Genomic DNA, 1,153,433 nt, shown 5'->3' on the forward strand with positions numbered 1-1,153,433 from the left:
GACTGACGTTGGAGTAAGGAGTTTGGCTTTGGGGATCCTGAATGTCAAAGGATTAAACTTGCCCCTGGTAGCGCGTGAATTATGAAGTGCAGTCCTAGATGTGACCAGGTTGGTGGAGGGGAGGAGAGGAGGCTGCGTGAAGCAGGAATTGGGCAAGTGTACTGGGCATCAGGTACAACGAAGCAGGGAGGGGTGGGAGTCATATTGCATAAGCAGCGACGGATGGAGAACAGTGTAGCAGTGAACTTATGGAGGGGGCGCTTGCTTATAATACATGGTGAGATGGATGTGGTTAGGAGTGTCACAGTATTAGTTTTATGGCGGTACGATAACCTTCTTGCCAAATGACGGTATATCATGGTTATCGCGGTATAGCAGGTGGAGTTAACTAAACTTAACAAATATTTTCTTAAAAGGTCATAAATTGTCAGATTTATCATCACAAACAAAACCAGGCACCCAGGGCCAGAATTGGGCTTTTCAACATACTTTCCACTGAAATGCCACCCCTTGCTTCCACCAAACACCAACACCTGGGTGGAGAGGGGGGATCCCTGCTGCCACTGGCAAAGCAAACTTAATAGCTTTTCTTAAGTGGTCAATTAGGCTTTTAGCTCCCCCACTGGCTACTGGTGAAGATGAACATGTTGCCATCTTGATAATCTGCATGCCACAGATCAATGGAGGCTGATTGTAGTATGCGTCTGTGTACGTGTGTATTTTCTCTCTCTCTCTCTCTCTCTCTCTCTCTCTCTCTCTCTCTCTCTTTCTCTCTCTCTCTCTATTACAGCCTTTAGTTTACTTGCAGGCCAAAAGGTGTTCAGTAATCACGGACATGTTACCCTTTGGTATGGCAGCAGGTAATACCCGCAGAGATGAGTGAATTTCGCGGTGTGACTTATTATATGTAAATTCAATGATAGAACCAGGGAAATCCCCCATTGTCATATGTTTAGAAAACATTATCCATTATAAATATATAAACCCCAAGGCCGCCAACCCAAAGTAAATCCTTTTCCTTCTTGGCACTGTATTTATTCTTCCTATTGCTAACATATTGATTTTGTGGCAGGCACGTGTGGTTTACGGAATGGCATTAAAAACTGCTCCAACTGAAACTACTTGTAACAAGAACATTTATTTACATTGCCTTTTTGCATTTGAAGTTCTTTAATTTACTATTAAGTCAATGCTTTTTAGTTAACTTACGAATACGCAGGCAGGATTTTCCAGCTGTAGCAAGGTAGCATTTTGAAACTTGTCTCTGCACATGTTTAGCTGATCCTCCAGGAATCTGAGGCGGCTGCAGAATTGGTCTTTCATGGCGCTCACTCGTTGATCCCCTTGAATGAAAGAGTGACTAGTGGAAGTGTTATAATGCACATTTTGAGCAATGAGCTTGCTGCTCAGTCACAGGTCATCGCTTTGAAAATTGACCTCAACTTGCATTTTTTTGGAACCACATGGCATGGGCATCATGATCCCTCGCTGCGACAAAAAGTTTGTTTTGACAACTCTTTATCCCATTGAAAGGGAGAAACGTTACTCATGTGCGGTCTAAAAGCCCATGTCATTGTGTTTCTTTTGTCAAAATGTCATAGCCAATACAGACACACCGAAAGGTTGCATAGTGATCTAATCACTATAGCTTGTTTACCATCTGCCTGGTGTATTATGAAGGTCTGATGTCGGAGTCACCACTGACCATGTAATCCTAAAGGGACAGCGTTCAGTGGGCGCTGTTGATTTCTTTCTTGATTCTTGCAATACATGTTCATTTACCTTCTTAAAGATAGTGGCCACAAAAAAAAAAAATTGAAAATGACAAAGTTAAAATAAATATCGGCACAAATATGGCCTAGACTACCACCTCACCAGATCCCCATCGTTACCGTTTTCCTCAGGTCTGAGTGCATTAGGACCCTTGTGTTGAGAGTTCAGAGGGAGGAATGCTTTCATGGGTGGTGTCACAAATTGAGAATAGACCTAAGAAATATTTCACCCCCATTGCTCTGGATACTTCAAATTGAATGTAGAATCTGTCCTGCCTGCTTGAGAAGGCAGGTAGGTGAAGGATCAAGCGAAGCAACAACTCTAGTGCCAATATGTACATCTACACAGAGGACAGGGGGAGGGGGCAGTTTATTTACTAGCAGAAAGCACTGATAGGCCCAGTGGTCACACAGTCTACAGCAGGGTCAGACTGGGGCATAAAATTGTCTCGGGCACCAACATAAAAGTGGCCCACAGTTGCAAATGGGAATTCATTCCTTTTGGAACACTGTTTGAATAGTACCCAAGGGGGAGATTTTTGATAAAATGTGATGCAAATTGTACAGTTAAAAGAATATTTATTCACCAACAGTGGTCAAAACTATTAGCCGCATAGTGAAGTCACTCATCAAACTGGCCCACTTTGGCCAGAAAAGTGCCCCACTTTGACCCAGAAAACTGGCTCACACAAGCATTTCGCGTTTTTGGTTCGGCCAATGGCCTATTGCCCTAAAGGCCAGTCCATGCCTGGTCTACAAAGCTAAAGTTGTTTGTGGATATGCATCAGAAGGGCATCCAGTTCATTCCCCCTTTGAATTCTGGGATGTATAGTTCCCCATTTTTCAAATTGGTGGGAAAACTACAAATCCCAGAATTTCGAAGCTAAAACAGAACTGGGTGGCTATCCGATCCATGACCATGAGAAACTTAAGTTCCTTGACTCTAAACCTGGGGGAGAGTAATTCGATATGCATGACTTCACTGGCCGTCCTTTTTTACAATTTGCGCAGCCAGAGCAAGCGCTGTTCCAATGTGTGTTTGCTCAGTGCAGTAGGACCTTAATGTACTGAACTAATGGCACATGATGCCAGGCCAGGCTGAATCGATATATTTCTGCTCCAGCTGGCTGAGTGGTTGCTAAGAAAAGTGCTCCTGGTTCCACTGTTTTACAAGTAACTGAACGTTTTATTACATTTGTTTACATACGAACAAAAGGAAAAATAAAATTATCACTTTCAGTTCAGGCCCTCAGCTCACCCTCGTGATGTCCCTGTGGTCTTGCTAATTGAAAACCGGGACAATCACCATAGAAGATCTGACCTGTAGCGCGGAGCAGCATGACTGTGAAAATGTTTAAAATCTGTATGTTGCCTTTAAAATAAATAATGGCTGAAACAAAATAACTTTGTGCTAGTTTGCCCATGAAATCCAGGTCTGGTGGAGTCTATGAACTGGAGTCTCAGGTATGCGTATAGAGCCAGTCAGTCAGATCATCGTTACCAGCTTTGCATGGGGAACACAAAGGTTCAGGCACTGGGCAGCTTTCAACACAATTTGTGCAAAGTCGGCTGATCTTTGACCCGACTCTACTGATCACAGAGAAAGAGCGGTCACAGCAGCAAAGCTGCATTTACTAATGTGGCCTAACTTTCCCTATGCTCTTGTCTGCCAAACAAGGCCCCTTGGCAGACGGCACATCCAACAGTGCAAGACCAAGACTGTGCAGCACTTGCTTACTGCAGCCTTTCCAAATCAGATTGACACTCAACGGTATAAACGGTATACCGGTATAAACAATGTGACGGTTATTATTGTTCAATTAAGCTGTTCACTGTATCTTTAACGGTATACCGTTATACCGTTACATCCCTAGATGTGGTGAGGGTTGTACTGGCGGCGCTGTAAAACCCTAAGCAAGGCCAGTCGGTATTCATCGGGGGGGCCTTAGATGCAATAATGACCGCCATGGGAGACCTGTACATTGTGGGTGAGGACATTAAGTCTTGGGCAGACAAGTTATTGTATAGAAGGTTGGCGAGGGACCCCCTCTCTCGGGTGGAGGGCGGCGGGAAGGGCATCTGGGTCGCACCATTGTGGTCGGAGGGTTGGTGGATGTGTGGAGAATGATGCACCCAGGGACCGAGGGGTATACCTTTTTCTCAGCCCGCCTACACCAGGATTGACTACCTGCTTCTTTCTTTTATGATTTAGTTTGAAATCAAACTTTACATTACTATTTGTTTACATTATAAAACCTTTCAAATTTCTTCTAAAAACATTTCAAACTTTCTTTCATTTACAGTTTCATCACACCTTTTAAGCTACATACAGAAGTCCCTACATATTGCATCATAACATTTAATTGTTAATCTTTGTCTATATACACAAGCTTAAACTTTCCTCCAGATCTTATTCATCACTGTTCAAATTTAGTGAATCCCAAAATTGCACCACCTCATAATCCATAATTTATCTTGTCCCAACATAATATATGCCCAATGGTCCTTAACGTCCAAATTCCTTTTTGTTTGCGGAAGCATATTGGCAAAAATCTGTCATTTATGGGTCAATGCATTGCATTCCATAATCAGATGAAACAGGAATTCAGATTGATTGTCTTGTTTACAGAATCAAAAACATATTTAAAGGGCACCTGGCAGAGTCCTGATATGCCCAGGAGGGTACGTATATGAATATCAAAAAGAATCAGGATGTGAGACCCTCACACAGTTTAGACTGTTTTGGACATATTTATTTTAATCTCAATTTTTTTTTTTAACATTTACAATACTTTCGATAAGCACGAATTTGACACAGACAGGTTTAATACAACAAACAGGGAGTACAGCTGTGTACCAACCTCAATAGTGTGGAGGAAGAATTCCCTATTAATATTGCACAAGTGAGTACAAGGATTGGGTGAACAAATAACTCAAGTGAGTGCTGCCTGAGGCTGCTATTCAGTCCCGGTATATCTAACAAACGTTATATGTTACAACACTATATAAAAACATACAAAACCGAGGTTAAACAGTTGCGTCACAGATAATCGACACTGTAGTGTTTCGGCCAGATGGGGCTTAATTAGAGCTTGTTATTATGGTGGCCTTCATCAGGAGAGACGTGTGGAGTCGGTCTGTCCGTGGATAATATCTGTTGGTGAAAGGACAACTGTAAGGGTCTCGGTCGATTGGTGTTTAATTTTGAGGTTACTTAGTAACGGCTAATTGAGACCTGAAAGGTACACCATTTGGTGTATTAGGAGTCGAGCTGGAAGTGAGGCGGAGTTGACGGTAAACTGGACTCCTAATACACCAAATGGTGTACCTGGGGCAATACACCTGCAATTTGGATCGTCATCTGATCTTCCTTGTTATTGATTAATGCCCAGAGTTCTCTTGCATTTCTTTGATTCAGAGTTTTAAAAAAAATGTTCTGCATCAGTTTGTGCAATTAAAACTTACTGGGAATGAATCCAATTCCTACAAGGCATTTGTTTCACATTAGCAATTTTCTTCCTTACTTTTTTTTCATTTGCACAATTACTTCACAATATTCATGACTATGGTAACATTTCTGACTGTTTAATTGCTTCATCATCTTTTTAAATGGAATTAACAAGCTTTCATAATTTAATTTGGAATCTAATTGCAAATTTGGATCTTCAAAGATTGTTTTTAGACTGTGCATATGTTGTTCATTCATCCTTAATTTGTTCCTGCATTATCACTAAGTAACGCTGGCAAGGTGCATCTTTCTAGTTGTTCAAGAACTTGTGCCCATTTAATGATACATTTTTTATGATCACTAGATGGGGACGCAGTAACTTCAAATGATTGGATTCTTGATGTTAAAGTGTGTGAGACATAGATATAATCTAACAGAGAATCTGAGTTTTTACCTGTTCTCGTAATTTTCGGACCTTCCTTCCCTTGCCACATTTCATTTATCATTTCCAGGTCTCTTTTTAGCATTTCTCTTTCCCAAAGTTGGGCTTTTGGATGTTGTTTCCCATAAGGGATTCTTGTTCCATTTTGGTAAAACAAATGCATATTGAAATCTCTGCATATTATTATTTCAATTGGCTCGTATTTCAGTTTGATTTCATCTAATTTGGTAAGAGTCCTATCTATGAATGATTTATAGGGGATTTCATTTGAACTCCAGTATATATTGAATATTGGAAATCGTTTTTCCCTAATAGGTTGAACTCCTTTATTCTGCCATTTTGTTGTGAATATTATTTCCAAGACCAATACTTGCGTAAAAGCATTCACGTTTGTTACTTCTAAAGTTTTAAACTTTACATCAGTTCTTATTGCCGTTATTAAGCCTGCTGAGGCACGTCCTTTTGATCTCTGAATAGCAGCGTTCATGCTTATGTGAAAGCCATCACTTATCGGTTGGTCACTTATCCAGATTTAATGGAGACAAATAATATCAGCATTTTTAAATTCTACATTGCTCACTTTAAATAAATAACTGGATCCCCTTGTATTCCATGAACATAATGTTAGAGAATATTTTGTACGCTTATCTGGTTGTTAATCCTCATATATTCTTTTATTGTTTCCAGATTTGTATCATCTCAGTGCTTTTTGTAGGCTTTCTTTGATCCTGATTGCATCCTAAATTGTGGACCTTTTAATCTTCCTTGTCTTCTTCTTTTTTCTGATTCGATCCAATCTTGATCAGGTTCATCTAATCTTTCTCTTTGGTTTCATTTCCACTTTTCATTTTGAGATTTATTTTGGACTTCCTTCAAATTGTTCTCTGTATCAGTTTTTAGGACTCGGAATCCCAGCGCTCGGATTTGTTCTGCATTCGTTAAGATTTGTTTGTATGCTTTTGTGCTGGTTAATTCAATGTCCACTTCATCTATCTGTTCATCCAGTGGAAAGATTACAAGATGTATATCTTTTGAGGAAATATTATGTACATTTGTAATGACCTCGAATAGTCTTAAAATATTAGCTCTATTCAATACTAGAACATCTTTTATTCCTTTTGAGCGTTCAATCCTGAATTTGTATAATTCCCTTGTTTTTCTGGGATTAATGAATATAGGTTGTCGAATCTGATCCTTCCCCAGTGATCTTGATCATCTAGCTCTTCATTATCTGTTGTTACTGATGTATTGCCTGAAGTATAGTTTGTGGTTATTGATACACTGGAATGATATGAGGCAATAGAGAATTCTAATTTGTTCTCTGAAATCTCTTCTGTCGATAGAAAATCCACTTCATTTTTAGAGGTTCGACCAGCCTCATATTCATCTACAACATACAATGTTTCATTATGCTCAGTTGATATTGTCTTAATAGATTTCTCACTCATATCTGCATGTTGACTTTCATGCTCATAGGTAGACAAATTGACCAGCAATTCTATCATCGCTTCATCTGTTACTTTTATCTCTTCAAGCTTCTTAATTAAAAAAAGAAATACATTTGGGATTCTTATCATTCATTTGTTGCAGATCTTTCACTTTCGCATGTGTTGGAGTCTGCGTTGGCAGCGACAAATTCCTTAAAAACTTTTGCGATCCTCTTGTCATAACTTTTGGCTGCGCATTCTTCTGATTTTTCTGAGATTGTTGTTTTTCTTCTTTCTTTTAATTTATTTTTTGCAGTTTTAGACTCAAATATGGAAAAACTTTCCAATAAATTGACTATTGAATTGTTTGTACCGGCTACAAAACCCGAACATGCAGGTTGCTGTTGATCTAGGGGGTATATGCTTTTGAGTGGACAAAAATGTCCCTTGCCAACTGCAGCTTGTTTAAAAAGTTGGGTCACCAGTTGTTTTCTATCATTCCTTCGGGCATTACTCTCCAATCTCTATGTCATCCGCGTGTCACTATCATGGACTGCACTTTCCAAATTATAACTTTTAGACATTTCCTAATGTTCTCGATTTCTTAACATATTCTACTTGCCCTTTTTATTTGGATGTGTCTGTTAAATTCCACAATATCAACAGCCCTCTTTATCTCAAGAATAATGCAGCTCACACTTAGCTTTAATTGTCGCTATTTGTTCAATTATTTTGATGCAGTAACTTATCAAGCAAGTATAGACTAGTATTCAATGTGGGTCTTTTGTCTCCGGGTCAAAGGCTCAACGCCTGCAGTCCCCACAGTACTAGTCACTGCCACTAAGTAGGTTATAAGATGTTACTGAAACTGGTCACATCCCGCTGAGAGCCTTGTGTGAGTTTTCTAAGTTGCACTACTCACAGGCACTCACTTCTTGTAGTAGAGCAGAGCAAGTCTGATATATCCCAATAGTCCTACCAGGCTCGGTCGAACTGTAAGACTGGTGATCAGCGATGTGTTCCGCCTCAAACACACATCCCTTTCCCAGACCCGTAATGACTGCTACTTTGGGGTATCTGGTTCTCTATATGATCTTAACGTTAATCTTTTACGCAGGGATTCTTGCCCAACGCCCAGCGTAAACAGCGGGAAATAGAAAATTATCACAGCCCTTTTCTCCTCACAGAGCTTCTCGCCGCAAGGGTCTGATGACTCTGTTTTTCTTTCACAGTTCTGGGGCGGGGCTGTTGCTTTCCTCCTGTCTGTTAAAGCAGCAAGCACTTAATTAAGCTGCTGCTCTATAGCCCCAGCTCCGTAACAATTCCGCAGGATTCTGAAATGCTGGTAACAGTGTTTAGCGTGACAGCAAGGCACAAGAAGGCACACATGCCAGTAACAGTCACAGCGGGAAACAGAAAATTATCACAGCCCTTTTCTCCTCACATGGCTTCTCTACCTGCTTCTGAACTGCGACCGGGGGGTGCTCAGCAGTGCCATTCGACCTGTGGGGTGGTCAGATCATGATATAGAAGTAATGAAACTGGACATAGGGGGGGCTTAGTAGACCGGAAAGTAGGTGGCGGTGCAACGAAAACCCTGTGGTGTGATCAGCCCTTTGTGGAAAAGTTTGAAGAGGAAATTGTGGCATATTTTGAGATTAATGACACAGGAGAGGTGGGTGTCAATGAGGTTTGGGATGTGGGGGAAGGCCACCTGGAGGGGACTCTTAATGAGGGAGGGGGCATGCAGAAAGCGAGTGAGGGCTGGGGGAAGAATCACTTAGAGCTGAGATTTCGGAAGGGGAGTCGCAGATGCATGTAGGGGGGTATGATGGGGAGGTGATGGATGTAATGCAAAAAAAGAAAGCTGAATTGAAGGGGCTTCAGATGGGGGTTACTCTCTGTAAGCTTAAGTATCATAAGCAGAAATGTTGTGAAAAAGGAAATAAGGTGGATGCACTGCTACCGTGAGGCTCAGAGTATAGGGCTGAGAGATGGGTGGTAGAGCTACAGGATGAGAAGGATCTAGTGGAGAGTACGCCAGACGGGATAGGCGAGAGTTTTGCAAGCTAGTATGAGAGCCTATATGATACAGAATGTGAAGAGGAGGGGAGAGGTTCCGTGGAATATCTCAGAGGTGGTGACATGATGGCGCTCACAGGTCAGGAGGTTAATTCTCTGGAGATCCCGATAGCTGCGGAGGAGGTGCTGTGGTGGGCATTCAACGGCTCCCGAATGGTAAGGCCTTGGCGAGGATGGTAACATGACAGGATTTTATAAGCGTTTTGCAGGGGTTCTTGTGGAGCAAATGACAAAGGTGTATAACAATATATTGGAAGCGAGGACTGCGCCAGCATCCTTCAGTAATGCAATTATAACACTGATACGTAAGGAGGGGAGAGATGCAAGCCGATGCTCATCATACCGGGTACTATCATTACCGAATGGTGCTGAAAAAATATTTGCGCGCATACCGACAACCTGTTTGGAGGGGATGATGCCTCCAGTTGATACACTCCGATCAGGTGGGCTTTATAGCAGGCAGACAGGGAACTGATGCCATTAGAAAAACTCTTGACCTCATGGAGCATGTATCTGCAGACTCAGAGGGGTTCGCACTATTGAGCCTGCACACCGAAAAGGCATTCGACCGGGTAGAGTGGAGGTTCCCGTTTTCAGTTTTTCATAAGATTGGGCTTGGGGAGAGAATGCAGCGCGAAATCAGGGCTATATATGCAGCGCACAAGGCAAGGGTCATGGTGAATGGGCGAACGTCACACCCTTTCTGTCTCGGCAGCGGCACTAGACATGGATGACCATTGTTCCCCCTGCTCTTTGCATTATCCATAGAGCCGCTCAGCATGATGGGTTGGTGGCTGGGATCAGAGTGGGAGATATAGTGTACACGTTCAGTCTCTGTGCTGATGATATCCTTCTCCATCTTTCAGATGTGGCCACTTCGGTACGGGGTGTACTCCGGCTGCCGGCAGAGTATGGGCAGGTATCGGGGTTCAAAGTTAGCATGGATAAATCAGTTCTGTTTCCCCTGGGTTGTGGGGTGCGAAGGGATAAGGATGACCTGATGTACTTAGGCTTCCTGATTGCTAGGAATAGTATAAAGTATCTGGGGGATACGGATACCACAGGATCTCTCAGACCTTTATATGGTTAACAACCTCCCGTTGCTGGGTGCTCCCTTTGAAGAACTGGAGAGATGGTCCAGGCTCACCTTATTATGGTTGGGCAGGCTGAATGCTGACAAAATGATATTCTTTCCCAAAGTGTTATATTTTTACCAGGCACTTCCCATTGCGATGCCAGAGGCCCACTTTACCGAAATGAAGCATCGCCTAGAGACGTTTATATGGAAAGGACAGAAGTCGAGGGTTCCATATAGGTTGCTGATACAGCCAAAGTAGAAGGGGAGAGGGTTACCGGATATGCGTTTATATTAGAGCAGCACAGTTTAAGGCACTGATCCCACTCCTGCGAACAGACGGGCAGAGGCAGTGGGTGCACATTGAGAACCATCTGTTGAGGCCATTCACGATAGGAGAGTGGCTGTGGGCACCCTTGGCGACATTCCCACAGAAAGTGCTTGAGCATCGTATTCTGGGGCCAATGTGGCTAAGCTATATATGGGTCACCCCCGATACGGGAAGTTATCACGGAACACGCGCGGTTTCAGGAATGGTAAGAGGCAGGACACAGGTTGGAGCAGGTGGTGAAGGGAGAGGAGTTTATAGGACTGCCTGTGTTGGAGGAGGGACTTGGCATAGGACTGCTGTCAGTGTTCAAATACCTTCAATTAAAATAGGCATTAATGAGAACAGACTGGAAGGGGGCCCTGCAGAGGGGACTGACAGCCACTGAAAAGATATTGGGAACAGAGGTTTCCATGAAGGATCTGATCTCCAAATGATATCAGGCGTGGCTGGCAGCCCAGGGTGGTGCCACAGAAATGCAGACAAGAAGATGGGAAAAGGATATGGGGGTAGATCTAAGTGTAGGGCAGTGGGAAATGCTATGTAAAAATGTGCAGAGGACATTGATAGCCTGTCAATAAAAACTCCATGGGGTTAAGTTGCTATACAGCTGGCAGTGGGACCCGGCTAAGCTGTCAAAGATGTATTCAGGAATAGACCCTAAGCGCTGAAGGGGTTGTGGCCAGAGGGTGGATTATTGGCACATGTGGTGTGGGTGTGATGAGGTACAGAATAACTGGAAGGAGGTTCTGGGGTAGATAAAATCCTTGAATGGCATGGAGAGACCTCTCGTCCCCAGGTTGGTGCTGCTTGATGCTGAGGAGATGGAGGGGGAGTGGAGCAGGCTCCCGCATAATGTTCATTTTCTGCTGCTAGCTGCATGGGCGTTCCTGGCGAGTGGATGGAAGAGGGCTTTACTCCCCACTGAGTGCCAATGGGCCTTGAAAGCCCGAGACATCAATGCGATGGAACAGTTGACTGGACAGCTACATGATGGGGGCTGACATGTGCACTGGAGTGAGCACCCTTCCTTGATAAGTATGGTCCCGACAGATGATTGGTACGAGAAGAACCATCGCTGCGATACGTAACATAGCTGAGCAGCACCTGCTTGCCACCGTGACTGACGGACGGTTTGACACTCGGGATTCGCATTTCACACCTGACGAACGGGGTCCCCCCCTTGACGGCACCAGAGACGGATTTGCGCCGACGGCACCGAGCCACGGATGAAAATGCAGATCCCACGGCACACGGCCAGTTCATTTTTCTAACCACTCTTCCATGACGGCCGTTCATGATAACACAGACAGCCTTGATCACCAAACCAGTTGCGACATTGTCGGCTTCTCATCGCCTAAATTCATTTTAGGACAGGACAGTGAATCGGCGGGTCTTTAGCTAGAGATCGAATTAGCTCCAGCTACAGACGTTTTACAGCGTCTTTCACTTGTGGCTCCTCGAGGCCTGGAAGTACAGCATTACACTCCATCCCTACATTACTTCCCACTGAGGTTATCACTGGTGGGAACACGCTGTCTCTCTACTTGATCAATTGATGAGGGTCGTCGCAGTCGGAAGTAGCTGACTGCCCGTTTGGAGGACCTTTGGATTGACTCATCTTTTTGGGTCTTATTTTGAAGATCAATTGTGGCTTTCTTGTTTGATACGAAAAACATTGCTAATTGTTCACAGGCAAATTAGTGCCCCTGAAGAATGTCCCCTGATTTGAATGTATGAGAAGTGCGTGAGGAATGAAACATGTTGAGTTGAATGGGAATTGAGTGGTATGGTAATGAATGGATATTTGAGATTTTAGCACACTTTCGTTTTACAATAATTGCTCTTGGCTGACCGATGAGTTTGACTTATTGTTCTGTCATGCCTGAAAACCTACTTTAGTTTTTCTTTTTTTTCCCTGTGCATTCTTTTTTGCCTGATTATGTCTGTTAAATCAACAGAAGATGCAATGTATATTGATTCCTTCTGTTTTGTTTTGACTTTGTAATTTTATTGATTTGTTAGAATAAAACTTGATATATATTATTTTACTATCTGTGTGGCCTAACATTTGGTTGAATCCTCCGATGTTAGACAGTTGGTTACTACACAGCATTTAGCTGTGTTTGGTTTCGCTTCTTCCATTCTGCGAAGTAGAGAGCGTGATTGTTCCCCCCTGCAGTTGAATACTGCTCACCATCACCTGTTGTGTTTATATCCATAGGTTTCACCTATCCCGGGGTTTTGCCATTGGTGTAGCAGTATAAAATGTATCCCTTACCTCCCTTTTGTGTTAAAGGTTCCTGACTAGGGCTCCTCAGGGCACCGATGTGGAGTGGAGATTAGTACTGCCTTGAAGTGGTGGGGAAGGGGCTATAGGCAAAAGGGGACCTGGGGCTGGACTCCTGGCTCGATGGAAGTTTGCGGACCCCATTGCAAAGGATGGCATATTGTGGTGTATTGAACCTCAGAGAAATGTTTCTTTTAATCCTCTTCTTAGGTTGCCCTAAAGAGGGAGCGTTGAGTGGGGGCGGGAGGGGGAGGTTGGTTGTGCTGGTTTTGTTGGAGAGAGAAAAAGTGAAAAGTGGGAGTTGTGATGGGACTACATGCGATCTTGTGTATATTTGTGTTATGTGACAACTGCCAATAAATTGCAATTTATTTAAAAAAAAGATGAGGCAGCAGTTCCTGGGAGAACCGGAGATCACACTGGGGAGGGCCCTAAAACTTGGTTGGTTGCATGAGTAGGCAGATGTGAGAGCTTCCGCTATGGACACCACAACGAATACCTTCAAACTCAAAGAGGTGTGCGCAGTAGGAAGACAACAGATGAGCAACCAGTCTGCACAGGTCCGTGGTCCAAAAAGGATAATTGCTCTGAACTCACCTCAATATGCTGACAATGTGGGTATGATTTGCCACATTCCACCAATTGCCCCGCTAAAGGTCACATATGCAGGAGATGTGGGACAATGAACCGCTTTGCAAGAGTGTGCTGTGCCCCAGTGCCGGCCACACCAACAAGGGTCGAAGCCAAGCCGAGGCCCAACAGTCAGCAACCGAAGCAGAAAGTCGATCAAGTGGAATCTGCAGAAAAAGAAGAGACTGAACAAGTAGAGGAAGAAGAGGATGAGGAGGACGTTTTCTTCATATCAAGCGTACTGGAGATTGGAAAAAAGAAAAGTGTCAACCGAAGTACGTAGTGCGCATTACTGACACATATATCCCTGTCCTCAATGACATAGGTGCCTCCGTGAACGTGATGGCATCCTCCCACTACAACACTGTAGACCACCCTCCCAAACTGAAGAACACAGGGGTGCACATTTTTACTTTCAGCAGAAAGACACCATTGCCCCTAGAGGGCATGTTTGTGACACAGTTGCAAAACGAAGATGAGAAGATTAAGGCAACATTTTTTGTGACAAAAGTGAGCTTTGTTACGCTACTTGGATGCACCGCAGCAGAAGCGCTAAAAATAGCGAATTCCGCTTTTTTTCGTATATATTGAAGACATGTGACACTCATTGAGCATTTCCAAGACATTTTTTAGGGTATTAGGTTGATGAAAGGGGGACCTATTAATCTTCTTATCGATGACACAGTCCAGCTGGTAGCCCTGAAGCATCGGCGCATTCCGTTCCATTTGAGGGATCGAGTTGAGCGTCAACTGGCAAAGCTGGTCCAACTCAACAATATCGAGCCTGTGGATGGCCCCGCCCCATGGAGTTCACCCATCGTGGTGGCACGAAAACCAAAACTGCCCGACACAGTCCACATCTGCGTTGATATGTGCCTTCCTAACAAGGCCATGCAAAAGAGAAAGATACCAACCATAGACGATGTTGCAGACCTGCAAGGTGCTATATTTTTCTCTAAGCTTGACCTGAGAGCAAGTTTTCCCCAACTGGTCCTACATCCGTATTGCTGCTACATCACTACCTTTACTACCCATAAAGGTCTGTACCGCTATAAGTGGTTGAACTTTGGAATTTCATCTGCAGCTGAAGTCTTTCAAAATGGCTGGCATTCAAGGGGCCATCAATATAAGCAACAATATTCTAGTTCTTGCACATTCGGAGGGGGAACATCTAGAACCCTTAGAGAATGTCCTGGGCTGGATACGGTTGCTGGAACATACTCTCCACAAAGAGAAATGCACATTCCTGCAACAGAAAATAGAATTTTTCTGCTTCATTTTTCAGGCAAGTGGAATCTCGGCAGGCCCCGCCAAGGTACATGACATCAAGATTTCAAAACCCCGAGAGAACGTATCTGATGTTCGTATTTTCCTGGGTATGATGACATATTGCGGGAGATTCATAAAAGACATTGCCACCCTCTCTCACCTCTTAGAAATTTCATGAAGAAGGAGATGGTGTGGCAATGGACACCGCTAGAACAAGCTGCTTTTGAAGACATTAAGCATGCCCTCATGACAGATAGCACAATGGCATGTTTTGATCCGGGGCAGTCATCGGAACTGGTTGTCGATGGCAGCCCATTTGGCCTTGGAGCGGGGTTTACTCAGTTCAACAGTCACGGAGAGGTGAAACCAGTTGCATATGTGAGCATGGTGCTGTCATCGACCGAGCAGCGGTATTCCTAGATTGAGCGTGAAATGTTGGCAGTGTTGTGGGGTTGCCGGCATTTCCATCTGTACATCTATGGGAAGCCAATGACAGCAGTTACTGACCATAAACCCCTTGTTCCTATTCTCGCAGGGCCATCGCTAAAACTCCCAGCCTGTAACTGCAAATGGTTGCTGGGCCTGCAGGAGTACAATGTCAGCTTAGTCTATCGGTCTGGTAACTATCTCTCTCGTCACCCTTTCCCATCAAGAGGAGAAGGCGAGAAATGAAGGATGCACGATGGAGGAGTTCGTCAGGATGATCTCAGAAAGCACCCTCCCCAATTCCATGTCTATGGAGGAAATTAGGGTAGCCTCTAAAGATGATGAATGCTTCCATGTGATGAGGACTGCTATTGCTAAAGGCAAGTGGAAGTGTGATCAAAAAGAGGGAAGTGCAGCCGTGGAACAACCTGTGGCGAGTATATGTTGTAAGTATCAAATCTGTGTTCTTACAATGGATCATTAGGGGCTGCAACGCTGTGTGTTAGAACACTGTGGCTGCCCAGTGTGTTAAAATACTAGACAACTGAGAAAACACCTTTGATTGCGTCCTCTTAAATCAAATGAAAGGTCTTGATGTCATTTGCTGTATGAATAATAGTTTTATTTTCGTGTTGTTTTACCCTCAACACGTGTTTCTCCAAATGAATTTATTTGGTTCATCAGGAAGGTTTTTCCATACATTTCCAATCATAGAGCTGAAAGTAAAATGAATCATGCAGTCGGTGAGCGGCATGTTGTGGCACAAAAAACTGAAAAAAACACTTGATTTTTACCCAAGTTCAATATAGTGGATAAATGGCATCAAGGTAAACACATTCTTAGAGTACATTTCAGACAGTAAAAACAGAAGAGGAGAGAATGGAAGAGGCTTGAAAAGGATATGTATAATAAGAAAGTTTGAAACTAAATACTCACTTGTGTTTAATGCTTTAATGGAAGGATGCCAATGATCAGCAACTAATGCTGAGAAAGGTATTGGTCCTTCTAGTTGCAAGTTACTTGAAGGTGGATAGTTGCTTAAATTGTCTAAAAATAGAAAAAGGGCCAAAAAGAGCATTTAAGGTTGGTAGTGCAACAGTGAAGTATTAAGCTAGAGGTAAGGACATTAACTTGACTTTTACTATGAGATAGAGTGTGAAACAATCATTCTTACCTTAAGTAGAAGTAGGGTAGCTTGGTAGGATTAGGCTTGATAACCGCTATGTAGCTACAATCTAGGACGCAGTACCGCCACTTAATATATGCAAAATTGTGTGATGACGTCATGCGTATGAACGTAATGCCATGACGTCATGTGTACGAACGTAACGCTATGACGTCATCACGTCGCATATCATCCTGCGTGAACCTGATTTATTTTTTTTTATTTTACTTTTTTTTAAAACATTTTTAGAATAAGGTCATGATATACATTAGGGCAATATTGCATGATAAGTAAAACGAAAGATAAAGTGAGCACTGTTGTGCTCCCAAGGTCAACTGCTGACAGTTTGGTGTCTGCTGTGCGCTGATGACAGTTAAGGTGAATGGTAGGATGAATATTGTGGAGCTACCTATGATTTATACAGCATGGCAATCCTTATTGTAGGACAAGTGTACTTGGGGTACTGGTTGGGGTTAATTTACTACAAGGGACACTTAAGGTAATTAGTTAAATGTGAACTTTAACGCTACCCTCTGGTGCATACAACATTACTATAATTTGGTGAAGTTAAGAAATGGTGTGTATAAATTGTGTGCAAGAATCCTAATAGGGGTATGAATATACTGAAAGTATGAAGATTGTAGTGAGAGCCAGAAAAACAGATACAAATGAGCAAATTAAGTATATGAGAAATAAAGGTACAATAGAAGCTTAAACATCATGAGAAACTTTAGTGTTTACTATCTGATTATAGTTAGGTTAGAGGAAGTGAAACATCTCATTGTCCGAATTTAAGCCACTATGACAACTGTCTGTTAAGCAGATCCATTTTTCTTCGCACTGCCGAAGTTTCTTTTCCCTGTTTCCTCCTCTAGGAAATGTAGCCACTCTTTCAATACCAAAGAATGTAATGCCCTTTACGTCTTCATTGGCGTGTTCCTGAAAGAAATGCTTCGCAAGCGGTTGTCTGATGTCTCTATTTTTTAGAGTTCTCACATGTTCCAATATCCGTATTCTGAGGTGGCGTATTGTACTGCCGATATATAATTTTTGGCAGGTACATTTGATACCGTACACTACAAACTTAGTGTTGCAGTCAATGAAGTCTTTAAGTTGGTAGTTTTTTCCATTCGGTAGTTGAACAAACTTTTTGGAGTTTTCTGAGAGGTTGCAAACTGTACAGGATCAGCATTTGTAGTTACCAGTTAAGGAAGGCATGTTCCAAAGTTGCTTATGACCTTGTTGTGCTTGTTTTTGAACTGTGAAGTGCGAGGGACATAGTATATTTTTGAGATTCGGAGCTCTGTGATATGTAATGCAAGGGTGTTTGTCCAAATAAGGTTTAAGGTCATCAGCTGTGATGAGTATCGATCAATGTTTGTTGAGTATTTTGCGCAGAGTAAGAGCTTCTGAATTGTAAGTTGTGATGAATCTGATATCCCTTGGCGTCTCTGCCTTTTTTTGGAGGTTTGTTTTGTAGTAGTTCCTTTCTAGTTCTCTGAGTTGTCTTTTGATACACCAGATTCAGATTTTTGGGTTTGTAGCCTCGTTCAAGAAATTTCTGTTTTGCTTGATTAATATGTTTGTCGAATTCTTGAGTTGTTGTGCAATTTCTCTTAATTCTCAGGAATTCCCCATAGGGGATGTTAGTTATGATGTGTTGAGGATGGTTTCTGGTTGCAAAGAGTGTACCATTGCCTGCTGATGGTTTGACGCACAGTGTTGATTGGATGGTGTTGTTTTCCAGTTCGAGTTCAAGGTACAGGAACTGTATCTTCTGCGTGCTTGCTTGCATTGTGAGCTGTAAATTATAGTTATTATTGTTAAAAAATTGGTGGTACTCTTGGAGTTGTTTTAATGAGCCATTCCAAATCAACAGTATGTCGTCTAGATAACGACCCCAGAAAATGATGTTGTTATGGTCTGAGAAAGCTGGGTGTCGCCAAGCATGCTGTAACTCAAAGTGCCCCATGTGGAGATTTGCATATGTGAGGGAAAATTTGGCCCCCCTCGCTGTTCCTTGTTTTTGCCTGTAGGATTTGGTGTTGAATAGAAAGGTATTGTTTTGAAGTACAAAGTTGAGCATTTCCAAAATCATTGCACTTTGTAAATAATATGAAATGGAGCGTGTTTTCAGGAAAGAATGAGTGGTTTCAATTCCTTTAATATGCAGTATAGAAGTGTACAATGATGACACATCCAGGGTAGCCAGTTTGAAATGTTCTTCCCAGTTAACAGCTGTCAGTTGTTGAGTTATGTGCTTAGTGTCCTGTATATATGATTATAGGCTGGCCGCTAACAGTTGAAGATGTTTGTCAATGAATGCAGAAATGGGTTCTGTAAGGGAACCAATGCCATTGATGATCGGTCTAGTTGGTGGTAGATGTTCGAAAGGTTTGTGTATTTTGGAAATGAAATAGGCTGTGGCAATAGTGGGATGCATTGATTTCATGCAAGTGGCAGTGTGCACTTGTGAGTTTAGATAAGTGCACAGAAAATGGCTGAAAATCATTGGAGCAATTGTGGTGCGTAAAAAGTGAGTTAGCATTCACTGAAGAATGGTGACATCATCCAAACTCATCCTTAAAGCCATCACGTTGGCTCACCATGGGCACCAGAGGACTGCCAAAACAAAAGCTTGCTAACGGGTGAATGTGTGGTTCCCAGGGCTGGAGGAGCGTGTGGATGAGTTTGTCAGTAGTTGTGAGTGGTGCCAATCTTTGGCTTGGGTATGGAAGGAGCCCACCATTCCATCCATGCCATTAAGCCGTACACCCTGGCAGGCTGTCCTCATTGATTTTGGCTCCACCAGCAGGGACAGAATTTTTCTATTTATGGTTGTCCAATTGTCCAAGTACCCAGACGCTGAATTTGTAGCTTCCACTGCCCTGTCAGACATTGTCCCGGGGATGGAGAAGATATTCGCTACCCATGGTCTGCCCAAGGAGGTGTGCTCGGACAACAGAATCCACCACAGGAAGATTATACTGGTATGACCACGAACAAATGGGGATGCTGAGAGGTTCATGAGAACTTTGAATAAGGAGTTTAGAATTGCCCATTGCCAAGGGAACTGTCTCAAGAGGGCATTTTATCAGTTCCTCATGGAGTAACGCACCCCACCCCACTGCTCGACAGGAGTTCCCTGGCAGAGACGTTATTGCAGAGGTGCCCTCGAGGGTTCATCCCGAATAGGGAGTCACAAATTCTCTGTGAGACTGATGACCACATACTGGACCATGACAGAGAGAGCCAAGGAAGAAGAGAACATGAGAAGAGGGCGACATCAATATTTGTTAGCACTCAGGGATGCAGTGCTGGTGAGGTCAAGACATTCGACGGGGAAATTGTCCCTGACCTATGAACCTGCTCCACTCCAGGTAGTCGATTGAAAGGGATCGGTGGTGATGGCAGTTAAAGAACTTGAGACTGTGAGGAGGAACTCGTGCTTCTTTAGGAAGTGTAGTGCTCCGGCAAAAGAGGTATGGCAAATCCACTCACTGACGATCCATCCTGTGTTCGTGGTGAAGTCCTGAGTCAAGATCTGAGTGGGGACTCCAGTTCTATTAAGGAAAGCCTGGTCCCAGTCCAGCATGTGAAGATGGTGGTGCTGGGGAGATGACAGTGCAGCAAATATACCCCATTAGGGAATCTCGCAGATGCCCAAAGTATCTACAGAACTATGTGCTAGACGATAAGGATTGGATGGTGCCCACTAAGTTAACTATGTTTGTGTGGGGCTTAGAAAGGTTTATTGTTCAGTACATTGTTATAAAAGGGAGGGGTGTGGTGAGGTCTCTTTAAGAGACGCTGTCATGAGTACATCATGACGCTATATGAATAAATTGTGTCACGCTGGCAGGTGCGGCAGTGCAGCAGCAGAGCCCAGAACGCATAGAGCTGTGTCTGTGTGCTTCTTTGACAGGATATGAAATGCCTCCGAGGCCCCATAACAATACTGGCCTCTCAAAAGTCTTTATCAGTTAGATTTAAACAGACAGCGTTCAACTCCATAAGGAAAGAGAGAGTCCAAACCCCACCTGCCTAGAGCTGAATAATTTGCTGCTTTGCTGGGATGTCACAGATCCTCCTCTTTGGTGTGCTTTCAAGTGGTTCATCTTCAGGGTAGGGGCGGAGACCTTGTGCAGTTGCTACCCTATTCACCAGGGCAGTTCCTAAACAATAAATCGGCAGGGGCGAAATACTAAAATGCTCGTCCAAAACACAAACTTACCCCAACATTATACACTTATTGCAGGAAAAATAAAAGATAGTTCACCTTCAAAGTACTCGAAAAGTAATAAGTAGAGAATAGTGCAAAAATAACTCATCTTCATTATCTCATGTATATGTTCATTGTCTAAAGCACACTTCTAGATTTTGATGATGCAAACATGCTCCTTGCTGGTGCATAATCTTTTTTTCGCTCGTTTTGCTCTCAATTCAAAATATGACTAAAGTCAATGGGCTTGATTCCCAAACACTTTTATAATGCCTGGATTACTTACCGGTACTCTTCATTAATCTTATTCCTACTCTTCCTCGTCCATGTACTAATCAATGTAGTAATCCACCTCCCACAGGAACCCCTTTTCTATCTTTACTATCCTTTAGCCCCTCATCTTCCTGCTTACAGGCATAACAACCTGCCCCCCTCAACCCACCACAGTATTTAGCAACTGCCTGATAGGCCCATTCGAGAGCTAGGGAGGGTGAGGCTGGAAACCCATACTGGGACGAGGAAGAGTAGGACTAGGAGTAAATAAGGTTACCAGTAAGTAATCCAGGTATTACCTCCACATCCCTCTTCCTCATCCCAATACTAATCAATGAGGCATGCAAGCTCCTGAGAGAATGAGCCGAGAACAAACACCACAGAACAGATGGGGATATGCAACCCACCCAACACCATTTTATTGAAACACACAGTCCAAGACTGCAGCAGCAACAAGCATATCACAGAAGCACCACACTGAAGGTCCAACTCCTGAAACCCCCAGCACCCCTTACAGTGGATGTCAGGGGCAGGATTGGCCTTAGACCAAGTACTGTTGGAGCTGTGGGGGCAGGGACCATGAAGAAATCCATGACCAGAAGGTTACTGTACTTTAAAAGGCTGGTATGTCCTTTCTGTAGACATATTGCAGTTAAAAACTACAAATCCCAGCGTTTGGCTTGCCAGGACTACATTTCCCAGCATGCTTCGTGGACCTGCGAGCCAATGGGAAGCCGCTCTGGGTGTGGCACGCAAACGCGCATGCGCAAGCCCCAAGGCACGGGGCTTGTGCTCGAGACACCGAGGAGAGAGAACGTGTGCCCACCAGCTCCACGGAATTCACACGCGAGGGGCCTAGAGCGTCCGGAGCAACGATCCGGCCCCTCGCTTCAAAGAGATAAGTACCGCTCAGCCCAAGCAGTTCCTGGGATTCATGGGGGAAGCGCAGGGGGCATTTCCCGACCCCTCCAGAGCCCCTGCGCCACCACATAGAAGCTAAGTGGGTGGGTTTTCGGGAAAGAATCATAGTCTTGGTTCCTGCCTCAGTCAATGTGTGAAGATCAAAGAGGATTGTTTATTGTTGAAGTTTTCACGTGTATTCGTCTCGTGGAATATACGCCGGAAAGGCGCATGAGACGGAAGTGCATTATTCCAAAACACTCGGTCTGAAGGAAGACCGTGTTTTGGCAAACCGCAGACCTTGGTGGTTAAAAGGTCACGTGCGGCAGCGCACCCATTGGAACCTGAGAATCGTGAATGCACAGAGTGCTGAAAGCGTGTAGTGTTTGGAAGAGTAGGAGACTGACAGAACTAGAAAACATACGCTAATGCTTGTTCTTTGTTTTCTTTTAGTTTGCACCTGATCCTCAGACTTCAAGGACGTGGCACAGGACTCGACAACCTTTGCAGGACAGGACTTAAAGACAGAAGCAAAAGCTAAGTGTGCTAGTGCATGTGACTATGCTCATGAAAATGTAAATGGGCTCATGCCACAATTGTTTTTACCAGTCCAAGTGTGATATAACTTCGTGTCCAAAGGAGCACGCACATGTTTTGTTTAGAAGGGAAATGTGAAGGGAAACACCTTTACAAGTAAAGGTGTTAGGGCAGTTACGCCAGCCAGTTTTGAGGAAAAGTGTGCAGTCATCGTTTATCCTAAAATCCCCAGTCCCATCCATAACCTCTTCCTAACCCTCAATCCAGTTAACCTAAAATCCCTCTACCTATCCACTCATCGAGATCCTAACCCTCCTTCCCCGCTCTGGTCAAAGAGGTCTGTGTAAGCCCTGACTTGCAGACACTGAGACCATTGAGGGGGTGGTTGGTTCTGCATCGCTCATATGCCTTGGACCTGGGCATCCTGACAGTGGAGGTGCAGTAGTGACACACAAACATGTTGGGGTCAGCCCAAGTGGCAGACCGGCAAATGTCCTGCAGAGCAACACCACGTGCCTCTGCCCAAGAAGAAGCCATGCCCAGGGTGGACCTGCCCTGCACCCCAGCCAGGTGGGGGGAACCCACAGAGGAATAAGCCAAGGAGATGGCGTCCCGCAGCCACCTATTGATTAAGGGTACAGACGCCTTCCAAGCAGACCAGGGTTCCCCAAAAGTGACAGGCAGGAGGAGGAACGAAGAGACCTTACTGCGGTCCAAATAAACCAGGACAGCCCTGCTGACATCAAAAGTAGCCCAGCACACCTCCTCCGGGGAGGAGGGAGAGGGGAAGAAGGAAGGAAGGACAATCTCCTGAGAGACATGAAACTTGGATGCCACATTTTGGAGGATTGAGGGGTGGCACTTCATAAACAAAGCAGCCAGAGAGACAACTAGGTAGGGGGCCTTGCATGAGAGGGCACTCATCTCACCCAGCCAACGGGCCGACATGATAGAAACCAAGAAGACAGTTTTAAGGGTTCAAAACGTTACATGGACCTCCCCCAAAGGCTCAAACGGAGAGGACTGCAGAGCCTGCAGGACCAAACGGAAACCCCAATGGGCAACCCAGTAGCAGAGATGGTCGGACCAGCAAGAAACTGTTCAGTAGCCTCCTTGCCAGCCCCAGCAAGTAGCGCTCACCAACCTCAGGACCCCCAAAAGAGGGGGTGGCAGCCCAATGAGCACTAAGGGTGGAGACGGACAGCCCCCTGTTGAACCCCTCCTGGAGAAACTGTACAACAGGAGCCCCAGAACCCAAGGGAGAGGAACAGTCCTGCACCAGACACCAGGACATGAAGTGCTTCCAGTGACGCTCATAGGCCCTTAAGGTAGAAGGACGCATGTCCCAATGGATGGAGGAAGCCAACTCCTCAGCAAGACCCACAGACCTCAGGCGACCCTTTTCAGTTTCCAAGCCACCCGGACCAGGTTATTTTGGCCCACCACCCCCTGGGGCAGAGCACCGGATTCAATCCCTCCGAGGGGGGGGAAGCATGGGAGAAATCACCAAGTCCAGCAAGAGAGGGAATCAACATCTGCAGGCCTGATCCTCCATCGGAGGAACCTGAATGACCTCCTACAGAGAATCCCAAACCCTGAGCAGAACTCTCTGGATGAGGGGAATGTGGGGAATGTGTACAGAAGCCCCTCTGACCAGGGGCCGTTCATGGCAACTACCCCCTACATCCCTGGGGAGGGAAACCTGGAGAAGAAACAAGGAACCTTTGAAGTCAGGAGAGAGGCAAACAGGTCCAGAACTGGAGACACCAGCACTCTGCAGATCTTCCGGAAGGCCACCTTCCACAGTGCAGAATCCTCTGAAGCAAACAACCTGCTGAGGTGATCTGTCACTGAGTTGTCTCAACCCCTGATGTGACATGCCACAGAGGCTAAAAGTTGAGCCTCCGCCTAGGTGCCCAGCTGCAGAGCCAGAGGCCCCAGCCACTGGGAGCGGGAGCTCCCCTGATGGTTGAAATAGGCCACTGTGGCAGTATTGTCTAATTGCAACAAGACCAACATCCCCCTGAGTACAGGGGCAAAGACCTGCAGAGCCCTGAAGGCTGCTGCTAGCTCCGTACAGCTGGAAACATGACTGCTTCCTGGATGGACCATAGCTCCTGGTGGGTCAGACCAAGGAGCATCGCCCCCCACCGAACAGGCTGCCGCCTGTGGTAACAATGATCGGAGGGGGATGATGGAGAGGAAATCCCCGCAATAGGTTGGGCAGCCACCACTGAAGCTGTTCCCGGAGTGAGGGATCCATGGGGATCAGGGCTTCAAAGTCCAGCGAGGATTCCTACCAGAGCTGGTTGATGTGAAGCAGCAGGGGAAGCAGATGAAGATTGGCCCAGGGGACAAGGAACACACAGGATGCCATGAATCCTCGTGCCTGTAGGAGGTCCATGGCAGGCACTACCTCCCAGGAAAGAAGAAGGTCCTGCAGCCGGCAAGCCCTCATGAGAGGAAGCAGAACCTGACCCGTCGATGTCCAGAACCTGGCCCTGATAAACTGAAGGTCTTGACAGGACTGCAGCTAAGACTTCGACCAGTTGATCAGGAAGCCCTTGCTACGCAGGAGGGTGCAAGTGGATGCCACATGCTGAAGCAGAAGATCCTCAAACTGGGCCTTGAGGAGCCAGTTGTCTAAGTACAGAAATACCTGAATCCCTTGGTGGTGAAGAGCAGCCACAACCGGCCCCAAGACCTTGGTGAAGAAGTGGGGTGCAAATTTGAGGCCGAAAGGCAGGGCCCGGTACTGGAAGTGGTCCCTGCCCACCACAAACCGCAGGAACGTATGATGGAAAGACCAGATGGGGATGTGGAAATACGCGTCCTGAAGATCCAGGGAAGCCAGGAAATCCACAGCCCCCACCAGCGGAATAACCTGCTGAAGACATTCCATCTTGAAATGGTTAGTCCGAATGTGAAGACTCATGGCCTTGAGGTCTATGATAAGGTGGTAGGACCTCTAGTGTATGGGCACCATAAACATAGTGGACTAGACCCCCAGGCCCTGCTCCACCTGGGAGACCTTGCGGATAACCCTTTTGGAGAGCAGATACCAGAGAGCTTGCTGCATGGTCAACCTTTTGACAGGGCACCAAGGGAGTGATGTCTGTATTGTGCCCGATGGAAGAGGTGGGGACAAAAATGCAATCCTGTATCCTGTGAGGGGTTAGAAAGGAGAGACAGACACAAAGTGGCAGTGTTTTCAACATCAGACCCCTTTATTAGAGGAAAAGTGTTGGATAAAGGCCTCTCTGTCCTTATTCTAAAGAATGTTTCCCTGCCTGGGAAACTAAGACTAAATATCATCCAGTGTCTTGTCGGCAACATTAAATAAACTGTCCTTGTGTCCAAAACATATCTGAGCCTCACATTAAAATGAACAACTAAGAAGTGTAAGAAAATAAATTGTCTCTGACTTATGATTAACCAAAATGTTCAAAGGTGAAACAAATAAATAAATCCTACAAAATGTTTTCTCCAAAAGAGAAGTCCTTGGATCCAGAGGGTAGTTCCCTTCCCCAGGATTATTTCAGGGAGGATATCAAAACTGTCTTTTCTCAAATAATGTTTCGTTAAAGAGGGCAATAATGCCTCTTCCATGTAACAGTTTCTTAAGCTTTAAGTTTAGCAAAAGTGTCTCTTTTATACAACTGCTTCAAGGATGACAGAGTGTTTCTTTTACCCATGTGCTTCAAGGATGGCAAATGGTCTCTCTTACACAACTGCTTCAAAGATAGCAAAGTGTCTCTCTTTCACAACTGCTTTAAAGATGGCAATGCTTGCCTTCCTGGCATATTCCCATAGCAGGAATTCTTCAATAGTTTCCTCAGATCCCCTGGTATACTCACATGCCGGGTAATATTGTACAATTTCTCTTTCATACATTTTTACTCGACTCCCTTGTATGCTCTCCTGCCAGGTTCTAAAGGTCCCATGGTCTACTCTTCTGCCAGGTATCTTTTCCCCAAAAGGCTCACTGCCTGACATATCCCATTTATCAGGTCTTTCAATGTTCTCTTTATTTCCTAGTATACTACAGTTGTACTCCTGTACTGTCTATGCTTCATTGACTCTGAATGTAACTTGTCCCAAACTTTCCCATATGGACCTCTCACATATGAAGATTTGTCCAATTTCTGTTCCTTAACTTCTTCACCAATATTTATTTGCTTACGGCAATTCTTGCTCCAGGTTTCCCCATATGAACTTCTCATATATGGAGACTTGCACAAATCTTGTCTTTCAGCTTCTTCATTAACATTTATCTGCTTCTAATCACATTTGCTCCAGCTTTCTCCATATTGACATTTCAGGCATGAAGAATTGTGCAAATTCAGTCTTTTAAATGTACTTGGTCGGTATTCAAAATGCACTTTCAATTGTCCATGTGCTTGTTCGTGTGCCCAGGGTTCGGACTATCTGTGGGCCAACTCACCGGTGTCTCATGGCGTTTCTGACCTCCTGCACGTCGTTGCGGTCAAGTCTCAATGTGGGAATGGTGTCCCCGCTTGGCAGACCCACTTTCAACTCTTCCCACAGTCTTGTATTCAGTCGCCGGTAAAGTAACTGCTTTTCTGTTTGATCTTTTCCTGCACAGCTTTTCCTCTGCTGCCGGTCCCCTCTCAGCTTTTCCTTGGAGACTGCCACACTCCTCTGGGTCTCTCACCACTCGGTTGCGAATTACTGATAAGTGCCAGCTTGGGACCACCTGGCTGCTTCAACACCGTCTGCTCCCTTGCGTCTGCCTTCACCTGCTGTTCTGCCTCTTGCTTCGCCAAGCCGTGTCTCCTCTATTCAACTTCTGATCGACAGTGAAAATCATCTTTAAATGTCCTGTGCAGCTGATTCACTTTGCAAAAACGAGTCTGTACGATTTGCCTAGGGTTTCTTTCAATCCCCATTAACTTCTTCTCCCTCTTCCCTGTCTCAGTACTTGAGGCATTATGGGAGCTGGAGTCCATAGGATGAACAGGACTTCTAATGAGATTTTGTTAGGGATTTTTAACTAGTACAACGTCATCAGAGAAAGGGGATGTGAATTGCGTGTTATGTATATATGAGGTATGAATGACATTTAGTCCAAAATGGTTATCAAAAAAGGTCTGAGTTTTGTAACTGAAGGGATTTGTATAGTGACAGCATGCCATCAGGGATTTAGGAATGATAATGTCCTCCTCATTTATAAAGGAAGAATACCACGTTTGCCCTTATAGAGTCATAACATTTCCCCGTCAGCCATCTCCTCCTATGTGATCCTCCCCTATAATACTACCGCAGCATCAGGATCAGGTAGCGGCTGCTGTCCCTGGCCACATGGGAGGAGATCTTAGGCTGGTGATCAGTGATGGCTTCACAGGATTCATCACAATCCCCAGCACACTAGGTGGTTGACCCATGCTCCTCCAGAAATTTGGGTCCAGAGGTTCCAAAAGTACTTTAGGCGACACCCAACTGGCCTGGCGACAGTACTTCTGCTGGCGGGGCGAGGAAGTATGACCTGAGTGCCATTTCCATCCAGTCACAGGTCATCCCTGAGCACTGGGGCGAGCCCGAGAATGCAGGGGCTGCCGAGCAGGAATAGGGCACCTAGAGGTAGCACCAGACTTCCTCCGCAACTGCTCAGCATGTTTGTTTGCCTTAAAAACCCGGTGGACCTTATCCTCAAGTGAATCCCCAAACAATATGCAACCTTCAAATAGGATCTTCAAGGATGTTGATTTCTGTCAAGAGTCAATCCGCCAATCCCTGATGTGGAGGTGCCTACGCCCAGCAACAATGCCACCTATGGACATGGCAGCTGCCTTTACCACATTATAGGCGAAATCTGACAAAAACTCCAACTGGACTCTGACTGCCTGCAGCAATGGAACAGATTCAGACCCTTCCTCAGCCGCCTTTATGGCCGTCTTCAATCCCCCTAGCGCCGTTTCAGCAGTGTAGGAGGAGTATGTGGCAGAATGCAGGGCTAGATGCACACACTCATAAGCCTTCTTCAAAGAGTAGTCAACCTTCCTCTCTGTTGGATCCTTGATGGTGTCCTCTGCAGTCATAGAGGACCTCCCCACTGGGCTCGGGAGGATGTCATCTGCCAGGACTACTTGTGGCATGGCAGTCTCCTTGTAAAGACCGGTAGGGGGTGGCTGTACTTCCGCTCTCTATATGGTAGAGGAGAGGCACAGCGGACCCCAGCCAAGATTCTCTATAAGGTAGCAATGGACGAGCAATCAAGGCCTAGCTTCTCAGGAGGTGATGCGGGCTGGTTCTTAAGTACAGTGTAGTCCCCGAACCCCCACAAAGGTATGTCCACACACTGTATTACTGAAAACACAGTCTTTATATAATTAATATTCAAAGGTATGTACACGATCACAATAACGCACTTTGTACTTGGAAGTCAATAATGATAAATATATACACGTCTAGAGTGGTACCACTAATGTTATCAAATCTCATTAAAGTGCATCAACTGTACGGTTAAAATGTCACACAGATCAATAACGAGTAAACCAGCAATAGAGATAGGCAGGAACGTAGGATGGTTGAAACAATAGGCAGAATGCTGACCCCTACCACTAGGCACAGTTCTGTGTGGAGATCCCCCCACCTGGGCAACCTGTAAATAAAGATATATAGCACAAGCCCAGTCCATATATTGTCCGATAGTCTTACTTCTTCCTATTAAGGTTTTACCCCCCCAATGTACCTGGTGGAGTAGAGTTCTCCGGCGATGCACCGACCAATCCTTCTTGAGTGCCTCCCTTTCAGGCGGGAGCCACGGATCGTCGAGAGGTGTCGGGAAACTTGGCGTTCGGTGTCGGGGAATCGACGGCCCTTCTTGAGTGCCCTCCCTTTAAGGCGGGAGTCACGGGTCGTCGAACGTCCGACGGTGAACAGGGTGAACTATGGCAGGGAAGTGGCCGCTTTGTTCCTATCGGTGCTCGTCGACGAGAGAGCGTTGGCGTCCTGCAAGGAAGAGGCGTGCGGGGCACCTCGGTGACAATAGTTCTGGACCGCAAAGAGATGATGAAGAACTGTGGCCCAGCAGGGGCGTCCAGTCGTCGGCGTCTCTGTGGTCTTTAGGTGGCGGGAAACCCACCCGTGGATACTCCTCGGCGCGTCGACGGTCGGGCCTTCTCCAGCGAGAGACAAGCGGATGACGATGCAGACGAGAGCGTCCGATGATCAATGAATGTTCTTAGGCAAACGGGAGCACAGCGGCTCCGGTGGGCGACGCCGGTCGTCGACAGTGGTGGACAACAGTCCGAGTGCTTCTCCTTGGAGTTCCGCAGCAGTCCCCGTATCGGGTCGGCAGCCTGTCGAAGGTCTGTCTACCAGGGAGCGTTGGCAAAGATCAGCTGTGCACGATGGTCCCTCGTAGCTCGGGAAGAGGGCGCCTTACCAGGTCCTCTCTGGGTCAGTCCTTGGAGGCACAGCAGCTTTCAGATTGTGAAGGAGAGCAACAGCAATTCTTCTCGTCCAGCAGGGCTTCAAGGTCAAGCGTCAGTTAATCCAGTTACTCGTCGTAGTGGACTTCAGCTTCTGAACACGATTCCTAGCAGTGAGAGGTCCCCAGATATACTGTTGATCTCCCATTCATTCTGCTGGGTCACACTCAAGCATCCAATCACGACTACGGGCATTCATGCAGGCAGGCAGCCAATCAGGCACACGAGGTATTCAGGCCATTCACTTCTCTCCAGACACTCACAACAAGTTATGTGTATTGGGACAAGTACCGAGCCATTCAACACTCCAAGCTGCATTCATACCAGTTTCGGGCAGGGTTGTCTCAGTCATTGTGTCAACCACCAGATACTAGACACCCACAATACAGAATGCATATTCGTCACACACTCTATTCACCCAGGTCCCACCCACAGGAGGTATCCACAACATACATCACCGGGAAGGCTCCAGCTAGTCTGACTGGGCCTTCACAACAACACCATATATGGCACTTCCATCCAACAGCCAGTCAGGGGGAAGGGACAGAGTCAGGGCTTCCCAGGACTTTGGGAAAACAAGGTAATGGGTAATAGAAAGCAAGAGGCCACCGGGGCCATCTTGTTTTCCATCAGGGATCAACTGATACCAATGGCAGGGCCAGGGTATCCCAAAATGGAGGATACTCTGTACACCTGTCAAATTCAGCATGGAGCTGCCACCAGCCCATACCCTGCTCTGTGGGCCACCCACAGGTGCCCAAAAACATACACTAGGGGCACAGGGTTGTACCCCCACCCAGGGGTGCCATAAGGGTATCCCACGGGTCCGTTCACCAAACCAAAAGAAAGAGAGCTGCACCGCCAGGAGTCCCACATGAACTCCTGCGCGGAAAACACAACAGAACACACGATAAAAAGCAGTAAAGGACAAGGATACGGAGGGCCTGTCCCTCCGATGCATTTCCAGCATCACAGTCGCCCCCCCCAGACTGAGGTGGAGGGTGCCTAATCTCCCACGGGATAGACACCCTCATCCAGACGGTCAACATACCTTCTGGAAAGGCCATCTGCATTATCGTGACTCTTCCCTGGTCTGTGCTCTATGGTGAAGTCTAGCCCTTGCAGGCTAATGGACCACCTGAGCAGTTTCGGGTTCTCACCCTTCATCTGCATAAGCCACTTTAGGGGCTTATGATCTGTTTGGACCTTGAAGGTAGACCCCGTAAGGTAGGGCCTAAAACGCGTAAGGCTCCAAACTATACTAAAACATTCCTTTTCAACAGTAGCCCACCTAAGTTCTCTACCCTTGAGTTGTCTACTGATGAATCTGATAGGATGTTCTCTCCCTTTGTCATCTAACTGGGACAAGACAGCTCCAATTCCGGTGTCGCAGGCAATCGTCTGGACGATAAAGGGTCGGCTGTAGTCAGGCGCACACAACACGGGTGCCCGACACAGACTTTCTTTCAAGCCTTTAAAGGCCCTCTGACAGTCTTCAGTCCAATTGACCTTCCTAGGCTGCTTGGGTGAAGTCAGAGCTGTCAGTGGTGCAGCTATGGTTTCATAGTCCGCCATGAAATTGCGATAGTACCCAGTTAGACCCAAAAAGGCTCTCACCTGGGTTTGAGTAGTGGGAGTCTCCCAGTCCTGTACATCCTGTACCTTACTGGGGAGAGGTTGGATTTGACCCCCTCCTACCTCATGACCAAGATACGTGACTTTCCCCTGAGCTATCTGGCACTTGGTGGCCTTGATAGTGAGGTTAGCCCTTTTCAAGGCCTGCAACACCCTACCCAGATGTGTCAAGTGCTCTTCCCAAGTGGAACTGTAGACGGCAATGTCGTCTAAATAAGCCACACAAAAGGCTTCCAGCCCACTGAGAGCATAATCGACCAACCTCTGGGCACTCTTCAACCCAAAAGGCATGACCCTAAACTGGTAGAGTCCCTCTGGTGTTGAGAACGCTGTCTTTTCCTTGGCATGGTCCATCAGAGCTATTTGCCAATAGCCTGAGGGGAGGACAAAGCTGCTCACAAATTTGGCAGCACCTATGGTATACACGAGTTCATCAGCCCGGGGCAATGGGTGCTCGTCAGTTTTGGTGACGGCATTGACTCCTCGGTAGTCCACACAGAACCTTCAATCCTTGGTACCGGCCTGGGAACTTGCCTTGGTGAGAAGGACCACTGGACTGGACCAGGGACTGGTTGAGGGTTCAATAACACCCAGATCCCACATCTTGGCGACCTCAGCCTGGATGTGGTTCTTAACCGTATCTGACATTCGGTAGCTCCTGCTCTTGACAGGCGTGCTTTCACCAGTGTCAATCTCGTGCTTACACCACGGTGTAAGGCCTGGTGTCAGTGAAAACAGAGAGGCATACTGCTGGAGCAAAGTCCTGCAGGCCCTCTGCTGCTCGGTTGTCAAATCGGGAGAGAGCTGCACTCCCTTCACTGAGCCATCCTGAGGGTTGCTATGCAGCAAATCAGGAAGGGGCTCACTCTCATCCTCTTCTTTCTCTGAAGCCAGCAAGACACATGAGACTTCTGCTCGCCTGTGGAACGGCTTGAGCCTATTAACATGGAATACCTGAGGGGCTACGCCTGGGATTCCCATGTCAACCAGATAATTGACCTCGCCCATCTTGGAGACTATCCGGAAGGGTCCAGTCCATTTATCTGCCAATGCCCGAGGCTTGGTAGGCTCCATCATGAGGACCTCCTGTCCCAGAGTCCACTCCACTTGCGATGCTTTAAGGTCATGCCAGTATTTGTTCAATTCCTGGCTGGCCTTGAGATTCGCCGTTGCTTGTCCCATCATCTGTGTCATCCTCCATCTGAGGCCTAACACATAGTCCCCCACTTGCTTGGCGGGACCGGGAGGGGTGGCTTCCAAGCCTTCTCTGATCAAGGCGAGGGGCCCCCACACGGGATGTCCAAAGAGCAACTCAAAGGGGCTGAAACCAACACCCTCTTAAGGCACCTCTCTGTAAGCAAACAGCAGGCATGGCAGGAGGAGATCCCATTTCCTCCTTAGGGGTTCTTCCAAAGCACCTAGCATGCCCTTGAGAGTTTTATTAAATCTCTCAACCAGACCGTTGGTCTGGGTGGTAAGAAGTGGAGAACTTTTCGGTTACCCCGCATTCTTTCCACATGGTTTTCATGTAACTAGACATGAAGTTGGATCCTCGGTCAGAGACAACTTCCTTGGGGAATCCAACTTGGGTGAAAATGCACAGGAGAACCCGGGCAACCACCTTGGCCGTAACAGTCCGAAGGGGTATAGCCTCAGGGTACCTGGTGGCATGATCTACCAAAACCAGGATGAACCGATGTCCACCTGACGTGGGAGGGTCAAGGGAACCGACGATGTCGATGCCCACCCTTTCAAACGGTGTGCCAACCACTGGCAATGGCTGCAGTGGGGCAATTACACTGCCTCCAGTCTTGCCAGACAACTGACAAGTTGGGCAGGTCCTGCAGTGGGACTCCACTTCCACTCCCATCCGAAGCCAGTAGAAATGGGCAGAGAGCCTCTGCTTAGTCTTCTTGGTACCAAGATGACCAGCCAAGGGCACCTCATGCGCCAACTGCAGTAGGAAGGGCCTGTAAACCTGGGGTACCACCAACCTCTTGAGGGCACCAGGTTCAGGCTTAGTGGGCTCACTAACAAGGAGCTCACCCTCCCAATAAATCCGGAAAGTCCTAGGCACTTCGCCTTGTGCCTAGGACAGGGCCTGTTTCCTCAGACCCTAGAGAGAGGCACACTCTCTCTGTCTTTTACAGAAGTCTGCCCGGGAGGGTCCCCCTTCAGCTAACAAGCATTGAAGATCAGGATGATCCTCCGGGTTGAGAACCTCTCCCACAGGAGAGTCTTCTGGCTCTTCTCCCACAGGAGTTGAGACAGGGTTTACCACTGGACCCAGCCCGTCCGGAGCATGGATCCCAATGGGTGCTGTAGGAACAGCAGGAAGAGAAGGAGCTCCCTCCACAGAGGTGGCCTTTTTGCTCTTCCTTCGTCGTGCCTTAGGCCGCGCCTTCAGCTCGGGTACCTGACTCACAGCCAGACACAGTGTCACCTGGGATCTAGTGACCACAGACGCAGTCATGGGAAGACCATCCGTGATCAACCCCAACTCAACTAGATCGTTCCCTAACAGAATGTTAGCAGGGACATTGTCCTGAACCAGGACAGGAAGCTTTGCTGTCTTGTCTCTAATTACGAGTGTGACTCGGGCTACAGGCAATAATTTGGGAGGCCCACCAGCTAACCTGGTGGTTCTCAGAGGAGCCTCTACATAGTCCTCTGGCTTGAGCAGGGTCCTGTCCACCACTGTCATGCTTGCCCCAGCGTCTCTCAAACCAGTAGAAGGCTGGCCATTCAGGAGGACACTTCTCAAAAATCTACGGGTGTTCTGTGGGATAGTCGCCAGTACTTCTGCGTACTGGTCCCAGACCCCAAGGGACACTAAGGAAATCTCTAAGGGAGCACCAAAAGTGATTCCGGTAGAGGAGGGGAGGACAGTGGCCTCCACCTCAGACATGGGGTAAGGGTAGGTCAGGCTGACAGCCTGTACTTCGAATGCCTTACCTTTACACTTGGAGTCAGCCCTTTTGTGATCCAGAGCCCCACAGTCCCAACAAGTGCCGGGAGAGCTGGGTACGGTACTGGAACCACCGGGAGCCTGCTTTGCAGCAGGTGGACCACTACTCTTATTCCTACCCACAGATGACTTATCCCCACTAGATTTTTGGATTTTAGGAGAGGAGGGTTTAGGTTTATTCGACTGTGACTGCTTTTGGGACTCCTCAGCTTTCTGAGAGGCCCCCTTTTCTTTGTCCTTGTCCTTCCCACTGGAGTCCTTAGGGGACACCCGGTGGGAGACCCACTTGTCAGCCAACCCAGCCAGCTTAAAGGGATCCAAAATGTTCTGGTCAGCAACATACTGACGCAGCTCCGGTGAACAGGCTTCAGAAAAATGCTCAAAAAACAATAGGTGGGACAATTCAACAAAAGTTTTCACCTTGTAACCATCAATCCACCTCATCATATTCATGTGCACAGCACTCACCCAGTCAACCCAAGACACATTCTCTCTTTTCTTAAAATCCCTGAACCTTTTAAGGTATTGGGTAGGTGTCTTGCCAAACTTGGCAATCAAAGCAGATTTCATACACTCATACTGACCCCGTTCTTCCACACTCAGCTTCAAAATACAGTCATATCCAGTTTGCGGCACTCTGCTTAGCAAACACTTAGCCCAATCTCTTTTTTGTCAACACCATGAATTGCACAAACCATTTCACACGCTTCAATCCATTGGAGGATATCAGAACCCTCCGAAAACACACCAACCAAATCCTTCATAAATTTAGTGGCTGGGGACCTGACACTCTCACTGGGTTTCGCTGAAGTCTCCACTCGAGCTTTCTCTAGCTGGATTCTCTCACATTCAGTGTCCTTGTCTTTGAGTTCAAGATCCCTACTCTTGAGTTCCACTTGTTGAGCCAACTCCTCCTTCTTAAGCTCAGCATCTATCTCCAACTTGCGATACTCAAAAGCCAATTTCATCCTTAATAACTCAAGCTCCAAGGTATTGCTGGGGTTCGGAACAGAGGCAGCAGGAATGGCGGAATTCCCAGAAACAGATTCAGTAGAAACCCCAGGGCTAGAGTCCCCATTGGTTGCATTCCCCCGCTCATCTAGAGTTTCACCATCGGTCTGGTAGTCCACCAGGGCAGCTATCAGCTCAGCCCTAGACTTATCCACAAAGTCTAACTCCCTGGCTTCACAAGCACTCTCGAGAGCCGCTAAGCTCATCCGAGTCAATTTACCATTCGCAATAGACTCCATTGCTTGTAATGCAGTTATTTTGTACACACCCAAACCTTAATCGAATAAAGTGCAGATATTTTGTAAGTGGCAGGGTTATACACTGAGTCTTAAAACCATAAGCATCCCACCGCTGCCACCAGTGTAAAGACCGGTAGGGGGTGGCTGTACTTCCGCTCTCTATATGGTAGAGGAGAGGCACAGCGGACCCCAGCCAAGATTCTCTATAAGGTAGCAATGGACGAGCAATCAAGGCCTAGGTTCTCAGGAGGTGATGCGGGCTGGTTCTTAAGTACAGTGTAGTCCACGAACCCCCACAAAGGAATGTCCACACACTGTATTACTGAAAACACAGTCTTTATATAATTAATATTCAAAGGTACGTACACGATCGAAATAACGCACTTTGTACTTGGAAGTCAATAATGATAAATGTATACACGTCTAGAGTGGTACCACTAATGTTATCAAATCTCATTAAAGTGCATCAACTGTACGGTTAAAATGTCACACAGATCAATAACGAGTAAACCAGCAATAAAGATAGGCAGGAACGTAAGATGTTTGAAACAATAGGCAGAATGCTGACCCCTACCACTAGGCACAGTTCTGTGTGGAGATCCCCCCACCTGGGCAACCTGTAAATAAAGATATATACCTGGTGGAGTAGAGTTCTCCGGCGATGCACCGACCGATCCTTCTTGAGTGCCTCCCTTTCAGGCGGGAGCCACGGATAGTCGAGAGGTGTCGGGGAACTTGGCGTTCGGTGTCGGGGGAATCGACGGCCCTTCTTGAGTGCCCTCCCTTTAAGGCGGGAGTCACGGGTCGTCGAACGTCCGACGGTGAACAGGGTGAAATATGGCAGGGAAGTGGCCGCTTCGTTCCTAGCGGTGCTCGTCGACGACAGAGCGTTGGCGTCCTGCAAGGAAGAGGCGTGCGGGGCACCTCAGTGACAATAGTTCTGGACCGCAAAGAGATGATGAAGAACTGTGGCCCAGCAAGGGCGTTGAGTCGTCGGCGTCTCTGTGGTCTTTAGGTGGAGGGAAACCCACCGGTGGATACTCCTCGGCGCGTCGACGGTCGGGCCTTCTCCAGCGGGAGACAAGCGGATGACGATGCAGACGAGAGCGTCCGATGATCAATGTAAGTTCTTAGGCCAACGGGAGCACAGCGGATCCGGTCGGCGACGGCGGTCGTCGACAGTGTTGGACAACAGTCCGAGTGCTTCTCCTTGGAGTTCCGCAGCAGTCCCCGTATCGGGTCGGCAGCCTGTCGAAGGTCTGTCTACCAGGGAGCGTTGGCAAAGATCAGCTGTGCACGATGGTCCCTCGTAGCTCGGGAAGAGGGCGCCTTACCAGGTCCTCTCTGGGTCAGTCCTTGGAGGCACAGCAGCTTTCAGATTGTGAAGGAGAGCAACAGCAATTCTTCTCGTCCAGCAGGGCTTCAAGGTCAAGCGTCAGTTAATCCAGTTACTCGTCGTAGTGGACTTCAGCTTCTGAACACGATTCCTAGCAGTGAGAGGTCCCCAGATATACTGTTGGTCTCCCATTCATTCCGCTGGGTCACACTCAAGCATCCAATCACGACTACGGGCATTCATGCAGGCAGGCAGCCAATCAGGCACACAAGGTATTCAGGCCATTCACTTCTCTCCAGACACTCACAACAAGTTATGTGTATTGGGACAAGTACCGAGCCATTCAACACTCCAAGCTGCATTCATACCAGTTTCGGGCAGGGTTGTCTCAGTCATTATGTCAACCACCAGATACTAGACACCCACAACACAGAATGCATATTCGTCACACACTCTATTCACCCAACATACATCACCGGGAAGGCTCCTGCTAGTCTGACTGGGCCTTCACAACAACACCATATATGGCACTTCCATCCAACAGCCAGTCAGGGGGAAGGGACAGAGTCAGGGCTTCCCAGGACTTTGGGAAAACAAGGTAATGGGTAATAGAAAGCAAGAGGCCACCGGGGCCATCTTGTTTTCCATCAGGGATCAACTGATCCCAATGGCAGGGCCGGGGTATCCCAAAATGGAGGATACTCCGCGCACCTGTCAAATTCAGCATGGAGCTGCCACCAGCCCGTACCCTGCTCTGTGGGCCACCCACAGGTACCCAAAAACATACACTAGGGGCACAGGGTTGTACCCCCACCCCTGGGTGCCATAAGGGTATCCCACGGGTCCGTTCACCAAACCCAAAGAAAGAGAGCTGCACCACCAGGAGTCCCACATGAACTCCTGCGCGGAAAACACGACAGAACACACGATAAAAAGCAGTAAAGGACAAGGATACGGAGGCCCTGTCCTTCCGATGCATTTCCAGCATCACACCATTTATCCAACAACCGAGTAACTGAGGTTTTGTCTGGGTCAGTCCATTCCCTCCGGATTTCAGCCTTCATCGCAGTGAGGAAGGGAAGGCCCATCTTGAGAGTGCACTTGAATTGTGGAGGAGGGGTTCATAATCTGCAAATGTAGTCCCCATGTAGTGGGACACCTGAAGAAGGACATCAGCGGTAGCTATTTTATCAAGGTATTTCCCTTTAAACTCCACTGATCGAGGGGAAGGTGAGCCGTCAAGGATGGAGGAAAAGGTGTCCGATGAAGAAGAGGGAGGAGGCCCCCTCTGCTGTGGTGGCCCTGGTTACTCTTCTCCTGCTGAGCTCTCTTGAAGATCCAGAGGAACTTGTCATCAGACACCCTACTCCCCTTCCTCCATTTGGGCAGGGGAGAGAACAAAGAGGAGGAGAGGGCGAGGAAGACCGGGGCTCAACATGCCTCAGTTTAGCAGCACATTTCCCCATGACCAGCAGCATGGAACACAGCAAGAGCAGAAGACAGGAGCAACTCTAGTGCAGGCCCGCACCAACCACAAGAGTAAGCATGGGAATCCCACAGTTGCTTAGCAATCACCACACATAAGGCCCAACACCGAAAACGCCCTTACCTCCGCCCGGAGCGCAATCGCCCCAGGCCACCAACAGCTCACAAAGCAAGGTGTTACTCCACAACCTTGCAAGAGCGGTGCCCTTCCCCAACCGGAACGGGCCCTCTCAACCAACGCCCACGGCTGTGCCAGAGAGGCTAGGAGAGCCAGGATGCCAGCCCCGCTCAATAGGGAACTCCTGCTCAGGAGATCCCCGGGGACGTGGCTGCCATGAGCAGACAACCCCACTCTCCGCAGGGGTCAGGCATTGCACGGCCGTGAAGAATGTAGCCCCCACCCCAGGCTATGCCCAAGGAGGGGGGGCGGATGAAGTCCCTGAAGAGGAGGGGCTAAAGGATGGTAAAGATAGAAAATGGGTCCTGTGGGAGTTTATTTATTTTAATTTTTATAATGTGCCACATGGCCGTAGCCCTCAGGGGGCACAGTGAAACAAGAGAACAATGGACAACAAAGGAGACATATTAGAGGAAACAGTGAGAGAGAACGGACAGATCAGGTGAGAAGGCTCAGCCTAAGGGGACATAAAGAGGAGGGTCTTGAGTCTACCTTTGAATTCAGTTATGGAGTTTATTTTCCTCAAATCGGGGGGAAGAGTATTCAAGATGGCAGGGGCTTGGGTATCAAAGCCCACTCCTCCGTATTTAACCAACCTGAATCTCAGCTGTGACATTTTGGCTTGATCCCGGGACCTGAGAGACTAGGAGGGTAGATATGCTTTCAGGAGATCACTTAGGTATTTTGGAGCCTCCTGGGACAAGCACTTGTGAGTCAGGGTCAGAATTTTATGGGTAATCCAATGTTTTACTGGCAGCCAATGAAGCTCCTTTTACGCTCACCTGGTATCCACAGGTACACCACCCAGCCCTGGTTGGATGATTTGCACTCTCGAACCCTCTCCCGGTCCCTTGGTAATGCCTCTGGTTAAAGATGGGTCTGCAATATAGGAGAGCTGGATTCAATACCAGATTGTCTTTATGTTTTCCCACCTCCCTTGGCCTCAACTCCTTCCTCCCCCTTGGGCCTTCTCCTCACCTTAATATTGTAAAAGGTGGATTCTCCGTCCTTCTCCTCGTGGCAGGGGCGCGTAGATGTGGGGGCGAGCAGCGACCAAGTTACTTCACTGGTGCAAGCCCCCCTGTGGGAATCCAGGCCTGCTGCGCCTAAGGTGCCAGGACTGACTCCAAGAGAGTCTTGGATGAGGTTTTAAGGTCTTTGACCTGGCCCTAACTGGAAGGCTGACTTGCCAGTGAGGGCCAGTGGCAAGGGTCATGACAGCTCCCTCCTTGCATTAGTGATGTGAGGAGTGATGTGAGTGTGTCTGGAAAGGCCTAGAATGGCTCACACAGCCCCATTATGGATGACTTGCAACGCTGCGATGTTAGATCGGGAAGTGCCATTCAGCAGACTGTTGCAGTAATCCAAACAAGAATTAACAAGCGCAGAGGCTAGAAGCAGATGTTCTTGAGAGATAGAAATGGATGAATATGATGGAGCAATTTGTTAATGAAGCCACATGAGGCCCAAGTTGAAGCGACATGTTGCCTCATTGTCAGCTCAGCATCTAGGTTGACGGCCAGGGTTTTTATATGCTTTGCTACCGAGATGGTAATCTTTGCAATAGAAAAGCTTTGATAAGCGGGAAGAAGTTTCTTAAACTTCGGGCCTGAGGCAATAATGAGGAGCTCGGTCTTGTCAGTGTTATGAACCAGGGAACTGGCTGTCATCCAAGCCTGGATGGCAGAGTAGATGGTAGTAATGGCCTAGAACTCTTGTGAGTGTGAACCTGAAAGTTTCATAACAACCTGAGTGTCATCCGCATAGTTGGTATAAAGAACACCCAGTTCATCAAGAAGCCTCAGTAGCGGAAGCATGTCAATTTTAAATAGAGTGGGTGAAATGCACGAGCCCTGAGGGACCCTGCAGGTGATAGAAGCTGGTGAGAAACTTCCCTCCTCGGAGGCCACTCTGGCATGCGAGGTCCCAAAAAAGAGGCAACCCATTGTGCTGCCAACCCGGAACAGTCCACCAACGATTTCAACCTGGCCACCAGTAATGCATGGTCGACCAGGTCAAAGGTGGCGGACAGGTCGAGTAGCATCAGTATGGCGGGCTGACTCTGATCCACAATGCTGGAAAGACTGGACTTGAGATCCAACATGGTGGTCTCAGTGCCATGTCTGGCTCTAAAGTCAGATTGTTGTGCTCCCAAGATGTTGTTCTCCTCAATTAATTTCTGGAACTGAAGATACGCCACCTGGTTCATGATTTTTTTTTTACAACTTTATTTATCTTTGCACACAGGTTATGCACATATGTTTGTAACATACACTTTGTGGTCATACAACATATACAAATTTGCTTTCCTCTGTATTCAGGTTTTCATGTTCCGTTAAGTCTGCCAGATATTGTTTATACCTTGTCCATACATTCCTGGGCTTAGGGGTAGGCATTACTGAATCTATGTACAGTTCTTCAGTATCATTAGCCCACATCATATCTCTGTTCCAATCTTCCTTAGTTGGCGGTTGTACATTCTTCCATCTCAATAATACAGCCCTTTTGGCTATTAATAGGCTCAGGTTTAAGAGTTTTCGCCACGTCGGGTTCATTTTCCCCACCGCCCCCAGCATGCACATCCATGGTGTCCATTCCACCGGTTGGTGTGCCATCTTATCTAGGGCTCCACAAACCTCTGACCAGTAGTGTCTCAGTTCTATACAGTCCCATAACATATGGAATATGTTGGCATTTTCAGAGTTGCATCTTGGGCAAGTACCAGATAAAGCAGGGTATATTCACTTGAGTTTGGATGGAGTATAGTGTGTCCTATGGACTATTGTATAGTGAATCAGTTTGAATCTGGAATTGCATGATATCAGTTTGGTCAACGCACAGATCTGGGACCATTCTTGTTCCTCTATCGGTTGCCCTAAATCTTGCTCCCACTTGCCCTTAGCCGTGTGAGTTACCACCGGGCGTGTCTGCACTATAACTTTATAGAGAGCTGAGGCCGTAATTTTCTGGGTCACCCCTGTGTACATGTAGCCTAGCCCCATGTTTCTTTCAGGTTCATTCGGAAATGTTGTGTATATATGCTGTGTGATGGCTGCTACCCGATTGTACTGTTGTTTATGCGCCTTTGTGTTTCCCACTATGTGTTTAATATCTTCCCACTGTAGAAAGCGCTTTTCTAAAAATAGTTGTCCCCATTGTGTGATGCCTCTAGCACTCCAGTGCATTGCCACCTCACTTTCTATGGAGAAGGGTGTGTGGGGGTTGCCCCAGATTGGCATACTCGGGTGGTATAACTTACTGGTGCCAAATATGTCAACAATTTTGGACCATGTCGTGATTGTGACCTTGGTTGGGTTTATCGTGTTGTAGTGTTTGGGGGTTGGTCTAGTTATCCTTTGTAGAGATACCATTGCTTCCCGCTCCACTGAGGAGAGGGGTAGGGGTCCTGGATTGGGGAAGCGTGGGGCCCAACCGGCTGCGTCAGTGTGCCTGCACTGCCAGGTAATATAGTTCCATATCGGGTGCCATCAGTCCGCCCTTGGGATACGTGTCTGTCAATACCCTCCAGCTTAATCTAGGATGTCCACCCCAGACAAACGCTATGCAGGCACTATTAATTTTGGAAAACAGAGCGCGGCCGGGCCAGACTGGTACTGTACTGAATAAATAAAAAAGCTTTGGCAATATTATCATTTTAATTAGTGCTATTCTCCCCATCAAAGATATGGGTAGAGCATTCCAGCGCTTCATTTTGGTGCATAGTGCGTCCGACAGTGCACTATAATTGAAAGTGCGAGATAAGTGGGCTGTTCTGGCAATGTTAGCACCTAAAAAAACGATGTGTACCGGACTCCATATAAGACCATGTATATTTTGGGGTTGCGCGGTGTTATCCGGGAGTGGGAATATTTCTGACTTGTTAGGGTTCAGGCGAAGACCTGAGTATTCACCGAACTTTTCTACTTCCGCCAGCACCCTGCCCAATGTGCGGTCAGGATCCTTTAGATATAATAGAATATCATCCGCATATAGCGTTATAATTTGCCGTTTGCCCTCGAGCCAAATCCCAAATGTGCTGTATTGTGATCTAAGAATATCTGCTAGAGGTTCTATTACTAGAGCGAAGATTAGTGGGGATAATGGGCAGCCCTGTCTGGTGCCTCCTAGTAGTTCTAGTATGTCTGTGAGGGACCCATTAATTCTAATCCTCGCATGGGGGCGTGTATATAATATTTGAATCCATTTTATGAATTTTGTGCCGAACCCGTAATTTCGTAGTACCCCGAATAGGAAGGGCCAGGAGACAGTGTTGAATGCTTTTCGCATATCGAGGGAGACTGCTATCCCTTGAGACTTGGGGGGTATTGTGGCTATAATTTTGTGACATCGTCTTATATTTGTTGCTGTGGACCTGCCCATTATAAACCCTGCTTGGTCCTCATGTACCATATATGGTATCAATGGTGTGAGTCTGGCTGCTAGTATCTTCACCAGGATCTTGGCATCTGTATTTATTAAAGATAGTGGCCGATACGATCCACATTCCCCGGGGGGGTTTCCCTGATTTAAGCAAGAGTGTAATTATTGCCTCTCTGGTGGATTCGGGGAATTCGCCTTTGTCCAATGCTAATAAGTGGCTAAATTCCTTATAGAATTCAGCTCCCAGTCCGTATGTGCCAGGAGCTTTCCCATTGGGAAGTGCTTTTATTGTCTCAACTATTTCAGCCTCTGTGATAGGCTCCTCCAATGATTCCCTAGTAACATCAGCTAGAAGAGTTGTTGGTACTTGGGAGAGATAATGTTCTATCTCGGCTTCTGTGACGGTACACTGAGGGGAATATAGCTCCTTATGAATGCATAGAATGTTTCCTTCAGTTTATTCTGATATGTGGATATTGTATCATCCGCCATCTGTATGCAGGGTATAGTTGTGGGACCTCTTTCTCCCCGTACCATTCTTGCTAGTAGCCTGCCTGGGTGTTCCCCTTCCCCATATCTGCGTGCCGCAACAGGTCTATCAAAGTATCGGATCTCTTGATCTGCTGTTTCCGTGTATTCTTCGAGTTTGGTCTTTATTGCCCAGTTAAGTTGTGGTGACGGGGTGAGTGCATACTGGGATTGCAGAGATGTTATTTGTGTCTCCAGTCGTGTTAGCCTACCCCTAATGTCTTTGAGGATTCCACCTTCTATGGATATTGACTGACCTCTAATGCATATTTTAAATGCTTGCCATAGTGTTGCCTGACTCGAGACCGAGTTCTCATTAATGTAAAAATATTCTTGTATATATTGCGCCATTGAATTTTTATATATCGAGTCTCTTAAGGCTGCGGGTTTAAATCTCCATGGTCGTCTGTCTTTAACCCTGCCGGGGATTTGCAATGTTAGTTGTCTCAGTGAATGATCAGAGTAAGTCCTAGGGTAGCCGTGGGTATTTGTTACCCAAGCCATGCTGACATTGTCTATTAGCCATAGATCTATTCTGGAGTGCATGTCGTGGACTGTGGAGTAGTACGTGTATTCTCTCTTGGTGGGATTCAGTGTTCTCCAAGCATCCTTTAGGTTTAATTTAACAAAGGTAGCGGGCGCCCCTCTCTCGCAAGAACAGACATGATAACCTGTTCGGTGGTTATTAACCACTTGAGAGTTCGCAGCCACTGCTTTTAATCACTGTGCCTTTCACAGATGGGAAATATCCATTTGCATATCAGTCTTTGTCCTGCCCAGGGGCAGTCCAGCACCGAAATACAATGGCAATTCCAATCTGAACGAGAGTACCACCAGCAACCCCATACACGTGTTTCACCCTTGTTGGGGATCATCAGTGAGGTGAAGCTGATGCCTCTCTAAGCACAGTGAGAGGGAGACCACGTCTGGTTGCCCCCAGGAGACCTAGGGTTACCAATCCCAGGTTCCTTAACAAATAGTTTAACAAAGGTAGCGGGCGCCCCTCTCTCGCAAGAACAGACATGATAACCTGTTCGGTGGTTATTAACCACTTGAGAGTTCGCAGCCACTGCTTTTACTCACTGTGCCTTTCACAGATGGGAAATATCCATTTGCATATCAGTCTTTGTCCTGCCCAGGGGCAGTCCAGCACCGAAATACAATGGCAATTCCAATCTGAACGAGAGTACCACCAGCAACCCCATACACGTGTTTCACCCTTGTTGGGGATCATCAGTGAGGTGAAGCTGATGCCTCTCTAAGCACAGTGAGAGGGAGACCACGTCTGGTTGCCCCCAGGAGACCTAGGGTTACCAATCCCAGGTTCCTTAACAAATAGTTTAACAAAGGTAGCGGGCGCCCCTCTCTCGCAAGAACAGACATGATAACCTGTTCGGTGGTTATTAACCACTTGAGAGTTCGCAGCCACTGCTTTTACTCACTGTAAAAAAAAAAAAAAAAAAAAAAAAAAAATCCTTTAGGTTTAAGTCTGACATATGTGTAAGTCTTGTCTGTGCTGCTTTGGTTAGTGTTCTAGGTTGTGTTGATGTGCGATCGAGTTGTACGTCTAAAATAGTATTAAGGTCCCCACCGCAGAACACCTGGGCTGTAGGGAAATTTGCCAGTTTTTCGAACACTGTGGAGTAGAATTCTGGTCGGTCAATGTTCGGCCCATCATATATATTAAGGATGACTATTTCCCTATCACAGAGATTGCCGTGGAGCAACACATACCTTGCCTCAGGGTCGCATTCAGCTTTGATACATTCGAACGGTAATGTTTTATGTATCAATATTGCAGCCCCTCTCGCCCGTCTGGAGTATGTTGTGAAATATTGATGTGTTCCCCAATTCGGTATCAATTGCTCGCCCTGTCTGTGACCTGTATGGGTCTCCTGCAGGAAGATTATCTTAGCGGCTTGTCTATTGATATAGGCCATAATCTTCCTTTTCTTGATGCTAGATCCTAGGCCACTTACATTCCAGCTTAACACATTAATATTGTCATCGCCTGCCATTGTCTATAAAGTGCCTGCATTTGCGTGCACGCCAGAGTATTTCTGTTGCATGCTTACGAGCCTTCGTGCCTGAGACCTGTGTGCTTTTTGCTTTACTAACCTCCTTTCCATAACACAACCCCAACAATCCCAAATGTATCCCACCCTCCTCCCTCACAGTTTCCCATACTTCAACTGTGCCATTTAGTTTCCATCCCTCCGCATCCCGCAACATCACGAGCACCTGCTACAGGGTGGGCTGCGGCCTTTTCCAGTGCCCATGCCGACATTGGCTGTGAGTGTTATATCCGGTTCTGGCTTGTTACTCTCACTCAGCACGACGTCTTTGTGTTAGCACTATTAGTATAATTTGAAAGATACTTTTTAGACGTCCCATATGTGGGCCTCCCGATGGGGGAAGCCTCTGCCATTGCTATTCCATCTTACTTCTCGAACGTGATGGCAATTATATGACCATAGAGATACTTAGATTGCCCTCCGTTTAGGTTTGTCCGTTGTTAGGGGGAATATGTTTAAGTTCGCCGCCTCCTCAGGGAATGTGAAAAAATATGATTTATTCTGATGCTGAATTTTGAGCCTGGCGGGGTAAAGCGTTGCATATTGCACTTGCCGATTACAAAGCATTTTCATGACCTCTGTGAAGAGCTTCCTTTCTTGTTGCACAGCCAAAGTGAAGTCTGGAAAGATGCGTATGATATTAGCTTCCCATTTTAGCTCCTGTTTCTCTCTGGCGGTTTTCAGGATTAGGTCTCTGTCCCTGTAGTTTATCATGCGTGCTATGATAGGCCTGGCATATGCCCCGGGTTTCGGCTTCGGGGCAAGTGATCTGTGTGCCCGCTCCACTATGAACATTGGCGACCATCCCGGGTCACCGAATAGTGTACTCAGTAGGTCCTCCACAGCTTTCTCCATTGATCCTTTCATAGCTTTCTCCGGAACTCCAATTATGCGAATATTGTTCCTTCGAGACCTCGCTTCTAAATCTTCACATTTGGACTTCACCGTTGTTATTTCTATAGCCATTGTGGACACCGTGTTGTTCAGCGTTTCTAAGGCGTCCTCTGTGCCTGATATCCTTGTTTCTGCTTCGGTCATGCAAGATGTTGTTTTGTCAAGTTGGGTTTTTATAGTAGCAACACTTGCTGTGATTCCGTCGAGTTTGTCGGTGAGGGCCGTGAAGCCCTGCTGCATGGCCAGAAAGACCGCCTGGGGCTCCATCATTGTAGCTGAGGGGACCTGCTTTTCCTGTGTGGGCATTTCCTCATCCATCTCGAGTTCAGTGTCCTTCTGCATTGTAGTCGTATATTTATCGATGGTCCCTCTGTTCTTCTTAGGGCCAACGTTTTTGAGCATCGTTCCTTCTCTGAGAGATGAATCAGAAGGGGTTGCACCAGAGTTTCCCTTACCAATTGTCTTATGCCCGGGATAAAGAGCGTGAGCTGAGCTACAGAGCATGAGAGACAGGCCAACCCAATGTTCGGATTTCAGCATACCCTGTATTGTAATATTACGCCCATGTGAACCTGACTGGTATCCGCGGCAAAGTACTGTTGGTGGTGGTCGCCTCTGGTCACCAGCTTGATGCCTTTGTGAAATTCCCAACGATCTCTGAGGTGGTTTGGATGATGGTGCGTTGTCTTTAAGATATATATCGCAGCAATCTGGCCTGGAGGTGCCCACGTTAGCGCCTTTGGGGGGATGTGATTCTCCTGCCCCGTTTTTCTTTTCAGCCCGTTGCTCCAATTCCAGGGTGAGGTAGTGTGATAGCCCGTTGCCTCCTCTGCGTATCTTAAGGGGGTTATACGATGCTGCTCTGGTGTCTTGTCCCCTACCTAACTCGTAATGTCAGCCATGATGCCCTTGCCAGTGCCTTATTTGTAGCCTCTCGCGCACCCTCTGGACACGTTTTATATGGGATGGCGAGGTATCAGTTCATCTCGTCCACACATATGGGCTTTCTGTCTGCGCACGGCCACAGAATGTTCCAGGGGGAGCTTTGTTATGTGCGGCCTGGGCGGTGTCCGTTGGTTCTCCTTATATTCCAGCCCGGTCGAGCAGCGTGTATTTCTTTCCTGGCGAAGGAGTGGGGGAGGGGGGAACGGGACGGCAATGCACCGCACCTCCCACCCGTTCATCAATGTCTCGTGCCCCTGTGGCGCAAAGTCTTATTTCCAGTTGACCGACCCGCCCGCTCAACTCTCCTGTGTCTTCCGGATAGTTCAGGGGGCTGCAGCGCAGCTTACAGGCCACACGGAGGGCAGGGGGACATGCGCTATGAGCGGGTTTGGCTTACCTCCTCCGCGGCGGGCCCCAGTGGCGCCGGGCCCCTCCTCCTCCCGGGTAGCTGCTGTGAGGAGATCAGAGGGGTCTGCAGGTGCTCTACGATGTCCTGTGCGCCCGCGACTAGCCCTCACTTGATGGACGGATCGTTCGTTCTGTTGCCGCCGCTCATGTTACTCCGGCGCCGGGCTCCTCCCTTCGGTCCTCGGCGGCCGCGTCTTGCACCGCCACAGAGATCCGAAGGCTTCACATCTCGGGAATGCCTTCGCCTTTCAGTTCCAAACTTCGTGTGGGCAATCAGTTGATATTGCTGCACGTTCCCTGTATAAATCACGTAGAACCAGAGACAAAAAAATGCTTATTTTGCCATTTCGGCCCTGGATTCAGCCAGAGCTTACACGGGAGCAGCCATTTTCTCTTGTGCGCAACAGTGCCCCCCTGGTTCATGATCTTAAGGAGAAAGGGCACGTTGGTGATAGGACGGTAATTGATGTGTCACCTCATTGATTAGTACTGGGATGAGGAAGAGGGACATGAAGCTAATGGCACAGTCTCATTGGAAAACACTTTTTATTTTATTTTTAGTTATTTATTCAGCGTTCAGCTAAAAAAGAAGCCTTTTGCCAATGTACACAAACATAATTTCCCCCCATGTTTTAAAATCTAATACAAAAGAGAAAAGACAGCATTTCTGGGAGTAGTTAGTCTTTGTTCTGTTCCTTTGTGATGTTTATTTTAGTAAAAATCTCCTTTAAAAAATGTGTCAATGCCAGTGTCAGGGAAACCCGCTCACCCTGAATCAGCATGATCCACCACTGGTCTGCTGATGCAGATGGTTGTTCCTTGATGAATTTCCCCAATATATTGGTCCTAGCTACTGTCAAAGCTGTGCAAAACAATACTAGATGACACAGAGATTCTTTGCAGTTCTTAAGCTTGCACAGGCGACATATCACGTCGGACCCAGTTTTTCTTGATCTTACTTCCAGAAATTCCAACCGAAATTCCATAAACTGGGCATGGTAGTCCTTGTTTGGAAATGTTGCTAAGTATTTCTGTGTCATATTAAGGCTGCAGGCTTCAGGGCACGCTTTTCCATACAGTTTGTATTTCAGTCTTTCCTCCTGCGTCGTGATCCAGTCTTCTCTCCATTTCGTTTTACCCATACAGGGTTATTAAGCAGGGTTGCCTCTCTTGTTCCCAGGTTAGATAGAAGTGACAAGCAAAGCAATTTCCATTCTTGCAGTGTTGTTTTTTTTTTTCGTTGATAGCATCCTGCAAGACGTTAAAGCCACCCAGTGGGTTTGGAAGTATGCATTTTCAGTATAAGGCTAAAGAACTACATACTACCATCACATACAAAGAAGTGAGTCCCAATTCCATCCTGGATTGGTGCGCTTCTCTGTAGATATAACACACGTTTCCAGAATAGCTGCTCCAAGACCAGCCAGACTTCTGCCGGTAATGCAAAAAAGGCCTCTGCTCCATAGGCGAGAATGGGTACCACCTTCATGCAGTAGAATTATATCACCGGTTGAATTGTGAAACCACAATAGTTTTTCAGTATGGTCCATGCTTGTGCGGCTACATTCTTTACTTTGCAGCGTTGCCTCTCTAGGATTATCTTTTAAGCTTACATTCAGGCACATTCACAAGTAGGTCAATGAGTTCATCTTTAGCTTTTCACTGTTCAGGACCCAAGCATGTTTTGTAAGTGATTTCAATCCATCACACACCCAAGTCAAAGCTCAGCATGTAGTGCGCAACTGAAATCCTTATTTATTTTTGTCTAAAAGTTCAATATTCTGAAAGATATACCACTCATATCACACCCTTCTCCTGGAACTCCCCCGCCCCGTCACACTGAACCAGGAATCAGGCTAGTTTGCAAAGGTAAATATTTATTTATGTATTTAAAATGTAATCACACCATATTTTAATAGGTAAACACCAATCACCAATGGGGTGACAGAACACTGATTAATATCTTTAATACACGAGGAGTAAGTAATGAGCAAAACAAATGCAGCACAGAAAATAATACTTGTGTATTGGTTTCAGATCAGATAGCACTATGGTTAGAAGTTCCCCCTGCAACACCCTCTGAACCCCCAATAAGCAATGTAAAGAGATGGGAGGAGAGAGCAGGTATTCAGGAATGGCACAAATCAAACAGAATATCAGTCCCACTTCCCCCGAGCAAACACAAGAGAAAAACGGAATTGACTTTTCAGCTGTCAGACTGGCTTTCAAAATTGTCTTTAGAATGGACTGAGCAAAAACACCAAATATGGTCAAAAATACTGCAATTGTTATAAATTCTTATGGGAGCTGCTTTGAACAGTTGCACACAAGCACAAGCAATGATTTGGTCAGCAGAAAACAATTGAAATCTTAAGGTGCAAGTCGAAGCAGTTAAAATCTATTTTACACGTGTAAACATTTCAGATTTTTAAAATCGCGGCAAACTTTTCATTGCGCAATATTCGCGATAACGAGGGAGTTACAGAGTTTTTAGTAAAGGTCGTTTTTGTAAAATAGGTGCGAGAATGGAAAACAGAAATGCACTTTTGAAAATGACAAATGGGTTTGCTTACACTATGGGATGACTATGAAGAAGCGTATACCACACAGGGATCATACAGTCACTGGATCAGGGGGACCCACCTGCGAAGGAAACTCGACTTACTCAGATGAGAAAAGGGTCAGCACAAAGATAGTTCTAACAATACTGGTTCTGAAGGAAAGATAGGATGGGTTGGATAGGGATAAGAAAAGGCAAAGATACTCCTAACAATACTGGTTCTGAATGAAAGATAGGATAGGTTGGAAATAAGGATAAGACAATGCAATTATACTATGGGACACAGTTCTTCCTATCTATATTCACAGGATAAGTTTTTAAATGAGACCGTCAGTTCTGGTCATGGATCGGGTCTGGTCTAGGAAAGCCAGCACATCAGGCACGGGACTGGATCCTCTAGGCTGGTCGCCGGTTTGGCACAGGATCTGCTCTCCTAGTCTGTGGGTATTTGGATCAGCTGGATGGCGAGTTCCTCAGGCAAGCCTAGTGGTGGCAAGCCAGAGAATTTCGGGATATTGGTTCTAAAGGCCTTCTCACACCACACAGTGCTTTACTGAGTGGAGAGAATACATTTGAGGATTGGAGCCTTGCTGGAAATCAATAGTCTCTATTGCTGGCAAGAGATTTGGCATCTGGATCTGGAAGAATATTTAAAGCTGGATGTAGGATGCTGGATCAGAGTGCTTCGCCGGCATCAGGAAAGTGGCTGGATCAGTGAGTCCCTATTTGTTGTCAGCTGTCTCTATTTATCCTTTAAAATGACATCATAAAGGGGGTGTATGGGCCGGCTTAGCTAGGCTTGCCACTGTGAGCTGGGATAGGACCACACTTCATCTCTGCCTTGCAATTTGAGTGATTGGATCAAGGCTAGGTGATGTCACGCTTTATGATTTGCTTTACAATCCCCAGAGACCTCCGTTTAGCCACTGGTCTCCAAATCTGATTTTATATTAAATGTACGTTTCTACATTGGTCGCCTTTATACAAATCACACACAAAGATGCCATATTTCATATAGCATCTGTTGCTCAAAATCCTGTAGCCGTGGGATCTTGTTTCAACTTTCTACAGATGAACACACTTTCCAAATTGTATTTACATTTCCACAAATGTGCATGTTTAACATAGGGATATGCGTGCAAAATGTTCACAATTCTAACAGTAATACATTTAGCATAAAACCACATATCTTGCCATTCCTGTCCAGAACATGTCACAGTTCTACCACCTCTTCACAAGTGCAGCCAGAAATTAAATTAACATCTCTGTCCTTTTTATATTTTTTACCATTTTGAATAGCAAGTTATGAGTCTTTTAAAAATGTGTTCTTTATTCATATTTAGCAACAGATGGTTGCTTGGCGCCGCCTCTTTTTGTCTCCCTGCAGTCCAGGGCAACCCCCTCCTTGCTTCTTCCTTCCAGAGGCCATTTGCGACCCCTTTCGCACTTCCAGGTTCCTGGGCTGCAACTCTGTCATTGTTCCTTTGCTTTCTGTAGACAAGATTCTGTTCTAACCTGCAAATAACTCCCCCCAGTGAGTTTATGCTGAGAGGAAGGCCCTCCTTCTGGGAGAAAAACCTGCTTTTTCAGTTCTTGCTGTTCCGCCAAGCTAATTAACTTTTAAACCCAGCAAAAACCACATTTGTTGCATCACATACAAATACATTTCTATCTTGCCCTTAAAATCTGCGGAATCAAAAACACAACTAAAATCTGTATTCCTTTTTGGCAACAATCCTGATTATGTTTGCTAATTCAGCAGACTTTTTAGTTTTAGGTAATTTTAAAGCTTCCTCAGTACTCCTCTGACAGCTATCATTCAGGTAGCCCCGGGTATTGCACCCAGATTTTGGCATAGAGGCTGTCAGTTTTCAGACTTTATATGTTTCACAATGTTTCATTTGATACATGAATTTTAGCACCAGGCAAGATTGTGAATGTTGAAAAAGTGTTGTGTTATAGGCATTTTGGAGTTTTTGGCAACAAAGCAAATGTCATTTGTAGGCACATTTTTGGGTTTCATTTGCAAAGTACTGCATCTCTCTCTGCACTCTGTTTGCTGGTCATGGAGCCCACTGGCACATTTCTGCAGGGTGTGTTCTATTCCACTGCACATGCACCATGGGTGGCAGGTTGTGCATCCCTCTTTTTGTTGCTGCAGCACACAGTTTTTGTAGGTTTTTAGCGCGCACAAGGGTTTTGCCGCCATTGTTGCTGTTTCTTTCCCCACAACTGGCAGAGACAGAGCCCCCCCCTCCTGACTTGATTTTGACCGCCTGTCAAGGGGAAGTCGGGAGATTGGGATGTTCTTTTCTTTTGTCTATGTGGAGAAATTCTGCTGCTTCTCCAGTCAGTGATGAAGCGACATGCTGTCCTCGCCGGTTCTGGTCAGGAGTCTTGCTGGTTCTGGTTGGGAGTATGGAGCGGCACTCCGGGCTCCTTGGGTCTTTCCTCCCGGACCCCCGAGTGGTCCTCCTTGGTAATCCTTTGGATAATTCTTAGTCCAGATGCTAGAAGATAGAACAAAGCATGGCTATGGATATTTTCCCACTACTGTGTCCACACGTCATCTGGGGATGTCAGCAGTGGGAAAGACACTTGCCTTGGTTATAATTGCCACTATTCCCCATCTGGGTTTCCGGTTGGTTCCTCTATTTGCCGCAAAGTATGCCTGGGATGGAAAATCTTCAGCTGGTTTATGTGGCCCCACTTGTCTTCACCTTCTGCCAAACTGCCCTTGGGGATGTGGATTCTGTAGGCGACTGGTAAGATTCTGTCCACCATTTCAAAAGGGCCCAACCAAGTTGGGAGGAATTGTGCTGTATAGCTTGGTTCCTTTGGAAATTGTACAAGTAGACCCAGTCTCCTACTTGGTATTCCTTTTTAGTGGTCTTGAGTTCATAGTGGGTCTTCATACTGTCTGCAGATCTCTCTAGATTCCGCTGAGCATAGGCAAAAGCATGCTGAAGGTGTTTTCTCAGATTCTCAACATACTCATGAGTTGTGGAGGCATTTATCACTTGGGTTCTGTAGAGCAGATGCTGGGTTAGCACCATCCTTTGTCCAGTCATCAGCTCAAATGGAGACATTTTTGTTGCAGTAGCGGTAGATCTGATGGCCATCAGGACAAGGGTTTGAATGTCCCAACTTGGCCCAGAATCTGCCACAAACTTTTTTAATATGCTGACAACAGTTTTATTGTACCTCTCAACTCCATCACTAGAGGACCTCCGGTAGGCAATGTGTAGTTTCCTTTTGCCCCCAAGTATCTCCCACATCTTTGTCATCACTTTGCTAGTGAAGTGGCTACCTCGGTCTGACTCAATCCTTTGGGGTAGTCCAAAACACGAGAAGATGTGATTGATCATCAGGGCAGCTGCTGTTTCTGCCTTGCAATTTGGGGCCAGGAGACATTCCACCCATTTAGTGAACAAGCATGTTACAGTCAACATGTACTTGTTCCCCCTAGAGGAGCGAATCATGGGCCCCATAAAATCTACTTGTAAATCTGACCAAGGCAGTGTTAGCCCCCTCTTTTGGAGGGGAGCACGGTGTGTGAGTGATGTTGGCTGAAATTGTGCACACACAAGACACCCCTTCAAGTATTGGTTGAGGTCCTGCCCCATCTGTGGCCAGTATGCAACCTCTCACAAGATTTCTAATGTCGTATGAAACCCCCAATGACTGGCTGTGGCCGCATCATGGGCGTGACTTAGCATCAGGCTTCGGAATGAGGTGGGGACCACCCACTCGTCATGGCCAGCGATGGATCTCCTCACCAGCAAACCATTGTATTTGGAACATTTTTGGGCATTTCAGCAACACTCTGAGGTCCTCTTTCCCAATGTAATCGGTATCCGTCAGGGGAAAGTTCTCAGGGACCTCAATGTGTTAATAAAACTTACCAATTATTGGATTCCCTTTTTGAGCCTTAGTCAAATCAATATCTGGGGTCTCCTTACTCCATTGTGCAGTTGAAAAGTCATTGTGAGCATTTGTCTGGGACCTAGTGATAGCAGTGACCTTGATTTACCCCAACAGGGACTCGATCTCAAGTAGGTCCCCTTGGATGGCTCCGGTTTTGGCCAGCTAATCAGCTAGGTTGTTTCCAGTTTTAATGGTTTGTTATTAGCACATAACATGCCTCTGGTTTTCCAGTTAACCAGGTGCTCCACGAACCCGTTCCGTACATAATCTGAATCAGTGATTATGACCAGTTCGTGGAGTTGGTGTTGGACAGCTGTGAGGATGGCTTGATGCACAGCCATCAGTTATGCCACTTGACTACTTCGGGGACCGATTTTGTACCCAGCGGAGGGTTCTGGGGCATCATTCACCCATGCATTCCCCACGCCGGCCACAAGTTCCTTTTCCCCGTTGTTGTCAACATGGTAGAAGCACCCATCCACATAGACAGTGGGCATTCCCTCACACTTGTCTTCTTCATAGACCTTGTCTGGGGAATTAAGATATGCCTGCATGTTGTCCTTGATTTTAAGACTTTCGTCCTCGATACAGTTTTCTCTGGCACAATCATGCAAATCAGCCAGACCTTGCATGAGGGGACTCTTCTTGTTTTGGCCATATCTGACCTCCACAGGAAAGGCTTGCATTGACAGAATCCAGGAAGTCATTTGGGAATTACTCAGATTTCCAGCCCGGCTTCTGTCACTTTGAAGATACTGCAAAGGTTGTTGTGGAGTCTCCACTATGATGTGTTCCCTCTGGATAAACGGGCAGTAATTCTTCAATGCCCACACCGTTGTCAGGAGTGCCTTCTCACAATCGTTGAATTTTTCCTCCACAGAGGATAAAGTCTTACCCGCATAGGAGATTACTTTATTGACCTTGTCATGCTTTTGATATAATACTCCAGTTAAGCATGTATTTGAGAACCCTGTCTCCAAGAAGAACTCTTTGTTTTTGACAGGGTAAGTTAGGCGAGTGTGAGAGGCTTCTCTTTTTGAGTTGTCTTACTGCCTCGGCTTGTTCTGGACCCCACTCCCACTTGACCCCCCCTTCAACAGATGTATCAGGGGTTTTGTGATCTCTGCGTAGTCCTCAATGAACTTTCTGCTGTAATTAGTTACTCCAAGGAGGCACCTTAGTTCTGCTAGAGTTGTGGGGTCTTTTATTTTCTGGAGTGCTTCTACTTTCTTTTCTTGGGGACAGAGACCTTTAGGAGTTATCTCATGCCACAAGAAATTGACACGGGTCCTGCGCCACTGGGCCTTTTGGAACGAGAGTTTTGCTCCGGCAGCCCTCAACTGTGTCAGACCATAACGGATCTCCGCTATGTGTTCCTCCACAGTTGAGCTTTTGATTAAAACATCATCTACATAGGCCAGGTTACCCCTTTCACCCAAGTCGGCATGGCCTTATGCAGAAAGATGTTAAATTAATTGCCGGAGTTGATGTATCCAAAGGGAGTCTGGGTCCAAGTGTACTGATGCCCCCCGAAGGTAAAGGCCAGCTTGTATTGGTCCTCCCTACTAACAGGTACAGTCCAGTACCCATTGGTCAGGTCAATTGCAGTGAATACCTTTGACCCTTGGATCTGGGCCAGCCCATGGTCAATGTAGGGAAGAGGCCATCGAGAAGTATGGACCCGTTTGTTGAACTCCTTTAGGTCAGCACACAGTCTCCACTGGCCGTTTGGTTTCAAAATCACCAGCATTATTGAAGGCGCTGTGGACTGGACAAATTATCCCACGGGACTCAAGGTTCTTAATTATTTTAGTAAGGGACTCCATTGATGCGAGAGGCAAGCGATATTGCTTCACAAACACTGGAGTCATACCAGGGACCGTGGGAATTGTTGTTGTGTGGATGTCGATGTGACCACAGTCATATGAGTCCACTGCAAAGAAATCTTGAAAATCTAAGAAAACTTGTTTCAATTTTTGCTTTTGCTCGAGAGTCTCACAGGCATCAGCTAGGTTGACTCTCTCTTCAACCATTTGCCTGAAGCCCGAAAGACTTCTGGTTTGGCTATCTCAGCGGTCTCCTCCAGCTGGGTGGAGAAGTCCCGGTCAAAGTACTGATTTGGACTGATGGCTTCAGGTGGGGAAGGCAGTCCTTGTGGACTTGAAAGATCACCTCATCCCTCCTGAAATCACAGGTCACATCTTCCTTACCATAAGGGCAGGAAGAGTACACCAGGAAGTTGCCCCATGCCGGGTGAAGATCTTGTCTGGTGTTGTGTCATTGTCGCTATCACTGTCAAAACAGACCTTGAGGATTGGCCCTAACAGTTTGTTACCTAAATCTATGGAAAAATGTCAGTCATCAACCGCCATTCCAATAATGGTGCCTGCGCCTAGAGTGATACTCTTTAGGTCGCTGTTATCCCCCTCTATTGGAATGGTGTTGTGTTCTATATTGACTAGTGGTGTTGGGTTTACCCCCAACCCTTGCTGTTGGAAATGAGCATTGAGAGGAACATAGGCGTCAGGATTTTTCAGTTTCTGTCCTCTTTTAATTTTTACTTCCAGTGAGAATTGTCGGGTCTGTTCTGGGATGGTGACTTCCTCTCCAATCTGAATTTCACCTGCATATGGCAGCAGTTGAGCTGACCGAAATTCTTTCTCTGGGTCATAAAAGTCCATGGGATTACCCGCTAATCGGGACCAGGCTTTGAAGTTGATTAGTTCCAAACTAATGGCAAAGCGATTGAGAATGTCACCGCCTAAATAAAATGCAGCAGGGACATCTCACACGACCCAACAATTATGTACTACGCTCTTGTTACCTATGGACATTTTGAGCATACACCTGCTAGGCAGGAGATATTTGAAATTGGGCGGTTCCAGGTCCATTTCCCATTTGTCTACCAATTTAAATGTGGGAATGGCTGGAACTTTTGGGAGTTTGCGGAACACGGCCTCGCTGATGAAGCTCTTACCATTGTTCACACATACTCGGGTGAGAACAGAGTCCTTCTCTTCATTTAACTGAATAGGGATGAACGAATGCTCTCCAACTTTCTGAATATCAGCCAATCTTTGAGCTGATTTCTCATCATTTTGGACTATAGGAGTACGATTTTCTGATTGTGAATTTGTATAGAATTTCAGAGTGTTCCCTTCCAGTGTGGAATGCCACCTTAGACTGGAAGAAAGGTTGATTTTAAGAAATAGAGAGGACTCCCCATCACCAGTTTGTTGTCCTACTGCAATTACTGTCACGTTTGGGATTCGGTTATTTTGAAAATGGAATTCAATTTGGTCAGGTTTCTGTTCAACCACGTGGCATGTGCCATTTAAACTAACATGGTTGACACTATGTTTCAATTTTATTGGTCGGTTAGTCTGGGTCCAGAGGACCTTGTTTACACAATCTATGAGGCGAGACAATCTACGCATGATGTAATTTCCTAGTAAACATAGTATGCCCTCTGGAGTCACAACTATGACCGGGTGCTTCACCTTGTGTCGCCCAATTTTAATGTCTAAATCCGCAGTCCCCTCGACAGGAATTTTCTTCCCATCGAAGTTCTGAAGTTGTCCAGGAAGAGGGGTGAGAGGGATTTGGTATTTCTCCCTCCTTCCCAAATTCAGTTGATCAAAGGCCCTTTTTAACAGAAGGGTGGCTTGGGATCCAGTGTCCACCAGTGCCAAAAATGTACATTGCCCCTGGATGTGGACCGGGGCATAAAATCTTCCCTCCTTTTCCTCAAGGGGGCAAAGATAATGTGCATCTTTGGCCAATTGGTAGGTTAATTTCTTCGCTTTGGATTTTGACAAAGGGGTGATTTGGGCAGGATTTTGTTTGGGATCTTGGGAACCTGTAAGAAAAAGGTGGCAATTGGATATGGGGGAAGTTTTGGGCTCCCTTGGTTCTGATTCTGGGCTGCCCCCTCCCCTTTTTGAAGGCAGTTACCACAATTGGTTTGAACAACAGGATTTTCTTGTTGGTCATTCTGGGGTTTGATGATGGGCAGTTTTAACTCGATCCCCACATCTACCCAGTCTTGATCAGGATCTCTTGGGACCCATTTTTCTTTGGGACGAGTTCCCCCATCCCTGAAGGAGAAGATCCTTTTCCCAGGATCCTCTGAGGACCCCTCTCCTTCAAATTGGAAGATTCGCACCTCCTCTACAAAATGGGCATTTTTAGGCTCTTTCTTTCTCCTACCCACCCTCTGTTCCTTAGGTTGCAGACATTCGGGGAAAGGAGATTTTGGTTCTGGTTCCTGGGTTTCCAGGGGCTTTCCACAAGTTGGGAAGGAAGCTTCCTCTAAGGCTTTACAGCCCCCTTCCCCCTGTGCCTGCTCCCTGGGAACTGGTGGGTTGGCGGGGTTCTTCCCCCGTCATTGTTCTGGAGGACTAGACCCTTGATTTGAGGAGTTCTGAGTCGCTATGTTCATTGGAGGGTTTTGCTGCGCCCTCAACATGCAACCCAGATCCTGTGCCATGTTCTGGACCTGGCGCTCCAGTTGGGACACCCGCTCTGGCTAGTACGGGGTCCTCTGGTCTACCCTTGGTTGATCACAGGAAGGGTAACTATCCCTTCTCCCATAATACCCTTGATTAGGATAGTTTTGGTACCCCTCCATCCTTGGCCTCCTCTCTCCCGGATTGGGCTGTCTGGGCTCAGGAAAGTGGGGAAAGAAAGAAGGGTTGTTTTGGGGGTTGAGGTTTGGCAGGTACTGGGGAAAGAAATTCAACCCAGCCTTTGAGGGATTACTGCCCTCCTGGGGAAAGTGAGGAGGGAAGTTTTCTGGGTTGGCAGCTGCCTGGTTGGATCACCCCCTTGGGCTGGAGGAGTTCACACACAGTCCAGGATGGGTCTGTTGCCCTTCTAACGGGGGCTGATGTTGTCAGGGGAGTTAGGGGCCCCATTTGTGTGGTCACCTCCCTGACTCCCTGTTTGGGATTGTTCGGAAGGCCTTCTGGGTCTTGGGTTGGTAGGATTCTGTGCAGGAATGTGTTTAGGCCCCATCTCCAGATCTTAAATGGGGGCAACCTTCACCTCTGCCACCTTAGCAGCAGTAGGGGTGTTGGTTGGTTTTGGGCTTTTATTAGTATTTTTACTTTCTAGTGGCTTCTGCACTTCATAAATGCGAGTTGCTTGTTCAATGACCCAGTCTAGTGATCTTTTCTCATGAAAGTCCCTCACTAGCTGGGTCATAATGTATTTAGGGAGGGCATTAAAGAAGGTATTGACAAATTCCCTACTGTCAGTGCGCACCCTTCTGGTGGTTTGCGCAAAGGCACGTTTCAGTTCTTGGACAAATTCTTGTGGGGCCTGGTCTTCCCCACATTGCAGGTTGTAGGCTGCTTTGCTGGCCTCATGAGGGTTTCTATGGATTGAAAAATGCTTTAAGATGGCCGCCCTATAGGTGGACCATCTTGAATGGTTCTGATCCTCCAGCCCCGCAAAGAAGCTGGAGTATTCAGGTGAAAATGTCCACTTGACATACTGAATACAGCTTTGGCTGTCCTTCAGGTGGAAAGTCTCCATCATTTGCTCAAACAATTCGAGGTGCTCCCAAACTAAATATTTGGCATTTTTGTGGTAGGGCCGGATGACGCTGTCATGATCACTGCTTCCAAGGAGCCAGGACCAGCCCAACGTCCTTGGAAGCAGGCCCCTAACCCTAATCCTAGGCACCAGCCGGTCCCCACTGGGACCTTTTGGACCTTGTCCTGGCGCCCGTGGCACCAGGCTCATCAAAACCATTGGTCCCGGCACTGGAAGCGCCGGGCTCATAATAGGTGTGAGGATGCTTGGGTGGACTTACCTGCAGCAGACCAAGCTGCTTACTTACCAGCCACTTAGAAGCTATCTAAGAACAGGAACTACTTTCTTACCTGGGTGGGGCAGCTCCACTCCCTGGATACAGCACTGGAACTCTTCTGGAAACTGGAACTCTTTTCTTACCTAGGCGGGGCCGTGGAAGAAGACACCTCATCACTCCAAGGCTATTTAAACCACACCCGATAGATGAAGCGTGCTTCGCGTTATTCTGCATCTGCAGCAGAACGCTCACCGAGTCTGCTCCGGCTTTTCTTCTTCTGATCCTGGACCTGCAAGAATCCTACTTACCATTTCAGTATCCAGACATCATCAGCACCTGCAAAGAACAGAAACAACAGGTTAGTAATGCGAACTTTACACGCAGTACTTACTCACCTGATCCATCGGCTGCGGCCGCTTCGTCACGCCGCATCTCCACCTGCAAAGGCAAAAGCATTGCCATACTTACCGGCACGCTGTGGATTCCGGATTTCTTCGTTCTGCATCGCCGCCTGTAAAGACAAAGCATTGTTAACAACTTACTGCCATTCCGCGGACTCCGGCGCTGCAAACCAACATCTGAAAGGCAAAAGAAAAGACATTAAGCAGGTATTTACTTACGTCCATCCCGCTCGTCGCAATAAAACGCCTGCAAATACTCCGGCGTCTCTTTAACACGAACTAAGCTGCAAGGAAAGAGACAATTAGAGTGCTTGCCATACTTACAAACTTCCAGGCGCTTTACTTCATCTTCCATCTCAAGAGCCCTGCAATACATAAGGGAAAAGCATTATATAGAGTCTGCATATAAACGTGCCACGCATTTAAAGACTATAAAGACAAAAGGTGTCCAGAAACTCACCGCTCGTGCAGACAACGACGGTAACCATCCTCTGAATTCAAGAGGCCTATGTTTCACCAGTGAAGGAACTGGCAACGGCACCCTGCACCAGACACAGATGGAGAGCCCAGCATTCACCTATATAAGGTGAGCACGTTGACCTGGGGGCTCTACGAAAAAGCTGGGAAGAGAGAGGGAGAGAGGGACATTCAACTACCCAGATCATTAACCCCCATATTCTTTCACCTGCAGAAACCTCACTCTTCGAGTCCGACACACAGTGCGAAGAGGTTCGACCCCAGAAGCCAATCGAGTCCTGCACATCACTTTTCGAGTCACAGACAGCTTCCTGCCAAGACCCGCGCCTCCGTGGGAATCAGGTGAGCGTTACAGAACGCGAAGCCCACCACAAAACTCCTACCCAGGCGCAATGGAAACCTCAGACACTGATCGACTAGCCCAGTTGCTCGGGGAATTAAGAGCAGAAGTACATGCAGCTCGTCAGGAAACGAACTCTCTAAGAAGAAACCTGATAATTTCCAAGGAGCGAACAGAGGACCTTGCTAGGCAGTTGTTACAAACGCAGGCAGGACAGACACCTTTGCCCGTTCCAGGAGGGAGTTATCCTTCTGCATCAGCTTCAAATCCAGTGCAAATCAATCTGCCCGGTAATGTGCTCTGGCTCCGCCCGAACGCTTTTCTGGTGATCCAAAGAAATTCGCAGTGTTCATCAACCAGTGCCGCCTACACTTCTTATGTCGACCAGCTGCATTCCCAACAGACCAGACCAAGGTGGCTTTCGTGCTTTCTTATCTCAGTGGCAGCGCTGCAGATTGGTCGATCCCGTTAGTCACCCAGGATGATCCGGTTTTACATGATTTTCAGGCCTTCCAGTCCAGCATGGAGAAACTGTTCGCAAGACATGCACAAGGGCAGGCCTTGGACAATGAACTTCTCTCATTACGACAGGGTAATCAAGACCTCTTGACTTATATAGCCTCCTTCAATAGACTCATAGTGGAAACACAATGGCCCGAGGACAAGAGAATAACGCTTTTCTACAGAGGCCTGCGTGGAGAGCTCAAGGATGTGTTAGCGCAAGTTGTGAATCCTCCACAAGAATGTTCTGATTATATTGACTTAGTTGTCCAATTGGACCATAGACTACAGAACAGGAAGGCAGATCGTTCCAGATTTGATACCCGAGTGTTTTCTAAACCACAGACTTCCAATAAGGGAGCCGACACTGTGGAACCCATGCAAATAGGTGGCATGAAAGGACCTTTAACCCAGAAAGAGCGGGAAAGAAGAAGGCAGCTGCAATTATGCCTCTATTGCGGAAACTCAGGACACTTTCTTCGGGACTGTCCAGTGAAACCAGCTAAGAAGACTGTAGGAGCCGCGGATACCTGTACCACAAAGTCAGAGCAGGGAAACGACCTCGCCCGACAAGAGTAGAGGTCCTCTTGCCGAGCGTTAAGATCTGTCCCGTGACCTCGCATTTCGTGATACCCATGGTCCTCATTAGTTCTGAACGTCCGGATCGTTTGCATGCAATTGAAGCTTACATTGACAGCAGAGCAATCGGTAACTATGTGGACCGTGAAATGGTATCAAGGATGAATCTACCCCTTGTCCCTAATGCAGTAAAATACGTCATCACTACTGTGGATGGCACGGAGATAGCCTCCGGACCAGTAACGCATGCCACCCAAGAAGTGACGCTAGTGAGTCAAGATGGACACCGGGAGAGAATTGTGTTCGATGTAATCAAGGCCCCTCAGTTCCAGATCATTCTGGGAATCCCTTGGTTAGAGAAGCACAATCCTCAGATCGATTGGCGAGCAAAGACGGTTCAGTTTCCAGAGTGTTTTACCACTTGTTATCCTCGGTCTGATGTTTCACTGGCGGCAATCTCTTCTGAGGAGGTTCCCAAATTACCTCCTGAATACCAGGAATTCCAAGACGTCTTCCGGAAGGATCAAGCTAACACCCTGCCTCCTCATAGGTCTTACGACTGTCAAATAGATCTGATACCTGGAACAACTCCTCCTTGCAGCAGGATTTATGCCCTCACCGAGCCAGAGAACCTTCACCTCAGACAGTACCTGGACCAATACCTAGCTAACGGGTTTATCCGTCCTTCAAAATCTCCAGCTTCATCGACTTTGTTCTTCGTTCCGAAAAAGGAAGGAGACCTTAGGACTTGCATAGATTACCGCGCCCTGAATCAGATCACCGTTAAAAACAGATACCCGTTACCTTTGATCCCTGAACTCCTGGACCAAGTCAAAGATGCATTTATATACACAAAGCTGGATCTCAGAGGAGCCTACCACTTGGTACGGATAAAAGAGGGCGATGAATGGAAAACGGCCTTCCGCACCAAGTACGGGCCATTCGAATATCAAGTGATGCCCTTTGGACTGTGTAATGCTCCTGCTGCTTTCCAATATTTTATGAACGATGTCCTTAGAGAACTCATAGACGTGTGTGTTGTTGTCTACATTGATGACATCCTCGTCTATTCATCATCTGAAGAAGATCAGAGACACGTTAAAAAGGTTCTCGAGAGATTGCGTCAACATAATCTTTTTGCTAAGCTTGAGAAATGCGTTTTCAACGTAACGGTAGTCGAGTTCCTGGGATTCATATTGTCGCCTAACGGAGTCCATACGGATTCAAAGAAAGTTGATGCAATTATCAAGTGGCCATCACCAACCTCTGTAAAAGGAGTTCAAAGCATGTTAGGATTCGCTAACTTTTACCGCAGATTCATTCCTGAATTTTCTCGGATAGTCCAGCCCATCACCGCTCTGTTGAAAAAGAACAAACGTTTTGAGTGGTCTTCTGAAGCAGAACAAGCTTTTCAGGACTTAAAAGCTAAATTCATTTCTGCACCTGTTTTAAAACATCCTCGCCCAGAACTTCCTTACATCGTGGAAACGGATGCTTCTAGTCTTGCTATGGGGGCAGTGTTATCACAAAGAGATCCGGTCACACACCAACTACATCCTGTTGCCTTTTGGTCCCGCAAGTTTTCGCCTCCCGAGATCAACTATTCAATTACAGACAAGGAACTTTTGGCCATCAGATCGGCCTTTAAAGCCTGGCGGCATTATCTTCTAGGAGCCAGACACACAGTCACCGTAATGACTGACCACCACAATTTACAATATCTAAAGACAGCCAAAGCTCAATCTTCCAGACAGCTTTGCTGGGCTCTGTTTCTAGCCGAATTTGACTTTATAATTACTTATCGACCAGGCAGTAAGAACGGAAAAGCAGATGCCCTCTCCCGGATGGGGGTAGATGAACATTTGACCAATCCAGAACCAATACCCATAATTCCAGAACAAAGAATTTTGGGTTTGGTCAGCGCTCAATCTTTTGAAGACATCAAGACCATGGTTAAATCACTCCTAACTCCGGGCGATTTACAAGATTGGCAATTAAAGGGGAAAGAATTTTCAGTGGATCAAGACCTACCATATTTCCGAGGACGATTGCATTTACCCTGTGAGAAAATACAAAAACAAGTAATCTCCTGTTATCATGACTCTCTAATGGAGGGTCACCCTGGCATTACCAAAACCATGGAAAAGATTAAAAGACATTTCTGGTGGCCGTCATGGAAAAAGGATATTAGAGACTTTGTAATCTCCTGCGGTGTGTGTGCCCAGAATAAAAGTCAGAAGGAAAAACCAGCCGGCCTACTACAGCCACTAGACATCCCTCCCTGTCCATGGCATACCCTCTCCATGGATTTCATCACGGACTTACCTCCATGCTCGGGGTATACTACCATTTTAGTAGTCGTGGATCTATTCTCCAAGATGGCTCACTTCATTCCCCTAAAGGGTCTACCATCAGCCTCAGTATTGGCCTGAGAATTCTTAGAAAACATCGTTCGGCTACACGGTTTTCCCTCGGTTTTAGTCTCCGATAGGGGAAGTCAATTCATCTCTCACTTCTGGCGCAGTTGCTGTCGTCTAGCCCAAATTGATGTAAGACTTTCAACTAGTCACCATCCCCAAACTGACGGACAAACCGAAAGGACAAATCAAACTCTAGAGCAATATCTACGTTGCATGCTCCAACAAACTGAAAACCCCTGGAAGGATATTCTTTGGATCGCTGAATACGCTTACAATAATTCGATTCATTCTGGAACAGGGAAGACTCCCTTCTTCTTACTATACGGACACCATCCTAGAACCTCTAACCTGGATCCTCCCCAAGAATTCGAAGCACCTGCTGTGGATCACTTGCACTCGGAGATCACCCGTGCTTTTAAGGAAGCCTCGGCCCATCTGTAAAGAGCTAAAGCTCAATTCAAAAGAGGAGCAGATCGACACCGTAAAGAGGCTCCTCATTACGCTGTAGGAGATCAAGTCTGGCTATCCACTAAGCACCTGCCTCTAAAGGGACCCCGCACCTTCATCCCGAGATACCTTGGACCCTATCTCATATCTGCCATAATTAATCCGGTGGCTGTCAAATTGGAGTTACCTACGCATATGAAAATACACCCAGTATTCCATGTCTCCTTATTAAAACCTGTGCAACCAGAAACCCGATTGACTGAACTCCCAGAACCGGTTTTAGTAGATGGAGAACTTGAATTCGAAGTAAAGAACATCCTAGACTCCAAAATCTCCAAATCTAAGTTATATTATCTGGTTGATTGGAAAGGTTACGGCCCCCAGGAAAGGTCTTGGGAACCTTCACAATACGTCCACGCACCTCGTCTGGTCATAAAATTCCATCTGAATCACCCCGACAAGCCGAAACCCCCGGAGAAGACACGCTTAGGAGGGGCCTTGAGGGGGGGTACTGTCATGATCACGGCTTGCAAGGAGCCAGGACCAGCCCAACATCCTTGGAAGCAGGCCCCTAACCCTAATCCTAGGCACCAGCCGGTCCCCACTGGGACCTTTTGGACCTTGTCCTGGCGCCGGTGGCACCAGGCTCATCAAAACCATTGGTCCCGGCACTGGAAGCGCCGGGCTCATAATAGGTGTGAGGATGCTTGGGTGGACTTACCTGCAGCAGACCATGCTGCTTACTTACCAGCCACTTAGAAGCTATCTAAGAACAGGAACTACTTTCTTACCTGGGTGGGGCAGCTCCATTCCCTGGATACAGCACTGGAACTCTTCTGGAAACTGGAACTCTTTTCTTACCTAGGCGGGGCCGTGGAAGAAGACGCCTCATCACTCCAAGGCTATTTAAACCACACCCGATAGATGAAGCGTGCTTCACGTTATTCTGCATCTGCAGCAGAACGCTCACCGAGTCTGCTCCGGCTTTTCTTCTTCTGATCCTGGACCTGCAAGAATCCTACTTACCATTTCAGTATCCAGACATCATCAGCACCTGCAAAGAACAGAAACAACAGGTTAGCAAGGCGAACTTTACACGCAGTACTTACTCACCTGATCCATCGGCTGCGGCCGCTTCGTCACGCCGCATCTCCACCTGCAAAGGCAAAAGCATTGCCATACTTACCGGCACGCTGTGGATTCCGGATTTCTTCGTTCTGCATCGCCGCCTGTAAAGACAAAGCATTGTTAACAACTTACTGGCATTCCGCGGACTCCGGCGCTGCAAACCAACATCTGAAAGGCAAAAGAAAAGACATTAAGCAGGTATTTACTTGCGTCCATCCCGCTCGTCGCAATAAAACGCCTGCAAATACTCCGGCGTCTCTTTAACACGAACTAAGCTGCAAGGAAAGAGACAATTAGAGCGCTTGCCATACTTACAAACTTCCAGGCGCTTTACTTCATCTTCCATCTCAAGAGCCCTGCAATACATAAGGGAAAAGCATTATATAGAGTCTGCATATAAACGTGCCACGAATTTAAAGACTATAAAGACAAAAGGTGTCCAGAAACTCACCGCTCGTGCAGACAACGACGGTAACCATCCTCTGAATTCAAGAGGCCTATGTTTCACCAGTGAAGGAACTGGCAACGGCACCCTGCACCAGACGCAGATGGAGAGCCCAGCATTCACCTATATAAGGTGAGCACGTTGACCTGGGGGCTCTACGAAAAAGCTGGGAAGAGAGAGGGAGAGAGGGACATTCAACTACCCAGACCATTAACCCCCATATTCTTTCACCTGCAGAAACCTCACTCTTCGAGTCCGACACACAGTGCGAAGAGGTTCGACCTCAGAAGCCAATCGAGTCCTGCACATCACTTTTCGAGTCACAGACAGCTTCCTGCCAAGACCCGCGCCTCCGTGGGAATCAGGTGAGCGTTACAGACGCTCCTAATAGCCTTGATTTGCTTCAGGGGATCTTTCAGTAAAGCTCTCTTTACTTTCTTGGCCTTTTTTAGTTCTGGTCACCCTGGTCCACTCATCCTCTGACTCAGAGGCACTGCTACCAGAGGTGGCTGTCTGATCTTCTCGGCTATCCCTGATTCTGTGAGCTTGAGAATGGCTGGCAGAATGTGGGGGCCTAGTCTCTTGGGACCTGTGGTGCTCAGAAGAGTCTTCTGACTCTCCCTTGTTCCCAGGATTGGCTGAGTACTCCCCCCCCTCACTGTCCTAGCTGGGAAGAGGATTTTAAGATGCTCTTAGTGGGCCTATTTTCATGGAATCCCCCACCAAATTTGACTGGCTTATCTCTAGGTAGGTGATATTTCTGAGGATCCAGTTCTCTGATTCTCCCCTCATTGGAGTCTCCCTGATCAGAGAAGCTGGCCCTACCATTTGGGAACCTGTACATAGATGCCCGCCCATCCATATCTGGGAGGCGCTGACCTGTCAGTCCCATATTTTCCATTGTGTTGAAGTCTGCCATCCCTGTGGCCCTTGGTTCATATGAGCCAGTGGACATGAGGGTGGCAGAGTCCATGGAATTGAAGGGATTAAAGTCCCAGGGTTCCCGAGGTTATGCTCAGGGGTTTATTTCTCACATCTTACCTCATCTCAGGGTTATTTTACTTTTGCAAACAGGCCCAACTCCCTTCAGTATTTCTTTTGAGGGGTGCTTATACAGTGTAGCACAGTATGGTAACCCAACAAAGTGTATGTACCCCGTCAGCTAGCACGCTGTGTTGGAGTGTCACGAGTGGTATGTCTAATTCAGGATCCCGGATGAGCCCCCAAGCTGTAAGTGATTTCAATCCGTCACACACCCAAGTCAAAGCCCAGCATGTAGTGCACTACTGAAATCCTTATTTATTTTTGTCTAAAAGTTCAGTATTCTGAACGATATACCACTCATATCACACCCTTCTCCTGGAATGCCCCCCGGTAACAGTGAACCAGGAATCAGGCTAGTTTGCAAAGGTAAATATTTATTTATGTATTTAAAATTTAATCACAATATATTTTAATAGGTAAACAACAATCACCAATGGGGTGACAGAAAACTGAATAATATCTTTAATACACGAGGTGTAAGTAATGAGCAAAACAAATGCAGCACAGAAAATAATACTTTTGTGTTGGTTTCAGATCAGATAGCACTATGGTTAGAAGTTCCCCCTGCAACACCCCTGCAGCAGGTATTCAGGAATGGCACAAATCAAACAGAATATCAGTCCCACTTTCCCCCAGCAAACACAAGAGAAAAACGGAATTGACTTTTCAGCTGTCAGACTGGCTTTCAAAATTGTTTTTAGAATGGACTGAGCAAAAACACCAAATATGGTCAAAAATATTGAAATTGTTATAAATTCTTATGGGAGTCGCTTTGAACAGTTGCACACAAGCACAAGCAATGATTTGGTCAGCAGAAAACATTTTAAATCTTAAGGTCCAAGTCAGAAGCAGTTAAAAGCTATTTTACACACGTAAACCTTTCAGATTTTCTATGGATAGCTATGGATGTTGGGTACAAGTAGGAGTTGAAATTGTGTTTCTATCACAAAAACTGAGGGAGTTACAGAGGTTTTAGTAAAGGTCGTTTTTGTAAAATAGGTGCGAGAATGGAAAACAAAAATGAATTTTTGAAAATGACAAATGGGTTTGCTTACACTAGGGGATGACTATGAAGAAGCGAATACCACACAGGGATCTTACAGTCACTGGATCAGGGTGACCCACCTGCGAAGGAAACTCGACTTCTTCAGATGAGAAAAGGGTCAGCGCAAAGATAGTTCTAACAATAATGGTTCTGAATGAAAGATAGGATGGGTTGGAAATAGGGATAAGGCAATGCAATTATACTATGGGACACAGTTCTTCCTATTTATACTCACAGGATAAGTTTTTAAATGAGACCGTCAGTTCTGGTCATGGATCAGGTCTGGTCTAGGAAAGACAGCACATCAGGCATGGGACTGGATCCTCTAGGCCGGTCGCCGGATTGGCACAGGATCTGCTCTTCTAGTCTGTGGGCATTTGGATCAGCTGGATGGCGAGTTCCTCAGGCAAGCCTAGTGGTGGCAAGCCAGAGAATTTCAGGATACTGGTTCTAAAGGCCTTCTCACACCACACAGCGCTTTACTGAGTGGAGAGAATACATTTGAGAATTGGGGCCTTGTTGGAAATCAATAGTCTCTATTGCTGGCAAGAGATTTGGCATCTGGATCTGGTAGAATATTTAAAGCTGGATGTAGGATGCTTCACCGGAATCAGGAAAGTGGCTGGATCAGTGAGTCCCTATTTGTTGTCAGCTGTCTCTATTTATCCTTTAAAATTACATCACAAAGGGGGTGTATGGGCCGGCTTAGCTAGGCTTGCCCCTGTGAGTTGGGATAGAACCACACTTCATCTCCGCCTTGCAATTTGAGTGATTGGATAAAGGCTGGGTGATGTCACATTTTATGATTTGCTTTACAATCCTCAGAGACTTCCCTTTAGCCACTGGTCTCCAAATCTGATTTTATATTAAATGTACATTTCTACATTGGTCCCCTTTATACAAACCACACACAAAGATGCCATATTTTATGTAGCATCTGTTGCTCAAAATCCTGTAGCTGTGGATTCTTGTTTCAACTTTCTACAGAATTTTGCCCTTTTTGCTATGAACACACTTTCCAAATTTTATGCAAATGTCCACAAATGTGCGCGTTTAACATAGGGATATGCGTGTACATTTTCACAATTCTAACAGTACATTATGCATAAAACCACATATCTTGCCATTCCTGTCCAGAACATGTCACACAGTTCTACCACCTCTTCACACGTGCAGCCAGAAATTAAATTAACAACTCTGTCCTTTTTATATTTTTCACCATTTTGAATAGCAAGTTACAAGTCTTTTAAAAATGTGTTCTTTGTTCATGTTTAGCAACAGATGGCCGCTTGGCTCTGCCTCTTTTTCTCTCCCTGCAGTCCAGGGCATCCCCCTGCTTGGTTGTTCCTTCCAGAGGCCATTTACGACCCCTTTCACACTCCAGTTTCCTGGGCTGCAACTTTGTCATTGTTCCTTTGCTTTCTCTAAAAAAGATTCTGTTCTAACCTGCAATTAACACCTCCCAGTGAGAGGAAGGCGCTCCTTCTAGGAGAAAAACCTGCTTTTCCAGTTCTTGCAGCTTCAGCCAAGCTAATTAACTTTTAAACCCAGCAAAAACCACATTTGTTGCATCACATATAAATATATTTCTTTCTTGGCCTTAAAATCTGTGGAATCAAAAACACAACTAAAATCTGTATTCCTTTTTGGCAACAATCCTGTTTTTTTGCTAATTCAGCAGACTTTTTAGTTTTAGGTCATTTTAAAGCTTCCTTAGTACTCCTCTGACAGCTGTCATTCAGGTAGCCCCGGGTACTGCACCCAGATTTTGGCATACAGGCTGTCATTTTTCAGACTTTATATGCTTCACAATGTTTCATTTGATACATTTGATGCATGAATTTTAGCACCAAGTAAGATTATGAATGTTGAAAAGTGTTGTGTTATAGGCATTTTGGAGTTTTTGGCAACAAAGAAAATGTCATTTGTAGGCACATTTTTGGGTTTAATTTGCAAAGTGCTGCTTCTCTCTCTGCACTCTGTTTGCTGGTCATGGAGCCCCCTGGCACATTTCTGCAGGGTGTGCTCTATTCCATTGCACATGCACCATGGGTGGCAGGTTGTGCATCCCTCTTTTTGTGTGCTGAAGCACACGGTTTTTGTAGGTTTTTGTAGGTTTTTGGCACGCACAAGGGTTTTGCCGACACTGTTGTTTCTTTCCCCACAACTGGCAGAGTGATGCTGCATAGCATAGCGGGATGGATCAATACATCCCAGTTTGCTGCTCATTTGATTGCGCGTGGAATCCAGTATCATAATTCTTGACTTCTTTGCATTGATTTTGAGGCAGTTTTGCTCAAAATAAACTTGTACCATGTCTAGCTGTCTCTAGAGACCAATTGGGGTTTGCTCAATTAGGACCAAGTCGTCCGTGTAAAGCAGTCTCCCCAAGCGCTTTTCGCCAAGTTTTGGAGAAAAGCTTCTGACTTTGTTTAAAGCATCATGTACACCAGAAATAAACTAGTTGAATAGGGCTGGTGCGAGAGAGTATCCTTTTTTCAGGCCCTTTTCTGTGATGATTGATTTCGACAGGTTACCCTGTGTGTCAAGTCTAACTTTTAATGATGTTCCTGAGTATAAGTCTTTAACTGCTTTCATGATGTCCTAATGGCAACCCTTGCCCAATGTTTTGCACAATCTATTGTGTCGAAGACTTGTGCCAAATCTATGAACGCCAAATCGATTTTTACATCTTTTTTCTCCATCGTTCGTGCTTTTAAGGTAGATATGATAGAAGTTTAGGGCAGTGCCCACTCCTTTTGCAAAGCCAGACTGCCACCTATCACAGTTATTGGTGTCCAAGCTCCAGTTTTGGAGCACCTTTAAGATCAGTGCTGCAAACATCTTTCCTGCAAAATATAGGAGGGTGATATAGCAGCAGTTTCTTAGGTCTGCCTTATCCACCTTCTTGAATATCAGTACAACCACTGCAGATTTCCTCAACAGCGGTACTCTTCTGGCCTTTTTTATGTGTTTGAATATTTCCAACAGGAAGGTTGTCCATGGTCCTGGATCTTTTTTCAACATGGCATTGGTCATACCATCTGGGCCCGGAGCCCTCAAGTTTCTTGATTTCTGGATCATCAGGAGGGTATCTTCTTTCTCTGTGGGCAAGGAACATGCATCTCCACTCGGATTTGCAGTTTCTGGCTCGGCATCGTCAGTGTTTGCGAATAGCATCATAAAGTGATTCACCCAATCATTATCAGGGACCACGTTTATTGATAGTGCCTGCTGAGGCGCGTTTATGGCGTTAAGTGTCTGCCTAATTTCGTTGGTGTTTTAGACGCTATATTTTTAAGCATTGTTTCCGAGTCTTGCTGCAACATTCAGTGCTTCCATGATTGCACCCAATTGTGGTGCCGTTGTTTGAAACTATTTATCTGGAGCTGCTTGTCCAACAACCTCCTCCCATTGAGGTTCTGTACTTCCCTGGTTAGCAACTTTTTTTCTTGCCATTTCTTCATCAAGGGTGTGCTTGTGTGAAAAGGAACTTCTAGGGCAGTATTTTCTAAATTCATCAAAGTCCATCAGCATCTTGGAATGATCTATTAGCCGTTCTTCAGGGCCACCCATTTTGTGTTTGATATAAGCCATCAGCCTGCTTGTCAGTTGTTCTATCCTCTCTGAGTAGATGATCAATCTATTTCTTCCTGCTGTCACAGTCAGATTCACGGGATAAATCCTGCTAAGGCCCAAGTGTAAAGCAGAACTAGTTAACTTCAAGATGTTTTGGTCGCACGACCGAGTGTGCAAAACTTCTAGGGTTTTCACATGAGGGAATGTATTCCTTGTTGTAAAAATATAGTCAAGAATCTTTCTTCCCGGCCCTCTTTTCCATGTATTCTTTGCCTTTGCAGAGATGTCACCCTTGATATTACCGTTCAGGATGTCGATGTTACGTGAGAGTAAATCCTCTCTCCATGATATGCCTCTTTTTTCCACCAGAGTTGCTGTAATTTCCGAGTTCTTTATTAGAAGCTGCCTTTGGTCAAAAAAGTGGATGTTCAGCTCTACACATATTATCATTGGATCTGTCCATGTTTCAACAGCTTTATCTATGAAGTCCATTATTGTGGCAGAAAATTGGCCGGTCTTTCTGTTGTGTTCCAGTACAAGTTGAGCACTTTCAGTGCGCTTGATCTAATAGGTTTGGCTCCTGTTCACCTTCAGCGTCAAAGCTTGAATATATGGATTATTGTTTTCCACTGTCAAAACCTTTAACCTCTTAAGTACCAAGGACGAGCTAGCTCGTCCTTGACATTAAATAGCAGTGCCAAGGACGAGATAGCTCCTCACGGCCCAGGGGTTGGATTTCTTTCAATTTCACGTTGGCATGCGTAATGCACGCCGACATGAAACTGAAAGTAATTTTCACTGCGGCAGCCCTTTTCGGCTGCCGCAGTGAAAATGAAAGGTGAGTCTCTACCTTCTCCCCCTCGATCTGCGGCACTATTGTGCCGTTCAGATCAAGGGAGGTGTCGTTGGAAAGGGGAGACTCTCCCCTTTCCAACGACACCTTTTTTCAAAGCATTGCTGGCCGCGGCCCGGGCGGGGAGCGTGCAATCCGTGCCCAGCAATGCCACTAGACCACCAGGGATTTGTTTGTGACATGGGGGAGAGTGGGCTGCTCTCCCCATGGTCCCCAACACATGGGGCCACACGTATTGGGACCCCTGGGGGAAAGAAAAAAAAGAAGAAAAAAAATCAACATTTGGGTGGGACTGAGGGAAGCCTGGGAGCCCACTAGACCACCAGGATCTTTTAGAATTGAAAGGGGGGTTGGCCCTCTGCCCCCACCCTAAGTGGATGGGGGCACCTCATGTAGCCCTCCCTGGGAGCAGATTTATGTCCCTATCTGCCCCCAAGAAGGGCTACATGAGATGCCCCATCCATTTAGGATGGGGGAGAGAGGGCCACCAGAAATCTTGGTGGAGCCCCCCCAAGCATGGTGCCACACGTATTGGCCCCCCGATTTGGTTGGGGGTGGGGAGCCCTGGGGGGGGGGTCTAGACCACCTAATGTACCCATCTGCCCCTAGGAAAGGGGCAAAACAAATAAATCAAATAAAAACAATTATAACTTGAGTTGGGTGGGTGTGGGGGACACTAAACCACCATGGATGTTTTAGTGGAAAGGGGCATGTCCCTCTTCCCCCACCCCCAATGGATGGGGGCATCTCATGTAGCCCTCCCTAGGGGCAGATTGCTACTGCAATCTGCCCCTAGTAAGGAGTACATGAACTGCCCCCCAATCTATTTTGGGTGGGGGGAGAGGGCCACCAGAAAACATTGGAATGGCCCCCCAATGCATGGGGCAGTACATTTCACCCACCCTGGGGGCAGATGGGCACACTAATGTGCCCATCTGCCCCTTGGAAAAGGGCAAAACCAAAAAATAAATAAAAACAAATTATAACTTGTTTTGGGGGGGTGTGGGGGGCACTAAACCACCATGGATGTTTTTGGTGGAAAAGGTGGTGCCCACGGATGTCTTCTTATTGGAAGTGCATGGGGTTCACTGTTTTCCTTGATGGCTTCGACACGCTAGGCCCAAATCTGTAGGTTGTCCACATGAGCAAAATCCCGTCACACAAGTGAGGTACTGTTTTCGTCGGGACACCTGTGGGAACGCGGGATGGTAGGACATGTGTTGTTGGGTGCATGTTCGGTGGGTGGGCAGAGGGAAATGTCTGAAAATTAAGTTTTTTTCATCATATTTTGGACTTTGGTGGGGATTGTTCTGTAATACATTCTGGGGCGATTTGCTCAAGTCAGACCACTGTGGATTCCCACTGGTGTCTTAAAATCTGCTCTGCCGAAATACTTGGGGTTACCAGTGGTTTAGCCTTTCCCCTCTGTGCCCAGGTAGGTGCACCCACAATGTGAGGTACCGTTTTCATTGCGACAACTGTGGGAACGTGGGAAGGTAGGACATGTGTTGTTGGCTATGTGTTTTCGGTGGGTGGGCAGAGTGAAATGTCTGAAAATTGTGTTTTTTATGCCAAATTTCAGACTTTGCCGGGGATTGTGGGTAATACATTCTGGGCTGATTCACACAAGTCAGACCTCTGTGGATTTCCATGGAGATCTTCTTTTCGGAAATGCATGGGGTTCCCTGTTTTCCTTGGTGGCTTCCGACACTCCAGGCCTAAATCGGTAGGTTGGCTACAAGAGCAACATTCCTCAAAATCTGCTCTGCTGAAAGACTTAGAGTTACCAGTGGTTTAGCCTTTTCCCTTTGCACCCAGGTAGGTGCACCCACACATGTAATGTACTGTTTTCGTTGGGACAATTGTGGGGACGCGTGAAGATAGGACATGTGTTGCTGGCAGTGTGTTTCGGTGAGTGGGCAGACTGAAATGTCTGAAACTGTGTTTTTTTCTGCCAAATTGCAGGATTTGCCAGGGATTGTGGGTAATAAATTCTGGGCCACTTTGTGCAAGTCAAACCTCTGTGGATTCCCACGGGTGTCTTCTTTTTGGAAATGCATGGGGTTCCCTGTTTTCCTTGGTGGCTGCCACACCCTAGGCCCAAATCTGTAGGTTGTCAAGAAGAGCAAAATTCTGCTAAATCTGCTCTGCCGAGAGACTTGGGGTTACCAGTGGTTTAGCCTTTTCCCTTTGCACCCAGGTAGGTGCACCCACACATGTGAGGTACCGTTTTTTTTCGGGACACCTGTGGAAACGCGAGAAGGTAGGACATATGTTGTTGGCGGCGTGTTTCGGTGGGTGGGCAGAGTGAAATGTCCGAAAATTGAGTTTTTTTCATAACATTTTTGACTTTGTCAGGATTGTGGGTAATAAATTCCGGGGTTATCCACGCATGTCAGACCTCTGTGGATTCCCACGGGTGTCCTCTTTTCGGAAATGCATGGGGTACCCTGATTTCCTTGGTGGCTGCTACAGCCCAGGCCCAAATCTGCAGGTTGTCCACAAGAGCAAAATTCCTCAAAATCTGCTTTGCGGAAAGACTTGGGGTTACCAGTAGTTTAGCCTTTTCCGTTTGTGCCCCGGTGGTTTTCATAACATTTTCGACCATTTGCTGCTGCACTTTGTCACACAACCCTTTCATTTCCCAAATGTGACCTACATTTAGTCGCTGCTTTAGGCACTATACACGTTTGTAACATGTACAAGTCACCTACCCTTCAAAAGGTCTGCCTGTGCTCTTTCAAAAATGCAGGCGTGCATTTCCTCACCACATTTGTTTTCTTTACTTACACATGCTAAGTACGTCTGTTCAGGCCGTAAGCATAAAAAGCTGTGTACCATGGCTCAGTTTTTGGCTTGTGGTATTGCTTGTTTTGTGAAACATTACAAAAAATGTGTGATCTCCAAACTGAAAGAGTCTGGGAAATGTAGCGGAGTATTGCTTTTCTCAAAATTCACAGAAGCCATTGCCTTACCAGGTCAACCATGCCCACCACATACCTTTTTGTTCTGTCATTTTCCCAATTTTTCCCCAAACTATGGAATGTTCCCTAAATAGTTGTTGCCTGATCTGCACAAATCACCCCTTCCTAAACTTGGAATTTTGTCTACTTTTCAGAAATGTATGCCTTTCTGTCCTCCCATTCAGCTTTCCTACCCTTCTCTTCCATGTCCACGCATGACCTATTGGAAAAAAAGGCCAAAATCACCTACCTCTCACAAAACGGTTGGTAACTATATCAAAATATGTTTTTTCTGGTTTTCACTCGACCTGTTTTTGAAAGCCTGGAAAATGGGGAATTCAGCACAGCAAACCATTTGTTCCTAGCACTTACAGCGAAAAAACACAGGCTTCTTTCTTTGTACATCATGTTATTGGCATTTTCTGAAAAACCCTCAAATGTTCTCCCTTTTTTTGTTATTTTCTCTCACCCCCCTACAGCAAACTAGGATTCCTTGGTGGCATTACAACCGCCTGCATGTGGGGAAAAAGGGGCCATATTTGGCCAAGATATTTTATGTAACAATAAAGTTACAAGGCATTGAATGGCAACATACCGAAATCACCAAAAAAGGCCTTGGCCGGGGATGGGGGAGGGGTCCCATGGCAGCTATGGGATTAATATAGACTCATTTTTAAGTGCTATTAGCAGTCCTGGTAATGGCCTGCCTTTCAAACCTTTGACTGCTGGATTGAGGTAGGTGGCATGTCCTTCTAGTATCGGGATTTCTCTTAAACAAGTTTCTTGTAGCCAGATCCAGTCATAGGCGTCAAAGATTATGTCACTCTTCCCAAACAAGTGCTTGAATCCTCTGGTGTTCCAGCTGCCCATGACGAAATCCATAGGTTCAATATGGGTGCTTAGTTATGATCTATTACTTTTCAGTACTAGCACCTCTGCCAGCCATGTCCAATTCTCCTGGTCTTCAAGGATGCTCCTACTTTCCTTAGTGCTGAGTCGCCCTCGATCCCTCTGATGGTCGTCAATTAAAGTCGTTGGTGGAAATGCGTTCATGTTACTTTTTTATACCAGTAGGTTCTCCTCCTGTGGTAGTTTCAGGAATGCTGTGGTCGATTGCCTAGTTCTAGTCCCAGTGTCAACCCGTTTTAAGGAGGATATTTCATATTTGGTGTGGCAACCGAAGTGGGCTCCATTAAATCAAAGCCCATTGGTAGCAATAATGGTGCTTCATCCAGCAGTAGTTGTTTAGCTGTTTGGAAGACAAGTAAATGAACTCATTATCAAGCCTTGCTTCTTCCGGAAATTCGATTATTTTCAAATCCATGGTCGTGATTAGTCGTACTTTCGGAATGTGATGTAGTATTCGTAGACCATTTGCTCTGTTTAGTACTATGCCATCGTTGATATGTATATTTTGCTCCAGGATCAGGTATGGCCTTTCTTCAGAGGATTCTCTTTGTTCTTCTTTTGGCGAGGCCCTAGATATTTCTTGTTCCTTGTATTTTTGATGATTTATGTAGCAATGTCGGTTTCTTCTATTCGGCAGTTCCTCTGTTCTAAAGTTTTAAAAGTCGAGGCTTGACACGTCTTATAAGCCAATCCCTGGCCCAGCTTGGACATTTCTGCCCAATGTGACTGTTGCCTTTCATTGTCTATGATTGTGTCACTATTGAGACTTAATTTGGCTAGCTCCTGCTGGCAATTCCTCAGGAAATCTGCAGTGTTGGGTTGATAACTGATGATGGTTCGTGCCCCGTCGGACTCTGTGTTTCATTTTATGCTAATGACTATATTTTCCCTGGACGGCAATGGTTTGTTTACTAATTTCACTGTGCTTTCATGTACTGCACAATTGACTACAAAACACCCGATTTTCAGTGGGTTCATCCTATCTTTGATTAGGGCAATTCCTGCCCGTCTTCTCATTCCTATACTGCTGCATTTTTCTTTTCTCCTCCAATGTTAAAAATACTGGGGCTACACTTGAAAACATGTCTCCCTTAGCCAAGATCTCAGTGTTAGGGAGTTTGATCTGCAAGGGGGCGTAGATAGATATTTCCTTTTGTTTATTAGTATTAGCATTATCAGAAGTCCTGGGTCTTTTAGAGGTTGCTTCTTCTGTTGCTGGATTTTTCTCATCGTTTTTCCCCGCATCTTCCTGATGGCCAATACAGATCGCTGATTGCTCGTGTTCAACGTCTGTGTCTTCTGAACAATTATTGTCCTCATAGTCTGTCATTGTGTAGGTGGAGATGTTCAACAAATCATCGTCAACATCGATAGGCAGGATTTGTTTCCCAGAACCGTTTTCCTGGTCAGGGGTTTCTTGAATTTCCTGTGAGCATTTTTTGGTCGATTCCACGTTAAACTCCTTGTCCGATGCTGTAAGTTCAGCTCTTGTTGGTAATGTCAAATTTCTGATTAAAGATTGCTTTTCATTAGACCTCAGCTTGTGTGGTGCCTTCATGCTCTTAGTTTTTTTTGGGCCACATCTTTTGTTTGAGACTTTGTTGTAAGTTTCTTTGTAGCTTTTGTGGTGTTTGCTCAAACTTCCTTTAATCCTTCCAGTCTCTCCTTTGATGTTTCTGACTTTTTTGCGAATATGTCGAAGTCTTTGACGTGCTCGGTTGTGTCCAGGACTTCCAAGATCGTTTAATTTGCTAATCATTTGGTTACCACACCACCTGTTGGGGGGCATTATGCTCATAGATCATCTCACTAGTCTCACCAGTCTCGAAGATCTCCATACATTCATTCTTTTCAGCGTTATGGGTACCCTTTGCTGTCTGTATTTCAGGATTCTTCGTAGAGACGCTCATTGATGGGCTTTCTGGCTAATTTTATGTAGATCTGCGCAGGCCGATGGCACGGTTGTTATCTTCCAATCCACCTTCCTTAGTGGGTGGAATTGCGCCCTTCTAGGCGTATTTTGATCCTTAATAGTCGTTTGATTATAGCTGTTCTCCTGACTGTCCTCTTTGTGATATCCCATTGTTGCTGAGGTAATATTAATTTTCCTTTTGTTTCCTTCCTCAATAATTGGGTCCAAAATACTGTGCAGAATGTTCGTAACCTGGGCTGTGTTTTTGTCCCGGTTGTTCTGTATTGCTGTTATAAAGCCTTCCACAAACAGGAGCTTAGACTGCATCATCGCAATGACGTTGTTTGGTCTTTCAGTTGATTGTTCAGGTTCTTGTACAATTTCATGAACAGTGTCATGGTAATCAATAGAGTCGCTATCATATTAGTGTCAATACCTGATTTTGTGTTGCACGTGTCATGTTGCTTCATGCCCAGAGGAACTTGCAGAGGGTTTGAATTGGAATTGTCCGTGTCACTTTCTTCAGACGAGTCCATGTCTGTACTCCTGGATTTTGGGGACAGGCGTAGTCTCTTTTTACTTTCTCTGTGTGGACGCTTGTTAATATGGAGTATGTCCACTGTAGGTACCTCTGACACATAGGTGGTTCTTAGTTGTTCTGGGCTCTTCCTAAGCGGGCTCAGCCCATTGTTTTTCTGTGATTCAATATCTCTAGCCCAAATTGTTAACGTGTCCTGTTTCACAAGGTTAACCTTGTTGTGGGAAAAAAAATGTACTCCTTTAGACTTGTTCCTAGCTGGCACGTCGAGATCGCACTTTTTGCAGTTCGGCGAAGTAAATCTTAGGGGAACCTCTGGTTGTAGGTCAGTTTCCATGTCGTCACCCATCAGCTTCATAGTGCTTGTACACACTTTGTCGTTAACGATTTCTCACGGGGTCAATGTTATCGAAACTTTCCAAAAGAGCATGATCTGAGTCTTTGACCGCATCCTCTAGCTGTTGAACCGGCTGGACTAGAGGATTGTGTGGCGAGTCCTGCACTGGGTAGTGGTAAAAGAACTTTTGTTTTACAGACAGATTATCTGGAGTCAACCCTTTGATTGACAAATTGATTTTTATAGTGTGTGATTTCTTTGGTTCGTTATCGAAGGTTGCCTTACGCAACTAGGCAAGGAAGGGTGAAAAGCCGGGAGTGGGTCCTTTCTTGAGTTTCCAGGTCGCGTCAACAGCCACTCAGTGGAATACTCAGTGTTAAGAGGCCCCTTCAAGAGGGGGAGAAACCGACTGACAGCAGTGACACCATTTTCTACATGTTTTGATGGAGCCGTCGGCTGTGTTGGCGTGGTGATACACTCCACTCTCAGGCTATGTTGGTTCAAAGATTGAGTTGCCAGTTAATTTTGGCCTTGAAGGGATATTCCAAATGGTCTTTCGCTCGAACGTTTTCAACACTGCTCTAGTTTTTAGAGAGATCATGGAGCGGGCCTTGTGAGCGAAGTCATCTCCCACCTGCTTTAGTGTTTACAGCGTCTGTGGTGGTTGAGCTAACAGCAGTTGCAGGGGCCATTTCGCCCCCCTTCGTTATGTTGCCTGCTGATGTTACTACCGCTTTCCGATTATAGACTTAAGACGCTGTACTTGCCGCTATTTCCACCTCTATGTTAAAAGGGCAGTTGTCGCGGAGCCTCATTGAGTGATATATCTCCAGCGCTGCCAAAACGGCATAGTTTGTAAAGTGGGGACGCCGCCTAAATCGCTGTCAGTGGCATTGGCCAAGTTACTGAACAGCCTACTCGTTTCACTAACCTCTTGATTAAGATGGCGTTTTTCTCTTGTTGAATCGGTTGTTGTCCAGCCTTTCGTCCTGTAGTCCTCTTCCATGATTAAAGCCTCTCACGGGCATCTCTCCTCCACTCTGCCAAGGACTGCCAAACACTGCAACTCGCTGACAACTCTGCGAACACTCCGCGTTGCGCTAACGGTTTTGTAGTGTAGCTCCTCCTCTCAGCAGGCTTAAATATGAAGTAGACCTAAAGCGAATGAAAAACACTCTGAGCCGCCAGACCGCGTGAATCAGGCCCAATAGCCTCTCAGCCAATAAAGACCAAAACGTGTTTTTAAATCAGTTTTGTTAACTGAAACATCTGTCAACAACTAGTAACAGCACCCATAACCAAGATCCTCTTCGACAACCGCACATTTGATAACAAATATGTCTTTGAAGGATGATTGCATTAGAAAAAAGACAATATTTTCACTATCCATGAGCTATAATTTTTGGCTTTGTCAATGCTACCCTGTAGTCTAATGAACCATTAATGAGGTGTTTTTGAATAGCGAACACAGCAGCAAACCGAATTACTTCTGGGGATTCCTTATTTTGGCATATAAGGACATTGAGATGACATTATTTACACAGGATCACACATTTTGTTTAAGTGGTGGTGTGATGTGATCACAGTCTGCAATTAAGGCATTTGACCACATATATCTCCCCAGCAATAGTTGGTGCGGATATTGTTAATATTTGGCTTCCTAGGGTTTCCTTTCTAGAGATGACTTGAAAATGACAGATTTGCATAACAAACTATCCTGACAAAATCTAAATCTTTAGAAAAACGCGTTAAGCTAAAATTATTATTTACCTCATCCCATGCAGAACTGAAGGCTACAACCAGCATGCAAGGTAATGAGAGCCTAAACAAATATGAGTAGTACAGCGGTACACTGGCGACTTAGAGACACACAATGAAAGAAAAAGGCATGTTCGTTTCACAATACAAGCAGCAAACATGCTTGTCAAGCCCTCCTCCGATTTCTAACATTTTCAATGTTTTAGGGACAGCCTATTAACAATAGTGACCCTTTATTTCCAATTTACTGCCATGACTGCAGTCATCCATCACTAATCGCTTCTTGTTTAAAATACTCTGCTGGCAGCAAAGGATAGTTGAAAGGCAACGTGAACAAAAATTAAACAGGACTAGCGTCCTCTGTTAACAGCTGATCCGGCACAAGCATGCCGCCAATAAACGGTTATGCTCTGCGCTCCAATCTTGATGCTATCGGGACATGCCTGTACTGTACCCAGGGATTATGCCTAAAGAACAGCTCTGGTGACGGGGAAAGTCAGCGTCTTCCATTTCTGGAGCTTGGCTGGGACAGCACAAGGCACACCAAACCAGACTCTGGGCCTCATTACGAGTTGCCCGGTAAAACCGGGTTCATTTCCGGCATGCTGGAATGAACGGGTCCGTGCTCGTATGAACCCGCTAATAGCAGGTGATTACGAGTCCGCGAGCACACACATTACCCCATGCCGGTAGTGGCAAAACCGTCATGCCGGTAACGGGCCACCAACCCCCCAATACCGGCATTGCGGGTACCGCCCATTCCGTAACCGCGTCGTAACAACCACTAAACACCAGCACGTTAATACCGGCACAGTATTACCGTGGTCGCAAGAAAGGACCCGGAAATTACGTCATCGCGTCGGAACGGGAAATGAGCCGGCGGCCATCTTTAAAAACACAATCCATTGCTAGCCTCCATAACCACCACTACACTTGTGTTGTTGTGTGCCACAACTGAAGCAAGATGTCGAAGGCCACCAGTAAATCCTCCCAAAGGAAGAGGAAGCAGCGTTTTTCTGATGCTGAACTGACTATGCTTGCTCACACCCTCGAACAACATGCAGACACAATCAGGAGCACAGACCTCAAGCATGCGGCACAAACCAGAAAAAAACAGGTCTGGCAGGAGGTCGCTCAGAGGGTGTCGGCAGTGGGGAGCACCCCAAGGAGTGTACATGACTGCCGGAAGCGCTCGGACGACCTCCACCTCCGGGTCAGGAAGATCCTTGCGGATAACAGGAGGGCCGCAATGGTGACAGGCGGTGGCCCACACTCCCCTGTGAAGCTCACCGCATGGGAGGAGACTGCAAGTGCATTCATTGACCCGGAATCCATAGAGGGAATAGGAGACCAGGAGTTCGGCGCTGCAACTACAACAGAGGAAGGTGAGTGAACCATCACATCCACGTATACCAAAACATGATGTGGCACAAGTGATGTGGAAGTTAGACTAGGCAAGACAATGCATGTTCCAAGGCTACATCAACACATCCATAGAATAATGAGTGCCACACCCTGCACCACACGCATGCTGAGTTAAAATCCCAATCCCAACAGAGGTGCAACATGACCCAACCATGCCCATGGGACCCACAACACACACATCAAACCAATGCTATGCAACCAGCCATGCATTGATTGCCACCATGTCCCCTCAGTACACCAAATGCCACACACCAGAAATGAAATTATGCCTGAATGTATGAAAATATTACACCGCAATACATCATAGATGCCATTTGACAACATCACTGATGACCTGCATCTCTTCTATCTCCCAGGCACCGATGAGGAAGGTGGAACACAGGACAGGGGTGCAAGTACATCCAGTGCACGCAAAGGGACCAGGGCCACTGCCACTCCCACGTCCAAGAAAATGCCTGCAGCAACACCCAGTGTGCCACGCAAGGCATTAACCCTGCAGGGGGCACCTGCAGCGACAGAACCGCAGCAGGCACCCACAACAGTGGGAGCCGTTCCGCCAGCCACCACAGACGGTTTGTCCTCAGAGGTGGATGATGAGGCTGGAATCATGTCTGGAATACCCACCCCAAGCCCCATTGCCAGCCCCCACCCATGTGCGGAGTCTGAGAGCTTGGACGATCCATGTCTCCATGACTCAGACCTTGGAGAATCAGACATTGGGATCTTCCAGGAGGACAGTGCCCAGGACGAGGAGCCCACGCAGGTGCCTTCCACCACCCTGCCAGCCACCACCCTGCCAGCCACCAGTACACCTGCAGCCGACACCTCCTTCGAAGGCTCGCCTGGCAAGGGTAGAGGCCCGCCAAGAGTCAATGCTGCAAATCATGCATCGACAGGTAGATGCTGGGAATTAGGCCATGAGGGCCATAGCCACGGCCATTGCAGCCAATACAGCTGCCGTGGAGGCATCTACATGTGCATTCAGGGAGTGCATGGGGTCACTGACACAGGCCCTTCTTGCCAACATCCCGCAAATGCAGCGTCAACACCTCGGCCCAGCCATGGGACTGACAATAGACACCTCCACTACAACAACCCCTTCCCCCTCGGTGCAATCGAGCCCTGTGCGGTTAACGCTCGGCCATGGCACCCCAGACCCAAAAGTCTCGAGGAAATAACTGTATGGGCAATGGCAATGTGAAGAACTACATTGGTGAAGGGAACACTGTTTGTTGCACACATGGGACATTTGGGATCTGTGGGGTGGGTGAGGGAGTTTGTTGGCAGGGTCTGGGAGGGGGGAGTGGGCACATTTTTGCAGTGTTGAATAATACACAAGTTGTGCGAAGAAAAATCCATGGCTGGACATTGTAATTTTTCGTGTGCATCCATTTAATGTGTTACGGTGTTCAGTGCCCAACTCCCAACATTCCCTGTGGGCATGTTCATATTGGCCCAGTGTCTGACTGACACAAGTCTTTCATAGTCCCTGTGTTTCAGAAGTATACTTGAATTCGTGCTTGCCGTACGGCAGGGCCATCCCGTGCATCACGTACTGGCAGTGGGGCTACTTCACCTCCGTCTCCGTCCTCATCATCCTCACCCGGCCCATGCATTTCAATGTCAGGTGACAATGGTACATTTATCCGGACGCACATGTCGTGCAGCATGACACAGGCCATGGTGATCTTTGCACCTTCTCAGGCCTATATAGGAGTGCCCCACCAGACCTGCTGAGGCAGCGCAACCGCCACTTCGACAGGCCAAAGGTCTACTCAATGACAACACGGTTACGGGTGTGCACACGATTGTACTCCTCCTCATGGCCATTCTGCGGGTTAGGCACAGGGGTGTGTAGCCACGGCCTCAAGGGATATCCTCCATCACCAGCAAGCAGATTCAAATAGGTGTGTGTGACTCTGAACTCCCGTAATTCAGGGAGCACAGTCATGCCGCCAGCTATTTGGTGTGGCCATGCACATGTCCCTGTTAGCATGAAAAAATGTTATCTAGGTGCAATCTGTACTGTCATGAGGTGTGGTAGTCTGGTTGGCATTCAATAGAGGATGCAGGGTGTAATAATGCATGCTGAGGCAGATATGCTGTGGTAGTGCAACAATGTTTTGACTCCAATTCATGCTGTTCATTATTTACTATGCATGGTCACACTGCCCACATAGCCACACTAGCCGTCCTGTTCATTCATGCATTGCTTGCCATCACCGTGGTGGCCTGGTTGTGCCTCTTACTTGTTCTCTTACTTGTTCTCATGTACCGTTTGACTGGTTCAGGTCAGGAGTGTTTGGCTCTGCATGCATTCTCCAATCACCGGCTATTCCAACCCAGGTGCAGTATTGCACCCCCCCTCATGCATCCCCACACATCAGTACCCCAAAGCACTGCCATGGGACGGTTGTGCAACTCACCAAGCAGCCAGGCACGTGGTCTGGCATGTCGCTCCATTTGATGGGGTACCGTGGATTTACCCAGTAACATGGCATCATGTGTTGATCCAGGAAATCGGGCGCAGCAATGGGTGATGATCTTCCTGGAGTCACATACCATTTGCACATTGATGGAGTGGTGTTGTTTGCGATTGCGGTACATGGCCTCTATGGCATGGGGGACTATCAATTCCACATGGGTGCAATCGATGGCACCGACACAATTGGCCATGCCTGCCAGTGCCTGGGAGCCTACTTTGGGTTCGGCTATCTCCTGGGCAGTCCGTGGTAGGGATATGTGGGTTCTCGCGTGCTTCTGGAGGGCATCCAGCACTTGGTTCAGCATGCGGGAAAATAGTGGTTGTGAAATGCCATGCATCTGGCCCACTGTGTGTTGGTAGGTGCCTGTGGTCAGGAAGTGTGGCACAGACACCACATTTAGTAGTGGGGGTGCATATTTGTATGTGGCTGGCAATGTCGTTCTGTATCATATGCACTATGGTGGTGATGGTGTCACGGTCCAACCGGTACAGGGTGTGGATCTGCTCAGGGGTAGGGTTGAATGAGCTGGGTCTGGTGCGATGTATTGCTGGCTGCCTACGAGGTTCTGGTGGCTGCGCTGGTGGTGATGGATGGGCCTGTCTCAACCTCCTTCTCCTCCTGTGTCTCCTCTGTGCTGCCTGTTCTTGCTGCTGTTGTTGTTGTTGCAGTTGTTGCTTTAGTTGGATCAGTATAGGCAGGTCCTCCTGCCCCATGTTTGCAAATGCTAGTGGTGGCATTTTGGTGTAGGAAGGGTGTGGTGTTTAGTTGTGCTCCTTTTGTACTGGGCAACTCTGCATTGCCTATACCGGGGGGGGAGTGGTGTGTGGGTGTGCTCAGTTCATACTGGCACAGCCTCCTTTGACTCCACTTGTGGGGATTGTATGCATCTGTGGCAGCTGCCTTATATCTTGCTTGCTGTTTGCGGGTGGTCTGGGATGCCTGTATGACCGGCATCGTGCAGGCCGTGATTACCGGCTTCGTGATGCCGGTATTTGCATGTATGCGTGGTTTGGAATTACCCCCTATTACTGGCATGCCGGTATTTGCTCCCTGAAGGTGCGCGTGTACGCGCCTATGCCGCTATTAGCGGCACCGTTGTTTGGTATGCCGCTAATACCGGGTTTGCGGATCGGAATGCTACGGAACGGTAAATGATGCTGGTATTTACAAACCGGCATCATTTTTCCCTTACCAGCATACCTCGTAATGAGGCCCTCTGAGTTAATTATACGGCATGGCCCACCAGGCCTGGTCGCATGTAGTTTGAGCGTTTATCTTGCTTACAAGTCTGCAGTGCATTGTAGAGCCGCTACGTGGCTTGACGGGAAGCTATTGCCAGTATCGCGTGCAGTATAACTACAGATGGAAATGTGTCCCCGCCAGCACTGCCTCCCAGGCCCCAAGGGATCCAAATTGCATCTCTTAAGGGGGAGTGAAAGTATTTTTTTGCATAGCCTTTTTATTTATAAACCAACCTTTGCTCCTTGCGCACTGGCTTGGAATAGGCTCAGTCCCTGCTTTCTGCACAGTGCCTCAAAACTTGGGTCAAAATCAAGCCGGTCATTTCACTGACCCAGACCAGCACTTGAAGTCCTGAACTTCCCAAAATAAGATTGGAACCTTCACAAAAATGTCTGGGAGCCCCTCTACCGAGAACAAACACGGCCAAATAACCTGTTCCATTGAAAGGTGCCGTCTCTGGAGGGTTTACAGCCGAATTTTAGCTCACTGTTCCTTTCACAGAGGAGAAATATCTGTTTACATATCACTCTAGTCCCACCTACCTAGGCAGTCCAGCACCGAAATGCTAGGCAATTCTCCTCTGAACAAGAGTACCAACAGCAACCCCAGACACGTGTTTCGGCCTAGTGGTGCCTTATCAGTGAGGTGAAGCTGTGCCTCTCTAAGAACAGAGCCGGGCCTTGATGTGCAACTCAGAGTCTACTTTGTAATTGCTTGAACGTCTTGTATGAGAGTTTTGTGTGCGTTTCTAGCAATTGTTGCATGCCTCTACTAATTCGAACAAACATTGTGTCTACCTGCTAAGTGTGAACTGTTACTTGACACCAGTGTTGAAATTGCAATATTGAAGTATACAGATTCGACTTTGCTAAATTGTGGAATTTTTTGCAAGCAATTGTATTTAGCTCTTTGATAAAGAGCTGACTCGATGTTACTAAAGAATTTCCATGTAGCCTTAATTGCACTAAGTAACTTGTCTCTCCCTTCCACAAGTGTTGGTCTGAATATCGCGCGCACTTGTCTATTCGTTGTATTTGGGCATTGGACTCTGCCTCGGGCAGGTGTCTATGCAGCCTTAACTCCCGCCAGCGGCGTGTCAGCGCTTTGCGTGAGCAATACGGATTTTGCCAGTTTGCGTCGGAGCGTGCAGTCACAGCACCTCACTCTGCTACTACGGCGATGGGTTTGCATGCAGCTAATGGCCATCTCCGTAACAACAAAGCAACTGATATTCTATTAAAATACCTAGAGTTGGGTCTTTGGCCCTTGGATTATACTCACAGAGTAATAGCCTACTATGTGAACAGGTGGGTTTATCTACCTTGATTGGCCTGAACACTACTTGTAATTCTTCTTTACTGTCTACACGATCAATGTCTCAGAATCGGTCAGTGCTAAGGTTGACTTAGCAGCATTTTTCAATGACATACCACGTCCGCCATTCATTTTGCACTGCACGACAATGTTGTGAAAACACAAAGATACACCAACAAATAGTCAGCTGTCACACCCCTCCCCGCACGAGCTACGACTCGTCCTACAAAGACACGCCCCTCCACGTCCACAGCCTCTTCTCAACCAGCACCCAAACACACACGTCCCGACAGGGGTACCTTATCACCTTATCAGGTGTCACGCTATGGGGCACGGCGTGGCATGCTCGGCAGGGCTGGAGTTTATCGCCCTTCATGTTTGTGGCAAGCGAACTGGAGGCTTCATCACAGAAACGCACGGAGGACTGCGCGACCCAGCGCGGCTCGGAACACGTGACTCGTTCCCTAGCAATTCTCAATGCTTGGGTATACGTGTCACGTGATAGTGGTCACGTGTTTCCTTTCCATGGATAAAAGGAGTCCGGTTACGGAAAGCGTTGCTTCACAGCTGTTCTCTCTGGATCACGTGTTGCTTATGCTTCGTTTCAAGACTCCTTACTTCATCTGAACTCGGCTTTGTTCTACGGACCGCTCAGTGCCTAACTCTTGTCTGCTTTGGAACTTTGGACTATTGGTTGACGAACTATTTTTGCCCAACGGATTGCTTGTGTCTTGCCCCTTTACTACCTTGGAATTTGGATCCACTGATGCCGACCTACGCTCTGCCCTACGGACTGCCTTGTGTTTAGCCCCTCGGACTGCTCTGGTACTCTCCACGTTTCATGTGTTACAACAGGACTCCGGTCCTGTCTTAGGTGGTTACCTGCCCATCTCTGCTGCCACGTCTGCTCGGACCCCCTTTCTGAACAACTGGCTAACGCCTACTTTCGATTCTCTGAGACAACGCTCCAGTACTCACAGGTATTTAGTGCCCTGGTTGTTTTCACTAAGATTACTACATACTGTACAGTTACATAACCTTATACCTTCCTTTACAGCGCTCCAGGGGTTCTTCCGGTTGTTCCTGAGTCCTGGCTCTACGGACTACCTTCTTTGACCCTAAGCATCACTCTGGCGGTATTACCGTGATTGTCAGTCTGATACTTGGGAACAGAGGGATAGCCCATACTCTGCACGACCAACAGCTGCGTAACATCAGCTTTAATCCATCAGGAATCGTCAGCACCCTCGCCACAGCTGCTCGACCAGGATGGCAGGATGGACAAGTCCTTGGCCCTTGGTTGCATGTAATTCACTCCACAGGAGCTTCTAAGCTGGCAAAATATGCCGACCCATGATGACAGATCATGTGTCAATCGTCCACCTAGCACTCCAGAATATAACAAAACCCCTGGTCCAGGACACAAGAAAGAGCTTTAATGTATGCTTTAAAACACAAGGTCATTTATTAAGCATTCCACTGAAGTAGCTGAACATATCATCACAAATAAAATTAGAATACATGCTATTACAGAGTCATGGTTACATGATGCCGCCGGACCAGCTCTCGTGTTGACGTTCCTGCAGGCTTTAGAATTCTAAGAGCAGACCACACAAATGTCAAAGGTGGTGGAGTGGTGTTACCTTATGACAAAGCTTTACAAATTAACAAAATAAAGAACATCTCAGTTTCTGAATGGGAAGTGAAGTGGGCACATTTTGAGATGAACGCCAACTCTACAATTAATATATTTTTGATATATAGGCCTCCACATAGTATGCCTGACTTTTTGCCACATCTCAATGACCTGATATCTCCTAGTCTGAAACCTAGACCAAGAACTCTCCTTCTGGGTGAATTTAATCTTGGTTATAGGGACGGCTCAGATGGCATGCTCTTTATAGTTAGGACCACCTTACCTGACCTAGGTTTCAACCAGCGTATCAGCCAGCCTACCACCAATAAAGGGAGGATTTTAGATTGGGTACTCTCGCAGAATATGCCTGTGGGCTGTAGTGCACTCTATAAATCCAAAAATGAAAAATAAATAAAAATAGAATATCATCATTGGGGATTTAGAAAATAATCAGTACCCATGGTCTGACCACCATCTCCTGTATTGGAACGGAACATGTTCATACCACATCCCATTAAAATCATATGAGAAGTGCTATGTGTCATACAGAAACCTGCACAAGCTCACACCCTCTGCCCTGGTGCCATTCATTTCACCCACTCTTGATAACTTGCCCAATCTACGTTCCGCAGAGGAGCTAGCAATTGCTTACCGCCAAACACTAGAAAATTGTGTATGTTGAAAAAGTTGCCAGACAAAAAGTGGTACTCGGCAGATATACACAACCTTAAGAAAAGCAAGAACAAGGCATTAAAGCAAAGAAGCTAAATCCACTGAGGATAATATCTACTCCCATGGGGTTAAGGCACATAAAACAGCTATATCCAAGGCAAAAAAGAACTTTTACAATCAACGAATTTCAGGTGCAGCCTCCATTTCTAAGGTGCGTTTTGGAATCCTTAAACGGCTTGAGGACCCTTGTCCTCTCCCATCACAGATGACTAAAGACGTTAAATGGTGCATGACCAGCCAAGATGTACTACTGGATAAATTAAAAAACATCCAGTCTAATATTGCCATTGAAAACAACACAGGCAACAAAGGACCTGGCATTATGGTCTCAAACATCAATACGACATGCCCTGAATTTAATTTCCATTCAATATCCGAGCATGATCTTGCCGAAATTGTAAGAAAGCTAAAACCAACAAACTGTCAAGAGGACATCTGTCCTGCCATCACAGTGAAGTCCTGTGCCCCGCAGTAAGTTCCACTCATAACCAAATTTGTGAACGCCTCCTTTATGGAAAATTGCATCCCAAGTGATATCAAACAGGCCTGGATCCCTCCCCTGATTAAAACAATCTTCCCTAGATCATAGTATGTCAGGTAATGACCGAGCCATTGCCGATGTTCCCTATCTGCTCAAAATACTGGATGAAGTGGTTCATTTGCAAATTGAGGAGTTCTTCTCCGAACATGACATTCTGTACCAGTAACAATCCGGTTTTAGACGTGCTCATAGCACTGAATCTACTCCCTCAAATTGAAAACCAACATATTTAAGATTCTAGACAGAGAAAATACTGCTATGCTTGTGCTACTAGATCTTTACGCCGCATTTGAACTGGTGGATCACACCATACTGGCAGAGAGACTATGTAGCATAGTGCATTTCTCCACAAGAGCCACCGAGTGGTGGTCATCCTTATTGGCCGATCGTAGGGCCAGGGTTTTCTTTAAGGATGATTTGGCAGAAGAGTTCACCATTACACGTGGGGTTCCACAGGGTTTGTGCGTGTTGCCTACTTTTTTAAACATCTTCATGCTCCCTCTGTTTGAACAACTGGATGAAGCCGGCATTAAATATGTAAATTATGCAGATGACACGCAGTGCTGTGTCCCCCTCACAGGGAATTATGTTACTGACTCCACCACTCTCCACACAAAGGTGCATGATTTTGTGATCCAATGCATGTGTCTGAGAGCGGGTATCAGTGAGTCCGTGTATGTGAGAACCGTTGTGCAGGTCTGTAGAAGTGAAAGAGTATGTGTGAAAGTGGGTGTGCGCAGAGGTGTATGTTTGAGTTTGTGTGATGGGGAAAGGGCTTGATGGGGGTACCAATCCCTAGGGATCCATTCAGCAGCATGCACATGCTACATTTTACAGGGCAGTTCTGTCATTTATTGTGGGAACAGGCAACATTAAAATCTTTCAGTATGGCAATGCTAGCATATATTTAGGCACAGGCCAGGGCATTGTTCACATGCATCGTCAGCACAGACATAATTAAACTGTTTTTTAGGGGCATTGCTGGCATATATATTTTCCTTGCTACATGAAGGGTGTTTTACAGTGGCATTGCTGGCATATATTGTGAGCCCAGGAATATTGACACTGAGCGTGGAAATGCTGCTGTGTGCTGTAGCTGACCTGGAATGTTTGACTTTTTATTGTGTTACCATGCAGAACCAATGACACGTTGCATGCCTTTTAATCAATTTTTTCACAAAGTGTGCAGTAAAAATGCACCATTTCAATTAATTATGTTACACATTTTCTCAGGAGAGAACCATCGCACAAAATCCCTCTTCGGTTGTGTGGGATACCCTTACAGCTCTCGGTTTCTCAAGTTACTTTTTCAGACAGATTTATGCTCTTTCGGACATTACTTAATCCATCAGATGGTCAGACAGTGAGGGCAATTTACCAACAAGAGGCCTGAACAACCACCTTGAAACCACTGACATGTCAGTCAACTGTGGTAGCAGATTTAAGGCAACATTCTCAAACTCTACTTTCTGTAACTGATCAGTCCTCGCCCCCACTTTGCATCCTCGCTTTTGCCTCTTTGTCCAACTCCACTGGCATTCTCTCCTAACGGGCCATTCAAGCCACCTCTAATGCTTTAAACAAGCCACCTATCCAAAATAATGGTCAAACCCACCTCTCTTGCATTCTGCCCTCAGACTACTCTATTTAATATGTAAATGTGTAAATACTGGCCTCAGGCTCCAAGTGTTCAAAATTATTTAAATGCCCTCTTCCCTGGTACAGTGCTGGCTGCCAAATGTTGGAACGCTCTCCCCCTCTCAATTAGAGCAGAACAATCCTTCTGTTCTTTCAGTGCTCAGTAAATAACTGGCTCTCTGATAAGAATCATTAACAGGCCCCAGGTATCTCTACGATCAATCTTTGCTGTAATCCATGTACTAAACACATCCCACATTGTATTAACTTTTTTTTGTTTTATCCTGCACTGTCGACCCAACTGTAACCACCTTCGACATTATCTTGCACTTATCCGTATGAATATGCAAGCTGACTAATCTGTAACCTATGGTCACCAAGCACTGCTGTCCACTATTGTACTCTGTCACAAGTTCAAGCACCCAGTTACCTCAGGGTTAGCTGCGCGTTACAAATAAATAAACTAAACTAAACTCTGAACTCCACCTACGACTGATTCCAAATCTGGATGAAAACTAATAAGCTTGCATTCAATGACTCAAAAACAGAACTCATGGTTCTGGGCACCAACTCACAGTTATGCAAGTTTAGTCCAGAATATCGACTATTTAAAGTTGCAGGATGTAGTATGTACCGAGTCTAAGGTCAAGACATTGAGTGTCACATTGGACCAAGAACTTACCATGAAGGCACAGGTGAATATCCTTGTTTCCAGCACATCGTATCATCTGAAACTGCTTGCCCGGCTTCACCCATTTCTTAGTACCTCTAATTGTGGAACCATTGCATGTGCCATCATAGGGGCAAATCTGGATTATTGTTCCAGTCTACTGCTTGGCATCTCTAAATGTGAATTTACTCACCTGCAGGTCATCCAAAATAATGCTATATTGTTGAGGGATTACAGAGAACCAGCCATGTGACTGCAGCCATGCACCTGCCCGCATTATGCACAGATGCCTATGCGGGCAGGTGCCCAGGTATCTGTCCAAATGCATGTCATTGCTTACGGCCCGCAGAGCGTTAAAGTCTAATAACACCTGTTTCTTGATAATACCACATACTAGACTGTCTTATGTGGCTCAGAGATAATTTTCTCATGCTGCTCCCATGATCTGAAATGCTCTACCGTTGGATCTGAGAGCATGTTCCTTGCTTGCCTCTTTCAAGCGAAATCTGAAAACCACTCCGTTCTCTTAGATCCTTGTGCTACCGTTCTCCTAATCTGATTCTGTGTCTGTTTACTTTTGTATGTCTCTCTCTAAGCACCAGTATGCCTCCGGGCTTGCGTTATGCGCTTTACAAATAAAATAAATACAGTGAGCAAGGGGTCCACGTCCAGATTATGTGATGAATCCAATGGAGTCATCACAGATTCCCTGGCAGTGATCTCCTCCCATGTGTCCAGGGGACGGCAGCCGCTGCCTGATCCTGACCCTAGGGCATCTGGAAGGAGACAACAACCAGGGAGATATCATGACTTCAATGAACGAGACGTGGTATCTCCACCTTTCCCATGAGGAAAATCCTCTAATACCCAAGACCTTGATGGCCTATTGTCAACTGATTGTTCCCCCTTGTAGGGGAAATAAAGAAACCTCTTCTTCATATTTTTCTGGTCAAACACCCACCTCTGACCTAAACACACAAAGCTCAAACACAACACATTTTGCTTCTGAGGTACCTTTATGTAAAATCACTGAGAAGAACTTTTTAAACTTCATGTGTCCAATGACACCCATGGACTTCGACTCCCAGAATCACCCAAGCACTGAGACGTGGAGGATTAAGGAGTTTGTACAAGGTAACAAGAGCTCGAAGCACAATATGCAGTCTAGTTGTTTTTCCAAATCACCTGTGCGCCAGACATTTAAAGATGGTAACCACACTACTGAGGGTGGCAGTGCAAGAGAAGACATTGGCTCCTATACAGAGGCTCACGAACGCAAGAAACATGCACCACTGTGGCGGAGTAGAGAAGACTGCCGACACAGAAGGGGAACCGCTGTGTGAGAGAAGGAAGTGCCATCCAGATGATGGGAGCTGCGAGAGAGTTCCCAGTCACTCAGCAGCTCAAAGAGGCAGTGTTTTCCATTCCGGGACCGGAATCGAAGCAGGTGTGTGACCGCGTAGCTGCCAATTATGCCAATAGGACATCTGCACACACCCCCGTGTGGAATGGAAGGCGGGTGAAATAATCACGCTGCAGAAGTGCAAACTGGACCGGAGATGCTGGAAAGAGCAAGTGAGGCTACCCAAAACCAGTGGGGACCCCGAGGCCCTCCGGCAACCACGCCAATGACAACTTGAATGTGGCACCATTGGTAAAACTACAAGAAGATTGTCTGAATGCAGAAAAGGCAAAGGACAATCCCCAATAAGCTACGGATGCATGAGATTCAAGTGTGGGGCAAAGCTTAAACAAAGCTTACTGCAAACATATATACCAAGCCAAGAACAATATATACAGTGTTGATGATAGAGAGGAACTGTGAAACACATGAGAAGTCCTGGCAAGTGAAGGGAACAGGCAATTGAAGCACATACAAAGTCCTGGCAGGGGAGTATACCAGGCAAGTGAAAACCACCAGTGAAGTCCAAGCAGGAGAGTACACCAGGCAGTTGGCATTGAATAAAGAGTCCTGGCAGGAGAGTACCCCAGGCAGTTGGAATTGTATAAAGAGTCCTGGCAGGGGAGTATAGCAGGCTGTTTGCAAAGCTTTCAGAAATACTAAAGAAAGACAGTGTTTTTCTAAATAAAGTAGAATGTGTGTTAAAGAAAGACAGTTACATAACTTGTTGCCTAAACATGAACCTTGTGAATAATGGAGAGGCACAAAGGAACTGTTAGTAAAAGAGACAATTGCCATCTTACTTAAGAATCCAGGGACGGGGACCACCCTCTGGATCCAAGGGCTTTCACCTTGGAGAACATTATAATTGGAGCTATTCTTATTTTCAGTTGTGAACACTGTTACCAATATCAAGTTGAAGACATTTCCTTTCACGTTTTATTGTTTTGTTTGTGGTGAGAGGGTCGGGATTGGAAGTTTTGTACACAAAGACGACTTTTCAGTTATTGACATCCTGACACAGACAGAGGTTTAGTTTTTGGTTTTAGGTAGGGAAGTTCCTCTTTAGAATAGGATCAGCAAGGCATTTTCCCTACCCATTATTATTTAATAAATCTCTTTAACCAAAAACATGACAACTTTGTGTCCGGCTTTCATTTCTGACCCCTCACATATGGTGTCAGCGGGAAGATCGGGCTCAGTTCACATAAACTGGGGAACCCTTAGATTCGAGAAACTCACTAACCGAGCTGCCAATCCATCAATTGCCACAGAACACTCTATTGGAATGCAGTAGCAGGGGGGAACTGATTCAACCCGGGGGTCAGAGTTTTGATACTTAATGACTTAGTCCTCATTTCTCCTCCTGGAACCTACATTAGACTTGCCTCTAAGTCAGGTTTAGCCTGGTGGTATGGTCTGGATGTGTTAGCAGGCATCATAGAGCCTGACTATAGAGGAGACATAAAAATCCTGATGCACAATAATGGCAAAGAGGCATATCAAGTGAAGGTAGGGGAGAGAATAGTCAAAGGGATTCTGGAAAAGGCTCTGTTTCCTAAACCCCAGGAAGTTAAAACCTCTGCTAAAACTGAAAGAGGAACAAAGGGTTTTGGGGAGGCAGCCACAGAGTCTCAAGTTACGCCCGAGGCAACTCCACTTCAAATGAATGAAGAAGAGCCTGAAGTTATCTCTGATTTAGCCTTTGCCCAAAGGAACAACCCCTTGCTTGCTGAACCTTTTCTTCAGGTCTTACCCGAAGAAGAGGGAAGGAAGAAAGGTGGACCATTTTTTTCTTTTAAGACGGGGTGGTTGTATTGGGGAGATAGTGGACCAGATGGTACGCCTAGATCGTAATTTATAGTAGCTACAAGTCACAAGAAAATTGTATTAGAAATGTCCCATTCCCACCTGACTGGCGGACATCTACGGACAACCAAAGGTCAAGCACAGATCCTGAACCACATTTATTGGCCCAGAATCTATGCAGATGTATAGAACGTTGTGCTCACTTGCTCCCTATGTCAGAAGACCAGTATCCAAATGTCCCCTCAAGCTTCATTACAGCCTCTACCCATCATTGATATACCTTTTTCACACATAGCTATGAATATAGTTGGACCCCTTGAGCCATCAAAATTGGGAAACCGATACATACTGGTGATATTAGACTATGCAACCCATTACCCTGAAGTCTTTCATTTACGGAATAACATGACGCAACAAATTCTCAAGCATTTAATTCCATTTTTTTTGAGAGTTGGGTTTCCGACTGAGATCTTAACAGAGCAAGGATCTACTTTTATTAGTAAACTCATGTCAGAAATAAAGGAAATTATCCAGATTAAAACTTTATACTAAATATCATCCTCAAGCTGATGGTGTAGTGCAGGGGTGCACAACTGGTTTTGACAGCGGGCCGAAAGTACCCTACATGATGGCTATAGTGGGCCGAAAAGTAAATGTGGGTGGGGCGGTAGGCGTGGTGTGGCAGGAGGCTTTTTCAACCCCTAATTTTTATTAAACCCTATGCCCCATAGCCCCCACCCCTCAAGCAAACACTATGCCCCATGGCTCCCACCCCTCATGCAAACACTATGCCCCAAGGCCCCCAACCCTCAAGCAAACACTATGCCCCAAGGCCCCCACCTCTCAAGCAGACACTATGCCCCATGGCCCCCACCCCTCATGCAAACACTATGCCCCAAGACATCCCCCCTCAAGCAAACACTATGTCCCATGACACCTCCCCTCATGCAAACACTATGCCCCAAGGCCCCCACCCCTCAAGCAAGCACTATGCCTCATGGCCCCACTCCCCAACCAAGCACTATGCCCCATGGCCCCCACCCCTCATGCAAACACTATGCCCCAAGACACCCCCCTTAAGCAAACACTATGCCCAATGACACCCATCCCTCATGCAAACACTATGCCCCATGGCCCCCACTCCCCAACCAAACACTATGCCCCATGGCCCCCACCCCTCATGCAAACACTAGGCCCCAAGACACCCACCCCTCATGCAAACACTATGTCCCATGGCCCCCACTCCCCAACCAAACACTATGCCCCATGGCCCCCACCCCTCATGCAAACACTAGGCCCCATAGCCCCCACTCCCCGACCAAACACTATGCCCCATGACACCCACCCCTCATGCAAACACTATGCCCCAAGACACCCACCCCTCATGCAAACACTATGCCCCATAACACCCACCCCTCATGCAAACACTATGCCCCCATGACACCCACCCCTCATGCAAACACTATGCCCCAAGACACACACCCCTCATGCAAACACTATGCCCCATGACACCCACCCCTCATGCAAACACTATGCCCCATGACACCCACCCCTCATGCAAACACTATGCCCCATGGCCCCCACTCCCCAACCAAACACTATGCCCCCTGGCCCCACCCCTCATGCAAACACTAGGCCCCAAGACACCCACCCCTCATGCAAACACTATGTCCCATGGCCCCCACTCCCCAACCAAACACTATGCCCCATGGCCCCCACCCCTCATGCAAACACTAGGCCCCATAGCCCCCACTCCCCGACCAAACACTATGCCCCATGACACCCACCCCTCATGCAAACACTATGCCCCAAGACACCCACCCCTCATGCAAACACTATGCCCCATGACACCCACCCCTCATGCAAACACTATGCCCAATGACACCCACCCCTCATGCCAACACTATGCCCCATGACACCCACCCCTCATGCAAACACTATGCCCCATGCCACCATGCATACATACTCATACAGACCCCAACCCCCCCACCCCTGCATACAAACTAACAAGCATACACCATGCACCCATACAGACCCGAACTCCCCACTCCCAACTCAGCACACAAACCCACAAGCATACACCATGCACCCATACAGACCCCACCCCCAACTCACCATACAAACTCACAAGTATACACCATGCACCCATACAGACCCAAACCCCCCACCCCCAACTCAGCACACAAACCCACAAGCATACACCATGCACCCATACAGACCCAAACCCCCCACCCCCAACTCAGCGCACAAACCCACAAGCATACACCATGCACCCATACAGACCCAAACCCCCCACCCCCAACTCAGCACACAAACCCACAAGCATACACCATGCACCCATACAGACCCAAACCCCCCACCCCCAACTCAGCACACAAACCCACAAGCATACACCATGCACCCATACAGACCTGAACCCCCCACCCCCAACTCAGCACACAAACTCACAAGCATACACCATGCACCCATACAGACCTGAACCCCCCCAACCCCAACTCAGCACACAAACCCACAAGCATACACCATGCACCCATACAGACCCCACCCTAACTCACCATACAAACTCACAAGTATACACCATGCACGCATAACGCATCTCAACACACAATCCACTTGCACACACACACATTCAGGCAGACCCGACACACACCCCACCCCCGCATCTCAACATACACTTCACTTGCACACAAACACATTCAGGCAGACCCGACACACACCCCACCCCCGCATCTCAACACACACTGCACTTGCACACCAACACATTCAAGCAGACCCGACACACACCCCACCCCCGCATCTCAACATATACTGAACTTGCACACAAACACATTCAGGCAGACCCGACACACACTCCACCCCCGCATCTCAACATACACTGAACTTGCACACAAACACATTCAGGCAGACCCTCCTCTCCTCCCCCCCGCATCTCAACACACAATCCACTTGCACACAAACACATTCAAGCATACCCGACACACACCCCACCCCCGCATCTCAACATACACTGAACTTGCACACAAACACATTCAGGCAGACCCGACAGACACCCCACCCCCGCATCTCAACATACACTGAACTTGCACACGAACACATTCGGGCAGACCCGACCCCCACACCCCCTCCGCATCTCAACACACACTGCACTTGCACACAAACACATTAAAGCAGACTCGACACCTCCCCCACCCCCTGCATCTCGACATACACTGCAGACATACAAAAACAAACACACCCATACACACCCGACACACACACCCACCTCCGCATCTCAACAAACATACAAAAACAAAATACACAGTCAGGACGGATCCGAGACAGACACAGACACACACACACAGACAACCATACATACAGCCCCCCACCCCCCATGTACTTACCCAGGCGTGCTGGAACACTGGCGAGGCTTCTGGCACTACGGCTGGCGTGGCAAGCAAGACTGAAATGCCTTCCAGCATCAAGCCTTACTGGCCACGCCAGCTGTAGTGCTGGCCCTCCATTGGTGCAGCACACATGCACTACGTGGCTCGTAGGAGCTGCGTGGTTCGTGTGCACTGAACCAATGAGGGCCAGTGTTTTGTCCGGCCCGAAAGACAACAAAGACTTTCCCAATGGAGGGCGGCCGATGCTGCTTGCGGGCCGCCCTCCATTAGGAAAGTCTTTGTGCCTCGCGGGCCGGACAAAACGGCATGGCGTGCCGCAACTGGCCCGCGGGCCGTATGTTGTGCACCCATGGTGTAGTGGAACGGTTCAACAATACTTGAAAGTATATTTTAAAGAACTGTTTGAATCTGATGGAAAAATTGGGACCTTATGACACCATGGGCCCTTTTGCCATAAGGAAAACACGACAATCCTCCACAGGGTTCTTGCAGTTTGAACATTTATATGGGAGGGAACCACGAGATGTCCTTGATATGTTGTGTGAAACCTGGTAGGAATGAGAGGAAGCTACTTTAGCGCTATCCCAAACTGCCCAGAGACTAAAAGAACATATAGCAGCAGTTAGATCCATAGTACAAGCCAACATAACTAAAACACAAGAACATCAAAAAAGTTATTGTGATAGAAAAGCTGTATTAAGATCCTTTTCTGTCGGCAAAAGGTCCTAGTTCTCATCGTTTCAACTGAAAATAAAATGCTTTCTAAGTGGCATGGACCCTACGAAATAATAGAGCAGACAGGGCCTTGTGATTAACAGGTTTTGCAACCAGACAGGAAGATCAAGACTCACATCTATCAAATGAATCCTCTTAAAGAGTGGAGGGAGAATCCCAATGAAGACACTACCGTGGTATTAACCAGTCTGTTGTCTGATGGAACGAATACGAATACACTGATTCCTTACGATTTAGCTCAAAATTAAAACGAGGACTTAATAAACCTCTTGGAACAGTTCGCTGAGGTTTTCAAAGCTGAACCTGGTCGGGTAAAAGGAATGTACCATTATATCCATTCACCTCCAGGAAAGGTGGTCCATTTAAAAACAAATTGGATACCTGAAGCCAGAAAGAGCATCATTGAACAATAAATAGAACATCTTTTTTTTTTATAAGAAATGTATTCATTGCTTTTTTTCTAATGCATCTATACAGAAGTGTTTCAAGGTGCAACAAGACAAGGGGGAGGGAACAGGGAGGTCAAAACAAAAATGGTCCTACTAGGTCTTGTGAAATTCAGCACATGCACGTGCAGGAAATAGAAGTGCAGGGGAGAGGTAGAGGAGGGGAAGTGCCGGAGGGTTAAGCAAGTGCCAGGGGAAGCCAGGTGGACAGAGCCCAGGGAGAAGAGTGCAGGGGCAGAAGGTCCATGTTGTAAGTGTGAGTAAGAGGCATGGAAGGGCTCGGGGGAGGGAGGGAGCCCAGAGGGCAAGTGCAGGTTTGGGGCGGGGGGGTCGGAGGAGTCCAAGTGCAGGGGTAGACTTGTCAGGGAGGGCCAGGTGCCCTGTAGAATCTGAAGGAACCAGGCAGCCAGTCAACAGGCAGAGGTGAGCATTAGCAGGGGAGATGGAAGGAGGAAGAGAAAAGGAGGGTCTTGAGAAGTTTCCGGAACTTAAGGAGATTGCGCCCAAGTCTGAGAAGGGGCAGGGAGGCCATTCCAGAGGGAGGGATCTACCTCCCACTCTCTGCTTGGAGAAGCATCTGATCTGCAGAGAGTTGGAGCTAGAAGACCAAAGGGCTCTAGCAGGGAAGTATTTGGGGAGAGTTGGATGTAGCGGTGTCCCAGGCCCAAGAAAACCTTTTGGATGATGCAGAGGGTTTTGAACTTGATCCTCATAGCAACCAGGAGCCAGTGGAGAGATTTTAGGGCTGGAGAGATGCGGTCCAAGGATAAGTCTTGCAGTCCTATTCTGGATTAGTTAAAGGGGGCAAAGGGGGAAGTTAGGCAGGTTGAGGGCCTAGAGAGCCTAGAGAGGACCAGAGCTCTGGAGACATTGAGTTTCTGGGGGAATATGAGGAAAGGGAGAATGCCTCTGAGGAGGTGGAGCTGGAAGTGTGCCTTCTTGGCAAGGTCCGTGATGTGAGGAGAGAAGGAGAGAGAGGAGTCCATGACACCAAAGTTTTTTGCTTCACAAGATGTTGAGGGGAGGGGGCTGTGAGGGAGGCATGGTATCACAAGTAGATACTGACACAAGAGCTGCAAGTTTCAAAACCTTTATTGATGGTTTAAAAGTGGTTGGAAAACTCCTATCTTGCCCTATAAATAAGATGGGAGTATTCTCGACCATCAAACAAAAAGGAAATACAGAACTAGTCAGTCCTTAGTCAAATTAAAATGGCCTATACTAATAAACCTAATGCCTGCCTCTTTCTTATACAATAAATGTGTAATGCAAAAAGGAAAATCAGTGTTCAAAAGAAATGTCAGTAGGCACAGTACTTACTTCAAAGTTCAAAGATAACTCTCACATCCCAGTTTCCCTCTGCTGGGATCAAATCAAACAGTTCAAAGACATCTCTCACATCCAGGTTTCCCTCTTCCAGGATCAAACCTAACAACAGTTCAAATTTTGCATCTCAGTTTCTCTCTCTTCCCGCCACTTCTACGGCATCAGGCATTTCACATAGACTTTCACTTGGACAACCTTCTTTTCGCCAGACCACTCTGTTCCTTTGTATCTTTAATTTACAGTTCTTTACAATGCCTTACTTTCTCTCGTGTTTTATCGGCACATACACAACCTTCATTCTTGTTGCCGTCAAGTTTCATTTAACACAGACCGGGCATTCATTGCTTTCATCAACTCACCGGCTGTGTTTAATTCATTTTTATCTTTCGCAGCTTTGATCCTGAAGTCAAGGCTGTTACCACAACTGCTGCTGTACCTTTCCAACTCTGCCGTGCACCCAGCAGGGTGGCTTGTATCCTTGAAACACAAAAGAGGTTGGTCTCTTCTCTCTAGCTGGGTTTCCTTGCGCAACCTTCAAAGCCCTTTGAAGGTAACAATCTCTCACCGGGGTGTCCAAGGTTTCTCTGTACTTCGGTTCCGTCCCTCGGCCTGTCGCTCTGCTCCGCCTGGTTTGCCGTCGCCCTGGAAGAACTGCTCTGTCTCGTGCATCGCCTTACTCAGAGTGTGTCTCAGTGTTCCACCTTTTAACCATGTGGGCAGAGCTAATAGGTACCAGGTGTATGTAATTAAGATCAAGTGCCTGACCCTGCCTGATCTTATTAGTGGGACATATCCAATGTATTGCAAGGGTGGTACTCCTTTCAGCTTCAGACCTCCTCTTCCTCAGCTAAGTGTTTGTGTAGGAAAGGGGGATCAGGGAAGTTGGAATATCCTATAAAAAAGGATGAAAAAGGGAATTTGAAAGGGGGGATACCATGTCTCGCCATCGGGCGTTCCTCCCTCACTCCCCGAGGACCCCTCACCCAGGTGTTCCTCCCACACTTGTCCACCCCCAGGGTCTGATCCAAAGGCGATGGCCAAGCCCTGGCCACCTGTGTAAGGGATCCTCAGGGTCTAGGCAGTGAAACACCCTCTGTCTTTTCACAGGGCCCATGGAGGTCAGCCAGAGTGTAGGAGGCAAGGAGGGAGCTGGGGTCCCAATGAGAAGGATCAAAGTCTTACTGGCATTAAGGCAGAAATAGTTAGCAGCGCACCATGCTTGAATAGCAGACAGACAGTCAGGAATGAGAGGAGGTAGAGGAGAGAAGCTTGAAGGAGAGTTGCATGTTATCCGCATAACACTGGAAGTTAAGAGAGAAGGCAGAGATGAAATGGGCTAGGAGGGCAAGGTAGATATTGAAAAGCCACAGAGAGGGAATAGGGACACCACAGGTGGAGAGTGAGATGGAAGAGAGAAAAGGGCCTAGTTAAACCTGGGAAAGTCATTCAGAGAGGAAGGAGGCATAGCTCTCAAATCACACGCTTTTGGCGGGTGTCACCCGCCTTGTAAAGGGCTGACTCACCCGCCAAGCCTCCTGCATGCCCATTAATTCCAATGCGCGTCTCACCCGCCAAAAACAAAATCGAGTGATTTCACCCGCCTTTGCAACACAAATGGTTGAGAGCTATGAGGAGGTCAGCCAGAAAAGAGCCAGGTCTGTGATGCCAAGGTTTCACAGAGCCGATTTATAAGGGTGGTATGATTGAGACTATCAAAGGCAGAGGAAAGGTCAAGAAGCATGATAACGGAAGGAGAGTTGAAATCGAGATTAGAAAGCAAGTCTTCACTGGTGTTCTGGAGTATAGTTCCATGCCCCTGGCTGCTCTGAAGCCAGACTGATGGTCATGGACACAACCGACAGATTCAGTGTGGTGGATAAGCTGGGAGATGGCCAGCTTCTCCAAGAGTTTGCCCAGGAAGGGGTGTAGAGGAGGTTCCAAATAAAACTTGCACTCCAGTCGCCCATTTTGGAGTACCAGGAACGTTCACACCAAAATATGTGACGTATGATGAGCAAATAAACCAGCAGAGAGCCGCAGTGGCGCTCTGCCCAGTGACTATCAGAAGAGCAATGCCTATTGAAGTACTGATACCCAGAAAACCATGGACAGTAAGGCATCCATTACGGAAACCCTACCAGCAAATGAAACGAAATGAAGATTTCCTAAGTACTGTCCCGGAAGAAACCACAAAGGTCTTAATGGAAGACGAATGGTAACATCACAAGGACCCGGACAGACTCACAAATAGAAAAAATGATGACCCGAGAATGACACAAAGAGACGAAATGCCATGAGGGAGGATATCGTGAACTTAAAACAAAAGAATGATGTCCAAATGTAAGAAAATTTAGCTTTAAGCAATACGAAGACAGTCGACCAGTTTACACCTGTAAATATGCTTGGAACCGCAAGAAAGCTAAGGAAACAGTGCGGCTTGCTATGCTAAGTAGAAGAGTAGTGCAGCAAGCTCCATTATACATAAATCTACCTCAAACAAAGTACTTTATTATAAGTATATTTCCACTTTGCAAACGAAGCACAACCAACCCATGTTACTAAAGGCCAAATGAGTAGAGGTTCATATTCAGCAAAACGAGAAGAGACGGCTGAATCGAAACTCGGCAGAAACAACTCGTGCCAGGGAAGCCAAGGTCATACCAATAAACAAAGCAAACAGTAGCTACATTTAATTGAAACTAAGAACAGAATATGCTGCCTCTGAAAGGTCGAGATAAGAAGACGTAGGCAGGTGGCAGGCTAAATAAGAATCAAATTCACAAATTGAGAGAAACGAGCCAAATTCACTGTGTGGGAAGCACGTGACCAGCCAAGCAAGAAGAAGCAAGGGTTCACACCTATGCTTGGCAGAGATAACAGAACTTTTCCAGACAGAAGAAGTAGTTTTGAAGCCAACCACAGTGAACTAATTGACACATGGCTACTAAATTGAGGATTGATTGTAACCATACTCGGAGGAAGGCTGGGTAACTAAGGGGCACCCCGCACCTGTCCGACCATTCTGCATGCTGCTAAGTGAAGTGCAAAATGCATGGGGTTGGTGCCAACCCAATCACAATAGACCAAATAATGTAGGGTCCTATAGTTCGGGGAACCAATGAGACGTTGTACTCTTAGTGACGTCTACAGTAGTCATTTTTAAAGGACAGGCTTAGACGCCCACCTGACAGTGTTTACCCAATCCCCTCACTCTGTTACCATATACAGATATAGTACCTATAGTAAAGTTACCTTTTCCTAACCAATAGAATTGCATGTTAACTTTTGAGTGTTACACGTCAATTATAACGAGTTTTGAGTACAAATGTTACAACTTGTATGAAGTTCGTTGGATTTGAAGCGAGAAGGATGATCGCATCACTGCTGATATCCATGGCTCCCCGTTTTTTGTACTTGTCATTAAACATACTCCCTTTGCCAAACCATTGAGTTATCCTTATTGATTGGTGTTGGAGTAATAAATCTGCACCCCCATCCATCTCAAGGGTGCAGCTATCTCGTCATAAAGTACTTCTGAGCAAACCTCGGCTCTACGGGCCGGCCAGTAGTCTCAGAGTACACTTGGTAGCAGAGATTGATGGTTATCGATTATTGACTATTGATTAGAATAAGACACCCATTGACCGTCGACATAAAGTAACTCTAGGTCCTCGGCAATATCACAAGTCTTTTGTCATTCGGCCGAGTAGACCGTGAAGCTCCCCGTAGACAGTGGTAGTGTAAGAGAACGAATCCTGCAGGACAAGGTCTGAAGGAACCTGTGTTTCCCCACGCAACCCCTTCCCATTTCTATGGGTAGCTGAGCGGGAGAGAAGCCGAAGATGGCTGTGACGAAGGCGATGATCCTGAGGGTCCAGAGGAGAAACATGCGAACGGTGAGTGAAAAATATTGAGTATTTTGGCAAAAGTGCATGCTCTAGAACAAGTAAAGGGAAAAGGTAATGGAGGGAGGTGGGAAAACAAAATATGGTTAGAAGAATGTATATATCTAAGGGGAATGGAATAATGACTCGAGAATAATTAAGCAAATAGAGAAAAGATACCGGGGAGGACACCTGAGACGAGAGAGGTTACCGGGGAGGACACCCAAGAAGTGAGAGGATTTGCCTTATTCCTACGCTTTTAATACAAGCAGCTAGAAGAAAAGTGTAGCCGTAGTCCCAACTAAAGGGGAACAAATAGACTACCACAGCGATTAAAGACGCCGTGAAAGGGATATGTTTAAACTCCATGTCGGGGTAATATTTAGAGGCAGAGATACATGTGACCAGCTGGTGTTCGTCTAGTTTCTTAAACATCTGTCTTACATGTTGCTTGTTGTGACATCACAAGTCGAAAAAATTTCCTTTAGAAAACTGATTTAAATTTTACGCGATTGAATAGCCGAGATAATATCGCATGTGAATTGATGTTTTTGAGTAAAATAGAAGATATAAAATTTTGTGAAAAAAAATCGGGATAAGAGCTTGTGGTGTTAAGAACTCACTCATATTGTTGGAACTGTTTAAGTCACGTAAAGCTTTGACAAGTGTTATATAAGGAGAAAGGGAACAGAAGACATAACTCCATTAACACACCTATGCAAACAGTTGCCGAAACATGCACCCAAACTGAAGAAATATAGTACAGGATGGGTTCAAGGAACCGCTCACAAAATGTTTATGCCATGGCCACAGGGCAGGTCCTTATCTAAAGCTGTCTTGCAACACATGACAACATATTTGCACGCCACATACAGGGGCAAAAAGTTAGACAAACGCCTAGCTATTTTAGAGCTTTGGAAGATGTATGAACAAGAAAAGGGAGAGGAGACGCCAATAGATTGGATACTTAATATATGCTCAGAGGGGGGTGAGACGCCTACTGCGCCACCCGCCCCATCCGAAACGAAGGGTAAAGAAAGTAAAGACAAGGGACTGTACCCGCTGAGAGAACTAAAGGCAGCCACAGGGTATAGCAACCCTGCATATGAGTCACTGACGCAAAGTAGTGATGAAAATCAAGGGAAGGATAAGGATATCACCTCCACGGTCCCAAGGGACAAGGAGAGACGTGATGACGAAAGAAGGGATCAAGCATGGACAAGTGCATCTCTCGACAAGGAGAGAGAAGGAAAAAGATGGAAGGGAAACGAAGATAGAACTGATGAGATAGCATTCGCAAAAAAGAATGGATGGGAGGGCAAATTCTATTGAAGCTCGATGGCAAAGGCATTGATGATGCGAAACAAAAAGAGAGGCTAGACGAGGTACAGAGAAAGGAGAAAGAGAAGGAATTGAGAGACGAAAGAATAATAATAGAAAGACAGACAAAGGCGAGAACAGCTATATCGCGAAGAGCAGGAAAGACAGCTCGATCGCAAACAGAGAGCAGCCAACGATCAAGACAGACAGAATCAGCAACGGTCAGAGGAAGAGCAAAGAATACAAGAGAAGAAAATAAAGAGACGAAGGGATGAGGAAATTCGAAGGGCAGATGAACGTAGAAATGAAAAGAAAAAGGAAGAAGATATGGTCAGAGAAGAGGCAAGGAAGCGCAAAGAATTTGATGACAATGTAGAACGTAAGCGAAGACAGGGAGCACGCGATCTTGAATATCTGGGGAGAGAGGTTAAAAAACCTGCTCCAGTAGTAGATTGGGAAGACATCAAAGAATTCTTTCCTGCGTACTATACAGTACCATGCACGTCAAGGGCAAACATTGAAGATGACTTCGACACCAGAAGCATCAGAGAAACGATCGATAGAATATATGATGAAATGGGGCTAGAACAAACACCCCAAGGGGAGGGGAAGACGAGCGCCTGGAGAGCACTCAACTTTACAACACTGAGGATGTTTCCTGAAGTAGTGGGAATAGGGAACTATCCCTGGACAGATTAGAAATAAGTAGGAACCAAGAGGACACAAGAAGTTGCACGAATTGGGGACAGACAATGGGCCTCATTAGGACCCTGGTGCTCCGTAATGAATGGTGCTGGTACGAGGCCTGCTAGCGGGTCCCGCTTTTCACGTCTGGTATTACCAGACGTGAAAAGCGGGAACCGCTAGCAGGCCAGGATGCTAACAACGGGCCTGTCATTAACGGGCCTGTTGTTAGCATCCTTCCCATTCCCATGGAGCCCAATGGGGCTCAAATGGGAATGGGGATTGATTTTTACTAGGGCAATTACCGGGTCCACCAAGGTCAGCATAACCCGGTTATTGCCCTTTTCTTGGACCCGGTAAAAAATCATTACCGGCGGCAGCCGTACCCTTAATAAGGGCACGGCTACCGCCAGGGTCGTAATGAGGCCCAATGTCTGACACAGAGAGGGAGGAACGTGAGGAAAATGAGGAAGAGAGACGGAGCGAAAAACGACTCCCAAGAGAGAAAGGAATGAGATGGTCAGACACTAGCGAGTCTGCACCAAGAGCATCAGAACTAGCCTTGCAGTCAGACCGACATGAAGAAGTATCTCACGGTCAGAGTGGGGTGTCTCCACCGCCCTATGTAGACAGACTTAGGTCACTGCCAGGCAGGCGGCGATGCAGGAACAGTACCCCTGCCATAGATAGAAGAACCATGAGGGAAGAGAGAGAGAGAGCTATACATCCCAATTTCTGTTACTCGAAAAAGGGGGAACAAGACCACAATATATTCCATGGCCACACATGGATCGAGACAATTTGAAAAACAAGCTTCCAATGCTGACATCGGGAGCCGGAAAGTGGATACACGAGTTAGAAAAAATGACAGGAGGGAACACGTTAGCTATAGGGGATATCAAGGGTCTCCTAATCGCCATGAGAGAGCAGACGATGTGTGGACACGGCCAGGTTAGCCGGGTTTGATCACAATCAACACTGCACATGACGGAGCTCCATTTAACAACTGCAGAGGCGCATATGGAAAGCACTACGAGTGCTGTACCCAGACACTTCCGATATGGGAGCTATAATGACACAAAAAATGAAGGAGTCTGAGGATCCGTTGCTTTATATACAGAATTTCCAAGACGCTTGGGTACTCAAAACTCATGAATCTTAGTGGAAATCTATACCTGTATTCTACCAAATATTGTGCCAAGGGCTGCCAGAACCGGTACAGAAACAGCTCAAGAAATTGGTAGGAATCGAAGCCAAACCTTGGTCAGAAATGCAGTTGACCATCGCACACTATTGGAGATTGCTGCAAGAAAAGAATCGCAAAAAGGAAGCTGCCCGAAAGGGTGAGGAAACGAAATTATTGCAGAATAAATTGTCAAAATATGCTCTTGAGGGAGCCATGATAACTAGCACAGCTGAATTGAGCATGCAACAGGTGACTAATCCACAGCAGAATAATCAGAGCAATACTGGGTTTTACCCCAGGGGAAGAGGATTTAGAGGAAGAGGTTGGCAGAGCAATCAGGGAGGTATCCAAAATAATCAAGGTGTAACGCTCACCTGATTCCCGTAGAGGCGCCGGTCTTGACTGGGCGTATACCGTATCTTCAAAGGTGATGTGTAACACACGGCTGGCTCTTTGGGCTGGACCTCTGTGCACTGTATGTCTGGCTCGAAGGGTAAGATGTCTGCAGATAGAAAATGTGGGATTAATGAACTGGGTTATTGAATGTCTCTCTCTTCTTCCCTTTCTCTTCTCCTGTAGAACCCCAAAGGTTAACGCTCTCACCTTAGGTAAGTGAACGCCGTGCTCTCCATCTGCCTCGAGGCAGGGTGCTGTAACCAGTTTCTTCACTGGATAAGGGGAGCAGGCCTCTTGACTTCAGAGGACTGCTGTCCGTCGTTTACTGCACGAACGGTAAGTTTCGAGTAATTCTAATGTCTTTAAAGTCTTTAGTAATGATGTCTCTTGTTTTGCAGGGTTCCGGTGATGGTGGATGGCGGGCTGAAGTGAGTTGAAGATGGAGCCCGTGTGATGAATAGAAGCGCCTGGAAGCACGTAAGTAAGCGCTTGTTGCCTGCTTCACGATGCGCTCTAACTGTCTTTTTATTTTGCAGGTACAAGTTCGGGGCGGCTGCAGGGTGCCGGAATACCCACTGGGTAAGATGTGGAAAGGAGTAACGGCACGTGAGTATTAAAGTTCCCCAATGTCTTTAAACGCACCTTGTTTTGTCTTTCAGATGCGGGATGCAGCGCCGAAGGCCTCCGGAGCGTGCGAAGAGTTGGTAAGCTTTTGTCTTTCAGATGCCGGAATGCAGTGTGAAGACCTCCGGAGCGCACGAAGAGTAGGTAAGCCTTTGTCTTTCAGATGCCGGAATGCAGCGCGAGGCGTTGGTGACAGCCGATGGACCAGGTAAGTGAAGAGCTGTCACTGAAGACCATAATGCTAACCTGTTCTTTCTTGTCTTTATAGGTGTTGCTGATGACTGGATTCAGAATGGTAAGCCTTTTTCCTTAGGCCCAGAATCAGATGCAGAAGACACGATGAGCGTTCTGCTGCTGAGGATGCAGAATAACGCAAAGCAAGATTCATCCATCGGGTGTGGTTTAAATAGCCTCCTGTAGTGCTTAGGTGTCTCCTTCCACAGCCACGCCTAGGTAAGAAAAGAGTTCCTGCTTTCCAGAAGAGTTCCAGTGTTCTGAATCTAGGGAGTGGCTCCTGCCCCACCCAACAGTAAAAGTAGTTCCAAACAGAAGAGGATCAGAGACTCAACTGGCAGGCAAGTAAGCAGCATGGTCTGCTGCAGGTAAGTCCACCCAAGCATTATGAGCCCGGCGCTTCCAGCGCTGGGACTGGGCATATTTATGAGCCTGGTGCCACTGGCGCCAGGACTGGGTCCAAAAGGTCCCAATTGGGACTGGTTGGCACTCGGAACCTGGGTTATGGATCTGCTTCCAAGGGAGTTGGGAAAACCCTGACCTTTTGGAAGCAGAGATCATGACAGTACCCCCCCTCAAGGCCCCTCCCAAACCGGGCTTCTCCGGGGGTTTTGGCTTGTCAGGAAATGTTCGGTGAAATCTTTTGATTAGGCGAGGAGCGTGGACATATTCAGCAGGTTCCCAGGATCTCTCTTGGGGGCCGTAGCCTTTCCAGTCAATTAGGTAGAATAGTTTAGATTTGGAGATCTTGGAGTCCAGAATGCTTTTGACTTCAAACTCGAGTTCTCCATCAACTAGGATAGGTTTTGGAGATTTGGTTAGTCGGGTTTGAGGTTGCACGGGTTTTAATAGAGAGACGTGGAAGACGGGATGTATCTTCATGTGCGGGGGCAAGTCCAACTTGACCGCTACTGGGTTTACTATGGTAGTGATGGAATAGGGACCAAGGTATCTTGGGTTGAATGTGTGTGGCCCTTTTAGAGGTAGATATTTGGTGGATAACCAGACTTGATCCCCTACTTGATATTGAGGGGCTTCCTTCCGATGTTGATCTGCTCCTTTCTTGTATTGTTCTTTAGCCCTTTGAAGGTGAGAAACAGCTTCCTTAAAGGCTTGGGTGATTGTAGAATGCAGGTAGTCTACTGCTGGTGTTTCAAGATCTTGGAGGGGATCCAACTCCGAGGTTCGAGGGTGACTGCCGTACAAAAGAAAAAACGGTGTTTTCCCAGTTCCCGAATGGACAGAGTTATTGTAGGCATATTCGGCTATCCAAAGGATGTCTTTCCAAGTTTTTTCAGTTTGTTGCAGCATGCAGCGTAAATACTGTTCCAGAGTTTGATTGGTCCTCTCGGTTTGTCCGTCGGTCTGAGGGTGGTGACTGGTCGATAGTCTCACATCAATTTGAGCCGACCGACAGCAACTTCGCCAAAAATGAGAAATAAATTGACTACCTCGATCCGAAATTAGAACCGAAGGAAAACCGTGCAGTCGGACGATGTTTTCGAGAAATTCTCGGGCCACAGTTGCTGCTGTTGGCAAGCCTTTGAGCGGAATGAAATGCGCCATCTTGGAGAATAAGTCCACGATTACTAGAATCGTATTGTATCCGGAGCATGGAGGTAGATCGGTGATGAAGTCCATAGAAAGCGTATGCCAAGGGCGAGGTGGGATGTCAATAGGGCGTAAGAGGCCTGCTGGTCTTTCCTTTTGACTCTTGTTTTGGGCGCATACTCCACAGGACATTATAAAGTCTCTGATATCTTTTTTCCAAGACGGCCACCAGAAGTAGCGCTTGATCTTTTCTGAGGTCTTGGCCATACCGGGATGTCCTTCCATTAAAGAATCGTGATAACAAGAGATTACTTTTTTCTGTAAATCTGTGCTGGGTAGGTATAATCGTTCTTGGAAATACAATAAGTTGTCCTTTACTGCAAAGTCCTTTCCCTGCAGATGCCAATTCTGTATGTCTGCTGGAGTTACAAGTTGCCTGGCTTTATCCTTAACTTCCTCTATGGATTCTGTGGCGATTACACCCAGAATTCTTTGTTCGGGAATGATTGGTACAGGTTTAGGGTTGATCAAGTGTTCTTCCACTCCCATCCGAGAAAGGGCATCAGCTTTACCGTTTTTTGTACCAGGTCGATAGGTAATTATGAAGTCAAACTCGGCAAAGAATAATGCCCAACGGAGTTGTCTAGAGGATTGGGCTTTTGCGGTTTTCAAATATTGCAGGTTTCGGTGATCCGTAATCACAGTAACGGTGTGTCGGGCCCCCAGCAGATAATGCCGCCAAGCCTTAAAGGCAGACTTGATAGCCAGAAGTTCCTTGTCAGTAATCGTGTAATTGATTTCAGGAGGCGAGAATTTGCGGGACCAAAATGCCACGGGATGCAACTGATTGGTTACCGGGTCCTTTTGTGATAGAACTGCCCCCATGGCAAGGCTTGAAGCATCAGTTTCCACGATGTAGGGGAGTTCGGGGCGAGGGTGTTTTAAGATTGGTGCAGAGATAAATTTAGTCTTCAAATCCTGGAAAGCTTGTTCCGCCTCGGTAGACCATTCAAAACGTTTGTTTTTCTTTAACAAGGCAGTGATGGGCTGGACTATTCGAAAGCATTCGGGAATAAACCTGCGGTAAAAATTAGCGAAGCCTAACATGCTTTGCACACCTTTTACGGAGGATGGTGATGGCCATTTGAGAACTGCATCGACCTTCTTTGAATCCATACGCACTCCGCCAGGTGATAATATGAATCCCAAGAATTCAACTTCAGTCACGTTGAAAACACATTTTTCCAACTTAGCAAAAAGTTTGTGTTGACGCAATCTTTCGAGGACCATTTTCACGTGTTTCCGATGTTCAGATTCCGATGAAGAATAAACGAGGATGTCGTCAATGTAAACAACAACACACACATCTATGAGCTCTCTGAGGACATCGTTCATAAAATATTGAAAGGCGGCCGGGTCATTACAAAGTCCGAAGGGCATGACCTGATATTCAAATAGCCCATACTTGGTGCGGAAGGCCGTCTTCCATTCATCGCCCTCTTTTACTCGTACCAAGTGGTAAGCTCCTCTAAGATCCAGTTTTGTATATATGCATGCTTTTCTGACTTGGTCCAGGAGTTCAGGGATCAAAGGTAACGGATATCTATTCTTAACGGTGATCTGGTTCAGGGAGCGATAATCTATACAAGTTCTAAGGTCTCCTTCCTTTTTTGGAACGAAGAACAAAGCTGAAGAAGCAGGGGACTTGGAAGGACGAATAAACCCATTTGCCAGGTATTGATCCAGGTATTGTCGAAGGTGAAGGTTCTCAGGCTCGGTGAGGGCGTAAATTCTACTACAAGGAGGAGTAGATCCAGGTATCAGGTCGATCTGGCAGTCATAAGACCTATGAGGAGGTAGAGAGTTAGCCTGATCCTTCCGGAAAACATCTTGGTATTCTAGGTATTCGGGAGGTAACTGGGGAGTCTCTGAAGAAATTGCTGCCAGTGCAACACCAGGTGGAGGGTGACAAGTAGAGACACATTCTGGAAACTGGACCGTTCTTGCTCGCCAATCGATCAGAGGATTGTGTTTCTCTAACCAAGGTATTCCTAGAATAATCTGAAACTGAGGGGCCTTGATCACATCGAACACGATCTTCTCATGGTGTCCATCTTGACTTACTAGCGTCACTTCTTGAGTGGTATGCGTTACTGGCCCGGAGGCTATCTCCGTACCATCCACCGTAGTAATGACGTCCTTTACAGCCTTGGGACAAAGAGTTAGATTCATCCTCAAAACCATTTCATGATCCACATAATTGCCGATGGCACCGCTGTCGACGTAAGCTTCAATTGCATGTAATCGATCCGGATTATCAGGGCTGATGAGGACCATAGGTATCACGAAATGCGAGGTCACGGAACTGGTTTTCACGCTCGGCAAGAGGACCTCTATTCTTGTCGGGCGAGGTCGTTTCCCTGCTCAGAGTTTGTAACTTTGGTAACTGCAGCTCCTACTGCCTTCTTGGCAGGTTTCACCGGACAGTCTCGAAGAAAGTGCCCTGAGTTTCCGCAATAGAGGCATAATTGCAACTGTTTTCTCCTTTCCCGCTCCTTTTGTGTTAGAGGACCTTTCAGACCCCCTATTTGCATGGGTTCCCCGGAGTCTACTCCTTTCGAAGGAGTTGGCGGTTTGGAAAATACTCGAGCATCAAACTTGGAACGATCGGCCTTCCTGTTCTGCAGTCTGTGATCTATTTGAACGACTAAGTCTATATAGTCCGAACAATCTTGTGGGGGATTCACTACTTGGGCTAACACATCTTTGAGCTCTCCGCGTAGACCTCTATAAAACAGCGTAATCCTTTTGTCCTCAGGCCAATGAGTTTCCACTATCAGTCTGTTGAAAGACGCAATATAAGCCAAAAGGTCTTGATTACCTTGTCGCAACGAAAGAAGCTCATTGTCCAAGGCCTGCCCCTGTGAATGTCTTGCGAACAGTTTTTCCATACTGAGCTGAAAAGCTTGAAAATCATGGAGGACCGGATCATCTTGATTTACTAGAGGGATCGACCAGTCTGCCGCATTGCCACTAAGGTACGAAAGCACGAAAGCTACTTTAGCTTGATCAGTTGGAAAGGCTGCTGGACGGCATAAGAAATGCAACCGGCACTGATTGATAAATACTGCAAACCTCTTTGGGTCACCAGAGAATCGTTCGGGCGGAGCCAGAGGTACATTCCCAGGTAGGTTGATCTGCACTGGATTCATAGAGGATGTAGAAGGAAGATTTCCCCCAGATGCGGGTAACGGGGTCTGTCCGGCTTGTGACTGTAGCAATTGTCTAGCGAGATCATCTGTTCGCTCCTTGGAAATAATCAGTTCCCTTCTTAGAGCATTCGTTTCCTGACGGGCTGCATGCACTTCTGCCCTTAGTTCCCCAAGTAACTGGGCTAGCTGGTCGGTATCCGAGGTTTCCATAGCGCCTGGACGGGAGTTTTGTGGTAGGCTTTGCGTTCTGTAACGCTCACCTGATTCCCGTAGAGGTGCCGGTCTTGACTGGGCGTATACCGTATCTTCAAAGGTGATGTGTAACACACGGCTGGCTCTTTGGGCTGGACCTCTGTGCACTGTATGTCTGGCTCGAAGGGTAAGATGTCTGCAGATAGAAAATGTGGGATTAATGAACTGGGTTATTGAATGTCTCTCTCTTCTTCCCTTTCTCTTCTCCTGTAGAACCCCAAAGGTTAACGCTCTCACCTTAGGTAAGTGAACGCCGTGCTCTCCATCTGCCTCGAGGCAGGGTGCTGTAACCAGTTTCTTCACTGGATAAGGGGAGCAGGCCTCTTGACTTCAGAGGACTGCTGTCCGTCGTTTACTGCACGAACGGTAAGTTTCGAGTAATTCTAATGTCTTTAAAGTCTTTAGTAATGATGTCTCTTGTTTTGCAGGGTTCCGGTGATGGTGGATGGCGGGCTGAAGTGAGTTGAAGATGGAGCCCGTGTGATGAATAGAAGCGCCTGGAAGCACGTAAGTAAGCGCTTGTTGCCTGCTTCACGATGCGCTCTAACTGTCTTTTTATTTTGCAGGTACAAGTTCGGGGCGGCTGCAGGGTGCCGGAATACCCACTGGGTAAGATGTGGAAAGGAGTAATGGCACGTGAGTATTAAAGTTCCCCAATATCTTTAAACGCACCTTGTTTTGTCTTTCAGATGCGGGATGCAGCGCCGAAGGCCTCCGGAGCGTGCGAAGAGTTGGTAAGCTTTTGTCTTTCAGATGCCGGAATGCAGTGTGAAGACCTCCGGAGCGCACGAAGAGTAGGTAAGCCTTTGTCTTTCAGATGCCGGAATGCAGCGCGAGGCGTTGGTGACAGCCGATGGACCAGGTAAGTGAAGAGCTGTCACTGAAGACCATAATGCTAACCTGTTCTTTCTTGTCTTTATAGGTGTTGCTGATGACTGGATTCAGAATGGTAAGCCTTTTTCCTTAGGCCCAGGATCAGATGCAGAAGACACGATGAGCGTTCTGCTGCTGAGGATGCAGAATAACGCAAAGCAAGATTCATCCATCGGGTGTGGTTTAAATAGCCTCCTGTAGTGCTTAGGTGTCTCCTTCCACAGCCACGCCTAGGTAAGAAAAGAGTTCCTGCTTTCCAGAAGAGTTCCAGTGTTCTGAATCTAGGGAGTGGCTCCTGCCCCACCCAACAGTAAAAGTAGTTCCAAACAGAAGAGGATCAGAGACTCAACTGGCAGGCAAGTAAGCAGCATGGTCTGCTGCAGGTAAGTCCACCCAAGCATTATGAGCCCGGCGCTTCCAGCGCTGGGACTGGGCATATTTATGAGCCTGGTGCCACTGGCGCCAGGACTGGGTCCAAAAGGTCCCAATTGGGACTGGTTGGCACTCGGAACCTGGGTTATGGATCTGCTTCCAAGGGAGTTGGGAAAACCCTGACCTTTTGGAAGCAGAGATCATGACACAAGGAGGCTTTCAAAATATGCAACATGGTAATCAAGATATGTCAAATGGGCAAATGGTTCGACCACTACCAGTATGTTGGTTACGTGGAATGACAGGGCATTTAGCGTGCACATGCAGAAACCAAGGCATGGTGCAGAACGCCCAAGGGACAGGAGCAGGTACGGTGAATCCACCTGCATTCATACAACAAGGTATTGCACAGAATCACATGATGCAACAACAAGCACCAGGAGCGCAACTAGGCTGGCAACCTCAGAATATGGGGAGTTTTCCACAAGGACAATCCCAACAGGCACCGATGCAACTATCATGGACAGTGAGCACAGGACAGACCATGAACCCTGGAATGGGAAGTAACAATGGGAATGGGGGTAATGCACCAGCACACAGTGGGCCAAAATTGTATATGGACTAGGACGGCTCACTGGGAACCCTGATGTGCTCTATCCTATCAGTGACACCAGACCCTCACCGGGAACCTAGGGTGGATGTCGTCATAGGGGATAAAGAATATTAGTTGACATGGGTGCAACATGCTCGTGCATACGTGAAGGCATGTTTTCCTTGTCCGGCGAGGCCATAAATAATCAGAGTTTCACAGGAGCTACAAGTCGTGTTCCCTTCACAAATGCATTTCCAGTCTCTACAGGAGAATGGGAAATTAATGTGCCTTTAATATATTCACGTCAGACTCCAGTAAACATTTTGGGTTGAGATTTAATGACAAAGTTAAACATGACAATCTCATTCACGGAGGAGAGAATAGTATGTTCAACTCCAGGAATGTACTATTCAAATGTATGCAAAATGATCAGCGCATATGAAGGACACACAGCTATGAGGGCTATACCATTAGAGCCTGAAATATTTGCGTATGGTATGCACATACTAATGGCAGGGCTGCCAGGCCTTGCAGACAGAATCATGAGAACCCCAGATGAGTTCCTATTTAGACCAAGAATACTGATGCACGAGGAGAAGGGATCAGTATTTCTCTTGATGATACACACAGTTGCAGCACGATGGAGAATGGCCTTGATTGATGGTTATGACGGCGAAGGCCAACAGTGGTGCGCAGTAATCACCAATGAAGAAGGATATCGATTGACTGACGTCACCGATGACGACCTGTTTGAAGAACAAGCAGATATGGGAGAGACAATGGTGGAAGTGAGTCTCACCTTTTGGGTGAAAATGATCAAAAGAGAAGTGCCTCAAAGAATGATGTTGGCAGGTGCCTGTCTCAGTATGGACTACAGGACCCTATGACGTAGGTCTCTTGAAAGGGGTTGGAGAAGTGAAAATTAAACTGAAACCAGGAGCAATTCTACCAAAAGCCCGACAATATCCCATGTCCAGAGAGGCAGATGAGGGGATTTTTAAGACAATTTCGGCAATGATGGAGGAGGGCATCTTAGTGATGTCAGAGTTGTCATGCAATACCGCGGTTTATCCGATCAAGAAATCAAAGGGAGGGTCTTGTAGGCTAATTCAAGATCGGAGGCCAAGAAATTATATTGTTGAGGCCGAATTCCCTTTAATTCATAACCCGGCTACAATCCTATGTAATATACCTGTTGAGGCAAAATATTTCAGGGTAATTGACTCAATCCCATTGCACCGTGAGTCACAAGATCTGACATCATTCACATTCAGACAGATGCATCTGAAAAGCACAAGGCTACCCCACGGGTATTGTGAGTCTCCATCTATTTTTAATAGAGTCCTGCAGATGGACTTAAGCAATATTGCATTAAAAATGTTGTCCTGCAATATGTGGATGACATCTTAATTTGGAGCACGACAGAAGAGCAATGCAGGCACGATTCTGTTCTGCTATTGACTATACTGGCTGAGAAGGGACATAAGGTTGACAAGGAAATGCTACAATATTGTCAACAAGAAGTGCTGTACATAGGCCAGCTAATCTCACATGAGGGAAAGAGAGTGACCCCAGAAAGGGCTGAAGCCATACTGAACACGGCTAAGCCACACACGATAAAACAGATGCAGAGCTTTTTAGGCCTATGCAACTATGTCAGAGCATGGGTCCTCGACTATAGCTCTTACACTAAGCCTTTACTTCAGGCCCTAAAGAAGGCCCAAGTGACGAAAGAAAAGATTGAATGGTCAGAGACCATGGAGGAAGGATTTGCTGAACTCAAAAGAGCTATTTGCACAGCACCAGTTCTGGGGATTCCCAATTATGCAGAGAAAATGTACCTGTTTTCACACACGAATGGCAGCGTTATGACGGCAGTGCTCACACAGAGAACGACATTGGGGTACAAGCCCCTGGCATACTATAGTGGAAATTTCCCGTGCGAACAAATTTTAGCTGCCACAGTGTTCGCCATAAAGAAGGCTACAAAAATTGTAATGGGTTGCTCAATGACTTGTACGTCGAGCACTCGCTTTTTGCCATTCTAGAGAAACCGAAGGGCACATTGACATCTCAGAGAGCTTCTGCTTATGAAGTGATCATATCAAATCCATTGATTAAGGTAGTCCAATGTAAGATGGTGAACCCAGCTACGTTTATAGCAGAGCCATTCACTGAAGGAGAGCCAATACATGACTGTGCAAACTATGAAGAATTCTATGATGACATTCCCAGAGTAAAAGAAAATGCCTTGGCAGAAGGAGAAAGTGTCTTTATTGATGGTTCTTCGAGAATCGATCAAAATTATGTGCAAAGATATACAGGCGTTGCTGTGATGAAGCACACAGCAAATGGAGAATTACGAGTACTTATTAGTGTGCGAATACCATCTCATTATTCAGCACAGGCTGCAGAATTATTGGTGTTGATACTCGCTATGGAGAACCACGCAGACCAGGAAGTAACAGTGTACATGTAAAAACCCAGTCAAATTGTAAAGATATGCACCAATCACCTCCACAAGTTATCCACAACAGTCCAGATAAGAAATCCTATCTGCTCTTCAACTGCAACTGCTTGTAGATTGTGGAGGTCTACCCGGCGCCTTTCCACTGTGCAGCGGAATAATGCACTGTGTGAAAACACCGGGGAAACCCTCAAGGGGAAGAAAACCCTGAAGATGGAGTTTGTTGAGAGTAGGATGTGGAGAACTCAGACGGGCATCTTCCGGGGAAAGCTGGTCAAAGTCGAGTCGTCCCTGGCTGGGAAGAGTCTTTCAGGTCCCGGAATTTAGCTATAATGAGAAAGGACCGTTAGTCTGGGGAAATGAAGAAGAAACAGGTAAGTAGCTAAACTATGGGAAATCCTACTCTTGGAGTCTAGAAGAGGTACAATGTATTGTTGATTGGAGTCCAATGGGGGGAGAGAGCGGGTATCTAATATGGGAAGATAAGCTTTTAATCAAGTTGAGGTCCGAAATAAAAAAGGTTAGAATAGTTGGATAGTTATAAGGCAGGTCTTCGTACCAGAATCCTGACTGGCTGGAGGAAAGAGAGATACGGGAAATAGTCCCATGATCGGGTAGGAATGGTGGTTAGATTGTTAAAGTTCATACCAGTCGGCGTAACTGGATTTGCTAAATAAGAGGAAGAAACAGAAGGGTAAATGTGTTTTGGGAAATACTGAAATTGGGAGGAAAAAGGGGGAGGAAGATATGTTTACCTAAGCGGCGTGGAGCTTGCGAGTGTGACGGATCACAGACTTCCTGAATGAACGAACCCGGATAGTTTATCGAGGTGTGTGTGTTCCTAAGAGTGGGAAAAAGAAGTTAGAAGTCTAGATTTAGGGATAGTGAGTACGTAGGATTCTAGGATAACCTAGTAGCGATACTCACGGAGCGTAGGCTCTGAAAACAGAAGCGACGCGAAGCCGTCCTTCTTCTGGTGCCGGAAATACTTTCCCGTCGTAAATGGGCAGAGTCGGTTCAATCGTCTTCCGAACCTCTAGACTGACATCCGGTAGTATAGCGGCCATGTTGGGGGTAGTATTCTGGATGTTTGCTATGTGACGCCAACGGCACCATAAGGAAATGCGGCGAACAATCCCGTGAGAGGGAGAGTTTGTAACAGTACAGTGACTCTGCCTATGTGATGTCAACAGTGCACGCAGGTTTAGCGTGCTGGAAAAGGATGGGCTACCTCCGAGCAGACGGCACGCCAGTGCAGCATGCAGCCTTATTGGACAGGCTGATTAAGACACTGCAGCTCCCAGTGGGCATAGTGGTTGTGAAATGCGCCGCCCACACGAGAAAGAATGGATTTCATCCCACTCGGAAATCAAGCAGCAGACATGGAAGCCAAGCGTATGGCATCCAAAAGTGAGATGATCATGGAAGTGGAAGTCATCTATACCAATGAGAGAATGACGGTTGCACGAATGACACCTGAAGGCTATAACACTCTTGGGCTAGCACAATTGATGGAACTCCAAGGGGAGGCAGCACACGAAGAGAAGAATCTTTGGAAACAACAAGGGTGTTCTTTAAACCCCTCTGACAGCTTGTGGCGACAAGACAGCACTGGTAAACCAGTGATGCCTGTAGCCCTATTAAAAATAGCGCTGGAGCAGTTACATTATCTGGCACACATGACTAAAGAGAAGTTAGCAGAAACACTCGCAGAAGACTGGTTCATACCGAATTTAACCGAGCACGTTGCATTTTTTATAGTAAACTGTATAATCTGCCAACAATTCACAGCTGGGCACACATTAAAAGTAAGGAGAGGAGTCATCCCCAAGCCAAATGGGCCTTTTCAGCACTTGCATGTTGATTACGTTGACATGATTCAAGTATGCAACAGGTACAGATACTTAATTGTTGTGGTGTGTCCATTCTCTAGATGGATTGAGGCAGGTCCCTGTACACACCAGACTCTACCTGTGCAGCCACATTTTTAGTGAGAGAAGTGTTCCCTAGGTGGGGGGAGTGCGAGGTCATGAGATCCGATAACGGAGCTCACATTGTAAACGAGACATTCAAACAGATTAGCTTGCTACTTGGTATAAAGCACAAGTTCTCGTCGGCGTATCATCCACAAGGTAACGGGATCTGTGAGAAGCTCAACAGCTTATTATAGGAAAGGATAGCCAAGTTGAAGCTTACTCTAAGAAAGGGATGGTTGCACTGCTTTCCTTTGGCACTGTATGCACTTAGGAACCAACCCGGCTCTGACCATCATCTTATGCCACACAAGATAGCCACAGGAAGAAGAATGCGTACTCCTCTGACACCCCGAGATAGAGCTAGATGTGATGCATGGTCAACAGGAGAAATGTTAGGGACTGGAATGCAAAATTACCTGAATTGCATGACATCTTGCCTTACTGTAATTTCAGACCAGCTGCAGCGCCGACGAAAGGGGTGCAGGGCAGCACGGAACACAGAAGGAGATAGTACTACCGACACAGCTCAAGGACTTTGTGTACCATCTGTTTTCCCTGGAGACACCATCCTTGTAAGGAACCATACGAGGAAAAAGTGCTATTAGTCAAGATTTAACAGTCCCTTTACAGTGGAGGACAAGATTTAACAGTCCCTTTACAGTGGAGGACTGCACTCCGTCCGCAGTAAAACTACAAGGCAGGAGAGCTTGGATTTTTCTGGGGGATATCAAACCCTACATCGGAGAAGGCCCCTGCCTGCACCCCAACGAGAGGAGTCTATGAGCGACGGGGAAGAACCACAGCCCGTGCAGACGAGATCCATGATGAGGAAGAAGGACGCATGTCCAGCCAGACAAAGATAAAGAACTTTTTGTAAATTGTGGCTTAAATTGGACACTTCCTCTAAGCAAAAAAGGGGATAAGGACATAAAAACGGACACTCTGTGCATCTTAGTTGCAGGGTGAAGAAGAAAATTGCACGTATAAACCACAATATAGTCTGTTGACTTTGAACCTCCTTGGACTAAGGCATACTTAAAGCCTTGATAAAAAAAGAATATGGCAAATTTTGATCGAGGACACATACATTGGAAGAAAATACAGTATCCAGACTCATTCCATACCAAGACCCTATTCGGAATCACTTATGGTGTCCCGCAGTAGCGACATCACCAAAGATGTGGTAATAAACTTTAATCTAGTGCTAAGATCAAACCCGTCATTGGTGGGGGGGCTCACCAGTGTCATTGACTTTCTTCAAGATCCTGAAAACGAAAAAGACAATAAGAAGTTTGCTTACTGTAATTGTTGAACAATTCCTCTTACTTCCTGAGTACAGTGAGGAGAAACCAAATGTCCTAAGCAGAGAAGGAAGTAAATGAGCTTGTCAATACATTGTTCTTTCAAATAATTGAAGACTGTCCAAATCTTGTCGGAAGAACGACAGACACACTCACGTTTCCTCGAGACCCAGCATATACAGAGCGTCTAAGCCAACTCCTAAATAAAATTGTGATCTTAGTTGCACTACACATGAACGGACAGTGCAGACATTGTTTTCATTAAAGAGAAAGCATACAATCCTGAAGCTCAGCAAGACAGGACGGATGTCCCTGTCACCAGAAGACAGCAGGTTGGCCCACAATGTCCTCTTTCGTCTAGTCACTGACTTTCCAGAGCTAGTGGGGAGACCGATCAATGTTGATGTCCTCACATTCATCAGAGATCCAGCTAATGTTGCACAGATGGAATCGTACTACAAGTAGAACTCTCTTACCATCACAGAACTATCTGAGGAGATTCTAAAAGCTTTCCGCCGAGGGACAGATCGGGGAAGCAGTGTCAAGGGTTTCACATTATTCCATTTGTTGTTATTTTGTCTATATTCTTCATACTGACCAGGATACAACATGTCTTCGGGACTGAAGCAAATCCGAGGCGTGGACTGGGAGCTGACCCACTTTGAACATGCACATTAAAAGGACTTGCCAAAGTGTTATTTTATTTGATTTTTCCCATAGTTTAGCAATGGAACTGTATCCTGAGATAAGAGATGATTCACCGCCCGCAAGAGGGGGGACACTTGTGGGACACCTGAACCTCTTAAACACAGAATCCGAAAGACAATATTGTTTAAAGAAGTATAGTAAAAGGTAGATATTTGGCGAATGATCGGGATGGGATCCAGAGTAGCACTCTTGTCCTCCCGCAGGAGGAAAGAAGTCCACGTTTCTCTGGAAGTAAATGCTGCCGCCTGACCTACAGGGGAATAATATATTTGTGTATCATATTCATCATTGTTTTACTGTCATTAACGATCAGAACTGCATTTTTTATTGCTGCACAAAGCGTTCCAATTCCAGTGCACCCACCCAATGATGCACGCATGAAACCTAAAAAGGCACCCAGACCTTACATAGTCATTCCGGTCCCTAGAAGATCTGATGGTGGAATGAATGAGCTTGAAATGGATGTGATTAGCAATGACACACACACACTTGTGGTAACAAACAAAAAGAAAAGCCAGAGACAGTGTCAGCAAGGAATGAATGATGAAAGGTTACTGAGAACCACACACATGCAAACACTGAATGCACACGCAACAAGCATAGTGTCAATGACTTCAGAACCACAATCTAAAGCATTAGAGAAGAAAAGACTGCATACTATAAGAAACTCCACAGCAGACATTGTGGAAAGACAAGAGGAATTGGAGAAGAAACCAACAGAAATGATAATGATAAACACCCCTGAGACAACACTGATGGAGACAAAGACAAACTCAAAGAAGATCTCACAAGCACAACTAATAGTAGACGCAGTATGGCCGTCATTAGTCAGAGAAAGGAAAAGACTAGAGGAGCTGAAGAATAAACACTCAGAGACAGCAGTAGCAAACATATATGTTCCAATGAAAGGGACAAGTACAAGTTCCACAGTACGACCATACACCGGACCAATGTCAGTATGGATACGAACATTCCTAGCCAGAAAGAAAAAGCTGTATGAGGACCAGGAAAGAACTGCCAGAATTTGGTCTACTCCATTGGCGCAGATGAGGAAGCCTGCACCATGGACCGGGATTCCTGAGAATCCTCCAGCAAGAAGGAGCCATACAGATGCATTCAGGGATGTAATTATAGCCAATTACAGGAAAACACTAAGAAGAGAAGCATGCATGGAGATGACAACAAACTAAATGACTACCTGGATAGCACAGCACATCTTGGAAACAACATTTGCTACCAGCACATGAAAGAAGTTGGAAGACGAAGTTCAGAAGGGGAATGCTTTGTTTGTGCACTCCTACCATACAGCATGGGGAAGTCCAAGATCTTGGTAGCTGTAGAAATCGATGTCCAGGCAGCACACTGTCTTTCACACGTAGCCATGTGCAAAACTAGAGGCCAGTTCATGGGAAGTGACACTTCCCTAATATGGGCAACTGAAAAAGCTTATCCCGACGAAGATGTTTAGGATCAAGACATTAAGACAAGAAATAGAGCTCATACTAGGAACCATGTAATCCGGTACGAGAAGCCTGGAGTTAAGGGAGCAGAAATAAGATGGGAAGTGAACCCGAAACTAAATGTCCAAGGAAAAACTCCAGAAGAGGCTCGAAGTTGGAAGAACAGAGGCCAAATGCAGATTTGGGGAACAGTGCTTTCACCAAACGAATGGGAGAAAGGAGTAGTAATCTGTAGGGCCTGGATGGTCAATGGTCGTTACCAAGGCACCATCGACATAGTACAAAACGGATGCAAGCCATTATGGCCAAAGCTTGCAAAACTTTTCACATAGGTCGAAGACAGAGGAGGACCCTTGCAGATAGTGCCACTGGAAAGCCCAAAATTATGCTTCAGGAATAATGGCACAAGAAAAATGGGAAAGAATCAGAACTGTGGACGAGTTTTTGACGCTCCAGGAATGGTTCATGGGACTGCCATAATTATGGATCATTATTGGGCATGTGAATCCAAAGCATACATTAGACTGCCAAGAGACTGGGGAGGTATATGCACAATAGTGAATGTCCACGTTCCATCATTAGTGATCCCAAAAAGTGACCTGAATATTGACAGTTTCCCGAAAGCAGATGCTCACCTGAGGAAGAGGAGATCTGTGGAATTGCTAACTCAGAAGGAACAAAGTTTCTCTATCCCAGGAAGCACAGTAATTATGTGGAAAGATGGGGTTACTGCAGCCCAAATGTACAATGTCAATTGATGACATGGAATAAAAACAAACATATAAGGACAGCAGGAAGCCTGAAATGAGTAGTAAACATCTGGACTCCATAGAGACACTTCTTCAAACTATCATGTACAGATCCAGATGACGAAGAAGGAATGAACCCAGATGATGGACTGAAGATGAATACAGAAGAACAAAGTAAGATCAATCCAAAGACGAGGTGAAAGTGGTCAATGAATCGCCCAGAGGGGGGAGTGTAGAGGAGGTCCCAAATAAAACCTGCACTCCAGTCGCCCATTTTGGAGTACCAGGAACGTTCACACCAAAATATGTGACGTATGATGAGCAAATAAACCAGCAGAGAGCCGCAGTGGGGCTCTGCCCAGTGCCTATCAGAAGAGAAGAGCAACGCCTATTGAAGTACCGATACCCAGAAAACCATGGACAGTAAGGTATCCATTAAGGAAACCCTGCCAGCAAATGAAATGAAATGAAGATTGCCCAAGTACTGTCCCAGAAGAAACCAAAAAGGTCTTAATGGAAGATGAATGGTGACGTCACGAGGACCCGGACAGACACACAGATAGAAGAAATGATGACCCGAGAATGACACAAAGAAACGAAACGCCATGAGTAAGGATATTGTGAACTTAAAACAAAAGAATGGATGTCCAAATGTAAGAAAATTAAGCCGTAAGCAAAATGAAGACAGTCGACCAGTTTACACCTGTAAATATGCTTGGAACCGCAAGAAAGCTAAGGAAACAGTGCAGCTTGCTATGCTAAGTAGAAGAGTAGTGTGGCAAGCACCATTATACATTAAATCTTCCTCAAACGAAGTACTTTATTATAAGTATATTTCCACTTTGCAAACGAAGCAGAATTAACCCAGGTTACTAAAGGCCAAATGAGCAGAGATTCATATTTAGCAAAATGAGAAGAGACGGCTGAATCGAAACTCAGCAGAAGCAACTCGTGCCAGGGAAGCCAAGGTCATACCAATAGACGAGGCGAACAGTAGCTATATTTAATTGAAACTAAGAACAGAATATCCTGCCTCTGAAAGGTCGAGATAAGAAGACGTAGGCAGGTGGCTGGCTAAATAAGAATCAAATACACAAATTGAGAGAAACGAGACAAATTCACGGTGTGGGAAGCACGTGACAAGCCGAGCACGAAGAAGCAACGGTTAACACCTACACTTGGCACCAGACCAGGCAGAGATAACAGAACTTTTCCAGACAAAAGAGGCAGTTTCGAGGCCAACCACAGTGAACTAATTGACACATGGCTACTAAAGTGATGATTGATTGTAACCATTATCGGAGGAAGGCAGGGTAACTAAGGGGCACCCCGCACCTGGCCGACCATTGTTCATGCTGCTAAGTGAAGTGGAAAAGTATGCATAGGGTTGGTGCCAACCCAATAACAATGGACCAAATAATCTAGGGTCCTATAGTTCGTGGAACTAATGACATGTCGTACTCTTAGTGATGTCTACAGTAGCCATTTTTGAAGGAAGGGCTTAGATGCCCACCTGACAGTGTTTACCCAATCCCCTCATTCTGTTACCATATACAGATACAGTACCTATAGTAAAGATACCTTTTCCTAACCAAAAGAATTGCATGTTAACTTTTGAGTGTTACACATCAATTATGACGAGTTTTGAGTATAAATGTTAGAACTTGTATGAAGTTCATTGGAGTTGAAGCGAGAAGGATGATCGCATCACTGCTGATATCCATGGCTCCCTGTTTTTTGTACTTGTCATTAAACAGACTCCCTTTGCCAAACCATTGAGTTGTCCTTATTGATTGGTGTTGGAGTAATAAATCTGCACCCCCCATCCATCTCAAGGGTCCAGCTATCTCGTCTTAAAGTACTTCTGAGCAAACCTCGACTCTATGGGCCGGCCGGGGGTCTTGGAGTACAGGGATTAATGGAGGTACGGTGGTAGTTAACCGAACAGGAAGGGTCCTCAGAAGGCTTTTATCAGGAGAGGGTGCACAAAGGAGTGCTTGAGGAGTGAAGGGAAAGATCAAGACTCACATCTATCACGTGAATCTTCTTAAAGAGGGGAGAGAGAATCCCATTCAAGACATTGGGCCTCATTACGAGTCCGGTGGTAACCCGCCGGTGCTGCTAGTGGGTTGCTGTCAGTCTTGTAGCACAGTTTCTGGCGCCTTATATCCCAGTGCCACCGGGACATTACAAGTCCTGGAGGCTCGGGATGTCGGGCGCCGGAAAATGTTGTTCCCCATCCATGGAGTCCTATGGGCCTCCACGGGAATGGGGATACAGAAGCACCTGCACTGTTGCTAATGGTGCCAGTGCCTCTGTGTAAACTCTGCAGGCGGGTGCCATTACGACTGACATGTCAAGCCTGCCGGGCATACCGGTCCCCGCCCACAGAGACGGAGTGTGGCGGTCTGGAATGGGATCCGGTACGTTGCTACGGACACCCTTAATTCCAGACCACTACACTTGTAATGAGGCTCACTACCGTGGTATTAACCAGCTTGTTGTCTGATGAAACCAATACGAATACATGGATTCCTTCCGATTTAGCTCAAAATGAAAAGGAGGACTTAATGAACCTCTTAGAAGAGTTCCATGATATTTTCAAAGCTGAACGTGGTCGGGTAAAAGGAATGTACCATTATAGCCATACAACCCCAAGAAAGGTGGTTCATTTAAAACTATATTGGATACCTGAAGTCAGAAAGAGCATCATTAAAGAAGAAATAGAAAATATGTTAAGGGCTGATATTATTGTGCCCTCTCAGAACCCCTCGTCATCCCCAATTGTGTTACTCGCAAGCTAGATTAATTGTGGAGGTTCTGCATTGATTTCAAGGTAAACGCTGTCTTCCAATTTGGCAGCTACTCCATGCCCAGACTGGATGATCTTATTGATCGATTGGTGTCTGTCGTTTTCCTCTCCATGATTGATCTGACAAAAGGGTACTGGCAGGTCCCTGTTAATTCACCAGATAGGGAAACGACAGCTTTCACTACTCCCATTGGGCTTTTTCAGTTTAAGGTGCTACCTTTTGGTTTACATGGGGCACCGGCTACCTTTCAAAGGTTATTGACCAAATCCTCTGTTCCTATGCCTCTTTCTGTGGAGCATACATCGATTATATCATCATACGCAGCAAATCTTGTAGCAACCATGTTTATCACAGGCATTTAGTCACTAGGGCATTAAGAAAAGCTGGGCTCACAGCAAATCCAAAGAAATACCACTTGGCTAGATCAGCAGTCAAGTATCTTGGATTTTTCATAGGAAACGGGCTGGTCCAACTCTAAGCTGAAAAGGTCGAGACAGTTATAGAAGCCCCAAGTCCCAAGACGAAGAAAGATCTTAGAGCTTTTTTGGGTTTAGTACGATATTACAGACGATGTGTCCCTAATTTCTCATCCATCACGTCCTGTCTTACTGATAAACTCAAAAATGCTGAACCCAAGAAGGTTAAATGGTGAGAGGAGGATCAGTTGCGTTTTAACAGACCGAAACACATGTTGTGTAGCAAACCTGCGTTGAAAGTGGCAGATTTCAACCAGGAATTCATCCTACAAACAGAAGCTTTGCACACTGGCCTGGGGGCAATTCTTTTACAAGATCATGATGGCATAGATCATCCCATCCTCTATATAAGTAGAACATTGTTCCCAAGGGAGAAAAATTACGCAACTCTTGAGTTAGCGCCTTTGGCGAATAAGTGGTCCATAACCTACCTCAAATATTATCTGACAGGTCGAAAATTTAGGCTAGTCACCAACCATGTTCCATTAACATGGATGAGCCACGCAAAGAAACTAATGCAAGAGTCATGCGCCGGTTCTTAGATTTACAGCCCTATTGTTTTTCTGTGGAACACAGGAATGGAAAAGAACAGGGTAACGTGGATTTCCCTGCCCGTTTTCCAAAAGGTGCTGAGAGAACATTCCAGTGACATTAGGGCAAGGGTATGTGATCCCCAGTGGTGACCTCCTCTCATGTGGCCAGGGGATGGCAGCCGCTACCTGATCCTGGTCCTAGGGACGGCTTTATGAGGGAGGATCACATGGAAGGAGACAGCTGTGGGGGAGATGTCATGACTTCATTGAACGAGGTGCAGTATCTCACCCGTTCCCATGAGAAAACCCTCTAATACCCAAGACCTTAATGGCCTATTGTCAACTACTTGTTCCCCCCTTGTAGAGGAAATAAATAAACCTCTTCTTTATATTTTTCTGGTGAAATACCCACTTATGACCTAAACAAACAAAGCACCAACACAACACTTTTTTTCTTCTGAGGTACCTTTATGTAAAATCACTGAGAAGTATTTAAAAACCATGGACCTCATTACGAGTTTGTCGGTAAGCAGTACAATTGGAGGTATTTCCGTTACTGCCAACTTTACCTCTACACCAAATTCAGAGTCACATAACATTGGCGTTAATTCCAATGGTGGCAATTCCTCCAGCGGAATTAGCTCCAGTGGTAAATCCTACAACAATTGGCAGAATTAGCCCCGGGGCCAATCCCGTCGACAGAATTACATCCTGAAAAAGAATCAACCTATTTACACTGAATTACAAGTTTGGAATTGCCCAAATTTCCTCCCAAAATTTGAGGAATTACAGGCAAAAAACACAGCACATATACCTGCACCAAAATGGTGGAGGTAAATGCAGACAGGTCATTGAAATCAAGGAGCAGGTGCACAAGATCACCTCAGGAGGAGTATATAATGGCCACACCCTCCACCAACACACATCCAGCCAACATGCAGCCACAAAAAAACAACATTCAAAAAACATTACCCCCCTAATCCACATTCAGCTACAGCACCATGCAAGACCCCAACAGGGAAGGACACAGACACCACAAAGGCGCAGCAAACGCATGGAGTGGAGGGCACCCATCCCACGTGTCCGTCCACCCCCATGGACACCGACAGTTAGCCAATCTGACCTTCTACCATTTGGACCACCCGACCATCACATGCCTGCTCACCCTGTTCCAGGCCAATCTCCAGAGTGCCATTGGAATCAGAACTTCCACCCACCCTCCAACCTCCCACTGAAGTTGGTGTTGGTCCTACATATCTGTGCCATGGGTGAGTCCCAGCACAACAGGGTAAACTGCATGGGATGTCACAGCCTGCATTTGCTAAGGTGCTAGACAAAGTCATGGATGCGCTAATGAGGCATGCACATCACCCAGGCGCAGGTGCATGCAGCAAAGTCATGTTTCAACATTCCATTTCACCAATAGCATAACGGCATTGTGTTGCACACATGTCACATTGGTACCCCCCAAGGCAACTGAACAGGCATACAGGAACAGGAAACAGTACCAATCAATTCATGTTCAAATGACATGTGACACAGACCTCACAATCACCCACTGTTGGGCACAATACCCTGGGGCCACACATGCCGTGATACTGAGGAAAAGCACCCTGCCAGCGTTCATGCAGAGGCACAGAAGACAGGTCAACTGGCTCATGGGTAAGAAATAGGCATACCAGACACACAGGACCTGCGTCACACACCTCGGGTACATAATGTTCCGCAAAATGTAACAATTACAAGTACCATGATGCAACAAGAGAAGTACACAGAACATACCGAGTACACTGACTGACCAACCCCAGTACACAGACAGAGTTCATGTGATGACACAGGGTATCCTGCCATGCAAGGCAGCACAACACATTCAGTCCACCCGCACAACTATAGTAAAAATGTACTGCAACACCATATCTGAAAGTGCTTTGCAGATGACATGACACTGACAAATCCTTGATTACGACTAAATCCTGCAATGTGACTGACTGCAATTGTACCATGTTTGAAGAGTCACATCAACTACACACAGTCCAGTCATGTATTGAATGGGAAGCTGGCCATCTGCAGTCACCATGGCTGAGGACGCCTGTGAGGAACCCTGGAAAACCACAGTAGGAAGCCTACAGTGATGCACAGAGGAGGACAAGGCCATGCATTGGGTGCACATTAGGATTTTTGAAAACCAGATTCAGGTGCCTACGCCCCAGCGTTGGTGCCCTCATCTACAAACTGGATGAAGTAGGCAAGATGGTATTCATCACTGCAATGATGCACTAATTGTGCACTTGAAGGCACATTTAAATGGCACCAGATGAGACCCAATCACACCTTACCTCGGATGAGGATGTCTCTGAAGGTGTAAACAGGCCAGCACAGGACATATGTTCGGATGTGATGGAAGGGCCGATGGTCCGCAAGTACCTCAGGGACAATTACTATTGACTATGCAATTAGGCAACACTGAGGGCAACGATGAGTCACTGAATACACAATTTACTTAACCATAGAATAAACACCTTACAAGAACACTAACTTCAAACAGTGATTTATTCAGAGCCTGACATACCTTGATCCCGAACTCCACCTCCCACCCCACAGCCTGATCCCCAACTCCACCTCCCACCCTACACCGTGATCCCCAACTCCACCTCCCACCCTACACCCTGATCCCAAGCTCCACCTCCCACCCCACATCCTGATCCCTAACTCCACCTCCCACTCCACACCCTGATCCCTAACTCCACCTCCCACCCTACACCCTGATTCCCAACTCCACCCCGCATCCTGATCCCCAACTCCACCTCCCTCTGCACACCCTGATCCCCAGCTACACCTCCCACCCCAGAACCTAGGCCCTGGACATGAAACCACTAGTGCAACCTCTTGTCCCCCTTGTCAGCAGCCATTGCGTCATGTGCTGCATGATGCTGTGAGCGCCTGGGTGGGGTGCTTGCTAATGAACCCACATTAGGGGTAGTGGATTGTGAACGCCCCTGTGTGGCTCCACAGACATGGTCCATGGTGAGGTGAATGGCCCTGGCCATGGCCTCATGGGAGGATGACAACTGGTTAGCCAGTTCACGCACCCTCTGGCTCATCAGACACTGAGCCAGAGGGTGCTTGTGTTGCTGCGCTATATGCTCCTGCACTGCTTGTGGATGGATTTGGAAAACCGCCTGGATGCCCCCTGGATACAGTCCTGCATGGCCTGAGAATGACCCAATTGTTGCTGGGCCATGGAGTGCATCTCAGCCTGCCTCTGCTCCATCCTGTCGATACAGTCCCAGATGGCCTGCATTTTGCGTCCAGGCAATGGCTGGGGTGAATGGCCACGGCCATGGTTGGCCTGCTGCAGTGGACGGGATGAACGGCGACCTGCCTCAGCCTGTCCATAGGAGGAGCACTCATGATGGTACTGGAGTGCACGGCGTAATTCCTGATGGGAAGGCAGGGTGTGCAATGGGGAGAGGCTACACAGGGGAGAGGATTCTGGGGAGAACTAGCAGGCAGGGGAATGTGTTGGACTTGAAGCTGGGGATGCAGAGTCTGACAGCACGTCTGCTGTGCCAGCGGTGGCCTGCTGGGATTGTGTCCCGTCATCAACACTGAGTCCTGCATGAGGGGCCACAGTCACCCCAGCTGTGGTGGTTTTGTGTTGCCCTGTGGCCTGTGGTGCTGTTTTTGTGACGGTGTCCTGTCGATGCACCATGGTTGTTTCCTTCCCAACACTCATTGGGCCTGTAGATTGCGTACTCGCAATGTGCCTTTTTTTGGGTGGCACTATCCCACTCACAGAACTGGCTGGTAGTGTATGCGTACTGGCGCTGGTTGGTGCTGGTATCCTGGAGGGTCCCACAACATCAGTCTATTCCTGGGTGTCTTAAGTGCCTGTTGGGGTATAATACAGATGTCCATTAACACATTGTTGCTGAGGTGCATAGTGATACAATATTGATTTTCACCTGTACAATTTCTCCACTGTGCATGGTGCCTCCTGGGGGGAGGTGCGGGCATCATGTGTCTGCCACTTTGTTGGCACCATGTATTGGGTAGGGGCAACCAGGTGACAGGTGTGGGGTGCAATGCTTACTATGGATGTGCAACCCTGGTATGGGTTTACCAACAGGGTGTCTTGTCCAGATGTGCGTCGGGGCTGTTGAGGCTTTGATTGTGGTACAGCAGTAAGATGATTGCACGGCATTGAGTTGTGTGTGAGTCAGGTGGAAGTGATGAAAGGCATGTAGAATGCAATGAGTGTCTCCATGGTGCATTGCTGCTGATGGGCTGTTTGTCTAACATTCATGCACATGCTTGTGTCAAATGGTTGCATGTTGTATTTGTTGCAGATGCATGGGTGGTCACCATGTGCAAAGGGGGGGGTTGTGCTGTGCACTGTGGGTGTTCATTGAGCCTTCGGGCTTGCATGATGATGTTGATAGTTGGATGTCATCCCCTCCACTTCCTGCCTGGCTTCCTTGTATGAGGGTCCTTGCGTTGCTGACTGGATTCACTGTGGACTTGGACCTCGCCTGGATTGGGTCTTCTGGCTGGGGCTCATGTCACTTGGATGGATTTATATTTTTTGCGGCATGCATGCAGGGTTGTCAATGTATGGACGCACATTTCACATAGGTACTCACTAGATTCTGCCTGGCCGCTGACTCAAGACTCTGCAGTGCCCACACCCTCAATGCCAACCATGTGGATGAGGCCAGCAACCATCTCCTCTCAGGGTGTGAGCAGGAGTGGTTCTACAGTGCCGCCACCGGTGGCAGCGGTCTCCCGGCTTGTATTGCAATCAGGCTCCATATGCTGGTCTTGAGGTTGTTGTAATGCTGTTTATGTGCATCTCATTGCGTTGGACATTTCCTGTGGCCACCACCTTGTCCCGGATATCTGCCCATATTGTGTTTTTGCGCTTCTAGGAGGTCTGCTGGTGTTGCTCTCCATACAACTCATCCAAGTGATACCGTGAGCTCTTGCTCAGTAGATTTAGGTTTCTGCATTCTCATATCCGGCACCCTTGATTTCCCCTTTCCCCCCGACATGATTCCACTTGTCAGTAGCTCTGGATGGCTTGTGATTTCCAAAGTGGCCGCCGCAGTGCCTCCTTTATAGGCTGCAACATTCTTCCGCCGATGGACACAACGATAATGGTAATTCCGCTGAATATAAATGGAATTTCTGAAATTGGGTCAGGTTTCGGCGGTAACTCCGCTAGGTGGAATTAACGTTACCGCAAGCGGGGTGTGCGCATGCCGAAATACCGCTGAACTCATAATGAGGGCCCATGTGTCCAATGACACCCATGAACTTCAACTCCCAGAATCACCCAAGTACTGAGAGGAGGAGGATGAAGGGGGTTGTACAAGGTAAGAAAAGCTCAAAGCACAACATGCAGTGTAGTTGTTTTTCCCAATCGTGCATGCACAGTATAGATGACAACCACACTACTGGGTGTGGCAAGGCAGGAGAAGATGTTGGCTCCTATACAGAGGCTCACAAACGCGAGAAACACATACCGTTGTGGCAGAGCAGAGAAGGCCGCAGAGGCAGAAGGGGAAACGCTGTGTGAGAAAATAAGTGTTGCGGAGACGCTGGGAGCCGCAAGAGTTTCTGGGCACTCAGCAGCTCGAAGAGGCAGCATTCTCCATTCTGGGATGGGAAGGGAGGCAGCTGAGTGACTGCAGAGCTGCGAAGAAAGCTGGAAGGATGTCTACACACTCCTGTGTGGAATGCGGTGAAAGAGTCACACCACAGAAGTGCGAACCGGACCAGACATGCTGGAGAGAACCGGTGAGTCTACCCGAAGCCAGTGAGGTCCCCGGGGCATTCCAGAGACCACGCAAAAGACAATTTAAATGCGACACCATTGTTAAAGCTACAAGAAGATTGTTTGCATGCAGAAAAGGCAAAGTACAATCCCCAATGAGCTACAGATGCATGAGATGTAAGTGTGGGGCAAAGCTGAAACAAAACTTACCGCAAACATATATACCAAGCCAAGAACAATATACACAGTGTTGATGATGCAGAAGAACTGTGAAACACATGAGAAGTCATGGCAAAGGAAAGACACCAGGCAATTGAAACGCATGAGAAGTCCTGGAAAGGGAAAGAAACCAGGCAATTGAATCACATAAGAAGTCCTGGCAAGGGAGTGCACCAGGCAGTTGGAATTGCATAAAAATGATCCTGGCAGGGAACCAGGCAGTTTGCAAAGCTTCCAGAAATACTAAAGAAATACAGTGTTTATCTAAGCAAAGGAGACAGTTGTGTTAAACAAAGACTGTTCCAGAACGTGATGCCTAAACAGGAACCTTGTGAATCAAGGAGAGACACAAATGAACTGTTAGTAAAAGAGACAATTGCCATCCTACTTAAGAATCCAGAGGAAGGGGACCATCCTCTGGATCCAATGGCTTTCACCTTGGAGAACATTTTCATTGGAGCTATTCTTTTTTTTTCACTTGTGAACACTTTTTTGCCAATATCAAGTTGAAGACATTTCCTTTCACATTGTATTATTTTGTTTGTAGAGGGAGGGTCAGGATAAGGTGTTTTGGGCACAAGGGCAGCTTTTCAGTTATTGACATCCTGACACAGACAGATCATTAGTTTTTGGTTATAGGTAGGGAAGTTCCGCTTTAGAATAGGGTCACAGAGGCATTTTTCCAACTCATTATTATTTAATATATATATTTAACCAAAAACATGACAGCTTTGTGTCCAGTCTTCATTTCTGACCCTCACAATTACCCAGGGCAACTTAAACCCCAAGTTAGTAAAAACTGCACAAAAAGTTCTAGGAGCTCTTCTGCCGTGAACAAACACAGCCAAATAACCTGTTCTATGGGAAGGTGCCCACTCGGGAGGGTCTACAATCATGTTTTAGCTCACTGTTGCTTTCACAGAGGAGAAATATCCATTCGCATATCAGTCTGGTCCCACCCAACTAGACAGTCCAGCACTGAAATTCTAGGCAATTTTCATCCGAACAAGAGTAGAAACAGAAACCTGTGACGAATCCCAGGATATTGTCAATGCTTCCAGGTGGGAAGCCTTCCAATGAGGCCAGGGAGCTGAGGCCGCTACTCAAGAGTCCCGCTGAGGGTGGTACTCAGTGAGGGGATCTCATGTGGCGGGAAGCCCTACATGGGACCAGTGACGATTATCTTGGGAGAATACAGTATTGTGAGAAACCAAAGGGTGACTCACTTAGAAGTCCCCGGGGATCTCTCTCTCAGGTGGCTAGGGCGCAACCATCACCTCTGGATCCAGACCCTGTGGGTGGACGAGTGCGGGAGGATCACCTGGTTGAGGGATCTCCAGGGAGTGAGGGTGAGGCAACCAATGGTGTGATGCAGTATCCACCCCTTTCCCTTGACCATACCCCATCCTATTTTATAGGATTCTCCAATGTCCCAATTCCCCCGCCCTTTCTACACAAACACTGGGCCGAGGAAGAGGGCGACAGAGTTAAGAGGCTAACACTTACATATCTCATTGAACATGTCCCGCTAATCAGGTCAGGCAAAGTCAGGCACTTGACCGTAATCACATAAATCTGATACCCATTAGCTCCCCTCACACAGATAAAAGGTGGACCACAGAGACACACTCTGAGCAAGGTGAGACACGCAAAGGAGCAAGGATCTTCCAGGGCGAAGCTGAACCCACTGGAGCAGGATGACCGATCGAGGGACTTGAGCGAAGGGTAGGGAAACCCTGAAGATCCTTGCAGGAGGTCGTTGCCTCTGGGAAACCATGAAGGGTATGCCGAGAAAGTCAAATCAGTGTCAAGAAGAAGCCTGCATTGTGTTTCAAGGATGCCAGCGACCCTCCCGGGTGAACAACAGAGTTGTGGAGGCGAGGCCAAGCCTGTAGTATTAACCTTGACTCGTGAATTAAAGCTGCAAAGACAAGAAAGGAATGTACACAGTTGGTGAGTTAGCGAAAGACATGAAAGGCCCGTTTGTGTCAAGGAAAGATTGAAGCCACAACCAGTGTATCTTACAATTGAAGGTTGCGTGCATGCTGATGAGACGCGAAAGAAAGCAAACCAGTAGTGAAATTTAAGTTACTGATAACTGTGAAGCCAGTGATACAGAGTAGTGGAGTGGTCCAGCGAAAGGAAATAGCCCACTCAAAAGTCTCTGTGAAATGTTTAATATCTTGTTACAAAGCAGCAAAGTGAACGAACTCTGAAATGCGCAATGGTAAAGATTAACCCCTGCGAAGGGCAATGGGAGAGAGCTCAAAGGTACCATAAAAAGGTGTCCCGAAACGCGAGACTCCAACAGATCCAGTTGTATGTCACCCATAGGGCTAATCTGACCCCCGGGAAAATAGCCAGGTTTGGAGGCTCGGCCACACAGAAATGCCCCAGGTGTGGGGAGGTGGAGGCGGGGTTGCTACACATGTTCTGGGGCTGTCCCAAGGTGCACAGATTCTGGGACCAAATAAAGACTAAGATGGCCGGTGGATGAGTGGTGCTGGACGTGGGGTCGGCTTGGGCATGCATGCTCAGGATTTTTCCCAGGCCACGCAATCTAAAGCACATAAGCAAGATGAAGGACCTGGCTTACATCCTGGCCAAGCGTAGGATCGCAATGAGCTGGAAGGCGGCCCACAGACCCAGGGTGGAGACATGGTGGGCGGACCTCCTGAGATGGGCGGAAGCAGAATCAGTAGTATGGTTTGAAGCTGTTACCAGGGGAGGTGAGGAGGAAGTGGGCCCCCTGATAGCCTGGTGACAATTAGTGGCCACTATGGTAAACCCCCACCAGGTTAACCATGACATAGAAGACTCAGACACGTATACAAGCACTGTGATTTCCGAAAACGCTCCCGTAGATAACACGGATGAGCCGGCTCAAGTTTATAGGGTGGGTGGGGAGATGACGGAGAATAACACTGTATAATGTGACGGTTTGATATTGATTATGTACGTACCGAAAAGCTGTATTGTTTGTTGGCTTTGTTTGTTTAAAATAATAAAAATAAATAATTTAAAAAAAAAGATTAACCCTGGCGAAAGGGGAAGTTAAAAGGTGATTGCTTTAAGAGAAAGATTTCTTTGAACTTTTCTGATTGTGGTATGGAACTACCAAGACTAAGAGACATTGGGACAACTAACATAAGGGAGAGCTGAAGTGTAAGTCGAAGTGGTCCTGCAGAGGTCTATGGTAAAAGCCTTGCACATTTGAGAGTCTTCAACATCAGTGAAAGGTCCAAGCCTGACTGAGGGAGACCGGGAACATGAAATAAGTTAGGGGAAGGGAACCCCTTAATGAATGTGAATGAAGCTTGGGGAAGGGAACCCGTGCAAGTGCTGTGATTGCGAGGTGTGAGCCCGGCTGAGGGAGATCTACATTGAATCAGGTACTTTGTGTTGAGATGTCCAAGCCCGGCAGAGGGGGACCTGCATGAACTTTTATTGAACTATGAAAGAACGGTTGGTGAACTGGAAATAAGTGACGTTAACGTGGAAGGCCAAGTGGCCCTTGACCCACGTTTTGTACTGCCTTTATTTTGATAACCTGAACCAGAGTGTGTCATCCTGTTTACGGGGGCTGCCTTACCTCCTGCTGTCCAACGTAGGGATTAGAGCTGACTCAGCCACCTTGATCCTTTATGTTATAACACTGAGTTTCCTTTGCATACACATTCCCCTTTACACACTTTTTGTATAAGAGAGGCATTCGGTTTTGTTAATATAGGCCATTTCGATTTGACAAAGACTGACTAGGACTGTGTTTTCTTTATTAATTGATGGTAGAGACTACTCCTATCATTGTTACACATCGCGGCAAGTGGTCTTTATGGGCACGGACCCGCTTGTGCGGCGTCCTGATTCCTAACATTTCTAAGATGGAAGCTGGTGAATTTTCCCGACCTGCTGGCAGCGGTCTAGTGGTTGCACGCTCCCTTGACGTGCGGACGACCGATCACGTGATCCTTTATCCGGAAACGAAGCGACCAGTGCTTCGCGTCGCTTCTGCCTTTGACGCTCCGTGAGTTCGCTTCTGAAACCTTTCTCTTCATGCTCTCATTTCTCTCTGTTGATTGCGGCTCCTACTTACCCTGTGTTACTTTCTCTTGTCAGATCCTCCTCTCAGCCTTTGCTGGTTTCCTTCTCCACCGGCTTCGCGAATCCATCTTATTTGTCTCATTCCTGCAGACACGGTGTCTTGTGTGATTCCCGGGGGTTCCTGTCAGAGACGTCCAACCTTCCATCATAAAACCTGATCTACACGAGCTGGGATTTCGTCCAGGGTTTTCTTCCCATTGAGGGTTTCCCTGGGAGTCCTGCCCGCTCTCCTGGGTTACATTACCCTGGGCTGAGTGGCCAGGGCTGTCACTGGGAAATCTTCACAGCTGCTTCAACCCTCCCAGTTGGAATCAGCGATTGCCAAGGTGAGCTGTTTGTGAGCTATTACTTGATTTAATTCTACAACAGCTTACTCAGATTTACACAGTTTCCTAATAGTAGTAACAATCATAGCTATAGGGCAAAGTAGCAGTTTTTCGAAATCCCAAGAATGTAATAAAGGTTTTGAAACTTGTAACTCTTGTGCCAGTGTCATACTTGTTGTACCATGCCTTCCTTGTAGTATACACCCTCTTCATCTCTGTCCCCTCTTTCCTGTCGCCCCAGTGAGACCTCTGTGGTCGTCTACACATCTGTGTACCTCTGTAAGGTAGAGGAGCCCATTCATACACACCATACTGGGATGAGGAAGAGTGAGGCTTACCCAGGTAGAGTGCTTACAGCCACTGGCACAAAGAAGAACAGGTAAGGAGGCAAAAGTCATATGCGGTACAGTCCACTTGAGTCAGCCCGAGCGATATAAAGGAATGAAGGAACGTGTACCTGGTCAGATCCTCTCTGGAGGAACCAAGAGCCAGCTGGAGGCTTGCTGAGGAGAACAGAAAAGGCTGATGGCGCCACACAGAATACATGCTGTGTTTGCAGTTACCCAGGCTAGAGAATTGGAGGCCTGGGGAAGACCAGGAGTTGGATTGTGCAGTCTGGCCGAGAAGCACATGTCGAGAGGGACCAGACCTGGGAATGCTGCCTGGACAGGCCGAGGCCACTGGAAGACATGTGAAAGCCTGTGGCAGACAGAAACCATTCTCAAAAGCCACCCAAGCAAGTTGATAATGCCACAAAAGGTAACTGGGTTACCGTAGAGGGTACTGGAGATAGAAGAGAGCAAAGGAGGTGGTTGGGAAAGGCTGAAGAACCCCATATCCCTCGTACCAGTACTAAGGAAAAACTAAGACAGTCACATGAAAACCAGTGCCTGGAAGCTTAGTGAACCAGGCCTGGGCACAACATACGAGAAGCCAGAGAGAGGGGTCTGGATCCCATATGAAGTTGGGGAAGCCCCGCAAAAGCAGCACACCAGGGTCTGGGACCCATACAAAGTTGGGGAAGCCCTGCAAGAGCAGCATACCAGGGCCTGAGACCTATACAAAGTCGGGGAAGCCCCACTAGAGGAACATACCAGGGTCTGGGATTCATACGAAGTCAGGTGAGCCCCGCAAGAGTACACAGGGGTCAAGGACACACACATATCTGAAGAATCACACAATGAAGTGGCTGGGGCCTAAAGCAAGTTCGGGAGGTCCTGAGATAGCATAAAGTGGTCTGGACCCACACCAAAGGGAAACATGCTATGCAACAAGTCAAGGGAAGCCTGAGACAGCCCAGAGGGGTCTGTGGCCCACATAGGAGAGACAGGGAGGTACGAGAAGTGACGATAAGGGGTTGAGGACCCATTGCAAAAGAAGAGACATTTTCCTGAATACTAAGATCTACAGTCAAGTCTGGCAGGATAGTTAACCATTTGTGAGCTGGAGAAAGAACAGGGGAAAGAGGCTTCTGTAGTGAATCCGATAGACTCATCACCGTTTTCCCGGGGGTGACCTCCTCCCATGTGGCCAAGGGACGGCAGCCGCTACCTGATCCTAACCCTGGGGATGGTTATATGAGGGAGGATCACATGGGAGTAGACAACCACCAGAGTTGTAAATGGCCTATTGTCATTCTGGTCAGGCCCCCACCTTTGACCCAAACACTCACAACTCACACATAACACCTTTGGTTTCTGATGTGCCTTTGTGTGAAATCTCTGAGAAAAGCCATATAAGACTTAAAAGTCCAATGACATCCAGGGACTCCAACGCCCATAACCACCCAGTTACTGAGACGAGTAGGAGGATGAGGGAGTTTGTGCAAAGTGACAGGAGCCCAAAGTACAATGTGCAGGCAGTTGTTTTTCCAAGACTTATATATAATATATATAAAATATTATATGATTGATTATTTATAACACGCTTAATACCAAGAGGTTTCTAAGCACAGACCTGGGGATCGAACCTGTGTTGCTCCGCGTCATCCTGCTTCCAAGGCAAGCATGTTGCCCCTGAGCTATCTTCCCGAGACCCGAGAGCCTTCAGTGCCTGGGACATTTAAAGATGGCAACTGCACTGTTGGAGCGATCAGTGCAGCAGAAGACGTTGGGTCCAATGCTAAGGCTCACAAACGGGAGACAAATGGCCAGGTGAGGTGGAATAGAGAAGACCACCGGGACAGGAGGAGAAACAGCATGCGAGCAAGAAGGACCGTGGAGTCATTGGGAGCCGGGCACTCGGAGACAGCGTTATCTAGTCCAGAGCGAAAAGGAAAGTTGCCATCTGATCGCCGAGCCGCACAGGATGCTGCAAGAACATCCCCAAACTCGAAAGTGGAAAACGGGTGAAGTAACCAACCCGCAGAGGCACAAGCAGCCTTGGAGACTTTGGAAGGAACTGGTGATGCTGCCTAAAGCAGCTGGGAGCCCAGGACGTTCCAACACACTCACCAACCAATGTTTGAATGTTATGAGATTGCGGCTGCAGAAAATACCCGAAGTTTGTTTGAATGCATTCAAGGCAAAGTACATGTTCAACACCCAAGAAGAAGAATGTTTGAATGCAGACAAGGCAAAGTACAAAGGCAAACCGTAATCAAGTACAGATGCACCAGATGCCAGTGTAGGGGAGACGTTTGAGCAAATGTTACCATAGACAGATATACCAAGCACTGCACGGTATATACAATTTGTGGTGTAAACAAAGAATTGTGAAGCATATAAGAAGTCCTGGCAGGCGAGTACACCAGGCAGCTAAAATTGTACTAAGATTCCTGGCAGGGGACTATACCAGGTAATCTGAGAAAGCCGTAAGAGAGGTCCTAGCAGGCGAGCTACCAGGTAGCTGAAATTGTATAAAGATTCCTGGCAGGGGAGTACACCAGGCCATCTACAAAGTTACAAGAAAAACTATGGAAAGACTTTTACTGAATGTATTGCTTAAACAAGAACTTTGTGAGTCCAGTGAAGTCACAAAGGAATTGTTAGATAAAGAGACTTTTTTGCCATCCTATTTAGGATTCCAGGGGAAGGGGGCCACCCTCTGGATCCAAGGGTCTTTTCCTTGGAGAACATTTTCTTTGGAGTCATTCTTATACTTTTGCTTTTGAACACTTTTGTCAACATCAAGTTAAAGACATTTCCTTGCACCCTTCTTATGTTTTGTTTGTAGTGTGTGGATCAGGATAGGATGTTTTGGACACAAGGATGGCTTTTCAGACACTGACATCCTGACACAGACAGATCCTTCGTTTTTACTTTCTAGGTAGGGATGTTCTTCTTCAGGATAGGGCTAGAAAGGCCTTTTCCCCAACCCATTTTTATTTGATAAATATATTTAATTAAACACATGACAAATGTGTGTCCAGCTTTAATTTCTGACACCTCACACTTCCCCCTGATAGTTGTGAACTGTGTTTTTGTGATAAAAGATCTAGCGTCAGGTTTGGCAAGATAGTGAGCCAGACTTAATACTACATTTGTGAACCGGAGAAAGAATAGGGGATGAAACTCCCCCCTGATACTTGAAAATAGTGTGTTTGTGAAGAAAGAAATACTACAGTCACGTCTGGCAGGATACTTAACCAGACCTGATGTTACATTTGTGAAAGAACAGGGGAAGGGACTCACCCCGCCCCTGATACTTGGGAACTGTGGTTTCTTTTGTAATTAAGAGATGGGGCAAGAAAATAAGTGGGGTCAATCCCCCTATAATCCTGTTGTGTTTGTGTATACAGTGGAGGAGCATCCAACATCAAGAGCTTTTAAGTTAAAGAATCACTCATTGTGTTTTCTCATCAAGAACAGAATATTTGAACTTGCCTCCATGGGAGGAAATGGGGTGTTAGGCAGAAGAGAGAACACTGGGTGTGTGATGGAAGACGTGGGGCACTACACTTCCCATGGTACTCATGGGCATGCGCGTGTGCCAGCGCACACGGACGCTGCCTATAAAACTCCTCCCCGGCCTGTGCTGCTTGTTGGTGATTTTAGAATCTGCAGGCACGTGTTGGAGGAGATTAGGACGGAGTGCTGAGGACAACGGATACTGGCAGTGAAGAGGGGTGAGAGGCAGTGCGGAAGGTGCGTAGGAGGATTTCACTGCTCTCTCTCTTTTCCTTGCGGCATGAGAGGCAGGCATTGCTGAGACGGCGGGCTCGTCCACTCAATGCAGGAACATCACTGTCTGGGGAGGTGCCGTCCATCTGTCCAGGCCACAGTTAAGGGCATTACTGGGATTTTCTCTCAAGGGAAGTGAACGGGGAAACGAGAAGGCGGTGGTTGAGCGCCATGTGTGAGAAATGCTATTGCTACACATGAATGCTAATCAGTGAAGGCTGTGTGGGAAGCATGGAATGCTTCTACGGCACGCTGTGTGTGAACATTGAGGTTAAGGACATGCTATGTTTGTTTGTCATTGCTTCCTCACAAAGGCTCATGTGAAGGCATGCAGACAACATGCTCTGTTTTTTGTGTAATGAACTGTGGAAGCAACCTCTGGTGGAAGGCATTTAAGAGCTCAAGGGTGAGGGGATAATGTTTTCAGCCTATTCTTAAAGGCTAATGTCATGATTTGTTCTTTCCTGTTTCATGTCTGTGCTATTGCTTGTCCAGGAGTCTTTTGGACACTATGGGCCTCATCATGACTTCGGCGGTAACCCTTAAAATCGTTGGTAACGCTATCTGTGCCGATTTTAAGGGTCCGTCGGATCACAAGTCCAAATACCGCCAGCACCATTACAGTAGGTGCAAGTACAGCCGGCTGTGCAAGTGTCGGCTGTAAAAGCGCCAGTAACCATTCGCGCTAAAACATCAGCAATCACGAGTCAGGCGTAGGCGCAATTATCGCCAGAAAAGCGGCGGATAATCCGCCGAAAATACCCCCAGCAAAAAGCTGGAGGTAATAGAACACAGGCCACAGCAATAAGGGCTCAGGTGAAACCAATGCAAATCAGAGGCCTACAAAGGACCCACCCATGCACAACACACCCTCCCCAACACCATTACACCAGCAGGAGCAGGGAGGAGACATCAATAAGGGCCCAGGTGAAACCAATGCAAATCAGAGGCCTACAAAGGACCCACCCATGCACAACACACCCTCACCAACACCATTACACCAGCAGGAGCAGGGAGGAGACAGCAATAAGGGCCCAGGTGAAACCAATGCAAATCAGAGTCCTACAAAGGACCCACCCATGCACAACACACCCTCCCCAACACCATTACACCAGCAGGAGCAGCGAGGAGACAGCAATAAGGGCCCAAGTGAAACCAATGCAAATCAGAGTCCTACAAAGGACCCACTCATGCACAACACACCCTGACCAACACCATGCTGCCATTTGGAGCCGGGAGCCTTGATGTTGACTTCTACCTGCTGCATCTGGAGCTACAGAGGCCAGCCAACCAGGCCAGGGCCCTGGGAGTGCAGGGGGTATTGGGGATGAGGAGAAGGAGGAGGAGAGCAGCACCAGCAAGGCGGCCAGCCATCCCCAGGGTCAGGCCAACACCCTGGGCCCTGACTGATGGCCAGTTGGTGACGGAATATCGGCTGGAAAGGGCAACCATCACCCAGTTTCTGGACACAATCCAGGGCGACATCGGCAGCCGCATAGCCACCAGCACAGCAGTACCTCCCCTAGTGAAGCTCGTGTCTGTGCTTCAATTCCTTGGGACTCGCAGCTACCAACATACCGTTGCCATGATGAATGGAATGGCCCAGTCCACATTCAGTGCCATGCCTGGACAGGTGCTCGATGCACTGTTGAATCATGTGAACAAGCACATTGCATTGCCAGCCACACAGGCACAGGTGCACCAGCTGAAGGGTCGATTCTATGCCATTGCCCAAGTCCCGAATGTAATAGCAGCCCTGGAATGCACACATGTGGCACTCGTACCACCCCAGGCACATGAGGCAGCCTACAAAAACCGGAAACAGTACCATTCCCTCAATGTGCAGATGACATGTGGTCCTGACATCACCTTCAGCCACTGCTGTACCCGCTACCCAGGATCCACCCACGACTCCATGGTTCTGCGCAACAGTACCCTGCCGGCGTACATGGAAAGGCACCGAGGCCAAAACACATGGCTGCTGGGTGAGTACAAATGCATACCATAATGCATGTCAATCCACAACTGATGGTGCTTGTCACAAAATCCATGCTTCCCAATAGGCAGCACCATTACTGCAGCATTGCATTCAAGCAGCTTGCACGACAAACCTTGGACATGTCCAACAGCAGAACACACCCATTCAGGATGTAAAAGTCATGTGGCAGCACAGTGACATATGGAAGCCCCACCACCATAAAGCCTCCTGTGTGAGTAGCACCATGGCTCCCAACACTGACACAGTACAGAAATCCCACCCTGCTCACCCGACAGTAATGAAATTCTAACCCATAAGCTGGCACATCCACAAACGCACCACACATAAGTAGCCTGAGTAATGGCAATGTACATCCCACGAACACTGTCCCCAGAATGGCCAAGCAAATGCATGAAGAACAGTACAGAATAGTGACAACCAGCAAATGCAACTGCAGCCAAATGGAATTGCAATGACACATGAGGCAGCCACTTCTGTCATGCAGAAGTAGATGGAAGGGCCCCCTTACCCAGCGACAAGTGAATGAGTACTGTTACATCCAGAAACACAGGCGTACCAAGTGGAGAGTACCTCATTGATTCAATTGTGCCCGTAGAACAGCACACTCCACAATGTTGTAGACCTAATGACAATTATGGCAAAATGACACTGATGACAGAGCTCTGTACACCCACTGGACTTACCTTGTCCCCATACCGGCTTTCTCTCCCCTGCAGGTGATTCTGGATATCCCCAGTACACGTGGCTCATGACCCCTGTGCGTCATCCACACACGGCAGCGGAGCGGGCATAGAACCTTGCCTATGCTCGTACACGTATCTGCGTGGAGACGGCATTTGGACTGCTGAAGGCACGCTTCCGGTGCCTCGACCGCACGGGAGGGGCAATGATGTATGCACCAGAAAAAGTTGGAAAAATTGTACTGATATGTGCCATGCTGCACAACATCTGCTGTCGCAGAAACGTGCCACTGCCCCCTGATGCTCATGTGCAGCCACCTGAGGATGGGAGTGAGGGTGATGACGTGCCAGAAGGTGTTGCACATGCACAAAGGTTTGGCCTGAGGGAGGGGAGGTTGGCCAGACAGGGATTGATTGATGAATATTTCTAACACGGGTGATGGGTAAATTGAACAGATGTCACTTCAACATTAAATTGGATTTGTCAACAATCACTACTGTCCATGCCTTGTGATTTTTCAAACGTGATTTATTTTCAGTCCAACAAACCCCCATCCTCCCAGTGAACACCCAGCACACAATCCCCCCTCCCCCAGTGAACACCCAGCACACAATCCCCACTCCCCCCAGTGAACACCCAGCACACAATCCCCGCTCCCCCAGTGAACACCCAGCACACAATCCCCCTCCCCCAGTGAACACCCAGCACACAATCCCCACTCCCCCCAGTGAACACCCAGCACACAATCCCTGCTCCCCCAGTGAACACCCAGCACACAATCCCCCCTCCCCCCAGTAAACACCCAGCACACAATCCTCCCTCCCCCCAGTGAACTACCCTCAACTGTGCAGATAGGTGCATGTGTCTTATCAGGGCACCAACAACGATGCCATGCACCACTAGGATGGTCGTGGGCGCTTTCCTTTTCCGGGCCCCTCTGGTGTGTGTGCCCTGTAGTGGCGCATAGACCGGCGCCTAGGAGATGGCTCGAGGGAACCCTGCGTGGGTGTGGTTGATGTTGAAGGGACTGAAGCGGCGGCCTGCATGTGCTGTTGCATGAGGTTGTTTCCCTCCCTTGTTTGCTCAGCAAGTGCTGACACTGCCTCGCTCAACTCCCTCACTCGTTGTCCAAACCCTGTCAGGGCAGCGGTACATTGTTCTACGACTCTGCGTGTGCGCGCATTGTCACGTGCTATGTATTTGCATCCATGCCGTATAAATGCACTGACAGCCTTGATGTGCCGGCTCTGCACCTTGGCCATTGATTCCACCCTGGCCTGTTTGGCCTCAATAACGTCGAGTCGGCCCATCACTGCTGCCTCTGTGACGAAGGGCACCCCTGGTGTGTCATGTGCTGGCCTGCGACTTGTGCGCTGTCGGGGGGGGCTGCATGGGGACATGGCGCCGGCTTGGATTGGGCTGCCAGGCTCTGAGTGCCGGTCTTCTGGGCCGCCATATGATGTCGTGTCCTCGTCCGGCTGTGGTGTGCGGACACGACGCACAGGCACATGTGGGCTTTGTGCTTGCTGTGTGCCAGGCCTAGGGGTTCCCTGTGGTGTGACCATCCCTTCTGCGTCACTGCTTCTGGGTGAATGCTGTCCTCCTGCATGATGAGCACGTGGAGGCATAACTCCCACGTCGGGCTCTGATCCACAGCTCAGTCCCTCTGCATCAAGGCTGTGTCTGGGGGCTTGGGGCGAGCTGGCGGTGGCCTCCCTGTGGCCATGTGGGTGCTGCTGCCGTCTGGTAGGGCTGCGTTGGGGTGAAGTGGGGGGTGGCCTGGGTCGTCTCCCTTCCGTGCGGCCTCTATGTGGGGGGGGGGTGCTGGTGGAGGCTTGCTGCCGTGGGCGCTGTGTTGGTGTGGCCCCCACCCCATCATCCTCGTCCTGTTGGGTTTGACGTGTGCCTGTGGGGCACATAGGGTGTGGTTTGAGTTCAATGCTACCTACATTTGTGTGATGCAGTTCATGCCAACAAGTGGGATTGTAGACCGTATCAATCACGCATTCAACTTGCATTCTGTTCAGTCGCTATGTGGTGCTTGTTGTGAGTGGGTATGGAGGTACACTGCATGGGAATGTCGGAGTGAAAAGATTGCATGCGTGGTTGGGGTGCACTGCGCTCAGGGTTTTGAGGGTGTATTCATGCACACTCAAACTCTACGTAGCTGTCCCATGGCTATGTATGTCTATCCCCTGCCCGTCATTCATGCACTGCACGTGCAGGGTCGTCTAGGCAGCACTACGGTTCAATGGATGTAGGCCTCACTTATGGGTGTATGCAGTTCCTCACACACATTTCTTCGCATTCATTCAATCAGGGTCTGCATGTGTGGTACTTTCAGCTGCATGCATTCGGGGGTGGGACTCACCTGCAGTTGGATCGATGCCAGTGCCTGCCTCAGCTCCACCAATTCCCTCGATGGTGCCAACATCTATCAGGGCACTCATTTTCTCCTCCCAAGGTGTGAGTTCAGGTGGAGGTGGTGGTGGCCCTCCTCCAGTGCCCCTGATTGCACTCCTGTGCTGTGACAGGATGCCACGGACTCGCACGCGCAGGTCATTCAGGCGCTTGCGGCAATCCTCCCCATCCCGGGGCACGCGCCCCACAGCAGTGACCCTTTGGCTGATGGTGCGCCAAATTTATGCTCTGCACTGCCCACTGGTTTTGCACTGCTGCAGCTCCTCATGATGGGTCTCAGCCTCCTCCACCAGTACAGCTAGCTCCTGGTCGCTGAATTTGGGCTTTCTCATCCTGTCCAGGGCAGTCTTGCCCCTAGTGCGTTCCTGTGACATGTTTTGGTGTCAGATGGCATGGATGGCTTTCTGGGGCTGTGATATCCGACGGATTGTGATTTCCAAGATGGCCACCACTTTGTTTCCCGTTCCGGCAGTGACGCGTTGCCTGCGCGCTCACAGCGCGCGCTATTAGCGCGATATGGCGGTAGCGCACGGTCCATCGGATTTAAGGGTTCGCGCTATTTGCGATAACGCCATGGACCGGGGCGCGTGCACGATAACTCGTGATTTGGTGGATTATCTGCCGGGGGCCTTGGCGTTAGCGCTATTTACGTCCGACGGGAAAACCACTGCGTTACCTCTGAAGTCGTGATGAGGCCCTATGTGCTTATGTTAGTCGCTCATAACCATTGTATAAATAGTCTGAAGGTACAAGTACTACAAGGGCATATTCCTAATCAAGAAGGATGATGTTCTGCTGAGTAGGGAAGAGGTCAGGAGGAAAGGAACCCCAGATAACAAGAGGGTTACTACTGTTTGCTTATGGTCAATGTTGTTTGTGCTTTTTTCGTTCAACCCCGTACCCATCCATTTCATGAACGCTAACACTCTATCTGGTTACCCCTCAAAATCCTTCCCTATCCATAATTTCTCCCTAACCCTCTTCCCCCCACTCCCCTGGCTGTCTCAAGGTTACCTGTTAGCACGAATCTGGAGCCCGTGCCAACCAAGGTGGAGGGGTCAACTACATTTGGCTTCCGTGGTCAAGAAGGAGTTGTGAGATACTCCAAGGGCGTGACACTCCAGAACAAGAGAAGCCTCCTTCTGGATCAAGAAGACACACCGTTTTTTCCTTAGGTAGTCTAGAGTGTTAGGGACATAAATAGATTTGGACACAGGACGCTGGACTTCCTGGCATAGTCCTTTGTTTTTTAGTTGAGATAGGGCAACCCCTCGTAGAAATATTTCATGATAGGTTTTTCCTTTTCTTTACGTTTATATATAATCGAATTGAATTGATATTTTATTTCTATTGCGGTCATGCACAAGTGTTTCAGAGCGCGACAAGGCAAGGGAAGGGAAAAGGGGAGAACAAAACGGCGATCTTACTAGGCCCAGTGACATTGAGAACGTGCAAGTGCATGGGAGAGGGGGAGGAGAAAAGTGTAAGGAAGGGGGGAGAAGTGGAAAGTGCGGAGCAAAAGGAGAACAGAATAAATAATAAATAAATAAATAAATAAATAGTAAAAGCAACAAAAAGTGGTAGTGCAGCCAGCAAGTGGCAAGTGCTGAGCTTAAGGGAGCAGACAGGGTAGGTCAGATAAGTGCAGGAAGAAAAAAGTACAGATACAGACCCCAGTACAAGGGGTGGCCCGAAGGCAGTGCGGGAGGGTGGCGAGGTGAGCAGGAACCTGGGCCCGGAGGACAGAAGGTGGCCAGGTGCACAGTGCTAAGAGAGATCAGATCAGCAGGGGAGGGGGGTGGCGAAAGCAGAAGCAAAGAGAAAGGTCTTGAGGTGCTTCCGGAACCGGAGATGGTTCTCCTCAAGTTTTAGTGTGGCAGAGAGGCTGTTCCAGAGATCGACCTCCAGTCCGTTTCTTTGAAAAACAACCGACCCTGAGGGAATTAGAGGTAGAGTAGTGAAGAGCTCGAGAGGGGAGGTATTTGCGGAGGGATAGCTGAAGGTATTTTGGTCCCAGGCCCCAGAAGCCACTGGGCAATGCAGAGGGTTTTGAACTTAATCCTTGCATCCCCTGGGAGCCAATGGAGAGAATTCAGAGCTGGAGAGATATGATCCCAGGGCTTGAGGCCAAGGACAAGTCTCGCACTCCTGTTCTGGATTAGTTGCAGAGGGCTGAGAGTAGAGGCAGATAGATTTAGAAAGAGACTGTTACAATAGTCCAACCTAGAGAGAACAAGAGCTTGGGAGACCATAAGCTTCTGGGGGAAGGAGAGGAAAGGCAGAGTACCTCTGAGGAAGTGCAGTAGGAAGTTTGACTTTTTAGAGACATCAGAGATGTGGGGGGAGAAGGAAAGGGTGGAATCAAAGATGACCCTCAGGTTCTTAGCCTCGAAGGTGGGGGTAGGAGGAGGGCCAAGGGAGGCCGGCCAAAGAGTGAGGGGAAAGGATGGAGAAGGTGTGCCGATGAGGAGGATCTCAGTCTTGCTGGCATTCAGACAAAGATCATTGGCAGAACACCAATCTTGAAGGGCAGTAAGGCAATCAGAGATGAGAGAGGGAGAGGAGGTGGCCAAGTGCAGCCTGAAAATGAGTTGAGCGTCATCGGCGTAGCATTGGAAATTCGAGCAGAAAATGGCAATGCAGTGGGCGAGAGTTGCCAGGAATTGGTTGAAAAGCCAGGGCGAGAGGTTAGACCCCTGGGGAACACCACAGGTAGAGAGTGAGATGGATGATAGGAAGGACCCCAGGATAACCTGGGAGGATCGATCAAAGAGGAAAGAGGTCATCCAGGCCAGAGCCTGATCGGTGATACCTAGGTTATCACGGAGAGGGTTGAGCAGGATGGCATGGTTGACCGTGTCAAAGGCAGAAGAGAGATCGAGTAGGATGAGGACAGAGGGAATGTTAGAGTGAAGGTTGGACAGCAGATCATCACAGATGTTCAGGAGAGCAGTTTCTGTGCTTCTGGCAGCTCTGAATCCAGACTGGTGGTCATGGAGACAGCCAACAGAATCGGAATGAAGGTTAAGCTGGGAGATGGAGTAATGGAAATTGGGTGATATTTAGCCAGACAGGAAGGATCAGCTGTGGGTTTCTTAGGAAGAGGATGCCCAAGGGAGTGCTTCAGAGGGGAGGGGAAGGATCCTGAGGCAAAGGATTGGTTGCAAAAATCGCCAAGGGCCGGAGCTAGGGTGCCGATGTGGTCCTTGATGGTTTTAGAGGAATAGGGATGCACCTGTTTGGACAAGGCTTACATAGATCGGACTTGTCTAGCGACCTCATCGGGGGAGAAAAGGACGAGAAAGGGGTTGGGGGTGGCTAAAGGAGGGTCAGCAAGCACAGATGGAGAGGGGAGTGGAGGGGAAGCGGAGGGGAATCGGAGGAGAGGGTGGACAGGATGTCCTGGGTTTTTGAGATAAGGTGAGAGGCAAGGGCATTGCAGAGAGCCTGGGAGGCACCAGGAGGGGTAGAGACTGCAGCAGGGTTGGCCAGCTCCTTTGCAGATTTTAAAGAGTTTGGCCAAGTTAAATTTATTTGCCAACAAGCACGCCACCACTGTGTCAGACTTGTACTTCTGCACCCTTATAAACCCCAGACACATGTTTCGGCCTAGTCGGGCCTTATCAGCGAGGTGAAGCTGTGCCTGTCAAAGCACAATGAGCAAGGGGTCCACGTGTGGATTATCCTGGGTAATTTAGGGGGAAACCCCAAGTTGGTAAAAATTCACAAAAAGGTCTGGGAGCTGTCAGGAGTCAGGAATGAAACCCAGACACTAGTGAGTCATGGTTTTGGTCAAAGAGTTTTATTAAAATAAAAGGGGGTGGGGATGTGCCTCTCTGTCCCTGCTCAGCGGTGTTTTCCTGCCTGAAACCAAAACTAAGCGTCTGTCGATGGCGAAGTCATAATGTCCAAAGCAAAACTGTCCTGTGTCCAAAGCTCTATTCTGACCCTCACATTCTAATACATTTACTCTAAGGTGAAAAGGGGTAATGTCTTTGGGCTTGAGCTGTGTATAAGTGTTCAAAAGAAAGTATGTAACTTCGAAGCAAAAGTCCCATAAAGTCAGAATTCCTTGTTTCAGGGGGTGGTCCTGAGTCCCCTGGATTTCTATGCACTCTGCTTTATGTTCAAGGATATCAGTAGGTTTCTCTTGTCCAACAAAACAACGGGTACAAACAATGCTTTGTCTGCTGTTCTTTGTCTTGTCAGGATACCAAGCGTACTCTTGTGCCAGGTTTACTTTCTTTCTCAATATAGTTGCATAGTCTTTTGTCAACCCTGACATATATCCTTCTCAGGACCTGCTTGGCTGTTTGTATAATATATACGGCTGACAAGTGAGTCAAGTCAGAGAAGCAGTCTGGCAGTGAGGGTTATCTGCCTATCTGGAATTGATTGCTCGAGTCTGCTCCAGTTCGTTTTCTTTAGTGATCTACTCTGTTGCCTGCTGCTTGTCTGCTGCTTGCCTGTGAGATAAAATCCCCTTTCCAGCGCTGAGTGCGCACAGACAAGTGAGGCAAGTAAGAGAGGCAGTGTGGCAGTCCAGCTGATGGCTGTCTGAAGATTCAAGAACAATGGTACTGTTGCAAGTGACACTTATATTTTTTTTCCATGGGGGTTGATTTCAAGGGTAACCGCCTCAGGGATAGGGTGAGTGGTCTTCCACCCATGGTGTACAAACGTAGAAGCAGCAAATGTCCAATGGAGCACAAAAAGCCATCTACGGGTAAGGAAGCTATCTGCACACAATAATGGTGTTATAATTGCGTTTTTTTGCAATTAACATTTTGAAGGACACAAGAACCCTGGCACAGGTAGCGGCTGAAAAGTGTCCCGAGCCACTGCTAAAAGAGCGGGGTCTGTTAAACTCACAGTTGAACTCTACAGACTATGAAGTCTCTGGTGCATCCTGCATCCTGCTTGCTGGGTCATGTGGACTGAGAGGATTTGTTGAATTGTTTGGACACAAACTTTGTTTCTGCTATGTTGATATTAGCACCAGTTATTTCCCACGAGTTGGCCAAAAGGGTACGCCTGTCATTGAATCTTCACCGACCACACTGTCAATAAGGAGTAGGCACTGACTTGATAGATGCCCAAAGAATGCTGCTGATGTACGTGCAAAACCACCCAGAAGACTCTTGTTACTCCGTTGGGAAGGAAATAAGGAGAATCCTCCGGGAAGTCAGCTGGGGAAAAAACCCTTTTGGGGAAAAAAAAACCTTGTGTTGAGCCGATGTCACCAATTTGCAATGAAGACTGTGAGGTGGATTCAGTGATCACGGCGTAGGCTGAAATCCCTTGAAGAGTCAGCAAACTTTGAAATGGCAACAGCAGCAGGTAGCGAAGGCACGGAGAGAACAAGGAGAAGTCAGGAAGGGGAGAAACTGGAGAGTTCGGAGAGAAGCTAAGAAAGGGAACAAAAAAGAGGGGATACCAACGGAACGGGGTGACACAGGCTCCATAACCAGGAATCGAGACAAGAGAATAACAGATTAGGTAGCGTCAAATGCCATAATCCAGAAGCGACACATCCACTTACCATTTCACAGGTCTTTTATCTGGATCTATCCTCTGCTTCTGCCGCCGGTGCCGGGCTCAGGAGGCTGCCATCTTGGGAAAGAACCAGACCACGCTGTCCGGTTTGCAATGCCGGTGCAGTCGGTCGCCATCTTGGAAGAAGTAATGAACCGCAATACCGATGCTTTACCCATTGAGACCACAGGGACCATCTTGAATAGCCCTGTTTCCTGACACACACACTCCATTATGGGATGGCAGGGACAAAGTCCTTTTACATAGGACAACCTCAATACCACGGTTGAAAAACCCAGCATTTTCGCCAATAACATCAGTGGGATCCTCTCCAACGCAGCTTGGGAAGTTATTAAATAATATGGACCCATTGGGTTTTGGGGGGGCATCAAGTTCTCCAAGTCATCTACCATGGCACTAGCGACCGAACACTCATCAGCAATTAGCCATAATCCATCACATGGAGAGCTTACATTCAATACTCTTTTGTTTTCGGACCTCTCCCGGATTTTGAACTCCATGTATAAGGGTCATGACAGAAAATAATGCATCTATCAACAAATAATGTGCCTACTTGTGGGGTGATTGTTCTTGTTCATAAATGGATGGGTCTATGAATTTTGTAATTTAAAAACAATAGGCTCCTATGTGGCATGTGGAATGTTCAACCATTACTATTATATGTAGATGTCCACCATTCTAGTCTTTAAACAGTAGAACATATATACTTTGATGTGTACTTCACCAGCAACAATGTTTCCTAATAGAATCATGAGCCCTTAATATTTGCTGCATTTGCCGTTAGATGCCCAGTCCTGATGGCTGAATAGCATGTCACCATACGGAGGAACAGCACTTATCTTTACTTTATCATATTTATATAGCGACCATAAAACCTGGAGGCGCGAGGGCGCACAAAAAACAGACACAGGTCATCCTAGGATATCCGGAACAGCAGCAATAACACATTAATTATTTAAACAATAAGGTCTTGACTCTTGGTATGTTTCTGAGAGGGTGGTTGACAGGAACACAACTCCCATCAAAGTTGTAGTACCCGGCATGCTCGCCACTGCCTTGGGGAGATGAATGGATCCACGTCATCACGCGGAGTACGCAATGACGTGCTACCAACACAATGTAGACCTCCCGCGTCTGCTGCCATGGTAATGTTTGCGTTCCACTGCCGAGCAGACCTGCAGGTCTTGTTGTTGGGAAGGACCCTGGGTCCTCCCGCACTCCATGTGCTTTAGAATTAGGCAATACTTCTTTTAGGTGCTATAATAGACATGGGGGGAGGAGGAGCACTGGGAAGCCTCTCTCATGTATATATACTCACATACACAGACATAAGCAGGCACTGAAGGAGGACATGGGCAGGCACTGAAGAAGGCAGTTGTTTAAATATAAGGCACAATTAACTATTAGCTGGATAGATTTGTAATATCAGATCCTATGTATTCTAAAATCTTATTACGTTAGATGCAAACTTCCCCTCCTTCACGAAAAGAATGTGGCTTGTGCTAAAAATGGACTACAGACTTCCGTGGTGTTCGTCACTAAGCCTGGCAGCACACAAAGTGACTCGCCAGCTGTCTACTGTCCGTCAAGGGCCCATGCAGGCTAAAATGGGATTTACATGCTTGGTGTACAAAATGCAGAAATGGGACATATTATGAGTATTAGGTTGGGGGGAGAACATACAGGGCTCAAATAACATGAGTTGAATGAGTGGAATATGGATAGAATGAATGAAAATTGTTTATAAATGTTTAGGTTTTCCTGGGGCTATCCCTCAAGGTTTGTAAAAGCCTGCAGAGCTGCAGTGTGTTTCTGTGTAAGGTAGCAAAATGTAGAACAGCATGTTCTGACAGAACCCACTGACAATGAAGAAAGGAGGGCTTTGGGGCATCCCTTGTATGGAAGAAGGATGGATTGGGATGGAGCCATGGCCCAGTATCCAGTGACTCCACCACAGCAAGACTGGACTATATAAATTCCTGACTGGCACCAGTTTGGCAGGGAGCGAATGGTAGAAGGACAGGAGAAGACCATTCAGGCAGCAGAGTCCTTTGCTACCATCCTCATTTTTGTAAGATTAAACTTGTTATCCTTACAAGATAGACCTTTGGCCTTATTTCCCTAGGGAGGTGTATTTATTCTGGTGTGAGCATAATTAGGGACACCCTTACACTGTGTTTCTGTGTTTAATACCAGAGACATACCACCATACACTGAAGTTGCATCCACACTTCTTGGAGCCTGTAAGCTCAAGTGAGAATATTCCTAACCTAAAGTTAGACTGATTTGAATTGAGTACGGCATACTAAGGCTACACAAACAAGCCTCTTAGTGACTCTAGTTTCTTTTGATTCACTTGTAGGACTTACCTCTCGCAAGGGGCCTACTGGACAGCGTGATTAGTCACAATTAGTAGAAAAAGAAGGTCAGGCGCGCACTCTGGTTCCAAGTCATTTAATCCTGATGTAAGTAATAACAGGGTTGAATCCCAACACAGTTCAAAAAATAATAACAGGGCTGAATCCCAGATGCAAATAGTCCCAACAATGTTAAAAAATTACCAGGGTTAAATCCCAACTGCTACAGTTCCAAAGCACAATAGATAGTTCTACTCCTCCAAGTACTTTCAAGTCTCAAACTCTCATCAGGGAGGCTGTGTTAGCTGTTTTCCTTTTCGCGAATTTTCCCCATTGGGACCAATGGGGAATGAGGAATTCCCGAATGGGCCCAATGGGGAATGGGCACTAACTGCTCCGCCAAACCCGTGATCCAGCGCTAATAGCGCCGGGGGGTTTGGCGGTAGGGCTAATAGCGCTGGCTGTAATACCGCTGGCGTTACCGCCCAACTCGTGATGAGGCCCACAGTCATCTCCCTAGTGGACAATAAAGTATATTCACATACTTAAACAGGGATGGATATCGTGAGGCTTTAGAGTTCAAGATATCTTATATATACTATTTTGCTTTTAGGCTCATGGTCCAATACGTGCTGCACGAGCAAAACATTGACTATTTGCTTCCCATTTCCTTTTTTTGTCCTCCAGCTTATTAGGTAAGAGTGCTAGTTGACACATTTAATACTATGTCGAGACAAAGATAATAATAGTCTTTGGACAATGCCACTAAACGGCATGGGCTGTTGTGCATTATTGTGTTACAGAATAATTAGAGTGACATCAAGAGAGAACTACATCTATAGACCTAGACTGTAAAGACGCTTATTGAAAGTTTATCAACTCTTCTCTACTTGACAGAAAACACGTATGAGGATTATCTTTAGGCATGGAGTCTCCATATATTCAACATATTTAAAATATATGAAATCTAAATTATGAATTTTTGATATATGCTAATGAGGTTACACACATACAAGATTATATTATATTGTATATTTGTAGAACCCACCCCGAAGAAGGACTTTGTTGTCCGAAATGCATCGGCAAGGGCTTCTGCACGCCAAACAATGAAAGAGAAGTTCATTATTTGAAGACATATTAGAATTCGGTGTATTTTTGTATTTTTGTTTATGAACTAAATGTTTATGTACTAAACAAATGTATTAACATGCAGCAGTGTTTACTACACCAGTTGGTGTCTCCAACTCTAGTGATTGTTTCACTAGACACCTTTCTTTTTGTGTACTTCTCTTGATGTAGTGTACGTCAAGTTTTCTGGATAACGCCACTAAACCTATTATTTAATATGCATTAAAATAATAGAAATTCAGGTTGCTTGTGCAGAGGATTTTGCTTTCCTGAGACTCGCACATTGGAAGCTGCACGGCGATTCTCCTCACTTCCAGCTGCATTGAACACTCGCAGCTCGTCGCTCCGTTCCCAGGAGGGGGCGGAGCCTTGTTGGTGCTCACGTGAGGAGTCACATGACCAGAAGCACACTGAAAACGCATCCGCTTTCACCCTCGCGGCGTTGAGCCCGGTAGGAGTAGAGGGCGACGGCTGTTGTGCGGCTGTTTGGCGCTGACGGCGTGACCAGTGAACGGGAGACTGTTTGTTCATTTATTTGTAATCTGTTTCTCCCTGCGGAGCAGGTGTGGGGTCTGGCAGGGTCTGAGGAGTCAGTGGAATTCCGGACTCCTCTTTGGACTCCTCTGCCTCACAATTCAGCTCACCGTGCTCTGCTGCAACGATGCGAGTAAACGTCGTCACCGCTGTTGCCAAAGGAAAGACAGCGAGCATATCAATGAAGACACGCGCCCAAAGGAAGCGGGCGCGGGACTCACCGTGCCCTGATTCGGAACGTTCCTGGCTCTCGGCGGAATCTCCTGAGCCTCCCCGGTGGGCGGCCCACGAGGAGTCATGTGAGCCTGCTCCGGACCCGGCCGAGTGTGGTCCTGTCCCGAAAGTGGAACGACTGACGCAGCTGGCATCGAAACGGACTCCAATGAACAACACTGAAGTAAGTGCTTGTGTGCCTAAACCACCTACACTAGCCCCAGTAATGCTCGACTGTATTGTGCCGAGGGGGGTCTTGGCTGAGGGCTCGAGTCATGAGCTTGTGGTAGACTCATTTGCATCTGCTCTGCGAACTACAGCAAACGCTGCTCTCGTTCTGCCTGCCCAAACATCCTTGTCTGAAAACTGCGCCACGCAAGAGGTTATATCTGCCTCTTTGCTAAATAAGAACGCTACCCAAAATGAAGCCCGCGAAAGTACCATAAACACGGCTACAGGTTACGGGCCCAATAAGCCTCCTGACCGTATTTCATCAAGTGACCAGGGTGAACCGTGTCCTGCGAACGATCTGACGCAGTGTCCACTTGTTTAATTATTGACGACCAACTCCCCAACACGAGCTCATGTGTGCTGGACACAATACGCACTATACCACATGAGGAAACAAGCTGTGGGTCGCCTCGCCCAAGATTCTATAGTGCGTATGACAAACTGTTACCCTCGCCTGTGACATCCCTTAACATGTCCCAGGCTGCAGACTCTTATAGTGCTACTTTCACACACAGGGACGCTGTGGAGCCTGGCCTTTATCCTTGCGTAGAGACCTTTAATGGTCCCTCATCCACAAGAGTAGTATGGGAAACATCGAAGAAATTGGAAGACAAATGTGTCACTAATCGTAGAAAATCTCTGGACGTTGTCAACAAGCTGCTAACAGACCTCAAACAGATAAACAAAAGCAGACATATTAATTCAACCACAAAGGGCACATTGACAGGAGCCTCGAAACCATTGGAGGACGTGTTTGAACCCCTCGCCAGCACAAACTCACATGCGCTGGCAAATCATGGTCAACTGCAGAGCCCACACAAAAATAACCTGGTGAAAAGAAGAAGAGTTTACCCGAGTATATCACCAAGCATTCAATACTCACAGAGGAAGCTCTCTAAAACAGGTTCGGTGGTCTCCACTCAACCGCAAAACTGCTTATTGAATGTTTCACACCAGCACGAGGCTGGACTTTCAGTCGACGACGTATGTTTGGAATCTACGTCTGACTCTTCATCCTCGGACTCATCCCTAATGGAGCGCCCTTTTCCAAAAATCAGACGCTTTCCTTTGGGTAGAAAGCGCCAAGCGGGTCACACAACAGAGACCAACGCCAACGCACCCCAAATCCCAAACATGAAAGATCTTCAGACTATCATCATGTCCTCAACGACTATGTCGTTCGCACCTTTTCTCAAAATGTATGAACATTTGAATGAAAGCCTAAAAGATCTGATAGCCGTAGTCTCCGGCATGAACGCAAAGATTGTGGCTCTTGATAACAGGCACATGATCCACATGGATGCAGTGCTAAATACCAATAACAAGGCCGAGCTGGGGAGGGGGTCGTTAATGGACTGTAATAAAAATGCCAACTTGGACAGGAAATTATTGGCAGAAGTGGCAAAACAAGCGCTTAACCTTTTTCAACAAAAGCCAGTAAATTGCCCTTGCAATGGTGCCCTGTATGTTAGAGGAAACAGGGTTTCTTGTGACCCACACCAGTTGGTACCTGGTCCCTCAAGTTGCTTGCCTGAGGCCTCTTGTGATCTGCCTTCGGCGTCCACTGCACTTGCATATAGAAATAACGATGGTTTGCCGGTCACAGCTGAAAAAGCCTTGTCAATACGCATTCAAGATTTGCCCACCTTGGCGTCTGACAACGTTGTCAGCCAAACAGGAGCCCAAATAACCAACGAACCTCCAAATTTGGCTGGTTCAACCAAAAGCAACCCTATTCATTTCCATGATATTCTCTTGGTAAACCAAGCAGCAGGAAACCTGGCTCTTTTAGATCCCCAAACAGCTTCCTCCTCGGACCAGATTCAATGCCCAGATTTGGTTGGTGAGGAGATTGAACCTGCACATAAAGAGGTGATCAGTGCTGCTTCAGCAGTATTTGACATTTTTAAGTCTTCTAAGAATGCTCCTACAGTTGGATCTAGAGCAAAAAATTGTAGAGGCAACAGGCCCAAAAAATCAAAAAACATGCCCCTGAAAAAAACGAAACGAGGCAACGATTCTAGGAAATTCCTGAGAAACCTAAAAACAGTCAACGTAACTGTCAACAAAACTTTTATGAAAGAAACAAATGGTGAGTCAGAACTCCAGACTAAAGAGGTTGTTATCGAGTTAGACCAATCGACTGGGTCAAAAACCAACTCATGTGACATACATGAAGACTTGCTGAACATGTCAGTATATGATGATGTAGTGGCTGAAGACCTGGGCGGGGTAGAAGAAACAAACCCCTCGCACGGCAGCCCTGCCAAAGTGGCTGAGTCTGTCGACAACAACTCTGTTTCCCTGACACCAGCTTGTCCAAAACCGGACACCAATGTTGTTCCTGTTGCAAAATCCTTATATCCAACTAAGCCTCACTCTTACGCACCACCTCAGCTGTCAAACAGAGTTGTAACATTGTGCGAAGTCAGTCAGCCTACAACAGCCTCATCAGATGGCTCGGATTGCCAAAAGAAGACGTTCATGACGTTGGATGAAAAACGTTGCAAGACGTCAACATTATCCAACAAATCGGCCTGTCAATTTGAAGAGCCCGGCGCTCAGACATCACTGGACTGTCGTGGAAAGCTGCCGCTGTTTGGGTCTGCCATGTCGGACTCCTCAAACAAATACACAAGAAACCCTCAGCCGCCTATGTCCTTGCAGCCAAAGTCAAACGGGAGTCCACCAACAAGACCAACAACCAGAAAGAATCCGCCAAACGACTCCAATAAGGTCAATCAATCCAAAACAAATGAACCGTTGCTCCATCAAGTGCTCTTGGAACGTATCGACTCTGCAGACGATCTAATTATGAATCGTCACAAAGTGGCTATGCCATCTTGTACCAAGCCTTAGAGCAATTGAATCTGGAGACCTAAAAATCGTGGAATTCTTCAATGACACCAAAAACGATGCAGTCATTCTATACGTTCAGTCCAAACTCATAGTTGACACATAGTTGAACTGTTGCTCCATCAAGTGCTCTTGGAACGTATCGACTCTGCAGACGATCTAATTATGAATCGTCACAACGTTTTGTGGCTATGCCATCTTGTACCAAGCCTTAGAGCAATTGAATCTGGAGACCTAAAAATCGTGGAATTCTTCAATGACACCAAAATGACGCAGTCATTCTACACATTCAGTCCAAACTCATAGTTGACACACTTCTTCAAGCTGGCCCGGTGCTATTGACGTTGGGTTTTGACATTTCCCTAGCCCCGTCTCGTGTTTCAACTAGTGGAATGAAAGAAGTGCATAATATGGCAGACGATAGCAAAAACAACCAAGCACACATGTCGAAGACGAGTGAACTTGCCAAATCAGCTTCCCTTGCAAATTCACAATGTCCTGCACCTAACAACTGGAAGATACCGTTTGAGGCAACTAGCAATAATTGCATAAGGATAACAATACAAGGAGCAAACCCATCATCCTCCAAAGCACATTCGATCCAGCATTGCTTGCCGCAAACAGCGAATGGAAATGACTGGTCCTGGGTTGCTGAAACTCTAAACAACGAACAGTCATGTTAACGCCAGGCCCCTATTCCATGTAAAAATTACACATTAGGATCCTGGAACACCAGGGGTTTCAGCCACTTGTTTAACACTGCTTGGACTGCTGATTTGGATCTTGTTTGCCTACAGGAGACGTGGCTGTGTGAAAGACCAATTTTGGAGGGGTTTGAAATCGCCTATAACCCTGCAATTAAACAGACCAAGGGTAGACCTATGGCTGGTCTCCTGGTGGGAGTAAAGATCGACTCAGTGCTCTGAATATTGAGTTCTGCCAATATCTCCCCCTTTATCCAAGTGATAAAGGTTGGTATTGGAGGGGCAGCCGATGGCGTGGCTTCAAATCTTTGTATTCTTAACCTCTACTGGAACCATGGGGCCACCGATGCTAAATACTTCATAGATGAGGTTACATTGGCGCTTGATGCCCTCATGGAAACCGGCCTGCAACATGACCTGATCATCTGTGGCGATCTTAATAATGACTGTATTAGCCATTTAAATTTACCTAGCCACAAGAAGCGATTCAACAACCTGGAGCATCAACTGACAACTCAGTGGTGCCTGGAAATGGAGCTACGTGAGATGACGATGCTAAATGGCCAAACTCCGGGAGATATTCCGGCTGCTCCGACCTGGAGAAGAGGGGAACAAAGTTCCACACTTGATTATATTCTCGTATCTGGAAAGATCCACATGAGAACCAATAGTTTCGCTGTCACAAAAATGCACCACAGCGACCACGATATGGTGGTTCTTAAATTTGCTTCAAACGTCCTGCCTCCACAGGATCGATGGGCTTACTCAGAACAGGAACCGGCCGGATTCGATTAAATCTTGACTCCAGTGAGGTGAGTCACATCTTGACGGGCTTCCAGTCCTCTGAATCCCTGGAGTATGATCACCTTCTGACGCAATATCAAGAAGGGAAGAACAAACTAAGAAATACCCAATTTACACCTAAACATAAATTCGATCTTGAGGTGCAACAACGAAAATGCCTTCTACGCTGGCAGCTGAGAACGATACGGAAACAACCTCCCATAGATTTCAGCTTTCAAGCACGGAAGTGCAAACAGGGCTATAAGAACTGGCTCAAGTCTCACAAGGCCATCATGCTGCAAAACGACGCAGAGCTTATGCTGTCAAAAATGGAGAGCTCTAACTCAGCTGATTATTGGAGACATATAAATGACAATCTTGCTCCACAACATGCCCTTCAGGCCAACCTGGTGCTTGAGTCCAAGTGGATAGCCTTTTATGCTGATCTCTTTCATAAGGGTAACCACACTTACGATTATGAACCCTCAAACCTATCACACTGGGATCTCGCATTTGAATATGAGGACATCCTGAGAGTCATTAAAAACGTGCACGACTCCAGAGCACCAGGCCCAGATGGGCTAACAAACTTTACGATCAAGCACCAGCCAGAAGAATGGGCTGCCTTCTGCGTTTTGCTGTTTAACAGGATCATTGAGTGCTGTAAGACCCCCATCTCATGGAAATCCGCTGTGATTATTCCAATATTTAAAAAAGGAGATTGCAGAAACCCTAAGAACTACAGACCAATCGCACTCCTTGATGTGCTGGGAAAGGTGTACGCCACCCTTCTCCAACAAAAACTTCTGGAGTGGTCTAGAAAAAAATCGGGAAGATCCAAGACAGACAGGTTTTGTTAAGGGTGTGGGCTGCTGCTTCAATCTCCTTTTGTTAAATCTCCTGAAGATGGAAGCCCTCCGATCAAACTCTAAGATCTATCTTGTGCTGGTAGATTTATCCCAGGCGTTTGATAGTATAAACAGAGAGTTACTATGGGGAAAAATGGCCAATTGGAACTGTCCGTCTAGCCTGTTAGCTGCCATCCGAGAACTTCACACAAACACCTCAATCAGAGTTCGACTGGACCAAAAGGGCAACTTATCAGCTCCCATTATCACCTCTAGGGGCGTAAAACAAGGCTGCCCTCTAGCAGCAAGTATATTCAACCTGTTTATATCAGACATCAAAGACGCCTTCGATGGTTTACGCACGTTTCCACCCAAAATCCATGGTTCTCATGTTGATTATCTAGTTTACGCGGATGACATCATTCTATTAGACTCAACACCTATAGGTCTACAACGTAAACTAATCGCTGTGGAAACATATCTAACAGAGAACGGCTTGAACATCAACAGGGGGAAATGCGAAATCATCGTCTTCGAAAAGCTGCAAGGCTCGAAAACAAACCGGCAGAAATTTAAATAGTATCTGGACAAAGAACCCATTGGGCGTGTGCTAAACACCTGCTACTTAGGAATGCGAATAAGTGCAAGTAGAAACGACGCACCATGGGGTGAAGCAGTAAAGAGAAAATGCCGACAACTGGCATGTCAAGCGTCTCTAGTTAACAAAAAATTCGGAAAATTTTCCCTAAAACCAACGCTAAACTTCTTCCAGCAGAAGGTGGTTCCCTCACTGATTTACGCCGGTGAAAATGCTTTCGGCTACGGGAATGAAGTGTGGAACTCGCTCGAAAACATTTTCTGGTCTAAAGTTCTACACCTTCCCAAAAGTACTTCTACGGTCTGCGTTAGATATGAGCTTGGGTACATCTCTATACAAGCGAGGGTTGCCTGGAATCTCCTAAATCTTTTCAGGAAACTAAAACTAACGAATCCGACGTCTCAAATTACAATACTTCATAATCCAGAGACAGAGAAAGCTCCCACAATCCTATATCAATGGAATGAGCTATGTCATGATGTTCTCACCTCATATGACATCACGACACAAATGCTGTTCGAAAACCCTGATGCTGCTAAATTGAAGCTCTGGAGAAATGACTGAATTAACACCTGTAACCAAAGAGCAACACCTAGGTCTATGCAAGAAGCTCCTGGAGAGGCGAGAGCCTATGGCTGCGTGCCGGCATACTTGTCTTGCTTCCCGGACCAGTGGATGCGATCCTTATACTTGCAGTTCAGGCTTAATCTTCTGCCGACTAAGGAACGGCTCTGCTATTGGTCCCATTCATCTGATTCAGACCTTACGTGTCGCTTTTGCAACACCTCGAACGAAACGCTCAAACATCTGTCAATGTCATGCCCCGGTTTAGAGCATGAAAGAAACAGCATCTTCGGCACAGTCACAAAGAACTACCAACTCCTAACTCGAGACGATTGGTGGAAAGCCCTGTTTGACGGGTCTAATAGACCTGTGTTGTATGCTTTGGTTTCCTTTCTTCAGGCGGTAAAAGAGCGTCTACATGCTATGTTGGCTGATCAGATGGGCAAGACGGTTTGAGGTCTGGTCTTTGTGGTGTGGGGGTCTAGTTGTTGTGGGCAACGTGAGCGTCATGACTGTGTCATGACGCTCGCGTGCCCGGTTAATAAAAGGGGCTCTGCTTGCGCTGCGAGGGCAGAGCAGCAGAGTCCCAGGAAGTGGCAACTCGTGTCTGTGATTCTTGCGTGTGTGGGCCTGCCACGTGGTCGTGGACTTGTGTATGCGGCGCGGCCCGAGTGCCCTCGGAGCCGCGACCGCTTGGGACTCGGGGGTGACCCCCCCATCAGTTGGATCCCGCGCCCGGTGACACCGGGCGCCGCAGGGTGATCCCCTGTTTCATGCACGACGGCTGCCTGCCGCCGTGCGCACTGCCATAAGGCACGCCGGCTGCCTGCCGACGTGCGTACTGCCGTCGGGTGATCCCGACGGCATTAGAGGGCTGCCCCGAAGACCCGGGGAGCCCCCAACATTGGCGACGAGGTGGTCGCGCCCGCCAACTGGTGTGGGCGGAGTCGCGGGCCCGCGCGCACGGCCGCAGTCGGCGACCGTGCAAGGACGTACGGTTAGTTAGGAGGCGGGGCCTGGCGCTCCGACCCGCGGCGACGAGGCACGGAGCGGGGAGGACACCCGCCGAGTACCCGGGCTGCCACGGGTGAAAATCGTTGTTGAAAAAAAAAAAAAAAAAAAAAAAAAAAAGTTGATCTTTGCTCGCAGGAAGGAAAGAAGGAGGTGTGGCCCACGGGTGACCCCACGATCAGAAGGGAGCGCGGGGCCTAGTCCCTGTCTCGTGGGCGGAGCTAGGAGGAAGGCTCCATGCCTCAGCGGGGAACGGCCTGCTAGAACTAAAAGGGGACAATAACACCTCCACAGGCCGCATTTGTGCCACGCCCGAGGGTGGCGGCTCCACCCGGAGTGCTTGTGCGCCCTCGAAGGTACCAGAAGAGGAAGGCCCTTACACAAGGGTGTAGTCACCGGGAAGCGGGCAGTGCCCCCACGGGCCAAACCGGTGTCAAGCCCGGGGGTTGCGGCTCCACCTGGAGTGCTCGTGCGCCCTGGGCGGGGAGGACGCCAGGCACCCATCGACAGCAACCTGAGCCTGGCAATTGCAAGTGCCCACCAATGCTGGTGATTGGCGGATGACGTCCTCACCTGCCCACAGCATGTCGGACGATGAAGGGGTATGTAGGGGTCAGTTAGCACCAATACCCCATTTTGACGTTCTCGGTGCGCCGGCAAGCCTGGGGGCCCGGTGGGTGGCCTGGGTGGAGAACCTGGAGTTGTACTTCGAGGCAATGGAGATCAAAGACGCCGCCAAACGCCCGACGCTCCTATACTCTGCCGGGCTGGCTGTCCAAAGACTGTTCAAGACGCTAAGGCCCCAAAATAAATCATACGGTGCAGCGGTCGCAGCCCTGAACGAATACTTCAGACCCATGGTCAACAGGGACTATGAGAGGTTCAGGATGAGGTGTGCGAAGCAGGAGGAAGGGGAATGCCTTGATGCATTCCACGGAAAGCTGCGCGGCATTGCACTGAGCTGTGACCTGGGGAACTTCGAGGAGGATGAGATCCGGGCGCAAATCATCTACGGCTGCAGCTCCACCAAATTGCGCAAGCAGGTTCTGAGGGACCCAGCGCTGACCCTTGATCGAATACTGGAGCTTGGACGGGCCCAGGAACTGGCGGAGGTGCGGGCCTCGGTCATGGACTCCTCCAGAAACCAGCTAAAGATGGAGATCCCCACGCACCGAGTGAAGGTTGAGGAGGTGGCGGCTGTCAGCAGGTGGCCAGGAGGAAGAGTGATGAGGAGGGGAGACTGGCCGAAGAGAGACCCCAATGCCACAATATGTCAACAGTGTGGGTGGGATCTGCCTCACCCGCAGGACTGCCCGGCGATGGGACAAATCTGTGGAAGGTGCGGAAAAGGGGACCACTTCGCACGAGTGTGTCTCGCTCCAGCCCCGGCCGGTATGATGGGGGCGTCAGGGGGGAGTGAGGTGAAGGGGAGAATGACTCCCAAAGTGGCGGCGGTCCAGGTGGTGGAGAGCCCCCGAGAAGCACCGTATGAGGTGGGGGAGGTGTATGAAGAGAATATATTCTTTTTAACCTGCAGCGGCGCCGAGAGCCAGTTTGATCCCGGAATCTTCTGAGGGGGAGGACCCCGTCATGGGGCCCCATGGTGTGGGGACTGGAGCACACCTGTTTTGTCTTGCGGTGTTAAAAGAAACATGTTTGGGCTGGAGTAGTTGTTAGCTGGTGCGCGGACTGGAATGCACCAGAATGTTTGCGGTGGGGTGTCGTTTTGTTTGTTTATAATAAAGGAGGGATGTGGTGTGGGGGTCTAGTTGTTGTGGGCAACGTGAGCGTCATGACTGTGTCATGACGCTCGCGTGCCCGGTTAATAAAAGGGGCTCTGCTTGCGCTGCGAGGGCAGAGCAGCAGAGTCCCAGGAAGTGGCAACTCGTGTCTGTGATTCTTGCGTGTGTGGGCCTGCCACGTGGTCGTGGACTTGTGTATGCGGCGCGGCCCGAGTGCCCTCGGAGCCGCGACCGCTTGGGACTCGGGGGTGACCCCCCCATCAGTTGGATCCCGCGCCCGGTGACACCGGGCGCCGCAGGGTGATCCCCTGTTTCATGCACGACGGCTGCCTGCCGCCGTGCGCACTGCCATAAGGCACGCCGGCTGCCTGCCGACGTGCGTACTGCCGTCGGGTGATCCCGACGGCATTAGAGGGCTGCCCCGAAGACCCGGGGAGCCCCCAACAGTCTTGTTGATGTGTGCGGTGACCAACCACATGTGTTAAGACTCTAAGAGATGTGGGTTGTTGTTTGTCTTGAAAGATCTGTAAATCTGTATTTTTTTTAAAGGTTTGCAAAAAACCAAATAAAAAAAAAAGAAAATAAAAAATAAATGAAATTCAGGTTATTCTGTGGTGCCCACGCTTCCCTCTGACATTAGGGGTCATGTCATAACACAATATGAAATCTGTGAAGTACGATCCACACTAAAAGAATTGCGTGCAAAGATTAATTTCAATGAAGGCTTCAATATGGCCTGCGGTAGACCCTTATTGAATCCAATCCCAGAAGGATCAGCTGGTCCATTGCCTAATGTTTTTCTGTGCCATAATATGCAACCCCCTACAGCTTCTCAGACAATGCCACCCTACTGCTTCAAAGGCAAATTAGATTTTTCAAACTGATCAGGTGCCATTAAGTCATGTGGACGCAGTGCCTTTAGTGGCTGTGGATTCCACCGTAGATCTGGGGGTTTCCATGCAGGACAAAGACCTGGTTGAAGCACAAGAGGTTGCAGAACCAGTTATCCAGTCCTATGAAAGAAAGTAGAAAAAAATCAAAAAAGTAGAAAAATGTTCCCAAACAAGGTCGGGCCTCAAGCAAGTTCTTGTGATCCCTAAAAGCAAGCCCTGCACCCTTGAATTATTTGCCACCTACAGCATCAACAGTTCTTTGTCAGAAGGCTTGAAACACATTGCAAAGAACGCTGTTTTGTCTTCACCACTACAGGCTCATTTAGTGCCTAAGGTACAGGCAGGTAAATCCCTAACCATCAAAGAACTGAAGAACTCTAAGCCCAGAAGAAAAGGCATGATCTCAACCTATCTAAAATCTAAGGAGTCAGCTGTTACTATTGACATACTTGACTCTAGTCTACTTACAACCCATTCGGATGGGTTGGATGAGGACTTGAACACATTAATGGACCATATAAATAAAGAGAGAAATGGTGACCTGCATGTCAGATCAGCTATGGAGTTGGTAACATCTGTAGTAGTGCCAGGTCTTTCCACCATGACGACAACACCAATTTCTGTGTCAGCTTCCCATCCTATGTACCCAGTTGATAATGTATTCCCCGTCTTCTTCTCTTTGGAGGATAGGTGTATAAAATCTTTGGCTCATTCGGGCCCGGCTGTTGGCGTCCCCAATTTAGGGGCGATAAGTGCAGTGGTTAAGCCATCCAATCTATTTAAGTTGCCTAGTTTGGGGGATTTAACTTCTGATACAGCAAAATCACATGTACAATTGGTGGGGGCTCAGGAGGTGGCTAGACTAATATATGTATACCTTGAATGTGCCTTTGCTGTTAGAGGTGCATTCCCATTTAATAGGCAAAACATATTTCAGCAAAGGATCTAGCTCGTATTAAGTTTATGGACAGCTCACATGTTGACGTAGTGAAATTAGGTTTTTATTCCCAGTTGGTTAAAAATGTGGTTCTGCTAGAAGTGCCTCACCTGAGGGATGTGGGCTATGTAATTTCAGATTTTGAAGAGGTAATTAAATCAAGTATAACTACAGAGCCATTGCTCAGCAAGCACTTGCGTATTTCACGAGACCCAATGTTAATCAACATAAAAACAGGGTTCTTGCAGTGTGTAGATGGCATCCCCAACCAAACTTTGGAATGCTCAGTGTCCTATGACTGGACTATCCTTTTAAATTCCTTGCACGATCAGGGGAATGCAAGACCCACTCATAGCTAAACCCCGGGTATAAAGGTGGTGTTGTGGAATATGCATGGCTTTCACCATCTTTCCGCAAACTATGTTTGGGAAACATCTGACTTGATTTCTTTACAGGAAAAAAGTGATGCTTTAAATTCCTGCATTAGATGGATTTGCAATTGCTCACAAGCCTGCCAGAAGGGGTGCTCGGTGTTGGCCATATGGTGGTTTACTGTGGTTTACTGTGTGCTTGGCACCTGGCTCCTGGCACTTCATTGGAAAATGTGTCTTTCGGAAGAGCTGACATATTGTGGGCTAAAATAGTTTGGTGGAATTACTCATCTGCAATTTGGAGAACGTGTATCGTATTGAATGTTTATTACAATACCTCAACATCAGATTTTGTTTTTTTTAGAGCAGTAGCAGGTGTACTTGAGTTTTTTACACCCACTTCTGACACCAGGATAATCCTCTTGGGAGTCAGATGTAGTTGAGTTTCCAGGCCCCAGAAAGCCTTGTGGATGATGCGGAGGGTCTTGAGCTCGATCCTCGGATCTACCGGGAGCCAGTGGAGATATCTTTGGCCTTGAGAGATGCGGTCCCTGGGCTTAGGCCAAGGATAAGTCTTGCAGTCCTATTCTGGATTAGTTGAAGGGGCCAAACGTAGGATTTAGGTAGATTGAGGAAGAGGCTGTTGCACTAGTACAGCCTGGAGAGGAGCAGAGCTCTGGAGACATTGAGTTTCTATGTGTCTGCTGCTCCAATTTTCTTCTTAGATTCTTCAACTATTGTAAGTTCATTACAACAGGGCTCGAAATTAGGAGTGAATAAAATGGAAGTACAAGTAGTGCCCTAGTATCCAGCAGTAACTGGTCACCAGGATCTACCACTATCGAACAAGGATCTATTTTATAGCATTACGTTAGTTGGCCTGGGGGAGCCAAAAGTAGCTCCTGGTAACTGTTGGTTTTAAGCTCTACAGTCTCTTCTACATTTGATTTCAGTCAAATCCTTGAAATAATCAGACTGACATTTATTGTTCTAATATAAATTAATTATATTGATGTTAATAAATACACAAATCAAAGAAAAACTGAAATTGTAAGGCCTGTCTAGTGACATTACTTGACAAACAGTGATTAATTCAAAATACATTTTATAATTACATCTCAAGTGACATACTACTGCATTTATTGTACAATGAAAACAGTTTCCAAACACTGCACAAAAGCTTATTAATGGCTTTGTTAAACATTGTGAAGAGCACCACTCATCATTTGAATCTTGAAGTTAACATTTAAAAAAGTTCAGGTTTGCGTGGGCAAACCTCTTTTGCAATGTTCTCTGGCATAGACTGGGCCCTGGAAACAACATCTGAGCTATTGCATGCGTTTGCATGGCCAGCACATTCAATGTCAGATCTTTCACAAATTGTTATGCTCACTGTGTATGGATACACAGATAGACCCTTTAGCCAGAAATATCAGAATTATAAAAAATGCAAGTAACCTGATCAGGTGCAGAACAGTGAGTAGTAAAGGATCCCCTAAAACCCCTGCACTACACTCCCCTTCACTGTAAAAGAATGAAGTAGGCGATACAGCAGCCTCAGGGAAACCCTCTGGGGGATAGAACCCTGGTATCGGGAACTGCAGGGCGTCAGGATTTTTATTTTTTAAATTTTATTTGGTTTATTACAAACCTTTAAAACGAGACAAAAAAAATTGAAAAAAGTATAAGGAATCCTTGAGCGCAATCAATAGTCAATGATCTCAAAATTAAACACATCCTACACAAACATTTAAAAAGAAAACCCAAAGAGAGGGATGGAAGAAAACAACAAATGAACTAGACCACGTCATCTACTGCCAAGCCTATAATGTCAATTCGCGAATGTACGTGTAGACATTCCAGATATCCTATGCAGATTCAACTTGGTCTTTGTAGCAAACTAAGTGATGCCTTTCATTTGTAAATTTAAAAAGGAACATTTTACGTTTGGGTTTCAATACGAGCAACCATTACTTCCATGAAGAATGTTAGTGCTATGATCAGTTTTTGGTCATTTCCATCGAACATAAGTTGCCAACAATCTTCAGCACATAAGGTTTCTCTCGTCCCTATAAAGGCGCCAAAATGGGTTGTTCGTTCTTGACGAAGGGCTGCACAGTGAAGCGTTAGGTGTTTCAACGTTTCTTCCACTGAGTTGCATAGTCTGCATTGACCAATGTTATTTGGACCTACTGTCCACATGCTTTCTCTTTCTTTCGTCGTGTACAGATTCATGCAGAACGTCATGTACAATCTTCTTCGGTCCAAGTCAGGGAATATTTTCCAGGAGCTGTGAATTTCATTGGTGCCTCTTTTTTCACTTGGTACATTTTTCATGGAGGTGTGAGCGGCTCTTTTATTGCATGTTGCACACCAATCCCGTCTCCATAATTTTATTTGTACATAATCTGGGTTTTGGTGTAGAATTGGACCGCCCTCTTGTGGAGCTGCAAAGTGTACATTTCAAGCGGAAAAACTGTAGGAGCGTCTTTCTGCCCGAGTGTCCTATTCTTCATGCAGTGCTTGGTTTCTGGGGCAAAGTCTAGCAATAGGAGGAAGAAACAGCATTAAAGTAAGGGACAGAGGACGTGAGGTGAAAGGCTACGGTCGGCTTTCTGCAAATAGAAGCGTACCGAATGGTTTGTTAGTTCAGCACCATGCGCAATGAGGAAGGCAGTCTCTAAGACTCTGATCATGTTCTGGAACAAAGGAAAAGAAGAGAGCAGTAGATGTGAGGATCAACAGAGAACAGATAAGTATAGAGTCAAGGATACAAGAAGGGCAAACTTACAGAGCATCCAGAGAAAAGAGCAGTGACGCGCCGGGTAGCTGGAGAAGGCTGCATATGACTTGTTCTGACGCTGGAACGAGGAGAATCCAGGAAGTAAGCTTCAGAGGAAACTAGACCTGCACACAGCACAGCAGGCACCATCTTGGAAGAAGGCAGGCAAATGGCCCAGATTCGTCTCCAACTATGCCAAACAGAATGCCGCTGTAGCCGGGATGTTACAGTGTGCCCCCCTCCAAGGGGAAACATGCCCAGTTTGCCAGGATGGAGCCTGAGAAACAAACGAACCAGTCTAGGAGCATGAACCGAAGTAGCGGGTTCCCAGGTCCGGTCCGCAGGGGTATACGCCTTCCAATCCACTAGGTACCGGAGGCGACCACGACGGTAGCAAGGGTTGCAAGTACCAGACACTGTGAATTTCATCTCTGAGGCAGTATCCACAGAAGGGGGGCTATGCACCACGGGACGGTGAAAACGATCCGGCACTGCTGGCTTCAACTGAGAGATGTCGAACAGCGGATGAATCCTGGACCAAGAAGGAGGAAGCTGGAGCATGAAGGCAGCCGAACCCCAGCAGTCCAGCACTCTAAAAGGACCAAAGCATCTGGGCGACAGCTTGGAAGGAACCAGATGATGGGGCGAAAATCAGGATGCAAGCTGTAAGGAACTCATGGTGGCAACAGTAAAGACAGACACAAGTGATCACAGTTCAAGGATGTTTATTAAACTGTATGCAGGGGTGAGAAAAACGCCTAATTCAAACCTAACACTAAGATGGGAGCAAGCTATGACCATCAAATAATAATAAGGCGGTCCTAGTATCGTCTTGCCAAATAAAAGGGCCTATACTAAAATAAAACAATTGCCAATCCTTATCACTAAGTTATAAAAAGAGTGTGGGAAAATGTTCACCAGAAAAGAAGAAGTATTCTCAAAATGATAAGTCTGGATGGTATGGCTGGGTCTCCCTTCCCCATGTTTTAAGCACGGGACAAGGCGGGACTTTGAGCACAGCACACTCATGGGCCTCTCCAACACGAGGCTCACAATTCCAGTTCAACGATACCAGAATCCTCAGGGGCTAAGTCTCTTTCCTACAAGACTCTTGCCTTAGAAGGCCTGCTGCTTCATAAACAACAAACAAAAGTTCCATTGGTGGTCTTGCACCTGGGTGATTACTCTATGCCCCTAGGATATCCCTCCGTTGGGCTCGAATCCTCCTTGTAAAGTGGGCCTCCCTCTGTCGAGTTCACTACAGCCTTTCAAATACAGCTCGTAACAATCAGGAGCCTTATGTCTTTTTAAACGAGCACCACTGTGGACAACCCTCAACCAGGTTCACTTTCGTCGACACAATGTCTCCGGGCGTATTACTCTTCACCCCAACTCGTAGGCATCACTCAGCAGGACTCTTGTTTGCCAAATATACAGTTTACTCTACTTTATCTCAATGCAGGATTCCCTCACAGTAGCTTTCCCCTTGGCATCCCTCTTTCACATAGCAATCTTTCACACATTTCATGATTTGCTCAACTTCACCAGAAAGCGTAGGTTCCCTTCTCCTAGCTTTCTTTCGGCATCCGTCTGTCGGGTACACACTTGCCTTATTTCATAGTTCACAATCTTATCAGAGAGCAGGTTTCCCTTCCCGGAGCTTTCTCTCGGCCATGGGTCAGATACTTTCGATTGTACAAAGAATTTGATGTGACCTTTGTAGGACCACTCTGACATCTCACGTCGTCCTTGCCTAGGGCCTTCTGGTACTTGTAGTTTTCAACATAAAAAGGGACCAGTGAGAGTCCTTCGACTGAGCACTCTTACGGTGCCTGACCACTCTGCAGCTGGCCCTTTTTTGGGCTTTCACAAAAGTTCAAACACACACAAGTTCTTTGTTTCAAGTTCCTGCATTCATCTAATGTGGCTACCTGCAACCTTGAACTCAACACACATCGGTTTGCTATCAGTTTCCTCCGACTCACCGGCTGTGTTGAACCCATTGGCTTTTCTTGCCTCTGAAGTCCAGGACGGTACCACAGTAGCCAGCATGCCTCCCCGCCGGTGCTATCAATGCGTGAGGCCCCTGTGCACTGTGGACATCTGTTCCTCCACATGCCAGCTGTAACTCCCAGTTTTATGACTTCCCTCTCTGAGACTTTGCGAGTCTGAGTTCAAAAGGGTAAGGGCAGTTCTCCCTTTGTCATCCTTCCAGGTCTCGCTGCCTTTCTCCTCTGTTTGAACTGCCGGTCCATTATAGATGTAGTCTCCTGCATTCGGCCTTGCTCCGTGTGTGCTTTCGTGCTCTGTTTTTTATCCTTCTGGGGAAGGTAAAGGCCCACCAGGTGTGCATGGCTGTTGTCACTTGCCTGACTCTGCCTGACCCATGTGTTGGGACATGTCAGGTATACAGCTCCAGTGTTAGTCCATTGTCTGTTATAGTGTAAGAAAGTGTTAGTGTTGGAGAAGGGGGACTTAGAGTTTCTAAATATCCTGCTGGACAGGATGGGGAGAAAGGGGCATAAGAAATGATCCCTTGTCTTAGGGGTTGTGACCAAATCGGAAGGGTATGTTTTGCAGGGTTCGTGAAATTAATAGGAGGGATTGTGGGAGCTATAGTGTTTTTGTCACAGTCAACTGTGAATTTGGAAAACAATATTCAGAGGGACGGGGAGTAGAATGATTGGGAGTATTCGGGTAGTTGACTAGAAAATGGGGACTGTGGGAGATGTAGTTCCCCATGATAATGTTGTTTGGTTTCCTACCTGGTTTCACAGAAAATGAAGGGTTGTTGGATTCTGATAAGGGAGAATGACCATGGGGTGGAGGGTTTATTTTGGAATAACCTATAAAGGTCTCAAGTACTTCGTCCTCCTCCATGGAGTAAAACCGCACCTCACCTGGGGCATTTCCCCAAGCATAACCCTGGGTTCCACCAACCAGGTGGTCCTCCCTCGCTCGTCCTCCCCCAGGTTTGGGGTCTGAGAGCACCAGCTCTTCCCTGGCCATCTGAAGAAGGGATTCTCGAGGTCTGCTCGGGAGAATACCTTCAGGTTTCTCACAAAGCCAAACCATAGCACGCGGCAAGATGACTGGAGCCGTTGTGCGATGCCGATTGGCAGACCGCTTGGCCCGACCTGAGCCTCCTGCAAGGCAATGCCAGAGAACGAATGGCCCGTTGCATATCCAAAACCAGGGCATCCACATCCGGAAACTTGGTAGAGGACAGAGTAGCAGTCCGAAAGCAGGATGGATGAAACCCATAGGTGCACAAGAAGGGGCTGAAATTCAATGCAGCATGTTTAGCATTATTAATTATTATAAAAAAAACTCAACCAGGGGCAACAACTTCACCCAGTTATCCTGGATGGTGGAAATGAAACACTGTAAGTAAGCCTCAAGAGTTTGATTCAAGCGCTCAGTCTGGCCGTTGGTCTGGGTGTGGAACCCCAAATTCAAACCTCTCTTGATGTTCAAAATAGAGCAGATTTGCAGCCAATAACAGAACGTATACCGAGGACCATGGTCAGAAACTATTGTGTCTGGCAAGCCGTGTCGCAAACAAAATATGTCAATGAAAATCCTGGCCATGCTGGTGGCAGATGGAACCTTGTGCAATGCATGAAAGTGAGCGAGTTTAGTGAAGTAATCAATGGTTACCATGATGGCAGTGGAACCCTTAGAGGGGGCTAAGTCCACTCCAAAATCTTTAGAAATGATCTGACAAGGTTTGTGGGAATCAGCATTTTAACTAAGTAACCTAGAGGAGGTTTCCTGGGGACCTTAGTCTGCAAACAGATGGTACATGCAGAGATGTAGTCTCGGACATCCAGAATCATGGTAGGCCGCCAGAAATGCCAACGAATAAGATCCAGGGTGTTAACAAAGCCCTGATGGCCTGCTGCCACTGAGTCATGACACATGCGCAGAGCTTCTTGTTGCAAGGCAGCAGTAGGAAGAAAAACCTTCTAATCATGAAAAAAACATCGACCCTCATACAACAAGTTGTAGCTGACAGCAGCATCTTGATAAGAGGTAATATTAGCAGCTGTTTCCCTATGCACTGTAAGAAGGAAATCAGAGACTGCATGGATAAAGCCTGCTGTGGGAAAAAGGCGCTCAGGTTGGAAACTGGGAGTGAAACCTATGTCCTTCCTTGATAGGGCATCATCCAGAAGGTTAGCCTTGCCTGGAATGTACATGAATGCCACGTTGTAAAGGGTAAAGAAGGGGGCCCACCTAGCTTTCCGGCTGTTCTGGGTTTCGGCATATTGAAGGCTTTTTAGATCCTGGTGGTCTGTCCTGACCACTACAGTATGCTTGGCACCCAACAGGAGATGTCTCCACCCCTGAAAGGCGCCTTTAACAGCCAACAGAATAGTTCAGTTCTGAAGGAGACGGGGTCTTGGAGAGGTATGCCACTGGGCATTCTTGTCCCTGATCCGAGACTTGAAGCAGCACAGCCCCCAAGGCATAATGAGAAGCATCCGTCTCCACGATGAAAACCCTGTTCTGATCAGGAGTCTGCAGGATGGGAGCCGAAGAGAATAGTGATTTTAATGTCATGAAGGCGACCTGAGCCTCGTTGGACCAAAAAAAAGAGACACAATTCTTTACTAGAGCTGTAACAGGGCGAATCGTGGAAGAAAAGTGAGAAATACATTTTCTATAGAAATTAGCAAAGCCCAAAAACCATTGTTATTCCTTCACCGTTGATGGTGGAGGCCAATCCACCTTCCTTGGATCCATAGAGGTACCCTTAGCAGATAAAACATATCCAAGATAGGTGACTTCAGGTTAATGAAATTTGCATTTCTCCAATTTGCAGAACATATGTTGCTCTTGCAATCTGGACAGCACTGTATGGATATTAGAGATATGATCTGCCATGGTATGTGAAAAAACAAGAATGTCGTCTACATAGACTATGATGGAATGCAAAGATGTGGTCCATAAACCATTGAAAGATGGCAGGAGCGTTGGATAAACCAAAGGTCATGACTCTATATTTAAAATGCCTCAGGGGGGTACGTAATGCTGTGTTCCATTCATCTCCGGTCTTGACTCGAATGAGATGGTAAGCTCCCTAGGATCTAATTTCGTTTAAATAGAAGCTCACTTAACAGCTTCTAAAATATCCAGTATTAATGGCACAGGATACCGGTTTGGCACATTTGTCTTATTAAGTCCACGGTAGTCAATGTAGGGGCGCAGTTGTAACGCTCACCTGATTCCCGCAGAGGCGCCGGTCTTGACTGGGTGAATGCCGTATCTTCAAAGGTGATGTGTAACACACGGTTGGCTCTTTGGGCTGGACCTCTGTGCACTGTATGTCTGACTCGAAGAGTAAGATGTCTGCAGATAGAAAATATGGGATTAATGAACTGGGGTTATTGGGTGCCTCTCTCCTCTTCCCTTTCTCTTCTCCTGTAGAACCCCAAAGGTTAACACCCTCACCTTAGGTAAGTGAACGCCGAGCTCTCCATCTGCCTCGGGGCAGGGTGCCGTAACCAGTTTCTTCACTGGATAAGGGTGCAGGCCTCTTGACCTCAGAGGACTGCTGTCCGTCGTTAACTGCACGAACGGTAAGTTCTGGGCACTTCAAATGTCTTAAAAGTCTTTTGTAATGATATCTCTTGTTTTGCAGGGTTCCGGCGATGGCGGATGGCGGGCTGATGAGAGTTGAGGATCGAACCCGCGTGAGGAATAGAAGCGCCTGGAAGCACGTAAGTAAGCGCTTGTAGCCTGCTTCACGATGCGCACTAACTGTCCCTTTTATCTTGCAGGTACAAGTTCGGAGCTTTAGAGAAGCTGAAGGGTGCTGGAATACCCACTGGATTCGGCGTGGGAAGGAGTAATGGCACGTGAGTAATAAAGTTGCCCAATGTCTTTAAACGCACCTTCTTTTGTCTTTCAGATGCGGGATGCAGCGCCGAAGGCCTCCGGAGCGTGCGAAGAGCTGGTAAGCTTTTGTCTTTCAGATGCCGGAATGCAGTGCGAAGACCTCCGGAGCATGCGAAGAGTAGGTAAGCCTTTGTCTTTCAGATGCCGGAATGCAGCGCGAGGCGTTGGTGACAGCCGATGGACCAGGTAAGAGATGCGCTGCCACTGAAGACCGTAGTGCTAACCTGTTCTTTCTTTATCTTTACAGGTGCTGCTGAAGACTGGATTCCAGGATGGTGAGCCTTTGTTCCCTTAGGCCCAGGATCAGAAGCAGAAGACATGATGAGCGTTCTGCTGCAGAGAATGCAGAATAACGCAAAGCAAGATTCATCCATCGGGTGTGGTTTAAATAGCCTCCTGTAGTGCTTAGGTGTCTCCTTCCACAGCCACGCCTAAGAAAAGAGTTCCTGCTTTCCAGAAGAGTTCCAGTGTACTGAACCTAGGGAGTGGCTCCTGCCCCACCCAACAGGAAAAGTAGTCCCAAACAGAAGAGGATCAGGGGTTCAACTGGCAGGTAAGTAAGCAGCATGGTCTGCTGCAGGTAAGTCCACCCAAGCATTATGAGCCCGGCGCTTCCAGCGCTGGGACTGGGCATCTTTATGAGCCTGGTGCCACTGGCGCCAGGACAGGGTCCAAAAGGTCCCAATTGGGACTGGCTGGCACTCGGAACCGGGGTTATGGGTCTGCTTCCAAGGGAGTCGGGCAAGTCCTGATCTTTTGGAAGCAGAGATCATGACAGCAGTTCATCAGTGTCTTTCTTGAAGACAAAAAATAACAAGGCTCCTGCTGGTGAAGTTGATTCAGTAATCAACCCGTTCTGGAGGTTATTGTGCATATACTCTTTCAATACAGACCTTTCTTTTTCAAAAAGTATGTACATTCTTCCAAAGGGTATTGGATGTTCCCAAAGAAGTCACGTGGCACAATCGTCTCTGCGATGTGAAGGCAATTCCGAGTGTTTTGGTGCGATCAACATATCGTGTACCGTTCTGGTATGGTACGGATGTATCAATCTGTGTTTGCCGTAGGACCAGTCGCAGAGATCAAGGAGGAATGAAAGCCTGCAGAGCCGTCAAAAAGACAGTGCCTAATACAGTGTTCAGAACACAGAAACAACGAACCAGCCATCCAATCGATATTAGGGTTATGTAATATCAACCAGGGTTAACCCTAGGATGACCGGATAGTGAGCGGCCTTAATTATATCAAAGGTTACTTGTTGCTTGTGAGAGGCTATTCAAGTTAAGGAAGGAACATTCTGTTCAATTATGGGACCTGAAACTAAAGGGCTGCCATTGAGCCCTTCTACAGGGATATAAACTTCCTTGGGTGTAAATAAAATACAATTTTTACTGGCCCATTGGTCATCGATAGTTAGCCGCCGCCTCGCAATCAAGTAAGGCGGAAATGTTTTGTATTTTAAAATCGGGGAGAATGAACTTCACATTCACTAGGCCCATAGAAGAATCTATATTATATGGTTCTTGTGGTGAGGAGGATTGTACTGTGCATTGTACTGGGGAACCAATCTCCTTTTCCCTGATCGTGGTTCCCCCTATGATCGGGAAGAAGTGTTTCCCTGTGCCTAGGAGGATTGGGCAATCCCGGACCAAACGCTCCTTTGACCCACAATACATATGGATCTCCTATGATTCCGTTCCTCTGGAGATAAGGGACCACGGGTAACGTCCAACTACATAGGCTGTGCGAACAGGCTTGATACGAGTCTAGAATAGGGTAATTAGTGGTGACTAAAGGAGTAGCCGAGACAAGAGCAAGCCCTGTGAGATGGGAATCATGTAGCCTACACTATCCCAGAACAGTGAGTAGTAAAGGATCCCCTTAAATCTCTGCACTCCCCTTCTCTGTATAGAAATGAAGCAGGTGATAGAGTAGCCTCAGGGAAACCCTCTGGGGGAATAAAACCCTGGTATCAGGAACTGCATGGCATCACAAATGGATTGGCCTCTTGTGGAGCTGCAAAGTGTAGATTTCAAGCGGGACGGCTGTAGGAGCATTTTCTGCCCGAGTGTCCTATTCTTCATGCAGAGCTCGGGTACCGGGGCAAAGCCTAGCTGTGTCACGCTAGGAGGAAGAAACAGCATTAAAGTGAGGGACAGAGGACGCAGGGTGAAAAACTAGTGACGGCTTTCTGCAAATAGAAGCATACCGAATGGTTTGTTAGTTCAGGGTCATACACAATAAGGAAGGCAGTCTCTAAGACTCGTGATCACATTCTGAAACAAAGGAAAAGAAGAGAGCAGTAGATGCAAGGATCAGCACAGAATAGATAAGTATACAAGAAGGGCAAACTTACAGAGTGCCCAGAGAAAAGAGTAGCAATGCTCTGGGTAGCTGGAGAAGGCTGCATATGACTTGTTCTAACGCTGCAATGAGGATAAACCAGGAAGTCAGCTGCAGAGGATACTAGACCTGCACAAGGCCCAGCAGGCACCATCTTGGAAGAAGTCAGGCAAACAGCCCAGATTCCTCTCCAACTATACCAAACACAAAGTTACTGTACCCAGGATGTTTCACAAATTCAAAATCCATATGTTGGAAGATTGGCTTTGCCACCCACTGGTTGCTTCTTTTGGTAAACTCCTTGTTGTAATGAGGCAACCCGAAAATTCCTGCAGTTTTTGCTTGTTCCCTTCCAACATTCTCGTTGTGTGCAAGTACAGCCAGTCTTGTTCTGGCCTTCATACTGTCTATGCCAAAATGCAGCCTTTTAGGCATGTACTTTAGGCACATATTATGGAATACCTTCAAATCACCAGTGTGGCAGAACTCGGAGAGTCTCCTTATGTCTCATGAAAAGTGTTTTGTCGTACACAATCTTCTCAAGTGCTGTGTGAGGACGGGAACCTGGAACCAACCAACTTTCCGTACGCTCTTGCTTCTTGCTCAATGGTTCATGTGCACATTCATGGAAATGCTTGTTTTTTGTCCAAGAGCGTATGTTATAACAATGGTTCATCAATGAACACCATTTGTCAAGCAGAATATCTACAGATCCATCACAAGTTTTGGAGCGCCACCAAAGATGGTTGCTTATAGACTGTGACCAATTTAAAAACAAATCTGTAGGTTTTTCTTCCAGCAGCTGTAATTATTTTTGAAATTGATGCTTTATGTGTGGGAACTGCTCTTGCATGGCCATGGCTATTGAAACATGCCTGTCAGTGGCTATCAGGTCTATTTGCATTCCTCTGGATTGCAGAAGTTGAATGGATTTAATGAAACCATATTTTTCCATGGCAACAGATGATGTACAGTCAGATACTTGCACAATGACTGAACTCACTATTTTATTGTTTCCCATGTCTTGGAAGTAGTAAGTGCCGTATTTAGTAGAAAAACCTGGACTGTCACACCCTGCAACACTAGCAAGCCAGAGCCTTTTGCCAGCGACAGCATTGTTCATTGACAGCTATTTGAGTGTCCATGCCTGGCTAACACCGGGGAACAGGAAATCCTTCTGATATTTGTAGTACTGTGTTTTTGAAAGTAACTCGTGTCCCACAAAGTTTGAAAAACTTGACATTGTACTGTACGTTGATCAGTTAAATGTCCTTTCATCAAAAAATGTACATCGAGGTGATGTTACATCCAATCTTTTTTAACGAATTGCCATACATAATGTGGAAAGTGTATATACATCGAAACCCTTTCATCGAATAGAGTTTCGTTACATAAACACTTAACATTGTTTTGAATGGAAAGTTGCTGAAAACATGCATAACGTTATAATGTTACAGGGAGCTGTCCAGCACTGAAATCGAGTACAAAAATAAAATCTAATCCAGCACTAGACAGCTCCCTCTAACTTGTGTAGTGTCAGCGAGTGCACTTGACACTTTTATTTTATATTTTAATGGGCAGGGTCTCCCCTAACCTCCCAATAAAATAATATTGCCTCGTCCTGGAATTGCTTGTTAATACTACACAAGTCAGAGGGAGCTGTCCAGTGCTGAAATCGATTCAATACCGTTACTATGATTTCAGCACTGGACAGCTGCCTCTAACTTAGGTAGTGTTTATTTTTTTTTATTGGGGGGTCACCCCCCAAACTAACCCTTTCTTCCACCCTAACATACATGCATCTATTTTTTAAGTTATATGTAAAAGTTTTAAATTGTTTGAAATGAGCATATTTAAGGCATGTTTGAGTTGGAAATTCAACAAAAAAATTCAATGAATATTCATTTGTAAAAGCATTTATATTAATAAATTAAAATGGAAAAATAGTCTATGAATCTTTTTGCAATGAAAAGACTGTATACCACATTGATCAGCTAAACAACAAACAAGATGAACAGAGTACATTTCCGGCAGGCAATTTCCCAAGTACAGGTTGAGCAGACCATGAAAATGAGTTATAGTGGTGTACACAACTACCCTTGATCTTCAGCTTGGTGTCTTTGACTACACGGGAAACTTCATCAATGGCTTCCCACAAATCGTCATACGCAATTTATGATCACATTTATCCATTTTCATAATCTCTATCAGGAAGCAGTGAAACACAATGTATTTTGGTTCCTTTAATAGCCAATCGTCCAGAAGTACAGTGGTTTGCAATTCCATGTTAGTGGATAAGTCCTCAACAATAGAAGTGAAGTCCACATCACGAGCACAGTCGTCAATCAGTAGCGAAGATGCTTTGGTTATTTCTGTGTGTGAAATTTCTGATTTGTCCACATGTATTGGGGAAACAGGTAACATTTTCTGTTTCTTAGATAGCATTTCTTTAGAGGGTGTGGATTGTGTGAGGGTTTCTGCAAGCAATGCTGAAACATCTTCTGTGTTGTCTGTTTTTCTAGGTGACGTTGTGTGCTGTAACAAAGATCTCGGGTTACTTTCCATGGGTCACTGCGGACATTCAATTCAAATACCGGCCACTGGACATCTGCATCATGACACTGAATCTTGTGAGGACCATGCCGAGCCTCAAAATCTAGCTACTCCCAGGTGACAATGGTTTGGCAAGCAACATCATTAGTTTGTGCAGTTTGTCTGAGTCTTTATGCTCCTCTTCATCCTAGGCCTCTAATCGAAGAGAATAAAAACATGCTTAATTTATACCACACACACAGAATATATTAATTACATCATGAAAATGTAATATCAATGAAATAACTTATAAACCACGTATTTTATTTAAAAGAGCGTTCTGTTATGTACCCTTGTTTTCTGAATTTTCCTTGAAACAGTCCAATTAGATTTCCCGCCCACTAGACCAAGCTGAAAAAGAGCATTTTGAAATTGTATAAACCTTGAAATGTGATCTTACACTTAAAGAATCATATATACATATATAACAAAATGTCACTATTGAAATCATTAAACCATATTAAATATTACATCACAGTTAAAATGGATGATAACTGATAATTTACAATATCTTATGTATACCTCTTGCCCATGTGTCTCTTCAATTTCAACCGCTTCAGTAGTACGTTCCTTGTACATGACAAATTCAAAGAACATTGATTAAATTGTCAACTTAATGTTAAAATCTTTGATCTAACGAAGTACATCTTGAGAAAGTTGCTTTAATGATTGTCGACCTTACAATATCAGTTAAACTATGTAAAAAGATATGGTTTATCGTTTGATTAAAATGTTTTAATTAATTAGTATTGAAATAAAGTTGAACACTATTTACATGTAACATTTTAAAAAGACATAATTGAAAACTGGACATTAGTATGATCATTTAGAGCACAACAAAAATGATTTAAAAAAGTTTGTGGGCAAGTTGCTTGGCTTCACTGTTAGGATGTTGTACATGTCTGTGGTTTCCTCCATAGTAACGGTCTGTAATTCCATCTGTGCAGTCTACATAAAGACAAACAGTCATTTTTTTAAAATGACCTATTTTTAAAGGACGTGTTGTGAGCGCGTGTTTGAAAAGGCTCTCAGTGCACTGAACTATTGGAGTATCTCTAAAGTAGGGATACACAAAGTAATCTAAAGTTAAAAATGTACAAACCACAGTACATCATGTCACAAAGGTAAATTGTGTAATAAAATATCAATGCATTGGGAAGTAATTTGCGAAGGAGTCTGGTGCAACACTTTTTAGTGTACTGTGATTGTTTTTACATATCATCTGAGAAGTGCATGCTGCAGACGCGGAATCGATTGCCCCTCGCGTCATCCTAGACATCCTTGGCTATGCTTTCAATTTCAGACACTGGAATTCCGCAGCTCAAGTGCCTTTTTCTTATTAAATTTAAATCCTTTGGAAATACACGCATGAACGTACTCTGACTTTAGCATGTCTCTTATTAGGGCAACCCAAACGATACAAGTAGGCATTGTTGGATTGTCCCTATGATCTGTTAAATAAATATATATAAATATTACTATTAAAGTATCAGTGACCAAATCAAACATCATATTGCTTTGATAATAAAAATAATTTACTTTCTAAAAAATGGCACTTAAAGCAAAAATGCGATGAAAACATGCACTAAGAAAGATTACATTTGGCAACAATACTCTGTAATGTTATGTGCTAATTACAGAGATAAACATTTTTAGTATGGTTCATAATGGTGTTGACTAAAGTAAAATGAGAATAGGGTGTGCATTGAGTATAAAGCAATAGAAAGAGGCCTAGCAGAGAATGTTGACACTGCAGAAAACAACAGTAAAAGTTGACTAACCATTACTTGGAAGAACAGAGGAGCCGACTCAGCAAGCAAGGCAAAATGTGGAGAGCTGACAATATCCGTTGTCGATTTCAAGGACGTTTTGTTGTTAACCCTGTTAGAAACCCGAAGGTGTCTCACCCACTGGTCCCCAGAGATCTGTCATTTAGTTGACCAGGACACGGCCATAGCTATTGGATCTAGTTCCTGGGGGTGGACCAGTGGGCAAGGGGTCTTCGGGGAGTGGAAGTGGGACGCTGAGGATTGAGATGTGGTATCCCCTTCCCTGTAAAAGCTTTTCCCATCCTAACCTGTAGGATATTTAGAAACTCTGCCCCCCGTGATTTTCCCACACAAACACTTTCTTACACTGTAGCAGACAATGGACTAACACCAGAGCCGTTTAGCTAACTTCCCAGCACTCAGCTCAGGCAGAGTCAGGCAATTGACAATAACAGCACACACCTAACTCCCTTTACCTTCCTCATAGGGATAAAATGCAGAGCACGAAAACACACCTCGAGCAAGGCCAAATGCACGAGGAGACAGCTGCACCAAACTGGCAGCACAAAGGGAGAAGGAAAGCAGGGAGACCTGGAAGGACTACAAAGGGGGAATTGCCCCTGCCCTTTTCAACTCAGGCAAGCAAAGCCTCTGAAAGGGAAAGCATAAGACCAGGAGTTACAGCTGGCGTGCAGAGCAGCAGATGTCAATGGTACAACGGGGCCTCCTGCATTGATAACGCAGGCGGAGAGGCAAGGTGGCCACCGTGGTACTATCCTTGACTCCAGAGAACAAAGAAGTTAATGGGTTCAGCACAGCCGGTGAGTCAGAAGAAGTTGATAGCAAACTGAACTGTGCTGAGCGCAAGGTTCTAAGGAGCAACATTTTGAATGCAAGGAGAAAGAACTTGTGTGTATGTTTGAACTTTAAAGAAAGCCCAGTTGAGGTCCAGGTGCAGAGGGGTCTGGCGCCACATGGGCACTCATTCAAAAGGCTCTGACCAGGACCTGTTTTTTGATACTCCAAGAACCAGAAGCCCCTAGGAAAGGGTGGCGTGAGGAGGCAGAGTGGTCCTACAAGGGTCATGCCAAATCCCTTGTCGAAAGTCTCTTACCCGTTACCAGAGGAAAGCTAGGGGAAAGGAACCCCACTTTCTACTACGATTGTGAACTGTGACACCAGGCAAATGTGAACCTGACAGAGGAATGTCGAAAGAAAGCTAGAAGAAAGAAACCCCGCTTTCTGATGAAAATGAGCAATACATGAACTGTATTAGGAATATATTAACTGTGTTGAAAAAGGCAGAAGTGAACCCGACGGAGGGAGGCCCATTTTTGTAAGGAGGATCCGAGCCCGGCAGAGGGAGATCCCCGGGGCAAAGAGCAACCACCCATAGAACTTTTGTTTATTTGTTTGCCGTTTTACAAAAAGGGGTGAAGAATAAGAACCCAGAGCACAGTGGACTATGAATAATATAGGAGAGGCCCTAATGAACCCGACGGAGGGAGGCCCAGTTGGCAAAGAGGATTAGAACCCGGCAGAGGGAGGTCCTAGAGACAAAGAGCAACCCTCCAAGGTGCAAGATCACTGAAAGAACCTTTGTTTATTTGTTACTTTGAATCAGCAAATGTTCTAAGGCAAGAGACTTTTGCAAGAAAGAGACTTAGCCTCTGAAGGGGTTTTGATATCATTGAACTGAACTGTGAACCTTGTGCTGTCGATGCCCAGGAGTTTGCTCTGCTCAAGAGTTCCGCCTTGTCCCGTGCTTCAAACGTGGGGAAGGGAGACCCAGCCATACCATCCTGATTTATCATTTTTGATAACACTTCTTTATTTTCAGGTGAACATTAACCCACACTCTTTTTTTGTAATTTAGTAGTAAGGATTGGCAATATTTCTTTTTATTATTGGCCCCCTTTTTTTGACAAGACGCCAATTGTAAAGATCAATAAACACCCTTGAACTGTGATCACTTGTGTCTGTCTTTACTGTTGCCACCATGAGTTCCTTACATATGGTGTCAGAAATGGGGTGTGATTCAACTGATACAAATTGAAACCCATGTTAGTAATCGTAGTACCTCCAGAAGGGGAAAATAAAATAATAATCCTTCTTTACTCTGACCGCGTATCTACGTTAAAAGATATATTGTCCTCTCAATTGCGTGTTCCACCTGGTCAACAGGATCTGTTCTTTAAAACTCAAGTACTGCTAGATACCCTGCCTCTCTCTCATTACCACATACAACCTTGGGATCGGATAATCCTAAAAGTCCGGGCTGTCTTTTCCTTCACCAGAACTAGTGCTCTTAATCCCCAAACCTTTTTTTTGTGGTACTTTATCATTAGCGGCTGCAGAACCATCAGGCTTGGGATTAATTTACTGCAGCTCATTACTTCGACCGACTCAGAGTCAGAAGGGTCGGATGATTTCTAGACATTGTCCGACAGAGCCAAAAGTTGCTTCCTTTCTGATTCACAACCATCTACAGAAGGAACCCTTACACCTCCGAAAGAAGTGGCCGACTTATCCAATGTCATCACCTAGTTAGCGGCCCATTAAATGCAGGCCGAGATCAGACTCCAAGAAAACTTAACCAAACTGGTTGAACTACAAGCAAGACCCTTACTACTGCAGGGTGTGCTTCAACCATATCTTGAAGGCGAGGATTTAGGAAATGTTTTCTTAAACTTTGAACGCCTAGCTGACCAACTAATGTGGGAAGAGAAGTTTAAAAGATTTTAATTAGCCTCTCTTCTGAAAGGCGAGTTACAAACCTCCTATCAACTACTTAATCTTGCACAGGGAGCCACCTTTCGATCCATCAAAGAAGGGCTATTAAAAAGAGTGGGGCAAACCTGCAATTTTTATTGGCAGAAACTAAGGGCCATTAGACTAAACCCGGAAGAAACGCCTTTAGAAATGGGTGAACATATCAAAAATCCTGTGGCCCTGTGTGATGCCTCACCGCCGTCGCTGGTCTTTGTGGCATCATTGGTGGCATGTGTCCAGACTGCACAGGAGTCCTCCCAGGATGGCGCCATCTTCCCTGCACGGCATTGCATGCATCCATCAGGAAGTGGCTGTCTGGACTCTGCCTACTACTTTAATTGTAAAATTGTATATGGTTCATTAAAAAACCTTTAAAAAAAAAAGCAAATTGTGTCATATATACATAAAAAGAATCGTGACAGCTTACTCATATTTGAAAGATGACATGACAGCACATAAATTAGTCATTCAACCAACATAAAAAATTATACATATAATCAACATAACATACATTCTTTAAATTGATGGTATGACAACGTTAAAACACTAAGTACAACTAATACAGTTCAAAGTGGAAGAAAAAGGAAGAAGGAAAAAAAATGTTAAAGTTTATATTTAGCAATAGTAACTCTAGGATGTATTCAATTTGACAAGAGTTTCTTCGAGTTTAAATAAGTATCTAGCCAATGCCAGAGTAGGTCGCATACTTTCCCCTCGCATAGCTCTTCCCAAAATGATTGATGTGCAATATGCGAGAGTTCAGGGCAGGTTTCACCCATTAGCTGTTCTCTTAGTTGTTCAAAGTAAGAACAATACACAACCAAGTGTTTTGTTGTTTCTTCGTGGGCATGTATAAGACAAAAACGACAGTAGTGACATATTTGATCAGCATTATGAAATTTGTAGTGCAACACACTCGAGTCGGTAGCTGATTTAGTTTGAATCTCATATGAATATGACGGATCTTGGGACAGGGACATTTCAAAACGTAGCCTGGTCGAACAGTTCTTTTTGCTTCAATGGAGGCATAGTCCGAATCCAATCCATTTCATAGAGCTTACGCTTCACATTTGGAAGACCTAACATTAAGTCGTCGGAACCAAAATTTATCCAAGCAAGAACGTGCTGCATTTGACCAGCAAATGAAGCAAGTGATGAAACATTTTGCTTGATTAAAAGGGCATTGAGATGCTGATATAATGAGTTCCTTACTGGTGCTAAAATTTTAGCATATGTAGATAGTTTACACCAGGTATATCTTTCCGATAAGGAAACTAATCTAAGTTTGTGATTTGTGATGAACTATAGAATTTGGAACAGCTAAGGCAAGACCCAAGGTCTTTTTCCAAATCTGCCCTTGAAACCTGTCCAAGGTATCGCCCATATTCAGTAGGCATAAATCCAAACCATACAATAGGGTCGGCTCCACTTTAAGTATGTAAAAATCTAAGATCGGTAGTAAGGAGAATTTGCAGTACTTCTTATTGATAATTCTCATCTGTGAGAGTAATGGATGCATCTTTTTCTTCAAGGCTGCTATCCAGGTTTTTAGAGAATTGGTGTCCGCCTGCTGATAGCCCAGATAGCATAGACATCTCACTATCGTGATGTTTTGGCTGTCCATAGTCCATTGATAGAATTGAGTACGTTTATTGTTAGCAAAGATAATAATATTTGATTTTGTAGAATTGGCTTGCAGTTTGTACGGAATTGCAAAATTTTGAAAAGCATTTAGTTTGTGTTGCAGCCCTGATGGTGTTCTGTTGAGTAACATAAAGTCATCTGCAAAGCAAAGCCAATGCAGATGTAAAGAGCCTAACCTTACTGGGTACATCCCTACTTCTGTGCATAGTTGATCGATGTCACAGATGTAAAGATTAAAAAGAGTTGCCGCAAGGTTGCAACCCTGTTTGACACCTGTCATAGTTGAATCAGCCCCGTGACTGCACCCTCCCGATTGACCCAAACCTGGAATGAGGTGTTGGTGTGGACTAGAGCAATCAATTGAACTAATCTTCTAGGAAATCCCATTTTTAACATTTTGGTCCACAGTATGTCCCTGACCACTGCGTCAAAGGCAGAAGAAAGATCTAAAGCTGCCGCATAAATTGGCCCAAGGACGGTGATCTGTGTTGATGAGACCAAGTGAGCGAGTACTACTGTATTAAGAGAGGTGCTCATATTTCTCCTAAAGCCCACTTGTGATTTCCAGTAGATGTAATTTGCCTTGATATATATTTCCAGATGTTTTAGTAGAAGAATAGCAAATATTTTTGCTGTCGAGTCCATCAGGGCAATCGGACTGATGTTTTTTGGGTCATGGGGATCACCTTTTTTGTGTATTGGGATGCTGAGGGTGTTACACAACGAATGAGGGATTTTTGTAGTACGCAAAACATAATCAAATTTTGTGTGAAGCACCACAGCCCAAAACTTGGGATCAGATTTAAAAATACAGGGCAGCAGACCATCCGGGCCTGCCGACATGGAATTTTTAGTCCGTCCTTTTGCCCATTAAATTTCGTCAATTGAAAAGGTCAAGCCGTTGCTCTGAGCCACGTTTAAGGTCGCAAGTGCCCGGAAGCAAATGGCAATGATAGAGTAAATTTAGTTGAGATATAGGTTTGCCATACCTCCGCTGAGATTGAGAAGAACATATTCATGCTAATAGGTTTGGAAAAGCCTCTTATCATTGCCTATGCGTTGCGGACATCGCGTTTACAAATCAAAGTAAGAAGTTTTTGGTTGCCCGCGCAGTGAGTTTGATGTTTCATCACTTTCATTTTGTTCTTGTATGTTTGTAAAATCAGATGTTTTCAGAGTATATTGTTCAGGAGACATGAAGGTCTTTTGTACTGCTTTTAGCATCCTGTTTTTTTCAGATTTGTATTTCGCTATTACAACATTGTATGGTTTTTTGTGTGTTAGAACCATATTACCGGCGACAAGGGCAAGATCTTGGACATGTACTCTGATTATGTTCATGTTTCATTCCTACCTCTCCTGCGCAAAATACTCGCAATTTGTATCGTCAGCACGCCTTATATTTCTGTTAACTAACTCAAGTTTCGCCATAACTTGGGCGACCAGTGTACAGAGAGCATCGGTCTGTCCACCTGAATCAAAGCTGTTTCTGGTTTTGTTATGAGAGAAAAAGTGTATGCTTTAATTTCAAGACTGATGGGAAAATGGTCTCCATATGAGATATGTCCTATCAAAACAGGGTTCACGGTGGCCAATAAGTTGGTTGAAACAACAAAAAAAAAATCGATACATGAAGAAACAGGACCCCTGGACCAAGTAATTGGTGAAGGGCCAGAGGAGAAATTGACCAAGTGGCAGATCCAGTTATCAAAGTATTGCGTCCATATTTCCCCTCTATGAATGGAGGTCAATAGTCGGTATTGGAAAGAACTGGCGCTTCAAGTACAAGATCTAGAGCGTCCAAAAAATCTTCCGAAGATTTTTTTTTAATGGATTAAAATAAATACATATAACTAAGTAAACAAGTTGGTCAAAAGTTGGTATTCAATAGCCAGAATATCATTGTGAGACCAAAACAGCTTCGAATTAGCCTGATTTGAGATCTTAGTCATAATGGCAAGCCCTCCCAAATGTCTCCCAGACTCGCCTGCAGTAGCATTGTACCAGTATGTTACAAAACCTTCTATATGTAACAGTGATGTAGACATTGTTTCCTGGATAAGCAGAGTACTGGCAGTTCATCAATTCTAAACAAGTCTAACCAGGTCTAACCAGGCCTTTAAATTTAGGTACCTACAACAATTCCAAGAAGTAATTTTAATTGAGTCATGCTACATATGGATGGTTGATTTTGCGATTTTGGAGATGGTAGCCAACAGTGGTGCTAACCACACAATGTTGGCTTTGTTACCAACCAAAGCGGACAGTTGCAGAATAATACTATTAGTTGGAGTGCAAGTGTTGGGTTTTACATTACTCGACAGTAAAGGCTGTACAGTTGTAAACAGTGGAGTGTCTAGACACTCATCTGCTTCTACCATCGACTCAAACAGTGAAATCATAACACCATGCTCTTTGAAGACCATCCTTCAGCACCAAATTAAATGCAGGATGTTCGGGGAAGATGTGCCACAAATCATGCGGTAATTATTATGGTTTGAAAGACGTTTCCACTCAATATCCTCAGTTATTAAAGTCCTCAATTGGGGGTTATATTTAAACGAGCTGAACAAAAATGATCGATTTATTCTTTTCTGCACATTTATGGCCGCATCGCTTGTCCAGCCCAATATATTAGGTGTATCGCTGGACAATTTGCTGGTGACTCTACCGTCAACAGCATTGGCATTTGATTGGGGTGGCACATCGACAGACATAACCCTGCTCTGTGCTAGGCTAGATGAGACAGGGGTCGAGGAAGACGTAGCAAGTGGGGTTATATCGAGCCTGGGATTGGTAGAGGTCATGGCCTCTTTGGAAATTTGAGGTGCGACGGGAGGAGGGCCTGCGGGGGCTCCCACAGTGTTGCAATGGGTGGGTAAATTCACCACCACAGGTTTCAAGGATTGCTCAACACTCTGCTTTAGTTTGCTACACAAACCAGTTTTTGTTTCTTAAGGTAATCGGATAGTACTGCATTAGTTGACTTTGGGTGCGCTTCTCTGTTAAAGATTTGTTGTCCAATAAGGGAGACACATTCTTGAGGTTAGTGACTGTATTCAAGCAGTTACTAGAAGTGTCGGGACCTAACATGGTTGGAGTGGACACTGCAGTACCATTCTCTACAATTATGGGGTTACACTTTCTTTTTCTTTTTTTTATGACATTTTATTTATTTCTCCAAGATTCCTTTTGATTAGCCAAATTTAAGACCAGTTTGGATTGCTCATTTAGTTGTTCCAAGTCTATGTGCGGATCTTCATTCGGTCAAGACACCTCTGATTTGGAATCACATACTGGGTCAGAAATTAGTTTATGCGTTTTTGGACTTTTTTAATTGTGCCTTTAAGTCGATATTTCTTTTTTTTTTTTGACCGTGCCATGTTGTTAACCTTCAATGCTCTTGCGTGCTGACGTTTAAGTTTGCATGAGTACAGTCTTGTGTCAGCCTCTGGTAAAGAGGTGTCAATTGCAATAGCATTAAAGACAGCAGGGCGCAACTCAGCTTTATCAAGCTCCTCCATGGCTTCAATGAGCCGCAAGGGACTATTCAGGTTTACTATTGAGTCTGAAATGGATGTTGAGGGATAGTCTACCTTTAGATTGATGCTGTTGCTGGGTCTCTGAATAGGTTTCCTGTCAGCTATAAGGAATCTGAATATATCGTCTAACTTTGCTGCATTGCATTTTACCACTTCCAAGAGTGACAAAGCATCTGTTGATTCTTTGGGACCTTCGTCAGAGGGGCCAACAACTACTGCTTGAGCATATGTTCCTGAAGCAGTGTTCATTTTAAGGCCAGTCCCAAATGTTTGAGTTGCTTTGGTGGCGACATTAAGGTTCCAAGGTACTTGGGCTTTTGAGATTAGGGAGTCCAATGTTATCATTTTTCCATCTTGGAAGTTGGCATGCGCAAGCATGTAACCCTCCAATATACACATTTTTACATTTAAGTCACCCTATGAGGCGCTTGATATAATCCAACTCCCCATGAGTCCTTTCGTGACCTTTATCTAAAAGATTAAGAACACGTGACATGACCAGAAAGTCACTTATATCGCCAATACTAATTTGGGCTGCAGTGTGTTTATTTACAACGTCGTCAAAACTAGTTTGGTCATTGTTGAATAGTGGGAGACTGATTGAGCAAGCTCCTCATTAGTGCTGTTGGTGTTTGCTGGAAACATATACTGAGTACGGGTAGGAGAGCTTGTAGAGTGGTAGTGGGCTTTTACCGCATTAGACTCCTGTAATATGGTATGCTGATCATCATTAAGTCCCTGCATGTTGTGAAGGCAGACTTCTTCAACCTCAGATGGTAAGACTGATGTTGTAGATGAGCGTATCAATGCAACCCGACATTGCTTACTCTACTCAGCTTCCACTGCTGGTGATAGAATGGAAACGGCCAAAAATCATATACCATGAGTGCTACAATGTTGGTATGGGCGGTTGGTTTTGACAAATTGGGCCACCGAGTTTAAAGCAGCAGCTCTTGTTGTAGGTGTTCTACGATCAGAGTGCCATTGAACTTGCAAAGGACTGGGTTTTTTTGTTTAGAGAGGCTTAGGACGGTGCCCAATGGAACTTGTACTATCTAAAAAAGAAGGGTCCTAACTCCTCTCACCAACTCACCCTTAAGGATCCAAATGTAACTGTTCGGAAACCTTGCGATCTGCCCTCCAACGTTGAAACGAATTACACTTACAACCATAATTGAAAATATATATATATTGCTATGTTTTATTACAAAATTAATTTTATATTATAAAACCTTTTTTTTTAAAAACAGCGGGCTTCATTACGACCCTGGCGGAACGGGCTAAACGGCGCCGTAAAAGGTGACGGCGCCGTTCAACCCGTTCCGCCACATTACGAGGTCCCCTCGCGGGACACGTTAAGCACACCTGGGAAAACCAGGCGTGCTTACCGGGTCCCGCGAGGGGAAGAGGGATCAAACAACGGGCCATCTCGTTACGGCCCGTTGTTTGCTCCCTCTCCCATTCCCACGGGAGATGGGGAAGGACCGTGTCTGGGTCCTTGAGGGAGGAATTACCGGGCCATCCGAACTCGGAATGGCCCGGTAAGTCCTCATTCCGAGGACCCAGACACGGATGCGATTTCGGCGGCAGCCATGCCGCCAATAGCGGCATGGCTACCGGCCGAACTCGTAATGAGGGCCAGCATGTCAACCACAATAATCCTAATGTGGTGAACAAGAAAAGAGAAAAAGAAACTGAGATTGAAAAACTAATAAAGAACAGATGAAGAAAAAGGTAGTCCTGAGATAGGACTTAAGTTCTGTGTACTCGTGAAAAAGAAACCTGCACCATTAATAAACAAGAAAACAGAAAAACAGTTGTTGAAGAAAGTGTTACTCTTTGTGGTTGTTATTAACATTACTAAACAAAAACATCCAATTGTATACTAAACAAAACATATAACATGAAAAATATAAAACATTAGCATCTTGGGTCGAACCACTAATCTGATGTCTAATCTTGAATCTCTAAAATTAATGATGAGATTCTATTATTAGTTCTGGGTACAAAGCAGCTCTTGATACCTTATTGACACTGACATTTTTCTCACAGACAAAAAACCCGACATGTTTCATTCCCATTATCCTTCAAAAGGGTTGTTATCGGGAAATTCTTCAGGGGGGATATTCTGTGAACAACAATTGGCATTTCAATTACTGGAGTGATTCCCTGTGTATTCAGTGTGACTTGATGCAAAGAAGAGAGGGCAGCACTTCAAGGAAGGCTCGTTTCTGTCATGATCTCTGCTTCCAAAAGGTCAGGGTTTTCCCAACTCCCTTGGAAGCAGATCCATAACCCAGGTTCCGAGTGCCAACCAGTCCCAATTGGGACCTTTTGGACCCAGTCCTGGCGCCAGTGGCACCAGGCTCATAAATATGCCCAGTCCCAGCGCTGGAAGCGCCGGGCTCATAATGCTTGGGTGGACTTACCTTCAGCAGACCATGCTGCTTACTTGCCTGCCAGTTGAGCCTCTGATCCTCTTCTGTTTGGAACTACTTTTCCTGTTGGGTGGGGCTGGAGCCACTCCCTAGATTCAGAACACTGGAACTGTTCTGGAAGGCAGGAACTCTTTTCTTACCAGGAACTCTTTTCTTACTTAGGCGTGGCTGTGGAAGGAGACATCTAAGCACTACAGGAGGCTATTTAAACCACACCCGGTGGATGAATCTTGCTTTGCGTTATTCTGCAACCTCTGCAGCAGAACGCTCATCGTGTCTTCTGCATCCGGTCCTGGGCCTAAGGAAAAAGGCTTACCATCCTGAATCCAGTCTTCAGCAACACCTATAAAGACACGAAAAAACAGGTTAGCATTCCGGCATCTGAAAGGCAAAGGCTTACCATCCTGAATCCAGTCTTCAGCAACACCTATAAAGACAAGAAAGAACAGGTTAGCATTCCGGCATCTGAAAGGCAAAGGCTTACCTACTCTTCGTACGCTCCGGAGGCCTTCGGCGCTGCATCCCGCATCTGAAAGACAAAACAAGGTGCGTTTAAAGACATTGGGGAACTTTAATACTCACGTGCCATTACTCCTTTCCACATCTAATCCAGTGGGTATTCCGGCACCCTGCAGCCGCTCCGAACTCGTACCTGCAAAATAAAAAGACAGTTAGAGCGCATCGTGAAGCAGGCAACAAGCGCTTACTTACGTGCTTCCAGGCGCTTCTATTCATCACACGGGCTCCATCTTCAACTCACTTCAGCCCGTCATCCGCCATCGCCGGAACCCTGCAAAACAAGAGACATCATTACTAAAGACTTTAAAGACATTTGAATGACTCGAAACTTACCGCTCGTGCAGTAAACGACGGACAGCAGTCCTCTGAAGTCAAGAGGCCTGCGCTACCTATCCAGTGAAGAAACTGGTTACAGCACCCTGCCCCGAGGCAGATGGAGAGCTCGGCATTCACTTACCTAAGGTGAGAGCGTTAACCTTTGGGGGTCTACAGGAGAGGAGAAGAGGAAAGAGATAGGGACACCCCAATAACCCCAGTTCATTAACCCCATATCTTCTATCTGCAGACATCTTACTCTACACGTCAGGCATACAGGGCACAGAGGTCCAGCCCAAAGAGCCAACCGGGTGCTACACATCACCTTTGAAGATACGGTAGTCGCCCAGTCAAGACCGGCGCCTCTGCGAGAATCAGGTGAGCGTTACAGTTTCACTGTGTAGTGCCAACCTAAACAAAAGGGGGGAGAGAGAAAGACAACCGGACGAATCAGTTGAATGTTTTAAACACAAACACTAAATATAGTAGTTTGTTGGCCTTCTAAACTATTAATAACTTGAAGGCTTACCTCACTGCCAACTTATGAATAGTAGCAGGGGTAACAAAAGAGTCTTCGTGTGCGGAGGTTCTACTCTCTGAAAAAAAGTGGGAAGGCAGAGCCCAGTCAGTGGCGAAACGGAGACAACAGGGTGTCATCTATTAACAAAAATGTAATGTCAAAAAAGATAATTGCACAATGTTAATCTCTAGTGTGTTAACAGTAAAACTTCAGTCTAGTACTCCCATATGTAACACAAAATCAACTGAGTGTGCACTTATATGTTGCACTGACTTATGTAATGTGGGTTCTCTAAAACTCTGTTCTTTGTAGAAAATATACATGTACAAAGTTTTGTTTGACTACGACAACAACTGCGCTGTAAAAAGGGGAACAACACACATCTAATACCGTTGTGAACGGTTCTCTCAACTGACCTTGAGTTCGGATCTTTTTGTTTAGATGCCGGCTGGAATTTAGAATCCTCAAACAGCCTTGAGAGTCTTGGGATGTAAGGACTTTCAATGCCCTCACGCTGTAACCTTTTAGGCACTGTGATGTGCCTGTAAACACGGGGAAAGAAAGACAGGAAAACTCACTACTAACGCGAGCGAGGACTGCCTTAAAACGGGCTTTTAGATCTAAATGTTTAGCGATGATTGCGAACGGCAAGGTCCGCTCGTACGAGTTCCTTTTGAGCTTACCAAGTCTTCTCTTGTCTCCGCGTGTGCGAGCACTATGCGGTCTCGTCTCAAAAATCCGTCAGTTTCGGAAGCATGTCACCGCTCAACATTGCATCGCTACTGAGTGTGAAAGCAGATGCATGTTAAAAGGACATGAAAACAGATGACGGTGAAGAAAAAAATGATGTATTTGTGCAAACGCGGGGGCCATCTTGAAAGAGAACAAGTGTCGGCACTGCTGTACCTGTCGCACTGCGGATTGAAGTGGAAACAACCTTGCCTTATTCCGCTAGTCCAACATGATGTTAATACAATGTTCCTCATCGCTTGAAAGTTCTTATTTTGTTTTTTGTGGTGCATTTCACTACCCAAACGTGATGTCAGTACGATGTTACTCATAAATGGATAGTGCTATTGGCACGCAACTCTGCACAACTGGGACTCTTCGATTTTATAAAATGAATATGTGCCATTGTGTGGATTACAGCAAATAATTACTCCTGTTGTATATAAATTTGAGCATCGATTATGACTCATAAGGAGCAATGTCAAGGTAAACTTCTCCTTGTCTCCGATCCTTACTTAAAAGATAAGGGCGGTTCGTATTTTGAAGAGGGCCTCCATTCTGGACTCAAGCAGAGTATTTATACGGTTGGCTGCACCGAGCTTCCTCACAAACTGATCCAGTCAATCTGTTTGTTAAGTCCTGTCTCAACCGAGTAACAGAGGTAGATTAATCTTTTCTCTTTCTCAAATAATCTTTTCTTATTTAATGCTGTATTTTCTTTTCGTGCCACTTGCGTCAGGACGCTCCATGTTAAAGATTCCAGTGTGTGGTCCATGCGTAAAAAGTGGCCCACAAGGGGAGCTGTAATATTCTTGTTTCTGATACAGCTTTTGTGTTCTGTAATTCTTGTCTTTATTTTCCTTTCTGTCATGCCAATATATATTTTGTGGCAAGGGCACCAAATCACGTAAACAACGATCTGTGACTTACAATTAGTGAACTGTCTTTGCTGCCACGGCTTCTTTAAGCCCAAATCAAGTTCTTTTGTGCGCTTGGTGTTGGAGCAGCAACTGCAATGTCCACAAGGTGTGTGTCCACTAGGTTTTGGCATCCCTCAGGACTCGGTAAGAGTCATCTGTGATAAATGTATCGAAATGTCATTCCTAGTAACCAGATCTTTTATGTTTTGACCTCTCTTGAATGCGCATAATGGTCTGGTGACAGGACATTCCCCCGAATCTAGGATATGCCAGTTGCGTTTGATGATGGCGTTCACTTTATTTGAAAGTGTATTTAATGTGCTCACAAATACAATTTGATCGTCATCTTTTGATTTATTGCGGTATTCTAGATGAGCTTCTCTATTGTTATTCTTTGCTCGTTTGTGAGCTCTCTTTACAATCTTATGAGGATACCCTCTTGACAGTAACTTGGAACTCAAAGTTGCGGCTTCTTCAAAAATAGTTGTGCTAGAACTATTTCTCTTGAGGCGTAGAAATTGGCAAGTTCTTTCTAATGTGACTAGGGTGACAACTGTTAAACTGTAACAGGGAATTACGATCCGTTGGTTTATGGTATGGTTTAACTTTGAGTGTGTTATCGGTGCTGTCAACCCAAATTGTGATGTCGAGGAAGTTGATTTCAACTGTGCTAGTGGTAGCTGTGAATTTAAGGAACTGGTTTTGTTCATTAAGCCATACTTTGAATTCATCAAAAGAGGCTGTGTCCCCATCCCATATGATTAGGATGTCATCTATAAAGAGCCTCCAAATCTGGAGATGACTGAAAAACGGATTGGAGAGGTTGTAGATGACACTCTTTTCAAAATATTCTACAAACAGATTGGCTGCGGAAGGGGCTGCATATGAACCCATTGCCGTTCCGTGCACTTGCGGAAAAAGTTGTTGATTAAAACTAAAATAGTTTTCTTTAAGGGACATGGTCGCACACCAAAGTATAAAACTGTTGGGACATCTCCCTCCATTCTCTTAGTAAGGAGTACTTCTTCTAAGACTTCAAGAGTGATATCCTGAGGAATACACGTATACAGAGATACTATATCGAGACTAACTAATATTTGTCGTTTGTTGTCAAAGGGGTAGTCTTCGATTAGAGTTATAACTTCAGTGGTATCCTGTATATATGAGTACATCTCTAAGACAAATGGTTTCAAATATTTGTCTGCAAATTTTGAAAGCGGTTCTAACAATGATCCTGATCCAGACACGTTCGGGCGGCCTGGAGGGTTTGTTAATGACTTGTGGATCTTGGGCAAGATATAGAATTTAGGTATTGATGGTTTCTTGGCAGTTAAATATTCGCATTCTTGTCGGCAAATCCATCCTCTTTCCAGAGCTTTCCTAGTTTTTTCTTCGATCGTTGCTTTCAGACATGGTTTAGGATCTTCATGTATTTTTTTTATAGAATGACGTATCGTCTAGCTGTCTTGTACACGCTGAAATATAGAAGTTGCGGTTGAGTAACACTATCGCTCCTCCTTTATCTGCCTTTCTTATTACAATTTGTTCGTTGTATTTCAATTGGTGCAAAGCTTGCGTTCAGATAGGACCTGTTTTTCTAACACTATTGCGTGTCAGACTAGAAAAAGGAGGATGAAAACCAGAGGGATTCTTTAAACCACTGCTGTTTATTTCGCTGTCAAAACTCTTGTCTGTGAAAAACTGTTTAAGATGGATTTTCCAGGAAAAGTTGATGAATCTCAGTTGTCATCCTAAAACCATCATAGCTTGTTGTAGGTACAAAACCCAGGCCCTTATTTAACAATTTGCCCTCTGGTGGAGTAGAGGTGTAGTTCGACAGGTTCACTAACAGCCCCTGGTGCTCCTGAGCTGGCAGGGTGCATAATCCCAATCCTCGTCGTGTATTTCCTCCTCTAAAAACGTTGTCTCTGTGGTGGTTGACCTTGTCTGCCTCTGGAGGAACTGTTATGATTTTGTCCTCTGTTGCTGTTCTGCCTGCCTCTGCCCTGTTGTCTTGCAGGGCGATGGCTGTTTCTCCGAGGTCTAAAGTTGGAAGAATTCTCATCTCCAGAGGATCCTGATGAAAACGAGGTATTCCCAAAATGTACTTTCCGTTGTTTCTGGAATTGTACCGTTTGGTTTCTTGAAAGATCATACCCTTCTTGGGTAAACTTAAACGCCTTCTTATGTGAGAACTCAGTAAGATGTTTTTTCATCCTCTTTACTCTTTACCTTGTGGTGAATTCCTTAAAATCTGTCATTTCTTTCATGATGTCTTCTAATCTACGTTTATAAGTCACGAGCGGGACCAGTTTCTTAATTTCAGCTTCCATTGCTGTGAGATCTTTTGAAATTTTGATAGACATCTCACTGGCTGTGCCTATAATGAGAACAAGCCAGTCCCTCCTGCACTTGTTGGCAATATAACTCCATTTAATAGCAAACTCCTTGTCCAAGAACAACCAGGGTTCGTTATGGACAATCAGTCCTTGAGGGAGGGTGTCTGCTCTAAGGTACTCTATCATGATAGAGGGTTGTAGGTCAACTGGTCGAATCTAAATGGTTGACAGGACAAATGGTCGACACCAAAAGGTCGACAGGTCAAATTCTTTTTTTCTTCACATTTATTTCGTTTAGGGAAAAATATAGAAACGAAAACCTAAAAAAATATATATAACTAAAAAAAAATTCGATCATTTGTCCTGTCGACCAAATTGTGTCGACCATTTGTCTGTCGACCATTTGACTAGACACCATGATAGAGCCATGCAATTCTGTCCTAATGAGACGTTTTTTAAGTTGTAAAAGTTCATCCCAATTACTAAGGTTTGAGATTAGCGAGCCCTCGCCTTCTTATGAAAATATAGAGGCTCTAGCCAATAATTCATTGACATATTTGTCATCAAAACTGATTACCTTCTCTGCACTCATTTTCCTAAACTAGTGGGGTGACCTGTGTCCCAAAACCAGCTAGAAAACGGACCAACTTACCTATTATTCTTTTTTCAAACCAAGATAGGGTATGCTTTATATTAGAAATAATACTTGGTATCAAATTCAAATTTCCTAATGTCGGTTCCCGCCATGTTCTCAACTGCGCCACAACAAAGTGTCCCTCCAAAGCCACTTTCACAAAGGCAAAAGATCCTATACACGAATTGACAATCAAGTCCCACTGTGGGGGCTTTAAAGAAAGTCCTGCGGGGCTGCCGCACTAAAGACCATTGAACTTGCAAAGGAGTGGGTTATTTTGTTTAGAGAGGCTTAGGACGGTGCCCAATGAAACTCGTACTATCTAAAAAAGAAGGGTCCTAACTCCTCTCACCAACTCACCCTTAAGGATCCAAATTTAACTGTTTAGAAACCTTGCGATCTGCCCTCCTTAGTTGCAACAAATTACACTTACAACCATAATTGAAAAAATATATATATCGCTATGTTTTATTACAAAATTCATTTTATATTATAAAACCTTTTTTTAAAAACAGCATGTCAACCACAATAATCCTAATGTGTTGAACAAGAAAAGAGAAAAAGAAACTGAGATTGGAAAACTAATAAAGAACAGATGAAGAAAAACGTAGTCCTGAGATAGGACTTATAAAGTTCTGTGTACTCGTGAAAAAGAAACCTGCACCATTAATATACAAGAAAACAGAAAAACAGTTGTTGAAGAAAGTGTTACTATATGTGGTTGTTATTAACATTACAAAACAAAAACATCCAATTGTATACTAAACAAAACATATAACATGAAAAATATAAAACATTAACATCTTGTGTCGAACCACTAATCTGATGTCTAATCTTGAATCCCTAAAATTAATGATGAGATTCTATTATTAGTTTTGGGTACAAAGCAGCTCTTGATGCCTTATTGACACTGTGACATCTTTCTCACAGACAAAAAACCCGACATGTTTCATTCCCATTATCCTTCAAAAGGGTTGTTAACGGGAAATTCTTCACGGGGGATATTCTGTGAACAACAATCGGCATTTCAATTACTGGAGTGCCCATGTTGAAATGGATCGGTATAAGTTAATGGTGGAGACTCGACACTCAGCACTGGCTTAATGTTGTCATTTGGCTCGACAGCTAATGATTGGTGGGTGTATGGAACTGTTTCTAGGTCCATCGCCTATAAAGCATGCATCGGTGATACAGCCAGAGGGGGATAGTGTGTATCATCCCCCTCGCTCTCGTAAGAGTCGTGAAATTGAATGGGGCTGTCAAATTTAAGATGGAATTTGGACGTTTTTCATTCAGACATTTCCCACTACGGAGACTACGCAGTACCAAAACCATGTATTGCTACATAGTTGGTCCTGATGCACTCTTTGGGGAACAGAAGTCCCTATTGTTTTTTGCTGATTACAATTCTTAAACCTCACTAAAGCGAGGAGCACACATGATTAATTATTTCATTCAGTTTTCCTATCCATAGATAGGGTAGCCTACATATAAAACATAGAAAAACATACAAAAACATAGACAAACCATGTATCTTCACTAACGTTCTATTAATGTTCAAGGTGAAGTGTACACACACTGGTGTTTATTAAAAATCAAATGTAGTTCACAGTATTCTTTTTCAACATAGGATTCATCAAAATATACTTGTTGCACATGTATAACATAACACCACAACTGACTTAGTTGGGTATTTAATACACAGAAATTCATAAATAAAATTAAGTGTAGTCACAGACTTGGGTGTTTACAGATATTCACACAATCAGTTTGATATAATAACTCTTATATCCAAAAAACTCTTTCTAGATGTTACTACAACCAACGTGTTTCGGATCTATAACCCATCTTCAGGGTTAGAGCTTCAATGTTCCTATTTCAACCGAATCCCTTGAGGTGGCCCTACAGGGTAATGAGAACAAACATTTATGTAGAGACTGGTAGACAGTGTGTCTATACATTTAAGCTAATCGTCAAACGTACTAACCTCAGTGTTGCTGTATCGGGGACCCGAGGTGGACCTAATAGGAATAAGTAACAATGAGTACCGAAGTACATCGTATTGGTGCCCAAAAAAGCATACATCAGTGTCCCTACAGTAATAGCAAGTAAAAGGAAACTCACTTAGCCCTCCGGATAGATTCCTTAGTGACTGGGCATCAACAGATTGTGATCACAAAATGTTCTGAGAATAGCAAGATAACGTATGTAACAGTATCTAGCATAGAAATTCCTATCTGATGCCAGGGGACCCCCCCCCCACCTTTTTTTCTACTCTATTAGGGTAACTGAATCAAGATACATGTGTAACCAAAACATCCTGCTCGTAATGCTATCGACAGTCAGCGCCGTCTGGTGATATTTAGCTAAAATCTACATATCTCAAGATCGAGGATCTAAAAGATCTATCCTCCAATAATAATGCGCATAGAGGAGAGTCCATATGGTCATGCATTCGGCAGATGCAAAACCGAGGTAAAGAAGATCCCTTAATTAGCAGTTAGCTGGATGCTCAGATGCGCGGACTCGCAGCGTGTCTGACTTACCCAATAGTCGGAAGCACAAACGCAAACCGACTATTGCAAAGTGTGCGGCTCGATTGTACAATGTTAAAGGAGTCGTCATGGTTACACCGCGCATGCGTACCGGGAGCTCTGACGGACTCCATTTTGGTATGGGCACGACAGAAGTTTCGTTACTAGGGCATAAGTGGGCTGCTCGATGTTCAGGTACGACTTGCAATAGTGCTGGCGACAAGTCAACATATGTTGGGAGTGGTCAGTCTAAATACGATTTTAAAGTGGTACGTGGAGTGCCATATGACACCCACATTGCTCCTATCAGTGTGTAACGAAGTACTATAGTAAAATTGCAATTACGTAGTTCAATCTGGTATACGGGTCTAAGTAGGAGTGAATACATGGGGGCACAACCACCGTTCAATGAATCTGTGGTGTCCCCCCATGTCACGCTACTCCCACTCAGAAGTTTCTTAAAAGGTATGACACACCCGTGGCATGCACTAGGCATAAATGCCAAGGCCATGAACTTATAGTGTGGCTGCGCGGTAAGGCCCCATACACTGAAGGGGCACCTGACTAGTAACTGCAATATGGTGTCCTGTTTGCTTCAAATTACCCTGTAGAGCATCCCAAGGCATCCTCAGGCTGAAGTTAAGTGTGAGGATAAGTGGGCTTTTCTTAAAAGGCAAAACACTTTCATAAACATATATCATCCAATTCAAAAGGATATTCATAAATCTTCCGTCATCAAATACAACCAATGTACTCATTTCACCATCACGAGGTGAAACACCCGTCTTTCAAACAATTACATAACTAAATAAAATATATGTAACTCAATGGACCTGATTCGTGGCGCAAGTAGCATGGTTGAGTCATGCCTGTACACTAGACAATTGACACCTCGCAGGGTGCACCATGGAATCCGTATTTCCAGTCAGAAAGTCCCACCAGTTAGTGGTTATACAAAACACACAAAATCAAATTCTGTATTCATGCCCCTAGGGCTTAATGAGTCCAAAAGTTCAATCCATAGGATTTCTCGTTGTAACAACTTCCGCTGCATATCCCCACCTCTGCTACTAGCAAAAACCTGTTCAAGAATGGAATGACACATTTCAGTGCTTCCCCGAAGTGCATGGCTACTGGGGATTTCTGGCTTTTGGTGCGAATACTAGACTTTTCTTCTGTCCATCTTATTTTCACTTTCCTGGTAGTCATCCCCACGTAGTAGAATCCACAGGGACATTTCAGTGCATAAAATGACATTCTGTGCATCGCACGTGCAGGAGTGCTTTAACATGATTGGTTTGCCTGAATGGGGGTGTGCTATGCTGTTGCCTCTAATGATGTTCCTGCAGTGTTGTTTCAGCTTTCACAAGACTCTTGCGTAGTGACCTGCTATTTCTATACGTGAACAAGGGGAGTTCTTGAAACAATGTTTGCAATTGTGGATCCATTTTCAACATCGGCCAGTTCTTTTGGATCGCCTTCTTGATCTTCATACTTTGCGTCGAGTAAGTTGTGACATAAACTAGTGATTCGCTAGGTTTAGCTGGTTTCGGTACAAGTAATGTCTCTCGATCGATATTTCTCACTTTACCGGCTACTTCAGAGATCAGGGCTGGATTATAACCTCTTGTCGTGAACTTGGTTTCTAGCAAGGAGGACTGGTATTTGTATTCTGAGCTATCCGAAAAGTTCCTTCTATAGCGTAGAAACTGGCTTAAGGAAACACTGTCAATGGTTCTCTTCGGGTGGAAGCTGGTGGCCAGCAGTAGGCTGTTCCGGTCTGTCTGCTTCGTATAGATTCTTGTTTCCAGTGACACTTCATCCTCATATATCTCTACATCCAGAAAATGAATCATTGCACTCTTAATTTCAGTTGTAAACTTAATGCAGGGATGCATCTCATTCATCATCATGAACAATTCCATCAGTTCTTCTCAGGGGCCGGTCCATATCCCGAAGATGTCATCGATATACCTTACATATATCAAGAGATGTCTCATCCACCTTGGTGATGATAGAACATGTTCGTACTCCAAATAGTACATATAGGCATTAGCATAACATGGTGCCATTGCGGCTCCCATGCTCGTGCCGGAAATTTACAGATAAAACCAATCCTGAAACTTGAAGAAATTATTCATGTGAACTAATTTTAACAAGGTAAGGACAAAGAGTCTATCACCCTGGCATCTCTCCGTTCTTAATAGTAGCCATTCAATTGCCTCTATGCCAGCTTCATGTACAATATTGGCGTAGAGTGATGTTACGTCCAGGGTGAACAGCAGGTCTCTCCCTTTCACAAAGTGTACACTGTTCAATTTCTACAGGAAGTGCATCATGTCTATGATGTAGGTCTCAGTGTCCTGGGCCAGGGGTTGCAAGATCTTGTCTAGATATTGAGCCAAAGGCTCAAGGAGACCGTTTGTAGCCACAATTATGGGCATCCAGTTGGATTGCTCAGCCGCTTGTGTCTCTTTGGCAGTATTTATATCACCGGTGTAATGGGATGCTTGTTCTCCAGAAAAAGTCGAGTTTTATCTGAGATGACCTCTTTCTCTTCTGCCTAATCTAGTACTTCTTTGATTAGTGCTCGTACCTTTTCAGTCGGATTAAAGAATACTTCTATGTAGGTTTCTTCATCATTTAGCTGACGTTCTATCTCCTCTAGGTTCACGTTCATGAGGACAAGTGCCCTCACCCTTGTCTACGGAGACTCCCAACCATAATGTACACATAGAAATCGGTCTGTTTGAGTATATTGATTTTAGATCAGACAACACTGAGTGCCACTGCACAGTGCAATCATGTCTGGAAAGACTATGGGAAATCTAAGAAGGGTTCAAGCCTTAACTTCGTCAAAAGTACTAAATTCGATGCATGCACGTACAAGTATACAATCAAAGCTGAGTTTCATTAACCAAAAAGAATTTCGATCATGCACTACAGTAACACTCTTCTGAATGCCGATCGAAATATTACACCTGCAAATCAATAAATGTTTTGATAGAATTTGTTACCATAGGTCCAAAGCCCCTGCCAACCCGCCCGTACGCCGAACAGCCAAACAGGGGTGTACTTGCGGTGCACTTCCGAAGCGTGCGTAAGGTGTGCGGGCACAACAAGGAAGTAGGGTGCAGCAAGGTGATGGGCCGGACAAGTAGGCAGGGCTTCAGGTCTCTGGCAGAAAGAGTATCAGTCGCCTTTCCACACCGTGGGTTGCTTCCTCCTGCCGACGGTCACGGAAAGAAAAGGAGGCAGTATTTCAGTCTCCTCACCCAGTGCAACATTGCGTTGCTACTCTCAAAGTTGTTGCGCTCCGCGAGTTTGTTGTGTGACTTACTGTCAGAAATCCATGGGACACTTGACCACGTAGTGTAGCCGAAGATTTCTTCACAACAATACCACTAACTGGCTGTACAATTACACAGGCAGCAAATGGTATTCCTTGAAAGATGGAAACCTACGAACACACCAGGATGAACGTCCACAATGGGGGAGTTAACGGAAAACAGGCACCTAGAATCAATGAGGCTTGGTTTTAGTCAAGCACAGATAAACAAAATAGTTCAACACTAATTACTCGGTAGTGGACTAACATTAGTGAGCAAGAAAAACTGCCTGGAACACTTGGTGGTGATGTGTAGTTTGTAGTTGCCTATGCTGTAACTCTCATTCTATGCAGGAAAAATAATTAATGGAATATTAAATGGATCAAAACCAGGGAATGTTATGACAAGGAACGTGCGTGCTTGTGTGTGTGAATCTTACCGTGCGCTCCAAAGGATCAGTGTAGCCGAAGTAGTGGACAACGCAAAACCAATGAAGCAACCAGCCAACCTATTCCTGACGGAACGAGGACGCCTACAAGAACTCTCTAGTTCAGACGGGAAGATCCGAACGAGGACGAACAACCACAAGCACACTCTAGGTAGTCTCTAGTCCGGTTTATAGTGATTTTTTCGAATGCCATATTTTCGAATGCCATTTTCTCGACACAATTTTGCCTAACATTTATTTTACGAATGTTTCTTTTTTTTAATTTTATTTTTGAAATGGTGGGGTTCCCCCCAAACCCCCTTTTTTTTAAACACTTTTTTAAATTTATGAAACAAAAAAAACATAAAATAAAAATATAATACATTCGAAAAAAAGAAATTCGGCAAAATGTTTGACAAAATGGTGTTTCGAAAAAATGACCAGATATCCTCTAGTCCATGTGCTGCAGAGCAGAACGAGTTGGGCGGTTGCTTCGAAGTGGTCAAAAGAGGTTTCCCAGCCAAAGGTAGGTGACCAGGGCACAAGGTAAGTCACAACTCTGTAGAAGCAGCAAGTAGTGGTCTGGGAGTTTCAAGGACTTGAGGGCATGGAGAAGGCGGATGAAGCAGGCAAGGATTAGGCAAAGAGTTCCATGAGACCGATTCGAGTTCAATAACCGTGGAGTAAAAAAAAACAGAGCGACGTAGCAGACGAGGAGCAGGACGAAGACAATTCCAGGTGAGTGATTCCAAAGTCGAAGAAAACCAGGATACAAGGGCAAGACGAAGAATCACAAGATGTAGCACACTTCCGCAAATTCAGAAGCGTCACAACCATGATGATGCAACGCTAAATAGGCCGTGAAGAGGTCACATGCTAGTATCAGCGTCACAGCGTATAGAGTACGCCAAACACGGCCGCCACAGTTTCCAAGGTAATTTCCAAGTACCGCCGTAACGTCCTGGGCGCATAGCCCTCTGGGATGTGTAGTTCGTAGAATGCAATGGAATGAATTGGCATAGGTTCTTGTGGATGGAGAGATACTGGGATTGTGACTGAGGTGAGAGTGATGTGACAGTGCATTTATCTGATAAGCGTGATGTTACGGGCAATTTAGACGAGCTGGATAGGCACTGCTTGTGGGCCTGAGCATCGTGGTGGATGGAATCCTACCAGTACCCTTCCCCAAAGAGCACCTAACCCTGTGAGCTGACCAAAAATTGGACAAAAGGACAGGAGCATAAATGTGATCCGCCGGCTCCCAAGTGCGGTCTTCAGGACCATATTCTTTCCAATCAACAAAATACATTTGCACACCCCTCTTGACTTTAGTGTCCAAGATCTGATTAACCTCGTACTCATCAGAACCCCCATCAGCTAAGGGTTTAGCGTGGGTCAGAAGCCTAATGATGATATGCACAGGTTTTAGCAGGGATACATGAAAGACTGGATATATCTTCAGGATTCGGGCAAAGCAAACATCACTACCACCGGATTAATAACAGCAGTGATCTCATAGGGACCAACAAAACGTGTCTGTAGGGATCACTTTACAGGCAAATGGAGGTGTTTGGTGGCCAACCAAACCTTCATTCGGTAGTGTATGTGGGAAGGGCAGAGCAATGAGCGTCAGCATGTAACTTAGATCGAGCCTGAGCTTCAATGAGGTGCTCCTTAATACCCTCATGGAGTTTCTTGATATCCTTACCGCAGGTCAAAGCAGCGGGATTACAGGGAGCAACTGACAATGAAATTGGAAAAGCCTGAGGATGCCGACCATGAGTAGCAAATAACGGTGAAGTACCTGTGGCAGTATGCACAGTGTTATTGTATGTCAACTCGGCCAAAGGTAAGGCCGATAACCAAGTATCTTGATGGTGAATGATCAAACAGCAGTGGTACTGTTCAAGGGTTGCGTTCAACCGCTCCGTTTGTCCATCCGTTTGGGGGTGGTAGGCACTGGAATATCTGTCCTCAATGCCGAAAGCGCCTGTAAGGGCCCTCCAAAAACGTGAAGTGAATTGGGAGCCACGATCAGTGACTATAACAGTGGGAAAACCAAAGAGACATAAGACATGTCTTAGAAAATGGTCCACCAGGACCGGAGCAGTACGAAGACAACAGCATGGAACAAACAGGGCATATTTTGTCAAGAAGTCAATGGGCCTCATTACGAGTCCGGCGGTAACCGAGGCGTTAAAACCGCCTGGTTACCGCCGGACTCGTATTACCATTCCGCCTCCGTGATTCCCGGAATTACCGTGGCATTACAACCCCGGTTTTCCGGGAATCACGTAGGCGGAATGGTGTTAATCCCCATTCCCGTTGAGTCCTATGGGACTCAACGGGAATGGGGATCATGGAAACACCGGCAGCATCTCATAATGCTGCCGGGGTTTCCTCGTCCGCCTGTAGGCGGGCGGTGTTAAACCCGCCAGGTCAGACCTGGCGGAAACATCACCTCCCGCCTGCAGGAGTTGTGATCAGGCGGTCCGGAAACAACAGTGGCGGCGGTTTTACCGCCACCGTTATTTGCGGACCGCCTGATTTGTAATGAGGCCCAATGACCACCCAAACTGTATCATGACCCTGCACTGGAGGGAGTTTGACTGTAAAGTCCATTGAAATCATGGACCACAGTTGATCAGGTATGGGTAAAGGTTGTAAAAGACCAACCGGTCATCGCACGTGTACTTGGCCTGAGCACAGACCGCACAGGAAGAAACGGGATGGTTGACGTCCTTGGTCTTATTTGGCCACCAACACCAACAACGTAGTAGGTTGAGGGTCTTCCTGATACCTGGATGGGCCGCCACTTTGGAGTCATGGCAGTCTGTCGAGTGAGAGTGTCTGGTAAATATAACCTGCTCTGGACATAAGGCAAAAATTGAATGACCTCAATGTCGTTATCCACAAGAATTTGCGGATTATCTTTCACCCAAGCCTGGATCGTGGACTTCATGGAATCTTGTAGGGTACAAGCACAAACTACCTGGTTGGGCAAAAGCAGTGATCCCGTGGATACTCGTCTTGTAGTCTCCCCATCAAGCCGTGACAAGGCATCTGCCTTAGAATGCAAAGGGCCTGGTCGATATGTGATGGTGAAATTGAATTGGGAGAAAAATTCATGCCATCGTGCATGATGTGCAGTAGTGCACTTAAGGGACTGTAGGGCAAGGAGGTTCCTGTGATCAGTATAGACTGTGACCAGTGTGGTAATTCCCAACAAATGGTGTCTCCATACCATGAAGGTGTCACAAACCGCCAGTAGTTCCTTCTTTGTGACGGTCTAATTTCGCACATAGGTCGTCAGTTTCCTTGAATGGTAAGCCACTGGATGGAGAGCGTTGGTATCATGACAGGTCTGAGATAAAACCGCCCTGAGAACTGAGTCCGAAGCATCGGCCTCAACGATAAAAGGTTTCTTGGGATCAGGGTTTTGCAAAACAGGTGCTGTGGTAAAAGCCTGTTTGAGGGTTTCAAATGCTTTGTCAGCTTCGGAGTCCCATCAAAACTGCTTTTTATTGCTAGTGAGACAACTGAGAGGGGCAGCAATCTCAGAAAATGACCTCACGAATCGTCGATAGAAATAAGCAAAGCCGAGAAACGACTGTAAAGCTTTCAATGTGTAGGTTACTGGCCATTCTATAACTGCATTGACTTTGGTGTGACACATTTGAATGCCTTTATTAGTGATCTCATTTCCTAGGAATTCCACACTTTGAACATGGAATATGCCTTTTTCTAATTTAGCATATAACAATGTTCACGGAGGTGTTGTAACACCTGTGAGATGTGCTGAACGTGAGCCGCCAGTGAATCTGAATAAATCAGATTATCGTCAAGATAGACCACTACAAAACAATCCATCACATCACTAAAGATGTTGTTTATGAAATGCTGAAAAGTAGCGGGTACATTGCACAACCCGAAGGGCATGACAGAATACTCATATAAGCCGAACTTGGTCTTAAACGCTGTCTTCCACTCGTCCCCCCGTCTGGTTCTAACCAGATTATATGCCCCTCTTAAATTCAGTTTGGTAAAAATCACTGAAGACCCCAACTGATCAAGAAGGACATCAATACATGGGCGGAGGTCACCCTCTTTCTTTGGCACAAAGAACAGTGGGGCTGATGCTGGAGAGCGTGAGGGGCGTATAAATCCTGTTTTAAGTGCTTTATCAAGGTATTCCTTGAGCACCTGGTCCTCCTTCTGGGTTAAGGAGTATATCCTTCCCGTGGGAATATTTGCCCCTGGAACTAGATCAATGGGGCAATCGTAGGGTCTGTGCAGGGGCAGAGATTCAGCACCATTAACATCGAAGACATCTCTGTATGATTCGTATTCAACTGGTAAGACGGCGGGTAAGACCACCCCAATAGTGGGAGAGTTGAGCAACAAGGGTCGGCAGGTACTGTTAACGGAGACAGGGGTACCCAAACAAGTCTTTTTGCAATAACCTGAAACAAACTTGATCGTACCCACTTGCCAGTCAATGACAGGGTTGTGGAGCACCAGCCAAGGAAGACCTTGTTTCGCTCACCTTGTCTCCACGGGGACGTCGGGCGCTGGTGCGTGGTGCGTCAGCTTCCCTGGTTTGAGGCGCTGCATGTCCTTTGTTCCCTGGACTGGCCTTGGGTCAGCTCCTACGATAGGGGAAAGGGTGGTCAGTGAGACTGTCTGCGCCTGCCACCTGTGACCCTTACCCTGTTCCTTCCACATGTGTTGTATTGTATTGTATTGTTTATTTATTTATAGAGCACACCGGGCCCTCAGGCAACTGGGCACTTGCAAAGATTTAGGCTACATGTACATATTAGATTACAGTTACAAATAGGGAGATACAAAATACAGTGTAATACAAGGTACAGGGAAACATTACAATATGAATAAGCAGGAATAAAGATATGCATACAAAAGATACAATATTTACAAATCATGAGGATGATGTTAGTGGTCATTGTGTGTAGCTATGATTTAACGTTAGTCTTGAAGGAGGAGAGAAAGGGTAATGCTCTTAAGGTGTCTGGTAATGAATTCCAGAGATGTGCTGCCAGAACTGGGAAGTAGGATCTTCCTGTTTTTTTAAGTTTAAATTTGGGGATTCTGATGCTATTAGCATATGACTTTCTGATAGGTCATTCTGAGGTGTTTTTGGTGAATCTCTGCGTCAGGTAGATGGGTGCCTTGCTGTTGAGGCAGTTGTAAGTCAGGTTAAGTGTTTTAAGCTTCATTCTGTCTTTGATGGCTAACCGGTTGGTAGAGCGTCTTGCGTTGGAGATATGGTGATCTTTAGGGATGCCTCGGGCGGTTCTTAGGGCATTATTTTGGAGGGTTTGGAGTTTGTTAGTGTTGTGATTACTGGTGCCTAAATAAAGTGTGTTGCAGTAATCTAATTTGGATAGGATTAGTGCTCTTGCAATTGTAATGCAGATATCAGTGGTCAGAAATGGTTTGCATGCGTATATCAATTTGCACGTGTAGCTTGTTGCTGAGGCTGTGGCATTTACTTGCTTATTGAGGTTGAGTGCAGAGTCTAAGTAGAAACCTAGGGTTTTTACTTCCTTAGCTACTTTAATCTGGATGCCGTCAATAGCGATGCTCTCACCTTGTGTATTTGGTTGGTGGGCTCTCCTTCCTGCTTAGTCTTAGCAGGGGCGCAATGTCCTGTAGGATCCAGTTACTTCACTGACCCTTGCTTGTGTTGCTCTGCTTGTTATTGTCTGTGTAATCCGATGTATTGTATGTTGTCTGTGTCTAGTTATCTGTATTGTCCTTTGTTGCATGCCTCAGTCTGTGCTCTTTTCACTGTTGAGGCTCGTGTCGTTGTTGTGGCACTAAGCCCACCTTGGTGTGCGTTGGTTTGGTGCAACGCGTGTGAGCGGCTGAGCCAGTGGGCCAGGGTGGCCTGCCTTCTTTCCAGGGGCAAGCGCAAGCTCAGGTGCGGTTTGCGTGATCTAACCTGTTCTTTCTTTCTCTTTTCTAGGTACCTGTGAGCCGGCGTGATGAATGAATCCGATATGATCTTGCCTTGAAGTTGAGTAGATCAGGATATCATCGATATATACTAAAGTGCAGACATCGAGCACTCCCGGAGCACACCGTTTATAAAGAACTGAAACGCTGCCGGGGCATTGCATAGCCCAAACGGCATGACCTATTACTCGTACAGACCATACTTTGTATGGAATGCAGTCTTCCATTCGTCTCCCTTTTTAACCCTTACCAGGTGGTAGGCCCCTCTAAGGTCTAGCTTAGTGTAGATCTGGGCATCATAGACCTGGTCTAAGAGTTCTAGGATGAGTGGCAAGGGGTATCAGTTCTTTACTGTGATCTGGTTCAGGGATATGTAATCTATGGAGGTCCTCAGGTCTCCTTCCTTTTTGGGCACAAAAAAAGGGGCGAGGCTGTGGACGACTTGGATGGGCGGATTAAGCCGTTTGCCAGGTACTGTCCAGGTAAGTCTTTAGGTGGTTGTTTTCTTTTTCCGTAAATCCGGCTACTACAAATCTGGGCCCGAGGTATAAGGTCGATTTGGCAGTCGTAGGGCCGGTGTGGAGGAAGCGTGTTTGCTTGTTCCATCTGGAAGACATCTTGAAAGTCTTGATATTCTGGTGGCAGTGTTCCTATCATACCAATCGTTGCTCTTCCCTTTAAGAGGGGCTTCACCTGTCCACCCGAGGGGGCCTTTTCTTCATAGGAAGTTTCCATGCAGTCACCAGAGTAGGTTAACACTCTTAGGCACCAGTCAATTCGAGGATTGTGGGACTCTAGCCACGGTATTCCCAGCATCATCTGGAATTGCGGATCGTGATGAGATCAAAGATGATATTCTCCCGGTGACAATCCTGGCAAAGAAGGGTCACTTCTTCCGTGCAGCGTGTTACCGGACACGAGGACAATTGGGTGCCCTCGACTGCCGTGATGTTTTCTTTTGCCATTTTCTTCCGGATTGGTAGACCCATCCTTTCTGCCAAGTCTTGATCCAGGTAATTGCCAATTGCGCCGCTGTCCACGTACCCTTCCAAGGCGTGCATTTTGGACGGCTGGTCGTGGGTTATCAGGATGACTGGTACGACTAGGTGCGAGGTCTAAAGTAATTTCTTCTCCTTGCTCGACAAGCGGACCCCTACGCTTGCCGGGCATTGGAGTTTCCCGAATCAGGTTCTGTGTCTTTGTCTGTGGCCCCCACTGTCTTTCTAGGTGGTTTCACTGGGCACTCACGAAGAAAATGGCCTGGCTTGCCTCAGTACAGGCATAGCTGCTGTTGCCTTCTCTTTTCTCGTTCAGCTTTGGTAAGAGGGCTTTGCAAGCCTCCAATTTGTATGGGTTTGGGATGGGTCTCGGGTTGCCGAGGTTGAGCTTCTTTGGGTCGCACATACACTGTTCGCCCTTCAGACCGGGCTCGATCGTTCTTCCGGTCTTGTAGCCTGTGGTCTAGTTGCACTGCCAATTCAATGTATTCCGCACACCCTTTGGGGGGGGTTCACTATCTGAGCCACCACGTCCTTTAACTCTACTCGCAAGCCCCGGTAGAAGAGCGTGGTCCTTTTTTCTTCTGGCCAATTAGTTTCAGCCACTAGCCTGTTGAAGGTGACGATGTACGTTAATAGATCCTGGTTACCGTGTCGGAGGAACAGCAGTTTGTTATCCAAGGCTTGACCTCTGGTGTGCCGGGCAATTAACTTCTCGAGCTCGTGTTGGAAACCCCTGAAATCACGAAGCAATGGGTCATCACGGTTGACCAAGCGAATTGACCAATTTGCAGCACTGGCTTCCAGATAAGAGAGCACGAACGCGACTCTTGACTGGTCGTTTGGGAAGGCCCCTGGTCTGCACAGGAAGTGCAAGCAGCACTGGTTCATGAATATTGCATATTTGTTGGTATCACCTGTAAAGAGTTCGGGCAGGGCTAGGGGGCACAACTCCAGGGAGGACAACCTGCACAGGAGTGGACTGCGAAGGTGCGGTAGACAGAGCAGATCCAGGCGGCGGGGCTTGCACGGGCCTGCGTTTGTAGTAACTGCTGGGCTAGTTCTTCCGTGTGATCACGGTTTACAATGAGTTTTCTTCTCAGGGCATTGGTTTCCTGTCGGGCAGCGTGCACCTCGGCACACAACTCCAAGTTCCTGGGCTAATTGGTCGGCAGAGTCTGAGGCTTCCATGACACCCAGGCCAAGGTTCAGGGAGAGGCCTCGCGTTCTGTTACGCTCACCTTGCCTCTGCGGGGACATTGGGCGCTGGTGCCTGGCATGTCTGCTTCCCTGGTTTGAGGCGCTGCGCGTCCTTTGTTCCCTAGACTGGCCTTGGGTCAGCTCCTATGATAGGGGAAAGGGTGGTGAGTGAGACAGTATGTGCCTGCCACCTGTGACCCCCACCCTGTTCCTTCCACACGTGCTCCCCACTCCGGGGTGCTCTCACCTTGCGTATTTGGTTGGTGAGCTCTCCTTCCTGCTTAGTCTCAGAAGGGGCGCAATGTCCTGAAGGATCCAGTTACTTCACTGACCCTTGATCGTGTTGCTTGTGTTGCTCTGCTTGTTATTGTCAGTGTTATCCGTTGTATTGTATGATGTCCGTGTCTGGTTATCTGTGTTGTCCTTTGCTGCGTGCCGCAGTCCGTGCTCTTTTCACTGTTGTGGCTTGTGTCGCTGTTGTGGTACTAAGCCCACCTTGGTGTGCGTTGGTTTGGTGCAACGCGTGTGAGCGGCTGAGCCAGTGGGCCAGGGTGGCCTGCCTTGTGTCCAGGGGCCAGCACGAGCTCAGGTGCGGTTTGCGTGATCTAACCTGTTCTTTCTTTCTCTTTTCCAGGTACCTGTGAGCCGGCATGATGAATGAATCCGATCGATGGCGACGGAAGTGGCGAGTAATGCGCGGCGGTGACACAGCGCGATGAATGAGCTCAGCGATTCACCTTGTTTTCCTTCTCTTGCTTCTGCAGGTACGCCGGGGACCGATGAAAGCTGGAGTCCTTGCTGAACAACCGGGTCATTGCTGGAGGCACAGGTAGGTCATAGCAGGTGAGTATGCGAGGCCCGATGGTCTCCGGCTTTTCTTTGCAGGCTTGTGGAAGATTGCTGGCAGGAGTTCCTCAGAGAGCGTTACGCTGCTAACGGCAGAATAGCGTGAAGCATGCCTTAGGGTTTGGGTGGGGCTTATATAGCCAACCACAACCTGCCACTCCCAAGGTGTAATGAGTTCTAGAAGTTCTCTGCCACCCCCATGATTGCAGACTAATGCAAAAGCTAATGGCTCAGAACCACTCCCTTAACGGCAATTAGCACAGAAGTCAATCATTCAGTGGCAGACCGACTACACCTGTGTTTTCCTTGGGGTTAGCTACATGAGCCTGGTGCCAAAGGCGCCAGGACTGGGCCCAGGTGGCCCTCCTTTGAGGCTTGATCCAGTCAAGGCCCTTAATGTGCCCCAATGTTCCCACCGCTGTTGGGCTGGGGTGATCTGGTCTGCTCATCGTGACAGACCTAGAATCATCCGATATTGGGGTGCGGCTATTAAGTCAAACCAGATAGTCTCTGAGTGTCCGTTACCAGTGACCATGTATAAATGCATGGTCCTCTCTCTCACCATACCAGAAAAGTAAAGTGGAACCATTGACTGCGTTCACCATCTCTGGATGGGTTTTAGACATAATGGGTATACCCAGAGTCCTGGCATAGTTGCCATTGATATAATTACCAGTGGCGCCTGAATCAAGGACAGCATCTATAACCCCTTCAAGACCTGTAGCCGTGGAACATTTTGTGGTCACTGTAAAAAGAGCTGCTCTGCAAGGGCCCAGGGAGTCATTGCTCGGGAGTTGGACCCCTTCTACTGCCGAGCTTTGGCGTTTCTCGACCTCTTACCCTTCTTGGTACAGTATTTCAAAACATGATCAGGAGAACTGCAATAAAAGCAGAGATTGTTCTTTCTTCTTGAGACAAAGGCCCTCTAACCACACCTATGGCGGTCGGTACGGTAACCCTCTGTTCGCCCTTTCGTTCTGCTTTTCTGGCGTCTATCTGAAGTACTAAATCCAGAAGCTCCGGAAAGGAATTCGGGACAACTGGAACGGTGGCAAGGACATCCTTCAAGGAGTCAGACAATCCCTTGTAGAAAAGAGCATCTTTCCTTTCTTCTGGCCATCCAGTCTCAGCCGATAATTGATTGAATTTGGCTAGGTAGGACAAGAGAGACGATGTGCCTTGTTGCAACCCCAATAGCTCCAAAACTGTGACCTGGGTCTTGTACCTAGTATCAAAAACCCAGCTCAAGGCCTCAATAAGTGCATCACAATCAAACAGGAGGGGACTACCTGACTCCAATAAGGGATTTGCCCATGATGCAGCAATGCCTCCTAGGTGGGCCAAGAGAAAAGCGGCTTTCGTGGCGGAATCGGGAAACGAGCGTGGCCGACATAAAAATTGCAAGCGACATTGATTCAGAAACGTTTTGAAATTCTTTGGATCGCCAGTAAACCTCTCGGGAGGTGACAAAGGGAAATGGGTGGTCATGATAACCGAGCCGGATCCCTGATGCAACGGCCCAGAACCAGAGGCCTGAATAGGAACAGGCGGCAGTGCTATAACAGGCTGTAGCCCCATCTGTAATTCATCTATGCAATGTTGCGTAGCAGCATGAGCCGTAGCCATATTGTTACGTAGCTCACCAACCATCTGCATAATCTGTGCAAGAGTGTCTTGGGTTTCCAGTACGGCTTCTGAATATGTCAGAAATCCGCGGGACACTTGACCACATAGTGTAGCCGAAGATTTCTTCCCAACAGTACCACTAACTGGCTTTACAATTACACAGGCAGCGAATGGTATTCCTTGAATGATGGAAACCCATGGACACACCAGGGTGAACGTTCACAATGGCGGAGTCAACGGAAACCAGGCACCTAGACTCAATGAGGCTTGGTTTTAGTTTAGCACAGATAAACAAAATAGTTCAACATTAATTACTGGGTAGTGGACTAACCTTAGTGAGCAAGAACAACTGCCTGAAACACTTGGTGGTGATGTGTAGTTGGTAGTTGCCTATGCTGGAACTCTCATTCTATGCAGGAAATATAAGTAATGGAAAATTAAATGGATGAAAACCAGGGAATGATATGACAAGGAACAGTGCGTGTGTGGGTGAATTTTACCGTGTGTTTCAAAGGACCAGCGTAGCAGAAGTAGTGGACAACTCAAAACCAGTGAAGCAACCAGCCAACCTATTCCCGACGGAACGAGGACGCCCACAAGTACAAACAGTTTCTAGTCCAGATGGGAAGACCAGACAGAATGAGGACGAACAACCGCACGCACACTGTAGGCAGTCTCTAGTCCATGTGCTGCGGAGCAGAACGAGTTGGGCGGTTGCTTCGAAGTGGTCAAGAGAGGTTTCCCAGGCAAAGGTAGGTGACCAAGGCACAAGGTAAGTCACAGCTCCGTAGAAGCAGCAAGTAGTTGTCTGGGAGTTTCAAGGACTCGAGGGCGTGGAGAAGACGGACGAAGCAGGCAAGGATTAGGCAAAGAGTTCCATGAGACTGATCCGAGTTCAATAACCGTGGAGTCTGTAAAGACTGGTAGGGGGTGTCTGTACTTCTGCTCTCTATATGGTAGAGGAGAGGCACAGAAGACCCCAGCCAAGATTCTCTATAAGGTAGCAATGGACGAGCAATCAAGGCCTAGCTTCTCAGGAGGTGATGCGGGCTGGTTCTTAAGTACAGTGTAATCCCCGAACCCCCACAAAGGAATGTCCACACACTGTATTACTGAAAACACAGTCTTTATATAATTAATAATCAAAGGTATGTACACGATCACAATAACGCACTTTGTACTCGGAAGTCAATAATGATAAATATATACAATTCTAAAGTGGTACCACCAATGTTATCAAACCTCATCAAAGTGCATCAACTCTACGGTTAAAATGTCACACAGATCAATAACGAGGAAACCAGCAATAGAGATAGGAAGGAACACAAGATGGTTGAAACAGTAGGCAGAATACTGACCCCTACCACGAGGCACAGTTCTGTGTGGAGATCCCCCCACCTGGGCAACCTGTAAATAAAGATATATAGCACAAGCCCAGTCCATATAATGTTCGACAGTCTTACTTCCTCCTATTAAGGTTTTACCCCCCCCCAATGTACCTGGTGGAGTTCTCTCTAATGATGCGTCGACCGATCCTTCTTGAGTGCCTCCCTTTCAGACGGGAGCCATGGATCGTCGAGAGGTGTCGGGAAACTTGGCGTTCGGTGTCGGGGAATCGACGGCCCTTCTTGAGTGCCCTCCCTTTAAGGCGGGAGTCACGGGTCGTCGAACGTCCGACGGTGAACAGGGTGAACTACGGCAGGGAAGTGGCAGCTTCGTTCCTAGCGGTGCTCGTCGACGACAGAGCGTTGGCGTCCTGCAAGGAAGAGGCGTGCGGGGCACCTCGAGGACGATAGTTCTGGACCGCAAAGAGATGATGAAGAACTGTGGCCCAGCAAGGGTGTCGAGTCGTCGGCGTCTCTGTGGTCTTTAGGTGGCGGGAAACCCACCGGTGGATACTCCTCGGCGCGTCGGCGGTCGGGCCTTCTCCAGCAGGAGACAAGCGGATGACGATGCAGGCGAGAGCGTCCGATGATCAATGGAAGTTCTTAGGCAAACGGGAGCATGGCGGCTCCGGTCGGCGACGGCAGTTGTCCACAGTGGCGGACAACAGTCCGAGTGCTTCTCCTTGGAGTTCTGCAGCAGTCCCCGTATCGGACAGCCTGTTGAAGGTCTGTCTACCAGGGAGCTTTGGCAAAGATCCGCTGTGCACGATGGTCCCTCGTAGCTCGGGAAGAGGGCGCCTTACCAGGTCCGCTCTGGGTCAGTCCTTGGAGGCTCAGCAGCTTTCAGATTGTGAAGGAGAGCAACAGCAATTCTTCTCGTCCAGCAGGGCTTCAAGGTCAAGCGTCAGTTACTCCAGTTACTCGTCGTAGTGGACTTCAGCTTCTGAACACGATTCCTAGCAGTGAGAGGTCGCCAGATATACTGTTGATCTCCCATTCATTTCGCTGGGTCACACTCAAGCATCCAATCACGACTACGGGCGTTCATGCAGGCAGGCAGCCAATCAGGCACACGAGGTATTCAGGCCATTCACTTCTCTCCAGACACTCACAACAAGTTATGTGTATTGGGACAAGTACCGAGCCATTCAACACTCCAAGCTGCATTCATACCGGTTTCGGGCAGGGCTGTCTCAGTCATTGTGTCAACCACCAGATACTAGACATCCACAACACAGAATGCATATTTGTCACACACACTATTCACCCAGGTCCCACCCACAGGAGGTACCCACAACATACATCACCGGGAAGGCTCCAGGGAAGGCTCCAGCTAGTCTGGCCGGGCCTCCACAACAACACCATATATTGCATTTCCACCCAACAGCCAGTCAGGGGGAAGGGACAGAGAGGAAAACAAGGTAATGGGTAATAGAAAGCAAGAGGCCACAGGGGCCATCTTGTTTTCCATCAGGAATCAACGGATCCCAATGGCAGGGCCAGGGTATCCCAAAATGGAGGATACTCCGCACACCTGTCAAGTTCAGCATGGAGCTGCCATCAGCCCATACCCTGCTCTGCGGGCCACCCACAGGTGCCCAAAAACATACACTAGGGGCACAGGGTTGTACCCCCACCCATGGGTGCCATAAGGGTATCCCACAGGTCCGTTCACCATACCAAAAGAAAGAGAGCTGCACCGCCAGGAGTCCCACATGAACTCCTGCGCGGAAAACACGACAGAACACACGATAAAAAGCAGTAAAGGACAAGGATACAGAGGTCCTGTCCCTCTGATGCATTTCCAGCATCACAGTGTCAAAAATAACCAGAGCAACGTAGCAGACGAGGAACAGGATGAAGACAATTCCAGGTGAGTAATTCCGAAGTCGAAGAAAACCAGGATACAAGGGCAAGACGAAGAATCACAAGACATAGGACACTTCCACAAATTCAGAAGTGTCATAACCATGGTGATGCGATGCTAAATAGGCTGTGAAGAGGTCAAATGATAGTATCAGTGTCACAGCGTATCGAGTACGCCAATCACGGCCGCCACAGTTTCCAAGGTGATTTCCAAGTACGGCCGTAACGTCACGGGTGCATAGCCCTCTGCGATGTGTAGTTCGAAGAATGCAATGGAATGAATTGGGGTAGGTTCTTGTGGCTTGAGAGATACCGGGATTGTGACTGATGTGAGAGTGATGTGACAGTGCATTTATCTGTTAAGCGTGATGTTACAGGCACTTTAGACAAGGTGGATAGGCACTGCTTGTGTGCCCTGAGCATCGTGGTGGGTGGAATCCTAACACTTACTATCATTCTTTGCTAACTTAAACAGTCTAGAGACACCGGGTCTGCGGTGGCCATGTGGATAAGGGTGCCCATGCAAAACAACCTTTTGCAGTGTACATGGTATTCGGCACCTTGAGCGTTCCCATCCTCCCAGCACTTTGCGAGCGCACGCCCACAGGTGCGAACTGTCATTGATAGCGTAGGGGGATGGATGTTGATGAGGCGAGCACAATAGGCCCAGAACACAATCAAAGCACACAGACATATGTTGATTGCAGGAACAGGGTCTTCAAAGGGGAGTCCAGAGGGACTGGGTCTGAGGTGGCCATGTGGATAAGGGTGCCCATGCAAAAGAAACCTTTGTGGTGTACATGGTATTCAGCACCTTGAGCGTTCCCATCCTCCCGCTCCGTTACGAGCGCAACCCTACAGGTGTGAACGGTCATTAATATTGGAGGGGGATGTATGTGGATGAGGTGAGCGCAATAGGCCCGGAACACTGTCAAAGGACACAGACATATGTTGATTGCAGGAACAGGGTCTTTCAAATGGGAGTCTGGAGACACCGGGTCTGGGGTTGCCATGTGGATAAGGGTGCCTATGCGAAAGAACCATTTATGGTGTACATGGCATTCGGCACCTATAGTGTTCCCATCCTCCCATCCCCTTGCGATCGCACGCACGCACACTGGTGCGAGCTGTCATTGATAGCGGAGGCAGGATGGATGTGGATGAGGGGAGCGTGAAAGGCCAGTAAACTAGTTAAAGCACACCAATCTTTTACGATACTCTTAGATGTTTGGACATGTGGACTGACAAAAGATTAACTCATTTTTTATTTTTTTTATTTCGTTAGGTAAAATGGTTGGCAAGGACACTACAAATTATACTGCTGCGGTGGAGGTACTGTCTGTATAAATCCATGGTATTGTCCATGGCCACTGGGGAATTCATCATGAATGGCTCGAACCACACTGGCAGGTATTACTCGTCGAACACGAAATCCCAATCTTCCGTGAATCCATCATGTAAAGGCATGATATGCCACAAGTCTGTACCACCCGAGTAAGGGATTCAGAAATAGTTTACTTAAATTAACCTATAATTGCATTTTTCTGTTTGCACTAGCTTTTACAATGTAAGACATTGTTATATGCTTTAAAAAGTACCTTTTTGTGCAAAGTTCTGAGTTATTTTCTTTCTCTTCTGAATATTCGGGCTCGTATAGGAAGGGCTGAATTGTTGCCACAGTTACTGAATAGTGAAGAAGCACAGAATCAACAGAGAGGTAATTAAAAATGTTTATTGTTTGTATACAGTAAAGAAAAGAGGTTTCTCATTAACATTGAATGTTAAAGAAAGACAAGCGAAGAAACAGCCATGTTTCAAAACCACATAGTGAAAAGATAAGATTAATAGGCTCAAACCTTAAAGGTTTGCAAAGACATTTGTCCTTAATATAAGATATAAAAAGTGAATACTGAGTTAATTTATTTTAGGGAGTGTAAGTACCGGTTCTCAGTGTGTCGTACTTGTAAAATAGCTGAACAGAGCAGAAATAAGTCAGGGAAGCTCGAAATGAAATGCACTGACATGAAGGAAAAAGAAACTCCAATGTTGTGTGATCAAAAAGGGTTTGGTTACACTTGTCGAGGAACGAGGCGTCTTGCCATTTCCATGGAGACACGACAATAGATTGCGCACAGAGGACATTCACAGGAGACATGCATTGGCGTTGTGAAAAGGGGCGTGAGCATCTACTGATGTCAGCTTGAGGGGCGGGTGATCTGAATTACTGATGCCAGGGCACTTGAACTTAGGGGGATGGATCAACGGATAAGATGAGCACAGATGGCGGTACCCGACCTGTCGTTTTCGCATGTGTTAAAGTGAGAAAAACTCAGGTAAGTTGCATTGGACATTTTTTATAAGAACGATCGATGTATGCTTTAAAATACATGCAGATCAATTGGGCCAGTACAATTTCTAACCAAACTATCCCTTTAGGACCCATTGTTTGCATTCCTAATGTACATTTTGTATAGCCTCCAATTTTCATTTTATTGTACTGTACGTGTGTTATGTACAGCTGTTTGGGGGTAAAGCCCTATATAAATCACAAATAAATACAAATACTGCACAATACACTTTCAAATCTTAAAAAAGAAATAAGAGTACCATTCAAAACACAAAATAAGATACAAGTGGAAACAATGATTTTAATACAGGTTTAAGGTACCAAGTGTAAATATGTAAAGTTTACAAACATTGGCAATACCAGCATTGAAGTTAAAACTATTATTACTCACTGTGCATAAAAGCAACCAGCAGTGCTGCAACATTCACGTACCCTCTAAAACATTAACATTAAACTGCTCATTCAGTGCGCGCTATTCACAAACCAAGCCAGCATTGATGGAACCTTCGCTGAACCTCTATAAACTCAATAACAGCTAACACAGCAACATATATGTCTATATCCATCAGCAAACATTAAGATGCACATCAAAGTTAATAAACTAGATTATTGTATGAATTCCACAAATAATACATATAAATATAGCACAATGTATAAACAACACACAAAAAATGAATTGTGTACTCCCACTACAAATAAATATATTCTTTTTTGATTTTTTTTTATTATTGGTTATTTATAACGCACCTATACAGCAAATGGTGTTTGAAGGCGCCACACGACAAAAAAGTTAGGGGTCGGGGGGGAACAGGGGAGAGGAATAACAAACACAGTCCTACTAGGCCTTGTGTCATTCGGATCGTACAAGTGCAGTAACAAGACGTGCAGAGAACTGGGGTCCAATGCTAAGTGCAAGGGCGAGGCTGGACCGAGCCCAGTGGGGGTGCAGCTCTTCCTGGGTAATACAGGGCGACGAAGCCCAGTAGGGCAAGTGCCGGAGTGGGGCGGTCTGGGGAGGACAAGAGGTTGGGGTAGACTGGGTGAGGAGGGCCTGGTACCCTGTATGACTCAGAGTAACCAGGCAGCCAGTCCAAATCAAAATGCTGCAGAGGGGGAAATTAGCAGGGGAGAGGGAAGGAAGAAGAGAAAAGGAGGGCCTGGGGGGAGAAGCTTCCGGAACTTAAGGAGATGTGACTCAAGTCTGAGAGGTGCAGGGAGACCATTCCAGAGGGAGGCTCCTGTGGAAGAGAGATATCTACCCACCACGCTCTGCTTGACAAGCATCTGATCTGCAGGGAGTTGGAGCTAGAAGACCGAAGGGCTCTAACAGGGAGGTATTTAGGGAGAAAAAGTTGGATGTAGCTTGTCCCAGGCCCCAGAAAGACTTGTGGATGATTCAGGGGGTCTTGAACAACTGGGAGCCAGTGGAGTGATTTCAGGGCTGGAGAGATGCGGTCCCTGGGCCTAAGCCCAAGGATAAGTCTTGCAGTCCTATTCTGGATTAGTTGAAGAGTCGAAGGGAGGAATTAGGCAGATTGGGGAAGAGGCTGTTGCAGTAGTCCACCCTAGAGAGAACCAGAGCTCTGGAGACATTGAGATTCTGGGGCAAAGAGAGGAAAGAGAGAAGGCCTTTGAGGAGGTGCAGCTAAAAAGTGGGCTTTCTTGGCAAGGTCCGTGATGTGAGGAGAGAAGGAGAGAGAAGACTCGAAGATGACACCATGGGTTTTTGCCTCACAAGATGGTGAGGGAGGGGGCCCATGAAGTACGCCCAGAGAGTGGGAGGGAGCTGGGGTCCCAGTGAGAAGGATCTCAGGGATGTCACAGGTGGAAAATGTGATGGGGAAGAGAAAAGGGCCCAGCTGAACCTGGGATGGTCGGTCAGAGAGGAAGAAGGTCAACCAGTCAAGTGCCAGGTCGGTGATGCCAAGGGCATCACAGAGCCTATTTATAAGGGTGGCATGATTGACCTTGTCAAAGGTAAAGGAAAGATGAAGAAGGCTGAGAACGGAAGAAGAGTTGCCATCAGGATTTGAGAGCAAGTCTTCACGGGTGCTCAGGAGTGCTGTTTCCATGTCTCTGACTGCTCTGAAGCCAGACTGGTAGTTGTGGAGACAACCAACAGATCCAGTGCGGTGGATCAGCTGGGAGATGACCAGCTTCTGCAGGAGTTTGCCCAGGAAGGGGGTTAATGGAGATAGGGCAGTAGTTAGCCGGACAAGAGGGGTCAGAAGAAGGCTTTCTGAGGAGAGAGTGCACAAGGGAGTGCTTGAGAGGTAGCGGGAAGGAGCCAGTGCCAAAGGATTGCAGAAATAGGCCAAGGCTGGAGCAAGGGAGGCAATGTTGTCCTCGACAGTTCTTCAGGAGCAGGGGAGCACCTGTTTGGAGGAGACTTTCACAGAGAAGACTTGTCTGGAGACCTCATCCGGTGCTATGGGCGAGAAAGAGGAGAGAAGGAGGGAAGGGGAGAGGAGGGCTAGGGGTGGCCTGAGAGCGGGTGAGGGAAAAGGGAGGGGCATAGAGGAGAGTGAGGACAGTATGTTCTGAGTTTTTGTAATGAAGTTATAGGCCACTGAAGTGCAGAGGGTCAGGGATGGCAGAGAAGTGGAGACTGCAGCGGGATTGGCAAGTTCCTTGCAGATTTTGTACAGTTCAGCCATGTTGTAAGCAGTCTCAGGGATGCGGGCTTAGATATAGGCCTTCTTCGAGGGGATGGAGAGTCTGTATTGCCTTTGGAGCAGGCGCAGGCCAGTCTGTCAGAGGTGATGTTCTAAGCATGCCACTTCTGCTCAGCAGCTCTGCAATTGCGTTTCAGATAGGCTAGGTTGCAGTTATACCTGGTGTTACGCTTGGAGGCAGGCTTCATGCGGATCTTCATGACGGTATACAGTTCTTTTGCTGCGGGATTTTTTGTTGCAGGATTTTTCGTTGCCGTTTTTTTATTGAAAAAAAAATCTTTTTTTTTGGGGGGGGTTAAAAATTAAATAAATATTTGTGGGTGAAAGGGAATAATTTAAATTAAAAAAAGGGGGGGTTTAGGGGAGTAACCCCCACCCCAAAAAAAAACAAACAAAAAAAACGATGAGTTTTTTTCGATTAAAAAACGGCGAAGAACAGTCCTGCGATGAAAAATCCTGTGGCAAAATAACGTAGAACCCTTCATGACAGGGTCAAGGATGTCAAGGGTGTAGGAGATGGAGAGGTGAAGGTTATCAAAGGCTTTGTCAGAGTGAGAGTGACTGAGTGAGAGGTCGGAGTGTGAATGAAAGTGCTGACAAAGGCAGCAACTGACACTCGCTCCGTCGAATGTCAGAGAAGGAGACTGACAGTGCAGGCAGAGGCTTTGCCGGGGGACCTAAGAGATCAAGGTGAGAGGACAGGAGAACATGGTCAGACCAGGAGAGAGGAGATGGAGATGTCTGCTGAGATGAAAGCATACAAGGTGTGTCCGGCTGAATGCATCAGACCGGAGAGAAGAATGGTGAGGGAAAGAGAGTCACAGAGGTTGCGGAAGAGTCCAGAGGCTGAATCAGGAGTGTCAAGGTGAATATTAAAGTCTCTGAGGAAGAGAAACTTGGAGGCGGAGGCCAGGAGAGAAGAGGTGAGGTCACACCACTCCGAAAGACAGAGGGAGACCGGACGAGGGGTCCTGTAGATGGTGGCAAGAGTCAACAAGAGGATTGGTGAGACGCCAAGCATGCAGATGAGGCATTCAAAGGAGGAGTAGGTCTGAGTGGGTACATAGTAGCAGGGGCACATTTAGGGAAGATCAGGGCACCTCCAGCCCCAGACCGGTTAGGCCTAGGCTTAGAGAGGATCTTGTAGCCCTCTAGGAGGAGTGTGTCAAAAACAGTGACAGAGCTGGCAGTGAACCAAGTCTCGGTGAGAGCGAGGACATCAAGGTCAAAGTCTTCAAGGTGATAACAGATATCAGAGGATTATTTAACAGCAGAGTGAGAGTAGCAAAGTGAAGCTGGTTGCCACATTTGAAGGCCTTCCGGGGAGTGGTACAGGAAAGTGGAATGCTCATTGGTGGTGGCAAAGTTGCCAGAGTAGTGCCAGAAAGAGGAGTGGCAGGAGAAGGAAGGGGGCTGATGAGAGACTGAAGACGACTATCAAGAAGGAGGTGGTTGGGCTGAGAGCCCTGGGCCATGACAGTGCCATTCTGGTGGACATTAATGATGCCCCTAGAGGAAGGGAAGAATGCCAAAAGTACTTCTCAATGGGTTCCACCATTAATGGGTGAAATAGAGAAAGGGGAGAGGACTGAGACCATATGGGGAATCCAAAATCCAAAGAGGGAATGACAAAGATGATGTCATTGACAATCTGCCTGGAAGAAGTGATGACGTAGGTGTCAGTGATGGGCAGGTCTGGATTGGAGACCAGGAGATCTTTCTTGAACTTTTTCCTTCCAGGCTTCGAAAGAGAGATAGGATAGGTGATAGAGTAGCAGTTAGAGTAGATATGGGAGATGGAAAGCGCCATGGAGGGAGAGAGCAGAGAGACAGAAAGGGACAGAGAGAGAGGGAGGGATGGAGAAGCTGCACAATGAACAACGAACTCAGCAGGTGGCCTAGCAGCAAGACAGGCTCAGACGAACCAGGTGTACGAGAGAGAAGTCTAGGCAAGTGGCTTACACACTCCAAACATATAAACTCAATATATACAACGTAAACCCAATACATCATTTAACCACCTGTGTCGTAGCAATCCAACAATAAACACTAATTAACAATCACACTATTTCCACAAACAATAACACACACACACAACACCACATAACAAATGCAATACAGTTGGTGGGTGACCGTTAATGATGATGTCATAATTATATTTTCTTAATCCCACAATAAAAGTAAGACATTCCTGTTAAAAAGTACTAGCTGTTCCTGGCTCAACATATGCCATTCTAACATATCTTTTTTTGTAATCTCTTTTTATTGTTATTTCACAATATGAAATAAATACAACAACAACACTCAACCGTAGTCGGCATAGCCGTACCCATTCCCCCCACCCTAACCCACCCCATAACCCAAAAACAACGGTGCAATCAGAGATATGTACATCATAACAATATCAACAAAACACTGGAGGAGGAGGTGTTTTCTTTACAAGTCAGTGGGAATATATGTAGTAACTGTCGCCTAGGTTGGTGTGGGCTTACATGTAGTTTGTGGGAGGCACTGTTCCATTCTCCCCCGAGGTTCTGGTTTTACCATAAATTTAATCTAGTTGTACCATACCAACGGGACTTAGTGTGGGGTCTCTTTAACTAAAGAAATAGGAACGTTAGGGGATCCAATAATCACTTGGCTTTGGTCTACCCATGGAGGGACCCTACATACATTGCTTCCCGATCTCACAGATTTTCACCATGTTCAATCATTTCTTCACCATGGGGTTTTGCTCTCTTCCACATTTTGGCTATTACAGCCTTGGCGACCACTGAGGCCATTGCCAACAGTTTCCTTTCCGCTTTATTGGAGGTCTCAAACAGCACAAGTAACCAGGCTGAAGGGAAGTCCTGTGGGCATCCCTGGATGATTCTGCCCATTGTACCATATACTCCTTTCCAAAATGTTTGTACATGTGTACAATTCCAAACCATATGCATTTGGTCGACAGGGTCTAAGGCGCACCGCGGAGAGAAAGCCGATCTCTCAGGGTAATATTTCTGCAGTTGTGCAGGAGAGAGATACGACTGGTGTATAAACTTAAATTGTATGAGGTGGAATCTAGAGTTTAGTGATATAGTCTGGGTCATTGTGCAGATCTTCCGCCATTGGTTGTCTGTAAGCTGATCTTGTAGCACTCTCTCACATCTGACCATAAACCTGCCTTTGGGTGTCGTGCGTAGGGATTTAATACGTTTGTACAGTGCCGATACTATGCCCGAGAGGCTGGAGGGATTCACCACGAACTGTGCGGGACAGGAGAGATCCGGTGTCTTCGGGAACCCTTTCCACAGCCACAAAGCGTTTCTCGTAGTGTAAAATAAAAGTAGCATAGTGAGTGCATTCCAGGGGCCATGGTTGTTCAGGGTGTCCCATTGTATGAACTTGCCCTCCGCAACTATATCCTCAAGAGTGAGAACACCCAGTTTTGTGAATTATGTTCTAAATATTCCCTCTGAGGTGAACAAGACTCTGTGCACCGATTATATAGCATAATCGGTGTGATAGTTTCCCTTCGCACTCGCGTCAGAGAGAGCTTAGTCCCATTTATTTATTTATTTATTTATTTATTTATTTCTACAGCGCCAGAGCCCACAGGCATCAGGGCGCATTACAATTAGACAAGGACAGACAAGTAGATAACAGGACAGCTGGGCTAGTAACCAACCTAAGTGCCCAGCAGGTTACTTCCACGGGTTGCATTTCATCTTTGGGGCTACAGCTGGTGGAACCCCATAGCGTCCCTGCTCTCTCCAAGCCAGGGTGCGGGAACTCCGCAGAGGGGTGCCACCACTAAATCGCTTACTGGATCTGTGCTGCCAGGAAATATATATATATAGGTCAGGGTAATCTAATCCCCCGGCCGCGTATGGTAAATTGAGCGTGTCCAGTGCGATGCATGCCTGTTTTCCAGCTCATGCCAATCTTGTTAACAGTGACCTGGCACATCTCCAAAATCATGAAGGGGGGAATTATGGGACATTATTGAAGATATACAGCATCTTGAGAACCACCACCATTTCAGCCAGGGTGAGTCGTGCCACCTGAGACAACAGGAGCCTGATCCAGATGTCAACCTTTTGTTCTAAATGCTCAAAGGTCGCCACATAGTTTACCTCAAATAACCTTGGTGGGAGAGGTAGAGACCACGATACCCAGATACTTCATGCCCTGCTGGCACCATCAGAACTCAGTACTGACATCTATTGGGAGCACTGTAGGGGTTAACTGTAATATCTCGTATTTTGACCAATTGATGCGTAAATCCGAGTACTCCCCAAAATCGGAAATTTCCTGTACCAGAGGGTGTAGATTATGTTTAGGAACTTTGACGTACAACAGAATGAATCATCTGCCTAAAGTGATATTATTGAAATATGTGAGTATATCTTTACCCCTCTATGTGAATGGAATTCTCTCATGGTGCATGCTAAGGGTTCAACCGCCAGGGCAAAAAGAATTGGAGAGAAGGGGTAACCCTGTCTCATTCCTCTAGTGGGAAATATATTTCCTGACAGCAATTGGTTTGATAGGATTGAGGCCTGAGGCAAGGTATATAGCAAACTGACCCGTCGAATGTACTGGAGGCCCAGGCCCAATTTACGTAACACTTCGAATAGAAAAGGCCATTAGAGAGAGTCAAAGGCCTTTTCAGCATCCAAGGCTGTCTCCACTATGGGGGTTTCCTCCCGCACATTATGCATCATGGTGAATAGTCGTTGCAGATTATTTTGCATTGACCTACCCGGGATGAAACCTGCTTGGTCCAGAAGAACCATCACACCCATATGAAGGAAGAGTCTATCGTCCAACAATTTGGCTAGGATTTTGTTGTCTGTGTTGATGAGGGACAGGGGTCTACAAGATGCACACTTAGTAGGGTCCTTGTCGAGCTTAAGGAAAAGCCCGACTACTATTGTCCTAGTGGATTTCGGGCAAGCGGCCCACGGACAACAGGAAGATTTGTACATACAGCTTAGCTGTGGGGTGAGGATGTCTGCCTATTCTTTATAGAATTCAGCAGAGATGGTGTCTTGCCCCGGAGCCTTGCTGCATGGGAGTTTATCTATAGCCTTATGGATTTCTGCCATCGAAGGGGGAGTGTTCATCAAATCTGCTATTGCCGGGTCTAGCAATCCCAGTGCCACTGGTTCAGGTATGCTCTGATTTCACTGGGAGAGACCCATAATTGGGAAGAATACAGCCGGTTATAGTACCCCCGGAATATCTTGTTTATTTTGTTGGAATCCCGAACTGCTTGGGTCGGCGATCTCCAAGATCCCTCCCTGGCTCCTGTCTTTACGGATTGCCCATGCAAGAGTACGACTGGGTCTGCCGCCTTCGGTATATTTAGTCGCCAACAGTGGATCTCCCAGATACTTATCTTCCCTATCCGCAGCTTCTGCATGCGCACATCGCTTTTCAGCAAGAGTTTCTCCAACCTGTGGGTCCCCACCCTGTGTCTGTTTATGTTCCAACTGCATTATTTCGTTTTCTGGACGGCGTAAGGTCGATCGCAGGGATTTCAGTACCCCTCCATCCCTGGAGACACAACAGCCCCTTGTGAACACCTTAATGGCCTCCCACACCATTCTGAAGTCGGGGGACGATCCCTTGTTGAACTACAAGTATTAAATGATATCCCCCAGGATATTTATTATTTATTTATTTATTCAGATTTATGTAAAGCGCATGTCAGCCCGGGGGCATTGTGGCGCTGTTACATGAAGACATACATAATCTGGTTACAGTGGAAGGAAGATTCTACAAAGCAATTTTCATTACAGGACACATTTCGTATCAGACGTATGCGAGCTAGTGTAGGTGAAGGAGGGATGAAGTTAGTTGAATAGAGTGGTTTTGAGGGATTTGCGAAAGAAGTACAGCGATGGTTCTGCTCTGAGTGAGTTGGGGAGGGCATTCCAGAGCTTAGGTGCTATGTGTGGGAAGCCAATGCCCCCGGCTTTGACTCTTCTTACAGTGGGTACTCGGAGTTGGTTGGCGTGATGGCTTCTTCTGGGACTGATGGAGGAGTTCTTTGTTATAGTTTCAGATAGGTAGGTGGTGCTGTGTGATGTATGCACTTGTGTGTGAGAGTGAGGATTTTAAAGTTGATTCTTTCCTTGACTGGGAGCCAATGGACGAGTCTTCTGGCCTGTGATATATGGTCAGTTTTGGGGATGTGTAGTGAAACGCGAAGGGCGTTATTTTGCACTATTTGGAGCCTGCTTAGGTTTTCTGTCGATGTGCCTGCCAGTAGGGCGTTGCGGTAGTCCAGTCTGGCTCCTATAGTAGCTCTGGCTATGGAGACGCAGTTGGGCGTGGTAAGGTAGGGTTTTATGGCATAAATGAGTTTGGTGGTCAGAGCAGAAGCTTAGGCGATGGCGCTGGTTTGTCTGGTCATAGAGAGTGTGGCGTCAATGTAGACTCCTAATGTCTTGACGGCAGATGAGACAGGTATGCTAATTCTGTCGATAATCATGTGAGAATAATCGGGGCTGAGTTTAGTTAGTGTTTCGCTGGGGGCTAGGATGATGATTTCGGTTTTGTCTCTGTTTAGGCAGAGACCATTGATAGCCATCCAGGTTTGGATAGTGGCGTAGATTTTGAGGAGGGCTTCTGAGTCTAGGTCGTAGTCTCCAGAGAGGGGGAGGAGAACTTGCGTGTCATCTGCGTAGTTTGTGTAAGCTATGTTGAGGGAGTCCAATAAGTAAAAGAGGGGTTTGGTGAATAGGTTATAAAGGGTTGGTGCAGTGCAAGACCCTTGTGGGACTCCACAATTTATAGTGGTTGGGGGGGCGGGGCCTGGTCAGAGTACACTTTCATGGCCCTACCTTCAAGGAAGGATGTGATCCAAGTGGTTGCCTTGTGAGAGAAGTGCGCAGCATTGAAGAGGTGAGATGTGAGAATGCTGTGGTCGACCAGGTCAAATGCGGCAGAGAGGTCGAGCAGTAGGAGGAGAGCAGGTTTGCCTGTGTCCATTATTTTGGTAATTTGATTCTTTAGATCTAGAAGGGCAGTTTCAGTCCCATGGCCTTTGCAGAAACCTGATTGTCTTTTGCCTAGGATGGTGTTGGTTTCCAGGTAGTGTTGGATTTGATTGTGTGCAGCTTTGTCTAGGATTTTGAGGAGAAAGGGGACAGTGGTGATGGGGCGATAGTTATTAGGAGAGGAAGGGTCGAGAGAGGATTTTTGCAGGAGCGGGCGAACCCAAGCTTCTTTTAGGCATTGTGGTACAGTTCCAGATGCGAAAGAAGCATTGATGAAAGCCGTGATGATGGGGGTGAGAGATTCTGAGCACTCTTTGATTAAGGAGGGTGGGAAGATATCCCCTTTGCAGGTGGAAGGTTTGATTTTTTTGAGGAGGTCCTTGACATCCGTCTCTGAGACTTCTCTGAAAGCAAAAAGGGGTGTTTGTGAGAGAGAGTGGTTAGTGGGAGGTGTGGGCGAGCAGGTGGGGGTGTTGAGAGCTTTGCGTTGGGAGGCTATTTTGTCTTGGAGTGTTTTAACTTTATTGAGGAGGACAGTCTGGATGCCTGTGCACCATGGTTCATCCTTGATGATTTCGTCTGGGCTGGAGGCAGGTGTGGTGAGTTCTTTGAATATGGAGAATATTTCTCTTGATTTGGAGCTGGCATTAGTGACTCTCTGGTTGTAGGGTTTGGATTTAGCATGGAATGGCTTTTTTGTAAGTCAATGAGATCTCTTTGAAATCTTTAAGCGAGGATTGGTTAGGCGCTGCTTGCCATCTGGATATAGCTTTGCGTTTCTTGGTGTGAAGGTCAGATAGTTCTTCAGTGAACCAAGAGTTGCAGTGCATTGATTTTTTCCCTTTTTTTTCTTCTAGAGGGGCAATGAGTTTGATGGCTTGAGTGAGTGTGCTGGAGTAGATGTTGGCTAGAGAGGTAGGGTCATGGGTAAATGGAGGCTTGAGTTCAGGGATATCGAGGAGAGGGGCGAGGTTGGAAGCAGTGAGTTTTTGGAGCTTCTTACTTTTGCGGGGGGGGCATGAGTTAAGGTTTTATGGGTGGGCGTGGTAGGAATGGAGAATTGAATGAAGTAATGATCCGTCCATGGGAGGGCCGAGATGGAGGTAATTGCAGATGAGCAGTTGTGATCAGCTAGCCACTCAATGGATCTGCCTTTGTTATGAGTGGGTGCAATAATTTTGTGTTCGAACCCCACGTTTGATAGTTCTTTGGCTACATTTGCAGCTGCTTGGTCCTTCGGGACAGATACGCCAAGGTTTATGTCTTTTGGATGCTTTTGGTGGTGCTTTTGAGGTTGTTGCCTATGTTTGGAGGAGTTGCTTTTGGTAGTCAAGGGGTGATCCTGGTGGTGATAAAGAAGTTTATGGTGCAGTTAGGTGAGAGGGCTAGTTTAGCAGTGAGGAGATCAGCGTTGGTGTCCCATTGTTGATTACACATTCTTATGGCGAGGGTGTCTTTGAAGATGAGGACGGCGCTGCCACCACCTTTACCCTTGCCAAATACCACATCCTCCAAAGCTCGGGGATGAAACCGCCAACGGGGGAGGGGGGTCAATGTGATACATTGGGGACAGAGACTGTAACCAATATCGGGGAGTTGTCTGACAGTGTCCTGGGTAGCATTTTCGAATGTAGAGCATTACTAGCCAATGGGATCGATAACATGACAGTCTATCAGTCTATCCTAGAGGTGCTACCATGTGCCCCCGAGTAGAATGAGAATTCTCTATCATTCGGATGCATATACCGCTATATGTCGAGCAGGCCCAGTGATATCTACCCAGGCAATGGCTGCCCTAGAGAGTGTATTTTGTGTAGTTGTGGATCGATCCAATCTAGGGATAACGCCATGTTAAAATCTCTCACCCACACAATGTCATGCATAGCATATTTATAAAGCATGGCAGCACAATTCTGAAAGAAATCTGGTGAATCTACATTTGGAGCATAAACATTCATGAACAGCATTCTTGCTCCCAAACATTCACCAGCAAGCAAGATGTAACGGCCTTCAGGATCTTGCACCTTGTCATGCAGGCAGAACTTCAGAGATTGGGGTATATATATATGGCCACTCCACTGGACTTGGATGAGTAGGAGGATCCGTATATGTGCACTGCACAGCCTTTGGCCAACGGAAGCAGAACATCCTTCGCAAGAAGTGTCTCCGGAAGGCACAGAACATTTACCCGATGCAATTTGGCATGGTTCAACACGAAGCAGAATTTTTTATTATTAGTGACTCCCCTGAAATTCCAGGACATTATAGTTAGGTCTCACTCATTGTTGTGTAAATAATTAACCATAATCTGGGCTCATATACAGTCTCTGCCACATAGTTCTGCCCGGAGCATGATAGCAAGTGTTTTTGTAGCATTAAACAATAATCATTTATGCAGCATAAACATAACCCCCGCCCAGGAACCCACCCCACACCCATGCCAGAAACACCAACCTATACGGAATTCTACCCATCCACAGGAAATCTTAGCTCTTAAGGAACAAGACACAGTGGCTGCGCCAATGGGGTGCTGAAGGCGGCCACCCAGCTCAAAAACACTAGCAACAACAACAGCATACTTTCATCTTATCGTGGCGCATGTACATTCCTATTTGAGAATGAAGCACCAGCAGGGCCATCTTTTCCCCATGCAGGGGGTCGAGGACACATGGTTGGTGGTCGCGGTACAAGTCACGGCCATGTAGCACGAGTCGCTGGATATGACTCAAGGAATCCGACAATCGTGGGGCAAACATGGTCACTCATCTTTCTTAAGTTGCTAGGGTTGTTATAAAGCTCCATTAAGTGGATAAGGGAGGATGATAGGACCCTCATGTGTTGAAGGGCACTTCACAACTGTGGTGGATGGCCCCTGCCCCTGACTGATAGCTCCCCCAAAGGAAGGGGAGGTGTGGCCATCAACGGTTGGGGTCCACATGGTTCTCTGTGGGGTCCGGTATTTTGGAGATAAAGCGGTCCACAGCTCAAGGGTTTGTGAAGAACCAGGTCTTGCCATTGTGGACCACACAAAGCTTGGCAGGGAACATCATTGCATATCTTAGATTTTTCTGTCTGAATTTATTCTTAACCGCCTGGAATGACTTCCTCTGTTCGTACACCTGGGTGCTGAATTCCGGGAACAGTCTGATGATTGCTGATCCAAATCTTAATTCGCCCTGGTCTCTGGCCGGTCTGAGGTGAGTATCTCTATCCCTATAGTTGTGGATTCTTGCAAAGATGGGCCTGTCTGGGGCACCAGGGGGTGGCCTGTGGGCTAGGGAGCGGTGGGCCCTCTCAATTAAACACATATTGGATAGTGGAGGATGATCAAGGATATCCACAAGGAGCATTTCCACGAAAACCTCCATATTGTCGATGTGGGTGGATTCGGGAACAAGGTCGCAATTTTTTGCCTCCACACGCCTTACTGCTTGTTGTAGTGACATAACCTCTCTCTGCAATGAGGCCGTCCTGTCCTCATTCTCCCCGATGCGCTGTTCAGCCTCAGTCATCCGACTGCACAGTTTATCTATTTGAATTGCTCAGGTCTCCACCTTGCATGTCAGCATGTCGATTTTAGACCCAAGGGTGTCCATACTGCTTTTGAGGGCCTGTAGGGTTTCGTACAAGGTGGACATGTCTACTGTGGCCGAGGTTGAGGCTGTGGTAGGTGGGGGGAGACCTGCTCTTGGCATGCAAATTGGTAAATCTTTGCTCGTCTCTTATTGTTCCCCATTATGTAACGTTGCAGGTGCACAACAGAAGTCAGGGAGCCTGAGGCCTTTAGTAGCACCATGCAGGGGGCTGCCTCAGCTGGAATGCTGATAAATTGTGTTGAATTGAGGTTTTATTACGATGTGGAGTGTGTTGATCTTGACTAGGACAAGGCTGTCGTAGGAGGCAAGTAGCTGGCCACAGAGGAGTGATCACAGGTTAACCAGAGCGAGTAACCAGCACCAAAGGATTTTTCCTGGTGATTGGTGGGGTAGGGGCTAGCCCGCCCATCCCCCAGATACCCCAGCTCAGCATGAGCTGGAGGCAGTGCAGGTGCGATCTAGTGGGAGGGCTGCCCGCCCCGCCACTGGAGAGTCCAGTAGGTCGGGTCCCCCCGAGGAGCAGATTTAGTTAGGGGGATGCACAGCAAGGCTACAATGGGTGCAAGCACCGTGCAGATGGAGAGGTCGGGGGCAGCGCTGTGTCGGGATCCCACTGTGGTGGAGAGTTGGTAACCGCTTGTGACCCCAGGGCGCAGAGAGCCCGCTCCGGTCCACTGCCGAGTGCCGGAGCGTCATCGGGCCATCGGTAGGCGGGCCGGGGGGTAGAGGGGAGCCACAGCAAGAGTCCTGGGCACCAGAGAGCGCTGCAGGTGTGTACTCACGTGCCTCGGAGGCGGGGAGCAGGCTCCAGCTCCAAAGACGCGTGGGTCGGCTATTCTGTTCACAAAGTGAAGGGTGGAGTGCAGTCTAGGCCACAGCTCACAGCAGGCAATTGTGTGGTGCGTACGTCGCACAGGCCGACCTCGGACGGGATCACCGGGTCTCAGATTGGTGAAGGGGAATCCAAGTAAGGCAGGACTTTATTGCTTGTTCGGTGCCAGTGTCTGGATGTAGTTTTGGCCACGACAGAGAGGATGTTTGAGGATTTTAGAAGCTGCTAGGTCAGAGCTTTCTCAGGCAGCGGCCATACTGTAGCCGTACAACAGCACCCTCCCATTCTAGCATATCTTAAATGTCAAAATCGATCGGTAATTCATAGAGTCACTTCTGTACCGGTCTTAAATATCGGAATTACCACTGATCGCTTCCAGGAAGGGGGCGTAGGTCCCTGTGATTTATCAATGATCATTGAAAAGGCTAAATGTACAGGAAACTGTCTTATTTTGACATTGAAAGGCACATTTGTATTAGATGGAATGAGAGGTATGTGTGGTATAAGAACAGTATCAACTTTTAATCCATCGAGTACACAGGCCTCTATGATGTGTCTTTGTAGATGCATAATTGTCAACCATGTTCCATTGCAGAATCTGTGATGGAATAAGATTGTGCAGTAGCATAATTACAGCACCTACTTTCAGTTTTAGCTTGCAAGCAGGCATTCGTCTTACAGCGTTTCAGTCTTTAGAGACTTGAATGCTGAGCCGGTAATTAACTGTTAATTAACACTGGAACCACCGTGCCCTGTGTGAAGAGAATTGGGGGGAAAAAGCAATAACTTGAAATTATTCCGAATGTTTGCGAAAGTGGAAGGTCAAGGTGACCGTGTAGAACCATGCTCATTCTGTTTGTTAAAATGATAGATGTTGTTCAAGTGGAAGGGCACCAAGAGGTGCACTTTGCCATTTGGACAGCGAAGTGCAACATAACACTGATATATATATATAAATATATATATATATATACATACATACATACATACACACACATTATACGGCCCGCGGCATCGGGCATGTAGTTATGGTTAAGTTGCTAAACTCATAGGAAGACCACTTTTTGGGCGGCTTATAACTTTGCTCCCCCTGGACCAATCCTTACCAAACTTTGCAAAAAGTATATGGCCCGCTCTGAATGTTATTGGAAAGTTGGGAGAGGTTTCGTGGAGTGGGGGCAAAGGTATAGGGGGATCCCAAAAAATCATTTTTTTCCACAGACTGAATGGGCAAAAACTTTGCGCACGCCTACAGGCCGAATGGCTGGACGGATTTTAACCAAATTTGGGGCAGGAGCGGGGGCTTGGTTCCAAAAGCATGCTTTTGTGTGTTTGGTGGACATCCGGCCAGTAGTTTTGTTACAAAGAACTGAAATGTATGTCTCAAAAAACTAGTGATATCTGGCTCCGCGAACCCATTTCCCTGTTCGCTCCACAGACAACAGTATCATTGGCTTGCAGTACGCCGTGATGTCACCGAACATTGGACATGGCCGGTGGTTGGCTGGAGGGAAGCGTGCTGTGCGTCAACATTTTTGGGAAATGCCGCCATGGTGTATCGGAGGATAGTGCCGTGCCGGAAGGGGTTGCAAAACATGGTTTGCAGGATCGGGTGGGTGAAAGAGGGGAAGAAAAGTTTGGGGGAGTGAAAAGCGGAACATATGATATATTTGTTTAGATCGAAAAGGACGGTGGTGTGCGAGTGGTGTCTGCAAGCCGTGCTGCAATTTGCGGGTACCTCCTCAGATGACTACCTTCTGTGGTGACTGCATGGATGCTCCATTGGGGTTGGGGACTGCTTTGCAGATGATATGAAGATATTGAGAATGTGTTGTGCTGTTGGTTAGGGGTGCCGGTGGTTATGTAGCCTTTGTGGGTTCCCATTGTGTTGTGGCATTGGGTAGGGGTGCCGGTGGCTGTGGTACATTTGTCAGTTACGGAACGTGGCCACATGTTCCCATGCAAGTCTCCATTGCCTTGTAGTGGTTGTGAACAAGGCCTAGGCTTTTGGGAGCATGGGCGGAGGCCGTAGGCTTCCGTGTGTACTCAAGAGGGTAAGCCTTGGGCACAACCCCCGCAACGCAATGCGGCAGTGTATGTGAGCAGTGTGATAGCGGTATGTGGATTGTACACATATCTATGCAGAGTGTATTCCCTTTTCCTTCGCTCAGTTCGGTAGGTTCTTAAAACCATACGTTCCTCCATCTCATACACTTTTAACCATCTCATACACTTTTAAATGTGTATGGTACTGAGGTTTGCAGATGGTTTGTGAAGACAATGTTAGACTTGTTACAGCTGCAGCGGTGAGACATGTAACCATTTGTGTTTGGAATGGTGTGGCCGTGAACACAGCCTTGCTTTAGGGAGTGCAGTAAGACATAGCAATATGAAAGGATTTTTTCAGCATCAACCTTTTGCAATATGGACCATTTATGCAGCTACTCACATATACTTCATTGTAGGGTAGCTGTACAGGCGACTACCTTCTGTGGTAAGTACAGGCAGACTCCATTGGGGATGGGGATTGGATTGCAGGTGATATGAGGATATTTGCATTTGGCATACCATGTTGTGTTGTGATTGTAAAACCCCCACTGCCTTGTGTGCATGGGTAGGGCTCTTGGACCTAACAATCTGGCCACTGGTTGGAAGAAGGTTTCAGATTGTTGCCTTGTTTGGGTCAGTTCATATACCCATATGTAACCGCAGTCAGTTATGGTACGTGGCCACATGTTCGCAAGCATGGCTCCATTGCCTTGTGGTGGGTGTGCCCAAGGACTAGGCTCTTGGGTGCATGGGCGGAGGCCGTAGGCCTCAGCATGGTCCCAAGAGCCTAGGCCTTGGGCACCACCCTCAACGCAATGCGCCCATGCATGGGATCACTGTGATATTGGTATGTGGATTTTACACATATGTATACAGAGTGCGTTCCCTTTGTGTTCACTCACTTGGGGAAGTTATTATAACCATACCTGGTTCCATCCCACACACTTCTAAATATGTAACTGTCCTGAGGGACTCACCTTTGCAGAATCATTGTGGAGGACATGTTAGACTTGCTAATCATTGTGGAGGACATGTCAGACTCACCACCCATGCAATGCAATGCGGCCATGCATGGGATCACTGTGATATTGGAATGTGGATTGCACACATATGTACACAGAGTGTATTCCCTTTGCCTTTGCTCATTTGGGTAAGTTATTATAACCATACCTGATTCCTTCTCTCACATTTCTAAATATGTAACTGAACTGAGGGACTCGCCTTTGCAGAAACATTGTGGAGCACATGTTAGACTTGCTACAGCAGCAGTGGTGATACATACCACCATGTGCGTTTGGAATGGTGTGGCTGTGAACAGAGCCTTGCTTCAGGGAGTGCAGTAAGACATTGCGACATGAAAGGATTTCTTTACCATCACACTTTTGCGATATTGCACATTTATGCAGCTACTCACATATACTTCAGTGGCGGGTAGCTGCAAAGGTGACTACCTTCTGTGGTGAGTGCAGGCAGAGCTCATTGGGGATGGGGAGTGCATTGCCGCTGATATCTGAATATTTTCATTTGGTATACCATTTTGTGTTGTGATTGGCAAGCGCCTACTGCCTTGTGTGCATGTCTAGGGCCCTTGGACCTAACAGTTTGGCCACTGGTTGGAAGTGGGTTTCAGAATGTTGCCTTCTTTGGGTCCGTTCCTATACTCATACGTAACTCCAGCATGTACTGTTGGAAATATGCATCTCTCCTGTGGGTGGTCACGATTACAGAATGGTTGTGGAGGACATTTTAGACTTGGTACACCACCAGAGGTGGCGTGAAGTGCCTGGAGTTGCATTTGGTGTACGTCATTGGACTTGTTGCCGTTCACGGACTGACATGCCATCATTTGTGTTTGGTATGGGGTGCCCCTGATCATACCGTTTGCTTTGAGAGTGAAGGAAGACATTGCGACATGACACGAGTTACTTAGCATCGCACATTTGAAATATGGATCATGTACAGACCGACCCACATACATTTGCACCACAGAAAACCATCTACGCGGAGAAGTCTCGCCATATACAGGACAGCAGGCCATATCACTGTTAGCTTTGTTTTGAGTACTTTTTGAGATGGCCAATGAACACGGTTGGCGTTCCTATGGTGTGAAATTGTTATGTGTGCATCGCTTGCATTACCTTTATGTGTGGGCGCGACACACCATCGCAACACTCACTTGCATAGCAGACATTAGTTGTGGACAGTCGTTGTTCGCGGTGTGCATTCCGGGTACTTTCCTAACGCGCGTGCCCAGCGTAGCCCACTCTGTCATGTGAGCAGCTAGGTCTGGAAACTGACAACATAAACAAAAGCAAAAGCAGAAATGCGCACACAGAGCGTACGGTTCCAGAACATTTTCATAGTTTACGCACAACACTGTGAATTGTTGGAAGTGCTTTCTTTTGCTGCACAATGCTCATGAGAACGTGTAAGGAGGCTGCAACCACCAGTCTTTTATTGTGCAAACAGATTCCAGTGTCCAATGCTGTTTGTGCACTTCTGTACTTATTTTGTTGTCTGGCAAAGTGGGAAAAGAATTACTTTGTGGTCCTTGGTGGGCCATGTGGAAAAACAAATTTTCTTTGCAAGGTAGGAAAGGTACCAGCTGTTGCCTCTGTGATGCCTTATAGCATAAAGGTTTGCAGGTTGGTTCTTATTGCCGGAACAGCAAATAGACATAGAGGCCCATATCGGTCGGCCCAGATAACAATGACGGAAAAGACATTGCTTATGGTAATCTTGCAATGATTTGTCCACCACTCGTCTGTTGGAATGTCGAAGGGGTGACACGTGCAGTGAGGTGCAAGGTATCTGAGAAGAAAAAGGAATAAGAATACATGTAAGTAGCCGGTATTAGTGGCAGCGTATAGGACAACAGTTTACGGGAAGGATGTCGTAAATGGGCTGTAGGTGGCTGCCGCATGGACGTTTGGGTGATCTAATGTGTGTTAATTAGTACCGTCATATGTTCACGCACTGCCTTGCTCTCTGCTTTGTAGGTGATACTGTCTGTCTACGGCTCCACACATGTGAAATGTCTTTCAAACAATGGCAACAGATCCTCCTTTCATATGTTTCCTTCTTACAACAAATGACACTGCTAGCGAGTGTCATTAGACCCACAGCATAGTCTCTGTGTGTGTGTCCAAAGAAACATTTTTTTTTAAAACACATGGGGGTCCCCTCCGATGCAGGAGAATGCAGGAGCTGTTTTGCTAAAAAATGCAACACTAAAATATCACTTGTCGACATTTGTGTGCCAGCCGAGTGCTACGTGCACCTCTGGCCGTTATTTCTTTCAATACAATGAGGGTGCGTAGAACTGGTAACTGTTTGAAAGGGCTTAGTAAGGACAAAACAGGAAATGTATCAGTAAACGATGCAGCATAAGGTGTGCTGTTTCACTGCACGAGTTGCGTTCCCTTTCCGTCTTGTCCTTTATGTCTGGATTTGCAGGGGCTGGAGAAGCATACCAACAAAACGACCTACAATCATAGCTGCCATTTACACTGAATGGTGGAGCCATTGCACTGTAATGGCGCGTGACTACTGCCGTTACAAATCCCCATACAATGCACACAGAGAAAGTGTGTGGTAAAGTAACTTCATAATTATGCATATAGAACTGCAGTGTAATAAATGTGATTCCTAAGGCACATGTAATGTAAAGTTCCACTTACATAATCTCGGAAAAATTCCATGCTTCTATTAGGTGGACGAAAAATTGCTGTGTACGGCATATTAAATTGTTGCAGACTACCTTTGGGGCACATGGGCAGAGCAACTGCACTGTAAGTTATCTTTCCTTTTTCTCTACAATTCCATACAATGTCTGCCCTTGGAGCTAATCATGCTTCCCACTGAAGGCTGTTTTACAATGAGCATTTGTCCTATTGAAGGAGAGGTATGTTAGGTTTTGCTTTCCGGAGACCATGCCAGAAAAAAAAGGATCCAGGCGGCAACGTGTTTCGATATTACCATGCGTTTCCAAATGTTGGTAGGCTTGTTACAGTGAAGTTATTATGACGTTTAAGGAGAGATGATGGTGCCGAACACTTGCTGCACTGAATGCACAGAGGGCAACATACATTAAATGTGCATTTACAGGCCCTAAGGAACATTTATATATGCAGTGTGTAACGAGGCAATGGTGTACGATGGCAGACTGTGTGTGTGATGTGTCAGCATACGAGGGTGGCTGGGCCATCGTACGCAGTTTGGTGTCTTGCCGCATGAAGACGGTTGGGGGCTCTCGTTGTTTAAAGAAAAGGAATTACTTCATATCAGAGGGGTATGGTTTTCAAATGGTGTTTGCATTACACATTAAGAAAGGCAATCAGAAGTTTGAAGGTTTAAGGAGTAACGCAGAGTGTTAAATATGGCTGCCGAGCTATGTACCATATGCTCCAGTTAAATCTGTGTTGTATACCTTTTCTTTTAAATGGTGTACATAACAATAAAGATGACCTAATGCCCTAAACAGTGCCAGTGGCATGTAAGGAGGCAAATGTTGCAGCAAATAGGACAGTTATGTAAGCCATATGGATGCATTGTTCAGTTTGCATTGTTGTGATTGTGCAGATAATCGGCTAGTTTACTGTACTATAGTGTATTCAATGGGTCCACTTATTATAGGCTTAGGTGAATAGTGTATGTAGGAAAGAGGTTATCCATTGTGTGGAAGAAATGTCATGCAATGTGAACTTACTGGATAAGGGGTAGGTGGATGTGTTATGTGTGGGGTTTGTGGTACGTGGATATAGGTTTGTATGCATGCTTGTACTGTGTGGCGGTAGTTGTGGGCAGGGTCTACAATATTCAGTGCATGGCTGGAGCCCCTACACTGTACGGGGCACAGTGAAGCATGTAGGGCGTAGGCACAAGGCACGTAGTGTGATATAGGTGTAAAGCAGCCCAACATTGGAACTCCCTACCACCCTCTCTAAGGACACCCCAAACATACACACACTTCAGACGCAACTATATCCACCGGATAAAGAACAATGATCACTAACACTATCCAACCTCACCGCTGTAAACTATGTAAATATGTATACTTGTAAATAATTTGACAACTTCTGCCTTAACGTGACTGCTTCTACCCTCCATTGTCCCACTGTAATTATTGTAATGCATTGTAATTTGTAACCAAGCTGTGAATAACCTTGCTGCTCCTGCGCCCTCATACCTTTGGGTCTGGTGCGCAATACAAATGAACAAACTAAACTAAACCTTGTAAATTATGGCATTGCTATGTGGATTGCAGAAATATGTACACACATTGCACTGTGGACATTACAGAGAAGTATTATACCAATAATTGCAGACTTACTGTTTGGATTGTGGAGGGCCTGTGCGGTTTTTTGTGCATGGGATGTGAAATGTTGTACTAATCATTGTTGCATTATTGGTGGGAAAAGAGAACATAACATGTTAGAGCAGGTATTTCGTTACTTTGCAGTCCACCACATTGCATATATTTATTTAGTTTGTGGACCCTCATAAATAGTACTTCATAGGTACTATGCTTTGAACATGTTTACTGTGCAGTATGCACAGGTCCTGTGTTTCTTTGCATAATTAATGGGGTCTGTGGGGGAAAAGAATCCATGCTGGATTATAAAACAACACTTCAGAATTTCTTTGCTGCTATGGTGCACAATGAATTACAGTAACATTTGCAGTGGGTATAGCAATTTTTAAGGTGTACTCTTGAAGTAGGAGGAAATGCAATGGTTTACGATTGCTGGTCTATACATGTTGGTAGTATGGGTGGCATTGTATAGCAGTTGGTGTTTTATAATTGTTTAGCTGCTTCCTTTTTGTAGCACTGTTTCTTTATGCGTTTGGTTGCTGCTGGTGTTTTGCAAGTATTGTGCCATTGCACTGTACTCCTGCAGAATTGTGAGGGTAGTTACGTACCTGTTGGCGTACTGTAACTGTTCATACTTTGGAAGTGTTTGAGGAACTTTTTGTCGCACAGTGGTTTTTGAAGATTGAGTTGGATTGTTTTAATGCTGCAAGTAACATTGTAGTAGTCTGGTTGTAGTTAGATACCAGATGGCGTATTCTAACTGTTTACAGTGTCCCATTCCGATAGGGTACGTTTACAAGCTCCTGAATTCCTGTTGTTACTGTCACATTTGTGTACATTCAGAAGTGGTGGTGTACCATCATGGGTTTACGTAGTGACAGTTGCATATATATTGCATTTGTAGGAGTATTCTTAGACAGCTGGTGATTCATTTGAATTTTTGCTGGTTACTGAGGATAGGTTTGAACCCTCATACTTAGTACTTTCCCTTTTACGTATGATGTGGAAAATACTGCTACCGTCATTTCTGTACACTTATCTTTTGTCTGAGTGTACTCATTGGGTTCATTGGGAATAAAATTGTCCAAAACACACTTGAATGCATTTCTTGAATACTTGCTGTATGCTATGTTGCTTTAGGTCCACAGTGTGGAAGTTAATTCTTTTGTTGTGCACTTATGAAGGTACTGGTGGGAGCTGGGGAGTAGGATATAGCAGCTTTGTACATAAATGACTACATTTTGGATTCATGAATAATAGGTAGGCATTTGCAAGCGTTGCAGGTAATCTCTACTTTGAAAAGAGGGAAATATCATTGCATTCCCACAATGTCCATTGCTTTCTAATGTATGCGGTATAGTGGCCTGCACTGGTTGTGTCGCCTGTATGGTATATTATGGCTACTTTTGTGAAGGTTTTCTTGCCAAGTGATACCTGCCCATGTGTGAAGGCAGTCAGTTTGCAGTTGTTTTTGGTTCCATCTGCTTTGTATCTTAAGAACATTACAATTACATATTGACTATGTGAGTCTATATGTAGCATCGAACGATTATCAGAATTGCACGACGTACACAATATGCTATGGTTGGCATTTTGCACCAGTTGCTGAAATGGAATGGAGTCACAGTTAGGTATTGATGCATATACAAAGCATTCATTAGGGACTTGTTCCTGAATGACATGGTTGCAGAGACTGCATGTATCTTTCCACATGTAGGAAATCTGAAAGATTTCATTTAGGAGTATGTTTTTCCTTTCCGGTATTTGTAGTAAGTACATTAGAAATGTGTGTGGATCTTCTTGTTTAACGTGAATTTCTACATTACAGTACAGAAGTCCAATTCTTGACTTACTCAGGAGACACTGTAAATTTTGTCAGGATTACTTACTGAATTTCTGTGAAGAACGAGCATTTGTAAACACAACTGGTCTGGCCATTTGCATAAATGTTTTCAACAATTGCTGGCATTTGGAATAGAACATTAATTATTACATTTGCATTGCAATTAACACCTGTTGTATTAGAAAATTTGAATGGACCTGGTACTTCTGTGTCTGAGTACTTTGATGGAAGAACGCGTGGTTTGTTTGAAGAGGCACTTTTTTGCGTGTGGAGTTGGGTAGGTCTTGTCTTGTTTACCACTTTTATCTGTACTTTTGGTAGTAGATGGAGTATGAGCTGATTTCAATTTCTTTGGTGGTACTGTTGCCAAATCATTTAGAACTTCTGATTCAATGAGGAATAGGGTACATGTTCAGATGGGGAGCGTAGAGTGCATGTAGTCTATTGTACTCTATCATGCAAGGAATGTCTGCGCTGACTGCAGTTGCATCAAAATTCACTAGATACAGTCTTTCTGGTTTATAGTGAAAATTTCGAAACCAATAATGTCAAAAGTCATTTTTTCGAGAAAAAAAATGTCGAAAAAAAAGTCACATTTTTTTTATGCATTTTTTTTCAAAATGGGGCATTCCCCCGCCAACCCCCCTTTTTTAAAAAAATTTTATTTTACCCATTTTCTTTTATCCCGAACCCCAAAATAAATATATAATTTAAAAAAAAACGGAATTCGAAATTTTTTGTTTCGACATAATTTTTTCGAAAAAATTGTCATTCGACATTATTTTTTTGAAAAAATGACCGACCACCAGTCTTTCTTCTTGCTTGAAGTTCTTCTTCTTATTGGCGTTCATTGTCCAATATGGTTTTGTATCGTGTAAAGTTTCCATCTGTAATTGTACTTCCACTTGCATTGAAAGCATCTTCATAGGACGCGTGGGTGGCTAATAAATCTTCTTTTCTCCATGGTTTGAAATGTTGCAGTAGAGCCATGTAGTGCAGTTCTTTGTGTTAAGGAGTTTTCAATGACAATTTCATATGATTAATTAGGCTGCATTTGGTAAGTTTCACCAGGCTGCCTTCACAACTTTCCACTCTGTATCTACCTTTTTTCTCATCTGGTTTAATGTTATTTTTGTATGAGAAGTTTTGGGCTATCTGGTACAGGCACATGGCTTCTAAAGTAATACTCCTGTTCGGGTAGTATCTGTCCAATAAGTTGTTCTTTAAAATGTTTTAGACCTTGAGGAACTTTTCTTGTGAAGATATCTTCTGTTTGTACCTGCGCGACTTATGTTGTTTATTTTTTGTGATTATCGTACTTTCTTTATATATTTGAAGTTCTTCCTATATTAGCCAATTGTTTGTCGCATGGGTGAAGGCCACGACGTAGACAATGAGTCCCTCAACTCCGACTGTAAATAATACGGGAAGTATGCTTGTGCCCGCACCCTGCTGCGCTAAGATAGATAAGTAACAAAATTGAAACAGGCGTTGTATCTCTAGTACAGTTTTAATTTGTTCAGTTTATTCTGTTTCTTAGCCCCTTGTGGATGACACATATTTCGGCGTATATGCTGCGCCTTTCTCAAATCCGGGCCTTTGTATGATGTTGTGGTTTCCCCTTAAAAGGTACAATTTTTTATATCTTGTCAGGCAATTCCTGGGTTCAATCCCACCTCAGAATTCTAGTGCTCCTGCTCCAGGCATTTTGAGGTGGGATTGAACCCAGGAATTGCCTGACAAGATATAAAAAATTGTACCGTTTAAGGGGAAACCACAACATCATATAAAGGCCCGGATTTGAGAAAGGCGCAGCATATAGGCCAAAACACGTGTCATCCTCAAGGGGCTAAGAAACAGAATAAACTCAACAAATTAAAACTGTACAAGAGATACAACAGCTGTTTCAATTTTGTTACTTATCTATCTTGGCGCTGCAGGGTGCAGGCACAAGCATACTTCCCGTGTTCTTTAAAATGTATTGGCTGTTGGGATCGTTTTTGGCTATTGTTTGTATGTCTTCGTATGATTTCAGTACTCTTTTTCTGGATGCAGCAGGGCCAAGGCTTAGCCACACTATGTTTTCAGATTTTCCATATAAGGCGGTGCCGGTTAAACGGTCTGCAGCTTTGTAGCAGCCACATTCTCTATGGGACAGCATTTCTATGCCAAAGCTGTAAAATGTTTGTGCCAGTGTTTTGTCAGATGATATGTGTAACGCTCACCTGGTATCCTGTGTTCCAGGCTGAACTGGTTTCAAGAGAGATACATGGAACACAGGGTGAATATGCATGTTGGTCAGCAGGGCCAGTTTAACTGCAGCTGGGTTTATAATAGATTCAATGATGAACGGTCCGAGGTATCATGGGCGAAATGTCCGGGTCCCTTTTATAGGTACATGCTTTGATGCTAACCAAACTTTGTCTCCCACCTGGTAGTTGGGAGCTCTTTCACAACGCTGGTCTGCGTATTTCTTTTGGTGTGCTTTGGCTTGATGTAAACGTTCGATGGCCTTTTTGAAGGCCTGAGAAATGATGGTGTGTAAGGTTTTGATGGCTGGTATTTCCAGAGCCGTGGGGACATCCAGTTCTGACGTGCGTGGGTGTCTGCCGTATATTGTATAAAATGGGGTCTGTCCAGTACTGCTGTGCTGGGAATTATTATAAGCATACTCGGCAATCCACAACAAGTCTTTCCAATTCCCTTCCACTTGATGGAGCATACAGCGCAAGTACTGTTCGAGTGTTTGGTTCGTTCTGTTTGGCCATCCGTTTAAGGGTGGTGGCTAGTGGATAGTCTGATGTCGATTTGAGCCATTGAACAGCATTTTCTCCAGAAGATGGATACGAATTGGGTACCTCGATCCGAGATCAGTACTGACGGGAACCCATGGAGCCTTGCGATGTGTTCCAGGAATGTCTTTGCCAGGCTAGATGCATTTGGGAGACCTTTAAACGGCAAGAAGTGGGCCATTTTAGAAAACAAGTCTACCACCACTAGAATTGTATTATATCCTTGACTGGATGGTAGGTCGGTGATAAAGGCAAGAGATAATGTATGCCAGGGTGCTGACAGAATTTCCAATGGTCTGAGGAGTCCAGCTGGTTTCTGCTTAGATGACTTATTCTGTGCACAAATACCGCAAGAGATAATGAATTGGATTACGTATTTGCACCATGTCGGCCACCAGTATCTTTGTTTCACTTTGGCTATAGTTTTAGCAATTCCAGGGTGGCCCTCAGTGAGGGAGTCATGATATCCTGAGATGACCTGTTCCTGAAGCTCTTTCTTGGGCAAGAATAGATGCTTCCTGAAGTATGGTAGTTGGTCCTTAACTGCATAGTGTTCTCCCCGCGAATCCCATTCTTGTAATAACTCAGGAGTCATCACATGTCGGATTCCTTGCAGTAATTCGTCTTGAGTCATCGTGGTCGTAATGCCCAGGAGTTTGTCACTCGGGATGATGGCCACGAGATCGGGGGTCGTGTATACCAGTTCATCAGTACCCATGCGCGAAAAGGCATCAGCTTTTCCGTTTTTTACCCCAGGTCAAAATGTGATCACGTAATCATACTCCGCAAAGGAAAGGGCCCAGCGTAGTTGTTGTGAGGATTGAGCCTTCGCAGTTCTTAAGTATTGTAGATTTCGATGGTCAGTTATCACGGTGATAGCGTGCCTGGCACCTAGCAGATAATGTCGCCAGGTCTTGAAGGCTGATTTTATGGCCAGGAGCTCTTTGTCCGTGATGGCATCATTAAGTACAGAGGGTGAAAACTTCCGCGACCAGAAGGCTACTGGATGTAGCTGGCCGGTTTGTGGGTCCCTTTGCGATAGAACAGCACCCATCGCCATGCTGGAGGCGTCCGTTTCCACCCCATATGGAAGATCTGGGTGAGGGTGTCGCAAGATCGGGGCGGAAGTGAATCTCACCTTGAGTTCTTGAAAGGCCTTTTCTGCCTCTTCTGCCCACTGAATCTTCTTGTTGCACTTCCTCAATAAAGATGTGATTGGATGTACTATTTGAGAAAATCCCGGAATGAATCGGCGGTAAAAGTCTGCAAAGCCCAACATGCTCTGGATCTCTTTGAATGAACTTGGGGCTGGCCAATTTAGAATGGCGTCAACCTTGTGCACATCCATTCGGATTCCTTTTGGAGCGAGGATGAACCCAAGGAACTCTACCTCGGTGACGTGAAATGAACATTTTTCGAGTTTGGGATAGAGTGTAACGCTCACCTGATTCTCGCAGAGGCGCCGGTCTTGACTGGGCGACTACCGTATCTTCAAAGGTGATGTGTAGCACCCGGTTGGCTCTTTGGGCTGGACCTCTGTGCACTGTATGCCTGACGTGTAGAGTAAGATGTCTGCAGATAGAAAATATGGGGTTAATGAACTGGGGTTATCGGGGTGTCCCTATCTCTTTCCTCTTCTCCTCTCCTGTAGACCCCCAAAGGTTAACGCTCTCACCTTAGGTAAGTGAATGCCGAGCTCTCCATCTGCCTCGGGGCAGGGTGCTGTAACCAGTTTCTTCACTGGATAGGTAGCGCAGGCCTCTTGACTTCAGAGGACTGCTGTCCGTCGTTTACTGCACGAACGGTAAGTTTCGAGTCATTCAAATGTCTTTAAAGTCTTTAGTAATGATGCCTCTTGTTTTGCAGGGTTCCGGCGATGGCGGATGACGGGCTGAAGTGAGTTGAAGATGGAGCCCGTGTGATGAATAGAAGCGCCTGGAAGCACGTAAGTAAGCGCTTGTTGCCTGCTTCACTATGCGCTCTAACTGTCTTTTTATTTTGCAGGTACGAGTTCGGAGCGGCTGCAGGGTGCCGGAATACCCACTGGATTAGATGTGGAAAGGAGTAATGGCACGTGAGTATTAAAGTTCCCCAATGTCTTTAAACGCACCTTGTTTTGTCTTTCAGATGCGGGATGCAGCGCCGAAGGCCTCCGGAGCGTGCGAAGAGTTGGTAAACTTTTGTCTTTCAGATGCCGGAATGCAGTGTGAAGACCTCCGGAGCGCACGAAGAGTAGGTAAGCCTTTGCCTTTCAGATGCCGGAATGCTAACCTGTTCTTTCTTGTCTTTATAGGTGTTGCTGAAGACTGGATTCAGGATGGTAAGCCTTTGCCTTTCAGATGCCGGAATGCTAACCTGTTCTTTCTTGTCTTTATAGGTGTTGCTGAAGACTGGATTCAGGATGGTAAGCCTTTTTCCTTAGGCCCAGGACCGGATGCAGAAGACACGATGAGCGTTCTGCTGCAGAGGTTGCAGAATAACGCAAAGCAAGATTCATCCACCGGGTGTGGTTTAAATAGCCTCCTGTAGTGCTTAGGTCCCTCCTTCCACAGCCATGCCTAAGTAAGAAAAGAGTTCCTGGTAAGAAAAGAGTTCCTGCCTTCCAGAAGAGTTCCAGTGTTCTGAATCTAGGGAGTGGCTCCAGCCCCACCCAACAGGAAAAGTAGTTCCAAACAGAAGAGGATCAGAGGCTCAACTGACAGGCAAGTAAGCAGCATGGTCTGCTGAAGGTAAGTCCACCCAAGCATTATGAGCCCGGCGCTTCCAGCGCTGGGACTGGGCATATTTATGAGCCTGGTGCCACTGGCGACAGGACTGGGTCCAAAAGGTCCCAATTGGGACTGGTTGGCACTCGGAACCTGGGTTATGGATCTGCTTCCAAGGGAGTTGGGAAAACCCTGACCTTTTGGAAGCAGAGATCATGACATAGAGGTGATGTTGGCGGAGCTTGGTAAGGACGGAATGAACATGCTTGACGTGGTCCTGTTTTGAGGCCGAGTATACTAGGATATCGTCTATATAGAGCAGGGAACAGATGTCAATCAGCTCTCTTAAGACATTGTTCATGAAATACGGCGGGGGCATTGCAAAGGCCAAATGGCATTACCTGGTTTTCATATAAGCCATATTTGGTACGAAACGCGGTCTTCCATTCGGCCCCCTTTTTAATTCAGACTAGATGGTATGCCCCTCTAAGGTCCAATTTCGTGTAGATTTATCTAAGAACTCCAGAATAAGGGGCAAGCGGTAACAATTTTTAACAGTGATTTGGTTCAGTGCGCGATAGTCAATGCAAGTCCTCAAGTCCTCAAATCTCCTTCCTTCTTCTGCACGAAGAATAGGGGAGATGCTGCAGGTGACTTCGAGGGGCGGATAAAACCGTTAGCCAGATATTGTTCTAGGTAGGACTTCAAATGTTGATTCTCTGGTTCTGTAAGTGCATAGATTCGACCACAGGGATTTTGTGCACCAGGTATCAGATTGATCTGGCAATCGGAAGGTCTGTGTGGTGGCAAGGTGTTAGCTTGTTCCTTTTGAAACACATCTTGAAAGTCTTGGTATTCGGTTGGTAGGGTACCCATCACACCCAGGGCAATTGCTGCTTTTTCCTGGGCAGACGAGCTTGTGCTCGTTGACTTCCTTCCATTATAATAGCAAGTGCATGTACAGCCTTCAGAAAAGACCAATTTCCTTGCACGCCAATCGATATGCGGATTGTGTGCGACCAACCACGGCATCCCTAGGATCAACCGGAACTGAGGTGCCTTGATGAGATCAAAAGCGATAGATTCCCGGTGGCCGTCCTGACATCGGAGGGTTAGAACTGTTGTGTATTTGGATCCAGGGCCGGAAGCGATTTCTGTACCGTCTATGGTGGTCACTGTCTCGGTGGTTGATTTAGGGCAGAGAGAGAGCCCCATCTTTGCTGCAAGATCCTGGTCCATGTAATTCCCAACGGCTGCGCTGTCAGTGTATGCTTCTACCATATGCATCCTAGACGGCTGTTGGTGGTTGATTAGGATCACAGGCAATGCAAAATGGGAGGTCTGTAGTTGACTTTCTTCGCTCGACAAATGGACCCCTACATTTGCCGGGTTTGGCAGTTTTCCGAATCCTCACTCGGGTTTTCCTTATCCGTGGCTCCTACGGTCCTCCTTGGTGGCTTTACTGGAAACTCCTTGAGGAAATGACCTGCTTTTCCACAGTATAGTCATAGCTGCTGTACCCTCCTCTTGTCCCTTTCAGCTTTGGTTAAAGGAGGTCTTACCCCTCCTAGGTGCATTGGCTCCACGGAATTATCTGCCCCTCTTGGAACATGGTCCTTAAAGCGCACAAACATAGGATGAGTGTCTGGTCTGCTCCGATCTGCTCTTCGGTCTTGCAACCTGTGATCAAGTTGAACCACAAGGTTGATAAACTCGGCACAGTCTTTTGGTGGATCCACTACTTGGGCAAGAACATCCTTTAGCTCCCCCCTTAGGCCCCGGTGAAATAGCATGGTTCTCTTTTCCTCCGGCCACCCTGCTTCGACCACGAGCCTTTTGAAGGTCGCTATGTATGTCAATAGGTCTTGGTTTCCTTGACGGAGGGACAAGAGTTTGTTGTCTAGTGCTGGTCCATGGGTACGACAGGCGAAGAGCTTTTCCATTTCCTGCTGGAAGCCCCCAAAGTCACGTAGCAGTGGGTCATCCCGACTAACGAAAGGTACAGACCAGTCTGCAGCACTGCCACTCAAATAAGACAACATGAAGGCCACCCGTGATTGATCATTAGGAAAGGCCCCAGGCTTGCAAAGAAAATGGAGGCGACACTGGTTCATGAAGGTCGCATACTTCCTAGGATCCCCCATGAAACGCTCCGGTGGGGCTAAAGGAACTTCTCCTGGAGGGTGATCTGCACCGGATTGATCGGTGGTGCTGACGTTGATGGAATGGTCCCAGGCAATGGGGCTTGTCCGGCCTGCGATTCAAGGAGTTGTCTACTCACATCATCAGTGCATTCTTTGGCCACTATTAATTCTCTCTGCAAGGCGTTGGTCTCCTGCCTGGCTGAATGCACCTCAGCGCGTAACTGCCCCAGCACCTCAGCTAACTGATCGGTTTCTGAGGTTTCCATGCTTGACGCCCAGGTGGATTGTGGTTGTGAGGCTTTGCGTTCTGTAACGCTCACTTGGTATCCACAGGGACGCCACCCAATCTGGCTTGACTGCTTCCGACCTGGACCCACTCCCTCAGGTTCTTGTTCTGTTGAGGACCTAGTCTGGAATACAGGAGCTTTGATTTTAGCTTATAGTCTCTTTTTCCCTGAGCCGACCTCCCTTGTGGACCCAACGACCCCTTAGTGTTTTCCTCACCTTGGTTTTCGATATGGTGCGCTCTCTGTCCTGCTGTTCTGTGCAGGGGTGCGTCGTGGGTGGGCGTGTCGCAACTGAGTTGCTTCCCTGGTGCGGGCCCTGTGAGTCCAGTCCTGCTGCGACTCAGTACCTCAGGTAAGTCTGCTGTTCTGACAGCTTGTCCTTATTTGCAATTGCCCCTGTTATTGTCTTTCCTTCTCTCTTAGGTGCGGAAGGAGTTCTGAAGATGCGTGCTTGCTGGGGCTGTGAGATGGTAAGCGAAAGCGCGGAGCGCGGCGCTATGTGCTTTTCTTGCGGTGTGCTAACCTGCATTGTCCCTTTCTTGCAGGCTGCCGTGATGTTCCGGATGATAAGCTGCTGAGAGGATGCTGAGCGGTGAGTAGGTGTTATTCGAATTGCCTCCGAGTAATTATGCGTGTTAATCAGCCTTGCCTTTTTCTCTTGCAGGTTGTCGGACGACCGGATTGGGCTTGAACCAGAAGCAAGTTCAACTCAGGTAAGCGTGAGTCTGCCGATTGTCGTTTAAATGTGAAGAATAAATGCTTACTAATGCTGCTTTTCTATTTTGCCCAAGGTTGCGGCTTCCAGGAGAGAGAGCGAACGTTTGCCGAGATGCTGGATGTTCGGCACACTGGAGCGGATGACAGGAGCTGGGCTCGCTAACAGGTAAGAGTAACTAATGGTGTTCTTCTTCTTCATTCAGGTGTCAGCCCGGAATGCTGAGGAAGATCCGACAGGCCGTGGTGAACGTCACGCTGCGAGAGCAGAGCAACGCCAAGCATGTTCTTCAGCTTGGGCGTGGCTTATATAGCAGGTATCCCAGGTGCCTTCAGGCCTGACTACACCCTAAATGCTAGAGCGCATGGTTCAGTTCTGGAACTGAACCATGTGGGGGCATCCATGTGACACTGCCATTGTGAGCTCCAGCTCCCCCCTCTGCCATATGAGCCTGGCGCCAAAGGCACCAGGACACACTCCAAGAGAGTCTTGGGGTATATGATTGGGCCCTTGGGGCCATGATGAGACACTGTGGTGCGGCCCAGGGGGCCTGACTGTCAGGGCGAGGGGCAGTGGTCATGACAATATGTCATCCCAGAGGTCTTTCAGCTCTGGTTTGGTTATGTAGGCTATGACATATCGTGCAACTGCAGTAATTGTCTGCAATGTACTGTACATCAACATTAGCATTCCATAGGAGGGCAATTATTGCATTGTAATCATTCGATGTACTTTGATGCATACTTGCCAACCCTACCGATTTAGGCAGTAGGATACCGCTTTTTAAGCAGTCCTACCGCCTACCGATTTTTTTGGTTAAAAAAAAAAATTTTTTTTTTTTTGCCCACGCCAGCTCGGAGGAGTCTTTCAAGGGCTCCCCCAAGCTGGCGTACCGGGAGAATGCCCGGCATGCAGGCTTTTAATGTCAAAGGCACCCACGGCGGTGGGCTAAAGTGCCCCTCCGCCGCGGGTGCCTTTGGCAAAAGGCGCCATTAGTCCCCCACCACGCCAGCTTGGGGGAGTCTTTCAAGGACTTCCCCTAGCTGGCGTAGCGGGAGAAGGCGTGGCATGCAGGCTGTTAATGTCAAAGGCACCCACGGCGGTGGGCTAAAAGCGCCCCTCCGCCGCAGGTGCCTTTGGCAAAAGGCACCATTAGCCCCCCACCACGCCAACTCGGGGGAGTCTTTCAAGGACTTCCCCGAGCTGACGTAGCGGGAGAAGGCACGGCATGCAGGCTGTTAATGTCAAAGGCACCCACGGCGGTGGGCTAAAAGCGCCCCTACGCAGCGGGTGCCTTTTGGGCAAAAGGCGCTATTAGTCCCCCACCATGCCAGCTCGGGGGAGTCTTTCAAGGACTTCCCCAAGCTGGCGTAGCGGGAGAAGGCGCAGCATGCAGGCCTTTGATGTAAAAGGCGCCCACGGCGGTGGGCTAAGGGCGCCCCTCCGCCGCGAGTGCCTTTCACAAAAGGCGCCATTAGCCCACCACCACGTCAACTCCGGTGAGTCTTTCAAGGACTCCCCCGAGCTGGCGTGATTGCAGAAGGCGTGGCAGGCGCCTCATTGTCATTGAATGCACGCGCGGCGGCGGGCTCATTCAATGACAATGGGCTGCTGACGCGCCCTATTCCTATCATTACCTCCTCGCCTGACTATTTTTGAAACTTTAAGATTCCTACAGATTTTTGGTCACAGAATGTTGGCATGTATGTTGATGCTTTGCTCCTTTTTATGCAGTATGTGTTCTAAGGAGATTTGCCTTTTACACTGTCGAACCAAAGACATTAAACTGTTTACTTCCCCTGTTGCCGAAACTGGTCTAGGGAAACCAAAGCGGCATTTGGTGTAGTATTTGCCTCTGTTCATATATTTGCGGCAACAATACTTGCCAACTGTGTTTCTTTGGAATTGAAAAATGTGTGCTTGTAGGTCACTATGTGTACTTTCTGAAGGGATTTTGCAAGTGACATATTTGTGAATGAACTGCAGAACAGTTTCATTACTGTCCTCGCTGAATTTAGGAGCATTTTTAATCCACAAAAGCATGTGGATGTGTGGTGCTCCTCCAGCTTGATATTCTTTTCTCCAAAAGAAGTGTTCCACTGAGGGGAGGAAGTGCTTTATTGCAAATGAAGTGCAGCATGGCAAGGAAGCAATGATGGAAGTACTGTGAATCATTTACAGGATCAAGAGAGGAAAGTTCTCCTGGTGCCTTCATGTGTACACCGGTTTTGTTTTTGTTTGCTATGCCTCGGAAAGTGTGCAAGTCTTCCCATGCATACTTTGCACAACTTAAAGTGACAAACCATGTGGGTGGGCCAATGTTGCATATCATAGACCATACATCTGCGTGCCGTCGGAACCAGTACTCTTTCGTAGCCACAAGTTTGCCGACAGATTTGTAATACTTGACTGTAAAACTTTGTCCTGGTCTTGCACCTTTTGAAGTAGCTGTGTAGCGGACATGTTTTGAAAATGGGAACCTGTTTTCAATGTGTGTGCAACTCCATAACATAGCGTTGCCAGTTCACTTTCAAAGAGGAGGTGGAATATGTACTCCACGTTCTGTCTAAATCTAGGGTCTTCAGAATGCATTCGTAAACAGCGGTATTCTGATGCTGTTATTTGTGTGCATCTTTCATCATATCTTCCACCTTTTCCAGTGGGGAAGAGTAGAGGAAAGGCTCGCGCTTCTACACTTTTTTCCCATATAATGAGGACCTTTGGCTTGCCGCATTTGATATGTTTCTAGTGCATCATCTATGGTGTCTTTGGAGTGCAGTGGGTGAAATGTATAGTGATCTAAAATATTGGAGGTTGCAGTAGGATCTAGATGTTGACATTGGCCAGTTGTTGAGGAGTCCTGAATTATTTTGGTGGTTTCTCGCAGGTTTTCTTCAACGTTTATTTCCTTGTAGTATTCATTGTTTTATTTTAAAGGTATTGCAAGGCTTCCCTAACTTTGTTTAAGTGCACTAGTTGCTGCCAATCTTTTTTGGTCTTTTGTAGGTACAGCATTTAGCAGGATAATCAAAGATTCTTGTATTGGCTCTTGCATTCAGAGTGTCTACATTTTCTTTCAGATCTAATGGTAAATAAACTACTTTCCCACAAATGCCTCTCAGTAATTACGTGGGAGGCAATTTTGCAGTTTTCTGCAGAAGGCGTATTATTGCTTGAAATGGGTGCACTGTTTGGATTATAATGCTCTCATACAAGTTGAGCTGCTGCAGTGCATTTGGCAGTGGAAATACTTCCATATTATTACAGATCACCCGTGAAGGCATTTGGTTATTGTCCAGTGTTGCAGTGCAGTATGTGCACAGTGTGGAAGTGTTAGTAATTTCATATTTGTTTTCAGCTATAAGGTACAGAGCTAATTGAAACCATTGGTATTCCTCACCGTTTTCTATTTTATGCATTACATCTATGGTTTTGGTTCTCTTTCTATAGAAAAATCTACGACAACACACACATACTTGGTTTGGCATTTCAGCAGATGTGCTTTTGAATTTTGTATTTCTGTTTTGTATGTACATAATAAGTTGACATCTGCAATGTTGTCAGTACTGTTGTATAAAGATGCTGGAGTTTGTAAGTGCTCTTCAGTTCCACAATATTTCCTTTGGATGTGCTCTATTTCTTCAAGCACTTGTTTGGCTGTACCGTGTAACAGAATATCACTTAAATGTTGCAGTGCTAAAGCTGGACTTTTTGCATAGTACAGTTTGTAAACCAGATTTCTGACAGTTGAATGGTGGGATGCTAACATTTTGATTCGGTGGAAGGTGCTTTTGCAAGCAGGTCCTGAAATACAGGCTAAGGAATGTCCTCGTATTCCTGTGGAGGTGCACACTGGACAGGAGTTTGTAGTATTTTAATTTGTCTTTTATCGTTGCCTTTCACATAGTGATTGAGGAACTGCTGCAACAATTTGATTAAGCATTGGCGAATGTTACACATTGATGTGCAAGGCCATTTGTAGGTCAGGCGTGTTGGTGTCGTGGAATGGAGAGTATGTATGTATGTATGTATTTTTGTATAGCGCCGGTAGCCTGAGGGCATCAGGGCGCTTAAACATTACAACACAGAAGCTGCGCGACAGTCATTAAATGTCAAGTGCTGCGGGCTGACAAAAACCCAACAACGGCTTTCGCCCCAATTCATTATCTAAAGAGGTGTGTCTTCAACCGCTTCCTGAAAGCAAGGTGATTTGCTTCAGACCTCTGTAGTTCAGTGAGGCTGTTCCACAATTTAGGAGCCAGCACCAGAAAATATCTACCCAACCCAGATTTCAGTTTAAACTTGGGTACAACCAGAAGACACTTTCCCTCCGAGCGCAATCTTCTCCTGGGTGTATAGAGCACTAAGCTTTTTTTCAGGTAATCTGGTGCTTTGCCATAGAGGCACTTGTGTACCAAAGAGAGGGCCTTGAACTTTATGCGTTCCTCTACTCTAAGTCAATGAAGAGATATTCTATCTGAAGTAACATGGTCTTTCTTCTTCAAGTTCTTGACTAGCCTAAATGCATTGTTCTGGATCATTTGGCATCTAGATAGGTCCTTGGATGAGGCCCCTAACAGCAGAGCATTACCATAGTCGAGCCGTGATAGAATAATGGCTCCGGCTATCGTGGCCAGATTGCCTTCATTAAGGAACAGCTTGATTGATTTCATTAGCCTAAGATAGTACGCCGTGTTTTTTTGGAGATAGCTGGTCTGTGCATGAGAATCGACCGCAGAGTTAACCATCATGCCCAAGGTTTTCACTTTAGGGGCCACCAGGATGGTGGCATTCTTGATTTGGAAGGATTTGTACTCTGCCTCCAGATTGGCCAACTGACGACTGGAACCGAACAACATCAGTTCGGTCTTTGTGTCATTCAGGCACATCCAATTTGCCTGCATCCAGTCGTCTATTGTCTTGTAAACCCTTGCAATCACTTCGCTATCAGCGGCGTGATGACTCCCCTCCAATTCCAAAATAAGTTGGGTGTCGTCCGCATAATTCGTAAACGACACTCCAGCTTTTACCAATATGCTGCACAATGTGCGCATGTATATATTAAACAGCATCGGTGACAAATTGCCCCTTGGGAAACTCCAAAAAGGATGTCACAAAGATCAGAAATATTGCTGCCCCAATGGACTCTGGCTTGGCGGTTTGATAGAAATGACAGTAGCCAATCAATAGCTCCTTCGGAACAGCCCACGTTCTCTCTGAGTGCCTTAATGAGGAGATGATGGTCCACCAGATCGACATCTAAGTTTGTTGTGGATATTTCTGAAAGCAGTGTTTCTTCTTCCATTATGGTATTGTGTATCTTTTCATACCCTCGTCCACTCAGATGTAAGGCAATTTGGTTTGTTTGCTCTTGTTTGTATGATTCTTCATTGAAGTATGGCTCTTTGTTGGTGGTGTGACTCCACTCACCTGTACAGATGTGGCCAAAGGTATCTATGCTGATATTGCATTTGTTGCAAAGTACTGCTTGTAGTTTACCAATTAATGTTGTTAGTGGTTTCATTCTGTTTATAATTACTATAAACAATTTCTGTTTAACAATCCTTGCACTGTCTGCAAGAGTTTCCAGGATTACTTTTCTGCTGTAAGCTTTGAGGGTTGAGCATGATTTCTCCCCTCTATTTAGAAGGTTCTGAAGGACTCTGTGGTGGAAAAACTTTTGTAAAATTAATTTTTTGGAATGCTTGCTTGTAGTTACATTACCATTTGTACGTATTCTGTTAGCAGTAGTGCGAGTTGCACTCTTTTTAGTGCATTTCTTCTCATTGTCACATTTTGACAGATGAATTACACTTTCTTTACTGGTAGGTGCATCCGTTTTGCTTAAAGACTGTACCAGCTCTTCTCTTTCAACTTTCTGCAGATGTTCTGCTTGCAGTGGATGGCTACTTTCTATGGTTTTAGGTTGCGTGGCTCTCTTTCTGCGTTGCTTTCTACGGAGTTGCAGTTTGGTAGGCATTGTGTAGTAGCTGTTGGAGAAGAAAGGAATTGTGGGTGTGCAGATTTTGAAAAGTATATGTGTGCTATGTGCATGAGTGGTTGAATAAGAGGGTAGGCATATAAATGAAAGTGTGTAACTGTGTAATGGGCTCTAACTTTCAGTTGGGGACAGTATCGTACAATGTGGGGATTAGTCTAATGGTGGCGACATAATAAACACTGAGCACCTGTAGAGGTGTCATGTGTAACAATGAAGTACATACTGGTGGGTTGCCACAAATCTATAATCTACAATAGACGAATAGTGCACTCTTCCAGTAAGAAGTAAAACACTACGATGGTATTGTACTTTGTTGCTTGGTGAGAAGAGGTGAATCGCAGGTTGTATTTTGAAGTGCACACGCCAGTGGCTTTCAAGAGAGAGGTGGGTACTGCACGTGTATAAGAAGATGGTAAGAAAATATGTTGGCTAATGGCATACTGATTGCATTTGTACAATACATTCTTTAAAAGTGTAGGGGGAGAAGAGAATGTGTGTTTATATAAATGGATGGCTTAATATATGAATGGGGACTTGGGAGCATAAGCATGTTTGGTAAGGGGGTAGGTGGGTTATTTGCAAGTGTATTGTATGACGTCCTATTTAGTAAGTGTGTGTATTAGTGTAGGAGTATTTATTTGAAAATTGAGTACTTCTCATTGTGGAAGGATGACAAAAACATTTGGAAAGATGTACAGACTGCAAAGCAGAATGTTTTTGTATGTGCATTTGCATATACTTTTCTACATATATATGCTTGCTACATGAGTGGAGACAGTGTTTACGTTCTTTAATTTCCTTATGTGTATTTATGAATGGTACTGTTGTCAATGCACACATAATTGTTTTTTTTTTAAAAGTAATGTTGCAATCTATAAAGTGTGAAAGGTAAGTGGCAGAAAACTGTTGTCATGCATGAAATGTATGCACTTGGCTTAGTTTGGTGGGATACACTGACTGATCCTTTTCTGTGTGATTTTTACAAATTTCATAGGAGGTGCATTAATGCGGGAAAGCATTGTAAAATTGACAGACCAAAAAGAACAGAGCAACCGATTGCATATAACAGTGGCTGGTGGGTGATGGGAGAAATAATAGTATGTATTTTCAGTATGTTATGGAGATTCAGTGCCAGGTATCCTGTTGCCATGGACTTCAACACAGTTGCAAATGTACTGTACAAAATGTAGTGATACCTGCAGGGCGTGGTGATGGGTGGCGATGCCGACGAATGTGGATGCAGAACTCGCAGATCGTTTTACAGTACTTTCCGGTGCAGGTGCTTTTGATTCACAGGACACTTGAACTCTGCGTGTTTACCGGTTAGTATGGACTGTTCAACAGAGATGATAGCACTGGATACAGAAATCTTGGATTTAATTGGTGGATGCGTGTGTGACTGTTTAACAGTAGCCAATGAGGGAGTGCTAGTCTACTGGAAAGGGTAGAAGGACTGCCTTCGTTTTACTGGAGCGAGGCACTCGTGGTAGTTGGGAAAGCGCACGTGCTACATGCTGTCCTTCTTAATATGCGTGTCATGGAAATGGGACTACGGATTGTCGAATCAGGTGTATGTCTGCTTTTCGGTTCCATGCTGGGATGTTCTTCTGTGCCCATGAGAACCTTAGTGCTTCTAATGTGACATTTGTCAGTGGAGCCGATATTCTTTTTCTTCCCACTCTTGAAATTAATCTTGTGCTCCACAATGTAAAATGTAGTTTGCAGAAGCTCGTGCAATAATGTTAGGAGGAAAAGCAAAGAGCAATCCCCAACAAATACCAAACAAAAAAAAGGTGCTTCTTTACATGTCGCTTTACAAAGAGGGGACCCACACAGGGCAATATGTTTGCGAAAGCCGCGCCATTTGGAGGTGCACACGTGCTAGATCTGGGTCTTTTCAGGGTGGCTGGCATGGAAAAGGACTGTGCAGGAGTTGGGATTGGTCAATAAGATTTCCTGGGTGTGGTGTGTAACATCAGATTGTGCTAGAAAGTGTGTTTGCAAATAGCACTGCACATGGCTACGGGCATGGGTGTGGCGTGTAATAGGTGGACTACATGGCTTTTGGGCAACTCTTGGAAACATTGATTAAAGGTTTATGCCGAATGCTGTGCACTGGCTGCACACCTTGCATTCTATAATGTCGATGTCCACTGGTACGGAATACGTGGGATGAAGTGGCTGCATGTGGGTCCTCTTTGTGCCAGTTTGGTGACGCTTGATCATACAGACATTATTATTGTCAATTGTGGAGGAAACAGTTTAGAACATATTAGCAGCATTTCACTGCAGTTTGCGACGAAGGAGACATTGCGCCAACTCATGGTAATATTTCCAAAGACGTACATAATTTTTTCTCGCATTGCCCAGAGACAGATGTGGCTGCGTTCTTCCTCGTGTGGCCCGCAAATTAAGAAAGCACGGCGCAATGTGAACAAGGCTGTTTGTGCCTTTTTGCGAGACGTTGGCATGTTCTCCTTCCACAATGATAACATTACGTTCTGTAGTAGCAACATATTTCGTTCAGATGGATTTCATCTGACTGATGCTGGCAATGAGCTGTTTCTGCGTAATATCCAAAATGCAGTGTAGCGCTTCCTGCAAGTTTAGCAAGCATTTCCCCTGTGGGTGTTCACCAATTCTAACCTTATAAACACAAACAGCACAAAAAGACTCTTTACAGAGCCACCACTTTGTTTTGGGAATGCATACAATGCTTTTTAATGGAGTCGCGCCGCCCACTGTTCACCACCCTGTGCGCGGCAAGGTGGCTCTGAAAAGAGCCTTTTTGTCTCACCCCGCCTCCCTTCTGGTTGTGTTGCATTTTTCCTGTTGTTCTAAGACAGGCCACAGAAGGAAAGGAATGGACGGGAGGTTTGGCAAAGGGTGCCAGCCGCAGGGATAAGAAACTGCAAGTGGAGAGCAGAAGTTGTTGGGTGGACTTTACTTGGGTAGGGGGCACTCTTTGTCATGCTCCCGGACCGAAGCCTCGAAAGCACTTTGAATGTGTTCCCCTGCACAGTACCGCGTTGCAGTACATGCACAATGCAGTGACCTTTGAAAGGTACAGGTCTGCTGCGGTGAGTATGGCCTGCAAGGCTGGTTTTGGGATGTGCTGGCCCACTGGAGTGTCCCTCTTGGTGGCAGGAGCAGATGCAGAGGATGCTGCAGAACAAATTAACCTACTGCCTTGTTCGAAGGGGACAACCCTCTGAACAGCTGCTTTGTGGTTTGATTTCTGGTGCCCCCGCATGGAGGTGGTGCCGTAGCTGTACAAGCCAGGTTTTCCGCGACTGAGTGCTCAGTGCATTTCACCTGGTTAGCACGAGATTTGGGCACATCTCCTACGGTGGTAAATAGTTTCCACACCCAGTACTCACGCTGGCTGCAGGCAATGGGGAATCACTCTACTTCATCCTCATTTCCTTCTTGCCCTCCATCTACATTATCATGCCTGTTCCCTTGTTCAGGCCCTTCAGAAGGAGCTGGTTGTGGTGGTGGTGAGGGTGTGGGTGCTGCTGAGTCAAAGGTAGTAGCAGCAGCTCTGATGGCGGCACAGAATTGGTCAGACAGCAATTTCAGCACGAAGTAATGTGCACCGCTGCTCTGTTCTGGAAAGCCAAACATGGATTGCAGCACAGCGGTGGGGTGCGGCCTTTTATAGGACTGTTGTGGAGCACGTGCACCCGGAAAGTGGCCCTACATCTTTCCCAAAAATAAGTAGATGCAGAAGGGAGAGTGTAGGACCTCTGTAAGGGTGGACTTTCAGAGTTACACTGCATACATTGCAGAAAATAGTACTTTTTCGATGTACACAGGCTCAGATCGTGTCTGCCAAATATGGGCCCACGCGCAGCGTGGTTCCATTCCCATGGTGACATCATCATTATTCTTCATTGGGAGATGGCAGTCTGCGGGACGCATAGTGGCCGGAATATTTTGTGTCCATGTGCATAGGTGTCCTACAGATACCCTTTGGTTCCCCGGACTACTTAAAAGCACGGCACATGTGCCTCGAAGATTTTTAAACAAGCTGGGTATGTGAACGATACAGTAGGTGGGATGTTCACATGCAAATGTACCCGCAGGACGTGGGTGAGCGATTCCACCTACTAAAAGTACATCACACGTTTCTTCGCATATCTTGGCAAGGGGCAGTGTTACCAGGCATCAGAAGAAGAGATAGGCATGTGTGAAGTTGTGCGACTGTCAAACGTACGGTCCTACCATTACTTAGAGGCGGTTCTGTGGATGCAGACATGCGGCCCCGTACTGGCGTCCTACGGATGCTTCTATTGTGATTGCGCATAGGGCAGCCAGGTGCGGCGGTGGTAGGACTCCTCCATTTTCCTCACTTGCGATCATCCCCACCGGTACTGTGCCCCTCAGAGTTATAATGGGCTTGTTAAAACAAAGGAGAAGGCACATATAAATTCAGCAACAATTTACATATCAACCTTTATTTCCCATATTTATAGCCACTACTAGGAAAGGGAAGGACGGATACATATACCGGGGATTTCGGCATTTCTACAAGTTGGTCGTGCGGGGAGGGAGGGATTGAGGTCTCATTGAAGCGCCTCTCATGACACTGAATTAGCGGGGATGGCAGGCTGGAAAATGGGCAAGGGGGCATGTGTAGGTGGGGCAGTGGTATCTGATTTTCCCCATAATATGTCCTTGTACAAAATCTTTCAAGGTGGCAAAATTGTTCAGCCAATCATCCATTTTGGCATCCATGCGGACCAGTTTGCTATTTACAGCATTTCCTTCAGTTCCTGTGGTCGTATATTGCTGTGGAAGAGGTACCGCTTGTGGTGTACTGCTTTCTATTCCCATATGTTCTGTTAAAGAAAAAGAAATGTGTTTGGTATACATCAAGTAATCTATTGTAATTGTGTTACTTTTCACACTGCGTTACCTGGGGGTTACTATGGTCACACATTTCGTCATGCGGGAAATTCTTTTCCAGCCATTCTAGGGTGCTTGCAATTGCAGTAATTATTTTCTTTTTCACACTGCCGTGCCTACCAATGGGGTTATCGTCCTCACGTATTTCATCATGCGGGAAATTCTCTTCCAGCCATTCCAGGGTGGTTGCCATTGCTGCGCACATAAAAAAAAAAATCATGCTTTCCTACTATTGTATACTGCAGTACCTGTGCAATTATAAAGGTAAACTTCGGTGCACTTACCACATTGCAGTGACGTTCTGCTCTCAGTAGTTTGCGGTCCTAACTCTGCCTATTCGTTCTTTGTTCCTATGTAAAGCGGCAGGGTGGACGCCACCCGATATCCGCGAACAGACTCACTGTTCGCAACCACTGTGGCTATCAGTATGGAGCCGCCGGTTTCAGCATGCTGTACAGTACATCTATACAAACTAAGAGTGTCCTGGTAAAAACCTATGAAATTCAGTGAAAAAACTTTGCTAAAGGGACGTTATGGTTAAGTTGCGCTACTAACACCCTATACCCTTCACTGAAAAACCTATGATAAATGAACGTTATGGGTAAAGTGCCCTACTAAAAACCTATGAAATTCACTGACAAAAAAACGTTGTTAAAGGGACATTATGGTTCAGGTGCCCAAAGAGAAACCTCTCAACTTCAGTGCCACAACTATTTGAAAGGGACATTTTAGTTACTTTGCACTAATAACAACCTATCCACATTATGGTTACACGTAAAACCAAAAAACCCCAGAAATGTGCAGGTTATGGTAAGCTAAGCAACCATAACTCGCGCCACCACTGTGCACTGCTAAGACTAACACCCAGGACATCAAAGATGTCCTAGGTGTTAGCTTTTTAAAAAAAAAACAACTGGATGGATTTACACCAAATTTACAAAAGCACGCTTTTGGGACCAAGCTGCTGCTCCTGCAGCAAATTTAGTCAAAATCCGTCCAGCGGTTTGGGCTGTAGGCGTGAGCACATTTTTTTTTCTCCATTGCATCTATGGGAAAAAAAACCCACATTTTGAGCCCCCCCCCCCCCTATAACTTTGCCCTACACAAAACCTCAACCAAACTAGCAGAATCAATCTGGCAGGGCCATATAATTTTTTGCAAAGTTTCGTGAGGATTTGTCCGGGGGTGAACTTATAAACCAACCAGAAGGTGTTCTTCCTATGCTTTCAATAATTTAACCATAACTACAGGGCCGCTACCGCTGGCCATGTAATATAGATATATATAGATATGTATGTATGTGAGGCATTGCTGGTTAGGTGTACAAGTTACATGTGTACCCCTGCAGGGGAAGCAGTACTTGTATACTTACACTGCACTGGCGTATATATTTGCACAGTAGAAAAACATATATTTATTTATATACATTCATTTATATTATTTGGTGTTATAAAATATATATGCACATATAATATATTTACATGCATTTATATTCATTTATTTACAGGTAGACAAATATATCTTTATTTACCAGGTATTTTTAAAAAAATGATAATGATTAGGGTATTCATGACCCAGCACATAATCACAAGGCCAAAGGAAAGCTGTGATTTATATATGAGAAAAACACATATTCATTTTTGCAAGCTCAAGCATTCTCTTGAAGGGTAAGTATCAAACCTAGTGGTTAAGTGCTGACCATTGCATTCTGGGAGACCAGGGTTCAAGACTGCACCATGCTTATTATTTTTTTTAAATTAATTTTATTCATGTGCTCATTTGGCGCTGGGCTTTTCGGGCCAGCTGCTAAATGTCAGCATTTAGCAGCTGACCTTACCGCACATTGGGATAAACGTCCCGGGAGCGGGAGATCATTCCTTGTAAATGCAACACGTTAACAGGCACAGTGGGCCTCATTGCGATTTCGGCAGTGCTACCAGCGGGTTGCCGCCAAACTCGTAACACTGTTTCCACCGCCTGATATCCCGGTGCCACCGGGACATTACAGGTCCCGGCAGCCCAGAATATCAGGGGGCGGAAAGGATAAGTCCCCATTCCCAGGGAGTCTCATAGGACTCCCTGGGAATGGGGACATCAAAGCACTGGCACTGTTGCTAATGGTGCCAGTGCTTCTGTGACAACTCCGCCTACTGGGGCCGTTGCACCCGGCAGGTCAGACCTGCTAGGTGCAATGGCACTCGAAGGCAAGTTGCAGTGTGGCTTTCCGGAAAGAGTGCCAGTACGGTGCAACCACCAGACATGGAATGAAGCCCAGTACCTGTCAACTTGCTGCATTTTCAAAGAATTATCCTTTTGAATTTGGCATGAGGGTGTTTAGACTTGGCTGCAATGTCAGCCACGTTCAAACATCCCTTGTACCAAACTAACGGCGCCAGAAAGGCTTCTGCACCGAAATGGGCGTGCTGAAATCGGTGCAGCGAAGGGGCCACGCTCAAACGGTGGCATCGAAAGAAGGTGTACCGAGGGTTATCTTTTTTTTCTTTCTCTGATAACTCTGTCTTTGCTGGCCCTCAGTTGGTGATTATGTTTCACTTGTAATGGTTTATTGAGAAGCCGCCCTCAACACGGGAGTGCCTTCCCTCCACACTCAAGTGGTTATCCAACAAACTGTCTAACAGATTCTTTTTTAGCCCTATCGCAGACACATATCATGCCCCTTGGATCCCTCTCCCCTAAGCTAACAATGAGCCAAGAACCAGGCCGGTGTACGGGAAATATATCGGTATTTATTTAAATTAACAGTGATAGAAATTAGCACGAAAATATCGAAAACACCAATTTATCCATGGCACAACACAATCAGCTTCTCTCAGCATAAATAAATGACAAATGTGACTTAAAAAGAACACAATAACAATTGTACGCTTTCTGCCAATTTCACTTCACAAAATAATTCCAGTGATCAATAATATCATTTCTCACAAACTTTTGGTTTAAAACAAACAGAGTGATTTATTGTTTGTTTTTCAGACACCTCCCCTTGCTTTGGTCTATGTTGGGAGGTCAGACAGAAAAATTGGAATGCTTTGGGGAATTTTGGAGTTCATACCGCCCCTTACTAAAAGGCCTGTGTTGGGGAAGCTGGATAAAAAGGTTGGACTGATTTAAGAACAAAAACACCCCTCTTCCTTATAGAAGTCAGGATCAGCTGGACAAGGATTACCCAATTAAATGATGGGCTATAGTTTTCAGCGAACACTGGGAAGTGAGCTTTGTTAATTTTAACTAAATTCACCCTGCAGCGTTGTGCCAAATGGGGAATTAATTAAACTGATATTTTTGGTTACATGGGCCTACACAGTTTTGCCCTCCCTCCACCCATTATAAAGGGAGAGGATTCAAGGCAAGCAGACCTCCTCCCCCCCCCCACCTTTTGGTTTTCCAGGGTTTAGTTCTACTTAGAAAGCAAGGCTCTATTTAAGGTTCAGGAAAGCCAGCTGCATCTCAGGACACTCTGAAAAGATAGGGCAGGGGTCTGGTAACTCCACTCTCAGAGATGGCCTCCCGCTCTCCACCACAGGACCCAGTCAGCTTTGAGGCCTTCCTAGAAATAGATAGCTTCCACGCAGATGCACTCTCAGCAATCTTCTCTGGTGTCTCCTTACAGCTGTCAGATGGTAAGTTTCAGTAGCCTTCCTGATGGTCTGTCTCTTCCCTCTGTCTTCCTGTCTTTCTCCTTTTTTTTCTGTCTCCCCGGTTTTTGTGTGTCCTCTGTCCTAGTTTAGTCCCCCTTATTGTCAACAGGGTCGATGGAACCTTCTTCCCCTGGGGAAGATTCTGTCCCTCCCTCTTCCTCTTCCACCTCACCTCTAAGTTTCCCACGACGGATCAGCTTCGGGTTGATCTTGGATGGAATCTCCTCCTTTTTTTTGTGCAGATAAGGGCGACCGCGGAAGGACGCCACAGTGACACCTAAAGGGTGAGCTGTGGTATCTTCCACAGCCGCGGCAAGGTGAAGAAAAAGCCAATGGCATAAAAAAAAACCAATGCAGTCCTTAAGTGTTGGAAGGCTTGGTGGTTTCCCAGAAGGACTTGGTCAATCTCCGGGGCTGCTGTGATGGAGGAGATGGCGGTCCGGAACCACAGAGTAGACAAATCGACGAGGAGCAAGTAAGGGACCAAGACGAACAATCCGATAGGCAGGCCGGCACGATACACAGGTAGGCAAGGTCTGCGGGGAAGGCAGAGCGAAAAAGGTAGAACGAAAGGAAAGGAAAAGAAAGAAACAAAGGCAGGAGGGAAGGAAGGTAGGTAAAATGGGACCGGATCAGGAAGGATACGAATAACAAAACCAAGGCGGGAGCAAAGGGAGGGCGAGAGAGGGGAACAGAAAGAAAGCACGGAAGGAGTAAAACAAAGAGGGGGAAAAGGTAGCCAACAGGCAAAACGGGAGGAATCGCTGGAAGCGAAGAGCAGCGGTGAACGGCAAATACGGTCGTTGCAACGCGTCTAAACACCGGAAGTGAGGGAATTTAACTACCGGCGTCGGGAAGCGCCGCAAGAGAACTAGACCTGCACGTTATGTTTCACTGCGCGGGATGGCACTAGTAATGGTGGACGGCGTCTCCACCTATCCCACAATCGCCAGGTGGTGCGCGATATGACAGTATGCCCCCTCCTAAGATCTACCCCTCCGGGTTTCCCTGGGTGCAGTTGATGGTATTTACGCAATAGGATGGGAGCATTCAAATGGGATCTAGGTTCCCAGGTGTTTTCAGACCAGGGGTACCCTTTCCAATGAACAAGGTACTCCAGTCATCCCTTGCGGTAACGGGAATCACATATTTGGGCTACCTCGTATATATCTTTGAAAGGATCAATAGGGACTGAGGCCCTGTTCAATCTCCGAGTCCAACTGTCCGCCTCACAGGACTTCAGTTGAGAGGAATGAAACACCGGATGGACACGACGCAAGCTATTAGGTAGTTGCAGGCAGAAGGCCACTGGGTTGATGACACAAGTTATCTTGAAGGGACCAATGTATTTCGGGGAAAGTTTGGATGGACGAACCCATCGTGGCAAAAATTTGGTGGACAGGAATACCTTGGATCCGACAGTCCAATTGGGAACGGGTCTTCGGTGTTTATCAGCTTGTAGCTTATTCCGTTCTTGGGCCTCCCGCAGACCTAGTCTGGCCTTGTTGTGGACCTCTTTAAGGATAGCTAGCGATGTGTCCACTGAGGGAACGGAAGACTCAAGGCCGACCATGGGAAGGAGAGTGCGGGGATGATAACCGTAAGTACAAAAGAAAGGACTTGCTCCCAACGCCGAGTGATAGGAGTTGTTGTATGAAAACTCCGCCGTTGGGAGCAACTTGACCCAGTTATCCTGTTGCTGGTTCACGAAACACTGAAGGTATTGTTCTAAGGTGCCATTGAGACGTTCTGTTTGTCCATTAGATTGGGGAGGAAAACCAGACGTTAGGGCTCTTTCTATACCTAACCTTTTACAGAATGCTGACCAGAAGTGGGAGGTGTACTGACTGCCACGATCAGAGATTATCTTAGTAGGAAGACCATTTAACGTAAAGATGTCTCTCAAAAAGACTTCTGCCATTTCGGAGGCCGAAGGAACTCCTGGCAAAGGCGAAAAATGTGCTAACTTGGTGAATGAATCCACTACAACCATTATGCAGGTACATCCTTGAGACTTCGTTAACTCTACAATAAAGTCCGTAGAGACAGTGGTCCATGGTCCTGTAGGAATAGGACATGGTTCCAACAGTCCTGGAGGTCTTTGAGTGGAGTATTTACTACGGAGACATGCTGCGCAAGACTGAACGTATAGTCTGGTATCTTCCCCCATTTTAGGCCAATAGAAGTATCTTTGCAGGTGTTCTTGGGTGCCATGGATACCACGATGACCTGCTATCTTGGAGTCATGACACCAGGAAAGTGCAGTCTTCCTTAAAGATGGTGAAGACAGGTACAGCTTGCCATCTACTAAATACAGACCATCCTTGATGACATATTCTGCCTCTTTGCCACGTCTCTCCACCTCAAAACGCCCGCCAGATTCTTCCTTGACTTGCTGTAGGAAAGTGGATAACACCCCTATTCTCTCAGTCCTGGGAAACATCAATTCAGGAGTGGGTTCAGGTTCGGAGAGATAATCACTGCATCGGGAGAGTGCATCCGCTACAAGGTTTTGTTCGCCTGGGATGTATGTAATGTTAAAGTCAAACAGAGCAAAGAAACGAGCCCACCGAGCTTGTCTCATATTGTAACATTCAAACTGTCGCAGGACTTGTAAATTCTTGTGATCTGTTCGCATAGTGAAGGGATGTTCGCCCCTCTGGAGCAGATGACGCCACTCTGTACAAGCCAACTTCATGGCCAGTAACTCCCGTTCAATAACAGAGTAGTTTCTTTGACTGCTGTTCAAGGTCTTAGAATAATAAGACACAGGGTGCTCCTTCCCTTGATGACTTTGTAACAAGACTGCTCCCGCAGCAGCAGATGAGGTGTCAGCCTCCACTATGAATGGGATGTGCTGGTCTGGCTGTCTGAGGATGGGTGCTGAGCAAAAGGTTCGTTTGAGTTGTTGAAAACTCTCTTCAGCTCGGGGAGACCACAGAAAAGGTGAGGTGGACTTTTTAAGGAGAGTTGTTATCGGTACCACCTGTTGAGCGAAGTTAGGTATAAACTTCTGGTAGAAATTGGCCAAGCCGAGAAATCTCTGGACGTCCTTAACAGACTTGGGAGACGGCCATTCTAAGATGGAACTGACCTTTTGGGGATCCATGGCTATGCCACCCGGAGAAAGAATGTATCCCAAATAAGAGATGGACGAGGCCGAGAAAACGCATTTCTCCAACTTGACAGAGAGATGGTTGTCTTGCAGTCTGCGGAAGACCTCCTTAACTTGAGTGTCATGTTCTTCCTGTGTGCGAGAAAAGATCAGAATATCGTCTAGATATAAAATGGTTGAGCGGCCCAGGGTATCGGAAAAGAGTCTGTCCATGAAGCGTTGAAAAATGGAAGGTGCATTTACTAAGCCAAAAGGCATTACCTGATACTCATACAGACCAAAAGGAGTCCTGAACGCGGTCTTCCACTCATCGCCAGTCTGAATGCGGAGAAGATGATAAGCATTGCGTAAATCTAGTTTAGAAAAGACAGTGGCAGCCTGAACAGCATGAATAATTTCAGAAATTAGTGGCATGGGATATCGGTCTTTTATGGTTACCTTGTTTAGTCCTCTGTAATCAATACATGGACGTAACTCCTGAGTGCCTTTCTTAGGAATAAAAAACAAAGAAGCCCCAGCTGGGGATTTGGAGGGTCTGATCAATTCATTAGCAAGATTCTTGTCCAGTTAGTCCCTTAAGTACCGCTTTTCTTGTATCGTTAAAGGATACATGCGGCAGAATGGGACCAGAGCACCGGGTTGGAGATCGATGCAGCAATCCTCAGGTCTGTGTGGTGGGAGTTCTAGGGGTACCTTTTCCGTCACTACTTCGATGTATTCGTGAAGGTAGGAAGGTAAACAATGTACCATCTTGGAATCATCTCCACAGGTAGTTCGAGCTGTTTCAAAGGTCGGTCTGGGCAAACAGTTGGTCTTGCAATGAAAGCTCAGTAGATTCCTAGACCAGTCTATGTTGGGGTTGTGCTTGCGTAGCCATCCGATGCCCAAAATCAGAGGAAAATGAGCTGCTCTAATTATATCAAAAGAAAGACGTTCGGTATGCTGCAGGATGGACATTGTGAGTTCATCTGTGGAGTGAGTGATGAGACCAGAGCTCAAAGGTTCTCCATCAACCCCCTCTACTTTCTGGTCCTCCGCCTTAGCGATGCGGGTCAGTCCTTTGCATTTGGCCCATTGGGTATCGATGAAATCCCCTGCGGCCCCACAATCCAGAAGGGCCTGGGTCTGGATCGGGGTCTTGTCAACCTAAAGGGTAACTGCCACAACCATGAGGTGAGCATCCTCCGAGCCTTCCGAGGCAGTAACCGAGAGGGTTACATAGGGACTAGGAATCATCCCTCGGCAGTGAGTCCCCACACTCACTGAGGGTGCCCGTTTCCCGAGCGTCTGTGAGGTACGTCAGGACAGTCTCGAAGTAGGTGGGTGGAGGCCCCACAGTACATACACAAACTTCCTTCCCGCCTCCTTCTGCGTTCTTCTGCCGTGAGAGGAGCACGGGTATTACCAATCTGCATGGGTTCTTCTCTGGAGGATCTGATGGAGGTGGGTGGAGCTAGAGGAATAGGTTCAGAAGGTATCGGAAAATAGCCTTTGGTCTTCCTACGCTCAGCTCGTCGTTCAGCTAAACGGAAGTCGATGCGAAGTGTGGCTGTGATCAAGTCAGCAAAGGAGAGAGGTCTTTCTATCCGTGCAAGTTCGTCCTTCAGATCTTCTCTCAATCCCCTCCGGAATATGGCATACTGAGCTTGTTCTTGCCATCCTGCTTCCGCTGCTAACTGTTTAAATAATGTAATGTAGGACATCAAGTCCGCATTTCCTTGTTTAATGTCCAATAAATCCTCGGAGGCTAAATAGGTGCTCTCGGTGCGTTTGAACGTCTGTTTGATCAATGTCTTGAAGGCTTCGTAATCCTGGAGTACTGGATCAGATCGGTTGACTAAGGGAGTAGCCCAAGCCAGAGCATTCCCGGTCATATGGGTGATCATAAAGCCAACCTTGGTATGTCCCGAGGAAAAAGCTTGGGTGCGAAAGGAAAAATGTAAATTACAGGCACCTAAGAACTCCTTAACCTTCTTGGGTGCACCGTCAAACTTTCCCGAGACCAGACGGAGTGAGGGCAAATCTGTTGTAGGTGTGTCTCGTTCCGAAATCCTCTGCTGTAAGGCGGCATTAGCACCTTTAAGATTCTGGACTTCTATATTCAGGTTCTGGACAGCTGCGATTAATTCCTGAACCTGCTGAGGAGTGGCCATGGTAGGCTGCAGACATTGCAAACTGTCAACAGGGTCGATTAAATCTTCTTCCCCTGGGGAAGATTCTGTCCCTCCCTCTTCCTCTTCCACCTCACCTCTAAGTTTCCCACAACGGATCAGCTTCGGGTTGATCTTGGATGGAATCTCCTCCTTTTTTTTGTGCAGATAAGGGCGACCGCGGAAGGACGCCACAGTGACACCTAAAGGGTGAGCTGTGGTATCTTCCGCAGCCGCGGCAAGGTGGGGAAAAAGCCAATGGCACAAAAAACCCCAATGCAGTCCTTAAGTGTTGGAAGGCTTGGTGGTTTCCCAGAAGGACTCGGTTGATCTCCGGGGCTGCTGTGATGGAGGAGATGGCGGTCCAGAACCACAGAGTAGACAAATCGGCGAGGAGCAAGTAAGGGACCAAGACGAACAATCCGATAGGCAGGCCGGTACGATACACAGGTAGGCAAGGTCTGCGGGGAAGGCAGAGCGAAAAGGGTAGAACGAAAGGAAAGGAAAGAAACAAAGGCGGGAGGGAAGGAAGATAGGTAAAACGGGACAGGATCAGGAAGGATACGAATAACAAAACAAAGGCGGGAGGAAAGGGAGGGCGAGAGAGGGGAACGAGGCACAAGGAAAGAAAGCACGGAAGGATTAAAACAAAGAGGGGGAAAAAGGTAGCCAACAGGCAAAACGGGAGGAATCGCTGGAAGTGAAGAGCAGCGGTGAACGGCAAGTACAGTCGTTGCAACGCGTCTAAACACCGGAAGTGAGGGAATTTAACTACCTGCGTCGGGAAGCGCCGCAAGAGAACTAGACCTGCACGTTACGTTTCACCGCGTGGGATGGCACTAGTAAAGGCAGACGGCGTCTACATCTATCCCACAATCGCCAGGTGGTGCGCGATGTGCCACTTATATAGCAGAACTGACATCAGCAATTTTACAATCTTGGGGAAGTACCCTGCAATAACCCTTGCCACTAGGATAGGACTATTCCCTTCCCTTCTCTCTCCTCCCAACCCGGCCTCCAAGTCAGGATTGGTTTAGGGGTCTGGAGCACCATATGGCAATTCCCATTTGTAATCGTCCCTTTGTTCTTCTCCATTCAGCTTTTTGGCAAAAACTAGTTATGTATCACAACTTCATAATTATACTAGCAACTGCCATACTAAACATATGTGTTTTAGCTGATCATGGAGAATTATATAAGCCGACCACCAAATCTGTGTGATGTAGCATGGCGTGTGGCACATTCCTGACGTTTCCATAAAAAGCACAACAGTTATGAAGATGTAAGTTGTTAAGCCTATCCCTAATGTAATTTTGCACCCGCTCACCAACTCTCACATTTGGAACATGTTCCGATCAGCCAGAAACCTAGTGTAACTGGCCATTACAGTTCCCAGAGTCAAAGGTAGATGCATTTTATATCCCCAAAATGGCCTAGAAATTACATAAAAATTGGTGCAAAAATTAAATCAATCCACATTATGGTTGCTGAAAAAAAGGCCTACATGATAATAGTCCTTTTAAATTAATTGTGAATGTTCATGTGGGACAAATGGCAGTTTCTGCCTTCCAGCCATTTGTTTTCTCTGGATCAGCCTGTGGCATAATCAGACTCCTTTGTGTTGGAAGCTTGCTTTTTGAAGTGGGTGCCCCCATTTTCACACATATTAGTCGTGCTCCAGCCAAGGATTACTTTCCTTGAAGTCCCTGTTCTCCGAGCCAGCAGGTCTGCAGAATACTCAATTTCGATGCCTTTAGCAACACATTTTTATTGCGGGTGGTAATTAGATGCGAGATGCGACATCCAGGCTGGAAGTGGGAGTTTTACTTTGTGAGGTTTTGCCTGCAGCCAGAAACAGGGTCTGCCTTGGGCTGACATTTTCCATGAAGACAAAGTGGCTCTTCAAATGTCACTGGAGTTTTGTAGGTCAAACATAATATACATTGCTTTTGTCAACCCACACATCATGTTTTGTTTTCCTGACATTTTTCTGTGAGCAGTGATATTTTTTTTTCGCTTTTGCTTTTTAAAGCTGTTTTTATTTGCACACACATGTGAATGGCCGCTTTTTGTTTTCAATGTTTAAAAATCCTGTTTTCCATGTGACAGGGATCTTTGATTCCTCCTTCTTTTGTAAATTAAACTGCTGCTTTTATGTTGGTAATGACAGGCCCCTTTCTACATGGCTATTTAACTTTACTTTAAAAACAAAAACGAAAGGGAGGCCATTTTTGTTTCAGTGTTTAAAATCTTGCTATTCATGTTAAAGAGACTTCCGTTGGGTGCCTTTAAATGCACCCCACACTCTCAACTGTCCATTGCTCTGTTTACGGATGATTGTGTCAGACCAGATCCCTGTCTCGGGATGATTCATCCCCTCTGTTTTCCCTACCGGATGTCTCTTTCTCTTAGTGTCTCTTGCATTACGTTGGTGAAGGACAGGACTCCAACTCCCAGAAAGCATGTCACTTTAGTTCTCTTGAGGTTTAGGTGCCACACACTTTGCCTTGTAAAGTGTTATAACAACTGCTTCCAACAACATCTCTCAGCGCCTCTTGTGCTGCATCGGGGAGTAACCTTAGCCCCCCCCCCCTCCCTCCTTGCCTCCCCCGCTCCCGAAGGTGATTTTGAGTTAGTCAGTGCAACACGTTTTGACATACGAAGTGTTAGAACCAGTGGCAAATACAAATTCTAACTTGTTCGCTTACTTTCTTTTAGCAACGGGAGCGACCACACTGAAATCCACAAAATCCACTTCTTTGATTTCTTTCTGTGTCTCGGCCCTCCTCACACACTATAGCAGTGTTCCAGCGCCGCCATTCCAACACACTGTACTGCTGGACTATCGTTCAGTTTCTAAGTGTGCCTCGTGCGCCGGCGCAGATTGGCTGCACTACAATTCCCAGTATGCAATTCACCTTGATTCTTTTCCAATCTCTCGGCACTGGTTTTGCTTTCGTGCATTCTCATGGCCTCCTCCTTGAACACAGGCTATATTTCTGAAGCATTTTCTCTTGTCACTCATTCCTCTCTCCCCTCCGTTCCTTCTTTCCGTCTCTTCTTGGTAGCGTCCCCATGCTCCAAGGGTGGACCAGGGGGAGGTTATGGGTCATTGCAATAGAAGAGTAGGGTATTGGAAAAATCCCATCCAAGAAAAAACCTACATCTCCCAGCATGACCACAAACATGACGTGATGTGGTCAACTTGGTTTTAAACATCTATAAATAAGCCACACAAAGCCATGGGCTAGTTCAATGCAGGCCCTGGCTCGCTTAAAGCCTGCGCGCCAGGCTCACCCGCAGAGTGCCTGATTTGCACCACAGGACTTGAGCGCTAATACAGCAGTTGAAGCGATCTTTGTAAACTGAAGCTAATTTCCCTAGAACCACTTCCAGGCGATGAAACCTTTCATCCGCCCTAGATTTCGACATATTGGAATAAGCCAACAGTCTTGTGGCCTGTCCGTTATTGGTATTCTTAAAGTTGGTTTCCCGAGTGCAATGCCTGGCCGAGGCAGTTTGAGGGGGTGTGACGTGCCTCTGCAGAAACTATCAAGAGCGGTTGATATACTCCCATCTGGCCAGCAGAGGACGGTGTACGCCCAATGTTTACCTTCAGTTGTATTTTTTTTTTTTTTTTGCTGTGTGTTTCTCTTTCCTGCTGGGTAATAATCACATGGAAACTGTTCAAAATCCTGAGCACAGGCAGCCGAGCTGTCAGAGAAGCCAGAGCTGCTGCGGTCTCTCCTCCTACCTCTCGCAGCAGCGCTTTCTCGCCGGGCGCCCCCGCACGCCACACGAGCAAGGTATGTACAGAGCCCTGCACAGACAGGGAATCTTGCCCCTTCTGACTTCTGCCCCCGCGCGGGGAGTTTGTTGAACCCGCACGCAACACCGCCCGCGAGCCGGCCTCCGCTTTGGCGGAACGCGCGCGCGTCTGGGCTCTCCGCCCTTCCCTGCCTAAGAGCAGAAAGTTGCAGAGTGGAGACATTTGGGAACAGAAGAGGGGGGGGGGAGCGAGGCTCAGGCGGGGTATTCATATGCGGCGGGGAGCGTGCATTTGTAAGAGGAACAAACACAGAGTATAGCGCGCCCCGTGTTTCACGCAGAACGGTTATAGCTTGGTTGGAAGCCAAGTCGAAAGCACTGTAGTTTGGGCAGGCACGGCAACGATGGACCACAGTGTGCGACTGGGGATTCCGGGAGTACTGTACACATTAGGATTAGGTCTTCTCTCCCGTGTCCCCATGGTCGATGGCTAGATGTCTGGGTGTAAAGGGTTAATGTTTGAAGCATGGACTGTAGCGTTGCATTATTGTGCTGTAGGGCTGGTATTTTGGACTGTGTTGGAAGTGGCCAGTTGTAGAAGGTTAAGTTTGCCGAGTGTTCTGTCCTGTAAATGCTGGGCTTGTCTCCTTGCCATGTCTTAGGGGGTGCCAGGAACCCGAACATGGGTGACATTTGTGTATCGTATCCAGAGACTGCTGAGTAGCCCACTGCACTTGCTGCAGCCCGCCTGTTTAATAGTTCAGTGCGGTAATGCACTTGCTTCCAAGATGTAGTGCCCTGCAAGTCACGTGGTTGGGTTGACTTGCGATGGAGCAACCTCGCATTTTTTCTTTCTTCAAATGTGTCAATGATAACGAGTGTGTTGGCCAACAAGCGTGGTGGATGCTATCCCCCCTGCCCCCGCCCGCTCAAAAGAAATGCCAGTCCTTGGGAGTCCCAGGCAGTATTGTGTGCAGTTTTGCACTTTCGCAGCCTTACATCGGGACAGTTCACTGCGCAATGATCGCAGGTACCCCCGGGACCATTTTCAAAGGGCACGTGCCACAGTGACCTGTCCCTCGAGGTCCCCAGCCATTATTTACACACTCTATGGCACTCGCTGTTATCCACATCGGGAGGATGAAAGGCAGAGCTGGGATTAAGCTCGCTTGGTCAGGCTGCTAACCAGTGCACAGTCAGTGTAGGCGGCAGAGCTGGGATTAAGCTTGCTTGCTCTGGCTGCTAACCAGTGCACAGTCAGTGTACGCGGCAGAGTTGGGATTAAGTTTGCTTGCTCTGGCTGCTAACCAGTGCACACTCAGTGTACGCGGCAGAGTTGGGATTAAGCTTGCTTGCTCTGGCTGCTAACCAGTGCACAGTCAGTGTACGCGGCAGAGTTGGGATTAAGCTTGCTTGCTCTGGCTGCTAACCAGTGCACACTCAGTGTACGCGGCAGAGTTTGCATTAAGCTTGCTTGCTCTGGCTGCTAACCAGTGCACAGTTGGTGTACGCGGCACAGCTGGTATTAAGGAGTGCACAGTTGGTGTACGCGGCAGAGATGGTATTAAGGTCTCGCTTGCTTTGGCTGCTAACCAGTGCACAGTCGGTTTACATGGCAGAACTGGTATTAAACTCGCCTGCTTTGGCTGCTAACCAATGCACAGTCGGTGTACATGGCAGAGCTAGTATTGAGCTTGCTTGCTTTGGCAGCTAACCAGTGCACAGCAAGTGTGCATGGCAGAGCTGGTATTAAACTCGCCTGCTTTGGCTGCTAACCAGTGCAACGCAAGTGTGCATGGCAGAGCTGGTATTGAGCCAGCTTGTTCTGGCTGTTAATAAGTGCACAGTAAGTGCACATGGCAGCGCTGCCATTGAGTTCGTTTGCTATGGCTGTAGCAAAATATGTTCGTGTGTAGTAGCTGATGGTGGAGATACAGAATTTGGATGCAGGTGGAGTTATAGTTTCTAATCATGGCAACCTCATCACTAACACCTTATCATCCTGGCCAAATCCCATTCATCTCTTTTTTTGGTTCTGGCTGCTTACGTGGCCAAAAAAAGTGCATAAAAAGTGACAACGAAGGGCTACCTACAAGCTAAGAAAAAAGCTACACCGTGGGTTATGCACCGTGTTTACTGCTGCTTTCAATGTAATCCCATCTGCCCCACTTGACCAAATTGATGTTTTAATACCTGCCTGCTAACTGATGAACCAGGAAACCTCCGATTAAATGTTTGCTACCTCATTTGACCACAATGATGTGATCCTGGGCAAATCACTTTAGGGGTCAATTTGCAAACTCCGGATCTAAAAGCAAAGTGTAAATCAATGGTGTAAGCTCTTTTCGCTTGGCTTTTACGATCGAGCACATTTTTATGCTGTTTTGAGGCGGAGTGGCGGGCATGGAGCGGGATGAATAGTGATCTGCATCCCCGCGCTGCCTTCAAATTGCACTATGGTGTAACACATGCTGGCGGAACACCAATGCATTTCGAGGACCTCTGATGCACTTTATCATCTGGTAAAAATAGGTGGAGTCCTTTTTATAAACGCTGCCTGAAAAGCGTATTTTGCAGGTGGCATTTACATTGTTTGCATTTTGACTCTGTTTTGGAAATGACAAAAGTTGCACTGGGGTGACCTTTTGCATGGAAGTGCAAATGCACACAGTCCTCCCCAGTGTATTTTACGAGCAATTTAAACTGACCCCCTTCATACCCATGTGCCTTGTTTTTACTAGGCACTAGAATTGGGATCTCTTCCTAAAAGTGTGCATTATTGAGTGAGCTTAGTCACCTGACGTAGCTACTTGAAGGCCTTGCTTTAGGTACCACACACATACATACTCAAACCAAATTAAAGCAATGATGCCGTGTGCCAGGGTATACGATTAGAAGCAACTTTGAAGGAAGGGCTGGACCTACAGGGGGTACATGGTGGTTTGCCGACCACAGTTTGTGAGTGGACATTTAGTTCGACTTGCATGGGTAGTGAGGCCCAAAAATATATGTATCTGGTAGATCAGAATGAGGTGGACCAAATAGTGGCCTTCTTACTGTTCTTCTTATTAAAATATTAAGAAAAGGCCCATCTGTCCCTGTCACAAAGGTTGGCCCTACCTCACCTAAAATCAAGGGCCTTGTAGTCAGTATGGCCGTCCAAAGTAATGATCCGGCCTCCCTCAAAAAGCTGTCCTACTCTGACGCTACCACTAATTATTGACTCCCTTCTCCTGACAGGCTGCTTCCAGCCTCAATAGTCTATTTTCAAATAGTTCTTGGTAACCGTGTGAATCAAATCCTTTTATTCTTCTAGGTTTTTTTTCACCTTTTCTGCCCCCCCCCCCCTTAATGCTTTCAATAGAGTTCCTTGGTTTCTCACAATAGGGTTTTGACCCTGGCGCCATTTGGGTTCTTGCAGTTTCTCTAGATAAACTTTCTGTCTTTGTATTATGCTTTCTACCCTCTGTGAATGGATGAACTGTCCCTCAACCTCTTTAAGTTATTGACAACCACTGGGACGAGTATAACAAACCTCCCGGGTTCCACCAACAACATACCTTGTTCTTACTTCTGTTTTTAAGGGGAAGTACTGACCCCTCCCCAGTGAAGAACCATACTCCTTTGTCTCTCTCATTAGTGCTCTTCCTCACTCGCACTTTCCTATTAATCCCTGATGGTTCCAACCACTGGGTAGTCTCCTTCGTCTTCTTCATCCTCTTCTCCCTCCTCCTTCTGGGTAATGTTGCGTAGTGGGCTCACCTCCATAACCTCACAGGAAGAGCTCCCCTCGGGGGAGAAGTGATAAGATCCTGTGAAACGTCACAATATGTCAGGGCTTATAGGGGTGGGCATGGTGTAAGGGAGGAGGTAATGGAGAACTGTGATGGGGCGCCCCCCCAATTAAAGAAGGAAAGAAATCAACCTACCCACACTCGGTTGAAGTGAATGTCCACTCTCAAACTGTGGCTGACTGAATCGCATAGAACACCTACAGAGATGCAACACGTAGCCTTTCCTGATTTATTATAAGGGCTTTGCACTTTGGACCATGCACAATGGAGATACACATACACAAAGTTATGTTCTGGAAATGTTCCTATGCATTTTCCCCTTTCAGGACAATAGTTGAAAATATGACTGTGTTGATGGAAATGCCATATGGAGGTGCAGGGCCTCCTAGTCCTTTCCCTACCACTTCTGTGTGTGCGTTTTCTGCCACTGAGGTTCAGCCTGGACCTCTGGCAGTGCAGCTCTTGGTTTTTATGTTTTAAGTGAACACCCATGCGATTACCCTTATTGCACCCATGGGTGGGGGTGCATCTTTGTACCCCTTATGTGTGTTTTTGGGCACATGTGTTTTGCCCACAGAGCCGGTTATTGGCTGGTGACTGCTACATGCTGACTTGGCAGTGGCACCGAGTGCCCAGCATTTTTATTTATTTATTTTTTAAGGTTCCCCTGGGCCTGCCATAGGAATTAATTGATTCCTACACTGAGGCAAGATGGCCACTGTGTCCTCTTGGTATCGATTTCCTTTCACCTTGTTTCACAAGGTCATGGGAAGCCCTGTCTCTGTTCCCTTCCTCCTCAGTGGCTGTTTGGTGAAAACACCATATATGTCTCTTTTCCCTTTCCTCCTGACTGGCTGTTGGGTGGAATTTCCATCTATGGCTATGCGGCTGCCTCCTGTCAGACTGACTGGAGCCCCCCCCCCCCCCAGGTGCTGTGTTTTGTGGGTACACCCTATGGGTGGGACCTGTATGAATGGAGTCTGAAGTGAACTCAGTGTTATGGGTGTCTGGTTTCTATGTGTGACACAATGAATGAGATGGCCCCAACTGAAACTGAAATGAATGCAGTATAATGTGCTGAAAGGCTGGGTGCTTACCCAAATCCACATTCTTTGTTATGGGTGTCTGAGTGGAGTGAATGACCTGAATGCCTGTGAGCCTGATTGGCTGCCTGTCTGCATGAATGTCCTTCTGCGTGGTTGGCTGACTGAACAAGGCTAGGTGTAGAGGTGCACTCTTGGTTATTCCAATATTGATAGTTTCTGTAAATGGTATTTATTTCAATATAGGCCTTCCTGGTGCTCCATAGTAGATCTGTACTTCCTGATCTGATTACAATGCAAACAATAGGAACCTCGTACTAGACGAGATACCTGTTGTTTGTATGGTTGGCTGACTGAGCCTGGCTCAGCCAACATGAATGGGGAACAGATGTGTATATCTGGGGACCTCTCGCTTACCAATTTGTTCTGAACTTGAAGCCGAAGCAAGAAGTTGTACCTTGAAGCCCAGCTGGAGGAGAAGTATGCTGCAGCATTTCTTCGGGTAATCCAAAAGCAGCTGTGTTTTTCCAAGCACTGATCCAGAGAGGACCTGAAAAGGAGACCTGTCCCTGAACTACAAGGGGCCATCGTGCAAACTGCTACTCTTCATTAAAGTATCCTGGAAGCCAGTCCTGCTTGCCTGCCATCCGGTGAAGGGCTCTTCGTGAGTCCTGAAGAGTAGTGCCCGGACATCTTGAGACAAAGAAGTCCATTGGTGTTGCCTAGGGTCCAGAGGTGCGTTTCGTGACTGCTGGAAGCTGTTGCTGTCTACCGCCCAAAGAGGGGATACCCTGGCATAGTGCTGCTGGATACCCGGAGCGGCGAAAGTTCGAAACAGCCTAAGAACACTTCAAGGTACATCCTTGCCATCATCACTGACCACTTTTTCCCACCGGAGAGAGTCCAGAGTCGCAGAGTGCCGAGGATGGGTATGCAAGTTGGTTGTAGTGGGGTAGCACGCTGATGTGTGATGGATGTTCAATTGCCATTTGTGGGTGGCGTTGCTGGTATGCATCTAACATTATTTTCCCACCCGCTACCCCTCACTTGAGTTTATTTTTATTTTATTTATTTAAATTTATAAAGCGCACAGCGGCCCTGAGGCATTGTGGCGCTGTTACAGGATATTCACTTAGATACAGCTTAAAAACAGACTCAGAAAGCGTTAAGGAGGTTAACAACAATAATGCAGTAGGAATGTTCCATGGTTACAGTGGAACACCTTCAGGTACAGGCTTAGTTGAATAACTTGGTTTTTAGCACCTTTCTGAACACCATGAGAGTTTTGCTTTCTGAGTGTGAGTGGTAGGGCATTCCAGGATTTTGGTGCTAACACTTTGAAGGTGGTACTGCCGGCTTTGGCTCTATTGAAAGCAGGGATTGAGAGTTGGTGTGAGTATTGGTCTCGCTTTGGTCTTTGAGAGGGCACCTGATGTATTTGTTACTCTAGGTAAGAAGGGGCAGACTGAGAGAGTCATCTGTGTGTGATGATGAGAGCCTTGAACAGTATGCGCTCTTTGATCGGGAGCCAGTGGGCGTCTCGTCTAGCCTGAGAGATATGCTCTCTCCTAGGTATACCTAGAGCTGCTCTGAGAGCATTATTTTGCGTGACTTGCAATTTGTTGATATTGTGCCTAGGAGAAGGACATTACAGTAATCCAACTTCGCACTAATGGTGGCTCTCGCAATGTTGAGGCAGTTTTTTGGTGATAGATGAGGTTTTACTGCATTATGTAATATGTCTTTAATGTCTCCAAGTACAGTTGATAGGTAGGAGAACAGACAACGGCTTCCCACCCGGCAGGCACTCACCAACTGACACCTTCCGAACACCATACACAACACACTTACATTCCTGCAAGCACGTGCATTCCATTCCACCTGAGATCACAGATTACAACACATTACTGATTTTTGTTGTGAGAGCTGCTGCTGATGAAATGGTGCTGACTTGTCTTTTACACCCAGGGTTTTTACTGCAGCAGAGACTGTGATTACTGTATTCTCAATGCTAAAGGAGCTGTATTTGTTGTCTAGTTTATTCAGGGACTCTTTAGGTCCTACCAATAGGATTTCTGTTTTTTCCCCGTTGCGACACAGGCCATTAACCGCCATCCAAGCCTGGATGAGTGCATATGTCTTTTGGAGAGTGTTGGGATCTTGCACATAGTCACCAGATAGAGGGAGCAGAATTTGTGTATCGTTGGCATAGTTGGTAAATGCTATGCCAAACTCTTCTAAGTCATTAAACGGGTTGAGTGAAAACATTATAGAGAGTAGGGGATGTACAAGGCCCTTGCTGGACTCCACAACAAATGGGGAATGGAGTGGCTGATGCCTGGTCATAGAAGACCCTCCAAAAAGGTTGTTATCCAGGTAGCGGTATCTGTAAGGTGTTTGCATAGGATCTTGTGGTTGACCAGGTTGAAGGCGGCCGAGTGATCGAGCAGAAGGAGAACTGAAGACTTGCTCTTGTCCATGGTTTCAAGTATCTGACACTTAAGGTCTAGCAGAGCTGACTCTGTGCCGTGACGGGGACGAAAGCCAGATTGCTTTTTCCTGAGAATATTGTGCGCTTCCAGGTAGGACTGGATCTGCAAGTACACAGCCTTGTCCAGAATTTTCAACAAGAACAGAACAGTGGTGATTGGTCTGTAGTTGTTGGGAGAGTCTGGATCAAGGGTAGGTTTCTTTAGCATCGGCCGAACCCAGGCTTTCTTGAGGGAAGGTGGGACGATACCCGAAGCAAAGGACGCATTGATGAAGGGGGCCAGTGCTACCGCACAGTCTTTTAAGCTGGCCGGGCAGATGTCACCCTTGCGGAGCGATGGCTTAATATGCTTCATGATCAGTAGAACTTCTGGGATGGTTACTTCTTTAAAGGCAAATGGTTTTGCTTTTTTTGTGCCATGTGAGCCAAATGAGGCTGGCACAGTGGCAGAGGACTTTGATTGGGGGGGCACGACCTTAGGCAGGTTGTTGAATTGAGTCTTAATTGTTTCCTGAAGTATTTTGATTTTCTCTAGCATGGCGTTTTGAATGTTATTACACCATGTTTCATCTTTCACTGTTTGTTGTGTTGGGGGGGGGGGGGGAGGGACATTTCATTAAAGATAGCAAACAACTCTTTGGACTTGAAATTGGCTTTCTCGTTTCTAAGGTTGTATGCAGATGCTTTGGCTGTAAAGATAGCCTTTTTGTTTGACAACTGTCAGGTAGTTGTCTCATGAGGAAACGGAGGGACAGGATTGCCATTCGTTCAGTGTTACCCGTTTGGAGGCTCTTATGTCCAGACCAGAGGTTCTTGGGTGAACCATGAATTAGTATGTTTTATATGCTTGGCTCATTTTTTTTTTTTCTTTCTCTAATGGGGCCACAGCGTCTACTGCTTCTTTAAGAGTGGCGTTATAGAGTTCTACTAGTTCTGAAGGGTTTTTTGAGAGTGGATGTGCTAGAGCTGAGGCTTCAAGGAGGGGGAGAATTCTGTCTTTGAGTAGTTTTTTTGACATCGCCATGGCTGCGGGTACAGATGGGCTAAGTTTAACTCTAATTGAAGAAAGTATAAAGAAGTGCAATAGATGATGATCGGTCCAGGGACGAGGAGTGTTGGAACTAATGTCAGCAGCACAATTGTAATCGGTTATCCAGTCCAATATGCAACCTCTGATGTGATTCGGGTTGTTGACTAGTTGGGTAAAGCCTACCTCAATGAGAGCTTTGCCGATGCCTTTCTCATCTTTAGGATCTTTGAAGCCAAGATTTAGATCTCTTAAGAGGATGGCTCTTGTATTGGTTTTTAGATTGTCACCCAGAAGGTGTATGATGTTAGCTTGGAAATCGAGAAGGGGGCCTGGAGGGCGGTAGACTACATGTAGTGGTGTTTGGTGAGAAGGAAACTTTCCCTGAGAAGGCGTCAAAATTGTCTGCAATAGCAGATTTTATTTGTCTGGATTTGAGGGTTTCCTTGATAATTAGGGTGACACCTCCTTTGTTGGAAGTTCTATCTTGGCAGAAAATGATGTAGCCTGTTGGCAAGGTTTGGCAGATGGCTGGTAGAGGCTTTGTGTAACCAGGTTTCTGTGATGGCTGGGGCGTCTAGATCCAAGTCCGTGGTGAGGTCATGAATCTCTGTGGCATGGGCTGACAAGGAGCTTCATAATTTTGATTTCATAATGGTTAAATCCTGCCCAGGGTTATTCATGGTGAAATGTAGAGCAGGTAAGATAAAATGTGGAGTATGGATTCCTCAAAGTTGAGCAGGGGTTGGGGACGCGGGATTGGATGGGCAAGCCAGTAACACAGAAATCTGGAATTTGCAGTATCTCTGTCGCCTTACTAGCACTGCTCGCCACCTGAGCTTCTTGGAAAGCTTCGTGCCTGTGCTAAACAATGACACCAGTGCAAAAACAGGGTTGTTGCTTTCATTTATCTTGATGTTCTGTCCTCCGAAAGATAGAGATGGCCTGTCAGGGATTATCATTTGCACAAGCTGGTATCTCTTCCCAGGTGAAGAGGGGTCTCTTCTTGATGCCCGAAAGAAACCGCCTCTAATATAAACAGCTGTTTTCACTATAAAAGGAGGAGGTGGGGGGGGGGGGCTGGGGCTTGTGTTTCTGGAGCAAAGTGGTATTGATTGACTCGTACCCTATTGTTTACGCTTTGGCACGATTTCTTGCATGGGTATCAAAAACTGTTTGCATACATTTTAAACTAGTTCCAAAAGCTACAAAAAAGACAAATGTTTTGTCCATGTTGGCTCCTTTTGGGTGTCTTGTCATTTTCTGCCTTCTTACGACACCAAGCCCCCCCCCCATGAGCCCACGTTTGTCCTTGCCTGCCTTTTTTGCTGACCCATGGGCCAGCCCATCTGCACATTGTTTACCTTCTTTTGACACTCCAGCCTAACCGAATCTCCCACTTTACTCTTGCTCCTCCTCCCTTTTGTCTCTGAGCGCTCTGCTTTCTAGTGACACACAGGCCCTTCACTGTCTCCATCTTTGCCCTTGCTGGCCTGTTGCTGGGAAAGGCCATCTGCATAGTTCCTGCCTTCTCTTGACACACATGGCTATAAACCCTTCTTTGCCACTCCTTATTTGCCTAATTAAAAACCCTCCACTCCTGGAGTCGAGAGTGTACATTTTGAGTCCCGGGTTAGCAGCCACTTCTGCACAACATTGACCACTTGAGTTATGTGTGCATTTAAGGGACCAAGACTCCTCCGCTCACAATAGCAAAGTCCTTGAACCAGACCATACCGGGAGCCTAAGGCTGCGGATGGCCCATCTATGCCAGAAACCACCCAAGCCATCAATTGGAGCTTGTCTGGCAGGACTGGAGGATGTGGAGATCTTTTTCTGGGCCCTGAAGTATCGCAACTTACTGGAAGTAGAACCAGATAATCTACTGAAAACTCCAGCATTTGTGGATGCCATGCTTGGGACGTCCAAAAGGAGTAATCGGAAGTACCTTTTACCTCGCGGATCTGAGTTCATGAAAGCGTTTTGGGAATTGCAGAAAAGAATGGATGGGGTAAAGCCTACGCCTTGATTCCATCCTTGGAAAAATATGTCTGTGGTCTCTGCCTCTAAATACCATGGAAGTTGAGTGTCCAGGAAAGGCACAGACATATCCCCATTGAAGGGACCCCATCTGATCCAGAATATGAAACAGATTGGGCAGTATATGCCAGTCTGAGGTCTGACAAATGGCAAGAGCACCAATATGCCACTAACCTCAGACCAGACCTATGCTTGGTCTGTGACATGACAAAAGATGCAGAATTCTTACCAACAAAACCACTGATAATTGTCCACCTGAAGACAAATTATGCAATGGTTCTTGGTGAAGCTTCAGACTGCAAATAAACCTCAAGGAATCCCTTCACTATTGATATGTTGTAGTCTCCCATAGGAAACCAATGCACTCCAGTCATCCCAGATGTGTCCGGATTCCAATAGGACATTGGGGTCAACATTGGAGGTGGCCCTGCCATTCCAGAAGTCCATATGATGAGCCCACTAAACAATTGCTTCTTTTTTCCTCTTGTGAAATAGTCACCGAGCCTGTATATGTAGACCTCTCAGAAGGTGTGACGTCATGTAGACTCTTGAAGAGCCCTGAGATGCTGAGGGCACCCTCAGTCCGAAGCATCTTCTGCTAAATCAAGAATCCCGTCTTAGGGATCTGAACAGTTTAATGATATATCTTAGCGAGTATAGAAGGATCTGTCAACACTTGACCCATACCCCTCCCCTACATGAATACATGAAGATATCTTCGGACCAGTGGCAGGCGTAGCTGCACTTTTATCTGGCAGGGAAGGTCTAAGGCACTCTGATTTCATCTAAAGTGTAAAGGACCCACTGAATAGCATTTTACGGCCTATCTGAGCGTATAAAGCCACGTTAGATAAAGGTGCGCACTCCCCTGAGTTCAGATGAGCAGCAGAGGTGGGATCCCATCCGAAAGGCCTGAAGGGCCCGGCATCCAGTTATCCCATAAGGGGGGGGAAGCATCAGGAACAAGATGTTTGTCCACTATAGTGCAGTAGGAGGGTCGAGTCCAGGGGTCCTCTGGATAGGAGTAAAGAGCTAAAGAGATGTGCGACCTTTTGGCTGACCTTTGACCATCATCAAAGCCAGAGGTTCTACAAGGTGATTGCAAGACGCTCATCAAACATGGCGCCGGATTCATCAGATTCTGTGGGGTTTCGTGGTGATCAGGAAAGTCCCCCAACGCCAGCCACCTCCCCCCCCCCCCCCCCCGCACCTCGTGCAAGAGAAGAGCCGACATCCAAAATAACAACAATTCTCAACAACCAGCAAACAGATTAGGAACACACAAACCATCCTCTTTCTGGCCCTTTGAAATGATGGACATCCAGCTCTTGATAAATTATGTGTATGATGTAAATGGCCAGGAATTCCAGTTATTAATCTGGTAAAAACTGGTCGGATGTCTCCGCCGTCTGTGCCTAATGTACGCATAGAAACAGCTTCATAGAGGGACGTTTTTCCATGGGTCTGCTTTTATCACCACCCTTGATGTGCTTTTTTAAAAATACCTTTTATTTATTAAAGTCGTGGTAAGTACAATCGTGGCAATACCACTTCTAAACGTGCGGTGTAAGAGAGCATACCAGATAACATTCATAGTTCTGCTGGTTTTCTGTTGGTGCAGCAGAATCCATATGAGCCAGGTTTTTTAAGAAGATGGGACTGAAGTGGTGACCAGAACTGTTTTGGGGCATGTGGCAAGCCAGAAGGAGGACTCTGACTGAAGGGCCTACTGCTCACGTATATTTTCAACTTAAAAGAAAAACACCTCACAAACCCTACTGCTAAAGGGGAGTTCCCTTCCTATCAAACTAAACTAAGGTGCTTGTCAATGGTCGAAAGAAAAATAGTTCTCCGTCTAAACCTATCCACTAAACTGGCCTACCACTTAGACAAGATAAAATAAAATTAGTTGGAGTGCCTTGCACTCGGTGTTGAATGTTAGAATAATTCCCAGCTGTTCCAGGAACCTCGCCTGCCTCGGGATTCCTCAAGTTAATTCACAGTTCTTAGCGGTTTATCAAAGTTTCCCAAATTCAACAGTTCCAGAAAACCAATATGTCAAAAGTTCTTTTATATGGCGGGATGTTTCCCTGATCCCTCTCCACAACCTTATTCAGGTATAGGGTGTCTCCATGCTTCCCTTGTAGATGTGCTTAGGGGTCGGGGGGGCACTTTTAGGTTCTTCTGTCCCAATGTCCCTGTGGTCCCCTTTTCTTTGTGTATTGATCCCCGTTATGTTATGTGAAACCATTTATAAAGCGTAAACTCTCACCCAAAGGGGCATCATGGCGCTAAGGCAACATACATTGAGACAGACAAAGAAAGCCGAAGACCAGCATCAGAAATTAGGCTGCAAAAAAGCTGCAACAGAAAAGGAGCGGCCCCCGCATGGTCGCGTCTAACACGTTGAACCAAAATACAAGCTGTTCTGACCAACCCAGCATGTACCGGCAAATTTTCTCTTGCAGGAACTCTGGCCCAATACCATAAAAAGCACGGTGCTCCATGCACAAGGCCTTGAACTTAATCCAGCTGGCCACCGATGGCCAATGTAGCGATTTGAGTACACCTGAAACAGAGATGGACCAAGAGACACCGGTGGCAAGCCATGCTGCAGAGTTCTGGAGAATCTGCAGGCACCAAAGCAGATAGGCTGGCTGGCCTAGGTATAAAGAATAGCATTAATCCAGAGACAAGACCACCAGTGGGCGAAGTCCCACAGGAAGAAGGGGGAGAACTTTCTTAAGAGTGTGAAGCTTAAAGTAAACCCCTTGACAGACAGCCTATTTGAGGGAGCAGGGAGAGGGAGGCCGAGAACTTCACTCCCAGATTTTTTACTACAGTGACCGGCTGTGGCACAGGGCCCAGAGGAGTCTCGGGTGGAGCCCCAACGACCAAGACCTCAGTCTTGTCGCCATTGAGCTGGAGTCAGTTGGTGTGCATCCAGACCAAAAGGCAACGTCGGCAGCGCCGCTATCGATGGCTGCGCCAAATCAAGGCGCATTAGAATATGGGTGTCATCAGCATAAGAATAACACCGAAACCCAAAGGAGTGTATCAAGGAGATCAATGGCAGAATATAAATATTAAAGAGAAGGGGAGAAAGAGCAGATTCCTGAGGGACTCCACAAGCCAGAGGATAAGGGGCAGAGAAAAATGGGGGGGAAAGGAAGAGAGACTGGGAACGATCAGCAAGGAAGGAAGAGAACCGTTTCAGAACCTGGCCAGAGATTCCCACTGCGGCTAGTCGCTGGACCAAGATGGAATGGTCGACCGTGTCAAAAGCCGCAGAGGATCAGGGCACCAACCCCCCCATGCCCCTGTTCGACAATCTGAGCCATATCGTCAAGAACAGAGCTCAGGACGGATTTAGTGCCCCGGCCTGGTCTGAAACCCGACTGTAAAGATTCTAAACAGTTAAAGTCCATGAGAAAGCGACTGAGAAGAGGGGTAACCAAAGATTCAACCAGCTTCATAGGAAAAGACAGGAGTGAAATAGGACGGAAATTAGAAAGAAGAGGGACCAGATTAGTTTTTTTTAAAGCAGAATCACCAAGGCGTGTTTAAGAGAAGTAGGGAAATGGCCATGCACAAGAGAAAAGTTCCCTGAGGCAGCAATAGAATGAATAATCTCTTTTAAAGTTCCAAGAGGAATAGGATCCGCTGAGGAAATGGACTTTAAACAGTGGGTGGCCAAGATAACCTCTGCCTCAGAGAAGGTGGAAAATGCCTCCCAAAGAACTGGGGCCGGTGTGTCCACAGAAGACCCCGTCCTCTGCATATCCGAGGCCAGAGAGCTGGAAATCCTCTGGCGGATAGCTCCAATTTAGTCTTGAAAGAAGTTAAACCATGAAGTGCAAAGTTGCATGGAAGGAATTACTATATTTGCCGTGGGCAGGGCAGAAAGAGCCTGCAACAGCTCCTGAGAGGAGTTTACAGCAGCTTCAATACGTCCAGAGAAGTAATCTTGCTTAGCTTTGAAGATTGCGAGTTGATAAACTGACATGGCTTTGCGAAAAGCCAAATGAGGTAGCGGGCAATAAACTAGCCGCCATTTACGTTCAGCCGGCGAAGACCAGCCATGCCCTCTGCAACCAAGGCTCCGAAGGGCAGGCTCGAGGTTTGGAGTATTTCAGGGGCGCCAGAGAGTCGGCTGTGGACAGTAAGGCCACAGCCAGAGTATCGAGGTCAACTGAAAAAAATAAAAAACGGGGCCAAGGCCTCCATAATCCCAGCAGCGACCGTGGTGGTAACCAGCAACGGGAGGGGGGACATGGGAGAGCCGAGAGATGACGTGTAGGCTCAACCTGAATAGAAAAAGGCACGACCCGGTGGTCAGTCCAAAGGACGGAAAAACTGGGATAGACCGTGACCACAGAGGGAGAGGCAAATATAAGATCCAAGTGTAGCCAGACACATGCGTTGGACCTACAATCAGTTGCGGCATATTAAGGTCACCCAGACAAGAGACCAAGTTAGCTGCCATTGTATCTTTAACATTGTTAGGCAGAAACCTGTGCAGTTCCCTTGGGGAACACTGCAAAAGATTTAAGACTACAGGTATAGCAGTAAACCCACTTGGTAGCAGTCTGTACCACCCAGATTTACCTGGTAGCTGTGGCTGAGCAGTCAGACTTCCCTCAAGAAGAGTTAAGCAGTATGCAAAGTATACACAATATGTACTCAGGCACAATAGCACAAGCAAACACTGACCAGAGCTTGGTTTCAAAAGTGTATAGTTATTTATTTTTAAGAACACACAAATTGAAAACACTCTAGCAAAATATAATAAAACACTCCAAACACAGTTATATGGAAAGCAGTCCCAATCCTTGTTCCTATCTAGACAACTCTAGGTTAACACCACATAATTAAAACAGAGGTGAGCGCTTAACGTTAGATGACACTCTAGTAGGTTAAAGAAGGGAGGGAAAAAGAGCAGAATTAGGATAAACACACCACTCTAAGGTCAAGAACACTTTTGGTAAACTCAAAGAAGCACAAAGTCACAGGTGAGCAAAAGTCACTAAGCAGGGCCCACTCTTGGAGCAGACAGAGCGAAAACGTGCCCAAGATCACACAGTTGGTAGGGATTCAGAGTCTTGCAAAAGAGTTCGGAAAAAGAGTTAGAGAGGCTCAGAAAGTTTAGCCAAAGTGTCCCAGGCAATCCCAGGATCGAAAGCCGAGGGCTAAAACTACCTCGTACAGTCGGTGGCAAGGGAAGCCAGGCGGAACACGGTACCTTAACGGAAAGGATCCTCCAGCGGGGGCAGTTGTTCCAGGCAGTGGCAGCAAGGCTCGACGTCGGTCAGGGGAGAAGAAGATCTCGCTGAAGAGCAGAAGAAGAAGGTCGTTGCACTGCCCGGGAAGAAACCAGCCGCGGAGTCCTCCGGTTAAAGGGTTGTACCGACTTTCGCGGTTGGGGTAAAAGTGGTGGGGTTCCGGTTGCCGGGGTGCTTGGCACTGGCAAGGCGGCCACGGGATACCTCGAAGAACGGAAAGAAGGTGAAAACTGGTTGTCCCCACCAGTCAAGGGAAGGAGCCACTCCGTTAAGAGTTCTCCTCGGTCGTCGGGAAAAGTGGTGAGATGGTTCAGCAGGGCTCCACCGGCGGTGTCGTCGTAGCAGATCAGCTCAGCTCGTCCCTCGTTGGATTCTTAGGTCCTGTGGCGACTTCTGAAGTTCCAGTCCCCAAAGCCCTGCTTTTATGCAGCAAACCCCCATTCACCCAGCCTAGCTGTCACTCAACCATGCTAAGTGGTGAGCCGGCCGGCTCACCACTTGGGCCAATCAGGACGGAGTGCGACTTGAGTTACCTAGGTAACTCAGTCCAGGGTGCCTAAATCCCCCTTCACCCCTCCTAAGTACCCCAGACAGAGTGGCACCACTTTGGAGGGCTTCTGTGGAGAAGCCCGCCAAAAGTGGGACAAAGGGCTCCACTTTGGGTCAGAGTTACAGAGGCGAACGCCAACGCCCTTTTAGTATCAAGTTTTGGCAAAAAATCCCAACCGGAGTTATAATAATAAATATATAAACCAGCGGTATGTTTAAGGCTACCGTAAATAAATAATTAAATGTGTTAGCCTAAAACAATGGGAAATCCCATAGGAAAATATTTGCGGTCGAATATAAAAAGTAGTTTCCACTGCCACCAGCCAAAACTCGATCAGGGGGGACGGAGACGTGCCCCCTCGACTAACGGACCCTGGGGCAATCGAATTGCCCCAGCCAGTACGTCCACAATATGATGGTTTGTACTGGTTCTGTTCAGGATTTAAGACTAGTAAAGTCTTTGGTGACTTTACATGTCCTGGGAGACAGTAGTCAGTCCCAGGGTATGGAGTCTATGTTGGGGAGTCCCTAGGACACCCCTGGGTTACGGCACAGAGGGTGCTGTGTAACCCACATCCAAAAAATACATGAGGCCCTATGGAGTAAAAGACCCCATAGCCCATTCAACACAAGGTTTAACCAAGAAAACACACTTCAACATGCCCAAGAGTGAGGGTAAAGGAGTCTCACTCTTGGCAGGAGAAAAAATTAAACCCCAGAAATCCAGCAAAGCTGCTGGGGGACTCACTAGGTAGGGAAATTCAGCCTAAACAGAGAATTCTCCCTAACAAACATTATTAGGGTGAAGATTAAAATCCCCCAGTACGACAAGGACTGATATTGTAGGCACAAGTCCGTGAGCAGAGCCACAAAGTCAGCCACAAAGCTGGCATCATAGCCAGGAGGTCTATAGACAAGCAAAGCATGCATTGTGCAAGAAGGCGAAAATTTCATCCGTAAAAGACATGCCTCCATATTAAGAGCATGTGTAAAGGATAGCATAGAGCTGAGCAGGTCCTTGCGGTGTATAAGTGCAATCCCTGTGACTATTGTGGGTTCCTCCTATCCAACATCTCCAGTGTCCTCTCTCTGGAATATGGGTGACCCCTCTTTCCATCTATTTCTATTAGTTCTCTGGGCCTTGTTGGGAGAATTATACTGTTCGGGTTTCTCTGGTCTCCACAACCCTGTTCTTTCACTTGCACTTCTGGGGTAGAGGTGATTCATCCCTCCCCTTTTCTATTTGGTTTCAGGTATTTGGTACCTCTGCACTCCCTTTGGGCCTGTTCTTCACTTGGTTTATGGTATGTATTTCACAGAGGTTGTCTTATAAATAAATAAATACATGTCAAATGATTAGCCTTCAGAATCATAGAAATGTCCCAAAAAACCTTACTCCCTGGATTCCTTATTCTGCACTGAACCCAATTGAATATATATTCTGAGGGCTTCGGTGTGCCCAGGGTGACAAGTAGCAGACTCAGGCATCAAAGATACAAAAACAAAAGGAAGTAGAACTGCTACCTTCCAGGTTCATACCCAATTTTTATCAATAAATGGAACAAATGGAAATCGGGGAGCCTGGTATAGTTATACTAATGGATTAAATCCCTGAGTTAGTAACCCATATGGTTTGTCCAGAAAGAAGAAAGATCGAATAAGGAGACTCACACGTGTCAAAGGTTGTGAACATAAAAGGTTTGTATTAAAGCAAACAAAAAAAACATCAAAAAAACACATTTTGAAAACAAATGTAAGAGACAAATTTCAATAATCTAGACAACGAATAACTTGGTGGGGTACATGAAAGAAATGCCCATTCAGGCCTTTTAGTATTTGCTGAATGGAGAGTATTTAAGCGTGACCCAAAGGGGAAAATATTCACAAATGGTTCTGGGTTTTAGAACATGCTCCATGTATAATACATGTAGGAGTCGAAAAGGTTTATTAGACCTGTAGCCATCTAGGTCCTGGAGTTGCTTCTATACAAGGAAGCATCTCATCTTGCAGGTGCCAACGTGACAGGGGGAACTGGGTCAGCTTGTGGAATACAATTGCTGGCCTAAAGATGTTTGTAAAATAAGTACTAATCGGACATATGGATCAATACAGCCCCCTTGCACATAGTACACGTTTCGGCGGAAAAATTATCCCATTTGGAAATGCTTCTGAGGGATACATTTTGTTCTACGTGAACCGCCTTCATCAGGGCGAGTGGGTGGCCCCTGTAGCAAGAAGATAAAAATAAAGAAAAAACAAAAGGAGAAAATCAATGTCAAGTCCTTATGTATCGGGACCCTAATTCTTTCTGGACATAACTGGGTTAAATTAGTAACAACAATTAAATTGTGCAACGAACCGAGTGTTCGAATTCATAAGAAACCTAAATTTAGTAGGTGGGCAAACCTGAGAAATAAATTACGTGAGTGCAAGAAATTGCAACTGTAATCTGTCTGTGGTGGTTGGAAGGCATGCCTAACTCACCACAGAAACCTTGAGGTGAATCTCACTGTGAGGCAGGCACTCCTTGTGGGCCGGACCAGTCAAACCGCACTGTATGTTGCTTGGTTGATGAGGAAGTGGCTGAATTCAGTCCACAAAAATGGATACTGCAGGGAACATCATTCTGTGCAGAGAAAGTAAGAGACAAAACAGTGTCATAGCACTATCAATTGCGTGTGCAAAGAAGGCTCAATGGGTTCTGTAGGGTGTACTGGGTTGGGAGAATCCACCAAGAATGGAGCAAAAATAGAAAGGGGTTTGTTTGTGATGGTGGTGTAGTATCTGTTCGTCCCATGCAGGGACATGATATGATAATGATATGATATGGTATTTGTAACGCGCCTATACACGAGTGTTTCAAGGCGCGACGAGGCAGGGAGGGGGGGAAACAAGGGGAAGACAGACAAACGATCCTACTAGGCCAGGTGTCATTCAGATCGCGCAAGTGCAGAGGTAAGGGGAAAAGGAGAAGTGCAGGGGGAGGAGGTGGGGGGGAAAGTGCAATACAGGGTAAGTAGCGTAATAAAATAATAAATAATAAATAAAAGGGCCAGCTGGTGGCAAGTGCGAGGTAAGTGCAGAGCAAGTGCTGGGAAGGGGGCTGTAGGGATGCAGTGACAGTCCCGCAGTGCAGGGGGAGCCAGGGAGGCAGTGCAAGTGGAGAGTGGCTGGGCCCTGGGCCGAGGTCACAGAGTGGCCCAGATGCAGGTTAAGTGCAGACTTCGAAGGGGAGTTAAGCAGGTTTAGCAGGGGAGAGGGAGAGAGAAGGCAGAAGCGAAGAGGAAGGTTTTGAGGTGCTTCCGGAACCAGAGATGGTTCTCCTCAAGTTTCAGGGAGGCAGGAAGGCTGTTCCAGAGGGAGGCCCCTGCTGCGGAGAGAGATCTGCCCCCAGCTCGTTGCTTCGAGAAGCGGCTGACCATGAGAGAGTTGGAGATGGATGAGCGAAGGGCTCGTGAAGGCAGATATTTAGGAAGAGAGAGTTGAAGGTATTGTGGCCCCAGGCCCCAGAAGGCCTTGTGGACAATGCAGAGGGTTTTGAACTTAATCCTCGCAGCCACTGGGAGCCAGTGAAGAGATTTCAGTCCTGGAGAGATACGCATTTGTACATGGGCGGTACCTGGGCTAGGAGGTGGCTAACTCCCTAGGTGTGTGGATGTCGCTCATATGGCTGGGCGAGGCCGGACTTCATTTATGCCAGCACCCGGCCTGGAGCAGACTGTGGCCGCTCCAGGCCGGTTACTAGTAGCTCCTATGCGTGTGGGCGAAAAGAACCCTTGGCGCCCGATATGAATTTTGTGGTCGTGAGAATTTTGATAAATACCTGTTGAGTGATGCTGCAGGCACTTTCAACTTGGTGCCGTCTGGACGTAAGTCTCCAGATGTCCCAGGCGGTGCTGGAGTGTGCGCTCAAGCATACGATTCTTGTGGTCTGGCGAGCTGCTGCAGACTGAAAGCATTCGTCTTGTTGGCGTGTTTGTAATGTCCTGGAGGTGTGTGGGAGCTGGCCAATCAGCTCGCAGAACGTGTTGTGTCCTGATTGGTGGATGCATCAGGAATGCGGAACCGACTCTAGAAAGTCCGCTGTGTGAACGGGCGGAGTTGCCTACTGGGGCCGGTGCTGGGAGTTCGAGAGAAGAGAGGCAGAGAGTGGCGTGGAGTCCAAATTGGGACTTAATGGGAATGCCCTGTGAGGTCACTGTGTTGCGTGGAGGAAGGTACAGAGAGAGGGCGCCTAGGCGTCCATTTTTGCAGAAATAACTCGGGTGGGTCAGAGTGGGCCGGTTGTCCAATCGAGGCAGGCCTGAGTCCACCTGATTGACTGCCCGTGTCACGTTAACTGATCGGGGGCGCTGCATGTGGGTGCACCCTGTTGTTGAAAAGCTAGACGGTGTAGTCAAAAAGAGTCATACCCAGGGGGAGAGCTAGTGGTGGAGCAGGTTATGAAGTAGAGTTTTTTGTAAAGGAAATAGTAGTAATAAAGACACGTCAGTGTCTGCTAACTATGTGCTGGTGAGTTGCCAGCATGACATGGTTGGCGAAATCGTAGATCAAATATCTTCATCTATGTCTCTGAGTGTTTCTCTGGGAAATGCACGTGTAAAGAGTGCAAGGCGGACCGTTCTCTCCCTTTTAATATGGGAAGATTTGCTGTTCATTGAGGCCATGTTGTACCGAGTCCAGTCTGTGGATCCACCTGCATTCAAGGTCTAAAAGTCTGCCTTGGATGTTAGGGCCATGGCGCACTCTTTCAAGAACCCACCATTTGATGTCTTGGGTGGTGTGCTTTTTGTCCATGTAGTGTTGTACCAAAGGTGATCTGAGATTTTTGCACCTGATCCGTGACCGGTGTTCAGAAATCCGTGTGCCAATATTGCGCATGGTTTTCCCGACATAGCGTAACTTGCAAGGACATTCTATGCAATAAACCACTTGGTTGGTTTTGCAATTAGAAATGTCTTTAAGAGCCCAGGTTTTTTGTCCCACTTGGAAATGTTGTATTTTGGACGTAAATTGACAAACCGAGCAGGACCCACATGGGTAGTGTCCTTTTAGTGGTCTTAGGTTCCACAGATTGCTTTGAGATGGTCTCTTGATGTACATAGAGTGCACGAAGTGCTCTCTGATGTTCCGTGCTCTCTTGAATGCAAATCGGGGTGTTTGTTGGTCAGGGAGACATAGTCTGGCAATAGGCCAGTACTTGTGAATGATCTGTTTGACCTGGAAAGCATGCTGGCCGTGTGTTATCACGCATGTGATTTGGTCTTGAGATTCCTCTCTCATTTTAGGGGTAAGGAGTGAATCCCGGCAGGTGAAGCGTGCCCTCTTCAAAGATCTGGACACCAGCTTCCTGGGGTAGCCCCTTTCAAGCAGTCTATTGCTTAGTAACTCAGCATCATGGTGGAAGTCATTTAGGGCTGTACAATTCCTACGCAAACGAAGGAATTGTCCGTATGGTAAGTTTTCTTTAATGTGCTTGGGGTGGTCACTCTGGAAATGGAGGAGGGTGTTGCGATCAGTTGGTTTGCGAAAAGTGTTGCAAATTAATCTACCCTGATTGCATCCAATCGTCAGGTCCAAAAAATTGATCCTGGTATGACTGTGTTCCATTGTAAATTGTATGTCTGTGCTGCAGGTGTTCAGCCAGACAAAAAAGTTTTGTAATGTGTCCTCTGTTCCTTCCCATAAGCAAATAACGTCATCAATGTATCGGCGCCATTGTTTAATATTGTCTTTCCAAGGGTTGATCGTATTGTGAATAAAATTCTTTTCAAATTTGGCCATAAATAAGATAGCCAAACTTGGGGCAAATGCCGCACCCATGGCTGTCCCCTTAATTTGCAAGTAAAACTGTTTGTCAAATTCAAAAAAATTCTTACAGAGGGCAAGTGTCATTAGTTCAATGATAAATTCGGGTGGAGCCTTAGTCTCTCTATTAGTTTCAACAAGATATTCATATACGCAATCAATCGCGGCTTGTTGAGGAATGCTGGTATATAACGACTTGATGTCAAGAGTCACTAACAAATTTTTTTGAGGGTCAAATTCTAAATTTTCGAACATCTGAATTGTATGCATCGTATCTCTAATGTAAGATTCTGTGGTGATGCTGATAGGTTTGAGGAAATAGTCCACAAACTTGCATAATGGCTCTAGAATGGATCCGCATCCTGACAACAATGGGTCTACCGGGAGGGTTGGTGGAGTTTTTGTGGATCTTGGGTAGTGCGTATAGGCAGGGAGTTCTGCCTCCTGTAGTGATCAGAAAGTCAGATTCCTTCTCCGTAATCCAATCTCTTTCAAGAGCAAAGGAGACCATCTCAGCAATTTCAACCGTCAGGTCCTTCGTAGGATCTTTTTTTAAATGTTTGTAGCTTTGTGTATCATTGAGAAGGTCCATAACCATGTGGAAATATTGTTCAGAGTTCATTATAACAATTCCGCCCCCTTTGTCGGCGGGTTTGATAACTAACTCAGATTTTTTAGCTAGTGCATATAGGGCTTCTCTTTCTGCTCGTGTAATATTTTGTTGTCTGTGGTTATGATTTCTTTTGCTCAGGCTTCTGAGGTCACGCAATACGCATCTTTCAAAGGTAAGAAGATCCAAAGGGACCTGGTTCTCAGAGGGTGAGAAAGAAGACTTGGGATGTAGCCCTGTGTCATTTGGATCTTCATTTGTTTCATGTTCGTTAAAAAAGGTTCGTAATCTGACGGTCCGTAAGAACCGACGTATCTCCATCTCGGTGTTATACCAATCTGTGTTTCCGGATGGTACAAATGATAAACCCTTCGTAAGGACTGAAATTTGTGTGGCAGTTAGTTGGGCATTAGCTAAATTGAAAATGGGTAAGTCCTGGTCGGCCGTGTGGTTTATCTCCTCCGTCGTCTCGGACGTCTGTATTGGCCTTGGAAACCTGGGTTCCAAGGTGGAAGACCCCATCTTCCCCCTCTTCGTCCTAAAAACGGGGGTTGGAAGGGTGGTGGGGGATAGTTATGTGGTTGGGCTTGGCCAAATGGGTTAAATGGGTATGGGTTATAGTTAGGGTTGGAGTTCCCACTGGATGAACTACTACTTGATCCGGAGAAAGATACCCCCCTTCTTTTGGCTTTCTGATTGCCTGACTGTGTTCCTCCTAATTGATTCAATTTTTTGCAATATCCTTCTGTGGTATAAGGATAAATTAATTCTGTTTTAAATTCTTGAATGTCTTTCTGTAGTTTGTTAGTTTTTTTATTCACAGTATTTGTTTTGAAAATGGCAAATTGTTTGTTAATTGCTTCTATTTGATTTTTGGCGTCAATAATGAGTGCGCTATTTGCAAATGTTCTCTCTTTGTCGTCCAGTGTCTTTTGTAGTTCCAAACTGACTCTTTGTGCTGTTGTGATTGTTAGGACCATTAGGTCCCTGCTACACTTGGTTGAAATGTAGCTGAAGTTCGTAGTGTATTCTTTATCCTCAAGAAACAAGCAAGGTTCATTCCTAACAACTAGTCCCGTAGATTAGGAAGCCACCTAGATTAGGAAGAAGAGATGTGCTCTCGTGTACAGGGAAAAAGTCTGATGTGGCTCGAATGACTGACTTTCAATCCCAAAAATGTACTGAATGTAGACACTTGTTTCACCATTGGAGGACGATTAACATTGGGATCCTTGATGCTCAATAGGGCGTTGCCTGCATATGTGAGAACAACCCTCTGCCCACCAAGATCTAACCTTCTCCTCAGGGCAACCCTACTTTAATGATCCAATTTTTGGACTTGACAGCAGGGCTGCAATATATTGAATGGTGCTTTTCTTGCTATTCCTTTCCTAGACAAGCGGTGCACCACCGATCACTAGGGAAATGGGTATTGGCCAATTTAACCTTCTTTTTTGTTGACCATATGGCCCATTTGACCGCATTTAGGCTGTATGAAATGATTGTACAACCAAAAATTCTGTCAAATGGGCCATACGGTTCCATTATAGCGAACAAGGGGAACGGGGGTTAGGGGGTGTCCCCCGCTTCCAGGACATTGGAAGCCGGGGACTGAAAAAAAGAAAAACAGTAGGGGTCCCTGCGGCATCGGTTTCGACCCGCGTTGCAGGGGCGGAACTGACGCTGCAGGGTCAGATGTAAAGCGGACGGTGAAAAGTAAGCAAGGGGGAGGGAGGTGGGGATGTATTGGGAGGGGGAGCAAGGAGGGATGGATTGGTATGATTTGGCCCGCGGCAAATTTGGGTTTGTGGCGAAATTGACTGGTCAAATCCACTGCAAATAATTATGCTACGGTCAAATCCTACCAATCCGGGAAATGCACCACATTTCGGGATAGTTGGCTCTTTTGGGTGGTTTAGCTAGCGTTGGCTTGGATGATGAATTGTTGAAGTGGGTCCCTTGTCCACTGTTCTCTGTGATTGAGTACTGGACGATACCTGATGGCTCATGTTTGCCCCTCCCCGCCCCCCTAGTGATTTTTTTTAAATATAATATATTTTGGAGCCGCGGCAAGAGCTAGCAGGCCTGCTGTACTAGTGCTAGCAATCCTAGCAGCCCCTCTGCTCTTTTAAATGCACAGAAACATTATTTCTCACCAGGGTTGTTTTACATTTAATAAACCAGTACATGGAGGCCCTTTAACGGGGTCGCTCAATGACTTCTCAGCAGGGCGGCTCTGCCTTTAATGGGACTGCACTGGCACTGCTCAGCGGGGATGCCATGGGTTTAGCCCGCATTTCCTAGGAGGGCTGCTATGCTTTTAATGGTTCTGTGACGAGCCTTCTCACCCGTGCTGCGGCGCCTTTACCCACAGCACCAGCGCTTTCGCAAGCCGCTGGTGCCATGTGTCCGGAGTCTTAGCAGAGCCCCCAAGGCTAGGAAAGGCAAGCAGTCTGAACTCTCCTTCTACACTGTGACGCAGGATGGGGTACTTTGTGCCAGGCGGCTTTTGAAAGGTGCGCCCTCTCCCATGCCGAACTACGGACCGAAGCTGCTTTGGACTTCTTTGGAGAACAGGGTTGTTCAGGGTTTCGCTCCCTCGCGTCTTTACTCCCAACAAGAAGTGACGGATATATGGTTTTTCCAACTGCACGGGATAAACATGCCAGACTGTGTATCATCGTGCCCGTTCTTTTAATAAACAAAGCCAGGTGTGATGTATATCCCGCCCTACTGGGGCCTCTGCCTCCCCAGACATTCCATTCCTGTAACACACAGTGTGCCACTGGCTGGCACTATTTTAGGGAAACGCAGATTAAACTCCAATAAAGGTTTGTGCACCAGTCATAAACGTGATGGATGCAGTCTCGTACATCTGCCCCAGAGAGGTAGTGCTGTCTTCAGCCAGACTTGAACATGGCGGGCAAGAAACATGACGAACGGACGAACAGCCAAGGAGTGCATGACATCCAGAGCTATGCACACCCTAGGGCCTAGGGTGTACCTTTTACCCATCTCTCGTTATGAGGCCAGTAGCAGTTAGTTAGTTTATTCCAGAGGGAGCTACCTTTCTTGAATGAAAAACACCCTGCCCATCCTTAGCAGGGTCATAGTAGGATCGATAGTTGGCGTTTGCAGCTCTCGGTTCATTCCCACCTCGAATCGACAACGAGAAGGTTCCACGTAGTTGTAATACAACACAATGTCTCCGGAGGATAGCTAAGTGGCAATGTCAATGTGCTCATCTTGGAAGCAACATGACACGGCGCAACACGGAGCAATCCCTGGGTCCGCGCTTAGAAACCTCTGGGTATTAAGCGCATTATAAATAACCTATCATATCACGTGTGTTGACTGAAACCAAAAAAGGAAGGTATATTTCGTTTTGAAAAGTTTTAGCAAGTAAAGAGTTAAACCCTTGTAATTGGGCAATTGTGTACTGTGGAGGAAGTGCGGTGAAGTGCCTGCTACAGTTTGGCAGTGACACTTTGTTGGTGTAACCGGCATCCGAACTCGGTAGCTGCAATTGAGTTGCAGGCCTCAGCAAAGCCTGTGATTGAAGCTTGGCTACTTTAGCCTGGGAGCGTGGTGCTCGGCTAATGTTCCTGGGGTCGGCTGGGGAGTCAAAAAACCCTCGACATTTATGTGCCTGCTAATGTGCCCCAGGCCCCGTACCGTACAAAGTACGGCACGATGGAGGGCCTGGGGGGTTAGGCGCAGGGTGGGGGACGAAACGGCGCAAAATGCAAGGGGAGGGGCAGCCAGGCGGCGCCCCCACCCATGGTGCTGCCAGGAAACAAGCAACACAACAGGAAAAGGTGCGAAGGAAAAGCAACAGGGGGGCCAGGGGAAGCCCGGCCCCCAAAGGGACAACAAAGGAGCAGGGGAGTATAAGTAACCCCGCAGAAACCAAGAGAAGGACAAACCAGGAAGGAGCTCACCTCTGACGGGTAAGCTCCCAGGGCCTGGAAAAGGGGGAGAAGGAAACATTTTTTCTTTTCCCCTTTTCGTTTTCCGACAGTCACTTTCACTCACCTCGTTCGGGTAAGCTGAAGGAACTGGGCGGAAGAAGGAGAAGCGGCCCGCTCACCTCGCTCGGGTAAGCTGCGGCCTCGGAGTGAAGACAGGATGGCTGCCAACTCAATCACCCGCCGAGGGCCAGCAGAGGAGGGACGCCGGCAGAGGACATCCAAGGAAGAGGCGCGGCGGAGAGAAGATCCAGGAAGGTCCCACGAAGGCGGAGTGCACCCGAGGGCTCCAGAGCACACTGCTGGAAGACTGCTGGGAGTGTCGAGTGCCTTGCCGGGTCAGAACCCCAACTCGGAAGCCAGAGGTCTGCGGGCGTAAGAGAAGACGACTGCCGTGCAGGAGAAGTGCCGTGTTAAGTTGAGGCAGCCGGACGGAGCCAGGAAGACCGCTGCAAGGCTGCCGAGAGGGAACGCCAGCCGACAAAAGAGGACCAACAGTAGCAGCCGAAGAGGTAGCTGAACGAGGCAGCAAGGAGCGCGGAATCAGCGGGCACTCAGAAACGAGTCATCGGCAGCAGAGAGAGAAGCCGCAACGAGACCTGCGTGTGGTGAGAAGGGGAAGCGGTTACAAGCGCCGTATGAAGCCGGCGGATACTAGGTAAACAAAACGAAGGAGCGGCGAGTAAGGGGCGTGGCTTGTACGGGGCAAATATAATTGGAAGGAGCGGCAAACGCTCGAAGTACCGGGACATACTGATATCTTAAAGGGGCAGTCACAATTAATGTGGTTGTGTGCTGCAACGGAGGGGAAAGGCCCGGCTGGGAGAAGAACAACGCAACATTTAGGACAAACACACAAGGCAAATCTTGGGGCCAGCAAAGAGCAGGAAAGGCCCGGCTGGGGGAAGAACAGGGCTAAGGACCAAAGAAACACGCACGAGGGGGCAAGGAACTGAAGAGCGTAGCAGAAAAGGAGAGTTGCCTAGTGACACAGAGAAGGCTCTGACTTTTAAAGAGACAACTACACAGCGAAAATTGAAGCACATCGCACCCGGAGAAGAGAAAATAATAAAAGCTACTAGAACTGAAAGGAAGATCTTCGAATTATGGCAGAGGAAAGAGCAAGACGTGCACAGGAGTTCAGTGAATGGGCCAAAAAAGGCAGAAAAAGAATATGGGGCACAATGGGTGCTGGATGTTATGCAGAAGGAGGAAAGGGCAAGGGCAATGTCGCCTTTGCTGCTAGAGGATTCCAGCGGCAGCGAAGAGGTTACAATACCGCAAGGCTAGAAGAGGGCGAGAGAGGAGACAAGAGAGTCGCAGGAGCAGCCGGAGGAGCCTAGGAAGAGGCAAAGGTAAGAAAACAAAAATTTAAAAAAAGGGTTCTGTGAAAAGTTATAATAAAATTGGGTCAAAATTGTAAAAATGTTGAAGAACATGCATCACGGCTCAGGGTAAGTCGCCCAGAACCCATGGGGCACAAAAAGCACGGGGTCGAATCATCTGAAACGGAAAGTAGCGAGGACGAAGAGAGGGACCACTTGCAGGCATGGGTAAAATGGAAGGAGGTAATGAGTAAGGATAAACAGAAAAGGGCATGGGTAGAAAGTGCAGGTGACGGTCAAGGGGCAGGAGAGCCAGGACCAGCGGACAACAGGGTCCCCATACCACAGGGGGTGGCACAAGGGATTCCGCCAGGGTCTATTCCCCAGGGGATGAACTCCAGTTTACCGGTGACACCCGCAGGATTCACCCATGTACCAATACAAGGGACAGTCATAGTCCCAGCAGGGCCACTCACTGGCACAGTAGGATAGGAGGGTGACCCAGTATGGTAGGCCCATGGTTGGTAAGGACACCCAAGGCGGTTCCATGAAGGCTCATGCATGGCACATTAAGGAGAAGTTAAAGGAGAAAATAGGGAGAAAAGAGTTCATAGATATTTTTTGAAGGGCCCGGATAGCTCAGTCGGTAGAGCATCAGACTTGCCCTGCTAGAATGCCAAAAGAGAGGACAGAATGCATCAATAGAGGACCTAAAGGAGGATGAGAAAGGCTTATTAAGGTACCAAAGAGTTTTTTGATAAATGGATGTCGGCTGTTCAAATAATGTCCACTATTATTCTGCAAAAATACCCAGAGGACGGGGTACCGTTGGTGACATACCAGCAGAGAATATTGAAGGTACAAAGCATTTAGGGGGGGGGAAGTATGGAAAGAGTATGACCACAAATTTAAGAAAGGAATGGTTTGGTTCCCAGATTTAGGTTGGGATGAGGAAAACTTCAACCTGTGCATATTTAAGGTTTTAAAGGAGAAATGGGACACCAGGGAGCAAAGTGTGGGAGGATGTCATAGAAAGCAATACTGGCAAAACGATTACAGAAGTCATTACAAATAGAATGACAGGGGTCTCAGAACACCCCAAATAATCTGAAATCCACCTTAGAGAACAAAGTTAGTGGGCATGGGTTTTCATCATCTGAAACGGAGAGCAGCGATAATGAGGAAGGGGATCATTGAAAGGCATGGGATAAATGGAAAGGTGTCGTAAACAAGGAGGGGGAGGCAGGGTCGGAACCCAGAGGGACTCCAGCCCCAACACTTCAGGGGGCACCAATAGTGCCAAACTCAGGAGGGGTACCGCAAGGTACCAATCCACAGCCAATAGGAGCAACAGCAGTACCAGTGGCAGGGAACCCACCGCTTGGGGGTGGCACCAAGAGTGGTAGCAGCTGCAGTTAAAGCAGACAAAGAAAGGGGACCTCTCATGACTAAATACGGCAGACCAACACTGAGAAAGGACCCACAGGGCAGGTCCACGAAGGCAAGGGGATGGTATATAAACGACAAGGTAAAGGGGAAAAAATATGGAGAAAAGAGTTGGTTGACATTTATTCTCTGCTAAGAAGAGTGATGAATGGGTCAATAGAAGATATAAAAGAGGACGAGAAAGGCGTACTGAGGAGGGCAACAGTAGTAAAGAGCTTCGGCAGCTGGATGAGTGCCTTCCAGACAAATGCCCACCAGTATATTACAGAAATTCCCAGAGGACGGGATAGCATGGGTAGCATATCAGCAGAGGGCGTTAAAAATACACAAGGCATGCAGGGGGGATGTATGGAATGAAGAGGACCACGAGTTTAGATGAGAAATGGTTTGCTGTCCGGATATGGGATGGGCCTTTTTTAACCTGACATATTCAACGTATTAAAAGAAGAGTTGATCAGGAAAAAGGAATCACAGAAATGGCTAGGTATGCAAGGGGAAGAGGAATATTTCAGGGGCAAATGTCTACACATAGGGCGTGCCAGCTCTTGGCATATGGATAGTGGGGAGGTTCAGTCCAGCAAGGGGCAGTCCACTAAAAGGGAGGAACAAGGCCACCGTGACAGAACTGCAACCATTAGCTGAAAAACTAAATACGGCGGGAAAGGGTCATAGAACAAGGGAAAGTGGTTTTCTAAAAAAGCATTGAGCCAAGGACAAGGGGGCCGGGATGGGGCTCCACATACGTAGGATACGAGGAGGAACCAAGGGGAAAAGAGTGTTGCTCACGGGTGCGGCAAGAGAACTTGGCGTCGGCGCAACACTAGGGTGAGAGTGGTGCACGGAGAAATGACCAAAAGCAGGGCAGTAGGCTGCATGAGCTAGGAATAACACGCAGGCGGGAATGGTTTCCTAGCTGGGTAGCATTATGTGCAGCGGGAGAGTAGCTGAATAAAAAAAAAACAAAAAAAAAAAAAAAAGAAATAGCGGTGCATCGGATAACATGGCAGTGGTGCACGGGTCGAGTAAAGGGGGTGCATCATGCCCAGTGGTAGTAAAAGTGTAGCTGTCACCTTGGTGCATTTTCAGTGGCGAGAGGTGCAGGGATCCAAGGCCGGGCGCCAAAAAGGAGAAAACGCCCAAGCCAAAGAAGGCATGGGTCCCATCAAAAACTCTGGAAAGGGAAAAACGGTTGACTATAAGGTTAACTCAAAAAAAAAAAAAAAAAAATATATATATATATTTTTCGGCGGAGAAAAGGTGTAAATGCTTGGTAAGGGCATTGGCCAAAGCGAAAAGGAAAAAGTGGAAATGTCCATGAAAAGCTCTGGAATGATAAGAACAGTTAACTACAAGGTAACGCGAAAAGGAAGACCAATGTGAAAGAAAAAAAAAAATTGCTGCAGAGAAAGTGTGTGAAGGTTTGGAAGAGGCATTGGCCAAAAGGGAAAAGAAAAGTCCATTAAAAACCTGGAAAGGAAGGTACGGTTGACTACAAAGGTTGACTCAAAAGGGAAAAAGGATACAGGGCGGGTCATAAACAAGTGAGCAAGGAACGCCCTAACGTACAAAACAGGTAAGCAGTACGAGAAGCAGGTAATAAATGCAGTGGTGGAAACAGGAGCGCAGGAAGTGGGTGTAATTTCGGCAAAAAGGGGTGAATGTTGGGAAAAGGCATTGGCCAAAGGGAGAAAGAAAAGCTGGGCCGAGGCATACCATGGGGCTTTCAGGGCAGGGGAACTAATGGCCCGTCACACGATAGATGGGGGATGGCCAGGCAAAAAGCAAGGTTAGTATACCAGTCGGGTAGAGGGAGAGCAATATAAGGGGGGTTTTTGTTATAGCAACATTCTCAGGGCAGATAGGGGCGCTTTTGGGGGGACCTGAGCGGCTGAAGCAACATCCACTCAGGTGTGGCGGCACGTGTCCGGGGTCGGATGCCCAAGGGTAACAAAGACTTGCTGAGGAGAAGGCTGGGCATCTCCTCCAACCCTGGTCACGATGTGCCCAAAAGCATCTGGTGTGATGTATTCTATCATGTTATGTTTTGGTGTTATTTTCGGTAGAAAATAAATAAGCCTACGGCCTATAAGTTTTCCACACCCAAGTCTGCTTGTCATATTATTTCATAGTCGGGTACAAGGAACAAGAGCAAAGGGGGGGGCCCACACTACTCAGCCTATTTGGCAAGGAGGAAAGGGCATAGGAGGTGAGCCCAGAGCTCGTATTTTTTTGTTTTTTTTGTTTCTTTTGTTATTGCCAGCGTCTTATTGCAAGCTGCTGATTTAAGTGCAAGAATGGCTGGGCTTACTGTTTATTCATTAAGGATCTCTACACTAAGGGTGCCCGGTAGGCCTTAATCTTCCAGGCTATAATCGACATATACAAGAAAGTAGTGATCAAGGCCTCCATGTGGCACGTATACCACACAATTTTTTATCTAGACGCACTTTGTTTTTTCTCAAAAAAATATAATTTAATTCATATATCAAAAGTTAAAATGTATTACATATTTCCACAAACAGCAGATAGACCTTTCAACATATGGTATAGCTTAGCAATAGATCTACTCAATTTTCTAGACACAAGAAATTCTCAGGTTCTCAATATAAAACCGAAGCAAACATACATATACATATACATATACATATATATACATATACATATATAGCCTGCAGTAGCGGCCATATAGTTCTGGTTAAGTTGCTCATCTCTTAGGAAGAGCACTTTTTGGGCGTCTTATAACTTCGCTCCCCCTGGACGAATCCTCACCAAACTTTGCAAAAAAAGTATATGGCCCACTCTGAATTATTCAGTTTCGTAAGGTTTGGTCCAGAGGGTGCAAAGTTATAGTGGGGGGGGGGCTTTGTTTTTCCCCATAGACTGAAAGGGGAAAAACTTTGCTCACGCTTACAGCCCAAACCACTGGACGGATTTTCACCAAATTTGCGGCAGGAGCAGCGGCTTGGTCCTGAAAGTGTGCTTTTGTAAATTTGGTGAAAATCCGACCAGTATTTTTTTTTTTTAAATGACCAAAAAGTAAGTCTAAAAAAATTAGCGATATCTATGTCTGCTCCGTGGACACACTTCCCTGTTCGCTCTGCGGACAGGACACCGATTGGTTAATTGGCTTGCATCATGTCCGCAGACATGCAACGTGTTCGCTGATTGGATGGTGAAGAGCGTCAGATTTTTGGAAACGCCTGCCATCATGGATTCACGGACATCTGCCGGTGTCCGCGAACATCGCAGTAAAAACATATTAAAAAACACATTATACTTGTCAAACTTATCAAATGATCTCTGGGTAGGTGAGGGGTGATGAAGATGGGATGAGATATGGCTGCAAGAAGAAAAAAACAGGTGTATTTTGCCATGAAAGCCCGCAAACAGTTTGGATGTTCGCGAACAGTCCTAAAAAGTTTGCCGTCACCTCAGCATTACCGGGTTGGTGTAATGCAGTTCTTGAATGGCTTATACTTTGGTGCCACTTAATGGAACTGCATGACATTTTGCATGTATATTTCTGACCTGATTCCGAATGAGTTTACAAAGTTTGGTGGGATTATGTCATGAGGGGGCAAAATTAGAGGGGTGGTCCCAAAATAATGTAATGGCTTATAAATGAGGTGCCATTTGACGAATCTACACTTCATTTGGAAAACTGATAATAGATCTAGATATAAATGTTTTTACAAAGTTTGGTGGGATTCTGTCAAGAGGGAGTAAAATTAGAGGGGGGTCCCCAAAATATTGTAAAGGCTTATAAATGTGGTGCCACTTCACAAATCTACACCAAGGTTTGCAAAAATTATAGATCAAGATATAAATGTTTTCGTAAAGTCTGAATGGATCTTGTCAAGTGCGGGCTACGTTATATGACGATTGTATGTGCATACATTTGACACTTTTGAAAAAATAAAACATGGGTGGATTTCCAGCAAACTTGCATAAGGAGCATTGGCAAGAACCTACAAGCATGGTTTTGCAATTTGTTTTATTTTTTGACAAGTGTGATCATGTAGCTGCAGAAAATAGCGGTATACCTTTTAGTGACTGAGGGGTAGCCTGTGGCCATGGGCAGTGGTCAGATTGTCAGGGTCATGGAATAAGGTCATGATCCGGACAATCTGGCTACTGGCCATGACCACAAGGGACAAAACATAGGAGGATTAAAGTGGCCATGTCCACCTGGGACTGGCTTTGTGGTAAAGTTATTCGAAATTGGGGTAGATTTGAAAGGGAAGAAAAATGTGCTTGTGGTAATATGGTCATAGGGTTCTCTTTTTGCCTTCTGCAGGGTGCCATGGAAAGCGAAGAGGGGCCCTGTATGGAACCGCCGCCTTCCCTTTCCATGGTGGCCATCTTGCGGCATCCCGGTGTAGGAAGGAAAATCTTCTTTTTTTAGCACCCCAGGTTCCTGCTTTGGGAACCTAGGCTGCTAATGGCCTTTCAGGGGCTGGAATGGAGGTATAATGGCCCAGAGACCTCTTTATCCACCCTCGCTTTGCTTGGGCTGATAACTTTGGCTGCCGGGCCGGTATCCACCTTTCCAGTCCCTGGAACGGAGAATGAACGCCACAATATTCCCATTAGCATAACACCAAATGGAAATGTTGGAAAATCTTATTAGGTCTATGTATTTTACTGAAAAATATAAAGTAGATGGAGTCTGTTTTTTTTTTTTTTTGTTCTATTTTTTAACTGTGAAAGGTGGTTCCTAAAGAAACATTCTTTTGTTGTTTTTAGATGTATTTTTTTGGCAGGAACGAACGAAAGATGAATGGGAAAAAAAGGAAGAACGAAAGATGGGGAGGGAAATGAGGGAAGAGGAACTAAACACTAATATGGAGGGGTAGGTGGACAAGGGAAAATGTTGCACATGTGTTATTTCTATGGCATGGGGCAGTGTTTCTCATGCTCCTTGATTGCAGCAGTGGTGGTGGCTCTTGGGGAGGAGGGATGGCATTAGCTGATGCCATTTTAAGATAAATAGTAGTTTTTCTAAAAGTATGTACTGTGTACTAGATTGTTAATGCATAATGAGTAGGAATAGATGCTGGAGCTGTGCAAGGGAAATTTTGAAGTTGAAAGTTCCTAGATCAGTAGAAAATGCAGTTCCAAGCTGTCCGCGAAGCAGAGATCTTATTATGAAGTGCGGACCGGTTCTCGGACACGTCATCATGCAGCGCACCAGCATATGGTCATGTGGCACTGTCCGGAAGGTCTGCTATGAAGTCGGGTGTTTGTAGACATCTACGGATGCAAAATTAGTTGAAATAGTTAGTGTATAGAAGTGTTAAATGATTCCAGAAGGTGGGAAATGGCAGATTTTAAGGTGACACTTTGTAAATGGGGCACAAATATTGCTATATTGGGTAAGTATGATATTAGTAAGTTGTAGGAAAATAGCATGCACTGGTAAAAACCTATTAAGTTCACTGAAAAAACTTTGTTAAAGGGGCGTTATGGTTTCAAGTAAAACCGAAAACCCCCAGAAATTCGCCAGTTATGGTAAGCTAAACAACCATTACTCGCACCACCTCCGTGTACTGCTAAGTCTAACACCCAGGACATCAACGATGACATCACAAATGTCATTGATGACATCACATATCTGGGCCACTTGTTTTTGTTCATTGACATATGTAGGCCAGGTGGTTTTGTTCACTGGCAGTCGGAATAATAAAATTGAAAAAGGTGCTATACATGTAGACGTTAATCTTGTCATATGTTCTTTAAGTACTTTCCTTAGGGTTTGGTCTCAGCTCATGGTGCACATACATGGGGAAATGAGCAGGCCTCAAACACACAATTAATTTGTATACATGAAGATAAACTTTGTCATTAACATTTTCTGATGATGCAGTTTCTTTCTTCCTTACTTTAGTTTCCCTGTATGTGCCTCTGATTTGTATGCATTGTGGTTCTTCATATGTATTGTTTGTACCAGCACAAGTGTTGTAAGTCTTGACTTTTTAGCTAGTTATTACATGTTTAACATTACTCAAAACTCTAAGGTAGCATTCATTATTGTACTATCCAAAATTACAAGATTATAAATAGTGTACTTCTATGGTGCATGCTGCAGTCATTGCCTATGTTTATATATGATTAGGTTTCTGTATTAACAACACTCCAATACAATGATATTAGATTAGTACATTCTTTAATAGATTAAGTAGTTCATGATAGGTCTCCCGATCACCCCTGACATCTTGTTACCAACAATATAAACAACTCATTTTAGGGACTTTTCATCAAAATTATTTCACATGTGATGTCATCAGTGACATTTGTGATGTCATCTTTGATGTCCTGGGTGTTAGTCTTAGCAGTGCACGGTGGTGGCGCGAGTTATGGTTGTTTAGCTTACCATAACTGGCGAATTTCTGGGGTTTTTCAGTTTTACTTGAAACCATAACGTCCCTTTAACAAAGTTTTTTTTCTTTGAATTTACTAGGTTTTTATTAGTCCAACTTAACCATAACGTCCCTTTTTAACGTTTTTTCAATATATATCTCTCGTGATTACTTCTTACAGAGTCGACGTCTATAGACCATTAGTGGCTGCTCCTGCCAATCGCGGCCTTCATCAGAATATAAAAAAGTTCTTTTGACAATCAAATGTATTCCTGTGTCTACAAGTGAAAAGAAAGTTATGTACATAAGTAAGTGGAGTGAACATCTGACATGTAATTTTACTGTGACGTCTCAATTCGTCATGGGCCAGTTCAATGATCTTTTAATGTGATGCTGAACTCCGTACCTTGTGGTAGTAGTCAGGCCACTAGTGAGGTCTAGTATGACACCCTTATTCCATTCAGTGTTGTGCCACATACATATACTCTATTGATTTATAGATACTGGTGTATCAGGGTTCTATATCTACCTTGTGTCGATCGCATGAACTGGTGTCTCTCTAAATAAAGGCTTACCTGCGGAATGCAGGACATCTCTCCAAATCGATGGTAGCCACAGTACTCTTAGGAGGCCTGCATGAGGGGACATACAAACAATGACAGGCTTCTCAATAATGAGGCTCTGTACAAGGCAACTCTGGAAATAGTCATTAAGGAGCCAAACGATACACATGGCTTAATCCCCCTCTCTCGCCCATGGGTTCGCTCAAGATGCCTGTTTAACAAATGTGACCAATGCAAGCCACCAAACTAGTGGGAAACAAGTGGGATCGCAAATGCGGGGGGGTGGGGCGTGGGGTCTCGGAGGAAAGGCTGGTCTCGGAAATAAGAACACATTTGGGCAACCCATCTATAGTTTGAAACACAATTTTTGAGCCAAACACAACCCAGCCGAATTGAAACGTGAAAGAGCCTTCCAACATGGTCACATGAAATGGAACTCCTATTGTGGGCCATACAATTACCAATGTTTTTTATTTATTTTATTTTTCCTCAAGTCTGGGACAAGCACGGAAATTAAAGCCTCTAAAATATCTTGTGGAGTGGTCACATAAGAGTTCTCTCACGTTAATGACCAAAGTATGGTCGATTTGGCTGAGAATATATTGAACGTGGAGTAGTCTAATGATATAGGGATGTGTGATGAATCTGGCAACGTCATCACTGTTTCCATGATTGGGAACCTCCTCTGATGTGGCCAGGGTGAGGCAGACGCTCTCTGATCCAAACCCTGGGGGTGGTTATTTGAGGGGGGATCACAGAGGGGGAGACAAACCTAATGGAGGTAGAGGTGACTTTCCAGATGTGACACTGAAAGCCCCCTTTTAATCGGGGACTAAGAACGCCCCTACAGTACCCCAATCCCTTATGGAACAAAGCCGTAGGACATTAGGAATCACCCCAGACCCAAAACCAACTTGAGACCGTAGACCCTAAGGATAATCCCTTCCATAATGGACTCATGAATTGTACTTATCCTACCATTACCCTAAAAAGTACTGGGACAAGGAAGAATAAATAGGAGTATCCTGAATGAGGATCACTTTCCCAGTGCTGTGACAAGGAAGATCCACAGTGACTCACAAGGAAGTCTTAAGTTCAGTACTGTGATGAGGGAGAAGAATGGAGGAATGAGGTCCACCTGTAAGAACAACATACAGCAGTCGAGTCTCTCCCAAACTCCTATTGGTCAGCCAGTCAGTATAAAAACCAGGAAAGACTCAGGAATTGTAAGGGAGGACCTTCCTGGAGGACCTAAATGCAGGACTAGTGTGCAGGAGAAGGAACTGGGGACTGATGTTCCAGCCAAGGAGAAGGGAAATCGTTGCACCCCAAGTATCCATGGGGAGGTGAGGAGTCAAGGGGACCAGTCTATCTCCTCCAGAAAGAAGGGAAACCTCTGGGCATTAATAGGGTGCCAAAGCTAAGTGAGGACCTCTTCACTGAGGGAAGAAATCAGAGAGAGCGTATCCTGTGCAAGGAGCTGCTGGAGAGACAAAGCTGCTAATCTTGGTGAGGACTGGGAGACCGCAGGGCCACGAGGAGTGCCGTTGGCACGTCCGGCTCAGAGAGGGAGAAGAGAAAAGCTGTCCACGAGAGAAGGTATGTTGCAAAAGCGCCAGAAGCCAGCACAGGGTTCCTGGGCATCAGCAGGCGTGCAGCGGCAGTGTTTGCCTAGCTGGAGCTTGACACGAAGCAGACGGGCCTAGCAGGAACCGCGGAACATAGAGAAGTTGAGGAACAAAGGCGGCGAGGAGGAACGCTGAAAGACAGCAACTGTCTTACCATGAAGGGAACGAAACATGCCAGCAGGCACCTGTGAGTCCCCAGAAAGGAAGCAGTGACCCCAGGGCGTACGGGCAGATGTGCCAAGGGAGAATAATTGTAAAGAAAGCAAATGGATAAAGCTTACACATGAAAAAAATGTAGAGAAACCCCTCAACGCTCACACCAGAAAAAATACAACCCACTAGGGGGAAAAAGGCCCAGCACACCTCTTGGAAGGAGAACAAAGTTTTCCACAAAAAATAGAAATGCGCTGGCGAAGCACTCTGGTGGCATGGAACGTTCTGGCAAAGTTAGTACGAGTAACACTTTATGAAAGCACACAGCGTCATCAGTGGTGTAAATTACATAAGGTACAAATCCGACTGGCTGGATGGTGCGACCGTATACATAGGCTACCTGCTCTATAAGGGATACCGGGCCATTGGTCCCAGCCCCGTCTGTCAATCGTCTTCCACGTAGGTTCCTCCTTTTGCATCATTAGGCATGAAGCTACTACTAATTGATAATTATGTGACGAAAAACAATACATGCTCTAACCTAATGTGCACCTGGTACTGCAGACAAGGGCTAAGAGGATACTTTGAGGTCATATCATTGCACACACTAGCTCGATTTCAGACACGTTGGCACCCATCCAAAGCTCCCCACCCTTGTTTTGGCTATGTTGTTTTATCCCTCCCGGAACCTCGCAGCACAGATCACGTGACCTATGGTGAAGGCAACTGGTCCCTGCTTTGTGATCTTTGCTGATCGATTGGAGGTTTTTATGTTCAGTGGTTTTTGACTGACTGGTACCTTGGAATGCTGGGTTCCTGGAATGGAGCATCTGGGTGCTATTACTTGGTGCTGGAACAAGGAAGTTCTGAGGCTCGTGCCCTCCTTGTGGGATCACTTGTTGCAGAGAGCTCTCAACCCCCTTGTGGCCTTGCAGGGCGTATACCTTCTGGGATATGAATGCTGGCAAAATGAGAATTAAAGGTTTATGAATCTCTGTAGCTCTGGCCTTTCTCACCGGTTCCGATGCTATAACCTATTCCCTATTCTCGCATGCATACACTTTTTTCCATGTGTGCGGGTTGGGCCACGGCTCCGACTGCAGCACAACACTAGGCCTCGATTTCGAAATTACTGCTACTATATAAGATGGCGTCTACTTCCCAATGTGCCGTAAAGCCAAAACATGTACCATCCTCCACGAGCCATAGCCCCTGTCGACACCCCCCGCCCCCCGTAACCTCCCCAAGCACCTACTGCATACTCCCAGGCCTCTGCCACATTCGAAAGCGCTTGGGGATAAATGTCCCCTCTTTCCAACAATATTACGTTGGAAAGTGGATGCAGAAACCACATGAAGAAAAGCCCTGGCAGGAGAGTATACAAATTAACAAGGGGGTCCTGGGAGTCCCTCTGCCAGACATTAGTCCTGGTTACGAGAAACTTACCCAGAGTGTTTAGCTCACTATCTTTCACAGAGAAGAAATATCCCCAACATATCAGTCTTTGTCCTGCCCTGGGGCAGTCCAGCACCGAAATGCTAGGCATTCTCCTCTGAACAAGAGTACCAAAAGAAACCCCAGACACGTGTTTCGGTCTGGTTGGACCTCCTCAGTAGGGTGGATGAGTACACAAAGCAATTGCAAGTGTGCTCAAGAAATCCCTGGCAGGAGAAGCATGCCAGGCAAATACAAGTGTGTGTAAGAAAGCCCTGGTACGGACATACACCAGGCAAGGACAAATTGAACAGTGTATAAGAGACAGATTGCCACAAAAAGGGGCCTGAGATGTATCGGGACTAGTCAAAGGCTGTGTAAAACCAGAGAGAAGAAGATTGAAAAGCTGACAGGGGAATGTACTAGGTATCCTAACAAGATAAGGATAAAGAACGAAGTCGTTTTGTTTATCAGTTGTGTTGTGAAGGAAAGGAAACTTCAGGAACTACCTTTTTTAATATACAACAGAGGGAGGAGTAATCCAGGGAAATGGAATCACTCTCTCGAACAAGGAACTCTCTCCTTCTGGAACTTTTGTGTTGGAGTTATGCATTTTTAATTTTGAACATTGGTCAAACACTCAAGGCCAAAGCATTGCCCTTTGCACCTTAGAGTTTATTTTATTAGAGTGTGAGGGCCAGAATAGCACTTTGTGCACAGGATGGTTATGGTTTTGTTTTGGACCTTTTGACTTCGACAGACCCTTCGTTTTTATTTTAGATAGGGAAACGTCTCAAGTGCAAGGACAGAGAGGCATTTCACACCCTCTTTATTTTAATAAAAGTCTTTGAAACCGTCAATCCCTTGTTTCGGAGTCTCCTTGATATATTTTATTTGTATCGTGCTCATACACAAGTGTTTCATTCCTGGCTCTTCGCAGATGGCATGGGTGGAATTTGACAATCTGATTGTGACTTCTGCGTCCCCTTTTCCTGATTGGTTCCATTTTTGAACAAAGGTATTGACTGAATTATCTACTAGTGAGGCTGCTCTAATGGGATCAGCAAATGGAAGGGTTAACCCTCCACTGCATCATACTTTGCAGGGTATGGAAAATCGGATAAGATTATCTTCTCTTTCAATCTCGGAATTACATTTGTGCTTAGTGTGTGTGTTGCTTTACATGATAAGATAAGAGATGAAGTCGGGACCCGTACGCTCATGCCGAGCGATAACAATATTAAAGTGGAAATGCTTGCAAATGTTAACCATTGTTTGAACATAGGTTTGAATCCTGTTTCTCCATCTAGTACACCTCCTAGTGGAGTTGAAGGGTTGGTTCCACTGATGTTTGAACCTATTTTATCTAATCAAATAAACTTTGACCCACAACGGGTTATATTAATAAATGCATCCTCAAATGGGCTGCAATCGTTCCTTGGCCCCTGTTCAAATTTCAAACATAGACCCTACAGAGGGCACGGGGGAGGATGTTTGTCTGGGCCAATTGGTTGGCCAGATTTTTCAGAAGCTTAAAAAGGGTCCTGAAAGCAGCTAAAGAAATCCACAAATGTTAAGACTAAATATCTCATTCTCGTCAGCTTGCCGCAAATCAGGGGCGAAAAAGGTACAATTAGACAGTCATCCTTTACAGAAGCGGATCAGTTGATACTGGATGTTACGTGTGCAGGGATTGATAATTTTGTGGACTGCACCCAGAATAAATTGTTATTGTAATTGAGAAGTGCCCAGTGCGCATGGCTGTGCAGACAGATTTTGGTAATTCTGCTGAAGTGTTTAGTCAAATGGGAGTTCATCTCACATCTGTTGTCTCACAGAATGATCATATTGTTATGACTAACAGTGTTCCAATTGTTTGCTCCGAGGGGGGTATTAACCCAATGAAATCGGCTTCCACTGTTAATGTGGTGTAATTCCCTGGAATACAAGGGGCAATGCCCACCTCTTAACCAATATTGAAGCTGTTGGTATTTTAAGATTGTCATGGCTTACTTAATTCCCTACCCTATATGGCTAGCTTGTTTTTGCTGAATTGGCCAGTAAAGCCAGCAGTGGTCGATATTTGGGTGGCCTGCTGGTGGCTATTAAACAATGTCAAGGGCTAGCGGCCAAACGTATACCTTCCTCTATGTATAGTGTTTTATTGGTCGAAGTATTGATGAGTAGAAACAAAGTAAGCATTTCCTCTTGATCAACATTTATTGGCACCAAGGTATTTGTGAATTAGAATCATTTTTACTTGATTTGGCGCAGCAAATAACATATTGGAAGAATGTCCATCCAAAGGGACAGGTTTTGCTGGCAGGGGACTTAAACTCACTTTGCCCTGTGATCGAGCCTGACGAAGATCTTTTGCAAATGACTCTCCCTAGATTTGGTTTGACTGGCAAACATCTGTTTGGTTTTAAATGGTCTTCTGTGATGCTATCCGTGGGCTTGCAAATGTTTAATGGAGCCAAACTTCCGAGACAGGCTTAATGGTATAGGAGAGCAATGTAATAGTATGACCGTGGTTCCAACTGAATGGAGCGACCACCAAATGTTGTGCTTAGTATTTAATTTTCAGGTGGGGCTCCTTGAGGCAGGGGCTCCTGTTGGCCTTACAGTAAATTATGGTATAAATTGTGTAAAGTGCCACAATGGGTCCATCAACTGTTCTGATAAGGAAATGGTTGCTTTGCTGGGAGGGTCAACATACACATACAAATGGAAGCTTTTGACATTTAATCGGGGAACTACGAGCAGTCAATAGCTGATATTCTTCAATCCGCTTTCCTGGGAATTCACATGCTAATTTGATTCAAAGTAAGGCTATGTTTATGATAATGGCGTCACACTGGCTAAAAAGAAAATGAGATTTGAAATAGGGGGTATTGATAACACTGTTATTGATATGGAAACTAAAATGAAGTTAAAAAAAGGTCAAGATGAGGTATAAAAACACTGTGAAAGATCTTTGTGTCAAAAATTTACGAAGAGATGCCGAGCATAACCTGCTTGATGAAGGCCAAGAGGTAATTCAAACAAATGCAGTCGCAGAAGTGGATTGGGCAGCCCATTTTAAGGCACTTTATTCTCCTGCTAGAAAGACAGAGGTGACATTGCATTAGGGCTGTTTGGAAAATTGGGAGCTAGACATGGACCAGGAGAGGATCAGGGAAGTTATTGCAAGTGAGTGACTCCAGAGCCCCAGGACCCAACAACCTTTCAAATAAATTGTTCAAGAGGGATCCAATTACTTTTTCATTGGTGATAAATAAATTGCCCTTGTTGAACATTTTCCTCCGACGTGGAGCAAGGCTTATGCGATTCCTGTGTTTAAGAGGGTTGCAAAGACCGAACCAAAGAATTACCGCCCTATTACCATCTTGGATGACGATGGTAAGGTCTTTGCATCCCTCCTACTAACCCACTTGGAGAACTGGGCTACAGGAGTGGGTAGGCTGAATAAATGCCAGACAGGATTTAGAAAAGCCCATAGTACCAATCTTACTTGGCGTATAAGGAGGTGCCTAGAAGACTGTCTGGTCTGGAAATATAGCACTGTTTGCACTGCGTCAATGGATCTATCCGCTGCATTTGACTGTGTAGACCATCACCATCTATGGTCTAAACTGGCAAAATGGAACATACCTGATGGCTTAAGATAATTCATTGGCTAAGATCCAGGTTAGATTGGAGCAAAAAGGATTATCAGGGAAAATGGAGACCAGTTCAGGTTTGAGGCAGGGGTGCATCTTGGCCCCCCTGCCTCGTTAATGTCTACGTCTCTGATGTGGATGAATATTTAGACCCAGTATTGTTTGCCCCCCCTACCTCCTTTTTCCTCTAATATCCTACTCCCAGGTGGCCAGGGAAAGGCTGTTGCCATTGGACCCTGACCCTGAGGGTGGTAGGACTACCTGGGTGGCAGAGAATTGGGCGGTGAAGGCGAGACACCCATGGGTGAGACGCAGGGATCCCCAATTTCCCTTTCATAAGGAGTCAGACATCCCCAAAACTGTTATAGGCTATTGCCAGTCCCCTTCCTATTTTTCTAGTAAAACATCCCCAATAGATACCAGTTGGGTACTGGGGAGCGGAAGAGACAAACCAAAGCAATACATCCCCTTTTTATTGACTCTTGTACACACGCACACACTCACACTCTCTTTAGTTATTTAGGTACTGGGACGAGGAGGAGGAGGAGGAGGAGGAGGCGGCGGCACGCAAGCGCAATGTAGAACTCCCAAACCGGCAATGAGCAGTCTAGGTCTTTTTGGACCAATCAACCTGGCGGTCAGTTTAAAAGCAGCAAGAACTGTGGAAATGAGTCGGCTGTGGCAGCAGGTCTGTGGACTGCTGGATGAGAGCAGACCTCTCCTGGAAGGCAGCGTGGCAGAGAGAGGGCTCGAGAACCCTAGTTGGATGCAGAGTGTATGCAGCACGAAGCTAGTCTTAAGGAAGCTGGAGGCCTGTGTCACACTACAGAGAGCGAACTGGCATGAGCGGGCAAAGCTGCAGAGTGAGGTACGAGCTTCGAGAGACTCATCGGTGGTGGGAGCAAAGCCATGGAGAGCCGCTGTGGAGATGGAGCGAGGTGCCGCATGAGAGGGAAAAAGCTTGTGGTGGCTGGAACCCTCGCTGGAACACTGTAAGCACCGGTTGGTGAATCAGTTTAGGCAGGGGGACACCGGGACGGCAGGCGAGCATGTCAGACCTCCGAGACCTTTAATGAATGTCGATATAAATGAAAAGAAGCACTTTTGAATACCGAACTGAATGAAAGCAAGCATTTTGAATACTGATCGAATATAAGCAGTTTTGTGGAATCTCATGATATAAAGGAACTACGTAACTTTGAGAGAGCAATCATTGGCAAGAGACATAAGAATATGTGGAAGTGCAACATGTGAATAGTGGCAAAACAAGCAATGGTAAAGCATCGTGAGGGCGTGAGGTGAGAATAAGCCAAGTACCACTGTAGACCTGAAACGGTGGCAACGTGCATATGAAAGGGAAGCAAGTCAAGTGTGTCGGTTGCGTGAGCTGTGATGGGTGGACCGTGTGGTCCAACAACTGCGCCTAGACCGAGGACCCCCACTATGGAAAAGTCACATAAAATACCTGCAAAGAAGTTTGTGATTAAACATAAAGGAAATCTTGTGTGAGCTGAAATTAAGGAACTGAACTTTGTGAAATGTGAATAAACCAGAAGAGCTGGGAAGTATTACAACAAATCATTTTTTTGGAAAGGTTGAAAGACTTGAGAGCTTGTGAAGGGAATCCCTGTGGATTGAACTATTTCAAACCTTGGGGAAGGAAACCCCCTTTTTACATTGTGAACTATCTTCAAACTTGTTGAAGGGGAAATCTTGTACAACCAAGAGCTGGATGAAGCTCTGAACTGTTATTTGAACACTTATTATTTTGATGCTGAAATCCCTACACATTGTATACAAATGGATGTGAGGGCAAGTATAGGTTTTGGACACAGACAGACATTTACTTTGGAAATCCTGACATAGACTATCCTTAGTTTCATTTAGATAAGGAAATCCCACCTAGGCATAGGTCAAACTAAGCCTTTTTCCACCCTCTCTTTGGTTTAATAAAAGATTATAGTTTAAAACTTGAGTTCAGTTGTCTGTGTCTGTCATGATGCCTTCACAACCCCCAAAAATTGGTTTTGTTAGCGTAGTATAGGGTTGGCTTACGCTTGTTATTTTTTATTATTTGACTGTACCCCAATAAGTCTCCAGAGGCTTCTTAGTGCCTTTTCCTTCTTTGCTAAAGGTACTTCCTTGGCTATCAACATAGGGAAGAGCAAAGTCATTCAGTTCTCTAAGAAAAGGAAGATTACATCATTTAAATTTAGATTGGAAAAGGAGATGCTAACGCAGGAAAACAATTTATTGTATATGAGTTTCCTATCTGTAGTAATCCTCATAAGGCATTTACGGAACACCTGTTGAAACACAAGACCCCAATCCTGTTGAATCAAATGATTAAAATTAATGAAAGATTTGGTAGATATTCCATCAAGCCATCCTTGAGCTTTTACTAGGGGGAAAGCGGATCCAAAATTAATCTATGGAGTGGAGTTACTCTGCCCGGACGCTTTGGGTATGCTTTAGAAGGCTGAGGCCTTAATTTGGCACAGGGTTCTAAGAGTTTCGAATGCTGCGCCCATGGTGGCAATTCGTTATGACTGGGACTTAGATCTTTGCAGGCAAGAGTAAAATGGAGGTTACTAGCTCTGTATCGAAATGTATTGTATCCAGTCTGTAAAACACTGTACGAGGAGTTAGGAACTGATATGATTTGAGAAATTGAATGCGCCCTTGTTGTATTGGGTAATTTATGTTCCATTGCTCTTATGGAGACTGGGAAGCATAAGAAAAACCTTGAGGATTTCCCTCTGCTGGTTAAACTAGCCTTATATCAGGGGGATAGGCGTGCCACAATCGGAACGTTTCCATCTATGATTCACCTTAATTGGGAGCACAAAAAACTTGGGGTTGTGACAACCTACCTGAATATTTTTCTGAACTGATGATATAGGGAGGACTTCTCTCGTCTCAGATGGAATTTATATCTTACAAGTGAAATACTTCTATGTCGCAAACTAATCTCTGAGGATGAAACTGCCTGTCGTTTCTGTAAAAATAAAACATAATTAGAAACTTTAAGGCACATTTTGATGCAATCTGAAGCACTAACTGCACTACGCACTTTATTCTTTAGTAAGACGTTAGAAATGTGGTAATTATTGACAGTGACTCATTCTGGAGCAAGTGCCTGGGCGGCTTCCCTACTTCAATGTGTATTTCCATTACAGGTTTTTAAGATGTTTGAAATTGTGTATTAGATGAATGAGTCTTGCTGATTAATGAGTTTAGAAGTGAATTGTATGTATGTTATGATATGACATTTTATGGGAATTGTATTGGATTCATGTTTTATTGATTATCGCTATAATTATGTTAAATATGAAATATTCTGTTTAATTTATTTGTTGAAATAATGACTTAATGTTTTATGTTTTTTAAACTTTGAAGTTTCTTTAACCGTATACAAATAAAAAGACATATTGCTGTTGACTTACCTGGGTGCATGCATGGAATTGGTCCTATATGGGTCATATCAGGCTTCCTCTGTGCAGGCCAGAGAGGTGCACCGATAGCAGTGCTGCATTTGTGCCTCTGCATAATAATGCCTGCCATTCCAGGTGTGAAAGCTTTTAGGTGGATGAGAGGGAGGCGCTGTGTCAGTTAAGCCGGACAGATCCTGCAGGGAAAGCATTGGTGCAGGTGTTAACGCGTGCCATGCATGATGGACAAGAGATGTGGTCCAATCGTGATCCTGAGAGTATGTCACTCGCAGAGTGAAGTCCAGCTGTGACTTGGACAATGGCAATTGATATTTTTTACTGGGGGCTATAATGTTTTTCACAGCTATGCGGAAGTGACCGAGCGTGGTGCTGGAGCCCAAATCAACCAAGTGTGAGACTGAAGGGGGGGGTTTCCCACAGATAAAAATATTGAAAATAATGAGTTAAAATTGTGCATTTTGCAACACACTATGTGAAAAATTAAAGTTTGCCTTCGTTTTGTAGAGTAACAAATGAAAAACTCCAATAGATGCAATTCACGAACAGCACACGGGTGCATTTTCTGACACATTTTCACAATGTTTTGGCCCACAATATATGCCGGCATAAAAAACATTTTCTTGCTGGCTGTGCCCCATATGGGTCCGTGCTGGCTGCATCAATGCATGCTAATATTCCCTTAAAAGAACAAACTGGTTTTCTTTGCCCATAATGACAGTAAAAATACTATAAGAAAGCAAGTTCATGCTGACTCTGCTAGTATATGCCAGTAGCCTAACGTAAGAGCATCATTTTGATGGCTTGGCTAGTGAAAAATGCCAAGCCACACTAAGAAAACCTGTGCAGACCGGCTGCACCAATTTGTGCATGTAGGAATATACATCTTGCTGGCAGTGCAAAACCATGCCACAGGAAGAAAATCTGTCCGGACTGGTGTCACCAATGTATGCCACCGTGTTTGCTTTACCCTTAATGCCCAGTAAAAATTGCCATGGATGCCAATGCACAAATGGACCTGTGATGAAATAACTACTGCTCTGCCAGAATACAGGGATAAGTAGTGGCTAAACTGCTTACACAGCCCCACACTACAACTAAAGCAGCAGTGATCCCAATCCTAGTGATGAAACAGGCACACACAGACCTAAATGTACACCTGCTTCACCTCTTTTGGTAATGTGGCTGAGGGCAAGCTATACTCTTCAGGAATGTTGTGAAAGCATAAAGTTGCCCCAACAACTGCAATAGTGTAGTGGTACCAAAATAAAAGAATGTCCAACCATGGTTCTGTAAAAATAGGAACTTTAATAAAACTATAAATGTGTTCAACTCCTTAAAACATTAAATACCCACATCTGTAAAGCAAACGCAGAGAATGCAGACTTTGAGAATAAAGGGTACTTTGGGTTGATGGTGTGAAGGGTCAGAAATGCTAGGCGGACAACTTTTTGGGATGATTTCTCAGAATATGCCATTTTATTACATTTTAAATTTCATCAAACTCTGCACTATCCTTAACCTGACAAGGATTTCCCTGCCTATCAAAACTAAAGGAAAACACTCTCAGGATATCTGGCCCTCACACTTTAACATAAGATGCACAAGAAAAATATATGACAGTTCACAACAATTCTTAACAATGGTATTTCCAGTATTCAGTCTCTTTGAACTTTGGAACTAAACCTAACTTGAAACCTGGGGAAGGGGAGTTTACCCAGGTTACAACCAAAAGGAAAAGGCAATCTGGGTTTGCATCAAAGTTCTGATTCAGTTCTTGTCACCTTCACTTTGTCAAAAGAAGGTTCTGTAAACCAATGTTTAACCAAGAGAGAAGCTCTCTCTCCTTCCTTGGGTAATAAGTTCCACTTCATCAGATAGCATCAATGATGTTCTGGGTAACAATGTTTTGCCACAATTTAAAAAGGTCAAAGAAGACATGCAGTTCTTTGTCAAATTCAATGAAATACAACTTCTGTCAAGGTAAAGGAACCACTGTGTTTTGCCAGCATTTCTAAAGTCTCTTTATAACATTAAGAATCACTTTGTAAGGATGACTTCTTGTCACTACTGCTTCTGCCTGGTCAACTTTCCAACCAGGTTAACTTTTGCAAGGATTAACCATGCGGGCCCACTCTCCTCCCCCATGGTGTTCCACCTTCATTTGGGCTTCAGAAGTTTAAAATCTACTAACAACCACATTTTTATCACAGCTTCAATAGTTTGCAACATTGTGACCTTTTAGCAGTGTTCCAGAAAAGACAACATTCACATGAGGGTTCCTCAACACCTTCATTTAGGCAAGGCACTCGTCCTCTGAACATCCACCTTTACGAGGGCAGCCTCTTTGCCACTGATCTTTCTGCAACATCAACATAAACTGTAGCTTCAACAGTTTGTAACTTTCTGACCTTTTTTCAGCTTTTCATAAAAGACAATTTTCACATTAGTGCACCTCAACACCTTCAGGTAGGCTAGGCACTCTTCCTCTGAACATTCACCTGTCAGAAGGGCAGCCTCTTTGCCATATTAGTTTTTCTGCCACATCAACAACCAATATTGCCCTTAAGGATATCCTTCTGCTTTTCTTCCTTAAGGCTTTGGCAATGTGAGCTATATCAATAGTTTGGGAATATTTACAATGGGCAGGCTTCCCCTTTTCACAATCTGGTATTTACCGTTTTTACTCTCTGCCCACCAAAACAGCATACTTGTAGGTCTGGTGTTGGTCTGTTTTGAATGAGGATAGTACTTGCACAACTCTTGGCCTGGGCAATGCCGGTATCTCTTTAGGCCTATGGTAATGCTTGCACCATTCTTTACTTTGGAAAAGCAATTGTTTCACTCTTAGCTTAGCCAATGCTCTTTTCTCTATTGGCTTAGGCAATGCGTGTTTCCCTTCTGCTCACACTTCAATGTTCAGTCACTTAACTTCAGTGATACATCAACCTCAACCACTTCACAATGGACTCTTCAGATAACCTTTTACAGCAGAGTTACTTTAAGCATACGCAATCGGTCTTTCATCTGTTGTCAGAAGTTAAGATTCTAGTCACGTGGTTTCACTCTTAAGCAAATGCTATTGGAAGAGGTTACTCATATGGGAGTGCGACTTTCATAACTTTGACATTGTCTGACAATCAACAGTCAATCAACAATCGGTGTATTACTACTTTCTCAAACGTGAGTGATTCTGCTTGGCTAAAGTTGCCTGCCTTTGTTTGTGCAAGGGTTCAGAACGCTTGGTCACACTCGCTGACTTCTGTATTGCTCCCTTCGTGCCTGGCAGAACTTGGACTGCTTCAGGCTTCGTTTTTGACACACCCTTCCTCTGTGAAGGTGTTCATGACCCCGCCACACAGTCACTGAGCATCTTCCACTCCTGGGACCCTTGGCTGCATGCCAGCACGCTTCTGGCTGCGCTTCTCTGCAATTAGGTTCAAATGGGGAAAAGCAGTCTTCCTTCACGCCTTCCACTGTGCAACTTCTGCACTTAAGATTTTGGGGAAACGGGACCCTCTCAGGACAGGCAGCTGAAATCTGCTTGGATAAAGTCCTTGTGTCCCTTCTTTTCACCCCTGCATGCCTGGATAGCCAACACTGTGCTCTGCTTCTGATGCTGTTACTGCTGTGACACTTCCAGCTACATCTAATCGCCTGCACCTCAGTAGGCCTTTTAAGCCTCTCTGCTTCCCTCAGGTGTGGGTCATTCAGCTTAATAGGCTGACCACTACTGCAGAATTGCTCTTCAGCCCTCTTCCTTGTCTCAGTACTTAAAGGATTCTGGGACTTATAGTTCTAAACAACAAAATTAGGTTTTCCTTAAATGCATTCAAAGAGGAATCATTAGAGTTTACTTGAAGAGAGGAAGGCAGTTTAAGTCATTATTTATAGGTTCCCTTTCACTATACCTGTGGGAGTAAGGTTTTCTTTTAACGTTAGAAGTTTTATCGGTCTTTCTTTCCTTGGGCGTAAAGATGTTACACCAACTTTACCAGTCACAGGCTTAGTAGGCGATTCATATACATCATAACAATATGCCATTACACGTCTTGGCATCTTTTAAAAGGTTCTTCCTTTTCAAGGATAAATGCTGCGTCTCATCCCACGGTTTCTCCTCACCACCCTGGGCCTGGTCTCATCCCAGATGATCCTCCCGCAGTACACCACCAAGATCAGGATCGGGAAGCGTCTACCTTTCCATGGCCACCTGAGAGAAGACTATGTGCAGGGGTGTAGTGAGGGATCCGCAGGATTAATCACAATAGGCGGGGTGCTCATGCAAAAGATTTCAGCAACAATGTTGGTGTTTAAGGATACGTCTTTAAAAAGCAACAGCGGGTTGCTTTAAAAGGCAGTAGGGTCCTTTAAGGCAGTTCAGGGAGACCAGGCCTCTTCCTCTTCAAATACTTTTTGGACCTTGTCTTTGGGGCTCAAGACCACCGAACCGGGCTTCTAGACACTTTTCTGCAGTTGAGCCAGTGTCCAGACGGTCAGCTGTGCTTTTTCCAATGGCGAGTAGGTTCGAGGCATGGGTTCGGGGTGGATCGGTGTTGGCATTTGAAGCAAGTGAACTTGAGGGCTTCCAGCAGTTCGCGTCTGTGGCAAGATGATGCTTCTGCTAGGTTTAGTTGGCATTTGAGATGGGCAAACCCATGGATTCAGCAGGTAGTCTGCCTTTGGATCACTCGAAGAGCAGGTAAGAAATTCGAAGTTTGAAAAGCATCAAAAGCAGCACAAGTCCTATAACTGCATGAAGTGAGTTGAGCCAGCTTAAAGATGTCTTGATACCGTAAACAAGATTTTGAGCTGCTTTTGGACCTTTTAGTTGCTGCAAGGCCAAATCCACCACATCCAGAGTAAAAGCAACTCCTTTGTCTTCCACTCCAGGAAGATTAGCTGGTTGGCACCTCCAGGGGGGTCCTTCACCTCCAGTGAGCAGAAGCCTGGTTCCAGTGCACAGGCAGCAGATAGTCCTACCTCCACAGCGGTGTCACCCCAAATGTGCCCCTGAGGTGGGCACGGAAAAAAGTCAGTCTTCCTTGAAAGCTTTTGTCTTCACCTCTATGGCATTGGACTTTTAAATAGACTGTATCCTCCAAAGAGTTCCAGGTGAATCCTTCTCATCTTGAAGTTCAAAGATGAATAAACTACTTTGAGGAATAAGACACGGACACAGAGGACTCATAGCGGTTGGCATAAACATGTATCAAATAATCATGGGGTTGGAAAATGCCCCCCCCCCCTATCCCTAATCTAAGAGGTATTTCCCTACCTCAACCAAAAACTAAAGGCCTCTCTTGTGTCAAGATGTCCAAAGCAAAAATGTCCTGTGTCTGAAATTCTATCCTAGCCCTCGCATTCTAAGGTGTTAAGGTGAAATTCTTCCTTTTTTCATTAATCTCAATCCGGCTTCTGCCCCGGTAGAGGCACGGAAAGTGTGTTGGTCTTGGTGGTTGATGGTCTTGCACTTTTGCATGATCAAGGTGGAGTCGGAGCCTTGTTGCTCCTGGATTTTTCTGACGCTTTTGGCATAGTTGACCACACAGTCCTATTAGACAGCCTCGCCAGCGCAGTCTTTATGGTACTGTCCTCTCCTGGTTTTCGTCCTTCCATGCTGACATGACTCGGTCTCTTTCCCTGCTTCTTCTTGTTCCTCCCCTTCTTCACTTTCCTGTGGTGTCCCCCAGGCCTCTGGCCTCTCCCCTGTTCTGTGTAATGCCTACATCCAACCACTCATTAAGCTTATATTCTCCCACGGCTTCAGCTGCTATTCGTATGCTGACGACACCCAAGTCTTGGTTCATCTAGATCTGTCTGTAAGGACATGGCAACCAGGTTTCGGGGGAGTCTCAAAGCCGTGGGTAAGTGGATGTCAGACAACTGGCTCAAACTCAACAGGGAGAAAACTAAGGTGTTGGTGGTGGGTTCCCCCTTCCGCAGTGGCTTTCTGGTCGCTGGCCCTCTTGTCTTGAGCCTTGTCCCATTCTGGTCTCTTTAAAGAATCTCAGTGTGAAAGTATCATCGCCCTTGATCTGCCCCTATCTGCCCGAAAGGATACTTTCAGCTAAAGATCTTGCGAAAAACCTTGCCCTACTTCCCTTCCCAATGTCATGCTCCAACAATGGACTTTTGTAATGCTTTATTATTGGTGCAGCCTGCATATCTTCTACAGTGTCTACAAGTTCTGTGAAATTCTGCCTCACAACAGGGGGGGGCGAATAAACACCAAGGCATGCACTCATCTCTCCAGTGCTTTATCTGTACTGGCTTTGGGTAGAGAAACGTGTAAAATTCAAATTGCATTGTTTGGTCCACCATGTTTTTTATGGTCATGGAGCTGAATATCTCTAGGCTAAATTTGTCCTTGGGACCCGGCCTGGGCTTTGCAGTCAACTAATGCCCGGCTGATTTCCTTACCTCGCTTCAGGGCCTCCCACATTGGAGGCCACTGTTTCTCAGTTCTGACAGTGCACTTCTGGAACTCCATCGCTCCCTCATTATGTGCGACTGAGGAACACTTCATGATCCGCCGATCTCTTAAAATGTACCCTTTTTAGACTTCCCCTTTTTGTTTGACTGTGTTTAACAGCACCATGATGCCTTCATTGGCGACAGTGCACTCTATAAATAACAGTTAACATAACATTTTCTGTGTATTGTCTTTGGCTTAAAAAGATCACAAATGATCAAGTTCAACAAAATGTAGAACTCCAACAAAAAGGCTTCCACTTAGAGGTGTTCCCAGTTCCTGGGAATGACTCCTTTCCCCTGGTTTTGTTCCGGCAAAAACAAAAATTCAAAAGAGTAACCAAGTTCTTTGTAGCACAAGAGCATAACCCTCTCCTCTTAGTGTTGTAATGGCTCCCTTCCCCAGGTTCTTTCCATATGCAATATAGTTTGAAATCCTTGGGGCATGAATTTTATGTGACAACTCTTTATGGGTGTGCATTTCAGATCTGCTCTTCATCTGGTGTACTCTCCTGCCAGGACTTTTGTGACAGTTCTTTATCCAACTTGGGTGTGAGTACTAGACTCGCAAATGCCTGGTATACTCTCCTGCCTGGACTTTTGTACATCACAACTTTTTCTCAATTTGGGTATGTCTCCCAGGTTCAGACAATATCGGGCAACAACCTATTTCATGCTTTCCTCATCAAGTGTGTCGGCGGCCCTCTGCTTGGCAATTCATTAGTCTTTTACTTCACAGGGCTTCCTGCCCACTCAGGTAGCTTTTTTAGGATTTCCTGGGATGCATGGTATTCGCTTTGAAGCGACCCGGTGTCCCAGCTCATCGGACTAGGGTCACCGGTTTGAGGTAGTTGGTTCTGCGTTCCTTGCGCTGCCTGGTTGCTGCTGCTGCTTGCCAGTGCTTCAGGGGAGCATCTCGCTTGTGCTTGCCTTTCCGTTTGGTCTCCAGCATCCTCTGACAGCTGCACGCTGTCTCCGACCTCACCCTGGCAGACCTTCGATTCTTTGATGTTCGGGGAAAAGCGTTACACAGAATGCTGCAAGCTTCTGTAATCCTTTGCTTGCTTCCTGCAGTCCACCCAGTCTTTTCTAAAGACCAGCCTTCTCAGATTCTTCTCCGTCTCTAATGGGAGCTATCTGCTCCCGTCAGGTACTTCTCTCTTCTCTGCATCAGCTGTCGGGTATTTAAAGGTCCTGCATGGCACTACTCCTTCCAAAAACTAGTGCACGTTGTATTTGGGCTCTACGGATCTTCATCGCTTTGTCCCTCTTCCTTGTCCCAGTAATGTAGATTGGGTCATGGACATGTAGGGAACAGTCAGTCGTGTTTGCTGTCTCCTTTTACACATATGTCATAAAGGCATGAGGAATGGAGGGGACTACCCTAAAAGGGAAAGGGGGATAACCTGGCTCATCTGACAATATCTCACTTCCTCCCCCCCCCCTCCTACCTCCGCTCAGGGTCTCCTCTCCCCATGTGAACGTTCTTCGCATAGCCACCCCCAGGGTCAGGATCAGGTAGCAGGTGCCATCCTCTGGCCACATGAGGAGAGGCTACCCCCAGGAAAGGAGTGATGACATCCTCAGAGTCGACACACTACTGGCTGGGTTTCCCTCTTATACAGGCAGTATGCTAAAGCAGATTAGTCGATAACAAGCCTGTTGTAAGGGGTCCAAACCAGGCTCTAGTAACAAGTGCCCTTTGCCTGCTGATGTCCTATCTAGATGGTTTTGACTTCAGAAAGTGGGGAGCCCTAGAATAATCCAAGATAATGGAACACTTCTCTTGGCCTAAACTTCTCCTCCGGCTATTGTACCTCCACCCGCTTCCCATGTCTGCCTACTTCAAAATGACTCCAATTATGAGCACCCTGATGTGGGGAAAGTGCCTTTGTTCTGGTAGGACCGTCTTTGAAGCACTGGTTCTCAGGGGACCTACCTAGGACCTTTCCTGGTCGGTGCCCCCCCGTGGTTGTTGTGGAGCCCTGTAATGACTGGATCACTGTTCACCAAGCTGACAACAATATGACATCAAAATACTGTCACTTTAAAAAATGTGTGATCGGGATAGTCCCCATGTCATAACCATACATTGCATATATGTACAGTTTAACATGCCACCAAGTGGACTAGGGTCCTCATTATGTATAGTTTGAACCAGAAGTGCAGACAACTAAAAAGCAATTTCTGACTGTTGGAACTTTGTGTTCCAACAGCTGTCAGAAATGCACATGCTATTTGACCCAGCCTTACTGCCACTGCATGGCTGTTGCTGGAGATGTCAGGAGTTGGTCATAGCAAAGGCACATGAGTGCACTATGATTTTGGCCCAGTGCATTATAAAAGGGGGTCCAATCAGCAGACCTCTTTCAGAAAACAAAATTGCCTGCATAATTTTATTTCTAAAAATCAAAGAGCTCAAGTTATTTAAACATCGCTGATGGCATTCTGAACACAGGAACCCATCCCCAATGAGACCCTCACAATCGGAGGCCCACTCCCCGGCACACACGCACATCTGGAAGTGGGTAGAGTGTGCTGGTTCCTGCACATGCACGGTGGTGCCAGAGCGCCTCCATCAGGCTGCCTAGGAAGACCTGAATGTTTGGGGAGGTGTAGGAGCACCCTATACTCACATCTAGGCCTACTGTTCCCCAGCTGGCATCCCCTATGGGCTGCGCAAAGCTGGGGAAGCAAATGCTCTCTGCCTTGTATGACCCATTGGAGTTATGCGTTGGAGAATTGAAACTGTCAAAGGGAAAGCATGTTTCCCTTTGACGGGTAAAGCCGGCCCAGAGTTCACCATCAGCTGGTTGCTGCAGCTCATTGCTTCCACTGGGCTGGCTTTGGATCATCCATTATGAATGGTGGGTCAGTACCCTATTGCCCATTCTGGGTGAGCCACCTCAGGACTCTGCATTCACATGGAATTTGTGCTTTTGATTAATTGTGTTTTTGAGATTACTGCAGCAGGTGCTTACTAGGTATTACTCAAATCGACCTTTTGCACAATTGACCTAATTATAATGGTCCTAATTGACCTTCTGCACAATTGACCTTTATTATTTTAGTTCTTTTATATATGTATTGGGTTGATTTTGGATTATAAATAATGTAAGAGGATTTGGTGGGGGGTTGCAGGGGTTTTTGGATTGGGTGAGGGGTTGCGGGGGGTTTCCCCCCGCATATATGTTCTAATTGACCTTCTAAATTGGGTCAATTCTCCCGAGGTCACTTGTGAAAAAGTCAATTAGTATATAGCCGCTTACTACTGTGCAGTGATCGGTCTAGAACACTTCTGCAGAGCATTGCACCCTGTCCTTTCGTGACGAGCCTCTGCCCTATTAACCCAGTTTCCTGATGTTTGATACATTTGTTGGATGTGCCTTCCGGAAAGACACTTTTTGCCCTCCAACAGCATGTTCGGAGTCCTCCAAACAGAAGGGTTAAGAGGTGTGGGACCACACCTAATCAGTGTTTTGACACTTGGGGCATGCTAAAGGCGCTTCCCCTTGCCCCTCGCCTTCCCCTTGCTCTTGCCCCTCGCCTTCCCCTTGCTCTTGCCCCTCGCCTTCCCCTTGCTCTTGCCCCTCGCCTTCCCCTTGCTCTTGCCCCTCGCCTTCCCCTTGCTCTTGCCCCTCGCCTTCCCCTTGCTCTTGCCCCTCGCCTTCCCCTTGCTCTTGCCCCTCGCCTTCCCCTTGCTCTTGCCCCTCGCCTTCCCCTTGCTCTTGCCCCTCGCCTTCCCCTTGCTCTTGCCCCTCGCCTTCCCCTTGCTCTTGCCCCTCGCCTTCCTCTTGCTCTTGCCCCTCGCCTTCCTCTTGCCCGCTCCTTCCTCTTTCTTTTGCTCTCTGCTTCCTCTTGCCCGCTCCTTCCTCTTGCTCTCTGCTTCCTCTTGCCCGCTCCTTCCTCTTGCTCTCTGCTTCCTCTTGCCCGCTCCTTCCTCTTTCTCCTTCGTCTTTCTTTTGCTCTCTGCTTCCTCTTGCCCGCTCCTTCCTCTTTCTCTTGCTCTCTGCTTCCTCTTGCCCGCTCCTTCCTCTTTCTCCTTCGTCTTTCTTTTGCTCTCTGCTTCCTCTTGCCCGCTCCTTCCTCTTTCTCTTGCTCTCTGCTTCCTCTTGCCCGCTCCTTCCTCTTTCTTTTGCTCTCTGCTTCCTCTTGCCCGCTCCTTCCTCTTTCTTTTGCTCTCTGCTTCCTCTTGCCCGCTCCTTCCTCTTCGTCTTGCTCTCTGCTTCGTCTTGCTCCCCCACTGCTCCTATCCCCTTCCTCCATCTCCTTGCTCAGTCCACATTGAACGGCCCCGTTTCTCGCTCCTCAACATCGCACAGTTCATGTCAAGTCACACAACGTGCAAATCACAACAGGTTTCATGATCTTCCAGAAATGCTGCCAAACCTGTTCTGGCATTGCCGCCTGCATTGCTGTTTGGCAGAGCTCAGCCCTTCCCAATGGCTCTGAAAAACCATTTGCCAAATTGCCCCACCCTCGGTGGAATTTCAAGGAACCCCTCCTGCCGAGCCAGATTCTGCAAGGGGTCACGAAAGGGAACTCTATAGAATGAAGGGAATTGGGGGAAATGCAGGTCAAGGCGGCGCTGGTGTGGGAGCCATCACAAGCTGCGAGTAATCACCGCTGCCGGCGGCCTGGTGACACCCCCTGAGCCCCTCACCCCTCCTCTCACCGCCGACATTGACTGTAGGTAAGAGCGCGTTATCCAGTGCGTGTAGGACTGAATTTAAACCTTAATTTAAAATGATAAAGACAAAATTACAAGTTCCAGAATACAAATGGGGACAAACGGGACTGGATAGCGTTGTCACGCATGGCAATGGGACCTGGGAGCCCTCCGAGTGTTGACGGTGTCCATGAGCTATTTTCTCAGGTAGTCATCGGTAGCCATTTATAGGACCTCGTCCTCCTTTTACCCAAGTTTACAGCAGAAAAAAAACACCTCATCTGGGACTTTTTGAAACATATAAAGTCCAGTGCCCTTTCAAATATAAAATTCCTTCTCTGCAAGCAGTTTTGTTGTCCACTGTCTCGGCGTTACCCTTGACCTTCAAAGCACCATGTTTTAAGTTTCTCTGGCTTGAAGGGTCCACAAATGGTGTGTCTGGCCCCCTATGGGCGTATGTAGCATAACCATTTTTGCTGAGGCCTAAAAGGGCCAGGTGGTATGACTTTTCTATGTGGTCCCATGGCATGTCTTGCGTAGCCTGCCAAGACTGTCTTAAAGTTGTCAATCTAATCCGCCACAGTAAAAGATTCAAATATTGTACAACAGGTACATATACTAATAATATAGTAATATACCCCCCCCCGTCCCCTCACTGGCGGTTGTAGGTCAAATGATCGAATCTAAATGGTCGACAGGACAAATGGTTGACACCAAAAGGTCGACAGGTCAAATGATCGAATTTTTTGTTGTTTGTTTTTTCAAATTTTTTTAGTTTTTTTTTTGGGGGGGTCCCCCTAACCCCCTTTTTTTTGCTAAAAACTACTTTTTTTTCCCTAAACGAAAACCTAAAAAAAATATTTAACTAAAAAAAAATTCAGTCATTTGACCTGTCGACCAAATTGTGTCGACCTTTTGACTGTCGACCCTTTGTCGACCATTTGACTAGACACCCTCACTGGCCGATAGGCTGGGGGAGCAATTAGTCCCTCAACATGAGCCTCTCACTAGAATGTACTGAGCAATGCAAAGAAAGGACCACAGCAGACTGCAGGGTACCATCAGCGATACGCCAACAAAACTAGAAACCAGCCAGGCTACGCAGGTACGTATCGCACTACATGTCAATAGAAGATGGCTATAGGCATGGCCACCGACAAGACTAGCCTGCAATCATAGGCCATTTCAAGACGCATCACGCAACACCTCTGCCATTAGCAGAGGCGCTGCTAAGGGGGGGCTCTGGGGGCTATAGCCCTGGGTCTTTTGGTTGTAGCCTAGGATAGAAGCTCAGGTGCTACAACCAAAAGGCTATAGCTAGCCCCGAATCCCACCAGTTCCGACATTAGCATAGCCCTGATCTTTTCCATACCTAGCAACAACCCTGGCAATTAGAATACAGCAAAGTCCTGCAACAAATATTCAGTTTAGATTACTTGGACTCGCATGCTCTCCTGGCAACCTCACAGAACCCATCTGCAAGCCAACTTGACATGGGTCGGTGCCAGGGACTTGGCCATCCCTGTCTAACTTTGCATTGGTTAAAATGCACACACGCATTCTAAACTCCTCTGACAAATCTCCCATACCACAGATTTCGGATCGGTGCAGCATTTTGAGGCCATACCAATGGGAATAGGCGCTATACAAATGACATATTACATTACATCAGCAGACCTGCAGAGGAATTCCTAAAACCACTAAGTGATTTAAAAAAATCACACACGTAGTATATGCTGCTAGCAGATCAGTTGTTTTGAAAGGTGGATGTGTTTGAGTATGTGCCCGTACTTTCATATATTGCACGGTACAACGTCCTTTCATCGTGGGATGTTTTTTCGCTCAGTTTTTTACTGCACATTTTTTGCCAAAAAAACTCAATCAAATTTTTGGGAGGGGTTAGAAAAATATAGAAATTGGGTGTCGGTGTTTGGGACTATATAAAAAATTAAAGGGGATTGGAGGGAGAACCCCCCCCAAAATATTTTTTTTGTAAAGAAATCCTTGGTAAAAAACCCTGCGGAAAAAAACATCCCGCGATGAAATGACATGGAACCATATGGCAAAATGATGTTTGCTTTCGCATAGTTTATAAATGGAATTACAAAACGAGAAATGAATAATAAGTAGGTGGAGAAATGAATAATAAATAGGTGGGAGTATGTCGGGATGGTAACTGAAAATCGGCAAACCACAAGTGTCCCGAATGAAGGTGCACATGTAGGGTGGGTCAGGAGAAACAAAAGCTGAGAAGTACACACTGTGAAGTTTCTTTCAGGGCTTCCTTGGATAAAAGTCTTAGGATTTGGGGCTCTCGCACCCTGCTTCTCACCAGGACGCTGCCGGGCCCGAGTGTCATTCAGCCTAAGGAGACCTGCACACCAATTCTCGCTGGTACACTGCCCGGCTTGAGTGTCCTTGGGGTTTAACCCGCACACCATGTCTTAAGGGGCGTTGTCCAACCCAAATGTCTCTTAGGTTCTTGGGTGTATGCATTTATTTGAATTTGTGTTCAGTGCTGGCCCTACCTATAGCTTCTCTGAACCTTGGAAAGCGCTCCAAGGTTGAAAATGCGGTAGATGAAAAAACAAGTTGCAAAATGTTTCAGGATCTGATAGAAAGATTAAGATGGACCAGTGGTAGCAAGGAGAGATGGAGGGGCCGGGCTATATGTGGGGAAATGGGTATATTTTGAAGCTCTTTGTGAAGTGGTGATTGAGGGTGTGGTGCAGGTGTGAGGAGACGTGTTCCATGCCCGAGCTGCCTAGTGGTTAAATGCTTGTTTTTGTGTGTATGTTGGTTTGCAGTGTGGAATGTGGAGGAGATGCTGGCTTGCTTGTCTGATGTTTGTTTGGGTGATGGGTTTGAGTTTGTCATGAAGGTAAGATTGTGTTTTTTGTGGTGGATAGCTCTGAAAACAATGAAGTCTTTTGAAGGTAATTCTGTGGGTTACCGGGAGCCAGTGGAGGTGGGCGAGAGCCGGGGTGATGTGTGAATGTTTTGGTAGGTGGAGGATGAGCCGGGCTGCTGCGTTTTGGATGGCTTGTAAAGGTGACGAATGTTGCTGGGGGGTCCAGTGAGGGAAGCAGTTTGGAGAGAACTGGAGATTGGACTGCGGTGCGGGAGTCCTCAGGAGGAAGGATGTGTCTTACGTAGAAGGTGTAGTTGCAGATTCCATGTTTGGGGACCACAGCAATGTGGTGTGTGAAGGAAAGGTGGGGGTCAATGATGAAGAGATTTGGCAAGTGTGGAGAGGGATATGTGTGGGATGTCAGTGGCGAGTTCTTTGATCCATCGACTGAGTTTGGGTGTGTGTCTGAGGCACAGTGAGGAGGTATTCTGTTTTGGAAGGGTTGAGATTGAGGAAATGGGTGTCCATCCAGGTGGTCGTTGTGGTGGTGGAGAGAGCTTTTGAGATTGTGGAGTTCTGAGGGGACGAGATTTGGAAGTACGTTTGGGTCAGCATACTGGTTGAAATGGACATTGTTTGCTAAGGGTCTATTTAAGGGATTCAACATATATGTTGAATAGGACTGTAGACAGGGAGGAGCCTTGTGCGACCCCATACTTGACTGGGGTGGGGTTGGATCGAAAAGGGGGAATGGAGACAGTGTCCTCTCAGTAAGGAAAGCGGTGAACCAGCATAGGACGGTGCCCAGCAGTTTCATTCTGTGAGATAGAATGGTGTGGTCGATGGTGTCAAGGGCTTCAGTGATGTCAAGGAGTAGGAGTAGTGCTGTGTGTCTTTTGTCTGTGATGTTGTGGAGGTCATTGAGGATGTGAAGCATAGCTGTCTCGGTGCCATGTCCGGATCGGAAGCCAGATTGGAAGGGATTGAGTGGGTTGTGTGTGGTGGTGATGTGGTGTTGCAGTTGATAGTGATAAAGCATTCCATGATTCTGGCATGGTATGGCAAGATAGGGATGGGGGTGATCATTTTCTGGGAGTATGGGGTTGATATATATATATATATTTTGTTCAGGGAGGGTGGGCCTTATTCAGTTTAAGCACAGAGGTAATTGTACCATGTGAGAGACAGGAGTTGATGATGTTGGGCCAATGGGGAGCTAGGGTGGTGATACAATTGAATGTGGCTTGAGGCGAACCTACATCATCCAGGAAGTGTACAGGGTTTTTATTGATAGTAAGAGTGATGAGGGTGTATGTGTGGAGGGTGTCGCATCTGTTGGAATGTTTTGGAGCAGGGGTGGGAGTGCAAGAGCTGAGTGGAGGGCTTGCCTGGTGGTGTGCTTGAGTGCTTTGCATACTGCAGTGGATGCTGGTTTGGTGAGGGATTTGATGATATTCTGTTTCTCCCAACGAGATCAATTAGTCAAAACCGGTTAGGTGGAAAGGGGAGGAGAATCCCTAATTCTCTGCCTACCAGCTTCCTTTACACTTCTAGGCAGCGTCCCCCTTCTTCGTAAAGAACAAATTGAAAATGAACAATTTCAATTAAATCAAAATTAAATTAATTCTGAGCCATGCTGTTCACAGCTCCTTATTTCCCCTGACGCTTTTGGGTTGCACCTTTCTTCTTCCCACTCTGTTTTTCCTTTTTGCCCTTCTTTGCTCTTCTGGACCCCTGCTTATTTTCTGCGTTGGGCACCTAATTTGTTGACCTCTGTAACAAATCATTGAATTCAGCCACTTCTCCCCATGGGTGGGATCCTCTCCTTGTGAGGCTGGGGAGGTGAGCCTGCTACGCTATATTCCCTGTAGGGGTTGCAGCAAGCAGGACCCCACAATTAAGAGACTCAGTCCCACCCCTTCTCCTCCCTTTGGGACAAGGACTCCTGTTCCGCAGAGGAACTCCCAAAATCCCTCACTCTTGGACCAATGATAACGTCACGGGTTCAGAAAGGCCCAGCGGACCAAGCCACTCTTTGTTATTGTGCCATAGGGTCTAAGATCCAACCTCAAGAAATACCTGATAAGTTTACTGTGAAGAAGAGTGAGCAAGTAACGCTGATCACTCATTGTGTGGAAACCAACATTACTGTGACGAGGAGGAATGAGCGAGTGATGAGTACTGAACTGTAAGAGAAATGGGACTGTAATCCTCTGCGTGGGAGGGCCCAGTAATGCATCCTAAAAAGGGAAGAAGGACCATTATCAATGAGAAGTGAAACCTGGGAGTTTCAAACCAGCGTTGTTGTGGAAGCCGGTCAAATCCGGGAGATCCACTGAATTGAGGCAGCAACCACCTAGCATGCTAGGGAAGAACCAAGAGAGCTGAAGGTATAGGGAGAGCAGGGAAAGGAAATCCCAAAGAAACAAGCCAGTCGTGAGTGGTGGCGTGACCCAAGAGAGGTGGACTGTGCGGTCTGATAACTATGCCGAGACCACTGCAAAGCTGGTGCCGCAGGCAAGAGGCAGAGAGAGTCGTAGAGAAAACAGAAGCCGTCCCGACCGAACTAAGGGAAGTTCTTATCCTGCAAACAGGCCTGGTGACGCCAACCCGTTGATTAGAATCTAACTGGGATTGTAGGAGTCCCGGGAGGGAACAAGAGTAGGAGTACCAGAATCATACTTGTACAGTAGCCTTGATGTAAGAAAGCAAGCCCAGAACATTATTGGCACAATCATCGCTGGACTCATCCTAGTCATCCCAGTGATACGAGAAAGAATTGAGAGAGTGAGAATCATTACAGGAATTATCCTTCATGTCCCAGTTATACTAAAAATAAGACGGATAGCTGGAACCACATAAAGACAGGTTTGTTTCCCCAGGGATACTAGAGAAAGCAAGGCTTTCAGAGACACTTGAGAAAAGCACAATAAAAGAAACTCAAAGGCCAATAATTCAGATGAAGAGGACATTACAAAGAGAAGAGAAAAGGGTAACCAGGAAGCTAGTCCCCTAAAGGAAGTGAATGAGTTTAATACGGCACATAGCCAAAAACTATTGAAGAATGATCTATTATGGCTGGGGAAGCCTTTCCTGGAGAAGGGAGCCATTCTCCTGGACTTTGTAGGGTCAGTGCAGGTTAGTTTTGGACGGAGGATAGACAGTTTGCTTTGGACTTCATGACAGACGTTGAGCATGCTAGTTAGTTTTGTTGGGTAGGGAAATCCACAGATTAGTGACCATGCGGCCTTTCAATACAACATATGTAAGGATGCCCAAAACTGGTCTGGCTCCCCCTTCTGACCTACCATACCTTCCTTTACTTCCTTTAACTCTGTCCCCTCTTTATTTCTTGCTTTTCGCTTACCTTGCAGGTGCTAGTACTTTCAAAACTTACGAGTAGGTTGGGACTTGTCTCATTACAGGTTTCTCACCTTTGCCCCTATAGAAAGCCTCCAATCGTAATAAGTCCTGAAGACTAATCGCCTTACTGGGTTCCTCAGTTCCGAAACTCTCCATTCCCTTTCTGCCTGCCTTCCATTTTTTGACTTCTTCAACCCCGTGCTCTTACCAGCTCTTCCAAGTAACCTTCCCAGCTGCTTTTGATCTGATCTTCTCGGCTGCGGCACACCCACGTACCTCTGGTAACCTTTCTCAATCTCTTTGAGGAGGAGAGTTGGTTCCTAGTCACCGGCATTGAAAAAAGTGTGCGACTACATGTACCAGAATCCTTAGACTTTAATGAGAATTAACCAAGCACACCTGAAAAGGAAAAGGAAAACAGCCTCCCTGATGATTGATAGTCAAGAAAACGTGTGGCGGAGAAGACTACCTGTTGCATTAGCAGGTAAATCTGACTGGGAACTCATCTCCATTTTCCTCAATTTCTTTGATTCTAATCTTCTCCTCAGCCACCTGAATGACAACTCCACCAACCTCCTATAGCTTCTCTCCAACCTGCTTTGTGCTCATTAACTTTTTCATCTCAACATCATAATGTTCTTCCACCTTCCTTCCCTCTGGTATTGCCTCTCACTCCACTCCTGGTTTTACTTCCTCCCTTTTAGTAGTCTCACTCCACATATTCCTTTCTCCCTCGTTCCTTTTGCTCCTACCTTTTTGAGAGGAGCCATTACTTGAAGAGATGCTGTTCCCCGTCTCGCTCTATGAAAATACCCTTGTATGGGGAAGTGTCCGCTGGGGTTTTATAGGCTTTCTCAGTAGACTGGAGGGAATCGGGTGGGCCATGTGCCAGGCCCCTGATATGCCGAGGGATCTACAGTGGGGGGTTCCATGCCGCAAAGTCGCCCTCCTTGTCGGCTCCCGCTGCCCAGTCTGGGACCTCACCACAGTGGGTACTATTTCGTTTGGAGAAATATGTCTCATTTGAAACCCTCAGCCTAAGGTAGAGCAGACGGCCCATAAAGATGCATTTACCATCATTGTCTTAGACCATCAATACAAATTATTAAAACATGACGCAAGTTGTACAGATCTGTGGTGTGAATGTTGAAAGGTGGATGTGTTTACATAACAGGTGTATTTGTCTGATTGTACTCATTTGATCAACCTCGGAAGGATGAATGGAGTGGATCTACTGGGATTTGAACCGCTGAACACAGGACCCCCATCCCCCATGAAACCTTCATAATTGGAGGCCCACCCCCGGCACACATACATTCTTATCTCTCCCACTCTGATCCAACCTCTCATGCGCTCACGCACAGCATTCATTCTCTCTCGCTCTCTCATGCTCACTTACAGGTCAAACACAGATCCTGTTAAAGGACACATTAGGCCACTGAGCCACAGTGCAGCTGGTTTCTAGGCAGCATCATGCCGCTGTGCCATGAAGATGCCACTGTATCAGGGTGCGAACTTGCTGGGAGCAATTCAGCTCCTGCTTCAAGCCTAGGAGAGCCTTGATAGCAACAGCTACCAGGAGCCACTTTAAACTCCCCAGACCAACTGGTTTCGTGAATGCATAGCTATATGACACTGTGTATTTGGGAAAGATTGGGGCGCATGCAGAGCGCATTTAAAGCATCATTGATCATACATAAAGGACAAGTTTACATTTGCATCTGATGGGACACTATGGTTTGTGGTTCGCTATCTACTGCCCCAGAGGGTAGCTCCTTCCTTCTGGGTGATGCCGATGGCAGGAGCGGGTTGTAGCTACAATGAAAGGGCTGTGACATACTGTTAGCATTCATTTTTAGTGTGAGTGTGGTTACTAATGGGTACGCCTGTTCAACTTGGTATGAATGTAGTGTGGAAACAAATTGAAAAATATGCATTGAAAACGAAGATTTTCCTTTTTTCAGTGTCGAATATTGCCAAATGTTAGCAATGAATTTTGAGCAAAAATAAAACCATTGATTTTGTACAACACGTGGTTATAATTCAAGGTAATCGGTCCTGTCCATCACTTAAGGTCCTGATCTATTGTTTGTTAAAGAATGCTTGGCATTCAAACAAGTGCGTGTTGTGTTACATGAGGTAGCAATGGGGACAAGGGCTCCCCAACAGTAGCTCCCCCACAGAAGTGGTCAAGGGTGACAAGATGATAGGAATGTTGATGTTCTGGGACAGACGCAATAGGGCCCGCATGATTGATAGATAGACTGCATGAGCATAGCAGTTCTGTACTTGCCATGCCCCCCTCTTTAGGAGGTGGGGACTCGTTTTCCCACTTCAAATTGTTCATTGGCCTTTGAAAGATGAATTCTGCTCCGTGCATGTCAGTAAAGGCACCAAGCCTCTTAAATACTGAACCATTGTCTTGCTTTTGAATGCAGTGTTGCTATTGGCTGGCAAATGGGCAGGTTGCGCGAGCATGGAGGGTGTAATCTGATGCCACACTATGCACTGGAATTTCTGCGCTGGGTCCTGCATTCATTGTACTTGAAGTTGTAAATACTTCAGTAACCGTTTAACAAACGTCCTGTTATGGTTCTCTCCAAGAACGCAAGGCAGCTTAAAGTTTGGACATTCATTGAAGTCAAATGTATTTGTTCTTTTTCGGTCAGTGTGTTGAAACTCTCCCTCCAGCTCTGGGACACCTCCCCATCTCCCCATTCACGCTAACCTCCTTTTCTGAAGTCTCTGTCGGGCTTCGGAATTCTAATACATTTCCCACAATTCAACAGCTCTCTTGGCAGCTTCTCCCTCTTGTTACTGTTCCTGGGTGGTCACTCCTTTTCCCAGATTGGAGTATTCATCTTGGTTGCTTTCTCAGATCCCGGGACATTTCTGGATCTGAACTTGGTTTCCCAGATTGCAGCTGTTCAAATGATCTCTTTCTGGTCCCTCCCTCTCTCTCACTCTGGACTATCACATTCATTCTGCGGCCCTGGTTGCTGCCTCTCTAACACGTTCCTTCTCGTAGTGTAGTTTCTCTAGCAGAGTGTTCCAATGTGACACTTGGGCGATTATACTCTGTTTCCCAAAATACATGGTCTTTATTCTTCCTCTTCCCGTGTTGGTCTTTCTTTACCTCTCCCCGCCCCCTCTCTGAGTTCAGTATTTTGGCATTCCTCCTCTTATTTATGTAACTCTTTGCGATTGTACTCTTGTCACCCAGACCTCGTGTTTCAGATCCAGTTCTCTTTCGTTCTGCTCTCTGGTGGCAACTGGAGCTCTTCATATGATCTCCTGCTTGCCGCTTGGCAGTGTCCATGTTGTTCGGCCCTTGTTTCTCTGCAAGCTCTCCCTCTGGTTGAGCTGTCTCGATTTGCTTGTGCCATTTCAGCCCATTGTCTTATGTACCACCGACTGAACGACTCGCCTCAATTCTCTTCCGTTGCTCGCTCCTCTCTGTTCACAGTCCCTTTCTCTAGCGCCCTCATCTCCGTCACGCATGTCTTGCTCACAAGGCCCAGCGTCCGTTTTGCTTCCGCACATTCACAGACACTGAGGTTGTGTCTCTTGGTTGGGGGATCTTCTTTACCCATGGTTCTTTCGAGTTGTCTAAGATTTCTTTCATAAGTCTCTTGGTGTCGGGATTGTTCTCTGCTTCTGTCTCTCTTTGGAATCTGGCACCTGTTTTGATCCCACGCAACCTCGTTTCCCAGTTTCATCTCTGCGTCGTGTTTTGGCCAGTGGTTTCGCCCCGTGGTTCTCCCTCTTCGTTTTGCTACTCCACTTGCTGGCCTCTCTGACCACCATTCAGGTGCTGTGTGTTGGCTCTGAGGAACTACTCGTCAAACACCACCCACCACCTCTGGTTTGCATAGTTCTTCTGTAGTGCCGTGGAACAATGCATTTCCTTCCAGATATCCTTTCCGGAATATGGAGAATCCATCCAGGGACACACAGGACCAGGGAGAGGTCAAGGAAGTGACTGAGGACCAGGGAGAGGTCAAGGAAGTGACTGAGAATAAAGACAGCCCTTTCAAGTGACTTAGTTGAATGAACTACTTTGAAATAACACTTAGTGCAGTTTTCACTTTAGCTCATCGGAGCATAGATAATTGAATTAAAAAAGAGAAAATGGGTGATACCACCTGCTATGCTCTTTTCAGTTTAATGTATCTAGGATCACTGAATTTGGTTAGAACTTCTCCCTGCCACCCAACCACACTCCGCTTAGCAAACCGACTTTCGTATGCTCCAGTCACCGATTGGCAGCCTGGAGGAGCATGCTTGCAGGTGGTCCAACGGCAGGGTGTGTGGCAGTACCTTTCAAGCTCCGGTGGGGCTGGCAGTCAATTAAATAAGAGTAGTAGTTTGAGTAATATGATTTATTTTGAAGTTTCTTCACAAACAAGCCTGTGTGATTGTCTGTGGAAATGACGTGCTCCTTTAGCACCCAGTGTCAGAATGATTCAATGTAAAGGTTTTAGAAGGCAAATTGCATTGCACCAAGTTCAATTTCAAAGAACAGAGACCATCGTTTTTATGAGAACAGGGTGAGCTGAACGCATGCAAAAATATTAATTGGTGCACAAATAAAGCTTAATGGCCGTTTGTTTAACAGCGTAAGTGGGCATTTGGAAGTCTCACTGGTTGAGGAAATAAAGATGTTCTTTCTCTGGTTGTGGGACTCCTGAACAGAGTGCCTCCAGAAACCAGGAATAGATGAGTGTCGTCCTCTCATGATAAACTCTGAATATTTTGGCAACGGGAATGGTCCAGTAGCATGGCTTATTTTATGCACCGCATATTGAATTTGAACTAGGCAGTTGGCAACATGATTTTGCAGAAGAATGGCTCCCATGAGCCAGTCTGGTAGACGGAAATCAATCTTATTAGTTAGGTTTCCAGACTGACATTGATCAAGTTGTCCAGTTTGCTAGTCAGATCCTGATCCTGTTTTCCAGTTGAGTAACGTGATATAATCTTATTGGCTAGTTTGTTTGGTGGATCCCGATACCCTGCAGAGGGGGGGTTTTGGTAGATAGATTTCAAATCTGCTTCCAGTTTGGTACACAAGTTGGCCCGTTTGCTAGGCAGACAGTTGGCCCAGTTGGTTGAAGAGCTTTGCTCCCACTGTCCAGTTTGGAAAACCTATTTTAATTCCAACGACCACGTTGATGGAGGGGTGCTGGGGCCATTGCCCACTTTGGTATACATATTCTCATCACACGGGTCAGTTAGAATAATATATTGTCCAATTTGGTAAAGGGATCCGAAACGTGTTGATACATTTGGTAAGGGAATTCTGATCCTATTGATCAGTTTGGCAAACATTATTATGTAACTGGCAAGTTCGATTATTGAATTCTGTTTCTCTCAGCAGTATTAGGAAATCAAGCGCTTAATGCATTGGCCAGTTTGATTAATGGGACGTACTGCCATTCGCAAGGTTCGTAGACAAATGGTTATCCTACAGGATAATTTGGTGGACCGATTAGGCTTCCTATGGCCACTTTTATATAGGTCGATTCTGATTCAATCAGCTAGCTGGATGGACAGAACATGGTCCCATGACCAGTTTGATGAGCTCAATACTTTGAGCAGTTTGGCTTGCAGATCTTGAGCCCCCTTGTTTCCGAATAGCACATTCATTATCTTCCTGTGTTCATGTTTGGTAGTTAGATCCTCATACTATTTGCATACCTCAATCTCATTGGCCATTTTTGTGGTTCTACTGGGATTCATAAATCCCTTTTAAAATGTGTGAAATTTGTTAGTGCACTTTTGGTCGATACGATTTCAACAAGTTTATTTTAATGGGGGTTTTAGCCCAGAACCCCAGTCCCCCACACCTCCACCGCCCTACCCCCACACACATTTACATATACACATAAATGTATTCAAGCTTGATAGATTCAAATTTCGTTGTTGAGATTCATAGACGAATACTGATGCCATCTGATAATGCGTTACGATTCTCATTGGCCAATTTGATAAATGGATTCTCAAATCTCAGTAGATCAGTCAGAAAAAATATCTGGCCTACCTCCAGATGGACATCATTAATAACAGCAGTAGGCACAACCCTCTGTGCCCCTCCACCCCCACCCAAAGGTTCTACTGCTCTCATAGTGTGATATATTGTACACAGTAGTTGAGTTTGCTTAATGAAGGTGTTTTAGACAACAATGAACCAATTAATTGGTTGAACTTATCCTTGAACTATAGCTTTCTTTTCCTCTCTGCTGTGGAAATACTGGTGCTCCTGCTGAGTCTCTCCCCGTAGGAGCCCTCAGGCGGGCATTAAATGAATAGACAAATGCAGAAACTTATGTTTAGAGGTTTTTATTAGGACATTGAGGGCGGGGGGGGGGGTAGGTAGGAATAAAGAGCAACCGGAATGTTCAGGATTACTCTCCAGGCTTCACCCAACTAAAGGGGCCATGAGTGCACGCGCTGTCAGTTTTGCAGGACCATTATATTGTTAGTTATTGTGTTTTTTTTCCTTCTTTTTAGCTTGGCACCCACCTGGCCTATTTTTCTTCTTCGGGTTGGGGCAGGGGTGGGGTCTTCCTTTAAAAGGTGGTGTTACCTCTGGAAGGCGACTTTACAGTCTTAAGCTGACATTGCATGCATCATGTGAACACATTGCAAAGGGTGTGCGGGTTCTGCCGCAAGGGGGAAGGGTGCGGTGGGAGGCCAGATGCAAGTTAGAGGACGCATGTGGCGCCTTTGGTTGTTTCGAGCTATTTTCATGGCACAGCGAAACCATTTTCTATGGAACACTAACGGGCACTTCACAGCTTCCAGTGAGTGAATTGGGGAGGCTGCTGCTCTAGGCCAAAACCATTTGTTCTGAGGGGTCACTGAGGATCACAGAGCGGATCAGGCGATTGCATTGGCAGTAAAAAAACATTGTTGGGGAACAATATTGTTATACCACTATCCAGCACTTTTCCTGCGTGTTCTATGGCTGGACATTTCGTATTTTATCTTGGTCCTTGCAGAGTTGTAGACTCTTGGTAAAAATTGAGAATTCCCTTCCGGAAGCACAGCACAAATAGCAAGAAGTAATAGTCTAAACGACCAATCGGCAGTGCAACTCTGAACACTTGGAACCAAGGGTACAAATGTCAAGTTGCATGCATAAAAAGTCCCTTGTGGCCTCCGCTCTTCACGTGCAGAGAGCACACTATTTCTTGCTTGCCAGGGGCCATTCCTCACTTGCCTATGGCTAGTGGCTGAGGCCTGCTTTGAACCACCTTTGTGAAAGACTGCCACTCAATTGGCCAGAATTCTACCTAGAACTATATTCACCACCTGTGACTTAAATACCCCCCTGCTTTAGCACCTGCGTTAATTTGAAACTGCTAACTTTCTTTCAGTGCACTATCTTCATTGGGTGCCATTACGAGTTTGGCGTTACATCTGCTGAACTACCGCCAATCTAATGTGCAGTTACCGCCATTCTGCCCTGTGCCATTACCACAGAATTACAAGTGGTGGTGTGGTGATGTAAATGTTATTTTTAATTCATGGGACTCAATTAGACCCGTGGGAGCCAGAGAATTCGTGGGTAGGGTTGAGCCTGGGGTTCTGGTCTGACTCTAAGGGCCCAACACAAGCCGAGCCCGGGAAATGGCTGCGCAAAATGAGGGGATTGGGGGAGGGCACTGTCAGAGTAAAAAAAAAGAGGCTGTGGGGAAGAAAAGATATTGGGGCAATAAAAGAGGTTTGGGGACAACAAAGTACTGGGATGAGAAAAGGGGCTAAAGGGGGCAAGGGGATAAACAGTACTGGGGGTGACACAATTGGCTAAAGGGGCAAAAACGGGGATTAAAGGGGACAAGAACAGGAACACAATGAGACTGGGGCCTACAAACAGGGGGAAACCGGGTCTTGGGTGAGCTGAAGGGATTCAGGGGCAAAGGTGGCTAAATGGGACTGGGAGAGGCAATAAAAAGGGCAATACGGGCCTGCGGGCAGCTAAAAGGTTTAAGGGGCACCAAAAGGGGCTAAATGTGATTGTGGGTACAAAGGGTTTGGCGAGCAAAAGGGTTAAGGGACAATAAATGGGGCTAAATGGGACTGGGAGTGGTAATAAAAAGGTACACAGTGGGCGTGGGGGCAGCTAAAAGGGTTAAGGGACACCAAAGGTGCTAAATGGGACTGGGGGGGGTCAAGGAAAGGGGCAAAGTAGGTCTGGTGCTGCTAAAGGGGTTTGGGCAACAAAAGGGGACAAAGGGTACTGGGAGGAGAAACAAAGTGGCTAACTTAACTTTTTGGGAATTCGTGACTACCTCCCAGCACAACCAGGAAAGTGTTCCAGTGCTGCCCGAGCCAATCAATGAGTGGCTGGGGAGGGACAAAAACAATGCTCCTGGTGTGCTGCCAGCACTTAAGGAGCACGTCTGCCTGGCTTCCTGTCCTGTCGCCTGACTTCCTGTCCTGCCTCAGCCAATCAATGAGTGACTGGGAAGGGACCGGCAGTCAGACGGCTGGTACCGGAAGACAGGCAGACACGCTCCTATATGTGCTCTTGGGACACGTACAGGACCACACCCTTTTCTTTTTTTTTTTTATCTAAAGAATCTGGACGAGCACTCTGTGGGGCTCGTGACTGGCACCTGCTTTAGGCAGGCACTGGTCCAAGATGGGTGTGAGGAGGATTTGTAAGCTTGTAGCTGATACACATGGTTTCACCCTCTGTGTGGTGGGTGCCGGCAGAATGTAGCCTATTCCCCCCACCTCCTGTGGCTGATTACTGAGTCGGAGTGGCCGTCGTGCGGAGGAGACAGGCCGCAATGATGGCGGGATCGCCGCTAATAGGAAGAGGAGCCACCCACCTGTGGGCTTCACGTGTGTGCTTGTGCTTTGTCACAGGAATCTGAGATGACCGCTGGCGGAATGCCACCGAGTGTACGGCAGATGGCCGTGTTCCTCTTTCCAAAGAGGAGTGGCTATGCAATGAGGGCGCCTGGAATGTTCCTCTTCAGCCCAGGATCGTGCATAGTACCATGCCGCGGGATCACTGGCACTCTGGATGTGCGCGGACAGCGCAATGGAGCAGGGAATTGAAGTGCTGGATGGCGTGTTGGGATGACCCGCTAGCCTGGAGCACGCCGGTTCGCAGGAGACCGCCTCGTAGCCAGTTTTTAGGCCTCTTGGCACAAGGAAAATAAGAACGTGACACCAGTGGACTGTATAACGCCTTCTTTATTTCAAATCTTCATGCGTACTGTCTTTCTCTCCCAAACTCCTCCCCTTCCAACTCCCACGTGACCTTGTTGCCTCTTAAGAGGACAAACTGGTAACCGGCCCAAGCCCCAGCAGGCTCGCCGAGCTCTAGACTCAGTGGGGATTTTTGTCAGATGTACAGCGTGGGACTGCTGCGTCGTAAGTCCACTGAATTCTGGCCTTTTGGATTCGCCTCCAGCAACTTGCTGGATCTAAATCTTCCTTTTCAAGGTCAAACTCTGAATGTGGCAGTATGGTAAAAGCAGTGATAACTTACCTCCACAGTACTTGTAACAAGGCCCATTGCTCCTCAAAGGCAAACTAATGTGTGTATTTTTACCAAGTGTACAGCCTTCATAAAAAGGGGTCTGCAAGTGGTTAGAGGCTATTGTTGAAAGATGACAAAAACGGACGATAAAGCTAATAGTTTAAAAGTACAAAAAAATCCAGTAGTAAACATTTGAAGTACTGAAGTAACCTCCCCTATTCCCTTGATTACTTGTGATCAACGGATATGGGTTTAGAGAGGATGGGGCAAGGCTCTTAGTTACTCCTTGAAAGGTTTTGCTTTTATTTTGCTATTTTACTCCACCGTTCAATTTTCATTGGCTATTTCGACTCCTTCTCTGTTGCTTTGTTAGCAGAATTGCATCTGGTTATGCATTATCTCACATTTTTCAATAAGAGAAAATCGAGCGGATCACAGGGCTTCAGGTTTAACCTTGATAAAGGAACAGAGGCGCGAGGCTAGACGTAGGTCAGTAAATAACTACTCAGCTATTCCAGAGTGTAAAGGTTATCTCCTCGCTCTTCTATTAACCGAAGAGGTTCTCATCGCGAGCACAGCCTACACGAGATGCCGTTACCGCCTCGTGCACGACTGCATGACGCCCAACCAAGTGTTTCAGCAACTCGTGCTGGTTGCCCACAAGCACCAACTAAATGCTGTCCGTTGCACCCGTCCCTCCAATCAGCCACGGCCCTAATCTGCCCACTTCCTGATCTAGGCACAGGGAAAGCCCCTGCGGTGCCCATCCACTCCTCTGCAATCATGGAAGCCGATTAATCACAAGCTAATGTCCCAGTAATTTAACACCAGATGATTATACTTTCACATGCAGCTGCGAGCCGCCCATGTCCGTAAATCCCCCAACGGAAATGTCTTGTGTTTGCAGAGTTTAAGGATCTCAGGCTGTGGGTGTAGCACTAGAGTCCTTTAGACCAAAACATATATATTTTACACAGACTAGATGTGATTCTTAGGCCCAGTACAGATCAAGAGGGAGGTGGCCTTTTACAGTGTTACTCCAGAACCCCGTTCCTCAGGCCCTTACACCACCTTCACTCCCCAAGACCTTGAAAGGGCGATGATTTTTTGGTCACATCGTTTCTTACGCCCTAGAACCGCAATTCCATCCTTTGTCATTAGAACACCTTGTCTCGAGGCTACGGTCTGCAATTTCCTGGCCGGATGGTTTCTTACCCCCTAGAACCTGCAATTTCATTCTCTGTCATTAGAACACAGAACTGGACCCAACAGCCAGATATGAGCAGCAGAATCAGTCCCTGAGGTGTGGCCTCCTGAACAGTAGTCCTACCATAGAAATGGACTGCAGAACGGGACACGAGGCTCTGCATGGGCTTTCCAGCACTAGACACAGTGCTCCAGATGAGACCATCAGAAATGTACACAATACTTCGGATGGCTCTTTCAGAAATTGGTCATAGCCCAGTAGGGAATCCTGTATGGGACACCAGGCTTTATTTTATTTCAAATTTCTGAAATGCACTCAATCGCCCACAGGCCTCAAAGCGCACGTAAAGGACATACAAAATAAGCCACAAAAATATGCAGTCAGGTCAAGGAAAGGTCACAGCAGATTTCAGCGTAGCCCAACTAATCGGGGTTAAGATTCAGAAAAGTGTTAAGACTCTTCTTATCAAAGTCTGACGGAGAGTTTGCATGCCTGAGATGGGGAGGAAGATTACTCCAGGCCACAGGAGCTTGGACATTGAACAAGGTTGCCACCAAAGTTGGAGAGCCTAAATCTAGGCTGCGCCAGTTTTGTAGGATCAAAGGAGCGAAGAGGGGAACAAGGTAAGGAAAAGGACAACTAATGTATCAGATACTGCGGGGAATTCTTGTTACAGCACTTATAAGCCAAGGACAAAAGCTTCTGAGTAATGCAATGTTTACTAGGAAGCCAATGAAGCTCTCGTCTAGCCTCAGTAACGTGGTTTCTCCTGGACATACCAAAAACGGCACTACCAGCAGCATTTTGTGCCACTTGCATTGCGTGGAGATTGGCTTTCGATCTTCCTGCCAAAAGGCTATTGGGTTAATCCAATCATAAATTGCCAAGGGCTGTGGCCAATAACGATATATTTTTGAGCGAGATAAAAGGGTGGATATAATTCAGTAATTTGGTGATGTATCCGCAGGATGATTTCACTTGGGCCACATGGGGCTTCATGGACCGCTCTGCATCTAGAGTGATGCCCAATGCCTTTACTGACTTGGCCACTCTGACTTTATTGCCGGCTATGGAAAAGCTCTTTATTTCCAGAAGCTATTATCAGGAGTTCAGTCTTATCGGCATTCAATGCTAGGGAATTCCTCATCAGCTCCTGAATCTTCCGATGGACACAATTAATGGTATTAGTATCATTAATATAACACCCAGCCAGTTCTATTAAGACCTGGGTGTCATCTGCGTAGTTGGTATATTGGACACCCAGGACGTCCAGAAGTGCAAGGACGGGCATGATCCATATTAAATAAAGTAGGCGAAATGCAAGATCTCTGAAGCGCTCCACAAGCAACCGGGGCAGGGGAAGAACTGGCAGTATCCAGAGCCACTCTACCATTTCTTGGCCCAAGAAAGGAGGAGATCCACTGAGAGGCAATAGGCGAGCAATGCACCTGTACGCCTAAACGGGCAGTTCAGAGCGAGTGATACACTAAATCAATCGCTGTGGACAGGTCAAGCAGCATAAGGAGTCCATTGTTAGCAATGTTGGATTTCAAATCCAACAGTGCAGTCTCCGTTCCATGTTTGAACCTGAAACCGGATTGTCTGGGATTCAAAAGATGATTACTGTCTAGAAAATCCTGAAGTTGAATATAGGCAGCACAGTCCAAAATATTTATTAAAAACGACGCAATAGTATTAGGGCGGTAATGTTTAGCTATATTAGGATCGAGGGTGCTCTTTTTCAAGAGGGGAGCAATCCGGGCCTCTTTAAGAATCAAGGGTACATTTGCTTCAGAGAAGGAGAGCTTCACAGGGCATGTCACCCATGGGGCAAGAGTGTTTATGTAGGCTTTAAGAATGCTAGACGGGCAACTGTCCCCTAGGCAGTTAGTAGATTTCATATCTGCAACAATTTAGCCAATCTGGACCTCAGAGTAAGGTTTAAAATAAAATATGGAATTCCCAGGTACCTCCTTAATGCAATGGGCTGGAGTGTTAGCACCATTGGAGCAACTAGGGGGAGGCAAGTCACCTTGAAGTAACTGGCAAGCAGTGGTCGAGTGATGACCACACGTTTTGTGATTACATTTGTTGTGTATAAGGTGAGACCAGGACGGGAACTTAAGTGGTGCACTTTCAACTGGAGTTTTATTTTCAAATTCTTTCAATATTGCAAACAACTCCTGTGTGTTGGAATTAGCAGATGAAATCCTAGTGTTAAAGCTGAGAGATTTGGCCCCTATAACCGCTTGCTTTAAATTGGATACAGATTGCTTATAGAGAGACAAGAAGTGGGATTTGTCTGCCAATTTCTTTCAGCTTTCCTTTTTATACGACGTAGGGTAATGACGGAGTCATCAAACAGACATTCTTGCTAATTTTACCTTTCACCAGCTTGCGTCTTTTAGGAGCCGGGCCGTTAACAATGTCACTGATGGTACAAATGAGATGGTTAGCCAGATCATTAACATTAGGAAAGGAATCGGTAGGACTGAATTTAGTTAACAACTGGGAAGGTAACATTTGAGGCGTTCGCTTCTTTACATTTCTTCAATTTCAGATGAAGGCTCCAGAATTGGACACAATAATCCAACAAGTTCTCAAGAACTGGATGCATTACTCCAGGTGAGCCTCCCAGAACATCATGCAAAAGTCCAGTTGAGGCCTACAGACCCAGGCCGAATATTTGGGATAATGCATCCAGAACTGGTCCTAATACTTGGTTAGGCCTCCAGAACTAGCTGCCATAGTCCAGGGTCCGATTAGCAAAGCATGGATTTAGGATGCAGGCCAAAATGGGGAAGGCTGTGTGGGAGACCTCAGCTACAGTTTTGGGCCAGGGATGAACAGATCCGGTGAAGGTGGGTTGTGTTTACAGGCAGACTGGGTCCCCCCTCTGCCAATTAGACAGGCTATACCGAAAAGTGTCAACAGCAAATGACTGCACCATAGTCCTTGTTCAGGTCAGAAATCGGGAATAGATTTATTACTGGCAGAAAAGCAAATGTATTGCTGGCAGAGTACGATAGGTACACTACTGCGGGCACGGGGTAGAGCATCAATGGCAGGCATACAGGCTGGCACACCCACATTATAGTAACCCGGGAGGGACCTGTTGAGTACACTTGGATGCAGGGGGGCAACACCAAGGGAAAAGGGGAAGGGTTGGAGCAGGAAACATTTGTGTTGCGTGGGGAGGCTGTTGGGATGGATGAGAGAGGGCCAGAGAGACTGGGGAGAGAGAATAAAGGATGGGGAGCAGAGCGAGCGATCCACCCATCCCCCGGTGGAAAATGGAGCATGTCGGACTGGGGAAGGGAAAACTGGGAAAAAGGGTACCTGCTAAAGGGCCTCCTCAGATTCTCTGCCCCCACCCACCCATTCACCACACCACTGCCAGCAGCCCAGCAAAGAGAGCACCAAGGTCCTCTCTCCACACACTTATAAGGCTGTCCCCTCCCCCCCTACAGAGCCCGTCCACACCCATGCCCACGATGAATGCAACAGGCGGAACTGATTTCTGATTGCAGGGCTCGAGGAGGCTTGGTGACAAGACTGGGTGGGAAATTCCATGCTGTAGGCCAGGTGAGCAAACCTAGGCAGGGACAGGTCCTCTCTCCACAGCTGTCGCTTCCACCCCCCTTTCAGAGCCCACCCACATCCATCCCCATGATGAACACCGCTGTTCCCAGGGTCCGAGGAGGCTTGGCGACTGGAAGGGGATGGGAAATCTCAGGGGTAGGCCAGGTGGGCAAACATAGACCGGGACAACAGATGCTGTTACTGGGGGTAGTAGGAAGTTATGAAAGGACCAATCCCAGGCTGCAGATTACACTGGCTGTAAAAGTTGGCAGCTGTTGCCTGGGCTGGGAACAGGTTTAATTTTCAGAGGGGTTGGCAAGCGAGGAATTGGAATCCCTTTGTCTGGGCAGGGTAATGGCTGGAGTTTCACAACACCCCACAATATACAGTCACATACAGTCCAGTAACATACCGTGCAAGATGAAAACGGGTTTCCTTGCCCATTCCCTCCCTACCCCCAATCTTCGATTCCTCATTACTTCCCAGACCCCCGTTTTCCCCCAACTCCCTTTGTTCATCTCCCTCCCCTTGTTTCAGATTCGTTGTTTTTTCTCATTCTCCTTCAATACACTCCCAAAACCCCTGCAACCACTTGTTTGGGTTGGAAGGTCTTTCAATCCCCCTTGCCCCCCCTTTACCTGGGCTCTCCCCTGAGTCTAATACTCCTAGGTGCCGTTCTTTCTAAGCTGATGTCTGTGCAGCCCCCTTGCGGTATCCACCAGTGCTTTCTATAGTGAACGACCTGTGACTCCGCCATGACCCCTGTCTACGCCTCTGTGGAATGGCTAGCATGGCAGGAATCTGCCTCAGGAAGGACTCTGCAGACCAGGCCCAGGAGCGCCTGTACACCAGGGTGCGGGTATGGCAGAACCTGCCTGTCTGCATTCAGACCCATTAAGGGAAGGGTGGCCGTGAGAAGGGGACCTGCAGGAACTTCGGTGTTCATACCTGTGTGCTCAGTCACGCCAGAGAAACACTATTGTATTGCATAACTCTCAAGCTAACATAGTTTGTAGGTTCTGACTTCCAGTTTGAGCAAATTATTTCTTTCAAACAAACCCCCAGATGATATTCTTGCAATCTAACTAACTAGTTTCAATAGAAAGTTGGGGTTGAACCAGCAATTTTATGCCAGTACCCCAGAAAATCTAGTAATGTGGAAAACCAAGGCCAAAGATTATAAGATGAAAATAGTAGAAGCAAAGCAGAATTTCTACAACAATCAAATTGGTCAAGCCGGAAACCAAACCAAAGAGCTCTTTGGACTCGTGAGGTCTTGGGAAAAACCTGCCAGTATGTTTGGTCATTAAACCTACTAATGACGACTAAAAAAGTGCAAAAAGCATTCGCCGACAAACTAAAAAAGGCTCAAAAGAAGATTCTTCAAGAATTAGTAAAAATAACTCCCACTCATAACGATTTCAGCCATAATAATACCAAGAAAACAGTCTAAAATTAAGAATGTTTCTAAACCTCCAGTTGATGGAGAACAACCTTCTCATTACCCCAGGCTGAATTCACTTTCAAAGAACACACCACGACAGAAATGTGTAACATCATGCGGGCCATGCACCCCACAAGTTGCCTGGGCAAATTTCTACCGTCAAAAATCATACTTGAACATAAGGAACTTTTCGCCTGCTTTCTGTTGGTTTGTAAACTCCTCCTTTCGCACAAGTCATATTCCCTCTTCTGTAAAACATGTAGCTGTCACTCCACTGCTAAAAAAGGTCGGCCTGGACCCAAATGACGCTGCTAAGCTTAGGCCGATTACTAATATGCTTTTCTTTGTAAAAGTAGTGGATAAGGTAGCAATGTTACAATTACAGACACATGTGTTGGAAAATGGCATTTTTCATGAAAAACAGTCAGGGTTTTGTAGTTTCCACGGCGGCACTGAGTGCCTTATTGGATCTGCAGACCTATATGCTATCAGGTTTGGAATCTAGCAAGTCAGGGCTGCTGATTATTATTAGATCTATCCGCAGCTTTCGACTTGCTGGATCACGGGATCCTATTGCATCATATGTCTACTGTGGGAGGTCGCTCAGACGAGGCAGCGACCTGGCTTAAGTCGTTTCTCGAGGGACGTAGTTCCCATGTGCCCTGGGGCGAGAGCGCCTCTGATGCCGAGATCACCATTTGTGGAGTCCCTCAGGGGGCTTGCCTTTCCCCTCTGCTTTTTAGCATTTATATCATCCCACACTGTAGGGACCTTGATAGCTCATATCTTTTTTTTCTGCAAACTATGCAGATGACTTTCAGCTGGCACTGGAGGTCAGTGGAGATCACAATAAAGATCAACAAACTCTGGATCAGGCTTACCAAATGGTGAAAAGCTGGATGACAACTAATCGGCTCTGCCTCAATGCCACAAAGACAGAACTAATGCTGTACGGCCCCAAACAGGTTAGAGAGAAACTGGACCCCCTGTACAGCAGTTTCCTGGTTGATGGAAATCAGATACCAGTGGGACATAAGGTCAAAATCTTGGGCACTCACCTGGAGGCCAATGTAGAGAACAGCGCCCACGTAGATGCAATTATAAAAAGTATAATTATCACCTGAAAGTACTCCGTCAAGTGCTATTGGAGAGATTGATGTGAAGGCTAGATTTAATCTGAATATAATCACAAGAGAGCAAAAGGATGGGGAAGGTGGTCTAGCAAGCCGAGTGTACAAAGTAATTGTGAACGAATATAAGGGAAATGACTTGTTGAGAGATGAATGGAGTCGCAGAATTGGATCTGAAATTACTGCGGAATCTTGGACGAGAATGAGTGAAAATTTTAAACTATGTTCCTTGGGATTGACTGAGAGGTCGAGACAAATTTAGATCCTTAATTGGGTTTATTGGACCCCCGAAAAGTTATGGAAGAGAGGTCTGAAAGATGATCCAGGTTGTTGGAATTGTGTTCATGAGAGTGGTACATTGGAACATATGTTGTGGGACTGCAGGAAGGTGCGAGAATTTTGGACGGAATTAGGGGAGATCTTCGAGAAGGTTTTGAATGAGAGGATTGAGCTTGATTTTCAAACACTGATCTTGGGTTGTGATGATAACTTGTTAGATCTAACACAATGCCAGAAGAAATGGTTATATAGAGGTGCCATGATTGGAAAAAAAATCATCTTAAGGAATTGGAAAACTGCTACTACCTTACACAAAGATGTTTGGTTTCATGAAATGCATAGTCTGGCTGATGTGAAAAAGTTTTTATACAAAAGACAAGACAAGAAAATGCTATTTAATAAGATATGGGGGAGATTTCTTTCAATATACTGAAAATGCCAATTGAATATGTTCGGATGTGAATTCTACGATTGGGGGGTGGGGTGGAATTTGTGTTCAGTGATTTGTAATCTTGTATATAGTTTATTTTTGTATCACCTTGATGTTTTTAATGTATTGTTGTATTGTTAAAATTGAAAATAAAATTAATAAAAAAAAAAGTGGCTCCTCTAGTTTCAGAAGAAAACCGTACAAAACTGGTTTGGGCTATATTACAAAGAGTGGACTATTGTAAGGCCCTCCTGGGTGGAGCCAAGAAGAGGGATCTTCAGAGACTTCAGAAGATTCAAAACTCTGCAGCATGTGTTTTCCAGATGAAGCACCTTGAGCCCACATCAGCAGCCAGGAGGACTCTCCACTGGCTGCCAATCTCGGCCATAATTCAATTCAAACTTCTGACCATTTGTCACAAATGTGTCTACGGTGAGGCACCTATATACCTCAAAAACAAGTTGAGATTATATATCCCTAGAAGACCACTTAGATCGGCTAAAGACTGCCTCCTGCAAGTTGATTGCTTTAAAAGGACTGGTGGAAACGGCCGTGCTTTTCATGTGCGGGCCGCACAGGCTTGGAATACCCTGCCGGTTCCTCTACATAACAGAGCAAACCTCCTAACCTTTTGGAAACAGTTGAAGACATTCCTATTTAATTAGATTTTGACTTGCCATCTGGCTTATGTAATGTCTACCCTTTTCTTCTATGGCGCCTGGACCCCTTAGGGCTTTGGCGCCTTATAAATAAAATAACATAACAGTAGGCAACTCACTTTTTTTTTTAAACGTGCTTATTTTAAACAGGCAGGTTATGGCAATACAAGGCTTAATCACTTACTGTAGCATACAGTAATACCATTACCCTCCTCCCACCCCACCCTTCGGTCTCAAGTTTCTTCTTCACTTCCCTTTAGGGGGTCTCCATCCTGAATAGTTCTCCTGGCCAGTTGGGGCTTGAAAGTCAGGGTTGGGAACCTTTGGTCAAACTCCAATACCGGACCCCAGATGTTGCGAAAGCGATGCAAGGTGCCCGCTCCGGCAGCCGTCACCTTCTCGGCGATCGGGATGTCCCAGACTTTCATCCTCCAGAAAGGCATGAGAGGGCCTCTGTCGTTTTCCAGGTGCGGGCTATCACGTTCCTACCCGCAAGTAGGCATTGTGACAATAGTTTGGCCTTGGGGCCAGACCTGGGGTAGATCCCAGAGATCGGTGCTCCAAGGAGGATAGGTTCGGGGGTCAAGGGCAGTCGCACCTGAGTGATGTCCGCTATCGTCGCCAGGCATGGTTTCCAAAAGGCTTGGGCCTTGGGGCAGGACCACCACATGTGGAAGAAGGAGCCTATTTGGCCGCACTGCCTCCAGCATTGAGGGTTGATCGTGGAGTTCATGTGGTGGAGTCTTGGGGGAAGGTAGTACCACCGGAGGAGGATCTTGTAGGCGCACTCTCTATTCGTGATGCATGATGAGGAGGTGTGAGCCCGGGACCAGATGTCAACCCACTGTTGGTCTTCAATCGGATGGCCCAGGTCAGCCTCCCATAGGGGCATATACTGGGTCTTGGAGGTTAGGAAGTCCGTTTTGAGGTGCTTGTATAGAGTGGAGATTCTTCCTCGGGCGGGAGCTCTTTCAGGGTCAATTCAATGGCTGCGGGGGGACGAGTAGCCACCTGGAGAGTCTGTGGATGAGTGCACCAGTGGCGTAGCTGGGTATATGTGAACCTATCTCGTTCCTGGATCCCAAAGAGTTCTTTGCATCGCTCAAAGGTGCAGGGTTGGCCCCCTTCAAAAAGTTGACCCAGGGTCTCTAGGCCTCCTGCAATCCAGGCCTTAAAATTCCGGGGAGACAGACCAGGAGAGAAGGTCGGGTTCATGAACACTGGGGAGAGGGGGGCTGAGCCCCGTCGGGATCCTCTTCTGTTTCAATGCCTTGTCCCACACCGAAATGGTGTTTGGTGGATGCCAGAAGATTCTGCCACTGTCGCCGTTCCGGAGGGTGGACATGTGGGAGAAAGCATAGCAGGAGGGGCAACTGCGCATGTTCGAGGTCCACCCATCTAGGGCGGTTGGTGAGGACTTGCCATGATTGGATACAAGACAGGTGAGCCGCCATTTGGTATTTCTGCAAGTCAGGGACCCCGAGCCCACCCAATTTCAGGTTGCCCAGCATCGTGGATTTAGGGATCCTGGGCTTTTTCCCCCTCCAAATAAACTGCAGCATTTTCTTCTGTAAGCGTTGAAGGGCTGGCGCCAGGACCGGGAGTATGGAGCATGCATACAGAAATCTCAGTAGTAAGTTCATCTTACAGGCTGTAATACAGCCCATCAGCGATATCTCCTGTGTCGCCCAGCGTCTCAAATCTGCCTCCAAGTTTGTAAATGATAGGGGAAAATTAGCCCGATAAGTCTCGCTTGGACTGGCCAGGATCTGAACTCCCAAGTAGCTAATTCCTTTGGTCGACCGTTGTATTGGGCACAGCGGACCAGGGCTTCTCGGGTCAAGCCCACTCCCATGGCAACTGATTTCCGTTAGTTGACTGTGAAGCCTGTGACCCTGCCATAGCTCGTTATCTCAGCCAGGGCTTGAGGGAGGGAGGAGCGGGGTTTCGTGATAGTCAGGAGGACATCATCTGCATAGAGGGCCAGCTTGTGGTGTGCCGGGCCTGATTGAAAGCCTTCGACTGCAGGATTCAACCTGATCTGCTGGGCAAACGGTTCCATAATTAAAGCAAAGAGAAGTGGCGACAGCGGGCATCCTTGTCGGGTTCCGCAAGTTAGGTTGATGGGGGAGGAGAGGGTGCCGTTAACTCTAAGAAGGATTTTGGGGGCTTTGTAATTTGCCAGCGTCATGGTGCAGAACTCCGGGCCAAATCCAAAAGCCTCCAGGGTGAGCCTCATGAAAGTCCAATCCACTTTGTCAAACGCCTTGGTCGCGTCCAGGGCCAAGAGCACCAACTCCCGGGAGGCGAGTTCCACCAGATCCAAGGCTATTCGAATGTTGTCGGCCGTGGAGCGGTGTCTGAGGAAGCCACTCTGATCCGCACTGATTATCTCCGGCAAGAATCGAGATAGACGAGACACCAGGATTTTAGAGTAAATATTGGCATCTATGTTGAGCAGGGCAATGGGTCTATATGATGCAGGGTTCTTCGGATCGCCCCCAGGTTTAGGTAGTAGGACCGTAATTGACTCCTGCATGGACGGGGTTACAGTGCCCGTGGTCCTGAATGAGTTAAACAACTGTACCAAAGGTGCTAATAGTTGGGGTTTGAAAATCTTGTAGAACCTGGTTGTATAGCCATCGGGGCCAGGGGCTCAGGATTTAAGAGCTTTTATTGCCTCGTGCACTTCGTCAGTAATCGCCGCCTCCAGAGAGTCCCGGGCTGTTCTTTTTAGCCGGGGAAGCGCTGCACCCCGTAAGTATTCCTTCTGTTCCTCCATGTCCCGCGCTGGAGTGGTCATCATCTGAGTCAGGTGGGCCGCAGCGAGCTGCAGTTTGTCCTGGCCAGTGTAATGTCACTTGCCTCGTTGGTCCCGCAGGCCCACAATTGTATTGTTCTTCTTCGCCTTGGCATGTTTGGCCACTAGTAGCTTATTTGCTTTGTTGTTTTTAGCATAATAAAACTGTTTTGCTTTTGCCATTTGGTGGGCGGTGTGTTCAGCATAGTGGGCCTCAATCTTTTTCTGTGCTATCCGGATGGCCCGCTGGGTTTTAGGGGTCCAGCCCTTCTCCTTATGGGTCCTTTCTGCATTTTTAAGATCTTCCTCAAGGCCCTGGCGAGTTTGACGCTTGTGTCTATGATAGGCCGCTCCTTGCGCAATCAGTTCACCCCGCACTACTGCCTTCATCGTGTCCCAAGTGTTGGCGGTAGAGGTGTCCTCACTGGGGTTCTCCTTCAAGAAGTTGGTGATCGTGGTTGCGATTGCGTCCCTGAGTGGCATCTCGTTGAGAATCGGATCATATAGAGTCCATCTGCGCTGTTGGGGGTTAGCTGGTTCCTGCACTCGGATTTCCAGGGTCACTGGAGCATGATCAGACAAGGTTCTGGAGATAATTGTCACATTGTTAGTAAACGTAAAGATTTGTGGGGACACCAGGAGAAGATCTATCCTGGAGAAGGTTCGGTGGACATAAGAGTAAAAGGAAAAGTCTCTTTCGGATGGGTGGAGTACTCTCCATGAATCCACCACCCCCAAGGTTCTGAATAGTTGTAGGAGAGCCAGGGCTATGGTGAGGGCTCCAGCACTGGGTGGGTGTGACTTGTCTTTCAAGGGGTCCGGGACCCCATTGAAGTCCCCTCCAATCCCTATCTGGCCTTCCAAAAACAGGGAGAGGGTTGTACTCAGGGATTCATAGAACAGCGCCTGGCCTGAGTTGGGTGAGTATACAGAGATTGTAGAATAGAATTGTCCTAGTAATAGGCATTTCACCGCCATGTATCGCCCCTCCGGGCAGCTTATAGAGTCCAGAATCTGAGGGTTCAAGCCCCTCCCGAATAGGATAGCTGTGCCACCCCTCTTGGAGTTCCCAGGCGCGAAAAGTTGCTTCGGAATGTCTCGGGAGCGCAGGCGGCTGTGGTCTGCCGGCAGCAGATGGGTTTCTTGTAGCATAGCCACAGCTGCACCGTCGTTCTGAAGCTTCTGTAGGATAGACTTGCGTTTGGCGGGTGAATTTAGTCCCTTGACATTCAGGGAGACAAACCTTAGAGTTCGATATTCCGGGGCCAGGTCCGGGGAGGTTGACGAGTCCTGGGGGAGAGCGGGAGAGGGGGAGATGTAGAGGAATCAGCCATCATGTCGCGGAGTGTGTAGCCATTCCCCAACCTGCCTGTGGGTTTTTTTCTTGGGCCGCCAACGGGAGGACCGAGTTTTAACTGAGGGTGGCTGAACCTTTGCGGGTCTAATGCCTCCCTTGGCGAACAGGGCAATCGAACAGTGTGTAGCCAACATGGCTAACCTTATGGTCTCTGTGCTCTCTCCTTTCTCCTCCTCTCCCATTAATGGTGGCACCTGTTGGGATGTCCTCTTGGCCCCCTTCCGCTCCTCTAAGGCCATCATTAATGTCTACGCTAATGGGACCATCTTGGTCCAAGGCCCTCAGGCCAACCTTCACCTCTTTGATAGACGCTTCCCACACCTCATCAACTTCCTCTCCTCTCCTGCTGTCCCCCCTCCTCTATCCTTGGCTACCTTGCCTCTACCCTCCCTCCCTGCCCCCTCTCGTGCTCCTTCTTTACCGCCTTCTTCAACACCTCCGCAGGGCGTACCTCTGATCTGTACCCCTCCCCGGAAGTTCTTCAAGGATGGCAACCTTCTCCACATTGCCACTCTAAATTCTCGCTCTGCCATCAAGCACTCCTCTGATATCTGTCATCTTCTTGAGGAACTGGACCTCGACGTCCTGTCTCACTGAGAAATGGTTCACAGCCAGCTCTGCCACCAGCTTTGACACACTCCTACCTGACGGTTACAAGATCCTCTCCATGCCCAGGCCTAACCAAGCAGGGGGTGGTGTTGCCCTTATCTTCCCTGAGTGGATTCCTGCCACTGTCGCTCCTACGCAGACCTACTCCTCTTTTGAATGTCTTGTCTGCCGACTCTCTCTCTCTCCTAGCCATTCCCTTACCGTGGCTACTATCTATCGGCCACCTGGTCAAATTTCCTCCTTCCTCTCTGAGTGGGCTGACCTCTCCTCCTCACTCCTGTCCTCAACCACTCAACTCCTCTTACTTGGCGACTTCAACATCCACCTTAATGCCTCCAGTCCCCCCACTGGTCACTTTCGTGACCTCTGCGACTCTCTCTCACTCTCTATTCTCCCGTCTGGGCCTACTCACTCTGCTGGGCACACTCTTGATGCTCTGATCTCTTCTGACCTTCCCCTCTCCGTCCCTCTCTCCACTCCTCTCTCCTGGAGTGATCACTTTCTCCTATCCTCCCACCTCACCCTCCCTACTCCACAGGCAAAGCCACCCTCTTCACTGCCACCCACCTTCTCGGTCATCCGACCCATGAAGCGTGTGTCAGTTGAGGCTTTCGCTGCTACCTTCTCGCCCCCCCTGCCCCTTCGGCTGACTCCCACCCTGACACAGCCCTCTCCATGCTCCACTCTGCTATATCTGTTACTCTTGATATCCTTGCCCCCGTCATGAGAATCCGCCTGAAGCCCAAAGCCAAATGTAACTCCTGGTATGACTCGGATCTCGTCACCCTAAAACGCAAGTGCAGGGTTGCAGAGAGGAAATGGCGTGCTTCATGTTCATCCTCTGACAAACTGGCCTGCCACCTGCTCCAAAGGCAGTACCGGCTCTCCGTTCTCACCAAGAAGAGAGCCCTTATCCAAGCCCGCATCTCTGCGGCATCTAACAACTCCGCTGAACTCTTTAAAATCTGCAAGGAGCTGGCCAACCCTGTTGCAGTCTCTACCTCTCCTGTCCCCTCCCAGGCCCTCTGCACTGCACTGGCCTCTCACTTCATCTCTAAAACTCAGGACATCCTGTCCTCGCTCTCCTCCTTTCACCTCCCTCCCTCCCCGGCTCTTCCTCTGGCCCTTCTGCAGTCACCCCTCCTCCCTCTTTCTCTGCCTTTCCACTTTTCTCTGCTGACGAGGTTTCCAGACAAGTCCGATCTATGAAAGTCTCGTCTAAACAGGTTCACCCCTGTTCCTCCAAAACTATCAAGGACCACATCGACTCCCTGGCTCCTGCCCTGGCTGACTTTTGCAACCACTCCTTCGCCTCTGGAGTCTTCCCTTCCCCCCTCAAGCACTCCCTTGTGCACCCTCTTCTCAAGAAACCCTCTTCCGACCCCTCCTGCCCGGCTACCTATCGCCCTATCTCCATCACTCCCTTCCTGGGCAAGCTCCTGGAGAAACTGGCCATCTCCCAGCTTAACCTCCATGCTGAATCTGTTGGTAGTCTTAATGACCATCAATCTGGCTTCAGAGCTGCCAGAAGCATGGAAACTGCTCTCCTGAACATCCGTGAAGACCTGCTCTTGAACCTCGATTCCAACACTCCGTGTGTTCTCATTCTGCTCGATCTCTCCTCTGCCTTTGACACTGTCAACCATGCCATCCTGCTCAACCGTCTCCGTGAAAACCTGGGTATCACTGGTCAGGCTCTGGCGTGGCTGACCTCTTTCCTTTCAAATCGACCCTCCCAGGTCCAACTGGGGTCCTTCCTCTCCGACATCTTTTTCTGCACCTGTGGTGTCCCCCAGGGATCTAATCTCTCTCCCTGGCTGTTCAACCAGTATCTGGCACTCCTTGCCCACCGCATCGCCGCTCTCTGCCCTAATTTCCAGTGCTATGCGGACGATACCCAGCTCATTTTCAGGCTACCCTCAGCCTCCCCCTCCCTCATCTCTGACTGTGTGTCTGCTATCCAGGAATGGTGTGCCGCCAATGACCTCTGCCTTAATGCCAGTAAGACTGAGATTCTACTCATCAGTACACCCACTCCCTCCTTCCCTGCAGCTCTCTGGCCTGCCTCCCTTGGCCCCCTCCCTGCTCCTACCTGCAAGGCAAAAAACCTTGGGGTCATCTTCGACTCCACACTCTCCTTCTCTCCTCATATTTCTGACGTCACTAAGAAGTCACACTACCAGCTGCACCTCCTCAGAGGTATTCTTCCCTTCCTCTCCTTCCCCCAGAAGCTCACTGTCTCCCGAGCCCTGGTTCTCTCGAAGCTGGATTACTGTAACAGCCTCTATCTTAATCTGCCTGCCTCCACTCTCCGCCCTCTGCAACTCATCCAGAACAGAACTGCGAGACTTGTCCTTGGCCTCAAGCCCAGGGACCGTATCTCTCCAGGACTGAAATCTCTACACTGGCTCCCAGTGGCTGCGAGGATAAAGTTCAAAACCCTCTGCATTGTCCACAAGGCCTTCTGGGGCCTGGGTCCTAAATACCTTCAACTCTCTCTTCCCAAATATCTTCCTTCCCGAGCCCTTCGCTCATCCGCCTCCAACTCCCTCAGGGTCAGCCGCTTCTCGAAGCAACGAGCTGGGGGTAGATCTCTCTCCGCGGCAGGGGCCTCCCTCTGGAACAGCCTTCCTGCCTCCCTGAAACTTGAGGAGAACCATCTCCGGTTCCAGAAGCACCTCAAAACCTTCCTCTTTGCTTCTGCTTTCTCTCTCCCTCTCCCCTGCTGAACAGCTAATATCCTTCACTGAAACTGCACTGATTCTGCAACTGGACCACTCTAAACGGCCTCGGTCCTGGGCCCAGCCACTCTCCACTTGCACTGATGCACTGGAACCCCTCTGCACTGCGGGACTGTCTCTGTATCCCTACAGCCCCCCCCCCTTTCCCAGCACTTGTTCTGCACTTACCTTGCACTTGCCACCAGCTGGCCCTATTTATTTATTACTTTACGCCACTTACCTTGTACTGCACTTCCCCCCCATCCCCTTCCCCTTGCACTTTTCCCCCTCCCCCATCCCTGCACTTGCGCGATCTGAATGACACCTGGCCTAGTAGGATCGTTGTCTGTCTCCCCTTGTTCCTCCCCTCCCTGCCTCGTCGCGCCTTGAAACACCTGTGTATAGGCGCGTTACAAATGCCATATCATATCATAGTAATCTTAGTGGTTTGCTCCAAGGACTCGTAGATGGATTGTGCCTTGGAACCGGGCATGGGCCGTGGAATAATGCCCGCTGCTTAAAGAATCAAGCTTATCTGTGTTCCTGAGGGTGCAGATCGGATCATGGTGCCGGGCTGCGAGCCGGGATCGAGGTGGAAGCTCCATCATGGGGTCGCATCTGGCTATTTCCTCTTCCAGAATCCGGGAACCCTCGACCAAGAGTCTTGTGTGGGATTAGGGGAGGCCACCAGGTTTGAATCAGCCGCTGCTTCGGAGGGCGGGAGAGACGAGGGTTTGGAAGCATCTGGACGTAGGATGTCGGTAGCATCTTCCAGGTGGCTAATTTTCCTGAGCGAGCCCTTGTATGAAAATTGCAAAGCTGTCGGAAAGAGCCATCTGTAGCAGATTTCTTGAGACTGAAGAAGGGTGGTTAAAGGGCGAAGGGCTCGCCTCTTTTGGAGAGTACGCGGAAAAAGGTCCTGGAAGATCTGGAGAGAAGTCCCTAGGAATGTAATTTCGTCTTTGGAGCGGCTTATTGCCGAGATGGCTTCCTTCGTAGTAAAGAAGTGCACCCTAGTAATGACGTTGGGGGGGGGCATCCGATTCCACTCCGCGTCGGAGGTTCAGCCTGTGGGTGCAATCTAGGAGAAGCAGTGAATCGTCGAGGTCGGGGAGAAGAGATTGGAAAAATAGACCCACATATTCAGCTAACTCCTTGTCAGGGATTGAGGTGGGAACCCCCCGAATGCGGAGGTTGTTGCACCGGGCCATATTTTCGAGGTCTTCTTGCTTGTATTCCAGGATGTCGCACCTGCCCTGCAATAATCTGATTGAGCGTTGGACCTCCGTTAGCACGGAGGCATGGTCTTGGATATGATCCTCAACAACTCCTACTCTTTGTTCAACCTCCGAGACCTTTTTATCTGTGCTTTTCAATTTAGTTGTGAGTTCCGCCATACAAGTGCGGAATTCTGATTTGATATCCGCCATGAATTCACAAATATCTTCTTTGGTCGGCAAAGGTCCCTTGTTATCTAGGGATTCCTGTGAGATAGAGGAGCAGGAATCTTGTTTTTTAGTTTTGTCAGAAGCGGTCAGCAGAGTTGCTATGTCCGAAGACTTGGTGGTCTTTTGTTGCTTGGACATTGCGCTAGTTGTTAGGCAGGACAATGGCCGCCGGGAGCGATGTAGTGGTGAAGAGGAGGAGGACCGTGGGCCGGGGCGCCCCAGGAAAAGTTCAGGGAGAAGCGCATGCGAGCTAGGCCTACCTTAAATCTCTCAAGGGGCTCCCGCTGAAGGCTCCCGCCGCCAACCGTTGGGGGGGAGGGTCTCTCATCTTCGCTCCAGGAATTGAATCGCCTCTAGGGCCGTTACTTGTGTCCATGAGCCGGCAGGTAGGCCCCACCGAGCATCCAGGTGGGCCACTAACGCAGCCGCGTAGATCTCCGTCTGCTGAATGTGTAGCTGTAGGGCGGCATGGGCCAGGGCACCCCAGGAGGAAAAGGGGGAGGGTGCACAAAACTGGGCCGATTGTATGCAGGGCTCCTTGCCGGTTCCAGGGGGGGGCCCTTGCCGGCCGATGGAAATAGTCCCCATTTGTCTGGATATCCGGATGTCCGTCCGTCCCCTCCGGCTCGAGTGCTACGGGGAGGATCGCCTCTGACTCCTGACTGTGGCCACCATCATACGTGCACCCGCCATCTTGGATTCTCCGAGCCGCAGAGGGGGGGACCGGGATTCAGGCGACGATCTCCCAGCTTTCATCTTTGAGCCGCTAGTGCCCCATCGGTTCCGATCCACATTGCTGGCGTCGATGGATTGTATAGGCCACAGGAACCGCGCATTTTCAGCTGAAGCAGCGGGCTGTCCATGGGTGGCTTTAGAGGAGTGACTGCATCGCGTCGGCTCCAAGCCACGCCCCTGGCAACTTGCTTTTTGATCAACAACCCTGTAAGGAACCGGGCTGCCCTATCTAACCCCAGTGTGCTTTCGCTTATTTAGGCCACTTTAGCTTGGGGCCTGGGACCCGTCTACGTGACCCCAAGCCTTTAAGACCATCTTGTTCTAAGCCAGTTTGTGACTTCAATTGGCTAACGGAGCGCTTCGATAGCCGTGGGTCGCAGCGCCATATTGATTTAAAAAAGAAAAGTGTTCTCTGGGTTTGCAGACCTGCACGCTGCCTGACCACGCTGGAAGGGGCAGTGTCCAGGTCCGCATGGGGTCGGTTGCACTAATCCCGGCGGAGTGTGGTCTGGTGACTGAATTGCTGGAGCCTGGGTCCGACCCCAGTCTGCTACATGCAACAATATTGCGTAATTCTGGGAAAATGTTAGCTCTCAGTGCAAGCATGCACCCCTGCAGCCGGTCACCCAGATCTCCCCAGTTAGAGGGTCTGCCCACCATCGTAGCCTGGTTCTGTAATCCAGTCTCCACGGCACCCCACCCACCATACCTATGTGTGTACAGTAGTACTTCATGTTCAGTGTGTTACTGCTGCCAACAATCTCTGCAACGAGCTCTTGGGACTTGGTCTGGGCCATATGAAATATTTACCAAAAAAATAATTTTTCAAAAAAGAACGCCATGCGCAGTTTTCAGGGTCAGACACGCTGGACACGTGCCGCATATTCCACGAAAGGATGGCATCAAGCCACTCTATGCCCCCTTCAGCTGCTTTCATCTTCCCACTCTGGCTCCAAACAGGGGCATGACCTTATAACTGAGAAATTGGGTGATCTCGCTCTGCAGCAAATACCAAAGTGAATTTTGATATTTAGCAATCGCCAGCCTTTTATGTAGCCTGCTAGAATATGTATTACTATTGCTACTTTCCCTGCTTAGCGATTTCATTATTATTGTTAGGGGGATTTATTGAGTGCAGACCTAGCTTTGGGAAGCAACAGAGTGCTTCACAATCATAGGGGGGAGGCACACAGTGACGCAAGAAGAGAAAAAAGGAGCGGGGAGCTAACAGGAGGGAGGGCAAATGGCAGCATGGGGGGACGACAGTGGGGAGCAGATCACCGAGTCTCGGGTAGGGCGGGGAGTGTAGGGCTGTGTGGAATTAAAACGTTGTAGTGATATGATATATGATAGGTTATTTATAACGTGCTTAATACCCAGAGGTTTCTAAGCGATGACCCAGGGATTGAAAATGTGGTGCTCCGTGTCATCTTGCTTCCAAGGTGAGCACGTTGCCTCTGAGCTATCCTCCCGAGTGTTTTAATACATATATGCCTGGATAAGCACCAGCTCAAGGTGCGCTCAGAGGGTGCAGCCGCGCAAGGGCGCGCCCACGGCGCAGCAAATACAGGGCGCCTTGCCTTCAGCTCAATGTTATGTAAACAGCGCCTATTAAAGATTCACGTTGGCGGACCGGGGCCGCCACTGGCCTGGATCTTAATTCATTTAACGATTCACCTGTACAGTGAACCTTTTCTTGTTGATTTCTACAAAATCCAGTCACTCCGCCAGAGTTCAGCTCTGTGGGCTTAGTCTAGGACACCATAGGGTTGAGCCAGTGTGGCTATAACATGACTGTCCTATGTGTCTGAGCCACTGAATAGGTTGCAGTGGCAGCATAGCTTAAGCAAATGAGTTGGGCATGTAGCCACTCTCCCCATCCTTGATTAATTTTTCACAAGCCCTTTCTATGCTGGGTCCTGCCGGCTCATATTTCTAATGGGAAACCTAAGGCTACAGCAACACAAAGTGTGGGTGGTTAAACAGTCAGGACTGGCAGATGGTACATGAAGCACCTGACATCCATCGTTTCGAAATGAAGGAAAAGGAGCAGTGAACTCCACTTCCGAAGACAGTGGAAGTGTGTTTGGAGTTCTGGCCAAACCCAGTCTTTGGTCGCGTGGCTTTCCTGCTCCCCAAGAAAGCAGCCTAGTGCTGTATTTCTCTGCTCTCTTTCAGATGGGCCCAGCAGCTCCAGGGGTGGACTGGGAATAAAAAGCGGCCTTGGAAATGCTTTTCAAAGTGGCTCCAAATTGCACCGTGAGAGCAAGCTAAACCCCTCTTGCGGGGGCAGAGGTAGGGGAATCGCCCACAAGAAAAAATTGAAATAATGGGCCGCATCACGAGCGACCAGAAATCGGCAATTACCGGGTCATTACGGCCTTGCCTGGGTGCCGGAAAATATTCTATCCCATTCCCATTTGAGCCCCATATGGTTCAATGGGAATGGGGAAGCCGGATGCACCGGCACCATTCGCAGATGGTGCCGGTGCATCCGACATGCTCTGGTCGCGGGTGCCGGTACCTGCGCCAGGTCCGACCTGGCAGCCGCAAAGGCACCCGCGAGCAGAACTCGTAGTTTGCCGGTCCGGTACTGACAGCGTCGGTAGCTTACCGGCACTGTTACTACCGGACCGGCAAACTTGTAACGAGGGCCAATGTGTCCAAATAGTGAATTGAAAGCACATTTGTCCTTTATGTAGGGATTACAAATGAGCGAGGAATAACACACTGAAAGCGTTATGATAAATTCTTCAAAGGGATGTAGGGGATGACAAAACATGGAAGGAAGGGGTGGGCTGCATGGGAGACAGGGGAAGAGGAGCAGTGTTGTAAAGATGAGATGATCTTACATGGTCTTTAGGTGTTCTGACAAGTCATTTCAGAGTCTGTCTGCTTGGTAGGTAAATCATCACCCACCGAGTCCAGCAACCTTGAATTTGGGAACAACCGGGTGGTGCTTGAGGTTATTAAAATGTAGCATGTGTGACTTTGTAATGGCCAAATTTGCAGATGATAAACCTAGGCCCTTGATGATTTATTTAATTATTTATTGGTCATTTATATAGCGCCTACACACTTAAACAAGCATTTCAAAGCAGCTCCAACGCAGGGATGGTAAAAAGGCTAGACGGGGATTAAAATTCTTACTAAGCATGGGGAAATTCAGAATGGGCAAGTGCAATGCGTTTAGAGGTACAACATAATACAGGAGGAATAGAAAACTGTTACAACATTTGACAGAAATATTGCCCGTGCCTGATGGTCATTGCAAAATGCAAGAGCTAAACACTAAAAAAAAAAGGAGGGGGTTGGGGGAGTGTGGGGTAATGCGCACAAAACAAAAGTAAGGGCAGGAGGCATAAAGACGGAGATGCGAGAGGGTGAGGGGGGCAACAATCAGACACACAGAAGGCCGCAGGTGTAAACGCTTTAGTTCGATTTTTAAGCAGGCACACTAAAAACACGGGTCAATAGTGGCTGAAACTATCAGTCATTTGAAAGTCGATTGATCGGTAGGGTGTGCCATGCACAGTGCTATAAACTCTGTTCAGGACATACCAGACAGCCAGTGATGAGAGCGTATCACAGGTGTCAAAATATTCTCTATCAAAGACATCCACAGACTGAAGGACGTCCTCACATTGATCTAGTAATGTCCAGTGCTTACCTGAAGCTCGGCCCCTGCAAGACCTGAAGAATTACTGCTGACCAACCGTACCAAACACGCTGACATCCAGACCTAGCTCTCCACTATGAACCTCGAGGGTTTCGCACACCATCTGGCCAACTGCACCAAGTCCCTTGGGTTTGACATCGACAGGCACCTCTTTCAAACGGTGCAAAGCAAGGAAGACACAAACTGCTTGCTACCACTGTTCTCCCCTGCAGAAAATCAAGCCCATCATTCAAGAAAACCGCTTCAGATCTGCTGTCCAAGCCTTGGTCCTCCCACCTTCATGGTGGAAAATGCCCTTTTGGAAGGCCTTCTGGTGACTTCCCTGGCTTCCTGAGATGTGGCCAGCATGCTACAGCACGACTCCTCAAATTTGACTAAATCACCCTGTCCCTCATTGAACTGCACTGCCTGCCGCTGCAAGCCTGAATCATCTTCAAATCCTTCTTCATCATCTCGAAGGCTGTTCCCCCTGAAGTTCCCAAGCTACCCCACCGAGAAATGCATTTGTAGAGGCCTGCGATCCACCAGAAGTAATGACCTGTGCAGACTTAAACTCTGCTGGTACAGGAAGGAAAAAAAACAATAGACCAACCTTCTCTGTCTTTGCCCCAAGAGTCTGCAACCTCTTCCCTCCCTGTCAACACCTGACTCACCCTCTCCTTTCAACATTTCAGGAAGGAGCTCAAACCCATCCTCTTCAAGGAAAGGCTCCACCCTAGCTTTACTACTTTCACTCCCTGGCACCTCACAGCAAAAATCACACGGGCCCAGGATATTCTGCTGTGATCTTCCTGAAATGGGTGATCTTGGGCTGGCTGGTACTCTGGAATGATGGGGCCTTGGGAGAGCGGCGTCTGGATACTATATCTTAGGACTTGAGTTGGAGTAGGTCAGAGGTGTGAGAAACCTGAAGGGGTCTCCCTAGCTGGTCCCTGGGGATCTGTCATCCAGGTGGACAGGACACGGCCATCACTATTGGATCCAGTTCCTGGGGGTGGACCAGTGAGGGAGGATCACCTGGATTGGGGGGGGGGGGGTCCTCAGGGAGTTGGAGTGGAACACCAATGGGTGAGACGCGGTATCCCCCTTCCTTTAAAACCTTTTCCCTCATCCTCTCACGTAGGACATTCAAAAACACTGCCCCCTCCTTTTCCGACACGAACACTTTTGCACAACATGCAAGAGAACGGTCTAAGACCAGTGCCGTTTACCTGACGTGTCCCAATACAAGGGCCAGGCAATTGACCAGAATCACACACACCTGACGGCCCTTTCCCTTCCCCACAGGAATAAAAGGTGGAGCAAGAGAGCACAGACCTCACGACGAGACCGCTATCCAGGTCCGGCAGTTCAAGAGGAAGAGAAAGGCGGCGAATATCGAGAGGCTGCCAAGGATAGAAACGACCTTGTCCTATTTGACGCGGACCCGCAAAACCACCACAGAGGAAATCGTAAGACCGAGGACAGTAGCCCAAGTGTGTCAAAGGTGCATGGGGCGCGGCAACGCTGATAGGCAGGAGTAAGGGAAACTCCTTACGCTGATAGGCAGGAGTAAGGGAAACTCCTGCTACCGTGATACCGACCTGTAAAAGTGTAAAAGGGAGACCATCTTCAGAGGGAACCAGCACCACGTGGGTGCTAACATGGGAGACTCTGGTCGATCCCCTACAGATACCAGAAGGCAGCCGGAGAGCCGCCAAGTTAGGTCAAAGTGGTCATACAGGAGGTCAAGCAAAATTGCCATACAGTCGAAAGCCTTGGACCTAAGAATTGTAGAGAAAGTAAGGCAAGTGAATCCTGCAATCATTGAAAGTGAAGTGAATGTGAAGTTGGCAACCATGAACCTGGAAAAAGGATGCTAACGAAGAAGGGGCAAAGTCTAAAGTCTTAAGAAACAGTGTGTTGACAAAGGTGAACCTGGCCGAGGGATGTCCACTGGAACTGTTTGAAAAGACATTGAGAGGCAGAGGGAAGTAAATCCCTCTAACGTAAAAAAGCCATAGTGAACCCGGTGGAGGGAGGCTGAAAGCAAAGAAGGGTCTGCGCCCAGAAGAGGAGATCCAGGGGTGAACCCAGCGAATACTGAGCTACATTTGTTATTTAAAAAGTCAGGCCCTCGAAGGCAAGAGAGTTTTCAAGAGAAACAAGACTTTGCCGTCGACGGCCCTGATAGCTGCAAGTGGAACTGTCATCCCATGCTGGGGGAGCAAGAGAGTGTACTGTGCTCCAAGATCCTATCTTGCCCCATACTCAAAACTTGGGGAAGGGAGACCCAGGCTACCGCATGTTGACATAATATTCGTGAACACGTCTCTTTTTTTCTTGAAAACTATCCCGCGCCCTTTTTGTATTAGTTGTAATGTTTGGCAATAGGTTTCTTAGTATAGGCCTTTTTATCTGACGCAACGCCACTAGGACTGCATTATTTTCATTTTATGGTCGACATTTGCTCCCATCTTAGATTTGGGTCTAGATTAGGTGTTTTTCCAACCTGCATACAGTTTAATAAACACCCTTGAACTGTGATCACTTGTGTCTGTCTTTACTGTTTGTTAAAGGATATTTGTACCGCGCACCATCACCACTGGTGCGGTCCCCTGGCCCCTGGCGCTCTGGCGGATCTGAAAGAAAAGGGGGATAGGTAGGGCGTGTTAGTAGGACAACATTTGGAGAGGAGCAAGGGAGCTGTGTTGTACTGTTGGCAGCTTCAGTTCGGTTAACGCCATTCGCTGAGCTTTTTGGTGTGGTATCCGATCTGAGTCAGTTGTGTGCTGTTGTGTGAGGATCTGTTTGGTGTGTTTGTTGCGGCGTAGTGAAGTACGTGTGGGTTGCTGTGGTTTTAAGAGGAGTGGTTGTGTTTAGAGTGTGTGAGGAATGGTGAGATTTGTAGAAGTTTTGTGGGGTTGGTTAGTAGCCTTGTTGTTAGGAGAAATGCACACTCCTGTTGTGTGTCTTTGGGATTTAGAGAATGTTGTCTTCCTTTCAGTGATTAAGTTTCAGCATGATAAGGCTGTCTCTCATCTCTGTCATTATGTTAAGTTAGCTAATCTTTGTATTTGGCCACCCCCTACATCCCATTTTGTGGTGGTGCAAACTAGTCTTTTCAGATCATTCTGCTAGCGACCTAAGCCCGTACTCTATGTCCTTTCTGAGTCGATAAGGTTGGTGGTAGTGCCTTTGTGTTAGGCATGGTTGCCATTGTTCTGTCCTGATGGGATTGTCGCTCGTGTTCTGTTCCACCTAGCATTGTCTCTCTTGTTCTTGTGGGAGTTTCCCTTAGTCCTAGGTGTTGTCTGTGCCGTCATATATTCTGTCAGTCTGTTCTTTTGTATTTCCTGTTTGATTATTTGAGTTGTTTCCATCTGGTTCCAAGGTGTTGAAGAGCCAGGTCTTTAGATGTTTTCTTAATTTTAGGTGTTTTTTTTGGTATTTTTTATTCCTTTTGGGAGGTTGTTCCAGGTTTTTGCGGCTAGGTGGGAGAAAGAGGAGCCCCCTAGTTTTCTTCTGGCGTAGGGTTTTGATTGCAAGCGGATTTCATTGGCTTGTAGATTTTCTTTTGTAGGAATTCTGTTCCCTGTCCGTTGATTGCCCTGTATGTTATGCACATTGTTTTGAACATAAAATGGAAGCCAGTGTAACATTTTTAGCGCTGGAGTGATGTGATCTCTTCTAGATAGTTTGAGGAGGAGTCTAGCTGCTGCATTTTGGATGCATTGCAATTTCTTCAGGAGGTGTTACAGCATTCCCAGTTAGAGGCTGTTTTCGGAGTCGATTCTTGACATGATGAGGGCAACGATTGTCAGTGTTTTGTGGGTGAAGGAGAGGAAAGGTAGGATTGTTTTTGTTGAGTAAAGGAGGTAGAAGCATTTCTTAATTATCGCCTTTACTTGTGGTTCTAAGGTTAGAGCGTTATCCATTAGGACTCCTAGGTTTTTATACTACCTTAGATGGTGTTGCCACCATGAGTTCCTTACAGAGGCTCGTGCCCTCCTTTTCGTGGGATAACTGTGCACAGGGAGCTCTCGGCCCCCTCATGGCCTTGCAGAGCGCATTCTTTCTGAGTTTCATGTGCTAATAGTATGAGACAATGAGAGGTTTGAGACCCAGTGGATTTGGCCTTTCCCACTGCTGCCTAGGCTGCAACACGCTCCTACATTCACACACGTATCTCTATGGTCCGTGCTCGGGCCTACTGTACTGGCTGCAGAACAGAGCCAGGCCTCGATTTCAAAATGGCTGCTATTTTTCGAAGATGGCGTTTCATGTTCTGGTGCAATCTACACCCAGTCACATAATAACCTAACCATAATGCAGCTTCTACTGGCACCCCCTAATCCCATAACCTCACACTCTTAGGCCTCTGCCATATTCAGAACCTCTTGGGAGCCTGGGACGATCGCCGCCACCTCCCAACAGAACCCAGTCATGTCCCAAGGGGCCAGCAGCCCACTGTCTCACCACTGCAGCGGCTCTGCCATCTGACCTGGGGAACACCAGTTCTCTGCGATCTCGGTAGGCCTCTTCCTCCTTGGAGCAGAGCACCCAGGGGTGTCGCATTTGCTCCTCTGTGCCTCATCAGTCTCTGGTAAATGTCCCCTGGGGTGTGCCCAACATCAGAAGGCTGTAAATGTAATCGCATTGCATATGGGCACAAGAGTGCTTGCAGGATGGCTTCCATAGAAAGAGCCTATTTACGCAGCCATCTTTCCTGTGCCACATAGTGGTCTCATAACCTATGTTTTTAAACATATGTTCTGGTGAATACCTATGTTCTGGCAGATAGCTCATGGCGTATGCTCGATTGCCTCAGACAAGGGGACAGCCAGCACTTCACAAGTTTGAATCCTGGGGTAGGGCTGACGGAAGCCTTCATCCTTCAGAGGTCAGTAAATGGAGTAGTCCGCGGTTGCGTAATATCTGCTATTGTTACAGCACTTGGAAGCAAGAGAATTGCAGCATGAAGCACTATATAAAAACACAAATTATTCTTGTATCTAAAGGAAGACCGCTATTTATATCCACATTAAGTCCATATATTGATGCTTTAACGCCTCAATAGATACATTTCCAGACATGCTATTCCTATGTCTATAGTATTCCGTGAATATGTGAAGAAACAGACCCTCTAATCGTAGGATACCATACGCCCCTTCCCCTCAGCACACACCCTGTAGTGCTACCCAGGGACTTGGTTGAACTCCTGCGGGACTCGGTGCTCCCACGAGTGAGGATAGAAGACTGTAAAAGCCTGGAGAGCTTTTTGTTCACCTACAGGGATGTTTCCTTATGGGGGGAGGAGAAGGTACCAGTGCAAAGCCATGGCAGGTCGGTCTCAGGGGAATGCGGGGGGGGCTGTGGAGTAGGAAGGTGAGAGCTTTTTCCTCACTGAGCCACAGTGATAGACAGCCATTCTGGCAAGTCATGTGAGGCATGCATGGAGGCAGCGAGCTACACCATTGCTGGCAGTGAAGCGACTTAACCAAGGCTGCTATGCTGTCGGGCAAGAACTGTGCAGTACAGGCAATCCAGGGAAAGGTGATCTATCTCTGGGCAGCGTGCACTCTTTGTCTCAATTGGCTGTTGGGGTGCAGACTTGCTGGGGCCTCTTGGAATGTAACCATGACCGATCAAAAGGGGAAGAAGGAAAAGGAGATTTCTTCACCCCGGAAGGACCATTACAGAGATGGGTTCACTAATGCTTGTTGTGGACATGGCCAAAAGGATGTAGGTGGTCTTCCTGAAATTGCCAATCCTCCCCAGCATCTGGATGGGCTTTCCTGATCTAAATGCACTACTTCAGATGAGACCTTCAGAACTGTACACAATACTTCAGATGGGCCTTCCAGCAATTGATCAAAGCCCAGTAGGTAATCCAGTCTGGGACACCATGCTTCAGGTGAGGGCTCCAGAATTGGACACAATAGCGTTAGGAAGGGTTCTTGGTAGTGTTTTTCGAAGGCAGAATGTGAGCACTGGAAGACACATTTCAGTGACTGGAGACCGACCACAAAATGAAGCGTGAATGATATCTGCTTAGGGTGGCATGCAGGACTTGGTGGTGTTGGGCTGTACCATGGTCGATCCTGTTGTGTTGAAGCCCTGGACATTAGACTGGAGTAGGTGGACTCTTATTGGAGTGCTGCGAGAGCGAGTGTCCCGGGGCTCTCGGCGTCGATTTCTGATTATGTGCTAGATAAGGCTCTGCAAACCCTGGTGGAAATCTGATTGCCTTCAAGCAGGAAATGCGTTTACTGTCTTGTATGGGAGCTTCTGCATGGAATGCTCCAGGCTGTGGTACTGTGATAATCCCTGTGCCAGATGATCACGAAATGCTTCTGAGGGGGTTCCATCAAGCTACCAGAAATGGTGGGGTCCAGGATCTTCACGTCCCCAGACCTTAATGGTGCAACCATGACCAAAAGAAAGACATTGGACACTCTGAGGTTGGTTGCAGAAATGGGGACAAAGGCATCAGTGTGGAGTCTGGCCAGGCTTGTGGTGATAATAGCAAATAATGTTGTTTTCACTGATCCAGATGCAGCTAGTGACTTCCTGATGACTTTGCCAAAGTCTGATATAAAGTCAGGCTCTGCTACGTGATGTACAATTAGTGGTTGAGTGTTGTTGCTGATTATTAAGAATGTAGTCGGAGCGGGGTCTGCACAACATAAGTTTAATGGATGCACCCTTTCCTCCCATCAGCTGTGGCCCCTGAGAGGAAGGAAGATCAAATTATTGGACTGAAGGGTAAACCTTCCATTCTGTCACTTCTGGGTTCTAGCTTTTCATGCCATCCTAAAACCATCATACAGATCAGACTTGGCATTAGCACGTGCTACGAGAGTGGTGCATTCTCTTTCAGCCTTCTACGTCACTCCCCTGTGCTTTTGTTTTTCAGCCGTGCTCTGTCCCTGCTCACCCCTGTCTCTGCCCACCTTCATTACATAGGCTCCCTTCCCCTGCCGTACTTAACACCACATGCCAATCCGGTCCTTTGCCACAAGCTCTGGCTACCAGGCAGCCATCAACATAGAAAACGGACTTCTGCCCATTTCTACGTTGCGTGGTGGCCATTTTTTAAGGGAATAGTGTTGGCGCTTTAGTCATGCATCAGATTCCCTTAAAATGTTTATATATTGGCACCCTGGTGAGCCCCGGGGGGTGCTAATAGTATTGTGGACCTATTTGGGGATGATTCCTTGCCAATAATGGCTCTTAGCCCTTACAAGGGCCCAAAATGGCTCAGGTTAGCGGGCCATTACTAGTCGAGCCATCTCCCTAACCAGGTTAATAACGCTACGTCCCCCACACGCACATGCACTGAAAATACGGGTAAACTAATAAAGAAGTTTTAATAACGGGATGAAATTGAGATTTGATAAGCAGGAGCTAAAAGCAGCTCATGGGCATTGGGCACCACCAAGTAGACAGGAGCTACCTCGGTAGAACCAGGATCTAGTACAGAGTGCAGCACAGAATCTAACCTGCGCATGGGATGCAAACACTACAGGTCTGTCCATGATGTATGTTTCATTCTGCTTTAAAAAGATGAGTATGCTTGTCCTTTTTGCATAGACTTGATTAAAGCTCAGCAGTTAAGGGGTTACATGTCCATTAAATGTGTCCTTTATTCACCCTTATTCATATAACCCAACATAGAGTTAATATCGCAGGTTTGTTTGTATGGAACCAATTGGCCTAGGGAGTCAAAAGTAGCTCCTGGTTACTGATGGTTTCAAGCTAACCAAGCTCTTCTAATCGTGAAGCAGGAGCTAAATAGCTCCCATCATTTTCGAACTCTGTAATCATAAACAAAGCCTTCCCACCTATGCCAAACCCTAGTGGGCATTGAATTATCTCAGCTGGCAGTGATAGTCTTGGAACTCTGATGGGGATGGACTGCAACATCTTGTCTGTCTTGTCTTTTTTTTTATCTGGATAGTATTTCTCCTGTAGGAACTTCATTTATAGTCTCTTGTTACTTCTTTCATTAGCAATTGTAATTCCATCACAACACTGTGGAGTTTGATATTCTCGTTAGCAAAGTATTTATGGCAACACTCTTGTTGGTTGGGATTTTTAGTACTCAGTCTATTGGTCCATGCTTTCTCAGCCTGGATGTGGTTTCTTTCCCCTTTGTATTTCTCCATTTATGGATTCTCTCTTGCTTTCCACTTTTTGCACTTGTATTTGCAGCTTCTGGCTCGTATAACAGCTACTTTTTGTTATTGGGTTTTGATTTGGAATGTTCATTGGCTTTTAAGCCAGGGTTACTCAGTCCCCTCTTTCCCAACTGTATACAGTTCCAATGACAAAGGTTTATGTTGAGGAAATCCTCATAAGTACGGGGACAACTTCCTTGTTTCATTCCGTTGCCCTGGCAACCTCCCGCTTCTCCCTGTTATCTCTCCGCCGGTTGGGAATGTTGCGGGCTCTTGCGTCTGTTCAGGTGATCTTCTCCAGTACGTGGTCTCTCTTTCACTTGCTTCATTGTGCCCTCGTCCTCGGCTGTACTTCTGTCGTACATGGAGCGTGTTGCTGGGATGCTGCTTGCATTCCGAATGCCTCTCCCCTTTTATGTGTTTGTTGGTTTCCTGTTCTTAGGATCCTTCCTGCCGTTTACGGGCTTCACCGTTCAGAAACTGCTCACCCTTCTAGTTGCCTTCTTGAATGGTCTCTGCATGTTCTGTTGCCCACCACGGTTGGGGTCATGGGGACGTGGTCCTCACCCCCACCTGCTGCAGGACTTCCTACCATACAACCGTTTTCCCATTGTAGGATGCACTGGGCTTCCACCGTCTCACTTTGGCTTCCGCGACTACTCTCTGGTCTGCCTGTTCCGTGCGTTCTCACGTCCGAGGGCATCTCCGGCGTAGGATACTCTCTGCCTCTCCAGCAACCTCCACTCATCCCAGTTAAGTATGTGTTTTTTCTTAAAGAGAAATATTCTAATTTCCCTCTTCAGGTTAGTATATTCCAGCATTACCTTCAGCCCAAGAGGTATATGGTACATTGGTCTTGGTAGCAATTGGTCCCATGTATGCTACTAGGTTGGGTGGCCTAGAGAGTTCCTCACAGGAATGGGAGTCCTTTCCCCTAAGGAGGAGTCTCTCTCTCTTTGAGGTCCCACTTGCCCATAACCCCTAGGGAGGGTCTTGCGGAGCAGGCTCACCTCCCTAGCCTCAAAAGGGGAGCCTCCTCCTCGGGGAGAAGGGACAAATACCTTCGATTTATCAGTCTCTACTGCTATAACTTTCCTAGGCGCTTGAACTTGGACACACTCTTGTTTACATGTCTGGGCTCTCTCGCTCATAACATATTCCTCAGGCATTATATTTGCCCTCTGTGCTGCCTTATCACCAGTCATAGTCGACTTTCTATTCCTCTGGATTCACCTGCACCATTTCCAAGACCGCATCCTTATTAACTTTGACACTCTCATTTTTAACCACCCACAGAGCTTGAGTTTGCTGGTATGCTCCCTGCCCTTCATAAGTACAAACGGTTCTACCTACTTACTAGAGTTTCGTTGAAGCCTGCAGGCACTCAGTCTTCTTGTGGACTCCCTAATAATTAAGGGAGCTTGACAAAGCTAATTGGACACAATGCTTTACAAGTCCGTTCATCTTCCGCATTAGCCCATTTGTTGAGGGATGATACAGTGCAGTGCGCCTGTGGGTGATGATAGCGCATCAGACCAAAAGTCATGCGGTGGTACCTGTAGGCCTCGATCGTCATGAAAAAGTATGTGAAATGGCCAGACTACTCGTACAGCTCGGTCTGATTGTTTACCAAGGAAAGAAAGAAAGGTCTACAGTGGAAAAGATTCTTACAGGTTGCATAGTTTACAGCTTCTGGTTCATGTTTGGGAAGATAGGATGGTCAACTCAAATGCTTGAGTTAATATTCCTAACATGTACACACCTCCTTAACAAATTGTTGCGCTGAGGAACAATTCCCAAGGCAGCCCTCTACTCTGACTATTCTATTGCCTTGATTATCCAGTTCTTGCACTGTTTTCCCTATGGGTACTGGTCTAACCCTGTAGACTTTGGGTTGGACACCTTTGTACAGGACTCTCCTATGCCTAAAGCTCATTGATAGCCAAAAGGCATCATAAACACCTCTGTGTATTCCTCCTTAAGGTCTTTCCCTTGTCCGTGTCGCTCTCTGAGATGGTAAGGACCAGCTTTGAGGATACACCCCTTGGTGTAGCTTTATTTTTTTATACCACTTGATCGTCCCATCAAACCATGGCCGAACCTTCTTTTGTGAGTTAGTTTACAGGCCACAGCCCTGGCCTTGAACTCCAGGGTGACCCACTTGTATCCTTAAATGTGGATAGGGCTCCTCTTGTAGCGCATACTTTGACTTACTAACTTTATTTAGTTAATGGGCTACATTGCCAACTTGCGGAGTGACTGGCTCCCCCAAAACAGAAGCTAATAATATTTACCTGTATTTAAACAAAGGAGGGCGGCATAACTCCTGATCTCGGTAATAACTGGTTGCAAAATCTTGTGGTCTCTTCTCGTGAGGAGTGGATTAGTAATGAGCAATGAGTGTTCTCTGCCCTTCCTAGACACCTAGAAAGAGGCTCTTGTTTTGGCGATCCAGTGGTCTTCAAACTGTGGGGCTGGGCCCCCTAGTTGGGCCGAAGGATGTCTGAGTGTGGGGTGCAAGGATCTTTAAAAGGGGATTGCAGTGACTGCTGATAATAGAAAATAGAAGTAGTTATTTTTGGGGTGGCAGAAACAATATTTGTACTCCAGGTGGGACTCGGTATAAAAAAGTTTGAATACCACTGGTCTAAATGGAGACGTTTGGGGCTAGAGCGTTCAAGCCACTGCCTTGTTTATTTAAATGTATATCAGTGTGTGCTTTCTGGCCCACCAGTGCCTTCGTTCAAAGGAATGTGAATGCTTGGCTTCTTGCAAAGAAATGCCCCCGGAAGAGTGCCTTTTGACCGATCTGGGCTCTTCTGAGGAGGGGGCACCAAACGACCGGGCCAGGAATAGTTTCGCCCCACAAGGTGGAGTGACATACTTTGGCAAGGCGCAATGACTTCACTGTCTCATGTGGCCGGGGTTGCCACATGCCACCAAGATCTTTCCGGTGGTGTCGCGCAGGAGTATCTGTTTTTAAAAATTCAAGGTGCACGTGGAGTTTGAAAATGCCCCATATCTGAGCCCCCTCCATAGGATGCATGTTATTGTGCTCAGCACATACAAAAGGTAAAGGTAGGCTACGACCTTTCTGCTTGTTCCGGGCAGCTTTGTCTACTTGAAATAGTGCTCTTCTGTTTTTGAAGGCATTAATGTAGCATAGATGTAGCTACGTGTGTCAGGAATATATCCCGCATGCATAAGGAGGTGTGTGGGATACAGACGAGGCCACATTTTAGAAATCAAGGGCTACACACTTTACAGCACCTGCAAAGTTGACATTAAATATTTGCATTACACATAGTTGCAGAAGTCCCTGGAAACAGAGGTTCACAAAATCACATGATTATGTGTGGCAAACCAGAAGAAGGGATCGGACTTAGTAGTAACATGTTCAAGGGTCTTTATTTAAATAAGAAACAAATGTCTATCTAGCCCTACCACTACGAGGCAAGTTCCCTGCCTAACAAAAACTAAAAGTAAGGGTGCTTGTCAAAGTCCAAAAGAAATAGTCCTTTGTCCAAATCCTATTAGCTAACTGGCCCTACCCCACTGAGGAAATAAAAACAGAAATAAGGAGGCCAGAGCAACCCTTGTTCAACCCAAAAGTTCATTCATTTCTCACAATACAGTCCTCTGCCTCTCTGCAGGTTCTGTTTGCCAAATTTTAAGTCTTTACATCTTTTCCATACGGTTCCCTCTTTCCAGGAAGACTCGGTACTTGATAATGCTTTTGCTTGGTGTTTAAGGACTGGAACACTCCAGGTTCCCTTTGCAGCCAATCCTGCTTGCTGTGTTTTGTGTTTCGAGGGCTTCCCAAAGTCCTCTGACCCACGACAGGCTTACTTTAACGGGATCTCTGTGCGGTGTCTGCTATAGGGCTTTTTCTGACTCCAGTAACGCTTATGGCTTTCCCAACCTCGGATATTAATGTGTCTTGGTTTCTCAGGGCTCTTCAAAGCCCTCTGATAGGCTTGCTTTAGTTTGGCTTTGTTAAGGCATCAGCCCGCTCGGTTTTTCCTGGCTCCTGTAACCCTTGTGGCTTTACCATCTCTGTTTCTATCTCGACCCTGTCCTCTTTGCCGGTCATGGTGCCGGCCTTCTGGCATCTTCTTGGCGATCTGCTCACTCTCCACGCTACCGCTGGCTACGCAGTCTAGTGTGGCTCTCCCCCTCCAGGGCGTCTTCCCATCAGAGGCCCGCTTCTGAGTAGGATTGTCTCTTCCTCATCGTTTTATGTGCGTCCTCACATATTTCTTTTGACTGTGGAGTTCCAGCATTACCTGAAGCCAAAGAGATGAAAGAAATGTCACTATTTAAAAAATCAAAAATAGAAGTAACAGTCTTTCTGAATCCCATGTAGGCAGACAATGTGCTCTGACAGCGAGTTCCTTACCGGAATGGGAGTCCTTGTCCCCAAGAGGGGGAGTCACTCCCAGTGAGGTCCCACTTCCCCAGACCTCTAGGGAGGGTCTTGATTAGCGGGCTCACCCCCTTAACCTCAAAGGGGGTGGCTCCCCCCTGGGTAGACAGGGCCAATAGTCCGGATTTGTCACATTAGCTACGCCTAGGGCCAGGGCCAAAGTTCAGATTAGAACACCCAACAACGCATCTGCTAGAAACACTTGTGTACAGGTGCCTTTATAAATGCTATATCGAATCTAGACAACATCCTCTCCCTAGATCATTACCACTGGTTGTCCCAATGTGCTTGTGCATCAGCACAAATTTGGCACAGGAAGGGGGCATTTCGTACTAACCAGTCTGCTACATATCTAGAACTTGTTCATGTGAAATCAGAATTTGTACTGTCATTTTTCGTTTTGTTTACTATGCTTTAATGCAGTGCCCATTATGCCTAACTTTTGGCTTGCTGCTGCCAGTCGTCATAGAATGCCAGTCTTAATTTATTTCTAAGCCAGTCCGGTTTTGAATGCCATATTCTGAACAGAGGATAGCACATGGGCAACAAAGCAAGACCACGCAGAGCAGCAGAGGTTCGAATCCCAAATCCGCGCTTAGAAACCGAAATCAGGTACGGTATTAGGTGAGTTTATAAAAAAACAATTAAATAAAATGAAACTCTCCAAAGACTGCGTAGGGATAGAGTTCCATGAGGAAAGTGCAAGCACTAAGAAGGGACGGCCTCCCTTGAAACCGCGCGGGAAAAATACATTTGCATGATCTAGATTGGGGGACTTGGGTGCGAATGAGGTCCTTAATTCTAAATTGGCGCTGAAGGGGATGAGGCCCCCGAATAGTGAAGTCTCTGCAAACAGTACAGAGGGCTTTCAACGGTAAGCCTTACCTCACTTCCCTGAGCTTCTGGGGAATACATTCATGTCTTGTAATCCCAGGAAGTGGCCAGCCTGCTGTGTTGCGGATCATTTGCAACAGTTGAATCAGATTCGTGGGCTTTCCCGGATAAAGTGCACGTCAATAATCTCGTCTAGACGAGACTGAAACCTGATTGAGGAACGAAGGTCACCAGGAAGCGGTGGAAGGATTACCCGTGGTACCGGCTGTAAAAACGAAGCTTCTCACTCGGCACAGATCCAGCGGCTGAGGAGAGGTTGGGGGTGGGGCTGTTGGAGGAAACCAAAAGGTGTGCTCTGTTTTTCCATCACAGGTGTGGGTACATGGCCAATGGAGTCCAGAGTCTACCACTGCTCGGCCATGTACCCAATCACTGCTGCCTGCGATTTACTGGGGAGTTCAGTTAACCTGAAGCTGAAGCTTCCATAAAGAGTGGCTTCTGTGACCACTTGTTCTAACAGTCCTCAGCCTGCCCTTGGCCCCTTCCTCCGCCAGGCGAGAGATCAGGGCAGAACAATCGACCACGTGCAATGCCGTTGATCGAGCAAGCAATGGCGCAAGTATAGCACCGCTGCAATCAGTTGACAGGTGGTCGAGGACTGGGCTTTAAATTGGGCTTGGTCCCATCTCAGAAGGGACAGTCCAGCCCAAACTGCTATGTAACATGCCTTCCGTGTGAGACCACCAGCAGCCCCAGATGAGATTTGGCGTGAGCTGGATCAGAAATGAACTGCTGGAAGCTAAGTAACTCCAGAGGTTGAAGTCAGAGGGGACTTTCAGGAACTACGTTCTTACCCTATTATTTTTTATTGTTAACAGTCCACTACGTTTTATAAACATTTTCCCCATTCTGGAACTGTTCGTTTTAAAAATGAATGCATTCGTCTTCCTTTGAACATGATCTAGCAGTTACAGCTACATTGACATCTGTTTTCGGCGCATTCAAGAAGGCTGAGGAGGAGGTCCTGTCCTGCCAATAGTAAGAAGGCACTTCTCCTCAAATCCGATCTCTGTCTGATTTTTGGGAAACATGTCAAGTGGTTGTCTTGTGCTAAATGAGTTAAAGTTACAGTTGATAAAGGACCAGACCGTTTTCAAGGGCTGCTATTTTTTTGTACTGTTAATTCTTTTTATTAATTTGAAGGGGATGCTATTTTTATATCGGGTGGCTATAGAGTTTTTGACGCTTCGTGCTCAGGATCACTAGCGACTAGATATTTGGACCATAGTATTGCACTTCTGGGGATCACTTCATTGAAACCTACTATCAGACTTCTGACGGTTCAAAATGGATTGCTCTCTTTTTGTGGGACAACTGATCTCTTTTAAGCTGCTCGAAGAAACCTCCTGTGGCTTCCAGTGGAACAGAAAAGTCAGCTTACATTTCTCCACATCATCCATATACGTTTCCATGGTGATGCTCCCGTCTCCCTTAATGATGGCATCCCACAGTGCACATATCCCAAGACGAAACCGTTGTTCCGTGGAGGATCAGCCTAGTCATCCCTAGGACTCTGCCAGACATCGGAGAAGATAAAAGACTTTCAGTCTTTGGTCCAAGGCTTTGGAGTCAATTACCAAATTCTATTCATGATGGCACGAGTTTTTCTGTTTTCAGGCGCCTGCTGAAGCAGCACCTGTTCAGATAGGTATTCGGTATGGGTCCAAATGGAATTGAGCTCAGCGAGGAGAGGCGATTGACTTGACAAAGGCAATCTACAAATCTTACAATTGCCTGACCGACTGAGGGAGAAAAAAGATGACAAACAAAGTGGGTCATGGTCCTTTTGCCTGCTTGACACACTTCAACATGCCCTGGCTGCAGTCCCTTGGCAAATGTGTTGCACCATACTACTGCCCACCCTGTAAGCCACCAGGGTCACAGCCTTACTTTCTTTGGCACACTTTTACCGGTGAGTAACTCAATAATGGATTTCAGCTACAGTGTGGCAGGAACGTAGGGAATATCAGGCCATGTTTTAAAGCCGATGTTTTTCCTTGAGTACAAGGTTAATATTGCAAGTGCTAAACACTCTAAAGTGGGTCAGAGCCGGGGGCCGAGGAGGCCTGTAAGTGATAACTGAGCGGATTGAAAAAGGTGATCAACCTTGAATTCTGATAAAACTCAGCGGAGATGTGATCGGAGGAGAATGGGGCAGTGTCCTTTAAAGCCAGCAAGAGAGTCCCACCACCCTTCTCAATTTGACAATCCATGTATCTGGAATGGGGGGGTGTAAAACATGGGCCCAACAAAGCACCAAGCTAGCTCACCGCAGAGTACAACAAGCCCATTTGGGATTCAATCGAAGAGGTCACTGGCATGCGTCCTCTTGCTACTCTTTAATGGTCCAAATGAAACGCTACAGATTCAAATGATGTGTGTGTTTTTAATTCCTAAGTATAGTGTTACCCAAGAAATGACCATTAATTCAAATGAACTGCAGTAGCCCACTCGCCAGTCGATGTGCAGAGCTTGGTTGCAGCACTAAAGGAGCCGGATCCTTCCTCAGAAGGGAGGCCACAAGAATACATGTGCAGGACCCCGAACGCTCATCGGACTCCAAGGGAGTGCTTGACCTACAGCAAAATATGCACCTATTCCTGTCTACGTGATTTCACATCTTCCTAGTGCATTCCTTATTTTATCTCATAAGGAGCACTTGGCTGGGATTCAATCGACTTCCTGATGCTGTTTTCCGATGTCCTGCTCCTGCCCGCCATCATATTGTGTATTTGTTGGTTTGTTGAATCCGTTTCCAAGATCGAGGAAATAGCCCATTTCCTTCGAGCGGGAAAGAATGCTGTGCATCTGCCACAGACCAGTATGTTCTGTGTAAAAGGGCGACCAGAACATCTTTCAATGTCTTCTTTTCCCTAGTAGATGTATCTATACTTGCTGTTCGTCATTGACCAGTTCTAGGTAGACGTTTCTTCAGTTTATCTCTCCCTACATCTTTATTTGTATACAGGGAGGAACAAAGCTTGTTTGATCACAAATGAACGTACAATAGATAAGAAATCAGATTTGACGGGAAGCAGTGAGCTTCTTCCAATGGGGAGACTTCGAGTGACATTTTGACCAGGTTGTCGTGGGGAGTAAATGGAACAGTCCCCGGGGACACTATATGGGTCGACATACACAGATTAGTGACAACCAACATTAGACCTGTTTAGGTTCAGGTAGGCAGTACGGCTAACTGTGTTAGGGATATGACCATGATGGATGAACTGTTAAAGTGGAGGCAGAGAAAGTGATGGACAAAGGCAGGTTAGAGGCGAGGGACACGTTTTAGCTAGAAGGCAGATGAGGGGTTAAGCGGGTAACTGAGCTGAGGAGGTAAGCTTATAGTTTGGTTTTGAACAAATCGGTATGGACTGTTTCTCAGATGTCCAGGAAAGAGAATTCCATGCAAGTGGAGCAAGAAGAGAGAAAGCGTGGAAGCGAGAGGAAGCATAGGGAGGGCGAGGTGCCACAAGGGTAGTCTAGGAGGCAGAGCAGAGATTACAAGAAGGCTTGTAGAGTTGGATAAGGAAGGATAGATACAGTGGTGTCTTACAGGGCCGGTCTTTGCATCAGGCAGGGCAGGCAGCTGCCTGAGGTGCCAGGCTCTGTGGGGAGGGGGGCGCCAGTATGACTTCAACAACACCATGTCATCATTTTAATCATTGTAAAAAAGTACATACGGTACACAAAAAACAAAGTGAAACCTTTTAAATCATCAGACACTCCAATTCCTACAGTCAGCAGCAGTGTATTCAAAGCCAGGCCCCTCTGGGGTCTTTGCAAGCCCTTGCAGCCGGGCCTTAAAAGCAACATGTGCTGCTTATCAGTTCCCAGGCCGAAACTTGGGTGATCACACTTGCCTCCTCCTCAGCGCATGTGCTGTAAAGAGTTTGGGTTGATTGATTGGGCTGGTAGGATACAGACGGTACTTGCGAAGTTGTGCTTGAGTGGTTAGTATCTTGAGTACATGCAACTCTTCGTGCCAGCGTGGGTCACACGTTCTGGATACGAAGAGGTGATGTGCCTGTGTTTGCATGATTGTAGCTCTGCATCTTGCTCTGTGAGCCCAGTGCACTATGGGTGGGTGTGGGGCAGTGGTACAACCACCATGCAGTACGAGCGTAACACAGTAATATTCGAGTCGCTCATATCATAGGCTGTATGTATTATTATTGCAATTCAGGAATGCAAAGGCGTTCATTTGTTACTGTAATGGAACACTACAAAGCCCCTTCATTAAATGAGTAAGCGCCTTTAATGTACATTTTACTCGCACACTAAGCAATACCGAAATACCCTATTTTTAAAATGATGAGCGCCACTTTAACACAGACATGAAAATCTGTTTCTTTGCTGTGCTCTGGGTGTGGCACATGCACAGCAATGTATATACATCAAGTATTTAATTTCCAAAATTATAAGTGTAAAATAAAAACCTAAAATAGCTTATTTTTAATATTAATATTGTTCAACCAATATAAACACTATACAGTAAAGAGCATTCGGAATGTAGTATTACATTGTAATACCACAAAGTAAGGTTGGGGTTGCGGACCACAGAAGCATCAATCTATATATAATAGAAGTCCACCATTTATGTTTCCGCCTTGCCATCCATGGTGTCACTGAAACGATGCAACCAACTTGAAAATTAATGACTGCAGGCTAAATGGGCCATTCAGAGAACTGATACAGCACCCACATATGCTTATATATTTTGCGGGTCGTCCCTGCTTCCCAAGCACTCTGCAATTTGTCACAAAGGTGCTCCCAGGCCAGGCTTCCCCATAATGCTGGAGTTTGCTAAAAGACTGCACAGGGCGCACACAGACACGAAGCTGCACCCATCATTGTGCTGCACCCGGTCACACACTGAGGTGCACAGAGGCACTGGAGAATCACCAGATCAGATACAAATGAGAGGGGGGATAATGGGGGGCTCACAGGCACTGGTTAGACCACCCACCCATGTCCCCCTCCCCAACCGCCCACCTCGAGTGAATCAAGCAGAGCCCAGGCAAATACCCGATATCAGCTTCAGTGATACAGATCTGACACCTGGAATCTTAAGCAAAACACATCAAACCCCATGGCTTCTCCCCTTATCTTCCGTTCATCTTGTATGATAAGGCAAACAGAGCCGTAGACAGACCGAACATGACATAGACAATAAATGGTGCTGAGCGGGTGCACAGTACAAATGCTCGGCGATTACTAATGTAAAATGTTTCATTGTTAGCACATGCATTCATATGCATACATTTTTAGGCAAATGAAAGAGGAGGGGTGTTTGTACTTGCATGTCATGGGAGTGATTGGAAGGGTAGGGGCAGGAGACTGGATTCTCACAGCAGTGCTTAAGTGTGAGCTTTCTGTGGTTTTAGATGTGAAAAACCATGTATATACATCAAGTATTACATGTATCAGTTAACTGATTGTAACATTGAAGCCGCACTAGAATAGTCTCATTAGAATGTGTAAAGAAGTTAGATGCCCCCACATAAGTAAGTTCTACCCTCCCCCATCGTTTCTGAAGATAGCACCTCTCCCAACATTTTGGGGGGGGGGGCGCCAACCATGCTACCTGCCTGGGGTGCAATCTGGTCTAAGACCGGTCCTGCTACATCTACAGCAATGCAATCAGATTGACCACCGTTGGATAGAGAGCTTTCTTGGTAGTTGCATAACACTTACAGACAAGTACACTTGGGTATTCCCAGACGGCCCGCCCCCATATTTACAGTGTACATCCTTCTATTCATAAATGGCCTGCACCTACACATGGATTCAATGTTCCTTCTGTCCCTACAAAGACTTAAACAGATTTCTCCTCAGCTAGGCCTGCTATAAGGGTTGAAGTGGCTTTAGTTGTGCGTGTATCCATATATTGACTCTGTCTAAAAGTGGATCTCCAGTATATCCTTCAATCTAGGCTAAAAATACCTATCCTCGAGTAGACCAGTCACAATATTTACTGCCCCACTGAGGTACATAAATCTATTGATTGATCCTTATTAGGGGTACAGGTGGACTTGGATCTACATTTCCTGTGTGAGCTAAAATGGAAATAGATGTATCCTCTGATTGACCTGTTCTTAGAATTACAGAAACATTATCTCAGTTTAGCCACAGATAAACCATTCTTCTATCAACCTTGGTGCATCTACAGGAACATATATCCACTATTAGCCCTATAATTAAATCTGCAGTAACCTTAATCGTCAATGTAAATTAACTACTTCTTCTTATAAAGAGCCGGGGGATAGTTGAAGCGGGATGTTGTCAATACCCCAATTGCATGTGAACGAATTGCATTTTAAGGGCACCCGCTACCGAAAAATGCGATACATTAACAAATTAAAGGAGGGTTTGGGAAAGGTGTATATGGATGTCAGTGGAATGGTGTATGGGTTAAGAAAAATGGGAGGGCATAGAGACTGTCCACCCATATAGGCAAGTTCAGAAAGGGAAAACGAAATTGTGAACTTGCAGCCATGAAACTGCAAGTCTGGAAAGGGGAGGGTGGGGTCTAACAGAACAAAGATTCATTAAACGTAGATTGATCTACTCAGTCCATCCCAATGTGTACCTTTTGTAGTCTGTGTATCACTAGATGAATCTGTCTTATCTCTACGCTAGGACTTAGAGCAATACTTCTATCTACATTGAGGCTTAGGCACATGGATCCCACGCTACCACGTTATAGCTCCAAAATGTTTTGTCGGAGTATCCATAAATGGCCTCTTCCTATATCTCGGTGCTTATTGAGCCTTCCCTTCTATCTCTTAACACATTGAGAGGGAGAGATCTCAGAGTTATCTTTGCATTTGTAGTAACATAGTAGAACTAGATACATTTCAAAATGCCAAAAAACTAGTTCATTCAAGTTTCACAATCCCAACAAACTATTTTCTGGCTCGCCATACACTCCCAGGTTTCAGACTCCCAGCACACTACTAGCTCCTCCATGCTTGTAGACTCCCAGCACACTACTATCTCCACCATGCTTGTAGACTCCCAGCACACTACAAGGTCCTCCGTGCTTGTAGACTCCCAGCACACTACAAGCTCTCCTCGACTCCCAGCACACTACCAGCTCCTCTGTGCGTGAAGACTCCCAGCACACTACTAGCTCCTCCATGCTTGTAGACTTCCAGCACACTACTATCTCCACCATGCTTGTAGACTCCCAGCACACTACAAGCTCCTCCGTGCTTGTAGACTCTCAGCACACTACTATCTCCACCATGCATGTAGACTCCCAGAACACTACAAGCTCTCCTCGACTCCCAGCACACTACTAGCTCCTCCGTGCTTGTAGACTCCCAGCACACTACTATCTCCTCCATGCATGTAGACTCCCAGAACACTACAAGGTCCTCCGTGCTTGTAGACTCTAAGCACACTACAAGCTCTCCTCGACCAGCACACTACTAGCTCCTCCGTGCTTGTAGACTCCCAGCACACTACTATATCCTCCATGCTTGTAGACTCCCAGCACACTACAAGGTCCTCCGTGCTTGTAGACTCCCAGCACACTACAAGCTCTCCTTGACTCCCAGCACACTACTAGCTCCTCCGTGCTTGTAGACTCCCAGCACACTACTATATCCTCCATGCTTGTAGACTCCCAGCACACTACTAGCTCCTCCATGCTTGTAGACTTCCAGCACACTACTATCTCCACCATGCTTGTAGACTCCCAGCACACAAGGTCCTCCGTGCTTGTAGACTCCCAGCACACTACAAGCTCTCCTCGACTCCCAGCACACTACAAGCTCCTCCGTGCTCCTCCATGCTTGTAGTCTCCCAGAACACTACAAGGTCCTCCGTGCTTGTAGACTCCCAGCACACTACAAGTTCTCCTCGACTCCCAGCACACTACTAGCTCCTCCGTGCTTGTAGACTCCCAGCACACTACTATATCCTCCATACTTGTAGACTCCCAGCACACTACAAGCTCTCCTCGACTCCCAGCACACTACTAGCTCCTCCGTGCTTGTAGACTCCCAGCACACTACTATCTCCTCCATGCTTGTAGACTCCCAGAACACAACAACGTCCTCCATGCTTGTAGACTCCCAGCACACTACAAACTCTCCTCGACTCCCAGCACACTACAAGCTCCTCCGTGCTCCTCCATGCTTGTAGACTCCCAGCACACTACAAGCTCTCCTCGACTCCCAGCACAATACTAGCTCCTCCGTGCTTGTAGACTCCCAGCACACTGTTATATCCTCCATGCTTGTAGACTCCCAGCACACTACAAGGTCCTCCGTGCTTGTAGACTCCCAGCACACTACAAGCTCTCCTCGACTCCCAGCACACTACAAGCTCCTCCGTGCTTGTAGACTCCCAGCACACTACTATCTCCACCATGCTTGTAGACTCCCAGCACACTACAAGCTCTCCTTGACTCCCATCACACTACCAGCTCCTCCGTGCTTGTAGACTCCCAGCACACTACAAGCTCCTCCATGCTTGTAGACTCCCAGCACACTACAAGCTCCTCCGTGCTTCTCCATGCTTGTAGACTCCCAGCACACTACAAGCTCCTCCGTGCTTCTCCATGCTTGTAGACTCCCAGCACACTACAAGCTCCTCCGTGCTTGTAAACTCCCAGCACACTCCCAGCTCCTCCATGCTTGTAGACTCCCAGCTCCTCTGTGGTTGTAGACTCCCAGCACACTACAAGCTCCTCCATGCTTGTAGACTCCCAGCTCCTCTGTGGTTGTAGACTCCCAGTACCCTACCAGCTCCTCCATGCTTGTAGACTCCCAGTACCCTACCAGCTCCTCCATGCTTGTAGACTCTCATCTTTATGAAACCAATTCTCCCTGTTTAATTGCCTTTTGCACATGGTTTGAAAGTTCCGATATACATTTCTGGTATTGCACTCCCTAATATGGTTACATTTTAAATCTCAATACATGTGCCCTTATTTGAATTCAAGTCATTGCCTGGGTGAAGGTCCCAGTACAGTACTAGTTTAAAGAAACCAGCACATTCTCAAGTCGCACATCCCACTACACTCCCACTTGGCAGTCCATGAAACTTGGTCCATGGTATCGTCCTGTATGACCTCTTAAGTGCACTGGAGTCTGGTAAATGCAACGCTGCATCATTCTGAAATGGCCCTGCTCTTCTCAGCCCTGTACTGGGCAGCCTGGCAACAGGCAGGCTCTCCCTCATCAGCTTTTTCTCTTGCAGCCTCCCAGCCCCTGATGGTAGACAGTGGGGGCAGCAGGCCATGGTAACTGTGTACATACGGCTCCATAGGGTCATACTCCCAACCTATGTGATGAAGCTCAGCAAGACACTCCTGGCTTAATTTATTAAATGTTATTTGCCTGAACAGGGCTCTCAAAATCTACTTACCCTCGCCCATAGATTTTATAAAGGTCTCGGGAGGATAGCTCAGGGGCAATGTGCTCGCCTTGGAAGCAAGACACACTCCAGTTGTATGCATTGGACATTCGCCTTGACATGTAATACTTGGCGCTCTCCTTGCCTGCTTCGGGTCATATCCTTTTTTACCTGTCTAGAAACCCGCACATAATTCTCTGCAAGTCTCAATTCTCGGATGTTACTGTCTAACTGTACTTTTTAACTTTCAAAACAACTACTTAAAATATGCCTATTACTACCCGAGACCGTCCTATATATCTGTATATAACTCACTGCAATTTGTAACTTTTTGTTGATGTACTTTTATCTGTATGCCACAACAATGTTGTACCTTATATCTGTATGATGTAACATTTCCTTTCTTTGTAAGCAAACACGCCCGGATACCCACGGTTCGGTGCGCTTTATAAGCAACTAAACTAAACTAAGGTGGAGTACTATTTACATGCTGCTCAACCTTGCTGGTGAGTAAGGGGATGGTTGAAACTTTTATTTTACATTTACTGCAAACAAACTTTGTTTGCAGAAAATGGCAATACATTTTCACTGTGCATGGCTGACATCCTTGCTCAAATATGAAGTTGGCATAGGCCGGGTGACGTGCACCATTTTACAGAAAAACCTGGTACTTTTTTTTTTTTTTGTAACCTGGGACCATGAGTCTAGTTCTTTTCTCTTAGGTCTATCAGGTGAACTTATTAAATCGACCTGTACTTCTAGTGGATTTTAAGAATTTGCAAGGCCTGCTGAGAGAAAATTATGTAAATAGTACTTACTGGGGCCTTCATTGCTTAGTAAGTGCCATCCATTATCAGAACAAGAGATGAATCGTTTAATTTAAAATCGGTAGCACTATACCGCCTTCTGAATCCTCGCAAGACAGGGACGGTCCCAGCTATGGTTGGGTCTCTATTTGTGTAGGCGGTTTTAATGGGTCTGGCTGCAGTCCATGCCTGTTTTCTTTCCCTCTGGAGGGGTGGCTGTAGTTCTCAGATCTTATTTTTTCTACGTGTTTTGAGTTGCACAGATTATTTTATATAAATGCACATGCATCCAGTTGAATTCTTTAGAAATGCACGGTTTACTTATTGAAATGTGTTCCTTCATTACAAGTCTGGTTGTATGTACAACACAAGCAGTAGAACTTCCTTCCCAAAGGTCTTGGGAAATGACTGTTTGGAACTGATTCATATTTCTCAGTTGCTAGTGCTCCCATCTATGGCATAGGTGGGAAATATTTACCTCTTGGTTTTTTGACCTATTACCAAAGGTTTATTACCGCATGCACCATTGAATGTTTAAAAATGGATCACACTTTGAACATTGAATATAGTGATGGCAAGAGTATGTCTTTTTCCAAGCGGGCTCTACAATTAGTAAGGCCATGGAGCAGCGGAAGCGTGCTTTCCCAAACTTGCATACGTATTGACATCACTGTACAGAAAAGAATGTCACATTGACTGGCATCGCTTTTTGATACAGGAGGGTCTCAGGGGAAGTTGCATTGCAAGAAGTAGCAAACAGCAAGCCAAGAGACAAATAACGGATGGATAATAGGGTATGCAGTGATTTTAACGAATTGAAAGCGAAGAATGACATGTTAACGAATCAAAAAACAACGAAAAAATATTGAATAAAAAAAAATATATATATATATATATTTGTGGGGTAAGGGGTTAAATCTGGCGGGGAGGGTGGCTTGAACAAGGAGAAACGGGGAACTTGGGTGGCAAAAAAACAAGAGAGAACAAAAATTCGTTATTTTTTCGTTGTTTTGGATTAGTTAAAAATTAATTCATTTATTAGTTATAATCACATGTAACCAGATAATAAATCACTGTTCGCCATTATTATTATTATTATTATATACGCAGCAACAATAGTCCTTTAAAATCCTCTGTTTAATACTGTACGCTGTGAACTGAATCTTTTTTGGGGATTCACAATTATGGCAGGTAATTAGTGAGATCAAACTGTTTTCCCAGGATCACATATTTCAGCTAAATGGTGCAGCTGGGATTTGAGTTCAGTGCCCAATTAAGGCACTTGAGTAGGCATCACCTCTGGCTTTATTGGTACAAATGTGTTCATGATTGCATTTCAATATTAGTTTCTTTTATAGATGTGACTTGAAAAGTCAAGAAATCACATTGCCTGGCAAATATATAAATCCTTATTGAAACATATACCGCAGGAAGTGTTTGTACATCCTCCCCTCCCCCACCAACCTTCATAGAAGGATATGAGTGCAAGAATATGAAGTAATGTGAGCCTACAAAAATGCTCATTCACACAAAACAAAATGGGTGGTGGGTTTGCCCACCCGTAGCCACTGTTTTGCACAGACGTACAGCTTCTCTGCATGCCCTTTTATGTACGTCGCATAAGGCGTAAGTTTCCAATTCAGTTCTCTTCTGTCCTAAAGATCCTAAATCCTTGGAATGGAAACTTCCAGGTCATCCCAGTTGCTCCTGGAATGTAGAGTGTGCTATCAAGAGGAGTTTTGAGAGACCCCTTCTCCAGCTCCAAGGCCATCACCCTGATGTACGCAAGCTCCGGCTAGCTTGAGCTCACCTTGGGTAGCCATGGTGGAGCAGCCCAGGCCCTACAGGGGAGGAGGGTAACAAATACAGTATAGCAAGCTATTGGTACAAATAAGGACTTCTGACACAAGGTTGGAGGTTTAAATACTCTTGATCAACTGCTGCAGGGAAGTAAGAATGTTTAGTTACACTTAGCAACTGTGACTCAATATAGAGGTCTCCCGTTGATGCTCTGCGGGTTCACCTACGTGCGACCATAGAATGTCAGTTTAACCAAAGCTAAAGTGGCCAGAGTATAACCTTGTTGGCCCTGAGCGAGTACTGGGTTTCTCGGGAGGATTGCTCAGGGGTAAAGTGCTCGCTTTGGAAGCAAGACGACGCAGAGCAGCACAGGTTCGATCCTCGGGTCCTCTCTTAGAAATCTCTGGGTATTAAGCGCGTTATAAATAACCTACAATATCATATCATATCATATCATACCAGGACCCCTTACTCCTCAAACACTTGTGTATGAGCGCGATAGAAATAAAATACCAATATCAACAGTGAAGTTCTACCCGAAGGGACGCTTGCATCTTATGGGAGGAACAGGATAGAGCCTGCCGCACCGGTTGTTCTTCCGGCTTCGGGTTGGGAAGCATTTCCTGTACCAAAGCGCTAGGCACCCTTTCACCCTATTCTTAGCCATGCAGCTTCTGACCCTGCCCACTGGGCTCAGTCAGGAAAGGCTGATCTAAGGTTGAATCTGTAGCTGGCATTGCTTATTAGACGCAGTTGCTGGTTCCCTTGCCAACCTGGCAGCAATTGGATCCGGTGAGAAATACCCGGCATTTCATATTCGCCCTACACATAGGCAAACCCGGGGGTGCTGTAGTGCCCCCCCCATGGCACTGTCTGTATCCCTGCTACAATTTGGTAATCTGACGAACATCAGTAGGGCTCTCGGAATACTCACAGGACAGAACAGGATACTTGGTGTAACCTGGTCCTGAGTGACTTTCTGTCTCTCAGGGGCACTTACTGAGGTTTCCGATTTGGACTCATTACAGAAAAGTTTAGTAACTTACCAGGAAAAATACAAAACCCGCAAAGGTCACTTGCCGGAGCCACAGCTCTTGATGGATGCTCTGCACATACCCTGGGCAGGGCATCTACACGCACACACATGTAAAGGAAGCCCAACTCTACCCTAGAGGCTCTTTACGTGATGACACATGTAAGCTACAAGCCCGGCGGTCTGCCTGTTACACTGTGGAAAGTCGTGTATATGCAGTGTCGCCCACCCTGTATTTTAACAGGAGATTTCATTGTTGCATACCTGAGGGTGTAGACGTGTGGCTGCCCCTGGGTATTTGGCGGTGTTGGTTTGTTGCTGTACAGGTGCTTTTCTATGCAGAGGTGTGGGGGCTTTTTTGGGCTACCTCCCTGTATGGAGTAGGGGACAATGGGGTGTGGCAGTTCTGGGATCTGGTAGATGTGTTGAGCTTGTCAGGTAGAGTGGAGGGAACTTCTTGGATTGATTGTGCTCAAATCTACTCCCAGGCGACACTGTATGTGCCAACTAACCTACACACCAGTGACGGCACCATCTTCTCTGCTCAAACTCTATGCAGAGCAACTGTGCCACTTGCACCCTCCCCATAGACCATACACCTTTACAAAAAACGTACATGCACCTGCCCCGGCCTAGCAACACGGGCACACGAGGCTCCCCCCTAAAACACACGCCTCAATGTGCGCGACACAACAGACCTGGGCAGTGGCCGGGGTATATGCAAAGAAGTAGTGGAACTATGTTCCCTGCTGGCCTGTCCCCGCTCCCCGCAAACCCCATCACCACGTATCGTCCCCTGCACAATCCAAACCCTCAAACAGAGCTGCTGTTTAAGGGAATGGTCAGTGCAGTGCACGTTTCAACTTCTTCCTACACTTTTATTTTAAAGCTAAACCATTCTGGGACGGTTTCTTTTTTAAATAAAAGTATAGGAACAGTAAAACTTGTAAACATCTATATATTTTTTTTTTAAAGTAAAGGAGCCCTGCTCCTAACCACTTCTCCACTTGGACCACTGGCTCTGGGTACTTCTGGTCTGCACTCAACACAACCAAGCTATCTTCCATTTTCCTTGTCTCACCACTGACCTAACTCCCCCCCTCCCCCCCTTTCAGATCTGCCAGCGGCCCTGAAGACCATTCAAAAGGCATATATGGTGTGCACTATAAATCCCAGTAACAGAACCTAACATCTTGTGAAGCAAATTTGGGTTCCAGAAAAAGAAAAATCTTTTTTTGCTTGTCAGATAAGCGGGTATCATAGAAGTAAAATCGTTTTAAAAACTGTGGATTCTTTTGTGACTTTAATTTTCTAAGAAGAAAGCCCAGATGCTGGCTGCTAACTGGAGTTGGGGGACGGGGGGGCTTTATAATGTAATTGGACCTATCATGGTTTTAATCATGAAACATTCACAGCAAATAGGACTCCATAACGACAATAGCTGAACCGAATGATCCTGTCAGTGCTCTTCAGTACTGTCCGCCACAAGCGCTTTGCGCTTAAACAAGCTCTTGATAGCATAGTGTGGACAGCCCACACTTGCGCCCTCCAGACACATTCTCTGTCCCCCCCACCAGTCATGCCAGACACCAAACTTGTAACGCACTCCCCTTATCCCATCCCCTCCCCCAAAACCCCCTTGCAGTTCGCCTGAATGAAGAGGCAGGACCAGTTGTCGAGGTGGAAGTCGCTAATGCTGCAGCAAGCTTTATTGAAAAGCCAGGAGTTCACTTACCGGTGATCCGTTTTTCCACCACACCTCTGGATTCTGCACTGGGTGTGGCTTTCTAAGACCCCTGCCCCATCAGCGTCCAAGAGGACACTGTCGGGTAGACCCCTTCCCTAACTAGCCATTCCCTTTCTACCCAGGGCCATTTTTGTTTCTTTATATATTTTTTCTTTATTTTTTTCATTTTCCCAATTTCTTTCATTCCCCAAACCTTGACCATTCCCCCTTATTTTCAATCCCTGATTCTGTCCATTCCTCAAGTCTTTTGTTTCACCTAGTCTTCTCAATTCCCCAATGCTTTCTTGCCCTTGTCTGTCCTTCTGTCCATTTCCCCCCCTGCTATTCCCTTCTCCAATTCCTCTCATTCCCCAAATACCTAGCGTTCCCTACCCAATTCTTTCCATGCCCCACTTCTTTTGTGCACAATGCTTGGCCTGCCCCAACTCCTTCTGACGCTAATTAATTCCATCCCCAGTACCTTCATTCCCCAAATCTTTCAACACCCCAATACCTCTAATCTATTCAACCCCCAATTCATTGCAGTCCCGTACTCCTTACTCTCTCCATTCCTTCCATCCCCAACTCTTTTCATTCCCCATTTCTTTCCATTCCCCAGTTCTTTCCATAACCCAATCCCTTTAAATTACTCAATTCTTCCCGTTCCCCAATTCTTCCAGTTTCCCAATGCTTCCCCTTCCTTCCTCATTAGATTTCATTCCCCATTTGCTTTCTCTTCTCATGATCTTCACACCCACCCCCCCACGTCGTTGGATTTGGAAGGACTTCCAAGCCCCCGAAACCTCCCCTTTCCCTGGGCCTCCCTGAGTCTAGTGCTCCTGGGTGCCGTTCTTTCTAAGCTAGTGGCTGCGCAGTCCCCTTGTGGTATGTGGTAGTGCTTTCTGTAGGGATACACCATGTAACATCTGACGGGCAAGTCTGGAAGAGAAAACCGATCATTACAATGTTGACAGGACCAAAAGGGGAAGGGCGGGCGAGTGTCTACTTTACAGTGGGGAGCAGTTCCAAAGAGGGTGCAACTTTTGTCCTCGGCGCCTTACATATGCTGCCCTTTGGCCTTTCTCACCTCTTCGTCGCCATCTTGTGACGTAGCTCCCCCAGGGATGTCATTTCACCAAAGTGCCAGGGGTAGCGGAAGTGATACCACACGACCCTTGACACCTCTGATGACATCTCAGGAAGGTATTTCAGTTCACTCCCCCCCGCACCCTCCTGAAGTGATATCTCGAAGTGATGGAACACGACTTTCACCCCTTGATAAAACAGGAAGTGGCATCACATAGCATTGTTCCTAAGTACACTACGAAAAATATGGTTACAATATCACTATAATTTGATATACATTCCATACAAGAATGGATTGCCATATGTATTGTTAAGATGTGTGCGTATAGGCCCATATTACCAAATTACTGTGAATTCAAGCAGCCGGCCATGGCCAAATGATAATGTGTTTATTATAGCATTTACGCTTAAGCGCTTTATATATTTATTTATTTTAATTTATTTATTATTACATTTGTTATACGCTCAAACCCTGGGGACACAGAGTCTATAACAAATATACATACAATATCACCCAACCTGTGTTGGTACTGATTTATCTACCTCAGAAGGATGAAAGGCTGAGTTGAGGTGTTTAAGAAAAGACTAAACCAGTGACTCATCCCCTGAACTGTGCCTGAAATAAACCTTTAATGAGTCTAGCAATTATTGCATAGAATTCCAGAAAAACAAATTCACTGATATTCCTATTATTTCTTATTTAGGGTCATTGCTGAAAGTGTTGGACTTGTGGAACCCCTGTTATTTGTTTTTTGTTTTTTAAGAGGCCTGAACAAGAAAGCCAGGTCCCTGCTAAGCGTGGTACCCGCCGATGGCCGTCCTGATGGCGCCGTCCCTTGGCAAAGGCGTGTGTTAAAATGCTATTTGCGAGCTTATAGTCCGTGCCGTGCCCTGCTAAACGTGCTAGGGGCGCAGTGTCAAGTATACTGTCGGCGACCGCCATCCTCTTCGTCATCATGGATGGGTCTACATGTGGGGGCTGTAACGTCCCAGGTTCCCGAGGCCGTGCATTGGCAATCGTTGGCTGCTTTGCTACCCATTGTAAGTAGAATCTTTTGTTAGTGTTTTCTGCGTATTGTACTGGCGCTAAAACCCCACGGGAAAAGCAAGCTTTTTATGCATGTACATTTGCACCCCTGTTAAACTATTTTGGCTTGAGGTAAGTGGGTCTTGCGGTGTTTCAAGGAGACTCTTTCAGTTTGTCATTGGCTATGTGTCCCTTTTCAGTGACCGTGGGCTGGTTGCGGGAAATATCTGCCCCCTTGAAAATAGATAAAGATCTTTGGATCCTGGTGTGCGGACGCGCAGTATCGAAGTATGCTCGCAACAAATGAATGTATCTTCCTTTCTGCCCGGTGGGTTTTTCTAAGTCTCTTGGCATCGGCCTTGCAAACTCACTGCTTTAGCCCCAATTTACCAATGTGTTTTTGCCAGGTTTCTTTTCCTGGCACGCGCGAGGCATCAAATAGGTGCCCTGCCCTGGAGTCGTGTTGGCAACTCTATACCACTAGGAACCGCGATGCTTAGAACTCGATGGAGACGCAAAGTCTCCGGGATCCATGCAACGGGTAATGCCTGCAGGCCTTTCCACTCTCCAGTCCAACATGGCGGGCGGGTCACCCTCTGCTCTGCCTGTGACTGGGAGACAGGCTGGGAGAGAGAATGCTCTGAAGGGAGGAACCAACACTGGGACGGGCTGTGTGTTACCGTATGAAACTGGACGGAGATGGTATCTGCAACCAGAGAGTGAAGGGACGGGTTTAAAGTCGTTTCTTCTTTTTTTAAGTTGAAACCTTGTTTTGTTGTTTTTGGTTTTACATGAAAACGTTACACAAAAATCAAAATCGTACAATGGAGCAAAGTATAAAAAATATAAAAATTCCATTTAAAAATGGATAAGAACACATCAAATATAGTTCCTCATATGTGAAAAGATCAGATAACGCAAAATGTCTATTATGCATCTGACGTCGACAAAATCAAAGAGACGTGTTTACCATCTAAAATCTCATTCCAAAATTCATTCACACTTCATAAACTACGACCCAACATAAACTTCCTAAAATGCCGATATAGACGTGGTCAGCGACTGGCTCTGGTAGGAACCAACCAGGGCTCTGCCAAAGACGAGCTCTAAGTACGTGAAGTCTAAGACTGCAAGGTTGGGACAGAACGGCCTATGCAGAACAGACGCTGCGTAGCAAGTGTTGAGTAAAACAGGACCTCTAAACAGGCTCTGGTTGCAAGGACAGACTAAGCCAGAGGCTGACTCCCAGCGAAGCCCTGGTAGATGCGAGAGGGAGGCTCTGAAGCCAAGGATTGAGGCCTCGGTATAGGAGGGCGTGACAGGAGGACGGGCAGAGGTGTTGGACATGGTAGGGCCTGGGCGGCAGGCCTACCCAGAATCTGTAAATGCCTGCTCAGCAGCGCTGTGTGGGCATTTACAGAAGTTAATGTCGCGGCGGGGGGTGAGGCCCAACTACATTAACTTCAGGCCCTACTTGTTAGCCAATCCTGGCTACGCCTCTGAGGATGGGGTGCAAGCGCTGAATAGTGCAGAAGATGCTCCATATATCTAGGAGAGGTAAAGAAGGGTCCGGAGGGGTGAAGGCCCAGAAGCATGGGGTGAGATTCGCTGGATAGGAACACATTTGCAAATGTCTGCTTTAAAAGCATGAAACGTTGGAACAGTACCAAAATGGAGGTCAGAGATGAGACCTAACAGAGAGCACTGCATAGTGCAAGTGGAAAGTGAACGCCACTATTGAGCGTCCAAAAGATGGACCCTTTGGTGTCCTCCTCTTCCTGTTCTTTGCCTCACACCAGATACATTGTTACTTTCGTTGTCCAGTTCCCTACATTCGAAACAGCGGCACCATACTTTGGTACTGGGTTCTTCGCCCGGTGGTTCACACCTTCATGCAACCGCGCTACTCCTAGATGGCGTTTGTCTGCAGTGGTACCCTCCCAATTATAAATCTAACGCCGAGATATCCCACAGATAATGTTATGTTGCGGATTTAGGATATTTTAGCAAGGCGCCTGTCGTTTGCATGGCCTTTAGTCGTTTGGGTCCTGCACAAAAAATGGGTCAGGTTTTAGAAGATTTATCGAAGGGGAGGGGCTGGGGGCTGGAGCAAAGCTTGATATTTCATTGGTTGCGTCAGGCAGGCCGGAAGTGGCTGTTGCACGTGTGTGAGCGTGCTCAGGTTGTGGCTGGGGGTTTGTGTTCAGCGGGAGGAAGGCCTTTGCCTACGTCCAGGTTAGTAAAGGCGGCATGATGAGATGGTGCTGTGAGTCACTGAAGGGGGTTGGAAGATGTCATGAGTCAGCGAGGGCTTCATTTCTATGACGACTGTTGTGTGAGGGCAGGTGAGGGGTGCACATGTAGTCTCTTGGGTGTCGGTTATGGTGTGATGCTAGTGACAGAAATTAATGCTCACTTTCCATAACATGGCATCGCTCTGAAGCAGTTGGCTCGTAGTAGCCCGGAACACAACCCTAATCAAATACATCACACCAGCTGCAGGCTTGAGCCAGTGATCATTTCCTTTCAGCACAGTAATGCATCGCATGGCATAGCAGATCACAGCATTGCGCGGCATGAGGTGTTTATGAAGGCCTCGCAGCCTGTCACTGTCACCTGGCGTGTTTCTTTATATGGCAGGCCCAATGTGGGCCTTGTACCTACCCATTAGCACGTGATTACCAGTTGTGTTGGTATTTGTAAAGTATAATGTTCACCGTACTCGCTGCCTCTTGCTGCTGAGAAGTTCTATCCAGAGCAGGTTATGCCATTAGAAGTGGGATGGGGGCTGCTAGTGACCCCAGAGGAAGTTATGTAACGACACGACCCCGGTGATGTCACAGGAAGCGGCGCTCTCTGATCTTACACCCAGTTGATATTGCTTTTAATTTAGATTGTTTTAAAATGTATTTTTGTCTTTGCTTTTATGCTTTTTATTTTTTGTGTGTTTTTGCACCCGTTTGTCCATGGGCCTAAGGGGCAATGAAAATACGTACAAAATAAATGCATACATTACTTGAGCAAGAGTTGCTGACGTATAAATAAAAGTGTAAGTAAGACTAATAGGAAAGCACTAAAAATCTGATCTCGCAACGGACCATATATTAATTTAAATGGCTGCTATTGTGCGGTAGGGATACAAACAAGACTGCACAGCAGTTACTTGCAAGGTCATAGGCCCAGGAATATATGCCAAGAGTTGCTTATTGTACCCAGCCATCAAAGGGCCAGACCTAGCCACAGATGCCCAGGTATCAAATATGTGCCGGCTACAGCTGTAACCCCCATCAATCACTCAGTGAGGCCCCACCTATCCATTCCTCCTCTGTTAACATTGGGCACGCCTGCTGCTCACTTGCTGGTGCTGAGGTTGAGTGAAAGAGGACCAAGGCAATTTAGCAGATCGAGGCTCACCTGCATGTTGTGTGTGCTATCAGAAAGCACATCCACTCATACTTAAAAACAATATAATTGATTTGACCACAAAACAGATTTCTTTGCAGACACTAAAACTAAGTGTTTACAACTCGCTGATTCAAATATCTCTGTGCGCACAGTATTTGAACAGTGGTGTAAATATTAAATCCGGGGGAACTCTTGTAAACAGACATGATTGGGTCTCTTTCATTCAGGAACTGGCGAACTCAGACTGGGGTTATTCTTTGAATATGTCATGTTCACCTGCTGGAGCGTGTAGGGCGTAATAGGGATAGTCCCAAAATGCTTCACTTTGTGTGGCACAGTCAAAAATCAAACCGCACAAAGACAGGCTTGTAAGCGAGAGGCATTACAGGCAATCTTGTTTCAGGGTCATGGAAGACACAAATCAAAGTGTGAATGAGTGGAGGAGCTGCTGACCCACAAGAGCAGAGAATATGCTCCCTGTATTGCGCTTCATCCGACCACAAGGAGCATATATGTCCTCTCCTAGCAGGCCAGTTTTTCCATCTACACACAAACTGTAAGTGTGAACTATGTCTTCTAGGTCTTTAAGTGGGCTGGGGGCTGAGCCCCAGCAGGGCGTGAAATGTGCCCTTGCACCAGTCCCCTGCCAGTGCTCCCCTGACCTGATTGCCCATTCTAAAAGCCCATTCAAAGATGGGGAATGTCAATACTGCATTTCCCCAATAGATGTCACTATCACATAGGTTTACTTTCACACCATCAGTGTCAGACATCTGGAGTTCGATCAGTCGTTTTCTGCTTTTGTGAAGGGAAAATATGATCTAGAGAATACATTCTCATTAAAAGTCCGGCGGTAGCCGTGCCGGTTAAACCCCCTGAGGGGACAAAGTTCCTCCATCCAAGAAATCACAAGAAGTACGTAAGAAAATGCGTCTATTGTAATCCGAATGCAGTGCAGCTACATGACCTGGAGTGTGGATGAACGTGTAAAATCAGCAGGAACCCTGAAGTGGCTAAAGGCTGATGGAAAAGTTGGAGTAGTGAGACCGATATTGAAAAAGGTGGTGAGGAAAGGTACCAAGAGTGGATAGACTTTACGAATAAGTAAAGAAGGAAGAGGTTCACAGGGAGCAGCGGTAGGGTGAGTTTTGGCCAGAATGAGGGCCATGTCAGAGTCAGATACAGGGGTGAAGTTGCAGACAGTAGTAGAGGGTGCTGGAAAAGATAGAGAAGAAGAAGGAGATAATAAACTATCCTGACATAGGGAGTGTACTTTAGAGGAAAAGAAGTCAGCAAGGTCCGAAGCGGATAATGGTGATGTAACTGAGGGGTCAGGGTTTGAAAAATGCAACGAGGGTGTGCAGATTGGCTGTGGAGAAGATCAGAGAAATAAGTGTGCTTGGCAGACTTGATGCAGTTGTCATAAAGAGCATGGTAGGAGAAATAGGTGGCCTGATTGGCCGGGGAACAGAGTTTGCGTCCGCGCCTTTCGAGGTGACGGGGAAAATGGCGCATAGATGAGAGATGGGGAGAGCGCTAAGGTTGGGCAGTATTGCTAGTGGGGCAAAAGGGAGAAAGGGGATAGAGTTGGTTGAGACTAGAGACAAGAGATGAGGAGAGGGTAGACGTAACTTCATCTGCTGAGGGAGTTGAGAATGAGTGAGGGAGGGGAGCGAGTTTAAACCAGTATTATAGAACAGAGAAGAGTTATAGATGCGAAGGTCATGCCTAAAGAAAGTATTTGAAGTAGGGGAGAGGGTGTTGGAGGGAAAAGGTGGGAAAGAGAAACAGAAAGTAGGGAATGGTCTGAAAGGTAGATGGGAAGAGCAGATGCAGAGGACACAGTAAATGATGAGACAAAGATCAAATCCAGCGTAGAGCCAGAAGTATGAATAGAGGGAGTAGGAAGTGGAGAAAGTAAATCTGAATCGAGTATAGAAAGGAAGGGAGATGTTAGATGAGTAGAGGAAAGATGGAGATTAAAGTCCCCAACCAAGACGAGAGGAGTGGGGCTGGGTGAGATGTAACCTGGGAGGTGGTCAATATCGTTGCAAAATGACCTGAGTGGGCCAGGGGGGACGATAGAGGATTAGAAAATAAATAACTGGTGGAGTGGTGAAAGATGTGTACATAAATTTGAACAATGAGTAATTAGGTAAAGGTGCAAGAGAAGGAACAGATACAGTTGGGATGGTACAGTAGGCCAATGCTGCCACCATGTCCAGTGCCACGGGGAACATGGGCAAGAGGACACAGAAGAAGTAAGTGATGCAGGGACAGTTGAATTGTGTGGAAGAATCCATGTTTCAGTAGCACAGAGGAAGTGCAGTACGCGTAGAAATAGATCCAGGACTGCAGTGGTCTTGTTGCAGAGAGACCTTGCATTCCATAGGCCAAGGTCAATAACAGTAGAGGTGTTGACAGTTTGAGGGTACATAAGATTAGAGGTCCGAGAAGTAGTTGTATTACGGCAATCTGGTTGAGGGCTAGTGGGCGATGAACAGTTGAGTATTGCCAGAGGCGTTGCTAAGTGGGGCTAAGAGGGCTATAGTCCCTGGTCTTTTGGTTGTAGCCCCGGATAGAATCTCAGGAGCTACAACCAAGGCTAGCTAGCCCCCAGTCCCGATATCAGCGTAGCCCGGGTATTTTCCAGACATAGCAACACCCCTGAATATTGCAACAGTCATGATGGTTGTGAACTGTACCTTGATGGTGGAGCAGGCTGTGGAACGTGGTGTCCGGGAAGGTACTGGGAAGAGCAGGCAAGTGGGGCGCGCGCTGCATGTCACCGTGGCTGTTGGCCGCGGAGTTGCCGCGGACAGCTGCAGACAGCTAAGTTCCACTTTGCCTCACTTTGCTGAGGCTTTGCCTGAGGGCGTGTTTTCCTAGCTGCGGCGAGTGAATGGGAACTAGGCAGGTGGGCGTGACCCCACGTTGTTGAATGTAGTTGCCTAGCAACCATAGACGAGCCCCTCATGGAGATGCCAGCAGGGGGGCACACAGATGAAGGTGGCTTTGTTCCAGCACAGTGGCCTAGTCCACAGGCACGCAAGGTGCAGATGACGCTGCTTGCAGGGAATCAGTCACAGAGGAGCAGGTCTCCCAATGACGAGCAGACCGCAGCTGTCCACTTGGCTCTCACAGGCAGTGCCACCATTATATAGAAGCTGGAAATATGTGTCACAACTTTAGTAAGTTCTAATCCATGAAGAGAAGGGCTGAAGTTGTGTCACATCAAAGAAGTTGCAGGGATCGTGGAAGAATCTAGAAGTGCTGTGTGGACTGATGTCAAGGCTGAAGCAGCCAAGAACTGGTTATCTATTCTTGAAGGTAGTAATTGTGAGAAGTTCAATCATCACTTGTTGTGGTGCAAAGAGAGCACCATGAGTGCGAAGTTTTATTAATTTAAGACAATTATGTGCTACAAAATGGGCCGAATTGCGGTCTCCTGTCACCTGAGCCAAGGATGGAAATAGAGTTTAGCATGCGGTTCCAAAACTATGATAGCGCATGCTCACACTCCCGTATATTCTCAGAAGCAAGGATACTTTTCAAGGCCAAGTTCAAAGACCATCTTCATGGCAGAAGGCATGGGTGATGAGAGATGATGGGCTAATTGGGTGGGGAGGTAACGTCATGTCCACCTCCTGGCACCTGGGGTATGAGCTTAGTGCTGCTAGTGAGCCAAGTGTTCCAGAAGGGCACAAGCATGCCAACCAATTGTAGAGGGCCATTTAACAAAGGGCCTTATAGTTTAAGAGCCAATGATGTACCGTGTATCTAAGCGTTGAAGATGACTTGCAATAGGGGTGGGCATGAGTTGTCCACCTGACTGCTGTGACCCAATCACAACCCGACCCCTTATAGAAAGTATACTTAGGTTCCCATTAAGTGTATCACAACCCTCCATAGGTTTTTATTTGCCACATAGTATGACGTCACATATGACGAATTATTACTATACAAGTATGATGTTTTTATGAAATGCTTGGAGAGAATGCTGTGCGATGTTCGTTGATGTCCGTTGTAACTCCCTGTTTTAGACAATTGATAATAAAACAGTAAAAACGTCTTTGCTATCTTCCTGAGTTGGTTCCTTTATTTGGTATAAGAGTTACTCCGCTTCCCATCCACTGCATGACACGCTACCTGATAAACAGGGCCCTAACGCTCCCCTATATTATGGCACAGTTTTATGGTAGTACCTTCCTGACACATGACGCAGTAGCCTCGAGTAGGAAAGGGAAACGTGTTTACTTCGTTGTAGGATACAGGCACATATGAAACAAATCCACCGGCCACCCTCTCTCTCAGCCAGCCTCACTTCAACTGCCATTCACAGAACACTTGGCAGATGACATTCACTCAACATTCTACATCCAGGCACACATGACCTCGCATACATCCAGAGCAGAACAGAAGGGAAAGGCATGCCACAACGAACAGGCAGCATGAAAGTGCTTTATATGGCAGTGCTGGCATGTAGAGTAGGAAAACGTATCATGAACATATACTGGCATATATTGCCAACTGATCAGCATCCTGAAAATTGTTTACAATGGCAATACTGGCATATATGTAGTCACAAGCAGCATGTGTTAGTGTTTCACAACTCAATGACTACTAGGACACAGCTAAGAATAATAATGTTGGCAAATATCACAGACCTGGGCTCCCAAACTACTGGCATCACAAGGACAATCCTAGCATATATTGTGGACATGGCCATTATGAAATGTCGTTCAATGCTCCTGTATACTGTTTGCCCCTGGCATTCATATACATTTTTTTTCACAGAACCGATTGTACATTGTATGGGTTTTTACTCAGTTTGTAAAAACATGTTGCTGTAAAATGCACCTTTTCAACTTTCAACTTATTTTTTTTTTTTAAAAAGAAAATCTTGTGTGAAGAACTGTCACCCCACTGACATATGTGTAGGCTTCCTCGCTAATCTTGGTCGCTCACACACATTGAGGGAGAATATTAACACTCCTCCAATGAAAGGATCTACAGCTGCCACTGATCTAGTATCATTTATAATTGAAGTGCCTCATCAGGCCCTCCAGTACCATGGCACCAAAAGCTGCCCCCACCACTGAGGAGGAGCTGCACTTCTCACCAACTAAGGACTATGAGCAATGGACGTGGGGTTTAAGAATCCTGCTGACCATGTTTATTGTGAGGAAAACAGCCCATAGAGGAAAATTCAGTTTGCAAACATTCATGTGCTCAACCCCTGAAAAGTATGTCCCTGAATAAAATGAAGAGTAGAAGTATAATTTTCGAAGTCATACTTTCAACTCCTCTTTACATGCGTTTCATTTTCCTCTTTAGTTTTTTTCAATCGTTTTTTTTCAAAATTATTTTTTGAGTAAAATGTGTGCCCACATTTTGTTTTAAATGTTATTTATCATTTGGATTTTACCACAAAACCATGCTACAAATCACACACAACCCTTAGTAATAAATCAGCGATCACAGATGAGCCACAGATCGTTCTAGAAAAACTTAGAAGTCTTCCAGAGTCTCCTGTGTTTAAGTAACATACCCCTACTACAAGTGCCAGCATGCACTATACAAAACCAGGACTGTTTGAAAGTGGGACCCAGTAGGCAGCGAGTATCGCTTTTACTGTCTATACCCCCTTTTTTGCAGCCTCAAACATAGGAACATTTCCCAGGGTATGCATGAGTAAGGACAAGGGTTTGGGGTTTTACACATGCTTCTCACGTTCAGGAGGCCCCAATGGTTCCCCAGGTGCAGCAACTGCAGCATGTCCAATCCTGCTCCATAACTCTCTCTATCCATGTCCTCAACATTCTCACCTCCATGGGACTCTGACAGTCTTAGCTGCATGAATAGGTTTTACAGTGGCAATGCTAGCATATAGCCTTTGTGACTCTCACTAATATTGTTGCGGGATATCCAGTTCCAACTACAAGTTAACTTTATACCAAAAAAGACCCTTGACTAAAAATTCGAAATATAACTGTCAAAGATATCACACTCCATACTGGGTTGATGTCTCTGAGACAGTTGGTAGTGATCAGTCACCTTTTCAGGCATTCATTCTGCATCACCATTCTTTGTAAAATAGACAGACATAAGTGGCTAACTAAATTGCCCTTAAAAATTCTTCCAGATTCAAGATAGGACAGCACAAGTGATCTAATCCTGAAGAAGGCTAGGGGCTATGGAAATGGAGTTGGGTTGATCTTTGATTTTGCACAAAAATATTTTAAAACCGTTTTGTGCAAAAAGGGAGTGCTGACAAAAGAATACTATCAAACTCCTTGCAGTGAATGTCGATGTTCATATTGTTATATTTCGCTTTCTTCGTGTGATTGTATCTCACAGCAAAGGATGTTGCGTTTAATATGGGCTAATATGTTATCAGCTATAGTAATGCTTTTTCATTGTCTTTGGTTTCTGTCATAGTTTTTCACTTGATTGTGGCCAACATTTATGAATATTTACATTCATTCAAATTGTTGATATTAAATTATCTTTTTAAGTCTGTGCCAGAAGAATATATTCCTTTGCCTTACTATATATCTTTTGGACAGTAGTCAGAATTTTCTTTGTGCACACCCAACTTAAAAGGGTGGCAGCATTGGCATATATATTCGTGGCATTTTCCCACACATGGAAAATTTCTAAGACATGAGACTACTCGAGGAATACATGTTGTTTGAACAACCAGAACCAAATGTAAATAAAGACACATTTAGGAACTGCTATCATGTACAAAATGTGTTTTTGAAATGTTATTAGAGAAGAATTTGGAATCATGTGCAGGGCACACCTTAGCCACACCCATATCCCTGCCCCTTAGTCACACCCATAGCCCTGCCCTTTAGTCACACCCATAGCCCCGCCCCAAAGGCTTGCAGGACACCCCTGCCCCCAATTTCACACTGTGTGGCACTGAGGAGAGACTCTGGGAGACTTTTGAAAGACGTTTCTTTTGGTTGTCCCAAAACATTCAGAGATTCTTGCAAGACTTGTCGGCCTGACTGTTGCGATGGAATCCTTTGTGTTTAACGTATTGGTGGTCCCATCTAAGAAAGGAACCGGAGGAGTCATTTAGGGCGGTGTTGTAAACTAAAGCACCTCCTGGGCTCGTGCGATCACGTGTAATGTGACACATAGGAGATGTCATGTCAATAAAAGATGTGCGTGACCGCCGTGCCCCAGTGTTATGCCACCATGACTCCTGCCCGCAGTGTACTATTGCAGTGCGCGCCAACGCTGCGTGCTCAGGCAGAGGACGTCCCCAGCAGAGCCTTTAATGCTGATTGCCGGTCTCCTGGCAATATAACAACTGGCAACGAGGTTAAAGTATGAACCTGGCGTGCTGGAGCGCGCCCCCTGCATGTGCCCGCCTGGGGGTGTGTGTTGCTGGTCGGGTCATGCCTGACGATTGCCAGCGAGTTCCCGCTTGGTGCGGGCGCGTGCCCCGGAGTCCCTGGGGTGTGCCAAAGCAAAGCACAGGTGAATTTTTAAAAAATGCAGTTAGTCGGCAACACGCCAACAACCGCCGGCTCCTCCAGCGAGCCCTGCACAGTATGGGCGCGTGCCCCAGGAAGTCCCTGCGTCCATAAAAAAAGAAAGACCAGAAGCTGCTCCCGCCTGGGGGAGAGCGGTGCAGCAAGGACCGCTGCTGCTTAACGGTCACGTCATGCTCTTGCCTGGGGGAGAGAGGCGCGGCACGGACCGCCACTGCAGTCACATGTTCTGCTCCTGTCTGGGGGGTAAAGATGCAGCAAGGACCACCACCGAGATGATTGGCAGTGTACTCCTGCCTGGTGGAGAAAAACGGTTGAGTACATACCGCTGCCACTACAGCACTCGCACAAGCTCTACAACTGCTAGGCCATGCCTGACAACCATTGGCCATACCAATGAGGTCCTGTTCAATGCAATGCTGCCGGAGAGCCCGGAGCAGCATCATCCTTCGACCTGTCCATCCTGGTTCCCTGCTGCACAGCGTGGGCCAGGAGCAGGTCAGTCTACCACATCCCCATCATGTGGACATTGCCTATGCTAGTGGCCCACTGTGCAGCGTGGTCCAGGAGAGAGTCTGCCCCTGTTGTTTCATCACTGTTCTTTCCACGAAGAATTCTGCTGGAGGCCCGTATTGTCTCCTGTGGTCACTTCCAACAGCCTGCTCCAACATCTTGCTGGCACTCCTTCAGCCGGGACTACCGCCATCCAAGGACCAGTACTGCAGGGCAGAGGTGGCCCCCGGTAACACGGGCGCAGCCTTACTAGCATGCGGTCAAAGGACTTGGGTTTAACAACTAATAAAAGTGTTGCCCCTTTTATGGGTTCTCCTTTCCCCCAATGCCCCATGGACAGTGATGGGCCTTAGTGCTGGGCGCCCGCCCATTCGGTGGGCTTAAATTGGCCGCAGCCAAAGTGAATGCTGCTGTCCACATCCCTGTAAGTGTGCAATTTATTGGGTTCCGATGCCCTTCATGCTGTGCCCCGCCCTTCCCCTGGGCTTGAACTGGCTGCATGGTCCAGAGAACTATGGTGTGACTTCTGAAAGTTGTGATTACGCATGTAAGAGGTGGATTAAAATGGTCACAATAAAAGTTGGGATCTCGCACGTTTTAAAATGCTTCAACAAGACCCAGCAAAAGCTGTGTTCCTTCATGTCTTAACATGCTTAAACGGACCCAGTAAAAGCACGGGTCATGGGTACTCCACCTCTCTTGGACTAATAAAGTGATTTATAAGGGTGCGTACTGCGTACTGCCGGCGGCCCATTCACTGAGTACTAACGTATGTGATCAAAGAAGCCAAATGTATGTGTTTGGTGCTATGTTTACTGATGCATCAGGTCATTTGTTTCAAATGTTACCCTTGGCATGGGATGTTGTAACTAAAGCCCCTCCTGGGCTTGTGCGAAAGTCACGTGTAATGTGGCACGTGGGAGACTTGTCATCGTGTCAAGTGCGCCAGTCTTACGCCACCATGACGCCTGCCTGCAGTATGGTAATACAGCGCGCGCCAGCGCTGCTGCTGCTCAGGCTGAGGCCCCCTGCCCAGCAGAGTCTTTAACGCTGATTGCCGGCAATATAACCAGAGTGGGATGAGCGGAGAAACGTATCACAACGAGAAGATATTCCGCTTTGATTGTATTTTGCCCTCGCTCATTGTACCTGCCTCAGACTCTCAAACGTTAACCCCCTAGGGTGGGCAGTGCAGTGAGGAGACCGGCTGGGGCGCCCACTGTTGTGTCTATGACGCAGCAACAGGCCCAAAGAGCCACAAACAGCTGAGAGGGCTTTACCACGCAGCCAGGCCTGGCCCATTGAGCCTTCGCAGCAGGTTGGGGACCGGGTCCTGCATGGCGAGAGAGGGCTCCTGTGCTGGAAGGTTGGGGGTCCTGCATGGCGAGAGAGGGCTCCTGGGCTGGCAGGTTGGGGGTCCTGCATGGCGAGAGAGGGCTCCTGTGCTGGAAGGTTGGGGGTCCTGCATGGCGAGAGAGGGCTCCTGGGCTGGCAGGTTGGGGGTCCTGCATGGCGAGAGAGGGCTCCTGTGCTGGAAGATTGGGGGTCCTGCATGGCGAGAGAGGGGGAGCTCATGTGCTTGCGCTCCCTGCTTTTGTTTTGGCGTCTGCCCTTTTGAAGTTGTGCTTTTTTTCTGTTCTGAATATGGGGCTGCAAGTTGCAACATGAAAAGTGACATTTATTAAAATGCAGGACTACATAAAAGATGCTGCTGACAAGCTGGAGCCCACTTGGCAACAGTGGCTCACACCAAAACAAAATGTACTGCTTTAACAAGTGAGTGGAATTATGGCTTTAGGTAATAATATCAAAATGTGTAATTCCTAAATACCTTCGCAACGACGCGCTGAGACTGTAGAAGGGTGGATTTAATTTAAAAGTGCGAGTCCCGGATTCGCATGTTACTGTGCGGCATCGGTAGCGTGCTGCGGGCGTTTTCTGTGTGTGAAGGAGCAGTTGGAAAAGCAAAACGCCTCCTAAAATGGTCAGGATTTTACCGAGGGCAAAACAGGTGCCAAACAAGCGTGTAAGGAGCCTTGATAAATTTGGAAGCAACCCTGTACACACGACAGTTGCAGAACAGAAATGTCCTGCAGTGTGTTCCTTGTAGCCTTCTTAACTGATGAACCCATATGCATGCATCGTTGTAGGCCGAACCCTGACCCTCGCCCGAAATGATTTGTGTCACAACGTTTTGTCAAGTGTTGGCAATAAAAGTGCATAGGATTTTATTGTACAGATATGGTTATGCAGATAAACAAATAATCACACATCATAATAATATCATACTTTTGGGCACCGGGTCCTGAGGTTACCCCCTCTGGCCCGTGCCGCCTTCTCATGTTCCACGACTCGTTGTGGACACAGTACAGTGCCCTGTACTTCTTTTCCTTTGTTGTTCTCCCTTATTTGTAGGGTGGGAGGGTTTTGTGGTAAAGAAGCAAAGTGTGGAAGACGCTGAGTGAACAGTGAACCTCCTGTCAGTTTGGGTCCCCGTTCAGGGTCCACAAACAGATTGTGTTCTCTTAGAGCATTCTGCTCTCATTTATAAGACCCAGGGCAGCCCTGGGTCTTTGATGTGTATAGTAGTGGGGGCTGTGCACCAGCCCCCGGCCGGATAGCCGACATGTCTGGCCCCCTGAGGAGGGGGCAGGTCTTTGAACCTGGGCCCTGCGTGCCTGTTGGTTTTCCGTAGATGCTTAGCACCTTGTTGTTTGGAGGAAGGGTGAGGCGCTTGTTCGCACCTCACCCTTCCTTGGCTTTGTGTGACAGAGACTGCGTGTCGCTGCGCTTGTGGGGGAGAGGAGCAGGCGTGGGGGCGGGAGCTGCCTCTCTCCTAGCCTGCCAGATGGTAACATCATTTACTCTGCCTCACCTTGGGCGGCCCTGCGGCATTGCCCATAACCATTGGGCCCTAGGCAAGTCGGGTGGAATTCTCACGAGTGCCTCAGCAGGGAGGGCGTTGGGGCCTTTTTAACCTTTTCAGTTGTAAGGGGCCCAATACACAGTTGGAGGGGCAGGTGGGAGTTATGGGTTAGGAGGAGGCTGCAACTGCTCCCATGTTCACAGTCAGCAGTTTTATGAGATGGTAATATATTCCTTTCATTTGCATTTTCTGGAGCCCTTCAGACCATCTGCTCCCTCGGGGTATACAGAAGTGTTCTTTTCACTTCTTTGCCTTTTTACTCCAGTTTCTACACATCAGCCCCTTGCTGACAAAGCTGGATGAGTAGCTTTTCAGTGAACGTTTAGTGTTGCAGCCAAGTGGCTGTCTCGTGTTGATCTGCAGGCTATTAACCCCCCTGTCTCAATTTCTTTGTCTCCGTTGTAATCTATGCCCCCCCATGGATGCCTCATGCTGTTTTTTTCCACTCTGACCAAGAGGGAGTGTGGGGGGTGGGGGCTTGCTGAAATGGGCCCCAACGAGCCGAGGCACATCTTCAGGCGGCTTTGTGCCCCTGTCATCTCTGTCATGGGACCAACCTGCACTTCACAAGGTGGAATCTTAGGGTCATATCTGACACTGTTTATTTAACCCCAAAAGGATGAAGTAGTGGCATCGCTGGGGGGAACCTGGGAGCCCCTTCTTGTCCCCCCCCACCCACCGAAGGCGAGCAGTGACATTGTGTTCTCTGTTCGTGGTGTTATTTGTGACCATCACTAAGGCAAATGTCTGCATATCACACGGCAAATGCTCTCCTTCTGTCTCAAAGCTAGCAGTGATCTTGATATGCATTCTGGCATTGGTATGAACATGAGCACAAGACACTTCTCAGATGTTCCTGCCTGGTTTCTGCACAGCGACCTCCATAGAGCAAGAAACTGCTAATGATGGGCCATTAGTCACTGAATGGTTTTGTGCCTGTATTCTGATGGGAGGGGAGGGGCAGTGGGGTGTGGGTAGGTGGTGTGCACAAAAGCCTCTGCATTAGTGCTTGTGATGTCACACATTACCTTTCATAGTCGCCCCCTCCACTTTTGTCTGTGGCCACCCCTACTTTTGTCTTTGGCCCCCTCTGTGCCCCTCCTAAATTTGATTCCTGGCAACGCCACTGGGATGAAGGGCTGCGTATCAGTTAATTGGGTTATAATAACACCTGTTGTTACAGCAGTGGTGGGCATTCAGCGGCCCTCCAGCTATTTTGGTCTACAGCTCCCATCAGCCCTGCAAGGCCAAAACATGCGGAGGGGCGCAGGCTGCATTTCAACGTTAGCAGCAGAAGGACTCCAGCATGAAGTACTATAGAAGAATGTAATTAAAGTGCGCCAGTGCGTCAGAAAACGACTGCAACGGAAACTACTGAAGGACTCCAACTCTCGAGTGACACCCTCTGCATTACCTGCTTCTCTGCCACCTGGCTGCCTGCCTGTGTAACCTGTGTAGGCCTTCCACCCGCCACAGCACCTGAAGATTAAAAAATATAAACTTGTATCTGGTAACCTTTTCTTTGCCCCTCCTCCACCACGTTGCAGACTCCCTTCCTTCTCTCAGTCCTCTACTGAGCACCCTGAAACAAATCCTTTTACGTGTTGCCACTGTATCGATATCCAATAAAATAAGAATGCAAAATAGTGGTTAATCTGGCCGTGGTGGAAAGCCCTGCCTTTGAGAGGAAGCAGGTTCATAGTTTGGGCGTCTGGACAGAAGAACTAGTCCATAAACCCGAAGATTGGTTTGGTGACTACTTGCAGTGCATAGGCTCTGTCCAGGTTTGCCCAAGTTCATTCTGGTGCTCCCAGGCATGTGTGCATTGTATATGCACAGGTGGCGGCGCTCTTTCTTTACTCTCACTACGAGTTATTTTATTATGTTTTGGACCCTGCCGAGTTGATGCAGCTGGTCCCAGCAGATCCTTGTATAGTTCAGAGTTATCAGTTTGCTGATCCACGGGTGGTAGAGGAGGATTTTGAAGAGCTTGTAGAGTGGTAAAAACACTCTGGCAATTAGTACAGCAGCATCACCCGGCAATGTCCCTCAGATCATCAAATGGTGTGTCCTGCGGTGGGGTGGCCATGTTCATCTCTTCAACTAGGAAAGGGGTCTAAGCATATTTCTGAGGCGAGACTCTATCCTTACAAAGGTGGAAACCATTAACTAGTGATTTGTACTGAATCCGCCTGCAGTCGCAGGGTTTTTTGTTGAGCTACTAAAGTGCTGTTTGGAAGAATCCAGTTGATTCTATCTGTGTCTTGAAACTGGTTTCTGGTTGTGTGGATGGGCCTTTTAATCACCTTCACCCAAACAAGCCCACCACTTAAGAAGTGACTACAGGGTTGTACATAAAGCATGTTTATTTCATAACTCTTGGGGTGGAGGGCAGTTAGATGGTGTTGCAGGACCAAACTAACCCAAGTCTCAACAAATCATATCAGTTCACATTTTGTATACAGTTTTGCAAAAGTTAAAACGCTCCCAAATACTTCATTGCCATCCACCCCAAACATGATTGGCCAAAACCCTCTTCAAAGAAATCCCATCTAAGACACATTCTTAGGATTCATCCGTAGTAGGTCATGACGCTAACACATGCTTAAAGATTGGTATTGAAACATAATTCATTACTAGCAATAACTGGCTTAAGCCGTTTAAACCCTAACTCTTGATTTGCACATGGCTCGCATAAATATTCCCTGCGATATGAGGAAGGTTGGGTGAATTGTTTCTTTGTTATTGATGCCATCTTATTCCCCAGCTCACTGTTCCATTGAAACTTTCCAATCTACAAAAACTCCCACTTCATCGCACAATTGTAACTCCGGAATAGCTTTAGGCACTGGCTTAACACGCGTTTTACTACTGACGAAAATAAATAATGAAACTCCTCCTGTCACACTCTCGGGCATCAGGATGCTACATCTCCATCTACTACCTATGATACTTATCAGACCATAAAACTCATGGCTATTTTCTACAGCTGTATTCACCGCAAAGGTTGAAGTTACTCATTCACCTGCCTTCTGAAAACCTGGCAAAGTTAGTTTAAAAGGCAAAGTACATTTCGCAAAAGGGTCCCAACTACTGTGTTCCTGATTCATTTGTGAGATTCTTGAATTCCCCATGCATTTGTATTATTGTATATGTATGTTTTACATTTGGTGGGTTTGACATTTTATCTTTCTGCGCGCATGCAAGCTAATATGTATCACTTTGAAGACCAACAGGAACACTAAAGTAACATATCCCATCCATAATTAACTACACTTTGATACCTATGAAAGCCCAACATGGCGCCCAGCTCGCTGCCACCCCAGTTAGTCATACGGTGCGCGCAACATGAAGCCCTCATAATCATGGGGGCATTTCCGGACCACCCTCTAACATGGTGTGTACATGATTGGTATATATATATTTGAGCAGTGACATTCTCCTTGGCTTTTCAGCTGGACATGCATAGTCCAATGTCCAAAACCCCATTTGCTGTAAATGTATCGATTAGCAACCATTTGTAACTGGTCAACTGGCAGCCTCATCCGCATCATGCAGGCTGTAGGCTGTATATTTCTGCTAGTCTCCTAATCCAATATCAGGGGTGTGCAACATTTGGCTCTCCAGATGTTGGACTACTAATCCCATGATTCCTCACCATTGACGACGATGGTTCGGGCTGATGGGAGTTGTAGTCAAAATCATCTGCATCATCAAAGGTTGCAGACCCCTGCACTAGATTAACCCTTAATCTCAGCTGGGTAATTAAACTCTGTTTACTCTCCTGCTTTGGAATTCCAGTGCATGAGGATAAGCATGTTCCGTTTGCTCACCACGAGGTGCCTGCCTCTCCGCCCACTCATTGATGATTCTGCGGCAAGCCTGGTGAAAGCATTTTTTAGATAGCTAGGAGGACCTCATCTCTAGGGGCTTGTTTCTTTAAACCCTATTAATATCTGAATATGTTTAACCATATGAATGGTGGGGTTGGAACATATGGCATTTCTAGAAATGCCGGACCCTGCACTAAAGCCTGCTCCGCACCGTCCCCTCCTCCCTGCCCCCCATCACAGGATTGATGCTTGGAACGGGGACTAGGAAAGTATATCCTATCGAGCAGTCCCAGCACAATGCAAAAATGGCGTCTTTAACGGAAAGTACATGAGGGACACCAGTGATGGCACTGAGTCATTGTTGGGGAGAATTCTCATAAATGGCTAATTTTCCTTACCTATTGAGTCCCTCAGCAGCTTTGCTGGATTTCTAGGATTTATTTTTTTCACCTAGTAAGAGAGTGAACCTTTTCCCCACTCTTACATGTGTTTTGCCATGTGTGTTTTTACCATTTTGTGTGTTCTTGGGCTCTGGAGCCTCACCTACTCCATGAGCACCACTTTTGTGTGTTACACAGCACCTTCAGTGCAGTAACACAGGGTTGTCTTTTAGACTTCACACTGACTCAATTTTTCTGGGGCTGACTACTGTCCCCCAGAAACATGTAAAGTTGCCATTAACTTTATGTAGTCTCTTTAAACCACAGACCCAGTACACCCCATCTTACATGGAGTATTGGAAAGGGTTCATTCTTATCCCTTTTTGTCTGTCCCTCTTGAAGCCTTGTTTCACTCCCTTAACATTGGCACTGGTGGCAGTGGTAACTACCCTAACGTTCCTACCGCGATTATATTATATAAACGTGGTATTGTTTTAGGCTATTATATTAGCCTCGAACATAAACGCGCTTGACCAAATACATTTTATTTTGGCTCCGGCTGGGTTTTTTCGCCATTTGTTTTTGTTAAAGTCTTTCTCGTGTTTTTCTCTGTGCGCCAAACCGGGGATGATTCCTTTGTTCGCCGTCTTTTTTTCGCGCGCTTCTGCACAGAAGCCCTCCTTAAGGCGCCTGATAGTCTAGGTAGGCAGGATGTGAGGGAGGGATCTTTTGACCCCTGCCATGGGTTCCCTTGGTAACCCAAGCCGCACTCTTGTCTGATTGGCTAAGGGGACTGGCCTTGCCAGACCAGCCACCCTGCTGTGCGATTGACAGCCAGGCTGTATGAATGGGGGAAAACTGCATAAAAAGCAGGTCTCTGGGATTGGAAAGGCAGAGTCGCTACTGGAACTGGAAGAAGAGGACCCCTACCACGACTGAACCGCCCGGTGAAGCCCTGCTGCAGGTCCGAATCTCCGAATCTGGCAACAGAGAAGATCCTCCAGGAAACTTCTTCCCTTGAGCTGGTGGGACCAACCAGTTCACCCAAACTGCAAGCCTGGACACCTCCTCTGGTCAAATTCGCTGTACAGAGCTACAGTGGGCCGGATAGCCAGGAAGGTCGGACCCTGCTTGGGTTTTAAGGAGCGCACCTTTTATTCGTTGTTTTGCTCTGCTGCTGGCTTCTTCCATGGGTGGCGCAGGACCCTCCAGTCTTCCTACTTCGTGTCAGTCCGACAGTCGCTTCAGGAACCGTGAGCCTGCAGGAACCACCAGGACAGTCTGCCGCAGCTACAGCTCCCTCTCCGTTTTAAGGTACTGTGCAAATCCAGTTGTCCGTTTCGTTCAACCGCAGTGAAAGTGTTTAAACTCTTTTGCCAATCCGAGGGCTTGTCCTTCTCTTCGAACTAACTTTTCTTTCAACCAACCTCGTCCGGAAACTGTGCCACGAACTTTACTGCGAACTGCCCTGAACTGTGATCTTGAGCAAAAGACTTTTGACCCATTGACTTTGGCCCTAAGCCTTTTCTAGCTGATCTCCTCACTGTAGTTTCTCATGTTCAATTGCCCGGAGTACGTACCTGTCGGTTGTTCCTAATTTCTAATAACTTTAACTTTCCCTCCCTTTTAAATTGCTGCAGTGGAATTTTGCTCCCACTTCATTTTGTGAGCTTAACTTGTCTGGAATTTAAGGGAAGTGGCGTGGTGCATTTATTATTGTGATTCTTAACTTGCTTAGAATAGTGAAATGTTATACAACTGTTGAGTAAATAAATATATATTGTTTTACTTAGAAACCTTGAGTCAGTGTTTGCCTGAACCATAGTAATTGCTGACTTTTGTGTAACTCTTGTACTGCTCACTTACTCTTGAGAAGTCTGGCTGCTCCGCTACTGCTACCGCTATTGCTACCGCTATAACTGTGTAGTACAGGCTTGTACCAAAGGTGAAATTGTACTGTCACTTGTAGCCTTAATTGTGTGTAGTGTTCCAAAAGGGTACTACATATAATTCTGCCTAACAGTCACCCAACCATGCCGTCTACATCGGCCCTGCCACACCTGGTTCTGTTGACATTGATGGCCCTCCCAACTCCAGTTGCTTGTCCGATTTTTCCAGTCATCTCAAACTCTTAAGTGTTGCTTCCATGTTTTCCCCGCCATTACTTTGATTTTAGTGCTCTGTGTGATTGTGGAACTGGAGCGCAAATCAACGAATCTAGCATAATTGGTGTGAATGAGTTGCCCCAACATGTTGGTGGGTAACGTCATTTGGCATTGTCCCCAGGCAGGGCTGGCTGAAGATGCGTTGGTGCTGGAGGGTGCCCATTCCAACATAATTAGGGGCTCCTCCTGCCTTGCAGCTGGGAAAACCGTCTGAGTCACCTGTGGGGTACTTACATTATAATGAAGTCAAAAGAATGCAGCAATGTGGATAATGGCTCCAGATGACCACGGGACAAACAGCCACCACAGAGCTGAAATACTAAATGTCAGCTGAAAAGCTGTTAATTGCTCTTTGATATTAGAGTGCTAATGTTGGAGAAGCTGGAGTAAAAAGGCAACAAGGTGACGAGAACGTTGCCCGATACTTGAAGGTGGTGGTGGCAGGCCTGAGGACACTTGGCACGGTGAATGTCTGAATTAAAAGTGTAGATTTCTGTGTCATAATACTTCCAACATGGGGCAGTTGCTGGTGCCCATATCAATTGAAAAGGTGCAGAGGCCCCGGCGCCGCCTCCTCTGTCCCCAGAGTTTGGAGTACTCCAGTCTGCATATTTCTAGATCTTTCCACACAGTGTCTCGCGACGGCGTCAGATGACGGAGTAACAAGCTGCGTTCGATGGCAGACGCCAGCTATGTTTACTCATAAAGACTGTAAAGTGCAAATGAAAATCTATCACTGCCGATAACGCGGCTCGCGAGCAGATATCCGCAATATTTACATACAATAAAAAGGTTTGCCTTCGCGTTGGCGCAGCACCGGCCCTGGGCATGGTCAGTATTGTAGTCGCCCACGTCCCCACGCTCATTGGGCCCCAGCTGCCACGTCTATACCAATTGATACATTTTTGTGCATTCTTGTTACCGAGAAGCGTTATTTCTTGGTCGAATTTCACATCATATAAAAACAACCAGGTTACCGTTTTATGCGTTATTTGTTTTAAGACTTTGAAAGTACATTTAATAAACCCATAGGCCTTTTTTAAGCCCATGCTGAATTGCATTCTGGTATTTGTATTTTATGATGTGGGGGGGGGGGACAATGCTACAATCGTACTCCTTTTGCTTAACCTATTTCTCTAAGAATGTGTTTGTCCAAGTGTTTTATTACGATTGTATACTTTCCAACTCCTCTCAAAACACTGGATTGTTTTAAAAGCCAATGATGGGGGTGAGCCGGGAAATGGAGGAGAGAAAGCGGGCCATGGTGATTTGCTAGGTCCAGAAAAGTTGCTGGCTTGGTGACTGGAGAGGTTGTCTTCTCTGGTCCCGGCATTGTGAGGACTCGGTTAACAGTTGAAGACTTGAGCTCCCCAAAAAATAGACCCTGCTTGGATCCTGCCGTCAGGCAACCGTGCGGCACAGGCCCTGTGCTCCCTTACGTTAAAAATAAAAAAAAACACTAACAGGTGATTTGTTTCTTTTGACGGCCAAGATAATACTCATCTGCATCTTGTGAATTAAAAGCATTTTTCTAGATAGGAAAATATAACCAAAGATATATATACAACGTAAAACTAAAAAATCATGAAACCTCAGCAAAAACAACGCTTTTTACTTCAAAACGCCATGACTATTTATTTGAACTGAATTCCAAAGTCGGATGGTCTGATCAGTGCTTTAAGTGGGATTAGAAATCGAGGGGAGCTCTCGTTGGGGTGTGTGGCCTAAGTATTGATGTGCTTAGGCCAAGCCCCCTATGGAGAGGCCCTCCTAGACCTAAGAGGTGTGGGCTGCTAAAAGAAGTAAAGCTGGGGCGCACTGGCATTATTACCTTTTGGTGTGCCCAGACCCTCCTTTTAAACAAAAGAAGTGGCTGGACGCACCCAAAGGTGTGACACCGGTGTGCCCAGCTCACACCCAGCAGGCAACCTTTTCATTCAAGGAGCCACGTGGTGCAATGATTTATCACGGGCTACTTGAATGAAAGTTCTGCCTGCTGCTGATGGGTCTGTACTCTGAAACAGGAGAAGGGCTGGACTGCCCAGCTCTCCTTTTGTTCACTAGTAAATAGCCACCAGCTAGCATGAGGAGCCCATGGGCTTCATGTTGGGTGATGTGATGGCTATTTACTCAGAAACAAAAGGAGGGCTGGTCAGTCCAGCCCAGCCCTCCTCCTATTTCAGAGTACAGAGCCATCTGGCAGCCTGCACTGCACGGTTACACCTGCTGCTTGCAGGTGTCCACACTTCGGTTTAGAAAGAAAGAAAAGGCGACACCTTTTCTTTTCATCTAATCCGAAGTGCTGACACGACACCTGCAGGCAGCTTGAGTAACCGTGAAGCCGTTACACGAGCTGCCTCAGGTGTCAGCATGGCTGGGGATAGTCGGGGTGGGCCCCCGGTAGGGCCCTGGCTCGGGAGGCTTTTCTGGAAATTGCCGGGGCTTGGCCCTGGCTAGCCCCGGCCCACTTAAAGCACCGGGTGTAATAAAAGCAAAGTTTCAAATTGATCTGCGGACTGCATTGTTTCTGCTAACAACAGTTGATAGGATGTGCAGACAGGTCTTTATTCCCAGCTGCACCACTAAACCAATCAATGTGCTTCAGGGCAAATCATTTTTATCGCAACATGCCTTATTTGCCAACATTAGAAGTTCTTCCAAGTGATTCAGCTCAGACTGCCTGCTACTCCACAAAAACCTCCATTCATCGGTTGGATATCATAAAATGTGCTGTTGCTCATCTTAGTCCAGGCAATATCCTTTAATGTTAATGGAAAGTACCACGATTCCTTCGAGAGTCGGACTGATTCTGCGACAGTTTTCTGTGATGTTCCTACATATGCAAATCAGGGGGTCGCCCACATCTTTTGCTGCCCAGTTCCACGCAAATCCCAGGGCCGTCCCTGCTCCTGCGATTTCCTCACCAGTACATCGTGGCTCTTTGAGAGAAAAGTATCACGTTGAAACATGTGCCACCAAATGCAGAGCTATGTGCTGAGCTCAGTGGTCCTATACTTTTATTTTGAAAAAGAAACTGTTCCGGAATTGTTTAGTTTTAAGATAAAAGTGTAGGAAGAAGTTGAAACTTGCACTTCAGTGCACTGTGCTGAACATTCCCTTACACAGCAGGTGTGTTTGTTTGGGGGGGTTGGATTGCACGTGTGAGGGTGCGTGGCGATGGGATTTGTGGGGAGCGGGACAGGCCTGCAGGAAACCTAGTTCCACTACTTTCACCACTGGCTGAGCTGGCTAATCTGGAAGTCTGTCTAATGCCATGACCCCAGCGTTGAGTGGCCTGGTGAAACTGCTATGGAGCGCCACGATGGCCTTACATGGGAGTAAGGTCTTTGATGGAAAGGTCATTGATCAAAGATCACTCTAATATGGGTGCAGTGCCCTCAAAAACAGTTATTGTTGCATGAGAGGAGATCAATACAAGGCCCACTTTGGTCAGCACGTCTGTCAACCATCTAATGCTGAACTGGTGGGCATGTCAATCTAGAAGCTTCCTTGAAAAGCCGGTTGGGCTGGGGCAGAGTTGTTGACCAGGCAGTGACGCACTCTGCCTTATCCGCACTCCTCTGATATGTCACTCAATGATCAGCCTTTCGCTGGCTTTATTTTGCTGCAGAACGTTTTGAAGATCTTCCATAATGCAAGACCTGCAGTCGGGGGGACGGGGGTTTGGGGGGGAGGGGGGCTGGGGTGGAACCATACGTGTCAACATAATGTTGCCAAAAAGATGTAGGATTTTTCAAGTTTCAAAAATAATGCTGACATCGCAGGAAAATACAAAACATACATTGTTGGCACCACTGGAGCATTCTAAAATACACAACCCTTCAAACAACACCACATGGAAAGATGTTCAAATGTGTAAAATGTATGTTTCTGAATGGTAAATTAACACCAAATTCAATTACCTAACTTCACAGAAGGTAATCACACAGCTGGTAGGCAACATTTGCCACTGTTCTGTAGCAGCAGCCTGGGAGTACATACTTATTCCTGCAGTGCAAGTTGAATACTGAACAACAGACTGATACCCTCCTCTGTCTGATAGGCCGATGCTGTGTGGTCTCCTCTGTCTGATAGGCCGATGCTGTGTGGTGGTGGTACGCTATGACAGACTGATACCCTCCTCTGACTGATAGGCCGATGCTGTGTGGTGGTGGTACGCTATGACAGACTGATACCCTCCTCTGTCTGATAGGCCGAGGCTGTGTGGTGGTGGTACGCTATGACAGACTGATACCCTCCTCTGTCTGATAGGCCGATGCTGTGTGGTGGTGGTACGCTATGACAGACTGATACCCTCCTCTGTCTGATAGGCCGATGCTGTGTGGTGGTGGTACGCTATGACAGACTGATACCCTCCTCTGTCTGATAGGCCGATGCTGTGTGGTGGTGGTACGCTATGACAGACTGATACCCTCCTCTGTCTGATAGGCCGATGCTGTGTGGTGGTGGTACGCTATGACAGACTGCTACCCTCCTCCGTCTGATAGGCCGATGCTGTGTGGTGGTGGTACGCTATGACAGACTGATACTTTCCTCCGTCTGATATGCAGATGCTGTGTGATGGTGGTACGCTATGACAGACTGATGCCCTCCTCCGTCTGATAGGCAGATGCTGTGTTATGGTGCTACGCTCTGCCCCTTGTCTTCACTGATGGTTCACCGAAAAGTCTGTCCCTGCCAGAGTGCAGGGTAGAGTCACGTAGCTGTCAGGTCATTGGAGTCATCTGAGCCGATCAAACCGCACAGACAGATGAATGTGTTGCATGCTTTGTCATAGGCCCGGTCTCAAGCATCCTGCCTTGGAGTCATATAAATGACCTGCCCATGGAAAATGCAGTCGGATCTGTCACGTGTACCCCAAATCTGTACTGGAGGCGGTAGGCCTGCTTAAAATGCAGTAGCCTACTGCCTAAATCAGTAGGGTTGGGAAGTATGAAAACCCCTTTGTGGCTCCACTCCACTCAGAAGATTCCCTTATTATAAATGATATAATTATACAGCAGCTGTGTTTGTTTGGGGGTTTGGATTGTGTGTGACAGACGGCGAGGCGATCGGGTTTGTGGGGAGGGGGCAGGCCAGCAGGGTACAGAGCTCCACAACTTGCGTTCGTACACTTCGACCACTGCAGCAAACGTTGTATAGAAAAGGAGTTCTCGTTATCTTAAGCCCCTATTAAACATCTAGCAGGGCCGGGGCTGCTGGGCACCTCCCCCCGGCAGCATGTGTTGAGGACAAAGTGACTCCTCGCTTGGCTCTTTCGGGACGAAACGCGCTGATCTCATCTCGCCCAAAAGCCTGGAAAAAGTATAAACAAGGTATCCGCGAGATGTGTTTATTATGCCACTGGCGGGAGTTTCCGTGTAGTCCGTGGAAAATGCTGCAGGCATGGGGTTTCCATGGCAACCGAGTAAACGCGGTGGCCCAAACTGCAGAACAGAGCCGGTGGTGGGGAGAAAGGGGTGCCTGTTTTAAACAGAAATACTTGTCCCTGGGCTCTTGTGTGCTTGGTGCACTGGCCGTATGAGTGGGAAGGGAAGGCAGAGGGAGATAAGGAGGGGGCCAGATTTGAAAGGGACCTTCAAGGCCCTACGGACCCAAATCAGGACAGAGGCGCTGGGGTGCACCCGAAACCCATCGGGGGAGATTACAGAAGCCTAAACCCACCACCTCAAATGAGCATAGAAATGCCAACTAATCAATTTGCACTAACAATTTCCACCGTCCGCATACATCTCTCACAAAACACAACCACAAACCTACAGCGCAGCAAACCGCACAAACTTCACTACATTGCAACAACAAAACTAAAACACACAGACTCGCACAACAGTACACCGACTACTGGCCACAAACACACCAGGCCCAGCCAACGGACCCACCGGGCTAAGGCCGCCAACAGCACATCACTGCTCTCCTGCACTTTTCCAACTCCCCCCCCCCCCCCCCCCCACTAACTCCCCTCCCTTCCTCTTTCAGAGCAGCCAGAGCGCCAGGGGACCACTCCGGTGTTGATAGTGCGCGGTACAAATGTCCTTTAACATTAACATTTAAAGGAGGTGCAAATAGGCATGCAGGACGGAATGAACTGGAGCTAGCCCTGGGCCTCTGTTAAGACCAAGGTTCCAGAGGACTCTGTGTCGCCGGGGGTAGCATATTTCAGCGATGAGCTTTGTTTTTACTTGCGTTTTTGCCAAAGTCGGTTTTATTCAACTGAAGTGACCCAAAACTACAACTCCCACAATGCAATCGAGGGGAAAATGAATGCCCTGGACTGGGGCATACTGTGCCCCGATGGCATGAACCCATACTCAAATGCCTTTCAAGATTCTTATAAGTATCTTATAAGAACTTGTGGGAATTAAACTTACATGACACTAAAATACTAAGAAGTAGGATCATATACGATTTCGATAAACCAATAAGAGAGGGTTGTATGGAAAGTCATTTGGTAGCTTTAGTTGAACTGGGCACCCAAACCCAGCATACTGCACGATTCTTCTCAAACCCCCCGGCTACCCCCACAAACAAAAAATAAAATGTGCCTTTCAGGAGAGGTTCACCACGAGCCCCTGGAAAATGAGCATTGCTAGGAGCGTTTCTAAGCGTTTTTAAGCAAAAAAACCCGGTATATTTTATGCATATTACTATCCTAACAAGCAGTTTCACAGGGCCCCTAACCTGACGTAGCTCGACTCTCGTCTTGCCGTCGGGCATCGTGGGTTCGAATCATATATATATATATAGATATATATAAATTCCCCGATCCCAGATGCGGGCATCTAGCCCAATGACCAGCACTGCTCATACACCATATGGGGCCTTCAGCACTGGCACTGCTCCGCCTGTCGATAATGCTCACTCTGCGCCCCCGCATCCCAGCGGTCGCCCCGCAGTGATGTTACTGTATCTAGACACTTGGAAGGCCTCCAGTGGGATCGCATGATTCTGGATCTCCTCTGCTGTTCTTTGCCTCTGGCTCTTAACCCCAGTCTTGTGCAGCTCCTTCAGATATCTCTGTGCTTAAGTGCTGGCGCTTGCCTGCACTTTGCTTTGTGAATTTTCCACTACCACCCGCCAGAACCTGTCCTTCATATTGACCACTCTCTCTGGCGTATCAGCACTTAAAAGGGAACAGCACCATGGAACACAGGCACACCTTCCCCTGGCTGCCTTGCCACGCCCCTTAGTTTGATGTTTTATGTATTAGTTCAGGCTATCTCCTACCCCAGCCATAACCCTCCCGTTGGAAATACCCTGCCCCCAGTGTATCCCTCGTGCCCCCCTTCCCCCAGCTCTACCTGCAGGGCCGCCTTCCTGTACTCTTTCCATATTAGCAAGCACTGCCATCCCCGCTCCTTGAACCCCCCCCAGGGGCACAGCTCCACTAGCTTTTTTTGTTACACCTCTGCCTTTGGCAAAGGGGTCAAGGCAGTGGTCTACGAGCACAGTTTTGATCACTCTTTGTATATATGAAAATCAGGGGGTTCCCGGGTGACTGTTGCCCTGAAAGTGTGTTGCATAGTAAGCTGGTGGCGCCCCTGGTATTTAGTTTTGGCAACACCAGGCTTGTAGCCACTTTTACCACTTTAGTAGCCCAATCCACCGATATGGTAGCTATTGGGGGTACTAATGCACGTTTTAAGCACTGCTCCTGGCCATTTGTTTCTGTGCCATCCCTTTGCCTATGTAGATCACAAAGCATGGCCAAACTAGCTATTTTGCTGATGTGGGCTCATTCTGAACCCGCCAGGGCTCCCTCTGCTGTGGTGTAAACTGGGGTACACTCGTTCTAAGGGTCACTGTACGTTTGGAGGTTTTTAGGGCCACCCAGGCCTTTGTAGGCTCCCATGTGATGTGATTGGTGGGCTGGTTAGGCCAGCCGCTGGGTAAATGTGCCATCAGTAAGAGACCCTGTGCATTCCTGTGATCTGGATCAGAACTCCGGGAAGACGGCTACGGAAGAGAATTCTTGTGTGGCCATACCGGCAGGACCATGGGTCCATTGTCCTTGATCCCTGGTCCTTCCCTGCTGGTATAATCCCACCCTCTGCTCTTCCACTTCATCCTCCTAGCAGGACAACAATGGCTGTTTCTTTGTGGGACATCTTCTTGGTCTATGGTGCTGCCTCCCTGATAAATTCTTCTGGCCAAAGGGCCTTAAAATGGGAAGTCTTCCTGGCCTGAAAATGAAGTGGCCTGCTATTGCTCCACCTCCACTCCATGGTGTCCAGGGCAATCGCTTAACATTGCCCCTACCATGGGAGCATTTTTTGTTGGCTGGCGGCCCCGTCCGGCTCCCCACAACTGTCCTCGAGCATTGGTCACGTTTTCTAATGCTCCTTTTGCTGTCTTTGTGGCTGCGGAATCTTCTGCCTCATAGGTCATCCTCCCATGGGTCTGTTTGTTGTGCCCTTTTCTCGTCTGGATCCTTTCTGGGCCAAGGGTTTGTTGGGGAGGGGTTGGGGGGGGGGGGCGATTGTCCCAGGCCCCCAGTGCTTTTAGATAAGGCAGAGGCCTGGAAGTGTGCAGTAGGGACTCTGGGAGGCTACAAGGGGGGTGCTAACAGGCGCCATAATGCAGGGAGGGTGGTGTATGCTTTTGTGTTAGTGTACACAAGGAACCAAATGCCATCTTAGATGGTAGCAGCCATATTGAAATCAAGACCTAGCCTGGGTCGCAGCTCAAGCCACACGCACATGGAAATACATGTATGCATGCAAGAATAGGGACTAGATTGTAGCGTGGGCACCGGTGAGAAAGACCAGGGCTGCAGAGATTCATAGAGCCATCATTGTCTCATGTTGCCAGCATTCTTATCCCAGAAGGAATGCCACGAGGTGTTTGATAACTCCCAGTGAAAACCGATCCCACTAGAAAGAGGGCATGAGCCCCCGACCTTCCACGTCCAAGCTCTAAGTAATGGCACTCAGATGCCCTCATCCCAAGACCCCAGCATTCCAAGGTACCAGTAGGTCCCAGACCACTGACCATGAAACTGTTAAACCCCCAATCGATCAGAAAAGAGATGAAAACGGGGATCAGTTGTCTTCGCCATAGGTCACATGATTTGTGCTGCGAGGTGCCGGGAGGGATAAAACAACATAGATAAAATGAGTGGGGAGCTTTGGTTGGGGGCGCCGACATGTCTGGAATCGAGCTGTAGTTTGTTAGACACGATGGCCTCGAAGTATCCACTAAACCCACGTCTGCAGTACCAGGTGCACATCAGGTCAGGCATAGAATTGCCAATTAATTGTAGCTTTATGCTTGTTGACGCGCAAGGAGGAACCCACGTGGAAGAAGATGGACAGAAGGGGCTGGGTCCAATGGCCTGGCATCTCTTATGTAGCAAGTAGCCTATGTGTAGGGTCTCGACCAACCAACCGTGCAGATTTTGTATATTATGTAATTTACATCACTGATGATGCTGTGTTCCTTCATAAATTGTTGCTTGTACTGATTTTGGCAGAACGTTGCATGGCAGCAGAGTGCTTTGCTGGCACATTTCTATTTTTGTGGAAATAAAAACTCTGTTCTCTTTGCAAGAGGGGTTCTGTGCCTTTTTCCCGTAGCGGGTTTTATTTTTTCAGGTGTGAGCATGGAGTGGTCTCTGTGCAGGTTCCAGTCACATCTACACAGAGTACCCTACCGTGGCTACCGATATCTAAATACAACACCCAAACTCGCCTGTGTATCCCCTTTACCTAGGCAGAATTATGAACATCCTGCTTCATGAGTACTTCCCCTGGAGCCTCATGTCCTGTTCCCTTCGTTAGTTTGATCAGCAGGGATCCGCTCAGTCTGAAAGTAGTTGGGTTTTGAGGTTCCACTCCACTGTTGAATCCTCTTGCCTGTGTGGGTTTTGTGAACCCTTTTGAACCAGCTTTTCTTTGTGTCCCTTTTTTGTTGTTGTATTAAGCAAGTTTGGTTTTAAGCACGCATTCAGCTTTATATACAATTTAACCATAATATGAGACAATATAAAAATATAATTCATATATAAAATATATTTCCCTAAAATCATTCTTAAAATATATAACATTTAGACAAACTTTACGATGAAACGCAAAAGGACAACTATGAACCCCTTTCCCTCAAATTTACATACAAAAAATAAATAAATATAACTTCCATGGCCTTCCAGAATTTATAAGATGTAATGACCATCTCAGTTTGAGAACCATAAAACAGACGATTCCAGAAAGCCTCCCCGTCGTTAATCTGAATTCACTTAATAAAACGCTAGAACAGACTGCCGCCACAGAGATCCCAAATGTACACACACTACACACATTGGCAGCAGTCAGTCAATATCTTTATTTCATCCATGAGGCCATAAAGGTACATCCTAACACACACAAAGGGCAGTAAAAATGACCATAACAATGCAATCTTCCATGATATGTTGTAGCATTTACTATAGCCCCAGAGTCCCACTGATAGCCGCCCAGCCTGTTGCTCCGTTACATTTTTATCACTGATCGATTAAAGGTCCACGTACTTCTGTCCAACTGCAGTTATCCACGGTCCTTTTCCCCAGTGGCATTGCAGTAGTGCCGGATAGCATAGGCTACTATGGCCTGGTTTCAAATGAATAATCAGTCAGGGACGTCATTTGGGGGTTGCAGGGGTTGGAGCTGCACCCCTGGGGGCCGCCGTTGCAACCCCTGCGGATTCCCTTGCGACCCCAACTTTAAAATAAATAAATATGGGTGCTCCTGGTGTAGCAGGCCCCCCCACGGTGCATGGGGCCCCATCACACCAGGTCTGGTGGGTCCCCTGCCCTGTCCTCACCCATCAGGGTGAAGCCATGGAGGCACTCAGTAGGGGTTGGAGCTGACCATGACATATGGCACATGTCACATGCCACGTTCAGCTCCAACCTCTTCTCCCTCGGCTTCCTTGCAGCTCACATAGGGGAACCAGGAAGCTCTCCCAGATTCCTGCTTCCTGTATGTGAATAGCAAGGAGGAGCCGAGGGGGGCCTGGAAGGACGGACCGAAGCTGCAAGAAAAAGGTAAGAAGGCTTTTCTTTTTTGTAATATGAGGTTTATCTTGCATGTGTGAAGTGTGTCAGATGTATGTATGTGAATGATGGATGAATGAGAAGTGATGTGATGTGTGTTTTCCAGTGTTCTGGGTGGGTTGGGGTGTACCTGTGTAGATAATGCAATTAGTGGATGTAAGAGAAAGTGTGAGTGGCTGGTGGGTGAATGAGGATTGATGTGATGTGTGTGTTTGAATGTTCTGGGTGGGGTTTGGTGTGTCCTTGTGTGGTGAATCCAGTGTGGGTGAATGCGAGAGGGGATGTATGGTGAGAGACCGGTGGGTGAATGAGGATGTGTAAGGCCCTGGGAGATTGGGGATCACTGGAGCATTTTTGCCACATCCTTTATTGACTTTGCATGTTTTACTGGTAAGTTCACGTGTGTCATTCCCCGGGCTAGACTGGCATTTTGGTGCAGTCGGTCTAGTCATTGCATACTGTGGCATGACATTTATTACCCGGCATCGTTAAAAAAGCAAGCATGATAAGTAGCGTTACCTCGCTAGAATAATGTTTTAGTGTAGCGGCCTGCATATGTGTTACTGTATCACGACATGTTTATTAACTGAGCAACTATGATGAATCAAGCATGATGCGTGTTCTTATGGGTTTAGACTGGCTTTCATTGGAACCAGTTGTGACAGGTTTTCATATTGTGACATGTCACTTTTAATGGTCAAACCACCAGGAGTATGTTCTTACATAGGAGTACTGTCATATATTGGCAGAGCCAGTTTTGTGCCCAGTGACAGTAATGATATCATAAAACATCTTGAAGCAAACACGAGTATGGTCTTACATGGGAATACTAGCATATGTTGGTGGAGCCAGCATGGAAATGTATGGGCACAGCCAGCATACAAATGTTTTCTATACTGGCATATATTGCAGGGACCAGCATGGTAATGCATTGGGAAATGCCCTGTGCACTTTTGGTGACTTGCATCTATTGTACTTCTTTTCATGATTTACCCTACACCCTACAAAACCGATTTTTGGCCTTTTACCCAAATAGTTGGCATTTTACCCAAATTTTCCAGAAAGTTTGCTGTGCAATGCACAATTTTTTAACCCATTATTCAAAAGATGTTTCTGGGGAGGGAGAAGAATCCCATGACCCCCCACCCCCCCAAACCCATTTCCGTTTGTTCGGGCTCCCTAGCTACGAGCGGTCGCAATCACATACTTGTGGCAAATATTTACACCCTCCAAAAACTCACCAGCCCCTACTGGTGGCTGGTATATTTGTGGACCAGGCACTACCCCCTTCTTTCTATGTTACGTAAAACATTTAAGCTTTGAATGAAAATCATATTTATTTATTTCACTTGCAGTAGTGCATAATCATCATGGACGTTGAGCACACGTGGTGGTCCGGCCCAGCCCGGGGTGTGGCGTGCCCTGTGCTTTAAGGAGCTTGCCCTCCCTCCCCCACAGCATGGCTTACAGGGGAGCTGCCAAATTTCATGATGCCATTGGGTACCACTGTGTCTGACAAAGGGGTAGTGTGCAGTGTGTGCCTTGAGGTCTGCCAGTGAGTCCCCGGGTGAGAAGCAACTTGTGGGTGTTTTCAATTTAAAATAACTGTCTGGTGCCATGTATTTTTGTGCGCAGCAAAGATATTACATGAAATGGTGTTGTTTTTTTTTTTAAGTGCTCTGGCCCCCGGTTTTACGCTTAGATAATAAAAATGATGGCGGGTCTTGGGTATATTGAAAGAACCTTTCCCAGATATTATACTCCAGCAATGATAACATTATCAGGTGCACTCCCCTCTGTGCACACAGGCCAGTCTAATAGGTTTCTTCCATCGTAGTGGTAGCTGAATCATAGATACATTTATAACCAGGGAATTTTGTTGATACTAAATCCTGGTCAATTATGAAATTTTTAAGCCTTGCTCGTGCAGCTTTTTTCTCCTGGGAAAACGGCAGCACACGCCTCCCCAGGTCAGTGCTTTTCTGGCTTGTCTAACACAGCAACGCCACAGATAACACGTACTTCTGTGTCCATTGATCTACAGATGTTTCATACACTAGCCGTAGCCTGCATTAGAGATTTCGGTCACCCTGTAACAAATACTGCATTATGTATGTTTTACATATAGACCCCATGTTGAATCTGGAAAATAACATTCCCCGAATGTGTGATTGTAGACAAATCCTGCCTCCCTCTGTGCCTCGGTTCTTATAGCTGGCTGAAATGAGAGCACCTGGAAGCACGGGTACTAGATGCATGTGAAAAATCTGAAGGTTGTTTGACATCAGTTTGCCATCACTTCCTGTGATGTCACTTGGGGGCAGGATCAAATTATATCACTCCCTGTTATTTCATCAGTGGATCAAGGGTCGTGTGATGTCACTTCCGCTACCCCTAGCATTTTGGTGAAATGATGTCCCTGTAATCAGTGTTGTACTGGATTTAGTGGCTGATTACAATCATGCCGTTGGGTATTGGACAGCACCTCATGTTGATACCCAGAATACTATTGGCCACTCTCTTGTCCCTGAATTCTGAAGAAAGTCATAGGCCCATTCCCCCTGCCAGTGCAGTTTAGAATGGCCTCCCGGGTTACGAATAGGAAACCCATATAGCGCAGAGCCAGTGCATACATTTATTCATAAGCGCTTCCCTCGGTTCTAGTTGGTTGCGGGACAATTTGAGGATGCTGTGCAGGAATACTGTGCGCCTCTTAGGCCCCCCACTCACCTTAGTATTGGTCATACTCTCCCCGTGCAGTGATCCACATACCCTAGGGCAAACATCATTGGCGGCATGGTTTTGTGCTGCGTAGCCAGCCCTACCAGTTGGTTTGTCATTCATTGGGTTAGTGCTAGTTTCCTAATCTGCCCTCCTGGATGTGGACTGCTGAGACAATTGCACAGCTTGGCTCCATGATCTTGGAGTGGGCACAGGGGGACCAGAGGGATTGGGCCCTGCGGCACCTTATTGACCATGGCAGTGTTAGAGCCAGTGCTTTCTCTGTTTGCACAAATTGGCTCCGACCCCATCATACTGGTGTTCATTATGTTTGTGGGGACATCAGGGTTGTGGTGGGCTGTCTCCTCAGGTGGTTGGTAAACCCCCATAGCGTCTGCCAGTCCAGTTGGTGGCCCTCCGTGTCTCTTCCTGGGCTTCTATAAGGGTCAGAGGCAGTCTCTTTAAATTTACTCTTTCGGACAAGCAAGATAAGACTGCATTTACATCCACAATCCATAGGTGCCCCCTGGGCGGCTGAATCAACAGTATGCAAGATATGTGGACCAGATAGTGTGGGGGTGCATGGGGGACTGAGACTCAGCAGGGGACTACTGCCAGGGCACATGTCTGGCTCCTTCTTGTTCAGGGCTGTGTATATGAGTGGGGGAGTAATATCAGAGACGGCATCTGGGTCAACGCACTGTTTGCCCTCCGTACCCTCAAATTCCATTTGTTCAGTGGGTGCTGCAGGACTGTTCGGGCCTTGGGGTAATACCAGCATCTTGAAATCTAGTTTGGATCCCCATAGAGTTGGGATCTCATTGTCCTAAGGATCTCTCATTGGCCTTTTCCTGGTTAACAGCCCCCCCCCCCCACCTCCTCTGTATCCAATTTGGAGGTTGACTGGTTGGGCGATTCTGGCCTGTGCTCGCCAACACTGACGCAGACACAGGTGCTGGCTCGTTTCTGTCCATATCGGATCTGGTTAATGGGATATCAATGGGGTAGTGGCGAGACTGATTGCTGGAGGCTTGTTGGAGGTCAGTGCTTCGAGTGTCTGGGTGGTTGAGGCGACTCCATTGCCACCCCCTATACCCCTTGCACAGGGGTTGTGTCCACCCGGGACGCTGGTCAGGCCCTCAGTCGTTAGTAGGTCAGCTGATGGATCTGCAGCAACATTATCTGCTGGATAGTCCATGGCCAGGTGCGCAGGGCTGTGTATAACCGCTGCGCTGCCGCTGCAGTTATGTGGTTTGTCCATTGGCTTATTGGCTGGGTGCCCCAAAGCATCCTAATTAGTACAGAGAAACTGATGGATTTCCTTAATGAGGGAGTGCCCCTGGCCCGTGAGTTTTATAGGGCTGTGCGTTTTTTTCTTGACAGTGTCATGTAGAGGAGGTTCCGTTGCCATTTGCCACCTGACAGTCAATAGTTTGCGTTTCGTCGTTAGGCATTCTTGCATGGTGAGGCAGGGGTGGTCGTGCATAGTGTGAGAATTGGCTTAGTTTGGGGACAGACAGTTATACAGTCACAAACGCAGTGGCCCCGGCCAGCTCCACTTAGCCCGTGAACGCTCACCTGATTAAGTGATTCTTGTTACTTCTTCTGCACATGTACTCCTCGGTCTTGTGCGGACACCTTCCGCGCTGCAGGCGCTGAACAGCCACGCTCTTATCCCTGTGGGCTTCACAATGGCGGGCCCGGTCTTGTGGTTAAAAAGAGCAAGGGGGCATGGTCACCAGCAGTCCTCCAACAGCGAATACCCCCCATGGCCAAAAACCGGAGCGGGACACCCGCGCCCTTGGCCCCGCAAGCTTCTCTTTAGCCAGTGGCGTCGCCAGGAATCAAATTTAGGAGGGGCATAGAGGGAGCCAAAGGCAAAAGTAGCGGGGCACAGAAAAAAGTAGGAGGAGAACACGGTCACTGCTCGTTTTAGGTGGGGGGGCACAGAGTTTTACAGGGGGGCCCCGGCCCCCCAGCCCTCCCCCCTCCCTAGCGACGCCACTGTCTTTAGCATATCCTGCATGTTCTTTGCGTTCAGGACATTTGATCTAAAAGGCATAACATGCTTGCTCCTTACTAGGAAATGTTCTACACTAAACCCGCCCATGTTTAAAGGCAGGCCACGCTGATGCAAGGCAGGACAGGGACTGTCTACTTGCCATATGTAGGTATTCCCTTTCTCTTCCCCACAGCTCTATTTTTGGGAAAGTAACCTTTCAAAACATGCCCATCTCCCTCAAGGGATTACAGAGCGAGATCTATAAACTCCCTACATTCTAAAGTGAAATTCCGGAGTGACCTACAATCTTCTTGGTGGATAACGATGAATCCACTTTTCCTGGCCTGCTCATTCTCAAACCCTGGGTGGATCTCTTCTTGGTGGTCTCCTTTGGGATCCACTCTGGCTGGCGTCGCCTTCTTCTGCACCTGTGCGGTGAAGGGAGGACTTGCCTCACTTTTCCTTATAACCGCGGAAGACCTATGGGATTTCGCCCCATTGGCTGGAGCTTAAGAAGTTCTAAATAGTTCTCCCATAGGCAGCAAAGTGACTTGCTGAGGTACTTGCCTGAAGCAGGGACCTTTACCCTGGTCCCCCAAAGGGTCATGGACTGTTCAGAGAGCAAAGACTTTAATTTTAGAATGTTACATTGAAGCATTACAGCTCTTAGTATAATGCATCACTTCTGTTCGCTCTATGCCTAGGAAAAGGGGTAGATGCAAAGTAACTACTAGTGGATAGTGTAACTATTTTCTGGGATGGACTGGACTTCATTTAGGACCAGTTCTGTAATTCTTAAACCCATTTCCTACAATATGATATTCCCCTTCTTTCTTCTTGTTTATGATTCATAGAGGATTACAGGGTTCGACATTTCTCAGAGATATTTAGCTCCTGCTTCTAGCCTCGGCGAGCTTAGTTGGCTTGAAACCAACCGCTACCAGGTGCTACTTTTAGCTCTGGTCTAGCAGCTCACATAGCTGTTCAAACTGAAACCCCTGACGCGCCGCAACACCTCAGCCATTAGTATACAGCGAAAACCTATGAAAAATGTCAGACTTGCTGGGCACACATAGTCTCCTGCACTAGCCCTCTATCCTAATCCACCTGCAGCACCCACCCATGAGCCTGACCGCAGGGCTGCTTACTGGGGCCTAGCCAGCCCTCCTAAGTCCTAACCTGGCAGAATGCACACACGCATCTAAAATTTGAACTCTTAGAATCTCCCATACATGGACTTTGGATCCCGAGGGCGTTCCAGCCACAAAGCGCATTGAGGCCATAAAAATGGGGAAAGGGCGCTATATAAATGACTACAATACACTTTTATATTTTAAAACAGAACCATCTGGGGCGGTTTCTTTTTCAAATAAAAGTATAGGAACAGTAAAACCGAATAAAAAAAAAGTAGAGGAGCACCGCCCCCACTGCTCCCTCCCACTTCGACCACTGATTGGTATAGGCCTGTCCTGGCCATGCCCAGGCTTCTCATGGATGCCCTCTGCAGTGAGGTTTCTTTCATGGATCGTGGCCTACCTCACTGCTGCTTCAGCACCTCTGCTATTTCCTCATAGCTCTGGTCATCTACCAACAGCCGGTCTAAGTTTTCTATCACAAGACCGTCCCAGCCATCTGGAGGCCCTGGTCTCCACAAATGTAACCCTCCTCTCCTGGCAATGCTATCGCTCTCTAAATCAGATGGATGATGCTAGAATCATGCTGAGTCATCGAACGATGACTCCACTTTGGTGGCATTTGGCATAACATTATCTGGATCCAGGACTCCTAGAGGTTCGCATTCCCAAAATAGATTGGACACACTGCCAATACCATGACTGGGAGCTCTGACCAGGAGTCCTGCTGTGCATTCGTACAAGTCCAATGATGGGTGCCCTGATGCTTGGTTCGACCTGGGACTTCTGAGTGAATGGCCCTGTGGCCACGAGCTGTAGCCTGCGCGAAAATGATCCATACTGGAGGTTCTCTGCCCGTGCAGCTTAAACCTCCATCTTGCTTCCATCTGCCATCTTGCTTCCATTTGTTTTGACCCGTATGCAGAGGCTAAACCGTCTGGAGCTTTCGCGCCATTAGCTTGGGCTCATAGTTGGCACTTTGTTTTGGTTCATAGATTGTGCTTTAGCACTACCCAGTCTAGCAATAGTGTTTTGGCATGCAGATCGCACTTTTGTGATGTCGTTAGTTTTGGCGCATTGGTGGTGTTTTAGCATCACGTAGTGATGCTGCACAGTGTTTTCTAACAGGTGGTGTCTTAGTGCCAAACAATTATATTAGTCTCCCTGCCTGAAACCTAGGACGAGCCCTGCATGTTCAAATGAGTTTTGCTTAGCAAAGCCAAACAGTTGGTTTTGCCAATTCTTGGTCCATGGGTAGCTCCTCTACTGCGAACATTTGTGGATAATGCTTACGTAGTGCCTCGCATCTGTTTCTCCTTCACTGTACCTTTATTAGAAAAAAACAAAATAACTCCACATGCGATGTGCCCTGAAAGCATGTATCGCAGGTCTGTAGTGAGAGTAGGGGATATACTAAGTAAGGGAGGATTCCGTGATGAAAAGCAAGGGCAATCTCTGATCAAGCACGACCACCCTTTTCATCACCTACAGTTGAGCTGGGCAGACTTACTGGGACGTCCCCGCCCCGTCTTCCCTGCTGCCATCTACATGCCAGGGCAGGCACTGCTCGAGCGGCATTGGACGTGCTGTAATACAAGAAATGTGCAAAGCTGGCTGCCACTAAAGCCCAAAAGGTGTGAGGGTGGTATCGACACAGAAGTGATGGCACGCATCTCTCTTAATTAAAGCATATGCCAGACAGCAACACACAGTGGCCACCGTAACACTGCAATTAGTCTCACGTAAGCTTCTAGGACTGCCATGGGACTGTTGGGAATTGACTCTAGGGCAGGTCACTGGGGAGATGAGACCCACTGTCTTTGATGCCTCAAGGTCTGAGCGCCCTGCAAACCTCTCAAACCGAGGAAGTGTTTGATCGCTTCTAACACTGTATTATTGTTGTTGCATGTAGTTACAGATTGTGGAAAGGTCTCATGGTGTGGACTGTGACATGACCATGAAATGTTTACAAAACTAATCCATGTTCTTTTGGTTATCTTTGCAGGATCATTTTAAGAGTATGACGTCTGCTGCAGTGGAGGGCATATTCTTGTGATGGGGACATCGCTTGGATTGGCACATTGGCTACAGACGGTAGGACACAGCGCAGCCACACGTCGACAGCTGTCAGGGAACCCGATGGCGAGTGGAGTACTTGTGTAACCATCTGCACAATTCTAGTCCATTATTGTGCTGCCAAAACGCTACTGAGAACTGGAGTGAGCACCAGGGTCCTGGTCCACTAGCATGGAGACGGTGCCTTGCTTTGAGGGGATGGGCGATGCAGAGATCCAGGTCACACCACAATCTGCCGATGTCCTCATGGCTACGCTACAAGGCAATGGGCTGAGAGAGCACGTGAACCCTTCCCTGACCAAGCCCAATGAGACCGCTGGCAGAGAAGAGCAGCGCCGGCCAATGATGGCCAACTTGATCACGAAGACTGAGCCTCGACTTCAGAATGTCCAGGCAGGGCATTTCTTTCAAGCGGCAGATGATGCAGAAGTACAGGTGACGCCCCAGTCAGGAAGAGTTTGCATGGCTCCACCACATGGCAATGGACTTGGGGAGCCCATGGACCCCTCTACAGGCCAGCACGGCAAGGTGGCAAGCTTGGGCGAGGAGCATCGTCCAAATATGGCCAAGCTGCTCATGAAAACCGAGTCAAGACCTCAGAACATGGAGACATTTTCTAAGCACTACCGGCCAGAGAGGGCCGCAGCAAGTCAGCACCAACACAGGAGCCCTGTCTCCTGTGGAAAGGATGAAATCATGGACCCATTGGATATGTTCAATAGGGACTTGCTGACCAGAAAGAAGCTGCTCCGCTCTTCAGACCGCTCTGTCTCCAGCACCTCCACCTGCTCATCAGTCTACTCCTCTCCTGAGTCGGACGAAGTCTTCAGCGACGATGAAGACAAGAGCAGGAGCAAGAGGAAGCTTTTCCGCAAGGTAAGAGCGCCGCCTCATCAGCTCCAGACACCCCGACATACCATCAATAGACCTTTGATTAGCCCTATAGACATCACTTACCCATAACAGGCCCTCAGAGCTTCTGAACCCTACCACACTGGCTATGCAGGCTACAGGTTTTTAGTCACTCTTTTGTAGAGTCAAATTTGAATTAAGAAAATCTTCAATATATATAATTTTATTAAATAGAAAACCACCCTAAATGGCCTGTGCTGAACCGTGCCCATCTGAAACAATGTCCACGCAACCCAACAAAAGACCGGTAATGTCTCCTTCCCTCCCTCTCACCATTTAACATGGTCTTCAGTGCTTTGCTCAGTCTCTTAGAAGATTATCTGATGAACCTTTAACACAGAATGGATATGTTCGGGTCTGTCATTGAAGGTAGCTGTAGGCATGTTCTGAACAGGGAGAATGCTCTACTGAAGGCTAAAAGGTAGAGAACCAGGCTTTTGGCGTTCAAATGGAGCAGACCACTCCCCTGTACTGTAGAGAATGTATTTCTTGATGTTCTTTAAGGTTCCGGGTGCGAGCACAGTCACTTTGTAGTGTAAGAGGCCAACAGGTTAGCTGTAAACATTCGGAGCAGTAGTGCCAGTTTTATCACAAAGCAATATAAGACAGTCCGCTATGGCGCCAAAACAACCCTAGAGTTGTTGTACCAGTGGTGGCTGGTGAATTATTCAATTACAGGGACATAATTCCATGAATTTGCAGCACGTTGGAACCTGAGCAAACCAAGGGAGGTTCAGGGTTTCTCCCCAAAGCAAAGGTCAAATAAATTGATTAAATGGTGCATTTTACAGCACTCATTCTTTACAAATAAAAAGCGTAACAAGCCACACAGTTGGCAATCTGTTTTGTAGGGTAATGCATGAAAAAAATCCAATGGATGCAAGCAACCAACACTGCAAAGGCTAATTTTCCAATGCATTTTCATGATGCTTTTGCTCGCTCGCAATATATGCCAGCATTAAAAAACGTTTTCATGGTGGCTAGGCTCATGCATATCCATGCAGAATGCACCAGTATATACCAGTATTAGTACATAAGGACATCCTCCTTTTGCCTTTGCCAGTAAAAAGTGCCATGCAACAGTAAGAAAACTTGTCCTGGCTAGCTGCAACAATATAGGCCAGTATGGGCCCCATAAGAACACTTATCGTGTTGGCTTTCTCCTTGATACCAGTAAAAAAAATGCCATATTTCACTAAGAAAACATGTCCAGACCGGCTACGCCAATGCAGATCAGTCTAGCCATGCAATACCTCTTATGTTTCCTTCACTCTTGATCTTCAATAAAACAATGCCCTGCCAGAGTAAGAAAATATATACAGACTTGCTGGACCAATGCAGGCTAGTCTAGCCACTCAATAATACTGATCATGTTTGCTTTACCCTTGATGACAGTAAAAATGTCATGCGACAGTAAGAAAACATGTCTAGATTGTCTCCACCAACATAGGCCAGTGTGGCCACTTAAGAACACTTAACATTCTGGCTTTACTATTGATGCTGAGTAAATTGGCCACACCGCAGTAGGAAAAGCTTTTCCTGGCTTCTGCTGCACAAACAGACACCATCCACCTCCTCCAATCAGAGGCCCACTCCCTGACACACACACAAACTTGCCCACTCACACACACTGTCGCACTCGCACTCTCACACTTCACCCACACATTCTCACACACACACACACTTCACCCACCCACACACACTTCACTAATACACACACTTCACCCATACACGCATACCCATACAGCAGTCGTACACTCTCATTCTCTCAATCACACATGCACTTATAGACACAAACCAATGCATACATAAAAAAATGTTTCTCATCTGCAGCCTCGTTCCGATCTTCAGATGCTGCCTGTACCGCAGGCCCTCCGGCTCCCGCAGACATGCAGCAGGAAGCAGGGAGAGCGTCCTGATTTCTGTACATGCGCAGTGGCGCCAAAGCACCAAAATCACACGCCTCTGAGGGAGACATAACGTTGTGGGTAGATGAATTTGTGCCCTCTACGTTTTAGCCTGCAGTTCATCAGCCTGCCTCCCCAATCTTCCATGCAAATCTGGGGAAGTAAAACACCTCTCCCTTTGCATGGCCCATTGGGAATGCATGCTGGGGGACTGGCACGGTCAAAAGGAAACCATGTTTCCCTTTGAAAGTTTTATCAAGAGTAAGACTCGGACACAGTGGCATATTTAGTCCCTAACTCTAAGAGGGGTTCCCTGCCTCAACAAAACTAAGGAACGTCTTTGACAGGATGTTAACAAAAAGATGGTCCTCCCCCTAAACTAACCCTTACACTCTAAACTCAACATAATGTGCACAAGGGGATTTCTGTAAATTATGTATGTGTAGCTTTCCTTCAGGTTTCCAAAACATAAAGATCTAAAGTGTAGACAAGAAAGAAATAGGGGTCTCCCTTTCCCTAGATTTTTTTTCTGGTTATCAACAAGCCTCTTGGTCACAGTTCACACTTGTTCAAGAGGGATAACTCTTCCCTTGAGTATCCTTTCAACTTTACAATTATTTTAACTGTTCAGTTTCTCACACTCTGTATTGCCATCAATTTAAAAGAGGCACCTTTCTTCCCTTTTCCATTAGGTGCTCTGTTTGTATATCTTGCCAGGGCATTTGCAACTTTCCCATCAGTCCTCCAATAATGGGTATGATTCCTCACTTGTATTCTCGTTTCTCGCAGTTTCGCAATTTCACTTCACACTTTGCTTTTTTCTCCTGGTTTACTCTCCTGCCAGGATGTCAAATTATACTTTCATATCTTTCAAGTTCACTTCTCTTCTTACTCCTGGTTTACCCTCCTTTAGTGGTGTTAAATTAGTAAGTCTCTTTGTCTTTCTCTCATGGGCGCGAGTCCCAGACTCGCTGTGCGCCTAGTTCACTAACCTGCCAGGGCTTCTCCCTTCTCCAGTCACACTTTCTTTTACCCACGTTATTATATTTGACTAATATTGGCTCACTGACCTTTGTTGAGCAAAGTTTGTCTCAGTTTTCACTCCTCCTTACAAACATTGGGCTTCTGCCCCTTTTCCAGTACTGTTCGTATTTAAATTAACTTCTCTTTTGAAGCCTTGGGTCGCCGACCTGTTTTCAATATTGATCGCAAATATTTAAATTCCTTCAAATGTTTCACTTTGCATCTCTCGTGCCGTTTCTGTGACATGGCATTCACTTTCAGACGCTCCTGTAACCCACTCACATTCTCTGGGCTTACCGGGCAGCTTCAGTGTCCCTCTGGCCTCTCCTTCTTAGCCCACTTGGGTTTGTTGGCTCAGTATGCATCCCGCTCGTCGGCTGGCTCTCGTTTTGCTTTCTTATGCTGCATACAGCTACCGCTGCCTCAGGCTCTCAAGCAGTGAGTTTCCTTCATTCCGTTTTCCTGTATGTTATTCGTGTCAGCCTCTGTGCTACTTCAAACAGTTTGTTTGCATCCAGCGTTCTGATCAGCGTCAGTCAAGTTACCATCAAACTCCATCTCTGCCTCTCTCTCGCAATTCTGCCAGCTGTGGCAGTTTTAAACTTCTTAGCATGGTTTAGCAATCTCCATAGACTAGACCGCGGTGTTGGCTTTCCGCTTCTGGTCATCTTCATTGCTCCATCCCTCTTCCTCGTCTCATTACTAAAAAAGGGGGGTGATAAGGTGATTGACTGGGAATGTTTGGATATTCTTCATCTACATCACAATAAGCTATATAAGTATGTCGTACGTGCACATTGATGTCATTAGAAATGAGGGCTGCAAGATTATTTCTGTCTAGTATCTTCTTGTCCTTCTTGAGTTTGTCTTCCCTCCTATTGATCCTCCCGCAGATAGCCAGCCCCAGGGTCAGAGTCAGGTAGCTTTTGCCTTTCCTGGGCCACATAGGAGAAGCTTCCCACCAGAGAATCAGTGACGATGTTGCTAGATTCGTCACACAGCCCAGGAGTGCTCCCTCAGATTCTAAGGGGAGTGCTAAATTATTTCACTGGGCTGGCTTTGGCCTGTCCATAATGGGTGGCACGTTTGCAGCCCATCATCCATTATGGATGAGCCACCATTGAGTCAGTTATCCTTCCTTCTCTTACGGCAACCTGGGCCGAGAGTAGGCTATACTCTTAGAGGAGTGTGAGCTAGCAAAGAAGCATCCCAAATAACAGTAGTACTTAGTTACCAAAGCAAAAGAAATATTCAATCAAGGTTCTATAAAAAATAGGAGCATTTAGTTAGACTAAACATACAAATGCACAGATAAAAGCACTAATAACCCACCCCTTTAAAGAAAGACACAGAATATGCAGACTTTTGGATGAAAGGGACACTCCTCTGTAGACAGTGGTAAACGGGCACTGGTCAAGTTCTTTGGATATGTCTTGAAAAGTTAAAGAGTTGGGTGTTAAATGTCTCCATGGCCCTTAAAACCATGCCAATGGGCTATAACCACGACGAGTGCCTTTATATACTTGTTCTGTGGTTCGACAGTGCAGCGCCAGGCTTCTAGGTGCATTCTAGTGGATTGAGCCGGTCGAGACCGGTGCTCCCAACGGGTTGAGTCTGCGTCGAAACGGGTCGAGTTAGATGCTCCTAATGGGTTGGCTTGGCTCAAAAATGGAGCACTGTGGTTTGACTGGCTTAAAAGATCAAAAGTAGCTCTGTGGGTTCTGCTGCGCGAAACAACTTTGAAGTGGTCAAGTTGACTTGGAATGTGGTTTCAAGCAGGAAACCGAGCCCAATGCTGTATCTTTGATCATGGGTTGCTTGTGGACCCTATTTAGGGCCTCTGAGGATAAGGGAAGACCTTTCCTCTGCCCTCCGTAGCCAGGTAGGATGTCGGAGGGCACGTGGAGGGCTGCCACCTCCAGTAAACTGTGACCTCGGTACCAGTGCCTCCAGAGCAGTAGAGCTTGTCCGACAGCAGGACACTTTATTCGGTCCTCTGAAGTGGGTTAGAGATGCGTAGAGATGCGTATCGCTCCCTCCTTGGAAGTCTTTGTCTTCATCTTTATAGCAAAGGCCTTTGGGCAGACTGTAACCCAATAAAGTTCCTGGTCAAATGATCTTGTGTTCCAAAGGTGATTCAGTTAATGTGGGGTTCTCACCAGTTTCTGTAGTCTTTTGTCACAGCATATTTGTCCATTTCAAGCCTTCTGAAAGGGTCCAATCCTGGATGATGTGTCAAGTCTTTGCCTAGTTATGTCAATCCCAGAGTGTTTTGTATGCAGGAAGTGTGGAACGGGCACAGGAAGTTTAAGTGGCCGAAGAAATTCCAAGATGGTGGGACCTATATCTTGGCTGTAACTTCTCTCTTCAGCTACTCCAACTGTCCTCTCTGTGGCTGCCTTGCATCATAGAGATTCCAGTAATGACCATCCTGGATTGACCTCTCCATGGTGCCGGCGTGGTTTTACTTTTGAAGCATTGGTCCCCTCCTTAGCTCATGTGGTATATTCTTGGAATGGTAGAAAGCATACCCAACAGAGAACAAAAGGAGCTTCAAATGCTGGCCCCAATTGTCGGTTTTGGGTGAAATTCCACCCTAAGCAGTGCTACACAACTGACAGTTTTAACAATAAAATGGCTTGAAAAGGGTTTTGGCCAGTATTCCTGTATATTCTAAAAGGACACCATGTCAAAGTAGATATGACTTGTATGCATTTAATAATCTGCCACCAGGCATTGGGAATGTATGATTATATATAATTGGGATTGCTCACAGTTAATGACAGCCATTGTCTGTTGGAAGTTTGGGTTCCAGCGGACTGTGTGCATGAATGCACATGTCATTCTGTAACGGCCATGTTGACAAACTACCGGACAGCTGCTGGGTGTCAGTAGATGGTCCCAGCAGAGTTAGATTTTTGCACTAGACGTTTGACAACAGAGCATTATGAAAGTGAGCCCGATTAGCAGGGCTCACTTTCTGAGATTGAATTGCCAGCATCATTTTGTTTTACAAAAATCAAAAAACATTGGGATGGTCTACCCACGCAGATGGCACTCGGTCACACGCATTTCCCTAGATCACCACAGAATGTTTTATGCTCCCAGACCTCCCTGGCACCCCTCCACCCGCCCACCCCCAAGTCAAGTAAAGTTGTTGGCGCAGCTATCACCAGAAACGATTTCGGGCTTAAGAAGAACTCTTGAAGAAGAGCAATGGTCACAGATCTGTGCCCTATCTCATGGCATCTTTCTTAGTCCTAATAAATTGTGTTTAGTGCCCTGTAAATCTCGCTTATTTCCACACTCTGGGCTCAGCTGGGCCAGACCTATGCCCTAGATGTAGAGTTCACTCAACTGTTGTTTTCTTTTTCCCCATCTGGTGCAATGGCCCGACCATCTAGCCAAATATTAGAGGGAAGTCGTTGGAAGTTGGGTTGTTCTAGTCCCCTCACCCCGATTGGATGCTTGCTGGGAATTATTAGTTCATTGGATTATGAGTTTGAATACGAAATGTGCTGGATTGGCGGTTGCTGAAATGGGAGTGTTGCCTCATTGGATACGACATCCCCCAAAGCCAGATGATTGGTTAAGGGACATGGTAAACTTCAACAACGTTAAACTGACTTCTGTAACCTGTACAATCCACGCTGGACCTACAGATATCTCTGATCTGTGCTGTGTCTACTTAGACCAATTTATGTGGCGTGTGACTCCTGATGGAGAGGAGTCTAATTGGCGCGCTTTAGGCGCAAACTATAGTACCCAAGTAGAACCTAACTATAGATCCATACAACCATATACTGCTGTGACACTGTAGATGCTTTATGAACCTGTCTTTCCGTTATTAGCGGATAAACTTTCATTTTAGATTTTCATTAACATTAAAACCGTGTGACACTTTTTTTTAAACCTATGTGCCACCATCATATTGCATTAATCTTCAACTGATAGTAGTACAGTGCCTTGATAGGCTCCGGTGCCGCTTTACGCACCCCTCCCCCACCGCCTGCTATTCCTTCTGGACATGTGGTGGATAGCTTAGTGGCAACGTGCTCGCCTTGGAAGCAAGTCCACACGAAGCAACAAAGGTTCCATCACCAGGTCCGTCCTTAGAAACCTCTGGGTATTTAAGCGCGTTACAAATATGCAACTAAGACAACAACAAAACAAAAAATTATGTAACAGCGCCTGGATGCCCCCGGGCTGTGTGAGCACTTTAAAAATGCAAATAAATAAATAAATGTGTTGTCCGTATAGCCTTGCACAATGGCCGATCGAGAAACATCCCTGCCACCCCCAGGCTTCATAAACTGTCACCTGGACCACTAGTAAATTAAGCGCGAAGGGGCAAGGAGGAAGGCTGTGGAGGTTGGAGAAGGGCTTGGGGGCAATATCGCAGCTTCATTCTGTTTCTGTCGCTTTGAGGCGGCCTCCTGTGGTCTGTCGCTTTGAGGCGGCCTCCTGTGGTCTGTCGCTTTGTGGCGGCCTCCTGTGGTTTGACGCTCAGCATTGAAGGCAGCCGGCGCGTCTCGCACGTGCGGCGATGAGCGCCAAGAAAGAGCTCGCGGTGGAAGGAAAAGGTGACTCTGCATCCTTTGCCGACGCACGTTTATTTTTTTCTTCGTCTGGTTCCTTCTCAATGCATCGAACAGCGTCACTCATCAGGGGAGCCCTGTTCCCGGAAAGCTCCTGTCTCCCTCGCATACATGCACCCCATGACCCGGTGTTAACATGGCTCTGTGACCTCGGGCCCCTTTACAGCGAGCTTTGCGCAAGGAGCCGCCAGAGGTGGGCGCTCGTGCGGGCCTGGCTCGGCCTCTTGGCGGGCGGGTTCAGTACTGGTATTGCTAAAGTGGCAGTGCAAGCAGCACTGCTCTTTATGTGATAGGAAATTGCGGCGAGGCGGTACAGCGAGCTCTCATCCTTTATGTAATACAAGCAGGGGGTGGAGGAAGGCTCTAGCAGGGACGCCATTTCACCAAAATGCCAGGGGTAGCGGAAGTGACATCACACGACCCTTGACCCCTGGTAACATCACAGAAAGTGATGTTATTTGACCCCACCCCGAATTGAAATTGCGGGATGTGATGGAACGCGACCTTTCACCCGTTGACAAAACAGGAAGTACTATCACATAGCAGTGTACACTATAAAAAACATGGTTACAATATCACTATAACGTGATGTACATTTCATACAAGAATGGATCGCCATATGTATCGTTTAGATCAGTGCGTACAGGCCCATATTACCAAATTACTGTGAATTCAAGCAGACGTCCATGACCAAATGATAATGATGTGTTATTATATAGCACTTACGCTTAAGCGCTTTATATAGAAAAAATATACACCCAATACCACCCAACCTGTGTTGGTACTCATTTATCGACCTCAGAAGGATGAAAGGTTGAGTTGAGGCGTTTTAGAACAGACTAAATCGGTGACTCATCCCCTGGAGTGTGCATGAAATAAAACTTTAATGAGTCTAGCAATTATTGTATAGAATTCCAGAAAGACACATTATTTGGTATTCCTATTCTTTCTTATTTAGGGTCAGTGCTGAAAGTGTTAGACTTGTGGCACTCCTGTTCTTTGTTTGTCTTTTTCTTTTTATAAGATCCCTGAATAAGAAAACCAGCCACTCCAGAAGTAAAGAGCCACATGGTGCTGGCCAAAGCCCATGAGCTTGCATTACCAAAAAAAAAATAAAGTGTTTTTTCTTCTTTTTTTCCTAAAGGTCGCAAGGGAGATCTCAGAGGTCGCAGTTGCGACCTCCGGCGACCCCTAAATGACATCCCTGGGCTCTAGTGGCCCATTTAAAAATGTTTGGAGGTGGCCCATTGCATACAGCTGGTGAAAACCCGCCAAGGAAGAGGTGTTGCATAGATGTGTGATTTCCCTGGCTTTATAATCGGTGCGCCCAAAAGGTTGGCGCCCCCCCCACATGTATGACACGAAACATAGGTTGAGTGTTGGCAATAAACGGCCGTTTTTTTTATTGCACATCATTATGTAGTAATACACCAAAATAATCATAGTAACAATACATAATGTGTACTTTTGGGCACGAGGTCCAGTGGTGACCCCTCAGGCCTGTGCCGTCCTGCTGGTCCCACATCGATGTAGCCCCCGTGCATTGCCCTGTTACCTCCTTTCCTTCTTTTCTCCCTTTTTCTTGGGTGGGAGGATCTTTGCGCAGGATACTTGTTTGGGGCTCCGTTCTGAGACCCAAACTGGTCTTGGCCCTGGGCTTTGTCTGCCTGTGTGGGGGCTGTGTTTGAGCCCTCACCCCCCCAAATCCCCTTCCAATCCCCCCACCCCCCGCAACCCCCTCTTCATTATGTGGCAAAATCCCAGATAATGCAATGTCAGGAAAGGGGGAGTAGCTGAAGGTTTTCATGGGATACATATATTGGCCTCTGCATGACAGAACAAAGAAATACAGACAGTGGTGAGCTGAAATACTAAATGGCCTCTTAAAAAGTATTAAGCTTTCTTTGTCGGAGTCACAGGGGATCCCAATGTGTGGGGGTCATTTCAATTGAAAAGGTTAAAAGGCCCTGATGCCGGTGATGAACATGTCACCCCTTATTACACAACCACATTTTTCCTCCTCATAGCTCTTGTGTGTAAAGCTACCTGCGGTTGAAACCTTTGTGACTTTTGGAGCTCCCAGGGTCAGACTGGAGCAACAATGTGGTCCGTGTACCACAGGAAAAAGTTACTGCAATCACGAGTTGTGACTTTTTGCAACAAACACATGGGCGGCAAGGCATTTTTTTTTATTGAGACAAATGGTGCACTTTAAAGTAAATATGTCGGTAAAGTTGCTCAAAAATACTAGCTGTTCAGTGCCGCAAGCCAAAAAGCTGTTGTAATTTGGCTTACAAACAAGTCCCCCCCCCCCCTCCTTACCTGATGAGCAGCAGTGTGGCATTTCCCTATTACTCTATTGGCCAGTCCCAAGCTGACACGCCCCATATTTGTGATTGGTAGCCATGAAATACAGTATGGGGTGCACCAGAACTAACAATATCCCCAGTAATTCTTTGATGATGAGTGCTCACAGATCTACGCCTTGCATGCAGGTGTACTCACGGCTGGAGACATTGTGACTCCTGGTTAGGGTGACCAGACGCCCCTGTTTTGCCGGGACTGTCCCAGAATTGGGTGCTCTGTCCCCCTTTCTCTAGATTATTTTTCCATTGGAAAACCCAGTGGTCCTGGTTTTTGGTAGTAGGTCTTCATGGCTGGCAGGCAGGAATTCAGAATCGCACACAGAAGAAATTTTGCATTTTACGAATTAAGATGGTGGTAGTTTCTGATCAATTAATTATAATATGTGTTTATTCCACTAGTAAAACGTAACCCCCCCCCTTCTCCTCCAACCGCTACTGAAGTGTAGTGCCTCGACAGCCACTCTAAAGCGTTAGTTCTCCTTTTATGCTAGTTGCCCTGCCCCGGTTTTTCACTTTTTGAATCTGGTCCCCCTCCTGCTGGTGCCTCTAACTATTTGCACGCACACCCTGCTCCTTGTGGTGCACATGTGCATTGCTGCTGTGAGGCTGGAACTGCCTCTGCATTGGCACCTAGTGCGGGGGGGGTGGAGCCAGGGGGTTTGCATCCCTCCTCATTCTTCTTGTTAGGGTGACTCCAGAAACCCGTAGCCGGCTATTTGCATTTAATTAGATGATGTTCGCCGAAATAAGCACCAATCGGCCAACTATCCTCACTAGATCTCGTCCCACTTCCCCCGGTCAAATGCGACCGAAGCAAAAACCATGAGTGCATGGAGAGTGGGATGCTGGGAGGGTAGGTGGGTGGGTGGAATAGCACCAATGTGGATTTCTATTTGGAACCGGGGAGGCATTGGGCTGAAACAAAAACTTGCTTTGCACACATTTTACTGTCAGGGTAACTATTTTTTTTTATTTTTTTTTATTGTTATAGCTGAATTAATCAACTTTACAATATTTTATCACATTTCGCTCCTCAAAAACACAAGAAAATAAAACTGGATAGAAGCATTATTCCAAATTCGAAAAAAGGCACACAAACTGTGCATGACGTAAACTCTTTACATACAGTAAATTGGTGAACATGCCTATCTATACAAATAAAAACTTCATCTAAAGGATGTATCGACTAAGAACACCATCTAAAAATGAGAAAAAAGAAGAGAAAGAAAAAAGGAAGAGCGACCCTCCTGAATCATTTTGCATTCCGTTCAACTACTTGAGTTGATATCATCTCGCTTCAATGCGTGTAACAACCCAATTGTACCAATTCTAAGTGATGTCATGCGCCCACAAAATATTAATTGCCATAGCTGATCTGCCGATAAATCTCTAAGCTCTTTAACAGACTTTTTAAAATATTTTATACGCATTGATGTCAATGCTTCACAGTTTACTGGCAGGTGTTGCAGTGTTTCTTCTTTGTCTAAGTTCTTACAGAATCGACATGCGTTATCATCGCGCGAGATCAATTTGCACTTCGCCTGTACTACTTTGGTGGACCACAGATTAAGTCTCAATCGCAAGAAGTCAGATCTATGTTGCGGAGATGGAGATTTCTGTAAATATTGTTCGGGCTCACTACATTTTTTTTATGTCCAAACGGTTGGCTCTTAAAGTCTCGATATTTCATTTAATTCTCGTCTGAATCCAATCAAATTGAAAAAGTTTAGTTTTGGCCATTGTCGGGTTCTGAATCAGAACGTCAAAAAAAATATCTGCATTAGCTAGCGCCTGTAGTACAAGCCACCTCCATGTCTGCACAAGTAGATCTTCATAATGAAACCTATTTTAGCCAAAGTGGCTATTAACACTGTTTATTCGATGGCCATAATGCATTTTCTAAATAATGCTATCACTTGCCAAAGGTATCTTGCATATAACGAGACTAGCCCTAATTCAAACCTAATCCACACACATGGGACCGAACCAGGCAGACTCAGAAGGCGTTTCTGGTATTTGGACTCTACTTATTCCAAACTAGGACCGAAATCCTATTTTTTTGTTTCCGCCCCATACAAAAGTATGAGAGTCCCCTTTTTGTAAGAACATTTTAAGGGCAGGTGGCAATGAAAATGTCCCATATTTCTTTTGGATTATAACAGCTTGTGATATAGATCCGCTCAACTTGGTTTCTAATCATGATACATGCACTCTGTCGTCTGCGCGATATGTCAGGGAGACTATTCTGAGAGAGGAAATGAGCACCATACCAAGTGTGGATTGCATGCCCACAGGGCATGCACGTTTGAATTACAGATTGTTTGTGTTTTATGTAAAGCAGGCAGCATCCTTCTGGCACGCACATCATTCATCACTTAGCTCCGCCACTCAGCCCCCCCCCAAACCATTTACAATCCAGCTTCACCCACACCACTGACAATCTGGCCCGCACCCTCGCATGAAAGGGGTCGGGGGGCGTTCCCGAGTCCATTGTGTCACTTTCCAGCACTGATTTGGAAACGTTTTGTGGTGCAGGCAGCGAGGCATAAGGACCATTGCAGTGCTTGTGTTTTCTTTGTGGATGGCTTGGGGGCAATGGAAAGAGAATAGTGGCCCTTGGGTGGGGGGAGGGGGAGAAATGTTCGAGACAGCACCGTTGTTTTTGGCTTTGCTCTGGAGTGGTGGACTGGGAAAGGGGAAACGGGATAATGGTGCTTGGGGGAGGAGGGACAGTGCCTGTGTTTTTGGGGTGACGCAGGATATTGGGGCAGGGACCGTCTAAAGAGGATGGTGGCACTGCAGTAGGAGGTAGAGGGCAAGGACAGTGCTGGTGCTTTTTGAATGGCATGGGGGATGGGTGGGGGAGTACGGGAGATGGTGGGGGAGTGAGCACTGGCAGAGCACAAACTGGTGGTAGGCAGGCACTTAACAACTTTTAAGTTCTCTGTCAGTTGATGCACTACCACACCATGAAGTGCTCCTATCCCACCCCAGTAGAGTGACTAGAAAAGAAAAAAAAAACGGGACAGGCCATATACCTAAAAGCAGGGCTAGCATAAATACAAATAAAACTGTAGTCCTACTATGTCGCTGGCCTTTTGCAGGGGGTGGCGAGGGGTGTGCTCACAGGCACACTCCTCTCATTAGAGGAGAGTGCTGGGGAGGGGAAGGGGGACGAAAGGGTGGCGTGAAAAGTATTTCATGCCCCCATTCGCGCACAAAGAGTTGCGCCCGGACCCGATATCGGGATTTCAAAATCCGGTCCCGGCAAACACCGGGACTGTAGCCAACCACCCTTGAAACCCCAGACAGGGTTTTTAAAAATTAAAAAACTCCAGAGACCCCGAGATGCAGGGTGATTTCCATGGGAAAACCTGGACGTCTGGTCACCCTACACCATCAATCAGTCGCTGGGCTGGGATAGGAAGTCAGGCAGCTGCGCTCCTGTACATGCTTCTGACATGTCGGTAGCATTTTATAATTTTTTTTAACAATGTTTTTTTCCCGGAATATGGTCAGTAAGTGGGGCGTGTGGTTAGCTTTTGCTTTGGGCAGGCACTAATCTAAGGGGATGATCCGTCCGGTAGAGCCAGAGCTTTCACTCGTACCGGCCTGAGTCCACCGTGCTTGCCCAGCTCTATTAGCACCTTGACAATTGCCCTTATTTGGACTGATTTCTGATAATCGGGGCATGATCAGCCTGAGTGCAGGCCAGGCCCTGGCTGTTGTGTACGTTTTGGATTTTCCAGCACTGGTTTACAATTCATAGCAGCCAAACTTGCTTTATTACAAATTTTCACCCCGGGAAAACAGTTTAGCCAATCACGTAGCTGGAACAGCAGGCGAGAATACACATTCTCCACCTGCTGTTCCAGCCACATGGGGTGGCACCATTTTTTGTTTTTAATATGGGGAGGCAACAGGGAGCCTTTCCCTGGTGTCTCCCTACCTACTCAATTCCCCGAAATAAGCCCAACCTCTTCCCCAGCCCCTCTCTCACTCCCTCCCCACTTACCTGCTGGACCAGAGCTTTGTGCTTTGGTCCCAGAGCTCTTCCTGGCTTCCGGACACAATAGAAATGGAAAAGGGACTTAGTACCATTTCCCTGTGACAGTGCCATCTTTTTTTCATTTTGTGTTTTCTCTCAGGACATTGACTGCACAAGTGGTGAGATACTCGGAGGTATGTACTTCCTTTTTTGTAGGCAGCCCATTACCTGTGGCGGAGAGGGGCTGGACCACGTAGTGATGGCAGACATCCTGTGGAGGCACATGGAGCTCCAATGCCCTTCCTTCTTGTAAGGCATCGCGCAGGGAGGGTACCTGAGCCTCCAGTAGTAGCTGTGCCCCATGAGAGAACCAAAGGCCTTTGGTGGGTGTCTGTTCACAGTGGTAAAGCCTAAGGTGTGTCTGCACCGTGTGGAAGAACATGAGACATTTTGGCAAGTGGTGTAATCAGCGGTTATAGGTCAAAGGATCAAATCAAAAGGATCGAAATTTCAAAAGGATCGAATCAAAAGGACCGAAAACAAAAGGGTGTTTTCTTTTTTTTTAAAAAAAATGGTATTTTGGTATTTTTGGGGGGGGGGCAAACTGCCTTTTTTGTGGTAAAAACCACTTTTTTTCCCTATACGGAAACCCAACAAAAAAAAACTACAAAAATACAAATTCGACCATTTTTTGTTTTAGGTCCTATTGACTCGACCCTATGGCATTCGATCCTTTTGGATTTGAACCTTTGACCGGACACCTTAATCAGCATGTGACGAGATGACGATTATAAAGCATTTCTTGCACAAGAGGCATCCGCGTGTGTAATACAGCAAGTGGTCGGAGCCTCCCAGTCACTATTAAAGCTTTCTGTTTCCCAACCACATGCCCCACAAAACAACCCCACGCCACCTTTCCATGTATAAAATTATCCTCATAGAGCTGGTGTGGTGGCTTTGAGTAGATGGCTTGCCATAGTCTTCCACAGCAAAGTGACTGTTCATTTTTTTTATAAATGTAAATTCTTAAGCATGCAACACTGCGATGCATAGCCCTGGCTGCTTCTAAAAACTTTCTCTGGCCGTACATTGGTGAGGGGCAGTTTAGCAATTTAACAGCAACTTGCACAAGTCCCATGGACCAAATGGACTGCTTACTGTACCAGAGGGTGAAGTGTTCCGGAAATGGGTTATCAAACATTTGGACGGCTAAAGGTCTACTGCATGTTCTTTTTCCTGTTGAGGACTTGTCTATATTCAAGATGCCTAAGTCGCTAAAGAGGGTGTCTACACTGCTCACAAAGCTTCACATGCCCGTTAATGATGTACAGGCCTCCGATGTCATCAGTCTTGAGCTTGACATTCCCAGTGTACTTGGCAACATTTTGAGTCGTTGGTGTTCTTCCTGCTGTCTGTGTTCTTTATCCAATTAATGTTGCAAGCACTGCAGCAAAGCATCCTGGCCCATTTGCCCAGTGTCTGCAACTTGCTATGCTTGGCTAGAGTCCCCTTCCCCTCGAGAGATGCATGTGAACAGTGGCCCATTTTATTTTGAAACGTGGGTCCAGAAAGACTGGCACAGGTACTCACTATTAATTTTAAATCCAACTACCCAGAGGTCGCCACACAAGATTGAAAGCAGGTGTCTCGCCAGCAGTGCAGAAGCTGCTACCCCTACCAAGGCACATGCCTTTGCCATGTTTATCAGTTTTACCTCAAGCAGTTAGCCCAGAGGGATAACCTCACTCAGGAATGTATTGTTATGACTAACCTGCTTGGCTGCCTAGTGCGGAGATGTTAGCTGATGTTAGACGGCAGCTGCTCCTGACCGTACTAAAAATGCCCGTCTAGAACCTAATCTGTGCTGGCATGTGAAAAATAGAGTTCCAATGGGAGGCCACTGAGGTCTTCAGGCTGTGCTGTGCCAACCTGTGCCGAATTTGAAGTTGGCACAGTACATTTGTAGCCTGGTAATCCCAGTTGAAATTAGAGCTAATCTTCTGGGGCACAGAAAGCATTTCTTTCAGGCTCCCAATTGATAAAGTATCAAAAAAGAGAAAGCTGTGGAAATGGTGACTGACGGTGCATCCTTTGCACAAAGTGAAGTGAGTGCGTCAAGTATTGGATGTGAATTAACTTGGGAATTCATCCATTGTCTGCTGAAACAAAGCCTAAGTGCAGACTACAAGGCCGTAGCCCTGTGCTGCCAACTCTTCATCTTCTTCCGGATGCCAACTTCCCTGCGGCTTCTGCCCTGAAGCCCTCGCATGCGCAAAGTTTCCTGTTGACGCACTGCATACACCTGTCAGAGGAAGGAATGACCACCAAGTGAAGGGCCATGTAATAGGCATGCAGTCAATGCTATAACCACTGGTGAAATGGAATGTTTGTCCCATGGAGTACTGTAGTAACCGGCCCGCTGTAGCCATAACCTTGTTCTACAATTGCAGTACTGCTTTGCGAGAGAAAACGGTTGTTTGGGAAATTCCCAGCAATGATCCGCTTTTCTTACAAGCTGGCAGAATCCGGGGATTTCAAGAGCAGGGCAAGTAGTGTGCTGCCACCATTATAGCCAGGTTAGCATCAAGTAGGCACTGTATGCCATGGGTCTTGTAATATGTGTGGCCATTATGAAACCCTTCCACAACACTGCCCTGACCTAATGAGGGATCCCGGCTATGCGCAGCTGGGGTGCAGGGGCTAGATCGTGGGGTCCCACTCCCAAGCACTAGATCGCGGCTATGCGCTGCTGGGGTGCAGGGGCTAGATCGTGGGGTCCCACTCCCAAGCACTAACACAGCTGTGGTATTTTCAGGGGTAATGATGTGGACCTCAGATCCTTTTACTTCTTCCCATGTCGGTGCATGGTGCTGCAGCATATGAGACTGCATAGATTTGGTGCCCAAGTTGGTCCCTCCCTTTCCTTGGCATACCGCTTTCCATCAGAGTGTGCAAGTGACCAGATTTGGTTCCTGGTGTCCTGAGTGAGGCACTGGCAAACGTTTGACTTTTTGTGGGCTAGCACAGAGGTTGGGTTCATGTTGGTGGGACGGTGGTTCTTTTGGTATTCTGGGTACCATGCAATGCTGTGGTGGGCCTTGTGATCTGTGATGGGAAGATGTTTTCTCGAAGGGACTGTACACAGGTGGGGAGAGCTTCCAATTATGCGACAGCCTCTACATCTGTGGTCTCATTTTCCTCCGTATTCGTGCATTCCAGCCTCGTTCCAATCTGGAATCTATAAGGATCATAATATTTCTCTTGATAATTATCCATCTCATAGTCGTCAATAGTGCCTGACTTGTCAGTGGATGGGGGCGGTGGAGAGAAACCCTGGGATTCTCATGCTCTTCCTGCTGTTCAACTACTCGTGTTGTGTTCTCCCCTGGACTTCTGTAGATAATGGCTTCACTCCACTCCCACCTGACCCTGAGACAGCGGGCAGAATTGAATGGGCAACCACATCTGTTGGTCTCCGTGGATGTTTGTAGTGGTGCAATACATCTTCCTTTACTTGTACTAGTGCACGTACCCCAGAGATACTTGCGGCAGAACATGTTGACCGTGAGTTGGATGATATCTTCAGTTGACCAAGTGCAATTCTTGACTTCGGTTGAACACAGCCAGTGCTGCTACATGAGGGAAAAGGTCACAAGCAGCATTTTTGCTTCTGGCACGTTTGGGAGCTGAGCTGTTCCAAATTAATTGTGCACTTACTGACTGGTATGCCATCCGCTTCCCCAAACCTCAGCAACTGAGGCTAAAAAATGCCATCTTGTTATTTCATCAATGCAAGACGTTTTCGGGTAAACCCATGGTAAATTTACAGGAACAAAAGGAAGGTCCCCATAAATATTTAAAAATGTATGCTTAGACACCAAGTGGGTAATTTTGCAACATTAGTACTTTCTTGCTGTTGTGTCCCCTGCTTGTATTTGTAAACATTCACAAAATGGAGTTAGAAAGTCAACTGTTAAACCAGGTGAAATTGCCTTTACTCTTAATTTTTAATCTAGGAGCTAAAATGGTCATAACTTCCTACAACGGCCGAATTTTATGAGTTTTGTACGATGATTCCGGTCATCCCAATTTATATATATATATATATATATTTATATAAATATGTATATATAATACCAGTGTGAAAGCCTGTGTAGACGGGCCAAAGTGCGTGAGGAGAGAAATTTCCATTGTGTTAATAACGTTTTCTTCATCTTCATGTGTTAAAAATTGTCTTAGGAGGCATTGTGGAGGAGTGACATGCTGAACAATAATTGTATTTACAGAAGGGCCTCTGTATGCGGGGAAACAGTAATTTTTTATGTTAGAGAAATGCTGCTTAATCAAATGAATGTGTGTTCATATATTTTTATTTAAATGTATATATATTTTATTTGTGTAATGTTTCCATTGTCATAGAGCATGATCAGTGGGGATACAGAAGGTACAGTAGGTTTTCATTAACACCGTAGGACCACTATGCATCCTAAGGCAACAGCTCCCTCTAGCGGTGACAACAGGCAAAGCAGGAATTCTCTACTGCACATCACTGCATCAGACAAACCTACATCTTGCCTTTTATTATATTGTATGATATATATATATATATATAGATATATATATGTAGGAAAATCCATTTGAGCAAGTTACACATTCCACTACGCCACATAATCAATTTTTGAAAACGAGTGTATGCCTTGCACATACCTGGTTTCACCCTTGTTAAGGTTGTTCTCAAACCTTTTTAAACCCACTAACTTTCTTGGACAAATGCTCCAACCACAAGGCTGTCAGGACTATACTATACTGCACTGATGATCCCTAATAAGGGTGAAACCAGGTATGTGGTTGTCCTGGCAGCCTTGCAAATGCCTGTCTTGGGTTGATTAAGCTATGTATAAAGTAGCACTGCCCTCTTGGACAAAGATAATTTCCTGGACAAAAAGTTTGCATTCGAGCTCATTTGCATACCCACAATGCCTTGTTGTTGTGGCTCAGAACTGGAGGTGAAATTCCAACGATGGAGAATAGGTGCCGTTCTGGAATGTGCGACTTGGCTCAAATGGATTTGCCAACTTTCACATTTCAGGTGAAAGGGTTTTTTTCCAAACCTTTTTAAACCCACCATAACTTTATTGGTATTGTGAAAGGGATATAATAGCTGCAGTGCAAGAATACAAAACCCATTTAACAGATGTGTTTCAAGCAACCCTGAATCCACTTCTGCAATCGTGAAACAAACATAATTCGGCACAGCCATGCTATGCTCACGATGTCCCTTTTAAATGGCAATTCCCATGGAAATCTGGTTTTCTTTTTACTTTTTATTGCTGTTGGGTTGTATTTTTTGTGTTGTCCCACAGATGAAAGGCAAACGATCCAAAAGTCATTTTGTTTCTCTCTCCTGGACGGTAAACAAACCAGAAGGCTTTTTTTGTCTTTTACGTTGTTCCTGTCTGGTTAAAAGTTTGATTATGTACAGGTCATTTGTTGGCCCATGTACCATTATATGCAGTGCATGGCGATGGCCGAGTTATGGTTGCATTTCAATGTCGGTTACTTTAGAAACCATAACTGCCAGCTTGTTTGGGTTTTATTTTCTTGCATTGCAACCATAATATCCCTTTAAGAACGTTTCTTTCAATAAATTGCATGTTATTAGTCCCAATTAAACCCGTTGCCCTTTAACCAAGGGTTTTTCCCAGAATTCAAATCTTTTTTGTGTATCCCATCACATTTCATATCTACAGTACGAAACAAAGCTGAGGGGGATCATCAACTTGTGGAGGGCACTGAGGGCTAGGCTTAAAAGAGGCTGGTGAATACACGACTGCAAGGATTGGCTATGTGGTGTGTGAGAGGGCACACACTTGCGCACCTTGTTTGGGTACCGGGTTATGTGGTGAGGCAGACGGAGCCTATTTTTGTCCTGGCCATCATCTTGGGGGGGTGGGGGGAGTTCTCGAGTTATTGCTTGTGCACTGTGGAAGAGATTTCCACAGACGCTGCTTTGCTGGTCTCCCTTTAGGGCTCTCGCTCCCGCAGCCACTGGTTGCACGGCAAAGACCCACCTGCAGAAAACTAAGTCGTGGAGTTGCAGACTGTGTTTTGGGCTTTAGCGCATCTCAGGGGTTCCAGGATGCATACGTGCTTTGATGACACCCACACTGTAGGGATACTGTAGTGTCTAACTTTTAAAGCTTCTATTGGGGAGACTTACTTTAAAAGGGCATTTGGACAGTAGCTGTCAAGTAGCCAGTTTGGGAATATTTGCGCCATTAGCCCACATGTGCTCTGGGTGTACTACCCCTGCTTCGAGTTCCCCTAAAATGAAAAGGGGAATATTTATTGATCTGTGATAAGCTCCAGCTAACCTATTGGGGAATGGTGGGGTAGGCCTGGAGATTCTCCCACACCTCCTCCAGGCACAGAATTGCAAAGCCGCGGCAGCCCCCTGCCTCGTGATCCCCTCGCCCTCTAGCTCAAGGGTCAGGGAGAGGACTTTGTCACAGTATTCGCCGGCATGACCTGTGGCTATGCCACTGGCCGCATCAGACGGCCTAGTCTGGTCACGGGGCCAGCCATGAGCCACTTTGCCTGTGGCATGGCCTGCAACCTGGCCTGGTAACGACCAGGCCCAGTTTCCCCTATTTCCCCCATTTTGGGTATGTGGGTCATGACTTTTGGCCATGGCCAGTGGCAACTTTACCTGTTGCCCATTGCCATCTGCTATGTCCAAAACGCCACCAAGGCACAATCGAAAGGGTTGGGGAAAAGGAATACATGCCGACCCACCACAGGTCTAAGTATGTCAAAACGGTGATTTCACATCCAATAAGGAACATACAATACCCCTTCCGTTTCAAAATGTCCATTGTGATTGGAAACAATTCTGTGGACAAGTGCCCGTTCAGAGACGCAACACGGAACAACAAGATGATATGGATCAAGTGAACATACATTACATCAAATATTGTTCCAAGGTTCATTGTCTGGGTTACATTTTATTTGGGGCGGTGGGGGACGTTTGAACATCTCGGGGGAAGTTGGGGGCAGTAGAAGTTAATAAAGGTATTTATTTTATACATATACTTTGCCTGAGTTTTAAATTTTTTTTTCACAATGCCAACATTTTTCAGCGTTTTAGCCTTGTGCTGGGCACAACTACAAGGCAAGTAAAGCGGTGCTGTAGGGCGTTGGCTGTGAGTATTCAGGGTCCCGAGTCTAGTGGGCGACCAGGCAGCGTGCCCCGATCCTACATCTTCTCTGGCCCCCGTTTGGCCGCGGTCCCTGGCAGGAATGATAACCACTCCATGTCCTGAGCCTGCTTCCGCACAGGCTCTGCTCCTAAGGGCATTCCTGCGCCGAGCTGCCCATGACTGGAGCCATTGAGCTCCTCGTGCAGTGCACGGCCAGGCTCCCCGATGGGCTGAGCCGGATTAAGTTGTATCCGGGTGATTAGCAGTCCTAATGAATCGGGCATCTAATCGGAGGTCAGCTCGTGATACAGCGGCCAGCAGCAGTTATGTGTGCAGGGGGGGGTCTAGGTTGGGGGTGGGCTAGGGAGAGGAGGGGTAAGATCAGAATCCGCCGGGACACGCAAACTGGCAATAATGGCGCCATCCAAAAGGTGTGTGATACTTTTGGACGTGTACTTGTTCATCAGAGACTGAGGAGTTAGGGAGGGGGCGAGGGGGTTACTTCTGTGCGTCCCCCTTCCTGTTCTCAAGGAATTAATATGATATGATAGGTTATTTATAAGGCGCTTAATACCCAGAGGTTTCTGGGAACTTGTGTCAAATTTGTAGCAAACTGCTCAATATAATGCACATTCGGCCAGTGACACTGGGCAACAATAAAATGGGATTTATAGACAAATGCACGTTTCTTGGCAGCTGCCAGCATGGTAATGCTGTGGTTGTGTTGGGTTTAGTCATTTGCTAATTAAAAGGTGTAAGTTCCACTGCATTGTCATAATCCCATGTCAACCTACGGGGCCCTATTGTTGGGGTGTCTATGCGGTGGGGTCAGTTGGCACTCAGAAGAGAGGCCCCTGGCAATTGACTGCAAATCGGGGGACCTGAATGTTTGCTCTTGCATACCTTAAGCTGGCATAGCCTATTAGCAAGTGGTATTGCATAAGGTCTTTGGTGGTTATTGGGTGTCCTGCTTGCCAACAGCCATCTCTAATTCATTTCGCCCCTCCTGCCCCCTTATTAACCCAAAACATATCTCGACACACAAGTCCAGCAGTGAAACAGCAATGAAACAACAAAGGTTTACAGAATGAAACTTATACTGCCCCAAGACATGCGTCTTCACTAAATTTCATTAAACGCCACCCTAACACACCGCACTTAAATCAACACAGCTCTTCAAACTCTCCTTTAACACCCTGCCAGACACTACAGATGCCCACACAGGCAATACATATTACCAACTTGGCGCGCACATTAGCCACTCCTCCAGGCAATTCTCCAAATATCTAAAGCTTACTGTGAGGAGTCAGCAATGAGAGGCGAGCACAAGCTTGTGCTGTTCTCAAACTCAGACATTTTATTAAACCGAAACGGGTTGGAGAGACGCCTCCAGTGCTTTTCTACAGAGGAATTTCCCTGCCTCAAAACTAAAACTATGGATCTGTCCCGGTAGTCAGTATCGTAAAAGCTATCCTTGTGTCCAAACATTCTAAGCTGGCCCTCACACTGGCAACAAAGCAACACAAATGTGTATGGAAAACATCTGGCAAAAAAGTGTTTATAATCAAAAATATTAGGATAAATCTAACCGAAATAACTTCCCAGGAAAAGGTCCTTGGATCCAGACGGTGGCTCCCTTCCCAGACATTTGGAGAGGATGGCAAAGTGTCTCTTGATCCAATAGTTTTTTGTATTTTTAGACTGGACTTACATTGTTCATGTTCAAATAATGAGTTCCTTAACAGTCTTCCTTTACCTTGGTCAACAATAGATTCCAAAACGGTAATTTTTTTTAACTTTCTTTTCCACATCCCGAATGGAAGACTACAAGTCCCAAAATGCAAAGAATTGCAAGTCTGAGAAAGCCCCTCTGTTTTACACCACTGTACTTTCAACACCTTAAAACACATATTAAAAGAAAATGTGCCAAACGGTCCCCTGCGTATGTCGTTTGGTTAGCACAAATTTACAACGTTATCCATGATAAGAAAATTTACCTATCCACATAAAAGCAAACCTTTTTGTGTGTGGTAAACAAGCAGACCTAATTTTATCCCACACTTTAACAAGCTTTGCCAAAGCCAACAGTTTTGGCTTCTGTGGAGGATGTGGAAAATGGTAAGAGTAACTAGGTATTTGATATCAGTGCCTGGCAAATGCCTATCTAGAGCCTATGCTCAAACCAAAGCTATTGGCTTTGCAATGCTATTTTTGAACAGGACATCAAATGTGATGACACACGTTCTGCTTATAAATCAAGTAGCTGAAGGCACACTTGGTTAAGGCATATGTAATACACCAATACCGAATTTACTGCTGCGTTAAGCCATTATATCTAAAGACCGCTTTGAAATACACTGGCAGGCACTTCATGGAACAACATTTGATGTCACTGTTCGAAAGATCTAGCTGTCACAATTCCCCATTACAGGGGGACATTGGGCTGCCATTACACCTTTTGAGTGGTTTAGTTTTCTGACTAGTTCTGAGCTATGCATGCTTTCCTTATGGGGCCTATGGCTATGGATAACTGACATCAGCTTGGTGGGATGCCTTGAGCATACCGCCCGCCACCACCGAGATATTAATAAAATGGTTAGGACAGACAACTAAGAAAGGAATTTAAACCTATCTACTGACCACTGGTCTTTTCAGGAACTCATAACCTAATGCCGAGTATTTGGGATATGGCTCCTGTCCGCTCCATGGCTCGTAACTCAGTCGCAGGGTGATAGCTCCCAACTTGCTTCTTGGTGATCCTAGGGATATAGCCTGCTGCTTGCATCTTGGCAGTCCTAAGGTCACAGCCCCCTTCTTACTTCTTGGCAGGCTTAGGGATATAGCGTCCTGCTTGGTTCTTGGGATTGGCAATCCAAGGCATAGGGGGAGGATAGCTCAGGGGTGATGTGCTCGCTCAGGGGCGACGTGCTCGCCTTGGAAGCAAGACGACACGGAGCAGCACAGGTTCGATTCCCGGGTCCGCGCTTAGAAACCTCTCGGTATTAAGCGTGTTATAAATAACCTATCATCTCATCTCATATCATATAGCTCCCTGCTTGCTCCTTTACCAACTGCTATTGGCAAGTACTTTCTCCCCACTTGCCCAAGTCATTAACCTGGACACACTGCTACCTGCAAGCATTTTTAAAATTTGTATTTATATAGAGGGAGGAACAATGCTTTTTCGACCACAAAAGAACATGCAATAGCTAAGAAATCAGATTTGACCTGAAGGACAGTGAGCTTCTTACAATGGGGTGAGCCTGAGTGCCATTCTGACCAGGTTGTGGAGGAGAGTGAATGGTACAGTCACTGGGGACAGTACATGGGTGGACATACCCCATACTCATTGTTTCAGATGTCACCTTTATTTCTCCTTTCTTAGGGTTTTGATCAGACTCTGATAGTCTCACCGATCAATCACCAGTCGCCCTTCTGGGCCAAAATTTCCAACTGTTAACAGGCTGTAGGTTTTCATCAAAGGTTTCTGGTTCTGCCATGGTCTGAGTTATAGCCCTCAGCAGGTTGCAAAACAGTCTGCTTGGGAGTCTGACCTATTTGTCTGGAGTATTGTCTAAGATCTAGCCTTCAGAAAAATAAGGTGATGGCTGGAAGGTTTGGAATTAATCTCAACCTATGAATTTGCTCCGGGCCACCCCACAGACAATTGTTCTTTGTGTTCCAATTCTTTACAAAAGTGGAAAGATCATATGCAAATCAGGCTTGGTCTCACCCCCGATATCTAGCCTTCAGCAGGATTTCAATGGTTTCTTCTGGTTTCTGGTATCACACAAGACAGAACGAAGACTACAAAATATTTGCCAACAATTCTTGAAACAAGCAGTACTTCAATTGTGTTACCTATTTTAGCACTGGCTGGAAGGCCACCCTGACCCTGCAGAGATCCTGTCCCTAGTGTGCGTGTGGTGGACCGCCTATCTAAAAGAGGATAGACAAGAGGGAAACTGCCCCTTACTCTACAATGAGCCGTCGGTCAGTGTTGCCCAGATCGAACGTGGGCTATCCCAAACAGAAGCACACAGATGGTGTTTAAAAAGGGATATGTTGGGAAAAAGTACACACGGCGTGGGATTTCCAAGACTTCATTCACCCTTCGTAGTGTGTGCTTACCCTACCCATCTATAATCGTGCATCAAGCGAATATTTGTTGTGATTGCAAAAAATATCTACAAAAGAGTATATATAACAACTACTACAAAGTTGGTTTAAACTTTGTTGTATATTAAAAAAGCCCTCCTTTGTATCATGTAGATACGGGGCAATGTATAAAGGAGTTATTCTCAAAAGGTGTCCTCTTTATACTAGAGACATCCGTCAATTGTCAGGTCGACCGGTTTCGATGATGTATTGAATCATCTTCTTCGGGACCAATTCCTTATATTGTTAGAGTTGATATTCTATCCGCATGTAGTGGCGGAGCCCCACATCCCACCTAGGGGAAAAAAGGGACCTATTTTACAGCCGGGTTTTAATGGACAGTATATTTCTACTTATTGGGCATTTGTACTTATTACAAAGAAACTTATTCATATTGTGCCTAGGCATTTTGGGACAGTGTACTTGCACCTGCCAGATGGGGTCTGTGTCGCCCCCGTAGCGTAACATCCCCTTCCTTGTGTACATGCTGTATGTCAATACATGGATGTGCTCCGCAGGCTGCCCATTCTCCCCAAAAGCATCCCCAAGGGGAAGGAGGGGGGTGAGGGGAGGGGGTGCAGCTACGGTAATTCTATCTGTTGTTTTGCGCGCATGCGCACATGCATATCAATAGAAGTTACCTCAGTATTTATTCATTGTCACTACTGTGTTGTTTTTCTTTAGATGGTACAACAGACGTGGGTAGGGCCCTTTTGATGGTTACATAGGCCCGTCGTTCTCCACAGTGGGCTACAAAATAGTGAAGCAAAAAGAAGAGGAAACGTCTTCATGCTGTTTTGTCTGTAGATGCTTTCAACTTTCTCAGCTTCACAGCCATCTTAGAAAAAATAAAACGACCAACCAGAGGCGGAAACATCAATAACATTCTCCTAAAAAAAGAGCAGAATTGGATTTTCCACCTTGACACTGTGAGGAACGGGCTCAATGAGGCAATCCAATAGAACGATTTGGCTTTCATAAAATAAATATCACTTAATGAACATCTAGTGGCTGTGCCCTCACAGCCCTGCCGTCTCTTTGCCACCGGTGTCCCCTTTCAACACACATCTCCACCACTCCCTTTGTTGCTCCCAACGTATTAGGTATCCGATAACCTACGAGGTTTAGGACTATTCACCTACGGAATCCACAGTAAAATTCCAGATGAAGTAATCACACCCTGATCTCTGGCCCCTGCGTGATGAAAATTAGGCACCCCCGGAGCGATGGGGGCAGCCTCTCTTAAAAGAAAGGTCTTCACACACACTGACACTTTAAGTGATCATGGTCCAATAACTGTTACCTTTCTATATTTTTTCATTAATCTGCATTTGCATCCTCATCCAATAACTATTTATACTCCTGAACCATACATGAATTTGCCTATTGTGAGGTAGAAATGGTAACCAAATTCGATGAAGAGATGTAAATAGCCTTGGAATACATGCAATTGCTGCCCATTCCAAAATGGCCGACATAGTATCGTGTTTCTATCGGCCCCGTTCGAGGCTCCAAAAATGGCCGACACGGACCCAATCTCACCTCCTCTTGGTGTTTAGCAGGGAAAAAATGCATAAACAAGAGAGGCACAACATACCTTCCTTCTTTGCAGACTCGCGTGCGAGATTCCAAATGGAGCCTCGCTGCCCTGAGTCCTCCGCAGATGCGGTAACAGGTAAGCCCTGAAATTCGCCTGATTTTGTTTAATACATAACATCTATATGCCCGAGCGACCACAAGTTCAGGGATCAGGCACGTAACACAATAGGAGGTGATAGACACAGCGTGTGCACTGCCCCTCAACTCTACCTGCGTTGACAGGAAAGTCCACACGATTTTTGTAAACAGGCAGATAGCACACCACAGACTACGCAATACGTGGGTCTCTCCCAACATTGTTTTTGAACTCCTAAACAAGTCTCTTTTAGAATATCGGAATAATCTCCAAAAGAACACCAGGCATCCCACCGCTACCCTCCTTCCAGCAAAATAGCGGGAGGAGGCAGCGCAGACTCCAAAACCACCACACCCCTTTCAATCCAGACTGCATTTCTTAATGAGTAGATGGACTGAATCCGTGCCTTCAAACACTCCATGAACTCTGCGCCCCCATTACACAGGGTGTATTATCAAACAGGTAGTGATTAGTTACGGACATCTATGACCTGCCCATACCATTACCTCGATATATTTTGGACACATTAGCAGTGTCATCTTGCAACATTAAGTCGTTGTAATGCTGCATTTGGTTTGAAGCTGAGAAAGTTGAAAGCATCTACAGACAAAACAGCATGAAGACGTTTCCTCTTCTTCTTTTTGCTTCACTATTTTGTAGCCCACTGTGGAGAACGACAGGCTTATGTGACCATCAAAGGGGCTCTACCCACGTCTGTTGTACCACCTAAAGAAAAACAACAATACAGTAGTGACAATGAATAAATACTGAGGGAACTTCTATTGATATGCATGTGCGCGCGAAACCACAGATAGAATTACTGCATCTGCACCCCTCCCCTCACCCCTCTCCTTCACATTGGGGATGCTTTTGGGGAGAATGGGCAGCCTGCGGAGCACATCCATGTATTGGCATACAGCATGTACACAAGGAAGGGGATCTTAAACTACGGGGGCGACACATACCCCATCTGGCAGGTGCAAGTACACCGTCCCAAAATGCCTAGGCACAATATGAATACGTTTCTTTGTAATAAGTACAAATGCCCAATAAGTGGACATATACTGTCCTTTAAAACCCGGATGTAAAATAGGTCCCCTTTTTCCCCTAGGTGGGATGTGGGGCTCCGCCACTACATGCGGATAGAATATCAACACTAACAATATAAGGAATTGGTCCTGAAGAAGATGATTCAAACAAGATACATCATCAAAACCGGTCGACCTGACAACCGATGGATGTCTCTAGTATAAAGAGGACACCTTTTGAGAATAACTCCTTTATACATTGCCCCGTATCATTTTTTTTTTTAGATATTTTTGCCATCGCAACTAATTTTCGCTTGATGCACGATTATAGATGGGTAGGGAAAGCGCACACTACGGAGGGTGAATAAAGTCTTGGAAATCCCACGCCGTGTGTCCTTTTTCCCCATCATACCCCTTTTTAAACACCATCTGTGTGTTTCTGTTTGGGATAGCCCACGTTCGATCTGGGCAACACTGACCGACCGCTCATTGTAGAGTAAGAGGCAGTTTCCCGCTTGTCTATCCTCTTTTAGATAGGCGGTCCACCACACGCACACTAGGGACAGCATCTCTGCAGGGTCAGGGTGTCTTTCCAGCCAGGGCTAGAATAGGTAACACAATTGAAGTACTACTTGAAGAATTGTTGGCAAATATTTTTAGTCTTCGTTCTGTCTTGTGTGATACCGTGATTGTAAGCGACAGGAATGCTTTCACATCCCTTGAGGATAAGCTAAAAACAAAGATTTTTCTTTACCTGTAAGTGTTTTTTCCTTCTTCTGGTTTCTGACACTCCCCGCCAACCCCCAAATCTGGCTCCTTTCATCTTCTGGCATCCAAGAAGTTGGCGTGGTCTGCTACCTCACTGCATGAACCAGAGAGTTTATATATACTCCCTTTGATTGGGTTGATTACTTATTAATGCCTGGGGATTGGCTATTCTCCTTCCAACCTGTGTTGGATAGTTTGTTCCCTGGTTTGGGGCTTTCTATATCAGGTGTTTCCCTTACTACTATTGGGCTCCCCTGGTGTGTCCAACTGCTATCCTCCATTCGACTATTGGGCGTTGTTGAAGGCCATCGATTTAATATCCCTCTGCACCATTCTGAAGTTGGGTGGAAGTGCCTGGTCATCATTGTGGCTTTGCAAAAGCAGCTGGTGTCTGGCCAACGAGAATGGGTGGAACGCTAGTGCTGGGAAGGAGGAACTTGGGGAAGTCTGCGGCCATGAGTGAGTGGAAGGCTGGCTCAGATCTGCGAGTGAAGGGTTTTATAGCCAAGTGCACTGAAGTGCTCGACGCCTGTAAAATCCTTGCTCTTGGGTTACACTCACCCAAACAATGCACTTGACAAATGCTCCTGTGGAAAAAGTGAGGGTACAGCTGGAGTGTGGGCCATTGGGGTTCCCCCTAACTCGTGGCGGTGGGCAGGAAAGGCCATACCTACTCCCAACTCCCTAGGGCACAATGCCCTGTGGAATAAAGTGGCTCCCAGTTGACTCCCAACATACAAGATGGTGGTCCCTGGGGGCGGGGCTCTGGTGGCTGGAAAGCGTGGGTAGTACATTGTGTTCTTTCCTGTGTTTCCAGCAGCCTGATTGCCTGAGCACCCTTCCCCGGGTACTAATGGGGAATTCTGCCTTCACCTCTTGCCAATATGCCCTAATTCCACACATAGTCACACTAGGTCCATAGATTTCACTTCTTAGTATCTAGAGGCGAGGCCAATCCTGTGACTCCATCACAAATCCCAGAGAGAGTGTGAAGGATTATCAGTGTATGTGCCACCAGGCAATGATGACACGAGACAACTACACCAGAGAGACATTGCGCCTGGAGAAGTGGTCCAATGGAAAAGAAAAGCTCATAACCCACAGGTTAAAATTCTATAATAGCCTGCAAGGTAAACAAGAGCAGGTCAACGGCTTCAGACCCTTTTTGTGAACTAGCCTTATCATGCGATTTTTGGCATCACCACGGAAACCATGATCAAAGACCTGCTAGTAGCCCACTGTGGGGAGCTCAGAATCCAAGATAGAATGCTACTGGTGAAAAAAGATCCCGCTCTCTAGCCATGGCCCAAAGTGTGGCAGCATCATCAGAGAGGCACAAAGCCAGCGAGAGGAAATTACAGTTGCCCGAGGTGTATGTCGTGTTGCCAAAGAAAAGCCACAGACAAGACACTACGAGACAATTCAGAAAACATAGGCAGGTGCTGCAGAGTGGAGGCACTGTCACAAAGCGGCGGATTCAACTGAGAATGATGCCAAGAAAGAATCTCATCAACTTTCTTTCATTTATTTATTTATTTATTTTTGTTTTTGTTTAGTGCTGGCCATTTATTTATAGACTAGCAGGATGTATGCATATGTGAAGCAATAAAATATTCCCTTGTCCCCTGCCCCCACCCCCTTCCATTCTCTTTTCCTTCTCAAAATTATAGGGAAATTCCAGGTGCTGACGGTTTGGTCGCAGATGATCGTACCATGAATACTGTCTTCATGTTCCCAAGAAATATAAAAAGGGGGAGGGGGATTATTGGATGGACGCCTCCTTTTTCTTCATCTCCAGCAATTAAAACCCGGACAATCAAATAACGTATCCTTAGGCTGCTCCCTGGGTTTTAACACAAGTAAATCAAGAGGCCGTCTCCTTTAATCCCAACAAGTTCTTCGGTTTTCAACAGTCTCTACATTCTGGGCTCCCTCCCACCCGGAAATCCGTGGGAGCTATTCAGGCACTGAGTCTGGGTGTTAAGCGTGCCCTGCACCTTTTCCCAGATGTCTGATAGCCCTGGTTATTCTTCACCTTCTCAGTAGAGTACTATTCAAGGGATCGCCCCCTGAATCTTCCCACTAGGATGTGACGGGTTCGCTGAGCTGGAAAGATGTGCTTCTAGCTCTGATCAAGGTGGTCTTTTGATGGCTCATCACTGCCTCTTCTCCTCACACCACTACAATTGCCTTGTTCTGTGGGGGCTCTCCCCTAGTCCCTTGTCTCCTCTGCTAGCATTCTGAGTCTCACTCTGAATTCATGTAACCCCCTCACCATGTGCTTGAACCCGTCTTGTCCTCCACACTGTGCATATAGCGTTCCTGCTCTCCGCTTTATCTGGTTATTCCTCCTTTCTGCGTGTTTCCAATCTCTAGCAGCCATTTCTTCTTTCCCTGTTGATGTCGCTCTTCTTCTTTCTCCTGCTCATCACTTGTTACCTCTTCCTGCTGCCTTATGTCCTCCTGGCTCACTACCATCTCAACCTCTGGGTTTCTCATCTCCTGCTGTCTCCACCTCCTCAGTCACCTGTTATTTTACCACCTCCCTTCCAAGTCGCCTCCTTTCCTTAAGAACAAGACAAATCATCTTCTCTACTCCAAGTCCCCACTTCTCCGCTCTTCTCCTTCAGATTCTTCCACACCAACCTTCTCCTCTTGCCTCCGCAATGCTCCTACTCTGCATCTCCCATCTCTCCAAACTCCCACCTGTCAACTTCCCCTCCCTTCTGATTATTGTCAGGTGTCTGCTGAAGCATTTTAGTAAATATTAATTGGTTGGTTTGAACTCACAGGTGGTCCTCTGACCAAGTTGTTGGATACCCCCTCCTCTTGCGGGTTCAAGGGTCTAGCCGATATCTGGGGCTTGCATCATCTTGGGTTTGCTACTTACTCAAGTGCCTGGTGTGCTGTGCTGAGCCGCCCGTGCGCTCCTGAGCTCTCCTGGACTGCGACTGTCTACACTTAGGAGCATGCTCCCCTGTGCATGGGACTCCCAAACTCGAGCCCAGTAAACCTCTGCATGGCTTGTTTTTCCCTGTGACATATGTGGCCCTGTGGTGTCGGAGGAGAGGTCTTCCTACTGCTTGCATTCAGTCTACGAATGGTGGGGGCCCTAAACAAAAAGAGCTTCTTGGTGGCACCCAGTGACAAGTTCCTGCTGTGCACCTAGGAGATGGTGGGGTAGACCAGGAAATCTTCACTATACTGCCCCTCGGTCCTGCACTACTTAGTGGGTGCTGGTACCTGCCCACCATGCCCACCTGATTCCTTATCCTCCGCGCCAGGCAGGGATCTTCATCACAACACACAAAATCAATGCTACAACCTAGTCTCGTTCAAGCGACACCCCTTGGCAAGTCGGGGCAAGAGGTGTTGTGCAACAGACCATTTTGCGAAGTCGTGCAGATGCCAAATCAGGCGAATTGTGACCGCTCTAGAAGCTGGCAGCAACAACACCGATTCAGACCACTTAGAAGTGAAAGTGGTTTTGGCATTGAAACAAAAGGACACCACGACATCGCCAAGCCGAATTGTAGGGTCAAAGTCAATGGAACGTCTGTGAAGCTGTTGCATATTCAGAATTGGACATCACCATACTGCCATGGAAAATGGTTAAGTAACTGTGATGAATTCAGCCTGTACGAGTTGGATGTCAAACCCAGGGGTGCTTGGAGGAATGAGAACCCCCTATACAGGATGTATTGTAAACAAGCTGGAGTTCAAAGGAAAGTTGACAGCAGCAAGACTATATGCTGCAAAGAAGGCCCACGCTGTCATCAGATGACGTGAACAAAGAGCCTCAAAATGAGGCTTAAAACCTGAAGGATTGAGCAGGTGCACGTGGTTATCGCTACCAAATGTAACCTAGTAAATGACTGGGTCCTGTTGTGGGGGTTAGGGAAATTGCTGGGCAGGTTTCCTGTTTTCCCCATGGCCATAGCACTATACTGTGCTTTGGATGTATTTCTGCCAGTTGTTCCGGCACAGTTGGTATAGCGGTTTTCCGTTAATGTTTTGGTGGATTTAGCTGTATTAACGAATTTTGTCTGGTTTAGTGGCTTTTCAATTTTTGGGGTTTCTGGTTCAGCGTGTTTGCTGTTTTGGGGTTTCAGCACAAGGATGTGTTTTGTGATTTTGGTTGGGGGTTCTACACATTACTGTGCCCACAGTGTTCCTGTGTGCCTGGAGTGGTGCATGGTTGGTGATTTGGTCATCTTTTGATGCATAGTGTTTATGCCTTTAGCTGGTGTGTTAGTAAATGGCAGTTCTGTGGTTCGTTTATAACGTTCCTCACAGGTTACAGGTTTGTAGGGTCAGTTTTGCTCAAGGAAGAGCATTTGGTTTGTGCTTGAATGTGGCAGGTCGAAGGCCTTGGGGGTGGCAGTCCCAGGCATAAGGAGGCTCCGTTATTGTATGATGGTTAAGTTTGTTATGTTGTTGGTTTGCTCGGGAGAGAACAAAGTTTGTGCTTGGACGTGCCAGGCACTTACCACCAAATAGGTACATCAGCGACTAAGATAACAACACTTCCAACAAGCACAATATAACACCCAGACACCACTGAAGGAACCACATACCGCACCAAAAACAGCAGATGGCAACGAATTAGAAATACCAGAAAACAACCACCCAAAGATAGAGCATGCATGCGCAGGGGTGGCAGTCCCAGGCATAAGGAGGCTCTGTTTTTGTATGATGGTTAAGGTTATGTTGTTGTTTTCCTCGGAGGAGGGCAATGTTTGTGCTTGGATGTGGCATGTCTGAGGTCCTGTGAGGCAGCCCAGGGCAAAGGGTTGCTTGTTTGTTTTGTTGGTTCATATCATGTGAGTGATCATGGCAGTTTTGTTGTTCCTTGGGTCATTTCAGTGAACAACTTTCCTGTCACTGCTTTTGTTTTTTTTGGTTGGTTTACAAGGGAGTGGTGCTGGTCTGTGGTTATGCGAGTTCTCACTGTATTTATATTCTGGTTTGAGCATCTGGCTTTGTGCATGTATGCATTTGTATTTGGGTGTAGCGGCTCATGTGAGTTTTGTTTCATCCTGGTTATCTCACATTTTTATTCATGCCAAGAAGGTCTACTTTTAGGTGTGGCTACTTCTTCTTGGTGCTTGCTTGTTTTGGGGTCCTGTACAGGTTAGTGATTCATTTTTGGCTATGGGACTCTTAGCCATTTTCCTACTTTGGTGGCCACTTTGTAGGAAGGTTGGTTGGGGCTTGTGGAGTTCGTGGGACAGAGGTATTTTGAAGTTCTGGTTCCGTTCTCATGATTGTTGTAACAGTAGCGGGGGAGGTGCGTGGTGACATGAGCCTGGCGTGATGTCAGTACATTGCAATGTTTGTGTGGTAGGGAGAGTGTTCTGGTCCTGGGGGTTCTGAGCTGGACAGTTGGTCCAGGCAGTTGGAAGGAGAGCTGGCTGAGGGTTTGGGGGAACCAATGTTTGCTGTACCTACTATCTATCGTGATGTATCCATTTTACTAACCCATGTGCATAAGAGGACCTGAGCAGTGAAGCAGCATTCAGCATACATACCAGGAATTCTTGACATACCTGAACCCGAGGTGCACCACTACACTACAGTTGTCGTGAAAGGTAGCTGGATTCTCATGACGGAAGTGTTGTGCAAAGTGTCATTTGAGTTGTATGTGAAAGCAGATGCGTGCTGGAGTGTGGGTGCGCCTTTGGCTAAGTAGAAGTGGCACGAAAGATGCACCATTTCTCAAATGCCTGTAGGAAATCAAGAAAGGATAGAAACTGAAGGAAATTCAACACACCCAGAAAAACTGGTCTAGGCACGAGAGAAGATGGGCCGGAGGGAGAGCACACCAATTGGTTTGCCACCAGCAAGGCGCTGTTCTCCAGGACCAATGCGAGAGAAAAGACCAGTGAGGCTATGAACTTTATTAACGTTGCAATTTGTTGCTTTTTCGCAAGTATGTGGCAGTTAGTCCTTCTTCTCCCCTTTTACTTTTGCAGGGCCTGTTGCTCTGTGCACTAATGTATCCACTACAGCGATCTGTATTTGACCTTGTGGTCGAATCCTGGCAGGTCCACTCAGCCCTTCATCCTTCGAGGTTGACAAAATGTAGTTGAGTAACTATAAACCAATGTAATCAATGCTAAAATGCCCCATTGGGGTGAAAGTAGGCTCTATAAATGCACAATTTGTGTTAATTGTTCCTCTTGTGCACTTCGCTGCCACTAGGTGCAAGTGAGGGGACTCTTAGGGCTGACGTGCAGTGATGTGGAGTCAAGCTCCTGTGGCACGCTTCTGAAATAAAGCAGCGTTGTTAATCTCAACCTTGGTGTCCTCCTACTCCTGTCCCACTCCCAGGCTCGGACTGGTATATAGGGCAATGGGGAAATGCCCGAACCCAAAATACTAGTGTGGGCCAGTTTTTTGGCCAATGTGTGCCATTTTCACCATGCAGCTAGCAGTTTTGATCACTGTTGCTGAATAAATATTCTTTAAAATGCACAATATGCATCACATTGTATCAGAAAACTCCCTCTTGGGCAGTGGCGTCGCCAGGAATCAAATTTAGGAGGGGCACAGAGGGGGCCAAAGACAAAAGTAGGGGTGATCAGACACAAGTGGGGGGGGTGCTTATGAGAAGTAATGTGATGTCACACGCACTCCTGCAGAGAGGCGTTTGTGCACAACTACCCACACCCCACTACACCTCCCCTCCCATCAGAATGCAGGCACAAGGCCATTCAGTGACTAATGGCCCATCACTAGCAGTTTCCGGCTATGCATTCTGATGGGAGGGGCTGCACGCTGCTCTGCACACCACTATGCAGGTCACTGTGCAGAAGCCGGGCAGGACACCTGAGAAGTGGCTCGTGCTCCTGTTCATACTGATGCCAGAATGCATAGCAAGATCACTGCTAGCTTGAGACAGAAGGAGAGCATTTGCCGTGTGATATGCAGTCATTTGCCTTAGTGAGTGTCACAAATAATACCACGAACAGAGACCACGGTCACTGCTCGCCTTAGGTAGGGTTGACACAAGGGGAGGCCCAGGTTTTCAGAGGGGGACCGGGTCCCCACAGCGTCGCCACTGCTCTTGGGCAATACTCAAACAGTATGTCACCAAAGGAATGAATTGTATTTTGCAACTTGTGGGCCACTTGGTGCCAAGGCAATTTAATGCCCCAGTCCGACATTGCCCACTCCGTGTACAGCCCGGTTTAGTAACACCCCCCGCCCCCACCACACCAGAAAGTGATACTGATCGATAGTGCTAAAAGTGTCTGTTGTCTTTTAACATGCATCTCCGTTTACACGCTGTTAGCGCCGGGTGTCACCATGGAGTCAGTGCACTCACAGACAAGCGCTTGCCGGTCCGTTGACTGCAAAGGGCTCTCTCCCTCGCAGCCCACAAAACAAACATAATACGAAACGTTGGCATTCTAATAAACGTAGGCCACTGTCCATGGCCCAATGTGCCTTCAAAAGTACATTTTCCAAAGGTATCGCAATAGTTAACAACCACAAACATTCCTTGTAGAACAATGAACTCGAAAGTCTTTGGAGAATACGGTGCTGCCTAGTACGCTCTTGTCTCGAGCTCGCATTGTCTTCTGAATAGGGCCGCAGGGTAAGCAGGCGAACCTGAAAGGGCACTTGGCACGACGCAGTGCATTTCGAAAGGCATCCTGCCGAAGCTTCCCCTTTCAGGGCGGGTGCGTGTGCACGTTATTGTTTGTTGAACTCTGTACACACAGTGTCTTCCGGAGGGTTATCCAACAACCCGCCCCCCTCTCCCTCCCGTGCGGCCCTACGCGCACGGCGGCGTCACTACGTTCTGGGAACCTCCTGTTGTCACTCTCCGAGGGCTTCCCTGCAGGCCTTGACGTCGCCCAGCCGCTCTGCGGTTGGCAAACGAGGGAGGCAGTTCTGAGAAACCGCTCGCTCCTTGGCTCCCGGCCAACCAGAGTCACAGGGACTCCCGCCAGCCGGCCTAGGGACTTATAATAAAAACAGAATGTGCTCAAGGCCTGGCGTTTGGATGGTGGAGGAGAAAAGCCCATTTCAGGCAGGTGCCTTATAGGGCTTGAAACTTTTTTTTGACAGTTATGTATTTTTGCCTCTTTTTTCCACTATTTTATTTTCCGCCAGCACTTCTTGATCAGGGCCTAAAGAGCACAGAATAGTATTTTTACACATTTGTTTTAACATTTGATGAAGAAAGAGGGTAACTGACAACAGCCAATTTCCACTACTGTTAAAGTGAAAATAAACCTTGGGCCTTTGCACTGCTAAAAGGCACATTTTACCGTATAGTCCTTAAAGCACGTCGCGCAATGTATGCCTATGGGTGCCCATACCGTTTCCCCCAGTAAATGTTGACCCATCAGACAATTGTGGCACCATTAATAATGACACTTCAGAATGCGGTTTTGTGGGTAAATGCACAGTATTAGTTTGGCTTGGGTTAATAAGCGTAACTGCATCAGTTATTATGCCAGTAATTGTGACCCGATAGGGCAATTACTGTTCCAGTAATCATTGTTGTGGGGCCGGCGATGTCACGCGACCAGCCTCACAGGTGCTGGGAGTCCATCACCATGTTGGTTTGCCGGGGTCACCCGGACTTACAGGTAGGTGTAGGGCGGGACCCTAATAGGTCGTGATGACACAGGCTGTGGTGCCAGGGGCTCTATGGCTGCTGGGGGCATCCAGATGGAAGGTGCCTGGGCTGGACCCAGGGCACCAGGCTGGTCTGGGGGCTCCAGACCAGCAGGCACCTGAAGGACCGTGATTGAATGGTGTGTGGGCCTGCAGGCCAGGGCCGCAGGACCATGAACACACAGTGTAGGCCTGCAGGCCCAAAGTGACAGACAACAGGACTTCCATTGTTGGAATCTGCAGCCGTTCTGTCGCACGTGCCTGCAATTGCTCTTTTCATTCCCATTTTAAAAGGGCAATACACCTGGGAGGGACACACATTTTAAAAGGGTAATACACTTGGGAGGGTTACACGTAACACTCCTCGTTTTTCATAAATAACAAAACAAATATTACTGAAACCTAAATGATTCCCCCCTGTTACAAAACGACAATACTTATACCACTTGGGAATTGTAGGGTAGGCAAATAGGCCACTGCGACATATATAGGGACTCAGGTATTTGCAGACATATAGCGCATATGAAAACCTCGAAACACATTCAGCGGGTGACCGTCGTGGTTTGCGAACCGCTGGTGGAATGTTGGCAGTTCTACCACATTTTGCAAGACACTTTATTAACCTGGCGTAAGTGGAACTTCATCCACTGAATGACACCATTGTTAGCTGTTGGCACCATTTAGAGCAGGGGTGCACAACTGATTTTGACAGAGGGCCGAAAGTACCCTACATGATGGCTATAGTGGGCCGAAAAGTAAATGTGGGAGGCTTTTTCAACCCCTAATTTTTATTAAACACTATGCCACATAGCCCCATCCCTCAAGCAAACACTATGCTCCATGGCTCCCACCCCTCATGCAAACACTATGCCCCATGGCCCCCACTCCCCAACCAAACACTATGCCCCATGGCCCCCACCCCTCATGCAAACACTATGCCCCAAGACACCCCCCTCAAGCAAACCCTATGCCCCATGACACCCCCCTCAAGCAAACACTATGCCCAATGACACCCACCCCTCATGCAAACACTATGCCCCATGGCCCCCGCTCCCCAACCAAACACTGCCCCATGGCCCCCACCCCTCATGCAAACACTATGCCCCATGACACCCACCCCTCATGCAAACACTATGCCCCATAGCCCCCACTCCCCGACCAAACACTATGCCCCATGACACCCACTCCTCATGGAAACACTATGCCCCAAGACACCCACCCCTCATGCAAACGCTATGCCCCAAGACACCCACCCCTCATGCAAACACTATGCCCCAAGACACCCACCCCTCATGCAAACACTATGCCCCATGACACCCACCCCTCAAGCAAACACTATGCCCCATGCCACCAAGCATGCACCATGCATACATACTCATACATACCCCAACCCCCCCACCCCTGCATACAAACTAACAAGCATACACCATGCACCCATACAGACCCGAACCCCCACCCCCAACTCAGCACACAAACCCACAAGCATACACCATGCACCCATACAGACCCGAACCCCCCCCACCCCCAACTCGGCACACAAACTCGCAAGCATACACCATGCACCCATACAGACCCCACCCCCAACTCAGCACACAAACCCACAAGCATACACCATGCACCCATACAGATCCGAACCCCCACCCCAACTCAGCACACAAACTCACAAGCATACACCATGCACCCATACAGACCCGAACCCCCCACCCCCAACTCAGCACACAAACCCACAAGCATACACCATACACCCATAAAGACCCGAACCCCCCACTCCCAACTCAGCACACAAACCCACAAGCATACACCATGCACCCATACAGACTCGAACCCCCCCTCACCCCCAACTCACCAAACAAACTCACAAGCATGCACGCATACAGACCCGGACCCCTCACACCTCAACATACACTGAACGTGCACACAACAACAACAACAAACATTCAGGCAGACCCGACCCCTCCAACCTCCCCCCCACCCCCACATCTCAACATACACTGAGCTTGCACACAAACACATTCAGGCAGACCCGACACACACAACCCCTCCGCATCTCAACACACACTGCACTTGCACACAAACACATTCAGGCAGACCCGACACGCCCCACACCCCCTCCGCATCTCAAAATACACGGCATCAAGCATTACTGGCCACGCCAGCCGTAGTGCTGGCACTCCATTGGTGCAGCACGCACGCACTACGTGGCTCGTAGGAGCTGCGTGGTTCGTGTACACTGAACCAATGAGGGCCAGTGTTTTGTCCGGCCTGTAATACAACAAAGACTTTCCTAATGGAGGGCGGCCGATGCTGCTTGCGGGCCGCCCTCCATTAGGAAAGTATTTGTGCCTCGCGGGCCGGACAAGACGGCATGGCGGGCTGCAACTGGCCCACGGGCCGTATGGTTTGCACCCATGATTTAGAGCATGCCTACAAACTACGTGAGCACAGTTTCACATCCATTTAACTGCGACCACTTGAAGCATATAATCTACATGCAGGCTCACAGCATCTAAACACATGTTTACTGAGTCTTCTCCGAGCACTTGCAGGACTGCAAGAGACCAGTTCACTTTGCACCAATGTCTGTTCAGGATAGTCACTACCACAGGTCAAGGTCGGTTGATGGCATAGTTCAAAGGCCGGCAAAGCCGCACCTGTGGACACATCGGCATAGTCCCTTGATGTTTGGGCAGGCAGCGAGACAAATGTAGCGCGGCTTCTAGGCTGCGCCACATTCAGGTTAGACACCGGAGCATTTTCCCAACTTTACTCTGAAGTGGAACTGCTGCTTTCTTCTTCACCACGGGCAGCCCAGTAGTACTAGGGTCCATCCACTTGTTTCATTGTTCTGGAACAGCACGCTGTCATTCCCATCACCGCCTGCAGGGCCCGGGTTCTATTGGGGAACATTTGCATTTTGTTGTGCATGCTCCGACGTGGAGCACTTGACTGCTTTCACCGCAGGGTAGCCCAGGATCTTTGGGTTTGTAGAAATTAAAGGCTCCACTGCACCGAGACACTGGAGCCCTTTTATTGTTTCTTCAAAACGGCTCCGATGACAGGAGTACTTTCCTTCGCCGCTCAGTGTCCTCTGGGGGCTCCAGCAGCACGGCTAAATTCCGGCCAACACTGCTGCATGTGGGGGTAAAGCCGGGCAGGCACTCGCCTTCCTTTCTTCTCTTGCTGGAGATATGATTTTTATCTCAGCGCCAGCATCTCCTTCTCCTTGAGCAGTGCGGCAGGAGCTGCTTCACCACTGAGCTGCTTCATGCTCATAGCACAGCAGTCTGGAAATGTCCAGGGCGGAGCGCTGAGAATGCTGCAGGCCAGCAGGGGCTCCCTCCTCCTCCAGGCGGGGATTCTATGCGATTTGGCGGCGGTTGCTACAAGGGTCTGCAGGCTCACTTCGATCCTGGCCACACAAGTACCCTCTTGAATGAGGGCGGCGGCTGGGGAAAAGTAGCAGGCAGAGTGCATGGGCATCCCCTCACCTGGTCTATGGCGATGGATGCCGCTCTTCCTCCTTTTCCCCCAGAGGGTGACTGACCACACTGCAGGGGCCCGTTTCCTCGTCGCCATTATTGTGGGGCCGGCGGCCGTCACGCAGTTTGCCTCACAGGTGCTAGTGGGCCCAGCACCATGTTGGTTTCCCGGGTTCAGCCAGACTTGCAGGTAGTTGCAGGCCAGGAGCATCCAGATGGAGGGTGCCTGGGCTGGACCCAGGGCACCAGGCTGGTCTGAGGGGCCCAGATCAGCAGGGAACTGCAGGACGGTGATCACACGGTGTGGGCCTGCAGGACGTGATCCCACGGTGTAGGCCTTCAGGCCCAAAGTGAGAGACGGAGACAATAGGACTTCCATTGATGGCATCTGCAGCCGTTCTATCGCACATGTCTGCAGTTGGTTGTTCCTTTTATTAGATCTTAAAAGGGCAATACACTTGGGAGGGGCACACATCTGAAAAGGGCAATACACTTGGGAGGGGCACACATCTGAAAAGGGCAATACACTTGGGAGGGGCACACAAAATACTTTTTTTTTTTTTTTTTTTTTATTTAGTTGTTTTGGTCGTGAGCATAATTCACAACCTTTCAACTTGTAAGAAAAAAGAAATTACATAAAATCACATTTACAAATCACCTAAAATCAAATAAAACATTGTATGAGTTATTGCACAATAAACAAAGTGGTTTACAACACAGGTTAATGCGCATGTAACAAGATCATTATTTTCTTGGCACTGCATACATTGAGATTTTCAACTGCTGCAAATAATTGACAACTGCATATCGTACAGCCTTTCTATTAGTATGAAAAATTAGGACCCAAAGCTCTTTTGGAGTCAAGATGTGTTGATCCTTAAATAGAGGCTTGAAATGGACACTCCTTACTGATGCTAAATTATCACATTTTGAAAACAAGTGCATAAGAGTTTCTGGTTGATTTTTACAAAACCGGCAGGGCTGAGGAATAGCAGCATTATTCCGTTTGTTCATCACTTCATTGGTCAGCCACAGATTTAGTCTAAATCTCATAAAGCCATTTCTATGGTTGGAGCTGGGGGACCTCACCATGTAATCAGCCACTGTGTTATAACGCTTTAATTCAAATGGAGAAGCCTCAAAATGTTTATAGTTGCAACATGCAGAGCGTGTGTAGATCCAGTCACCTTCCCAGATTTTTGTTCTGGCTTTATTTGGATTTTCCATGAGCAATGTTGGATTAATCTGCGCTTTTGCTAAAATTAAATGAATTTTTTGGCGCCATGTTTTTGGAAAGACGTCCATTGAGTTCAATAAATATTTGGAAATGGTATTGATTATGCCTGTTGTAGCTTTGTTCATGAGACATTTGCGATACAAGGCACACAGGCGCCATTTGTAGGCTGCGTACAGAGAAATTAGGCCCAGCTCATATCTCAAAGTTGGTAGTGGTTGTGAGGTTGGCAAGTTCATAACTTGCCTCCAAAACCGCCCCTCCCTCATGGCCCAGTAAGAGTATGACATGATAAACCGGGTTTCTGCACCATAGAGGATGACCGGCACCACTTTCAATTTGAAATATGTAAGAATTGGAAGTAAGGAAAATTTACAGTATCTTGCCTTGATGATCCGGGCTTGTGAGATGCACGTTTGTAGTTTCTGGAGTCCTTGTTGATTATAGTGATCAGCGGCACACAGGTTGGACACAGTTGTACCCAAATACACTTAGAAATTAGTGCTGGTAATCTTACAATTTTGGAGAGGCCAGTATAAATGGGCACTACTTTGTTTCTTGGTGCCAAATTGAATGACCTTTGTCTTTTCAACATTGATTGTTATGCCATTTATTTTTGTGTACTCGTCCAGCGCACCTAGGAGATGTCGCAACCCTTTTGGGGTATGTGACAATAGTACCATGTCATCGGCATATAGTAACCATTGTATCTGTACACCCATAATCCTTGGAGAGTCGGAGATCAATGTTGTAAAGCTGCGATAGATATCGGAAAGAAAAAAGTTGAACAAGGCTGAAGCTAATAAACAGCCTTGTTTTAGACCTCTGGCGGTTGGTATTGGGGGGGTTAATAGACCATCATTAGTGAGTCTAATCTGGATTGAGGTATTAGTATGTAATTGAATTATCCATTTTAAGATTTGCCATGGACCGTTAGCATCAACCAATTTCTTATAGAGCCGTTCTCTTGGAACGGCATCAAATGCCATTTGGAAATCAATAAAAGCAAGATACAAGGGTTGTTTCTGTTGGTATGCTTTCTGAATAAGGCTTGATAAGGTAATCATATTTATGCCAGTGCCTACCCCTTGTAAAAAGCCTGTTTGGAAAGGATCTCTCAATTTATTATCTTGTAACCAGATGTTAAATTGTTTTAAGATCAGCCGGGCAAATAATTTACCCGGACAGTCCAGGAGCGCTATAGGCCTGTAGGATCTGGGGTTCTCACGATTACCTTTTTTATATATCGGGAGAATAATGGATTTCCTCCACGTTTCAGGGATAACGCCACCCTTCAGCACCTGATTAAAGATTCGGTAGAGAATCCTCGCCCATTCATCTACATGGCTTTTTAACATCATATTGTGCAACCCATCTGGACCTGTTGCCCGAGATGAGCTCAGTTTCTTGATACAAAGTTTTATGTCATCAATGTCAAATGTAAATGTTCCAGAGGCAGTAAGCGAGTGAAAATTTAAATATATGTCAGGAAAGGGTGAGAGATAGAGTTTGTGAAAATACAGCTGCCATGCTTCAGTGGAAATCGAGTTTACCTGGGCTGTAAATTTGGGAGTCTCAGATGTTTTATTGAGAAGGGCCCATATGCCAGCTGTAGATTTCAGGATAAGCTGTTTAAGCATAGCTTTTCCATTTAATTCGTAGACCTTGGCTCTCCTTAGTCTGAGCCATTTTTTATAGTTTTGCTTGACTGATCTTATTTTTCCGGCCAAATCAGTTTTCTCTGATTTCCGCAGTTGCCGAATTTCTTGTCTTAGCTCAGATTTACGATGGGCTATTTCCGAGTCATGGGCATGGGTATGCTGGTGGTCCGTTATCCCACTACCAGTGACTACTCGAGTGAACATCTGCATGGCATTTGTATAGTCACAAACCAGTAGATCTTCTCTCTGGTACATAGTCTCTAGATTCGAATCTAATTTTCTCAACTTCTCTGTATTCTAAGACAATCTATTTCGCCCATTATTTACGACTACATCAGTTACATTTGAGTTTCGCCATTGTGTCGGTTGAATATAATCAATTTGCAGTGACAATTTTAATTTGTGGTGATCACTTTCACTTGTGTGAATAACCTCCAATTTTTCTACAGAATTAAACGCTTTCGCATTAATATAGATGTAGTCGATTATTGCATGTTGATCTCCTCTTTGCCAGGTGGTCTGGGCGGGACAGTCACCTGTCACATTACCATTTAACATCTGAAAATTGCGCTCACTCATAATCAAAGACCATTTCAGTTCATCTCTTGTTGGGGCAATATTCCCTTCTGGGATGAGATGCAAGTTGAGGTCGCCCAGTATCAAAATACACGATAGATCACTCTCTAGGGCCAACGCATCCAATATATCCACAAATTGCTTAAAAAAATCATCTGCATTCAGAGTATTACTGCACCAATAGATATTAACAATGGCTATTTTTTTGTAGAAATTGGATAGTATCGCCACTTGAAATGATAGAGAAGGAGATTTACGAATGATTGATTTCAGGCCACAACTTTTTTTAACTGCTATGATAAGTCCACCTTTGGGTCTGCCAAGGACACCTTTTTCTGCTGGTGTAAACAGAATATTATGTGAGTCCCAAATTGGTGGTAGAACTAACCAGGTTTCCTGGAGGGCAACTACATCCATATCAATCAAACCTCCAACTGTTGTAAGATTGAGGTGATTGTGCCCTCTTGTATTCCAGGAGATCAAATTGAGGACTTTGGCACTTACACCTAGTTATGTGGACTTTGTCTGGTCCGGTGGGCTTTGATGAGAAGTAATGTTATAAGCTGAGGTGAAGATGCGTGAGCTATGTCCCTGCGGTGTAGCCGAACCATGTGCTAATTCTTGGGTAAGATTAAACCCCATGTCGAATAACATCATTCTGGCTTGCCACAAAGTCTCAGCTACTAATGATGATCGAATGTACAGGCGTGCAATAGACAGATCCATATGGTTTATAAATTCTATTTGTTCGATATCCAGTGATGAAATAGCTGATAAAGCTGGTATCTCTGTGCATATGTTCAAAATACTGGACCGATTTAAATCATAGGACTTATATGGAGCCTCGCGACATTTAATTATGAAGCGATGGGGCAGTATAATTTGTTTTGTCTTGGTCTGCGCAGGTCTTTCTTTTGCCTGTATTGGCAACCTTGCCGGAGATCGTGCCCTTCTATCTTGATGAGTGATAGAAGGCATAGGTAAGGGGAACCCTTGATCCGATGCTTTGTGTGAGTTAGGTTCTTTTGGGTGGTGCATAAGGGCTTCAATCGAAGCTTTAATCTCTTCTCGTATCTCGTGTCGTGATAATAGGGCTTGATTAGAGGGAAGGGTAGGGGTAGGGACTTGAGATGGATGCGCACACTTCAACTGTATATTAGTATTGGAGTTTCGCATCATATAGGCCTCGACTGAAGCTTTAATTTCACCTTGTAAATTCTTTGTCAAACAATCATCTTTTACGGGAGGAGCAGTGACCACCGTGTTCTGTGTTGTGAGATCATGTAATTGTGGTACTTGTGAAATAGCCAATTGTACATCTTGGATTTTGGCTTGATTGGCTATTGTCGTTATTTGTGAGGATTCCGGCTGTGCCTGTCTACCTATCTGTTAGAAATTATTTGGTAATAATTTCATGTATGAGTCAATAGATTTCTGTATCTGGGTCTGGATAGCTACTAAAATGGGAGCAGTTTGAACAATGGAGGTTTGATTCAACGACTCCACCAGAGCGGCTACTGTGACCATTGGGGACGTTGAGGAGGGTGGTTCTGGGCTTTTTAGTTGAGGAACTCGCTGTTCATTGCTGGATTCGACCATTTGCACTAAATCATCTAGTGGTTTATGTGCCACTGTCGCTACAGTCGTTGGAACTGCTTCCAGCATCTGAGAATCAGATTCTGGTGTAGATATAAGCACCGAATCCGATAACGAATCTACACAATTTTTCCTTTTTTGCCCCACTATTGGTTTTGGAGCCAATGGCTTGGTTTTGGCGAGGTGCACTTTCCTCTTTTTGTTTGGTCGTGAATTGCTGGTTTTAACAGAGGTTGTGCTGAAAACCTCAAACATATTTTTTGAGGCTGGAATGTCATAGATCTGTGTTTCCTTTGTGTTGGAGACAGCCGCTGGCACAGACGCAGCCATAAAAGTGGCTGGGTCTCGCACGGTGACGGTTACTGGGACCTCAGAGTTCTTAGGGGTAATGTCGATGTGAATAGATTTAGCTTCTGAGATATCCGATTGTTCTGATGCCGGTTTTTCTGATGCCGGTTTTAGCACTATGCCGGCAGATACAGAGTGATCATTGTCACGCGTTTGCGTGTGGACTGTATATGATTGTTTAGAAATCCATGAGTCCTGAGTTTGAGAAGATGTATTATTTTGAGTTATGCGTTTGGAATGTTGTCGCAACAAGTGTTCTAAGCAGACTGTCTGATTAGAGATTTTTAAGTCCAGCCCTTCATATAATTTTGCCATGGTTAATAAAGCAGTGTTCATGGCTGTTAGTGTGTTATTCAGGGCAGGGGCCTCCGGGAATGAATATCTCTCCCTGTGTGCAGGGTTCAGGAAAAAATCAGAGACACGAGCCCCCTGTTCGAAGCATGGCTGTCTCGGAGTGGGAGCTATAAAGGAGACTACTTCTTCGACCGATTCGGATGAGGGAGTCAATGCCATTATAGGGGAGACCATTGGTTCTATCGCCGGGGCGTCATTGTGGGATGGAACAGGTGACAAGATTTCGTCATTTGTACTAGAATGGCTATGAGTGTCTTGTTCTAGTTGAATTAGGTCACCAGTGTTTGAACAAATGTATAGGACTTCTTCAGAGCACTTATCAGTACGGTTGGAAAGGTTCATAAATTCAATATCATCTTCCTCTATTTCGCCAATCATGGTCAGGTGGGTGTACGCTTGTCTTAGATTTTGTTGGGCCAGAACGGAGCATGAAACAGGTTGTGGCATAGTGTCCCCAGGAAAAAGGGCTACAACAGGTCGTAGGTCTCCGGCCGAGCAAGCCGCTATTAGGGTGCTATCAGTGGGGGCACCGTGCAGACTGGTTTCTCGAGATGAGATATCAATAGGTGCAGTGTGTATGGGATCCGTGATTATGGGATCAGATGGTTGAGCTGCCGTGCATGAGATGTCAATAGGTGCCGTGTGTATGAGATCCGTGATTATGGGATCAGATGGCTGAGCTGCCGTGCATGAGCCTGTCGGAACCGATTGGGCCGTGGTGAATGGATTATGAATTTTTGCCTCATCCCCAGTTGTTATCACTTCCCTTGGGCACAATCGAGCATTAGCTGAAACTGAGTGTGAGCGCTGAGTAGTCATGCGCCCCACTTTTGGTAACAGACTCGTAAGTCGGGGTTGATGCAAAGCTTTTCTCATGGTGGTGTCCCGAGTCGATTCACCCAGTTTTTCTCTAATCGCTATGGTGGGCGGCATGCTAGTAGTTAGAGTGTATGCAGACATTAAAAACTAGCAAAATACGTCAAGTTTCACAATTAAATTTAAATAGTAAATAAGATTTCAATTTAAGTTCAAAGCTAGAATATAAATTTGTAAAATAAAATAAAATAAATAAATGATTTTTTTTTTTTATAGTACCTAAGACCGCGGGTCGCCGGGTCGTCGTGAACAGCAAACAGTACTTGTAGTACTTGCCGGGTGCGCGCGCGGGTGCGCAGTGACGTGGGGTCTTAAAGATTTACAACAAGGCGTGCTTGTTGGGAGGTGGAGCCAAAGTGCAAGAAAGACCTTAAATAGAGAAGAAGGAAGAGACAAGAAACAAATAATAATTACTGAAATATAACAGGGAGGGACTGTCGTTCATTTAAGCACTGCGTTTACTAGTCACTAGACACAACGTGCGTGTAAGTCACTGGACACAACGTGCACAAAAGCAGTCACCTTCGTTGGTTTTCCCAGGTCCAGGCAAGCTGGTGTTGCTCTTTAAGACGTCCTCCAGTGGTTGTGTTAGACTGCCAGCACTGAAACTCCAGTAAATGCAAGTCCGTGAAAAAGAAAGGCTCCGTGGATGTTTTTACAACGCTCTGTTTCCAGGGTCATAAAAGCGCAAAATACAAAATACTTGTGTCCTATCGAGTGGTTATCCAAATAGAATTGCGCCACAGTTCATTATTGTGACACTAATCGCAGTGGCCACTGGTGACCTTTTTCAGTGGAAGGGCATCATTATGTTCCATGAATGTGTACGAGTGACTGAGCGCAACAAGGGAGACTAACTACCACCCCAGGAGGGTTAGTGTGGGTTCTTCTCAGACATTTTTAAAATAACTGGCTAAAATGGTGCAACTTTACAGCAACTTTTTTAACTGAAAGTGAAGTAAAACATTATACAATTTACAGTCTATTCTGTAGGTAACGTGTGAAAAAATCCAAAAGCTGACAGGACGCCAACAATACACAGGAGCGTTTTACAGCACTTTTTTCATGATTCCTCTGCCCATAATCTATGCTGGCACTGCCACTGTATTGCCACTGTAACACTTTCATGATGCTGGTGTCAACACTATCACTAATGCCACTGTAAAAAAGATGATTTTTTTTTTTACACTGCTGCCCACAACATATCATTTTCACTTTAAATCATCCTCATGACGTTGGTGTCCCCAAAATGTGTCGTCATACATTGATGACATATGTAAACCTGTTTTCTAATGCTGGTGCCCACACTATAAGTACTGATTGGCTCTGGAAATTGCATTACTCATGCTGTTGTCCACAATGTATGTAATTATTGCCACGTCATATAAAGTCATGGAGCTAGTGCTCCCAATATATGTCTGTATCATCCCTCTAAATCACAATCATGACTGGAGCTCCCAATATATATCCTCATTGACACTTTAAATCGTGATTATAATGCTGCTGCTCCTGTTACACTTCAGCATTGCCACTTTAAATTACTTTCATGACTGGTGCACATAAATTGAAAAATTGCTTTTTTCTTCCACACTGGGGCATACACACACACACACACACTCGCACACTCTCACTCTCACTCACTCTCTCGGTCTGACATAACTTCACAGTGAGTGGCAGGCTCAAGAGTTTCAGGGTGATGGGCCAACAACTCTATCCTCGAATAAGCCACCACTGATATCTTGCCCCAACATATTTTCATTGAGACAAGCATTATACACTTATCAGACTCGTGTTGTGCCTTTGGTCAGGCTCTCGTCCGCATCAATGGTGATGTTTTGCTTTGTAAACACTGGTATGTAACGCACATATCTCCTTGTGAAGGCTGGTAGCTGGGATGGCTGAGCAGAGACCATTTTCCAAACTGTACTGTAACATTTTAATGGAACGCTGGTAGCTTGAACATCACCGATTATGGAGGTGAAGGAAAGATCTGCAGCTGTCTTTGCAGACTCTCAGTGCCAACAGAAAGCATGAGACCAGAACAGGAGAGACACCAGAAAGCCTACCGAGGGCTATGTCCCAGATACTGGCGGCAGCCATCTTAAGAAGGAAAAGCGACATAGGCCCATGCAGGCCACCCAGGGTTGGAGAGAAACGATATCAATGCCTAACAAACTCCATATGCAGTGGGAAAGAAATACTTGTCATAGGCGTATGCAAAAGGGTACCACTATTTGCCTAGAAGGGCGATCTGCGGCTTGAGTCTGAGAAGAATATCTGAGCCTGACACACCCTAAGGTGAGGGGGCGGGGGGAATAAGTACTTGCTTGTAGGATAAGTCCAGAAGCAAGCTGTGCTCTGTGTCCCTGCGACTGTACACCACAGTAGGAAACCTGGGGAAGATTTGCATGCGCATAATTGGGGGCCCTAGGGACGCTGTGTGTTATCCCATCCATGCACCATTCCTGAACATAGAATCTTGATTAGCTACTAATGATATTCCTCTAGGCTTCATAGCAGATTATCCAAACCTCCTTTCTCTGTGCGACAGGAGATCAGAAGTGAGTTGGATACTCTGCCCGGAAGACACTGCAATAGACTGGGGAACTCAGGGAGGTATTGCAAATAGGTTAGGAACACGACATCCTGACAGTGCTTAGCCTGTCCTCAGGGAAAACTATCCTGTTTTTTTATGGTGTCGCCCTACCCTCAGTAGTTTGTCAACCCCTTCTTGACAAAATGAATAAACATTGGTGTGAACATATTATACGTGTGTGTGTGTGTGTGTGTTCTGCTGGTTCTTGGAAAGTTGTTAAAGTGCACTTTGTTCCTGGGATGGGCATGCAGCAATTACCCATCTCAAACCATTGGATAATAGACTGTGCTCTTGAGATGCCTATGCCCCTTCACACAATTATAGCCAAGCTCTGCAGAATTTGATCCTGAGACAGACGTTCCTTATTGAGCCGCCTGTACCAAGAGGTCTAAATAGTGGGTGATATATTCTCTAATATTCAATTAGTTTACCTGTGTAGATAACTAATGGAGAATCCACTTATTGGAGAGGCTGGCCCTGTAAGTAACTAGTCTGCAATGTCTGGTTAATACAGACTCGGATCCTTGGGTTGTCTCATGACGAGAACATGGATCATACAATCCCAGCGAACTATTATTTAGGGAGTTAACACAGTATTTTACATTATATCATGTTCTGGTAAATATCCCTCTCTACCTTATGTATCGTCCTTACCTAGACCTTCTCCAAATATCAAAATCAATCTTTAGGTTCTATCTGATGGTTAAAGAGGTAATGCATATAGGCAACCGCTACCTCATCTCTTCATTCTGTCCACAACCTTTTACTCAGTACACAATGCATGCCAATGATTCCCAATGCATCCTCACCATGCGGAGCTCATAGTCTATGCTGTGCATTCCCATTTACCCACTGTGGGTCACATGGGCCTGTATTCTCAACTTTTCAATTGGTGTACACAGGGATTGTGCCCTACAGTGTTCTAAAATGACTCCTCATCTGTGTTTGTATGCCTGTGGGGTAGTACGTTTTGCATCCACATTTTGCCTCATGCTGTCATTTTCACTGTGTTTCGGCCTGTTCTTTCAATCAATAAATATAACTTGTTATACAGCCTTCTTCGGGACATACATTTTATACAAAGCAATTATTCAAATTCCATAATTGCATCTGGCGTTGCTTGAAACCGTACCTTCTACAATAGAACATAAACATTACTTTAGCCACCTTTTTATCAAATTGCATATTTACATCCCTTCTTATTACCTGGCCTATAGTCAAATGAAATATTTTTTAGTGGGGGATAAAAGAAGAAGTTCCAGGCTCTCCTTGTTATCTCGATCCTTACAATAGTGTTTAAGGGAACCCTCACCTCACTATTTGGGCCAAAGCCTCCCATAATGAAATCAGGTTGCTCCCCGCCACACCCTTCAACATTCCTGGTCTTCTAAACGCATAGTCGTGTCTTCTGCAGCTGTATAAAGAAAACGACTTTCCTTTAACTGAGCACCAACCTTCACACCTTTCCTGAGTGTTTGATTCGATCTATACTTTTATGTCGGGAGGGGCGTTGTTTACCGCTTAGTCTTGGTTTTAGCCTTCCTGCATAGCGTACTCGTCCATGCTACGCCTGAATGTTAATTTGACATCTCTTCATTGGCTACCTGTTAGAATATACAGCCATATGATTCTGGGGTTCTTTTACATAAGTCTAAAGAATCGTAAACCAACCTTCTGCGATTCATTCTACCCCTTGTACTTATTTGTTTCTATATTATACATCCTCTTCCTATTCCAACATCATGTCCACCACCGGCGAGGTCTGAAGCATGAGGGTCCATACTCTCCTCGTTTTATGGTCATGTGCCTCTGAGAGCTGGGCTGCTCTCCGGCTGTCTCATCGTGGCCAATTTTTCTTTCAATATGGTGCATCTATGCTCCATTTTCCTGGACAAAACTGCTACATGCCACCTGTGCCAAATGGATCCTTTTATCTCCTCACTATTGCGAATAGTCTGCTTTACACCTGTCTCGGGCTCGCCTAGGAAGCAAGACGACACGGAGCAACACAGGTTCGATCCCCGGGTCTGTGCTTAGAAACTTGTGGGTATTAAGCGTGTTATAAATAACCTATCATATCATCATTGCCAATTTGATATTGAAAATGACGTCAGTCTATCATGTATCCCGATCACATATATTCAAAGCGGTTCTTCTGCCTTACCGACTTTGGGCAACATCAGGGATGACTTTCTCCTTCATCTTCAGCCTGTAATTGTAAAAATGTTGCTTTGCGCGCGACATTTATGTCTAAATCAGCCTGGTCTCGAATTTGATTATTTGTCCGGATGTTAGGCCATATTGATGCGACTCGGATTTGCTGTTTAGAAGTGCCCCCCATACTTATCGAGTCGCTGTATGAGCCGCGTCATTCCCGACGATGTGGCCAGTTTTCCACATCACAGGTTGTTACTGCCGGTCTCCGCGTTTCGCCATCTTTCATGTCAGTCGCGTTTTGCACCTTATATCAACAAGTGCTTAACTTAAGAGAACGGTGTGTAATTATTTCAACGCTCCCGTCTTTTGGTTACGTTTTCTTCTGCCAAGAACAGTATACACTAAGATTAATGATCACCATCGCTCACCCGAATGTTTTCTTTTCCCTACATGTTGTGAGTTAAGTCTGTATGATTCTGTCTCGTAGACGTTTCCCATTGTTCTCCTTCCCCCCCTTTTCCTTGGCCCCACTTTCTTTTTTCATCCCACAGACCACAGTCTGGCTGCAGTGCCGGCCTTAGTGGCAGCAGCACCCCAGGCAGAAAAAGAACAATTTGGCCACCCTTCCCCCGCCACACCCCACCACTCGTCAATTGAGGGTGGAGGAGATGCGCCAAATGTTTCTTTTTGTGGTTGGAAAAGTGTCATTTTAAAATTAAATGCACTTGCGGGAGCCGGAACATTTAATACAATAGGGTGCATCCTTTTAAGATGATTATCGCCCCGCTCCCACGTTACAGCAGGCAGGTAATGATCTCAATAGGGTGCCAGCATGATACTTCTCCAACCACGCCAGTTCGAGATGACGCCCTACGGGGATAATGGCGCTCTGGGGGACTATGGCGCCCTGGGCGGTTGCCCGGCCCGCCCTGCCCTAAGGCCGGCTCTGTCTGGCTGCCACGCCGGGGGAAATCGCAATTCGCCTCTACATAGGCACAATGCAGCCCTTTAAACCCAGTATAGTATGGTGGTGATGGGTGCAATATAAAAGACACCCAACTCCTCTTAAAGACTTGAAAGTGCACATTGACCCTAAATGGCCTCTACCCAGTCACTTGTATATATCTCGTATTACACTATTAAGCTGTTCCAGGCTATGCTCAGATTAGGGCTCTTCTGTAACATATGAAACACATATGAGGTACCTGCTTAAACCCTCTTGACCCCCCAGAGCCCAACCGTATTGAAACGTTTTGTCAAGCCTTTCTATTGGTGTGCTCCCCCCAAGAATTAATCTGAAGGAGGCAATCTACTGAAAAGTCTATTACATATAGCAATGCGCTCCAATGCATGTTTTCCAAATCAATATTAACATAACTGGGATATCCAGCACACCCCAATTACACAGAATATGAATTTATTTGTAAACCAACATGTTTTTAAAACAATTGCAAAAATACCCAATTTGAAACATCATGTAATCTGGATTATTGCATTTTATGTGCTCCCATTCAAGGTGCAGGACCCGCTTAACAATGGCCACAATACCCCAATATGGTCAAATTTCACAAACGGTACATATGAAGTATGTTGTAAAGTGTGATCAACACGTGTTTCAATTCACATAGAGTATTGCCGTGTGGCGCTTGTAAATCGGGGACCTTCGTCAGGGCGGAACTTTTTATCCGCATAAATCCTTTCCCATGATTTTTTAAAACAATCCTGTCAAATGACAATATAAACAACTTGCTTATTGTTTAGAATAGATGGTGCACATGGGTCTCCTCTTGAAAATGCTCACTGTTAAGGGTCTCATTTGGATGAATTGATAGTAAGTAGTACATTAAAAATACCACCCCACCATTTACTGGCCTTAAAATCTCATTAAAACAATAATTTCGGAAGTGTGCTCGCCACTGAAATGGCAGAACAATTGCTTCACAAGTGTACTAACCTGTGATGGCTTCTCATGAGCGCGATTCCGCAAGCTGATGGCATGGAATTAAAGCCTTAAGCTGTAAAATGCAGAATTTCTTCTGTGCAAGCTGTACCTGCAAGCAATGAAGCCCTACTACCCAAAACCTGGACCACTGCAGTTTCCAATGGAAACATAATCTTGAGAAAGGGGAACACGGTTCCAAATTCCAGGACAGTCCCTGCAAAACCGGGACGTCTGGTCACGCTATATAGAGGGCCGCTCCTACCTCTGGAATGAGTATTAAGAAGGTAATCAAGTGGTGAATACCTGTTAAGAAGAGGGCCCCATGCTTCATTAATTGCTGTACATACTTCCCCCTTAGGGTAACTGTATCCGGCGGCTCCAAGACGCTGTGTCTCTACAGAGCGTGTGACTCCAGCCGTCGCTGGAAAACACTGTGTATTATTTAGCTATTTCATCTAAAAAGAACTAGAGTGGCCCACCAGAAGATGGCGGCCATCTTGGCCATGTGAATCGACATTGTGGGAGCGAGACGTCGGCCATCTTGATAGTGAAAATGCTCTACATGGAATAAAACAAATAACTACAATACTTGAGACTTTAAATGGAGCAACATGTACAAATCATACGAAACCACAATAAGTCTGGTGACATTTTTAATTCATCCTACATCTTCACCTCATCCGCAGGAATGCCATATGCTCTGAAGCCTAGAGCTATCTATCACCATTAATCAGGGGTGCTTTGCTAGACTCCTAACCCTAGCACTAATCACTCGTGAGCTTGATCAAGACTGTGAAATGATGCACTATGCAATCAGTCCAAGAAGGCACTCGCCTGCTAATTCTACGCACATGAAAATCCAAGCGCAGAACTAAATGCCGGGGGCCATCTAGCAGCTATTCTGCTAATCACACCTACCAGTGAATGTATATAGCAGAACTGCAATCTATCTAGCAGCACTAGGAACCCAAGCATCACTAGCACTTATGAACTTGATTATTGCCCTGCAAATATGCACTAGGCTAGCAATCCAGGAAATGCCCTTGCCTGCTAATCATAAGCATCTGGAAATCCCTGTGGAGAATGATATAGCCAGGAACGTTCTAGCACGTATTCTTTGCTAATCCCGACTATATGGGAATGTCCTAGTAGATCTACCTATCAAGGACTCTATTTAGCAGAACTGCGACCAAGGACATCACTGGCACCTTTACAGTAACAACATGAGTGTTGGGACAGATCTGCCTATCACCACCTGTTAGTCTTCGCCAAAACGATCTGGCCCATCAAGAAACAGGGGGATACCACGCTCTCAACAGGCACTGGAAGCTGAACAGGAACAAAGTCCCCCTGGAAAACATACTGACACTCAAACACACCACTATAACTCTTGCCTCCGCACCAACGAACAATAGAATGCAGCTACACCCCACGATTGATTCGGCCTAGCTTCACACATACTCGCACACCTCCATGTTCACCTCAACAGTCTTTAGAACAGTTATAGCTCTCGAATTCTAGCTGCACACGTAGCATCATTCTCAAGCACCAGCACAGCCAGAATATAGGTACCCTAGTCCTTTGGTCTTGCTGCACACGTTCTACTGATCTTACACAATACACCGCATCACACCTAGCACTAGTATGCAGCTACACATGACCTATTGCACAAATACTGAGTGCACCCAAGCATGTTTTACTCTACTGACCTGGACTGCAGTCCCTATGGGCGTTCAACCCACAGCGCTTTGGAATCATGACAATGGTCAAAGGCACTATATAAATGCCAAATAACTTAACATACGCGTGATTATACATGTCACAAATCTGTCAATGTCACAAATGCATGCGATTCCTTACATAGTCGTATTTTATTTAAAGTCTGACTCGCATAGCAGCAGATAATATGCTAATACTGCCCCAATAATGCAGGAGACTTTAGCAAGACCTCTTCCCAGAACCCTGCAACCTGGGGACATCTCCAGGCCAAGTGTAAAAAGTTGGCGGAGCTTGCTGCACACCACACACATTCATCCGGCGTGGCAGGATAGTAGCCGTGGATCTTGGCTGGGGTATAATAAGTCTGATGCACAAATTTGAACTGTATGAGTTTCAAGCTAGAATTTATGGAAACTTTTTTGATCTGAAGAAGTATATATTCTCAATCCTCCTCCACGATTCCCCATAGTAGCGTTTAACTACAGTTGCACTTTGCAAGTTGCGAATGGAATTTTTAGACCATTATTACCACTGTGTACATAAGTTCATAAACCCTTAATTCCTACAGCTCAGCCATGGTTACAGACATCTAACTCACTTTACATCATGTGCACAGAGACCATGGTGACTGGTGGCAATTTATCACATGTGTGGGTAGTAGTATACAAGAGTTATAGATATATCTTCCATAACATATCCATGCATTGCATCCATTTATGCTGCAACTTCAGAAGCCTGTCTCTATTTCCTCTAATGGGAAACCAGAAGGTAGTATATGATGTTGGAAGATGCTGCAGATCAGGATCAGCCAATGGTGTAACTGCTACCTCTTTTCCGATGCATAATCTGTGCTTGAGGATTCCTTGCTGTACCCTCCTCTGGCCAATATACATTAATTGCCACCTCACACCATTGTATATGGTCTCCTTTACTCTCTTCAGGAATGGGCATGCAGCCTATTGTCCACCCTTAAAAGGTCGTTCTATCGCCACCAAACCCCACATATCCGTAAATGTGGTGTTTTTTTTACACACCAGACAGGTTTAGCTGAAGTGCGTAAGGTTCCTCCTGGGCTTTGTTGCAATCAAGAGTGGTAAAAAAAATACTCACGGTAATCATGCAAGCTTGGGATACCTCCTCGTGAGTCATTACTCCCCCCAAAGTTATTTTCTTAGGTTCTGGTACAAGTAAAGTGAAAGGCAGAGTTCTTACTGACAAATTTAAATAATCCAAAGAAGAAACAATAGTCTCAAAGCCTGGGTCTCCCTCCCGCCAATCCACAGCGGATTTTAATCACTCAATCGGGGTTCAATGTTTCAGTCCTTCTTCCACTTTTTCTTCAGCTTGCGGCCATGGTTGTCTTCTCTTTTTCCCCATCTAAACGTACTTGCAATGTTGATGCCAAAGTCTGGATGACCACTGGAATGAGGGTATAGGATATGGGGTTTAGGCCCCACAGCCTTCTGTTGATCCTTGCCAAAGTCTGGATGACCACTGGAATGAGGGTATAGGGTATAGGATATGGGGTTTAGGCCCCACAGCCTTCTGTTGATCCTTGGCTGTTAGACTAGAGATCCCTCCCTCTGAACCAAGGGTTTTTCAAAGGACCGAGCTGGCCTTTTTTGCTGCTACTCCTTGTATCCCCCGCCACATGTTCTTTGGGAACCGTCTTCTATTCTTCTCCCTCCTTTACTGTTGCGTGTCACGTCACACTATACTCCTGTCTCCATCGCGTTTCCTTGCTATGTGCTCTTATCTCCTCCAGTCTACCCGGGTTCACATGTTATGTAGTTTATCTGGGGTACCTTCCCTCCCTAACTCAGCCTGTCCCTGCCTTCCTTCTTTCTGATGCGTTTTACTCCCGCCTTTCTTTTTTCCTCTCTTTAAGATCTCGCCACTCCTCTAATCTGGTCACTACCCTCTCCTTCTGGTCTTTCCCCACCTCCTCTGGGCCTCGGTTGTCTTCCACTGGTTGTATCGCTTTTTTCATGACCCCCTTCTATATATGTCTAACCACCTTGTCCTGTTCTTCAGCACCTCCTCCTGTTCCTCGCCACTTCCTCTGTTCTCATCACCTCCTGTTCTTGCTCTACCTCCTTGTTCTCTTACCTCCTGTCCCCTCTAAGGAGCTGATGTTGAGTTTCCTCTGGAAATGCTCCCAAATGGTAATACTGTTATCACATGAGGTAAACATGCATTCTATGAGTTTGCAGGCCCTCCTGTTATTCCCCACTTTGGGGTCCCATAGGACTCTGTGGTGAGCGGTAATTACTGCATGCGGTTATTACTGCATGTGGTAATTAATTTGCGTGGAGGTTTTTACTGCCACACACAAGCTGGTGACAATTGTTTCCATTTGGCAGAGCGGTAAAACATCTGGTGTACTAAAATGCCAGATGTTTTACTGCTTTTGCCAAGCTTGCAATCGGGCCCTTACTCTGCTTTCTCATTTCCAGTTGGATCCCACCTCCATTACTTTTCCTTCTCTACTCCCAGTAACTGCCTCCAGCTACTTCCAGGCCACACCTCCTCTTTCCTTTCTTTTTCCTTTCAGCACTCTACTTCTCGCTAGCTCCAATTTCTCCAGGCTTCAGAAGTTGTATGTCAACCAACCCCTCACCTGTGCCCCCCTTTCTTTGCAGGCCATCCCCTCTGCAATGCTCTTCAGGTGTGGAAAATAAGTAGTTGAGGGAAGCGTGAATTTGAATTTGCGGCCAAAACTACGCTTGCATTGCGGGATCCTCCCCTCCTTCTGAGACTTTGCCGCCTGAACGGATATCTGGATCCGGCACCATCTTTGTTCCGATTCCTGTGTATGCATGTGTGACTGTTCGTGTTGTCGAACCACGTCTCTCCCCTGTACCTCCACACTCTCCTCACCTGAACTTCCCGAGTTGTCTGTGTCTTGTAGGTTCCGCCGACTCAGGTAGTTTCTTTCCTTTTTTAGGGGTACTTGGCTGTCACGGAAGGAAGCCACAGTCACCGCTGACTGGACAGCAGTTCCGGGACTCCTTTTCCGGAACCAAGCCGAAAAAAAGGGAAAAACCCACACGGGGAAAAAACCCTTGAGGATGTAGAGTGACTGTTGCAGTCTGGAAGATCCACGCAGGCAAGGCTGGAGAAGACACAGTCCAAAATGCAGGTGCGGTGGAGTACAGAGAAATTCCAACGAAGCTGAGACCGGTAGCAGAAGGGTCTTGAAGTACTCCGTAGGAAGGCGGAACAGTCCTAATGAAGTAGGAGCAGGCAGCTGTGAAAAGGCGGCCAGTTGGTACTGAGTGGACCGAGGAACACGGCCCAGAGAAAGGAAGCAAACAGTTCCCAGAGAAGGAAGGCAGCGATAAAAGAATGTAAGAGAAACTTACCACTGCAGAAAGTGAGAGAGCGGCAAGGGAGGAAAAGGGAGAACCAACGCACGCCGCAGAGGCAGCGAGGGAAGCGGAGGGAGAAAGGGTACCGCAAAAGAAGCGGCAGAGGAATGAGAAAAGACAGGGAAAATAGTATTGCTAGGTGAGCGACACTGGCAGGCACCAAGATCCACTTCGTAAGCCGAGGCAAAGTGGGGGGATCGAGAGGGGCCCAAGCAGAGCGAAAAAACCAGTAGCGCTGGAGCAAAATCAGCGAGGGGTTGAAACGCAGCGATTTCTGGGTTGAGGGAGAAGATAACACCCGGCAGCCTTGCGTCCGGCCAATGGGCCCGGACCAGAAACAAAGGAAGGACTAAAAACCCTTTCCTCCGGGTTGCAGTCTCCAACGTGGAAGAAGCCGCCAATTGCGGCTGTGATGGCGGATGACAGTATGCCCTCCTCTCCACCTAACCCCCCCGGGTTTCCCTGGGTGACGGCAGTGAAACCGGGCTAACAATCTCGGAGCATGAACCTGTGAAGCCGGTTCCCATGAGTCCTCCGACTCAGGGTAACCCTTCCAGGACAAAAGGTATTCCAGACGTCCGCGATAAAACCTGGAATCGCGGATACGAGATACCTCATACTCCTCTGACTCCGGGGACTGAGTTGGAGCAGACTTTGGGATGTGCCGAAGGTGCAGATCAGGATAGTAAGGTTTGAGAAGAGAAGCATGAAAAACAGGGTGAATACGGCGAAGAGAGAAAGGGAGCCGGAGGCGATATGCCACCGGATTAACCTTGGAAAGAATGAGGAAAGGTCCTAGAAATCGAGGGGATAGTTTAGAAGGCCGTGTCCATCTGGGTAGAAACCGGGTGGATAGCCACACCTGATCACCAGGCTCCCAAGCCGGACAGTCCTTGCGGTGTCGACCTGCGCTGGATTTTGACCGTTTTCTGCTAGCCTCTAAACTCCGGATAGCAGAAGCTTGAGCCTCCTTGATGTTTCCTAGGACTTCCTCCGCAGCCGGGGAATTTGTGTACCCGGGAACCTCTGGAAACACTAAACGGGGATGGACCCCATAAGTACAGAAAAAAGGAGAGTCCGGTGGCAGAGTGCCTGGTGTTGTTATACGAGAACTCAGCAGTAGGAAGCAAAGAGACCCAGTTGTCTTGGTGTTGGGTGATGTAGCACCGTAAGTATTGTTCTAGTGTAGCGTTGAGTCGTTCCGTCTGACCATTGGATTCTGGGTGAAAACCCAAAGACAGAGCCCTCTCAATACCCACCCGGTTGCACAAGGCCGTCCAAAATTTTGAGATATACTGGCTTCCCCGATCAGAAATTATCTTATCGGGTAGACCATGCAGCTTAAAGATGTCTCGAGAAAAAACTTCTGCCGTTTTGGCTGCAGTGGGTAGACCTGGAAGAGGGGAGAGATGCACCAGTTTGGAGAAAGCATCCACCGTAACCATGATACAAGTGCAGGACTCAGAGGCTGGCAGATCGACTATGAAATCGGTGGAGATTAGCCCCCAAGGACGAGCAGGCAGTTCGACTTGAGTCAACAGACCTAAAGGTTTACCCAAGCGATATTTGGCTCTGGCACAAATCGGGCAGGCCTTGACATATTCGTAGGTCTCCTTCTTCGCGTTGGGCCACAGAAAAGTTCTGGAAAGGAGCTCAAGAGTGTTATCGGCTCCTCTATGACCGGCCGAGCGAGAATCATGGCTCCACTTCAAGATTTTAGTGCGTAGAGGACCCTTAGGGATGTACAATCTTCTCTTGTAGAAAAGCCAGTCCCCTTTTTGTTGAAAGGGGGAAGTGGAGCGTAAGGACAGTCGAGGTCCTTCCTGAACTAGGGCCGTCTTAACATCTTGAAGGAAAGATCCGATGCAAGCCAGAATCTGATTACGGTTAAACATGGACTCCTTCCTGATCGCTGTGTGTTCTTTAATGGAGTCTTTGCAGGACAACGCATCTGCCAAACTATTCTGGGATCCAGGGATATATGTGACCTGGAATTCGAACTGCGCAAAAAGATGAGCCCACCTGGCTTGTCTGGAATTTGAACAGTCCATCTCTTGAAGAACCTTGAGATTCTTGTGATCAGTTCTGATCAGGAATTGATGTCTGGCCCCTAATAGTAGATGATGCCACTCTTCACAGGCAAGTTTCATGGCCAGCAGTTCCTTTTCCAGCACAGAGTAATTGAGTTGGCTGGGAGAAAGTTTTTGACAGATAGGCCACCGGATGTTCCACACCCTGCATAGCCTGAAGAAGAACGGCTCCTACCGCGACTGCTGAAGCGTCCGTCTCCAGAATAAATGGTCGTGTCTGATCTGGATGTTGCAGGATTGGAGCAGAGCAGAAAAGACTTTTAAGATGACTGAAACTCTTTCCGGCCTCGTCTGACCAGGAAAACGGGAATGCCTCTTTCTTGAGCAGTCGCGTAATGGGATACACCACTTCAGAAAAGTTAGAGATGAACCTTTGGTAGTAGTTAGCGAGGCCCAGGAATCTTTGTACCTCTCGTATGGAGGTAGGTGCCGGCCAGTCGAGAATAGCTTCAACCTTGGCTTGATCCATAGCAACCCCTTCTTCGGAAAGGATGAAGCCTAGATAGTGCACTGAAGAAACCGCGAACCTGCATTTTTCGGCTTTGACAAGCAACTGATTCTCCTGGAGACGAGAAAATACCTAAGTAACGTGTTTCACATGGTCCTTCATGGTAGAGGAGAATACAAGGATGTCGTCGAGGTAGATTATGACTGAGACTGAAAGCAGATCTGAGAACATCCTATCCATGAATCTCTGAAAAGCTGCTGGAGCATTCACCAATCCGAATGGCATAACTCTATACTCAGAGACCATAAGGGGTGCGAAAAGCTGTTTTCCATTCGTCCCCTTCAGCGATGCAGAGCAAATGATATGCGTTCCTGAGATCCAACCTGGTGAGTAACCGAGCTCCTTGCACCGCCTCGATGATGTCGGTTATGAGTGGCATAGGATATCGATCTCTGACGGTCACCTTATTAAGACCCCTGTAGTCTATGCAGGGTCTGAGGTCGGTGCTGTCCTTCTTTTTGATGAAGAATAAGGAGGCTCCAGCGGGAGACTTCGAAGGTTGGATCAGCCCATTCTCCAAATTAGTGTCCAGATAGTTCCTTAGTACCCTCTTTTCTGACTGGGAAAGGGAGAACATTCGCCCAAATGGAACCAGAGCATTGGGTTCGAGATCAATTGAGCAGTCTTCTGGCCGGTGAGGTGGTAGTCGGGCGTGAAGGCTCTCTTGGAATACTTGAGGAAATTTTGCACAAAAATTAGGGAGAGTGTGAATCCCCACATGATCGTTCGAGAGAATCCTGACAGACTGTGGATCTTTCCTAGCTTCTGACGGAAGACAGTTGGCAGCACAATATGGGGAATCGAAACTCAGTTGGTTCTCGGTCCAGTTGATGTGAGGATTGTGCCTGCGAAGCCACGGGATGCCTAAGATTATGGGAAAATGAGCGGGCCGGATGATGTCGAATTGAAGGACCTCTGTGTGTCTGTTGATGACTAAAGACAGTTGCTCGGTGGTATGTGTAATGAGCCCGGAGGACAAAGGGGTACCGTCAACTCCTTCCACTTTCTGACCCTCCTTCCGGGCTATCCGGGTCAGTTTCATCTTATCCGCCCATAGAGTGTCCACGAAGTTTCCGGCCGCTCCGCAATCCAGTAAGGCCATGGTTTCTACAGATTTACCCTTGATGTTAAGGCTAACCGATATTACCATCAGTCTGGAATCATCTTGGGAATCTGATGCTGACACAGATAGAGTAACGTAGGGACGATGAAAAAATTCTGAATTCCCCCGGACACTGGTCCCTATTGGCGCTGAGGGTAATCGTTTCCCGCCTTCTTCTCTGGTAATTCCGAGCAGTCTTTTAGGACGTGTTGATCGGAACCGCAGTAGGCACACAGTGCCTTCTCTCTTCTTCGTCTTCTCTCTGCAGATGACAGGGGTGCTCTTGTGGCGCCGATCTGCATCGGTTCGTCGGCAGGGTTAGAAGAGGAGCGCCCAGAGGATGAGTGTGAAGGGGGGTCCACTGGAATTCCCGATCCTCTTTGTTTTCGGCGTTCAGTCCTTCTCTCTTGGAGACGGTACTCGATGTGGAGAGCAGCTGCCAGTAGATCTGAAAATGTGGGAGAGCGGGGAGATCTGGCCAATTCATCCTTGATCTCTTCTCTCAAACCCCTCCTGAAAACAGCATACTGCGCATGTTCGGGCCACCCGGTACCAGCCGCCAGCGTCTTGGTAGGAGGAGATGTAAGACAGTACATCTAGAGAGCCTTGTCTTACGTCAAGCAAATCTTCGCAGGCAGTTAAAGACAATTCAGGACGTTCAAAGGTCTGTTTCAGTAGGCTCTGAAACCCAGAGAAATCTTGCAAGATGACATTTCCACTTGTCACCAAGGGAGAGGCCCAGGTTAATGCGTTCCCTGTCATATTGGAGATCAGGAACCCCACCTTGGCCTGATCGGTTGAAAACATGTGGGGTCTGAAGGTAAAGTAGATGGCACAGGCCTCTAAGAACTGTCTTACTCTCTTGGGTGAACCATCAAACTTTCCACACGAAAGAGCCATGGGGGGTAGTTTTGGAGGGTGGGAAGCTTCCCTGGCTGCTAGCATCTGTTTAAGGAGGGTGTTCTCAGTCTTAACACCCTGTAACTCCAGAGACATTGCTTGGAAAGCCTTCCATAGTTCCTGGACTTGTTCCTCAGCAGACATCCTGATAACCTTGGGCGTTTCAATCTGTGACTGTTCGTGTTGTCGAACCACGTCTCTCCCCTGTACCTCCACACTCTCCTCACCTGAACTTCCCGAGTTGTCTGTGTCTTGTAGGTTCCGCCGACTCAGGTAGTCTCTTTCCTTGTTTAGGGGTACTTGCCTGTCACGGAAGGAAGCCACAGTGACCGCTGACTGGACAGCAGTTCCGGGACTCCTTTTCCGGAACCAAGCCGAAAAAAAGGGAAAAACCCACACGGGGAAAAAACCCTTGAGGATGTAGAGTGACTGTTGCAGTCTGGAAGATCCACGCAGGCAAGGCTGGAGAAGACACAGTCCAAAATGCAGGTGCGGTGGAGTACAGAGAAATTCCAACGAAGATGAGACCGGTAGCAGAAGGGTCTTGAAGTACTCCGTAGGAAGGCGGAACAGTCCTAATGAAGTAGGAGCAGGCAGCTGTGAAAAGGCGGCCAGTAGGTACTGAGTGGACCGAGGAACACGGCCCAGAGAAAGGAAGCAAACAGTTCCCAGAAAAGGAGGAAGGCAGTGGAAAAAGAATGTAAGAGAAACTTACCGCCGCAGAAAGAGAGAGAGCGGCCAGGGAGGAAAAGGGAGAAAAAACGCACGCCGCAGAGGCAGCGACAGCGAGGGAAGCGTAGGGAGAAAGGGTACCGCAAAAGAAGCGGCAGAGGAATGAGAAAAGACGGGGAAAATAGTATCGCTAGGTGAGCGACATTGGCAGGCACCAAGATCCACTTCGTAAGCCGAGGCAAAGCGGGGGGATCGAGAGGGGCCCAAGCAGAGCGAAAAAACCAGTAGCGCTGGAGCGAAATCAGCTAGGGGTTGAAACGCAGCGACCTCCGGGTTGAGGGAGAAGATAACACCCGGCAGCCCTGCGTCCGGCCAATGGGCCCGGACCAGAAACAAAGGAAGGACTAACAACCATTTCGTCCGGGTTGCAGTCTCCAATGTGGAACAACGTGGAAGAAGCTGCCAATTGCGGCTGCGGTGGCGGATGACAGCGTGCTGCCTGTTCAGTAGAGCGGAGTGAGTTGCTTCACAGGGCTTTTGTGGCTAGAGAGCCCCAACGCTTCCCACTATTACTTGAGTCGAGTGAGTGTTTGGTCACGTAGTCTCGCTCGCGTGACATGTTCCGCAGTAGCTTTGATCGTCATGCTGCCTCAGACTTTGGCCACATGTCCTAGTGCCTTGTATAGGCATTATGAATATTGTTGGTGCCCTGTTGCAAGTCCCTACCAGGCTCCTGGGGAAGGGCGAGGTGCACCAGGGACCCCCCCAAACACCCCACAAGGTCCTTCCACACTTGGTGGGTAGCAGTACCAGGCCCCCTTGGCCACCCCACTATTTAACCTTAGGGGCAGATAGGGCTTGTTATCACAATAGGCATACCCTTTTAACAGTCATGGGTCTCGGAACTACTCGTAGGATAGGTCCTATTTACCCGCCTATGTCTGAGTGTATAACCTGTGAATAATGCAGACTGTGGAACATAGATAGGTATGCCTTGTTTACCGCCTGTGACTGACTGATACTGCAGACGAGATACTGGGGGTCATTCCGAGGTTGGAGCCAACCATGGAGTAATTAGCTCCATGGTTGCCTCCAAAACCGTCCCAAATCCAGCATGGTGAATGGAGTAATTACCGGTCCATTCCAGGGTTGGAGGGACCGGTAATTCCCCATTCACCTTTTGCCCTTCCCCGTCCCCATTTCTGCCCCATAGGGCTCAATGGGAATGGGGAAGGAGGTAATTACGGCACCGTAAATAACGGTACCGTAATTACCTCCGAAGTACCTTTGCGGGTCCCGTACTTAACTCCTGCTAAAAGCAGGAGGTAAGGAAGGAGCCGCAAAGGGACCTCGGAATACGGAGGTAAGGGATTACCGGCATCAGCACCCTTACCAGTGCCGGTAATTCCTTACCTCCAACCTCGGAATGACCCCCACTGAAATGGGCCTGCTCTGTTTTCACATCTGTAACTTGCTTTGGGCAAGACTCCTGAGAGGCATGCATTTGTATGTTTTTAATTTTGGCTTGTATGAGACAAAACTAACAGTAGGGTGGTGATAGGTCGCCCTGAGTACAGACTAGGTCCGAAATGCATCAGCAGTCCTTTTTTTTTTTTTTTTTTTTTTTGTAATAAAAAATAAATGTATGTGCATTGTCCTCCTCTAGCTTTATATTAAAACCACTGCCTAATTTATTCATGAGTTGTATGGGAATCTTGGTGTAATTAAATGCGCATATCTATCTAATAATATAATAAAAAGGCAGATGTGCCTGTATGTTTGTCCGATGCAGTAGTTTTGCCTGTTGTCACCGCTAGAGGGAGCTGTTGCTTTAGGATATATAGTGGTCCTACTGTGTTAAAACCCGCACTTTGGCCCATGTACACAGGCTTCTACACTAGTTATTTATATATGTATACATTTGCCTTGCACAAGGCTGTAATGATTCATTCGCTCTTTGAGCATTTTGATTGAGCACCCGGCTTCCTAGAATGGCTGTCCTAGGATTCGTTTTAGGGTGGCACTCTTCGACAACATTTAAGGAGGTATACAGTGCTTTGCTCATGTTTTCTTTACCCTTGTCGCAGTCAAAATATATTGTAATGGGAACATTTAAGATGACTCTATCTCCGCCCCTAATGGATTCATTGTAGCCATTTAACTGAACCATGTCTAGATTCCTGTCGCTGAGGACGAGTAGGCATACATAATACCCCAGCAGTTAAGGGGTTACGAGTGATTACAACTGCCATGTATGCCTGCAAAAATATATGGACGATATCACGCTGTCAAGCAGCTCTGTTCTGCTAAATCCGATCCAAGTGTGCTTTCAGTAAGTTGATTCTGCCCAGGCACATAGCTCTGAATTGAAGTACTTTTCTTTTTGATAGAAAATGTACAGCATGGTAGTAAAATGTTGTTAGATTTATTGTGATGATTTGCAGATAGTTGTAGTGTAATAAAAGTTGTGTAATATCTGTAGGGGACACGCTGGCCAATAGAAAATGACAAGAGGCTTTGCCACTGCTTGACTTTGTTAAAGCAGGAAACTGTTGCGTCTTTTTTTGAGGATGTGTGTTGTAGCTGTTTCATTGTGGGTGTGCTGAATAGGATCCGCTACTTTCACAACAGCATGGATTACATTCCTGCAGAAAAGCGTGGTCGCTTTTTACGAATTCGCTCTAGGCCTTTGGCTGCAAAATTCCAGGTTTCTAAAAACGCAGCTCTTTCGATCCACCCTCCATCAACTCCCGTGTCGCCTTTTAAGGGAAAGCACGAGCTGGGAACACAGGGTGATTCCAAACTCTTTGGTACTTCGAATGAAGGGAGGGGGCTGCTTTGAATGTGCTGCCCTGGGAAGGGGGGTTGAAACCTCCACTGGATTGTAGAAGAGTTCAAACCATCTATCTGCCTAACATCAGACTTGCACTGCACCTCAACAATGAGTTTGTCTAAGCATATGCAAACCTAGTCGTCCTGCTTGCGACCGGCTGCTTCAGCTGGAGACTCGTTTCATCCCAGTATCGGTTCTAGCATTGCCTTGGTTATGGGAAAATGTGTTTTCTTCCAGAATGGCCTTCATGGAGCCATGAGTCTGTCATTTCCATGGTGGCCCCAGTGAGTGTTGGAATTCAGTCTTACATGCAGGGGGGATTTTTTTGGGGGAAATTATTAATGCATTTCCCCAACCCATATCATGAAAGGCTGCTCTAGCTGTACTGCACCGGTTGCCACAGACGGCTCGGGGGCAAAGCATTTGTATTGGAAGCAAGACAACGCGGTGCAACACAGGTTCGAATCCCAATCCCGTGCATAGAAACCACTCTCTGGTATTAGGCGCGTTATAAATAAACAATAAAATTTAAAATAAATAAATCTTCCCCAGGCCCCAGAGGAGGAGAATAGAGGATTTGGCCAATCTAGGGCTGAGGCAAGGATGTATGCTTCCGCAAGCAAAATGCCATTTTGGCAGCACGACCCTTTGCAGTATGGCCAGTCTTGATGTTTTCAGAGAAAACGTGGCACCCCCAGGTACACCAGTGCTAGGAAGAAGCCTTGAACTGTCTTTGAGCAGTATTGTCTCTGGTAGGAACCCTGCCGCAACTGGTGTTTTTAAAGCAGTTGAATGTATCAGTGTTTTAGATCCAGATATAATGTGCGATGAAGTGCCTAGGAACTGGGCAACAAGGAGTATTAATAATGCGCATGCAAGGAAGTGGACTGGTCATAGACAATCCACTGTGAAGAAAGCATGACAGTTTTTAAACATGCATGCACACTGATATACGTACACAAGGAATTTATAAATGTACATTTAGTGGGCTTTTTTTAATAAATGGATTCAAACATGGCAGTCAGGGTTTGATTTTGAGAAACTGGATTTGCAGAGTTTCAGAGGCCAGAGGATGGGTAAATAAGTAACTATGATCTTAGCCGATAGTCAGCTCTGCTAAAGAAACTGGTCATGGTTTTTATGGCCTGGTAGTGTTGCAGAAAGCAGATGTAATCTCTTATGCGCATGGGAGCTTGACATTGGGTTTCGGATATTTGTTTTTGACGAGCAATAAATGTGGTGTGAAGCGAGGCTCGGGGCCAAAGAGACTGATACTCCTTGTGAGATGATTATTTACTCAGGACGTGGCCAGGGGCCATGCGTGTTGAAATGGTAGTTAATTAGATTAGAAAGTTCCAGGATGCCAGTTAAGTTGGGGTGGATGCGATAGTTTTCGCCATTTCAAAGGGAATCTGTTTATTCTGCTTTATTTCTGCTTTCTTCAGTCATTTGAAGTATCCGTGCAAACCACGTACAATTATGTTTAAGGTTAAGAGGTTTCAGGCCAGTTGTGAATTGTAATGAATTACGTTTGTTTATAGATGTGTAACCATGTGCTGATGTCCTGACCTACCACAGACTAATCCCAAAGAGGGTGTGTGCTATGAATATGATCTGAAGTTGGCAGTTAAGATGACAACGACCAATGGAAATGGAAGAACTGGAGAAAGATGGGATTTCTTTGCATAGGTTTTGGCCAATCACATGTGGGGTTGGATTGTAATAAAACATATAGGAGTGTTTTAACTGTTGTAAAAATGTATATATTTTCTCATCTTATGTGGTTCAGTGAGACATGGTTTAGTTTGACTCAACAGGGTCATCTAGCTCTTCCCCGGACGATCGTACCATAAACTTGCTCTACGTTCAAATGTGCACTCACTTCTTAAGTGGTGGGCCTGCTTGGTTAAGGTGATTAGGAGCCCCTCCATACAGTTGCCTGGTAGGAACAGTCTTATTTTTGTTCAAATATACAAGCTACTGGCTGCAAAATTGAAGCGTTTGTTGCATTCTCTCAAATTAAGTCGGAGGTGAATTATATGTTAAATCCTGAGAAGCAAAATCTTACACCCAGCTCAAATCTACATGACGATGTGAAAGAAGTTGCATGTTGGCAGACCAAGGGCCTCATTACACGGACGGCGGTAAGGGTTTATGCCCTATGGGGCAAAAATGGCAATGGGGAAAGGCAATGGGGGAAGGGGGAATTACTGCCCCACCAACCTTGGAATAGGGCGGTAATTCCCCTTTTCACCAAGGCGGTGCCGGTATTTTACCGGCATGGACCAAGGTGCTAATAGCTAATAGCACCTTGGTCCACCGCCATCCGTGTAATGAGGCCCCAAGTCTTAGGCCAGTTTCAAGTCTATAAAAGGCAGAGAAAAAGTTCAGTTATTAGTTGCATATTGGGCAACTAAATCCTATATGAACCAAAGTACAATGCAAGAAGAAAAGAGAGGCAGTCATTTGTTACCAGCTGGAAGGTTTACTCTTGTTCTAGCCCAAGTTTCAAAAAGACTCTGGAGGAGAGAGAGAATCGAAACTATTTTGTGCATGCATGCTGGGAGTTAGAAGCATGTACCCAGCCAAAATTCAAGAAAGACTGATTATTTGGGTTGAGCTAAACATCGAAGTAACCCCTTACTAGCTCCCTCCTGTTCAAAGGTCCTGCAAAAGAACTGGAATCTTTGGTTGGCCTGGGAAAATAATCCCTTTATTCAGTAGAAGTCCAAGAAAGGTAGAGGAAGCTAAGACAGCCCTTACGCTGTTCCTGGGGAAAGGTGAGAGAAACCTCTGCGAGACTGACCTGAGCAGGCGGAGAGAGAAGTGGCCCCTTGGATTCCACATAACCAGGTGGATGGACCCAAATCTTTTCCACATTGTGTTGTGTTACACCATCAAGTGAGTGACGTCATTTTGTATGGAGAAGATGTCTCCACATGCACCAGATCTGCACTCCACTCTCCCCACATGAGGAGACCGTCCGGCTGGATACTACACCCTCTACTTTCTTGCCCCATCGCTGCCAATAAACCAGGCAATCTATTGCGGAGCCTCAATACTTTCTCATTTGTACTTTAAAATTCCTGTCCGTGAGCTCTGACCTAGTAGCCTTCTGGCACTGCCTGTTCTCACTCTGAATTCCATATGGAGTAAAAAAAAAAAAGTAACGGGCGGATGAACTGGTGTCTCACCTGTAAAGAGAAAGACAAGAAAACAACAACCAAAAACAGAAGCCTGCACGTGCAGAGATCAGCCACTGGGGGAGCCCACAAAAAGCATGCTGCGGTTAGATGACCCTGCTCGCACAGCCCCATCCATTCCCCCCTAACCTCCTAGGTTAAGACCATGCTACTTTTGTGGTTCTCGCTGATTAGAAGACCATCCCTCCTACTTCTGGACATGAGCTTTATGCAGTACCGGGGCTTACTCTCAATTTTTTAACACTGTCACCCCCTGGGTACCTCCACTTGATTGATGTGACCTACCGCCAAAGGATCATCTTTGGCTTGTACTCTCCCTACACCACAGGCTGTCAGTTGAGTTGTTGCTCCCTCCAATGTGTGGAACATCATTTTCAGGGGGTCCCAGGGTGCGGTGGAACTCCATGTCGCCATTTGCCATTTTCTACCCAGAGCATTCAGGGCAAAGATCAGGTAGTCGTAGAAACTGCACTGAAAAAGTGAACCAAGTGTTTCTTTGACTCTGCATTGTTAAAGGAATGTGGTTGCTCCTACACACATGTTGCTATTGCTTAGAGTTTCAAAGTCTCATTAACATTGTCTCCATGTGTGTCTGCACCAAATGTTTCAAAACTTCATGAGTCTCTTGCAATATTTTTAGGGGGTGGCAGTTAAGCAAGATACAAAGATTGGACACCTGTGACAGGGTCAGGATCCCCTCAAGGGGTGAGGGCGATGGACTCATCTTTACCTTGTTAAGAGGGCTCATATGAACAAAAGCCTGATTGAACCAGGGTCGGACTGGGTCAAGAAATAGGCCCGGACACCCAAAAAAAGGGTGGGCCACCCCTCGCCTAAAAAAAGTGGCCCTCAAACCATCATCCGTGAGTGACGTCAATTCACAACTTTATGGTCATGATGGGGGGGCCCTGGTCTCGTGCTGTGTGCCATGCTGCTGCAGTGCTTCTGGTTGCATGTGGGTAGTAGCCTGCATGTATGATGTGCTGGCGAGTGATATTTTGGGATAAGATGGTGGGTGGTCGACTGCATGTACGGGTGGCTGGGGGGCTTAGTGGAGATGGGTCCAGCGGCGTTTGGAGTGGGGGTGTCCGATGATGGGAGTATGTGCTACAAGCACATTTTGAGCCATTTGGGCGGTGGATGGAGCCCTAAGAATGTAGATGTTGTTTGGGTATTTACCCAACGATTGATTGACTGCTCATAGGCATGCTAATCCCTATGGCTGTTACCACCCAGGTCCAGCCCCTCCCCACCCTAAACACTGCCGCATGGGAACTCTTTGAGCTTGCTTTAATCAAGTGTTAACCATTAAACATTGCACTCAAAGGGCCTGCCAGTGTTTTTTCAAAGCAGTCTTTTGAGAGTTAATGACTTAATTGATTGTATAAATGTGCTACTGGTGTAACAAAAATGTCTTAACCAGTTATGACTTCAGCCATTCGATTTATAAGCACTAGCTGCGTCCTTTACAGAAGTCATGTAAAAAACAATCCTTGGCAAACCCAACAGTTTTTGCTCGTGTAAATATTGGGGATCTGCAGGCATTGCTATGATGTCCAGTGCTCACGCCATTTTGCAACTGCTTCCATCAATGGCCATTTAATACCACTACAGCAGTGCCTGGCAAGCGCCTTTCCCATGCTTGCACATTATGGGTGACGGACGCATATATTTCGAGAACCCCAGGCAAGCCACAATGTTGTGAGGCTATCACAAAAAGGACGTTTGCATAAACATCTTGTTTGCTTTTGTGTTCTTAAGATAGTTGTGATTGTTGTAAATTGTGATTGTTGTAAAAACCTTTCGTGAGGGCACTACCTGAGATGGCTGGTGGGACATTTCCAGCAAAACCGGGACGTCTGGTCACCCTACGAATGGGGAACCTGAAGAAATTGAACTGGGTGTGATGAGAGACTGCAGGGGAACAGGGGAGGCACAGAAACCCTCCCCGACTCAAGATTACAATAACACTCACCAACATCAGAGGAAAGCCACAAGAAGAATAAGTAACCTGAGCCTCTGGCTGCTAACCCACCAGAGATGGTTTCCAAAACCGTGCTGGAAAAGGGGTGAGGGCTGAGAGCGGGTTGTAAACCTCTCAACTGGGTAATCCAACCCCTGGGGAAAAGGCAGGCACTGATTGATGCTGAGAGTCGAATGAGTGCTTCATTCAGCCAATGGGAAGGGGAGGGAGACACCAGCTACACAATCAATATAAAAGGAGACAGAAGGAGGGGCAGGTAGTGGGTTGCTCGAGTGAGAAGAAAGGTTTTGGAGACTTGGTGACAAAGCTTAGTACAGGTGAGATATTTTTGAGAGAGTGCTGTACCAGTTGTGTCTAGTGTAGTGATGTGCAGGAAAGGGGGTGGAGTTTATAGAAGGTGAGAGTGAGAAAGGAAGATTGAGGTTGTGTGGGAGATAGCAGTAAAGGAGTGGGAGTAGTAGTTGGTGTGAGGCACAGTTTGTGTTGGGAGAGAGTGAGGCTAGTTGGGAGGAGTGTGGGAGTAGAGTGCAATGAGAAGGGTATAGGAGAAAAGTTCAGAGGTGTGTCAGTGAGTGTAGTGGAAGGGTGAGCAGGGTACCACAATCCTGAGTTTGGTTAAGAGTAGGAGTAGTGTGGAGGGAGTGGTAGTAATCTGATAGATGGAGTAGCATCGATGGCTAGAGGCGAGGACTGGAAGTGTGGAAATTAAAGGAGGGATATGCGGAGTGGGAGAGTAGTAGTAGTAGTTTAGATAGTAGACAGTAGTAGGAGAGAGTAGTCCAATCAGGGAAAAGGTAGTAACATCTGAGGATCGAGGAGGTAGGTAGTAGGAGAGAAGGACCTCGTAGAGACTGAAGAGTGAGAGACGTTGGAGGAGGATCGGGGAGGAGGAAAGTAGGAAGTAGAAGAGTGGGGCTCAAGGCTAATGGCACATTCATATACCACCCTTTAGGACTAACCACCCGTAGTGTAGGACCAGCTAGGAAGTCCATGAGCGAGATCAGATGGCCTGCTTTTAGGGAAACCTCAATAGCCGAAGGTAGTGGTCAGGCATTAGGGAGTTACGATTCAATAGCACTAATTGGGGCTCATGGACACCTGAAATGGGGAAGGAGGGATGACCTTGGTGCAACTTCCCAAACCACTTTTCCAGCGGGTGAATTCAATTGGACATGTATGTGGCAGTGCATGCATGCATGTGAGGTGTTGTCTGTGAGTGACCACACCTGAATGTGCCCACATGTGTGCATGAGAGCAATGTATATGAATGTGCATGTGGGGGTCATAGAAGTGTAAATGTGTAAAGTACGTGCAGGACTGTGGGAGGAGGGCCTATTATTGCAGGGGGTGAATGGAAGAGGAAAACTAGGTGTCACTAGTAAAACATTGGATTCAGTATGGACTTCTTTATAAGGTCATATGGACATTATGCGCAACGTCAGTCTGAGCATCTGCTTACGTGGGAATATTGGCATATATTGGTGCAGCCAGCATGGACTTTTTTTTACACTAGCATTAGTGCATTTTGTGTAACGTCAATATGAATTTGTTCTTCATTCAGGATATTAACATATATGTGTGCTGCAAGCATGCACATATTTTCTAATAGAGGTATTATTGGCAAAAACAACAGGAGTCCTTTTTTATGTGGGAATATTGAAATATGTTGCTTTAGACCGCTTTCTGACACTGGAATTGGTGCATTATGGAGAAAAACAACACAAATGTGTTCTTAGATGGCATTACTGGCACACGTGTTTTTGTGTGTTCTTATGTAAAAATACTGGAATATAATTCCACAGGCAGAATTAAAATGTCTTTCTTCTTAAACTGGCAGACCATGAAAAAGTCATAGTATATTGCCCTATATCCAGGGGCGTTGCTAGGGTGGGCTAAGGGGGCTATAGCCCCTGATCTTTTGGTTGTAGCCCCGGATAGAATCTCAGGAGCTACAGCCAAAAGACTAGCTAGCCCCCAGTCCCAACAGTTCCGACATCAGCTTAGCCCCAGGTCTTTTCCAGACCTAGCAACTCCCCTTTTGGGGACAAAAGCATTATGAGAATTGGTTAAAAACTGCTCCTGTGCTGTTGTTGATTTTGCGTATATTGGATTTTTTCATCTGCTACCTTACAAAACTAATTGTAAATTGTATGGCATTTTACCCAATTTTCACACCAAGTGTGCTGTGAAATGTACCATTTTAAGCCATTATTTGAAGAAAAATGATCGGTGGGGAGAACCCGCCCGAACTCTCCACCTCCTTAGCTGTTTGGGGCTCTCTTGCTCTGCCAGGTCGCTTGCACAACATTTGCGAAAATATGTTCACTCCTCCAATGAAAGAAATCCATTGGGCCGCTAGGCCTGAGCACAAGCAGTCGGTGCCGGCGAAGGCCTGGATAGTGCACGGCCTGCCATGACGTGGTTCTTCATTCCTTTCTGGAGAATGGCCGACTGGTCTCCGACAACCACGCCGTTTATCTCTCAGTCTTGGCAAGAAGCCAACCGTTAATATCTACACAGACGTCCCCCGCCCCTCCTCCACCCACCAGAACGTGTATGGAAACTATTCCAAAAACGTAAACACGCGCGAAGGGAAGCATTTTCAGAGGTGGGGTGCGAACCAAGCACTGGTTCTATAAAAGCAGGCCAAGTCGCAGCTAGATGGGATTAATGCGAATGTCCTTAAACAGCGGTCGAGATAAGACCGACACCCTTTTTTTTTTTTTACCGCTACGTGCGTCATCAGCAGGCGCCAACAATTCAAAGCCTCAAAGTTCATGGCCCATCCACCGGAATGCTCAAACCCTGTACTTTGGCAACAGGGGGGGAGGAGGTAGACAGCCAAGTCGTCGCAGCCTTGCTGCTGATGGCTGGTTGGGAATGGCGCAAGCAGGTTTCCATAATAAGATCATAAGCCAGAAGTATTAAGGACCTATGATGGCGAATCCGCAGACACCATAGCAGAAGTATGGGAAGGAACCTAGGAAAGAAGAAATGATGGGAAGATGACAGTAGCTCTTTAGTGTGAGCTTCTTGGGCTCAAAAGGCTTTCAGGATCTTGAAGCAGATTAGGTCTTTGATTGGCAGCTACTACAGAAATATCATGCTCTCCCTGATAGTCCAATTGGAACCCTAGCATACAGGCAATAGCTTTGTTTTGTAAGGTATGTTTTTCGACTAAGCCATACCAGAGAGAATTGTGGGAGTCCTGCTTGGTGGCAATTCTGCTTATTTTGGGGTAGGCTGCACTGGCCAAATGCCATTGCCAGGGGCAGTGGAGGTGGCATCATGCCCCCCAATGGCATCGTGGAAAGCGATACTATATTTCATATATCGCCTCCGTAGAATCAGAGTAAGCAATATCACATGGCCTTTCATGCTGATGGTATCATAACATTGGGACGTTGTTCAATGAATAAATACTACAAGAAGCACAAGATTGATAAAATAGCAAAGAGTTGCTAAAGAAGTCAAAGGGCTATTTCACTGCCATCTCATGACAGGCTTAGAATCGCATGCCAGATGTAGGGCCTCATTATAAGTTTGCCGGTCTGGAAACAACGGTGCACGGGCACAGCAGTCACGGTGGGCAAGCCATCACTGAAGCACCGGCACCGTTTACAACGGTGCCGGTGCTTCCATGGTCCCCATTCCCATAGAGCCCAATAGGACTCAATGGGAATGGGGACTTAAAATATGCCGGCACCTGACATCCCGGACCACTGGGGTTGTAATCCCCCAGGCGGAACAGCACCCGCGTGCTGAGTTGTACTGTGCTGGTCCCGTAACAACGGTACTGGTAGGCAAACCGGCACCGTTGTTACTGGACAGGCAGAGTCATAATGATTTGTGTGTCTGTTTGAGACGCTTGATGTAAGGTGCAGCCTCACTTGTTCAGGTTCTGTCATCATTATACCAAGTTCAGACTTAACTGCGCCACTAATGCGATTTTAACCCAAGTACTGCATCGTGTGTCAGTTTGGCATCGTCCACATGTGTAAGGTACAGCCTTCAGTTCATGCTAAAAACAATTTGTAGCGTGCATGTGCACCCGAAGGTCGCCCTGCTCTAAGGGATCAGGGTGCCCATAGCGCACCGCCTATATTGGCACAGGTTTTTAGTTTGACCTTTTGAGAAGAACCAGGTTTAGAACTTTCATGGGAAAATTGGGAAATCCATGCGGTTGGCGCAGACCATGGTGCAAAGACTGCAGTGGCAACGAATCGCATCTTTGCTTGTGCTCATGGTAAGTATTCAACACTTTGCTCCTACTGTGCACAATTGGCTGTCGTTGCGCTTCAATACAAATGTGTGGCACAGCATTTGCACTGGTTGATTATGATGATGGCGGTGTGGCCGTGGCTCGTACTCGCCATTGTGCTTGTTCCCTTCTGCTGTGGTCAGGTCGGTTGAATGCGATTGGCACACAGGGTCCAGCAGTCCCCTTGAGACTGGGCAGCCAAAACATACTTCCTGCGCTGCCATGCGGACCTATATGCAAAGGACACAGTGCGCACTTCGACCCACCGATGTCCCGAATATGTACAAAAGCAGAGCAAGTCCACTGCATCAACGTGCCTCACCTACCCTCTTCTTAGTTCTGGCTGAAGAGGGCTTTGGCATTTACTCTGAGATAATGTAGATGACCAAAACATATCAAAATGGTTGAGTTTCATTATTCAGTGTGTATTGCCTTCTCTGAAAGCGCATGTGCAGCAGGATGAAGGCAGGAGGAGGCAGTCGGGTATTGGCTGCCCATGGACTGGCTGCACCTCCTGCCCGTGTAGAGCAATATGTGGCATCAACTTTCTTAAATGCAGTCCTGGCCTTCCAGAGTGAATTAGCTGCTCTGCAGCCCTCCCAACGCTTCCCTAACTACTCCATCTCTGGCCGCAACTGTGACGAAATGTCCCACAGGAGTACAAGGGTGAGTAGTGGCTAAAGCAGACACTCGGCGGTCAATCTGCTACAAAGCAAGAGCAACCATAAAGGTAAAACAGGCAAAGTTAAGAGATATACCGCCTTCACCTTTTGTGGCAATGTGGGCTGAGGGTAGGCTATACTGTCAAGAGGGGTGTGAATGTGATTCAGTATCAACCCAAACAGCAATGTATAACAATCCAACATCAAGGACTGCCCAATCAAGGTTCTAATAAAAATCTATACACTTTAATTAAGCCCTCCATCTGCAATAAAAACTAAATACAAAAACTCTACACAGAACACCCCCTTGCCCCCAAAGAACAGAACACAGAATGTACAAAGATAGACAGATGCAGCACTCTGGGCAATGAATCCGAGGTGAAAGGCAAGTTAAACACCACAATGTTCTTTAAAAGGCTATTTTCTTGTATGCACCAGGGATTAAAGTGACATAACCACTCTCTAGGGACCAAAGCAGGTCCAACGAGCGGTTGGCAATAATATCTTCTGCGTTGCTTGGTGATTCAAAGTCGAACTAGGCTTCTCGTTACTGTTCGTAAGGTTCGCATCTGTCTCAAATGCGTCATTCATGTTGTTTCAGACCGAGGAGCAGGTGTAGAGCCGGGGTCAAGCTGAAGTTTTTTGCGACTCAAAGAAGTGTCACTAGGGTCAGTTTGACGGCAAAGATGCTGGTGATTGGATGCTCAGTTCGAGGCGGTCATCCAATGCAGGGTCCATTGTCCCAGTTCGATGAGGCCACCATGGTCCTTTCGATTGTGATGAAGATCAGCAGTAAAGAGGATGGTGGTTTAAAAGGCAGCTTGAAGGTGTTGGGTGCAACGATAAGTTTGGCAATGATGTGCTGAGCCGCCTGGCAAACTGATCCAAGAGTGTAGAACAGTGGCTCAAAGATCGGCCAAAGGCAGCTCGGGTTGGTCCTGTTGGTTTGAACGGCTCAAATCATGGCTCATAGTGGTTTGACGGGCGAAAACCCATCGACCTTAGCTGTCTTGACTCTTAGGTTGCTGAGTGTCCCAATCCAGTGACTCTAGGATGAGATGTATTCATGTTCCTGAACCCCAAACATGAGGGAGGTTGGCACACACCTGCCATGCAGAGAAGTTCTGGGTACCAGTGTGGCTGGTTGAGAGGCGTGTCTTGCTCCAGCAGCAGGTCACTCCTAATGTTTCCTAGGGATATTAAGGGAGCAGAGCTTGCTTCGGCCTTGGACACTTGGGGCCTGCTTCACAGAGGCCTTTTATAATGGTGCAAGCCCATTGAAAATTGCTCTATGAATCAAGCCCTTCGTTTTCACCTCCAGCAGAGCGTTTGGAATGTCAACTTTCCCAACAGAGGTTCAGTGAATTTTTTTCTTAGTTTGTTCCAAAGTAAATTCAAGAAAGAGTGGGAGACCCCTTCTTTTAAAGGCAAAGGTCCGAAGATGGTTGGGCCAAAGCAAACTTGTTTTAAGGGGTCCAACACCTATGCTTGAGACAAGTTGTCTTTGCCTTCTGACATCACACCCTAAGTGCTTTGGCTAAAGCAAGTGAAGGGGATAGAAAAGGAAGAAAGGATGGAGATATAAACAAGATGGTGAAATCTTCCTCCAGCTAGTCTGAGTTCTCCCTGTCTACACAAACTCTGCCCCCCCTCCCTTGTCAATAGCATCATGATGTGAGACTAGTCCTTTTGGGATGTGTGTGCCCTTTGATTCCTGTTTTCCAGACCAGCTCCTGCTGGGAGGCTGCCTCACTTGAGAGAGGTGTTACCCTACCTCACAATGGATCAAAGAGAGGCAACTTTCAGGGCTACAGTCTTGCTGGTAGCAGCAGAGACAGCCTGGCCAGGGAGAATACATATAACTCCACCAGCTGAGCGGGGCGCACATGGCTGACACGTGTTATATCAATTGTTTGTGGCTGCACAAATTATGAACAACACCAGCCAGTTTACCTTAATCTCAGGTAGGGCTTATATTTAAAATGTATAGCTGCCACAAGGATAGTAAAGCTCATGTGATTTTGGGAACAGGGTGCATATCTTAAATGCATCCGTGTGCTGCTATGACATGGCTGTCACTACAGTTTCAGATGGGCACCTGTGTGCCCTGGTGCTCTGAGCCACTGGAGAGCAGGCGATGCAGATCAGGACACTGATGCAGCAGGGCACAGATGTACAATATGCTTTGACATGGATCTTCTGAAAGGGAGATCTGATTATCAGAGTTCCCTTCATGAGAGAGAATTACTTGCATCGTTTATTAATTTTTTATAAAAATCAAAAACGCCAGGGCTCCTACATCCTCGCCAGATGACAATCCGTCTCGTGAACATATGCAACTCTGGGTTTGTGGTCTTAGGATGAGAGCTGGGAAGGATTCAAAAGTGAATTTGTTGGCACAGTTGCCCGACCTCTTTCGGGTGGGAGTGGTGTTATCTCTGCTGATTGTACCCCAATGTGAGCAGTGTTAATGCTGGTCCTGTCTTTTGAAACACGGAATAATCCTAGCCACTCAGTTCTCAACACTTTGCAATTGTCTAACAACCTTCTTTAAATGGCCTGTGGAATACCTTTAGGTGCAGCTTTACTGGGTGAGGCATTGTGTGCTCTGGACTAAGCAGTGGGGAGGATTTGAATAGTGCAAGAAGGGCATCTTGGCACAGGTAGTTGTGTGGGGGTCTGCCTATTGAGTAAGGCGGGGTTTATTCTGAAACATGAAAACTTAAAGCCCAGTTCGGAATGTCACTGCTATATAAGGAAGAATGGATTCTGGGACATGTAGTCTCATCACTATAGTCACAAAGTGATGTAAAAGGAGCTCTGGCACATGTATTCCTCTCCCAAAGAGGAAGCAGTTCCCTGAGTACATTTTTTCCATTTCCAGCACTGGTTGAAATCTGCTATGTTCATTGGCCCTACTCGCAGCTCTGCCAATGTACGGTGCGATAAACCCACTCTCCCCCACCTTTGGTATCCTAAAGCGGGGAGAGGGAGAGAGGGGGAGAGGGAGAGAGCATGCCACTTTGAGGAAACAAGCTAGATATTTAAATAATTTGGCAGCGCCGGGCACCTCCCTATGAGTGGTGACCTTTGGCGAAGCTGCGGTGGAGCAACCCTTTCTGCACGGGTACTGGGATCCGAGACACGCACCTTCCAATGCACCTCATGCTTCACCCGCAGCACACATGCAATTCCAGTCACGGGGTCTCGCACAATGTTGCGCTGATGCACCTCAATTCCGGCTCAAGGTGCGTCCGCGCAAGGGCGCCCCTACGGCGCAGGGTGCCTTGCCTCCATCTCAGTGGCATGCAAACTATTATTAAAGAACCACGGGGTGACCCTTTAATAGGGACTGTTTGCATGACACTGAGCTGGAGGCGAGGCACCCTAAAACACACTTTACAAGAACAGCAGCCGGCTCAGTTAAGGAGCCACCCTGCTGTTCTGCATTTGTTGTGGGTGGGGGGCGCACTAATCTCCCACAGGACCCTGGCAGACCCTGTCTGTGAAGCACGGCACCGACCCTTATAACAGTCCCATTGTATGTCTGCATCGCTCAGGCATACGTGTCGGCGCACCTTGGCCTCTTCTAGACTCGCACAGCACTCTGCTCCATTCATGTGCACCTTTTATTCGAACGCCTCCGCCATTCCAACACAGGCACCCAGATGCAACTCGGTCAATGCACCTCGAGCGTGACCTGCCGTGCCCCTCTGCTGCGAAAGGGCTCCAATGCTGGGCCTGCATTTGCTTCCTGTGTCCCGCCCTGCAGTGCCCCCAGTGGTTCTAACACTGGCGGCCACCGTGTGCCCTGCCAATCCGTGCTACCCTGTAGAAAACTGCAAACTCACAGGCACTCAACAACACCCCGCTGTTTTAAGCGGATTCTCCTCGTGGTGGTTGCCCGCTCGACAGTCCAGAAGCGCCTCATTGCTGTTGGTTTTGAGGACCGGCAGGCAAAGGGTTAAGGATAATGTTTTGTTAATTCGGCAGGGTTTCGAGCCCAGTGCTGGGCCTGAACGCTGTGGAAAATGTGATGTCACCGGGCGCGCTGCCAATTTTGGGGTTTCCTCTTTAGGACAGACCAGTACAACAAGAATTGCAGTCCTTTTAGGCACGAGGGGGAGGGGTGAGGGTTGTTCCTGCCACTGCCAGGCAAAATATTTACAAATAGATGGCAGGGTGTGTGCCTGTCTCCTAAACACCGGCTACCCCGCAGGAAAGGACGGAAATCTTACACCCCATCTCCCCGATGTCACTTAGCACGTGGGGAGGCAGACGGGTCTGTAGGAAATCGGGAGGGTTGACAAGTGCACTGCTAATGTTGCCCTTTAATTGCCATGTGCTTATTATTCGGATCCGAGCACAGTCGAAGGGAGCCAGGGCACCACCGCGGTGTGCCCATGCTTATTCTGAGCTTGGCCAGTGCATTATATCAAGTTACAGTTTGTACTGGAGACCAAGGATGGCGACAAAAACACATTTTCTTGAATCAGAGTTTCTTGGACCCTTTATTTATAGGGTAGTTGTAATGTGCCTATACAGCAATGGTGTTTCAAGGTGCCTGTGAGGAATTCGACCATCCGCACAGGGTGGGTGCTGGCATGGGCTTTTAAAAAACATTTTGTAATGAAATAGAATGTTGGGAGATCAACCTCCGGAAAATGTGTTGGGCTAATCCGCACACATTTTCCTATGCTCGCCGCACAACAAACACATAGTCACGTGTACTCTGGGTGGACACAGCCTACAGGCGCAGTCCTCCTGTCATGTTCCACTGGAATGTGACAGTCACAGGTACATCAAAACATCTCACCTGCAATGGCCAGCCTCATTAACTGACAAAGGCTCCATGGATCTGCCCTATCCTTTGTCTGCCCTGCTGCAGTTGGGGTATACTGATGAGAGTTAATTGAAGCGCAGAGCTGACAAAGAGGGCAGAAAACCCCACACCATTTTGCTATACATCTGTGTCAACCTGAAGTCAGCTCCCGCCCTTTAGTATCAAGGGCAGTGAACTGTCATGCCTGGGATACCTGTTTACAGTAGGCAACCCCTTTCAGAGGGTAGAAGTATGTGATTTGATGGAGACAGAACATCTGTTCTTGCCACAACTTCAAGGGAGACCTGCACTTTGATCAGGAACCACAGACAGCTTAATTAACAAGAGAGACGCTTTGATGCACAACAGACAGGAAGATGGGTGGGACTTAATAGTACATGTTGTCACTCCTTCACCTTTCCTGTTGCAAAGCACTCTGGTTGTGACCTCACGCATAACAGAAGATTGTTGGTGGGGACCCAGGATTGGTTCATTAAGGTAGGCTTAGCCTGAACCAATCATTGGGGCTCATTTGGCTTTAAAAGAGGGTTGAACCCCTCTTTTGGCAGATCATCCGATGACTAGTAAGAAGGACTCCTTTAGACCCTGGCTGAAGGTACAGTCTGCCTTACAGTTTCCGCCAGTGAAGAAAGGCCAGGATTTCCAAGAGGGAAGCAAGATACCTCTCCCAGGGAACAGAGGGAGATACCGAACTCAGAGGATCCGTCCAGCAGCTCCAGAACCGGTACCCAGCCAGCACACAGCGTGCCCTGCTAGGTTCTGCCAGCAAGCTTCCTAGGTGGGAAGTGTCAGTCTCTGAACCAAACAAAGGACAAAGCCGTAGCCTGCAAACACTCCTCTGCTTTAGGCCGCAAGTCCAGCGAAGAAGCTAGTAGGAGGCCACAACAAGCATCAACCAGTGTCCATCCTTTAAGGACTTTTTCGAGGCAGTCGAGTCTTCGAACCGCGACCGGCTGCACCACTGTTGTCACGTTGCAGTCACTAAAGCCGTCCAAGATACCTCAACCAGGCGTTCCAGATCCACCAACTGGCACAGAGACCATGATTCTTGATCCGAGCCGCTGTGTAGGCCAGCCTGCAGCCGGCCATCCAGAATCGCTTGCCGAATTGCCTGCTGCCTGATACTCGCAGCTGTCTCCTGTCTTGAACTCTGTCGCAGGAGCTACAAAGCATCCTGGAACCGACTCAACCCTGTCAAGCATCAAGATCATCCTAAGCACCAGGTACATTGTGGTTCTGTCCCCTTGGCTCTTCTCCGAAAGTCCCTAATGACATTTACGACGCCTTGCTCCCTTCGTGCTGAAACCAAATAACCTTGAACAGTTACGACTGATTGCTTTACCACCTGTCAGTATCCAGAGTGCATCCCTTTTCATTTGTGAAAACTGTCTGTCCTCTGTGTTCCTTTACAGGGTGGGTTGTATTTTGTAGTGTGCTAGAACTGTCTGTTGTGATAATAATAAATTATAGATGTTCATAGAACCTTGACTGGACAGTCCCTTTTATCATTGGGTAATAATTGTATTTTCGCTGTGTTGCAACTAACCAACGAGCTACGACCTTGCAGAGATAAGCCTGCCCTTCCGTCCATGTTACCAAAATTGGACAAGGAGGTTTATAATTGACTTGTGTTCCAATCTGTTCAGATCCCTTCTAGTGTACTAGAGGTGTGGGGCTGATTGATGGTTCAGAAACCGATATTCATCCCTGCACCACTGGTACCCCGGAAGTTGAATTGTCACAGCACCATAAGACAAAACAATGGGTTTGGGGGAACAAGGAAGAAGAATAACAGTAAACGGTCCTACTAGGCCTTGTGTCATTCGAATTGTGCAAGTGCAATAACAAGAAGTGCTTGTGGGGAGGTGGGAGGGAAAGTGCCAGTCAGAGCGGAAAGCATCGATGCTAAGATGGGAAGGTAAGAGTGGAGAGCACGTAAGTGCTGGAGGAAGGGACAGAGAGGGGGGTTTGGTCGAGTGATATGGGGAGGCCAGGTGGACAAGTGCCAGGTGGGAGCAGGGAGAGCAGGGAATGAGGGTCCACATGCTAAGTGCGATAACAGGGCTGGATCAGGCTTAAAAGGGATGTAGCCCCTGCCAGGCTCCTACAGCGGGAGGGAGCCCGGTAGGGCAAGTGCAGGTTTAGGGGGAGTAGGGCCAGGGGAGAACAAAGTGCTGGGGTAGACTAGGCAAGGAGGGCCTGGGCAGGGTCCTGGGCAGCCATTCAAAATGCGGCAGAAGGGGACATTAGCAGAGGAGGGGAGAGGGAAGCAAGAAGAGAAATAATTTCTTTGATTTGGGAGGGGTCCAAATATATGGACGGGGTCCCAAACACCCTTAAATGACGCTGTTAGGGTGCTGACACAGTCTGATGCGGTGTGGACTGTGACCTGTAATCTGGTGCCTTTGGAAATGCAGACTAGCTGTGAATGCACACAAGGCCATCGTCCAGCACTGCACCTTCCCATTCAGGGTGTCCAACTCTCCCATATTTTGCAGCATGATCCGTTTTTAGAGGATGCATACTTGCCCAGGATTAATTTTCTATAGAGTATTATATGCATTGACAAAGCCAATAGTTTGGTCTTTTGCAATTGTTTATTTCATTTTACATGTATAGGCACACATTTGTGTGGCCCCCATTAAGAAAAGACCCACCTCCAAAAAAAGTGCAAGCTGAAGAGCTGATCCCACCCCGAGATGTTCTCCTAGAATGGGGAATTAAAGAGTTCGATCATTTTACATTGACAGCTGTAGCATGAAGGCTACAATGCACGCAGCCTACCATGAGGCCCTTAACATACATTTGCTCACTGTACCATCCATCTTGGCGTCAATATTAATGCTCGGAAACACCCCCCACCCTACCCCCATCGAAGCACCAGTTATCCTGGGTCACAAATTATATCCAAATGATCAGTGTTGATATCCAAAAGAGCACTTCTAGCAGTTCGTTTACGAATGGGCCAAAGAGTAGGACTGTACCACAGCTACATAGAATGCAGACATGCATGATATGCAACCTTGGTCGGAAGGCATGCACGGCTTAATAACTATAGTTTGCAGCAAGATGAGAATATTGTGCTGTACCAAGGCTCATCACCATTTTACCAGCCATGCCCTGTACAGAGGGCATCCACAGTTATGTGAGCCTACTGGTGTGTAAAAGTTCCAAAAGGGCAACGAGCCTGTGCCAATTTCGGACAGAGGAGTATTTTAGACACATGCATGCCTTACTGTTTACCTGCGAGACAACTGAAGCAGCTGCTCTACCTAGTCCTTGGCTCCAAGTTTCACAGTAAATAAGAGCTTACATGTCAATGATACCTCAAACCTTCCATCCATGTGATGTTCCGACTTGTGAAATGTAGAAATATCAAAGACAGATATGTGTAATACAGGCATCGGGGTTGGCTGTTTCTGTGTAACACAGACATTCTCATAGATACCATCACATTTTATGTTTTTCATTGTACTGCCTGCTTACAAACTCTCTGTGCAACCATTAGTAACTCTATTCTCACCTCCACTTGAACCATTTCCGCCCCAACTGGCACTTCTACTCCAATGAGTGGAAGGGAAACATGGAGCAAGTGGGAAGGCGAGAGAGACGGAGTGGGTCACATGGAGGGGGAAAAGATAGATGAAGCGACACAGAGGTGGACTAGAGAAGGGGGACTTTGACTGAGAAACTGAGCCTGAGAGACAGCCTCACTAGAATGAAGGAGGACTAGGATGAACGAGGCGGACTTAAGACTGTGACAAAAGATAAGGACTATGACCAAGGAAAGTGAAGGATAGGATGAAAGAGAAGGACTATGACAGAGGAATAGAATGAAGGAGGGCAATGGGATAGGGCAAAGCAGAAGGACTAAATACTTCTATGAATGGTGAAGGACTAGGATGAAGGACTAAAATGATGGAGACCAGGGAGAAGGACTAGGATGAAAGAGGAGTAAGATGAAAGAGACTGGTGAAGGACTAGGTCTAGTTTGAAGGGGTTAGTACTACATTTGACTAGTATGGAGGAGTGCTCGGGCAAAGGAGGGCTGAAGAACTAGGCTGAAGGTGAAGTACTAGGACAAAGAGGGATTAGGATATACGACTGATGAAGTAGGAAGACTAGCATGAAGGAATAAGATGAAAGAGTTTTATGAGAAAAGAAGTGTTATGAAGAAGGCCTATGACAAAAGAGAAAGACTAAGCTGAAAGACTATAATGAAGGGGGATGACTATGGCAAAGGACTATTACAAAGGAGAACTACTATACTGGAGTTTTATGAAGGAGTAGGACTATGATGAAGGAAGACTAGGACAAAGGAGTATCACAAAAGTCTGTTATGAAGGGAAATTATTATGATAGACATGCACTTGGACAATTGACTATGTTAAAGGAGAAGGCCTAGGGCAAAGGACAATGAAGTCGAAAAAAGGAATATAATAAAGGACTATGCTGAAGAACTATAATAGAGTCCAAGGACTAGGAGGCAGGTGTAATGCATCAACCATGGAAAGTATGGAGCCGATGGAGACGCACCTAAGATGGAACGAGAAGTGCCAGTCAGCGGTCTATGCCTTATTCCAAGATGGCCCCCGCGATGTATGTACGTCACACGCATCTTTGCACCGATGCGTTGTATCATCTTTTTTTCTCTTGCAGGAAACTTCTAACGCTCTTGTTCCCGTACTTTTCCAAACAGTATCTTACTACTTTATTCTCTTTCCATAGCCTTTACGAATTTCTAGCACTTCCTAGGTGCCTCCGCTATTCGGGTGCGGGTATATCGATAGCTGTCAAGACACGGAGGAGGTAAGGGTTATTCTGTCACTTCCTGTTTAATATCTGCACTACCCTTTCCTTACTTCTCGTGTCTTCCCTTTTCTTAATCTTACTGCTGACTTCTGCTGCCTTTCGTGTCTTTCTATCACTCTACCTTGTAGCACTCCTTCTGAGGATATCGCGCATCTCTGGCGCTCTTCTCCTTCCTCCTTTTCGAGCATTACACCTTTTCCCGGCCAACGGCTGAACTGCTTCTGTTTACGGCAAAGACTCCTTCAGTACTATACCCTGGTACAATCATCTGTTACTTAATCACTACAATCAGGAGAAGAGTGGAATCATTCCAAACAGCCACCACTTCGACTTCGGACTTCTTACCTACCATTCTTCAAGAAGAAAGAGACCTCTTTCGCAGGGTTTTTTCCGCCAACCGGCTTTTTCCCTGTTTAGGACTGGCTCCTCGGGGGGTCTCCGGGACCTGGTGCCCTCCGGTCATGACGGCCTCTGAGGAGCCACGCCCCTATTTGCTTCATAAAAAGGATAAGAAAGAGAAGAAGACAAGAAGACTCCGTAAGAAGAAGGAAACCGAACAGTCCACAGACTCAACAGAAGAGAGAGGTGAGGAGGAGTTAAGGGAGGAGGTAAAAGACATTGCCCTGCATGACAGCAGGACTATTACAATGGAGAAGTACTATGATGGACTATTAGGAAGGAGAAGGACTGTGACGAAGAAGGACTATGAAGAAAGACTGATGCAGGACTAGGTGGAAGGAGAAGGACTATAACAAAGGACTCTGATAAACGAGAAGAATCAGGACTAGGATTATGATGAACCTTGAATAAGAATTACAATGACGGGGCTATGTCGAAGGACTAAGATGAAAGGCTTTAATGAAGGAGGACTATGATGAAGCACTGTGATGTAGAAGTACTAGCAAAACTGGTGACTACGACGAAGGGCTATGCTGAAGTAGAATGACTATGATGGACTAGGAGGAAGGGGGAAGGACAATGAGGTAGGGGAAGAACGATGACTAAGAAGAACAAGGGCGAAGGACTAGATGGAAGAAGGACACAAATAAATAAAACAATCTGTGATGCAAATAGTACATGCCAGTAGCATTATCAATTGCCATGCCAACCAACATTCCTTTCTCAACATCCTTCCTCCACCCTCTAGTCACTGTAGCATTGTTTTGGCAACGGAGTAGCACTAAGGATCCACATGTGTGACAAAACCAAAAGTGAGCACTCAACCAGGGGCAGCAGTAAAGGGCAGATAAAGCACTAGGCTTTCTTTGCCCTTGTTGTGCTTGGCTGACCCTGTGAACAGAGCATGCTTACTGCGCCCAGACTTTCCTCCTTTGCCACCTTTCTTACCTTACTTTTTCAGCCTCCTCAAAGCTTTCCTGCCCCACCCTCCCTCCCCCGACCCCCAGTCTTTTATCTTCCTGCCTTATCTCGTGCAGGCCGACTACAGTCTTAACGCCTTAACGCTTTCCACTTCAGCCCGGACCTATCAGTTGCGACCCACTGCTAATGCAGAGAAGCCCCCCCACCCCACATATTTGTCTCTCTGTTCGATAACCTGTTTGACAAATGGTTGTTGTTGTTGTAGTTGTAAGTTTAATGGTTAGTTGCCTGCCTGCAAAAGTGTTCTCTTTTAATATATCAAATAATCGAGATTTGTTGTTAGTTTTAAACAAATTGAAAAAATCATATTTTATACATCAACGTTATACCAAATGATGACAATTGCAATTTTTCCAATTCTTGTTAAAAATACAGCCTAAAAAAGTGCAATACATATTCATATTCAATTAGATTTGCCCTTATTTAAGTTTTTTAGTGCGCTTTGAGCAGCTAAGATTGATAATAGTTAAAAAACAATTAAGAAAAATGGACAGAGCAAAGGTCTTCTCTCTTGGTGCATCTCCATACACACTAATAACATATGTTCAATTGTCTCAACATTTTATTTCCAGAATCTACACTTTCTATCATTTTTGCCAAGCTCACCACAAAATAAACAAGTCTGTCAGCACTAATCTAAACTTTAGGAATATCTTCGTATACTGTACTGACCGTAAATATACCAAACTACTTTGAGGGGTGTTGTTGTTGGGAAAGGGGGTATAGTGGGGATAGTGAATGTAAGTGCTTGCTATGTCTCATCCGAGTCCAAAGTCGGCGACATTTTAACTCTGATTGGAATGCAGGAAAAGTCATAAGGCCTCATTACATGTGTGGTGTGGCCGTAAAAAAGTGGCAGTAATTCTGATACCCGCACTTTATTTTTCTGTAACGGAATTACTGGCTCCTTTACCACCCCGTCAAATGACGAGTTTGGCCTGGAAGTGGTTGGCAAAATTTCCACTTGCTGTAATTCTGCCCAAATCCATGGATTCTATGAACTCCAAAGATGGTGATTCACACTGCCATGCCACAAATTGTAATCCTGTGGTAAACCCCCTGGGAAAAGAACATTACTCCGTTCAGTGGTTAAAAGGGACTGCTGTGACGACTCAGCTAGTGAGGGCTGATCCGTTGATTTGTGGATCCTAATGCTGCAGGAAACTTCCCGCTATTTCCATGTGTTTTGTCGATCGGTTTCAGTGGGCTATCTTATTTGTGCCACCTTCTTCAGGACGATCTTCTTAGTTAGTTGTGAGTTTCATCTGTATATATTGAGTACCCGTATTACTTGGACTCTAGAAATGTTTCCAACATATGATTACATGGAAAGATCTTACCTTGATACTGGGGAGGCGGAGGCATTCAGACTGACCCTGTTGAAAATCCCTGGTAACAGTAAAAATACTGTACATTAGTTGCATTAATAGTGATATAGTGTTATTACAGTGTTGTGGAGCACACACTCACACGGAGTTGGGTACTCGCATGTCATATCTATTGACTCGAGTGCAGGTTGTTGTGTTGGAATTCGCAGGTTTTGCCCACACCTGGATATACCTTGTTCTAGTTCACATACCTATAACCTAATGGCAGCTATAGGCTAGGACATAGTGCAAGGGCACTAGAGTGAAGATGTGCATAAAAGATATCTACCTGGTTTCATAGAACCTGTATTTTGGTGTAAGGTGTCAGGAGTAAGTCGTAAACTATACCTGACTGTCATGTAGTCACTGCTGTAACTGTCATGGAGTCGGACATATGATGTGTCGGCCTTTGGTCGTAAGACTTTGCCAGTTGATTGGTTCATTAAACCCTTGGCGATCAGTTTTCAATCTAAAAATCCACCTACGTTCTGTATTTAGTAACAAGGCATGTATATTTCCCCCTCTCGGTAGTATGGATACCTTCTCGTCAATGGAACCGATTAGGTCGTTCTCCTTATGTGTTTTTTGGGAAAAATGTTCAACCAATGGAGTATTAGGTCTTCTGGTCCGTATGCAGGATTGGTGTTCTTGTATTCTTTTCTTGATTGGGTCGGCCGTCATCCCAATGTATCTATGGCCTGCAACTGGTTGTTTTAGGCTTGGGGAACCTGCTGGCTTAAAAAGACAATAAGAATGATCTCCGATTTTTCCTGCAACGGCGCGGCCAGTGGAAGCATCCAGTCTGAATTTGCAACCACTGTTTCCCCAAGAAATTGGTTGGTATCCTAAGTCTAAAAATATGTTGTAGATATTTTGCATCAACCTTGCTTTCTAGCATTAATATATCTATTTTTATCTGTCATTGTGAACAATAGACAAGGGTTTACTAATCATGATGAAGTTAGTTCATAGGAATTCCCAACAGTTGTCCAAAACACATATTTCTTTCCTGAGTTTGAACAGACTTGGATATTTTAACGTTAGTCTATCCTAATCTTTTATAGTTTTGTGTATTTTCCCTGTCAATATATGGAAATCTGTAGTTTTCCCAGACACTTCATGTTCTTGAAGGACTGTATCAAAGCCAATCTTAGGTTTAGCAAGTTCCCATTGGGTAAATTAGAGAAGCCGTTTTAAGCTTGTGCAGTGGAAATTTGGGGATTGTTTAAAAAATGACAAAGCTAGTGGGGCTTCACATATTTGCATGCTTCGCACACAAAAATGCATACAGCGTTATTGTAATTAACTTATTAATACTTGTGTGTGTGTATATATAGTTTTTTTTCTCTGAAAAGAACTAGTTGAGAGAGTTAAGGAGAGCTGATTTATTGCAAGAAAAACTTTCAGCAGCTGTGGGACGTGATGACCATCTTATTTCGCCCTCGTCACCCTGCCGTATATGTTCCCATGATGGTATTTTGTAGCTCATTGTGAATCTCTTCTGCAAAATCATTTATGTGCTCATCGGCTTGGCAGCGGTGGGGACGCCGAGTTAAGATGGTCACCACTTCCCAGAGCCGCTGAATTTCAAGGGTTTTGCTGCAATTAATCAGATCACCTTAACTCTCTTAAGTAATGTTTTTTTCATTGAATTTCAAGGGTTTCGTTAAACTACATTTTCTTCAGGGCCCCATAGCCACAGACTTTGGCTGTGGCCTCTGACCATGTTTCACAATGACTTAAAAAAAGTTAAGGCTAACCCCCATGCTCCCCCCAGCCTATCGGCTCACCTCAATTTACACTTAACTATGGTGTTTTTTACTGAATTCCAAGGCTTTTGTTATACTATAGTTTCTTCGGGCCCACTAGCCATGGCCTTTGGCCCCACTGTCCATGTTTCCCTAATGATTTTGAAAGAAGGAAGGCCACTGGCCATGGCCTTCGGCCAAAGCCCATAACCCTTTAGGGACCACAGGATCCGCTGCTCTTGGCTATTTCCAGTGGGCCACTAGCCATGGGCAATGTTCTCGGGGGAATGCCTTTGACCAGGGGACCCCTTGTATTTCGCTGGCCTTGGCTGTTTCCATTGTACATGTTGCACCAATTCTTCCCAAAGACCCATTGCCCCTTGCCTAGTAAATGTGATCTGTGCAGGTTTGAAACCCTGACCCAGTGATTTTTCTGTTGTCCCACCTGCCCCTATTCCTGCAGTAAAATGGCATAATATGCGGATTCTCACAGAAAACATATATTGCTGCAGTAATGCAAAAATGCTATGATATGGCATTTAAAACGCGCCTGTACACAAGTGTTTCTAGGCCGGACAAGACAAGGAGGGGGAAAACAAAAAGGCGGACAAACCAGCTATCTTACTAGGCCTTGTGCCATTTAGATCACCCAGGAGCAGGGAAGGGGGAGGGGAGAAGTGCTAGGGGAAGGGAGGAGGGTGTAGGGGCCCTGATTTTGCTTGATCTATCAGCGGCCTTTGATACTGTGGACCACCCCATTCTTCTCGCCCGCCTGGCCTCCATCGGTATCTCCGGTCCGGTCCTGGCATGGTTCACCTCCTTCTTGACTGATCGGGGCCAATCATTCTCTCTCCGTTTCTTTCCTCTGTTTGCTCTTTCTTGAAGGGTCCCCCAGGGCTCCACCCTGTCCCCGATGTTATTTAATATCTATATCCAGCCACTGGTTGGCCTCATCTGCTCCTTTGGTTTCAGATGCTATTCATGTGCTGACGACACCCAAATCCTGGTCCGATTAGATCTAGACCGGGGAGTGGTGTAAACTCATCTGCATAACTGTCTGTCAGCCGTTGGGGGGTTGGAAGAGTGGCAACTGGCTCAAGCTGAAGAGGGACAAGACAGAGTTTCTTGTGGTGGGTACCTCCTCTAAACCCTGTTCCTTGTCCTCTGCCTTCTGGGCTTCTTCCCATTTCAGTGACGATTGTGAAGAACCGGGGGTTCTATCCTAGGTTGGTGAAGTTTGCCAAACCGGGGATTTTCTATTGAGGGTTCTTCGGAAGGTCTTGCCCTTCCTCCCTCCTTCTCTTCGTCCTGTGGTCGTCGCCTCTCTTATCTCTAGTAGGCTAGACTACTGTAATGCTCTGTATCTGGCCCAACCTGCGGGCCTTATTCATAGTCTTAAATTGCTTCAAAATCTGGGTGCCTGGGTAACCACAGATACACCTTATGGCTCCCATATCAGCCCAGTACTGCACCGTCGACATTGCCTCCTGGTGAAACAAAGAATAGCCTTTAAATCCCTCTGCCTCATCCATCGGGCTTATCAGGTGGGGGCCTATTTTCTCTGGGACAAGCTTAAACCCTATGTTCCTTGATGAACTTTGCAATCGGGGAATTATCGCCTGGTTCAGGTCCCCAAATTTCCCCTTCAGCGAATGGGTGGCCAGGCCTTCTAGGTAGCTCAAGTAAATTATGGAACAGTCTCCCCCTTCAACTCAGGCTGACTGAGAATCACCAGTTTTTTCGTCGCCAGTTAAAAACTGAGCTTTTTGTCTAGAGTTGGTGGCAGCTTCTGCTGTGCTGTGCACATCCCCGTGCCAAGATGCCTTTGGGTGAACGTACGCGCTACAAGTGCTAATAACATAACATTGCGGTTGGCAATAAGTGCAAGGAAGGAGACTGTAGGGTTACAGATACAGACCATAAGCACAGGGGAGTCGAGGGACAGTGCAGGGACCTGGGCCCGAATTCATAGGGTGACCAGTGCATGGAAAAGGCAGATGACCAGCAAGGGAGAAGAAGGCAGAAGCAAAGAGAAAGGTCTTGATTTGCTTCCGGAACCGGAGATGGTTCTGCTCAAGTTTCAGAGAGGCAGGGAGGCTGTTCCAGAGGGAGGCCCCAGCCGAAGAAAGAGTTCTGCCCCAAACTCTTTGCTTGGAAAATCGACTGACCCTCAGAGAGTTGGAAGTGGAAGAGCGTAGAGCTCGAGAAGGCAGATATTTAGGAAGAGAGAGTTGCAGGTAATGTGGTCCCAGCCCCCAGAATGCCTTGTGGACAATGTAAAGGGTCTTGAACCTGTTCCTTGCTGCCACTGGGAGCCAATGAAGGGATTTCAGAGCTGGCAAGATACAATCCATGGGCTTGAGGCCAAGGAGAAGTCTTGCATTCCTGTTCTGAATGTGTTGTAGAAGACGGAGAGTAGAAGACGGAGAGTAGAGGCGGGAAGATTTAGAAAGTGGCTGTTGCAGTAGTCAAGTCTAGAGAGAACCAGAACTCTGGAGACGGTGAGCTTCTGGGGGAAAGTGAGGAACGGAAGAATACCACTGAGAAGATGCAGCTGGTGGTTTGACTTCTTAGAGACGGTGGAGAGTGAGGAGACAAGGTGAGTGTGGAGTCGAAGATAACCCCAGGGATCTTAGCCTCACGGGTAGGAGCAGAATGAGGGCCCAGAGTGGGTGGGCAGAGAGAGAGCGAGAGGAAAGGAGGGCGCTGCTGTTTTGATGAGGAGGATCTCAGTCTTACTGGCATTAAGGCTGAGATCATTTAGCGGTGCACCATTCCTGAATTGCCGCCAGACAATCTGGAATTAGAAAACGAGAAGAGGCAACTAAGGGGAGCCTGAAAGAGAGCTGGGTGTCAACCGCATAACACTGAAAGTTGGAGCAGAAAGCAGCGATGCGGCGGGCAAGAGTTGCCAGGTATTGGTTGAAAAGCCAGGGAGAAAGGTTAGCCCCCTGGGGAACACCACAAGTAGAGAGAGACATAGAAGAGAAGAAAGATCCCAGATGGACCCGAGAGGGTCGTTCAATGAGAAAGGAGATCAGCCAGGCCAGGTCCTGATCAGTGAAAACCAGGTTATCACAGAGGCGACTGAGCAGGATGGCATGGTTCACCGTATCAAAAGCAGAAGAAAGATTGTAGAGAATGAGGACAGAAGGGAGGTTAGAATCAAGGTTAGAGATCAGGTCTAGGGCCCCATTCAAACATTTCCCATTGCTTTTTATGCACATCTTATAAAATCCTTCTTAAAACCTTTTATTTTTTTTTACATAGTTATCATATTTTATTATATATTTGTATAAAAATCAATTTCAGACCAGTCACATGCCACAACGCCACCTAGTAGTCATCATTGGAAGTTCACCTTCAGTTCAGAGCCACATCCGCAAGCATTGTGGGTATTCATATTGGTAAATGCAAGCCTTTTGCTCCAGAAAATTGTCTTTGACGTGTCTCACAGGGCAGTGCTACTTTATAGATAGCTTTATCAACCTAAGACAGACATTTCTCAAAGCTGTCCGACAGAAACACACCTGGTTTCACCCTTATTACAGTTAATCAGTGCACTATAGTCTTGACTCAAAAAGCTAGAGTTAGAGGAGGGGTTTGGGGGAGAGTACATATGAAGTGGGGGTGTTTGGGATGAACTAGGGAGTCTGTTTGGGTAGGACATTTTCGGCTTATCAGGGAAACCTTGGAATTCCTGCGGTAAAGTTGCAAGAGGCGCTCGGAAAAACAAAATGTGTCACACGAACCAAAATGTGAAAGAGGGTAATGGGAGAGAGTCAGGGAGGGATAACACACAGTTGGGGAGGAGCCAAGAAAAGAGTTGGGGGCACATAGTATGTCCCAGTGAGGACAGGGAAGACTTAATTGTCAAGCAGGACAAGGCCTCTGTGTTGAGCGACGAAGGTGCGCAGGAGATGCTGCCTGACGAAACATAGCACGTTTGGTACGTCCACACTTTCCAAGCCTATATGATCCAAGGTTCGGACCCTCTGCAGCAAAGCTTTAACAGGACAAGCCTGCAGAGTTGAGTGACGCAGGTGCGCAGGAGACGCTGCCCGACGAAACATAGCCCTTTTACCTGATCACTTGCGTCCCACGTTCCCTTGCTCCGAACCCGTGTGGTTCCATCGCACTCCTCTGTCGCTTGCACTCTTTCACCCCTTCCATCATTGTCCTTGTGCTTGCGCGTCCTCTGCCCACGTGGTTCCCTTGTAATCCTTGATCGTGTGTGCTCCACCCCCCTTTCATCCTTGGCTGCGCTCGCGCCTGTGTATCCGCTGCCCGCGCGATTCCCTCACAATCCTCGATCGCGTGCGCGCCCATGCCCCTTACATCCCAGTCTGCAAGTGGGCCCACACCACTTCAGCCTGCGTGGTTCCCTCGCATTCCGTTCGTATCCGCTCCCGCACTCCCTTTGTCCCCAGGCCGCACGTGTTCCCCTGTGATCCTTGATCATGCAGGTCTCTCGCAACCCTTGACTGCGAGGCTCCCGCACTCCCCTTGCATCCCAGGCACATTCGCTCTGTGCAACCCCAGATCGCCCAACTCCAGCGCAATCTTTGGTTGCAGACGCTCTCTCGCCTCCTAGGAATAGTCTGCCCCCACTGATCCCTCAATCACGTCTGCAGTTATGAGCCACCCATTGGCTACACTTTCTAGTTTACCTGCACTGAGCCACCTGCTGGCTGTACTTTTGCATTACCTGCACTCCCCCCAAAAACCCCCTGACTCCCTCGGCACTTCTCCCCTTCCACTTCCCTGCACTTGAGCGATGAAAATGATGCAAGGCCTAGTAAAATTTTTGTTTTGTCCTCCCTCTGTGTCCCTCTCCTTGTCTTATCGCGCCTAGAAACACTTGTGTACATGCGTGTTATAAACGCCATATCAAATCATATGGGGCGCCTGCGCCTGCTGCAGAGATCTGTGTTTGCAACTGCAGTTCACTGGTACCAGTCTTTGACAGGGCAGCCTTAATCTTTCATCCTTCCAGCAGATGTGACATGCCAGCTAACCTGTCAACTCGCCTGCTTTAGGTGGTTGAAACCCACAATCGTCTGTTCTCTCACGTACCAATCCCCTTGCCAGCCAATAGGTGTCAATAGAGAGCACACCCACCAAACGAACATCTTCTCGTTTCAGCCGAATTTTCATTTCTACAGGTGGACGTGCATGCCAACCATTGACACGGTAATGAATAACACCTGTGTGCAGTGAGGTTCTAATACCTTATTAGCAGGCACTGTGTTGGGAAGAGGAAGCCTAGAGAAATCCCTTGCAACCTTCTCTCCTGATGATAGGTTTCCCCATGAATGATTATGTTTAATGTCTGGGGCAGGGGCCCCATCAGCCAACCAGCTGTAAGGTGCAGGGCAGGAAGGGAGTCGCTGTTGGTTGTCTTTAGGCCTTTGCCTTCAGCGCCCTCTTCCCCCGCCCCCGCCTTCCTGCATGTGTTTATAAACTGAGCCATAACTTCGAGGGACCTCTCGGTGATCTTCCGGTGTACAAACTTTGATGAGGACCCCATTGTCTTAGTGTTTTTTATACATACTATTTTTAGAGGATGTGCGGAGGCGGTTTGTTTTGAGGAACAAAAGAGAAAGTCTGGCACGGATGTAGGCTCTTTCCATTTATACAAAGGGACGGGGGAGAACGTTCCCATTCTGGAAATCGGAGGGTCGGCCTCTCATCCTCTGACATGTGGCAACAACACACGAAAAGTGAGTTCATGGCCAGAGGCAGATTTCGCAGTCACACACGAGACAAATGCCCACGAGCACCCCCGCTCCCTTCCCCCCTCCCCCCACCGCCTCACTGGGCTGAAAGACAGACAGTTATTGCTGGACAGAGCCTCCCCATCTCGGCAGCAGACCTTTGCAACAGGAAGTGATTAGTGATCTGAACAGGCAACGAACTGGCACTAGTGGTCGACGTGCATGAAAAGAAGTAGTGGAACTAGGTTATCTGCTGACCTGCCCACGCTTCCAACAAACCCCATCGCCACGTCCCCTCCCCCCACGCACAATACAAACCCACAGACAAATCCGCCTGCATAAGGGAACGTTCAGTTTCAACTGCTTCCTACACTTTTGTTTAACGAAATTATTCCAGAAAGGTTTCTTTTTAAAATGAAAGTGTAGGAACAGTATAACTCCTCCCGCCCATTTTGACCACTGACTGACGGTGAACATTGCTGTAGCACCTCCCCACCCCCTTGCAATTATATAAGGTTTTAATAAGCTATTTAAATTGGATTGTTGCATGATTAGAAATCATGCGGATATAAAACAAGCTTATCTTGAATTCTATTTCACTTTTTTGTTAGTTCTCATCACTTTGCAGGCTTCCTTTCTGGATGGGCAAAGTAAACCTACAATCATAGAGCGTCATTTTCTAAGTACTGCGGAGAGGAATGCGTGGCGATAAAAGCACATACCGTCACATTTTATGGCAAGAGGCGTTTGAATAATTTGGCAGGTGCATTTGGAGATCAGCTGCTCTTCCAGGTCCACCTGTCAAATTATCCTGGTTTTCGGCTAGCATGTATTTTTATGGTGGTAGAAAACCAATTATTGCTTATGCAATTCCCTAACATTTACACCTTGTAAGAGCAGGCATATTATAAAGGAATCCATTGTAGATGGCCCCTGCAATTGTTAATTGTGGGAGGCATTTACACCTTTCCAGACACATAGGAAAAAAAAGGAGTCTTTACTCTTCACTTTTCCACTATGTGTTTTTACGATTTACTTTTTCACTATGTAGTGAATACATGAAAATAGCACAGCGGGTCGCTTTTGCAAAAAAGTGCAAACAGATGTGTACCCTCTGTGCAATTTTAATTCAAAACAAAATGGCTCCCATGTTCTGTTTCATCAACCCGCTTCTACAACTGCCAGGTAGCCTTGTCTATATATAATTCAGTATTTTAAGTTTTGAAACCTAAAGCTGCTTACATTTTTGAATGGCTGCATTCCTCTGATTGGGGCCTGGATTGTTTAATTGTTTTCAGTAATATCTACGATTTGTGTAAGGGGAACGTTTGCCAGGTGGTGCTCCGCAGGGATGGTTGAATGAATCCCTCATACACACTGTTCACTATGGTTCAAAGCGTCTTGCCCACCCCCAATAAAGCATAGACTTTCACTTGTGGAATAGATCTACCCGAAATCAATTCTATAGAGTGGTCTTACACTTGCTGAGGTGGTGAACAATCTGAAGGTTTATTATTTTAATGAAAATTGCAGGGAAATCAATGCATTAATGGCACAAAAATGCTCTCAACACTTTTTAACATCGATTTACTGAGCAGAGGACCAGGTTCCTTTACAATGGGTGAGAGGATGTGGATATAAAACCAGAAGATGCAGGGGTGGTAACATGACCCACCAACAAGGACAGTAGAGCATGCTATATGAACATGGTAGTGTGGAGTTGGCGTAGGGGAGTGGAGAACAGGGAGACGTGGTGGCGTGGAATGCTATGTAAGTGGTTCTTCAGAAAGGAGGAGAGCTAGGAAGTTGGAGTTAAATTGAGGTACAGTGGGAGTAGTGCAGAGAGAAAGAGCATTCCATGGTAAGGGAGCAAGGAGAAGAACAGAGTGGAAATGAAAGGGAGTGCAAGGGGCATGAGCGGTGGCATAGAAGTGAGCCGATGCTGATGATAGTAGAGAGCAAGGCGGAGAGTAGGGAGTGAGATGGACCAATAGTTATGATGGGGCAAGTCCATGTATAGTTTTAAAGATGATGAGAATGAGTGTATACTTTGCCCAGGGTCTCATAGATATCCAGCCTAACTGACAACATGCTGGGGTGGCGGTGTTGAGTGTATGGACAGCAAAGATGGGGACTTTGTCGAGAGGTGAAAAAGCACAGTTGGGAAAGCCATAGAGTAGACTGGCAGAGTAGTCCTATTGAGAGAGATTGTGCTTAGCAGTGTTCAAGGGAAGATGCCTTATTTTTCCGATGTGGAGGAGATTAAGTGTGGCCACCGTCGCACATTTGGAGATGAAGAGCAAGGAGTTGGGAGCTATTTTAGGTATTTCATAAAGCTTGGACAATCTTAAATGAGCAGTGAAGGGCTTTATGCAGCACCTTTATCGTAGCATGACATCATAGAGTACAGTTTATTTTTTTGTAATTGCTCCATGTCTCTACTGCCTTTTGTATTTAATGTGTGGTTATTTCCTGCGCAGTAAATACACCAAAACTCCTTCCCTTGATGCCCGGTCCCATCCCGACCCGTCTCTTAGAAAGGGACTCTCCTTTCACCCTTGTCACTGGCACCCATGAAAGGGGTTACACCCCACCCTTCTAACCCTCCACCTCTCCACTCCTAACCCCTGTCACAAGTTATTTATTCTTTTTCCGTCTACGTACCGCTTGTCGACCCGCACCTAAACGCCTCCAACCTGCCGCTCCCTGGCCCTTCCCGACGGAAACAAGGATGGCTCTCCCTGCAGCGCAGTTCTTTGCCACACTGCAATTGCGGCATGGTAAGAACCTGAGCTACAGCAAAGACGGGGCACCTTTTTAAAGCTTATTTACATGAAACATATGTCACATTAACGTTTCTGGCAAAGGGAGACCATGAATCACAGGATGTGTTGCCCAAGTGCTGACTCCCTGAGCACAGCGAGTCCCCAGGATGTAGGCCAGCGCAATGGGCTGGCTGCGAGCTAGGTTGTGTGCCCTTTTGTTACAGTAGGAATTGTTTCTGCATCGTTAACCATATTTAACATGTATGTCACGTCCTAAGCACAAGGAACATAGTAATAAGGTCATTATATACACCTCTTTAGGATCTGTTCAGTTAAAGACTGAGAGACTTCTGCTCCTTCGCCCTATTCTGAAAAAGAACCTTTAGGGAATAGAGAATTTTATTAGCAAAAGAACAGTATTGCAAAGGTTACCGATTTTGGGACTCAATTCACGGATATAACTTTGTCACAACTGGACTTGAGGTATAGATGACATTTTTGTAATTTGCACATCTCGTTGGGTTGTCGACTATACTACAATGATGATTCCCAATAAGGATGACACCTGGTATAAAGTAGTCTGCAGCGTCAATAAATGTCTGTCTTGGGTTGATTAAGTTATGTATTAAATCTGGCTGACCTCTAAAATGAAGACCATTTACTGGAGCAAAAGACTTGTCTTTGGGCTCATTTGCATATCCACAATGCCATGCTCATGTGGCTATGACCTAGAGGTGAACTTCTGCGGATGCTTACTGTGTGGCGCTATGGCTTGTTTGACCTGGTTCCAATGGATTATTTCACTGTGTTTTTTTCTCCAAGCCTTTTTAAATCTACCATGACGTTGCTGGAGGAAGCTTACAATAAACTGCGGATATGAAACATTCCACCCGTAAATTCATGGCAAGTACTGGTGCCACTGAGGTCCATATTTTAGATTCTAGAGTTAACTTAACGATTTGAAATAGTTTTCTGTTTTACTGTATCGATATTCGTTTCTGCATGTAGACTCGATGCTTCTTAATACAGTGAAGTACAGCCTACCTCTTTACAAAAAACGTTAACGATACAGAAGAACAGGTGGTGAACGGGGATTCCAACCATATAGTTGGTTTATTACACACATTTAGATCCATTTAGATAAAGGCAACATCCTGCATTTCATTAAGCGCTGGAAAAAGACACAGGCCATTTTACATATGATAACACTGAAACAGTCTACAAGTCAAGTGTGACACATATGGGCCGGCAAGCAGTTAAAAAAAAAAGTATACAAAGATTGAATACAAATACTGTCTGATACGTCAGTTGGATATAGAGTTAACTAGAGTAAGGAAAACATAGCAGACAATTTCTCACATGCCTGCTGATCATTTTTGTAAGTAGCATTGTTATATTTATTGAGAACATGGTATTTCAACAAGACAGTAGTCGAGGCAGTTCTGCACAAGTATGCCTTGCATTCAGATCAGTGGGCAAAGAACCAGTTAAAGCATTGAACATGACTGAGGGTCAGACAACACACAGAAAGGGGAACATAGAGTAATATGCACAGGGAGATGCAACATATGCATCAGGAAGGTGGGGGGGGGGGTCTTACGAGGGCACGAACGTGCGGGGGTAGTGTGTAGGCACTTCTGGGGGTAAGAGATGGCGTTTGGGAGCTGACTTGATGCTTGCATGTTAGTGCGTTTGGTGTCATGAGGATGGGAGTTCCAGTGATGTTAGGAAAGGAGGTTGAGGGAGCAGGGGCAAGAGGGTTCACAGGGTGGCTCTGTGTCTGAGAGATTAAGCACAGTGAAGGGTGTGGGAAGGAGCATGGCAGGAGATAGAAGAAACTAGGATGGGAGATTTTGGGGGGATAGTACATGAACAGATTTAAAGACCAGCCACAGGAATTTGTTGTAGTGCATAGATGCCCAACCAGCATGGAGTTGGTGTGGCGTGGTGGGCGAGGACCAGGGCAGATTGTCAAAAGTGTGCGTGGCAAAGTTAAGATTTTTGTCAACTAGGGCAGAGTAGTAGAGTGAGAGACCCAAAAGGGGGCTTCAGCAATAGTACATCCGAAATCTGAGAGAGTGGAGGTAGGGTCGGTGGTGGTAAAGTGAGCAGGTGTATATGGGGGTATGGTGGGTGGAGTATAGAGAGTGGCAGTACAGTGGTTTGGGTTAGAGAGAGGGGGGTAGGGTGGGGTTTTAGAAAGTCTGGCCCTAGGGTGGGTAGTGTGGGTGGGTTTGGGTAGAAAGAGTGGTGGTTGGGTGGGTGGGGGTAGAGCGAGTTCAGATGAGGTGAGTGGTTGATGGTTGTTGGTTGGGGGCAAAACACATTAAGAGCAAAGAAACCTCTAAAACACTTGTGAAAAATAGCCCAAACAGAATCCAAGCAGCACATATAATGTCTGTGGCATGGGTAGGTGGGGGTAGAGAGAGTGGGGTTAGTGGGGAAGAGAGGTGCCGGGCAAGAGCTGTCTAATGGGATTACAGCCAACCCGAGCGCTTGCTTCCCAGTAACTTACAGCGAGTGACACAGTGGACTGCAGGCACAATCACCTCCGAGACATTGGGGCAGAGGGAGCGAGCGCCACACACGCTGGCACAGAGAAGCCATGATGCAATCAGACGGCCTCCCTGACGGGGACGTCTGATCCCATATGGCAGTTTCCTTTGATAAAGGCTCGGCTGTGGATCATGTACACTACTAGGAACACCTGAGAGGGAAGAAGGTGTGTCAGTCATCAGCCAATCAGATAGGAACATTACTACCGGGGCACTGGTGTCTACAGTCATGCCCTCATGTTTCCGATTCCCCTTTAGTTCGGAGTATAAAAGGGATCAGAGACATTGGCAGTGCAAGGGTATTTGGAGACCGATTCAGAGCAAGAAGGTTTAGGATGCGAGCCAGCAAGGAGAAGGAAGGAGAAAGGAGCAAGGAGAGGAACAAATGGACCATCAAGGGAAAGAACGAGGTGAAAGGCAACCTCTGGAATGACGAGGGTGGAGAGATTGGGGACAGGATGGATTTAGAGGCGAGCAAGGAGTACAGAAGGGAAGAGACAAACTAGAAGGAGCTAGCAAGGGAGACGGAGAGGAAGGAGCAAGTCATTGAGGCAGGGAGAGATTGTAGATGGAGGAGGGATAAGTGGTAGACGAGACGAATAAGTACAGAATGTGAAATCGCCATTGGCCAAGCCAATCACAACGGGGCGGGGGGGATGTTGAGAGCCGTATAGCGAGATGAGTGGGGCCTGAGGTTAAGGAAAGCTCTTGAGCAAGTGCTTGAGGTGGACAGCCTTGTTATCCTTGGCCCAGATATTGGTGGGGCCAAGAGCCTAGAAACTTCATTCGAGAGAATGAGAAAGTGATTGAGGCTAGCCAGAGGCCCTGGGCCAGAATGTGGGCGTGACTAGCATGCCCAGCAAAGGCAATCAATAGGACTTGCTAGAGAACCATTGAAGCCTGCTCTGGGCTCATGAGAACCGTGAACCTTTGGGAAGGTTGAGCCTGTGTGCCCACTGAGCCCATGTGGCAGGCTCTGGATCGGACAATGCAACTGACAAACTCCAGGCAGGACCTGCTGTCGTTGGCTGCAAGGGTGTGTGCATCATTATGACTGCAACATGAACGTTTAGACAGAAGTCCACTTTCATGTGGAAGCCAAGAGACCAGCGCACACTGGCAGCTTCAACAATTTTGACATGGACTTTGGTGTGGGGGGACATAACAAGAATTGTGAGAGATTGTGCCAAGATTCTCGGGCAATCCAGTCTGGACCACTAACTGGCATAGATCAGTACATTTGAACGCTGCACCCCATTTATGGTGTCGATTTGATATTTGAGACTCACATAACCCTTCTCATCTATTTTGTAGTCCTTGACGCTCACGCAAGTTTTCAGAGAAGTATCTATAACAGGATCACATGAGATATTTTGTGTTGCGGCCTGTAAAAGATCCGGGGCTACGCTCATTTTGGGAGTGTCGGGACTGGAGGCTAGCTAGCCTTTTTGGTTGTAACCCCTGGGCTTCTATCCGGGGCTACAACCAAAAGACCCGGGGCTATATCCCTCTCCCCCCTCCTCCCCCTAGCAACGCCTCTACATGCATGAAGATCAATAAATGGATTTCAATACGTCACAGCTTTGTTTTCAGGTAAAAAATTAATTTCAGAATATCCCAGAAGAGCGGACAGAAAACTCAAGTTAAATGAATTTAAATCAACAAGAACCATTTTGATTCTTGTTCTTAAAACAGCCCAGCCCATTGGACTAAATTCCTCTATTGGCTGGAATAAGCCTCCATAAGACCGCTTGATAGTTTGCAGAAATGGGCGTCACGGGGCCTCTCAGAAAGTGTACCGTACGGATTTCTTTCTGGAGCTGGAGGTTGGTTTAAATAAACACGGGATTTCCCAAAAGGCAAAGACCAGTGGCTATAAAAGGGAAGCTGCGTGAACAATGTTTTCATTTAGTGTTGGAGAACGAATTGGCTGGAAACCAGGATTGCGGTTTAGGTTTACCTTGCAGAATTTGTGGCATTGAATTCAAGGAAATCCTGGGTTTTTACTTAGAAAGTGACCTTCAATGTTATGCCTTTTTGTATTTCTTTGGCTCGCAAATAGAGCTGCAGTGAGAACCTCTGTGCATTGGCACTAAAGGCTAACTGGGTGGTCGCATGCCCGGTTACCATGCATATTGGTGCAAAGGTATCGGGGGCAGGTTCATTAACCAGGTGTATAGAGGGCTGGCAGTAGGACAGCAAGAGGGGACTGTTTGAAAACCTATACAGAGCAGGATTTACAGTATGTAGCCTTTACGTGTGCTGCAAGATTGGCATGTGCAGTGTTTACATTTGCATAGGGGCGGTGAGCCGGGAGAGAGGGACAGGGTAGGCGCTAAAAGACAGGTAATATATTATTTCAGATTTGAAAGAATCGTGCATCAGTCAGCGAAGTGCCATCCAATGGAGAAAGGCGGTCACGGAGTAGGTGATGTGGGAAGAATGTCTTGGCATAAAGGAAGGAAAGGAGAAAACGGTGTGGGCGTCCTCGGCAAGGAGGTGATCTAATAACCCAAAGGAGGTAATCTAATAAACCAAAGGAGGAGATGTATATGAGGCGTAGAGACTAGGAGAGAACCAAGGACAGGCCCTTGAGGGACATGGACTGGCAGAGGGGTTGTAGGGGACGTTCCAGGAGATGGCAAAGGGGCAACCAGATAAGTAGGGGGCCATTGGTCCAGGAAACGGCAGTGCCCGGGAAGGACGCGAGAGTCAAGAGGGCAATGTGTGACTAACAGTTTAGAAAGCAGTGGCGAGATCAAGGAGGATGAGGCTACCCGTTGGCTGCAAGGGGTGAGGGCGGTGGCGAGAGAATTTAGAGATGCGAGAGTGCCGTTTCTGTGACTTGATGGTTTGCGAAAGGCACAGTCCAGAAGATTGAGGTTCAGTTAATCTCCTGGCAGGTGTGCATATGGCTGAACTGCATTAATTCTGGGATTTTCCAATAGTTGGGAAGAAAGGGGACGGGACCTAATTGGCCTGAATGTTTGGTGGACTAGGACGGTGGCTGCCTTCTAGCAGAAGTTGCGCTCGTTTGTTGGATGCTGAGTGCAGAAGTAGAAATCTACTTTGTAATGACTTTTGATTCAACTGCTCCACCTTTGCTGACACTGTGACAGTGAAGGCCGCCTGGCTCTCAGACCCGGCCACTGTGATGTGAATGGAAGCAGCGAAGGCTGGAGGGGTTGTGGCCCCCGCTTCCCCGTGACCGTGTGGACTGCAGCAGACCCTTCACAGGCATAGGAAAGCAGGATCAGATTCAGTTGAGCCCTTCATGTGGCTACTTGATATAAACGCCTTTTGAATGAGGGAAGACAGAGGAGATTAGAAAGAACTCCATGCACAATGGCTTCGTGGTGCTGTGGAATGATGCACGGATCTGCTGTACTCTGAGGCTGCTTCCTAGCACAGCAGGAGGACAGGGACTCAATGATGAGAAGTGAAGCATCTGGAGTGAGGGTAGCAGCATGTCCTAGCATGCAAGCTATCCCAGAAGGAGGCCTTTGGATGACAGGGAAAGTGATCTCATCATGGAGGACAGTAATGGCCCAGGAACCTGGCAGGCAGTGGAAAAGGCTGCAATTCCTTGCCCGTCCCAGAAACCAACAGAGGTCAAGAACATGAAACTGACAACTTGTATGCCTGGCCTCTACAAAATAAACCTTTCAAATGTAACCCTAGTGTAACATGGAATCCTGTCATGGATTCTGAGACCAAAGCGGAATGAGAAGTTTTCATACCATGTTCCTAGACCTGTGACTCAGGCTAGAAGGTCCGTGTGAGCCATTACAAGAGGAGGAGAGGCGATAAGAAGTCCTGAACACGCCATCTTGAAGGCATGCTGAACTAAGCTGTGGATGGTCAAACTAGGCGCTGACCGTGAGAGGGATGAAAATCCAACGGTCTGAAATAGAAACCCTGTGCAGGAGAGATAATGAGCAGCAGAGCTGCCATAGTGAGTAGGGGGGAGGGGACGCCGCAAAGAAGGGTTGAGAGGATGTGGCAGCAGCCCTGCAGAATCGCCAGAAGATTTCCCCTCAATCAGGTTGGGACAAGCATGTGAAAAAGGTGAGATGGAGATGAGCAGAAGATTGGAGGGGGAGAGGTTCGCTGACACCCAAGACTTATGAGGAGGAAACCTGACCTAAAAGCCATGGCACAGCGAGGAAGTGCTCAAGAAAAACCCTGGAGAGGAAATGGTAGCTAGGGATCGAGGGAACCGGAGGCTGCAGGTTGGAATCGTGAAACCAGCTGGTAGAGCTATTGAGAAACCGAAGTTGAGGTACAGAATCTTACTGCCATTTTGAAATGGAAACTAAGAATGAGCCCTGTATGCTGGGACTTGAAGTCCAATATTCCAAGAAACCGTGAGAAATGGATTGTCCAGAAGAATGCTGCATGCTGAAACTTGAAGTCCAAAGTCCCCAGAGACATTGAGAAACTCGGCACACAGAGAAGGACTACATGTTCAAACTATGACCGAATTCCGAAAAGATATTGAAACTGTACAGAGAAATATTATATGCAGGGAGTTTAAATCCAATGTGCCCAAGGACATTTATAAAAGAACCGCGACCTTCCACCTACAAGGATTGGAGTACTGTACCACCTGTGTTTGAACTCGATCCAGCTGTTGCAACATCGTCATTTTGATAAATTGCCATACCTAATACAATTTCCTGGAGTGGTGAGATATGTTTAACTGCAAAGTGCTCAAATTGCACATGACAGTGTCGTGGGCTGAAGCAGGTGCCTATCCTGTTATGCGAGTGGAGCATGCCACTATGGACTGTGTTGGTCCGGCCATTACCCAGAGGCCTCCCAGAAGGTTAGAAGGAGTGGGATCCATCAAGTTCATCACACACAAAGGCGCAGTATTGCACCCATTAGGGACCACAGATCCCTGCCCCAAGGGGAATATTGTCAAGCGTTTCTGCACAAAAGTGCACCTCAAATCTCAGGCAGCTTGATCTAAGGATGCTTTACATTCCTGAGGCCCACTGCAAGAGATTGCCACCGCTCCACTAGTCTGTCAGCAAACCATCCCACATCACATCAGCAGACGTGTGCGAGACCCCAAAGAAGTTCCCAAGCGTAGGAATGCTGTCCTCCAAGACACATGTATAGATGTGGACAGCATATGTGAGGAAAATCTCAAAATGAGGCAAGCCAAAGTAGGGCCATCTGGGAGGTTAATGTCGGAAACTTGTCTCAGTCCTGATATGAAGCTACGACAGTCCCAGCCAGTGAGATGGGCCTACACAAGTGCAAACAAGTGTAAACTCTGTAAAGAAGGGAAAGGAAAGATGGGAAAGGGGTTTAGTGAGAAGCATGCACTCTCACCCTGTGCCGTGCTACCTAGGAGAAGATGGCACGTGCCTTGGTGGCCAAATAAATGGCCCAGTGCCAAGAAGGAAGCCTGACAAAAAGATGCTTCCTGATTGACCCTTGAAAGGTGGGGGACATAATAATGGGTGCCTGTAAAGGACCCAGAATCAGAGAGTCTGGGTGGGCGGAAGACACCCATTGACTATTTTGAAAAACCCTAGGTCTAGGCAAGACCTTTTGTGAAAGCTGTGAAGGCCAAAGTTTGGGAGAGACCTATTACAAAGACTGTGGAAGCAAAGGTCAAGGAGAGTGTTTTGTGGAACATTGTTTACACAGAAAACACCACAGGCTGAGAAAGCGTTCATGAGGAGGAACCAGATACAAGAAAAAGCAAAACCTGATACCTACGAAAGGTCTTCCGGGTACTGTTGAAAATAGGAAAACAGAGTCTGGACTGTTAGTAAACCCTGAAAGATTCTTCCCAGGTGGAATTGGTGGTTTTCTACATTTTGTCATTAGGATTGATGAACCCTTTTTCTTGGCCGAACCTGGGAACATTTTGTGCTTGAAGATTAGGGTAGCTAGGAGTCTAAAGATGGGTCCAACCCCTTCCCTTTGAACCATTGATAAAACTAGTTTTTAAATCTGGTTAAATAAATTTACCCCTTTAACCAGTCTCATTGCTCATTGTTACCACAATATCTCATCCAGTGGTGTTTCTTTCCATCCTGGGAGTTGTAGTTAGGCATTTCTAACTTAAAAGATACAAATAAAAGTCCCAGAATACAGAAATCTGAAACTGGATAAAAACTAATAGCTCCTGGCCTGGAACAATTTGGGAAGTCCTGTCCTTGTTGACACTTGAAATGTCCTTGATTGTTGAGTCATTGAGAGAGGCTGGTCTTCCTTATCACTAAAATGTTGAGTATTCAGGCAGAATCTTCCAGAAGAAAAATGACACTATCACCAAACAGTTCTAGAACCACCCTTTGAGCGCTCCTAATATTATTAAAGATTTGATAAATTGTATCTATTTCATATGTGATTTGACATTGCCATTCAAATTCTACACTCCTATATTGTAGAACCAACAAGTCTAGAGGCCCTCACTAGAGTTCTAGCTCTTACTCTCATTTACCAATTCGGAACTGCAGATTTTCCAGTACTTTCTACAGGGGAGAGTAGCCTAATTCTTGATCTCCCGCCTTCATGGCAACATTTATTTCTATGACCTTTTTTTTAATCACTCTGCATATCCATCAGTATTCCAGCACCCTATTACTACTACAAGAGTTGTTGACTATGACTCTGTTCTCTTGAGTCGGTCATTGAGGTTAAAGGAATTGTTTAAACCTTAAAAGCCTTAATTTTGTATTTAAAAAAGGCACAATTGGATAACAAATTATTTCATAGGACATATTTACATCCAGACAAAAGAACATTATTTCCAGTGAAAACAAATGCATATCAGCCGGATATTTTTGCATAGTAAAACGATACGGGACAAGTTTGACGCTTTACCTATACACAATAAGGCATTATTAGCAAAGTTAATCACAAAGTGCGTGAGACACACTGATGAAGTGAAGGCGCATTAAATTGATAGAAATGATTGCATTACTGAAAAATGAAAGTAATTGAGATGGTTCTGTTATGTTGTGATGTATGCCTCGTGTAACTAAGTCATATCCTTGCAACAGCGCCTCAATGCCCCCGGGCTGTTTGCACGATCTATGAATTAGAAAAAATATATATATATATTGTTCACCGCTACCACCCAAGGGCAGCCTCCAGGCGTTATGGGAGACAAGGCAATGTAAGGCCAAGCGAAATAATGTTTTTTTTTTCATAAATTATTTTTAATTATGTTACTGGGATTTATGTGAAAGAGAGGGGTTGGGTTAGGTGAGTGGGAGAGAGGTAAATTCCAACATAGCTTTGTTGTTGCGTGTTGTTTTGCGTTGATGGATGCAAACCTGCGCTCTGCATGCGGGATCGTTTCAGGGGTGTCTATGCCCAGAGCAAAGAGGAACTCCAAAGAGGAGACTTGAGTGTCCCTGGTGACAGGATGCCTTGCCTGCGGCTTTGGTACATGAGTTGGCTGTAGAGATGTAGTGTTGTGGTGCGCATGTCTTTTGGTGGTGGTCAGTTGCGATGTGTGTGTCACACACACACAGACTACAGAACCGCCTACTCCAACACACTTCTCCATAATCCACTGATCGCTCCTTCCTCCTACTGGTCTCTTTCACTCACACTTCCCTATTTCCTATCCCTCTCTTTATAATGGTTGGTCAACTTTCCCTGTCCAATCCACTAGCTTCCTTTCCCTTGCCGGAGGTGTATGCAAACAAAAAAGATGAGAAAGAACAATTTCCCAAGAACAAGCTACCTATTGGTGTCACACATATGGGCTTGAGGTCTAGACAAAGATTTGGCACATTTTGACAATAATCTTGTGTTTGAAGCAAATATCACAAGATATAACACATAGGCTAGTATTTTATCACAAATATATTAACTTTTATTAATCTTCATAAAATATTGAGCCCGGTGGGTTCAATTATTAAAAGAACACAAAGAACAATAGAGATAAATCACAATCCTGTTAAATAGCATGAAACAATCATATGGAGATAACACAGTGTGAGTCAACTTGTTTCATCCTGATCCTATATCAAAACACTATTGTTTCTCAAGGTGATGTTAGTCATTCTAGGGGTGACTTGTCAACATGAATATTTTCATAGTGAAGCTCTTACAAAGAGTCCCCAGTTGGTACAGTCTGTGGGCATAAGCCCATCTATACAAAGTGTCGACAGGATAGCTCTGTTTCCAGCCTTATAGGTACAAAAAACAAAAACGTTTTTTTCGTTGTCCATTCAACCAGTGTAGGACCAAAATAAGGCTTTCATCAGGACACGTTAGAGAGGTGTTTTTGACCCAAAACTCAGCGTCTTCACAGTGGGTTTCGAATATTAGCTGGAATATCTCTAAAGACAAACAAACCAAAAGATTAAAAACTAGCTGTGTTTGGGATATCATTCATAAACATGCCTCATCCCCATTTCTATGACCTGCCCTGTCTTCTCTTGATCATTGTGCACCCAAGAAGAAATCTCTACGTGATTTTTCATATATGACTATGACAAAATTAAATTAAGTAAGTTATTTTGTGTTGCCTTTGTTGTCACTTTTGGAACACCTTAATGTGCACATACATTTCCTATTTTTGCATAATTCTACTTTTGTTGATCGTTTCATTATAACAAGGTGTTTGTTATTTTTAATACCTTATAGTGTAGCTGAAGTTTGTTGATTTTATCAAAAGGTTATTTCGAGGTCTTAAAGTACCTCCTCCATTTCTGTCATAGCGGAATGTGTCAACAAATGACCTTCCATGGCTAAAGAGGAAAGAAAGAAGAAGAGTGCATATAATGCACATGAGATGTGGTGGCACTATCTCCAAAAGATTTTTTATTTTTCCTAATAACCTATTAGGATGAGGGCCTGTATCACTCTTCCTACCTTCCGTGAGCGCTGAAGGGGATGTCATCAGCGGAAAGTTAGTGGAATAGCCGGCGTGATGCAGAAATAGTAGCATTTGTTTCGAACGCCGTTCGGGAAAAAAAGCCCGTGCTGAAAGATAACAAAGGCACATGGAAAGTTGTAAAATAAAACTTTTCCAATGTGTGCTGCGGTGTAAGGCAACTTCCTATGCAGAAAGACTTACTGTTGCGAAGAGAACGGGACTGTTGCTTCTCAACCTCAGACGATCGTGTTGTCTGTAAGGAACGTCTCGACAGTCATGTGATCTTTTTTACATCTTTTTAAAGGTTTAGGGACCTGCCGCTGACGTGATGACGTCTGGCCGGATGGAATAGAACTACACCCCGGACGTCTTACAAAGACTTTTTGTGTAAAATATACCGCCATTGCAAAGTCAGGAAGACCGCATGGCTAAACCGCCATTACCAAGTCAGGCTAACCGCCTGGCTATACCACCATTATACGATCAGGCTAAACGCATGTCAGAATGTTGTATATATCAAAAAAAGGCGGAATGTTGGTGTCATTGTGAGAGCTGTTGTTGAAGATCATATGTTCATACTCATTTTGATAAAATAAGATTGTTGCCACCTCTCATAGGTGCAGGATTGGAATTATTTAGACCGGAATAGACCCTAGATATAAGGATGTTCAAAAAGAAGAACAAGGGGAAGCAAAATTACCACGTGATTATTTGTGTAAAAAAAGGTTCCATTCAATATACAAATTTAGTCCACTGTTGACAGAATCTTGTTTGTGGATCCATTTTTGTTCTAGTTTACGTAAATTGAGGTCCCTGTCTCCCCCTCGGGGATGTTGATCGAGAGTTTGTAGGACGAACCAGGTAAGGTCATTGAAAGAGTGTTTCATTTTACTATAATGATCTACTAGTGGTTTGTCTTTGATGTTATTTTTAATACATGAACGATGTTCCCCTATTCTCGTTCTGATGGTACGTTTGGATTTTCCAATGTACATAAGATTACATGGACAAATGATGCAATAGATTACCCATTTCGTTGCACAGTTGGAAAAAGTTTTCAAAGTCCATGTTCCTGTTTTTACTTCAACACTTTTGACATTTTTAGTGAAATTGCACATTAGGCATTTTCCACATTTAAAATGGCCTACAACTGGCGGAAGACTCCATAATGTGGGTTGAGTCAAAGACGTGATGGGTAGTCTCGGGTACGTGTGAACCAATCTATCCCCGATATTTTGTAGCCGTTTAAACGCAAAACGGGGGGGAGGAATAGAAAAAGCTTCAGTATTAATCATTTTCCAATGTTTGAGAATAGTTCTCCTCAAGGCATTACTGATCGGAGTGTAGGTTGTTACACAGGTGATTTTTTCTAACTGCACACGGTCCTGTTTTACAAGGCAGGCAGCTCTAGGGGTGTTTTTTGCCCTTTTATAGGATCTTCTGATGGTATGGGGCGGATAGCCCCTTACTTTTAGGTTATTTTTTAGTTTTTCGCTGTGGACTAGGAAATCTTGTTTATCTGAGCAGTTTCGCCTAATCCTCAGAAACTGTCCAAATGGAAGATTTTCTTTAAGTGAGTGAGGATGAAAACTTTCGAAATGCAAGAGTGTATTTTTTTGGGTTGGTTTTTTATACAGACTAGTTCCAATATTGTTATCAGATGTACGATATATGAGAAGGTCTAGGAAAGGAATTTCTTTCTTGTTAGCTTCCCACGTAAACTGAAGCGATAGTTCGCATTGGTTCAGCCAAATATTGAAACTGGTAAGTTCTTGCATCGTGCCGCGCCAAATCATAAAGATGTCATCAATATAGCGGTACCATGCATGGATATTTTTCCCGAAGGGATTCGTGTCATTGTATATATGGATGTTCTCAAAATGATCCATATATAAATTGGCCAAATCGGGGGCAAAAGTAGCCCCCATACTTGTGCCATTAAGTTGTTGATAAAAAGAATTCTTATGAATAAAGAAATTTTTTCTAAGGGCAATATGTATGCACTCTGCAATGAATGCTGACGGGGGTTGTTTATCAGTCCGTGTTTCCAATAGTTTGAACATTACGTCAATGCATTTCATCTGTGGTATATTCGTATAGAGTGATGTGATGTCAAGGGTGACAAAAACGTCATCTGGTAGTAGAGTGACAGAGTGCAAGATGTTTATCATTGCAGTGGAATCTTGGATATATGATTTCATTTTTTTGACAAAAGGTCTGAGAAACACGTCTGCATAGACTGACAAGGGTTCCAAAAGTGAGCCTATAGCAGAAACTATGGGTCGTCCAGGAGGGCATGTGACGTTCTTATGTATTTTTGGTAGGCAATAGAAAGCCGGGATGACTGGATGTTTATTTATCAAAAACAGTTTTTCATCATCATTTATCCACCCTTCATGGGCCGCATGTGTCATCAGACTCATAATTTCTTCCATGATCTTTATGGTGGGGTCTGATGGAATGGGTTTGTAGACCGTTAGATCGGATAATTGTCTATTGACTTCTAGATCGTAAAGATCAGATCCCCATAAAACAATGCCTCCACCTTTGTCTGCCGGTTTTATTACAAATGAGGAATTAGATTCCAAATTTTTTAAAGCCAGTTGTTCTGCTTTCGAAAGATTATATATCTGTTTGTTTTTGTTAGTACAGAGAAATTTCATATCTCTTAGTATTCTATTTTCAAAGGCCAGAATTTCAGGAGATACCATGGATTGTAAGGGGGTAAAGTTGGAAGGTGGTTTCTTTCCCGATTTGTTGTCGCTCTCTGGAACTGGATCGTTTTTATCATGAAAGAAAAAGCGTAGTCTAACAGCACGAAAGAAGTTTCTCATTTCGATTTCTGTTTGAAACAAGTCTGCCCGAGATGCTGGAACAAAAGATAAGCCTTTGGACAGAAGTTTTATTTCATCGGGCAATAGTATGTGTTTGCTTAAATTGAAAATAGGGGTTACCATGTTGCCGGGGGGATCCATTGGCGGGTCCGCATCCCGTGATTGCCCCATTGTCTGTTTCTTCCCCGATTTCCTCGTCGTTGAAAAAACTGTTGTTGTTGTCCTCTTTGAGGTTGTGGGATGCCACTTGGATTGGGGGTATTTGTAGAGCTATCTGAATCACTACTGTTTGAAGAATTAGAGAAGGTAACCCACTTGGTGTTTCTTTGGGGTCTCATTTGTGGCTGTCCATTCCGATTAGTCTGATTTGGGTTATGTTGTTGAAAAAAACCAGAGACTAGATATGGATATGTGATTTCCTCTTTATAATTTGCAATGTCTTTTTTTAGTTTCCAAATTTTTTTGTCTAATGTTAGTGTTTGAAATTTAGACATTTCTATATTCATTTTTTCTAAAGTGGATTTAGCCTCAGTGATACCCAAATCAGTTGCAATCTTATTTTCTAGGGTATCAATCTCAACTTGTTGTTTTTTACTTTCTTCTTCTGCTGTTTCTATAATCAAAATCACCCAGTCACGGGAACATTTGTTGCCTACACCACTGAATCCTTTCATAAATTTAGGATTATCTAGGAAGACTCTAGGTATGTTTTTGACCTGTAAGCCCTCAGGTATAACTCCGGCTTTTAGGTACTCTATCATGAGTTGTCCGTGAGATTGGGTGCGTATTAACTTTTTTGTTTTTTGCGCAAAAAGATCCACATCATTTGTATTATTAGGTGCGGCAACAGAGGGTCCCGCAACAGGGGTCTCTAGAATCGAAGGCAGACCAATGCATTTTTTGTACATATCCTCTGTAAATGAAACAATATGTACGTTTTCCATTTTATGCTTTCGCAGAATACTCAACCAACCACGCGGGTTGTCCTAAAACTGGGGAAGTTTAATGAGCAAGGGACCACTTTTTTATTTAGGGGCTTGTGGGATGTGGTCAAAACATGATGAGAAAGAACAATTTCCCAAGAACAAGCTACCTATTGGTGTCACACATATGGGCTTGAGGTCTAGACAAAGATTTGGCACATTTTGACAATAATCTTGTGTTTGAAGCAAATATCACAAGATATAACACATAGGCTAGTATTTTATCACAAATATATTAACTTTTATTAATCTTCATAAAATATTGAGCCCGGTGGGTTCAATTATTAAAAGAACACAAAGAACAATAGAGATAAATCACAATCCTGTTAAATAGCATGAAACAATCATATGGAGATAACACAGTGTGAGTCAACTTGTTTCATCCTGATCCTATATCAAAACACTATTGTTTCTCAAGGTGATGTTAGTCATTCTAGGGGTGACTTGTCAACATGAATATTTTCATAGTGAAGCTCTTACAAAGAGTCCCCAGTTGGTACAGTCTGTGGGCATAAGCCCATCTATACAAAGTGTCGACAGGATAGCTCTGTTTCCAGCCTTATAGGTACAAAAAACAAAAACGTTTTTTTCGTTGTCCATTCAACCAGTGTAGGACCAAAATAAGGCTTTCATCAGGACACGTTAGAGAGGTGTTTTTGACCCAAAACTCAGCGTCTTCACAGTGGGTTTCGAATATTAGCTGGAATATCTCTAAAGACAAACAAACCAAAAGATTAAAAACTAGCTGTGTTTGGGATATCATTCATAAACATGCCTCATCCCCATTTCTATGACCTGCCCTGTCTTCTCTTGATCATTGTGCACCCAAGAAGAAATCTCTACGTGATTTTTCATATATGACTATGACAAAATTAAATTAAGTAAGTTATTTTGTGTTGCCTTTGTTGTCACTTTTGGAACACCTTAATGTGCACATACATTTCCTATTTTTGCATAATTCTACTTTTGTTGATCGTTTCATTATAACAAGGTGTTTGTTATTTTTAATACCTTATAGTGTAGCTGAAGTTTGTTGATTTTATCAAAAGGTTATTTCGAGGTCTTAAAGTACCTCCTCCATTTCTGTCATAGCGGAATGTGTCAACAAATGACCTTCCATGGCTAAAGAGGAAAGAAAGAAGAAGAGTGCATATAATGCACATGAGATGTGGTGGCACTATCTCCAAAAGATTTTTTATTTTTCCTAATAACCTATTAGGATGAGGGCCTGTATCACTCTTCCTACCTTCCGTGAGCGCTGAAGGGGATGTCATCAGCGGAAAGTTAGTGGAATAGCCGGCGTGATGCAGAAATAGTAGCATTTGTTTCGAACGCCGTTCGGGAAAAAAAGCCCGTGCTGAAAGATAACAAAGGCACATGGAAAGTTGTAAAATAAAACTTTTCCAATGTGTGCTGCGGTGTAAGGCAACTTCCTATGCAGAAAGACTTACTGTTGCGAAGAGAACGGGACTGTTGCTTCTCAACCTCAGACGATCGTGTTGTCTGTAAGGAACGTCTCGACAGTCATGTGATCTTTTTTACATCTTTTTAAAGGTTTAGGGACCTGCCGCTGACGTGATGACGTCTGGCCGGATGGAATAGAACTACACCCCGGACGTCTTACAAAGACTTTTTGTGTAAAATATACCGCCATTGCAAAGTCAGGAAGACCGCATGGCTAAACCGCCATTACCAAGTCAGGCTAACCGCCTGGCTATACCACCATTATACGATCAGGCTAAACGCATGTCAGAATGTTGTATATATCAAAAAAAGGCGGAATGTTGGTGTCATTGTGAGAGCTGTTGTTGAAGATCATATGTTCATACTCATTTTGATAAAATAAGATTGTTGCCACCTCTCATAGGTGCAGGATTGGAATTATTTAGACCGGAATAGACCCTAGATATAAGGATGTTCAAAAAGAAGAACAAGGGGAAGCAAAATTACCACGTGATTATTTGTGTAAAAAAAGGTTCCATTCAATATACAAATTTAGTCCACTGTTGACAGAATCTTGTTTGTGGATCCATTTTTGTTCTAGTTTACGTAAATTGAGGTCCCTGTCTCCCCCTCGGGGATGTTGATCGAGAGTTTGTAGGACGAACCAGGTAAGGTCATTGAAAGAGTGTTTCATTTTACTATAATGATCTACTAGTGGTTTGTCTTTGATGTTATTTTTAATACATGAACGATGTTCCCCTATTCTCGTTCTGATGGTACGTTTGGATTTTCCAATGTACATAAGATTACATGGACAAATGATGCAATAGATTACCCATTTCGTTGCACAGTTGGAAAAAGTTTTCAAAGTCCATGTTCCTGTTTTTACTTCAACACTTTTGACATTTTTAGTGAAATTGCACATTAGGCATTTTCCACATTTAAAATGGCCTACAACTGGCGGAAGACTCCATAATGTGGGTTGAGTCAAAGACGTGATGGGTAGTCTCGGGTACGTGTGAACCAATCTATCCCCGATATTTTGTAGCCGTTTAAACGCAAAACGGGGGGGAGGAATAGAAAAAGCTTCAGTATTAATCATTTTCCAATGTTTGAGAATAGTTCTCCTCAAGGCATTACTGATCGGAGTGTAGGTTGTTACACAGGTGATTTTTTCTAACTGCACACGGTCCTGTTTTACAAGGCAGGCAGCTCTAGGGGTGTTTTTTGCCCTTTTATAGGATCTTCTGATGGTATGGGGCGGATAGCCCCTTACTTTTAGGTTATTTTTTAGTTTTTCGCTGTGGACTAGGAAATCTTGTTTATCTGAGCAGTTTCGCCTAATCCTCAGAAACTGTCCAAATGGAAGATTTTCTTTAAGTGAGTGAGGATGAAAACTTTCGAAATGCAAGAGTGTATTTTTTTGGGTTGGTTTTTTATACAGACTAGTTCCAATATTGTTATCAGATGTACGATATATGAGAAGGTCTAGGAAAGGAATTTCTTTCTTGTTAGCTTCCCACGTAAACTGAAGCGATAGTTCGCATTGGTTCAGCCAAATATTGAAACTGGTAAGTTCTTGCATCGTGCCGCGCCAAATCATAAAGATGTCATCAATATAGCGGTACCATGCATGGATATTTTTCCCGAAGGGATTCGTGTCATTGTATATATGGATGTTCTCAAAATGATCCATATATAAATTGGCCAAATCGGGGGCAAAAGTAGCCCCCATACTTGTGCCATTAAGTTGTTGATAAAAAGAATTCTTATGAATAAAGAAATTTTTTCTAAGGGCAATATGTATGCACTCTGCAATGAATGCTGACGGGGGTTGTTTATCAGTCCGTGTTTCCAATAGTTTGAACATTACGTCAATGCATTTCATCTGTGGTATATTCGTATAGAGTGATGTGATGTCAAGGGTGACAAAAACGTCATCTGGTAGTAGAGTGACAGAGTGCAAGATGTTTATCATTGCAGTGGAATCTTGGATATATGATTTCATTTTTTTGACAAAAGGTCTGAGAAACACGTCTGCATAGACTGACAAGGGTTCCAAAAGTGAGCCTATAGCAGAAACTATGGGTCGTCCAGGAGGGCATGTGACGTTCTTATGTATTTTTGGTAGGCAATAGAAAGCCGGGATGACTGGATGTTTATTTATCAAAAACAGTTTTTCATCATCATTTATCCACCCTTCATGGGCCGCATGTGTCATCAGACTCATAATTTCTTCCATGATCTTTATGGTGGGGTCTGATGGAATGGGTTTGTAGACCGTTAGATCGGATAATTGTCTATTGACTTCTAGATCGTAAAGATCAGATCCCCATAAAACAATGCCTCCACCTTTGTCTGCCGGTTTTATTACAAATGAGGAATTAGATTCCAAATTTTTTAAAGCCAGTTGTTCTGCTTTCGAAAGATTATATATCTGTTTGTTTTTGTTAGTACAGAGAAATTTCATATCTCTTAGTATTCTATTTTCAAAGGCCAGAATTTCAGGAGATACCATGGATTGTAAGGGGGTAAAGTTGGAAGGTGGTTTCTTTCCCGATTTGTTGTCGCTCTCTGGAACTGGATCGTTTTTATCATGAAAGAAAAAGCGTAGTCTAACAGCACGAAAGAAGTTTCTCATTTCGATTTCTGTTTGAAACAAGTCTGCCCGAGATTATTCATAAGAATTCTTTTTATCAACAACTTAATGGCACAAGTATGGGGGCTACTTTTGCCCCCGATTTGGCCAATTTATATATGGATCATTTTGAGAACATCCATATATACAATGACACGAATCCCTTCGGGAAAAATATCCATGCATGGTACCGCTACATTGATGACATCTTTATGATTTGGCGCGGCACGATGCAAGAACTTACCAGTTTCAATATTTGGCTGAACCAATGCGAACTATCGCTTCAGTTTACGTGGGAAGCTAACAAGAAAGAAATTCCTTTCCTAGACCTTCTCATATATCGTACATCTGATAACAATATTGGAACTAGTCTGTATAAAAAACCAACCCAAAAAAATACACTCTTGCATTTCGAAAGTTTTCATCCTCACTCACTTAAAGAAAATCTTCCATTTGGACAGTTTCTGAGGATTAGGCGAAACTGCTCAGATAAACAAGATTTCCTAGTCCACAGCGAAAAACTAAAAAATAACCTAAAAGTAAGGGGCTATCCGCCCCATACCATCAGAAGATCCTATAAAAGGGCAAAAAACACCCCTAGAGCTGCCTGCCTTGTAAAACAGGACCGTGTGCAGTTAGAAAAAATCACCTGTGTAACAACCTACACTCCGATCAGTAATGCCTTGAGGAGAACTATTCTCAAACATTGGAAAATGATTAATACTGAAGCTTTTTCTATTCCTCCCCCCCGTTTTGCGTTTAAACGGCTACAAAATATCGGGGATAGATTGGTTCACACGTACCCGAGACTACCCATCACGTCTTTGACTCAACCCACATTATGGAGTCTTCCGCCAGTTGTAGGCCATTTTAAATGTGGAAAATGCCTAATGTGCAATTTCACTAAAAATGTCAAAAGTGTTGAAGTAAAAACAGGAACATGGACTTTGAAAACTTTTTCCAACTGTGCAACGAAATGGGTAATCTATTGCATCATTTGTCCATGTAATCTTATGTACATTGGAAAATCCAAACGTACCATCAGAACGAGAATAGGGGAACATCGTTCATGTATTAAAAATAACATCAAAGACAAACCACTAGTAGATCATTATAGTAAAATGAAACACTCTTTCAATGACCTTACCTGGTTCGTCCTACAAACTCTCGATCAACATCCCCGAGGGGGAGACAGGGACCTCAATTTACGTAAACTAGAACAAAAATGGATCCACAAACAAGATTCTGTCAACAGTGGACTAAATTTGTATATTGAATGGAACCTTTTTTTACACAAATAATCACGTGGTAATTTTGCTTCCCCTTGTTCTTCTTTTTGAACATCCTTATATCTAGGGTCTATTCCGGTCTAAATAATTCCAATCCTGCACCTATGAGAGGTGGCAACAATCTTATTTTATCAAAATGAGTATGAACATATGATCTTCAACAACAGCTCTCACAATGACACCAACATTCCGCCTTTTTTTGATATATACAACATTCTGACATGCGTTTAGCCTGATCGTATAATGGTGGTATAGCCAGGCGGTTAGCCTGACTTGGTAATGGCGGTTTAGCCATGCGGTCTTCCTGACTTTGCAATGGCGGTATATTTTACACAAAAAGTCTTTGTAAGACGTCCGGGGTGTAGTTCTATTCCATCCGGCCAGACGTCATCACGTCAGCGGCAGGTCCCTAAACCTTTAAAAAGATGTAAAAAAGATCACATGACTGTCGAGACGTTCCTTACAGACAACACGATCGTCTGAGGTTGAGAAGCAACAGTCCCGTTCTCTTCGCAACAGTAAGTCTTTCTGCATAGGAAGTTGCCTTACACCGCAGCACACATTGGAAAAGTTTTATTTTACAACTTTCCATGTGCCTTTGTTATCTTTCAGCACGGGCTTTTTTTCCCGAACGGCGTTCGAAACAAATGCTACTATTTCTGCATCACGCCGGCTATTCCACTAACTTTCCGCTGATGACATCCCCTTCAGCGCTCACGGAAGGTAGGAAGAGTGATACAGGCCCTCATCCTAATAGGTTATTAGGAAAAATAAAAAATCTTTTGGAGATAGTGCCACCACATCTCATGTGCATTATATGCACTCTTCTTCTTTCTTTCCTCTTTAGCCATGGAAGGTCATTTGTTGACACATTCCGCTATGACAGAAATGGAGGAGGTACTTTAAGACCTCGAAATAACCTTTTGATAAAATCAACAAACTTCAGCTACACTATAAGGTATTAAAAATAACAAACACCTTGTTATAATGAAACGATCAACAAAAGTAGAATTATGCAAAAATAGGAAATGTATGTGCACATTAAGGTGTTCCAAAAGTGACAACAAAGGCAACACAAAATAACTTACTTAATTTAATTTTGTCATAGTCATATATGAAAAATCACGTAGAGATTTCTTCTTGGGTGCACAATGATCAAGAGAAGACAGGGCAGGTCATAGAAATGGGGATGAGGCATGTTTATGAATGATATCCCAAACACAGCTAGTTTTTAATCTTTTGGTTTGTTTGTCTTTAGAGATATTCCAGCTAATATTCGAAACCCACTGTGAAGACGCTGAGTTTTGGGTCAAAAACACCTCTCTAACGTGTCCTGATGAAAGCCTTATTTTGGTCCTACACTGGTTGAATGGACAACGAAAAAAACGTTTTTGTTTTTTGTACCTATAAGGCTGGAAACAGAGCTATCCTGTCGACACTTTGTATAGATGGGCTTATGCCCACAGACTGTACCAACTGGGGACTCTTTGTAAGAGCTTCACTATGAAAATATTCATGTTGACAAGTCACCCCTAGAATGACTAACATCACCTTGAGAAACAATAGTGTTTTGATATAGGATCAGGATGAAACAAGTTGACTCACACTGTGTTATCTCCATATGATTGTTTCATGCTATTTAACAGGATTGTGATTTATCTCTATTGTTCTTTGTGTTCTTTTAATAATTGAACCCACCGGGCTCAATATTTTATGAAGATTAATAAAAGTTAATATATTTGTGATAAAATACTAGCCTATGTGTTATATCTTGTGATATTTGCTTCAAACACAAGATTATTGTCAAAATGTGCCAAATCTTTGTCTAGACCTCAAGCCCATATGTGTGACACCAATAGGTAGCTTGTTCTTGGGAAATTGTTCTTTCTCATCATGTTTTGACCACATCCCACAAGCCCCTAAATAAAAAAGTGGTCCCTTGCTCATTAAACTTCCCCTGCAAACAAAAAAGAGACTTAAAAGTGGGTCCTAGGCCAGCCCACTTTCTCTGCGCTGGTTCACACCCAGGAGATTTGCCATTGGTGGAAGATGGAGTCCATACTTTGTTTTTAGTGTCATTTTGTCCGAGATCCTACAGGTATGCCTGGGGATATCACCCCCTTCAAGTCCATGGTGGTCTAGTTGAGTGGTGGAGTAGGAATACTGCGAAGATCAGGATACAAACCTGAGCTGTGCATGCAGGCCCGTTTCTGGGGTCTCTATGCTGAGAGCAAAGAGGAACTCCAAAGGGGAGACTGCTGCACAGTGCGTGGAGGTTCCTTGGGCCTGTTCTGTGTCTTTGTGCGGCTGAAGCCAACGTCCTGTTCGCTTGCCTCTCTGTCACTGTGATCGGGCCTATGAAGGGTGGTAGCCTGTGTCTCTCTCAGAGGTGTAGACCGGGTAGGGCCTGAGCGGGCAAAACCCACCCAAAATCTGTAAATGCCCACTCAGCAGCGTTGTGTGGGAATTTGCAGATGTTAATGTCACTGTGGTGGGCCTAACTACGTTAGCTTCAGGCCCTACTTGTTAGACAATCCTGGTTACACCTCTGGTCTCTCTCTCTCGCTCTCTTCTCTCTCCTTCGTCACAGTGATCTGTGCTTTGTGACGCTGCAGGCTCATCAAGATTGGTAACCGCTTCTGATCTTCCTGACTTTTCTCTTCGTCTCTTTGTGCTCATCAGCTGCTCTTCTCTTGCTGTAGACTCTGCATCTGTAACAGAAAGAGAAGACGAGCGAGCATATGTACTCTGGAGACCTACTTCTGCACAGAAGCCTGCTAGCAAAACAAGGGGGTGGTCAAGGATTGAGATGTGTTTAGCTGCCTTTCCCTGTAAGTCCAGGGCTGGCTCTGGAAGCTCTCTTTTAGACTCACTTCCCAAGGACTAGAACCGGGGTGCTTAACCCCTGTGGACAGAGTTGCGGCACAGAGCATGAAACCCTTGTTTTCCCTCAAGAAAAGACCTACAGGTGAGATGGGGCTATGGATATTGTATTTCCAGGACGGCTGGAAGAAGACTGGGGAGGAGAAGGTGGTGAGTGCAGAAATAAGTAGGATTAGGGGATTATACCTTGGGAGGGTAGAGGGATGTGGGTGACAGTGGGGGCATCCAATAAGATGCTCAGAGCGCAGGCTTTTGTTATTGGGTAAATCCTGTGATTCAAACCACCCAATAGGTTGTGTTCCAAGCCCCATGTGCTAATATTAAATAGTCAAGTGCAACGTAGCATTTTAGGATTAAAGAAAATGATGTGCGCTCGATATTACTTTTTGGCAGTCAAAGGCCCTCCCCTATTTTTATTTCCTTTCCGTCTTTGATTGAGGCGGGTGGAGTGGGTGGGGCACAGGCCAAGGGACTGGCGCAAGTTCGACATTAGCTTCAAGCCACTGGCGGGAAACGCACGTGAGGCTCGCCAGCTCAGGTGGGAAACATGTAAATAATATTGTGGCAGCGTGATTGGCTTGAAATTCTGCCCCCCACCACGCTCCTGAGTGCCTCTGGAGTCAGCAGCTGTTGAGGAGTCCTGCAGAGCAGGGCCTGCCAACACTTTTTCCTGCTCCATATCTCGCAGATGGTCCTTTTCTCCTCCCTCGAGTTTCTCCCCAATAAGTCCCCTTCACTCCCAAGGTGTCAGAAGGCAGGGGGATTCCACCTGGCTGCCCATCAAACAACTGAGTTCCGCTGTACGTCACGCAAGCTGTTGGCTCCACACGCTCCATGTAACTGTTAACTGAATCTCCGCAGAGCTGAATCTAAATAAGTGGGCCTGCCATCTGTGGCTAGATCATAGAGCACAGACTACCTGTCTTGCCCGCCTTTGACTGGTCACACCGCTCAGTGAACAGGGCAAAGGGCCCGTCCAGTCTTGGAAGGGAGGCCTAGAACCCCCGCCAGATGCAAGCGTATGAAGAAGGAAAGCGGGCCGCACAAGGCCTCCCTGGTGGCCAGGCGGCTCTTCATTGCGTGGGAAGCTAACGGCAAGCCAGGGTCACTTTGACTCTGCCACTTTGCCAGCACACAAGACTCCGTGTTCCCTCCAGAGTGTGGAAAGGCAGGACGGGGAAGGTACATGGCTTTCCTGCCCCGTTGGGCACAGCGAGCCTAGTTTCAGCAGCAGGTGATCTAGGGACGCAAGATGGCTCCAGGAGCCAAGACTAGGAGCGCATTCTTTGTATGGGAGGAGAACTAACTACGGGACTTGTCGCTTTCCTGTTTGGGAGCCCTAGGCAAGTGTGTATTTGTACGCGTTTCCCTTCAACACTTCCTTTGCAGATGCCACCAATGAACGGCTATATTCCTTTTTAAGAACATTGAAATACGGTCTGATTGTATGCTGCCTGGTCTGTGTGGGAGGGCCAACTATGTGCTGGGAGGAATGTCCTTGCCCAATGTTTGAAGATTGGGGTACTGTCCCTCAACAGATGAAATGACCACTGCACTGCAAGAGTACAGGGATGAGAAGTGGCTAAACTGCCTTCTCAGCCCCCACGCTACTTACAAACCTGCATTGATCCCAATCCTAAAGGTGAAAAAGACGCAGCCGGACCAGTATATCTCCATTTCCTTTTGTGGTAGCGCAGACCGAGGGCAGGCTATATTCTTCAGTATGGTTGTGAGCTGGCAACAGTAGCAATCAAAATAACTTTACAATAGTCCAAAATAAAAGAATATCAAATCAAGATTCAAGAAAGTCTTTTTATTAAACAAAATGCAGAGAAGTTATCATCAACCACGGAGAGAACCCACCCTCCATAAAAGAACACCGGGAATGCAGACATTTGCAAAAGGGCACTTTGATAAGATGATAAATGGCAGCGTTCAAGCACAAGATTGGCACAATGTTGCTATCCAAAGGATGGGTCTTCAAGAACAAGGTAGAGATGTGGGGGCTTAAAAGTCACTATGTTCCCACAAGTGGACCAGGAGGACAGGGCCTCTTCACAATGTCTGATGTTCTTGTCTTTGGGACAACCGCATTGAGACAGGCGGCTTTTTGACATTGGCCCCGGAGTCTGGATGGTTCTAATTATGCAGTACTGCTCAGCAGAGGCAACGGATTATGGGTCGAAAACGCTGTGGAAGGAAAGTGATGTATGGTTGGCGGCGCTGGAAGACTTTGTAGAATTGGGTGTGGAGAAGCAAACTGGCCTTCGAGAGCGAGCTTCCTCGACTGGCTCAGCACGGCACCTGAGTATTGCAATGGCATCAGCATGGAGCTCAAGCAAGCTGGCGACCAGGCAGATGTGTCAAAGTTGGGGACACTAGAAGTCTCAGTGGTTATCCGATGCAGAGATGGCATAGCTTCTGCGTTTAGTCTAGCACAACATGGAGAGGCAAAGGCATTGGGGCGTGGAGGTCAGAGCGGACTTCGGCGGTTCCAGTGCAGCAGCTTGGACAGCGTTGAAAGTGCCCCGACTGCTGTTGATGCAGTTCAAAGATGAAGAGGGAGGCACTTCCTTGGTTCTATGGTTGCTGGGAGTCCCTATCCAGGGGTTCTGGGACAAGGGGAGCACAGCTGCACTGCCACTCCAGGGAGTATGACTTACACCTACAGGAGAGCCTTAATGGCCAGTGAACATGAGCCTGGTTCCAGTGCAGCCAGTATAGAAGCCTTGGTCCAACAGCATGCACCCCTACTGTTTCCTGGGGATAGTTGGGGACAAAGACCTGAGCTGCCTTAGATGCCATCTATTTACACCTCCCTGTAGAGGAAGAATAGAGTGTGTGCCCAACAGAGGTCCACATGAATTCTTTTTGTACCTGTGGAAGTCCAGAGATGAATTGAAGGAGGGGTTGCTCCTCTCCTTTTAAAGGCACGATGTTGCAGGGGATTGGTCGAAATCAAGCCTGCTGTATGCAGTGCAGTCCAGGTTGTAACAAGTGTCCTTTGCCTTATAACATCACACCCAGATCACATGTCCGGGTTCCAGAGGCATAGACAGGGTAGGGCTTGAGCGGGCAAGGACCTCCCAAAAGTCTGTAAATGCCCACTCAGCAGCATTGTTGGACAAGCTTGGCGACGCCTCTGCCAGGTTCCAACCATAGGTTCATAGAATCCCTTGAGAGGGTAAGACCTTCCTCCCAACTTCACAGACGGAGCAGGAGAAGGCAAACTCACTTCACGATGGACTTGGGTGAAAGGTCAGGAGGTATGCTACCCACCTCTCGCCCTAGCTTCAGGAGAAAAAACACAGTGCAATAAGGTTAGAAAGTGAGGATTTACCTGGTGTGCGCAACCCTGCCCCAGATGCTCTACCTGCAGGATGGCTTAGCCGCATGGGTCCACTTATGTGCAGGGTTAAGTACTGGGTGCAGTAGAAGCGGGGGTGCCACCTGGTGTGCCGGAAAGGCTGCAACCAGAACAGGTCCTGTGATGTCCATAATCCAAACACAATCCAAGAAGTAAACTACAAACACAAAGGCTCAACCACTTCAAAGTTCCAAGTCTCAGGCAATGTCTGCAATCCAAAACAAATTTAGAAGGGGTTTAAGGTCAGATACTAGAGAAACAGTCCAATACCCATAATCCAGTTTCCACAATCCATATTCCAAAAGCAGTAATCTAATAAGAGGTGAACGGAGGAGCTAGACAAGATGTAGATCACCATTTGAGAAGCGGGGTCCAGCGTGACGTCTCTCCAGTCCTACTTCCTGGTGGGGGCATCACTGATGTGATTCATGTCATATGGTGCCAGGGATGCTGGGAGCGGCAGCATCCCCACCGCCCGTAATCCCATATGTGCAATGGGACCCTCCAATACTGTGCCGGGTGCCTCCGGTGCACCTTTTGTGTCATTGCAGGCATGACACTACCTTGCCCGCTGGAAATGGATGGACAGGAAAAACAAGAGAGTCCTAGTGTAATTAATGATGTTAGGACCCTTCTCCCAGCCTACCTTTCCCTTCTGGCTACTGTAACTCTGCCAAATTCACATACCTGCTGACTTCAAAGGGAGTTAAGTGATCAGCCCCCTGGAAGCACCAGGTTCCAGGAGACCTTCTGGGCCATGTTTCTAGGCTCTGGAGGACGGGGGTTATCCTTCCAGCAGGAAAATCAAAGGGGGAGCATCCTGTCTATTGTTCCACTGTCTGTATTGTTGACGGTCCAATCAGACACAAATAAACATCAGTTCTGTCAATTCAGGCCCTGCTTACAGAGCTGACACTAGTGTGATACCACATTGTTGTGGCTATATAATTGTGTGCTTTTAGTCACTAAGCCACAACCAGGCATGGATTAGATTTAAAGATTTAAGTGCCACTAGACAAAGAGCCTGGTTAGCTTGTCACCAGGAGCTACCTTTGACTCCATTGGCCAACTGGTGCCAATCAAACATGCATATGAGGCATTAACTTTGGGTGTTTTGAAGGGAGTTCAAAGAAGCCTTTAGACAAATCTAGTTCTAAAAGACCTTTAAAAGAAAATGGGTCCCATATAATTGCAAAAGCGCCACCTTCTAGCCATAACCAAAAAGGTATTTTTTGCCTCATGTGGAAGTTACATTTTCAACCTACTCAGTAATAGGTCCTGGTTCTCCAGAGGTAGGTCATGCTTACTAGCTGATGCCTGATAAACAGGAGTTGCTTTTTGCTATTGCTCATGTAAGGATGTCAAAGAAGGAAACTGACACAAAGGTGGCATGGTTTTGGTTCTAGACATTTGTTTCTGGTTGAAAAAGGTTTCTTACTATCCCTAACATGTAAGGGGGGTTTCCCTGCCTCAAAACAAATACTAAAAGGATCTGTCAGAATGTCGGTCAACATACATTCCACCGTCCTGTGTCAAAACCTACTTCTTTCCCTCACACTATATAACTAAGTGGTAAACTAACAAAACTGTCCTCCTTTAAGGAGAATGGTTCCCTTCTCGTTTTTCTTGGGTAATGTTCAAAAGATTGTTCTCTCAAATCAAAGTTACCAGAAGAAATGGCTCCCTTCACCCAGTCCTTGCACAATGTTGGAGAAGGGCTCACTTTTGCTGGTGAGGCTCCTTAAACTGTTCAATAAAACCAGGGGGAATGGCTCCCTTCCCCTGGTATGATTTGATGCACTTGACAAAAATGCCAGGGGGAAATGACTCCCTTCCCATGGCTTCTTGATCTCCTCTCTTAGCTCAGGGCCAAGAGAACCCAGGGGGAATGATTCCCTTCCCCTGATGTCTTTATCAGAACGACCAATTTGGTACCAGGAGATTGACTCCCTTCTCCTGGTATGAATTGACATATTTCTTTCTCACTGCTTTCAACTTCACTCGCACTTTGCCACTTTGACTGGTTCTCAACAAAGTCCCAGATCTTGTCAGGGTCCCAGACCCTTCTCTGGTGGTCAGTGGTTTTCCATCTCCCACTGTAACGAGGAAGATTTCCTCTGATGCTTTCCATTTCTAGTTTTGGGTCCAAGACCCTTCTCTGGTATTCTGTGGCACTAGGATGAGGAAGCGTTCCCCGGATGCTTCCCGCGCCAGAGGTTCGTTTTGTGTGCCCACCGGGCCTCCAATGTCCCCTTTTACTTTCATGCATGCAGGGCACTGCTGCCGTTCCTCTAGGGATGGGTCTTCCGCTCTGCTGCTTCCAGGCCTCTTCTCCTTCGGCCTGCCGGCTCCACAGCGTTCTCACGGATCTCCCACCATTGCAGTCTCAGCCGCTCTGTGAGACCATTGGTGTACCTGGTCAAGGTTATACCACTGCTCTTTCCAGGATGCGCAGAGGGGTATGCTCCTACACAGTCCCTGGTAGACTCTCGCAGCGTCTCGCAGGCATCTGCTGCTCTGCCTGCTTCTGTCAGGATTAGAATCTTCCGGCTTCTTTGCTCTTTGAAGACAACATAGTCCGTCATCAGATTCCTTTGTGTAGGACTGGTCTCGGTTATCGTCACCACCTGCTTTGCATGATCATTGTGCACTCTTCGTGATTCCGGTGTGCCACCTTGTGGCAGTACTTGAAGGTGTTATCTTTATGCTTCTGATGTCCTTCCTACTTGGTTGATTTCATAACAATGACAATACTGAATTTTTTTGTTCTCTAAGAAAGGATTGGAGGTGGAGTCTAGGACTAGGGGAATCTGTGGGGTTGATGGGATTTCCAGGGCTGCACACTAGGTGGTTGGCCTTCTCCCCAGAGGTGGTGTTCCTCCCCATGAGGTCCTCCCACATTAAACCACACCAAGAGGGACTAGTGGGTAGCGGCCTCACCTCCCTAGCCTCATAAGAATGAGCTCCCCCTTAGGGAGAAGTGAAGACACCTTGTGAATCGTCACAATCTACACATCTTTATTTCAATCCCTGCTTGACTTGGACATCCAATTATTATAATGTAGGTCAGAGGTCCAGGAGATTAAAAGGCACTTTGTATCTCACCTGCTGTAAGGGATACCCATGTGACTGTGAACCAGCTCTGTGCCACTGCAGAGCTGCAGCTGCAGATGTTAGGAGGCTGGTTACACCAAAGGCACATGTGCACACCTATCATTTTGGGATGGATAATATATGAAGGCAGATTTTATGTGAATAGAAATCAAAGCATGGGCTTTTTTTGCCCTTGCCAGATATGGATTCTGTTATAAGACAGAAAAAAGTGGTCCTTAAGGTTTATTTGGCTCAGCTAATGGTAACTGTGGTTGAGGAATCATGGGCAACTATCAGGAGAGGAGCTGGGTAGACAAGAACACATGGCAACACAGTATTTATCTGAATAGAGGGATGTCCTCAGAGATATTGTGTGATATTTCAAGCTCTGATGCTGCAGAGCATTACATTAAGAGTGACTAGAGGCCAAGAGAAAGCGGAGAGTGGACCATTAGTGAGAGACTGTTCCTCAAGAGATGGCAAAGGTGGGTAATAAGAAATGTGAGAGGTGCCCACAGGTTCATGCTGTGTGAAATAAAGACTAGTTTTAAAAGCTAAGTGAGGTTTGTTTCGACTCGCATACCTTTGCAGGGTTCTACGGTAAGCTTCTAATTAGGAAAGGGAAAATAAAGCTGTAATCACATTATTTTGGCTCACCAGGTTTGTATACCGCTTTACATAGCGTGGGACTAGTTTATTATGTAATGTGTGTACTTTTCAAGGCATCGCTATAAAACTAAGAAATATTGAAGCTTGTTGAACTGTTGGAGAGGACCTGGTATGCCAGAGGTCTGGGGATTGCTAACAGCTCACCCGTTGCCTCCAAGAGCCAAACAACCATTTCCCCAAACAAATGGAGGACTCGGTCAAGGGCAAGTTCAGAACTGTTGTTTATTAGAAAACCTGACAGGCATCATACAGGACAATCACAGATCTCATGAATCTTCAATTCCACAAGACATGTCCCTCCGTTTTGATACAGAATAGCGTCAGCACCTGGGCCCTCCCCCAAAAACCAATCACTCAGGTTTATTGGGTGCTGGGAGTGGTAGACCCTATAGATGGTCAGTATGTGTCTTACTCTACTGGTCCATCCATGTCTGGATTACTGCAATTCGCTGTATCTGTCACAGCCAATTGGCTAATACAGCGGCTACAGCGCATACAGAATCTGGCAGCGAGGCTGGCGACGGGCACCTCGTATGGAGCCCATATTACCCTGGTACTTCGCTCACTTCATTGGCTGCCAGTCTGTCAACATGTCTGCATCAAGTCCCTGTGCATAGTCCATCGGGCCATCCACGGTCAAGGGGCCGAGTTTCTGCAGGACAAATTCTCCCCATATCTTCCAGAGCAGGACCTATGCTCCTCTACTGCGGACATTCTTGTTGTCCCAAGATATCATCGTGCAAGGGTCGGAGGCAATGGCCTTTTCCATAGCCGCTGCCACCCTGGTCTCCCCTCCACAATGAGAAAAACTCCTAATCATCTCGCTTTTAGAAGAGCGCTTAAGACCACTCTCTTCTAGCTCTTACTCTGTGTCAGTCAGTCCTCCCTCCGCAGTGCCATGATGCCTTTGGGCGACTGTGCGCTTTATAAGTGCAGATAACATAACATATCAGGTGGCTGACCTGCCCCATCCCAAAGAAACTATCTATTACATTGTTGCAGGGTCGCAGACTTACTATTGGCCATTGACCCCTGCCATCCACCCCTGGATTTCTGACCCCTGATTGGCTGAAACTGGTCTCCCCGGGCCTGGGACCCAGTTTGGTTCTCAGCTCTCGATGCACCTCTTCAAGGTGATGTGAAATGACTGTGTTCCCAATGTATCTGGTAGCAACACCACTTTGGCCTATGAGAGTGCTCCCCACGTTGCAACATTGTTAAATTGTTCATGCTTAATTTTTATTGTTGGATTTGCTGAGAACGGTTTGTCTACCCACCGTGGGTGAATACCCATTGTCTAGCTCGGCCGCATCACGTGGTTGAGGACCAGTAAATCGAGCTCTCCGGGTCTGCAATGTTGAGGATTTGTTCTGTTTTTCTGCAGCCGGCCCCTTGTAATTTGAGCTTTGGAATGTGCTGTTTATCTCTGACCTTGGCGGTGAGCTCTGGCCTTCCAGCTAAGTGCAGCCTGGTTTTGGTTCCCCAGTCTCTTGTCCTACGGCCCGAGGCCTTCTGTGATTTTCATTAGACTTATAATATTATTTCTACACACTTGTATAATGCTATATTTCCTATAGGTTAGTCGTACTTGGTCCTACCGGGCTCCTTTTATACACCTGTAGTCCTGCATGGTTAGTTTCCATAAGCATCTGCAATCTTGCTCTGCATTTCTTCGTTGCCCTGCGTTTAGCTTTTCTGCACTTGGCTAATGAGGAAAAAAATAAAAGGGGCTGTGCATGGTTGCGAGTGTACTTCATGACTAACGCAGCTATGTCGTGGTTTCACTAATGGTGTCAGCACAGTGGTTTCTCTGCATTTAGTCAACGTTGTCCATCATGGCATTTGGATCCACGACCACTGTTGAAGCACCTATATCCATAAAGACATTCTCTGGATAAGGTTGGAATGGCTGCCTGAGAGAGTATCTATCTGCACATGTGCCAGTCACTGGTGCTCCTGGAGGCTGTCTGAAAAATGAGTGACTTTGTGCGTTCTTGACTCTTCGGGCCGTCATGTTCATAGGGGCGAGGAGGGGCATTCCTGGCACTCTTCAGCCCCCCCTCTGGTCGACTTATCAACATATTCCCCATACTTAGTCACTTTGGTAGTCATATCTTTGTTACTCCTCCAAGGTGCCCATAGTAATTTGCATGATGATCGAAACTCCAGCCATCTCCTTTCCCACACGTCCCCTCTCTGTCTCCTCCAACCCCCAAAATCAACTCCTCGGCCCAGTATACCTCAATGTCGCTCTTCCTCATCCCAGTACTTATGTATGAGGCAAGGTGCTTCATATCACTATCCTACTCCCTCTTCACCCTACTAAACTGCCCTGCCTTCTCGTTTGCAGATCTGCCAGAGTGCCTGGGGACCAACTCCGTTGATGACGGTGCACGGTACAAATACCTTTTCACATTTAACATAGACGAGTGCTGGGAACAGGAAGAGTGGGACTAGGAGTAATAAAGATTACCAGTAAATAATCCTGGTATTCAACACAAGCACACACACCACTTGCTCATTTGCACATGCACTCATTTACCATTCTCTCAGACAAGCACTCACACACACATTACATGATACATACACACAAGTACATTACATAATATACACACCACACTCGCTCAAACATACACTTTTTTTTATTTAACAAGTTTTATTTTCTTACCTTCCAGAATCCGTTGCTCCTCTGCAGGCATGATTCTGTCTTCCATGCTCCAGCACGCACACAAGGAACTAGCTGTGGTTCCTGTCATGCGCAGCAGAGCATAGGAGCCAGAGCCATCCATGTCCTGGGGGGAAGGGGTGGCCTCCGATTTCAATATGAAATAATTTATTTTTGAAGTCACTCGGACTTCAAAAGGAAATTACTTCCGTTATGAAAACCGAAACAGAAATAATTCCTTTTTGAAGTCAGAGCTATCCCCAGGGGTCACAAAGACAGTGCCGGGGTTGCACAGGGCTTGCCAGTGGTCGCAGTTGCGACCCCACCAAATGACGTCCCTGGACACGTCCCGTTCGTGCCCGTTCGTGCTCCATGTCACCTGGCTCTGCTCACCCCCTTCTAGCCCACCAGGTCGCCCATACTGGCTAGAAAAATGCATCCTGCACAACACACTTGTTTGTTCAAACATGCAATACGCTAACCTCTTCTGCGCGAAGGCATGATTCTATGGGCAGTGTTTCCCAGGTGGCCTCTTTTGTGATTAGTCCAGGAAATGCTCTCTATAGACCTAATGCTGATGATTCAGGAATTGTGCCAATGAGTTATCTGATTTGTGAGCCATTTACTTATCTGATTTGCAGGCCAATTTCCCAGTAAGCTTTGTTCTCTTTTATTGGCCCCTGCTTTGTGGTTCCACCTCGTCCCCATACCATGTGGCTGGTGAATTTCTTTATTGCCCTAGCTCTTGCATTGAAGTTTATAAAAGTATTAACCGCCATTTTGGAATCTGGCTGTGCCATCATGGTGGCACGCTGATGTTATCTTACTTGCCCTCTAATTTGCAAGTGAGTCTGTGCAGGGATCATCGACATTCCCTCACCAAAGCGGTCTCTCTCTCTCTCTCTCTCTCTCTCCCTCTCCCTCTCCCTCTCCTGCCAAGTGATTTCTTCCTAGCTCTGGTGTATGCTTCCCTTCTGAAGCATATTGCCCTTGACGGATCTGTTGTGGTTTTACCGCCTTTGAGAACTGCACTACAGGGTCACCCAAAGGCGGGCTGGGGGAGCTCTAAAGGAGCCCCCTTATACCACTTCCAAGGGTCACATCATGAAATTAGTTGGTACCCTTTGCCCCAGAGTTCCCCAGCTTTGCTTTACAAGTGGCAAACAGATCACCTAATCACACCTTTTTTTGTTCGTTATTTCTCGTACATTCTTTCAATTTTATCTTCTTTTTTCTTTCATTAATTGCATCCTTCTTTATATCCTTCATCCCAGCTTTCATCTTCTCCTTCATTTTGTCCGCCTTTCTCTCCTTTCATTAATTGCTTATTTCCTTCAGTCTTTCCTGCTAACCCTCATGGCATATTTGTTTCCATTTGTCCAAAATTGCATCTTTTCATTCTAGCTTTTCTTCTTTCTTTTGAACTTTCCATCTTTATTTCCTCTGTTCTTTTCAGCTTTCTTTAGTTATCTTTTCTTTCGTTCACTATCTTTTTGTTTGTTGTTTATTTCCTTTTCCTTGCCTAACCTTACATTCCTCATTCCCTTCCTCGGTTTTTCTTTCTTTCCAGCCACCTCCTTCCTTCATTCTGTCTTACTGTCCATCTTTTCTTCCTTCATTTTATCTTCACTTCAATCTTTGTCTTATGTCTCTCCTTTCTTTCCCACTGCCTGTGTTTTCCTTTTCTTTATACTTTACCATATTTCCTTTAAAGCACGTCTCCCTTTGTTTCCGCTTTTTCTTGTTGTGTTTTCTATTTCCATTCTACCCACCCTTCCTTCTCTATTTCTTGCTTTCGTTTCTTTTTTCAACTGACAGCTACTAGAAGAAAGTGGTAGAGCTTGTGTTATTTGTGCAGTTACCTACTGGATGACCGGTTAGGTGTGACGAATTGAAGTGAAATGTTTGGCAATCATGTTTGAATAAAGGAAGATGTTAGGCAGAAACCTGTGCAGTTCCCTCTGGGACCACTGCAAAAGATTTAAGACTACAGGTGTTTGGCAGTAAGCCCACTTGGTAGCAGTCTGTACCACACAGATTCACTTGGTAGCTGTGGCTGAGCAGTCAGACTTCCCTCGTGAAGACTTAGGCAGTATACAGAGTGTTCACAATAGGTCAAAAGAACACAGTAGAACAAGTAAACACTGACCAGAGCTTGGTGTAAAAGATATAATTATTTATTTAAAACCACATCTAGAAAAACACACAGGCACTAATAGTACGCAATTCAAAAACACGGTCACTAAAAGATATACACTCCCTTAGAAGAATAATAGACAAGTCTTAAGTAAAGCCCCACTTATTTTCAGACAGCTGTGAGTGCTTAACGCAGATGGCACTCTAATAATTGGTTAAAAGGGGAGAGAAAAGCAGAGTATGATATGAAATAGATCCCAACACTTTCATAAGATCAAAACAAGAGAGGAAGGCAAGTACAACCGTGAAGTTAGAGTTCAGTAGGCCGGATCCACTTTAAGAGGATCAGTACGAAATGTGTCCAAGGTCACACGGTTGAAGTGCACAAGAGTCTTGCAAAGGTTCAAAAAGAGTTGGACCAAATGAAAGGGACCAGTTAGAAGGTCAAGGCGGCTAGCCCAGTCCAGAACGTTAAGGGGTTATTATTACCTTGTAGCAATCTTTAGAAGGGGAGGCCTGGCGGACATGGTACCTTAAAGTGGTGAGAATACTCCAGCGGGGGCAGTTGTTCCTGGCAGCGGATGCACATCGGTGCTTCGTCCGGGGGAAGAGAGGATCTCGTCTGGGAGGAAGACAGGAGTCCGTTGCACTGCCAGGGAAGAAACCAGCCTCGGAGTTCTCAGGTAAAAGGAGCGGTCCTTTTATTCGCGGTCCAGTGGTAAGTGGCTATCCGGTTGCCGGGGTGCTTGGCACGGGCAATTCGACCACAAGACGGCCTGGGATGCGAAGAGAAGGTAAACTGGTTGCGCCCACCAGTCAGGGGAAGAAGCCTTTCCAGCCCTGAGATCTTCTCTGTCGTCGGGAAGTGGCGAGTCGGTTCCGCAAGACTCCATCGGTGGTGTTGTCGTGGTAGGTCGGCTCAGCTTCTCCCTCGTCGGATTCTCAGGTCCTGTGGCAACTTCTGAAGTTCCAGTCCCCAAACCCCTGCTTTTATGCAGCACACCCCCATTCACTCAGCCTAGCTGTCGATCAAACATGCTAAGTGGTGAGCCGGCCGGCTCACCACTTGGGCCAATCACACAAGAGTGCGACTTGAGTTACCAAGGTAACTCAGTCCAGGGTGCCTAAACCCCCTCCCACACCCCCTGTGGTACCCAGACAGAGTGGCACCACTTTTGGAGGCTTCTGTGGAGAAGCCTGCCAAAAAGTGGAACAAAGGGCTCGACTTGGGTTGGAGTCACAGAAGAGAACACAAACGCCATTTTAGAATCGAGTCCTGGCAAAAAATACCAACCGGTGAATTAATATTAAATAAATAAACCGGCGGTATGTTCGAGGATATGAGAATTAAATAATTAAAGTTGGTAGCCTCGAACAATGAGAAAATCCCGTAGGGATATATTCGCGGTCGAATATAAAAAGTAGTATCCACTGCCACCAGCCAAAACTCAATCAGGGGGGACGGAGACGTGCCCCTTGACTAACAGACCCCGGGGCAATCGAATTGCCCCGACAAGTACGTCCACAATATGATGGTTTGTACTGGTTTCTGTTCATAATTTGGGACTAGTAAAGCCAATGGTGACTTTACATGCCCTGGGAGACAGTAATCAGTCCCAGGGTATGGAGTCTATGGTGGGGTGTCACTATGACACCCCCGTGTTACTGCACGGAGGGTGCTGTGTAACACACATAGTAAAAACACATGAGACCCTATGGAGTAAAGGACCCCAAAGCCCATAAAACCCATTAACAGTCAAAGGAACACCATAAATCATGTCCAAGAGTGGGAGAAAAAGAGTCTCACTCTTGGCAGGAGAAAAAAAACAAACTCCAGAAATCCAGCAAAACTGCTGGGGGACTCGCTAGGTTAGGAAATTCAGCCTAAAGAGAGAATTCTCCCCAACACTCGCCCCCCCTGACTAAGGGACAGGACGATTTAATCCACTCCTGGATGAATCTCATACCTCTAGTCGATGATATACATCCTAGAGAGACCATCAGCATCTTGGTGGTGACACCCTGACCTGTGCTCAATGGTGAAATCAAACCCTTGCAGGCAGATTGACCATCTCAATAGTTTTGGGTTTTCCCCTTTCATTTGCATTAACCATCTCAAGGGTTGGCGGTCAGTCTGAATGACAAAGGTAGAACCATACAAGTATGGCCTAAACTTCTTCAGAGCCCACACAATAGCAAAACACTCTTGTTCAATGGTTGCCCACCTTGTTTCAGGATCCTTCAGTTTCCTACTGATGAAGCAAATGGGGTGCTCCCTACCTTTCCCATCCAGTTGACTGAGGACTGCACCTATTCCTACATTTGAAGCATCTGTTTGCACAATGAAAGTTTGGTGATAGTCAGATGCTCTGAGTACTGGGGCTTGGCAAAGAGCCTTTTTCAGGGTTTCAAAGGCCTGATTGCATTCCTCATTCCACCTAACCTTTTTAGGGAATTTAGGAGAGGAGATGACATTCAGTGGAGAAGCTATGGACCCATAGTTCTCAATGAAATTTCTGTAATACCGAGTGAGACCTAAGAAGGCTCTCACCTGGGTCTGAGTAGTAGGTGTTGTCCAATTTTGCACAGCTTCAATCTTACTGGGCAAAGGCCTTATTTCTCCACCTCCTACCACATGTCCAAGGTAGACCACTTTACTCTGTCCAATCTGGCATTAACTTGCCTTTATGGTCAGATTGGCCTTTCCAAGAGCCTGCAAAATATATCTCAGGTGGTCAACATGTTCTTCCCAGGAATTGCTGAACACTGCTATGTCATCCAAGTATGCCATGCAGAAGTCCTCCATCCCATTCAGAACCTGGTTTACCATCCTTTGAAATGTAGCAGGTGCATTTTTCAATCCAAAAGGCATAACCTTAAACTGGTATAAGCCAACCGGGGTAGAAAATGCAGTTTTCTCCTTGGCATGGTTTGTCAGGGCTATTTGCCAATAGCCTGACGTTAAGTCAATTGTGCTGAGGAACTTGGCTGCACCAAGTCTATCCACCAACTCATCTGTCCTTGGCAAAGGGTGGGCATCAGTCTTAGTGACTGCATTAAGAGCTCTGTAATCCACACAGAATCTAAGTTCCTTAGATCCTGCCTTTGGTACTAACACAACTGGGCTAGACCATGGACTAGTAGAGGGCTCTATTACCCCGAGATCAAGCATCTTGTTGACCTCACCTTTGATGTGGGTTCTTACATTCTCTGACATTCGATAACCTCTGCTTTTGACTGGCAGACAATCACCAGTGAGTATGTCATGCTGTCCCCAAGGGGTCAAGCCTGGTGAAAGTGAGAACAGAGAGGCAAACTGATTTAACATAGATTTGCATTCTTCCTGTTGCTCAGGTGTCAGATTTGAAGAGAGATTTACTCCTTCAATCTTTTCATCTAAAGGTAAGCCTCTGAGGAGATCAGGAAGAGCTTCACTCTTCTTCTTCCTCTGTTGATGCTAGAAGCAAAGCTCCTACATCTGGTCTGGAGACATACACTTTTAGTCTGTTGGTGTGGTGGACTTGGGCAATCCCAAGGAGGCTCCAACAGTCTTCCACACCAACAGACTATCCAGTTTACCCACAACCTTGAAGGGTCCCAGCCATTTGTCTTGCAAGGCCCTCTGCCTTGTGGGAATCATAACGAGAACTAGCTGGTCTTGAGTAAACTCGACCATGTTAGCCTTTTGGTCATGCCAGTGCTTGACCAATGCTTGTCCAGCTTTCAAGTTATCACTTGCTTCTGCCATCATTTGTGACATTCTCCTTTGGAGACCTATCACATAGTCAGTCACTCTGACTGGCTTGGGGGAAGGAGCGAGCACTCCCCAACCCCTCCTTGATCAGGGCCAATGGACCTCTGACCGGATGACCATAAAGAAGTTCAAAGGGAGAATAACCTACTCCCACCTGAGGGACTTCTCTATAAGCAAAGAGAAGGCATGGCAGTAGAAGGACCCACTTTCTTTTAAGGAGGTCCTCTAAAGCACCAATCATGCTCTTCATGGTTCTGTTGAACCTTTCAACCAGCCCATTTGTCTGAGGGTGGTATACGGTGGAGAACTTGTAAGTAACTCCGCAGGTTTTCCACATGGCTTTCATCAAGTAGGACATCAAATTCGACCCCCTGTCAGAGATTACTTCCTTAGGAAACCCAACCCTGGTAAAAATACCAAGGAGGGCCTTAGCCACAGCCGGAGCTGTAACAGTCCTCATAGGAATTGCCTCAGGGTATCTAGTAGCATGGTGGTCTACAACAAGTATAAACCTGTTGCTTGAGGAAGTTGGAGGATCAAGGGGACCAACAATGGCAATCCCTACTCTCTCAAATGGGACTCCCACTACAGGGAGAGGCACTAAAGGTGCCACATTCTTGGAGCCAACCTTACCAGAGGTCTGGCAGGTGTGGCAGCTCCTGCAGTATTTATCTACTTCAGCTCCCATCTTTGGCCAATAAAAGTAGAGTGAGAGCCTTTCCTTTAGTCTTCTTGAAACTCAAGTGACCAGCCAAAGGAATCACATGGGCTAACTGCAAGAACTGTGGTCTGTTCTCTTGGGGTACTACAAGTCGTTTGTTGACCCCAGGTGCAGACTCTGTTGGTTCACTGTAGAAGAGGCCATCTTCCCAGTGTAACCTATATTTCCCAGGCTCTTGCCCTTCAGCCTGAGCATCTGCCTGGTGGCGAAGACCTTCCAGAGTTGGACATTCTCTCTGTCCCTTACTGAAGTCTGCCCTGTTGGGTCTACCTTCTGCCAGTAAAGACTGCAGCTCAGGATGGTCAATAGGATCCAGATCTCCAATGAGTTCCTCGCCTTCCACTAGCTCTTCTTCCGAGTCTAGTTCAACCACACAGGGTTGTACCTCCCTTTCAGCCTCAGCTGGAGGGGGAGTTACTGGTGTAACTTTGGACAACCTAGGGGAAGTCCTTGTTGGCTGCACTGGAGTGCTGGCTGTGAGGTTCCTTTTAGAAGTTTTAGGTTTCCCTTTTTCTTCTAGTTTCTTAGAGACAGCAGCTGACATCTCCAGTGGAGCAGGAGTGAGCTCTTTCTTCATCATCTCCTTGGGAGTACCTCTCATGGTTCTCTCCCTTGCAGATCTGGTGAGCTCCTGTAACCTTTTACTAGGAGGTCTGGGGGTATGTGACACTACTCCAAGAGTTTTCAAGTCATTACCCAGCAGAACCCTTCCTGGCACCTCACTTTGTATGCTGACAGGTATCTTCACAGCCATGTCATTACACTGGCTGAGACTCCAATGGGTTCATCAGCCAATAATAGAAAGTTTCCACTTGCCATTTGTACTTCCTCCTCTGGAGCGAAGGCTAAGGAGACAAGCTGGACCCCTGAAGGTTTACCCTTACATCTCGGATCTCCTTTCACATGGTCACTAAAGCCACAAACAAAGCATTTACCAAATGCTTTCTGGAATGGTGGCTTGTTCTGACCTCCTTCTGCTTTGGCACCAGGAGGTACACTAGCCTGATTTGGTTTCCCTTGTGGCTTACCCTTTTGGTTTTGTTTGGGGCCCTCTTTGGAATTGGAATTATTAGAATTCTCTTTGGAGTCCTTTTTTGGCTGTTTTCCCTCATCCTTTTTCTGAGTAGCCCCAGAATCCTTGCGAGTGGCCCTGTTGGCAACCCACAAGTCAGCAGCCTTAGCTAACTTCCTGGAATCTAATTCATTTGAATCAGCCAAGTGCTGCCTGAGCTCAGCAGAGCAGGCATCAGACTCCAACATTACAAGATTCTTCATTCCTTCATAAGTGTTAACTCTGTAACCCTTAATCATCCCTCTAGGTTTTTCAAACTTTCACTCACCCAGGTAGCCCAAGGGGTACCATCATGCTTTTTGAGGGTCCTAAACCTCCTAAGGTACTGGGAAGGGGTCTTCCCAAATCTAGCTATCAAAGCTATTTTCACACATTCATAATCCTTCTTATCCACCCCCCAACTCCATTACCACATCAGTTGCAACAGGGGGAAGCCCAGATAACAACCAGGGAAGTAACTCATTCCCTGTGATGTCTTCGAGCCCATGATTATACTCAAACATTTCTAACCAATCCAACACATCCAACTTCGGTTCAGACCTACCCACTAATTCCTTAGGCATCCGGGGTCTTTTGGGACTGGAACTCCTAGAGGAACCAGAGGAGAGAGAAGCATTTTCCACAGACAACTTCTTCATTTCTAGTTCATGATTAAGCTCTATTTCTCTGAGTCTTAACTCAGCTTGCTTCTGCTCAGCCTGGGCATTCATTCTTCTGAACTCTAGCTCTTGGTTTCTTTCAGATTGAGTGAAAAAACATTTGTACTCTAATTCAAGCTTCATTTTTTCAAGTTCAAAATAAGCAGGGTTACATGTAGGACCTGGTATAGGCCCAGTAGGTACAGTAGATAAGGCAGACAGAGGCTCAGAGTGGCTAACTTGATTAGGTTCACTTTCCTCTTCTGACTCATTATCAAGACTTTGATTCAGATCAATACCATTACTGTTTTCTACATTTGCTGGTGGGGGGGGGGGTAGATTCCTCTGTACCACCCAGACTTTGGTTTTCTAACAATCTTTCTATAAGTTCCATTTTCTTGCCCTTCTCAGAGAGATTCTTATGTCTACACAATACGTTTAAGCAATCAGCAGTTTTGGCAGACAGTGATTCTAGGCTATAACTCTCCATAGCAGACATAGTTAGAAAATCAGCTTTTTAGTGCTACGCTCTGTGGTTAGTTGTCCTAAAGTGTTCAAAAAGCACTCTAAAGTGTATACTCAATACTAATCCCACCGCTGCCACCAGTGTTAGGCAGAAACCTGTGCAGTTCCCTCTGGGACCACTGCAAAAGATTTAAGACTACAGGTGTTTGGCAGTAAACCCACTTGGTAGCAGTCTGTACCAAACAGATTCACTTGGTAGCTGTGGCTGAGCAGTCAGACTTCCCTCAAGAAGAGTTAGGCAGTATAAAGAGTATTCACAATAGGTCAAAAGAACACAGTAGAACAAGTAAACACTGACCAGAGCTTGGTGTAAAAGAGATATAATTATTTATTTAAAACCACATCTAGAAAAACACAAAGGCACTAATAGTAAGAAATTCAAAAACTCGGTCACTAAAAGATATACACTCCCTTAGAAGAATATTAGACAAGTCTTAAGTAAAGCCCCACTTATTTTCAGACAGCGGTGAGCGCTTAACGCAGATGGCACTCTAATAATTCGTTAAAAAGGGAGAGAAAAGCAGAGTATAATATGAAACAGATCCCAACACTTTCATAAGATCAAAACAAGAGAGGAAGGCAAGTACAACCGTGAAGTTAGAGTTCAGTAGGCCGGATCCACTTTAAGAGGATCAGAACGAAATGTGTCCAAGGTCGCACGGTTGAAGTGCACAAGAGTCTTGCAAAGGTTCAAAAAGAGTTGGACCAAAAGAAAGGGACCAGTTGGAAGGTCAAGGCGGCCAGCCCAGTCCAGAAGGTTAAGGGGTTATTATTACCATGTAGCAATCTTTAGAAAGGGAGGCCTGGCGGACACGGTACCTTAAAGTGGTGAGAATACTCCAGCGGGGGCAGTTGTTCCTGGCAGCGGATGCAAGTCGGTGCTTCGTCCGGGGGAAGAGAGGATCTCGTCGGGGAGGAAGACAGGAGTCAGTTGCACTGCCAGGGAAGAAACCAGCCGCGTAGTTCTCAGGTAAAAGGAGCCTGGAGCCTTTTATTCGCGGTCCAGTGGTAAGTGGCTATCCGGTTGCCGGGGTGCTTGGTACGGGCAATTCGACCACAAGACGGCCTGGGATGCGAAGAGAAGAAGGTAAACTGGTTGTGCTCACCAGTCGGGGGAAGAAGCCTCTCCAGCTGGGAGATCTTCTCTGTCGTCGGGAAGTGGTGAGTCGGTTCCGCAGGGCTCCACCGGTGGTGTCGTTGTGGTGGGTCGGCTCAGCTTCTCCCTCGTCGGATTCTCAGGTCCTGTGGCAACTTCTGAAGTTCCAGTCCCCATAGCCCTGCTTTTATGCAGCACACCCCCATTCACTCAGCCTAGCTGTCAATCAAACATGCTAAGTGGTGAGCCGGCCGGCTCACCACTTGGGCCAATCACACAAGAGTGTGACTTGAGTTACCAAGGTATCTCAGTCCAGGGTGCCTAAACCCCCTCCCGCACCCCCTGTGGTACCGAGACAGAGTGGCACCACATTTGGAGGCTTCTGTGGAGAAGCCCGCCAAAAAGTGGAACAAAGGGCTCGACTTGGGTTGGAGTCACAGAAGAGAACACAAACGCCATTTTAGAATTGAGTCCTGGCAAAAAATACCAACCGGCGAATTAATATTAAATAAATAAACCGACGGTATGTTCGAGGCTATGAGAATTAAATAATTAAAGTTGGTAGCTTCGAACAATGGGAAAATCCCATAGGGATATATTCGCGGTTGAATATAAAAAGTATCCACTGCCACCAGCCAAAACTCGATCAGGGGGGACGGAGATGTGCCCCCTCGACTAACAGACCCCGGGGCAATCGAATTGCCCCGACCAGTACGTCCACAATATGATGGTTTGTACTGGTTTCTGTTCATAATTTGGGACTAGTAAAGCCAATGGTGACTTTACATGCCCTGGGAGACAGTAGTCCGTCCCAGGGTTTGGAGCCTATGGTAGGGTGTCACTGACACCCCTGCGTTACTGCACGGAGGGTGCTGTGTAACACACATAGTAAAAACACATGAGACCCTATACATGAGAGTAAAGGACCCCATAGCCCATAAAACACATTAACAGTCAAAGGAACACCATAAAACATGTCCAAGAGTGGGAGAAAGAGTCTCACTCTTGGCAGGAGAAAAAAACAAACTCCAGAAATCCAGCAAAGCTGCTGGGGGACTCACTAGGTTAGGAAATTCAGCCTAAAGAGAGAATTCTCCCTAACGGAAGACTAACCTTGATTTGTGTTTGTGTTGTGGTCGGACCATTCATGGTTCAGCCTTTCCTGTACCTTTTAGCAAAGTCACTGCACTCGTTCATCTTGGAGTAAGATCATCTCTGGAAACAAAACTTTTGAAGGCACCTCGCACCTCTCAAATAGCGCAACAGTTCCCATGGCAACAACATTCTTTCATATTGGTCCATTAGTCTGTCACGTTCCCTTGAACTTCATAAAATAGACGTTGTACAAAAAATGTCTAACAACGAATAGGAAATGATTTTGTTAGTGTAACCCTTTGCAATACTCCATCTAATTCCAGATTGGAAGAGAGCGACAACATGATTGCTCTGTTCATGAGGTCTTTTTTTTATTTTTATTGTGTAATATTGGCAAATATTTCATTTCAATTTGCCAGATTCTCTAAAACATCATCCACTAGACATTTGCACACATGACCACTGGAAGAAGGTTGAACGTACTGGAGCTTGTGTTTATTAGCCAACTGAAGAACAGAATGGAGAAAAGGAACACCAGAATGAATGAAAGCAAAAAGCATAACAGTGAAAAGAATAAATTAATGGAAAGAAAGAGAATAAAAGACAAAAAGAGGGGAAACATGAGAAAGTGGGACAGAGAATACATAAGAAAGAAAGGAGATTAATCAATGAAGTGAAAGAAAGATATGAATAAGTGCATGCTGATGAGCAAGGATTTTTGGGGGGATAAAGGCGGGAGTAATGCCACACGAGATGACTTAACATTCGTCCCCGACTCTCTTAACCAGGTGAGAAAGAATGTGAGATGGGGTTGTTTGGAACTGGATGGGGTTCTCCGGAAGGTGTATGCTGCAATCTGCCCTCTCCTTGAGGCTTTTGCAAATATGGAGTTGAGCGATGCCGCAGCCTTCACAAACTTCCATGAGGAAATTATGGGGAGTGTAGGAGTCTATTGTTCGAAATCTGTGACGAATACACACACACACCTAGGAAAAAAGCGACACCCTGGTACGATGTGTCGGGAAGCTGCAGGGCGGCTTATAGCTGCTTCTAAGTGCAAAGGTCCATTGAGATGTGTTGTGGTCAGGCAGGTAAGTTCTGATTACCGCAGAATGTTGATTGAGAAGAAAAGGGCTTGGCACGAGGAGTTATGGGGGGATCTTTTGGAAGCAATCACTCATGGGGCTTCTAGGGGATTTTGGTCCAAGATGGGGGAGGGGGTGCTCATCGGGGGAGCAAAATAGAGGCGTGTGGGTTTATTTCAGAAACCGCATGTGCAAACTTTTATGGTGCTATGTACCGGGAGGACCATGGGACTTTAACAGAGTTGGGCATTGATGGTGATTGCTCTGTACCAGCTCCGGTTTTACCCCAATGCCCCCTGGTAATTACGGAGACACAGGTGGAGCGGGCACTGGTGCGCCAGAAGTTGGGTAAGGGGCCGGGCCTAGATAGTCCCTATAGATTTTTATAGGAATGAGTCCTCGATATGGGTACCTTACCTGACTAAGCTATTTAATGCTGTGCTGGCCAGTACCATGGTCCCAGGGTCTTGGACCAAGGCTGAAATTGTTCCACTCCATAATAAGGGCATACGCGATGACCCTGCTAATTTTAGACCCATTTCCTTGTTGGATGTGGATGGGGGAGGTAGGAGGGTGGGGACGTTTGCCAGGGCACTTTTATTCCGTCTGGATGAGTGGGTGCTTAGCACTGGAGTAATAGATCATCGCCAGGCAGGGTTTTGTGAGGGCCTGAGCACGTTAGATCAAAGCATCGGGTTGCATTTGATCTGTGAAAAATACTCTGTACTGAGAAAGGTTAATGTCTACACTGTGTTTGTGGATCTTCGCACGGCCTTTGAGACAGTCCAACAGGCTCGCTTGTGGAAGGTCCTGGAGGAGCATGGCATTCCGGCAGATCTGATTTTAGCAATCCAGAGCCTTTATGCAGAGAACTCTGCTGTTTGCTGGAGACCAGAGGGAAGCACCTCTCGTAGCATTGACATACAGAAGGGAGTGTGGCAGGGATGTGTGCTGGCGCCTAGGTTTTTTGCATTTTTATTAATGAAGTCCTGAGGAGGCTTCTGGCTGCCCAGACTGATGCCCCCTTGTTGGCAGGCGATACGTTTCCCGCACTGTGGTTCACAGATGATGCTGTGCTCCTTTCTCTTACACCGTCTGGCGTGCATAAACAATTGGAGATCTTGGTGTCTTTTTCAAAGAGGAATGGGCTCTCTTTGAATATTGCAAAAACTAAGGCTATGATCTTGAATGTTAATCCCAAGAAGAAGCATAAGCCCTTATTTCTCTTTGTAGAGGGGGGTGCAATTGAGCAGGTGCAGTCCTACGACAATCTAGGTTTGAGGGTCACGGCTTCATGCAGCTGGAAAATGGAGGTTGAGAAGGCAAATCTCAACTTGGTCAGATACAGTGGGCCCCTCACTAGATTTACTAGTGAACATGGGAATGGGGCAGTGAGGGTCTCGTTGGAGGCCTACAGAGCACAAGCACGCTAGGCAGCATTGTATGGGGCAGAACTTTGGGGGCACGTAGAGACTATGTCGCTCGCAGTCAGCAAGACCAAATTCTTGAAAAGCATCCTTGGGTTTCCGACTGCTGCTCCGAATATCCCAGTGCTTTTGGAAACTGGACTAGAGGGGTTTGAGTCGATCTGTAAATTACGCCCGGTTTTGTACTGGGCTCGCCTCTGGTCTAATCCTCTCCTTGGTAAATACAGAGAGGCAATTACAGATGTCTTGTCCCAGCAGGGGAGTGGCTCCTTAAAGTTGGCGGTTCATGTGAAAACATATCTGAGTTTGCTGGGTCTGGAGGGCTATTGGTCAAACCCTTGCATGACTACATTGGCTTCAAGGGAAGCGATTAAGAGTGCAGCAGGAGCGAAGGCTTGGGAGCCCATTATGGGAAGATCCAGTGCTTCTGGGCCGGATATCTTCTAATAAAGACAAGGGCAGGCTGCGTAGAATACCTGGATTATGTCTCGCCCAGGTGGGAAAGATCCCTATATTTAAAGTTCTGTATTAGAATTTTGTCGACAGCTGTGTTCCGGCATAAGTGGAACAATTCAGCTTCTATGTCATGCATACTCTGTGGTGTGACTGAGGAGACAGTACAACATCATTTGTTACTCTGTCCGGCCACCAAGCCCTTGAGGAATCGCTTTTTGAAGCCTCTGTTTTTAAGGTGTGGTTGTAGGTCTCCAGGTGTTGCCATGGCAACAGGTCTGGATGCTGCGGATGTAGAGGTTGTGCTAGCCACTACAAGTTATTTGAGTTGGGCTAGAAAAATGTATATGAGGAAGGCTAAGTTGCTGAACAGTGTTACAGGATAAAGACATTGTTTTGCAGGAGTTATTGATGTATAATGTTGATTCTGTTTTATTAATTTTTATGGTAAAGTGATGAGCATGCAATTTTAGGGGGAAGTGATTTTATGAGCTAAGTGAGTGTGATGGTGTAATTGATGTGGTTTTACTTTACTTTGTGCTTACTGCTTTTATGACTATTTTGTTGAAATAAAGCATTAAAGAAAGAAAATAATAAGTGAGAGTAAAAGGAAAGAAAGGAATACAAAGAAAAAAGAGTGAAAGAAAGATGGAAAGAAAGGCTGGATGAGAAGAAAGAGGAAAAGGGAAGACATAATATAATGGCATAACTAGGAAAAGGAAACGTGCGAGAAGGAATAGCAAAAGGAGCAATACAAAAAGGAAAGAAAGACTGATTAAAAGAAGGTCAAACTATCATTCCAAAATAGAATTGCCCATATCAATTTAAGTATTGTATCATGGCACTTCAGACATGAAAGGTTTTTACTGCAGGCAAGACAATTATTGATAGTTTGTAACAGAAGTTGTGTAACTTGCAGTAATCCATGAACTGTATTGTTGATACTTTGTAATAGGAGCCATGGTCTCATCCGAAGAATTGGAATAACAGCTGTCTTCTGTAGCCAACTGGCGAGATAATTATTGGTCCTATTTAACATGTTTTATCAAGGCAGTGCCATCTCACCCTTCATCTTTCTAATTTCAATAAATGGAGTACCATTTATATTGGGCAATAAGAATAGCTATTATAGCACTTGGAAGTAGGAGAAATCCCGGATATTTTATTGATTGAAGAACAGGGTGTCATTTCAAACAAAAATTACTTTTACGTAATTGAGCATTAGTACCCGGCAAGGGGGGTGTGGCGACCTCTCAGCCAATGGGGAGGCTCAGAATGCGGCCATTACCACATGGTAATCCTGCTGCCCTGAGCCTCCTCATTGCCGGTGGCCGCTATCACCCCTCACCGGGGAATCGGGTAAGTCTTCTCCCCCATCTCCTTCCCCGAATTCTCTTCCTGCCTTACCACCCCCACTTACCTTCTTTTTTTTCCATTCAGAAAGCGGACACGCTGGGAACACTTCAGTCCCCAGCGCATCTGCTACTGATTTGCGACAGGCCGTCATTGAAAGGGAGAAGGCACTACATGTAGTCCTTTCTCCCTCTTCCACGGCGGCCATTTTTTTTTGTTGACTATGACCGCCACGGAAAGAGAAAACTGACTACTTTTTCTGTCCGCAGCAGGCATTTTGTTTTTTTGCTTTTTTTTCGGCTGCAAAATGCAATGCGTCTCGTAGCCGAGAGAGAAAAAAAAAAAAGCTACCCCAGTCTAACGGGCCGGGGTACTAATGGCAATAAGCCCCTTGACTGCGTGCCATTACCGCCTAAGGTAATGCCCCCAGAGCCTTAGTTAAGGTAATGCCACCGGAGGCATTACCTTAGGCAGTAATGGCCCGCAGTCTCCGGGCTTATTGCCATAGTAATACAGAGCAGTAACAGGTCTAGGTTAAGGTGCCTCCACATAACAGTATTGTGACGAATCATGCGGAGTACTCACAAAACCTTTACCTAAAGTCCACTCGCAGGTGGCCAAGGCGAGGCAGCTGCTACCTGATTCTGACCCTGGGGGTGGTGTTAGCCGGTAGGATCACCTGGAAGGGGGAAGGGCCCCAGGGGAACAGGAGGACTCTGTGGGGTGAGACGTGGTATTTGTCTTCCTCAAAGAGGGAAATATCAGTAATGCCCTAATATTTAATGACATGCTGTCAGAAAGAGCTTTTATTTCCAAGTATCTGAATGTGGGTGAAAACATTACCAGTTATGCAATGGGAGTAAGAAAATCCCTCTTAAAGTCATTGAGATTCATAGAGGCGAGAGCTCATATGAACTCCACGGGAATATTAAAGCTGAGTCTTTAAATATTAACCATTTAGATTCTGAAAACCATAATTCCCTGTTAAAGCCAAACTTCTCATGGAATCCTTATAATACTCCTTTAGTGAATATAGTTAAGGAGAGAAATTAACTTGGTAATGATATTTCCATGAGAAAAGATGATTTGGACATTGTGGATTTAAAGTCCCACAATTCCAAAAGTACTGGGATGAAGAAGAGGACTGCAGAGGCACAAGACTGCAAGTTGCAGCCTAATGGTGTTAATGACCCACACCTGATGGAGACTAGGAGGCATAGAAAGCCCCCTCAGGTACAGGCCATAGAGAGTAGTAGCAGGAGGTGGAGTAGTTGTGGTACCACCACGTTGCAGCAGAAGCATAAACTGGAGGAGAGCAGAGGTGCTGAGACCTCTGTCGTGTGTCGAGCAGATGCTGGTCCTGAGATGGTCTCTTCCTCCAGAGACTTTGATTGCAGAGGTTGTGCAGCAGAACGCGTTGGATTTGGAAGATTTCCCATTGAAGACCGAGGGTGCAGAGGTCGTGCGGCAGGAAGTTTAAGATTTAAAGGCTTCCCACAAAGTGGCTCGGGCTCCGGTGGCAGGCGGGCACCAGAGAGCCTGTCGAGCAAGCAAACCTCCTTTACCAAATGGCACATACCACAGGGGACCAAAAGAAGCAGGTTGCCAGGCAGCGCGCAGAAGCAGAAGATCCAGAGGCAGCGAAGCGAGCGAACGTGCACGCCAGATCTGTTGATTTCACTACTGTATTGTGACCGCGTAGCACTCTGTGATAGTCTGCTGGCCAAGTGTGGGTACTTTAAGTATGGAACTAACATACAAGGAGTGAATTGGCGAAACACACATTTTTTTGAATACCAAACTGATGTAAAGCATAATAATAATCATAATAATCAATTTGAAAATCTAGCTGACTTAAAGAGGAAACAGTGGCAGAATAAGAACTGGACAAGCGGACCAGAAAGGTGTGATTGTATTTATGTGGGTCAGTATAAGTGCCAGTAACAAGGGAGAGCAATATTACAAGAAACCAATGCAAACAACAATTGTCAAAGCCAAAAGAGCAAAATACCAAGGTAAATTAAAAAGAACCAACACTGGCAAAGCTAAGAGAGGGCAATCAAGAATGTAAGTGTTTGTAAATCATATTTCCAGTGTGTGAAAGAGGCGGTAAGAGGAACTGGCTTAAACACACATTGCCAAAGCCAAAGAAGTGTTAGAGTGAGAGAAGATAATAGTCAGCATTTGGTTAATGCAGAAGTGGGGATACCCGATTGGCAGGAGGGCTGTCCTTCTGACAGAAAATTTTCTGTCAGAAGGACAGCCCTCCTGCCAATCGGGTACCTTTACCACAGAAGCACTTGCTTAGTTTTGTTTTGTCCTGGCAGGCGAGTGCCCCATCTCAAAGGATCCTGCAGTAGTAGACCTGGCAGGTGGGTGGACCAGGTGAAAATCATTGGAGTACTGTGATGTGGTTAAAGGTCTTGAAGTGGCAGAACCACTAAGATGTTTTTGTGAAACGTTGCAGAATCATCCTGACAAATTAATATTGCTGAAGCAAGTGTTTTGTGAACTGTTGCAGAACTATGTTGACAAAGACATTTTTGTTGATCATAGCACACTATGGAGGCATTCTTCGTATATATGAAGACGTTGATTTGAACTCTTGATCACAAGGTGAAAGAGGAATAACTTGTTGAATTGTGAATTGTTGGTGGAGGTTCAAGTTGGGGAAAAAAAAGAACTGTATTGGAACTTTTGTTGCAAGACAGGATTTCCTTATTCCTTTGAAGTATTGTTTGGAATCCTGCATGAATCTGGGGAAGGGGAATTCGCCAAGATTCTAAGCAGAGACAGTTGTCAGGTTGTGAACACAACTGTTATTTCTGTTATATTTGAATTGCTGTATATTGCATTGCTCAGTTGGTGTATTTACAAGTGTGAGGGACAGAAACTTTTTGTTAGTGTTTCCTTAAGTTTATTTTTGATAGGCAGGGAAATCCTCATCAGGGTAGGGATAGTGAGGCATTTATCCAACCTTTTGAGTTAATAAAATGGCATTTTTTAAAAAGCTTTCACAAAGTTGTCTTACTCACATTTATGACCACACACAGTATTGTTTTACTGATTGTCTTATATCAGGTGTTGAAGGTTCATGGATGCTTTGCCAGAAGTCTCTGTGCACCAACGTCCTGCATGGAAAACAGATCTCTCTGGGCTTACAACACCCACAACCCTGCCTGGCAGTTTTGAAACTATTGTGAGACTGTGATTGGCTCCCAGAGGGACATGTGACACACTGTCTCACTTATTCAGTCTCCCCTGGGTGTCCATCATGTGCATCTGCAGCTCAGTGCCAAAAGTATCAAAAGGCTTCTCCGTTCGGGCCGGAATAGGCCCAGCGCCAGAACCTCTGCTCAAGCAAAGAATTCATCAAGCGTACCCTTTACCTGACTTCTGTTTCCACGCACAGGGATCCTTCAACCCATTGACTACCCGGTCACTGCAGAGCTTATGCTACCTCACAGGACCAAGGAACATTGCTGTTTTAGACTTGTTAACTATACTTCGGTTACCTACACCCCCATTCTAACCCAACTCAGAACTTGCAGCTTCTTCTCAGCCAATCATCCACCTCTTCCCTGTCCACTCACCCACCTGCCCTCTATCTCCTTTTATGGCTATCGACTGCACTCCCTCCTCCTGCTTCACTAACACTGGAAAGTCCACCTGCTTCCCGCTCCAGGGAGGTCTGCCCTGCATCAGCCCTTTTGAGGTATGGCTCTCTAATGCCCTCAGACCACTCATCCCCTCAAGATCCTTCTCCCTCAGACAAGGCCCTTCCCCTATGTGGTTCACCCCTTCTTTCAAATCCCTCAAAATGCGTAACCACACCCTGGAGCGCAAATGGCGGGCCAACCAATCTCCCCAAAATAGAGCTGCTTATGCCAGTCAGATCGAAGCCTACAAGGTAGAAATCTGTAAGGCAAAGAACTCCTTCTACTGGGTCAAAATCTCTAATTCTTGTAACACTAGCAGGGCACTCCACAAGAACATCTCAGAATTCAAGACCCCATCTCTGCACTTCCCCCAGCCCCCTCCCAACCACTCTGTGATGCCCTTTCGGATCACTTTCACAACATTTTTGTAGAAGGAAATCGCTCTATCGGTGCTAAACGAGTAGTGCTCCTGCCCCATTCACCTGCACCCTCTTCCGATCCCACTTCCCCTCCCTCCACCTGACCCATCTTCTCCTCCTTCTCTTACATCTCTTGACCCAAATTCCTGAAGTTATTTGCTAGCAGCCACTGTACGGATCTCCAGGAGATCCATGCCCTCTCACCCTCCTTAAAGATATCCTTTACTCAACCTGTGCAGGCAGCATCGCGTGATCTATCATTAACTCTTCCCTTGCCTCAGACCTATTCCCAGCAACTTTCAAGGCATCGCACCTCAAACCTCTGCTAAAAAAAACCTTGATGCCTCCTTTTGGCCAATAACAGACCTATCTCTAACAATTGCTTCAGAGTCAAACTTATTGATCAAACTGCCTACTCCCAGCTCTGCCGCTACACCAAATCCAACCTCCTCCTTGATCCTGCCAAGTCTGGCTTCAGACCCCTACGTGGAACTGAATCATTCCTAGTGTCCACCTGTGATGACCTCAAAAGAACCACAGACTCGGAAGGCTGTGCCACACTTAACCTCCTCGATCTCTCTGCAGTCTTTGACACTATCGACCACCACGTCCTCATGGACAGATTGCACTTGCTCAGTTTCTCGGACACAGCATTAAGGTGGATTTCCTCCTTCCATGCTAACCGATCACAAATTTCCCTCGTTCCTCCCTTCTCCTCAAATCCCCGCCCGTTCACCAAAGGGGTAACTCAGGGTGCATCCCTGTCACCCCCCTGCTCTTCAACCTCTACCTGATCCTCCTTTCTGCTCTAATTCACTCACATGTCCTAACCTGCTACAACTACACAGACTACACCCAGATCATCTTCAAGATCCCTAAGACCTCTTCCATTCCCCCACTCCCACCTCACCACATGCCTTACAGAAATAGACCACTGGATGACGGCTAACCACCTCCTCCTCAACCCTGGGAAAAACAAAATTGTGATGTGTCGGAAGACGTCAATCTTCAACCAACCCCCCAACCCATCCCTTGGCCATCCCCATTAGGCCCTCCTCCCACCGCACCCAACTCAGTAAAGAACCTGGGATGTACCATGGACGCATATCTGACACTTTCACACCACATCAACTTTGTGTCTAAATATTGCTATCTACACCTCTGCATTCTCAGATGCAACTTCCCTTACCTCTCCTACCCTCACAGAGTTACATCAATCATAAGCATCTTCCTGGCTTGCCTAGACTATGCTAACTCCCTTTACCTGGACCCCCCTGCATATCAACTCAGAAAACTGCAATGGGCTCAAAGCACTGCACTAAGGATCCTCCTAGACCTTGGCCCCTTAGAGCACATCACACCCGCCCTCTGTGTCCTCCACTGGCTTCCTTATGGGCAACGGTCCACTTTCAAAGCCATGTGCATCACTCACCATGCCCTGCACAGAATATCTTCAACACAAGGTCACCCGTTACCAACCCCATAGAAACCTGCGATTGGGCACTGCACTCCTTCTTGTCATCCCTCCCTTTAAATCGACGAGAATAGTGGGAACCTCCTTCTCTGTCCAAGCTCCCACAATCTGGAACATGATGGCACCCCCCACCCCCTCAGCATCTGCTGCTAACAGGATCACCTTGTATTCTAGAAGGCCCTCAAGACCTGGCTTTGCCGCCCCCCGCTTCCTTGTGAATGCATGCCACACTTAGGGTTATTTAACCCCCTGTCCACAGGCCTAGGAAGCAATGAACCCCACATAGAAGGTATGGAGCGACCGCAAGTATAATCTCCAGCAGACCACGGGACAGAACATGCATCAGGTCTACAAAACCAAGAAACCAGCCGGGACACACCACGGGTACGTGTCGCGACACAAATGTGGTCTAGCTGGACACATAATCAGTCTCCAGCACTCACATACTCTCCTGACAACCTCGCAGCAACCATCCACAAGCCAGCTCGATATGGGTCGCTAGCAGGGACTGGGCCACCCTACCTACCTTTGTATTGGCTAAAACGCACATACGCATTCTAAACTCCTCCGAGGAAGTCTCCCGTATCTTGGACTTCGGTCCCCCGAGAGCATTCACCTTCAGTGGTTTGAGGCCAGACCAATGAGAAAATGTGCTATAAAAATGACACATTACATTACTTGCCTATTTCACCCTTCATCATGCATCTTTACTTCACTCCATTCCTCCTTCTGCTTACTCTTCTCTTTCCCTTCTTTCATAGGCTTCAGCCTCAACTTGCTCCAACTTCTGCATCACTCTCCAGCTTACCCATCTTTCTCCTTTCCCCACACCCTCAAATAGCACTCTCTCATGCACCCAGGATCTGCAGTTTCACCTACTGCACAACGCCAGCTCCCCCCTGTCCCCCCCCCACCTTCAATAACTCTTTCACTTGGCTTCTCTAATGCACAATGCCTCTGCAATTCATCTTCGTACATCGCTGAGCGCTTCGACTCTTCTCACCCTCAACTTTTACTTATGGCTATCACCGAAATCTGGATCTCCACTCATGACTCTGCTACACTAGCAGCTTTCAACACTGACTCTGCTGGCTTCTCCCATTCTCCCCGGCGTGTTTGGAAGGGCAGTGGTGTGGGGTCCCTTATCAATAAGACCAAACATTTGACAATTCAATGGCTACACAACCACACTGCACAGATTGCAATAATTAACAACAACACCCAATTGTAATCATAGCGAAAACAGCCGACACATGTTTCGACCACAGGTCTTCTTCCAGGCTGTGGTTAACATAACACAATACAAAAATAACAGTTTTTGTGACAGGTGAGCCATGTGGTACCATTAAAAAACACCAAGCCCAAACCCGAGCAAATGAGACTGGGAAATGCAAGAAATAAAAGAAATAATCCAACAAAGCATATTGATCAGCATTGGGTAAAAACAACCATTCACAGAATATCAACATATAATGGCTGAAGCAATAAAGCAAGAGAACAAAAGGAAGGAGGGAAAATAAAGAAAAACCTAACAAAACAACTATTTGATAATTGAAATTGGCAGAGAAAATTAAACACTCTTGTACATTAATGGCTACACCTGTGTAGTCAGTGCACAGAAATACAACATAATTATAGCCCAGATTTGGGTGACACCTGAGCCAGTCATTGACGTTATGCATGCGTATTCATGTAGGTGGTTGCCCTGTCCCCTCATGTTTTATCCTGGCTGAAAATCAACACTTGGGCTATAGTGACCATCGCCTGCTCTGTTAGGGACTAGTATCAAGAGTGCTTAGAAACCCATGTTTTAAGACCGATAAGAATTCCACCTGTGCATTAATTGGGCCTATCTTAAACTAATTCCTTAATTTGTGCCCAATCCTGGGTGGTTTAATTCAACTTATGGACCTGAAACATAAGCAGTTACACACCATGCACCAAATACCCAACTTCTTTCGATTAAAGTGTGTACTGTTCAGAGCACCCAAGTGAGAGACATACCTTAAATGTATGGTTCCCAGTCTCTTGCACAAGTATTTTTCAATTCCCTTATCAAGAAGACCCTCAACTCTGTGCTTTTACCCCGTCCAACATCAACTGTTCCGCTTTTGAAAATGCCACTATTCAACTCCTCCCTCCTCTCACTGTTCTGGCACTCTATTGACTCCCTGGTCTGAAACTCCTCATTCACGATGTAACCCTTCTCCTTGAGTCACTTCCTACTGACATTCCCATTTTCATACTGGTGGACTTTAACCTCCCCAAATCCTCTGCAGCCGCTTGCCTTAAACTTAATGTTGCACCAAACACACTCGGATCCGCAGGCAAGTGCCATGCAACCTTTATTAGGTTACATCCAGTAAGTCCTTAAGCTGTTAAGGAGAGGACATACCGGTGCCCACCACCCAGGTTACATCTCTGTCTGACCTGGAACACCAGGGGAAGAACATTCTCTCATTCATGCACAGATGTTCCACACATGACATCATTCACTCTGACATTACTCACACACAGTATTCAGTCATACAGACACAGAAAGGAAAAACCGATACAACACACTATACAACACTCCCTCCTTTCTGACCACTCCCTCTACAGCCACTCTGGTCAGAACTCTCTTGACCTTGTCTTTCCATCGAATTCATTCTCCTCCTCTGACCTCTACATTGACCCTTATGATCACTCTATTGTTCACTTTAACATTTTGGTTCCTCCACCTTCTACGACTCTGAGCCCTTGGGTTTCGCAAATCTGCACTTACCTAGATCGCCTCCTACCTGGAAGGTCGATCCTTTAAAAATATCTTGCAACTCTCAAAACTCTGACCCCACCCCTTCCTGTGTCGGGATCCTCCAATGGTTCGTCCTTGGATCTCTTCTCTTCACCCGCTATTTCTCTGCTCTAGGAAGACTCTTCTCTCTTTGGCTTTCACATCACCTTTTTCTTGATGACACTCAAATATTGTCCTCCTTTTTTTCCTTCACCCCAACCTCTCAGAAGCGATTACAAACTTTCTCTTTGCGATTTGTCACTGGATGACTCTCCTCTGCCTCATGCTAAACTCGTCAAACATGAAATTCCTCTTATTCCTGGCTCCAAATACTATCCCTCCCCTACGCACTCCTATGGTTTTCCTGCCTGGCCTTCTTGCTCCCACCCACAAGGTTTGCAATCATGGTGTACTCATTGATAGCGACCTACTACTGCAACAATTCACTACCACTGCATCTCCTGCTCGTGATAACCCCCTCAAGATTTGAAAAATGTGTCCTTTACTTACTAACCACTCCACAATAACTTTTTGCAATTTTTGTGTTCAGCAAACCTGGCTACTACTCAAGCCTAGTCCTTGGCCTTTCGCTCTACTTGTTCCTCCGTCTAGATAAAGTCCTCAACTTTGCTACTTGTACCCTCTACAACCTACCCAGATCCTCCCTCACTTCTACCTACCGACAACATGCTGGTTGGTTCTCAATGTACAGTCACTCCTCTCCTACGTTACAAGTTTATTCCCCTAGTCTGCAAAGCTATCATTGGTCTTGTGCCTCAGTACCTGTCTGATTGTATCTCCATTTAATCACCATCTCCTTCATTCCAATCCTCCTGTGAGCTCAACCTCACCGTCCCATACCCTCCCTATGCCTTCTCTCACTTCCGCTCTTTCTCCCTTCTCGCCCCTCTCCACTAGAACCCACTACCCATAACAATCAAAGCCAGCCCAACTGTGGATCTCTTCAAAGCTCGTATTAAACCTCACTTACTTGCTGAAGCTCCCAGTGACCCCTTTCCCCATTCCTCCTTACATGACTCCACCACTGCCTCCAGCGATGGTTTATAATGCAATTGCAAGTCCCCTCTCTTATATATAAATATATTGTGTTTGTTTTGTCCCTGGTATATGCCCCACTTTTTTACATCCTCATAAACTGGCTTACCACTGGTTGTCATCATTGCGCTATTGTACAGGCACCCTTCATGGGAATGCCTCCACCATCTGTAAATGTGGTACCGTAAGTCATTTCTGTTTGAAATGGACATCCCTGTTCTTCAAATAAATAAAAATGCGAAGAGTGGGAGCAACCAGGGACAGGCTCAAATGGACACTTTATTTTTAACATTGACTGCCTGAGGCCACTATTTACGCATGTGCACATTGCATAGTGGGCCTGAGTGCAGAATTCAGGAAGTGTGCGTCAAGTGGAGTTTGAGCTTCGTTTATTTGAAGTTCTACTGAAGAAGTGGCTTTGATGGCTGAGGGAGAGCGTTCCACTGGAGTGAGGCACATGGGGAGAAGGGGGGGAAGAAGTGCAAGCAGGAGCAGGCACACGGAGGGAGGGTGACACTGACATTTTGTGAAGAAACAAGGAGCAGAGAATTCAACAGGGAGAGTGTAGTGAGATTAGACAGCATTGTAGTGGAGGCCAAGACATGGAGGGATTTATAGAAGAGTACCAGTGATTTTACATGGAGAGCCATCCACCGTAGTGACAGTGCGAAGATGTGGAGGAGGATCTGGGTATTTTGAAAAGGGTGTGTGCCATAAAATGAGCAACTTTGTATTGAACGGAGCAAAAGAGTAGACGGGTAAACCAAGAAATAGGCTCTCCCATTAGTCCCTTTTAGCTGAGCACAAGAGTAGAGATAAATGTAGGTGGATTTTTGTAATGTTTAGAAAGTTGTTTGGCTTTGTGGAACAGTGGCTGGGAGGAAGTGGGAGAGTGACTTCCATCTTTGAGGAGTTGCCCATGTGAGAAAACCGAGGTCTTGTTAACTGTCGCCTCCATCGTCCTCTGCTTTGTGGACCACTGATTTCTGGCTATTAACTTTGGACCCTTTACCTATCCCTCCTGAAACAGTGAGAAATCTCGGTGTTAAGATCTCATCCTCATTTCTTTAGAAGCCTAAGTCAGTTCAATCTGTAAAAATGTTTTTATAAGAAATTGAATGATGGTAGATGAACCTCTGGAAAATGTGTGTGGCTAATTCGCACTCATTTTCTTATGCTTACTGCACAACATACACATAGACATGTGCACTCTGGGTGGACACAGCCTGCAGGCGCCGCCCCCCCTGTCATATTTAGTTGGGATATGACAGCAAAGAGTTCATCAAGGCATCCCAGAAGGGGCAGAGCAAAATCTCCATCCTGCCATGGCCAGCCTAATTAACTAACAAAGTATCCATGTCCTTTGTTAGCTCTGCTGGTGGCTGCTTTGCATAATAATCAGTTAATTCAAACAGGCCCACTGGGGGCCTGATCGCAGGACTAACAAAAGAGACAGGAAACCCCAACTACCTTTGATATGCATCTGTGTCAACCTGAAGCCAGTTCCCGCCTCTTAGTATCAAGGGCAGTGAACTGTCATGTCTGGGACAGCTATTTACAGTAGTCATCCCCAGAGGGGGACCCCATTCAGAAGGTACGAGTATGTGGATTGATGGAGACAGAATGTCTGTTCTCGCTGCACCTTCAAGGGAGACCTGCCGCTTTAAACAGGAACTGCAGATAACTCCATTAACTAGAGAGACCCTTTGATCTATAACAGACAGGAAGGTGGGTGGGACTTAGTATTACATGTTTTCACCCCTTTACCTTTTCTGTTGCAAAGCACTCTGGTTATTATGTGTTGCATACAGGAGATTGTCAGTGGGGACCCAGGATTGGTCCATTAAGGTTGGCTTGGGCTACACCAACCACTGTGGCCCATTTGGCTTTCAAAGAGGCTCTAGAACCTTTTTAGGGCAGATCATCTGAAGACTTCACAAGGAGTAACAAGAAGAACTCCGCATAGGACCCTGGCTGAAGGTACAGTCTGCCTTATAGCTTCTGCCAGTGAATGAAGGCCGGGACATCCAAGAGGGAAGCAAGATCCGTCCCCTAAACATCTCCCTGAGAACACCAGGTGATACTGAATCCAGAAGACCCTCCAGCAGCTCCAGAACCGTTACCCAGCCAGCACAAAGCGTGCCTAGCTAGACTCTGCAGCAAGCTTCTTGGGTGGAAAGTTCCAGAGAGTCTCTGAACCAAACCAAGTACATGGCATGGACAAGGAGGTTTATAATTTGTTTGTGTTTCCAATCTGTTCAGATCCCTTCTTGTGTACTAGAGGTGTGGGGCTGATTGATGGTTTAGTAACCAATATTCATCCCTGAACCACTGGTGCCCCGGAAGTTGATTCATCACATCGTGCTTATTTCCATGCCCGGGTCATTGCGGCTACTCTTAACAGCCATCTCAATTTACTGTAATGCAGTACTTCACTCTCAGGCTTTCTAAATAGCTTGCAGGTGCTGCAGAATGCTGCAGTCTGCCTTTGCTAAGAGTATTCCTTATGGCCAACCGGTATCCTCAGCTCTGCATGGCCTGCACTGGCTCCCTGTCACCGCTAAGATCCAGTTCAAATCACTGGGTATTATCCTCTGTGCTTTTCATAGGAAAGGCTGTCAATCTTTGCAGGACAAAATTGCGCCATATTTTCTGGGTCGATTGCTTCACTCGGCATCTTCTCTGCTCCTGGCAGTCCCCTCCTATCAGCCTGAGCGCTCTAGTGGACGGGCTTTTTCGGTGGCCGGTCCCCAGTCTCTAGAACGCCTTCCTTTCTCGCTTTGCTGCATTCAGGATTTTAATCTATTGAAGAACTGTTTGGATACCGCCCTATTTAGCTAAATTCACATCTGCATCGTTCAGCGCTATGATGCCACTGGTGAAAGCTGCGCTTTACAAATGCCTGATAGACAGATGGTGAGTGAGGAGGTGTATGGGGTGAAGAGAAATAGGCCTGGGGTTGATCTTGAGGAACGACCACTGGAAGGTGTCGGGAAGAGGTCCTGGGTTCGCATGAGATGAAGGTGTGGCCAGATCCTAGTCTATCACAGTGCCCTAGAGGCCAAGAAGCCAAGGGGGAAAGAGTTTGAGGGAGGGTGGGGTGATCCAAGTGTGGAGTGCAGCAGAAAGAGCTAGAAGAATAAGGGTAGAGGAGATGTGAGAGTGGAGAGCAGTGGTAAGAGAATTGGTGACGTGAATGAGAGCAGTCTAAGTGGAGTGTCTGAAGCAGAATTGGAGCGCGGAAAGGATTGACAGTGACAGATAAGTAAGCGTTCAGTGGGGGAGATTTAGGCAAAGTGAGACGAGACGAGAAGTTTGGGGAAGATGGAGGGGAGAATGAGTGAGGGGTCGGGAGAGATGGAAAGGTGGACAGGGTTTTCTGTAGTTTGGTGGTTTTAGTGGCGAATTAGGAGACAGTCATTGGCAGAGGGAGAGTGGAGGAAACCGAGCCGTTCTTGAGGAGAAATCATGCCCTGGGGGGCCCTTGAGAGTGTGTGAGGGCATGCGCAGAGAGAGGAAACATTATTGGTGTAATACGAGAATTTGGCGTGTCTAGAGTAGTAAAATGAATAGGGTGACCAGATGTCTCGGTTTTGCCAGCAATGTCGCGATTGAGTGCCTTGTCTCCCCCCTTATCCCTCTCCCCTGCCCATCCCTGAGATGTATTTCCATTTGAAAGCCCTGTCCAGGTTTTGGGGAGGGGGGGTCAAAAGGGATGAGCACGATCTTGCACGTAAGAAATCTGTTCCAATGCATATTTTACAAATAAACATAAAATTGTATTTATCATATACAAAATAAGTGTTATAACTGGTACGTTCACTGTTGCACTTAAAAGCCATCCCTGGGTGGGCTTGAACCACCAACCTTCTAGTTAACAAGCGTTGAACTAGCAGGTTATGCCACAGATATTGCTTCTCAGGGATGGAATATCAATCGAAGTGATGCTCCTTTGAGCATTGCTGTTTTATTTTTATGGTTGCTGGAATAAAATATGCCCACCTTTTTATAAACTAAAAGCTGTAGTATAATATTTCTTGCAAATTAAAATCCTAATGATTGCAGTTTACGCCCCCCACCCCTTTTCCCCCAACTACTTTAGTGTAGTTGGTCCTGGCACCCACTGTCAAAAGTTAGTCCTACTTTTATGTTGTGACCTGGCCGTTTTTTTTTTTTACTTTGAAAATCTGGTCATCTTAAGCTAACGTGTTTTCGAGATGTTAAACAGCAATGTGGGACGAGCCATTGATAAATGGGAGTTTGCCCAGAATCTTAGAATTTCAGGCCAGAAGAAAAGTCTTCATTAGAACGTGTATCACCTGGATCCATCAACAACAACTTTACCACGAGGGCGAGGCCACAGGATTTCCCTCATCGTGGCCCCTGAAACCCATTGTAGGGGTTCCTTCCCCCTGTCCTGTTCTACGGCTCCTAACCTCCTCCCCCGTGACGCTCCAGCTTTGGCTGTCTGATCTGACTCAGCTGCCTTGCAGAACCTTTTTTAGGCAACGGATGAGGTGAGAGCAAAAAAAGCTGCATCGCTCTGTCGCCCCCGTACACCCACCGCTGCCCTGGCACCTATTCAAGGTCTGTGGTCGAAGTCAAAGAGCCTTCCTCGTAGCGTGACAGTGGGTTTTATCACGTGATCCAGCGCTTGCCCAACCATGACTATGCGGGTTACCGCGCCTGTGAAGAACGGCGTGTCAGGCCTCTGCGTCACACTGGTAGGCTTATATATATCCAACAATGGTCACAGTGCTCTTAATGGAGAAAAAATGAGTGCAAGTCCCCAGTCTGTGCTTTAAGTTGTATAGGTATCCGCCACGGTGGTAAAATAAAATAATGTTCCTGCGTCCGGTCCTTTAATGGGCCAACGAATTTCCGTTACTCACTGCGTGTCTCCCTCTCCATCTTCGTAGTTCTCTGTTTGTCCCACTTTCTATGTGTGTCTCTCTTTGCGTCTCTCTCTCTCTGTGTGCCCCTTTAGATGTGTCGTCTTCTCCACACGTCACCACTCCAGTCATGTTCTCGGCTCCTCTTTAACTCTGTGCGTGAGTGCCTCTTTTTTTTCTTGAGCTTTGGGTTTGGGAGCATGAAGCACTTCAGCATCGCAGTCAGTGATCACAACCAAAATGTTAGTATACCATTTTAATCTTATCCCATTCACTTTAAATTTGATTGTGTCCGCTTAATGCAGCCCTCTCTCAAAGGTACTCATCAATAAGCTTGTGTCCTCTGGGGACAGGTGGTACTCAGGTGCAGGGCCTACGAAAGAAGGAGACAGACGCCACACGTCATCACGCATTAAAGGGCCACCATACTACACTCCTCTTTTTTCATAATTGAACAAAACACAACAGTTTTGTGCATGCATAACATACTGCACCATAACATTACTCATCTGTTACATAGTCCTCCAGGTATGCCTTGCATGTGCCACACCAGAGCTGGGGATTTCCGCACACATTTTTTTTCTTGCCCAAAATGAGTTGGAGAATCAGGGCTAGGAACAGCCACGCATATCCAGGGTTGTGGCTCTCTGTTTAGAGGGTGCACGTGTGCCCTGGGGGTGAACTTCAGTTTGACTACTGTGGCTTTTGCGGAGGGAAAAATAAGGGTTGCAGGTCCTGGAAGAGTGCATGCCCTATCTTCTGCCGTGCTGTCCATACAACGCCGGCTTCTAGACTCTTGGGTGACCCCGCCACATCAACATACACACATGTCATGTCAGAGACGAAGAAGAGGGACCAGCGGCCCCAAAGGGAAGATTGCCTTGACAACAGGGGTCCTTGGCACCCATTCCTGAGTTTGATGTCGACATCTCACCTGCGACTTTGGGCCCTAGATGGAGCATGTGGATTGAGCGCCTGAACGTGTATTTCGATGCCACAGGCGAACTTGGATACCAGGCTCAAAATCCATGCTCATCTACTCTGCGGGCCCAGCAGTCCACAGGATCTTTAAGACACTACGCCCCACTGACGGCTCCTATGCTGCGGCTGTGCCGGCCCTCAATGAGTATTTTGCCCCTATGGTCAATGCAGACTATGAGAAATGTATCACAAGGTCGCCTACACAGAAAGCTGACGAAGGTTTAGATGGTTTTCACTGGCACTTGCACCATCTTGCCTCCATGTGTGCATGGACGGATGAGGAGGTGCGACTTCATCTTATCTACGGAAGCCTATCAGCAAAGTTACGAAGGCAAATCCTCCATGAGCTTGGCATTACCCTGCCTCGTATCTTGGAACTGAGATGCTCATACGAGCTGGTGGATGTTGGGGCATTCCGAATGTCAGCCCTCAAATCAGTAAAATTAGAGGATGTGTGTGCAGTGAGCAGACTGTCGACTGGCAGAGGGGGAAGGAGGACCACTTGTTGGAAGAGAGATCAGCCTCGACCTCTCACCAACACACCATCCCCAGAAGAGGGGGGCATTTAACCAGCCCTACAGATAAGGGGTGTACCGGCCACTTTTACTCCCTAAAAATAGGCAAATACTCCCAAAAATTCAAAAATAAAATAATAAAAAGTAGGGAGTAAAACCCCCAACAACAAATCAGAAACTGACTTGTAGGACCTTGTGCTCCTACTTGCACCCACACATCTCCATGCATATGTTTGCACCAATAGGGCACATAGTGTCACAGGAAGAAGCTACTATTATTACTGGCTGATCGGACAAATAAATGTGTATGAATAACTAGGTGCAAAGGAATAATTATTACAAATAATTTCTCTTTTCTAGTTATACTTTTTTACTCACTTATAAAATACTCCAATTGGGAACTGAACCAACCCTTTTCTCCCTAAAAAATAATTTTACTCCCAACTTTAAAAAATAGGGGATAAAATACTGCCACATCAAAATCTTATCTAGAGCACTGCATGCAATTGTGGGGTCCTGGAAGAGGGAATGAAGTAACGGGGAAGGAGAGAACTTTTGGGACACCTGCGTAGGGCGAAAATATTACGAGAGGTGAAGAAGACATCAACTTCCGAGGCACCAGTGGTCCTGGGATTAATATCCATTTCTAAACCATCAATGAGCCCCACACCTCAAGTACACCACAAGGGATCCCAACAGATTAGAAACGCAAGCAAATTATAAACCTCCTTGTCCAATTTTGGTAATGTGGACGGAACAGCAGGCTTATCTATGCAAGGTCATGGATCATTGGTTAGTTGCAACACAGCGAAAATACAATTCTTACCCAATGATAAAAGGGACTGTCCAGTCAAGGTTGTATTCAAATATCTATTTTATTAGCACACTACAAAATACTACCCACCCTGTAAAGGAATGCAGAGGACAGACCATTTCAAAGAAGGAAAAGGGATGCACTCTGGATACTGACAGGAGGGTAGTTGGTAAGCTAATGAATTGCAATAGTTCAAGAATACTTGGTTTATTCACAAAGGGAGCCATGGGTCTTAAAATGTCACTGGAGCCTTCGGAGAAGGACCAGGGGGACAGAACCACAATGTACCTTGCGCTTGTAGACGTTCTTGGTTCTCGACAGTGTAGAGTCGGTTTCAGAGCACTTTGCAGCTTCTGTGACAGAGTTCAAGATGGGAGACAGTTGTGGGTATCAGACGGCAGGCAGTTCCGCGAGTGAGGCTGGACGGATGGCTGTAGGCTGGACTACACAGTGGCTCAGGGTCAGGAATCGTTGTCTCAATGCTCGTCAGCGGTTCTGAAGCACTGGTTGAGGTATCTCGGACGGCTTTAGTGACAACTGTGACGTAACAACAGTCAGCGGTGCAGTCTGTTGCAGCTCGAGGGGCTTGACTGGCTCGAAAATCTCCTTTAAGGCGGATGACGCTAGATGCTGTCGATGCACTCCTCCTAGCTTCTTCACTGAGTTTGTGTCGTCCTTTAAGGCATGCAGCCCAAAGCTGAGGCGAGTTTTGCAGGCAGCTACCTTGTCCTTGGTTTGGTTCAGAGACTCTCTGGCACTTCCAACCTAAGAAGCTTGCTGCAGAGCCTAGCAGGGCATGCTGTGTGCTGGCTGGGTAGCAGTTCTGGAGCTGCTGGAGGGTCTTCAGGAGTCTTTATCTCCCTCTGTTCCCTGGCAGATGTTATGGGGAGGGATCTTGCTTCCCTCTTGGAGGCCCTTGGCTTCCTTCACTGGCGGAAGATGTAAGGCAGACTGTACCTTCAGCCAGGGTCCAATGCTGAGTTCCTCTTGCTACTCCTTGCAAAGTCTTCAGATGATCTGCCCAAAAGCGGGGCTCGACCCTCTTTTAAGGTCAAATGGACCACAGGGATTGGAATAGGCTAAGCATACCTTAATGAACCAATCCTGGTTCCCCACTAACAATCCCCTGTATGCATGAGGTCAGAACCAGAGTGCTTTGCAACAGAAAAGGTAAAGGGGTGAAAACATGTAATTCTAAGTCCCACCCATCTTCCTGTGTGTTGTGGATCAAAGGGCCTCTCTGGTTAGTTGAGCTCTCTGTGGTTCCTGATTAAAGCGGAAAGTCTCCCTTGAAGCTGCGGCATTACCAGACTTTCTGGATTCTGCAAACCATATTCTCGTACCTTCTGAGTGGGGTCCCCCTGCAGGGATGACTAATGTAAACAGCTGTCCCAGACATGACAGTTCACTGCCCTTGATACTGAGAGGCAGGAGCTGGCTTCAGGTTGGCAGAGATGCATATTAAAGTGTGTTGGAGTGTCCTGTCTCCTTTGTTAACCTCTGCAGCCAGGCCCCATGTGGGCCTGTTTGAAGTATACTCTATTAGTATGCTAATTAAGTTAATCATGGCCACCATGCTCAACTAAAGGGCAGGGCGGATCCATGGAGTTTTTGATAGTTAATTAGGCTGGCCATGGCAGTAGGAATGTTTTGCCTTCCCCTTTCTGAATATGACAGGGGACTTACCTGTAGGCTTTGTCCACCCAGATTACACCGTTTTATGTGTATGTCATGCAGTGAGCATAGGAAAATGTGTGCGGATTAGCCCCCCACATTTTCTGGAGTTTGATCTACCATCATTCAATTTCATTTAAAATTTCAAAAAAGCCAGAGGAGTGCACACCCACAGTGTGGATGGTCGAATTCCTCACAGGTCCCCAGAAGAAGAGATGAGGACTGAGCAGTGACGTTCCTGTCTGGAACTTTCTGTATGCCTCTTTGTTTGCTGTCCTTCGTATGTAATCCTGAATTCAGCTATTACGTTTCCCAAGGATCTTTGTGTTACAGCCGTCCTGAACCAATTTCCATGTAACAGTTGTATGTTTTCTGTTGCTTAATTAACACCCTTTAATGATATTCCGGTGTTAGCGGTTGTGACAGTCTGCAGTGATCTCATGTTTAAATGTAGCACACACAAGCCATGGCAGAGTTCTTCGTTTCGGCCAAAAAGACCGAATCCAAATGACCTACCCATCTAAAAGTTCGAAAATGGGTACCACCAAACGTTCTACCTACCAAAAGTTCGACTTTTGTTAAGTAGAACTTAATAATTGATGCGGGCTGCAGGGGTGTCCCCCGCAGCTGGCCCGCAGTCGCACAAAAAAATAATAATAAAAAAGGCTGTGGGTCTGCGGGGGTGTCCCCACAATGACACTCCCGCAGCTGTACTATAGTCACAAAAAACAAAAAAAAGCTTTTGCGGTTGTCCCGGGACATCCCTTCCCTGCAGCTGTCCCATAGTCATGAGGAAAAAAAAGGCTGCATGGTTGTCCCCCGCAGCACCCCGCTCACTATACTATACAGGGTGGCAGCGGTGTGTTGTGGGTGTGGGTAGGGGTTGGGGCACATCAGTAATGTTCAGGGGAGAAAAGACCGCAGATTATTTTGAAAAAATTATCTTAGGTCTTTTCTCCCTCAAACATTTTCGCTTTGGGCATTCAACCCCAAATCGAGCTCTTCTGGGCTTAGAAGTTCATCTCCGAGCACTGGGAACTGCTGATCACTGTGGGTGCAATGTGGCCTTGGGCAGAGGCTTTTCACTAGCCCGGATTCAAAATCCAGGGAGAAAATTCTTACTGTTTACTGAATCCAGGGAAATCTGTCCCAACTAAAGCACTGCATTTTACTGTGATAATAGTAATTACACATTTATTTTTTATTTACTTGTATGCATCAAATTATTTGATTTGACAAGGCTTCAATTTTTTTCTTTAAGTAAACGTCGTCTAGGTTTTCCAGAAAACTGTCGGATTGTGTAAAAGAAAAATGAAGAAGTAAAAAGTCAAACGTCTCAACTGTGCAGGTTGTAGCCAAGTGTGCAAGAAGAGATTGTTTACAAGTAATTTCATTTCAGTTTGTCAATTTCCGGCAAAGCATTTTGCAAAATTTTTGCAGTTGCAATTGTCCACAATGTCTTTTCGCCGCTCATCAGACGGGCTCACCATGTTTCTTCTTCACGTAAAATGTATGCAGATATCGCTGGGTTTAGGTACACCTGTCTGATCGATTACTAATTACATTTGTTTTAAATCCAAAATAAAAATATGAATTGTGGTTACTGGTGTAAAAAGGCACAAAAGCGAAACCTGTGCTTTGGGATAAAAAGGCCTTTGTTCATTCCTCATTAAGGACATTCTAAACGGAGACCTAATCAGAGTAGATCCAGTTTTCCTGTTCGACTAGCACAGATGTTTATCTTTCCAAAATCATACAATGTTAAATTAGTTACTTTTCGGCAACTAGCTAATCCAATCGCCACATGTTATCATTAAAGAAAACTCCAACTGTATCCATGGCAAAAGGAAAATGGGTACTACTTAATGGTGGCCCAGGGACATATACAAGATGCTTGGTGTGCCTGACTTAAAATTCAGACTAGTTCTAAGCATCTGAAGACAAGTGATGCAGTCAGAGGGGAGCTTAGGGCCAGAGTCTGGTTGGCCCATAGGAGAATGTCCCAGTGGCTTACCAGCAGTGTTCATTAATCCTGGTACTACTCGTCCCAGTCATTACTTTTTTAATTGGTCCTGGATATAAATTGTTTATTTTATTTGTCCTACTTTTTTTTTGCTTCTCCCTTCAGAGATCTAAAACCACCCCTGCCTACAATCCTCTCGTTTCTTTTGAACTGTCCCAAACTAGTGAATCCTAGAAATGAGGAAGGGTGCTAGGACCATGATGTGGAAGTGTTGGATTAGGAGTAATGACGATTACTGGTAAATAAACTGTGCATTGCCCCCAATTTACTCTCCTCGTACTTGTCATTTCTTTTGAGATATATTCAATTCAGATCAGTAGCAGCACATGCCTATTTCAGCAAATCGCTTAATTATACTGCACACCTCATAATCTTTTATTGCAATGCTATTTAGCAAGCAACCAATCACCTGGGTGCCACCTGAAGAACTCTGGTACCATAGCTGCGTGTGTTAGGACCCTCAATTCGAGGGCAGCTCTGTTTCACAAATGTGTGCTTATTGGACTGGGTAGCCACTTCGCACACCTCACCTAAGAGACGCCCTGAGCTTCTGCACAAAAGTGAAGGCACATCCGAGAAGGAGCAGGCAAGGGCAATTACCCCATGGATCCATCTACTGATGGATGCAGAAGAGGCCATCCCGCGCTTGTGCGCTGCCCCGAAGGAACTGATTGGTCTGGTTTCTGAAAGGCAGATGTTCTCTCGAACCACATGAAAGCAGATTGGTGAACCTTCAGCCAGTGCCACAGCTTCTCCTCTGGAAAAGAGGGATTACGATGGAACAAGAGCAAAATAATGTCCTATATTACCATGGGCCTGAATAAAGGGGTACAGCTCACCTCCAGAGCACCTGGAAAGAAGTTCAGGAAGAGAGCCCCACTCGAGGGAACCACAAGCTCTCCAAATCTTCTAGCACAGGGGTCTGCAACATGTGCAATTTCCAGAAACCTAGCTGGCCAAGTGTGGAAGTAACTGCATGCAGGTAACTTCATGTACACCGCTCTCTGCCACCCGGTCCTGCCTGGCAGGATTCCATGCTTTCGAGTCGAGGTTGACCAGACAAACAGGAGGATTGTGGGCAGGAAGAGTGTTGTCATATGCACCTCTGAAATAAGAGGGGAGCAAAGAAAAGGGGAAAGGTACTTGAAACAGGATTCTTGTCTGGGAAATTAGGCCTCAAAGGAATGACTCGGATGTTGAAGAGGGATGTGGAGTAATGGGTGGTAAATTCCCAGACAGGCCTGTGGCTCTGATCATTTGCAAGGCTCCAGAAGCTTCGTTTCAGCCACACTGCTTTCTTCACAGTTGTCAAGGCCTACGTGGCCACAACTGTGAGATGGTAGCGGTTGGGACCAAAAACCAATGATTTCCCCGAAATTGCATGATTTGCAGGCTTGGGTTACCATGAAAGCCAGTGGGGCTGGTAAGGAGTGTGACTGTGTTCTGGGGTGGGAAACTCATTCCCAATGGGGGGGGAGACTCGTGGCACCTGCCTCCATCTGCCGGCCTGTCACACCCCTGGACATTTGTCACAATCGTGGCCAAACTATGTAGGCACTTTGTCAGCGTTCATCCAAATTGAAAACCATAAAACAAGCTGTAAATGCCACACTGTTTTTTGGGGATTTTTCTCTTTGCAATGTTTGCATTTACAGTATTTTATATGTAAAATCTACAATCAATATGTCTTGTAACCCCATTCCCGCCCCCCAACCCCCACAACATAAGTATACACAGAGCTAGAACATGTCCAGGAATCTATTCCATATCTTCTCAAAGAAAATCAAACATTTCTTTCTATCAATCTTTCCATCGCAGCTAGCTTTAACATTTCGTCCATCCGAACATCTAAGTCTCGATTTCCAACCTCTTTATATTAGTTTGTTTGCCACTAATGCACCTCTAAACGTCCGTTATTGGTGCGAGGTGTTAAGATCATTCAGTAATTCATCATCTCCGAGAATGAATGTATTGAAATCGTAATCTACGGTAAATGCTAAATAGTTAAGAGCAGATAAATGCATGAATCTCATAACAAAGGCAACATTCGGACTTTGCCTTTCTATATGTTACCTTATGTTATAACACTTATACTGCGGCAGTCCCCAATTTACTGGTCTAATGGCTCGGTGTCATGCCTGTCAGCCCTTCTACAACGGGCACGTCTGCTTTAAATTCCAAACACCCGGTACTACCAACCCACATGGCCTTCAGAACTGCCAGGCCATTCTACACGCGCTGGAGACTGTTTGGAAGACTGACTGGTAAGCGCCACTATTGAATAAAAGTATCACCTCCAAATGATAACTTTCTTTTTAGCACGAGCGTATCTGCCTTGTTTGTTTGTAACACACACGGCTTCTATCACGTGATGTGTACCTAATGAGTTCTTGTGGAAGTGTTATGCATTAGTCATGTGATGCGTATATAACACAACATTTCCGGTCATTCAGCACTTCTGATCGTTTTTTGTTCCGGAGTTGAAGTTGTGTTTTCTTGACTTCAGTTTTCCAGCTCCTTTCAGCTTAAAGCTAATCCCGTTCCAGTTTCCTGAGCAGCTTCTGATACCGCCTCCCATCGGGGTGTCCTACCAGCTGCAACCTTTCGGAACCGCCAGTCCCCAGCCGGCAACCTCCTGTCTCTGCGTTCTTCCGCAACAGGGGCCGTTAGCTGTTCCTAGACGGCGTCCGACTTCCCGCTCCAGTACACACAGTACCAGCTGCTTTCTTTACACGGCAGCCGACTCCGACTCCCAGCGCCAGTTTCTGTCGGCGCCATCAGCGGTTTTCTACACGGGGTCCGACTTGCAGCACCAGCTTCTATTGGAGCCATCAGCGGCTGATCCAGGCAGCATCTGGCTATCATTCCAGGTTCTTTGCTACTCGGGTGGACATTTTTCTGTTTTTGTAATATCTACTTCCATGCTAGTGCAGCTTAGAACAAGTGATTACATATTACCCAACCTGAATATTGCTGCATTACTCTGAACATACTCCTACTTCATGGTTTAGACTGGGTTAGTTAAGGATAACTGTGAAAGTAGTGTACCTCGCAAATCCAAACTGAGACTATCTCAGGTTTGGCTCCTGCCTAACACCTATGTCCACATACACTCCAATACCCACCCTTCCCGAGACAGGGTGATCTGATCCCTACTGTTTACTACCCTGGTTGCTTGTAGATCTCTTGCTGACAAATTGCCCACCCTCCACTTCCCCTGTTCCTGACTCCCCCATTCCCTTGTTTCTCTGCTCCCCTCACCAAGTTCTTCCCCCTATGATTGTAAAGCGTTCTGTTGCTTCTCAAAGCAAGCTAGGTCTGTGCTTAATAAATCACTATGTACCTGCCCCTCCCCACCCAAAACACATTCCTCTGGGATCTCTGAGTCTAAGTGTATGTTTCCTGAGCAGCCTTCGGACAGCTAAAGTCCTACTTGCAGCTATAAAGTAGCAAAATCAGCTCCTGATCTAATACAACTGTCTTCACCAAGTGGGCCTTTAGCCTCTGGATTTATAGGCAATATATTGTCCCTGCATTTCTTCCTTGTACTAAATTCATGTTAAAATGTTTAAAAAGCACTGGCAAAGACAACAGTTTTGACTCTTTTGTGCGGGCATTGGATATGCTTTTGCCAGGCAGTGGCCCAGTGATCCCATATGCTGGCGCTGCCTGGAAAATGCAAACCCTAACCCTACATACATGCCGAACTCTCGTTTAAAAGACACTCTCGTCGGAGAGACTCAAATGTTTCTGAGACAAAAGATTCAAAGTTGTAATACCTTTGACAACTGAACCATTGCAAAGGTGCTTTTAAAGAGATTTGTTGTCCTTCTTCTAAAGATTATTAGGCGCACAAACCTTAGTGCTTCCCTGGCAGGCTCTGTATTTCTTGGTAAAATAGGCTTTAAGAAGGACGCTTTTGAATAACCTTTTCTTGTTCAAAACATTCTTGGAGAGGGTGGAGTTTTAAGGGGGTGTTAGTTTGCCCTAATTGTCAACAGTCCAATAAAGTGATGTTTTCGAAGGTTAAGAGCATATCTGAAATGTTTCTTCCCGGGAAGGGCAGCAGGGCAGGTAGAGTTCAGAGATAGCAGCCGGGGCTCTGCCGGGCTCTACCAGAGCTTCTCGCTGGTGGGTGCAGCACTTCTCGCGAGAGCGCAGGCCAAGGCTCCGTCTCAGCCCAGCGCACCGGAACCGGTATCCGTGAGGCATAAAGCTGTAGCCAGCGGGTAAGGCTATGGACTCTGGGAATAGAAATGTAAGGAAGAAGTCAAAAGAAGCGACGGGGGAAGGAAACGCGAAAGAAGGAAACGGGGAAATGAGAAAGAACTGATGAGCCTAGGCAGGGATCCGGCAAATGCTAACCACTGAATGAGAAGTAATAGCAAGAAAAGAAGACGGAAATGCAGAAGCTGATAAAAACAAGGGCAGAACCAGATGATCGTGTCGAAGAAAGGGGAGGAGAACATGTATTAGAAGTAAAAGGAGTTGGTTGTAAGGAGGAAGAAAGAAGGAAGAAAAGAGCAGAGAAGAAAGGTAAGAATGAAGGATTCGAAAGCAGTGAAGGTAGAGTGTTAGGAGACGGAAAAAAGAATGAACGAGTGAAAAAAAAATGTTGAAGAGAAGAGTAGAAAAATGGTGAATAGCAGATAAACAAAATGAAACCCATATTTAAAGTCTGATGGAAAAGGTGCGCTTACATTTTGGAGACCCCAGTTTGTTTCTGTTGCGTTTTTCTGGCAATCCAAATGAGAGCAGTATGTTCACTGTTTGAGGCAGCTGTCGCAAGTGCACTTCAAGGTTGCCTTCTGCAGAGGCTGGCAAGAGTAATAGTTTACTCTCTCCCTTAGTGCTTCGTGCCGTATTTCACCCGCTTCTAAGCGCTCTTATAAGAAGTGTAATTATTACTCAAGTATTTGATACTCAGTTGATCAATCTCAGGATTTGAACTTGTGAAGTGCAGGCTGGGCCCATGTCAGTGGCGTGCGGTTAGCTTGCTGGCTATCCACCCTGACATGCGTTTAGGGAACCCAAATTGTGGAAGAAGTGCAAGGTGGAGGGTCAAGTGCCAAAGAGCACAGCAAAGAGCACGCGAGGAAGGGACAAAGGAAGGGAAAGTTGGAGCGCTCTAGAGGTACGACTCTTTCCTTCATAACTTTAATGACACCGAAGAAAAGCAGCAACCCCCCCTGGACCTTCCGAGCTCCATGCAGCCCCCGGGCAGCACTATTGAAGGGATGCCACCCCGAAGGCACTGAGTGCTGAACACAGACTCAAAAGACGTCACAACAACTGCCTTATCTTACAGCAACAAATACAAACAAAGACTGTTACTCCCACCTCCAGAAGCCTAAGGCCTAGCAGTAAACTGGAGCAAAGTGTTAGGTGAAGCAAATACAATAATTTGTAGGCCCCACCAAAAGAGGATTAGGGATCCCATCGTAAAGAGGTGGTTGGGGAGTTCTGGAAACATGGAATAGCCACAGAGGAGACCTGCTGGGCCGTTCCCTAGGGCTACCCAATCATTGCATTCCTTTATTTTGCGTGGAACGTGATCTTGCAGCTAATTCAATCTTTTGTGCCAAGTAGGGGAGATGCTGAAGGACCATAGTCTCCTAGGCAACACAGCGCACCTTTATCTGGATCCTGTTGGCAAAATGCCACCAGTGTAGCACAAACTGGGTAGACTAGATGTGGATGAAATTGTCTTGTTCTCAACACCATTCTGCCGGCAGAAGAAAAAGCAGGTTTAAGCGGGGGGGGGCACAATGCGCTCCTAAAAACTGCCATGAGGATGGCATTGTCCGGTTGATCGGAGGCAGAACCGGGCTGTATCACTGCACTGTGCGAAAGCAGTTGGCTGGGATTAAAGGGTTTACCTTACTAAGTAGGGATATTCAATATGAGGATGTCTGGGTACTTCCCATCCAAACCAACCCCGCAGGCTTCACGGTCTAGAACAGCATGCGAGTTATAGTCCTTTGCAAGTGCTGATAACTAGGCTTGCATACCAGTCTCCCTTCCTTACTAGGCAGGCACAGAGCAAAAACTCTTCCTTGGAGACATTGAACTAAGTGCTATAGACATCTGTTTCCCAATAATTGTCAGACAGTTGCTCAGACGACAAACATCCTGTTCCAATGACATCCAAAGATTGGGCTGGGTGTTGTCATCAGCTTGATGTACAATGACATTGATCCCCCCTAATGGGTCCTTTTAATGTTTAAATCATATGGTGGACAAGATAGGTCCCTGGGTCCCCCCACATGGCACACCGTACACGCAGACCCTCTCTGTGCAGTCTCAATGCGGATGTCGATCATAGCTACGAATAATCCTGCTCAATTCTAAAGACAGCAAAGCTTTACAAGTCCCGTTGAGCCGAATGGAGAACTGAGCGAAGCCCCTAATTTCCCTGAAAGTAAAATGCCTGAGCAGTGCATGCTGAATGGGTAGAAGAAAGCCCCTTTGATCCACTTCTCCCTCTAGCTGCTCCCTCGGATCTCTGAGAACGGAAATAGGACCCTCCTTGTCTCTTCATAGCCCCAAAATGTCTTTGCCAAATCTAGCACCCAGAGCTCCTTCAGCTGTCGAGAGATTTGGCCTTCACGCGTCTCCATAGTGGGTTTCTTTGTCCTGTCCAAGTCCTGCCATCGCTTACTTTGATATCCTTGTTTCTGAGGAACGGGCCTTGGTCTTCGTGCATCTTTCTAATTCCAATGCAGTGCCCATGCCGGCAGCTACAAATCATTGCATAGCAGCATGGGGCAGGAATTTTGTGACAGAACTATGGCCATCACACTAGTCACCCTATGTGCACAGTAGCTGACAAGTGAATCATTGGACATGTCTTTGAGATGGGCATTGAGGTGGATAGGTTAAAGACTGAACTTGTGGCTCTTTGGACCTGCAAGAGCCGGCATGCAAAGTGTCTTTGCTAAGGAGTTGGGTTAGCCCGCCTTTAAAGGTAAGGCTATCCACCTGATATGAACTGGTTTCAGGTGTTGCAACTCCACAAAGGTTGGTAAAATCCATTAAAACCATAAAAGAATAAGGAATTGCAGTGGTGCAAATCCCATTAACTAGATGCCGAGTCTTTTCCCCTTTCTAATGTGCATACAATGAATGACTCCTTGTGACATCAGTCTTCTTTCTTGGGAAGCACCCTTCCCGGTTGCTATTGCATCTACTGGGAAGGTTTGCAAGCTTCCAGCTTTTTGTTTCCTTGAACACCCTGTGTGCCAATAAATGATAACATTCCTATCTTTTCAATTCCCGCTTATATTCAAAACATCATATGTCATATACTGTGAGGGTGCAACAGTGATGGATCAAGTCACAGGTGGCATTTTTGTTGCCAAAAGACTTTTATTCAAATGAAGTGGGGTTGGGGAAAGGCCTTGCTAGCCCTATTGCTAAGAAGAGTTTCCCTACCTCAACATGCATCTTAAATGGATGCGTCAGGATGTCAAAATAAAGATAGCGCCTCCGTTATGTCAAACCCCTAACTCTAGCCCTCACACCAACAACTCAAGATAATGTGCAAAGGGGTTATCTTCCAAGCAGCTTCTTTATAGTTCCTTTCAAAGTTCCAAACACAAAATTCCAAAGGGTGTAAAAACATACAAAGTTGTGCAGGGGTCTCTCTTCTCTTGACTTCTCACAGGGATTACAAGTTCCAGGGGGAATGGCTTATTTCCTTTGGTTCTTTTCCACTTCCTTGAAGAGCTAAGGGAAGGTCTCCCCATCTTTTAGCTTTGACACAATGTTCACAATCCCAGGGGCAGTCTCCCTTCCCCAGGTTTCTCTTCCTTTGCACAGCCAACCGGGTTCACTATTCTCCCTGGTACTGTGACTAACAAGAGGAGTAGCAATTGTCCATTTTGTGTGGGTGCGAGTCCCAGACTTGCTTGACTGGAAAATGTCTCCTTTTAGGTAGACTTGGTGCACTCTCCTGCCAAGTACTACCTATTGCACAGCCAACCTGGTTCACCTTCCTCACAGGTACTGTGACTGTGAAGATGAGCAACTGATATATTTCTCTTATGGGTGCGAATCCCAGTCTCGCCTGTCTTTGGCACTTCTATTCCTTGGTAGGATTGGTTTACTCTCCTGCCAAGCACTACCATATATGACCATACATGTGAACGTTTCTTCAGTGTTACTTTCAGGGTCCCAGACCCTCAACTGGGGGTGTTTTTCCCCCTTCTCCACTAGCCGCAACTTCTTCTCACTCTCAGGGTCCCAGACCCTAGGTTCAGGTATTTCTTCCCTTTTTCCACTAGCCACCACTTTTCTCGGGTTCCCAGCGTCTCCCTGCCGTACCTGCTTTTTCAGTTCGCGAGGGCGTCTGCCGTCTCCCGGCCCCCTTAATCGTGTTTCTTGGCAAGGCTTTGATTGGTCTGCGGCAGCTCTGCAGCACCAACCATTCTTCGGGAAGCTGTTGAGCTTCCAAAGCCTCAGGACCGCCTGTCGTCTGCATCAGCCATCCTGCTGTCCCTTCCTGCGTCTCAGGACCGGCACCAGAGCTCTCTGCTTCTTTCTGGGATGTCCTGGAATTCTTCCTGTGCACGGATGGCACTGTGCCTTTCCTCGCGACTCCTCCAGGGAGGACTGCTCCTCCTCGGAAGTACTTAACTTTTTTATTCTTTAGCCGAGTTTGGCTAGATTGACTAGGCTGGTGTGCTCACTGTTGTTCTGTGGGGTGCTCTTCCACACTCCGCATCTTCTTCATCTCAGAGCATATTTCTAGGATGTCATGACTGATCTTTTTCGTCTCAGTACTATAAAGGGGAGGACAGACTTCTACTTGGCTGGCATACATAGAAGTAGAAGGGATTCCAGGACTCTGGAGATGGTAAGAGCATGAAGGAGCTGGGACAGTGTTAGAAATGTACTGCGTCTCTCTTTGGGTGTCATGTGGGTTTTCCCTCCCCCCTATATCCTCCTTCTTTGCACCACCCTCAAGGGGATTTTTGGACTGTGGCCGCACCTCCCTGGCCAGAGGAGAAGGGTTCTCCCCCATGGGAGAAGGGACAACATCCGAGAATTTGTCACAATACCCATTTGTAAGAAAGGATTTGACAGTGCACACAACGTAATACATTAGAACATTTAAAGCATACACAACATATTGTTTTGAAAATTCTTAAATACTACATAAATCTCCAAAATATTAGGTGTACTTTAAAAAACATCTCCTGATTTACAATACACATGGGGCAACTCCTCGTTGGCTTTGAAAAATGATCTGCTACAAAGCAAACACTGAAATTGTTAATATATTGAGAAACGAATTGAATTTTCCCCCTAGCTGGCATGCGACTTAATTGTGTTGGGTTCAATGTCCCCCCGCTCACAGACCCATATAAAGGGCATGCCGGAAGCACGCACACTAGAGTTTCCTGCTCGAGCAGTGAAACAAATTCAAGGGGTGAAGGCTTACATTGGGTAGGGTGACCAGATTTAAAAAGTAAAAAACCGGGACCGGGCAACTAACATAAAAGTAGGACTAACTCTTGAAAGTGGCTGTCAAGGCACTACACTTCAGTTGTGGTTGGAGGAGAAGGGGTTTAAGTGTTACTGTTCAAATAAATACACATTATAATTAATTTATCACAAACTAACACGATCTTGAGTTGTAAAATACAGCATTTCTTTTGTGTGGGATTTTGCATTCATGCCTGTCCGCTATGAAGACCTACTACCAAAAACCGGGACCACTGCAGTTTCCAATGGAAACGTAATCCTGAGAAAGGAGGACAGAGCACCCAATACTGGGACAGTCCCGGAAAAACCAGGACGTCTGGTCACCCTAACATTGGGGTTCACTTTGTTTATGTGCACCCCATCAGCATTCGTCTTTGAGTGGGCGCAACAATGCACACAAGACATCAAGCCTCTTAATAATCCAACACCAGGTCAGCGCCCATTTAAGAAAAAGGTCACCACTGTCCGGTTCTTGGTTCGTCTTTGGGGCGCTTCGCTTGCAGCTGGACTGTCAAGCATTGTGTTTCAGTTCAATGCATATCCTCTGATCGGCTTACTCTCGCCTGAAGGGAGAATACGTTTAGGCGGAACATAGAGGCGGTCACTCCAACAGTGTAACAACTTCCAATACACAACCTCTGAAAAGTAAGCCTTTCTGGTAGCTGCCCCCTTATCGAGCGAGCCCCATTTTCCATATAATATCCCAGTTAGTTACTGGTCATCACACAAGTAAAATATCCACTACCCCGGGCCAGGGAAATGGGAAGGGGATTTGGTGGATGAGGGGGAAGGGAAGGAAGGGAACGAAGTGCGAGTAAGCAAGACTGACTCCCACGTGACTCGACAGCAGCACTGAAAACCTCCCATCCTCCCACTTGTGCTCCACCCCTCAGTCAAGAATAGAGGGGCGGGAATGCAAGGGCAATCAGTCTAGCAAGTCTACGGCGCCCCAATCCAGAGCAGCATGCTCAGGAACGTCCAAGAAGTCCTGGGCGTCTCCCTCTTGGGAAGACGGATGGACCTTCCCCTCGTGCCAAATTCTAAACTTCTAGAGTCTCCTTCAGGAACAGTATTTCTCAGCAGATATCCGTTTCTCCGGCAGCGCCGCTGGATGGCAGCGCTCTGCCACCTGAAAACCATGCTCTGCGGGGACGCTGCCCCCCTGGTGGCAACCCTGGCATCCATCTGATAGATAGGCCTGAATGCTCTCAGGATATAGAGCCGGGGGTCTCTGGATCGACATGCAGCCCCTGCAGGAGATTTTGGACGAAGCCGCTTGGATCGTTCCCTTTGCCCCTGGGCTTCACACCTAAAATCTGCAAACGAATCGCCCTTCCTCCATTTTCACTTTTCTCCATTTCATCCTGCAGCTCACAGGTGGCTGCTGTGTGCAATTTTGGTATTCCAAGATGTCCACTTCGGAGGATGCCAAATGAAGGGGGGGCCTCCAAAGTCTCCACACTATGACGTCACTTTTTACTACTAACTCCATTTTGGCACCACACGTGCTTGAGGCACCATGGTGCAACTCCATGGTGGTCACCTGGCCCCGACAGCAGTGGATCTGGTGCACCTCAGCACCAATGCTGCCATGATGAAACTTTCTCCAGGAGTAATGGTGCAGGCGGGCCGGGTGCAGCTGCTGCACACCAGGGGCATGGATACCAGGGGGCGGGGCACTCTTCTTCCTCACTTGCCTTCCCAGCATGTTTTGGCTTCCCCTTCTTCAAGACCTCCTCCCTTGGCACAGCTCACCAGGGTTAAGGGCCAGGGGTGTCGTGCTCAGGCCCCACTCCAATGTCTTGTAGCTTCCACCACCCTGCAGACAGGCCAACGACCCTGCATTGCCTTGTAGGCTTCTTTCAAGCAGATCTTCACCTGAACACAGCCTCTTCGTTTCTGCTGTGGTCATTGACGGGTATTGCCAGGATCGGCCCTCTCTGCCTGTAGCAAAGTAAGGTCGAGTCCCCCTTAGCACCATTGTTTGCCACGCCCCAACCACGTTCAGGCCACCACATGACCGATGCTGGTACACCACCATGCTCTCTTCCCCTTCTTCTTGCCTCCTCTCCGTAGCTTTGTTTTAGCATTTGGCCCCATACCAAAATGAGTAGAATAGTGCATTTTAAACCAGATTGGTTGTATGGCAAAAAAGGAATTATTGCGGGTTTCAATATTACTCCACTAACCAGAAATTCACCAATTCCAGTTTGTCAAATAATACTGATATAAATATATTCCTTTTTTAAGAATGATTGCCAGTTTGGGGATGACCAGTCACCAGTCGCTAGTAACCACACCCACATACACAATTAAGCAATAAGCACTTGTTCCACAGGCTTTACCCGGTGGTAACGGCCTGGGGCCCTAGTCGAGGGCATTTAACGAGGGTGCCAGGTCATTACCACCCGGTAAAGCCCAAGCCACTGGTGCTTATTGCTATTAGCACCCTAGATTTCCAATCCGGAAGCCCGGGGTGCGAACAGCGATGTATTTTGTATGAATTAACGGGACGGCTTGAGCTAAGTTGGGCAGCGAGGGGAGGGTGAGGGCAAATAGTGGGGCGGGGGTGCAGCCATCGGGTTTCTTGGAACGCAGGCTTTTGGATTGTGAGATGTAGCCCGCAATCCGAGCAGCCGGATTGGTTGGCTCCCCTACCCCGAGGGCTAACAAGGGATATTGCAATTTTCCATATACTCAGAAAATTGTTGTAATTTTTTTTACACCTCACATTAACATATAGTGGCAATTTCACATGCCCAAATATGAATATTGCCAGTTTTCAGATGTCCAGTAACAATAATTGTCAGTTTCCAGATGCCCACAGGTTGGCCTCAGCTCCCTGCAGACATGCATGCTAAGCCCATGCCTGAATCTGAGTCACCATCTATTAGACCCAAAGCCAGGTGGCCTAACTGTCCAGTACCATGGAAAAGTGCAGGGCATTACTGGCTTGGTCTACTCTGGTCTGTGCTGCCAGCCTGGGCAGAGGGGAAAGAGGACCAGGATTCTGCCACCAGCACATGGGATAACTCAACTTACTTGCTCTACAGGGGCCGTAACTGAGGGCCTGCCTGTACGGTGCACCCACACCAGCCCTGCATGAAGGCCATGACCCAGTCACTTCAACTAGTCAGGTGGATTCATTGACAGACAACTTAGAAAAACTGGCATTTAAACCAAACCCAACCCTAGATTATCAAGCATGCTGGATGGGAGGCCCAAATGGCGTCTTTACAGTTTTCACTTTGCCATGCCTGCAGATAAGAGGGAGAAATCAAGAGTGCAAACCTTATTCTCCATAGCACACACACTTCGAGTGATTGTCTCCGGGGGTGTCAATAGAGGTAGATATGGTTGGACTACTCCCCCTGGAATAATCCGCACCCACCTAAGCTTAAGGCGGCTTGAGCACTGCCTCTTCATTTTTTAGACAGCTCTGCCTGCATAGACTGTGCTGAATTGAAGGTGCGCCCGCACAGCAGGGGTCGTTGCCCAGTGCTTCCCATGTTGCGCAGGCCTACCCTGCCATGGAGCCTCGGGCACTGAGATTCACAGGCGTGCGGTGGCCTGTAGCTGAACAAATATTTGGCTTGGTGTGCCCTGTGTGCGTCAGATCACTCTAAGCTAACGCATGGACTCTGCCAGCAGTCAAACTGTTCTGTCCCGGGGCACGGATTGCTGTGAGCCATTACATATTATGTGCATGTGTACCCACACACACACGTTTATTTGTCAGTCTCCCACACCCTGATCTCTCACTCTCACTCTCTCTCTCTCTCTCTCTCTCGCTCTCTCTTATCCCTTGTTCTCTTTTTCTGTAGGATTCCTACTCCTTTACTGTCTCTCTCTGTATATATGTATATCATGTTTTCTTTCAGTCTACCTCTGTGGTGTATTTCCATATCTGCATCTCGCTCCTGTGTCGCTCGTGCTTGCATTCTCTCTGCATCACAGCGCCTCTCCAGCTCCTAAATTTCTTTCTTTCTTTCTAAGGGCCCCTTTCCCTGACAAGTCACAGATCACTGGCAAAGGGCCATTAGCATTCTAAAGCCCCCCATTCTGTGTATTCTACACAGTAAATGCCTGCATCACATAAGCTTGAAATGCGTGCACACTTGCACATTTTATTCAGAAGATGCTTGTGTGAAACAATTCTATGATGTGAAGACAAGTAGAACACATAGATGTCTGGTTGTCTTGTGCAGGTAAGACATTTTCAAGCATCAGGGTGTTATTGTTTACAGACTCCTTGATTTCCGTAACAAGGGGTGTTTCAAGTGAATGTCGAAAACAAGGAAAGGGGGTGTTTTATAAAAAAACAATGGGAACGAGCATGGGTACAGCTTTAAACTGAGAGTGCCACCAGCGTGGTCGATGCCTTCCTGCTGTGGGTACGCCCTCTTATGGTGTGGCCATTTTAGCACAGCACCCTGGGCGCAAGTCCCTATTAGGCATGCCTTGTTGGCCACAAGCAGTAAGGCGCAGGGACATTTGCGCGCCTGAATGTTTTCCTTAAACATACTGTCAGCTGAAGCACTAATAAATGCAGTGCAAAAGGTAACGGTTTATTTAAGGCAAACACTTCACCATAGGTACTGTAAGGAAGGTATGGTATCAAAGCAAGACAGACATAAGTGATCACAGTTCAAGGGTGTTTATTAAACTGCAAAAATGGGTGAGATAAACGCCTAATCTAAACCTAAATCTAAGATGGGAGCAAACTACGACCATCAAATAATAATAATACAGTCCTAGTTGAGTCTAGTCAAATAAAAAGGGCCTATCCAAAAAAATCCTGTTGCCAGTCCTTGCCTCTAAATACAAAATAGTGTGGGATAATGTTCACAAATAAAGAAAGGTGTTATCAAAAGGATAAGTCAGGATGTTATAGCCGGGGTCTCCCTTCCCCACGTTTGAAGCACGGGACAAGGCGGGGCTCTCGAGCACCGCACACTTTTGGGGCTTCTCCGGCCTGAGTTTACAGTTCCTTTTTCTCCTATCAGGGCCTTCTGTGCCCAAGTCTCTTTATGCAAAGTCTCTTGCTTCGGAGGGCCTGGTGCATCACAAACAACAAACAATAGTTCCTTCTATTTATTTTCACGTTGGGCGATTCACCCGAGGAGCCCCCTCAGCCGGGCTCCGATCTCTTTCTCAACATCAGCCTCGCTCAATTGGGCTCAGACCAACAACTCAATGTGGTAATCCCTCAGTCGGGTTCACACATGTCATCACAATGTAGTTCCCTTAGCTTTTCAATTCATCATCATCTTGCAATATTCAGGAATCTCAATGTCTTTTTAAAAAATTCTCTGGTTACTTTCTCCCCTTTACTTAGGTCCCCCCTCATCCGGGCTCAGACCTCCTTCACCTGTTTTGCAAGACACATGTCATTTTACACAGAGACTTCTGAAGGGCAAGCATGTCTTGCTGGGTCACTCCGTGTTTCTATGGCAAGTGTAGGTTTCGCATTGTCCCCAGTAGCACAGTTAATTTCACAACGCGTCAAAGACCTTCGACTGTACAAGGGGTTTTGGCTTAACCCTTGTCTGAACCCTTTTTGACATATCACACCCGCCTCCCCTAGGGCCTCTTGTTTCTTGTAGTATTCTCAATTCAACATATCCTCCTTGTTCAGGAGCGGGGCATTCGTTAGTCTTTCGAATGAGCATCCACGTGGCGTTGGACCACTCTAACTTTGATACCTCATTTGTTCACAAAAAACCTTCTATTACCTTGTCTATTATCTTCTTTTCTTTGCGCAAATGTTGCCGCTGCAACCATGAGCTTAACACAGTCCGGTCCACTATCCGTTTCCTCCGACTCACTGGCTGTTCCGAACTCGTTGGCTTTTCTTCCACTGGAGTCAAGGACTGTACCACGGCAGCAAGCTCTTTCCCCGACTTGGCTATCAGTGCGGGAGGGCCCTGTGTTCCATTGACATCCATCACACCAATCGCCATCTGCGATTCCCTGTTTTACGGTTCCTTTCTCGAAGGCTTTGCGGGTCTGGGTTGAAAAGGCCAAGGGCGAGTCTCTCCTTGTCGTCCTTTCATTTTCCACCGCCTTTCTCCTCCGTTTTAACTGCCGTCCTGGAATCGCTTCTTTCTCGTACGTTCGGCCTTGCTCAAAGTGTGCTCTCGTTCTCTGCCTTTTATCCCTGTGGGGAAGGGAAAGGGCCGTCTGGTGTGTGTAGTTCCTGACTGCCTGACCCTTGGAACATGTCGGGTAAACGGCTCTGGTATTGGCCCGTTGTCATTTGCGGTGTGAGAAAGTGTTCGTGTAGGAAAGGGTGGTGGGTAGAATTTCTAAATATCCAAAGGGGTTAGGATGGGGAAAAGGTGTAATAAGGAAGGGGGTACCTCATTTCACCCGTCGGTGCCACTTCCGCTCTCCAAAGATCCCCCATCCAGATGATCCTCCCACACTGGTCCACCCCCAGGAACTGGATCCAATAGCGATGGCCATGTCCTGGCCACCTGGATGAAAGATCCCCGGAGTCTAGTGGGCGAGACACCTTTAGGTTTCTCACAGTACATTGAGATATCCTGAAAGTCAATGCTCAATGTACAAATGGATTGCTTTGTCCCACATGTTATGTATGCGACTATGGATTATTCCCTCTTGTTTTAATTTCTGCAGCTCTACCTCCACCTTCTTCCATGAGTGGATGTGTCTGTGGTGCAGTTCACTGGCTGTATTGTTGGATCAATGTGTGTTCTCATTTTGAGTAAAATATCCTTTTCTCGCAAATAGGGCATGACATTTCTCAGTAGATTTTCAGTGTCCCCTTTATAGATGCTGTATGCAAACTGGACCAGGCCTTGGGCTTTCACTGCATCACAGCTTCTAAGAGCTTCTCTTGCCTCTGACGTCACACAGAGTCTCGCGTTGACTGACTCTTTGATGTGATGTCACCTTGAACTGGCATGGGGGGGGGGGGGTAGATACTCCATAGGTGTATATGTCGACTTGGCGGTAGCAGCTTCGGACCAGGATTGATTGGGACTGTCTTTGCTTGCATGTGGGTGTGCTGTAGACGGCCAATAAGAAAGAATTCCTCGACTTCTTCATCCTCTTTGAGATGTAAAAATGTAGGCTAGACCATCACCTCTGCGAGACAGGAGAGAGAAGAAAATGGGGTCTCTGCCCTGACCCCTGCTAGATAGGCAAGATGTGAAATGCATGCCGTGGGACATACCAATGAAGGCTGTGCCCCCATTCCTGTGAGACAGGAGAGAGCTCAAAATACAGCTGCGCCCACTTCCCTCTAAGACAGGAGGGACGTAGATGTCTGGTGTGTGAATGTCTCTGTTCAATCATTGGACTATCTAAGGTAAATTGATCATGCACACCTGTCTTCTGCTCTGACAGAGACACAAAATGCAGCATTGTTGGTACTTCACACTCTCGGTGGGTGTGTCTTCAAAATTGTTAATCACCTCAGTTGCCACCATCCATCACAACCACAAAGCAATTTAATCTCCACAGCTTGAGCTAGTAGTAACAATGGAAACAGAAGTCGTTACCCCTCACCTCCATTGCCCATGCTTCTCTGTGCATTGGGACACACAAGGCCAACCTCTGACTTAACTATGATCTGCTGCTGACTTGGAGGAGCCTGTTGCTGTGCTTAGAAAAGCGACAGTATCTTGCCACAGTTGGCTGAGGTGTGGTGCTCATCCGGGAGGATAGCTCAGCAGCAAACGTGCTTGCCTTAGAAACAAGACGACATAAACCAACACAGGTTCGATCCCCCGGGTCCATGCGTAGAAATTTCTGGGTATTAAGCGCGTTATAAAATACACAACTAAGACATATTCCTATAACAGCACCTCGATGCCCCAGGGCTGTGTGAGCGCTTTAAAAATGCAAATAAAGCTTCAAGATGGCCGCGGGCGGGCTTGATCGGACGCTCTGAGCCAGTGCACCGCGGTTGTGCTGGGAGAGTGGGCGCGGACCCGGCTGGGTCCCGGCAGAGTCCCGATCGGCAGGAGCACATCTCACCTGCCGACACGAGCGGGAGAGCGGAGGGGGTGTCCACCGGAGGCGGAGACTGGGTCCCCCAGCACCTGCACCTACCTCCTGAAGCCTGGAGGGAGCAGTGGTCCCGGAACGCCGCCGGCCGGGAGGCCTGCTGGGCCGGCGGGACAAGGAGAGCTGCGCTCCCCTTACGGGCCCTGCCCCCGGATTTCGGTGACAGGCGAAGTGACCCGGAGAGGAGCTGGGGCCGTGGAGAAGCCGCAGCATCGTCGCGGCTCTCTGCCTGCAGATGAGCGGAGGAGACACCCTGACCCAGAGACCAACTGCGGCCCTGCGGCGAGCGGCTGCAGGGTGCGATAGAGGGCCTCCTGAAAGTGTGGAGTGCTAAAATGTGAACAGGAGGTGAGATCTTGTCACGAAGCCCTAGAACAGAAGACCACAAAGGGCCTGCCACGTCGGAGAGGTACGGGGGACAGGAGACACATGGGGAGACATCGCGCCAAGGCAAATATGCCGGCCCACACCGCGCAAGTGGCATCTGGAGCGGGGCAACATGCAACAGCCGTGGTCAGCTAGCTGTCCCGAAGCGGAGCGGTGTTAGGGGCGGCATCAGCGAGACTGGACACTGGGCGCACCAGGGGGCCCCCCCGACAGCGGGATACCCCAGCCTGCCTTTGGTGGGTAGACTGGACCCGGTGAGCGCTACGTCGCGGTCCCCGCCGCAAATCCCCCACGTGGAAAGCACATAGTGAGACATCCATTACAGAGAAGCCAACGCAACGGAAAACTAAGCGCCCAACGTGGCATCATGGGGAAGGATAAACCGAGGAGGTTTCCCACACAGAGCAGAATGGACTAGTATACTACTCCCCCCACCCCAGCCCACTGACCACCACCGGCTACCCGAGGAGGAGATGGGATCAGACCAGAGTGTCTCGTTGAAGAATATCATGGCTGCCATAGCGGACTCTCGCACGTCCATGGAGCAAAAAATGGATGGCATAAGTATGGATGTTTCCCTCCTTCGGCATGACCTCCAAAAACTAACGGCACGCACTGGAGAAGCTGAACAGCGCATATCCACCACGGAGGACAGGATGAACAATATGCAACAGCAACTCCACAACGCAACATCCAAACTGAAGGTTTTGGAGGACAGAATGGAGGAGGGAGAGGGTAGGTCCAGACGCAATAATGTGCGCATCTTTGGCATACCCGAAAAGGCGGAGGGTGCCTGCATGGAACTTTTCTTAGAGCAGTGGCTCTCTGATCTATACGAGCCCGACGCCTTCTCTAAGTTCTTCTCCATAGAGAGGGCGCACAGAGTACCCGCGACCAGACCACCACCTGGAGCCCCCCCACGAACTGTAATTGCGAGATTCCTAAATTACAGGGATCGCGGTGCCCTACTGCAACATGCGCGTGCCACAGGAACTGTCACATTCAATGGCTCCAAAATCGCCTTTTTCCCAGACTACACACGGGAAGTGCAAAGGACAAGGCAGCTCTTCGACCCTCTGAAAAGGCAATTGCACACGATGGGAGTCAAATATGGGCTGCTCTTCCCTGCACAGCTCAAGATTTACCACAAAGGTACAACAGTCCATTTTAATGACCCCAGGGAGGCTTGGCGCTGGGCGGAGCAAAACATAGGAGACTGGTCGGCATCTCGCAAAAATAGGGGGAGAAACCGAAGACCCCCGCCAGAACAACCGCGAGAACCCCGACGACCCCCAGCACAGAACCCGCCGGAAGATGTGGGGAGTTGAGCCCCCGTCCGACCGACACCCCCGCCCCCTCCGCAAAGTGCCTAGCAACACCCTATGGCCACGTTGCGAAAATCAAGCAAGCAATAGACCCCTTTTTATTACAGTTCTACAGCACACACACACATATGCAACGACAGGCAACATATACCCTCCTGTAGCGGTCGTCGCGGTAGGCCCCGAGCCCTACAGTAAAAGGAGAAAAATCCCCCCCCCCGGGGAGCAAGTCAACCCCGCGTGTAGCGCACAGGTATTTTCCCACGGGGATCAGCCCTAGTGGAATAGCACCCGCCCCCCTTGGGCTTAATCCAGGGGGGAGTCATTCCCACCTGAAATCAAGCTTAGTGCATGTTAAGTGTCCAGTTGACACCATAGAGTTGTTGTTCGGGTGACCGATGCTTCTAGTTGGGAGGAGTATGGGGTGGGGGGTTAGGGGTTTGTTAAGGACAGCTTCAGTAGAGACCAATCGAACTCAAAAGGGTATGTGGCTAAAATGGATTTCGGGTCCCCACGGGCAGGGCTCCAAGGGGCGTATACCGCCGCCGGAGACAATGTGGGTCAATAACAATAGATTCTCACATGGCAGAGGCTAACAGTAAGACGGACGCCCTCAGAACACTAAGGCTCATGTCTTGGAACGTAATTGGCTAGGCAATACCATCAAGCGTCGCTTGGTGCGTCAATTCCTGAATAGACGAGGGGCTGATATATTGTTTCTATCCGAGACACATCTCGCAGGCACTGAATGTACCCTATTCAGACGAACTAACTATAAGTTAACATTCCACTCTGGCTTCACGATGGGCGCAAGAGGCGTCATGATTCTGATACAAAAAAATCTCCCCTTCCATCTCCACTCGGTGACCCATGATACAAGCGGTCGATACATGTATGTGACGGGCGAGTTGTGGGGACAATCCGTGGCACTAATAGCAATCTACGCACCACCAACCCTTCTAGAGCCACTACTCACCGACATCACCCCGCTAGTCGCCAACGACACCTCCAACTACATGATATTAGGTGGTGACTTTAATGAAGTTATGAATGTAACTCTGGACAGATCACATATACGCAACAGAAACCCTAACGTCCCCACCAGGCTGGCCACATTCACCAATGCACTCGGCCTTTGCGATGTATGGAGAGAACTCCACCCAGACACAAGAGCGTACTACTTCCACTCGGGAGCACATGCCTCGCTCTCCAGGTTGGACTATCTTTTCACTCCCGCAACCGACCTATACAGGGCGCAAGAAATAAATATATTGCCTAGAGGCATCTCTGACCACTCCCCGATTGAAATGCTACTTACAACATCGCGGAAAATCCCACCGCTGTGCTGGCGTCTGAACAGCTATCACCTGGGAGTCCTTGAGCTGGTTGACAGACTTCAGGAAACTACTAATACCTACTTCGGGCTAAACACACAAGCGGGAACGAACCCTGAAACGCTCTGGGAAGCCTACAAAACGGTCCTAAGAGGCGAGATAATATCGTGGACGACGGCCAAGAAGAGGCAGCACGCGAGCAAGATCCTGGAAGCAGAGACACAGGTCAAACAGGCAGAGGAGGAGCACATAAACGACAGTACGCCAGCCTCTAATAGGGCATTGATGCTAGCCCAAAAAAGACTGCAAAGCATTGCAATGGATAGCGCTAGGCAGGCACACACTGCGGCGAGAGCGAGGATCTATGAAACGGGCGATAACGCCGGCAAGATGCTGGCATGGCTGGAAAGAAAGGAGCAGGGACGCTGCCATGTCCAAAGACTCGAAGCAAGAGGAGCAAATGCAGGAGTAACAGACCAGGAAATAACACAAAGCTTCGCGGAATACTATGCTGAGATGTACGGTGAACCCACAGCTCAGATGGACGCTACGATCATGGACCACATTGAGATTCCTGTCTTAAACGAGGCGCAGCGGCAGCAATTGGAGCAGGAGATCACGGAGGATGAGATCTTAAGTGCCATCTCTGGTCTCCAGTCGGGTAAGACTCCTGGCCCAAATGGCTTCCCGGTGGAGATATGGCGCAGGGTAGGCACCAACGTGGTAGCCCCCCAGTTGCTGAAAATGTACCTCCATGCACGAGAAAAGGGCACACTCCCTCCAGATTTACGAGAAGCAACGATGGTAGTGATACCCAAGCCAGACAAGCCCCCAGAAAGATGCAGCTCATACAGGCCCATCTCACTCATTAACTCTGAGACTAAAATACTTGCCAAGCTGCTGGCAGACCGGCTACAGAAGGTAATTCCCGCCCTGATACACCCGGACCAATGCGGCTTTATGCCACGGAGATCAACTCGCATGAACCTCCGCAGGCTGCTTTCAGCGCTGGAAAGGGCCGACAGCATACAGGGACCACTAGCCCCGTTGGCAATCAACTTCGAAAAGGCCTTCGATTCAGTGAGATGGGAAGCTATCTGGACCATAATGCGCCGCATGGGCTTTGGTGATGCCTTCATGAGCTGGGTGCGCCTGCTGTACGAATCCCCGGTTGCTAGGACCAGGGTCAATGGCTGGAGATCTGAGCTGTTGAAGCTGGGAAGAGGTACGAGGCAGGGCTGCCCACTATCAGCCATGATCTTCGCCATTGCCATCGAGCCCCCGGCGATCCTGCTGCACAACACCCAAACCTGGGAGGGCTTCCAGTGGTCTGAGACCTGGGAAGACAGAATATCTCTGTACGCGGATGATTTACTCATCTTCCTAAAGGACCCAAACGCTTCTGGCCCAAAGGTTGTGCAACTACTGAGGCAATATGAGTTATTCTGCGGGCTACGTGTGAACTGGTCCAAATCTATCCTTTTCCCTATAGGAGGCACCTCGGTGGCAGACATAGCACCGGGCCCCTACCAGATCGAGAAGGAGCGGTTTAAATATCTGGGAATACATGTCACAGCGCAACTTACGGAATACATGACACTGAACTTCTCCCCCCTGATCACAAGATTTGCAGAAGACGCCCGACACTGGATCGCCTTGCCACTGACGCTGCTGGGCAGGGCAGCTCTGTTCAAAATGATCGCCCTTCCTAAATTTCTATACGTTCTACAAAACGCGCCTTTGTACATCCACTAGCAGGTCTTCCACAAAATTGAATGCATTCTTCGGAAATTGCTTTGGAAAGGGGGACACCCAAGAATTGCGCTTGCCACTCTTCAGAGGTCCATCTGGGAGGGCGGGATCGGGTTGCCCAGACTGCAATCATACTATTGGGGTGCTCAGATGGAAGTGGTGAACGATATGCTCCACGGTGACAGGAACATGCCACACATCAAGGGTCTCCACTGTAACGCCACGGCGAAACCAGTCGAGCTTCTCTACAGTGAACTGAGCCGACCCCCGAGACCAGACATGGCATCTCACATAATAAGAATTTGGAAGGAAGCACTACAATACTTAGGCTGGGGAGGGAAAACAACTTTGGCCCAGCCGCTATGGAACAACTGCAACCTGCCCGAAATACGAAAGCTGCCAAGATGGCCCGAGTGGACCCAACGCGGAATCTCCAGTGTCGGAGACGTCGCACACAAAGATAATCTGGCGACATTCGAGATGCTGCAGGAGAAATTCTCCCTGCCAGAAACAGAAAGATTCCACCATATGCAACTGGTGTATGCTTGGACAGCCCGTCGACAGCCCATGCAGGGACTACCGGAAAGCTCCCCACTGGAGCGTAATATAGTCCAAGACCGGGTGGAGCAGAAGGTTACCTACACAATGTACAACGTAATAACCTCATTTGCGACACCGGAGCTATCCAGTCTTAAGGCAAAATGGGAACGTGATGTAGGCCAGCTTCTGCCAGAGGACTGGGTGGAAGCCCTGATGTACCCGCGAGAAACAACTATCTCCTCAAGGCTCCGACTGGTCCAGCTGAAGATACTACATCGCACCTACTACCCGAGAGTGGCCCTCTTTCGCTGGGGTAGAGCCTCGGATGCAAGATGTCTGCGATGCAGGCGTGAGGAAGGTACCTTTTTTCATATACTGTGGGATTGTGGTAATATCCAGCAGCTATGGCAGAAATGCTGCGATAAACTGTCCAGAGTGCTGGGTAAACCGATACAGAGGTGCCCGAAACAACTGCTTTTGGGGATATCTGGGGAATCTGACCTCTACCGCTACGAGAAACTTCTATGGTCCACTGCAGCGGCGGCGGTTCTCAGGCGGAACATTGCTCAGTTGTGGGGATCGGAACGCACACCCAGTTACGACCAATGGGTCACGGATGTGGACATATGTGCAGTAATGGAGCACCGTGTGTACAAAGCAAGGGGCTGCCCGCAAAAAGCCGAGAAAATATGGAAAAGGTGGGAGGAGGATAACTGAGGACTATGGGCAAGTACTGTAACCACTGAGAACGTGGAGACCTACCGAAGGGGGAAATATTGACTGTTAAGCACACCCTGGGTCACGAGGACACCCGATGCTGATTCCGATGAACTGTCGTACCATGGTCCCTGAAGCTGAGTTGTTAATGTTATTGTTTTTCTTTTTCTGGTCTACCTCGCTCCCCCCCTACTATCCCTTCTCCCTCCCTCCCCCTCCGTTACCCCCCTCCACCCCACCCAACGTCCCCTACCTGGAGTGTCGAGAGATGAATGTACTGTTGTTGTAAGCTGAAAATCAATAAAATCATTGATCAAAAAATAAAATGCAAATAAATAAATAAAATAACTGTCAGTTCTACATGAGCTACAGAGCGGCTCCTCATGCAGTGACAATCGCACCAGAAGACTAAAACCAGGTTCTGACTGTACACTAGTTGGGAGCAGCCTAGGATTTCAGTGGCTATGTCGACAACGGCTTCTGGCCACACACTGTTGAGGAACCGGTACTGCATTGAGTCATCCTTGCCACGGTGGCATGCGTTGCTCAAATGTGCATCTACCCAGGCCCAGAGACATAGAAGAATGCAGGATCCGGGAGCGAGTCTCGCAGGGATTTGTGTGGGAGAGTTGCAAACCCTACATGGGGTGCCCCTGCAACTGAACATTCCAGTGGCGAGGGTGCTGTCAGATGAAAATAGACTTTTATTACTGGCTTTTGGAGATGCTCAGTTGTTGCATGTCCTTCAAGCAAAGTAAATTGTTGATCTGCCTGGTGGAGAAAGTGAAATCTCTCCCAAAAATTCCCAAAGGCTAGCCTGCCTTTCTGTGAAATGCAGATTGTTTTTTTAATGGTGTTTGTAAAAATAAAGGGCCTCATTCTGAGTAGGGCAGTAAGGGTTAACGGTCACCACCGCCCTACTACGAGTTCCCTTTGCGGGTCCTTCCGTAACGCCTGCTTTTAGCAGGCGTTAAGGACGGGACCCGGAAAGGGACTCTGGGGTCAGTAACGGTACCGTTATTGCCGCCTTCCCCCTTCCCATTGAGCCCTATTGGGGCTCAAATGGGAATGGGGAATGGCCCTGGAGAATGGACCGGTAATTACTCCATTCACCAGGCTGGAGTTTGGACGAGTTCGGAGGCAGCCATGCTGCAAATAGCGGTGTGGTAACCTCCGAACTCGGAATGAGGCTCAAAATGTTCTGTTGAGCACTGCCTAAAATCACCCTACACAAGTTATCTTCTATAATATTTAATGCACAGCATGCAATGATGTTTGGTTCAAAGTTCAAAAAGCCCTACCTAAAAATGAAAGTGAAATGCTCCAACCTTCAAACAGCAATAGACACAGGCTTATTCAGAGAGCGTTTTCCAATGGGTTTGCCATTATGACACACCTCCGTGAATCAGGCCCCTTCGGTTTCCTTTCTCTTTAATTGGGCCTATTTTTCTGTCTCACCCTATAAATGCACACGCCTGAAAAACCCTACCTATGAAAAAAAGTGAAATGCTCCAGCTCTGAAACAGGCACCAGTCCATGCCACCCACTCCCTCTCGATGAAGGATTCCTAGGGACTTCTTAAGAGCTCCAGCAGGCCTCCCTGTATTGCCAAGCCCATCTGCCTACTCAGGTGCGTTTACCTAAATCTCTTAAGTTTGGACTGTTCAGCGAATCCCATATGTGGTAAATATTTGGCATTCAGACGAATAATTGGGCAAAGGCTTATACAAAACACTGCTCTGCTTTTACTATCAAAATGCGTGGTTGGGTGTGTGTACAAATGCCCACACACCCATGCCAGAGTATTATTTCTAATTTATGACGCAATCTGGAAAAAGAGTACTGATTGTACACTAGCGCAAGGATCCCTGACACCACATAAATATCCCTGTTTGATGAATAATGAAAAACAACGGCCATATTTTGTCATTTAATGATCAGATCATCTATGCATTGCAAAGCAGGAATGAAGCCGTTTGCTTTGGAGCTGCAGATAAGGCCCCCCCGGGGTGGGTTTGGGTTTGCCCGGTATCCACATGCTTTGGGTGGTGGGGCCCGGATCTGGGGCGGCTGGTCGCAGTCTCCCCGGGTCCGTTAGTTATGCATATGTGTTCATGCATGTCCGTAGATGCCCTTTAGGTTTCTCAATAGTGCTTTCAGAACTTGGGGCACATACAAGATGCCCCAGTCATTAGTTGGCGCCTACTTCCTGCTTATTATAGTTTGAAGAAGTGTTAACCTGCGCAAAAGCAGGAAGTTATTTGTGTTAAATGGGCATGCGTTGTAAAAACAAGACAGTTTTAAACGATTTGTTTGTGGTCAACTTGCTTTTTCTTTCACAAACAAAATTCCAAATGGTAATGTAAGTTCTAATCAATGTTCCGCATTTAGGGCCCCATTGGTAGCGCTGTGGAATTTGCCGTGGGGGGCATTCTCTGATCACTGCATTCCAGTTTAAGGTGGTTTATGACAGGTCCTGACAATCCCATCGTTTTTACTCCTGAGACGCGAGATGGAGTATGAAGACCCTAGACTCGGCCATTCCCGGAGGACAGGTAGGGATGGCGCTTCTACGGCCTACCCAGAATTCCAAGGACACTGGTGAAGCACTTCTATAATCACCTACCTACTTACCTTGTCTAGGTAGGCAGACAATAATTGTCACTTACTTTGCATTTTACTCTGGAGGTTTTAGACACTAAATGCTCCAGTTCATGGTTTCTCTATATTCCCTGTGCCTAGCAAGTTAAACAAATAAAAAAATGAAACTGATATGTGCAGCTAAATAATGGAGGCACTTAGTTCTCAAATCTATACTGGATAAGACCTAAAAGGCTAGATTGCCACTAAAGTGTATTATTCTACATTGGCATTATGCCCGTACAGACACCTAAATGCACTCACCTGATCTAAAACAAAATAAATAAACTAACAAACCCTCTTCATCCCATAGAACCCATGGGGTTCTAATATGGTCCTCTAGCAGCTCTCAATGTTTAATACCCGGTCAGCACTTTCTCTGCCACATCTAGTGATATGATCCTCTCCGTTGTTGCTGGCAGGATTATTAGGAATATCAGTATTTTATCTGGACCACAGTGGGCAAAGGAGTCCTGAACATCACTGAAGACTAAGAACGTTTTTAACCTTCCTCCCTCCCAATCAGTAGTTTGCAGAACCTCTTTGTGTAACGCAGCTTAAGGTGGCTAAATACAGCAGGATCAGATTTTCTACCGATCAGCAAAATATTTTTATTTATTTAATTGCATTTCGTTACAAAAACTAAACCTTTGCAAAAGACTCAAAGTAAAAATTCAAACATTATGAAAAATTACATTTCATCACAATTCAAATTCATTTACAATTTAACATTTTAGAACCGTTAAAACATACAATTCATCAAAACGATTCTTTCCATTTCATTTCAACTCCTAGTAGAAAGACATAAAAAGAGTAAAAAAAAAAGTAAAAAGACTTCATTTTCTTTCACACAATGCAATCTCCAAGATGCTAAATTGACAATGATAGTTCGCGACTATTTAAAATCTTAGCTCAGAACCACTCTGTAGTAATTAAATCTGTGTCTTGCACAAAACCTTGTAACAGGTTAAAGCGAGGTTCAACCAAGACAGAACATTCCAACAAGAGGTGGTGTCTCATTTTAATATGTTGGCCTCAATGTCTACATACTCTCAAGGATCTCTCAATGCCTTGTCTTGCTTCCCCAACTTCGCCGGTGGAAAGTACATTCAATTTAAAGCATAACATTTCACAATGGTGCTTTCTTGAAGGGTGTTTCGTTAAATAGAAAGGCATATTGTTGTATGTTCTTATTTCAGATTTTAAGTTATTTAATGAATGGTAGCTCAGAGCTAACTCTCTTTTTCTTTTCCATCAAATTCAAGGATGATTTTCTTTTTATTTACATACGCCGCTGCCAACTTATCTAGGTTCAGATCATAATCCTTTAGTAGTTTTATAAAGGTTGGAAACCATTCTAGTAAAACACTTGAGGCACCATTGAATAATTCAATCTGAAGCTCTGCTAATATACAATTCACGGACGGAAGCAATGGAGACCTCAATAATTGCAACTGTTTCCAATCTGCCCGTTCTTGTAGAGATACAAAGCCTACCTCGTGCCTAATGAATGACATAGGCATCTCCTTAGGAAGTGGAAGTAACCCTTTCCATACCGAAGACTCTATTTCTTCCCAGGTATTTGCTAACAATCCTGACTCCACGCCATACAAAAGTCGTGGGACCACCTATTGGTTATAGCATTTGATGATGGAAATAGCTGAATATCTCCCAAATTTCCTATCAAATGCTAATGTTTCAGCAGTGTTCAACCTAGATTTTTTTTGGTTATCCGATTACAATAGTTCTGTTTCGATCTCCTTGAGTCGATATCTACGCCCAAATATTTAAATGCTTGGACGACTTGCAGTTGTTCTTTAGATATCGACCACTTAAATTTAACTAGACTTCAATATGTAGTTAATGGTTAATTCATGACTAAATTCTCAGAACTATATTTTTCTCTAATTGACTCTTGCATATGGAAATCTTTATGGACAGTCCAACTGTTGGCTTATATACAGCCCTGGCTCTTGTAAGGGATCTGCGATCCTATAAATAAATTAATGTTCTTCAATATCCTATTGAGTATTTTTGTACCAGGGGAGGATAGCTCAGGGGCAACGTTTGTATCCCGTCTTGGTACTGCTCTTATAGGCTGGAGTCCAGCATAAAGCGCAATATTAGAAACCGATTAAATTTTTCTTAATTGTCAATAAACGGCATCCTGTCAACCACCCCCTTTTGAATACCATTTACTTATGTGCATCTCAGAATATGGCTATGTTACAATTAAAACACTAAAATAGATTTAAACTAGGCAATTAAATAGAGGTTTTTATCCTTATGTAGCATTGCCAGGCCTGGTTAAAAAAAACAGGCTTTCCTATTCTTCTACAGTATAAAGCTTTAACTGTGAAGATTAAAATCCAAGCCGTGCATCATCACCTTGATGGGTATGTGCTGCTGCAAAATAGAGTGATCAAACAACTGGGTTATACAGTTTCACCGTATTAAGATCCTGGCATAATAATGGTTAATATATGAACATTTTGCTTATCTTTGGCCGCTCTGGACACACTTCTAACATAGTTTTTTGTTACCAGGTATTATCCTTTTGCACCAACTGGGCCTGTGTTAGATTATCTCTTAGGGATTTCCAAAACACTTTTTCTGCCAAGTTTCATTGAGTTCTTTCAAAGTCAGTTCCAAATGATTATTGTTTTACACTTTTAGGTTTGCAAAATAACTTTTAATTCCACAGTTATTGTGTCTCTTCCACACTTTTGTATCTCTAAAGATGTGTTTCACCCCTATTATATAGTGGCTCATCAGGAAATAATCTATACCGATAACAAAACAAAAACATGTAAAGACAGGATCCTTGACACCAAAATGTTGCACATAAATTTTTCACTTCTAAAGCTTGTTTATACTTTGTTTCTCAGGCTAAGGTTAGTGACCCACCCTTAGGTACTCCCAAAGTGTTGCAAGTTTTGTCAAAAGTGAAATAGCATTTCTTTTTCCAAATGGGATTTTTTACTTTACTTAAGCTATTGATTGAAAGTCTCTGAGCAGTTCTGTAGAAAAAACGAAAAGAAAAAGAAAATACATTTCTTTTGTAATTTTAAAAAGGAAACTTTCTCAGGATGTAGGTTAATTGGGTATTAAACCTACTTCAAATAGTATTCCTTACGTATTTTGTAGATGGGTATGGATTATCCCCAGCTAGATGCCGCCGATCCGTGACACGGATGTTCACTAAAATTGGAGGTCTTTTTATTCTAATTTGTATTGCCGCATGATGACGTCATTACGCCCACGCTTGTTAGCGCAATGACGTCATCACGCTACTACGTTATGTGGCCATCTTGTTTCCTTTATAATCCCGCTATTTATGGAAATAAATTGAATAGTTATTAATAACATGTTCAATTAAGTGTTATTTTATTCATCTTCTAACCAATTGCCTTTTTTTGGAAATTAATTTGGATACTTCTTAGTAATTCATTCAACTATATGTATTATTTTATTCTAATATTTTCTTACCGGTTGCCCATTTAGTTAAGGTTTAATAAATTTTCAAAGTATTCCTACTATTTGTTATTTTTTTAATTTTACTTGCTAGGAAATAATTCTTTATGGTTACATTTTTATGTAAAGTATTATACAATACGGCATTATTACATGGTTCTCAAGATTCATAACCAATTAAACATCTCGTTGTCACAATTTAAACTGGTTTCACACGTATCCATGAGACAGATCCATTTGGCTTCTTTTGCCTTAAAAGTAATTCTCTATTTCCTCCCCTGGGTAGTTCTTCCATACTTTCGAGACCCACAAATCTTAAAAGTTCCACTTTTGTTTCTGGATGCTCTGTACGGAAGTGAATGGCCATGGAATATCTGAGGTCTTTATTCCTTATTGCTCTGATATGCCCAAAGATTCTTGTTTTCAATGCACGAATTGTGCTACCAATATAGAATTTGTCACAGATACATTTGATTCCATTGATCACATATTTAGTGTTACAGTTTATAAATTGAATAATTCGTTTTTCTTTTACATTAGGCAGTTACAGATTTTGTGTTCCGTGTAGTATTAGTGGGCAGAGTTTGCAACCTATGGTTTCCCAAAATTGGATTCCAGTTTAGCATGCTGCTTAAGTTTTTGTTTTTAGCGGGTTCAAATGGCGTGGACTGATAATATTTTTGATTGTTGCAGCCTTTCGATAACAAATTTGTGGTGTATCATCTAGATGTTTTCTTACATTTTCATACATTTTTCAAATGTGCCAATATTTTTTAAGAATTCTCCTTGTTGTATGGGTCTCTAAGCTGTATGTTATATATTTTGTTATAGTCATCTGAGTCATGGTTTTTGGTTTGTCCTTTAGTAGGAATTTTCTTGAAAGTTTACCCGCTTTCTCAACTGCTTTATGTAGTTTTCTGTGGTTGTATCCTCATTGGCTAAATTTATTTAGAGTTTTCTATATATTCTCCTGGTAGGCTGCTTCAGTCCTATAGTTCCTTTTTAGCCTTAATATTTCCCCATAGGGGATGTTGTAAATCACACGTCTGGGATGGTTACTCAGTGCATGCAGTATACTGTTTCCTGCAGTGGGTTTGTGAAAAGATTTGTTTGAATTTCTCATTTTCTGTGTATAATTCTAGATCTAAAAATGTAATTTTAACTGGACTTTAATTCCTGGTGAATTTAAAGTTAGAGTCATTCTCATTTAAGTAGTCAACATAAGAGATAAGTTTGGATATTTCCCCTTCCCAGATTATGAGGATATCGTCAATATATCGACCCCAGAAAATGAGATTTCTAGGGTCATTGAATGCTTAATGTTTGCAGGTGTGATTGATCTCCAAATAGCCCATAGATTAGCGTATGATGGTGCAAATTTGGACCCCATTGCAGTTCCTTGTAACTGACGATATAACTAATTATCAAAGCAAAATACATTGTTTTCAAGGGCAAATTTTAAAATTTGAATTATCATTTTGTTGTGTTCTTTATATGAAATCTAGTTTTCAGAAATAATTCTGTGCTCTTAATCCTTCTATTGTGCTGTTTACTTGTGTAGAGTGAAACAACATCCAAAGTAACAAATCTGTAGTTTTCTTCCCAAGGTATTTATTTATTACATTTGTTATACGCCCAGACCCTGAGGTGTCACAGCATATTTAGACAATTCATAAGACTTAAAAATGTAACAATTGTGGGCATGATGCAACATCCCTGCATGGTTATAAGACAGTTCAGAATTACATAAATTACATTCTTGACAATTATGGGCAGGAAATGGCAGGAGAAGGGTCTATGGTCCAGCAGGTAGAAGAGTATAGGGCTATAAATAGCTATGGACGTTTGTTGTTTTAGAATTGGTTAAATAACCAAGTATTCAGCTATTTATTTATTTATTTATTTATTTTTTTTTAATAGTTGGTGGGATTCTTCTTGTTTGATGTTAGTTGGGAGCATGTTCCAGTGTTTAGGGGCTAGAACTTTGAAGCTGCTGCCCCCTGCTCTTGTGCTTTTGAATCTGGGATAGCAAGGAGGAGGCTATTGCTAGATCTGAGTTGTCTAGCGGAGGCTTTGTCAGTAACAGTGTTGTTGAGATATTTGGGTGATTTGTTGGCAATGCATTTGTGTGTAATGCATAAGGTTTTGAAGATAATTCTTGCCTTAATGGGAAGCCAGTGATTGTTTATTCTAATGGTCGAGATATGCTCATTCTTTTTTATTCCCAGTGCGGCTCGGAGTGCTGTATTCTGCATGAGTTGGATTTTGGATAGGTTGGCATTTGACATACCAAGTAGGAGTACATTACAGTAGTCCAATTTAGAGAGTACAAAGGATCTTGCTAATGTGATGCAGTTTTTTGGTGGGAGGAATTTGCTACTTAATGAGATGAGCTTGGTAGTGTACGAGGTGGCTGAAGAGAGGGCATTGACTTGTTTGGTCATGGATAATTTGGTATCGAGGTAAACACCTAAAGTTTTGATTTGTTTGAGAACTGGGATCATGGTGTCAACTATGGTGAAGGAAGAATAAGAAGGCTGAAGGGGTTTTATTCTGGGGGCAGAACCAATTATGAGCAGCTGGTATTGAGTTCAGTTGTTGAATTACATGATTAGTATCGCAGATAAAGGATGCCAGGCCTGATTCTAAAGGTTGAAGGAGAATGTTGACATATTGTGAAATTCTTTCAGTCAAGGAACCGATTCCATTAATAATTGGATGGCAAGAAGGACATTTCATGTATTATTTATGTATCCGTGGTAAGAAGTAAATTGTTGCCGTCCCTGAATCTTCATATAGTTGAATTATTCTTCCAGCAGTAGTCCCTCATTGTACCAGTTCTTACTCTTTTTATTCCATACTTTTACTAGGTCTTTTAATGGATGTTCTTTTAGTTTCTGGTAGCATTCCTGATTATTAAGATGGGCTTTACCCCCCCCTTTATCTGCCATTTTTGTTATTGTTGATTCATTTTTTGCTTTTTCTTGAATTTCCTTTATTTTGATTAAATTAAAGGTTATGCAGTATTTTTCCTTTCTTTGTTAAATAGTTTGATCGTAGTTTGTTGCATATTGCTTTTTGAAACAGATCAATCACGTTGTCTGATTGTAGTACTGGTATACATTTATTTTTAGGTTTAATTGCCATCTCTTCAGATAAATGTGCATCAATCTCTTGTTCAGAATCTTGTTGCTGTATGTTCCTCTTCTGTCAAATTTAGGAGGTCTATGGTATTCTCTATTAGCTCCACTGAAAGGTTGGATGAAATCACTTTCTCAGGTCTTTCTAAGTTTCTCCTGGGTCCTCCTAAAAAGAAATTCAATTTAAGATGCCTATGAAACTTAGACATCCAAATGAGTCTGAAAATAATCAGCCTGACTAGAAGAGCTGAACGATGGACCTTTATTAAGTGCAGATCTTAGAACTGGATTTATTTGGTAGTCTGAAATATTCAGTATTAGATCATTCTTGTGTTCCCCCGACGTTGTGATCTTATTGTCATTCCTTGTGTGTTTTCTCCTGGATGTTTTTGTTGTGCCTCCCCTCTTCCCTCTCGTGTTTATATTTGTGGTTGAAGTATTTCAGTTTTGTCTGTAGCTTAAACTTGAAGGTTGAGGATTCGAGTGGGAGTTCTTGTAACTTCTCAATTCCTCTAAAAAAGGACAGTCTGTATTATCTTCTGATTGTGTTTCAATTTCCATTTGTCTTTTTTCATTGTCCCTTTTAGATTCAACATCTGATGAGAGTGGTGATATACTCGGACTTTTAGTTGATATCCTAGGTTTTTGTTTTTCCATGTAACTGTTTCTGTAGTTATACTTTTTTTGAAATGTATACACTTTTTTAAAAAATTTTATTATGGTCATTTTCATCACGGATTAATTTTTTGTTTATTTCTGTTTTAATTCCTTTGTAAAATTCCCAAGATATTCATCTAGTATCTGATAATTTTTAAAGGTCAATTCAGGATAATTTCATTTTTCTATGTTTTCCTTTAGTGAAATTATATCTTTAGTGATCCGTTCATGAGCTAAGGAGGCTTGATTTATGATTCTCACCATCGTTTCCTTTGAGGTTTCATTAATAGCTCCTCCTACTAATTTAAGGCAAATTTATACTCCTCTTCAAAGGATGGAAAGATACAAATTCTTAATCCTCTTGGTATTCGTCCTACCTCTAGGTACATCTTTAAAGTTTTTATTTACCACCATTTTGATAGCTCCCGTTTACAGACTGTCTCCAGTTATTCAAATAAGAATCTCAATGATGTAGTTGTATCCGAGGGGGGGACTTGTGTTAGAAGATTGTCTGTGTCGTAAAAAATAACTTCTGCTTCTGCATCCTTTGTTTGATATTCCTCCTCCATAGTGAGTCTTCAGTTTGTACACTGTTCTTAATAATATGACTCTTTGAATTAGTTATTATTTCCTGTTCAGTTCAATGCAAGGTCATATTAGGGGCACTTCTAACATACATAAACAAAGGGAAAGGGGGCTAGCACTACATCTATACCTCCAATACATCCGAATCATCCTCATTAATATGATGTTAAACTATCTTTTAACACTATGATAGCACTAAGATTTATGCTAAAAAGAACAGGAGATTATTTACCTTAGAAATAGGCCACTCTATTTCTTACATTGTATGTTTCCAAAAGAATTCAACTTTTTCAATGTCCACCCTTGTACTTGGAAACTCTCGGCTCAGTCTCTCCAGCCCAGAATTACCATTCCAGATTTGACTCATGGAAATAAATATATCTCACTACTGGGTAATTAAGACTCTAATCGTCCTGGATTACCCAAGTGCACTCTTGAGCTCCTCACACAGCCCACACAACTTTATTTGGCAACATGAAAACTCTCCAAGTCTGCAATGGATAAACACTACCCATCTGCCATAATCGCACTGTCTCTTATGCAATGCGGTCTCTGCGTTAAGACTGACATGCGACCAGGGCTTAATTTGTGGGGGTGTTTGCCATGGCTGAGCCCCTGGACCTTTTTGTGAGCACCTACACTTTTTGTATTAGTTCAAATATGATGTGGTATTTTGCCAACCTTTTGTGTTTTTATGTGTCGGTCAGTCTTAGTCACAAACAAACAGCGTGAGCCACTATGCTAGATGGCCAGTTTCATGAACCTAGAAGGGGACAGCAAGGCGCATTTGAGCTGGTCATGCAAGCACACTGCTGTAGTCGGCGTATATGACACTGGTGCTGCTGCTCTGCTAATGTAGTAACTGGCAACACTGCTGTAGCAGGGTGAATAGCTCCGGCATTGTGGCAGGCAGCGGCCAGGGACCAGATACAGCTTACTGGTTCAGCAGGCTGTCTAGCACACACATGTATATGTACATATGTGCCAGTGTCCATTTTTACTCTGGTTTGCTGTGTCTCTTAAGGTGGGGACAGAGTGCTTGTTAAACTGGAAACTTCCCCTTTTTCTTTTGGTATGCAGTCAGCAAGGGGTTCACAAATAAATGAAGGCATGTGCCAGGCCACCAACACACTGAGGCTTAACCCCACATTCACAAATGACTGTGAATGGGTATACAGTGTTTATATACATTTTTTTATATTGAAAACCTTTATAGTGAATGCATTTAGGGTTGCGGTAAAGGGTATAATATTTTTGGGAAACCGTTGGGTTTTTTGGGGATTGAAAAAAGTGCATTCACTATAAACGTTTTCAATATAAAAAATATTTGAGATATGTGCATTCAAAATAAAATATTTTGATATAAATACATGTTACCTTTATATGGTGCTGCACACCCACCAGTGCCATTAGTGGAGTTGAGGGGCACCCAGCACAGCGAGAACAAGATGACAATGGCCCACAGCACCACCAAAAGAAGGGAAAATCCATGGCAAAGAGTGCCTTGCCCAGTGCACACCTAAATAAGAATATCCGTGATGATTTTATCTGCTTGGCCAATTACTTTATTATAATGAAAAAACACTTTAGCTCTCTTTTCTGGAGTTAGAATATCAAAATGTTCCTCTTGCCACCTATAGAATCAGAGGAAAGTGATAACTGGTATATGGCTAAAGAAGCTGTTAAACATTTGATGTCTCATTTATGGGTAGCATAGCTCAGTGGCAACACGCTTGTCTTGGAAACAAGACGACGCAGAGCAACACAGGTTTGAATTCCGTGTTTCGCGCTTACAAACCTCTTCGGTATTAAGCACGTTATAAATAACCAATTATAATAATAATTTCAAGACACAATTGCTATTATGTTATTTTGATTGGTAGATGCAAATTACACATCTGCCATGGGTGGTGCACACATCACCCCCTCAATGAGCCAATGGGATTTGCAGCTGTACCCTAAATTAAGTTGTCACTATGGGGAGCAGCAGTGGACGTCAAACTGCAGCCCTTTTGCGGTACAAGCGTGATAGAAAATATGTGGGCCCTGGCACTTATTTATTTACAAATTAAGCACTGCATGCAGCCATCATTCAAAAAAACATTCTTCTCCAGACTTTATTACCCTTGTATGTAATTACTTCTCCTGCTTTTTGCCATCATCTCCCCTTCTGCTTGATTACCCCTCTTTCCATCCAGCAGACTATGGTCTGTATACCCTTGGGGTCCTCACAGACAAGGCTCAGTGTTTTGAAACCACTATGGTGGGGATTTGGCACACTAGAAAAACAGAGTAACATAAGACTTCCTCTCCTCCCCCAAAGTGCGTTTCATTGAGTGTAATTGGTGTTTTTTAGTTACTATAAATGTAAAGCAGTGCTGGTCTTGGGTGGCAGTGTGAATGTTGACAAAACATCTGTTTTTTTAGTGCACATGATTTTCGTTTTTCTTTATAAAATGCTTACAAATACGGATACATAGATAATTGGTAAACAATGAAAGGAATGATGAAGAAAATCGATTACAGGAAGGGGAAAAGTGGTGAGAAAAGGCATAACTCATGAAAAAGCAAGCAGGCAAAACAGTAAGGAATAGCATGGTTGAGAAAAACAGAAAGATTAAATGGATGACGAAAACCAAGCAAAAGGGAGAAAAGTAGTGGAAAGAATCAAAGGGAAGGTGGCATGGCAATAAGGGAACAGCGTAGGAAAATGAAGAAAAGGGTAAAAGAACAATGCAGAAAATGAAAATAGGTGATAACAAAATAACACCAACGATTTGGAGGTTTGTTAAGGGATTGAGGGGAACTAATACACATGTAAATAGGAAATGAAATACCCCTTACTTTGCATTAATAAAATATTCAAAACTCATTCATCATGAAGCCTCTTGTCCCTTGATATGGAACCAGAACTCCTTGGTGAATTTGCGATTTCCTTATGACCTACAGCTGAAGGCAATGTAACCCACATAAAGTGTCCCTTTGCCCTAAAGCAGCTCTTCAACAAGTGTGTTTACTCCAGTACCTTTGGTACAACCAGAAGCTTGAATTATTCATGTTCTCTCTAGCCTGGCTCAAGACTAGTGCGCTTCACCTGGTCATGCCGCAATCGTTGCTGCGCTCTGGAATGTGTGTCCCAGTTTCTCTACAGGTTTCAGCTAGTTACTGGGGATATGCTGAACACATTGGCTCAGGTAGTCTCCACTGCTCTTGCCCACCAGCAATAAAGCACCACCATCACCCCACACCCCTCATAGAATGGATCGCAGAACAGTGAGAACCTTTTATCCCGACAGAACCTCCCCTGCCAGATCAACACAAAGAGGAAGTCGAAGAATTCAGCCTAGCGTTAAACTCCAAAAGCAGGAGACTTTATTGGTCTCCTCTCCTTCCCCAACTACTGACTCCACACACACACACACCGACTCAGCTTGAGACCCACTAAAACCACATTAACCTCGGCATATTAATACCAGAGCTCACATTTTCAAATCTATCACACACAACCAGTCCAATGGCTAAGCTGTTGCCCCAGCACGCTTATCTGCTAGATTTCGGGTACTTACCTCCGGATAAAAGGGCATAACGAAATTTCACTGCGAAAAACCTTGGAGTAACGAGCAAGAAGGCCATCAAAATGGTAGAGCTGCGCTATACATTGCCACTTTGCATGACACGTTTCTGCACAGTGCTTGAGGTGGTTCATACTGTTATTGGATCAGTGTTTCCGGCTCTTAGTATTAGCTGCCCTGTCACAGTGTAGGGTGTATCATTTGTCCTACTTATAATCTAGTAGCACGCAACCTTTATACTATGTGGCTTTGTGGGCACACAGCGACTGCTAGATAGGATGCAACAATCGGGCAATTTCAGACAATCGCCCATGACATCAAAAAACATCAAAACTGCCACTTTGTAACAAAAAGGAGGCGTGGCCCGGGTTGCATATATCTGTGAACCACCCTTGGGTAGTGTGGCCTCTCGGGCCTATAGATTGATTCCTGTTCAGCTATAGACACTCAATCTAAGTAGGAGACAGAAACCACTTCAAAGGAAACCGTGGATAAGCGAGACCATGCGAATAGCATAGAGTGCTCCTGAAAATGGATCAAGAGAAGCCCCCATCCATAAGTGGCATTGCGCCTTTTTTTTTAACGCAACCCTTTATGTGGTAAGTTAGGGTCTGCTAAGGGGGTTGGGGTGCATGGGGGGGTCTCCCTCCACTTTTGTGATTAAAAAAAAAAAGGTGGAAAAACCGTTGAAACATTTGGCAAAAACAAAAATATTCTGGGAAAGCTGATAGATCCCTAAATGCTAGTTTCAATTCTGATCCTCTATTCACATGAAGCAATCTCTTACTGAGCATCCTAGAACCCTCTGTTACTTGCTCTTCCCCTGCATAGGAATGAGCGACCTCCATTCACTTGAGCAGTTCTTGCTGCGTAGAGCGACCAATACACAGGAGTTTCACAGGAACATGGGCCATATGGGAGAGGATGCTAGTAGTGCTTCTGATTCCAGACACAAAGGTAAGGCAAACTTTGCAGGCAAGAAGAGCAAGCCTGGATGGAGGCAGAAGATTAAAAGAACGGAGATTGTCTAGCATGAGTCGCCAATGGTGCTTACCTTTCTTGAAAAACAAGGAGATGTAAAACAAACAAATGTCTTGTAGTTGCTTCTTTCACAGTTTACAATGGTTTCCATGTGTACTCTATAATGTCTTATCAAGTAATCCAAATATGACACACCTAAGACCTTCCCCAACACTATAATTTTGTTGTTTTTTTTAAGTAATCCACAATTTTCTTAACACGTGTTTCGCTTCGACTTTATAGCTTCATCAGGGGGTAAAATGTGCCATCAACAACTGAATATGCAGCACTGATATCTGCTAGAGAGGAAAGGATGTAAACACTGCCAAGGGGTAGCACAGATTTTGGCATAGGCAGGTAATGGCAGCAAGAACGCCTTCCACAAACGATGGGAAAATGCAAAAGCAGCCACTTGTTTCTCTTTCATAACTTATATGCATTTCGAAACCATTGTAAAATACAAGGAAATCCACTCCAAAGAAAAAGACTCTTGTATCTCTATTCTTAAAAAAAAAAAAAAAAAGGAAACCTCATTGGCAACGAGTTCAAGACAAACGCAATCTCCCTTCTTTTAATATCCAAGCAAGGTATTTCAATTATGTGTTCCTAATAATGGTAATGCTAATGGACATTTATAGCGCACACTATCGCCACCGGAGTGGTCCCCTGGCAATCTCCTTACCCAACATATGCTTGCTTATGAGGCTGGGCCTTGCTGCCTTATGTTGCCATGGGGCTAGCAAGTCTTTCCTCTTTTATGTTGGTGTATGTCTTTCGAGCTGAATGATCCCCAAGATAACATGCTGAGTTTTAAACCTACGTCCGGTTAAGCTAAATATATTGGACCCGAATAGTAGAAAATTGGGCATCTAAACTAGCAGAGAGGATGTGCTTGCTAGTTGAAGATGGCCGAAACACGTGAACCAGAAAGTCCTCTTAAGGAGGAGTGAATTTCCAGGGGCGGTGCACCAGAGCAAAGCTTGTGCTGGCCGGCCCTCGGGCATACACGGGTGTCCCTCGTGTGTTCCCGCACATGCATGCGTGTTGCTTCCCCACAGTGGTTCGAAGTTTTTGGGGTCTGTCTTCTCCCCCTTTCAATGCACTGTTCAGATGGTCCCTGAGGATGTTTTCTTCCTGGTTCTTTAAAATGCTGAACTGCATCCTGCAGTCTGAGAAATAACCATCCTGTCTTCTTTTCCCCAGACCAAGTCATGGAAGACCTTCTCCACCATGTTCCATTGGGCCCTGCGAAGGCAGAACTCCTGGGTGCAGCTCGCCGGCCATGAAGGTGAGAATCAACGGGCCACTGTACCTCCACTCAGCCTGTGGCTAAAGGTTTGGGGGCCCTTGTCATGTCCGTTTAGCCTTGTTGGGGGCATTGCCAGGGGACAGTCATGGAACCGTGATGGAGTGAACTAGTTGGAATAGTTGGTTTATTGTTGCACAGCCATGACCAATAAAGTCTCATTTGGCCTCTGGCTTGATTTTGGAGCCCAAGAAGCTCTGAATATCAGTGCGTCTTTCCGGATAAATAGAAAGCTCTTTGATAAGAGATCATCCTGAAATAGATACAGTTTCTTAATATCCATCTGAAAAAAAACTTTAAGAACAAAAGCCACGAGATGCCATTGAAATGTTTACCATTTTTGAAATTGTGATCTGCATTTTGGGGTGAGTACATCATGTAGACTAGGCTGTGAACTTTCCAATGCAGGGTGCATATCTGGAAGTCTTTTAGCCCCCAAAAGTACTTTTCGATGTAATGATTTGAGGGAAGCAATCCAGCCAGGTCCTGCATCCTCTTGCAAATCCTTTGGGCTACTGCGAGGGGATCCTCCTCAGTCTTTGAGATCCTACCTGACCAATGACCGATCCTTTTAGGTCCTGGTATGTATTAGAGACCTAGCCTTGACCTGGCCATCATTTTACCCATGAGTTGGGTTGAGTTAGAGACGGGTTTGTGAAGCACTGATGAAAATGTGTTTTTACAAGTCGTATTTACAAGTTGCATAACGCTCAAATCAACTGCTACTCAATTGAAGCGTAGAACCAGCATAACCAGTTGCTTTTTAAAATAACTATAATGATATTCACGTTCTTGGCGACCAGATGGCTGCAGCCCTCGCATCGGTTTGGGTTGAGCTGGGGTGGGTTGCGACAGTACCAATAGCCCCAGGCATTCCCTCGTACCCCAGAAATGTGGTCACTCCTTCAACCCTACGCACTGCCAAAAGGAGCGGTTCAAGTTCCTAATGCCATTGGGAGCTTGACTTGTTGCCCACCAGTTCAAGCTATTCACCCATCTCACTCTGCCCACTAATGCCCGCTCTTCATACTTTGCACCAGAGAGTGCGTCTTTTGCTGCCCCCAATTCCATCTCCTCGCACCGCCAGCTAGTGTTGACTTCTCAATGGCTGCCACTACAGGCACTCTGCTAGTTCCAGCATTTTACAGGAGCCAACAGTGGCAGCATGTCCCGCTGTGCTCCAGTACCCGAGCCTCACAATACTGACCAGTGAGAGCTCTTTACACTACTAACCAGTGCCAGTATCTTCTTGGGCTCACTGGGACCAGCCTTTCCACTGCCCACCATTGCCAGCACCTCACATTTCCTTCCAGTGAATACAGATCCTGATTGCCCCCATTGGCAGCTTCTCAGACTGTGCAAGCTTCTCACGTTGCCCACCAGTGAAAGCTCCTGCGTTTTCCACAGGGTGGTCTTCTAACATCACTCTAGTGCCAGCTTACTCACCCATATTCTCAGAGCGAGCTTCTCACACCACTCAACGGTGCAAGACAGGCTACGGTGAAAGCACCTAACACTAACCACACATCTCTGGGTGCAGCTGACTCCAGAGGGCCGGCTCAGCCTTTATTGTATGTGCGACCCACGTCTCAGAAGCCCTTGTATGCACCCATCTCGAGAAGTCTGAGTCCCCCGTTGCTGGGTGTCTGAGCAGACCCTCCACACCTTTATGTGGAACCACTTCCCAGGTGCATAGATGTGACCCCCAACAAACCTCTAGCTGCCCACGCTCCGCCCCCAGTGTCCAGACTTAGCCTCATGGTTCGGTATGAGACCCACCTAAGCGCCAGTGTTCAGCCGTTTCCGAGATGCAGACTTGTAGAGGTGTGTGTTTGTCTCAAGATTGTGTGCTGTCCAAGTTACAGCAGGGCAGGCCTTTTGTTGCATGTTTCAGGTGTTTGTATAGTGCACAAATGCCAATGGTGTGTCCAAGCCAATGTGCAGAATCACTGTCTGGTTACGTATGTTTCCATACTGCCATTGGACACTGCGTACACACATTCTTAGTAGAGGATCAGTCACAGGTGCAGGAGTGCGGATCTTCGAAGCCTTAGAGTGTGTGATCACTCTCTGGTGTGTGTGCACGTCACCTGGTTCCTACCCCACCTCCCCCACTTCCCATGTGTGTGCAGCCACCACCAACCAGCAAACTCACCCGCCGGTGCATGCGTGGATTGTATGCATTGGATTTATAGCTGGAAAGCAACGGAGCACTCTACCTCGGAGGTGCACCTAGCGTCGTACAAGCAAGGGTGCAGTGGTAGCAGAGGGGTTGGGACGGATGTGGGAGCTCTGAGAATTCCGGTTCGGTGGAGCAATTAGAAAGATGTCTTTGAAGAGTAGGGTCTTCAGGTCCTTCCTAGAATGGGCTCAGCAGGGAGGCAGTGCAGTGGCGTAGACAGGGCAGGGCCCACCCAAAATCTATAAATATCCACTCAGCAGCACTGTCTGGGAATTTACAGATGTTAATATGACTGCAGCGGGCCCAACTACATTAGCTTCAGGACCCACTTGTTAGACAATCCTGGCTACGCCTCTGAGGCAGTGCCAGTCAGACTGGAGATGGATGACCGAACATCCACAAACCTCTGTGTGCTGTCGTTTCCCGGATGCAGTCTCAGCCACTGGGGGTCTGCGACGAGGCGATGTGTGTAATCACCAGAGTTCAAACGCAGCATAACGAAACTCATAACGAAATAACTCCTAATGAAAACAACATAAATAAACTATCCTATCATGCCACTTATTACAATGCCACATTCAGCCTGACTTTATCAATTTGGTTTAATGAACACAAAGCCACACCCTCGCACCTTGTAAAAGTTTGTTAAAATGTGTGCCTGTGTTTAGCTAGATGTAAACTTGGAAGCAAGAAGAAATCGGGTCCTTCTGCCACCGTCACTTATTTATTTATTGTACGTTTAGTTTACAAAAAGGAACCTTGCACACGCATTAAAATACCTTTCCACAATATAATAAAATACATACAAATCCACAGAAACATATGAACAAGTCAATCACCCATAAAAAACAATTAAACATTCAATAGTTTTAATAGACTATTCAATAGTTTAAGAATACCTTTTCATTCAGTGATAATCTTATTGGGTACTAAACTGTTCAAAATACGGTTTAAACTCCAGTTACAGTCAATCTTCCTGAAAACTGATCAAGTGCTTTGCGGAGCTTGCAGGAGGTTAAATCTGGCAAATGAGACCATAAACAATTCCAGGAGGAAAGGCCCGAGTCAATCAAACAGCTCCCAAAACACTCAATGCGAAGTGCAGTCAAGTGCGGGCACCGAAGGGTAACGTGTTGACATTTCCTCAGTATAGTGACCACACCGACGCAACCCATTTTCGCTATTCTCCCTTTCCCACAAGGCACAGTTCTCTTGAGTGGACACAAGGTGTAGCCTGAACCTCAGCATTGTAAAACCACATTTCTTAGCCAGAAATCTCGCCATGTAGGGGGCGCACGCGCACCGTCCCTTATCCTCCTTTTCCAGCTTTAGCAAAATATACAGAACCATCGGATCTGCTGTACTGCCCTGTGATCCCCAGTGATATCTCTGGGGTTCTAAAGCACTCTTCTACATCTGCAGGGTAGCTCAGGGGCAACGGGCTTGCCTTCGACGCAGAGCGACACAGGTTCGATCCCCGAGTCCGCACTTAGAAAACTCTGGGTATTAAGCGCATTATAAATAACAAATTACAATTACAATATATGGGTGTTGGTGCTCATACTAAACCACAAGCCTTGCAGCATCGCCCACATCCCTTGGGAGCCTGTAGCCATGCAGAGCCTGGCCATCCCACAGCCGGTGAGACCGGCACGATCTTCCCTGGCAGTGACACTGTCCCCACTCGCACTGCCTGAGGTTTTTCCTGGTCACTGCAGTAGATGGATGACACATGGGTGTTCGTGCCCTTTACATACTGGAAATCAACTCCCGTAGTCTTTCTGTGCAAGTCCATAGTCCCTGGCCTTTTCTTTCCCATGTCAGCTTGAGGCCTGTTTTTTTTTTTTAGTTTTGCCGGTGCTTTGCGGTCATTTGGGAAGAAAATCACGGTATCGTTGCTTGGTGAAATCTTCTGGTTCCAACACAGGAACGGACACTTTTTGGTGTGTGTCCTTCTGCTTCTTGGCAAACACCATGCCGCACAGCTTTGTGGAGTATCTTTTGCTGTGGGGAGATGGGTTTATCCATCCCGTTTCTGGAAGACGCAGTCTTACATAGTATCACATTGGAAGCCCCCGCTAGTGGCCCGTGTGTAGTGGTTTGGGGTGCATGAACTTGTTTGATGTTTGTGGGTGTGTGATTGCAGGTGGGTCTGAGTGCATGGGCGTGTGCAAGTGCACGCATGTGTGCTGGAAGTTCTTGGCACAGTGATGGCAGCACCTAACATATGGTTCGAATACCCTGCATAATACAGTACCGCACCATATGATGGCAATGCCTGACCTGTAATTGGAGCGCCTGAAAATTGTGAGTAATTGGTCATACATTGACAATATCTGTTATGCAATGGGAGTACTTGGGTACACAGGTCCACAATGACAGTAAATGGCCTTATTTGGTGCAGTCTATAATGCCTGTAGCAAGGTATGAGACCGCCTCTAGATCTTAGATGGCAACACACGGCCATTTGCGGCCAATCTGGGTAACCTGAATCCACCTTTGTCTCCTTGCCTGCGCCCCCCACACTCCTCCTCCTGGTATCTTCCAAATGCCCCTCCAGTATTGCCCCTCCATGCTCCACCAAGTCCTTACATTGGGCGCCTTCTCCCTGCCCACCTAACACAGGGACACGTTTAGGTAGACACAAGCCAAAACTATTGGCGCTGTCCATGCTTCTTGAGTTTATGGTGAAGCGTCTACCCCCATAGCCTCGCTCTGTATCGCTCAGGCCACTCAAGGCTTGCCTTTCATTCTTTAAAGTAATATTGCTCGTTGTGGGCTCCCCTTTCCTCTAGCGCTGCGACCCTTGCTTCCTGTATGCTGCTCTCTCCGTCTATTCGTTCGGGGCCCATGGATGACAGTCCCATATCCCCTTGCCTTCCCCAATGCAAGCCTCCTCTCATCAGACCTGGGGTTTAACTCATTTTGGTCGTCTGTCTCCACCCTGTCTTTGTACGTTTCGGGATGTGGCCTGCAGAGATGGTCACAAGTTGACACGTGTGGCCTCCAGGCTGGAGACGGGGCTTCAGACGAAGCCTCTACACCTGCACCCAGAGGCCCAGATATGGCGTCCAGAAATTGACACATTTTCTCCAAATGTGGACTTCATAAAAAGATGCAAGACTCTGTTTTTGGCCTCCAATAACTGGGCACAAAACTCCAAATCTAGCCATTACAGTGTACATAATGCCCAAATGAGTGATCTAGAGCCCGGCACAGTATCCCAGATGAGGCATCCTCAGAGGGATGACGAGGCTCGCACTTTCCACATCTCCTCTTGCTGTGTGGATGGCCTGGCGTATTCTCCTGGTGCAGCACCCCAAAACACTTTGATTCAATCATTGCAAAAGTGCGGCCCTCTACTTGAGTACCCCACACCTTTCTTGCAGCGCCTGTCGCTGTGTGGGTTGAGGTTTCTGTTGCAGAGTTGTGTTTGCAAATTGTAGGTCACAGGTGTAAATGTTTGTGGGGGGGGCGATTTACACAGTTGTAGTAGGTGGGAAATAATTACAACTTTTATTCAAGACCCAAGAGACCATTTTGGCATACTCTGTGTTTATGGTCAATCGTGTTATTTCAATATGTCCCTGATCTGTGGATACACTCATGCTCTCATTCATAGGCACGCCATCCCTCCCGCGCATTTTCTGCTCCGAGATCCAATAATGTGTCTATCCGAGCACAGAACAGCCCCACCTCCTCATCCCACTGATGCTTATTTGGGAGTTTTGCTGATGGGACACTTTCCCGAATGATCCATGTCTCGGGGTCCCCCTTTCGGCACTGTCCCGGTTGCTACATTACTCGGCACTGTCCCGGTTGCTACATTACTCGGCACTGTCCCGGTTGCTACATTACTCGGCACTGTCCCGGTTGCTACATTACTCGGCACTGTCCCGGTTGCTACATTACTCGGCACTGTCCCAGTTGCTGCATTACTCGGTTGCTACATTACTCGGTACTCTCCTGGTTGCTACATTACTCTGTACTCTCCCGGTTGCTACATTATTCTGCACTATCCCGGTAACTACATTACTCGGCACTGTCCCGGTAGCTACATTACTCGGCACTGTCCCGGTAGCTACATTACTCGGCACTGTCCCGGTAGCTACATTACTCAGCACTGTCCCGGTAGCTACATTACTCGGCACTGTCCCGGTAGCTACATTACTCGGCACTGTCCCGGTTGCTACATTACTTGCAAGTCGTTGCGACCTGTGGACAGGAAGACCTGCCTGAGCAGGAAGTGGATGTGCTGACCTATCAAGATGTCTGTTCCCCTAAAGGCTAGAGATCTAAAACAGCAAACGTTTAATCTGGTGACCAGTAAGCATATAAAAATGACAGGACGCCGACAACAGAAGATGCAGGTATGATGTTTTATTGTACACACAGGGCAGTTTCTAGACAATATTGCACCCAGGGTGAATCAACAGAGTACGCCCCCTCCTTGTTGCCACTCTACTGCTACCCTGCACACCATTCCCTCTCCTAAATTAAGCCATTGCAATTTAAATACAGTAGAGAATGTATACAATAATATTAGAAACAGGAATTCTTTTTCATTATCTCATGTTTGTTCATTGCCTAAATGAAGGTCAGGGCACTCTGCTAGAGGATGCTGCCGCAAAAGCAATGTTGCTTTCAACTTAGTATAGCAAGAGCCAGTAGCTCTCTTCAGTTGGCGAACACAGCACCCAGACGGCGTTGCAAATGCTCCAGCAGAACAATGCAAGATGTGTGTGAAATAAAGGAAAAGATTTAGGCGGTGGTGAAAACGGATGCAGTTCCCAGCCATATTAAGTAAGGTTAGGTTACAAAGTGTGTCTTGAAACTACTTCAAGCGCTAATGGGAAAAGACAAGAGAAGTAGGTTGTGTGACGAATCCAGGGAATTTGTCCCTTCTCACCAAGGGGGAGCCCTCCCCTTGTGAAGCTAGGGAGGTGAGCCTAGGGGTCAGGGCTAGTGGGACATCACCAGGAGAGACTCCCCGCTGTGGGGACAAGGACTCCCGTTCCTGCGAGGAACTCCCTAAGCCATCCCCTGTGGTGGCGTATATGGGATCACCCAATATGAAGAACTGTATAAAACTCAGAGACTTGACTTAAGAATCATACATGTTGGTACGGACCAGAAAGAGGAGCTGTCTCTTTAAGAGAGACCTCCATTGAACCAGAACGAAGAAATATAGGAGGGTACGCTGAGCAGTGGTGAATCTGAAAGAGGCGTACACACACACATGGGAACACCTGAGAGAGATGGAGCTGAAGAGAGCCGCAGAGTATGCGACTATCGAAAGTACTCTGGATGCAAGAGCAAGACCATAAAGGTTCGGTCGTCTAAACGAACGGAGAAGCCAAGGAGACGGGAGCTCCAGTCTCTGTGGTGGCATGAATAAGACAATGCTGTGGTGGGCAGTACGCCCGTATAACCATGCCGAAACCGCTCGCCTGAGGAATCGACAAAACAGCCCGGGTCCCGAAGGATTTGTAGAGGGGGTGCAAGGCTCTTCAAAAAAGGGGTATGGTGACTGTTTTTAATAGACAATGTTTGCAGATATGGCTTCTGGGGGGGCCTGGCAACAATATTTGTATTCAAGGGGGGCTTGACATAAAATAGTTTAATACCGCTGACCTAAAACATCCTACACACAAGAAAATGAGCTTAGTCACCTGCTACAAGCCAGAAATGATTCCTCCCCTCCTCATATTATGCATTCCCTTGGCCACCTACTGTGTTTGCCTTTTTCTTATCTGACTCGTGCCTACTCACTCAGGCAGTCTCTCTCCTTTTTGATTAAGCTAGCAAATAAAATAGCCCCCTCACTCAACCATAAGCCCCAAGGCCAGTGCTGTGCAACAATGATCACACTGTCCAAGGTTGTGGGGCCGTTCAAGGATGTTTAGTTAACAAAGAGATGCTAGTTTAAAGGATGGGAGCCTGCTGTAAAAATAAACCTCTGAGTCACTTATTAAGCCATTGGCTTCATCATGTGGGAGGGGGAGGAGGGCGGTAGATGGATGTGGGCAAGCCAGGCTTTTGTCTCCTGCCTCTCTCTGGGTATTGCTGCTGCCGGCTAATTATGTGAAAATGCCAAGGCTGAAACAGCTCTCCCAGGTGGGAGATGTAAGTTTGTCACAGCCTGCCTCTGCTGCGCCCCTCCCACCAGCGGTGCCCGAGGCTGTCACCCGGTTTGGTCGCCCCTAGAAACTGGCTTGGTCCCGTTTGCTATATTATCTGCAGGCTGTCCGTGTCTGTGTCCAGGAAGCCCTGCCCGAGCAACAAGTGGGTGTGCTGCCCCATCTATGTGTCTGTTCCCCTCCAGGCTGGAGATCTAAAACAGCAAACGTTTAAATGTGTCACCCATAAGCATTTTAAAATGGCAGGACGTCAACAACAGAAGATGCAGGTAAGATGTTTGATTGTACACAGCCCACCCAATTGCAATTCCTCATGTAACAGGGTTCTGGTTATCGTGGCAGAGCCAGGGAGGGGGCAGACGGGGAAGCCGCCCCCCTGGATTCCTTCTGGTGCCCAGTACACCCCCAATCTCCTTCTGGCGCCCTACTAGCCGCCCCCTGACCTCAAAAGCTGCCCATTACTGTCCGGTTCCAGAAGGCGACGACTTCACAAAAGGATGCTATGCACAGAACATTTAACACACTTCAATACCTTTAAGGTAGACTCCTTGTTAAGGTGCCCACAACTGCAACTCTTCTTTCTTCATAGAAGGAAAACCTAGAGGGCTAAAATAATTGCATGAAAATGGCGGGAGCTTAAAGCAAATTACTACACAGGCATGTCATCTCCAAGAATCAGCGTAGGAAGTGGGCCGGGTTGCAGCTCCGGCAAAGTGCTGTGTCCGAGGGCCGGGGTCCAGCCCAGGAAACTTCCAGATCTGTTCCCAAGCCGAGCTCCTGCGCAGGAGCAGTCCTGTTTCAGAAGACTCGGGACTGGATGCAGAAACAGCCAAAGCCTCGGATATTGTTCAGAAGCTGTCCAAATTGGTATATAGTTTCTCAATTTGCAGACATTTCTTTGGTGGCGTGAGTATTGTGACCAATAAAAAGAACCGAGTTTAATTTCCATTAATCAATCAAAAAGGTTCCTTACTGAATCACTATCAGACATGGTTCACATTTCAAATGGTGGGCATTCTTAGGCTCTTTTATTCAAATTTGCCAGGCTTTGGTTCCATGAAGGGTCGGCTTAGGGCCATGGCTGTCAGCCTGCTGCCTCCTTACCCAGCACCGCCCCCTCGAGGAGGAGAGGCTTCTCAGAGTACGTGTTTCCCATTTCCAGCAATGCCAAGAACTTCGTTTATGTGGCTACATACCTTCTTCTAAATAAAAGTACATAAATTGTCATGAATAACGGTACAACTAGCAAAACACACCTTCCATTACCATCTACCCCAGCACCGAACACACACAGTCACTCCATTTCCTTGGTGCCCCCCTGTTACTGGATGAGCGCCGTAGCCCTGCATCCAATGCGGCTCCATCCATGCGCCACGGTCGGACTGGGACAAGAAATAGGCCCGGTCACCCAAAAAAAGTGGCCCACCCCTCCCCTCAAAGTGGCCCACCCCTCGCCTCACGACCCTTGACCTCTGATGACATCAACGGAAGTTGATCCCAAAATGACATCCCAGGAAGCGATGAAACACGACCTTTCACCCCTTGACAAAACAGAAAGTGGCATCAAATAACATTGTCCCTAAGTACACTAAACTACTGTGAATCCAAGCAGACGTCCAAGGCCAAATGATATGTTATTGTATAGCACTTACGCTTAAGCTCTTTTTTTATAGAACAAATATGCATACAATATCACCCAACCTGTGTTAGTACTCATTTAACGACCTAAGAAGGATGAAAGGCTTTTAGGAAAAAAAAGTTGAAAAAAAAGTGAATTTCTTCTTTTTTTTTACATTTGTTTTCTTTTTATTTTCTTCCAAACTGGCCCAGGCATGGCCAGAAACCAGCCCCCACTCCTCAGGGATGATTTCGGCCCGGCCACGGGCCAAACTTACCCTGCCATGCGCTGATAGTTACTGCGTTGCGATGAGGGGTGTGGACAACACTTGTCCTACTTGTACTGTCACTCAACCCTGGACCCTCACATATGCCCGCCTCAAGCACCCTTCCATCTGCACCAAACCGTCGCCCCTATCTGGGACTACACCATGACCTGCAACTTCACACCAGCACAGTTAATGTTCCTGCTCACATCTCCCCCCAGTCTGCCATGCCCCCTGTGTATCCTATACGGAGATGCGATTTGTACTCCACAGAGTTCCGTCGTCCAGGTTCACCAGCCTTTACCACCCTGCGAGGAGGTAAAAATATAGGCAGACCCTTATGAATGGACACGTCCCCTCCCTCCTATCTGACTAGTTCTGTACTCTAACCTCTCCTACTTCTTATTCCCCCCTCTCTGTTTCTTGTTGTCCATCTTGTTACGCACCCTAATGCCTAAGGATCCATGGCTGCGCTATATAAATATAATAAAGTAAAATAAAGTAAAGTATAAACAATCCTGGGCCTTCGCATTGAGACGTCCCCTGCCTGCACTTGCACAGCCCTGGTGCCATGCTTGGTTTCAGACACATCTGTTCTCTCCCTCTGCCTAGACCTTTCCACCACGGCTTCCATGGGAATTCGTGCCACCCTCCAACCACATTGACCTTTGTTTGGACTCTGCTTTCCTCCCTATCATCATCTCAAGCGACTTAGTCCACAAAAGTGTAGGGGGAGGGGGGTATACCTGTGTGCCTTGATGACTTAAGTGAAAACATTCCGCCAATCCATTTTACTGGCCAACTCCAACTGAATATGAACTTTGATAAACCTATTAACCCTCTCTACCAACTGTGACGAATACCAGGCTATTCTCACTGCTCCTATAGGGGAAACTCCTTTCCATAAGGCCTCGGAGATGAGGACGCTACCCAATAGTCCACCTGGAGGTGGTACTCAACAGGAGGATCTCATGGGGAGGGGCCTCAATACCTTCACCCCTCTATTCCTAAATATCTTTCTTCTCGAGCCCCTTGCTCATCCGCCTCCAACTCCCTCAGGGTCAGTCGCTTCTCCAATCAACAAGTTGGTGGTAGATCTCTTTCCTCAGCTGGGGCCTACCTCTGGAACAGCCTCCCGGCCGCACTGAAACTTGAGGAGAACCATCTCCGGTTCCGGAAGCACCTCAAGACCTTCCTCTTTGCTTCTGCTTTCTCTCCTCTCCCCGGCTGATCTCCTGGCTGAAACTGATCCTGCACTGGTCACCTGGATACCCTCTGTTCTCGGGCCCAGGTCCCGTCCCCGCCAGTTGCACATCACACTGCCCCCTGAACCCGGGGGCTGTTCTCTGTATCCCTACAGCCTCCTACCAGCACCTGACACTTGATGTCTGCACTTACCCCGGCACTTGCCATCACCCAGCTGCACTTCTTATATATTGTTTTTATTTTTATTTATTTATGCTGTTATCCTATGTACCACACTGCCCCCTTTCCTTCCCCTTGCACTTTTTCTTCTTCCCCCCCGCCCCTGCACATGTGCGATCTCAATGCCACCTGGCCTAGTAGGATCGATGTCTGTCTTTCCTTGCCTCGTCGCGCCTTGAAACACTTGTGTATAGGCACGTTATAAATGCCATATCATATCCTATATCATATCAAACCCTCTGTGGGACTAATTATGACAATCATGGGAGAATGTGGTATGTACACCCTTCCACCTAAGTGCGCTTTATCATCCTACACTACTCAATCCTCTGTAGTCCCCCACACTCTGATGTATGTGTGTATAAGAGAAGACCCCATCCACATAGGACATACTGAGACGAGGGAGACTGGGGTCTACCCAGATGGAGTACATGGAAATACTGGGATGAAAAAGAACTGCTGAGGAGGAAAGAGCCTACCCTGGGACCAATGTACACGGTCCAGTCAGTACGAACACTGTGAATATAAACAAGGAAGGACTACCCAATTTGTCTAACTCGCCCTGGAAGAGTGTGAGAGCGAGGCAGGTGAGAAGTCTGGAGTCTGGGATGCTGAGACAGGAGGAGGCTGGTGTAGAGCAGGGCCAGAAGCAAGAGACTGCTCGCTGAACACCAAATGCCAAGTCCCTGGCGTTGTTACACTTTGGTCTGTGTGGAAAACCGAGACCACACTGAACCTCGAATGGGCTTCGACTGCAAAGCCGCTGCAGCGCGAAACCCGAACCAGAGAGGACAGACCCCGTCAAGGTCCACAGGCATCGAGGGAAGCCAGCAACCTGTAGAGAATGAGAAACCAGGTATGCAGGTTACCGGGAAGGTGCGAGGGCCAGGGGAAGCCCTATGAAAGCCCCATGGGGAAGAAGAGAACCACAGACAAGGGTCTAAGACCCATACCAAGTCAGGGAAACCCCATGAGAGCCGTACACAAGGGTCAGGGACCCATATCGATTAAGGGGAGTCCATATATGCATGTCTGGGACCCATATGAAGATGGGGGAAGTCCCGTGAGAGCCATATGAAGTTGGGGGAAGTTCCGCAAGAGCCATACGAAGTGCCGCAAGAAGCATACGAAGTTGGGAGAAGTCCTGTGAGAGCCATATACAAAGGTTGAGGACCCATATCAACTCAGGGAGGTCCTGAGAAATGTGTAACTGAGGGTCTGGGACCCATACCAAGTCTGCAAAGTACATAGAAGCATACAAACAGTAGTCTGAAACCCACACATTAGTATGTGAACATTGGTTAAGAAGTCATAAGTGTTGAGGATCAATGGTTAAAAGAAACAGGCCATTAAGAACAATTAATCTCCATCAACAAGTCTGGCAGGATAGTGAACCAGACTTGTTGCTATGTCGATGAACCTGAAAAAGGCCAGGGGAATCCTTTTTCTGCCAGATTCGAGAAGCCTGAGAAGGTTGGGGGGATGGAGGCACACACCCTTGCACTGGAAATAGAACTGAAGAGACTTTCTTTTCTACATACTTGATGAGTATCCATCTTGAACTTACTGAGAACTTTTGATTTAACACAAGGAGAAGAACTCTTTTTGTTTCCTCATCCGTAAGTGAACATTAAGCTATCTTCCGGAAGGAAGGTGTAATCACTCTGAACCAAGGAGAGACCCAGTTTTCCTTTTAGATTGTAAGGGACGGAAATAGGTTTGGACACATGATGGTGGACATTTTACTTTATGGGACATCTTGACAGAATTCTTTTATTTTTGTTGAGACAGGGCAACCCCTCTAATAGGGCACGATAGGTTTTCTTTTCTTTACTTCTATTCCTCAATAAAAGTATTTGCCAACAAATATGCCACCACTGTGTCAGACTCGTACTTTTGCAGCCTTACACAACCCATTAACCCTTTGGCACTGGGTCATTATGTGCTCTATTGACCACTCCCCCAAAAATGCAACAATCTGCCAGGATATAAATTGCATCCTGATGTCTGTTACAAAACTGCCTGGCACCCCTTCCTTGTCATAAACCTTACACAAGAATTCAATAGCCTTGTCAGTTGTAACCAGCTCAATAGGGGTTACCTCCCTTCACCGTGATGTGTAGTTAACCATCGTTAGAAGGAATCCAGCTCCCCACCCCTCAAGAGTATCAAATAGATCGATGATAGCCAGGGCCACCTTTCTCCAAACGTCATCCGGCACTAACATTGAATGACCTGGTTGTACCCGCATTATCTGCCTCTTGCCACTTAAGTACATGGTGCACAATATTTGACCACCTGCCCCACCTCACTATCCATTGCTGACCACCAATACGACTCCTGAAAATGCCTCTTGGTAAACATTCTCACCAAATGTCACTCATAGGCTAAAGCTACAAGATGGCTTCCTAATGATACGGGAGGGATCAACCTGTCATGATGTCCAGCTATGGCTCCACTTCTGACCAACCCTCATGTAAGCCCTTGCAAATTCAAGTGAATTTAGTATCCTTCTAGGATGACTCTGTCAACAACTTACTCTTGTCCACAGCCTGTGTCACGAACGCAACTTCCGTGCCTGTCCACCTCCCTGCTTGCAGCCGCCACAGGCAACCACTGCAGACAGTCTGTGACTACATTCCTTTGTCCTGGTACATACTCCACCACAAAGTTGTACACTTGGAGGTCCACCATCTACCTAGAAATGCGTGGAAATACGGAGTTCAAGTTCTTAGTGGTCAAGGCCTGTTTAAGCGTTTTGTGATAAGTTCTATTGTAACACACTATCACGGTCTGTAGAAGGATTATTCTATTCAACATAATCAATATGTGGGCTAATAGGATCTATCACATAAGGCAGCAAAACATAGTTATCATACTTGTTTATTTCTCTTATGATTCAGTGTGTTGATCCCAATAATGGACCTTCCACCACTGTATAACAGCCAAAAGGACACTGATAAAAATAGCCTTATACCTATTAATACAATTGCAAGTTATACAATTAAAAATCAATCCCAACTATTTGAGAAAAGATAGGCATTTTACATTAGATAATGCCTGATGCTTAGAGTTTTTTAGGGCTATATTTGCACGACATTGAATGCAAGAAAACTTTATTGGCCAATGTGGTGCCAGCCACTAGAAAAGTCTGTCAATTTGTACTAATAACACACAATACATCAAAGGAACCTATACTATAAGGTCCTTTTCCAACAGCTAAAAAAAATGTACAGGTAAGAATCTGTTTAGTGACCCGGTATAAATCGCAGGTCAAATTGAATTTTGTAAGACTGTACCCAGTTGTTCTGTACACAAATCATAAAAATGTATGAGACCCGCTCATACTGTATCGAGGTCGACCGGTTTCATAACCATGTTTTCTTCAGGTCATCTTCATCAGGACTTTGCTTGTAACCAGGGGGTATCAACTCCCTATGTGGGTAAGCTAAATGCTCCCCTTCATGTGTGTTTCTGCTCTTATAGACAAATGACAAGGAAGAGGGGGAGAGAGAGTAAGGGGCTAGATCTCAAATGAGCCCCTTATTAATCCCATGCTGGTGTTTGCTGCCATGCAAGAAAACTTTGGGGTGTGTATCTAACTGATATCACCAGGCTGCATAGGTGCATGAAAATCATATAAATTTAGTTTTCAAAATTCCGCCTGTTATCACATAAAACAAAGGCAGAGGGGATTGGAAACATGCTCAGGAATGCTCCAATATATCTAACCTTGCCAGAAGAGTGTGTGCTGGGTCATACACCTTATAACCCATGTGTGAGTAACCAAAATACAACGCGGAAAGTAGCTTACCTCACTGCTTGAAAAACCGTGGCACTGTTTCGCTGTGCCGCGGGAGAAAATGAAACCGTGAATTCCTAATATAGGGTTAAGAAAACAGTGGGTAGGAGGATAAAACCTCGGTTAAAGCTGGTTCTCTTGGAAAACAATGTTTGTAAATGCAAACACCTGTGAGACCTCTACATTCTACAGAGACTGGACCAACTTACCAGCTCCAAGAAGAGACCACCGGCACTCCTTGCTGGTACCCTTTAGATGAGAACTGCCGCTGCTGTGGCTGATGGAGTGGCTTTTAGGCGAGACCTAGGGGCAAGCAGGGGAATGAAACTATGTAAAACCAGAGCTTGCCCTCCAATTGATGCCTTTGAAATAATTATGAAGTGTGTTAAATCAGTTTCTATGATGCTCAGGGAACCCACCCCCCGGCCAATGAAATGGGGCTACATATCGTGAAGTGCCCTAAACAGTAAACGAACGTCAAGGACTTACCCGAAATGAATACGGGTGGATCGCGTATGACAAACAGGTTGCTTGTGCGCGCTGTCCTGTTGCTGCTTTGCTCGATAAGTCGGCGCCGCTATAGAGGCAAGCGCGCGGCCAGTGTGCTTAGGGCTCTATGGTCCAGACGCCATCTTGGCGCTGGTCCTGTGTGTGGCCATATTGGGTCAGGCTGCAGTATCGTCCGTCTAATGGCTGCACAGGAACAAAGCCAAATTGTAGCCGCGTCCACTGCGGCACCATGTGGGCTCAAAAGGAGACCTACAATGCGTCGCGTGACAAGCAGACGCTCAGTCCGTCCTAAAACCAAAGGAAGGATCGCGAAGTAAGATCCAGAAATGGTGACATACCAGGGATCATGGGTGTCCCAAAAACACAAAAAAACAACAAAACAAAGGAACCCAAGGAATTTGTTATTTTATTATTATTATAACCCCATCTTCCTTGGTGGGGTGGATAAAATCCCCAATCTTAAAGCAATATTGCTAGAAAAACCTATGTGTACGCACATTTGGGTGAAGTGACACAACTTATATTATATAAGGTGCCCACTTTGGAACGTGCTCACTGTGTCGCCTACTGGAAACAAGTCTGTTTTAATGTAGTGCATGTGCCAAAAAACACTTCCGTGGCCGGTGACCCAATCTGTGACTAGGTCTGCTAATCAAATGTTTTGTAAAAAAGGGGCGGAGGTGGTTTGTTCATGTATTTGTGATCACCTCTTCTCCTTTTTTCTGACCTACTCGCTTATTGCCACTGGACAACCAAATATATTACATGATCCGAGGACTAAATCCCACATTGCAGTATTGTGAGTGGGCTGGCCCCCGTGTGTGCATACACTTCCTAATCTCTAAACAGTATTCTATTGGACGAAATGCCCTCTAAACAGTGTTGTTAAACAGAAGACATGTCTAAACCTATTGCATCATAACTTCTTAGCAGTCTCACGGCATAGTATATGCCTAATCGTACTAGGGGCCAGGCCAGGAAAAAAGTGTGTACTACACCCCATATGATGTTAGTAAATAAGTGCTTGCTGGTGTCCGATGGACTAGGGGACTGTGTATACTCGCCCCTGTGCTTGAATGAAATGGGCTTAGGATGGGAGGACTGCAAGTTCGTTCCATTGGATGAATTCATTCAGGCCTGTCCTATGTGTGTTAAGCCTGAATATCCAATTCTGTTCCCTTCTAAACAGCATATTGTGATAATTCCCGTCTCTTTTCGGGATTTGAATTTTCTCAATTACTGTCCATTTGAAATCTTCCGGGCTGTGTCCTTTGGCTATAAAGCGATTCACCATAGGGGCTTCTTGGTCCTCAAACAGGACCGATGTTCAATCATCCGTTTCTTGATTGGTCTCATCGTCATGCCCACATATTTCAGATTGCAAGGACATCTTATCAAGTAAATGACTCCTGCAGTGTTACAATTGGTGAGATGGCGTTGTATCCAAGGGGTGCGTAGGCCTAGGTCAATTTCTTTAGTGCGCTCCGTTTGTGGGCACATCGAGCACAAAATGTGATAAGTTCTAACAATCTAGTCTATGCCCCACAACAGGGTGCGTAAATACTTGTACCCCCACCACACCATCAACACCTCCCTCTCAGTTACCACAAACCTTTCTCTGGGTCTCTCGGTGCCCTGGAGGCAAATGCAATCGAGTGATCCTCTCCATTTTGCCATTCTGACAAACACAGCCCTCACTCCCATGTCACTAGCATTCAAAGTAAGCATGGTCTTGCACTTCACATCAAAAGTCGACAACAACCTGGCACCATCCACATCACGCTTGATCACCTCAAGTTCAGCATGTCATTGTTGTGACCATATGAAAAATGCATGCTTTTTAAGTAGCACTCTCATGTGAACAATTTTCTCTGCATACGAGGCCATACATTTCACGTAATACTCAGTCCCAAGAAATATCTCAATTGTTTCTTGCATATGGGTGCCGAAGTTGAACATAACCTTAACCAGTGCCTTACTAGGACCTCATTCCTTTAGCGTTAATGATGATGATAGGTTATTTATAACGCGCTTAATACCCAGAGGTTTCTAAGCGCGGACCCAGGGATCGAACCTGTGTTGCTCCGTGTCGTCTTGTTTCCAAGTCGAGCACGCTGCCGCTGAGCTATCCTCCTGGGACTGTGCCCTAGGTATTTGGCACTTTGTATCTTTATTCGACACTTTGACAACCTAACTGTTAATCTTCTATCTTGCAGCACACCTAAAACAGCATGCAGCCCCTATTCATCCCCACAGTTATCCCCCACACCAGATGTCATCTTGGAAATAAGTCATCACCGACATACTCCCAAACAACTCTTGCAGTAAGCATTGGAAAACCGAAGAAGCCGACGCCAGTCCAAACTGCATTCTACAAAACCTGTATGCTCTGAAAGGTGTTGTGAAATTGGTACAAGGTCTCAACGCCTCGTGCACATTCATTTGGTTTTTTCCCAAGCAGAGATCGAATGTGGAAATCCAAGACTCTCTTCCCATGATGGCTAACGATGAATTCCAGGCAAAGGGTGTGTATCAACCCAGATATTAGTATTTAACTCGCACAGATCAATACACATTTAGCAGACCTCTGTCCTGTGTGACAACCCTTCCGAAGACTCAAGGTCTTCAGTAACAGCCGCCAACATGTGTTTGACCAATTCAGCTTTGAGTGCTTCTCTTGACAGCACCAGGATGTTTCCTACTTTTGCGCATTTTAGAAGTTGCCCCCACTCTTAAGCACAATCTTGTGGGGAAATCCCTTGAGGCTACGCAATTTGTCCTTGAAAACAAACAAATACACCCCCATTCAGTACTGCTGGAGTCACCGATCCGCATTGACTCACACACAAAATGGGATTCCTCCTTGGCTGGACACAACTGAATCTCTAATGTAGCATGTTCTTCACAACACACAGGCACCCATAACATAACGGGTGTATTTGTAAAGCGCACGTTCACCCCCAAAGGGGCATTTTGGTGTTAACAGGTGTTCATTGTTACCCAACTTAATGGTACTCATTGTATCGACCTCGGAAGGATGAAAGGCTGAGTGGACCTGCTGTGATTCGAACCTGTGACCATGAGGACAAACACAGGCCCCTGTAGTGGATGCATTAGTCCACTGATTTGATACAGCCACTGACCCGACTCTTCTGGGCCACATATAGTTTACCATTGGCCATATGCCCCTTATACTGAATCCAGGCCCAATAGTACCCCACGACTTTGATGTGAAACCGACCATAAGCAATAGAAAGTATATCTTGTGGCATGAGAGTGGAGATAGGCTTTATTATAACTGGTCTCCTATACTTCCGGTGATAACATGGTGTGAGGTACCTAGAATCAGCAATGTTTCTATAACTGCCCCCTTGACATTCATGATATCTCGTGGTTTACCCATTTTTGCCCCTCAGGCCTGCAGCAAAACACCCTCTGCCTCCTTTATGTCAACTCCTTCCACCAATCCTGAAGTCTACTATGGGAGGATAAGACTTGGCCACCACAGCCCCTCTATCCTCTGATCATAGTTACAGAGACCTTACGCTGTCTAGCAAAATTTGCCTTGAACCCACACCGCCTGCGTTCCGCATTACATGCGGAGCATTCTCTGCCCTCTAAATGATGACTGCACCCCCTGAACCTAGTATAGGGGTTCCTCCCCTCTTTGGGATTTCTGGAGTAACTCCTGCCCTCATTCTTGACCCTGGGACCCTTTGCCCCTTGCACTTCCGTTCTTAGTCAGCTTATTATTGGCCAACATCTTGGCCGGTTGTATTGCTTGGATCTCGTGGGGGTATCTTTCCCGTTCACCTCTTGTCCACTCGTAGACGGCTCTTCTACAGCTCTTGCCGTCTCCGGAGCTGTGTCCTTGCCTATCCATCGATGCTCACGTCCTTTAGCGTTGCGTGCCTTTATTGTGGTTTGGCCCCTGTTGTGCTCGTCTGTTACTCAGGCGCATTTGGATGTAGCTAACAGTCTGCAACACCATAACATCCGTGTCTATGGACCCACCTTGCTTGTGAGCACGGTTACAAAATATATTTTTCCTATACTGCTGGGCTTCTTGTGAAATAATGTCTTCACCAGTGCAGTCTCATGTACTTTTACTTTCACCAACCCCCTCCTACGTCTCTGAGGCAATTAGGCAAACCACAACATCATTCCCTGGCAAATGCCTTAATATGCGTCAACTCTCGGTGCCAATGCAGTTAAATAAGGCCGCCTCCTTCTGGTCACCCCTGTGCCCTCGGGTATACCTTAGAGGCATTAATCCACAGGGCCTAATGTATACGGGGCTCAACAGGACAAGTAAAACTTATGGTTTGTATTACTGGTCTGCATGTTTGCATACTGTTGATCCCAGTTAAGCAGTCGCACTAAGAAAATATTTTACAATAGTTGTGTGGGCACGCTGCATTAGTCCAAGGGTGTGTTTCACTGTTGTGTATATTGGAAATAATGTGGCATATACATATCCAGGACGTCTGTTGACAGCACTGCAGCCTCTACCAACGCATTTCAATCTCCATATGTGTCTTAACTACTGTTTCATATGCTAGGAGGTTACGCCATTGTCCGCATCCAAATTCTGTGTTGTATTTGATGCACTCACCGCGCGCACTCTGCAGCCCCATTCTTTGGGCTTGTGGCCCACGCCTGACCGCGCTTGTGAGTGCTCAGGAGGTACGGGCTGGTGAGTGCTCCCTACGCTGCTTCCATGTCACTGTGGTTGGGAGCAGATTGCCCTACACACCTCACCTGATGACGTTTGGCTCGGCCTCCAGCCAACCCAGCAATACGCGATGCGCCACGGAAACACTGCTTTACCACTGCTGCCACCAGCACCTGGCTGTCCACTGCCGACCCTTTTTGCCAGCCTCAACCCCTGGCAGCAACCATCTGGACTCAGTAACTGGCCCCGGACACCACTTGCGTGGGTCCAATAGCCATGGAGTGTCCATTTTTGCCAGTAAAATGATGGGATATTGACAACTAAAGATGCAGGTAAGAAGTTTTATTGTGCACACCAGATGGTCGTCCTCGCCCCGCTCCAGTAGCACCAGGATATGACCTCAGAAAGGGATGATGTGCATAGAACATTGAATACGCTTTTTTAATGTTAGCACAGACTCCTCAAGGTGCCTACAGCTATAACACCCGTCCTTGCTGTTTTGGAATCGCAGATAAGCATCACACAGGTCGTTGTGACCTGCAGAAGGGTTTCCATATTCCTGTGAGTTCCGTTATCATTCATCCACTCCGAGGGGATCCACAATCCTAATGCACGTTTCACAGCAGTTGCTTGCTGCCTAATTCTTTGTGGCATATGTAGGTAGGTTGTGTACAGGATGGCTGGTTCTGCTGGCAATGCAGTTTGTGCAAGACTTTCCCTCACCCTGTCCTACCTGAGACCACGGGCAAAGGACACAGGAGCCAGAGGTCTTAGATCATTAGTCTATTGAACGCATTAGTCTATTGAACGTCTGCAGTTTAAACCTCTAATTATTGAATCAATTGTATATCCCTACTACAGGCAACTTTAAACCGAGTGAGCGTGGGCAGATCCTGAAGAAGTTCAGCCAGGTGGAGAACACCTGCCTGGAGGCGCTCATGGAGGATGCGCTCAAGCCCTACGTGCCCACCTACTACGGTGTGGTGGAGAAAGAGAAGGATAAGTACATCCAGATGGAGGACCTCCTCAGGAGCCTGGAGTCACCCAGCATCATGGACTGCAAGATGGGAGTCAGGTGAGGTCATGGGTGCACCTCCCCATGTAGGATAGGCTACGCAGATGTTCTGAGGACCAACCTACGAGGTCCAGCAAATTATACATTAAGGGCATGCATAAAAAGGCGATCAAATTAGCCAGTCGCTGGAGCAAGCGCTGCAGTGGCCACCCCAATTATGCTTGCTATGCACCCACCTCTTAAACTGCAGCCCCTCCTCATATCTCATGCTCACTGTATTATCCCCCACCTCGCAAATATCCATAACTTCCTTTATCTGTTACACTCTTTTACCCAGATGCTCCCTCTTCCTCATTCCCCATATTTATTCTAATTAAATAGCTTTTTCTACTGTGGCCAACTTAACACAATTGTTTTGCAGGAACCATTACATGAGGTTCTGCATCAGAAGCTATCTGTGGTGAGGTGGTCTAAGAAGGCACAATTCACACCCATCCCCCACCTCCCTCTCCAATCCACCCTTTTGGTGTTATTTGTGACAAATGGCATTTTAACATACACAACACAAAAATGACAACACTGTAGAATTGTTATATGTTCAGGACTCTGACCTGTTAGATTTCTCGGCAGAGCTCATACTAGGGTTTCTGAGGCCGTTTGTGGCAAAGGGCATGCAGGGATTCCCAAACTTGCATATGTATTGATATCAGAAGTGACATCAAAGAAAAAGACATTACAAGTTTTGTTATCAGTCTTTCATATTCGAGGGTATCATGGGAAGTGACACTACAAGAAGTTGCCATGAGGATGCAAGAGACACCTAATTGTGTGGTGCTCAACATAGAAATTGTCACTTTTATTCATTATGGAGCAGCACTATAGCAAGGTAAACCGTGATTGCTGCTTTTTTTAAATTTTATTTTTTTAAATAGTGTAAGCTGAGAACTAAATCACTTGTAGGGAATCTCAATATAAGCAGGTAAGACTTGTTGAGATTAAATGGTTTGCAAAGAATCACAACATTTGGTGAAGTGGTAAAACTGGGATTTGAGCCCAGTCTGCAATTTAAACACTTGACCACATATCTTCAATGCTGTAAATTGTACAAATATTTGATGAGGTTTGATTTTCAATAGCTGAAATAGTACTTCATTTTACAGAGATGCACTGGAAAGTGCACATCACATAATAACATTGCATGATATTCAGCTGAGGGAGCGCTGTGAACTGTCAAAGGGAAACATAATTTCCCTCTGACAGTTACAGTTCCCCAGCCGCGCAAGGTGAATGAGTAATGCAAGTCTGGAGGCGTTTTTCCTCTCCAGACTTGCATAGCTTATTGGAAATGCTAGCTGGGCAACTGCATTTCTGTTTGTGCAAGGGGGCACTCCTTTGCCTCCTCGCACATAAAGACAGAGCATGCTGAAGTGGGGCATCTGCTCACCCATGCTCAGGCCCCTGAATGCATGTGCAGGAACCAGGAAGCTTCCTGATGCCTGTTCATGCTAGCAGGCACTGGAGCAGAAACCTCAGGACTGTGGCAGAAGGTCATTTTGTTTATGTTCATGTATTTTTTATTTAAATTATGTGTATAGATGCGTGCATGCTTGTGTTGGGTGAATGTATGATGTGGATACTGGTGTGACTGAGCGAGTGCTTTCTGTGTGTATGTTATGTAAAAGTGTGTGTATGTTCATTTATTTATTATTTTAAAATGTGTATGAATGCATGTGTGCTTGTGTTAGGAGTGAGTGCATGATGATGGGTGCTTGTGTGAATGAGAGAGTGCTTGTTGTGTTGTGTGTGTGTGTGTGTGTGTGTGTGTGTGTGTGTGTGTGTGTGTGTGTTTGTGCTGGTCTGTGGAGCTGATTTTGGCAAGTGCAGGGAGGAGGTTTGTATAACAAAGGCATTTTGCAAATGCCTTTACTGCACAATCCCCTCCCCACTGGCCAAATTCGGCCCTCCTTCAGAGGTGCTGTGGAGCCCAGGGGACAGTGATGGCATTTTTTTACTGGACATCTATCATAGATGTCTACTCAATACCATGCCTGCCCGCGGGCCATCCCAGTACCTCGCATACACCCTTAATCACGTTGATTGTGTGAGTGTGTTAGGCGCTGTGAGGATCCAGGGGGTGGGCATGGTATTTTTTTATACTGGCCATTTATGATAGATGTCCAGTAAAACATACCATGTCCACCCCTGGATCCCCAGTGCCTGGCATACCCTCAGTCGCTGTAGTATATCAGGGACAAATATTTACGCCCCTCAAGTTAAAAAATTCACCAGCTGCCACTCAAGGCAATAACACTTCAGATGCTCACTCTAAATTAGAAGTTAGAAATTTGGAGTCAAGGGATGCTTGCTTTTGATGAAAGGTAATATTTAAAAGTGGAATATCCAAGGAGATGGAGGATTTTTTTTCTTCTGGCGAGTGGCATTGGGTCCATCACTTAAACGTTTTCAGAATAAATAGACCGTTATCTGCAACCAACGGCCCTGGCTCTTCGCTTGTATCTACAATGGATATTTTGAAACCATTTCAAGAATTCAAATGGAATGAGAAGTACAGGTTGACAACCCTAGATGTGACCTCTACACACAGGAAATTGATCATACACTAGCTAAAAAAGCAATTGAAGTCTCGTTCACATTTCTTTCGCAACATCCAATGATATAAGAATTGTTAGATTTTACTGTGCAGAATAACATGTTTATCTTCAATGGTGAATATAACCAGCAAGGAGGCTTGCAAAATGTATAAAGGGCGAGAACCATGCAAATGGTACTCGTCCTTGCTGTTGAGTATGGGGATGTTTGAAATTGTATTTGACATTTACTGCAAACGAACCTTGTTTGCAGTAAATGGCAAATACGTTTCACTGTGCGTGGCTGACCTTTGGTTAGAAGCATTGCCCCAAATATAAAGTGTGCTTATGGTTACATGCACCATTTTACAGAAAGCATTGGTAAATATTGTGTCACCCGTCACAATGGAGCGGGTTCATTTCTTTAAGGTAGTGTTTGTAAATTAAGGACCTCGCCATGAAGGTCTAATGGTATTTTTAAGAATTTGTGAGGTCTGAAGCAAGTAAGGGGAGTCGCCTGTTCAGCAAAATTTGCTCCGTTCCTAGCCAACATTTTCATGCGGAATTTTAAGGCAACATTTGCATAGACCAAGTATGTATCTGGAGATCTTAACCATGTAATTAAATGATCCCGCTTCGTAACTGAGAATACCTTTCTGGCAAGGCTCGAAAGAGAACTTTCCCTGCCTCAACAAAAACTAAGGATTCTGTCAGAATGTCCAAGAACTAAGTCACCGTCCTGTGTCAAAACTCTATTTCTAACCTTACACTTGCAACTAAACTAAAAGTGGTTTGCTGTCCTCTTGGTACAGAAGAATGACTACCTTCTTCTGGCCAGGCACACTTCCATGTATCAGCAAAACTGGTTCCTGAGGGCATGGATTACTTCTCTAGGTTGCAACCCTTTCCCAAAGGTTAAAGCAAATTTCCAAAGTAGCAAACCGTTCTCTGGTTCAGAAAGAAACAAAGTTCAAACTCATAGTCCTGGTATCAAGAGAATGGTTTTCCTCTCTTGAATTTTCAAAATATTCAGAAACACACCAGAGGGAATGGTTCTCTCTCGGCGCCTTGCACTGCCAAGAGAATGCCTCCCTTCTTGTGGCCTCCCTGGCTCTTGCTACGATTCTTGCAATGCCAAGGGAATTCCTCTTCACTCTGGTAGTTAGAGTCCCAGACCCTGTATTCTGGACTTTTCTCACCCCTTCTGATTTGCCATCAGTTTTCTTTGCCCCTGGCACCTTTCCGTCAACCCGAAAACCTTATTTCATGGTTGGCGAGGGTTCTGGCACCTTCAGGATGCCTGCAGTCATCTGCGTGACTCGCAGGGCTTTCCCAAACTCCCGAACTTTCTTCTGTTTGCGGCTCCCTGCACTAGGTGGGCTCCCCTGACTTCAGGGACATCTGCAGCCTCTCTCCACCAAATCGCTGTCTCTTCTTCTCGCAAAGGCTTGCTCCGGTCCTTTCAGCTCCCTTCTCAGCATCCCGGTATTCATCCGACTTCATCTCTGTTCTCCGCTTGCTCTTGCGGTTCCTCCAGGGAGGGCTCAACCACTAACATAGTCCTTCTTCCCTTTTTATTGTATGTTTGAATTCGGCTGGTTTAGGCTGCCTAGTCTGTTCCTGTTGGATCCGCGCGGGTGTTGACATTGCTCTGCACCTCCTCGTCTCAGTAGTGATGCTTTCACTCTCCACTTGGTTTCTTCTTCATACCAGTTTGAGTTCATCTTCCCTAAGCAAACCATACTCTTCCTCGTCTCAGTGTTTCCAGAGGGAGTGATACTATCTACCCTACAGAGACAAATGGAAGTTTATGAGGTAGGTGGAATCTGGATAGGGTAAGTGGGTGAGACATGGGGTAATGTATGGTAGACAAAATTAATTCTCTCTGAATAGTCGTCACTGCTCCCGTAGTGGACTTCCCTCCCCAATGAGATCCTCCCGCTGAGTACAACTCCCATGGGGACTATCGGGTAGAGGCCCCACCTCCCTGGCCTCATGAGAACGGTCCCCCATCGAAGCAATGATGACATTCTGGGATTCCTCACATCACACAAATACGAACAGCAATGATTTTGCTTTTGAGGTAAGCTTGATTTACAGCAAATCTAGTATTACATTCCTTGATTTTTTCAATCTTTTTGCATAACAATAAGATTGAAACTAAAACACGCCTCAAGGAAAGAGTGGCTAATTCCCTACTTTTGGCCGGTAGCTGTCATTGCCGTAGTACCATTAAAAGCATCCCTCTAGGGGGATTCATAAGGGAGGGGCAATATTGTCAATTCAAGAAGATTACAATGAGGAAATAGGACCATTCCTTTAAGCAGAGGTTTCAAGAAAAGGGACTGTGGTGCCACCAGCGTGGAGCAAGCCAATGTGTAAACACAACTATACCACCGTTACCTTAACAGAGAGTAATATAGAAAATGTTTGAGACAACAGTGAGCATTTTATCACACAGTACTCCTCAGTCATTTCTTCTCCAAAATAGTGAAAAAAACATTGGGGTGTTTAGCACACAGATAAGGATGTTCGTCAATATATTGAATCCTCGAATAATGTTTAGAACAGATCCACCAGGCAAAAGATAATTCTCCTAGTCATCTACCAGCTAGTAGACAAAGCAGTGAAAACTAGTTATTGTCTGTATGATTTGTATTTTATTGAGGAGCACATTTGAGTGTATGCCCTTATGCATTAAGTGATGCACATGAATTCACAGATGTATTAAATAACCTAATCACAAACAAAGTAATACTTGGCATTGTTTACAATTGCAAAAACCTATATTTGGACAGTACAAATCTACAACTTCAAGTTAAGATAGATTAATGTTTAAAAGCAAACAATCAACGCGTTGCTCTGTACCCAATTGCACAGCATTGGAAAACCACACATGGAGGTGACAAAATGCAAGACCTAACATTTTGAGGCATCGAAAAAATTCTGCAACAGCAAAGAGGCAGAAAAGAGGGATAGTCATACAGCAGCATAAACCAAGAAAGCCATTTTCCCTCAGAAAAATCAAACCTGGTCTAAATAAGGATAGCAAGTACAAGTCTTTCTCTAAAAATCAAAGCGGGTGGGTGTACTGTTTAAATGTCACTTTGGGACTCCTAAACCCCACACTGCATAGAACTTGAGTATTTGTTAAATTGTTGTTTTTGGTAACGTTAATGTTTGTAGGTCAAACTGTTTGATCTGGTCTGAAATTTAATTGGCTCTGATTAGATACCTAAATTTAAATTCTATATAATTTCAATAAACACAATTAGTATCATTACAGAATTGTGGCTCTTTCATCATATAGAATAAAAAAAACGTTTTTTTTTCTGAGATACCCGAAATATTACTTCATGCAAAGAAATCCTCTTTTATTAATGTCAACCCTCCTCTTAATTTAATTTCAATAGGAGGAGCAAGATTTTTTTAAAAAGCCAGTATTTGGAGAACGACTTGTACCACTCCATAATGTCGAATATGTTACTTAAATTAGTAAATTCCAACATCAGCAGCACACGTTTTATAATAGCAATATTGTGACTGCAAACTGTAGCACTCTATAATGGCTGATCTGCTATTTTAATCATCAGTAAATTGACTTCCTCAGCTAAAGCAAATCCAGATGTACACAAAACGCGATATGACTATCACCATTCTGAAATGGCGCAAACAAAAAAGCAAATAACATCTGGTCATACCATCTACCACGCCCTTCCTACAGAAACCCAGTGGCAGCTATCAGACTGCAGGCTCTACATTTTCGGATCCAATGGACATTTTCCTTGACTAGATGAGAACACATTAGTAATGTGAGAGAAAGTGCTGCCCATAGATTTAATTTAATTAGAAGGAAAAGCTGTTCTACGATTTTAAATTACTGATTCAATCCTACAACACAGAATAGACCATTGTATTATTGCATCAAGAGATGACCATACAAATTCTCCAAAATCACACGTTTAAAGAAAAAGGATAGGTAAGGGAAAAATGTTTTATATAAACCGATTAGTAATTTAATTACCAAAAAAGAAGTCCATTAAGTCTGGTTTAAACAACTCTCCTTATACAGATTTACTGAGGGTGCATACAAAACTATAGCACAATTTTAATTTTGTAGGATTTGGGTTAGTTGCAAATTGGAATTCACCATATTGTTTCAATCAATTACAACTTCAAGAATTAAAAGAAGGATGATGTTTATCTATAATTAGTTTAAAAAAAGCATTTCCTATCTTAGTATTGTAGCAAGTGATTTATCAGTTGCAATGACACAGATTAATAGAGAGCCAATTTAATTTCTACAGTCCACTAGTGACTGGCAGGTTAGCAACCTTTACTGCAACATAACGATGACCATGTGCTATGTCCGTGAATTGTCCATCTATTAACCTATTTTTTTTTTACTATGTATAATCAAACTTACAAACGTTAGGCACTTCTGTGTGTTCCTTTTTCTAAGAATATTTTCTAATTTTATTTTTCCTTGTTTATTTTCTTGCTGGAAAAAAATATGCATTGTAATTTTGTTCAATTTATTAAAGACATTGATTTCTATGATTTCAGCTGGCTTGAAAGGTGTGTTTTAGGCCCTTGAGATCATTGGTGTATGACCCATTTAGGCAAGGGTAGGTTTGGTTCAATTAATGTGGCTAGTCTAGGTTAGGCCTGGATTTATTATTTCATACATTGCATATTCTAGTTTAGATTATTTTGTCTGTGTAACAATTTTCTGTATCATTCTTTTGATATCGATAGAATAAAAGTAATACAGTACTGTAAAGAGCAGTGAACAGAAATGGATACATTTTGATTCTGTGTTATGAATAGTATATCTTTTCTTTTTTGAGATTTTTCTCCCACTGCCAATTCAACTTTATGTTCTGTGCCTGTATCTGCCTAACTGGAGGTTTGGACCCATCACATTGCCAATGGAAGTTCCAGTCTCTACCCTACTACTGGATTTTTGTAATTCCTTTTCCTTCGGTGCAATATAGACTATGTATTTTTAATGTGCTTGTATGGCTTAGTGCTGAAATCAAGTTAATCATTGCTACTAAAATATTAATTGGTCAGCGCAGCGGAGAACCTAACTATAAATTCACATAATAAACTAACCTGCCAATATGTGAATCACTATAGAAACATGACAAGAAAAAGGAGTAGGAGTATGAGTATAGCTTTATTTACCCCATCCAGAATAGAGGTCTAGAGCAGCGTGATGTGAGCTTTAAGAAAGTGCCTTTGGATTTTTAGAGTGTATTATCAAGAAAAACAAATAGACTTGAAGAAATTCATATGGTCATATGTTTGTCATTATTTCTAACCAACACAAGGTTCCATTGATACCGATCTATCAATGCAACTGTAGAACAGCCTCCGATAACACATAGCATCAATGTTGAATACCATAAATACATTTGAAAACAAAACACAAAAGCCAACTCGTGACAGCATGGGATAAAGTGATAGAACTAAAGAATATTGATGAGCAAAGAATCCACAACATAAACACTGGTTCAGCGCTGGGGAATTGACGGTCCAGTAAACACATCTAACAAGGAAATAGAAAACCATGAGACCAAGAGGCAAAAACATCATAATATTGTAAAAGACATCAGATCATGTGGCTAATGATGGAGCCCAGGGTTATCATTCTGGGTCACAAACCGAATGAAGGGCTCCCATTCTGCAAGAAATGTAGTCATTTCACCTTTCATTTTACACACGGCTACAACAAACCACAGTTTGACCCACCCTTATGTATGGCATGTTGGGGGACCTCCATTTACGTGCTATCACTACTCTAGCAGCAACCAGAATGTGTGAGTAATGTAGCTGATTTGGCAGACAACTTGTAATGCCCTTCGAGTTCCTCACCTCCAACAGCAAAACCAAAGGTTCCAAGGGGAGTTTCATTACTATCCCAGTAATCCCTTTAATCTGAGCCAAAGCCTCTTTCCAGTAGGACTGGACCACTGCACAGTTCACTAGATATGATAGAGTCCCTGGAGCCTGTGTATATTTCCAACAGCGTTCTGGGACCTTTGGATCCATCTTGCGAAGCCGGGAGGGGGGTAAAACACCATAAAAATAACAAGTTATAAATGTTCTCTTTGAACACCACACATCTGGAGGAATTGGCGGCCCTATTCCACACATTGTATCACATAAGGTCTCCTATGAGAACATTCATCTCTTCTTCCCAGCGTAACATGCAGGCATGCAGGGCCTTAAAGCGGCAGGCATTAAGAACATGATATAATGAGGAAACCTTGCGAGATCCTTGATTGGGGTTGTGTCCCGTTTAACGTTCTGAGACACCTTGGTGTTGGATATAAGTATACTTATCAATATCACGAACCATAAAGATCTGTTTGCGCTTGTCAAAAGTTGGGGGTTGTTCGACTCGAAAAGCTGACCTAACCGCTCTAAACCGCCTTCAACCCATCTAGTAAACCTAATCTGCTGAAAGCCTGGGGGGAATTCTGGGGGGGGTTCCATACGCAGTTAAGGGGAGAGGGGAACGTAGTGCCCTGGTACTTACAAGCTGCTTTGTCCCAATATTCAAACAGAACTCTAGTCGACGGAGGGAGATTAGCCTCCTTCTTGCGAACTATCAACGCCCTCCAGCACCAATCGTGTAGGGGAATCTGAATCTTGGACTTCTCTATATTTAACCAGTGCTTCAGGTTCTGGGCTGCATTCATGCTATCAAACAAAGCGGCCAATTGTGCCGCATTAAGATAGCATTCTATAACTGGGATCCCCAGGCCACCCTTATCCTTGGCTGCCATTAAAGTACATCGGGGAAACCCTCTGAGATTTCTTGGCCCAAATTAATCTAAAAGTGGAAGTTTGTAAATCCCTCGTGGCTTGCTTGCCAACCCAAACCAGGAATGCTTGGAAAACCTACAGTAAACGTGGTAATAATCGTCGTCTTAAGGGCTGTGACCCGTCCCAACCATGAGATAGCAGCTTCAGCCCAACGGAGTAAGTCCGCTTTGGAGGAAGAGAAAAGGTCGGGTATATTCCGCGCATACAGCTGGGGATGGTAAGGCATAATCTGAACCCCCAAATACTTAAGAGTAGTCTCAGTCCACTGGAACTCAAATGCCCTCTGAAGTTCTTGTTTTGTCTCGGGACTCTCAGAAACATTAAGGATGATGGATTTATAGTAATTGATCTTGAAGCCAGAAACTTGATGAAATGACTCTAGTAAGGTGGCTATGCGAGGTAAAGTGGACAAAGCATGATGCATAAAAAACAGGTCGTCATCGGCATAAAGTGCAACCATATGCTTATATCCTCTATATCAATTCCACAGATATCTTCTGCTAGTCTGATTTTACTTGCTAGGGGCTCCAATGCTAGCGCAAATAGCAAGGGGGACAACGGACATCCCTGGCAAGTTCCCCTGGAGAAAGCAAGCGGCTCAGACAAGGCTCCATTCAGCTTTACACGGGTGGTCGGATGGGCACATTTTGCTTCTATTCGTTTCATTAAGAGGTCCAAACCCAAATCCCTTTAACACCTCAAAAAGATAAGTCCAATCCATCCGATCAAATGCCTTTTCCGCATCGATTGATAACACTGGCAATTCCTGCACCCCTCTCGTTTCTTATCGCGCACCATGCACACCTTTATTTTTGTAGGATAATAGTGACTCCCAATGGCCCACTCACTGTTGTCTGCAGCCATCTTCCGCTGACCACTCCCTTAGTTTGCTCTGCGGATAACAGACATGTTAAAAAGTTAGTTGGCCTAACCCAGGAGGAGCCTGTGTGTTATCCAGGGCCTCAATAGAAGCAGAGCTCTTACATCCTGAGCTCCATGCGCGGGCATAGCTGTAAATGACTGACCCTGCAGCAGGAAAGCAACGGCATGACTTTTCCACATGCCACACAGGTTGTGTGCAGGATGCTGTACACAGGCCATGAAATTGGGACTGCCCCGCAAAATACTGGACAATTTGCCACCCTTATCTTCATATTGGTGCCTCCATCATTCGCAGAACAGAGATCAAAGATTGGATGGGCATTGGGGTGGAGTAAGAACTTCTCTTTCACATAACAGGCAGGGTTTTATGCACACTGCCAGGCAGTGTGAAGATGTCACGTTGAATTGTGATATTCCCAGCCAGGCCACTTCTCAACCGCCAAACACTAAATCCTCCTGGCGACTCATATGAGTGCGCTATAATATAGAAACACACTTTCAGACTATCGGACGTGTCTCTCTGTCTCTGTCTCGGTCTGTCTCTCTCTCTCTCGTCTCTCTTTGCGTCTTGTTCCCCCTGCCTCTGTTTTTAGTTATGGCTGAAAAGGGCTTTATATCTCTAAGGCACAGCCAAAGCACATTGTGTAAAAGAAATGACTCAAATTCACAAAAGCCATCACAGGTGTACTGAACATCATTTACCAGATTGGTGGCACGGGATCAATGGTCAAGGTACATATTTTGGTTGGCGGTTTGGTTGTCTCCTTCCTTGAGTGCTGTGCATGCCACATTCCAGCTGGGGTGGCAGTGGTGCTGATGGGGACATTATTGTGCACACGGGCGTGCAGTTGCAGGGATGCCAAACATGCAGCTGGAATCGGACCACAGCAAGAGGTGCTCGTTATCTGGCTCCTCCTTTTCAGGCTGTTTCACTGGCAGCCCACCTGAGAGGAGGGGGCATTGAGCAATCCCCCTATCAGTTCTGTCGTCATACCACGTACCTGAGGGGTGGAGCCTGGTCAATGCCTTTCTCCCACTCCTATTATCTGCGTGCTGGACATTGACAAAATTTACTGGCCGGTCCGGGTGGGTGCGAGACCCCCCCCCACCCTTCGCAAGCAGGAGTGGGGTAAGAAGGCAGATTGTCAGTGTTGTGAGCAGGGCTGATGGGCGTGTTTAGGTGTCAAATAATGTGGGTGCCCTGAATATAGAATGCTGGCTGCTCTGAATAAAAACAAAGTGCATTTTGGGAACTTAGAAGGACCACCAATGTATCAAACATATCTGTGAGGGTTTGGGTCTTGGGTGCACACAACGGCGCTCCATGGACACTTAACTGCAGCGACAATCTGAATTTTTCAGAGGGCCTTTAACAAACATCACACTAATAGCAGAGTCATTAACTCTCTTCACCAATTATCACACTCGTGGTGAGTGCCCTATCCCTTATTACATAGCTAATATTCAAATAATGGCAAATGTGCGTCCTCTCATAGCCAGTGCACCAGCACACTTCACAAGATATATCACGCACCTGGATCCACAGATCCCTGCTCGCGTGTGTCATCTCCCACGTGATTTCGCACCAGGCACTGCACGCTGTTCACTGCAAGTAACACCAGTACAGTTTATGCTGCTTTAGGACTTATAAAAGTTACCCTATGCGAGGTGCACCACTACCCAGGCATCGGCATGGCCACACCAGAGGGGTGCTCCAAAGGCCAATCACTGACTGCTCCCCACAGTCACACGCTCACATTCTATGATCCTACACACAATACGCATAACAACTAATCCAAGCACACTGAGGAACTGAACACCTAAACATCAGAAGGCTACACCTCTCCAACCATCTAATATATTACAGCCATTACCAAAGCTTCACTGGCGGGGCAGCTTTTGGTGCTGGAGGGGCAGGGTAGAGCAAGGGGATGATATCCGTTATAAGGCGATTTTTACACCTACAACTCTGGGACAGGGACATCCTGGGTCACGATCAGCAAGGGAGGCGAGCAAGGATGTGTTTTGGCTCCCCTATTGTTTAATCTATACATATCGAACCTGCCGGTTATGTTGGAGGCCAAATCTTTGTGCCCTCCGAGGATTGGTACTGTTCCTATCGAGTCCATGTTATATGCGGACGATTTGATCATGTTTTCTCGAACTAGATCGGACATGAAAACACTGTGTAACGAACTGGCTAAATTAACGGTTGAACACGACCTGGACGTTAACCTAGACAAATCCCAGATTATGTTGATAACCAACAAGAGGGTGAACAGGGTAATATTAGAAACAGATCTGGGCACAGTCAATTACACGCTGACATACAAGCACTTGGGAGATGGAGTTTGCCCTTCTGGCTATGGGAAGTTGATTCAGAACAGAACAATGTTTCTGCCCTGATGTACTATATGGACGTGAGGTTTTGACATTACCCGATTTCATCTGGTTGGATCGGATTGAGGGAGCATTTGGCAGAAGCTTTTGAGCTTGCGACTCTCTTGTCCCGTTAGAACTGAGCCTTACATCCTTGCGTAGTATGGTGCTAAGAGGTAGGGGCCTATTACATATAAAATCCAGAATGAATCCCGTGTGTAGACTACCGAAGTGCATGGGTAGGACCGACGTGCGGACAATCATTCCCAGTGGAAGGAATTGTGACGCACTGACTAAGGAGCTCTTTGAACAGATCGATTGGCCCTCTAACTTTGAGGGTGTTGGGAAACACGGGTAAATGGTAAGGGCTTTTAAGAGGAAACATAACTGATGAGACTGGTACAAGAACTACTCCCATTTAGCAGGTTTAAAAAGTTGGGAGGCTGTAATTAAGACAATTCATCTAGATAGGAAGGCGCAGCCTTACCTATTATTATGCCCTGACCCAGAAGTTGGGCGTTAACTATTGTTATTGCGAATAAACAAACTGCCATTACTGTCTGTCCGTGGTTCACAATTGGGTCTGGCTATCAAGGAGCGGGTTTGCCGGATCTGCAGACTGCCACACATGCTTGAAACAGCTAAACACATTCTCAGAGTGTGTGAAGCCGGGCCCAATATTACATGTGCAATCTGGGTGGCCTGGTGCACCATCACCGTCTTGTGGCCAATGCTGGATTTGACTTTTATGGACTTCATTGATTCACGGTGCGTCACTCTTTCTCAACTCTCATGCTGGACTTCCTTTGCATCTTGTACTCATGGTGGCCCTGAATCATGCTGTTCCATCTTCATCTTATATCCTGTCTTGCAACATTATGTGTTACTTCTGACTTCTGCAATTGTATTCGCTCTCCCCTCTTGCTTCTCCACTCTTTTTGACTGCTTACTCTCTGTTCTCTCCTCCCCTCCCCCTTTTCCTATCTCCTCCCCTCCTCCCCTTCTATGCACTTACTCTATCAGAATTGTCCCTGGACCTACTATGATAGCAACCTTGTCTGTCGCTCCCCTATCCCCTTACTGTTCTCCCTCCCTCCAGCACTATCTGAAACGGTGTCAGGCCTAGTATGATAGTTGCTTGTTTTGTTCCTCCCCTTCCTTTCTGCACCCCTCTCCCTCACCTTTTGTTTTCCTCCGGCTCTACCAGAAATGTCATCAGGCCTAGTACGGTAGTCGCCTGTCCGTTTCGATTTCCTTCCCACTCTCTCCCTCCCTCCCTTCCTTATCTGTATCTTAGCTCTTGCACTATGTGAAATGTCATCAGGCCGAGTACGATAGTTAATTTCACATCCTTACTGTTCATGGCCTGTAAGAATGTCAATGTATTTTCCTTGTTCCCTCCCTAGCTTGAAGCGCTTTGATACACATTGTGTATAGGCGCTATATAAATAAACTATCATATCATATGAGCCCATTAAAACTCAAAACTTGTGGGCCTGGTGTTTGAACGCACAATCCATTTCCGCCCAACTGGCGTTATAGCGGGTATGGTGGCATGTCAAAGAACAGCTGGGGGTAAGGTTTAAGTCACAAGGTGGGCATTTTCTCAATTACACTGAAAGGTTCTTTTGCAGTAATAGAGGCATGAAAATGTAATTGCACGTGGGTCTTATGTGTTTTATTCTATGCAAATCTTTATCTGTAAGGCTCATTATAACGTCTGACACTATTTGTCATTTGCGAGCTATAGACTACGTCCACTGATCTATTTATTGACTCTTACTGAATGACCACTATTATTGACTAACCAGTTTATTTATTTTCATTGATTGTGTATGCTTGTATTTTGCTTATTACTTGTTCTAGTGATGGATTGTGGTGTTCTTGTTGTTTTAGTGTAATGATGTTCATTACTTATCCAATTGTTATTTATTTACTTGTGTAAAACTCATTGAGCTACATCACAATAACCATTATTATTATTTATTTTAATGGGGCGTTATGTTCCCCTTATTAGCGCATTCGGTTTTACTCGAGTGTAGTGAGGGAGCTGAAACCCATAAAGTGGATTTTGGGGGGTGTTCTGTCCCCCCCCAATCCTTTTTTTTCTATATTGGGTTCAACTACAGTGTTTTCTAACACATTTGCTTTAGAGAAATTGGGTAAAAAGCCCCACAATTTACAATTGCTTACGTAGGGAAACATAAAATATCCAATAGATGGAAGACTAGTTGCCAGAAGACAAAAGAATATTACAACCTTTTCATGATGCTTGTGCATAAACTATTTGCCAGCATTGCCAATGTGAAATACTTTCATGATGGTGTCCACAGTATATGCCTACACTTCCACTGTAAAAGTACATGTTCACAATACCTGAATATTTCCCAGCAGGCCCTGTAAAGCACTTTACTGTGAAGTCTGTGACCACATATTTATCAGATTTTCTTTTTCATGGCGGCGCTCAACAATAAATGGCAGCACAGGTGCTTATGATGTCGGAAACCACAATATGGGCAAGCATGCCACTGTAAAGAATATTTGTGATGCAAGTGTACATGACATATGCCTGACAAAAAAGCCCTGAAACACGTTTATACTGCCTTTGCAGTATATGCCTGTATTGCCTCTGCAAAACACTTAAATGATGGTATAAACCATAAATGGCTGCTCGCTCTCGCTCTCCCCACCATATTTAACTGCACAAAAATGAACCCCAGATCTCTATGAGAACAGCTCACAGTGGGATGATCATTCTGCTGAATACAGGAGCATTCCCCCCGATCCATGCTTCATTACATTCCATATTTTCATCCACAGTTCCCTTAATGGCAGTGATGAAATTCATCTTTTGAATACCACAGATCTTTCCCTTGGACCATTGCCTTATATAAGTGCCAGTTCTCTCCACGTCCTTTGATCACCACAGTGACCAGGATGTCCTGCTGCACACCACATAAACATTCAATGGTCTTGCCCCGAGCAAGGTGGTCTTCTCAGTGGAATACTGCTGTAGAGCACTAATTATTGAATGCATATTTCTATTCTACTTGAGGACGCTCTAGAGCAGGTTTTACCTTGTTCTGGACCTTGTTTTTTCAAGTGTCCTGGGTAATTTAGACAAATGATTGAGGATGTCCATTCTTATTGATTCTCTGGTGTTCAGGGGTATGTTCTGTTTGGCTGCTAGTGCATCAGACTCATTTGTTTGGATGCTTGGTGCCCCCCATTTTGGAGGTACGGGCCCTTTTCATAGTAACTTGATACCTGGTTGTGCACGTATTAGCATATGGAGCTGACAGTTATGTTTTGGAAATTGCTCTTAACCGTACAGTGGAACGATATGGTGATTTATGAGCCTGGCCAACCAGTAGAGATGTTACCTTTTTGATAATTTGGCTGTGTACTTATGCAAGGGCAGTGTACATGAAGTCATTAGACTCATTTAGCATATCTTTACATTTGTGTAGATTACTCAAGAAGGGAGGTGCCTGTACTCCTGAGGAAGGGTTCTCATGAAACACGTTGTGTAATATGTATGACAGGACGCCTAACATCAAGAGACTAAGATGAACATAATTTTTCTTGTTGGTTAAAGTATTCATTAGTGTCCAAAACAATGTAAAATTCTTTCCTTCTCGAATGCAATTTAGTGACTACCTGGTGAGAGTCACTCGTGTGGAGGAAGCAGCACCAATAACATAGACGGGTAATATTCACTATTTTGAATGTTGTGAGTGCTGCCATCCACTTCCTTTCTCCGTTTTGTCAGTGAGCTAGACGCACAAGCAACGCACACACAGACTCCCTCACACGTGCTAAGTCATTCCCACTTGCACACAGATCCACTAGCACGTGCTCAGACTCATCCTCTCTTGCAGAGTCTCTCCCACGCCTGCACACTTTTTAAATATAGACACACAGGCACACACAATCTACATTCATTCACCTGTCTGCGCAATGTCGCCTCTCCCTCTAGTCTGGGGCCTGTGGTTGTGGCAGCACCCGTGTGGAAATGTCAGCCGCAGACACAACACAGGTGGCACTGGCACCTTCCGAGGGGTTGGAGGACCGGGGCAAAGAGGGTCGGTAGGTGTGGCAGTGGCATTTGATGACCGAGGGGCCAGAAATCAGAGCATGCGTGGAGCTACGCGCGCAGTCACAAAAAAGCGTCCTGCAAATGAATCCACCGCACCATGCCCAGCACGGGCAGGAGGCCGGAAGAGCTACAAGAGGTGCTCGCTGCCCGATATAAATGTGTATTTCGGCCCACGCCTGGCCATGCAGGGTGTATGGGAGTCACACTGGGACATAAAGGGCGAGCCTGAGGAGAGGCGCAACTGCTCCCTGTGCCCCCTTCACCCCCACAGCCATGAGAGTGTAAAGCATCCTCACACTAGGGGCATTCCTGGCCTCCCTCTGCACTAGAGGAACCTCCTAGAAAGAGACACACAGGCACACAGTACCCCCGGTTACTTCCGAAGTGCATCCATCAATATAACAGCAGAGCCATCTTGCATTGTCCCTCGTTCCCTGCTAGCCAATCCCAGCTCACTCTGGTTCAGATCCACCGGAGCCCCAAGAGATCCTACAAATGCCAGCAGAGCGTGCCATAAAACCCAGTGACCTCATTTTGTTAAATTGTGTTCTTGGTTACAAATGAACCTTACACAACATTACAATCTCACAAAATTGCAAATTCATCACCAACATATGGAGCATAACATTAATAGAATAATAATTCCCGATTTTAAAATTTCACAATATCATTCATATGCAAAGATTATCCCTTTGAAAACGAAATTCTTGCACTCTTCCCCCCAAATCAAACCTACTTCATTAGTCATTTCTTCTGTGACATAACATGACTCATCTAAAAGTACACAAACTTTCTTCACACTTCAAACGAGTGCCACGATCCCCCTTACACAAATTCCAAAGCGGTGCACCCAGATCAGAAGCTATCCCGATTCCGACCTGAACCTTGACATATGTACAAGTAAAATCCTTATTCTCTATTTTGAATTTTGTATTTTGACTCGTTGGACTCAAACTCCCCTTCTGTTCGCATCCTCCTCGATCTGTCCTCTGCCTTTGGCACAGTCAATCATTCCACCCTCATAAAACGGCTACCTGATACCCTAGGCTTCACGGACCAGGCACTGGATTCGTTGGCCTCCTTCCTCTCGAATAGGCCCTCCGAAGTGCAACTGGCTCATTGCTCTCTATCTCTCTCTTCACTTGTGGCGTCCCTCAGGGCTCTATCCTCTAGCCATGGCTCTTCAACATTTACCTTGCCCCTCTCGCCCACCTGATCACCACGTTCTTTCCTCACTTTCAATGCTATGCTGATTACACAGAGCTCTCATTTAAACTTCCCTCCTCTCCTATCCTTCCTCTCTCATTCCCGACTGTCTGACTGCTTTTCAGCCATGGTGTGATTCTAACGATCTCTGCCCTAATGCCCTTCATTTGGACTCCTGCCCTACCACGCTCTGGCCGCCCTCTTTTAGCCGCCAACCCTCACCCTCCTGTGAGGTAAAGAAACCGGGGTTTCATCTTTGACTCTTCTATCTCCTTCTCACCCTACGTCGCTGTCCTCTCTCACGTTCAGCTTCACCTCCTCAGAGGCATTATCCCTTTTCTCACCTTCCCCCAGAAACTCCGTCTCCAGAGCTCTGGTTCTCTCCAGGCTGGATTACTGTAACAGCCTCTTCCTTAATCTTCCTCTTTCCTCCCTTCGTCCACTTCAACTTATCCAGAATAGGACTGCAAGACGTATCCTTGGCCTCGAGCCAGGGACTGCTTCTCTCCAGCCCTAACATCTCTCTACTTGCTCCCTGTGGCTGCAAGGATCAAATTCAAGACCTGCTGCATCATCCACAAGGCTTTCTGGGGCCTGGGACCTCACTACATACAGCTATCTCTCAGTAAATACCTCCCTGCTAGAGTTCTTCAGACCTCTAGCTCGAACTATCTGCGGGTCAGATGCTTCTCTTAGCAGAGAGTGGGGGTAGATCTTTTTCTTGCGCAGTAGCCTCCCTCTTGAACGGCCTTCCTGCCCCTCTCCGTCTTGAGCCGAATCTCCTCAAATTCCGAAGCATCTCAAGACCTTCCTTTTTTCCGCCTCCTTCCACCTCCCCTGCTAGTTACACCTGCCTCTGTCTGGTTGTCTGTATCCCTCATGAGCCTTACCGGGTCCAGGCCTTCCTTCGACCAGTCTGTCCTAACCCTACCAGCACTTGCCCAGGTGGGATCGATCTCAGTGCCTGTTTTGTCTTCAGTGGGAATCCTTTAGATTCCCCGCCCAAGCTCCATACTGTCTGGAAAGGCAGGAAGCGAGGGAGGAGTCCAAGATTCTGCAGCCCTTAGTCTTCCAACTTGCCTGAAAGGGAACAACTCCCAGTGGGGGGCTGACTGTCCCGATTGGACAGCCAGACCGCCCCGTGCTGCAAAATGCGGGCAGAGAATGCAAGGTTGTGTTGTAGTTCCTGATAAGTACTCCGAACCTGGAAGCTGCTGACAAATCGACCACTGGAGCTGAAAACAAAGAGGAAGATGAAGAAACAAAGGCTGTAACGATTTCCAGCGACCGGAGAACCTGCTGTGTAACTGCAGCCTGCTGTAACCCTTCCAATCGACCTGGGGATCCCGAAAAGGACCCTGACCCAGCGCCTGATGAGATCCACTAGACTCAGGAAGGCCTGCATTTTGAGCCATCCCACGTTATGCTGCAACATTGCGGGGCTGCAATACCCCGATATACTGGTACCTCAAGCCATTGTGCAGTGCACGGTCTTCCAAATTCTGAATCAAGCTGAAACTTTGATGGCATCCTGCTGAAACTCCAGAGACACGATTTGAGTCCTAAAAGTCCCCTCATCAGAGTGCTGGACCTTGCAAACGACAAGAATTCGACCAGCAATATTCAGTCTTCTTCTGGCTCCTGAAAAAGGGGTGCAAAAACCACAGAGCCGCACCCAAGCCATGAGGAAACTCTTGCCTGCAGCCTGCTCCGTTGAACCCTGCTGCAAATTTCCTTCCAAATTCCTGTCTTCCGTCTTCATGAGAAAGGAATCAATCGCTGGGTTTTTGGCTGCATATCCTGAAGTGTTATTGCTTTAACTCTTATTCTGTGCTGAGGTACCCTGTTGGCTGGGGTATTTACTTACCTTAAGCCTGTGTGATTTCTGTAAAGCTTTTTTGGGTGTTTTCTGTGTTTGGGAGTCCTCTCATCCAGTTCACCCAGGCCCACTGCTGGAATCCTCCTAGGGTGTCTTCTGTGAAGACCCTGGACCCTAATGACGTACTTGTTTGAACAGTCTTCCACAGGAACTCTGACTTTGCCTGCAACTGAACCCTATTTCACCCTGCCTACAGAAGGCACCTAGACCACTCGGGTCCCTCTGCTGCCTCAGAGTGAACTCATGCTACAGAATAAGGGAAGGACTGGATAAGAAAAGGATTCTGTCTTGAAAATTATAACAAGTGTTAAAGTAAGTTACTTGTGAAAAAAGATGGTTGTTAACTGCAACTCTGAGAGTGAATAGTTACACAAGTTGTTACTTACCTTGAATGTGTGCTGTGCCATTCTGAAAAGTATATGTAAGGTTATCTTACCCACCTGTGAATTGGTTATGCCTCTTTCCTAACTATTGACTTCACTAACTATTTATTTCAGAGAATAGGTGTATAAGTTCCTCAACCGGGTCTTGCTTCCCCTAACCTGCTGTATAGCCTTTTAAGAATTAAAAAAAATAGTAATAATAATAAGTCTGCCTATGGGGCGTACCTACCTGGAATAGCACTGATTCATTCTTAAAGTGTAACATTGGGTGTTGCTTTCCCTGATCTGCTTTATGCAGATGATAAAACAGTAGGTTTATACATACCTTTAAGTTGCTGATAGCTCCTTTTAAAAGTATATAGGTTTTACTTACCTTGAGTTAGCTGTGTTCCATCCTAAAGAGTTCTTGCTTATCTTAGACTGTGTTCCACTGTGCAGCAAACCAACTGTAATTGTATATTACACAAAAAGGTCTTACTCACCTAGTATAACTCTGTGTTATCATAAATAGTTATTGGTATATACAGTTCCTTGAATGAGTGTTGCACTATTCAGAAGGTATCCTGGTCATAGGGTTGGTGGATTATGTGATTCCTTAACTCGGTGTCACTGTTTAACTGACGGGGTCTACTACCCTTGAATTACTGTAAAGTAATCTGAAAGTAACTGATGGTTTTACTCCCTGTGAATAGGTGTGCCCTATACTAAATGTGTTTGATAAGGTCTGACCTACCTAGAAATACTGTTTGCTTTGTAAATAAGGTCTATGCTTTGGTCTGTGTACTTTAAAGCATAGTTTTGTGTTTTTATAATGTGTTTATATGATCTGTGATAGTGCTTATCTATCTGGACCTACTTGTATTTAAATATACCATTGATTTTTACAATACATAGTGTTTCAGTGTTTCTTTGGACCATATGTGTACTACAATTTCTTTGAACTGATTCAAAAGCCCTCTAACCCTCCTAAATTAAGCCTGGCTGCTTGGTCTACGCTACCACATACTCAGGTGGTACATCCTTATACTAAGAGTGGAGTCTTGTACTGTCTCAGTTGTATGGTTTTACTAAGCAGACTTTAGAAAAACGGCCCTAACAGTACCACTTGAAATGTTAGGTGGCTTTAATGCCACTAGAATAGTTACATTGTTAATTGGCTGAGTGTTTGCATGCATCTCCAGGAGTAGCTATACTGCTTGAGCACAACAAGGTGGACTTTAATGGTTCGGTGCTATCATGTTCTAGTTTCCGTCACAGGTAGGCTCATATTTACAGTAACACAATTGCATGGTAATGGGCTATTTCGTACAGTATGGCTGTGCTCCGTTAAGCAATTTCTTTTGTTGGTTGATATGCTCAATATTTGGAAAATTAGTTACATGTTTGAAAGACTACCCAGCTATAGCAACTACACATTTCACTTTTTCTGTTTCACATTATGCGGCCTTGAGAACGTATAGATAATGTGCACTTTAAGTTGTGTGGATGCATCAACATGGATGTACAGAACGTTTCACAATTGTCGGACTAATGCGTAAACAAATTTCTGTGACTTTCTTGTTGCATGCCTAAGTAGTTACGCTGTAAGTGTGAGCCTTACCTTTAAATTAATGTTAGAGTGGTGGGGCAGGTGGAGGGGCAGTAACTCTTTCCAAGTGTCACTATTGCAGAAAGGCCCAAGCCAGTTTAGTGGTACTAAGGAAGGAAAGCGCTTTGTTCAGTTGGGTCTGTCACTACGGCATAAAGACCAAAGTTATTTTTGCTCCACGTAGGAAGAAAAGTACTTCCATGTTTCCCTTTGGTGTCACTAAAGTAGAAAAAAGTTTATTCTAGAATTCACATCGTTTGCGTCACCAAGCGAGAAAGACGCTGCTGTCCCTAGTGCCGGAAAAGATAGAAAGACGCCCTGGTGCTGTTATTAGTTGCCTTCATGTTCCTTACCCTCGTGGCAGGGGAGCAGGTCCCTGGGCCTTCGCTTTTGGGGTCTCTGAAGGAGACTTGTTTCTGTGGTTTTAGCGGGTTCCTTATTTTCTGTTAGTTCTTGGATAGTATGAGGATTGGGTTGAACCCTTGATGATTTATTGTTCGCTCTTCTGGCCGCTGCCTTCTTCACAAGCTTCCTTCATGGGTGGCCGGGCTTCACATTGGTTTCTGTGGAATCTCTTCTGGTTTGGGCTTGTTCCGCTGTTGCAGGCCGCTAAGGGTTGTGCACTGGTTCCTCTGTAAGCTACTCTGGTGTTGGGTTCCTTCCACTGTCATGGGGCTACCATCTGGGTGAGTGTTGTCCTCTTTTCTCCTTATCCCTGGGGTTCCTCTCATACGGTCACTTAGCTGGTTCTCTTTGGTGCCATTGGTGAAGAAAAGACCGTTCCCATGGATACCACCACTACCCCACCCGCAGCGCGCTGGGTAGTGTGGGGCGCTGCACCTGCTAAAATAAAATTGCTGAAAACAGGAGATGGGCTACACCCTGAGTTCTTTCATGACTAACGGACACAAACACCAGAGAGATTTTTTTTTTTATAGATACCCCAACTGGGCCCCTCTTTATTAAACACACCCTTATTCTTGAAACCTAAACCCTAGGATTCCTCTGGCGTGAGCTCCATCTAAGCGTCGACCAGTTACGTCAGCTCACCATTCCTTGGAGGGGTCTCGGGAACCCTAAGGATGAGCTTGCCGCAACCAATCCCCTTCCTAAACTCAGGTACCACATGGAGAGTGAGGCCAGAGGATGGCCTCTGTGGGTGGTCCCATCTTGCAAGGCGGCCTTGGGCAGGCCACCAACCTATCCCTCTACCTCAAGCCAGGGTACCACCCCTCTACCCCAATTAACAATAATGACCATCTACATTATATCTTATCTATTCCTACTTAGCATTCCTCTACTACCCCAACCCTCTACTTCATCTACTTAACAATTACCCTACATAGCATTAATCACATATACACATTACTACTCATATATATATACATAGACTTACAACATATATTCAACATAAAACACTATATTACAATGGGGTGACTTCTGCAGTCAGTCACCCCTTCACAGAACCTTGCAGGTCTGTCCAAGGTGCAGGGCTGCTCCTAATGTTACTGGCTGATCACTGGGCCCTGCCTCACAGATCATGGGTGAGGCCTGGCCCCCTCCTCTTCTTCCAGGGTGGCCCTATCCACCACATGGGGTCACCGCACAATCCGTTCCCTTCATAATGTCCTGGGCGGCCCACTATGCACCTGGGGACTGCCGCGACCCACGGTATATATTTTATATTATGGTGGGCCCCATTGGCTGGGGGGTCCACCGGATCACACTGCTGCGACCCGTAGTAGATATGGACCCTGGTCGTCTGGGGGGCCCACCTGACATCACCACTGTGACCCGCTGCATCTTTTAGAATCCATGGGTGGGCCCCGTTGCCTGTGGGGCCCGCCGAAGGCCCCACACGGCTGGGTGCCATTTTCAAATTAGGCGACGTCCCCATTGCTATGGGTATGCTGCCGCGCTCATTGATGTGCACCAGGCCTCCTCCCAGCAGTGCGTTGTAGCAACGCAAGAGACAAGCCACGTCTTGACCCAGGCTGCTCCGATGGGCAGCCCAGGCTTAAGTCACCTGGGCCGCTCAACAGAGCAACCCAGGACTTCACCACAGCCTCCTCTTCACATCTTCACTGCTTCTGCTGCGCGTCTCCATTACCTTCCGGGCTGCTTCTGACATGTGCATCCCAGGAGGATTTTTTTCAATGACAGGCCCGCCTCAATGGCCACGAGGCGGACCTTTGGGGACATGGCTGGGCAGCCCGGCCTGGGCCGCCCCCCACACGCGGTCTTGGCTGGGCTGTTCTTAACGGGCATGGGCAGCCACTTCCATGCTGCCTGGGCCTCAAATGTCTCGGGAGCCTGTCCGGTTTGACACCGGATTGGCCGACATGCCCCACGGCCAAGGGGTGACATCGCAGCTCGGCCCCCCCTGCTCACAGTCTCTGCTGGGGCTCCACCATGAGCCTCAAGGCAGCGAGCCATCCCCGCCCCCCCCCCCCACCCCCAGCTAAGTGTCTCTCTTTCTGTCCCCTTCTCCAACTGTCTTTTTTTCTAACCGTTCTCCTTTTTAAAAATCCCTCTGGATTCTTTTCACTCGCATGCCCAGTCCATTCTTGGGTAGGGGAGTTCTTTTCTATTGTTCCTTTTTCTCGTTTCCTGACATTCCATCCATCCCCATGGTGTGCTGGATGGTTTCTTCCAAACGCATACATAAATAAACCGCACACGCACACCCGCGCACACACACTATACATTTAATACACCCTTTAAGACGCTGGTGTCTGCGTCTTTCTTTCTAGATGTGCATACCCTCAGGGGACCCGCATGTAGCCCCACTAACCGAGCCCCATGGGGCCACGGGCTACAATTCCACTGCCGTGGGGTTGCCATCTGGGTGAGTGGTGTCTTTTCGCCTTATCCCTGCGCTCCTCTCATAAGGCCACTTAGCTGGATCTTTAGTGTCATTGGTGAAGCGACCTTCTGTAATTACCTCCTTAATGCCCGGAATGTTTGCCCCCACATATTTAAAATGGCAAAACAACCTCTAATGTTTTTTTTAAAGTTGTGTGTTCCTATACAGAAGGCAAGTGGGGGCGATTCCATTTAATACATGGAAACAACTTTTTGTATGAGGAGGTCGAAAGGAGTTAGAAAAGTACCATTCTCTGATACTCGCCTTAACGATTGAATGCAGAAGAAGGACACAGTAGCATTATGACCTGCCACTGTGTATAATCAGTTTTGAGGACAGGTGATCTTGCGTGTGAATTCAGTGAAGCGCCTCTAGCGGTCTTTCAGAGAATACTGCCTCCATTACCATGTTCTGATGGGATTCCTGTAATGTGCTGGATTTCTCAGGTAACTGCTGGTGGGAATCCGGTGGGGTGGGGGGGAATTCTGCTCCAGCTGTAATGAGGCCCTGACACTGCAAAGTTGCGAAGACAAGAGTTTTTACTTACCCCGGACGAAGAGCTTCAAAAGGGAGAGAAGAGTGGTTTTGAACTAAATTGTCAAAGACCCCAGTAACTGCTAAATTCTTTGGCAACCACAATGGTTCACTGCCCTCCTTGTTTGCTGTGGAAAGCACCTTGCAGAACTTGGTGCTGTTGGTTCCAGCAGGTTTATCGACATGCCCAGGCACTGTACCCAGCTTGGAAGCTACCCTGACAGTGAGCGCCAGAGCTTCCGGCTCTATTCCTTTCATGGGAACCCTGGAAGAGGGGGGCCTGAAATTCTGCTGTTATATACGTCCCTCTAATTCCGTGCCCCCCCCCACCCCCCACCCGTTTTGTCGATTGTTCATGATGGGCTACTGAGTTCAGAATGTAGAGGGCCACACTCACGCACGCACGCTCACTCTCTCCACCCACGCGCGCGCACTCGCTCTCTCTCGCACGCACCTACGCACGCACGCTCGCTCACTCTCGCACCCTCACTTTACAGGCGGCCCATGCGCTCCTAATCCTTCAGGTATCCGCGTCTCCACAGCACGTGTCGGTGCTCAGCCCTGATGACCCAGCCTGCCTCATTGCTGGAGTGAGGGAAGGAGAAGAAAGCAGTGACAGCCAGGCCGGAAAACGCATATGTTGTGCAGAAAACCAAGAACGCCACATGGAGACATTATCAGGGGGCAAGAAGCTGTGCCTAAATACTAGGGTTTCCAGTGGGCACGCAGTTCTGTTGCCCCGACAGACCCGAGGTACGCGCCCCTGCTTGAATAAATAACCGGTCTCAGCCGCAGCGTGATAGAGGATGTTGCAGGATAGGCACTAACCGGCACACAAAGACACCTGGAAGGAAACCATGAGCTGTATTCTGAAGGTCTCCTATGCGAGCACCCACAGCCATGGCCTAACTATTACCAACGCGAACGCCAATCCTATCCTGCAGGTAGAAAGAGTTCCTCTGCATCATACAGTGCTCGGCTCATCAGTTGTCCTGGCGGCACAGGAGTGGCGGAAGAATGCCATTCATGGGCTACCCACACACATCCTCCACCCCTTTGCTTAAGTACAGTTACCGCTACTCTGGAGGCTGGAGCATCACCTGAGACGCGCTCTCTCTCTCGCGCGCTCTGTCTCGCGCACAACAAGCCGTGTTTGAAAGTGTTTATTTATTTATTATTTGCTTATTAGGCGCGTATACGATAATCCTCCACCCCTTTACTAAAGTACAGTTACCTCTACTCTGGGGCATCACCTGAGGCGCGCGTGCTCTCTCTGTCTTGCACAAGCAGGGTTTGGAAGTGTTTATTTATTTATTTATTGTTTGCTTATTAGGCACTTATAAAATAGGAAAATACTGTTTCAAGGCGCCCACCGGGCAGGTAGGGAAACACATTACAACACAATATTTAAGAACAGAGGGGGGAGGTACGAACCTACTATGCCTAGTGAGTATTCAGAACGGAAGAGGGACGAAGTGGTAAGTGCTGGGGGCTCCGAGCTCGACGAGCCATCGACGAAGTGCTAGGAATGTTGAGTGCTACAAGGCCTGGGCCGCGGAAAGAGCGAGCCTCCAGAGCGGAGGGTGTGCAGATGCCAAGTGCTGTGTTCTTCCTATTTTTGCCAGGTAGCCTCTGGATGGCATGCATCTGTTCATTTGCGCAATGTACCTGAATACCGCAGGCACTGTGATTCCGACAAAAGGGAAACCAGCCATCCTTCTATATGTGCACGCACAGTATTGGACAATTGGAGAATTGTCTGTGCAGATTCCTGACATGCTAGGCTGCCGCACAGGGCTTCGAACCTGTGAAATGCAGCGTGCTGCTGGCGAAGGGGTCACGTGCCCGACGCCTGCCCGAATCCATAAATGTATCCCTTGCCAATCACGCAGCTTTCTTATTTGCCCTGGGCTTTCTCTGTATCTTCCAGGACGTACCTGGAGGAGGAACTGGCCAAGGCCCTTCAGAAGCCCACCCTGCGCAGCGACATGTACCAGAAGATGGTGAAGGTGGATCCCACGGCCCCCACGGAGGAGGAGCATGCCCAGCAGGCCACCACCAAGCCCCGCTACATGCAGTGGAGGGAGTCCATCAGCTCCACCACCACTGTCGGCTTCCGGATAGAAGGCATCATGGTAGGTGGGCAGGCTCGGACTGGGCCATAAAACTGTCTCGGGCACCAATGAAAAAGTGGCCCACAGTTGCAAATGGCTATTCATTCCTTTTGTGACAATGTTTGAACAGTACCCAAGGGGAGTTTTTTTGATAAAATGTCATGCAAATTGTGCAGTATAAAAAATATCTATTCAGCACCACTGGTCAAAACTATTAGCCGCTTAGTGAAGTAACTCATCAAAATGGCCGACATTGACCAAAAAAGTGGCCCACTTTGAACAAAATAGCTGGCCCACACCAGCATTTTGCATTTTTGCTTTGGCCATGGGCCTATTGCCCTATAGACCAGTCCACTGCTGTAGGTGGGCTATTCTAGCGACAGCACCTAAAACTGAATGGAGAAACAAAATTGCAAACACACACAAACGGGGCTCAGGGCCCGGTGGATTTTGCCGGACTAATCTGGCGGTTGATGTCGGCTGCCTGAAGTGGCGTCATTGCCTGGCGATCTGGTGCTGTTGTGATGTCGCAGTCTGGAACGTGATTCCAAGAACCTGGTGTCAGTCTGAAAGCTGGTTCATGAAGTAGGGTCACAGTCTGGCTTCGGGTTCCTGGTGTGATGTCCCATTCTTTTTTATTCATTCAAAGTTTTATCAAGGTCCAAGAACAAAGTTACCACGCAGTGACAGTTTCCGGGTCAAACGCTGACCACAGTAAAATGCCAGAGAGGCATAATAAAATACCTTGAAGCAGTCTGACGGAGTGAACATATTTCAGTGGTGAGGAAGTGAAAACAGAAATCGGGATCTGTGAGTAGGTTATGTTACTTGTATTTGTCGTAATCACCGTGCTGCCTGCATGCTCACCAGGCACTGTGGCGGATCTGGAAGAGGGCGGGGGATGGGGTTGGTTAGTGGCCAAGTTTGCTTCCTGTTGTGTTGATGCCTGCAGACCGGAAGTGCCTCTGAGACCTGTGTGTGGTGAGGTACTTGGAGGTGCTTTGTCTCAGGAGCATAGAGGCGGTTGTGTCCAGCAAGACCACATAGTGTTGGGATGCCTTGGGTCTGTTGGGTTTAGCCGCGTGCTGTTCAGTTGTTGGACGTCTGTTGGAAGGGCATGAAAATGCGGAGTTGCTTGGTATGTGTGGAGTGCTTGAGTGCAAACGTGCAATGTTAGTGGGTAAGGTTAGCACAGGATGCAATGATGGGACCGCGGGAAGCGGATGCAGTTTCAGCTGCCATCTTTCATAGATGCCACAGCGAAAGTAACGTAAAACACACTGTGGGAAGGGGGCACTACTGAATGGTGAAACATGTAACAGGGGAGGCTCCAAAGGTGCAGTTATATTTCACTGTTGTGGGCCAACACATTATCATGCTGAGTTCAACGGTCTAAAAAAGAAAACTATGTTCACTGGTCCTTGGTTAGCTAGATACATTTTACTGTCTGGCATTCTATTCCCCTGATCCTTTTGGTGCAGTCGCTGCCTGTTTGTAATGGGAGCCGTGGACTGGGTGACACAGGTTAATTCTCCCCTGACGTCCTGGGCATGTGTTGAGACATGGTTGGGCTCCATTGGAGATCCTTCCTGAACTGCAGTAACACATTCCTCCCCTTAGGGGGCATTGTGTCGTCCGGGTTATTTTATAACGGAGCTGTGCCTATTGGAAGGGGATGATGAGAGATGGGTTGAACCAACCAAACACTGTGTTGTCATCGACTGGATTTTACTGTTGGGCTTCACAGTTAGGAGCCTGAGGGGAGTAGATCACTGGAGACTGTTGACAACCGTTGGCTTCTATTAAGGGGAAAACTGAATATGTTCCAGAAATAAGTGGCGTTTACCTTGAGAAAAGCTACTCGTGGTACCACACCTCAGGATGGAGAGAGAAATGTCCATACAATACAGACTTGCATTGGAGTTCATGGCTTCCAGCTACTTGAGAATCAGCCTACGTCTAGCCTCTAGTGAGTGGATAGTTTAACTGGCAAAAATGATCGAAATGTGTTCCTTTCAGTTGGTGGTTGAGGTTTCATGAGCCCTACAATGCCGAAAGACCAGAGGTGGTATGAGCTACTGAGGTACGTGCTCCGAGGGTAAGGGTACTTCAGACCGCCTACGCATATCCTTTTATCTATGCTCTCAGAGGCGTAGTGTGTCGCGCAAGCCGCATACCGCGTACTATTCTTGCGTTCGTTTTTTTTCATTCAGTAGGATGGAGGGGTTTCAGCACTCAGCGAGCCTTGACCCCAGCAGTGGGAAGCGCAGTCGGGAGGGCCAGTGAGGGACACCGGTCCGAAGTATTCCTTTGGAAGGCATTAGGCCGCATTTATTATCAACTATTGGTGTCATCAAATACATAATTATTTTGTCTTCGTTACTGACGTCATCATTAACGTACTTGAGCGCGGGCGGGTGGCAGAGGCCATCAGCCTCCCACGATCCGGGATGTGCCTGAGGGAAATATGTGACCCCCTAATCCGACCAGACCCTCTCCACCTTGCACAGCGAGGACCACTCTGAGCCCCTTGCCTGACACCTCACTGTTCCGGACCAAGAACCATAACCTGATTTCAGCCCTAAATCTTCCTTCCCGTGCTCCCAGTGACCCAAATGGTTGAGCCCCTAACTCAGTTCAATGCAATGAGCTCCAACCTACCGCAACGCACCTCGCCAACCCCTGATATAAAAGGGTGGGTGGGAAAACAAACAAGCGCGACGGTCTTGTGCAGGGCAAAAAAGAGCGGGGAGCACCTTACGCCTCCTCTCCTTATACCCTTCTGGGACCACTTGGCTACACTTCCGGTGGCGGCGCAGCATGCCAGTGACGTGGTGCGCCGCCTGGTGCTGGGTGGACTCCTTACCCAAACTGGTGCCCCTCCTCACTTGGCCCACCTCCACGCCTCCCAATCCGTTACCCTGGCTAAACCCCAGCGCTGCTATCGGGAATTACCGATAGGAGGTCTGGGGTACATTTTCCTGAGTTGTCCCTTGGGAACTGCGTTATGGGAGCTAGGAAGAGAGAAAAGCCCATCTAGTGCCGCTCTACCCTTGCAGGTGTGGTGCTGTGAAAGCTGAAAATCATAGCTGCTGGAGCCGAGTGCTGTGTGGGAGACGTTTGGGAGAGCCGTGGATGACCTCGGAGCAACCTATCTGGTTGGCGGGAGAGGAAAGCACTGTGTCCATTAATTAATGAAAATGCTGTCCTACCAGTCAGCAGTCCATGTGACAGGAGCTGCGCATGTGCTCCTTCGTTTTACTGTCTGCTCATTCATTACATTTTCAGAAAAGGAATCATTGCCAGTCACAATGCAGTTTGGCCAGGCACATTATACAGGCCTAAGGTTCTGCAGTTGGCTCTAGGAATCCACCTGTCTTTTACTTCTCCCGAAAGGCGTTGTTCTGAGAAACGGACTGCAGTGCAGGCCATTGAGTCCAGGCCCCTGTGGCTACTTTACTGCCATCCTGTCTTCAAGTGCAAGCTCATGTAGTTCTATGAATTTGTATTCTCTCTTAATTGTGTTCATAAAGCTGAGCGCAGTGCTGTTCTTAATGGTGGACATACCACCACTGTATTTGCCCGCAGAAGTCATGATTGTAGCTTGCTAAGGCTATGCCCACGCTTCAAGGTTATGGCATCTCCTGCCCCCCCAACCAAAAGAAAATGGATGCCTGCTGGAGGGTATTACCCAAATTGTTCGTTTACAATTGTTCGAATGAACAATTGACCTATTTTAAAGGGCCACAATTGACCTTTTCACAATTGAATGAATATATATATATATATATATATATATATGGTTTTGGGGGGGTTGCGTTGGGTGCGGGGTTGCAGGGGTTTTCCCCCTGCATATGTTACAATTGACTTTCACAATTCGGTCAATTGTGAAAAGGTCAATTGTAATTCGTACAATTGTAAAACAAACAATGTGTATATAACCTGCTGGAGTGGAGCTAATGTATTGGGGTGCAAGCAGTGAACTCTGGTTACCCACTCTGAAAGGGGCAGCCCCTGCCACCTAATACAGAGAGAGTGAGATTTTCTATTACTCAAAATCTCCCCATCATTTGCTCGGGCTAAGGATCATCAACTTGGTCATGCGGTTCCTCCAACCTGGTAGTTTGTATGTGGGCCTATGGAGAGGAGGTCAGGCTTAAAAAAACAGCTCTCGATCTCTGAGGTCCCTTTGCAAGGTAAGATTGGACCTTGGAAGGTAATGCTGCCAGTAGGTCAGCCAAGGGCTTCATGCCTTGTATTGTCTTGGCTTCGTCCATCCATAAAATGTCAGATTATGCAACCTGAACTCATCACTTCCTTCTAGGCACTCTGTCGCTACACATCTGCCCTTGTCCGAGAAAAACAGACTTGAGGATAAGATTGTGTGTCCCTGTGTCAGCACCACTGGGATATTTGTGAGTTACACAACATCCTTTCTGAAAGTTTGGTAGCCACTTGTTCTGCTAAACTGAGGAGCCCTGATGTAACCTAATTTATCTTTGACACACACCTGGCCTGGTTGTCATTCTGTGGGTCGGTGGTCTTGAGCACAGCCAGCCAGCTGTGGGAGAACAAGGCAACCCTTTTGCTCGGCTCCTTTAAGGCTTATGCTGTTTGGATTACAGCACAATTTATATTGCAAACCAGGGGCTTGCTCAAGACCAGGTCGGTGGCACAAGACTTGCCCTTGACCAACCAAGTCCTTCGCTCTCGCAAACCCACTGACTGCAGCGGACACTAGGAGTCTGGGGTTCACCTTTGAGTGTCTAGTTATGTTAATGGGTGTGTTGTAAAAAGCAATCTACTCCCTTATTCTAAAGGTGTAGTAACTATCATTTGATCCTTTTGGTTCTTGGTAGAGTATAGTGTTACGGCCGACATTGACAATCTGGAGTATTTATTGTTATGCCAGACAAAAAGGGAATACTGCAAAAATGAATTGGTTCTCTCCCTGGGAGCAGTTTGCATCATCCCGCCCAGCTGTATTTTGAAGCCTCTCTGATTTGGTTAATTGACTGCCCCCCCCCCCCCCGCGCAGTTGAGGCTGGGTTCCCGAGTACTGTCCTCAGCACTTGTCATCCTGTGCGTACTACAGTGTGGTGTTCCTACCGTTGAATGTGCCAGCTATGACCCTTGCCTGTGGATAATGCCCACGCCATTCCCCTTGCTGCTCTTCCATAGGTCCTCTTGGTGCTTTATAAAACATGTCAACATGTGTCTCCCACAGATGGAAGGTGGTGGCGTGCAGCGGGACTTCAAGCAGGTGCGGAGCAAGGAGCAGATCATCGACACCTTCTTGGCCTTCACCAGGCGCAGACGGGACATCCTGGTAAGAGAGCCGTCCCGCAATAGGTAGACCCAGAGCAAACTTAGGACTTTGAAAACATCAGCCTTTGTAAGACCCTGTTGGCAAAGAAAAACTTTCTGAGTTTTGCAGGCCTGCTGGAAAAGTGCACTTCTATGTAAAAGTCTGGCGGGTTATTGCTGGGTCTTTCTGACTTGAATGCTTGATGTTGGAAGAAATGTGCACTTGGGGGAGGGGGGAAGAGACTCTTGTTTGGTATATAAAGGCTGTTTTCACGTATGGCAAACCAAAAGCGTAATGAAGCAATGCCTGTGGCAGATGTGCCTCTCTGTAAAGCCAATCAACATAACATGCACAATTGCATAACACCGTCAAGTGGCCCTCCTTGGTGTCTGACTAGGATTCTCCAGGGTCCTAGAGTCCCCGAGTCAGAGAAACAGCTGCTCACAGTCTCGATTACTCATGTCAGAGATCACACAGGTAATTCCAGTTAAGCATCATTTCCACTCCGTCCAGCTTCCCTTGTCAAATCCTAAAATATCCTCTTTCCAAAAAAACCCCTGCTGAGCGGTGCCCTGTCTTACGTACGTGTACGTGCCTGTGTCATAACTCATTACGCAATTGGGTGGAGCATGGCAAGTGACGTATTCTTATACTATCCCCAAAACAACAATGATACCAATACATAGACTGAACGCACATAGCTCTGGGGGTTCCATGTGAAAATGTAGCCGGGAAAAAGTCGCTAGGTACGCAACTATTTTTTCCTGACCACTAAAATTCTTTCCCCAAATATTCTAGGAGGGTTATATATATTATATATTATGTCCTCCAATCCTAGATTTTTTGGGGAAAGTGTTTGACTGTCCAGAGGGTGCATGTTTAGGGAAATGTTGCCACCAGGCGGCCATTTCTCTGGTGACGTTATCACTGGATACCGTTCTGGGTACCGTTAATGGCAACAAACTACAGAGTGTGCCGGGTTAGCAATGACATCGATAATGAGCAAAGAATGCAGCAAGCGAGAGTCCTGGCTATGGCGCATCTAGGTGGCTATGCCTGTGTTGCCAGGGACTCACTCGGGCCACAAGAAGTTAAAGGGGCACCTGGCTTGTCCCTGATCTCTCCAGCCAAAGACATGCATCTATATATCGGAAGAAATTATCAGGGGGCGAGCCCGGATATGCACAGACCCACTATTTAATGACACTCTATCATGATCAACAACAAGTGTATAAAATACAGATTGCAATTAGCGCACGTTAGTGAACAACAAACATTCCCTGTAAGCAAAGAACAAATAACAAACCGAGCTAGTATACTCATTCAGGATGAATTACTAACTGTACAGCCCCCCGAGCTATCTCGTCCTTGGCACTGTGGAGGTAATCCCAAGGACGAGATATCTCGTCCTTGGCACTTAAAAGGTTAAACATTGCTTGGGGTATTGTATTGTGACACAGGTCACAGTAATTGGCATAATCAGCAGTATTGAGCCCTGCGTAGTGATAAACTGCCGACACGGCCGTATTTCGGCCCTTCAGCGATGGTGGAGTATATCAGCTTTCATCAGGATGGGGAATTGTGAAGCTGACTCATTCAAGAGGTATCCTGTGGGGACTATCTATAACGACAGACAGTGAATGCTAAGTGAGGGTCTATATCCGGTAACCATGTAAATGAGGAGCTTTAGGCTGAAGAATTGCTTCAAAGCCCCCTTGGGGGAACTTACCAAGCTAATGACTAGCATGTTGCATCTAAATTAGAGGCAGTGTGTTGAACGAGGCTGTAACACATAGACAGATATTTCAACATTGCTTGAATATCTTTCTGTTCTCAAAATGAAAGGCCCCTGCGAGGCAGCTTATGGGACGGCCAGAGCATGAATTACCTGGTCTGGGTGACCCGATGATCACAAAGTCTACTTCAGTTGGGCTATTAGATGAGGAAGCACTGGGCGGTAATAATGCACTGCCAGCTTGCTGTGAAGTAGGCAAAGAAAGGGGTGGAAAAAGAGGAAGAGGTGAGCAGGTTCATTCTGTGTTGGTGCAGGAATGGTCATGCACCGACTGTGATCACTTCTGTAAGGTCACGTGGGCTGTTGGGTACTGTATGTGCCCAATAGTGACCCATGCAGGGAACAGATGAGCAAACTAGTGCTCCTACGGACCTAAGCCATTATAGACTGGGAGGTAAATGTTATCCCCAAATCACTCTGTGATGGCATGTAAGACCCAAAAATAATTGCGTCGCACATCCTTACCGGGAGCAGTGCGTATCCCTCGGACAGCGTACGGTGTCAGTAGCAAAACCTGTACAACACAGGATCGCGTGTATATATAGTGACCATGGTAACCTCAGGCATCGGTCCAGGGTAGCATGGTGGTCATCTTGTAGCAGCAACTCTAGGTCTGACCCGAACTAGAAGTCAGGGGCCGCAAGGCCAAGATGGGCTAAGGGAGTGTCTCGGTGCACTGGTGTAAAACATACATTCAGGGTGGCCATGTACATTACCCTGCGCGTATCCCTCTTATTATCTGTTATAGTGCATACATAATGAGGTAACCAATCTCCAATAAGTTGGTAAATAGTGATCACACCGTTAATGGATACATTGTAGTCACACAGTAACATATGGTTCATCCTGCTCTTGGTAGATCATGTAACTAGGTACCCTGAGGCTATACCCCTTCGGACTGTTACTGCCAAGTTGGTTGCCAAGGCGCTCCTGGGCATTTCTACTAGGGTTGGATTCCCTAAAGAGGTGGTCTCTGACAGAGGATCCAACTTCATGTCAAGTTACATGAAAACCATGTGGAAAGAGTGCAAGGTAACCTGCAAGTTCTCCACCTTTACCATCCCCAGACCAATGGTCTGGTTGAGCGATTCAACAAAACTCTCAAAGGCATGCTGGGTGCTTTGGAAGAGCCCCTAAGGAGGAAATGGGATCTCCTCCTACCATGCCTGCTGTTCGCTTACAGAGAGGTGCCTCAGGAGGGTTTTCATTTCAGCCCCTTTGAGTTTCTCTTTGGACATCCCGTGAGGGGGCCCCTTGCCTTGAACAGAGGAGATTTGGAAGCCACCCTTCAGGTACTGCCAAGCAAGTGGGGGACTATGTGTTACGCCTCAGACGGAAGGTGATACAGATGATGGGTCAGGCGACAGCAAACCTTAAGGCAAGTCAGGAATTGAACAAATACTGGCATGACCTTAAAGCACCAAAAGTGGATTGGACTCAAGGACAGGAGATCCTTGTGATGGAGCCTACCAAGCCTAGAGCTTTGGCTGATAAGTGGACTGGACCCTTCAGGATAATCTCCAAGATGGGCAAAGTCAATTATCTGGTTGACATGGGAGTCCCTGGGGTAGCCCATCGGGTATTCCACATCAATGGGCTCAAGCCTTTCCATAGGCGAGCAGAGGTCTCATGTCTAGTGCTGGCTTCAGAGCAAGAAGAGGATGAGAGTGAGCCCCTTCTTGATGTGCTGCACAGCAACCCCCAGGATGGTTCAGTGGAGGGAGTGCATCTCTCTCCTGATCTGACTCCAGAGCAGCAGAGGGCCTGCAGGGCTTTGCTCCAGCAGTATGCGCCTCTGTTCTCACTGACCCCAGGCCTCACCACGTGGTGCAGGCACGAAATTGACACTGGTGACAGCGTACCTGTCAAAAGCAGATCCTACAGGATGTCAGACACTGTGAATAACCACATCTAGGCTGAGGTCGCCAAGATGTAGGATCTGGGTGTTATTGTCCAGTGGTCCTTGTCCCCAAGGCAAGTTCCCAGGCAGGTACCAAGGATTGGCGGTTCTGTGCGAACTACAGAGGGATGTTTTTGGTGCCTCCGTCGGAGGTTTCACGGGGGTCCTGTCGATGGGCATAAAAGAGGACTCCCTCCGCGGTGGCAGGGAGACTCTGAGCCCCGAGGTCGCCACCACTGGTGTAGCCTCCACAGGCTGAGCCAGGGCCGCCGCGACTGTCTCGATAGAGGCCTTGGCCGGATGGATTAAGGCTTTCACCACCTTAGGTGCGCTCACCGCCTTCTCCTTGGGGGGAGGGTCACTGCCTCGCTCCCCCTCCGATGGGGCCTTCGAGCTCGACCGGGGTCTCTCCAGGAGCTTCGCCGGGTGCTCGGTCTTCCTCTTACCCGAACCAGAGCGTTGGCTTGTGGTTGATGGCACCGGGGAGGATGCGCCCTGCCTGGCGCCCGTAGAGCCCGACCGTTTGGCGATCCCGGTGCCAGCGGACTCGCGGTGCTTGGCCTTGTGTTGGACCCCCCTCCCCGGGGCATCCTCAAAGGTCTTAGAAGACCGCTCAGACGACTTCTTCTTCTCGCCTGACGGGCTCTTCCCTTCCAGCCAGTTGGCGAGACGTTGATGGCGGTCCTTCATGGTCCGCTCCGACATATTGCCGCAAAACGCACAGTCCTTCTCCACGTGCGTCTTGTCCTCATGTAGGCAGTAAAGACAAAGGGAGTGTTCGTCCTCCTTAAAGACATTCTGAAGCTGGCATCCAGGGCAGACCCTGAACAGCTTTCCAGGTGTCAAGCTTCCCTTCTCCTGGGCCATGTCCGAGATGGGCCCGAGAAACTTCTGGAGTCCTCCAAAAGCGTGGCTCGACGAAATCTTCACCCTTGAGGGGCGTAGACGAATCCGACACGGGTCCCAGTTGATCGGATGAAGAAACGGTGGAGCTTGAGGCTCTTTTGACCGAAAAATAGAAGTTTTTTGAGAAAAAACATCAAAAAATAGCACTAACGCTTGAGAGCAATAGCACGAGGATCCCAACACTTGAACGTGCGGTAAAAATCTGAAGATGGCTGCCAGAGGCGGGGCTTAGGTAGAGGGCAGTCATTGGCTGTGGTCAGTATGACGCAGAGATCAGTGATTGGTTACTACTACGAAAGACAGATCGGAAACGAAACTGATACTGATTTTTTCTTTACCGAGGATTCCCAGCCTGACGACGGGGAATATTCATGAGCATGTGAATCCATGCCAGACCCATGCTGGAGAACAACAGTTACAGGTAAGTAACTTGTTCCTACCGGGTCTACCGTCAAGGTCCAAACAGACCATAAGCCCCTGAAGTGGCTTATGCAGATGAAGGGTAAAAACCCAAAACTGCTCAGGTGGTCCATTAGCTTGCAAGGGCTAGACTTCACCATTGAGCATAGACCAGGGAAGAGCCACGATAATGCAGATGGCCTTTCCAGAAGGTATGCTGACTGTCTGGATGAGGGTGTCAATCTTGTGGGAGATTAGATGCCCTAACCTCAGTCGGGGGGGGGGTGACTATGATGCTGGAAATGCATTGGAGGGACAGGGCCTCCATATCCTTGTCCTTTATTGCTTTATCATGTATGTTCTGTCTTGTTTTCCATGCAGGAGTTCATATGGGACTCCTGGCATTGTGGCTCTTCCTCTTTTTGGTTTGGTGTACATACCCTTGGGATACCCTTATGGCAGCCATGGGTGGGGTTGCAGCCCTGTACCCCTAGTGTGTTTTTGGGCACCTGTGTGTGGCCCACAGAGCAGGGTATGAGCTGGTGGCAGATCCATGCTGAATTTGACAGGTGCTCTGAGTATCCTCCATTTTGGGATACCCAGGCCCTGCCATTGGAATCAGTTGATTCCTGATAGGAGACAAGATGGCCCCTGTGACCTCTTGCTTTCTATTGCCGAAACCCTGACTCTGTCCCTTCCCCCTGACTGGCTGTTGAGTGGAAGTTCCATATATGGTATTGTGGGGGAAGTCAAGGCCAGAATGGCTGGAGCCTTCCCAATGACTGTCTGTTGTGGGTACACCCTTGGGGTGGGACCTGGGTGAATGGAGTGTGTGACCAATATGCACTTCTTGTTATGGGTGTCTGGTTTCTGGTATGTAACACAATGAATGAGACAGCACTGCCGAAACTGGTATGAATGCAGTGTGGAGTGCTGAATGGCTGGGTACATGTCCCAATACACATTCCTTGTTGTGAGTGTCTGTGGGGAGGAGAATGGCCTGAATGCACTGTGGGCCTGATTGGCTGCATGAATGCCCTTCTGAATGATTGGTTGCCTGAGTGGGACCCAGCAGAGTGAATGAGAGACAGAACAGTATATCTGGGAGCCTCTCACTGCTAGAAATTGTTCAGAAGCTTAAGTCGAAACTGATGCTTGATCCCGACCGCCGAGCCCTACGAAGAAGGTTGACTGCTGTTACCTTCACCGCAATCTGAAAGCCGCTGTGACTTCCAGACTGATCTGAGAGAGGACCTGGCTAGTAGACCACTCCCTGCCCGAGCTACGAGGGACCATCGTGCACCGCTAACCTTCGCCGAAGCGCCCTGAAAGCCAGCCTTCGAAAGACTGCCGACCGGAGATGGGGACTGCCGAGGAGAGCGAAGAGAAGCACCGGACATTCCGTCCACCATCGTCGACCAGGGTTCACAGGTGTGCTCTAACCGCTAGAGGCCCGTCGAAGCTGTGTTGCCCTGAAGCGGGGACTGCTTGCCGCTGTGCCGCTGACAATCGGAGCCGCAATGCTCCATTGATTAAGACACTTCGTCCCGCCGGAGAAAGTCGAGGCCGCCGACGAGCAACCGCTGGTGAGTTTCCCGCCACCTGAAGACCACAAAGACGCCGACGACTTGACGCCCTTGCTGGGCCAACGTTCTTCAGTGACTGTCTTTGCAGCAACAAACTATCGTCGTCAAGGTGCACCGCAAGCCTCATCTTCGCAGGACGTCGACAAGCACTGCCGGGACCGAAGCTGCTGTCTCAACGCTTTTGTTCATCATTTCTTTGAGAGATCTCGATGATCCGTGACTCCTGCCTTAAAAGGAGCTGCTCAAGAAGGATCCGCTGACGATCCGATGTTGAACTCTGCTATTCCAGGTACATTGGGGTGGTAGAGCCTTTTTAGAGGGAAATACGACTCTAATAGACAGTAAATGGACTGGGCTTGTATTATATCTTTATTTACAGGTTGCCCAGGTGGGGGCATCCTCATACAGAACTGTGCCTAGTGGTAGAGGCCCAGTATTCTGCCTATTGTTGGTTCACTTTATTAACTGATTTGTATTACATTTGGACTGAGTACAGTTGATGCATTTCAATGGAATCAAGAGTAATTGTGGTACCACATTGAGACTGTATATATTTACAATTTTAGAATTGTCAGACCACAAAGTGCGTTATTGTATGTGTACATAATCAAAGCCTTATTTATATAAAGACTGTGTTTTCACTAACATAGTGTGTGGACATTCCTTTGTGGGTGCTTGGGGACTACACTGTACTTAAGAACCAGCCTGCATCACCTCATGAGACCTAAGCCTTGATTGCTCGTCCATTGCTACCAACAATAGAGCATCTTGATGGGGTGCTCTGTGCCTCTACTCTGCCATATAGAGAGCAGGAGTACAGATACCCCCTGCAGTATTTACAATAACTGAGAAGAAAAAAGGATCAAGTAGTAACTTCACCAGACAAATGTAATTTCAAGCAAACTGTAAAAGCGGATTTAATGGTGCAGGGAAAATCAGCAGTGAGTTCTTGCTGAAAACAAACCTAATTACCTAACTACTTAAATACCTAAAGAATCCAAAACCTGAAAAGCGAATAAACCTTCATGCATCATAAGCGCTGCGCTCCCACCAGATGGTCTGCATAACCTGTCCCACGAAGCACTGAAAATACTGGCACTGGAATTCAGAGTTTGACTGGAACTCTTCAACCTAAAAACAGATAATTGGGCCTTACTCCGGAACTTAATTAAAACAGGACCTTCTGCTTGGGAATGAACAATGAAAGGCAGTTTAGAAAGTTAGTGAAGCCCTGAAGCCCTTCACTCCACCAATCGGTGTGCAGCTTCATCTCCTCCATGATTGCTTGGGGAACTCTCCTTCTGTTTAATGGTAGTTAAATACAACAAACTAAAGCATGAGTTCTCTCTCCACAATCAACCGGTAATTTCACCTAAACTAGATCATAATGTTAAATAATTCCCCCACCAACCAGTTTTTACTTCACACAGATTTACAGACCTGACAGTACCCCCACTTCAAGCCCTGCCTCAGGGCCTGGCTTACTAGGACATTTTCTGTGACATATTGCTAACAGTCTTTAAGCATGAATCTCAGATCCTAACTCCCAAGTTCTTTCTTCTGGGCCATAACCCTCCCAATCAATGAGATACTGTAATTTTCCCCTGAGTCTTCTTGAATCCAAAATTCTCCTTACTTCAAATTCTTCTGAATTAGTCTGCAAAATAACAGGAATGACACTCAACCTTGTTCCCTTGAATACAGGTTTCAAAAGACTGGTGTGAAAAACAGGATGCACCTTCAAACTAAAATGCAACTTCAACCTAACTGATACTGGTCCAATCACCTTCTCAATTTCAAAGAATCCTACAAATCTGGCACAAAATGTGCTCCTCCTTTCAGTCTGAGATTTCTAGTAGAGAGCCACACCAAATCTCCCTCCACATACCTAGGACTTAAAAGATTTGCTGACAGAAAGAGGAGAGTAAGCTACCTTTAATCTTTTGCAACATCTCGGTAGCCTAGGACCATCCTCTTCTAAAAGATTCCAACCTTTCACCTACAGCTGGACTAATGTCTTCATTATCCTTCACTTCTCCAAGAAACCGTGGATGGAAACCCCTACCACAAAGAAATGGAAACATAGAGGTAGAATCTTTTTTGAAGTTATTGTATGCAAATTCTGCTGTCCACAATAATCTGACCCAATCTGTTTCCTCACTCACAAAACATCATAAATATTTTTCCAATTCTTGATTTCTTTTTTCCACCTGCCCATTAGCTTCAGGATGATAAGCTGTTGTCATTTTCACCTCCATTCATAGACTCTTACAAAATTCCTTCCGAAATTTAGAAATAAATTGTGACCCCCCTATCTGAAATGATCTGACTTGGCAGCCCATGTAACCATACAATTTCCTGAATAAACTTTCGAGCCAAATTATAAGCTGTCACCTCCCCCTTCATTGGTATAAAATGACGAATCCTAAAAATTCCACAACTTCAGTATGGAACTGGCTTTTCTCCAAACTAGCAAAAAGATTGTTATCTTGCAGTTTCTTTAAAACTTGTCTGACATGATGATAATGTTGTTCCAAGTCACGAGAAAAAAATAAAAATGTCGTCTATATAAACAACAACAAAAATATTGATAAAAAATTGAAAGGCAGCTCTGGGGCATTGCATACTCCAAATGGCATCACTTGATATTCAAATAAACCAAATCTGGTTTTGAAGGTGGTTTTCCATTCATCCCCCTCCCTAAACCTGACCAAATGGTATGCTACCCTTAAATCTAATTTGGTGAAAATAGAAGATCCTTGGATTTGGTCCAACATTTCAGGAATCAAGGGTGAAGGATAACGATTTTTAACTGTGATCTTGTTCAAGGAATGTTAATACATACCTCAATTTCCCTTCCTTCTTTGGAACGAAAAAGAGTGGCGAGCCTTTTGGAGACCGAGAATGCCTAATAAATCCTTTCTTCATATTTTCATCAATATACTCCTTCCAGTACTCATTTTCCTTCTCAGTCAAGGCATACACTCTGCTACTGGGTAAAATTGAACCATCCTCCAAATCGATTTTACAGTCAAAAGATCTATGTGGAGGGAGGCAACTCTTCTGCTTCTACTTCATCAAAAACCTTGACAAATTCACCATAACACTTGGGTAAAATTCCCATAACTGCTCCTATGGAATGTCTTTCTAAACACCCATTGGCCAAGCCACCACTCTTTCCTCATCAGCACTTATTACTCTGTTTTCCTGAGTAAAATCAATACAATGCTCCTTACAGAATTCAGATTGGAAATCCACAATTCTTCTACTGCAATCAATAGTAGGGTTTTGATAAGTTAAGCACAGCAATCCTAAAATGATTTGTAGTTGAGGAGCATTGATGAGCTCGAACACAATCTCCCCATGGTTTCTTGCCAAGGACATGAATAAAGGAATTGTCTCATGGGTAAGGAGGCCAGAAGTCAGTAAAGAACCATCAACTGCCCTCAACTGTCCCACCACTTGCTTCTCAACCAAAGGAATTGCCAAAGACATCGCCAACCTCCATTCAATAATATTCCCTGTAGCTCCTGAGTCAATCGTTGCAGGGCCTGATCCTTTTAATTCTCCATTCAAGTGTAAGGATACATTGATGGTAATATGCGGAACTGCAGCTTGAAGAGTGTTAGACACTTGCTGGAAACGATTGCTGCCTGATTGACTTCTTTTAGGGGTATAAGGACAATTCCCTAAGAAATGTCCACTCCTTCCGCAATATAAACATAAATTGTTAGATCGTCTGTCCTTTTCTTCTTTAGATAATGGTCCTCGCCCTCTGCCCACCTGACCTGTAGGCCTTATCCTCTCTTCCTTATTCACCCCCTCCATGCAAGGTTTGTCAAAACGTTGAAAGTTCTTAACCTCACCTCCCCACTTCCTGCGCTCATTCCGCCTTTCACCCAACCGGTAATCTATTTGCATAACCAAATATATTAATGCATCGCAGGAAGTGGGTCAATCCACCACAGCAGACAAAGCATCTTTCAGTACATCTCTTAGCCCTCGGGAAAACAAAAAGACCCTCCTGTCCTCCGGCCATCCTGTTTCTAGAATCAAAGCTCTGAACTGCGGAACATAGTTTACCAAATCTTTACTTCCTTGCTTGAGCTCTAATAATTCCCCTCTATCTCCTGCGACCAAACACGTTTCTAAATTCCTCTTTGAATTGAACAAAATGCTTTAAAATAGGATTCTCCTGGGCCACCAACAAAACAGACCAAGCCGCTTCTTCACCAGTTAAGTAAGACAATACAAAAGCCACCATGGCTGCTTCTGATTGAAAACGCTCTGGTTTACAAAGAAAGTGAGGTTTGCATTGGGTCAGAAAAATTCGAAACTTCTGAGATTCACCACTAAAACGCTCCATTTTAACATCTGTTGGGTTCAACAGCTCAGGCGAACCAAAATGGGCATTTCATCTGTCCTGACTTTCCTTGTCCGCGGGAGCTGCTGAAGCCCACAGATCCCTCAAGACTGTCTGAACAAGAACTGCGTATAAACCAGTTGAAAAACAAACACTCTCGGGGGGGGGGGAAAGGGGAAGTATATAAAAATAAAAAACAGACACCTGCTTCCAATCTGCTGCAAATCTGTAGAGGGGAAGAAAAGGGTTAATCAGACAACATAATATCTTTAACTAGTCTGACTAACACATTTTATTACAGTTGAAAGAAACAATACCTGTTACCCTCCTTTGATAGCTGAGAGGATGTTATTCAATGCTTTTAATAAATCTGGAGCCAATCTCTTTAGTTGAGTAGAAAGAACTTGTAACCAGAGTTTAATTCTTCCAGCGAAGTAATAGTTCTCGGTCTACTGAAGCAGTTCAGACCATTCACACAGAGAATGAATTACCCAAAGTATTTCAGCAACTGTTAGACAATAGACTCAGGTAATGCAAGCACTTGAAGTACAAATGACAACTGCAATTCATGTGGTAATGACAAAAGAGATCTCTCCTTACGTTCTTTCAGGATAATGACTTCCTCTCAATACGATCTCTCTGCGCATGTGTGTATACTTGTCACTGTTCTCGCAGATGCCTCGTACTGACTTGAAAATCTTTAGGAACAGAGAAAATACTTCAGCATAACTCTGTTTCCCTGCACTGACGTGTGTTAAGGACAGCAGCTCAAAACTAAAACAAGGCTACTTTTCAAAACACTCTGTCAAGAAAATAGAAGTCAACCTCTAATCATTTACAACTACGAGTGTGGCGCTATTACCTGAAATGTTCCGTGTTGCTAACATGTTTATCATTCACATTTGTGGGTGCGGTGCTGTCACTTGAATGTTCCGCGCTGCTCCCACAGTAATCATTTAAAGGTTCGTGAGCGGCGCAGCTACTTGTAATGTTCTGCGCTGCTCACACACTAATCCAGCACAGTTGCGTGTGAAGCGCCATTAACTGAAAAAGTTCTGCGCTTCTCCCACACTACTGCGCAGTAAGGTTTGCTCTGAGTTGAAACGCTACTCCCGGTCAGTCATCATAGGATTAGTAGCGTTTACTGTTTTTAACTTTGATTTGACTTTCTAAAGAGCGAGGTGACAAAGAACATTTGTGCGCTTTCCTAAATGGTTTCTCTGTTGTTTTTAATGATCACTGAGAAAAAAAGGGATCAAGTATTAACGTCACCAGACGAATGTCATTTCAAGCAAACTGTAAAAGCGGATTTACTGGAGCAGGGAAAACCAGCAGTTTAAAATTACATTTTTGCTGAAAACAAACCTAATTACCTAAATAATCCAAAACTTGAAAAGCTAATAACTCTCCACACATCATAAGCGCTGCACCACACCAAATGGTCTGCATAACGTGGCCCACAAAGCGCTGAAAATACTGGCACTGGAATTCAGAGTTTCACTGAAAATCCTCGAACTGAAAACTGATGATTGGGCCTTATTCAGGAACTTAATTAAAACAGGACCTTCCTGCTTGGGAATGAACAATAAAAGGCAGATTAGAATGTTAGTGAAACCCTGAAGCCCTTCACTACACCAATCAGTGTGCAGCTTCATCTCCTCCATGATGGCTTAGGGAACTCTCCTTCTGTTTAATGGTAGTTAAGTACAACAAACTAAAGCATGATGTCATGATCTCTGCTTCCAAAAGATCAGGACTTGCCCGACTCCCCTGGAAGCAGACCCATAACCCCGGTTCCGAGTGCCAGCCAGTCCCAATTGGGACCTTTTGGACCCTGTCCTGGCGCCAGTGGCACCAGGCTCATAAAAATGCCCAGTCCCAGCACTGGAAGCGCCGGGCTCATAATGCTTGGGTGGACTTACCTGCAGCAGACCATGCTGCTTACTTACCTGCCAGTTGAACCCCTGATCCTCTTCTGTTTGGGACTACTTTTCCTGTTGGGTGGGGCAGGAGCCACTCCCTAGGTTCAGAACACTGGAACTCTTCTGGAAAGCAGGAACACTTTTCTTACCTAGGCGTGGCTGTGGAAGGAGACACCTAGGCACTACAGGAGGCTATTTAAACCACACCCGATGGATGAATCTTGCTTTGCGTTATTCTGCATTCTCTGCAGCAGAACGCTCATCGTGTCTCCTGCTTCTGATCCTGGGCCTAAGGGAACAAAGGCTTACCATCCTGGAATCCAGTCTTCAGCAGCACCTGTAAAGACAAAGAAAGAACAGGTTAGCACTACGGTCTTCAGTGGCAGCGCATCTCTTACCTGGTCCATCGGCTGTCACCAACGCCTCGTGCTTTATTCCGGCATCTGAAAGACAAAGGCTTACCTACTCTTCGCATGCTCCGGAGGTCTTCGCACTGCATTCCGGCATCTGAAAGACAAAAGCTTACCAGCTCTTCGCACGCTCCGGAGGCCTTCGGCGCTGCATCCCGCATCTGAAAGACAAAAGAAGGTGCGTTTAAAGACATTGGGCAACTTTATTACTCACGTGCCATTACTCCTTCCCACGCCGAATCCAGTGGGTATTCCAGCACCCTTCAGCTTCTCTAAAGCTCCGAACTTGCACCTGCAAGATAAAAGGGACAGTTAGTGCGCATCGTGAAGCAGGCTACAAGCGCTTACTTACGTGCTTCCAGGCGCTTCTAATCCTCACACGGGTTCGATCCTCAACTCTCATCAGCCCGCCATCCGCCATCGCCGGAACCCTGCAAAACAAGAGATATCATTACAAAAGACTTTTAAGACATTTGGAGTGCCCAGAACTTACCGTTCGTGCAGTTAACGACGGACAGCAGTCCTCTGAGGTCAAGAGGCCTGCACCCTTATCCAGTGAAGAAACTGTGTTACACATCACCTTTGAAGATACGGCATTCACCCAGTCAAGACCGGCGCCTCTGCGGGAATCAGGTGAGCGTTACAGAACGCAAAGCCTACCGCAAAACTCCCACCCAGGCGCTATGGAAACCTCGGATACCTACCAACTAGCCTCAGTTACTTGGGGTACTCAGAACAGAAGTGCATGCAGCCCGTCAGGAAACAAATGCTCTATGAAGGGAACTGATTATTTCCAAGGATCGAACAGACGATCTCGCTAGACAATTGCTACAGTCACAAGCCGGACAAACTCCGTTACCCGCATCAGGGGCAAATCTTCCTTCAACATCCTCTACGAACCCAGTGCAGATCAACCTACCTGGGAATGTACCTCTGGCTCCGCCCAAACGATTTTCTGGTGACCCAAAGAGGTTTGCAGTATTTATTAATCAGTGCCGGTTGCACTTCTTATGTCGGCCAGCAGCCTTTCCAACTGATCAAGCTAAGGTAGCTTTCGTGCTTTCGTACCTTAGTGGCAATGCGGCAGACTGGTGGATCCCTCTAGTTAATCAAGATGATCCGGTTCTCCATGATTTTCAAGCTTTTCAGCTCAGTATGGAAAAACTGTTTGCAAGACATTCACAGGGGCAGGCCTTGGACAATGAGCTCCTTTCATTGCGACAGAGTAATCAAGACCTTTTGGCTTATATTGCGTCTTTCAACCGACTGATAGTGGAAACTCGATGGCCTGAGGACAAAAGCATTACGCTGTTTTATAGAGGTCTACGTGGAGAGCTCAAAGATGTGTTAGCCCAAGTAGTGAATCCCCCGCAAGACTGTTCGGACTATATTGACTTAGTTGTTCAAATTGACCACAGACTGCAGAACAGGAAGGCCGATCGTTCCAAGTTTGATGCTCGAGTATTTTCCAAACCACCAACTCCTACCAAAGGAGTAGACTCCGGGGAACCCATGCAAATAGGGGGCCTGAAAGGACCACTAACACAAAAGGAGCGGGAAAGGAGAAAACAGCTGCAATTATGCCTCTATTGCGGAAACTCGGGGCACTTTCTTCGAGACTGTCCGGTGAAACCAGCCAAGAAGGCAGTAGGAGCTGCAGTTACCAGGGTCACAAACTCTGAGCAGGGAAACGACCTCGCCCGACAAGAATAGGGGTCCTCTTGCCGAGCGTTAAAACCAGTTCCGTGACCTCGCATTTCGTGATACCTATGGTCCTCATTAGCCCTGAACATCCGGATCGATTACATGCGATTGAAGCTTACGTCGAGAGCGGTGCCATCGGCAATTATGTGGATCATGAAATGGTTTTGAGGATGAATCTGACTCTTTGTCCAAAGGCTGTAAAGGACGTCATTACTACGGTGGATGGTACGGAGATAGCCTCCGGACCAGTAACGCATACCACCCAAGAAGTGACGCTAGTAAGTCAAGATGGACACCATGAGAAGATCGTGTTCGATGTGATCAAGGCCCCTCAGTTCCAGATTATTCTAGGAATTCCTTGGTTAGAGAAGCACAATCCTCAGATCGATTGGCGAGCAAGAACGGTTCAGTTTCCAGAATGTGCCTCTACTTGTCACCCTCGACCTGGTGTTGCACTGGCAGCAATTTCCTCGGAGGCTCCCCAGTTACCTCCTGAATACCTAGAATTCCAAGATGTTTTCCGGAAGGATCAGGCTAACTCTCTACCTCCTCATAGGTCTTATGACTGCCAGATAGACCTGATACCTGGATCTACTCCTCCTTGTAGTAGAATTTATGCCCTCACCGAGCCTGAGAATCTTCACCTCCGACAATACCTGGATCAATACCTAGCGAATGGGTTTATTCGTCCTTCCAAGTCCCCTGCTTCCTCAGCTTTGTTCTTCGTTCCAAAAAAAGAAGGGGACCTTAGAACTTGTATAGATTATCGTGCCCTGAACCAGATCACCATTAAGAATAGATATCCGTTACCTTTGATCCCTGAACTCCTGGACCAAGTCAGAAAAGCATGCATATATACAAAGCAGGATCTTAGAGGAGCCTACCACTTGGTACGAGTAAAAGAGGGCGATGAATGGAAGACGGCCTTCCGCACCAAGTATGGGCTATTTGAATATCAGGTCATGCCCTTCGGACTTTGCAATGCCACGGCCGCCTTTCAATATTTTATGAATGATGTCCTCAGAGAGCTCATAGATGTGTGTGTTGTTGTTTACATTGACGACATCCTCGTTTATTCTTCATCGGAAACTGAACATCGGAAACACGTGAAAATGGTCCTTGAGAGATTGCGAAAACACAAACTTTTCGCTAAGTTGGAAAAATGTGTTTTCAACATGACTGAAGTTGAATTCTTGGGATTCATATTATCACCTAGCGGAGTGCGTATGGATTCAAAGAAGGTCGATGCAATTCTCAAATGGCCATCGCCATCCTCCGTAAAAGGTGTTCAAAGCATGTTAGGCTTCGCTAACTTTTACCGCAGGTTTATCCCCAAATTCTCTCGAATAGTCCAGCCCATCACAGCCTTGTTAAAGAAAAACAAACGTTTGGAGTGGTCTACCGAGGCGGAACAAGCTTTCCAGAATTTGAAGACTAGATTTATCTCTGCACCGATCTTAAAACATCCTCGCCCAGAACTCCCCTACATCGTTGAAACTGATGCTTCGAGCCTTGCCATGGGGGCAGTTCTATCACAAAAGGACCCAGTAACCAATCAGTTGCATCCCGTGGCATTTTGGTCCCGCAAATTCTCGCCTCCTGAAATCAATTACACTATTACTGATAAGGAACTTCTAGCTATCAAGTCCGCCTTTAAGGCTTGGCGGCATTATCTTCTGGGGGCCCGACACACCGTTACTGTGATTACAGATCACGGAAACCTGCAATATTTGAAAACCGCAAAAGCGCAATCCTCTAGGCAACTCAGTTGGGCACTATTCTTTGCCGAGTTTGACTTCATAATTACCTATCGACCTGGTACAAAAAATGGTAAAGCTGATGCCCTTTCTCGGATGGGAGTGGAAGAACATTTGATCAATCCTAAACCTGTACCTATCATTCCCGAACAAAGAATTCTAGGTGTAATCGCCACACAATCCATAGAGAAAGTTAAGGATAAAGCCAGGCTACTGGTAACTCCAGCAGACATACAGAATTGGCATCTGCAGGGAAAGGACTTTACGGTAAAGGACTTTACGGTGAAGGACAACCTATTATATTTCCAAGAACGGTTATACCTGCCCAGCACAGATTTACAGAAAAAGGTAATCTCTTGTTATCATGATTCTTTAATGGAAGGACATCCCGGTATGACCAAGACCTCGGAAAAGATCAAGCGCTACTTCTGGTGGCCGTCTTGGAAAAAAGATATCAGAGACTTTATAATGTCCTGTGGAGTATGCGCCCAAAACAAGAGTCAAAAGGAAAAACCAGCCGGCCTCTTACGCCCTATTGACATCCCGCCTCGCCCTTGGCATACGCTTTCTATGGACTTCATCACCGATCTACCTCCATGCTCCGGATACAATACGATCCTAGTAATCGTGGACCTATTCTCCAAGATGGCACATTTCATTCCACTCAAAGGCTTACCAACAGCAGCAACTCTGGCCCGAGAATTTCTCGAAAACATCGTCCGACTGCACGGTTTTCCTTCAGTTCTAATTTCGGATCGAGGTAGTCAATTTATTTCTCATTTTTGGCGAAGTTGCTGTCGGTCGGCTCAAATTGATGTGAGACTTTCGACCAGCCACCACCCTCAAACCGAGGGACAAACGGAGAAGACCAATCAAACTCTGGAACAGTATTTGCGCTGCATGCTACAACAAACTGAAAAAACTTGGAAAGATATCCTTTGGATAGCCGAATATGCCTACAATAACTCTGTCCACTCGGGAACTGGGAAGACCCAGTTTTTTCTTTTATACGGTAGTCACCCTCGAACCTCGAGTTGGATCCACTCCAAGATCTTGGAACACCAGCAGTAGACCACCTGTATTCTACAATCACCCAAACCTTTAAGGAAGCCGTTTCTCACATTCAAAGGGCTAAAGAACAATACAAGAAAGGAGCAGACCAACATCGGAAGGAAGCCCCCCAATATCAAGTAGGAGATCAAGTCTGGTTATCCACCAAATATCTACCTCTAAAAGGACCACGCACATTCAACCCAAGATACCTTGGTCCCTATTCCATCACTACCATAGTAAATCCAGTAGCGGTCAAGTTGGACTTGCCCCCTCACATGAAGATACATCCGGTCTTCCACGTCTCTCTATTAAAACCCGTGCAACCTCAAACCCGACTAACTACATCTCCAAAACCTATTCTAGTTGATGGAGAACTCGAGTTTGAAGTCAAAAGCATCCTGGATTCCAAGATCTCCAAATCTAAACTATTTTACCTGATTGACTGGAAAGGCTACGGTCCCCAAGAAAGATCCTGGGAACCTGCAGAATATGTCCACGCGCCTCGTCTAATCAAAAGATTTCATCGAACATTTCCTAACAAGCCCAAACCCCCGGAGAAGCCCGGTTTGGGAGGGGCCTTGAGTGGGGGTGCTGTCATGATCTCTGCTTCCAAAAGATCAGGACTTGCCCGACTCCCTTGGAAGCAGACCCATAACCCCGGTTCCGAGTGCCAGCCAGTCCCAATTGGGACCTTTTGGACCCTGTCCTGGCGCCAGTGGCACCAGGCTCATAAAGATGCCCAGTCCCAGCACTGGAAGCGCCGGGCTCATAATGCTTGGGTGGACTTACCTGCAGCAGACCATGCTGCTTACTTACCTGCCAGTTGAACCCCTGATCCTCTTCTGTTTGGGACTACTTTTCCTGTTGGGTGGGGCAGGAGCCACTCCCTAGGTTCAGAACACTGGAACTCTTCTGGAAAGCAGGAACTCTTTTCTTACCTAGGCGTGGCTGTGGAAGGAGACACCTAAGCACTACAGGAGGCTATTTAAACCACACCCGATGGATGAATCTTGCTTTGCGTTATTCTGCATTCTCTGCAGCAGAACGCTCATCGTGTCTTCTGCTTCTGATCCTGGGCCTAAGGGAACAAAGGCTTACCATCCTGGAATCCAGTCTTCAGCAGCACCTGTAAAGACAAAGAAAGAACAGGTTAGCACTACGGTCTTCAGTGGCAGCGCATCTCTTACCTGGTCCATCGGCTGTCACCAACGCCTCGTGCTTTATTCCGGCATCTGAAAGACAAAGGCTTACCTACTCTTCACATGCTCCGGAGGTCTTTGCACTGCATTCCGGCATCTGAAAGACAAAAGCTTACCAGCTCTTCGCACGCTCCGGAGGCCTTCGGCGCTGCATCCCGCATCTGAAAGACAAAAGAAGGTGCGTTTAAAGACATTGGGCAACTTTATTACTCACGTGCCATTACTCCTTCCCACGCCGAATCCAGTGGGTATTCCAGCACCCTTCAGCTTCTCTAAAGCTCCGAACTTGCACCTGCAAGATAAAAGGGACAGTTAGTGCGCATCGTGAAGCAGGCTACAAGCGCTTACTTACGTGCTTCCAGGCACTTCTATTCCTCACGCGGGTTCGATCCTCAACTCTCATCAGCCCGCCATCCACCATCGCCGGAACCCTGCAAAACAAGAGATATCATTACAAAAGACTTTTAAGACATTTGAAGTGCCCAGAACTTACCGTTCGTGCAGTTAACGACGGACAGCAGTCCTCTGAGGTCAAGAGGCCTGCACCCTTATCCAGTGAAGAAACTGGTTACGGCACCCTGCCCCGAGGCAGATGGAGAGCTCGGCGTTCACTTACCTAAGGTGAGGGCGTTAACCTTTGGGGTTCTACAGGAGAAGAGAAAGGGAAGAGGAGAGAGGCACCCAATAACCCCAGTTCATTAATCCCATATTTTCTATCTGCAGACATCTTACTCTTCGAGTCAGACATACAGTGCACAGAGGTCCAGCCCAAAGAGCCAACCGTGTGTTACACATCACCTTTGAAGATACGGCATTCACCCAGTCAAGACCGGCGCCTCTGCGGGAATCAGGTGAGCGTTACACATGAGTTCTCTCTCTACAATCAGCCAAGCATTTCACCTAACCTAGATCATAATGTTAATAATTCCCCCACCAACCAGTTCTTACTTCTCACAGACATACAGACCTGACACTTCTTGCATAATGCCCTGGACTCGCTTCAACTCGGTTGCCTCCAGGGTTCCCCCTCTGCCCCTGAGACACTCAGCATGCAGCCTTCTCTTGCCTTGCCGTTATCCCAGAGAACTACTGTTCTCACACCGTCCCAGTTTGGACATCCAGCCTGTGCAGTCCCTGGTATTCCAACCCTCGTCACGTGGCAGCTCTGCATCCAATGGCTCACAGCAGTGTCTCGCCTTTCTCTCCCTCCTCTCTGCTCTTTTGGCTTCCCACCTTTTATACACCCGTGGTGTGTGAATGAGCGGCAGGTGTGAGTCCTCTCTTTCAATTGCCTGACTATAATTAGGCTTATTAGTGTGACATGCCAGATCTTTATAGTGGTATTCATTTGAGGCTCTCTTCCTCGTCTCAGTACCAGAGTGGTGTGGTTGTATGTTTGTGTGTATGCCTCCTAGTCGCCTCTTCCTCGTACCAGTACTAGAATGGCATGACTGAGACAAAATAAGGGACAAAATAAGGAAAGCTGGTTTACAATAACCCATGAAGGTTGAAGAAGGATTGGGTGCGTTATTGGGGAAAGGGGATACCATGTCTCGCCCAAGGGCACCCCACTCCCAATCCCCAAGGACCCTCCACCCAGGTGATCCTCCCTCGCTTGTCCACCCCCAGGGTGGGATCCAAAAGCAACAGCCTTTCCCTGGCCACCTTCACAGAGGCTACATGGAGAGTAGGTCTCCGATTTGAGGTTGAATGCCCAAAGCGGTAAGGTTCCAGGGAGAAAAGACCGAAGATTATTTTTTCGAAAAAATCTCCGGCCTTCTCCCCTGAACATTACCGACTTACCCACACCCTCATCCACACCCCTTCCCACACCCCTACTTACCTTGCATTTTGTCTCGCCGTGTCCCTGTGACGCCTGTTCCCTTTCACTTCCGTGATCGAGAACCGGCGCCGAAGGGTCCTTTCCTTTTTTTTTTTTGAGTCGGGTCAGCTGCATGGGTGTCCCCCGCAATTCCTGCTCACAATATAGTGAGCAGGAGTCGCAGGGGACTTCCCTGCAGCTCTTTTTATTGGGATGGCTGTGGGGGGCCACCCCCGCAAACCCCGCTCACAATAGAGTGAGCAGGGGTGCGGGGGACACCCCTTCAGCCCCCAGCACTGAATGCGTGATCTGGGTCAAACTTTTCGGCCGTCCAGAATTTTTGAGCAGCTGAAAACCAGCCTAATCACCAATTCGGACATTTTATTGGGGTCATTTTGGCCTAAACAATGTTTCTCACACCCCCTAAGGAACATGGTGTCCGAACTACATTTCTCTGCGACCCGAACATTCCAGCATTCGGGTTACACTCCAATTGTGTGTTTACAACTCTGACATGCCACCCTACAATAGACAAACCCACACACCCCAACAATGCTTTCAAAGGGGATGTTAAACGACATAGCACACTTCCCCAACATCATAGAATCCCTGAACTATACCAGTGGTATGTCCCCAAGTAAGGGAGAAGTACAGAAATCAGAAAATGCTTTGCAGGTGTTGATGTGACTTTGTAGGTCCCTCTGTCAGTTGCACAACATATTGGATGCTGTTTCTATCTGATCAATTGGCAGTTTGGCAGCGCTCCAGTATGGATGATCTGACCCTGGGATGGGTGGCCTCTGTATCCTCCTCCTGCCCGTCAGTAGTGCCCTTTCTCACAGAGCTGCTGCTGTCTGCTTCCTCCCACCAGGTTCATGACCTCAGAGATGTGAAGGGACATGGTTCTTTGTGCCTGGCTGCATGGTGATCTGTATTGTGTTAGGATGTTGGGTGGGCACTTTCTATGTGTTGGAAGTTCATGGTCTGAATCTTTGTGTTATTTGGTCTCACGTGGCAGTCATTCATTCCAGGTAAACGTTGGAGGTACTTTTGGTGATATTTAGACCGTTTTGGAACTCGTACTCATGTAGTTATAACATCAGGCCCTTATATTGGCTCTTTGGTACTTTTATTTGTTTAAAGCACAGACCTAACTCAAGAGCAGCGGAGCACTGTACAGAGTGGGCTGGCATCTTTTAACAGTAGCGCAGTACTGGGAGTTGAGGTCTGTGCATCGGTATGTGTCCATCAGAATTAGTCTTTGGTCAGGTGTTGAAAAAGCCATGTTTTGAGAGATTTGCAAAATTGGAGAATTGTGGGGGTATTCCAAGCTGACACCGGGATCAAGTTCCAGAGGGTGGGTGCATGACAGAGGGTTCTGTTTGCGGATGAGTTGCGATTCAAACCGGTTGGTAAATTTGCTACGCAAGTAGCATGTGCTACCAGATATATGGAGTTTAGCCACCAGGTGCGCTGGTGTAGTACTCATGACTGCTTTGTAGATGATGCATGGAGTCTTGAACAGTATCCTAGCCTGGCGAGGAAGACAATGTATTTCCTGTAGGATGGGGGGATTCGGTCACATTTCTGTGCACGCTTGGTAAGACTTGCTGCAGCATGGTGGACTGCTTTCAGGGGAGCGAAGTGAGCAGCTGGGAGCCCTGTCAGGAGAACGTGTCCCCCATTGATTTGCGAGAACACAAGGGCCTGCACCACAGTCCAGAGGTCCTGCAGCGGGATGAAGGGTTTGGTTTTTCGAAGAGCCAAGATTCGGAACCAGGCTGTTTGGGCCTACTTGGTGACGCCTAAGGATTTTGCTGATTAAGAGTCGTGGATCAAATCCTTGTAGGCACACAGCATTGAGCCATTGTTAGACAGGCTGTTTTTTAGTAGGCAGACTGGTGAGGACGAATTCAGTCTTGGATGGATTTAGTTTGAGCTAGGCAGTCAACGTCGAGGACTGGATGATGGCTAGGTAATCCCGGAGGCAAATTATGTCATGCCTTCTAGTTACTCTCATGTACAATTGAGTATCATCTGCATATTGGTGGATGGCTATATTGGGATATTTGAGGGGAGTGCCTGGAGGCTCCATGTAAAGGTTAAAAAGGATTTGTGAGAAGATCAAGTCTTGGGGGACTCCACAGGAGACCTGGAGTTGGTTAGAACGCAACAAGTTAATCTGGAGACCCAGTTGTCTGCCTGAGAGTAGGAAAACCAATTCAGGACAGTGCCAGAAAATCCCATCCTGTCGGCAAGGAGGGAGAGAAGGATTCGGTTTTCAGCTATGTCGATTGCAACTGAGCAGTCAGTAAGGATGAGGAGGAATGTGTTTCCATTATCCATGATTTTGAGGGCATCATCCACCACCTGGTCGGTGACTGTCTCGATGCTACACTTGGGACGCGATCCAGACTGATGGTCATTTAGGTGGTGGAGTAGTTTTTCGATTCTGTTGAACAGTTGTAGCAACTACTTTTTCCAAGATTTTGCCAATAAACTGACGTTCGTAATGGGCCAGTAACTGGCCACGTCGTCTGAATCTAGGGTTGGTTTATTTCAAAAGAGGTCATGAGACCAGTCCTGAAGGCATCTGAGAATGACCCTTCTGTGAGGGAGGCATTAATGATGCTGAGGAGGGTGGTGAGAGCCAGGCCCATCAATTGTTTAATGATGGAGGCCGTGAATTATATTGTCAGAGTAAGAAGAAGGTTTGAGGGAGGCAATCATTTTTAGGTGTTCCGGGAGAGAGAGGGGAGAGAATTCAGTCCAGGGGGCAGTGGTCGGGCTGGGGTGCAGGGGTCACTGATGTTGTGAGTGGTTGTTTCGATGTTCTCACAAATGTTGCCTATTTTTTCAATAAAAAATGTTTTGATTCCATTGTATTGTTCATGAGTTGCTGGTATCTCTGGGACGGCTGATGTTTTGGTACAATGCTTTACTACTGTTATACAATGCTGCAAAATTGGTGGTGGAGTGTTAACAGCATTGGGCTCGGTAATCAGAATCCTGTGTTTGGCGTGGAGAGATTTGAGGTTGGTGAGGTCTCACGGGTTATGGTTTTTGCGCCACCATTTCTCTAGGGCTCTGAGCGTTTGTTGAAGGCTAGCTCATGGGTGTACGAAGGGGTGGGTGCTTTGGTCTTGGCACAGCTGGTTTTTAGAGGGGCATGACTGTCCATCAGTTTTATAGCAGAGTTGTTGAATAATTCTAGGAGGCCCGCGGCATTCCCTGTGTTCAGGCAAGGCTGCAAAGTTTGCTTCTAGCTCAATGCCCGGCATGGTTTTGAATTAGCAGCGTTGAGTGAGGGTGTGTTTAGCCTGACCTTTGTGGGCCTTCGTCGAGTGGGTGACCGATAATGGAATGGCGACATGGTCAGAGCAGTCAAATTGGGATAGGGTCTGCTCAGTTGATGTGGGGGGTGATGTGAAGACTAAGTCTTGGGTGTTGCCTTTGTTGTGCATGGGGCAGCGCACAATTTGCTTAAGGTCCCTGGAATCGGCCAGTGTGAAAAGCATGCTTTGAGTGTGGTTGTTAGCCTATGACTCAGGGATTTTAAAATCTCAGAGAAAGACATTATTAGAATGTGCTAATTTGGCAGAGGAGAGTAAGTTGGAGATGTCGTCAATGAAAGAATCACTGCTGTGAGGTGGTCTGTATATGAGGTGTAAGGTGATGGATTCCTTGTGCGAGGGATTCAAACAAGCTTGTTCTGGGAAAGAGGATGATGGATCTTGCCAATCGCTCTTGTGGAAGATTGCCACTCCTCCGCCTACTGCCCTTGCTGGCCGGACGGCATGTTGGATGCAGTAGCCTTGGGGTAGGAGGACGTCGAAAACATGTAGGGAGGATTGTACAAACCATGTTTCAGTGATGAACATGGCATCAAGGTTGTTGTATGAGATGAGGTCAGCAATCTCTGCAGCGTGGACGGCTGCTGAGTGAGCATTGAACAACTTGAGAGGGCGTGTGCCTTTGCTCTGTGGGTGTTGGATGGGGGCATGGGTGAGATTGATGAGGTTAGATAGGTTAGCTTGTTCAGGCTGAGAGGGTGCTTGGCCATTTGAACCCTTGTGGGTGTGGGGATGGGCTGTGGAGGGAGAAGACGCATGGTGATGTCTTTCGGCGAGTAGAAGTAATAGCCACTAGTTTGTAGGTGAAATGCAGGATAACGGGTCTGGTCATTGGCCCTATTAGGCCCGAACAGGCACAAACAGGTGAGGTCATTGTACGTCCTTTGCTGAGGACGCTGGCGATGAGCATACTTGCCATCATTACCCATTCCTATCTGTAGGTGCTTATCCAGTCCTGTGTTTTTTTTTCTTTGCATTCTTACATTCTGGGACTTGTAGTTCCTCTTTTCCCATTATAAAACTCAGACTCCAAGAACCCAGAATGCAAAGAAAAAACCTTGACTGGATAAGCACCTTCACATTCGAATGGGTCATGTTGGCAAGTATGGATGGGGTACTTACTGCATGCCATGTCAGCCAAAAACTGCGTGCATGAAGTCAACCCACTCTGCATCCAGTTTAACCTAGAGCAGGACAACCCAGCGTAGCTCGGGCCGGCCCGAGCCCCACCTCGGGCTCTGACCCGACCCCCACTGGGTGCTCAGCTGCTGGGGAAAAAGACACGCTCCTGTATGTGTGCCGTTTTTTCAACAAGTAGGGCAGCATTCTCTGTTATTGATGCAGGTATTGAGACCCTGCTGCGGGTCTGAATGCAAAGCCAGTGAAAAGTGAGCAAAGGACAGACAAAACAAGCCAAATAGCTCAGCAAGTTTACGCGCTTGCCTCAGACATGGAACCAGTCCACACGTCACATTTCTTAACACATATAGTGTCGACTATTATATTGGACACACACAAGCAAAAAAGTTTGTCACATTTGGAGGCGGGAAGAATCCGGCAAGAAGTGCTGTATAACGATGCATTCTTAGCCTCTGCTCTGTATAACGACAACGTGCATCTACACACCATGTCATCGCGTGCACTCCAAGGAGCTGAGGATACCCTGGGCATCCTGGACAGCACTAATTGGCACGGGCAGGCACAGGGGCATTCTTCTGAAAGTATGGGGTGCCTTCATGCCACAAGTAAAGCAGGCAGCACGTCAGATGCCATCCCAGCAGACAGACCGCAAGGAGCCAGCACCCTTCCAGCTGTGGCTGGCTTTATTCCCAAGTGTCCTGTACCCCAGCAGCCCCGTGTGTTCCACCCATTACCGCCTTAATGTAACAATCCACCCGGTGTCCTGTCCCCCCCACAGCCCACTGCCTTTATTCCTGCCTTGATAATCGCTTTGTCAAACAGTCTCACGTTGTATTTCTTTTAAAACAAGCATTTATGTTTAGATCTTTAATATTATTTTTCAATAATGTTGTTCGATGAGCTTAGTAGAGAATAAAATATGGGAAAGTGCATCACAGTCTAGGCCCCAATCCCTTTCCTTCCCCCACAGCCTCTTTTTTGATCCTGACACAGGATTCCCACCCCCTCGTTTTTTGCAGCCATTTCCCAGGCTTGGCTCGTGTTGGGCCCTAAGAGCCAGGCCAGACCGCCGGACTCGGCCCTACCCATGAATTGCCTGGCTCCCCCAGGTTTAGTTTTACCCCATGCAGTGTAGATTGTGTGGATGGAAAACGCAGGCCGCATTTGTGAATACAGCTTGTTTTACCATTACTGCCTGGCCCTTGAAGTCCCCGGAGCGTAAATGGAGGGTGTAAAGACAGACATAACACAGTTACACCTGTCTTAATGCCTCCATTCACGCTCTGGGGAAGGTTTGTTGTTTTTGAAGGCGTAGAGTACGGGCGTAACGGGAGTTACGTTTCCATCTGTCGTTTGCCATCACCTTCGAAAACAACTTGGTTTCACGCCAACCAATGACCGCCTGCTTTTTGCACCGGTAAAAAGCAGGTAGTTTCCATAGGAAATCATTGTTAACGCTGCCTGCCATGCATCAAGGCAGGTAGCGTTTACTCTATTGGCACTGTGTAGTGCGAAATAGAGGTGTAAAGAGACATCCGCCGTCCAGTACTTCAAGTGGGGTAAGAAATTGAGGGGGGGTCCTCGTTTGAGGGCGTGGCTTTCATTGTGGGCGTGGCCTAAAAGTGCACAAATCATAATAAGGTGCGCAAACAAATATATAAATGTATGTGAGCATTTATATGTTTGTATGCGTACTACTGTTTGTGTACTTTTCAAGCCATCTTTTATAAACGTAGCAATGTTACATATTTCTATGTTTATAAAAGGTGGCTTGAAAAGTGCACAAACCATAGTAAGTTACGCACACTTGTGTGCTTACCTTACTATGGTTTGTGTACTTTTCAAGCCACCTTTTATAAAACATAGACATTTGTAACATGTTTCTATGTTTCTAAAAGATGTCTTGACACGTAAACAATTTAAGGCATCTTTTATGAAGCGTTGATGACGGGCAAAACGCAAGGTGGCTTTGTCCGTCGACAAAGCTTTATAAAAGATGCCTTGAATTGTGTGCGTTTCAAGTCGTCTTTTATAAACATAGAAATATTTCTACGTTTATAAAAGATGGCTTGAAACGTACACAATTCAAGGCATCTTTTATAAAGCTTTGTCGACTAGAAAGGCGCCTCGGGCTCAGTGATCTCTGCTCAGAGCAGATAGATTACAGGGCCCAAGGCGTCTTTCACCCTCTGTGAACCCGTGGGCTCGGTGATCGAATCTGCATATTAGTTCATGGAGCACGCGGGTTTGCGGAGGGTCAGTACCTGAGGAGGTCAAACAAAGGGACAGTAACTTCCTCTGATGACCCTGATGAGGGGTCATCAGAGGAAGTTAGACTGACTGACAGAAGTGTCTCCAGCCTCAGCGTCGTCGTGGCTGGCTGGCACTTCTGTCAGCTTGCCTGACATAATGGCGGGCGCGTCTCCCATCATGGCTGCGGCCGCGGAGGGATAATGCGTCCCGCCAATGTTGTGTAGGACCGGGGGCCCCGGCAGGGTCCGGCTCAGCCCCACTTTCTGGAGACTGCCGGGGCCTGGCCCCAGCCCACTTAAAGCACTGCCGCTGTCTCTTCACACTTCCCCTTTGCATTTCCCAGCGCAAATGACGCAAATTGCTAGTAAGGCACCCATTTGCAAACGTTAGCAGTCCCCTCTGGGCAATTTAGGATTTTGAAGAAAATGAGCTCCTACGTGTTTGACTGATGGGATTCCGACCTCTGGCATGCAGGTTGCCCACTGGTCTCTACGGTAAGCACAAAACTCCATGGGCAATCCGACTGGTGCTTTCCGTTAATGTAAATCAGGGGGTTCTTTGGCTACACACTCTCCCTAAAATTAGATCGAACAGAGCCCCGAACTAGCAGAACAACTTTTTTTCACTTTTTCGCTGGGCTGGAGGGGTTCTATGTGATTATAATGAATGAAAAAACAGAAGGACTTTACAGTGATACATTAATAACGATTAATAGTTTTTTTCTTTTATTTGGGGGTCCACCCTCAAACTCCCATTTCCCCATGCTTTTAAACCCATCCAAAATCCCTCCACACCCCTTTAACCCTTACCCCACTCCCATATATAACTTTTTTTTTAATTCGATATTTTTTCGTTGTAAATGTTTTTGGTATTAATTGAGTCTCTGTTTTTCATTCACTATTACTGGATACCGGCTGGTGGTGGGTTCTCAACTATCCTTTCCACCTGCCCGAAGGCTCTGATCGGGGAACCGAACCACTGTGCCGCTCAGATTCCAGCAGAGTTTCACAGGCTAATTCCAACAGACAGTTTCAAGGTGCTAGGTTAAGGATTTCAATTAATTATATGTGAGCACTTTTAAAGGTGACTCGAGGCATGTGGGAGAGTCGCCAAAAATGTAGTTCAAAACCTGCCATGTTGGTATGCTCTGCAATTCCCCTGCTAGCAGTTTGCATGCACACACCCATGTATTTGGCCTGTAGGTAAAATAACCCCTTTATGTCGTGCTGCATTCCGGCACAGTTGCGTGCCGACAATACACAACCGTGTGCAGATAGGACGGGCGCCCTCCCGATTTTGTACACGCCCTTCGGGGTTTCTACCTGTTGCATCCCTCGTGAGAAGCCCTGCCCTGTTGTTGCAGTTCTGCATGTGTTTGCGCCTTTTTGGGCTACACATAACGGACGCTTTCTAAAATTGCTGTTAGCACGGGGCAAGTACTTAAAAGTGGGTGACTCATTAGCATGAACAAGTGGAAGTGGCATTAAAGTGAAATACGCAAATTTAATTCAGGAAGGTCACAGGACATAATAGCAGCACCCATCGTTGGCCAATAGGCCAGCTCTTGCTGCGTCCTAGATCCAGCATCAGCTATCTGGCGGATCTCAGGATCTGGTCTGGCCTGGCGGCTCAGTGAATAAGTCTGGAGGTGTCGACAGGGTGGAACCCTAAAGGAGGTGCCCAGATAACAGGGCAGCGTCCTCCTTCCTCCACCCTGGTTAAAGGGGAGGAGTTTGGGGCAAAAGCCTGGGAAGCCGGACGGTCAGCTCTGGAAAGGTCAGAGGGGCGGGAAGCCCGCCAAACAGGCCGCAAAGCACACGGAAAGAAAACAAAAGGAGGGGGCATGACTGGGGGGATAAATACAGCGTGTGGACTGGCAGCATTATCGTTGCAGCCAGAAGACGCCAGAGAATAGGAAGCGCAATCACTTTTCCCCCCCACCCACCCTAAATGTCGTCTTCGGAAGTACAAGTCTTTGCCGTTGCAGTCGCAGAACGGCGAGGCAGTGTTTTTGCGATCAGTGACACTGTAGAGACTACTAACGAGCTGTGGGAAAGCAGGGAGGGTTTTTGCTATTCTCACGATCAGTGCCTCTATGAGGCCTAAGCTGCAAGGGCGCTGGAGATATTGATGAGGGCTTGGCTTCCCCCGGCAAAATGGCACTCCTCCAGCCCAGGAACAGCTGCAAGGGCAGGTGGGGTGCAGACAAGAATGGTTGGGGGAGCTTTGGCCTAGAGTGGATTTCGTTGGGAAGGGGGGAAGCAAGGTTTGGACACGGAACAGACAGCTGGTTGCCGCCCCCTGAGAACTATTTTTACAAAGTTTGTTTTGCAGTGATTTGAAGCGTGTAGTTATTAGCAATGTTGTGAAAATGAATCTGTGACCTTTTATGCCAACAAAAGAAAAATGTCTCATTCTACACCTTTTTCCAAAAGAGGGGGTGAGCGTAGCGAATGGAACAAGCAAATATGTTAGTATAATTATGGGCAAATGCCCAGGTTATGCTCTGTGCGAGCACACGCAGAGCAGATTACATTCCCAAACCCCCAGCTTCGCAGAGGGAACACACGCGAAGCTGGGTGGTGCAGTGAAATATGCCAGCAAGGATTCTGGTATTGGTAGTCTCAAATTCAAATTGGCGGGAATATCACAATTGTCCACCTTTTGCCTAGCATATTTCTCCTTATGTTTATGTTTATAAAAGATGTCTTGAAAAGTACACAAACCATGGTACGGTATGCACACAAATATATAAATCCTTAAATATATATGTGTGCACCTTACAATGATTTGTATACTTTTAAGGCCATCTTTTAGATGGGGAGATGGGAGTGCAAGTGAGTCGTGAATAGTTGCCCAGGATGTCATATGGCAAGAGTTGACAATCCTGGAGACTGGAGCGGTTATTCCCCCCGTTTGTGGCCCTGTGCTGCTTTTCAGGGCACAAGGAAAGCATACATGTGCGTGGACAGTGTGTTTTTTTTTTTTTTGAGAGGGCAGATAGAGCACCTCTTGGGTGATTTTGAGGACGGCAATCTTGCTCAAGTGTTTGGCTACCAGGATTTGACCCAGGTTGCACGTTCCTAGTGTTGGTGCATACCCACAAGACCACACAATATTGGCATCAAAGCACATGTCTCATATTTGGAGATTTTTTTTTTAAATGTTTATTTATAGTATATACAATATATACAACATATCAGCCACTACATTAATACAGAAACCAAATTATAAACAAGAGGAAAAAAAAAAATACAAAGAACCAACTTAAAAGAAGTCATTGAACACGTTCCAAATCTTCTCATATGTCGACGTTTTACATTTCAATCTGTAAATAGGTTTCTCCGTCCGTGAGAGGCATTGCAATTCCTGGATCCACTCCCCATAGGAAGGAGATTCCCGCCCTTTCCACCCGCGGAGAATCAACCTCTTGGCCACAATAAATGCACGAAAAAACCACTTATTTGGAGATTTGGTTTTCCAGGGAATGTTGCACTATAGATTGCTGAGTTTAAAAGGTGAGCTCCTTTTATATTTTTCCAGCGTAGTTATTGGAAAGAAGCAGCATCAAAGAAATTGCACCATTTTTATTTATTATTTTGAACATTTCCTTTGAGCGGACTGCCAGCACCATCCACAAAACCCGATCCCCACCCCCACCCCGGCCCTTGTGGGATCCCCTTTCCATTTTTTCCATTTTTACCTTTGGCAACTCCTGAAAAGCAACACGAGCGCTGACATTTTCCGAAAGCTTTTCTGGCAAAATATGAACGGTACTCACCTTTGCAAAATCCCAATCTGAGACATTTGAAATGCAGGTTGACACTACTTTGGCGTTGTGGGTGTCTGGCTTGGAATCCTGTCAACGTGGCATTGAATTACTGCCCGGCATACCAGTTAAACATTAATTTTATTTGATGGGGCTACCAAAGCATTTTCAATGCCTGTCTATCCAGGACATTTGTCAGTGGGACAACTCTACCGTTCGGCACCTCAATGAGTGTTGCCAACGGGAAAGTTGTCCAGCTGGCAGGACAATGTGTGGTGAGTAATTCCTGCTCAGCACGCTCATTGTCTTGGCAGCAGGACACCTTACGCTTTCAGAACGGGAGAGGTTTCCCACTGCCAGGAGAATGCCCGAAGGAGCTCCGGGCAGCAGAAGGGCTCTTGAGTGGCTCTGTCTCAACAGAGCATTACAATGTGCGCCATTAGGCACTGGTGGGATGGAACGGGGGACCATTAGTGGGGACTTGTGTCCCTTTAGAAGGGAGGGTGTGATCGGAGCTGAGAGGGGTACATAACGTTGCATGCTTTATGAAATAATGACTATGACTTTAAAACCCAAGGGGGATTTGTTAGACTCAATTAATCTGCCTGATGCTAGTGTGAATTTGCATGCAGTAAGGGGAGAATAAAACTAAAGCCAAACACTAATTGCTAAACATATTTCTGTGACAATGTATATCGTGTAGAGTTGGTTTACTATGAAAGTCTAGTTTAATATGTAATGTGCTTTGCTTCCAAGGTATTGCTATAACGTATTTTTTGAAGCACATGAAATGATGTGCTTGGTTGCTTAAATTGCTTAAATTCTCCACATCCCGGTTTCACCAAGTAACCAAAGTGTGTGATCTTGGGTAAATCATTTAATCACTGTCTTATCTGCAGCTCTGTAAGTGATTCTGATTCACTTCATAGTTTATGCTAATATATCATGTTATTATTTTTTAAAAAAAGTCTAATGACTATAAAGTTGCACCATGTATAATAAGAGTGCAATTTAGGTATTTTGCAGCACAAAGGTATTTGCCACTTGGCTTACTTATCGCAACTTATTCTAAAGTCACTTCCATGGTGCCTCCAAGTATCAAAGACCGATGAGGCTCCTTGTGATGCCCTTTTCTGTGAAGTCGCTTCTGTGGGTGCAATCCATATGCAAATTAGGAGGTTTGTATGCATTTTACCCCAGAGCGCCTGGGCAGAGCTCTAATAGATGAGTTTCCTGCATTTGTAATGATCCTTCAGAGTGTGTTAAAATGCCATCTGCCACTTGTGTTACCAAAAGAGTAGATTGGGGCAGGGGTGGGCCGTTTGGGTGCGCGAATGAGACCGTATGGAACTGCGCGCACTGCATTTGGGGGAAAAGTAGGAGTTTTTTTCGTAGCTTGCACCCTCCACTCCCGTCACTCTTGCAATGCTGAACACTCCCCTGGGGACGGCGTCAACACCCTCTGAAAAAAGTCGACAGCCATAGAGGACGGTGTCAGCCCCCTGAAAAAAGTGTCTGACACCAATCAACCGCTTGTACCCGCGACGTGTGCCCAAAGCCTTTAGCATGTGCCCTATGCCTTTAGCCTTCTTAACTACTCCTTACCTCCTCCTCGTCCCTCTTCCTCGTCACCACAGGTGCTGCTACAGTGACTTAGCGGGCTATAACCCTGGGTCTTTTTGCACTGGAAAGAAGCTCAGGAGCTGCAACCAAAAGGCTAGCTACCCCCTGAGTCTCTACAATCCCGACCTTAGCGTAGCCCCAGATCTTTTCCAGACGTAACACCCCTGCTCGTGACCTTCCTTATTCAAGGAAGGATGCTTTCCTCAATGACTGCTTGCATCCTTCACTGAATAAAGAAGGTGAAGAGAGAGAGCGTGACTTTGTGCAATGAAGATGAACCCTTGTAGCCGGGGCATTCGACGATGGGAACACGTTTTGCCGTACGTGTTAATGGGGGTCAATTGTGGCTAGTGGATGGCCAATGCAAACTAATCAGTCACTGGAAGTACGCTCGTTACCACGCGTAAAGCGCAAGCATCACCCTGCCACGTGACCGTATCACTAGTGTATTCCTTACTGTTGGCATGTCATTACCTAAAGAACTAGGGAATGACATCCGAAATGCTTCCAAAGGATGGATGCAGAGACGGCCTCAGCTGAGGGGTTGCTCTTTCTCAGTGGCATCTTGTTTGTATGGGCAGGAGGGGTGGTGCATGCGCCCTGTAGCCCTATGTTGTGCTTAGTGTATCGGCGCACTCCACACAGCGTGACTGTTCATTTGTATGATTACGTTGCATACCAGCCCCGGGGAACACACGAGTCGCACTCTGAGAACGTCTGCACCTGTTCATGGTAGACTCCTAACTCTTTCAAGAGCATGGGCCTCATTTCGAGTCCGGCGGTAGCCGTGCCAGAAAAACCGGCAGGCTGCTGCCGGACCCAAAACACCATTCCATCTCCGTGATTGCCGTAATCACCGGGGCATTACAACCCCGGTGACCCGGTAATTCCGGAGGCGGAATTCCGTAAATCCCCATTCCCATGGAGTCCTACTGGACTCCATGGGGATAGGGACAATGGAAACACTGGTTACGTCTATGACGGAGTCGGTGTTTCCATTTCCGCCTGCAGGTGGGGGGGGGGTGTTACTCCCGCCAGGTCAGACCTGGTGGGAGTGACACCTCCCGCCTGCAGAACTCGGAATCAGCCGGTCCGGAAACAACGGTGGTGGCGATTTACTGCCACCGTTGTTTCCAGACTGGAAGGGTCTTAATGAGGCCCCATGTCTTTCTGTCATTGACTGTGTCATCACGGATGTCCTTAGTGGGGTATTATGTGACCCAACGTGTGATGGTATCAGTGAAGCGAGTTGCGTTTGCCGTTCGTTACTGATTTATCTTCGATGGGGGTGGTCCGATTGTATTCCAGGGCCTAGACCTCCTAGTTGAAATATGCGTAAAAATTCAGGTTTTGTAATGAGTTACTCCTGAGTTTCATCTGGACCGAGGCAAGCGCCAGATCCCTTTCGGTGCTTGTTCAAGGTGAACCGCACAGGTATGCTCCCCTCTATCGGATTCTGTGGTGATTCTAGGCCAGTGGATCCCATTGCTATGTCTGTCAAGAGTTAGGAACTGAATGGGGTCCACTTCTGCCTGGCCTCTGACCTAGGAAGCCACTCATCTCTTCTGGCCTGGTCCTTGTGATCCGAGTGGGAATGAAGAGCAAGATCCGGTTCTATTGCAGGTCAGTCGGCCTCGTGACTCTTCCTGTCCTGATCCAGTTGGCACAGAAGAAGATGGCTGCCTGCGTCCGATTCCATGAAGTAAATGAGAGTCCCAGGCCAATGAAATAAAGCGGGCAGCATCGTGTTTTACACGGGGAAGTCACTCTTTAATATGGTTTATTGATTTCATGGCAGAAGAAGCAGAATGGAATGCATGCACTCACAGGAAGGAAGGAATGCAGGTGGTCTACTAACCCTTTCAGGTCAGGCCCTCCCCTACTAGTCCTCCCCCACCAACCCTTGGCCATGATATTCCTTTTAAAACAGAATCTAGAACAACATTATGTTCCTCTATTATTAAATTCCCTGCGTTCTTTTTTTGTCTCCGTTTCTGTGAACAGCGTTTTGGGGAATGGTTATATTACTGGTTCCTTGACCCCTATGATCCCTCACCCTTGACTGTGCTGGCTGGGGCTGATGGTAGTTGTAGTGCAGGCCTTCTGGAGAGACACAGGTTGCAGACCCAGGCCCTAGAGAACAGAAATCCTGTCCTGAACTGCTGAGTATCAGCCCAGCTGGCACTTCTCTGTACCTGAGCCCCTGGCAGCACAGTACGATCGATGGATGGATGGATAGATAGATAGATAGATAGATAGATAGATAGATAGATAGATAGATAGATAGCCTAGCGAAGAAGATTAAACACTGCTCATGGCCACCCGGCGCACACTGCTGTTCCAGTGTTGCACATGACGCAAATCAAAGGCCACACATGTGACGGCCAGGCCAACGGGAGTGTGACCGCGCGATTTTAGGAATGTCTTTGCAGAGAAGTGTGGTGCTTAATCTAATCAGGAAAATAAAATATACAGGGACCGAGTTGTGTGCAACTTTGAACCCTAAGAGAGCATACAAACTATGGGCCTCATTCCGAGTATGGAGGTAATCCTGGCGCTATTTGCGCCATGACTACCTCCCATACTGGTACTGAGTCCGCCCTGGTTCAATGGGGATTTACCGGTCCATTCTGACCTTGGAGGGACCGGTAAGTCCCCATTGAAAAAGGCAATCCCCATTCCCATTTGAGCCCCCATAGGGCTCAATTGGAATGGGGAGGGAGCTAATAACGGTACCGTTATTTGCTCCCTGGTCCTTTTGCGGCTCCCGCTAAGGGTGCCTGGTAAAACCAGCCGCTCATAGCGGCACCTGCTAAGGGACCTTGGAATAGGGCGCAAATGGTTTACCGGCACCGATGTCCTTAACGGTGCCCGGTATCCCTTTGCGCCCACCTTGTAATGAGGCCCTATGAGTGTTTTTAAACTCCAGGGAGTCCGCATGAGAAGCAGCCCAGGAGGACTGTACCATCCAACTCTTATCACCAGTGGAGACACAGCCTGGACCAGTATTTATCATTTAGGATGGCTGTTGAGTCTACTTCCAACACCCCAGAAATGGTATCGTTCTTCACCGGATATTGTCATCGATGAGTATTGCTTCTACGGCCATGCTCCTCTCCAACACGTTGCAAACTTCACCAGTTGGAACACCACTGCTGCAGACTGTGCCTGGGAGACTTGCTGTGGCGTCTCCAGGGGATCACTCTCCTGAAAGGCCATCCAAAAGCTCATACTTAAAAAAACACTCAGAGCAACTGTGTTGCCCCCAAATGTGTGGGTATTTTCCACCACCCTGTTGCTGGGGTGAAATCGACCGTGCATGGTGCGGCGCATAATTGTGTTGTGAAATCCCGCTGCTGTGCTCGGTTTCTCCAGCGAGGCACCATGTTTGCTGCGCTCCTGCTGAGGTCGCAGACCGTGCGGGACACCATCTTTCAAAGCTAAAAGCACCGTCATCCACAACTAGGACTGCTGTCTCCTAAACAGGAGTTATATATATCTAGAACCAGAGAAATTGTAGTCAAGGATTAAACAAAACTGCCACGTAAAAGACTAACCCTCAAAAACGACTCCACTATTGAACCGTGCTCACATTAGAGTCTATAGCCATGGAATACTTGGATGCACTGATAACACAGGCAACTGCCTAGATTGTTGAATATTTTCTTTTTAAATTATAATTAAAATGTTTTATTGGTTTCATAGTTGTACACAGTAAAACAAAGCAAAACCTTTAATATTAAAACAGTCATCCACCTCCCCACAATCCTTTTCAATATAAAAAATAATTAATAAAACAAAAAGCGAAACGAAGAAAAAGGAAGAAGAGGAGAGAAAAAACAAGGGAAAAGGAAATTCTCCATCCTCTCCAAATCAGAAAACCTCCCCAATCTCCTAATAAACAAAGGGTCCAAACCTTACTCACTCAATCAGCAGACGGAACAAATTCCAGCATTTTCATAGCCGCAATTACCAATCAAGTCTGGTCATCAATTTGCACCCATTTCCGTGATTGCACAGAACGATTGTATACATGTGTATTGATGTACAAAATCACAACAAGCCTTGACAATGCTCACAGAAATGGATGTGTAAATGATTGAAAATAACTAGACCACGTGACGGACTACCGCCATTATAAATTGTGATGTAACAATTTACAAGGAACAGATTGATGTCAAACCAACTCTAAGTTACATAACAGGCTCTCCTGTATATGAATTGTTTTATTTCTGTAATGCCTTGATAAAGCCTGCTTAAGGGAGAAACGTTTGCACGTGCCACCATCAGGTTAATGTTGGCTCAAATACAGGTTTCTAATGAGGCCTATCACGACATAGGTCTGAGGTCCAGTACACAATGATTCTAGCTTGACAACTAATACATCTACTTTTTACTCAACTATCTGGTTTTGAGTTTTTATAATCTTGGCACAATGCACCCTTTTGCTTTATTCTTATACTCTGATTGACTAAAGTGAATATCAGTCTTGGTTAGGGCACTGCAGTCGGGATAGCTGTATAATTTTGAGACCGATCTAATTTACTAGAGTGGCGCACAGGCACATGGTTCCTTGTCTTAAAATTGCGGCAAAAAATGCTGTGAATACAAAATATCGCCGCAAAAATGCTGTGGTTTTTGCCGCCACATTCATGTAAATCATGCAGGGACAACCCCGCACCCATTATACACTTTAAGGGAAGCGGGGGACACCCCCGCAGCCCCGGCTCCCCTTAAATGGTATAATGGGGTACACCTTTACCAGGTCAAACCAGGGCATTTTTGCCACGATTCGTTTTACCAGCAACATTTTTGCCACAATTTTATTATCTGATACCAGGCACATTATTCACTTTAACTAGTCTTTCAAAGTCATTTGCCTGAACAGAGCTGTGCTCGTTTGGGGTGCTGCTGTGTGGTGGCTACTCGGTAATGCCCCAAATGTTAGCTCTGTGGACCAGGGCCTGCGCCCACTGCCCTGTGACAGGTGGAAGAGGTTCTGACATACTTCCGAACCTTGCAAGCGTGTACTGTACAGACAACATCTGGCACCAGCATGGCTCCACCCCCTCCCTCAGATGAAGCCTCACCTACCAACCCCGACCACCCAGGTATGTTGCAAAACCGAGTGGAAAGGTGACTTTCCGCCATCCTTAAAATCGGGCATACATGTAACGCTGCACGCACCCAATAACTGGGATCTGATATAGAAGACAGTGGCCAGGAAGTTATGATATGATATGTTATTTATAACGCACTTAATACCCAGAGGTTTCTAAACGCGGACCCGGGGATCGAACCTGCGTTGCTCCGTGTCGTCTTGCTTCCAAGGCAAGCACGTCGCCCCTGAGCTATCCTCCTCCGGCCTGGCTGACCCAGCCATGAGCCCTCCCGGCTGCCAGCCCCAGGAATGTGAGCCAACCAGAGCTACCTGTCCGCCCCTTGCACAGGAAACCCCATGGGGGAGTGTCCTGTCTGTGGACACACGCACACAGACCATGAACGTCAGTCCTCCAGACTGGGTGCTCCCATGCAAGGTTATGCTCCTGGGATTTTTAACCAAATACAGTTCATAACATGGTTCCTTAATATAAAGGGAATACCAATTGTCCAAAAAACTCGTTAAACTCGTAGAACCAAAGGTGGAAAGATAATGGCGACAGAAGACGTTGTCTGGTGCGTTTCAGACTGAACTGGTCCTTAATCCGGGAAAACATTTGTCCTTCAAGCACAGGATACAGCCACCAAAACTGACATGACAATAAAAAGGTATTAATGCTCTCCACACACAAAAACCACCTCAACAAGCATTTTCTCCAGGATTTGGTTCAAAGGGCAGCGCAAATGCGGTCACAGCATCCAGCAACTGGGCATTTCCTCTCCCACGTTTGCTTGCTCTTCTCCTGGCTGCGGACAAGCAGATTCCACAGTAGGGCAAGTTGGTGTAGCAAGGTGATCCATCTTGGACCGCCAACACAGTGGCAGTAGGTCGTCACCGCCATCCCTTCTCCCCCTACCACCAATCCTCAAATCTAACCTGTAACAGGGTAAAAGCTCCTGGCCGCTCTCCTACTACACAGTCCTATAAGCATTTGCTCTCTACTGATGTTTCCGCTAGGGGATATGGGTTGGCATCCTGGTAGGGAAATACAGCTTTGAGAAAATGAGAGCGGGTCCTCAATTATGGTCTTCAACCCATGCACAAACTTTGCTGCGAAACAAGTATTCCATTCTACGCCGCATAGCACCAGTGCTCTCAACAGACGTGAGCTGGGCGGGCCCCTGGCTGGCTGCTTGCCCCCCCCACTCGAACACTTGAGCAGCTTTCGGACCAGACACCAATGTATGCTGAGCAGCTCCTCACGGCCTTATGTTTACTGCAACCAAGATGGAGGAACAGTTATGGGGATTTGGTCGTCTTAGCCAACACTCCACTAAGCCATTCCGCTGGCCACTACGCCACCTCTTTTCTAAGATTGCCTCCCCAAACGACGACCCCCATGCTATGAGGTCCTGTTTCAGGGCCCCTGGTGGCCAGTTAAAGGGATGTTTGTGTCTCAAGCCTTTGTGAGACAGGTGTTATAGGGAAGGGGCGACCTATCGCAATCACTCTAGTCGCTCAATGGATGCCGCGGACCCAATGTGCCCGTATTGCTCCTCAAGCATGTTCTTGCTGCCACCTGAAGCCTTGGTTCTGCCATCTGGCGGTCAGAACTCGTGTTTTACAGTGTCCACCTCTGTCCCCAGAAACGCCGGTCACGCTTTTGGACCCTGACCCATCCTCTCTGCCAACAGAACCCCCAGCCTGTCTGTTGTTTGAAACATTGCTTACATGACTTGACATTTGTCAGAACCCTTGGGCCCCAGAAATAGAAAATCGTCGAGGTTGTGCACCCCTCCTTCCAACCATGCCTCCTTCACACAGTGCCATTCCAGGGAGGAGTTGAGCTTTTCAGATACAGCGCATGAAAGGGCACAGCCCACGGGCAAGCCTCGTATCATAGTACAATTGAACTCCCAGGGAAACCCACAGCAGCATGTAGCTGTCTGGATGCACAGGCCCAGCGGCTGCCTTTGCCAGCACTACCCCCTTTCCCTCCGCTCTCACCACCGAGCAATCTTCCTTCCTTAAATGACTATTGGCGCAGTTTCCCTTTGGGGAAGATATAAATAAAATATCATATATGGGAGGAATCAACCTAAAATCCCCTTCCTCCTGTTTAGAAACCAACCCCAGTGGGGACACTTTAAAACTGGCTAAGAACCCCACCCAGTACTGCAAGGAGTTCCTTTGCTGACCTGAGATTGCTGAACTCCATTTCCTTCACCGAGCCCATCTAGGGAGTACCACAGTCCCTCTGCAAATCCTTTTTAAAAGAAACTCTGCTGTTCTCCGGTGATGCTAAACCTCCAAGCCTGGCTTAATCTGCACACAATTAGTGGTGTCTCTAATGAGCACCTGTTACTTCCTGGGTCACTCTGGTACTCCTTGATGCATTCATTCTCATTGTTGTGGCCCAGTTCCCCTGGGGAGGGCAGAAGTCTGTCTTAAACTCTCCCGGGGAGGGCAGAAGTATCTTTCTTAACCCCTCTCTTAGTGCCACTGGGCTATACATGGGACCCAGGGTCGAAACCCCAAAGTGCTTTGTGGTCCCTTACAAAAAATGTGTCAAAGTTTCAAAGAGACATTAAGACCACAAGTCTAATTAACATCCATGAGTAATAGTACGTTATCAGCTTCTGAAAAAGATGATCGGGATGCAAAATGGGGTATGTCCATCCAGCGCATTTGTGTCTTATCTCTGAAGCTCGGTCTGGGGTGAGGGACCCCCTTCTCAGCTCTGCACGTGTGGGCGAGCCGGCTGAGCGTCCCTTTGATATGATATGATATGGCATTTGTAACGCGCCTATACACAAGTGTTTCAAGGCGCGACGAGGCAGGGAGGGGGGAACAGGGGGAGGACAGACAACAATCCTACTAGGCCAGGTGTCATTCAGACCGCGCAAGTGCAGGGGTAGAGAGAAGGGAAAAGTGCAGTACAAGGTAAGTAGAATAGAAATAAATAGATAAATAGGGCCAGCTGGTGGCAAGTGCAAGGTAAGTGCAGACAAGTGCTGGGAAGGGGGGGCTGTAGGGATACAGAGACAGTCCCGCAGTGCAGGGGGACCGAGGTCGGTGAGAGTGGCCAAGTTTCAGATTCAGTGCAGAATTTAGTGAAGAATTTAGCAGGGGAGAGGGAGAGAGAAAGCAGAAGCAAAGAGGAAGGTTTTGAGGTGCTTCCGGAACCGGAGATGGTTCTCCTCAGTGGGGCCTTTGCACCACTTCCCAGAATCAAACTTCCAGAAGGGTGTTTTCAAACCATCCCTCCTGCCCCATACCCTTCTCCCCCACCATCCTGGCAGGGGCCTGGTTGGAAGGATTCAGTGCACTGTCCGTTTACTTACTGCCTGCTGCCACAAGTCATGGTGTGTTTTATCCCACCCTTAAGACTGCACGTTGTTGTGCTGTTGGAAGCGCTGATGCTAGATGATGACGATGATGATAGCGCCACCCCGTACATCTCTGTTCCTGTAATGCAAGTATTGGATCACCTATGGATTTTTCCACAAGCCTTCCACCCAGAAAGGTGCCTGAACCTGTAGAATAGTGTCCATGACTCCCAGAGCCACCCTGTAGTGCTCCATTGTGCGGGGCAGTGCACAGCGGTGGGGGAGGAGGGCTCTTCTCTGGGTCAGCCCATGTTTCACTCATCTGATAATTCACTTTCTAAATCGCTTACACAGGTAGAAGGAGCATATTGAAATATTTCCTTCCTACCTCTTTCTTCTGAGCTTGATCGCCTCATTTGCTTGTAATTGTTGCGCTGTCTCCTTCTCCCGTTCCTTTATTCGCTTGCAGTGGTGTACTATTATACTCTGAATTTCCAGCCACCCTTTTGCTTTGATGCCCACAATTTTGTCTAGCGCCTTCTGCACTTCCTTCGGTAAGCCCCTTTTGATGACAAATGGTCCCCCGTCTCCGGTCTCCATAGCTCCTGAACCTTAATAATGTACTGCACAGAGGCTTCGTCCTTGCCCATAACATATTGCATGATCAACTGTATGACTGGCATGTTAGGGTAGGTGCATTGAAGCGCACGCCACACCTGCTTTCTAATGTTGTTGAACGGTGCAAAGTTGTGCGCCTTGTCATCTAACCTCACTCCCAGGTACCCTCCTGTAATCCACACAGCTCCCGCTTGATCCCCCACTATTGCCACTAATAAACTTTTCATATCACCCACAGCAAGGCGTAGACCTGCAGTCTGTTTTCCAAATGCGTATATCCATTTCCTTGCCCCCATCGTGGCAGGAGCGCTTTGATCAAATTGTTCTTGTCCATCTGCGCCCAGGGTCCATACTGCGATCCACCTATGTCCTTGTGTATCAGCGGCATTTGTAACCCTACTTTTTTCTCTTCTCTTTGTTCCAGTATTCCCTTCTTATGGATGCCTTGCTCTGGTCAGGAGTGCAGCATTGCTCCTCAGGTTTCGGTCACCTACTATTTGTGATACTTCTCGATCTTCCCCCGATACAAGGGCAAGGCCTTATACATGTACTGTAAAGGCGTCTCCCCTGCCATTGCAGCGATATATGCGTTGGAAGGTGCCCCTATGCTTCTAATCGCATGCTGCAAAAACCACAACAAAATAAATCAATTTGCTGTTTCCCCCTCTCGCACTCCATGCACCCAAAACACACTATGTACACAATGCCCCTCCTCAACCCTCCACCCTACATGATAAAAACACAAAAACAATAAGCTAAAATAACAAGCTAAAATAACAACCACTACTGTTCCCGAACCCACTAATTATGAGGGGCTCCTATTTATTTCCTTTTTCTTCCATTTACACAAAGTGCTACCACCATCTCCTTGGGAGGCTCACTCTGGGAGGCTCCTTACACTCCTGTTTCCTTTTCCATAATATACTCCTTAAAAATTCTATAATAATAAAAAACACACTCACACTGTACAACCAACCTCGGTTCTTCACTTGCTCACAACCCACGCTCTTCCCCAAATACCCTTACCCTACTTTTTAGCCCTTGCAAGGGTGCACTCACGTATTTAGCCGAACTCATCCGTCACGGGGTCCCAACACCGGCCTGCACTCTCTCTGGAGCCACGCAGCGCTTCAAAGAGCGACAGGAATTCTGCAAAGACAGCACCTGCAGACCTCTGGGAGTTATGCGTTATGGATTGGCGGAGGCCTGTAGATGTAGGGCCTGCTCCATATGGGATGCCAGGCCATTGGTCCATCTTCATCCATCCATCTTTGTTCGTGTGGGTGCTGCTGGGCTCGTCTTCCACTGTGAGCTGACCTAACAATTAGTTACTCTGACACACAATGTTATTCTTCCGATTGTAACCATGCACCTGGCAGATACAGGGATGGGATTGGGGCGGAGCCAAGGTCACACTAACTCATACAAGCTTCACTCGCTCCCACGCAGAGGAGCAACCACAAAGGTCCTCCACCTTAGTTTTAGGCTATAATTCTGATGCCACCCTGTACCTCACTGCACAAATTACATGACCCATTTCTGAAGGCACGATAGCCTTGCCTTCTGATCATAGTGATCGATCGAGGAATGTAAACGTTTTATGGTCGGTGGTCTTCATTTGGATGGTGCTGTGGCATGCGGGGGTCATGGGATGAAAGTATGGCAAAGCATTATTTCTCATGTGGGGATTGTCATGGGCAGGAGGGCCTTGTTATCTGCTCCGTGGGATGGTACTGTCAAGAGGCACTCGGCTCCCTTCTCATGACCTTGCATGGCGCATTAACTTTCAGAACATTGGAGGAGGTTGTGGATCTCTCAGACCTGTCAGGGTGGGGGTGGTGTTGGCGCTCATGCAAGGGGCCTAATACTAACACACAAAATACAGTTTGCCGTGCTTGAGCCTAACTTCTAAGATGGCTGGCACTTGCCAATATGTCGTTCACAACTGCATCTACCATATAGTTTATAATGCATGCACAAAGGTGATCGCGCACTCCCTATATGTCATGGGTGCACAACATACGGCCCGCGGGACATTTGCGGCCCGCCATGGCATTTTGTCCGGCCCGCGAAGAACAAAGACTTTCCTAATGAAGTGCGGCCCGTAAGCAGCATCGGCCGCCCGCCATTAGGAAAGTCTTTGAAACTCTTCTCTTCCGGGCAGGACAAAACACTAGCCCTCATTGGCTCAGCACACACGCACCACGTAACTCCTACGAGCCACGTAGTGCGTGTGTGCTGCACCAATGGAGGGCCAGCACTACGGCTGGCGTGGCCAGTAAGACTTGATGCCGGAAGGCATTTCAGCCTTACCACGCCCACGCCAGCCGTAGTGCCAGAGACCTCGCCAGCGTTCCAGCTAGCATGCCTTCCAGCACGTCTGGTAAGTGGTCTGTTTGTTTGTGTTTGTGTGACGGGTCTGTTCTACTGTACGTTTGTGTGTATGTTTGTGTTGTGTTGAGATGCGGGGGTAAGGTCGGGTGTGCACGAATGTTTGTTTTTGTATGTTTGTGCAGTGTTTGTTGAGATGCGGGGGTCGGGTGTGCATGAATGTTTGTTTTGGAGCGTAAGTGCGGTGTATGTTGAGCTGCAGGGTCTGTATGGGTGCATGCTTGAGTGTGTGTGCGGAGTTGGGGGTTGGGGGGGTTTGGGTCTGTATGGGTGCATGCTTGAGTTTGTGTGCTGAGTTAGGGGGTAGGGGTTTCGGGTCTTTATGGGACATGGGGCATAGTGTTTGGTTGGGGGTGAGGGGGCCATGGGGCATATTGTTTGGTTGGGGGTGGGAGCCATGGGGCATAGTGTTTGGTTGGGGGTGAGGGACATGGGGCATATTGTTTTCTTGAGGGGTGGGAGCCAAGGTTCATAGTGTTTGATTGGGGGTGTGGGGGCCATGGGGCATAGTATTTGGTTGGGGGTGAGGGGGTCATGGGGCATAGTGTTTGGTTGGGGGTGAGGGACATGGGGCATAGTGTTTGCTTGAGGGGTGGGAGCCATGGGGCATAGTGTTTGGTTAGGGGTAAGGGGGCCATAGGGCATAGTGTTTGGTTGGGGGTGAGAGACATGGGGCATACTGTTTGCTTGAGGGGTGGGGGCCATGGGGCATAGTGTTTGGTTGGGGGTGGGAGCCATGGCGCATAGTGTTTGGTTAGGGGTGAGGGGGCCATGGGGCACAGTGTTTGGTTTGGGGTGAGGGGGCCATGGGGCATAGTGTTTGGCTGGGGGTGAGGGACATGGGTCATAGTGTTGCACTCCAAGAGTGAATGCAATAATAAAGCTAAAACAGGCACAGTTAGGAGATGTACATCCTTTGATTTTTGAGGAAACCTGACTCAACGAAGGCCATACTCCTCCTGGGCAACCCAAACAGCAAACTATAGCAGTACAAAATAACGGAATGTCCAATCAAGGGTCAATAAAATATATGGAATTTAATTACAGACGATATACAATAACTAAATAGAAATAAATTATAACAATGGAAAATGTGTAGTACAAAATGTAAGTTTCAAATACAAATAAAAATAGTTACCCCTCAAAAACATATTCTTTTTCCATGTGTTTAATACAAATTGGGGGTTGAAAAAGCCTCCTGCCACACCCCGCCTACCGCCCCGCCTACCGCCCCGCCCACATTTACTTTTTGACCCACTATAGCCATCATGTAAGGTACTTTCGGCCATCTGTCAAAATCAGTTGTGCACCCCTGCTATTTGTGGACCCCCGCTCCCTGGATGTGCTCTATCAGCATCTAGTTCTTGTTCGGTATCGCCTAGGAGGTTAGAAAATCCTCTCTCATTCCCAACAGTAGCTTGCAGACTTCAGGGTGAAAGCCTTGTAGATGATGCAGGTGGTTTTAAAGATCATACAGGCTTGCAGTAGGAGCCAGTGTAGTTCAGTGAGGGTTGGGGTAATGTGGTCAAATTTGTGGAGTCCTTTGAGTTGTTCATGCAGGACCCATTTCTGGTGTTCCAAGATAGGATATTTTGAGGCAGACGTGCATATGATCTGTATATTGGTGGATGTGGATGTTGCGTGGAGCGAGCAGGGTTCCAAATGGTTCCATGTAGAGATGGAAGATCATGGGGGAAAGGATGGCTCCTCGCGGGACTCCACAGGTGATGGGTAGAGTTGATATGAAGCAATCCATTTGTATGAACTGGTGGCGATTAGCAAGGTAGGTTTTGATGGTGGATTTGACCTGCTGCAGGAGCACCACAGGGTGCTGTCTCTTTAAGGGAAAGCACTTGCGCAACTGGTCTTAGATTACTTGCAGTGCTTCCCCTCCATCATTTACTACATGTTATTTCAACCACAAACTTACCAGGGTTTCCTCGTATTGACCTTAGTTCTGGTGCCCAACAGTTAATCAGTGTACCTAACAGGAATACCTAGTGCTAGAGAGAGGAGGGATCTAAATTCCCATGCTAGCACGCACGCACACACACACTCATGAGCATGTGTGCATGCTGCAGTCACATACATTGGAGATTTCCACCTGCCAGGCCTAACGAGCAGGCTCTTGAAAAGCTTTGCATCCTATAGGAAGGGTTTTCCATGAACCAATGAGATGCTGAGCATGAGCGGGCCCTACAGAGAGCCAAGCCAAGAAATAAGTGCAGGAACACTGAACATTTCGGCACTAGTGTTCGAGGATTAATCACCTCTTCCTGGTTCTCCAAATGGGAATAGGATAGGCATCCCCATTCAGGAGCTGAATGGGAGACCAGACATCCCCTGCAGACTGCCCAGGCACGCTACAGGGGAGCAGCAGTGGCAGGCTGGAATTAGCAGAGAACGACAAGCCCTATGGGAGACTAGGGAACCCTCTTCAAAGCCTTTGTAGACATTGACGTACTTGGTACAGTAGAGGGCTACAGAACTAACAACCACAGTAATCGCATGGCTGGGTCGAAGGAATTGAAGATCGAAAATGGGGCAGAGCTAAGGGACTTTGTGAATATTTCCTAGAGAAATCCCAGCCCACAAGGAAAGTAAATGGGAGGAGTTGGGCATAACTTAAACAGAGATTGGCCTAGGGAACCAGCTGGCTCATGTAGCCAATGGGAGCAGAGAGGAACTTCAAGACAGGAATGGGATGGCTATAAAAAGCCAGCAGTCACTCTGCAATAAGAATTGTTTGGTTGAGGTTGAAGGAAGAAAGGACACAGGAGAGGAGTATTCAGCAGAGGAGGATTTGGAAGATACTTCTAGCATCTTTTGGAGAGTGAAGTTAAGGTGTTGAAACTGGGAAAAGCGGTACCAATATGGCTATCTGTGTGTGAGAGAATGATTTGAAGGGTGTTTTGAGGGAGAGCATGAGGGGTTAAGAGTAGGCATGTGAGAGAGAGTATGTGTGATAAATCAACTTCCGGGGCACCAGTGGTCCACCAATGAATATCAGTTTCTAAACCATGAATCGGCTCCACACCTCTAGTACACCAGAAGGGATCCGACAGATTGGGAGCACAAGTCAATTATAAACTTCCTCGTCCAATTTGGGTAACGTGGACGTAATGGCAGGCTCATCTCCGCAAGGCCCTGTAACAGAGTGAAAATAAAATTATTCCTCAATGATAAAAGCGACTGTCCAGTCACGGTTGTATACAAAATATCTACGTTATTATCACAACACAGTCCTAGCACGATACAAAATACCTACCCATCCTGTAAAGGAATGCAGAGGACAGACCGTTTCAAAGAAGTAAAAGGGATGCACTCTGAATACTGACCGGAGGGTAGTCAGTATAGTAATTGCAATAGTTCAAAGATCATTGTGTTCAACACAAAGTGAGCAATGGGTCGTAAAATGTCACTAGGGGCCTTCGGAGAATGACCAGGGGGACAGAACCACAATGTACCTTGTGCCGTAGATGGTCTTGGTGCTCGAACAAGACGGAGACAGCTGCTGGTATCAGGCAGCAGGCAATTCTGCGAGTGAGGCTGGATGGACAGCTGCAGGCTGGCTTACACAGCAGCTCTGTGTCAGGAATCGCTGTCTGAGTGATGGTCAGCGGTTCTGAAACATTGGTCGAGGCGTCTCGGATATTGTAAGCAACTGCGGCGTAACAGTCAGCTGTGCAGTCGGTTGGTTGCAGCTCGAGGGGATGGACTGGCTCGAAAATGTCCTTTAAGGCAGATGTTGGTAGATGCTTGTCGATGCACTCCTCCTAGCTTCTTCACTATGCTTGTCGTCCTTTAAGACAGACAGGCCAAAGCTGAGGAGAGTGTTGCAGTCAGCTGCCTTGTCCTTGGTTTGGTTCAGAGACTCTCAGGAACTTCCCACCTAGGAAGCTTCTTGCAGAGTCTAGCAGAGCACGCTGTGTGCTAGCTGGTTTGCAGTTCTGGAGCAGCTGGAGGGTCTTCTGGATTCAGTATCTCCCTGTGTTCCCTGGGAGAGGTTTACGAGAGGGATCTTGCTTCCCTCTTTGGAGGTCCTGGCCTTCCTTCACTGGCAGAAGATGTAAGGCAGACTGTACCTTCAGCCAGGGTCCAATGCCAAGTTCTATTATTTGTAACTCTTTGCAAAGTCTTCAGATGATCTGCCAAAAGAGGGGCTCATCCCTCTTTTAAAGCCAAATGGGCAACAGTAATTGGTGTAGGGTAAGCCTACCTTAATGAACCCATTCTCGGTCCCCACCAAAAACCTCCTGTATGCATGAGGTCCTAACCAAAGTGCTTTACAACCGAGAAGGTAAAAGGGTAAAAACATGTAATACTAAGTCTCACCCTTCTTCCTGTCTGTTGTGGATCAAAGGGTCTCTCTGGTCAATGGAGCTCTCTGTGGTTCCTGATAAAAGCGGTAGGTCTCCCTTGAAGCTGCGGCCGGATCACACTTTCTGGTGCCATCAATCCACATGCTCATACCTTCTGATTGGGGTCCCCCTGCGGGGAGGACTACTGTAATACACACAGTCCCAGGCATGACATTTCACTGTCCATTGATACTAAGGGCGGGAGCTGGCTTTAGGTCAACACAGTGCATATCAAAGGTTGTTGGGGTTTCCAGTCTCCTTTGTTAACCTCTGCAGCCAAGGCCCCATGTGGGCCTGTTTTAAGTACACTCTGTGTATGTTAACTATGTTAATTGCTGCCACCATCTGCAGGGCTCACAAGAGGACAGGGCGGATCCATGGAGCCTTTGTTAGTTAATTAGGCTCGCCATGCCAATTGGAAAGTGTGGCCCTCCCCCTTCTGAGATGGCATTTTGTAATGCTGGTTGTCATATCCCAACTAAATATGACAGAGCGGACGGCGCCTGTAGGCTGCGTCCACCCAGAGTACACAGGTCTATGTGTATGTTGTGCGGTGAGCATAAGAAAATGTGTGCAGATTCGCCCCACATTTTCCTGAGGTGGTTCTACCATCATTCAATTTCAAATCAATTTTTTTTTAAACTCAGGATAGCGCACACCCACAATGCAAATGGTCGAATTCCTCACAGTATGAGAGTGAGAGGCAGGAGGTAGAGGAGAGTAGAGGCATGGGTCGTGTTGGGAATAGTGAGATTTTGAGAGAAGTGGAGAAAATAAGGAGGGAAGAGAGGGGTGGAGGGAGAGGGAATCGGAAGGGAGCTGGTTGGTTGAGAGAGAAGTGTCTCGGAGCGGAGCGGAAGAGTATGAAGAGAGAGAGAGTGGAGAAGAGAGGAGACCCGCAAGTGAGGATAAGATTGAGAGACGGTCATCTGGAGGAGAAGGGAGCCAGGACAATCGCACCACCCCACTAGGTCTAAGAAGTGCCAGAGGGAGTCGGAGAGATAGGTCTACAGCCTTTGGGCCCTCCCTCAGATAGGGATGAACCAGGCAGAAGGGGGTTACCTTCACTCTAGTGAATTGGCACTGCATTACAACCTGTAGGAGTAGAGAGACTGGCCTGGGAGATGGGAATCCCCTCAAAGGTTGAGGGAAAGAAGTGGAGTAACTTTGCTGAAAATGTTGGGGGGGGGGCATGGCATCTAAATGAAAGGTCCCCCCTGCCAAATGAATGGGACCAAATGGTGTTCCACAAAGGGTGGGGGGTGGATTATGCCCATGAGGGAAGGATTTACAGGGATTAGATTGTGAGCCCCTATTGCCTGTTTTTTCAACATTGTTTTTATAATAAAAACTGAATACTCATTGCAAAATGAGCAATGAGCAAATCCATCTTGACTTCATCAGAGTTGAGGTCTTTGAACTCAATGTGCAAGTTGTACTGTTGAACCTTGTGTAAATATGCTCTGCCGTGTGTTAGCCCACTGGAGTACCCCCTTCATCATGGCGTATGCCTACCGTCACCTGCGCGCCACTTCCTGTACCCTGTGTACAGCTTTTCTCCTCTAGTTGCTCACAGCTGCCAAATCAATTCAAATACCCATCGAGGCGGCAGTGCAAGGGAGATGATATTTAGAGTGCAGTGGGATGGAAAGTAGCTCCACTTGCTTTCAGCCTGAGCGAAGTAAGAGCCGAATTGCCCCCTGGGAAGCAGAGCAAGCCTAGCGATGCAATGGCGTTGGCTGTGCCCAGTGTGAGTAGGGTGGTTTTGGATGTGCCCATTATGAGCCTAACCTGATCAGTGGCACATGTGGAGAAGGAAAGCAGAGTCCAGGGTAGTCCACGAGCGGGAGGATACTTGGCATGTGAGCAACAATGCGACAGGTGGGCTTTTAAACATGGCATAGAACAGTTTTGCACAAGGATTGCCAAGACTTGTGATGGCTACTACAAGGGGTTGCTCATTCATTACGACTGGCACAAATTGCAAGAAAGGCTAGGCTACACAGTGTGAGTGGCAGGCCATTTGCTGGTGTAGAAACCGAGGGGCAGCAAAACGGGTTCAAAGTGAGGAAAGAGGGGGCAAGTTCAGTGGTCAACAATGTGAGATGATGCATACACGAGCAGTAGACGCTAATGTTTGGCATCTGCGTCACACCAGATCAGTATGGATTATATTGTATTTAAATAGCTGGATTAACAAAGGTGCGGTTCAACCCGAGCGAAGGAGATCTGTAGACGTAGAATGAGTCCTTGAACGCTGCGCTTGGGCTGAACTTTCTTCAGAGTAAGAGGATCCAGGAATGCAGTTGACCTTGCTTGCATGCATTTTCTAGAGCATTCTTGAGAGAGACGCTGCATTTCAACGCAGAGCTCTGCTGGTAGAATCATTTTGTTGACTCATTCATCAACGGGGCCAGCAGATGGCTGGAGGAAACCCAGGAGGGCATGCATTTTCAGGACACTGTTACTTATTGGTGGGGCAAACCAGGTATGCGCTGGGGGGGGGGATCTTCATTTCAAGCTGGCCGGCAAACTGGGGGCCAGCTCCCCTCCCCTGACTTCCTTATCATCCATCTCGGGGGCAATGATTTGCCCCAATTGGGCAGGAAGCCCCTCCTGGCGTGAATCTGCACCTCCCTCAGATCCATTGCACACATGTTCAGACTACAAACAGAAGTCGTGATGTCCGAAATCATCCCGCGCCACCATTGGCAAGGTGCAGAGTCCAATAAAGCTATGAAAATGTCAAGGCGCAAATTAAATAAAGCAGTGGCCAACATTTGCCTATTCTCAGGTCTGAAATTCATAAAGCACGGGATCGCAGTGCACAATCAGGCCCTGTTTTGCAGTGATGGGGTCCACCTGTCCATAGAGGGCATGGACATATTTACCAGAAATATCTTCTGGGCTCTGGCAGCCAGGGGCTGTTCTTAGTTTTGTCACCAATTTTGGGGGGACCTGAGGGGCCACCAGGCAGCACCCCCCCAGGGTGGCGGCAGGGATCAGCCACGAGTTGGCCCTATGTGGGAGTAGGGCCCCCCGCTCACCTGATCCCTCTGTTCCCCAAAATGTATTTGTGTTATTTTTCTTATGATGTTGTTTATGGTTGGTTTTCTTTTGCACCATGGCCTGTATTACAATAAAGCTTGTGGCCACATTTTTCCATCTCACATCTTGTTTGGCCTCCTCCTTTCAGACATTGTCATTACTGTCATACCGGTCATTGTCACCGTGTCACTAGCATGCCTCTCCTCCCGCACTAAAACACTTCCAGGCTTACGAGTCCTTGAACCCCGCGCTTGGGCTGAGCTCTCTTCAGCGTAAGAGGATCCAGGAATGCAGCCGACCTTGCTTGCATGCATTTTCTAGAGCATTCTTGAGAGCGACGCTGCATTTCCACGCAGAGCTCTGCTGGTAGAATCATTCTGTTGACGTGCGTCCCTGCCTCCGTTTCCATAGTAATTCCTACATGTCTATGGTACCTCTGTGCAGAAGCCTTGGAATTCACCTAACGCGACGCCCAGTATTCTTGTTCAACTGCTTCTGTCATCTTGTCCTTCACACCTTCACCTTAGTTCTGGGATTGAAAATATTCAGCCACTGTGGCCTGACAATAGTCACGTGTCATTACTTCATAGCCCATTGAGCGACGAACAATGACGGACCACCCCATCTTGTACCAATTGAAGGTCGAGCTGGGATTCCAACATAATGAGAGCTAACTATATTCCGGTGGGGTGGAGAGGGTCAGAGGTGGTCTTAAAATGTAGTAAAAAAAGAACAAGAACAAACAATACAAATAGAATTGCTTGTGCCGCTCCTTGGGGAAATGAAAATGTCAGCAAAAGCACGTGGGCTTCTTTGGGACATAACATTTCAACATATTTGAAATTCTAGTTTCATTGTAGTACTTGTCACACCATGCTCTCCTGTGTCAGTCAGTGAATAGGTATCCCAAACTGAAATCATATATTTAATAAGAAATGTAGTGTTACTGCATATGTACTAACAAACCATAGGTGTGTCCTTTTATACAGGACAAGCGGCTCCAAATGAACAGCGTCAGTATTTTTACTCGAGGAAGTTATTACTGTGTGGAAAATCAGTCATGGTTACTCGTGTGCCCCCCAGATGTTTTGGACATCATCTCCCACAAGCCCTAGCCAGCATAGCTAATGAAGAAAGATCATGGGAGCTGCAGTCCAACACATCTGGTGGGCCACATAAGTAGTAACCTTGTGTGTTCTATCTGGTTTTGGGCTTCTCTTTCTTTTAATGCCATTGAGTTGCCCCCGTGTCGCAGCATTTTGTCACAACAACAAAAAATGCAGATTTGTGCTTCCTTTTTAGATTACGTACCTGAACCGGCTGAGGAGCATGCGCGAGGTTCTGCAGCACTCAAAGTTCTTCCAGACGCATGAGGTGAGCATGAAAAATCACATATGTGCCAATACCCCATCAACATGGGCTTCTACTCTTGTGGGTATCTCACGGGTGGAGCAACCCAGGTGGAGCTATTTTTGTTCTCAGAAGGCAGAATGCATGCGGCTGTAATTTATTTTGTTTTATTTAAATGCATTAACTCATTAGCAAAATTAAATGATGTCATGTTGGAATGTGTGCCCTTGCCTCGTGCCAGCAACACAGTTTGTTTATTTTGTGTGCAAACCACAGATGCTGTCAGGGGAGAGGAATGTGCTGCTGACATTGCATACCCTGTGATCTGCGCTGTTGTAGAGGAGCTGCTTAAACAGCAAGAAGACAATGTGCAGGGCAAGAGATCCACCCGCCCCCCAAAGTGGCTACAAATCTAACTAGATAAGCCAGCAGGGACATGGAAAAACCCTGGCCTGGGAAGAAGTCTCGGGTTAAGCAAGAGAAGCCAGGCGGGACATCGAAAAGCTCTGACTCGAAAGAAGTCTTAGGCTGAGCAAGAGAAGTCAGCAGGGACATTGAAAAGCCCTGGGCTGGGAAGAAGTCTGGCTTAAACAAGTAAGTAGGGACATGGAAAAAGCCCTAAGCTGGGAAGAAGTCCTAGGTTAAGCAAGAGAAGCCAGCAGGGACATGGAAAAACCCTGGGCTGGGAAGAAGTCTGGCTTAAACAAGTAAGCAGGGACATGAAAAAGCCCTGAGCTGGGAAGAAGTCCTAGGTTAAGCAAGAGAAGCCAGCAAGGACATGGAAAAGCCCTGGGCTGGGAAGAAGTCCTAGGTTAAGCAAGAGAAGCCAGCAAGGACATGGAAAAGCCCTGGGCGGGGAAGAAGTCCTAAGTTAAGCAAGAGAAGCCAGCACGGACATGGAAAAGCCCTGGGCGGGGAAGAAGTCTCGGGTTAAGCAAGAGAAGCCAGCACGGACATGGAAAAGCCCTGGGCTGGGAAGAAGTCTCGGGTTAAGCAAGAGAAGCCAGCAGGGACATGGAAAAGCCCAGCCAGTATGGCCACACCAAGATCCTCTGGAGCAGCCCATCTTAATCAGAAGTCTTCCAGGAGAATAGGGATAGATCTGAGGAATATACAGGGTCTCCTACTGATAATGCATTCATACAGGGGCTTCCCTAAACAAGCCCACCAGTCACATTCCTGGAGAGCACGCAAAGGTTTTGGCATCAAAAAATAAAATGACCACTACACTGTCTCCCATACACACCCTCTGCCAGACTTTTGCAAGGGGTAATTAATTCCTTTCATGATATGTCACATGCTTGATGTTGGTTATCCTGACCAGAAAGGCTAGAATAAAATTCTGGAGCAGTCTCAAACGTAACCTTTTTGTCGAGGTTAAATCTTTGCAGGCTATAAGATCTAAAATGACCCAAAGGAATCTTTGTTTTTCTGGCAGAAGGTATCTGTTCCAAAAGACCCTCGGGAGAAGTAGCTTTCCATGAACCTAAAGTAGCCTTTTTAACATGGCCCTCAGTACAGGGTCCTGGTACAGGAAACAGCCCCATGAAGAAATCCTCTACCCTCTCCCATAGGACAATAAGGAGTCACAGGCTCTAACACAGAATGTTTAGGGCAAAGGTCTTCAACCTTTGGATTGGCAGATGTTGTGGACTACAAATACCCACAGCCATAGCCAGCACAATCAGTGGTGAGGGATAATAGTAGTCATAATTCAAAACGCCTGGGGGGGCCACAGGCTATAGAACCCTCGTCTAGGGGAAGAAGTCATCTTACTCTTGGATCTGAGCAGCATTCTATGGACACCCATAGGAGGACTGGAATGAGAGAGATACCTCCGAAGATGCCTCTCTCTTCCAAGTCATTCCAAAGCAAAACCTTGCCTGGAAAATGTTTCTTGGACACTACAAGTGGTGCTAATCGTCAACAATTTGAAGGGTGATCTCAGCTATGGGAAACTCTTTAAATGGTGCACTAGATAACGTAGTGGATTTCAGCTGAAGTACGATACTGTCTACAACAGTCATACTAGCTACTGTGCACCTTAACCCAGTGGTTGCCTGTTCCACTGCGTACAAGCCTTATAAGAGCAGCCTATTTATTTGAGGGTTCACAACTTCCCCCTTGGGGCTTTCTTCCCCCACTTGAAAAGCTGCCAAAGAGATCTCTGCATGCCTGCTTCATAGCAGTACGTTTCGGAGAGTCTTAGGTCATGTATAAGGCACTCACCACTACTCTCTTTTAATTATTTTTTTTTTAGTGTCCATGGTTTAAAACAAGTTTAACACTCAATTAACATTTAGTATCACATGGGTCATATCACAGGTCACATTCAATTAAAAAGGACAAATAGATTTCACATTCATAAGGTACAAACTAGTTATCAAATATAGGAAAAGAAAGAATACACCTAAAACACACTTTATAAATCATCTGAATCACCTTATTCCAATTCTTAAAAAATGTAGTTGTTTTGTTTAAAATAATTCCTAAAAATACAACTTCATCATAATGTTAAATTCGCCAATTGAGCCATTTGAATTTGAGATTTTATTTTACAAAGCATCAATTTAACGAACAAACATTAAACCCTGTGAATACCGTTGACTAATCCGTGACCACAAACACTCCTTTAAAACAAACAACGGATCGTGAATCAAAGAGCCAATGCAAAGCATACAGACAAATTCATTAAAACATTACATTCCATAACCAGATGTTTTTGTATTTTCAAAATCCAAACCGCAAAACCTACACAGTGCATCCCTAGGTTCTCCTTTAGATTGAAAGTTATTTCTCTTGTATTTAGTAAGTTAAAATGGCATCTGATTACCATCTTCCTCAGAAAAGGTGATGGTGATTTAACAAGATAAGCACATCCCCCACCCTTATGTTCTGTATGTAGATTAGAGAAGAGCCTGAAACTTCAAATTGAATTGCACGTCTCACACCAGTCTTGTTGTTTTAAGAGTTTTCCCAAATGTTCCATGATGTTAGTGAATGACATCCCTTTATGCATTATCATTTTTCTACACATTTCTGCATAACCTAATGTGTTCCTGGCTTTGCCTTTGTTAAAACGCTCATACCGTGAATTCTTAGGGGGTAGCAATAGGTTTTTTATCTTCTATATTAAGTATGAGTTTAAGGAGCGTTGCCTTAACTCAAGCAGATCACCACAATGAGAACACAGGTTGGCAGACATAGCACATTTCTCCAAATCAGTCCATTCAATTTTAGAGAGATCACAACCCACCAAAATATGGTGGGTTTCCAGCCCATATTACAATGGTGGAATAACCTTTCCGTGATTACATTTGATAAACGGATTCAAGGAAAAAAGTTTCTGTATCTGTTATTCAGAAACTTCATTTGCACCCTCCTCTGCACTGCATTCTTCTCCAAAATTAGTTAATAGAATTTTACGATTTGCTTCGGCAGTCACTGTAAAACCAAAATATTTTAATGGTATCTAACTTTTGGTTATTCAGCTACCAACTATACCCTGATCATTTGGTTTTACCTGTGTAAATCGAATAATCTTTCTTCTTACCTATATTAATGACTGAATTATCATCCTTGGTATATTTCTGAAAGGCTGTAAGTAATCTCTGAAGCCCAATTTGGGTAGAATTATATCATCGGCATAAGAAATGCAGAATAGTTACAAGTTACATTGTTACCTTTGGGAGATGAAAGCAGCCTTTGCCAATTCTCTTCCCATATCCGCTGTATTCAGATTATATAAAGTTGGGACCAGAATACAACCACATCTGAGCAGTCAATTCACTGGAATATATTTAGAGATATGGCCCTTCAAATTCAACCTCACTTGTAGGTTTGTGTCTGAATGAATATACACCAAAGTATTTAACAGGTCCTTTGGCAGTCCCCATCTTGCTAACTTTGCCCATAACCTATTTTTTGAATGACTGTATCGAAGTCAGGGAAAGATTTATACTGGTCATAAAGACCAAGCCAGATATGTTTCTCTGGATTTCAACGATTTATATAGCCATTAAGAGAGTTACCCTTCACCCGCGACTTCCAGTTTGAAATCTATTCAGGATATTATAGGAGGTGGCTCACTGATTTAATTCTTTAAGGATACGAGCAGAGAATATCCTTTCATCTGTATCCAAAAGCACAATCGGTCTGTAATTCATTGGATCTAATTTTGATCCTTCCTTATAGAACAATACTATGTTCGAGGTTTTCCAAGATATTGGAGTTTGCTCAGTTATTAAAATGTGTTGCAAAAATACATATATAATAATTGATTAGAGAGACCGTTTGGGTCTGGCTCGTGTGAATTACTACAATTTCTTATAAATCCCCAAGATATCCTCCACCTCAAAATCCAACACCCACTTTCCAAACTCCCCTTTCAGCCTGGGGCAGTGATTTAACGAAGCATGGGAAATCTATGGGGAGAAGAGGCACTTGAGCTCAAATGATGTACAATCAAAAATATCTTTTTGCAAAGGAATTGAATTTGTCAATGTTTCTCGAATGTCGGATAATTGTTTTCCTTTTCCCATATATTTCAATTTCAGGAATATTCTACATTTGGAGTCCTTATCGCGATTATTAAAAATTGCATTCAACGTATAATGATCACTCACTTGAGAAATGATCCCCAATTTATGAGAATAAAAAGTAGTTTCTGAGGTATTTATGTAGCCAATATTGGAGGATTGAGTATTTCTGTGCCATGTCTTTTCCTCAGAGGTATCCCTTTATATTCCCATTAAAACTAAGAGATCCACTCTCTAAAATAATTGATCCACTGTACCTCTTATGTCCAATTTTAGTTGGTGCATTGATACCTTCCCCCTATTTCTATTCTGAAAGGGGTGATCCATTAAGCAATTTGAATTTAAATCTCCAGATACTTTTTTAAATTAATTCCCAAATATCGAAACCCAGCTTGAAGGATTGCTATCAGATTTCCTAAAGACATATCCAAACTCAAAGAAATGTAATTGTAATATAACTCAATCAGCATAAGATTAAGTTAGTTCAAAGCTGTGTTCATATGTACTGCTAAAATCGCGGGAATGATATCATCAAAAATAGTAACTTGGCGCGCCGAAGAAGAATTAACCACCACAAGCAGACCACCTGAGGATGCCCATTTTCCCAGATGAACTACCAATTGAACGAAAGAGAAGAAACCATCCAAAATGGCCACTTGAAGAAACCATATTTCCTGAAGCATAATTATATCATGTGTACACTAGTAATTACACGTTACCAGATCATTCATCAACTTTTTATGGCCGCTTGAATTCCAAGAGAGAACACCCCGCAGTTGGTCTAGCCCACTAAAAAACGGGTCGCAAGTTGTATTTTTGCTTGCTTGTGGATGACAATACCCCCAGAATCCAGTCCTGAGAGTTGTCCTTCACTTTAACCTTTCTTAAAGGGAATGCTCCTGTTGAACACAAAATTTGTATTCTAGAAAGGCTCATGTTTTGCTTAGATACAGAGTGGCATATTAATGGGTTAAAGTGGGAATACACACCCATATACAAGGATATATCAAAACTGTTTTGTTAGAATTCATTTACAGCCGTTAATAAACATTTTCTAATTCCAACCGATGGAACAGTGTTGACCACTATTTCCATTCTTCAACCCATTATCAAGCCCACTAACACCACATCTCGAGACGTGATCAATCGTAGGTAGGGGATTTCATAGAAAAGCAGCAATAGATTCCACGGTTCAATACAGTCTTATCCTCTAGGGGAAAGATAGATTTAATCTGAATCTTATCCTCCATGTTCTCTTGCCCACTCTGGGCAGCCTGTATTCTCTCCCAGTTCCCCAGACACTCAAAATGTTTGGTATCCTTATCTTTTGACAGACCCCGGGTCAGCAGTATAGTCCCAAACTGTTGTCTCCTCTTCTTTTCCTTTTATTTCTGTTAGAATCCTAGAGATTTGTGGCATTGCATTCAAATTCGTTCCTTCAGTCTGACCTGTCTATTTTGGGGCACGTAGGTTAGTCTTTGGGGGTCAGGTTTTATGCAGTACCAAAAAGTGCCAGAGAATCGGGTAGTACCGTAGGACCTACCACTTACCTTAGAGTTAGGAGGTGAAGACCCAATACCGGAAACCACCCCAATTGGGCTTACCTACCCACCTCTACTCTTTGAATCTATGAGGGAGGAAACATTACTTGACCTGAATTATTGGCCTCACCTTTCTGTTTGTCCCCTTGCCTTTAGGGTTAGGGACTCATAAATAGGCAGCAAAGGATTCAAGACTGTAGAATTAGCCAAGAGCTGACGCAACTTGCGAGAATAAGAGTTTATGATGGGCTCCTTCATGACTTAATCATGCCATCATATGTGCCCACCTTGGGAACTTTCACCCATAAATGCCAGTTTTGTTCAGATAATCCTTCACCCAAGATACCATCATTCTTTTTGAGCCTCCTAGATACTCAGTGGGAGTGATACCCACTCTCTGCATGAGAGCTGCTTTCATTATCAACTCCCTCAGACTCTACCAACTTCAGAACTGCAATTCATACCCTCAGTGGACGATGAGAGAGAATACTTTCATCAGGCCGACTCATCAATCATACCCTGGCACATATATACTCTCTAATTTTTTAGGGAAGTCCCAGATGCATCCCCATAACCTACACCGTTGGGTCTTTTTTTAGCAGCCTCTAACTCCCACTTTTTAAGTGTTAACCTGTAAGCTCTGTCTTTTTCTTGCTGTTAAGTATGAGTGGGGGGAAGGTGGGGTGGAGAGAATAAAAGTGTGTAACAGAAAATAAGGGAAAGATGGAGTGGGGCGGGGTGGACAGAACACCCATTTACAAAAATCAAAAAAGTTGTGAAAAAAGGAAATGTATGCATTTTGCTAATTTGTCAGGGAGTTGTGGAAATGGGCAAATCACACTTCTGACATAAAACCACCCCTTCATCCATAGAATGCCCTTTGGTCCCTGAAAAAAAGTAACCTCCAAAAGCTTCATCGTTTTATCATTATTGATGAGGGTGCTTTCATCCTAAGCAGTTCAAACTGGAGTCTGACTAACCAACCCCTGTTTTTGGGACCATTGAGTACACCCTAGCATTTGCCTAGTGTAGAAAACGGGCTGAAAGAGAAAAATGATGAGGGCTATGTAGTAACTTGCCTCCTGCAATTTGGGCCTGGATCAGAGATGACATGGAGCAGGAAGCAGGCTGACACAGGTAAGTAGAAACAGAAGATGCTTTATTAGTTATAGGTACAGTCATGAAGATAGGAGAGAAGGTCACAAGCATCTGTCCTGGTTCTCTGCCCAGCTCCAAGTCCGAACCGTTACTCTCTGGAACTCCCAAGCCTCCCACACTCAAGGTTCCACCTCAGCATTTCATGAGGCCCTGCATTCACTCAGACATCACACAGATCCATCAAACCACAACACACAGGCACTAGGTTACAACAGCCTACTTTACAAAACTGCTGTTATCTTATCTCCGCACTCCGGTGAGCTAGAAGTCCCACATGGGTACAGATTATCCTCTTATCGCAGTACAATCTTACATTGACAATAAAGCCCTTCTTGGATTAAGGTTATTGTCAAGCCGTGGCGCTTTCTCAAGCGACTTGCCTCGTGTAAGTAGACCCTTTAAGTAGTGTCAAATCGGCAGGTCTTCAAAGTTCATGAGAAACACGTTCATCTAATGGTCACATGAAATGTAAAGTTCAGCGAGTCAGTCACCCACCCAGCACCGAATCTAGTACCCGCCCCCCACATTGGATGAATCTGCACTTTGCAAGTTGGACTTCTGCAGTCGATTAATACGTAATGATGACCTCTGTTGCTGCAGGGCTTATGTAGCGCTTTATGGAGACTTTTCCACCTTCTAAGAGCCCAAATAATTATTCTGATCAATCTCATTGAATGGAAGTTGTGCCTCAGTTACAGTGCTACGAAATGTAAGGCAAGAAGGTGAACAAAGGAAAGTCAGTGTAATTTCATAAACCAAAATATCAATACTTATTATGTAAAATTTGCCATCATTTATGTGCTTTATGCAGTCAGGTGTTCCATTTGCGTTTTCTAAACGACAGAAGTTGGTCCTCACCTCAGTTAAGCTGCACCTGCGTCGTCCCACAGAAATCATTCATTTATCAATTTCATTCTGTACTTTAAAATGTTCAGCCACTGGATGGAGTAAAACAGCGTTGTTGGTTGCATTAACCTGCTCCTACATGTGTTCTATCCAGATGCATTGGTAACTACCTATATATGAGATTAAGCAAGTGCAACAGAGCATGTCAACTACAAGAAGTTTGGGATGAAATCAAAAATGGCATGCTGACCTCTGACTGCAAACAAAAAAACCTACTCTATCTAGCAGCGATGTTTATATTGTTTAGTGCAGGAGTGGGCAAACGTCTGCTCTCCAGATGTTTTTGACTGCATCTCCCATCAGACTTAGCAAACATAGACAAATATCAGGGTTCATGCTAGTCCTGGCACACATCTTCTGATCTGAGCACCGCAGGTTGCTGGTCCGTAGTGTAGCTTTTGCATAGCAACTCGAGGTCCCAATAGCCCATACATTAGTTGTTTGGGGGAAGTCATCAGTGACTTAATGTAACCCTTCTCAGGTGTGCAGTTCCCTGTTGTAATGCTTCGTGTAATGCGTGTCTGGGGAAATGCATCCTGGTTCTTTAATAGCTTCATTTTTTATCATCGACCAGTTTTCCTGTTTCAGTTTCTCTGTTCTCGGTACTGCCTTATCAGTCGACCCTTGCTGTTAGCGCCTGACGCTGAATGTTATGCAGATTAAAACCACCTCCCTCTGATAGCCAGAATCATGTGAACGGTTTCTTCTTGCACTCACTAGCTCGTCATGTGAAATATTCAATGTGTTGCCCAGAGGGGCTTCTAAATTCACCTAGCACTGTCATTTTAAGGTGGCTTCTGCTAGAGTACAGGTTTGCAGTGAATATTGCTCTCATTTCTTTCAATCAGGCAAAAAATAAGTTTTTGTTTCGGTGTGACAGCAGTTTAAATGTAAACTTCACACACACATATACCAAAACCTATCATATCAAAACATTAAAACCATCCTGCATTACATTAATTATCAATTCTGGTGTATAAAAATGTAACCGGATGAAAATGACTCCCATATATTTATCAATCCTCCAAAAAGCAGTTACAGTTCCTAAATTTGGTTCAATTTATTTTCGATTACCATCCAAACTTTCACCAGGGCAGTTATTAAAGACACTTCATTGCCTACCAAGCAACGCAACCAGAACCTATCAGTAGAGGATAGCTCAGCGGCAACATGCTCGCCTTGGAAGCAAGACGACACGGAGCAACACAGATTAGATCCCCGGGTCCGCGCTTAGAAACCTCTGGGTATTAAGCGCGTTATAAATAACCTATCACATCATATCCATAACAAAAGGCAGAGTACACAAAACTCTAAATCAAACTCATTCCTTAGTGCCTTATATTGCATTAATAAGTGTCTGCTAGCTCCAGGGATATCCTTCCTGTCGCATAGTCTGCACGTTCTTCTTTTTCAATAGGAGTGCTCTGTCTAGGGCCCAAAACCACCAGACAAGGTAACATTTCAGGAACAGTCGTCTTAGCTTGGGACTTGTGAATTTGATAAGATTTGGCACAAGATAGGTTAGGACCACCAGGGGTCAATGTGTCAGTTAGACATTGTGTCGGTTAGAAACGTTTCCTGATTGATACCTTTCATCGAACTAACAAAGTATTATGCTACAATGGTAGTTCCATAAGCTTTCGAAGTCCTAGAGACCTCTTAATCATATGATGGTCACATGATACATGAGCAACAAAGCACACACAGAGCTGGACATCACTTTTACATGGGGGAAAAAGGCAAGAGATTCTCCCACTTTAAATTCTATTGGCTGGTGGGTAAAAGTATGCCAGGAACGCGGTCTGCATGCCGCCTTTATCTAAAGGACCATAAATTGGAAACTAAACTGATACATGCTCAAACACTTGGAGGCAGCCCTCCTCGCTGAGAAATTACATTTCAAGCAGGGCCATGTCGTTCAACCAATGTTTTACACGTAATGCGTAAAGTGTTCAAATTTTAAACGCATAGTGCCTTATGAGGGGATCATACCAAAATAAGGGATGTAAACATTTCAAAGCCCAAACTACTGGATATATATGTGGGGTGGTGGGTTAAGTTAATACAGGTGGAGGGTTATCGGAGGGTTCGCCCTGCATATATATGCAGTAAACTGGGGTAAAAGATAATCAGTATTTTAGGCTTTAAAATTTTATTTTCAAAATAATCACATAGATCCCCTTATGAGTGGAACCCAGCGTAAAAAAAAAACAGTAATGCTTTTGTAGAGAAATTCCAAAATGTTAGAATCAAAGGCACACAAGTTGAGAAGGAAAGGATATGCTTTCTCACACATTGACGTTTTTAAAGAAACCTAGTGCATAACACAGCCATTATGTAAATTAAAGAAATAAGGATCAAGTTTGCCTGTTAACGAAAGGGTAATTTGCCAGGGTTGGGGGGAACCTCAGAGACTAAATCTTCCCCCACACTAAACCTGACATCCCTAGTCTTAAACCTTCTTGCAGGAGCCAAATGAGTTGGACACTCCCCCTGCAACACTTCATAGTGCAAGGACAGACTGTGAGAACAAGGGGTCGGGTGGAAATACGAACACCCCACTTTGAAGTCGATTCTTCACAATAGGAAGGTTTCTCTTTCCTCGACAGTTAGTTGGGAACCTGTTATCAGTCAAGAAATAGAAGGGGTGGTTCAGATCCGGGTTTAGGTGCATTTGCAGGGCTCTGTGCTTAAAAGGTCTAAATTCTGGAATTATAGGGGATGCCAGATGCCGAAGTTCAGGACTGGAATGCATTAGCAGTGCTCGTGTATCCTGTATGGGTCTGTGCCAGAACAATTGTAAATGATTGTACTTTATGAAGATTTTGTTTTCTTTGATTTTTTTTTTAAAGGGTTAATGATTTGTGTACAACATTGATTTGACAAATTCTTTGTAAAGGTACTTTGATGGAAAGGTTTGGCTGACTTTTTATTGCTCTCATTTCCTTTCTCCTTTTTTTCTTATTGATGGGATTAAAGAGGACATTTTCTTTTTAATCCCACCAATCTTTTTATCTTTATGGCCCAACCTTGTTCACCCTCAGCATATCCCTCAATCCGCCCCTTGCATTGTCCTTGGTATGTATCCTTATCCCTCCCATACCACCTTCCGCGTTTAATAGTTTGTCTTTTGTCCCATGCCCTTTCCCTCGTCAACTAGCCCTAACTCTCACCCTGCCATTCACTCTCTTCTTTCTTAACTTTTCATCACCTTTGTTATTTGACAAGATGATTCATCAAATTGATCAATTTCAAAGTTAATCATAAAGTTATTATGAGACAGTTAATCATAATAAAAATCCTCATAACTTCTAATGTGAATGTTTACTGCACTATCGTATCTCTCATTACTCCTTCCCTATTTTGTTGACCCCTCCCCAGCCTTCGAAACGGCTTGTTGCAATTTGGTGCCAAAGAAAACCGCAATTGATAAATAAATACAGAAGAGGCCCGAATAACAGTGGCTAACAATGCCTTGGCAGAGCTGTTTTTGCCATCTAAAGCGCAATACTAGCGAGGACTGCGGTGTAGGGGCACTAGCCCAGCAGTATGCAAGGATCCTAATGTTGGAACAGCACTGTATGCTCCATCCACACAGAGTTGAAATGGTAGATCTTCTCTAACCCTCCCCGTATCTACAATATCGGGGTGCCCCTCAGTGGGGCGTCCCATAAGCGTCCTAGTATTTTAATAGTGGGCCTACTGCCGACTAGCACTGTGCTCTACTTAAGTGACATGAGCCCATACACATGGTTGAAAGTTGGATGTGCAGGCAACCAGCACCCGGATACCAGAGGTTTGTGTAGTTAAATGTTTCCATCATATTTTAAACAGAAGTTTGCAAACGTTGATTGGCAAATAATTTGATTATGATAGTGCAAAAAGGTACTCCTTTGCATCTCTAACCCCAGCACTTTTTTCTTTTTCAAGGTTATTGGCAGTTCCCTCCTCTTTGTTCATGACAAGAAGGGCCACTCCAACATCTGGATGATCGACTTTGGGAAAACGCTCCCTGCTCCACCCGGCATGACCCTGCAGCATGACATACCTTGGGAGGTGGGCAACCATGAAGATGGCTACCTGTTTGGGTTGGAGAACCTGACCCAGACGATCGAGCGCACAATAGAGCAGCTGCTGGAGACCAACGATCCACTGCCGGAACCAATGGAGCAGTGAGAATGTTGACGTTGCTCTCTTTCAGGACCGAAGGAAATATGTACACACTTTGTGTGGGAGCAAGTGGACCACTGCACTGGAAACTCTGCTGCGTAGGCTCTGCCCGGCCCTCAACGATAACACTGACATTTAGTCTTACTGGCGAAATGTTTCTCATTATTGCTGACACGTCCTTAGCGGCTGATCACGTTTGGTGTGAAATGGTGTGAAATACCACAACTCCCTTCTACTCTCACTTGTGTAAATGGGGCTGAAATCACAAAGTCATGGGAGCAGCACGTTCAACCTGGACTTTTGCTAAAGCTCTTCATGAAAAGTTTGGGAGAGCATCAGTTATGGTTCACACCCGACGAACCAATTACATATGTAGTCCCTTGGACATAGTTCTTGGATGTTCTCACCTTGTCTAGTCTAACCAGACTTTAGTGGTGCCACCAGCATTGAAGCGGCCACTTGGTTAAACACATATGGACCGGGAAGCCCGCAGGGCATGTTACAGAAAAAAAACTATGGGCCAGAGCGATCTGGTCCGAACCAGCCCATAGCACCGACTAGACTCAACCTCCAGATGTTCCCGCCAGCGCTTGCAAACCGCATTCTCAGTCATGTCAAACTACAAGAAATTATTCAGCACGTTGTGGGATTCCACTACTTAGAGGAGCAAAGGGTGATGCCATAGGGCAACATTTTACTCTGGCGAAAAGTAGACCAGGCTGAAGAGGGTCATGAGCGCAAATGATGAGGGAAGCAAAGAGGGGGGCCTGTTCAACGCTCCATATAGAGAGTCCAGACATGTCCTACCTGAAGGGGAAGAACTTGGCCAGGCACAGAACATAGTGTAGTGCAGCCAGCTTGAGTTGGGTGCTAAGTATGTGGGAGCCAGTATTCGTCGGAAAGAAGTCATCTCCACCGGAGCATATCGGCCAATCAACTGTGAATAGTCAGTGAGGCAGTATTTTCTGATCTGACATCAACGTTGCTTGGGGGGAGATGGAAGGCGTGGGCTTGTAACATGGATGGAAGGACTGGAACTTTGTTGATGGCTCTAAGGCCGGCATCTCCAACCTCTGGCTGTCCCGATGCTTTGAACTGCAACTCACTCAACCTCTCACCATTGGCAATGCTGGCTAGGGCTGATGGGACTTTTAATCCAAAACATCTGAAGAGCCAAAGGTTTCTGACCCTTTCTCAAAGGGAAAACATGTGATGTACTGATCATGATGCTGTGAACCTGACCAGGACATTCGAAAGTCTCCAGTGGCAGGAGCTATGGGAAACCAAGACGCAATTGGCAGACTAGAGAGCCATAATGGAAGAGTAACCACCCACCACTTCCACTGGCAAGCTTGCTCTTTGCTGGACTGGAGCTACTATGGAGATGGTAATGGGTGATCTTCCGTTGAGTAAATGGAGCCGGGTATTTTGTGTAAAGACCTCCAGACCGGCAAAATCCTGATTGCGTTACTCTTCATGCGGAGGGGCGAGAGAGGCACCTAGCCGTTTGAGCAGCCCCTTGTATTTTTCTCCTCCTTTGAACCTCCACGTGGAGTGACCCTTATTGCTGTCAGTGTTGGGTATTGTGCTCTTTCTTTCCGTTGTGAAAACCAGGTATAGTTTGGGACTATCAAACGTAGCAGCTGTGACAATGGGGGTGATGGGTGTGAGGGGGGGTTGCCTTCCTCATGACAGTATTAACAGCCGCCAGTAATGCATGCCTTGATGGTGAAAGCCCGATTGACACTATTCCACAGCTGCAGACAGCACCACGGACTTGGCCGTCTGCCCCCAAACCGGGCTTTTCGAATAGGAAAAGAAAACGTTACCCTATTTTTTTCATCTTTTTTTGAAATTATTATTGTAGTCAAACTGAAGAAATAGTGAGGGTCCCGGTCCGTTTATTTGTCAACTCTTTAATGGGTTGCCTTGGGAATGAGAGCCATTTTAGCCAATACAAAAGTAAAGGCATATTTTCTTTTGTGTGGGTGGAAGAGTTGCCACAAAAGCAAGTTATTTGCAGTTTAAGCATATCTCACAGCGCCCTGACCTCCCCTGTGTGTCCATTTAATCTTGGGCAAAAGACTACAGAGTTTCACCTAAACCAGGGGTCTGCGACCTTTGCTCCTGATTTTTCTTTTCGCACTAGAACTCCCATCAGCCATATTTTTGATGGTCAATGGTGAGGGATCATTGGGGTTGTAGTCCCAAACATCCTGGGAGCCACAGGTGGGCATTGTGAGAGGCCTAGTGTCTTCAGAATGGCAGACTTCTCCATCATCTAATGCAAACCGTTGTAGTCTCTCACGCCCCCTCAGGCCATGTTTCTGGCAGTGTGAGCTTTAAGAAAAAAATGACCCACTCCACCTGCTCTGCTATGGGATATCCTCACATACATGTATTGTAAAACATCCCAGTTTGTAGGCGTCTGTGGTATTTCAGTGTCACTTGCATTGCTAGCGGAGTCCAACTCCCAGTGGGTCTTCACACCCTAAATAAAACACTGAATTCCTTTTTATTTGATTTTATTTGATTTTACTTGTTCGGCAGCCAAAGTGAAAGGAGCTGTTGCTGCATTTTAGGCAGCTCGCGCCAAAAATATATTGCGTTGGAGAGGCTGTCCTGACATACCCACGATTAATATATGTGCCGTGCAGATCTCTCACAGCCCTTTGTCGCACGCAAGTGCAATTCCGAAGGGCTTTAGCCACTAGGGCAAACATTTCTCGAGTGCAAAAAACAAATTATTTTATAGAATTTTTGCACCATGGCAAAGAATGCCCCAGTGCTAAGACGGAATGGTATTGGCACTAGGGTAAACTTGCCCTGATGGAACAATGCATGTGAAGAGTACATGTTTATACAAGGGCAATGCTTGCCATAGGGCTCAAACAGTCCCAACTTGCTCTAGCACCATTGCAAAGTGTCTATAACCTGCCGCATGAAGTGGTGTGCTTACGCAACACTTGTTGTGAGGCCGTCCGTCCAATGCCTACCGTGCAGAGGGATTGGAATGGAAGCCTGCTTGGGACAATGAGTCTCGCCAATCCAACCGCCACACGGTGACGGCAATACAGCAGGCTTCTAGAGCTGAACTTGGTGTTACACCCACACTACAGTTTATCAGATAAGACTGTTCAGTATGGGCCAATTGGGTGGGACCACTTGTAGAATGTGTAAGGCAAGGAGCGGGGGAGGAGCCTTAGAGTGGACCCACACTTATATCTGGGTCCGGATACCAGTCGGGATCTGGATTTCCCCAGAGACTTCTGGAAACCACTGGGTAAAACAGCATCCTCAAAAAATAACCACAGCGCCAGTTATTTTGCTCGGGTGGGTGAGGGGATCCTCATTCTTTGTAATTCTGTGCTCAGGAAACACAGTGCTCATGGGCATGCTTCCCCCTCACAAATCACAATTGTGCCTCAAATTGAGACTCAAGGGTTATTGTTGAACACAAAAGTTCGTGTTGAAGCAGCTCAACATATATTATAATCTTAACCAACAAATTCCATGTAGGTTACGAAATATACATATTTCTTTGGAATTGATTAATTTCAGAGAAATGTGTATATTATTAATCCCATTTGGAATTTAATTGTTGGTTAGATGTTAATTATTCCCTTTTTTCATAGGGTTACCCATTTGTATTCACCAATATGTTAGTCATGGCTGTAATAAATCGATCTTCTCCACCATCGTTTTCATAATCTTTCGTTTACAGGAAAAAAGACCTATCTACTCGACTTTTTCATCTGTGCTCCCTCACTGTAACAGCGCCTTTGGGAAATCTGCATTTTGTTATGGTATGTTATAAATGTTGGAGTAAATGACAGAGTCCAGCATGCCTCTGATTGGTGGGTAACAGGCATGAAGGCAGGGGAGTTTCTAGGTCTGGAAAAGACCCGGGGCTAAGCTGATGTCGGAACTGTTGGGACTGGGGGCTAGCTAGCCTTTTGGCTGTAGATCCTGAGATTCTATCCGGGCTACAACCAAAAGATCAGGGGCTATAGCTCCGTTAGCCCCCCCCCCCCCGCAACGCCCCTGCATTAAGGCCAGAGGCTGGTTTAGATCAGTTCTGTAGCCTCTGCACCTCCCTAAGGCCAAGCTGCCCCAGGCATACCTCAGCAGCAAGAGGACGTCTACCCACAAACCTCAGCCACCAGGTGGTCTACCCCAACCACCTGGATCCCGGCCGCTTCTGGCTGCCCCCAGAGCCACCTGGTGAGATTTAAGTCTGTGGCTGATGCACAAAGTCCTGAGTGGCCAGCTCCTGATGTGCGACTCCAGCGTGTGGTTTACATAGAGCTGCGGAGATGAAGCTGCATAACCCTATTGGGCTTCATGTTGTGTGTGCAGCGGCTGTCGTTTTCATGATCTCATAAGGCATGCTTAAGCCATCCTTCAACTGATTCCATAATAAGCTTTTCTCAATTTTTCTTACCTTCATCCCTACCCCCACATCCTATTCCCCCCCCCCACCTCCTTTCACCCGTTCAGGTTGCCCCTCTTTTCTTGGTGGTTCTTCTGCATAAGATCCAACTTCAAATGGCCCGAGACTTCTCAGGGGGCATGGAGCCACGTTATAAGCAACCCATGTAATCATTCAGTTTGCAAAACTGCACCAACAACGATTAACGTACATGCAAATCTCTTTAAATGTTGCCCAGAGACGCCCTCCTATACTCTGTAGAGATCTGCTTGCTCTGAGACGACAAAGTAGAGCTTGGCTGTGGTCATGCGGGTGATGGTAATGGTGGTGGGCTAATGTCAAGGTTCTTGAAGTGCCCGTCAATGCCAAAAAAGGGACCCCCAGACCGCTTCTCCCAGAGAGGATACCACTTGCTCCACATTCAAGTCTCCCCTTCATAAATGAACCATGCTTCCCCTCAACCATTGATCAAGCCTGTGGAGGTCTGGCTTATTCTGGGTAGTATCCATGGCAGCCCCCTCTACCCAGTCTCTACACATTTATTTCCTTTCCACTTTACAGGAATGGATCCAGTGCCTTAAATCATGAAACATTGCCTATTAACCCGAAATGTCCCTGTCCTGGCTGCCAATGGTTGAATCCCTTTCCCTGCAAAGATCGAATGGGCGTTTGAGCTTCACGGCAATGGGTGAGAAAGTGTTCTATGCTGTGGCCCACAACTGGAACACCCTGGGAACCCTCAATACTACTCGACCCCCAGTCTTTCTCCTGATCCCAATATATATATATGTGTGTGTGTGTGTGTGTGTGTGTGTGTGTGTGTGTGTGTGTGTGTGTGTAATTGCAGATACTCACAGCAGTGCTAACATTCAGAACACAATTCACAACAACATTCCAGGAGAGGAAGGTTAAAGACAAAAAGTACATTATTTTGTGAAAGCTCTTGGGTAGACACAATGACCAACAGTACACAGCATGCAAGGCCCCATCTAAGGCCTGTTTGTTAGAGCCATGGGCACACTGGTAGTCTTTACTGTTGTTACTTTCTGTGTTGGCATTGCATCCTTGCTTTGCAAAGATGCAATTCTCCACTGTAGCCATGTACGCATTGATATGATCAGATTACAAGTCACTAGTTGCTATGGTTACTTTAACAAAACAATGTATAAGAAAGGTGACTTTAACCTGATGTTATTAAGAGACATGATGCTTGGCACAAGAAGTCAATCTTACTGATAGCATAGTTCAGTGCCATTGCCTATTGTCTGGAGCTGGAGGCCTATTGGATGCCGAGAACAGTCTAGTGGTCGAGCCCAAAAAATTATGGAGGCCTTTAACGTGCTTCTCATGTAGACCAGGTTTCTCTTGAAAACCTACTTAATCAAAATGATGACAATATGTTTTGCCTGATGATGTTGGAAGAGGAGCCATTGGATCTTACGATTATTAGCTAACCACTCCGCCCTGATGTAGAGTCTCTACCAGGCCCAGTAGGACCTCTCCTGCTATGTAAGATCTTCCTTCCGGCTTGCGTAGGAACCTTGACTCTCCATCGCCAAGTTAGCAAGGATTTGTAAAGATTTTATGGAGCTGCCTGAATAAGTTTGCTGTGGGCATGGATTGCTGGAAGTCAGTCATTCAGATCTGTTTTGTGTTACAAAGGTAGCCATTTATTTGCGTTTATTAATTCAATACCTTCACAATTGTTCCATGATGACTGTTAATTGTCGAGGCTGCAAGAAAACGGTTCATCCATATTTGTACCCTTTCCTTTCTAAAACCATAGATTACTACTTGTGGGATGGGCGAAGGATCACATTGTTCACTCTATTTGTTCCAGTAGAACACAGCTTAACATCTCTGCAGCTGTAATGCGGGTGACATAGGTGACCAGAATTATGGATCATACTAATTGTGTCTGAAGATGTTACAAGGTGGGAAAGTACAGTCGATCCGGTGTATGCGATTTCAGATTCATAGATAATCTTGTGTGCGAGTTAAGATTATTAGTTGCTAACTGGTGCACAACTTCAGATACATATATAACCTGGGCACGTGAAATTAGATTCATGGAGGGGAATTATTTAAGATTTATAAACAAACCAAGCTAAAATACATGAATTGAGAGAGATTTATAGACGAGGCAGGTTGTAAAACCTAACATTTGTATATCTTTCCAGGCATGTAACTTCAGTTTCATAGACAAGCTTAGGTTTTTGACATTATCTGAAGATATCATAGATGATCCTAAAAGCGCCACAGTAGATTAATTGATGATCGGAGGGGGGTGGCTTTGCAGTTGCATATACGACTTTCATTTGCACAGTATCTGATACAGATGCTTAATAAATTCATACATATAAGTACGCATACATTCCTAGATGATCTGAGGGTGTGTGGCTTGAGGTTCATAGACTTTCTATGGAGTAGGATTTCAATTTGTTAATATGACATATGCCTTCTGACTCAGTCTATTAGAGGGCGTGTGTCTTCTAATTTCATTGTTCTTCATTTGTACTACACTGGTTAAGCTTCTGGTTACTGTTAAGGTTAAAGAAGATGCCAAACACCCAACCCCTGCAATACACCCAAACCTGAGTCAGACAACACCCAAAGCATATGACTGCCATGTACCCCAAGCAAAACCCACACACTTTACTACAGCCTAAATGTAAATTGAAACCCCCAGGCCTAAAACACTGACATCTAAAAGCAGGTTAACAAAGCCTTAAAGTCTTACCCAAAACTCGGCAGCCGAAACCTTTAACACCATGCATAAACTGCAAATTATGAAACATCAATGCTTACGCCTAAACCTGTTGTGAGACCGAATCTAAATCCAGAAAGTTAAGCTTAAGTAAACTATTCCAAATGACTGCATCCAAATAAGTGCTTAACCAGAATCCTAAAAGATCTGATGGGTCGAACGTTGGATTCATAATGGAGGCCCTCAGCAACACAAACACATAAACATATGTGCGCCTGTGCGGGGGTAGATTCATGGATGATCTGACGCAATGGAGGGATAATGCATGTAGAGTACTAACTAATCTGATAAACAGCAGATGTCTTTAAGAAAAATACAATTTGATCTTGCACCGTTCTAGATGAAAGGCGTATCTTTTTGAAAAATGAGTAAAAAGACCTGGATCTAATCTAGAATCGCATTGAGACTTAAATTTGCAAAATTACCAAAAATCAAAACTGCCCTATGCCATAATGTGAACCATGCTGTCCCTGAACCAGGACCAGAGAAATATCCATTGAGCTTCTGAGATGGGAATAACTGGTAAGGATTCAATGTTTGGGTTCTTTCCGCAAATGGGGTAAGGACTGGGAACATTCCGCTAGAATTACTGGCTGCAGACGCAGTGTACATATTTCAGATTTAATTTGAAAATTGAGGATTTTGCTACACTCGTCACCAAATTGCTTTTACCACGCTTCAACTAGAATGTATGCTCTGAAGGCCCAGCAACACGTATGAACTGTTTTGGTCTTTCTGCTATAGACCGTGAATGTGTATTGTATGGTTTGATTTGTGCCCTGAACAATGGGATTATTTTGAGGTTGTGATGCCCTTTATTTCAAACTACGTAACACACTGTGACGTACACTTCTGAGCTGGAATAACATTCACCATGTGGTAGAAGGGACTCACTCAGCTGATCGTAGGTCTCTTTAGTCTCACAGTTACTATGTTAGATTATTATTTTGGAGAAAAAAAACATTAAAAACATTGAAATACGTTTTGTGCATTTGTGAATATTTACTTGTTATACTTGGTATAAGAAGCTGTAGGTACATCAGCTCAGGCAGCAGAACCTAGAATAACCTGCACCAGCACCATGGAAGATGCCGTCCTACCTGATCTGGGGGTCCCTGATCTGACTTCTACCCTCAGCAGACATGTTGACCCTATAGGCCTGTTTTAGATGGGAAAACAAGTCTCAATCATCTGCGTGAAATGGACACAGTTTCAATCACAGTCGTGAAACTGACTAGTTATGAGTTCTGTGATCCGGATGCATGCTCTTGTTCCTCTCATGTTTACTATTGTCCCCATCTCAAACTCTGTAGGGCCCATCAGCTGGCAGGGCCTTATACACTGAGCTTTGTAAGCAGCTGCTGTCTGGTGCCCTTCGCAGAATGGCTGTTGGCTAGGAACTAGCTATTTCTAGAATGACTTCTTCACAGGATATGATTTCCCACCCAAAATGTGGTCCTCGGATAGAGGTCTCTTCTAACATCAGAAGACGGCTGTCTCAGCCCATCATATAGCTCTGTTCAGCTATACAAACACTTAATAAAACTAGTCTGGATGTATTTCTGGTTTTAACTGTAGTTCATAAATCATCCTCGGTTTCTGAGATTCTTGGTGGGGTTGCAGGTATCCTTTACTTGACTCGGTCAAGTCCAGCTATTATTGCTCTTGTGGCCTGTGCCTTGATAGGTCAATAATTGATCATGCTATCCAATCACCAGATGGCATGGTTCACAAGGGAAGGTCATAAACAACCTTTCAAAATGACACACTTGTCAGTTAGGTAATTCAGGGCAATTGCAACTCTCATCATCTAGCCAATCTCTTGGGAATGTTGATCTTCTCTTATTTGGTGAATAAAGGCAGAAAAAACGAACCCTATTTAAGGAGGGGACTTAACCCCAGGTTATGGGTATATGAACAGCCAAGCTATGTCTAACACCTAAAAATCTATACATTCTCACCCATCCTACCTGCCGTATCCCAAAAGCTCAGGTTTTATTGATCCATAACTTTGTTTTTTTGTGGGACACGTATCCTGTTTATGCTGTCTGGAATGGGTTTTAAATTCTCATCCTATGCATAGTCGCAAATGTATTGGTTAGTTTAGAGTATTGCAATTTGTATTTTAACACCACTTTAGGTGTCCAACAGGGCTGTCTTTTAGTAAGAAGAGTGTATGGCATGTGGCTGCTGCGACAATGCTCCTTACTCCCTCCTCGGATTCCTTTTTCCACCATTGGTTTCGGTCCCGGAGAAGAGAAGCAGCAAAGAGAGATATACATTTGAAGATCCTCAATACAGGGATCCATGTTCTGTCGGTGCTAGGGTGGCAGGTCATAAATAGAGAATTTTTCATGTTTGTGTGAATTAAATCTCTCACTTGTTTGTAATGTCTCGGACCCCTGGACCACTACAGACCTATGGCCTTCCTACCTAAGACGCAGAGATCCAAGAATACATAGTAACCAAACGACTCACATGATACAACAAAAGTAACATCCTCATCCATGATGAGTAATCTTGCTTCAGGCCTTCCAAAAGGATATACGCACCTTCTCCAGCATGGGGTCTGGCATGGATTCACATGCTCATGAATATTCCCTGCCTGACAATGAATATTCCCCATTATCAGGCTAGGAATCCTTGGTAAAAAAAAAGAAAACAGTCTTGCTTTAAAAGCTTGAAAACTGCCTTTCTCCCATTGACCAATCACTGACGTCTGGGTCATACTGCAGCCATCCAATGACGACCGTCTCCCTAAGCCCCAGCCCCAGTGCTCATCTTCAGATTTATTACCAAACGCCTCAGTACTGGGAGTTGACCTTCAAGGTATTTTTCAAATTTGGATGTTTTTTCAACAGATAAATTGTTCTTTTTTTGTCCAAACCTCTCTCATTCACTAACTGTTTGTTAGTGCCGGCAGCAGGGATCCATTGCCAGTCGAGATCGAGCGCTACATCGTCAGATCTTCGTTTTTCCAGTTCAGAAAAGGCTTGGTTGAGTCCTACTTCACCACTCGCCATATCAGAAGCAGGCAAGAGGAGTTTGTTTAAGCTCTGCACCAGATGTGGCTTGAGGAACATCTACGTTGAAGACCGGCACACAAGGTGCCTCTATTGTATGCATCCTGATCATGACAAGGTCAGATGCAAGATCTGCCGAGGTTTCCCCATTAAGACGAAGCAGGACTGTTACTGCAGGTTGGTGGCATTCCTAAAGGAAGAAAGGGCTCCAGGCGCAGCCTCTGGGCATGCACAGACCCCCTCCTGGTCCGGACGAACTTAGGAGTGCTCTTCCTCAGGGAAGAGGTCAAGATCCGCTGAGGATGTTCCTTCGCAGGACGTCCATAGAAAGGCTAAGCGCCAATCTACCTATCAGACACAGGCTACCGTTGCTGCGCATCCCAGTTTGGAGTACTTACGCTCCCGGAGAGTGGTGCGTCATAGGAGAGAGACTGCCTTCTTTTCCAGACATTGCTCTTCGTCGAAGGATAGACCAATAAAAGACACTTGCAAGGAGGGCATTCCATGGTAATCGTCGATGCCCACATCCAAGACCTCTCCAGCGGCGACACAATCAGCGTCTCACAAGCAGATACCCCTTTGACAAGACTGGCATCTACCATGGCCACGACCGGAACCCACTGCACGGCTGCCCCGTTGATGAATGTCGATTCACTTCAGCTCCGCCAACGGCTCCTTCTGCAATCCCATTGATGACTATCCCGTCGACAGCTACATCAACGGCAAAATCTTCACAGATTACACTGCCTCCCCGGCCCACAACTACTACTGCTCTGGCCTCAACTATGACCACCTCGACCACGACTACTCCGTCTGTGAAGGCCCCAGTTGTTTATTCCTTCCTTAAAAAGGCAGGAGAATCTAAAGGCCTGTTGCAACCGATGGATTTTCTCCCCAGGCCTATGGTGGGGCTAAAGGAAGTAGCAAGGGATCCTTTCATGGCGATCTACACAGGTTCAGACGAAGAGTCCTTGCAGGAAGGCTGCTGCTTGGACCAGGTGACAACCCATTGGGTGAAGAGATCCTCCTAGTAGAATGGGACCGGCCAAGATGCACTTGCTCTCCACCAGTGCCAACCCTGGTGGTCCCTCAAGCGTTCCCTAGAGACATGTTTCTGGATATTCTGTCTACACTGCACACCTTGGTGTCATAAATACAACAGCGGCTCCCACGCCTGATAGCTCTGGTCCCCCCCAGGACCAGTCCACCAAGACCACGGCACGACCCTGTGGGTCCAAAGCACCCTCCAACACAGAGGCAGCCAATGCCTCTCTCCACTCTGGCTGTACCGGGGGTAGATCTGCTCCATACAGACACTGGAATGGACATGGATATTGCCACTACAGAGACAGCTGACGATCCCCCAGGGCATCTCCTCCTGATGAGGTGGGTTCCTTCCACTCCCCACTCCATTCTTTTAAGGGCATCTTCCTTCTTAAACTTAGTGCCTGAGGAAAAGAAAAAGGAGTGTTTTCTTTACCAGACTATGTCGGCCAGGAAGACCGTAATGTCTATTCCTCTACTGGATGATGTTTAGGATCTGAAGGCCTAGTTCTCATGAAGACCCATGCTCTACACCACAAAACGGGACAGGCTTGAGAAAAAGTACAGGGTGTCTGACTTGGCACTTAAGTGCCTCAGATCATAGCCATCCACAGACTCTGTAGTTTCAGTCACCGCCAGTAAGCGGTCAGCAAACCCGTCATCCAAATCCATGGTTCCCCATGACCAAAAGGGGAAAAGCTGGACGCAATGGGCAATCGTATCATCTATACCGCTGCCTCAATGGGGAAAGCCACCAATGCCCTGGTCTTCCTGGCCCTTTATGACAGCGAGTTGTGGTTCAAGTTGCACCCGACCTTGGATTTCTTGCCTGATAACAAAAAGACTAGGGCTTTGGCCCTATTTCAGGAGGGTGAGGTGGCCTCAGACCAGGCCATCACAGTGGCTTTGCATGTCGCAGACTCTGGTTTTCGCCAAATGGGAAACAGAGTTTTACTCCGTCAAGGCTGACTAAAGGCCACACATTTTAGAAAAGATGTCTAATCCAATGTGGTGGATATGCCCTTCGATGGGGATGACCTCTTCGGGAAAGTGGTGGCCAAAGCACTGCAAGCAATGAAGACGGACACTGAAACAGCAAGATCGCTGGGGACCCTACAGCAGTGATGGTGTTCGTTCTTTCGATCCTCCAGAGGGAAATTCAACAGATTCACTAAAGGCTACATGTCCACCTCATACCGTCGGCCCTCATGCTCCACCTCCCAGGAGATGTACAGGGACCAGCCACAGGCCTTTGTCGGAGGGGCATAGCGTCAACATGGTCCGCAAGTCAGGGCGCAAACGTCCCAAGAAAGCCTGACCCAGCCCAGGGCCCAGACCCCGACTTCCGCACCCCAGGGGGAGGCAGTCTGAATTACTTCGTCAACGAGTGGAACAACATCACCTCCAATGTGTGGCTGCTGGACATACTTTGGCTCGGGCACATTCTGGAATTCGAACACAGTTAACCTTGCATTCGCCATGTGTCAAGAAAGAAGCTGCATATGTCCCAATGTCTACAAGAGGTGCTGGTCATGGTAAGAAAAGGGGCAATAGAACCCATCCTGCTGCACCTCCGGGGCTTGGGAGTATACTCCAGATACTTTATAGACTGAAGAAGTCAGGAGGGATGCATTCAATCCTAGACCTGTGACCCCTCAACAAATACTTGAAGTCCCAAAAATTCTGGATGGTCACGTAGCAGCAAGGATGTCCCCATACATCCAAAACATTAGTTCTAGGACATTTCTATCAGTTCAAGGCTCAGCCCTTCGGCCTGAAATCGGCACCAATAGTATTCACAAAGTGCCTGGCCCGGGTGACACACACCTACGTCTGAAGGGCATACACATCTATCCATACCCGGACTGGCTCATCTGGTCCCCCTCTCAGACTCTGGCGGTGCAGCACACCAGGGAGACCATGCGCCTTCTGACAGAGCTCGGATTCTCCATCGACTACCAAAGTCCTGCATGGTGCCATCGCAGAACGCTCTGTTTCTGGGCGCCCGCCTCGAGACAGTGGTATCTCTGGCGTTTCCCTCAGAGGAGAGAGTGGCAGCTATGCTGGGGAAGGTACATCGCCTAGCTACGGCTCAATTGACGACGGTGCGCTCAATCAAGTCGCCTGATTCTGTTTTGCAGACTACAGATGAGACCTCTGCAAGAGTTTCTAGACGCCAGTTGGCTCCAGATCACAGGCAAGTGGACAGACCGGATTGCCCTCAACCAAGACTTCAGACAGGCTGTTCAGTGTTAGGGGGGGGGCGTGCCAGCACCCTACGCAGGGAGCCCTGCTTCAGGTTACCCTGTTCCAAGCTACAGTCACCACAGACACCTCTCTGGAAGGATGGAGGGATCACACTGGATAGCCCCACACCGGAGGGCTCTGGCTTCCGGAGGAGCAGGCCCTGCACATCAGCATTCTGGAGCTGCAGGCCGTGTTTTGGGCCCTCAAGTCTTTCCTACCTCTTCTGCGAGGACGGGCGGCGAGGAGCTTCGCAGAAAACACCACCACTATGTTTTACATCTGGAAGCAGGGCGCGACCCGCTCGCCTGCTCTCTCCCTGGAGGCGCAGGCCCTCTGGCACTAGGTCATTCTTCAGGACATGTTTCTCGTCCCATTTCATCTGGTGGGCTTTAAGAACATCATTGTGTACTACCTCAGCAGGGAGATGCGGTCCTGCCACTAATCGGCACTTCTGCGGGCTCAGACAGCATGTATCTTCAGCATGTGGGGCCGCCTCAGATCGACCTCTTTGCCACAGCAGCAAACTCAAAGTGCCAGGCTTTCGCCAGCAAGTTTCCCCAGCCGAGGAGCCTGGGGTATGCATTTTCATTCACATGGGAGGCTCTCTTCCTGTATGCGTTCCCTACAATACATCTGCTGCTATGTGTGATCAACACACAACATTGTCGCGGCAAGATGATGCTGATCGCCCTGGCGTGGCCTCGCCAGATCTGATTCCCTAAACTGCTCCGCATGGCGGTGGCACAAGTCTTCCTGCTGCCTTCTCTTCCCGACCTCCTCTCCAGAGAAGATGGAATGCTACTGCACCATAACCCAGCATTGCTGAACCTCACGACTTGGCTCCTGCAACCCTAGAGTTTGGACATTATGTCATTCCTCTAGAATCCACTTAGAACGTCATCTGGGCTATTGTGTTATGGCCACAAATGGAAACGCTTCACCGTGTGGTGCAGGGCCCAAAAGAGTACACCTTCTGTGTGTCACAGTCCCTCAGCTTCCTCCGTATCTGCTGTCTTTAGCCAACGCTGGGTTGGCTCACTCCTCCATAAAGATGCATCTGGCTGCCAGTTTCCCGGTACACGTGGTCACCGGGCGGGCCATCGCTGTAGTCTCAAAGGCTCATCAAGGAATTTCTGAAAGGCCTCTTCAGGACTTTTCCACCAGTGAAGGCTTCTGCCCCAGCTTGGGAGCTCAATGCCGTTCTTACTAAACTCATGGGGCCTCCATTCGAACCATTGCATCAGGCTCCTCTAAAGTTTCTCTCATGCAAGACGGCTTTCCTAGTAGCCATCACCTGTTATGTACTGCTGTGTATTCGTGTTCATGAGCATGTGAATCCATGCCAGATCCTATGCTGGACAAGGAACAAGTTACTTACCTGTAACTGTTCTCCAGCATGGGTATGGCAGGCATTCACATGCGAACCCTCCCTGCTTCCCCGCGGTGGTTCTTCTATGTTCATACTGTCACTTCACGTGCTTCAAATCTAAAGATGGCCACTGGGGGTGAAGCTTAGGGAGACGGTCGTCATTGGATGGGTGCAGTATGACCCAGACTTCAGTGATTGGTTAATGGGACGAAGGCAGTTTTCAAGCTTTTACTGCAAGGCTGATTTCTTTCTTGCTGGGGATTCCAGGCCTGACGACGGGGAATATTCATGAGCATGTGAATCCATGCCAGACACATGTTGGATAACAACAGTTATAGGTAGATAACTTGTTCCTTATTGCATTACAGGGAAGCAATCCTGGAGAATCTGCATTCTATAAAGCTGGCATCGCTTCTGCTCCTTGATCACCCGACAGCCTGTGACAATAGATCGCCAAGACCTGATGTCTAAACTTGCTAAAACATAGCCCTGAAGTGGATAGCATCCTTCATTTCTGACAGATCAGTGGAAGTAAAACTAGGGCCGCTTAAGACAAAAGCACCCATCTACCTTGGAGAGTACCTCTGGAATCCTCACCACCCCCTAGATTTGTAGTGCCTACATCAGTCCACTAGCCTACTTGATCAAACAAATTAACATCCCATTCTACATCTATGCTGACGACACCTGGGCAACAAATAAAGGCCCCACCGTCCAAAGCATCTCTCCCTGGCTGGAAACTTATTCAACATTAGATGTCTGCAAACAGTCTAAAAAGCATCATGTTTGGTGACCACACCTCTTCATCAGTGATAGCAAAAATGTGTCCTTTAGCACTAGGCCTCAACTATTGCCCAGGAGAAAAGTACACAACCTAGTTTAATAATCTTTGAGAAAAATCTCATTCCCCAAGTAGCAGCAGTAGCAAAAAGCTGCCACCTTCAACTGCACATGCCTGGACACATGGTGTTGCCCGGAGACCTGCAAAACGAATGACTAGCCCTGTCCAAAACGGATTAATCCAGCAGCAGGTACCTTCCTAGTCGGAAACTGCGACACTCCAAGGAATTCAGAAGTGGGCGGCCCTCCCTCCTCATCCTTGGGTTAAAAAGTAATGGCAGAGGCTCGGTGTTCCCTACACTGTATTCCCTTACATACGTTTATAATTCTTATGGTGTTATGCATCACACAGAAAGCTACTCATTCCCCATGTCTCAAGTACCTTTCCAAGATTTTGAACAGAAATATCATAGAAAGACACCTATGGTGAGCTGCACAAGAAGCTGCCACAACAAAGTTTCAATTTCAAAAGGCGGGAAGAATGAGCCTATCAGTCAATGTTCCCATGAAACCAAAGCAGGACCCAGGCAATCTCAAGTTCTATAAGCACCTGAAAACCCTCCTCTTCCAGCAAGCTTTTAGAAACTACCTTCTCCACTCGCCAGCCTTTTGACTTCACACCATATGATTTCACCAAACCTACCAACTGTTTAATGAACATTGTGCTGAGTATGTATCTACTTTGTTTATAAACGTGTATACGAGTATCATGAATCATTGAACCTAGCCCCCTCAGTGTGAATATGACCCAACTTCCCTCCCCCTCTTAAGCATCAGTGATCTTTCACATGTATGTGGTTCATTACAAAACACCACATACATTTAAGTTTTCCCCCTCTTGCAACCACCAGTTCCCTTGGACAGATGAGCACTGAGTTTGCATCAGCTAACTTCCATGGGACCACACGGAAAGAAAAACCTGAACTTCTAAAAAGTTTAAACCCAACACACTAGAAACGAGGTAAGCGCAGCCCTGGACGGCCTACACCATGGAGGGTGGAAGACGTCCACATATCAAGGACCTGTTGCAGTCATAATGGCAACAGGCCGTAAACTAACTTTAGGCAATATCCCCTCAGCCCACATGAACCTAGACACATGGGCCAATCATGTGCCAGCACGGCCCACACCACAAATGTGCAGCCAATAATGACAAGAACCACTCATGGGGTGAGAAGACGAAGCTTCCCTATTCTGGTAGTGTGTGGGGTTCAGGTAGAAATTGGAGGAATGAGTTTAGTGGAGAGTGACTAAAGAGAGAAGTACCGAGAAGAGAGCAGGAAGTTGGAGGGGGTGACTGGAAGAGGATGGAGCAGAGAGTAGTCAGGGGGTAGGAGAGTTTTGGGAGAGTGTAGAATGCAGACCATCAAAAGAAGAAAGAGTATTGTGAGGAAGCTGGATGTGTGATACTATCTAGAGAGGGAGGGAGTGAGAGGGGGAGGTTGCAGGAGAAATACTATAAGTAGTAGACCAACAAAACAGGATCGGGAAGGAGGTTTAAGCACTTAACATCAGTGGTAAGGTGAAAGGAGCTGAAAGGAGGAGATACCACTTCTATACCTGAGGTGGCAGGAGGTGAACAGGTATCGCTTTCAGAAAACTAGAACAGAGAAGTTCCAATGGACCAGGAATAAACTTGAAGAGTTTGGAGGAGGTGCAAAATGGTGTAATCTCACTAGGAGCCATGGAGCATATGCTAGGAGGGGGTCAGCAAGGTGGTTTATTCGGGGACCAGTACCAGCAACCAGGTCATCAACGCATTAAGAGCACTTCTGCCCCCGCCCCAAGAGCCTGGGAGAATGTGTTGATCATGGGAAAACTCACCCAGGGTCTTGACTTGCTGGGAAAGCCCTGCTGACTTCTACAAGCCCAGAGTGTGCCGGCCACCAGTGGCCTATCACCGTTCTCAACTGATAAGTGTTTAGGAACCCTGCAAACCCACAGCTTGAAGTCAAAGACCAGGGTTATAAATCGAACGGTCAAGCAGGAATTGAGGGTACCCTCTGCTGGAACCATTGTAAGAGGCTATCTTTATGGTTTGTGACAAATAATTTCTTTGGCTATTCCTTTGCTATTGTGCTGTTCAGAATAAACCCCCGCCTGTATAGAGTTCCCCTTGTGTCTGCCTCTGTGTGCTTCCCACCGCACTACCCTGTCACACTTGAAAAACTGATGTTTTGGTCCCTGTATACTCCGCAAGGTACACTGGAGACCCTCAGAAGTCTATCTTGCAAGGAGCCTTTCCTACTTGTTCATAAAAAATAAATATTCTTCAAACTCTTCCGTCTTTGCTCTCCAAAATGTTTATGGACTTCCATTTTAACCCGGATATTAATGTTCCAGTCTTTTCTCTAAGACCCTATTCAAATAGAGTGGAAGAGAACCTGCTAAAACCTGGAAGGAATCTTAAGTTCTACATAGAGTGTACAAAACTATTCAGGCGCTTTAACCATCTTTTTGTAACTTATCGTTGGCTGTCCCATGACAATACGCTAAGTCTTCTATTGTGAGATAGATTGTTTCATGCATCTCTAAATCACATGAGTTTAAAGAAGAGCATATTCTGCAGGTGCTTTGATGCATTTCACTAGAGCCAAGGCAACACCAGTGACATCCCTAAGGCACACTCCTATCAATAAAATTTACAAGGCTGCCACTTGTGCCGCTACATCTTTCCATAAACACTTTTCCTTTCCCATGCTCTTCATTCCTTGTATTCTTCCTGTAGGTAGGATGCATTGTTTGCTCAAGAAGAACCTTGAAACATTTGTGCTTTGAGCCTAGTCATATATATGCTGCCTCCTCTAACCTTATTCGTGTCTTCATAGTTCAGCCAGAGCCAGTTGGTAAGAAAGGAGAGCAGGACGACGTAGAAATGAAAAATGACCATCTTGGTGATTCAGGTTCTCTTAGACCTTGCTTCCTCTCTTTCACCACAACCATCCTACCACTTCCTAGGCAGGGACGTCATTTCACCAAAATGCCAGAGGTAGTAGAAGTGACCTCACACAACCCTTGACCTCTGATGACATTGGAGGAAGTGATGACGTGTGACCCTGCCCCCAAGTGACATCACAGGAAGTGATGGCACACGACCTTTAGATGCATCGAACACCCATGTTTCCAGGCACTCTCATTTCAGCCAGATATAAGAACCGCAACACAGAGAGGGAGGCGTGATTTGTCCATGATCTATATGTAAAGCATACATAATGCAGTACTTGTAACAGGGTAACGAAAATCTCTAGCACAGTGTATAGTGTATGATAGTGTATGGAACATCTATAGATCCATGGATACAAAGGTACTCGTTATCTGTGGCATTGATGTTAAACAATCCAAAAAATAAAGCACTGACACGGAGAGGTGTGCGCTGTTTGTTTACCCATGAGCAAAACTCTGCACAAGCAAGGCCTGAAAATTAAATCATTGACCAGGATTTAGTATCAACAAAATACCCTGCTTATAAATGTATCTGAGTCAGCTACCGCTACAATGGAAGAAACCTATTGTGAAGGTGTAATCTGAGGCATCTGTCTCTGTGTGCATTTATCTTTGTTATGTGACAAGCAACCACATGTTGTCCCCCACAACCCAGAGCTGAACATAACACCTTTATGTCCTAAGTTTTAATATATGACTCTTCTTCAATCTTTTTTAACAGGGTGAGGTGTGGGGCGGGGGGTTGCACTTCCCTCAAGAGTGGGGCTCAATACATATGATTTTCAGAGCTCAATGTGCGAGATGCGTTATTAAATGAAGTGTTTCACCTAGCATAGAAAGAAGGGGGCAGTGCCTGGTCCCCAAATTTACCAGCCACCAGCGGTGTCTGGTGAGTTGTTTAATTGGAAGATTTAAATATTTGTGACAAGTATCCAACTGCGACAGAGCATAGCGAGGGAGCCCGAACTAACGAAAATGGGTTTGGAGGATCGGGGGGAGGGGGTTCTTCCCTCGCCCATGCGACAATGTTTTGAATGAGGGGGTAAAATTGTGCATTACACAGAACACTTTCTGTGAAAGTTTGGGTATAAGGCCAGACAGTTTGCAATCGTTTATGTAGGGTGTAGGGTAACTCATGAAAAAAGTGCAATAGATTCAAGTCACCAAAATTGCACAAGCGCATTTCCCAATGCATTGCCACGCCGGTCCCTTCAATATATGCCAGTATAAAAAACATTTTCATACTGGCTGTGCCTATACATTTCCATGCTGGCTCCACCAACATATACTAGTATTCCCATATAAGGACATACTCATGTTCGCTTTTAGATTTTTTTTTATAGTATCGTTACTGGCACTAGGCACAAAGCTGCCTCTGCCAATATATGCCAGTACTCCTATGTAAGAAAATGCTTCCATTGGTTTGGCCATTAAAAGTGACATGTCACGATAAGAAAATATGTCCAAACTGGTACCAATGTAAGCCAGTCTAGACCCATAAGAACACCAATCATCATTGCTTCATCATAGATGCTCAGTTAATACAAATTCAGGCTACAGTAAGAAATATAAAGGACACTACACCAAAATTTCAGTCTAGCGAAGTAATGCTACTTATCATACCTGCTTTATCAGAGATGCCGAGTAATACATATCATGCCACAGTAAGCAATGTCCATGCTGGCTTTACCAAAATGCCAGTCTAGGCAGGTCATGAATGACACACATGAACTTGGCTTTGCCCAGAAATACAGTAAGACGTGCAAAGTCAATAAAGGATGTGTCAGAAATGGTCTTATGATCCCTAGTCTTCCAGGACTAGACGCACACATACAGCCTTTCACCCACCCATACATCTCCTCTCACATTCATTCACCACACAGGCATGCACCCATCCACCCAGAACATTCACACAATCACATTCATACCCATTCACCCACCATTCATTCACCCTTAAACCTCTCACGTCCACTTACACTGCATTCTCATCACAGGAATTCACCCACCCACCCAGAACATTAAAAACACACACTATCACATTCCTACTCATTCACCCACCACTCACTGACCCATACATCTTCTCTCCCGTCCACTCACACTGCATTCTCCACACAGACACATACCCATTCAGAACATTGAAACACACACTATCACATTCCTACTCATTCACCCACCACTCATTCACGTTCTCTTACATCCAATCTCATTGCATTCCCCACACAGGCACACACCCACCAAGAACATTCAAATGCACAAACTATCACATTTCTTCTCATTCACCCACCACTCACTGATCCATAGCGCATACATACATCTGACACGCACTTCACATATGCAAAATCCACATCACACTTGTTTTTAGAAAAAAGCCTTCTTACCTGTTTTTCCAGCTTCGGTCCGTCAATCTAGGCCACCGTGCTGCTCACAAACAGGAACCAGGAAGGTGGGAGATTTTCCTGTTTCCTGTATACCAGCCGCGAGGAAGCCGGAGGACAAGGGGTTGGAGCTGCACGTGGCATGGGACATGGGACGCGTGCCACGGTCAGCTCCAATCCTTACTGAGCGCTTCCTTCTCACACTGCAAGCCCCAGCCCAGCCTTCACATATCGACTTGGTCCCCCTCTCAGCCCCCGCTACACCAGTGGCCAGGAGCGTCCATTTAAAAAAGAAAGAAAGATAAACGTTTTATTTCATTATTAAAACAGGGGTAGCAAGGGAGACCGCAGGGGTAGCAAATGAGACCACAGGGGTCGCGGCTGTAGACCCCTGGTGACCCCAAAATGACGTCCCTGTTCCTATAGCCTATACTGTGTCTCCATCACCCCACCAGTGTGTGAAATGAGGACAGAGGGTCCTGGGCTGGCGCACAGGAGAATGCACGTACTTCATAGCGCAAACAAACGTTCTTCAAGTGGCAGCATGTCTATTGGAGCCAGCTTTCCTGGCTCGCTTTTGAAGGAGAGAGAGCAATGGCTATGAGAACGTGAATCATATTGAAGGTCATTTTTTATACATCAGCCATTTAACAAAGGGTTATTTTGTAGTCTAAATGTTTATTTTTCACTCAGACTTATATCATGGAACACTCAACTACTGCAACAGGCTTCCTAATTGTGTGAACCACCTGACTGTCAGGAAACGTCTCAAGATTTGGCTTTTCAACCAATTACTCTGAAATATATGGCAAAAAATAGCATCTGCCTAAAAACTGTGCACCAGAAGCTTGTTCTAATTTACAACAAGCAATTTTCCCGAAAGCCTTGGCATTACCATCTGTGGGCATCCAATTTGATTCATGGATCCCCTGCTGAATGGCACTTAATCTCAGTGAAATCTACAGCCAAGATCCAGGAAGCAACAACACCCTCACTCCTCCGTCCATCCGCCTCATCCCTCAACTAACTCCTCACTACTAAAATCTTGCATCCTTACATCTCCCACACTCTTTCAGACAACCTCTTGTGCCTCGAAACACACTGTGTATAGGCGCATTATAAATACCCAATAAATAAAATAAAAAACCTCCAGGTCTAGTGTACTTAACAAATTCAGACCCTATCCATCTTCTATGAACAACCATGCTGTCCATTTTTTTATTTGTGAAATGCACATTTCGGTGGATTATAGGCACAATTTATACATCTTTCTCTGCACGCTTATTCTGTTTTGGTAGCCTTGGATGGATGCCCTTTTATGCTTTCTAAGTTGCAGATACTTTTATCTGCCTTAATTGCGATTCCAGAACAGTTTGTTGGGTTGAAGGCTGATAACTTTAGTGTGGTAATGTTGCCTTTTTTGTTATACTCTGGGTCTAGGCATTATGGACATAATGACATGAAAAGTGTTTTGATTTATTCCGCAGCATCGTGACGGTAGCCATGAACAATTGGTTGTGAATCAGTACTTTCCATGTCCTAGTGAACTGAAATCACGAGATACCCGTATCAATTGGATAGACATCCACGGGTATCTTTTATGGCGGTGTTTTTGATTAAGTTACATGTGGCAACGATTACTGATTGGACTTTGCTGCGGTATTGGGTTGCATTTTAACATATTTGTTTCTTTAGGAGTTGTGTGTCATTTATTTTAACTTGTGTTCAGATATTTGTAGTTTTTGAAGAAGGTCTTGAAGGTACACTACTGATCACGACAGTATTTTGAAGCACAACACATTTTGTGTACTTTCCGTTTACGATTGTTTGTGTATGGCGATAGGTACCCCCTGAGGAATGTCCAACAATGCTGAGTGTCAGGACAGAAACATGTTGGGTCAGGGCATTGAATTGAATTGATGTGTTTATGCAATTACAAATTGTCTGCCATAGTCATGTACATTAGCTAGCCCACAAGGACACACATGTACTGTACATTGATATTTAGGAGTATTACATCAAGTGCTGTTAGCACATCTCCCTGCTTTGTGTTTGGACACTTCTTCCTTACTTTGATGTGTTATGTTTAATAAATGTGTATGGAATAATTTGTGTAATTATGCAATTTTAACAAAGGTTTTTGTCTAAATAAAAATCAATGTTTGTAAATTGTTGTTTTGTAACTATTACTTGCCAGTTGTCCTTCTCATTCTGGAAAAATTGTAATAGTCAAACAATAGGCTCTGAGATTCACCTCAATTTTTTGGGGCTACCCGTTTTTGTGTCTGAGGACTGCCCATATGAATAATCTGCATGGTCGGGACCAACCGCAAACAGCATAGAGAATTTCCTATTGCCTCAAAGGTAACGGGTATTTCCGACCTGCATCCATCACCACCTGTGCCTTGTACGTATTTGTGCACCCCCAGGCTCCCCGTACAGTGGATTTCATCCCGACCCTTTTCCGATCCATTCCTTCCACTTCCCCTCCCCCTGCCTCCCAGCCTGCCCTCCATTGGTGATTGGTTGTCTGTGCTCCCCCTGCCTGGCATGGTCGCCGGCACCGCGGGTTTGCGCCTTTTCCACCCCAGCATACCCAGGTGAGCTGCTCTGACTTTGGGACCCTCCTGGGCCTTTAATTTTGGTGCATTGTACGTATTTGTGCGCCCCAGGCCCTGCGTGCAGCGGCTTTCATCCCTGACCCCTTCCGATCCATTCCTTCCACTTCCCCCATCTCCTTCTGCCTCCCAGCCCGCCCTCCACACGTGATTGGCCAGATCTCTGGTCTTAATGGACCTCCCAGGGCAGCCCTCTGCCCGGCAGCCCCTGAGGCTAAGGGCCCCATAGGCAAAGGGCGGCTCCCACAGAGGTGGCTCCTGTCAGTGTCTGCAGGTATCAGCAGGGGAAGCCAGTGGCCAGCCATCAACCAGCAGCAACTATTAAGGTAGGAGTGGCCCAGGCCAGGAATAGAGGCTGCACTCTTCCCTGATAGTCCTGCCACATAGCAGACTCAGTCTTGGGTGATATATTCTATATTTTTTTCCTCCGTAATTTAAAAATAAAAATGGATTGTGAAAGTATTTACAATTGCATTGTGCAACCTAGGCCTTTTTCCCATTATACAGGACTCTCAGACTTCCCCAGGGTTCTAACCTCTCTCCCTGGCTGTTCAACCAATACCTGGTACCTCTTGCCCATCGCATTGCCGCTCTCTGCCCCAACTTTCAGTGGTATACGGACAACACTCAGCTCATATTCAGGCTCCCTTCTGCCACCTCTTCTCCTTCTCTCCTCTCTGACTGTCTTTCTGCTATCTAGGAGTGGTGTGCCACCAACGATCTCTGCCTTAATGCCAGTAAGACTGAGATTCTCCTCATTGGCACACCCGCTCCCTCCTTTCCTGTCGCTCTCTGGCCAGCCTCTATTGGCCCTCTTCCTTCTCCCACCTGTGAGGATACAAACCTCTGGGTCATCTTCGACTCCACACTCTCCTTTTCTCCTCACATCTCTGACGTCTCTAAGAAGTCACACTACCAGCTGCACCTCCTCTGAGATATTCTTCCTTTTCTTCTCCTTCCCCCAGAAGATCACTGTCTCCAGAGCCTCTGGTTTTCTCTAGGCTAGACTACTGCAATAGCCTCTTTCTAAATTTGCCTGCTTCTACTCTCCGCCCTCTGCAACTCATCCAGAACAGGACTGTGAGACTTGTCTTTGGCCTCAAGCCAAGGGATCGTTTCTCTCTCCAGGATTGAAATCTCTGCACTGGCTCCCAGTGGCTGTGAGGATTAAGTTCAAAACCCTCTGCATTGTCCACAAGGCCTTCTGAGGCCTGGGGCCTCATTACCTCCACTCTCTCTTCCTAAATATCGTCCTTCTCAAGCTCTTCGTTCATCCGCCTCGAACTCAGTCAGGGTCAGTCGCTTCTCCAAGCAACGAGTTGGTGGTAGATCTTTCTTCAGCTTGGGCCCCCTTCTGGAACAGCCTCCCTGCCTCCCTGAAACCTGAGGAGAACCATCTCCGGTTCCGGAAGCACCTCAAGACCTTCCTCTATGCTTCTGCCTTCTCTCCTCCTCTCCCCTGCTGAACTCCGGACTGAAACTGCACTGGTCACCTGGCTACCTTCTGATCTCGGGCCCAGGTCCCCTCCCCCACCAGCCGCATTCCTGCACTGCCTTCTGGCTGTTCTGTATCCCCACAGTCCCCACCAGCTCTTGACACTTGATATCTGCACTTAGCCAGGCACTTGCCACTAGCTGGGTGCACTTGTACCTACTGTTTTTATTTATCTCATTTATTTTACTGTTGATTATATGTTTTGCACTGTTCCTTCCCCTCGCCCCTGCACTTTCCCCTCCCCTCTTCCCCTTCACTTGCACGATCGCAACGTCACCTGGCCTAGTAAGATCGTTGTCTCTGTCTTCCCTCTGTTCTCCCTCCCTTGCCTCATCACACCTTGAAACACTTGTGTATAGGCGCGTTATAATGCCATATCATATCATAACACCTAATGTTTCTGCAACTGCCTTCTGCTATCCGACTAACACTGCCTGTCCTCCTTTCCTATAGAGCAATGTGCAGCAAGGCCAACGTTATTGGCAGAAGGGTGCTATATGAGACCACTTTTCATTACAATACAAATGCAGACCTCAATGAAGCTTCCATGATTTTTATTATCGCCTGTATAGATTGGTTAGTACTATGTCCGAAGAGGAAATGGCAAACTACTTAGACTCGATTCCAATATCATTACTGTCGGCAGAGGTGAGACAACTGCTTGAGACTCCTATAACACTAGATGAAATAAAGACTGCGATCCAAGCATTATTTAGTAGCAAAGCACCAGGCTCAGATGGACTGGTAGCCATGTTTTACAGAAGGAGTTGTTGGCCCATCTCTTTTACAGCTGTGGGAGGAGTCATTACAAAAAGGTAACCTCCCGGGTTCAACGCGATAAGAAATTATAGTCCTGCTTCTAAAACCTGGAAAACCACTAGAGGAGTGTGGATCATATCGACCTCTCACCCTTATAAAAATAGATGTCAACATTTTCGCAAAGGTATTGTCAAGCAGACTCCTGTGCCTTATGCCATATTTGATACACCTACACCAGGATCAGTCTGGGTTCATTCCGGGCTGATCTGTGGCCCTGGACCGGCCCAGAACCTTTAGCATCGTGTCCTGCATGACCCAGATGTGAAGGCAGTTGCCATAGACGTGCAGATGGTACAGTCTAATGGCAGTTCTTCTTCAAGAAACTAGAAAAATGTAGATTATGCCTCTGCCTTTATTCCATATATATCAAGGTATTATACTTGCACCCTTTTGCCATGGAGCGAACAAACAGGATGCAAATACCAGTGTTCCAATTGGAGAGGGGCACAGAACAAGGATGCCCCCTTTCCCAATTACTCTTTGCCTTGGATGTAGAACCATTGGCTGACCTAATAAGAGACAAACACAAACATGGAGGTATTCGGCAATATGGTGAACCTGAAACAATATCACTGTATACTGACGATATATTTCTGTTTGTGAGAGATCCGGAAATTAATTTTTAACCTATTATCCAAGAAGTACTAAACTTTCGCACATGCTCCGGTCTCTGCATAAGCAGAGCTGTTCCCCCTTTCTGCTGAGACGGTGGAGGAGCCTGTAGATCGGAGAGGTTTCAGGTAGGATGACGCCGCCTTCAGATACCTTGGTGTAGCTATATCTGGCACACACAACAGTATGCTCAAAATTATGGATTGTATGTGTCCCAGCTGAAACTGAAATATTTGCAATTGGGCAGAATGCCAATGTCACTGTTGGCCACAGTCTTGTTGATAAAAGGGACCCTACTTTCAAAACATTTGTGCATGTTTCATGACATTCCCATCTGACCTGGCAGAGCTTTCTTTTGTGAACTCTCTAGACTTTTTACTAAATTTGTTTGGAAACCTGGCACAGTTAGAATGAAATGGGCTAGCTTAACACTTCCATACACATCCGGTGGCTTAGCAGCCCCCAAATTTCAATTATATTACTTGGTGGCACATGCCCATTTTGCTGCATACTAGTATGTAAGAGGACTGGCCCCCCTTCAACCGCCCCATGTTCAGTTGGTGCGCATTGCAGTTGGGCCTGCAAACCTAAAATCCTTGCTAATAAGCTTTCACTGCAAGACAGACCGCCCCCTTGATCCAGTAAGGAACAGATTATCAGGATGGAACAAGCTTTTTTCTTTAATAAAAAGCACAGAGCTATAGGATAAATTAATATCCCACAGGCATTTTCCAGGTCTGAGCCCAGCTATGGACAGATCGATCCGGCTTGTTTAGCAGACTGCCCAAATTAGCACATTGGGAGACGTGTACCCAAATCAACAGTTTGGCTGGCCTTCGATTAAATCCAAAGTGGGTGGCGGTCTACTAAAGGCCCTCTGATTTCATCGTATGCGGGTATCATTTAAAACGCACTGGCCATCATTCCCTGCTAAACCCTCTCTATATACTTGTATACCATACATAGCAAACTCCAAATATAACGAGGTTAGTATCAACATCATAAAGGCGTGTGCAGCAAAACGCGCCTCCTGCGATATCTAGACCCAGAGTCAAATGGTGTCCAGATTAACAGTTATATAACAAAGATTAGCAATGGCAATACATGTGCACATTGACAAATGAGATATCTTTCAGTTCAAAATGTTGACTCGTACATTTCAAGATCTTCAACAGGTTGTCCTATACTCCGGTAAGGATTACATTGTTCAACACAGATTGTGAGGGCAGGTTCTCCAGGTGTCTCGCTTTCATGTCTAACATGCACCACAGGCTATGGTCGTACCCTAACTGATAGATTTTTGGAATAGGGTGTGTAAAAAAAAACTTGGGCCTTCTCCTTGCAAGAAGATGCATGCTTCAGAAATTGACTTGCAATGTACCCCCCAGAGTTGCACAGTGGCAGAATACTTCAATATGGGCCAATAACATGGAAGAACTGAATGGGACATTGTTTCCCTCCAGGAGTCGACCTAAAGACCTATGGTCTGATTTTTGATGTCATATGCAGATCTCTGTGGTAAATGTTCACAGCAATGATGGGGTGTGCAATACTGCACTTTAGGCTATCGCTGTGGTCATGTATACAACTTGTGTACATGTCTTCTTTCATGTCAATTGAATCTGCAACCAATGCTTTGTTTTAGCCACCAATTGCATAAATAAAACATTATACCAAAAAAGTTATTTATAGCTTGCACCACAACATCTTGCAGGCTGTCTGTAGTTGAGGGGAACTGGCTGAGGCCTAACTCATACATTTAACCACGACCCTAACCACTAACAGGCTTCCCTCAGCCACCTCTTCTCCTTCTCTCATCTCCGACTGCCTATCTGGCATGCAGGACTGGTGTGCTGCAAACAATCGCTGCCTGAATGCCAGCAAGTCTGAGAACCTCCTCATCGGCACACTTTCACCCTCCTTTCCTGTCACTCTCTGGCCGGCCACCCTTGGCCCTCCTCCTACCCCCACCTGCGAGGCCAAGAACCTCGGGGTAATCTTTGACTCCATGCTTTACTTCTCTGCCCACATCTGTCTCAAAGTCGACCTTCCTACTGCACCTCATCTGAGGTACTCTGCCTTTCTTCTCCTTCCCCCAGAAGCTCACTGTCTCTCGAGCCCTGGTTCTCTCAAGGTTGGATTATTGCAACAGCCTCTTTCTAAATCTACCTGCTTCTACTCTCAGCCCTTTGCAACTTATCCAGAACAGGACTGCGAGACTTCTCCTTGGTCTCAAGCCCTGGGATCGTATCTCCCCAGCCCTTAAATCTCTCCACTGGCTCCCAGTGGATGCAAGTATTAAATTCAAGACCCTTTGCATTGTCCACAAGGCTTTCTGGGGCCTGGGTCCAAAATACCTTCAGCTGTCCCTCTGTAAATATCTTCCCTCCCGAGCCCTCCGCTCCTCCTCCTCCAACTCCCTCAGGGTCAGCCGTTTTTCTAAGAAACGAGCTGAGGGTAAATCTCTATCTTCGGTTGGGACCTCCCTCTAGAACAGCCTCCCTGCCACTCTGAAACTTGGGGAGAACCATCTTCGATTCCGTAAGCACCTCAAGACTTTCCTCTTTGCTTCTGCCTTCTTTCCGCCTCTGCCCTGTTGATCTGTTCTGTCTGGGCATCGTGCACCTGGTCTCCTTCTGTCTTTAGGGCCCAGATACCTGCTCACCTTGCCACGCACCCGCACTTCCTCCGGGCAATGCCTTGCACTGGGGTATGTATCTGTAACCCTACAGTCGCCACGCCCCCTTTTCTTTTTCTGCACTTATTCAGACACACCCTGTCTGTTGCCTTTATTCCTAGCACTTGGCAATTGCTGGCTGCACTACCACCATTTGTTGCTTTTTGTTATTTATTCATGTTTTATGTACTTTTTCTCATTTTTGCTCAACACCTTCCACCTCTCCCCCCCCTGCCTTGAACTCACCCCTCTCCCTCTGCCATGCAATTGCACGTTCTCAATGTCACTGGGCCTAGTAAGTTTGTTGTTTTCGTTCTCCCTTGTTCCCCTCCCTTGCCTCGTCGCACTCTGAAACACCTGTGTACGAGCGTGATACAAATAAAATATCAATATCAATACCCATTCAATCCCTCCTAGGCAACCAATTCTAGTCTGTCCAGACATCAAAGCGGTCTTCCATCAGTCAGCATGGCCAAAGTGCAGCTCCTCTAGATGGCCCATACTCTTGTCCTTTGTGTTTATACAACCCTGCCTTGCTGCTCATTATTATTACAGGTTTAACAGTTCACATTATTATCCTATCATTTTAGATGTAACTCTGCCAAGTCTCTTTATTGCATCTTTGATAATTGTTTGGGGGGCCATCAGGAAACCCTACTGAGGGAGGGCACCACAGAGTCAGCAGTGCTCTTCTACATGTTTATTGGAAGCATGTTTATTTTTTTTTTTTTTTTTTTTTTTTTTTTATTGAAATATAGCTGAATTTAATCAACTTTTTTCAAAAAGAGTTTACATATTTATAGTAAAAGATGCAACATGAACATTAACCTGATTAATAAAACACATCATTGTGTAACCCATCTAATCTGTGACATAGGAAAAATATGAGCCACATTTATCATGTATTTGTGCATTTCATTTCATCAATATATACTTAGAATTTAAATACATTGTTCACCTCATATCATACATCTCTCAATCTAAAATATGACTTGCCTTCAAGTGTAATGCATTTAAAAAATTAACCATAGCGATTTTTAGGCTCATTTTTGCACGATTGATTAGAAAGCGCCATCTTAATTCCGGGGGTACACTTGCCACCACTAACATTTGACTTCCAAAACATTTTGATCTTAATAAGGTTAGCGCTAAACATTCAATGATCAGATGTTCTAGGGTTTCCTTAATTTTTCGGTCATTACAAAATCTACAGAAATTTTCATTTTTAGTTATTTGTTTGCGCAAACAAAGTAAATCTCTAGTGTGCCATAGATTTAGGCGTATTCTTATGATAGAGTGACGCAATTGTGGGGAGGAAGCTTTAAGTAAATATTGTTCTGCCACTCCCATTTTCTTTTCCATCAGGTAAGCCGTGTTAATGAATTTATAACGAACACATTTAGCACGCGTTTCAATCCAATCACATAAGAATATTTTTTGTTTTGCTCTTGCTGGATTCATAATCAACATTTCTAAGTTAACATCCGCTAAAGACATAATATTGTATATGTATTTGGTCCATTTAATGATGAACAAATGGGTGGAAGTAGAAATGTACGATGACAAAACAGCAAGCAGACAATTTTCGTTGGAGTTAGTCAAACATTTGCGTAGCAAGGCACACATCTGCCAATGGTATTTGGCACTTAGGGATGTTAGACCTAGCTCATATCTTAATATGGGTCCTGGAATGGCTTGAGGAACTTGGAGGATCTGTCTCCAAAAGGTGGCTTCGATTTTATCCAGGCTATTGAGTGAGATACTGACTTTTGTTTCTAGTCCATAGAGCAATACCGGTGTAATTTTTTGTAACCAGAAATGGAGTGCCGGCAGAATGGAAAACTTGCCAAATTTGTACAGAATTAGTTTTGATTGTGAGATCGCAGATGTTAGTTTGCTTCGCAGCGTGTCTGCTTGTAATACTCCCACATATTTCTCCTCAAACGGCAATCCTAAATATTTATAACTTGACACAATTTCAAGAGGTATGTTTTTGACTCTCCATACAAATTTATTTCTGATGGTAGATTTGAATGTTTGAGCAACTATTTGCGATTTGTTGACATTCATTGTCAATTCATTTTTATCAAAATAAATGACCACAGTGGATAGTAGCTTCTGTAACCCAGTTGGTGTTTTAGATACTAAAACCAAGTCATCAGCATACCATAACGCTTGAATTGTGGACATATTCATTTTTGGTGAATCAGATGGAATGTCACGAAAAATTTCTCTTACATCATGAATAAAGAAGTTGAACAGGGCGGAGGCAAGAATACAGCCCTGTTTCAACCCCCGAGATGTTTTAATGATCGAAGAGAGCAGCCCCATGTTCGTTAAGCGCACTCGTATAGATGTTAATGAGTGAAGTTTGTATATGATGTCAATCAAACTTTCAGGACATCCGGCTTGCTGCAGCTTTTCAATCAACTTCACTCGTGATACCGAGTCGAAAGCGGCATTTAAATCAATGAACGCAAAATACAGGGATGATTTTGTGTGATATGCTTGTTCTTTAAGGGCATTAAGTATTAACAGATTGACCGTTGTGCCCATGCCTGCCACAAATCCCGTCTGATTTTGGTCTCGATTATTGGAAGTTTGGGTCCATTGATCAAAGTCGCGCAACACTAAGCGTGCGAAAATTTTGCCTGGTGAATCTAATAGCGCAATTGGCCTGTAGTTAGAGGGTATGCCGCGATCGCCCTTCTTAAATATGGGGACTATAAGCGAAGTTCGCCAAGATTTTGGTATTTTTTGCGAGTTAAGGATGTCTTGAAAGATGGTGTTAAGGATAAGCGCCCACTGTTTTGGATGTTGTTTAAGCATAAAATTTGTGATGCCGTCTGGACCTGCTGCTCTTGAGGATGATGATGTTAAGATGAACTCTTCTATTATTTGTGTCGAGCAGGTTAAGGTCCATGGTTGGTTTGCTGGTGTGACATAATGGAAGTCATCAAATGCTTTATCTTGATAAAGAGTGGAAAAGTGGGTTATCCATTGATGCTCTGGTACTCCATTCAGTTGGGTAGAGAACTGATCGCTTGTTATATTGGTATTCAAAAGTTGCCAAATCTGAGGAGCATTTTTATTCATGGCGGCCATCAGAAAATTTTCTCCATCTTGCTGAAATAGTTTGGCCTTATATGATTGAGTCCAATTTCTGAAGCGAGTTTTGATCTGTTTTCGTACTATTATCTTCTCGCATGATGAGAGTTGATTAGTGACTCTAAGTTCTTTACGATAACGTTTTTTTGCTTGCTGTATAGTAATATCAAAGGAGTGTCTATGTTTCTTCTGAGATGGAATATAGAAGTTTCGATAAGGTATTAGGGCGTCAATGTAAGAGCCAGACTGGTATGTACTTGTTTGTCTGATCAGTGTGTTATTGAGGGCTGCCAGTTTATTCGGTGTCCACTTAAAGCGGGATTTGGCATTATTGAGACTTAATCCTTCAGGCATCCAATGTCTTCCTTGGTTGTTATTAAGAGACAGCCTTGGCCATACAAGCTTAAGCATCTGATGGTCACTAGTTTGTTGAGGGATGACATTAAAGCTTGTTACAGCCATAAAAAGGGAAGAGGAGGCAAAGACATAATCAATGGTGCTATAGGATACACCTCTTTGCCACGTTGGTTGTCCCGGAATGTCACCTGGCAAAGACCCATTTGCCATTCTCATATTGTTGTTTTTCATGAAGGTGTTCAACTCGTGAATTTGTTGTCGAGACTTTTTTCCATTTAAATTGCTCACGCAGTCGAGGTTAAAGTCACCTGCCACTATGATGTCTGTTATTTCATTACTCTCCGATATAATTTCGAATAGCTTAGCAAGATCTTTATAGAAGATGTTATCCGTGATTGCCACTGGGTTTCTATAGATGTTAATGATTGCAATATGTTGTTTACTAACTAAAATTTTGACAAGTTGGATGTAATTGTTTGGCGATGCCCATTGTACCAGCTTCAAGTCTTTGCTTGTTTTAGTTGCAACTAGGAGGCCCGACATAGGACGGCCTTTCTGATTGGCAATAGCTGGTACAAAAGCAATTTCATGGTTATCCCATATTGGAGGGGCAGTCATCCATGTTTCCTGCAGAAGCACAATGTCTGCTTCAATAAGATGCATATTGAGCTCTTGTAGGAGATGGGAATGGCCTCTAGAATTCCAGCTGATGAGAACTAGCGATTCATTTGATTTAGTCTGTTTGTTTAAATTTCGCAGTAGTGGTTACGCTTGGTTAGTCATTTGATTTCTTGCAAGTTTGGATTGCTCAACGGCACAGAATGTGCATTGACATTCAGAAACTTCACTAGTTTTGATTGAACAATCTTCTCCATCGCTCTTGTGTTGTTTCCGTTCAGGGTCTTGAGTTAATAGAAAGCCCATTTGGAAGAGATTCATCTTTGCCTTCCATAAAGTGTTCATCACTAGGCCTGATTTCATCCAAAGGCGTACTATTGATAGATTTGTATCGCAGATAAACTCCACTTGAGCGAGATCGGTCGATGTTATGTCTTCCAGTTCTGGGATGTCGTTTAGGATGTTTAAAACACTTGTCCTTGATAGATCATATTTTACATGCGGTGCCTCACGACATTTCAGGATCAACGTATGGAAGTCATTGAGCTTATTTCTCTTTTGTTCGGTTGGCTTTTGTTTTGTAGAAATCTGTTCTTTTCTAGTTAGAGAATTTAATGCATATGTTGAGTTCCTCTTTTGAGGGTCATTGGCCATTGACATTGCATTTTTTTGGCAAGTGACTGGAAAGTGAGGATTGGCCTCACAGTGGGTCTGAAAGGGTGTCTCTCTGCTCACTTCTTTTCGTGGTATATTAGCATTTTGGCAATGTTGTATAAGGTAGGAGTCAATTAATTCCTTAATTGAGTCATTCGCTTCATGTCTATCACAGCACGCTCTTTTATTTATGGATGTAGTACACACAATGGGTGTAGCTTCACTTTGAATCTCTTTCAGACTTGGATCTTGCTGGTTCTGGTGTATGGAAAAGGAACTTAACTTTGTTCCCTGACTCATTTTAGGAACAGTTTGAAGGATCTCTGTTGGGCTATTCTCATGATAGGGGTGTTTCACGCTTAAATTTATTCCATGCATATTCTCTACTGGACCCTCGATGTCGCTCTGTTTTGATGCGGCCGCCACTTTCCACTCCGCAGCCCTCTTTGAAAAGAATGCATTGACTGCCTTTTGGATCGAATCCTCCTGTACCCCAGCAGTTTGTGACACTGGCATTGGTTGGATATAAACCATAATGGAAGATGTGTCAGAGATCTCCATATTGCTTTGTGGTTTATTTGTCCCCTGATGTACTTCAGCATTTGCCTCTAGTACTGAAATTAATTCATTCAGAGGGGCGTGGTTCTTTAACAGGACTTCCTGACTTACAGGGACAAAAGTGTCTTTTGTAAGATCAACCACTCTTTTGGATTATGTGCTGAGTAGCAGCTTTTGGCTGAGTTCCCACTGGAGGGGTGCTTGCTCCAGAGATTGTAGACTTATGTTTAGAAATAGCCAGATATTTGCGCGTTATTGCTGCGCTCTTATTTTGCGTGCTATTACCGGCTACCGTTAGCAATCTAATTAACTGTCTTGCGTTTGTGTTTTTCTTTAATTTACTCGTTTTTTGGTTTTTAGTCTTTTTTGCTGAAATTGATTCCCTAATACAATTCTCCTTTGTGCTATTTGCATTGAAAATGTTAAACATTGAGTAATCCTGCACTTGTGGTAACATCACTGGAGCTTGATTGATGTCATTTTCCGGTGCCACTGCTCTTGGTTGCTCAATTATTTCCAAGTCAATACCTGTTGAAGCAACACAGCCTTGTTTTTTTTTTTTGGCTTTTTAGTTATGAGATTTGTTTGAATTTCTTTATTCTTTTTGGTACTGTTATTTGTTTTTTCAGTTGCATTGGCAGGTTCAAACGAAGAGTTGTTTTTTTGACAGCATGTGCATATGGTTTTTAGCACAGACGAGGTTATTTCAGCTGTTATTAAATCTTTGTCTGAAGAAAGACGGGTATTGGAATTTTCTAATAGTTAGCGTAACAGAAAGTTCTGATCCATCAAACGAGAATCTAAGGTTTCATATAATTTGGCCAAGGAAAATACTGATGTATTTAATGCTTGTAGAGTCAATGCCGTAGAAATCGTTTTAGAAGACGCTGGTTCATTCAATGGTATTGTGTGGTTGTCAGCTCGATGTCGCGGAGTTGATTGTGTGAAAGATATTGACAATATTGATGAGTTCTGTGAAGATTCGGGAAATAGTACTGGAGATTGAGAGAGTTGTTCCTCATTTGGTTGCTTGGTGATGTCTTGGATTAATTTGGGCATTGCTGGCGCGTCAATTGGGCGAATACTCACTTCGTCAATTGCAGCATTGTTAGCACCCTCTGTATTTGGTGTTGTTAGAGACAGACTTAGATTTTTATGAATTAACGCATTTACCACCACTTTTGAATGGACAGGAGTAGCGTAGTCATCTAGTAGAACTGGTTCCATGAATGCTGCTAATAACGAGTCAGAAGGGGGGGCAATTAGTATTGGATCAGAAGGAGTGGAAAGGACAGCTGGCTCAGTTGATTCAGCTGCCCTTGGTACTACAGCCAAGGTCTCAAATGGGGCTGTACTAATTAATTTTGGAGAACAGAGGACGACTGGCTCATTTATTTCACCTTCCTTTGGTGCCAGAACCGAAGCCTCAGAAAGCCCAAGGCTGTCTTGGTTTGGGACGCTATCAGCTTCCTTTCGTGCTAGGGCCGGTATCTCAGAAGACGCAGGACTGGCTGATTTTCGAGTGTCATCATTGGAGGGCAGGTTCACCAACGGGGCTAGTGGAGCCATCAGCGGGCTTTGAGCACAAAATTTTCGAATATCACAAGTGTGCGATATTGACCTACTCCGCACTGGGGCTCGCATTGGTACATTAGTTTCGAGCCGTTTGGGAGTAGTATGGAAATCGTATGTTGTATTAGTTAACGATTTCACTGGTGGCATACCTGTGCATAAACCAAATGGTTTTATCATGTTATGAGACACTCTTTAAAATGAAAATAAAAACAAAGGAGAAAAAAATAAATAGAGTTGAAGGGAACCTGTGATCCCTGTTGTGATAAGGATATGTACAACTCACCACATAGTTGATAGAATATTGATTAGAATGATGATATTAATTAAATACTATTCATGCAAGCCCACTCTCCGCACTCACCAGCACAGCCAATAATGGCAGTCCTTACGAAAAGTCCTTGCGTGGAATGCGCATACAGCGGGCTGTGATGGGGTTTGTTGGGAAAAGGGAGGCGGAGTCTGATCGCAAGGTGTTGGTAATCCGAACCAAACTCCTTTTGTGCCGCAGCGCCTAACAGCCGCTTAACAGCCTTAGGTCTTTACCCTCTCGGGCTTAACGCCGCAAGGGTGGTAGCCTGTGACTTTTGAGTCGGGCCGAAGTCACGTGGTCAGGACACGTGTCGTGCGTGGCCCCGCCTCCTCCAGGAAGCGTTAGGCAGCAGTGAAATCGGCAAGAGTCGAGGAGCGGCTCGCAGTGCCGTGTAAGTAGGTCCAAGATGCAGACAGAACAAAATCGCCGCTTTTTCCAGCAGTGACACACAGGGCGGGAGGCAGCCTGTGACTTTTGAGTCGGGCCGAAGTCACGTGGTCAGGACACGTGTCGTGCGTGGCCCCGCCTCCTCCAGGAAGCGTTAGGCAGCAGTGAAATCGGCAAGAGTCTAGGAGCGGCTCGCAGTGCCGTGTAAGTAGGTCCAAGATGCAGACAGAACAAAATCGCCGCTTTTTCCAGCAGTGACAAAATCCAGAAGCATGTTTATTCCCCCACTCTCACCTGCATTTGCATTTCAGGGAACGGGGGAGGGCCACATGCTGATCATCAAATGTTTCTTAGCATTAAAAAAACATTGTACATATACATAATGTATTTTTACTTTTTATATAACCCGTTTTTGTTTTGGTTAATTTGGTAGTTCTGCTCAAATATATTTCAATGTGGTCGGTTTAGTCCGTATATACATAACGTTTTTGCAGGGAGTCAGGTGTGACTATATGGTGCGAAGCTCACCAAATGAGTACTGCAGCAGTCTGGGATTACATAGCTCTACAAAAGTCATTATGGGACTTGTAGTTCTGGGTCTTTTCATTTGAATACAATAAGTAATATGAGCCTTAAAATGTATATTGTTATTATGCCCGAAACAAAACGCTCAGAGAATTCAGCCACCAGAAACAAAAATAAAATGTCGTGATGGAATGAAAAAATGTGCCCGTATAACAAACAGCTCCTGCACATTAACTGTGCCAGTCTCTTGATTGTATTTCTGTCAATTGTGGACCATTTGTTTTGGGGAAAGCGCAGATGTACTCGCCCGTTCTGTTTGCAAGAAACGGAGCATGTTTCAAATCAAGCAGTGTCTCAATTGTAGGCCATTGTAGAGCGACGATTCAGTAATGAAAAATAAATAGGGAAGCATTCTACGGTTCACATGTAAAATGATGCTTTATATTACTGATTCTATTATTTTGTTTTCAATGCTTGCCCTTATAGTTTGCAATGAAAAATGCTTTGAAGAGAGTGGTTTGTACTTCTATACTACCAATGCTGCACTCGGGGCGTCCTCTTGTGTATAAGCCACCAAAGCACAGCACTATATGCTCAGCGTCCCCTTTCGCATAGCAATGAATGCCTACTCTCCAGGGCAGTGGATAACGGGACATAACCAGCCTGGCTGAAACCGTGTGCATTTGCAACGTGGTGTGTGTGCTGTGCTGCACCGATAAAGAAAGAAATGAGTTGGAGGATGCCTGCAGAGACAACTGGTCTCATGCCTCTGCAACTTATGCATTGCATGGCAGCCGATATTACAGAGGTTGATAACAAGTACTGTATGCTTGTTTGAATTCAGCCAGATAGTTGCCAGCCCAACTAGGAGCAAATGTTGCTCCCACCACTGTGCCTGAGACGTGGAAAAAAAGGTTACTCTTGTGTGTGAAAATAGCTTTGATTTAGCATAAGCTCAACCAATAACATAATAAAATGGACTGACACTTAAATATTGCACCCATGTATTTAATGCATGCTATCTCCCTTTTTGTTTACCTGTGGAATATTTGTATAGCTAGAGAACCTATGCCCATCGTTACTAGAAACAAGGTCAAAGAATCACAACTATACATAACTAGAACATTCAAACAGCCCAGATTAACGCCTATCACTGTAAAATGGAATGTAAACCAAACACAGCCTCAGCGATAGTCAGTGAGAAGCAACAGTAATGGTACTACCATCACGTCACAGGAGGGCGAGGGTGGGGATCAGGACATCTAAGTGCACGATTGGCTGCCTGCTTCCCCGGGGACATTTTAAAGGCATGCATCTAAGAGCATCTGCTGTAACATACAACTAAGATGGCTCAGACCCTCCTCGCCTGCAACTGTGATCCAGTAATGGAACCTAGTGTATCCCCTGAGGTGCATACTATCCTCGCGGCAGAACTGCCTTCAGAGGACAGGGGATCGGCATGCCCTGTTAATGAACGTCTAGAATAGAACGCTGGCTGCATCAAAGCTAATCCAGACAATACCTGTAGCTGTCCACAATTCCCCTGTTCCCTTTGACTCCCCTATGGCACCAGCATCTGCTCTGGGTGCCCGGCCTCTCCTCTTTGGCCCCTGTAACTCTGTTACCCAGCCTTCATTCTTGACCCTCTCTTGTTGGCACTCTACTTCCTGGCATTGCTCTGTCAACCATTTCACTTCTGCACTTACTTCTAAGTGCCCTCTCTGGCACCAGCCATTGTTGTATTCTAAAGTCCAAACGAGACGTTGCCACCCAGGTGTTCAGGCTGCATGGTTTTGTTTATAATGGCTGCTATCGTGACATTTTATTTCCTTATGTTTGGACACTGTCTTCCAGTTATGTGATTTTACTGACCTCAATTACAGAGTGGTACATTTCATCGCGGCCATCAGACTAAATCACACTGAATGTTTGTTTTTTTTTATTTGCGGAGCTCCCACCCAAACCCCTGTTTTTTCACCCTTATAACGCCGTCCCAACCCCATCCTGACTCATTTTAACCCCTTACCCCACTACCCCATATATATATATTTAATTAATATTGTCAGTGTTTTCGGTGTTATGTACTGCAGTGAAATGTGCTACTCTGTTATGTTTTCGGTAAAATGACTGGGTACCCTTTCTTTCGTGTTGGCATGCAGAACTCCAGGAATTCAGTGTGCAAACATGAAACAGATATGAACACATGATACCTGCACTCTGGTGTTAGCAGTATAACCTGTGGCCAATACTAGCTTTTATTGCAGCCCTAGACCTCCCGATCCATCATGGCGTGTGGCTCTGGCTGATAAATTGGGCTTCCCAGCCCATGAGCGCCCATATACCCATGGGCTATGTGGATAAGTTTAGCGCCTGGGTATGATGCGTGCTGTGTCACAGACTCTGAGAATCCTCGGAATGTGGGCAATAATGCTTGGTGTCCACTACATATTGGATCACCTGGGCAGCCAGCATCCGTTCTAGGTGACCAGCCTCTCCTCCTTGGCCTTTACTCTGGCCAATGCGTGGAGCTTCCAGACCAATAACAGCCAGTATTAACTTTGCCAAAAGGCTATTTCGCATACATGATGCCCTCAAATTGTTCCCCTTTCGCATTTAATCCCCCCTTCACACACGTAATAAGTAACCACTGCCCCAATTCCTAATCCGGGTTTCATCACCCTGTTACTATGGTTTCAGGGGTACACTTCGCATTGGTACAGCAGCACCCAGGAATAGTGGTTATTTTCCTTGATCAATGTCAGTTCAATTCCAGGTCACATGCCCCACCCACAGCGATGGGAGTCCATTCTGATGTTTCCAATGTGGCCGATAAATGCACGCGTTCCATGTAGTCTGCGCCACGGGGAGGTCGGACATGCTTTTATGAGTACATAAATCGATTGAACGTTTCTTGACGAGGACTAATTGGCTAGTAGTTGCAATCTCAGATTAGCTGCGCCCTCCACAAAAGGCTGAAGATTGTGCGTCATGCACATGACGTTGCGTAGCTCTTGGACGTGCTCAAGAGGAGCCCATTGCACACAAAGAAAAAGGTGAAGTGCAGAACACCTCCCATGTCCCGCAGCCAGCACATGCCCTCCTTTCAGAGCACATTTTCATGCATCATAGCCCGCCAATAAAAGCTGGGCAATATATGGCCAACCTTTGGTGGCATTTGATGGCATGAATAGGGATTCCAGATAAGGATGGTGTCCCCTTGAGGAAAAGGAGCCCTTCTGTTCATTTCAGGCGTCAGACAAGGGCAAAGGTCAGGACATTAAAAGATGGAGGCCATGCAATATTGCTTTAAATAGTGGGGCAGAAATACTTGTCCGTCTCGGCTGCTTACAAATTCGTATTACGTTGTCCTGTATCCAGCTGCAAGGGGCATGTTGCTTTGAAGGATTGCCATGGCAACAGGGGTCCAAACAAATCGCTTGCAGAACATTCCCACGGAAATCTCACCAGCCCAACAGCTGGCTCTCGCGTGATGGGGAAAATCCAGAAAATGCCCCCGCGCCTGCAAGCTCGCAGTTGCATGTATCCTGTAACCCCGACAGCTCTTGGCAGCCCCCGTGACGTGCTGCATCTGTCCTGTATATGGACTAAGTGCTTGTTTATTGCATTTTTGCAAGTGTCGGGGGGTTTGGAGGGTAACGTATGTCCTGTGTTCCCGGCACAGGGTTGACTGCATTCACTTATACATGCTTTCGGGCTTCAGGGAGTTTGGCTTTACAAATCATGCTGGTTACTGGGTAACTGATGGGCAGCCGTGACAGCATTTGGGCCTCAGTTGCGAAGAATGGCCGAAGGCTTATGCTAAACCAGAGTTGGTTTCAGAACAAGATTTAAAGATAATGGGTCAATGCCATGAGAAATACTGCCCATCGCAGACATGCCAGGAGGCCTAGACGTTATGTGATCCCACCAGAGGTACTACTTAGCTATAATACAGAGCAGTAAGAAATTCTGCCCACCAGAAAGCTGGTGCTGTGGCATACCATTCCAAGCCGTAATCACGTGCCCCAGGAAATACTGCCTATGTTATGGTACTGGGTCTTCTGTAGGATGGCACCTTGTTGCGTTGGGTCCAGTAGGGGAGGGTCTTGGGGTGATAAATTGGGTAGCTGAAGGAGGGCAATATTTCTGTTGCTAAATGGCGGATAGGAGAAACCACGTGCTGTGCGCGGGCAACTTTCTACATATTAAGAAACATGTGGCAATGTGTGTTTTGTAGAAAAGTCGTGTAGCTTGCTGTCACCCCAGCCTGCAAGAGCTTAATCGCGGCGAGGTGCCGTGTCCATGTTGGTTTGTGTGCGGTGTTGATGGTTAAGGAGAGAATGAGGGTGGCACACGTCATTCCCAAACTACATCTATGTGTCATGGAACAAAACACCTCCTGAATATGAATAAATAATTGCGATATAAATTAAGGTGGTTTCATTACATTGTAATGCAAGTATTTTACAGAAGAATTCTAATGTGAAAACACAGCTGTTGCTTTCCAAGTAAATGTTTTTTCTGTCACTTGCTCTTAGGGAAGGCCTTGCCTGAATGCAGCTTCAAACTGGTCGCCGCGCTATAGTTAAGTGGAGAATCAAGTACCATAGGAAACCAAAAACATGAATTGCTAATAACTTTTGACTCCTGCATATTTGGCTGAAATTTTGCAAACATAAATATACGTACGCCCCTGATTTCCCCTACCCACCCTTCCCACCCTCCACCCCAGACTGGATATTTTGGGAAAGATCTGTTAAAAAATAAAGAGGTCATTAAGAAAACAACAAATCGCAGTTTCAGCCTAGTCCCCATTCATTTTCCCATAAAGGAAAAAGTCCAATGTTTGCCTGAGCGCACAGCAGAAACCGCTGGAAGGAATTGGACCAGGTACGAGACAGGTTGGGGACGAAGCGTTGAATGTGCTCACTGGCCAGGCCCACTAGGCGGAACCCTGGCTAGTGGATACAAAAGAGAGGAGCTACATGTGCAGTAATGATGGACAAAGGCCATAACTAGTGTCCTGGTAGTGTTTTAAAAGAGTGGCCACTGGCAATGGCGAGGGGGCTGGACTTTCTTAAATATATGCAGTAGGCACAACCGAAGGCTGTGCCCAATGGCCTGGTAGTGTTTTAAAATATAGAGTGGGCATTACCGAAGGCCATGCTCACTAGCATTTGGCCCTGGCTAGTGGGCTCCAAAGATATGGAAAATGCGGTACGACGTCCTTTCGTCATGGGATGTTTTTTCACACGGTTTTTTACTGGAAATATTTTTTTAGAAAAAACCCATCAAATTTTCACGGTAAAAAACATCCCGTGATGAAATGACATGGAACCGAAAATGCGGCCGTGGCCACCTAGTAGGTGTAAAAGAAACATATTGAGGGAACATTTACAGTGGACACAGCCGAAGGCCATGCTCTTTAGCCAGGGCCATGAATGCCCACGGCTCACTAGCCAGGGTATAAAAATCTATGGTATAACAAAACCCTTGAAATTCACTGAACAAACTTTAGCTAAAGTTTAGTTAATTTGACTGGATTTATTGCAACAAAACCCTTGAAGTTCAGCAGATGTGGGAAGTCATGATTGGCTTAAGTCGGCGCATTCCGGTTTCAAAGCCCATGAGCACATACATATTATAAGAGAAGGGATTCACAATGAAATACCAAATGGCAATATGGGGGACAAAGCATTTTGGGGGACATCAATTGGAATGCGCTGAATTAAGCCATATGCCCACATTCCTCTGTTTACATATACATGACATACTATTTTAGTTTGTTAGGAGTTTTTCAACTCCTTACGCTTCTCCTCACAATTCCGTCCTTTCTACTCTCAGTAACCATTAGTAGCTTCCTCGTTATGCTCTCATTAACTCTCCTTCTCTATGTTGAATAATTTATCCGTGAATCATCATTTCGCCTACATGATCCCATAACCTCTCTCCAGTCTTATTCTCATCCTTTCGTCTGTCCTAACAACCCTGTTAAGAGTCCTTCCTTGTACTTTTTTTTTAGAGTTGTCAATATTTTTCAAGCAATGAAACCTTCATTTATCTTTTTGATCCCTAATTTTTCATTCCGCCATGCAGGAGAGAACTTATGTTTGGTTCTCTGCACCTCATCAAACGAAAAGGCAAAGTTCCCATAGCACTGTGAGGAGTCTTATACTCCATATGAATTCACTCAAAGTGCTCTTCCATTCCATTTGCTAGGGCTCACTGGATACAATCTCCTATCACCCAACATTTTCACCATACCATGCGTTTCTGGGTGATACACTGATGAGAATTTCCATCTAGGAAAGATGGCCGTTGAGGGGAGAGCTGCGTGCTAGTAGCGCTCTCGCTCCCCAGGGCCCATACCAAAAAAGAAAACACAGTTGAGCTTTCCCCGGGAAGGGATACGTTGGCGAGTGCAGCGGAGGTGGTGAGGAAATGCCAGGACTGCAGGACTCTTGCAGCATTGACTGCTCTGGGTCAGAACTTGAGAGCCAACATGCCGCCTCCACAGCCAGAGCAGGTTGTGCTTTGCAATACGCTTGCCCGGAACAGCAGGCACAGGGGTGCCACATCAGAGAGCTTGGGAGCCCCCGTGGAGTGAAGTGCAGGGGTCGGCCATTCCCGGTCAGCCTCCCATTGGTGGGTGACAGGGGCTGGGGGCGCTGTTGGCCCGTCTCGCGGGGAAAGTGGTGGAACCCGCAGAACGCCTATAAAAGAAGGAGCTTGGGAGGCGGAGGAGGAATATCCCACATCCCCACTCAATCAAAAGAACTGTGGTGCTGCGGGGAGGCTCTGCAGAGGCCCTACCAGGGGGGAAGCACTTGGAGCATCTTGCCAGTGAGCAGGGTCCCTCACAGGAGCATCTGTAACCGAGAAGGAGGAGGGCCTGCTCCTGAGAGAGAGCGGGAGCACGGTCTAGTTGGCTGGGCAGGCTGTGCATAATGTGAACATACTGGACAGCATTCTCAACACAGTGAGGAGTGGGGAAGCGGAGCGGGGCCCCATCCAAAACCCCCAGTGGGAAGACCCGGGGAAGGCCTCCAAAGCTGTGGTGAGGGCAGTCGAGACCCACTGGAGGAGGACATTGGATGAGGCATCTGGGGAAGGCCCCCCTTGGAGGAGAAACCCTGCGCTTGGCTCAAGGCGGGGGGGCAGGCAGCGACCCAGGCAAGCTGGCTGTTTGAAGAAGCAGCATGGGCCCAGATAGCCCATCCAGGCTCATGAGGTGTGCAGTAGGTTTGGGAGGCAACCCCCTCACCCCAGACCCAGGGATGCTTCAATATAGTGCCAGAGACAGAGGAGCAACATCTTGGGGCCCGAGGGAGAGCACAACTGTTGGCCCACAGGCGTGGAGACAGAGGGGAACATCAGGACTCAGCTCCCGGCTGAAGGCAGGCCTTGGGAGAGGCAGGGTGAAAGGGGATCTATGGCTCTGGGGCAGTTGCCTGGGGAGGCCAAGGTGAGCAAAAAGGAACTCAGGGGTGGAGGTACTGTCTGGACCACCCCTCCCATTAGACCTTGCCGCACACATGTCCAAAAACAGGGGGAAGGACCCACAGGTGCCCCTCCAAGTCAGTGAAGAAATCACAGGAAGGAAACTTGCAGAAACTCTGGCGCAAGGAAGATGTGATCCCATTGGGGTGGGGGGCACTAGAGGCCATCTGCACAAGAGAAGCCGGAGACATGGTTGGCCCATAAAGGATCAAGTGGTTACCCAGTAGGTCCTCTGCCAGTGCTTTCAAGACTTTGGGGACAAGATATCGAAAACTATTCAATCACTATTCAATCACAGCTAAGCCTGATTTGAGCAGAACTCTCCCAGTCGCTGCAGGAAGTGAATGGGGATATAGCGAAACTGCAGGAGTGGGCCGATGTGGCGGAGAATGTCATACAGGATATCACAGAGGACATCAAGAAGATTGATGACCTGGCAGATCAGCTGGCAAGGGTCACTCAGAACCTGTAGATCCAGAGTGGAGACCTAGAGAACCGATCAAGAAGATCCAATATTAGAATCTAAGGCCTGTGGCCAATAAGGATCTACATGCCACGATGCAGCATGTGTCTGCGGACGTGCAGGAGATCGAAGATTGGTCGGAATAAAGTTGGACAGCATACATACAGTGGGGCCTAAGCGAGGGGAGCCCGGGGCCAGACCCAGGGATGTACTGGTGGCCGTGCACAGGTATGGGCAGAAGGAGAAGATGCTGGCAGCCACCAGGAGGGCTAGATCAATCAACTACAATGGCTCGGAGCTCCAACTATTCCAAGACTTGGCCAAGGCCACCTTGGTGAAGCATAGACAGATGTGCCCAGTGGTACAACTCACAGGATCCTGAAGATGGAAGAGGAGGGGTCTCTACTGCAAGAACGGAGACTGACGAGAGATCCACTGAAAAGCAACATTTGGGAGTGGACAAAGGTTCAGATGAAAGGTTCCAAAAACGGGCCCTGAGTGGTCAGAGTAAACTGTCTGACGAGGAGGAAGGAGCGGAGGATCCCCACCCGGCTACTAACAAAATACAAAATCCACCACGCTGAAGGAATAGGGAGGTGACAGGAAATGTATGTATTAACCACCTGAGGGAGGTCAACAGGTGGTAGGGACAGAGGGTCCGGGGGGGGGCTTGAAAGATATCTTGTTCGGTATCATGGGTCTAGGAAGACCCACACAGATTTACCCTTGGTTACCACACAGGCTCAACTCCTGGAACTTAGGACGAGGGGGAGCTGGAGGCTGGTTGAGCCCGACCAGAGTGGGGGGGTTGAGTGGGGGCAGGGAATGAAAGGGGGGAGGCAAAGGGGGTAGTGAAGACCCCTGACTATTAATGTCAGGGGTCTTCACTCCCTGGTGAAGAGGAGCAAAGTCGAGCATTGTTTGGGAAGGGAGAGGCCAGACTGGGCGGTGCTGCAAGAGACACACATCAAAAAATCTGACTAACATAAACTTAATTTGAAAGGGCACACCCAGTTGATTCAGGCCAATGCTAAAGGTAAACGAGGCGGTGTGCTTCTGGCCCTTCATACAGCCAGGGCTGCTCATTACAGACCCTATGGGAGATCCTGAGGGCAGATGCATCATGGCAAATGTCAAATGCAACGAGGAGGCATACACCCTGGCGACAGTATATTACTCTAACACCGGGCAGGATGGGTTTATGAGGACCGACATATCCAAAATGAAACATTTTGCAGGTTGCCCCGTCCAAGAAGACGAAAGAGGGCATGTGAGACTGGCTGTAGTGGACTTTTGTCTAGACAGGTGAGGAAGAAAGAGGCATCTAGGACCATTCTAAAGATTAGATCAGGGCAGGGAGGGCAGAGCTTCTCAAATCGCGGCATCATAGGCGCTTTCATAGAATACTTTTTGGGTCTTTATACATCCGACATGCCATAGGAGAAGACCCAGAGGGAATATCTGGTGAGATGCCCTGTGCAGAAAATTACACCAGGGGAAAGGGAAGAACAGGACGAGGATATCGCCCCAGAGGAAGTGAGGGCTGTGATTTTATTTTTGCCGACTGCTAAGGTACCGGGGACTGATGGATACTTGGCAAGCTTTTGTAAAATCTTAAGGGAAGCTCTGATCCCGATTCTGGTACCCCTGTTTAATTCCTCCGGGAGGACTGGACAAATCACCCCATCTATGGAGGAGGCCCAAATGGGCCTGCTCCCTAAGCCTAACAAAGATGCTATACTGTGCGGGTCATATTGGCCCATAGCCCTAATTAATACAGACACAAAACTATCCACCAAGATCCTGGCATCCCGCCTGGACAGGTTGCTCCCCAAGCTGATCGGACCAGACCATTCTAGGATTATCAGACATAGGCAGACTTCTGATAACACGCGCAGGGTATGCCATCTCATTGAGAAAGCCAATTTAACCAACACCCCGCCAGTGATTCTGGCCTTGGACGTGGAAAAGGCCTACAGTCGCGTAAAGTGGTCTTTTCTTTTTTGCACCATGGAGGCTATGGGTATGGGGGTGGAATTTATGCGGATGGGGAGGGCCAAATACTGGGGCCCAACACTTTGTCTTGCTATCAATGGCCGGCTGTCTCAGGGGATACGGGTGTCCCATGGTGCGAAACAGGGATGCCCGCTCTCTCCGCTTCTTTATGCAATTCTCCTGGAACCCTTACCCTCCTGGATCAGAGATGCACCAGATGTCAAGGGTATTCGTTTTGGGGGGGAGAAACATAACATAATCGCTTTTGTGGATGACATGTTGCTGGCAATCATGACTCTGGATACAGAGTTGCCGCAATCGGAAGGGGGTTGGAGGAGTTTGGCAAGGTGGCTGGCCTGAAGATCAATGGCCACAAACCAGAATTGCTCAACCTGACCATGCCGAGGAAAAGGGGGAGGGGACTGGAGAAGAAATGCCCCTATTTGTGGGCTGTAGGCAGCGTATGCTATCTGGGAGTACAACTCACAGGGTCCATGAGGGATCTGTACAGGGCCAATTACCCGCCTCTCCTGGAGAGGGTCAAGCAGCTCTTGAGGGAATGGGCACTCCTATCGATATCATGGCTGGGGAGAGTAAACACCCTGAAGATAATGATCCTCTCCAAGATCCTCTACTACTTTCAGGCTCTCCCTGTGAGGGTCCCAAAGCATTTTTTTTTACAGATCTCCTGAAACGTATGAGTAGATTCATTTGGAACAATAAAAAACCATGAGTGTCCATGGGGTTGCTATGACACCTGCTCACAAGGGAGGTCTGGGGGTTCCGAACTTCTACATTTACTACTTGGCAGCCCAGATTAGGATATCTTGGGAATGGTTTATTGGCAACCGGGGTAAGATATGGAGGGATATGGACAGAACTGTGGTGGGGAAGCCCTTAGATGAAGTACTCTGGTGCCCTAATGTGGACAGACCCAAGAACATGTATATGAGTAAGATTATAGCTCTGGTGGAGGAGGTGTGGGACTCCCTGGTTTGATTGGTGGGCCTGACAACCTTCCCATCTCCATTGATGCCAATACTTCGGAATCTAAAATTTGCCCCAGGCTGGCAGGCGGGAGCCTTTGTAAAGTGGGAGACGGCAGGGTGCTGTATGCTGCGGGATATGTTTAAGGGTCAGGATGTCAAAATGTATGAACAGTGTAAACAACATTTTAATCTGGGAGAGAGAGGTTCAGATACTCTCAACTTCGGCATTGGATATAAAATCCCAAGGTCTTGCGGGCTGCGACCAGAGATCTCACCCTCTTTGAAAAATATATAACAAATAGCACTGGAGAGTCTCACATGGTAGCAGATCTATACAAGATTTTTTCCACCCCTAGGCAGGCAGTGAGGTGGCCTACATGAAATACTGGGAGGGCACCCTCGGACATGAATAGAGGTGGGACATTGGGATTGCCTGAGGGGGGACATTCCCAAGCTAACCGGGGCGATGCAAGTTAGGGAAAAGTGGATTAAGGCCATGGTGCAGGGGCATCCCGCTCCTCTAAAACTACATAAATGCTATCCATTGGTTTCCGATAGATGTCAAATAGGGTGCGGCGCACCGGGAACCTGGGATCACATACGGTGGTCATGTGGGAGGCTGCTGCCCTTCTGGGACTATGTACGAACTGCGATATTGGCAATATTTGGTATACAGGTCCACAAGGACATTGGGGAGGCCATGCTTTGGATGGGGGACATTTTGGAGTCTTTACCTACTAAAGCTCAGAAGAAGGCCTATATGATCCTAGCATAGCAGCATTATTAACTGTGGCCCAAAAATGGAAGAACAGGGCTGTCCCCACTGAACAAGAGTGGATATCCAAAATCTGGAACTTTGTCACTCTGGAGCGAGTGACATACTCTGTGCAAGGAGACCTGCAATCATTTGGGGTAGATTGGATGTTGTCCTATCCTTTCTTCTCAGTGACTCAAGGGGAATCTCTGCCCAAAGAGACTTCTGGTGTTGGAACTGGCTTGAAGTCAGGAGGGGTGGGATTTTGAGGGTGAAATCAGCTGTCTTTTCTGTTTGTGGGGGGAGTGAAGGAGGGGTGGGAAATGATCTACATCTAAAAATACTTTTTAAAAAAAATAATTTCCATCTAAACCCTAAATGAGTACAATATTCTCTAATTTCCTTGGACCAAAATTGAGGTCCATTGTCACAGAGCACCAATGCAGGATTTCCTTTCCTCCTAAAACCTGTATCTAGACATGCTATCACATTCCTGGATGATACCCTGTCCATAATAGCCACTTCAGACCAACATGAGTATCGATCCACCAAAACGAACAGAAATCTGCTTCCTTGCCCTAAACATTTTTAAGGGCCTAAAATATCAATCCCCAATCCATCCAATTTCCTTTGGGCAAATGAAGCATATTGAGCGGTAATTTATTGGTCACAAGATGTTTATATCAATTGTACAAGGTGCACACAATCTTTCCATTGTTTCTTTCTGCGTGTCCATTGCTGCCCACCAGTATCTCTCTTGTATCTTTCTCTTGGTTATACTATTACCAGGATGGCCCTCATGCACCAACTGAATGATTTGTACTCTCACAAGTTCAGGGGGTATCCCTTTACATCCTCTCATAAGCCAATCATTTTCAACAGATGACTCTCCCTTCACCATAGAATATCCTTTATAGGTCTGCTCTAAAGTACTTTTCTATGTCCATCCCTTCATAATCCATTCAATGACTTTGTTTAACAAATCATCTTTCCTCCAGTATTTCTCCCAACCCTTGCTACTTAGGGCTTCTATTATGCCACACACTTGTTCCTCAACCTCTTCAACTCCTTCTTGGATTTTATTGTGATTTGGCAAAGGCATTCTTGACAAAGAAATCAGCCACACAATGTATTTTTCCTTGTAAGTCTTCCACTTTACAATTGTATTCCACCAGTCGCAATCCTAATCTATCAATTCTTGGAGTTGCCGTAGACATCCCTCATACTCTCAAAACTTCTATCAATGGTTTGTGATAGGTTCCTATAACAAATTCCTCTCCCCAAATGTATTGCCTTAAAGGCTCTGCTCCCCAACAAGAAGCCCACAACTCTCTCTACAACAGAATAATGTGTTTCAGTATCTGCCACTGCTCTTAACCCAAATATTATTATTGTGTCACAGTCTCCATCTTTCTGGGATAAACTGCACCTAAACCTTTACAACTTGCATCGACAATTACTATGCACTTCCTCCTAGGTATGAACCCAACTAATAAAGGTGCTTCTAATATTCCTCTTTTAATTTCTTTCATTGCTTGATCTTGAGCTTCTGTCCATTCAAAGTTTACATTTTTCTTCATGAGTTCTCTTAATGGCTGAGTATTTTCCGAAAACCCCTGGATGAATTTATATATAATATTCAGCCAAACCTAAAAAGGAATGTAGTTCCTCTTTATTACTGGGTGGAGGGGCTTCTTCTACTGCTCCCATGGCCTTCTCTTTAGGCATATACCATCCCTTGGATAATGTAGGACCTAAATAATCTACCTCTCCCTTACCAAATATGCATTTACTATGTTCCACTGTAAGCCTCTAACATCTCTAGTACTTTGTACATCCTCTCATCATGTGTTTTTTCCCCTTGTCTAAGTACCAAAATATTGTCTCCAATCATCTCTACACACGTATGAGACATTATGTGCTGAAATACTGCTGCTGCAGATGCTTAACCAAAAGGCATTCTTACATAACAATACATCACACATGGGGTAATTAATGTAGTGTGTTTCCTGGACTATTATTGCAACTGGAGTTGGTGATATGCTACAGATAGATCAATAGTAGAAAACATGTCTGCATTACCCACCAAATTCAACATTTCTGATATCACTGGTAAAGGGGATGCTTTGCACCATTATGGCTTTGTTCAAATCTCTCATCTCAATACATATTCTCACTTCACCATTCAATGTTCTAGCTGCTTCTATAGGGAAACCCATTCAGACACTTACACCTCTTCGATCATTCCTTTCTTCTTAAGTCTTTCTAACTTTTTATTTTTTAGTTAGTCTCTCAAAGACATTGGAATGTGCCTCACCAAATGTGATTTGGCTTTCACTGCCAATTTGAGCTCCATTTTGTAACAATATCCTTACTTCCTTTCCAGCCCTTCCTTAAATACACTCGGAAACAATTTATTTTCCTTTCCTTACGAGATTTCTTTAATTTCTCTTTTATTCCTTACTACCACTGACACAGACTCATCCCTTCCTGGATTGAGTGTAATCCTGAACTTTGCTTGGTCCTCCCAACCAAACCATTTACTCCTCTTCGGGCCGAATAACCTTTAATGTCTGCCATCCTTCCTTTCAACTCCATCAAGGCCATTGTGTAACTAATTCTTTTGATCACTGAACCTTCAAATGCTCCTGGATTCTTGATATCTGACTTCCTCAAACCTGTTTTCTGAGGATATTCCATCCATCTATTTTAAATATACTTTTAGGAGCCTTCTTTTAATTTCCCTGTACAATGGTCATTACTTCCACTTCTTGCTCTTCCGCTTCTCCTCACACCCATCTTACTCCATTGAAATTAAATTGACTTCCTTGCTTTTTGTTCCTACGTACGATCCCAAAATGTCCCTTCATTCTGCAATTCGAACACTTCTGATTCAACGCTGGGAATGTCTTGGAGTTGGCATAATGTCCTTTCTTACAGCAACAGAAGCATTTCACTTTAATGTGTCCTTGGTTCTCCTGGATCATGCCTTTGAATATTCTTCCTCTCTTCTTTTGTTTTATTTAAGCCTATCTTTGTTTCCCTTTGCTTCCAGGCAGATGCATTCTTTGTTTCTTTTTGTTTAATTGCAGCAATTTGTGCCATTTTGGTTAAATTATTTTCTTTCTCCTTAATTGCTTTAGAACAAATCATGGGGTGTGCGACTTTTTTTGCGATTGCTATAGTTTCCTCCAGAGAAGGATCACCACACATCCATTGCCTTTGCTGTATAATTCTACAGTTCATGTGGATTATAATGTGATCTCTTATGAATCCATTCTGTTGTTCTTCCAAAATCACATGTCAACGATAGTTTCTTGAGAGCATTCACATTTTTGTCCAATGATTCTTTCATCCTTTCTTGCTTTCTAGAGTAAAAATTGTATTTATTCACTGCAATGTTAGTTTTAGAGTAATAATACATTTCTAATTTGTCTTAATGCCATATCATATTCATGTTTCTCTTCTCCTGACCTTAAAGGTGGTAATTCCCTGAAAACCTGGTGTCCTTCAGTGCCTAGGGAGTGTAATAATGGTTTCTTCTTTTCTGGCGCAATAAATTCATTGTCAATTGTAGTACTTTAATTCATCCAATGCTCCTTCCATTACACCCATGCAATTGAGGGTTCCCCCGGTACAGCCAAAAAAGGTTGTGGCAGATGTACTGTTATGCCCTGCATTTTGTCCCTTGGCACTGACTTACTAATTATTCACTCCGTCTTAAACTTTGTGACAAAAACGTAAAATTGGAGCGTTGTAACTTATGTACGCATTATTTCTTCAAGGGACAGTTTCGTTATTTCCATGTGTCTGAAGGAGATGACAGTCTTTGTAACAAGATTACAGAGATAAAGAAAAGCAAAAAACCACAGCAAATATGGTGGCACATTGAACCAGGTTGTTGGGTCCACTTTCAAATGTTCAGGGATGAAAAATGGAGTCACATATTGACATGTACATAGGTCCTGTCCTTTAATTTGAAAGATGTCTCTCAAGCACATTCCCACAATTGGTAATGGTTAGGATGGATTTCTGAACTCTGACATGGTGGGCAGAGGTTCAGAAGTCAGCCTAGTTTATTGGAACAGGGTAACCTTCTGGACAAGCCAGACCAATCAAGGTAGCATTGGCGGCAGTATAGACTAGGCCTCAGGAGGGGTGAGGGTGACAGAACGCCCACAATAAGAACACACAGTAAAGGACACTACAAATCACTCCCAGTCAGGTGTATATATATTAATAATACATGTACATCTATTCAAGGCCATTGATTTTCAACACACAGTAATTATCCACAGTAATACCTTTAAACCAATACAACACTACTACAATCCATATATATACAATACCAAGGGGCCTAAAGGGTCAATGCACAGAATGGGCCCACAACCTGAAGGGAAAGGGAGCAAGCAGTGCAAATAGTCTTTAGGCAATTCTGCAGTAACCAAATCCTAACTGAGAGGCAGTCCAGTCTCTACGAAGAGTGGAGCCCAGTGCTCAAATGTACTAAATGGTGAAAACGGGGTCTCTTGTAGGCATGGGCGTAATTTTAGGGGGGACCGGAGTGTTTGTCCCCCCCCCAACTTTCATGGCACACCATTTTGTCCCCATTCATTTGGCTGGGGTACCTTTTCTTCAGATGTCATGTCCCCCCAACATTTTCAGCAAAGTTACTCCACTGCTTGTAGGGTCTGTAGCAGATCAGGAAGGTGGGTAAGGTGATGCAGAATAAGTTCCCTCTATTCGTGAAGGGTCTCCTCAAGAGGGCAGAACAGGTTCCAGGAGTTGGGAATGGGACGGTAGCTCGGGCTACCTGTGGAAAGGTGAGTGGCCCTCAGGGGACACTCATGCGTAAAAATAGATAGCTACACTAGGGGCCACCGGTAAGGGTTGCAAGTACTCACTGACCCCCTGTGCACTCCGGACCAGACTTCGGCAGTCGAGGCCACTTCGGCTGCAGGTTCAAGTGCGGCAACTGCGCGGCTCTGCAACTTTCAGTTGCAAAGTTACAACGTTGATTCCCTGGGGGGGACAGTGGCAGTTTCTCCGCTCCTGGTGTATGGATCAGGCCAGTTTCACTTTAGCAGGCTTCAGGGCACAGAGGGGCACTGCAGCAAGGCACCTGCAAAGTTCATCACCATGGCGGGGCAACACGGTAACCGTGTGTACTCCAGTCCAGGCACTCTCTCTTTACTTCAGACCTGGAAATGCCAAGTGTACGAAATTTGGTGTGAGAGTGCTGTGAACACAGAGCTTGCGATGTACGAAATTTTAAGGGTCTCCTCGAAATGGCGGAGGTGTCAGAGCAAAGCTCCTGCGCAAGCTGGTCAGCCCACTGGTTGGCCCAGAGACACTTCCGAAGAGGCTTACTTGCAGGGTTTGATGAAGGTGCCGAGAATAGTTGGTCCCACTATTCTAATGGGTCAAAGCGTCTTTGCAGACCTTCTGGTTTGATCAGGCTCAGGGTGCCAATCCTTCCAGCGGGTCACCAGCGGTTCCTCGACTTAGCATCTTAGTTTCAGGATACTTGGGTCCTATCCTACGTTCAGTGAGAACTCAAGAGATCGACCTGGTATGGTTGTTTGGAGCCTTCTCTTATCCAGAATCTCCTTTGCGGCAAAACAAAGAGGACCCAATGGGAGATCTGCTCGCATACAGGCACACCAGACGTGGACCAATCACGGACCACGGTGGTCCCATTCATTCCCAGCACACCAGACTCTCTGGCACCCAGGATGTGTATTGGAACTAGACAGTCCAGCCCACATCCTGCAGGCACCCACACAAGGCATGCAGAAGCCTGCGAAAGATTGGCATTTTGTGGGAGAATGCATGCCCAAATAAGGACTGACCCGGGTCGAGTCGACCTGGGGAAGGCAAAGGGGCAAGATGGCCAAAGGACAGGACAAAGAACCTTGTGGCATGGCCATTTTGGAGCCTGGCCACCTTCCTGTGCCAACCGCGGTAAATGCAGTTTGCATGGCAAGAAGGGGTTAAAAATAAGCAAATAGAAAAGCTGCTACTAGCCCTGTCCACGGCTCATCTGCACTTCTCCTAAAAATCAGTTAGGGGCCTTTGGAACAAAAGGAAAACCCAGGCGTACTTTACTATTGGGTACAGTGCGCACTTGTAAAATGTTGCAAAACAGTTGCAACATTAAAAAGGACTAAGGGAAACAAGTCCTCCCAGTACTGACTGTCTTTAAGGGCATGTCAGTTTCCCCATGAACAAGTGAGCGAAAGCCCAGTGGAGTGCAGCTGAAGGCTGTGCTTCACTGTTAAAGTCAGCAGCAAAAAGTTGGGGGTACACAACTGGATGGATAACTACACATAAATGGGAAACTTTCTGAACAGTAGCGTTGGTAACCACCACACTTAAATAATGATACAACTTTAAACGTTGCTCATGCAGACAAGTGTGCTCACCTTGCTCCTTTCCTGAATTTCTTGAATGCTGAATTTTTGGTTTTCCTCCAGATTGCAAATGACCAACACATAAACGTCAATGTCCAGCATGGCTGCCTCTTCACAATGGTTTTCCGGAACCGCTCATCGCCAATTCAAGCAGAGTCTCACACGTGAGCTAAATTAATGCCCAGGTTTATTATAATACTTCTTTTGCAATAGAAACCCGACAGAATCTTCTCTGCCAGCTCTCCCTGTGGTACATCCATCACTTCCTTCACTCTACAACTATTTTTCCCTAGAAGCCCATCTGTCCCAACACTCCAGAACTCCATCAACAATCCACTGATCCATAAGACACTAGTCAGCCATCGCCCACTCTTCTTAGTTGTCCAGATGTGGAACAATGCTGGCTCTATAATTTCCCCAAATTTGGTTTACTGAAAATAAAAAAATTGTGTTTAACTTTTTGCCATGGTTTTTATCAGATGCAGAGCACAGAAGTTTTTTCTTTTATTTCAAAACATCTCTACAAACTCGGCCCAAACAATAGGAATGACAGGGTTATGTGTCATTTTGTGTTAAATAAAAATGGAGGTGGAACAGACTCCCCACCCTTCCCTTTTTCAGTTTATCTTTTATTTTGTTGGATTTTTATAAGCCACCAACCACGGCAATCACACTTTGTAGCACTCCCTGGAGAAAAAGTAAGAGGGGGAAGGGAATCCAAACTTTCACAGACTTGTCAAAGTCAAAAGCACCATCAAATACAGCACGCAATAATGATGGACACGATTTCGCAGGTTCAAACTCTTTATTTCGACTGACTCTCATTTTCGCTTTTCGGCGGTAACCCCGCCACTTCAATTATATGACAGAGAGAACGGACTAGCGTCCGTGAGTCTCTGTCTTTACACTTTACATAGACAGAGGACGTTACATCTCCCCCCCCCACTTATGCTAGAGCGTCCTCTTTTAGTCCATCTCCTCGATCCATCTGGAGGGTTTGTGAATTGCCCTTTGGGATGGACTTCGTGCCACAGCGGTGTAGTTTCCCTGTCGCTGTCATCATCCTCAGTGTCTACATCACCATCTGCAAAGTCTGAGCAAATGTCACAGGATTTTTCGGAGACATCTGGGCTTTAACTTCCTTGGGTTGCAGTCCTCTCAATCGACTTGAAAAACGATGAATTTCTGGTGACTGTACCAGTTGGGCTTGCTGCGGTCACCATGGACCCGCTCATATATGTCACAGTCATGGGCTCAGGGCTGAATGCCGGCACGTCTTTAGATCCTTGTGATTGTCAGACTAGCACCTGGGCTCCTATGTTGATCTCAGTGTCTTTTGTCGTCCTCCTGGCATCAGCATATTGTTTCATTTTCTCCTTGCTCTTTTTGTCTTTGCCTCTGGCTCTTGCAGTTGCACTCATTGTCACTTCCTTGTCAGTAGTTTGCGGGAGAGTCATTTTGATCACGCTACCAAACATTAGTTCCGAGGAGCTTTGTGGAGCTATGCACCGTGTTGAGATAATCTCTGAGAAGAGTACAGATGTCTTGCATGAATTACCCCTTTGTTATGGAGCATATTTGTAGTGTGCGCTTTAAGTTGCCCATGAATCTCTCAACCGTGACATTTGCTTGTGGCCATAGTGGTGGGACTTTCTTGTGTTGGAAACCCAAATGTTTAGCAAACATTGCAAAATCATGCCCACTGAATGGTGGGCCATTGTCCTATTTTACAATGCTGGGGATACCATAATCAGCGAACGTCGTGTCCAGTGCTGGGATGGCGGCATGTGCTGCAGTCAAAAGTATTAAATGCACTTCTGGGAACCTCGACATTTCATTGATGATGACCAAAGCATACTTGCCATTTGACATGGGTCCAAACATGTCAACAGCCACTTCATCCCATACCTGTAACAGCATTGAGGTCATTTTGTTTGGTTGTGGGAATGTGCGTGGAAGGACCGCTTTACAGGGGATGCACTGTCCGAGTATCTTCTCGATTTTCATGTCCATTTGTGGAAACCACACTTTGGTTCTGAGTTACCTCTTGGTAAACACAATTCCCCTGTGTGTGCCATGTTGATGACTCTTTCCTGCAATCCTGCTGGGATGATGATGCAATCTTCTTTCAGCTGCAGGCCTTCTGAGGATATGGATAGAAATTGTTTCAGTGGGTGACATTTTTGAAGTAGTGTTTGTTCCCGTTCAGAGAGGGGCATTCCTCTTTTCTTCCAATCATGCCATCTCCTGAGGACACACTGTCTTTCACTGCCATGAGAACTGGATCTTGTTTCATGCCTTCTAGTAACTGCTCAGGTATGGTGAGTAATTTGGGACGTGCATTGCTGATGATTTATTTGATATATTGATCTGCTTTCGTGGATTGTGTTTCTTCTTGTGCGGGTAAAGGGTGCCTGGATAGGAAATCGGCCAGATTATTGTCCTTCCCCAGGCGGTGTACAATTGTCAATGAGTATTTATTGGAGTCTTGGTCCGCATCGTGCAATGCAAAGAGACATCTTAGCTGTAGGTTTGCCGTAAATGGTGGTGAGTGCCTGGTGGTCGGTGACCACAGTGAATTGTCACTCATATAAGAATGGATGGTAATGCTGGCATGCCCAGACCACTGCAAGACTTTCTTTTTTGGGTTGTGAATAGGCACACTCAGCAGGAGATAAGCTGCGACTGGCATAAGCTACGATGTGGAGACCAGATGTGGCGGTGGACAACGACATTCGTTTGACTTGAGCAAGGATGCCCATAGTCCTATGGGTCTGGTATCAACGGTCAGTTCTGTTTCCAGGTCAGGTTCATAATATGCCACGCAGAATGCAGAGGTAATGCAGTTCCTGATTTCCTGGAATGCATCTTCATATTCTGCTGACCACGTAAAGTCTGGATCCTTGCCCATGAGAAGGCACAACGGCGTGCTTATGGAGGCAAAGTCTTAAATGTATCTGGTACAATAGCTCGCCATGCCTAGAAAGGATTTAACTGCCGATCTGGATGTGGGTGCCTCAACTAATGCTAACTTTGTCAGGGTCGGATTTCTTTCCCTCTTGAGAAAAGATATGCCCAACAGAATTTGAGTGTTTCACTTAGTTCACATTTTGAAAGTTTGAGGGTCAGGTGGGCCTCTTTCAGTGCCATGCAAACTCGACATAGGGCATCATCATGAGCAGCGTGCGTCAAATGCTAGGATGTCATCACCATAATTCAGACATTGCAGGATGTGCTTGATGACTTGGTGAATTTCGTTTTGAAATATTTCTGCCACAAAAGACACTCCGAAGCTAAGACGCTTCTAGCGATATAAAACTAGGTGGGTTGAAAAGGTGGTTATGTAGCGGGACTCTGGATGTAATTCGAGTTGATGGTATTGCTTGTTGAGGTCTAACTTAAAGACACATTTTGCTCCATGTAGCAGGTGAATCATATCGGTTATTCTCAGTGCTGCATGTCTTTCTTTTTCAGTTGCTGTTTTTGGTGCCCTCATGTCACCGCAGATGCAAATGGTGTTTTTGGGATCTGGGGTGATGGGTGATACCCATGGCGTGGGTCTAGTTGTGTGTTGTATGATGTCCTGATTTAGAAGTGACTGTATTTTGGCTTCTACTTGTCTTTGGATGTTAAACAGGGTGCCTCTATAATGCTGGCCACTGGTTTGATTTCTGGGTTAATGTGTAGTTTGATCTGTTTTCATTTTTAGCTTGCCTAGGCTTTGAATAATGACGGGAACATCTTTACCATCATGTCTTTGGGGTTTACTGTGTGCGCGGTCATGATTAGGTACATAATGTGTCCCAGTCACATCTGTTTGGCGGACTTGAAACTAAGAATGCTGCCTCCTGGCACTCCGCCTTTGAGTACATATATTGCCACCCTTGCCATTTTGTCCTTATATGGGTACATGTCTTTAAACATGCCCTTCCATGTAAGTGGCATGTTTGTGCCATAAGGGTAGATAGATGTCAATGTCAGGTGGTTGTAATTCCTTTTTGTGCGTGAGGCCATGGTAAGTTTCTTCGCTTACCACGTTGGCTGTGGCTCATGTGTCAATTAGGAATTCACAAGGGTTTCTGTTTATTTGCAGCAGTAATGTTGGGCTGTATTCAGTTGGTCTTGTTGCCTATGGCATGTACATAACCCCTTTTTCGATCACCACATGATGATGAGTCGGAGTCATTTTGTTGCCTAGGTGGAGCCTCTATGTATATTACTTTGTGGCAAGATGATCCTTTTCTTGAGACATCTGGCGACCGTCTCCTATGTGTGTCGTCACTCCTATCTCTTTGTTGCTTGTATTTGTGAGGAGACTCTGGCTTCCTGCTGGTAGATCGACGACTTCGGCTAGTGGGCAACAGCCATCGTCTAGAGCGGGAATCTTCTCATCTCTTGTGCTCCTCCTGTGTGGGAGATTTCTGGAAATATTTCACATTTTGACACACTGACTGAAATTGATTCTCACCTCCACATTTGTCACAATTGTGTCCCACTGCTGCGCGTGGGCCTATATGAGGGGAATTGTGCCTGCAGTGATAGCATTTCTTTTGTTCTTGCGTGTGCCCTTTTCCGGAGGATCGCATTTGGCAGAGGGGTGCAGCTTGGCTGTATGCGTAATTTTGATGTTGCCCAATTATTCTGTTTGTAGCGAAAGTGCCTTTTATGTCCTTGCTAGTTGCAAGATTTCTCCTAATGACCTGGGGATCTACAGTAACTTTTTGCGGAACTCGGCCGATTCACACCCGGCAATGGTTTGAGATTTGAGCGCTTCTTCTGTGGAATAATGTTCGAAATCGCAGTATTTTACTCTCTTGCACAGCCTCATTACAATATTGGCAAGTGTTTCTCCTTTTTCTTGCGTGGACCTATGGAAAATGTGATGTTCATAGTGTACGTTCCTTAGTGGGACGAAATAGTTGTTTAAGGAGGTGATGATGCCTTGAAATGTGTTGCTTGTGCTTTCTGGCACCTCAAACACAATGTCTCATACCACTAGTCCTAAGGAATGCATCAAGATGCCCCTCAGCCATCACTCCTCCCACACCCAAGTTGCAACAATGTAGTTGTTCAGTTCTTTCAGCCACGGGGCCCATCGTGGGGCCAGGCTGCTGGTGTCTGATATGTCAAAAGGCGGGACTGCCTGCAATTGTAATGATTCATGGCTGTTTTCTTCTCTGGCAGAGCGAAGGGGAGCAGAGGCTTGGCTAGAGGAGCTACTGTCTGCCTCACTGTCGGACATGGTGGTGGTGTGCGCAATGGTAGGTAATTATTTGTCGTGGGCTCACCTCCTGTGATGTCATGTTGCCAGGCCCTCCAACATGTGGCACATGCTGCAAACAATATCTTCAGGTTGCCTGCCATCAAATTTTGTATAGATGTGGTGAAATGCGCCACTTGTATCAGAGTGAGCTGCTGGGCCGACACTGTAGAAGGCGGGCTAGGAGCACAGTACGCACGATGAGGAGAGAAAAGAAACGACGTGCTGGCCAGGAAAATGCTTGTTTGTGAAAACCAGCAGTCCTCCCAGGCCATGCAGGCCACTCGGGGCAATCGGGTGAGTACCACGTGTTCTTGCGACATCTTCTGCCAGTGCCATCTTGCGCGTGGCGTGCAGCAGGTGCAGAGGGACAGACACGCAAGACCTGCTATGAAAGCGGGATCATGGAACGCTCTGCACGAGTGGGTGTCAGTGTTTCCTTGTCGCCATTGTCGAAGTTAAAAGCACCATCAAATACAGCACGAAGTAATGACAGACACGATGTCGAAGGTTCAGACTCTTTATTTCGACTGACTCTCGTTTTCGCTTTTTGGTGGAAACCCCTGCCACTTAGCATATATAACCCAGAGAGAGGACTGGCGTCCGTGGTTCTCTGTGATTACATAGATGGAGGACGTTTCAAGACTCCCATTCTGAGCGGGAAATAAGCCTAGTACATCAAAATATAAAACGGCATAAAGCAGGAAACATCGGAGTACGTTAGACCAGAACATCATGACTAAGTGTCTAGAACAGAAAGGACGGGAGTGGTTGGGGACATCAAGGTTGGGGAAACTGAGTGTTGGCTGGGGAAGCGAGGAATTCCAGAGGTGGCGATACCAAGCAAGGAGTCAGCAGGTCTACATGGGCATCACGTTCAAAGGATACCTTGAAGAGGAACGTTTTCAGTCTTTTACCAAGTGCACGTGGTTATTCACTTCTCCGGTGGCAACTGGCAAACCATTCCTATGGCAGGACCCTGCAGCTCCAAGGCTTGTGCCTCCCAGCAGAGGAGGATTTAGTAGTCGGACCAGGGACAAAAGCCCAAGGGGCCCCACTGCTCAGCCAGCCCGGGCTACACAGAACCTCCCCTTGAGATAGCCTCTCTCATCTCTTTAACGGTTTCAGCTGGCAGACCATCTACACCAGTAGGTGATTAGTGATATTGTGAAATAATGACCCTATTATACATTTTAATTGACTGTGAGCCTTTAGGAGATTTTTCGTATGTTCTTATTGATTTGCCTGCTGGAACACTTAAGGTACAATCATATGGGGTAATTTTTCGTGTCTTTTTTACTCTGCACAGGATTTTGTATAATTTGGCAGGCAAAGTTGAAGAGCAGAGCGGACTTAACATGTAAGCTGGCTCTTTCGGATCCACCTTCCTAATCTGCTTGGTTTTCCAACAGCATGTATTTTTATGCTGCTGGAAAACCAATGGATTCCTGTGGAATCCATCTGACTTTTACACCTGGTAAAAGCAGGCAGATTGCAAAGGAGTCCATTGTAGATGGCTCACACAAGCTTTCATTGCGGTTATCATTTACAGTTTTTCTATGCACGTACTGGAGAAGTGAACAGTAAAGGTCATTTCACTTGTGTTTTACCATTTACTTTTCCACAAAGTGTTGCAAACATTTAAAATTGCATGCAGGGGACCTTTTGCACAAAAGTGCAAACAGAAGTGGTCCCCTCTAGCAAGTTAGTGCTCAAAACAAAATGACCCCCTTACACTGTTTGTTCAACATATTTCGACAATTATCTACATATTGTCAGATTGGTTTATTGTTTGTTTATTGATTTGTAATGCGCGCCAAACCCCATGGTATCTGGGCGCAGAATTCGCAAGAGAACAAGTATATGTTAGGCTTATGTTACAGACAACAATAAAGGTGACACGTTACAACATTTGACAACAAGTGCATATCATAGTACATTACAATAAGTAGTGAGAGATAGGGCAGCACAGTATGTACATAAAGATATACGGCAGAAATAAGGTAGGTATAGAGGCAGGTGGCAGATGCCCAGTAGGGACGAGAGTTGTGCAACTCAGGCGGATGCTGTGTCAGTCAAAGATAGAGGAGGTGTTCATGGGAATGGGACAAGTCAGGAGCGTGGAAACAAGCCAGTTAATCGTGTTGCGCCTGAAGTGTGGGAAGGGTTGATCCTCACTAAGTGACAGAGGGAGGTTGTTCCAAAGTTGTGCCGCCAGGACAGGGAATCTACTCCCTCCTGCCTTTTTTGTTTGAATCTTGGCACGATCAGTTTGGAGGAGTTAGCTGTTCTGGTCGGTCGAGTGGGAACTTTCTTGATAATTTTTTCAGATAGGTAGCGTAGGGCAGCACCGTTCAGACATTTGTGGGTAAGGGAGAGCGTCTTGAGGGTAATTTTATCATTGGTAGACAGACATCTGTTCTGTCTTCTTACATGTGAGATGTGTGACTTGGGTAGTCGTAAAGCCATCTGTATAAAACTGACTATTATCTTAGGTCTTCCAAACAAAGCATGAATACATATTTCTACTAACTTGAGCTAGGAAGATACTGGGTCAAGCTAGTATTTCGGACAAGGCTTGAATTCCGGCTTCACCACTTAACCAAATGGTGTGATCTGTGCATCTTGTCTTACCTGCCAAAATTAGGTGCCTTTCGGAAGTGTTTCTGTTTCCAGCATACACTTTTCCAAAACAAGCCACACTAAAGATTCAATAGACTAGCTTGACTCCATCTATAATAATAGTGACACTTCATGTTAACCATGCAAAGTAAGAGGAGATGTTTCCAAATGTGTATGTTGCCCTGAGCATGTTGGTTACATTTCCAAATGCTCTTGCATCATGGCTCTCGTCGGGTACTGCAAAACTACAATTTTGTGCTTCAAAATGCTATGTATTAAGCCGCAAAACGTCCCATTCCATCCTGCTACATTCTGTGTGGGTCTGTCTTTCAGAAGAAGATGCCCGGGCCCATAGCCCCTCCTCCACGGCCTGCTGGGAGTAGCCACAGTGTTCAGGGACATATTGTGGGGGTTTGCTGAAGCAGAGATGGAATATGGGCTGGGGCCTTTGTTGCTGAGTCCTCGCAGAGGAGGCCACATCCTCTAGTATCTACAGTCGGGCCATGAAGACATGGTGGTGGTGCGTTGGAGTGGTGGTAAATGGGAATGTGGTAAGGCGAGTGGATGGAAGGTGACTGGGTGTGAAATGTGAAGGGGCATGGGATGAATTGAATAAAGAGAGAGCAGCTGGGAAGATGAGTAGATAGATGTTTCTACACTACGTGCATGCATATATGTTCAATAAAAGGTGCACACATTTTGTCAGAGAATGATTAATTGGGATTCACCGTTCAGGCTCGTGTTAGAGATCTGCAGTGAACAGTCTGTGCATTTTTCATGCTGTGGCAAGGTCAGTTTCCTTGTGGAGGCGACTGGATGGAAGAATAGTGGATTGAAGGTGAGAAGGATGGGGACAGATGAAAGACATAGAGAATGGAAGGTGAAAAGAGTGAGGGCCTTATGAAGATGACCACGGAGCGGATGCGATTTTTGAAGGGATGAACAGATGGAAGTGTAAAGCAGCTTTCCCTGTTCTATGTGATATTTCCGCATATTGAAGACCAAACACTAGTCTCTTTGGTCGTTTTTGTGCAGCCCCTCAATATGCCAAAATATAACATTCCATGCCCCACCTCCCACAAAACCGATCCCCCGCCCAATCCCACCCCCTCACACTCATGGGCGTAGGACATGGGGGATTAGGGGGGGGACAAATCCCCTCACAATGTTAAGTGGGGGGATATAATGGCGTTTATTCCCCCAAGAAAATGTAAGTGTTGTGCACAGTGCCCACAATTCTTGTGATTTCTGTAACCCGTTTGCAATGAGGAGTTTGCTGTCGGAAAACTTTGTGGCATCTTCAACTTTAAGGGCCTGATTCATGGATTTCTTTGCACCGTTCAAAGTGACTTTGCACTGCTGATAAGTGACTTTGCACTGCCAACCCAAACTCTGATTCATGGAACTGTGTACAGTGCATTTTTGGCGTGCAAAGTCATTTTTGCAGTACAAAATGACTTTGCCCTGCAAAAATACACTTTGCACGGTTCCATGAATCAGGCTTTGGGTCGGCAGTGCAAAGTCACTCTCAACCATGCAAAAAATTCCATGAATCGGGCCCAAAATGCATCTTTACATGACGTTGGCGATGAGTCGGGATCGACACACACTTCCGTGCAACACTGACACAAAACTCTATAATGACTATCAGTGCAAAATGGCACAACCCCGCCGCCGTTTATGCCAGACCCAGGTACTAGCTATTCCTTGGAGCCTATGGCATAGCTGTGAGAAACTACATAGTTTGGTATGGAATTTAAACCATCCAGAAAGACTGCCAGATGGCACACCACCAACCCCTGCTGAAGATTAGGATGTATATCAGTATATGCTAAAGCCATGAACGTGATAAAAAAGTGATTTGGGAACAATCAAAGCATGACGTGCTGCACACAGACAGGTTTTCCGAGTGCAGAGGGCAGGATTGGCAACGCGTACTCTTCTTCGGCCCCAGTGTCAGCATGAAAACCAGATCAAATCATCAGTTTATCATTTTTAGATATTCTCCGATAACATGAAGTAATCATCGGAAACCATTGCCACAACTTATCAACTTTGTATTTATTGAAAGCTCCTTCGCAACACAACACTTGCATTGATGTGTTTACAACAACAGGGCCTTTTCAGCTCCTGCGTTTGTGCATCACTAATCCAATGGTTTGCTGGGTGCATGGTGTCATGAGAACATAGGTATTTATGTATGTATGTATTGGGTATTTATAAAGCGCCTAGACAGAGAATGGTGTTTCAAGGCGCCACAAGACAAAAAATGGGGTTGGGGGGGACAGGGAAGAAAACACCAATGACAGTCCTACTAGGCCTTGCTGTTAACCATATAGCAGCTAGAAACTGCTGTCTGTCAGACGTCAGTGAGATAAGTCAGTAGCTCCTGACCATTAATCACATATCCTGATTCCTTCTCTTAAAATATCTTGGTGAAGCAACTGCACATGCACATGGTTGGGCAACCAGTAAGGCTAGAAATAGAGAAGTATCCAAAGCGACCTTAATTATAATTTCCACTCTGCCTCATGGAGCCTCACCAGTCTGGAAACCATGGTCTTTAATCACTGCTTACTCAGTTGAAGTTCTGTCCCATTCAGCCGCAGCACGTCCCAGAATGATGGCAAGACATGCTTGCCTACACCAGCCTACGCCAGCTCCCACAGATTGTAGTGACACAGCTGAGAAATAGATGTTGCAGCTGCCAATGCTCTATTGGTGTAATCAAAATGTCGTAACCAGGTTCATGCTCAGCCACTCGATTTATAAGCAGTATGTGTGTCCTTCACTGAAGACCTGGTAAAAACAAACATTGGCAAAGCCAGCAGTTTTGGCTTGTGTAAAAGTATTAGGAATTTGCCAAGCACTGCTGTTGGATGCCCAGGTACTCGCACCACAAGTGACTTTGCTGACTCAAAAGCCCAAACCGTTGGCATTGTCAATGCTTGTTCTTTTTCAAATCAATTAGGATAAAATCAATAGAAGAAGATATTGTGTGAGTATATGTACTCTATTGTTGAAAGTAAGATGCAAGCACTTAGACGTGGGACTTCAAAAATAAGTTATTGACAGTAGAATAAACATCTGCAAAAAAATCATTATAATAAAAGAAGCTTTATATATTGTGGGATAGGGGATGCAGGTATAGGGGAACCCGAGGTTGAACAGGGCAGTTCCTGTATATGGAGAGCCATCACAGCCCTACTTTATGTGACGCTAATCAGGTTTTGGCTAATGGGTGGTCTGATGCATTCTGCTCACAAGTGTGGGCAACAACAGGACTGGAGTGTAGGAAATTGTATTATCCTGGATCATGTGTTTTGGTTGGATTGAGCCCGCTAGCACAGGAGCCGAGATTGAAACCAACTGCAGTGGTTCAACCACTGCGGTTTGGTGGTGCTCAGGCACCTCAAAGAGGAAGGGAACTTTTATTTTTATATGGGCACACAGCCTTTTGTTATTTTGTGGACATAGAATACCCTATAAGATCGGGACTCTGCATTTGATATCCTTCTAGGAAGGACTTGGAATGAGGGAGCCATATGAGCTCAAGCAATGGCAAAAACACACACCTCCTCTTCGTACACATATTTGAGCGATGTCTCATGCACTTTGACCACCTCTGAAAGTTCCATCAAAAAAAGCTGCTGCATGGCAAGCCTCAGCCTCATCTCCTAGCAACCATCAATCCTACACTCCCATGACCTTATGTGTAGATTGGTGCAATCAATTGACCCTTTCACAGATCGCCTCCTTCTTGTCCACATCACTTGGGCTCGCCATTTGCACCGCATCCATCAGGCAGCGATTTAACACTTTCAACCCCGTCCCTATTACTTTGGGGAAGTACAGCACTGTCCTCCTGTGTTTTATACAACGTTAGCCAAGATACTGTTCTACCTCCTTAGTCACAAACTGTGGACGGTTGTCACATAGTGTGCTGGTTGGGTTGGGCTGTCACCAAAAGCACACAGAGCTCTCACTCCAAGAGCCTGCTGCACGCCCTGCTCCACTTTACAGGAGAGATGGCTTTTTAACTTAATGTTTCTGCATGGCCTGGCGCCACACCCAATAGACACTGTGCCAGGCGAGGGGATGCCTTCAGTCCTACTCCAATAGTTTGATCCTAACTGCAGTACATGGTGTTAATGGCCTCTGCTATTCACTAAGCCATGCTTAGAGCACGGAGGGCCCAATTTCAAAAAATGTTGTAACACTGCGTGTCTGTCTTGAGCCACCTCTCCAATATATTCACATTGCTTGCACATTATGGCTCAGAAAAGACTCAATCATGTTTGTGTGGGCATTATACACAAAGATATAATGGATCTGCTTGACATACAAACAATAGCAACAGAATGTGTCATGCGTACCGAACGCCGGAAAAGAATGTTTTTTTTTTAACACATGCTTATGATCATCACTCACTACAAGATAATGGCCAGATAATGTTACTCTGTGGTTTGTGTCTGCAGCAATGTCCCCGTCAAGAGGGTTGTAAAGTTTGTGAGATTTGTGGACAAGGAATGGTGGGTGGACTCCCAATTTTTTGGGGACCAGCTATGCTCAGGCCATGAAAGCCTTTTAACTTGAAATGCTAACATTTTTACGTGAACTGACCCTTCTGAAGTGCAACTCCAAATTGAAGGATTTTGTACTCCGAACTGCTTTTCATTTTCTTAATTTTCTTCTGTTTTCTTTTCTTCTTGTTTTATACAGTGATGATATATGTAATTTAACATGTACTTGTATTTAAATTTTGTGAAAAGTTGAGTTCTTTGACTAAAACACAATAAATACAAGAAAAAGCCCCAAGGTGTCCCCTGTCCTCCCCTACCCCCCAGTTTTGATGCGTCTCCTATGCCCCTGCTCACACTGGTGAGTTTTTTTTTGTAAATCGGAGATTTCACCCCCCTAGAGTGCCCCTTCTCCTTCCAGAGCCTTTCTCCCAACCCACCTGCCACCACAAACACACTAACAGGCATTCAAACACACGCATATATTTACCCCATCCCTACCAAAACATCTACCTCAAGCGCCCGCGACTCCCCTCTTCTGGCCCAGCCGGTCAGCCCTTGCGTACATCAGCGTGGTCTCTGAGCTGTCTTTCTAAATTGGCTTTTTAGAACAATTTTAGCTTTTCGATTTCTTCACTTACTACTGCTTTCCTGGACAAACTACTATGTCAGCAAGATCTGGTGAGGCGTGCAGGCTGTTTCCTTGTAAGTGTAATTGGTTATTTATAACGCGCTTAATACCCAGAGGTTTCTCGTCACGTAGCCGGGGATCAAACCTGTGTTGCTCTGTGTCGTCTTGCTTCCGAGGCGAGCGCTTTGCATCTGAGCTATCCTCCCGGTCCTTCCAGTCATAAACCTAAACACACAACACACATAGTAGAAAAGAGAACTGTATACCTGGCACATGAGTCACTAAAGTTCATCATTGCCGCAGCCATTAACTCCTCCCACCCTAAGCTCTGTCAGTCCTATCCACTAGGCCCTTTGCCTTAAATCGGCCACTGCCTCCCAGTCTCCTTTTTCTAAAAGCAGCAACTACTAGTGTTAAAGACCTTTTCATCTCGGGGGACTTGCCCTGGGACTTTTTGCCTTGGATACAGCAGACCCTTGTTCCAGTAAGAACTGTGCATAAGGCCGAGGACTGCGAGCAAGTACAGGGATATAGAAGAGCAGGTGCTCTGTGCTCTGTGAGTTTGAGGCCCAGGGTGAGTCTCGCAGCCTTAGGATCCCAGAGGTGACCTGCACTTTAAGAAACATGTTTTCATGCCATTCTTCTTTTCATATTCATTTCTCCTGGCCTTCCCCTAAACCTATCCATGTCGCGATGCTCGGTATGGATGACAGTGGGCTTTTTATATACCGAGTGATTAAAACATGTCCCTTATTTTGTCTCGTTAAACTGCGTCATCCCCGAAAAACGGAGCCTTGCTGACGTTCCTTGTATCGTGCACCCTTTCACTGGTTTATTTATGACAGAGTGCACATGTTCGAGACACAACTCTTTGGTGCAGAATTGATCTGTCACAGGGGAGGAAAATCACAAGCCATTTGTGATCTCCTAAAATGTCACTTTTCGAGACATCATGGAACTACTGCGCCCTCTTCTGGCCATTGGTGGTATGCCCCTGCATTGTTTAAACCCGGTTTTGTTTCCCCAAAGAAATAACACAAAGAATACAAAAAAAACTCTTACTCTTTGCAAGAAGCTAAATAATATTCAAAATGTTTTCTTTTGTTGGCGGTGTAGACTTAATGATCTTGACACTCTTTCAATGGAGGAATGTGGGTCCTGTTCTGTGAGTTTCCAGCAGATTATGGATTCATTTAGCTTGGTGATGCCTCGCTTGCATGCATGCAAACGTAGGGCCTCATCACAAGTCCGGCGGTAACCCTTCAAAGCGGAGGTAACGGAATTAGCGCCGCCATTACCGCTCTGCCAGATCATGAGCCGATGTAATACCACCGACTGCAAAAGCAGCCGTGCTATCACAGCCTGTGCCATTACACCCGGTGCTATAACAGCGAAGCGCAAACACAGTGCTATAACAGGGAAGCGCAAACACAGCCACACCACAAATCCATGTTTGGCACAATTAGTGCCAAAAACCGGTGCTAATCTGCCAAAAACACGACACAGTTACATCAACTTCCAGCTGGAGGTAAATGAACACAGGTGCCTGAAATGAAGCCACAGGTGAACCCAATCCACCCAAAGGGCTGCATAAGATACATCCCTACCCCAGACACTGTTTCCAACACCATGCTGCCACTGGCCACTATGAACTGGGGCAGGCAGCTTCTCGTGCTGTGCCTGGAAGTAGAGAGACAGGACAACCAGGCTAGGGCACAGGGAGTACAGGGTGGGGGAGGAGAAGAGCCCAAGCAGGGTGTGCACCGATCCCCAGGGTTAGACCCTCAACCTGGACACTCACTGACAGCCAGTTCATCACCCTGTACTGTCTCAACAGGGAGACCATAACACAGCTGCTCACCACAATACATGATGACTAAGGGAGCAGGATCAACATCCATACAGCTGTGCCCCCGCTGCTGAAGCTAGTGTGTGTTATACAATTTCTTGGAACTGGCACTTTCCAGCACTCTGTGGCCATGATGCACGGCATGGCACAGCCCACATTCTGTGCAGTGTTGGCCCAGGTGCTTGAAGCCCCCCGGCAGCAAGTGCAATGCCACATCTCACTGCCTACCATGCCAGCCCAGGTCAACGCCATGAAGGCACAATTCTATGCCATTGCCCAAATGCCAAATGTGATTGCAGCCCTGGACTGTACCCATGTTGCACTGGTGTCCCCCCAGGCCCATGAAGCAGTGTACCGAAACAGAAAGTACTACCATTTCCTGAATGTGCAGGTGACCTGCAACCCCAAACTGTACATCACCCACTGCTGTGCCCGCTACCCTGGTTCTACCCACGATGCCATGGTCCTACAGAACAGCACACTGCCAGGATACATTGAGAGGCACAGAGGATAATGGACCTGTATAGTGGGTGAGTAGAAATACCAGCACACATGCGCTGTGAAGCACATGCCCAAATGGTGGGGGTGTGAGGTGTGAGGTGCAAATGACTACACAAAGGATGGCATGACAAGTGAATGCAAAATCTGTACTTTACCTCCTCCCGCACAGAAGCAGTAGTACACATACAGTAGCAACCATTTATACCAAACAAGACTACAGGTACCACAATGGAACATGCACTTACCAAATCAATGCTGACAAATGGCCACATTGACTCGCACAACAACCCTGCCAGTACCACCGCCATGCACCCAGGTGCGGCCAGCCCACGATGCCCACCCGTTGGAACCAGATGCCCAGGGATTGCCCATGGGGAACCCAGCATGCCACATGTACAGTGGAAATACACTGCCAGATGACAGACACCAAGTCCACTGCACATGTCACCGACAGACAACTTGCGCAACAAATGTTGCAAAGGAACAAGGTGCATGTGAAGCGCCAACAATGCATGACACGAGTGACACTGCATGCACAGACATAGAAAAGTCACATGCCATGAAATGAAGGTCCATGTGCAGGCACAAGTAGTCTATTGACCTTTTATTGTGTACGTCTACCGCCACACCTTACACTGTGTCTAATGCCTGTACACCCCCTACCCCCATGCAGGTGACTCTGGATACCCACTAATGATGCCTGTGCGTGATCGATCCACAAACACTGCAGGGTGTTGCCTACAACTGCGCTCACAGCAGGACCTGTGTGTGCATCAAGCGTACCTTTGGCCTTCTGTAGGCACATTTCCGCTGCCTCAACTGTACCGGTAGAGCCCTGATGTACGCTCTAGAGAAAGTGGGTAAAATTTTGCTTCTGTGTGCTATGCTGCACAATATATGCCTGAGGAGAAATGTTCCGCTACCCCCTGACATGTACATGCCACATCCAGAGGATGAGGAAGCAGTGCCTGTGAGAAATGCAGACATTGCCATAGATGATGTGAGGGATGGGAGATTGGCACGCCAGGGACTGATAGACAATTTCTTTTGACACTTTCACATGGCACAAGCTATGCACGACTGCACGATAATGACACAATCAGGAATGTCCTTGCATTGATGAAGTTCAATGGTTTTTATGTAATGAAGTGCCCCAACTATCCTCCCTCCGACCCTCCCACAACAGCTACCCATCACACTATCCACCACCCACCTCCCACCACCAACTCCCAGCACACTATCCCCCCTCCCACCACCAACTCCCCATCAAACTATCCCCTCTCTCCCTCCCGCTCCCCATCACACTATCCCTCCTACCCCCTCCCATTACCAACTCCCCAGCACACTATCCGCCCTCCCCTCATCCCCCTCCCACCACCAACTCCCCAGCATGGCCACTCATGGCAATCAGTGTCTGAGTCCTTCACAACCGTGGCCTCTTTTCCCCCCTGTCAGCCCCAGTCATTTTGGGCACAGACAGCACTGTGACTGACGCCTTGGAGGGCCCTGCTGTGACCCCTCTGTGGGTGTGGTTGCCGTTTCACCTCCATGCTCTGCCAGATGGCCTCTGTCAGTGCTGAAATGCCTTCTGTCATCTCCCTGACCCTCTGGGCGTAAAGTGTCAGGGCAGCCATGTTGGTTGTTGTCTTGGCCCTGTACTGCACAATGGCCTGCAATATCCTGCGGGTAGCCCCTTGGGTGCTGTCCCTAATGGGCTGCAGGTGTTCGGAGTGCATGCCTTTATCTCCACTCTGCGCTCCAGGTCCTCAAGCGTTCTTTACAGGGTGCTGGTGTGTGTTGTGTGGATGAGGGGCTCTACCCTGGCCCTGGGCTGTATTCAGGGGAACCATATGCGGGTGTATCAACATCTGGCTCAGATGTCCGTGCACGCTGGTGGCATGGTGGTCTCTCCAGGGAGTGTTGACGGTGGCAGCATGTTGGGATCTCTGGAGAGTGTTGATGCTGGTGGTGTGGTGAGCTCTCTGGGGTCTGTGGCCGTTCGGCAGGCGGTGACACTGGGCTGGTGTCCCCATGTGCCTCCTCAGTCACCCAGACAGCAGGTATGGCCTCAGTGCCTGTGCCTATGGCTGCGGGTGTGGGTGCAGTGTGCCTTGCACTGCTCCTGGTGGCCTCTGGTGTGAGCATTGGCTTGGCCCTGCTCTGTTGTGGTGCTACATCTGCCTCTGTGTGGCCTGAGTGGGCCTTTTCGGGGTGGTGGTGGTGGCAGATCTTGAAATTTAGTCAGGTTTGGTTCCTCCACATGTGTTGGCATGCAAGTCACAATTGCTATGGTACAGAGTCGGACCCCACACATATGGGCAAATGGCCATGGTTGGTCAGGGGAGATTACATGTGGGCCCAGCATCATGGGTTGCTTGTAGCAATGAGTGTGTGACACAAGGCCAGTTGGTCTTTGGCCTGTGTATGGGGAGGGCAGGGTGTCCATGATGGGGCAGCTTACGTTTGGCATGCATGCTTGTGGCCCATTATGCCCGCACATCCCCTCCCTGGGTGGCACTCACATGGTGGGGGTAGGGGTGGGGGTGGGGGTGGTGACTTAGTCCATGGAACTGTCATTGCTCTATGGAGCACTGCTCTGCAGCCATTAAGGCTGCACTGTGGTGCACACTGATTGCCAGGGTGGGCACATGTTGGTGTGGGGGACGTGTACTTCCCTTCAAGGACCTTCGCACCTTGAAACACTTGTGTATAGGCACGTTACAAATGCCATATCATATCATATCCTGTGGCTTGTCTGCCATGCCAACATGAGGCAGGCCTCCTGGGCCTACAATATGCTGGTGTGAGTGCTGCATGGTGTTGTGGTCACTCATGCAACTCGATCCTGCTGGCACCGGGTGCGCCAGTAGGGGTGTGATGCGTATGGTATTTCTTTGGTTCACTTGCCACCCCTTCCCGCTGCTGTGACGCTGGTGCCCTGCCCCATGGCTGCTGTGGAGGGTGGCTGATGTGCCTCCCCGTCATTCTGCGCCGTTGGCATGCCCAGCTTCTGGGTCTGTTGACATGTGTCCCTGTCCACTGGGGTATTTTATGCTGGGCTGTCATTTGTGCATGCACTTGTGTTGGGTGGGTTGACTCACCCCCTGCCGCATAGCTGCTGGCGCCCACCTCCGCACTGCCAACTCCTCTAGCCCTTCGATGTCCAGCACCATACTAGATTTCTCTTCCCAGGCGGTGAGGACCAGTGGCTCCACAGTGCCTCCTCCAGTCACCAGGGACTCCAGGTGATGTTGGTACAGAAGTCCCCACACCCTGACCCTCAAATCATTCCACCACTTGTGGCAGTCCTCTTCATCATGGGGTACACTTGCCGCTGCTGTCACCTTCTGGCAGATGGCATTCCAGATGGCTGTCCTGCGCTGCCCAGTGGTCTTCTGCTGCCGACTGCCATAAAGTTCCTCCCAGTGTGCAATGACCTCATCTGTGAGGACCACCAGCTCCCCCTTACTAAACTTAGGTTTGCGCAGGCGATGTTCTGCATCATTGGCTCTTATCCTCTCCTGGGACATGCTTGCTTTTTTCCAGGACCGGACGGCTGCAGGAAGTGGATATATTTAATAGACTGTGTTTTTCAAAATGACTGCTGCAATGCATCCCGTTCCGGTGATGACGCAATTTTCACGAGCTAATAGCACCAGGATCACCGGCACTAGGGCTCTTAGCGCCGTTTTGTCAGCAGCAACCCATATTTCAGCACGGTTTCTGCCGGGTGCTAATAACATTACCGCCAGAGTCAGGGGGGAAATTCATGGCAGGTTGTGATGCAGCGCAAATTCCGCTGCATGACCCGGCCTTAACGCTCTTTCCACTCGGTTGAAATTGCGCCGGATTACCACCAGACTTGTGATGAGGTCCATAGTCCCTTCAGAACACGGCGCAAGAGAACGAGGTAAATATGGCTGGGAATAGAAAATGGTACCACCTCGTGGTCATGCAAGCAAGTGCAGGCATATTTGCCCAAATGTTGGATGTAGCATTCCAGTGCCTATTCTAATTTTAACTTGTTTTTATTAAAAACTATTAGATTGATACACATCTATCATACATATATAAATAAATGTACATTAATATCACGTCCAGTTTAACTTGAGTACTAAAAGTAAACTATAACTATATTCAATATTCGCTGAGACAACCAGTCGTTTTTCAAAGAAATGAGCTGGGGGCAGATCTGTCTTCAGCTGGGGCCTCCCTTTGGAACAGCCTCCTTGCCACCTTGAAACTTGAATAGAACCATCTCTGGTTCCGGAAGCACCTCAAGACCTTCCTCTTCGCTTCTGCCTTTGCCCCTCTTCTCCCCTGCTGATCTGTTTTCTCTCTGGCACTGTGCACCTGACCACCCTCTGTCCTTCGGGCCCAGGTACCTGCTCATCCTGGCATCCTCCTGTACTACCTCCAGGCCCCCCCTTGCACTGGGGCCTGTACCTGTACCCATACAGTCTCCCACCCACTTCTCTTCTGCACTTACCAGATATACCTGATCTGCTTACCCAGCACTTGCTGGCTGCACCTATATTTATTTATTTATTTATTTTACTTATTTGTTCTGTTCTCTCCTCTGTTTCCGCACTATCCACCTCTCCCCCTCCCATGCCCTTCCCCCTTTTCCCTTCCCCATGCACATGCACTTTCTTAATGTCACTGGGCCTAGTAAGACTGTTGTTTTTGTTCTCCCCTGTTACCAACCCGTTGCCTGGTCGCACTCTGAAACTCTTGTGTATGAGCATGATATAAATAAAATATCATATCATTAGTTAAACAGACGTTAAGGTGAACATTTAACGTAGCAAAGCCCTTGAAATTCACCCGACAATTCCATCAAACACACCTTAACTAATTGCCCACTGTTGCGCAGCAAATGACCACAATGATGGCATCAGATATTACATCACTGATGACATCATCGGTGACATCACTAATGACATCACTAATTGCACCACTTATGACAAAAGACATGAGATCACTCATGTATGTGAAAATATTTTTGGGTCACTCTCTTGGTACATATGTTATTGCAGCATATTTTAAAACTATAAGCACATGACATCGACCAATAGACGGGTGGACATGTATGATATGAGTACTTGTGGAGCATTCATTTGTAGTATTTATTAAAGGATGACATTTAAAATATAAATATGTAATATTTTAGGAATATCTTTAATGTTGTTTAATAGCAAGCAATAAAAAATAGTCCATGCCATAGAACGTTCCTGTGCAAATGTGCAAATTTACTTTAAATATTTGTAAGATATGTATAACCAAACAGTGGTACAAAAATGATAATAGGAATAGAAGGAAAACATGTTGAATCCTGACTGTTGGGAAAATGTATAGATTTAGATTTTCTATTGTGCTTATAAAAATAGTATATAAAAGTATTTTATTCTAAATGAGACGTTTAAAAAAACACATGTAAAACAAAGTACATGCACTTATGTATTGTGAGACATAAGAATTCTAAGCATGGCTTTTCTAAATAAATATTACTACTACATATATATACAAAAGTAATGAAGCTTAGAAATTGAATATTTACTTTTAGACATGTAATTGGATTTATATGACTTTGTTATTTCTTTTCTAAAGTAATTATGACTTTGTATTCCAGTCTAATAGATGACATGCCAAAGGAAATTCATCTTTACATGCTATACTATTTTGTACTCATTTTTGTATATGCTTCAAATTGTGGACCATACACTAAATTTAAAGAAATTACAGCAAGAAGATAGTCCTAAAAGTTGAAAATGGAATGAATGTAATCAGTACATTTACCAGTCAAGTCTAATGTTACGTCTGATGTCATCAGTGATGCCATCATTGATGTAATCTCTGATGTGATCATTGTGGTCATAGGCAGCACAACAGGGGGTGAGTGGTTAAGGTGGCTTTGCCTGAACTGTCTCCTGAATTTCAAGGGTTTTGCTACATTGCACTTTCACCTTAACATCTCTTTAACTATATATATGTCAGGTCTGTGTCATTTGATGTTCTGGGTCATAAAGGAGAGCCTTTTATGTTGCATTCTGGATTAGGGAATTCTGGGTTGTGAATTCAAGAGCAATTTAAAATGTTGCTTTCAATTGGGCCTGGGCCATAACTAGTCTGTCTACAGAAAGAAGCTTCCCAAAACTACCATGGCTGTGATGAGCCAAGTAGCTGATTGCTGAAGATGAACTCGGCTGCTGATTGGAGGACAATTAGAACTTTGAATCTGAACAGGCATTCTGAACTGCCTTTCATTGTCCTTTCTCAAGCTGGAAGGTCCTGCATTAAGAAGCTCTGAACTTTGAGGCCTTTTTAGGAGTTGCTGTGAATCTAAGTCAGGTTTTGGGAATATCGACCACAAAATGAGCTGCGTGGGACAAGACAAACAATGTCACTGGTGGAAGCGCTGCGCTCTAGTTTTATAATAAAGACACTTACCCAGAAAGACAACAGGTGGAGCCTTTAAATACGTTTCTATTAACAGATACAACATAGTTTAGGTATTTAGTTAGGTTACTGGAGGTGCACTGCATTCCAGGAGTGTTTGTTTCATAAAACTCTAAAGGAGCAGACAAGGTTTACCAGGACCGGACAATACAGTCACAGAAAATATCTTAGTTAAGGTGCAGTTAAGATGCGCATGTTTAGGGCCTGATTCACAGAGCATTTTCCAATGGGGGTTTGCCATTATAAAACACTTCCATGAATTAGCCCCTTAATGTAACAAAACTCAGCAGATGTAGGAACTCATGAGCAGCTTAACTCGCCGTGCTCCCGTTGATGTCCCCCATAATGCCATTTTATATGTCATTCTGAACCCCTTCTCTTTTAATATGCTCATGGGCTTTGCAACGGGAACGCGCTAAGTTAAGCTGGTCATTACTTCCCACATCTGCTGAATTTCAAGGGTGTTGTTGCGTTAAATCTGCTCATCTTGACTGTGCCTTAGCTAAGGTATTGTTTTGGGAATTTCAAGGGTTTTGGTAATACCATAGTTTTGGCCCTGGCCAGTGAGTACAGCCTTTTGCTGTGCCCACTTCATATTTTAAAACACTACCTTTCTTTCCTGCTCACTAGCCATGGCCTTCACCCATAACCATTGGCCCTGGCCTTCGGCTGTAGCCCATTTACATGCTGCCCCAATAGCTTTGTTTCGGTCCCACTAGCCATGCTAAGTGCCAATTGCCCTCGGCCATTCTACATATTGCTCCAATAGGTTTTCTAAACGGGCCCACTAGCCATTCGGCCATGGATAGTGTCCCGGCCTTTGCTTGTGGCCACACTACTTGTTTCTTTTGGGCACACTAGCCGTGGCCCCTTGACATCTTGCCCACTAGGAGCTGTGTCCATTGTACATGTGCCCCCAATATCTTTCTTTCAGACCCACTAGGTGGCTACAGGATTTGGCCATGGCCACTATACATGTTGTTCGGACCCACTAGCCCGGGCCTTTGGCCCTGACCAGTGAGCATAGCCTTTGGCCATGCCCACTGTATCTTTTAAAACACTACCTTTCTTTCCCACTCACTAGCCATTGCCCATGACCTTTGGCCCCGGACATCGGCCATGTCCCCTTCAGATGTTGCCCCAATAGCTTTCTTCTGTTCCAACTAGCCATGGCCTTCAGCTGTGACCACTCTAAATATTGTTCCAATAGGTTTCCTAAACGGGACCACTAGCCATAGCCTTCTCCATGTATAGTGGCCACGGCCACACCGCTAGGTTTCTTTTGAGCACAATAGCCATGGCCCTATGACATGTTGCCCGCTTGATTTCATTGGGGCCCACTAGCCATTGCACACGGCCACTTTCCATATCGCACCATTCTTTTCATTAAAGTAACCAGTAGCCATAGCCTTCGGCCACGCCCATTAACACCTGCCTCACTCTAGCTGTAAAATTCCCCTTTTATTTGTTAATCCCATTTTTTAACTCTCTTTTAAAAAATAAAATGGTCCCCCCATAACCACAGTTATCAATGTACTACAGATAGTCGCCGTTATCCATAAACGCACACAAATAATCATGGTATTCTGTCTAAAGAGCGCAAAATCCAAAAGTCTTCCCTGCCCTCCCAGGCACTCACCAATTGCCCCCCTCCTCATGCCATGCTCCCCTCAAGTTCTGTTTCCCTCACTAACCCTCTCCCATTCCCCCCAGCACTCGTCCTTTTGTCTGATGCACTTTTATTCCCGATCTAGTTTGCGATCATAACTGCAGTTATGCTGCTGGATAACACTGGTTATGTGAAAATGTTCGAGCTCTGAGCTTGATCCCTAGCAACCCCCCAACTCCCCAATTTTATATGGTTTATGCTTTCCCCCTTCCCGTCTCTAGCCTTATGCCCTTTAATCCCTTTTCCTCCTCCAAATGGTATTTTTTTCCACTTTGTTTTCAACTAATCACAGTTATACCCATTATAAAAGCAGTTATCTCTCACATTTAGCACTAAACAAAATTGCGGCTTTTTAATTTCTGAAACTCTTCGCTGATGCAATGTGGCACGCATATATAGCTATAATTTTGGAAGAAGGGAGCACCACCTTATCCCTCAAATATTTTAAATACTACTGGATGGAATAACCCCAGAACTGTCCATGAAATGTTATTAGTCACTCTCAGCCTCTGTGCTGCAAAGCCCCTATAACAATAGAATTGTTTTAAGGAGCGGGGGGCAGCCCGTTCTCCGTCAAAAATGTTAAGAACTACTGGATGGATTTAGCCCACGCCAGTCAAGGAAAGTAAGTCAACTCGTTGTGCCCAAATTGTTTCTTATTTGGCCCACATCTGCCAAGCAATTTTCACGCTATGGCTGTTCAAAAACCTTTTTTCTATGGGAAAACGCATGGGAGAAGGCTCATGAGCACATGCATATTATATGAGGAGGGAGTCCCAATGGCATACAAAATGGCATTATTGGGGATGTAGCATTGTAGGGGACATCAATGGGAACATGGCGAGTTAAGCTCGCCATGACTTCCCACATCCACTGAATTTCAAAGGTTTTGTTGTGTTAAATCTACACTTTAACTAAATGTTGGTCAGTGAATTTCAATGGTTTTGTTATACCATAGTATTATTATGGGCTGCGTCCACTGTACATGTTCCCCCAATATCTTTCTTTTCAACCCACTAGCTGGCCACGGGATTTGGCCGTGGCTGCAGTACATGTTCTTTGGGCCCACAAGCCTTCAGCCGTGCCCTCTGGAACATTTAAAACACTACCTTTCTTTCGTATTCACCAGCCATGGCCTTCGCCCATGACCATTAGCCCTGGCCTTCAGCCATGGCCACTCTACATATTACTCCAATAGGTTTCCTAAACAGACCCACTAGCCGTGGCCTTCAGCCATAGCCACACCATTGGGTTTCTTGACATGTTGCCCAAAAGGTTTCATTGGTGCCCACTAGCCATGGCCTAAATTGTTACTCATTTGGTCTGAATCTTCCAAAATGTTTTCACGCTCCCGCTGTTTAAAAACTGCACTTTTTCTCTATTGCAAAATTAATGGGACTGAGCTAAAAACTGTGTCTTTATCTTTTCTTAATAACCTTTTCATTTTTTGATGAATTGTTCCCAAAATCTCCAGTTCATGGGGCCCCTTGGCTAACCCTTGGTTAAGGAAATGCCCTCCAAATCCATCCAGAAAGTCAAAAGTTATTGGCCTTGCTCGCCCTCTCTGTTAGGAAAAGCACAAAGGCCGATATAAAAGTTTTAATGATCATGGGGCACCCCCTTTTCAGTTAAGTATTTTAATAACTACTGGATGGAATTGCCCCCAAACCAGTTAAGACAGTTATTTCAATGCTTTGTGTCCAGGTTGTTTCTTATTTGGCGTTTTTTGTGCTACAGCTGTACAAAAAGTGCACTTTTTCTGTATGGGAAAATTAAAGGGCCGTAAACAGTGAAACTGTTTTATTGTTTTCTTAATAACGTTTTCATTTTACAATATTTTTTTACCAAATTCTGCAGTTTGTGGTGGCCCTTGGCAAACTCTTTCGTTTGAGAATTTCATCCAAACCCATCCAGCAAATGGCTGCTTTTTCATTTCTGAAAAGCCTGTCAGCCTCTCTGATGCAAAGCACCATGGGAGATGTATCTATAGTTTGGGAGAAGGGGGCACCCCCTTTCCCGCCAAATATCTTATAAACGACGGGATGGCTTAATTCCTATATATCTCAATAATCAACTTAACTATAGTGCGGCGACCGCCACACTATAATTAAATATGTAAATGTTTTCCGACATTCCCACAAATTAACCCTTCCAAACTGAACTCTGCATCATCTCCACTCATAACCTTCAACCAAATGTCATTAAGTATTCTAAGTACAGTCATATCCCTTTATATGATTAAACAGGAATCTATTATATAAGGGAGGCATGGTATCACAAGTATGACACTGGCACAAAAGGTACCATTTGTAAAACCTTTATTCAATTCTCAGGGCTTGGAAAAACTCCTACTTTGCCCTACAGCTAAAATGGGAGTAGTCTCAACCATCAAATAATAAAGAAAACACAGTCCTAGTTGAGTAAGTCAAATCAAATGGCCTATAATAACAAAACCTATTGCCTGCCCCATCTCTCATACAAAAAGTGTGTAATGGGGAATATGTACGCAAAGAAAAATCAGTGTTAGAATAAAAAGAATCAAAGTGGCTGAGTCAGCTCTCCTCCCCACATTGAACAGCACGGAGTAAGGTGGTCCCCATAGACAAGAGGACACAATCTAGCTCAGGTTCTCAAAACAAAGCAGTTCAAAACATGGATCAAGGTCTGCCTGGCCTTCCACGTTAAAGTCACTTTTCCAACATTCAAAACGTTCTTTCAGAGTTTATAAAAAGGGTTCACAGTTAGATTAAAAAATTCACGCAGGTCTCCCTCGATCGGGCTCGTACCTCTCAAAGCAAAAGTTCACGTAGAGCTCCCTCGGTCAGGCTCAGACCTTTCAATGCAAAAGTTCAAGTAGTGCTCCCTCATTCAGACATTTCACTTACTCACACTTGCAGGGGTTCCCTGCCCCAAGCTTTATTCACATCCGTTAGGGGTTCCCTTCCCCTACCCTATCACACTTCCAGTCTCCCTCAGTCGTGCTCGGACCTTACCCTGATATGAAAGAATTTCGAATGTGCAAGGCTTTTACTATAGTCCTCTGCAGGACCACTTCGGCTTTCCCTTCACTCGCACGCTTGTCATTTGCCCCAGTGCTTCTTGGTCTATGTAGTTCAATATCATGAGTACAAGAGTTCAATATTCACTTTCCACTTCCTGTTTTGCTGGGATCAGTCCTGATCATCACACTTTTTAAAGTTCAGTCACTTTGTGGCTTTAAACAAAAAACATTTCACCTTTCGCGTAGAACTTCGAGTGGGCTACTTCCTTTCGCCGGACCAATCCACTATTCTGTATCACGGACTTCACCATTATCAGTAATTTTACAGTTCATCACAGGTCTGCCTTTCTTTTCGTCTCATCTGCACGCGTGCAGCCTTCAATTATAAGATTTATTATTGCCAGTTCAATCTTTCCTTAACACACACTGGTCTTTCATCTCGCTCGCCAACTCACCAGCTGTGTGCATTTCTTTCTTGTCCATCTCGTTTAAATGTATGAGTCAAGGTTAATACCACAGGCCTGGCCTCACCTTCCCAACTCTGTTGTTCACCCGGGAGTGTCGAAGGCACCTTTGAAACACAATGCAATCTTCTTGACTGGGATTTGGCCTTCCCCATGTTGCTCTTACGGTTCTTTGGAGGCAACGACCTCCTGCAGGGAACTCCTGGGTTCCTTTACCCTTGGTTCTCATCCCTCAGTCCGTCACTCTGCTCCAGGAGGCTTGCCTTTGCCCCAGAAGTTCTGCTGCTTCTCGTGTTCCACCTTGCTCCGAGTGTGTCTCTATGTCCGCCTTTTATCCATGTGGGGAGGGCTAACAGGTATCAGATGTACGTGACTAAAGTCAAGTGCCTGGCTTTCCCTGACCCGATTAGCGGGACATGTCCAATGAGATGTGTAAGGGTTAGTCTTGTTACTCTCAGTCGCCATCTTCCTCGGCGCAGTGTTTGTTTAGGAAAGTGGGGAGGGGAGTTGGAGCATCAGAGAATCCAATGAAATAGGAGGGATCATGGGCACGTGACAGGGGGGAATACTGCGTCTCACCATTGGTCGTCTCACCCCCACTCCCCGAAGACCCCTTACCCAGGTGATCCTCCCGCACTGGTCCACCCTCAGGGTCTGGATCCAAAGGCGATAGCTGTGCTCTGGCCACCCAAGAGAGAGATCCACAGGGACTAGTAGGTGAGATACCCTTTGGATTTCTCACTATTACCAAATGGATATGTGGCCTCACAATCTGTTATGTTAAGTTAATAGGTTTTTCTACTGCACCAAATCACAATCACCACCGTAGTATCGGAGCACCTAGGCTTCTCCGTGGAATGGTGGAATATGCCCCCGCCAGGGGTACCCAGACTTTAATCTGCTGGCGAAAAGAAAATGAGGAGAAGATAAGGGTGTAGGAAAGTGGGAAATAGATGCTACGAACACAGGGAGGGAGAGATGCAGTGGTGGAAAAATATTTTGTGCTACAATGGGTGCATGTCAGTCCTGTTAAGTGGACCATCGTTCTTCAAAACAGAGGATGTGGAGGAAGTAATACAAAGGTGATATTTTTGATTTAGAGGTGACACCCACGAGACTCCCGAGGATTTTTCATCTGAGTTTCCCTCACCTCAAATGTAGGCAATATAGTATAACATGGGCCCCAGTAAATCCAATGGGGCCATGGGTATAAAAAGCCCATTATAAACTTTGAAATCACACCAATATCTAGAGGGTGTTAAAACAAGTTGGGTGCCCTTTTTTTCCCCCTTTAAATAAATGACATGGGACTTGTTTTCCCTTTCCCTTATTATTCTTTTTAATGTCGATTTAGATTTTTTCAGATCACTTGTTACACAGGCTCGGACTGTCCTATAAGGTAATAGGGCAATGCTCGAACCAAAAATGAAAAATGCTAGTGTGGGTCAGTTTTCTGGGTCAAAGTGGGCCAGTATTTTGGCCAATGTGGGCCAGTTTGACGAGTTACTTCACTATGCTAGTAATTTTGACCATTGTCCGACCCTGTTGTTACACTGGGATTAATTTTAACAAAAGTCAATGAGCCTCATTACGAGGTCTGCAAATACCATGCAGGAAGTCATGTGGCAGATCTTGTAAGTCCCCATTCCCATGGAGTCCTAAAGGACTCCATGGGAATGGGGACATGGAAGCACCGTCGCTTACGGTGCTGGTGCTTCCATGGCAACTATACATGCTGGGGCTGCTGCACCCGGCAGGGTTGGACCTGCCGGACTCGGCTGCCCCGGCAGGCAGACTTGTAGTGGGGCGGTCCGGGTACGTTTACCAGCACCCTTGTTTCCGGACTGCCACACTTGTAATGAGAACTAATTGTTTTTTTTCCAAAACAACCCACTTTTCGTATGGTCCTCATCTCATCCTTCATCATAGCAAACAAGGACTTGTATATGGCAAGACAATGGGCCTCATTACGAGTCTGGCTGTAACCCTGCTGGTGGACTCGTAATATTTTACCAGCGCCTGTCTTCCCGGTGGCACTGGCTGATTACGAGACCAGTGGCCCGAGAAGTCAGGCGCCGGTAAATTGGAACTCCCCATTCCCATAGAGTCCGATTGGGAGTGGGGGACATGGAAACACTGGCACCGTTGGTGCCGGTGCTTCTGTGATGGGTCTGCCAACCATGGCTGCTACGCCCAGCAGGGTCAGACCTGTCGGGCACAGCGGCCACGGCAGGCAGACTCAGAGTTTGTTGATTCGGGAACAAGGTGCTGGTGAGCTTACCGGCACCCTTGTTTCCAGAGCAGTAAACTCCTAATGAGGCACAATATCTTAAAAAGAAGGTTAAGTCATGAGGTTTTGCCTGTGTTGAAATGGAAACAAGTCCCAAAACAAGTCCTTAGGTTTAGTATTAGGCAGAGGCAACATCGACTATCACTATGCTCTTTCCCCGTCCTATAACCAATTAGTATTGTCAAAATACCACACTTCACTGCCATAAGAAAATATATGATAATATGATATGATAGTTTATTTGTTTAGCACCTATACACATGTGTTTCAAAGCGCTTAAATATTGGGGGTAACTTTGGTCTCATATGCAATCATCAGTGGTTTTACACGAAATTCCCAATTTCGTTAATCGAAAGCCTCTGATGGATGCCATGATATGCTTGACTTATCAAGCATGTCAAGCAGTGTTTTAGTATTCTTTGCTCATTCCAAGTGAGTCATTTAAGGCAACCTCTAAGGATCTGAAATTATTCACCATCTCTGTAATTTGCTTCTCAATTCTTCATCTGTAAGGTTGCAAATTCCTTGTAATTGAGAAGTGCATCATTTTAGTTTTCAGTGTGTTAATCTTTGATCTCTAATAATAGTTTTGAAAAGTCTTAAATATGAGCAATTGCTGTTTGTAAGCCGATGGAGGGTATAATCCAAAACTAGCAAATCATTGGCATTAACTAGATATTGAAAGTGGCATTGACCCAAATTAGGGGGGGGGCAACGTCCCTTAGACTGGTCTTCAAATACATAGGCTATTGGGCTCATTACAAGTTTGCTGTTCCGGGAATAAGGTGCTGGTAATAACGTATACTGGCACCTTTCCGGAACAGCAAACTCCAAGTCTGCCGGTAGGGGCTGTGATCTACCGGCAGGCCTGACCTGCCGCTAGTTCCGGTCCTCTGCCGGCAGACAAATGGCACTGTCGGACTCCACGGGAATGGGGATTTACCAGCATCTCTGCCACCCGTAATATTGTGGTAATACCAGGATATCGGTCAGCAGAGATGGTATAGTACTCCCCCCGGTATCACGCCGGAATTACTGGTGGGATACTGTTGGACTTGTAATGGGCCTCTGTGCATCAGTTGAGCAACAAAGGAGAAGGGACACTGTCTTCTTGTTTCAGTCCTCTCGTTGCAGCAGTTCATTTAGTGGATTCTTCTTTGTTGCCATTTACAATTTTTTCCACATTTTGGGTTAGGCTTAGCACCAATCACTGTCTTGATGGTATCCCCCAATTTTACAAATTTTGCCATAATGTATTTGGATTACTTTGCAGCATTTCATAGTCTGCAAATAATGCAAGCCTAGGATGTTTATCTATATAAATGGCTTTATGAGCAATCTAAGGTATGCAGTGATAAAATCACAGCAAAAATTTCACCTGTACAAAAAATCGCTGCAAAATTGCAGGGGTTTGACCCGTTAAAGGTGTACCGTATTACACCATTTAAGGGGACAAGGTGTTGCGGGGGTGTCCCTTGCATCCTTTACATGATTGTGGCGGCAAAACCACTACCTTTTTGCTGCAATATTTTGTGTCCAGAGCCATTTCTGCCGCGATTTTAACTCATGGAACCCAATCTAACCTAAAGTAGTAATGCTAGCTGACGTAGAATGACCCGCACGCAGACCTGTATAAAAGGGGGAAAGTAATTGGTGGTCCACTACTCATGCGGGTAACACCTGCAGCAGAACTTTGTCATACTTCTTTGTCGGAGCATCATGCAATGCTACTCGTCACTAATTACAGAGGTCCAACTTTATCACATTTTTATAAATCGATATAAATGTACTGAAATTCCCGGTAGTCAGCAAGTAACTAAGTTCACTAATGGAAATAAAGGCACAGTAGAAAATGTCTCCCCAGGTTTATGGGGCCCGATTTAGCAAATGGTCACACAATCCATTAGGCCCAGGTGCCCTTGATGTGCTAGCCTGGTATATTAGCACTGTTAGGTCATCCAAGGAACCCCTACAGTCCTTTATGCTAAATTCAGCCACGCCAGATCCATTTACTCTCACTGGGTACAAGTAGTCGGCATCAAATCTTCCAATTCCAAGCTATAGATGTCATTGGATTTAGTTGGATACATGTTGATAATGGGGAGATCATTTACAAACCTCCAATATATATGTTTGTATCGCTTTCCGAAATAATCTCTTAGATGATTTGTGATTTGCTAAACGTTTCCTGGCAGTGGTAATGTTAAAGCAAGTTCTTCTATGCTCTCCATTTCGATAGAAAAGGGATAATGTAGAACATATCATGCATTTCTCTGCTTAATATTATTTATTTTTCTCCTCCATGCTTTACTCGTTGAGAACAGATGTGCATGTTTATTAATAGATCAAGTAATATCCCCTCGCTTGTATAAATGTCTATATAATCATACAACCTAAGCTAATCAGACATTTGTAATGATCAATTTCAGAGATTTTCCTTTAATTTGAAATCCTTCTATATTCTGTGATTTCCTCCCAGTGGATCTCCCACATATTACATGTCTCACACAGGGGAACATTTTAGAGTAGTTCAGAATGTTAGATGTTTCAAAGTGCTTAGAGGCGCAGTGGTTTAGCTCTGGAGAGCTTATTGAAATCATGGTATGTATAGTGAATTCCAGCCTGCACACAGTTCCAAACCTTTTACAAAAAAGGTAGCGAAAGAACACGGCATGACAACCTGTTCAGTGGTTTTTAACCACTTTGAGAGTTCGCAGCCATCTGCTTTTTGCTCTCTGTAGCATTCACAGATGGGAAATATCCATTTGCATATCAGTCTTTGTCCCGTCCACATGGGCAGTCCAGCACCGAAATGCTATGGCAATTCCCTTCTGAACAAGGGGACCAACAGCAACCCCATACACATGTTTCAGCCTTGTTGTTCCTCAAACATTTTAGAAAGCATGTATTTCGATTTGAAAATGTGCTTGTGAATGAGACTTGAGTGAGGGTAATGTGCCAGTTTTGCTGAATAAGTCTTGTGTGTAATCCGCAAAAAGGCAAAGAGAAACTCTCCACTAGTGATGCCATTGGCATTTAACAGCTTGGACAGTCTGAGAGGTACCTAGCAGGCTTCACTTGTGCCACTCTTTCTTAAAGGAAAGAAGTAGCACATTTGAAGTCCTATCCTTTTACCGCCATTGCATGGTGAAGGCGGCGTGCCAGGCTCTTGTGCTCTTTGCAGTGTCATAGGCACCTCCAGTTAGGATGTTTGCTGTCCGGTGACTGCTCCCTAAGGCTATAGGTAGTCCCTCTCTCATGACTAGAGGAGCGGATTCAGTGCCCCTGTGTGACCTCAAGAATGTCTGATCATCATAGAAAATGTAATTTTCTACTATTTTTCAGGCAGGCTTTTGCTTTGAGTCTCTCTGGTTCCCCCTAGCCCTGGGAGCCCAGGAGACTCAAAGCAAAAGCCAATGCAATTATAAATACAACGTTGCGTATTTATGGTTTTCCAACCACGGCAATCATAAATACAACAGCGTTGTATTTATAAAAGAACTTACCGGCAGCAGCTTTCCTGCCTGCATTCTCTGCTCTCCACGTCTCGGGCAATAATGAAGCAAAAGCTGCTGTAATAAAAGCTACTAGCAGTTCGCTTTTGCTTCATTATTGCAGCGAGAGCAGAGATTAACACAAGCACACACAATCCATTTCAGAAAAGGGATGCCTCCTAGTGCTTGAAATTATTGGGTTTAAACATTATTTGCAAAATATTTTACATAGGAACTTTTTTTAAAAAGACGTTTAATATATGTGTTTGATTATTGCCCATCTTTTAAGACAATAACATTTCTGAGTGCACTATACCTTTAACTACATTTGCCCATTCGCACTTTCAAACCCCCAATCTTTACAGGTTGCACAGAACAGCGCAATCCATGTCATTCATGGCATGTACAAACGCGCTCATGTATCTGATGCGCAGAGGACATTACACTGTTTACCCTGGTTACCAGTAAAACATAGGATCACCCACAAGATTCTTACACTGTCATTTAAATGCCAGTCCAGTGCCAGCCCAACATAATTAAAGGACAGTTTGAAGGCTCACACATTAGGGAGACCACTTCGGTCCTCTGCCTACCCCACCCTCATGCAGCCCAGATGCAAGCTGGCATGTTTCAGGGGATATCCTTTGACACCCTGGCTCCCTTACATTGGATCACGCTTCCTGGGTCCATATGCTTGACTAACAACCTTGCACTGTTCAAGAAACAAGTCAAAACTCACTTGTTCAATCTTAACCTAGGTTATGTGTGATGCTGCCCGTATTACTTCTCCTGGCTACTGACTCTTGTCTGTCCTTTTCTTGTCTTCTTTATGTGCGCTCTGAGGCCCATGAACATGTGGCGCGTTATAAATATTAAAATATATAAATAAATAAAATGGTACAGGGAGGTCACGCCTTCTGTTTGGGACAAAATAAAATACTCCTTTCCGAGTCCGTTACACCAATGCTATGGCCTACCAATGGTTTTAATACTGATGTAATGACTTGGAACCGATAGCATTTATTATCGGAGCAGGCGTGCACACCACATTCTAATTTTTGAGCTGTAAAGTTGTACACCTCAGACCATGCGCATGTCCAAAACTAATGAGAGCTCTTTAGCCCTAATTTATAGTGAATGTCTTTGCTTTATGTGTTTTCCTGCTTAAACGGGACATCACAGTAATGAGACCAAGCTCTTCTAGTAATACTTTTTACACAAACTCATTACAAGTTCGGCGGTAGCCTTGCCGGTAAAACCAGCAGGCTGCCGCCGAACTTGCATTTATTTCCAGCCTCTGGCATTGGGGAAATGGAGGGCCATTACAACCTTGGCGGACCCTGTATGTTCTCATTGCCATAGGGCTGAAATGAGAATGGAGAGGTCGGATGCACTGGCACCATTCAGAATGGTGCCGGTGCAGCTGACAAGCTGTGCTTGCGGGTGCCGCTCTGCCCGCCAGGTCCGACCTGGCGGGCAGAAAGGCAGCCTCGAGCAGAACTCGTAGTTTGCCGGTCCGGGAACTACGGTACCGGCAAGCTTACCGGTACCGCAGTTCCCGGACCAGCAAACTTGTAATGAGGCCCATTGTATACTTACCTGTGCGTAGCAACCAGCTAAGATTACGAAGCATCAGATTGTTTACAAGCGTGACGTCACACGCTATACTCATGACATCTCTCCCGAGTACACCTAGTGTTCATAAAATGGCACCCACCGGTCCCAGGGTCAGGGTTTTTAAACTGTGGTTGAATGTAGCACGTGCACACCGGAACTAGTCGATCGACCCACCACCTCCTCTCTTAGACAGTGAAGACCTCTGCTGGAGGGGGCAAGGGTCCGTTCCTCAGATGGAAACTAAACACTAGCGCCCGGGAGGCTGGGGAAGCAGGATTGCGAGCTGGACGAGGCGAGGCACGTTTTTGCTGAGTATGGAGGACAGGTGGGCATGGGAGGACAAAGGAGCACTTCAAGCAAGAAGGTTGAGGCGCATGTGGGATGCGTTGGGTTGCTACTGAAGTGGCAGCCGTTTTTGGAAAGGCTGTGTGTGTTTGGCGCTGGGGAGGTAAAGAGTGACACACTAATTGGTTGTTGGTACGTGTGTGGTAGGTGTCCCTGCCCACCAATATGAGCGGGCATGGGTATACTCTGGAGAAGGAGGATGCGGGCTGCGGTACGTGGTGGGGGTACAAGATGGCATAAGCCTGCTCCTGGGAGGGGTGATGCATTGGATAGTAAGGGTACCCTTGGGTCTTCAGGGGTTGGTGGTGGTGTATCTGACAAGGGGTCCCTTAGGAATGGAGGGGGAGAAGTGGGAAGAAATTTTGCAAGGGTGATGGTGGGAAAGGGAAATTGGGTGAGGGTTGTGGTCTCCAATTTCTGGCACAGGGTTTGGCAGGAGCCAGTGTTGATGGTGGGAGGAGAAGGGGGGGTTGCATGGGGATGACAGTGGGGCACTACTTTGTAGTAGATCCCCTGTGGATCGGAGGGTGGAGGGCAGTGGGGGTTCTGGTGGTGGACAGCAGTGTGTGGGTGGGTGGTCGTCTGTGGTTGAATCCAAGCAGGCAGAGTTGGGTTGGCAGGTGGTTATAAAGTCGTCAAAGCCCGATCAGGATCTTAGTGGAGTTATCCCTTTTGTGGTATCAGAGTGGGTCAGGAAAGGGATTGGTGCTGTGCAGTTTGTCCGGGTAATCAGCAGGGGGGCGTTTGTTGGTTAAGGGTGTGGGTGAAGTGACCAGGAACAAGGCATTGGATTTGGGATGTCTTGGTAGACGTCCTGTTTCCGTCTCAGAACAGGGCGGTGCGGTGTGTAAGGGGGTGATTTATGGGGTACCTCTCTGTGTGCATGACAAGGATATTGTGAGTTCCTTGCAGGAGTTGGGGGTTTTGGAGGTGTGGCGGTTGGGTAGGAAAGATCCTGATGGGGCGTAATTTCAACAACAATGGCTATTTGGTTTAGGGGGAGTGAGGTGCTGTAGCATGTGTTTTTGGGGTTTCAGAATTTTCGGGTGAAGCCTTATTTTCCAGACCCTCTTCGGTGCAATAAGTGTCAAGAGTATGGCCATGTGGCACAATCTTTTAGGAGGGAGAGGAGGTGTGGTTAGTGAGGTGGTCCCGAGGATATTAAGGAGTGTGTCTCGGTATGTACACTGAAGTGTTGCAATTGTGGTGGGTATCTTGTTGCTTCCTTTAGGGGGTGTGTTGCACAGGTGGAGGCCTGTAAGGTTGTGAGTAAAAAAGTGATCCATAAAATAATTTATGCTGCAGCTGTTCAGAAGGTGTGGGAGGAACAGCAGGTGGCTGTGGTGGGTAGTCCTGCTGCAGTAGTGAAGTAGGTGGAGGTGGGGGAGGTTCAGTCTTTAGGGTTTGAGGGGGTGATTAGTGGGAATGTCACTATCAGAATGGCAGATTTTTTGTGTTTTATTATCGCAACCATTAATATGACGGCTGAATGTCAGTTGAAATCGGACAGGGAACAGGTGGTGGTCAAGGTAGCAAAGATGTATCTACAGATTGGAAATCTTACAGATAAGGATGTTCATAGGTTGATGAGTGGTGGTGACATCCCCCGTGAGGGTTCAGGGGTCTGAGGCTGTGGAAATGCAATGCGAGGAGTTTGTTGGCGAATGGGAAGGTCGGTGATGTTGACGTCGTGTGTGTTCAGGAGAAGTGGTTGAGAGAGGGTATTAATTTTTGCTTTCCAGGGTATGTGTTGTTTAGGAAGGATAGAGTGGCTTCCCGTGGGGATGGGTTGCATGTTGGTGAAGGATGGTATTCAATGTTCTGTCCTTGAGTTTGGATGAAAGTTGGAGATGATTAGTGTGAGGTTGTTTGTGGGTGATGATTTGTTGGTTGTTTTGAATTTTTACAATCCGTGTAGACCTCTTGATGTCAGGGCATTGCAGTAGGCCTTGGGGCAGAGTGTCGGGTATGTTTTTTGTGTTGATTTTAATTGTCACAATACGTTGTGGAATAGTGCTGTGACAGATGTTAATGGGGCTAGTCGGAAAAGGTCAGAGCGAATTATAGCCACAAGTGTGTATCCAAATTTTCCGCAACTGCGAAGCGAGAGGGCATTTGGTTCCCTTAGCAGGCTGGTTGCCTGCCGTAGATTTGGAATAACAATTCCCTATATACAAGCCTCGGAAGAAGAGCTTGTTTGCTCGAAACACGTGCAAGGCTGAAATTCTTTACAATAAATGCAACTAGGCATATCATTATTGAAAATCTTGGCGCAGTGTTACTGGGGTTACCTATATACACCTGCCCAAGCAGCAGTCAGCATAGACTTCCAAGCGCGGCCGAAAAGAGCTTGCTGCGATCTGTTTTTGTCTACATTTTAAACAGTTTAGATGTCAGATTGGTTGCTTCAGCAATGGTCGCTTCTTTCCGTGTCAGTTGCATTTTGGAAAACTTTGGGGTGGATTTTACACACCATTTTGTCAGTTGCCATCGTCTTTTATTTTCAAATGATTGTATATATTTGTATCTATTAGAGATGGATCTATCTTTAAAGTCTTTTTAGCAAAGTGCAATGTTGCACAAGGCCACCCACCGAAGGCTGGCCCCCGCAAGGTCACTCCCTGACTCTTCCCCCTCCTCATTGCCTCTTTCAGAGGGGGTTTTGTCCACCAAAACCCTGTTCCTGCTGAGCGGGCCTCGCCAGAACTCTATGCCCACCGCTTGTCCTGCACCCCTCCCATCGCATCCCTCCAATTCCCCCAGTGCTTCGGAGGCTGTCCGGGAGAAGTACAATGCTCTTGCGCGTATTGCGCTTCTGCCCTGCAGCCTCTAAACTGCAATCGATTAGGGATAGGGGAGCAGTACTTCTACCACAAATGCTTTACTACAGTAACAAAAAGAATGGAGCATTACTAGTGTAGGGGTATCTACTTTGGTAAGGGTAGCAGTATTCATGATTAGAGGATCAGTCGAGATGGCGATACATGTCGTTATATACAGTGGGGAATATGCAGCCTAATAGATATGGTGCTGGACAAACGTAATAGGAATGTATGTGCTATGTGATGGCAGGCCAAGCAGATATTTGCTTTGAGTCCATTTGAATCGTTGGACAGTGGCAATAGATAGCGTTGGCATGCACCATTTGCATTTGAACACCTTCCAAAGACTTTTTAGGTCTGCCAGTTCTTTCTTAGTTGAAATATCTGTCAACCATCTTCTTTGCTGACCTGGTCATATGGATTCATGTTGGGCCTTGTCTGCCAAGCATTCTTTCAATTTCAATTGAAGGGATGTGCAATAAAGTGTCCGGTCCAAGAAAAGTTGTCTTGGCATGGGAAAAGGTGATGACCAGTCTTTGTGGATGATCTTTTATGTAGGTCTATCCATGAAGGTAATGATTTGATTGTAACTGGAGCTATGTGGCGTGGGGTTGAGATTTAATTGACCAGCGGTCTGTCCAGAGTTGATGGGAGATTTAGAGTTGTGTTATAGAGTGAACCCGAATAGGACAGCCATGGAGTGCCTGTTCTTGTTTGTTGGGCCTCCTACCATTTGTTTGAAGCACAGGTTGGTCATGTTGGCCAATAGTTCATGAGCTGCTTTGTTGGAAATGTTGTCAATCCAAAGGTTGAGGTCTTCCATTATAAGAATTATAGATGATGGATTTCGCAACAATGTGATTCGGTTCAACCATCAATCAATCAAAGAAGGAACAATATAAAAAGGGGGTGGTAGGCTTTCATCTTGGTGATCACAGTATTGGCATTGGGGATACACTTACAAGCTCCTTTGCACGAGCACCTGAGAATCAGAAGAGAGTGATGATAACATATCACAGAGTTCCAATAAAGAACTAGGGGGCAAACATTCCATACTTCAGGAGAGCACAGTGAAGCAGCCTGTTGCCATTCAGTTGGCAGCCATGGACTCCATACCGGTGGAGAAAAGTGTCATAGACTGGGATGGAAAGTGAAGTGTTTTTATTTCCACCAGCACATCATTCAGGGGTGACACAGTTTCTGGTGCAATGTTGGCCCCCGAGTTCTTTATTAGAACACTATGTCACATACACCCTCCATCACACACTTCTGAGCCATTGTGGCTTGTTTCCACACCTGGCAGAGCTGGGTAGAAGACTTAACGCGTGTGTTCAGAGAAAGGCATGGGAGCACAAGATCCAACCGGTGAGTCTGAGGTGATCGCTGCTGTGCATACATGCGCACCACGGACATCAGCAATGGTGGCTGACGTAGCAAGCAGGGTGGCTGTCATTGCTCGGTTGATGCCAACTGATTACGCCTACTTTTTCCTGGTGAACAAAAAACAGGCACAATCAATTGGAATCATTCTTGCATGGGAAAGGGTTTCTGCTTGGGATTCCTACACTGCATTTTGACAACCTTTGAAACGTTCTCCCCAAAATGGGTGTACGCAATGGAAAAATGCAGAAAGTCTTATATGCGTGCTTTTCCAATGCATGCATGACCATTACAGGCATGGAAATTCAGATTCAAGACGCAGGAGCTGAAAGTAGCGCCTGGTTGTCGAGGATTTCCCTCAGTCCAGGAGTTATTCATCTGACCCAGCAGCTGTACCTGTTAAAGACTCTCTTGGGATAGTGTACGCATACAAAATTAGCTGTAAAAGAGTTCTGCAGAAAATCAAAAGATTCTCAGACAAAAATGTTCATTGATATACAATGCCACTTTTTATTCACTCTGGAATGCCTGAAAAATGTTTGAACTTCCCTTTATTTCCAATCTGTGATAAGCACATTTTAGGTGAAGAAATATGATGAGGTTTTAAAAGTAACTCTGGTTGTGCTTTTGGTTAAGACTGAAAAATGGGTTTATGTCGAATATACTAGATACCAAGATGTTTGCAAAAGGCGCCACGTGGCTCAAGTCGCAGTGTATCGCAGGGGTTATTCGAGCATATTTTAAGGACCTCAGGAGGATGAATAGTTGTTATACCTGCTATGGTTCCAACTTGACATACATAGATTTAACAGATTTAAGACCTCTGCATCGGGTGCATTAACCCACTAAGAAAATCAAACGACACCAAAACATTAGTTAACCGTAATTTAGGAAAATCATCTGGCCCAATGTATTATGTGGTTTCTCTTAGGAGCCATGTACAGCATGCTTGTATGGGAGATTTTTTTTTATAGCCGAATCTGTTGCACAGGTGTTGCCCTAACATTGATATCCTGGTCCAACTTGAGATTTCTATTGACATGTATGACACTGAATGCATATTTTGGAGAGATTAGAATGAAGCAAGACATTTTTGGCAAAGTGTGTTTTACAGCAGCAGGAATGTTTTGATAACAGGACACATTTTAACAAAATGACAAATGTTCAACAACTTCATCTGTAACCTCTATTTAATGTTACAGTGAAAGGTCTCATTAAGGCAACTGTCCAGCTGTACTTGCAGGCATATTTTATAACTATTTTGTTACTGGCATTATCTGTACCGCACAGCGCATTACAATAATGTAAAAGTCAACATGTAATTGGAGGGATTTGCAAGCAAAACCTACACCTTCTTTTTAAAATCTATATTCTCCATTTAGAGCTATAGTCCGCTCAAACTTTAACAAAGAAAAACAGTGGGGTTTCGTGCAGTAAGTAATTGGATAGTTTTGTGCAGTGGTCGAAATGCACGAAAAGAATTAGTGGAACTATGTTCCCTGCTGGCCTGCATCCACTCCCCACAAATCCCATCACCACACCCCCCCCCCCACACACAATACAACCTCCCAAACACATGCGCATGCGGTTTAAGGAAACGTTCAGTATAGTGCACTGAAAGTGCAAGTTTCAACTTCTTCCTACACTTTTATTTTAAAAGAAACCATTCTGGAATGGTTTCTTTTTAAAATAAAAGTATAGGAACAGTAAAACTTAATTTAAAAAAAGTAGAGGAGCCCCTCTCTCAACCGCTCAGTTCGACCACTGGTTTTGTGAAGCCCTTTATAATATAGTGTTACAGCCTTTAAGTGTTGCAAGGAAATATGTTATTATGCCTTCTAAAAGAAAGGCTTTACAAGAAATATCAGTTCTGTCACTGCTTTCCTGTAAAAAAAAAGAGTGAAATTGACTTAACTTTCTTTCAAAAGCACGGTTGAAAGAAAAAAGTTTGAAATTGTAAATGCTAGAAAGGCAAGTGTCACTTGTGCACAAGCTGTTTCTTTAGTTTACATATTTTCTTGGTGTTTGAATCTTTGTAGGAATGGGTCCTGGAGACACACTTGATCTGTTTTATTTAGAAAGGACTTTTGTCTTAGCTCAGGGGGTGAGGCTGACAGGGGTGATTTATGCATGTTCCCAGGAGGCTAAATCTTGCCTTGGACTTTCACAATGATTACCAGGAGCACTTTCATCTTTACCAGGAGCCAAATAGCGCTCAGCGCCCCTGGATTTCAATCCGTGCCATTAGAATGAGGGTGTTAGTAGTTTGGTGTTTGACCAAGGGGTAGGGGGTTGTCAGTGGTCCCAAGGATCCTACGTTGTATGTACTCCAGCAGAATCCTTTCTACTCATTCTCATGCTTTTGGGCTTCTGTTATAGTTGTAGGACTGAGATTCCGGACAGGATTCAGGCCGGGTTTGGAAACTACTATCAAGTTTCTGTAGGTAATGTTGTTATTGCCTGATGATATTGTGGTCTTTCTAGCTGAGTGGTCCATTGACTCTAGCTGTGATCTACTAATGTTTTGTTCACTGAGGATTTACTTGGGGGAATCAATGGCTTGTTGGTGTGAGTTGACACCAACTAAGTCCTTAATTTTAAGGAGGAGATGAGGCCTGTCTGAAAATGTTTTTAGAGGCTTGTAACATCTAGAATCAAAAAACATATTGGGTAAAGAATTGATAGCTGGTGAGGCCGAAGATTTTCAGACCCTTTTTTTGATCCTCTGAAGAACGTGACGGGAGAAATGTTTTTGCCACTATTTTTGCATTTCAATAAAATCCTATGCATGCTGTACCCATCGGCGGTATTGCCCTGGGGCAGGGGGATCGAGAGGTTGCGGGGGGATCCTATAGCTGCAGGTATTTTGGTTGTAGCCCCGCATAGAAGTCCAGGTGCTACAGCCAAAAGGCTAGCTAGCCCAGAGTACCTACAGTCCCGACATTAGCCTAACCCAGAATGTTTTCCAGACCTAGCAACACCCCTGGTACCCTTGTGTCTTTTCACCAGGTCCAGCTGCTTAATGTCTTGATGTGTAGTTTTCTTGCCTTTTTTAAATCACCTTCTTTTGGTGTGTTCATGTGGAATGTGTTGTCAATGTTAATTGTGATCCCCTAAAAATGCCTCTGACATCAAGCTCTACCCACATGGTTTCAAAGTAAGTAATGAAGGGATATGTGTGGTGTGCTTCCGACAGGTCATATCCCTCCCTTGTTGAAACGGAGGTTGGTGGGCATGTACCATTAGCAAGAGGAATGAAACTGACATAATGCCAGGCTGGACTCTGGGTATTCATCTATCTAGTAATTCCAGAACTAATGGTTCATGCTTACTGATCTCGGATTACGTGCAAACAACAAGGGGCCAAAGCTCATGAGATGTCCTCTTTCGCTCTGCATTCCAGCCCATTCCTGCTCAGAGTTCCATGATGAATCCTTTCTTAACTGCTGCCAGTTGCAGGTTTTCTCCATGTCCACTACATAACCCACCATGCTAGTGGGCTTCCAGGAGCTGGGAAAATGTGCCCTGCTCAGTAGAAATATCTTTCTACTTGTTACCATGGTCCTAAAGTCCCAAAAATGCCCCTTAGCGGCATCATGGGAAACGCAGACAGCGCTACCGCACCCGTCCACCTCTAAATAACGGGTCCGTCATCAATGGATATGGCATTAGCAGGCACCACTAATAGTGGGTACCGCTAATATCGACCACCACTATTAGCGGTCACCGCTAAAGCGGAACTGAAAGTAACGTCATCGCGCCAGAACGTGACAGGGCACAGTGGCCATCTTTAAAAAACACAATCCATTGCCATCCTCACTACACAGCACCTGGAGACTCATTCCGACAGAAGAAACACATCCACTCCACCAGCATTATGCCAAAGGCAGTGAAAAAAGGGGCATCCCAGCAGCGTAAAGAGCGGTTTTCGGAGGACGAGCTCACAATGCTAGCAGACACTCTGGCTGAAAATGCTGAGGTGGTCTTTGCGAATGACCTCAAGAGAGCAGCTCAGCTCAAGAAAAAAGATATCTGGGAAGAAGTAGCCTGTAAAGTGAGTGCAGTTGGGAACATCCCCCGCACAGTGAAGGACGTGTGTAAACAGTGGGACGACCTGCGCCTCAGAGTGTGTAACATCATGTCCGCAAACCGGAGCCAGGGCCTGGCTACTGGCGGTGGCCCTAGCTCGCCTATTAAATTCCGCCAATGGGAAGAAACGTGCGCCAGCACTATCGGCATTGAGTCCATCGAAGGTGTGGGCGAGATGGAACATGGTGCCATATCATCCACAGATGGAGGTGAGTGTCCTAAGAAAACACTGTAATGCAAAGTATGATGATAGTCCACCAATGTGATTGTGTCATGAGGCAATGCATGGCCCATTACAGATGCATGGCCACATCCCTGCCTAGATGCCGTCCTCAGCACTGACACATCCACATGCCTTTGCCATGCCTGAGACACACCCCACAAACATGGAAACGGCATTAGTCACACTGCACGCAGTCCACAACAGAAATGCATGTCACACAGCATACACCACCTCAAGCATGTGTGACCCTGACGTATGCCTGCATGCACCCCCATATAGCAAGCAACCCGAATGTCAAAACTCCAATACCTAATCCCCTCTAATGTGTACAACAGCAATAATACCAATGTATGCATGATGCATGTAGAACCATCACTGATGCCGTCCCACTCTCGGTCCCCCACAGGCTCTGATCCTGACAGCGAGGCCCACGACTCAGCGGCACAGGCAACAACTCCCCGGAAGAAGGCCAGGGGCAGGGAAGAAGGCAACAGGCCTTCGACATCAAAAGGCCCAGACAAGCCACAAATGCCACAAAAGGGGAAGGCACCACAGGATACCACGTCACTGGGGCGGCTAAGGGCCACTGGCACAGCAACAGTCCCCACAACAGCTGTGTGCACTGCACAAGAGCCAGTAGCCGATGGGGCCCTTTCAGCTGCCAACAACTCTGTTGGGGAGACGGTAGCCAGGGCACCCCATAGCGACGAGGATGTACAGAGCCAAGGCCAGGTGTGCATCCCTGTGAAGGACGAGTCATCAGACTTACCTGCCACACCCAGTCCCCCGCCATCACCCCAGATCACACCATTCAGTACTACCAATGACAGCACACAAGAGCAGTCGGGAGGGGAGCCAGGGCAAGGAAGCTTGAGCCCCACATAGGAGCCACATGATTTGGGACATGTGCCACATGCAGCATCCACCTTCAATGGTGTCCGGGTTGGGATGCAGCAAATGGCACAGACGGAGCAGCGCCAGGAGGAGCTGACAGGCCTAGTCAGACATTTGTCTTGGACGGTGCCCAGGCAAGGCAGGAGGGCCAGGACAACACTGTGTCCTTGAGACAGGCCATTGAGGCCAGCACAACTCGTATCTGCGAGGCGTTGTCTGCTGTAAGGCAGGTCATTTGCCATATGGCGGATGCCTTGAAGGCGGAGCGTCCTGCCCCGAGACTGGAGCAAGCGGGCACGGCCTCCTCTTCCACTCAGACCAGCCCCCTTCACCGGTCTGCGCACACCTTGCGGCGCTCAGACATGCCACCACCAGATGCGGGAAGTGGTCAAAAGTAGATGGGGAAGCCTGAATATGGCAATTGATACAGAAACCTGTGGCATTTGATTGGACACCATGTGTGGGGGAGTTGTGGGGGAGGGAGAGGGGGGAGAGGGTGTGTGGGGAAGGGGCAGGGGGAAGAGGGTGTGTGGGGGAGTTGTGGGGGGAGTGTAGGTGGGAGAGGGTGTGTGGGGGTGTTGTGGGGGAGGGGGAGGGGGAAGAGGGTGTGTGGGAGAGTTGTGGGGTGAGGGGAGGAGGGGATGTGTTTGAGATGGAGGGTGTCAGCACTTTTTACTGTTTAATATACCCGTTGTGTACCAGAAAAAATACTTGACTGGACATTCCTTATTGAATATGTGTCATTTTTTGGTTTACAGTGCATAGCGTCCATGTACTCCCACACCCAGTGCCCCCAGTCCCACTTTCATGGCACCCTCTGCACCCATGTATCTTAGAAATATTGTCCAATCACAGACTGGCGCACAGCACGTTCCTCCTGTGCATCGCCACCGCGATGATGTGTGCCCACATCTTCTTCACCTTCTTCATCATCACCTGGTGGTTGCTGTTCAATGTCAGGGGGCAGGGGAACGTTCCGTCAGATACACATGTTGTGCGGCATGACACATACCATGATGATCTTGGCCACCTTCTCAAGCCTGTAGAGGAGTGCCCCACCCGACCGGCTAAGGCAGCAGAAACGTGCCTTCAACAGGCCAAAGGTCTGTTCGATGACAACATGGGTACGGGTATGGGAACGATTGTAGTCCTCTTCGTGCCTGTTCTGCGGGTTCCGGACAGGGGTGAGGAGCCATGTCTTCAAGGGATAGCCACTATCACCTGAATGGGTGCAAAATAAGGTATGTGTTAGTCAATTCATGATGGACAGCTGTACTTATCACACATGCCTGTAGATATTTGTGGTTCACATGCACATGTCCCTGGTTGTATGCACACATTTTACCTTGCCACAATGTGTGCTGTGCTATGGTCTAATGGTGTAGATTGCATCTTCAAGATGATACATGGAGTACACTGCCTTGATATTGCTCATGCACTGTGGACGCATATCGCTGTGTTTGTTTTATATATGTGATGTGTAGTGTTCTGTATGATTTTCTTACTGGCAGCGTTGGCAGTAGTGTCTGCATTATTTAGCATTCAGCGCTTATTATTCCCATGGTGATATGCGGTGCTACTGTGGTGGTGGTCCTGTGACAAGCAGTGGATTCCCTTGGTGGTTTTGATTTGTGCACTCTCATGGATGCTTGTCCTGTGTAGTGATTTGCTGCAGACATTGTGCATAGTCACAGCATGTTGCCGGATTGTGTTAGGGAGGGTGAGGTCTGATGATGGGTGGTGGACGTGTAGTGGGATGTGGGGTGGTTTGAAATTTTGGCTTGTTGTGATTGGTGTCCAGCTTCCATCATTGCTATGGGGATTGGTTGTCATGTTCAGTTTGGGATGCTTTGGGGCACAGTGTTTTGGGATGTGGACATCGTGCTGTCACCACAACAATGACACTTTGGTGGTGTGTGCATCTCTCCCCCATTACACTGCCATGTGCTTGTCATGCAACTTACCAAGTAGCCATGCACGTCGTCCTGCATGTCGCTCCATGTAGCGTGGTAGCGTGGAGTTCCGCAGGACCATTGAGTCATGGGTTGATCTGGGAAATCTGGCACAACAATGTGTGATGATCTTGCTGGAGTCACATACCATCTGTACATTGATGGAGTGATATAGTTTACGGTTGTGGTACACCACCTCCATTGCATGCAGGACCACCAATTCCACATGGGTGCATTCAAGTGCACCAATACAATTTGGCATGCCTGCCACTGCATGGAAGCCAACTTTCGTGTCAAAGATCTCCTGGGCAGTTCGTGGTAGGGATATGTAGTTCCTTGAGTGCTTCAGGAGGGCATCCAGCACTTGGTTCAGCATGCAAGAAAATAAGGGTTGTGATATGCCATGCATGTGCCCCACTGTGCGCTGGTAGGTGCCTGTGGCCAGGAAGTGGAGCACAGACACTACCCTGAGTAGGGGTGGGATGGCGGTGCATATTTCAATCAGGCTGACAGTGTCGTCGTGTATCATGTCCACAATGGTGGTGATGGTGTCCCGGTCCAGACGGTACAGTGTGTGGATCTGCTCAGGGGTTAGGTTGAATGGACTGGCTCTGATGCAAGGCATTGGGGGCTGGCTGCATGGTACCACTGGCTGCACTGGTAGGGCTTGCTAGGTCTGTCTCACCCTCCTTCTCCTCCTGCGTCTCCTCTGTGATGCCTGATGTTGTTGCTGGTGTAGCAATGCAAGCATGTCCTCCAGCCCCAATATTGCTACTACAAGTGGAATCATTTTGGTGTGGTAAGGGGTGTGGTGTGTGGGTGTGCTCCTTTTGTGCTGGGCCAGACTACATTGCCACCACCTGTGGCGATTGTGTGCACCTGTGGCAGTTGGGAACACTGCACATTGCTGTTTGCGGGTGGTTTGCGATGCCGGTATTGCCGGCATCCCGGTATCCCTTATTACCGCCTTCATGATGCCGGCATTTGCATGTTCGCTTGACTTGTGATGTACTCCTGTTAGCGCCATCCCGCTATTGCCGGGCCCAAGGGCATGCGTACCCGTGCGCATGCCGGTACGGGAGAATACACTATCAGCGGTGGCGCTAATACCAGGTTGTTCAGTCGGAATAGCCCTGTGCGGTATGCGGGTCGGTAATCACTTACCAGCATCATTTTTCCATTACCTCCATCCTCGTAATGACCCCCATAATCTGGCATTGGACATGACATTGTTCTTACCACTATGAAAGGAAGAGAAACAACAAATTAATTGAGACCCAAATAGTTTCCAATACAAAAGGTTTCATTCAATTCAAAAGAAAGGGGTTGGGGAAAGGATTTAGATGGGGGAAAGAAAGGGCATCTCTCTCAATAAGAGTGTGAAGTTTAAGGTTAACAAAACAGGTGAGAGTGACATTTGAAGAGAGAAATATTAATTTATAGTAGGACTGTCATCCAAGTGCCCTAATCTATAACCGCTTGTGGTTACGGTTTGGCCACCGTGAAAGAATCTCACGCCATTCGCTTCCTTTAGGTTCCCAGAGTCAAGACCCCTGACACAGCAGTGCTAGTGTATGTTGCCTCCTTCCCCTCCAGCCCCCCGCACAAGATTTGGTCGCCTTGCGTCCAGATGGCAGCTGATTTCTTCTCCATCGATCCCTGGTGGATTGTTTTCATGCCCCACAGCCAACCTCGGTTTCCTGCATTCTGAGCTGGTCACTGGCTCAGGTCAATCAAGAGCCGACCATAGGCTTTGGTTTATCAAAAGCTCACTATACAGTATCGAGCTGGGGAAAAAGACTCAGTGCACCCTTTTTCGAGAACAAGAAGAGCTTTATTTTGTATACAAAAAGGAAAATGGAGACGGGGTATTATAAGTCCACTGCCACAGAGCTCTCTGCCTTCCTCACAGCAAACATCACATTATAAGTATGGAAAACATCATTCTTGATGTATTCGATATACAGTGTTCATCCCCCACCCTCATTGGCTACCGCCTATTTACATGCTAATATTCACATACAGAGACCTCTATGATTGGCTGTATCATCTTTTCTTCCATCCTCTGCACACATGGGTAACAGCCTTTTCACCTTATGGTACTGTAAAGTGATTGGTTAGACTGTAACATGCACGCCCCCATTCTGGTTCCCCGCTGCATCTTATAAGCATTGGCATCACCCTTTGCTCTCCCTGGTACAAATCATGGACCTTGTTGTTCTCTACTCCCCACCCTTTATCAGCTACTCCTACTAAGGGGTAGGCCTGAAATCCGTACATATACCACTAATCCATCCAATTCATGAAGGATTTAAGAGTCTTAATGCTCGGCATCTGGTAGTTCAAATAGACTGACTATTATTCCGTGGGGCGCTTGTGTCCTAAATAACTTGTGTTTTGGCAGCTTTGGACCCCTGCCCTGGCTCCCATGAGTATGGCCTTTGTACTGGGCCGCAGCTCTACTCCCATTTGGCTGCTAGCTGGAAACATTTGTTTGTGTGTGTATGTGCGTGTTCTCTACCGTGTCTGGAAATTGGAATGTAATAGTCTAGCAGGAGAAGGGGCCTCTTTGTTCTGTGTTTCCAACATGACCTCTGAGGATTCAGGCCTACTCTCAAATACAGTGTAAATTCATGTTATATATTTTATGTGCATGCAATGTATTCTACACCACACTGTCGCAAAGCAAATGGTTAGTTTCCCTTATATAAATTTCCACAATACGTGTCTCCCACCAGTCACTTTCACCCATGAGGTTCCCCCTACACCACCCTCTACACATTACCCACATGTTCATATATTTTCTGCAATCTAAATCGTTTGGGAGGGGCTGTTTTTTGAACATGCATCCCAACATTCCCCCCTTTAGTTAATCCTTCATGAACTAACTTTTCCCTTTTCCTCTCTCTATCTGCTTCATCCTTGGGAACCCATGCCCTGCACACGTAATGCAAACTACCCCCTTACTGAGCATATTTCTCTGGAGTGCTCCTAAGATGTATAAAGACCCCACCTCCCGCTAAATCTACCCAATGTTCTGTATTGTTGTCTGAATTTGATGGAGAAGTGGTCAATGTCCCTGATGGATATATGGGCATTTCAATCTTGACCATACGTGGCTTATTTGGGTCTTAGGTTTGAGCCTCGCCATCCTTTTTACCGAGGCGAGCCATTCCTGCCCCAATGGTGATCATCATCATTGCACTGTTCAGTATAGTCTTTGCACAGCATCAAAGCATTGTCTGGCACGTACAAAACAGCAGCAGGAGCACCACTATCGGATGCAATATCAGAACCAATATCTTCACCACAGCAGCCAAGTCAGGATGGCGCCCAGGAACATGTCGAACCAATCTTCGGCCTGCACTCCTACTTCACCTTCCATGCCAGTCTTTAGCTTGTACAAAGCACCTATAATGTGCATCAGGGACTTGTTATCTGTCATTTCATTTTGGGGGGGGACATACGTGCAACAGGACAACCCCATCTTTTTGCACTTGCCCTCTTCCCAACTCACTCTTGATGGTGTTTAGGCCTTGTTCGGTGTCATTTGCCAATTGGATGACTTCCCATTGAATGATCTGCAGCCATGTTTGGTTGACTGCAGCCTAGACCCCTGGCATCAGGAGAGATGCAAAGAACACATCCGTCTTGGTATACAGCTGGTAATTGTCTGGAATTGCTTTGAGCAGCTTGGAAGCATCTTCTGACAGATAGTTTGATCTCGTCCTTGCAGCTTCAATGACTGCTTCATCTTCCTCATCCCAGGGGGTTGTATGGAAGCTAGGATGGATTGCGGTACGCCATGCTTAGATGCTATGGTTAGATGAGCTTCAGGTACCACAAGGATAGCTGAATGCAATATTTTTAGTGCACACCTGCCTCACCAGCAAGAAGGAAGATGCAGTTATGCCTGTTGACCGCACACCCAATACAGATCCATCAGAGCCGATGTTCTTTTTGCAAGATCTGGAATTAGCATTGTCTTATTGCACTTAGTATTAGTGCCCACGGGAACAGTCCCACGCACTCGAAAACAAAACTGATATTCTTCAACTGGTTGAACTTTGCTGGAGTTTAAAGTGCTTCAATCCATGTCAGTTTTGATATGTATGTAGTCCATATTGTGAATCAGTTCTTTTTGATGTTCAATATTACTACTTCTCCAAACACTGCCAATCCCCTGCTGCATAGCTCACCGCCACCTTCTCCCATCCGCCCGTTGGACACAAACAATACTCTATCCAATTTTAACATGAGCCATGGCTTTCATTGAGCTGCACTATTGTCTTTGGCATATTTTTCTCCACCTTTGTTCATCAGTGCAACTTGTACTTTGTGCCCCTGGAACAAACTGCGGACCCAACACTAAATGAACCAAACACTCGGCTTTCAAGGGCAACATTGCTTGGGGTACTAACATTTTGGGTGCTCCTGATGCGTGGGGGGTTGAGGGAGCAGACAGAAAAAACAACCTGTTATACCTCTGTTCATATGACTGTACCACATATTACTACGCTCTGGATGGTACACATCAGACATTGTATCAAATTCCCCCCCCCCTTATACTGGTCGTACTAGTTTTACTCATCTAGCCCCCACTTAAACTGCAACTTCATTTGCCATATTACTGTTTCTTGTATTTGCATTCTTTTCAAATTCACTACTGTAGTCATATGATCATCAATTGGTGTTGTAGCATCAACAAATTCACTGTTTTCCCATTTCCTTGAGTTACACCCCAATCTCCCTTTATATGACCTAAAGACACAAACTCACTAGAGAAATATAGAAATAGACCAGAAACATCTGCACATAAAGGAAAAAATATTCTACTACAAAATGACCTAAAACATTAAAACCCAGTACCAGAAAACACACAAAACCCCACAAATACCTATTTGAATAATTAATTTTAAACCTGTCAAAAAACAAATAATATAAGTATTTACAGTCCCAAAAATTATAAAAAGAAATCACTCTCCAAAAATGCTGTAAATATTATTCACATGAAAAAACAATGCCACATTAAAAACACTCAGATAGAATACTTATTGTAGGACACAATGTTTGTGGTGCCTTGCTAACATCAGACAAGTGCACCCAATACCCTAATTCTTTCAATTGACCGCAAGCGGAGAAGCTTACACTACCTCGCTCCACCTATGGACAAAGATTTTCACATAAACCATGACCCCAGGAAACTGTTGTAATGGTGGCGAGGTCACAGATTCCAGTGCAGCGCTGTTTTCACCTTCTTCTGTTCAACGTGGAGCAATCTGTTGAGAAAGGTATTTTATACATTTTGTTAACTGAGTCAAATACGAATGCAATTCGTCTCCCAAAACTGATGCAGACCTGTGAGCATCAGATGCACTATGCACAGGAGACAACAGCGTGTGCATGCATCACCCTGTCACTATTTCATGCAGGGAGAGGTGATGGTCCTTACAGGACTGAGTCCTCAAATTGAACAGGGCCAATGCTGTTTGGACACATGGGCAGGGTAGGGCAGTTGATCAAACACCACTAGAGCCCATTCTTGGGCATCCCTACATTTCCAGTACTAGTCTGTCTCCACATCAAATCAGTTGGAGACTGTGCACACGCCCTTCTCTGCCATACCAACATCTGACTTTGCAGTGCTTGACCCTGTATTTCAATTATTTCAGTTAAGTGCAGTGCAGTATATGGGAACTGCAATTGCAACTGCATATTAATGAGTGCTGAATTCTCAGGAATGTCTAGTACTGGCAAGTGCACTGCCAGTTTTGCTGCCGTCTGCTGCTTCATTCCTGAGGGAGACGAAATCTCTGCCACTTGTATGGATGGCACACTTGATGACTGCAGCAAGTGCAGGCTGTGAAAGAGCATAAACTAACCAATTAAAAAGAGCCGCCTGCTGAAATGGGGACCCACCTGCCCTGTGAAACCCTCTCCATATCCATCTTGACAACGCTGAATGAAAAGAGGTTGTAAAATAGTCAGAATAAAATGTTATTCGGCAACTTTGTGCAAACTTAAGTGCTTCAATAAGGGCAATCACTTCTGCAGCCTATGCTGAATAATGGCCTGGTAATCTTCACTGAACAATAACCTCATACCGCCATTCAACCAGTCGAACCACTGCTGCACCAGTATGTCGCTGACCTGTATCCTGGTCGATAGTTGACGACCGATCAAGAAAGAATACCTCTTCATCACATAAGGCATAATCAAATACTTTAGGAATGTCATCCTCAGGACCATCATAAGTGACACAGTCATGCACCTTGTCATCATCAGTAATGGGTTCTCTTAAAAAGGTTTTGCAACAAACAATGTGAATGAATGGGCTTGAAAGAATTACCTCATATGCAGTGGCCCTTTGTGTAGAGAATGTGTATTTGGACATTTCCAATATCGCAAATACTACATGTTAAACATACAGGGTCCTTGAATATCCCATAACAATGTTGGCTGACTTCTCAATGGCAAAGGCAGCTGCAGCCAATGCTTTTTTGCAGGGAAACTTTCCTTGCATTACAGAGTCCAGGATGCCACTATAAAATGCATAAGGTTTATGGCCCATAGTACTGTGCTGTGTCAAAAACTGCTGTCATCTGCCCATTACAGTATGAAAAAAGATAAAACTCTTTAGTGTAATCAGGGGTTGCTAGAACAGGAGCAGTGGAGATAACATTGTCCAGCTCCTGGACACTAGTAATCATCTAGTCAGTCCAAATAATATTATTTTGTGTCCTTTGTGCTTCTTTAAGTACCTACAGTAGTGGTCGAGTGTATGACATATAATCACAAATCCATGCTCCACAGTAATTACCCAGACCAAGGAATTATTTCACATCTTTAACTGTCACTGGCTGAGGGGTAGCGTGCACTGCTGCAGAGTGTGCAAGAGTCACTTTTTTAACATTCACTGAAATCAACATGCCCAAATACAACACCTCCTGCTGGCAATACTCAATCCAAGAGAACACCAGATAACCATACACGCATGCAATCTAATATACACCATTGAGTCCAGAACCACAGCGAAGACGGTGAGTTGATAGAATTCTATACTGAAGCCATTTCAAATGTCAGTAAAACATGTATTTTTTAACCAGGTGTCAACGCAACATAGTGTTGAACTCCAGATAACCCAATAGGGTGTCACTCTCTAAAAAATCAGAATCAAAGGTTGAAATTGTCTACATGTAAAGCCTCAAATGAAATTATGTTCTCTTGACAATTTATTTTGTAACACTTTTGCTTTAATTACAAATGTACATGTTTTTGAAATATATATGTATACTTACCTAAATAAGTCCATTGTGGCATCTTTAATCAAATTAACACTATATTTGTGCTGTGGAGAATTATTCAATAATTACGACTGACGACAGTCAGACAAAAGTGTGCCCTGTGTTAGTCCACCTTTCTCTTAGGTGGACCATTCTCCTTCTCATATGTTACATAGGTCTTGTGGCCGAGACCTACACGGGAGCACCTAAATCTTAATACTAAAAACTGAAAAAATGTAAAATTAAATATATGAACAAATTACCCTGTGTGCATATCTACATCATAGGTTTACCATCTTCATGTTAGGCTATCTCAATCCTAGAGGTTGAACCGATCAAGTACTAATTACAGGAATGTAATTTTCATAAATTGAATCATTAACCAATAACAGAGCTGAAACATTAGGTTTCACAGATGAAGAAGCCTTGAGGATTTTGAATTTAATCAAAGCAACTGACCGTGACCATGGCACTTACAACAAACCCGAAGAACTAGTGACACAATTGGAAAGACGTATTCGAAGAGAAATAAGCCAAAAACGACATGCTACCACTCTATCCCAATATTATAGAGCTCAATGCATACCATGACGACTAAGGATTGACTTAGAACCCACATTGTGCAAAGATAACCCGGAATTTGTTAAAACATTGAGAAAGATCCTTAACAAATGCTCTTTAGATCTGATCATCCTTACAATAGAAGAACTCTCTAAATCTCTAGAATCAATTGACAGTGAACTTGAAATCATCAACTGGCATCCTTTATCACTAAGGAGGAACCTACGCAGTTACTTGAAGAAACAAAATTCAAAATTGGACACATACAAGAGATAATTAGAATCTAAAAAAATCTGCAAGTTAAGGCGGTATACTCTCGACTATAAATTGGACATTGTGTACAGCTGGAAGGAATACTACCACCAAAGAGACCAATCCAAAACAGGGGGTCCCCCATACCCAAGAAATAAAAGAACACCTAACCCGGATAACACATCATCAGACGTGTCAAGTGGAGAAACCGACACACGGGCACCTGAACAAACAGTAAATCTTGTTATATACTCACAAGTAGCAACATCATCTAGCACAATTCCATCAGTCCCGGTGTCTTTTTTAGAATGAGCGTGACAAGAAGAGGCAAAAAGAAAAAATCTATCCAGGAAAGAGACACTTCAACCAAAGAAAACTTAGTCATTAATATCTCAAAACACACTCTAATGATATTTGAGAAATTAACATTAGAGAAAGACGTGTCCTTTGTACCACAATACAACAGTTCTCTGTTAAAAGAGAAAATGTGTTTCTTCAAACTATCTCGGAAACTGAAGTTGAAATTATTTTTCCCATCAGATCAAATTGAAGAAACAGAGAGAATCGAACCAAGATATTTAGAAATGAGACCAACAAGTACCTTCATACAGCAGATACAAAATACCTTCTAAGACTCATTCCAGAAACAAGTACTTAATGATTTATCCAAAATCAACTTTCGGAGAAAATCTCAAGCCAATTTCTCTCACAGAGAACAGCAAGTACTAGACTGCCTCTGGAGCAATCCAGAACTAACAATAAAGCCAGCCGACAAAGGCGGAGCACTGGTCCTGATGGACACTGAAAAATACAAAATGGAGATCGCAAACCAACTACAGGATCAAGATTCATATTTAGAAGTTTTCACAAATCCAACAGAAACAGTAAGAGGTTTAATTACATCGGTTTTAGAAGATGCAGAAACGGAAGGTTTCATAAATCATCGAACAAAACAATTTCTCACAAATCCACACCCATTAATGCCAGTTATTTACAAATTGCCCAAAATTCATAAAAATCCACAGAATCCACCAGGAAGACCGATCATAGCGGCAACCAACAGTTTACTAGAGCCACTAGCTGAATACATTGGGCCTCATCATGAGTTGGGCTGTATTCCCGGCTGTAATACCGCCGACTGCAATAGCCCTAGCACCGACCGGTCCGGCTGTATTACCGCCGGATCACGAGTTGGGTGTTAACGGTAAATCCCCATTCCCAATTGGGTCCATTGGATTCAATGGGGTATTTTCAGTGCTAATTATGCGGGCTAATACAGCCGGCGGTAATACAGCCGAAAACAGGGGATTTTCACCTCCAGAGAAAGGCTGGAGGTAAAACAGTCCATTTGGCGCCCAACTCGTGATAGGGCCAGCCCTTAATTGCGGCTGTAATACCGTTACCACCGCATTTAAGGGCTACAGCCCAACTCGTGATGAGGCCCATTGACAGAGCAGCCCAACCACTTACACAGAAATGTACTACATAAATTAAGGACACTAATGAATTTTTGATGAAATTACATAACATTCAATACAACGAAGACACCAACTATCTATTACCTATGGACGTGACAAGCCTCTATACAAATATGACACACCAAGGAGGTCTTGAAGCCATGGAATGGCTGTTACTCAAGGAACCTGAAGTTTGTACAGCAGACTGCCTTTTTATTTTGAAACTATTAAAGATTGTGCTAAATAGCAATTTCTTTATGTTTGAGGAAAGATATCTCGTTCAAATTTCGGCACCTCAATGGGGGCCTCAGTGGCCCCAATTTATGGCAACACATATATGGCATATTTGGAAGAGCGTAATGTGATTAACAACAACAAATGGAATAAACATCTCAAATTATTTCTAAGGTATATAGATGATCTATTTGGCATTTGGGATGGCACCCTTGAAGAACTCACTACATTTTTTAACTTCATGGACACATTGGCTCCCAGAATAAAATTCACCTCAAAAGTGAGCAAGTCATTAATTGACTTTCTAGATGTAAGGGTGCATCTGAAAGAAGCCAACCTACAGACCACAATTTTCACGAAGGAAACAGACAGAAACAGTCTTCTACATGCTAGAAGTTTTCACCCAAAAAACACCTTTTCCATTATTCCCCTGAGTCAATTTCTGAGATACCGGAGGATTGTCTCTGACAACATCGATTATATCAGCAAGACACAAGATTTATCAAAAGAATTTGAAGAAAGAGTATATCATCGCCAGATAGTTGAACAGTGTGTAAATAAAGCCACACAAATCCAAAGACAAGAAGCTCTAGGCTCTAAAGAAAAGAAAACAAATGACAATTTGGTATATGTGACAACTTACTAAAACCAGAGCAAGAAAATAAAGAGGATTGTGGAAAAACACTGGAAAATTCTGACACTAGATCCAACCCTGGCAAAATTATTTCCAACTCTGCCACTATTTTCTTATATCAAAAGCAGATCAATATGAGATGATCTAATCAGAGCAGAGTTCTCAGCAAAAAGAACCATAAATTCAAAACACAAGGGAACTCTCCCATGCAACAATTGCAATAACTGTAACAACTTGATAAAGGGAGAATACATCAATCACCCACACAAGGGATATCAGATTAAACTACGACACACATCAACTTGCGATACTAAAAATATCATCTATGGCATAAAATGCCCCTGCGGAATCTTTTACGTAGGGATGACAATGAGAAAAGCGAAAATGTGTTGGTCCGAACATAAATCAAACATTAGATTAAAAAATTACCGATCACCGGTAGCCCCGCACCTTTTGAAGGAATCACACTCAATAGCCCAAATCAGATTTATCATTTTGGAAAAAGTAACACTGTCAAGAAGAGGAGGAAATATGGCAAAGTTGTAGCTACAACGAGAATTATTTTGGATAGACCGATTCAACTCCATGCATCCGACAGGAATGAATGTTGATTGGGATACGAGTTGTCATCTTTAAATGGTCACAAGGTATACTTTTTGAAAACTGGTACTTGATAAATGTTTGATCAACGTTATTGCTAGCTGGCATCCAATACTTAAAATGACAATCAGATGAAAATATAAGAAACAAACAAACTAAATTTGGTCTTTCCAACAACAGAACAAGATATGTATTAGAACACATTCCATCACAAAATGTTTGTTTGTTTGTTTGTTTTATTATTTATAATGTGCTAGTGTACCCGGGGGTATCAGGGCGCAGCATTTACACGAATCTTCGAAGCTTAGTTACAGTATGCAGCATATACATAATACGAGACAAAGTACACCAGTGTTATATACAAAACAGTAGAGGCCAACAGGGCATTATATACAGGTACGCAAAAAGGCACACAAGGCACAGATGGTTGCAGTTTGGGCATTATGTACAGGTACGCAAAAAGGCACACAAGGCACAGATGATTAGTTTGTGCAGGTAGTGCTAGGCACTTTGTTGTCCTAGTGGGTCTCCGATTTCAGCCAGGAGACTGCCAGGGAGTGGAATTTCTGATAGGGTAGGTCTTCTCTAGGGTCTGGGGGCATGGAATTCCACAGCTTGGCAGCTTTTACAGGGAAGCTGTTGCCCCCAATGGTGGCCTGTTTGTAATGGGGAACAGATAGACAGTTTTTGTATGCAGTTCTAGTGGGTCTTAGTGAGGACTGTCGGTGGAATCTGTTGATCAGGTAGATTGGAGTGGCATTGTTAAGAGATTTGTGTGTAAATTATACTGTTTTTAATAGAATTTTGTCTCTAGTGGAGAGCCGGTTGTTCTGTTGGCTGACTCTTGTGATGTGTTCTCTTCTGGCAATGCACAAAGCTGCTCTGAGAGCATTGTTCTGAAGGGTTTGCAATTTACTGGTGGTGGCCTTGGTGGATCCTAGGGAAAGGGCATTGCAGTAGTCGAGGCGGGACAAAATGAGAGCTCTGGCGAGTGTCAGGCAACTATAGTCCGACAGGAAAGGTTTAGCTGCGCGGATTAATTTACACGTATAAGCCGTGCAAGATGCAAGGGAGCTCACTTGTCTTTTAAGGGAAAAGTTGGAATCTAAATAGAAACCCAATGTTTTAACCTCCTGTCCGACTTTGATGTTATTTCCGTCAATCATGAAGGAATTGTAGGCCAGGCCTCGTTTCTTTATGCTGAGTCTAGTACCTAAGATGATGAGTTCTGTTTTATCATCATTCAGGCATAGTCCATGAGTGGCCATCCATGCCTGGATGATGGTGTACACCCTATTTAACAAGGCCAAACCCTTTCCATAATCTCCAGAAAGCGGAAGGAGGATCTGGGTATCATCTGCATAGTTAGTGTAGGTGATACCGAGATGATCCAAATCATTGAAAAGGGGCTTCGTAAATATGTTGTATAGTGTGGGGGAGACGCAGGAGCCCTGAGGAATGCCGCACGTAATGGGTATGGGGTCTGCAGCAGCAGTGGGCGAGAAGACCCTCGTAGTCCTGCCATTAAGGAAGGATTTGATCCAGGTGATGGACTCTGTGGAAAAGTGAGCTGAAGAGTAGAGGTGTTAGCATAGGACCGAGTGATCAACAAGATCGAAAGTGGCCGATAGGTCAAGGAGAAGGAGTAGGGCTGCTTGCCCGTTGTCTCTGAACGAATCGATCTGCGCTTCAAGTCAATGAGGGCGGTTTCGGTCCCGTGTTGGGGGCGGAACCCAGATTGTCAAGATCCTAGGAGGTTGTGTTCTTCCAGGTACTTCTGTATTTGTACATAGGCAACCTTGTCCAAAATTTTTAGTAGAAAGGAAACCTTCTTTATGGGTCGGTAATTAGTGGGTATGGCTGGTTCAAGAGTAGGTTTTTTCAGTAGTGGGAGTCCCCAGGAGTGTTTTAGATTAGTAGGGATGGAACCAGTAGCGAAGGAGGCATTAAGCAGTTTTGTAGTGAAAGGGGAGAGGTCGCGGGCAGCATCTTTAATCAGCTGTGCAGGGCACAGATCTCCCTGGCATTGGATGGTTTCAGAGATAAGATAATTTTTTCAACTTCCAGTATGTTAACTTTTGAGAACTGGAAACGGGCTAGATCAGTGGGCATGATCTTGTCGGGTATTTTTGAGTTGAGGGTTCCATTCAGGGAGGCTCTTTTGCTAGAGATTTTATTTTGAAGAGTCACGATCTTATTTGCTAGAGCATTTTGAATTTCTGTGCACCAAATTTTATCTTTGGTGCAGGTGTCAAGGGGTGCTATAGGGGTTTCTATTTCTTTAAGGATAGAAAAGAGTTCTTTCGTGTTGGATTTAGCTTGGGATATACGAGAGTCAAATGAAGCTCCTTTGGCCAAGTAGATTTATTTTTTGTAAAGTGCAGCTAGTTTGGAGCGTTTGAGTTTATTATTGCTGCCTGAGGTTTTTGAGGAATGCTGTGTACCATTTGTTAAGGTGCATTTTCGGTTTGCTGGAGTTTAAGGGGGGCATGGTGTTCCAGTGAAGTGGCCATGATCTTGTTGTATTCTTCAACCAGGGACTCGGGGTCCAGGTTGTCGGGCAATGTGTTGAGAGTAGGGAGTAGATTAGGGATAAGTCTTTCTGCTGTCATGTTTTTCTTGTTTCTGGTGAGAGTGGGTAGGGCCTTAGTAGTAGGCGGGGGTGGAGGTCTGTCGGCGGAGAGCATGAATGATACCAAGTGGTGGTCAGTCCAGGCTAGAGGTGAGATATTTATGATATTCGCTAGACAGTTATAGTCGGCCACCCAATCAAGTGTTCTGCCTTTCGAGTGTGTAGGTAGCGTGCATCTTTGCATGAAGCCTAATTCAGTGAGAATGTTAGCTATGGTGCTAGTGGGATGGTCTTCCGGGTCATTGTAGCCCAGATTAAGGTCTCCTAGGGTGAGTGCTTGAGTGGAGCTTTTGAGGTTGCTAGATAGAATAGAATTGAGGTCTTCATCAAAGGTGCAAATGAGGCCTGGCCGGCGGGAGATCAAATAGATGTTAAGAGTTTGGGTGTCAGTGAGTGGTATTTTGACTGATAGTAATTCACATGAGAGGGCTTCGATAGAAGAGGCTAGTCTCATGGTGAGACTGCACTTATGGATGATGGTGACACCACCTCCTCTAGAGTTGGGACGGTCTTGTCTTAAGATAGAGTAATTATCTGGGACTGCCAGCAGGAGCATGGGGCCTGCTGCTGGGTGTAGCCAGGTCTCGGTGACGGCGAGGAAGTCAAGGTCTTCAGTAATAACTAAGTCTGCAATTTCTGTAGCATGGGCTACCAGCGATCTGGCATTGATCAAAGCTCCCTTAATTTTAGGGCTAGCTGTGTTTTTAGGAATCATGGCTGTCTTTTTTAAAGTAGTAGTATGCGCTTGTCCTGTGTCGGTCCAGGAGTGGCCACGTTGGGGGAGTTGTGCGGGGGAGTGGCATAAGGTTTTTGGTAGGTTGATTTACTGGTTTGAGTGGAGAGTGGCAGCGTTCTAGTGTTTTGTGAGGTGGGAAATGAGCGTAGATTTTGGCTAGTGTGGCCCTAAGTCTTAGGTTCCTTTCTGTGGTGTTGTGGGGGTGACTGGCAGGTAGCGGTACCTGAGTGTCATTTAGATCTAACTATGGAGCTTGGTTGTTTAGCCTAGATAAGGCTGGCATGTTGGGTAGTTGAGGAGCCATCTTGGTCAGTAGTACAGTATTGAGGCTAATCAAGATATAGGCCAGCAGGTTAGCGGTGAGAAAACACATGCTAAGTGGTGCAGTCGAGAGCGTTGTGACGCCCTGGGTAGTATTTGGGTTGTAATACCTAAGTGGTAGTGGTGGACTACCTAACACCTAGATAAGGGTGATTGATATGGCTCAGATGCTGGAGGGGGCTTGGGTTAGGGGCATAAGGCCGGAGCATGTGCAGGCGACTTGGATGCACAATTGCTAAAAGGGCGGGAAAGAGAAATGAACGACTTACTTAATGGACCCGCAACTGGATAATAATCTCAAATTCCTAAATTAGAAATGTATGCTACCCAGATCAGAATAATCAAAGTATCAATGATTAAATAATGTAATAAATCCTCGCGGACAGTAGATTAAGTAAATAGTTCAGTCACTGGACGAATACCATCAGGTATGACAACACTCCAAGATGGCACCCGGAACAATCAGGAAATGTAATGTAGGCTGCATTACCCATGAACCACCACTGTTTCACGGACAACAGCACCAGTAAGAGCAACACAGACAGCGAACACTTGCATCAGACTTGTAGAGTACATGGAAGCTGTTACCTGGCTCTTTGAACAGGAGAAACGAACGCTACACAAAAGAATAGAAGACAGCGCAACATCCACATTCAGAGCATCACCACGGACTCGAAGAAGACGATCAGCGAGATTTACACAATTCATACGGAACTCAGCAAGTAAGTCGACACAGAATGGATTGCTCGATTGCATCGCAGCATACTTTAAAAGAATGCTATTTGGATGATGACATTCAGAAAGCGCACTAAGTTAAAAACACTTTTTAACCATTTTCACAGATGGGATATATAATGGAGCCAGCAAACAAAAATTATGCTAATTGAAATCAATCCGAGAGAGCACCAGATAACCATCCACGCATGCAATCTAATATACACCATTGAATCCAGAACCACCGCGAAGACGGTGAGTTGATAGAATTCTATACTTTGTGAATTCAGATAAGATTACCGTGGAGTGGGACCCAGCACTTATTGCTGAGCGACCTGAGTCCCACTCACGGTTTTACTAAACTGAAGCCATTTCAAATGTCAGTAAAACATGTATTTTTTAACCAGGTGTCAACGCAGCATAGTGTTGAACTCCAGATAACCCAATAGGGTGTCACTCTCTGTCGAATCTTTTACAGTAAATGGACACAGAAAGGACACAGGCCAGTCCTTTGTTTTTCAAAATTGAATTAGCTACCAAAACGCATAAGATTGAAACAGATTCAAAACTGATATCGATTTAATTTGTTTATTTACAGATTTTAAATTGGAAAATGTACCTGATGAAGGGCTGGTCCCGAAAAACACATCGTACACATTTACAATTCCAAAATTGAGAAACATTGGTTTACATTGAAAATTTAATGAATGTTTGGTTCTTTATGTACAAAAAATCAGAATCAAAGGTTGAAATTGTCTACATGTAAAGCCTCAAGTGAAATTATGATCTCTTGAAAATTCATTTGTAACACTTTTGCTTTAATTACAAATGCACATGTTTTTGAAATATATATGTATACCTCCCTAAATGAGTCCATTGTGGCATATTTAATCAAATTAACACTACATTTGTGCTGTGGAGAATTATTCAATAGTTACGACTGACGACAGTCAGACAAAAGTGTGCCCTGTGTTAGTCCACCTTTCTCTTAGGTGGACCATTCTGCTTCTCATATGTTACGTAGGTCTTGTGGCCGAGACCTACACGGAGCACCTAAATCTTAATACTAAAAACTGAAAAAATTAAAAATTAAATCTACGAACGAATTACCCTGAGTGCACCTCTACATCATAGGTTTACAATATTGAAACTTTGCTCTGTCCACCATATATCCTTTGTCAGCCAACAATTGTAAGAAGGCAATGGAGTCCTCACTGTACTGTTGTTCAGTGGTGCTACACACCAACAGGTCATCCACATATTGGATAATAGTGCTGGGGATGTGAATATTCCTTAAGTCCTCCTGTAAAACCCTACTGAAAATGCTTGGGGACTCACAGTACCTTTGAGGAAGTCGAGTGTGTTTGAATCAGCTTCCAGCAAACGTAAATGCTGTAGGTATTGAGAGTCTAGATGTAAAGGCACTGAGAAAAAGGCATTTGTCAGATCCACCAAAATAAAATGGATGGCCTCAACGGGTATATGGAACAATAGAGTAGCAGGGTTTGGAACCACAGGAAACCATGCTTGCACTACATCATTGAGAGGGTGCAAGTCCTAAATCATCTTCCAACTAGCTCCTCTGATTTCTTCACTGGGTAAACAGCTGCATTACACAGAGAAATGGATGGTACTATAATATTCTGATGTAAAAGAGCCATTATGGTGAAATAAATTCCCTCCTTCATTGCCTTCAATAAAGGGTACTGTTTAACTCTGGGCAAAACAGCGCCTAGTTTTAATGTGATGCGTATGGGTGCAGCACTGCGTAAGAGCCCTACATCATGTGGGCTATTCGTCCACAGCTTATCAGGCACTTGAGACAAATCTTTTGACACAAAAGAGGGGGCATTCCCTACAAGTAACATGGAACATGAAACATGCATCATTATTTCTCAGGGGACACATACCTCCAATATTATCTCACCCTCATTGTCTTTATTCTCAAAAAGCTCCTCATCTGAAACATCTTTAAAGGGTCGGGTAGGATCAATACACAAAATTGTGCGCCACTCTCCATTATCAGAATCAACTGCTATTAACACAGTCCTGTCCCTCGACACCAAAACTCCTATGTCAAGCATGAAAATCATTCCTGCAGCTACTTCTTGAGGTTGGGTTGGCATGAACAGAAATGTGGACGGTGCTTGCAGTACTTCTTGGCTACCTGTGGCACTGCACTAAGAAGTACTGTAATGCAGTATATGAACCAATCAGGGGCCACCAGTATTCCTTTCGCTGCTGAATCAATGCCCAATGCATGTGTGGTCAACATTATCCTCATGGTACACACACCAGGTGTCGAACACACCATGCCTCTTTCAGTGAATGAGATGGTCATGTTGAGCTTACTCAAAATGTTCCTACCCAACAAATTGATCAGGGTTGTGGTAGAATACAACAATGGGGCCCACACCTCTCTGCCCTTACCTTGATAGGTAATTATGTTGTGAATGGAACCGATTGAACTGCCCCACAGAAGGCCTGTGTATCCATTATCTCTCCCGACGAAGGGAATCCTCTCTCACTATTACACTATTTGGTTGCACCTGTGTCCACAATAAAAATGAATGGTTTATTACCTATCTCTGCGCCCACCCCAAGGGTTCCACTTCTGGGTCGGCAGTACTGTGCAAGCTAAGGCTCCCTGTGGGTTGTCCTAATATGGGTATGTATTAGTTCCTGGAAAATCATATGGATTTCCCCCAACCACCGTGGCCCCCTGAGTGTGTGTCACTGTGCCATTAGGTACTGCGTTACTTTTCGGTATCTGAGAGCCCTGCTGTTGTCCTTGATGGACTGCATACAGTGGCATGTTACTGGAGCCTGGGGCTAATAACTGCAGAAATGACAGTCAGAGAGTAGGCAGTGCGGCGGGCAATGGCATGCCATAGGGAACTGCTGGGTGTGGCTGTCCATGAGATTGGAGCGATGGGGCCGGAACCATCTGAGGATAGGGATACATCTGTTGTTGGGGTATACAAATGTTTGCCTACTTCTGCATTCTCTTAAATAATTGCCCATTTGCCCACATGTCCAACATTGACCTGCTCCTCCTCCTCGCGGTCCCATTCCTCCAAAACCACCTCAGCCTCCATGTGCCCCCCAAAAAAAACACCTTGCTGAAACCCCTCTGGAAACCCCCCTTGATACTGGGGCTGATACCCACCTGCCAAATCGTTTCCACCTCCCTATGGTTTCCACTTGCACGTCAGTTTGAACCACCTTGAGCTCTACCGGTCACTCTGGCTATACTGTCGCTACAGCCCCTTCCGATGCAATCTTGGCAAACTTCTTCTGTACCAGTTTTGCTTCCTCCACATGCGCTCACTGCGCCGCTTCCTTCTCCTTTTCTTCCAAATGTTTGGCAATGATGTACAATAATAGACTGAATTTCCACCCAGCCCTTTGCCTCTCACCCCACTATCTTGTCAAGAGCTTTCTGTACCTCTTTTAGAAGTCCCTGCTTCACAACAAAATAAAACAATGGGATTGCTCAATCTCCCATTTCTGCTCTTCACATTTCCTGTATGTGTAATAAGTGCTGACCGGGATCCTCATCATCTTGCATCCTCCTCTGCATGATCGATTGATGATCAGGCGTATCTGGGTATGTTTGCCGTAATGACGCCCACACTTGGGGCTTACTGTCATCATTCCATCATAACTATCGTCACTCAACTTCACACCCGGGAACCCAACTTTAACCCATATGTCATCGGCCTGATCCCGTAGTATTGAAACAAATAGGCTTTTCAGATCCCCTACAGCCAAGGTTGTACCAGCCTTTTATTCTCAAAAGCATATATCCACTTACCCGCTCCAGCAGTGAGAGACGGCAGTGCCTTTGAGATTATTTTTATCCAGATGGGCCCATAGTATATACTGTGCTCTCCCTGGTCCCTTGTGTAATAATAGAAATTGTGCCTCTGCCATGTTCACCACTCTCTTCCTTCCCATTACTGATCTATTTTGTAACCTAGGCCCCCACAAACTTTCTGCTTGTGAGGAAATTACAGGTGGCTGTTCCTCTTCTTCGACCTCAACTACAGTATCCCACTCCTCATTTCCCCCTTGCATATGATCATTCTCATTTTCCGACCGTACCATACCATAGTCCAAGCTTTCAGCCTGCCTCCTTCTCTCCTTCTCTATATGCACATCCTTCATTGCAGTGCTGTCTATTTGAAACAAAATATCTCCTGCTCTCCATTCATCTGCTCCCACAGGTACTTGTTTCCCATCTCTCCCGTACAACTTTAATCTGGCTAATTCTCCTTCCACCTTCCTTAACGTGTCTACCCACTCCTTCTGTGGTTTTGTGTTAGTTCCTTCCGGCGCTCTGTCCCTCCCAGCAGCAGACACTGTATTGTTAGGGAGGTTGTGATATTGGGCCAGTACGAGTGGTGTGGGTGCTGTAGTGGGCAAAGGAACGTATGTGGGATTTGTATATCCTGATGCAGCATGCATAGGATAACATACTAATGGGGGGCACTGGGCTACCTCTGTGGGGGTGCAGGGGCACTTGGAACAGCAGGCCTAGTGGTTATCGGGATGCAGGGGAAGACAACTCACTCACCGTCTTAGTGCCTACCAAAAAGCCTCTTCATACAGGAATGCTCTTCACCATGCTTAAAGGAGGTAAGCTAATAAGTCTTCTACTCAAGAGCTATTGCAGATACAGGTGTAGTGGATCTGTATATGTCAGTTTCATAGCTTCTAGTTGTGACAGGCAATACACAAAAACTAATGCTCAGCTGGCTTCGACACTGCGACTCCAACACCATTTATGTGGGGATTTCTAACAAATGGTTACATTTTAAATGATCCGGAATGGAGCTGTTGCATTGATCTGTGATCACTTATCAAGCTGACATCAGAGGCATCTTAGTGTGCCGTGTGTCATTGACGGCCATGATGGAATGGGCAGCCAACTTTTAAACGGGCGTACAGCCTGTATCTCCCACACAATGCTCTGTCAGCGGGTTGGAGAAGGAGATGCGTGCAGTTGGACTCTATGGTTCACAGTGAAGGCGAAGGCGAATGCAGGTAGAAGTTGCTACCCCATACAAATTCCCACCACGATAAGATAATTTCATTTATTTAAACTGTGATCTTTTCAATTCCCACGCCTCCTTCAATAAATAAGAGAATAGGAAGATTTTAGCCATATTTGTCAGTTGTAACCACGGCACCTGGCCTAGAACTTACATTGTTTTCTCATTTCCCCTAAAACAACTGAATGACTAAGGTTGTAGTCAATTGCTCACAGACGGTTAAACAATAGGGACTCCAAATGATCGATTTTAACTCTTTTTTAGTGCATTGTCAGTGCTATACAGCTGCACTTTAATCTGCAGCATGAGACAATGGGCCTCATTACAAGTATGGAGGTAATTCGGCAGTAAATTAGTCACATTATTGCCCAAATCGGACACCGTTACCACCACACAGTCTTGTGCAATTATGATGGGATTACGAGTGGTGACAAGGCAATTTTTTGATTTGTAGAGTCCATGGGGATTTTTGGCAGGGCCGTCACGAGGGGGGCGTCGCGGCCCCCTCTCCTAAGGAGAGGGCAGCACAGTCTCCCGTGTCCTTAATTTACACGGGGGACTGTGCTGTCTCCTCTCTGTCCACGCAATGATTTTGCTGTTTGTTGCAAAGCTGTTTGGCTCAGCAACAAACAGCAAAATAATGGCAGACAGCAGGGCTCAGAAATGAGCTCTGCTGCCTCCCGTTATTCAGCTGACAACGTAGACATGCTGAATGACATGAGAGGGCTCCTCTCCTGTCAGTCAGCGTGTTCACGTTGCTTAGTGTGATTGAACATCCTGACTGAAATGAGAGGAGTTCTCTCCTGTCATACAGCATGTCCCTGTGTCTCTCCTCCTCTTTGATTTCCTCTGCGCCGTGCGTCTAATGTCACCCACCCCAAGTCGCCCTTATCACTTTCCTCTCCGTTTCTTTGTGTTCTCCCACGTCATGCTCATTCCTCTGTCTCCCTCCACTCCAGGTGGGCTTTCTCCACATCCCTGTCCCTGTGTCTCTCTCCTCTCTCTGTTACTTGGATTTCTCCTGCATCCTGCTCACCCTGGTGTTTCACTCCTTCACTCTTATTTTGACTTGTTCCACATTCTGCTCACCCCTTTGACTCCCTCCTCTTCCCTTTGTCACTCTACACTATCTCTGCTACTTTGCTTTCCCCCATGTTCTCTTCTACCTGTTACTTGGGTTTACCACGCATCCTCCTCTCCCCTTTATCTCCCTCGTCTCACTCCCACCTCTCCCCTTTATCTCCCTTCTCTCACATCCTCCTCTCCCCTATATCTCCCTCCTCTCACACCCTTCTCTTCTTTTTTCCTCTATCCTCTAACATCCTCCACCCCTTTATCTCCCTTCTCCCACATGCTTCTCTCCCCTTTGTCTCCCTCCTCTCACATTCTCCCCTCTCCTGTGTCTCCCTGCTCCCACATCCTCCTCTCCCCTGTGTTTCTTTCCTCTCACATCCTCCTCTCCCCTTTGTCTCCCTCCTCTCACATCCTCCTCTTCCCTATGTCTCTGTCCTATTACATCTAAAATTGCAAAGAAGAACGCGTCCTTGAGCTCCACTGGAACCCATACTACCCATCAGTTAGATTCACCTACAATAGTTACACAAAATAATTGTGAACCATTCAGATTTACCAACATATCCATTCTGGAAACTGAAAAGGTCATATTATCTCTGAAACCATCTAACTGCCAAGGCGACAGCTGCCCAGCACAAGTTATTAAGGATGCAGCTAGAGATTTAGCACCTTTTATCTCTAAATTAATCAACGCCTCCTTTAGATCCAGCACTGTACCCACCAACCTCAAAGAATCTTGGGTATTGCTTCTCCTTAAAAAACAGACTCTCGACCCAGCCATCCATACTAATTACAGGCCTATCACCACGGTCCCATTTCTCCTTAAAATAATTGACAAAGTAGCATACCTCCAGATCCAAAACTATGTGGAGAAGAATCAACTTCTAGGATCACGCCAATCTGGATTCAGACCACTACATGGTACTGAAACAGCCTTAACGACCTTAAGACACAAATTGACAAGTTGAAGGACAAAGGTAAAACAGCTATGCTCCTCCTCCTTGACCTATCGGCGGCCTTTGACCTGGTGGACCACGCAGTGTTATGCAACCACCTAGGGTCTGCCGCCCACTTCTCAAGTGAAGCTTTAGCCTGGGTACAATCCTTCCTAGCCAACCGTACGATGAGAGTGTTCTCCCCCCCTAGCCTCAGCGGACCCAATACAAATCACCTGTGGCATCCCACAAGCTTCATGTGTCTCTCCCACAATGTACAACATCTTCACTAAGCCACTCTTCGACAAACTTGACAGATTGGGGATAACTTATACTAATTATGCGGACGATACGCAGACCCTCATACCACCATCTGGCAACTTTGTCGAAATCACAGTTATAGTAAATATGTTTTACCTCCTCATTCATACATGGATTGCCTCGCACGGCCTCTGCCTGAATGACGACAAAACAGAGATACTGATTCTGAGTTCCGACTCCAACCTCAAAAAACTCAGCCCTAACTACCTCGCCTTCAACATAGATGGCAATATAATCAAAGTGGCAACTGAGGTAAAAACACTAGGTTTCTACCTTGATTCCACACTATCTCTCAAAAAACAAGTCAACTCCCTGGCTTCCTCCACAGCCTACACCTGCAAATTAATTAGGGCCTGCAGACCTTACCTCTCCAAAATCAATTGCATCACACTAGCCAATGCCTTAGTAATGTCCAAATTGGACTACTGTAACGCCCTATATGCGGGTGCCAGTAAAACTGTCATAAACAAAATGCAAATACTGCAGAACAACGCTCTTAGAGCAGCCTTGGACATACCACGCAGAGCGCACATATCCAACATCAGGAAAGACCATCATTGGCTAAAAATCAGCGACGGAGTCCTCCTCAAGACGCTATCTCTCACCCATAAAGGACTGAACAACACTGCACCTCCTTACATCTCAGCTAGACGCACCAGAAAATCCTCTAGTCACCACACCAGAGCCTCTAACCACCTCTTACTTGAAATTCCAAGATTCAGACTAACTAAAGCAGGTGGAGCAAGCTTCCCTGTTACAGCTGCCCGTGCCTGGAATGCACTCCCTACTGCGCTGAGAGCTAATCTACCCTATTCTAGATTCAGATGCAATGTGAAAAGTTGGCTCTGGACCAAAGACGACTAACAACCTGATCCTCCGCTCTAGGCCAGGTTCCATGTATATATCTACCTGCTACGACCGAATTTGGACTATAGACCTTCAACCCCCTGCGTTGCAAGGTGCTCCCACTTTTTGTACCTCTTGCAGTCATGTATTGTAAATTTGTTAATAATTCCTGGAATGTATCTCTGGATGTATCCTCTGTATGTAACCTAAGCTTAAGTAATCTTGTTATTTCTGCGCCCGGCTACCCCTGGGTTTGGAGCGCATTATCAAATAAAAAAAACAAACAAAACAAACAAACAAACATCCTCCTCTCCCCTTTGTCTCTGTCCTATTACATCCTCCTCTCCCCTTTGTCTCCCTCCTCTCACGCCCAACTCTCCCCTTCGTCTCCCTCCTCTCACATCCTCCTCTCCCCTTTGTCTCTGTCCTATTACATCCTCCTCTCCCGTTTGTTTCTTTCCTCTCACATCCTCCTCTCCCTTTTGTCTCCCTCCTCTCACACCCTACTCTCCCCTTTGTCTCCCTCCTCTGAAGTCCTCCTCTCCCCTGTGTCTCTGTACTCAGGCATCCGGCTGTCCCCTTTGTCTTAGGGCTTCCACGAACAGGAACTGTATGGGCCCACCTGCTTGGCCATGCCCCTTCCCTACCGGGACACAAGCCACGCCAGACATGTTTCGGCCTTGTTGGGCTTCATCAGGGCTGTGCATCTTGGTTGCATATGGTGCATTGTTATGCACCTACAATGTTCATAGCTTATTCTTCTTCCATTGTCCTTCTTATTTACTTTATTTTCCCCTAATGATTGTCTTGTAGTCTTCCTTTTGCCACTGCAGCCCCACACTTTTCTCAATCTCCATGCCTATTGCGTGCTACTATTGTCACCTATTTCTGTCATGGTACTTTTTTTTATACTTCTACTGTGTAACGGTTCTATCCACACTGATCTGTCACTGCTTTTTCTTTTGGTTTCCCTTCCTAAGTTTTCTTCCATATCCCCACCTCTCAGTCCTTGTGTGTTTTTTTTGCCTTTTAACCTCTTTGCACCCCCCCTGTCCACAAAGCACTTCAGTGGCACTCTGGTTTGCTGAAGTTGGCCTCCAATACAAATTGGTTCTGCGCTCTGGATGGCATGGCTGAGAAAGATCAGCACTGGGGGAGATTACAGGATGGGGGACGAGTTGGCCAATAGCTTGTTTCATTTGCCAGAAACCTGTTTTTCCTACACTGTGCTTTGCCCCCCAGTGTTCACTCACAGTTGGGACCGTCCCTTTTGCCCAGCGTGGAGTTTGAGGGTATGAAGCTGGACCTGTTCTGCCAGTGGGCACTTGGGGTGATCTGACCATTTCAGTTCTAAGGGAGGATGGTTTGGGGGGGCAAGGGTGCAAGGTAGGTGCATTGCCCTGGCAGATTTGTGTACTAGGCACATGCTCGTTCATACGCATTAATATGCAACCCACTGCATAGTGTGTTCTATGTTGATGAATTGTGAATAAAAATATCAAATTGAGGGGGAAAAAGTGGATTCTAATGGCCTCCTAGACCATTAGACATAGTAGGCGATGGGGACCGTGAACCTCATTGAGCACCCTCGCTGTGCTTGAGCCCTTAACTGGGTTTTCAGGGCCACTAACGCCTGATACAGCCCTTTGTTTGGGTCTATAAAACTTTCAACTCGAGAGGCCTCCAGCATGAAGCCCTGCACTATTTGATGCCTGGGCCTTTGTGGGGCTGGTGGGTGCCCAGCACGTCGCAGTTGAGCAGCAGAACTAATGCGGCCTCGGAGGCCACATGGCAGCCTGTCATGAAGGCTCTTGTGTTGTTGTGTGGCTCTCCTTCTCTCATCGTTGTCTCTGTCGTATTACATCCTCCTCTCCACCCTCTTAAATCCTCCTCTCCCCTTTGTCGCTCTCCTCTCACATCCTCCTCTCATCCCTTTGTCTCTCCTCTCACATCCTCCTCTCCCCTTTGTCTCTCTCCTCTCACATCCTCCTCTCCCCTCTTTGTCTCTCTCCTCTCACATCCTCCTCTCCGCTTTGTCTCTGTCCTTTCAAATCCTCCTCTCTCTCCTCTCACATCCTTCTCTCCCCTTTGTCTCTCTCCTCTCACATCCTCCTCTCCCCTTTGTCTCTGTTCTATTCCATCCTCCTCTCCATCCTCTCACATCCTCCTCTCCACTTTGTCTCCTCCTCTCACGTCCTCCTCTCCCCTTTGTCTCTCTCCTCTCACATCCTCCTCTCCTCCTTTTCTCTCCCTTCCCCCACATCCTCCTCTCCCCCTTGTCTCTGTCCTATTACATCTTCCTCTCCATCCTCTCACATCCTCCTCCCCCCTTTGTCCAGACCACCTGCCTAGACACCGACCCCGGAATCCCAGAGTGTGCATGTCCTTCGCAGTCTCTGGGGAAGAGTTTGAAACCTCGGCACTGGTCTGGACCTGCATTAAAATGTATACAAATCTATACAAAACCAATTGCAAACTATATGGATTTCTACCCAATTTTGCAAAGGAAGTGCCCTCACTGTGCTCTGTTGATCCTGCCTAATTGGCACACATGTTTAAGCCTCTTAAGTTCCGAAATGTACCAGCCTCCACTGTACATCATTTGTCACTGTGTATGATGTGTGTTTTAATGCGCACATAGGGGCAGTGTGCTCCTTAATGATATGATATGGTATTTATAAAGTGCCTGTTCACAAGTGTTTCTATGCGCGACAAAGCAAGGAGGGGAAACAAAAGAGTAGGACAAAACACAAATCTTACTAGGCCTTGTGTCATTCAGATCGCACAAGAGCAGGGAACATGGGAGGGGAGAAGTGACGAGGGTGGGGTAGGATGATGAAGTGCAGGAACAAAGGAGAAACGGAGTGCAGCCAACGGGTGGCAAGTGCAGGCACTCATAAGTGCAGCCAACGGGTGGAGAATAAGTGCAAGAGAGGGACTGTAGGGTTACAGATACAGACCACAAATGCAGGGGAGCCAAGAGGCAGCGCAGGATTGCAAGAGGGCACTGGGATGTGTTTTCGGTCTTGAACAATGATTTTTAAAATTTAGGGCAAGTGTCACTGTTGAATTGAGGATGTCTGTGATTTATTAGGCAGATAGGGCCAGTAAGATAGTCCTTGCCTGTGCTTCCTGAAACTGAATTACCATACTGTGCCACGTAGGTTTGCATTGATTCATTTGATACCCTTACGTATCTATTACATCGAGGATTTGTTCCCCTTTCTTTCCCCATTTTATCTCACATTAGTCATTCACAAATCTAGAAGAGATGACATTATTGTGAATGGGTTATGGTTTATATACGTTGCATATAGGCTGGGGTATGGCTATCAATAGTGAATGTATGAATTTGTCATATTGTTTTATGTATTAACTTATGTCTTGGCTTACCTGTATAATTATAAACAGACTTAATTAGCATTTTTAAGGTTGAATTTGTAGGACCTATAGCCTATGTAATACATTATTAATTTTTTAATGTAACAAAAACACTACTCTTTGTGTGTGCTGTTCTTTGAGGTAAATTAGAAACCCATTGAATAGGGGCAAGTTGATGCAAGAACTTGCCTTCTGAACCAGTTGGTTAATGGTTCATTTGGGGACTCCCCTTTGTGTGTTAGGATTGCAACAGGACAGGCAGGGACCTGGGCCCGAATTCAGAGCTTGAGCAGGTGAACAGTGCATGGATCAGGCAGGTGATCAGCAAGGGAGAGGAAGAGAGAAGGCAGAAGCAAAGAGACAGGTCTTGAGTTGCTTCCGGAACCAGAGATGGTTCTGCTCAAGTTTTGGAGCGGCAGGGAGGCTGTTTTCCAGAGGGAGGCCCCCGCCGAAGAAACAGATCTGCCCTCAACTCTTTGCTTAGAAAAGTGACTGACCCTCAGAGAGTTGGAGGTGGTGGAGTGGAGAGCTCATCCCATCCTATATATATTTATGCATATGATACAAAAGTTGGTCCGGCATAAACCTTTCTTCAGTAGAGAAATCTAACTTTTCTGTAGTTGATTTGGAGTTGTATTAATAAACCATGTTTGGGATCAAGTAACAAACTCAAAGGGGGATTTCTCGAGTCTCCTGTTTGCGGAGGTGCCGCTGCTGGCTGAGTGAAAAAAATTGTAAGGGGGCCTCACCAAATGTTTTGCCCCGGGCCTCACCACATCTTCTGACAGCGCTGATTTTTGGGTGAATTATTGCAAGCGTTAATGCCGGATTGAACTCCAGCATTGTGCTAGAGGTGAACCCTCCACTTGACCTCCAAGTTCGGTGTTGCTTTAAATGTGGCAGTAATTCCATTAAGGTAAAACACTTGCTGGTAATGGAGTTAGCACCACTTTTTTACCACACCGTTGAACTCGTAATAAGGGTGAACATGTTTTGATCATTCTCCATAGATAGGTTTGCAGCGGGAGTCCTTGGAGTGATTATTCTTTAAATAGGCTAAAAGAAGGTGATGATTTAAATAGAAGAGACACTCTGGGATGGTCCAATGAGGTGCTGAACAAGCAGAGGTAATGCATCTTGAAAGCGAGGGGCATCCTGTTGAAGCAATGGGGCCTCATTCCGAGTAGGGTGCAAAGGGATACCGGGCACCGTTAGGGCCATCGGTGCCGGTAATCCCTTTGCGCCCTACTACGAGGTCCCTTTGCGGCCCTGTCCTTAACGCCTGCTTTTACCAGGCGTTATGGACGGGATCCGCAGAGGGACTTCAGAGCTAATAACGGTACCGTAATTTACGGTACCGTTATTAGCACCCTCCCCATTCCCATTGAGCCCTATGGGGCTCAAACGGGAATGGGGATTGACATTTTCAATGGGGACTTAACGGTCCCGCAAAGGTCGGACTAGACCGGTAAGTCCCCATGGAACCAGGGCGGACACGGTACCGTTATTGGTGCTAGTCGCCATGACTAGCACCAACCTTGGAATGAGGCCCAATCAGTGGTGGACTTGTGCAATGTTCCTGTGGTCACTAAGGGTCCTGAAGTGGGCCGCACAGGAGTTGTGCAAAGGATGCCACTTTGAGAGACCAACTTAGTAGTCATGTAATGTGGGTTGGAGTGCCTTCATTACATCATGCTTATTGCCAGCACACAGGCGCCTAATATGATTTCTTTCCATTGTTTCAAGCTTATCATCTAGGGATTCTACTAGTGCTGGGATCGTTACAGAAGAGGAGGAGTCTTATTGCTGCCTAATGAACGCTGCAACGTATGCAGAGACCCAGTTATGTCTACTAGGCCGTACTGGAATAATAGGGCAGAATGATTAATTAGTAGTCTTGTGACACGAAGCTGGTCGGATAGCACAGGCAGTAGAGCGCTCGCTTTGACATCCGTGCAGAGCCTGCCGCCGCCTTTCATCCTTCCGAGGTCGATTAATGAGCACTGTAAATTAAATGCGGATTATTATTATGTAAATCATGCCTTTTTTCCACGTTCCATGTCTGCAATAAAATGTGTCTGTTTCTTTAAACTCTTGCAGATTACCGAAATTTTGCACCGGTGAAAAGTTTCTGTAATCTGGCCCCAGGTGTACTTTCTAGATATGATGAAATGTTTATTAAATCTGCTGTATACATCGAATGTATAGTAAATATTGTCAGTGGCGTGAACTATTGGCGACAAATGATTTCCCAGGCATGTTGGAATGCTGAATGAATGCGATATAACTGCCACACATTTGAGTTTCGTACATGGCAAATTGAACATGTAGTCATATGATTTATGTTCATTGTTAATATGAATTTATTTCACTAACAAAAATTACATTTTATTTCTAGATTGTGCTGGTATAAAACATGTGTCTTTGTATTTATATGGTGTCGAGAATAAAGGACAGCTACCCTATATTAATTGCTTGGAAGTTTTTTTCCCCTAGAGCTTTACCCATGAGAGCATCAATCTGCCCTCGGTGAGGTGTACACGTGTTATTGCAACCAATGGAATCAGAACGCTGGCGGCAGAAGGCAGAGCACTGCAGGCTCCATCCTCGAACGGAAGGAGCTTTCCTGCAGGTTGCAGACTGGAATAAGTGGCTGCGGAGTGGAACATGGATGTCCAGCTGGTGCAGAGGCAGCCAGACTGCCAGGGTGGAGTGGACTGGACTGGGGCCCGAGGTGACCGAGACCGAGTGCAGAGCCATTATAACTACAGGCCTTTCTCCTGGACTCCAAATGGCCATTGACATTTTATCATGTCAGGGGGCCACATGGATGGTCCTTCAGAGCCGGCATTCTCTGCTACATTCGCGCCAGTGATGAAATTGCATATAAATCTACAGAGAAAGAGCAGGACCTGAACTAAAACAAGAAATGTGCAAGGCAGTGAAACATTGCACAAGGCCACCACTCTCATACAGCTGAGATCTATTTAGCTAAGGGAGTGCAACCAGAGGACAGTGCCAGGATATTGGCAACCAGAGAGCTAATCACCCAAGAAGGGGGGCTATCCAACCCAAAGACCCACATCAGAACTGGAACTCATCCTGAGGGGTGGTTCCCATCAGCCAATCCCTAACCCCAGCTGCCTAGAGAGATACACCCGAGTTCCCTAACACCAAAAAGAGGCCAGAAGGCTGGGCCAAGGCCCTAAAAAAGGAAGGGCACATGACACAACGTAACAGAAGTTCTGAGAAAGGTTGTCATTTGGAGAGAACTGGAGAAACAGACAGAAGGAACATGAGAAAGGAGACCAAAGAGGAGATATAGGGGCCTGTGCCAGGAGAGACACTGGGGGTGGGGTAAAGAGGAGATAGAGGGCCGGATGAGAGTCCTAGCGGACTGGACAAAAGAAGACACAGGAGATTAGGGAACAAAAGCACCAAGAACCTCGGAACAGAATGACTTGATCGAAGAAACATCAGAAACTCAGAGGACTAGGAAAAGGACGAAGATGGCTGTAGTAAGGAGGATAAAGGAGGCTGGAGGGAGACACATGGGGATCTAAGGAAAAGTGGAGAAGAAAAACTCAAGAATCTGAGAAGAGAAAGACCCTGAAGGAGGGGATGCAAGAGACCCAGCGGTCTGTGAAAAGGAGCCAGACGGCCGGTCGAGAAAGGTTACAAAGAGAGTGGGGCCCAGACAACTGGGGAGAGAACGCCCCACTAGATGGATAAGAGAGTGACCCTGTACGCTGGGAGCAAAGCTATACAACGTTTTGGAAGCGGGGGACCTAGTCAGCGGGGAAAGGAGCCACTCGGGAGTTTGGGGGGCTGGTGAGGGAGAAAAATTGCTTGACCAAGCACCAGCAAAAAGTGAGGAGAAATGGATCACGGTGAGGGAGATGGAGAAAAGGAGTTGGTTTGTTGAAGAGCTATTGAGAGAGGTGGATGAGTAGAGAACCATGCAGAAGGAGTTAGAGGAGGTGCTCAAGAGGAGGCGGGAAGGACACCATTGGCAGAACATCATGGAGGTGAAGGGGGAGGTGGAAGAATTTAGTGAAGAAGAGAAGTCGAGGACCATCAAAGGGGTAGAGGAGAAGGGTTAGAGACTTGGGTGGAGAAGAAGTTGCGTAGCATTAAGGAGGAGGAGTGTGACCATAAATTGTGCATGAATTTGGCTGGAGGCTAGAGCATGGCAGAGCAGCAAGGAGGTACGCCAGGAGCCAGAGACATTAGGTAAGAGATCATTGGTTAAGAACTTGAAGTGAAACCGCAAGCAGGAGGGTCAGTTTGGAATGGAGGTCCAGGGACCCAAGATCCTGAGGGAGGAAAACTGTGGCAGGAATTCCATGGATAGTCTAGATTTGATTGAACTTTCTTTTGTTGTTGAATTATTTGGAACATGCGTAATCCAGACAGCATTAACTGCCTCTGGGTGCAGGGGATTCAAATAAGCACCAGTTATTTGATCTAAAACTATATTCCAGCGACGTAGAACATATGGTATTATTTAATAAGGTGTATTGTGAACTTTATAATCGTTGTTTTTTTTCTTCATTCCTCAGCTCCCAATGCATGCTGTTCCATAATATGGAGCCGTACACTACCAAACATCTCTCGCCCCTGTAGGGACAGCGGGAACGACCGACAACAGTTCCTCTGCAGAGCGCATCGATCGAGATGGTTGGTATCGTGTCAATTATCTTTGTGAGGTCAGATGCAGCCACATTGTTCAGGCATTTATAAATCAGACAAATAATCTTAAAATCAACTCTATTGCTTACTGAAAGCCAGTGAAGAGAATGACGCACGGGTGAGATGGGGGTTGATTTACAAACTTAAAAAATAATTTGACCAACGTATTTTGTGCCTTTTGTAGCCTATTTGCGTGCTTCATTGGGATGCCGACAAGCACACTATTTCCATAGTCCAATTGGGAATTAACTGGTGTCCCCACAACAGTAGCATGGTCTTCATGTGGGACACATGGAAGGGCTAGTCGAAGGAAACGCAAGGAATACAAAACTGCTTGTAGTTTTGCCCCAATCTGGCTTTCACATCCGAGTTTGGCGTGCCAAATGCAGTCCAGTTTTGGTTTTGATTTTGGGAGCAAAAATTAGACTGGCACTCAAGAAGCATGGAGTAGGACAGCGTTTTAAGTCTTCTCTTCAAAGATGTGTTGGCCCAAACAAGGCCACTTCTGTCTTGCTGGTATTATGTTGTAACCAGTTCTGGGACACCCAGCTTCCTACTTCTTCCAGACACTGTCCTACTTCATGAAAAGAGTCCTCACAGTTGTCTAGCTTCACAAACATCTGGGTATCATCAGCATACGATTGAAATCCCTCATCATGTTTCCTCAGGATGCTCATTAAGGGTTGCATGTAAAGGTTGAACAAAGGTGAAAGTGACAAACTCTGAGGGCTGCCACATCTTTGAGGAAAGGAGTCCGACAAGCACCCTCCAATTTTCACCTGCTACCAACAGTCAGTAAGAAAAGACATTTTCTACCATCCTCAATCGATCCAATAACATGCGCTGGTCGGTCCACAGCATCAAATGCCGTGGACAAATCCAACATCACTAACAAAGACATCTCGCCCGCATCCGATAACCATAGCAGCTCATCCGAAACTGCTATTAGGGCCGTCACTGTTCCAAATCCCAGCCGAAACCCAGATTGGTGAGAGTCCAATAGTGCATATTTTTCTACATGCTTTTGGAACTGAGCAGTAACTACATTTGCAGTATTTTACCTGGCCATGGGAGTCCTGGCACCGGGTGATAGTTTTGTAGTTCCTTTGGATCTAGGGCAACCTCTTCACCTTCTCTGGCTGTAGGCATGGACAGGGCGTGAAAGGGGCCCCTGGGGGACCCTGACGTCTATGGAAACAAGGCGGGTCACCACACACGATAGAGACGCCAGACACAAGGTTGTATTCCCAAAGCTAGGGTTTTATTGCAAAGCAAAAGTTTCAGTTGGCCAACTTGGTCTCACGCCCCGCGACGTGTATCTCTAGACCTCGAGGGACGCAAGAGAGTGAATTACGTACATCAGTTACATATATACAAAATGAATATCAAACAATCAGCTATGACATGTTTAACACCCCTCTTTATTGGGTTTCTTGGAACTTGGTGTGATGATGGACATCTCCGACCACTATGACACCTTCAAACATCTATTCTAGTAAAAATTTGCAATTTGTGAGTGCATAGGCATCTTTCGGTTATTGAATAGAACACGGCGCTTCTGTTCTTGGAAGCAAACAACATACGGGGGGGAGTTGCATTCCGGACCTTGCTATCTATCAGGTGCTATTCGCGTCCTGGGAGCCGACATGCTCTTAGCGGGCTCTGCAAAGGGGGGCTGTTAGAAAAGCATAATTCAAGCCTTTAGCGGTATTATTCTAACATATTCTACCATATAACGAGACTGGCTGGCAGCTGTGAAATGATTAAATGCCCTGCAGCTCTGCTTCAAGGTTACATTAAGGAGGGAGCCGGGCATTCTTCCTGGCGCTGCCTACGTTTGTGTTTCAGCGAACTCTTGTTATCCTCTCGGCCCTGCGGCCTTGTCCTTTTCACATACAGACAACAATGTTCCACAGTCAAGCAGTGTAAGGGGAAAATATACTGCGAAGCAATAGGAACAGAAAGCAATGAGCAATGGTTAGAAAACAAAATGGCCATTCTTGTTACATCAAAATGGCCGTTCATTGGCAAACTCGAAAACCTATATTCTGTCGTATCGTGCATGAGACGGTTGGTCCACGGCCACCAAAATGCGTTTGCGGTCTCAAATTAGAGGTATCCATATTTCTAGACTGACAAACCCTCCTTTGGCCGTATGCCAAACTTCTCATCTATTTATTGTAACCTCCTCTAGTGATGATGAATCTGAAGTACTTATGTCTGAGTCTCGCATGCTATCGTGGACATCATTGTCTTCGTCAATATCTATTGCCATCAACTCTTTCACTACTCTCATCTCATTTGGGCCTGGGCTAGTTCGATCATGAGGTTGCACCTACGTATACTGGTTCCATTTCCCATTTTAGTACCACTGTATTCATACAACCAGTATATGGTCCGACTGAAAAAGAGCCTTTCTTTTTTAGACAAAAAGGGACAGTTCTTGGGCTATAATTCACTGTGTAAGATGGGGGAATTGCATCTTTGTTCCCTTCTGTTCTTACACGAAATGTCATTAAAGATGTTTTTTCTGGCTGGGACAATCTATCTCGTCTATTTTGTCGTGTTATCTTCCGTGTACTTTTCCTTGTGGGCTCTGGGGCTATTACTTGTGCTTTGTGGAAAATGGAACCATCCACAGGCTTCATTATTATCTCCTCAAACTCATTCATGTTGGTTCTGTCTAATTGACCTGTATTACTCTTATTCCACTTCCCATAGAATATTGCACCTAAAGATGCACTACATGCAGAACTTAATGGTAATGGCTGCACATACCACCCTATTCCTTTCCCGGCATGCTGTGGCAAAATGGGCACATACCCAGCAGTTTGTTTTCCTTAGGATTGCATGTGTCATGTTCATTATCAGAAGTAAGGTGTTATTTCTAAAACCTTCCCTGTGTTTTTCTTCCATTGGGGGTAGGGTATAAGTGATCACCTGAACCGGGCTTTCAGTAGTGGATATATTAATTATTGGTAAAAACATTTCTAATGGGTGTATTGTTTCTACCCACCATAATGTTAGGGCTGTCGATATTGGTGCTACCACGCTCATAAAGCACATTATTATCGTTAGTGTCAGCATACAATTTGTTTTACCATGCGTTTTTCTTAAACTTATAGTCTTTATAACTGACTCATTCTCAGCGGTTGTAGTGCAGGAGGAGGCTGGAACCGGTACCGGCATGTTTCTCGTCGTCCTTCTTCTTCCTTATCACAGTTCGTTGTGGATATCTCTCTTCGTCGCGCTTGCTCTGATGTCTATAAATTCAATGGAATTCTCACAATTCAGTTTTGCCTGTCCTTTTTAGCCTGGATTCGATTATTCGTTTTTTTGGCGAGATCACTTGTCCTTTCTTATACTGCTCAGAGGACCTTTGATCAGTTATCGCCTCAGTATCATGTGCGCCCAGCTTGTCCGCTCTGGTTCCAGACACATGGACTGTTAAACAATTATCTCACTTTCCATAGTACCATGTGCGCCCAGCTTGTGTGTTCTGGTTCAGGACACATGTACTTTTTATGATTGCACCGAGGGGCCACGAGTCTTGAATTGTCTGACTTGCACAATTCTCACGCTTCTCTCCTCTTCACCCCTGGTTCCTTCTCCGTCCATGAGCTGAACCAGAGGTTGACATAAACACCAAACAACAAAAAAAAAAAGAAAAAGAATGCGGATCACTTTGCCTTCCGAGGCCGCAGGTTGTATCGCCTTGCTCCTGGTATCATATGGTCCGTGAAGAGTGCTGGTGCACTTTCAGATTCAGGCTTGAAGTCAGCCTGTGCCGCTACTGCAGGTGCTGGTGTGCGCCGTGCCAATGATGCAAATCTGTTTTTTGGCGTGCTGGCAAGTGCTGGTGGGTGCCAAAGGGGTACACGATTTGGTTTTGCTGGTATCTGCAAGGCAGATTTCACGTCAGTCAGCAGTGATGTCGATTCTGCTGGGCAACGTTGGGGCACTTTTTGCCCTTCCCCCTTTTTGGCAATCGTCTCAGGCTTTGTTTCGAGTTTCACTTCATGTTTTGGCAGATTAAGTGGCTGCTCACTGGCAACAGTTTCTTTCATTTCTGGGACCGCTGTCTCTTTCCGGTCAGCAGTGTCAGGCAAGACTTTCAGTGCAGTTGGAATCTTTTTGGCATGGGTGGCATGGATCCACGACTTCCTTCCATCCACCCGTATTGCCATCTGCGTCGCCAAAAGTACTTGATGGGGCCCGCGCCACCTGGGTGCTAATGATGACTTTCTTTCAAAGTTTTTTAGCAGCACCAAGTCTCCTGGCTCCAGCGCGTGCCCCGGACCGGTATACCGTATGGGTAATGCCTCCTGCACCTACTGATGAATCAAACGCAATATCTGCATTAAAAGGCCACAATAAGTACTAAGCACAGGATGTTCTATCTCACTAAGTCGTTTTGGCTGAGGTGCGCACCAAACATTTGCTGGCCTCCCCATTACGATCTCGTATGGGCCCAGTTTTAGCCTGTACAGACGTACGAATGCATAATAGTGCTATTGGTAATGCATCCACCCAACTCAACTTGCTTCCCGCACAAATCTTGCTAATCTTTGATTTAAGAATCCCGTTGTGCCTCTCCACAAGACCGGCAGAACTTGGATGCCTTGAACTATGGAATCTCTTATCAATCTGGAGATCTGCACATATCTGTAACACCACTGCACCCACAAAATGTGGTCCATTATCGGACCATAGGACACGGGGCAAGCCAAATCTGGAAAAATACTCCTTCAACATTACTTTTGCCGTAGTCATTGCTGTGCAATCTTTTAAAGGATATGCCTCCACCCACTTACTGAATGCACAGATTACCACCAAGACGTATTTTAAGTTTTGGCACCTCTCCATCTCTATGAAATCAAAATGAACTACCTCAACAGGCATGGAGGGCGGGCCAAAACTGCCTGTTGGTGTCACTGTTCCCTTTCCTACATTGTTTTGTAAACACATGATACAGTTCTGCACCAACCTCTCTGCATTCTTTCTTATGTTTACATTCTGTCATACTGTAGAAAGGTGCTGTATCATTTTCTTGGCACAGATATGTGTAGGGCTGTGGGCCATTGTGACCATTGTAGTCAAATATGAATTTGGCAACCTCCAGTTTCTAGTTCCCTTGTCCACCCAACAACCCCCCAAATCCAACTCAGCAGATCCCTCTGCCCACCCCTGTATTTCATCGGCCGTAGCCTCGGCCTGCATTTCTTTGACAGTCGCAACTCCATCTTCTATCATACAGGGTACTTCCTCTGTCTGAACCGTCATCATCTTGGTATTCAAATCAGTGGTAGTTTGTTTCGCAATCCTGTCTGCAAACGCGTTTCCGTCTCCTATTTTGCATGTTACTTTTTTATGTGCCTCGCATTTCACTGTTGCTAGGCGCTTTGGAAACGTGAGTGCAGACAGCAATCGTACAATCAAAGGGCCATGTTGAATTCTGGCACCATGTGATGTCAGAAACCCTCTCTCAGCCCAGAGTCGACCAAAGTTATGAACCACTCCAAACGCGTACTGACTATCAGTATATATATTCACATTCAAATTTTCAGAAATCTCGCAGGCTCTGGTTACTGCTATTATTTCCGTGGCTTGTGCTGAATTATAGGGGATTCTTTTACTTTCTACAACACTCTCTACGGTAGTGATAGCGTATGCGGCAGTTGTCGTGCCATCTGGTAATTTAAAGCATGAACCGTCACAAAATAACTCTCCATCCGGCTCTTTCTGTGGAATATCACTTAAATCAACTCTCCCCTTGGTTTCTTCCTCAGTGGCCATTAAGCAATCGTGGGGGGGTGATTCATTCTTCCCAATTTCTTTTATGGTTAGTGGCATTAATTCTGCAGGATTCAAAGCGCTACACCTCATAATTTGGATATGGGGCGCGAACAAGATAATCTCATATCTTGTCAATCTAGCAGAGGTGAAGTGTTGCGTCTGTGTCCTATTTAATAGAACGTCTATGGCATGTGGCACCATCAAAATTAAAGTGTGCCCCAATACCATCCCTTCCGTTTGTTTCACTGACGCAGCAGCCGCCGCGACAGATCGCAAACATCGTGGTAGTGCGTGCGCTACAGCGTCCAGCGCAGAAGAAAGATAGCCGTACAGCCTATTTCTTCCACCTTGTTCCTGTGTCAAAACCGCCAATGCACATCCTTCACTTTCACACACAAATAGTCTAAAAATGTTCTTATAGTTCGGCGTACCCAAAACTGGAGTAGAGCATAATGCAGTTTTCAATCCATCAAATGCTCTCTGACATTCCTCATCCCACTGCAAAGGCATAACCGCATCTTTTCTTGTCAAATTCACTAATGGTTTCACAATTAACACAAAATTACCAATCCATTGTCGGCAATATGAAGCCATGCCTATTATGGCTCTGACTCCTTTTTGTGTCTTTGGAATAGGCATACAAGAAATACTTTATATGCGTTCTGGCGTTAGTCTTCTCCCTCCTTTCGAAAGTAGGTAGCCCAAATAAGCTACCTCCTTTCGATCATACTGACATTTCTTCAAACTAGCTTTATGGCCATGTGCCGCTAGGTGTGACAGTAATAATACAGTGCTTTCTTTACATATCTCCTCTGTGTCTGCAGCTAGCAATAAATTGTCTATGTATTGCAAAAGTACACAACCCACAGGTAATTCCAGCATGTGTATCTGTTCTTTTAATGCTCTACTGTAAATACTTGGACTTTCCGTATAACCTTGCGGAATCCCCGTAAATGTAAATGATCGTCCTCCTAATGTGAACGCGAACAAATATCTACTGTCCTTGTCCACTGGAATACTAAAGAATGCATTTTTCAAATCTATTACACTAAAATATTCTGCTGAAACAGGTGGTATTGTCAATATTGTAGTGACGTCTGGCACTAGAGGAAATTGCGGATCTACTACCTTATTCAATGCGCGTAGATCAATTATGAAACGGTATGGTACCTCATTACCTCCTTTTTTATAAACCGGAAGAATCAGGCTGTTACATGTACTACCTGTGATTTCCTCTATTACCCCTAATTTCACCAAATCGGTAACAATACTCTTCAATCCTTTCTCACCTTCAACCGAAATTTTGTATTAGGGTATTCGCGGTAGGGTAACACGTTCTTCTAAAATAATCTTTACTGGCTCTATCTTTAAACATCCCACATCGTTGTCATGCATTGCCCGTATACAGGTTGGTACTTTACTTAGTTCCCCTGGTAACGCTTCGGACATGAATTCTGACACAGGGGCATTGTGTGGCCATATCGTTAGAAACACTCCGTCTGTCGTGCAATGTATAACAGAACCTAATTTTTTCAACAGATTTAATCCCAACACATTTTCTCCACAATTTTCTGTTAGAAGGAAAGGACAATGTTCGGTAAATGGTCCTATGGTAACTGGGACTGGTTTGGACACTGGGTTTATGACTGGTGTACATGCGAACCCTACAGAAATATTCTTTTGCCCTGACAGTGGTATATTCGGAACCAAGTGATGGTCTATTCAACACTTCTGTGCTCCTGTATCTACAAGAAAGCGGTGCTCCTCATTCCGACTGTCATTTCTATGTAGGGTCCTCTCTGATTCATGGAATAGACACTGGTTCCGACCCCTGTCCTGAGCTGTCCTATTGGGGAAGTAACACATCGTCCGATGTGCAATCATTACTATTACTGTAATACGTGTTTGGCTGTGTATCGAAAACATTTCCACTCTTCCCTCTATTTCCCCCACCCTGATTTCCATATGGTTGATTTTGCTGTCCCTGACTCTGGTTTGGGGCATTTTGGTTTTGGCCTTGGTTTTGATTACCTCCATTATTATGATGCTGCTGCATACTATTCCTATTTGGTCCATTTGCTCCTGGGTGTCCTCTATGCTGTCTCCTCTGACCAGACCCATTTTATTCTGTAGATGCGGGCATTGCGCTCGCCAATGTCCTTCCTCTTTACAATATGCACACTGATTCGCCCCACTGTTCCCCCATGCATATTCAAACTACTCCTTCCTTGTGCGTTCCCTCGCCCTCTATTTAGTCCTACTACTTGCTGCATTAATACCTCTGTTCTAATTAGACATTCCTTCAAGTCTGCCCCCACCTGTTTTAGCAACGATAATTTGTTCACCATCTCCTTCTGCCCCAGCGATGGTAACTGCTGCCGTTTATTATGCGACCCCTTTTCCCTTTCCCAGGTCTCCCGACTTCCCTACTCCTGTACCCAGGTGTGGTAAACATTTCAGCATAGTCATTATCTAATTCATCTTTAAGCTCAAAAAGTCTATACACATGTTCTCTCACTTCTTCATCCCTCTCCCTACAGCGTGCTAATGCATTCAAATCTAACAATCGCTGCGGTGGTAATTTCCCAATTAGCTGTTTCCATCTCTCCACCAAATATTCACCCATGCATTCCAACACTACCTGTCTTTCGTTGCTTCTACGAAAGTCATATATCGAAGCCAATGTTGCCATCCCATCATTCCCGTCTATATACCTTGCTGCCTATTGCTGCAATTCCACCTTCCTTTCCTTGCTGATTGCGCTGCGGGTTACCCTTGTGCACTCCCGTTGGTCAGTCCCGCCTCTTGCCCCCGTGGTTTCAACTTCAACCCCGGGAGGAACGGACGGTACCGAGTCTGTGTCTAAGGCGGGATGTGCGGATGGGACAATGGGAACAGCGAGTGTCTGTTGTGGGCCTGGTTGGCTAGTAGGAAGTGTTACGTGCGCGGTCTGTGGCTGTGGGAGGGCTTGAGCTACCGGAGGGGGAGCTTGGGCTATGGGCGGGGTCTGGGCAATAGCTACTGATGTATCTGGTCTTACTTCTGATCTTGGGCCTTGTTTCGTATGGGTCAATATATTTTCTATCAATTCATCTGTCATGTGTAATTCTCGTTGTGGGTATATCTTTTCTATATTCAACTGGTCACACCTGCCTGCCCTTCTTAGACCCTCAGTCCACTCCACCTCTTCTTTTTCTTCTGCTACCTCACCTTTTGATTTATGCCTACGCGCATGCTTTGCTCTGCTTTTAAATCGGAGCATTGCTTCCTTTCTCCAGTCTTTAATGGTTTCAAATGCTGGAGAACGCGCTTTCTTTCTTATCAACACCCTTTCCAAGTTATCTATCCTCGCCATCTCAAAACTACCATTAATCAGCCACTGATGGTCTTGTTGCTTTCTGGTTTGCCTATGCCAAGTCTCACAGAATATTATCGCACCCACTCCATACTTCACATACATCTCATACGCCGGTGTTCCCCCAGGTGGTACAATTTGGCCATTTTCCAAAGATTGTCTACGACAGCGGAAAAAGCCAGCTAAGGTGGACAATACCCCAGGAATGTTTCAACCTTCCCCCTGGTCAATCAACCTTACCTAGCGCGTTTGATTTTGCAAAGTCAACTCTCAACCAATATCAGGATACTTTGAATCAGGGAATGACTCACCTGATAAATCAAGTCGTCTGTATACTGACGCACCAAAGGACGTCATGTCTGCGTTTCTTGGCTTCCGCCTCGTTTCGGGACCCTCGCCTCCTTGTTCTCTAGCAAGGCATGTCGATCAGGGATCAGATGTGTGCAGATCTGCAAAGGAGTCTCTCAACACTTTTACAGGGTGCCCCGAACACCTCTTGATCCCGGCTCGATCGTCCCGTCCTCGCCGTTCTCTGCCTTTCTCAATTACAACGTTACGCGAAGGAACAAGTGGGGGAGGGTCCCTATTCGGGCGCCATCTTGAAAGGGGCCCCTAGGGGACCCTGACGTCTATGGAAACAAGGCGGGTCACCACACACGATAGAGACGCCAGACACAAGGTTGTATTCCCAAAGCTAGGGTTTTATTGAAAAGCAAAAGTCTCAGTGGCCAACTCGGTCTCACACCCCGCGACGTGTATCTCTAGACCTCGAGGGACGCAAGAGAGTGAATTATGTACATCAGTTACATATATACAAAATGCATATCAAACAATCAGCTATGACATGTTTAACACCCCTCTTTATTGGGTTTCTTTGAACTTGGTGTGATGATGGACATCTCCGACCAAAATGACACCTTCAAACATCTATTCTAGTAACAATTTGCAATTTGTGAGTGTGTAGGCATATTTCGGTTATTGAATAGAACAATAGAACACGCGCTTCTGTTCTTGGAAGCGACCTACATACGGGGGGGGGAGTTGCATTCCGGACCTTGCTATTCGTGTCCTGGGAGCCGACATGCTCTTAGCGGGCTCAGCAAAGGGGGGGGCCGTTAGAAAAACATAATTCAAGCCTTTAGTGGTATTATTCTAACATATTCTACCATATAACGAGACTGGCTGGCAGCTGTGAAATGATTAAATGCCCTGCAGCTCTGCTTCAAGGCTACATTAAGGAGGGAGCGGGCATTCTTCCTGGCGCTGCCTACGTTTGTGTTTCAGCGAACTCTTGTTATCCTCTCGGCCCTGCGGCCTTGTCCTTTTCACATACAGACAACAATGTTCCACAGTCGAGCAGTGTAAGCGGAAAATATACTGCGAAGCAATAGGAACAGAAAGCAATGAGCAATGGTTAGAAAACAAAATGGCGATTCTTTTTACATCAAAATGGCCGTTCATTGGCAAACTCGAAAACCTATATTCTGTCGTATCGTGCATGAGACGGTTGGTCCACGGCCACCAAAATGCATTTGCGGTCTCAAATTAGAGGTATCCGTATTTCTAGACTGACAGGCGAGCTCCAAGATACAGCTGACTACAGACCCACCATCAGGCTTCTGTGTAGTCATGAAACCTAAGACTAAGCGTCCCAGGAGGCGCATGGAGAAAGCAGGAAGAAGGGTACAGGAACCCCTTAAAATTCAGGCTATGAGTGTGCTACTTATGCAATTTAGTTACCAGGGGCGACAAGACTGCAGTGTGCAGAACCAGACGTTTATTTTTGTTGTCAGACTCTTTGTACGCCCCTGACAGAAAACCTTTTTTTTCTTTTAGTTTTCCCAAGAACTGAGTGCATGCTGGAGAAGCACCATCCTAACTACTTGAGTTTGCTTTAGAACACCATGTTTGTTATTTCGACCCCAATGTATACATCCACTGCACACGGTTAGTTTTGTATATCCTTTATCAGTCCCGTTATGTGTCCATCAATCTGATTCATCCGACAGTCAATATATCGGTTTAACAGAGAAAGAGAAAGAAATAGAGGGATTGAGGCAGGGGAGATCCTTACAGCCAGAGAAAGGAGGCAGCTGTGGCTCTGCGTCCCTGCATTAGGAAGCAGGTTGCCAGACATTAGCCTGCTTGTGTCAATCACATATAGCAAGCAGGTCTCTTGTAATGAACAGGACGTGGATCAGTGATCATCCAGAGAAAACGTGTTTAGGTTTCCAGGTGTTCATTGGGTGTCTGTTAAAAATAAGGAGACACAACAATAAACAGGGTGAGAAAGGTACCTTTAAAGAACAGTCAGGACAGTTCTTACCTGGGGTTCCTTCCATAGGACACAAGGAGTAACTAAAGAGAAGTATTGCTTTTCCACAAGTTCTGCTATAAGCAAACTAAAGCAAAGTCCCACTCTTAAGGGTGCAAGCAAACATAAGCAAAAGGAAAGTTGCTGTGTTTTAAAACATCTGAAAAGTACAGGCCACCCAACAATCCTTGCAGCATTTTCAATCACACAGTATTTGGCGTTAAGTAATCCCTGCGATTGTTTACCAACATGTTATGCACCTATCATTGTCATAGTCTTCACCTTCTCAGTAGGATTCGACTCTAGGGGTCACAAGGTGCTGATGTCCAGATCTGCATGATGACTTGAAAAAGGCTAGGGGGTCATTAAGCTTACGTCTGAAGGTCCTTGGCTGGGTCAGAGGGAGGTTGCTCCATCACTGTTCTGAGAAATGTCCTCCTGACCTCCCAGCTCACCCTTTGGCTACTCCCCCTTGTTTCTGGCACAATCTTGTTCGTCTGGGCTCTGCCTTTGCTCCCATTTCTACTACAACACTCCCCTGTTCCTCTCGATGAACTCCTGGAATCTCTTTGCTGCTTCACCATCTGCTCATACCACCTATCCTCCAAATTGGTCCATCATGTGTAAAGTGTACATGAGGTATCTTCCCTTTCTACCGTAGCCTGCACAAGGTATGCCTCCTCTCCTCCTGTTCCACCAATATCTCTCTTAGCTGTTCTGGATGACTCTGTGTCCTTTGTCTCCCCTTTCCTCTTTTTCACTCCTTCACCTGCTGTTTCCACCCTCCTCCTCATTCTCTCTGCCATGTCACCTTCTCCCTCTTTCCACAACCACCTATTCTCCTCAAGCCACTTTCAAAGCAGCCTTCTTCTCTCAGCTCAAACATTCTCCATCTCTGCACATCTCATCTCTCGCACTCCCTCACACTTCTTCCAAACTCTGTGTCCACCATAAGGGCCTGGCCCCTTCTATCAAAGTCTCCCATCCTCCATGTCTTCTCAGGTTTGTAGGATAATTGTTCAAGAAATAGGATTTTAGCCATTGGAAATGCTCGCCCTGTGTTGTGGACAACTCCCCTCCCTTTCACGGCGCCGCAAACCAAGCCATTATACAACACAGCGTGGTTATCAGGCCATTAATGCAGCAAATTCACCAACTCCCGAAAATGAAGCTAGGAGTCAGTCCATCTTAACTCACCAGGAGCAACACCAAAGGGATGACAACACAAAAGGATTGACTATACTCTACAATATATTCCCTATATGGATAGAAGCTAGAAGCAATGGAGCAATGTTAATATGTAAACACAACTATTGAACACACTGTTTCCTGACCATGCTACCTACTTTCACCAAACAAATCCCTCCTGAAGAACCAGATTACCCTATCTGGAGAAACACGTGCGAGGGCCCTGGTATATACTTCTACCATTAGAATTTTGAAGTAACCTTTTTCTGAAGACTAAAACATGTGAAGTAACATGTATTTGATACTCTATAGGAAACAAGGGCAAATGGTAATATTCTTTGAAAACGTTACGTATCATGTAAGAATCTGTGCAAATTGAAATTTAATTTTCATAACAAGTAGAGCAACCGGTTATTGACAAGTGTTTTGTTTTGAACATTCGAAAATACAAATTCCAAACACTAAGGAGTTTCAACTTGATTTCTTGCATTTTTCAAAAGCAAAGGGTGCAGGGAATTACCAGGTGTTCTTTCTTGATCAGTTTTTACTCTTGATCAGCCTCAGTGATAACACCATATACCGCAGCCCTTTATCCCAACAAGTATAAGAAGAATTAAAAACATTTAACCCTTTCAACTCACCAAAGGTTGCCTTTAAGGCTGCATCGTTGCATATTTTTTCTCAAGCCAGTATATGGGGACACCACCATCTTGGATGAATTCTTTGCGCTGCCAGTTCTGCTAATCGCATCTGCAAACTTTGCTAGTTTTCTGCATTTGTAAGTTCTGTTCCAGCACTCAGGAACGTATTTTTCTTTGCACGGGGCTCATGACCACCAGCTTCTTTTGGTTCGATGTGTCAATATCCCCGCAAAAATATCGGCATACAAAAATATCACCATATTTGTGCAGTGATATTAAGCCATGGAACCTGCAGGGGACACCCCTGCAACCCCCATAATTCTTTTAATGGAGCGGGGGACACCCCTGCATCCCCCGGTCCCAATGACCCCATAAATTATCCCCACTAATAATATTGCCTATGGCCTTGCCCCACGACCATATATATGGCGATATTATTGGTGGGGATAATATTACCTGATACCCTTCTTTTGCCCTCGCCTGTATGTTTTATTCCCCTAAAATACGCTGCCCCACGGCACTTGCTCTAATGAGATCCTGCTGCTCGAGCATCTGTCGGCAGAGTTTGTTGGTGATGCAATGTGACAAATCCCTGCTGTGTGTACATGGGACAGGTATGGGAAGAACAGTGGTTCCTCACCATAACCCCTGCCCCCAATCCTGCAACACTTAATGGATGGTGGTACTCCAGCCCACCCCTCTTCCTCAGAGCTACTCAGGGCACTTTGTCACACGCTAAAAGGACTGGGTAAAGGACTGGGTAAAGAAGCGTCTAGAAGCTATAGCCCGGAGACTGCGAGTTGAATAAAGAACATTGTGCTTTATCCCTGATCCTGCGAGTTGTGAGCAAGAAGCAGCTTGTCAGTGTATACCTGAGACTGTGTTGTGCTTTAGTGATCCTGGGGGAGGCCAGTAGCCTCATACTTTAGAAACTGCTGACATGTTAATGTTTGTCCCATCCTGGCACTATGTAGCTCAAACTAAGGAAGACTACTCCTGTTCTGTTGTAGATAATCCCTAGGCCCTATAGACATTTATCACATTCCCTATCCTGTGTGGGGAAAATGAAAATAGCGTCCACTACACTTTGAGCAACATGGTTTTCTTCAATCTGCAAGAGCTGCAAAGGCCACCAATCAGGTGATGTCCCTCTTAGATGTTCTTTGTATATGTCGCTTAGCCCGACACACCCCTGCCTTTTTTTTTAATCATGCTCTTCAAAATAAATCTGAACAGGGGTAGCTGGCATCTCACAATCGCCAGCATCTGAACTTGCCTCTCTGGCTGTTTATGTGCTGATCGTTTTTGTGTGTTTTTTCTCTCATGTATTATTGTAACTCGAGATTTGGTTTGGAACCCTGTTTTACCTTGGCGCTGGATGTGGTGTTTACCAGTTGGTATTTTTGTACTCCATATTCAGTCTCTAATGATAAGGGACACCGTTGTGTGCTTGAGATTGGTTGAATTTAATATTCAGTAGGTTTAGTTAGAATTTTGTACACATTTTCCCATTTTATTGGCGGACATCTCTACGTGCAGTTGGATATAAGCAATATGCTGTTTGCATTTGCTAGTACATGCCTAAACCTGGGACTGCAGAAGCTCTGTCCCACCGGAACCCCAATTACAGGCTGCAGGAAATATAACCTCATGCGGAGAAACCTAAATACACCAGCACAGAGATCCACAGTTCCCCCAAGCTCCCACCTTCGAGTCTATTGTTGTAACTTCATGCCATTTCAATGTCTAATAGAAGATGATATTAATAACATTTTCTGAAGCATGTTTGTGGTGAATTGAATTAACGGCGCTCACTACAATTAAACAATGAGGATTAATAGGCTTCCTACATTCCCCTGATGGCTTTAGCACAGAGCACTAGTCTCCACATTTTCATTTCCTTGAATCACAAACATGATTGTCTGGTTTGGAGCAGCTCTATGTGATTTCATCAAGTTTGTTTACATCGCAGGAAATTCATTTTTTTTCTGTTATGACATTTTGCCGCAAATGTATGAGGGGGCAACCTCCGTATTCCCCACACCCCAAAGCCCCTCTGCTTTTTTTATTACCCCAACTCCCTCCACCTTCCACACACATACATTTGCGGCAAAACCTGATACAAAAAAATGTGATGAACTCTCCTTCAATGGAAAATCCACGATGGAACCTCCCTATTCTCCTTCAATGGAAAATCCACGATGGAACCTCCCTATTCTCCTTCAATGGAAAATCCACGATGGAACCTCCCTATTCTCCTTCAATGGAAATCCCACGATGGAACCTCCCCATCGCGTTTGGAGCGTTTATTCTTGGGTCCAATATCTGGAAGGCTAATCAGCTCGTGGAATATTAGATAGATCACACGCATTTCTGCAACACTGCAAACTGCCAAAATTGAATGAATCTATTGTGAAGTTACTAACTGAAAATGGCAGACTTGAAAAAGGGGAGTGACTTCCCAACAGAAAAACTCATTACAAGCGTCTTTTCGTGCATTACATGTTTACGCCCAGGATGGACAGTTTAATCAATCCATGTGATGAATGGGATGATATAATGGCAATATTGCACTGGCTATGACTACACCTGCCCCTGTGATGGAAATTCATGCTCCTATGAGGCCGACAGCTTTGGCTGGCTGGTCCTTCTTTCCTTTTATTACTGTGTCCGAGGTACTCGTTACTATTCAGCATATCAATTCGGGGTCCCCTTCCAATGTCATCCCCCTCGTGGTGATGAAAGACATTTCCTCTAAGCTGTTGTGTGAGATTACGGTGGCAGTCAATGCTTGCTGCCAGAGAGGAAGTATTCAACCTGAGCTTAAGGCTGCTATTGCAATCCCCCTTCTCAAGAAACATTCACTGGATCCTCTGCAGCCTTCTAACTATCAACCAATCTCCCTCTTGCCGTTTCTGATGAAACTCCTTGAATCGTTGGTCTCTCCTTTACTTTCTTCCTTTATGGAATCCACAGAGCTCTTTGACCCCTCACAATTAGGTTTTAGACCTGGTCGGGGTATAGAGACCGTCCTCGTCTCAGTTCAGGATGACATGGTCAAGTTGGTGGATGCAGGAGGGGTTGGTGCCCTGATTTTATTAGGCCTCTCAGCAGAATTTGACACCGTTGACTACCCCATCCTGCTCGCCCATCTGGCTCAAGTTGGAATCTCAGGTCAGGTGCTTACCTGGTTTACCTCATTCTTGACCGATGGATCCCCAAACCATTTCACTCCCTCCTTTTTTCTCGAGCGTCTCTGCTCTCTGTTGTGGTGTTCCGCAGGGCTCTGCCTTGTCTCCCATTCTCTTCAATATTTACATCTGGCCTCTTGTGTATCTCATCCGCTCATTCTGCATCAGGTGCTATTCATATGCCGACGACACTCAGATCCTGATCCAGCTAGATCATGATCAGGCTGAGTTGTCGTCGTGCCTTCATCAGTGCCTAACTGCCGTGGGGCATGGATGAACCACAACTGGTTGAAGTTGAATGGAGACAAGACAGAGGTGTTGGTGGTGGGTTCTCCTCCTGATCCTTCACTCTGGGTTTCCTGGTTCTGGCCCTCTTCTCTTGGCCCTCTTACAGTCCCAGCAGTTAAGGTGAAGAATTTGGGTGTGGTTGTTTCCGCTTCACTTTCCATGGAGGCACAAGTTGCTGCAGTCTGCAAGGCGGGCAGAATGTGCTTCCGCTAATTTCTCCACACTTACGTCCTCCTGTTTTTGCAGCCCTGGTACTTAGTCACTTAGACTACTGCAACTCATTATATCTGGCCCAGTCTAAGGCCCTAGCTAGTCCAGTGGCTTCAGCGCCTACAGAATATGGCAGCTCGGGTGGCTACTGGCTCCCCTTATGGGGCCCACATCTCGCACACTGGCTGACAGTTACTCGGTGCATTGCTTTCAAGTCCCTCTATTTGGCGCATCGTGCTCTGCATGATCAAGGGGCCGAATATCAAGTTTACCCGCTACCTCCCTACGCGGCCTTTATGATCCGCCGCCACAGGTCTACTTGTTGTTCCTTCATTCCGCTGCTCCCGCATTAGCCTCAGCTCGATTATGGAATAGTCTTCCGTCCACTTTGCAAAAATGTCAAACCATTTTGGCTTTAGGAAAGCGTTTAAAACATATCTGTTTCAGTGCACTTCTGAGTAGGATTGACCCTTCCACTGTTCTCTCCTCTAGTGCCATATTACCATCGGCTGACCGAGCACTTCATATATTCCAATAACATAACATAACATAACATATGAAAAGCATGAGGGGTTGAGCTAAGTACATTCTCTTTTGCTTCCACAGTGTTTGAGAAATGTAAACAAGGGATAATGAAACCTTGCAGAAGGAATCTGTGTACATTTTAGGGATACTTGTTCAGCCAGAAGGACACTATTGCAGTGAAATTTGACGAGTACTCCACCAGGAGAGATGGCCATCCATGGCTGCTACAACTTAATATAATTTGATTCTGACGTTACTACATACCCCAGGGAATCTGTTTTTTGGCACTAGTGGTATAGGATTTCTGGACATAACATCCAAGCAAGGGATGACAGGGTTAGCTACTCGCGACGTATCTGACGTCAGAATTCGGTATATACAGTTGTCAAGGAGAGACGCAAAGTAAAAGATATTGGCACGGGAAACGTGCATAAAATTACACAGGGAGTAATTATTTATCAAACAGCATGCACGCTAACACTTAGATTTTGCAAGTAGAAGGTGATCTAAATATATGGAAGGGCATGTGGCTACTTAGACGCTCCTTATGATTACAAGGAAAGCCAGCAAGCTCTGTGCTCACAATTGCAGGTATTGTCAGCGCTAAGCCAACATATAGGACAAGCACTGCTAGTCTGTGAGCAGACACTTTTGATGGTATTATGTAAGAGATATTAAAGACAACTAGCCGTTCCTGACGTAACATATGCTGTTCTAGCAGATCTTAAAGGTCAATATCGGCCCGTAATTCATAGGCTCACTTCTGTCCCCCTTCTTAAATATTGAAATTACCACTGATCGCTTCCTGGAAGGGGGTGTAGGTCCCTGTGACTTATTAATGGTCACTGAAAAGGCTAAATGTATGGGTAACTGTGTTTCTTTGAATTTGAAAGGCATTTTTCTATCAGATGGATTGAGAGGTATGTGCGGTATAAGAACACTATCTAAGTTCCACTTATAACATGGGCCTCTAGGAGGTGTCTTTAAAGATGTGTAAATGTCAACCTTATTCTATTGCAGAGTCCCCATGATGGCATAAGATTCCGTAGTAGTGTAATTACAACACCTACTTTTAGTTTTAGCTCATGAAGAGGCATTCGTCCTACATCGTTTCGCTCTTTAGAGACTGCAACTTTGAGCCGGTAATCGGCACTGGAATCGCCGTGCCCTGGGTGAAGAGAATTGGGGGTGGAAGAAATCATTTGAAATTATTCCAAATGTTTGCAATACTGGAAAGTGAAGGTGACTGTGTAGAACCGTGCTCATTCTATTTGTTAAAATGATAGCTATTGTTGAAGTGAAAGGGCACACAGAGGTGCACTTTGCCATTTGGACAGCAGAAGGCAATCTAGCACTGGTGAATTGCATCAGCTGAGTATGGAAACATACACCTAAGTATTCTATATATACATAGATACTCACAAAGGATGCCAGACATATCCATGAACCCTGCTGATCAAACAGGGACCCAGAAAGACTGCAACAACAAAGGGAGGATCACTTAATACATACAGCTCTAGACAAAGGTTACGTAGGAATAGTGCTTGCAAGATACACAGGAAAACATGGGCATAGACATGGATGCAGGAAAACTGCACACCCACCTAATAATCCATAGGGCGACAAGAAAGAAGAGCAGGGGCGAAACAAACTCCAAGCAGGACTCGAGGGGCAGCGAAAACATAAGAACACGCTCAAACCACACCCCACTCCACCCAGAGAAGCAATGGGAAAGAGAACAAAAACATGAACACACTGAAACGGGGTGTCTCGGGGATAAAGGATAGGCTGTAGAAAACATCAAGATCAAGGAACTAAAGAACACAAACTGTCCTGTTGAGGAATAGGGAGGCTCTAGAAAGCACGGTCTCTAAACATGGGTGTGCCTGAAAGGGAATACAGGAAGCAGGAAATACAAAGAAGGAAACAAATTCGAAATCCAAGGATTCAGGAAACAGGGGTTAGAAACTAGGAATATAGAACCAGGAATTAGAGATCTGACCACAAACAAGAACGCTGGGACAATGACCAGCGCTGGACTGAAGTGAACTGAGGCTTTTAAAGCAGACTAATGATCACATGCACCAGGTGTGATCAATGCTCGAACCTGCAGCCACAGGTGTTCCTTATACTCCACCCAGCTTTCTCCTTAGGCTGCGGACAAGGAATTCTGGGAAGTGTGGCCGTTAGGGTAAAAAATCATTTGGCTGCCAAAAACACAAAATGGATCGGGGTGGGATCTCAAGTAGGAAATATATCCTTAGCCCTCCCAAATCACCACAGTTATGTGTTTCAGGGCTGAGAAAGAAAATCGAACAGTGAATGCACCCCAACACACGGCCCCACGTGATGGGAATGAAAGCAAAGGGAGCAATCATGCCAGAAGACGGCATTTAGAGGAAAGAAAAAAAGGAGTGAAAAGATGAAGGAAGAAGGGCCAACACAAGAAAGTGGAAAAAGAAAGGCCAACATATGACAGACAAGCGGATTAACGATACCCAGAGAAAAGAAAAAGCAAAGGAAGACAATCAGTGTGGAGGAAAGTCTTTTAAAAATATGACAGAGCAAACAAATCATGACTGGCTGACGCAGACAAAAATGCATTTTTCAGTAAGCACAATTCACAAAGTATTGATTCACTGCACCATAATCAGTTTCTATTTACTCTGCCTTGCAACATTTTACATAGGTGCTAATGACGTGCGGGGCAGGAATCAGCTCCACTGTTGCAGGGTTGGGTTTTGTAGCAGAGGCACAGCAAATTGAGGGCCATTGGGGGAGGGGAGGCCTCAGCAAGTGCTCTGTAGGGCTGCAAGTGGCCAGCGGGTCATTTCAGTACAACTGATCTTTGGCATGTTGCATTCAATCCTACGCTTCCTTTCGTTCCTGAGCACTTGCACATTCTGTGAAACTGCTAACCTGAGTTCTGTCTCGGTACTGGGTGTGTCGGTACGCTATTCATATGGCTACTGATCTGTTGCCTGCATCTGTGCAACAGCTCGGTTTCCTTCCTGGTGGCTAGTGGTGTTATAATGTGTCTTGTACCTACGCTGGAACACATGTGCCCTGATTGTGGATTGCTAATGTTGCCCTTGAACTGCCACTTGTATTATATTTTGCCTTGAAAGGTTTCCCGTTGGTCCGTATATAAAATAATACATAAGGTTGATATTTAATATTGTCCACATGAGAGAAGTAGATTTTAATAGAAACATTGCCATGAATAATTTCTGTAGGCATTGCAATTTAAAATTTGAAACTGCAACACGTTTTTACTCATCGCTCAGCTATGTTATCATTAAGGTGTGAAATGTTCTCAAAACGTTTTCACGATGTAGGATGGTTGAGTAAGGATACATTCTGGAGAAGGATTTTTTCTGGTAGAAATATTGCACAATAGTGACAATAACGTTTTCAATAGCTATGAAATTGATCGATACATTTTAGAATTGTGATTGATTATGTTATTGTAAAATTGATTATTTATATATACAATAATGAAATGACTTGGTGTGATGTATCTGTCTTTTTCTTATTGGAATTTTATGTATGTATGTATGTATACGTTTCTTTTAACAATTTTTACAAACCAATGCAATGCATATGTATATTCACAGAAAAAAACGTTGTTAAAGGGACGTTATGGTTACAAGTAAAACAGAGAAACCCCAGAAATTCACCAGTTATCATAAGCTAAGCAACCATAACTTGCCCCACCACCACGCACTGCTAAAACTAACACCCAGGACATGAACAATGACATCACAAATGTCATTGACATCACATATATGGTCCACTTGTTTTTGTTTACTGACATGATTAGGCTATTTTGTTTGTACTGACAATGAGAATTTCTAAAATTTAAAAGGTGCTATACATTAACACATTAACCTTTTTATATGTTCTTAAAGTACTCTCCTTAGAGTTTAATCTGAGCTCATAGTGCACATACATGGGGCAATAAGTATGTCTCCTACACACAATTAATTTGTGTACATGATGATTAACTCTAATGTTATTTTCATTATTTGGTGCTATTGTTTCTTTCTTCCTTACTTTAGTTTCCCTGTATGTGTCTCTAATTTGTATGCATTTTGCATTTTTAGATGTATTTCTTCTACTAAAACAAGTGTGTGGTAATTTTCAATTATTACCTATTTATTCAATTTTTAACGTTACTCAAAACTCTCATAAGGTAGCATTCATTATTTTACTATCAGAAATTACTAGATGAAAAATATGTACGTCTATGGTGCATGCTGCAACAAATGCCTATATGTATGTATAATTACTTTCCTCTATTAACAACAACACTAGAATATAATGTTTTGTCTACATAAGTACATTATTTAATACATTAAGTAGTTCATGATAGTTATCCCAATCACCCATAGCATCTTGTTACCAACATTATAACGCAAACCCTTGTAACAACTGTTTATTTAAATTAATTTAATGATGTCATCAGTGATGTCATCCATGACATTTGTGATGTCATCTTTCATGTACTGGGTGTAAGTTTTAGCAGCGCACGGTGGTGGCGTGAGATATGGTTGCTGAGCTTACTCACCATAACTGGCACATTTCTGGGGTTTTTTGGTTTAACTTGCAACCATAACATCCCCTTATCAAAGTTTTTCATTGAATTTCATAGGTTTTTATTAGTGCAATTTAACCATAGCGTCCCTTCAACAAAGGTTTTTCAGTGAATTTCATGTTTTTTCTACCAGTTCACCATCATTTCCTACAACTTACTAATATCATACTTAACCCTATAAAGCAACATTTGTGTCCAAATTACAACGTTTCACCTTACAACTCTGCCATCCCCTGCCTTATAGCATCATTTTTAACACTTATATACACTTTTTGCTTTCGTCGACATTCGTGAACGTCTGACGTCATCGCTGACTTTCCGCACGACATGATGACGTGTTCACAAATGCGTCCACACTTTGCGAACGGGTCTGTGTTTCACGAACAGTTAGAACTGCATTTTTCAGCTCATCTAGGGACTTTGAAGCTCAAAATGTACCCTTGCACAGCTCCTACACCTATTCCTACTCCTTATCTATCCATTAACAATCTAGCACACAGCACATAACTGGAAGAATATTAGCAAAACTGCTATTTATCTTAAAAATGGCATCAGCTATTGCCATCCCTCCTCCCCAAGAGCCACCACCACCACCAGCTGGACGACTGACACAACAAAACAAGCACAATACTTCAAAACAGAAAGAAGACGACCAAGAAGATCAGGTGTTGGAAGTGCCTACCTCTAGCACCCAGAGAGAATCATGGGTGTGGCAGTTCTTTATCACTGTTCAGAATGTACCAAAGGCTAAAGCTAACAAAGTGAAATGCAGTGAATGCAACGTTTGAACTCAGTTGCTGACTACCTAGGCAGTACTCCTAGGGGACCACCTCCATGCGCCGCCACACCAAATTCAACCACAGCAATCCTTTAAGAAAGGCTGTTCCTTTCTTAGGAAGGAGTAGGTTGTCTTCCTCTACCTCATCTTCCACAACCAATACTGTTACCACATAGCCTACTTCTGTCAGACACAAAATCCCACCAGCTGCCTTGCAAGCAATAAAAGAGGCTGTTGATCCATATCATTGGCAGACAACAGTACTATGTATATACTGCAACACACCACTCTGCAGTGGGGAGCACTTTTGAAGTGTTTTTGAAGCTGTAATCAAGGCGCATGAGAAACACTGCCCCCTACCTTAGATGTAACGCAGGCGCAACATCTTCCCCTGTCCACCTGCCACTTCATATTTATGGTTGGTGCCTCTTCTCTCATTTCCCTCCCCACCTTAGAATAGAACTAAAAAAAATATTCTTATAGACTCCATCTAATTTACATTTCTCAGTGAAGTAGTTAGACTCAAAAAGATTCTCCAACATTTCCATTAGCATTTTGTATTGTGCTAGTGGGAATAATGGACAATTGTATACTAGAGAAAAATATAAAAGGACAGAAACTATTTTCTGTCCCAAATACTTTTCTCTAGCATACAATAAGGAGCACAATCGGTGCACCTTTATACCTATCCGTGGTCTCCACAGTCTCCTTTCTAGGCCATGGATCATTAAATGACCGGATGGCATGTGCATTCCATCGCACTGGACAGCCCTTCTACCATTTTATATTTTATATTTGTAACACTCCCTCAATGCTTGCTTTCAAACAGTCACACATCCATCCACCAATCACTTCCAAAAACTGTACATATAATAAAACAAATGGTCTCACAAAATTACCATATCCTACAACACAATATAATTATAAACTTAAACCCCTTCTGATTGATAAAAGTGTCTCTGTATCTATTACAGGAGATCTAACAGTCAATGTTAGATCTCCTGTAATAGATACAGAGAGATATTGTGTTGTAGGATATGGTAATTTTGTGAGACCATTTCTTTTGTGTAGATATTAGAAAGCTTGTGCGTATGAATGAGTGTGTAAGAGTTTGAATGATGGGTAAAGGCTATGAGCTTCTGTTTTAGATATCAATGTTTATGATGTTTTGATATATGATGAATTCAAATCATTCATTGTGAATTATACAAGCAACAGCACTCTGTCATCTTTCTCATCTATTGGACCCAACTATCTTCTACAAATCTTTTGCATCTGCATTTCCCTTACTGCTACAAAATAATTGTACACAGTGCTCCTATAACTGCACATATGCATTGTGCAGTGAGAGAAGTGCATAAATAGAAGGGGCAGTACGGATGGGCAAGTGCTCATGAGAACGCAAGAGGGAAATGCCAAGCGATGCCAAGGTGGGACACCACTAACTAACTACTGGTGAAGAGGAGTCCCAAGGATGGGATGCATCCTAACTGTAACGTCCCTTTAGCAATGTTTTTTCGATCAATTTAATAGGTTTTTATAAGTAAAAGTGTTTCATGATGTTACATCCACTGTGTATAAGTTATTAACAACACCTCTTTTCATATACATCAAAGGACTATAAACCTCCTTTAAGAAACATATTTTTTGCAATACATACTTATGTTAGTCGTTATCAGCAGCGCATGCTGTGGATGCAAATCATCATTCAATTGCCTACGACATAAGGGTCGACCATGACCCCAGCGCCACCAAACCACCCCTATTATTCACTGCATCCTAGCTCAGTGTGTACTATACCCTAATACTGTGTCCAATGGCCAATGCTCATAGCTTGCAGCCATGGCCACTCTCCAAATCCATGGGGCATGGGCTTCGGCCATGCCGCATTCCCAATAAGCAAATCAGAGTACACATTTGCAGAGGGCCAGACCCACTACCCAGACACCACATTTATATGATTAGTTTTTGTACTTACATTCTTACACTTAGGAAAAATAAAACACAAGACATATTTCCGATAACATGCTTTGAGGTCCGTGCTGATGCTTATCACGCAAGTTTGTTGTAATCCAGTCCACCAATTCAGGCTGTAACCGCAAGCAGAATATTTTTCCCCATTCAAACCTACCACTTCGGCCATGCCGCATGCCCCAATAAGCAAATTGCAGTAGACATTCCCCCTTGCTGATGGCCAGGCCCGTTGCCCAGACACAAAAGTTATATCAGTGGGTTGTGTATTTACATTTTCACACTTGCAAAGAAATATAAAAAACAGGACATATTTGAAAAACCTTAGCCATACCTTGACAAAATCCATCTTTTCAAAAAACTTTATTTATAAGGTGCTTGACATTACAACAGAAGATAAAAATAGCAGCATTAACAGAAAAATAATCTCACATTTGTTATTGCTCACATTGGTTTAACAGTAGTGTAGGCATTATTCAGAGTAAACAGTGATTTAGGTACAAACGCAACAACTTAAAAAGTATGAGATAGTGGCAGAGTTATTGAGTGGTTAGGGAGTTTCCATTGTTCTGGGAATTCTCTTGTATTGACAACAAGTAATTGTGAAAAGGAGGCCATATATCTATTGGTTTACAATTCATAGGTTGTAGTGAGGACCATCGCTTCTCCTGGTCAGATGCGCATGTAACGGCACGTAGCGAGGACAAACTCCATTCTGACTTTGCACGAACATTCAAGGTTGGTTCTATAATCTTTCTGCTAACTTTTCTACAGTTTCATCAAATGGCAACAAAGCTATAAGCCATCTAAAAATGTTAAGTCCCCCCACTCTAACTTTGGCCCGTCTTCACAAAATCCCACCACCCTTTTCAAAACATTGGAATCTGGGTCTAAAATCTTTTTTCAAACTTTTGAGCATATTCGCCAAACGGCACCAACTTTGTAAGCCTTTCAAATATTTTGGGAGCCCCCTCTAATTTTGCTCCCTCTTGAGGAATCAGCACCGAACATTGCAGAACCATTCAGGGTCAGGTCCAACATGACATTGAAAAATTGCGTGCTGTTCCATTGAGTGCAGCCGAAGTTATAAGCCATCCAAATACTGCTTACATGTTCAAAAAAATAAAACACAGGACATATTTGCAAAACCATGCTTTGAAGTTCTTACTGATCCTCCTGGTTCATATTTGCTGCAATCCCATCCAGCACTCCCATCCAGCACTTCAACCTGTACCCACAAGCAGAATTTGTTTTCCCATTCAAATCTATCTCGATTTCGAAATACTTTATCATATAGCCGGTCCCTGGTGACCATGCCCACTTTAAACCCATACCAAGTCTCTTGTGGTCATGGCCACTAGCCAGATTGTCCGGGTTAAGGTCTTTGGCCATGACCCAGAAAATCCAGCCACTGCCCATGGCTACAGGCTACACCTCAGTGACCAAAGGTATATCACTATTTTCTGTACCTACGTTATAACACTTCCAAAAAGAAAACACGTACACATTTTCGAAACCATGTTTTGGATCCTTGGCAAACAAATGTGATGCAAATTCATAAGAAATAAGAAAGTTACCATGACATAATAAAAAGGTTTGAAAAAAACTAATAGGGTTTGTATTTGAGCTAATTTGCACACTCACAATGCCTTGCTTTTGTGGATCAGAGCTGAAGATGAACTTCCAGCGATGGCCACTAGTGGCGTGATCGAATGTGCGACATGGCTCAAATGGACTTTCCTACTTTCACATTTGAGCTGAAAGGGTTTCCATAACTTTCTTGGTGTTGTGAAAACATGGCCAAATGCTCCAGCCCCAAGGCTGTCGGGACTATACTGCACTGATGATCCCTATTAAGGGTGAAACCAGGTTTGTGGTTGTCACAGCAGCCTTGCAAATGTCTGTCTTGGGTTGATTAAGCTATGTATAAAGTAGCACTGTCCTCTTAGATGAAGACAATTTCCTGGAGAAAAAGGTTTGCATTTGTACTAATTTGCATACCCACAATGCCTCGCTGTTTTGGCTCAGAACTTCCAATGATGGCTACTAGGAATATGTGACTTCGCTCAAATGGACTTTCCTACTTTCACATTTCAGGTGAAAGGTTTTTTTTTCAAACCTTTTTAAACTCACCACAGTTTCTTGGTATTGTGGATTTATACATATATATATATATATATTCAAAGTCTGATGTATGGATGTATAGGCTCAGAGGAGTTCAAGGAGGTTCCCAAATTTGTTTGGATCACTGCCAGGGAATTCTGTCAGGAATATCTATCAAGCTGTGGGTTAGGCCTTGGTCAAGGTGGTGGGGAGGAGGAAGGCACACAGGTTCTTGGGTTCCTTATTTTCTTTGGTTGACGGTGGTGGGAAAAATTGAGCTTTGCCTTGGGACTCAAAAGCCCTTAGGCGAGACCTGTCTGAGCTTTGTCCTATCTGGTTTGGTGAAAGGCTGTGCTGTGCTGCAGAGAGAAGGAGCAGGCTGCCGGCATCAGGGCATTTCAGTCTTTTTGTTTGAAATGCTCCAAGGCTCTATGGCTGGCCGTTGATGTTTGTGTGTCATGCAAGGCACGTGCAGCCTTGAATGCGACTCATTTGCAGGAGATCCACACTGTGGCAGGTGAAGTCTACAATTCTGCCGTAGCAATTGTAAAAGTCAAAGCTGCCATTTTAACAAACAACAACGGCACACAGTTCACTTTGCTCTTGTAATCCCAGCAACAAAACCGTGTAATGAGAAGAAATTAACCTAATCATTAGCCCAGCCCGCTTTTTACTGCTTGGGGTTTGCGGATCCGTTGCTGTGTCACTGTCAAAATATAGGTTGTAAAATGTAACCTTTTTCCCACGCCCCTCAGGCCCAGTGCTGTGCCAGATAATCAATCAAGTAATTGGTAACACCAACACATGGGGGGTCATTATAAGGTGGGCGGTAAGGGCTACCAGGCACCGGTAAGGAGACCGGTGCCGGTAATCCCTTACCGCCCTACTACAAGGTCCCTTAGCGGGTCCCTCCAGTAACGCCTGGTCTGACCTGGCGTTATGGACGGGACCCGTTAAGGGACCAGGGCACAAATAACAGACTTGACAAACGCGAGCCCGTTATTTGCGCCCTCCCCATTGAGCCCTATGGGGGCTCAAATGGGAATGGGGAATGGCATTTTTAATGGGGATTTACCGGTCCCGCAAAGGTCGGATTACACCGGTAAATCCCCATTGAACTAGACCGGTGCCGGACCCGTTATTGGTTGCAGTCATGGCGCAAATAGCGCCATGATTACCACCAATCTTGGAATGAGGCCCATGGTATCTGAACTCCTGATTTAAATCAGAAAGGCTGTCAATTTAATGTAAGTGCAAATTTCAAGCAGGGGACTGCCAATCTTAGCACTGATGTGTTGAGGGTTCCCCTTTATGCAATTTTCAACATTTACAGGGAGGAGTGTAATTGTGTTATGTTATGTATATTTCTAAAGCGTGCGTACGCCCGGGGGCATCATGGCACTGGGTAGAGCAGAGGGACAATCGGCAGTAGGGAGAAGCCTAATACAGATAAGTCTTCGAAGACTGACGAAAGATCAGATGGTCATCCACAGCTTGAAGAGGCAGTGGGAGATCGTTCCAGGCTTTTGCAGCCATCACCGAAAAAGCACATCTGCCTATGCGAGAGAGTTTGAAGCAAGGGACAAATAGCAAGAGAGCAGACTGAGAATGCAAAGGGCGGGATGGAACATAGCAGGGAAACTTTTACTGGATGTATTCTGCACCCTGCTTATAAAAAGCATGGTCCACGATACACATAGGGACTCATTACGAGGTTGGAGGTAGCCATGGTGTTATTAGCGCCATGGCTGCCTCCAAACTTGTTCCGACTCCGCCCTGGGGAATGGAGCAATCACCGGTCCATTCCAAGGTTGGTGGGGCCTGTAATTCCCCCATTCACCAGGGCTATTCCCCATTCCCATTTGAGCATAGGGCTCAATGGAAATGGGGAAGGCAAATTGCGGTACCGTTATTAGCTCCAGAGTCCCTTTGCGAGTCCCGACCTTAACGCCTGGAAAACCGTTAAGGGAGGACCCGCAAAGGGAACTCGTAGTAGGGCGGTAAGGGATTACCGGCACCGGTGCCCTTACCAGTGCCGGTAATCCTTTACCGCCCACCTCGTAAGGAGTGGGGACATATGTGCTTGAAAAGGGGGGTGAAGCACTGATCTGGCAGCAGAATTTTGAAGTAGCTGAAGCTGATTTGTGAAGTAGCGTGGCTGTCCCAGATAAAGTGAGTTTGCTATTTGGCCGGAACAAAAGGAAGCACTTTGCGCAATATGCATAGTTTAAAGTGTCTGGATTTGCACACAGCTGCCACTTGATATGCCATAGATAAAGAGGATGACATGTGAACCCCCAGACTTTTCACTGAGGCAGAAGGCATAGGGTAGGGGCCCAGTGAAACCAGCCAAAACTCAGACGTCCAAAAAAAGAGAGGACTGGGGGTACCTACAACCAGCACCTCTGTCTTAGAGCCATTGAGCTTCAGCCAATTTGCCGCCATACATGAGCCCAGATCTTCCTGGCATCTCCTCAGCCGGACCGCAGTGTCAGCACAGGTAAGGTCCAAACGGACCAAAATTGGTGTCTCGTCGGCATAGGAATGATATCTGAAACCATGAGAAAGAATAAGAAGAAGGAGCGGCCGAATGTGCATATTGAACAAAATGAGGGACAGTGCGGATCCCTGAGGGACCCCGCACGACAACAACACAGGTTGCGAGCAGAAAGGGGGCAGAGATACTGACTGGGACCGGTCTGCAAAAAAAAGGCTTGAAACCAGTCCAGTACCTGACCAGAAATGCCTGCGTCCAACAACTTGGACAGCAGGGTGGGGTGGTCTACTGTGTCAAATGCAGAAGACAGATCTAAAGAGTAAGAGTGAGACAAGGAGATATCGCCTTTACTCATCACTTTTATGCTCAGTTTTGTTAAAATAGAAATGCCCTCTTAAAATTATATTTTGCAGGCAGCGTTTTATAATAGTTTCTTCTGGATTGCATTTGCTGTTTAGCTGGTTCAAATGCAAGGCATGTGCCACAGGAATCCATTGGTTTTACCTCTGTTTGAAAATATGCAGGCGTAAAAGCAATTGTGTATGGGTAGGTAAAGCACACCTCGCGGAGGGTGAATAAAATATAATGCAGTGCACCATTTACTTAATATTCCCACGCAAACTGCCCTTCCACTTTTGCCAGACATGGGACGGGTTCCCAGATTGTGAGTTTAGTAAAAATGTGTTTCCTTTGTAGTGATAGGGCTATTTTAGCCCTTCTCCTATCCTGTTAGATAGGCGGCACACCACCACAACCTAGGGTGGGAACAACCTGGAGGGATAGGGTGTTCTTCCAGCTAAGGTGAGGTGTAGGGAACACAATAACAGATTTTGGAAAATGATCTTAGAATTTATGACTATGTTCCGATCCTTGTTTTGTGTGATATTGCGATGTAGATGTAACAAGGCGGTTGTTAGCCCCATACAAGGTGTATTGCATAAAAATGACTAATCTCCCTGAGTGGTTTGTGTATCCCCTTCCAGCCCACTTACTCTCTTCAGTCTTGCTGGAATCCGAATCATTATCAAGTGGCATTTCAAGGGCAACATTAGCAGTCGACAACAAGGGTGCAGGACATACACTTATTGCCAAAGTTAACCATTTGGGCTTTTGTGTAGGCATTTGCCCAGCCATAATGGCACGGTAATAAAATGGCAACAGCTGGAAAATGGTGTGACTACCTGGGCATATTTATTTATTTAGCGAGCATTTGTTAGGCACCTATACAACTAAGCAGTGATTCCAGGCGTCACAAGACAAAGCGGGGATGGCACAACGGGAGTACATAACAGTGGAAAACAACAGTAAACAATCGTGGTCCTACTATACATTGTGGCATTTGGATGTGCAAGTGCAGTGAAGAGAAGTGCAGGAATGGAAGGGAGGTGGAGGTGGAGCAAGATAAGGCAAGTGCCAAGAGGTACCCAGTCGGAGCCCACTGGCTAAGTGCCAGGGCGGAGGAATCCAAGAGGTGGGATGCACAGCCGCCAGGAGTGGCCCAGCAAGGGCAGTGCTGAAGGGGGAGGGGGGTCAGGGTGCTAGTGTTGACAAGGTTTAAAGGCTTGGTTACCTGTGAGGTTCCTGAGGGACCAGGTCATCAGTCTCAGTGGCAGTGGGAGGATTAGCAGGGAAGGGAAAGAGGGAAAGAAGTAGAGAAAAGCACAGTTTTTAGATGTTTCCAGAACATAAGGAGGTCCGGCTCAAGTCTGAGAGGGGCAGGGAGGCTGTTCCAAAGAGAGGGACCAGCCAAAGCCAGAGAAAGACCTGCCCCACCCCCCCCCCCCCCACACTCTCTGTTTGGAGAAGCGTTTGACAAGCAGAGAGTTGGAGTTAGAGGAGCGTAGGGCTCTAGCAGGGAATTATTTAGGGAGAGGAAGTTAGAGATAGTGTGGTCCCAGCCCCAGAAAGTCTTGTGGATGATGCACAGGGTCTTGAATTTGATCCAGTGGAGAGACTTTAGGGCTGGAGAGATGCAGGACCTGGGGTTGAGGCCAATGATAAATCCTGCAGCCCTCTTCTGGATATAGCTGAAGGAGGCACAGGGAGGAAAGGGGGAGGAAGAGACTATTGCAGAAGTCCAGCCCAGAGAGGACCAGAGCTCTGGAGACATTGAGCTTCTGGGGAAAGGTGGTGAAGGGGAGAATGCCTCTAAGGAGGTAAAGCTGGAAGTGGGTCTTCCTGGCAAGGTCCAAGATGTGAGGGGTGAAAGAGAGATAGGAGTCGAGGATAACCCCAAGATTATTTTTTTTTGAGGGTAGAGAGCCCAAAGAGGGCGGCCGGAGGGTAGGATGGAAACAGGGTGCAGGTGCCCCAATAAGAAGGATCTCCATCTTGCTAGCATTGAGACAGAGATCATCAGCCGCACACCATGCCTGGATGGCGGTCAGACAATCGTGGATGAGGGAGGAGGAGGAGTTAGAAGAAGAGTTTGAAGGAAAGCTGTGTGTCATCAGCATAATACTGGAAATGAGGAGAGAAGGAGGAGATGAGGTGAGCCATAGGTGTGAGATAGATATTGAAGAGCCACTGCAATTGGATTGAGCCCTGCTGGATGCTGCAGGTAGAGAGTGAGGTGATGGAGGAGAAAGGGCCCAGTTGCAACTGGGAAGGGCGGTTAATGAGGAAGGAGATCAGCCAATCCAGTGCCAGGTCCGTAATACCGAGTGTATCACAGAGCCGTTTTAAGAGGATAGAGTGGTTGAGCGTGTCTAAGGTGGAAGAGAGATCGAGGAGAATGAGAACAGCAGTAGAGTTGGAATCAACATTTGCGAGCATGTCTTCAGGGGTGTTCAGGAGAGCAGTTTCCGTGCCCCTGGATGTCCGGAATCCAGAATGATGGTCGTAGAGGCAACCAACAAGTTCAGTATGAAAGATCAGTTGGGGGGACCAATATGATAGCTGTTCCTCTATTAACGATACACAAGCCAAAACGATTGCCTTTTCCAATGTGTTTTTTTAACAGGCCTTCAGTGAAAGGAAATGTGTACTTCTTCTAAATCATACGTGAAGTGACTGAAGGCACACTTGGTAAGACATGTTTATTGCACCAGTAACACATTTATAACTTCAATTAAGCCCTTCACTCTCAGAAGACTGTTCAGAAAGAATACTGGAAGGCCGAAGTTTGATGTTACAGCTTAATAAAAACAACTAGTTTAAAGAGCTACCTTCAAGGATGTGATTTGGGCAGGGGGAGCCAGAAGTAGGTGTGAATGGCAACAGGGATTGGCATGGTCACAGGTAGTCAACGGGTTGGTAAATAACCAAACAATACCCATAGGCTGTGTAACCCTCTCACATTTCAGATCCCTTGTGGTTTATGGTCTTTTCATCGAAAAAGATCCATTGAACAGTGAAAGCATTAGAAGCAAATGCATCGAAAATAATTGCATCGAAATGCTATGTTTTACATTAAAAGTAAATATCCATCAAAACTTGTCCAACGCATATAGGAATGGGCAAGTTTCGATGGATATCTACTTTTAAAAATGTAAAAGATAGCAATTCGATGCATTTATTTTGCATGTTAAAACATTACATGGAGCTGTCCAGTGCTGAAATTTCAGCACTATCCAGCTCCTTGTAATGTTTTAATGTTTATTTTATACCAGGGGGTTTCCCCCTCCAGCTCCCCAACCCCCACACAAACCCCCCCTTAACCCTAACCCAACCCTAACCCTAACTCCAACCCTAAACCTAACCCTAACCCTGACTCTAACCCTAAACCATCCCTAACCTTAAATATAACCCTTAATCTAACCCTTAATGTTTATTATGTATTGGGGGGTTGCCCCCTCAGCCCCCAAAACCCTCACGCACATCTCCACTTAACCCAGACCTAACCTAACCCTGACTCTAACCCTAAACCATCCCTAACCCTAAATCTAACCCTTAATCTAACCCTTAATGTTTATTGTATATTGGGGGTTCCCCCTCCAGCCCCCAACCCCCACACAAACCCCCCCTTAACCCTAACCCAACCCTAACCGTAACTCCAACCCTAAACCTAATCCTAACCCTGACTCTAACCCTAAACCATCCCTAACCCTAAATCTAACCCTTAATATAACCCTTAATGGTTATTGTATATTGAGAGGTTCCCCCAGTACCCCCAACCCCTATGCACACACCCCTTAACCCTAACCCAACCCTAACCATAGATCTAACCCTAAATCTAACCCTAAATCTAACCCTAGCCCCAACCCTAACCCAACCCTAACCCTAAATCTAACCCTACCCCTAACCCTAATTATCCATCGAAATTAACCATAGAAATGTATTCAATGAATATGCTTTCGATGGAAAAGCAATTCAATTAATACTTTTCAATGGAAATGTATTTGATGAATACATCTTTGATGGAAAGTCCAGATTCCCTTCCTTGTTTGTGTACTCCAATACAATAGTTTGTTTATCGGTGGCGCCTTAGCACCACCTAATAGCCAATGCTAAAAATAGCAGCCATAAGTAGGGTGTCGATTTGGATGCAGGACACATATCAGTAGCCTTATGAAAAGGTACACATAGCCTATCATAGACAGAGGACTTGTATTAGCAGAATGCAAAAGTGCTCACGCATGCAGACAAATTGGAAGCAATGGAAAAGATACACACATCATTGCATAGAAGAGATGGTGGATATAAATTAGAAGCAATCAGAAAGGTGCATGTATGATGACATATACTGAGTTTAGAAGAGAGCTATGGTTTCCAGGTGTATTGATATTAATAAGCAAAGAAACAAATGACTTTGTGGAGCTAAATATATCACAGCCACTAATAATACACTTAAGCAACACTGTATTTAGTTAAATCATGAGTAAGACTTTTTTGAGGAGCATATCCTTAGAACTAAATCACTTCGAGGGTTTGACAAATAGAAATTTGTAGGGAATGGCAATTTTGAGAGGTGAGGCACCACAAGATTAAATGAATTGCCCAGCGTCACACACGTTATTTCGGAGGTAAAGCTGGGATTTAGAATGTCTGCACTTGACACATTGTTTCCCAGTTCTTATCATAGAGCAACGTACAAGTATTTGTGAATATTTGAATATTGTGCACTAAAGAAATACCCTGCTTTGTAGAATTGACTTGGAAAGTACACAAATCACATAATAACCTGACTTGACAATATTTAAACACAAATCTTTATACAAGCATGTTATGCAAAAGGAGCATGAATCCAGCTTCATGTTCTCCATCATCAAGGCAAATATACAGGTAGCAGAATATCCATTGGTGTGCGCTTAAAAGATTGAGTCCAGAGAATTCTATTGTATTTAAAGATTGAAATTCACCCACCACACAGACTTGTTGACTGTTATTTATGATATGCAGAAGTATCTTTGAAAATGTATAAGAAAGCAACCAATTTCTTGTGCTAAGTAACCACAAGTGAAAATATGCTCGCCATGGGGGGTGACATTTCATCAGCTCACTTCTATAAATGACCCCAACACTCCAATGGCCTACATAGAAAGAAAGACAATGGGCTAAACAATGGCACCAGTTTGTAGGCCAACCTTCTCATGGAAGACATCAGAGTACTATTCAGTGAGATTAGAGGATTTTCCTGTATCACTGTATCGTCCACTGGCAAAGCCAGGATAGGAGCGTCAACACTTTTGGTTCCCCACTCTTGAATTTGACTACCTAATCACCTTTCTCGACTAAAACTATATGTTCTTTGTTGGGGTGGCTGCTAGTTTTTATAACCCTCATTTGGAGGAATTAATCTGTAGACTGGCATCATACGAATACTATGTTACTTTGTACAGCTAGTGCTGTCAAAATTAGGTAGATTGTATTGTAAAACAGCAGGTGTTATTATCACAGAAGTATATATACTCGTGAGTTCATTAACCTAAGAGAATGGAAAGTATGAGTCTACCTTGCTGTGATTTGGCACTCTGATCTAGCATGTGAACGCACATTTCTGTAATGAGTGTTTACCACACTGCGCTATCTTCAGAAAAATCACCTTATTCTCAAAGGTGACGTGCACATTTCAAGGGCGCCTGAACAGTGGCACAAAGATGTGCTGCCCAGCCCCCTTAAATACATTAGTGTCAGCACCTTGCGCTTGAAACTAGTATATAACAGCCTCCCAGGACCCACGTGGGTTCTTGGTGCGTATTTCAGTGACAGGCCCTCCTTTCACTGTGAAATGCGGTCACAAACAAAAATGTATTTCTATCCTTCTTTGAAGAAAGGAAATGCACGTGGGAGAGCAGTGGTTAACATAATAGCAGCAACAAGGTGTTTCAGACATGTAAGCCACCGAGTCCCAACTGTTTGTGTCTCTGTTGCGCTGATGCTAATTTCCCGTTCCTTATTCTGCTGCTTCCCGCGCTAGCCCTGCTCCTTGCTCTCTTTCTTCCCAAGCTCTGCCTTCCCTCTTGTCCCTGAGCTTCCTTTCCTTAGGATTTGGGATAGCTCAGTGGCAACGTGCTCGCCTTGGAAGCAAGCCGACAAGGAGCAACACAGGTTTGATCCCGGGTCCACGCTTAGAAACCTCAGGGTATTAAGTGCGTTATAAATAACCTATCATATCATATCATTCTGTTCCTCCCTCTGTTGCCACCTCACCAATCCTCTGGCTAGGATTCATCTTCCCCAGCTCCTACCTCCTCATCATCACTGACCAGCCAGCTCTGCTATCCTGATCCAGATCATCAGTCTATTTTGGAGGTTTTTTTAATCCCGTAGAAGTGATTTTTGCCTCACTGAATCTGAACCCCGTTGGTGGTGGCCCTTCCATTTCTGTTCCCCTTGGAGTTCAAGGTGGCTACCCTTGAGGACAGGCCTTCCAACGCCCATGAAGACCCCCCCACCCCACCCAGGTTAGGCGAGTCACTGAGACAAACAGATAACAAACAAATCAAACATTTTAGAGGACAAAGTAGGCCACACATATTGGGACGGAATATCCGACTATCAGAATATGTTGCACAGCTTCCCGGCACAGAGCCAAATGGGAAAGAAACACAAGGTCAACAGACAAATGAGAATGGACAAGCACAGGAGGGACAAATAACAGTACCATAAATCACCTAGCACTTTAAGGTGAAAGCACTTTAAGGTGAAAGCACTCCCTATTACATCATAGATAACCAGATCGTGCCTCCTGGCATCCATGACATTCTCCCTTGCGGACAGTCATAGGGTTGTGGATCCAGCCCTGCAAAGAGGGTATGGGTGCAATTTTCCAATATTCAGGACCTCTTTCCTTTCCAGAAGAAGTGAAGATTAGCACACGAGTTTCTGGCATTTGGACATCCACAAATGCCTGGGAAGACTCCAAGGAGGATTAGCAGCGGGTCCTGGGTTAGGTTATGAACATATTATGGACAGACTGTGCTTTAAGGGGGAATGAGAAATTGAGAAGGGGCTCAGGAAAGGGTGTGTGACAATAGCATGCTAAGTGTGGACTAAAGAAGGGGCAGGTCACTTGGGCAAGAGCTGCCTGCCACAAACAATACATTATGAGGCCCTGCAAATATGTATTTGTGGTGATTGAGCATTATCCCAGGTGGTCTTGATTGCATTCAGTCTGCATACTATAAATAAAGCTCTCTCTGGCTCAGTTCCTAAATAAACTGATGACTGCCTTTCTTTGTTCTGCAGTACAGAGACCAATACACCTGTCCGGTTATAATCTGCAGCCATTTAACCCCTCCCTCCGTTACTTTATCTTGGATTTTGCTAGAGAATGAAGAGACATGGTGGAGTTGATAGTATGCACATATTCCCAAGGGTAGTGTTAGGGATATTCATCGTTTTATGCTTAATAACCTCTCCTAGTGAGACCCCCAGCATTTTTTGCTGGACATCTGGACCTTTTTCTTGTTCCCCTGAATGACGGGAGCCCTTTTCCCCTCATTCATTCTTATTCGCCCTAACCATGAGCATTCTGTTCTTTATGTTTTACCTTATTTTATGGAGTCTTGCTTTCCTCCATTTCTCTTAAAGGTGGCTGTGTTTCGTTTTTGCAGCACACAGCACCCTATGTCCAGTATGGCTGGGGACACTTTGGGATCCCCTTTTATATTCTTTCATTTTCCATAAGAACTACTGTTCTTAAGGAAAGAGGGATATTTTGTATCCTTCCTAAAACTTTAATTTATGAGAGATTGGCGCACCCCCACCTTCTGTGCCGTGCTAAGGGGATACCTAGTATCCCCCTTCTCTCTGCTCCTGTAACTTGTTGGTTACAGGGACAAGCCTATCATTATGGCTGATGGCAGTGGATGTGTTCTACCAACTTTGGTACAGTTCTCCACCACAGGTGGTATTCACAGCTCCGGCTATTCCCCATGGTGGCTCATTTCCTTTTGTGCCATTTCTTATTGCTCTTTGTTAGTAAAAGAGGAAAAGGTCAGCCTTAGAAACAGTGATGGCGCTCTAGGTGGATATTATTGATCAGGTTGACACTTGAAAAAGAGTTTGAGATGCTGCAACTGAGGGATGCCACAGAGGCTGACCTGGGCTCGGAAAACTTGAGAGGAAAAAAGCCCTCCTGTCACGCTTCTTAAAATTAGGTAATGACACTAATAGTAGATTTCAAAGAGATATTTAATTTGAAGTTATCAGATTCAAGCATACATAAGACAAACAAGCCTTAATACAGTGGCGAAAGCAAAAGGTAAATCACAAACAGAAGGGTTCTTATAGGAGTATTTTGTCCATACACTAGTATGTGATGCTGATACTGTAACGAAATCCAGTTGGTTTCCAAAATAAAGTGCCCTTAGTTGTGTTGAGATAATGATCCTGGTTTCAAGAAAAAAACAAATATTTATTAGAGATGATTGATGCTTAAACCGTCCTAAATTGCTGGCGCTAAATCTTCAAAGTAGATTGCACATTGGCTGAAACTTTAAATGTACTTAGTTGCCATCACTAAGTTCACTGGTGCTTTAATGAGATCCAGTTGGTTTCCAAATTATAGTATCCTTAGTTGTGTGCACTAATATAAGATGGAGCAAAAGTTCTTTGTTAGCCCTTCTTCTACCATCCTGGGAGGGGGAGGTCTTCATGTGAGTTTTGTCTTTGGTGGGAACCCTTTGTGTACCCACCAAGGCTCCAGTGTGTATGTGAGGACAGGAAGCAAGGGAGGATCCTGGAAAATCTGCTATCCTTTGTCTGCTGATATGCCTGAAAGCAACCCGTTCCCACTGGGGGGGCAAAGGGGGTTGGCTGTCCGAATTGGACAGCCACCCGCCCCTTTTTGTAAACTGCAGAGAGAGTTTGCAGAGGAATGAATGAGAAATCCTGATAAAAGGTGAGGTTCCTGAGGTAGAAGGCAAGTTGTCCACTGGAACAGAAGATCCAAAGCAGAAGACGACCAGAGATGCCTGATGATTCTTCCAGTAATTGCGAAGAGACCATTGCTGTCCTGACCCTGTTTTCTTATCGACAGAGGAGCTCTGAAGAGGACGACTCCTTCCCTTTGGCTGGTGCGACCAACTAGCCATATGATGAGCTGAGGAATGAGCCATGCCCCCGAAGTGCTGTGACCTTTGAGGGCTGACAACTGTGAATACCAGAGGGCATCTGACCCATTTGCAGTGCATCATCTTCCAGTGCACAAATCCTCGCAGAACTTTGGTGAGCTCCAGTTGGAACTCCAGAGGCACGGCCCCACTCTTCAAAGTCACCTCACCAGAGTGCAGGACTGCAGAATCAAGGCGGATCGACTGGGCGGTAACCGTTCATTGTTGGAGCTGGTGAAAATGCACCAAAACTGCACATGACATGGGAGACTGAAGGATTCCTTGCTGAGGGTCCTTTTTCACGACTACTGCTGCAACATCCCTTCCAGAGTCCCCTCCTCACTTCACCAGACAGACGAATCACGAGACCGGGTCCATTGCTGCTGCACAGAAAAGAATCCAGCTGCATTATCTTCAACCACCCTAAGGTACTGTGGGGCTCAAGGTGGTCCTTACCTCAAACTGAATAGCTGCTCCAATGTAACTGGAGTGCGATGCCAGGTGTTTCGGTGTTCACCCATATCCCTTGCCCGGGATTAGCAGCTTGTGCTCCTATAGGGAGTCCTTTCCAAAGTCCCTATTAACCTTTGTATTACACTACAATATTCTATTTAAAGTAACTAAAGTTCCAGAACTTTACCTTTTCCACTGCTGCATAAGACTTTGCACCCCTCCTCAACTGACTTTGATGAACTCTTGACAAGTGAGGGATTGGACTGTTAAAGCAATAGGATCATTGGGAAGTGTTACCAAGAAGTTGTTTACTGTTGCTAGTGAGGAATACCCCCTTCTCCTTCCAACAGACCTTTCTCTGAGTGACTTTACAATTGAATGAAACTGTCATTTAACTGTAGTAATTTTGGTGCATGCCACTACTAGTTAAACTGTGGAACTGTCATTACTGTCATTTGTCTAACAATTGTGGGTGTGAGCCACTACTATTAAAGCAGTCACCTACTAACGTGTTGCTTATGTTTTCTATTTGTGTTGGTTAGTCTAAAACAGTATTTACATTTATCTTGTCCTGTGTATATAAAATAAATGTATATGTTCTTATAACTTCCAGTATGTGAGTGTTTCTTTGGGCTAGTGTATTGACTGGGTTCATTGTACTTAGCTACAGCTCACATCCTCCTCACAAGATAAACCTGGCTGCTCTGAAATTCTCCCAAACCTTTAATGCCATTCTACCAAAACCTGTAATGCTCAGGAATGAGTCTCCTCTACGTGCTCAGTAAAAATCCTGTTGGGTGCTTTTCATGGGGGGGCTGAGGGATTCCTGGCAGCGCCCAGGATGGAGAGCAGCTTTCAGAGAATGCCGGGGCTCTAGCCCAGCTAGCCAGCAGCCCACTTAAAGCCCTGTGGCCATGCAAGTGAAACTATCTGTCCGAAAGATATTCAGCAGAGTGCATGACCAAAACCTATGAAGAAAAGGTCCCAAATCATTCCTACAGTGCCAGCACTGATCTGAATATGGCAGTGAAGACAGGAACATTCATACAGGAGAGCGTCGCAGACAAAAAGAAACCTTTGTTGGACGTAGGACAAGTCAAGGTTCACGTTCATGTCCCACAAGCTGAAGGAGATCCTACTGGAGCATGGAAGAGTGACAGCTACAGACCCTCATTTGTCAGCCTGCTATGGGAAAGACTATTTGCACATTAGGCTTGGTACCACCCCAGGCAACCGACTCAAGGTACACCTCAAAGATGATGCCCAGCGAGCCCGACAACCGTCTAGCAGGGTTTGGTTTCCATGCAGAAGGGAAATAATCAAGCAATTCGGGCTAGACGGAACCTTTTGGGTTGGGACCAAGCCCGATTTACATATGGTCTTTCCCCTTCTCCAATGCCACTGCAGGGTGAGACACAATGGTCTTGAGGGTTACCCAGTGGTTTGGATTCATTCAAAACCTTTCTGCAATCGCACTTGAGTGTTACTGAAACAAGTCTGCGTCAATCACGTCTCTTGGCTAAACTCCTGGCCTAGCTCCTCATACTGTTAAGCACATTGATTAACCAAGCCCACACACCCCACTTTCTAAAGTAGCAGTGTGCACAGGAAAGAAGTTGACAGCTGACAATAACCCAACAGGGAAAGCAGGTTGGGAGGCTTGTTGTTGTAATGTAAGTTAGTTTTGTATCACTGGCCAGGAGTGCATGCTGATGGAATGTTGGTGTATGCATGATAGACAGCTCAGGAGAATTTTGAGTGGGTGAGTGTTCTATGGATGCCAGTTGGGGGCCTGAGCGGGGTGTGAAAGGATGGCCGGTGGGTCTGTACCTGTGATGTCTATCTGTGATTACCTGAACTGGTATTGTACATGCTGAGAGAAACTGGATACTATACATATGTAAATATGTACAGTAAAGCCTTCCTGGATAAAACTGCATGGCTCCACAGCTGGTCTGTGTATGTGATGTCAGAGCCCTACCATCAAACATAACACTTGTGTAGTATAAAATGATGAAGTTGAGAGCAGAAATTGCAACTAAGCTACTAGAAATTCATAAAACCTAGCTGGTATATTCTGTAGCTTAAATTTAAACTTCAAGAAGTCAAAGGGTATCTTCCAGTCCACCCATATATCTTTGATATAAAGAATCCACAAAAGTGAACAGCTTCTTCTTATTGATCCTAAGCGACCCCTTATCCAATGTGGAAGCCTCGCAATGTAACAAATACCCCTCACCCATTTCTAGGATGGCCTCCCTGCGCGCTTTTGCATGGGGTGTATAGAGGGTGGACAGCTTCCCGTCGCCAAGGAATGATCAGAAGTCGGGATGCAGGAGAATGAAAGATGGAGCCACCATCTCACTTTTGATATGAACCCAGTTGGGCACCCATCAGAGGAGGGGTCTTCCTCTGCCTCAGCCCTTTGCACAGCTTTGCAGCATCTCACTGAGAAAGCCCTTCGGTATTCCCCTGTGGGACCTCACCCATCAAGCTGCCATCGTTGATCCTCGCGTGGCCACCCTCCACCCACAGAAAGGCTTTGTTTCTATTTCTGGGCAGCCTTTGGGAGCGAAAGAGGCATGTGTAACAGCATCATTATCCTAAAAATATATAGGGAGCGAGAAAACAAAGTCATTTTTAGCAGCATTCACTTTACCCCACAAACTCAGGCTCAGTTTCCCCCATTGCCTATGGTCGGGGATGCACTTTCTTAGGGATAAGTGTAAATTGGACCTCAAAAGGTGTGCTTACTAACCTGAAATTGCAGTTAAGTTGAAGGGCTGTTAGCCCATTTTAGATCCATGCCAGCAAGCCTGTTCTAGGACACAAATACGTTAGCGTTTGGGTGTAACCTGGGAAGGATGCGCTGTTCTCCTAATCTATATGTGTGTCATTTGCAGCAGTATCAGCATTGGGAGGTACCCCTAACCACAGCATTTCACCCTAGATTCTATGACACAATGGGTACCTGAATGCCTTTCCAGCCCCGCAGATAAGTGTCAGACCAGCCATTTTACTCCTTACATACAGGCAAACGCCCCCCCCTTCCCTTTCCTGCCTCCCCTCCCTCCTTAACCTTCCCCCTTGACGATCTCCCTCCCCTCCCTTACCTCCCCACTCTCACCTTACCCTTCCCTCCTCCTACTCCCCTTCACCCCTCCCCACCCACCCACCCCTATTCCACTATTCTCCCTATTCCCTTCAGTTAATTGCTCTGCTTGCTGTTTTGTGGATTGATTCATATTGTTATTTGCTTCTACCATTATACTGTTTATGTTTATGTATTAAGTTGTTCAATTGTACAGCGCTTTGGTGTAAAGCGCTTTATAAATCAATAAAAATAAATAAATAAATAAAAATCGGGACTATATTCATTATGCCTTGACCCATATAATTCCAAGTTTCATGTCACTATGTCTTTGGAGTCTCCCCCCACCCCCACTTGAATCTGAGGGAGTCCTAAGAGTGAACCCTCATAGTCAGGGACTCTACTTATAGCGCCACCACTCACCTGAAACAGGTCTACACCTGTCTCTGCCCTCTCATTTCGACACAGAGTCCCAGCTTCCCTATCCAATCAGAAGTCCTCTAATAATTGGCTGCAGGCCCTGCCAGTCATCCAGCTGCAAAGCAAAATCCACTCCCAGACAGTTATTCCCTAGTTGTAACATACTGCCATCTAGAGGCAAGTCTCCCTCACTGCAGACCAGGACCACTCAAGCAATAAGCAGTCAGCATGACGTCACAGCAAGAACGAGTAAACGAAGAGCGTATCCCTTTTATGCCTTCCATAGAAAAAAGCATTGTGAGCCTGAAAAATAAGATGGGGGTTGCACAAATTCTAACAAAATAGGAACCAGACATATAGGAGGAGCCAGGGGAGTTGCTAGGTCTGGAAAAGACCCGGGGCTAAGCTGCTGTCGGAACTGTTGGGACTGGGGGCTAGCTGGGCTTTTGGCTGTAGCTCCTGAGATTCTATCCGGGGCTACAACCAAAAGATCAGGGGCTATAGCCCCCTTAGCCCCCCCCTAGCAACGCCCCTGGGAGGAGCCTATCCCTGCTTCCACCCACGCAGTTCCACAGAAGAGCCACAAGAAGTAGCTCCCTGTTTTGAAGAGACACTTTAGGCTTCAAATTCATCTTTTTGTTTGCATGAATTACTAGGTTCAAATAAGTATGTATTGGAAAAAAGATACATTTACCTAACAACTACCCTTTTTGGGAATGTAAATTACGTAATTACTCTCTAAAAAATCATTTTACTTCGGGCTTCAAAAAATAGGGAGTAAAATGTTCATAATCTAATCTGGATATCTGTTCCTTTCTAAGGGTGTCATGTCCCATTTCTGTTGTTGTGATTGTTCATGCAAAGGAGTCAAGTCTCCTTTCTGTTGCTTACAACTCTGTGGGCTGCGACCCACGTGTTCAGACAAGGGGCAGGGCTACCGCCCGCGAGTCAGTTAGCGTTTAAATGAATAAAGAGTTGGATGCAAGATACCCGTCTCCTCGATTTATTACGGGCGTCATTATTGAGCTTAATTGAAATGCATGAATGCTGTATATGTTCCAGACAATACTTAACAATGGCGACGAGGAAGCTGCGTATTCATACAACCTGCTGCAGTGCTACTCCGGTGACAGTGTCCTTGGAAGACGCTGCAGCGCCCGAGGCAGGTGTATCCAGCGCGGCCTCAACTCAAACAATTACACAAGCGTTTGAATCTCAAGCTGCGTGCCTCTGCAGTAAGGCGCAACCTCATCTATTATAAAGGCACCGCCACAGAGAAAATGTATATTTCGTTCCTGCCAATTCCTGCACAAGACGCTCACTGCACACAGCACGTGCCCTGTACACAGTCATGAGGCACATCTTCTAGCACGTGCCAATCCACTCACAAGGTCAGCCCAGTGGTCCACTAACTACGCTGACAGCAGCCCTCACATCATTTCATTTGGACCAGCCAATCTGCTCAATACAGCAACTGTCACGCCACTGAGCCACTGAACACTCTCAAGCAAGTTGCACCAGCCACACAATGTCTGAAAGCAATGCAGACAGTGGTCTACAGAGCCCAGAGTCCAGCTCTACACCACGCCATGCCACTCCCAGAGAAGATGGTGTCACGGAATCCCTGCAACTTCAAGCCATGCAACATTTCGACATGTCGGACACCAGTAGTCTGGCACCCAGGTGGGCCAGGTGGCTTAAAGAACTACATATCTACATAGACGCATCTGGCGTGAGGGAGGCACGCCGGCTACGAGGTATTTTATTACACTCGCTGGGTCCAACAGTACGTGATATCGTATTTGAAATGCCAGAAGCCAACACAGACACATTCCAAGGCATAATTGACTCATTGAACACTTACTTTGTGCCATTGAGAAACATTGACTATGAAAGACACGTTTTCCACACAACTATTAGGAAAATTGTGAAAATATGGACCATTTTGTAATGAGGCTAAGGAAGAGGGCCAAATATTGTGACTTTTTAATCGATATTCGACTGAAGAAGCAGTCTAATTGCAAGCCATTGCTGGCTGTGGATCGCCAGACTTCTGCAAAAAACTTCTCCAGAAAAGCAGAACACTTGATGAAATACTTCAGCTGGCCAGAGCTGACTCAGCATTAACATTGCCGACAGAATCCCTTGGAAACATCAAAATCACGCAGTCCGCCACTAAAGCAACGGTATGTCCCATTCGCACCCCTGTGGACATGGCAGTTCAAAAGAAATTCTACAGGTGCAGGTTTAAGTTTCCTCACGTTGGTCCCTGCCCCGCAATAGGGCACCACTGCGACAAATGTGGCAGTGAAAATCATTTCCCATCCGTCTGCAGGAACATCAAATTCTTCCAATGGTCCGGACCTAGCAAAGAGTCATGGAGACAAACAAGATGGCAGCAATTCAAGCAGGAAAGCCCACGTCCTTGCATGCAACATTTCTCTAACGCCAGCAGGCGCCGCTCTCATAGCTCATCACGAGAACAGTCGCACACTACAGACGACGCGATGAAAGGAGAGACAGTTCCAGCCGTCATAAGAGTAGGCACGACTCGCAACGAAGAAAACTGAGACAAAAAATTAGATACTTGGACGAGTCACCACAAGGAAGACATAATTCACACTCCTTCACTCATCTAACTTGTTACATAATGTGAATCTAATGAAGGAATTGTCACAATGTGACTTTGTCTTTATCTAAGAATCTTGGGCAAGGATACATTTATGTTGGGAGGGATTTACTGTTTCTACATTATGTGCACTGGGAGGTAGGGTGGGCCGCCAAACGGGGGTCTCATAATTGCCATAAAGAATGTTAATAAGCCATGAATTACAGGAGAATGGTATTTTCCTCACCACTTCCTAGTAGTGGGGTACATTATGAGGTTTAATACAACTGACACAGCTTTTTTGTTTATTAATGTCTACTGGAATCTCGCAGAAAAGTCGGACCAACAACTTTGGGAAGAACTACAGAAACTTGGGTCTCTAATTGAAACTTGGTTGGAAGTAAACCCAGGAGGGCACATTGTAATTGCAGGGGACTTGAACGCAGACTGCTTGGATGATTCTTTAATTGGTGATCTTTACATCTCTGATTCGACTTCTCTAGTGCCACTAGGAGGTAACCCCAAGTTGTGGGGCAGAATTTGGACACATTTTGTGGAGGTGTGGGGGTTAGAAATGTTTATACATGATCTCCCGACTTGGAAAGCTAAAGGTTGCAAATCTATTATTGATTACATCTTTTGTTCAGGGGGTCTTTTCAAGTGCACAGGGAAGTTTGACACTGTTGAAAATAATCTTAGTGACCATTGCATGCTCACCATCGAAATTCACTCTGTAGTTCAACTAACGGTTAATAAGACCTACAACTATGGCCTGGCAATGAACTGTGCAGGTAACAGAATAAGATGGTCCAAGAAAAAAAATGCTAGATTCACGGCCATGATGATCAAAGATCATGAAAGTTACTCATATTACAAGCGGGTAGATCAATATTCGTCCGTTAAGTTTACTGACTATATTGGTACGTCACTGCATACTATGGAGGTGTCATTTACTGGAAAGGAGTCTGTCAGGAGTCAAAAATCCCATAGTTTTGATAAGGATGTATGGGACATAAACGCAAAATGAGGAAGGACATACAAATCATCACGAAAGCAGGGTATTCTATGGTCTGTACAGTTGCCATGAAGAAAAAGATTAGACGGAGTTATAAAAATTGGTCAATACAGTATCGCAGTCTTAGATCACAGCGAGATGGTGAAGACATGTTAAAAGGTTTAAAAGGATTTAACTCTGCTAATTTCTGGAATTTAATTAATAATATGGATAAGAGTCAGGAAAATGTACTCCTGAATCCCATAAATGAAAATCTGTGGTTGGGACATTTTGCTAATTTGTATGGTAATAAATGTAGTGAGACTGTGGTAACTCCGAAAAGTAATCCTCCTTGGCTATTGGAATATACCGAGAGGGACATTGTAGATTCAATTTAGAAATCTAAAAACTCAGGTGCACGCGGTCCAAATAATCTATCTAACAAAATATTTAAGAAGGATCCAGACATCTGGGCTAAAATTCTGTTTGTCTTGTTTGACAATATTCAAATGACTAAAATTATCCCGCAATCATGGAGGGTGTCTATAATTATTCCCATATTTAAGAAGGGCTCTCGACAATATCCCTCCAGTTATAGGCCCATTGCCATTGCAGACCCGCAGTCAAAAAAATGTCATCACTGGTGTTAAGAGACATCCAGATTTGGATGGAGGAAAAACAATCCTGGATTTGAGACAAACGGGCTTTAGGAAACAGATGGGTACTGATTGCGGTGGCTTGATGATATATAGCCTAATGGCTAAATCCATGAGGGAGGGTGCCAGGTCGACCTTTGTTGCAACTATGGACCTAAGCTCCTCTTTCGATCTTGTTGACAGAGCTACATTGAGGGAGATATTAAGAAATCTGAAAATGCTGCTGTTTCTTCTGGATATAATAACGGCCATTTACACTGATACTGATGTGATGGTCAGATTGGATTCAGAAGGTACTTTGTCGAAATAATTGAAAATCCATAATTGTCTCCGTCAAGGGTGTAGGTTTGCTCCAACTATATTCAATCTATACGTAAGTGGTGCGGATGTGGCTCTGTCAAACAAAGGCATACTTCCACCCAGAATAGCGAACATGACATATCGTAGGTTACACGGACAGGTGATTAAGTATATCACTCCAATTGAGTTACAGTTTGTGAAGGATCGCTTTGTCCATAGTGTTTTAAGCCCTATATCAATTTGCGTGCTGCGTTGTGTTTGTGAGCGCATGGTGCAGCTCCCGCATGGGGCATGTCCTGTTATTGGGTTACTATTCCAAAGAGTAGATTGTGCAGGATTATTATTTTTTACTTCTCATAATGTTTTCACCAGCTTGTCTCTCACATTGGGTCTGCGTTTAAATGCAAAAGTTGGTTCTTGTAAGGGATGTTCTCCTGTGTTGAGACTAGGCCATAGTGACCTGACTTCTTTATTAATCTGGTTGACTAGTGGAGATATTTTATCACGCTGTGGTGCTTTGGGATGTTGCTTTGAAATTCCAGATGAGAGGATATGTCCTAGTCACTCAGTTAAAGACATAGGGCCTCATTACAACCTGGCAGCTTCGGATCGCAGTGATTCCGTGATGGCGGTAATAAAGATTCCGTGTCTGCAAGGTTGCGGAAAGACCGTCCGATTACGTGCTGTCGGTCGCACGCACCACACGGACGCGGAAACGTTGTTACCGCCGTCACGGAAAAAGCCACGGAAATGGACATAGTGCTGCCACAAGACGCGCAAAACCTGTGTCCGCCTCCGTCGCCACGGAAACGGAACCGGAAATACCATGATCGCCAAACACCGGAAACAGAGAGGCGGCCATCATATAAAGCACAATCCATTGCCATCCAGAGTCAGCACAAGCACAATCCATACTGTGAGAAGGCAAAAGGGACCACCAGCATGTCTGCCAGGATTCCAGCGCAGAGGCAGCGCAAACAGCGCTTCAGTGAGGCGGAGCTAACTGTGCTCATGGAGCACATAGTGGAGCATGCAGAGATGCTGTTCAGTGCTGATCAACGGCGTGCCACACAGCAGCGGAGGAAGGAAGTGTGGGCAGAAGCAGCACGCAAGTGCACCGCAGTGGGCGTGACAGTGAGGAGCGTCAAGGACTGCCACAAGCGGTGGGACGACCTCAGGCTGAGGGTTCGTAACCTCATCTCCACCCGCCGCCAACGCAGCAGTGGGACAGGTGGAGGACCCCCTTCCCCACTGAGGCTGCAAGCATCGGAGGAGCGTTGCCGCAGTGTCTTCCACCTTGAGGGCATTCATGGGATCGGGGAGGCTGAGGCAGAAGTGAACCCACCTGCAGATGCTAGTAAGTGGTCAAACATGAATGCCATAAAAGAATATGTTGATGGCATTACAGTGCCAAAGGACCCATTAATAACCCCCACACCCCCAGCAGTGCATGACTGGCCCAAAGGACCCATTAATAAACCCCCCCCCAGGCAGTGCATGACTGGCCCAAAGGACCCATTAATAACCCCCCCCAGGCAGTGCATGACTGGCCCAAAGGACCCATTAATAACCCCCCCCAGGCAGTGCATGACTGGCCCAAAGGACCCATCAAGATCTGTATGGCACCCAAAATCACAACAATGCACACCCCAAGCAATCAGATGCATGTAACGAACACTATACAATGACCAACCTGTATGATGCATGTGATGCACCCATCAGCCACCACCACAACACTAATTGCATGTCCTCTGTGTCCCCACAGCCGTATCCAGTGACAGTGACACTGCACAACAGGCCAGGCAATCAGCACCGGCACGTGCCCAAGCCACCGCCCCCACACAAGAGGATGCTGCTAGCAGTTCGGCATCTCAGCCCCCACTACCAACTGCAACAGATGTGCTGGCCACCACCACCGACATCCCCACCGTCTCCACGCTGCCTGAGGCAAGACAGGTGCCACGGGAACCCACCATGCCCACCCAAACCAACACAGAAGGCAGCTGCACTGCAGAGGAGGCGGCCTGTAGTGACAACAGTGCCCCGGTAGAGCACTTTGATAGTGGGCCACAGGGGGCGATGCCCACATTTGATGACCTGGGTTCCTCCCATCAGCTGGAGTTTAGCCCCACTTCACTCAGAAGTCCCATGAGGTCACCCACCCCATCCATGGCAGAGCTGAATTCCCGCATGCAGCGGATGGAGGAGCAGCAGGCAACCCTCACCCAGCTGGTGGAGAGGTAGCTTGAAGAATCTAGGCTGCAGAGGGAGTGCTATAGCACGTCAGTGCGTTGCCTCTCAAGGTCTATTGGACACTTTGCAAGCACAATAGTCACCCTGGCACGCCATGTGCAGGAGGGTAACGACAACACCTCCAGGCTCATTGAGGCCATGTTGATTGGGCAACAGGCAAATCTTGCACGGATGCCATCCATACCAGATTCTGTGCCATCAAATACCACCACCCCATCAAGCTCACTACTGCCAGTCCAAGGAGGCGCCCAAGTCGGCTAACAGGGCTCTCGGGCAAGGATGCACAGGCACAGAAGCGCACACGGAAGTGATGATATGTGTGTGGAGCACTGCAGGACACACGTGGACTTGAAGGGTGTGAGGGGTGGGTACGTTTGGGTGGTGGGGGAGGTTGTTTTGGGTGTTTGAACATTGGGGCCTGGGTGGGGGTGGGTACGTTTGGGTGGTGGGGGAGGTTGTTTTGGGTGTTTGTTCATTGGGGCCTGGGTAGGGGTGGGTACGTTTGGGTGGTGGGTGGGCTCGGGTGTACAGCTTCCCTAACCATTTCACCTCCTTCCCTGTTGTGAATTCATCAAAATATCATCATTTGAAAGCAAAAAATACATGTGTGGACATCTATCATTTCATTTGCAGTACAACAAATCATTTATTGTCATCACTCTATGCATTGCTGTGAATGTGCTGTGTCTCAAAAGTAAATGTGAATCAGCTCATCCCGTGCTCTTTGGTTATCAAGTGCACCCCCAGGGGGAGGTGGTGCCATCCCATCCCCATCCCCATCTCCATCCCCATCTTCTTCATCTGCGTCTGGGGGCATTGGGATGTTCCTGCGCAGGCACAGATTGTGAAGCATGGCACATACGAGCGTGATTTTACCCGTCTTCACTGGGCTGTACAGCAGTGATCCCCCAGATCTGCTCAGACAGCGGAAACGGGCCTTCAGCAGTCCGAATGTCCTCTCAATCATTCCACGTGTGCGGACATGTACCCTATTGTATGCCTCTTCATGCCTGTTCCTTGGTCTCCGTACAGGTGTCATCATCCATGGACATAATTTCGAATACAAAAAGTCGAAAAAAAACGTCGAAAAAAAAAATGTCCCCAACCCCCCTTTTTTTTTATTTTTACCTATTTTTTTCACAGAAACTAGAGCCCAAAAAAAAATATCGAAAAAAAAAACAATTCGACATTTTTTTTTCGACATTTTTGATTCGACTTTTTTGACTTTCGAAATTATGTTTTCGAAATTATGACTGGACACCCGTGAGTGCATATCCAGCATCACCTACATGGGATGAAGATGGGGGGACATGTCAGTGCTTGTGGTATCATGTCTTAATCTGATGCTGTGCTATCTTGTATCATTGTTCATTCATGCATATGTGCTATACAGTGGTTTGAAGTGTTCATTGGGCATCACAGTGGATGTCCCCAACTGGATATTGGCCTACACATTTATGTGCATGTGTACTGTGCCCTGCGGGTGACATTGGATTGTGAGTATGTCATAGTGCAGTGATGTGCACACATGGCAGAGTGACTCCACTGTACTGAAGTAGTCAATGCACGACGTCTCATTTACAGGCATCTCGTGCATTCGGAGGGCAGTGTTCCATTTGTGGGTGGGTGTCTGCAGTGGCACAAGGTGTATGGGACCGTGACAGGATGGGCTGTGGCAGGGTGTGTACAGGCACACTGTGGTGACCTGTCATGTCTTCCTTTGTGATGTTTGGTATCCGCTTTCTATTTGGTAGATCGGAGGGGGGGTGATGCATGTGCGGTCCAGCGGCACACTCACATTGCTCATTGGCCTGGACACATACATAACGCTTCAACAGGGTCAGAGCATTGTCAGCTGTACTCACCCAATAGCCATGTGCTTTGTCCGGCATAGCGTTCCATGTACCGTGGCAACGTGGAATTCCGCAGTACCATTGAGTCATGGGTTGAGCCTGGGAAACGTGCGCAGCAGTGTGTAATCAGTAGCGTAGCATCACATACCATCTGTACATTCAGTGAGTGATACTGTTTCCTATTGCGGAACACCATCTCAATTGCACGTGGTACTGTCAGCTCAATGTGGGTGCAGTCAAGTGCACCTATGAAATTTGGCATGCCTGCTATGGCATGGAAGGCCAACTTTGTGGCAATGACCTCGGGGAGGGTACGGGGTAGGGCTATGTGTTCCGACACATGGCGCAAAAGGTCATCCAGTACCTGTACCAGGATTTTCAAGAAACAGGGTTGTGATATGCCGTGCAGCTCACCGACCGTGTGTTGATAGGTGCCAGTGCCAAGGAAATGCAGCACAGACACAACCTTCAGGAGGGGGGATGGCAGTGGGGGTGTCTATGTGGCTGCTGATGTCGTCCTCAATCATGGCAGTGATGTACAGGATTATTGGGCGGTCCAGTCGGTATAGTGTGTGGATCTGTCCTGGGGTAAGGTTCCAGGGTGAGGCCCTGATGCATGGTATTGTAGGCTGCCTGCGGGGTAGTGGCTGCACAATGGGGTTTTCCATAGGTGCAGGGTTGGCTGGTTGGCGCCTGCGCCTCCTCCGCCTCCGCCTCCTCCTCTGCACCATTACTGCCATCATGTGCAGTGCTGCCTGTTGGTTGAGTAGGCCCAGTCCAAGTGCTACTAGAGCTGCTGCCTGCATGGTTCTGTGTTGTGTTGTGCTGGGTGTGGCCCTTTTGTGGGCTCCCAGTGTGCTGCTGAGTCCAGCTGGGATGATTTGGTGCACCTGTGCCCTGATTCTGTTCAGCAGGCACTGTTTAACGTCATGTTCGCGGTGGCAGCGGTACCGCCACCGTGATCACGGTTTTAACGCCATTTTTCTGGCGGTGTTGCCATGTCCGCGCTAGTTGTGATGCTCGCGGTGTTTCGTGTTGCCGTTAACGGAGGGGTTTCCGTGCAGGTGGACTTTACGGGACCCTTAACTCTGTGGTGGCGGATAAGGAGGTGCTATTTCCGGGGCCGCGGGTCATGATTGGGCGGACGTGGAAACGGTGCCGGTATGGTTTTACCGCCGGAGTTAACTCCGGACCGGTGTACTTGTAATGAGGCCCATAATCATATGGTATTCTGTTTTTTTAAAAAGACATGTTAGTGACCCAATCTGATATTTTAAAGTGTATGAATGTTGGATAGGGAGATTCTCTCTGCTATCCCTTTTAGATAGGCGGTGCATCATCCGTTTCCTAGGGAGAGATTCATGTAGATAGGGACGTGGTGTTCTTCTCTGTAGGGACAGCCTGCATGTGTGTTGCACAACTTTTCTAAGATGATTGATTTGTCTATCATTTGTGTTTCTCCAATACCGTTCTCATGTGTTATGATCCAGTATATCACCATCATTCTGTGGATGTGGCATGTTCTGGGGTGTGACATATGTGGGAGGGTGTGGGGCCAATTATCAGTCCTATCCTCAAATAAATTATGTACATTTTCCTGTTCCATTATTATGGCCCCCCTCCACTACTGGCTGTTGAGCAACAAATTCTGTTGTTAGCGCTTTGTGGTCATTGTCTGCACTCTGTACATGTTCCTGAAGGTGCGTGCATGCTGAAGGCCTGGGAGACACTGCAAAAAAGAGGGAAGTTTGTTTCTGCAGCATCAGATAGCATAGACAGCCAGGAAAATGTACCCCTGTCTCTCCCTTCCTGCCTGCCTGCTTATATTGCACACTTCACCGACCCATGTTGCTCTGACCTGGGCCCTGGGGGTTTAAGGGCCCGGCCCCACACCCATCCCGTGGGGCCTTGACCCAATTTCCTTGCATTTCTTCTCCTTTCTAGCCCCGGCTGCACCATCCCCCTCCCCTTCTGTTTCTCTAGGGCTGGGTCGATTATCTCATTCCCCTGGGGCCCTCACGCCTTTTCTAGACCTTTCTGTACCACTCTGAAGCTACCCCATCCCCCTGTTCCAGACATTGGGGGTTACTTTGGCTAGGCCCACAAATTCAGTCCCCTGGGGCCCTGGCCAGATTTTTCTGTCCAAGCTGCACCCCTTCACTATACGTTCCCAGGCCTTGGGGGCTTCCTTTCCCAGCCTTTGTGCCCCACACTGTAAACTATCCTCCCCTGCCCCTCCACCACATAGGGCCACAAGGGGGGGGGGGGCACCTTCCCTTGACAAAATAATTTTGCAGGCCACTTTAGGCCTGATGGCAATGGCACATCAGAAGCATTTTGTGGTGTGCACAGTGAACATCATACAGACATACCTCTTATGGTATCATTTGTGGCAAAAGGTATTGCCCTTACACACAGCACGGTGAAATAACACATTAGGAATCTTAGGAATCCGAGGCACTGACTGTTAGATTTTTCTTTGTGGCCTGCCTGGGTTTTTGAAGGCCCTGTACAACTAAAGACTCGTGTTTCTCATGTCAAGCCATACCATAATTCCTATGGTATGGCTTGACATAAGAAACATCACAGAAAATAACATTACAAAAGGAGACATTGGGCCTCATTACGACCCTGGCGGTCCGGAAATAACGGTGGCGGTAAACCCGCCGCCACCGTTGTTTCCGGACCGCCTGATCCCGACCCCTGCAGGCGGGAGGTGATGTTCCCGCCAGGTCTGACCTGCATGCAGGCGGACGAGGAAACACCGGCAGCATTACAAGATGCTGCCGGTGTTTCCATGATCCCGATTCCCATTGAGTCCTATAGGACTCAATGGGAATGGGGATTTACACCATTCCGCCTCCGTGATTCCCGGAAAACCGGGGTTGTAATGTCCCGGTAATTCCGGGAATCACGGAGGCGGAATGGTAATACGAGTCTGGCGGTAACCAGTCGGTTTTACCGCCGCGGTTACCGCCGGACTCGTAATGAGGCCCATTGATCTTAAGAACTTATGGCATCATTAGAATTAATATTAATAGGTTTTAACGTGTAAGCCAAGGGGAGCTTGTTGTGCACTGTTTGAATCAACACTATATTTTTAATATGTAACAAGGTCGCGCAGTGGGTTCAGCGCTCACTTCCGTGATGTGTGTGTGATCTGCAGGTCAAATACTCTAATACTGGCAAGGCCAAAACAGCCTTTCATCCTTCCGAGGTTGTTAAATAAGTGGCAATTTTGGTTGGGTGATAACTGTATATGAATATGTTTTATGTATAGTGGTTTGGGGAAAGCGCGATATAAATAACCAATAATTATCATTAAGTAGAGTTTAGTGACTCTTGAGAGTAGATTTTATTTCATAGGAAAAGTTGCAAACTGAGTTGCTTTTATGGGCTCCCAATGTTGGTAGCTCAGGCCTGATGAGATTGCAAGATTTGCCAGAAATTATACACTTTGTTTAAGTAGCGAACCCAGTATTTTGTCCCAGGCGGAGATGTAAGTACTTCACCACATATCATCCCAGGTATAATTCATATCAGTATTTGCCTAGGTTTGGGAGTTAAAAGGTCAAATAATTATATTCTAGCAATGCCTTGAAAAGTATACGAATCAAATAATAGAATAACCTGACAGTATATACACATTGTTATTGAAACAGGTCAAGCAAAAGAATGTGATTATACATTTATTTTGCGCAAACTGGATGCCAGGTTTTCCTGTGTAAACCAAAAGAATGTTGTGGTGTGCAATATATGAATGGACACTGTATTATTTATGTGTAACAACTCTATAGTTTGGGTGAACTCCTTTAATCACATCTGTGATGCTTAATGATATTTGACGTGTGTGGGGTAAAGACACCGTAACTATGCATAAAATTGATCTGCATGCTGTAGGAATTATCCTGTGATGTCATATCGTGTGATGTCTTCGAATTGCCCATGTTCATAGGGCCCCCATTTTTCTTTTTTCTTTTTATGATTTGCCCTGTGACACACCCATGTGTGTTAGTCATCAAACAATAGATACAACTACCCTTCTTAGAGCCATTTTTCTGGGAAATTGTGTTGGTCTTGATGAGCTGCTAGTGCCCTTAGCCTTCAAACATGTTCATTTCCAACATTAGTTTCAGGCTGCTTGATCATCCAATATTACCATTGAGAGCAAAGCCTGCTCAGGGGGCCCAGTTGTTTCCAGTTATTCAGACCCCTAAACAGAGGTAAATATAATAAAGACAACTTAAAAAAAAGAACTTTTGTCCCAAAGGTTCAACATTGTGCATTTGTGACCGCAATTAACTCCACCCACCCTAAGCTCCTCCTCCATGACCTGCCCACCTATGGCCCTTTGTCAGGGGCTGCCCAATGGGCCCTTTGCCTTAAATCTGCCACTGTACTAGCCACGGTTGCCTCGTGGCTGCTGTGCCCATGGTGGTGTGGAGGGCACCAGAGGTACAGTGGGGCCACTGACCATGGGCATGAGGATGGCAGCAGCCACATGCACAGCTGCTGCAGTGCCACTTACAGCAGTGGTGGCGATGATGGTGTTGGCGCCTTCACAGATGGAGGTGGTGGGGCCTTCGCACCTGGAGGTGATGGGGCTGGCACACCTGCAGGTGGTGGTGCTGACACAGCTGGAGGTGGTGGGGCTGCCACACGTCTGCCTGCACCTGCTGGGCCTGACTTTGACGGTCCAGGCGTGTTGCTGTCAGAGGACATTGTGCCTGTTGGGGACAGATGAGCATGCAGTTAGCCTTCTGGGAGCCATGTCTTCACACGCTTGCTACGCCTCCCCAGAAATGGATGGTCTCAAGAGATGGCACAAAGACTGCCCCTCCACTCCTTTAATCCTACAAGGATGCACTCTATGCCGTGCAGTGAAGGCAGGAAGCCAAGGCTGAGCTCCCTCTCTGCAGCTCCGCTGCGAGGGGATGATCAGCTGTGCCCTGCAACACCCGCGACAAGATCTCCAGCACCCTGTCCGGCCCTCCCCTCCTGCATTAAATGGAGGGGAGGTGAACCGGCAGGCGAAGCCATGCAGCGAAGGCAGGAAGCCAAGGCTGAGCTCCCTCTCTGCAGCTCTCCGCTGCTCGGAGCTGCCGCCCAGGAGGCTACCACGCAAATCGGAAGGTAAGGCTGCCGTTGCCTCTCATAGCCACTCTATTCCAAATGCATGCACCCAGAGCGTTGCCCGCCGTAATGCTCTGCTAGGATACCGCTCCTTGTTACCTATGAGGCCCTCCCACCGCAGCCACCCACCCAGCCTCGCAGCTCGGAATGCACTCACCGGTATGAGACTCATCAACGGCCGCCGCGTCCGCCCACACGTGCTTGCACAGAACTTCAGCATGCCTCCACAAACAAAGGCCCTAAGCTCAATCACTGCCCTCTCACACAAATGTACTCTAAGTCGCATACTACCCACTCCGGCGGCCGTCTCTAGGCTGAGCCCTGATGCCCTTGTTGCGCCAGCTGCAATGCCCACTGTTGATGTTGCCTTTGATATGCCCACTGTTGATGTTGCCTTTGTTGCCACAGCTGCTATGCCCACTGTTGATGTTGCCTTTGTTGCCACAGCTGCTATGCCCATTGTTGATGTTACCTTTGTTGCCACAGCTGCTATGCCCACTGTTGATGTTGCCTCTGCTGCCACAGCTGCTATGCCCACTGTTGATGTTGCCTTTGTTGCCACAGCTGCTATGCCCACTATTGGAGATGCTAATACTATGATGGGCCCTGATGCTCCTATTGCCACAGCTGCTATGCCCACTGTGGATGTTGCCTTTGCTCCCACAGCTTCTATGCACGCTGCGGATATTACCATTGTTGCCACAACTGCTATGCCCACTATTGGAGATGCTAATACTATGATGGGCCCTGATGCCCCTATTGCCACAGCTGCCATGCCCACTGCAGATGTTGCCTTTGCTCCCACAGCTGCTATGTACGCTGCGGATGTTGCCTTTGCTGCCACAGCTGCTATGCCCACTAATGTTGTTATTAATAAGGCTGACCCTGCTGCCACCTCTAACGCACGGCCCACTAGCCCTTCCCTGGCCAACCTTAACTGTGCACTAGTCAATGCACGCTCCATCCCCACAAACACGCTCGATGTGCATGACCTTATCACCAGGGACAGGTTTGACATGCTCTTTATCTGCGAGTCATGGCTACAAGACACCACCGGACCTGCCCTCTCACTGGCCATACCCGACGGCTATACTATCCACAGACAGGATAGGACAGGACAGAGGGGCGGAGGTGTGGCCATCAGAGCCAAAGACTCTCTTGACATTAGAAGAACACAGGCAGAAATAGGCCTCAACGCCGACTACCTACCCATCAAACTCGAAATCTCCCACAAGACCCTCCAATGACTTCCAGGAAGCCCTTATCCACTCTAACTCAGACAACCTAAAAAAGACCTCCAAAGAAGTACTGCTGGGCGACATGAACCTAGGGCTCAAAGACACCAAGGACCACAACGCCCAATCCCTACAAAAGGCGCTAGCTTCTCTAGGATTCATCCAAGCTATCACTAAGCCCACGCACATCAATGGTCGCAACCTAGATTGGGTGACGCAACATAACTGCCCCATTCTCCTCCGCGACATATCTCCGATCCCATTTTCGGACCACTTCTGCATCAACTTTCACGTCGACACCGCACTAGAACCTGCAAGGCCCTCCATCCTTCTCCCGGCAGGGCTTTCAAGGAGCTCAAAAAAACTTACAAAAGATTCACTCCTCCCACACATGCTCATCCCTGCACTACAACCCCCTTTCCACAACGACCACTCCCTCCTAGCCGACACATTCAGCCAAGCGATAACTACAGCGGTAGATGCCATTGCACCTCTCACCGCTAAAAAAGCTAAAAAAAACAAGCACTCCAACGCATGGCTCGCACAAGAACTTGCGGATCTCCGTACTAAGAGAGCGCTACTGGCCATTTGGAAAAAGTACCCTTCCGAGGCATACAAAATCGCCTTCAAGTCCATATCCAGAGACTACAAAATAGCCACTACACAGGCTAAGGCAGACTCTTACAACACCAGGATTAGCAACGCCAATTCTGATACCAAGGAAATCTTCGCCATATTCAGGGAACTTGAGTCACCGTCCGTACCACCCTCCACCATTTCCAAAGATGAGACCTGGTGCAACCAAATTCAAGCAGCCATGCTACACAAGCTAGAAACCCTACATTCTAAAATCCTAGCACACCAAAAAGCACTATCCACTCTGCTCGATCGCACTAAAGCTCCTATAGCCCGACCGCCAGACACTCCCAGCCAAGTACCGAAATTTGAATTCTCCAACATGACTGAATCTGAGGTCATTGCACTCATGAAATCCATTAAGCCTTCTAATTGCAAGGGAGATACCTGCCCCTCACATATTATCAAAGACTGCGCTCTTGCCCTGGCTCCCACCATCACTGCCTTCATCAAAGCTTCCTTTCAATCGTCGCATGTACCGACATCTGTAAAAGAAGCTTGGGTCAAACCTCTCCTAAAAAAGCCATCTCTCGACCACTCCATCCCAGGGAACTACCGTCCCATCACAACCGCCCCTATTTTGCTGAAGATCCTGGACAAAGCAGCCTACCTGCAGGTTCAAAAATGAATTGAAGGCAACCACCTCCTTTGGCTATGCCAGTCTGGCTTCCGCCCTCGACATGGTACCGAGACAGCACTACTTGACCTAAAAAATCAAATAGATGACCTAAGGGACGCAGGCAAACCAGCTCTCCTCCTACTCCTTGACCTCTCTGCGGCATTCGATCTGGTCGAGCATAAAACGCTATGCCACCATCTCACAAACTCAGCCCACTTCTCAACCAAAGCATGTGATTGGATCTCCTCTTTCCTTCAGGAGAGGGTAATGAAGGTCTTTTCTGACTCTGATAACGCGACTCCCAGCTCCATCAAATGCGGAGTGCCACAGGGCTCCTGCATAGCCCCCACACTCTACAATCTCTTCATGAGGCCTCTCTTCAAGATACTGGACTCCTTGGGCATCTCATATAAAAACTATGCAGTTGACACACAGGTCCTCATCCCCCTGTCAGGTGACTATACCACAGACCTGGACACACTCAACAGGATTTACGCCACCATCCAATCATGGATGGCAGAGAACTGGCTCTGTCTAAATAGTGATAAGACCGAACTCCTGCTTGTCGGTTCCCCATCTACGCTGGGCAAACTTGACACTAACTACCAATCTTTCACCGTGGATAATATTCCCATCAGAGTCTCCCAAACCATCAAAACACTGGGTGTTTATCTAGAACCCAGCCTCACCATGGGCAGACAGGTCAATGCCGTAGCCTCTTCCGCAGCATATCACTCCAAACTCATAAATGCTATCAGGCCCTTCCTATCACGGCAAAACTGCATCTCAATTGCCAGAGCCATCATCGGCTCCAGACTGGACTACTCTAATGCGCTGTTCATTGGAACCTCCCAAAAAAACCTTGCCAAACTACAGAATGCACAAAATAATGCCTTAAGAGCCGCTACCGGCACTTCACGCAAGGAACACATCTCAGGGATCAGAAGGCAGGTACACTGGCTCCCCATCAAGGAAAGGGTGGTCTTCAAAACCTTGGCCCTTACACATAAGTGTCTGCACGATCAGGCCCCCCTATCTGACACCGAGGATAACCCGACAAACTGTCACCAGACCCTCTAGAGTAGCCTATGCTAACCGCATCACTGTCCCGCACACGCGCAGAGTGCGTGCAGGAGGCACAAGCTTCCCCTCTATGGCGGCGACATTATGGAACAACCTCCCAGCTCAGATTAGATCTATTGATTCTCACACTGCCTTCCGCAAGGCTTTGAAAACCCAGCTCTTTGTATAAATTGCCCGTCTTGCCAGGTTTGCACCTCCACTGTATCACCTTGCATAGGACACTATCTGTTATGCCTCGTGCTACCCAGAAAAGATGATGAGTAACTAAATGTAACTTTCACTGTATAGCCTCTGTAACCATGTAACTGGACTGTATATCTTCTGTAACCATGTAACTGAATCTACTTAAGTATACCTTTCTGGGGCCGCTTATTGTAACCCTCAAGTAAGCTTTCTTTAAATCTCCTTATAGCGCCTCGTTGCCTCTGGGCTGTAGTGCGCTTTACAAATACTAAAATAAATATGCACTGTCAACTGCTTAGGATGAAACCAAGTCCAAATTCTTCCCAACCTCATCTCCTCACTAGTATCTCACCTCTGCAAAACTCTCCAGCACTCTACACGCTGCCCACACCCTTGCTTTATCCCACTTCTTTGCCTGCCAAAAATGTTGCTCTCAACATCTCATCTAAGCGCTTCAAGATGCAAGACGCCCTTTTCTATCTCATTTCACACCCATCTCCCGCCTTCTTTGTAACTCCTAGTGCTGCACATGTCCTCTGCTCCGTCAGCTCTGCCCTCCTTTCCTGCTTAATGTGCACCCATCCATCTAAAAACTAATTCATTATGTGCCCCTGTAAAACCTTTTGCCCTAAAAACAATTAAGGCCCTGACATCCATCACCTCCCCTCTTCCAATTCTCCCTCAAAACTGGGAGCTTCATAGCCTCGTTGAAGCCTGCCATCCTAACGAAGCATCAGTGGAACCAGACAACCGAGCCATCTATCACCAAGTCCCCTTTCTCCTGCATTACTCAAAATCCTTAAACTAGTGGTCTTTAACAGATCTGTAACGACGAGAAAACTCACACATGTATGTTTAGAAGCTCCTTTATTAGGGGCCGTACACAGGATCAGCGCCAGCTGCCACCGATATCGTAATCATTCCAACTGCCAACTGTCAAACTCCCTGCGCCCAACGTTCCATGTCAGTGTTCCATGGTGCGCCTCGCGCCATGGACCAGTGGATCACAACACATCTCCCTTTCAACAGAACGGAAGAACAATAACAACCGATTCATACATTTTACAATAAGTTCTAATCATAACAGACAGTCTTTGAACTTGCTGGGACAACCAACATTGCACCCAAGATGATCTCTACTACCTTGTCTATTCTCATATGCATCACCATGCCTTTCCATTTCACTCACCCCTGCACCACTATCATCACATCCTTCTCCATCACCCACACCATGCACTGAATTGTCCAAATAATTACCCATACACCCTTGCGAGCTCACCACATTCTTGTCCTCAATTACAGCTTCATTGTTGCAATGCTCATCTTCATCCGTCCCCACCCTCCTACTCAACTTGACCATTCTTTTCTTGTTCCACCACTCATTTCTGCCCGGCTTAGCAGCACTGCCACTTGTTTCAGTAACCACATCAGGTTCGAAATATTGAGAATCTCACTTGGCCACCTTGAAAGGTTTTTTAACCCGTACATCTCCCACTTGAACTTTACACTCCTTGACACACTTCTGGCTGTCAAAATACATCTTGTTCTTCCACTGTGACTCCAACACCCTTTCGGGAATTTCTTCCACACCCAACAATCGACCAATCCAGGCAGGCACCAACTTTGTCCCAGCATTCCTTTCCCTTAGCAATCCGAAGGGAGAGACCCCTGTCACCACATTGGGCATGGTTCTATACACCCACACCATGTCAGCCAAAGCTTTCTGCACTGACACATAGTTTGCAATTGCCCACTAACCCTCTCCACCAAACCATTTGCCGGGGGGCATGGTAAAGAGCTGTTCTATAACTCTTGATTCCCATCTCACTCAGAAACATCTGCATTTCCCTTGATGTAAACTGAACCCTGTTGTCGGTCACTAACGTCTCAGGTGTCCCTACTCTTCCAAATAGTTCACGCAAATACTTGATCACATTGGACGTAGTTGCCATAGCTATAAACTCCACCTCACACCATCGAGAGTGAAAATCCACAACCACCAACGCATAATGTTCCTCCTAAATCAACTTGTAAATGCGACCAATAAAGTCCATGGCTAACGTGACCCACAGTGCCCTGGGCCAATCCACATTCTGCAAAGGTACCTTTCTACACTGCATGCCTTCATCAGCAGTGCAGCAGACACCACACCGGTCCACCATCCAATCAACCTCTTTGTCCATTTCTGCCCCCCCCAATAACATACACGTAAACGCCTCGTTGTTTGAGTAGGCCCCCATGGCCTTCATGTGCCATTTTCAACAACCTAGCTCGTACACCAACTGCAGGCACCACTCTGTGACCGCATATCAACACTCCATCTTCCACTGATAACTCCTCCTGAATCTTTGCACACACGTGCATCTCTCTGTCCAAAACCCCCTCTCTAGGCCACCCATTCAACACGTGATGTTCCACCCGCATCAACACTTCATCATGCTCCATCACACTCTTCCACTCAACACACGCAATTGCGTTCTTTTCATTACGTATAAACGGTATCATCTCCATATCTTCTTCTGCATCATCCTTGCCCCCAACATTCGGAAATGGCAACCACGACAAAAAATCAGCTCTCACATTCCTGCTTGCTGGTGCATATTCCATCATATATTCATACTCATGCAACTTAGAAGCTAACGGAGTTAACCTCGGAGTCGTTTTCCCCAAACCCCCAGCTTGCAAAACCATCAAAAAGGGTTTATGGTTTGCTCTCAATGTAAAAACCGTACCCCAAATGTAGGACTTGATCTGTTGCACCGCCCATACACAAGCAAGAGCTTCAAGTTCGATTACGCCGTATTGTCATTCAGCTTTCCGTAATGTGTGTGAGGCAAAGGCCACAGTCCAATCCTTCCCTGCATTCACTTGCGCCAACACAGTGCCCAATCCACACGTGCTTGCATCCACAGTTATTACACATGGGTTACCTTCACAGAACACATTCAAAACAGGAGTCTCACCAATACACTTTTCAATCATCATGGAACACTTTTCTCTCTCATCATTCCATTTATACCTCACACACTTGTGCAACAACTCTCTCAATGGTTCCACCAACGTGGAACCATTGAGAGAGTTCTCAATGAACAACCTTGAGTAATACTCACTCAAACCCATATGATAAAAAACCTTTCTTGTCCTGTGGCCTTGGCACCTGCCTAATGGGCATGACCAATCCTTCTCTGCCGATATCAGATGTCCTAAATACTCCACAAGGTTTTCAAAAACACACACTTGGATTTTTGCAATGTCATGCGCCCCTCACGCAACCTACTCAACACCTTGGATAGGGTCCTGTTATGTTCGCTCTCACTCTGCCCATAGATCAGCAAATCGTACTGACACGCAACCACTCCTTTTAAACCTCTGAGCAATTCATGCATCACATATTGAAAAAGGGAACAAGCAGACGCCAATCCAAAAGGCATGTGCTTGAACTGATATGCCCCTTCAGGTGTCACAAAAGCTGTCAATGGTCTTGACTCTGGATGCAATTGGATCTGGTGGTATGAATCCCTCAAATTCAGAGTAAAAAAACACCTAGCATTCACCACCTTTGGCAGTGGATTGCAGTCCACCCATATTGCTGTATTTAATCCCCTCAAGTCTATACAAAGCTGAATGTCTCAGTTCTTCTTTCTTGCCAGCCCCACTGGGGATAACCACAACCATGACTACATTGGTTTGATTATTTGTTCCTTTACCATGCTGTCCTTGCGCTTCAACTTTATCCGATGCATAAAATCTTTCAGACTTCCGAGCCTATCTTCAAAAACTGCATCATGTTTTTGTAGAACCTTCTCCAGCTCACATTTGCCGACTATAGATAAAACCTGCTCATCCCTGCACAGATCCAAAGCCCTCCTCAACATGCCTGTGCTTCCCATCCCAGCTCATCCCTGCACAGATCCAAAGCCATCCTCAACATGCCTGTGCTTCCCATCCCAGCACATTTATGCCTTTGCTGGCCACATAAATCTTGTCTTCATCATAGTGTCCCTTGAATTCCATGGAAATACCCCAGTAATGCTATTCTTTCTCCTTCAAACTGCTCTGGAGCAATCAGGGCTCTCATCAAACCAATGTGGCCAAAGTACATCTGGTAAGTCTCTTAGGGTATTATGCTGACTGTGGCACCCGAGTCTGCAACCAGGTTAACATATCTACCACAAATCTGCACATTTAACCACAGTCATTTAGTCATGTTAGAGGTTGCATGTGTCAAGCCTACTATCAGTACAAAGCTCTCTACATTGTTGTTGTCTTGTGCCTCACCTTCCACCGCAGAATTTACACAACCCGCCTCTGCCCCAACAGAAGTGACCAACATATTTGCACATGCTACATTTCCTGCCCACCACAGGGCACATCCTGCTGGATGCAATATGACCAACACTTCTGCAATGGCAACACTCCCTGGTGTCACGCATGACGCCTCTTCCTCCTCTTCTTGTACTCATTCGCCCTGTGTACCATGGCCAAATGGTGAAACAATGTCTGCCCTTCCAATCCCACAGCATTAAAAAAATATGCAGCCTTCTTCTCAGGTTTATATGTTGCTCCATCCCTGGTCCCCTAGATATGTTTCAAAAGTCCTGATCCGCCACCATCCCCTCCCACATTTCACTACTGGCTTGCCTAAAAACAGTGAGCCCATTATACCCGAAATAACTTGTAAAATTGTATTGTATTGTTTATTTATATAGCGCCTATACACAGGCAAGTGTTTCAAATCGCTCAACGAGGCTGGGGACACGCGGAAAATATGACAGTCTCTCAGAGCCCTTGAACATCTGAGACGATAATAGTCTGCAGAGAGTAAGTGCATAAAATACATTTAACATTATGGGATATAGCAAACAGGCCTGTACAATTAGGCATGAAGACAGGGGAGAAACCGACAGACGACCTTCAGGCATGGTGCGTAAGGATCGAGCAAGTGCACAGAGGGTCAAAAGGGGGGAGGGTCAAGTGCACCCGGTTAGTTGAGACTGGGGTAAGTGCAGAGAAAGCCACCGTCTTGGGTTAATTTCTCAGTGCGCTGAGTGTGGGTGGGGTGTAGAGCCCTGGGGCAAGTGCGAGAAAGGGCTGGTGTGGGTGCTGGGGACCAGTGAGACTCTGAGGTACACCAGGCAGCCAGTCAGCATGCTGTAAGGGATAGGGGGAGAGAGGGAAAGTAAAGAGAAAGGGAAAATCTTCTTCAAAGTCTCTAAACTGGTCTCTTGGCGCCCTCGTGTGCTCAATGTCCTTTTTACATGCACCTCAGCTTTCCCACTGTAATCTGGCCACGTTATATCTGATCGGGCGCCTTCACTCACTACGTGAGTCCCCGTGTGGTTGCAGTTCAACTTCACGTCCTGCCTCCTATAGACTGACGTGATCGGTCGACGCCGCCTGCAGAAACCCTCTTCAGTGTGTGATAACCTGATCCTCCGCGGCTAAAAACCTCTGCCTCCAGGCATGGCATGCCCGACACCTACTTCCATCCACCTCTCCCTTCCCTGGGGTTTACCTCTGACAGTGATCTTAAGAACATCCACTAGGCCACACATAAATTAGCCAAAAAAAGCACTCTGCTCTATCAGAGAATGTCTAAAGGAACATTGTGTAATTGAAGTGAACCATGAATACGTCATTCTACTATTGAGCACAGTATTGAATCATAGTTCCTTAAGTGAGGTGCCTCTGTGGATCCTCTTAAACAAATATATATGAAGAAATTTAAAATGGAAGAATTCTAGATACTCCATTCTGCCCAGAAGTGAAGGAGGAAGTGAATGGCGTAGATGTATTGATAATATGTATTGTCTTATAGCATGAAAGATAACAAGTCTTGAAAGACCTTGTCACAAATGCCAGTCAAACATGACACAATTACATGGTATAAGTTATCTTGTAATTAAAATAAAATTGGAAGTTGGATACTATGTTTCAAATCAATCCTAATCCAACTGAAAGAGATACATGTCTACATGCAGAATTGTATCATCATAGAACTCTACTTCAAAACCACTCCATGAACAGGCCTATACAGCCAGCGTAGGTGGGCAGTAGTGTCCTGCCTGCCACGTCTTTAACCGCTCCCGTGGGTCTACAGGAGTAACACGCCCTTGGACCAAAGCTTCAGACACCTTGTACAGTTGAAAAGGAGACCTTAGTGGGAGATTAGGGGAAGAGGGGCCTGTACCGGAGGAAAGGCGGGGTCGTTTGATGGGTGCTTCCACTCAGCAGTCACAGACACCGAGAGCTTTGTGATTTTCATTTAGTGCTGACAAATGTCTCCAAACCTTCTCGTACATGGTTGTCCAACTCCAGGCCTCATGGGCTGGATCCATGTTGGATTTTCAGGATACCCCCTCTTTAATATTCATGACATAAATTTGCATACAAAGATTCTAAATGCATGCACATTTTTCTCATGAATATTAATGAATGATATTCTGAAAACCTGTCAGGTTTCCGGCCCTAGTGGCCTGGCGTTGGACAAACTTCTTCTAGTAGATTTCAGGGACTGATTGCCAGTGTAAGCAAGGATTGGGGTATGCTACTTCCAGTGGTGCAATCGTATGCTATGTTGGACCTCTTGCACAGTGATGTCAAGCAAGGCTGAAGAAAGGATGTATGCGTTCCACTTGCCCTGCTGTGTCGCCACTCCCGGCCTTGTTTACAAAGGAACGCGATTTGACGTTTTAGGGCCCCTGTTATGCTGCAAGATGGCCGTCTGCTGACATCACCCTAGCAGGCCACCTTGAATATCCCTATTCTAGTACCTAGTGTGCCCCTGTCTGTGAGCGTGGGAGAACACTTCTTACAAAGGGCCATTTTTTCAATTAAGTAGGCAAAGTGTTGGCTCATGGCCTTCCAGCGTTGCCAGTGAGGGGCACATGAGGTGGTCCATATTCATGTGTTTCATAACTGTGATGCTCCCTGGGGTGGGGGGCAGGGGGGCAGTAGGCAAGCATCCAGGCACAGCAAGGTTTGGGGGGGACAGGAAGACGGCAATAGCCATGGTTTCCAGCCTCTGGAAAACACCATGGGGTGTAACTCAGAGTTCCAAGAATGGGTAAAGCAGGTGTGATGACGTCAGCGCAGTTACAAGTTTGACATTCCAATGGGAATCCGCAATTTCGACCCCGCCATTGGGAAAAGTTGGCAAAGGGAATACATGTGTACATTATAATGGCGCATAAACGGGGGGGAAAAGGTTGAAAAAAGAGTGGGTGCCAAAGCATGAGAGGAATGTAAAAGGTTGAGGCTGGGAGGGGCGCCAAGTGGGTCGGGGGAAGGCATGGGGGAACCCTTCATGTGAACAAAATGTGCAAAAAAATGATTCTGAATGAGAAAAGTGATATGGTCAAACATAGCATATTCTCATTACAGGGTATTCGAGTTGATGGTATTTAACCATACCACAGTGCCACCTCGGTTACTAGGTTTCACTACACGGGACGGTCTGCCAGTGTAAGGTGTGGCACACCCGTCTGCATTGAATAGCGCACAGGCGGATGTGGGCATGTTGCACATATGAAGAGGGGAGCCTATAGGATCCATGCGCCTGTACTCAACCTGCAGGCGCTGCTCAAATGAGCTTTGTGTGCAGTGACGTGGACACTGCGTTCATTATACGCAGCAAAGCGCGGCCCTTGGAAACGAGGTATGACTCGCGCTGAATACATTGTTCCGGGGGATAAGTAGCCCCTCTGGGAGTGGTAAGTGGCCCCTGCACGCGATAGCACAGTTGCGAGGGGTTATATTACAGGGTGCGCGCAGAACAGCCGGGCTCGGTGACAGCCCGGAGGAGGACACGGGCGGTAATTACAGCCTGAAAGAGCGCAGGGGAGGGTGCGCAAAAGGGGAGCAGAGCAGCCGGGTTCACGAACGTTGCTATGGGAGCGCGTGCGTTAAATGGCAGAAAACAGGGACGAGGACAACCCTTGGAATGCATTTACAATCATGGTAGAAACTCCAGAAACACAACGACCGGCATGACAGAAAGTTTGCCCCAGTTTAAAATTAGCACGGGGGCAAACGTTTCCACAGTGCAACAAGTATCCTGTCTGTACATGTTTGCACCTGGACTCCTCACTGTGACTGTGATGGTGTAGCGCACAGGTGCACAACTGATTTTGACAGAGGGCCAAAAGTACCTTACATGAGGGCTATAGTGGACCGAAAAGTAAAAGTGGGCGGGGCGGTAGGCGGGACAGGTCAGGAGGCTTTTTCAACCCCCAATTTGTATTAAACACATGGAAAAAAAATATGTTTTTGAGGGGTAACGATTTTTATTGCATTTCAAACTTACATTTTGTACTGCACATTTTCCATTGTTATCATTTATTTCAATTTAGTTATTGTATATCGTCTGTTTAATTAAATTATATATATTTTATTGACTCTTGATTGGACATTCTGTTATTTTGGACTGCTATAGTTGGCTGTTTGGGTTGCCCAAGAGGAGTATGGCCTTCGTTGAGTCAGGTTTCCTCAAAAAAGCAAAGGATGTACATCGCCTAACTGTGCCTGTTTTAGCTTTATTATTGGGTTCACTCTTGGAGTGCAACACTATGTCCCATGTCCCTCACCCCCAACCATAAACTATGCCCCATGGCCCCCTCACCCCCAACCAAACACTATGCCCCATGGCCCCCTCACCCCCAACCAAACACTATGCCCCATGGCCCCCTCACCCCAACCAAACACTATGCCCCATGGCTCCCTCAACCCCCAACCAAACACTATGCCCCTGGCCCCCTCACCCCAACCAAACACTATGCCCCATGGCTCCCTCAACCCCCAACCAAACACTATGCCCCATGGCCCCACTCACCCCCAACCAAACACTATGCCCCATGGCCCCCTTACCCCCAACCAAACACTATGCCCCATGGCCCCCTCACCCCCAACCAAACACTATGCCCCATGTCCCTCACCCCCAACCAAACACTATGCCCCATGGCTCCCACCCCTAACCAAACACTATGCCCCATGGCTCCCACCCCAAGCAAACACTATTCCCCCTGGCCCCCTCACCACCCCCAACCAAACACTGTGCCCCATGGCCCCCTCACCCCAACCAAACACTATGCCCCATGTCCCTCACCCCCAACCAAACACTATGCCCCATGGCTCCCACCCCCAACCAAACACTATGCCCCATAGCCCCCACCCCCAACCAAACACTATGCCCCATGTCCCTCACCCCCAACCAAACACTATGCCCCATGTCCCTCACCCCCAACCAAACACTATGCCCCATGTCCCTCACCCCCAACCAAACACTATGCCCCATGGCTCCCACCCCCAAGCAAACACTATGCCCCATGGCTCCCACCCCCAACCAAACACTATGCCCCATGGCCCCCTCACCCCCAACCAAACACTATGCCCCATGGTTCCCACCCCCAAGAAAACACTATGCCCCCTGTCCCTCACCCCCAAGCAAACACTTTGCCCCCTGTCCCTCACCCCCAACCAAACACTATGCCCCAATGGCCCCTTCACCCCCAAGCAAACACTATGCCCCATGGCTCCCAACCCCAACCAAACACTATGCCCCATGGCCCCCACGCCTCAAACAAACACTATGCCCCCTGTCCCTCACCCCCAACAAAACACTATGCCCCATGGCTCCCACCCCCAACCAAACACTATTCCCCCTGTCCCTCACCAAGCAAACACTATGTCCCCTGTCCCTCACCCCCAACCAAACACTATGCCTCATGGCCCCCTCACCCCCAACCAAATACTATGCCCCATGGCCCCCTCACCCCTAACCAAACACTATGCCCCAAACACACTTAAGGATGCACCCATACAGACCCGAACCCCCCAAATCATCACACTCTCAAACATGCACCCATACAGACCCGAACCCCCCAACCCCCAACTCAGCACACACACTCTCAAACATGCACCCATGCAGACCCAAACCCCCCAACTCAGCACACAAACTCTGAAGCATGCACCCATACATGCATCTCAACATACACAACACAAACATACAAAAACAAACATTCATGCACACCCGAACCCTCCACCCCCCCAACTCAGCACACACACTCTCAAGCATACACCATGCACCCATACAGACCCAAACCCCCACTCCCCAACTCAGCACACACACTCTCAAACATGCACCCATACAGACCCGAACCCCCCGCCCCCCAACTCAGCACACATACTCTCAAACATGTACCCCTACAGACACGAACCCCCAACCCCCAAATCAGCACACTCTCAAACATGCACCCATACAGACCCAAACCCCCCACCCCCAAATCAGCACACTCTCAAACATGCACCCATACAGACCAGCACCCCCCACCCCCCAACTCAGCACACACTCTCAAGCATACACCATGAACCCATACAGACCCGAACCCCCCCACTCCCCAACTCAGCACACACACTCTCAAACATGCACCCATACAGACCCGAACCCCCCACCCCCCAACTCAGCACACACACTCTCAAACATGCACCCATACAGACCCGAACCCCCCACCCCCACAACTCAGCACACACGCTCAAGCATACACCATGAACCCATACAGACCCGAACCCCCCACCCCCCAACTCAGCACACACACTCTGAAGCATGCACCCATACATGCATCATAACATACACAACACGAACATTCAAAAACAAACATTCGTACACATCCGACACCCCTTCACCCCATCTCAACATACACAACACAAACTCAAAAACAAACATTCATACACATCCGACATGCCCCCCCACCCCATCTCAACATACACAACACAAACACTCAAAAACAAACATTCATACACATCCGATATGCCTCCCCACCCCCATCTCAACATACACAACACAAACACTAAAAAACAAACATTCATACACATCCGACACGCCCCCCACGCACCCATCTCAACATACACAACACAAACACTCAAAAACAAACATTCATACACATCCGACACACCCCCCTCCCCCCATCTCAGCATACACAACACAAACACTCAAAAACAAACATTCGTACACATCCGACACACCCCCCACCTCTCCCATCTCAACATACACAACACAAACATACAGCAGAACAGACCCGACACACAAACACAGACCACTTACCGGAGACGTGCTGGAAGGCAGGTAAGCTGGAACGCTGGCGAGGTGAGTGGAATCGTAATACAGCTGGCGTGGCAAGCAAGGCTGAAATGCCTTCCGGCATTAAGCCTTACTGGCCACGCCAGCCGTAGTGCTGGCACTCCATTGGTGCAGCACACACGCATTACGTGGCTCGTAGGAGTGACGTGGTGTATGTGTGCTGAGCCAATGACGGCCAGTGTTTTGTCTGGCCCGGAAGAGAACAAAGACTTTCCTAATGGAGGGCGGCCGATGCTGCTTGCGGGCGGCCCTCCATTAGGAAAGTCTTTGTGCCTCGCGGGCCGGAAAAAACAGCATGGCGGGCCGCAACTGGCCCGCGGGCCGTATGTTGTGCACCCATGGTGTAGTGTATATGTGGCCATCATTTCATTACGGACAGCTTTTTGGCAGTAATGGGAGTACCACCAATGTTACTTCACGACCGTATTCCAGGATTAGAGGTTTAGTGGAGGCTTCCCCTCCAGCATAGAACTGGAGAATACCTGCCGTACAATTTTCACTGGTGGAAATCCCCATAAAGTTCCATAGACTCCAGAAATGGGGATCAACACTGCCTTACCACAGTCTGGAGGGGGCTGCCTGGGGGGTGTGTCCAGTCTGGAGTGGGCTGCCTGTGGGGGGGTGACAGAGGTGAGGGTGTTTGGGGGTGGTGTCCAGTCTGGAAGGGACTGCCTGTGGGGGGTGCCCAGTCTGGAGGGGCCTGCCTGTGGGGGGTGAGCAGTCTGGAGGGGGCTGCCTTGGGGGGGGTCACAGGTCAGGGTGATTGGGGGGATTTGGTGTCGAGTCAGCAGGGTGCAGTCTGGCCTTGTGAGGGCGGACACGCGTTTTCGCTGGGGTGCAGCCTGGGCTTGCAAGGTGAGGCGCACTATTTTGCTGGGGTGCAGTCTGGCCTTGCAAAGGAGGACCCGTGTTTTTGTTGGTGTGCAGCCTGGGCTTGCGAGGTGAGGCGTGCAATTTTGCTGGGGTGCAGTCTGGCTTTGCGCAGGAGGGCCAGCGTTTTCGCTGGGGTGCAGCATGGGCTTGTGAGGTGAGGTGCGCGATTTTGCTTGGGTGCAGCCTGGGCTTGCGAGGGAGGACCCGCATTTTTGCTGGGGTTCAGCATGGGCTTGTGAGGGAGTACCTGCATTTTCGCTGGGGTGCAGGCTGGGCTTGCGAGGTGAGGCACGCGATTTTGCTGAGGTTCAGTCTGGCTTTTTGAGGGAGGGCCCGTGTTTTCACTGGAGTGCAGCCTTGGCTTGCCAAGTGAAACACGCAATTTCTCTGGTATGCAGCCTGGGCTTGCAAGGTGAGGTTTGCCTTCTCACAATGCTACTGGATGGTGGGCCAGGGGTGGCACGGAGGCTTGCACAGTGTTTGTCCTTTTGCTTGCTTTTTGGTGTGCTTGGGGCGTGTTGTGGGCATTCCACGCGCAGCTTGTTTTTACTTGCGAGATAGCTAGTAATGCGTCTTTTATTCCATGAATATGTGTGGCGGGCAAAAGAAAATGTCTGCGCCACGGCTCGCGCAGGGTCCTTCGTGGCGCGTGGACATTGCACCATTTCAGCGCCCCATTCCATGAATCGGGCCCATAGAGGAAAACATAAGAGCGAAAAGAAAACAAGTACTCTTTCGTGAATGCCCTGTCAATCATCCATCACTACATGTCACCTTGTTTTGCTATCATGCAAGATGACACCGAACCAACAGTGCAGATGTGCTCATCCCTGCACTGCACTGTTGGCAAAGTCAGTAACCCCCAGAACTGCCTAACGTACCTGGGGTACGAGATATTTACCCCTCGTACTCACTCAATTGTCGCTACTCCGAGTGCATGGACAGTGCTTGCCCTAGAAAAAAAGCCACCGTACACCAACCACACCGCGCTCCAAAGGTTATGAGCGCAAACACCTTGGCAGAGACAACCATGAATCATATTAACTGCAAATGCAATAACTGCAAGAGACACTTACACAGCCGAGATAGAGCCTACGGGTCACTACTCATCCTGCTACACCCCGCACAAAATGTACGTGACACACAATGGCTCTAACGCCTAATAACACGCCCTACGTCCCTGTGGCTATCTAAAACTTTCCCTCTGAATAGCCACACATTTGGTCATAGACCAGAATGCCCCCACGGCAATGCCCCAATGGCGAAACTATCAATAGTGCTCCTGCGAAAAACATCCATCATCACAAAAATGCCCCCACGGCAATTCACCTATTGCTAAAGGATCCATTTTGCATATGTGAAAAATATTCATAAATCACAGAAAGGCCCTCATGGCAGTGCCCCAAACGGCTAAACCATCAATAGTGCTCCTGCGTATGCTTAGCACTCTGTCCCATAAGAAACACCACAACATCTGGCTGGGCAGTTTACACGGAAGAAAGAGCAGAACGTATTGTCTTTACTCTTAGCATAAACATTACAGTGGGCACTTACCACTCACTGCGGAGTAACTTATCACGCACAATGGTTACGCACACCTTGTGCAACACTCCCTCGATGAGCACAGGATAAAGGACCTGGCTATAGTGCCACGCATGTTGCTTAAGAGAAATACCTCCCTCGGACTACTTTCACACTTAATCACTGCCAATGTAAAACAGCATCCACACATTCACACAAATGGCACTAGCAATTCCGCATTTGCTTCTCAAAGAAACACATTACATTTCTTCAAGGTCGCCCCACAATTGAAGGTAACACATATCTCACATAGGCAGCTACTACTAAAACTCATATACCCAACTCTAATTTCCTTTCATATCGGAACGCTAATCTTACTTAATATAAACATCTACTGCAGCAGAATAACTACCAATAACTATATATGCATTGCATTTCTAATCTTCGTGCACTTTTCTCAATGTCATCTCCTTTACAAAGTTCAGAAAATCCGGATCGAAATCTGTGAAATAATGAAAGGAAGATTTCCCTGTACATTCAAGACTTCACTGCATAATAAGCAAAACCCCAACTCCACTGCCAACATCTCCTCCTCTCCCAAACAATGTTGCTCCTCCGAGCAGCTGCTACCTAATCCTCTCTTGACTGCGCAGTACTTTTGTAAATGACGTTCATTTGACAATTCTTTCTCTGAATGTCGGCATTCCTCACTTGCATTTTTTTCTCCATCCATTGTGTTACTACATTTCCTGTAACGTGTACACTCCGGCTGCCCATCACTGCTGCCGTACACGTCACAGCGCCATTCCCCTTGGCACACGTGATCCGTCTCCCCAATTCGCTCAGTGCAACAGAACTCCTCCATCGGTTCTCTGCGAGACGGCGTTTGAAGCTACCTTGGCTTGCATGCCAAGCCAGGCTACTGCCCAAGACTGCATGTATCATCTACAAAGCAATCACAAGTAGTATAGTAGACCAGCATACCTGGCGGCTAAGCTTCACATATCTGGTCGCACAAGCACGCTTCTCGCGCAGCATATCAACCTGCTTGAATCACAACTTGTCCGCAAAGAGGACCCGCAAACATTCCTTTTCTTGTCATGCACCCACCCTTTGGAACTCGATCCCTGTGTCGGCTCGGAATGCCCCCACAATACTCCAATTTTGCAAATCTCTCAAACATGGCTCTTTCAGCAACCCTGGCCAAGGATTAAGTCCAATGGGCGTACATACCAATGCACAGACCTCAAAGTACTGTGCTACTGTTAAAAGATGGCAGCCCAAATGCCGGCTACCCACACTGTGTACAGTGTTCCACTGCTCTGAAGCTAGGCCTACGCTTTAAAAAATAAAATAAGCTTAACATGATCGCCCATTGGCTTGTCCTGCCATGATGGCCCTACAACCTCTCTGCAGTTCAAGGTGATCCGAGCTCCTGACACCTTACACTTAGCCCTCAGGTTCAACTGTCAACGAACCCAACTGACCTCTTCACCCACAACAGCTCGACGTCCCGCACTTGTCAGTACCTCCTCTCACCAACCTACAGCAACACACAGATATAGCGCTGAAAGCAGTTGCCACCCATTTCTCTAGCAGCCCTCTTAATGCCACTGGTTGTCGAAGACGTGGCAGACACTATCAGTCCTTGAACCCTGGGTTGCGGTTTATTCGAGGGGTGATAGCCAGGCTCCTGTACTGCACCCCCAGCAGCAGTCCGGAGTCAAGTGAGTGGGTGAGGGGGACTGAGTGAAGCACGGGGTGTATGGGTGACAGGTGGGGTGTGAGGGACGTGGGAACGGAGCAGGTTGGGCAACAGGCACAGCTGCATGGAGGGCCCGGGGCGACAGCTGAGGAAAGATGACACCTCAGGGGACTAATGGTGCAGATGGAAGGGATGGACATGGGGCTTTCTCGGCAGATACATAGCTCTCTCAACTCGCATGCTTTGGGCGGGTGTTACCTGCTTTGAATCAGCCGAGTCACCCAGCAAGCCCCCTATAGGACTATTCACTTCAATGGGCTCTCACCACCCAAAACACTGGGCGTTTTCACCCTCCTTGGTAACAGAAAAGGTTGAGAGCTATGCAGCTATACCCTGCATTCCTAGATGTTTCCACAATCCTAGCAGTACCTCTATCTCCAATCCCAGGGATCTCTCACTCCACAGTATCTGGGGTAAACTTCCCCAAAACCTTTGGTCCGCATCTCTCCCCACCCTCTGAGGAGCATCTCTCCCCACCCTCTGAGGAGCATCTCTCCCCACCCTCTGTGGTGCATCTGCCCCCAATCTCTGGGGTGTTTCTCTCCCCAATACTAAGGATGTATCTGCCTCAAACCTCTGAAATGCATCTCTCCCCCAGTGCTAGGAGCTTGTCCTCCAGCCCCCCATTTCTCCTTACACTATCCTCCTGGGTTCCTCCGTTGCCAGTCTCCTGGGTCTCTCCTCTGGCCTTGTGGCCACTGCTCCAGCTCCTTCTGCAGTCTCAAATGAGCTCCTCCTCCTGATACCCAGCAACTTTCTTTCTCTCCTCCAGTCAGCACCAAAGCTCTCTCGTCTCCTTCAAACTCCCGCACTACTCCTTTACTCTGTGCACCGGAAATACTCTCCAAACAACGCCCAGGAGGTTGGTCTCAGGCCCCAATACTGCAGGCGTGAGGATTCCAGTCCTTAGGTGTCAGTTAGTATGCTTTTCTTCCTAGATGGTTTCCTTGCTGGTTTGTAATTCCGGCAATACCCTCCCCCACCAGCCACCTTGATCTGCGGAGCTAGGCTTTCACTTTGTGGTCTGCCGTCTAGGTCCAGAGGGAGCATGTTGGTTTGGGTGCCAGGTGTGTGAGTTGACACTAGGCAATCACACCCTTGAGAGTATCTGGTTTGTACAATGTGGTTCCCTGCAGGTATCGCCCGCACTTGTCTCTACAACTAGGCAGCCCTCAGGCTCTCAGTTCCTAGAGTCCACCGAGTCAGGATAGGCAGCCAACCCTTTTTCATCGCAGCTGCACAATTATGGAATAAGCTTCCTTTCAATCTCCTAAAAGGTACTGATCATTTGGCCTTTCTGAGTCATCTCAAAACCTTCCTATTCCAATAATCCCTGAATTCATTTTCCTCTGTTTCTCACTGAATCTCCGTAGCGCCATGAAGCCCCTGGGTGTAAGCTGCGCCATGTAAAAAAGTTTAACATGTGGGCCATGTGGACTATGCTTCCTTTGTGACAAGTACCTGCCAAGTCAGGGCTGGGGTGGAGATGCTCATGGGGGCATCCCAACAGTGTTCCCTGGCCCTGCCCCTCTTGCATCTGTTTTGGCGTGGCAACTAGTGCAACATTGGAGCCATCTGCCTCTTCAATAAAGTGCTTACTGGAATCTTCTCACCGAAAGATGGGAAATGCAACAAAATCGTTTTTTAGTTTGGAAAAAGCTCTAGTGGCCTCCAGGGTCCATTGAAAGGCCGTCTTTTGTTTTAAGGATGAAACCCTGATGAAAGTAGGATTATTTGACCCAAGACTTTTCATGAAACTCCCCAAAAAAGGGAGGTGAATTGCGTGCCTCAGTCTGAGAGTATACCATCTGTAATCCACGAAGCCAGTATACATCTCCTAGAAAAACGTGGACCATAGTCTCTGCCGTAGGAAGCCGTGCCCGTGCAGAGAAGTGGGCTTGCTTGGTGTATCTGGCCATGGTCACTATGATCACTGTGTACCCTACGAACGTGGCAGCTCTACAATAAATCACTTGATAACTGGTGCCAGGAGGCCATAGGCAGTTCAGGCTGATACAGCTTCTCTATGGGGTGACACTGAGGCACTTTCTGTGCATATTGGATGAGAGACTACCTCGTGGCACACGCACAGGCATTTTGGCCTCCAGACGTATCATTGTATTAAGTCCTGCGTACCACAAACTCCCTCTCTGTGCCCAGCACTCAGTGCGTCATGGCATAACGTCAGTACCTCATTTTGAAGCGGGGAGAAGGCATATGGAGGCACTTCCCACAGTACCACAACCCTGTTGATGCAGTAGAGAGCAACGCAGGAGAGTTGAAGCCTGGATAGTCTGAGTTTCCTTCACTTGCTCCGAGAATGCATTCGACAAATGTCTTTCCTTCCAACACACTGCATAGGTACTGGACAGCGTAGGATCCAAGCACTCCCTACGAGACAATGCACCGCAATTGCATTAGCAGATCCGGGAATGAAGGGGATAAAAATGTGATATTGAGCGGAAGAAGAATCCAACATGCTTGTCGACTGTTGTAACATTCAAAATGCTGTAGAACCTGGAGATTGCGATGCTCTGACCAGATCTCTGCTGCATGTTGAGCACCTAACAAGAAGTGTCTCCATTTTTAACGGGCACGCCTGATACCCAGCCGTTGCTTTTCAGTGACCGAATAGTGTCTTTCAGCATCTGTACATTTCTGGGTGTAGAAGGCTATAGGATGTTCAAGATTGTCCTCTTGCGTCTGTTTCGGCACAGCACATAGTGCAAAAATTGAAGGGATCTGCTTTTCAATGAAGGGGTTAGAAGGATTCTGATGCTGAAGAATAGGAGCTGCGACAAAAGACGTTTTCAGGTTGGAAAAAGGCACTGGTGGTCATGACCGTCTTTTGTTTTAAAAGATCGATTAAAGGAAGCACGATCCTTCAGAAGTGTTCTCTATAGAAGTTTGCAAGGCCAATGAATCGCTGTACTTCTACTTTATGTTGACCCATCAAAATAACGGTGTTGATAAACAGTATTTACCAGTAGGTCATGGATACGAACAACCTATTGCATAGGATAAGTTTCCATCCTCCTAATCTCATTAACAATCTCCCCTATGGCCAAGAGAATTGTCAGCGATAATACCACTAGCAATGCTGAATTAGAGGATATGATTGACAGATTCGAAGAGAGAGGTCATGCGTCACAAGAGCTTATTAGCACTCTAAGAACAAAGTGTGCAACATTGAAAGGGACACGCTACTTACTCATAAGACATACAGGGAAGCCCCAGACTTACTATTCGTTTCTAGGTACCCCTTCCAAAGTAATAAAATCAGCAAAATCATTTGTAAACATTGGAACATTATCACAATAGACAAGAGATGAATCACAGGTTCAGGGTTCCCTCTACACTCAGATATACGCGTAGCGACAACCTGAAAGACATGCACAAAAGGATGTAAGAAGTCATGCGACAAAAGGAGAAGAGCAGGTGCATACCCATGTTTAACTGCAGGAATTGTAACAATGTCATCAAAGGTAACGTTGTGCACCATCCCAGGTCGTTCATCAAGATTTTCCTTAAAGACTTTGCCACCTGTGATACAGCACAGATAATTTACTGTAGTAAATGTCCCTGTGGGATCTATCACGTTGGACAGTCAAAAAGACCAGCAAAAGTACAGAGGAATGTGCACAGAGTGAACATACAGACTGGCAATCTTAACTCTTCAGTAATTAGACACTTCTTGGAACAAAGACACAAACTCTTGCAAATACATTTTCAGATTTTGGAGGGCATCACTACCGAACCTCATGTGGACATTAACAAGACCTTGAACTGCAAAGAAGAAATCTGGATTGACCTGCTTGATTCGGTCTCTCCGGGAGGCATGAACGAAGAGTGTAACCTGGCTTGTTTTCTCTAAACTAGGAACGTAGTGTGATTTTCAGAGAGGTCTCCAATAGCCTATTATTGTGCCATGCTGTGTGTGCGTTGCCTTGTGAAAGGGTTCCCTGAATCCATTTTCATGCTGTGTTGTTTCTACCTTCTTTTCCAAAGGTTCCTAGAGCTTACAATTGTTCCAGGTTTTACATAATAATGCCATGTACTCTGCACAGCTAAAAGTGTATTGTTTCTTCTATTTCTTTCTGCTTCCTACTGTAACTTTCATTATATTGCCCACATAACGAATTTCCTGGAAAAAAGCTGGTAATTCCATCGTGCCGGTAGTACCATTTCCGCCAAAGTGACCACCGGAATTACAGGCAGGTCTCGGGGTGGGCGCTTCCTCCCTTGCCGGAAATGGTATTACCGTTGTGGCAGAATTACTGGCAAATACTGAAAAATGTCAGTGATTCCGCATACATCTGCTGGAAACACAGTTAGCGGCACACAGACTGCCGGAAACACCAGTGCCGGTAATTCAGACACCAGATTTACCTGAACCGGAATTACCAGCATTGGAAGTAGCCTCATCGCCGGAACAGGAAGCTCACCGGTGGCCATTTTGAAAAACAGAATCCATTTAAAAAATCAGTCACTTCCTGCTGCCATCCACCCCAAACAACACTGCAGACATGCCAGAGAGAGGCAAATACAGGCTGCCAGAGGTCCGGCTCCGCAAGCAGCGATTCACTGAGCCAGAACACAGTGCCTTGACAGACCATGAGGCGGTCTCTAGTGGCTGGCGTTCCCCAGAGGGCCTTCGAAGCAACAGAGAGGCTGTCTCTGGTGGCTGGGGTTAACCAGAGGGTCTCCGGAGTGACAGAGGCTCCCATTGTAGGTGGTGTGGGTGAAGGCAGACTCCAAGAAGCAGTTTGCCGGGTCACGAGGAGCCACAGAAGAAGTAGTACTGTAAGCTGCAAGGGGACAGGAGGCGCGCATCTTACCCAGTGAGTTCACATGCTGGTAGTGACCCCGGAGCTCTCTGTACCCGTTTGCGTATCCCAAACAAGCATTCAGTTGAAGGGCAACACTCGCGTATGAGTGAAAGTAACTCTGAAGTTAGTTTTGAATACTGAACAATTGGAAAGCAGCGAACGCAGCACTCGTGTGTGTATGAAAGCGGTCCCCAAAGCAATGTTGAATACTGAACCATTGGCCAGCAGCGTAAGTCCTGTAAAATTAAACCAAATGACTATAACTTTAGATGTGTAAGTCTATGGAAAACCCAACCACCCAATGGAACAATACTGTTGAAAGGTAATACCCACAAGTATTGCCCAAGCCAAAAGCTAATGAAGACAAGGCAAATACAGTTTAACCGATAGTGAAAACAACAGAAAGAGACAAACAAAAGATGTATAAGTGTTGAAACCTGTTGCCCATACTCTATACAACATAGGGCAAAATGTTGGTGTAAACTCACATTGCCAAAGCCAAGAGAGAGGCATCAATATTTGGTTGCTGCTTTAGTGGGGAAACAAGAGTGACAAAAGAGGCTGCCCTTCTGGGAAAGATATTCAGAAGGAGAAGAGCATTATTTATAGAAGAGTGTTGAAGAGCACAAATGTGAACCTTGTTTTCTCTAGAGAATTGCTAAGAGTTTCTGAAGCTGCAAATTGTTGAATACTGCGAAGCTGTTGTGAATCTCTTGTCAGTTTACCTTAACCACAAAAGCACTGGTTGTTGTGAAAGGCTGTTCGGACAGGGGAGTTTACCTGGATGTCAAACCTTTGTAGGTAGAAGGCCTGTTATGGGAGTAAACCAGGTGGAAATTGAAGATGTGCTACAAGATGGTCTTGACAGAGACAACTTATGTGTTTGTGCTACTGAAGAAAGGAGCCGTGTGAAGCTGCCAAGAAGATGTGTTTCCTTAAACTTATCAGTTGTGGCAAATCATCCTGTCCAAGACAAATATTGTTGTTATTGACGAACTGCAAAGTTGTTCTTTATCTGAAGAAGCTTCATTATATCAGGAAGAAGAAGAGCCTTTTATTCCCTTTGTTACATTGGAATTTTTGTTTTGACTACTTGAAGTTACAAAGAACGGTGTCAGAACTTTGTTGCAAACCAGGATTTCCTTATTGTCTTTCTTTGAACTGTGAAGCATAATTTCACTTAAATCTGGGGAAGATTCACCCAGGTTATAAGAAGAGACTGTTGATACAATACGAATTCAATTGCTATGGTTTTGAACTGCCGAACAGTTCTGTATTTATTTATTGTATATATAAGTGTGAGGGACATATGTCTTTCGTTAAAGTGTTTCCTTCAGTTTCTTTAGGCAGGGAAATCCTCATCAGGGTAGGGATAGTGAGGCGTTCATCCAACTTTCTAATTTAATAAAGTGGCATTTGTTGAAAAAACTTCACAAAGTTGTTAGCCTCACATTTCTGAGCCCTTGCAGCATCAAGGGAGTCGGGGCAGAAGAGGCCGGAGCAAGGACTCAAGGCGATGTTGGTGAGTACAACAAACCCCATGTAAATGCCAATCCTGTGTCAAAATCAGTGAATCCCCAGGCAGAGAAAAAATACATGGGCAAGGCTTCAGGTCCCAAAACATGTCAGGTACAGCAAATGGGTCAATCTCACACACACATGCCAGGGGTTGTGGGCAGAGGTAGCCATGCACAAGCACCATAGACAAAATGCACTGCCCCACACATGGACACTTGCGGAGAGCCCATGTGCACCAAGGGAGTACAGGACAGGAGGGGTTTTCACGGAACAAACAAGACATTTCTTGAAGGTGGAATATCCGGTAATGCCAGTATTTTATATATTACCCAAGATACATAATCCACCAGGACGTCCAAACATAGCAGCAATAGGCAGCATACTAGAACTAGAATATGTGAACAAAGCAATACAGCCACTAATACAAGAAAGTCAAACATATCTTAAAGACACGGCACACTTTCTAACCAAATTGAATGACATACAGTTTGTCAGAGGACGTGACATCCCTTTCACCATGGATATCACCTCCTTATATACAAACATAGTACATGAGGTGCGTTTGGAGGCCATGGAGTTGATATCACTAAAGTTGGACTCTTGTAAAGCAGTCAAGATCTTTGTTCTTACGCTGTTGAAACTTGTCTTGTTGAACAACTTCTTCAAGTTTGGTGAAAGACACTACCTACAAGTATCAGTTCCGAGCATGTGAGCAGCTATTGTATCCAGCTAAGCTAACACTTATATGCTATACCTTGAAACGGAACATGTGCTAGAATCACCAAGATGGATGCAACACTTGGCGATCTATGTACGCCAATTTACAACAGAATCCATCTATAACAAAATACATTTATTAGATACGAAATATATCTTGCGTATGATGTCTTGAATACAAAGATCTTCACTAAATCAATGGATCGCAACAGTTTGTTACTGGTGACCAATTTTAATCCCAAACAGACTATTGACAGTGTACCCTTAAGTCAGTTCATGAGGTATCGCTGTAACATCTCGAGTACAGATGAATATAAGTGACAGGCGAATACTCTCAAGGACAAATTCTTGACTAGGACAAGGCATATCTGACAAAGTTCAACTTGTACCACGAGAGACTCTACTTACATCTAAAGTAACTAAACCGAGCCCATCCCTGGTATATGTCACAACACATTCCACTCAGAGTGCAAGAATAAAAAAAGTGATCAAACAAAATTGGAGCATGGTTCAAATTGACCCGGTCTGACACAGACTATTCCCAGAGTTACTCACTTTTGCATACAAGAACAGCAAAGCACTATGTAACACACTAGTTAGGGCAGACATCACCTTCCGTGATAGACCAAAACTACAATATAAAGGTACACAACCATGTGGAAACTGTCAACGATGTAGTAACATAACCAGCGGCAATAGAATTACACATCCGCATTCAGGCAACAAAATTGAATTCAGACGTTTGTGCACATGTGATTCCATTAATGTTATATATGCCTTGAGGTGCCCTTGTGGATACTATTATGTGGGAATTACAACAAGAAAGGCAAAGGTCAGTTGGACCGAACACAAATCAAACATCAGATTGAAAAGCATGAGATCCCCAGTAGCAACCCATTTCATTGAGGTTAGCCACAATGTAGCCCAATTAAAATGTGTAATTCTAGAGCATGCTTTACAGTCAAGCAGAAGAGGGGACCTGCAGAAGAAATTATTACAGAGAAAGATTGCTTGGATTGACCAGTTAGACTCAATTAGCCCACATGGCATGAACTACGAATGGGATCTTATGTGTTTTCTGTAAAACTCTAACATATCTGGGTCATGGATAAATCTAATTTCCACACCTTTGGCATATGGCAATATGATGGTGCAACCTTTATCCCCCTATAGTCACCAAGGGGTCACGATTGAAGAATGTGAACAGAGTACTCTGGGAGCAGGTTATGGCCATCAAGACTACAGAATGGGAGCAGGAAATTCCTGAGAGACTACAGCTAAACTTCAGCTCATGAAGAATGTGAGCAGGCATATCCTGTGAGGAATGACTTGTACCTGGTAACATGAAAATAGGAGACTTATGGGGTCAATGGCAAGGTGCACAGATTGTGAGCAGAAGGAACCTGCCAGATCAGTACCAATGGAATTCATGTTAAAATGGGGTCGGTATTGTACTATTGACATTTAAATACCTGTGAATAACATCTATGTCTTAAATAGATGAGTACAGTATGCATTGCATAGGACAAGTTGTGCCCAGGCATTCCAAATGTGAATCTGACAAATTTGCAACACTAAATGCTGTTCCCCCTACCCCCTGGGAAGCGACAGTCCCCTTCCAAAATGGCTGCCACCTTGAAATTTTAAAACTTGCAAATAACATCTATGTTTTAATAAATTAGAACAGTACATACTGCCTATGCCAAGTTGGGGCTAGGCATCTCATATGTGAATTTGATGAATTTGTAACACAACAAGAGACAGTTCCGATCCAATTATGGCTGCCACATTAGCACAACACGAAAGCGCTGGCCGACAGGCAATTGCCATGGAAACAAAGACTTACTAATAGACAGCCACAGGGCACCCGACTGGTGTTGCCGGTCTGCTGTCCCGCAGTCCGCCTGACAGAATTCCCCTTGGTAAGCACGTGTGCACTGGTAGCTCATGAGAGCCTCTGTACACTGTTAATTGATTTGAGTCTGGAGAGCACATTTTGGTAACAGGAAACAAAGGAGTTTGATACAAGTTACTTGAGTTTAGATGTCCTGGTAGTGCCGTAACCATGACATCCTGCATGCTTTATTAGTATAGGGGGAGAACCAGGCACAATAGAGAAAGAGGTTTGAGTTTCCTGCACATTTCTGATAGATTACACTATATAAATGGAGTTGCTGGAGTTAAGAAGCCCATTTGAATGACAGGCGTTGTGTTGTTTGTCCTTAACAGGATAGGAACACATGTTGAGAACTAGAAGACATTTGCCCATGTGATCTGAAATGCCTGCAAAGAAATAAGGAGGGTATGTGCACACGACTGCTCATGCTAGGATAGAAGGAGTAGATCAAGTATGGAAATTAGAGCTCTTAGTAACAGAATGCATTCTATTTTAGGTTAGAACTTATCTCCATGAACTGAATTTAAGGTCCGTTGGATGAGCTTTATCTTAATTTGGTGAGAATGAAGCCATTATAAGGCATATGAAATATGACAATATATTACCTCTTTGTAGGTGACAGAAGAATGTACAAGGCTTATACACAATAAAGAAGGACGGCTAATAGACCTGAAGATGGATCATGCAAACTATCCGAAACGCGTTGCTCTACTGTGTGTTAAGTCCTGTAAGGTTGGGATATGAGCCTTGAAACTCAAAAGACTGTTTACATCACCAGAATTGATCCCAATATTGGGTATTTTGTTTTGTTGAAATTGTACTTATTTTATTTGTTCTGTGAAAATTTGATTAAAATCTTTAATCAGTTGGAAAAGGTTTATCGAAGACCTTTTGGAAGGACTAGTGTCCATTAGGAGTGCATGTGGGTTACCCCCTGGAAACAACAGGCTTTTGTTATAGTACAAGACAGGAAGCGCAGGCCCAGACAACAACAAGCCACCATGGCAGGCCAACAGTCAATGTGCAATTCCACCACCCACATGTAGAAGCATGCATCAGAGTAAAACAGCCACCCAAACAGCATGGCAGGAGCAGGACACACACAATGTATCATCAGTGTAATGCAAGCCCGTAGACGTGACTCTCTGAAGACTGACTGGCTGCTCATCTCACCCCAACAGGCACATCCTCCGACAGCTGCACAGGTGATCCATCATATGGCTGGGCAAGTGAAGGCAGCAAGTGCAGGCAGCAAGGCTGCACCACCACCACCTACAGCCCAGCCACCACCTACAGCCCAGCCACCACCTATGGCCCAGCCACCACCTGTGGCACCCAGCCACCACCTGTGGCCTTTCCACATCCACTTTTGGTGATGGATGCACAGCTTCACCCAACACTGCCAGCTGCCAGACAGGTGACACATGTCTCCAGTGGCCCCACCGTTCCTCCCGTTCGCCACATACCACCAATGCCACACCAGCCACCGCCCTTTCATAGCAGGTACAGCAGGGAGGAGGAGGAGTAGTAAGATAAGGATGAGTCAGACATGCACACTGCCTACCCAACACCATCATTCACCTCAGCCACCCTGCACAGCCCCCCTCCACCACCCATGCCAAAAATATGGGACATGGATGTAAGGATCTGTGGCATGGAGGAAGGGCATGGGGCAATGTCCGGGATGGTACAGCAGCAGCTGAACAAGTTTCGCCTCATGAGAGAATGTGTGCAAGCCAGCAGCCGCAGGTGCACACAGGCCCTGGGATGCACCACCGCTGCCCTTGTCATCCTTGCCCAGAGAGTCCGGGAGGGGAATGAGGGGATAGCAGCAATGACAGATGCCCTATCTCACACCCTCTAAGTCACTCTGGAGCGCTTGGGGACCCAGGGTTCTGACCCACCTCCAGCAGTGACCACCCCAGTAGGCTTGCAGCAGGGCAGCCCAGGGAGTCACTAACAGCGGCTAACAGCGGCTAACAGCCACACCTGCGCCAGCCAAGAGCCCCATGGCCACGAAGCCTAAAAAGTGGCACTGGTGTGTTTGACATTAGAGCCTTTGGGTAATTGGGGTGTGTGGGGACACTGTGTGTGGGGAGGGGCATGTGTGTGGATAGGGTGTGTGATGAGTGGGAGAGGTGTGTGGGGACCGGGTGTCTGGCAGGGGGGATGTGTGGGAACAGGGTGTGTGATGAGTGGGAGGGGGTTGTTGTGGCAACAGGGTGTGTGGGGGAGTGGGGACAGGGTGTGTGGGGAGGGGCACAGGTTGTTGTAGTTTGAGTTTTTTGATCAATTCATACTAGTTTTCACTTGAAGCAATGAGTGGACATTCCTTATTTTGGTACAAGTATTTATTGTGTGTGTGCATCATACGCAGTAAGGTGCAAGGGAAGTGCATAGTGAAAGGGGTACTCGGAAGAAGTTATCAATTTGTTTTCTGACGGGCCATGCGCCCATACCTGGCCTCCATGCGCATGTGCCTGGACCTAGCTGGCGCTGCATCGTCGTCATCATCATCATCCTCTGGCGTCGGAATGTCCAGATCTGTGGCCAGTGGTATGGTGCATCTGACGCAGATGTTATGCAACATTTCACTGGCCAGGACTATCTGCCTGACCTTCTCTGACCTGTACATGAGTGCACCACCAGACCGGTGTAGGCATCTGAAATGTGCCCTGAAGAGGCCAAAGGTCCACTCGATGGTCCCACTGGTCCTCACATGAGCTCTGTTGTATGCCATTCCCTCCTGTGTCTGGAGATCCCTCAGAGGGGTCATCAGCCACGGAAGCAGAAGGTATCGAGAATCACCTGCAAGGGGTAAAGACACAAGGTTAGCCTTATCTTTCATGTGGCTGAACTGTGATCATTTGCCATGTCTTACACTTGGCCTGTCTGTGTCGGTTAGCCACATCAGGCATCTCATCAAATGGTATGTCTGTGCCTTATGCTCCCTGCTGCCCCCTGAGACAGGCATTGTGTGTCATCTATATTGTGCTGGGTTGTGCTCCCTGAGAGGGATTGCTGGGGGTAGGAAATGTATTGCCACTAACTGACCATAGTGAGGACTCACCAGTCTGCATATACGCAGTCTGAACTGAACACAACCATGCCTCTACTGCACCACTGAGTGCACACACTTTGTGACACTCGCAATGAGGACAAACCATACATATTCATGCATCAACACCTCATGAAAGCTACTAAGTCCAGAGACCCCAATGCTCAGTGACTGGTTCAGCACATCAAAGCCCTCCTGCTCTTCTCCCTCTCAATCCCACTAATAATCTACCCCAACACTACTTCCATTGCAGACTCACCAGAGCGCAAAAATAGTATGCAAGTGGTAACAGTGTGCAGTACAAGACCCATCAACATTCACATTGACATTTACGTGTGTGCCGGTGACAGTGGAATCTCAATGGTCAGTCTGTGCATGCATGCCCCATGTCTCACAAGGACATATGTCTCACGGCCCTAGGTGGCACAGTCTACTGATAAGCCTGCTTTGGAGGGGTGGCGGTGTTGCATTCTGGTACCTATATTGCAGTGCATGTGGATGTCCTTTGGGGTATGAAATGGCCTGGTCAGTGGCTGGTACTACTCCAGTCATGTACTACTCCTATGTGTTGTGACCTGTCAATTGAGGCATGAACTTATGCTTGCCCTCACAACTAAGTCTTATACAACGTGTAAGATGTCAGCAACCAACAAAATAGTGTTCAGCCCCCTTCGCCAAGGGTAAAGCAGTTCTTATAACAAGTCTTACTAATGCCTTAAGTTCCAAAATAATATAAATTTTGGCAATACTTGGTTTCCCTTCCCCGAGGTCCAAAGCACAGTTCAAAACCACAAAATATCCTGAGTCTCCATCCTCAAGACAAACAATCAATTCCCACTCCAGTGATGTATTCACTTGAGGGTGTTTCCCAATTCCTTTGATGTTCTGTGCCACACTGGGAACCCCTGCATATGTTGGTCTATTTGTATCACAGAAAGGTTTTAGTTGCAATCGAGACATCATTTAAATTCACCTGTGTAAAGTTAATTTCCCAAAGTTCCCTTCACTTTGGTAAATAATACCCATTGGGTTCGCAGGACTTTGTATTAGTTCATCATCTCTTGGTCTCCTCATAGTTATATGAACTGGATGTGTAGAAATAGCATAGTTGAAAGTAGTTTCCAATATAAAGGTTCTTTCACTTTTGGAATTATCATCTGGTGTAAATAATAATTCTGAGAGAGCTTCCTTTCTCTTGGCTTCTTCATAAGTAAAGGGGTTCTTTTAATGAAGTATTCAAAATGGTAGAGTTTTATAATTGAAAGGTCCTCTGCTGTTGGGCATCTCCATAGCATGTACAGATTTTAAAGTAAGTAACTTGATTACTTTCATTTTTTATTTATTTATTGTGCATTTGTAAGGCGTTATACATCAAGAACTTGTGTTTCAAAACACCAACAGGAGATAGGGGATGGAACATGGGAACAAAGGCAGCAGAAGAAGCAGATGGCCAGGGGGAAAAAGGGCAGTCCGACTAGGCATGAGCATTCAGAACGTGCAAGTGCAGGGAGAGAGAGGAAAGGGGAAGGGGGTAAGTGCTAGGATTTCCACGAAGGGAAGTGCCAAGGAGTTGTATGCAATAGTAAGGGCCTGGCAGTGATCACCTGCCATTAATAAGTGCAGGCCTGATAACAGAAGCCAGTGGATGCCAGAAGGCAAGTGCTGCGATGGTGGGGAAGGCTGAAGGCGATTGGGCGGAAAGCCGGGGCCCAAAGGGACACATAAGGTCCCAGGCCACCAATCACAGGGACTTTGGAGTATTAGCACAGGAATGAGAGGGGAAAGGAGGAGGTGAAGAGGAAAGTCTTGAATTCGATGAGATCCGGCTCAAGACGGAGAGGAGACAGGAGGCTGTTCCAGAGGAGGAAGTCAGCTGAGGAGAGCGATCTGCCACAAGCTCGCTGCTTAGAAAAGTGCCTGAGACGGAGTGAGTTGGAGCCTGAGGAGCGGACGGATCTGGAAGGAAATTATTTGGTGAGAGCAAATTGTAGATAGATTGGTCCTTGGCCCCAGACAGCCTTGTGGATGATGCAGAGGGATTTAAATTTGATCCTTGCAGCAACCAGGAACAAGTGGAGGGATTTTAGGGCTGGAGAGATATGGTCCCTGGGCTTGAGGCCAAGGATAGGTCTTGCAGCCCTATTCTGGACAAGCTGGAGGGGGCCCAGAGAGGAAGAGGGTAGATTAAGGAAGAGGCTGTTGCAGTTGTCAAGCCTAGAGAGTACCAGAGCTCTAGAGACGTTGAGCTTCTGTGGAAAATTGAGGAAAAGAAGGATATCTCGGAGTAGGTGGAGTTGAAAATGGGCCTTCTTGGCAAGGTCCAAGATGTCAGGGAGGAAAGAGAGAGAGGAGCTTGAAATGACTCTAAGGTTTCTGGCTTGATATGCAGGAAACGTGGGAGAGCCCATAGAGCAGTGGTCTTCAAACTTTTTTGGCCAGGGCCCCCCTGAGCAAAACTTGGGCAGGTCGGGACCCCCCAGAAATGCCAAATGGACAGTATATATTGCGCGCCGTCACCTGCTCCCATCAAAGTCGCTGGGCTCCCTCATCCCACTCCTACCCAGTCGCTGGTCTCTCCCCACCCCATCACACACCCAGGGCTCTCCCCACTCTGCTCCCATCACTATCCCATGGTTCCCGCCCATTGTGCTCCCACCATAGTCCCTCGGTTCCCCCATCCCGTTCCCAACACAGTCTGAGGGCCAGTGGCGGCTGGTGAATCTTTTTTAAGTGGAGGGGCATTAAGGGGAGGTTCGGGGGGGTTTCCCCCTGTGAATTTTTTTTTAAATAATAGGTTAAAATGTTGCATTGTAGAGCATACTTTTAACAAAAAATGGGTAAATAGCCAAACAGTTTGCAATTGTTGCTGGGAGTCCAGGGGGCAGGCATTGATATTTTATTTCTATCGCGCTCGTACACAAGTGTTTCAGAGCGTGACAAGGCAAGGGAGGGGAACAGAGGAGAATAAAACAGCGATCTTACTAGGCCCAGTGACATTGAGAACGCGCAATTGTGAGGGGAAAAGTGCATGGAAGGGGGGAGAAGTGGAAAGTGCGAAGCAGAGGAGAAACAGATAAATAACAATAAATAAATAATAAAGGCAACAAACAGTGGTAGTGCAGCCAGCAATTTGCAAGTGCTACGTTTAAGGCAGCAGACAGGGTAGGTCTGATAAGTGCAGGAAGAAAGATGGTTCTCCTCAAGTTTTAGAGTGGCAGGGCGCTGTTCCAGAGGGAGGCCCCAGCTGAAGACGGAGATCTACCCCCAGCTCGTTTCTTTGATAAACGACTGACCCTGAGGGAGTTGGAGGTAGAGGAGTGAAGAGCTCGAGAGGGGAGGTATTTGCGGAGGAATAGCTGAAGGTATTTTGGACCCAGGCCCCAGAAAGCCTTGTGGACAAGGCAGAGGGTTTTGAATGATAGATGTCCGGTAAAAAGATACCATCCCTGTCCCCGGGGCCCCACTGGTCCTAACACAATGAACATGATTATGTGTATATGCAAGGCGCTGCACATTCATACAGCAATCACTCTATCATTCACATGAGCATCCATCACCATATACTCACTCATAACGCATCCATACACATGTTTAAATAAAAACAATGAACATAAACGTACCTTCTGCATTGGCCTGTGTGTGGGTGCTGAAACGGCCTGCTCCAGCTGCTCTGTCCGTATGTGCGAGGAGGCGCAGGAGCTCCCCCTCGGACATACAGACATGCAGTGCCCCAGCCAGCATTTCCAATGAGCTATGCAATGCTGGCGAAGCAAAACGCCCCAGCACTTGCATGGCTCAGTGAGCATGTGCGGCTGGGGAACTAAACTGAACTGTCAAAGGGAAACAGTGCTTCCCTTTGACAGTTCAGCCAGCCCAGGAGCACTCCATTAGCTGGATAAAGCAGCTGAGGGAGTGCTCACTGTTTCACTGGGCTGGCTCCTTAGCTCCTCCATAATGGGTGAGGGGCCACTGTGTGGGCGCCTCTTGCCATTATGGATGAGCCGCCAGGCTCGGACAGGCCTATAGGGCAATGCCTGTACCAAAAATGTAAAATGCTAGTTTGGGCCAATCAAAATGGGCCACCATTTTGGCCAATGTGGACCATTTTGATGAGTTACTTAACTATGCAGTTAGTAATGTTGACCATTGTTGCTGAATATATCACAATTTACTTACATTTTAACACAAAGCACCCCTTTGGGTACTATTGAAACAGTGGGCTTCATAACTACTCTGGCAGTAGCTGTGCCGGTAAAACCGGCACGGCTGCCACTAGAGTTGCATCCGGGTCTGGCACCCGCGAATGGGCAATTACTAGGTCATGCCGAGTTAGGCGGACATGATAATTGCCCTTTCGAAGGTGCCGGTAGATCCCCATTCCCATTTGAGCCCCATATGGCTCAAATGGGAATGGGGAGCTCGGATGCACCGGCACCATTAATAACGGTGCCGGTGCATCCGACGAGCTGAGGTCAGACCTGGCGGGGGCTGTCAAGCACCCACGAGCACAACTCTTACTATGGCGGAACGGTAGCAACGGTGCCGGTAGCTTACCAGCACCGTTGTTACTGGTCCGCCATAGTAGTAATGAGGCCCAGTCTGTGACTAAAGGAATGAATATCCATTTACAACTGTGGGCCACTTTTTCATTGTTGCCTGAGACAGTTTCATGCTTCAGCCGCCCATGCGGGCCACCCCTGCCCATTTCTTCCAATCTAAAAAAAAAAAAAAAAAAAAAAAAATCTTTTTTCATGCTGAGCTCTCAGGGCCCCCCTGGGATGCACCCGCGGACCCCTAGGGGGTCGCGACCCACAGTTTGAATACCACTGCCATAGAGGGTGGCCAGAGTGAAGGGAGGAAAGAGGGAGTGGGAATCCCAATAGGAAGGATCTCCGTCTTGCTGGCATTGAGGCAAAGATCATTGGAGGCACACCAGGACTGGATAGCAGATAGGCAGTCAGGAATAGTAGATGAAGAAGGGCAGAGCATCAGAGGGAAGTTTGAAGAAGAGTTGGCTGTCATCTGCATAACACTGGAAGTGAGGAGAGAAAGTGGAGATCAGGTGGGCACGCGGAGTGAAATAGATGTTAAAGAGCCAGGTTCAGAGGTTAGAGCCCTGGGGAACACCACAGGTGGAGTTAGAGGTAGGAGAGGAGAAAGAGCCCAGGATGACCTGGGAGGGACAGTCAGTAAGGAAGGAGGTCAGCCAGTCCAGTGCCCGCTCCTTGATACCTAGGGTATCATGAAGCCATTGTATGAGGGTGGAGTGGTTGACCGTATCAAATGCAGAAGAAAGATCAAGTAGAATAAGCACAGTGGAAGAGTTAGTGTCAAGAGATGCGAGCAGTTCTTCATGGGTGTTCAGAAGAGCACTTTCCGTGCCTCTGAATGCACGGAAACCAGATTAGGCAACCAACAAGCTCAGTATGCTGAGCTAGTTGGGGGTAGACCAACTTTTCAAGGAGTTTTCCAAGGAAAGGGGTAATAAGAGATGGGGTGGTAGTTACCCGGACACAAGGGGTCAGTGGAAGGTTTTATCAGGAGGAGCGAACAAGAGAGTGCTTGAGGGAAGAGGGTGAAAGACCGACTAGCAAGAGAGTGATTGCAGAAGTCAGCAAGTGCAGGGGCAAGGGTTCTGATGTTGTCCTTAATAGTTCTGGAAGAACAGGGGAAGACCTTTTTGAAGGGGACCTTCATAGAGCGGACAACCCTAGTGACCTTGTTCTGCGAGATAGGAGAGAAGGAGTAAAACGAGGCTGGGGGGAGGTTGGGAGGCCAGCGGTGGTGGGGGTAAAGTAGGGGGGGAGGAGAAAGAGTGCTCAGGATGTCCTGAGTTTTTGCAGTGAGGTGAGTGACCAGTGCAGTGCACAGTGCCTGAGAGGGAAGAGGTGAGATGGAGACTGCAGAAGGATTGGCTAGTTCCTTGCAGATTTTAAAGAGTTGAGCTGTGTTGTTAGATGCTCCAGAGACATGGCCTGGATGTGGCCCTCTTCTTAGAATGAATGGTGAGACAGCAATGCCTTTGAAGAAGGCGACAGGCCAGTTTGTCGGAGGATGAGCCAGTGGTCTGCCACTTCTGCTCTGCAGCTCTGCATTTGTGCTTCAGGTCTGCTAGATCGGAGTCCTGCCAGGTGTAACGCTTGGTGGCATGTTTTAGGCGGATCCTCATGACTAGGGCAAGAATGTCAAGAGTGTTAGAGATGGCGAGATGGAGGTTGCTGAGAGCATAGTCAGAGGTAGAGTCAGTAGTGGAAGGAAAGGGTGGGATGAAGGTGGATGCAAAGGCAGCAACTAATACTCATTTCATTGTACTTATGTCTGTGAATGAGGTTGGCAGGGCTGGGGAGGGGCAGTGAGAGGGTTGAGAGAGCCCAGGTGGGAGGAGGGGAAAAAGGAGAGACTGCACGGCACAAGCAACAAACCTAACAGGTGGCCTAGTAGCAAAAGAGGGGAACAGCAAACAGATGCAGTAGGGCAGTTAGGTACAAAGATGGGGACATAAATGCAATGCAGAAATGGGGGGGTGTACAGTTGTTAAACCACCTAGATTTCAAAATGCCCAAACAGCACACAAATGCAATGCAGAAATGGGGGTTGGGGGTGTACAGTTGTTAAACCACCCAGATTTCAAAATGCCAAACAGCACTCAAGTGCAGTAAAAGGAGGTAAAGGAGGTTATAGAAAGACAAGCTGGAAAAAAATAAGAATTGGCCTTAGCAAGCTTGATATAACATGGCTGATTAAGTCAAAAGACATCAGGTAGTCTGGTAATTCACAGGTGCTCTGCAGTGGGAGGGCAAGGCTCCAGTTGAGTCACAAGGTCTTGGTGTAATCAGGTGCATACTTGAGGCCTGGACCATGAGGTAAGAGGTACTGCAGGGAAGGGGGACCCCGAGCCCTCCACGGCCCGGACAGGCTCGGACAGGGGCCTAACTGTGGGCCTTGATTGGGGGGCTGGCGTTCGCATGGCGGCTCCCGTTGCCATGGCCACAGGCCCCAGAACACAAAAACCACACCATGTAGTGATGGGGCCAATGGGTCACTTGACTCACTTATGTCCCTTCGGGACCCATAAACCCAGGGGCCCAGGCTGGACTCAATCCTGGCGCCTTTGGCGCCAGGCTCATATAAAGATGTGAGCAGCAACACTTTATTTCAGTGGAGGAGTGCTTTTACTTTATTTCAGTGCAGGAGTGCTTTCATTTTACAATAACTTTCCAGGAACTAAAAAAGCCTTTATTCCAGAGAACATCCTTATGTGCTGACTCATTGGGTGTGGCTCCCTTGGCCTGGTCTTCATGTGTTGACTCATCGGGTGTGTCAGGGTGTGGCAGGCAGGCTGAACCCGGTGGGCGTGGCTTCAGAAGCTCAGCTATATAAGCTGCTCCATCCTTAAGGCAGGTGCTTTGCATTACTATGCACTCGCATGCAATGTGACGCTCACCGCCGCTTGGACCAGTTTACTTACCTTTGAAACCAGCCATTCTCCTGCATACTCACCTCCAGGAAACTGGTGCTTCATCGCTTCATCTTCAGACTCATCTCCTGACATCCAGTGATCTTAATCCCGACGCTGCAGCACTGCACTCCGAATCCATGAACTCGGACCCTGTGAAGAAGAAGAAAGACAAGGTTAGAACATCCGTACTTGGGCCGCGCCGCATTTGAACCCTGCATGCCCCCTAGTTAAAAGCTTACCAGCTACTGTACCACTGCAGCTTCGTTCCCCATTCCCTCCGGCTGCCGCCTCAAGCTCCGCAGCTTCTTCCGGGCCGGCAACATCACCTGCAAGGGAAGAAAGCAAAAGAGCAAACATCAAAAGTGGAACGGACAGCAATACAAGACAACAAACTTTACAATACAACAAAAACAGATGAGGAAAGACAAAGGCAAACAGGAACACTTACCTGAAGTATAATGGCTTAGTCGCAGCAGGACTGGACTACCACGTGAAAGGGACCAGTGAAGGAACTCGGTCCAGATCATACAAGCGCCCCTGCCAGAAGCAGCAGGACGGAGTGCTCCCCAAAATTAATCAACAGGAGCAGTCCCGAGCAGCGTCACCTATTACCACCAGTCACCACATAAGCACAGAGGTCGAAGTCGGACCTGAGCGACCTCACCCCCGGGAGGGCTGCAACCATGCCCCAATGCCTCCTCAGAGACCAGGTGAGCGTAACAGAACGCGAAGCCTCTTCGAATCTCTGCCTGGGCGTTATGGAAACTTCTGAAACAGACCAGTTGGCCCGATTACTGGGAGAGTTACGGGCTGAAGTTCATGCCTCAAGACAGGAAACCAATGCCCTAAGGAGGGATCTAATTGTGAACCGGGAGCGGACAGATGAACTAGCAAGGCAAATGCTCCAGGCACAGGCGGGCCAGGTCACACTGCCGGGGTATGCTCCTCCTGCCGCGCCAAGCGAGAGTACTCTCATTTTTGGGAGGTATTGCAGCGGACTGGTCAATACCCTTGGTAAACCAGGATGATCCTTTGCTTCGAGACTTCAGAGGTTTCCAGCGTGAAATGGAGAACGATTTGCACGGCATACTCAAGGGCGGGCTCTGGACAATGAACTGTTATCACTACGGCAGGGTAATCAAGACTTACTAACATATATCACTTCCTTCAATCGTCTGATAGCAAAAACTAACTGGCCAGAGGAGAAAAGAACTACGCTCTTTTACCGAGGCTTGCGAGGGGAACTTAAGGACGTATTAGCCCAAGTAGTAAATCTCTCGGAAAGATGTGCTGAATACATCGACCTGACAGTGCAGCTCGATCACAGATTGCAGGATTGAGAGATGGATCGGGCCAAGTCCGAGGGGTGGTCAGTCTACGTGCGACCCCATGAGAATCAAACCAAATCACGCGATCAGTCCGAGCCAATGCAAATCGGAAGGCTTGCGGAGCCCACTCACCAAGGCAGAAAGGGAGAAAAGGAGACAGCAGCAGCTTTGTTTGTACTGTGGTAGGGCAGGTCACTATCTCCGAGAATGCCTGGTGAAACCACCAGGGAAAGCAGTTGGAGCAACTGCCTAGGGTGAAGAAGACGAACAGGACTCAGGAAACTCCAACGCCCGGCAAGCGTAGGGGTCCACTTGTCGAGTGGTAAAAAGGAACCTATACAGACCTCTCATCTAGTCATCCCTGTGCTCCTGGTAAACCACAATCAACCGTTGAAAATACATGCCTTGGAGGCATACATTGACAGTGGGGCTGTGGGAAATTACATGGACCAAGATCTGGCTACCGGGATAGGCCTGCCTCTCCGACAGAAGCAGGTTTCAGAAAACGTCACAGCAGTTGATGGAGCTCAGCTATCATCCGGCCCAGTGATGCATTACACCGAAAAGGTCATGCTTCTGTGTTAGGACGGTCACCAAGAGGACATCACATTCGATCTCTTCGGCGCTCCTCAGTTCCAGATGATATTGGGAACACCCTGGCTGGAGACCAACAATCCCAGGATTGACTGGCGTAAACGAGTTCTGACCTTTCCCCAAGACTGTGCTGACACCTGTTATAGCAAGGGATTGTCATTAAAAGGTCTTACCAACCCAGGTTCATCGAAGAAAGAAACCATACTGGGCCTCACCAGTTCACTACCACCTGAATACCTGGATTACCAAGATGTCTTTCAGAAAGAGCAAGCAAACACCCTACCTCTGCACAGACCGTATGACTGCCAAATTGATCTGGTACCTGGAGCTCAAGTTCCCTGCAGCTGGATTTACACCCTAACAGAACAGGAAAACCAGCATCTAAAAACCTACCTCAATCAGTATCTGGCAAATGGTTTAATTCGTCCGTCCAAGTCCCCTGCATCCTCGGCCCCCTTTTTTGTGTCTAAAAAGGAGGGAGACCTGAGAACTTGTATTGACCATAGAGCACTTAACCAGATCACGGTAAAAAAACAGTACCCTTTACCGCTTATCCCCGAGCTCTTGGATCAAGCCAAAAACATTCATATATATTAAAAAACTAGACTTACGAGGGGCCTACCATCTAGTAAGAGTAAAAAAAAAGAGTGGAAGACGTCCTTTCGCATAAAATATGGGCTTTATGAATATCAGGTTATGCCCTTTGGACTATGTAATCCCCTGGCAGCGTTCCAATTTTTCATGAATGACGTGCTCTGCGAACTGTTGGACGTCTGCGCTCTTGTCTATATTGATGACATTCTTATCTATTCGATCACCAAAGAGGACCACGTCAACCATGTCCGGGCAGTTTTGGAGAAACTGCGGCAACACCGGCTATATGCCAAATTGGAGAAATGCTTCTTTCATGTAACAGAGGTAGACTTCCTCTTCTTTATTCTCACACCACGGGGCGTACACATGGACACGCGCAAGGTAGACGCTATCCTTAACTGGCCCTCACCAACATCCATAAAGGGAGTACAGAGTGTACTCTGGTTCGCCAACTTTTATCGCCGGTTCATTCCCGGGTTCTCCCAGATCGTCCACCCAATCACCTCTTTACTATGGAACAATAAACAATTTAATTGGTCCGCAGAGGCAGAGAAAGCTTTCCAGGAGCTAAAACAAGCATTTACCACAGCACCAATTCTACAGAATCCTCAACCAGAACTACCATACGTGGTCGAAACTGATGCTTCCAACATAGCAATGGGAGCAGTCCTGTCACAACGAGACCCCGAAACAGGTCAGTTTCATCCCGTGGCATTCTGGTCTCACAAGTTTTCAGCCCCAGAATTGAATTATGCAATCATTGATAAAGAACTGCTAGCAATTAAGGCAGCGTTCAAAGCCTGGAGACATTATCTTTTTGGAGCTAGACATACAGTCACCATCATCACGGATCATCGCAATCTACAATATCTGAAGACCGCTAAAGCGCAATCTTCACGCCAACTCCGTTGGGCTCTCTTCTTTGTGGAATACGACTTCATCATCACCTATAGACCCGGAGTACGCAATGGAAAAGCGGATGCCCTGTCTCGCATGAGTGAGGGAGAAGAGGCATTCACTACAGCAGACCCTGTGGCCATCATCCCTGAAGGACGAATCCAAAGCATGATTGCCGCAACCACCACTCTAGACGACTTAAAATCTGACCTGCAACACTTGATGAGTCCACCAGCGCAACAGGAATGGCTAGGGAAGGGGACCGGTATGCGATCGTGGACAACCTACCATACTACCAAGGACGATTGTACATCCTGGATAAGAAATTACAGAATCAAATCATCGCAAACTATCACGATTCATTAGTAGAAGGGCATCCGGGAATAGCCAAAACCCAAGCTAAAATAAAGAAAAATTACTGGTGGCCAACTTGGTGAAAGGACATTGTCCAGTTCATCGCAACCTGTGGCATCTGTGCACAACACAAGTCCCAAAAACAAAATCCTGCAGGTCTGCGACGTCCTTTATAAGTACGTTACCAATGGATTTTATTACAGACGTTCCCTCCTGTAACGGATACAATACCATCTTAGTCGTCATAGATCTGTTTTCCAAAATGGCCCACTTTATTCCCCTGAAAGGTCTCCCAACTGCTTCTACTCTGGCTACTGTGTTTTTGGAACCGATCGTCTGGCTACACGGGTTCCCATCAATATTGATATCAGACTGAGGAACTCAGTTTGTCTCTGCATTCTGGAAAAGGTGTTGTGAAATTGCCACAATCGACCTCCGGTTATCTACAAGCCATCAAACCCAATCCGACGGCCAGACCGAATGGACTAACCAGACCCTCGAGCAATAAATACGGTGTATGCTGGAACAAACCGAGGATACCTGGAAGGACATACTTTGGTTAGCAGAATAAGCATATAACAACTCCCTTCACACCAGTACAGGACAAAGCCCATTCTACATAGTGTACGGTCGATATCCACGGACATCCATTTTCGACCCACTTGAATCATTAAAAATGCCCGCTTTAACGACCTTACACAAAACCATCACCCAGGTTTTTAAGGAAGCAGCAGATCATCTTGCCAGAGCCAAAGAGAAACAGAAGCAGTTTGCGGATCGACACCGAAGGGAAGCTCCCAACTACCAAGTCAGATACACGGTTTATTTAGCATCCAAAAACATCCCCCTGAAAGGACCACAGGCGTTCCGTCCCAGATATCTGGGACCCTACACTATCAAGGCTGTGATCAACCCTGCGGCCATGAAATTAGAATTACCGGCACACATGCGGATCCACCAGGTGTTTCATGTCTCCCTCCTAAAACCATTGAGACCAGGTACACAGATCGATACTCCACCGGATCCTGAAATAGTTAAAGGAGAACCAGAATACGAAGTTTGTCTGTTTGTTTATTTGGTAATGTGCTCCAAACCCATGGTTAGCTGGGCACAGCAGTTACAAGGATACTTGAAGCTTAGTTACAGAATACAGATAGGTGCATACATCAAAGAAACATATAACATATTTATAATATGGCTGGGTAAGCACGATACATGACCAATACATTGATAAGGCACATGGGAGCAGATATAAATACATACGTACAGGCGCAGGTTATGCAGAGATCAGAAGTTCAATTGATATTAGTTGTCATTGGTTCGCAACCAGGTCAGCAGATTTCTCCTAAAGCTACAGTATGGTTGTTCCATTCTGATGTAAGTAGGCAACGCATTCCAGTAGAGGGCAGCTTTGACAGGGAAGCTTGATCCACCTACTTTGAACAGTCTAAATCTAGGAATTTCTAGACAGAGGTGGTTGGAGGCTCTGGTTTGGTAAGTAGGGAATTTTCTGGTCAGTCTGGCAGAGAGGTACGGGGACAGCGTTATTAAGACATTTGAAGGAGAGCGAAGCCATTTTAAGAAGTATCCTGTCGCTAACTTTCAACCAATGCTGGTCTCTTCTATGGTTGGAGATATATTCACGTCAGGGTATATCCAAGGCTGCTCTCAACGCGTTATTTTGTAATATTTGAATTTTATTGATGATACTTTTGTTGGCTCCGGCATATAGAGCATTGCAATAGTCTAGTTTAGACATTATTAACGCATTGGCAAGTGTAATGCAGCTAGATTTGGATAGAAAGGGTATACAGGCTCTAATTCATTTACAAGTATAGGCTGTAGATGAGGCCATGGAACTAACTTATTTTTTTTAGTGATAGTGTGGAGTCCAGGTAGAAACATAGTGTTTTTATCTGAGTGACTACTTTGAATATGTTGCCATCGATGGTAAAAGCGGCATAGTTTGGACTTCGTTTTTTTAGGTTGGAGTCAGAGCCCAGGATCAGAATCTCAGTTTTGTCATCATTCAGGCAAGAGTCCATGTGTGGCCATCCATGCCTGAATGATGAGGTGTATCCTATTTACCAGAGCTGTATTTCGACAAAATTGCCCGATAGGGGAATGAGGATCTGAGTGTCATCAGCATAGTTAGTATATGTGACGCCCAGTCGGTCAAGTTTGTCGAAGAGGCGCCTAGTAAAGATATTATACATTGTCGGTGAGACGCATGAACCATGTGGAACACCACAGGTGATATGGATTGGGTCTGTTGAGGCTAATTGTCATGCCCATGCCGCTTGCACACGCATTGGCGACCATCATGGGCTACTTGGTACTCATTTATCCTCCTAATACTCCTTGAACAACTCCTTGTCCTCTGGGCTTCCTGCCCTGCAGCCTGCCTCACTCCGGCTGCCTACAGTCCTTGTCCTCTGGGCTCCCTGCCCTACAGCCTGCAACCCTCTTCTGTCTCCAAGCCCTGTCCTCTGGGCTTCCTTCCCTGCAGCCTGCCTCACTCTGGCTGCCTACAGTCCTTGTCCTCTGGGCTCCCTGCCCTACAGCCTACAACCCTCTGCTGTCTCCAAGCCCTTGTCCTCTGGGCTCCCTACCTTGCAGCCTGCACCTCTTCGCTGCCTACAGCCCTTGTCCTCTGGGCTCCTTCCTTGCAGCCTGCTCCCTCCGCTGCCTACAGCCCGTGTCCTCTGGGCTCCCTGCCTTGCGGCTTGCTACACTCCTCTGCAGTACAGACTGTTATACATTTAGCTGCCTACAGCCCTGCTCCTCTGGGCTCCCTACCTCGTGGCCCGATTCTTTTGGGCTCTCTGTCTGTCGCCTCCTACTAATCTCTCTCTGTCCTGTTCTTCTGGACTCCCTGCCTTGCAGCCTACTACAGTCCTCGGCAGTCCACTACAGTTTGCCTGCACCTAGTCCCACTCTTGACTGCAGACCTGCTTCCTACTTTGCAGCCCTTCTGTTTCCCTGACTGCCGCTCCCTTGTTCTCTTCCTTGAGTCCTCTGTACTCCACCTTAGGTTATCTACTTCAGTCTAACTGCCTTTCCTTCATTTCCTTCTGCTAGTTTGCTCATTGACTTCCTTTTCGCTGGATATATCTGTTCTTGTCTTCTGATGTGTTTTATGTAATCCCTTTGTACAAAGCTTGCCTGTTGGTTTCCGGCAGGCAACCTCTGCCCCTTCCCTTGTCGAGTTTTCAGTGTTACAGACACCCACTGCTGTTGGTCCCAGCCATGAGCATACAGCGTGGGCCTCTGTTACAGCAATCTGTGCAGAAGGCTGGAGTTTCCTAAGGTTCGTGGAACACTCTTTCCCATTTCAGCATACACCCCAAGAGGGAATCCAGTTTGTTTGTACCTTTGTATCTTTTGCCCCTTTTGGCTCACAGCTACAGTTTCCTACTATTCTTTCTTGTTTAACTCCCTGCTGTGTGTGCTTATCTGCTACCTTACTTCGGCACAGCCACCCAAACCCTACCTGGGTACCCTGTGCCACTCTTGACAGAGTGCCATTCCTGACAGAATGCAAGAACAAAAAGATTCTTGTTCCATAGGCAGGAAAGGCACACACAGACCCAAGATGCCTTCTTTTCGGTTCAAGAAACCTCTACAAAAATCTAAAGTTTTCCCAAGGACAGCAAACAAAAACCCTAGTTTAAAGGAAAGACTTGCCCTAGTAAACAAAGGTTTACAAGCACAGTACTACACTCACTGGCTCTCTGACCCTTCTTTGTATAACTACTATGACATTTGCAACTATGATCCACAGTCTCTATCTGTAGAAGAACTACAGCAAGATAATGAATTCTTGCAGATTTTGTTAGCCCAACCAGTGGATAACACTCATGCGCGTTCTGGCATTACTTTTGACACTGCTTCAACCAAAGATGTTGCACTCATTGTGGCAAACTCTCAACCAGAGTACGTTATTGCCAAAGTGACATCCTCAAGATCAGCTTGGCAAGCTACACAACCTCCCCAGACTACCGATACCACTCATTTAATAGGACAAGACATTCAGTATCCTGAAGTTAGAGCAGCTGGTCCTGGGTACAAAGGACCAATACTGACCCTCGGTTGTCTTAATGCTTCCCCAGTAACTACTAACCATGATAACTCTAAGGTCAGTTTGCCTATTGCAACACCCGAATTTTCTGCTACACCATATTCTGAAGCTGTAGAACAGGCTAACGGAACATACCTGTTACAAGAACAACTCTTAAGCCTTAAAAGACAAACCGAAGACCTCTATGATGAATTTGTCTATCTGTATTATAAGAATCTAGCTAAGGGACACAATTTACCAGACCATCTGACACTATGTCCAACACCCGACATTCTGTCTTTAGAGTTTAACAGATTAAGGCCTGTACTGGTAACACAGAAGAGGATACAGACTTATACAGAGCAGTTAGAAGACCTGAACTTGCCATATACATACCAGTTAAATCTTGACACCGCTCATTCACTTACTAGCCACAGTAACACAGGCTGTCGTTCAGATAGTGAAGAATGGACTCCTCCAGTGGGCCAGATCGCTCACACGGCCATTACACCAAAGATCAAGTGTAATCATCTGACTGGACATTCCACTGAGTCAAAGGATTGTTCCATTCTTGCCCTTGATGTCAGTCCTTTACTCCCACTTACAGCCTCTACTGAAGTGACCAGATCTGATATGTACTCTGCTTCTATGAACATTGGCACTCCTGACCATGAGTCAGATCCTGAAACATACCCAGTACCTGTCTGGAATCCAACTTTGCCTACTGTCAATACCCCAGATCCATGTATCAACTTGGGCACACAAGACTTTGCAGGCCAGCCTTCGGAAGGCTTACCCTTTCCTGGTCCTACATCCACCATGCTACTTGTTACAAGATCTGCTAGCCCAATCTCTGCTGCTCCCCCTGCTAGTACTCCTGAATCTGCTACTGATGCCTCATCTCAGATCACTCCTACTGCAGTCGAAGCACCCCCTTCCTCTCTGCCTGCAAGGACAGTACCTGTTGCAAAGCCAGTTAAAAGTTCTCCTATTAAGGCAACAGCTCCGGTAGATCCTGTTGGTGCCTCTGCAGCACCTAAACTACCAGTCGCGACGCCATCAGTCTCAGTTGCGTCCCTGTCGGCTGGTGCTCCTGTGACACCTATACTTCCAGCTGTTACAGCATCTGAACTTCCTACTGCCATTCCTGATCTTCCTGCAATTCATGGTGGTCCTGCAACTTTTGTTACTCCTGAAGTCTCTGTCGCAAATCTTCATGTTGCCATTGCTGCTTCTGACAATTTGGACGACCGTCCTAGACCAACCAATTCAGCTGAATCTCTGGTTCCACCTTTCAGCACTGTAGCATTGCCAGTCCTAAGGAAGACCACTTCTTTCAAAGCAATATATGCCATGGAGCCTGCAGCACATCTCCACAGTTCCTCAGTTCATGAACGCACTGTTGGATTTTGGGTCCCTAAGAAGTTGTCTTTTCTGAATTCCACCTCAAAGGTTCGAAACATTGGTAATGTCTCCTCCCTTCAAGACTCTCACCTTGCAGTATTAAACATTTTTTGGTGCTTCATGATGTGCCTTTTCGGTATAAGACTCTCTCGCGGTGTGACAGGCCTTGGACGTGCTCTTCTTGTTGGTCAGTCTTCAGGGGGCCTGGAGAGGGGCATACTATCATGCCCGCGCCGCTGGCACACGCATTGGCAACCATCATGGACTACTTGGTACTCATTTATACTCCTAATACTCCTTGAACAACTCCTTTTCACGCCTTGGTCTTTTATTTCCATTTGCTCAACTTTGGTTCTTTCTTATTTTATTCAATTAGCTACATTTACCATAATGCACCTGGCTACAGTCCTCAATTCCTGGCTATTCTCATTCATCATTATTGGGACCACAATCCCCAGAAGCCCTAGCGGCCAGTGCTGCTTCCACCTGCTCAGGACCAGAGAGGGAGGAGACAGATTGTCATCAGGTGTGCTGCCCCAGGTGCTGTCAATTAGCCTGCCTCAGAACAGGGCAGGGCTGTATATAAGCAGCTGCCTGCAGGAGCACAGTGTCTTGCATCTTGAGATCTCCCGGCTCCTGTTTGCCTTGACCCGCTACTTTGTATGCTGTTCCTGTTGCTGCATTATCCTGTTTTGATCCAGTGCCCTTTCCGGGCTCCCTGCCTTGCAGCCTACTACAGTCCTCTGCAGCCCTCTACAGCCAGCGGCCCTGCTCCTCTGGGCTCACTCCTTGCTGCCCTGCTCTTCTGGGCTCCTTGCCTTGCAGCCTGCCTCACTCCGGCTGCCTACAGTCCTTGTCCTCTGGGCTTCCTGCCTTGCAGCCTGCCTCACTCCGGCTGCCTACAATCCTTGTCCTCTGGGCTCCCTGCCCTACAGCCTGCAACCCTCTGCTGTCTCCAAGCCCTTGTCCTCTGGGCTTCCTGCCCTGCATCCTGCCTCACTCTGGCTGCCTACAGTCCTTGTCCTCTGGGCTCCCTGCCCTACAGCCTACAACCCTCTGCTGTCTCCAAGCCCTTGTCCTCTGGGCTCCCTACCTTGCAGCCTGCACCTCTTCGCTGCCTACAGCCCTTGTCCTCCAGGCTCCTTCCTTGCAGCCTGCTCCCTCCGCTGCCTACAGCCCGTGTCCTCTGGGCTCCCTGCCTTGCGGCTTGCTACACTCCTCTGCAGTACAGCCTGTTATACACTTAGCTGCCTACAGCCCTGCTCCTCTGGGCTCCCTACCTCGCGGCCCTATTCTTTTGGGCTCTCTGTCTGTCGCCTCCTACTAATCTCTCTCTGTCCTGTTCTTCTGGACTCCCTACCTTGCAGCCTACTACAGTCCTCCGCAGTCCACTACAGTTTGCCTGCACCTAGTCCCACCCTTGACTGCAGATCTGCTTCCTACTTTGCAGCTCTTCTGTTTCCCTGACTGCTGCTCCCTTGTTCTCTTCCTTGAGTCCTCTGTACTCCACCTTAGGTTATCTACTTCAGTCTAACTGCCTTTCTTTCATTTCCTTCTGCTAGATTGCTCATTGACTTCCTTTTCGCTGGATATATCTGTTCTTGTCTTCTCATGTGTCTTATGTAATCCCTTTGTACAGAGCTTGCCTGTTGGTTTCCGGCAGGCAACCTCTGCCCCTTCCCTTGTCGAGTTTTCAGTGTTACAGACACCCATTGCTGTTGGTCCCACCCATGAGCATACAGCGTGGGCCTCTGTTATAGCAATCTGTGCAGAAGGCTGGAGTTTCCTAAGGTTCGTGGAACACTCTTTCCCATTTCAGCATACACCCCAAGAGGGAATCCAGTTTGTTTGTACCTTTGTATCTTTTGCCCCTTTTGGCTCACAGCTACAGTTTCCTACTCTTCTTTCTTGTTTAACTCCCTGCTGTGTGTGCTTATCTGCTACCTTACTTCGGCACAGCCACCCAAAACCTACCTGGGTACCCTGTGCCACTCTTGACAGAGTGCCACTCCTGACACTAATGGGGAGAACATTCTCATCGTACGGTTGGCAAGGAAGGATTGGACCCAAGCTGTAGCTTCACTCGAAAGTGTGCAGCTGTTGCTAGATGTTCGCATAATATAGCATGATCCACCAAATCAAAAGCTGCTGAGAGGTTGAGGAGTAGCATAGCTGTTTTCCCTTTATCCTTCAACTCGTTGATTTGTGTTTTTAAATCAATTAACGCCGTTTCAGTCCCTTATTGTGGTCTGAATCCAGATTGGCGTGATCCTAGTGGGTGGTTTTCCTCCAAGTAGGTTTGAATTTGGAGGTATGCTACTCTGTCAATGATTTTGAGGAGGAAGGGGACTGTTGTTATAGGACTATAGTTGGCAATCGAAGGGTCAAGTGTCTGTTTTTTAAGAAGTGGTAATATCCATGTCTGTTTTTTAAGAAGTGGTAATATCCACGATTCTTTGAGGTTTGTCGGGACTGCACTTGAGTTAAAGGAGGCGTTAATTAGCTTGGATATGAAAGGAGCTTACTATCTGGCTGCATCCTTGATGATTTGAGCTGGGCAACTGTCGCCCTGGCAAGTGGAGGGTTTCAAGGAGAGTATGGCCTTTTCAGTGTCCAGTATGGACATGTTATTGAATCTGAACAGTGATATTAAGGTGGTGGTGTGAGGAGTTGTGTGCGTCTCAGTGGAGCGCAAGGAGCTTTTTTTGGCAGATATTTTGGCCTGCAGTGTGGCTATTTTGTTGGATTATGCATTTTGGATGCTGGTGCACCATTGTTTATCGTTCGGGCTGTTATCTGTAGGTGGAATAGGGTTCTCCATTTCCCGAAGGATGGTGAAGAGCTCCTTAGTATTGTGGTTAGCTTTGGATATTCTTTCATTGTTTGTATTTCTTTTGGTAAGGATAATTTATTTTTGTACATGTTAGCGAAATTGGTTAGGGTAGATTTATTTTCTGCTGGTGGGGTGTGTCGCCAGATGGCTTGAAGTTTCCTTTTCTGGAGTCTTAATTCTTTAAGTTGGGGGGTAAACCATGTGTTTAGATGGGATTTATGGTTGCTTTTGCAGAGTTTAGTGGGTACAATGATGTCGAGGGCTTTAGTCATGGTATCATTGAAAGTGGGTATTAAAGTATTGGGGTCTGTATTGTTGGTGAGAGCGGAAAGGGAAGGTAGGAGGAGTGGGAGTAATTTTTCTGCAGTAATGCCTTTTTGCTTCTAGTAGGGAGCGGTGGTGCCATTTCGAGATTTTTCTGTTTTGGTGGCTCTATGGCAGTCGAGAAGTTAATTAAGTAATGATCTGTCCAAGATTGGGGGGTTATTTTGGTGATGGTGATGGTGATCGCGCAATTTAGGTTAGCTACCCAGTCTAAAGTACGCCCTTTTATGTGTGTAGGGGACGAGACTGTTTGGGTCAGGCCAAGGTCCGTCAAGATAGTTTCAATAGATTGGGCAGGTTTATCGCTGGGGTCATTAAATCCCAGATTAAAGTCTCCAAGCAGTAGGAGTTGTGAGGTGTCCTTGATGTTGTTGGTGAGGAGGCTGGAAAGGTCTTCTTTGAATGAGCCAATAGGACCTGGGGGTTGGTATACTAGAAAAATGGTTAGTGTACTGTTGTCAGAGATCGGGAGTTTGGCTGCGAGTAGCTCACAGGATTTGAGTTTGGATGGAATGCTCAGCCTTAATGCAAGTTTAGTTTTGGCTATGATGACCAGGCCACCCCCTCTGGCGTTGGGCCTGTCCACTCTAAGTATTTGGTATCCATCTGGTATGGCTAACATAAGGGCTGGGCCCGCTGCGTCATGAAGCCAGGATTCGGTCACAGCTAGGATGTCTAGATCGTCAGTAGTAAGTATGTCTGCTATTTCTGTGGTATGTGCTATGAGGGATCTGGCATTGATGTTAGCTCCTTTGATGGTTGTTGCTTTGTTCTTTCCTTGTATAGAGGGGAGTCTCTGTTTGGGTGGGTTAGTTATGGCATAGGTTTTATGTGCAGTGTCTACAGGTGGTGTAGGTAGATGGGAACGTAAGGTTCTGGTGTTTTGTCGTCTGTCGGAATCTTGGAGGCTAAGGCTGCTAGCCTTAGGGTCGTAGATCCGTGGCAACCTCACTCTCAGTCTTATGTTTCTTTCCTGCGGAGTGCAGGGTATGAGTGTGGTGCAGATCATTGTTATGAGAGCGCCGAGGAGTATAAGTTTCATAAGCATTAGTTGTGTCTTAGTAGTGGGCATGGTATAGTTTGGCAATAAAGGTAGTTGAGCTCCCTGTTAGGCAGAATCCTGTGCAGTGCCCTTAGGGACAACTACCCTGATTAAGACTACAGGTGGAAATACAAGTTTTACCTTTGCTACAAGCCTGTACTACTAAGTTATAGTGGTAGCAGTAGAAGAGCAGCCAGGCTTATCTCAAGAGTATATGAGCAGTATCAGAGATTACACAAAGGGACCACAATTACTTTGACTCAAGCAAACACTGACTCAAGGTTTCAGGTAAAAAATATAAGTACATTTATTTTTTAAACCATCAGTTATAAACACAACACCTCTATTAAACTTTAAACAAAACCACACGTTCAATATACTACAACTAACCAATTCACTTTGTACAGTAAGTCTCAAGGTAAGTACCCTGTGTTTGAATGAACCGGTGTTATGAACAAAACACGATACTGTGGATACGGTTGCGATCACTTTTTGACAGTTCGGTCTACTAAATAAACACATATCCGTGACATGAAATGCTACCGGGGCTAAAACACACTTAGCACCTGAGATACCCAGAGGGTTGTTGGAGGCAAAAATCACAGGCAATATTTAGGTTAGGCAGACAGTATCGAGAAACCCTCAGAAACAGGAGTTCAAAAGTCAAAGGGTCGGAACCAGGTTTAGGTGACCCCGGAGGCCTGTGCCGAAGATCACACCGTTAGACAGTTCACGATTCCGTGTAGCCAAAAAGTACTTAAATATTGTCAATGTTCGGAAGCAAAAGTTATAAGAAGGAGGGAAGAGAAGGACGAGCCTTGAGGATGAAGAAAAGGGATTCACCCAGTTTCCTCGAGTAGAACACAGTACCTTATTTCCACGATGCAGCTGGTGCCCTGGTTTCCCGCAGACCCACGATTCCTGGAGCTTTGTTGTGAAGGAGGACGTCTGAAGGGGGTCTGCACCACACAGGGTTGAAGCCGACAGCAGCGACAACACACTAGGTGAGGGAAATTAGCCCTATAAGGAGAATTCTCCCTAACACTCCCAATGGTTGTAAAGCCAGAACCGGCAGGCAGTATCTGGTGACAGTGCTGGGAGACTATGCGAGTATCGCTGGTCTATGCAGGCAACAGAGATGGGTTCTATGTAGATGCAGTGACTGTAGATGCTAACAAATGGCAAGTTAATAACGAACAAGCAGTAGTATAAGATTGTTGAGCATGCAGGCAGTTCTAATATCGGATACCATATGAATCTGCTTTAGTAGGTAGACAGTTTAAGGTAAGAAAACCGTAAATGCTGACTAGAAGGGTATGTTCAGTTGGTGCTGGTTTTGATAATTGCAGTCTATGCACGTTTAGGTTATGATCATGCACTACTATATGTGCAATGTTGGAGGGCAGCTATAGTATTCATATGTCATATGCGGTAGAGTAGTAAGCAAGAGAGGCAATACTCCTGGCATTGATGACTAGTGGCTGCAATATAATAGGAAGTGGTGACACAATAGGTAAGCAATATCACATTCAAAGTTTGGGCTAATAGGATTTTGCAGTACGTGAGAGGGCATGGGGAGCTACGTGATCTATGTCTAAGTAGGCTAATAGACGTTGAGGATAGAAACAAACATCAAATAATCATATACAGGCACAGGCAATTTGGCATGCTCATGTAGTGGGTAGCGCAGATTCACACTCGTTAGATACTATGCTGTGCAAACAGTAAGGTGGGTGAATGCCATTTAGCGTAACACATATCGCTCGATACAGTAACACAGTACCTTAGACTCTAAGATGGTCCGGTCCAAGTGATACTACCTTATAGACTGAAAGGTTATGGACCCCAAGATCGGACCTGGGAATCCAGTGAGCATGTCCATGCTCCACAATTAATCAGGCAGTTGCACCGCAATAACCCCACTAAACCAGGGCCAGGGGGGAACCACCCATGAGAGGGGCCTTGAGGGGGAGTGCTGTCATGGCCACAGGCTCCAGAACACAAAAAACACACCATCTAGTGATGGGGGCAATGATTCACTTGACTCACTTATGTCCCTTTGAGGCCCATAAACACAGGGGCCCTGGCTGGACTCGATCCTGGCGCCTTTGACGCCAGGCTCATATAGAGATATGAGCAGGAACATTTTATTTCAGTGCAGGAGTGCTTTTATTTTACAAAAACTTTGCAGGAGCTGAATGCCTTTATTCCAGAGAACATCCTCATGTGCTGACTCATCGGGTGTGGCTCCCTAGGCCTGGCCTTCATGTGCTGATTCATCAGGTGTGGCTCCCTAGGCCTGGTCTTCATGTGCTGATTCATCGGGTGTGGCAGCGTGTGGCAGGCAGGCTGAACCTGGTGGGCGTGGCTTTAGAAGCTCAACTATATAAGCTGCTCCATCCTTAAGGCCAGTGCTTTGCGTTACTGTTACTGTTACTTGCGTGCAATGTGACGCTCACCGCCACTTGGAACAGTTTACTTACTTTTGAAACCAGATGTTCTCCTGCATACTCACCTCCAGGAAACCGGTGCTTCATCGCTTCATCTGCAGACTCATCTCCTGACATCCAGTGATCTTGATCCCGACGCCGCAGCACCTCACTCCACATCCACGAACTTGGACCCTGGGAAGAAGAAGAAAGACAAGGTTAGAACATCCATCCTAGGGCCGCACCGCATTTGAACCCCATGCGCTCCCCAGTTAACAACTTACCAGGTACTGCATCGCTGCAGCTTCGTTCCTCATTCCCTCTGGCTGCCTCCTCGAGCTCGGCAGCTTCTGCTGGGCTGGCAACATCACCTGCAAGGGAAGAAAGCAAAAGAGCAAACATCAAAAGTGGAACGGACAGCAATACAAGACAACAAACTTTACAATACAACAAAAACAGACGAGGAAAGACAAAGGCAAACAGGAACATTTACCTGAAGTATAGTGGCTTGGTCGCAACAGGACTGGACTACCACGTGCAAGGGACCAGTGAAGGAACTCGGTCCAGATCATACAAGTGCCCCTGCCAGAAAAAGCAGGACAGAGTGCTCGCCAAAACTAATCAACAGGAGCAGTCCCGAACAGCATCACCTATTACCACCAGTCACCACATAAGCGCAGAGGGCGAAGTCGGACCCGAGCAACCTCACTCCACGGAGGGCTGCAACCGTACCCCAACGCCTCCGCAGAGACTAGGTGAGCGTAACACCCAAGATTGGTTGAGACAAGGAAGGAATGGCAAAATCACTGCATGGCTGGTGAGGCAGTGCAGGCACTCCAGTGCGAGCCATAGTCGGCGGCCATGATGGAAGATCCGAAAAGGCCCAGGAAAAGAAAGCCCAACTAAGCTTTGCAGGGCAAAATGGCCAAATATGTGAAAAAGCCACTGTAGCACTGCTTTAAATGAAATTCAGGAAATCTTGATTTATTTAAAGATATGGAGAGCGCTCACAGCTCAATCTCGTGCATGAGAGTGCTTATAAGCCACAATGCCAATATTATAACTACTGTGTGCCTTTAAATTGTTCTCATCATTCAGAGACTTTCGATAACATGCTTTCCTTGGCATGCGACCACTCCGTAACAAAGGATTAATTCGGCTTTCATGACTTAACAAGTTTTAAAGTTCATTGGTTCGTAAGAATTCTATGTGGAGACGTTCGATAACATGTCTTTCAATTTACGCAACCACTCCGTAACAAAGTATCCTTACGCAAAGCATCAAACACTTGCATACCAGGTTTCTGTCTGTCTAGAAACTCACTGGTTGCTTTGATGCTGGCAGCACAGACATTCCGGCCTTCTCACCTTCACTTCAGGGCTACACCTCCTGCCCCTAGGCACTCCTGGTTCGGCTTCTGACCCCAGGAAAACGAGCACCTTGAATAGTCGACAAAGGGGCATCCTTCCTCCACGGCTCCCCTTTCACACTTCTATCGTCCTCTCTGCTACTGCAAAATCACTGCCACTGCTTCTGTCACCTTCTCCCCTTTCACTCACTAAGCTTTTCATACACCCACAGCCCTGTAACAGGATACAGGTTTGAATTCACAATTAGCCCTGCCTGCCCATCATTAAAGGGACATGCCTGACCTCCTTTGCTCTCAGCAGGCCTCTTCTTCATCCCAGTACCTAAATGGTGAAAGCAACTAGTCTTCACTGCTCTCAGTTGCTTCTTCCTCATCTCAGTATGTTTAGTGGTATGTGGGAATAGTCTAGGGGAGATGTGTTATAATACCCCATAAAGATGGGAGGTGGGTTGGCTTGGTCCTTACTAGGGAAAGGGGGATACCATGTCTCTCCCAAGGGCATCTCACTCCTAGTCCCCAAAGACCCTTCACCCAGGTGATCCTCCCATGCTTGTCCACCCCAGGGTCGGGATCCAAGAGGGAGGACCTTTCCCTGGCTACCTGCACAGAGGATCTATGGGGAACAGGAGAGAGAGCACCCTTAGGTTTCTCACGGTACTCACCCAACATCCAGGTCTTTTATCTTCTGTGACGCACCTCGTAAGGCTGCAGGGTGCTGTTTTGCAGGTCCATGAAGTCATTGGTTGATCCTGGGAACTGGGCACAGCAGTGCATGATGGTCAGGTCGGCATCACCAGTCACCTCGACATTGAGGGAATGGTACTTCTTCCGGTTTCTGTAGACCTCCTCTGAGGCATGGGCTACCACCAGCTGTATGTGTGTGCAGTGTAATGCTGCCAACACGTTGGGCATGCCCGCAATCGCATAGAAGCAGGCCTTGGTGGTCTTTACCTGTGCCTGGGTGATTTGGAGGGTGATGTACTGGCCGACTTGGAGCAGGTGGGCCTTCAGTACGTGCACCAGTACTCTGGAGAAAGCAGGGTGCAATATGCCATGCAGCTGGCTCACAGAGTGCTGGAACATGTCAGTGGCCAGGAAGTGCAGGACCGGCACCAGCTTCAACAGCGGTGGTATGACAGTCCTGAATCTGATCCTGCTCCCAATGTCATCTTGGGTAAGGGTCAAGAGGTCAAGAACAGTCTCCCTTTTTAGGCAGGAAAGGGTGTGTATCTGGCTGTTTGTGAGGGCCCAGGGTGTTGCTCTTGTGCAAGGGATCACGGCATGCCTCTGCATAGCCACCTGAATCACTGGTTCCCCATCCTCAGCCTCAGCCTCCTCCTCCTCCTGTCCTTTCTGTCCCTCCTCCAGCACACCAGCATGCAGTGCCTCCAGGTTCATGGCAGCGACAAATAGTGGCAGCATGGTTGTGTTGGGAGTTTATTGGGGTGGGTGTAGCCCTTTAATGCTGTTCCTATGTGCATTGGATGCACCTGGGTGGATTGTGTGCACCTGTGGCCTTGTTTCGCTCACGTGGGTCCATTCACTGGCAGGTCTGAGGTGGAGGTATCACTGGCATGGATTTGCTAGTACTATCAGCAAACATTTGCCCGTATTACTGGCGAGTCCCTGCTTGTAATGTGCCAGTGATACCATTGTGCCGGTATTACTGGCATGTTTCCGTCCGGCATTGCTGGTATTACCATTGCCTGGGTTACCAGTGCCAGTAATACTGGGTGTGGGTATATCATTGCTAGTAATTTCGGCAAATGGGTACCGATCAACCCAAACTTTGCTGTAACAGTAAATGTGCTGGTAAACGGTGTTACCAACATTTCTACTGTATTGCGGGAACTTTAGAAGGTACAGGTTCATGCATTTTTTTCTGCTGTTACACTTTCCATATGTTTTCTTTTAGCATTCTGTTTTTTACTTGTACTAACTACAGTGCAACTGGATTTTTATTGAAGTTTCTGCGGTTGTTTTATTTTTATAAACATTTTTTAAATATATCTGCTCATGTCTTTTTCACATATATGTGCCAAAATTGCAGAATTTCCTAAATGATATTGTACAGTGTGGCCGGGCTCCTCTAGCAGTCACCCCAGATAAAAGCAGAGTACACTTAGGCCCTTCAAAAACTCCCAGCTACAAGAAAGGAGGACTCAGCCATAGGACAAAGTTACTGTTATTTATTACCAAACAAATAAGGATTACACCAGAAAAACAAAGTTTGTCCTCAGTGCTCAGCTTCTAAGCACGTGTCACCCGCTTTTGTTCCAGTGTGATGTCACAAACACAGGTTCCTCCAGGAAACCTATCGACTATGAGGATTGGTCGGTCTGGGAAAGATACATATAGAAAATACATACGTTAGTTTAGAGATTGGCTGGCCATGTCCAGTGGTGCCTCATAGGACCACCTCTAAGAGCACCCATCTACAATGTTGCAGAGTCACAGAGAGACCATTGGTATTTGCAACAAAGGATATCCCCATGCTAAAGGCGCATTTGGATTGGACAGAGTGTATCCTCCCAAACCTGGGAGCCCAGACAGTTCTCAGCCTGAATGTACCTCTTCAAGGTGGTGGGAAAGAACATGGAGGTACGAAACGTAGGCAACACTTGTATCTTCTTTCCTATGGTTCTCTGGGAACGGTTTTCTCTGACCGAAATGAAGCTCTCTCGTCTGTAATTATGATGATTTTAGCTTGAATTTCTACAGGTGGCTCACTATCTCGGTAGCTGGTACTTTTCCTGCTCCCCCTTTGTCCTGGGTGTCCTGTTTTCTGCTCGCCTCGAGCTGCTGCGATCATGTCAACTTGTATGAGTTTCTCAAACTTGTCTCCTTTCTTGCTGGTTCTGATGGCATATAACTTCTATAGCACCCCTTATGGCTTCTCCATGTTAGTAGCAGTTTAAGCATATGCATGCTATGTATATACAAATTCTGCTTTGTCTTGCAATTTCAGCATTGGTGAAAGATATGAATATAAAAACCTGTATGTGTGTTTGTACTCTGCCTAAGTTGGTCATAAGCATGTGCTTCATGCCTATATGCAATAAACAAGTGCAGGTCTGTGTAGCTTCATGAATGGATGGATATGTACTTCATATATAAGCACGGCTACGTTGTGATGTCAGTGATGACATCATTAATTACTGGTTCTCCAGTTAGTAAACCTGATCAATCAAAGTCAATTCCATGTTGTTCAAATGATCAATTGGGTATGGTCTGAACAGTTGTTGAAAAGAGTACCATTTTTGACACCTGCAATACACTGATGACTGTGGTTAGGGGTCTAAAAGCGGGGCGCATCTATCATTTCTATGTCTTCGTGTAGAGAGTTATTCGGTGGAATGAGGGTCAGATTTGGCCCCTGGCCTACAATCCCCCTCTGGTTGATGAATCAACCACACTCCCTCCATGACTCTCTCTACTTATCTGCATTTCCGGGAGCCACACTTTCGTTATCCTTCCGAGGTGTCCATAGTACATGGCATGGTCATCCAGGCTCCAGGTGATATAACTGTCTTCACCATTGGCAGGAATGAATGTACAGCATGAAAACCCGATCTTGGTGCAAACGCCTCCTTCCATGGCAGTGAGGAGATCCATAACATATCTGTTCTGGAGGGCCATCAGCCTCACTGCTCTCAGCTCTTCCTTGATGGTGTTGAATCCCTTGACGGTTGAGTTTATTGTCTACATTAGCTCCCAATGGCTAATCTGGAGCCATTTGGCATTTGTGCTTGTCTGTACTGCTAGAACAATAGACACAAAAAACTTCTCTATCCTGCTGATGCTGGTGCTCTGGCGGTACAGCATTTTATGCCTTCTCCATGTCTGATGAGACATAGTTTCCTCTTTTTATTATTATCAGTTCTGCAGACCTCTTATTTCTTTTGCTTTTACCCATCTTAGGGAACCCTTCTATTTGTATGTCCTTCTGAGGCACTACCAATGCTGGGGTATTCAGATGTAGTAGTGAGCATATTCCCCCCAATTAGGAGGCAGTTGTAGGTATGCTTTTGATCCACAGTCCCAGTAGTGATCAATGAGCACTGCTCTCCCGACCTCCATGCCTGGTATCTTCAAAATCTGTTTGCATCCGTTGTTCTCCCCAACCTCTACTTCTCCATCATTCTGGAAACATAAAGCAGCTCCCTTGAGTGGTATGATGGGCATGGGTCCTACTTTGCTTTCTACCCATGTCCGCAATATGGCGCTCGCTTCCCATTCCTTGAGGCACTGGTCATTTTCTTGTGTACTACTTCCACTGGAACCGTTAGGAGAGCATGTTCTTTACTCCCAACTACTCCCTCTTTCCATCCTTCTGAGGTGTTTACTTGTCCATACACCAACATCTGAGGTATTTCCCAACATCCTGGCATTCCTCCTATCTCTAGGTGTCATGTCTTGGGACAATGTAACTCCTTTTGTGTCACTGTTTGTACTTCTCCCTTGCATGGACCTTCTGTGATATATTCTATGCTTTTATCTGTATTCCAGTAATCATCTAACATCTCCTGAGACTTTATGTAGTTATCTTTGTATAGGAACGTTTACTTGGACATCCACCTTAGTGTTGCTTGCTTTCGTTGAAATCGTCCCCTTGTGGTGCAAAGTGACAGGTGCATGAGGCATTGTGCTCTTGCTGATGGGATTTCAGTTGCCACAAACTTCTTGAAAGCACACATGGCCTAGGGGATGGGAGAGCAGACATAGCAGCTCTCCTTGGTTGTTTGTTTCTTCCCCACCTTACCCATGTGGCTATACTATCTACATGTTTTTCAATATATGGGCCAAATTAGTCATATAGGAATTTACCTGTTTAAAATCTACCTCTTTCTGCTTTTTTAGCAGTGCTTAATGCCTGCCTGGACATGGCTTCCATGACAGTATGGACTGGGGTCAAGTTAGTAGGGGTTGACACTTGTGCAGGTGCAAACAACAATCTTCTTAAAAGAAGGAGTGTAAAGAAGTAGAAACAGCAGAAAGCACAAAACATTACCATGACAGTTCGCATAACGCTCCCCATCTTGTTGCCTTGCGATGCTCCAGGCGTTTGTTGGCTAATGCTGCAAAGCCTCAAAAATGCATTGTTATCATGTTAGGGTGTGTTAATTCAAGCTCTACGCTGGTAGTACTGGGCAAGTGCTGCATAAAATATTTGTTCCCACATTATACGTATTCTCGGGTCCCCAAGTAAAGAGATATTGGATGGGTCTCCACTTGTCAATTGTGGGCAAGTGTGTGCTACATATGAATGCATGGAAAAACAGTCTTGAGGGATCTTGTGCTCTGAGTATCTTTGTATTACAAAATTAAGAAAGCACTCTTGAAATGCGTTACATCGTTGAAATATCATATGGAAAAGTAGTCTTTTTGCTTTCTCAATGAATGCTGTGTGTAGGAAAAGACATTCTGCGTCAGGCGGTTTGGTAATAAAGTGCCGGTATCCGAGGATACAAGCACTTTACTGGACTGCATGACTACAGGAGTGCCGATGGGGCACCTGGCTTACCTCCAGCATTTAGCTGGATGGGGCACCTGGCTTACCTCCAGCTAAATGCTGGAGGTGAGCCAGGTGCCCTACCGGGCAAAAAAGCCCTTGTTACTGCTACTGGCTATCGGACTCCATGAGTGGGGATTTACACCAAGGTAAGTACCAGATGCCGGTATCCTGGCGGCTCTACCGCCAGGATACTGTCATTGTCGGAATGAGGCCCAGTGTACCTAATTTACGTCTGTGTAATATCCTTTTCTAGCTCTCTTGGTCTGGATGGAGTCATTCGCTGGCGTGATTCTTCTTTGCCTTTATCTTCTTCTTGCGTCAAATCGTCTTCTTTTATCCAGCAAGGAGCCTCACCTCGCCTGGGTTTGACGTCTCCAGTATAGTCCAAGACCTTTTTACCTTGTAGTTTCACTTCTTTGTCTGTTGCTTTTTTGAAAATAAATGGTCCACCGAAATGCGATTTAAATGATGGACACACAAAACGTCGGAGTAGAACAGTGTCCCCCGGATAAAATAATGGTTTCTTTAGAAGCCTTTCGGTGCTGGCGATGCTGTTGTCATCTTCCATGTTCTTCCGCCTCTCCCCCTGCGCCTGCAGTTGACGAGAAATAAAAAGTCACACTAGCCATCAAACACTGGAGGTGGCACTTGCATCTTTAAATGTCCTAGGGGAAGTTGCATGCATCATCCTGTTACCACGTCATAGGGCGTTAAGTGGTGGTTAGACCCAGGCTGATTGCACAATGCAAACAGAGCTAAGGGCAGACAGTGGAGACATCCTTTTTTTTAAAGTGGCTTTTATTTTTGATATTTTCTCTTTGAGCAGGCCTTTCAATTGCTCAGACAGTCCGTTCATTTGTGGGTGATAAGCACAGTAGAATTTGGGCTGTATCCCCAGTAGGGTTGTGACATGCTCAAAAGTCTCATTCACGAGACCACCAGGGGGCGCAGAAGGCAATGGCTGCCTGAAGCTCAGCTCCCGCCTCGAGGTGTCGACTGTGATGATTTAGAGCGGTCCTGGAGCAGAAATGTATCAACAAACACCATCTGAGAGCGTAAGAAGTCCTTAGTGAAAACAAGTGAAGCGAAGTTGTTAAACCGTGTCGGCAGTTAATGGCCCATCCCCCCACGGACAAGGACCTGAGGCGTAGCAAACCAGAGAAGCGGTCCGACTGATCCTCCGGTACCCCCGTGAAATAGTTTGGCTACAAACGAAAACTAAGAGGTGCCCGGCCTTGGAGTGGCCGAAAAAAGAACGGGTCAGGTTTTGATCCATTGGAAGTGCCTGCGCGGCCCGTGCTGGGGGCTCGCCGTGGGGCGGTGAAGTGACGCAATATGCAGTGAGTCCAAGAAGTAAGGCTGAGGTCCGGGCCGGTGAAGAGTGAGATCCGACGCCGTCTGTAATGCGACTCATTCAACTAAGAAGATCGGGAAGCCAAGCCGGGTGCATTCGGCCACAGCAAGAAGATAGCCCGTGGCGGTGCAGGAAGAAGACGGCATCGGTCCTCCGAGCCAAAGAGGCAGAGTCCCGAGGGAGGTGGAGGCCCGCCTACATAAGGAAGAGTGCTTCTGGGGGTGCGGCATCAGGCCAGAATCCATCGGATCCGAAGACCCGGGGGCGAGTGGGGAGGAAACCCCCAACTAAGTTGGTGAATGTTAAGTTTCTGTCATGAATGGCCAGGTTCAACCCTTCTGGACTTCATGGTCCTTGATGCACCGCGGCATTAACTCTGCAACCCATCCAAAATGGCCACCGACACAGAACTGTGCTGATCTAGCCTTTGCGTGCACTCGCAGCTTCCTAGAAAACCGGCACGCCCCTCCGGCTCCGCACGTCTCAACTCTACCCCTACGAGTTACTAGACGTGTTCGAGTTCGCTCTCTGTTTATCGTGCATTCTACAATCCTTCACTCCTGGAAACCCCCCCCCCTCTTCTATTCCATACCTTTCGTTATCTTATCTTCCTTCCTGGATTAATTGAAATTGTTCTTGGATATTCGAATGCTACCGGCTTGGCAGCCGGCTTCCACACCGGAACCGAGGACTCGCGTTCTAGCTTATACAAGTCACGGTCGGTGAAAAAGAAAGAAGCCACATCCCGGAAGAGCACCAACAAGGATAAAAAGGTGAGAAAGAAGGGAGCTTCTGACAGATTGAGACGCCAGGAACCTGATATGGAAAATGATATGGAAGCGGCAGTCCAATACCTCATGAGAGGTATGCAAGAATTAACTACCGAGGTTCAAAATCTTAAAGCTGAAAATGCAGCCTTAAAACAGCTGGTCCTATCTCGGGATTCCACAGTCAAGGAAAGCATTCTGCTTGGCGGAGTTGTGGATAAGTATGATGGATCTTCTAGGTCCCTACGTTCCTTCCTTGATTGATGCTTAGTGCACTTCACTTTCAAACCCTACTATTTTTCTACACCACGAGCAAAGGTTGGATTCATGATATCCCACTTAACGGGTAATGCATTAACCTGGACTACTCCCTTGGTTAATTCTAGAGATCAGCTTTTGGATGACTACGAAGGATTTGTGGATGCCCTAAAAGCCATGTTCAATCGACCTGAGATCGTCTACAGCGCACAAGAAAGACTTCTTGAATTTAAACAAGGGAGTCAGGACATGCTCTCTTACGTCACTCGCTTCAAGCAGCTAGCCAAAGAAGCAGATTGGTTGCAAGAAGCCAGTTTCACCCTCTTCAGAAGAGGTTTAAACAATGAAGTTAAGGATGAGCTAGCCAGAGTGGCTCGTCCAGGAACCTTCCAGGCCCTTATGGATCTATCCTTGCAGATAGATTTCAGGATCCAGGAGAGAAAGGTGAAAACCTCCCCAAAGACAGCTACTGAATACTTAACTACCATAGAGACCGTTGCTCCACGCACCCCTGATCCGGAAGCCATGCAACTACGTGCCTTTAGGGGGCCAATTTCTCCACAAGAAAGCAGTGGCGGCTGGTGAGTTTGAAAGCTGGTGGGGCGTAAATTTCCCAGGGCGAATTTAGTAGCGAGCACGCGCAGCACGCGAGCCCACCCCCCCCCAAGGGGGGTTCGGGGCGGTTCTCCCCCCGCGAAATTTTTGGAAAAATGGCCTACAAAATGTGCAATTTACTGTCCAAAAAAACCACCGAAATATGAAAAAAGCATTCAGTTTTACATATTAATGGTGGTACACTATTCCTACGCGTGCAAGTGTGATGGTGTATTTTACAGCAGCTTGTATTAAGAATAGCTGGTACTATGGTGTATGCATAAAGAAATTCATTATATAGTCAGTAATGATGGAAACATATGTTTGTCATGCTGTTACTGGCTTTCACATGCGTTCATCCTCTTACTAAGGTGGGATTGTAGGAATTTTCTGAAAGGGGGAAACTTTTGGAATGGAGTAACACCACTGTTACCCCACTCGTATTACTAGGGTAAATCCACGGACCGAGTGGTGGCAACAGTAAACGAGCTTGGCGGCAATGGCAAGGAATTACGACAAACTTCTAATGAGGCCTATTGTTCCATGAATCAGCATTCTTTCCCTTTTTCATTTTTCTATAGGAATTTTTAAGAGCAATACAAATAGTATAGTTAGTTTAGTACAGTAAAGGTTGTTTTCATTCTAGCACGCTCCTTCCGAAAGCCTGAAGTAGATGCAAAGAATTGAAGGTTACAGGGAGAGGTATGGGGGTGGAAATCGGGATAAAGAAAGGACAAGAGCAGGATTAGTTCTTTAGGTCTAGTATTTCTTATGGTGAGCATTGCATAACTGGCATCGTTTTTTATAGTTTACATTGGCAATTCATGTTACACTTTAAAATATGACTCTCCTGATACATGTGCAAAGTTGGAAATCAGTTGTTCGATTTTGAATGTCAGCACTCTCATTCACATATCGAGTGCACGAGCAGACATTGGATTACCACGAATTATCATGGTGGCCTCCATTATTAATTTAATGAAACACAACGCTGGTACCAGTTTCGCAGTACCCTATGGCTTGTCAACACATTACAAAGGCAGTAGGCACGTACCGTGTGCACATTAATTTGTTCTGGAAACCTAAAGAAGTCCTCTTGGGGTTTGGTTAAAAAAAAACATTAACAGTGGAAATTGTACGATCGGATTTAGCAAAATTGCTCTGGCAGGCGCCTTTGGTGTGTGCACGGGACGACCATAATGTTTACTTCCCATGGCAACACATGCATTCTCTGGAAATGGAGCAGGTTAAATGACACTAGAACGCTGCTTGGGATAAATAAATCAATACCAATGAATAGGACTCAAGGGAAGACGCAATACCGCTGCGCTAGAATACATACATTTAGTGACAGCTTGGGAATCTTTTTAAAGTCTAGAGGGGGGGGTTCATATATACCCGAAATTGTTGCGAATGTCGGAGCGTAGCAAGGGAGCCCTAATCAGCCTAGAGGAGTTCAGGAGGTTTCCCACAAGAAAACGTAGAAAATAAAGTATTGGATTAGCGCAGTTTACAGCATCCATTTTGCAAAAATTGGGTAAAAAGCTATAGAAGTTACATTCGGCTCTCTAGGACAATCCGACAATGCATGACAAAATGTAATGGAAACTATGTCACCAACAATACAAAGGAGCATTCCAAGACACATGTTTATTATGTCTGTGCCCAATTAGCATTGCCGCTGTAGAACACATTTCCTTATGCTTGCACCCACAATACACGCTAGCACTGCCACCGTAAAGCAGATAGTGATGATACCTGTGTCCACACCATATATGCCAGTCCTGCAACTCTAATGAAACATGTTCATGCTCTCTGTGCCCAATTGTAAAAGGTTGTCTTGTTGTCTGTGCACAAAACATACCAGCATTAACACTGTAAATAATCAAGTCTATGCTTTGGCCGCATATGTTAGCACTGGTCCGCGAAAGCATTTTGCTGGTGCATCGCAGGCCTCCCTCCCCGGTCAAACACATAGCAGGGAAGATTGACCTTCCATTCACCTGCTTATAAAAGCTTCTACAGAGACACACTCACTCAATCTCACCCACACATGCATGCTACATGCACTCACACACGCAAACTCTCACTCATTTACGCAAACACCCCCATTCAAGGGGACCTTCACTCACATCAGTCCCACAAAGAGGCACAAATACCCATTTTTTTAAACATTACACTTTCCTTTGTCTGGGGAAGCAGCAGTGTCCTCCCCTCTACATCCTCTCTTGCAGGGCACGTCTCCCTCAGCAGCGCGCATATGCATGCAATGTCAGCAGGCAGATTGGGCCTTATAACTGGGTTGGATTTTATATTTTTAGATAAAACATGGCAACTTGTCTAGCCCCTCTACTTGCTGTCCCATCAAATGATTGTGGCATCGACCCTGCTGCCAGGGCATTCTGCAGTTACCCTTTGGGCCCAGTCCAGCCGCGGCCCGCGACCACGCATCTGCTAATTGTGCTGTTTTATATTTTCGGCATTTTTTTTCGCAAAATGCCGAAAATATAAAACGGCCCAATTAGCAGATGCGTGGTCGCGGGCCGCGGCTGCAGTGGGCAGCAGCAGCGCACGCCTGCCAGTGCCTGCCCTGGGCCTTGCGCACCGGTCCGGCGTGGCCCAAGGCAAGGCCCTTGGGCCACGGCACGGACCGGGGTTAAAACAAAGTAGGCCCAGGCGGCCCTCGCCTTGGTGGTAGCGGGCGGCCCGCTACCACCAAGGCTCGCCCCCCAAGTTGACGGCAGTCAACTCGGCAGCAACACTGAACGACGTGTAGGCAAAGGCCTACACGTCGTTCAGTGTTGACTGGGCCTGGGCCATGGTGGACCACATAGTTTGGGCCCGTGTGAAGGGGAGTGTAAGTGTGTAACACTCCCGAGTCCCCGGTCCCAAACAGAGAAGAAAAAAGTTAAACAAACATGGCGATGGCCGGATCATGGCGTACTTACCGCGGTGCGCTGGGCTGGTGCAGCAGCACTCGTGTTTGGTGTGTTGTTCCCTCGACGTCGGAAGAAAGAGAAACAGACGTGTGAAGGCGGCGCAGGCGCACCTACACACCCTGCGCCGCCAGTGAGTCATCATAGATACAGTAATGTCATTGGCTGTTTGCCAAACTGGCTCCCAAATATTACGGACCCTTCACCATCAAAGAAATCATTAACCCAGTGGCATATCGACTTCAGCACCCAGACTCCTGGAAACAAATTCATCCGGTCTTTCACACCTCCTTATTGAAGCCATATGTACAGTCCAATCAGACAGTTCCTAGACCTAATCCTGTGCTCATCAACGATCAGGTCGAATTTGAGGTCTCCAGGATATGTGATTCCCGGCACAGACGAGGCCAACTACAATACTTGGTGGAGTGGAAAGGCTATCCCCCTAGTGAGCATACATGGGAACCAGTTTCTAACATGAATGCTCCTCGTCCACTACAAAGGTTTCATCGAATACACCCAGGCAAACCAGGTGGGTCCGAGCTCAGGAGGAGGCATGCTGTCATGAATGGCCGGGTTCGACCCTTCTGGACTTCATGGTCCTTGATGCACCATGGCATTAACTCTGCAACCCATCCAAAATGGCCGCCTACACAGAACTGCGGCTGTCTAGCTTCCTAGAAAACCGGCACGCCCCCCGGCTCCACGCATCTCAACTCTACCCCTACGAGTTACTAGACATGTTCGAGTTCGCTCTCTGTTTATCGTGCAATCTACCTTCCTTCACTCCTGGAACCCCACCCCCCTTCTATTCCTTACCTTTCGTTATCTTCCTTCCTGGATTAATTGACATTGTTCCTGGATATTCGAACGCTACCGGCTTGGCAGCCGGCTTCCACGCTGGAACCCGAGGACTCGCGTTCCAGCTTATACAAGTCACGGTCAGTGAAAAAGAAAGAAGCCACATCCCGGAAGAGCGCCAACAAGGATAAAAAGGTGAGAAAGAAGGGAGCTTCTGACAGTCTCCACCAGGGCACTGTGGCAGTGAAGGGGGAAATTAAGTGGCCCCCGCCAGGGGATAAGACCAACTTGGCGACAAGTGCGAACTGTGAAGCCCACACATACCTGGAGGGGACCATTGCAAAGCTACAAAAGTACAGAAGAGTGCTGACCATTGAAGCGGAATCCTCAGCTAGAAAATCAGATATAATGGCTACAGCAGCCACCAAAGAAGATATAGCTGGAATATTGGGCGAAATAAAAGCACTGCGCTCTGACATCCAAACCTCCATTTCTGAATTACGAGGTAAAGTGGAAACAATGGAGGGTAAAGTTGAAAATCTTGAACACAACCAAACTAACGTGGACTTGCTCAAAATGAACCTTAATGCACGAATGACGGACATCGAACTAAAAGAGGAAGAATTGGCGCTTAAGATTGATGACATGGAAAATAGGGAACAAAGGCTGAACCTAAGGGTTCTCGGCTTTCGGAAAAGGAGGGAGAAACCCCCCACCAAGTCGAAAAGACAGTTTAGGACATAGTAAACCAATTGTTCAAAGAAGAGGGGGGAAAACAAGTATCTATTGAAAGAGCACACAGAGGGGGAAGAGCCTACGCAAAAGGCCTCCGCTCCATAGTTGTGAAATTCCTGAGATACAAAGAAAAAACAGAAATTTTAACCAGGGCGAAACAGAAGCAAGATATCGCCTTCAATGGCACCAAAATAAAGATCTTCCGGGACCTGTCAAACTTCACTTTGGTAAGAAGGAGAGCATGCAGGCGTCGTACAACTTGGTTGACAGACCACTCCATTCGGTATAGATGGGGATATCCTTTTGACCTTCGAATACAAAGGAGAGGAGTATAGGGGTACGACAACGGAGGAGGCAAAGCAAGTTCTGAGCAATTTGGAAAATCTCAACGTCCCCAGGGGTCCTGTAGGCCCCTCAGGCCCTCACTCTTCCGAAGAAAGTGGTAGATCAGGTCTGCCTCAGAGACAGAAAAAGGGAAAGGGAGGCAGAAAATTCTTCAAACCTAATCCAATTTCTCCAACGAAGTCCTTGTGAGATAAGAAGTGTCAAGGAAATTAGGGGCTCTGCAGCGATTAAACAGGATCGACTTTAACTGCAATTGCTCGGGAGGTGTCACGAGAATAAGGTAAAACATTTAAATTAGGATCAGAATTTACCCTCAGAGGTTGGAACTACAATCACGGGTGGGCCTCAGTTAAAGGCGGGCGTCTCCAAATTACGTCCCACACCGCTGGCAATGGCGCCGGTCCAGTTTCTAAGTTCAGCTAGTTACTTAGTTAATGGGGGGGTGGAAGGGAAGCAAGACATGGGGGGGAAATGGGAGGGGGAAGCAGTTGGTGGGGGAAAAAATAGAAGGGGAAGTGCGGGAAGGTGGGACAACCCAACAGCAGGTTTACATAAGAGATCACCATCACTTGATGGAATGGAATTCAATGTAAGGGGTTTGGGATGCAGCCACATCCGTCCAGGGAATACCACTTCAAAAGTAGGTAGGCTAAATGTCAAGGGGCTCAATTCGCCCGCCAAACGATCCCTGGTAGTGAGAGAATTTGAGAGAGCGGAGCTCGATATATATTATTTACCCAAGAGACTAGATTAAAGGTTGGCGAGGAGAGAGTGTTAAGGGGCAAATCAGTGGGTCAAACATTTTAGGCATCGGGGAAAACCAAGAAAGGGAGAGTGGGGGTCATCCTTAGTAAAAGAATCAGACTAGAGCAGCTGACGGTGGAGCGCTCATCAGAAGGCAGACGCCTAATTCTCCAGGGCGCGTTGGGAGCCTTCCAAATAATGTTAGTGGTGGTATATGCACCCAATCAAGGGCAGGGTGCATTTAACGACAGTGCACTTACATCCTTGAAGGGGATGGGATGCGACCTGGTAATGGTGGGAGGAGACTTTAAAGCATGGGTGGACCACCATATGGACAAGCAACAAACGAGGGTGAAGAACAAAAATGTTGCAAGGGAAGAACTGGGTAGATTCGCAGGCACTCTCAGGAGGAAGGGACTAGTGGACATCTGGAGGCACTGCAATCCAAGAAAAAGGGGCTATACATTTAAATCAGAGGTGCATGACACCTTTACGAGGATTGATTATTTGCTGGTTGACAAAGAAAACCAATCCAGGGTTCATGACTGCATTATTCGGCCAGTCGCTTGGTCTGACATGGTGGTAACTTTCCTGGAACTGGAGGGGCTGGGACAGAAGAACACGAGATGGAGGTGTAATGAATCCTTATGTCGGGACAAAAATTATGCCCAAGAGCTTTGTAAATAGATCGAAGACTACTTCCAAATTAATAATAATGAGGAGGTGACCATAAATACGCTATGGGAGGCAGGGAAAGCAGTGTGGAGAGGGCACCTCATTGGAGAGGGGGCAAGGCGGAAGAGGGAACGCAAATTGCTCGAGGACAAGCTGAGGGATGAAATAGCAGAAATAGAGGGAAGGCTGCATGCACAGGGATCCTATTGTGCAGAACACCTGGGAACCCTTAAAAGGAAGAGGGAGGAACTAAAGGCCTTGGGAGAGGGAGATGTTATTAGAAAGTTGAGGTTCCTGAAACAGACTTTCTATGAGAAAGGGGATAAAGCAGAAAGAATGCTAGCATCGAGGCTGCGGGCTCAAAGGTCAGCCAGGTGGGTTGAGGCCATCCAAACGGGAGAAGGGTCCCTGACCTATGGTCCACAGGAAATAGCAGAAGAATTTGCAAACTTTTATGAACAGCTTTACACCTCAGAGGGCGATCAGGGAGGGAGGGAGATGAAGGAATATATTAAAACATCAGGTCTCTTTCGCCCTACAGAATCTGTGCAAGTTTTCCTCGAATCAGACATAACAATGGAGGAAGTCAAGGCAGCTATTAAAAGACTCCCACCAGGAGGAGCCCCAGGGGAGAATGGGTTTACATTGGGGTTCTGTAAGCAGTTTGGTGACACGCTTGTCCGCAAGATGACTTCCCTGTTCAATCACATAAGAGAAACTGGCCATGCCCCGTCGTCGTTCTCTGAAGCTCACATAGTAGTGATACCCAAGGGGGGGGAGGGATACCACGTGCTGTAGATCATACAGGCCAATTTCACTCCTTAATGCGGATGCTAAAATATATACCAGAGTGCTTGCGACTCGCCTGGAGGATCTTATGCCTCGCCTGGTCCACCCGGATCAGTAGGCTTTATAAAGGACAGACAGGAGTCAGATGCGATGCAGAAAACTCTTGACATCGTGGAGCAAACTAGGACCCTAGAGGGGAATCATGCCCTTTTGAGCATGGACTCCGAAAAAGCTTTTGACAGAGTGGAATGGGGGTTCCCGTGGGCTGTCTTGAGAAGTATGGGGTTTGGGGAAATGGTGATAAGAGGAATCCAAGTTATATACAGAACCCGAAGGGAAGGGTGGTGGTCAATAGCACACTGTCAAGGCAATTCTCCCTCTCATGAGGCACTAGGCAGGGCTGTCCCTTGTCACCGCTACTGTATGCTTTGTCTATGGAACCGCAGGGGGAACAACATCAGAGGAGAAGGGGCTATTAGGGGAATCCGTGTGGGAGAGGTGGAATACAAGCTAGCAATGTTTGCAGATGACATCCTTCTTTATCTGGCAAATCCACAAGCAGATGTCCCAACGGTTCTGGAGGTTATTCGTAACTTTGGTAGATGGTCTGGGCTGAAAGTAAACCCTGAAAAATTGACCCTTTTTCTCTACAAGGATGCAGAATGCGGCAACAGTGGCTCCGCAACTGTTGGAGGTATCCCGACGGCGCAGCAAACTCTGTGATATTTGGGTATTAATATCACTAGATCCCAATTTACCTCCACTGGTGTCCGAAATAGTAATGGATCTTATCAGATGGGCGAAAATGACTATATCATGGCTGGGGCGTCTAAACGCCGTAAAAATGGTAGTGCTCCCCAAGTTGCTGTACCAATACCAAATGCTCCCCATTGCTATGCCAACGGCCCATTTTGCAGAAATTAAGAAAATATTACTCAAATTTCTATGGCAAGGCAACAAGCAAAGGATATCGTACGCTAGGCTGACCCAGCCCAAGGAAAAGGGAGGGGTTCCCTGACATGTACTTATCTTATACTATCGCTCAGCCCAATTCAGAGCCATAGTCCCTCATCTTCATGGAGATAAACAAAAACAATGGGTGGCCATAGAAAATTACAAAATGAGACTAGTGTCACTGGGGGAATGGTTATGGGCCCCAAAGAACACTTTCCCGAAAAGTGTTATCAATCACAATGGGTAATGGGTTCCCTGTTGACACTATGGTGGCAGAAGGGTTAAATGAAAGGGCTCACTACATGGCCATCGCCTATGAGCTGCATATGGGCTCCACCGATTTGTGACGGGATAGTCAACCCATCGCAGTTCCAGGACTGGTATGAGGCAGGGCTAGAAAGGGTGGGGCAGCTAATAAAGCCCAAGGGGTGCATCCCAATCCAGAATCTAGAGGCAGGCCTACAGATGGGGCCATTGGACGTGTTTAAATTCCTCCAATTGAAGGGTATCCTCACGGCAAAGAACTGGAAGGACAGCCTCATGAGAGATCTTTCCCTCCTGGAAATGATCCTGAGTGAGTCCACCCACACGAAGGATATCATCTCGGGGTTCTAAGTGGCTCTCAACGAGGTTAAGGGGACAAGACAGAATCCCTGTGTAAAGGATGGGAACAAGACCTGGGTCTGATGTTGGACAGTCAGTGGTCCATGCTGTGTGGAGCTGCCCACAAAACCTCCATCTCGGCACAATACAAGCTTCATGGGATTAAACTTTTGTACAGGTGGCAGTTCAACCCTAAAAGGCTTTCAAAGATGTTTGCCCAAACAAGCCCTATGTGCTGGAGGAGGTGCGGGTCTCAGGCGGACTACTGGCTTATGTGGTAGGCATGTCCAAAATCACAGGCACTCTGGAAAGAAGTATTAGCATGGATCAAAAAAATTGAAGGGCTTCATAGAGATCTGGTCCCCAAACTGGTAATTTTTGGCCTGGAGCAGCAAGAAGAGCGATGGGTAAAAGTTCCCCACATGATTCACTTTCTACTATTAGCCGTGAAGGCCTGCATCACGATGAGCTGGAAACCCCCTGCACTCCCAAAAGAGGCTACTTGGGCAAAGAAAGCCAAAGACCTTTATGAAATGGAAAATATCACAAGCCTCCTGCACGACCACCTACCAAACAGAGAAATGGAATGGACCCCGTTCCTTGAGGCCTATAAATGACTGCTTCACTCTGGCTGCAATCCTTTGTCTCCGAAAACGCTGGTCATAAGAGACCTGGAAGTTCCTACCGTATCCCGCTTGCAAGATGGGTAAGGGGGGGATGGTGTTCTGGTTTGAGCGGTCTTGGACCATTTGTTTTTGGTTTGAAAAATGCTTAATAAAAACAAATTTGAAAAAAAGTCTCATTCACAAAATGAGGTCCGTTGTTAGACCGCAGGACCTCACACCCCCCATCGTGGGAACACCTCTCTAACTAGGAATTTTGCAACCCTGAGGGCATCTGGGTGTGAACAAGGACCAGCTTCGATCCATCGGGAAAATGAGCATATGACCACTATCATGTAGTGGTAGCCCTGGCACACCTGGATCATATCAACGTAATCAATCTGGAGATGTTGGAAGGGACCAGTAAGGCGTGGTATGGCTCCTCTCACTACACGTAAAGTATGTCCAGCAGAACTTCTTTTACATGTCACACAGTTCTCTGTAAAGGTGGCTATATGCTCTGGCATATTCAGGCAGAACCACACTTCCCCTATGTGTGGAGCAAGTACCTCCCTACTCATGTGAGTAGGGTACTGCATTTGCGTGAGCGGAATCTGCAATAATGCTATTGGGACTACCAGTTTACCGGTCCTTTCCTGTCGCTATAAAGGCATCAATGGGAGATATTGAACATCCCCTTCTCATCCATAACTGTTTTTCTTCTGCCGGAGCCCTCCCTTGAAGTTCCATTTTTTGTGTAACTGGTAATGTGTTGTATTCCTCCTTTAAAATCATTTTGCGCACACGAATATGTGTGTTCGATGGGGGTATCAAAGTCTGTTATTTCTGAAAAACATGCTGCATGCTTTGCTTCCACATCAACTGCTTTGTTGCCCTAGGAGACTGGGTCCTCCCCCCTTCGTGTGGGCCTGACACTTTACGACAGCTATTGCTGCTGGGAATTGAAGTGTCTCTATTAGTTTGCCCAATAGGGGCACAGGTTGTACTTGTGTGCCATCAGCAAGTCAGAAGCCCCTCCGCAGCCATTGTGACAGTCCACAGTATACTGTAGATGTCACGTATGCTGAGTCAGAATACACTGTAATCTCCTGTCCACTGTGATAAGGTAAGGGTTTATGTTCTAAGGTGGTCTTCTATGTGAGTACCGCAGTCATCAGTACTCCATTGGAGTGTGAGAACAGGAAGAATTAATCATGATAGTCTGAAATCCCTAACACTGGAGCTGTGCATATTTTTTTTCCAGCTCTTCAAATACATCAGTCATTTTGTGTGTCCACGACAGCTTACCATTCCCCTTCTGTGTTTCTTTGAGTCCGCTCAAGAAAGGTCTCATGTATGTGCTATAGTCAAATACCCATGCTCTGCAATAATTACAAAGGCCTATAAACTGCTGCATCTCTTTTACTGTCTTTGGCCCTGGGATATCAATTGCCCTATCTATACCACTTCCTCTTGACAATATTGCAATTTTGCTTTGTCCACCTTGTATACCTTTTCTGCTAATACTGTCAGTAAATACACAGAGTCATGTTGACACTGATCTTCTGTCTTGTTGCAAATCAAAATATCACCTACATACTGTATGACAGTGCTCTCTATCTGGAGGTTGCCCAGATCCATTTGAAGCACCATATTAAATATAGATGGTGACTCACAGTACCCCTGTGGTAATCTTGTGTGTTTCCACTTCCGGTTTCTATATAGGAAGGAAGTCAGGTCTTGTGACTCTTCGTGAAGTGGTGTAGAAAAGAAGGCGTTCTTCAAATCGATTACTGTGGAGTGTGTAGCTTCAGTTGGGATGCTGCACAGAATTGTTGCAGGATTTGGAACTAATGGAAATTCTGCCTGTACTATCTGGTTGAGAGGGCGCAAATCCTGAATAAGATGCCAAGACCCCATGTTGCTTTTTTCACAGGGTTTCCATAAGACACTGACTACCCGCCCAAAGTCTTCTTCGAGGAATGGTGGAGGTTGCTTTCGCAACACTGCCATTCTCTGTGGCATGTTTCTATAATGTATTCACACCCAATATGTCACATTCATGCCCAATACCACTTCATTGTCTGATCGATTGTCTTGGAATAGTTCCTCATCTGTCATGTCAGTCACTTTGTATCCTTCCCCTACTACAATCACTGTCCTCCACGATCATACTGTGTCGTCTGTCCCATGGAATATTATCATCTTGTTTCGAACTATGACAGCCTCAATTTCTATCAGGATTACCATCTCTTCCTTCTCGTCTAAGGGGATCTCTGGTCTGAACAAGAACTTGTTGGGTATTCGTAACAGCTTTCCCTGTATCCCTCCAAGCCATGTGATTAGCACTTCTGCCCCATATGAAAACAGTTTGAGGTCCACTGGCACCCCGCTCTGTACCGTCCAACCAAAATAAGCTTGCATGAGTTCCCTCACATTCATTGCATGAATTCCTGGGGTCGAGCACACTATCCCCTTATCAGTGAACAAAATGGTCAAGTTCAGTTTGCATCATATCTCTGCCAATTATATTTACTGGTGTCTGTCGGGAACATAACAGCGGCATGGTCTTGTCGTGCTCTCCTACAGAAAGCGATAATTCATCAGTAAAAAGAACCAAATCCGACACCCCAGAAAATCCCTGCGCATTCATGGCAATGCCTGACATTGGATATCTCCCCTTCCTGAAACTGGATCTAATCACCCTGTATCCCAGAGAAAGGAAAATGTCTTGTCATCTGTGGTCACCTCTATACGTAGTTGCTCTGCCGGATAAGATCTAACGGATAGGATCGAACAGATCAGGTCTGTCTGTGGGGTATCCTATTGTGGGTACAGTGACATCCCTGTCCCAGTGAATGGATTGCCACCTATGACAGTTGCCCCTCCCAGTTTTCGCACAGGAGTTTGCATTTGCATTGTGGAGTCTGCATGTGTTGTTGCTCTGGTGTTCTGCTGGATTGGCGCTTGTTGCATTGGTTGCAATTGCTGCACATGCCCCTGTGTCAGTAATGCATACGTCATGGGCCGATATTGTCATGATTGCATGTCCTAGGTATGCATCTATTGTGGTGCGTATGCCTGTGCTTGCATGTCTTGTGTGTGCATCAGTTGTGGAGCACATGTCTGTGCTGATTTGCAGTCTTGAATGTGTCGTCCGTTCGGCTCAGTCTGATACATAGGTTGTTGTGGCATCTCCCTGTTTTGATATATCAGTCCTCAATCCCTACACACTCGTGCTATGTGTCCTTGTCGTCCGCAAAACCAACATATTGTGGGACCCCCAATGGCCTTTGCTGTGCCCCTTGAAATTCTCCTGTGTTCTGCTGCATCGGTTGTCCGCACCTACTTCCCCGAGACATCCCTCCTCATCCTCTTGTCCATTAGTTCATGTCACCTCATCCTGCAAAACCTCCCCCTGCCATCTGTGGCCTGTTCTGCATGTGCGTAGTAACTACTCCTTCTCTGCTTGTTAACACCGCCCCTTCCATTGCATATTTGGATAATTCTTTCTGTACTCATTTTGCTTCCTCCTGTTTCCTCTCTTCCTGTCTATTGCTTGCGTTCTCTAGCATTAGTCTGCAATAGTGCACTCTAGTTCGTTGAATTTCCAACCACAGTTTAGCTTCCATCCCCACTAGTTTCGTAAGCTGATTCTGCACTTGGTCTGGTAATCCTTAACATAAAATATGATAAAAAATAACCCCACTGTTTTGTCCCATGGTTCCTTCGTCTCAAGGTGCCATTTCTCTTGAATCTGTTGAATATATTGGAGCTGGTCTTCGTGCTCATGCATTTTGCATGCCATAATTGTGCTTAGATCTGACGTGTCTGGGTTCTGTGCTCTTTAGAGCTCGCCATACAGCTACTCGGCAATTGTTGAATGGTGCACCATTGTGTGCTGCATTCTGTGTTGTTATTCCAGGATACCCTGCTCTTTTCCACACGTCGTCAATTACCTCCCCAAGAATGGCTGAGAGTAGGGTTTTCATGTCTTCTACTGCTAATGTCACCTCTGCTGTCAATCTCTCTATCTCATGGATCCACTTGCCCGCCCCAGCCATCAACGATGGTAGCTTGCATCCTAAATTGTCCTTGTCCATTTGTTGCCATGGTATATACTGGGGTTGCCCACCTCCCTTCTACAACAGTGGGAATTGTGTAGGTCTCCCTCCTTCATCATGATCTTCCATAACTTTAGTGGTGATGAACCCCCTTGCCATCCCTGTGCTTTTCCATCATGGCTGGGCCCTAAGCATCTGTGTTTATGGAGTGATATCGCCTATGTCTCGTTGTCCCCTCAGGAACGCAACAACTGTCCTTCAATGTCTCCCCCTTCTCTGCCCAAGTCTTCCTCATCTCCCCATGCTGTGTCCCAGTCTAGGCTCACTTCACTGGAGTGGTGAAAGCGTTCTCCCCCGTCATCATCCTCAATCTTCGTTGAGTCTTTATCTGGCCCCATGTTTCCGATACTGCTGTCACTGTCTTCCTGTCTCTCGTCACTGAAGCTAAGTGTCCTTAAAATTACATTGTACTGCTGTTTTCCTTTCATTTGGTCTGTAACTTTGCATCCCCCTCTCACTGAGGGTTCAGCTCTTCCATATGCCCGTGAGGCAGCCATGCTGCTCCTCCTGTTCCTATATAGTTCCCCTACCCTTCTCTGTATACCTTCCCCATCTTCATCATTCAAACGCGTCAAATCTGTCTTAATACCTACTACCTTAGTAGAGTAACTGCTCTCATCCCTGTTTCTTTAGTTTCTGTGCTCTTCCTCTTGTCTGCGTCTGTCTTCTTTAACAATCTGCTCGACTTCTAACCTCCTCTTCTCCTTCTTTAGCAGTACTTGTCTTTCCCGCTCCTCTTCTACCTTTCTCCTTGCTATGTCTTCTAGCTCTCTGTTTCCCTTGCTCCTTCTCTTCCCTTTCTCGCTCTTCTGCTCGCTCTCTTTCCCTTTGTAACCTCTCCTTCTCCTCTTTTTCATCCCTCTCTCTCCTATGCACTTTCTCCATTATCTCCACCCATTCCTTAGCTTCCGCCTCCATGTCTTTACTCGACGCTGTTTCCTTATCCACATTCCCTGTTTCACTTGCTGGTTTTCCGTCTAGTTTGAGCAATATCTGTCCACCTATCCATTCGGTTGATGTTACTAACTCTTGGCCCTTAGCAAGTCCTGTCTTCCCTGCGTCATTCTCCTGTAGTTTTGCATGCATCTCGCTGCACTCCCTGCGTTTGCTGCTATTGTCTTGTGCCGTCTTGCTTGTGTCGCGCTATCAAGTGTGTCCCTTCTACTATACACTGGTTTCACAAAAGTGGGATTTGTGTATCCTGCCGCTGCTTTCAATTCTTTCATGGGGTAAAATTCCTTGCTCTCTGTTGCTGTATCTGCATCTACTGTTTGAGGAGGAGGAGGAAGAAGGGGAAGAGGAGCCGAGGGCTGTTCACTCTCTGCATCCCGTTGGCCCAGCATCCAATGCCGCTGAGTCTAATCCCCGTCCTCAGCCTGAAACATCCCCTGAAACTCTAATGTGGCTAATCGGTTGCTTATTTAGTCCACTTATATGCTGCCCATAGATATGTGACCATTTTTTGCTGCACCCCATCTGGAACAACCTCCGTCTTTGGGACATGGCTACGCCAACTTGCCCTCTGTGTCGAGTCCATTTGGTCTATACTTGAAATAAAATGAAATGATATTTTATTTATATTGCGCTCGTATAAAAGTGTTTCAGAGCGCATCCAGGCAAAAAGGGATGGGAACAAGGTAGAAAAAACAGAAAAACAGCGATCTTACTAGGCCCAGTGACATTTAAGAAAGCGCAAGTGCATGGGAAAGGAAAATGGGGGAAAAGTGCATGGAAAGGGGGGGAGTGGAAGGTGCGAGGCAGAGGAGAGAAAACAAATAAATATTAAATACAATAAATAATAAATAAGGGCGATAAACCATGGTAGTGCAGTCAACAAGTGGCAGGTGAAAGTTAGTCAGAAACATATATCTGATAAGTGCAGAGGAATCGTGGGAGGGGCACTGTATGGGTACAGATACATAACCCTAGTGCAAATGGTGGCCAGGAGACCGTGCAGGAGGGTGGCAGGGTGAGCAGGTACCTGGGCCCTAAAGAACAGAGGGTGGCCAGGTGCACAGTGCCAAGAGAAGAAACAGATCAACAGGGGGTAAGGGGGGCAAAGGCAGAGGCAAAGAGGAAGGTCTTGAGAAGTTTCCAGAACCGAAGATGTTTTTCTTCAAGTTTCAAGGTGGCCGGGTGGCTGTTCCAAAGGGAGGCACCAGCCGAAGACAGAGATCTACCCCCAGCTAGTTTTTTTGCAAAATGACTAACCCTGAGGGAGTTAGAAGTAGAGGAGCGAAGGGCTCGAGAGAGGAGGTATTTACAGAGGCATAGTTGAAGGTATTTTGGACCCAGGCCCCAGAAAGCCTTGTGGACAATGCAGCGGGTTCTAAATGTAATCCTTGCATCCACTGGGAGCCAATGAAGGGATTTTAAGGCTGTTTAGACACGATCCCAGGGCTTGAGGCCAAGGACAAGTCTCACAGTCCTGTTCTGGATTAGTTGTAGAGGGAGGAGAGTGGAGGCAGGTAGATTTAGAAAGAGGCTGTTACAGTAATCCAGTCTGGAAAGAACCAGAGCTTGGGAGAAAAGTGAGCTTTTGAGGGAAGGAGATGAAAGGCAGAGTACTTCTAAGGAGGTGAAGTAAAAAGTTTGATTTTTTGGAGACATCAGAGATGTGTGCGGAGAAGGAAAGTGTAGAGTCAAAGATAACCCCAAGGTTCTTAGCCGCGCAGGTGGGGGTGGGAGGAGTGCCAAGGGAGGTCAGCCAGAGAGTGAGAGGAAAGGATGGCGATGGTGTACCAATAAGGAGGATCTCAGTCTTGTTGGCATTCATACAGAGATCATTGGCGGCACACCAATTTTGAATGGCGATTAGACAATCAGAGATGAGGGAAGGAGAGGAGGAGGCTGAAGGAAGCCTGAAAATGAGTTGGGTGTTGTTAGCATAGCACTGGAAAGTTGAGCAGAACATTGAGATGCAGTAAGCGAGAGTTGCCAGGTATTGGTTGGAAAGCTAGGGCAAGAGGGTAGACCCTGATCAGCGATCAGAGCCTGATCAGTGATACCGAGGTTGTCACGAAGAAGATTGAGCAGGGTGGTATGGTTGACCGTGTCGAATGCAGAGGAGAGATCAAGTAGGATGAGGACAGAGGGAATGTTAGAATCGAGGTTGGAGAGCAGGTTTACACAGATGTTCAGGAGAGCAGTTTCCGTACTTCTCGCAGCTCTGAAGCCAGATTGGTGGTCATGGAGGGAGCCAACAGAGTCAGAATGGATTCGGGATTCAGGACTCACTCCTAATGTTCCCATCTACCCTGACTTGCCAAGGCTCCGAAACACTTCATCTGAAACACTGCCCTACTGACACAAACTGCTTGAACATTGTCCTTATCTATAGACCTCCATCTCTTACGTCAGAATTTAATGAGGAACTCACTGATCTGCCCAACGTACTCAAAAGCCCCAACTCATCTACGCTGGTTCTAGGTGACCTCAATCACTGGCGGGGTAATCCTAAAGATAAAAAGGCGATAGACCTAGAGAAGGCCCTAATCGATCTCGATTTCCAAGTTAAAAATTCCAAACCTACACTGGACAATAGTCACCAGCTAGGCTGGATCATCACGAACAATCTAGCAAGCAACAACTATGTTACCACTCCGTGTATCTAGTCCGACCACTATAAAATATCCTTTACTCTGACCATGCCCACTCCTCTTAAGAAAACTCCCAATGAACCCAAGAAAATGACATGCAGGAATTTCAAGAAAATTGAAAGAGCACATCTAGTATCCTGTACCAACAACATTCTAGCAGACCTTAACGACAATGACACTTGTGAGAAAATCATATTCAAATATGAACAACACACTACATCTCTTATCGATCAGATAGCCCCCCTCCGCCCTAAACTAGTCAGACCTAATATTAACTATCAGAAATGGTATACTTCAGATCTAGTGGATCAAAAAAAGGAAAACAAAGACAGCTTGAAGCCAGATGGTTGAAGAAACTAACCACTAGCAATAAGGAGAGCTGGAAGGACCTCGAGAGATCCTGTAAAAGGAACCTTGTGGAGGAAAAAAAAAGAACTACTTCAACACACAAATTCAGAAAGCCTCCAATGCCCCAGCTAAACTGTTCGAGATACTCAAATCTATTGAGAAGCCTGATTCGTTGACTCCGGCCTTTGTCCCATCCCAAACAGAATGTGAAAACACTCAAGTTGCATTTAGCAATAAGATCACTAAAGCAAGAGAAGTAATAGCGAGCGCACAACTTAATAAAATCAAGCACCAACAACCACACATGAAAAAGATAACGGATCACCTAGACAAATTTCGTTTTCAAGAGATTACGAGTGCGGATATGCTCAACACTCTGGCATCGATGAAGCCTTCATCATGCACAGAAAATATATTCCCTCTTAAAATCATACTTGAAAATGCCGATATATTTGCACCAGTGTTTACAAGAATGGTTAATACCTCATTCCGAGATCAAACGGTACTCAAGAATATAAAAAAGGTGACTATCACCCCACTAGTCAAAAAGCCAGTGGGGTGACCTAGACCAACGAGAGCAGGGAACTTGAGACCCATAACCAACTGCAACTTCATACTAAAAGTAATGGACAAAATTGCAACTGCACATCTGCAAGCATATGTAGAGACCAACGAAATACTACATCACCAACAATCGCGTTTCTGCGCTGCCCGAAGCACCGAAACAGCGATGCTGGACCTGCAGACGAAAATGCTGAGTGTCATCGATAGGGGCAATACTGGTCTGCTATCTGGCTAGACCTAAAATTCCAGCATATTCAGAATCATGCTGTTCGAATAATCAAGCATAAGGCAAAATCTGATCATATTAGTGAAGCAAGTAAGGAACTTCACTGGCTAAGGGTCAAAGACTGTGTAATGTTCAAATCAATGGCACTCACACACAAGTGTCTATATGGTAAAGCTCCGGCTTACCTTAAGTCCAAGATTGTGGGCTATATTCCAACCCGTACTCTAAGTTCTGAGGCCCAAGGGCTTATTACAACTAACCTTCACAGGAAAGCAAATGGGTTAGGCAGAGCCTTCCCAAACCAGTCCGCCCACCACTAGAATAAACTGCCACTGAACCTGAGAGTTGAATCCAACCTCCCCAGATTCCGAAAGCAATTAAAAACTCTCCTATTCAAATGAACTAAGCAACCCTGAGTAGTACCTGTTCCCATCTGTTTCTTGGCATGCCAAGCGTCTTGTGCCCTGTACCTTTTAGTCCATGTGTTCTGTGTAAATAAATCTCTCCATGTGGCGCCCCGATGCCTGCAGGCTTTCGGCGCCTTATAAACAAATAAATAAAATTAAGCTGAGAGATGGCCAGCTTTTCCAGGAGCTCATCCAAAAAGGGAGTAATGGAAGTTGGGCGGTAGTTTGCCGGAAATGATGGATCAGCAGTGGATTTCTTGAGGAGAGGATGCACAAGGGAGTGTTTAAGAGGAGACAGGAAAGAGCCAGAGGCAAAGGAGAGGTTGCAGAAATCAGAAGGGCTGGCGCAAGGGTGTCAATGTGGTCCTTAATGGTTTTAGAGGAACAGGAATGGACCTGTTTTGATGATGTTTTCATAGATCAGACTTGTCTAGATATCTCATCAGGGGAGAAAAGAGGAAAGGAGGAGAAAGGGGGATGAGGGGTAGCTGAGGGAGGGTCAGCAGGCCGAGAAGGAGAGGGAGGAGGAGGGGGAGCGGAGGAGAGGTTGGACAGGATATCCTGGGTTTTAGAGATGAAGTGAGAGGCAAGGGCATTGCAAAGATCCTGGGAGGAGAGAGGAGGGGTGGAGACTGCAGCAGGGTTGGCCAGCTCCTTGGAGATTTTGAAAAGTTCGGCCGAGTTGTTAGATGCCGCTGAGACGCAGGCTTGTATGTGGACTCTCTTCTTAGTGCGGACAGCAAGTCGGTATTGCCTTTGGAGCAGGTGGCAGGCCAGTATGTCAGAGAATGAATAAGAAGCCCTCCATTTCCTCTCCGCCGCCCTACACTTCCGTTTAAGTGTAGCTAGGTCAGAGTTATACCAAGAATTGCACTTGGCTTTGGACTTCAAATGGATCTTCATGACGGGGGCAAGAGTATCAAGAGTAACAGAAATAGAGGAGTAGAGAAGAGAGATGGCTGTGTCAGGGTGTGAGTCAGCCTGGGGTGGAGGGGGGGGGAGGTTGCAGCAAAGGCACGCTTCATGGGCCGGATATCTGAGAAGGTGGGTGGCAATCTAGGAGTGGACTTGGCTTGTGGGAGGAGATGGAGAGATGAGAGGAGAGGAGGCAGTGATCACTCTAGGAGAGAGGAGTGGTAAGGGGGGTAGAGTGGGGGAGGCCGGATGAGATCAAGACGTCAAGTGTGTGGCCAGCCAAGTGAGTCGGGCCGGAGGGAAGGATGGAGAGGGAGAGTGAATGGCAGAGGACGCAAAAAAGTGAAGATGAGGGACAGGTAGAATCAAGATCAATGTTGAAGACACCAAGGAGGAGAAGTTCAGTGGTTGAGGCCAAGAGGGAAGAGGAGAGGTCAGCCCACTTAGAGAGAAAAGAGGTGATTTGACAAGGGGGCCAGTAGAGAGTAGCAACAATAAGAGAGTGGCTAGGAGAGAGAGAGATCCTGCAGACTAGGCATTCAAACAAGGAGTAAGCTTGAGTGTGAATGAGAGAGGCAGGGATCCACTCAAGGAAGATAAGGGCTACACCCACTCCAGGCCGATTGGTTCTAGGAGCTGAAAGGATCTTGTTGCCGTTGGGGAGGAGAGTGTCAAAACTCGTGATAGAGCTGGCTGTGAACCATGTCTCAGTGAGACCGAGGACATCAAGGTCGAGTTCTTCTAGGAGGTGACAGATGTTAGACAAGTGTTTAACGCCAAGCGAATATTGAGTGTGGCGAGATGGAGAAGGTTGCCAGCCTTAAAGACCTTCTGGGGAGGGGTACAGATCGTATGTATGCCCTGTGGAGGTGTGGAAGGAGCTTGAGATGGGGCAAAGGAGGAAGCGGAGGAGGGCAAGGCAGCCAGGGGAAGAGACTAGGGGGCAGCTGGAGTTGAGAGGAAGTTGATGACACCATGACAGTACCATTTAGATAGATAGATGTTAACAAAGACTCTGGAGGAGTCAAAGAGATCCATACGTACTTTCCAGCGGGTGCCACCATTAATGGGAGAGGAGGAGACAGGACAGAGTATAGAGATCATATGAGGGGTCCAGAGATCTGGTGAGGGAACGAAAAAGAGGATGTCACTAAGGGATTTTCTGGCAGAGGCGCTGGAATAGGTATCAGCGATGGGGAGACCAGGGTTAGAAACCAAGATATCCTTTTGAATTTCTTCTTACCAGACTTAGTGAAAAGGGAAGGAAAGTTGATAGAGAAACAGTTGGAATAGATAGGAGAAACAGATAATGCCATAGGCAGGTAGAGAGAGGAGGCAGTTGGAGAAATATACAAGATCAGAGGTATGGAGCAGTCACTGGGCTAGCAGGTAACAATTTAGGGCCAAAGTAAGGTGAACAAAAACACACCCAAAATTGACTTTCCCAAAACATACCCAAAACTGACTTTCCCAAAACACTCCCAGACATTGAAATTCAAGGCAATAGCCAAGGCACCAGTTGGTAAAAGAAATGAGGTGGGATTATAGGTGAGTGCTCAGACGAGAGCATGAAGGGAAGACCAGTTCAAAAACAAGAAGAAGGTAGAGTGAAGGTCAGTGAAGTGAAAATAGAAAGGGTAGGCAGAAAGAGGGAAACTAACCAATAGATGGGGAAGCGGGACCGTCTTGGAAGTCCAGGTTCATAGCTGAAAAGAGCTGGCAACCCCAGGGAGGGTCAGGCTGTTGTATTAGCATCCCGGAAAGCAGACAGGGAAGCTGACTGGAGCCTAAAAGCGGGCATTGGGTAAGGGGGCTGGCTAAAGCCTGTCGGTCCCTCGTTGGTCAGCAAGAGAGAGTCCCCAGCCAATGGCAGAGCACCACAGAGACAGCCAGGAAGGCACACACAGCCTCAGATGGAGATGAGGCCAGGGCGGCCATGTTGAAAGAACTGCATGGTGCACAGAGTTTGCAGGCAGAAATCCAGAAAGTTCCCCATTTTGTGGTGCAGCAGGATGTTATAAACACTGCCAAATGGCACAATGTGGAAGCGCTGCAAATAATGGCACTTAAGCACCGATTTTCTCCATTTTTTAAATGTTCACATTTTTTTCAAAAATGCTCCCACAATTTACACGAGGTGCAGAGTGCAATGGATAATTGCACCTGTCTCAACCAAGTGGCTGCAACATCCCTGCACAGACAGGGAGACCAGGAAAATGAAGATAGGGAAGATGAGAGGCTGCAGGATCGCGCACTCCAGAGCAAGGAAGAGGAATGAAAACAACAGAGACAATGGGCCTTCGTGAGGTGCTGGCCTGTTGGTCAGGAAGAGAGAGAGTCCCAAGGTAATGGCAGAGCACCATAGAGGCAGCCAGGAAGGCACACACAGCCTCAGATGGAGATGAGGCCAGGGCGGCCATGTTGAAAGCACTGCAGGGTGCACAGAGTTTGCAGGCAGAAATCCAGAAAGTTCCCAATTTCGTGGTGCAGCAGGCAGCAGGATGTTATAAACACTGCCAAATGGTGCAATGTGGAAGCGCTGCAAATAATAGCATTTAAGCACCGATTTTCTTAGTTTATTAAATGTTCACATTTTATTCTTGCGTATTTTGTCTTGATAGCGCGGAAGGAGCTTGGATAAGTGTTGGAAAGGTGTATCCCCCATTATGCTACCTTAAAACAATACTTTTGTCAAATACTTACTTGACCTCAAGTCCAAGTTTTTGACACATCCAATTATAATTAACAATATGACATATCTTTTTCTCAGCCTCTCTGGCTCAACACCACAAACACAGGCGTGCTCCGTTCACTGCCCCTTTGCAGCTCTCCGCCCTGAAGGATTAACTTACAATTCCACTTTCATGCTCCGCCCCAATGGGACAACAGTGGTTCTATACCAAGATCAAAAACCTGTCTACTGAATGTCACCACTTTTCGCACACTGCAAGTCCCATCACACAACCTCATTAGTGACATTACCACTACCATAGAGGAAGAATTATCGCAACACAACAAGACGCAACATAACATACACACAGCTGTCTGCCTGCTACTTCTAACGGGGTAAAACAACCAATATTGTGGTCCCTCTCTCTGTAACGTCGCCTTACAGGATTACATCTCAGAGAGAAACTTAGGAAACCACCTCCCATAATATACGTTTTTTTCCACTAACCAAGTTATCCAGGTAAACCACAATCTATCTCTTTTTTTCAACGTTTTCTTCTTCCACAAGCTAAGCTGACTGTCTAAGCATTCCACCCAAACTGACTGCCCAACAAACAGACATCCTTACACCACCCCTGAACAGATCTGTTTTCCCCACATTTGTCATATAGCTGAGTCTATACTTACATTCGGTGATCTGCTAAGGTCTCTCAGGCACTCCCCCCCCAACCTGCCACACTGCCGACCAGTCTGATCGGCGTCCCACAGGAAGCGGGCATGAATTTTTATAAGACATCTCCTGTCAACCTCTTTGGGCCTCATTACGACCCTGGCGGAAGACCATGGTGCTATTAGCACCATGGTCCATGCCGGTAAGTTACCGACTCCACCATGGAGAAAGGGGGAATTACCACCCCATTACAAGGTTGGCAGGGTGGTAATTCCCTCTTCCTCCATGGCCCTTCCCCATTCCCATTTTTGCCCCATAGGGCTAAATGGGAATGGGGAAGGCGCTAAGTACAGTGCCGCAAATTGCGGCACCGTACTTAGCACCAAGGTCCCTTTGCGGGTCCCTACTTTAATGGCTGGTAAACCCAGCCGTTAAGGTCGGGTCCCGCAAAGGGACCTCGTAATTAGGCGCTAGTAGGTTAACGGCGCCGCAGCCTTTTACGGCGCCATTAACCCATTAGCGCCTGGGTCGTAATGGGGCCCTTTGTGTTATCACACATGAATTTGGATGTCGGCTTCCGCAGGTCACCAGACAGCCCCTCCGAAAGAACCCAGCGACCTCCTCTGCCACCACTTTGTACAGCATGGCCGGGTTCCTCTAGCAGTCACCCCAGATAAAAGCCGAGTACACTTGGGCCCATCAGAAACTCCCAGCCACAAGAATGGAAGGCTCCGCCATAGGGCAAAGTTACTGTTGTTTATTAGCAAACAAACAGGGATTGCACCAGAAAAACAAAGTTCGTCCAGAGCTTTCAGCTTCTAAGCATGTGTCACCCACTTTTGTTCCAGTTTGACGTCACAAACACAGGATCCCTCCAGGAAACCTATCGACTATGAGATTTGGTCAGTCTGGGCAAGATACATATAGAAAATACGTAGGTTAATTTAGAGATTGGCTGGCCTTGTCCAGGGGCCCCTCCTAGCACCACCTTTAAGAGCACCCATCTACAATGTTGCAGGGTTGCAGAAAGACCATTTGCCCTGGCAACAGATTATATCCCCTGCTAAAGGCGAATTTGGATTGGACAGAGTGTGTCCCCCAACCCTGCAAGCCCAGACAGTTCTCAGACTGAATGTACCTCTTCAAGGTGATGGGAAAGAACATGGAGGTTCAAAGCTTTCTCTAATGTTGCTATTCTCTGATCGCCCAAGCCTGTGAGAGTACAGTCAGTTAACAAAACATAGGCAACACTTGATTTGACCTTGAATTTCTACAGGTGGCCCACTATCTCAGTAGCTGGAATTTTCCTGCTCCCCCTTCGTCCTTGGCTGGGTGTCCTGTTTTATGCTCGCCTTGAGCTACTGCGATCATGTCCACTTCTATGTGTTTCTCAACCTTGTCTACTTTCTTGCTGGGTCTGATGGCCTATAACTTCTATAGCATCCATTATGGCTTCTTCATGTTAGCAGTTTAAGCATATGCAAGCTATATATATCACACAGTAGTGGCTGTGTAGTTATGGCTAAGTTGCTAATGCCTTAGGAAGAGCACTTTTTGGGTGGCTTATAACTTTGCTCTCCCTGGACGAAGCCTCACCAAACTTTGCACAAAAAAAAATGTATATGGGCCACTCTGATTTTTTTTTTGCAAAGTTTGGTGAGGTTTGGTCCAGGGGGGGTAACGTTATAGGGGAGGTCCCAAAATGTATTTTGTTCCCATAGACATAATGGGAAAACACTTTGCTCACGTCTACAGCCCAAACCGCTGGATGGATTTTCACCAAATTTGCGGCAGTAGCGGTGGTTTGGTCTCGAAAGCGTGCTTTTGTTAATTTGGTGTAAATCCATCCAGTAGTTTTTTTTAAAATGACCAAAACATGAGGCAAAAAAGTGTGATATCTATGTCCGCTCCGCAGACTCACTTCCCTGTTCGGTCCGCGGACTGGCCTGTTTCTGGCTGTGCTGTCCGCGGACTGGCCTCCGATTGGCCAGAAAATTCACAGACTTTTGTGTGGTCCGCGGACACCGGGACGCGACCGTTGATTGGCTGGTGAGAAAACGTGAAATGCGTAGGTTTTCCTGAAGCGCCCGCATTCTTGGATTCGCTGACTTTTTGGGATCCCCAAAAAGTCATCAATGATATTTGTGATATCATCTTTGATGTCCTGGGTGTTAGTCATAGCAGTGCACAGTGGTGGCGCGAGTTATGGTTGCTTAGTTTACCATAACTGGCGAATTTCAGGGGTTTTTCGATTTTACTTGTAACCATAACGTCCTTTTAACAACTTTTTTTACTGAACTTCATAGGTTTTTATTAGTGCAACTTAACGTCCCTTTAACAACGTTTTTCCATTGAACCTACGTGAACAAGCGGTCAGTGTACCGCGAAACGCGTTGTTTTGTTATCCAGGCTTTTCCTTTTGCTGCACCTTTTACAGATAAAGAACAATTCGTGCTGCCTGGACTAGTTGTCATGCCTTTTCCTTGCTGAGACTGGATTCCACGCCTCAGCTGCTCTTGGGAGTGCAACCCGTTGGATTTTGCCTTGTTTCAGGGCATTATTTTCGTTTTGACAAAAAAGAAAAGAAAGCAGAGAGGGGCGCACTCCAGTTCCCTGCACAGTAAACCTTCTCAGCCACTAGTGTTCTCCTCCTACTGGTTTCTGTGCTCTTCACATCGTCAGGGAGGCAGTCTTAACTTGCAGCTCACAGCAAGTGCAGGTGTTGACAATCAATGATGATTCTGCTGCAATGACTTCTGGTAGCTGTAGTCATCAGGTTAGCAAGGAACAAGCTCACACCCAATCCCACAGTGGGGAAAGGGGGGGGGGTGCCTACAGTGAGGCACCCCAAAGCAGGGCATGTGCCACCCCGGTGCAGCACCCTATCAGATTCTGACGATTCCACCCTTCAGAAATCCTGGAGATATGACAAAAAAGAAAGCGGAGAGGGGCACACTCCAGTTCCCTGCACAGTAAACCTTCTCAGCCATTGGTGTTCTCCTCCTACCGGATACATACAAATTCTGCTGCATCTAGCGATTTCAGCTTTGGTGAAATATATGAATATGAAACATGTATGTGTGTTCGTCCTCTGCCTAAGTGGGTCATAAGCATGTGCTTCGTTCCTATATGCAATAAACGAGTGCAGGTCCATGTAGCATCATGAATGGATGGATATGTACTTCATGTATAAGAGCGGCTATGTCGTGATGACATCATTGATTTCTGGTTCTCCAGTCAATCGACCTGATCGACTGAAGTCAATTCTATGTTGTCCAAATCAGCAATTCGGTATGGTCTGAACGGTTGTGGAAGAGAATACAATTTTTCACACCTACAATACATCAATGACTGTGGTGATAGGCCTAAAAGCAAGGCACATCTATCATTTCTCTGTCTTTGTGTAGAGAATTGTGCGGGGAGGCATGAGGGTCAAATTTGGCCTCTCGGCTACAATATATTTTAGGGTTACCCCTTTATAAATTTGCTTTGCAGATGGTGCAAATTACTTGAGTACCGTTTTGCACATCTTCTGGTTGAGGAGTTTATAAGTGGTCCCAAATCCAAGCTCTTAAGTTGCCAAGTAGAATAGTTCCAGAGGAAGTTTTACTTGTTGAAGACTTAGTTTTGCTAGTAACACTGCTTGAAATGCTTGTATTACTGTTAGTAGTAGGGACATTTTGTAGTGATGTTTCTTCAGTGGTTGAACTTTTGGATGTAGTGCTTAAAGAAGTACCAGTAATTGGTAAATTATCTTTTTTCATTTTGTGGGCCATGCCACTTTTACTTGTTAAAGTACTATTTGAACTAGTAGGAGCTTTAAGTCGTTTTTGGCATTGGCAAATCACTTGTTTTATTTGTATGCATACAAGAAGCTTTACATTTTTTATTACAAGTAGTTGAAATGTATTTTAGGTTTTTGTTGGCTGAATAAAAGTACTTTGCAGCATTTAAATTGTACTAGTAGTAGTGGGTAACAAATATTTTTTGGACCCTCTATAATAACAGTTTGGACATTTGAAATAGTACTAGTAGGCAATGTAGTTGCATTAATTTGGGGAATGTTTTGACTTTTTAACTATTAGAATAGTAGTGTCTTCAGTATTATGTGATTTTGTTTGTATTATTTGGTGTAGCAGCCGTGTTGATTAGTGGAACAGTGCTAGAGCTAGTGTAAATATGCAAGTCTAACATCCAAAATGTGTGTGCATGTATACATTAAGAAAACCCTGTTAGCAAGGTATTAGACCCGGTTACATGTGATTATAACAAATTAAATTACAGAGTATGCTCCATTAACGAAACTGTAATAATGAAAAAATATCTAATGTTTTATCTATTTTTATTTTGGGGGTTTCCCCAACTCCTTCTTTTCCCCTGTGCTTTTAAAGCCACCCTAACCCCTTAGCCCACCCCATTTACATTTTAAACAAGCATTCCATAGTTTATCGTTATTATTGTTTCTTTATTAAAGTTATTCTGTTTTTTATTCATTTAAATCACTGGAACCCATTAGACCCCTTGTAGTGACGTGGCTGCCACATGCTTTTTGTGGTATGACGTATTTAGGGTCGACATAGTCCTGCCACGCTTCTAGGGAGTTTTCAGGCTGTTTGTTGCATAGTAAAACACATGTGTATCAAAGTATTTATTTTTATTCTTTTCACCACACCTATATTATTAGATACGCTTATGTAGTTTGGATATATTTTGAATATGTAGATTAAGCTTCATTAAGTATAGTTGTTAGTTGTCGCAATGAGCAAGAGATTTTCCATGTTAGAATAGGTAATTGTTAAAGGCTGCACATTTTGCCATTTTAGTGTGCTAGTCTGCATTTCTGAGTTATGGTCATTTAATTGAATTTTATTTCTGCTGTTGGGCAGAAAGTGCCAAGCAGCCAAGGTCAGGATGGAAAGGGATGCAGACCAGGTGTCAGCTAATTGTTGCAAGAGAGGAAGTTATCATGGGCCTGAAGTGAAACTCGAGATAGCAGGCGCCTTCCCAGAAGCAAGACGAATGAATACATAATGGTTGTGAAGGACACAGTGAGATATGTGAGAAGGCCCAGGTAGCAGCATTGCCAAAAGGCAGAACTAGGATGTGAGCACAGCGCCACCACTGAAAGTAAGGGCACTTGGTGCAGTGGTAAAAGTGCTTTGGTAATTGGTAAAAAAAATAAATAGAAGACATTAATTTCCAGGAGCAGGTCCTCAGTCACGTTTTTCATGCAGCTATTCAATGTGAGAAGATAACCAGAAGTTTGCTTCCAGAGTTGGCAACACGTATCGATATGGGAATTGCAGAGTGAGCAAGTGCATGGGGAAGGAAGCCAAGAGAGCCAACAATGGGGAAGGAATTGTGGTGTTCCATGGGTTGCAACAAAGTTTGACCTTGCTGCCTTCCACTCACTGAATGATTGGTCCATCTAAGTTGGATGCTACAGCCCAAGCTGGATCAGGTGTCACTGTCCCATTAGGGTGGAGCTTTGTTTTATCAATTACACCATGAAAAGTGCCAACCAATTAAAATGATGGATTTTGTGCGGACTGTGAAATTATGTCATGTTTGAGGGATGGTATTTTGATGGTCACAAGAAAGGAAAACTATTGTTTAATGTATAGTGTTCTTTAGAGGCTCAATGACAAATAGCCAATGGAAACGTTAGAATTAATGTTTAATTTGTAGAAATGGTACTTTTGCAGATTTTTGCTTTAAATATTGTAGCCCCGAGCGGGTGTGTTGAGATGGAAATAATATATACAAGTACTTTTTGGCGTGCTCCAAAAGAAGTTATTTTTTTATTTTTGTATTGAACTTTTCAGTTTTTTTGATGAAAATAACAGTCATAAGTTGTATTCAATTCATACATCATATCAGGAGTTCAACTTGTGATATTTCATTTTCAATTCCAAATTCCTTCTGTCAATCAGAAAGTTCCTTCCCTTATTCCAAATTCCTTCCCTCTACATGTGTTTTCCCATCTTATCAGGTGGTTCTTCGGGAGGGATTTAGTGCATATTACAATTTTGTTAGAAAGTTATTATCTTTCAAAATATTTTTAGAATGTTTTTAGAATATCAATTGTGATCATAATGGATTGTTTATCCTATCAATAGTCACGGTTGTTTCCCATTTTCTATTCACCACTTCGGTGTTGGTGTCTTATTTATTATTTTGCCTTTCGTGCTTAGTCAAATATAAGCCACTGTGCGGTTTTTCAACATTCTTTCCAATTTCCTTTTCTTTCCCGTTCTTGTTAATTCGCTCTGATTTTTACCAAACGAAAAACCACGCGTTTGTTCGGAACTGATAATGTTGAGATGGTCCTCAGTTCTGTTCCACAGAGCTCTCTAATTCTCACAGCCGTAGTAGCAAATAAAAAGCAGTTTTTTCTTGAAATTTCTACACTTCATTATTATTTTCTTTTAGCATTACTTTTAGATTTTGTGGGGGTACTTTACTTTTACATTTGGAGGACCCAGCAAGATCTCCAATGATCAGAAGAACTGGGGGCTCCCTGCCGCACGCCTCGGGGCATGGCGCCGGCATTCAGAGACCAATTCTTGTGTGCACACAAAGAGGAGGTGAGCCGGCGCTGAGTTACCCGACGGTCTGCCTGTTACATTTGGCGGGCCACCGATCTGGGTGGTGCCGGCAGTTGGGAGGGGAGACTCAGCATAGAGAGGACTCTGAGGATCCATATCACGTAAGTGCACTCTTGAATGAAAGTGCAGTATTGTGTATGGTTTTGTTGGTTTAATTTATTATATTAATTAGTAGATCGAGCTGAAGGGGTATTCCTTGTATACGGGGAAAGACGGCGCTGTGTAGTGTTGCATGAGGTTTTAATGCGATATTGAAAGGGAACTCTTCCGTTGGGGGGACAGAAGATGTCATAAGTAGAGTAGAGATGTAAATTGATATGGGAGCTCTTCTTATAAGATGAATGACAGCACTGCGTAGAAGTATAAAGATATCTCTCTGTCCCAGTGAGTAAGGGATGAGAGGAGGTAATAGTTGTAAATAGTGATGATTTTGTTTTTGTTTATATTGAATTTGTAGGCATGGTTTATTCATAGGTTTCTTTGGTTTTGAGATATGGAAGGTTTGGTTGGTAGGAGAAATGTGCGAGTAAGAAGAGTTGTGGTTGATGTGTAAATGCAGGAGGCGTTAGACGAAAACTGGTTCACAATTAGATTTTTGTAAAACAAAATGTGTAGGGATGGATTATTGTTGGGACAAATTGTTCCGGGAAACTGACCTGCCCACCATGTTGAATCCTCTGGGTGGGCTGCACAGACCCCACCTGTCTACGTCTCGACAGTTTCACGCCCGCTTGAACTTTCGCATCAAAGCTCTTTTCAACTTTGCCTTATGGTACTTGTTGGCTATCAGTCTTGTGCCTGTATTTAGCCTTAGATGGAGTTTACAACCCACCTTGGGGTGCTTTCCCAAACAACCTGATCATGCTGCACTGGGGGCTGCAACCGGCTTAACACCATCCACGGGGTGAGCCTTGATCAGAAGGGCATGGGCCTTGTGATGAATTCCTAGATGTTGCCACTTTTCCCAAAGGGAGAGCCCCTTCCCATGAGGCCAGGCAGTTGAGGTCGCTATCCGATAGTGCCCGTGAGGTGGTACTAAGCGGGAGGATCAAATAGGGAAAGACCCCCTTGCTGGAGACAGGGACAGACTTCTAGGGAGAACGCATTATGACCCCCTCCCAATTACCCCTTCTAAACCTACACCTATGGTACATCCCAGTAATAAACCCAACCACCCCATCTTCCCGTGTAGGGTCAGTGACATAAAATCCACTGAGACAAAGAAGAGCCCAGACTACCCAAGTATGACTTACATCACAAAGATTGGGATGAGGAGGAGGTGTGGAACTATGAAGATCACTAACAGAAGTTGGAGTGAGCATTCTAGTTCCAGACATGGCAAGTCAGGTGAAAGGAATTTCCTCATAGGATTGCATCTGGGTTTTAATTATTTTAGGTGGGAGAAAGTGCTGGAGTTTGTCTCCCTCGGCTGGAGACTCATGTGAGTTGTGGGAGACTTGGCATGTCTGTAGCTCTCCACTAAGGGCCACTAGCAACACCAACATGAAAACAGAAGACGGGCTAGGGAGTTTGTCAAGCACTTCCTTTAGGAGCCGCGAGCAAGTAAGCTGTTCGGTGTGGATGCAGGAAGAGGTTGCTAACCGGGAGGCTGGCGAGAAGGCAGAGACATCCCCACACGGCCCGGAGTTGAAGGTCCGACCTGGATGTTGGTAAAGCAGAGGTGCAGACACATGGAGAAGCTGGACCGTGCGGTCAGGTACAGGCGCAACGTCTATGAGGGACCAGAGAATGCAGAGCCGCCAGAGTACATCAGAAGGTGAAGGAAGCCACAAGACTAGAGAAGGAAGAGCCTGAGACCGACCTGAGCATGCTGGCAGAAACCCTGAAGGGAAGAGTAGCATAAGCCATTTTCCTTGTGGCAGTACTTGGCAGGAGAGTACCCAGGTCTCCATGATCTGGAATTATCGCAACACCTGGCACCACTCTTGCCCTCCAATGGATCCTCGTTTCAGGATTTAAAGTGTACTAATTCCAATTTCAGGGCCTCGAAAGAGTCCTGAATTGTTATTTTTCATCCCTACCTCCTCGAGTCGGGAGTGGGTAATTTGCTAGACTGGCGTCTTTGTTGGAAGTGGTAGCAGTTTCTCAGGCTTCCTCTCCAGAATCGAACCCTAATTCCCCGTTACCCATGGTCTCCATGGTAGGCACAGAAAGTACCATCAAAAGTTGATAGGAAAGAAATCCAAATGCATCATTGCCGTCATGGGGACACATCCAAATGTATCATCGCCGTCACAAGACCTCTCGATCGGTCCAAGGTTGTCTAGAGTCACCAAACTGGGCCGGGTAATCAAGGATTGGTCTTGGGCTGATAAATGTACGCATCCTGGGAGGTCAGTGCTTGTTGGCATGTATTAGCTCTAGAATTACTAGTTATCCAAGTAACAGATGGAGCGATCAAAGGGTCCATAACTGATTTAATGAGCCATTTGCAGTTTCACTGTACCGGCCGTGTGCACTTCCACATGTATGGCTTAATCTTTGAGACAAGCAAATGTTACTGGCAGGTTCAACCAGGTAGCCTCACTTGCTGGAGGGTGGCAACGAGAGGGGCCTCGCGCCTGTCTCAGGCCTGCCTTCATACCCTCAATGGTCTGCGCGACCCAAGCATCAGAGTGTGCCCCAACATTTGGTGGAGTGTGAACAAGTTACCCACAAGGGCACCAGTGGTCCAGCCTGCTTCGGCATGGCTGGGGCGGTGGAAGGAGATAGTCTGGGCCCAGGCACAACTTAAAGCTGGAGGGGTTTTGCCATGTGCCTGCACCAGTGTGGTGACAGGGTGGTTGGCACCCCTCTGAACAGTCGTTCCGAACTGTGGGAGAAATGTGCTCAGTGGAGAAGGGGCAACAGCATGGTTACAGGGCTGAGGCCGGCCAAGCAGTCCAACGCTAGACAGACCAAGGGCACCAAATCGATCCCATTGATTGAAGGGAAGCACAGGGACAGGCCACCCCGCGTCTGTGTGCAAGTCAGCCGAGTTCTCTCGCCGGGCCAGGTGCCCTACTGCTTGTAAAAAGGTTGCACTCTCGCCGTAGGCAAGCAGAGCGCCCCCATCAGGCCAAGCTCTGTGGAGACATTGCATGGGGCACAGCCCTTGGCTGGTGTGCGGGGGGAGGGGAGTGGGTTCACTCCGGACCCCGGGAGGGGCAGCAAGAATCAAGTGGAGTGTAGATAGAACCTATCCAACTGTCTACAGTAATACAGGGAAAGGTGACTAAGCTTTTATTTAATCTGTGAACCCTGGGTGACAGAGGGGGAGGTCTGGGTAAAGTGTCCAGTCTCATAAACCCAACTGGAGAAACATTTCAAATTGGCACCCATCAGGACGTCCAGAGCAGGCTGGCCATCTGGTCCCGTCATTCATTCATTCCTACAGCCAACTATCATAGGTGGCTGGGCTCGGAGCACAGCCATCTGGTAGGACAATGCATTCCAATGGGCCCGGGCTGGAACGCCAGGCCCCCTTGTGCCCCCACCCAGAGAGGCAACAACAGGAGGTTGACACGGAAACGTAGGCCTCTCAGAAGAGCTCCAATGGCTTCATGAAGGGCTTCCACCCCCAGAAGGCCAGCTCTGCTGGGACACCTTGTAGGAAATGGCCTGTGGCCAGATTGGTGGGGGTCAGGGGGTTTCGACATGGGGGTCAGGGGGTTTCGACATGGAGCCCAGGTGGGACAGAGAGAGGTGGGTGTCATTCAGGTAGGCTCCGGCATACTGGTTATGTGTTCTCAACAGGGTATTCATTAGACGTTGAAACGATGCTGGGGCTCCATGTAGGCCAAATGGGAGCACCGTAAACTGATACAACGCAGAAGGGGCTGTAAAGGCGGTCTTTTCCCTGTCTCCTGGTTGTAAAGCAATCTGACGCTTTCCCTTTGACAGGTCTATGGTGGTGATAAACCTGGCTCCTCCTAATTTGTTTAAAAGGTCTTCGATTCGGGGCATTGGATAGGCATCAAACTTTGAAATTTCATTGAGCTTGTGAAAGTCCATGCAAAACCAGACACTGTTGTCGGATTTGGAGACTAATACAATGGGGGAACACTGTTGGCTGCGTGATGGCTCGATCACTCCCATCCGTAGCATCGACTGGATTTCCTGGTTGACAGCTTGGATTCTGGCTTCCGTGATCCTGTAGGGTCGTAACCTGACTGTGTTCCCCGGAGTCATCTCAATGCTGTGGTAGGCCCTAGAGGTATGCCCTGGCAATGAGGAGACTACTGTGGCAAATTTGTTGATAACCTGATCTAGCTCTTTCCACTCAGAGGGTTGTAGCTGCGGATTAATGTTTAGTGCCTCTTCTCCGATGTGTTCTCCACCTTGCTGCATCTCCTGCAACACATTTTTCTCAATATTTATCATGGCTACAGAGAGAGGTGGCTCGACCCATTTATTCAGGAGGTTGACGTGATAGGTATGTATGGGAACTTTCCTGTCTTCTTGTCGTAATCTGTATGTGACTGATCCGATTATTTGTTCTATCGTCTACGGACCTCTCCCTGTGGCTAGCATCTTGTTCTCGGGAGTGGGTAGGAGTACTAACACTTTCTTGCCCGCTTGAAAGGTTTGCATTCGGGTGCCCTTGTTATATTGTTTCTCTTGTCCCTGTTGAGCTTGTTGGAGGTGTGTTTGCGCGATTGTTTGTAGTTTCTCCACTCGCTCACTCAACTCGCCCACATATTCAGTCAGGTTGATCTCTTGTTGAGGTTGCTCGTCCAAGCCTTCTTTCAATAGATCCAAGAGGGATCTTACTGGTCTTCCAAATAGTAGTTCAAAAGTGGCAAGCCCTGTGGTGGACTGCAGTGTGTTCCGAAGGGTGATGATTATCCACGGAACCAGTCGGTCCCAATTTCTTTCCTCTGGTTTTAGGGTCTTCCTCAACATCTGTTTAATTGTCTGGTTATACCGTTCCAACAGCCCATCGGTCTGTGGATGTTAGACAGCCGTTCTCAATTGTTAGATGTGTAGGGTTTCACAGAGTTGCTTGAGGAATGTAGACAAAGTGTGTGCCCCTATCTGTCACTATTTCTTGGGGTAGGCCCACTCGTGCTATGATTGGAATTAGAACATCACACATTTTCTGTGCATTTGTGCTCCTAAGGGGGAAGGCTTCTGGGCATCGAGTGGCATAGTCCACAATCACCAACAAATATGTATGGCCCCAGCTCGTGGGGTTCAGGGGACCCACAACATCCATTCATATGCAATGGAAAGGTTCCAATATAAATGGCATGTGTTGCAAGGGTGCTCTTTGAATATTGGCTTTGCTTTTGTTTTGGCACTCTGCACACTGTTGGCAAAAACGAGTCGCCTGTCCATGGACCCCTGGCCGGAAGAACCTCCCCAAGATCTTCTGTATAGTCTCCTTTGCTCCCAAGTGTCCCTCTCCCACTTGTAGATGAGCTATCTCTAGCATGGTAGCTCGATATTTAGCGTGCAACAGCAGTTGCCCGATGATCCCCCCTTCCGGTTTGTTCATGGCCCTATAGTACAGTCCATTAATTTTCTCAAAGTAGGGACCTTCTCCTTTCTGAGTTCCCTCTATTGCTATCCAGGTATACCTCAGCGTTGGGTCTAACTCCTGTGCCATCCTGAAACTATCACCTTGCTCATCTATTTTTCAGTTCACGGCTACATGGAATATAGCCTGCTCATGCCATTTCCGTTGTAGGTTCCTTTTCTCCATCCGGCTTCTGGGTATCTTGGTGGACGGAGTGTAAATCTCGCTGTCATAAAACAGGGCACTCTCTAGCCACCCTTGTTTGATTTTTTTAATGATGGGGGGGGCATATTTGCAACATCAGAGCCAATAAGTAGAGGTTCAGGCAACACAAGTAACACCGCCACTCTCAAGTCTATTTGTTCCCCGCTAACTTAATGTGTATATTTTTTGACGGATATCCCTTCACATCCCTATGCACACACCTGATAGGAATGCCTGGATTGTTCTCACACATCTCACCTACCAGATCGGTGCTGACGGCTTTCTGCAGACTTCCCGAGCCAATCATGGCTCGAGTGGGATGGCCATCCACCTCTGCCTCACCGGTATACGTATATGAAGGTCGTTGGGGACCTTCAGGCACTGGGTAGTCACCTTCTCTTAGGGAATCAAAGACCACAATGTCCATCGGTTCCACTTTATTCCTTTCTGGTCATATTTGTGCGACATAGGCCCCATTTCCTGCAGTCGAAACACTGGGGCCCCCTACATATCATACTGCTAGGTTGGTTCAGCAATCCTCCTACACTTCCTGTTTGAGTTTTTTGGCCCTCTGCCACCATTCTTCTGTTCATGGGGTTCAACCAACGTCCTCCATTGACTCGCGCTACTGGTGAGATCGGTCTCGGCTCTCCCAGTGTTCTCCCCAATGGACCAAATGTCATGAATCATCCTTGCCCCGCCTTCCGATAAGCTGATGCAATATTGATGCCTCCATCAGATTGGGTCTATGGTGCAGCCATACCCAGCACTGTATCGGTGGGGGTAGGGCTTCGACAAACTGTTCCAACAGAATTCTCTCAGCCATCTCATGTGTTGTGGTAGAGGCTGATTGAAGCCATTTTTCAGCTAGTTCTTTTACCAGATAGAATAACTGCCTGATGTTTCCTCTGGCCTCAACCTGGTTTCTCGGAATTTCACTAGGTATGCCTCATCATGTCCCAGCCGTTCTAGTACCACCCTTTTTACATCTATGTAGGGTGCATATCCTGTCGGGTTTACTGCCTGGTATGCACTTTGCATTTCTGCCGTCATGAGAGGGGCGATGAAGTGACTCCACCTGTCTGCTGGACATTGTGCATTACGTGCCACCCTTTCAAAGTGGACAAAAAAATGGGCTGGGTCCTCTCCTGGCATATATTTTTGCAGTACTGTGGTTGGCACTTGCGTGTGCCTTCTCAAATTAGCCGCTTCCACCAATTGGGTTTGTTGAAGCTGTATGGCTTGCGGGAAAGTTTGTCTATTGGCTTGGACTTGTTGATTTTGCTTCTGCAAAGCCTGTAGCTGATGCTTTCCTTCACTTAGGGACTTTAATAGGGCTTCCATGGTGTTCTTTGCGGATGCCACCGCTTGCCACCAATTGTCACAGTTACGATGCCAATAACAATGCCAGACGACCATTAATGGTAAACACACCAACCTTATTTCTTCACATGTTATGCTTAGCTATGTGCAATTTATGTTATCTTTAGAATGTCATGGGAGACTGGGGCATCTCTCTGAAGCTTTGCGCAATGTTTGTTATCTTTAGAATGTCACAGGAGACAGGGGCATCTCTCTGAAGCTTTGCGCAGTTGATCCAGTGTGTGACTACTTTTCTCTCTCTCTCTCTCTCTCTCTCTCTCTCTCTCTCTCTGAGTAAGAGCTTGTTTACTTCGGCAACTTCAACTACAGCCTTCTACACAGCTGTCAACTTGAGGCTTCTGCTCCTCGGCAACGGTAACTTCAGCCTTCAACACATCTGTCTACTTGCAGCTTCTCTTGGCGCCTCAATACACCCATGTTAGCGGTTCCTCCTTTTCCTCACACACCTCCTGAGGGAATTCTAAACATACCCACCAACGCCGTTAATTTCGATCTGAAAAAAAGAAAAGCACCCAGCAGGCGCACAGACTTCCTGGATCCTGCCCCCTCCTGGCTCATTAACCCTTCCTCTGCCAGCTGTTGGTGTTTCCTGTGCTGTCTGGGCCCTCTTCCTTACCCTCGGTGACAGAGGTGGAGGTCTGGCTAAAAGTGTCCAGCCTCCTTATAGACCCAACTAGAGAAAAATTACAAATTGGCGACCATTCGAACTTCCAAAGCAGCACGGCCATCTGGTCCTTCCATTCATTCAAATGGGTCTGGGCGGAAGGGCCCTTGGCGCCCTGGCAAAGGAATGGCAGGCCCCCAGGACGCGCATAGACTTCCACTGCGCAGGGGGATGGTCGACCCATGTGTGAGGCAGGCACCCAAGGGAGGAGGCAGCACGGTGATGGGACCGTGTGGCCTGTCCGCGTGGCACGGCGCAGCACGTAATGAGGGACAAACACACACACTGCTGATGGTTCACAGGCCCTGCTCCAGTCTGCCACAAGGGCGTGAAACTGGCCTCTTTATTCATTCTTCCACATCATGTCGTGGCTCATGTGACACCACACTACTCTCCATTTTTAGAACTACAGGCCTTGGGCCCTCAGAACAGGTTATAAACAACAAAAGTGCAAAACTGGTTTCAAACAAACTATTCACATGACCCCTGCATTTCGAGCAACTCACTGTACTCTCCAGTCGGGATCTCTGTACCCAGAGTGTCTCCTGGCTCAGGTCATAGTCCTTGAGTCGTGCCGGAGGCCCTCTTGATTCTCTGGCGGGGTAGCACCGTTCTGTCTTGCTGGCAGGGGCCGGTTCTAGGAGATGTCTAGGTTCCCTGGACGTTGGCTCGGCTGCTGCTTCTGGGTAGGGGCCACCTGATATGTCCTCATCCATTTCGCCTGCATCAGTATGGTGAACTGTGGTGTCCCTATTTTGTCCATACCAGTCGGTCTGCAGCTGAGGTGGGCCCGATAGCCTCCTGAAGAAACTGAGTTTTGTGTAACTAGCCCTTGGTCGTCGGCGGCCGTTACTTGCAAAACTTGCACTCGCACTACCTTCAAAGGTAAGGGCTCATGTGGGAGGGATAGCTTCCCTTCTGAATGGCGAGTTCTCACTAGGACTGTGTCTCCAACGGCTATGTCGTGTTCTCTTAGCCCTCGCCTGCTGTTCTCTTTCTGGATTGCCATTTCTTTTCGGGCCTGCACTACTCTATTGTCTATTGTTCCTGCATCTCTCCCCTCCAATTTGGGTTGAAATGTGCGTGGACACCTATGGAAGAGAGCCTCTGCCAGAGCTACCCCTGTCGAGCAGTGTGCGGTCATCCTATATTCGAGGAGGAATTGGAAGAGGGCCCTCTTTTCACATTGACCCTTTTTATTTTTATTTTTTTGTCCATGCGCTATGCGGAAACACTTGTTGAGTATACGCATGAAGCGTTCCGCTTTGCCATTTGACAGTGACCACACTGGTGTTATTTTTCTGTGATTGATGCCCCGTCTTGCCAGGAATTCTTCTAGGCCCACACTCTGAGCATACTTCCCAGGGGAAGCCATGGGTTGCAAAAAATGTTTCCATTACTGGAATGACATCTTGGATGGCTAAGGATGGGACAAACTCGACCTCTGGGTACCAGGACCACTGGTCTAGCATCACTAGGAAGTGCGAGTCTCTTTGCGTTGATCTGAAATCAATGTGGACGGTGTCCCATGGCTCCTCACTTCTGGGCATGCTCTGGATAGCTGGTTCTCTGATGTGAGGGGCGGCAGGTGGCACCACCTGCAGGCCTTGATAAACTCTTCTACCTTTGACTGTAATGCTGGGAACCAGACCATGAGCCTGAGGCGGCTTTTTGTTTTTGCTGCGCCTTGGTGGGCAAGAGTTATCACACGGTCAATCATTTCCGTAGGGATAACTATGTGGGGCCCTCTCAGGAGGAGTCCGTCGTCTGTGAAAGTAAGTTCACATCGTGCTTTCCACAGTTGCTCCAAAGTGTGTTTGGCTTCTTGTGTCTTGGGAGCCCAGGTCCTTCAGAACAAACTTTCATTTTCCTGACTCCATGACGTTGCGCAGGATTTGGAAGCAACCATCGTTTGCAGAGGCTGTTTTGATCTCTGCAATGTCCATTGAGTTGAGGACGGAACTCTCTATGATGAGCCGTAAGTGCTCTTCAGCTGCCGCCACCTCCTCTGGGGAGACTGTTTGATAGTTTGGGGTGTTGAGAAAAATAGTCTATTCCAGGTCCACATTTTATTCCTGGAGTGCCAGCAGCCACTTATTTCTATGAAGCGGTCACAATAAGTGACCATGCCCAGGAAACTTCTCACCTCTGACACAGGTTCAGTTGGTTTGGCCTCTTGAATGTCTTTGACATTTGCCGGGTTAGCGGAAATCCCTCCCCCTTGAAAAACAAAGCCGAAGAAGTCAATCTTGTTTCTTAAGAACTCACATTTCTTGCAGTGGAGGATTAAGCCCAGGTACTGGATCCTTGTAAGGACTTTTTCTAGCCGCTCTAGGTGCTCACTCTCGGATCTGGCATGTATTAAAATGTCATCACTTACATTCAGGGTACCTGCTAGTCCTGCCAGAGCACCGCAGACAGAGTTCTGAAACACCTCTGCGACTGATGAGATGCCGAAGTTCAGCCGTTTGTACCTATAGAGGCTAACGTGAGTGGTGAAGGTCGTAATGTACCGACTGTCCTTATGGAGTAGGAGCTGGTGGTAGCCAGACCGGAGTGGCACTGTCTAGCTCTGCGACAATGTCATCCAGGGTGGGTGTCAGGTGTCTTTCCCTTCTGATTTCCTTGTTGGGTAACCTCATGTGCACACAGATACAGACTTTGTCCGGTTGTTTGGATTTGTGTGCCACGACTATTGGGGAAACCCATGGGGTTGGTTCTTCGACTCGCTCAATGATGCCAAGTTCGACGAGGTCTTGGATCTCATTTTCAACTTACTTGGAAAGGTGGAAGGGTACTCTCCTGTGCTTCACAGCCACTCGCTGGACTGTATCGTCTATGTGGAGCCGGATTGGTTTTCCCTTCATCCGCCCAATCCTTGTCAATATTTCTGGGAACTTTTGCAGTAGCAATTGGACATCTTCTACACACACTCCATGGGCGAAGTGGGCGAGACCTAGGGCTTTGGCTGCGGTGCAGCCAAGTAGCGTTAGTGTTGCTACTTTAGGGGCGTAGAACCTGGCTCGTATGGATGTGCTGTGATGCTGGACAGTGGCGATGAAACCGCCTTCCAGTGGTAGAGGAGTTTTGCCTCCAAAGGTGAAGATACACACTCTTGTTTCTTGAAGTGCTGGTAATGTCCAGTATTGTTCATCAGCCATTACAATAACTGAGGCTCCCATGTCGAGGCGTATGTGAACTTGAGTCTTCAGGATAGTCACTGCGCATCGAGGTTGGCGTTTTCCACGTCCCCCGACCGCGAGCACTGTTGACACAAAGAAAACATCATCTTCCCTAAACCCGCACCAGGATGGCCCCTTGTGGGTCAGTGGAAGTGGTGTTGGCAGATTGACTCGCTCTCTCCTGCAGGAAACCTTTGCAGCATTCCTTTCCTCTTGGCACCATGGTTGGGGCTGAGGCTCTGCACACTCTCATGAAATGGTTTGGGATTCCACACCTTGTACAGGTGTACACCTTAGCTGGGCAGTCTTTCTTTTTCATGAGGAAGATCATACCCACACTTCGGGCAGGGAGCTGGAGTGGTGGTGTTTCGCTGTTTCTTCTGCTGCATGCATTTCTTGTCCCTTGGTTCCTTGGAGTTTGTTGTTCTACTAGGCACACTTCCTCTAGCTTTTCCGATTTCAGGGCCGACTCCATTTTGGAGGCCCTTACATCTGCCGGGTCATGGGAGCGTCCAAGTCCAAGGATCCTGGGGAGTGTGATGCCTGGTTCTCGCAGAATCTGTTTCCGGAGCTTCACCAAGTGACATCAAATGATAATTTGGAGTCTCACCTCCTCTTCATTTTCCCACACACAGGTCGAGGCCAGGTTTTTCAGCCGACTGTTATATTTGTCCAAGTTTTCGTCACTCTGCTCCATGGCTGTGCGCATCACAAACTGCTCGTTGTCCATATTCACCATATAGGCAAAGTAGTCCGTCAGTGACTTGACGGCTGCATTATATGAGTCATCTGTGGGGTGCAGGAGGTTGAAGAGCTTGTGGACTGCGGGTCTAGCTGAATATATCAGGGTGCACTTCTTAGTTAGGTCGTCTTTTTCCCCTGTGCCGTTGAAATACAGTTCCCATCGAGGTCCCAGTGATGTCGGGGCCCCATCGCTGTCGAATTCACATAGGGAAGCAAGAGAGCCACGTTTTTGGGAGGACTCCCCCTGCCGGCGTGGATGTACGAGGGCGGCTGCAGCGTCTTCTGCTGAAATGATTGTCCGTGCAGGTGCTGTTTATGGGGTGCACAGGCACTCCGAGAGGAGCCGCTGCCCCTGTCCCCTGGATGTTATTGAAGGCACACAGTGGGTGCACAGGCGCTCTCGGGGAGCCGCTTCCCCTGTGAGGAACGTAGGTCGACCCGCACTGGCAGGGCGGGTGTACAGGTACCTTTCCCTGAGTGGTGTGGTATGGCAGGAAAACAAAATGGGTGTGGCAGCGCACGAGCACTCTCCTGAGAGAGCCGCGCTGTTCCCCACGGTGACTGGGCTTTCCCCTCCCCGATTGTGGCGGATGGCTGCAGGTGATACAAGGCCCTGGGCATTCCAAAATTCTGGCGGTAGCCAGTTATGTCCACTATGAGGCGGTATGTAGAGTAGGATCACTTACCAGTGTGCCAGAGCACGATGAGGCTCTGTTGCAGGCTGAGGGACAGCAAGCTGTGTGGACCGCAGGCACAGATACAACAGACTGCTCGATCGGCAGGCACACGCATGGGTGAACGATTCTCATCGCCAATGTGATGGGGCCATGTGGCCTGGGCGCGCGGCGCAGCGTGTAATGAGGGACAAACACACACTGCTGATGGTTCAGAGGCCCCACTCCGGTCTGCCACAAGGGCACCAAACCGGCCTCTTTATTCATTCTTCCGTGTCATGACATAGCATGTCATGTTGCGGCTCACGTGACGCCACAAGCACCATCGGCCGTCCTGGTGCTCTGGCCACCACGCGTTCAAGCTTTTTCCTCCAGGGAGGGACAGGGGCCCTGTCGGGCGCCCCAGGACCGCCACTGGGCAGGGGGATGGTCGAACCACATGCGAGGCCGGGGCCCAAGCGAGGGGCAGCACCCCCAGCCAACCTGGAGCTGTTGCGGGCATGTGCTAGATCTTTCCCCCTCCAGGGAGGGATGGGGAACCCACTGGGCGCCCAAGGACCGCTGCAGGGAGGGGGGAAGACGAGCCAACTGCAAAGGCAGGTGCCCATTGAGAGGGCAGCACTCCCAGCCATCCTGGAGCTCCGGCCATGGCGCAATAGAGCTTTATCTCCAGGGAGGGACGAGGACCCCAACAGGCCACCCTAGGACCACCCCTGAGCAGGGGGACAGTCCAGCTATGTGCAAGGCATGCTCCCAAGGGTGGGGGCATCACGCCATACCATTCTGGAGCTCCGGCCACCACACGATACAGCTTTCCCTTTGGCGAGGGTCGGATAACCAGTCCTGTTTTTTTCACACTGCATGCTGGGACTTGTAGGCCCACCCTTGCAATGCGAAATGCTCCAGCATACAATTGGAAGCAAAAACCAGGACTGGCATGATGTCACACATGGAACTGGGAAAGTTGGCAGGGAGGATAAGATGAAAGCTCAGCAGAATGGAAGCGCCCTTCACAGGGGTGAAGTACCTTTTCATTGATAGTGATGTGATAACTGTCAATCTACTCAGCAATTCAGATAACCTTTGACTTGTTTTTTTGATGTTCCTGTTCTTGAATGTGCACTTTCTCGGCAAGGCTACTAGACTACAGGCCCGGAATTGTGCCCTCTGTCCAAGGGAAGGTTACCAGCATGAAATGATTGAATATTGATGAAGGCATCAATTATAAAGCAAGCAAACATAAGAATAATTAGCATTTTACATTGTGTTCCTCTGACATCCCAGGCTGAGCTTGAACCCCCAACCTTTCTGTAGCCAGCATAAGCATTACCAGTTCGAGCCACACAGACTGACTGGGAAACCACATAGATAGGAAAGCATGTAATATTAATCAGAGCAGAAGCTCCTTTGGTAATGAGATGCTTACATTAAAACTGAAAACAGCACGGTTTATTTGCTGGGTAGCAGTTGAGTCTTGGAAAAATTACGTGCACACAGAGGAAGAAGGGGGCAGGAGGGTCTGCCATGGTAGTCCTTCTTTTATGTTTGTGGCCGTCTCGGTTTTTTATTTTGCAAATCTAGTCACCCTACTTTAGTGTAATGGACATGCTTAGAAACAACTAACTGTTGTTATGGCAACAACTTCATACCAATTCAGAACTTCATAAGTAATTTGCAAGACAAGACTGTGGTGGTCAAAAAGGAGAACAAGTGAACTGTCTCCTGAAGCCTAGTTCAGGGTAAGGACATTCGTGGCCGACACATTAATGCAAATTACATACCTCCATCAGGAATATACAGAACAGCCATCAAGAGCCTGAATTCTTATGTGGCTTCCTCAGAGAACTCAAGTGCGGATGCACGGTCTTTAGAAAGGGTATTAGCTCTTAGGAAACAATATTGGATGTACAACCTGGGCACCTTTAATGAGGGCCTTAATTCAAGAGCAGAATGGCGCCCCTTAGGGTGCATCTGATGGATCTAGCAACGATAGGTTGTGTGGTGATTTGACAGCTTCATTTTAATTTCTATTTTCCATTTCTTGCGTATCGGAATGGTGAATAATGAGGTCACACTTCTAATAACTTGATGTCATCACAGCACGAGCATGTCTAGTGACAAGACACTATTCTTTGGTTACAAAATGCATGCCGCAAATCTACATCTTTTTATCAGAAGGGCAGCTAAAAACTCCCGAACTGGTATATTACTTGTGATGGGGTGGCTGGCCATGGACATCACACCAACCCCCTGAGGTGCTATGGGACACCAGGACCACGGAGGCCCAGTGCCTCGAGGGATTACTGGGGAGAGACCCAGTCTTGGAGGGGCGGGGCAAGCCTTACCCCCACATGTGGACCCTGGCCACTTCTCTGGCAGGAGGGCCCCATGGCAACATGGCCTGCAGGCCCGAATGAGACACCCACTCAGGTCATTCTATCTTGGAGTCTGCAGCCGTTCTGTTGCACGTGCCTGTAGGGCTCCATTTTATTAGCTTGGGCCATGACACACTCATGGCCCATCTTAAAAGGGCAATAAACGTGGGAGGGACACATCCCCTTAAAGGGGCAATACACATGTGAGGGTCCCAACACAACATTAATGATGCACATTCAACATTTTTCACCGTAACGTGAATTCACGTGTTCTATTAGTGACACGCTGAACGGCATTGTATGGAGCAGTCTTGCATGGAGTATAGAGTGTGTTTCCTAAGGTAAGTGGGGGCCCACCTGAGCTGCATTACACGAGCATGAAGTTGATGGCACCTCATACATGGTGCGGGACCGGTGTAATGTCAGAAAATGCTATCTGTCAGAAAATGCTATCGGTTGCAAAATCTGAGAGCAGTTTTAACGTAAGATTTTACTATCCGTCACAAAATGCTACTGATAGTATTTTCTAACAGTGTGCTTTGTGTAGCATTTTCTGACAGTGTGCTTGGGAGGAGTTTTAGCAATTTTAACCCTATGTTGCACAGGCAAAATCTGACAGCATGTAATGTCATTGCGCTGTCCTTCACTGGGAATTGTAGCTGTGCCTCAGCAATTTTAAGCCCATGTTGCATTATTTCTGTAGCAATAGCTGAATCTGATGGCAACGGTAGCAAAATCTGATGGCATGTGATGTCATTATTTGCTACCCTACCGCCTGTGAGAAATTTTACCAATTTAACCCAATGGTAGCTTGGCTCCGTCCTTCCCGGTGAATTGGAGCTGTGCGCCTCAGCAATTTTAACCCTATGTTGCATTATTTATGCAACTATAGCAAAATCTGACAGCATGTAATGTAATTTTCTGCTACCCTGCAAAGCCGCTTGTGAGGAATTTTACCAATGTAACTCTATGGTAGCTTTGCACCATCCTTCCCATGGAATTGGAGCTGTGCCTCAGCAATTTTGACCCTATGTTGCATTATTTATGCAGCAATAGCAAAATCTGGCGCCAGCGGTAGCAAAATCTGGCAGCATGTAATGTCATTTTTTGCTACCAATTTAACCCTATGGTAGCCTGGCGCCATCCGTCCTGGGGAACTGGAACTGTGCCTCAGCAATTTTAACTCTATGTTGCATTATTTAAATAGCGGTAGCAAAATCTGACGGCATGTAATGTAATTTTTCCTATGTTGCACAGGGTAGTTGAACAAGGGTCTGCTCCACTATCCCTTTATGACAAATCACTGACTTGAGGTTGCGTGGCTTCCTTCCACTAAAACTATTGCGGCACGGGATGGGAAACCCATCTATAACACCCAATAAAAGTGTCTCTGCTGCTGTATTGTTGTGATACATGTTAACTAGTGGCTGCAATACTTCCAGCTTGACTTGCAACAGAGCCCTTCCGAACGCCCTAGTCCCCCCTTCTGTTTTGACTGTTCTATCTGTTTGGATGCCTGTTTCTGTCTTTGCTCACAGTTGACGGCAGTATGGACCCCACCAAACTTGCCGCACGCATGCTTATACCCGTAGTCCGCCTTGCCAAGTGCAATTTCCCTTCTCAAATCTTTAGCACGCAGCATTTCTTCCAAACCCGCCCAGTTTGGGCCATCCTCCACCATTCCAAAAGGGCCACTTCCCCCTGTCGTTTCTGCCAATGTAGCTCTTCCCTCAGAAGCTTCTGAATGCCCTGTGATATGACGTGAACGTGGTGCTCATATGTAATTTGCGAAGCCACAACCCCTGGGCACCTTTCCACCATTATTGTCTTCCAGTGTGCTGTTGTATGGACATGGGACACATCAGACAGACAAAAACAGGCAAATGTGCTGTTACATAGAGGAGCACCACATAGATGCCATTAACAAAAAGGTTGGTGATGTGGGCAGCGCACAAATCATTGTTGCACACATGTTACTGCATTGATTTGCCATGGACTACTGTCTGCATGGTGACAAAGAATGAACCCAGCTTTCCTAATCAAGGTACCAAGTCACAGTGAGGAGCCATCTGGTGTGTGCTAGGCAGTGGTTGGCTTGTTAAGAAAATGTAAAGACCTTTGATGCTTAGCAGGGCTAAAACCTACTTGCACCCCTCCCAACAGACATACCATATTCCTCTTCCCCTTGCCCCTATGATTGCACAGACTCACAATTTGTATTGGAAAACATACAGATCACTTTATTGGAGTCAACTAATGAGCCGTCCTAGCCCTGCCCCAATCGTGAGTGGACCTGGCATAAAACACCTCTCCCAGTGGCCTTTCGGCATTCACAGGCTTCACACAAACTGGTGACCCATCATTTTGGCTTTTATCTCCTTCCTTTATTTTTCTGCCAGGACAGTCACTTCCGTGCACCTGTAAAGAGCGTTACCCAGGGCCACTGCAGTTGCAAGAAGTCGCAACTGTCCGTAAGGATGTCAGTGCCCATAGAACCCCAACCTGGCTCCTGCAGCCAGTGGGTAAAGCTTGCAGCAGCTTCTGCAGCAGGACCCCCCTCCCTGGCTAGGACTGCCCCGTAACTCTGCCACATTCTGGGGGTGGCCCCAAACATCAGCTGATGCCCCCACTCACTGCAAAACATATTCACTGTGATCTCTTACTCTCATCCTGCTCTCCTGAGTCCTGCAAAGATGTCTAGGAGGAAAACATCATGACCTGCATTTGACAAGTGCACCCCATCCCTGTCAAAATGCATGGGGTCCTCATCACAAAGCATTCTGTGCCTTATAAATCCCAATCCTTCGAGCTGCATACATTTCTCCATGCTCTTATTAAACGCCTTCTAGTATTTTCCATGGCCACATTGGACCCGGCACCCTGCCAAAACACTCTGTGGGATCATCTCAAACTAAAGTATTTCGATGTCCTCCAACATCTGCACCAAGATTTTGATACCCTCCTGCATCAGGCCCAGTAGCCGCCACCTACCCAGGGCAGTGAGATCGTTACCCCCAAAGGTACACTACCAAGAATTTGGGTGCAGTGACCTGGCCGGTTGCATATGAACTGCCGGCACCAGCGCGTGCCATCTCCTGCCGGCGTTCCAAACCAAATTAACTTTCTGTTTCTCATCCTCATATTTCCTCCATTCCTCTGCCATTGCCGTGCTCTGCTCCCGTCACAAAGGAGTGCCTGATTGTAACAGTCTATTGAGAGGCCACCCTCAACCTGGGGAGTTCCTTCCCTCCCCAATCAAGGTGTCACACAAGAAACTGTTTAATGGATTCTTTGTTCAGCCCGATTCCAGACTCTTATCGTGCCACTTGGATCCCTCCCTCGTGGCACCAATGAGCCAAGAACCTTACATTTTCTATGTATTCATGTGTAGTGGACGCAGTTATCAGTGAGTTCTATAGAGCAGATGCTGAGGGAACATCATTTTTGTCTGGTAATTAGCTTGAATGGAGGCATTTATGTTGCAGTAGATAGGCTAGATCTAATGGCCATTAGGAGAAATAAGAGGACAGTTGGAAGAGAAAAGGAGACAGAAAAGGAAAGCGACTTACATTTTGTACCTCTGGATCACCATCCTCTGCTCGAAGCTGGGTGGTAGGCAATGTGGGGTTTTCTTTTTACCCCTAGAATCTCCCACATTTTCGCCATCACACCACTGGTAAAATGACTTCCTTGATCCAACTCATGCCTTGGCCGGAGGCCGAAACAAGAGAAGATGTGGTTGATCATTAGCGAGGCAGCTGTCTCCACCTTACAATTCAGGGGTGGAAGACACTCCACCCACTTTGTGAACAAGCATCTCACAGTCAACATGTACTTGTTTTCTCTAGAGGAGCGAATCACTGGCCCAATGAAATCGACTTGGCTTTCTAACGAAGGCAGTGTCATTCAACTTTTTTGTGAGCAAGCACTGTGTGTGAGTGAACTGGATGGGAATTGAGCACACCCCTTAAGGTAAGTGTTGAGGTCCTGGAACAAGTGTAGCCGGTAAGCAATTTCATGCAAGATTTCTAATGCCGTATGAACCCCTTATGACCGGCATTGGCCGCATCACTAGTGTGGTTCAACATCAGACTTCGGAATAAGGTAGGTACCACGCACTGGCCACATCCAGATCGGGCTCTCCATACAACAAACCATCTTGGATCTGGAACACCTTGGAAAACTTCGACAACCAGAGATCCTCTTTACAGGCATAATCTGATTCTGTTAGAGGAAAACTCACTGGGTCTTCAATGTGTCAATAGAATTTTCCAATAATCGTGTCCTCTTTCTGTGCAGTGATGAAATCTCCACTGGGCAGTCAAAAGTTCACTATTTGCAAGTGTGTGGCGTGGTGACAGTGAAGGCATGTCCCTGAACGCTCACACCAGAGAGAATACAACCCGCTAGGGAAGAAAGGTTCAAGACGATCTTGTAAGGATAACAAGTTTAATCTCACACGCAGATGAAAGCACCAGCAAAGAAGGTACACAGCGTCATAATGACACAACAACATACAGTAAAAACCTGCACAGCTGATTGGATGGACCCTATACAGGTACTGCCTTTACACATATGGGATGGCAGTTTACTGCTCCCAGCCCAGTCCATCCATCTTCCATCACATGGGCACTGCGGGGCTCATCTTCTTCTCACGTTGAAGGTCAAAAAAACAAATTAATTATACTCCTACTATACAGCTTGTTTATCACCCATACTGTGCACTTGGCAGGACTTAAGACAAACACACAGGAGGTTCTTTCACTCGCCCCTTCCGCGCCATCTGGCTCCAAGGTTTATCCCTCCCAGCACCTCGCAATACAAATCACACAAATGTCGCTTCAAAGAAATGTCCTGTCCATCCTCTTTGAACATTTCAGAACTTGATACTTTGGGGTTGGTGGTGAAAGGGCACCTGGTGTCATGAAATTCAGGGATTTTAGGGTTTATTCAGTTATACGGACTATAACTCGTGGTCACTCAGGAATAGGCTGGGTCATGCTTTGGCCAATTTGAGATAGCATGCACACCAGGCGCCGGTCTCTGTTTGCGGCCTTGTAGGGCACATTCCTCTTGGGGGAAAGACACTTTGCAACACTTTAAAAAACAATGAATAAACAATGTGGCGGTGGGGGTTCAAACTCTCTTCATGGGAGCTTGGGCATGACTGGAGATTTCTGTGGCTCCATGGATTTGGGCCTAGTATATGTAATGCTGCATTTACTGTGCAAGCCTTCTCTTCTACCCATGAGTATTAATATCTATGCGGAATAGCAATGCCATACGGTTACAATATGATTGGTTAAATTAGCATGGGGTCCTGCTGGACGGGAAGGTGTCCCTCTCACTGCTCCCGTCTCCCGTGGCTCATCACAGAGCCTCGATTGCATCTTGCCTTTTTTTTTAAAGTGCCTGGAGGGGCGGGGCTGCCCCCTTTCCAACAACAGTGACCACTTGGATTTCACCCAGCAGGGATTCAGCTTCTATGAAATCCCTTGCAGAGCTCCGGTTTTGGTCAGCTGGTCAGCCAGGTAATTCCAAGTCTTATCTGGGCCCACTATTTTCAAAGGACCTCTTATTTTCTTCCAATAGACAGTCATCTCATTAGAGGTCACCAGATTATCAATTGACTGGATCAATTTGGCATGCTTTTAAAGATTTATGGTTGGCACAAAGCATGCCTCAAATCTTCCAGTTAATCAGATGCTCCATGAACCCATTCCTGACATATTCGGAGTCAGTGATTATGACCAGTGCATTGAGTTGGTGGTGCACTGCAGTGAGGTTAGCTTGAGGAACGCCCATCAACTCTGCAACCTGACTACTTCAGGGTCCTGTTTTGTAACCAGCAGAAGGTTCTGGGGTATCGTTCACCCAGGTATTCCCAATGCCAGCAAACAGTTATTTTTTCCCCATTGTGATCAATATGGTAGAAGCACCCATCCACATAAACTGTGGGTATCCCCGGACACCTGTCTTCTTCATAGAAGGGGAAGTTAAATACGCCTCCATATTGTTGGTCACTAGACTTTTGTCCTCGAGACAGTTTTTGTAAGCACAGTCATGCAAGTCCGCCAACCCTTACGCTAGGGGACTCTTCTTGTTCTGGTCATATCTAACATCCACAGGAAAGCCTTGTATGGACAGAATCCAGGAAGGAATTCTGGAATTACTAACGTTCCCTGTCCGGATTCTGTCACTTTGTAGATATTGCAAGGGTTGGTCAGGAGTCTCGACAATGAGGTGCTCCCCCTCGATGAATGGGTGGTAAATTATTTTAATTATTTTTCAAAAAACTTTTATTTCAGTTAACGTGTTGTGGGTACAGAAACAAAAAATAATTACAGGTACAGTACAACCACTTCCAATGACAAGGGGCCCCTGCAAACAACTGGAGTCCGTTATAATATAAAACCCAGCTCTGGCCCCCTCCCCCAGCATACAGTGCCGACCAGAATACCCTTCAGGGGACTGAGTGGACTCACAGAGAGGAAATGTGTTGTAACAGGGGAGGTTTGTCCGCAATAGCAGGGTAATCCTCTGTAAAATCAATAAATGGAGACCAGACCGAGACATATTTGGCATAACATCCTTCACACAATGCCGTAATTTTGTTAGCAACCAAGATGACCCATATCTTAACCCACCACATCTGAACCACCAGCAGTCTTCCAAGTTCGGACAATGATCAATTATTGCTGCCAGAAGAAAGTGTCCGATTAGAGTGGCTAGTGGACCCGTGAGGGGAAATATTCCAGGCCCTTAATCCACCAAAATTACCACTCATGGGTCAATGGGAACGGACAGTCCTGTAAGGTCCTTTATTCTAAAAAGCACCTACTTCCAGAGGAGGCCCACCAGCAGGTAGCAGGATGATCCCTAACAATATGATGCTGCCTTTCCAGAGTGAGATAACAAAACATATAGGAACATTCCCTATCTGTGATGCACCTGGAGGACTTTAGCATCCTACCTCATATCTCAGCCACTCCTCATCCGCAATAATGGGTCCCCCCAGATCAGCTTCCCATTTAGCCATACATGGTAGGCGCACAATAGGGTCCCTGTGTCCAGTAGTTTATATAACTTTGAGAGCCAACCCCGTATCACCCCCTCCTGTAATGATAGCTCAAGAGCGGACAGTGGTCTGGTAGCCCCCTCCTTCATACGTGGATGGGAAGCCCAATGCCGCAATTGTGCGCAGTGGAAGCGTTCAGATTCTTGCAAAGCAAAGGCGCATTTACATTAATTAAATGTCATTGGCCTGTTATCTTTATAAAGCTGCTGTAGGTTCACTAGGCCACCCTCTATCCACTTCCCAAAGCCCCCTCGGTTTGTAATTTCTTGTGTTCTAATAATAACCTTTGCCTTTTACAAACTATTGAGAGTATTCTGTATGCCAACAGTAAGGTATTAATGTCCCCAGCACCCTTGTTACTAAAGTCACGTGTGGGTGCACAATGTGTCTGTGGGCCATCCTAAAAGGGCCTTGTCTGATCCAGAAACTCAGAGTGTGCAGTATATTTGTGTGTTACTATTCTATTGCTCCCTTCTAAAGAAGGCTTTATAACGGACTGATAAATTAATTGTTTATGCAAGAAAACCTGAGTGTAAGAGTTTATTTGAATACCTGTAACTATGAATCTTTGTGTAACTCCACTACAGCTCACATTTCCCCTCTTGAGATAAGCCTGGCTGCTTAACACGCTACCAAAACTGTGTAGTACAAGCTTATACCAAAGGTTGGGTTGCCTATACCTGTAGTCATAGTTGTTTGTAGTGTTCCCAGAGGGTACTGCATTCAAACTTTGCCTAACACTGGTAGCAGGCGGTGAGGATATATGGTAGAGTTGTTACATTTAGAGTTTACTTTACCTTTGTTCAAATAGTAACCTTCACATGGCTAAACTCCACCAAAAAAAACAATTGTAACATGCCAGATATGGATAACTTCAGACAGGAAGCCCTGATCATTTTGACAGTAGAGCAACTGAAAGAAATGTGTAAAGTCAGGTCTCTCCCTTTTAAAGGAAAGAAAAATGAACCTATTGCAAGATTGTTAGAAAACCAAAGTCTGGGTAGTAGGTCTGTCACCCCTACTATAAAAGACACTGTGGAAAATGATGAGGACGATAATTATTCAGAGTCTAACTCTAATATTGTTGAAGAGTCAGAAGAGTTAGAGGAGTCTCAGGAAGAGAGCCCCTCTTTACCTCAACACGCTCTTAGGCCTCAAAATTTAGCCACAGGGACCCTATCAGGTCCAGTACAGAGTCCAGAATTTGTCTCTCTTGAAAAGATGAGACGTGAGTTACAGTTTAAAAGATTACAAATCCAAGCTGAAGCCAAACATCATGATCTCAAAATAAGGGGAATGGAATTACAGCAAGCTCTTGAAAATGTTTCTATCCCAGAGTCTTCTAGGTCTTCCAGTCCTAAGAGACCTTGCATGCCTAAGGAAGCTGTGAGTATATATGAGGTGAAACTTGATATTTTGGGTTGGTTGGGTGCTTTTGCATATAACTATGGGATTCAGGGTTTCACAGGGAATCCGTTGATTCCTTGGCTTTTGTCTGGGCTCTCCCAGGTTGCAACTGATACTGTTGGAGGTGGGGCAACTTGAAAGATTGGAGTATGAAAATGTGAAGCTAGCTTTGATAGCTAGATTTGGGAAAACTCCTTCCCAGTACCTTAAGAGGTTTAGGACCCTCAAAAAGACTGATGGTACCCCTTGGGCTACCTGGGTGTGTTAATGTTTGAAAAAGCTATCCAGGCATTGCTTCGAATACATAGTTTCAGATGCAAAAGCATCGGGAAAAAAATGCATCTAAAAATGCATTTTCTTTGTAGGTAAAGTTTTTTTTTTTTTAAATATGATGGGTTTTAAGGGATTAAAAAACAGGGGTTGGGGGGACACCCCCATAACATTATTTTTTTTTAAAGCATTTTTTCGATGCATTTATTTTTTACTTTTGCATTTGAAAAATTTCCATTCGATGCAATCACTAGGAACCTTGAAAAACTTAGATAGTTGGGTTAAGGGTTACAGAGTGAACTCTTTTGAAGGAATGAGAAATCTGTTTTTGTTAGATCTATTTTTGATGCCGGCTCTCCTGAGCTGAGACAGCACTTGGCTGACTCTAAAGAGATTGATCCCAAGAAGTTTGCAAGAGTAGCTGACTTATGGGTGGCCAACAGGGCCACGCAGAAGGATTATGGGGCCACTCACAAAAGGAGGAGGAAAAGCAGCACAAAGGTGAGAATAAAGATATCTCTAATTCCAACCAACCAGAAGAGGCCCCCAAACCACATAAGGGTAGATCCCACGGGAAACCTGGTAGGTCTAGTGAATCCTCTGGTGCCCAACCAGAGGGAGGTCAGCAGAAACCCCCATTCCAGAATACATTTGGTAAATGCTATGTCTGTGGGTCTGTAAACCATCTGAAAGGAGATCCCAGATGCCAGGGTAAACCTGCAGGGGTTAGCACAGCCTCCTTAGCCTTGATCCATGAGGGAGAAGTACAAATGGCTAGTGCCCACTTTCACCTACTGGCTGAAGAACCCTTTGGTATTCAAGCCAGTATATCCTTAGAGCCCCTGGGTCTGAGTAAGAAGCAGAATATGGATGTGTATAACTCCAATCCAGATAACTCCAAAGGGTATTATATGGACAGTGTTCTTGTAAATGGCCAGGACACCCCTGCCATGAGAGACACTGGGGCCAGCAGAACAGTTGTGGATGAAAGTTTTTTGAAGCCTCAGGATGTTGCTAAGGCACCCAAAGGTCCCAATAGATTTGCTGGAGGCCCTGTCCAATTGGTTCCAATTCTACCAGCTCTCATTCAGTGTAACAATATGACAGTGATGATTCCTGTCAGTATTCAGAATGAGGTGCCTGGGAGAGTTATGTTGGGGAATGACTTAAACACTCTAGGAGTAGTGTCCAGTACCCCCAGGCCTCCCAGTAAGAGGAAACAGAACCAAACCAAATTGGCTAGAGGGGCAACCTTAAGAGATCACTCTGAGCCTGTGGACCCTCTACAGAGACCGCCAATTGTAAGCTTTTGTGTTAGTAAGTTGACCTCTAATCAAGGCAAATCTGAGACTAGAATGTCAAGGAAATGGGAGCCCCAACCAAGCTCCATTATTGCCCATCCAGTCGTAATCTTTGACCCCACCCTGCTTCCGAGGTAGAGGTGGGGGTGGATAGGCAAAATGGACCCCCCTCTAGGCTTGTGAGAACTGGTAATTCTCAAAGCTGGTGGAAAACCAGGAAAGATAGGTCTAAGGATAAACACCTTAAGACTTTTGGATCTTCTATGGAAGATTCCAGAGTAAATGCTAGTGTTAGGAGGGAGACTTCTAAACCAGCTACAACCAGATCTCAGAGGAAGTGGAAGCAAATACCTTGCTTGACCACATCCCCTCCAACCAAGATACCCGAGACCCAACCTGCTTTTGTGAGAGGTGGTGAGGAACCATGGAGGCCCCTCTAGGTCTAAGGGATTCCTTTCTAAAGACCCCTTGAAAAAGCCTCTTGTAGGTTCAGAGGTTGTCACAACTTCCGAGGGACTGTTAGATCAGATCCCCTATACCTTAAATAAGAGAGATATACTAAACAGGGTTTGTAGTTCATATAGCTTACAAATGAAAACACCTGATAAAAAGTGCCATAGCAAGGGTTACAAAAGGGTGCTGGTGTACTCAGCAGGCCATTTAACCAACTTGCAACAGGAGATCCATCCTGGTGGGGATTAGATCCACCTGTCCCTTAGTCTGGGGGGGGGGGGGGGACGAGTGTTAGGGAGAATTCTCAAAAATGTACCAATTCCTCCCACCTTAGAGCCCCTCCAGCTCTTCTGCTAAAGTTTGGGACTTTGAACTTTTCAATTCAATGTATTTTCTGTGTTTGTTTCTTTTGGTTATGGAGTCTAACCAACTCCATAGGCATCATCGTTTACAATTGTGTCGCACAGCACCTTCAGTGCATTGCCACATGGAAGTCTCAGATTTTCCAAGGTTTAAATACCTTCTCTGGGATCAACTACTGTTTCCCAGAACAAAGTGAAATTGTCTTCACTTAGTCCTATACATATCTAGACCCAGCACACCCTATCTTACAATAGAGTGCTGGAGGGGTTACTTAGTATCCCCTATGTCTAGTTACTCATGTAACAGTCAAATGTTGCCCTTTCCTCTAAGAATGGCTGGTGGCAGTGGTTTTACAATGAATTACCATGATTTACCCCGACCGCGAACTGTTCACAGCTCCGGTAAGGTTAAATCGCGGTAGCCATGTTTTTCAAGATGGCGCCTGAGCCTCCTTTGTTAAAATGGTCCCCGGTCTTCTTTTTTCGGCATTTCTTTGTGGAAAGGTCCTTCTCGAGTTTTTTTTCTACGCGCCAAACCAGGTTTGGTCTTTTTGTTCATTTGCCTTTGGCGGGCTTCAGGAGTGAAACACGCCTCTGGCTCCAGAGTGTCTGGGGTAGGCAGGAAGTTGAGGGAGGTGCCCGTAACTCCCTGTGCTTAGTCTCCTAGGAGACCCAAATGCACTCTGTGACGATTGGCTGGCTGACTGTCTGGCAAGGACAGCCACCCTGCTGGGTGAGTGGCAGCTATGCTGGAAAGAATGGGAGAGAACTGAACAAAAGGAAAGTCTTTTGGCCTGGAAGGCAGAGTTGACCAGTGGACGAAGCAACAGAAGAAGAGCTTGAAGAGGACGGCTGCTGCAACTCCAGGACCATAGGTTTGCCCAGTGAAGCCCTGCTGTAGGTCCAAATCACCTATTTGCATAGACAGAGAAGCCCTGCAAGGACGACTTCTCCCTTTGAGTTGGTGGAACCAATCAACTCCCAAGTAAGCCACCTGGACACCCATCTTGGAGCTGGTTGCATTTCCTCAGAGTGCTACAGGAAACTGTAAATCCAGGGAGAGGGACACCAGATTGTGTGCATTGCTTGTAAGCTAGCTGAAAAGCTTTTGAAAGATCATCTGGACTCCCACGAAGCAGGACTGACCAAACCTGACCCCCCTCAGTTGAGTGCGGGACCTCAGATGTGAGAAAAGTCCACCTTGACAGCCAGAAACCACGCTTATTGCCATTTGCTATACCGCAAGGAGCTGAAACGCTAAACAGCCACTGAAAGTAAAGTTTGCCAGTTGCCAGCTTTGACAGTGCCAATACAGTGCAGGAGTCCCCTGACGTCCTCCCCTTTCTCCTCACGACTGAGGCACAGGAACAGTGAGATCTGCAGAGCTGTACATGAACAGAAGTCTTCAGCTGCATCTTTTTCTTCTTTACTAAGGTACTGTACAACTGGCCTAAGAGAACTTACCTCTTACTGTGGAAGTGTTTGTAACTTCTGCAACTCACAAGTCTAATCAGCTTGTGGCCCTACATTTGGTCTTTCTTTTTTATCAAAGACTCCTAAGAACTTGTGCGAAGACTTTTACATATACTTACCAATACAAAGACTTTTGCCCATTGACTTTGGCTTAGCCTATTAAATTGAATGACTCTTCTCTTGATATCTGAAAGTATGTGACCTGCTTAAGAATATTTATAATTTCTTGTGTTCTAATAACCTTTGCCTTTTACAAACTATTGAGAATATTCTGTATGCCAACAGTAAGCTATTAATGTCCCCAGCACCTTTGTTACTGAAGTCACCTGTGGGTGTAGGTTGTGTCTGTGGGCCATCCCAAAAGGGCCTTGTCTGATCCAGCAACTCAGAGTATACAGTATTGAAGTATATTTGTGTGTTACCATTCTCCCTTCCAAAGAAGGCTTTATAACTGACTGATAAATACATTATTAATTGTTTATGCAAGAAACCTTGAGTGTAAGTGTTTATTTGAATACCTGTAACTGCGGATCTTTGTGTAACTCCACTACAGCTCACATTTCCCCTCTTGAGGTTAGCCTGGCTGCTCAACAGGCTACCAAAACTGTGTAGTACAAGCTTATACCAAAGGTTGGGTTGCCTATTCCTGTAGTCATAGTTGTTTGTAGTGTTCCCAGAGGGTACTGCATTCAAACGTTGCCTAACAGAGCTTTGCAAAGGTCAGGAAGGAGTCCAGTGGAAGGACAGGAAGCATCCAGGTGGATGTTGAAGTCTCCAAGAAGGAGGAGTTGTTTGGTTGAGAGAGGTCCGCCCACTCGGAGAGGAAGGTGGTGATCTGACCAGGTCGCCCACTCGGAGAGGACGGTGGTGATCTGACCAGGTGGCCGATAGATGGTAGCCAGAGTAAGGGAATGGCCAGGAGAGAGAGAGAGCCTGCAGAAGAGGCATTCAAAAGAGGAGTAGGCCTGCGTAGGAATGACAGAGGCAGGAATCCACTCAGGGAAGATCAGGGCTACACGCCCTGCAGAACGGTGGGATATGGAAGCAGAGAGGATCTTGTAGCTGTCAGGGAAGAGAGTGTCAAAACTTGTGATAGAGCTGGCCGTGAACCATGTCTCAGTGAGACCTAGGATGCAAAAAGTAAGGGGTACCTGTATTAACATCCCTAGTCTTACAGGTCATTAAATCGGAAAAAATGAGAGGATTGACTAGTGGACAGAAAAGGGATGATGGGACACACGAAATTTGTATTTCCAGAGTATTTATTCTATTCAAAAGACAAATCTAAAATAATTATTAAACACAATTTCAATAAAATAATGTGGCTCATTCATTTTCACTCATTCACATTCACACCTTCTTCAACAAACTATCACCCAGATTTTCATTAAAAAAATGGTCTATACAAAGGAAAACAGTTGTGAATCTGTTGAATCTTAGAACATTCGTAATTCATACAGAGAACTCCCCCTTGATTTGGGGTAACAAAAAGTCTGTGTTGTATAGTTCCCACAGATTCTCACGTCGACACGTGTTTCAGTTGCTCTCCACAAGCATCATCAATAGTGCTCTCTATGTATGGCAACCTTCTTGAGGACAAAACCATTTTTCTTGTGCAAATATTAGCAAAAGCCACACCATCTATAAACAATAAAACGAGAAGCTCAATCAGTATTTTGTGTTCCCGTCATCCCCAATTTCAATTGTTTACTAACATATTAATATGATGAATGGTCCTCTCTCAAAAAATGGGTGCCATTTAACTCACCTCCTGTCCAACGGGCAAGGAAGGTGGAGGATGTGATATTTTCAATTTCAACACATCTCAGAACAAGGTCTTGGGAATATTTTTCTTCTTCCCTATTATATGTAAACAAAGTATCAATTATAACCTCATGTTGCCTGATCACAAGAATTACAAGTGACTACAACAGTAGTAACCAAGAAAGCGATGAACACTAAATATTATTCATATTTGTCACTTACTCCAAAACTGAAGTAACTGTGTCTCGCGCTGTATATCTAGCTCCTCGAGTTTGCGGATCAAATCAGCTGAAGTAATGCATAAGTGATCAGCATCCATTTATTCACTTAGCTCAAATGCAGGCAGAAATGGGCTCTGTCTGTTCGTAAATCTGCAAATAAATCTGCAAAAAAGCATATATACAGATTGACCAGGATGTATAAAATATGCCCCCAAATTATCGCTTGTATGTTCCTACTTTCTCCAGTTCTACTCTCCAAAAAAGCTCTCCTCTTAGTCATTGAAACATATAATATAATGTCCATTCTTTTCATCCTGTTTAATAGAAGCTCCCAGATAACTACAATTATAATTGCAATATATCCCTTTTCACACTGTCCGCGCTGAATTTACATTCGAATTTGGTTACTACGAACACCTTTCACCACGCTACATAGATATAATAATGACACGGTTGTTTCATGGATCAGTGTAGAGGAGAGACGCTTCCTGAACAAAACGCACCCAAAAAGGGCAGCATTTTACATCTTGCCCAAGATTCATAAAGATAAAACTAACCCACCGGGATGACCTATTGTCTCTGCCATAAACTCCTTACTCGAACCATTGTCAGTATATGTAGAGTTTTTTCTTAAACCTTTTGTTGAACAGATGCCAAGCTATGTCAAGGATTCGACAGAAATGATAAAAATTACACAGTTAACTGCTCTACCGGAATGATTCTTGCTACCATGGACGTACTGTTGTAGTCACTTGTAATTCTTGTGATTAGGCAACATGAGGTTATAATTGATACTTTGTTTACATTTAATAGGGAAGAAGAAAAATATTCCCAAGACCTTGTTCTGAGATGTGTTGAAATTGAAAATATCACAACCTCCGCCTTCCTTGCCCGTTGGACAGGAGGTGAGTTAAATGGTACCCATTTTTTGAGAGAGGACCATTCATCATATTAATATGTTAGTAAACAATTGAAATTGGGGATGACGGGAACACAAAATACTGATTGAGCTTCTCGTTTTATTGTTTATAGATGGTGTGGCTTTTGCTAATATACGCACAAGAAAAATGCTCGTTTGTCCTGAAGAAGGTTGCCATACATAGAGAGCACTATTGATGATGCTCGTGGAGAGTAACAAACACGTGTCGACGTGAGAATCTGTGGCAACTATACAACACAGACTTTTTGTTACCCCAAATCAAGGGGGAGTTCTCTGTATGAATTACAAATGTTCTAAAATTCAACAGATTCACAACTGTTTTCCATTGTGTAGACCATTTTTATTATGAAAATCTGGGTGATAGTCTGTTGAAGAAGGTGTGAATGTGAATGAGTGAAAATGAATGAGCCACATTATTTGTCTTTTGAATAAAATAAATACTCTGGAAATACAAATTTTGCGTGTCCCATCATCCATTTTCTGTCCACTAGTCCATCCTCTCTTTTTTTTCTCAGTGAGACCTAGGACATCGAGGTCAAGTTTCTCCAGGAGGTGGCAGATGTCCGAGGAGTGTTTGACAGCAGAGCGAGAGTTTCGGGTGGCAATATGGAGAAGGTTGCCATCCTTGACAGACTTCCGGGGAGGGGTACAAATCAGAGGTATGCCCTGCAGAGGTGTAGTAGTAGCCCGAGGGGGGGCAGAAGAGGAAAGAGGAGAGGGCAAGTTAGCCAAAAAGGAGACAGCAGTTGAAGGTGAGGAAGCTCTGGAGGGGAGAGAGGGGACAGCAGGGGAAGAATGAAATTGATGAGGTGCGGGAAGCATCTATCAAAGAGGAGCAGGTTGGCTTGAGGGCCTTGGACCAAGACGGTGCCATTCAGGTAAACGTTAATGATGACCTTAGAGGAGTGGAAGGAGGCCAGTAGGGCCTCCCAACGGGTGCCATCATTAATGGGAGAGGATGAAAAGGGAGAGAGCATAGCGACCATATGTAGAGTCCATAGGTCTGAAAATTTGCCTGGAAGAGGCACTGGTATAGGTGTCAGCGATAGGGAGGCCTGGGTTGGAGACCAGGATGTCCTTTTTAAACTTCTTTGTACCAGATTTAGTGAGGAGAGCAGGATAGTCGATAGAGAAGCCGTTAGAAAAGATGGGAGAGACAGAGCACCATAGAGTAGGTAGGGAGAGGGAGAAGAGGAAGTGGGAGAACACTAGGGAAGGACACAGGGAAGGGTGCAAGCAGATGAGACAGAGACGGGACAAGTTGACAATAGGACAAGGCGACCGGCGCTTTGATTTTAAATACTTTCACAATGCAACATTATAAACAGGAGAAAACACACCAAAGTTTGAGAGTCCTGAATAGTGGGCAAAAGGCCTAGGTTTCACAACGCAATTTTAAATAATTTCACTATGCACCTTTAAAAACAGAAGGAAAAAACACACCTAAGTTAGAGAGTCTGCTATATGGGCAGAATAGCAGGGTAGAGTGAGGTTCTAAGCCTAACCCTGGCCACTCCTACCTTCCTTGGTAGCTACTGGTTGACGGCTGGCAACTGGCTTCACCTGCTAACACCTGCAGACACTGGCTGGAGCCGCCAAGTGGGAGCTGCCCTTTGCCTTGGGGCCCTTAGCAACAGGCAGGCTGGGCAGAGGGGTGCCCTGGGAGGGTCAGGGATGACCAACAACACACCAATCGGAGGAGATGGGCGGGCTCGGAGGGAGCTGGAACTGGGAAATGGATGCAGGGGAGGGGTGGGAAGGGAGGGACTGCTACGGCGCTGCAAGCGCGTAGATTATTAAAGTAAACTTGCCCAAATGTACAGACAGAGGCCCAGGAGGGTCTCCACACACCTTGCTGCTTTCACCTGATCACGCCGAAAGGGATCACACAGATTGTGTGGCCTATATGCGGGTAAACTTGAGATAGCCACCAGATGGACTTTAAGGGAGAAATGCAAAATACCACCCCAGGCCCAGGACAGAAGGTATGGTAAACTATCCTGAGGTAGGCAGCAATATCAATCAACCTGATTGGCAGTATACCAATTCGTGAAATGCTTCCAACTGTTGTAATTGCAAGAGACCATTGAGTGTGCATGAGCCTTCCCCCGAACATCACAGCAATCATGCGGCATAGGGACATTTCTGAATTCTAAGAAAGAAGGAGACAAGTCGTCAAGTCTTTCATACAGGCAATACTTGGAAAAACACTGTGTCCCCACTGAGGACATGGAACACATTCTATGGCACCTTGGGAGAGAAGTGTAAGGACTTTGCATTGAAGCGTAGAACGTAGGAACGTTGGGCTGTTGGCTTTGACATTCTAGGGTGTATCCATGCTGAATAAATGACAGTACCCACGTGGCTGTGGTGATGTTAGAGCACTCAGTGAGGAAGTGGGAAAGACGCCCTCCCACAGGGGAGTGGAAGTGAGGGCAAGCTCGTCGTCTGCTCAGGCATGCTTACTGGCTTGACCCGTTGCCTCAGAGGAGCAGTGTAACCACTGGTTGCCCCTGTAGGACTGGAACTTGTTCCAGTAGCTGTCTCTTGGTGGGTAGGTGTTGGATCGATAAGACAGTCTATAGTATCTGCAGCTTCTTGAAAACCGAAACTTTCCTGAAATAAATGTCTGCCAGCGTTGCTGCAGGGCACCCAAAGACAGGGCAGTGGAAGGACAGGGCAGAAGTTGGAAGCCTTCAGCCATCCCTGCCGGCGCAGCACCACACCATTAACCGGTGTCAGAGATGGCGTTGTTTTAAGTGGCCTGACCCTCATGAAGAAGCTTAAAAGCCTCATTGTCCGGCAAGAAATCCAGAATGGGGCCCAGCTTGTACCTCAATTCTCTGTCGATACGGGACAGAATCCCCCAGGAGTCATCAGCTTTAATCGTTGTGGCCACAGTGGAAATAATACGCTCACCAAAATCGTCCAGCTGCTTCCTTTTCTGTCAGGTGGAACAGCACAAACGGAAGAAGGGTTGGCAAAGTTTTTCGAGTAGCTGCCGAGACCACAGAACCCTAGATGGGCTGAGATGGCTTCACAGGCATTTGGGGGTGCTATCTGGGACCTTGTAATTCCTTCTTGAACCTGTCCTTTTTTCAGAGGCACTGTAAGGGATATTTCATAGTTAGAAGGACATCCTCCTAAACGTCAATGAGAACATGGATAGAGACAACAGTATTCCAGTCCTGTTCCCTGCACTGGTACAGAAAGACGTCCTACCTCTGTTCTTCGGGCAGCAGATCAAACATTCTAGTAGCCTTGGACATAAGGAAATGCAAAGTACCAATTTCGTCATGTGAGGAATCTCTGATGGGTGGATCATGAGGTTCGCCACCCCCTGGTACAGGGTCATCAAACTCATCTGTTGTAGTATGAGTGGAGGCTCTGCATTCAGAAACGTCTGCAGTCTTGGAATAAGAGAGCTCAACAGGAGGGTACGAAGTTAAGAGAGACATGGCTGTGGCATCTAGGAAGAGCTGGGAGCTCAACGGGATCAACGGTACCCTGTACTGCAATTCGAATACATACCAGAGTCTGCAGAGTAGACAAAATGTCCAGTGATAGAGAATGTGCCTCTGGTTGACTCGAGCCAAGTGCAGGCTGAGAAGTAGCCAGAGCACGAGGAATATGTAGCTGCTGAATGATGGGTGGTTGCGAAGTGGTGACTGTCATCGACGAGGTGGAAGTCTTGGTTGTTGGCAAAGCAGTGGCGGACAATGTCGACAGAGCCACTTACGAGACAGTCAATGGAGCGGTGCATGAGGATATAGACGGGATGGATGCAGACTTGTTGCTCTTCGTCAACATTAACATAGTTGTCACATTCATTGATGAGTGTTGTAGACATCGAGGTTGGAGCCGTCAGGGCGTGAGACAGAAACACAAAAGACAGAACATAAAGCACAGAACATCTAGTTGCAGGACTATTCCTCTTCCAGATGCACGACCAACAAAGAAAGTGCTTTCAAGCTGCCGTACCACTGGTACTACCCCCCCCAGTGAAGCTGCACCACATTGAGAATTCCCTGGGCCTGGGGTGCTGGCGTCAATGTCATGCGCAAGGGACTTCTTTCAATGGGTCCAGGCTTTTTGGGGTAAAGTATTAGCCATAATTGAGGCCATAAGGCAGACAAAGCTTTCCTTAGAACATGATGTGCTGCTCTTGGGGGGTGCCGGTCCCAGAGATCTATCCCATATCGGGAACGACAGCCAGGCTCTGACACACCTCTTGGTGGCGGCGCAGATTTTCATCTCCTGGGCATGGTGGACCACTGAGGACAACTGAGGACCCGCTTATCCCCAGTGGTGGACCAAGATCTAGGACATTTTGGTGGCAGAGAAGGTCACGGCAGACAAGGAATGGGTGATCCACCGTTTTACGAAGAATTGGTCCCCCATTCTGGAGTACGACCTTGACTTCCCGGCACAGGCATATAAACCACGTCAGGTGGTGCTGTTTTTGCAAAGGGACGACTGACTCAGTTGGGGAGCCGCCCTGCCATGGGAGGTGCACAATGAGGGTGGGGGAGAGGGGCGAGTTACTTTGGGGCTTTGAAATTTGCATTGGTTTTCATCTGGTGCTCCAGGAAACAGCCTTTTTGTCTGCCAATTTTGTCTTTAAACCCGTACTTAAATAGTTGTTAAAAAAAAAAAGCACCGGATATCAGCTGTTACTGAGGCATGAAAAGGAGGTTATCATAAATGTATTCAAACAATTATGTTTTCAGATTCTTCAGAAAAGACAATAGATTACCTTCAAGGCGCAGACCTGCGGCAAGAGCATTCCAAGTGATGGATGCAATATATGGAAAAGATGCACCCTTAGCTCTCATCCTCTCAGGGCGTGGGCAGTTCAACAACATCGCATTACTAGAGTGCAGTGTTTTATTTGGTTGATAGAAGGTTATTCTCTTTTTTAAGTAATCTGGTGCTGCAACATAGATCACTTTGTGGACAAGAACAGCCATCTTAAATTGCTGGCCCTGGTTGGGAACCATTGAAGGTTTTACAATGAGCTATGATATGTTCACCTTGCGGACCACTTGCAGTATGCGCATGTCTTTCTTGGATGCCCCAATTAGTTGTTTTTTTATTTGTTTTTGGTTTTTAGAATTTTATTTTACAAAAGTGGTTTAATACAAAAATATATACAGAATGAAAACACATTTCAGAAACACATTTTAGAAAAATCCTATATACAGACAAATTAATCATATACACATAGAAAACATCCTTAAATCTAAAACCATTAAGCAATTTACACAATTACATCTTTTTATAAAACAAATCTTAAAAAAAAAATATTAAAAGGAAATCATTCTAGCACCATAAGACCACAAACATTCAGTAGGAATCGTAAAATTGCCATTTTGAAAGAAATCGATTTTCCGTGCAACATATTGCACCAGATTACCTCAGGAAAGTATCTTTCTGTATGTGACACATTTTCCAAAGTAGTTTACGTGTTCCTCACAAATGGACTCACATTCAAGTAATAGGTGTCTTAGTGTTTCCTTTACAAAAGTGCTTTTACAAAAGCGACAGGGCACGTGCCCCATTCCCATTTTGTCTCTGATTTCTTGAATTTGCCCAGTAGGCAGTACATTAAAGCGGAACGGCATAACATTACACCTCCATTTTCTGTCAGAAAATGTATTTAAATATGGTTCCAAGGAACCCATCGTCTTCCAATCTGATACCAAATGCCCGTATAGAGATGAGGTCTTTACTTTATCATTGGTTTCGGCCCAATCAGCCCATATAATTTGACTTTTTACTTGCATTGGATTCCAAATGAGAAGTTCAACAACTGTTCCAATTTGATCAAGTATACTTCTGGTACTATCATACATGGATATTAAGAACTTTGATTTTGTTTTGCCCATTCTTAGTTGTAAACCCAATATCGCATATAAATTGTTACCTGATCCCAATATCAGTTTTCTTAGAAGGGCCATTTTTATCCATTCTATTACACTCTTTAAAGATTGTAAACCTAGTTTGTACCTAATTGCTGACATCGGGATACATTTTGGGAGAAAATACAATATGCTTCTCCAAAATTTTGCTTCGATCTTAACAAAACTGACTTCTACACATTCTGGAAAATATTCAAGACCATAACTGACTTTGGGGATCACTTTCAAATTATAAAATCGTAGCAGTGGTAGTATGGAGAATCTACAGTACATTCTGTCATTCTTTTTGTTTGTGCTGTCAATGCGACCTGTCGATCTTCTAAAACATTCCAATATGCACATTTTTTTTATATTTGCAAACATAGGACACCCCAAGTCCAAAAATGTGCGTCTAATTTCAAGTTTATTGTTTTTTAAATACCAGCTGAATTTTAGTTTTTTTGTTTGCTCCCAAAATAAGGATGGTAGATTTCTTTTCATTTATAATTAATCCATTCGTATCGATATAATCTTTAAATGTATTTATCATTCGTTGTAATCCTATCTGAGTTCTATCGATAAGAAGAGAATTATCTGCATAGGAGCACCAATTTAACTTCACCCCTTATATTTGTGGTGAAATAAACGAAGCCTGGTCCAAAGGGATCCCCACATCTGATACAAATACATTGAATAATGTAGGGCCGAAGATACAGCCTTGTCTCAAACCATTCCATGTGCATATTGGAACTGATAGTTTGCCTTCCTGATTCAATCAGACTTTAATCACGGATCCTTCATGCAAGTGGATAAGAGACAATATATTCCCGGGCATTCCAAGTACCAACATTTTTGACCATAGTAAAGACCTCTTCACCCGATCAAATGCTTGCGATGGGTCTATACTTGCCACATACGTCAAAGGAGCATTTTTCTTACATGAGTTTTCTTGTAGGGAAAACATAAGTCCTCCCAACTCTGTCCCCATTCGCTTTCTAAATCCGAATTGTTTATACCGGAATATTGCATTTGTTTCAGTCCATTCGTCTATCAACCTCAAAACCAAGCCAGTGAATACCTTAGAGTCAGCGTCCATTAGCGCAATAGGCCTATAGTTTTGTGGATTACTTCTGTCCCCCTTTTTATATATAGGAATAACATAAGAAATTCTCCAGGAGGTGGGCATTTGTTTGGTCAGGTCAATATTCCGAAACAACATAAAGAGAGTGTTAGCCCACTGACCTGGATTTGCTTTAAAGATGACATTTGCTAGTCCGTTAGGGCTAGCCACTCTGGAGGGATTTGATTTTGTTATTTGGTTCATTATCTCTGCCTCAGTAAAATAAAACTTCCAATCAAGTTCATATATTTCAGGTGTAATTGTGGAAGAGAGATTATTTGCTGCGTAGATATCACCAAAATGTCCCACCCACACATCCTCTTATACACTATTCACTTGTGCCATCATAAGTGGGGATCCATAGAATTTATAAGCTTCCAAAAGTTTCAAGAGGAACCGTCTTTAAGAGCTCTTAACATAGACTCATTGTCTGCTTGTAACATCGGGCCCTTATGTAATTTTAACCAATTCTTCAGTTTTTGTTTTTCTTTACATGTTTTCATATTTTTCCCTTCCCATGAAATAGAAAGAGTTTTAATTTTTCATAAGTTTTTATGTTCTTTAACTAGTTTGTCAAAGCCATGTGCATGTGGAGCTGTTACAGAACTCTTCTTTGGTCTAATAGATCTACTAATTGTTTTCCCGACATAGGTACTGAATTCTTCACTAGAAAATAGGTGGCACCTTTCCTCAAGCTGTAACTCTTGGCAATCTGAATTAAAAACCGAGTTTACTTTTTCCACATTTACCGGGTGCCAGGTTATTCTAATCCTTTTAATATTTACTTCTATGTTTTCTTTGTACTGGTGCCTTATTTGTTGTCGAAGTCCAATGTTTATTTGGATTTGCAAAAATCTATGGTCACTGAAGTTGTTATTAATCAGTTTGTAGGATTTAGATACTTCGAGTAGGTTATCAGACAAATATATGGTCGATAATAGATTTATATAAACCATTCGACCAGGTGTGAGGGTCATCTGTGTTCTTTAACAAAGTATTCACATGGGATAAGCCCCAGTTCAAGAAAAAAATATCCCATATAAGGCCTTGAAGTATTTTCCTAGTGTAGCCCCTTGGACCTCCTATTACTTGTCCTTCCTTTCCCCCTACAAATGACAGAACTCCAATATTAGATTCCAGGTTTGTACTCATATTGTCCAATGTCGGTATTAGAGCGTTCAAGTCGCCAGCGGTTATGACATGCAGACCTTTGTATTTGATGTTCATTTCCACAAACAATGAATTAGTCTTCTTGATTTTATTAGATAGGTTGTGTAGGGGATTCAAATATATATTTACCACCAAAACATACATTTTTACCTGGTCTATTGCCATTTCCAATACTACAGCCAAGACCCCAGTTACCGGAGAAATTGATTTGAGGATTTTCATGCCCTCACCTATCTTGACTGTGATAATTAATCCACCTGATGGGCGACCCCTGCTAGATTTAGCTGCTAATTGAAACCTCGAGTCAAAACCATCAATATGAAATTTACATGTCATCCATGATTCTTGTATACAAATAATACTATTAGTTGCTAGTTCAGCACACAACTCTTTGGAGGATAAGTGGGAGTAACCCCTACAGTTCCAGGACAGCAGATGGATATCATTCTAGAGTCCCGATTTTAAGTTTTGCTACTGATTCCTTCAAAGTTTGTGCCAACCACATCCAATAATTAATGTCATCAGATTTAGGGGGGTTCCAGTTGTTTCCAGTAGAACCACATTATTTCCTGTCATCTCTAATGGTGTCCATTTGTACGTAAGGACCATTCCCCAAATACCTGCTATACCCGTGTAGTCTTTCTCTCAGATCGTCCATTTTATTTCCATTAGACATATAGCCCTGGTTTTGTGTTTTTAAGACCAGGTTGAAATCTTTTACATCATACCCCAGTTTGTTCAATTCCATAATTTCCTTAAGAACCAAGTCTTGCACAGTTCGAGAATGAAAACCAAAACGTTCTGGGTGGATATAATCAATTAGTTTTAGATCAGATGATGATAGAAGTCTCAGATTTGGAATTTCCTTGAACAAGGAAAGCACACAATTTCTGTTCAAAGAGGGAGGGCCACCATAGTCAAACAAAAAGAATATGAAAAGGCTTGGGCAATCTGTCATTATTGGTCTGCACCAGCAAATCTTGTTAAAATCCTCTGTTACAGGTGGATTTAATGAATTTGCTTCCAAATCCACATGGAATTGTGTGGTTTGTTCATTGGCATGTCTTTCACTATATTTCTCTAATTCCAAGGAGTTTCCCTGTCTCTGACACTCCGTTATCAGTGGATCAATTAGACCCTGTCCGACTGTGTCACTAGACTTAACTATCGATTTTACAGCCTCGATATCGTTTTTGGCTTGCGTAGGGTTTGGATGTTGTAAAAGAGTTTATTCTATTGTACTTTTAAGCAAGGAAACCAAAGAGGAATGATTCAGAACCTGATGTCCTTCTGCCTTCCCTCGATCTGTTGGTCCCTTGTCAATCAAACTAACACTCGATTCTGATTTTTGAGCATTAACGTCTTTCGAGGGCACTGATTTCGCGGAAGTTATTTGTTCGTTAAATACCTCCAAGAATGTATTTGGTCCAACTGACTGATCCTTATGCAAAGTTATGATTGATTTTGGTCGTTGGATCTCTTTCTTCTTTACATCTAATGGAGCCAATGTTACAGGAGGAATTTGTAAGGGTACACATGCTCCTTTTGGTGATTTGTTGGTGAACCCTATATTTTGTTCAGGTATATTTATTTTAGATGTCAAACTATTGGCTTGGTTCTATGTTTTCAGACCAATACCATGTGGTTTTTTCTGTGGGGGTTCTTGTATACGCTGGTATTTAGCGAATAACTGGTACGTCTCTTTACTTTCAGTCCCTTTGTATCCCTTTGTGCCCTTATGTCTCATTTATTCTGTTAAAGTGTTTGAGACAGTACTAGCCCCAATTTCCTTTAGATCTGAGAGGTCCGTTATTTCATGCTTCAAACCCAAAGCAGAGCCCATGGCCCTGTTCCCTTTATTCTCTTTCTGAGCTTTATCTAAGAGAAGGTCAATTTTACTACTTTCATTGATGCCCTCATTACTTTTTTCCACCAATTTGTTCTTATTATTTATTTGGGGGCCAGTTACCGGCTTCAAAGGATCTCTAGTGTCCATCCTTATCCTTATGCCTAGCAATGATTTGGATTCCTCATCCAACAGATGGGGAGCAGGTGCAAGTGGATCTAGGTCACCTGGCCTAAGCCCCACCCACCTGGTGCCTTCCTGCTTGCCGCTCTTTCACCACTTAGCAAGCCCCGCCCACCTGGTGCCTTCCTGCTTGCCGCTCTTTCTCAATACTAAGCAAGCCCCGCCTACCTGGTTCCTTCCTGTTTGCCGCTCTTTTTCACCACTTCGCAAGCCAAGCCCACCTGGTGCCTTCCTGCTTGCCACTCTTTTTCCCTACTTAAGAAGCCCTCCAGCCCACCAGCAAGAAACGTAACAAATCTGGTTAATAGGTTGGTAAAAGATATGTATTATTTTTGTAGATACGCTGGGAAAGAAAGAAAATATTTTCTGAAACACGACATCCAACAAACCCGTCCATCAGGGGTATATGTGTCCTGACGAAAGCCTTAGTCGGACCATCAGACGTCCGGTCGAACTAGATGACACTTTTTCAAACTTGTGTTTGTTGATGTACTTGATTGAGATAGAAATATGCCAACAAGCCTTCTCGTGCTTGAGAACTATTACTTGTTCTTTACCACATTGTGTTTTATGTTGTCACACGTGTTTTTTAGAAGACGGACTAATGGTGTCCATTTTTATGTATTAAAGAATAAAAATAAGTATATTTTTGTAATCCAAACCTTTTGTTCATCTTGTGGTATTTGTTTCACATAAGATGTTCCTTTGCAGCCACCCATTGTTATTCTGAATTTCCAACCTTACTGCGACATTAATAGGTAGCTTGTTGGGGACCTCCGGTTTTTCTATTGTTCTGTAGTCCTCTCCCAACGAGCCCCTCACACAAAAGAGGACAATCCTTGCTCTGACTGTATTCTCCTGCTTTAGGACAACCCGCACGGTTGGTTGCGCACTACCTCCAATTAAAATAAGATGGAAAGTGTAAATATTGTCTCATTTACAGAAGACATATACTAAAAATGTCTTGACATGCCATCCATCCTAGGCACCGCAGTGGCGGGACCAGCAGCCACTCCACTCAGTAATACAAATGATTTGGACCTTTTCACACAAAAAAACAAAAAAACGGATACGGACCCAATCACATGGGCAACTTATGATCGAATATCTAAAATATACCGAGAGTTTTTTTGAAAAATCCAAAATTTATGAAAGGATTCAGTGGAGTCGGCATTACATGTTCCCACAACTGGGTTATTCTCATTATTGAGAGAGTCGAGGAAGAAAGTAAAAAACAACAAGAAGAATTTGATATTTTGGAAAAAAAGATGACGGACGAGTCGCTCAACCCAGACATTAAATCTGCACTGGAAAAAATGAATGAAGGGATGTCGAAATTCCAAACATTCACTTTAGACAAAAAAGTCTGGAAATTAAAAAAGGATATTGCGAATTATAAAGAGGAAGTGACGTATCCTTACTTGGTTCCTGGCTTTTTTCAACAATACAACACAAACCAGACAAATTGGAAAGGTCAATTCCATCCTAGATCCCAAAAGAATAAGAGGTTTGTCACCTTTTCTAATTCTTCCAATAGTAGCAACTCTGACACCTCCTTGAATGATCCTAACACGAGCGGGACAATTACACCTCAAAGGGGTCAACAACAGTTTTTTCAACAATGAGGAAATCGGGGCAGAAACAGACAGTGGGGCAACCATGGCATGCGCACCCGCCAGTGGATCCCGCCCCAAACCTGGTGACTCCAATTTTCAATTTAAGCACACATGTGCTATTGCCACATGAGATATCTGTCCTTTCCAAAGGGTTGTCCCTTGTTCCAGTATGCAGGGTGGATGCCTTCCAGACTGAAGTTGAAATGCAGATTTTTTTTCATATCATCAGGCTTAAATATTTCTTTCATGACAAAAATGATCCAACACCAGTCGACGAAAATCGATCGGGGAAACCCCCCCTTTAGCTTTACTCCTTTACAGTCCATGGCATCACCGGAAATTCTAGCGTTTGAAAACAAAATTCTAAGAGAGATGAGATCTCTATGCCTGCAAGAACAAATATAGAGATAATCTCTCTAAATCAGAACATCTTGCTTTAAAAAATCTAGAAAAGAACCCTCTTTTTGTGATAAAACCGGCTGATAAAGGGGGAGGCATCATCCTCTGGGTCTCCAATCTTTATAAAACTGAGGTAGAAAAACAATGGTTTGACACCTCAGTATATAAACCAATTCCAGTAGATCCAAAAGTAGGATCATGGATGAAATAATCAGCTTGGTCACACATGCAGCAGAACAAGGGTGCATCAATGACAATGAAAAAAATGTTCTTGATCAATAGACAGCCGGTAACCCCGGCATTCTATTGCCTTCCCAAGATACATCAGAACCAAGTAACTCCTCCAGGACGGCCCATTGTGTCGGCTATAGGCTTGCTGTTAGAGCCCCTATCAGTTTATGCTGACGTTTTTTTGAGACCGTTTGTGAGTCAAATGAAGTAATTTGTTCAGGACTCAACAGCAATGATCAAAATCCTAGATCTACTCACTATTGATACCCATGATATCTTTGTCAGACTTGATGTGGTATCACTTTATACCAATATATCCCAAGTGAAGTGCATCAATGTTATGCTAGATCTCCTAGAAACACGAGAGGACAAACGTCCACCCTTGGATTTCATTGCTGAATGTATACATATTGCATTCACACAAAATTTCTTCATATATGATAACTCTTTTTTTCAACAACTTAACGGAACAAGCATGGGGGCCACATTTGCACCCGACTTGGCCAATCTATACATGGACCATTTTGAAAAGAATCATGTATATGCCACCAAAAATCCATATGCAAAAAAAAAGCCTGGTATCGTTACATTGACTATATTATTATGATCTGGCGAGGTAATATGGAAGAACTCAAGTCTTTTAACACCTGGTTTACAAACGTGAGCTGTCCTTAAATTTTACCTGTGAGGCTAATAATACCAAAATCGCCTTCCTCGATCTACTCATTTACCGAATGCCCAACAACTCTATTGGGACAAGTCTTTACAAAAAACCAACCCAAAAAAACACTCTTACAATTTGAAAGTTTCCATCCGCAATCCCTGAGAGAGAACCTACCTTTTGGACAGTTCTTGCACATTAGACACAATTGTAGTGACAAACAAGACTTTAAATTCCATAGTGAGGCATTAAAAGTCAATTTAAAGGCAGGGGTTATCCCCCACGGATCATCAGAAGGTCCTATAAAAGGGCAGCAAACGTCCAAAGGACTGATTGCCTTGCTAAACAAAGAAGAACTGAATTGGATAAAATAACATGTGTGTCATCTTTCATTCCTATAAGTAATGATTTGAGAAAGTCTATACTAAAGAATTGGAAGATGATTAATACAGAGTCATTCAATATCCTTCCTCCCCGTTTTGCTTTTAAACGGCTACAAAAGCTGGGAGACAAGTTAGTACACACGTACCCGAAACAACATCCAATGTGTCTAAACAATCTACCCTTTGGCATCTCCCTCCTGTCACTGGACACTTTAAATGCGGAAAATGTCTAATGTGCAATTTTACAAAAAACTTGAAATCTATTGACCTAAAGGGCAGTGTTTGGCAACTTAGATCATTCATTAATTGTGCCACGAAATGGGCTATTTATTGTATCAGTTGCCCGTGTGGGCTCCTTTACATTGGAAAAACTAAAAGAACAGTCCGAACAAGAATAGGGGAACACCGTTCTTACATTAAAAATGGAAATGCAGACAAATCATTGGTGGAACACTATCGAAAAAATGAAACATTCCCACGATTATCTTTTCTGGTGTGTCTAACAAACCGTAGACCCCCACCCTCGGGGGGCGGGGGGGGGGAAGATAGGGATTTAAAATTGCGCAGGCTGGAACAAAAATGGATTCACAAATTGGATTATGTAAAACAGGGACTCAATCTTTATATTGAGTGGAACCTGTTTATCCGTAAATAATTCATCCACTCATTTAATGCACCTCCATATCTTGTATGACATCCGGGTACACCATTAGTAATAGGGGCAGTTTTTTTAACTAAATAGTTTTCCAATATCGAGTCGCCGATTGGTGGCCGCAATATATGGATCCTGAGGCGCTTGTATCATGCATCAGCGCTAGATGCGCTCGCATCTATAATAGATCTTCATTTCGATACATTCACCCTGGGCACCCTGTTAGTCAATCTAACATAGACGCCACATTAACACGACGCATCTGTGTTGTAAAATCCTGCATGGGATGGCCGTGCAGACACGTCACTACGTGATCACTCCTGCATAAGTGGGATCACATGATCCAGTAACCGCCGTTTTCCAGGAAGCTACGGATCCTTGACGCTGAAAGAAGAGAGCAGTACAGGCAAGTTCGTGGTGTCAGTAGGGGTTGATAGATTTCTATCAAGTAAGAGACCTTCCTTGTAAACAACTAGGTCACTAACTGTTCCCCTTGCGTTTTTTTGCGGTGCAGCTCCGGCACAAACCGGGAACCACTGACGAGGGCCCCGCCGAGTCATCTCTGACAATTTAAATGGAGTAACAGCCGCCGCCACCCGCGTACGAGCTAGCATTCAGAGGCGCCGTAACAGCACGATTACACATGCATTCTCAGGTATAAATATACCAGTCTTTTTCAGACAACATATTCTCCCTCTAAGTGTTGAGAAGACATGTTTGCTTTTTTCACTTTGTTCCTACAGTCACATTTGCACTAATTACACGTGCCCATCGGGCTAATTATGCAACAACACCATCACTAAAATGAGTGAAGCGGAAGCATTGACCACTAAAATCAGTTGAAGTCATTCTCGGTTTGTGATCCTCTCCAGGAAATCGATGAGGTACACTTCGATACATTGAGTGATGAAATGTTATATGTCACTTCTCCTTTCCTTTTCCCTCTCTTCCTCCCACCTCCTTTCCCTGCTCTGCACTTAACTGTCAAAAAGTGTAGAGAAAATGTCCACATATTTATAAGAGACACAAATGATTTGACAAAAATATGTATGATCTGATGCAGCCACAGTATCAGATTGGTAAATAAGAGAACCTGAGTTAAACGCTGTGACATATTCATTACTTGGAAATGATATATACGTGATGCGCATTTGAAATCTGTTCACAGGCTGGTAATATTATGAACCATTGGGTGATGCAAGAAATGTAACAAAACTGGTTAATAGGTTGGTAAAAGATATGTATTATTTTTGTAGATACGCTGGGAAAGAAAGAAAATATTTTCTGAAACACGACATCCAACAAACCCGCCCATCAGAGGTATATGTGTCCGGACGAAAGCCTTAGTCGGACTATCAGACGTCCGGTCGAACTAGATGACACTTTTTCAAACTTGTGTCCATAAATCTAAGGCTGAAAACAGACTCATTTCAGTCGGCACAATAAATATCGGGGCTTCTTCGAAAATGAATTGTAGTGGATATTAGTTGAAGTCACCTTTTGATTACTAACATCACTTGAGTTGTTGATGTGCTTGATTGAGATAGAAATATGCCAACAAGCCTTCTCGTGCTTTAGAACTATTACTTGTTCTTTACCACATTGTGTTTAATGTTGTCACATGTGTTTTTTAGAAGACAGACTAATGGTGTCAATTTTTATGTATTAAAGAATAAAATTAAGTATATTATTGTAATCCAAACCTTTCGTTCATCTTGTGGCATTTGTTTCACATAAGATGCTCCTTTGCAGTCACCCATTGTTATTCTGAATTTCCAACCTTAATGCGACATTAATAGGTAGCTTGTTGGGGACCTCCTGTTCTTCTACCCACCTGGAGGCCCTCCAGCTTCTTTTCCTTTGCAGATGGGCAGCAGGTGCAAGTGGATCTAGGTCACCTGGCCTAAGCCCCGCCCCCCTGGTACCTTCCTGCATGATGCTCTTTTTCACCACTTAGCAAGCCCCGCCCACCTTCTTAGCCCTGCTTGGCTTGCAACATTATGTGTTACTACTGACTTCTGCAATTGTATTCATTCTCCCCTCTTGCTTCTCCACTCTTTTCTTTTTTAAACTTTGGTTTTTATTGGCATTTTGTAATACAACAAAAACCTCCCTCCATCCCCCCTCCCAAAACTCCCCCCCCCCCTTCCCCGTCTCCAGTTCACAGTGTTCGTCTAGGGAGACTCCTAATGTACCCTCCGAGACCTGTGCCTCGGAGATGATGCGATTTGTGACCATGTCACCTCTTGACTAGGCGCCTCCTTCCCCCAGGGCGTGGGTCCCCCGGTTAATTGCCAAGTGTCGTGGAGCTAGTCCTGCCCCTTCCGGGTCAAGATCTGTACTTCGGAGTCAATGAACATCCCAGCCCAGGATTGTTGCACACCCACCCAGTTCGTGAGGAAGGAACTAGAGTCATTGTTCACCATGGCAGTTAATTTGTCCATCAGAAACATGTGTTTCCCTTTTTTTCAGCCAATCTTCTTTGGAGGGAGTTTCCGGGCTCTTCCATCTCTGACCGAGAGCCACTCTGCCCGCCCTCAACATGGTTTCCCACATCCTTGGGTATCGGTGTAGTTCTGTTTCCTCTGGGGGGAGACCTAGCAACATCGTTAGGGGGTTTAGTGGTAGGAGTTCCTCCGTTACTTCCTCTATCCAGCCCCTCACTGACCCCCAGTAGGCCTGGACCTTCGGACAATGCCACCACATGTGGCCCCTGGAGCCTGCCTGAACACATCCTCTCGGGCACCTTGGGGAGACCCCCGTGAACATCTTCGACAGTTTTATTGGGTCTCTGTGCCACCCCTGCAGTATCTTAAAGTTATTTTCCATATCTGAGGTGAATAAGTTCCCGCGAAATGCAATTTTGAATATTCTAGCCCAAGCGTCCTCAGAGATCTCTTCACCTGCCAGGTCATTCCAAAACATGTGGAAGCTCTGCCTACTCTCAAGGTTGTAAGTATTTAAGATGGTGTACATACTAGATACCTCACCCTTTCTCGATGTCGCTGAGTCGAGGAGCTTCTCGAAAGGGGTCAACTGTCTCCTCTGGTTAGGACCCCATGTCTGATCACAGAGGATGCCCTTAAGGCGGAGGTACTCTAATATGGACAGGGCATCTCTCAGGTCCTCATAGGATAGGAATTCCCCCCCCCCCCTTGAACATCTGCCCAGCCCATTCCATTCCCAAGTCCGACCAGGTCTGGGAGTGCCGGAACCCCTTCCCGCCCCAAGTTAAAGGGATGGCCCCAGAGAGAGGTCATCGGGGACGGCCATGTGGTAAGATGTGCCGTCTGGGGGCCTTCTCTCCAAATGTCCCAGAGAACTCCCAGGGTCGGGTGTGATTTCTGGTGTTTCGGGATCGTCTTGCGTGGGGCCCATAAGAGATTGCGGACCTTTAAAGGGTGAGCGTCCACGTCTTCCAAGTATGACCAATATGTTCCCAGACCTTCTTTCATGTGCTCCAGGAGGACGCGCAGTTGGGCAGCACGGAAGTACAAATGAAAGTCTGGGAACCCAAATCCCCCCTCCTCCCTTGGTAGGGTCAGGGTAGCCCTCCCAGTCCTGGGGGTTTTCCCCTGCCATACAAAGTCTCGGACTGCAATTTGTAGATCTCTAAGGGTCTGTGCTGGGACACTGGTTGGGAGTGCTGTGAAAAGATACAGGGGCCATGGTAGTATTTTCATCTTCACTGCGGTCATCCGGCCATACCATGAGAGGATCATTTTGTCCCACCTCCTCAGATCAGATGAGATCTCAGACATTATGGGTCCATAATTAGTGGTGCTCAGATTAGAGAGGTCCCTGGTGAGAAGTACGCCCAGGTATCGTATAGCGTCTTTCCCTACTACAATCCCGTGGAACCTGTCCAGGAGGTCCAGCACTGGGTCTTTTGTTCTCATCAGGAGCAGGACTTATTTTGCAGCATTAATTTTCAAACCCGAGAAGCGTCCAAACTCAGTCACCAGGGCTAGGAAGGGGGGGAGTGAGGAGCCCGGGTCTACCAGATATGCCAAGATGTCATCCGCAAACAGGGAGAGTTTGAATTTCACCTCTCCCCTTCTAATCCCCCTGATGCCCGGATGGGATCTGATCGCTATGGCCAATGCTTCCATCGTGAGGACATATATCAGGGGGGAGAGTGGGCAACCCTGTCTTGTCCCTCGGGAGAGAGGGAATGAATCGGACAGCTTCCCGTTCACCTGTACCCTTGCTGTGGGGCTCTGTAGAGGGCTGATACCCAACTCATAATGTGGGTCCCGAAGCCCATTCGATGCAAAAGGAGTTCCATGTACCTCCATTCGACCCTGTCGAAGGCTTTCTCCGAGTCTAGGGAGAGGACACATGCGTCAAGCTCTGAATTCTGGGCATAATGGAAGAGGTCTATTGTTTTGCGAATGTTATCGGAGCCTTGCCTACCCTATTGAAGCCCACCTGGTCCCCATGGACTAGCCTCGGCATTATCCCCTCCATCCGCTTCCCCACCACCTTGGCTAGAATCTTAACATCGATATTCAACAGTGATATAGGGCGGTAAGAGGAACACACTGCAGGATCCTTCCCTTCTTTAGGCAAGACTGCGATTATGACCCCCATCATGGATTCGGGGAGGGTGCCCCCGTCCAGTACAGCATTGAAGACTCTCACTAGGTATAGGGCCAGGGCGGAGCGAAATCTCTTGTAGAAGTAAACGGTAAACCCATCTTCCCCAGGGGAGGTTCCCACCTTCATCCCACCAATCACCTTTTCCACTTCATCCTCGGTCACCGGCCCTCCAACCCCTCCGCCATCTCCCTAGACAGAGACAGGATCTGTACGGAATCCAGAAAGGACTCTATCTGGGTCTCATCCCTGTCGTATTCCGATGTGTATAATGCCTTGCAGTAATGGCGGAAGGCCTCTCTGATATGGGGAGAGTCGCAACCAAGGTTCCCCTGGGCGTCCCTTACCTCTTTCACCCTTCTACTAGCCTGGCCTCTCTCAGCTTCCACGCTAAGATCCTGTCCGCTTTGTCCCCTTTGTCATAGTATTTTTGTTTTACCATCAGGAGGCTCCTCTCCGTTTTATGCAGGAGTAGGTCTTTTAGATGAAGTCTATAATCCTCCAGCGCGGCCACCCGATCGCCCTCCAGGGCTTGCTCTGAGGAGCCCCCTGGCTGGAGGCGAGCTATTTTTTCTCGCAGTGCTTTCTCCTGGGCCTCTCCCTCTTCTTTCGGGCTCCCATTTTTATGAGGACACCTCGTAGGGTTGCCTTGAAGCCGTCCCAGAGTGTGTGCGTGCCCACCTCCCCATTGTCATTAAGCTCAAAAAACTCTGCTATGGCATCCAAGACGGCCTGGGCATGGACTTCATCCTTCAATATGGCATCGTTGCATGTCCAGCGTCCCCTGGGCTCTCTACACCAGTCAACCGCCAAGGTGATACGGACCATATCGTGGTCTGACCAGGGGACAGGGTCTATCCTGTAGCCCGCCACATATGGGCGGAGGGTTTCATCCGCAAAGATGTAATCTATCCTAGAAAAAGAGTTGTGGATGGTTGAGTAGTAAGTGAAGGAAGGGATCGGAATTGTATCTGCCAGGCCCAGGCACTCATTCACCCTGCGGAAGTTTCGCGCCATGGCTTCATCTGCGGATCGGAGGGATTGGGAGCCCACCCGCTTTCTATCTACGGTTGGGTCAAGGACCATATTGAAATCCCCCCCCCCACCATCAGCGGGCCCTGCACAAACAGTTTTAGCTTGTCTCTTACTTCCTCCCAGAATAGGGTTTGTCCTTCATTCGGGCCGTACACTACCGCCAGGGTTAGGGGGGAGCCCTGTAAGGAACCCCGTACCAGCAAGTATCGGCCCTCGGGGTCCTTCAAGATGGCCTCTCTCTCAAAGCCTATGTTCCTTGCCACCAGTATGGCCACCCCTCTCTTCTTTCCCTTATGGGATGCGTGGAAGACCTCTTCAATTCCACCCCCTCGCATTTTGGGCTCCTTCCCTCGTGCCCAATGTGTCTCTTGGATGAAAAGCAGGTCCAATTTCGCCCTCCTAAATTCCCTGCAAACCAAAGATCTTTTCATGGGGGTATTCAGTCCCCGCACATTCAGGGTTCCCACTCCCAGGGCCGGCCGGCCGTCAGCCATAGTCCATGTTTCCCCCTCCATTGGTCAACAACTTTGCATCGGTACTCTTTTGCGTCTCCCTTTGCCTCCTTGTTCGGACACTTGTAAAACTTTTCCCCAATTGCCCCCCAAACCCTTTTCCCAACAAACAAATCCCAACTAGTTTGTAGCCCCCCACCCGCCTCCCCGGCGTCCAGCCGTTAAGTTCCGCCATTTCTGGCATTCCGACCGGACCACCAGCCTGCCTTCCTTGGCCAGGCAATCCTTGCATAGCTTCTTACTATGTGCCACCCCCCCCCCCCGACTAAGACCCCTTGGTAAGTTCCGCTTTACCTCGCTTTCTGGGGAATCTCTCGTTCCGGTGTGGCCTCCAATTTTTCCCCCCCGATACCGATCTAGGAATGGGCCGGGCACTCCGGACGCTTCTTGCCCCCCCCGGGTGATTATCAATCGGAGTCATTCCTCTCTCCTTCCTTTGCCGGAGAGGGTGTGTTCATCTTCCTAAATTTCCTTGCGCCTGTTCTCTTTCCACCATTTAACAAAAGAAAGACTCAGGGGAATGCAAATAGCCCCGAGATTCGTCCGCTTAATAAGGCTTGCGATTGCTTCCGAACAAGAGAATCTCGTGGCTCCCATGTAGGCCCTCCCTAAGCATGAAACCCACCAATTAGATGGCCATTTTAGCAAACAAACCAATTATGCCAGTGGGTAATACATACACTTTTAATATTTTATTAAATTGACAGTAATATGATCATATTAATATGATTGTAAAATACAGCAAAAAACACTGAACTGTTAAAAACACATTTCATATCATTTTAAATATACAAATTACTAAGTGTCGTTAAACCATACCTCAAAACACTCTAAAAAACCAAATCTGATAAACTAATTAACAGAAATAACTGACTGATATTACAGAAAAAGAAACCCTATAAAGTGATAAAACACTCCTAATAAATACCAAAGATAGTCCCTATCATAGGGGGTACTTTCTTACAACACTTTATGTTCTTATTCTATGAATCCGCATCAAACCTGGTGTGCGGTTCTTAATTGTTCAATTCTTCATTGCACAGTGTTGGTTAGAGTACAACACACAGAAAAACCCGACATGTTTCGTTCTCTAACACTAGTAGAGACAATGTGAGAACTTCTTCAGGGGTGAGAAAGATGGCGATTTATCAAAACAATAGGTCTTGGCTCTTAAAATACCATGTATCAACAAGATTGTGTTATCTTCATGGTGGACTTCATGCAACCTTATAGTTATTCACAATTAATGTTACTAGACGGATGGATAAACAGGTCTTCATAGTAGACACTACCAACTCCTTGATGGAGTCGTAAGCCGCTAATGCTGGCATTAGACACGGACACGTTGTAAAATCCGATGTCCCTTTCATGTGCAGTCAAATCGGCAGAAGTAATTAAATCGGTAGAAGTAATCAATGGGGAAAGCGGCAGCACCGTCTGCGTATCGCAGGGAGAGACAGAGACAAACTTAGCAAAATACTGGAGCCATCTCTATTGCATCTGCTCGTACCGTATGACTGATCCCTGTTCTCTTTCTTCTTCCGCCCGATGGGCCCGGGCCATCTGCGCCGCCTTGAGCCGGGCCAATGGGACCCCTTTGAGGGGTTGGTTCCGACACATAGTCCCGGATAGCCTCCTTGATGTCCTCCTCTGTGATCAACATCGATCGCCGGCCCAGGTATTCAAAGGCTAGAGAGAAGGGGTAGCCCCTTCTGTAGCGCACTCCTTTTTCCTTCAGCAGCTGGGTGAGGTGGCGGCACATCCTGCGCTTGGCCAACGTATATGTGGAGAGGTCCTGAAAAATGGAGACCTGGGAATTGTTATATGTGAACTCCTGAGCTTTCCTGGCGGCCTCCAGCACCCTTGTCTTTTCCGAGTAGTAGTGGAACCGGACCAGAATAGAGCGGGGCCCTCCTTCCCGTCGTCCTGCTCTGTGGACACGGTCAAAGGTGAGTTCTGTCATCATTTCCTCTTCAAAGAGGAGGGCAATAATGTCTCGCACCACTCGGATGACCTCCCTTTCCGTTTGCGCCTCGGTCTCAGGGACCCTGAAAAATCTAAGGTTGTTCCTCTGTTCTCTATTTTCGAAATCATCCATTTGTCTCGCCCTCTCCTCTTACTTCTTCTCTAGGGCAGATAGCCTCATATTCGTCTCTACCTCTTGAATTGCTGAGGTGGACTGGTTGGTCTCCACTTGAAGAAGTCTGTCTTAAACTTTGCTCACCCTTTGGTCCATTTTTTCGAACTTTTGCGCAATATCAGAGCGCATGTCCCTGATCTCTTGTATGATTGAGGCAAAGCCCCTTTCCATGGCCCGCATCGAAGGCTCTGGGGCTTCCGAGTGGGCCATTTCTCTGTCGTGGGACGGGCCGGTGTCACGGGGACCTGTCTTCTGGAAGCGGAACTGTTGTAGATTCCTCTGCCAATTCATCTGGTGCCCCCCCGGGCCTCTCTGATGGGTGTACCTCGGTGCTGTGGGGGCCCCGGGATCACCTGGCGGGCCAGCAGGTGCCACACAGATGGGGACTCCCTCGGGGGAGGGAGGACAGGCAGGAACCACTCTGCCTTCGCCTCAGTGGTTTTTCGCTGTTCTTGGTGGGCCGCTGCCGGGCAGGCACGCACCCGGTCTCCCTCTGGCGGGGGTGTCACACCCGGCGTGGGAGTCCCCGGGTTCTGCAGTGTCTTTCGTGCTTTACGCGGGGGGGGGGGGCCACTCTCCCCCCGCTTCCGTGATCTTTGGTTTTTCCTGGGGGGCCGTTGCCGGGCGGGCACACGTTCCGCCTCCCTCTGGCAGGAGCCTCGCACCCGGCGCGGATGTCCCCGGGTCCTGCGGTGTCCTTTGTGTGTTCCACGGGAGGGGACCACTCTCCACCCACTTCTGTGGTCTTCCGTTGTTCTTTGGGGGGCCGCTACCGGGCGGGCACACGCCCCTCCTCCCTCTGGTGGGGCCTCGTACCCGGCGCGTGAGTCCCTGGGGACCCTTGGTGTCTTTCATGCTCTCAGCTGGGGGGGGGGCATGGGCCGCGGTCTCGTCCTGATCGTTGTCCGTGCGTGGCCCACCCGCCCGCCCTGCACTCCTTCTCCGGTTTGGCGGGAGCGGAGCCCAAGGAAGGATTTGCGGCCCCCGCACCGCCTCCCCTTCTTGTCCGGCGACTGGTGCTGACGATTGTGCTCTGTTCCTCCCCAGGCGCGGACCACCGGCGCCGCTGTCTGTCTGCCCGGCCGAGGTACAGGAAGGCCGCCGCCTCGCTCTGAGGACGTAGGCCCACCCCACGTGGGCCTGGTGGCTCCGCTCCACGGTCCGTTCACCTGGTGGCAAGGCAATCGTCTCCGAGGGGGGGGGGGCGACCGCCTCCGTGACGGTCTCCAGGATCGGCGGGCCTCCGCTTCTCCCCCAGCCTCACGACCGTTTGGGACGCCCGTGATGCTCTCTCCGCCGAGGCCGCGGCGCTGGATCTTCGATTTTCCGGGGTCCCTGGACTCTGTCGTTTCTTATGGGGGGAGCCCCAGGGGTTCACTGCCCATTCGGGCTTCTTTATTCTCCCTGGGGGAGTCTCGGGGGGGGGGGGCTCAATCCCCGTTATGACCTGGCGCTGGCGGGAGCTCAGGAATTAGGCAGCCATTGCCTATGCGCCCCCTGGTGGCTCCTTCTCCACTCTTTTGACTGCTAACTCTCTGTTCTCTCCTCCTTTCCCTTCTCCCTTTTCCTATCTCCTCCCCTTACTTTCTTCTATGCACTTACTCTATCAGAATTGTCACTGGACCTAGTATGATAGCAACCTCGTCTGTCTCCTCCCCCTCCCCTTACTGTTTTTTTTCCTCCCCACACCCCTTCCAGCACTATCTGAAATATCATCAGGCCTAGTATGATAATCGCTTGTTTTGTTCCTCGCCTACCTTTCTGCACCCCTCTCCCTCACCTCTTGTTTTTCTCCGGCTCTACCAGAAATGTCATCAGGCCTAGTACAGTAGTCGCCTGTCTGTTTCCATTTCATTCCCACTCTCCCCCTCCCTTCCTCATCTATGTCTTAGCTCTTGCACTATCTGAAATGTCGTCAGGTCGTGTACAATAGTGAATTTCACATCCTTACTGTTCATGGCCTGTAAGAATGTCATTGTATTTTCCCTTGTTTCCCTCCCTTGCCTTGAAGCGCTTTGAAATGCATTGTGTATAGACGCTATATAAATAAACGATCATATCATATAACTGATGAAGCTCCTGCAAGACATCGTCACATGAGTAATTTTTCAATTTCTTTTCTTGCTTATTACGATTTTTTTTGCAGTTTTTATTTTGTTTTGCTCTGCGTCTCTCAATATGCATCGCAGAGCGTCTTTCTTTTCGAGTGAGTATCACAATTGGGGTACAGTTCGTATGGGTCACCCCCTCCCGTTCCTTGTGATTAATCTGCATTTCAGCCCTACCAACTTCTGTCTCTAGATCAATTAAATCAGTCAGAGCAGACGGGCTATCTTGCATTGCAACATCCTCCTGAGAGGAGGAACTAATAGTTACATCCATGCTTTGCATAAGTTGCAGAGATTTTATTGCATCCATTAAACTGCTTACTACCACTATCAGTTCTCCACATTTCTCAGTATTTACTACTACTTCTTTCATTAGACCCCTATCCTTTAGCTCCTCCCCTCCCACCATACCTCTGCTACTTAGCCCTGAGGGCTGGGCATGAAGATTTCCAGGGGCTATATTTTTCCCCACCTCCTTATTGTCATGTGTCACCTCTGCTGTATACTGTGGATATACCCCATTAGTTTGTGAAGGCTTGCAGGATACACTACAATGTTTTTTCTGTTCCTTTATCAATGACGCTATTACATCACATGTAAACATGGCTCCATCCATTCTATTTAGTTTTGCAATAATTTCCGCCAATGGATTTTTCATTGTCCTTGTCTCCCAATGGGTTTAATCATGCCCCTTGTCTAGCAAGTTCAATATGCGTGTAATTACAGGGAAAGCATGCTCATCATCCAGGTTTGCTTCAGCCACAATGGGTGAGCATCCCGCTTCCCCAGGCCGAAAATTATCATTTGGTATTTCGTTGCTCTTGCTCATCTTACCATAATTCCAATTTGTTTCCAAATCAATATCTGTAACCCCAGATTTTGGGTTGACTCAAACAGGGGAAGTCGACTTAACATTAGTTGGTTCTATGGGCTCATGATAGTCCACTAACGGCCTTGAATTTGCGGGGTACTTTGCCAATACTCTAGGTGCTATGTTATTGTCACCAGAACTCTTAAACATGAAGACATTTTCAACACCTATCGCTCTCTGCAAGACAGGGGTGGAGGGGTCTAAAAGCAAGGCGAATACGACTTCCTAATTCAGCCTCTATAACCGGCGCAATTAAGGAACAGTCCGAGATCTTATTTTCGAACTGTTCATGCATTGCTCCTTCCACATAGGAATCCCATGCACCCCTTTTTTCCTCTCCTCCCCGATTCACTTTTTACAATAACAGCCTGCGGCCTATCATTCATTTCCTTTAATGTGTACGTTTGAGGAGTAATATCCCCAGCACCATTCATTTGAGCCCCCTTCAAAGTGATTGCATTTATTTCTCCTTTGTCAGGATTAAGTTCAGGGCTGCGATGTAAATGAGCAACTACCTCTGCCCATCCATTCAGTACCTTCGGTTAATCTTTCTTGGATGCATGATGCCTCCAACTCGACTAAATCTTGCTCATCCATATTCAAGTGTAGTGGAGTACCCGTTAGCTTTCTACCACTCCTTAAATCCATTGACCATTTTGGCCCTGGTCTCAGTAGTCCACAGTTTAGGGAGTTCGAGTCCGTTTGTTAGTTCAATTATTACCAAACCAGATAGATGTGCAAACTTAACGCTAAATTGCTGTACTGATATTTTAGGCAGATCCTACGCTCAACTAAACCTCTATTTGCATTTTACATCAACTGTGGCATTAGCTCCACCACTATTAATCTCCACCTCTTGGTGGTAATCCCTCTACTCTATATTTCCTTTACCTGATACCATGGCAGTCCACGCCCCGCGCCTCCCCGCCTAACAGCCCAACAGTCCACTTGTTCCCACTTGGGTGCGTGCCCGGGTGCGGGAGTCAGTGAGTAATTGTAGGCTTGCTGGGTAGGCAGGGGGCGCGGGGCCAGTATGAAAGTGAAGAGACAACACAGGTAAGCCAAGAGCAGGGTATGTGGAGAAAGTCCTCGAAGTCAAAGCAAAGTCCACAGTATATTAGAAGATTCGTATTAAGTAAAATTGGGTATTTACGTTTGAAAGTTGATTACAGACACGCAGTACGCGTTTCCTCTTGAGGACGGCAAACGAAGACAGGAAAGGGAGAGAGTCTCAGCCCAACAGACCACTTGTTCCCACTTGGGTGCGTGCCCGGGTGCGGGAGTCAGTGAGTAATTGTAGGTTTGCTGGGTAGGCAGGGGGCGCGGGGCCAGTATGAATGTGAAGAGTCGTTTTGAAAGTAGATTACAGACACGCAGTACTTGTTTCTGCACGAGCCGGGTTTCCTCTTGAGGACGGCAACCGAAGACAGGAAAGGGAGAGAGTCTCAACCCAACAGTCCACTTGTTCCCACTGGCGCGAGAGTCAATTGCAATAATTGACTCTTGATAAAATGGTGGCTCTGGGCAAGGTTTCACAACTTTTATCGGATATCAAAGTTCTAATTTTTCTCAGCAGCTTAAAATGATAGTGTGTATTGTGTACTATCCCGTTAACTTAAGCCTCAGCGCGAACAGTACAGTCTGGGTATGCGCCTAAGGTTTTGACCATTGCTTGTGATTTAATGTCACATCCATGTAGCTGGAAGTTCACATATCTAGGGTCTAGTTTGGCTCCCATGGGTGTTGAACTGAAAAGTAACAGCTCCGTTTTGGCGTCATTCAAACACATCCAGTGCTTTGTCATCCACCGTTTCATTGTTTTGAAAGTAGCATTTCATTTAGCGGTATCCTGGTTATAATGTCCCTCTAATTTCAACAAAAGCAGAGTGTCAGCAGCATCATTTGTAAAGTAAATGTTCATGTCTTCCAACATCTCGCAAAAGGGGTTTGATATAAAGGTTAAACAAAGCAGGTGATAAGCAGGTGATAAGCAGGTGATAAGCACGCTCCTGGCAGAAGTCCACAGGCTATTGGGGCATATTCCAAGGAGGAATCTCCCCAATGTACAGCAGAGATCCTATCCATTAAAGAAGGAATGAATCCACTTAATGCCTTTAGACAAGCACATGTCCACTTTCTCCAATGCAGCCTGAAGGATATTGTAATCTAACAAATCAAAGGCCACTGATCGGTCTAATAAAACCAGCAAGGCACATCCATCCCTGTCTACAATATCCACCATATCCGATGGTAGAGCTAACAAAGTACTTTCTGTACTATAACGTGCTCTAAAAACAGAGTGGTGGAGGATTTATATATAGTCCCGAAATTGTCTATTGGCCATTTCTTTCTAGTATTTTTAGGAGAAAGGGTGTATTAGTGATTGGGCGCATGTTAGCACTAACATTGTGGCTTTTGTCTGCTTTTTTTTTAATCAGGGGGGTTACTGTAACCTTTTTCATGGTTTTTGGAACTTCATAATATTGAAAAGAGGGCTATATGAAGCAAACAAGAAATGGCCTGAAATGGTTTTGTTTGCCAGTCTTATCTTTGATGGGGATGAAGTCTCAGTCTCCTGAGCAGGAAGTGGGGTGCCTGATGCTCATTGTCTGCCCACACTGCGGAGATGCACCACTCTATGGTCTCCAAACCTCATACCAAAAGACCGCTTTCTGGTCTCACCCCTATTGCAAAGCGGCGCACTATTAGTCTTGCAGGCATCTCTGAATGGTGTCACCGGGACTGTGCTGCAACCATCGTATACTAATGAAAATGACCCATCGCTGCCATCACCAGCCATTGACTTTGTTTTACTAACCTCGGCCGCATATGGGCAGGACTAGGCAGTTCTTGACTATGATGATGCACTACACGTACCTATACCACCCATCCCCACTGTCCTGCCAGTGTCAGATATCACCCATAATGTTTCCTTATACTCACCTGTGATACCCCCTGTTGTCATGCCAGTGCCAGATATCACCCATGTTGTTACTTTGTACTCACCTGCGATTCCCCCTGTTGCCATGCCAGTGCCAGATGTTTCCTTGTACTCACTTAGGATACCCCTTGTTGCCATGCCAGTGCCAGATATCACCCATGTTACTTTGGACTCACCTGTGAAACCCCCTGTTGCAATGCCAGTGCCAGATTTCACCCATGATGTTTCTCTGTACTCACCCGTGTTACAACCTGGTGTGTTCATTGCTACACCTGCACCAGCTAATGGCCATGTCACCATTATATCTGCTTCCATGTCCTCACCCTGAGCAGAATCGTGCCCTTGGCTGCCTTCCCCCCCACTGCCCCGTCCCTCCCTAAACCCAGTAATCCCCCACTCCTACTCTACGCTGGTCCCTTATTAACTCCTGCTCCCTCCCAGCCCTTGCCCTGGACGTCCACGTTCTTATCACCAGCTGTGACCTGGATCTCCTTATTATCAGCGAACCGTGGCTCCACGAAGCATCGGGCCCAGCCCCTGCCCTTACTATCCCTCCAGGTTACACTATTTTCCGGCAAGACCGCCCTTTACAGAAAGGAGGGGTTGCCCTCATAGCTAAAGAATCCATACCGATCAGAAAAGTGGATGGGGAACTGGGTAATGGAAGTCATTACCTCTTCCTTAAAGTTAACCCATCCCCTAACTGCACGATTGCTCTCTACATCATCTACCGACCCCCAGGGCCTATCATGGACTTCCATGATGCACCAACACACCCTTTCTGACAACCTAAAGACTTCCACACAAGCCATCTTACTAGCAGACATGAACCTCAGGCTTAATGACTCCCATGCAGTCACACTCGATAAAGCCTTATCCAACTTAGGCTTCAAACAGGCCATCACTGAGCCTACTCACGTCAAAGGACGCACCCTTGACTGGGTTGCCCACCACAACTGCTCTTTCACCATCTGAGCCATATCTCCCATTCCCTGGTCAGACCACCATACCATTCACTTCAATCTCAACACCACCAAGGGATCACCTAAGCTAAAGACTCCACTCCCCACGGCCATCAGTGGGAGCTCTCGTCAGCTTACCAAAGATAGAGTTACTCTCTACCTGTCGGTGCCTGCCCTTAGACCCCCTTCCTCCAATGACCCTGAAACCTTAGCTCGCACTTTCAATGCTATCATCACTCAAACAGTAGACGTCATTGCTCCACTCACCCATAGAAAAACCAAGCTCACCAAACACACCAATGCCTGGTTCTCCCCTCAGCTCCTTGAGTTACACAATAAGAAAAGGGCTGTACACTCCAACTGGAAAGCCAACCCTAGCGATTCATCTAAAGGAGAATTTCAAATCATCTTTTAGAAAAACAACGGTGTAGTTTTTTTTTCAAGCTGGCGGCTGCAGTGTCTCTCCCGCCGGGCCGCAACAAAGAAGGGGTACAATTAAGGCAGCAAGCTGTTTTGGATGATCCTCAGCTCTCCCCGCAGACTCGATTCCGGGCAGGGAAGACGGCAGAGAACTATGCGGCCGAAAACATCGCCAAGGGAAGACTCGAGCAGGTGCGGACGCACCTCCCCCACAGCAGCGGCGGCAGGAAGCGTGGCCGCGGGTCAGCGCGGTCGGTACTGTTGGAGGACCGCAAAGTCCCTACAGAGAGAGAAGTGGATGGCCCTCCTGCCCTCGACTCCTTGTGCTCTACTACAGTGGTGAGGAGTGGCGCAGCGGCTTGGTGGAGCTGGAGCGGCAGGGAGGACTGGGAGGAGGTGTCACCGCTTCCAGCGGGGAGGTGCATGCAGCCTGCAGCAGGTGCAGGCGCTGGCCCTCGGCGGGAGCAAGGCTGCTCTAGGAGGGGGACGCTCCTCGGCATAGAGAGGAGCACTGCCAGTGAGGCAACGGGTGGTGGAGTGCAGATCCGCGACGCCAGATAAAAGACGGGCGGCTCGGAACAGGCTTTGCATCCACAAGAAGGTGAGGAGCAGCCGAGAGAAACCAGGGGCCCCAAGGGACCCGGAGGGAGGGGGCTGGTGGAGACTCGTGGCCTCAATGGGCGTTGTCGCCGGGTCTACACAAAAAGCAGGTGCGGCTGGAAGGATCACGGTCTTCCACCCTCCAACCCGCCAGCAAACAGTGGAGGGCGAGCGGGGAAGACCCACTTGGGAACTGGGGGTGGAATACTACGAATTCACTTGAAGTAAGGGGAGGTTAAGCCTCCTCCCCCATCATGTAAAAGACCCATAAGTCCCCAACGAAGTGGGGAAGAGCGGGGGACCGCCACCCAGGTATAGCAGTAACTGCACTGGACGGGGCCTCATCAGGACGGGAGTCACGGCGACAAGAGCCCAGTGAAGAGCAGGGGGGGGAAGAGGAGGTCTGCCCACCAGGAAAGGTGCCTGAGCTACTAGGAAGGCAACCTGGTTAAAAAGACTTTGGCGCATAGTACAGAAAGGAGCAGACCCTGCCCTCGACCCACACAGCATGTCAAAGGATAGGGGTAAAGGGGGGGCACTTCAGGCGCAGCCCACTACTAACAGGCAGGATTCAAATTTAGTGCAAATGTGGGCCTCGGACTCCGCGTCGAACCTAAAAGGGAAAGGACTGGAGGCCATTCAGACAGAACAGCTTCCCACATCGCAAGCAACAGCCTCCAAAGAGGATCTCCACTCCTGGTTTAGGGAGTTACAGGAGAAATTCATGTCCACGGTGCAAGACCAATTCAGCACGCTGAGGCAGGACATGAAGCAGGCGTTGCAGGAGCTCAGGACAGATGTGTCAAAGTTGGAAGAGCGGACGGATACACTGGAAAAGATAGTCCAAAATGTAGAGGAGGAAGCGCAATAAAATGGGGAACTGCAAGAGTAACTGGTGAGCTTAACACACAATCTGGAATTGCAGTGTGAGGACGGTCGAACATCCGTATCAAGAATATGGTTGAGTCAGTTCAGGATAAAGACCTCAAATCCGCCGTCCAAGAAGTCTTCAGCAATATTCTGGCAGTCGATGGAGAGGAAGAAGTAGGGATTGACAGGGTTCACAGAGTGGGGCCAAGGAGGGCAGGCGAACCAGGGGAGCGCCCAAGAGATGTGTTGGTAGCCCTCTCCTCGTATCCCCAAAAGGAAAGAATTCTGAGGAGGGCGCGCAACATCGATCACATCCGGATGAATGGGATGGAAATTCAACTGTACCAGGATCTGGCACTGGTAACACTGCAGAAAAGAAGAAGAATGGCTCCGGTGATCAAGGAACTGAATGCCAGGGAAATAAGATATAAAGGGACGTTCCCATTTGGCCTCCTGTTTCCGTGGGACGGGAAGCAGAGGAGAGTACAAACGTGCGAAGAAGGCTTGCAGGTTATTTAATTTAATATTTATTGTGCTATAGTTTAAATTATAAACTTTACACAAATTTAACATTAAATAACATAGAAAAATACAAACATTATTCAAATACAATTTTAAATACAGATAATTTGCAATACAAAATACTATTTTAAAACAAATAATTCATATTTTTCACAGATATATATACATTTCATACCTTCTATATAAGAATTACCTTCATAAAACCTATTCCTCTAAAGAGTTATACCCAATCTTATTTCAATTCGCAACCAAATAGTATATAGAGCTATCAACAGACTTAAGCTATTAGAGTTGAGGTAATGGTGCCAAAACAGGGCTTCCCCAATATGCGTTTCATGCACATAGCTACCAAGGAGGGGAAAAAATACCAGCCATCTCCAAACATTCAGTCAACAAATGCTTTGCCGTCTCCAACTGCTCTTGTACTTTACATTGTCGGCAAATACGTTCCTCGACGGCCATCCTGTCTTTTCTCCCCGTATTACTTAGGGTAGGTAGTTGTTCTAGGCGAAGCAATAATATAGACTGTCTAAATCTAATGGATGGGCAGATATTCAAGTATCTCTGGGGTTTCCTAAAATCTACATTGCACAAAATGGTAGCTGCTCAAACTCTTAAGGTGTTCAAAATTCTCCAGCCAATCCCAGAGGTCAACGCGTTTACTCAATGCTCTATTTACTTTCTCTGAATATTTACCATCTCTGGGTTGCCAGCCTATTTCGGAGAACAGATCATTCATCTGATCTACTATTGAAAAAGTCGAGCCTTCCTTTTCTATTTCTTGATGTACCACTGTTAATAGTCCATTACTTGTATATCGGGTCATTCTGAGATATAACAAGGCTCTCTTCTTTAACACTAATGCTTTTAGAGAGGTCAGACCCAATTCTAATCTGATGATGGCCATAGGGACAGAGGGAGGCAGACCGAGCACAGGTCGCCAAAATGTACCCTCTAATATCTGTAGCCATCTCAGATCGGACTCTAGTAGTGCTTCCAGGCCGTATATTATCGCCGGGGCAAACACCTGTATATAGAGTTGCCGTGTACCCCATAAAGTGAAACCGCCTTGACTGATCGTAAATCTATAAAATAAGGCAGTCAACTGTGCAGCTTTAATACGGCGTGTTTGTTTACATGCCACATAATCCCCAGTATTTTCAAAATCAATGCCTAAATAGCAATACCGAGGGACATATGCAATATTCGCTACCCCTACTGTGAGGTGAACACGGGAGACTTTTTTTGTATATCTCATGATCTTTGTTTTTCCTAAATTAATGCTCAAGCCATTCTCTTCAGCATATTCCCATAATGCAACCGCAGATCTTCGCATCCCACTAATGGTGTGATCAAATATCACCAAATCATCGGCGTATGCTAATACTGGGCAGCTAACTTTCCCAATTTTCGACAGGCAATTGCTAACCTTATTTAATGCATCTGGGATGTCATAGACATATAGATTATAGATTAAAGGAGCCGGTACGCATCCTTGCTTGACACCCCTATTTTGTATGACATTTTGAGTTGTGTGGCCTTCTTGGTCTAATTTCAATTTGACTGAATTGTTTGAGTACAAGAATCTTAGATAGTATATTAGACCATCAGGGCAGCCCATTGAGTACAATTTGTTCCACAACCGACTACGAGGTATGGAATCAAACGCCGCCGAGAAATCTATGTATAATGCATAGAGCGGAACCGATCAGATTCTTAAAGCTCTGGTTCGCAGGATATCCATAAACATGATCTTATGGGCAGTGGAGTAGCCTTGTCTAAACCCACTTTGGAATCTAGACAATACTCCTTTGCCCTCAGCCCAAGATTGTAACTCATTGAGCAAAAGTGAGGCAAATATCTTTCCAGTGGCATCTAGCAGAGAGCAGCCTATAGTTGCCTGGGTCAAGTCTATTGCCCTTTTTAAAGACTGGGATTAATATTGCCGTCTGCCAGGAGCAGGGTATTTTACCTGTCTTCAATATTTTCTGAAACAGGATATTTAGCAAATTTGCCCAAAACTCTGGGTACGCTTTCATAACAATGTTAGCCAGACCGTTGGGTCCCGGTGCTCTTGACGATTTTATCTCTTTGATTTTATTTAAAATGAGCTCGTACGTTACGGGAAATGGGGCCTCACATGGCGATCTTCCCAGCATTGTTGTTTTCTCAACCTCCATATTTCTGTTTTCTAGAAATTTAACCCACACTCTCACTTCGATAGGGTTAACTAATACCCCCCTCTGTATACCCTGAGCCTCGCTCAAGAGGGACCAGATGTTACGGGTCTTCTTTTCACATATATTTTTGCCAGGAAAGAACCTTGTCCGCCCTTTTTTTCTCCTTAATGGTCGATCTATATCTATTTTTAATCACTCTAATTGTCCGATAATAGGCTTCCCCGGGGGCCATTGATCTCTTGGCTCTACGAAGCTCAGCTCTAAGGTTACGCTTCATATCTCTGATTATTTTATCAAATGTTAGTTTATTCCCCACACTACTCATCATGCGCCCCATAGGGGCCGCAGCATGTTTGCCTGAGAAAGCACTAATCCAATCTTCTATAGAGTTAATGGACATATCATTAAATTTGTGCAGCTCTTTCGGCGCTACTATTCCCAGAGTTTCTGCCGCAAGTGCGATGTTCTTGTCTGACCAGGAAATCCTGGTACCTGTCTTATTGACTTTTACGATACCCATATTGCTAAATGAGGGCTGTTTTCGGGAAATACTTATCACACATTTTAATGCGGCATGATCAATCCAAGCATTGGGCATAACTGTCAGATCTTCAATCTGCTCTTGAAGCCCAGGACATTTATATATGTAGTCCAACGTGCTATTAGAGGCACCGTTGGACCAAGTATGTTGTCCAGGGTGATCACTAGCTGTTCTGCCATTGAGCATTATCATATCCCAAAATTCAAACAGGGATTCCCCATCACTGCCCTCAATATCTTTTTTATTATGAGCCATAGTACCCTTCTCTTTCAGTTTAGGGTTCTGCCTTTTGCACGCCCGTCCTCTCATATGGCAATTGAAATCACCCACAACCATTACTCCCGAGTTAGTAGCTGCAGGTGTCCAATTTGCCAGCACATCCTGCAAAGAGTCTTGCAATTGTTCACTTAATATTGCTCCAGGTGGATTGTAAAGGTTTACCAGCAAAAAAGAACCCATAGAGTCTATGTCATCAAATATCACTTCGACTGCAAGTAGGTTGTTTTCACAGTTACAACCAATCTGCCTGGAGCCTAAAGTGTTAGCCACTCCTATCGCCAGTCCACCAAAAGGCGTGCCTTTATCACCTCTTTTGGCAGCTGCATGGAACAGCGTATACCCATCTAGTACCAAAGGGTCCAATGCCGAAGTCTCTTGCAAGCAGAAACAGCTGGATTTATGAAACAATTTCGTAGAGCCCTCTGGTGTAAGTAAATGCGTAAAACCCCGACAATTCCAAGATACAACAGATAAATCTCATGGTTTCCTTAAGATCTCAGGAAGGGCATCAGCCAACCATTTCAAGACCTGTTGGACATCAGACACTTCTATTTTCTTGTCTGTCTGCATGTTTGGGCAAGGTACTGTGTCCACAACAACGTCGACCTCTTCCTCCCGGCAGCCGGGATCTATTTCATTTAGGTCAACATCCACTTCCACATCTACTGTTTTTAGTTCCTCTTTATACTTTCTTAACAAATCCGCCGTAGCTGCAAATTTACAGTGAAGGGCTGAGACATTAGGATTCGGACCTTTCAGTGGTTCTACAAATTGAAAGTCATCTGAGATTAGTACCCGCAATTGAGGGACAGAATATAATTTTTTCAGTAACTCCGATCGCGATAGCCATTTGTTAACCTTACTCTGATAAAGATTTTTGATCAGGCATATTCGACTGCCTTTCTTCTCGTTCTTATTAACCGCAGTGACCGTTACTTCAAGAGGTGGATCTTCCTGTGCTGTCAATTGACTTGTTACCATAGCTGTATCTACTGCAACGCTATGGCTCACCTCCACCTCTTCCACAGTCTCTGCTCTTTCTTCGTGGTCCACTATCGGTCCCTGTTCAGGGAGTAACCAGCTGGTCAAATATCCATCGCGAGCTGCCTTTCTTTTCTTGGCTCTTGCGACTCTTTTCCTACTCTTCTTGGTAGTCATTCCCCTATCAATCTTCTCTGTCGGTGTTCATTGTGTGGCACTGTCTCTTTTGCCCTTATTTGTTTTTCTTGCTAATCGCTTCTGTTTTTTGGAGAAAAATGGATCGGGTCTGTCTGTCTCCTCATTGATTTCCAAATTTTGTTGCTTTTCAATCTAACTTGTTAAATGAATTGCCTCAGATAGGTTTGCCTCCACATCTTCGACAGAAATCGTTCTCTCCTTGTTTCCCCTGATGAGAATGCCCATATTAGCTAGGATCCGCCCCGACATTTTCAGCAAGATCTTAGGTGCAAACTGAAGCGAGGCTACCGATGCCTGGATCTCGGCAATTTCGGCTAGCCCTGTACTAGATTTATCTATACGGTCAATTCATCAGGATCGTCTTCCATTGAGGCTAACACCAAGTTAGGTGATGTAGAGAGTCTCTCTAGTCGTTCTCTGAACGTGGATGTCCCTGAGAGTATGATCATTGGTTTATCTATCGGTAGACTGCTGTTGTTATTGAATCTTACTTCAGGTTGTGGTGTCATGTTTCTCTGGATATTTAGACATAGGTCTAATAGTGAATGGTTTTCAATATCTTCAAAATTAGATATACTCAATAACGGATTTTCTTGTTGGTCGGATGTAACTTCTTCAATTGTAGTTGAGTTTATTTCTCGAGGGGGAAAAAAGGAAGTAATCACACCTTGCTTGATCGGAGAACTTTTTTTTGCTTTTACTTTAGGTATCAGATTATCCATCTCAGCCTTCTTGTTGGCAGGGCCCCAGGCAACGTTTCTTGACTTGGTTTTCCTTAGATTGTACACAGGGTGATTCAGGTTCTTGTCTGATTGCATTAGAGACGTCTCAAATGGACTCTCTACAGGTACCAAGTCTGCTCGCTTCAGCGACTCACAATTTACAGGGTTCAGCCGACTTTATTTTCCAGCTTGCGCACTGTTGTTATTCTATCCCTGGATCAAAGGCATCAGCTCACAGTCTCCAGATATTATCCACTTAGATAGATAACAGATTATATAGTGGAACAATAGAAGGCTGACGATTCCAGTCGATCCACCTGGCTTAACACTGTTAATGGGCCGCGCTGGTTATTTGCTGTACTGAGCTAATAAGCCTCAATGGGCTGAGTTCAGTGTTACTTCCGACTCCCTGCTCACCTCCAAGGTAGTGGACAGACCCTATTCAGAAAGACTTCACCCATGGGAAGTTACTCGAGGCCTCCCGTAATCGCTCTGCCAGCCAGGCACTAAACCAGGACTCGGATCACGTTTTGTAGTTGTAGTCGTGCACTTAAGGCTGCGACAAATAATGTTAATCCCAGTCCTTGAGTGCTCCCGCTCCCACCTATAGTGTCCGTTCTTCATGGCACTAATCAGCTCCACCTGTAACTCTTGTATACACAAGACAATACAGAGGAGCACGCCGCTTCTAAGCGACCGCCGGCGAACGGACCACGTTCAGCTGGGGCAGGGAGATCAAAAAACCATAGCAAGCCGTGTCAGGCCGCACCTCCACCCAGCGTGTGCAATATCGCACTGTGCGAGGCCGTGTCCGACACCGCAAGGAGTGTACTCATGGGCCAAACAACCAGCGTTAGAGAGGTCGTAGGGAGCAGCAAACTGTGTCCTTAACCGGAGTGGCCTGCAACAAGTCCAGCCACAGTCCGGCCGCAGGGTTCCGCCCCGGAGTCAACCCGGGCTCGTAGACTCTCTACGACCTGTCTGACCTGCTACCTAATAAGGCCAGTCACAACGCTGTACCCCGGAACGTCCCCGGAACGTTTAATATGCTCACCCACCGCTCAGCTGCACCCCCGTAGCTCTGCAGCTCCACTCCACTGCAGAATCACCCGAGCGACCCGGGCAGCGCTTCGGAGGAACCACGCGAGACCCGGAGCCAAGTTGTGTCAATTATCTGGACGCTCTCCACTCTTCGCCCGTAACTCGCTCGCTCGCCACTTCGCTCTGCTAAGGTTTGAGAAGAGGACCTGCAGAGACATGTCAAACCGCACCTCTTGTACGTGCTCTCGTACGTACACAGAAAGAGGCCGCTTCCGACACACTGACTTCCTATCCTATTATGGGGCTTCAAGAGGAGTGCAACGCGGAGAACCTCCAACGGGCAAGGGACGACCGCCGCAGAGACCTGTCTGGGTGGAAAGTGGTCACACAACAGGGTTTCAAAAGCTGTAAAAACTAAATTTAGAAAACTATAGTTTCAATTCACATGGTATCCAACACAGGATATCCTAATTATTCTTACTTAAAGCAGCCCAAGGTAGCCATGAGAAGCATAGAGAAATGTAAAGCCACACTGAAAACGTTTTTCCAAGAGTTTTTCTCACAAATTTTTATTTCGCAAAGGTGAGTACATTTAACAAATACATGAAATCCATTGCTTTTAACAAATACATGAAATAACAAAATTCAATTTCTTTAGTGAATGTCCTGGTTAACTGTTTGAATGAAAACCAAAAACGTAAGAAACAAAGAGAACTGTTCAGTTCAGTTAATTAAGCAAAGCTATAAATACATTTGTACAGGTCTGCCAAAGTAAACTTTTTTCACATTATTCAGGTTTGAAAAGGAGGGGTCTCAGAGAGAAGAGATGTCATTGGAAACAAAATGAGTTCCAGCAAAAAGCGACCACATTTACGTTTCGGCGGGCCACCTGTAGGGCCACTGATGTTAAAGAACCGCCTTCCTCGGGGCAGAGTAAGTAGTGATAATACTTGCAGGGAAGCAGACAAAACAATCCATCACACAATGAATATGTACATAAAAATAAAATGTGACTTGCTACATACTTCTCAAGTACAAATCTTGGGTTGCCAAGTATTCACGGCCATTACTATTTTGGGCAAAACATTTTTTATTTGGTAAGGACTACTCATTAATGCTACCTAGAAGGGGAACCTTACCCAAAATAAATGTGGGGGGAATCCTTCAAAGGCAGGGTGTCAGGACATCAATTAGACCTCGGTATAGAGCATGGGCAGCAATAACTGGAGAGAATCACTGAAGTCAAAAAGTATAAAAAATATACATTAATAAGTGTAAAGTCTACAAGGTCTACATAAAATGTGGTAGCAACACAGAGAAAGGAAAAGAAGAAATACCTGAGTATAAAGGAATGTAGTGTAATCATCTCCAAGCGCAGCAAAAGTCTTGAATTAATCAAGGCCATTAATCATAACCATCTTCAAAAGAAAAGGTGGATGCCACAAGTTGTTAGTGGAAATGACAGAAGATATCCAATGGGCGAACGCTGGTGCGGTAATAAATACCTGCCGAAAAAGACAGAAAGAAGACAGGAAAGGTCCTGTTATAATCCGTTTCAAATGGGAAGTGGGGTATGTGTGTGAAAGGAAAGAATGCACTGGTTGGAAAGTGGTACAGTACAAGAAACCCCTACAAAAAGGAGGCCGGCGGGGAGCGGGCCCGATATGGACTCGTGAAGGAACGAGGAGGGGTTACGAGTAGAGCAGGGGGACTAATACAGGCTCAGTCAGGCCATCAACAGCTTGCTGATGAAGAGGTGGCGGCCTTGGAGGAGGGCCGCAGTGTTGGACTTCGAGGACTACAAAGGTAAATGCAGGGTTTAGGATTCCCCACACAGTTATACCCGGACAAGCAGAGGGTCAGGAGCAAAGGGCGGGACGCCCAAGCTAATATATTTCCCTGGTCCCTCCTCGGGTCTGTTGTTGAACACCTGGGGAAGTTGGGGAGAGGGGGGAAAGGGGAAAAAGGGTGGGGAAGTTATAACATTTATAAAATGTTGGGGGAAGAAACGAGGGGGGAGAGGAAAGGGAAAAAGGGGGCGAGGCCGGAGGCTGGCTCGGATATGGATGGAAACGCACGACAACATTCCACAACGAACCGGGGCCCATGGGTAAGCTATGAATCCTAACCTTTAATGTAAGGGGGCTCAATAACCCGGTAAAAAGGAAAAAGGTGGACGACCTGTTGAGAAGGGAGGGGGGAGATGTTATTATGCTGCAGGAGACCCACGTGAGACAGCGGGATAAAGATAAAATGAACTTAAAGGGATACGCCTTGATAGGACAGTCCAACGCCCAGGACAAAAAGGCAGGTGTCCTGATAGCGGTCCGCGGAAGTAGGAGCGCCCTTATTCACGGGACATTAACTGACAAGACGGGAAGGTTCATATATGCAAATGTCACGATTGAGGGGCTACGCCTTAAACTAGCGGTGATTTATGCGCCGAATATGGGGCGGGACGGTTTCCTGAGGGAGGCTCTCGGGAAGCTGGAGGGGTTTGCAGAGGGGGAAATAATCCTGGGGGGAGACCTGAACTTGGCGTGGTGCCCGGCAATAGATAGGAGCTCGGGAGGTGGCCAGGGGGCACCCTCGAAATGACTCTGCCAAGCGATGAAACATCTGACACTGGTAGATGTATGGTGAGCGCGCAATGAGCAGCAAAGAGGGTATACCCACTATTTGCAAGTATATAACTCGATGTCGCGAATAGATTACTTCTGGGTTACGGCAGGCCTAATGGCAAAGGTAATAGACATGGAAATTGGGCCAATATCGTTATAGGATCATGCCCCCCAAGTGGTTAGATGTGAAGACTTCAAATGGGAATAAGGGGATCTGGGGTTGGAAGCTCCCACATGAGATTCTTCATGATTCGGTTTTGGGGGAAGACATCAGGGGGAAGATACAAGAATATTTATCCATTAATGACACAGGAGAGGTAAAACTGGGTACGGTATGGGAGGCCCTAAAGGCGGTCTTCAGGGAGCAGTTTATAGCCATGAAAGGGTCCAAGGATAAGATGAGATATGCTTGGGAGAGCTGGAAAAAAAGTTGGCTGACATCCAAGGGGAATGCATGAAGAAGCCATCACTCTCCCTGAGGAGAGCACTGAGGCATGTCCAGGGGCAGTTAGACAAGCTGCGCACAAAAAAAGCAGAGACGAGCCCCTTACGTCTCAGGCATTGGTACTACTCGAAAGCCAACAAAGCAGATAAGCTTTTAGCGAGGCACTGCGGGCAAAGCAGCAGAAAGTGACGATCAGGGAATTACACAACAAGCAGGGGGAGAAGCTCACCAGCACCACAGAGATGGAGGAGGAATTTAGAGCCTTTTATTAGGACCTGTACACCACTGGGAACCCGGGCGAGATGGACCAAGATAGCTATCTAAACTCCCTCACCTTGCCGCAGATTTCTAAAAGGACAGAGAAGACTTGGACGGGGACATCAGGGAGGAAGAATTGCGGCTAGCAATAAAGGGGCTACAAACTGGCAAGACACCAGGGCCGGATGGCTTTACAGCAGCCTTCTATCAAAAATATGCAAAAGACCTGGTTCCATTCCTAATGAAACTGTACAACTCCTTTAGAGAGGAGGGAAATGTGACCCAACCATGAACGAGGCCATGGTTTTGGTCTTCCCCAAATCGGGAAAGGACCCGGCGTATTCAGGGTCGTATAGACCAATTGCCCTGATTAACCAGGATGCAAAAATCTACACAAAAATTCTAACCTCAAGATTGGCCCTGTTGCTCCCAAGCCTGATCAATAAAGATCAATCAGGATTCATACCAGGCAGGTAAACTCACGATAATCTCAGACGCGTGGCGCATCTGGTGGAGAAAGTAGATATCCGGCACACCCCTGCAACTCTACTGACGGTCGATGCCGAAAAGGGATTTGACTGGCTGGAATGGTCAATTCTTTTTAAGACACTGGAACGGATGGAGTTTGGGGACAACTTTCAAGAGACTGTCAGGGCAAACTACAACTCCCCCTCGATCAGAATAAGCATTAATGGGGAGATCACGGGAAGAGTGGCGCTCTCAAGGGGTACTGAGCAGGGGTGCCCCCTCTCTCCCCTTTTGTATGCTATCTAGCTGGAGCCACTGCTGTCTAGACTCAGGGAATCGAAGGCGGTAGTGGGGATGGAAATGGCGGGGAGGCAGCATAAGGTGGCAACGTATGCGGATGAACTGTTGATGATTTTAGGTGACCCGATTCGCACTCTCCCAGAGGTGATAATGGAGCTGGATTCATTTGGGGCAGTGGCAGGGCTGAAGATAAATTGGAGCAAGACAGAAATCCTCCCGCTCGCGGGTGACATAGGGGAGATGAGGAGGGTGGCCACATCGCTCGGTCTTAAATGCGCAAATAAAGGGATCAAATATTTAGGGATTTCCCTTTTGAGTAGGGTGGATCAGATGTATGGGAGGAATTTCCCAGAGGTGCTGGGGGCGATCAAACGGGACCTAGATATGGTGTATACCATTGGCGATCTCATGGTGGGGGCGAATTGCCACGATAAAGAGGTCTATTCTCTGAAACTGCTGTATTACTTCCAAGCTTTACTGATAAAGATCCCTGGGTCTTTTTTCAAGGCATTAACTAAAGCAATTTCGTCATTTATTTGGAGGAACAAGACCCCGAGGATATCTAGGGCGGTATTAACGGCCCCTACTGGGGAGGAGGTTGGCTCTCCCGCACTTCTACAGATATTATCAGGCGGCACAGTTGTGGGTACTTAAAGAATGGATGGGGGAGGAGCAGCAGAAGGTTTGGGCCGAACAAGACAGAGCGGTTGCCAGAACACCACTGAGGGAACTTTTATGGAAGAGTAAGAGGCATAGACATGAAAACCTAAGCGTGAGCATGTTGATGAAAGCTCCCCTGGATGTGTGGGACGAACTGACACGGCGCAGAGCAATCTCAACTGTGCCGGGTTCCTTCTCCCCCATGTTCGGGAATCCAGACTTCCCCCCACAGGCATGGAAAAGGGCACCTATAATAACTGGGAAATAGCGGGGTGTACACAAATAGGGAAATGATGGAGGGCCAAGAGGTGCTTCTGTTTGAAACTTGCATTGAGAGCCTCCAGCTCAGGGAGACCGATAGATTTAAATATGAGCAACTTAAATATTGGTTAAACACCCCACCGATCAAACAGGTGGTGACTCGGGACCTCTCTCAGTTCGAGAGGTTTGCAACAACCAACCCAAGGACAAAAAAGTTGGTATCCACCATCTATAGATTCATTAACGGGCAAGATGAAAGGACCAACTGGTCATATATGGTTAATTGAGAGAACCCATCAACTGGGAGGATCTTTGGGGTGAGATTCCAAGGGTAGCTAGATAGGTTCAGATGAGGGAGATGTGGGTTAAAGTGATGACTCAGTGGCATCTGACTCTGGCGAGACTGAAAGGGATGTTCCCACAGGTGTCCAACAGATCCTGGAGGGAGTGTGGAGGCGAAGGCACTTGGAGGCACATATGGTGGGATTGCAAAAAGATCCAGGGCTTCTGGGCTGATATTAAGGCACAAATGCAGGGGATCTTCCCAAATGTGGCCCAGATGGGGGCTCGGGTGTGGATGTGTGCCTTAAGGACCTGGCGGCCAAGGCACTGAACAGGTCACAATGGAGGAGCTTCATGGGTTTACTAACAGCGGCTTGTGCAGTGTTGGCACAGTGCTGGAAACATTAAGACCCCCCGCTGATTTTCAGTTGGCTGCAAAAGGTCTGGTCTTTAATCACTATGGAAAAGCAATCTTACACCCTGAGGGGTGCTACTGGGTCCTTCGAAACAGACTGGAGAAAGGTGCTGGAATTTCTTCAGTCAGATTACATGAACCAGTGGTGCCCACACAAAATTAGAATACTGGACTTGTTCAGGACGTGAGCGTTTCCCAGAGGACTGAATGCAAACCCCGGCAGGGAGTTGGAGGGGGGAGATGGTCGAGGGGACTGATTTCGTTGTTATTTTTCATATGAAATGATAAATAAAATTTAAAATCCAAGACCACATTGCAGGATTGTGCTTAAAATCGACATTTGATAACTTATTGGGACCCGGAGCACTACAGGAGCTGCTACTTCATGATGACTTTGTGGACCGTAGATTGATAAAAACCCAGATCCCACTTACTAGTTAGAATCTCTTCTGAAATTACTAGCAAATCACTTTCTTCATGTTCAGGACCAAAGTGTGTCTCCCAAAGAGCTTCGCTAATGGGATTCAGCAGGAGGTCGATCTGAGTTCTGACGCAATTGTTCAAAGATCTCCACAAGGAGGCAGTATCACTCTTGCATAATCAACCTAACATGACTTCCAAAAAAAAAGAAAAACAACGGTGTAGAGGGGCACTCTAATGGTGTGATTAATGTAAATTAGAATATGATGTTAGTTATAAGAGTAGTTTAAAAAAATATAGTCAATATATTTAGGTGCCACAGATGCAAATCTTGGGCTACAACATCAATTTGAACATCTAATGAAAACTAGACGGCTAATGCTCATTCGTAGAATGTGCAACGCTTGGTGCGCCATGTTTGTGGGCTAAACAACCCTTGCAGTCTGACTACAAGTTGTAGATGACGGAAGAAGGGGGAAGGTGTACTACTTCCGGGCTGAAATCCCGCCCCTTCCTTGGGTAACGCCTCTTCCTGGGTCATTAAATCCCTACCTGCCAGCGCACCGCGTGCGCACCGCCAAGTACGACACAAGTACTGTTTGCTGGGTTTGCCTCAAGCTCTGCTCAAAATTCGCCTGGAGGACGTCTGAGGCTGTGACTCTGCTGTATTGCCTGACCTTGCAGGAAGAAGGTGAATTAGCACGAGTAATCTCTTGTAACATTGAGCTACGATCAGCGCACTAGACGCTATTACAGGGCGGACTTCTGAGTAGGGTTGGTTTAGGACTATTGCACTGTGGGTACTACCACACGAGTGTGCCAAACTTCCCACTGTCAATCGAAATTAAATTTACAGTGTGTGCCCAACTTCCCACAGAGATTTGTGTAAAACACATTCTATTGTGCTTGTGAAAGTAAAGTTACGTGACTTGTCATCACGTCAAAAGTAAACCAAACATTTCTCTATTTTTTCATTTAAGGTACTACTTCCGGGCTGGAATCCCAACCCTTCCTTGGGTAACGCCTCTTCCTGGGTCATTAAATCCCTACCTGCCAGCGCACCGCCAAGTACGACACAAGTACTGTTTGCGGTACGCGGCAGGTGGTAGGTCCCCCTATATTTTTTTTTTTTCCCACTCAAATTAAGTTATGAGGAACTGGCTTATGGTGTGGGCACTTACAATCTATACTTAGCTCACGTACCTACAGAAGTTTCATGGGAACAGCCTTGGAGTAAAGGGGACTAGTGAGTTCACTGTACTAACTGTGGTTGTGCACGAGACCCGAGAGTAGCCACCAACTTAGCTTGAATAACACCTGGCTGCTATTAGTACGATCGGTTTCCTTGAATATAGGAAGACAGTCTAGAGTTAAGTAAACATATGCAATCGTACTGTTAAACAATCGAAAAACACAATCCTCGGTAGTATTGTATGGACAACATGCAATCACGGCTCCGAAGTGGTCTTATGGAGACTATACCAATTTCAAAAAAACTAAATATTGATGCCACAATGGCTAAATTAGATCAAATGTACGGGACCGATAAAGATCGCCCTAATAACCATGCAAATACTTCAAAGGGGCTTCCAAATGCTTTAGAACAGCACTCCATAGCTTTAAACACAAGGAGAAGCTTCTTAAGTGTCCCTGATCCTGAGATTAATCACGACCTAGGCACCATTGAAGATGTCAACATAGGTCCACCATCGGACATCTCGATATTAGCACCGGCAGTACTAATGGAATAAGAAAAACGTATAATTCTATTGGATGGACCATCAACGCCAGTAACAGTGCGTCCTATTGGCAAACACAAAGTCCATATTCATTGTGATGCACCATCTACATTACTATCACAAACCCTTGCACCCTACATTGAATTACAAAATTCACCCAGTAAACATGCAACACTTCACTCATATAATGAAGATTCTGCCCAAACTAAAGAGGGGGTTGTATGCTCATCACCTGAACCTCACCACTTTATCCAACCAAACCTGAATAATGATAAGAATAATTCGAACTTTCACTCAAAACCTAACTCCGAAGTTGAGGATCTATTAATTTTTGAATCATCATACCCTGTTATGACAAGAATACTTACTTTGCTTGACAAGGGCATGGATATACTCATTATTAACTCTGTGATTTAAAAACAGCATTAATTGACATTTCCTCAAAACTTAACGTGAGGGGTATATTTTTGCTGATAACTACAAAAAGCAAAAAGGTTGTCATTCTCCGAATATCCCCATCATGATTATGCATTCGATAGCATCACAAACAGAGAGTCAACAAATTGAGATTCAGGTGACACCTAAAAAAAAGGTGAGTGGTCCAATCTATGAATTTCCCACGAGGTTTGGGCAGACAGTTAACATGCAAAGAAACATGGAATCTATGCAAATACATACGCACGCTCAGCTATGTCAAATGGTAGCTGACCATGCCGAGAGAATTGACCAATTACTATTCTTCAATCAGGTAAATGGTTTGGAAACTTCAATAAAAGATTCAAACCAAGAGGCCTTATCAATGCCGGATAGCCCATCTGAATTGATTAAAATGATAAATGAAGAGAAGTCGAGGGAAGTAGTAGTATTGGACCCGCCACAAAAGGAGTCATCCTCCGACCACGGAGGACAGAAACACTTTGTATCTCGTAAACAAAAAAGATTGCAGACACGTGCAATGAATAGACTTAAATTACGTAATGCAAAATTACTGGAAATGCAGGAAAAAAATCAAAAACAAAAAAAACAATTAAAAAACAACCTCTCAAAACTGACCCAAAAGTCAAGGCAGTGGTAACACCAACCGACTCAACAGCAAACACCTTGACTCAGCAGTTAAACTCCGATTTGAGGATTAACGTTAAGGAGCTTACTCTTGAAAGTCGTTTAGCCCTACAGCTGCAATCGAACTTGGCTGGGGCTAAGGAAAAAAAACATGTCTCACAGATAGAAAAATCCATTACGGATAAACAAAAAGAATTTTCTGCGTCACTATCCTCCACCCAACAATCCTTGCTCTCAGCTTTTTTACAAACCAATTCCAAACAAAATAACTACAGAACAATCGACATTGGATCAGGAACCTCTAATGGTGACTGATAGTGCGTCAATGAAATCTCAAGAGGCAATCCACTTAAATCATTCAAGTCTATCAGAAGGCAATACTAATACTCAGGACATCTATGAACGACGACACAACTCTCCACATAAAAAAGTCCCCCAAGCCCACTCGGTGAAGGAGAATTTAATAAACACAGGGGAAGATGTTCTCCCCTCAAATGAAAAAAAACAGTTGATGAAAGGAGAGGGGGCCAAGCACAACTTGGAATATGAACCAACTGCTAAAAAAGCATATCAAAGGGCTGATTCTATGGATCAATCCATGCTTGATCTTCCTACATCGAGTATTTTGGGTTGGATTAGTTCAACAGAAAGAAACGGAGATCAAGATCTAAACAGATAATTTATGCCGCAGGCCTTTAAAAAGATTCCAGCCCTAAGAACTGTGGTATCCAGTGACATTACTTGGATCACATTACCCTCGGTAAATAATTACAGGATGGTCTTTGAATTGCAATCTCTAATCATTGCAGAATTATTCTGGAATCATAGAAGGGAACTAAAAACGTTAGGATTATCTATTACCCAACTCCAGACGATAGAAGAAGCAAAAATCTTTAATGAAACTCTACCTCCTATTGTAATGAACATAAACAATCAATCAAACTTACCTTCCAGTCCACAAGTGTCGGAAACTGCAGTATTGACACAGTTGGTTGCAATTTCTGCCGTTTTCAAAGACTGGTCTTGGCTATCAACTCTAATAGGGGCACACAAGGACTCAGCAAAACATGAACAATCGTAGTAGCAAAGAGCTCCTACGAGTAATGTCCTGGAACTCATGCGGAGTACAAAATTTGAAAAGGTGGGCAGCGAAATATGCCCCTCAGGAAATTGTGGATATAGTTTTATGTCTGTTAAGCAAATCCAAATTAGCGGCTTTATTGCGTATTCCACTCTTGCGACACGAATATCGAAAGGTAGACCTTCAGGTGGAATCATAATCTTGATAAACACAGCGCTTGTTTACTCTTTGATAATGACCCGGTCCACGCATACTTATATGGCGATTCTAATAGAACTAGGAACGGCCAAGACGAATAGCATTCTAATACTGTCATTGTACTATAATCCTTTAAAAACAGCAATAACAAACCTGTTTACCAATCTTGATGAGATTCTCACCAAGTGGCCCAATGTCAAAATAATCCTAGGAGGTGATTTTAACTCCAATTGCCTCCAAGATTGTAGTACTGTAATAAAAACCTCACCTCAAAACCAATTATTGCTGAACAGGAAAAGAGGTTTACTCTTTTTGCAATTCTTTGAGCGTTGGAATATTGCTTTCCTTCCATTTACTACAACTGAGAATGTTTACACATGGTCGCTTAACAACAGAAAATCATGTATCGATTATATTGTGGTATCAGTGGAGTTATCGTCAAGTTGCACAGGAGTAGAAACCGCGATGATCGAACTAAGTGACCATTGCATCCCATACACAGAAATGCAACTAACTATTCCCAAACTGATTCAAGATCCAATAAGTATATTTATCATGGAAGATCGTCCAGGTGCGTCAATTAGATGGAACTCGGAAACTTACAGAACATTGAACGCAAACATTAAAATGCTGGCACTAAAATGCATAAAACTCAGTAATAGCACCAGCAAAGGGGCGACAAAAATACTACAAATTTCGACCATCATTTCAATAAATCTTATATACCTGGTTTGGCTTAAATCAAATGAACCAGTACAGCCTTTAGCTGTGGATTTATTGGCTGTGAGAATCAATATGCTAAAAAAACAAAAAAATTGGGAGATTGGGCATATATGCAAAATCAGTTTATCTGATGCTGAATATCAAACTATAAAAAGGAAAATCATGAACATGTATCATAATAACATAAAAAACTATAGAATGTATCGTCATCAGTCGTCAAATCAAAAAATGATAGCATCACTGTGCACCAACGACAGGCGATCTACCTGGGCTATGATCAGGGGAAATGAACAATCAAGAATTAACGATCAATACTTTAATATTAGCGCAGAAACATGGACGCTATTTTACAAGAATAAATTTGCTTTACCTGATCGATTTCGGGATTTACCATCTAAATTCACGGACCACTCATTAGAGCATTTTATGGGTTGGTAAATAGATGATATTGTATGGGCCTTAGGTAAGTAAAACAACTCAAGAGCCCCTGGACCGGACTGTATTCCGCCATGTGTACTTAAGGAAAATATGCAACTTTGGGCACCGGTGCTTAAAACACAATTTGATGAAGTTATTAGGGCATCTTGTGTCCCGTGCTCATGGCTGCATTCTGTCATTGTGCCCATACACAAGAAAGGTCTTAGGACCAATCCTACACATTTTCGGCCCATTGCACTAATTGATGCAAGCGCAAAGACGTTTGCTATTCTTCTACTTCAATGCCTAAAACAGTCTATAAACCAGCTTGCTATCTTATCACCCTTCCCGATTGGCTTCCGTGCTTGAATGGGAACTGTGTTGAATGCAACTGTTTTAGCACATTTAATAGCGCATTCAAAAACTCCAAATTCGGGTGCTCTTTATATGGCATCGGTCGATTTATCCGCAGCATTCGATTGCGTAATTAGGAATTTACTGTGGGAAAAACTTGATGCAAAAGGGATCCCACAGACCTTAATTGCAATGCTGGCCAAACTGCATCAAGGCACTTCATACTTGGTCCATCTTAACAGTACAGGATCAACAAATACTCCTATTCCAACTGAGGTGGGGGTTAAACAGGGCTGCAACTTGGCGGCTACCCTGTTCAACCTCTACCTCGCAGACATTGAACAAATATGGAAATACGAGATCTCGTACCCGGCAAGGTTGGGACACCTCCGCATTCAATGGATCGCATTTGCGGACAATGTCCTAATATTTGACCGTACACCATATGGGCTTCAAAATAAGCTTGTAATATTCTCAGAATACCTGTTTAAACACAACTTAACATGCAATGTTGAGAAATCCAGCATATTTATCTTGAAAAACATGAAAAAGAACACCTCCACAATGAAATGGTCTTGTTACGTCTACCGTTGCTCGCCCCATTAAGAATCACACAACCACAAGCCCCACACCACACCTAACAACAAGAGCAGTCCCTGCACATAGAAAGAACAAGCAGTTTGCCTGGCGTAGGAGGACACCAGCCTGTAGCCCCGGCGTCTACCGTCCTTTTTTTCGCTGGCAGTTACCATGGAGGCGCGCTCACGGCTGGTCACGCCCATGGAGACTCCCACGGCAACGAACATCCAGCGTTCCGTGACCACGTGATCACGTCACGTCTCACACGTCCGTGAGACACATCACGTGGTTACTTAATCAGTTTAAAAGCATCTTGGCAACGTGGCTACAGCGCTTCACAGCTGATCTCTTGAGGATTGTGTAGCGCCTTGGTTTACCTGTTTCTGATCACGGATTTTGCGACCTCGGACTGTTCTTTGGATTTGTCTTGCCTGCCCCTCGGATTTCTGTTACTTGGATTCCACCTTGTTTTCCCCGGCACCTTGACCTTGGAACTCTCTTGGACTGCCTTTGGATTATCCTCTCTGAATCTAGAATCTTGGAACTTTGTTTTTGAACTTCCTGCCTTACTGGTCCATCTACATCAGATCCAGGTGTGTCCCACCTTCGAGCCGTGAAGAACGCTTCTTTCACCACTACCAACAATCTGTGGCTCTTACCACATTTAGGACACCACTTGCAACACTCCTGGGTAAGCCTTGTTAATACTGATTGTTACCCGCTACCCGTATCAATTGCACTGCTCCTGTTTAACCATTAACTATTGCCTTGCAGCGGTCAGGGGTCCTTCTGGCATTCCTGCTACCTGATTGACGGCTCAACACACCTGTGGCCTCAAAGATTGCACAGACAGTGTATCCTTTCTGTCTGTGCGGTACTTGGGGACGGAGGTTCAATAATCTGCACGACCATCAAGATCAGAACAGACTGTGAAGCCTTCCTGGTCGTCCAGAGTATGGATACCTCCTCCGGGGACCCTGTGGCCGCTCTAATGCAAGCGGTTGCGGCCCTTAGGACCGACATGGCCGCAGCCACAGCGGCTATCCACCATAGACTCGATGCCCTACAAAGCACACGTGCCCCCTTGCCCGCAGGTGCCGAGTTTGGCGACCCCACCCCCCCAGATCCGTCTGCACATCCGTCCACAGCATCCACAGTCCCCACTCCAGTGGTCCTTCCAACCTCCTTTCCTCTTGCTGCCCCCGAAAGTTATCAGGGGGATCCCAGGAAATATCGTACCTTTCTCAACCAGTGCAAACCTCACTTCTTGTGTAGACCCCAGCTTTTTCCTGACTCTGTTACCAAAGCAGCTTTCCTTCTTTCTCACCTGTCAGGTGTAGCAGGCATTTGGGCGAACCCGTTATTAGAGAGTGACCACCCTGCTCTATACAATTTCGATCTACTGGTGACAGAAATGGCAAAGGTTTTTGATACCAGGTATAAGGCACAATCCCGAGACCTGGAATTGCTTGATCTTACACAGGGTAAACAAGCTCTGATTGATTACATCATCCGTTTCAATCAATTGGCTGCAGAGACCTCGTGGCCTGAAGAAAAGAAAGCCATAGTGTTCTACCGTGGTCTCTGTAGCCACATGAAAGACGCTCTTTCTGTAGTGCCGGCTCTTCCCTCAGTCTTCCCTGAGTTAGTGGATCTGGCCCTACAGGTGGACGCTCGCAGGTCTGAGAGGAAAGCAGAGACGGCTTTTTCCAATCAGACACTCCCAGCCCCATCCATCTCTGTTCTGGAACCCATGCAAATCGGTGGGATCCGGAGTGCCATCACTCAGGCCGAACGGGAACGTCGGAGAACCGACAACGCCTGTTTCTACTGTGGTACTTTAGGGCACTATGTTAAAGAATGTCCTCGCCGCCCTAAAAATAAAACTTCGGGTTTTCAGAAGGCTCGCCTCTAGGCATGGGGGTACGGGCGAGTCCTTCTCTGACCCCCAATGAACCTGTATTCGGTCCCATCAGACCGATTACAGTCCAGGCCCAGCTGAAGCCAGCCGAAGATTTGGTACACTCAGTACAGATTGTGATCGACTCCGGGGCCACTGGCTGCTTTATTGATATTTCGCTGACTCATGACCTTAATCTACCCTTGATCAAGAAAAAGTATCCAGAGCCGGTACAAGCGGTCGATGGTACCTCACTTGTCTCTGGTCCCATTGAGTATCAGACCGCTCCCATGTTAGTGCTGATTCAGGGCACGCACCAAGAGACGTTAGCGTTCGACCTCATTTCTACGCCACAGTTCGGTATCATTTTAGGCATTCCATGACTTAAACAACACAATCCCTTGATTAATTGGGGCAGTGGACATGTCACATTTGAATCTGAAGTTTGCCAACACTTCTGTTTGATCGAGTCCGCTACGATTTCATCCCCGGCCACTGTCCTTGGGGCTATGGCCTCCGCCAGCCTTGAGGAGACAGATCCATCTATGAACGTCCCACACACTGTGGGGGCCATTACAGCTGGGATTCCCACTGTCTATCATGAATTCCAAGAGGTCTTTGACAAAGTCACGGCAGAAGGCCTACCACCACATCGACCCTATGATTGCCCCATTGATTTGGTTCCTGGGGCAACTATACCAAAGGGCAGAATACACTCCTTATCTCCATCGGAAGAGTTAGTACTCAAGGAATACATCCAACAAGCCCTACGCTTCGGTCACATACAACCCTCTAGCTCCCCAGCTGCTAGTCCGATCTTTTTTGTGCCCAAGAAAGAGGGTGACTTACGTCCCTGTGTTGATTACAGATGATTGAACGCCGTTACCGTCAAGAATCGGTATCCCTTACCCCTCATCTCCACACTATTAGACCGATTGACCAAGGCATCTATCTTTACTAAGTTGGATCTTCGGGGGGCGTACAACTTGATTCGTATGCATAGCGGAGACGAGTGGAAGACGGCATTTTGTACTCGACAAGGGCTGTTCGGGTATACTGTAATGCCTTTCAGTCTATGCAATGCCCCCACTACGTTTTAGCGTTTTGTTAACGAGGTGTTCTCTGACGTCTTAGACATTTTTGTTGTGGCCTACCTAGACGATATATTGATATTTTCGTCCTCACTGGAGGAACACATAGGCCATGTCAAGGAAGTCCTGACTCGGCTAAAAAGACATTCCTTGTACGCCAAACCCGAGAAATGTGTATTTCATACTAGGGAAGTACAGTTCCTAGGCTTTCTTATTACACCTGGAGGTCTATCCATGAACATGTCCAAAGTCCGTGCCATCATCGACTGGCCCGCTCCAACCTGTCTCAAACAGCTTCAGACATTTTTGGGCTTTGCTAACTTTTATCGGCGTTTCATTGCCGGTTTTTCATCCATTGTTTCACCACTGACTGCCTTGACCAGTCCTCGGGTCCAGTTTTGTTGGACCTCAGAACATCAGCGTTCTTTTGAGACACTCAAAGCTAGATTCACCACAGCTCCTGTACTACAGTATCCCGACCTCGAACTCCCGTTTGTTGTGGAGGCCGATGCCTCTTCCTTTGCATTAGGCGCAGTGCTCTCCCAACTCTGTCCCTCCACGGGTTAGTTGCATCCCGTAGCATTCCACTCAAGGAAATGTACACCTTCCGAGTCCCACTACACAGTTACCGAGAAGGAGTTGCTGGCCATTAAGGATGCATTATTGACCTGGCGACATCATCTCATTGGGGCCAAACATCAAACCGTGGTTTACACAGATCACAAAAACCTGCAGGACCTGGCCTCCCTTAAATGTTTGAACAGCAGACAAGTGCGTTGGCACCTGTTTTTTGCCGCCTATGACTTTGTGGTAAAACATAGACCAGGACTTTCACATGGTAAGGCCGATGCTTTATCTCGCTCGCCCGGAGGGGATTCTTTGCCCCTATACCCAGATACTCTTCTGAACGAAGGTCATGTCATATGCATTTGCACTCCTCCCTCCATGCTAACTCTCATCCGACAGTGGGTTTCACATAATCCACAAGTACTAACAGAATGGGATTTGGTACTTCAGGAAGGGTTGCCCTTCATACAGGATAAATAATTCCTCCCCACTAGCGATGTACGTAACCAGGAACTTGCTTGGTCTCACGATGCGGCCATCAATGGGCACCCTGGACAGCATCGCACTTTGGAGTTACTAAAGCGATGGTGTTGGTGGCCATCTATGAGACGTGACGTGCAACATTACGTAAACACTTGCTCCATCTGTGCACAGTGCAAGACACGCAGGGGTCGTCCCGTGGGTCTCCTTCAGCCCCTACCTATTCCTCCCAGACCATGGCATACAGTCTCTATGGACCTCATTACAGATTTGCCTCGCAGACAAGGGTACGACTCCATCTGGGTGGTAGTCGATTCCTATACTAAGATGGCCCGTTTCATTCCTTGCCACGGGATTCCCTCAGCCCCTGTACTGGCCCAACTATTCTTCAAGTCTATCTTCTGTCTCTTTGGTCTTCCACAAGTCATTGTATCCGATCGCGGTACACAGTTCACATCCCGTTTTTGGCAGGCCCTTGCCAAGATCCTTGGCATTGATGCACGCTTCTCCTCAGCCTACCACCCGGAGAGCGATGGCCAGACCGAGAGGGTAAATCAGGCTCTCGAACAGTACCTGCGATGCTTGACCCTTCAGTACCAGGATACATGGTTGAACCTATTCCATTTGGCCGAATTCGCATACAACAATGCCTGGCATTCATCCACCGGGTTCTCCCCCTTCTATTCGCTCTATGGGGAGCATCCTCGCTCTCTTCCACTTCCCGATTTTCCTTCCTCCTCCACTCCCGCCGCCAATCTCTGTGCTCGGGATCTGCAATCTATCCATGCCCAGACATTGGTTCATTTGCGGGAAGCCCAAGCCTCTATGAAAACCAAGGCCGACAAGAAACGAGTGGCGGCTCCTGTTTATCAGGTTGGGGACCGTGTTTGGCTGTCAACTCGTCATTTGCGGATTCCTGGTTGCCGGAAACTGTTGCCCCGGTTTGTCGGTCCCTACAAGATTTCACATGTTCTGAACCAGGTAGCCTTACGACTCTCTATTCCCTCTTCCTGGCATATCCACCCGGTGTTCCACACTTCCCTACTCAAGCCCTGTCTTTCTGCCACCCGGTTGGTCCGATCTCCTGCCCCTGTTTCTGTGTCCTCCCCGGATACGTATGAGATCAGTGCTATTCTGGTTTCTCGTCTCTGCAGGGGTCACCTCCAGTATCTGGTTGACTGGTTGGGGTATGGCCCTGAAGAACGCTCCTGGGTTCCCTCCCGGGACGTCCATGCCTCACGTCTGGTTGCTCGCTTTCATCGAGATAACCCGTCCAGCCCACGGGGTCGTGGGCCTTTGGGGGGGGCTCTGTTACGTCTCCCGTTGCTCGCCCCATTAAGAATCACACAACCACAAGCCCCACACCACACCTAACAAGAGCAGTCCCTACACATAGAAAGAACCAGCAGTTTGCCTGGCGTAGGAGGACACCAGCCTGTAGCCCCGGCGTCTACCGTCCTTTGTTTCGCTGGCAGTTACCATGGAGGCGTGCTCACGGCTGGTCACGCCCACGGAGACTCCCACGGCAACGAACATCCAGAGTTCCGTGACCACGTGATCACGTCACGTCTCACACGTCCGTGAGACACATCACGTGGTTACTTAATCAGTTTAAAAGCATCTTGGCAACGTGGCTACAGCGATTCACAGCTGATCTCTTGAGGATTGTGTAGCGCCTTGGTTTACCTGTTTCTGATCACGGATTTTGGGACCTCGGTCTGTTCTTTGAATTTGTCTTGCCTGCCCCTCGGATTTCTGTTACTTGGATTTCACCTTGTTTTCCCCGGCACCTTGACCTTGGAACTCTCTTGGACTGCCTTTGGATTATCCTCTCTGAATCTAGAATCTTGGAACTTTGTTTTTGAACTTCCTGCCTTACTGGTCCATCTACATCAGATCCAGGTGTGTCCCACCTTCGAGCCGTGAAGAAAGCTTCTTTCACCACTACCAACAATCTGTGGCTCTTACCACATTTAGGACACCACTTGCAACACTCCTGGGTAAGCCTTGTTAATACTGATTGTTACCCGCTACCCGTATCAATTGCACTGCTCCTGTTTAACCATTAACTATTGCCTTGCAGCGGTCAGGGGTCCTTCCGGCGTTCCTGCTACCTGATTGACGGCTCAACACACCTGTGGCCTCAAAGATTGCACAGACAGTGTATCCTTTCTGTCTGTGCGGTACTTGGGGACAGAGGTTCAATAATCTGCACGACCATCAAGATCAGAACAGGTCTATAAACTCCATCCCTATGCCCATAAACCTAAACATGAGATATTTGGGATATGATGTCATAGATTCATGTTCAAGAAAAAACTTGTTACTAAACTTAAATGCGAAAAAATCTGTCTTGGTGACTCAGATGCGGATATTTATGAAATATTGCAAATCTTCGATGACACCAATCTTTCAATTTTACTTGCTGAAAGTGGAAGCCATCTTACTATACGGGCTTGACCTATGTTTGTGCAATATTGATGCAATTTTAGACCAAATCCAAGGATACCTATGGAAATCTACATTAAGACTACCAAACTCCTTACCAAATTGCATTTTACATCAGGAGCTGGGTATATCAGCTTTGTCAGCTAGGTTTCACTGGCGACAATTGACAAATTATAGACAGATGTTATTTCCACCTGCGCAATCGCTATACGAGGAATTCTTAATAATGATTAAGAATCAAATGCCGGCTTCGATGGTCACCTTTTCCAATCTTATGATCGACAAACTCAACGAATGTGGCCTCAAACCTATAGACCTAGAATCTCGTGCTGGTCACGTAAAGAAACGATTATATGAACATGAATGGTTAATTACTGTAAACGAGATGCATTCAAAAAAACAATACCTTCAAGCGGCAAAATTAGCTTCTAAAATAATTCCTCGTAGAGCATACCTGCTTAAATTTCCCTCCAGCCCATATCGTGATCTATATTTGAGATTTAAGCTCAATCAACTGCACACCTTTGAAAAAACTATTACTTGGAACAAGGAAGCATTAATGAATCATATTCTGTGGTGTAGATTTTGTGATGGTTATTGCTGTATAGAAAATCTAAAACATCTAACCATGTATTGTAGCAAATTTGAAGCCTTGAGATATGCTCTTATTGGTCCTAATGTGCTGGGCATGACTCTAGAATCCAGAGAATGGTGTTGGAGCAAATTTTTGTGGGGTTGTTCATTTAAAATGATTGTTTTATTGTGCAGATTTCTTGAGAAAATGGCTGTTGAATTGGAGAAGAAAGAATCACACTCCATATCAAACAACCAGGCTTCAGAATTGATAGAATGAAAAACTGTATAAGGTTTTTAAGCATATTTTAATTGTTGTAAATTGGATTCTGAATGTAATTATTTAGTATATTACGCAAAATGGTCTATGAACTATGATGAAGAATTTTTTGTAACGGTTGTAAAAAAGTTTGTTAATCAAACTAATAAACAACTTTTAAACAAAAAAAAATCAATTTGAACATCAAGAAAAAGGAGGCACACCTGGAACGATGAGACTGAAATCTGGTGAAGGGCAGCAAAGCCCAAAACGCTTTGTATTGAGAGAAAAGGATACACTTTGAAATGATCACTGTACCCAACTGTATATCTCTATTTCTAAGAATGAATTCAGGAAATCCTTTTCTTACCTGATCATGTTTTGTGAAATTGTCAAAATTTAAAAATTATCATTTGTATCAATGTAAATATCACCATTTTGTGTGATATGTTCACAATGTATCATATGAAGAATTGTGACCTTATCCATTATATATGATTACCATTGTCTTTTGAAATCACGTTGCATTATATTGTATTATATATTAGAAATTGTATCTTTCTTTTGAATTTATCTGACATTTTTTGCCATAAAGTGTACACAGATTTCAGTCTCATCGTTCCAGGTGTGACTCATTTTACTTGATGACTAAATAAATTTTTGCCATTTTCAGGGAGCTTTAATCCCTAACTCCTACCCCGCCTACTGTCACTAAAGATGAAGACTGGTGCAATAGCGTCCAATCCACCCTGCTTGACAAGCTTGACTCCCTTCAAAGTAAAATCCTCGCTCACCAACAGGCCCTCAGCCAACAAATCTCCAACATCCACAATAGCATCCCCCATGACCTCCCCTTTATTCACCTTTCAGGAAATGAGTGAACAGGAAGTTATTGCCTTCCTGAAGTCTATCAAACCCTATAATTGTAGAGGGGACGCCTGCCAAGCTCAACTCATCAAAGAATGCTCCTCTACCCCTGCCCCCTTCCTCACCGCTTTTATCAATGCTTCCTTCTCTACAAGCCTTGTCCAAACCTGTCTCAAGGAAGCATGGGAACGCCCTCTCCTTAAAAAAACCTTGCTAGAACCTTCCATCACTGGGAACTACAGACCTATCACCACCGTCCCTTTCCTCTTAAAAATCCTTGACAAAGCAGCCTATCTGCAGGTACAGAAATTCCTCGAGGCTAATAGCCTTCTTGGCCTCCCACAGTCAGGCTTCTGTCCTGGCCATGACACCAAAACCACACTATTATACCCAAAAAATCAAATGGATGATCTCAGAGACTCGGCCCAACCAGCCTTCCTTCTGCTCCTAGATTTGTCAGCGGTTTTCAACTTGGTGGACCACAAAACCCTTTGCCACCACCTTTCACCTGCTGCCAATTTCTCTCCCATGGCCACAGCCTGAATCACCTCCTTTCTCCAGGACAGAGTCATGAAAGTCACCTGAGCCTCATCAAATGTGGAGTCCCCCAGGGCTTTTGCATATCCCCCACCCTATACAACCTGTACACGAGGCCCCTCTTCAACATCCTGGACGCGTTAGGCATCACATATACCAAGTCTTCTGATGATATGCAGATCCTCATCCCCCTTTACACGGACTATGATTCTGACATGAAAACCATCAATTCCATCTACTGTACCATCCAAACATGGATGGCAAAAACTGGCAGTGCCTGAATAGTTAAAAAACTGAATTACTGCTAATTGGATCCCCTGCTTCCCTAAAGAAGCTTGACCAACAGTATTGCTCATTAACGATCGACAACACGACCATCCCTGTCTCACAATCGGTAAAAACCCTGGGAGTTTACTTAGACTGCAACCTCTCAATGACTATGCAGGTGAATGCAATAGCCGCTGCTGCGGCTTACCACTCTAAACTTATCAAAACAGCGAGACCTTTCCTCTCCGCACCTAACTGCTTCACCATAGCGAGAGCAATTATCGGCTCCCGGCTTGATTATTGTAACATCCTCCTAGCGGGCACCTCCTCTAAAAATATCACTAAACTCCAGACCATTCAAAACCATACCCTCAGGGCAGCCAATGGCATTTCCAAAAGGGAGCACATCTCAGCAGCCAGGAAAAAAGTTCACTGGCTCCCCATTAAAGAGAGGATCATCTTTAAATCTTTCACCCTCACACACAAATGAATCAATAACACGGCCCCCTTCTACCTATCCCAGAGAATCTCCAAACCCCTCTCAGACAGGCCTATCTGAAGCACATACACCAACCGGATCATCATTCCCAAGTCACTCAGGGTTCGGGCAGGAGGCTCCAGCTTCCTGGTCATGGCGGCGACACACTGGAACTCCCTACGTCCCCACCTCCCCACCTCAGAAGCATTGACTCACTCCTAGCTTTCTGGAAAGCGATAAAATCCTGGCTGTTCGTATAACGTTGCCACTCTGAGGTGAGCATTCACTGTATAGTTATGATACTTTAACCTGTAACAACCTATGTCTGGCTATACTGGGTCTTTATGCTCACTGTAACCCAGAGCAATGAACTGTCCCTGTAACTAAGACACTTTTTTGCAACAGTGCCTCGATGCCTATGGGCTGTTAGTGTGCTTTACAAATACAAAAAAAGAAAACAATTGTTACTATCAATTCCACCATATTTATACTCCCAAACACAAATGTCTGTTATTCTTCCTCTATGTTTCTAGATTGGTCTCATATGGATGGGTGCCTTCAGTATGGAGGAGGTAGTATGAGAATCATCCAAAGTAAGGGTTCCAATCTTAACTCTGGTGGCTAAGAGGTTATCTGCAAAATCTTTTTGAACTCCGATACAATCCGCTTTGGATAGTATAAAAGAACAAGGATGTTGTCTTGGTTTTTCTATTTCCTTCAATATGTTAAATAGTTGTTTAACTCCGTTGTTTGCTCATGCTATTTGCTTTTCAAAGATATTTTTCTTTGTTTCGAGTATAGCACACTTGTAGGTTTTCTTTAGTTCCTTCAAAGCAGTTTTGTGTTCCTCACAGTTAGTTTTCCACCAAACACGTTGAGCCTATCTTTTGAATTTCTTTACCTCCTTCAGTTCCTTAGTGAAGCAATCATTGTTGGAAGGTTTTCCCTTAATACAGATGTTTTTTAGTGGAGCAACTATGTCAAGCATTCGAGTTGTAAAGAATTCAAATGTTTTTTCTAAAAACTCTTGTTTGTCTTCCTTTGAAGTGTGTTCCATTACACAGGTAATCCACTTATTCAAATCCGATGTTATAATTTTATTAAGATTTCTTAATTGGATTTACTTGGCTGAAACAAGTTTAATTGCATTTGATTGCCTTCCGTATATTTGAATTTGGACGACACATTGGTCCATCCAAATGCAAGGTTTTGTCAGAGTAATCGCAGCTTGCAAATTTCTACAAGCAAACCAGTCAAGTATTTTATCTTTTGCGTGTGTAGGTTCGGTATTAAGAATAGTACAATCTGTACTTCTAAGATTGCATATTAATCTCCTTATAATATATGATAGTGAAGGGATACTTCACTATCATATATATCCTGATACAAGTGGTTGAAGTCGCTTAGAAGTATAATTGCACTGCCTGACTTGTTTAGCAGCTGTAAAAGCTGTATTAACTCTTCATTAAAATCTGGCATGTGTTTAGGTGGCCAATATAGCAGAAGGAGATTATTACAGTTGGTTGTGTCCGATTTCAACTTCGCATCCTGCGCATATTATTGAGACCTCAAAGAACTGCATTTCTTCCCTCATAATGATAGCCAGTGCGCTACATTTAGTGTTTAGCCAATTGTTTGTAAAAAAAAAAAAGAAATGCATATATTTAGCTGGTACAGCTAGCACCACAAGGCTCTTGAAGCCATGTGTCTGTGATACATGTCCTGTACAAATCATGTTCGAATATGTAGTCATGTATGTCCATTGCTTGGGCACTTAAGGATCTAGTATTTCGTAAGGCTGTTTTGATAAAAGGGTGACTATGGCTCGCTATTTTTGGTTCAATTTGTTCAAGATTGATGGAATTATAAATGGGTAGTTCTTTGTCTGATTTTCCAAGGTGCTGATTAACTGTAGTTTCAACAAGGGAAGAGGTAAACATTTCAGGAATATTGTCAGTTGCATTTAAATTATTTTGGTAATTCAACTTTTCTTCCCTCTCGAGGCACAACACAGCTGCGTCCTTATATTCATCCCCTTTTGCTGGCTCTATACCATTTCTAGCAATGTCAGAATCCAGGATAGATAAGCCTGATTCAGGTAGTACAGTACTGGCGTGCCTGACTTCATGCAAGTGTTGGTTTACGATTACTTCACAAGAAGTTTTTCTGGTAGCCAGTGACAGTGTGAGCCCAGAAATATGGGCTATACTGTGATGAGACCCAGAGATGTAGATATTAATTGGCGTGAGAGTTATAAGCTACAATCAGTAGCTGATTACCTGGGGGATGTGGAAACTGACTTCCGCATCCAAATGCCCAAAGTTCGATGAAGAAATCGTAGAAAAAGTGTCTAGATCGTCAAAAGAATAAGAGGACTTTCAGAGGACTCCCAACACGTGAATGAGCAGTAAGAAATCTCAAGATGGCCACTAGGGCTTTAGCTAAGAGAGTCCCTGACTTTTGGCTTTGGGGCAGTATGACCCAAAATGACTAAGTGAAAACTAAAGTGACTGCAGTTTCAAATTTAAATGTAAACTGCCTTAGCGTTACAAAGGATTTCCAGCATGATGACAAGGAACAGCATGTGAATCTATGAAAGGTCCAATGATGGAGAAGACATGGATCACTCCTCTTCTCAGACTAGCTGCTACAAATGTCACCAACTTGGTGAAGACCCTAGAGCCAGAAGTGAACCCTAAATGTAGAACTCAGAATTGATGGAGTTCTGCCAATCAAGAACCATGGGTACGTCATGTGTTTGGGCACATGCAAGTAAACATCCTGAAGATCGAGTGACAGCAACCAATCCCCAAGCTGAAGAGCCTGCAGGATCGGAGCAAGTGACCATCTGAAATGTGTCCTTCCTGAGATACATGTTCAAGTGCCTCTGATCCAAGTTGGATCACAACCCTTGGTCCTTTTTTGGAACAAGGAAGCATGTGGAGTACAAACCCTGGTTCCTCTTCACTGAAGGTACCTTATCTATAGCACCCTTCTCCAGCAGGAAAAATATCTCTTGCTGGAGTAGCATATATGGAGACCGAAAAGGATGCAGAAATGGAGGGTGATCTGGGGTTGTCCTCAGAAAAAGAAGACAGTAGCCACACATGCGACGTAATGCAATACCATTCTTCTGAATACTGGACTAACTTTCCTCCTGCCAGTGATTGATGGGAGAAGTCATTACTGTGGTTTTGTGACTGTGGATGTGGTTGATGGCCTGGATTGGACAGTTGCTTGGGCAGGGTTTCTGCAATGACCTCCAACAGGATGAGAGAATCTTTGTTTGACCCGGTCTATGGGTTGATAGTCCTCTACCTCTGATTAAGAGAGAAGTAGCAAGAGGTTTCACCCTTTCGTCATTGCAAAGATGTATGTGCCTGCTGTTACTGAATTGCTGCCCTTAGAGAGATTTAGCTGCAGCCTTCAAGGCTTGAACATTCTCCAGGCTGTCATCAGCCTTGTTACTAAATACATTTGATCCATCAAAGGGCATATCCAGTAATCTGGTCTGCACATCAGAGCAAAACCTGATTTTTATAGCCACGCATGCACATCAGAGCAAAACCTGATTTTTGTAACCACGCAAACCTTCTTGCTACTGAGCGAGAGCCTATGAACCTTCCTTCGCAGCCTGCTGCATCAAACTAGACTGAAAAGACTGGAATGTTACCTCTTTAACATCTGTTATTAAATTCAAGAATCCATCCTTCATTTCACCTTCTGGGATATGTTCCACTGCCTCTGTATAGGAGTATTTAGCCAAAGCGCATGACACATTTTTGGCTTTAAGGTCCATGCTGCCAGATGCAAATACTTTTTGCTATTGCATCATACCTTTTATCGTCCCTGTCAGGTAGTTGGGATGGATAGGCAGATGACATTTTGGTATATGGGGCAGCCTGAACCACCATACTCTATGGGTGGGGTGTTTTGAGAACACAGGAGTCGACTGTGTATCTAGTGACTGCGGCAATAGCGATTACGGCTGACTGCTTTTTACCTAAAGGCATAGCCGGCACAGTGAATCTTAGTGTGCAGCTGTTTGCATAAAAGGGTGCTTTACTCTCAAATGTGACACACAATATAGCCAAATATAATTTGTGCT

General features: G+C 46.3%; 2 protein-coding genes across 2 annotated transcripts; both read left to right on the forward strand.

Moving 5' to 3' along the window:
• The first annotated feature begins 280,982 nt into the window (after positions 1–280,982).
• LOC138566962 (inositol-trisphosphate 3-kinase A-like) lies at positions 280,983–778,845 on the forward strand. Its single transcript, XM_069644745.1, has 8 exons — positions 280,983–281,100; positions 446,599–447,545; positions 656,465–656,549; positions 678,046–678,259; positions 705,371–705,575; positions 710,782–710,883; positions 763,967–764,038; positions 776,088–778,845. Exons 2-8 carry the CDS (start codon positions 446,841–446,843, stop codon positions 776,331–776,333), a joined length of 1,629 nt encoding a protein of 542 aa, XP_069500846.1. The 5' UTR covers positions 280,983–281,100; positions 446,599–446,840; the 3' UTR covers positions 776,334–778,845.
• A 95,750-nt stretch (positions 778,846–874,595) lies between these two features.
• On the forward strand, positions 874,596–875,915 carry LOC138567820 (myb-related transcription factor, partner of profilin-like). Its single transcript, XM_069646317.1, has 2 exons — positions 874,596–875,016; positions 875,437–875,915. Exons 1-2 carry the CDS (start codon positions 874,596–874,598, stop codon positions 875,913–875,915), a joined length of 900 nt encoding a protein of 299 aa, XP_069502418.1.
• Positions 875,916–1,153,433: the final 277,518 nt, after the last annotated feature.

The sequence above is a fragment of the Ambystoma mexicanum genome, chromosome 2p, assembly GCF_040938575.1.
Source record: "Ambystoma mexicanum isolate Mex_15411 chromosome 2p, UKY_AmexF1_1, whole genome shotgun sequence".
NCBI classification, from domain to species: Eukaryota; Metazoa; Chordata; class Amphibia; order Caudata; family Ambystomatidae; genus Ambystoma; species Ambystoma mexicanum.

What these genes read in the sequence shown, in the direction of transcription:
- LOC138566962 (XM_069644745.1), top strand. Translation starts at nt 446,841, where the DNA reads ATGGAGACGGTGCCTTGCTTTGAGGGGATGGGCGATGCAGAGATCCAG. An exon ending in GCAGCTCGCCGGCCATGAAG is followed by an intron (nt 656,550 to 678,045) that starts GTGAGAATCAAC and finishes TCCCTACTACAG; the next exon opens with GCAACTTTAAACCGAGTGAG. An exon ending in AGTTCTTCCAGACGCATGAG is followed by an intron (nt 764,039 to 776,087) that starts GTGAGCATGAAA and finishes TTCTTTTTCAAG; the next exon opens with GTTATTGGCAGTTCCCTCCT.
- LOC138567820 (XM_069646317.1), top strand. Translation starts at nt 874,596, where the DNA reads ATGCCAAAGGCAGTGAAAAAAGGGGCATCCCAGCAGCGTAAAGAGCGG. An exon ending in CATATCATCCACAGATGGAG is followed by an intron (nt 875,017 to 875,436) that starts GTGAGTGTCCTA and finishes GGTCCCCCACAG; the next exon opens with GCTCTGATCCTGACAGCGAG.